Here is a 1,000,243-nt window from a genome sequence, read left to right on the forward strand (position 1 = left end):
TACAGTCATACACAAAAACTACATAGGCAGGGGGAGATGTCTCAGTTCCCCCACGCTTGACGGCAGAGGTGGGTTTTAAGGAGTTTACAAAAGACAAGGAGGGTGGGGGCAGTTCTAATCTCTGGAGGGAGCTGATTCCAGAGGGTCGGAGCCACCACATAGAAGGCTCTTCCCCTGGGTCCCAACAAACGACATTGTTTAGTTGACGGGACCCGGAAGAGACCAACTCTGTGGTTATGCTTTAGTTATGTACACTGTTTTTTTTTCTTTTTACAACTCTTTTGGAATAAAGTCGAGGAGACTGGATGCAGCTGAGAGTGTACCAGTCAAATATCTTTTCTGATGCCTATATGGAGTTTGCAGAGCAGATATTTTTCTTTGCAATTCAGACAGAAACATCTGCTGAGGATTGAACTCTCAACCTTCCATGTGGCAGGCTACTATCTTCACCATTAGGCAATCATGCTGCTGCCAATATGCACTGCCAATAAGTCTTAAAATTCAGATACTGTAATTGTAATTCAAAGTACTGTCTCTGGAAAGCCCCAGGAAATTATCATTTACTAAGCAATTGCTTATGAGCATTCATTCCCCCACATTAATGCTTGCCCCTTTGCCTTGTAGAAGAAAAATGATAACATCTTCTACTGAAACTTGTACTTGGGTGATTTAACAGACAAATCAATGAGTTTACAAATAGTCCTAGTGTAATAACTGGCTGCTTAGTGACTACTGAAGTTATGATAATCTCTCTTGTACTACTTACATCCCCTTTTCAAAGTTAGAAAGACTGCACACACCCATACCCACTAAGAGCCATGACCTGTGTTCGCATTTTGCGTACAGGACAACCAGGTCACAGTTGCAACACCCTGTAGTTTGCATGACCATAATTTTTAGGTTTGTTTGGAGGTTTTTTTGTTGGTTTCTGGCATTTACCTTTAGATTTTGGCATAAAATGCCAATTGGGGAAAATGGGTTTGTTAGGACTAGGCCTAGCCTGATGTAATATTCCAATTGCAGAAAGAAAAGAAAGAAAAAAAGAAAGAAGGAAGGAAGGAAAGAAAGAAAGATTGTAATTACCAAAATGAATGTAACACTGAAAGAATGCTTAGTCATCATGAGTTTACAGAATGAGCTATAACCTGATTGGTCGACTAATATATATAATATGATACACCTTTGCATAGGTCTGGCTTGAAGATATTATGACTTGAAGGTTAGTTTGGTTTAAAGTAGTTATTATGTGTCTTGTGATTATAGCATATAGTGAGATAGTTACAGTGTAAATATATAGCATAGTTTTGTTAAGAACAAGTAAATATTTTCTTAAAGAACTTTCTGCTGTGTTTGTCTTCAATTATCTGTAGAGACTTCAGTTCCTGGTATCCTGGTCTGTGTGCTGGCCTATTTGGGTTGGGCAGCTTCTGAACAATGCAACTTTAACAGGGTTTACCTAACAACTGTTGTGTTTCCTTAATGACCATCATAGTTGCTTAAATAGTGTTATCTATGGATGTATGCAGTGGTTATTTGCATAGCCGCTGCTGATTGGATAATCTAGTGGCAGAAGAAATAAGCTCTTGACAATGGCTAGCAGGCTTCAGGGAAGCCCTTAAAAGCGGCTTCCCTGCAGCATGCCAGCAGTCCGAATGATTTTCATAGCATGAGACTTGCCTTCATTTGTTCTCTTATATAATCTCCATTGATCTGGTGCTTTATACATATAGTCTTTGTTGAGCCATTGCCTCATTTAGTGATTGTTTGCAGTTACAATAGTGTTGGAAATGTAACACTGCAATCTATCCTTGCATTTATGATCTTCACAGGTCTATAAAGCAAAGGAAAACTGAAATGAGATCATAAGCATAATCACACTTTCAGTTAGCAATTGCTTTACTTAACGATTGAGTTTCCCATCTCAACTGAAATTGCTAAACAAGGACTACCGGTAGTTGGCCAGTTGCTTCCACTGTGCATCCTTCATCCTAATGTCCCCCAATTATTTCAGTTTCACTTCTTAAAATCTATGATATTATCTATGCTAGTATTTGATTAAAAGAGCTAGGGGCATAAACTTGAAATATCCCATTGCAAAAATGTTTGTCCTAGTAAACAAGCCACACCAAATATATGGAAAATTTATTTATTTATTATTTATTTATTTATTCATTTGTCCAATACACAAATACATAGGAAGAAAAATAGACATGTAGTAATATAAGGGTAAAGTGAACTTAGAGGAGAGGATAGATGAAAGAAAGAAAATATATATGATAAGTGATAGAAAGGAAAGACAATTGGACAGGGGACGAAAGGCACACCAGTGCACTTATGTACGCCCCTTACTGGCCTCTTAGGAACCTGGAGAGGTCAATCATGGAGAGTCTAAGGGAGAAAGGTTGGGGGTTAGGGGTTGACACAATTGAGTCCGGCAATGAGTTCCATGCTTCGATAACTTGATTGTTGAAATCATATTTTTTACAGTCAATTTGGAGCGGTTCGTATTAAGTTTGAATCTGTTGCATGCTCTTGTGTTGTTGTGGTTGAAGCTGAAGTAGTCATTGATCTGTAGGATGTTGCAGCAAATTAAATGGCAAGTCTGTAGTGTCTACAGGAACAGTATCTGTTCCTATTTTTATGTAGAGCTTTCTGGTCAAAGGATGGTGTTTCAAATCAACACAAATTTTTGGTTTGAGTAATAAGTAGATATGTAGTTGCACAATTAAAAACACATACTGAAAGAAGCAAAATATATTAGGCTATTTGAACATGTTCTCTTTTTAAATACTGTCATGCGGGGACATCAAGAAAAATATATTCTAGAACAGTGATGGCAAACCTATGGCATGGGTGCCACAGGTGGCATGCGGAGCCATATCTACTGGCACACAAGCCATTGTCCTAGCTTAGCTCCAACATGCATGTGTTTGCTGGTCAGCTGATTTTTGGTTTGCACAGAGGCTCTGGGAGGGCATTTTTGGCTTCCAGAGAGCCTCCGGAGGGATGGGGAGGGTGTTTTATCCTCCCCTGCCTCCAGGAAAGCCTTTGGAGCCTGGGAGGGTGAAACAGGAGCCTACTGGGCCCACCAGAAGTTGGGAAACAGGTCTTTTCTGGCCTCCAGGGGGCTTCCAGGGGGCAGGGGCAGCTGTTTTCACCCTCGCCAGCTACTGAATTATGGATGTGGGCACTTGCGCAAGTGTGATAGCACTCGCGCATGTTCTTTCGCCATCACTGTTCTAGAATCTTTTCCAGAAAAGCATAGCTTTCTACTTTCATATTTATTAGCCTGCCATAAGATAATGCAATTAAACCTAAGATACAATATCTAAAAAGAAACACTGTGTGCAGATTAATTTATTTGGTCTGATTTATTTTATTAATTGTCCTTTAGTATAAATAATTGCCACATAAATGCTTTCCTTCTAATCATGAACAATATTTATGATTTAGGGATTCTAAAGACTATGCGATGAACTCCGAGACAGAATATTGTAGAGCAATATAATCTGTATGAAGTGAAAATTTTAAATCAGTGCCTGAAATAGATACCTTAAGAGTAATAAAATATTTTGTGATTGTGTTGCTCTGTTAGCATATTTTTCATTTTCTTCCTGTGCAGAAAATAAATATGAAAATCTGTTCTGTTCTGCAGGTCTTAAGTTGGTTTGTGGATTGGTTAGAAATTACATATCATGAATCCTACCTTCCTTTCATGAATGCTTAGTTTAACTATCATGGGTTGCTTAACTTTATAAGTAATATCTACTGCCTGGAGGTTTTTTTAATCTCTATTTACAGGAAGCTAAGAAAAATGATAGCTTCCCTTTTTTTTTTCCAAATAGTGACACCCAATCTTTCTTGAAATTTTAAATGTAAGTTATATGAGATATATGCTTACATTCATATTTTTATTGAACTGAGTTTATGGTACTTACCCCTTTATTGCTTGAAGTTCAGAACAGGAATAATAAATTAAAAATAACACTACCTAAAGTATAGTAAGTATGGTTAAAAGTACTTGCTTCTCTTTTTGTAGGAGTAAAAGGAGATAAATCTGGCTTTTTGGCCTTTTAATTATGAGCCCAAAAGTCAAATGCAGCATGAGTCTAGAGCAGGGGTCTCCAACTTGGGCAACTTTGGATTTCAACACCCAGCTTTGCTGACCGAGGAATTCTGGGAATTGAAGTCTTAAAGTTGCCAAGGTTGGTGACCCCTACTTACTTACTTACTTACTTACTTACTTACTGTTCTGTCTGGGTTTTCCCAGACCTCCACACCCAATGAAAAAACAGCCAGACACTCTGGTAAAATCCAAAAGTAATTTATAGCAGGAAAAAATAAGCACAAAGGAAAACCTGTCTTCACAGCAGACAGGTTACAATACTTTACAACAGGGTCCTGTTGTCCAGTCAATTCCAAAAGCTTCTTGCTGGCACCCCCCCCCCCCCCAAGGTTTCAAGAGTCCAAGGCACAAACCAGGATTGTAGCCACCAAAGTTCACAGACAGGTCTCACGAATCTCCAAGATAAAACTCCACAAGCCAGGAAGGGTGGGGCCGCCTTTTATCCTTTCCCAAGCACCACACCCAAACCCAGCTGTGGCCTCTAATGCTTGAAATATCTAGCCAATTGCGTTCTTCTCTCGTTAGCTCTCCTCTGTCGCATATCTATGAAGTCACTAGCATCTTCCCCCAGGGAATCCAGGCTGCTTGCTGGGGAGAGCTCCCCCTGGTGGAACTCTGGCTGTCCTTCATCTTCAGCCTGGGATTCAGCTTCTTCATCAGTCTGCCCCTCCTGGTCCTCAGCCTCTGAGCCGGACACCGACAGCAAATCAGCCATTCCCGGAGGGGTCCCAGGCTGAACCACAACACTTACTTACTTACTTACTTACTTACTTATTTATTGGATTTGTATGCCGCCCCTCTCCGTGGACTCGGGGCGGCTAACAACAGTGACAAAAACAGAATGTAAAAATCCAATACTAAAACAGCTAAAAACCCTTGTTATAAAACCAATCATACATACAAACATACCATGCATAAATTGTAGAAGCCTAGGGGGAAAGATTATCTTAGTTCCCCCATGCCTGATGGCAGAGGTGGGTTTTGAGGAGCTTATGAAAGGCAAGGAGGGTGGGGGCTATTCTAATCTCTGGAGGGAGTTGGTTCCAGAGGTCCGGGGCCACCACAGAGAAGGCTCTTCCCCTGGGTCCCGCCAACCGACATTGTTTAGTTGACGGGACCCGGAGAAGGCCCATTCTGTGGGACCTAACTGGTCGCTGGGATTCGTGTGGCAGAAGGCGGTCCCTGAGATAATCTGCCCCGGTGCCATGAAGGGCTTTATAGGTCATAACCAACACTTTGAATTGTGACCAGAAACTGATCGGCAACCAATGCAGACTGCGGAGTGTTTGTGTAACATGGGCATATTTAGGGAAGCCCATGATTGCTCTCGCAGCTGCATTCTGCACGATCTGAAGTTTCCGAACACTTTTCAAAGGTAGCCCCAAAAGATTCTGATTCCAAACATTTAACCCCAAACTTACCCAGTTGGGTGACTACTGCCTATTGAAGTCTTCACATCTGAATTTTAAACTGCACCAAACTCGATTGCAGGAAATACAGCTTCAGTAACAGTGGTCAATGTCTGGAATATACTACCTGACTCTGTGGTTTCTTCCCCAAACCCCCAAAACTTTAACCTTAGACTATCAACTGTTGACCATTCCTAGAAGGTCTGTTAATAACATACATAAGCGCACCAACTTGCCTACCACCCCTCTCCTAATGTCTCATTTTATTTGTATTCATTTCATGTATTAATAACCATATTTATGCCTATATCTGTTATTTAATACAGGGATCTCCAAACTTGGAAACTTTAGGACTTGTGGACTTTAACTAAGACTTTAGCATAGCCCATAAAATAATCTGCTACAATGTCCTCCCTGTCAATGACTACTACAGCTTCAACCACAATACACAAGCACACAACAGATACAAACCTAAAGTAAACCGCACCAAATCCAACTGTAGGAAATACGACTTTAGTAACCGAGTAGATGATGCATGGAACTCACTACCTGACCCTGTAGTATCATCACCTAACCCCCAAAACTTTACCCTTAGATCAACTATTGACCTCTCCCGATTCCTAGGAGGTCAGTAAGTGCACCAGCATGCCTACCGCCTCCTGTCCTAATATTTCTCTCTTACTAGTGTCATGTATACGTACTTGACAAAACAAACAAACAAACAAACAAATAAATAAATAAATAAATAAGTAAGTAAATAGAATTTCTCAGCCAAGTTAAAGTTGCCAAGGTTGGATACCCATGATCTAATACAAATAAAATTTTTTAAAAAATCTGGAGAAAACCCAAGTCTGAGAAGACTGCTTGAAGTTGAAATGTACAACACTTAACTACAACACTTGCAAATGAAGTCTGGAGAGATAAAATATGAGATGAAAGGGATGTTTTACCCTTTTATCCACTATTCAGATTTGACAGACATATGCAATGCAGATCATTCTACAGAGTTCCAAACAGACTGGAAATAGACCATGGGAAGAGAGGGAGATTTAGTAAAATTAGGCAATTTTACTCCTTAATGGGGAAATGGGGGAGAGATTTGTGCAATAAAATTAGGCAATTTTTATTTCTGTTTTTCTTTCTGTTAGTTGCTTCCTCCAAAATAGTACTGTACTTGCAGTTCATCAGATATAGACAAAGTGTCACCTTAGCATGCTCTTTGAGAAAATGGCTCATGCAGCACAACAGAGTTGTGTAGCTTCCATACTAACACTATTTAAAACATGGTCGTGTGTTCTGTCTGGGTTTTCCCAGACCTCAACACCAACTGAAAAAACAGCCAGACACTCTGGTAAAAGCCAAAAGTATTTTATAGCTGGAAAAAATAAGCACAAAGGAAAACCTGTCTTCACAACAGACAAGCTATAATACGTTACAGCAGGGTCCTGATGTCCAGTCAATACCACAAGCTTCTTGCTGGCACCCCCCCCCAAGGTTTCAATAGTCCAAGGCACAAACCAGGATTGTAAGCCACCAAAGTTCACAGACAGGTCTCACGAATCTCCAAGATAAAACTCCACAAGCCAGGAAGGGTGGGTCCGCCTTTTATCCTTTCCCAAGAGCACCACACCCAAACCCAGCTGTGACCTCTAATGCTGGAAATACTTAGCCAATTGAGTCCGTCTCTGATTAGCTCTCCTTTGTCGCATATCTATGATGTCTTGAGCATTTTCCCCTAAGGAATCCAGGCTGCTTGCTGGGGAGAGCTCCCCCTGGTGGGACTCTGGCTGTCCTTCTTCTTCAGCCTGGGATTCCTCTTCCTCGTCAGTCTGCACCTCCTGTTCCTCAGCCTCTCCCTCTGAGCTGGAAACCGACAGAAGGTCAGCCATTCCCGGAGGGGTCCCAGACTGAACCACAACAGTCGTGACCTTAAACCTTTTTGACCTTAGAGTCCTCGGAGACAGGTGGCATATAAATCCAGTAAACAAACACACAAATAAACAAACAAACCTGGATCAAATAAAGCCCTTGAGTAACGTTTTAGGCTTTTGTGAATGATGTTTTTTCCTGACTTTCACATTTGGATGGTGTAATTCTTTGTTTCCAACTATTGTTTTGTATTTTGCAAGTTACCCAGAAGCATAACAGATTGGAGCAATGTATAAAGGGTTCAACTACTGTAACACTCTCTACATAGGGCTACCTTTGAAAAGTGTTCGGAAACTTCAGATCGTGCAAAATGCAGCTGCGAGAGCAATCATGGGCTTCCCTAGGTATGCCCATGTTACACCAACACTCCGCAGTCTGCATTGGTTGCCGATCAGTTTCCGGTCACAATTCAAAATGTTGGTTATGACCTATAAAGCCCTTCATGGCATCGGACCAGAATATCTCCAGGACCGCCTTCTGCCGCACGAATCCCAGCAACCAGTTAGGTCCCACAGAGTGGGTCTTCTCCGGGTCCCGTTGACTAAACAATGTCATCTGGCGGGACCCAGGGGAAGAGCCTTCTCTGTGGCAGCCCCGACCCTCTGGAACCAGCTCCCCCCAGAGATTAGGATTGCCCCCCCTCCTTGCCTTTCATAAACTCCTTAAAACCCACCTCTGCAGTCAGGCATGGGGGAATTGAGACATCTCCCCCAGGCCTATATAGTTTATGCATGGTATGTTTGTGTGTATGTTTTGCTTTTTAAATAAGGAGTTTTTAGTTACTTTTAAATATTAGATTTGTTGTACTGTACATTGTTTCATTACTGTTGTGAGCCGCCCCGAGTCTACGGAGAGGGGCGGCATACAAATCTAATAAATAATAATAATAATAATAATAATAATAATAATTCCCATTAAAAATAAATAAACAGTTACACATTTACTCAAAACCAAAATAAATTAATGGAACTAATTGCTAGTGCAAAGAACTACAGGTGTTTAAGCACAGTCTAATAGTTACCATTCTATCAGAGGAAAGTCCATTGAAGTTGAATAAAGCCACAGAAAACGGTATTCAATAATTTTGAAAATGCTACTGCTGCCACATTCCTAGCTTGTTATATTTTGCAACACCTTTACTGGAAATCATAATATATATAAAGAAAACCAAAAACCTCCAAGAGTTGTTTCAATTGAATATTTATTATCTGGAATACTGAGTGATCTTTGATAGATCAGGGGGATTACAAGCCTTCAGATTTTATAGCCCCTATAAAATACTGTACACAATTTTTGCTCAGTTTTATGCTGTTAAACTGAACATTTGGTATCATATGGCACCTTGAGTGCTTTGATTTATGTGAAGATAGAAATTGCTCTAGTAATAAACATTCCAAACTCTGGCCCTAACTCCAGTTTGCTGTATTTATTTGTGTTATAAACACTTATTGGTAAAGCATTTGAGAATCATCTTAGATTTAACTCATATAATACATTAAAAGCATTGGCTTCAGACAGAACAAGGTCATTTCAAAGGTCAAGGCAATTGTGATGGAAAGTAAGTCAAAGGCAAAGTGGTAACTATATTTAAAATTCAATTGATAACCTCAAATTCTTCTGGGAGTATTTTTAAATTACTATTGGACTGAGTTGAAAAGCGATGCTAAGTTTTTAATATAAAGGGAATGTGTATTTGCACTGTATATGAACCAAGAATCCATGCTTTTACATTGGCCATAATGGCCATAATGTATTTAATTTCACTATTTGCAACATTTCAATTTTAAAAGGGCATCTATACAATGGATAGATACAAACAACCATTAGTGGTAATTTCCCTTGTTTTAGGAATTTTAGATAGGGAGAACATATCCTTACAAAATCATCTTATGCAAGATTCTTTAGAAGATATTGCAACATTATCACTATATAAACTACTATATTCACGTTACCTATCATAGAAGACTGACGGCAGAAAAAGACCTCATGATCCATCTAGTCTGCCCTTATACTATTTCCTGTATTTTATCTTAGGATGGATCTATGTTTATCCCAGGCATGTTTAAATTCAGTTACTGTGGATTTACCAACCACGTTTGCTGGAAGTTTGACCCAAGGATCTATTACTCTTTCAGTAAAATAATATTTTCTCATGTTGCTTTTGATCTTTCCCCCAACTAACTTCAGATTGTGTCCCCTTGTTCTTGTGTTCACTTTCCTATTAAAAACACTTCCCTCCTGAACTTTATTTATTCCTTTGACATATTTAAATGTTTCGATCATGTCCCCCCTTTTCCTTCTGTCCTCCAGACTATACAGATTGAGTTCATGCAGTCTTTACTGATAGGTTTTATGCTTAAGACCTTCCACCATTTTTATAACCCGTCTTTGGACCCGTTCAATTTTGTCAATATCTTTTTGTAGGTGTATTTCCTCCCAAGATGGTTAGACAGAATTAAGACTAACAAAACGACAACAACAACACCTAATTGTTTTGTTTACACTGAAGATGTTACCAAGCCTGGTAACCACTTGTTTTCCCTTTTGCAGAATGGGTGTGGCGTGTGGGTGACGCATTCAGCTGGCGGGCCCCTAATGTCTTAAAAGAAACGGGGGCCACTGTCAGTTACAAAGGCCATTTGGTGAAGTTATTGGCCAATGCTAGCCTTCTTGACATATACCCTACTGCTCTGTTTTCTTTTTCTGGGCAAGTGAGCAAATTAGGTAACCTCAGCTAGGCACAAGGATGGGATGGATGATGAAGTATATGTTGCACTGTCAGTGAACTGACTCTGGAGCATTTTATTTATTTATTTTGTCCAATACACAATGAGGGTTTTAGTGGGTATATATATCTACATACACATGGTAAAATACATGATGAAGGTTATAGAGGAGATACTCATAGTAAAATATATCTATGAAAGAATAGAAAAGAAGATATAGGAATAGAACATATCAATGAAAGAATAGGAGAAGAGATATAGGAATAGAAGAAAGGTATAGGAGATATAGGAGAGCAATAGGACAGAGGACGGAAGGCACTCTAGTGCACTTGTACTCGCCCCTTACTGACCTCTTAGGAATCTGGATAGATCAACCATAGATAACTGGGCAGTTTCCCACAATTTGTGGTCCGGGTCAAATAGACCTGGGAACAGAAGATTAGGGTGTGTTTTTGAGCAGAACATGAGGGTTAATTGTGTTTTCCTAATCTTATCTGCAAATCCTTTCCTGCATTTTTTGCCTCTTTTCCCATTAACTGGTTTTACAGTAGCAGGAACAGATTCATCTGAGGAGGAAAAAAAGAGGAAAAAATGTGTCTCTGCCCCTTAGGGGTTGACATTTAAACACAGTCCCATTTAAGGTTTCAGGTTATACTCATGCTGTCCTCAGAGTTGCCGCTCTCAAACGTGGAGCAAATACTTCATCATAGTCACCCTCCATCTGGGAAAAACCCTGCGCTACTAATCTAGCCTTATACTTCAGAGCACCACTGGACTCAGTCTTAACTTTATATACCCACCAAGATCCCACCATATGCTCTCCAGGAGGTAACTGTACTTCTTCATAAACATCCAACTCCTTCATGGCAGCTAACTCTTTATCCATAGCAGCATGCCAATGCCTCTTCTCTTTCTCTGGAAACATTTTAAGTTTTCCATAATGCGATGGTTCCACACTAGCACAAGCTACTAAAGCCTTGTACCTATCCGGCTCTGTCCTAATCCTAGAACCTCTCCTTGGAACAACAACATCGCTAGTACTTAGCACTGGTTCCTCTTTCGCTTCACTCTTCACATCCACCGGATCACTTTCACATATACCAGGAGTTTCCTCAGATATTATTCCATCCATCGTGGGAGAGTTGAGGGCTATTTGGAAACTCAAATAGTATTTGCTGTGTGAGCAAAAGGAGACAGGAAGGAGTCTGTGGGGGCTTAGCTCAACTGTTTTGTAGTAAAGCTGTTTGCTGCTTTGAAAGTAAAACTGAAACTCCTCTGCTTATGCTTTGCATTAGGATCAGATTTCTTTTCAGGTGGGGAGGGGCGAGTAGAACTCCTTAGCATCAGCTTGTTAATAATAATAATATAAGAAATATTTATGCTCCGATGGTCATTTTGAAAAATCCTTTTTTACTGAGTACCTATAAACCAAGAGGAACATATGTGGCAAATTTCCAGTTTGCCACATATGTTCTAGAGTTCTAGAGATTTTGTTCTAGAGTTCTAGAGATTTTGTGATTAATGTATGAGTGGTTTTTGTTTTTATAATAATAATATAATATAATATAATATAACATCATAATATAATATAATATAATATAATATAATATAACATCATAATATACAAATCAATTAACAACTGCAAGTTTTCATTAACTGTAGCTATAATTCCCAAACTGATAGAAAGGAAAGACTATTTAACCAGCAAGAGATTGCTAGCTGCGTATTTTAAATTCAAGTGACTAGATTGGATTATTCAGAAGAGGTTTAATACTTCTAATATTATAATATTTCACTTATGTATAAACATGCAACAGATCCTCCAGCTTTCCTTTAACCAGTTCACCAGTGGATAGCTCTAGAGTGCCACCATGTGCTAAAATATTTTAATGAAATGAGACGCAGCTCACAAAACCTTACATCTTGGAATAAATGTGTTGGAAAAGATGCTACCAGATTTTCTGCGTTTTTTTTTTACCTCCGTCTATTAAAACATTTGTTATTATAATTATATTATACAAATCATAATCTACTAATACAAAGGCTGAAATCCCTGACCAAAAAAGGCAAAAGCAAAAAACCCCTGTTTTTCTCATCCAAGTGTTGTAAGCCGCCCTGAGTCTAAGGAGAAGGGCGGCATAAAAATTGAATGAATGAATGAATGAATGAATGAATAAACAAATAAACAAACAAACAAACAAACAAACAAATAATAAAGTGGCAGATTATTTATTGTCTCTTGTGCCTATATGAAGGTTACGCTCAAATTGTTGTTAGCCAATCTGTTGTTTCTTTAACCTTTTCTAATATTTATGTTGAACAAAGCATTTTTAATTAATGTTATTGTCTGATTTCTAGATAGCAATAGCACTTAGATTTGCATATCACTTCCCAGTGCTTTACAGCCCTCTCTAAGCAGTTTAAAGCAGGGGTCTCCAACCTTGGCAACTTTAAGCCTGGAGGACTTCAACTCCAACAATTCCTCAGCCAGCAAGTTCTGGGAGTTGAAGTCCTCCTGGCTTAAAGTTGCCAAGGTTGGAGACCCCTAGTTTACAGTGTCTGCATATTGTCCGCAGTAATCTGGGTCCTCATTTTACCAACCAAGGAAGGGTGGGAGGCTCAGTAAATCTTGAACCAGTGAGATTCAAACTCTTGCCAGTGAGCTGAATTATCCTGCAATCCTGCATTCTAATAATGCACTTGGGGAAAAGGAATCCTAAATCTGAGTATTGTAGTGGCAGTTCTGTGTTAGCAAAAACTTCAGAAGAGAAGGATTTAGGGGCAGTGATTTCTGACAGTCTCAAAATGGGTGAACAGTGCGGTCAGGTGGTAGGGAAAGCAAGTAGGATGCTTGGCTGCATACGTAGAGGTATAACAAGCAGGAAGAGGTCTTAAAATTGCCAAGGTTGGAGATCCTTGATTTACAACAAGGCTCTCCAAAGAAAAACAAAATGCACAGGTACAGTATATGTGTTCTGTCTGGGTTTCCCCAGACCTCAACACCAACTGGAAAAAACAGCCAGACACTCTGGTAAAAGCAAAAGTACTTTATAGCTGGAAAAAATAAACACAGAGGAAAACCTGTTCTTCCCAACAGACAGGCTATAATACTTTACAGCAGAGTCCTGATGTCCAGACAATACAGCAAGCTTCTTGCTGGCACACCCACCCCAAGGTTTCAGTAGTCAAAGGCACAAACCAGGATTCCAAGACGCCAAAGTTCACAGCCAGGTCCCAAGACTCTCAAAGATAAAACTCCACAAGCCAGGAAGGGTGGGTCTGCCTTTTAGCCTTTCCAAAGAGCACCACACCCAAACCCAGCTGTTGCCTCTTTAATGCTGAAAGTACTTAGCCAATCGGTCCCTTCGCTGTGTAGCTCTTCTCTGTCGCAGATCAATTATGGCTTGTGCATTTTCCTCTAAGGAATCCAGGCTGCCTGCACCTCCTGTTCCTCATCCTCTCCCTCTGAGCTGGAAACCGACAGAAGATCAGCCGTTCCCTGAGGGGCCTCAGACGGAACCACAACAATATGTGATACCTTGCTCAACAGTAGTAACTGTGAGAGGGAACTTGAACCATTTAAATATGAGCCAGCAGTGTGCAGCAGCTGCAAAAATCCCAACCCAGTTTTAGGCTGCATTAACAGAGGGATAGAATCAAGATCACGTGAAGTGTTAATACACTTTATAATGCCTTGGTAAGGCCGCACTTGGAATGCTGCATTCAGTCTTGGTCACCACGATACAAAAAGGATGTTGAGACTCTAGAAAGAGTGCAAAGAAGAGCAACAAAGATAATTAAGGGACTGGAGGATAAAACATATGAAGAACGATTTCAGGAACTGGGTAGGTCTAGTTTAACGAAAAGAAGCACTAGGAGACATGATAGCAGTGTTCCAATATCTCAGCGGTTGCTACAAAGAAGAGGGAGTCATGCTGTTCTCCAAAAAAACCTGAGGATAGAGTAAGCAATGGGTGGAAACTAAACAAGGAGAGAAGTAATTTAGAACTTGTTCTGTCTGGGTCCCCCCAGAGGCCAACACCAACCAAAAAGAGTATCCAGACACACTGGTAAAAAACAAAGGCAGTTTATATACTGGAAAGCAAACACAGGTAACAAAAACTGTTCTTACAGACAGGAACACGATGCAGTTTCACAGAGGTTTCACGAAGGCCAGGCAATAAAACAGGATTCTTGCTGGCAAAAACAACTCTGGAGATAATAAAACCCACGCCTCCCCCAAGTCTTCCAGGCTTCTAGGCCACAAGCCAAGATCAGAGATGCCAAGAATCGAAGCAAAGTCACAGGACTCCCAGTTGATAACTCTCCACGAGACTGTAAGGGCGGGCCTGCCTTTTCAACCCTGCTGAGGAGAACCACACCCAAACCCAGCTGTTGCCAATTCAGGGATGGAAATATCTTTCTAATTGGCCCCTTCTTTGAGCTGCACGTCTCTGCCTCATGTCTATTATAGCCTGTGCGTCTTCATCCAATGAATCCAGGCTACTAGCTGGGGAGAGGCCCCCCCCGGGGGTCTCAGGCTGCTCTCCCTCCTCCTCCTCCTGACATTCCTCTCCCCAGTCTGCCTGGTCCTCCCCCTCCTGGTCACTGTCCTCCTCCTCTGGGCATGGATCCGGCAGAGCTCCAGCCGGTCCCTGAGGAGCCTCAGGCTGAATCACAACAGAACTAAGGAGAAATTTCCTTAGTTCCTCAGAACGGTTGATCAGTGGAACAGCTTGCCTCCAGAAGTTGTGAATGTCCCAACACTGGAAGTTTTTAAGCAGATGTTGAATAACCATTTGTATGAAATAGTAGAATAGAATAGAATAGAATAGAATAGAATTCTTTATTGGATAAGTGTGATTGGACATGCAAGGAATCTGTCTTTGGTGCAGATGCTCTCAGTATACATAAAAGAAAATATACATTTGTCAAGAGGCATGAGGTACAACACTTAAGTGATTGTCATAGAGGTCAAATAAGCGATGGGGAAACAATCAATATTAATAAAAAATTTAAGGATACAAGCCACCCAGAGTCCACAGAGAGGGACGGCATACAAGTCCAATCAATCAATCAATCAATCAATCAATCAATCAAACAAAGTTACAGTCATGTGGGAGGAAATGGATGATAGGAACGATGAGAACATTATTGGTATGTTGGATAAAACTACGTTGGATAACCATTTGTTCGAAATGGTGTAGGGTTTCCTACCTAGGCAGGGAGTTGGACTAGAAAACCTCCAAGATTCCCTTCCAACTCTGATTATGATGATGTTTATTATAAACTTGGCACCTCTTAATACTTACGCACTTCAACTCCCAGAGTTTGTGCTGACTGAGGAATTCTGGGATTTGAAGTCCGCAAGTCTGAAGACATGCCAAGTTCGGAGGTTCCCTGGTCGACAAGAAATGCCTTTAGACCACTCCCACCGCCGGGCCTTTCCCGCTGCGTAGCGCGCCGAGACCCACGTGACCAGCCAGGCGTGGTCACGTCATGTGAGGGGGGCTCACGTGATTCCTCGTGTTTTGCTGGCGGCGGAGTAGGAGGGGGAGGGTTGTCCAAAATGGCGTTGATGGAGGAAGAGGAACGGGCGTTGCTGGATGAGGATTCGCTGCCCAAGGACCATGGCGACCCTCCGCGCAAGCCCTTGCCGGCATTGTGCGACCCGCAGCGGCTGGCTCACAGGCTGCTGGTGCTGGCGCTCATGTGCTTCCTAGGCTTCGGTCGGTGGTCTCTCTCTTCCCGGTTGAATGGAGGCTGTGTTTGGGGAACGGAATAAAGTTTCTCCTTAAATGAATAGTAATTTGTAAAGGAAGTGTGCCACGGATGCACACTTAGACAGCATCGATTTTGCCTCTCCTTTTGTTTGCTCTTAAATTATTGCAAGGCGTGGGGGCGACTCAACCGGTCTGAGCTATACGTGGCTATTTTCTTTCCTTCTGAAACGAATCAATGCAAAAACAATGAAAGGAGAACGATTGAAGAAATCAAATTTTAGTCATTGATCGCAAATCCCTTCAGTGAGTTTTGGAAAGGAGGAGAGGGCGTTCATTGTTATTCTTTATCAGTTGTCACGATTGGAAAGTTGCTATTTGCTGTTGATCTTGGGATTTTGGAGGTATTGGCATCATTTGGAGATTTATCCCGGGGATGTTTAAATTCAGTGACTGTGGATTTACCAACCAGGTCTGCTGGAAGTTTTTCCAAGCATCTACTCGTCTTTCAGTCAAATAATATTTTCTCACATTGCTTCTGATCTTTTCCCCAACTGATCTCAGATTGTTGGCTGGCAGGACCTAGGGGAAGAGCCTTCTCTGTGGGGGCCCCGGCCCTCTGGAATCAGCTCCCCCCAGAGATTTGTACTGCCCCCAACCTCCTCATCCTCCGAAAGAGTTTAAAAACTCATCTTTGCCACCAGGCCTGAGTTCCTTAGATCTTCCCCCCTGACCAATGAATGCTTTAGTTTGACTGTTGAATTAATGATTTTCATAGTTTTTTAATTAGAATTTTAAGATTGTTTTTTAAATGTATTAGTTGGATTGCTATTATTGTTTCTGGTTTTTTTGTACATGCTGTGAGCAGCCCCAAGTCCTTGGAGAGGGGTGGCATACAAATCCAATTAAATTAACCAGGTCTCCTTTAGTTTTGATTTCCCCCCTTTTTTTTATCCTGGACAAATGAAAAGGGTAGAGTGATATACATTTATTAAATAAACAATTGTTCTTTTTCATAGTGAATTTTTGTATGGATTCCCAAATAATCTATATTTTTTATGGATTTACATATTTACATACATATTTTGTATGGATTCCAAATAATCTACATAGAGCATTTTCAGAATGTTTTTTAAAATAAGTTGTCTGCTCTTTTTTTCCCTAGGCAGCTATTTTTGCTATGACACCCCAGCAGCTCTGCAGACTCAAGTTCAGAGGGTGAGTGAAGAGCAAAATACAGTATGCTGAATTTCACTACGTTTGTCTACTTAAATCTTTGATGCATTTTTTTCCCCATTATAACAAGGAATTTTCATTAAATGTTCTTTATGTTGTAGAAATGATTCCAAATGAGCATCAGATAATAAAAACTTAGTAAAAACGTAATGAAATATAATTGTTTTCTGAAGAATCACTATATTGAATGTGCTAAATGACAGATATATTAGAGGAATTTTCATTAAATGTTCTTTATGTTGTAACAACCAGAAATGATTCCAAATGAGCATCAGATAATAAAAACTTAGTAAAAACGTAATGAAATATAATTGTTTTCTGAAGAATCACTATATTTAATGTGCTAAATGACAGATATATTAGAGGTTGTCTCTTAAAGCAGTTGAACATCAATTATCAATAATCAGAATGGTTTAAGAATACCTGTTTTTCCTCCAAGAGGGACACCACCCCCCCACAAAAAAGTTCAGGCATTTTTTATTTGTTTTATCTTAAAGTATAAGAGAAAGAGTACCACTAGCTTTTCTAATGTGAAGAAAAGAAATGGGGAAATTAAAACTCGGCTGCAAGGTTGTTTATTTTAGTTGCTTTGATGATAAATTCATCTTCCTCTGAAGCAAAATGGGAGATAAATACAAAATCTAAAGTATGCAAGGTTGTCAAAAATACAAATTGTTTTGTACTATAACATTGAATAGAACAATCATTTCTTTCCAGACCCTGAGAGATCCATGTGCTGAACAATTCCTATCTGATTACTGATTTTTTAAAAACGTTATATTATTTATGCAAACAGTATTTGCATCTTTTATTTTGGATACCAGGGTTAATTTTTTTTGTGGCAGGACAGCAATTTTTAGACAAATGACTTTATATTGCAATGCCATATTGCATTGGATGGATTATGGATTATTCTGTAAGAAAGTTTTAAAATTAAAGCAGTGCTTAAAAATTATTTTCTCTTCCACTTAGGATATGAAAGTAAACACAGCTAAATTCATGGCGTTGTATGCCTGGTATTCCTGGCCTAATGTGGTTCTATGCTTTTTTGGAGGCTTTTTGATAGACAGAGTATTTGGAATAAGGTAATTATCACAATTTTATTTGCTAGGGTTATGTGTGCTTCAAAAAATTCTGGGAGGCTCCACTCATTAAAATTAATATGACACTTTGTGCACATTTTTTTTCTGGTTGAAGCCTGAAAAACAGATGAGAGTTCTTTAATTAACAAAGAGTATATGTGAAACTTGCGGATTTAGAAAGGGAGCAGTTGAGAAATGTTGGATGTTTCTTTTTTGCTCCAGATCATGCCAAATATTTTCAGAATCTGGGTGATCTATTCTGGAATACATAATCCAAATTGTAAATCAGTGGTTCTGAACCCCGTTTCACAGGGGTCGTCTAAGACCTTGGGAAAAGACAAATTTCCCATGGTGTTAGGAACTCTATTCTGGCTCCTTGGAACATATTTTTACAATCAATCAGGTGTTTACAGTGGGGATGTCCCTCTGACCTTCATTGCCAATCTCCTTAAAGCTCTGTTGGGAGAATTGACACTAGGCTTGAGGAACTGTATTAAGGGGTCATGGCATTAGAAAGGTTGAGAACCACTGCTGTAAATGGATTGAGGTATGTTAGGAAAAGTCTAAAAGAGGCTTGCCTTGTTGAAAACATCATCTCCAAAAGTTCTCAACCCATTTCTGATTTGGATGGTTACTTCCAGAGGCTTGGAAATTGTGCTCAGAACTGCTTGCTCCAAAGGGGAATTTGAATCTGTTCTTGAATTTTTGCATTTTGTACATTTTGAATTCTGGATTGCACGAAAGTCCAAGTACTTCTAATAATTTTGCAAGAAGGCACAGGTGAATTATTTACCATTTGAAAGAAAATGTTTATTATTAGGGCTCTTACCATTCTATTTTATCACTTCCTTAAAATTATTTGGCCGGCCGTGCAATCTCAAAATTGTACCATTGCATGATATGCAAATACATTTATGTTATGGTAAAATCTTGTTTTTCTTGTTTTAATTTTATGGATTATGAATTCACTTTTTTTCTTTGAGGATATCTGGAAATGGCTTACTGTGTTGCTTATTATAGTTAGATAGAATAGAATTTTTATTGGCCAAGTGTGATTGGACACACAAGGACACACTTGGTGCATGTGCTCTCAGCGTACATAAAATAAAATATACATTTGTCAAGAATCATGTGGTACAACACTTAATGATTGTCATAGGGGTCAAAAAAGCAATGAATAAGCAATATTAATAAAAATCTTAGGATATAAGCAACAAGTTACAGTCATACAGTCAACATGGGATGAAATAGGTGAAAGGAATGATGAGAAAAGCTAGTAGAATAGAAGTGCAGATTTAGTAGAAAGTCTGACAGTGTTGAGGGAATTATTTGTTTAGTAGAGTGATGGCGTTCGGAAAAAAACTGTTCTTGTGTCTAGTTGTCTTGGTGTGCAGTGCTCTGTAGCGACGTTTTGAGGGTAGGAGTTGAAACAATTTGTGTCCAGGATGTGAGGGGTCAGTAAATATTTTCCCCGCCCTCTTTTTGACTCGTGCAGTATAAAAGGTCCTCAATGGAAGGCAGGTTGGCAGCAATTGTTTTTTCTGCAGTTCTGATTATCCTCTGAAGTCTGTGTCGATCCTGTTGGATTGCAGCACCAAACCAGACAGTTATAGAGGTGCAGATGACAGACTCAATGATTCCTCTGTAGAACTGTATCAGCAGCTCCTTGGGCAGTTTGAGCTTCCTGAGCTGGCGCAGAAAGAACATTCTAGATCATGCAATTGTGGTCAATATGAATCAAGAGAGGGATCATCCAGTGGTGTCCCCACCACCACTACCCTACTTCATTCCAGGTGCCCTAATTTTCAATTTTTTTCTCCTCAAAAAGTCAACCTTCTATTGCCCCTATTGGATTTTCATGTGGCTCTCCTCTTTCCTGGGACAATTATTTCTCCCATGAAGTCAGTGTGACATAGTAGCTAAATGAAAGAATAGTGGAATATGCATTTGATCTACTTTTATGATTATTGATGGTACTCTTTGGGTTAAATAAATGATAGTTTTCAGATAATTACATCCAAAAGAGAGAGAAAATTCTTCAGTATAGTTCATCCACTTCTAAAGGAGAATTTAACCTCATTTGTGGTAAATAGTATCATTTTGTATGGTCACAGTTTCCATTACAATGCTGACTTTAAATTATTGAAACTCCTTTACAGGTGGGGTACAATAATATTCAGCTGTTTCGTCTGTGTGGGACAAGTAAGTGAAACATATAGCAGTTTTATGCAGAAAAAAATTCATAATTTCTCCAAAGGTGTGAAATCTTATTAATCTTATTTATTTAAATACAGTGTTGAAACGTATGCCTTTGATATAATTTCTGTAATTAACTGAAAAGAGATCCACCTTCCTCTTACAGGTAATTTTTGCTGTGGGAGCAATATGTAACACTTTTGAGCTGATGGAATTTGGCAGATTTGTATTTGGGTAAGTTTCGATATTCTGTCTAAATATTTGCTACATTTCATTTTAAAAATAGAGAATCCAATGAAGGCTCATGAATGTCCTTGGAGAAGGTCGGCATATAAATCCAATAAATAAACAGACAAACAAATTTCAAATCAGAAATGGTTCACAGAAATTGGTTCAGTTTAAAAGTTTTTTGCAAATCAGCATGAATTGTAAATGGTATAGTGTGGGTTTCTTCATGTTTTTGGCTTCAAATATTCATATTTATGAATGTCTTTCATTTAGGATTGGTGGTGAATCCTTAGCAGTAGCCCAGAATACCTATGCTGTGAGTTGGTTTAAAGGAAAAGAATTAAATCTCGTTTTTGGTCTGCAACTCAGCATGGCTAGAATTGTAAGTCTAAACACCCTGTTTTTAAAAATATAATATATTTAATACAATAATTGCTACATATTTATTGGCTATTAGATTTGTAATGTATTGTATCACTATTATGTTGTGAGCCGCCCCGAGTCTTCGGAGAGGGGCGGCATACAAATCTTATAAACTATAACGATAACTATTCTATATTCCCATGTCTGTGCATGAGATGAAGCTATCAAATAATGATTCAGGCATTTTAAAAAAGGCATTTGATTAGTTAAGAATATTGTTTCACCAAGATTTCTAAAAAGTTAAGCCTGATGAATCAGTTAAGCTGAGGAGCAGCAGTAAAATATGACTTTGTATGGTCATCTTTTCCACCTTTCTTCCTTACTTGGAAGGAATGTTTGCGGGCATTTGGAGACATCAAATGGTAACTCATGTAGAATCTGATTTTTGTTATAAATAAAAAGTACATATGCACAATCATTGTGTGCACTTCAAGTAATTCAAACAAACATAGTGGTGTATTTAAATACGATTGCTAGGGGATTATCTCAGAAAGCTAATGTTGACTGAGGTTTATGGGTGACGTAATCCAAATTACTGGGGGAGGGAGGAGCAGGTTGCCTCTTGATGGCCTAGAGCAGTGTTTCCCAACCTTTTTTGAGCTGCGGCACATTATTCATATTTTCAAAATCCTGGGGAACATTGAAAGGGGGGGGGGGCGGGGGGGCGGGCTAAAGAAAAGGTTGGACAAAAGAAACTCTTCCTCCCTTTCGCTCTATTTCTCCCTCTTTCTCTCTTTTCCTTCCTTCCCTTCTTTCTCTCTCTCCATCCCTCTTTCTTTCTTCCTCTCTTTTTTGCTCTCTTTCTCTCTCCCTTCTTCCCTTCCTCTATGTCTTTCTCTCTCCCTTGCTCTCTCTCTCTCTCTGTGTCTCTCTTGCTATCTCTTTCTTGCTTTTTTCTCTTTCTTCCTCTCTCTCTCTTTCACTGTCTCTTGCTATATGTCTCTTTCTCTTTGCCTCTCTTGCTATCTCTCTTTCTTTCTCTCTCTCTCTCTCTCTGTCTCTCTTGCTATGTCTCTCTTTCTTTCTCTTTCTCTCTCTCTCTGCCTCTCTTGCTAAGTCTCTCTTTTTCTCTTGCTATGTCTCTCTTTTTCTCTCTCTCTCCCTCTCTTGCTATGTCTCTCTCTCTCTCTTTCTCTATCTCTCTTTCTCTGCCTCTCTTGCTGTCTCTCTTTCTCGCTCTGTCTCTCTTTCTCTGCCTCTCTTGCTATCTCTCTTTCTCTGCCTCTCTTGCTATGTGTCTCTCTCTCTCTCTCTCTCGGCCTCTCTTATATGTCTCTCTTTCTTTCTCTCTCTCTCTCTCAGCTGACTGCAAGCGGGAGCCCTGACGGCGGCAGCTGGACGTGGTGCTGGATGCCGTATATGCCAGGCCCGCAGCGCCAGCATGTACGGCGTCCGGCAGCACGTCCAACCGCCACCGTCAGGGCTCCCGCTTGCAGTCAGCTGAGAGAGAGAGAGAGAGAGAGCTCCCTCTCGCCGCCGCCTGGAGCTCCCTCTCGCCGCTGCCATCTCCCCATGACTGCCTGCGGCCGCTGCAGCCACCCCCCCCGCTCCCACCGCCAGTGCCCTCCCGCCGGGCCCCAAAGGACACTTGCCGCCGACGCCAGAGAAGCTCCAGCTGGGCGGGGCGCTGCCGGTGCCTCCGACCTGGGGCTCCCACTCGCAGCTGTCCCTCGGTTCCTGCCTGATGTCGCGGTTTCTGGCGCTATCCTGCTGGGCCCCAAAGAAGGAAGGCGAGAAAAAGGCGCGAAGAATGAAGCTCTCCTTCTTCCTGCCTTCCTTCTTTGGGGCCCAGCAGGAGAGCGCCGAAAACCGCGGCATCGAGCAGGAGCCGGGGGACAGCTGCGAGCGGGAGCTCCAGGTCGGCACCGGCAGCGCCCCGCCCAGCTGGAGCTTCCCTAGGAGCTTCGCTGCACACCTGGCCGTGTCTCGCGGCACACTAGTGTGCCATGGCACACCGGTTGGAAAACGCTGGCCTAGAGCAAGGGTGTCAAACTTGCAGGCTGCAGGCCGGATATGTCACATACTGGCCATGCCCACTCTTGGTTTAGTGAAGGGAAGAAAAGTTGTGATATCTCACATAACAACGTCTGGCCTAGTGAAATATATATTATTGCTGAGTATTCCAAACATCTGATCAAAATGATATCTCCAAATGGTGTAATTTTACCTGTTCCACTTGAGGACTGCCAGTTCTAAGAAGTATATTTTTCAAAGATTCCTTTAAAATGTGTACAGTGCACACTGTCCTAAGACAGTTACTTTTGAAATTTAGGTAAGAAAAGAATGAATAAAGATAGGAACCACCATAGAATGATAGCTAAAATGTTGGACTAGTAATGGGATGCCAGGTTCAAGTCTATTCACAGCTTTTATAATTTTGGGCCAGCCACAGTTTTTCAGCCCAAATTATTCCACATCATTATTGTAAGAAAAAAAATACGTATACAGTCTTAAGTTCAAAGTGTTGGTTATGACCTATAAAGCCCTTCATGGCACCGGACCAGGATATCTGCGAGACCGCCTTCTGCCGCACAAATCCCCGTGGCCGGTTAGGTCCTACAGAGTTGGCCTTCTCTGGGTCTCGTCGACTAAACAGTGTCGGCTGGTGGGACCCAGGGGAAGACCCTTCTCTGTGGCGGCCCCGACCCTCTGGAACCAGCTCCCCCCAGAGATTAGACTGCCCCCACCCTGCTTGCCTTTCGTAAACTTCTTAAAACCCACCTCTGCTGTCAGGCATGGGGAACTGAGACATCTCCCCTTGCCTATGTAGTTTTATGTATGATATGTTTGTTGTATGCTTTTTATATACTGGGCTTTTTAGGCTTTTTAGTGTAAAATTGTTATTTTAGATTTTAATATTAGATTTGTTACTATATATTGTTCTTATGATTGCTGTGAGCCGCCCCGAGTTTGTGGAGAGGGGCGACATACATATCTAATAAATAATAATATAATATATAGAAGATTCAAATTAAATGCTATTAATATTCTTATGGGATTGCTGCTTTTTTGATTCAATGAAGGAAAATAAATTATATGGCTTAATTAATTATGATTATCCCTTCAAAGGGGAGCACTGTGAATATGAATATTATGGGATGGGTGTACTGGAAAGTTCAAGATCTGTTTGGTTCTACAGGCCACACAACTCTGGGCATAGCACTCTTGATAGGTAAGTAAATATTTTTACTCTTTACAAAAAAAATGTATTTTTTTAATTTCAGGAATTGAAAATGTGTTGTTAAGCTATCATTTTTCAGTTTTGTCAAGCTTGTCTTTTATACAGATTGCAATGTTTCTTAACGTTGCCTGTTTTAAAGATGTAAAGACTTCAATTCCCAGAATTCCCCGAGCAGCATTCATTGCAGGAGTTACCCCTTTCATCACTTAAGGATTTCTACTTTGAAGCCTTGGCAGTTGCATGAAAGCTTCAAAATTCTTCACTCTAGTGCCAGTGTCTCCTCCAGATATTGCCCCACTATATTGTAATGCATTATGTGATAAGAGCAGAACATTCATTTAAAAATGGAGATTGAATGTTTTGCGCATATAATTTAAATGGTATCACATTCTGATTTTTTAAAAACAGAATTCTTTGTTGGCCAAGTGTGATCGGACACACAAGGAATTTGTCATTTGATACTGACTCAACCCATTTCCTTTGCCCCAGATTTGCACTGTTACCCCCAATAAGCCACTTAAAAGTTGGTGAGATTTCCCACATGAAAAATTACCTGCCATGAAATTTAGACCTGGTTCTTCATTTTCAGTGCCTTGTTTGAGATATTGTGATCTAATATTAATATTTTTAGCAATTGGTTTGGTAAAACTATTTGTAGAAACTTTCCAAGTTCCTTTATATTCTCTATCTATGTGTGTGTATTATATACTCTTTATATTATAATGTGTAGAATTATAAACCAGTTTTATAGTCATTTATGGCATAAATCTTATTTTGCTTTTTGTTCTATTAATTGCAGGTGGTATCACATGCATCTTTTCACTAGTTTGCGCTCTTCTTCTTGCTTACCTGGACAAAAGAGCAGAGAAAATTCTTTGCAAAGAACAAGGGAAAACTGGTATGTTGGTCTCATTCATTGCCCTCCGTCCTCTAAGTATGTGTAAACTCAGAACAGGAACCAAGTTTTTGAACTAATGGTTGGCTTTGCTTATCTTGGCCATAAAGTATTATTTAAGTACCAGACTTTATTTTGGCTGGGAAATGAAGCAATTTTTCTTCCTGCTGTAGAGCTTTTTGCTGATAACATGAAGAATTTGCGACCTGTTTTCTCCAATGAAATATATGTACATGAAACTTTCTTATTGTGTAACTGTCATAATTACATAGTGTGCTCCCAATCCTTTGGATTTGACTTATCTGTCAAGGGTGTATAATATTCTTAATGATGCAGTTAAGTTTTGTTAGTTTAAAGAAATGTAGAGGTAAAACAAATGTTTGAAGTCATCTCTTATTAGATAGTTTGCACAGCTAATACTGGCATTTCTTTCTTTATTCCTCAAGGTGAAGTGATAAAAATAACTGATGTGAAAGATTTCCCCTTATCATTATGGCTCATATTTTTAATCTGTGTGTGTTATTATGTGGCTGTCTTCCCTTTCATTGGCCTTGGAAAGTAAGTGCATGATTATTTTTAAAAAATCAGATTTATTTGGCTTACACTTTATTATACTTCTATTAGACTTTTAAATATGTTTGTCAAGAATTGTACTAAAAATGCGAGTTCCAGGTGAAGAGGCAGCAGCCATTGCGATCTCCGGAACGTTTTAAAATGTATTTAAAAACTACTTAAATTAACCAAGCTTTCGTTAGCCCTCTGCTAATGTCGTCAGAGTGTTAAAATCCCCATTGAAGACAGTTGATTTTATATGATGCTGCTCACTTTGCTCATTGCCCACGTCACAGGCCCACAGGGAAGGAAGTGCTATTGCCATGTTGGCAGATTCCTTCCGTGCTGCAGGTGCAGAGGTGCAGAGACAAAGGATGATCTTGGCTTTGTAGAAAGGAATTTATTATGGCTACATACTAACAACCTCATACTATATCCTATCCCACTTTCCCACAATAGAAAATGCATGATATAATAGTATAGTGTGTGGCAGGTCAAAAGTTCTAAATAAAATGGCTTAGATTGACATTAAGCTGATACAGAACTACAAAGGTCTCTTACGATTGTTATTTTACAGAGTTTTCTTCATTGAGAAATTCAAATTTTCTTCTCAATTAGCAAGTGCGATTAACAGGTCAGTATTATTAATTTTAAGTTGCTTTACTGTTGCATTAAGCATTTATTTCCCTGAGACCGGTCTACTTCAAGCTTGGGCTTCCAAAAAATCTTTAATGTCCTCCTTGAAATAAGATCATGAAAGGAAGGGCAAAATTTCCTTATTATTGTGCTATGTGCTCTAAGTTAGTTTGAGCCATTTAAAAAAATTTCAAAGTTTTGTGTGTTTCCTGATAGTGAATAGTCAAAACGCTTCTCGGGAGCAGGGGAAGGGTGGTGAAGGAAAGAATAACTATTCTGTAATGGGAAAATTGATCTCATTGCATTGACATGACTTTTCTGTTTTCCATTTCAGCATTGTGTATGTTATATCAGCCCCAATGTCCCCTGTCTTTGGAATTCTAGTAGATAAAGTTGGAAGGAACATCACATGGGTTATATGCGCAGTGGTGGGAACTTTAACCTCTCACCTTATGTTGGCCTTTACTTTCTGGAATCCTTGGATAGCCATGGTAGGTATTTCATTCAGGTGGATTTTTCTGAAATAAAGCAAAATATGTAAAGTACTTTGCCTGTAAATTCATCCCTATGCCTTTGGATTCCCATTATCTCCAAACATAAGAACTGTGATGGTGCAGTGGTTAAAATGCAGGCTTGTAGGCCCACTGATAGGACTCACCAGGCTCAAGGTTGACTCAGCTTTTCATTCTTCCAAGGTTAGTAAAATGGGGGCCCAGATTATTTGGGGACAATATGCTGGCTCTATAAACCGCTTAGACAAGGCTGTAAAGCACTATGAAGTGATATATAAGTGCTAAGTGCTAAAAGGCTATGCTAGCTGGATAAGTTGGTTTTCAGCAAACTTGGGGGAGCACAGTTTAATAATACTGTTCAAACGTTTTGATCGCCTTCCTCCAAAATCTACAATCCAGATGACAAGCTTTCTACAGCATTGGCAAAGCATGTTATTCCAAATGTTGCTGAGCTGTCCGTCAAACCTAGGCAACACAGCCAGAGTGTGATAATGAGAGTTCCAGTCCATAAGATCTGGAGGGCTTCAATTCCACTATACATATGATACTGCCAATGTAGATAACCTAGATAACTTGTTAGTGATAATGGTGTATCTAATGATTTTAGATCCTATTGGCTGTTGCATTATTTAGCTAGCCAGCTGCACCTAGTTTCTATTTAACTGCAGAATAAACAAATGAAGCAGTTTTACAACTGGGAAAGAGAATAGAAGAATGATATTTATTTATCCCATACAATTTTGACCCTCGGGAACTTTGTCTAGCTCACTCTTAATGCCTAGTATAAATGCTTTATTTTCCCCTTACAGTGTTTGCTTGGAGTTGCTTATTCCTTACTTGCCTGTGCCTTGTGGCCTATGGTTGCTTTTGTTGTACCAGAACACCAGCTGGGAACTGCTTATGGATTGTAAGTAACAGATCTCTGTTGCACATTATCTTTAAACTTCTGATCGTAGCTGGGCTATAATCCTCTGTCATTTTATTTGTAACTCAGTAATTGACTGTTCTACATGCTTAGCAGATTACTGTTTGGTTAAACTATGTTGTTTTTCTAATGCAATTTTTCCAAAATAAGGGTACTTCTGTAATTGGCCACAGCTCTGAGTACTGGAAATTCTCTTTTAAGGTATTCTAGGTCTGATTTAAAATCTTGTTTTAAGCTTTTTCTGCTGACTTCCATAATTAATTGAAAGTGTGTTGCTCTCAACACGATCAGATTGAAGTATAACAAGCCAAAAAATAAATGGATTGCACGCAGGCACATCTGACCAATGTGTACACATATTACTCCCAACCAGTTCTTTCTCTCCAGGTAGACTTCTAGAATGGTGCTCATTGCTCCAACATTAAATGTCTGACAGAGACATGAGTGTTGACTGGCAAGGGCAGATGTCTACATCTTTCATGTACTACATATCTCTATTTGTGGACCTCATTCACCTTGCACAGCTATCAATACATTGTTGCCTGGGATTGTAAAAGTTCCATGCAAGCTTCAAAAACCTTTCGGAAAAAGATCTCAGAATCGATCTAGGTCACAGAAGAACGCAGTGTTTGGGCCTCAGCATTTCTCTTCCTATTTGTATCGACACTCCTGTGAATCTGAAAAATTGGCCTGTTGTTTTAGGAAACTGACTAATGTGTGACTTTTGAAGTCTTTCTTCTGGGATCTGGAAGAAAAGTGGGAAAAAAGAGTATCAGACAGGACCCTCCCTAGTTTTCATGAAGATAAAGGGAGCGAAGTGGAAGCGCAGACAGATTTGTAAGATTGGTTACTATAACCTTATAATAAAAATAGAATTCATAATTTTGGTTCACTAGTCACCTCCATAGAAGGGCCAACATCAATCTTGCAAGTTTCTGTATACCCAACTTCTCTTTGTGATACTTTTATCTTTATGAGAAAGAGTGGGTCCTCCTTGATGTATTTTGTATCTCAAGCTTAGATTTCTTTTATCTGACCATTATCTTGGTTGCAGTTCTTCTCTCTGTTCTACAAGGTTATTCTTATCATAACAGCAGGTGAGACTCTTTTCCGTAAAGATGTGGTTTCTTTTCTACTCCAGTCTTCCTTTTAAGTGGTCATTGTGTATATTTTGGATTTTAATACACAAGTACAATTTTTGTTGGGCAGTAAGATGTTTAGATTTTACAGAAAAAACAGCTTTCTAAATTTGTTTTTTGTGCTGGTTGGAAACTAAGTGGGGATTATGGGATGTTCTTTCTGTTTTCCAGCATGCAGTCAATCCAGAATTTGGGTCTTGCGATCATTGCCATTGCTGCTGGGGTGATACTGGATTCCCGAGGATATTTCTTCCTAGAAATTTTCTTCAGTTCTTGTTTGTGTTGTAAGTATAAAGCCCTATGCAAGCATATACTGATGTTGTACATAAAGGAATTATACAACATCAGTAGTTCATGAAATAGTTTTGACAAATTCTGATTTAATGCATGCTTTTCTCATCTTTCTTATTTTTTCAAATAAAAAGGAAGTCCCCTCCTTTTTTTGGTTGAAATAACTTTATTGCATTTTATAAACTGGAATAAAACTCTCCTTGTTTATTTGTTTTGACAATGATGTACTTTCATGTGATTCACCATGTTTCTCTCTATAAAACAACCCCATGTATAGGACGCCCCCATGTTTCATATAGAGTAAGTAAGCACACTGCAAGCCATCATTGTGCAAAAGCCATCTTATTAGAGAGAGAGAGTAATACAAGAACAGGAAATACATCGCAGGAATAATAGAGAGGAAACCTAGAGTGGCAATAACTACAACAGAGAAGAGCTGCATTTTAAAGTTTATTCCTTATGTATTTTTTATAATGTTGCTATTTTACTATACTTAAGAACTTAATATGTTCCATGACCAGGTTCTTAAGTAGAAATGTTCTTAAGTAGAAGCAATTTTTCCTATAGGAATCAATGTAAAAGCAAATAATGCGTGCAAATCCATTTGGAAAGAAATAAAAGCTCGGAATTTGGGTGGGAGGAGGAAGAAGGGAGGCAGTGCGAGGGAAGTGGTTCATTCCCTCTCCAAGCGCCCAGAGAAGGAAAATACTCCGTTTGCTCTGGGCTGCCAAATCCTCCTTAAGCGCCACGAAAAGGCTCCTCTGGCAGGCCAGAAAAGCCCAAGATGGCTGGGATTAAAGGGGGAATGGCAGGAAAGTGGTCGGGCCTTTGTGCCCCTCTCAAATTTCCTGGGAAATTTTTCAGGCTCATGTTCTTAAGTAGAAAATGGTTCTTAAGAAGAGGAAAAAATCTTCAACACCCGGTTCTTATCTAGAAAAGTTCTTAAGTAGAGGTGTTCTTAAGTAGAGGTACCACTGTAGTTGTATTTTGTATTTTTATTTTTTTGCTGTTTTTAGTCATTGTTAGCCGCCCTGAATCCTATTGGAGTGGGCGGCATAGGTAGGTAGGTAGGTAGGTAGATAGATAGATAGATAGATAGATAGATAGATAGATAGATAGATGATAGATGATGGATGGATGGATGGATGGATAGATGATAGATAGATAGGTAGATAGATAGATAGATAGATAGATAGATAGATAGATGATAGATGATGGATGGATGGATGGATGGATAGATGATAGATAGATAGGTAGATAGATAGATAGATAGATGATAGACAGATGATAGGTAGATAGATAGACAGACAGACAGACGATGATAGACAGATAGATAGATAGATAGATAGATAGATAGATGATAGATGATGGATGGATGGATGGATGGATAGATGATAGGTAGATAGATAGACAGACAGACAGACGATGATAGACAGATAGATAGATAGATAGATAGATAGATAGATAGATAGATAGATAGATGATAGATGATGGATGGATGGATGGATGGATGGATAGATGATAGATAGATAGGTAGATAGATAGATAGATAGATAGATGATAGACAGACAGATGATAGGTAGATAGATAGACAGACAGACAGACGATGATAGACAGATAGATAGATAGATAGATAGATAGATAGATAGATAGATAGATAGATAGATAGATAGATAGGTAGATAGAGGCTCATCCGGCAGAGCTGGAAGACACTGAAAGGCCACACCTTCTCCTCTTGGCCTCCTGTGTATGAGATGCCCCTCCATTTTCAAGTAAATGTTTAAAAGAAAAAGTAGCACAAAAATTATTATAAACACAAAATTACGGTAGTTCTTGTGGGATATTAGGCAGTGAACTTGGCTTGTTTTGGGCCACTTTTTCCTCCCCAAATACGTTTCATTTGTACTCCTGGTCTGTGTCAGTCACCATGGAAATTTTCAGTACATCTTCAGGGTTTCACATTGCCCTCTATCTGGAGCCGAGGTGGCGCAGTAGGTAGAGTACGGTACTGCAGGCCACTAAAACTGACTGCTAGATCTGCACGTCAGCAGTTCAAATCTCATCACTGGCTCAAGCTTGACTCAGCCTTCCATTCTTCTGAGGTGTGTACAATGAGGACCCGGATTGTGAGGGCAATATGCTGGCTCTGTTAAAAAAGTGCTATTGCTAACATGTAAGCTGCCCTGAGTCTAAGGAGAAGGGCGGCATTAAAAAAAATTGAATAAATAAATAAATCTCATATCCCTTCCCTTGTAGAAGCTAGCTGTGGCAGCAAAAATTTACACTTTGGTACTCTTCATGTGAAAATTGTACGCATGCTATTTTTGCTTTGCATATTAAGGGTAATTTTCATATATATTATTTTCCTTTATGTAACTTCCTATTTTTGCTTTGCAGTGGCCCTTATCGCTGTAGTTGCGTTATACTTTGTGAATTTGTTCAGAGGTAAGCATTTTGTTTTCTTATCTTATCTTGTCTTGGCACTTGCATCTTTGAATAAGCCACGTGCAAAAATGGTAACTACCTTGAAATAATGACACATTACTTTAGAATAAAATACATCACCTATTCTTTGCTGATGGTTTAAATGTAAAAATGTAAAGATTCTGAGTCTTGATTATTTTATATTTTCTTTTAAATTATACATAATGTATAATTTAAATTATACATAATGTACTGGCTTTTTAATCTAATATATTGAAATTGCAATTCTTTTAATTTTACTAAAAATATAATGTTTCACTTCAAAGGCCACTTATACAACTTTTTTTGAAAGAAAGACTACAGTTGAACTACTATCTTAGGTTGCAGTGGACATAGACAAATATTTTTCGGTTTGATCATCTTTTGATAGAGGAAGGAAGTACAGTTTCTACTGCTGTTGACCTCATGGTAAATATAATATACACTGCTCAAAAAAATAAAGGGAACACTTAAACAACACAATATAACTCCAAGTAAATCAAACTTCTGTGAACTGTCAACACTGATTGACAATCAATTTCACATGCTGCTGTGCACATTCAACTTTGTACAGAACAAAGTATTTAATGAGAATATTTCATTCATTCATATCTAGGATGTATTATTTGAGTGTTCCCTTTATTTTTTTGAGCAGCATATTTATAGGGGAGGATGTTGACTGTAGCAGAGAAGGCAATCCTGCATGGGGGCCAAGTCATAGAGGCCTTTATATGTTAAAACCAGCACTTTGAACTGCACCCCAAAATTTATTTGCAGCAAGTGGCGGGTATGCAATAAAACAAACAATGCAAATGTTCATTATAGCAAGAAAGCCATATTCAATGAATTGCAGTTTCTAGGGATTTTGAAAGGTAGTCCTTTATGGAATGCACTGCAGTGCCATAAATCTGGTGGTGTCTTTGTTTGGAGTCCAAACATTATTTCTGAAATCCTGCACATTTAACCAACTTTTATTTTGTGAACTTCATCATCCTTAGGTTGGAATTGTTTATTTTATAAAAAAAAAGTTGACTAAATTTTTATGCCACTAAGGCTGGGCAACATAAACTTGTATTAGAGTATCTGCTTCTTGAGAATTAAAGATGTAAAAATAATGCCCTATTAAATGATATGCATATCCTTTCTCTCGTAGGAGGAGACCTTAACTGGTCCGCAAGGAAGAGAGAAAAATTGCAGAAGTTAGCCATGGCTGAGTAAGTATGTAGTAATGGTCCTACAATATAGATGACATTAGAAAAGGGCTTGGATTGCAAATTGGCATGTAAAAGATCAAAATATATACTATTTTGATTTAATAGGGTCAAAATGTTCATTGTATTGGGAGATGAATTTGTACGCATAAGAAAATGTATTTTGGTTGTTGGTTTGAGTTCCAAGCTTGGTAATTTGGTTGCAAATATTTCATACCATTTAAGAAAACATTGTCAGTGCATTTTGAGTTGCGTTCATCTGTGAGAACACATATATTTAAATACCATTTTATGATTTGCAAATTAGTCTGAATGTTGTTCTCATATTTCTAAGTCATGGTCTGTTTTGCAATTGATTGATTGGCTGGCTGTTTTTGCTGGGCTATATAGTTAAGTACTGTCTGTGTAATACAGATGAGGATTAGAGTTGTTTATCTGTGTGCTTCTGAGTCATTGGTTTTGTCTTGTTTGATAGTTTAAGTGGCTGGCTTTTGTTACTGAGACATGATCCAATGAATTTTAATTTTGTTGCTGTGTAGAGGGATGTCTGTTCATTTTAAATGGTACCTTTGGAATTGTGATTGATGCAGTTCTTTCATAGAATGAAACAAAAATATATAATTGAATTATAACCCATTGTTTGCAACCAAATTGCCATGCTTGGAGCTCAAACCAACAACCTAACCACCAACTCGAGTTACTAATATTCAAATACATTTCAAAATGTATTTCTTTGCAGTTTTTAAAAGGTAAACAAAACTTAACCCTAGCTACACAATCATATGAAAGTTAGAAGACTTTGGAATCTCAACAAAGGGTCCTGGTAGTCTTCATATATCCATAAAAATATAATTTAAAAACTTGATGATCCTCTCTGCAACCTTGTAGATTGAATACTCTTTGGAAAGCTGGAATTATCTTCAAGAAGGTGATCAAGGAGGACACCAGCTAGATCTCAGGAGGGGGCACCGTTTCACAGGAGTGGAACTTACACAAGAAATGCTAATTTCTATCTTTCCCTGATTGTTACATGGATAGCACACATAAGTTGTATAGTCATCCCAAAGGTGCTTTTTCAAGAGGCTACTGGATTTCTTTTTCTTTGAAGACATTTCACTTCTAAGCGAAGAAACTTCTTCAGAACTTTATGGAAGGAAGTTCTTCAAGGAAAAACAAAGTCCTTGAAAAAACACCTTTGGGATAACTAACCATGATCTGGATGACTGAGAATCTCCATAGAGATTAAGATGTACACTTATTTGTATTTATAGCAGGGGGTCCTGAAGGTACTTCAGTGCTTCTAGGTAGGGCTTTATAAGGACAGCACTTTGAATTGTGCTTGGAAGTCTATTGGCAAACAATAATAATAATAATAATAATAATAATAATAATAATAATAATAATAATAATAATAAAATTTATTGTCATTGTCAAAAACAACGAATTGTCATTGGCAACGAAAGTCGTGTGACACCCAGAGACCAGTCCTACCATACACAAAATCAAAATGGATAAATTTAAAAATAAAATAAAAAATAGAAAAGTAGAATAAATGTCCCATCCACTACAAATTCCCCACCCTGAACCACTCAACCATCTACATGACAAACCGAGTAATATTGTCCAACAGTTCACTGATGGTGACCCTTTAGTGCGAGTATAGCTCTGGGATAAAAACTATTCAGGAAACGTGTGGTCCGAGTTCTAGTTCTATATCTTCTGCCAGAAGGCAACAATTCAAAGAGATTGTAAGCAGGGTGAGAAGAGTCTTTGAGAATAGTATGCACCTTCCTAGAACAGCGAGATGTGAAGATGTCATCCAGGGCGGGTAGCTGGAGCCCAATGATGTTCTGGGCAGTTTTAATAATTAGTTTTAATAATAGACGAAGCAAGAGATACCATACAGGTATCTCTTGCTTCCCAGGAGGAAAGCAGCTATGTTTTATATTAATTGCAACTTTCATTTAATACTTAAGGGAAGCAATCTTGTGTAAAGTACATTGCACTGGTCTGTTATCTTTTAGAGGAAATTGTGGAAGCCCTTTCTGCTAGTTCTTAATACATAAATATTCAGTCCTGCACCATGGCATTTTTGAGGGACCTACAAGGACATAGCTACAATAACATGTTTGCTACAATATGTTTTGCAGAAAAGAAATCTGAATAGGAAATTCCTTCCAGAACTGGGCACCACTTGATCAACAACAATCCCGTTGAAGAGTATTCTAGTACATGTACATGTTCAGGTGATAGACTTCAAGTTGCACTCAAAAGTAGTTCAATGAGGAAAACAGAGTTGCATATGCTGAACCTACAGCATGTCAAACATCTCTCTTTATCAAGGCACCCGGACTGCAAGCAGAGCAAAATTTATATATGTATGTGTATACTCCACACTGTTGAAGAGACTTACTCCGTTTGAAGTGAAGTCGGCTCACTGAAGTGAATAGGCATATGAACAGTGATATCTGCCCTTCTGTTTTGGGTCAGGGTGTTTTGTCTGCGAGCTAATGATGTCTTGGTACTCAGCAGCTTGCGTTCCGAAGGGATTGTTTGTTACACAATGTAATGATTCTCCTTGTGAACTGTGTCTTTGTAATATTGTGTGTCTTACCGGATCGGAAGAATGTAAATTAAATCCTAGTGTTATGATTTTTAAAAAACAATATCATTGAAAAGCAATATCCTACTGATCAAAAGCCATGTTAGTTTCTAAAAAGAACAGCTACTACTTCTCTAAATGTTGCTGTTTTTATTTTTTTATTTTGTATTGTTTCCTGATAATTTTTTTTGGTTACAGGCAGAGATTAAACATTGGTTGACCATGTTGAAACTTGCACTTTGCACTTACGTTTTGATCTTTAATAATAAATATTGGACAAGTGAATATTTGACTTTACTGTCTGCTAACATGTTTGACTTGCTCTCCCCTTCCTTTAGCTAACAGTATATCCATACATTGATGTAAGAATAACGTTCACTGAAGATCTAACACACTCATCTTTCTATGTGTCTGTTAATGACCTTCCCTTTGTTTTTGCAGAGCAAAAAGACGAGACAAAATCAGACGTCAGAATGAAGATGATTTAGCCAAATTACAACCCAAGAGTGACTTTAGTTTGAGGAATAGGTATCTCTGCAGATTAGGTGCTCAGGTACTGCTAATCCAAATATTTATTTTAAAAATGTTGAAATAAGTGCCTACTGCAGAAAAGACTTTTTGTCAAATTAGTAGTAGATTTAATAATTCCAAGCTAATTTGACTTTTATTGTTTATAATTTGCATGCAAAATAGTCAATATAGCTGCTCTGAGTCTCCGGAGAGGGGCGGCATGCAAATCTAATAAATAATAATAATAATATGTTCCCCCCATCATAAAGAACTTCTATGAAGTTCCTTGGGGGAAAATAATGAATTTGGCCAAAATGGTAGAGCTACTTCAATTGTATTTTGAAAATCAGAATTGAGTGGAGAGAGATTCTATCTTATCTGTTTGTCTCTCCATCTTATCTATCTTATCTAATCTATTTGTCTTACCTAATCTACCTGCCTGCCTACCTACCTATGGGTTTTGTTAAGGTCACCTAACTCCATGAAGCCTCTCGATGGCCAAACATGAGAAAACCACAACTAAAAATCAGATGACTGACTGAACTAAACACTCCCCAATATGAAATATTCGACAGGGGCTCCATATAGACAACCTGATCTTACACCTGGAATTAACTCTATCTTAGTGACTAATTTTGGCCCACCTAGGTTGTTTTCTTGGCAACAGTATAATATTTTACTCATCCTGAGTTCTTCGGGATTGGGCAGCATAGAAGTCGAATAAATAATACTCACTATTTTACTCAAATATATTTTTTGAACTTGGTCTGCACTCGTAAACATAGTGAAAATTTGACCACCAAAAATATGCATGCAAAATTGTATTTTTAAAATTTAAATATTAGTTTAATGTATTGGTAATATGACATCTGCAGAAGGATATGCTACTTTTATCCTCTGCCAAATATAAGAATAATGTTAAGAGAAAACCAAACAGAGAAAAAAGCATTTTAGTTTATTTCATTTCTGTATAATGTAGTAGGCAAACAGTGCCTTTCAGATTTGCTGAGCTAAAGTGCCCAGGAGCCTTATCAGAAACATCTGATACACAAGCAGATAATTAGAACACCAAATTCCAGGGAAAACGATGCTAAGTACTTATGGGTCTGTTTGCACATGCAAGTAAGTCAGTTCCATGCTGAAATTATGCATGTCTTAACCTGACCACTGCTGCTTAATATGAAAACAATTGCTCATGAGATATCTTGCTCTTTCTTACTTTTTTCAGCTGCCCGCCAACTATGTTTGCCACTTATCTGCACTGGCACACAGAAGTGTGTTGAAATAGCAGAATTGTGTCATGACATGGACAAACAAAATAAGAAATTGTATCAACACAAGACCTCACTCTTCTGTAACAGAGATCAACATACAGAACACTATTTAGTAGTTTTCTGCAAACATTATTAATATCTGATGTCTTGGAAGACTTTAAAGAGCCTACATTGAACTCTGGTGTTCATGGATTTTTATCTGATTCTGCTTTGGCTTAGAATCCACATCTGTTTGTAACACTAAGCTTAAAGGACAGTTCCCATTTGGTGTACAATTATGCAATATAACTGCATAGCAGATGTACACTGCTTGTCTATCCATGTCTCAGAATAACAACACTTAATTTGTGTTTTACATTTCTTTCACTCTAAGAAAGAGAAGTAATAGATATTAACAAAATAGACTATTTCTGTGAAATGCATAGCTTTTAGTAAACCTACTTTATAGCTTTTTTCACTTTGATGAGCATGGTTGAACATAAAACATCAAGATGGTCCTGTGCAAATATTTCGGGTGATGGATTACCTTTAACAGCCCTTATTAAAAATACCAATTAACTAAAAGAGCATTAAAGGTTAGGAATTTTGGGGTTTTTTGCAGATAAGACACATTACAGAAAATAATTATTTGTTAGTATATATTTTTTTAGCAAATTGTGGAAAATATGTAGAAGAGAGTTGGATAATTAAAATTAACAGTTCACTGCAATAATAAAATTGATACATTTTCATAGCTGTAAGGATTAACAAGCAGCACATTCTCAGGGATTTAAAAGTCTAGAATGATAGTCAAGGCTGAAGCTGTCACCCTATTGGATGTTGCATACACAGTAGGGCAGGCTGGGTTCAGTCCCACTGCTTGATTGCCTTTTTAAGTTTTTACGCCTACTCCCAGCAGATATCATTGGTTATATAGTACACTTGGAAACCAACCTTGGCATTCTAGTTTTAGGCTTGAACAGTAGCAGATCCTTTACTATGAAACTTGTCTTGGTTATGTAGGAACTGGAGTTGTATCAGTTTTCTTATGCTTCTCATAAGCCTCACTGTGGCTGCCATTGATTTTAAGATTAGTATGTTGAGTTTGAAAGAAAAATAATCTTGTAATCCAGTTGGATAACCCAAGTGTTTCCATATGTGCATTATGAGAATTGCCAAGTTAATCTATTGTGGCCACATCAAATACCTGTGCTATTTTTGGTAGGTGGAGAAAAATACCAATAATGTACATTGGTGTTGCAACTGTTATTTACATCTTGCCCTAAATACATGTCCTTTATTTTGAAGTCTTATACCCAAATACTAGTTTGAATGGTTGATAGCTTGAATGTAGGAAGCCGTATTTTAATCGATACTTTATTTGGCCAAGAGTGATTGTACACACAAGGGCTTTGTCTCCGGTGCATTTAAAAATGTCTTCATATGGCTCAAATACAGCTTTTATCATTACAAGTACTTTTTACTTTACTTTATGTATTACGCTGTCTGTAAAAGACTGGCTGTGAGTTTGTCTGATTTTATTTTTTTATAAAATTGTTAGTTTTAAAACATGGGCATTTTGTGGGAAAATCACAAAAGTAGCCACAATTGTAAATGAGACATTGCCCTTTAAAAAAAACAATTTAATTTTGCCCATTGTGGTGAGACATAAAATCAACACAACTACAGTGGTATCTACTTACAAACTTAATTTGTTCTGTGACCTGGTTCTTAAATTTGTAAGAGGAAGCAATTTTTCCCATAGGAATCAATGTAAAAGCAAATAATGTGTGTGATTGGGGAAACCCACAGGGAGGGTAGAGGCTATGTTTCCTCCCAGGAGATTCCTAGAGAGGCCTCATGGAGGCTTCTCCCCACCTTTTCCAGCCCTGTTTCCTCCCAGGAGATTCCTACAGAGGCCCCACGGAGGCTTCTGCCTGCCTTTTCCGATTACAGTTTTGGAGGGTCGGGTTTGTAAGTGGAAAATGGTTCTTGAGAAGAGGCCAAAAAATCTTGAGCACCCAGTTCTCATCTAGAAAAGTTTGTAAGTAGAGGCGTTCTTAGGTAGAGGTACCACTGTACTAAGATAAAATTTCACCTATTCCCTACTCAGATTATGTCCATCAAACAAAACTTTCGCAAAAGAACTTGCCTATCCCCTTCTTAGGTACATCCCAGTATAAAAGAAGCAGAGTGTAACAGAATCATCTACCATCTTGACTTTTTGGACTCCCTTGGCATGCCTGTTCTAAAAGAGATAATCCCCACTAATCACAGGCAGTAACTTACTGTTATATATGTTAGAACATAGCCTCTATTTTTGTATGAAGATGTTTATTTCGACACTCAAAATATTTTTTACTGGTAAATATAATCTTGAGTGCATTTAAGGACCAGATTTCCCTGGCATTTATAACCTCATCTTGAATTTAAAAAAAACTTTACTTAATCCTTTGTGAGGGCTGAATAATTTTCATTAAGCTAGATATATTACAGTAACAAAAGTAATGTTTGCATACTTCGGTTTAATGGGCTGTTTGACTTGCAACAACTGTGACCTCTGCTCATCTCTAATACCTATAGCTCATCCTGTTTAGGAACTGCATTAATTAAGAGCTAATTACTAAATCTGGGCTGTTGTGCACTGCCAGAAGCAAATTGGAATACATTCTTCATGATACAAATCAAAGATTTATTGTTCCATTACTGCTCAGTGAGCAAGTATCTTTGAACACGGACATAAATGAGAGGGAAAAAAACCCAATATTCAAAGTGATAATCACTTGGTTTCCTTATACATTTTAATTTTGTGCTGTCCTTGTTGAGGTCCAGAATGTCTTAGGCTATACAGTGTTTCTGATGATTATTAGGATAATTGTCCAATTGGTGTTACATCACCACCTTTATTCATGTCTGCCATCACATAGTTAGCTCATTTATTTTCCATACACAACAGATTTACTGTACTGCTCTATGAAGTAGATTAGTCTAATTGCCCTCTCAAGAACATTTTTCAGCCAGATCACTTTAGTTTGTAAAAACTATACAGTAAGCCTGATCATGCTAGGAAAGTTCACACAACACAAAATGTTGTTATGGAAAAAAGATACAAAATTTTACTTTCCATTCTCTTTCTGTAGGATCATTTATTATTATTATTATTATTATTATTATTATTATTATTATTATTATTATTATTATTAATTACATTAATAAAGATTTAATTATACGTTATAAATAAATTATTAATAAATACTACATGAAGTCCGGTATCAAGCCAATTTTACATATTTTATTGTTACAGACTAGCAATAACTTTTATTTTAGAAAATTACACATCATCAGAATGATAATGCATAGAAAATTGATATGTTTACTTTTTTATCTTTAGTATTATAAGGTGGATTTAAAACACTATTGAAATTTCTTGTTCATAGTTTCATAAGCTATAATTATTGTTTGAGGAAAGAAGGAGGTGCTGTTAGGTGTCTTAAAGTCATGGTATTTTGCTTTCATGAATTAATGCTTATTTTTCTTTGACTTTCCGGCTGTAAAAAAACCCCTGTTCTTATTGGTTGCACATCTAAAATGGCATGCTGTGTATTGATTTGTTTAGACTACTTTTGTTATCAGTAGTTTGCCAACTTCGATACTTTTGTTATATTTTGGTCATTTCATTGGCTGGTGCTGCAGTCAGAGTCATGAAGATAAAAAGATAAAATCAATGTCCTAAGAATAGTTTTGATGGGAGCTTCTTCAAGATTGAGGTCTCTCTGTCAGACTGTCCTATAGCAGGCTGGGCAATATATGAACTGGGAACTCAACATTTCTGAAAGATACCTAGTTTGGAAAAACAGCTAAATCCGAAACTTGACTGATAATGCTAAAGGCAGTTTTAGGTATGGAAACACTAAAGTCAAATCTGTGGGATTTCTGAAACAAAGCAACTGGTTGATTAAAATGAAATGCAATGTACACATTAATGAACTGTGATTAAATATTACTATTCATGATGTAAATAAAAGGTAAAAATGATTTTTATGTACTAAAACACTGTGTAATTCTGACTTTTCCTTACATAATCTTTTTTTTTTGGTGCCTCTGTGCCATTAAAGAAATGTTCCAGGATACATAAGATGCATTTCTGTCTTAAAATAACATTTCATCAATCTGAATCCTATTTTATTAAACTAGATTGAATAGTATCTGGGTAACACCTGTTGGCTCTCATCGTAAAAATAAGATGAATTATCAATATTGATTGATTGATTTGATTTGATATACCACCCCTCTCCGAGGACTCGGGGTGCTTACAATATATCAAATACAATGTACATATAAATATCTAAAAATCCAATTCATTTGAATAAATATTTGAAGACCCTAATAACATTTAAAAACCACTCATTCCCATTAGAACAGCAAACATACCAACATTTGTCGGCCAGGGGACAAGAGGCTTAAATCAAATGGTGTCTTTTTTTAAATGGAATTAGACACAGATGCACATATACATACATGCATATATAAATTACAGTATATATATATATATATATAATATATATATATATATATATATATATATATATATATATAGATAGATAGATAGATAGATAGATATAGATACACACACACACACACACACACACACAAACAGTGCTAAAAAAAAAAATAAAGGAAACACTTAACACAATATAACTCCAAGTAAATGAAACTTCTGTGAAATCAGACTCCACTTAGGAAGCAACAATGATTAACAATCAATTTCACATTAATTAATTATTCGATTTTGATGCCGTCCTTCTCCTTAGACTCAGGGCGGCTTACAATATGTTAGCAATAGCACTTTTTAACAGAGCCAGCATATTGCCCCCACAATCCGGGTCCTCATTTTACCCACCTCGGAAGGATGGAAGGCTGAGTCAACCTTGAGCTGGTGATGAGATTTGAACCGCTGACCTACATGCTGTTGTGCACATTCAACTTTGTACTTCAAGAAGTATTTCCAATTGCAAAGCAATGCAGTTTCTAAGAGTCAGCTGTTTGCAACTCTGGACCATATAATGCCTGAAATGGGTTTGATGGGGAAGTTAAACTTCAAAATGGATTAGATCAGCGTTTCCCAACCGGTGTGCCGCAGCAAGGTAGTGTGCCGCGAGACACTGCCAGGTGTGCCGCAGAGCTACGGAAGCTCCAGCTGGGCGGGGCGCTGCCGGTGCCGACCAGGAGCGCCCGCTCGCAGCTGTCCCCTGGCTCCTGCCCGATGCCGCGGTTTCCGGCGCTCTCCTGCTGAGCCCCAAAGAAGGAAGGCAGGAAGAAGAAGGAGAGCTTCGTTCTTCGTGCCTTTTTCCCACCTTCCTTCTTTGGGGCCCAGCAGGAGAGCGCCGGAAACCACGACATCGGGCAGGAGAGGACAGGAGAGAGCGCGGGCCGGGCGGGGGCGCAGAGGCAGGCCGGGGCTGGGGAGCGCGCGGGGGTTGCCCTTTTGGTTTGCGGCTGCAGGCGCGGCTCCCCGAGGCAGGCGGGCAGGCAGCTTCCCTCCCTGCGCCTTCCCTCCCTGCGCCTTTCCCTTTCCCAGCTGCAGCCGCACCCCCCCGGTCCCCCCGCCAGTGCCCTCCCGCCGGGCCCTGGCGTCGGCGGCAAGTGTCCTTTGGGGCCCGGCGGGAGGGCACTGGCGGGGGGAGCGGGGGGGGGGGGGTGGCTGCAGCGGCCGCAGGCAGTCGCGGGGAGATGGCGGCGGCGAGAGGGAGCTCCAGGCGGCGGGAGCTCTCTCTCTCTCTCAGCTGACTGCAAGTGGGAGCCCTGACGGTGGCGATTGGACGTGCTGCTGGACGCCGTACTGCTGGCGCTGCGGGCTTGGCATATACGGCGTCCAACAGCACGTCCAGCTGCCGTCAGGGCTCCCGCTTGCAGTCAGCTGAGAGAGAGAGAGAGAAAGAAAGAGAGACATATAAGAGAGGCAGAGAGAGAGACAGCAAGAGAGGCAGAGACAGAGAGAGAAAGAGAGGCAGCAAGAGAGGCAGAGAAAGAGACATAGCAAGAGAGGCAGAGAGAGAAAGAAAGAGAGACATAGCAAGAGAGGCAGAGAGAAAGAAAGAAAGAGAGACATAGCAAGAGAGAAAGAGAGACATAGCAAGAGAGAAAGAGAGAGAAAGAGAAAGAAAGAGACATAGCAAGAGAGGCAGAGAGAGAAAGAGAAAGAAAGAGAGACATAGCAAGAGAGAAAGAGAGACATAGCAAGAGAGACAGAGAGATAGCAAGAGAGGCAAAGAAAGAGACATATAGCAAGAGACAGTGAAAGAGAGAGAGCAAGAAAGAGAGAAAAAAGCAAGAAAGAGATAGCAAGAGAGAGAGAAAGACAGAGGAAGGGAAGGAGGGAGAGAGAAAGAGCAAAAAAGAGAGGAAGAAAGAAAGAGGGATGGAGAGAGAGAAAGAAGGGAAGGAAGGAAAAGAGAGAAAGAGGGAGAAATAGAGCGAAAGGGAGGAAGAGAGAGGGTTTTTTTGTCCAAACTTTTCTTTAGCCCACCCCCCACCCCCCCTTTCAATGTTCCCCAGGATTTTGAAAATATGAATAATGTGCCGCGGCTCAAAAAAGGTTGGGAAACACTGGATTAGATGGGAATTGGGAGCCTGGAATCAGGGCATCACAGCAGGTGTGAAGTTGAAGCAGACAGTTTCCATAACTATGGGAACTTGTTTACATGGATTATGTGATGTTGGAGGTTGGGTTTGGTTGGGAAAATACTGTTTTATTCTATGGACTGAGGTTTGAGAATCTTAGTTTTGCTTTGATATTACTATGCTATGTATTCAATAAACAGCAAGGTTTTTGGAAACAGAATGATCCTAGACTTTTATTTAGATTCTCGAGCTGGATGCTGACAAATATATTCCATAATTGTATTCTACTACTTGTTTTCTACATTAATCTCGGAAAGCGTTCATATTTATTTATTTAAACATGATTTTCGAGTTTAATATTTGGTCTATAATACTGCAGGGAGTAAGAATGCTGATGATTCAGGAATCTGCATTCCACTTCAAAGTACTTTTTAATAAAAAGTCCAAAACACACAAAGGGGAACCATGAGGGAAATTGATAATTATGGAAATTAAAGATTTTATGCTCTGGGTATTGTACATTATCTTAGATCTGCTTCTTTGGTATCACTGGCTGGGCAGACGAAGGGCAGTAACGTATACCTGATGGGTCTTGACTGCCCTGGACAAAAATGAAGGCTACATGATGTCTTAGAATTCCTTGGGAATGCTGGAGATTTGTACTTTGCTGCAAGCCAGCATCTTGTTCTTAAAATGGGCATAAAGAGCCGGGGTGACGCAGTGGTTAGAGTGCAGCACTGCAGGTTACTTCAGCTAACTGCTAGCTGTAGTTCAGCAGTTCAAATCTCACCACTAGCTCAAGGTTGACTCAGCCTTCTATCCTTCCGAAGTGGGTAAAATGTGGACCCAGATTGTTGGGGCAATATGAAAACTCTCTAAACCAATTAGGGCTGTAAAAGCACCATGAAGCAGTATATAAGTCTAAATGCTAAATGCTATTGCTATATACATTCATTCATTTATTTTGATTTGGCTGGTCAGGAAGTATAGAAATGTAATGAATAAGTGCTGGAAACACTTATTGGGCTCTGGGTACTTTAACCTGCTTCTTGCATAAAAAGTTTTTGTTTTTACCATATTCTTCAATCAGAATAGAGCTGGAAGGCATTTTGTAGGTTGTCTAGTCTAGGGGTAGGCAAAGTTGGCTCTTCTATGGCATGTGGACTTCAACTCCCAGAATTCTTGTGCTAGCATGATTGGCTCAGGAATTCTGGGAGTTGAAGTCCACAAGTCATAGAAGAACCAACTTTGCCTACCCCTAGTCTAGTCCAATACCTTACTCAAGCAATAGAAGCCTGGGTTTTTTTCTTTTTCTTTTGTAGTTAGCCAATGATAACTAGGAACTCAATATATATCACACAGAAAATTCAAGGCGACTAATGTGCTAACTTTTGAAAAGAACCTGGCATTTGTTACTGCTACGCATACCATTAAACTCGATACAGACTTCACCACGGTTTCATCTGGGAAACAACAGCATCTTCGATCCAGACAATGAAAAACCTGCTAGGGAATTTCTGCAAGCTTGGCATTCAGACAAATCAGACATAGCAAGATAAAACCCATTTGCATACCATTCAAAAGGAGACAATTAAAAACTCTAGGCAGGAAACACAACAAAGATGAGAAAACACCTCGGGCAGGCAGTGTTAGATAAGCAGAAATCAACACCGCACAAACATTCAAGAATAAAACAATAATCAAGAAACCACCAAGGAGGAAACCCCACACCCCTACCAAAATGGTATATAAACCAGGTAGCAAACCCCACACTCACTCGTTGCACTGATATTACTTTGCAGTGAAACAATTGCAAACAAACAACTAAACTCAAGAGATCTAGACCTTCATAGTTCAACCCTACATTCTTTTCTATTGCTATCAGACCAGCGTTTGAATTGCTCACCTAGTTCAGTTTAGAAAAAGAACCAAAAATAAATAAAATTCATTTTTTAAAAGTCGGTTTTCTCAAAGTCCACTGCTTTTTTGAAGGTGGTGAAGATTTGACTGCTATTTTCAACATGTTTATGATGAGAGAATAATATAAGTATTATATGTATTATAATCACCCAAATAAAAAAATTATATATATTTAGTAAGAAGGCAATATGATAATTAAAAGTGGTTACTCTCTGTTCAATTATGTCCGTACAATTAATGTTTTTGTGTCTGGGCAGCATTTTGGGGAGAAATGTTATAATGTCCCAACCAGTCTTCCTAAACCTGCCTTTAAATGTGTCAAGCATTAATTCTCAAAATCCCCAGCCAAGATAATGAATTATGTTAACCCTCACTCTGATTGATAAGATTTAAATATATTACTAGGCAAAGACTAGGCTAATTTGGACATTTGAGATACAGTGGTACCTCTACCTAAGAACTTAATTCATTCCGTGACCAGGTTCTTAAGTAGAAACATTTTTAAGTAGAAGCAATTTTTCCCATAGGAATCAATATAAAAACAAATAATGCGTGCAAATCCATTAGGAAGGAAATAAAAGCTTAGAACACGGGTGGGAGGAGGAGGAAGAAGAGGAGGACAGTTGCTGCTGAAGGAAGAAGGTGAGGTGAGGTGAATAAAAAAAATCCAAACTTTAAAGCATAAAAATAAATAAATAGGGATACTGAAGCAGTGTCCAGAGAAAGGAAAACGCTCCGTTCGCTCTGGGCTGCCCAGAGCAAATGGAACGTTTCTTTTCTCTGGGCGCTGGCAGAGGTTTATTCCCTCTCCAAGCACCCAGAGAAAGGAAAATGCTTTGTTCGCTTTAGATTGCCAAAGCCTCCTTAAGCGCCACCGAAAGCCGCTTCTGGCAGCCCAAAAAAGCCCGAGATGGCTGGGATTAAAGGGGGAATGGCAGGAAACTGGCCGGGTCTTTGTGCTGCTCTCAAATTTCCTGGGAAATTTTTCCGGGCTCGGGTTCTTTAGTAGAAAATGGTTCTTAAGTAGAGGCAAAAAAAATCATGAACACCCAGTTCTTATCTAGAAAAGTTCTTAAGTAGTAGCGTTCTTAAGTAGAGGTACCATTGTACTTCCAGATTACTATTCCTAGCAGGCTTTGCTAATTCATCAGATAAGAATGTTGGCAACTCTTTCCTAATGGGTTTGCACACATTATTTGTTTTTATATTGATTCCTATGGGAAAAATTCAACATCCTCTGGAATGCCACAGGTTATTTTTATCCCTGGGCTAAGCAGTGTTTTTTGTTTAGTTTTGTCTTATGGCAACTAAATTAGATTTATTCAATTATAGTATGAACCCATCTGCTTAAGGTTAATAGTACAGACTACCCGGTTGTTTTGGGACGAGTGCTCTTTGCAATACAAAAAGAGTGCTTAGTTTATGTTCTGTCTGGGTGCCCCCAGACTTCAACACCAACTGGAAAAAGCAGCCAGACACGCTGGTAAAAGCAGAAGCACTTTATAGTTTGAAAAATAAACACAGAGAAAAACCTGTTCTTCCCAACAGGCAGGCTATGAGACTTCACAGCAGAGTCCTGATGGCCAGACAATACAGCAGACTTCTTGCTGGCACACCCACCACTGTAGAGAATAAGACCCACACCTTCCCCCCCCAAGGTTTCAGTATTCAAAGTCACAAACCAGAATTCCAAGATGCCAAAGATCACAGCCAGGTCCCAGGACTCCCAAAGATAATACTCCACAAGCCAGGAAGGGTGGGTCTGCCTTTTCAGCCTTTCCAGAGAGCACCACACCCAAACCCAGCTGTTGCCTCTTTAGTGCTGAAAGTACCTGGCTAATTGTCCCCTTCGTTGTGTTGCTCTTCTCTGCCAGAGATCGATTATTGCTTGTGCATTTTCATCTAAGGAATCCAGGCTGCTTGCTGGGGAGAGCTCCCTCTCGGGGGACTCTGGCTGTCCTCCCTCTCCCTCAGCCTGAGATTCCTCCTCCTCGTCTGCCTGAACCTCCTGTTCCTCATCCTCCCCCTCTGAGCAGGAAGCCGGCAGAGGATCAGCCGTTCCCTGAGGGGCCTCAGACGGAATCACAACAGTTTATTTTGAATTTTGGGATAAAGAACATTGTTTTGAATTTTCAAACGTGTGTGTGTCTGAAATTTGTACCCTTGAATTTTCGGGAGGCTCCTACCAGAGAGCCCGGCAGAACACAGTCAGAACTGAAGGATGAGAAGCGAAACATCTTAAAAGAAAAACCAGAAAATCCAGGTACCTCTTGAAAAAGAACTTTTGGAACAACTATGACACGGAGTGACTGAGAATCTCCATAGATGTTCCTTGTAATTGTTCAGGTGCATTAAGTTTTCTGGGAGTAAACAAACAAACAAACAAACAAACAAAAACCACCCTGTTTTGCCTCAGAGAATTTCAAAATAAAATACTGTACTGTGTGTCTATAACAGTGAGCTCATAATAGGGCAACTCTATCAATATCAAAATGCCACTTAAATAGTTGAGCTAGTTTCAAACTAGATTTTGATTTTCTTTCTCTCTTCCTTACTCCCATTCTTTTTCTTTCTCTTTTCCTTCCTCTCTTTTTTCTATCTGTTTCTCTCTCTTCCTCTCTCTCTCCTTCCCTCTTACTCTTTCCCTCTCGGCTTCTGGGCAGGTTTGGAAAACTCTGAGTTGATGATGATTTTTAAGTGAGCGATTGCTCACTGCTCAGCTTAGAGGGAACTATGGCTACTAGGCAATCCCGTAGGTTGCTTTTTAACTGAAGCAGGATAGAAGCAGTAGATGAAACAATTCCCATCATAGCTACTTTAAACTGGAGAAATCTCCATGCACTGTTCAGCGCAGAGTTAAAAATACAACATTCCCCTGCCCTGTAGAAGTGTAATAATTCCTGCAGAAGAAGGGATTAGATCTCTATTTATAGAATGAAGTTCTTGTATCCTAGACGTAAGGCGGTAGAGAAGGCTATTGCCCTTGCTTTCAAAGAACCGTATAGCCTGCTGATTAATAACCTCACAGGTGGATGCACAATAAAGGGTGTAATGGAAATCAATACCGCATGCTCTACTTGTGCACCCTCGTGAGAGTTATCTCAAACTTGTTTCAATAATCCTAGAGACTAGAAGCATATGCATTATCTCATCTTTTATCTTCTGGATCAATGCTTTCCAGTGGTCACTTCTAAAAGCTTGATTTATCATGGTGTACTTTTTCGATACTCACCGAATTCCCTTGTAATAAGCTCTCGCCAAAGCACCACTAATGTCTTCTTAAAAGGGCGTATCAGAAGGAGAATATTATCTTTATCTACGCAGTGAACATCATATCTGAAAAGTTTTAGAAAGTGTCTTAAGTTCTTTAGTTGACTCCTACATTATTTAACGTTTTGTTAACAAGCCTTTGGTCTAGCCCAGTGATGGTGAATCTTTGTTTTCCCGGTGCCGAAAGAACATGGGCGCATGTTATTGTGCATACCCAAGTGCCCACACCCATAATTCAGTGCTTGGGGAAGGTGAAAACAGTTCCTCCCCCTCTCTGAGGCCCTCTGGGGGCCGAAAACAGCCTGTTTCCCAACTTCTGGTAGACCCAGTACGTTCACGTTTCACCTCCCCAGGATCCACCCCCAGGAGGCTCTCTGGAAGCCAAAAATGCCTCCTCCTGAGCCTCTGTGTGAGCCAAAAATCATCTGGCTGGCACACATGTGCACTGGATCTGAGCTAGGGCAACATAGGGGTGTGCAGAAGTGCACTAGAGTGCCTTCCGTCCCCTGTCCTATTGCTCTCCTATATCTCCTATACCTTTCTTCTATCATCTATCTATCTATCTATCTATCTATCTATCTATCTATCTATCTATCTATCTATCTATTTATTGGATTTGTATGCCGCCCCTCTCCGCAGACTCGGGGTGCTAACAACAGTGATAAAAAACAGCATGTAACAATCCAATACTAAACAACTAAAAAAACCCTTATTATAAAACCAAACATACATACAAACATACCATGCGTACATTGTAAGGCCTAGGGGGAAAGAATCTCTCAGTTCCCCCATGCCTGATGGCAGAGGTGGGTTTTAAGAAGCTTACGAAAGGCAAGGAGGGTGGGGGCAATTCTAATCTCTGGGGGGAGTTGGTTCCAAAGGGCCGGGGCCGCCACAGAGAAGGCTCTTCCCTTGGGTCCCGCCAAATGACATTGTTTAGTTGACGGGACCCGGAGAAGGCCCACTCTGTGGGACCTAACTGGTCGCTGGGATTCGTGCAGCAGAAGGTGGTCCTTGAGATAATCTGGTTCGGTGCCATGAAGGGCTTTATAGGTCATAACCAACACTTTGAATTGTGACCGGAAACTGATCGGCAACCAATGCAGACTGCGGAGTGTTGGTGTAACATGGGCATATTTGGGAAAGCCCATGACTGCTCTCGCAGCTGCATTCTGCACAATCTGAAGTTTCCGAACACTTTTCAAAGGTAGCCCTATGTAGAGAGTGTTACAGTAGTCGAACCTTGAGGTGATGAGGGCATGAGTGACTGTGAACAGTGACTCCCGGTCCAAATAGGGCCGCTACTGGTGCACCAGGAAAACCTGGGCAAACGCCCCCCTCCTATTCCTATATCTCTTCTTCTATTCTTTCATTGATATGTTTTATTCCTATATCTTCTCTTCTATTCTTTCTTACATATATTTTATTATGAGTATATCCTTTATAACCTTCATTACGTATTTTACTATGTGCATACCCACTAAAACCCTCATTGTGTATTGGACAAAGTCAATCAATCAATCAATCAATCAATCAATCAATCAATAACAGTTCACGTGCCAGCAGATATGGCTCCACGTGCTAACTGTGGCATTCGTGTCATAGGTTCACCATCACTGGTCTCATGTGTGAACTGCTGCTCCATGATGATATAATATGCAACTGCGTAGTCTTGTGACTGTCACAAAATATGGGTGTACATGACTGAACAGATAATTTAAGGTGCTTGTCTTCCTTCTGTGCCATTTAAAACTGGATCTTGCTAGTTGTGTAATTGCTTTGACAAGTTTACCCTTCATTTATCTCTTACTGAATTGTTTTAATATAATTATATGATGTCATCCTTCAGTAGGGTTTTCGAGAGAAGCATCAATTCATTTAAAATGCAAAAGACAAATAACTATCATAAAACACCAGGGTTTCTGTCGGGCAACTACATCTCTTGCTAAGTTGCAATGTGTGTACACACGCAAGAAGTGTTTTACTTGCGTATGCTGTTGCCTTGACTGAAGATATCAATAAAAGAAATACTCTAACCAAAATGTTAGTTCTTCAGGAAGTCACTGAGAAATGTATAAATGTGGAAAAAGCAAAGTCAATGGCTGTTCTGTCGGGCTCTCTGGTAGAATCCTCACAAAAATTCACAGGTACAAATTTCAGACACACACACGTTTGAAAATTCAAAACAATGTTCTTTATACCGAAAAATCAAATAAACTAAGCCCTCTTTTTGTATAGCAAAGAGCACTTGTCTCCAAACAAACTGGTAATTGGTACAAGTCCCTTATCAGTTCTGTGATACTTAGCTTGCAGCTGTGAGGCAATTCATAGTCCTTCTTTCACAAAGTGAAACACCCTTTGCTCTGCTTTAGTTTCAAAGCGGGGGAAAAAGCAACACACCAAGGTCGAAGTCAACAAGGCGGGCACGAAACACAATGATCAGATAATCCTCCACAATGACCAAACCCCCACGCTGCTCTTTATAGCAGCCTCACTAATTACCACAGCCCCACCCAACCACAGGTGGCCTCATTTTCTTTGATAATACTCTCTCAGTTGTTGCTGCCTATGCATCGCTGTATCATTAACTCTGTATCATTAACTCTTGTTCCGAATCCAAGGAGGAGAGATAATTCATCTCCTTCTGAGCTGTCTGCCACACTCTCCTCCTCCCTGTCACTCATGTCTTCTTGGTCAGAGGAGCCTTCATCATCAGATTCCACAGCCTCCCCCACATCCACAGTCCTTGGGGCAGGAGCTGGGCCAGAGCTAACCACAACAATGGCCAAGCTTGCTGGAGGTTGCAAAGAGTGACCATATGATTGTGGGTTTCTACAACCACACGGGATTCTCCCGGTGACAGCAACTAAAACTGCCACAACTGTCTTGCTAAATTGGTGCAGTCACATGATGTCATGGACTGCATTGGCTGCCAATTGGTTTCCAGACCCTCTGTGAATGCGTGCAGTAAAGTTTATTACAAGTTTATCTATAGCTCAGTCTAGTCTCTTTGAACATTTTGCATCGCTTCTCAAGCTGAAAAGATTCAGAACGTTCAAAGAGATTCCACTTTAATGAACTCATTGCTAAAAGGGAGCTAGAGTTTCCTTTAACACTTTCCCCAATTCTATATCTTACCTCTAATTTAGCAGCCCTTTTCTAAATCTGAGCAGGAAATAATCTAATTATGAGCAGCAATTTAAATGTGAAACTCTTTTGCCTTGTAGAAAAAAAACCCAGATCCGCAGTTGTCTTCCCCGCATGTACTGAACTACAAAACAAGCTGAGGCTTTGCCATTGAGGTCATGAAATGCTCCAACCATAGGAAAGCCAGTGTGATTCTGAAACACTGATCTCCTTAAAGGTAGATTTAAAAATCTGCATATCAGTGCTGTAAAATTGCCCAGCAGAAACATGGAAACCTGACCATAAGCAATAATTTACCATTTCTGTTTGGCATTAATGTTGAAAAATACACAATGAAGGCAGTTAGAGGACAAACAGTTCCACACAATTTTGCAAATGTAAAAAACCCCACAAAGCATCAAGCATCAATAAACAATCAAATCCACCTCCTCCTGAAAGAGTAGTTATTTTACTGAAAGAGTAGTAGATCCTTGGAACAAACTTCCAACAGACATGGTTGGTAAATCCACAGTAACTGAATTTAAACATGCCTGGGATAAACATATATCCATTGTAAGATAAAATACAGGAAATAGTATAAGGACAGACTAGATGGACCATGAGGTTTGGGATAAACATATATCCATTGTAAGATAAAATACAGGAAATAGTATAAGGACAGACTAGATGGACCATGAGGTCTTTTTCTGCCGTCAGTCTTCTATGTTTCTATGTTTCTCCTACAGGTTTTATATTCTTTGTACTTTGCTTCAGAGTGAAAACACCAGCAGTTTTGGTAGTGCCTTTATGCTATTAATCAGCCACTAGATGCCACCAGTGTCTTATTTAGGTATCTATATATAAATACACTCTCTTGTATTTTGAAAAGTCCCCAACTGTTTAAAGGCATCTGAAAATATAATAATCATACTGGGTACCCTTGTCTAAATTTATTTCAAAGTTATGTTGACCTTACCTTCTCCTCCTCCAATTCTAGTTTAAAAAAATAGTCTGTTTGAGTAACAGAAACAGCTTGGCAGAGTCCGCTTTACTCTTTAAAAGCAGGGATCCATATTTGTCTAGTAAAGTATCACCTAAGGCAAGGATGGCTAACCTTTTTTTCACCGTGTGCCGAAAGATGATAGCATGTGTGCATGGGCGCACCCATAATACAATGCGCCCCTGTGAATGCGTGCATGACCTCTCTGCTTCCCTCTGCCCCCATGCATTAAGAACATAAGAAGAGCCATGCTGAATCAGGCCAAAGCCCATGGAGTCCAGTATTCTGTGTCACACAGTGGCATCTTGAGCAAAAAAGGAAGGCAAGACCCTCCCTTTTCCTTGACCCCCAACAAATGGTACTCAAGGGAATCCTGCCTGCCTCAACCAACATAGAGGCGCCACAAGGACATCCGTTTCAATAACCACCGAACCACAGCATCCATGAATCTGTCTAATCCTGCCTTGAAGCTATCAAGGTTGACAGCAGTCATGACCTCTTCTGGAAGTGAATTCCATAAATCAATGACCCTCTGGGTGAAAAAATATTTCCTTTGATTTGTCTTCACTTTCTTACCTATGAGCTTTAGGGAGTGCCCCCTTTTGCTATTATTGTATGATAGAGAAAATAATTTTTCTCTATCCACCTTTTCTATCCCATGCAGGGATAGAAAACACTCAAGTCACCCCTTAAATAATAATAATAATAATAATAATAATAATAATAATAATAATAATAATTTATTAGATTTGTATGCCACCCCTCTCCGAAGACTCGGGGCGGCTCACAACAACGATAAAAATAATATTATACTGGCACAAATCTAATATTAAAAAAAACTAAAAACCCTATCATAATTAAAAACCAAAAAGCACATACATACCAAACATAAATTATAATAAGCCTGGGGGAAAGGTGTCTCAAATCCCCCATGCCTGGCGGTATAGGTGGGTCTTAAGTAGTTTACGGAAGACAAGGAGGGTGGGAGCAGTTCTAATCTCCGGGGGGAGTTGATTCCAGAGGGCCGGGGCCGCCACAGAGAAGGCTCTTCCCCTGAGGCCCGCCAAATGCCATGTTTCAAGGCTGAAGAGACCAAGGCATTGCAACCTGGTATCATAAGGGAGGTGCTCCATTTCCTTTATCATTCTTCTTATCTTTTTTTGTACCCTTTCCAGTTCCATTATATCCTTCTTGAGGTGAGGAGACCAGAACTGTACACAGTACTCCAAGTGTGGTCTCAGCATCAATTTGTACAGAGGCAATACAACACTTACCGACTTATTTTTGATTCCGTATTCATACGTGACCCCCACACCCCATGACCTCTACCCCCTGTTTGGGGCCTAATATGTCTCCTTGTAGACTCCAAGGACCAAAAATAGGATGTGGGGGTGCTGGACCCACCCCACCCCATTTTGAATCTAGTAAGCCTTCTTGCAGCCTCCATGTACGACCCCTGTCCCTCAGGCATGTGCACACATTTCCCACATGCGCAGAGCCCTTCTGCATATCCCAAAAATCAGCTGGCCAGTGGGAAGCGCACACCTGCATGTGCGGTGGAGCGGAGCTGAACGATGGCTCATGTGCCTGCAGAGAAGGCTCTATGTGCCGGCTGTGGCATGTGTGCCATAGGTTTGCCATCATGAACCTAACAGAAATGTCTACCCAAAGTCTCATACAACTGTTCTGCCGGGCTTTCTGGTAGGAGCCTCCTGAAAATTCAAGGGTACAAATTTCACACACACACACGTTTGAAAATTCAAAACAATGTTCTTTATCCCAAAATTCAAAATAAACTAAGCACTCTTTTTGTATTGCAAAGAGCACTCGTTCCAAAACAACTGGGTAGTCTGTACAATTTCCCTTAAGCAGTCATTAAGTACTTAGCTAGCAGCTGTGAAGAAGTTTAACGCCCCTTCTTCTTCCAACAAAGTGAGACACACACACACACACACACATACACGTTGCTCTGCTTTGGTTTCAAAGGCGTGAAAAATCAACAAACGAAGTCCAGAAAACAGCAACACACGATTCCTGAAGAACTGCGATCAGATACTCTTTCACAACGGCCAAACCCACATGCTGCTATTTATAACAGCAGCCCTAATTACTGGAGCCCCACCCAACCACAGGTGGCCTCATTTTCTCTTGTAATAATCCTTCAGTTGTTGTCTCCTATGAATCACTCTATGCATGTGTGGATGTGTCATTAATTCTTGTTCAGAATCCAAGGATGATACAGATGATTGATCTCCTCCTGGGCTGTCTGCCAAACTCCCCTCTTCCCTGTCACTCATGCTTCCTTGGTCAGAGGAGGCTTCGCCGGCAGATTCCATCAGGAGAAAAACAGGCCTGCGGCATCCCCCACATCCACCTGCCCATTCCTTGGGGCAGGAGCTGGGCCAGAGCTAACCAAAACAACAACCAGACAAAGAAGGCCAGTGAGGATTGAGGGTGGTAGTCCTGTAAACAGTTGGGGACAAAACAGCATACTATGGCACAGCAATTGTGAGTATAGTTACACCACACCAATGCAAATTAGCTGCCACCCATTTCACCAGCATATTTTGAACGGGGCCTTGAAGAGTCAAGGGAAAAATAGCTTCTTATCAAGGGCTTAGCAGCTCAAATCTTGTTTCTAGTTGCAAGTTGTGCCTTGAATTATTTCTGAAATTATGCTACCAAATAATAAGATCGGACTACTGACAGTTGCAGGGGCGGTTTGCTCTTACCTGAATACAGGTGGGCAACTTGATGAATCTGGCATGCACACACTTGCTACACTCGTGTGCATGTGCATCCCCTCATGAGATTTTGCTTTTGCGCATGTGCAGAAAGGAAAAAAGCGCTGAAATCTTTTGAGGGGATGCGCTCCGTGAGATTTTGGTGAATTTTTACTTTTGCGCATTTGCAGAAGCAAAAAATTGCCAAAATCTTGTTTGTGCACCCCCTCACAAGATTTTGCTTCTGTGCATTTGCAGGAAGCAAAATAAAGCATTTAAAAAAAAAATGATGGTGCCACGCGACAGACTGGTGAAGACCGCTCTGGAGCCATCACATGCACATTGCACAATCCGCGGGCTGCTACCGGAATGGAGCTCCGGCACGTAGCGGTAGCAACCCATCCCTGGCAGTTGGCAGAGTTAGCATGCAATTCTGCATTCTAACCTCCTCACCAACACTGCTCCTAAATTAAAATTAATTTAATTTAATTACTGTTGTTTAAGGCAACAGGAGGTGACATGGTATGGATGTGACCAGAGCTATATTCTGGGAGTGTTTAGAAATGCAAGCAATCCCCTCTCCTCCCTTTTCCCCTGGTCACTATTCAGCTTCCAGTGTTTTGACCTTTCCTTTGCTGGTTTGTTTTCTGATCTCCTTTCAAACATGTCACCTCCCTCTTTTTTGAAATCAATTTCAGATTTCCAACTAGATAGAATGAAGAACAGGGTTCTACCATTTTATTTGCAGAAAGGGGAGGCAACGCAACTGAACAATTCTGCACAGCCCTCTCAGAAATACTGTTAATGGGCATTTTTTTAAAGGAACTGCAGCAATTGAAATGTTCTTTACAGAAATATGCTGAAAATAGTGACAGATGTCAATTTCAATCCATTTTAATTAGTCCATTCTATAGGGCTTCTTTAGTTGCACAGTTGTAGCAGAATCTGTCTTCTATTTCTGTCCTGGGGCGTCTTTCCATGTATTTCTTAACTTCACATTATTTTAATCTACAATTGGGGGTAGACAGACCACCCTGAAGAAGCTCCTACAGGTAAAGGGCCTGACTGAAGGATATTTTTCCTGCTGGTTGATGTGACAGATTGTACTGAAAGGGACAGTAGTGAAGTCAAAGAAAATTAATCATCTTGCTTATAAATTATGATTGGCCCATCACAAATCACGACATCACAATTCAATACCAACACAATAGAGGCAGCAGAGAGATTGGCAACAAAGACAGTGAATTTTACAGCAGCATTGTCTTCTGCCAACTCAAAGAAGGAGAAATAGAAGGAGAAAAGTCTGCATTTTCTGACACAAACCTTTCTATATTTCCAACTTTCTTTCCAAGTAAAAGTATCTAAACAGGACAGAGCTGGTGATTTGCAAAATCTTAATAATTATCTATGTACAAACTTTGTTTAACCCATAACTGATAATATAAATCACTCTGTGACTATTGCCCCTTGCAGAAAATGCTGTCATGTTTTTTTGATGTGTCAATAGTTTTAAAAAGAAGCTTGATCCATTCTTCTCCAATAGGTTATCTTTAAAACAGGCTGGTTGTTAGATTAGCTGAGAAACTTTGGTAGCAGGAGTCAATGAAGGAATTTTTAAGATGCAATCAGTTAGATTTATTTTTTCCTCTGGACAAATGTAGTATATTTTGGATGAGACTCTCATATAGAAACTGTTCTGCCTGACAGAACGGTCATGTAACAAGGCAGTACACAAGCACACACAATGACTGATTACGGAACACAAAATAATATTGCTGTATAAATTGGCTGAGAGCCACAATGACATTAGAAGAATGTTGGTTTACGATCCAAAGGTCAGGGTTAATGGCCAAGCCGACAACAAATGTCTCCTACCCCCTCAAGGTTCTTCAGGAATGCCTCCAAAATGGACTGCAGAAGTACTCACTCGGTTGTTTTCAGAGCTACCGTTTTTTTCCAAGGACAAGTATCCAAAAACTGGGTTTAGTTGTCTCAAGACACAATATGTCAGTTTAGGAACCCTGTATCCTTGTCCCTATTAACTTCAAATGATAACTTCCACAAGAGTTCTCCCACAAGACCTCCCCTTTTAAGCCTGCTGCAAGATTCCCTAATCGCTTCCAGCTGTGCTTTAAGATCTTTATCTGTGTCTGCACAGCTGCTTCTGGTGTCCCATCATTCTACGCACCCTGACATTGAGAATGGAGTCATTAATCACCCCCTCCTCATCCGATCCAGACAAAGCTCTAACTGGGAGTTCCACAGACACTGCAGGGCAGGTTTTTTGCCTCAATTATTATTATTATTTTTCTTTCTATTTACAAGGCTTTTAAACAGCAGCAGCTATTGGGGAAATCCTTTAAGAAGAGAACAAAATCTGGTACCCTTGTTGGCCAAATGTTGCATCCCCCACTAAAACTACATTTGACCTTTCCTTACAGCTTGATCCGGAAGCCCAGCATGTCTTTTTGGCCACCGCAGACAATAGAATGTGTGTCATGCAGATTTCAGTTTGTGCAGGATGGGATTGTATCAAGTTTTATCAAAGAGGAGATCCCTGACGCCTAAATTAAATTTATTTAATTTTCAGATATGCCTGGAGTTCTGTAATCACGAAGCTGCAATATGCTCAAAATTACTGAAACATTCTATTTTTTCCCAAGACCATAATCATTGCAATTAATTGTGGTGTTTACATGTTTACAAAGCTTGCTCATAGAGCTATTACACAGCAGTTAATATCAGCAATGAGAAGCTATTTAGTTAAACTTTTGTTTGGGTTTTGTCTGTCCTCTCTGATTTGGCTCCTTCCACCAGAATAATCATGGAGCCCAATAGAAAAAAGAGAGAATAAAAATAACAAAACAATAAGATTTAGAAGGGATCTTGAAGGTCTTCTAGACCAACCACCTGTTCAAGCAGAATATCCTATTCCCATGATGGTGAACCTATAAGAAGATGGTTAAATGTGACTGAACCGTGCTATCATTAGATAGCAGAGTTGGTTGGACAATATTATCCAGTGAGTATATGACAATGTTTACATGTTAAGCTGGATGGTTTGATTGACCATGGCAAGATTTCATTCTAAGCCCCGTGCTGATTAGCATATTTATAAATAACCTGAATGAGAAGTTAGAAACATGATTATTGAATTTGCAGGTGTCACAAACATGGAAATGACATAGCAGATACCTTGAAGGACAAGAACAAGGATCAGGAAGGACTTGACACACTGGAAGGAGGACAGAAAATGGTAAAAATTGTCACAAAATGTGATCACTTGATCACACAATGCTGCAATTGCTGATAAATGCAATATAGTTGCTAAATGTCCCAAATGGAATCATATTAGGCATTAGTAATTTTGAGGAGAAGTCATGAATAAAAATTTCGAGTCCATCATAACTTCTAATGGTTATTAAAAGACAGAAAATTTGTTCATAACATGCTTGATAAAATAGTCATTTTTTAAAAAAAGCCTAGTTCACTGATGTGTTTGGATATAAGGAACCCCCCCCCCCCAATGCAAAATAAAAATACCAATAGCACTTAGAGCTATATACTGCTTCACAGTGCTTTACAGCCCTCTCTAAGTGGTTTACAGAGTCAGCATATTGCCCCCAATATCTGGGTCGTCGTTTTACTCATTTTGGAAGTAGGAAAGACTGAGTTAACCTTGAGCCGGTGAGATTTGAATCACTGAACTGATGGCAGCCAAAAGACTGCAGAAGTAGCCTGTACTACTGCTTTCTAAATATTGCACCACCACGACTCGTAATATCAAGCCTTGCACATTGAAGTTGAATGCATATGGAAGAAGAAATACATTGTTATACTAACCATGATTGAAGCCCTTGGAGCAAAATGTAAACAACTCCCTTGATATTTGGAAATTTTAGATCCAAATACCCCATTTTTTCAAACCAAACAAAACGCCTCTACTTAAGAACAAAAATAACAATGGAAATTCAAAATAAAAATGATTCAGAGTTCTATAAGGCCTGTGAGAAATGGTTCAGATGGCTACCCAACTCTAAAGACGATAAAATGAAAAATAATTAAAATCTCTTAATATGAATCAAAATAAAGATATGCATAATAGAAATTCGGATCAAAATCAATACAACCTCTGTCTGAGATCAATCCACTTGATAATTACTAGAAACTTACTAATATTACAACCTACAATTACGTCTCACTAACAAAAACAACAAACATAATCAAACTAAGTCGTCACAATCCAAATGCCTGCTAGCTTGCAGGTACTACTCCTCCACTCTTTCTTTCTCTCTTCTCTCTTCCTTCTTCTTTTCTTTCTTCCCTCTTTCCTTTTCTACCCCTTTTCTTTCCACGTTATTTTTGGACTATTAAATATTACAGCTATAAGATTATCCAAATAAGAATATTGAATACAAAATATTTACATATGGACAAATACTTGGAATGTGTATACAATAATATATATAAGCTGTTGTATAATAACACTGTTTACCCCATCCCCCTCCCACTTCTCTTTTTTGTATTCCCATCCCCCTTTTCCCCTGTTATCTTTCTTTTTGTATAAACTAATAAAGTATATTTTTTTTTTAAAAAGAACTTTTCTAGATAAGAACCGGGTGTTCAAGATTTTTTTTGTCTCTTCTTAAGAACCATTTTCTACTTAAGAACCCGAGCCTGGAAAAATTTCCCAGGAAATTTGAGGAACAGTACAAAGGCCCGGCTAGTTTCCTGCCATTCCCCCTTTAATCCCGGCCATCTTGGGCTTTTCTGGGCTGCCAGAGGAGTCTTTTGGTGGTGTTTAAGGAGGCATTGGCAGTCCAGAGCAAACAAAGCATTTTCCTTTCTCTGGGCGCTTGGAGAGTGAATGAACCTCTGCCAGCGCTCAGAGAAAACAAACGCTCCCTTCGCTCTGGGCAGCGACTGTCTTTCTCCTCCTCTTCTTCCTCCTCCTCTTCCCACCCAAATTCCGAACTTTTATTTCTTTCCTAATGGGTTTGCACGCATTATTTGCTTTTACATTGATTCCTATGGGAAAAATTGCTTCTACTTACAATCGTTTCTACTTAAGAACCTGATCACGGAACAAATTAAGTTCTTAAGCAGAGGTGCCACTGTACATGTAAGTGCTATCGATAGTGCTATAGGTGAACAAATCTAAACATCTCACTGACTGTGTGACCAACGATAATATTCCATTTCTCCACTTGCTGGTTTTCTTGCCCATTCATGCCTGAGTTCCACTTGAGTTTCCTCACAGAAAACACTCTCATTGATTATTGGTTGATTTACACCTGACCAGATCAGGGCCTACAACATGAAGTAAGTGGGTGGACAGGAGATGGATGGGGTGGAAGCAGTTTATCACGTTTACCTTTTGTGTGGAATGGAGAAAAGTGGGTGTTTTTTCTCCAAAGCTGCACCAGTTTGGATAAGGTAATGATTATAGTTCATTATTTATGCTTGTTTTCAGCATTTCCAAATCTATTGGTTAATCTCCCAAGATTCTTGCTGAGTGTGCTTACATGAGACAATAAAGCACACATTCCTAGTTTTTAAGTTCTTTAAAGGTCTCTCCTGGGGAACAAATATATCATATTAAGTCCAATTGATCTCTTTCCCTGATGTGATAATCTGATACATTTCTAGTTATTTTGGTGAGCTACGGGAAAATAGGCCCAATCTTATCCAAACCATGCCAGTACCTGAGACAATTAAATCTTGAATCTAATTGACTGCAACTCTGGGACAATCTGACAATAATGAGTCAATGAGTAGCCTTATTGATTTTCCTGGCATTACTTATGCTGGCAAGGTTACGTGCCCAGGGTATCTTTGCAGAGGCTTGGTCAATATAATAAAGATCTTTCGTCTGTTGGCAATATAACACCGTTGTGAAGTTTTAATAGGTAGCAATCACTGTTTTACTTTTAAAGTGCTTATAATAAAGAGAATGCAACATCAGCCATTTCTTGTGGTAACACATAACTTTCCCATTTAAGATCACAACTTTGAAGCATTATGCGGATGATATGGATGGCCTGCAGCATTTACTGTATAATAGACATTGGTAACTACATGAATAGTTACTGGTTACCTTCTCCCCCCTCAAAAAAAAGTCTATAAAAGAGAAGACTTTTAAATGGTTTAAATGGCAGGGGTTCTCGACATCTCATGCCACGACTACTTAATATAGTTCCTCATGTTGTGGTGACCCCCAACCATAAGCCTAGCACCAATTCTCCCTCAGAGCTTGAAGCTGATTGGCAGGAAGGTCAGAGGGACACCCCCACTGTAAATGCTTGATTGGTCGGATTGTAAAAATATGTTCCAAGGTGCCAGAATAGAAGCATTAGTTCCTAACACCATGGGAAATTTGCCTTTTTCCATGGTCTTAGGTGACCCCTGTGAAATGGTCATTCAACCCCCAAAGGGGTCCCAACCCCGAAGTTGAGAACCACTGGCTTAAAGGCAGTGATGTGCTCCTACCAGAACGGTCAGGAACACAGTTCCAGTAGCAAACTTTGGAGCTCCACCCCAGAGCACCCAATTTGCACTGAAAGATGTTGAAACAGAATGCATAAGCCATGCCCACAGCGTGGTATTAAAAAAATGTATTGGTGGTTATTGAAACGGATGTCCATATGCCGCCTCTATGTTGGTTGAGGCAGGCAGGATTCCCTTGAGTACTATTTGTTGGGGGTCAGGGGAAAGGGAGGGTCTTGCCTTCTCTTTCTGCTCAAGATCCCCAAGGACAATTGGTGGGCCACTGGGTGACACAGAATGCTGGCCTCGATGGGCTTTGGCCTGATTCAGCTTGGCTCTTCTTATTCTTATGAAAGATAATTTCTCCCTCTTAAATGTAACTTTCTGATTATAACCCTTATTCCAGTGTGTCAAGTCCGTCCTGATTCTTGTTCTTGTCCTTCAAGGCATCTGCTATGTCATTTCCATGTTTGTGACACCTGCAAATTCAATAATCATGTTTCTAACTTCTCATTCAGATTATTTATAAATATGTTAATCAGCACAGGGCTTAGAATGAAATCTTGCCATGGTCAATCAAACCATCCAGCTTAACATGTAAACATTGTCATATACTCACTGGATAAGATTGTCCAACCAACTCTGCTATCTAATGATAGCATGGTTCATCTTCTTTGCTGGGATTTCATGGGAGAGTTTGTAACAGCCCTATGCATTTTACATTTGTGTGATCAACTAAACTGGTGACTGTAAAATCAGGTTGGTTTGACATGAGTTGTTCTTAACAATCCATACTTCTGCCTGTCAAGCAATACTTTATTTTCTAAATTCTCACAAACTGTCACATAATCTGTTTCACAAGTTTGCCATGTCAAACTGACTGGTCTGTAGTATTTAGGTTATAGAAAAGAACTGTGAGATGACATCCAGAAGCTTTTTCAACTTGTTGGCTATTACTGGTTCTGGAGACTTAAATCTTTTTATTGCTTTTAGCTTTGCTTCAAAACCCAAAGTTCTTTTTCTGACTTTCTTTCTGCTCAGCTACAAAGACATATTTAAAAAATAGTTTTAGTTGATGGTTACAATACACACTGAAATTATCTGTGCAACCTGTCATTATGTCTGAGAGCAGCGGAGCTAAATATGAACAAGGTATCTGATATTATTAAGTTGAATTGAAATAAAAAACTTGTTCTTAAATATTTTATTTTAGCGAGACATCTCTGTGCCAATAGATTCCAACATATATACAATGGTACCTCGGTTCTCGAATGCCTTGGTTGTCGTACATTTTGGATACCGAACAAAATTTTCAGCAAAAATGTCCTTCGGTATCCGAACAAAAATTCGGATACCGAACAGCCACAGAAAATTTTGTTAATTATTCAAAATGTTACTGCCGGGGGCGTCTGCAATCCTGACAGTTTCGGGGGGCTCCTTTCCTCAATGCTTCGTCTTCTTACCTGTAGGCAGCTGCACCAAGTTTCTCCTTCCCGGCGGCGGCAATGGCGGCAGCTTCCCTTCGAGGAGCAACAGCACCGGGAATGTCACGTGATGAAGGGAAGCCGCCGGAGCCATCTCAGCAGTTGCCGCCGCTCCAGCAGCTTCCCTTCATTACATGACATTCCCGGCGCTGTTGCTCCTCGAAGGGAAGCTGCCGCCGTTGCCACCGCCGGGAAGGAGAAAGTTGGTACAGCTGCCTACAGGTGACAAGACGAAGCACTGAGGAAAGGAGCCCCCCGAAGCTGCCGGGATTGCTGCCGCCCCCACCCTTCCTGCAGCTCGGAGCTCTTAGACTAAAGAAAATAGATTTAATTGGTTCCCAGCGAGTCAACAGGGGCTGGGAACCAATTAAATCCATTTCCATTATTTCCTATGGGATAAATTAATTCAGTACTCGACCAAATCAGTTCTCAACCACACTTCTGGAACGAATTGTGGTCGAGAACAGAGGTACCACTGTATCACATTACATAGGATTTAACTGCAATGTTGTCATTATTTTTCAGTTGACTTCAGAAAAAGTGCTACTGATGATAAACAAAAATGGTATAGAGTATCTTATGAAATAGGGTAGAAGTTTTTAAAGACACTGAAAACAAAGTCTAAATTTAATATTTTTTCCCCACTGATTTTGAAGAGCTTGAAAAATAAACACTGTAACTTTCACTAGACATTTTTCTTGGCTGTTTATTCACTGAACACTCATTTAATGGTTCTGGCAAGCTATTTTTCTTGGAAAGGTGAAGCCAAATCCGAGAACACATCATAACCATTTATTGGGGACAAAAGCATGAAAAGATTGCACTAGTGAGAATGACTCTCAGTTTTCAGATCTGGTCATCTGCAGCTTCAGCAGTGCCTGCTTTGGTGTTAATTAATTGGTTTGTTTTTCTCCATTGATACCAATCAGCAGTAACTTTATTTCCAAACACTAGAGATCGAGATATTCAATTACTCAGAATTTACTAATTAATTAGGAAGCAACAGGTCCATCTCTGTTTCTTGTACACTCAATTTCCAGAGTCTGTAGAGTCAGAATTTTAAAGATTGGATATAAGCAGTGATGGGCTCCTACGGGAATGGTCAGGAACGCAGTTCCGGTAGCAAAATTTGAAGCTCCATCCCAGAGCACCCAATTTGCACTGAAAGATGTTGAAACAAAATGTATAAGCCAGGCCCACAGTGTGGTAGTAAAAATTTCGGTAGCCCAAAATTTATATAAGAGTATAGTTGATATGGATTCCTGCTCTTGATGTCTTCAAGCACCCCAGTTTCCTGGTTTTCTGAACTGATATATCATATTGATACTGTCATCTGGAATTGAAACTGGAAGTACAGTGGTACTTCTATTTATGAACTTAATTTGTTCCGTGACCAGGTTCTTAAGTAGAAAAGTTTGTAAGAAGCCATTTTTCCCATAGCAATCAACATAAAAGCAAATAGTGTGTGCAATTGGGGAAACCACAGGGAGGGTGGAAGCTCTATTTCCTCCCAGGAGATTCCTAGAGATGTCCCACAAAGGCTTCTCCCCACCTTTTCCAGTCCTGTTTCCCCCCAGGAGATTCCTAGAGATGTCCCACAAAGGCTTCTCCCCACCTTTTCCAGTCCTGTTTCCCCCCAGGAGATTTCTAAAGAGGCCCCACGGAGGCTTCTCCCTGCCTTTTCCGGTTACAGTTTCGGAGGCTCGGGTTTGTAAGTGAAAAATCGTTCTTGAGAAGAGGCAAAAAAATATTGAACACCTGGTTCTTATCTAGAAAAGTTCATAAGTAGAGGCGTTCGTAGGTAGATGAACACCTAGGTACCACTGTATTCTACTGTATATTTAAAGACCAACAGGTTAACATTGGAGGTTTAAAGTAAAAGATGACATTATAGAGCACTATCATTTATTTAGTTATCCTTAACTTACTCTAACACTTGTTTCCTAGTACATGGGTTGGGCAGGATATCATTCCTAGAATAAAATATGTCCCTGATATTTCCCTTGGTATTTATCTGGCCGCCTGTCCTGTTTGGGTTTCTTTTTAAAGATTGTTTAATTGAAATAATTAAATAGAAAGATAGCATACTACAAAGCAAAATATCAGCCTCTAATATCATATTTACTTTTAGAAATGTCTTCGAGTCCCTGGTGGTGCAGTGCTATTTAGAGGGCTAAATTTAGTTTCTGATCAATGAGTGCTTTGCGACAAACCAGGTCTACTGTGAAAGTTGTTTTGTGAACAGGTCCTGTCTCTCAGGGTGGCCATTTTGTGAGTCCAAGCATTCTCAAATGCCAAATGTCTTTCCAACCCAGAAAGGTTGCCTAACCTTTCTTAGTTCACGACTTCAAACAATCCTCAAGGAGTCCAGGAAATATCAAAAGACCACACAAGAAACCAAAGAAGATCCAGGCAGAAGTAAAAATCGATCTAAAAGAAGGGAGGGAGGAAGAAAATACAAGAAGCTATAAGGAAGAGCAAAGAAGACTTAGAGGTCATTTGGTTTGGTCCTCCTTTTGCAAACCTGAAGCTGGAATTGCTGATTGAAAATTCCAAAACATCTTTTGAGGGTTAGGGATGGGGGGAAGCCAAGGAAATGTGGTTTTCCAGATGTTAATAAACTCTCAGCATCTTTTATTTATTTATTTAATTTATTTATTTTGTCCAATACACAATGAGGGTTTTAGTGGGTTTATATCTATATACACTGTTCTGTCTGGGTTTTCCCAGACCTCCACACCCACTGAAAAACAGCCAGACACTCTGGTAAAATCCAAAAGTAATTTATAGCAGGAAAAAATAAGCACAAAGGAAAACCTGTCTTCACAGCAGACAGGTTACAATACTTTACAACAGGGTCCTGATGTCCAGTCAATTCCAAAAGCTTCTTGCTGGCACACCCCCCCAAGGTTTCAAGAGTCCAAGGCACAAACCAGGATTGTAGCCACCAAAGTTCACAAACAGGTCTCACGAATCTCCAAGATAAAACTCCACAAGCCAGGAAGGGTGGGGCCGCCTTTTATCCTTTCCCAAGCACCACACCCAAACCCAGCTGCGACCCCTAATGCTGGAAATATCTGGCCAATTGCGTTCTTCTCTCGTTAGCTCTCCTCTGTCGCATATCTATGAAGTCACTAGCATCTTCCCCCAGGGAATCCAGGCTGCTTGCTGGGGAGAGCTCCCCCTGGTGGAACTCTGGCTGTCCTTCATCTTCAGCCTGGGATTCAGCTTCTTCATCAGTCTGTCCCTCCTGGTCCTCAGCCTCTGAGCCGGACACCGACAGCAAATCAGCCATTCCCGGAGGGGTCCCAGGCTGAACCACAACACCATCCCCCCGCGGAAGGCCCCTCCCCACCTGCCAGCGGAGAGGACGCGGTTTCTGAGGGAACTGGGCGTGAAAAGCCCGAAGAAGATCGGGAGCGTCCAACAACGCCGCTTCCACCCAGGAGCAATCATCCGGATCCCCCTCTACCCATTGCACCTTGTACTGGAAACACCCATCCACCCAACGGGAATCCACAATGTCATGTACCATAGCTTCAGGGAGGTGATCACGAACACACGGGGCAGGAAACATGGGAACATTGGGACGGAGCGGACAATCGGGAGGGACAGGGACTAGCAGCGAACGGTGAAACACAGGGTGAACCCGCAAATTGTCCGGCAGGGTGAGCCGGTAAGCTACCGGATTAATCACCCGCTCAACGGGAAAAGGACCCAGAAACCGGGGATCTAGTTTGTGCCGGGGTAGTTCAGAGGCTACATATTTTGTGGACAACCACACCTGATCCCCCACCACCAAGGGGGGCACATCCCGCCTGGAGCGATCAGCCACCCTCTTGTAGTCCTCCTTGGCTTTATTCAGGTATCTCTTCACCATCTCGTGAACCGCCTGCAGCTCTGAGAGAAAGTCCTCAGCAGCAGGCACCGGGGAATCTAGGAGGGTCAAGGGAAAGAAGCGAGGGTGAAATCCATAGTTTGCGAAAAAGGGCGTGAGCCGGGTCGATGAGTGACGGGAATTGTTGAACGCGAACTCCGCGACAGGGATAAACCGGGACCAATCCGTCTGGCGATCCGCCACGACACACCGCAGGTATTGTTCCAAGATCCCGATCACTTTTTCTGTACCGCCATCGGTCTGGGGGTGCTGCGTCGAGGCGAGGCACACGGACACATTCAGGGCCGACATCAATTCCCGCCAAAACCGGGCTGTGAACTGTGTGCCCCTATCAGAGACCACTCGATCCGGAAGCCCATGTAACCGAAACACGTGACTGATAAACATTTGAGCCGTGAGTTGGGCAGTGGGCACCCTAGTGCAAGGGACAAAATGCACCATCTTGGTGAGCATGTCCATCACCACCATGACTACCGTGAAGCGAGCAGAGGCAGGCAAATGAGTGACAAAGTCAATGGACACGGCACCCCAGGGTCTCTCAGGCGTGGGTAAAGGTCGCAGTAATCCCGGTGGGGCTCCAGTCACCCCCTTGGCCGTACGACACTGGACACAGGTGGCCACATAGGAACGCACATCATCTTGAAGGCGTGGCCACCAAAATGTCCGAGAGACTAGCTCTAATGTTTTAAACAGCCCAAAATGCCCCGCCACTGGACAGTCATGACACTGGGTCATAATCAACCCTCTCACTGGGCCGGCGGGAACATACAGCTGCCCCCGGTACCGAAGCAGCCCGTCTTGAAACGTCCATGGGGAATTGGGTGTTAACTCCCGCACTCTCTGCGCTACAAACCCATCCCCACGCTGCGCCTCCCGTAAACGGTGACGCAAGTCCACTGGGTCCTGAGTGGCAGCCAACGCTGCAGGGGGTAACACTGTCTGCAGAGGAGCCAGCTCTTTCGGGTGCGTGTATTCTGGCTTGCGCGACAAGGCATCCGCTCGGGGGTTCTGGGCACTGGGAGTGTACCTGATGCGGAAATTGAACCGCGCGAAAAAGAAAGACCAGCGAATCTGTCTCTGGTTTAATTTCCGGGCCGTCTGCAAATACTCAAGGTTCCGGTGATCCGTCCGTACCTCGATTTGATGACGGGCCCCCTCCAGGTAATGCCGCCAATGCTCAAAGGCGGCCTTCACCGCTAAAAGTTCCTTCTCCCAAATAGTATAGTTCCTTTCCGAGGGAGACAGCTTCCGGGAGAAGTAGGCACACGGAAACAACATGTCACCGGGCCGCTGGGCTTGGAGAAGCACTGCGCCAACCGCTACATCTGAAGCGTCGGTTTCTAACACAAACGGCTGAGCGGGATCAGGATGGCGCAGAAGCGGTTCCGCCATGAACGCCGCTTTCAGGGCATCAAAAGCCCGCTGTTCCGCCTCCCCCCAACCAAATGGGACTTGTTTTTGTAACAGCCGAGTCAAGGGCGTGGTTAACGTGGCATACCCCGGAACAAAAGCCCGATAGTAGTTTGCAAACCCCAAAAGACGTTGTACGTCTTTCACCCGTCGTGGAGGTTGCCAAGACTGAAGTGCGGCCACTTTGTTCGGGTCCATGGAAATGCCACCTGGAGATAAAATGTGCCCCAGGAATTCGACGGTAGTCTGGAAGAATTGGCACTTCTCCAGCTTGGCATACAACTGCTGCTCCCGCAACCGGAGCAGGACCCGGCGCAAATGGGTCAAATGCAAGGCATGGTTCGGGGAATACACTAAAATGTCATCAAGGTAAATCACCACAAAATGGTCCAACATGTCCCGGAACACATCGTTCATCAGATGTTGAAACACGGCCGGGGCGTTGGTGAGGCCAAATGGCATCACTGTATATTCAAAGTGGCCGTAACGCGTGCCAAACGCTGTCTTCCACTCATCCCCGGCCCGCATCCGGACCAAATTATACGCACTGCGCAAATCGATTTTGGTGAATACCGTTGCCGTCCGCAACCGGTCCATGAGTTCAGGGATCAAGGACAAGGGGTACCTATTCCGCACTGTGATGGCGTTAAGGCGGCGATAGTCACAGCAGAGGCGAAGATCGCCTGTTTTCTTTTTCACGAACAAAACAGGGGCAGACAAAGGGGACTTGGATGGCCGAATAAATCCCTTGGCCAGATTCTTTTCCACAAACTCCTTGAGCGCCACAAGCTCCGGCTCGGACATGGAATACAAACGACCAGCCGGGAGCTTGGCGTCAGGAAGCAGGTCAATGGCACAGTCATACGTCCGATGTGGTGGTAGCCGATCCGCCTCCTTTTCGTTGAACACATCGGCGAATTCCTCGAGGCAACGGGGTAATTGAATCGCGGGAACTCCTGGGCCTTGGGCTGCGCACACATGTCGGTGATGGTCCACGCACTGCAAACTGGAGAAGGTGACCAAGTTCTGAGACCACACCACCTGTGGATCATGTGCACGCAGCCATGACAACCCCAACACGAGGGGAAAATGAAGCCCCTTGGTAACATAAAACTGTAGGGCCTCCTCATGAGTTCCGATGCACATCCGCACCGGCAGGGTCTGGAAACGGATGGGACCAGCCAACAAAACCCGCCCATCGATAGTCTCCACAGTTAATGGCGGGGTAACAGGACAAAGGGGCAAGGAATGACGTTGGGCAAAGGCTTCGTCTAAGAAGTTTGTCGTCGCCCCCGAATCCACGAGGGCCAACGCGGGGTAAGTCCGAGTCCGTTGCGCGATATGCAAGGTCACCGCAAGCGTCAAATGTCGAGACGGTCCGAATTCGGGAGTCGTGGAGTCAGACGAAAATGGGATCCCCGCCCGACCTAGTGTTGCCACCAAGCCGGGCCCCTCTCGTTTCCCGATCGTTCCGGCGACGGGGGACATCCAGACGAAGGCCCCGCCATCGGAGAGTTCAGGGCAGGAACGGGGACACCAGGGGTTGTCTCCTGTAACTGCACAGGGGACGCCATGGGAAGCACGGGAGGGCTGTAGGGTACAGGAACGACGGCAGCCACGGTGCTCCGCCTCTTGTGGGGACAAACAACAGCAAAATGTCCCGGGGCCCCACAATAGAAGCACAACCCAGCTGCCCGCCGACGCCCTCGTTCCTCCGGGGTCTGTCGGGGTCGGGCGTAACTTACGTCCATCGGCTCTCCGGCAGCAACACGATCCATCAAGCGTGGAGGCAGCGCTGGTGAAAAACGTCGGGGCGCAGGGACCGGAGCCGGGGTGCTTACGGTTGGCAACCCCCGCCGCGAAACAGGTGTCGGCGGGACGCCTGACGCACGGGGGTTGGACCGTCCCGCTCGACGGACTTCCCTGGCCAACAGCCTGGCCTCTATTGCCAAGCAATGCCGCTCCAAACCGTCCAACGTGCCGGGCATCACCTCATGCACTAAGGCGTCCAACATCGTGTCGTATAGTCCATCTTGAAAGGCCTCGATCAGGGCAGCCTCATTCCACTGAACGTGCCCGGCCAGAGACCTAAAGTCAGCCATATAGTCCACCAGGGGGCGCGAACCCTGGCGTAATTGCTTCAGCGCCCGCGTGGCCGTTTGTTCCTGCACCGGGTCCGCAAATTGGTGACGCAGCAAGTCACAAAAAGCATTGTAGTCCTGGAGTAGCGGATCATCCCGGGTCAGGTACGGTGCCACCCACGACGCTGCAGGGCCAGCCAATAAACTGCACAGAAACGCCACCTTGTGGTCATCCCCTGGGAAGTGCACCATCTGCGCGTTGATAAAAAGCTGCACCTGGCTCTGGAACGCAGAAAACAGCCGCCGGTCCCCCCAGAACTTTTCCGGCATCGCCACAAAACATTTCCTTCTGGGCACAGGTGCTGGAGGTGGTACCACAGGTGCCGCCTGGGGTGGGGCCGCCTGGGACAAAACCTCCACTTGACGTTGTAAGAACAAGACTGTCTGGGTCAAGTGAGCAATGTCCCCTCGCAACTCTGCAAAGACAGCCTGCATGTCAGCTGCAGCAACATCCATGGTGACAGGCAAGAACAGGAAGCCGAAAAACAAAAGATGTCCAACCAGGAACCAGCAGCAAAGAGCAAGGAACAAAACAACCAAACCACCCCTCCAAAATGAGCACCAGGTGTCTGGTGGTTGGTGGAGTTTTATTCTGTTCTGTCTGGGTTTTCCCAGACCTCCACACCCACTGAAAAACAGCCAGACACTCTGGTAAAATCCAAAAGTAATTTATAGCAGGAAAAAATAAGCACAAAGGAAAACCTGTCTTCACAGCAGACAGGTTACAATACTTTACAACAGGGTCCTGATGTCCAGTCAATTCCAAAAGCTTCTTGCTGGCACCCCCCCCCCCAAGGTTTCAAGAGTCCAAGGCACAAACCAGGATTGTAGCCACCAAAGTTCACAAACAGGTCTCACGAATCTCCAAGATAAAACTCCACAAGCCAGGAAGGGTGGGGCCGCCTTTTATCCTTTCCCAAGCACCACACCCAAACCCAGCTGCGACCCCTAATGCTGGAAATATCTGGCCAATTGCGTTCTTCTCTCGTTAGCTCTCCTCTGTCGCATATCTATGAAGTCACTAGCATCTTCCCCCAGGGAATCCAGGCTGCTTGCTGGGGAGAGCTCCCCCTGGTGGAACTCTGGCTGTCCTTCATCTTCAGCCTGGGATTCAGCTTCTTCATCAGTCTGTCCCTCCTGGTCCTCAGCCTCTGAGCCGGACACCGACAGCAAATCAGCCATTCCCGGAGGGGTCCCAGGCTGAACCACAACACACACATAGTAAAATACATGATGAAGGTTATAGAGGAGATACTCATAGTAAAATATACCTAAGAAATAATAGAAAAGAAGATAAAGTAATAGAACATATCAATGAAAGAATAGAAGAAGAGATATAGGAATAGAAGAAAGGTAGAGGAGATATAGGAGAGCAATAGGACAGGGGACGGAAGGCACTCTAGTGCACTTGTACTCACCCCTTACTGACCTCTTAGGAATCTGGATAGGTCAGCCGTAGATAAGGGTAAAGTGTTGGGGGTTTGGGGATGACACTATGGAGTCCGGTAATGAGTTCCATGAAGTCATATTTTTTACAGTCAAGTTTGGAGTGGTTAATATTAAGTTTAAATCTGTTGTGTGCTCTTGTGTTGTTGTGGTTGAAGCTGAAGTAGTCGCCGACAGGCAGGACGTTGCAGCGTATGATCTTGTGGGCAATACTTAGATCTTGTTTAATCTTCCACCACTGCTGACCATTGCCTGTCATCATAGCAACATTTGTGTAGCCATTTTTCCCCCTGAATCCTTGATCTACAGATGATATTAATTGGCAGTGGACATCCTTATTCCTATGTATTTTGAAAGTTAGGTGAAATTCTGATATATGATGTATACTATTGTACCTGGAAGGCATTGGAAAATTCAGAAAGGAAAGACGCAGTGCTTAGCATTCTTATGTTGCTAAATCACTTTTAATGGATATATCCTTTATATATTAACTTAAGGGCGGAGGATAATTCAGTTAACAGTGAAAGTAATACAACAGAAAACCGAGGAAGAAAATCAGATTCCTTAGTCCTAATTATTTGAATATACTATATTCACTTGGGTCTTTGCTTATTCGGCACAACAAATATGAGAGAAACACTTTTATTTGTTTATGGGATTTATATTTCCCTTTTTGCCAATGAATGGCACTCAAGAAAACAAATTAAAACAATATTATTAAAATGCAATTTAAAGCATGAAGCAAACGCATTAAAAGCACAACTGTGAAAAACAACAGAAAGACCTGATGGGCTCCCAAATCAGTCAGAAGTCTACTTAAATTTAAGCATGCATAAATAAAAATATTTTTTTTTCTGACCAGAGTAAAAGAGTGCATTATATATTCCCAATACTATTAAGCTTTTATTCTTTCCTACTCTGAGATACCCTATTTTCTAATTATCTGATTTCTGAAGAGTATGTAGCCCAAAGGGCATTCATTCATAGACAATAAGAGAGCTCACTGCATGGGAGGAGTAATCTGATTTATGCAACAATAAGATAAAATCAAATGAAGACACTCCGGCTCACCCATTCACAATAGACAGAAGCTGGCTGCAGATCTGGTTCATTGTACAGTGAAATCGTAGCCCTTCCTTAAATAGGAGAGAAAAGGGAGAAATACACTGAAATTCTCTTAACCCTTGAAAAAGAAACCGCCCCTCAGCCTCTTCCCCAGAATAACTATTTTAAGTTAAAATAAGATAACCTTTATTGTCATTTTTTCTATGGGCACATTAACACCCAATTAAAAATGAAATTCTGTTACCTGCTCTCAAAATAAATTATCTATCTATCTATCTATCTATCTATCTATCTATCTATCTATCTATCTATCTATCTATCTATCTCTGTATTTACACACACACACACACACACACACACACACACACACACACACACACACACACACAAGCTTTTATTAATGGAACATTAGAAAGAGCTGATTTTTACCTATATAATTTGACCAATTTTGCATGAATGATATTATTGAAATGCACGTGGAACTTTTTTTTTGGAAAGCAAATAATTGCATCTCATTTGCTTTTTGCCTATGGCCAGGGGTGGGCAGCAAGCAGGACGGGGTGGAACGCAGTTCCACTGACGGAAATGAAGCTGCGTGCGCAGCTCCAGCTGATCGGTGGCAATCACTTCCTGAATTACCGATTTCTCCTTTTTTCCCTGCTGTTGCTGCATCTGCGTTCCTTGCTTTTTTCCTCTTTCCTCCTTCCTGGCTTGGACGAGCTTTCCTCTCTCCTGCCCGGCTCCCCTCCAGCCTCACGCAGTCACCTCCTGCCTGAGGTGCAAGCAGAAGGTGTGGGTGGAAACGGCACTGGCAGCATTTATGCTTCTGGCAGCACCCGTTCACCTAGCTACCCAGCCTGAGGTGGGGGAAGACTCAGGAAGGAGAGCGCGGGAAACGTGAAGCAAATTGTCACCCCAGTGAGCAACACTTGCAATGTTGTAAGTCGAGGACTTAACAGTTCACTTGAATGATGATGATCGTTCAAGCCACTCCCACCTGGTCACATGACCAACAAGCCACTCCTACCCAGTCACATGACCATTAAGCCATACCCACAAGATAAGCCACACCCCACAGCATGGCAGTAAAAATTTTGGCTGCCCATTACTGCCTATGGCATGTATTCTTCGTTCTTTAAAATAAACTCCTATAAAGTGGAGACCCTCTTGGTCAAAAAAGAGATGTCTGTCTGTCTCTTTGTCCGTCCCTCCATCCATCCCTCTGTCCGTCACACACACACACACACACACACGTCTGAAAAGATTGCCTTGCCTTTTCTTGGCAAATTTTTCAAAAGATGTTTGTGATAATCTCCATACTTGGGCTGAGAGTAACTGACTAGTTGAAACTCACAGCTGGTTTTGTATGTAAGGCAGGACTAGAACTCATTATCCCCCAGTTTCTAGCCCAATGCCTATGTATAAATTTGTGTGTTCGTGTTAGGTGACATGCCTTCATTCACTGGCATGTTCCATTCATTAATATATATATATACATATTAGTAGAAGTAACTTGTCAGTTAGTATCCCTAGTGGGATATTGCACAAAACAGGATAAAAATATTCTAATGATGGATAATGAATTTATAAACCTTTGTCAAAATATTATCATACAATGGAGCATGTCTATAATTCATAATGACTTTAAAAATAATATCCCATATATTTTCATTTTGGATGAGCCTTAGTGTGTGTAGGGGCAGATCATGTAAATTATCAAAGAACATGATACTCATTTAGCTATTTCTGTACTATTTGGGGATCAACCTATATGTGTGCAAAATATTTTCTTACAAAAGAAAATAGATGTTTTCAAATCATGCATTTGAATATAATGTAGCCTCTGTACAATCACCAGTTCATAGGTTTCTATACTAATCCACCTAAATTTGCTGACTCTTAAACATATGAAACAGTACTTCTTTAATCCTGGGATGAATAAAATATAGGAAATGCTACTTTGAACCCAAACATTGGGTTTTATGGGGCTGTGATTCAGATTAATTGATTGTTAGATATCCAGACTGCTTGATTACAACAGATCCTCTATTAAGGAGGGAAAATGGAGACTGCTGATTGGCTGAGCCATCTGACAGCTCCCTATAAAATATCTAGCTGTCAGATTGGCTCTCTACTGGATCCTTGTACAAAGTTAAATAAAGAACTGTTCATCTTGAAACCTGTCTCAAGCCTCTTCAATCACCAGACGTAACACTGATCATTAAAGGAATGCATGTTGGATCTAAAACTAGTATCCTAGGGAGGAAAAACATCTATTACTGAGCAAGAATAAGTGACTTTTGCTCATTTGCAAGCTTTACAAATTTTACATGCAATAATTAGGGGATACACTTTGTACAAATACCAGTGGTTTCAAGGACTTTAGTTAAATTAACTAATGAATGGTACTTCATTAATAGCTTTTGTAAAACTATACACATACACATGTGGTTATACTAAATTTGGGAGCTATGATTTACTCACCAGATAAATTACTGCATTCATGGATAACTTGATTGATTCATTTATTCTATTTCGAAGGCCTCCCATTTTCCAAAGTACTTTTAATCCTCTTGCAAGATAATGCCAATATATAATAATATCTGGCAGCCCTGGGCCACAAGCCCTTAGTATGACTGTAGTATGAGTGAGTAGGGTTGTATGTTTTTTACTTTTGGGTTTTTTTAGAATGTTTTAACCATTGGACTTCAGAACAGATTTTTGTATTTTATAGACATTGTAAGCCGCCCTGAGTCCTCAGAGAAGGGTGGCATATAAGTCAAATAGATAGATAGGTAGATAGGTAGATAGATAGATAGATAGATAGATAGATACATACATACATACATAGATACATACATAGATAGATACATAGATAGATAGATAACCAATCAACCAACCAACCAGCCAACCATGCTAATGGGGAAATAGACTCAAAGTACCGTATATTCTCCTTAATGTGTTCACCTATCATCCTTGCCCAATGCCTGTGTAAAGATTCAGATCGTTAGGGCCCTCCTAAAAGACCATAGAGTCAAGACTGTACTGACTTGGACCGGATGCTATTTCAAAGATTCGACAAAGTGAGAGACATGGTCCATCTGCTGTGTTCCAAGAGATGGTGCTTTGAAAACGATGCCTCATAATAAAGATGGGAAGGCTACTGTTAAGGCCACCTGAACTTGCCAAAACTGTAAACCTGTCCCCACAGAAGTTGTATTTTCTGCAAGAAAATAAATAAATTATAATGGAAGATGACATAATGAGTAAATGATACATGATGATGATTTTACAATAAACAGGTTATCCAGAAATGCCGTCGTTTTGACTTTTTAAAGATTGCCTTCCTCTGAAGGCAATGTACCTGGAGAGATCGGGCTGTCTTCCTTCGTGGGTTCACAAAGAGCTTATCCTATTCTGATGAAAACACTACCTCAAATTGCTCATTGATTGTTCATGTTGCCAGCCAATATTCATTAACAATTTAATTGCTTGAAGGAATTTTTTAAAAATTCAATATACTCATTTCCCAATGAAAGTTATTATTATCTTTTACTACTAATAGAGTCCATTTTATGTGCAGAGAAATATCCATCTGAGAAACCAACTATGTTACCCGCATAGGATGCAGTTGACTCCAACAATTTTACTAATTGCGAAAGGACCACTGGAGGCTTATTCAGGGTCTGACAAAAGTAGTTGGATGCTAGAAAGAAGGAAAGTTTTCTACCCAGCAATTCAGTTCAAGATCTGAAAGGGAGTTAACTGAAGTTTTTTTTAAAAAATCATCGGCATCAAAACAAAGATTAATTTTCAGCCTTGAATTCCTACCCCTTGCGTGGCCAACCGGGTTTTGATCAGGAGCCCCTGCTTATCCTACAATAAAATTATCAGGATCAACTACTACTTTACTAATAAAGGAAATGGGAAAGCACAGGAGAAACTTTCAGCTAGCTTCTTCTCTTATCAAATCAGTTAATCAGTGGGAAGGACTTTCAGGGAGTTTCTGATATAAACATAGAAGATTGATGGCAGAAAAAGACCTTGTGGTCCATCTACTCTGCCCTTATACTGTTTCCTGTATTTTATCTTAGGATGGATATATGATTATCCCAGGCATGTTTAAATTCAGTTACTGTGGATTTACCAACCACGTCTGCTGAAAGTTTGTTCCAAGTATCTACTACTCTTTCAGTAAAATAATGTTTTCTCACGTTGCTTCTGATCTTTCCTCCAACTAACCTCAGATTGTGCCCCCTTGTTCTTGTGTTCACTTTCCTATTAAAAACACTTCCCTCCTGGACCTTATTTAACCCTTTAACATATTTAAATATTTCAATCATGTCCTCCCTTTCCCTTCTGTCCTCCAGATTATACAGATTGAGTTCATTAAGTGTTTCCTGATAAGTTTTATGCTTAAGACCTTTAGCATAAAGGTTAGGTTGTTAGGCATGGAAAATCAAGAACAATAGTTGTAGAAATTCAAAGAGGGTTTGTTTTTATTTTTTTAAATTGCATATTCACCTACAGACAAAATCTTGCCGGACTAAAGCATACTCTGCATAACTATTTGGCAAATACTGAGAAGAAATTAAGGAGGATCCCTCCTAGATTGCTTTCTGCATAGCAACGATTCAAGACTGATGTTTCTCTTGATTCCCCCCTCTTATAACTCAGCCCCAGATGCCACCACACATGTTCAGCTAACATGTCACTACCTCCATCTGTCAATTCTTTTGCCATATAGCACCAACTATTTCACAAGGGAGGGGAATATATATGTTAAGAATAAAGACCGAGACACTGTTTTTAGAATATAAATGGTATCATTTTAAAATGCACACGGACATTTTAAATGCAATTACTATGCATATACAGTGCCATTAGAGTGCTGGTTATTTTGCTATTATACATCAGGATTCAACCACTGATAGCTCACAAGCCACTAATTCCCCCCAGAAGGATTTACTGCAACTTTCATTTACCCCTGAAATTCAGCAGATTTCTTGGAAAGATGCAAGTTTAGGATTAGGGGAAAAAAATAAATTGACAAATGAAAACAGCTCTGAGTGGCATAAATTTATGAAATATAGATGAAGTTCAAATTAATTTTATCTTCAGGAATATTTTGGCATTGAGCTGTTTACAATTTCAATTGCTCGTTTTTCTTTCTGAGATGCCCTCCTTGGGGACAACATATCCGACAGTGTATTTTCTAGTTTTTGTTTATAGAAACCTGCTTTGGAATAATTTATCTTCTATTTTAGTATAAAGTTGGGCAATGGGTACTTATTTATTTATTTATTTATTTATTTATGTATTTAGACTATTATGTAGGAAAGGAACCTAAGGTGTCTCAAACAATGTTCTTATCCATCCTTCTGTTCCATTAAGGAGGACAGAGAAAAGGAAGAAAACTATTGCAGGTGAATGCCTGGCTATTGAGATATTGTAAGTATCAGAGTTTGTTAAAATTAAAGAGAAAATTAAATCCAGAAGTATACAAAGATAACTGATTCAGCTGGATTCATTAACTTCTTTATAAACATAGTAATACATATACAGTGATACCTCGTCTTACAAACGCCTCGTCATACAAACATTTCGAGATACAAACCCAGGGTTTAAGTTTTTTTTGCCTCTTCTTACAAACTATTTTCACCTTACAAACCCACTGCTGCCGCTGGGATGCCCCGCCTCCGGACTTCCATTGCCAGTGAAGCACCCAATTTTGCGCTGCTGGGATTCCCCTGAGGCTCCCCTCCATGGGGAGCCCCGTCTCTGGACTTCCATGTTTTTGTGATGCTGCAGGAGAATCCCAGCAGGGGAATCCCAGCAGTGCAAAAATGGGTGCTTCGCTGACAACGGAAGTTTGGAGGTGGGGTTTCCCAGCAAGGAGAGCCTCAATGAAATCGCAGCATTGCAAAAACACAGAGGTCCAGAGGTGGGGTTTCCCATGGAGGGGAACCTCAGGAGAATCCCAGCAGCGCAAAAACGGGCGCTTCAGCTGACAAAAGGGGTGAATTTTGGGCTTGCACGCATTAATCGCTTTTCCATTGATTCCTAAGGAAAACATTGTTTTGTCTTACAAACTTTTCACCTTAAGAACCTCATCCCGGAACCAATTAAGTTTGTAACACAAGGTATCACTGTATTTACAATACCACAGGTAGAGTTGTTCTTCAACATAGTAGCAGTTACAAGCAAAATGTAAGCAACTTTTAGTTCAGAGTTCAGAGAGACACAAGAGATAGAGTACAGAGGGGGCTGAGCCACACCCAGCCTTCTAGTTTCAGTTTCGATTCTCTGCACAGACTCAGATGTGTTTAGCTCCTATTGGCTGACTTAGTTGCTATGCTTAATCATTGGCTGACCTTGTTAACATGGTTCTCACAGTTCATGAATATCTAAACTGTCAATGCATAGGGTTTGATTTCTGGGGCCATGTGTTAAGCCTTCTGAATGAAAATTCCTGGCAAGAAATGGGTTCTTGAAAGAATGTGTTGGCTGCAGCATGATGACGTTGATCAGGAAGACTTTAACTGAGGCTTGCAGAGACCAGACAGAAACATCCATACATGAAGATTTATACTATGCTTGTTCTCTTTGCTTTGATTTACTTCCCCAAGCCAGTAATCCATGCATCTCCAGTTTTATATGAGGCCTTGAGCAGCACATGAGTGACTATGTACCCCCACCCCTGACCTGAGGATTCAATGGAAATCAAGGGGAAACGAGTCAAGAAGATTATATATATATATATTCATTCATTCATTCATTCATTCATTCATTCATTCATTCATTCATTTATTTATTTATTTATTTATTTATAATTGGATTTATATGCCGCTCCTCTCCGAAAGCTTGGGGCGGCTTGCAACATATAAAAAGAAAACAATACAGTATAGTGACCTAAATGCAATTAATTTAAAACTAAATATACTAATCCAAAATCCCCCATTTTATTAAAAACCAGTCATACCCATTCAAACAGCAAGCATACATGACATTCATCAGCCATGGGGCTAGAGTCTAACAGCCCCAAGCCTGGTGACACAGGTGAGTCTTAAGACTCTTGTAGAAGGTGAGGAGGATGAGAGTTGATTCCAGAGGACTGGAGCCTCACAGAGAAAGCTCTTCCCCTAGGCCAGGGGTCTTCAAACCTGGCAACTTTAAGACTTGTGGACTTCGACTCCCAGCATAGCTGGCTGGAGAATTCTGGGAGTTAAAGTCCACAAGTCTTAAAGTTGCCAAGTGTGAAGACCTCTGTCCTAGGCCCTGCCAAGAGACAAAATGGGTGAACAGTGCAGTCAGGCAGTAGGGAAAGCAAGTAGGATGCTTGGCTGCATAGCTAGAGGTATAACAAGCAGGAAGAGGGAGATTATGATCCCGCTATATACAGCGCTGGTGAGACCACATTTGGAATACTGTGTTCAGTTCTGGAGACCTTACCTCCTAAAAGATATTGACAAAATTGAACGGGTCCAAAGATGGGCTACAAGAATGGTGGAAGGTCTTAAGCATAAAACATATCAGGAAAGACTTAATGAACTCAATCTGTATAGTCTGGAGGACAGAAGGAAAAAGGGGAACATGATCGAAACATTTAAATATGTCAAAGGGTTAAATAAGGTCCAGGAGGGAAGTGTTTTTAATAGGAAAGTGAACACAAGAACAAGGGGACACAATCTGAAGTTAGTTGGGGGGAAGATCAAAAGCAATATGAGAAAATATTATTTTATTGAAAGAGTAGTAGATCCTTGGAACAAACTTCCAGCAGACGTGGTAGATAAATCCACATTAACTGAATTTAAACATGCCTGGGATAAACATATATCCATCCTAAGATAAAATACAGAAAATAGTATAAGGGCAGACTAGATGGACCATGAGGTCTTTTTCTGCCGTCAGACTTCTATGTTTCTATGTTTCTATTGTCTAGTTGATGGGACCTGGAGAAGGCCGACTCTGTGGCACCTAACCTGTCGCTGGGACTCATGCGGCAGAGGGGTGATAAAGGGGTGTTCTAAACCAGTGATTTTCAACCTTTTTTGCGCCGCGGCACATTTTTTACATTTACAAAATCCTGGGGCACACCAGCAACCAAAATGACACTCTTAACACAGTACATATTATACATATAGTTAATAATATAGTTTCAAAATGAATTTATACTCACTTCGTGTGAAACCTGGACCTGTTTTGATGAACACAAAAGGGGTATCCTGGCAGGAATGGAAGTTTGGGTACCCATGTTTAATTTCCCCACGGCACACCTGATCATGTCTCATGGCACACTAGTATGCCACGGCACACTGGTTGAAAAACACTGTTCTAAACTGATAAGTATTTGCATGCTTGGATTAAAATAGTTATATTTTGATTAACAATATGCTTCCCAGGGCAGTCTAATAAACTTTATTAACAAACTGTTAAATAATAACCTGTAGGAAAAAGACTAGATCAGATCTAGATCCAGACCCAGACAGAGACAGATTTTTTTAAATGTACAAGGTGCCCAGGGAGTTCCTGTGATTTTTATTTAACTTTTATAAAGTCTGATGTGCTTTCCCCCTTAATTGTAGAATTCTTGGTGCTTTCTGAGCCTGCTTGTTTCCTTGTGAACATTACGTTACCCAAACAGGTGACATCATTAGTGTGAGCGACTTATATGGATGATATTATTTAATTGGGCAATGAAACATCTACAAGCAAACAACTGAGCTAATAAAGCAGCAAGAATTCCACAGTTCAGCTCTGAGCTATAGGTATTTCCCCACCCAAAAATTGCCCATGTGGCCATAAGGCATTGGGGAAAACAATCTTTATTCTTCAAAGAAACATTGCAGAGAATATTACTTTTGACAGTTAAAAAATGGAAGAATATCACAACTCACCATATACATTTTGGAACATATGCAACCCACGTCTACTCTCATCTGCCTCCATTATGGAATTTTTTTCTTTGGGAAGGTAATGATTGGTCTTCCTTTTCTTTAGTACATGGCCCTTGTAGCTTTGCTGAGAGTGAAATACTCAATTTCTCTGCCTTCAGATCAATCCCTATTCTTTCACAGTTGAACAACAAGGATAAAAAAATATCAGATGAAGCATAAATTAAACTTTTTTCTAAGATCAAAGGTATAATATTGCTATCATCTATGGATATGTACAATATGCTGCACAGTATGTCTCGTTTTCCTTGCACATAAAATTGGTTTACTACTAGTGGTCTAATCTTTCTCTCAATCAGCAAAGCTACAAGTAATTTTAGAATGAAGAAGAATGATTACAAAACTATCCTGACAAAGCACAGAATTACCAATACTATAATACTGCATTTTACAGTCTCTTATGGGGGAGGATTTATCTAATATTAATGGGCACCTTGATGTATGAGTAATCACTGGAGTTATGTCTGAGCAATTGCCTTAGCAGTTTTAGAAGAAGCATCTAAATTAGTAGAAAATTGGATATTATTACGTATTACCTTACTCTGTCTGATGTACAGAATTGGTTTTGGCAATAAGAAGCTTGCCACAATATGTTATATGACACTTAATAAGGTCCTCCACTCCTCTAATATTGAGCACTAGGCTGCAGTACTTTGAGCCAATGACAGAGTCTCTACCCAAGCATAATAGGATCTTGTGTCAGCTTAATGGTGACTTATGGAAGGTCACACAGTGTATTTGGGTACAATATCTTTCAGGTGACAAGTAACAAAACAAAGAAAAATACATGTCGCTGTTCAGCAGCAAGAGATGCTGTCTTTTTACACCAACATGCATACATATGCCTTTCTTGTGCATTTCTGAAAAAGTAATTACACACTTCTTTCTAGCTTCCAATGCATTTCTGTAGTGAATCGATCCGACTGTTTGTTGAACAATATTTATTTTCAAATGTCACATTGGGGTGGCCTAATTTGTCCCCAAGAGAAAGATTTTCTGCTCCTACTGCAAAATGTGGAACTAAAATTGCTTGATTGATGCTGATTATCATATTAAATGGTTTAGCTTTGGGGACAAAAATTATAAATTAAAGTCACATTGTAGCAGTGATTGGTGGCCAGAGATCTTTCCAAGTGCCAGCAATTTTTTTAATGAGATCATACATTTCCAAACCTCTAGTGTGTATCACATTTTGAGATTTATTTCTTCAAACAGTACTTAATGCAATACTGTGTCAGCTTTTTGAAAATTCAGATGCATTCCTGATTTATTTGGACAAACATTCAAAATGTTTAAAATGTAATTAGGGGCTCCTTGCAGCATTTATTCAACCTGGCCATAGACACCAGTACCATACTTTGACTGAACGTCCTGTTGCATTTTTACCAATGGAAAGATGCTTTTTCTTATTCACAAATGAGAAAGACCCTACCATACCCTTTTAATTCTGTGAAAGACAGAAGATCATTGTATAATTTTGCACAATCACATACAAGCTCTGTAGACTGATACTTCTCTGAAGGCCTGTTGCTTGAGAAAATGATTCCTTGTACAATAAATGTTCTAAAAAGAAACTTTAAAATGTAAATGTTATATTCATGTCAATCAGTAGGCTGAGGGAGAGGGCCTGGTCTAAAGTCTCTTTAGCTGCCCGTATACCTACTTTAAGATAAGACCTCACAGTCTCCTGATATCTATCATGGTGACTTGACCACTACATCAAACTAGATTTCTCAATGTCTATTAAGAAAATAAAATGCAAATAATTAATGTGGGAGTTGTTCCCTTTATCAAAGACTTTTTGTACAAATAATCAATAAGAATGCTTTAGGGATGAGTTCTAGTGAGTTTGTTTTTGACTGATTTTATCTTCAATGCAGATCATCTACTGGGTCTGTAGTGACCCTAATAACAACTTTCCTTGTGCCATGATGTCTGATAGGTATTATTGTTCATCTCAATTTTCAATAATTTCTATTCCATGCACACAATTTCTTATCTGGGCAACAAAACACATTCAGGTTGTAATCCTCTGCCAATCTTTTGATATGCCCCATTGAGCACAGCTGGGTTTATGCTTGGATAAACCAGCATAGGATTATTATTATTTTTTTGGTGAGGGATGTTTTCTCAAGCTGCTAATTTGTGTCTTACCTTTATATTTGGTGCAAATGCACATACTGGAGCCATGAAATGATTTCTTATAGAAAAAGGAGCAGTAAAAGAACAACACTGCAATAGAATAATTTAATTTACCTCTGAGACTGCCTTCTGCCGTATGAATCCCAGCGCCCAGTCAAGTCCCACAGAGTTGGTCTTCTCAGGGTCCCATCAACCAGACAATGTCATTTGGTGGGGCCCAAGGGAAGAGCCTTCTCTGTGGGGGCCCTGGCCTCTGGAATTAGCTCCCCCCAGAGATTCACACTGCCCCCACCCTCCTCACCTTCCATAAAGGTTTAAAGACCCATTTATGCCCCCAGGCTTGGGGCCACTAGATCTTAGCCCCCTGGTCAATGAAAGTTTAGTATGTTTGGTTGAGTGAATAGTGATGATTTTTTTTAAAAAAAATATATAAGAGTTTTTAAGTCTTCTTAGCTACATTAATTGGATTTTTAGATGTATTGTTACCATATGTTGTTCTGATATGTTGGGAGCTGCCCCGAGTCCTCAGAAAGGGGCGGCATATAAATAAATAAATAAATAAATAAATAAATAAATAAATAAATAAATAAATAAATAAATAAATAAATAAATAAATAAATATAAATAAATAAATAAATAAATATAAATAAATAAATAAATAAAATAATAAATAAATAAAATAATAAATAAATAAAATAATTTTAAATTTTAAAGTATCCTGAAGAAACAAATTCTTAATTATTTGTTCCATCAATGTATGTGTGTGTGTATGTGTCTGTGTGTGTGGCATGTTGTAGCTAAAATAAAATCATATCTCCTTGGAATCAAGGACCTTGGTGCAGATGTTTGAAAGGTGGAGACTGACTTCACGTAGCAACTGGACAAAATGCTGATTAGACCATGTGATTCATGACTCTGGGGGAAAGTGACAAAGGTTTACTTTTAATTGGGGGTAAAACCAGCGGGAACTCCCAAGAATGTGCCAATTTGATATGTCCCAATAAAATGTTCTTTAATGTTTTATTGAATGGGATGTATTCCTTAGAACCTTGACATTAAGATTAGTATAGTACAGTGATGACGAACATATGGCATGTGTGCCACAGGTGGCCTGTGGTGCCATAACTGAAGGCATGGGAGCCATTGCTCTATGTCAGCTCCAGCACACATTCACATACTGGCCAGCTAATTTTTGCCCTCTTTTTTGGGCATTTTTGGGAAGCTTTCTGAATCATGGGGATGGCAAAAAACGGCCCAATGGGCCAACCGGAAATTTGGAAACAAACTTCCGGTTGGCCCATTGGGCCATTTTTCACTCTCCCCAGGCTTCAGGAGGCCTCCAGGAGACCGAAAATAATCAAATAGGCCTACCAGAAGTATGAGATTTCAGTGCATGGGGGCGTGGGCAGTGCATGATATGTACACTCATGCATAGGGGCAACAAGAGGGTTGTGCACATGCGTGGACAAGAGGGGATTGCATTATAAGTGTGGGCACACGCATGCTATTGCCCACACGTGCATCCTTTTGTCATCTGAGCCAAAAAGGGTTTGCCATCACTGGTATAGTAGATAGGGATTTAAAGTAGTGACATTGAGTTAATAGCCTACAGACAGGGATGGGCTACAGGCTGGTAGGAATGTCGTTCCAGTGTCGGCAATGGCACGTGTAGCTTCACTCCATTGCCGCTGGACATACATGCACCATGCACATGCAACAGGAACAATTCCAGTAAAAAATTACTGGCTTTTTTGCTTTCGCACATGTAGGGAAGCAAAGAACAATTTTTGCTGCTGGAAGGATAGCTGTGTGTGAGATTTCAGCTGCTGGGGCCAAAAGCAGGAGTGGCCTGCCCAAGCTCCGGCCTCGTGGCCTTCTTCTGCTTTCCCGCGGCACAGGAGATTAGATTTATTGGATTTATATGCCGCCCCTCTCCGCAGACTCGGGGAGGCTCACAACAATGGTAAAAACAGTACATAATGACACATCCAATACCCACCAAGCCAATTACAATTTTAAGTTAAGAAATTCATAAAACAACCCCAATATATATAAAAAACAAGCACACAATCAATCAAACACCAAAACAACATGGGCAAGGGGGAGATGTTTCAGTTCCCCCATGCCTGACGACAGAGGTGGGTTTTAAGGAGTTTACGAAAGGCAAGGAGAGTGGGGGCAATCCTAATCTCAGGGAGGAGCTGGTTCCAGAGGGTCGGAGCCACCACAGAGAAGGCTCTTCCCCTGGGTCCCGCCAGATGACATTGTTTAGTCGATGGGACCTGAAGAAGGCCGACTCTGTGGGACCTAACTGGTTGCTGGGATTTGTGCGGCAGAAGGCGGTCCCGAAGATATTCTGGTCCGGTGCCACGAAGGGCTTTATAGCTCATAACCAACACTTTGAATTGTGACCGGAAACTAATCAGCAACCAATGCAGACTGCGGAGTGTTGGCGTAATATGGGCATACTTAGAGAAGCCCATAATTGCTCTTGCAGCTGCCTGCAGTGCGGGAGAGCCCAGATCAGGTTGCGCGGCCGGAGCTCAGGGTCATCCGGCCTGCTCCTCCCGCCATGCTCTCGGCCTGTTTTGTAGGGCCAGGAATGGTGGTCCACCCCGGCTTACAGACCAAGGTAAAGAGCCATTACTTGAGTAACTAATTACATCAAGCAATGGTTTCCTTAAAAATGCCATAATTCACGTGGATTGTAAAATCCTAAAGAATAGTTTACAATGTACAGTACAAAATCTTAAATAATAGTTTACAATTTACATATGCTAAACCATAATACAATTTTGTGCTGCAATTTTGTTTAATGCAATGTATAAACACAAACAGAAATTGAATATATGAAGTCATCTCATTTAAATAAAGCATTTGTTTTTATACAACGTATTAGTGGAGGCAACCTAATCGTTGTAAACACCACTTGAAACAACAAGCAGGAATTCTCTAAGCAGCTTTCAGATCTATTTACAATTTTTGGTGCCTCTGATGCCTTGAGCCATCTGCTGCTTTCCAAGAACCATACAAAGAGGGTATTGTAGCTAACAATGGTAGGCTCAGCTGGAGAAGTGTGAATTGTATGTAGTACATTAGGCTATTAACTAACCAGTTGTTAAGGCATACCTCTGTTCCTATAGTGTTGCTCAATTACTTTGGCCTGCCTAAAAATGTTGCAATACTACAAATTCAATACTATATGTTGCAACACTATTAAATTCATTGAAACTAATTATTCTGGCAGTTTCCAGAATACCAAATACCACTTCTGATTCTAGTGTCTTTGTTGAAGCAGTAGAAAAACAAAACAAAATAAAGTGAATATTGGTAATTTTGCAAAAATACTAGGCACTAATGGTAATCCTGAGTAATATTAGTTTGCTAAACCCTTACACTGTCTTTTAAAAAATCTGTAGTGATTCCCCACACTGTTCCTTTTCCTGCATATTGATGTCAAATTTTTTTTTTTTGCAACCATCTCTTGTAAATTCCAAAAGGAAAAATCCTCTCTTGAACATCTTTGATTTTTATGCAATGTCTACAATGCACAAAACTACAGCTGAAGTTGTTTCCCTTTATTGCCTTGTTGCATACCACTTACAAAGACAGAAGTGGCTGCTAAAAGGTTTAGGCTTCAGAAAATAGGTGGCATTACAATTTCATTGTCAAGGCTGTGTATTTTTGTTGACCTTAGATCAAGGTTATTTGCTCTGCAGAAATGGCTGTATTGTTACATTGTTCATTTGTTACAAAAGTAGCTTTGCCACGTTTTATTCCATCACAATTCATGCCTCCAAGGTCCATGGTAATTCTCATTAGAATGATCTTTAAATATTTAGGATTAGAGATATTTTGAGCTAAGAGATTTTGACTCGGTGTTCTAGGTAAGATTTCAAGGCTTATGCATTTGTTTCTGTGCTTCTTGCCCAATTTAAATAGTGGATGGAAAATGATTAAAAACAGTGATTATCCCAGGACACTATCTGATATATCACTGTAAGTGTACATTAAGCCACTTCTTCAAGATGCAGTAGTCATCAATTAGAATGGGTTTCAGTTATCAGTAGGGAGGAAAACTGCCTATTAATGAACCTTTTAAAGGAAGAAACAAATCATTGCTGAGATTACATAATGACTTCAACTAAACCAAAGCAGACTGGATGTTAGGAACAGGAGAGAAAAAAGCAACCGTGCTTTGGAATTGCTGGTTGGTTCTAGGATGGCAGCTCAGTTCCTTTAGAAGATGTATTTCTTGTTGATTTATTTGTTGCTTAACTGATTTAGGATATATTTCACGGTCTGGAGCTTTCTGTTTTAAATGTAATCCTTTAGGACAGTTCTTAGATCCACATATGGTTTATGTGGTGCTTAGTTTCCTTGGATACATGGAGCTGCAGTGAACTATAAGCTGGCGTGCCTGGAGTGTGTTTGTGGAAGAATAATGTGAGCATCCGAACAACTCTTGTTTTAAATTATCTTCCGGTCTTAAGGTGGCTAGAAATAGTTTAATTTAATACACGGCTCTCTGCCTTTAGACACTTAAACTAAACCCATAATTGTATGGAAAGGAGCTGAAGAAAATCCTGACTCTTGAAATATTGACCTCTGCTAATGTTGTGATAATATGTTCCTGTAACGCAAGCAAAAGGGAGGAAGAAAGGATATTTTCCAATTTACCAGAGACAAGATGCTTTAGTCTTTATTTCCTTTCTTATCTAGGCACAGCATTGGAAAACTTTACTGCTTTCATTCTAAAGACTTTATTTTAGTTCTTAACCCTAGAAAATCATTGGAGATGCAGAAAGACCTCATTTTTGCCTTCCCAAGGAACATTAAAGAAAAAAAACGTGGCCATGTCCTTCTACCTTTGTCTCTAATTTGCAACAGAGACAATTAGCATATTTTTCTTGTAAGAAGACAAACATCCTGCATGGCAGGTAATTCACCCATGCTGCTTCTTCAGGGGGCATACTCTCAGCTAAATCTAAGATTATCTTATCTATCTTCTTTGCAGATAGAAGAGCCACGATACTGTAGCTAATAGTAGGTAAAAAAAAAATCAAAGGTGTCTTCAAAAAGTGAGCTGTCTTTTAATAACATATGTTGTTTGGAACAGGTGTTTACCAAGCTATCCCCCCCCCTTCCCATAGCACAGTGCTTCTCTATTATTTTCTGTCGTCCCCCCCCCCCCCGAAGTAAACATTTCGTGTCCTCCTCAATTCTCGGCTGGGAGGATTGTTTGTAATATTCAGCACATTTTTGATGAAAAAATGCAAACGGCTTATCAGCATGATAGGGGGTGTAATGTGTTTACCGTAAGTAACACCTTAATTTATTTGGCTTCATGTGTTCTGCTGCCAACATTTTTAGACGCAGTAAATATACCAATCTTTCCTCGTCTCCCACCACAGTTACAGTGAAGCCAAGCGCTACATATGCTTCATCAGATTTACTTGTCTTAGCTTTTGGGAAACTTACATTTGTCTCATTACCTCTGTCTCCTCCTTTCTTTTCATCCCTGTTAAATATTTTTCCATGGTGTCTCTTAAGGGTTTGTTATCTGCACTTCATATCTCCTGCTCTGTGCTGTGTGCTATTGTTCGGTGCTAAAAAACCCTATTTCCTGCGGCAAAAAATAGCATGTCCATGTACCCCCTTGGCAACACTTTGTGCCCCCCCCCCACAGAGAGGCCCACCCCACTATTTGAGAAGAGCACTGTCTTAGCAAAACCTCTCTGTTTCTGTTTGTCATTTTGGTTGGAGCTTCTAATTGCCCAAGATTTTTCTTTCCTTCTTTGGGGCCCAGCAGGAGAGTGCCGGCAACAGCGGCATCGGGCAGTAGCCAGGGGTAGCTGCGAGTGGGAGCTCCAGGTTGGAGATACCGGCACCGGCAGCACCCCGCCCAGCTGGAGCTTCCCTAGGAGCTTTGCGGCACACCTGACCATGTCTCGCGGCACACTGGTTGGGAAACGCTGTTCTAATTCAGTATTCCACTTCTGAGTTTTTAAAAAAAAATCAGTGCCTTACTTTTGTGTTAGAAGATTTAAGAAAAAGCTAGGAAATCAGCAGTTTTGAGCCGCCCCGAGTCTATGGAGAGGGGTGGCATACAAATCTAATAAATAATAATAATAATAATAATAATAATAATAATAATAATATAGTTTTGACTTTACTGAATGTAGATAGTTTTTGCAGTTTAAAATGTTCAGTTGTTGCTGCAAAATTTTGAAAGAAGTAGAAGAAAAGATACGTTGTATGAGATTATAACAGAAGGAAACAAGCATCTACAAATATTATGTAATAAATTATAATAAATCAGGCTGGCAACATGCCAAAAATTAAAGGAAATTAATTTAACATCCTTTAAATATGAATAAGTAATAAACACTGTTATGCACTGGGATTCTTATTTCATTAACATTTGCATATATATTAGCAGCTTTTTGTGAACTTGCACAAATGACATCAACCTTGAACAAAACCTAATGTATTAAGAAAGGAAGAAGTAAGTCTGTTACCACAATCTTCTTTCTTCTGTTAGAACAGAAATGTCATTCAAAGAGATATAGAGATTTATTTTTTTTTGCAGTAATCCAGGTTGGAATACTTCAGAAAAGATGTCAGCTGTGGATGAGGGAAATTTCACACAAGTCCAGTATGCCAGTTATATCTGTTCCTAGTTCAGAAAGCCCTTCAAACACACATTCATCCTTTGGTCACCTCATGATTGGATTATTGTAATGGGCTATACATGCAACCTTCCTTGAAGACACCTTGAAACTACAGCTAGTTATGAATGCAGTGGGGCAGGAAGTGATGGACATGATACTGTATACATAGGTTTGCCATTGTGAACTGCATGGGTGATATTGGTCAGGCTACAATTTAAGGTGTTGATTATCACCCATGAAGCTCTTCCTGCCATAGACCCTGGCAACTTGAGGAACCTCCTGTCGCTACATGTTTCCACTTGTCCATCTAGGTCACCAAAAGTGGGTTTATTCTGGATCCAATCAAACAAACAATATCATCTTGCATAATCAAGGAATGATAGTGGTTTCTGGTCTATGGAATGTCAACCCTGAGATCAGTAGTGATTTCCCCTTAAAGTACTTGACATTTTGCTAACTGTAAAAAACTTGGTGGTTTTCCCAGGCCTTGGGAGGGGACAGTGGTCAAAACCTTCTGGGTTTTGGTTTTTATGGGTGTAATGGAGTTGGTATTCTGAGTGGCTATATTTTTTCTTGATATATATTTTTTCCATTCAGTTGTAAGCCAATCAGAATGGTCAAGAAGTTGGAGGGTCTTAAAAATGAATGACTGAATATAGAACTGACTGATTATTTCCTGTAATCTGGTTACAATGCTTCTGTTAATGTGGTGGAAAATTCTTTTGGTCTTTTTAATTACTGATTCACATTACTTATTTATGTTCACCTGGTGATCTTCTGGGAGCTTTTATATGCTTTCCTACCAAGTTAGGCATACCTATACCAAATTTATACATATATGTATATTACATTCATTATGCATTGTCAGAAATTCAGGCTTTTAGGCAATGGAAGGACTGTAGAAACTAAAAGAACAAAAAAGATATCCATTGCTTGCTATTTAGATTCCTAATGACTGTGTTGGACAATAGGATAAAGGACATAAAGACTTAATAACTTCTAAGGTTCATATTCCCTTCATGTGCTCCAACATATAAATGTACAGTACATCAATTTCTTACTTCCAACATCTCTTCAAGAGTGCGATAATGATGTTTTAGTAACAGCTTGGTTGTACCATCTCTTTTGTTAGAAAGTATTTCATCCTGACAAATATTTTCTTTTGCATTTCTCATGTACTCTGATGTGCTTTAATCTGATATATAATCTTCCCCATCTACTGAGACTTCAATATATGCTTACTTGTCTTTAAAGGTCCTTGGTTATCTTCAGTTCACCTTTTCCAAAATCCATTTACCATTTATTTGGCCAAGAATGTTTCTGTCTGGGCTGCTTTTCTCTTTTTCTGCATGAAAAGGTAGAAAAGGCATTCACTGATCTACTTAGCCCAATTAATGGTTCAATTTCTTCAGAAGAACAGATTTCCTGCTGAAAACGTACAACTGTCCTGTCCTTAGCCAGATTTTTCTCACCTAACTGCTCTGCATCTATCGTTTCCAATAATTGTTGTTAATGCTCTTATTTTTCTGTTTAAGATTCCCTGGGCATCAGCAATGTCTGATTCTTTGATTTCTATGGAAATTATTTGGAGCAAGTAGAACAATGAAAAAAACCCTGCAAAGACTTAGAACAGGAAAACATTCTTTGCAGAGAGTAACAATGAAAGAGCCTGCAAGGTAAGAGCTGGGAAGATCATTAGCATCTAGTTAGGGCTGGGGAAAAAAAGCTACATTCAGAGTATAAGATGCAGCCAAATTTCCAGCCTCTTTTAGGGAGGAAAAAGGTGTGTCTTATGCTCTGAAAAATATGGTAAATGCTAATCATTCATCTTTGAAACATAGAAACATAGAAGACTGGCGGCAGAAAAAGACCTCATGGTCCATCTAGTCTGCCCTTATACTATTTTCTGTATTTTATCTTAGGATGGATATATGTTTATCCCAGGCATGTTTAAATTCAGTTACTGTGGATTTATCTACCATGTCTGCTGGAAGTTTGTTCCAAGGATCTACTACTCTTTCAGTAAAATAATATTTTCTCATGTTGCTTTTGATCTTTCCCCCAACTAACTTCAGATTGTGTCCCCTTGTTCTTGTGTTCACTTTCCTATTAAAAACACTTCCCTCCTGGACCTTATTTAACCCTTTAATATATTTAAATGTTTCGATCATGTTCCCCCTTTTCCTTCTGTCCTCCAGACTATACAGATTGAGTTCATTAAGTCTTTCCTGATACGTTTTATGCTTAAGACCTTCCACCATTCTTGTAGCCCGTCTTTGGACCCGTTCAATTTTGTCAATATCTTTTTGTAGGTGAGGTCTCCAGAACTGAACACAGTATTCCAAATGTGGTCTCACCAGCATTCTATATAGCGGGATCATAATCTCCCTCTTCCTGCTTTGAACTCTGAATGTTGCTGAACTTTAATTCCCAACCGCTCTGGTTAACAAGGTCGGTGTTTAGAGATGCTAGGACTTATAACCCAGCATCAGTTAGAAGACTTAGGTTCCTCATTCCAAGGGTAAATTTGATGGGGATATAATATCAATTAAGCAGCTGGATCCACACATTTGTTGCAAATTGAATCATGATATTGAATATTAACTTCTGATACGTTATATATATATATAGTGGTGGAGAAACAACATACATGAGAGGTCCAGAAAACTGTACGGCTGTATTAACTCAAAATAACTTAATGAACAATTAGTACACACATTGGTCTAAGGAAACAGCTTGCAATTCATTTTGTACAACAAAAACATTGCTCAAAGTTAAACAAACACCATTTGGCGTGATGGTGAAATGGGTTTGTTTTTTCATTTGTTCAATTTATAGGCTATTTTTTCAAGGTTGCTGTTCCCAAAGCCACATATAATAAAAATTAAAATAGTGTCAGCAATAAAGCAATAGCAATAAAGTCAACAGGAGATAGCATTAAAAAAATATACAAACAAAAAAAACCCCCAATAACAAAACAGCATGAAATTCTGAAAGGCTACTTGCATTCAAAAGCGTCTTCACCCTCCCCACATTTTGGGGTCTTATCACTAGATTTTAATTTTGGGGCTCATGTCAGGGAAAGCGGTCTTTCAAAATACATTTTCTCTTGTAAGTGAAAAGAGACTCTGCAAATAATGGTTGCTTGTGGCCTTTGGCTTCCAATTTAAATTTTGGTTGATCTTTTAACCCAAAAGGAATTCATGTAGTCCAGATCTGCTGATACAGTAGTAAGAGTGTTTGGAAGGCTACCTGTTCTTTAACCGAAGGGGGAATTCAGGAAGACGTTTAAGGGCAGCAGCTCTTCATGCTGTGCAGGAAAAAGTCATTGTTGCAGGCTGACTGCCAGCAAGCAGATTCTGCCTACAAAATGTAGTGACACCGACAAAAAGCATTTGTCTATGAACTAAAAAGAAAAAGAAAGAAAGAAAGAGCGGAGCAAAGAAGAATTGAGAAGAAGGACCGAATAGTGCAAGTAATCCTTCATCTTCTCATGACTTCCTCACTTGCAGAATTGGTGGAATTATATTTATATTGATTTGGTGAACATATCCAAGCAAAATACACTGTTTTGGTGCAGTAAGTAAAACATCACATTCCTGGGGAAGGATCTTTGGTGTCAGCAGAGTGGTTTGTCAGCAGAAGATGCACAGTTTTCTTTCGACTGCAAGGGTCCTGGAGCTAGTGAGCTGGGAATCATTTTAATCGTTATCTAGAACTCAACTTTTATAGCGATTACATAAAATTGAGCAACTTGCCTAATCTGGTATCATACTCAACCTTGTGGGTGCAGTACAAAACCTTAAAATGTTACTTTGCTCCTCAACAAATAATGCTGTCTACCATTTGTCCTTTTTGTGGCTATTCAAATAATGTGACTTAATCAACTGAAAAAGAGTCCAAGCACCTATTTGAAAACTTATCTTGGTCGGCAAGATACTCCCTCCCAGTCACATGACCTTTAAGCCGCCCCTGGTCACATGATTTTCAAGCCACTTCCACCTGGTCACATGGCCGGCAAGGCACTCCTACCCGGTCACATGACCATTAAGCCACACCTACAAAATAAGCCATATCCACAATGTGGCAGTAAAATTTTTGTCAGCCCATCACTGGCCACAGCCCACTGTAACAACATTGCCAAAAAGGCATTAATAGTGGGTAATCTTGCATAATTTCTTCTCTGATAATATTGTACTTTAACTAGAGCTTATAAAACGTTTGCTAGACCAATTCTCAAATACAGCTTATCCATCTGAAATACGCACTACATATCAAACATTAATACAATTGAGAATGTCCAGAGATATTTCACAAGAACAATACTCCACTCCTCTGCATGACTACATATCTCCATAGACATATTAGCTTGGTTCCTCTTCCACCAGCAACATTGCCAGAAATTCCCTCCTTTTTAGTGGAGTAGTCAGAAAGGGTGTGTGTGTGCTCCATTGGCAGAATACCTGCCCTCCAGATTTTAAGATTTCTCTCTTTCTGCCAAATGGTGTGATTCCTTGCCATTTCTCTTGTCAAATGGTTTCAATGGGGGATGTTTAGCTATTTCCAGTTAGGTGAACTTTTTATACTTATTTATTTTTTCCTCTTCATGAAAATAGAATAGAACAAGGGAAGATAACTAAAATAGAGAGATGAGAGCTAGCTACCTGCTATGAGAAGTATGTTTCTGGCAGGAGGGATGGTGAATAGCCCAAGGAGCTAGAGAAAGGTATAGGAGGCACGTGAAATATAAATGTGCTTTTGACTGATTTGGATATAGGAAAAGTTTCTTTGCTTATTGTGTTCTTTTGTGAGGGATTGCTTATTTTATTTTTTTGTATGTGTGTGTATGTGAGTGTGCATATCCTTCTTTGTATGAATGCATGTACTATTAATGACATGTAGATCAACCACAATTGTGAGATTCTCAGAAGCTTGCAATAACTAAGGAAAAACAAACACTTGAAATAAATCATCCATTAAAATATAGTTAAAAATATACCATGTCTCCCCAAAAATAAGTTCCTGTGTTATATTTATATTTCCCCAAAATAAGACCCTGAAATTAGTGCTTGGTCTTATTGCCATGCACTCAAAAGCCTGATTGGGCTTATTATCAGAGAATGTTTTATTTTGGGGGAAACGGTATATATTTATAGATCCCAAAATATTAATATAATGGGATCCATCTGGGGATGCGGGAGACAGGAGGCAACCTGATTTTAAAGGGAAGGTGGTTCTGTAAACCTCCTGCCACTGATTTATCTCAACAAAAATGGGAGATCACTGGCAGGACACTTGGATAAGTCAACTTCTGCAGCTGGCCCCTGCAAGTACCTGTACATGTGTCTTGTCTTGTGTGTGCGGTGTGTGTGTGTGTGTGTGTGTGTAAACAGGAAAGAGAAAGAGGTAAATATATACAGAGGGAAGACAGACAGACAGACAGATGATAGATAGTACTTTGGTCCTTTTGAGCATCCTTAGTGTCTGTTTTGTGAATTGGGTATTTTCCTGTGTCTTATAAGAACAAATATATGATCTGGAATTTAGCCCATTACAAGATATTTGAGGAAGCAAATTCATCCTCCCGCTAATCAGTTGTCAGCATTATCAAGTGCTTTCCATCACATCAGGCTTGGCTTCTTCTTGCTGCTCTGATAAGTTTTAGTACAGCAGGAGAAGTTAAGACCTGGAACATTGCGCTACCCAAGTGGATTTAAAGCCAAGTCTGATATTACCTCCTCCTATTGCTTTCTTTGATAGGGTTATTGCAACAGAAAAATCGATTTAATAGAACAGTTTAGGGTTTTGTAATGTGTTTATTTCCCACTTTCCATTCTAGAGCTTAATGTGCTGTACATAACATTTCCTCCTTCTGTTTTTCTCCACATCAGTGGGTGAAGGCCGAAAGAGTAATTGAACTGAATCCGCCTAATAAACTTTGATAGTTGTTGTTAGACTATAATCTGTGTTTCTCTGCTCCTCATCCAAAACTTTAACCACAGCATCAGTACACCAGCTATCTTTGTTTGGATTCTTTGGTAACAATGTTATCCAAACCAAGATATAAGTCCTTATTTTCTTCCTAAAGCAATTCAAAGGAAGAGTAATATTCATATTGCAAGCTCATATAGGGGATCGAAAACCAATAGTGGGAAATGATATTTTTTAAAAGTATATTGATGTGCAAACCCCCTGTTTGGTATAGTGACCAAGGCACCAGGCCATAAGATGGAAGGCTGTGAGTTCTAGTCCTGCCTTAGCAACAAAACCAGCTGGGTGACTCTCTCTCTCTCTCTCTCTTAGCTGTAGGTAGAAAGCAATGCAAGACAACTTTTAAAATATTGCCAAGAAAACTGCAGGGATTTATGCACGCAGGCACCAGAAGTTAACACTTACTCAAAGGTACCCCCAAAAAATTAAAATACAGATGTGTATATTTGAAAATCAGGAACCACAATTTACTTGCAAGAATTCTATCCATTTCAGGGTGTGGGATAAGGAAGATCCATATAATGTAGTCTGAATATATTTGATTTTCAGATTAGAAAGCTGCTCTCAAAGAAACAGATGCATATAATGTGTAGGAGGTGTAGGAATCACATTTGTCCATGCAGTTTATCTTTTGAGGTATTTGTGTGTATGCTCATTGAATATCAGAGATCATTGAGAGGAATGAAAACAAATCTCAGAACTTTTTGATACTTCCATTTTCACTTAAACTGTTTGAAAGTCACAGTTGCATTTTACAGCATAATTAGCCTTCAGTCCACAGGCTTTCAGTTCCATTGCTGCATAAACAAATTATTCATTTGTTGTATGAATGCATTATATTTATTTATCTATCTATCTATCTATCTATCTATTTTATTTATTTATTTATTTTGTCCAATACAAATTGAAAGTTAAAGAGAATAAAAAATGTGTAGTAGTAAATATCAGGGAAGGGATAGAAGAAGAGATATGAGAATAGAATACATCAATGAAGAGTAGAGGAAGGATATATGGATGGGAGAAAAGATATATAAAATATAGGATTACAGTGATCCCTCGATTTTCGCGATCTCGATCTTCGCGAAACGCTATATCGTGATTTTTCCCACCCGATGACGTCACTCTCTTCCTTTCTCATCTTTCTTTCTCTCTCTCTTTCTCTATCTTGCTTCTTCCTCTCTCACACTCTCTTCCTCCCTCTCTCATCTCTTTCTTTCCTTCTCTCTCTTTCTCTATCTCTCCCCCTCTTGCTCTCGAGCGGCAGGCGGCGGGCGGGCGGGCGGGCGGGCGGGCGAGCGGGCGGGCGAGCGGTGGGCGGGCAGCAGCGAGGAGCCGAAGATCAGGGTTTCCCCTTTGCGTGGGCGGCGGGGAAGACCCAGGGAAGGTTTCTTCGGCCGCCCAGCAGCTGATCTGCTCGGCAGTGCGGCAGCAGCGAGGAGCTGAAGATCGGGGTTTGCGTGGGCGGCGGGGAAACCCCCATCTTCGGCTCCTCGCTGATCCTTAGCATTTCAAGGATATCTATCTATCTATCTATCTATCTATCTATCTATCTATCTATCTATCTATCTATCTTTTATTTATTAGATTTGTATGCCGCCCTTCTACGAAGACTCATGGTTACCTAATAGGAAAGGCAAGAGCAACTGTTCTCTCAGTTTCAAGCAATCAAATTCAACCATTACATGATTTCCTAAAACAATTAACATTTCAAGGAGACAGGAGATCTCTCAAAATAACAGAACTTAAGCACATCTGGTTGGAACAATAAATTTTAGTAATTCATCCTTCAGGGACACAATTCCTTGATTTAACAAAACTTAAATATTTCTTCAGGATGGAATTTTCTATTCTCTGGTGTTCTATGATCCATGGGATTGTAAAGTGTTAGACATGGCTTAGTGACTGAACAACAAAGAGTAACAAGAAAGCTCCATTGCTTTGCTACCTTCTAAAGGTATCACAGAGTTTATCAGGCCACATATAGTATATGTTGTGTTTGGGCCTGGGCCAGCCGTTGCTCCCACAGATGGGAGAGACGCAGCACAAACTGAATGCGAAAGCCTGGCTGACAGCCAGGAAGATGTGGCAGACAGCCAGGAAGATGTGGCAGACAGCCAGGAGGACGAGGCCACTGGTATACAGGATTCAGCAGACAGCCCAGGGGATTTGGCATGCAGTCCCTCAGAAGTCTTTCGTCTCTGGATTCTTCTGCAGATCAATATATTGATCTGCGTAGCAGAAGAGCTATGCAGAGAAGGGATCGACTGAAGGAGTATTACAAGTCATCATAGTAGCACCTGGGCTGGGTGTGGTTCTTATATTGAGGGCTGGGTGGTGGTTCCCTTAATGAGGGCTAAAGGGATAAAAGGGAACAGAGGCCCAAGGCAAACTGTGGCTGTTTATCTGTGTTATTTTGTGGTTCCTGCTCTGAAGTTTCTGTTCCGTGCCGTTGGAGTTTTCAACCCAGCTTTTTCAGACAAGTGGGAGGTGAAAACTCTGGGACTTGCTGTTTGCTTCAAAGATTCAAAAGGACTCCTAAAACGTCTTTGCTCATTCCAGGTTGTCTTTGTTTGTTTTTTCCTGTGTTTTTGTATGCGGCTGAAGTAAGCCTTGCACTATCATTGTTTTCAGACACTAAGAACTGTTTTGAGTAACCCTTTTTTGTTTATTTAATGCAAGTTTGCTGATTAGCAGAGCACATGTGTGTTTGATTTCTTTTCCTTGGACTATTACGCATTGCCTGAGCCAGTCAGGCAGAACAGTATATATATACTGAAATGGGAGTTAAATGCTCACCTCAAAATATCCTCTAAAATCCAGAACATTAGGCAGTCTTTTTGTACTCTTTCTTTATGTAGCCCGTTTTCTTTCTAGTTTTTTCACCCCATGTGGCCTCACCTGTAAATCTTTCATTATATTTATTTCACTCATCCCTTCTGTAGTGTGTTAATCTGTCTCCTGTAATTACTCTAATACTTTTGAGATGTTTGTTATTATAAAGGTAGCCTTTAGGTATTTTAAATGACAATAATAAAATGGAAGCAGATGATTGTCAAGCATCTTCTTCCAATTATTCTTGACTGGCAGAGATTTGTGCATATATATTTTGCTCCCATGAGTGGATCCCTTTCTCTATCAAATTCGATTGCTTGAAACCGAGGGAACAGTTGCTTCTGCCTTTCCTTATTATGATAGCTCTACATTTGGGCACTACCTGGAATTTTTATGAAAAATGAAAAGTAGGGTAGTCAGGGAATTACAAAAGAGTAGAAGATCCCTGTGTCTCAATCTTTAATCATAAAAGGATTAGGCAGTAATATCTAATCTTCAATCCTCTTTGGTCTTCCTAGTTTCAAATAATATAACTGTACACAATGTCAATCTTCCTGTTTGCAGGCTTCTTCTTCCCAGGATATGTGAAGAGTGAAATTTTGGAAGAAAGGTTCTGGGAAGGTTCTGCCAGGATTTGTTGAAGAGGTGAAGTAGTGTGGAAAGGGAATTGCAATGAGACAGCGTAGGTCAAAGAGAAAGCAAGAACAGAACCCTTTAAAAGTGATGTCACCAAACAAAGCCATAGGACAACTAGAAATTGTCTAGAATTGTCCCCAGGCATTGAATTATGGATATGGGCACTTACACATGTGCGATAACCCGCGTGCATTCACTTTTGGCACCAAAGGGAAAAAAGGTTTGCCATCACTGCATTAGATCAATGCAACGCAATAGTACTGAGGCCACAGAACCAGAACTTACATATCAATATTTCTTTTTCCCACACTGGACCACAGTAATCTTGCTACTTTTTCCAGTGCAGAGGAATGCAGAAGATTTACTGTCTGTGAAACTGCCATGTGGGTATTTGAATCAAATGGCTTTGATTGAGTTGTTTTCAGTAGGGTTCAGCATACTGAATCATTGACTCACCTATCCCGGGAGTAAAGCAATGAAATATAAGCTACATAGCCTGAACTGAACATGTACAAACATTAGAAGTAAGTGAAGTGGCTTAGATATTCTTTTTCTTTCTTTCTTTCTTTCTTTCTTTCTTTCTTTCTTTCTTTCTTTCTTTCTTTCTTTCTTTCTTTCTTTCTTTCCTTCTTTCTTCCTTCCTTCCTTCCTTCCTTTCTTCCTTCCTTCCTTCCTTCTTTCTCTCTCTACTCCCTCCCTCCCCTTCCTTCCTTTCTTTCTTCCTTCCTTCCTTCCTTCTTTCTTTCTTACTTACTTTCTTTCCACTATACTGTAGAACTTTACTCACAAGTAAATCCCACTGTACATTTCTTGAAGTTCATTTGTTGCTTGGATGAAAAGGTCTTGCATTTACCTTAATGCCTTCAAATCAAGAAAAAACTCTCCTGCAGTCTTCAGTATCCTTGGCTGTCTGCTTAAATCCTAAGGCAAATAAGATATGGGAACTTTTCCATTCTATTTTTTCAGAAGCTTAGAAAGCCAAAGAGATGATAGGGGGATAAATGTAATTGAAAAATACTCTCACCCAAATTAGTATCTGCTTCTGCTTTGTTGTGGCAAGGTTAAAATTTTAAAAAATTCCATCAAGAAAGGATTTCTTAGAAATTCTAAAGTTCTGGAAATAAGATGGAAAATAGACCCTTTTTTTAATAGGAAAAGAAAATTTTTGGAAATTGGGTAACCAATTCTGAGAGACCATTAATTAAAAACTGTTTTATAATTTTCTTTTAAATGCTAATTCTTCAATGAAAAGATTAAAAATACATTAGACAAAATTCCCTGTAATTGGAGCTTAGAACCTTCTTCTTAATTCCATACCAATAATTGCATTCTAGCCTCCAATAATTTCAGATTAAAACGAGGAAGGAAAAGTCATCCAACTGACCAAGGAAGAGGAGAAAAAAAAATGCCCCTCCAATCAGACTCCAGTTCCATTGTCTCATTTCTTCCCTGCAATTGCTTTCACAGTGAAGAGCTTACGCTCTCAAACTGGTCTTAGAATGGAATAGAATCATAGGGTTCGAAGGGACATTCAAGATCTTTTAGTCCAACCCTCTGCCAATGGCAGGAGACCTTATACCAGTGAGAGCGAACCTTTTTTAGTTTCTGTACCAAAAGGGTTCATGTGGGGGTATTCTAGTAGTGAGCCGGGGTGGCGCAGCAGGTAGAAGTGCTGTACTGCAGGCCACTGAAGCTGACTTATAGATCTGAAGGTCAGCGGTTCAAATCTCATTACCGGCTCAAGGTTGACTTCCGAGGTGGGTAAAATGAGGACCCGGATTGTGGGGGCAATACCCTAGCTCTGTTAAAAAAAAAGTGCTATTGCTAACATGTTGTAAGCCGCCCTGAGTCTAAGGAGAAGGCATAAAAATTGAATAAATAAATAAATAAACAAATAAATAAATAAATGAGTGCATGTGCCCACAACCCTCCCCTCCCCCACTCATGTGCACTCCCCCACACTGCCCCCCTGAATGTGCACAGGTCTTTCTGAAGCCTGGTAAGTGAAAGTGCAGTCCGGAGGGTTCAGGAAAGCTTCCTGAAGCTCCGGAGTGCAAAAAACAGCACAATGGGCAAACCGGAAGTTCAGAAAATGCACTTCCGTTTTGCCCATTGGGTTGGGTTTTTTTTTTACTCTGGGGCTTCAGGAAGCTTCCTTGAACCCTCCAGGGTGCAAAAGAACCCAGCACAATAGCAAACCGGAAGTGCAATTTTATGAGCTTCCAGTTTGTCCATTGGGGGATTTTTTTTTTGCTTCCAGGGCTTCAGGGAAGCTTTCCTGAAGCATCCAAAGGATGAAACGGCCTTTTCCCAGCCCCAAAATCAGCTGGCCAGTGTGAGCATGCGTGTTGGAGCTGATACAGGCAAAGTGTCATGTGCCCTCCAATATGGCTTCACATGCCACCTGTGGCATGCATGCAGCGGTGGGCTATGAGCTGGAATGCTAAATTGCGCTCGCCGCGGCGGCTTGTAAGTTCTTGCGGGACCAGCAAAATGGAGGTAGCAAAATTGTGCACGGAGCCACAGGTTAAACCTCACCGAAATACGGGTGCGATTTTGCTACCTCCACAGGTGCAGCAGCAAAATCGTGCTGGTCCCGCAAGAACTTACGAGTCATGGCAGTGGACGCAATTTAGCGTTCCGGCTCATAGCCCACTGCTGCATGCGTGCCATAGGTTCACCATCATGGCCCTAGATCATTCCTGACAGATGGTTATCTAATCTTTTCTTGGACTGATGGAGCACTCCCAACTCTGGGAGACAAGCTGGTTTTTTAAGTTAATTGTTTCATTTTTCTTTTTCTTTTTTTAAAATAAAGTTTATTAATTAACAAAGGGTAAATGGGGGGGAGGGGAAGGGGGGTACATAGATTCAAAATGGGTGAGGGTATTTATTACATGATAATATATTTCAGAATATATGTAACAAAATGTAACAAAAATTCAGATATTCACATTTGTGTCTTATTACTATCAATAATTCATTTATCTATCTTATATTAATTAAAACCTATAGGGATAATAAATGTTAGTAAAAATAGTGGAAGATGTATTTGTAGAAAGGTAAATAGAAAAGTAAGATTAGAATTATATAAAATATTTAGCAAAGGAAAGTATAAGGAATAAGGAAAAAACAAAAGTTAAATAAATGGGGGAGGGTAAAGGGGAAATCTGCGTAAATAGCAAAAGTTATCAGGAGATACGAGAAGGTATATTGATATATTATTGGGTATAGCAGCAATATATCAGTAATGAAAAAAAAGAGTGAATAAAGAAAGTAAAATATATTTATATCTATGCAATAAGTATTGAAAAAGAAAAAAGGTATAGCTTGATTAATCTGAGATAAAATGAATGATTAAATTGTGAAATTATAGTGAAGATCGTTGTTTAATTGGGGTTTAAAAACAAGTAAAAAGAGTAATGTTGTCGGAATCAGTTTCTGGTCAAATTTTTTTTTAAAAAATTATTTTTTATTTATTTATTTTATTATTTATTTATTTAGTTATTTATTTTAAGTGTCGGTATTGAAATTGTTTTAATGATCAATGGGATTTTGAGTTCAAAATTTAGTTAATTGTTTCATTGTCAGTAAACTGTTCCTTAGTTCCAGATTGGATCTCTCTTTAATTAGCTTCCACCCTTTTTGGTTTTGTGTGGGACAGCAGTGAAATCATTTAGTGATCACTCCTGATGGTAAGGTAGAAACATAGAAACATAGAAGTCTGATGGCAGAAAAAGACCTCCTGGTCCATCTAGTCTGCCCTTATACTATTTTCTGTATTTTATCTTAGGATGGATATATGTTTATCCCAGGCATGTTTAAATTCAGTTACTGTGGATTTATCTACCACGTCTGCTGGAAGTTTGTTCCAAGGATCTACTACTCTTTCAGTAAAATAATATTTTCTCATGTTGCTTTTGATCTTTCCCCCAACTAACTTCAGATTGTGTCCCCCTGTGCTTGTGTTCTAGTAGGTAAGGTGTTCTAGTAATTACCATTTGGTGTGAGATGGAGGCAGGACAAGATAAAACTTTCCTGGCAATGAAAGCCCTTCCCATTCCACACTTTAAATGAAAACATTACCCTTCATTTGTAAAACTTAGCTAATTGTGGAAGGAACTCAAATATTTTGTAGCATTGGTGGGTTTTATATCCACAGATATAATAATTCTTCACCATGATATTGGAGGATTAGTTCCAATGTTAAATGAACCTAATTTATCCTATCTGGACTAATACAAAGATCAAACACAGTTATCTTTCTGTTTTCACTCTTTTCCAAGGAGCGAAACTATATCCCATCAACATAGTTGTTCATTTTTTGAGAAATAATATGTATATTATAATATGTATAATTTTGGTGAAACAAAATTAAAGCAATGCAAATGTCTACCAATGCAAACACCAATTTAAAAAGAAATATACAAACTGCTAACAACTAAGATAGAATGTACTTATGAGAAAACATGAAGAATGATATTAAGCAAAAATAAACCATCTCTCTCTTGGTGCTACTCAAGAAGCAAAGAAAATAGAAAAAGGCCTAAAGTTGGAAAACCAACAAACAACTAAACTGCCCCCTTGTCATACTTTATATTTTGATAGTCTTATGATCATGAAAAGGAAGGTAATAGCAATTGTATTTTCTACTCTAGTTCCATTTTGCTTTTTGTGTGTGTGTGTGTTTGTGTACAAAATAAGCAACTGTAAATTGTTAGCAGTTCACTTCCATCCCAGTCTGTCAATGTGCACAAGATCTATAAATCTTGCTGGCCATTCATCTGTCTATCTTGATATATCAGAAAGGGCTTCCACTTTTCCTACTTATTTGAACTTTCAGAGCTTGTCCTTCGAATGAATAATGTTCAGTTCACTGCTGTAAAAATAAAATCTCATTCTAGTGGCAGAGAAGAACAATTTGTTGTGCTCTTTGTTAGACCTAATATGTATAAACTGAGTGCACTGTGACACTACTATTCCCCTTTAGATACATTTCTTTATCTTTCTTTCTGAAGTCTTATGTTGAAATTTATTGCATTATAAATATTTTGCATTATTTCATACATTAACTAACATAGTTACCAAAAAGAAGATGACCATGAACTTAAGATGCTTCTTCCTAGAAGATTGAAGTAGATTGAAAAAAGATTGGAACAAATTGCTGTGAAGTGTCCAGCTTCCTTACATGGTCAATTTAGTATTGTCCATGTCAAAACTATTCCTTCTGCTTGTCCAACAAATGGAGCCAATTAACATATTTGTAGATGCCTGAAGACTGGTAAGTGATTAGAAATACTCATTAGAAGCTATACTCCAAAACAAGGTAGGGTCAACTAATGTGGTTATAATCTTCAAAGGCTGGGGGAGTGAATCCAAGAAACTACAGGTCAATCAGTTTGACATCAATTCCTGGTGATATCATGGAAAAGATAATCAACCAACAGATTTGTGGGTACCAAGAAATGAACAAGTCTAATAAATTATTATTATTATTATGTCAGTACAACACAGCAAACGAGATCACTATGTTGGATTTCGTATTTCATCACCAGTCGGGCGCTTCCCAAGCACCTAAATGTAGCGGCAAATTCTGTTTGCCGATCCCAGTAAAGCGGCCTTTTGCAATTGACAGATAGAGATTTTGTCAATTCCGATGGTTTTCAAATGTCCGCTGAGATCCTTTGGTACTGTGCCCAGCGTGCCAAGTACCACTGGGACCACTTTCACGGGCTTATGCCAGAGTCGTTGCAGCTCGATTTTTAGATCTTCGTATTTCACTAATTTCGCTAGCTGCTTCTCCTCAATTCTGCTGTCTCCTGGGATTGCGATGTCAATGATCCATGCTTTCTTTTTCTCCACGATCACAATGTCTGGTGTGTTATGTTTCAGAATTCGGTCAGTCGGAAGTCGGAAGTTCCACAGTAGTTTCGCTTGCTCATTTTCGACCACTTTTTCAGGCTTATGATCCCACCAGTTCTTTGCCACTGGTAAATGGTAGTTCTGGCACAAGTTTAACTATTATTATTATTATTATTATTATTATTATTATTATTATTATTATTATTATTAACAACCAGTTAAAAGTTAAAGTTAAAATAGATCAAGCCAGACAAACCTTATTGCCTTATTTGATAAAGTGACTGAATTAGTGGATCAAAGAAAAGCTGCGGACATAATATACATGAATTTCAGATGAGAAGATAGAAGGAAAATCCATCATATTTGCAGATGACAACAAACTGGGGAAATTGCAAATACTTTAGTACAGCGTTTCCCAAAGTGGGGCCCACACCCCATAGGGGGGCAATTTGTTTTCTTAATGAAGGCAATTGGAATCTTGTTTAGCTTCCTCCAAGTGAGAAGAAGTTCACTTTTTAAATAGTAAAAATTATATGTTATGGGGAGGGGGAGTATCAGGATTTTAAAGATGCTTAGGTGGGACATGGCCAAAAAATGATTGGGAACTACTGCTTAAGAAGATAGACTAAAGAATCGGAAGGATCTTGAAGACTTCAACATTGGGATCTATCCAACAAGAACTCCAAATCTCAACCAACAAATGCTCTGGCAAAAAAAAATTCAAAACATAAAATACAAGCTGAGTGGATATGACCTCGTAGACAACGCTCACTCTTTCAAGGACCATGGAATACTCATCTCAAATGATCTAAGTTCAGAGATCACTGTAATAGTGTTGCCAAAAAAGGCATTAAGAGTTGTTAACCTAATCTTGTGTAGCTTCTTCTCTGGTATACAAAACTTTTGCTAGGCCAATTATTGAATACAGCTCATCTGTCTGGAACCTGCACTGCTTATTAGACATTAATGCAATCAAATGAGTCCAGAGATATTTCACTAGAAGAATCCTTCATGTCAGGGTTCCAAACAGCATCCAAAATTAAATCAGTGTCCAAGGCAAATTATTCCTCAAAGTTCCAATTTATTTATTTATTTATTAGATTTGTATGCCGGCCCTCTCCGAAGATGTTGGTACATCTGGGTGAAACCTGAATCTAAATTCTCCCAGGTTTCACCACCCAGTTGAAAGTTCAAGTCCTTGCCCCCACAACCATAAGTCCATCACATTGTCAAATCTTCTATTGCCATGTTGGTAGAATCCGCCTGACACTCCACTGCTCTGCTTGTAACGTAATATCTTATGCCACTAGACTTGAGATTTTGAGCCTAGACAACTTAGAACTTCCACATCTTTGATCAGACCTAAGCATAGAACATAAAATTATCCACAGCAATGTCCTACCTGTCAATGAATACTTCAGCTTCAACCACAATATGAGCACACAATAGATACAAACTTGTGGTAAACCACTCCAAACTTGATTGCAGAAAATACGATTTCATTAACAGAGTTATCAATGCCTTGAAATTACTACCTGACTCTGTGGTTTCTTCCCCAAACCCACAAAACTTTAACCTTAGACTGTCTACTGTCAACCTCACCCCATTCCTAAGAGGTCTTTAAGGGGCGTGCATAAGCGCACCAGAGTGCCTACCATTTCTGTCCTAATATTTCCTTTTATTTGTATCCATTTCATGTTATCTAATACATGCTTGACAAAATAAACAAACAAAATAAATAAAAATTAATGAGAAAAACAAGTTCCTGCACTTAGGCAGAAAGTATAGAATAGAATGGGACAGCAGAAGGAATAGTTGAAGACGAAAACATCTGAAAAAAAACACAGTTGCCTATCGATGATCAATAGAGAGACCATGCCAAAGTATTATGGACAGTTCATTGAAGTCATTTCTATACCTGGGCTTCTAGACCTGCCAAATAATTTGCAAAATATATTACAGTTTAGGACTACTTCAATTCTAATAAAATGGTAACACCTACATGATAACATGCTGGTTGATTTTGTTCATGTACATGATAAGATGCTTTAGTTATACAGTGATACCTTGTCTTACAAACTTAATTGGTTCCGGGATGAGGTTCTTAAGGTGAAAAGTTTGTAAGACAAAACAGTGTTTCCCATAAGAATCAATGGAAAAGCGATTAATGCGTGCAAGCCCAAAATCCACCCTTTTTGCCAGCCGAAGTGCCCGTTTTTGAACTGCTGGGATTCCCTTGAGGCTCCCCTCCATGGGAAACCCCACCTCCGGACTTCTGTGTTTTTGCGATGCTGCAGGGGAATCCCAGCATCGCAAAAATGAGCACTTCACTGGCAATGGAAGTCTAGAGTTGGGTTTCCCAGTGAGGAGAGCATCAGTGAATTTGCAGAATCGCAAAAACACCAAAGTCCTCGAAACCCCACCTCCGGACCTCTGTGTTTCTGCGATACTGCGATTTCACTGAGGCTCCCCTCGCTGGGAAACCCCACCTCCAGATTTCTGTTGCCAGTGAAGCCCCGGTTTTTGCACTGCTGGGATTCCCCTGCAGCATCACAAAAACACAGAATCCGGAGGTGGGGTTTCCCATGGAGGGGAGCCTCAGGGGAATCCCAGCAGCACAAAAATGGGTGTTTCACTGGCAACAGAAGTCTGGAGGCAGGGCATCCCAGCGGCTGTGGTGATAAGGTAAGGTAAAAATAGTTTGTAAGAAGAGGCAAAAAAATCTTAAACCCCAGGTTTGTATCTCAAAAAGTTTGTATGACGAGGCGTTTGTAAGACGAGGTATCACTGTATTTGTGTTATATATGGCAGAGAATGCACATCTGATTGGCATTTAGGAGGACCTGCATATTTTTTCCAGGTATTTCCATATAGGAGAAAAACCCAGAGAATATAGAAAATGAATCCCTAGTTGAAGGAAGCAATTTCGTTTTGTTTTTGCCGCGGCGGTAGTTGGTGATAGATTTAGAAATGGAGAATTAATCACTTAAATGATTGCATTCATTTTTAAGCACTCTTCACATGATTGATGAAACTGAGTAAATAGCAGTGAAAAGTTCATTTTCTTCTTTTGCCACATGTCATGGAAAGTATCAGCTAAGCAGTAAAACGCACACTTGAGAGAACAATGAATCTAGCTTTCCCTATAATAACTTGAAGGCTTACACAATGTGGTTATTTACATCCTTATAAATTTCACAAAATTCACTGAGCAGATGGTGAATGAAAATAAAGTCTCCCTTTAATTCTCCTATAAACCAACTCAGATGGAAAGTTTTCAGGATTTTGTAATTTATATAAAAATCACAACATAGGTGAAAGTGGTAGCAAATAAACAGGGAATTCATACGAATAATTATTTGAAAATAATAAACTAATGAGACTTAAAAGAAAGGAAACATCCATCAGACAGATGAACTTACAGAATATTTCATTCATTCAGATCTAGAATGTGTTCTTTGAGTGTTCCCTTTATTTTTTTTGAGCAGTGTATAAGGGCAGCTTTTATCTTGTATTTAAAATTCTGAGAATTGAATGGAACCACCTTGTACTCTGTCCAGAAGTCTATAATTTCATTACCACAAGACCTTAATAAAGAAGTTGAATGCTGGGAAAAACCCCCAAAGAAGTACAGTGGTACCTCATGATACGAACTTAATTGGTTCCAGGAGGAGGTTCATAAGGTGAAAAGTTCATAAGATGAAACAATGTTTCCCATAGGAATCAATGTAAAAGCAAATAATGCGTGCAAATCCTTCAGGAAAATCCCAAACTTTAGAAGGGAGGCGAACAGAGGGCAGGGAGAAGCAGTTAAAGGGGGTGGGTGGAAGAAGCAAGGCTAGGCTAAAGGGTGAGTGGGAAGGAAGAAAGGTAAGGGGGACGCCCCTCCCTTTTCTTTCTTCAAAAGACACCCTTTCAGTGCCTCTGCAAACACACTGTTCTCCTAGTTATTTAAATGCAGTCATTTCCCTCTCCAAGCGGCCCCTCCCTTTTCTTTCTTCAAAAGACACCCTTTCAGTGCCTCTGCAAGCACGCTGTTCTCCTAGTTATTTAAATGCAGTCATTTCCCCCTCCAAGTGGCCCCTCCCTTTTCTTTCTTCAAAAGACACCCTTTCAGTGCCTCTGCAAGCACGCTGTTCTTCTAGTTATTTAAATGCAGTCTTTTCCCCCTCCAAGCCACCCCTTCCTTTTCTTTCTTCAAAAAAAAGGGGGGGGGAAAGAAACCCCTTCATCTCAGCAGCAGCGGCTTGGGTTCGTAAGGTGAAAATAGTTTGGAAGAAGAGGCAAAAAAATCTTAAACACCGGGTTCGTATCTTGAAAAGTTTGTTAGAAGAGGCGTTCGTAAGATGAGGTACCACTGTATTAGCAAATGTTAGCCTTGTTCCCAATGAGCACTGATAGTACAATTACAAATGAGCTGATTGACTGGCTACTCATAATCTCAGAAAACCTGTCACTCCACTGACTGCCTTCACACTCCTCCTCCCACTCCCTGCCTTTAGGATTCTTACTATAAGAAACTGAAGTTGTACATTGTCTGTAACTGCCCAGAAGAAGGAGAAAGCCTCTGGAACTGTAAAATACTTGGAATGATTATGAAACACTTCCAAACTACCTCTGTTTTGACACCAGACCTCCATTTCAGTTTGAAAATAAATTTCAGTGAGAAACCTTTCAGTGAGAAGCCAACTCGTTGCCGACTCAGAGGGCTCCTTTGAAACTTTGCCCAGCCCTATAAAATATAAATATTAGGGTTAGTTTGGTTCCACCAAAGAACAAAGCAGCAATAGCATGTTCCAGTGTGCCTTGCTATAGTCCAAATTAAGTGTTGGGAAAATCTAATTTCTTTCATCAGAATGATATCATGATGCCAAGCTTGCATCAAGCTTCTCCCTTTGGGGCATGTGTACCATATCCCAACACATGTAGAAGAAAGGCAGGATAGGTATAGCTATGCTGCAAAATTCTTTTTATCATTTTAACCATCTGTGCCCCAATATCCATGCCAAAATCTTAGCAGGAGCAGCTTATTAGTCTTTTGGCCATGCGGTTCCTCAGTTGAATGTTCACCGGTTAATTTTTCTGATAGCTCTAAATTCTTGGATACTGGAACATCTAATTTCTTTTAGGATGCTTTATTTTAGAAGAAGTTCAATTGCTTTTTTGCTGACAGTTCCAAAGTCATCCGACAGATGGGTGGTTGAACAACTAGCCTTGTGGTGCAGCCAGAACAATCTTGAACTAAACCCACTCAAAACTGTAGAAATGGTTTGGATTTCAGGAGAAACCCTCCTATAGTACATAGTTTCAACAATAGAGACCTTCAAGTGTCTAGGTTCGACCATATCTCAACATCTAAAACGAACACCTAGCATCAAATATGTCATCAAAAAAGCACAACAAAGAATGTTCTTTCTGCACCAACTCAGAAAGCTCAAATTGCCCAAGGAGCTGCTGATTTAGTTCTACAGAGGAATTATTGAGTCTGTCATCTGCACCTCTATAACTGTCTAGTTTGGCTCTGCAATCCAACAAGACAGACACAGACTTCAATGGAGAATTAGAACTGCAGAAAAAAAAACACCAATTGCTACCAACCTACCTTCAATCGAGGACCTGTATACTGCATGAGTCAAAAAGAGGGTTGTGAAAATATCTACAAATCCTTCACAACCTGGATCTAAATTGTTTCAACTTCTACCCTCAACGCCATAGGGCATTGCATGCCAGAACAACTAGGACAATGCCATCACTCTGCTAAACAAGTATTTCCCACGATACTGTCAAACTATTTACTAACACTGTATTACTATTTTTCTTCTGATCCTTCCTATTACCTATCTCCTGCCACTTATGACTATAACCTTTTTGCTTGTATTTCTATGATTTCTATTGTTTTATTTGCTTCCTAATATGATTTGATTGCTTATTTAGTAATCTATGACTATCACTAACAGGTTGTATCTTATGATTCTTGATGAATGTGGCTTTTCTTCTTTTTATATATACTGACAGGATATGCACCAAAGACAAATTCCTTACTGTATGTGTCCAATCACACTTGGCTATTCTATTCTATTCTATTCTTCTATTCTACTATTCTCTTCTCTTCTCTTCTATTGTTTTGCCGTCTGATTGATTGATTGTGTGTCTGTTTTTTATATATATTGGGATTGTTTTATGAATTTTTTAATTTAAAATTGTAATTAGATTGGTGGGAATTGGATTTGTTACTATGTACTGTTTTTATTATTGTTGTGAGCCGCCCCGAGTTTCCGGAGAGGGGCGGCATATAAATCCAATAAATCAAATCTAATCCAATCTATTCTATTCTATTCTACTCCGCTTCTCAATATTCTTTTTGAATTAGACCAAACATGTTAGTCTGCTTTCTAGCCTCTCTTTCTCTTTCCATCTAAGGCCATGGGCCTGAAGAAAGTGATAACTATCATCCTACCTGGCAATACCTGGTCCCAGGTCTCACCCAATCACTGCCTGGTCAGAAGAAAGCAAAGGGTTTGGGGAATTCGAGAAGTCTCTAACCTTTCTGGCTGCACTGACTTCTGGCATGTTCCAAGCTGGAGAAATGAGTACTCAGCTTGAATGAGAATACTTGGATTTGTAGTGCTGACATATCTGGATGTTAGAGGAAATTGATTTAGAGGGACCAGATTTGCTATGTAGGCTTAGAAATTGAGGAAGGCATTCATGGGGTATGATTTATTATTGATTGTCATTTTGCCAATCTGTATTAGATTTTATAGCTATCATATAAGATGGTCAAAAAAAATATTTGGTTGACTAATACATTAAGCAAGATTGACAGAGGGGCACTGCATACTCAGTAGCTAGCAATTCAAATTTTTCTACTCTTCTATATGGCTGATCAGCAGTTCCTAAACTAAGACTCCACAGCCACGTTCATTTATACCAAGTAAATGAAAGGTTTTGTTCAGTAATATATTTAAGTAGAAACTTCATGATCCTGCAAATAGGTATCAACCTAGAAGAAACCCCTGTTTAAACAAGGAATAATTTACTGTATATGTTATTTTGGCATGTAATTTCACCCCTGCTGATCTGGAAACTCATTACAAGGGAGCAGGGATTGCTAATCAAGATTTCTAGGATCTATTCTCTTTCTGATAAGCCCATACACTATTATATTATAATCTTCAGCTGATGTCAGCTACTATCTAGTCTTGCCATAAATGATAAACTGTTACATGGTGTTCTATGGCCCTTCTAAGTATAAATGAATAACAGTAAATCATTTAGAATAAATTAACTTGTTTTGGGTTCTCCGTTTCAAGTACATTCTTTATTGCATAGTATTTACGAATCTATGAAGTCTCTTCCGTAAGTTAAAACAGAAGGGTGAAAATTACATTTATTTGTCCACCTTGAAAAATATTGATATTTAGCCTGTTTTTAGCATTTATTTCAGCTTCTGAATTTCATTCTCCAAATATCTGAATGGTTGTCGTGTAGAAAAGTGGGTGTATTTATTCTCTTTTGCTTGAAGGGCAGGATCAGAAGCAATGGAAGCTGTTGCTTTAACCATTGGGCAACATTTGCACATCCCTTACTGATCTCTTAGGAATCGGGTGAGGACAACAGTAGATAGTCTCAGGGTAAAGTTTTGGGAGTTAGGTGATGATACTACAGAGTCAAGTGGTAAGTTCCATGCGTTAACTACTAAGTTACTAAAGTCGTATTTCCTGCAATCGAGTTTGAAGTGGTTTACTTTAAGTTTATATCTGTTGTGTGCTCGTGTGCTGTTGTCGTTGAAGCTAAAGTACTGAATTACTATCAAACTACTCTAGTTTGATGGTAATGTTCACAAAAGATATAAAGCCAGGGAGAGAGCTATTTTGTCAAACTGCAACATTTAGGCTTTCAAATGAACGTGGGCAATAACTTGACATAATTTAATTAATCTACATTTCTTTCAACTGATATTTTTAGATATATTGGGACCCCAGTGAACAGAAATAAATCCTAGGTTGAGCAAAGCTGCCCAAGTAAGTAAGAACAGCCTTTTTACAAATTCTGTCTGCATGCTGATGTTGTTAAACTCAAGGTCAGCAGATCGTGTTACTATTTGTAATTTGGTATTGACCGACTATTGCCTGTTTGTCTTCAATTTTCAGAAAAAACCCTCATCAATTAAAATAATCCAACAAGTGTCATTACAAATTGATTTTCAAATTTAAATGTCAGTGTCTTTGCGTAGCCCATCTAGAGCAAAATGGATTTTTGTTTACCGCTCTACATACTAAGACTCAGCATTCTTTGCCAAAAGAAACTATTGCATTTATCTGTTTTGGTTTGTTGCTCAAAAATTGCATTCTTTCCCCCACATCTCCCTCCCCCCCAGAACATAACCTTCCATATCCATAACCATAACCTTTAAAAGGAATTTCTGCAAGATTTTTTTTTGTCAATTCATCATTCACAATGGTAATTTTCTTCTTGGAATCTTTTCCTTCTTCCTTTAAAATTGCTTGAGCAACTAAACTTTAACATAGACTCGGTAATGTATCATTTGAAATAGACTGATGGAATTTAGTGGGAAAAATAAAGTTTAAATATGAAGCTGTAAAAGATGATTTTAAAAGTGTCATAGCACTGACAATGATCTGGTTTGAAATTTTTATTTCTGCTTTAGCCAGGAGCCTCTTCCCCTAAAAGAGGGAAGGTATTATATTCCTAATATATACAGGAAGATGCTTTAGTTTCCCAATGAATGTAACCTAGATAAACACAAAGAATAACATTTCACAGAAAGTTTTGGTGTGTTACATTCTCTTAAACATGCCTGGAGACTGCATGCTAAGCATAAAAAGTTAGACAAAAGATACTGTATGGTGTTTCAGATTTCTGGTATATTTTTGCAAATTCCAATTCTAAGGAAGTTGCTTGATATTCAACCCATTGATGCTACAGAAAATAGGATGAAGTTTTATATGGTAACCTTCTCAACTTAAGCTGTGTGTGGTGTTTGTACCTTTCCATGTTTTTAAAATGTCTTTAAGCCTACCAGACATATACATAAAAACTTGATCTAACTATTTTATATCTGGACTGTAGTTTCCCAATATGCACCTCATATATGTACATTGTATATTTTTTGATATGTTGTGAGCCGCCCCGAGTCCTGGGAGACAAATCCAATTAATAAAAATAATAAATAAAATAATAATATAGGTTTTCCATGATGATACTGAAATATTCTATGAATCCATTTTAATGAGCATATTCCAAAGTTTGGTGTGATTAATACAATCTAAAGCCTTTTTATAACCAAGAAATCACATACTAACCTTTAAAAAAATATTTGGATTATTTTTCTTGCCTCTTTAATATTTGACAAGTCTCCTTTATAATATTTTGATTAGTCTCCTTTCTATGGTATTAGTATTTAGGCTGATTTCTTCCAATCCATTGACCATTATGTTCTCCAGATTTGTTGGTGTAGTTTAACTGGAAATTTTACATATTCCTTTTCTATTGCTGTTCAATATGTCTCTTCCATTCAGCAGTACATTATCTGCTTCACAGTCTCTGGCTATGACTTTGCTGTAATAATGGAATTCTTTCAATTCCTTCTACTGAAGTAGTTTGATTTCTGTGTACTCCGTCTGGTGACATCTTTGTACATCAGCATCATTTTGGTTGTTTGAAAACAGTGTTAACAATGAAGAAATAATTGGATTGGCAGAAATTGATCAATTGCTCTCCTGCTTCCCTCTGTTTCCTAGGCCATGCAGTTCAATTACAATTTCCTCCTTAATATTTCCAGCGTTGACATCCTACAACTATAGCAGTGCGTTATGTGAATTTCTGATTGAACTTGACAATAAAATTTATCAATTTCCTCTTCTTCTGCATCAATGGTTAGAACATAAACATGGATAATATTCCTACTAAACGGTTATTCATGAAATCCAACTGATGATATCTGGTCATTGATTGCATTCTAATCATGTTCTATGGCCTTGTTGATTATGAAAGCAATGCCATTCCTTTTGTTTGTGTGTATGTGTATGTGTGTGTGTGTGTGCTGACTAGTAAACAGTATGCTGAAAGTGTCCAATTTTAGTCCATATCAATTCACTGATGCATAAGATGCAATACCTAACTCCTTTCATCATTCACAATGGTCATGCTTGTAATGTTCTATATTCCCACTGTAATTTTATCTTGACAGGTTCAGATTTTCTTTTCCTGCATGGCAACATTCACAAGTAGATATCCCAAATGCTTTCATCTCACCATATCATAATCACCATTAGTACTCCAAAAGATCCTTAGGTCTTTCTCGGTAGCATCTGGAGTGCCATCTGAACTGAAGGACCCATCATCTGGCTCTATATCATCGATCCCTTTATTCTGTCTGTTTTCTTGATAAAAATACAGAAGTATTTACTGTTGTTGTCTTCTCCCATGCAGTATAAAATGGTGTACTTGCTGTGGTTACCAAAGTGATGTTCTGCCTCCAGGATCTCCCAAAGCCTACCTGCTTTAGCTGGGCATCTGGGGTGACATTCCTGCCTTGGTTGACCCTGTTGGGATAATGTATGCTTAGCATAAACATCTGAGGTCCTTTTTTTACATCTGTGCCATCCATTTTCATTTTGGAGGGAGAATTGATGCGTCTGTGTTGATTTTAGATCATTTCAGACCAGGATGTCTGCATTGTTTGAGTTTTTTCCTCTGCTTTTTTGGATATTTGTAGAGTGAGTGTATGTGTTTGTATCCTACAAGAATCCCTAAGAGTTTGGCAGCAACAATACATCTAAATAAGCAAACAAGCAAATAAATGTTCTAGTACATTAATGACTGCTAGTTGAATATATTTGAAAGAGATGATTATCAAGATTCTAAAGTTTCAAAGTTTAATTTTGAGCAGGACAAATAAATTTATGGATTTATTGTATGCTAAAAGGCTTATACACTAGAAGTTTTTCCTAGTTGAATTTAAGTATCATATCTTGTTACAGTGAACGTAATTATTTAATGATAAATTATAATTCTTCTCTTCTGAATCTTTCTCCATTTCATCTCTTTAGATGCTCTTGTATTACAGCACACATTTAGTCCAAAGTAATTAGCCTACAAATTAAAAAACCATTAAATTTGTATTACTTTTTTTCTCAACAGATTCAAATGTAGGGTTTATTGTTCAAATTGTTGCTGCAGTTGTACAAGTTTGGTGCAGTGCTGTGGAAAGTAAGCCTTTGTTAATAATTTTCACTGATAAAAACAGTTCACCAGGTTTCAAATAAAGTGGTCTTAAATGTTTAGTAAAATTTGTAAACTTGTTCTGATGCATGAAATATTTAGAGAACTAATATAAAGGTTTAACATAACATTAAAATAAGAGGGCATGACAAGAAGCAAGTATTTTTTAAATTAAGAAAGTAGTTGCGATTGTTCTACTTATTAGTGCTTCCTTTGTCCTTTGTTAGCAATCATAATTTTGTCTTGTAAGATAGCTAAAAATTGGCTTCCTCCTTCTCCTTTTTTTAAAGCAGAGAGCAGTTTCTTCACCAATTGAACTTCATTCATTTTCTTGCAAAACTAAGGAGATGTTTGGAATTGTCACATGGAAAATAAGATGCTGGCAGCTACAATCGTTCATACCAAGTAGATGCCTATAATATATTTTGTTCAGTCTTGTAAATGGATCACTGCTTTAAAGATTCAGAGAAGAGAGGGAAAGGCAGACATGATTATACATGAATCTACAATTTGGCTGATTATTATTTTAGGTTGATAGTAAGATCCTGGACACTCTTAAAATGCTGCACCAATTTTAAATGGATGGCCATGCTAATTATCTTCTGCAAGTCTATTGCTGCCAAAGTTAACTCTAAAATGTTATTCAAAGGAGCATGACAGGATGCAACTGTGGCATTGTCTGCCCTCTTTCATCCTTAAAACAGGTATTCAATCTTTTTTCCAGGACCGACTAAAGGTTTAGCAATTCTACAAGATGAAGATGCCTTTTTTTTGGTTTGTGTTGCTATTGTTCTGAAATGCTTCCCTCAGGGAAGACCATCCCTATTTCGTTTCGTAAGGAAGATTTCTTTTTTCTCAAAGCAGAAGTCTCAAGCATCTGACAGTTTCATCAAAATGATGAAGGAGCATGGCACTGTCACAATGCCAGCTATGTCCCTTCCGTAAATATCTGCATATAGAAAAGGAGTTGGGGCATCACGATGTCATGACACTTCTTTTTATTGTATTTGTATCTTTTTTATATTGTTGTAAGCAGCCCTGAGTCCTTCGGGACTGGGTGGCAGAGAAGTCGAATTAATTAAATGAATAAATAAATAAATTTTGCTCCCCCTTCCCCTTTCCGTGGATAATTTTGTAAAGAATATTTTGAGAGATACAGTATCTGAATTTTTCTGCTGTTCTTGTTAGGTTAATAGGTGCTATTTCTGGTGACATCATGATGATGTCACTGACCTGGTTCAGTCAATGCTGGTCCATGAGTGTGGCCATCCTTTCTTTCTTTCTTTCTTTCTTTCTTTCTTTCTTTCTTTCTTTCTTTCTTTCTTTCTTTCTTGATTTGATTTGATTTGATTTGTATGCCGCCCCTCTCCGCAGACTCGGGGCAGCTCACAACAATAATACGAACAATATATCACAAATCTAATATTAAAAAGTCTCTAGAAAACCCCTTATTTAAAAACAAACATACACACAAACATACCATGCATACATTATATAGGCCAGGGGGAGATGTCTCAGTTCCCCCATGCCTGACGACAGAGGTGGGTTTTAAGAAGTTTACGAAAGGCAAGGAGGGTGGGAGCAATCCTAATCTCTGGGGGGAGCTGGTTCCAGAGGGTCGGGGCCACCACAGAGAAGGCTCTTCTCCTGGGTCCCGCCAGACAACATTGTTTAGTCGATGGGACCCGGAGAAGGCTAACTCTGTGGTACCTAATTGGTCGCTGGGATTCGTGCAGAATAAGGCGGTCCCGGAGATATTCTCGTCCGATGCCATGAACGGCTTTATAAGTCATAACCAACACTTTGAATTGTGACCAGAAATTGATCGGCAACCAGTGCAGACTGCGGAGTGTTGGTGTGACATGGGCATACCTAGGGAAGCCCATGATTGCTCTCGCAGCTGCATTCTGCACAATTTGAAGTTTCTGAACTCTTTTCAAAGGTAGCCCCATGTAAAGAGTGTTACAGTAGTTGAACCTCAAGTTGATGAGGGCATGAGTGACTGTGAGCAGTGACTCCCGGTCCAGATAGGGCTGCAACTGGTGCACCAGACGAACCTGGGCAAACACCCCCCTTGCCACAGCTGAAAGTTAGTTTTATACATTTCAGGACAGAAGATGAGGGCAAAGCTAAAAACTGCAGCATTTATATTTAGTGCTTGGGATCTCCCCTCCCCTTCTCTCTTCTCCCCTGCTATATTGGGCTAATTGCATGGCATGAGAAAAACAATGTGAATTCTTCCCTCATGCCATCATTTTTATTTAAAATAGCCTCATCAGAATCTCTTTGCAAAATGTGTATAACACTATGGTACCAGTAGCATGCTTGGAGGAAGGGCCTTTCATTCAGAGGGCAATGTTATGAAAAGGAAAAATTACTTCTTCCAGTCCTAACCTACCATAAGTTTTGGAGTATAAAATGTACTGGAGTATAAGACACACCTTAGGTTTTGGTGAGTAAAATAGGGAAAAGAATCGGCTTACCAGATATTCATCTGGCTAGTATCCTTAATCTGGTCAGCTTCAGCACATTATTTTATCCCCTGGTTAGGGCTTTAAAAAAAACCTTATTCAAAGAGATTAACAATGAAAGAGCTTGCAAGCCAGCAAGAGCTGGGAAAATCATTAGCACCTGGTTAGGGCTAGAAAGAAATATTCGGAGCAAGTAGTGCAATGAAAGAACCGCAAAGCTGGGAAGATCGTTAGCACCTAGTTAGGGCTGGAAAAAAAAGTTGTTTTTTTTTTTAAAGTTACATTCAAAGTATAAGACGCACCTGAATTTTCAGCCTCTTTTAGGGAGGAAGAATGGGTCTTATACTCCAAAAAATATAGTACACCAGCCGTATTCCCTTCACCCCATATTTCAAGAAGAAAAATACAACATGCCATTGTCCATGCAATTAACCTAAAATATGCCATTGTAAAAATATATTTATGAAACAAAATGAATACACATACATGCTGAATCTTGAATAAAACATCACATTTGGAATATAACAAAGTTAACAATGTTAAGTGTTTTTCGTATGATTTTCATTGTGTATTACTGTGGGCAGTTAAACACTATAAAGGTTAAACTGACATGAATTTCACCCATAACATTAATTGAATCCATCAACAGTCTCTAAGGACAGAACAAAGTGATTTACCAAAAAAAGCATTTAGGTTTTCGCTGACTCTTGGGTCACAGAAAAGAGCTTTAGGTGATCTGCCTCTTGTTTCCTCTTGTTATGCTCACTCATCCACCTAATTTCAAATAAAATAAATGAAAATCTTATATCTCTTAGCTCTTTGAAGAAAAAAAAAGGCCTGCCCTTTGTCGGGCTATTTGAAGATTGAAGTTGCAAAAACATGGGAAAGAAATGGGCTGAGTAAAGATGTTAGCAATTTGTTAACAATTAAATTGATGCTACCATGGGAGATTAAGTTGCTTGCAATGCCTTTCTGGCATTGAAGAATAGTCTGATTAAAGGCCATCCAATCCATCTCATCAGGAATGGAAAGAAGGAGGGAAAAAACTATTTTCCACTACCAGTAACAGTTTTTCCAGTGAGTCTTCCTTCATAGTGTTGCTTTCTTAAACTGCATAACAAAGGAACAATCTCACACTTCCATCCTCCCCTGATAAATTAAACACAAATTGGCTCCATTGAGTGCAATATCACACTATGCTTCAACATACTTGGCAATCTTTAGCATCCATTTGACACAGCGGTAGATCAATTATGCTTGTTTTCTTATTTATACCCCCACCAAGTCTCAGCAACCTTAACTTTGTTTTCATGGAGCTGCTTTCCTTATGCCAAAAGGAAAGCCAGTGAGAGTTACTGATTGTTTTCCTGATTGTGATTTTGGTGTGTGGCTGCTTAGAAGAAGAGACATTATTATAAGCAACTGCTGTATGTCCAGTATTTTCATATGGCTTTCCTAGGAAATATATTTTGGGGGTGGAGAGAGATATCCAACAAGAAGAACAAAAATGAAAGGCAGGCTGATCCTGAATGACTTGGATTTTGGAGAAGAAAGAAAGAAAAACTTGAACAGGAGAGTGATAAGGACACTAATTTAAATCTTCCTCTCTTGACAAGGAAGGTCCAATGTAGGTTTGGTTAAATGTAATTTTTCATGGAATCAGATTCCCTACATAATGAAGATTAGTGGTGTCATGTTCCTCCTAGAGCAGTGATGGCGAACCTTTTTTATCTCGGGTGCCTAAAGAGTGGGTTGCGAGCTATCGCACATGCATGAGTTCCCACATCCATAATTCAATGCCTGGGGAGAGCAAAAACAGCTTCCCCCACACCCCAGAGGCCCTCTGGAGACTGGAAATGGTCCCTTTCCCAACTTCAGATAAACTCAGTAGGCTTGTGTTTCACCCTCCCCAGGTTCCAAAGGCTTCCAAAGGCCCTCTCCCCCCCCAGGCTCTCTGGAAGCCAAAAATGCCCTCCCAGAGCCTCTGTGCAAGCCAAAAATAAGCTGCATGTTGGAGTTGAGCTAGGGCAATTGCTTGCGTGCCAGCAGATATGGCTCCATGTGCCACCTGTGGTACCTGTGCCATAGGTTTACCATTACTGTCCTAGTGGATTCCAATTCTGTAGAGGAGGTAGAACTTCCTGAGGAAGACCTTACCAAGGAAAAGACTTCTCCTGGAAACTCTGAGGCTGAAGAAATAGCTTTTGTTAAATATGCTTTGAAGCAATGTAAATAAGTTGAATGTGGATTGAGCATTCTGATTGGTTGAAACAATGACAGTTGAGTTTAGGCGGGAAAGTAAAAGTATATAAGGAGCGCTCTGACACTGTTTCAGTCAGTCGCGTTCTGAGCTGAAGTCACTTTCCAAAAAGAGCTTTCTCCTGCTGAGCCAAATAAAGAATTTAAAAGAACCGTCTGCCTCAGTCTTCTTCAGCTTTGGGTCCTCTGGGAAAAATATTATTTTGAAGTAGGGAAATTGGTTGAGAGGCAAAGGAGCATAAGTTGATACCAGGCAAAGAAACGTCCAAATCAGAACTTAAAAGCTGAAGGTATTCAAGGGACATACGATTGATTGATTGATGCCTTGGACAACCCTATTCTCCAAAATACCTGAAGGCCCACCAAGAAGCAATGGATGGAATTTAATCAAGGAGAAAAGCAACTGAAAACTAAGGAGAAATTTCTTGACAGGGAGAACAATAAAACAATGGAGATATGGGTGCTCCAACAATGGAGGCTGTTAAGAAGATATTGGACAACCATCTGTATGAAATGGTATGGGGTTTCCTGTTTGAACAGGGGATTGGACTAGAAGATCTCCAAGGTCCCTTACAATTCTTTTATCCTTCTATTCAGAGTATTGAATACTGAAAACCCAGTCAACAGCTAGCATTATATAAGACTTTAGCTTCAGAGAATTTACAGCTAGGGTTAAGCAATTATTGCAGTTATTATTACACTGCTGTCTATTTCTTACCTGGCCTTTAAAAAAACCTAATCTTGGGATTTTGGTTCATGTTTCTGGTAAATATCTCCGGGACCGCCTTCTGCCGCACGAATCCCAGCGACCAGTTAGGTCCCACAGAGTTGGCCTTCTCCAGGTCCCGTCGACTAAGCAATGTGGTCTGGTGGGACCCAAGAGAAGAGCCTTCTCTGTGGCGGCCCCGACCCTCTGGAACCAGCTCCCCCCAGATATCAAAGTTGCCCCCTCCCTCCTTGCCTTTTGCAAGCTCCTTAAAACCCACCTCTGTCGTCAGGCATGGGGGAATTGAAATTTTCCCTTCCCCCTAGGCTTATAGAATTTATACATGGTATGCTTGTATGTATGAGTGGTTATTTAAATTGGGGTTTTTAAGATTATTTTTAATATTAGATTTGTTTATATTGTCTTTTTATATTGTTGTTAGCTGCCCCGAGTCTTCGGAGAAGGGCGGTGTACAAATCTAATAAATACAAATACAAATACAAATGTTACAACCTGGACTGACCTTGACACAGCTGTTTGCTCTTCAGTTTTCTCCTCTGACTCACCGCACAGTTTTGAAGCAACCAGTCAATCTGATTGGTTTGGCTCTTATCATATAAAATATTGTATTGACTAGGTCAGTTGTTTTGTTCTGTTACATATACCCACGTTTAGCCCACTGGATAATCTTTTCACATTTGGCTACAGAGATGCCCTGAAAATCTAACTTACATCTTATGTAAACTCATATTATGTGTCAGGGATAGACAATAATAAACCAGTTGTTATTATAACATCTCCATATAAATCTATGGTGCAGTGGTATTTTGAATATTGCATATAGCTCTGGTCACCACACCTCAAGAGAGATATCTAGGAGATGCAGAAAAGGGCAAGAAATTGCATGAGACAAGATGCAACAAGTTGGAGCTATTTAGCTCACAGAAAAAAAATTGCTTATGAGGAGATAATCAAAAGGTCATTTTGATTAAGAGCAAAAGGTTTTAAAAAATATGCCTAGTAAATGCCAAGTCCTCACAGAACAATATGAACAAGGAAGCAAGAATTACACAGATTCAGTGTTTTCAGCAGCAGGACTGGGGATAGAAGACAGAATTTTGGACGCTGTGTTAAGAACCTTAGCCCACTTTTATTAGTGAGTTCAGTAAGGCATAGTTTCATGAATGAGTTGAATTTATTTTAATTTTTATTTTTCTGAGGGTTTTGCAACCTGGATTGAGCTGCTTTTCATGAAGTTGAGCTATCCAGATTCCTAAGAGGTCAGGAAGGGGCGAATACAAGTGCACTAGAGTGCCTTCCGTCCCCTGTCCTATTGCTCTCCTATATCTCCTATACCTTTCTTCTATTCCTATGTCTCTTCTTCTATTCTTTCATTGATATGTTCTATTACTATACAGTACCTTCTTTTCTATTATTTCTTAGATATATTTTACTATGAGTATCTCATCTATAACCTTCGTCATGTATTTTACTTTGTGTATATAGATATATACCCACTAAAACCCTCATTGTGTATTGGACAAAATAAATAAAAAAATAAAAAAATAAGCTACTTACAAACTCCTGTGTTACCTCTTTGTTGGATTTGGCTAATGTTCCTCCTGTTATTTTCCCAGCCTCCTGCAATCTCTCATAGCAAAAAAAAAGGATGAGCAGGGAGAATTTCCTTCCCCCATCCAATCTCCATTGTAATAGAAGTAAAGGCTACTCAATGAAACCGATTAGTAAGAAGATTTAAATCTGGTAGGAAGTAGCATTTCTTCATGCAGGACATGATCAGCCTATGGAATAAACCACTGTCAACTGCTGCTGGATTAGGTGGCCTCAAAAGGCAAGTAGACAAATTACTAGAAGACAGGTCTATTAGTGGTTACTAGACTTGATGACTGGTTGCCGCCAAGACCTGAGGGTTGTCCACCATTACCTATAAGATAACCAGGAACAACAATGGGAGAAGAAGTCTGCCTTGATCTCCTATTTGTAGGCCCTCTAGATGCCTTTGATTGGCTTCTATGTGAGGAAGAAAGCTGGATAGATGAGCAAAGACTGATCAATCGGCACTATTCCAATGTTCTCCTAGAAGGCATAGGAGATTGCATGCAATGTAAATATCAAGTCATGAGACATCAGTTGCATACTGTCGTTTGTACAGCCATTCCAAACACATACAAAGTCAATAATATGATTTTTAGTTCAGCACTAACTCAATACATTAAATCAATACATTCAGCACTAGATCAATACAATACAATGACAAATCTATATTTTCTTTTATGTACACTGAGAGCACATGCACCAAGACAAATTCCTTGTGTGTCCAATCACACTTGGCCAATAAAGTATTCTATTCTATTCTGTCCTGTCCTGTCCTATCCTATTCTATTCTTTAAATGAAAATAGCACCTGCTAATAGATGTGCACAAAATGTAGCCATTCTTGTGTCCATTCAATTTTTAAACAATTATGCCAACTGGCCCAACTGGAAGTTAATTTCACAACTTCTGTTTGGCCTGTTTGGCAATTTTTTGCTCCCCCCAGGCTTCAGGAGGCTTTCTGGAACCCTGGAGATGGTGAAAAACAGCCTAATGGTCTACCGGATGTCCGGAGGCTTCAATGAGGCCTGTGCGCATGCGTGCACAGGGTGATGGTGTCGTGCGTATACATGGAGGAGGGCATTGCATTATGGGTGTGGGCATGCACACGCTATCATGTGCATGACCACTCTTTTATAGCAGTTATATAATGCTTCACAGGGCTTTACAGCCCTCTCTAAGCAATTTACAGAGTTGCCCCCAACATTCTGTGAGCTGCCCCAAGTCTTCGGAGAAGGGCGGCATACAAGTCTAATTAAAAATAATAATAATAATAATAATAATAATAATAATAATAATAATAATAATAATGTGGCACAGATGATCCACTGGAACTTGTACTGGAACTACCATTTACCAGTGGCAAAGAACTGGTGGGATCATAAGCCCGAAAAAGTGGTTGAAAATGAGCAAGCAAAACTGCAGTGGCACTTCTGGCTTCAGACTGACTGAATTCTGAAGCATAACACACTAGACATCCTGATTGTGGAGAAAAAGAAAGTATGGATCATCGACATCGCAATCCCAGGGGACAGCAGAATTGAGGAGAAGCAGCTAGAGAAATTAATGAAATACGAAAATCTAAAAATCGAGCTGCAACGACTCTGGCATACGCCAGTGAAAGGGGTCCCAGTGGTACTTGGCACGCTGGGCGCAGTGCCAAAGGATCTCAGTGGAGATTTGAAAACCATTGGAATTGACAAAATCTCCATCTGTCAATTGCAAAAGGCCGCTTTACTGGAATCGGCAAACATAATTCGCTGCTACATCACGCAGTTCTAAGTGCTTGGGAAGCGCCCGACTGGTGTTGAAATACGAAATCCAGCATAGTGATCTCTTTCACTGTGTTCTATTGACATAATAATAATATTAATAATAATAATAATAATAATAATAATAATAATAATAATAATAATATGGGTACTCATTTTACCCACCTTGGAAGGATGAGTCAATCTTGAGTTCAGTGAGATTTGAACTGCTGAACTACAGGCAGCAGGCAGCAGAAGCAGCTTGCAGTATTGCACTCTAACCACTGTGCCACCAAGGCTCCCAACCCAAAAAAGGTTTGCTATCACTGAACTAAGGGATGGGCAAGAGTATCATGTATTTATTGAGATAAAATTGCTAACAGATTCATTGCATAGGTAATTCTTGGCAACCCAAACCAGATGGGTTTTAAAATCCAATGTTAGCATCTTTCATTTCTTCAGAAAATAAGATAATTAGTAGCCTTATCTCAGGTATAACATTGACTAAACATCTAGCTTCTACAAGTATTCCAGCTGCTAAATTCTGCACCATATTGCACTTTATGGACACTATTTAAAAACAGCACATAGAAGCACGCTGTAATAATCAAGGCTGGATGTAACAAGGACATATTTTATTGAAACAAGGTCAGGTTTTCCTAGCTTAAGCTGCAACTAGTCAGCCCCCCAAGCTGGCATTCCTGCTCACAGATGTCATTTGTGCCTGAATAGTAAGTACAGTATTGAGGATAATTTGGTAGAATGTAACCACATTGAGAAACCCTTGCTGATTTGGCTTCAAACTTGCTTGCCCTTATCTACTCTGAAATTGTCTCCAGATACATTTTCAGAGTTTAGAGCATCCTTGAGATTAGAAGATGGAAGCAAGAAGTCAAGCTGTGTGTCATCTGCATTTTCATTGTATAGTACAATTCAAAATGCAGTTAGGGTTTACATTTGCTGACTTCTAAATCATTTGCACATGTTCCTAATAGTTGTATGAAGGATAATAAGAATACAATAGCATTATACTGATCCTCCCTCCCCCCCCCCAGTTCTTGAAGAACAGGCTTGCCTTTTCTGCCTCTACTAATATTTTCTCTAAACAGGAAAAAAAAAACATTTTGGGGAAAGTGTTAGAATATTCAAGACTGGGAGAGCCAGTGGTAATAAGGTCAGCCAAAGAATAGGCATAGCAACTAAGTGAGTCAATGAGATCTAAACACATGTGAATCTGTGCAGAGAATCGAAACTGTAACTGGAAGGCTGGGTGTGACTCAGTCCATTCTGTACTCTCTGAACTCTGAACTAGGAGCTACTTTTAACTATTGCTACATTGAAGAAGAACTCTGCTAATGGTATTGCAAATATATATACTGCTCAAAAATAAATAAATAAAGAGAACACTCAAATAACACATCCTAAATCTGAATGAATGAAATATTCTCATTGAATACTTTGTTCTGTACAAAGTTGCAACACAACAATTCAGTCAATTTCACAACAGCATGTGAAATTGACTGTCAATCAGTGTTGCTTCCTAAATGGACAGTTTGATTTCAGAGAAGTTTGATTTACTTGGAATTATATTATGTTGTTTAAGTATTCCCTTTTTTTGAGCAGTGTATATTATATTACTATGTTTATAAAGAAGCTTATGAATCCTGCTGAATCAGTCATCTGTGTGTGCTTTTGGTTTTGATTTTTATGCAATAGTAATTCCTGTATTATACATTAAACAAGCTGCTTAGGAAAGGTTGATTGAGTCTCTCACACAGGCATTCCTCAAAAACTGTAAGGAATATAACAGTATGTTTGTTTCGCAACCTACCTAAGAAGTTTAATCACCTCATTTTTCATTTATACATTAATTTTCTCTATTGTTACTAGCTTTTCATTTATCAGTGTGAAACCTATTTTGCCTTTTCTTCCATTTTTTTAGCCGATTGATTTTCTTTTCTTGTATTGTCAGTAGAAACCAAAGAGCTTCAAAGACCCTTTAAACTGGTTAAACTTTTCAACTTTAATTTAGTGAAATAGTGAAAGAATCCAGATTGGGTAGGTATACGCCACCATCCAACACAACCATACACGTAAACACACACACCAGGAACAAATATTTTCTACCCCTTTCTTTGGAAAACAAGATAATAGAGACTGGCAAATATAAAGCAGAAGTGTGATATAGATAACAGCAAAATGAATATTTCATGAAAAAAAGCCCAACAAAAGGCAGAATGTTTCTTTCTGAAAAAAGAAATCCATAACAAACTGTATGTGGAGTTCAATGTTCATGAATGGGAAATAGAATGCGGACAATGGAAGAGAAATGGAATGTAGTGTGGGAAAAAATGAGAGTGAGATGGTTAGAAAGGAGCGTATACAGAAAAGATGGGCAGGAATAAGCGAAAAATGATACGGAAGGCACGGAGGAAAAATTCCAAATAATTCCCATTAGCCGTTGTAATGTTGATTGGTTTCATTTTATTTTTGTAAGAGCCAAAGAATGACCTAGATACAGTAAAGAGACTGAGTAGACAAGCGTGGGACAGAAAGAAGAGTTGTCGAAGGCCGAACTGAGCATATGGCAAAATTATTGGCCTTTTGAGAATTGCTTGTGAGAATTGTGATGTGAAGAGACTCCTGTTGTGCTTGGTGAGTCAAACACTTGGGACTCCCACCGACTCCTCCAGTGGGCTCAAGTCATAAATTAGAAAACAAGTGATTCAAGAAACAGTGAATCATAGAATAGTTAAGATAGTTGGACCACTGATCTAGCTTAGTGCTTCCCAAACCTGGGAAATAAATAGGGTGAAAAGTAGTTGTTTTTTCCTTCGACAAACACACACAAACCCTTTACCCAATTATGACAGGGACATTTAAATTGACTTTGCTATACAGTGTTCCCTCGCTTTTTGTGGGGGATGCGTTCTGAGACCACCCGCGAAAGTCAAATTTCCGCGAAGTAGAGATACGGAAGTAAATACAGTATTTTTGGCTATGAACAGTATCACAAGCCTTCCCTTAACACTTCAAAACCCCTAAATTGCAATTTTCCATTCCCTTAGCAACCATTCAGATTATTACTCACCATGTTTATTTATTAAAGTTTATTAAAAAAAATATTTATTAAAGGCAGACGAAAGTTTGGCGATGACATATGACGTCATCAGGTGGGAAAAACTGTGGTACAGTGTTCCCTCGATTTTCGCGGGCGATGCGTTCCGAGACTGCCTGCGAAAGTCGAATTTGCGCAAAGTAGAGATGCGGAAGTAAATACACCATTTTTGGCTATGGACAGTATCACAAGCCTTCCCTTAACACTTTAAACCCCTAAATTGCAATTTCCCATTCCCTTAGCAACCATTTAGATTATTACTCACCATGTTTATTTATTAAAGTTTATTAAAAAATATATTTATTAAAGGCGGACGAATGTTTGGTGATGACATATGACGTCATCGGGCAGGAAAAACTGTGGTATATGGAAAAAACTGGTGAAGTATTTTTTAATTAATATTTTTGAAAAACCGTGGTATAGACTTTCCGCGAAGTTCAAACCTGCGAAAATCGAGGGAACACTGTATTTTTTTTGCTACATTGGGTAAAGAAGAACTTTCTGATAAGCAGTTTTGGATAATGAAGGAAAAAAGTTTGGAAAGCACTGATTTAATTGAAAATATTAAAACAATTAAAAACACAAGAATAAGAGAGATGGGAAGAAAAATACTACATAAATGGTATTATACACCAGTACAATTAGCACGTTTTCAAACAATGAAGAAAGGAAATTGTTGGCCTGGGTGCAAGGAAAAAGGAGTATTTATACATATGTTTTGGGAATGTAATAAAGTTCAAAAATTCTGGAAACAAATACAAATGGAAGTGAATAAAATTACGAATGGTAATTGGAAAATAACTAAGGAAGCAGCATTATTGATAAAAAATAGTGAGGTAAAAGAATACGAAGAAATCAAAATTGCAGCGATAGAAAGTGTCCAGGCAACTATAGTGCTTGGGTGGAAAGATGACAATAAATGGACGATAAAAAATTGGTGCAAATACATGGCGGATCACATTCACTATGAAATTATGGAAATTAGACTACATAATTATAATGAAGGAAAATTAGCAGCAACAATGACGTGGTGGGAGAAGGTCAAAAATTATATATTAACAACATCAGTAAGCGATGCAAATGTAAGAAATAAAATTCAATCACTCTATAAAGAATGAACAATGTAACCCAGAGACAAAGCAAATGAAGGATACAAAATGGATTCTTCCCTGGTGAAGGTTTTTTTTTTTCCTGTATGGTGATGGTACACTTTATGCTTTCTGTTTGTTTTTTGTAAAATTCTAAAAAAATCAATAATATATATATATATATATATATATATATATATATATATATATATATATATATATATGTTTTCGTAGATTTTCATGGGTACAGGTATGACGGTCTTGGTATATTCGGGTTTCTTCCCGTGTAGGATTTGGAAATTTCTGGCAACGTTTCGACGAGGTCTCACTCGTCATCTTCAGGCTGGTGTTTCTGTCCTTGTTCTCAGGCGAACACTGCGGCACTAGGGTAACACTGCGTTACCCCACTGACTCACCAGGAAGTTTCTACACAGCAGGCAATTGCTGAGCCATCAAACCACACCCAGCCACCAGTATTTATAGAAGGAAGGCAGCTCAGGTCTCGTGCCAGTGATGGCAACTACTCAGGATATCACGCCTAATCTACAACCATTAACTAATCAGCATACCTCAGCTACATCAAGGACCCCAATTGTTACCCCACTGACTCACCAGGAAGTTTCTACACAGCAGGCAATTGCTGAGCCATCAAACCACACCCAGCCACCAGTATTTATAAAAGGAAGGCAGCTCAGGTCTTGCAGTGTTCACCTGAGAAGAAGGACAGAAACACCAGCCTGAAGATGACGAGTGAGACCTCGTCGAAACGTCGCCAGAAATTTCCAAATCCTACACGGGAAGAAACCCGAATATACCAAGACTGTGATACCTGTACCCGTGAAAATCTACGAAAATAAATAAATAAATAAATAAATAAATAAATATATATGCATGTCCTGACCTCTGGTTTCATTATTATAATTAGCCATGGGACAAAATAGCAGAAACCGATCAAATGCATCTCCATCTCATTTCAGTGCTAGTGGATTGTTTATCAATAATTCTCTACTACAGCTAGCAGTTAAATTTATGCATGTGCACCGTCTTTTTCCGAAAGGAGGCTACTAAGGAAGAGGCCTTGAAAAGGCAAGCGGGTTTTTCCATCCTTTTTCTTCATTTGCTGTAAAATGCAATGTTTCATTGCAAATTACCATCACCGCAGCCTAATTAGCCATAGCCTGGCAACCAGACATCCTGACACAAGAGAATGTGAGTGTTAATTCTGATGAACGGAAACATATTTATGACTAGATATTAAAAAAAAAATACAGTCTTCACTGATGCTTCTCTATTTCAACATTTATTTTTTTTAAAAAAAAGCCCAACATCCCCAAAGTTAACAATTAGAATGGAAATCATTTTACTGGAACAGTTTAGTTACAGAACTTGCTGCTTTGCGGAATGTTTTGATATGAAAAGTTTTAGCTAATTGGCTGGCTAATTATAGTCTCAGTAAAGGACACGGCTTAACCAAAAGTAAATGAAGCATTCGCATTAGAGGAATCACTGGCAAAGATTGAAAAAAGTTTGCTTGGGTTTGCAGGTTAAACTCGTAATGGCTTGTTTTGACTTAATCTTTGATTGGCACCAATGTATAAGGATTCTGAACTGGTACTAAAACAATTCTGTTATTTTAAGGCAGTGATGGCGAACCTATGGCATGAGTGCCACAGGTGGCACATGGAGCCATATCTGCTGGCACACGAACCGTTGCCCTAGCTCAGCACCAATATGCATATGTGTACTAGCCAACTGATTTTTGGCTCACACCGAGGCTCTGGGAGGATATTTTTGGCTTCCAGAGAGCCTCCAGGGGGATGAGGGAGGGCGTTTTTACCCTCCCCCACCTCCAGGAATGTCTTTGAAGCCTGGATAGGATGAAACACAAGCCTACTGGGTCCACCAGAGGTTTGGAAACAGTCCATTTTCAGTCTCCAGAGGCCCTCTGTGGGGGCAGATGAAGCTGTTTTCACCCTCCCCCATAAGCTGTATTATGGGTGTGGGCACTCGCATATAAGAACATAGGAACATAGGAACATAAGAACATAGGAACATAGGAACATAGGAACATAGGAACATAGGAACATAGGAACATAGGAACATAGGAACATAGGAACATAGGAACATAAGAACAGCCATTTCTGAATCAGGCCAAAGCCCATCGAGTCCAGCATTCTGTGTCACACAGTGGCCCACCAATTGCCCATGGGGATCTTGAGCGGAAAGAGAAGGCAAGACCCTCCCTTTCCCCTGACCTCCAACAAATGGTACTCAAGGGAATTCTGCCTGCCTCAACCAACATAGAGGCGGCACATGGACATCCGTTTCAATAACCACCGATACGCTTGGCATCCATGAATCTGTCTAATTCTGCCCTGAAGCTATCAAAGCCGACAGCTGTCACAACCTCTTCTGGAAGTGAATTTCATAAACCAATGACCCTCTGGGTGAAGAAATATTTCCCTTGATTTGCCCTCACTTTCTTACCTATGAGCTTTAGAGAGTGCCCCCTTGTCCTAGTATTGTGTGATAGAGAAAATAATTTTTCTCTTTCCACCTTTTCTATCCCATGCATGATTTTATACACTTCGATCAAGTCACCCCTTAAACACCGACTTTCAAGGCTGAAGAGACCAAGGCGTTGCAACTGGTGTCATAAGGGAGGTGCTTCATTTCTTTTATCATTCTTCTTGCCCTTTTTTGCACATGCAAGATTGAATGCGCCCATACTCTTTCGGCACCAAGGAAAAAAAATGTTTGCCATCACTGTCTTAGGGCATTGGTACTCTGTAAGAGATGGATCAGCAAGAAGCTAAGTTTTTAATATAAACATATTTTTAAAGACCTTTTAATTCCTTTATTCAGGGTGGAGCTGGGTGACTAAATGGAGTTGAGTGTTTATTGGCCAGATATCCTTCCTTTAAGACATAGTTGGGTGAGGGATATCCTATATCAGTGATGGTGAACCTTTTTCCCCCTGGGTGCCAAAAGAGCATGGGCACGCAGTATTGCGCATGCCTGAGTGCCCACACCCATAATTCAATGCTTGGGGAGGGTGAAAGTAGCTTCCCTTGTCCCCCGGAGGCCATCCGGAGGCTGGAAATGGCCTATTTTCCAACTTCTGGTGGGCCCAGTAGGCTCATTTTTTGACCTCCACAGGCTCCAAAGGCTTTCCTGGAGCCAGAGAAGGATAAAAATACCCTCCGCCATCCCCCCGCCCGGAGGCTCTCTGGAAGCCAAAATGCCCTCCCAGAGCCTCTGTGCAAGCCAAATCAGCCAATCAGCTGGCCAGCACACACGTGCATATTGGAGCTGAGCTAGGCCAATGTACAAAATATGACTTCAGTAACCGAGTTGTCGAAGCGTGGAACTCATGACCAGACTCCATAGTGTCATCCCCAAACCCCCAACACTTTACCCTTAGATTATCTACGGTTGACCTATCCAGATTCCTAAGAGGTCAGTAAGGGGCGAGTACAAGTGCACTAGAGTGCCTTCCGTCCCCTGTCCTATTGCTCTCCTATATCTCCTATACCTTTCTTCTATTCCTATATCTCTTCTTCTATTCTTTCATTGATATGTTCTATTACTATATCTTCTTTTCTATTATTTCTTAGATATATTTTACTATGAGTATCTCCTCTATAACCCTCATCATGTATTTTACTATGTGTATATAGATATATACCCACTAAAACCCTGAATGTGTATTGGACAAAATAAATAAATAAAATAAAATAAAATAAATGACTTGTGTGCCAGCACATATGGCTCCGCGTGTTACCTGTGATACCCGTGCCATAGGTTTGCCATCGCTGTCCTATACAAATCTGCAGCCATTGAATTTCTAGCCTATGGAATTAAATGCTAATATTGCATAAACTTATTCTAGTTGCTGTAAACCTCACAGTAGCCTATAAAAGTATAGGGTAATGGTTTTAATGGAAGTAGAATGGTAAAGGTATTCTGAACTTCACAAAAGTATTACTTCTGAAAGCAAGTAATCAAATAAGACCCCTCATGAAATAACATTAATCTTTTTGTTCTTATTGGATCTATGGAAGGAAGAAGGCTTATTAAAGAGTTTCCAATAGAACTAAAACTGGTAAGGGATCTTAGACTTGGAATTTCTTCTGTGAAGCAGTTTATTGAGAAAAAAGCAGCACTACCAAAGGGCTCAGTTTGCAACATTTTTTGAAAAGCTCAGATATTTTCCATGTGGGTTATGCCCAATTAAATATGTATATAATTACATACATATAATAGTTCTTCTGCCATTAGAATGGATATAACACCACTATGGGGTATGACTTTGTGTTTTGAAATTAGTGTACAATGTACATGAGGGTGTAGGTTTGTAAGTATACTGTACATATATGCTGGATAAATATGGGTTCATTACATTGTTTCATTTACATATCTCTTAAAATATATTCCACCTTTCATTCCATAATGGGATCTTTAATGAGGTTAACATTCTTAAACAACAATTTATATTAAAACAATATAAAAACTAATTAAACTTTTGTACTTTATTTCCTGTCTGTTACTTTTTGTCTATATATTGGTCAGTGACTGTAATAAAAAGAACTGATCCTGATATAAAAACTAATTAAATACAAATCTTCAAATCCCAGTTAAATTTATAACCATACTTATAAAGCGTGCAAAGAAAAACAATGAAGAGCACTATCCAAATAAAGTACAGGCATTGCACTCATAATTGTAGAGTATTATATTTGTGCTGGTGTACTCATAATTCTATGTTTATACCAGGGGCGGATTCCTCTTACTTCCTCCTACTGGTGCGCATTGCGACGTTTCGCGTGCCCGCATCTCCTTGTGTGATTTGGCTTCCGCACATGTGCAGAGGGACAATTTTACTTCTGTGCATGCTCAGAGAGCTGAAAATTAGCCAAAAATTAAAAAAAAGAGATGGTGACAGTCTCAAAATGGGTGAACAGTGCAGTCAGGCGGTAGGGACAGCAAGTAGAATGCTTGGCTACATATCTAGCTTTACTAGATAAGTGGTCAAAGCAATGGAAACTGCAGTTTAATGTTTCCAAATGTAAAATAATGCACTTGGGGAAAAGGAATCCTCAATCCGAGTACTGTATTGTCAGTTCTGGGTTAGTAAAAACTTCAGAAGAGAAGGATTATGGGGTAATGATTCCTGACAGTCTCAAAATGGATGAACAGTGTGGTCAGGCGGTAGGGAAAGAAAGTAGAATGCTTGGCTGCATAGCTAGTGGTATAACAAGCGGGAAGAGGGAGATTGTGATCCTGCTGTTTAGAGCGCTGGTGAGACCACATTTGGAATACTGTGTTCAGTTCTGGAGACCTCACCTACATAAAGATATTGATAAAATTGAATGGGTCCAAAGACGAGGCTACAAAAATAGTGGAAGGTCTTAAGCATAAAGCTTATCAGGAAATACTTAATGAATTCAATTTGTATAGCCTGGAGGACAGAAGGGAAAGGGGAGACATGATTGAAACATTTAAATATGTTAAAGGGTTAAATTAGGTTCAAGAGGGAAGTGTTTTACTGCAACACTCTCTACCTTTGAAGAGTGTTCTGAAACTTCAGATCATGCAGAATATAGCTGCAAGAGCAATCATGGGCTTCCCTAGGTATGCCCATGTTACACCAACACACTGCAGTCTGCATTGGTTGCTGATCAGTTTCCGGTCACAATTCAAAGTGTTGGTTATGACCTATAAAGCCCTTCATGGCATCGGACCAGAATATCTATGGGACCGCCTTCTGCCGTACGAATCCCAGCGACCAGTTAGGTCCCACAGAGTTGGCCTTCTCCGGGTCCCGTCGACGAAACAATGCCGTTTGGCGGGATCCAGGGGAAGAGCCTTCTCTGTGGTGGCCCCGACCCTCTGGAATCTGCTCCCCCCAGAGATCAGAATTGCCCCCACCCTCCTTGCCTTTCGTAAGCTCCTTAAAACTCACCTCTGTCATCAGGCATGGGGGAATTGAGATATTTCTTCCCCCCCAGGCCTATACTATTTATGCATGGTATATTTGTGTGTATGTTTGGTTTTTAATAAGGGTTTTTAGTTATTTTAAATATTAGATTTGTTACATGTTGTTTTATTATTGTTGTTAGCTGCCCCGAGACTACGGAGAGGGGCGGCATACAAATCTAATAAATGAATGAATGAATGAATGAATAAATAAAGTGAACACAAGAACAAGGGGGCACAATCTGTGGTTAGTTGGGGGGACAGAACAGAAGCAAAGTGAGAAAATATTATTTTACTGAAAGAGTAGTCGATGCCTGGAACAAACTTCCAGCAGACGTGGTTAGTAAATCCACAGTAACTGAATTTAAACATGCCTGGATAAACATATATTAAACCTAAAATAAAATAGAGGAAATAGTATAAGGGCAGGCTAGATGGATCGTGAGGTCTTTTTCTGCCATCAATCTTCTATGTTTCTATCGTGGAATACAGAGATTGGCAAAAACAGTGCTAGAGCCGTCATGCCAAAATTGCATCATCAGTACCCAACTGCACTGTTAGGAACCCACCTCTGGTTTATACTAATCTGAGGATATTCTGAACATATGATCAGAGAAACAGAAACCTCAGCCCCCCACTCTCTCTGTGTACATATAACAGCTGTTGAGTCTCTGTATCCAAAAGAAGCACCATGACAGAATCTTCTGACCCCTTCTGTCACTTGTTTGTGAATGACAAATGATATGAATTTTGATGAAATCAGAGGTGATCCATCAGCACAGAAGGATTTCATTTGTACCCTGATTTTATATTTCTTGGACTTGATCCTCTCTATTAATAACTTAAGACATCATACATTTTGTATCATTGTATTAGGAAAAATAGGAACTGAAGTTCCACACTTCTGGAGTTAATTTGGGAAAATATGGTTTATACATTATGTTGATCCTCTAAAAATTCCTCATGTTAATCTGCAAGTGGTTAACATTTCCAGTCCTGTCGCCCTGGTGGTATTTCTCCCCAATATTCCATTTTTAACCCAGTTATTTTAAGCAATTTCAGTTTTCACGTGTATCTCCAGTTAAATTGGCTTATCCATTTTTCAAATATGAATAGATTCTTTTCTATGGGATGCCGTCTTATTTTATGGCATATTAATAAACCTAGCCAATAACAGTATCTTATGTAAGAATATAAATAATGATATAATTCAAATTTGGATGCATATTTTCCAGATAAAACAATTAGAAGTAATTGAACATCTTGTCCAACAAGAATTTCAGTTTCTTCTTTCCACACTCTCTCTCTCTCTCACACACCCTCTTCTTTGAAAAATAATCTAGCTATTGCCAATGTCATTTATTATTAGTTTTTTCCTCTTAATTTGGTCACCTATTTTCCTGTAACATCTAACAAAAGACATAAGGTTTGCATTCTTCTCTACAATCCTTATGAAGTCATAGTTCTTCTTATAAATCCCAGTGAAGAGCACCTGTTCTTTGTCATATGGTCTGATATTTTAAACACCTCTCTTAGAGATACCCGGATTTTTTCCCCATGATAAAGAAATGGGTTAAAGAAATCTATAATGCAGTGAAAGATGCATATTACATCCGTTACATTCACAACATCATGCATTGCTAGAATGGGCTACACTTTTCTTATGCAGAGCCTGATACTCACTTTAGCATTTCTGTATCAGCAATTTATCTAGTCATTGCTGGGGCAATATATTAATAGAGAAGACAAGCTTTATATTACTACGGCGATGGCTGGATGATGCATTATGAACAAACGCCGGCACCAGGATGCCCTCTGCAGATGGAGGAAGGGTCTTTGGTGCTCTTTGAGCCTGGTTGTTTTCTTTTGGATATTTCATTACCCAAAGTAGGCAACATCATCAGTACTGAAGTGATTTGTTCTCACTTTATATTCTAGAGGGTGAGGATTTACAAAGATTTGCAAAATAAGGTAACAGTAAATAGCCTGACCAAGATCACTCCCACCAACACTGATAGGGCAAGCCACTAGAACAGGAGAATCTGTTTAGCATTCCACACTGGAGTTATAACCAATGTTAGAATCCTAAACTTAGAAACAGAGTATATGTGGCAGTGGTGGTTGTTCAGCCAATAACACAGACTAATATAAGTATAAATATTATTTACAATGTATACAAAGAGCAGTGATGGCGAATCTTTTTTCCCTTGGGTGCCAATAATGCATGCACACACACTATCACGCCTGGCTGAGTTTCCATACCCATAATTCAATGCCTGTAGAGGGTGAAAATTGCGTCCCCTGCCCCTCCGGAGGCCCTCCAGAAGCAAGAAACAGCCCATTTCTCAAATTCTGGTTCATTTTTCACCTTCCCCAGGCTCCAGAGGTTTCCCTGGAGCCTGGGGAGGGCAGAAATTCCCATCCATATCCCCCTGGAGACTCTCCAGAAGCTGAAAATGGCTTCCCAAAGCCTCCATTTGAGCCAAACATCAGCTGGCCGGAGAGGACATGCATGCTGGAGCTGAGCTAGGGCAATGGCTCATGTGCCAGCAGATATGGCTCCATGTGACATCTGTGACACCCATGCCATAGGTTCACCATCACTGCAATAGAGTATTCAGTAAACAGTCAGTTTCATACATATCCAAGTCAAGCAATCATGCACAAACCAGATATAAGAATATACAGTTCTTTACATTGTTATGCCGGGCTTTATGTTACGAGCCCCAATTAATTCAGGAATGTAAATTCAAACACACACGCTGTTGTAAAGTAAACATAAAAGCATTTTATCCAAAATCAAGCTGTGCACATGCACTTTAAACTGAGCAAATGAGCTCACACACAGATAACAGTCCTTGAAAGCTGTGAGAGACAAAAACAAACAGAGCAGATAAGAGCAGCTGTGAGAGCGTCACAGCCAAACCTCTTAAAGTGAGTCCACAAGATTTACTTAGCTATGAAAATCCCAAAAAGTCTGTGGAAGTCCAGGAACAATGCAAACATGATGTATCCTTCTCCAAACGGATAAACTCCCACATGCACTCTGTGCAATGCTAGTAATTTATCAGCAACCCCATTAGCCTAATTGCCTCAGCCACAGGTGTTCTTCCTTATCTCCGACAATACCTGTGCAGTTGGTCCCTTCTTGCCATGAGCCTGTGCATTCTGGCATCTATCCACCGATCCTCCTCCGAGTCCGATGACCCACTAATGGGGTCATTAACTAATGGGTTGGCTGCATCCATCTCTCTATCTGATTCTTCTCCTCCCCCAGCGTCTGACCTTGGCAATGAATCCTCCCTGTCAGAAGCTGATGGCAGTAAGACAAGAACCTGAGGACTCTCCTAAACCAACATCCAAATTCCCCGTTGCAGTAGCTGGCCCAGAGCCAATCACAACATACATACAGCAGCTAACCAATAATATTACAGTTCTACATAATGCCATAATGCATAATACACAGACCAATATTTAGCAAACAGCAATATTAAGCATGACACCTGTCTCGCTTTTATGGCTGATTGCAGCCTAGCTCTCAAAGTAACATTATACTATTTCCTCCAAACATACATTGCTGGTACATGGCACCGGACCAGATTATCTCAGGGACCGCCTTCTGCTGCACGAATCCCAATGACACAGAGTGGGTCTCCTCTGGGTCCTGTCAACTAAACAATGCCGCTTGGCGGGACCCAGGGGAAGAGCCTTCTCTGTGGCGGCCCTGGCCCTCTGGAACAAACTCCCCCCAGAAATTAGAATTGCCCCCACCCTCCTTGCCTTTCATAAGCTACTTAAAACCCACCTCTGCCACCAGGAATGGGGGAATTGAGATACTCTTTACCCCTAGGCCTTTACAATTTTATGCATGGTATGTCTATGTATGTTTGGTTTTTATATTAATGGGTTTTTAATTGTTTTTAGTATTGGATTATTATTGTACGCTGTCTTATTATTGCTGTTAGCCGCCCCGAGTTTCCGGAGAGGGGAGGCATACAAATCCAATAAATAAATAAATAAAATAAATAAATAAATAAATAAATAAATATATTGACAAACCCAACCGGTGCAGTACGTACAGGGGTGGGCTGCTGCCTGGACGGGGGAGGGGGGGGATGCAGTGGGGTAGCAAAAATGGAGCTCCAGCCCAGAGTACCCAATTTGCACTGAAAGATGTTGAAAGAAAATGCAGGGCATCCTCCATAAGCCATGCCCACAGTGTGGTAGTAAAAATTTTGGTAGCCCTTCACTGAGTACGTAGTACTGACAGTATCAAACTCATGTTGTCATAGTGGCATCATGTGTCATATCAGGACTTCACTAACACGGGCATGGGCGTGGCCAGTGTGTGACACATTGTACAGCCTAGGACTTTGACAGCCCTGCACTAGAATGTAAAGTGAGAGCAAATCCCATTCCTTATTCCAAATCCCATTAAAGTCACATAGTTTGTGTTAGATATTTGCCTGGGTGACCTACCCAGACAGGGTAAAAGTCAAAAGTTCAGATTTGTTTATTGCATGTTGATTGGTTGCCTTCTTTTGGTGCTTAAAATGTATCTTTGTAAAACTGCCCTGTTGCTGGGCTAGATTGTATAAATAGGAGAACTGTCCTTGTATAGAGCTCTGAATACTCCATTGCTTCTTGACTGAATTGACTTCCTTGTCCTGTTAGCGAAATAAACCTTGCTTGATTCAACCTTGCTTTGAGAGTTATTACATTGGCGACGAGGAAACCGACCCTCCGTGTGCTATCATGGCTACTCCATCGATAGTCCAGCCACCTGAATTCTTTTACCCAGAAAGAATGACCTGGACAGCCTACATGGCGAAGTTTGAAATACTTTTGGAAGCGGCCGGCATGAAAGACGCCGACAGCGGCCGCAAGCGTGCCCTTTTCCTCAATTACTGTGGCACACAGATTTTTGAGCTGGCAGAAACCCTCACTGACCCTGAACTGGCGAACTCAGTTTCCTGGGACACTCTCTCATCCAAGCTAGCCGCTCACTTCGAGCCTACGAAGTCAGCTAGAGTTTTTCACCATCAATTCTCCCGGATGTCACAAGCAGAGGGGGAAACGATCAATCAGTTCGCGACTCGCCTCAGAACTGTTCTCTCTAAATGCCAATTCGATAATCCAGAGGCTCGTCTCACTGATGCCTTAATCTTTGGCATGCGTAACATTACGATCCGGGACAAGCTCCTCTCTGAGGAGGAATCCTCGCTACAGGATGTCATTAAAACATCTGCAAGAAAACAGTGAAGAACCAAAGAGCCCACCATTTAAACCCAGAGCTACAAATTTTCTCCATTATCATTACAGATGGACTAGGTAGTGCTGACCTTGCATGGAGAGCAATTTCTCCACATTTGCACACTTTGGTGTCTGCTATAAGCATAAAGTGGAGGAACACTGAACAATCACATCTTTCTATGGAGCAAGACTTGGCTCTGAGTCTCTTCTGCTAGAGTCAAGGAAGAAGATGGAGTGTAGCACAACAGGTAAACCTGGTCCTTTCCTGCTGCACATAAAATGTCTCCTCCCAAAGTTGCTTTTGTTACATATTTGTATAAAACATATAATTTGTTTCCTAGCTCTGTCAGCCAAGATTGAAATGTTGGTTCTCTAGCATGCACGCTGTTTTATTTGGCTTAGTACAATTAGGCAAATCTCCAAATGGTTTTCTAATTTCAGTGCCTGTATATGCAAAGTTAACAGCATATTTTGAGAGAGGGGTGTATTGCTAGGCAGATGCTATGAATAACTCTTAAGAAGTCCATGAATATTTTCATCGACAGGTTCCATAATAGAGAGCATTTCTAGACAGAATGGGACAATAAGGGAATGCGCTTTGTGGTTTAATGAAAAACAAATATTAATTTCCAGATAAATATTTGAACAAAGCAGGAATAAAAAAAAATGAAGAGTTTCTAGTTAAATCAGAATAACAGCAGTTCACTGACCAAGAATAATTCAAGTTGGTTGAAAAGACAAAATTGTTTCTCTGCTGTCCTACAGAATTGAATTGTCTACCTTTCCTTACTCCAGTGCTTCGCAATTATTTTCTGTTATGCCCCCCTAAGAACAAGTAAATATTTTGCAACACTACCACCCCCCAACCCAAAAATGCCCATATAACACCAACACTCCGCAGTCTGCATTGGTTGCCGATCAGTTTCCGGTCACAATTCAAAGTGTTGGTTATGACCTATAAAGCTCTTCATGGCACCAGACCAGATTATCTCAGGGACTGCCTTCTGCTGCATGAATCCCAGCGACCAGTTAGGTCCCACAGAGTGGGCCTTTTCTGGGTCCTGTCAATGAAACAATGTCATTTGGCGGGGCCCAGGGAAAGAGCCTTCTCTGTGGTGGCCCCGGCCCTCTGGAACCAACTCCCCCTGGAGATTAGAATAGCCCCCACCCTCCTCGCCTTTCGTAAGCTCCTTAAAACCCACCTCTGCCGTCAGGCATGGGGGAACTGAGATATTCTTTCCCCCTAGGCCTTTACAATTTATGCATGGTATGTTTGCTTGTATGCATGATTAGTTTTACAATAAGGGTTTTTTAGTTGTTTTAGTATTGGATTTACATGCTGTTTTTTATTGTTGTTGTTAGCCGCCCCGAGTCTACGGAGAGGGGCGGCATACAAATCCAATAAATAAGTAAGTAAGTAAGTAAGTAAGTAAGTAAGTAAGTAAGTAAGTAAGTAAGTAAGTAAGTAAGTAAGCAAGCAAGCAAGCAAGCAAGCAAGCAAGCAAGCAAGCAAGCAAACAAACAAACAAACAAACAAACAAACAAACAAACAAGCTCTCTGTTGGGACAATTGTTTGCAATATTCGGCACGTTTTCGCTGAAAAAACTCAAGCGGCTTATCAGTGTGATTGGGATGTGATGTGTTTAAGTGACGCCTTAATTTATTTGGATTCCTGCTGTCTGATGCCAACATTTTTAGACACAGTAAATATACTGGTCTTTCCTTGTCTCCCACTGTATTCACAGTGAAGCCAAGCGCTACATCCTATTTCCTCGTCTTAGCTTTCGGGAGACATACACTTGTCTCTAACATGGGAAATGCTGATCAATAAATTCTGGGAGTCCCAGTACAAGCCGTCTGAAAATCCCAGGTAAGAGGAAATTTCTCTAACCATTGATAAGAATAAAAAAGTAAATTTGTGGGTTTTAAAAAATACCTTATACTCTAATCCTAACCTTTACTATGCTTACACAGAATATTTTTGGTATTCTTGGAGATCTCTATCCAAACTCAATTCTGACCTTACTCATTGACTTACTCATTTCAGCTTAAAAATGTTTGTATCACTTCATCTTTTGAGTTCACCAAGCAGGCTGACACTTGTTTATATAGCTTCCTTATTTCTTAGTGGCCCTGTAAGCTAAATATTAACTCATCAATGTTTTCTAGTAAAGGAAATAATGATCTCAGGAAGCCACTTAATGGGATAGTTTGGGGTAAAATTTGACTACCTCAGACCGGCTCAGGTGAGGCAGTAGGGATGATTTGAATCGGTTCACCGAGCCAGTACAAATCATCCCTGGTTGGTCCCACCTGCTCATCCACTTACCCTCATCTTTTCTGAACCTGCTTTCCAACTCCATTCAATGTTGCCCATTTAGCTCCCTCCATTCAGCTGAGCTTTGTGGGCACGATGCTCCTGGGCTCATCAGCCTCTGGACAGATGTCAGATTCCCACTCTCCAGCACTAGTTCAGGGGTTCCTTCCTCCAGCCCCTATGGGAAAGAGAGGGGGGAAAGAGAGAGAAGAAGGGATGTGGGGCATCCCAACACAAGCACCTCTGCTAGAAAAGCCATTTGGGAGGCAACAGCAAGTTGAGAAGCCTCTATTCCTCCTCCTTGCCTTATTTCCCCCTCTCAATCCTTTCCCAACTGCTTTTGTTCTGTCCCCACGGTGAGCACCAATAAATATGAACACACAAATTGATCATTTAGTCCTAATATTTTCTTAGCAATTGGGTCTTTTTTAAAAGTTCAGGAAATCATCACGTCTGTTCGGTGAGACAGCTGCTAATTAATGTCTTAGAGTCCAAACAGATATCCTTCCCTGAAATTTACGCAAGATTGGCAGAAAGCCCGGAGGTCATTAGCAGAATCAGGGAAACCGATTTTTGTCACAAGCTGAACAAGACTGTCAAAGAGAGAGCCTGGAACGTTGACTGAAGTATGACACGCTAAGCCTTAAATAGTCTAAGGGCGTGGCCAATTAGCCTGCAGTTCTGTTCATGAAGAGACCTCCTCTTCCATAGCCACTCCTGCCTTCTAACAGCCCTGCATCCCCTAGCATCAAGAAGAGGCTCCTCTTCTTCTCCTGAGTCACTCATGTGCATCTTGGGTGGCATAGAAGGCCTTGGTTGTCTTTCAGCCTATGACGCCAAATCCTCTCTGACCTCCTTGCTATCATATTCAGGTGCCAATGGGCCAATGGTACTGTGCCACAACATCTCTTGATCCTCAGGATCTGTGACCAGGTGCATGGGATATGGATGGACCACAACATTATCCCTAACTGCAGGGCCCTTCCCCCGGATCTGTTGGTCTGGATGCAGTCGCGATGGAAACTGTTCATGGAACGAACAGTCCAATCTCCCCTTTAAGATCGCAAGTGTTGGGGCTGTTACAACCTCCGCTGGCACACTGTTCCACTGGTTGATCGTTCTCACCATTCAAAAGTTTCTCCTCACTTCCAGGTTGAATCTCTCAAAGGTCAGCTTCCCTCCATTATTCCTTGTTTGGCTTTCTGGTACCATATGCTGACTCCCTTCTCTCTGTAGCATCCCCTCAAGTATTGGAATATTGCTATCATGTCACTCCTGGTTCTTCTCTTTGCCAGACTGGCCAAGCTCAGTTCCTGCAGCCGCTCTTTGTTTTATTTTCCAGACCCTTTATCATCCTGGTTGTTCTCTTCTGACTTTCTCTAGAGTGTCAATGTCCTTTTTGTAGTGTTGTGATCAAAACTGGATGAAGTACTCTAGTGTGATCTGGCCAAGGCCTTATAGAATGGTGCTAGTACCTCTCTGGCCCTTGATTGTATCCTTCCATTTATGCAACTCAGGACTGTTGTACATACTCCTGATCAGTTGGAGGATGATGAAAATATTGAGGACTCAGATTCAGATAGTGTTTATGAAGTAGTGGGGGGCCCGGGGTTACAGGTAGTAGAACAGGTGGGAGGCCAGCCACAGGATGGGGCTATGAGTTCAGGATCTAGTGAGAGAGAATCATATGCTCGCTGGGTTAATCCTAAATTCAGAAGAATTCAGAAACGGAAAGAGCAAAGGTCTGGAAGAAGATATTAAGGAGAAGAATGGGTTAAATATTGTAGTGAGGTATTTGGCACGTCAGGGGGCTAGTGGAGAAGAAGGGTGGAGTTTCAACGTTGCTGAAAAGAAATATGGAGGGGTTTTTTTGCCACGCTAAAGTAAGCCAAAGTATTTTGTATTGTATTTAGTCAGTGCTGCTGTTTTTATAGCTATGTAGTTAGGAAATAAATCTTGTCTAAGGAAAGCAGGGAAAGGAATGTGAGAAATGCGGCTAGAAGAGAGATAACGGATTGATTGATGTCTGGAATGTGTTGAAGTACAAGAGAGCAGAGAAATAAACGGAATTGCTTTATTAATGAAATGATGCATTTAATGAGAGTTATTTGTAATTACTAAACTTCTACCAGAAACCAGAACGAGGACTGCATTGGCTTTTTTGGCTGCTGCTGCACACTGCTGCTCATATTTAGTTGGTTGTTTACCAAGACTCCAAGATTCCTCTTGCAGTCATTGCTATTGAGTGTGGTTTCACCCAGTTTGTATGTGTATTTTTGATTCTTGATCCAAGCGCCCTTCCAACTCTGTTACCCTTTTATTCTAAACTGTGTTTCTGCAACTTAAAGCATCCGTGCCTTGAACTCTCACATAATATAGAATATATCTTTTCTTCTGTGATATTATTTCAAGCACTTTATCATAGTCCCCATCTTTTATTCTCAGTATTAAGCATTCTCCATTCCTTCTATCTGCCCTCATACATCTTAGTTTTTATTTCCCAATCATTGCTATTCAAGTCTCTTCTTTATATCAGCAGAAAGTGTCTTTGCTATTCCTTGATGTGTGTGAGTTGGGTGGCCATATAAATTTTCTTAATAAATGTATTTCTTATCTCCTAACTCAAATTCAGAGTCATTCTTTAAATCACTAAGTTGTGTGAGGATATAGAAATTACTTTTCTTGGGAGTAACAAAGAACAAATGACTATATGAGTTTGAATTTAGATGGCCAAATAGTGGATTTTAATCAGCTTTTATAATAATCTTATTGTTTCAGGAAAGTAGATAGGAACAGTCCTATTGAGTACAAAATTCAGAATAAAAAATTGTATTATTTAGTGGAAAAAACACTTAGATACTCAAATAAGTATGTTTCTGTTGGGAATAAAATATTAAAATATAAGACATGCACAGCTATTTTGCCTATGGATTTGTTAATGTTTGTGACAGGTTCAGCCAAATGGATGAAAGGCAAAACATCTCCTGCAGATGTACAAGTTGAAAATTTTCAAATTTAATACCAGCTGGCTTTCTTGAAAACACAGTTATGCTGGAGAAAAAAAAAATCAACATTCCAAGATGAATCACAGAATTAATAATATTACAAGAATTTTTCTGCCATGTAATGTTTGAGGCAGAGATTTGTCTAACAGCACTTCAAATGTGGAGGGTTTGAGATTCCAACCCAAAAAGAGGTTTATTATTCTCCAATTGGATTGTATGAGCTGCTAAGAGAGTACATGGCGTCCTTCTGAAATGGGATAAAATATCACTTCCTATACTGTTTCCCCTCTGCTTGATCAAAAATGATGCTTCAGTTTTAAAGTAATTTTTAAAAACAATCAGTTGTCACTGAACTAAAAGAGGCCTTTAAAAAAAACAATATATATTTTATTTATTTATTAATTAGATTTGTATACCGCCCCTCTCCGTAGACTCGGGGCGGCTCACAACAGCAATAAAACAATTCATGACAAATCTAATAATTTAAAAACATTTTAAAAACCTCGTTATTAAGCAGACATACACACAAACATACCATACATAAATTGTATAGGCCCGGGGGAGATATCTCAATTCCCCCATGCCTGGCAGCAAAGGTGGGTTTTAAGGAGTTTACAAAAGGCAAGGAGGGTGGGGGCAGTTCTAATCTCCGGGGGGAGCCGGTTCCAGAGAGTCAGGGCTGCCACAGAGAAGGCTCTTCCCCTGGGATCCCCCAAACGACATTGTTTAGTCGACGGGACCCGGAGAAGGCCAACTCTGTGGGACCTAATCGGTCGCTGGGACAATAAAATGATGGCATAGAAATCAAATGAATGAATGAGTAAAAATGAACAGTTTAATTTAGTCAGTTTAGTCTGCTTATTCTTTTGTTTGCTGTTCCTAACATATTCTTATCTTGCCCATCAAGTATATTTGAGATCAATATCTTGTAGAATAATTATTTTTTCTAAAAAGTAAAACTCTTCATATTGAATGTGTCTTCTGGTTATTCCATGGACTGTCCTGTGAAGTTTTCCTTGAAACATAACCAAAGTGATTTTTCATTGCCTTTGTTTCTCTGTCAGGTTGTGCGTTTCTCATTTCTCTGTATAGTCTACAGCTCTGTATTTCCCTGAAAACTCACTAACCTGGTCCAATTCTACTTTATTTCCATACCAGATTAAAATTGGCCAGATGATGCTATTGCTCAATTTGTTAAAATAGTTTTGTTCTACTGTATGGTTGTATTTTGATGCTTTGCTTATTTCAAGCAAAGCAAGATCTTCAACAAAATAAAAAGAGTACACGGGCACTCTTTATAAATAACATAATGAAATATTCTAACCCAAACGATTGTGAGGTTCACATACAGTAGGTTTATCAGCTGCTATTTGGAAAAATGCTAGAGCAGGAAAAATATTTTTAAATGGCTTTGCTCGCAGAGACAAAAATGCCAATATTTTAGAATGAATATTCTAATAGACATGTGTGGAGAAAACTATGGTAGCAGCATAGTTTGATCATACACATCTTTGAATCTGGGATACAAACTGTACAATTTTTATTTTTATTGTATCTCTTGATCTCTCCCCCTCCTGTTGCAAAAAATGTAATCTCCACAGTCTCTCATTTAGCACTGCAGGGCTGACCTGCTACTGTATTTATTGTGGTAATGTATACATAAATCGCAGAATCTGATGGGTACACCAGGAAATGGTTTTGCTGAATTATTATAAATGTGATAATGAATGACTATATATTACTTTGAAGGGCAAAAGTGTCTGGAAATATCTGTGATCACTGTTGATGCTTTTGATGTTTTAAAATTCCTCTTTCTCATGTTGTTTCAACTGTTGAAAGTTCCTTGTTATGGTTCAAGGAAGCGCTTTGCTGTTAAAGCATAAGTAAGATAGCAATAGCACATAGTAAGATAATGTAAGATAGCAATAGCACATAGACTTACATGCCAGTTCGTAGTATTTTCTAAATAGTTCACAAAGTCAGCATATTGCCCTCAACAATCTGGGTACTCATTTTACTAACCACAAAAGGATGGAAGTCTTGAATAGGTCAGAATCGAACTCCTGGCAGTTGGCAGAATTAGCCTGCAATACTGCATTCTAACCACTGGGCCACGCCTATAATAAATCCAGAAGTTCAAAAAGAGCCACTTGCTTATTATTAGTTTGCTCTGGAGTCGTTTAATTACTGATATGTACATTCTGCAAGAATAATAATAATGCTGCTTTGTATATCACGGGGAAGGATTTGGATTTAGATGGGAAATCCATCTGGCACTTGACAATGTTTATAGTGTTTATTAGTTTACAAGCAAGTGAGGGAATCTATGATCAGGTCTGATTTTATGCACAAATAAATGGGAGCAATAAAGGGGTGAATGGGCCATTTTAGATGCTGCATCTGTCTGTAGACATGATCATAACTTCTGAGTTGAATGAGGAGTAGAGCAAGTAGGGGAAGAAAAAATTTATTTATTTATTCATTCATTCATTCATTCATTCATTCATTCATTTATTTATTTATCTATTTATATGCCGCCCCTCTCCATGGACTCGGGGCGGCTAACAACAGTGATAAAAACAATATGTAGCAATCCAATAATAAAACAACTAAAAACCCTTATTATAAAAGCCAGACATACATACTGACATACCATGCATAAACTGTAGAGGCCCAGGGGGAAAGAACATCTCGGTTCCCCCATGCCTGACGGCAGAGGTGGGTTTTAAGGAGCTTACGAAAGGCGAGGAGGGTGGGGGCAATTCTGATCTCTGGAGGGAGTTGGTTCCAGAGGGCCGGGGCCGCCACAGAGAAGGCTCTTCCCCTGGGTCCCGCCAAACGACATTGTTTAGTTGGTGGGACCTAATCACTCGCTGTGATTTGTGCGGCAGAAGGTGTTATTTGTCAAAACGTGTACAAGATAACAGGTATGGTTTAAACATAAACAAGAGCAAAGTAGATATAGGTAAGTCTGAACAATAGGATAGTAGGACTGGGATGGTAGGCATGATGGTGCGCTTATGCAAGCCCCCAGTGATGGGCTCCTACGGGAACGATCAGGAACACCGTTCCGGTAGCAAAAGTTGGAGCTCCACCCCAGAGAAACCAATTTGCAATGAAATATGTTGAAACAAAATGCATAAGCCACGCCTATGGCGTGGTAGTAAAAATTTTGGTAGCCCATCACGGCATGCCCCTTAAAGACCTCTTAGGAATGGGGTGAGGTCGATTGTAGACAGTCTAAGGTTAAAGTTTTGGGGGTTTGGGGAAGAAACCAGAGTCAGGTAGTGCATTCCAGCCATTGATCACTCTGTTGCTGAAGTCATATTTTCTGCAGTCGAGTTTCAAGCAGTTTACATTGAGTTTGAATCTATTGTGTACGTGTGTGTTTGTTCTGTCGAGCTCTCTGGTAGAATCCTCCCAAAAATGCACAGATACAATTTCAGACACACACACGTTTGAAAATTCAAAACAATGTTCTTTATACCGAAAATGCAAATAAACAGAGCACTCTTTTTGTATAGCAAAGAGCACTTGTCTCCAAACAAATTGGTAATTTGTACAAGTCCCTTATCAGTTCTGTGATACTTAGCTTGCAGCTGTGAGGCAATTCACAGTCCTTCTTCTTTCACAAAGTGAAACACACTTTGCTCTGGGTTAGTTTCAAAGCGGGGAAAAAGCAGCACACAAAGATCAAACTCAGCAAAGCAGTCACGAAACACAACGATCAGATAATCCTCCACAATGGCCAAACCCACAGGCTGCTATTTATAGCAGCCTCACTAATTACCACAGCCCCACCCAACCACAGGTGGCTTCATTTTCTTTGATAATAATCTCTCAGTTGTTGTTGCCTATGCATCGCTCTCCGCATGTGTGGCTGTATCATTAACTCTTGTTCTGAATCCAAGGAGGAAAGAGATAATTGATCTCCTTCTGAGCTGTCTGCCCCACTCTCCTCTTCTCTGTCACTCATGTCTTCATCAGATTCCACCGGGGGCAAAACAGGCCTGCAGCATGTGGATGTCTCCCCCACATCCACAGTCCTTGGGGCAGGAGCTGGGCCAGAGCTAACCACAACAGTGTTGTTGCGGTTGAAGCTGACAGGGACATTGTGGTAGATGATTTTATGAACTACATTTAGATCAGATCAAAGGCAACATAGTTCTAAGTTATTTAAACCCAAAATTTCAAGTCTGGTGGAATTCTGGTTTTTCTTCATCTTTGAATGACTAAGATGTCAAAACCAATTAAATAATTCTTTGATGGTCATTCTAGAACTGATGTTGTCCAACTCAACTTGTCTGAGATCAGAAACTTGGCATCAGAACTTAAATTGCAGGGAAAAATATGTTGGAAACAAGGCACTGAAGGGGAAAAAATAACTGAATCAGACTTTTGGACTGCATGTAGATAAACTATGTCTATCTTTTTAGCTACACTCATCTTGCTATATTTCAAAATCTTGTCTTGATAAGGTGATTATTTTACTGGCTCAAAAACCAGACTTTCCAACTTAGTATATAATTTGTCATAAGGTTAAGTAAGCAACAATGTTTGGTCATCAGAAATACTTGCACTGAATCATCTTATTGTGTAAGCGGCATTGTTTTGACATCTTTACAATGTCAATTTAATAACTTGGATTTTACAAACATACTGATTAGGTTACTGTTGATATATTCCTTCCATCCAGAAAGTTTAAGGATAGGGTTATGAACTGAAGGGCATTATTCTTTAACCCTGAAAGCTTTCCAGAATACTGTTTTATCATCTCCTTCCTTAAGGTAACAGATTGAAATGGTTTCAGATGTCTGCAAGGGAAGACCTATGGAAGCAGAGAAAATTAGTGGCCAGGTGAAATGATCTTGGGATAAACATTATAGCAGGTTGGTTTTAAAGTATTCATTTTTTAAAAAAAAAAAAGACAAGTTGTTAATTATATAAGCCCATCCCATTCCAAATCCTATTACGAGAGAGGCTTAAAACAAGAGAGTAACTTGTCAAGGTGCAGAACCTTGGAAATAAATGACTTTAATTTGTTTTCATACTGCTAAAGCAGTTGAACTAAAGGAAATTGGGTGCCTGTACAAAAGGTAGTACACTTTAATTCCGTATGCCAAAATAGAAATAGGATATATATTATTTAAGAAGCTGAAAAGTCCTCTTAAATATCCTTTCAATTTCAGACAACTTTTAAAATGCTCAGCAAAGTTCAAGAACAGCTTGTTTTATGTTGATGTTCTAATTGGCTGTTTTGATGAAGACACTGGAGAATGTTAAAGATTTAGAAACACAGAGCAAAGAGATTACTGTGTTCAGTTCTGGAGGATCAGTCTGAAGAAACATGGATTAGAATCAGGAGTGCCATTGATTCAGGTGCCCCTCAGGTAAATGCTTCTGAGTCCATCTTCCTACCGTATGTGTCCCTGAGCATCCCTTCCTCCAAATTTTTCTCCCCTAGTTTCCTTTTCATGTATTATCTCTTTCTTAGACAATATTTATTTCAATTCGATTTTTATGCCGCACTTCTCCTTAGACTCAGGGCGGCCTACAACAAGTTAGCAATAGCACTTTTTAACAGAGCCAGCATATTGCCCTCATTTTACCCATCTCCGAAGGATGGAAGGCTGAGTCAACCTTGAGCCAGTGATGAGATTTGAACCGCTGACCTAGAGATCTATCTATCTATCTATCTATCTATCTATCTATCTATCTATCTATCTATCTATCTATCTATCTATCTATCTATCTATCTATTGTTAGAGTTGGAAGGGACCATGCGGGTCATCAAGTCCAACCGCCTGCCTAAGCAGGAACCCTATAGCATCCCAGCCAAATGGCAGTCCAATTTCCTCTTAAAAATGTCCAGAGTATTGGAGTTCACAATGTCCGCTGGTAGGTTGTTCCACTGGTTGATCATTCTGACCGTCAGGAAGTTCTTCCTTATTTCCAGGTTGAATCTCTCGTTGGTCAGCTTTCAGCCATTGTTCCTCGTCCGGCCCTCCGGTGCCCTGGAGAGTAAAGTGATCCCCTCCTCTCTGTGGCAACCCCTCAAATACCTGTAGACTGCTATCATGTCCGCTCTGGCCCTCCTTTTCTCTAGGCTATCCATGCCCAGTTCCCGCAGTCTCTCTTCGTAAGTCTTGGTTTCTAGACCCCTGATCATTTTGGTTGCTCTTTTCTGCACCTTCTCCAGAGTTTCAATGTCTTTTTTGAAGTGTGGTGACCAGAACTGAACACAGTACTCCAGCTGTGGTCTGACCAGGGCGTAGTAGAGTGGTATTAAGACTTCCCTGGTCTTGGAGTGTATTCCCCTGTTGGTGCAGCTTAGGATTGTATTGGCTTTTTTGGCTGCTGCTGCACATTATTGGCTCATGTTTAGTCGATTATCCACCAAGTGGATATCCATCTAGTCAGTTTCAGTGGCCTGCAGTACAGCACTCTACCTGCTGCACCCCCCCGGCTCTCCTAATATCACCAGAGATGGGTTCTGTTGTGGTTGGCTCTGGGCCAGCTCCTGCTCCAAGGACTGTGTGGGTTGATGTAGGAGAATCCTCACATTATCAGAGGCCGGTTTTACTGCCAACAGCTTCCGACAGTGAAGCATCTGTGTCAAGGGAAGCTTCTGGGAGTGAAGCAGCATCGGATGAAGAGGCAATTACAGGCAGCCCATTAGCTAATTACGCCATTAGTGAATCATCATCATCGTCATTAGAATCAGAAGGAGAAGGATTCATAGATGCTTGCAGGCTCAGGTTTGTGAAAAGGAAAGAACAACTGAGCAAGTATTATAGGAAATAAGAGAGAACGCCTGTGGCTGGGGCAATTAGGCTAATGGGGCTGCTGATAAATTGCCAGCATTGTTGCCTCTCTGCCTGGGAAATTAGCCGTTTGGAGAGAGAGAGAACTGTATTTTACATCAGGATTTTACAAGGACTCTGAATAGTGATGGGCGAACCGAACCTGGACAATTCGGGTCCGTACCGAATTTTGCAGTGTTCGGTGTGCCGAACCCGAACCCGAAATATTTTCAAGCTTCGGGCAAAGTTCGGGGTCGTGTTCGGCGTTCGGAGCTTTGACGTCACCGGCAGGTTGCTAAGGACACAAATGTGATCACCTCCTGGATTCCAAGCTCCACCCCCAGAATCTCTTCGTGGGAGAGATTCCCCAGCTCCTTCAAAGGGAGGTCTTCACGTAAAAATAAACATTGTTATTTTTACGAAAAAGGACACCGCAGCGGCGCTGCAAGCAAAGGGCAGTCCTTTCATGTAAAAATAAACATGGAATCCAGGAAGTGATCACCTTGGCGTCCTTAGCAACCTGCCGGTGACGTCAAAGTTCTGCCCCTGGAATCTCTTTGTGGGAAGGATTCCCCATTCGGGTTTGAGTTCGGGTTTGGTTCAGGTTCAGCCGAACTTGCCAAACCTGAACACTGTTGGGTTCGCCCATCACTAACTCTGAACTGTTTCAGGATTTTACCAGGACTCTTGGACTAATTCACAGTTAAGTTTGGCTTTAGGACTCTTGAAGGGGGGATGGCTGTGATGTCTTCACAGCTGCCTTTATCTGTTTTGCTTTTGTTTTGGCTTATCACAGCCTTCAAAGTTTGTGGTTTGTGGGAGAGTACTTTGGCTGATAAAAGTGCGTTTGGACCATATTTTTTCTTTGTGATAAACTGCCTTTGTTTACTTTACAAGAGAGTGTGTGTTTGAATTTCCATTTCAGACTTAATTAGGGCTTGTAACATGATGCCCGGCATAACAGGTTCAGGGAGAGTTTTGCTCATGCCACTATAGCTAATTGAAGTCTTCAATGAAAAACACTGCAGCAGGCTTTCTTGTAAAAATATATTTTACTTTCTCCCTATCAAAATGCTTGTCTAAATAAACTTTTACATTTAACCACTATAAAAAGCTATCCACAATATTATTATATAACTCTTATTATATCCACCACCACAAGCACCTAACCACCAACTACAAACCACCCAGCACAAAGCCACTCTATAATAAACCACTGTAACAAACCACACGACACAAACCACTCTTGACTATAAAAAGCCACTCAGTACAAACCACACCCATGCAAGGGTATTACCCCTATTATATAGGTTACAGCCAATCAGGTTGCAGCACATTTAGCAAACCCATGATTATACGCTGATTATGCCTTACACCAGACTTTCCTATGGTTACCAACCATTTACTTGCATTGTAATATTACCTCCAGAAATAAACTTATTTCTGACAGGTTCCTACCGATGTGCCCTGGTGCAGTAGCCCAGTAGTAGTCTGCTGATTGTGCAATTTGCACGTGGCAGTTCTGGTATCTTTCCTGGTCTGTGCATGGTGCCATTTTTTTTTACTATTTTTCAGTGGGGGTTTTTGGTTTTGCGCATGCTTGGGGATGCACAAAACATTGTGATGCACGTCCAGTGCACTGGTATGGAAACAAGAGGAACCCACTGCTGAACATTGCCTTTGCTGATTTGTCAGAAATTGATGTTTAGTACTGCACCAGCACCTACGTAATAGAGTTGCTTTGTAGAGAGAGATGGATGACATATAAATGTAATAGATAAAAAACCCACACCTGCGAAATACATTACCAGAAGTTATAGTGATGTTTACTAACAAGGATGGATTTAATTTGTTCATTCCCTTTAAAAGAGATTAATTCAAGAAGGACGGATCTATGTTTCTCTCGCTCCCTGTCAGCAGTTTCTTGGGAAATGAAATCCAGAGACATCTGCTTGACCCTGTGAGCTTGGACAGAGCTAGAAAGCTCGTTCTGACAATCTTATAAATTAAAGGCCCCTCGGGAACGTAATGTATTGAATAAATGACCAGTGATGTAGATAGATATAAATATACTGTACATTTAACATAAAACATTAGATGTAGATTTGGATACAGATCAAATTTCAAAAGCAACCATGAGGATGTAGACGGAGAGGGACTGGGACAGATTCTGAATCCGAGAGTCTCTAACCAACGGCATAGAAACATAGAAGATTGATGGCAGAAAAAGACCTCATGGTCCATCTAGTCTGCCCTTATACTATTTCCAGTATTTTATCTTAGGATGGATATTTGTTTATGCCCGGGCACGTTTAAATTTAGTTACCATGGATTTACCAACCAAGTCTGCTGGAAGTTTGTTCCAAGCATCTACTACTCTTTCAGTAAAATAATATATTCTCACATTGCTTCTGATCTTTCCCCCAAATAACTTCAGATTGTGCCTCCTTGTTCTTGCGTTCACTTTCCTGATGCTGTATAGCCCCAACTTGCCTACCACTAATGCATTCAACCTGTGATATCACCTGCTTTCTTTGTATCTTTGCATTTCTAATCCATGCCTGTCAATTGCATGTCAAACTGTATTTATTTATTTATTCGATTTTTATGCCTCCCTTCTCCTTAGACTCAGGGTGGCTTACAATATGTTAGCAATAGCACTTTTTTAACAGAGCTAGGCTATTGCCTCCACAATCCGGGTCCTCATTTTACCCACCTCGGAAGGATGGAAGGCTGAGTCAACCTTGAGCCGGTGATGAGATTTGAACCGCTGACCTTCAGATCTACAAGTCAGCTTCAGTGGCTGCAGTACAGCATTCTACCTGCTGTGCCACCCTGGCTCATGTATTTCTTCAAGGACGGTATCAGCATTGTTGTTCTCTTTCGCGGGCTGGCCAGGGGTATGTATGTGTGTGAGAGATGGGATGGACACCTCCTGCAGCCAGTGTGGGATTGTGGCCTGGATGGCCTCCTGCAGCTTTTTGCCGGCCAAAATGTGATGTGTTTTGGCTGGCAAAGTGTTGCAGAAGGTTGTCTAGGCCAAACATGGGGCACAGGAGGACCATGTGAGGCCCCCACCCTCCATTTTTGTTGGATACATTTGCTGCTTTGAGCTATTTGTAAAAATAATAAAGGTAATAAACAAAGACAGAAACAAATATTCTCAGTTCTTAAGCTGTTACATATTTAGTCTGTTTTGTCCTATTACTATCTCTAAATTATATACTCGAATGAAAACCCTCATCATTTATTTATTTTATTTTATTTATTTATTAGATTTGTATGCTGCCCCTCTCCGTAGACTTGGGGCAGCTAACAACAATAATGAAACAACACATAACAAATCTAATATTTAAAATAATTCCCCATGCCTGACGACAGAGGTGGGTTTTAAGAAGCTTACAAAAGGCGAGGAGGGTGGGGGCAATTCTGATCTCTGGGGGGAGTTGGTTCCAGAGGGTTGGGGCCGCCACAGAGAAGGCTCTTCCCCTGGGTCCCGTCAAACAACATTGTTTAGTCGACGGGAATGAATCATCTTGATTCATTCACTTTTTCTTGTATCTCACATATTGAATTTCAGACAGCAACAAAGCCAATTTGTAGAATAATTCAGGTGTTGAACTGGGCCCTGTTGCAAACTCAGCTTTTGCCTTTGTTTAATATAAGTACAGCGGTACCTCTACTTACGAACTTAATTCGTTCTGTGACCAGATTCTTAAGTAGAAAGGAAGCAATTTTTTCCATAGGAATCAATGTAAAAGCAAATAATGCCTGTGATTGGGGAGAGTGGAAGCCTATTTCCTTCCAGGGGATTCTTAAAGAGGCCCCACAGAGGCTTCTCCCGGCCTTTTCCAGCCCTGTTTCTTCCCAGGAGATTCTTAGAGAGGCCCCACAGAGGCTTCTCCCGGCCTTTTCCGGCCCTGTTTCATCCCAAGAGATTCCTAGAGAGGCCCCACAGAGGCTTTCCCCCACCTTTTCTGGCCCTGTTTACTCCCAGGAGATTCCTAGAGAGGCCCCACAGAGGCTTCTTCCTGCCTTTTCCGGTTACAGTTTCGGAGGCTCGGGTTTGTAAGTGGGAAATGGTTCTTGAGAAGAGGCAAAAAAAATCTTGAACACACGGTTCTTATCTAGAAAAGTTTGTAAGTAGAGGTGTTCTTAGTTCGAGGTACCACTGTATATAGTCTTTACTGGAGGACGGAAGCAATTTTTGATTATGGTATATCACCAGAAAATTTTAGAGCCCCTCTAAGTTATTCTGGCAGTTTTTCCATCCCCTGCAGCAATTCCTTGCAAGAAGGCGATATTCCCATGATGCATTGCTTACATTGGTAATAGCACCCGTTTCCTTCCAGAGCCCTGTCAAAAAGGCAGAAGTTTAAAAAGGCTAATATGTGAACATGTGTGTGAAAATGCTAATAGAGGATTTTACACAACACACACACATCCTCCTCACTTACCAGCTGTATGGTTTTGCTGGTTACTGTTCAGTGTCCCTAGAGAGGTGCGTTTTGTTTACTGTCGTAAAGTTTGCCCTGAGGAGGGGAAAAAAATCTTTTAAGCCCTTTAGGGGGCTCTTTGAATGAAGACTTGACTTTTTTATTTGGAAAATGTGTAGATAGGGTCTTTTTTTTTTTATAGCTGATAGAAAATGAAAATATAGATGTGGAGAACAAAGGCTTTATATTTCAGTGTTGTCAGGTTTATGAAGCCTTAAAGGCATTAGATCAAGATCTTCATGTGAGTTTCTTCACAAGTCAAATTCAAATCGAAGTAGCAAAAAAAAGATGCTTTAGATTTTGTTGTATCTCCTTGTTGTATGCATCTTTTGATCTCTTTCTTCATCTTAACATTTTATTAATATTTTAAAAGATATTACTGAACAGCAAATAAAGATGTAATTTTTTTTTAAAAAAAGCTTTGTAATTGAGAAAGTTTTCTTAGGGAACAAAAGGGTAGAATAATTCAAATCATCTCTTTTTAGCAAGTCATACATTAGTTAAGAGGAATAAGAAAATATTTTGTTTTATTACAATGACTTTGAACTGCCAGAGAAGTGAAGACACTTGTGAGAATGGGTTAATTCACAGCAAAATGTTCTCATTTACAGATAAATATCTATAAGAACATAAGAACCAACATAGAGGTGGCACTTGGACATATGTTTCAATAACCACCAATACACTTGGCATCTATGAATCTGTCTAATCCTGCCTTGAAGCTGTCCAGGCTGACAGCTGTCACAACCTCTTCTGGAAGTGAATTCCATAAACCAATGACTCTCTGGGTGAAGAAATATTTCCCTTGATTTGTCCTTGCTTTCTTGCCTATGAGCTTTAGGGAGTGCCCCCGCATCCTAGTATTGTGTGATAGAGAAAAGAATTTTTCTCTATCCACCTTTTCTATCCCATGCATGATTTTATACACTTCGATGAAGTCACCTCTTAAACGCCATCTTAAAAGGCTGAAGAGACCAAGGCATTATAAGTATTCAGTTTTGATTCTCTGCACAGACTCAGAAGTGGTTAGCTCTCATTGGCTGATTCAGTTGCTATGCCTATTCATTGGCTAACCTCATTAACATGGCTCTCCCAGTTCATTAATATCTTAACAAAATTACAGAAAAATCAAAAGAACTAGAACAGACTTTTTCATAGGCAACAAATGGTGATTGTGAGATCTATAGGCTTTATAATCTGGACTTCTCCCCAGTTCAAACTCTTCACAGACTTTACTCCACCATATTAGTATGACATACTTTACTTGACATAGTCTAAGTCCTTCAGTGTCCATTCCAAGCATTTGAAGCAGAGACAGCTGATCTGCACTGCCATGGAATTTAACTACTTACCACTTGAAAACCAGGACGGGGTGGGCTTCAACTTACTTTGTTACTGGTTTGCTTCCACCTGTGCCGCGTGGCCAATATATATTGCATTGCACATGTACAATGCAATATATATTACCTGCTGGTGATGTCATGGTGATGTCACTGGACCGGATCAGTCAATACTGGTTCGTGGGCGCCGCCATCTTTTTTTTAAAAAACCATTTTCCCCAAAAAGAAATTCAGCTTCTGCGCATGCACAGAAAAAAAAAAAATCGGGAAAAATGTTTTTTTTTGCAAGATTTATAAAGGGCTTCTTTGAATGATGTATCTAGATTTGCATTGCAGTTTAGAAGCAGAGAATTTATTCTCTACAGCTTAGAGCTGTCAGTCAGAGGAAGTAAAAGCTGAGTCCTGGTTTTGTGACTCCTGGGATTTTTCAGACTTCTGAACAAGAATGAGAATTCAGAGTGGACGAGCTATGTGGCAGAATACAGAGTTCTTGACATTCAGGAAATCTGTGGTTCAATTTTTGCATTTTTATTCATTTTTTTTAAAAAAGCTTCCAACAGAAGGTTATATGAAAGACATTGGCTTGAGTAAGCTGATACACAGCAAATAATGCTGGGATAGAGGAACATTATTATCCCTGTTAACTGTTAATTATGGCTATATGACCAATATTAATACTAATATCTGGTCTATTAGCCTCCAGCAATGCTATATAAGATTAATATCTGCTTGTCATGATATCATGATATCTAGGAATTCTAGGGCTTAGAATCTTAAAATCTTTGCCTGTTTACTATGTACTCTTTTCAACAGCATTTTTAATAGATGACTTTTGCATCTTATTTTAAAAAGTTGTAATGTGCAGCTTTACACTTACTTTTTAAACTAGATACGTCTTAATACAAACTCATTTGGGAGGTAATCCATTTAGTTTCTGAGTGACAAATTCCATTTAGAAAGGATTGTGTTTTTCCCTTGTCATCATCATATCAGCTTTATGAAATTTCAAATCTTTGTTTCCTATGAAAAGGCTTCAAATGTTTAATGCTAACGACAGATTATACACCAAAACATGTAATGCATGTCTCATTGATACCATCTTTTTTAATGAAGGTTGAAGTATTTTAAGAAATATATTTCTGAATCAGTACTCAAATAGAGTAAAAGCACTTCAATATCACCCAAGAAAGCATCTTTCATATCATTATAAACAATAGCACTACTTCTAGAACTTGAATCACTGATATTTGTTGGGAAAAAAGACATTTTGTTAATTGATTGGAGTTGGAAGGCTGACTGGAAAATTATGAGTTTTTCCCCACTTCTTGTCCCAATCCACATTTAAAATAGAACACCAAATATAATCACTCCAGAACTAGAAAATATGAATGTTGTTTACAAGCCCAAATTGGTCCAGACCTGCTGGGTCCAATATAACTTCAAGTGGGTGCATGACATAATGACTGAATAATCTATCAATCTCCTAGGCATTTGAGACAGTTGATATCTGGTATTCAGTAACTTCTGCTCAATTGACCTATCAAGGGTACTGGCAGCATCTTGCCATAAAATTATGGAATCATATCAAGATTTTATTTATACGTGTCTGGTAAATCAAGAAACCTGATGTTACTTGCTAATCACGTGAGCTAATGTTTATTTTATGCTCCTTATAGACATAAACCCAAAAGAATTACTGAATACTAAATATCTGAAACTGGATATAGGAAAAAGACAAAATGCTGTTTCCATAGCTGGATATTCCCTCCCATTGCTTTTTCTGATCTCACACTGAGTGAAGATGTAAGTGCCAAGCAAATATCCTACCAGATTGATCCATGAACAAAACAACAGAGAGGTGGAAAGCATCTGTCCTGTTCCAAGATATCGGTTTTACTGCATTATTACATCCAGTATTGGGTTGATACCGGTACGGATGAGGACGGCTGTGCACATGCACCGGGAGCAGCGATAATGGGAACCCACCCCTTATTACATCGTACAGGTGGAAGAAACAAACGCAAGAATTAGAACCTGGATTTTGCTCTAAACAGGTCTTATTTGATACAGTACATAGGAGTTGGCAGAATATTTTCAGTATGGATTCTTCATGTTTTCTGCAATAAATCTGATATCTGAGGTTATTATATTCTTAAGCATTCATTTGTTTCCAGTGTAAATTGCTGGGAGAAGCATGACAGAAGGGTGGAATTTACAAGCCAATTCAAGCACGTTCTCTGCACAGTTTGGGATTTTGCAAAAAGGCATTCAAAAGAATTCTGCCTCCATTTAGCCTTCATGAAGATAAATCTGGAAAGAAATATATAAAGGTGAGCGAGACTGGTCTCAAATAGATGAGTCATTGGAATGTAAGCAAAGGGGGACCATATCAAAGTGTCCACTGGTGGATCTTCTACATTAGTTAGGTACACCTTTCAGGCTTGTTCTGTGATAGTGGCTATATGGGAAATAGTATTACGGCTAACTGGTCTATAAGAAATGAAGGGCTACCAAAAATTTTATTACCACGCTGTGGGAACGGCTTATGCAGGACCCCCTGCATTTTCTTTAAACATCTTTCAATGCAAATTGGGTGCTCTGGGGTGGAGCTCCATTTTTGCTACCCCACTGCATTCCCCCTCGTCCGGGTTTATCTTCATGAACCCCTGCGTACACACACACACACATGCATACACAGCTCTTTTAAAATTACAGTATACACATTCGACCTCATTTACTGCAATAGGAAAAACACACTGAGAACGCATTAGGGGAAAAAAAAGAAAAAAATTCAATTTTTTTCTACCAGTTCTGGGTACCTGATCGTACCTGTAGGAGCCCATCAATGTCTATAAGCCTTCATCAATGTTACTTGAGTGTCTGTGTGCTTGTTGGTCATGCTATCTAGGTAATCTGGGGCTTAGTTTATCAAAATATTGGATTACAATTTACCACATTGGATAAGTTATTTTAAAAATGTTCTTATATTTGCAATTCACAGCACAATACGTTCTGAAAGTTAATAGTGCTCCATTCTTTGATGCTGTGTTTTGTCCATGAACATCTGAGCTGGAAGCCCACATGAATCAGCTTCCTTACCCTGTTGCTGTTATTTATTTATTTTTATTTATTTGTTTGGATTTCTATGCCGACCTTCTAATTCTGCTGATTCCCTATGTTCCTATGGATATGACTGGAACAAAATCGAGTTTCTTATTTGTATAATCCCATCATACGTAAAAGGAAGGTATGATGGGATTATACAAGAACAGAACAATGTCACCTCATCCTTCCATTACCAACACAAAATGAATATGACTCACCTTAACAAAGGCAGAATGAAACTTTCTCAAACTTACTCAAAACCATGTGACTCAGTAAATTTGCAGACATTCTATCTAAATTGAAAATGTGAACCTAATTCTCCATAAACCGTAAACAAGGATACATAGAAACATAGAAACATAGAAGTCTGACGGCAGAAAAAGACCTCATGGTCCATCTAGTCTGCCCTTATACTATTTTCTGTATTTTATCTTAGGATGGATATATGTTTATCCCAGGCATGTTTAAATCCAGTTACTGTGGATTTATCTACCACGTCTGCTGGAAAGTTTGTTCCAAGGATCTACTACTCTTTCAGTAAAATAATATTTTCTCATGTTGCTTTTGATCTTTCCCCCAACTAACTTCAGATTGTGTCCCCATACAATAGATATTTCCAGCACATCTGGCATTTCTAAAAAACAGTTTTTTAAAACAATAAAATCGATTCTGCTATACAAACAAAACAAATGTGGTTCTCCTGTGATTCTAAAATCCTAACAGCAAATCAAGAGTTGCAGAATGTCCCACTTTGCAATTCAAAAATTTTCATAAAAGATCTTATTTTTACATTATCTTGTTCTATGTGCATCTTCTTCTTTAGGCTTAGTGAATTGCATGGATTCAAACAACTGTAATTTATTCAATAAAATGTAGATAGTAAGTGCGACTTAGCATAGTGTACAAACCTAGCAAATATTAAGAGATTGTGAAATTGATTTGGGATTGAGGGCTGAACCCTTTACTATGTTAATGGTCCCTTAAGGAGATTATTATTTGAGAAGACTTGCAACTCTTGCAAATATGGATATAAAAGTTTGCATTTCTTTGCTGCAGTTTGCTGTAAAAAGTACAAGAATATTTTAAGTGCAAATAATCCTGAATATCTAACTTTCCCCATAGCATAATGCAAGTATATTAAAAGAACACTATTTGATATATGACACTGTCCCAGATGTTTCCTATGTGTCATTCTAAAGGATCCAAATCTAGATTAATCACATCTGAATAGTATATAAATGATTTGCTATATCATTGTAAACATTTTAGTATATATTATAAAGCACGATCCATCTCATTTGTGTATAATTCAGAGAAGCCATTTTCATTGCGAAAACACAATTAATAGTTATATTAGGCACTAATTATAAATGGGGAAATAGCTCATAAACCTGCCAGTAGCTACTAATATTTTATTTTACTCTCCTTTCCACAATACAGTAAAGGAAATTGATGAAGCTAAGCCTTGCATCATTCACACTATGTACAAATGAGGCAAAATAATATTCTAATGTATTACATTATAATCTATTTAAAAGATGTGAATAGTCTAAAGCAATACAGAAATGGTTATTATATGAGGCCAAACTTTCAACAAAACAAAAGGTATTGGAGTAAATGGGCAAGTAAAAATACAGATGGGTTTGAAAAACCTGGGAAATAAAATGGTGATCTTTAAAACAGTTCTAATACAGAATAAATCCATATTCTTTCTTTGTTAGGAAAATGGGTACTAACTCCCTAATGGATCAATAGGTTGTGAGCTAGTGGATCAAGAAAGCCCCACTCTAATGAATATAGAAACGAAGTAGGTGCTAAAGTAAACATATCCAATTGCTGAAATTTAGGAAATCTATTTCTCTTTTCTCTTTCAATAAATCTGGTTTAAAAAATGTTCTGTCTGGGTCCCCCCAGACACCAACACCAACCAAAAAGAGTATCCAGACACACTGGTAAAAAGCAAAGGCAGTTTATATAATTGAAAGCAAACACAGGTAACAAAAACTGTTCTTACAGACAGGAACACTATGAAGCTTCACAGAGGTTTCACAAAGGCCAGGCAATAAAACAGGATTCTTGCTGGCAAAAACAACGCTGGAGATAATAAACCCCACGCCTCCCCCAAGTCTTCCAGACTTCTAGGCCACAAGCCAAGATCAGAGACGCTGAGAATCGCTTTGATCACAGGACTCGTGGTTGATAACTCTCCACAAGACTGTAAGGGCGGGCCTGCCTTTTCAACCCTGCAGAGGAGAACCACACCCAAAACTAGCTGTTGCCAATTCAGGGATGGAAATACCTTTCTAATTGGCCCCGTCTTTGAGCTGCACGTCGCTGCCTCATGTCTATTATAGCCTGTGCGCCTTCATCCAATGAATCCAGGCTACTAGCTGGGGAGAGGCCCCTCCCGGGGGTCTCAGGCTGCTCTCCCTCCTCCTCTTCCTGACCTTCCTCTCCCCCGTCTGCCTGGTCCTCCCCCTCCTGTTCACTGTCCTCCTCCTCTGGGCATGGACCCGGCAGAGCTCCAGCCGGTCCCTGAGGAGCCTCAGGCTGAATCACAACAAAAAAAACTCTATTTTCCCTTTTTTTGTTCTACAGTATATATTGATATACTGTACTGTGATAAGACTAAGAACATAAGCAACAAGCATGATATTTAAGCTAATACTAAAGTATTATTGTGAAGCATCATTCCTCACTCTGTTGCATGAGAGGAGACTTTGTAATCAGAGGTCTCCGGTGTATTCCCCTTGCATATTCAGCTTGATCTCTCTTTATCACTGACATACATTCTTCAAAGCTGACTAGTTCTACCTTATGGAGTTTATAAGATTGCATTTAAAAAAAATATATATATTTTTATTCTCATACAGGCATTTTCACATATTTATCATCTCATTTCTCATTTCATTCTTTTACAAAATCTTTATACATATAGAGTAGTACCTCTACTTAAGAACGCCTCTACTTAAGAACTTTTCTAGATAAGAACTAAGTATTCAAGATTTTTTTGCCTCTACTTAAGAACCATTTTCTACTTAAGAACCCGAGTTGAGAAAAATTTCCCAGGAAATTTGAGAGCGGCACGAAGGCCCGACCTGTTTCCTGTCATTCCCCCTTTAATCCCGGCCACCTGGGCTGCCAGAGGAGCCTTTTGGTGACGCTTAAGGAGGCTTTGGCAGTCCAGAGTGAACAAAACATTTTCTTTTCTCTGGGCGCTTGGACAGGGAATAAACCTCTGCCAGCACCTAGAGAAAAGAAACGCTGCCTTTGCTCTGTGCAGCTGAGGAGTCACCACAGCAAAGGAAATGTGCTGGCTACAAAGCGAGCGAGCGAAAAGAGAGGGGATCTCTTCAGCATGGGAAGGAAGAGGAAGCAGGTAGCAGCAGCAGCAGCAGCCAGGGTATGGAAGGAAGTGTATGGGAGGCAGCCTCGCCCCAGGTTTATTGGAGGCGTGTGCTCCTCCTTACCGCCTCAGAGTCCCTCTTTTTTTTTTAAGCCTTAAAGTTTTGGGGGTTTTTTTGATTCACCTTACCTCACCTTCTTCCTTTGGCAGCGACTCTCCTCCTCCTCTTCTTCCTCCTCCTCCTCCCACCCAAATTCCGAGCTTATATTTCTTTCCTAATGGGTTTGCAAGCATTATTTGCTTTTACATTGATTCCTATGGGAAAAATTGCTTCTACTTAAGAACATTTCTACTTAAGAACCTGGTCACGGAACAAATTAAGTTCTTAAGTAGAGGTACCACTCTATTCGATATTTAACGTATTGCTGTGTTTGTTCAAGATTACTTTTTTTACCATCTTTCCTTCCCATCTCGTACAGCCCTTCCTTCTTTCTTCTTCCCTTCGTCTTTCTCTTTTTAAACCTATTTCCCCTCCCTTTCTCTTTCTCCTCTTCCCTACTTCCCCTCCTGCCCTCTCTCTTTACTGTCTTCTCCCCTCTTCTCTTCTCTAAAAACAGTGAGGTTTTTAGTTACATTAGACAAAAGGCTTGAAGCCTTCCATCCCAGCAATACAGATGCTCCAACTTAAACTGAAACCCAAGATTTCAACTGTGACCAACAAGTAGCTTTAGCTGGAGAATGAACATTTACTTTTGCCAAGACCAAGAACAAATCCCATCACCCAGCAGCCAAGATCAGCAGCCCATCAGTTCTGTCCAGCAATCAAGCTATCTGGAAGAATCTAGTTTTTGGTGATAAAAGAGTTGGCAGGGAGAAGATCGACCATCCCAGGAAGCCCTCATTAGAGACCCCAAGGACAGGAAGGCTCATGAACGTTCTCCTTGGTGGCTGTTTTCACCTGTAAAGAGTGAAAAAGATAAGAGAAGTGCTAAGCTCTAACACATCAATCATCAAAGAGAACAGTCATAGTTAAAAGGAAAGTCGACTAAACAATGTCGTCTGGTGGGACCAAGGGGAAGAGCCTTCTCTGTGGTGGCCCCGACCCTCTGGAACCAGCTCCCCCCAGATATCAGAGTTGCCCCCACCCTCCTTGCCTTTTGCAAGCTCCTTAAAACCCACCTCTGTCATCAGGCATGGGGGAATTGAAATTTCCCTTCCCCCTAGGCTTACAGAATTTATACATGGTATGCTTGTATGTATGATTGGTTCTTTAAATTGGGGTTTTTTTAGATTATTTTTAATATTAGATTTGTTTACATTGTCTTTTTTATTGTTGTTAGCCGCCCCGAGTCTTCGGAGAGGGGCGGCATACAAATCTAATAAATAAAATAAAATAAAATAAATAAATAAATAAAAGTGCCCACCCCCATTGACCAAATTCATGAGAAAAAGAAGTGCAGAGGCACCAATAGCTCATTCCAATAACACCTGCAAAAAGATGTATTGGGACAGAGGAGTCAGTATTAGTTTCTCATGCTGAGCACAAAGCTGCAAAGAGACATGAAAAGAAACCCAGCGACTGGGAACACAACAAGATTCAATCAACCAGCAGGTATTAATTTGGAACATTTTCTGGAAATCAAGTTTAATTTGAAACCTAAACGATAAAAAGCCTTAATTAGAAAACAGAGACAGCAAATAAAAAGAAAGACTCATTAAGAACTAATCTGTATATTTCTTGAGATTTTATTATCATTTCAATAGACTCTGGGACAAGGTGTCCTCCATAGGTTTTACTACTACAATTCTCAAAATAATTATTTATTTTATACAAACAATTTATATAGAAACATAGAAGACTGACGGCAGAAAAAGACCTCATGGTCCATCTCGTCTGCCCTTATATTATTTCCTGTGTTTTATCTTAGGATGGATATATGTTTATTCCAGGCATGTTTAAATTCAGTTACTGTGGATTTACCAACCACGTCTGCTGGAAGTTTGTTCCAAGGATCTACTACTCTTTCAGTGAAATAATATTTTCTCACGTTGCTTTTGATTTCCCCCCCAACTAACTTCAGATTGTGTCCCCTTGTTCTTGTGTTCACTTTCATATTAAAAACACTTCCCACCTGAACCTTATTTAACCCTTTAACATATTTAAATGTTTTGATCATGACCCCCCTTTTCCTTCTGTCCTCCAGACTATACAGATTGAGTTCATTAAGTCTTTCCTGATATGTTTTATGTTTAAGACCTTCCACCATTCTTGTAGCTCGTCTTTGGACCCGTTCAATTTTGTCGATATCTTTTTGTAGGTGAGGTCTCCAGAACTGAACACAGTATTCCAAATGTGGTCTCACCAGCGCTCTATATAAGGGGATTACAATCTCCCTCTTCCTGCTTGTTATACCTCTAGCTATGCAGCCAAGCATCCTACTTGTTTTTCCTACTGCCCGACCACACTGCTCACCCATTTTGATGCTGTCAGAAATCACTACCCCTAAATTCTTCTCTTCTGAAGTTTTTGCTAACACAGAACTGCCAATGCAATACTCAGATTGAGGATTCCTTTTCCCCAAGTGCATTATTTTACATTTGGAAACATTAAACTGCAGTTTCCATTGCTTTGACCATTTATCTAGTAAAGCTAAATCATTTACCATATTACAGACCGCCCCAGGAATATCAACCCTATTGCACACTTTAGAGTCATCGGCAAATAGGCAAACCTTCCCTACCAAACCTTCCCCTATGTCACTCACAAACATATTAAAAAGAATAGGACCCAGAACAGACCCTTGTGGCACACCACTTGTAACCTGTCTCTGCTCAGAATACTCGCCATTAACAATATAATTATTTACTATTAGGTATATATTATGCTTTTCTGCCAGTTTACAGTATTGTTTCTTTTCATTTCCCCCACGATCCTCTTTGTGGTTAGATCTGATCAGTGAATCTCCATGGAGCAGGATAATCTTGAATATGGGTTTCCCAGATTTTCTTTTATTTAGCATGTTAACTGTTGTATCATACTAATTTATTCCCAGCCATCCTGATGGACAAGTGGCTGATACAGAAAGTATGCAATGTGATTTTGATGGAGAGATGCAGGAGCTATGACCTAGGCAAAAGGGGCTGAAGCGTTTTTAACCCCCACCATGAGATAACATCTGGAAGTCTTACAAGAAGATGCCAGCCTAATTCATGGACCTATAAGAAGAAAGAGAAGGTACAGCAAAAGCAGACTTGCAAGATTCTGTTATTATAGCCAATTTTAGTTAAATGGGTCGGATAGGTGGGGATTTTGTAAGTTGCAGTGCCAACATACCATATTTTTCGGAGTATAAAACGCACTGGATTATAAAATGCGACTAGGTTTTAGAGGTGGAAAACAAGGGAAAAAGTATTCTGAACCAAATATTGTAGTAATATATTATTTAATAAAATACCAATGTAGCAGAATACTTTTTACAAGCATGTATATTTTTTACAACCATGTACACTTTTTACAAACTTCAAACTTGACAGCTTTAAGACTACTGGACTTCAATTCCCAGAATTCCTCCTCCAGTCATGCTAGCTCAGGAATGGGAGTGGAAGTCTTAAAGTTGCCAAGTTTGAAGACCCTTGCACTCCTAATCCCTAACAAAGAGATTTTCAAATTTGACAGCTTTAAGACTAGTGGACTTCAACTCCCAGACGTTCCAAGACGAATTTATTGGTTTGCAATAGTTTTAGCTTTGCAAAACTTATTCGTACATAGGCGGTCAGACCAACTGACACTAATAAAAGCACACAATTGACTTAAGTCTCGTTGACAACTACAGACCAATTTCGCTATGCTGCGTCTCATGTAAAGTCATGGAATCAATTATAAATCAATCAATCACCCTTTACTTAAAATCTAACAACCTACTCTCTAACAAACAATTTGGATTCAGAAATAAATTATCCTGCAACCTTCAACTACTTCACTGCAAAAACATATGGACTACCCACCTAGATCAAGGAAAATCCATTGATGCAATTTATATTGACTTTTGCAAAGCCTTCGATTCAGTGGTCCACAACAAACTACTCCTAAAACTCAAATCCTATGGCATCTCAGGATTCCTCCACAGCTGGATTACTGCCTTCCTGTCAAACAGGCAACAAGTTGTCAAAATTGGAAGCGCCATTTCCACCCCCAACCCTGTTAAAAGTGGCATTTCCCAAGACAGCGTACTAGGACCTACTCTATTCATTCTCTACATCAACGACCTCTGCGATCATATCACATATGTGTTCTTTTCGCCGACGATGTAAAACTTTTCAACACCACGGACAACACATCTATTCTCCAAAAAGACCTCGACTTTGTCTCAGATTGGTCTAACACCTGGCAACTTCAAATATCAACCAGCAAATGCTCTACCCTCCACATCGGCAAAAATAATCCAAACCTCATATATAAATTGAATAAACAAAATCTCACACCAACCCCCACTCAGTAAAAGACCTTGGAATACTAATATCAAATGATCTAAATGCCAAAGCCCATGGCAACAATATCACCAAAAAGGCTTCTAGAGTTGTTAACCTGATCCTATGCAGCTTCTGCTCCGGCAATCTCACACTACTCGCCACAGCCTACAAAACTTTTGTCAGACCCATCCTTGAATACAGTTCATCTGTCTGGAACCCATACCACATTTCGGACATCAACACTCTTGAAAATGTCCAAAGGTACTTCACCAGAAGACACCTTCATTCCTCCACTCGAAACAGAATACCCTACGAAAGTAGACTAACAATCCTGGGTCTAGAAAGCTTAGAACTACGACGCCTAAGACACGATCTAAGTATAGCCCACAAGATCATATGCTGCAACGTTCTACCTGTCAATGACTACTTCAGATTCAATCGCAACAACACAAGAGCATGCAACAGATTCAAACTTAATATTAACCACTCCAAACTTGACTGTAAAAATATGACTTCAGCAATCAAGTTGTTGAAGCGTGGAACTCATTACCTGACTCAGTAGTAACAACCCCTAACCCCAACATTTTTCCCTTAGACTATCCACGATTGACCTCTCCAGGTTCCTAAGAGGTCAGTAAGGGGCGTGTATAAGTGCACTAGTGTGCCTTCCGTCCCCTATCCAAATGTCTCTCCTTATCTCATTTATCTTTTCTTCCTTTCATATATCTTCTCTATTTTTATATCTTTTCTTTTATCCTTTTCTTTATATATATATTACTTCATGTCTATTCTCTTCAATGTGTATTGTGTATTGGACAAAATAAATAAATAAAAATAAAAATTGAATCCAGATATAGGACATTTTTAAAAAATATTAATTTACTTACATTTTTATTTCTCCCCTGAATCAAGAAGAATGAGAAAAAAATTAATAAATTTAAGTTATAATCTAATTAATCTAAAACTTTTTGCAGCTTGCTCCCAAGAGATATTTTTTCCAAGAGCTGACTGGGAAGAAATTTAAATGAAGCTAGTCAGGGACCATAAGAAATTTTTTTTGGAAGCAATGGATGTGCAAATTTTTAGCAAATATGCACGAGAGGAGATGGTCATTGTTGTTTTTAAGCATTTAGGGCAGTTCATTTTAGAATTTTGGATCAAGCTTAGAAACATTCTGAAATATTTAAAGAACAATGTAATGGCGTTTATAAACTGCACTCCTGCTGGGTTTAGCTGTTGCATTTTGTACTTGTAGTTTTAAAACCCTTGTCAAGGGCAGCACAGTGTACTGTACTGTAGAACACATTATAGTAATCTAAATGACAGTCGATTAAAGCATAAATCATCTTTACTAGATAACAGCTGTTGATTAGTTATATTCTTGCCTATTTTTTCAAAAAGCTCCTAGATATGGTAGCTAAATTGAAACTTTGTGGTCAGAGTCAGCATGTCTTTGAAAGCCAGTAAGTAGAAAAAAGGCAGTTGCTTGGTGTGTCATCCTTGTGAACTTCTGAGAAACACCAGTTGAAGGATCTTATATTATTGACTGTTAGGCTGGATAACAGTGTGTAGGGCTCTTCCATATATCTCTGGCAATGAGATTCATAGCATCCTTGAGATAGAAAGGAGGGATTGGGGTCTGCTAATGTCCTGCGCAATTAGTCATGGACTCAGAGGATGCAGAGACAGTGGAGATGCAGTACAGATGTCCTGTGTTCTTGGCACCCAAGACTGACAGTGAAGAGGACATGGTGTCAGAGACTGAAGAACCACCAGGACCTTCTGCACCTTCTGAGATGAGTAAGGAGGAGGAGCCACTTATTGATGCTGGGATTCGCAGGGCCTCTAGGAGGCATGAGTGGTCCTCAGAAGGAGGTTTACTCATGAGTAGGACTGCTGACTGACTAATGGGCCATGCCCTCAGGGTATTTAAGATGGTGTAACATGCTACTTCTATGCAGAGAACAAGGTAGTTCCTCTAGCATCTAGTTTTCAGTCCTTGTTTTTTCAGCTTGTGATTTAAAGAGGCACATTCTTGACTTGCTGAGGAGCTCCTGGCTTCCAGCTAACTTCTGAACATCTCTGCTTCTGAATATTATTCCATCTGGGTAATTATTATCATGCTTATCTTTTTCTGCGACTCTAGTCAGCTAATAAGACTTTATAAGCAACACGGCAAAGCCATTAAATGACTTTAGTTTCATTTTGAAAAAGCTTCAACTTTTGTAATAATTTTTGTACATACTAAATCCTTTATTATTTAAAACTGATTTGATCTGATTTCTGGGGGGGCTCGGCGCTGGAACAGAACAAAAGGTCTGAAACATATTTGTTCCCACAGCTAATCTTTTCATCACACTTCAAGAAAAAGGTGAATGTTACTTTCTTCACTAACAGCATGAGACAAAAGTGATTTTTCTCAGAGCAAAACAGCACTCATTGTCTTCAACACCAGTTGCCCCAAGATTTGGCTTTTTTACTTTATGGACTGCCTTCCAGTTACTATAGCTCTCCATTTTCTGCATGAGCAGAAGCAAAAAATGGCAAAAATAGCTGAAATCTCACAAGCACAAGCAAGATTTCGGCTATTTTTTGCTGGTATTTTTGCATTATTTTTGCATGCGCAGAAGCAAAAACCTGGTGATTTTTGCTAGGAATCTGTCCATTGTGCCATACTCAGGCGAAAATCTATTGGCTGTGCCATTCCTGGGCCATTTCCACTGGCTGGACAGCACCCCCCTATGTGTGGAGAGGAGCCCATGACTGTGTCTGTCTGTTAACAACTTGAAGGACCCAGATAGCATTAGAGCTGTTTTATGGTCAGATGGTTACTCAAAGAAACAGTTGGATAGCAGCAGTCTTGCAAGGAGAGGAATGTGAGAACAAATATGGTCCTCTGGGTTAGGATAAACAATAAAGACTTGTTGGTTTGTGGCACATAAACTGGAATACTGAAAGACTTCCACGTGATCGATATTTTTCCTGATATTTTGGTTGCCAGAAAGTTTCTGGTATCTATATTTTCCAAAGAAGAACTGGCAAAGCAAGTCCAGTTTCTTATAGTTGAATATGAAGAGATGATACAGCAAGGATATTGGAGCTTAGCAAGTTGCATCTTCAGACTCCTCCTTCATGTGGCATACAATGTTTGCATAGCACAGGCCTTGTTCTGTTTCCAATGAGTCTCTGGCTGTTTAACTTTGATCCGGCTTTCCAGATTCCTTCAGCATCCACAGCAGTTGAGTTTTCCTTCTCATTCCTATGTCCTCCATACATAGGAAGCAGCGAATTTCAGCACTTGGGCAAATAAAGTGTATAGGCCATTGTAATGACTGGGAACCCTCTTCCTGGTTCACCAACTTCACATTTAGCAGACAAATAATTATATTACAGTTGCATGGAAGAAGTGTAATAAAATTGGATTGTTATGTAAGAAGGACAGCTTGTAGATTAGACAATGAACAATCTTTTTCATTAACCACACTACAAATCAAATCCATAATATATTATCTGTCACTTTGGTGCTTGCATATAGATACATATCTAATTAGACCATGCCTTCAATGAATTTAATTTCTATTCTGTTAAGATGGAATGCATATGTCAGCATCTCTGAAGGAGCTTCCAGCACTGGCAATTTGGGATATCTAGATTTGAGAGTATCAGGACTTGCTATTTACTGTTGGAATTAGAGAACAGAATACTGTTGGAATCTCTTTACCAGGGTAAGGTCTCATTACTTGCTAGGAATTCGTGAGTTTGTATTTTACAGTTAGAGAACCAGACATATGTACTTGTGTCAAAAATTATGTGCCATCTATTTTCATGTTGTGATTCTAAGTAGCTTACAAACATCTTGAATGTTGAATAATCACTGATACCATTAAAAACTACAAGAATTCTAAAAACAGCAAAAGATTCAATAAACTCCAACATATTTTCAACATAATATTTCAATATTTTCAATAAATTTTAAATTTATATTAATATTGATTTTTTTCCTAATTGCTTATTTGTATCCCATGGCAATCATTAAGTGTTGTACCTCATGTTTCTTGACAAATGTATCTTTTCTTTTATGTACACTGAGAGCATATACACCAAAGACAAATTCCTTGTCTATTCTATTCTATTCTATTCTATTCTGACTCATCCAAACAATCAAACTGATAACTGACCAGAATACCTCCGGGACCGCCTTCTGCCGCACGAATCCCAGCGACCGGTTAGGTCCCACAGAGTTGGCCTTCTCCGGGTCCCGTCGACTAAACAATGTCGTTTAGCGGGACCCAGGAGAAGAGCCTTCTCTGTGGCGGCCCCGACCGTCTGGAACCAGCTCCCCCCGGAGATTAGAACTGCCCCCACCCTCCTCGCCTTTCGCAAAGTTCTTAAGACCCATCTCTGCGGTCAGGCATGGGGGAATTGACACATCTCCCCCGGGCCTATACAGTTTATACATGGAATGTTTGTGTGTGTGTTTGCTTTTAATAATGGGGTTTTTAGTGTTTTTTAAATTATTAGATTTGTTTTTTACATTGTTATTGTTATTGTTGTGAGCCGCCCCGAGTCTACGGAGAGGGGCAGCATACAAATCTAATAAAGGAATGAATGAATGAAATGAAAAAGCCCTGAAATTCACCAGAGGAATTTAACATGCCTCTATGAATGCATCGAGGTTCCAAATCCCATTTTCATCAAGATGGGTAGAACAGTTAGACCAAACGTATAATACCTCTCTGACTCTCTGCAATATGCTGATACAATCAACTCCAAAGATCAGTTCCTAACCTTACTGCATTTTGGAGAGATCTTCATTTCTTCAGCATAAGGTGTTTGATTGCTTTCCCAACTTTTCAAAAACTTTTTTAAAAGAACAGAATAGAACTGGCTCTCCAAAGGAGAAGGTCACTAACTTTTCCTTCTTGAATCATTGGGGCATCCGTGACAAAGATTTGGTCACTTATATTTGCACTTAGGGAAATTCTGTTTCAAGGGAAGGAATCTATATGCTGTTTGGATTTAGATGATAACTTTACAATTGAACTTAATGAGGAATTTTTGAAACACAGGCACCCCCAATTATTCTAGCAATGCTAGAATAGCTGTTCAGTTGAATTGGCAATCTTATCTGTAAGTAATGAAAAACTATCATTTCTGCACTGAAAATTGTGTGTATATGTAAAAGCATTATCTTTGATAGGAATCTGATTCCGTTCCCAAGAACATAGCAGATATAGTCATTTTACCATAGAAATATGTTTCACTGGGAGATTATTTTGAGCTAGGTCCTTATACAGTTTCAAAATGAACATCAGAAATAAATACTGGTACTGTATATGCTTTCTGGAACCAGTCCTGGTTGGCCAGGTAGGTTGCACACTGAACATGGTCCACATAGAGTAGAACTATTTATTTTGTCCTATTGATTTTCAATTTAGTTATGGTAGGGAAAGCAAGTGAATACAAACAACAACAAAAAATGCACCATCCATTGGAAGGGACCTTGGAGGTCTTCTAGTCCAACCCCCTGCTTCGGCAGGAAACCCTACATTACTTCAGATGGTTATCCAACATCTTCTTAAAAACCTCCAATGTTTACGTATTCACAACTTCTGGAGGCAAGCTGTTCCACGGATTAATAGTTCTAACTTTCAGGAAATTTCTCCTTAGTTCTAAGTTACTTCTCTCCTTGTTTAGTTTCCACCCATTACTTCTTGTTCTACCCTCAGGTGCTTTGGAGAATAGGTTGACTCCTTCTTCTTTGTGGCAACCCCTGAGATATTGGAATACTGCTATCATGTCTCCTCTGGTCCTTCTTTTCATTAAACTAGCCATACGTTTTAGCCTCCATTCCCCTAATCACCTTCGTCGTTCTTCTCTGCATTTTTTCTACCATCTCAATATCATTTTTGCATTGTGGCGACCAAAGCTGAATGCAGTATTCCAAAATTTCTGTTTTGGAAGAAAATTTTGGCAGCTCATCTGGATCCCAGAGGCAATTCTGGAGATAAAATTGATGCCAAATAGTGGTATTTAACTTTCCAGCTTTTCCAACTTTATTTTTAAAATTAAAAGCCTTTCTAAAATATAAAGCTAGATGGGCCGAGAGGGCTGCTTAAATGATAACAAATTCTGATGCCCATGAAGATTAATCTTTGTGGTGTTGTATTGTGCTGGACCATTTTCTTGAATCAGCCTGACCTTGTGGATCGGGACTAAGGATGAGGGATGGAGAATATTATACTGTTAAGCTACTTATCATGATAGTCAGAATATGTTATTTATTGTTTGGATTGGTTTGGATTGGATTAGATTGGATTGATATTTCACCACAGTCAAAAGGACTCCTGGCATTTTACATACATCAATAGGAATCAGACAAAACGTCAGTGGTAATAGAATATAAAAGCAATTAATCAAAAGCAAATAATCACATAATAATAAATCAGTTTAATGGCATCATCTCATCCCCTTCAATGACTCTTCAAATCAACTCAGCTTTTAACGGCTTCCAAAATGCCAATTGAACGAAAGCAGATTGGATTTCTGGGGCAAATGCTGAAATACATATTTTAGCAATGGGTGTAGTGGATCAGAGTGTAAAGTTTAAATCAGCTCCTCTCAATGAATCTATATTAACTATTTTATTTTTTCTATATATCTGGAAGAACAGAAAAGGTCAACCTTTTAAAAAATTTCAGCAGGATGAGATTCGACAATTTCCATTTTCCAAAAAGATTCATGGCCATATGGGCAAGGTGTTGTTTTTAAACCATTTAATCATGTCCAACTCTTGGTGGTTTTTTAGGTAAAATGCTGTCCATGCTACCTTCTCATGTACAACTTCTTTCAATTATTTATTTTTATTTATTTATTCTTTGTCCAATATACAATACATATGAAAGAGAATAGACATTGAGTAATATACTGTATACAGTGATCCCTCAATTTGCGCGTTCTCGATTAGCGCGAAACGCTGCAACGCGGTTTTTCAAAAAATATTAATTAAAAAATAAGTCCGCGTTTTTTTTGCTATACCACGGTTTTTCCCACCCGATGACGTCATACGTCATCACCAAGAGTCACTTCTCTGTCTCTTTCTCTTTCTTTCCTGTCACTATGCTTCAATCATTTTCTCATTTCTCTTTTTTCTCCCCTTTTTTCTATCATTTCTCTCTCTCTTTCTTCCTCTCTCACACTCTCTTCCTCCCTTCTCTCTCCCCCCCTCCACTTGCCCACGAGAAGAAAAAAAGCAACCTCTGCCGGGCATCTCCCCTTGTGCCCCCGCTTTGTGCCTGCCTCTTTTGGGGATTTTTTTTTCTTTTCTTTTTTGCGCTGGCGGCGGGAGCTGTTGGGGAGGGCTCTGCCGGGAAGGCCTCTCAGCTGCAGAGCCGAATGGGGGCGGAGGCAACAGCGGAGCCCGGCGCTGGGGCCATGCGAGGCTGTTCATCCAGGGGGGCGTGGACTGGCAAGTCGCCCTCCTTTCTCTCTCTTTCTCAAGATCGCTTGCCGCTTGCCTATTGCAGCGAAGGAGGCGAAGCAAGGCTCCAAGCTGCAAAGCGGCAAGCGATCTTTCCCCTTTGCCTGGGCGGCGGGAAGACCAAGGGAAGGTTCCTTCAGCCGCCCAACACCTGATCCGCTCCGCAGCGCGGCAGCAGCGAGGAGCCGAAGATGGGGTTTCCCCTTTGCCTTTACCCCATCTTCGGCTCCTCGCTGCTTCCGCGCTGCGGAGCAGATCAGCTGTTGGGCGGCTGAAGGAATCTTCCCTTGGTCTTCCCCGCCGCCCACACGCAAACTCCACCATCTGCGCATGTGCGGCCATGAAAAAAATGGCGCACATGCGCAGATGGTGGTTTTTACTTCCGCATCCAGTATAACGCGGAAATCGGTTAGCGCGGGAGGTCTTGGAACGTAACCCCCGCGCTAACCGAGAGATCACTGTATAAAGATAGTAAGTAAAAAAGAAGAGAAATATATGAGAGGGAGAGAATATATATGATATATGAGATAAGGAAAGACAATTGGACAGGGGACGTTAGGCACACTAGTGCACTTATGTACGCCCTTTACTGGCCTCTTAGGAACTTGGAGAGGTCAATCATGGATAGTCTAAGGGAGAAATGTTGGGGGTTGACATTATTGAGTCCGGTAATGAGTTCCACGCTTCGACAACTCGATTGTTAAAGACATGTTTTTTACAGTCAAGTTTAGAGCGGTTAATATTAAGTTTGAATCTGTTGTGTGCTCTTGTGTTGTTGCGGTTGAAGCTGAAGTAGTCGTTGACAGGAAGGACGTTGCAGCATATGATCTTGTGGGCAATACTTAAATCGTGTTTTAGGCGCCACAGTTCTAAGCTTTCAAGACCCAGGATAGTTAATCTATTTTCGTAGAGTATTCTATTTCGATTGGAGGAGTGAAGGGCTCTTCTGATGAAATATCTTTGGACGTTTTCGAGGGTGTTGATGTCCGAGATGTGGTATGGATTACATATTTTTTATGTTTATGTTCCATATTTATGTTGGTTTGTTGTATGTTCAGCTTTGTATCAGATTTGATGTTATCAAAGCAGAGTGATTTTTTGCTTGTCCCTTCTTCTTGTTCCACTACCCATTCTAGCATCCTTGCTTTTTCCAAGTGCATAAGTGTTCTGTCTGGGTTTTCCCAGACCTCCACACCCACTGAAAAAACAGCCAGACACTCTGGTAAAATCCAAAAGTAATTTATAGCAGGAAAAAATAAGCACAAAGGAAAACCTGTCTTCACAGCAGACAGGTTACAATACTTTACAACAGGGTCCTGATGTCCAGTCAATTCCAAAAGCTTCTTGCTGGCACCCCCCCCCAAGGTTTCAAGAGTCCAAGGCACAAACCAGGATTGTAGCCACCAAAGTTCACAGACAGGTCTCACGAATCTCCAAGATAAAACTCCACAAGCCAGGAAGGGTGGGGCCGCCTTTTATCCTTTCCCAAGAGCACCACACCCAAACCCAGCTGTGACCTCTAATGCTGGAAATATCTAGCCAATTGCGTTCTTCTCTCGTTAGCTCTCCTCTGTCGCATATCTATGAAGTCACTAGCATCTTCCCCCAGGGAATCCAGGCTGCTTGCTGGGGAGAGCTCCCCCTGGTGGAACTCTGGCTGTCCTTCATCTTCAGCCTGGGATTCAGCTTCTTCATCAGTCTGCCCCTCCTGGTCCTCAGCCTCTGAGCCGGACACCGACAGCAAATCAGCCATTCCCGGAGGGGTCCCAGGCTGAACCACAACAATAAGTAAGTTTGCTCAATTCAGGGATTTGTTTTTACAAATGCAAGGGGGAAATCATAAAGCTAACCATGAAGCATTGTGATTAGACTATCAGTGAATTAGAACAGGGGTCCCCAAACCTGAAATTTTTAAGACTGCAACAGAATTCTCCAGCCAGCTGTAGCTGCTAGAAACTTCTGGGAGTTGATGTCTACAAGTCTTAGAGTTGACAAGTTTGGGGATCTCTGGGTTAGAGGAAAGGGGCCTTCAGAAGAAAGGGACTGAATAAGGAGATCCATGTTTAGAGGCATGATAGCCCAACCAGAACTTGGAACAGATAAAGCTGAATGTTGCTGATCAGGTGGTTATTGAGAGGGATATCTATTTATCTTTTGTTATTGTTTAGTAATATATTACAGGAGGAATGATTCATCAGAATTGCCACAGCTACACTTGCTTGGAGAAAGCTGCTACCAGTTTGTAATGTATAATAGAATATTCATTCATAGGAGTACCACTTTACATAATGCTTGTCAGAACTGGAACTGCGACATTTACCTCCACATATTCTGAGAGCTCTTCAGTAGATAGTGTTGAGCAACTGGATCTTGAACAACGGGCATTGGAAGGGATATTTATACAGTAACACTAAATGTACAGTTTACCTTTTGATAATGGTTACAGAAAAAAACATTAATGATGTCATAACATGCTTCTTTTTAATAGGTATTCACAGAAGATGTGGGGTGGAGTTGAGGGTTTATTCATAGCTTTGATATCACTCTTTTATTTATTTATTTATTTATTTATTTATTTATTCATTCATTCATTCATTTATTAGATTTGTATGCCGCCCCTCTCCGTAGACTCTAAATGTAGACTTTATAAGTGTAACTTGGCACTGAAACGTTTGTAGGAAGTTATAACCCACCCCTTCTCCTAGAAAAATAAAATATCTTAGGAAATATTAAAAAGGCAGAATATTATATAGGATATCCCTGGATAAATGCTTTTAGGCAAGGAAAAAGACTCACTCTTAATAGTCCTCACCTTTGTCAATATGCCCAGCTCACTCATTCCCCCCACCTTCATGAATAGCCTGGACTAGTCAAGTCTACATAACAAAGATCTACCTCCTTCAGACAGCCATATTGAAGTTTGTCCATCATGTTCAAGGAGGACCTTGACATCTAATGGATTGTGGGCTGTACATGATGTGTCCGCAGGTGTCCGGTGAGGCCTATATGGGCATGAAATGTTCTGCCACATGTTGGGCAGACATGTGTGGGCACCATTGTTGCAGCATTTTCAGGTCTGGCTTTGCGGAGTGCTCGCTTCCATACTGCTCTGAATGTACTTCTGGTGTCAGATGTCTGGCAGCCTTGGTGGATCAGCATGTGCCATGTTGGTCAATCTTGTGCTAGGATTTCCCAGGAGGTGGTGTCAATATTGAAGGACTTGAAGGAGGCTTTCAACATGACTTTTTATTGTTTCTTTGTCCCCCATGAGAACGCTTTCCTTTAGACAGCTCACCAAAGAGGAGCTGTTTAGGGATGTGATGGTCTGGCATCCTAGCAATATAGCTTGCCCAGAATATCTGGGCTTTCATCAGCAGGGTGGGAATTGATGCTCCGGAGAGGACTTCAGTGTCAGGCATCTTATCCTGCTACGGGATCCTCGGGATTCTACAGAGGCAGGTCATGTGGAATTGCCTAGCATGTCTCCTGTATACAGCCCAAGTCTCACTGGCAAATAATGGTGAGACAGCCATATTAGTAATTGGCCAATGCCCTTTCATTACACCATCACCCAGCAAGGCTCAGCCAAACATGAACCCAAAAACACAGCCTACAGAGTTACCTCTGCATGGCCCCATAGGAGTCTGACGGTCAATCGGTGCATTTCTTGTAGAGGAGCAGGGTTCCCCTTGGGTAGGGCCCAAGAGAGAGCATAAAACAAGGAACTTTCAGCATCTTGGTCTTTTTCTCTTCACTCAACATCTGGAACTGGTAATCCACTTTTTCTGTTCAGGAGCTCAAGCCATGTGCTCCTGTCCACCAGTGAACCTTCTTTCCAAGCAACTTCCATGAATCCAGTGTCTTTTTCTGGGAACTGAACCCAGAAGGATATTCCTTACAACATCCTAAACCTGTGCTAAGGATAGCTGAATCTTTCAATGGGCATATCAGATTTGAAGCATTTATTTCTGAAAATGTACATGCAGCATTCTTTCTTATACAATTCTTAGTGGGATGAGTTTTTGCTTTGGAGAGAAATGTATTGTTGATGCATTGCTCTAACGCTCTTCAGTGTTTTTGCAACTGGTGGATGCTTATGATTGGAAGAGAGGGAAGCCAGCCTGCATAAATCATGGCATGGGAATGAGACAAGGCCAGCAACATGCAAGAGGGGGCAAAATTGGGGTTACGAGGCCATGCTGTAAATAACTAATGAAGAAAATACTCCTGGTGTTCTCTAGCTGGTTAATTACTTCTGTGTGTGCATGGGGGCAGAGGATGCCAGTAGCACTGGAGACCAGCCAGATCCTTCTCGCTTAAGTGTTGAATAACACACAAAGCTACATGTCTAAAAGTTTCTGGGCACTGATCATCCACACACTTCTCAAACAGATGGTACCCATGCTCTCTGAGAAAGCCTGTTCAGGTAAATGAAATATTTTCCTCCAAGCATCTTAGGAATAAACAGAGATTCATGCTTGGCTCAAAATTCAGTAGCCTTGTAAGATATGTGGGGAATGTATGTGTCCTATAAGAGCTTCAGTCAACGAAGCAGTGGAAGTGATGTGCTGGTGCCTGGAGGCTGTTGGGGACTGGATGGGTGTCAACAAACTCAGACTCAACCCAGACAAGACAGAGTGGCTGTGGGTATTGCCTCCCAAGGACAATTCCATCAGAGTGGCTGTGGTTGGGGGGGGACTATTGACCCCCTCAGAGAGGGTGCGCAACTTGGGCGTCCTCCTCGATCCACAGCTGACATTGGAACATCATTTTTCGGCTGTGGCGAGGAGGGCGTTTGCCCAGGTTCGCCTGGTGCACCAGTTGCGGCCCTATTTGGACAGGGAGTCGTTGCTCACAGTCACTCATGCCCTTATCACCTCGAGGTTTGATTACTGCAACGCTCTCTACATGGGGCTACCTCTGAAAAGTGTTCAGAAACTCCAGATCGTGCAGAACGCAGCCGCGAGAGCCATCGTGGGGCTTCCCAGATTCGCCCACGTATCTACAACACTCCGTGGCCTGCATTGGCTGCCGATCAGTTTCCGGTCACAATTCAAAGTGTTGGTCATGACCTTTAAAGCCCTACATGGCATTGGACCAGAATACCTCCGGAACCGCCTTCTACCGCACGAATCCCAGCGGCCGATAAGGTCCCACAGAATTGGCCTTCTCCGGGTCCCGTCGACTAAACAATGTCGTCTGGCAGGCCCCAGGGGAAAAGCCTTCTCTGTGGCGGCCCCGGCCCTCTGGAATCAACTCCCCCCGGAGATTAGGAATTGCTCCCACCCTCCTTGTCTTCCGTAAACTACTTAAGACCCACCTATACCGCCAGGCATGGGGGATTTGAGACACCTTTCCCCCAGGCTTATTATAATTTATGTTTGGTATGTATGTGCTGTTTGGTTTTTAATTATGATAGGGTTTTTAGTTTTTTTTAAATATTAGATTTGTGCCTGTATAATACTGTTTTTATCGTGTTGTGAGCCGCCCCGAGTCTTCGGAGAGGGGCGGCATACAAATCTAATAAATTATTATTATTATTATTATTATTATTATTATTATTATTATTATTATTATTACTTCACATCTGTTTGGTACAATTATCTTGACTCTGACTGCTGGTTCTTTTTAGCTCATTCTTCCTATGCTAATTGAGAGTAGCTCTCCAAATTTTCCGAAAAGAGTCTCAGTTCCTAGAAAAAAACCATGAGCCTTATGCATAGAAGCATGCCCTGTATGACTGAACTTCCCAAAGACTTCTACAATCGCATGGTGGCCTTACATATGAAAGACCGCATTCTGCAGCCTTGTATGCTCTCCAGATGTTCACTGGGGATCTGTCATTATGCATGAGTAGGCAAAGCTCCAAGCAGTACTTCAAAGAAAATGAATTCACATTATCTTGATAATCACCTCCCTTTTTCTGAATACCACCTATACTTAGAAGAACGTAGGCTCTTAATTGCACCAAAGGAATGAACGCGATTACAGTGACATCGTTACAATTTAGGATGGTTATGATAGCGCGAGTGTTTCTAATAAATAGTTTAATCATGGTTCAGGTAAAACTATTGCAAATATTTAAAATTTGATTTAAAAATTCGAGCTGTTAGTTTTAATTTCAGGGAAGGGAAAAGATGGGAAGCCAACCATCTGTGTTGCTCTAGTTTTCAAGCCAAGAGGCAGGCAGCCAATGAAAAAAGCCATTAGCAAGGCTGATACCTCCTCACAACCTGCCTTAGCGGAGGGTTTGGGCACAGCATCAGCAGTGGCAAAATTGACTGAGCAGCTTGGAGCCGTATCCGAAGAGATGTCGTAATGGGTAGCAAGCTCTGAATTTTAGTCAGGGGTCAAAAATCATGTAGCTCTCCATTCACCGAAGAAAATAAAATGCTTATTTTATAGCCCCCCAAGATCTGAAATTGCCAGCCATAACAGGCCTTATATTGTATGTGTCAGGCTAACTGTTGTGAGATTTATCTTGCATTTACAAAGTGTCACTTTTGTGTTGTAGCAGTGCTGTTGAACAAAAAAGAGTTGTTCAATAACAAATTTGAGGAATAAAAGATAACAAGAGGAACCACTATACTTCATAAATGGAGAGCACGTTTTGCAGGCAGAAAGCTCCAGATCCAGTTGCTGGGTTTTCCAGGTAAACTAGAGAAAAACTGGAGACTTCCAGTGAAAACAGAATATATATTTACAGGACCGTCTTCTGCCTCATGCATCCCAGTGGCTGGTTAGGTCCCACAGAGTCAGCCTTCTCCAGGTCCCGTTGGGCAGACAATGTCATCTGGCAGGGCCTAGGGGAAGGGCCTTCTCTGTGGCAGCTCCGGCCCTCTGGAACAAACTCCCTCCAGAGATATGTACCGCCCCCTCCCTCCTGGTCTTTCGTAAAGCTCTGAAGACCCACCTCTGCCAGCGAGCATGGGGGCTGTGAGCAATGAGATCATCTCCGGCCGATGTTGTGCATGATTGAATTGGATGAATGTGGATGACTGTACATGAGGTTTTAAGAATCTTTGCTAACTTTGTATATTTCTTTTAAAAAAATAATTAGATTTCTTCATATATATTGTTTGTATTTACAATGTTGTACACCATCCTGAGTCACTTTGAGAAGGGCAGCATAGAAGTCTAATAAATAAATAATAATAAATATGAAAGTAGGACTCCTTTAGTTGTTGATAGTTCAATGGTACTTAGACTTATATACCACTTTACAGTGCTTTACAGCCCTGTCTAAGCAGTTTACAGAGTCAGCATTTTCCCCTAACAACCTGGGTCCTCATTTTACCAACTTTGGAAGGATGGAAGGCTGAGTCAACCTTGAGCCTGGTGAGATTTGAACTGTCAAATTGCAGTCAGCCTAAGTTTATTATATTTATTGCAATTGTTAGTTTTGTTTCTTATTCAAGTTTCCACGGGTTACACATTGATATGGTAGACTGCTAAGGGAAGAATAACTAGATATTATCTGGATTGTCATGTTAGGTTTGTTAGGTTTGTTATACAGTATTCCCTATGTGTGTAGATGTTTTCTTTGTATATATGTATTTTTTTTCTTTTTTTGGTATTGTTTTTCTCTTTTTCCTTTTTCCTTCCCCCTTATGTGATAACTTTTTAAAACTACTTAATAAAAAAAATTTTTTTTAACGTAGCCTGCAGTACTGCACTTTAACTACTGTGCCATTGCAACTCATAATAATTGTATGTTGTACTTCAGTAAATGTGAAGTGATAGATTTGAGGAGAAATTTTGCAATTTTCTAAATGAATGAGATCTAAGAATAATTATTCTGCATCATACATAGGATGAGAATGAGATATAATAATATCTGGGGTATGGGGTGAGGTATCATCAATACGCTGATGATACCCAGTTGTACATATTCACCCCATGTCCAGTCAACAAAGCAGTGGAAGTGATGTGCCAGTGTCTGGAGGCTGTTGGGGTCTGGATGGGTGTCAACAGACTCAAACTCAACCCTGATAAGAGGGACAATTCTATCTGTCTGTCCATCACCCTGTGGGGGGAATTATTTACCCCCTCAGAGAGGGTCCGCAACGTGTCCTCCTCCATCCACAGCTCACATTAGAGAAACATCTTTCAGCTGTGGTGAGGGGGGCATTTGCCCAGGTTCTCCTGGTGCACAAGTTGCAGCCCTACCTGCTCACAGTCACTCATGCCCTCAACACCTTGAGGTTCGACTACTGTAATGCTCTCTACATTTGAAAAGTGTTTGGAAACTTCAGATCGTGCAAATGCAGCTGCGAGAGCAATCATGGGCTTCCCCAGGTATGCCCATGTTCCACCAACACTCCGCAGTCTGCATTGGTTGCTGATCAGTTTCCAGTCACAATTCAAAGTGTTGGTTATGACCTATAAAGCCCTTCATGGCTCCGGACCAGAATACCTGCGAGACCGCCTTCTGCCGCATGAATCCCAACGGCCGGTTAGGTCCCACAGAGTTGGCCATCTCCAGGTCCCGTCGACTAAACAATGTCGCTTGGGAAGGGTCTTCTCCGTGGTGGCCCCAACCCTCTGGAACCAGCTCCCCCCAGAGATTAGGACTGCCCCCACCCTCCTTGCCTTTCGTAAACTTTTTAAAACCCACCTCTGCCATCAGGCATGGGGGACCTGAGATATCTCCCCTTGCCTATGTAGTTTTATGTATGGTATGTTTGTATGTATGCTTTTTATATAATGGGGTTTTTAGGGTTTTTTAATGTAAAATTGTTATTTTAGACTTTAATATTAGATTTATCATTGTATATTGTTTTTATCACTGTTGTGAGCCACCCCGAGTCTGTGGAGAGGGGCGGCATACAAATCTAATTAATAATAATAATAATAATAATAATAATAATAATAATAATAATAATATATAAAAAGTGATCTAGCCAATTGGAGATACAATGTTGAAAGAGAATTGCCACTGTTGTTGAGTTTCAGAAGGTCAGAAGATAACTGTCAGAAGATAACTGTCTTCAAGGCATTAATATAAATCTGTTTATGATGAAAGATTGAGAGAATTAGTGAGAAATACTAGAGCATCTGATTACAAGACAGAGCTTTTTTCCTAATGTGAAATTGAATCTAAGCAAGGAAGAAAAAGCAAGTCGCTTGCAAGAAAAAATAGAATGATAACAATCAGGAAATTATTAGTCTTGTCTGCGTATTGAAATTATTGCTGCAAAAAAATGAAGATAAGAAAATATATTATAGAAAAGATATGTAGAATAAAAATATAGCTGCAAAGAATGCAATCTAAAGAAATAAGCTACGTCTCAAACTAAAAGAGGTGATTTCCACGAGAATATGTATTTTAGAAAAGGCTACAGAAATGGGGGGAAAGGGCTAAGAGGAAGTCTCCAACAAAGCAAATGAAATGGAATTAAAAAGTGATAAAATCATTTTTATGAAACTGCAATGCGAAACTGTTGGAAAGATTTGGCAGGGAAAACAGTATGGATGATTATTAGATATATGTATTGAAAGGGAAAAAAAATATGAGCTAGCAATGAATTTGTTTACTTTGGTAAAATCCTAACAAGATTGAATGGAGAAATTTTAAGATATGGAAATGCTAGGCAGCAGATAGCATGGAATTGTTGAAATAAGTGAAAATGGCTATGTATAAAACCTGGAGCCTGCTTACTTTTTATATGGAAATGAGTATTGATATGTTAGAAGAAGCAGAAATTAAGCTGAATCCAATGGGAAAAGATATAGGTAACTCTCGACTAAAAAGCTAAGCAACCATTTAAAGTTGGAAAAAAGTAAATTATGACTGTTCCTTACAGTTATGTCTGTTGTAGCATCCCCCAAGGTCACATGATTAAAATTTGGGTGCTTGCAAATTTTATTTATTTATTTATTTTGTTTATTAGGTTTGTATGCCGCCCCTCTCCGTAGACTCGGGGCGGCTCACAACAAAATAAAACAATTTATGACAAATCTAATAATTTAAAAAACATTTTAAAAACCCATTATTAAAACAGACATACATACAAGCATACCATACATAAATTGTATAGGCCTGGGGGAGATGTCTCAATTCCCCCGTGCCTGACGGCAGAGGCGGGTTTTAAGGAGTTTACGAAAGGCAAGGAGGGTGGGGGCAGTTCTAATCTCCGGGGGGAACTGATTCCAGAGAGTTGGGGCCACCACAGAGAAGGCTCTTCCCCTGGGTCCCGCAAATGACATTGTTTAGTCGACGGGACCCGGAGAAGGCCAACTCTGTGGGACCTAATCGGTCGCCGGGATTTGGCGGCAGAAGGCGGTCCCGGAGATATTCTGGTCCGATGTCATGAAGGGCTTTATAGGTCATAATCAACACTTTGAATTGTGACCGGAAATTGATCGGTAACCAATGCAGACTGCGGAGTGTTGGTGTAACATGGGCATACCTAGGGAAGCCCATGATTGCTCTCGCAACTGCATTCTGAAGTTTCCGAACACTTTTCAAAGGTAGCCCTATGTAGAGAGCGTTACAGTAGTCGAATCTCGAGGTGATGAGGGCATGAGTGACTGTGAGCAATGAGTCCCAGTCCAGATAGGGCCGCAACTGGTGCACCAGGCGAACCTGGGCAAACGTCCCCCTCACCACAGCTGAAAGATGGTTCTCTAATGTGAGCTGTGGATTGAATTGGCATGTATTTATCATTGCTGAAAGATCCCAGGATCATGTGATCACCATTTGCAACATTTTCAAGCAGTTTCCAACAAACAATGTCTACCGAGAAAACTGGATTCTCTTAATAGGTATAAGTAGCTATAAGATGTAGTGATTTGCTTAACAATAGTAGGAAAAAAGATTGTAACTTAACAACCTGGTTAGGAATGGAAATTCTGGTCCCAGTTATAGTTGTAAGTTGAGGACTGTACCGAAAATGTGTGTATGAGAACCCAATCTGAACCTGACTTGTTGGAAATGTAACAAAGAAATTGGCATTTTCTTCCATTTGTGGTGGACATGTCCTAAGGCAAAAGGATTTTGGAAAAGAGCTCATAAGTGGCTATTGGAAATAACTGAAACAGATATAGAATTTACCCCAGAATGCATACTCCTAGGAATAAAGACAAAAAATATCCCTCTAAAATACAATATTTAATTACTCACATAACGACTGCTGCAAGAATATCCTACGCACAATTCTAGAAAAATATGGAGCTCCCACCAGAAAATAACACCATAGGAAAAAAAAAAAGGTGTGCAGAGATGGATAGGATAACTATGGAGATTAAGGGAATTAGTAACTCAGAGTATTTGGAAGAACTGGTATGTTTGGATGGGTAATGAAGATAAAGACAGGAATAAAATGTGAAAGGATGTATTAAATGGAATATATAAACATGCAATGTAACATATGTAAGAAGTGATGTAAGGAATGTAACAAACAAAGAAGTGATATAAGAAATGTAACACGCATAAGAAATCGGGTATAGAAATGTACTAAACTATTGAAATGTTGTTTTTAACATTTGGAAAAACTAATAAAAATTATTTTTAAAAAAGAAGAAAATGTGTGTATGAGATAAAGCAAGAAGATCAAGAATGATTGGGTCCCGAATGATTGCAGATCTAATACAGAAATGTAAAGTAACTAAACATAGAAGAAATGTATTGAGAAAGATAACAAATGAATTTGGAGTAACAACTTTATCTGTTATCTGCCAGTTACAAAGATATTATAGCCACCGTCTGATATGAACGCCAGACATTTAAATACAGACACAATTCTTTTTGGAAAATAACACAAAGCATGTTGCAAAGGTCAAGGCCTCTGGGTAGAAAACAGGGAACAGAGCTTCTTTTGCAAAAGATTCCTGAAAGAAAAATCTCAAGCTCCATGAAGAGTCCGTTTCTAGTCCAAGAGTCTGGATAATCACAGCATAATGACAGATCCCAAATAGGAAATGAAAATATTATTTGCTACTAAGAGGTGATCAAACTGTTCTCTTTGTTAATAGCTCCGACTACTTATTTAGCTAATTTGCTGAGTCACACTTCTTTTTTCCAAGTAGATAGCTTCCTTTTCTTGGTTTTATTTATTTATTTATTGGATTTGTATGCCGCCCCTCTCCGTAGACTCGGGGCGGCTAACAGCGACAATAAACCAGTGTACAATAGTAATTTGATATTAGAAATGATTAAAAATCCATTAATATAAAAACCAAACATGCATACATACATACCATGCATAGAATTGTAAAGGCCTAGGGGGAAAGAGGATCTCAATTCCCCCATGCCTGGCGGCAGAGGTGGGTTTTAAGTTGTTTACAAAAGGCAAGGAGGGTGGGGGCAGTTCTAATCTCTGGGGGGAGTTGGTTCCAGAGGGCCAGGGCCGCCACAGAGAAGGCTCTTCCCCTGGGTCCCGCCAGGTGACATTGCTTAGTTGACGGGACCCGGAGAAGATCTAACTGGTCGCTGGGATTCGTGCAGCAGAAGGCGGTCCCTGAGGTAATCTGGTCCGGTGCCATGAAGGGCTTTATAGGTCATAACCAACACTTTGAATTGTGACCGGAAACTGATCGGCAACCAATGCAGACTGCGGAGTGTTGGTGTAACATGGGCATATTTGGGAAAGCCCATGATTGCTCTCGCAGCTGCATTCTGTACGATCTGAAGTTTCCGAACATTTTTCAATGTTTTGCTTCTTTGACATTCGCTGTCACAATTTATAAGATGTTGCCTGTCTCAGGACCTTGCCTAACCTAGGCTCTGAATAAGCTGATTTAGCTGGTACCAGCATCTTCTCAGATATTTGCACTTGGTTCAGGAATTCCTCTGGTGCAGGCGGAGCCCAAATCTACACAATTTCTTCAGCCTCTGAATCCGATCGATCTGAAGAAAGAGTGAATGGATTGAAAAGAAGACCGAGAAAGTCAAGGTTGGATGCAGCAAAAGATGATAGGTGAGAAGTTTGAAGAAGAAATTGCAATGTGTAGAGCAATTTATGGGCATGGTGGAAGCAATGATGATCTGCAGAACAGAAAGAGTTGAAATGAAGCATGAATGGTTTTGCTGTAAATTAGTTTTGATGGTTTCTTTTTCTATGTCATGCTTTTAATTTCATTCTATATCTTACTCCTTTTCTGTATTCTATAAAAAAAGTTGATTAATTATCACAAAATACAGCGTGATGAATACAGTACATATACTTTCAAGAAAAAGTTTATCCAATTGATTGTTTCAATGATTCTTTTAGCTCACAGAAGCTTACCTGAATAATATGAGCAGTTCTTTCGCATTTAAAATAAAAACACAGTAAATATTACAGGTACAGAAGTTTAGATACTTTTTAATCAGTACTTTGTAACACATTCTTTTGGCAGAAATAACAGCTACCAAATGTTTCGTGTAACCAACTAATATTCTTTTTATTTCGATCTCTCTTTCTTTCTCTCTCTCTCTCCTCCTCCTCCACCACCACCACCACCACCTCCTCCCTTATCTGGCTTCCCTGATGAACTCGTTGTTCTGACCTAGGCTTCCTGATAAATCTAAAACACGAAAGTATTCCCCCAAAAAAACTCTTTTTATTTCAAGGGCTGTACATTATGTTCATTCACAGTCATAATAAGTCCCAAACAATGTTAATTAGCCTGACAGAAGTCTGCCACACTCTTTCGGAAGAAGGCTGATAAGCACCAACCTTTATCTCTCTTGACACGATGCCAAAGACCTAATTGGCAAGTAGTTTTGCAAGGCCACACAGAGAATGGATGTTTTTCAAGTTTAGTTTTTGGATATTTGTTCCAATGAATCTTTTTCTTTTTCATGTATTAGCAGATCTTATAAACTGCCATTTTATTGCACCAGGTAACAAATATAATAAATAATTACAGGGATTAATATTTTCCATTCAAGACTACAAAGTCAATTAGTTAAAATATAAACCTCAATGTTATTTTTAATATATTGAATTTTCCCATTCTTCTTTTAGAGGACCATTGAGATTTATGAACAAAAATAGGTGAAGAAGAAAGAGCCAGTTTGATGCAATGGTTAAAACTTAGGTGCAAAGCCAGATGGATGACCAGTTACTTTCTCCTAGTCCCAGAAAGGAAGCAATGGCAAACCACATCTGAAAAACCTTGCCAAAAAGACTGCAGAGACTAGTTCAGGCAGCCATCTGGAGTCAACATTGACTTGAAGGTAATTGTTTCCATTAGCTTGACAGGGTACAGTCTAAGGCAGGGGCTCTAAACTTGGCAATACCACACTCCCCTAAGTAATTGGATTCTCCTCTCATGAATTTCACCAAATAACAACCGAATAATAACTGCTATGGTTAGCAAGTGGTTTGGACAAATGGATAGACTCATGAGTTTATCCATTTCATAAAACTCGCCTTACTTTACCATTAGAGGTCTGGCCAGAATAGCAGAAGGGAACCTTGACATTCTCCAGCTTTGCCGGATCAAAACAATTGTGATCCTTTCCACCAGGTCTTCCAAGTTGCTTGTGATACCTTTGGTAGTCATGACAAATAGTGTGAGAAAGCCTGGTCTAAAACCACCAGAACTTTGATCAGCTTTTCTAAAACCTGCAGTGCTGCAGCATTCACCGTGTGAGCCTTCTGGATACAAGCCCATCTTCTGCTGATGCTGCACAAATTCTGCAGCTACTTACAAGCGAAACCGAAATATCTACAGGATAGAAAGCTTTTCAGGAATGCTGTATGTGTTCAGGCTTCCAGCTGAGCAAGGATATCGGGCCCTGACTCACATGAAAGGCAGCAGAGCTTTTTCCTGCAACTATTTGCTTCTCAGCGCATGAGTGCCTTTAAGAGTCAATATTATTTGAACAATGTGAATAGATCAGTGATGAAATCTATTTACCTTCCCAACCGAATTGGAAGTGTGTGATTTGCTTGTGTACTCGCCACCATCACATGCACTCAGCGATGGGCTACGAGCCGGAACGCTAAATCGCCCTCGCCACCATGTCTCGTAAGTTCTTGCAGGACCAGTGTGACTTTGCTGCTGCACCTGTAGAGGTAGCAAAATTGCACCCTGTTTCAGCAAGGTTTTACCTGCGGCTCCATGCACAATTTTGCTACTTCCACAGGTGCAGCAGCAAAATCGTGCCGGTCCCGCAAGAACTTATGAGCCGCCGCGGCGAGCGCAATTTAGCATTCCGTCTCGTAGCCCACCGCTGCATGCACTTTTTCACCCCCTGAATATGTGCAGAAGGCTTTGCACATGTGTAGGGGGTTAAAAAAAAATGCCGCCATCTGGGTGGAGCATCATACTTCTGCCACTACTGGTTCCTCAAACCACCGGCAGCCGCCTTTACCGGTGCACTTTTACCAGGCCAAACTGGTAGCTTTTCACCCCTGGAATAGGTGCAAGGTTTATCTGGAGTAGACACACATTTTTTGTATGACTGAACTGGGTCCAGGACTTCATATATCCCTATATGACTCATGAAGCCTCAGGCTCCAGTCCCAGGTAAAATTATTTAATAGAATTCCCTTGGAGAAGCAATTAAAAAGAACAATGCCAGAGTCAATGAGAAGAATTATTGTGTCTAGGTCAATAAGTCTCATACCTTACTCCATTTATCTTCCTTACTGTAAGCAACACTAAGGAAGCAGCTGCAAGATGACATGAGTTGTTAGGATCTAACTTATTTCTTTAACTGGTGCTCTACTGCCAGAATAACAGTAGAAAATCCTATTCTTTCAGCCAGCGTATTTTCCCTGTGGAAAGCAGCCAAGGTAAGTAAAAATGAGGGAGAAATTTGCTAACTACCATAGCAACAGAAACACAGCTGGAATAGTTACAGCTTTTATTAAATAACATTCTAATGTTAGGGGGAGTTCTAATGCATCATAAAGTGCTCAAGTCAAGGTTATCAAAGGAAGTGGGGAAAACATAGCAAGGCCACAGAGCTCGCAACAATTTATGTCAGTATGAAGAATTCTTAAAAACATAATAGTACGATCTGATGTTTCTCGGAGAAGGGCGGCATAGAAATCCAATTAATAAATAAATGTGTGTCTGTAAACAATGTACTCTATGTCTATCTGTCTATGATTTAGCTCCCTAGTGAAAACTGGTTTTGGAATCATTGGTTATATTTTTTGTTCAGTAGCAAATAATCATCCACTTCATTAAAGACATTATGGATTATCATGCAATTTAGCCATTCTTCTTTCTAATACGAAAGACAAAAAATAAAGTTACTACTTTGAATGAGTTTGAAAAAAAATGCAAGGAGCTAATAGGGCCAAAATTAAAATTTCTCATTAACATACAGACACTGATCATATCATGCATTACTGGGTTTTTGTGTAGACCTGTAATGAGTTATTTTACTTCTTACACAGAACAAAATGTAACAAATTGTTTATAATTTTGCAATATAATTTATAATATACATTTGCTTTGGTGTAATATAGTTTATTTCCAAATCGAAATAAAACCTGTAAAAATAAAATTCGCCACAGCCAACTCACTGCGTTCAACTGGCCTTAGGACAATTCATATTAATTGTATTAATAGTTTCATTCAGTTACTTTTAAGATTAGTGACCACATTTTTTCTGGGCAGGCTAGTGCCCGGACGGTAGTGGGAACTAAGTGGGGTAGCGAAAATGGAGCTCCACCCCAGAGCAGCCAATTTGCATTGGAAGATGTTGAAAGAAAATGCAGGGTGTCCTGCATAAGCCATGCCTATAGTGTTGTAGTAAAAATCTTGGTAGCCCTTCACTGCATTTTTTGTGGGAATTATTTTAATTCTTATATTTCTGGATTGACTTTCTTTATTTTATTATTATTATTATTATTATTATTATTATTATTATTATTATTATTATTATTGGCCATGTTTCATTGAAATTAATTTAACTTTTGATAAATTTGTTGAATTTGTTGAACAGGTAAATTATTGCTGTGAGCCACCCTGAGTCTACGGAGAGGGACGGCATATGAATCTAATAACTAACTAACTAACTAATAACTAACTAACTAACTAACTAACTAACTAACTAACTAACTAACTAACTAACTAACTAACTAAACAAACAAACAAATAAATTAGCCACGATGAAATGACCATGGTGGGTTGGCCCATTCTGGTCTTTCGTTTGATCAATACTAAAATTTATTTTATTTATTATTTATTTATTTATTGGATTTGTATGCTGCCCCTCTCCGCAGACTCGGAGAAAAAGAAAGGAAAGAAAGGAAAGCAATACTAATATTTTTTTAATCACTTACACACTGCTAAAAAAATAAATAAAGGGAACACTCAAATAACACATCCTAGATCTGAATGAATGAAATATTCTAATTGAATGCATTGTTCTGTACAAAGTTGAATGCGCACAACAGCATGTGAAATTGATTGTCAATCAGTGTTGCTTCCTAAGTGGACAGTTTGATTTCACAGAAGTTTAATTTATTTGGAGTTATATTCTGTTGTTTAAATGTTTCCTTTATTTTTTTGAACAGTGTATATAGGTTTCCTAATTGTTTCTTTTTTAAGTGCTGAAAATACTTGGTTTTTGAAGATGGTGATGGTAGCATAATAAGCTTGTCCTTGCTTACCAATGGTAATTGAAATGGGGAATTCCGTTGCTAAGCAATGCATTATAAGGTGTTTTGTGACTGTACTGACTAATATCATAACTACAGATCTTGTGGCCTTGGTTGCAGATTGTGCAAATCCTGTGCTGTCACAGTGTCCCACAGTTACATGGTCACCATTAGTGACCTCATGACAGTTTCACTATTGTCTCAGCTTATCCAAAGCTGGTGGTGAAAATTGCAAATGATGATGACACGTCTGCAGAATGCTGAGAAATTACAGTTGCGAATTAGTTGCCAACCACCCAAATTATGATCCTGGGATTGCAGAGAAGCTGCACCAATTGCAACTATGAGGACCTGTTATAGATCCTTCTTATTCGACACTGTCATAACTTCAAAAGGTTGTTGAATGGGTGGACACTAAGGGATGATTACAGAAAAAGGAAAAATCACTTTCAAGTCAAAATTGATCCTGATAATTTTATCAATATCTACAGATCACTTTTCGCCCCTGGTTCTGAAGATTCTCTTGATTTCATAATCTGGAAATCGTTTACCACGATTCCCTTGAGATATTTTCTCAAATTGCTAGTTTAACTAGGGAATATCCAATTAAAATAGGTCTTCCATCCAAGGAGCATCACATTTTGAGCCAGTATTCCTTTGGGTTCTATTTGATGATTTTTTCCCCCAAAAGTCCCATCATTCCTTAAATGCTGGGCTTCCTTTGCTGAAATGTTGCTGCGAAGTGCAACAGATAGAGCACCGAACTTGGTGGGTTTTTTTATGCCTTCCTTTCTTTCCGAGACAGCCAGCTATTGTGCGTGAAATTATCTTATCCTCTTCCCCACCATTCACTCCATAATAGTTCAGTCAGGTAGGTTAAGTTAGAAATGAGTAACTTGCCCCAGGCTATTGGCTGTGTTTTGTGACTAGCCAGCAATTTGAACTTTGCTCTCCTTGGTCCATCCACAGTGCAGGCTTTATTGTATAGCAGCCTACCCATTGACTGATGTACAATAGCTATTCGTGCTTGTATAATGAGAAGCTAACGCAGCAACAGAACATTAATGTTCTTTTAATTATTTTTAAAAGAATGCCTGCTTGTAGCTGTTTCCCTTCATGTTTTATAAAATTCATTATATTAAGAGTTAAGTTGATTATTCAGTATAGTGTTGGTGACCTAATCTGCACGATATTGCAGCGCATTCAATCTAAACTGCTTTTAGAGGATATGAGGTGAAGGAAGGTGATTACCTATTTACTGACCTCACTAGTCGCTAGAGACCAGCACAATAAATTGCTGTTGCTCAAGAACGGCTATATTATTAGAGTTTACAGTTGGCCTTCCTTCCTCCGCTGGCTCTTTCTGTATCTAATTTAGCAAAATTGCATTTAAATTAGTCCCTGATGAGAGACCCAGGGCTGACATTTTTTCTTTAATAGACATGCTAGTCTCTCTGCATGGTAAAATTCCATAAATAGCTCTTTACAGGCAAGACAACTATTATACATCACTCAGATCATTATATTCCTAAATTCACCTTGGGGAATTCTTAGCCGCCATCGCAGCGTTTCTTTCACAAAGGAGCCAGGATGTCTCTGCTAGCTAATCCTTTCCTTCCTTCCTTCCTTCCTTCCTTCCTTCCTTCCTTCCTTCCTTCCTTCCTTCCTCCCTCCCTCCCTCCCTCCCTCCCTTCCTTGCTTGCAATTTGTAAATGCTACTTGAGAGTGGTAGCAGTTAAGTCACTAAACTAGAAACTGGAAGTCCTAATTCTGCTTTTCGCACAAAGAGTGCCTTTCAGCCGGTTTTTGAAAAACCTTGCTAAGAAAACTGCATGCAGTTGTCCACAGTCAAGACTCTTTCTTTCTTTCTTTCTTTCTTTCTTTCTTTCTTTCTTTCTTTCTTTCTTTCTTTCTTTCTTTCTTTCTTTCCCTCCCTACCTCTCACTCACTCACTCACACAGACAGACAGATGTATAAAGCTTCTTAATCAGATTAACACAGCACATGCAATCCTCGAGTTCCAACCACAATTGAACCCAAAATTTCTGTTGCTAAGTGAAATACTTGTTACGCGAGTTTGCCTTATTTGACAACTTTTCTTGCCACAGTTGTTAAGTGAATCATTGCATTTGTGAAGTTAGTTAACCTGGTTGTTAAGAGCATCTGGATTCCCCATTGATTTTGCTTGTCAGAAAGTGGCAAAAGGTGATCACATGGCCCCAGGACACTGCAACCGTCATAAATTTGAACCACTTGCCAAGCATCTGAATTTTGATTATGTGACCATGGGAATGCTGCAGCATGAAAAATGGTCAAAAGGGCCTTGTTTCATTGTAACTTCAAATGGTCACTATATAAGCTGTTGTAAGTCGAGGACTATCTGTAATATGAATTAAATATACATAAGATTACGTCTGTCCTGACTGCTAAAATGTATTGAATTTTGATGTGCTTCTAGGCCAGTGATGGCGAACCTATGGCATGGGTGCCACAGGTGGCACATAGACCATATCTGCTGGCATGTGAGTCATTGTCCTAGCTCAGCTCCAGCAGACATGTGCCCACCAGCCAGCTGGGTTTTGGTTTGCATGGAGGCTCTGGGAGGGCATTTTTGGCTTTCAGAGGGCCTGATGGTGGTGGAGGAGGGCGTTTCTGCCTTCCCCAGGTTCCAGGGAAGTCTCTGGAGCCTGGGGAGGGTAAAAAATAATCAGAAGTTGGGAAATGGACTATTTCTGGCCTGCAAAATGCCTCTGGGAGTAAAGGGAGGCAATTTTAACCCTACCCAGCCATTGAATTATGGGTATGGGCACTCCGCAGGGGCGCCATCACTCATGTAAAGGGCGTACGTAAGTGTACTGGTGTGCCTAACGTCCCCTGTCCAATTGTCTTTCCTTTATCATACATATTTTCTTCCTCTGATATGCTTTTTCTTCTATATTACATATTATCTTTATATATACTACCCAATGTCTATTCTCTTCCATATGTATTGTGTATTGGACAAAGAATAAATAAATAAATAAATAAATCACCGTTCTAGGCACTTTGCTATGATGGAAGCTCAGGATGAGAAGCATCATTTCCAGAGGGAGAATGGACCAGCAGGGAGAATGATATTGTTGGAACAGTATTCTGAAATCAGACGTCTCAGCCCCACTCAGTATAGGATCATCTACTTTAAATTTATACTGTCATATTTATTACTATCTAATAAGTATGCTAGATCATTGCATCTAGAATTAATATTAATTTAATTGAAGTAGAACATGAATTATGCCTATGACCCACCAGGATAACAGGCAGAAATGCTGTGTGGATGTTACCACTGCTATTGCTTTGTTTGGATGGTAGCCTCTATTTGAAGAATTGTCCTGTCTAAGTTAAAGAGCTATTAAAAAAAAAACCAGGAGAGAAACAAATAAGAGCCTAAACGTTTGCAAAAACACCATCTAGAATTCAAAGTGAATCATAGGTTGTTGGGCTACAATCTTCCCCACAATGGGGAAAATGAACTGAATGTTTAAGTACAAGACATTAATTGCAGATATAGATGCAAATGTATACATAAATTCAAACACAGCCGTTTTTATGAAAATCTATTTTTTGGTCTTGTATTTTAGAGGAAGATTTTCTTCTTTTTTATCATGCTCTAGGGCAGTGATGGCGAACCTATGGCATGGGTGCCAAAGGTGGCACACAGAGCCATACCTGCTGGCAAGATAAAATACAGGAAATAGTATAAGGGCAGACTAGATGGACCATGAGGTCTTTCTCTGCCCTCAGTCTTCTATGTTTCTAAGTGTTGGCTAAGACCTATAAAGCCCTACATGGCATAGGACCAGACTATTTCTGAGACCACCTTCTGCCGCACGAATCCCAGTGACCGGTGAGGTCCCACAGAGTTGGTCTCCTTAGGGTCCCGTCAACCAAACAATGTTGGCTGGTGAGACCTAGAGAAAGAGCCTTCTCTGTGTGGGCCCCAGCCCTCTGGAATCAGCTCCCCACAGAGATTCATACTGGCCCCACCCTCCTCACCTTCCGAAATAGTTTAAAAACTCATCTTTGCCACCAGGCCTGGGGTTTCTTAGGTCTCCCCCCCCCCGATCAATGAATGTTTTAGTTTGATTGTTGAATGTTGAATGAATAGTATTGATAATTTTTTTTAATTAGAATTTTAAAGATTGTTTTTAATGTATCATTAATTGGATTGTTATTACTGTTTCTTGTTTTTCTATACATGCTGTGAGCAGCCCCGAGTCCTCGGAGACAGGCGGCATACAAATCCAATTAAATCTTTAAAAAAAAACCCTATGTTTCTATGATACCAACCTTGCAGGCCATAGTTTTAGTGTGGTTATCTCCCTCTTTCTTGGAACCCAGATCACTCTATAAAAGCCCTTTGGGATGGGCTTGCAGACATTTAAATAACCAATTTCATCTGTTCAAATTCTCAACTTCCCCCAGCATTGTACTAATTTTTCCCATGTGGAGATTTAAGGAGTATATTAAGTTCAAGGGAGAAGTTTTTAAACGCTTGCTGTAAGAGTTGGAGAAAGTTTCTGTAGTGATCTGGGGTATGTTGGAAATGCATTTGAGAAGAACACAGTATCAGAAGGAGCCCCGTGAGATGGATTAGGGCAAATAAACTCATTGCTGACAGATTTTCCATAAAAATAACCGCCTTCGCTACTTTTCCCTTGCAGAGAATTAAAGTCGAGTAAAGTGTATTATTTTCACACATTCTGAGTTTGTGTCAAGAGTTGCAAAATGCCCATGATTCTCCTTTGAACAGCTCAGTATGCTGTAAATCTAGAGAGCAAGGTTCTATCTTTTACAGCTAGACAAGAGCTATTAGCAAGTGTTATCTACGGATAGCCACATTTGACCATATTTAATAAGAATGGGAAAGATCAACAGTAGTTGTTGATCTTGTGAGAGGGATCTAGGAGTCCTAGTAGACAACCATTTAAATATGAGCCAGCAGTGTGCACGAGCTGCAAAAAAAAAAAAAAAAAAAGCCAACACAGTTCTAGGCTGCATTAACAGACAGATAGAATAAAGGTCACCTGAAGTGTTAATACCACTTTATAATGCCTTGGTAAGGTCACACTTGGAATACTGCATTCAATTTTGGTCGCCACAATGCAAAAAGTATGTTGAGCCTCTAGAAGAGTGCAGAGAAGAGCAACAAAGATGATTAGGTGACTGGAGGCTAAAATATATGAAGGACGGATGCAGGAACTGGGTATGTCTAGTTTAATGAAAAGAAGGACTAGGGAGACATGATAGCAGTGTTCCAATATTTCAGGGGTTGCCACAAAGAAGAGGGAGTCAATTTATTCTGCAAAGCACCTGAGGCTAGAACAAGAAGCAATGGGTAGAAACTAAACAAGGAGAGAAGCAACTTAGAACTAGGGAGAAATTCTTTGACAGTTAAAACAATTAATCAGTGGGACAGCTTGCCTCCAGAAGTTGTGAATGCTCCAATACTGGAAGTTTAAACAATGTTGGATAACCATTTTTTCGAAGTGGTGTAAGGTTTCTTGCCCAAAGATGGGTTTGGACTAGAAGACCTCCAAGGTCCTTTTCAACTTTGTTATTCTATTCTATTCTATTCTATTCTATTCCATTCCATTCCATTCCATTCCATTCCATTCTATTCCTATTCTATTTCTATTCCATTCTGATTAGGCGGTTGGGATACATTAAAGAAAGCAATAATGCCTTCCAGTTATTTATTAACTAATTTTTATGCCATTCTTCCCATGATTCAAGGTGACTCTGAGCAGCTTACAGTATGTTAAAACATATGGACATAAAACAATTATAAATTATAAAATACTAGAACAATCCAAAGAACATGGATTTGGTGCAGAAAAGTTGTGGCAACTTCTGTTACTGCACTAGCCACTTCCAGCCTACAGCTTCTCTTTCTGGGCCCCATGTCAACTGGCATAGCTAAGTTTTAAGATATTTCCTGAAGGCCAGAAGGGTGAGGGCAGACCTACCCTTCTGGCCTTCAGGCAGTATATTACAAAATATGAAGACTGTGGCAGAAAAGGCTCTTCTCCTGGACTCCAATAAGCCTCAATCCCTTGTCTTCATGGCAGCTGCAGAAAGTCTCTTCTGCTAGCACAAATGGGGCTGGCCAATCCCAGCTCCTCAGATAACCTGGACTTATGCCATGTAGGGCTTTAAAGGTAATGACTAGTGATGGGCGAACTGAATCCGCACAATTCGGGTCCGTACTGAATTTTGCGGTGTTCGGTATGCCGAACACGAACATGAAATTTTTCCAAAGTTCAGGCAAAGTTCAGGGTTGTGTTCGGCATTCGAACCTTTGACATCACTGGCAGGTTGCTAAGGATGCCAAGGTGATCACTTCCTGGATTCCATGGAATCTAGGAAGTGATCACCTTGGCGTCCTTAGCAACCTGCCGGTGACGTCAAAGCTCCGCCCCCGGAATCTCTTCATGAGAGGGATTCCCCATTCGGGTTCGAGTTCAGGTTCGAGTTTGGGTTCGCCCATCACTAGTAATAACCAACACTTTAAATTGGATTCAGAAGCACATTGAATGCCTGGACAGTTCACCTAACATTGGTGTTATATGTACTATCCTAGGGGCCTCCAAAACTGTCAATGCTGCATTCTGGATCAATTGTAGCTTCCAAATATTCTTCCAAATACTCTAGGTAGAATGCATTGCAATAATCCAAATGGGATATGACCAGGCCATGAATGACTGAATGCATGACTTCATGAACCGGAAGTTGAACAAAGACTTTCCTAACCACGATTGCCACCTGCTCTTCAAACAGGAGTTGCAAGTTTAGGAGAACTTCCAGGTTGCACATTGGGACTATCTGGGTTAGTGCCACCTGACTGTAAAGAACTAAGGATGACAAATCTTCAGATTCTGAGGCTCCTTTGGTCATATAGAAAGGTTCTAAGACAGTGATGGCGAACCTATGCACCGGTGCCACAGGTGGCACACGGAGCCATATCTACTGGCACGCGAGCCATTGCCCTAGCTCAGCTCCAACGTACATGTGTGTGCTGGCCAGCTGATTTTTGGTTCACACAGAGGCTCTGGGAGGGCGATTTTGGCTGCCAGAGAGCCTCCGGGGGATGGGGAGGGCGTTTTTACCTTCCCCAGGCTCCAGGGAAGCCTTTGGAGCATGGTGAAGGCGAAACACGAGCCTACTGGGCCCACCACAAGTTTGGAAACAGGAAGTGAAGGTCTACCAAAATTTTTACTATCACACTGTGGGCGTGGGTTATGCGGGACGCCCTGCATTTTCTTTCAATATCTTTCAGTGCAAATTGGGTGCTCTGGGATGGAGCTCCACTTTCGCTACCCCACTGCGTTCCCAGCCCTATCCAGGCAGTAGCCCACCCCTGGAAACAAGCCATTTTCAGGCTCCAGATGGCCTCTGATGGGGTCGGAGAAATGGTTTTCACCCTCCCCAGGCATTGAATTAGGAATGTGGGCACTCATGCATGCACAACAGCACGCGCATGTGCTCTTTTGGCAGCTGAAGAAAAAAAGGTTCACCATCACTGTTCTAAGATGTCATATGGCAACACTGAAAGATCAGGAAGCAGGTCAAAGAAAAAGACTACTGCCTATTAGGTTACAAATGATTGAGTAAGATAACTTGAGAAATAACTTGAACTATGGAGTCCTTGGTCCTCTCCGAATGCAGTTGTTTACTTGCAGTCATTACCTAACTAGGTAATGAACTCGATGTACCTTGACTTGTTATATAGTGATGTTATATAACATAGTTCTATAGTGATATTAAGTTATATATCATGGTAAAGAGAACTGGACTTTCTATACCATGATGTGCTTTATACCAGAATATATCAGATGAACATTTCCTATACTCCACCAGCCTTCGATTGTATAAAAGGAAACAAATTTTATAAGTCTTGATAATATCATGGAAAATGGTGAAGCAAAAAATAAATAAAAAATGGAAGAAAAGAGCTGTGTATTTTAGATTAAGTTCCGGTCCCGCAATGGAAAATTAACTTTTGAATTTTGCCAGGTCTGTGTTATTTCGAATGACTGTTAATATATAGCAGTGGAATGATTTAGAAGAAGCAGAATTTTATTTGCTGGCTTAAAATGGTATGCTTTGAATTAGGTAACCCATACACACACATCTCTTAAAACTGGGGGGGGGGAGGGGAATCCAGCTAGCAAAGGAGCTCATAAAAAGTCTCAAGTGTAGCATCCAGAGGCTGCAAATAGCTATGCTGATGGCTCTGTTCCGATGTAGAATGTGAACTCATTTCGCATAACTCTCAAAGTAAAGGGGCAGTTTCTCTCTTCAATGCCATACTTGTATAATATACATAGAAAGCAGCTGCCTTAGATGGAATGCAGTGTCATTGTTGGAAATGAACGCAACATAAGGAATTGGAACCTATTGCATAAACCCACTCGGCTAAAGCTGATGCTATTATTCGTATTGTAACTCTATATAATAAAACTACTGCTCACATATTGGAAATTTCATATCACTGTTTTTGTGTTATTCGGAACAACAATGAAGCTGGCAGTTAAGGTAGCATTCAGTGGAAAATTGTGAGTGTGAAAATGCCTAGGAGTAGAACATTCTCATCTTGTATTGACTTTCCTTATGAGGTCTGAAAAGTGAATAATGTTTAGCACATTGCAATGTCAGAGACTGGCAGAAATGACCTTGGGAAATTGACCCTCTCTGATTCTTGGGAAACTTTGTTTTAATTGCTGCAACAGATAGCACTTTAAGAAAAGCAAAGGTTGTTAGGTCACCAAATCTATAGCTCCTAATTAACCAATGGTTTGAGTGTTACTTGGCATTTAGCTGGATCCCAGACGGCCAGCTCGAGGGTAGAATACATTCAACTTCTATATTTTCAGCATGTTAAGACATAGTTTTTAAGGAGGAAGAGATGTACTAATAATTTTGAATAAGCATATGTAATTTCGAACATCAATAATATTAGAATCAATATATGATTATATATTTAGCAGATTTCTAAATTGCTTCAATTAAGCAACTCTTGGCAGTGTACATAGTTATAAAACATATAAAAATAAAACGCCCACAGTACAATAATACAGCAATTACAAAATTAAAAGCAGTAACTTAGAGCAATACTATGTAAACATCTATGTGGTGTTTCCTTATTTTTATTTTTAAGCTGCTGTTTTAACTTGTTCTCAAAGGACAATATCTAGAATAAAATAATTTTTTCAGGAGATGCTTTTCATGCAATGTAAGAGCCATAAATGGTAAGAAGCATAATCAATAGCGCTACAAATTACAAAACTCTGAGATGGCAAACATGCTTTGAATTTGCTATATGCTGTTCTTGGGGGGGGAGGAATCCAACAAAATTTACATAGGATGCGGTTCCTAATTTTTTTGCCTATTAAACGTTTTTATGTGTGTGGTAATTATACACAAAGGTTGTATTAGAAAAAGAATCCATAGTCATTAGCAGAAGAGTCAACTCCCCATGAAAAGTCATTTGGCTGACAACTTTATAGTGCATCTTTCCTTGAATTGGAATCTCTGCACCAGAGGTCTTCAAACTTGGCAACTTTAAGACTTGTGGACTTCAACTCCCAGAATTCTCCATGCTGGCTGGAGAATTCTGGGAGTTGAAGTCCACAAGTCTTAAAGTTGCCAAGTTTGAGGACCCCTGCTCTACACCCTGGATTTAGAATCCTGAAAATTCCTGTGATAGCACTAGCAATAGCACTTAGACTTATTATACCACTTCACAGTGCTTTATTGGCCTCTGTAAGCAGTTTTGTAGAGTCAGCATTTTGCCCCCAACAATCTGGGTCTTCATTTTAATGACCTCAGAAGAATAGAAGGCTGAGTCAACCTTGAGCCAGAAGTGGCTTGTAGTACTGCACTCAACCACTGCATCACTGTGACCCTATTGCCGTGGTGATGCTGTTCGTCTAGGAAATTGGACCCTGGAAATGGCTCGAGAAAACATCTATTCTAAAATTAAGGATTACCTTCCCATTTGTGTTCTGTTAGAACTGGTGAGGGCTTGTTAGTACAAAGATTTATAGTTGGGGGGGGGGATCAACATGGGTTCCATTGACATATGAACCATAAACAGGGTAAAAAGAAATAGTGCTGTTATTAAAGCAAGAATTAATTCTGATGTAATGAAAGTCCCTGCCATAAATAGCCAGAGATGTAATGAAGTACCTGATTCTTCTTCCTGAGAGGTCATTATTAGATGATGCCAATGATTAGAGAGCTCCAATTAAAGGCTGCCTATCAGTTTTTACTCCTGATTTAGACTTCAGGGAAAAAAATAATACTAAAAACAACCCCTCACCCCCAGCCCCTGGCCATTTGGAATTATTTTCATGTCTTCTTAAATTCAGAGATCTAATTTACTTTTGGAAATTTACTTAAAGCTAAGGGTCATAAATATGGCAGTGTTTTGTCTAATTTATGAGAATGGTGAAAATTAAGAGCTAAGGGCGGTAAACAGAATTGGTCCTGGCTAATCATTTCCCCAGCTTTGGTGGAAATAATAAGTGGTTAAAGCCAATGACCATTTCATAGATTTTAAAGTATTTGATGCCATTAATAAAAATTGCAGGGGATTTCCTATCACAAAGGCTATTTGATATGGGAATGGTTGTTCTTTGGGTTCAGAAATTAGACTGGTAGTAGCTAATAAATAAGAGCAATTAAATGTTATTTTATCCAGACATGATGTATAAATATTTTAAACCAATCAGTAGATAGTAAAACATTGTATTAGGAAGCTCATGTATAATTCCAAGCTTATGGATTTCAATGGGAGGCTTAAACGTACATTTATTTATTTATTTATTTATTTATTTATTTATTTATTTATTTATTTATTTATTTATTTATTTATTTATTTTTTAGATTTGTATGCCGCCCCTCTCCGCAGACTCGGGGCGGCTCACAGCAAGATACAGCAAATCATGACAAATCCAAATAAATTTAAAATATTTAAAAAGATTTTAAAAGAACCCCATTTATTAACAAACACACACACAAACAAACATACCATGCATAAATTGTACATGCCCGGGGGAGGTGTTTCAGTTCCCCCATGCCTGACGGCAAAGGTGGGTTTTAAGGAGTTTACGGAAGGCAGGGAGAGTAGGGGCAGTTCTAATCTCTGGGGGGAGCTGGTTCCAGAGAGTCGGGGCCGCCACAGAGAAGGCTCTTCCCCTGGGGCCCGCCAACCGACATTGTTTAGTTGACGGGACCCGGAGAAGGCCCACTCTGTGGGACCCAATCGGTCGCTGGGATTCGTGCGGCAGAAGGCAGTCTCGGTTAAGTCAACAATGGTTAGATATGTTTTTAGATGTAAAAGAATATTATGGAGTAATATTTTTATTTGTGAGCAGTTTATAGATGTATAGCAAAAACCTGGCTTAAAAGCCTTCTTCTGAGGGATTTATGCTGCAAGCTTTCTTTCTCTCCCACTATGGGCTGGTGGTTCCCTAGGGAGTCCTAGGATGATAGGCTAAATAAGAAAGCAGTGGCCAGCAATCCATATTTTGTTTCTGAAAAAACAAAACAAATGCCAAAATACACACATGCATACACACATTATGTCACCAGGAGTCAATCTCAATTCAAAGGAAATTCACTAAGTTTCTCTTTTGCTGTAATACGTTAAATATAATTACTCATTATTGGACTTAGAACTCAAATGGAACAAATCAAAGTCTATTTAATCCTTTGTGACTCTTTTCCAGATCATTAAAGCATTGCCAAGAGTTTCCTATACAATTTACAATATAAATTTAGAATATCCTCTTAGAGATCACTAAAGCTACCAATTATTAATAAGGGTGGAAAAGATGGACAGTTTTAGCTCTAGAGGAAGCTTACACCTTGAGTTATAAATTCTTCTGGCTTGTCTCTAGCATTTTGTTTAAATTGGATTCCTGATGCTGCCGTAAAATAAGGGTTTTCTGTATTTTTTTTCCTCCCATGGATACTGCCAGTAGGATTCCAAATGATCTATAGAAGGTTTTGTTGAACTAGTTAGCTACATGTTGCACTGGAATAATTTCTTGAGCAAATAGTAATGGTTCCTATTGCTTCCCTGACATACATTACACCCAAGTGCAACTATTGATCCCTGCAGATACAGATCCATTTAGTGTCTTGGAAGCCTGAATAGTTTGGATGTTTGCTTCAGCCAAATAAAAGTGCAATGGAGATTTGATTTGGGATCCCCCTGCAGTTTGTGAAATGTGTGTTGGCAATCAGGAAACGTTTGGAGAGGCTTTAAAATCAATAATATATTTGAAAGTGGAACTGTGGATGACCTCCCTTTATAAACAGTCCTTCTTTCTGAGCTTGCCAGCCTGTTTCAGTTTGAGCAGGGCTTGAAACTTTAAGGGACTTTTTTCTTTTAAAGGAGAAGTCATACTTACAGAATGTATGCAGAATTATCCAGCGTTTTGCATGAAAGTCCCTGTAAATCTGCCTGTTTAGGAGTTTTTATGATACCAGAATGCAGTGTGTGTCAGTTTGACCCATCCTGCAATGGAGAATGTCATCAGGGATGGAGGTGCCCTTCGCCGTGGGAAGCCAGGTCTTCCACTAGATTTAATTACCTCAAAAAGGACCAGCAGTATGTCTAACCACCTTAAGGGAATTGGCTCTAAGAGCTTTAAAGAGCTACTGAACAGATGGTTCCTGAAGTTAGAGTAATGATTTTTACTTTCAGAGGGAATAAAAGAAAACTTGAATAGACTGGACTTTTTAAAGGAAGCATTCCCTTTTCAATGACTTGCTTCTTCACTGTAGGACCGAATATTTCATAGCCGTATCTCAGAAATCTTAACAGGAAATATGCACACAAGGTAATATAATTGTGAAGGAAGTTCAAAACAGCTGACTTGGGTGCCAAAAGCCACCCACCCCTTTCCCCCCTTCAATTCATCTACAACTCTAGTTATAAGATTGCTGCATTTCTCTATGAATGGGCTTGAAATCTACTGTACTTGAAATGTTATGCACGTTTTAAAATGGAGTTTTTAACAATGAAAATGTATTTCTAAATGCATGTTTGGGAGGCTAAAAGCAGTGTTGCCACATTAGGGAAGTAGAAAAGTCAATAGATAATTCCCAATTGCCTAGGAGATATGAATAAAATCAGTTCACATCAGAATGGGAAAAAAACCAAAACCATGGTGTTTTTCCAAGTAATTCTACTGTAGTCTCTATGGGCAATTGCCCTTGGAGGATAATAGAGAACCATAATGGCTCATGCAAATTCAGTTACAGAACTGGAATGCACAGTGATAATTTTCCCAAGACGTCTTGTAGTTCAACACAAATGGCCTTCAGGAAGAAATGTGGAATTTGATAACTATTCCCATTGTATTCCGGTTACACCTTTGAATATAAATATTTTGTATGGATGAAGCAGAACTGCTCTGACGATGAATGAAACCAGAATTCAAATTCCAGATACGCTGTAGCCATGATGTGGAAATTAGACTTTCAAATTACTGAAGTGAAAGATGCAAAGGCATGCTCGGTCCTTTGGGGCCCACTTGGTCTCTTGCTCTCCTAATGCAAGGCAGCAATGTCCACGGATGCCCAAGGACACAAAAAGTCCAGCCAGAAGCAGACAGCTAGCAAGAAGAAATAGACTCAAGGAAGGGCACATCATCATAATTATAGAAACAGGTTGTTCATGCAACTTTTTTTGGAGGTTGGTAATTTGTTAGAAAGTGAGAGGATTAATACCAGGGTAGACAAAGTTGGCTCTTCTATGACTTGTGGACTTCAACTCCCAGAATTCCTTAGCCAATCATGCTAGCTCAGGAATTCTGGAAGTTGAAGTCCATATCTCAATAGAAGAGCCAAAATTGTCTACCCCTGCTTTAGACCAACTTATTGCAATCAACTTTTAAAATCATTTATTGCAAAAGGGATTGGGGCAGACCAAAACTGTGAGGTGGCAGAATAACAGACTTGGAAAGGTCCAAATCCCTGTGCAAGAGGAGACCCATTCAAGAGAAACATCCAGTTTTTTTCTTAAAAACCTCCACTGATGAAGCTCTTACAACTTCGGAAGGCAAGCCATTCCACTGGTTAATAGTTCTTACTGTTAGGAAATTTCTCCTTAATTCTAGATTGCTTTTCTTGATTAGTTTCCATCCATTGTTTCTTGTTTGTCTTCTGGTGCTTTGGCAAAAAAAACCCCACCTCTTCTTTGCAGAAGCCCTTGAAAATATTTGAACACTGGTCTCATGCAGTGAAGGGCTACCAAAACTTTTACGACCACATTGTGGACGCTCTGCATTTTCTTTCAACATCTTTCAGTGCAAGTAGGGATGTAGCAGTAGCAAGTAGGATGCTTGGCTGCATAGCTAGAGGTATAACAAGCAGGAAGAGGGAGATTATGATCCCGCTATATAGAATGCTGGTGAGACCACATTTGGAATACTGTGTTCAGTTCTGGAGACCTCACCTACAAAAAGATATTGACAAAATTGAACGGGTCCAAAGACGAGCTACAAGAATGGTGGAAGGTCTTAAGCATAAAACGTATCAGGAAAGACTTAATGAACTCAATCTGTATAGTCTGGAGGACAGAAGGAAAAGGGGGGACATGATTGAAACATTTAAATATATTAAAGGGTTAAATAAGGTCCAGGAGGGAAGTGTTTTTAATAGGAAAGTGAACACAAGAACAAGGGGACACAATCTGAAGTTAGTTGGGGGAAAGATCAAAAGCAACATGAGAAAATATTATTTTACTGAAAGAGTAGTAGATCCTTGGAACAAACTTCCAGCAGACGTGGTAGATAAATCCACAGTAACTGAATTTAAACATGCGTGGGAAAAATATATATCCATCCTAAGATAAAATAGAGACAATAGTATAAGGGCAGACTAGATGGACCATGAGGTCTTTTTCTGCAGTCAGACTTCTATGTTTCTATGTTTCTAAATTGGGTGCTCTGGACTGGAGCTCCATTTTCACTACTCCACTGCATTCTCTCCCACCCCCCCACCCCCATCCAGGTAGTAGCCCACCCCTGGTCTCAGGTCACCCTAGTCCTTCTTTTCACTAAATTAGACAAACCCAATTCCTGCAGCCAATTTTCATTATTTTAGTCTCCAGCCCCTTAATCATCTTCATTGTTCTGTCCTTTTTCCAGAGTCTCTACATCTTTTTTTATAACATGATGACTAAAACGGGATGAAGTGTTCTAAGTATTGTCTTACTAAGGCTTTATAAAGTGGTACTAATACTTTACTTGATCCTGATTCTATCTCTCTGTTAATGCAACCTGGGATTGCAATGACTTTTTTTTGGTTGCTGCTAGCTCATCTTTAAGTAGATTGTCTACTAAGACTCTAACATCTCTTTCACAGTTACTGCCTTTGAGTCAGATTTCACCTAACTTATAACTGCACATTTGATTTTTCTTATCTAAGTGCAAAACCTTACTTTTCTCTACACTGAATTTCATTTTGAATGCTCTGATGCCTACCATTATCTAATTTGTGGGGGTGTGGAGAGGAAAGAGACCACTGTAAAGGAAGAGAGATAAAATCCTGCCTAAGCAGGGGGTTGTACTAGAAGACTTCCAAGTTGGACTAGAAGACTTCCCTTCCAACTCTGTTATTCTACGAGGGTCTTCCAGAAAGTAATGCACCACATTTTTTTCTTCAGCCTCCCCAAAAGCAAGGGGATGCCTTCCAGAGGAGTAAGAGGCAACTCAGTCCCGATATTTATTTTGTGTGAAAGAAAGTGGGTGAAGACAGCTCCTCCCTAATAGTCCACAGTTCACAGTATTGTAAATACAAGTAGTAGAGTCCTCAATCTGCCAAGATTTTGACTGTAAATATCAGGGGTCCCCAAACTTGGCAATTTTAAGACCTGTGGACTTCAATTCCCAGAATTCTCCAGCCAGCTATGCTGGCTAGAGAATTCTGGGAGTTGAAGTCCACAAGTCTTAAAGTTGCCAAGTTTGAAGACCTCTGGTAAATATGAAGCAATAAAGAGCTCAGTTTGGAAGAATCACTATATCTCTTTCTTGGTTTGCAGCCTGCCAATTCCACCTTGTGTGCCTGTTTGCTCACATGTAATCCCTTCATTTGTAATTAATGTAAATACTAATATTAAATATTTGTTCTCCTTTCCAATTGTCCGTGATCTTTTCTGCCTGGTTAACCTATTAGCACTATTGGTCTAAACCAGTTTGCTCTTTTACAGAGAAGGCTGCCAAGTGAGGGAGAATGAGTCAATAATTAAGTACTCCCCAAATTCAAAGTTTTATGGAAGTTCAAGTTACTGTAAGTTGGCCCATAAATTAAAGATGGCAGATATTAGCTGTGGTCATAAATGCTGCTTTTCTGTGTTCAACTGAGTTATTTTTCAACAATAAAGAATAGGCTGCTTTGGAAAGAACTCATTTTACAAGGTACATTTCTTGCTCTCCGAACACTATTAAATATGGCTTAGAAAAGTTTTTCTTTCTGTCTTTCAAAAATGTAATAAAAACAAACAGAAGGTTTTTATATAAATCTGGGCCTGTGATAAAATTAAAGACAGGGCGTCAATGCAGTAGTTCTCCCATATGCTGCTTAATTATAAATGATATGTAATAAAGGGATACGAGTGGCAGAACAGAGTTATATGAGAAATGAAAGTCTTGATTATTTCTTCCTTCATTTTAGCCTAGTAAAACACAGAGATTATGATTCTAATAAAGGAAGCACCCTTTGAATAATATAGAAGTTACTTCTCTATTATACACAATATATTAGGTATATTGTGCATAAGTACATTTGTGTGTGTGTGTATATATATACATATGCATATGTTTTTGGGGGTTTTTCTGTCAGCAGAAAAAGGTAGAAGCTGCAGGATCAAATCCCAGTAAGGGTATGGCTAGCTGATGAGGCCAGAACAAGGCTGAAATAGTACTATCCTAGTCTCCCTTAATTTTAAAATTCATTAAAAACATGTGACACATATACATACACATACACACACACACACGTATATATGTTATATAATTTTATTTATTTTATTTATTCAATTTTTATGCCTTAGACTCAGGGCGGCTTACAACATGTTAGCAATAGCACTTTTTAACAGAGCCAGCATATTGCCCCCACAATTTGGGTCCTCATTTTACCCACTTTGGAAGGATGGAAGGCTGAGTCAACCTTGAACCAGTAATGAGACTTGAACCGCTGACCTACAGATCTACAGTCAGCTTCAGTGGCCTGCAGTACAGCATTCTACCTGCTGCGCCACCCCAGCTCTCTCTATATATGTAACATATTTTTGCTGATAATGAAAAGGAAGGGAGACTACTATAGATCTATTTCGGGCTTATTGCCTTCATCAGGTAGCCACACCTTTTTTGTATATGAGAGACAGTTTGATGCAATGTTTATGGCAGTGATTTTATACAGTACTCTGAAAGATACGGTATGTGCTATACTATGCACACATTGGGTGTGCTTAGAATTGATCTGCTAAAAATGTATCAATACATTTAAGAAATATGCAGAAACCAGTTATACCAATAGCTATACATCATACTAAACTGTACATATTGTATGAATGGGATATGCTTCATCACTTATGGTTTTGCCAGACTGATTTGCCACTACTTGCCTACAAATAAATTCAATAACATTTATGCTGTGATTAATTAAATCCTAATGTTTTCTTGTAGCTTCTGCATATATTAAACATCAACATGAGTTTTCTCTACCATCTCATTTAATATGCAGCAAACCTGGTGACACAGCAGTCTCACTCTAGTTAAACTGTTTGCAAGGCGTAAAAACGTTTGAAAGCATGGTAGGCTGAAGAAAGTACAAATGATAGAATAGAATAGAATAGAATAGAATTGTAAGGGATCTTGGAGGTCTTCTAGTCCAAACCCCTGTTTAGGCAGAAAACCCAACATCACTTCAGGCAAAAACTTCCAGTGTTGCAGCATTAACCATTTCTGGATCTTTCTTTCTTTCTTTTCTTTTCTTTCTTCTTCTTTCCTTCCTTCCCCCCCTTTGTTATACCTAATATTCCTTCTTCCTCCTATTTTCTCCACAATCACATGATTGGTGCATTACACACACAAACACACACACCATATTTTTGCTGATAGTGAAAAGGATATATGTTGCACATATAGATTATAGTTCATCGGCTATAAAAAATGTCACTTAGAACTAAGGAGAAATTTCACTTAGAACTAAGGAGAAATTTCCTGATGGTTAGAGCAGTTGGTCAGTCGTCCAGAAGCTGTGAATGCTCCAATATTGGATGTTTTTGAGAAAATATTGGATAACCAATTGTCTAAAGTAGTGTAGGGGGTTGGACTAGAACAGTGTTTCCCAACCTTGGCAACTTGAAGATATTTGGACTTCAACTCCCAGAATTCCCCAGCCAGCGAATGCTGGCTGGGGAATTCTGGGAGTTGAAGTCCAAATATCTTCAAGTTGCCAAGGTTGGGAAACACTGGACTAGAAGACCCCTAAGGTCCTTCCAACTCTGTTGTTGTTGTTGTTGTTATTATTATTATTATTATTATTATTATTATTATTGTTGTTGTTGTTGTTGTTATTATGGCATCATAGCGGTGTCACATGATGTATCATGGCTTTTTCCTCTTCACTAAACCAGGTGTAGGCGTGGCCAGCATGTGACGCATCTGGCCGATTGATCACAAGTTTGACAGTCCTGCTCTAAGCAGAATTAGCCTGCAATGCTGCATTCTGATCCCTGCGCCAACACAGCCCTCAAAAGGCCTTCAACATAGCTAGGAAATGGGCCCCATCATGGGTGACTGGCCCCAGATTCAGGCACAAAATCTTCCAAAAAATCCAGCAGTGTAGGGGCCAATTAAATTACATAATTATGTCTATTAAGTCACAAGGAGGTAATCCAATTTACAGGAGACTTTATGTTTGCCACAATACAGGAAAGAAAGCACATAAAAAATTAATTTAAACTTCAAGAGATCTCTAGTGGTTGAGGTGGATAAAACATAATCTGACATTCTTCATTCTTTAACCATCGTGCAAATTAGGAATGATTAATGGACTGTGCATTTTCGTGGATGTTCTTTGCAATTCCAATAGAAATGAGGTTGAAAATTGCATAATAGCTGGGTTTGGTTATATTGTGTACACATCATTTAAAAACTGCATCTTTAGCTTCATTACCAGATTCTGGAGAAAATGTAGATGCCAATATTTATTCTCTAAAAAGAAATGGATAGAGAAATCTATTTCGGCTAAATTGCTACTTGATATCTATGCATTTTGCATGCACATTGGACAAATATTTGTTAAATATACCCAGATTTGCTATTTTGTTTGCAATTTAAAAATGATCTTGAAATTCATTTGCGAGGCAAAGTGTTTCTAAAGTATTAATAGGTTAGCAATCCTTTCAATTTCACAAAATCAGTGTTTTGACAGTGATATAACAAAGGGGTTCCTGAGCTGTCTAATAGCTTTTGTTTTGATTTATTATCTTAAGATTTGAAATAGCAAACAGACCCAACACTACAAGTTGGCTGATTTTTTTCCCCCCAGCAAGTCTTTCTCCACTAATTAGCTCCCAAGAGGTGAGAGAATTTTGTTCTGGCTTCAGCTTTGAACGGAAAGAGCCAGCCTTCTTTCGCTGCTTTTTCATTGGCATTCAAAATGTGTATTGTTTAAAATCAGAAGCCATAGCTGATAGCCATAAATGATTAATATGCTATTTATGGGATACAATTTTTCTGCAATGCACAATAGGCACATACTGAATCTGACTTCTTTCAAGGCTTTCACAGGCAAATTATACTGAAACTTTCTTTCTGAAAGTTAAAACAGCAAAACGATCCAGCTTTTAATTAACAAATGATTCTGTGCCCAAGTGTCAAATGGAAATCTATTTCTGGGCAGTAGAAATGGTTCAGGGTACACTGTCCAATGCTGTAATGTGCCTCTCCTTTCAAATTACTTTACTGTCAGATATTAAATATCATGGATATTCACTTCATAAAGGAAAATTCACACATTGCGCTAAGCCAGGAGAAAGACATTGTATTTTTGAAGTATAAGATGCACCTTTTCCCCACCCCTAAAAGGTGAAAAATTAGGTGCCTCTTATAGACCAGTGATGGCAAAGCTTTTTTTCCTTGGGTACCGAAACAGCATGTGCGCGTGCTATTGCACATGTGTGAGTGCCCACACCCACAATTCAATGCCTGGGGAGGGGCAAAAACAGATTCCCCACTCCTTGGAGACCCTCTGGAGGCAGGAAATGGCCTGTTTCACAACTTCTGGTGGGCCCAGTAGGCTCGTGATGTGCCCTTCCCAGGCTCCAAAGAATTCCCTGGAGCCAGGGGAGGGTAAAAATGCCCACCCCCATCCTCCCAGAAACTCTCTGGAAGCCAAAAATGCCCTCCCAGAGCCTCTGTGCTGGCCGGCACACACATGCACATCGGAGCTGAGCTAGGCCAACATCTCGTGTGCCAGCAAATATGGCTCCAGGTGCCACCTGTGGCACCCATGCCATAGGTTTGCCATCACTGTTGTAGACCAAATATGGGCAGTTTTGGCTTTCTGAACTCTCCACGTGCTGTGTTTTCATCATTCCCAGCTCCCAGACACACTCTGCAGTACTCTGCATGGCCCATTTTTGCCAAAACCGGGCTTGGGGGCCTGGAAGGGTGAAAATGTAGTGTGTGGAGCCCAAAACAGACACGTGTCAGCCCAACATGCCAGGAGCTGGTGAATTAAAGGATTTTATGTGCAGGACGAGTGTGTTTAAGCCTTTTTTATTTTTATTCCAACAGCTTCCTGGAACCCGACAGCATATTTTTAGTGAAAAAAATGTGGAGCACTGCAGACTGCTTCTAGGGGCCTGGGAGGGTGAAAACATGATGCATAGAGGCCAAAAGTTATTTATTTCTTGTTTTCCTCTTGTAAATTTAGGTGCATCTTATAGCCCCCAAAATATACTAATTTTGGAAGTGAGAAACACATAGGGAAATCTGATCTATGCTACAAGTGGTTCCGTAAAACGTTTACCATGAGATTGAGAAAGGACTTGTTCATTCCCACAATAGTTGAAGCGATAGGTAAAGCTAATCATAAAACAACTGTTTACCCAAAGGCAAACATCCAAGCCCTAAGGATGCTTCCTAAACTCTAGCTTACTTATTTATTTATCAAATTTATACACTGCCCATCTCACAATAACATTAGCATTAGCAATAGCCTTTAGACTTATATACCGCTTCACAGTGCTTTATAACCCATTCTAAGTAGTTTACAGAGAGTAAACATATTGCTCCCAACAATCTGGGTCCTCATTTTACCAACCTTGGAAGGATGGAAGGTTGAGTCAACCTTGAGCCTACTGAGATTCGATCTGGTGATCAGCAGAAATAGCTTGCAATACTGCACTCTAACCACTGCACCACCAAAGCTCATAGAAATAAATAAAATAAAAATAACATTATCCATAACTATCTTTGTTCCTAAAAAGGTGGGTTGATGTCCAAAATTATTGGTCCCATTGTTGTTGTTGTTTTTAAAGCCTAAAGGTAGGATCCAGAGACCTTCAAAGAAATAATTATATTGGAGATTTGATTCTGTTCTGCTATGTACCAGCTCCGGGTTACTCTTTTTAATTAAAAGTTTTGGTTAGAAAAGAAGCTGTGTTTCTTCTCCCTGCATTAAACCACACTAGGAGAATCCAGTGTGCTTTCTTCCAATTCCTACATAACAAAATGCTTAATTTTTAACATTGGATGCAGGATATTGATGAAGATTTTGAAAATACTATGACTGTTGCTTTAATTATAAAGGTGAAAGAATGTAGTGCTTATTTCTTAGATTTAGATCGTACTTTTTTCCTGCCTGGCTCTATTTCCCATTTGTCCTCACAAAGGTTTGTCTCTCCCCTACTCATGGATATTCTGTTTTGAATTATCTTGGAAAACCTGAAAAATGGATTTTGTTTTATTTTTCATGATTTTAAGATGATTCTTAAGTAATCAAAGGCCATTTTTTTGAGAAGCAATAACAATAGTACAAACACACACACACTTTATAATACTCTCTAAGCCAGGGGTGTTGTTCTGTTCCAGGTTTAGAAATGCTTTCTCAGATAAAACTCAACACAAATGGGTAAATCATACAGATTTTATTTATTGTCTGGTATTTTCATAGAAACATAGAAACATAGAAGTCTGACGGCAGAAAAAGACCTCATGGTCCATCTAGTCTGCCCTTATACTATTTTCTGTGTTTTATCTTAGGATGGATATATGTTTATCCCAGGCATGTTTAAATTCAGTTACTGTGGATTTATCTACCACATCTGCTGGAAGTTTGTTCCAAGGATCTACTACTCTTTCAGTAAAATAATATTTTCTCATGTTGCTTTTGATCTTTCCCCCAACTAACTTCAGATTGTGTCCCCTTGTTCTTGTGTTCACTTTCCTATTAAAAACACTTGGAACAAACTTCCAGCAGACGTGGTTGGTAAATCCACAGTAACTGAATTTAAACATGCCTGGGATAAACATATATCCATTGTAAGATAAAATACAGGAAATAGTATAAGGGCAGACTAGATGGACCATGAGGTCTTTTTCTGCCGTCAGTCTTCTATGTTTCTATGTTTCAAATCTCATCACCGGCTCAAGGTTGACTCAGCCTTCCATCCTTCCGAGGTAGGTAAAATGAGGACCCGGATTGTGGGGGCAATAGGCTGGCTCTGTTAAAAAGTGCTATTGCTAACATGTTGTAAGCTGCCCTGAAAGGTGGCATTAAAAAAATTGAATAAATAAATAGTCAGAAGCCTGTATTATTTATTATATCCTTTTGAATCTTTGTTCAGAAACTGTGTTTTAAAGCTAGAGTATAGACCTTGGCAACAAAAGCTGTCTTAAATTTCTTTTATTCAACATTTCTCTCATGATTCCTGTATTAAGACTCCTGTGAAAAATAAACCATGAGATGCTGGAGAAATGAAAATCACAGTGTGACTTTTTTCTTTTCTTCTCTTGTACTCTTCTTGCTATTCAGATGAATTTCACTGTAGGAATCAAGATAGAAATATGAAGCCAGTGTTGACCACAGCCAGGAATCTTCTTTTCGGTCTTTTCATTGCTATGGTGAGGGCCGTGAGACTTTCTCACCCTAATTTTATATGCAGAAAATTTCTTTCAAATATTTAAGCTGTTGGCACAAGTACTGTATGTTCATTTTTTAAAAAAAAATTACGATGTTCTTTCTAGGATGTATTCTTGCAAGAATGTATTTATTTACTAAGAGTATTTTATCTATCTTAATATTTAAATGAAATTGAATTCTACAATTAAATTACAAGGATCCAAACTTAGGAAGTAACAATCACACAGCTCTAGATGCATTTGCATGAAGTTGATTACCTGGGCTCATTTCAGTCACTGCTTTGGGTAGACAATATTTAGTTAAATAAATTGTCTAATCTTTATTAAATAACTTAAATTTGTTTATAAATAGTTTATTAGATTTAGATAATTTGCTTGGTTTTACAATGTATCTCTAGTTAGTCAGTATTTGTATCTCTCGGCAAGAAATATATTCCTTATCTTGTCTTCCTGACAAATAGAGTTTTCTTTGGCTAGGACGCAGACCGGTTCATCCACCCACATCTCTCAAATCTTTTTTGCTTCCAGTTCTTCCTTCCTTCTGGAATATAATTGTGTTGTGAGCCGCCCCGAATCTACGGAGAGGGGCGGCCTACAAATCTAATAAATAATAATAATAATAATAATAATAATAATAATAATAATAATAATAATAATAATAATAATAATCTGGGAGTTGAGATTTGATTAGCAGCATTCATCACAAATAAATTGGGATACTTAGAGAAAGTACTGGGAAAGTTAACAGTCCAAGTAGTATGCATTTTGTTAAATGTTTACTTCATTAGTTGACACACTGATCATGGCATCCATAGTGTTTGTGTTATGTTATCTATCTATCTATCTATCTATCTATCTATCTATCTATCTATCTATCCATCCATCCATCCATCCATCCATCCATCCATCTATCGTCTATCTGCTCTGGGAGAGAACAATATATTATCTGTCTGTCTGTCCTGGGACAGAACACTATCTTCTATCTATCTATCTATCTATCTATCTATCTATCTATCTATCTATCTATCTATCTATCTATCTATCATCTATCTATCTATCTATCTATCTATCTATCTATCTTTCTTTCTATCTTTCTATCTTTCTATCTTTCTATCTTTCTATCTTTCTATCTTTCTATCTTTCTATCTATCTATCTATCTATCTATCTATCTATCTATCTATCTATCTATCTATCTATCTATCTATCTATCTATCTATCTATCTATCATCTACTATCTATCTATCTTTCCATATTTTTCAGACTATAAAATGCACTGGAGAATAAGGCGCACCTTAATTTTGGGGGGAGGGAAATAAGAAATAAAAATTCTGCCTACCAGAATCCATCTGGCTAGTGTCCTTAGCAAACAGCCTGTAACAGGTATATTAGCCTGATTTAGCACAAACAGCTGATTGGTGGGTGAATCAGTCTCCCAGAATACCCCCAATCACCTGTTCTCAGAGGTGAACTTTAGCAACAGGTTTGTTGGTTGTGATCTTGCTTTTACAGCCTCTGAAAGCTCCATTTGAGAGGCTGGGCATTTATACATTTGGTTTATAAGACATACCCAAATTTTCACACTCTTTTTTGGGGGGGGAGTGTGTTTTGTACTCTGAAAAATATGCTCTCTCTCTCTCTTTCTCTCTCTCTCTGTCTGTCATCAACCTCTCATCTCTATCAAATATCAATCTTTTATCTACTTCTTATCTACCTATCTCTGTATAGTATATCTTATTGTAAAATTCAAAATGTATTCTCTCTCCATGGCCACAATTATATTTCCCATAACTTGCTACCTTATTCTACCTGAACATATGGAAGTTCACCTGTACATATTTACTTGAATTATTTTTATCTCTGCTGTTTCCAAGCAACAGCCATCAGTTAGGACTTTAGTGACCACTCTGCATTCCACTGTACGTCACTGTTGGTTGTTAAATAAGTGGCCCTGGTCAAAGAATTAATATTCCTTCAGTGACCAGTTTTTGGATTACAGTAATAAATTAGGAAAATATGTTATATGAAATTACAAATCTTTTTAAAAACTATTTTATTTTAAAGAATTTAGTTGCCTCTATTTCCAACTCAGTTTTAGAAACTAATTCTAATAAATAATCTCATCTTTAATCAGTCTGGTTTTTAAATTACATTCCCATCGGTTAATGTTTAGTTACTGATTAAAAACAGAGTAATAAAATTTAATGAAGCCATCTTAATAAGAGGAATCATTCAGCCTCTTAACTATGGTAAGTTGAATTCATATTATCCATGATTTCAGAGGCTACAGCTTGGCCCCCACCCAGGCATCTTGAAGAAGTGGGTTGGGTGAATCATTCATAAATTTTGCAATTCAGCAAAATAGAGAAAAATCAAACTTTAGAGGGGAAGGATTTGTACCCAAAATAACTAATGCAACTGTGATGGTAGCGAGAGTAAAATAGAATTGCTGTGAGTGCTGGGATATAATGTTTGGAAAGCACGTGGGGTGGTAAGGAAGAGATAAAAGAGATTCAAGAATCTTGGCAAGACAGGTAAAAAAATATTCCCAAATCTCAGACAGGTACTTTAGGTGAGTGGCAAGGACTTCTTAATGATGGTGTTATAAACACATCAATGGGCAATCATGTATGTTTTTAATGACCTATAGTTTTTATTGTTTTAGTTTTAAATTTAAAACTGGGAGAATTTTAGACCATACTGTATCCAAATATTCTACAGAATTACTGGAAGCTTGGCACTCAGACAAATCAGCAGTCAACATGCTGATTTGTTGTTATTAGTTGTGAAGTCATGTCTGACCCATCACAACCCATAGACAATGTTCCTCCGGGCCTTCCGATTCTCTACCCTCCTCTGGAATCCATTTAAGCTCATGCCAACTGCTTCAGTGACTCCATCCAGACATCTCGTTCTCTGTCGTCCCCTTCTTCTTTTGCCCTCAATCTTTCCCAGCATTAGTCCTTCCTTCTCATTAGGTGGCCAAAGTACAGTAGTACCTCTTCTTACGAACGCTTCTACTAACAAACTTTTCAAGATATGAACCCGGTGTTTAAGATTTTTTTTGCCTCTTCTTCTGAACTATTTTCATCGTACGAACCCAAGCCGCCACTGCTGGGATGCCCCGCCTCTGGACTTCCGTTGCCAGCTGAAGCGCTGGAATTCCCCTGAGCCTCTCCTCACTGGGAATCTCCGCCTCCGGACTTCCATTGCCAACTGAAGCATCCGTTCTTGCGTTGCTGGGATTCCCCTGAGCCTCCCCTCGCTGGGAAGCCCCACCTCCAGACTTCTGTTGCCAGCCAAGCGCCCATTCTTGCATTGCTGTGATTCTCCTGAGGCTCCCCTCGTGGGGATTCCGTTCATTTTTGCCAACGCTGGTTTGAATCCCAGTGAGGGGAGGCTCAGGGAAATCCCAGCAACGCAAGAATGAGCCCTTCAGCTGGCAACAGAAGTGTGGAAGTGGGGTTTCCCAGCAAGAGGAGGCTCAGGAAAATCCCAGCAATGCAAGAACGTTGACGTTTGGGGTGGGGTTGCACACATTATTTGCTTTTACATTTGCTTTTACATTGATTCCTAGGGGGGAAATTGCTTCTTTTTACGAACTTTTCTACTTACGAACCTGGTCACGGAATGAATTAATTCTGTAAGAGTATTTGAGTTTGATCTTCAGTATCTAGTCTTCTAAAGAGCAGTCAGGGTTGATCTCCTCTAGGACTAACCGGAATTAGGATCATGGCTGAATGCCATGATCTTAGTTTTCTTAAGGTTGAGTTTTAAGCCATCTTTTTCACTTACCTTCTTCACCTGCATCAAGAGGCTCTTTGGTTCCTCTTCACTTTTTGCCAATATAGTGGCATCATCTGCATATCTGAGGTTGTTGATATTTTTCCAGGCAATCTTAATTCCAACTTTTGATTCCTCTAGTCCTGCCTTTCTCATGATGTGCTCTGCATATAAGTTAAATAGGCAGAGTGACAGTATACAGCCTTGCTGAATTTCTTTCCCAATTTTGAACCAATCGGTGGTTTCATAAGCAGTTCTCACTGTTGCTTCTTGATCCGCATATAACTTTCTTGAGAGACAAGATGGTACTCCCATCTTTTAAAGCACTTGCCACAATTTGTTGTGATTGACACAATCAAAGGCTTTGGCATAGTCAATGAAGCAGAAGTGGATGTTTTTCTGGAACTCCCTAGCTTTCTTCATGATCCAGCATATATGGGCAATTTGATCTCTAGTTCCTCTGCCCCTTCAAAATCCTGCCTGTACTTCTGGTAGTTCTTAATCCGCATACTGCCGGAGCCTAGCTTGTAGGATTTTGAGCACAACTTTACTATTATGTGGAATAAGTGCAATGGTGCGATAGTTTGAACATTCTTTGGCATTGCCTTTCTTTGGAATTGGAATGTAAACTTACCTTTTCCAATCCTGTGGCCACTGCTGAGTTTTCCAATTTTGCTAGCAAATTGAGTGTAGCACTTTTATTGCATCGCCTTTTAAGATTTTGAATAGCTCAGCTGGAATACTGTCACCTCTACAAGCTTTGTTGTAGCTAAGATATCCTAAAGCCCATTTGACTTCACATTCTAGAATGCCTGGCTCGAGGTCAGTGACCACTCCATTGTGGTTATCAGGGATGTTAAGCTTGTTCTTGTATAGTTCTTCTGTGTAATCTTTCCACCACTTCTTAATCTATTCTGCCTCTGTTAGGCCCCTGCCATTTTGGTCCTTTATCATGCCCATCTTTGCATGAAACATTCCCTTTATATTTCTGTTATGCCGGGCTTCATGTTACGAACCCCAATTAAGTCTGAAGTGTAAATTCAAACACACATACTGTTGTAAAGTAAACAAAGAGTCGGTTTATCAAAACAGTAAGTATTGTACACACGCACTTTAATCAGCCAAAGTGCTCTCCCACAAACCACAAGCCTGGAATGCTGTGAAAAGCAAAAACAAAAGCAGAGCAGAAAAAGGCAGCTGTGCAACCCCATTAGCCTAATTGCTCCAGCCACAGGTGTTCTCCCTTATCTTCTATAATACTTGCACAGTTGTTCCCTTCTCGTCATAAACCTGTACCTGCGAGCATCTATGAATCCCTCTTCCTCTGAATCTAATGATGATTCACTAATGGGGTCATTAGCTAATGGGCTGCCTGTAACTACCTCATCATCCGATCCTGCTTCATTCCCAGAATCTGCCCTTGACACATAATCCTCACTGTCTGAAGCTGTTGGCAGCCAAACCAGTCTCTGATAACGTGAGGATTCTCCCAAACCAACGCTCACAGTCCTCGGAGCAGGAACTGGCCCAGAGCCAACCACAACACTCCAATTTTCTTGAACAGATTACTGGTCCTCCCTGTTCTATTGTTTTCTTCTATTTCTTTGCACTACTCATTTAAGAAGGCATTCTTCTCTCTTTTAGCTATTCTCTGGAATTTTGAATTCAATTTGGTTTATCTTTCTCTTTCTCCCCTGCCTTTTGCTTCCCTCTTTTTCCTCAGCTATTTGCAGAGCTTCCTCAAACAGCCATTTTGGTTTTTTGCATTTCTTTTTTCTTAGTTGCTACCTCTTGTACAATGTTGCAAACCTCCGTCCATAGTTCTTCAAGCACTCTGTCTATCAGATCCAATTCCTTAAACATATTTGTCACCTCTACTGTAGATTCATCGAACTAAATCAGGTATGATTTAGTTCATACCTGAGTAGTCTAGTGCTTTCTCCTACTTTCTTCAACTTAAGCCAAAATTTTCCATTGAGCTCATGCTCTGAGCCACTGTCGGCTCCTGGTCTTGTTTTTACTGACTGTATAGATCTTCTCCATCTTCGGCTGCAGAGCACATAGTCAATCTGATTTCTATGTTGACCATCTAGTGATGTCCATGTGTCGAGTCATCTCTTGGGTTGTTGGAAAAGAGTGTTTGCTAAGATCGCCATATTCTCTTTATTCTCTATCAGCCTGTGCCCTGCTTCATTTGTACTCCAAGGCCAAACTTGCCTGTTTTCTGGTTATCCCTTGGCTTCCTACTTTAGTATTCCAATCCACTATGAAGATAAGGACATCATTTTTGGTGTTAATTCTATAAGGTGCTGTGGGGCTTCATATAACTGATCAATGTCATCCTCCAGCACCAGGGGTTGGGGCATAGACTTGGACTACTGTGATATTGAGTGGTTTGCCTTGGATTCGAACTGAAACCAGTCTGTCATTTCAGAGATTCTATCGCAATATTGCTTTTCCTACACTTTTATTGACTATGAAGGCTACCCCATTTCTTCTGAGAGATTCTTGCCCACTGTAGTATACCTGATGGTCATCTGAGTTAAATCCACACATTCCTGTCCATTTTAGTTCACTAATTCCTAAGATGTCGATGTTCAGTCTTGTCATCTCTTGTTTGACTATGTACAGTTTGCCTAGATTCATGGATCTTACATTCCAGGTTCCTATGGAATATAGCTCTCTACAGCATAGGAATTTACTTTCACCAGATAAAGATTTACATAGCATTTAAAAGATATAATCAAACAAAATCCAGCAAACAAATCCTGATAAGCAGAGACTAACACCAAGATTAATATCAAACCAACAATCAAGCAGTAAACAATATCCCAATCATGGAAGCATCAACTCAGAGAAACAAATAGTAAACAACAAAAAGGCTAATCAAGGAATTACCAAGAAGAAGAAGAAAATTGAAACCAATGCTGACAGGACCCGTCGTACTTTTGCTATATTTTTCATATGAATAACAGAATAATGGAGTCAGAAGGGACCTTGAGGGTTTTCTAGTCCAACCCCCTACTTAGGCAGAGGAACTTATACAATTTCAGACAAATGGTTGTTCAATCTCTTCTTAAAAACCTCCATGATTGAAGCAATCACAGCTTTTGGAGGCAAGTTGTTCCATTGATTAATTATTCTAATTGTCAGGAAATTTCTCCTTAGTTCTAGGCTGCTTCTCTCCTTGATTAGTTTCCATCCATCGCTTCTTGTCCTGCCGTCAGTTGCTTTGGAAAATAGTTTAACTTGTTCTTCTTTGTGATAACCTGTTAGATATTGGACCACTGCTATCATGATTCCCCTAGTCTTTCTTTTCTTTAAACTAAAAATACCCAATTACAGCAACCGTTCTTTATATGTTTTAATATCCAGTCCCCTAATCATTTTTGTTCCCCTTTTCTGCACGTCTCAACATCTTTCTTACATTGTGACAACCAAAGCTGGATACAGTGTGTGTGTGCGTGTATGTATGTATGTATGTATGTATATATATATATATATATATATATATATATATATATATACACACACACACACACACACACACACACACACACACATACATACATACATGTGGTTTCCATGATTTTGTCATCTGCACATATTCAACAGGTTTTTCCAAATACAACACATCTTGCAAGAAGTTTTGCCCTCATTAAAAAATGTACATCTTTGCATTCAAATGTTTCCCCTACCGGTTCAGTGGGCATGGCTTGGTGGTGGTGGGGGTCATATGACTGAGTGGGTGTGGCCAACTTGATGTCCCTCCCAGCAAGGTGGGGCAACACCACCCCAACAAGCCATAACCACAAAGCCACGCCCACAGAACTGACAGAAAAGTTCAGCCAAGTCTTCTAGCATTCAACCTGGCTGCTTCTCGTCTCCCTCTCATTTATGCTCTGTGTATATGAGCCTGAGAAGGAAGAGAGAAGGAGTGAGTGGGAGGGGTAGGGCAGGGCCAATCAGTGGTGCGATTTACCAATTCTCTGAACTGCGCATAATCGCTGCCACTGGTTCTCTAGAACCTGTCCAAATCTGTTGAATTTGTGGTTCTCTAGAACCTGTCCAAACCTGCTGTGGTTTATGCTGCAGCTTTGAGTGTGCATTTGATGGTCCTGTACTTGGCCATATTTAAACGAGAAGTCTAAAATAGGCAAATTCATCTAGAAACGCTTTATTTGATTTTAGATGTCACAGAAAGTTAGCTTAATTCTATTATAAGAATAATACCGTTATTCTAGTTATTTTATTACTTAGTGATTGCTGCACATTATGTCATGGCTTATATCCCTAGTTTTGTTTTCTTACTGCATATATTTTATATTGTACATGATTTTGCTAATCTAAGTTTTTATCGCTTATATTTAAACATTGTTGGCTGCTCTGGTAATTTTTCTTTTGCAAAGTGGTAATGTTTTGAATTAAGTATAATAAATAATAAATAACTGTGAAGGGATAGCTTTGATTCATGAAAATAAGTTTAAAATATATCACATTCACCAGCTGAATATGGGTTGGAACTGGCAAGATTTATGCATCTAGACAGAGTGAAAGCAAATAGGGATGAATTAGCAGGAATAGGAGAGGCAGAAATATTATCCATTAAGGTTTGGCCTAGCAGAATTAATATTCCACCAGCATCCGCCATATAATGACAATGCGGCCTTATAGCTAAGACCTGAAACTTGATTGGTTATTCTTGAATTGTGATTTTCTTTCTTCCTGGGGAGTCCTAAGAAATTTAACGGGAGGTCATTTAAAAATAAAAGATTAATCTTGAAAAGGCAAAGCAGAAGCTATATCCAAAACAGTGGTGGGTTGTAAATGATTTTGCTACCAGTTCGGGCTTGCACATGTGTGCGATGCTTCTGCACATGCACAGAAGCATCTCAGGTGGGTAGGTGGAGCCCATTCTAAGAACTGGTCCAAACCAGAAACAACCCATGGCTTATTCAAAGTCACTCTTGCTTTGCCTTAGTCTTGTGCAAAACATGACTGGTGGAAAATGGTTCATGCCATTTGAGCCTAGCAAGTTGCAATGTATCTGTAGCTTTGCAGTGTTCTTGGAGAGGGGCGGCATACAAATCTAATAAATTATTATGATTAAATTATTATTATTTTAAAAGTGTGCACGTTTTTTTAAAAAGTGTTTCTGGCCTTTCAAATAAAACTGTTTTAGTGAAAACCAAAGGAACAGCTAAACATGACCACTTGACAAGAAAAGTGATCCCTCATTTATTGCGGATGTTATGTTCCAGGACCACCCGCGATAAATGAAAATCCACAAAATAGGGACGATAAATCTTTCTCTCTCTCCCCCCATGCACATTGTCCCTCACTTCCCCCCTCTCTCTTTACCTCTTGTCTCTCTGCCTCCGTCTCTGTGTCTCTGGAGACCAGCCTGCAGCCTACCTCACTTTTTCTGAGCTTATCCTCACGCAGAACTGCACAGCTTCCTGGTTTTCCAGCCGGCTGAGCAACTCCTCTCCTGTGCTCCGCGCTCTGATTCTCTCTGGCTGGGTTCTGCCCCCGCGGCTCCAGTTTCAGCCACTGTTATTGGGACTCCCAAGATGCACCGAGGGGATGCCCTGCCCAGTTCCCTGCAGCTGCATGTGGGGAATCCTCCTCGTGAAGGGCACCCAGAGACTCCATTCCACACCAGGTTAAGCCCCAGCAGCAACCCGCGATGCACTGAGTCTGCAAAAGGTGAACCGCGAAGTGGTGAGGGATCACTGTAGTGCTGATGCGAGAATGAAAATTATATATATACATTTATTTATTTATTTTGGTCAACCCTTGCCCCAATCAAATCATTTGTAGCCTTTGAGTGCAGAATTATTTCCAGGATTGCTTAGTTATAGTTATAGTTTATTAGATTTGTATGCCGCCCCTCTCGGGGCGGCTCACAACATAGCAATAATACAATACATTACAAATCTAACAATAAAAAATTAGATCCATTTAAAAGACATTAATAACATAATAAAACCCCTAGCTATGCAGTCACACACATTCAATCATGCAGTAAGGCCAAAAATATAATAAAAAGGGGAAAGATGGTAATTATCCCCACGCCTGGTGACAAAAGTGGGTCTTGAGCATTTTACAGAAGGCGAGGAGGGTGGGAGCTATTCGAATCTCTGGAGGGAGTTGATGCCAGAGGGCTGGGGCCACCACAGAGAAGGCTCTTCCCCTGGGTCCCACCAGCCGACATTGTTTGGTCAACGTGACCCGGAGAAGGCCCACTCTGTGGGACCTAATCGGCCGCTGGGATTCGTGCGGCAGGAGACATTACATATGGAATAGTAAAGTCCCCTTTACCTACATTTCCCCTCTCTTTTCTTATTTCTCTCTTCTCTTCTATTTCTCTTAGCATTTTATAGATTTACTACTTTACTATATACTGTGCACACGCATCTTATATTTTTGTAATGTAATTGTGGTCACAATACATCGATATAGATTATTTTATGTATAGTTTAAGATCTGTTTTTTATTATGTAATGCTTTTCTTATTATGTAATCTTCTATGTTTCTAGGTTTCTTTCCCTTCTCCTTTATTCCTATTACCCTTCCCCACCCATTTTAACTATTTAAATTTAATAAATTCTTTTTTAAATGAAAAAAAAATGTAATAGTACAGATTATCCTTGCTGAAAGACCGAATGACCTACTTGCCATTCACACTTTGGTCCTCAGGGTTCTGTGTCCTATGGTCACCACTGCAACCTTCTTTGCTGACTTCTGAAAAGCAAACTCAATAGGGAAGCCATGAGGAAGTCAGAGGTTGCAATTGCCAACCACATCATATCCTCACTTGAACATCCACCATGATTGACAGGAACCTGGGAATGCTAGAATTGCTGTTGCCTTATGGCTTGGTCATCTGATGCTGCTCTTTTTCACTATGTCACTTAGTGAGAAACAATTTTGGCCCCAATTGCCCTAGTTAACCAAGGACTATCTATATATTAATAAAACCCAACCATTCAAACAAAGCAATATAAACTTTAAGATCAGTGTAATTTATTTATTTATTTATTTATTTATTTATTTATTTATTTAGTTAGTTAGTTAGTTAGTTAGTTAGTTAGTTAGTTAGTTAGTCCAATGCACAATGAGGGTTTTAGTGGGTATATATCTATATACACATAGTAAAATACATGATGAAGATTATAGAGGAGATACTCATAGTAAAATATATCTAAGAAATAATACAAAAGAAGATATAGTAATAGAACATATCAATGAAAGAATAGAAGAAGAGATATAGGAATAGAAGAAAGGTATAGGAGATATAGGAGAGCAATAGGACAGGGGACGGAAGGCACTCTAGTGCACTTGTACTTGCCCCTTACTGACCTCTTAGGAATCTGGATAGGTCAACCGTAGATAATCTAAGGGTAAAGTGTTGGGGGTTTGGGGATGACACTATGGAGTCCGGTAATGAGTTCCACGCTTCGACAACTCGGTTACTGAAGTCATATTTTTTACAGTCAAGTTTGGAGCGGTTAATATTAAGTTTAAATCTGTTGTGTGCTCTTGTGTTGTTGTGGTTGAAGCTGAAGTAGTCGCCGATGGACGTTGCAGCATATGATCTTGTGGGCAATACTTAGATCTTGTTTAAGGTGTCTTAGTTCTAAACTTTCTAGGCCCAGGATTGTTGCATGCTGCCTGGGAAATAAAATAGAAAGGTAAGATATCCAATGTTTTAAGGAAGACCCACTACACGTACATGCATATATGAATGGGGAAAATAGGAAGAAGCGATATTCTACATGTTTCTTGAAAAAAGTATCCTTTTTCTGCGTCTTGCACTCTATATGATTTGATTGCTTATTTGTCTCCAGACTATCATTAAGTGTTGCACCCTCTGATTCTTGACAAACTTATCTTTTCTTTTATGTACACTGAGAGCACTTGCAGCAAGACAAATTCCTTGGGTGTCTAATCACACTTGGCCAGTAAAAAAAAATTTCTATTCTATATTCTATTCTATATGATTATCTTAAGGAAAATAATCATTTTACAGTATAAATAGAGATGTTTATAAGTCATAAATTATAGCTGCTCTGGTACACATTGTTTATATGAACCAAACCGATATGTGCAGTAGGCTGTCATAAAGCAAATAGGAAACCATTGAAATATGTTCAAATTACCCTTACTCTAAGAAAAAAAAATACTTGCATCAGCTTTACCACTTTTCTGTGCCTATTAGTAATGAACTCTCTTCAGTCATAGGTATACAAAATATAAATTAAAAGGAAAGGTTCCAATAGAATACATAATACTTACATGCTTGTATGAAATTTAAATTGAATATAGATGATTCGTCATAAAATCTATTGCTAAACTACCATTCACATACTGAACTTTTCTGATGCAATTTATTCTACTCCTGAACACTATGTGGTATGAAAATGTAACAGATTATAGGCAATTTTTGCATAATACAGACAAAGTATTCATTGTGCGCTAATGCACCTGGTATAAATAGGTGTTCTAAGTGTGCTCGGCTTAGAAATGGAAGGTCTTTAATAATGCACAACTATCAAATATTATAGAAACATAGCAACATAGAAGATTGACAGCAGAAAATGACCTCATGGTCCATCTAGTCTGCCCTTATACTATTTTATCTTAGGATGGAGATATGTTTATCCCAGGCATGTTTAAATTCAGTTACTGCGGATTTACTGCGGGAAGTTTGTTCCAAGCATCTACTACTCTTTCAGCAAAATAATATTTTCTCACGTTGCTTCTGATCTTTCCAACTAATCTCAGATTGTGCCCCCTTGTTGTTGTGTTCACTTTCCTACTAAAAGCACTTACCCCCTGAACTTTATTTAACCCTTTAACATATTTAAATGTTTCAATCATGTCCCCCCTTTTCCTTCTGTCCTTCAGGCCAGAGGTCTCCAACCTTGGCAACTTTATGAGGTGTGGACTTCAACTCCCAGAATTCCTCAGCCAGCATGGCTGGCTGAGGAATTCTGGGAGTTGAAGTCCATACCTCATAAAGTTGCCAAGGTTAGAAGCCTCTGCTCCAGACTATACAGATTGAGTTAATTTAGTATTAACTATTAAGTATTAACTATTATTCCTATAGCTTTACACTGATAAGAAATAAATGTCTGTATGTTGATGTTGGCCATACACTGACATACATATTTCATTATCAGCCTGAAACAATGCACTGCAGGATGAATGCTTCTTTATTGAAGTGTATATGAAGCCCATAATCTGCCATGCTGATTCAGTACAGGTAAATAGATGTTTGATGATTGCCCAGTCTAGGGCTCAAAGCAGGCGTGGGTTCTTCCTTACTTTGCTGCTAATTCGCTTTCTCCTGTGTCATGTCGGCCTCCTCCAGGTCCCATCAGCTATAAACAATGTAGGTTTGCAGGGCTGCGGGGGAGGGCCTTCTCTGTTGCTGCCCTGATTTTATGGAACCAACTCCCCCCCCAAGGTCCGTACAGCCCCCACCCTCTTGGATTTCCATAAGGCCACAAAGACCTGGCTATGCTGGCAGGCCTGGAGGCCCTAAATCAACCACTAGCTTGTCCATGTGTCTGAATTGGTATGAATGACCAGTATATATGCTGTTGAATTGTCCTTAGTTTTAATTAGGATTTTAGATATTAGTTCTTTTTTCTTGACTTAGAAACATATAGAAGATTGACAGCAGAAAAAGGCCTCATGGTCCATCTAATCTGCCCTTATACCATTTCCTGTATTTTATCTTAGGATGGATATATGTTTATCCCAGGCATGTTTAAATTCAGTTACTGTGGATTTACCAACCACGTCTGCTGGAAGTTTGTTCTAAGCATCTACTACTCTTTCAGTAAAATAATATTTTCTCACGTTGCTTCTGATCTTTTCCCCAACTAACTTTAGATTGTGACCCCTTGTTCTTGTGTTCACTTTCCTATTAAAACCACTTCTCTCCTGAACCCTTTAATGTATTTAAATGTTTCAATCATGTCCCCCCTTTCCCTTTTCTTTTTATTGTTGCTGTTATTGTAATTTTATACTGTTGTAAGCCGCCCTGAGTCCTTTGGGATTGGGCGGCATAGAAGTCAAATTAAATAAATAAATAAAATAAATGTTGCCGTGCCTCATGGCCGCGCATGCGCAGTTCTGAAAATTCCATTAAAAAAAAAAAGAGGTGGAGCCCACCTCTTGCTCAAAGGTACTGAGTTTTTGAACCAGGTTCTCTGTCTAAGAGGGGTTGGGTTGGGGGAGAGAGAATGAGAACTAGAATAAGGATTTCCCTATTCCTAATTCCCCACATTAGCCCCTACATCACAACTCTTTAAAAAGAAAAAAAACCCTTAATCCTCCTTGACAGCTACCTGTTTGTGTGTGATAAAACCAAGTCTGCTTTCGCTAATTAGAGCAACAGCCAACTTTGTTTTGTACCTGATGTCTGTATATGCTTCATTTAAAGTAAAAGAGATAATTTTCACATAGGCAATCAGTAAAGCAGAGGCCTCAATCCAAAGATAATTAGTGCCCAATTAGTTATCTTATAATTCCATATTTTGTGGTTAATTGTTTCTCTTCTGATTGTGCAACGTATTTCTTTTCAACTCCAAATGTTTTGGCATTCTCTTAAATTGGATATCTGCTGTGTTATGGGGAAAGGGTATGTCAAAAGTTGCCCAAGCATTTTAAAATGAATCCTTGGCAACATCCTACCCATGCTGTATTCCATTCCTTTTCTTCACAACAATCCATAGAAGTAGATTGGGAGAATCAAAAGAATGACTGGTCTTAAATGAGCTTCTGTGGCTGGAGGGAGAACTCGTCCTGAATATCCCAGTTCCTCGTCCAATCCCTTAACCAACTGACCACTTGGAGTGGATTTGTTATTATAATCATACTGGGATATATGTTAAGGACCACTGAATCTTCTGAATAGGAAGGATCATCTTGTCTGTATCATCATGGTGAATTTTGGTCTTTAAAACCTCTAGTGCTTTAAAATTTATTAGAATTGGAAGGGAGCTTATAGGCTATCTAGTCCAACCCCCTGCTCACGCAGGAGGCCCTATACTAGTGATGGCAAACCTATGGCATATGTGTGCTGGCCTGCTGATTTTGGGCTCACACAGAGGCTCCGGGAGGGCGTTTTTGGCTTCCAGAGAGCCTCCGGGAGGATGGGAGAGGGCGTTTTTACCCTCCCCACACTCCAGGGAAGCCAGGGGAGGGCGAAACACAAGCCTACTGGGCCCACCAGAAGTTGGGAACCAGGCCATTTCTGGCCTCCAGAGGATCTCTGGGAGGTGGGGGAAACTATTTTTGCCCTCTCCAGGCATTAAATTATGGGTGTTGGCACTCGAGCATGCACAATAATACACACCAACGCTCTTTCGGCACCCAAGGGGAAAAAGGTTCGCCATCACTGCCCTACACCATTTCGTACAAATGGCAGTCCAATCTCCTCTTGAAAGTCTCGTGTTAGAGCGCTCACAATGTCCAGAGGCAAGCTGTTCCACTGGTTGATCGCTCTCACTGTCAGAAAGTTCCTTCTTATTTCCACGTTGAATCTCTCTTTGGTCAACTTCCATCCGTTATTCCTTGTCTGGCCTTCTGGTACTCTAGTTTTAAAACTCCTTTTAATACCAAGACTTATAAAATATTCTTTCATGGAGAAAGCATAATAGTATGCCAATCTAGACCAGACAATTCAACCATAAAAAAACCTTTGCAGTAAATCAGTAGATGATTTATCTTAAATTTAAATGTTACAAGCTTGTTGAATCTTGTTAAAAAAATATTTCCATATATTCTTACCAGCAATAAAGATTCCCAGACCAGGCCAATATAGCTGATGATTTCATAAATTTATGTGGCAGCTTAACAATACAATTTATTACCTTGAAATATGAATTAGCTTTCCAGTGAGAGCACTAAAGCTGTGACTTTGCTAGTAAACTAAGTGGGTACCTTTTAAAAGGAATCAAGGACGTAGCGTAAGATACTCTGGATCCTTTTGTATCATATACTAACTTTTATGAGATATAGATTTAAGGCAAAAAATCCTTCATTTACAAATGAATCCCAATTTTATAGTGATAATAATTGAAGGAATGTATATGTATAAAAATCATGCACAGACGCTCTTCAGCAAATGAATGTTTAATGCCAGCGAAAACAGCTGAAGCATCCTAGCTTATTGAAATTCTGTTAATAATCTTTGCCCACCTGGTGTTTTCCAGATGTTCTACAAATCCAGAATTTTTATTCCAGCTCTCTGGAAACTCAGGAAGGATAATATGTTGTGGACAGCTAATATAAAACATTAGTTTTTTTAAAAAATAAAACAAACAAATTGATTGTATTCATGATCATGATGCTATAAAATTATATTGACCAGTATCTGATGATCGGTTACACAGGAGAATATTGATGAAACTGATTTAGGGTTTATTTGCATGGGATGAAGTTCGCACTTGGTATCTGCCCTGGTATCTTGGGATGGGAAAATTTAGGGTGTCCTTTAGCATATTCAAGACATACTGGAGATGTTTAACTGGCGGGACCACGGAGGTGGGCCTTCTCTGTGGTTGCTCTGGCAGTCTTAAACCAGCTTCCCCTGGAGATTCATACCGCCTTCACTTTCTGGCCTTCCGAAAGGCCCTAAAACACAGTTTATTTATTTATTTTTATTTATTTATTTTGTCCAATACACAATGAGGACTTTAGTGGGTATATATCAATATACACATAGTAAAATACATGATGAAGGTTATAGAGGAGATACTCATAGTAAAATATATCTAAGAAATAATAGAAAAGAAGATATAGGAATAGAATATATCAATGAAAGAATAGAAGAAGAGATATAGGAATAGAGGAAAGGTATAGGAGATATAGGAGAGCAATAGGACAGGGGACGGAAGGCACTCTAGTGCACTTGTACTCGCCCCTTACTGACCTCTTAGGAATCTGGATAGGTCAACCGTAGATAATCTAAGAGTAAAGTGTTGGGGGTTTGGGGATGACACTATGGAGTCCGGTAATGAGTTCCACGCTTCGACAACTCTGTTACTGAAGTCATATTTTTTACAGTCAAGTTTGGAGCGGTTAATATTAAGTTTAAATCTGTTGTGTGCTCTTGTGTTGTTGTGGTTGAAGCTGAAGTAGTCGCCGACAGGCAGGACGTTGCAGCATATGATCTTGTGGGCAATACTTAGATCTTGTTTAAGGCGTCTTAGTTCTAAACTTTCTAGGCCCAGGGTTGAAAGTCTAGTCTCATAGGGTATTCTATTTCGAGTGGAGGAGTGAAGGGCTCTTCTGGTGAAGTGTCTTTGGACATTTTCAAGGGTGTTAATGTCTGAGATGCGATATGGGTTCCAAACAGATGAGCTGTATTCGAGGATGGGTCTGGCAAAAGTTTTGTAAGCTCTGGTAAGTAGTGTGAGATTGCCAGAGCAGAAGCTACGTAGGATTAGGTTTACAACTCTTGAAGCCTTCTTGGCTATATTGTTGCAGTGGGCTTTGGCACTTAAATCTTTTGTTATTAGTATACCAAGGTCTTTAACCGAATGGGGATTATCTGTGATAATTTGATTATTCAGTTCGTATTTGGAGTTCAGATTCTTCTTCCCAATGTGTAGGACAGAGCATTTGCTAGTTGAGATTTGGAGTTGCCATGTGTTAGACCACTCAGAAACAGCGTCAAGGTCTTTTTGGAGAGTAGTTGTGTTATCGGTGGTGTTGAAGAGTTTTACATCACATCTTTCTCCAACTTGACTGTATGACTGTATGATTGTGAGATGAATGGGTTTTTTTTACTATGGGGTTTAACTTTTTGTATCGTATTTTATTGTTGTTCGCCGCCCTGAGTCCATATAAATGTAACCAAATCAAATCAGATCAAATCAAATCTTGGTTTTGATTCATGAAGTTCCTTGTGGAGTTTTGCTTCCAATAGGTAATTCTCAAAGCTCAGAATTGTTTTTCTTTTTCTTTTAAGAAATTCTTTTGTATTTCTCTTGCAAAGAATACTTGATGGGGAATGAAGTGAAGGGAGCATTGGAATTAATAATTGATCCGTCCTCCAATAAGAGCGAATTTGGAATAGGATATCGAATTCCACTATTTGGATAGTTGATAAGTTTGTGTAGCTAGAGGAAAATGAGGGATGTGTACTTCATTGTCACTTCAACTGCCCAGTTTTCTACTTGAGTGATTCTCCCTGTGCTGATACTCTCTTATAAACAACCCATCATCCTCAATATCACTTGACCCTCCATCATTTAGTGTTTTTATGCAACTGTCCACCTTTCTCCTCTTTTATCACTTCCTTCCCTTTTAACAACAGAGATATTCCAATTTCTAATTCTATTCAGTGGTATTTTTTTTCATTTTACTTGTTACTTAGCCCTCCCCCTTCCCTATTTATCCCTTTCACAAACTATTCACTTTTTTTGTCTCTGTGAAATTGCAAGGATAGGCATGCAAGTCTGTCTTTTGACCTTGCCAGAATTCCTCCTGCTTCCTTCATGTCGTCTTAGCTGTCCATTTTGGTATGCATGTGAGAGTGATGTCTTATTTAACATCACCAAATAGGTCAAGGATGGGGATGATGGAAGAAGGGTTCTATTTGATTGCACCAATAAGATATTACTAGCAGCTTTGATAATGCTGCAGCAATGCTTTCTGCATTAGTAGTTGCAAACCTCTAAACTGTAAGCTATTGATTTAGACAAAGTTTAAATCAAGTTTAAAGTTTGGGGGGCTGCCCCGAGTCTTCGGAGAGGGGCAGCATACAAATCTAATTAATAATAATAATCCTCCTCATAGTTTGGCCATGTTTCAATTGGTGGAGATAAAAATTAAGAAGTTGTTAGTATAACTTCTTAATTTTTAACTAACAAGTTATTAGTTGTTAGTGTTTTCAGCCATGGAAAATGACGGCTCCAAATTTTATTTTTCCCTAATTCATGTTCCAGAATTAAAAACCAGTAAAGTTGCCCTTAAAAGTGCATGTGTGTATGTGCACAAACACAAATAGAAAGAATAGAGTTTTATTGGCCGAGTGTGATTGGACAACCAAGGAATTTGTCTTGGTGCATATGCTCTCAGCGTACATAAAAGAAAAAAATACATTTGTCAAGAATCATGTGGTATAACACTTAATGATTGTCATAGGGGGTCAAATAAGCAATGAAGAAGCAATCAATATTAATAAAAATCTTAGGATACAAACAGCAAGTTATAGTCATACAGTCCTAAGTGGGAGGAAAAGGATGATAGGAATGATGAGAAACAACTAATAGAAATAGAAGTGCAGATTTAGTAAAAAGTCTGACAGCATTGAGGGAATTATTTGTTTAGTAGAGTGATGGCATTCGGGGGAAAAACTGTTCTTGTGTCTAGTTGTCTTGGTGTGCAGTGCTCTGTAGCAACGTTTTGGGGGTAGGAGTTGTACACACCCATACCGACCCCCACAGAAAGAGAAGGGGGAGGAGAGAGAGATGATCTAAGATGAAACAGGTGAGATAGTTCTTACATTCCCCTAGTTCACACTTATATCTTGTTGCATGAAATTTAGTGCTAGTTAGAGCATGAAAAATCAATCTTACTTAAGCTGAATGGTGTGTCAGTAGGGCAGCATTATATCCATAGTTCTTCATCTGTGAAACTCTTATTTTGGTGCAGGTGCCCAAACAGTTCTCTGACAGGATAAAGTACACATAGTGAGGACTGAGTTATCTAAATTTAGGAAGGAGTGCATTATTTTAACATTCACGGGTGTGTTTAGGAACAGAAATTATTATCCAATGCTCTTTTCTAATTTGTTGGCGCCAAGAATCCAGAACATATGCTACAGGAATTCAAAAGAATCAAGCGATGAGCTGCATTATTAAAATCAGCAAATGTTGCAAGAAAAAAATGAAACAGGAGGCATATTTTTGCATGAAATTTAATCTTTGTTACTATATGCAACTTTTATTTTCAAATAGAATTTTCCTTTGTGAAAAATCAGTAGCATTTGACTTGATTTTAGAGCCTTAGCATTTGGGGCGCTCTAGTGGAGAGTTGATTATTGATCAACCCTATCTGACTCTTCCTCTCTAATTGATAAGTGATGAGTTTAAACCCCTGCTTTCCTTCTATTTTTCACCAAATTATAAAGAGATTTTTCTTTGAAGGGTGACTATAAGCCAAAAACAAAACAAATAGTCTCTTTATCAAACATGAAAATTGACATGTATATCTACAGAATATCTCTCTTCAAAAGCAAAGACAAAAAAATACTATTTCTTATGCAGAGAAAGGAAGAGAGAGAGAGACTGACTTTATATATATGCTATTTTACATTTAGTACAAAACTCATGCATTTTGCATTTGCTTGCCCTTACCTGAGTTTTCTTTTATTTTTTTATTGCACAGTAGGAATTGTCTGCCTATTCAGTTGCTGAATATGATTTGACTGTACTGCAGTTATAAACTAAGATAATAATACTGTATTTCTTTGTCAGTCTGGACAATCTCTAGCTTTACATTTATTACCTCTGCTTGCCTCTCTAGTGTTCATTGATATGCTTTGGTATTGATTTCTGATCCTGTCGCTCAGGGGCTAAGCAAGCCATCCACAGAGGACGGGCTTATGTGTGTATTCTTCATTTCATTTCATGGTTTGTAGCACCAATTATAGATTATTTTAGTACAGTCCATAAAAGAATAATATAAGCTAGGGGAAAACAAGCATGTTTCTGTGCTCCACTAACTTCAATGGAATTTAAGCATCTTTTAATGAGCTTTCTGTTCTTCATCCCAGTTTCCCCGCCCCGAATGGCAATTTTTATGAATTCTGTTTTGATGTTGTTCGTGTATCTGAAACCACACAAAACTAGTTTAGTGCACAGAGCGCTAGTAGATATGGTTTCAGTTTGCTTGCGGACTGGATTGAGTAGCCTGATGATCAATTAATACTGTTAATGTATTAATTGATCATTATTACATAATGTATCCAGTGGCTGCTTAAGGATGAACAGGCCATAATTACAGCACAGGTGCCCAGACCTGTGGGGATTCGTCACAAATATGTGCTTTCCCCACAGCAAGATATATGTATGTATGTATGTATGTATGTATGTATGTATGTATGTATGTATATGTATATATTATATGTATATGTCACACTTTTTTTGCTGAATTTGAAAATTAAGGGAGACTAGAATAGATCTATTTCGGCCTTATTTTGGCCTCATCAGCTAGCCATACCCACTGGGACTTGAACCTGCAACCTTTGCCTTGTAAGGCAGAGAATTATCCTCTAGGCTACAGTATCCAATCCCTTCAGCTCTGTACCAGGGAAGGGTTACATATTTTTGTGTCGAATCACCCTGGTGTATTGAAGGAACTTCACAGCTCCTTATTTGCCTCTCGGCCCAACCCAGGGCCATTTCCAAGGCAGTTAATTTTATTGGTAGCCGACAATTCTATCTGTATGTGTCACATATATCACATATTTTTGCTGAATATTTAAAATTAAGGGCTGTGTATGTGTATATATACCAGTTGTGGCCAACTTTTAAGTGCCTAATCCACCTTAGCTAATTTAGACGACAAATGTGGCAACCTTGTTTATTCCTTTCCCTAATAATATCAAACCGACTATAGACTTCACAGCTTATGGATCACAATTTTAGTAGTGACCATGCGAAATTGATAGACTGGATTTTATCATGGATTTTATCCGTCATGTATTATTTTATCCTACAACTTTTGGTTGTGTATTTACTAAGTGTTTTTATTTGTTTTGGTCTATGACTGTAATAATAAATTTGAATTTGTATCCATTCTAACATGGCTAATTCTGTTGCTGTACCCATACTATTTTATTGTACTTTATTTGGAAAAAGGATTTCTTTTTTTCAAAGTCATCAGATAACACAACATAAATTACATAATTTCATTCTGAAGATTTGCATAGATTACTTGTTTGGGCTTTGGAGGAGTCCCCGTATTCATGGCATCTTCCAGCTTCTGCTAAGAGTAAGGCCAAGTAAAGGAACCAAACTACTTCTTGTGGGGACACGAGAAAAGAACCTAAGGAAAAGAATTAGGACACGCAGTAGGTCTGTGTAGATGTCATATTCAAAGGCCAACACCCCCCTCCCCCAAAAGCTTCAGTATATTTATTTTATTTATTTGTTTTGTCAAGTACATATGGGTGGTATACAAAGATATAATAATATTTATATACATGATACTAGTAAAAGAGAAACATTAGGGTAGGGGACAGAAAGGACTCTGGTGCACTTATGCATGCCCATTACTGACCTCTTAGGAATCGGGAGAGGTCAACAGTGGATAATCTAATGGTAACGTTTTGGGGGGTTAGGTGATAATACTACGGAATCTGGTAGTGAGTTCCATACATCATATACTCAGTTACTAAAGTTGTATTTCCTGCAGTCAAGTTTAGAGTGGTTTACTTTAAGTTTGTATCTGTTGTGTGCTCGTGTGTTGTTGTGGTTAAAGCTGAAGTAGTAGTTGACAGGAATGACATTCTAGCAGATGATTTTATGGGCTATGCTTAAGTCGTGTTTAAGGTGACATAGTTCTAAGCTTTCTAAATCTAGGATTGTAACTAATGATGGGCGAACTGAACCCGCACAATTTGGGTCCATACCGAATTTTGCGGTGTTCGGTATGCTGAACATGAACCCGAAAGTTCGGGCAAAGTTCGGGGTCATGTTCGGCGTTCAGAGCTTTGTTTATTTTTACGTGAAAGGACCACCCTTTGCTTGCAGCGCTGCTGCGGTGTTCTTTCACATAAAAATAACAATGTTTATTTTTACGTAAAGACCTCCCTTTGAAGGAGCCGGGGAATCCCTCCCATGAAGAGATTCTGCGGGCGGAGCCTTGACGTCACCGGCAGGTTGCTAAGGATGCCAAGGTGATCACTTCCTGGATTCCATGGAATCCAGGAAGTGATCACCTTGGCATCCTTAGCAACCTGCTGGTATACGTGACGTCAAAGCTCCGCCCTCAGAATCTCTTGGTGGGATTCACCGTTCGGGTTCGGGTTCGGTTCGGGTTCGGCCAAATTTTGCATAAAGTTCGTCTGAACTTGCCAAACCCTAACACCGTTGGGTTCACCCATCACTAGCTGTAACAGCTGAAATTTTGAGGACTAGTCAGAAGAACCACTTGTTTAGTGCCATTATAAGTTAAGACGGTCACTGAATAAGTAGTCATTAAGTGTGGATCACCTGTAATACAAAGATTGTCTATTGAGATTCACACTTCAGGGTGGTCAGAATCACTCACTGATTTCGGTATGTACATCTAAGTTGAATAGTTCAGAAGCAATTACAAAAACAAGGTGAAATAATAATAGGTTTCCCTGATTGGGGTCATTTAGTGGGGCTTATTTATATGTGGCTGCTGGTGTACAATTTAGAATGTGAACAGGTCAAAGACTATGTGATTAATGGGTACAGAATTAAATTGAACAATTGAGGTAACAACAGATTTTTTCTCAAATTTATGCTTAATACCACACTTAGAGAAAATTGGTACAAGATGTTCCATGGATGCTAAATTACCCCAGTATTAATTTTGAAAATAGACCACTTACTTTCTAAAAACAGTTGCAAAAGCAATTATCCATTTCAATAATTTTTTCACCTTTGATGGCAAGGTATTAAAGTTCAACAATAATAGAAAATAATATACAGTATAAACGAAATGAATTTTAAAAGCGAATTATTCTTTTCAGGCTGCCATTTTTTAAATTAAATATTGCTAAATTAAATATTTATAATACAGTGCTGGCTTTGAACATAGCAACAGCTGCTAGGATTCTTCTACTTCTCATTGGAAATTAAAACCATCCCTTCTGTAGAAGAAAGGCAAATCAAATTATGGGAGTATGTGCTGATGTCACAACTTATTTCACACCCGAAAAACAAATCTGATGTAGAATTTAATTCAATGTGGAATCCATTTTGGGATTACATAAAGAGGTTCATGTGTCATATCCAAAGTGAAGTGAATAAAGAGGATAGCTTTGAAGGTCAGGGGGAAATAATCAAGTAAATGAAACTTAAAGCTATGTACAGAAAAATAGCTTATGAAAGTATTTCAGGCAACCCTACCTCAGTAGCCGGTTTCTACTAGTATGGTCGACATCATCATACCGCTAGTGAAAATGGAGCTGTGTTTACAGCTCTGCATCTCCAGCATGCGCATGCACACATTTGAGCGAGAATTTATTTATTTATTTTATTTATTTATTTATTAGATTTGTAGCCGCCCTTCTCCGAGAACTCGGGGCGACTCACAATATGCTTTTGTGCAGGAAGCAAAATCTTGCAAGGAGAGGCTCGTGGGCGCAAGATTTCGGTGATTTTTTTTGCCTTTGTGCATGCACGGAAACAAAAAAAAATCACCAAAATCTCATGTGCTCATGCATCCCCTCACAAGATCTTGTTTCCTGTGCATGCGCAGAAGCAAAATCTCACTAGGACATGCATGCACGCATGCTGGAGCTGCGCAGCTGCGAGCGCAGTGCCCCAGTAGCAGCAGGAGAGGCAACTGCTGCCTGCCCTATCTCCATCTTCATGAAGATGAAAGAAGGAACTAGAAAAATTATTATTATTATTATTTATTAGATTTGTAGGCCGCCCATCTCCGGAGACTCGGAGCGGCTTACAACAACAATACATAGTACAAATCTAATGGTTAAAAAAGGACAGTTTAAAACCCTCATTATAAAAACAGTCATGCATCCCAAACAAACCACAGATAAAATGAAACGGCCTGGGGGAATCAATTTCCCCATGCCTGACGGCAGAGATGGGTTTTAGGAGTTTGCAAAAGGCAAGGAGGGTGGGGGCAATTCTAATCTCCAGAGGGAGTTGGTTCTAGAGGGTCAGGGCCGCCACAGAGAAGGCTCTTCCCCTGGGCCCTGTCAGACAGCATTGTTTTGTCGACGGGACCCGGAGAAGGCCAACTCTGTGGGACCTAATCAGTTGCTGGAATTCGTGCAGCAGAAGGCGGTCCTGGAGATATTCTGGTCCGATGCCATGAAGGGCTTTATAGGTCATAACCAACACTTTGAATTGTGACCGGAACCTGATCGGCAACCAATGCAGACTGCGGAGTGTTGGTGTAACATGGGCATATCTGGGAAAGCCCATGATTGCTCTCGCAGCTGCATTCTGCATGATCTGAAGTTTCCGAACACTCTTCAAAGGTAGCCCCAAAAATACATTCTGACTTGCAAGATTTTGTTAAATTAGCTTCAGGTTGACACGGTGTCTGTTTCTTAGTATAGTCTACTTTATATGCAGTAATGGGCAGCCAAAATTTTTGCTGGTACTCTGTGGGTCTGGATTATTTTGTGGGTGTGGCTTGATGGTCACATGACTGGGTAGGAGTGGCTTGCCAGCCATGTGACCAGGTGGGAGTGGCTTGAACACTCATTATCGTTCAAGTGAAGTCCTCGACTTACAACCTCATCAGTGTCGCTCGCTGGGGTGACAATTTGCTTCACAATTCCTGAATTCTATTTCCTGGGTCACCCCCTGCCTGAGGCTGGGTAGCTAGGTGAACGGATGCTGATCAGCTGTTGAGAAAAGAGGGGGGAAGGAAAAGGCCCTCTACAACTCCTGCCGGTGCTGGTCTCCCTGCCACTTTCTGAGGAGGAAGAGGAGGATGGGAGAGGGGGGATTTAAAAATATCAGAAAGCCGAGGGAGAGTTACAAGGTTATTATTGCCGCATGATGCCTTTTCATCTCAGCTGCGGGCAGAGCAAGGGCTTCACAAGGGGAAAAAGACCACAGGCCAGACTGCTTTGGTATGGCTCGGCTTGGCTTGGCTCAGCTCTCCTTTTCTTCCCTGTTGTTGCTGCTGCACGCTCCTTTCTTTTTTCCTCTTTCCTCCTTCCTGGCCTTGGGAGGTGGCTGCATGAAGCTGAAGGGGAGCTGGGCAGGAGAGAGGGAAGCTCATTTGAGGCCAGGAAGGAGGAAAAAGAAAAAAAGCAAGGAGCACAGATGCAGCAGCAGCAGCAGGGGAAAGAAGGAGAGCCGAGTCGAGACCAGTAATCCAGGAAGTGAGAGCCGCTGGTCAGCTGGAGCTCTACACACAGCTTCATTTCCGCCTGTGGAACTGTGTTCCACCCCGTCCTGCCTGCTGCCCACCCCTGCTTATAGAAGCATAGAAACATAGAAGACTGACGGCAGAAAAAGACCTCATGATCCATCTAGTCTGCCCTCATACTATTTCTTGTATTTTTATCTTAGGATGGATATATGTTTATCCCAGGCATGTTTAAATTCAGTTACTGTGGATTTACCAACCACGTCTGCTGGAGGTTTGTTCCAAGGATCTACTACTCTTTCAGTAAAATAATATTTTCTCATGTTGCTTTTGATCTTTCCCCCAACTAACTTCAGATTGTGTCCCCTTGTTCTTGTGTTCACTTTCCTATTAAACACACTTCCCTCCTGAACCTTATTTAACCCTTTGACATATTTAAATGTTTCGATCATGTCCCCCCTTTTCCTTCTGTCCTCCTGGCTTTATAAGGTATATATATACCTTATATACCTTATAAAGGTTGAATTTTGCCTATGATAAAACAATTATTTTTTAAAAAAAATATTTGTTAAACTTGCTCAATGTTTTAGTTTGGGCCAAAATTATTGGAACTCATTCATCTCAATGTATAATGCTAATTTGAGTTACGTTGTCATAGATACTAATTATTGTATGGAGGCATGATTTTAATATCCATTCACTTTAGCGTAAGCTTTCAGTCTAAGGTAATTTAATGTGCAGATTTAAATCACTGTTATTCTGAAATGTAAGAGCAAATTTTATGATGCTTGCATCTTTTTTCTACTTTTTGAGGGTTTTTTTTTTCCTTCTCCACCACACCCTGTATATTGAAAATAATCCGAATAGGTCACTTTATTAAGTGACTTGATGCACTTTGACATACATTTGGAAAAAAGAGAAACAAGTAATTTTGAATATGAACTATGAACTTACTTCATGTCACTTTTCCTTTAGTAATCTATTTTTCCAGAATGTTGCATTTCTAAGCAGGTTAACTCTTAGTCTTTATGGTAAGGTAAAAAATGGTACAGGTAATCTTCAAGTTACAACCAGTCATTTAGTGACCATTCAAAATTACAAGCCACTAAAAATCAAAGTATGATCATTGCAGCATCTCGGTGATCATGTGATGAAAATATAGACATTTGGAAACTGGCATGTAGCTGCAGTGTCCAGTTTCTGGCATGTCTTCCTAGCAACAGAACAATTGTCTCCTTAGCAACAGAAATACTGAGGTCAGTTGCGGTTGTAAGTTGAGGACTATCTCACTGTAGGGAAAGCCTACGATAACTTTACGAATGTTCAGTAAATTCAGTTTTTAAGGCGGCATAAAGGACTTAAATCTTCTCAGAGTTGTCAAGAGAATGAGATGGGTGGCATTTAAATAAAATAAATAAAACAAATGTACTTGCAATTGAAGGTTTTCTGGGCTCATAACTTAATTCCTCTCACCCAAGTTGTGATACTTATTGTGACTCTTCTTTGCTATTACCTTAGCAAAGAAGAGGATAAAAAGTATACACTAAAAGCATTATTAGCATTTTCTTTTTCTCTGAATGTTTAACATTTCAAAGAAATATCATTAATTATTATTTTAAGCATTGATTCACTGTTTTTTACTGCTCATGTTGTTTTACTGTATGTTGTAAGAAAAATAAAGAAAATTTTATACTCCCCCATCTCCCCAAAAAAACCCCAATAGAAAGTTGGGAAGAGAAGAACTTCGCTGCAAAGCAAGGAAAGATAAATTAGAACAAGCCTAACCTTCAGACTGTAGGCTTGATTTGGCTGACAACATTTCAACTTTCCCTCACTTATATCTCCCCATTTGTAATTACTCCTCCTCCCCTACCGTGCCTGAACTGTGCTCATATATTTTCCAGTTTCTCAAGCATAGTTATTTCCAGGGGTGGGCTTCACAATTTTTAGCAATGGTTTTCTGCCCAGTTGCTGGCTGGGTGTGGCCACGGTGCGCACAGTCTAGTCAGCCTCCTGCACCACGGTGGTGGGAGGGCGTTTTTCATATTCCCTGAACAGTAATAGGCTGCTGCCCCTATGGGGGGGGGACGCAATGGTGGTAGTAAGTTTATGCACTATTACTGAATAATTAATAGTTTTTTATTGTCCTTCCTTCTCTCGTACCTTAATATGATTCTTAATTACTTTTAAAAATAGGGCATAATTATATAGTATGTTTTTACCCATAAACGCCTTAATCCTTTTAATCATTAGCTAGAACTGAACTTTAATAGCAATTAAAGAAAATTGAGCTACTTGCCTAATCTGTTATTATATTACCTTGTGGGTTCAATAGAAAATCTTAAAATGTTACTGTGCTCCTCAACAAATAATGCTGTCTATCATTTTTCCTTTTTGTGGCTATTCCAATAATGTGACGTAATCAACTGAAAAAGAGTCCAAGCACCTATTTGAAATCTTCTCTTGGTCGGTAAGCCACTCCCACCCAGTCAGATGGCCTTTAAGCCACCCCGGTCACATGATTGTCAAGCCACTCCCACTGGTCACATGGCTGACAAACCACTCCTACCCGTCACATGACCATCAAGCCACACCCACAAAATAAGCCATGTCCACAGCGCAACAGAGCACCCTGCTCTTACCTGCATCCAAAATAGGCCGCATGGGGACTCTTGGGAAGGGAAGGGTGGGCAGGGCAGGGCCAGGAGTGGGATTTGGGGGTTCTCTGAATTGCACAGAATCTTAGCTAGAGGTTCTCTCGAACTCCTGCAAAGCCCCAGCAGCCCATTCCTGGTTATTTCCACACAGCTGAGTTCCTCTGCATTTTCACTTCACCATGTTGCCTTCCCCACCACATACTGTCCTGTTAATTGGTTAAAAATAGTTAAGGAGTGAGGGGCATAGATTATACCATATACAGGTAGTCCCCGGGTTATGTCGTCCCCGACGTATGATGTTTCATCATTACGATGACCCGGGGACAGCTTCGAAGCCACCGCTGCCACCGCCACCTCCATTCGGGCAAAGGGATCCCTGTGGTGGGCAGTGGCTTCTGAGACCCCGTGGAGACCCGCTCACCCAAAAGGAGGCAGCGGCGGCTTCAAGGGACCAACAGCCGGTCCTTCTTGGCGCTGCATTGCTGCAGCCTCCGAGGCTGTCACCACCTCCGTTCGGGTGAGGGGTTCCTTGAAGAAGTGCCCCCCTGCCACCGCCACCGTGTAAATCGGAATATTTGTGTAAATTGGAATATTCCGTCTTACACCAAACTTGGCTTACGACGGGCCATGGGAACAGATCTCCGTCGTAAGTCGGGGACTACCTGTACTGTACTTGTTCATCTGAATAATAAAACTGTCTTCTTTTAATCCTTTCCTTGGTAGTTTCCCAAAATAGAACTAGTCAAAAGACTATATATGATAGACATTTCAATATTGCTGGGCCACCATAAATTGGAAATCAGTCAGTATGTGTAGTTCCATCACAACTGGAAGAACAGGATCCAAGAAGGATTTCAAAGGTGTTTCCATTGAGGTCACAAGACAGAGATTCCCTTAGACCAAACCAGGAAAGGAGAACAACAAATTATGTCACATTTAGGCTCAGATCCTGGTTCATTATATGTAATCCTATGTAGCATGTGTAGGTGGTGGCAGAATAAACAAAAATGAAAGATTACTATAACTGCCAGTTTAAAAACACATGTGGACTGATCACCTAGAACTTACTTTGAAAAACAACTTGGGGTTTACCTCCAATTATTGATACGAACAAGAAAATCACAAGAGCTATGGTGGTGCAGTGGTTAGAATGCAGTACTGCAGGCAAACTCTGCCAATTGCCAGAAGTTCAATCCTGAACTGATCAAGGTTGCATCAGCCTTCCATCCTTCTAAGGTTGTTAAATGAGGACCCATGTTTTTGGAGGCAATATGCTGACTCTGTAAACCACTGAAGCAGTATATAAATCTAAGTGCTATTGCTATAAAATCAATGAGATGTTGCAGAGGGTTGTAACCAAAGATTTTCTTTTATTTATTTATTATTTTATTTTGAAATTTATTGGCCTTCCATTGTACCACAGGATAACTCTGAACATCTTACAATATTAAACAATAATGACAATATTCTTCATCTCATATAAGGATTTCTCATTGGTTGGACTCCTTCCATAGAAAATAAACCTCTTCATTTGATCTCCAAGTATAATCCAGATATTTTGAAATCAAATTAGGATTACTAAATCAACAAATATCCAAATGAATCATAAATAGTAGGAAGAGATGACAAATTTCTATTTCCTGCTGTCTGGTGATTATGGTATTTGTGAGAATCCAACTTTTGTGCTTGTAAACCAAAATTTATGGCCTAGTCTTATATTCCAGCAATGGTATAACAGATCATGATTTAAATTAGATTAGATTAGATTAGATTTATTGGATTTATATGACGCCCCTCTCCGCAGACTCGGGGCGGCTCACAACAATGGCAGAAACAGTACATAGTGACAAATCTAATATTTACCAATCTAATTACAGTTTTAGGTTGAAAAAAATTCATAAAAGCAACCCCAATATATATAAAGAACAAGCACACAATCAATCATACACCAAAATAACATGGGCAAGGGGGAGATGTTTCAATTCCCCCATGCCTGACAGCAGAGGTGGGTTTTAAGGAGTTTACGAAAGGCAAGGCGGGTGGGGCAATCCTAATTTTTGGGGGGAGCTGGTTCCAGAGGGTCGGAGCCACCACAGAGAAGGCTCTTCCCCTGGATCCCGCCAGACGACATTGTTTAGTCGACGGGACCCGGAGAAGGCCAACTCTGTGGGACCTAACCGGTTGCTGGGATTCGTGCGGCAGAAGGCGGTCCTGGAGATATTCTGGTCCGATGCCATGTAGGGCTTTACAGGTCATAACCAACACTTTGAATTGTGACCGGAAACTGATCGACAACCAATGCAGACTGCGGCGTGTTGGAGTAATATGGGCATACTTAGAGAAGCCCATGATTGCTCTCGCAGCTGCATTCTCAAAAGTGCTTCTCCAAAGGCAACTGGATCTTTTTTGTTTTTCTTGAAGACTGTTTGCTTCTCATCCAAGAAACATCTTTAGTTCAGAATTGAAGAACAATTGAAAAAGTACCTTTGGGGTAACCATCACTTGGATGACTGAGAATCTCCATAGACAAAACCATGATTTTCTATGCGGGGTGAAGCCTGTCAATCTTAGTATGCTTTAGTTATGTCTTTTTCAACCTGGATAACAAAAAAGTTGGCTAGTATTTTGAATTCTGGAATGGATTCAGGTTGGGAAGCCTTCTTCTTTCCCACTGCAGTAGCTGGAACAAATACATGGCAGTGAATTTAAGCCCATTAATTTCAGTAGAAATGAAGCTTTATATATTCTGGAATGATTGGGTTAAATTCATTTTCCCCCCAATCAGAAATAACAAGTATTCCTCTTCCCTATACCTATATTTATACCACTTCTAAACGTGCCCTCAATATCTGTTTCAAAAGATTGGAGGCTTTCCAGAATAAAGATTTGTGGGTCTGTCTAAATTCATATCAATATCGTAGGATTTCATCATTACATTTCATGAAACATTTTCCAGTTTTGAAAAAAACGATATGACACTTATAAACTACTTGTTACATGTATTTTACATTTTCAATAATACACTTTTAAAAGGCAACTACCGGTATTTCTTCTGTAACTGAATGTGTTTCTCTGTGTTTTAAAAACTCAATTGCTCCATGCTCATTTGTATATAATTATATAGGAAATTATATAATGTTGTCTCTTTTATATTTTAAGAAGAAAATGATTCCATTAATTGCTATCAGTTGGTACCTTGGCTAAAGAATTTGATAGATTATGCCAATCTATTGCCTTTGAAGTTCATGTTGAATTTCTTTTATATTCCATTGCAGACTCTGGAGGTTTGGGTGGTAATTTAGGGAGCAAATTTCCTTGCCTGAACAAAAGCCCACAGTGTTGGGTTTCTTCTATTGAAATTATATTTTCATTGTGTCTGCATCTTGACAACTCTGGCTATATTTGAAACTGAAGCAGCAGAATTTACTATAATTCCAGGTGTAATTATATAAGCACTTACAAATTCTTTAGGGATTGCATTTTCTTAGAATTGTTTCAGAATGTGTGTGTGAAGGGAAGGCTGAGGGGATGGTGAAACCACGTTTGGAATACTGTGTTCAGTTCTGGAAACCTCACCTACAAAAAGATATTGACAAAACTGAACAGGTCCAAAGACGGGCTACAAGAATGGTGGAAGGTCTTAAGCATAAAACGTATCAGGAAAGACTTAATGAACTCAATCTGTATAGTCTGGAGGACAGAAGGAAAAGGGGGGACATGATCAAAACATTTAAATATGTTAAAGGGTTAAATAAGGTTCAGGAGGGAAGTGTTTTTAATAGGAAAGTGAACACAAGAACAAGGGGACACAATCCAAAGTTAGTTGGGGAAAAGATCAAAAGCAACATGAGAAAATATTATTTTACTGAAAGAGTAGTAGATCCTTGGAACAAACTTCCAGCAGACGTGGTTGGTAAATCCACAGTAACTGAATTTAAACATGCCTGGGATAAACACATATCCATCCTAAGATAAAATACAGAAAATAGTATAAGGGCAGACTAGATGGACCATGAGGTCTTTTTCTGCCGTCAGTCTTCTATGTTTCTATGTTTCTATGGGTGGATGGGTGGGACAGCAGCTATATTTTAGCTTCTAGCCCCTATCTAAAATGCACATCGTTGTAAGATGATCTGTCTAAAGTGCAGTATAAAAAAAACTATGGATCCACTTTGACACATACTGTAGAAGGCATGAGATTTTTCTGCTACAACTCTGTGCTGGGATTAATAACATGTACAACAAATAGCTGATGAAGTGATATCTTTGAGGCAGCTTAGAAATCTTTCAGGAAGCTGATCAAAACTGCTTTGGTCTGTGTGTGTGTGTGTGTGTGTGTGTGTGTGTGTGTGTGTTTGTGTTTGTATCTATGACAGGACAAGGATCAGGTTTGTTTCTGGAAGGGCAATCTCTCTATTTAAAAAAACCCAATCAGCTTGAGATAATGCTGGTATATCTTTGCAGAGTCAGTTAAACAAGGGAAAATCCATTTGTAAACCTAAGTTGCCTTTAATTTCCATTAATATACATATATGTCCAAATTACCGAGAATTCATTGCTGAGCTGGAAAGATGTCAGAAGTTTTTCATTTATCCATTGTAGGCTGAAACCCCCCCCCCCGTCTCTTACTCTCTCTCTCTCTCTCACTCTCACTCTCTCTCCCCCCACTCCCTCCCGCTTCACTTTGAGGCTTTCTGATGCCTATAGAGTGAGCTCAACTCAAAGGTTTTGCAGTCTCACACTTGCCTGGCATTCTGTAACAGTCAGATCACGCTCTGTATCATACCAAGAATACTGTGGCAATATCTGATTTCTACCTTCTCTTTTTTCCTCTGCAGGTGTTCTAGCAACTTCACAATGCATCTGGTAATGTATACCTTTTATTAAAGAAAGCATTCAAGGCTTGTTTTCTGAAGCTTTATTTTCTGAAGCTTTATTTTCTAAGTGAATGGAAAAGGAATATAGTGCTGATTGAAATATTGTGTATGTGTGTATTTGTGTTATCTGTAGATGTCTGTGCATATGTAGTCACAATTATGTTTAGAATCTTAAGGCTGCGTATACATTAAGTCTCTGTGCAAACGGTTCCTATTCCAGGGAAATTTCCTTCCTGCACAGTGCTTGGGCAGATATAGATTAGTGAACAAGCAATTTATAATGAGTTAAGTTTTGAAAAGCAGATCAAAATTAAAGCAGCTGTTCACACCCGTTTGTGTCAGCTCCGTGATAAGGGACTTCTCTGACAGCAGTAGAACTAAAGCAGGACTGGATAAATATCTAGGGGCTATGAACTCTGAAATGGCAAAGATTTTGCTGCTGAGGCATAATTTCTGTAGATTTTAGAAATGTTCTTTTACATTTTTACTAGTGCAGGGGGAAATGTGACTGTACACACTTCCAAAAAATCTCACAGGGCTTCTCAGCTTCTTTATTTAGGAAGCACTACGGTCATCCTAAAAAAATGAGACGGTGAATCGTAATTGGATCGTGAAGTCAGAGTTGAGTTGTTTGCCCATTTTTGTGGGTTTGTTTTTGTTTTTCAAGGGCCATGTGGCCACACATTTGTGTTAAAAAGCCATGTAATATTGTTAATGTGTGGTCTGTCTAATTGTGCTGGCTGTGGGACTTTGGGCTTAATTATAAAGCAGTTTTGGAGGCATTCAATTTAAATTGCTTTTGAGGAGAATGTCACTAGCCTTACTGGTGCAAAAGCAATTTGATAATTCAGCTATAAATTAGCTTATACGAGAAAAGGCATCAATGAACTAAAACTATACAAATATTACTCCAAACTACATTTGGTAGTTTCTCAACCAAATACCATAGATTCTCAATGGTATTTCTTGATAGACAGGTGTAATATAAAATATTTATTTATGTTCCTTTCCTTAAACTGGCCTTGGAGTAAACTTCACTCAGCAATATTGGATAGAAACCTAAATAAACTTTCATAGGATGGCGCTGTTGGATTGCATAAGGACCTATAAATATATACTAGTTTAAAATAAAATTCTTATCTTTAAATGTTTACTGTATTCCTATCTAACAGAAATACTGACAGTCTATTAAAATTGCCATTTTTAACAAGTCCCTGTCAGTATAATATGGAACAAAAATCTAATGCTAGTATTAGATATACATTCATACAGATTTCTTCCAAATGTTATTATTTAATTAATAACTTAATAAAATGAACAGTTTTAGAAAGGAGGAGAAATGCTTGTATTTTATAGAGGATATTTTGTTATTAAGTCCAGATATGCTTCACAAGTGGATATGTTGATTTTCTTGTAAACATATTCTTATTTCATTATGTTATTCCTTTGAACTTAACCCTTTTCTTTTGGGATATATTACAGTGTATGCTATATTGATGTATTGGGATATACAGTATTACACAATGTTCTGCTATATTGATGTATTACGTTATGACACAAATTAAGTGACATCATGATTTTGCACCTCCTTGTAAGAGTTCCTAATTTACTGTATATAGATCTCAAAGCACCATCACCTAAGCATTGATACTTGAAAAAGGAACCACAAGGTGATATAGAGTACAGTTAGTACAGTCAAAACTGGAGATAAACTGAGTGAATGCATAATTTTTCTATGTTTGCGAAAAAGGTGATACGTTTCTCAGAGAAATTTCATCAATTTCTAATCCATATTTTACTGCAAAAATGAATTTGTGGAAATCAATATTTGAAATTAATATAAATTATATTGTGAAAATCCTACAATTTGCTAATAAATCATGCAACCCAATTTGAAAATTTTATGTATCCAAAGCGACATAAGGTGTTATTAGTGAGAACTTACATAGTTAGAAGTGTGAAGAATGTTGTACATCTTTAAAACAATAAAAAAATTAAGCTAATAATTTCCCATATGCTAAATATCTCTGAGTTGTACTTTCTAGTTTTCTCATAAACAAATTTATTCCTTGTTATCAGGTTCCATTTGATAGGATATACATGGTGTATATCCAACATAGTTTTTTTTTTCTTTTCTGTTTTTGTTTTCTACAAAACTATGTTTAACAAATCATGGTTAAAAATTCTACTTACCATAAAATGTGACCAAAGGTCATGGTTGATACAGTTTAACATAAAAATTATACCCTTTTTTCAGGTTGTAGTTTTGCATTTGTTACAAAATATTTGCTAATATTTAGAGAATATTTTGTTGAAATTATTTATTTTATTCATGGATGTTTTTCGATTGTTCTTGCAGTGCATTTTGGCTTGATATTGTGTACTGGATTGGGAACTCATCTAAGTTTAAAGTTCTAAAATATATTTACTAGATAGTTTATTACAGACTATTTTGTTAATTCATACAAATGTACATGTTGATTTGTGATGATTACATTATTCAAAGAAGATTAGATTTTAATTTCTTCCCATTGTCCAGCCAGAGCTTTCAAATACATTTGATAATGGCTGCCCATATATTAGAAATGTCACTGTATACAAATTGCCAACTTTGGAACTTAATTACAGAGCGAATGCATAATTTATTTGAAAGTAACCTCAGTGGCGTAAAATACTATAATTGTGCCCTGTTTGTTTACAATTTAATTTAGTTTAAGATTCCAAAACTTCTATTATTGCCCGCTTTTGCTTTTTATGTTACATCTAAATAACAATTGTGGCGAGACTATTAATGGTGATTTTCATATAGTTTTTTTAATGGTGATTTACATTTTCGTACAAAATGTTCAGATTAGGCAATCTAATCTTACTTTCAATATTTTGAAATTTCTAAAAGCATAAAAATGGATTCACATCCATGTCTTTGGACATTCACTGTCATGCAGGTCATGGCTAATGCCCTAATTTCAAAATGCAATTGGACTTTTTGTTTTCTTTGAAGACATTTTGATTCTCATCCAAAAAGCTTTTTCAGTTCTGAATGAATAGCAGAAAATAGAAGAATTTATATTCCCTGCAGACTGCAGTCATTTGGTCATTCGCACTTAGAGGTTTGTATGTGCTCTCAGGGTCACCTGAATAGTGCAAAAAGTGTGTGGAACTTTCTTACAGCAGTTCCAAGAAGGTTCTACATCCATCAGGTGACCCCGAAGGCACAGATAAACCTCCAAATGGCCACAATGATTCCCAGAGAGAGTTCTAATGACTGGGTGACTGCAGGGAATAAAAATCCTTCCATTCTCCATCATTCAGTCAGAACTGAAGAAGCTTCTTGGATGAGAAGCAAAATGTCTTCAAGGAAAAAAAAAACAGTTGCCTCTAGAAAAGCACCTTTGGGATTAACAATTCTGCTCAGCCAATAAGGGGGAGAAAGCGTGATTCAAGATATTCTACTTTGGGATGCAGAAAAGGGATGCAGCTTTGATAATTATCTAAGTTTAAGTTTCCGTGGCTGGTAAATTTTCTGAAATCAGTCATTGTTTGAGAAACATAGAAACATAGAAACACAGAAGTCTGATGGCAGAAAAAGACCTCATGGTCCATCTAGTCTGCCCTTATACTATTTTCTGTATTTTATCTTCGGATGGATATGTGTTTATCCCAGGCATGTTTAAATTCAGTTACTGTGGATTTATCTACCACGTCTGCTGGAAGTTTGTTCCAAGGATCTACTACTCTTTCAGTAAAATAATATTTTCTCATGTTGCTTTTGATCTTTCCCCCAACTAACTTCAGATTGTGTCCCCTTGTTCTTGTGTTCACTTTCCTATTAAAAACACTTCCCTCCTGAACCTTATTTAACCCTTTGACATATTTAAATGTTTCGATCATGTCCCCCCTTTTCCTTCTGTCCTCCAGACTATACAGATTGAGTTCATTAAGTCTTTCCTGATCCGTTTTATGCTTAAGACCTTCCACCATTCTTGTAGCCCGTCTTTGGACCCGTTCAATTTTGTCAATATTTTTTTGTAGGTGAGGTCTCCAGAACTGAACACAGTATTCCAAATGTGGTCTCACCAGCATTCTATATAGCGGGATCATAATCTCCCTCTTCCTGCTTGTTATACCTCTAGCTATGCAGCCAAGCATCCTACTTGCTTTCCCTACCGCCTGACTGCACTGTTGTACTATTGGCACAGATTTCCATGTAATCAGAGAGCAAATATTGTGGAATACTTTCCAGTATCAAATGTGATGGGGGAAGTTTTGAAAATATTGAGCTAATGACTCACATTAGGTCAATAAGGGCAAACTGGAGGCAGATTGTGAAGAGATGCTCGAGGTAGAGAATTTTATGTGATGAGCCAAAAGCAAGGTTACAACATTTCAATAAATTGACAAGGAGATCCATAATGGAAAAGGAAGCAATTGGAAGAAATGGTTAGATAATTTGGTACCACGGAGTAGTTTCAACTATTACTACATAGAAAACTTTCTGTTTGTTGGCTCTTAAAATGTATAAATTGAATGACATTTTGTGAAGTAACTTTTAAGGATAGATATAGTAAATAAATTAGATTAGATTTATTCGATTTGAATGCCGCCCCTCTCCGGAGACTCAGAGCGGTTCACAGCACAAAACATGGTACAAATCCAACAATGAAAAGCAATTTAAAACCCCGAGTATTAAAAACAATCATACATCTCAGACAAACCTTGCGTAAAATGGGAAACGGCCCGGGGGAGTCAATTTCCCCATACCTGATGGCAGAGGTGGGTTTTGAAGAGTTTGTGAAAGGCAAGGAGGGTGGGGGCAATCCTAATCTCTGGGGGGAGTTGATTCCAGAGGGTCGGGGCCACCACAGAGAAGGCTCTTCCCCTGGGTCCCGCCAGACAACATTGTTTCATCGACGGGACCTGGAGAAGGCCAACTCTGTGGGATTCGTGCGGCAGAAGGCGGTCTCAGAGATATTCTGATCCGATGCCATGAAGGGCTTTATAGGTCATAACCAACACTTTGAATTGTGACCGGAAACTGATTGGCAACCAATGCAGACTGCGGAGTGTTGGTGTGACATGGGCATACCTGGGGAAGCCCATGATAGCTTTCGCAGTTGCATTCTGCATGATCTGAAGTTTCCGAACACTCTTAAAAGTTCTGATATATTATGTACCAAAACAAAATATATCTGAGGATTTCTGTTAATAAAAGTTGGAGGGGAGTTTGAAAAATTTGTATTAGAGTCTTACAAACACCAGCAATCTCTCAATGACTTCTAATTTATGTGGGACTGATATTGAGAATGAATACTAAGAATTGTATAATATGTTTTGAAAAGAGCTTGTGGATACACGAGGCATTTAAAAAGCACTCTGGAAAGCAATATGTTTTCCCCCACCCCAGTTTGCAGAGGTTTCCATGAATAACTGCCGAATTAACAGAGAAACAGAGAAGTGAACAGATGTGTTATGTTTAGCAGTTCTGAATAAAGTTGACAAATGCCTACTTCATTCATATAAAATCAGGCACCCTTGTGCTTAAAGCTATTAAATTTCCGGTATGTAAGAAAACCTTTTCTCGCCTTCATTCATCCTGTTTCTTTTACTTGTAACCAGCTGACCCGCACAAGTTGTTGCTTCCTTTAAGCTATTAAAATTAAGTGGATGTCATATTTTGTGTATTGCAGTACTTAACCTATGTTCTGCATTGGGTTATCTATGCTGTACATCTATCTATCTAATGATGTCCGTCCATCGTGCTCAAAGAGAACCTTGACATCTAATGGGTTGTGGGCTGTACACGATGTGTCCACAGGTGGCTGTTGAGGCCTATACGGGCACAAAATGTTCTGCCACATGTTGTGCAGACATGTGTGGACACCATTGTCACAACATTTGCAACTCTAGCTTTGCAGAGTGCTCACTTCTCTTCTGCTATGAATGTACTTCTGGCCTCAGATGTCTGGCATCCTTGGTGGATCAGTATGTTGGTTAATCTTGTGTCAGGGTTTCCCAGGAGGTTGTGTTGATATCAAAGGACTTGAAGGAGGCTTTCAATGGGTCTTTGTATCACTTTATTGGTCCCCCATGCAATCACTTTCATTTAGACAGCTCACCATAGGGGCGCTGTTTAAGGATGTGATTGTCTGGCATCCTAGCAACATGGCCTGCCCACCGTGTCTGTGCTGTCATCAGCAGGGTGGGAAGCAGGGTGACCTCAGTGTCAGACACTTTATCCTGCCACTGGATCCTCTGGATTCTACTGAGGCAGGACATGTGGAAGTGGTTCAGTTGCCTAGCGTGCAGAACGCAGCCGCGAGAGCCATCCTGGAGCTTCCCAGATTCGCCCATGTTTCTACAACACTCCGTGGTCTGCATTGGCTGCCGATCAGTTTCCGGTCACAATTCAAAGTGTTGGTTATCACCTTTAAAGCCCTACATGGCATTGGACCAGAGTACCTCCGGAACCGCCTACTACCGCACAAATCCCAGCGGCTGATAAGGTCCCACAGAGTTGGCCTTCTCCAGGTCCCGTCGACTAAACAATGTCATTTGGCGGGCCCCAGGGGAAGAGCCTTCTCTGTGGCGGCCCCGGCCCTCTGGAATCAACTTCCCCTGGAGATTAGAACTGCCCCCACCCTCCTTGTCTTTCGTAAATTATACCGCCAGGCATGGGGGAGTTGAGACACCTTTCCCCCAGGCTTCTTTATATTTTGTTTCATGTTTGGTATGAATGTGCTGTTTGGTTTTTAAATATATGATAGGGTTTTATATGTTTCTTTTAATATCAGATTTATTTTTCTATAATATTGTTTTTATTGTTGTGAGCCGCCCCGAGTCTTCAGAGAGGGGCAGCATACAAATCTAATAAATAATAATAATAATAATAATAATAATAATAATAATAATAATAATAATAATGTCTCCTGTATACAGTCCAAGTCTACTAACTACCCAACAGGATAGTTAGCACTACTGCTCGGTAGACTTTGAGCCAAAGCTCAAACTAGCAAGGCTTATTCCATGTTGGTTCCATCTGTCTAATGGAGCCCCATTGAGAGTAGTAAATTTCTTCTCTAATAAATGAAGATTCTCACTTTAAATTTGAATATTAAAGCAAAGAATTTGTATTCACTTTTGTGTATTTGTCTACTGAGTATATTATTTTAGCTGATAGTTCTAACCAGACCTTTGGTGTGATTCTTATTTGGTCTAAAACTGAGGTCACTGTCAGTGTTTTAATTAGAGAATCATATTTCCACTATTTCTTATCAAGCCTTTTAAATTTCCATCTTTGAATAAATCTTGATTCCTGGTGATTGCCTGCAGTTTTCTTGGCAATATTTTCAGAAATGTTTTATTGTTATTTGTCACCATCTCCCAGGTTCTAGTCTGGTGTCCTTAACCACTATATCAATGTGGCTCTATTTCTAAATAAATAAGACAATAAATAAATTAAACTGATGCAGCAATTTCTTGACTTTTCCCAAACCTGAAATATAGGCAGTTCTGAAGTCCTCTGATAAACATTTGAATTTAACATAGCTCCTCAGGCTGTAATACAATTGTGGTTACCTACTTACCTCTTGGTGTGTTTATAAGGAGTGGTCTTGAGAAATGCAATAAGTGTTTGTCATATCAATTAAGTGGAAATTTTACAGACCAAGGCTGTAGATCCATGTGATAGAAAATGTATTTTGACATAAATAATTTGTTAGTATTACTGTAGCTATATTTCTGTAAGTACATACTTACGTAAAATAAGCATAACTTATATATAAGGTACACCTAACTTTCATTTCCATATAACAAAGTGGACAAAACACATTTCCAATGACAGTCATTTGTGGTTTTTTAACAAAATATGTACTATATGTCTTGAAGCAAGCTGCCCATTGCACACAATTTTTTAAATTCTGCATTTCTCCATGCATTAACAATAGTAATAGCACTTAGACTTATATACCGCATTTTAAATTATTAGATTTGTCAATATAGATTGTTTTTATCACTGTTGTGAGCCGCCCCAAGTCTGCGGAGAGGGGCGGCATACAAATCTAATTAATAATAATAATAATAATAATAATAATAATAATAATAATATAGTGCTTTACAGCCCTCTCTAAGCAGTTTACAGAATTACCATATTTCCCCAACAATTTGGATTGTCATTTTACCCACCTCCGCAGGGTAGAAGGCTAAGTCCACCTTGAGCTTGTTAACATTTGAACTGCCAAATTGCAGTCAGCTGGCAGTCAGCAGAAGTAGCCTGCAATACTGCATTCTAACCACCGCACCGCCATGGCTCATTACCTGTCTTTAGTAAACATTCATTAATATAATACATAAATCAATCAATCTACTTGTTTTTATTTGCACCATTTGTGTACAACTTGTTTATTTATGTATAAATTGTTTACTCCTCCAAAAAACCCAGCTTGGTCTTCATTACATTAACTTTTAGAGTCATATTTCTTGCTATTTTACCCAATCCATCTAACATTTACTGCAAAGAATTCAGCTTCTTAGTCAATATCTAGGCATTGTCTAAGGGCTAAAGTACACACATGCTCAGATTTCCAACCACCATTTATTTATTTATTTGTTTGTTTGTTTGTTTGTTTGTTTATTGTATTTGTACGCCGCCCCTCTCCGTAGACTCGGGGCGGCTAACAACAGTAATAAAAACAGCATGTAACAATCCAATACTAAAACAACTAAAAAACCCTTATTGTAAAACCAAACATACATACAAACATACCATGCATAAATTGTAAAGGCCTAGGGGAAAAGAATATATCAGTTCCCCCATGCCTGAAGGCAGAGGTGGGTTTTAAGGAGCTTACAAAAGGCGAGGAGGGTGGGGGCAATTCTAATCTCTGGGGGGAGTTGCTTCCAGAGGGTCGGGGCCGCCACAGAGAAGGCTCTTCCCCTGGGCCCCACCAATACCATACCCCTAACATCACAACAAGCATTTTTATACATTTATAAATACCTTAAATCAGGGATCCACAACTCCCGGTTGGCATCAGTCTGCAGCATAGCAGAAACTGGGCCATGGAAAAAAGGAAAGCTCCATCCAGGAATGCAGGCAGCACATGAATCCATGCCTCTTCCTCTTCGACAAGCTCCGGTCTGTGGGAAAACCTCTCTCCACGCAACCGATGCCTGGTGCCCAAAAGGTTGGGGGGCGCGAGCTTAAACAACCAAATAGACTTACATTTTCTTGTCTTACTTCCTACTCAGTGTTAAGCATTTTCTAAGGATTTTTGTGTATGTTTTTTAAATTATGGGTTTTTAGTTTTAAATATTAAATATTAGATTTGTACTGTACATTGTTTTCTATTACTGCTGTGAGCCGCCCCGAGTCTACGGAGAGGGATGGCATGCAAATTTTAAATAATAATAATAATAATAATAATAATAATAATAATAATAATAATAATAATAATAATTCCTCATATTCTAATGCAAGATTTACTTCCTTTACATGTTGCATTTATTGCATTGAAAAGGCAACCTTCACTTGTATATTTGTGTAAAACATCAATTCAACCAAAAATGCATGCTAGTCATTTCCGACTCTAGGGTCATGGCCATGTGACCAGCATAACTAAATGCCAGAGGTGCATGAAGTGCTGTTAACTTCCCAGTAAAGTGATCCCTAATTTTCTACTTGCATTTTTAACATGCTTATGCAGCACTAAGGATTCCAACCGCTGAACTGCCGACCCTCTGATCAACAAGCTCAGCACCTTAGTCACTGAGCCATTGCATCCCTTAATTCAAGCAACAGATTTCTCTAAATCAACAAATATGCATATAACATGAATTGCAGATCAATCTTATGAAATAATCTGCAAATTCGTTGTCTGTCAAACACCCGGTATGAATCTGCAATTTCAAATCCTCTGTTGTCAGAGTATTGGTTCCTAGATTATACAAAACAGCAAATTCAATATCTGCCAAACTGATTTGGCTACTTATCATCTCAGACAGGTTCTTATAAAATGACAGAGAAGATAATAACATTAGCCTGAACTTTTTAATTTATTGGCAGTTGAAATGCCCATGCATTTAAAGACTTTGGTTTGAAAGCTTCATTCACATTAAGTAGTGAGGTATCTTTTTTTGAAATTCTCTATTTGCATTACAATTTGTTGTCTCTCATGCCCTCATCACCTCGAGGCTCGACTACTGTAATGCTCTCTACATGGGGCTACCTTTGAAAAGTGTTCGGAAACTTCAGATCGTGCAGAATGCAGCTGCGAGAGCTATCATGGGCATTCCTAAATTCGCCCATGTCACACCAACACTCCGCAGTCTGCACTGGTTGCCGATCAGTTTCCGGTCACAATTCAAAGTGTTGGTTATGATCTATAAAGCCCTTCATGGCACTGGACCAGAATATCTCCGGGACCGCCTTCTGCCGCACGAATCCCAGCGACCAGTTAGGTCCCACAGAGTTGGCCTTCTCCGGGTCCCGTCAACTAAACAATGTCGGTTGGTGGGGCCTAGGGGAAGAGCCTTCTCTGTGGCGGCCCCGACCCTTTGGAACCAACTCCCCCCAGATATCAGAGTTGCCCCCACCCTCCTAGCCTTTTGTAAGCTCCTTAAAACCCACCTCTGTTGTCAGGCATGGGGGAATTGACATGTTCCTTCTCCCTAGGCTTATAAAATTTATGTATGGTACGCTAGTGTGTATGATTGGTTTTAACTTGTGGAGTTTTTAAAATTAATTTAAATATTGGATTTGTTGTACATTGTGTTGCTGTTGCTGTGAGCCGCCCCGGGTCTGCGGAGAGGGGCGGCATACAAATCTGATTAAACTTAAACTTAAACTTCCCATCAATTGTTTTATTTTTTTTTAAAAAATTCAATTTTGGGGTTTCCTCCCAAATATTCCTTAGCTTTACTGAATCACCACAGATGCTCTGGCATTTCGTACTGTAAATGTCAGTTTTATTTGACTAGGCACTTCCTCCTCTATAGTCCAATTTCATTTTGCAGAGTTTGGAGCATGGCTCCTGCCTTTCTAGAATGTACAAGGGAGTTCGTTATACTGCCAATGTGAAAAATCCAATAGTGTTTTATTACTATTGTTATTGTTGGTCATCCAGTCTGCCAGATGTTTACACCAGATTTGGCATTTTTATTCACCTGTCAAGTCCTTCTCAAGTATCTGGAATAGCAGATACTGTTGTTTCTTTCATTCTTTTTTTTTTTTAAAGTCCTTTATTAAATTTCTAGAAAAGATAACATATTTATAAAAAAGGGAATTAAGAAGGAAAAAATATGGAAGAAATGTGCAAAGGAATAAAGAAATAGAAAAGGGGAACTTCTAACTTCCTTTGATGCAGTAACCTTTTGATCTAAAATTCAATATTACACAGTATTTCTATAATCATAAAAATTGTAATTGTCAAAACCCAAAATTGATATAGTATTTCTTTTGATTTTTAACAAAAAAGGTACAAAATTGGCTTTCACATAGAAACAAAGCTAGACCAAGTCCTTTCTTTAATCAAGAAAGTTGATTTTATTGCCTCAATCAGTTCCATTAAGTTCACTATTCATTTTTCTCTTGTGGGAATCTGTAAGTCTTTTCATGTCTGTGCATACAAACGTCTAGCTGTAATTATAATATATAAAAGCAAAGTCCCAGGGTTTTTCTCCAATTGTGAATCTATCAAACCTGAAAGATAAACTGGTGGTTTCAATTATACATTTATTTTAAAAAAATTCTGAATTAAAATATATATTTGATCCCAATAACTCTTAGCCATGGTTTAGTTATAAGTCCAAAAAGAGGATTGTTGTTTCATGGTGCTAAACATAGGATCATAAGAAGAGCCATGTTGAATCGGGCCAAAGCTCATTGAGTCCAGCATTCTGTGTCACACAGTGTCCCACCAATTGTACGTGGGGATCTTGAGCAGAAAGAGAAGGCAAAACCCTCCCTTTCCTTTCACCCACAACAAATGATACCGAAGGGAATCCTGCTGCCTCAACCAACATAGACATCTGTTTCAATAACCACTGATGCACTTGTCATCCATGAATCTGTCCAATCCTGCCTTGAAGCTATCCAGGCTGACAGCTGTGATGGCCTCTTCTGGAAGTCAATTCCAATGACCCTCTGGGTGAAGAAATATTTCCCTTTATTTGTCCTTACTTTCTTACCTATGAGCTTTAGGGAGTGCCCCCTCATTCTAGTATTGTGTGATAGAGAAAATAATGTTTCTCCATCCACCTTTTCTATCCCATGCATGATTTTATACACTTCAATCAAGTCACCTCTTGGTTTCACAAGGGAGGTGCTCCATTTCCTTGATCATTCTTGTTGTCCTTTTTTGCACCTTTTCCAGTTCCATTATATCCTTAAATCCTTCGTGAGGTATGGTGACCTGAATCACTGTACTCCAAATGTGATCTCACCATCAATTTGTACAGAGGCAATACAACACTTGCCAACCTATTTTTGATTCCCTTCCTAATCTTGCCAAGCGTGCAATTTGCTTTGTTTACTGTTGCTGCACACTAGGTTGACATCTCCATTGAGCTGTCCACCAAAACCTCAAGATCCCTTTCTTGGGTTGTCTCAGAAAACTTGGTCCCCATCAGTTGGTAGGTATAATTGGTGTTCTTTGCCCCAATATGCATAACTTTGCACTTGTTTAGGTTAAAATGCATTTGCCACTTTGTTGCCCACTCACTCAATTTCGAGAGATCTTACTGGAGCTCCCGACAATCAGTTTCACTTTTCACTTCCCGGAACAATTTAGCGTCATCAACAAACCTTGCTACCTCACTATTTACTTCTACATCCAGATCATTAATGAATAAATTTAAAAGAAAAAGGTCCCAAAACTGAACCTGGAGTACACAACTTCTCACTTCTTTCCAGGGTGGGCTACTGCCCAGAAGGGGGAGATTTAGTGTGGTAGCAAAAATGGAGCTCCACCCCAGAGCACCCAATTTGCACTGAAAGATATTGAAAGAAAATGCAGGGTGTCCTGCATAAGCCACGCCCACCAGAAAGGTATTGTCATAGGATGTAATCAGTTCCAAGTGTAGCTACCTTTTGCAACGGACTGATGATGATTTTGTCAATGCAAATGGTGTTCAAGTGGTGCTCCAGTGCATCCAAAGTGCCAATTGGTACCATTTGTGTTTTCTTTTGTCACAGACGTTCTAGTTCTATTTGTAAATGTTTGTATCTGGTAATTTTTTTCAATACTTTATCTTCTATTTTTCTATCTTCAGATATTGCCATGTCCACTGTTGACAGTTTTTTTGTCTTCTATGACAGGCAGTGCTGATTTTAAATTTTAAAATCCCAAAGCACTTGAGCTTCTTTGTTTTCTATTCCTTTGACTATTTTGTGGTCTCACCTGTTCTTGCTTGCAGGAAAATAGTATCTGCCAATGCACAATTATTGCTACTTTATCATGCCATTGTTTGTAGTCAGTTTGTGCAATGTTCTTGCAGTATAAGATGCACCTTAGTTTTGGGGGAGGAAATCTACCTGCCAGGTATTCATCTGGCTAGCATCCTTAGTCTGTTCGGCTTCAGCACATTATTTTATCCCCTGGTTAGGGCTGAAAAACCTTTTTCAGAGGGAGTAGGAATGAAAACAAGCCTGCAAAGACTTAGGGCAGGAAAAAAAACTTCTTTGGAGGGAGTAGGAATTTAAAAAAAGCTGCAAGCCAGGAAGATCGTTAGCACATAGTTAGGGCTGGAAACAAAACTTCAGAAAAGCTACATTCAAAGTATAAGAAGTACCCAAATTTTCAGCCTCTTTTAGGGAAGAAAAACATGTGTCTTATACTCCCAAAATATGGTAGGTGATCCCTAGTTTCTTCACTTTTTTTGCAGAGGCAACATTTGCTGTCTTTTGCTGTCTTCTCAATTCTGCTTAATTATTATTCATTTCATATTAGATACATTAATTTGTCTTCAGTCATGCTTTAAACTGATGAATGAAGGGTTTGGTTTGAGACAGAGTGGTCTTTAAATAATTCAAAAACTATAAAAATTATTTGTGTAAAACCATGACTGTTAGAAATTGCAATAAGGATTTTCCTAAACTTATTCATCATCAGAAAACTGGTCAAACAAAACAATCTCTATGTACTTATCTTTCTGTCCTTGGCCAATCATGTATAACTTTTGTTTATAGGATAATAAAATACTAGAGCAAGTTTCAAAAAAAATTATATTTTTTACTTATATAAGTTCTAACTTATTTATGGACAAGGTTCTCGCCCATCTGGTTGTTGTATCATATAGTTAAATTTATAGGTGTCAAGGACTTGTCTCTTGCTTTATAATGAATGTCCTGCACCTTTCTGTTAAATCTAATATGAGATTTTCAATAACTTTTTGCAAGTTTTTACATGCATTTATTCACAACTGAGTACAGGAAGCATTAGAGTGTAAAAGTAATATCCAAATATTTAATTCCAAAATATTTCACATTATGAATTCCCAAGAGTTCTTTTTCCCAGAAATTAGAATTCCTCTCCATTATGTATGAGTCTTTATTATCATCCACTTTAACTAATAAATAAAACCATTAATCTTTATGTTAATGGACAATGTAGGTTAATCACAGTAGATAACAACTCCTATGCATAGTTCAGTTTTAGTTAAAGAAATACTAAACAGGCAGAGAAGAGAAAATGTTTTGATTTGAAAAAATATTACTTGGATTTCTACAGTAGCTTAAAACCCAAGATAAATGCGATTAATAGTTCCTTGATTTTCAGGAATTATATCATCACAGATTCCCCCCCACCCCAATTTTAACATTTTAAGGGTATTTAAAGCTATGTCACTTGTGATGGAGAGTGAAAAATAGCCTGGATTCTCTCTCTAAAGAATGAAAATGAAAAGATGAGTAAAACTAAAAAAAGATAACTGATAATCCACTGTTCTTTCAATACGATTTTCAACATGTGTAGCAAGGAACTACTAAGGAGAAAATCAGATCCCCACCAACACTGGCAGGTCAAGCTACTCTACATAAGCAGAAAGTGAACCCCATACTTACCAGCATTGAAGATGTTACCTAGTTGGGTAATGAAACAACTGCAAGCAAACAACCAAGCTCAGGGATGACCAAGGAGTCCACAGTTCAACTTTGAATTATAGATTTTCTTCTATAGGTTTCTGGATAATTCTCACCATGCGTCGAAGTACCAGGTAACATTCAAACTAAATGAGATCCTGAGTCAAAGTACTCCTCAAAGTTACAATATATTTCTGTAGCCATCCTGACACCTACACAGGGAAACCTGGATCTGAGTTTCCCACTCAGTCGAAAGTTCACATCCCTTGTCCCCCACCCACAAACTTGTCATGTTGCCCATTCAGATTGTGCCAGCATGGCCAGTCCTTTCTTTGTTTGTGCCTATGTGGGTGGCCGTAGGATGCCCTTGAACCATTCGAAAGAATGCTTTGTGGCTGCAGCAGCTCCCTACTGAAATCACCCTTCCCAAGTTCCCATAAACATCATGTCTTCTATAGATAGCCATTAATTTATCACCAACTTCTGCACTGGCTTGTCATCATGACTACTTCCAGCTGTCATTTTGGGCCGTTGTTTTCAGGGCTTTCTTCTACAATATCTGGATCAGAGGTGGATTCCTCCTGGTTTGGACCTGTTCACCCAAACTAGTAGCAACCTGTTGGCTTGTCTCGGTTATACTATGAAACCTTCGAGAACACCGAGCAGAGAATTTTAACAGAGCGTAGATGTGTGATAAAGCCAAGACACAGACTTAGTTAAATAAGTATTATTTACATATAAACAAAATATAAACAATCCAGAATAAGCACGAAGCAAATACAGAATAATAAACACCGAGCAATTACAAGATAGAAGCACAAAGCAAAATACAATATAGATAATAAGCACGAAGCTAATACAAGAAGATACGCACGAAGCGTAAACACAACTCCCCCTTCTCTCAGGCAAAGTGAAAAAGGAAATGACCGAGCAGAATAATGAGCTTTTATAGCTTCAATGAGGAAGTGACGTAACAGGCTTGAATATTAACTCTTCAAGTACAAGTTAACTCTTTGAGTGCACATTAACTCTTTAAGTACAAGTTTGGTACAAGTGTACAATATGCAGTTTACAATGGCAATCCCTAACAACCATGTACCCTGTACTAACACAACCCACTGATGATGTCACAATGACATCACAGAATCGGTTCTGTCAGTGCCAGTCCGTGGGCACCATCACTTTTCCTCTTTTGAGCATGAGCAGAAGCCGACTTTCCAGAACTGTACATACCATCTTGTTTTCAGTTTTTGTTTTGGATTTTTTCCAGATCTTTCAGCCTTGCGCATGCAGCGCCATCTTGGATTTGGCTCTTTTGGAGGGATTTTTTTCCAATTTTTTAGGTACTGTGCATGTGCGCGCCCACTTTGCAGGCACGCACCCATGGGGCGCAGCCACACAGCACAGGAGGAAGTGAACCAGCAGCGAGGTAAGTTAGAACCTACCCCTGATCTGAATATTGTGTATTTGAATAGATACCCATAAATCAGGAATGGGGACTGAGTACTGTCTTGATGGATTACAGCATTTCATGAGTCAACAGGCTTCATTGTTGAAAGGGTATACATCATTATATGAAGAAGTTATTTACATAAAGGTCTGTTTACTTTCCTATGTTCCATTTGTGTTGTACTAGACAGTATACTGAGGTTTGCTGTATTGATAATCTCAGACAAAGACTGAATATCCTTCTCCCTTGATTTATGAACATATATTTTAGGTATTATTTTGCTGAAAAGAGTACCATAAATTCTGTTGGCAGTTATCTCACACACATTCTCTTTCTCTTTTTTTCTAATTTTTTTTCCTGTAATTATATTTTAAATAGATTCAGGCAAAACTATTTCCTTAGACTGAAGAGTTTGCAACTTCCTGTTACATAATTAGTTACAATATTATTGACATTGCCATAAACATTGCTGGCTAAATTGATATCAGCTTTGGGAGTTATTAGATTTTCATAACATGGTGCCTCTTTTACCCTGTAAGGCGTTCATCATTTTAGCTTTAATGATTAATAAAGAAAATGGATATTAAATTTCGCTGTGATAATTCTAATTTTCTCTAAACAAGAAAAATATTTATTCATATAAATAAATGAAAATGGGTTATATTGACCTTATCTGGTGGGGTTATTTTTGTTCAGCAAGCTGAATACTATTGCATTCTAAATGTTCTGACAATACTGTCATTAACAATAGTGACAAAAACCTTCCTTTGAAACAGATTTTGTCCCAAAGAATCAATATCCTATCACTTGTTAAAGTAAATTTGGGACAGACTCTCCTGTCCTGTCTTGTCAGATAGGGTTGACATACTCCTGGTTCTCTCCTTGAAGTAATATGTTCTAGTGGAGGCTAGGAAGTGTTGTGGTTAGCTCTGGCCCAGCTCCTGCCCCAAGGATTGTGGATGTGGAGGAGACATCCACATGCTGCAGGCCTGTTTTGCCCCCGGTGGAATCTGATGATGAAGGCTCCTCTGACCAAGAAGACATGAGTGACAGGGAGGAGGAGAGTGTGGCAGACAGCTCAGAAGGAGATCAATTATCTAGCTCCTCCTCGGATTCGGAACAAGAGTTAATGATACAGCCACGCATGCGGAGAGCGATGCATAGGCAACAACAACTGAGAGATTATTATCAAAGAAAATGAGGCCACCTGTGGTTGGGTGGGGCTGTGGTAATTAGTGAGGCTGCTATAAATGTGGGTTTGGCCATTGTGGAGAATTATCTGATCATTGTGTTTCGTGCCTGCTTTGCTGACTTTGACCTTTGTGTGCTGATTTTTCCCAGCTTTGAAACTAAACCAGAGCAAAGTGTGTTTCACTTTGTGAAAGAAGGACTGTGAATTGCCTCACAGCTGCAAGCTAAGTATCACAGAACTGATAAGGGACTTGTACAAATTACCAGTTTGTTTGGAGACGAGTGCTCTTTCCTATACAAAAAGAGTGCTTCGTTTATTTGCATTTTCGGTATAAAGAACATTGTTTTGAATTTTCAAACGTGTGTGTGTGTCTGAAATTGTATCTGTGCATTTTCGGGAGGATTCTACCAGAGAGCTCGACAGAACAGGAAGTACACCTTTTCCATGGCAGAGCCCTACCCTTTTAGCTCTCCATAAAACCCTAAAGCAGTGGTGGCAAACCATTTTTCCCCTCAGGTGCCAAAAGCTCGTATGCACACACTAACGCACCTGCTTGAGTGCCCACACCCATGATTCAATGCCTGAGGAGGGAAAAATTGCCTCCCCTACCCCCTCCGGAAGCCCTCTGGAGGCCAGAAACAGCCTCTTTCCCAACTTTTGGTGGGGCCAGTAGGCCCGTTTTTCACCCTCCCTAGGCTTCAGAGGCATCCCTCCCTCATCTCCCCAGAGGCCCTCCAGAGGTCGAAAATACCCTCCCAGAGCCTCCATGCGAGCCGAAAATCAGCTGGCTGGTGCTCACATGCATGCTGGATACGGTAATGGCTCACATGCCAGCAGATATGGCTCCGCGTGCCCCCTGTGGCATCCATGCCATAGGTTCGCCATCACTGCCCTAAAGACTTGACTTTGGAAGCCCTTTGTAAAGCTGTTCCCTGTGAGAATAGGTTGATAGGCAATCTGTTGCATGCAAGCCATTGTATGACACATACAAGACTGGATATAACTTGCATTAGTATGTTAATTGTTCTTTCATTGCTGATAAAACTGTGGAAGTTTCTCATTTTTCTACAAATTTAATACCAGCCTCCGTAGCCAAGACATTCTGTCCTGTGTCTTGCATATCTAGATAAAATGGAAGGAAACTAACCATAAATTCAGGCTGACAGAAATGAGAATGCTGTGGTGAGTTACGGTTTTCCGCCACAGCAGTATCCGTGTGCTGTATAATCAATGTAAAATGGTTATGAAAAGAAAATGGACCATTAAGAACTCTTACTATCATCATATTGTTCCTTCTAGCTCTTTTTTCTTCCCTCCTTAGGCAAGAATTATTGCCTGTTTTTGTTTTTATTTAAAGTTTCCCCAGGACGGCTTAAAAATACAATCGATTAGCAGCAGTGCTATAAAATAACACTGACCAACCCCTTCCATTTTTATTTAAGACTCTTTCCTACTTCAATTTGAAGCTGCTTGATTCTCATGCCTGAAATGGCCACAGTAAAGGTCCAATGTTCTGTATAAACCAGAACATTGCAACTCTAAGATATGTGGACTTCAATTCCCAGAATTCCTGGCTGGTAGAATTCTGGGAGTTAAAATCCACATATCTTAAAGTTGTTAATGGTCTAGTACAGTGTTTCCCAACCTTGGCAACTTGAAGATATCTGGACTTCAACTCCCAGAATTCCCCAGCCAGCATTCGCTGGCTGGGGAATTCTGGGAGTTGAAGTCCAGATATCTTCAAGTTGCCAAGGTTGGGAAACACTGGTCTAGTAGACCATACTTATTACAGACCTTAACTGGTGGATTCCCCATGCTGCTTTCCTTCTCACCTGTGACAGCAAAGCAAGTCCCAATTGCTTCCTGTTTGATGGACTTTGAAAATGGTTTCCATCAAGGACCCTGATGGATTATCCTCCTTTCTCAATTCCCTTTGATTCTGATGTTTTCTTATTCATTGGTGGATTGATAAGATTGGAAGAAAGCTCCCCCATTTTACCATTTTTCTTATCATTTGAGTAAAAGGGGATTTTTTTTAAAAAAAATAGTAATTAAGGAAAATTCCAAAAGGCCTGCATTTTACCAGTCCTGTTAAGGCTTTGGAGTATGGCACTGATTGATCTTTCACTCCACCTTGGACTCCATATTATCACCCAGAACCACAGGGAATTGCATCTGGAAGCATCACCTTTAAGAGGTAAGACTTCAAATCAAAGTCTGCTGTCACTAACTCACTATTCAGAAAACTAGTTGCTTGGGGTACTACATTAAAGCAACAGGAAAATACATCCGTGGTAAATATAGAGCATTTTTCAACAAATCCACAATGGGCACTATTGAACTTACATACGATCTCAGCAGAAATGCATTGGGAGATTAAGCAAATTGCCAAATTTAATTACCTGAAATTCATGCAATGTAGCTCTCATATCCAATATGCATTCAATAAGAATGTAATGATGCATTACTAATTAGAGATTCTTTCAATTTTCAACAATGGAAGTTTAGATAACTTTCCTTGTGTTGGACACCTAATAAGTGGAAAGAAAAATTCTATGCTTTATAGAAAGGTACTAAAGATTCTTAAATTGTGATCTTTCAAACATAATTAGAATAGGGGAAAATGACTCCTATAGAACTAACTACATAAAAATAATATTTCATTAAATCTGAAGCAAAAAAAAAAACAACCAAGGGAGGCAGACGGGTGATCAGTTAAAAACCTGAAAAAAATATTAAAGGAAGACAAGGAAATAGCTGAAATATCTGGAAAAATGTTAATTCTTATTGAGGAAGAATTTGTGTAAATATGTAAGAAGTATAAACATATGCATCGTCTTCAGACAATATCTGAAGACCAATGCTGCATATTTTTCCTAAATTAAGTTCTAGTTAATCCAGTGGTACTTTTTCACATGGAATCAACTTAGTTCAATGTTGAACTGGGTCATGGGTAATGGTTGGTTGAACTAGTGTATGAAAAAAATAAGAAAACTCTATAAGTTGACCCAGCCAATGTATCATAATTTTTGTTTGGAGCTAAGGTAGCTTGCTGCTGTCATGAAGTCTAAATGTATGGCTACATGTATGTGCGTGTGTATTAATTAAACCATTATATGTGAAGCAAACAAATGGATCCACCCTAGATTTTCCCAAGGCCCTCAGCCATCCTAAAGGTATGCAAAGACATAGTAGAAATGGGGGAATAAGATGATTTTGGTGTCTTTTTCTTGCTCAGGCTCACTATGGTTGACTAATAATTACAAAATGAGAAACAGAAAAGGAAGTTTGAGCTTCCAATCTCCTTTATGGCAGGAAATGTAATCACCTTTAACATAATCCCCCATAGAGAAATCTTCAGTTGGTCAAGGATGGACATCAATTGTCATGGAAATCTGGTGAGGTTCTATATGACAGCAGCTGGAGGTCTTTGAAAGATTGCAACTGAGGGTATCATCATTTAGATCAGTGTTTCCCAACCTTTTTTGAGCCACGGCACATTATTCATATTTTCAAAATCCTGGGGAACACTGAACGGGGGGGAGGGGGCGGGGGGGCGGGGGGGGGGGGCTGAAGAAAAGTTTGGACAAAAAAAATATCTCTTCCTCCATTTCACTCTATTTCTCCCTCTTTCTCTCTCTTCCTTCCTTCCCTTCTTTCTCTCTCTCCATCCCTCTTTCTTTCTTTCTTCCTCTCTTTTTTGCTCTCTTTCTCTCTCCCTCCTTCCCTCCCTCTATGTCTTTCTCTCTCCCTTGCTCTCTCTCTGCCTCTCTTGCTATCTCTCTTTCATTCTCTCTCTTTCGCTCTCTTTCTGTGTCTCTTGCTATGTCTCTTTCTCTCTGTCTCTCTTTCTCTCTCTCTCTCTCTGTCTCTCTTGCTATCTCTTTGTCTCTCTGTCTCTCTTGCTATCTCTTTGTCTCTCTGTCTCTCTTGCTATCTCTCTCTCTCTCTCTTGCTATCTCTTTCTTTCTTTTTTTCTCTCTCTCTTGCTATGTCTCTCTTTCTCTCTCTGTCTCCCTCCCTCTTTCCTTTCTATCTGTCCCTCCCTCTTTCCTTTCTATCTCTCCCTCCCTCTTTCCTCTCTCCCTCCCTCTTTCCTTTCTATCTCTTTCCTTTCTATCTCTCCCTCCCTCTTTCCTTTCTATCTCTCCCTCCCTCTTTCCTTTCTATCTTTCTCTCTGTCCCTCAGCGGTGGCAAAGAAGAAGGAAGACAGGCTGCAGAGGGCACCGAGGACAAGAGCGCTCGCTCGCTCCCTCGCCCTCTGACTTCCCTCCCTCGCTGCTGAAGGGACGAGCGCGGGCACGCTGCAAGAAGGGTTTTTTTGCTTTTCCCCCCCTTCCCCCGCCTCACGGGAGAGAGTGAGAGAGAGAAAGAGCAGCGCCCTGTCGGTTCCGAGCGCAGCCAGGGAAAGCGGCCTCGAGCCGAGTGCGAACTGTGGGATGCGGCAAAGGACTCCTTGTCAACCAAAAAAGGGTGGGGGTGGCAAAGGCAAAGCCTGGGAGGCGGGGAAGGGAAGAGCGGGAGACTCCCAGACAGAACAGCTGAGGGGAAGGAAAGACGGAAGGAGGGAGGGATTGAGAAATGAAGCCAGGGAGGGCTGAGAGAAAAGGGGAGCGGCACGCGTGAGAGATGGGCGGGGCGTGCATTCCCGAAACGGATGGAGAAAGTCCTCTCTCGCAGCGAAAGCGCTCCCAGCCAGGGGGCTGCGAGAGAGGGCTGGGAGCGCTTTCGTCCCGAGGAGCTGAAGCTGCAGCCGCAGCCACCGCGAGAGAAGTCGCGCCCCAAGGCAGGGGGGCGGCGGTGGAGGAGAGGGAGCAGATCAGGCGGGGAGCTTGGCGGCACACCTGCCTGTGTCTCGCGGCACACTAGTGTGCCGTGGCACACCCGTTGGGAAACGCTGATTTAGATGACCTCTACTAAAGAATTAAAACGATCCCTCCCCAGTAGAAAGCGATGAAAAAATGCTGAAGAAAGAGAGTTAGATATTTAAGGCATTTTGGGAATTAGCTAATGAGACACCGATGAAAGGAAAAGTGAGCATCCATTTAAGAATGTTTAACCAAATAAATTCAATTCCGTTGAAGTATATTTAATCAAATATACTTGTCATGAAAATTCAGGAATTGCTGTCAAGTACGATTACCATTTCTAGACAATTCAATTAGTTAATATTATATTAAGTTACGTTAATGAGACACAGTGGCGCAGTGGTTAGAGTGCAGTACTGCAGGCTACTTCTGCTGATCACCAGCTGTCAACAGTTTGGCAGATTGAATTTCAACAGGCTCAAGATTGATTCAGCCTACCATCTTTCTGAGGTCAGTAAAATGAGGAAGTAAGCTGCTTAGAGAGGGCTGTAAAGCACTATGAAGTGGTATATAAATTTAAGTGCTATTGCTATAGTGTTATTATTATTGTTGATAAGATGTGTCTAGGTTTGTTCTATTAAAAATCTTTTTGTAGGCTTTGCTGTCCTGTTTATTGACATTTAAGCACTTCCTTCTGTATTAGGACTATCAGATTCTTTTTTAAAGACTAAAAGGGAAACAGAACTTTCTGTTCTATCCAGAGTAGAAGAGTTGCTGCTGGCTGCTTATCTGAAAAAAGCATCATTGCTAAGCCTGGGACCAGTGAAGGGCTACCAAAATTTTTACTACCACACTGTGGGTGTGACTTATGCATTTTCTTTCAACATCTTTCAGTGCAAATTGGGTGCTCTGGGGTGGAGCGCCATTTTCGCCAACCCACTGCGTTCCTCCCCGTCTGGGCAGTAGCCCACCCCTGCCTGGGACACATTTATGGGATATGGCTGGAAAAAGTGATACGAATATAGATTTATTTATTTATTTATTTATTTATTTATTTATTCATTCATTCATTCATTCATTCATTCATTCATGTATTTATTTATTTATTTATTTATTTATTTTGTCCAATACACAATGAGGGTTTTAGTGGGTATATATCTATATAAACATAGTAAAATACACGATGAAGGTTATAGAGGAGATACTCATAGTAAAATATATCTAAGAAATAATAGAAAAGAAGATATAGTAATAGAACATACCAATGAAAGAATAGAAGAAGAGATATAGGAATAGAAGAAAGGTATAGGAGATATAGGAGAGCAACAGGACAGGGGACGGAAGGCACTCTAGTGCACTTGTACTCGCCCCTTACTGACCTCTTAGGAATCTGGATAGGTCAACCATAGATAATCTAAGGGTAAAGTGTTGGGGGTTTGGGGATGACATTATGGAGTCTGGTAATGAGTTCCACACTTCGACAACTCAGTTACTGAAATCATATTTTTTTACAGTCAAGTTTGGAGCGGTTAATATTAAGTTTAAATCTGTTGTGTGCTCTTGTGTTGTTGTGGTTGAAGCTGAAGTAGTCGCCGACAAGCAGGACATTGCAGCATATGATCTTGTGGGCAATACTTAGATCTTGTTTAAGGTGTCTTAGTTCTAAACTTTCTAGGTCCAGGATTGAAAGTCTAGTCTCGTAGGGTGTTCTATTTCGAGTGGAGGAGTGAAGACCAGACCAGACCAGAAAAGAACAGAACAAAACAGAACAGAACAGAATTCTTTATTGGCCAAGTGTGACTGGACACACAAGGAATTTGTCATTGGTGCATATGTTCTCAGTGTACATAAAATAAAAGATACATTTGTCAAGAATCATTAAGTACAACACTTCATGATTGTCACAGTGTATAAATAAGCAATCAGGAAACAACTGTAATGTCAACAGAAGAGAATATTTGTAGCCTACATTTGAACTGTGGGGTTCTTATTGGGTCTTTGAGTAGTGTATGGCCATGGTATGAAGTGCAGTTGTAAGCGAACAAATTTATCTGTATACAGTAGATACCCCAGAGCTCCCAAAGAATTCAAATAAAAATGTTTCGAGGGGCAATTAAAAAATGCAATTTATTGCCGAATTTGAGGCCCTTATTCCATTTTTTAAAAAGGTTTATTTAGTTTTTCAAATACAATAGAAAGGAAAGAAATCTCATTATATATATATATGCAGATCATTGCCCATGTCTATTTTAGTATACATATGTTCAATTTCTAAATGATTAGATTCATCATTAAAAAGATGAATAGAAAAATAGATAACTACTATCTTACTAAACGTAAATATTATTTTGTTGTTATCTGAGTTTGTATAGGTCTTTTAACATTTCTTTGGGTTATTCCATTCTGCAACCAGTCATACCATTTATTCCATGGTTTGCATTCGTGCCCCTAATGTCCATCTACGCACACCTGTATATTTTCTCTATTACAGTACAGTATTTGCTTTTCTGATGGAGTGTCTTGATTTTTCCAATTTTGGACATATGTTAATCTCATTGCAGTGATTATATGGGTCATCAAATGAAGTGTTGGGTTTGGGTATTTTTTATCCCATATTCCTAATAGGCAAGATTTCGGGGAGAATTCAGTTTCTGTTTGTGTTATTTCTAACAACCATTTGTGTATTGTTTTCCATAAATTTTTACTTTGGGGCAGGACCACCACATATGGTAAAACATACCAATTTCTTTTTTACATTTCCAGCAAATTGCATTAGCTTTTGGGTGGATTTTAGCGATTCTGGAGGGGGAGAGATACCATCTGTAAAATAGTTTATAATAATTTTCTTTGTAAACAATGGATAGTGTGATTTTGGTGATTGTTGTCCTTTGATTGTTGTTATTCAAATTTTTTTTTTTAAAAAGGGAAATCACAGTCCCTTGTAAGTTAATTATTTTGTAATAACCTCTCTTGGGTAAGCTGAGAGAAAGTATGATTGATGGCAGTATTATTGGGTATACGGTCTATAGCTGTCTGTCTGCAGTCCAGGAGTTTCATATGGTCTGCTGGGATGTCCATCTCCCTTCAGAGTCTTTAGCCTATTAGTCATAAATAATCTGTACACTGCAGTTCCCCTTGGTCTTGGCCAACTGTCTCCTTTATAGATATGTGTGTGTTTTTCTGGGAAAGCACATTAATGCCTTTGCTCAGATAATCCTTAATCTATTTTAAGACCTGGGAATTAAATGAGGTATGAAGGGATTACAATAAGCTGCCTAGAATCATGACTGAGTGGCTGGGCCTGTACATTTAATTAATAAATAAATAAGCAAGACTATGTATGCTTATCTGCATGCATACTTAGGTTAAAATTTAATAATTTTAAAATATTAAATATGATTTATTTACATATTCCTAATGGGTTTTAAGTAAAAATTACATAAGTGGCATTCCAACATCAGAAATAAGGGTAGAACATATTGTAGATGTGGACCTTTTCAGTTTAATGTTTAGTACTTTAAAATTTATGATTGCTAATATGTCAGGAAAAACCAATAGTTACATTCCAAAAGAGTACGTGGATTTAATTTAATGCAGTTTCCTTCATTCTTTTAAAATAGTTGGGATTTTTTGTTCCCTAGGAACAAATACCGCCATTTAAAATAAGATAAGAAATTGGTTTTGTAATGCCCTATAGGCATACTTCATTCAAAAAGTTTTATAGCCACCTTATAGAATATATTAATCAGGTACTGAATAAATTAAGTGGAAGCAATTAAATTCATATTGAAAGTACTATCTCCCATATTAATTGACCAAAAATTGTATTTTTACAGAAATAATTATGCATAGAAACATAGAAACATAGAAGACTGATGGCAGAAAAAGACCTCATGATCCACCTACTCTGCCCTTATACTATTTTCTGTATTTTATCTTAGGATGGATATATGTTTATCCCAGGCATGTTTAAATTCAGTTACTGTGGATTTACCAACCACGTCGGCTGGAAGTTTGTTCCAAGGATCTACTACTCTTTCAGTAAAATAATATTTTCTCATGTTGCTTTTGATCTTTCCCCCAACTAACTTCAGATTGTGTTCTTGTGTTCACTTTCCTATTAAAAACACTTCCCTCCTGGACCTTATTTAACCCTTTGACATATTTAAATGTTTCGATCATGTCCCCCCTTTTCCTTCTGTCCTCCAGACTATACAGATTGAGTTCATAAAGTCTTTCCTGATATGTTTTATGCTTAAGACCTTCCACCATTCTTGTAGCCCGTCTTTGGACCCGTTCAATTTTGTCAATATCTTTTTGTAGGTGAGGTCTCCAGAACTGAACACAGTATTCCAAATTTGGTCTCACCAGAGCTCTATATACTCTATATACCAAAATATAGGTATATATATATAAACTCTTTGCTAAGATATTTCAGGAGACTGAAAACTAACTTCTCATATGACCTAAAAACAGATAGACTTTTTAAAATGTTCCCAAGTATTTAGCAATGGAATCCTTTTCCATGGAGTGCCAGCTGGTTTCTAGCCATGTTCCACCCAGTTCTGTTAGTGTGTCACAGTATGGAGATCATGAGAGAAATTAGATTCACTCTAGAAGAATCCAAGGAAATTTATTCTGCAATTAGAGGAAATGAGACATTCATTCATTTTATTTTTATGGTCATTCATCTTACAAAGCAACTGGGTGGCTCATAGCAGCAACAAAACCACAAAGTCATAAAACTGAAACTAAACACCCAGTGCGTCATTTATCTTCACAGAAGGTCCCAACAACTATTCACAGGCCTCTATCACTCTACTCCAAGGGAAACCCCATGAAAAGCACATTGAAGTAATCTAAGTATGGAGTCAAGTGGGCATGAGTGATTTGATTCACAAAATACATCTGTGCAAATACCAGCGCCTAGGACTGTGTGATGTAGCGGCGAATTATGTTTGCCGATCCCAGTAAAGTGGCCTTTTGCAATTGACAGATGGAGATTTTTTTTCAATTCTGATGGTTTTCAAATGTCCACTGAGATCCTTTGGCACTGCGCCCAGCGTGCCAAGTACCACTGGGACCACTTTCACTGGCTTATGCCAGAGTCGTTGAAGCTCGATTTTTAGATCTTCGTATTTCACTAATTTCTCTAGCTGCTTCTCCTCAATTCTGCTGTCTCCTGGGATTGCGATGTCGATGATCCATACTTTCTTTTTCTCCACAATCAGGATGTCTGGTGTGTTATGCTTCAGAATTCGGTCAGTCTGAAGTCGGAAGTCCCACAGTAGTTTTGCTTGCTCATTTTCAACCACTTTTTCGGGCTTATGATCCCACCAGTTCTTTGCCACCGGTAAATGGTAGTTCCGGCACAAGTTCCAGTGGATCATCTGTGCCACAGCATCATGTCTATGCTTGTAGTCAGTCTGTGCAATATTATTATTATTATTATTATTATTATTATTATTATTATTATTATTATTATTATTGAAAGCTGCTGAGAGATCTAGTGTCTTGTCCAGATGAAGCATACCTACCAATAGTGAGTTCTAAAACCCATTATTATCAGTTCGTGCACATGCTTGCGTGTATTCATGACACCTCTGTGCATGTGCAGAAGCATCCCGGGCAGGTAGGCAGAGTATCTCGCCACCGCCTCTACCGGTTCACACAACCTGGCCGAACTAGGAGCAACCCACCACTGATACTGACCCACGCAGAGAAGAAGTTGCAAACTTGACTGATAGGTTTTATGGAGGAAATAGGAAGGAAATATGAGCACACACATGCACCCAAACACAGAGAGTAGTGAAACTAATCTCCAAACGCTCAGCAAACTTGAGTTCCAATCCAAAACGTAGCCCAGGTGTGCCTGTTTTTTTATATATATTGGGATTGTTTTATGAAATTACTAATTTTAAATTGTAATTAGATTGGTGGGCATTGGATTTGTTATTATGTACTGGTTTTTTTATTATTGTTGTGAGCCGCCCCGAGTTTGCGGAGAGGGGCGGCATATAAATCCAATAAATCTAATCTAATCTAATCCAATGTCAAGCAGAGTCCAAGCAGGTTTCGAACATTGTAGAAGGGTCTTCACCCAGTTTGGGTCCAGAGCCAAAGTCTGAAATTGGGAGCCAAGGCAGATGGAGTCCAGGTAACTAAACAATTGTTGCCAACAGACAAGTTTGAGCTCACTGCTCTTCTTAAATATAAGAGCCCTAATATGGCTCATTTAGAAGGCTGTGGTTCCTTTCTTGCAAGGAGTCTCATAGAACAGAGTGCTCCTATCTATGTATTGAGCCCTTGCACTGGGAAGTAGGGCAGTTGCAAATTACCTGGGCTGTGTATTTGTGTGTGTGTGTTTGTGTGTGTATGGCTTGTTCAGCCTGCAGCTGCTCAGGCAACAGTTTATCTGGAACTAGCTGTTCATCATTGATCTGTTTACAGTATCTGAGCACACCACGACATCCAGGAGAGTCGAGATGATCGCTGCGCCCCATCCTGAGCCTCTCATAGCAATGCTATCTCAGTACTGCTCTCTGTCTGGAACTTAGAATGAAATGCCTCCCCTAGTTTGCATTTATTCTATTGTTGACAACAGCAGCCTTCATTATATTTTCACATACCATTTATTGCTAGTTAACACCTCTAGCTTTCATGTTATTGAAGAATTATCCTGAAATAACTCAGTATAAATGTTTGTTTAATAATAGATTCTTACAGGAAAAAGGGACAGATGAAAATCCAAAGACCAGATAAAGACTCGAAATTGCAAAATGAGCAGCATCCCAACATCTCTCCAACAGCTGTTCTGCCAATTCCTCTCTTGCACCATATATTGTACTGTCACGTGTATGTATGAATCTGTTTATATGCACCCCCACAAAGTGTGTGTGTGTGTGTGTGTGTGTAAAATACTGCTATGGGAAAATAGAGGATTTCACAAAAGGAAGACTAGTTGCACAAACTGACTTTGATTGCAAATATTCTATTTTTGCTGATAATGAAAAGGAAGGGAGATTACTATAGATCTATTTCGAGCTATTTGCTCTCATCATGCAATCATACCCTTACTGGTATTTGAACCTGGGCCTCTGCCTTGGCCTTAGCCTCTAGGCTACAGGCTCGGCTCCTTATCAGCTTGTACTAGGGAAGGGTTATATGTGATTTTGTTTTGTCGAGTCACCCTGGTATATGGGAGGAGCATACAGCTTCCTTTTTGCCTCTCGGCCCCACTAGGGGCCATATTCCAAGGCAGATAAACTTTTTATAGCCAACAACTACAATCTATAAGTGTAACATATTTTCGCTGATAATGAAAAGGAAGGGAGACTACTATAGATCTATTTCGAGCTTATTTGCTCTCATCAGGCAGCCATACCTTTACTGGGATATATACATATCCCCCAAATCCCTCAGAATGCTGGTCATATTATTACCCTCAGTCCTGCAGATTGATTTATTGGCAGAAATGTTGCAGGGGAAGGACACTTCAACTTAAAAAAAAAGAAGAAGCTAAAATTCTATTAAGGATGAAACACACACCTTTCCAACTCTGCCATATATTCATATAACATTTTAGCATAAACTCACTATTGTTACAGTAGCAGGCAATTTATTTGGACTATCTCTGCTTACAAAGAATAATATCAGGGCTAACTGCTGTCCATGTATTTCTAGTATCTAATTATGAAATGTTATTTAGGTTTTTGTGCAGCCTTATAACATAGAAGGTCCAATTCACACATGACTGCTTCAATTTCAATTCTAAACATATTTTTCTTGGTAAGCACCACTGAACACAGAAGTGATATGCTTCTGAATAAACATGATTATCTACCAATAATGGATAAAGCAGCCGGTATTTCTTACCTTCGTACATTCACATATTGATTTATGCCTAAGAGATTCAGAATAGAATTTATCTGCCATTCACTACTTCCCCTCCAATAAAGTTAATATCACATTTGAGTTCCCATGATTTTGTTAAAATCTCATCTTATAGCACTGCCAAGTAAATGTTATAACTTGGCAGTGCTTTTACTTAGAATATATTAAAAGGAAACCCTAGCAAGAGTAGGGATTTCTACCAGGCAATTTTTCTTGGAATAAAAATATCTTGTTATGATAGTTATTGATCTTGAAATCTGTCTCTAAATGGGGGAAAAAATCTATCATGTTCTGCAGTCTTTGACAATTGTTAGTGATAATAGTTAACACTATTTTTGAAATGTGCTATGATAACCACTGTGTTTCTTATGGATCATAAAAACAATCCGAGGTTTTACTTAGTTTAAAAATGGTTGTCCAATTTTGTTAATTAAAAGTAGCATTTTAAAGTCACAATTAAAACAATAAATAACAAAAAAAATAATGATTAGAGAGGCTAGTATTCGGTAATAACAAATGACAGTATTCAGTAATTTAATTTTTATTAAGCCTACAGTAAACCGGGGGGGGGGGGGGGAGAGATCAATATAACAGACTCAAGCTCAACCCGGATAAGACGGAGTGGCTGTGGGTTTTGCCTCCCAAGGACAATTCCATCGGTCCGTCCATTACCCTGGGGGGGGAATTATTGACCCCCTCAGAGAGGGTCCGCAACTTGGGCGTCCTCCTCGATCCACAGCTCACATTAGAAAACCATCTCTCTGCTGTGGCGAGGGGGGCGTTTGCCCAGGTTCGCCTGGTGCACCAGTTGCGGCCCTATCTGGACCGGGATTCATTGCTCACAGTCACTCACGCCCTCATCACCTTGAGATTGGACTACTGTAACGCTCTCTACATGGGGCTACCTTTGAAAAGTGTTCGGAAACTTCAGATCGTGCAGAATGCAGCTGCGAGAGCAGTCATGGGCTTACCTAGGTATGCCCATGTTTCACCATCACTCCGCAGTCTGCATTGGCTGCCGATCAATTTCCGGTCACAATTCAAAGTGTTGGTTATGACCTTTAAAGCCCTTCATAGCATCGGACCAGAATATCTCCGAGACCGCCTTCTGCCGCACGAATCCCAGCGACCACTTCAGTCTTCTATGTTTCTATGATTAGGTCCCACAGAGTGGGCCTTCTCCGGGTCCCGTCAACTAAACAATGTCAGTTGGCGGGCCCCAGGGGAAGAGCCTTCTCTGTGGCGGCCCCGGCCCTCTGGAACCAACTCCCCCCAGAGATTAGAACTGCCCCTACTCTCCCTGCCTTCCGTAAAGCTCTTAAAAACCACCTTTGTCGTCAGGCATGGGGGAACTGAAACACCTCCCCCGGCCACGTACAATTTATGTATGGTATGTTTGTGTGTGTGCTTGTTAATATAGTGGGGTTCTTTTTAAAACTATTTTAAATACTTAAATTTATTGAATTTATTTGGATTTGTACGATTGTTTATATTTTTTGTTGTGAGCCGCCCCGAATTCGCGGAGAGGGGCGGCATACAAATATAAATAATAAATAAATAAAATAAAATAACTGTTGACTGATCCCCCACATCCGAATTTTTCTGTACACATGAAGTGAGCAGTACCTAACATCCATCTATATGAAGAATGGCAGCAGTGTTTATGGAATCTCTAGGACCGCATGACACTTCCAGGAGGCATTTTTTAGGATTCAAATAGCTGTTAAAGTAGCATTTTTGTCCATGATGGTGATTTTATCAATGCTAATGATGTTCAAGTGGTGCTCAGGATTTTCTCCAGTTACAATGGTACCTCTACTTACAAACTTAATTTGTTCCGTGACCAGTAGAAAAGTTTGTAAGAAGAAACAATTTTTCCCATAGCAATCAATGTATGAGCAAATAATGTGTGCGATTGGGAAAACCACAGGGAGGGTGGAGGCCCTGTTTCCTCCCAGAAGATTCCTAGAGAGACCCCACAGAGGCTTCCCTCTGCTTTTCCGGCCCTGTTTCCTCCCAGGAGATTCCTACAGAGGTCTCACGGAGGCTTCTCCCTGCCTTTTCTGGTTACAGTTTCAGAGGCTCAGGTTTGTAAGTGGAAAATGGTTCTTGAGAAGAGGCAAACAAATCTTATCTAGAAAAAATCGTTATGTAGAGGCCTTCTTAGGTAGAGGTGCCACTATATTTCCTTTCTGTTCTATTGTTTTCAGATACTGCAGTGTAAGCTGACCTTTGTTGATATGTTTGAAACGTACAGGGGGAACACTCAATGGGGAGACTAAGTGTTATATGGAATTTATAGTTGTATGTAAGATTTTAAGATTTCACTGTAGAAAATATCAGTGTATCTATAGTATCATCCCCATTGTGTATCTATAGTATCATCCCCTAACCCCCAACATTTTACCCTTAGACTATCCACGGTTGACCTCTCCAGATTCCTAGGAGGTCAGTAAGGGGCTTATATAAGCGCACTAGAGTGCCTTCCGTCCCCTGTCCTATAGTCTCTCTTATATCTCGTATTTCTTCTCTACTATATCCTCTATAACCTTCATTGCGTATTATTGTGTATTGGACTAATTAACTAACTAGATAGATAGATAGATAGATAGATAGATAGATAGATAGATAGATAGATAGATAGATAGAAACATAGAAACATAGAAACATAGAAACATAGAAACATAGAAACATAGAAACATAGAAACATAGAAGACTGACGGCAGAAAAAGACCTCATGGTCCATCTAATATGCCCTTATACTATTCTCTGTATTTTATCTTAGGATGGATATATGTTTATCCCAGGCATGTTTAAATTCAGTTACTGTGGATTTACCAACCACGTCTGCTGGAAGTTTGTTCCAAGGATCTACTACTCTTTCAGTAAAATAATATTTTCTCATGTTGCCTTTGATCTTTCCCCCAACTAACTTCAGATTGTGTCCCCTTGTTCTTGTGTTCACTTTCCTATTAAAAACACTTCCCTCCTGAACCCTATTTAACCCTTTAACATATTTAAATGTTTCGATCATGTCCCCACTTTTCCTTCTGTCTTCCAGACTATACAGATTGAGTTCATTAAGTCTTTCCTGATAGAAAGCTAAAAGATAGATAGATAGATAGATAGATAGATAGATAGATAGATAGATAAATGAATATTTCTGTGGAGTTGTTTACACAGCTGCTTTTTTCTACTTTTCCCCATAAAACTGTATTCAACACAGCTTAAAGGAAAAATTATGTGCCCCTCAAACTCTTCTTGAGTTTAATGAAATGTAATATCATTAATTCCAATGGGATGGGGATCTGCCACTATTTCAAGAAAATATGCCATGTGCTTGGGAAATATAGGCTGTAGCACAGAATTGCAATAAGGCCTTTCATGGAAATCTAAATTACACATTTTTATTGGGGTTGATTTGTATCAGCAAATTAATGCCTCGGTTGAAAATTTAAGTTGCTGCTCTGCAAATTAAAACCTACATTTGCCTTGATTTCAGGAATGGAAGTAACATTTGTGACTGAAGTTTTGTAATTAAAAGTAAAACAGGGGCCTGAGGATGATCGATGTGACCTGCAGAGCCAGCATACTGAGAAGCTTGAGTAATTTTTCTTTGGCAAGGGGGTCGGTGGCGGATTTATCATTAGGACAGCAAACATATTCACTTGGGTTGGGGGTGGAAGAAGCAATTAAATATAGACCTTGGTGACAGCACTTGTCACAAAGACGGCTATGAATATCCTTACAGGAATTTTAAATTAAAAACGGAGGTTTATTGTCCTTTTGAGTAAATTCATGTTCCTTTCATAAGCCCAGCAACAAGATTAGTGATAGATAAGTTCGGTAAAATTCAGCATGTGGAAGCATTTTGGGCCCGGAGAAGAAAAGCAGGACAGCACAGTTGTTAGTGGGGCCTACTATCTAACTCACAATAAAAGAAAATACAACTCTAAGTGTGGGGTAATAATTGACGTTCTAACATATTATAATAGCCTAGCTAGCTTCCATAGCAACCTCTGGCTGCAGAAGTAAGCATTTCCAACTCACGCCTTTCATATTCACTTAATTCGCAGTCAGCATGACCATTGGAAAGCATTAGAGTAGAAAGACTGGTTTTGTTCTGCTGGAATTGGCTCTCATAGGTAGCAAACATTCAGTGGCAGAGCTGAAAATGCTTGAATTTAGAAGCATTAGCCCAGGGTTCAATGGCCTAAAACTTTAAAATGACTGATTTATTAGGATCAATAATGAGTTGAAGGGTTGAGTCTCTCTCTGATGAACCCATTGCTTCTTGTTCTGCCCTCAGGTGCTCTGGAAAATAAATTGACTTCCTCTTCCCTGTAACAGTCCCTCAAATACTGAAAGACAACTATCATGTCACCCATAAGCCATCTCTTCATTAGAGTAAACATACCTAGTTTCCTTAACATGCCTACTTTCCTTCCTTATTAACTACTACTACTACTACTACTACTACTACTACTACTTTATTAGATTTGTATGCCGCCCCTCTCCGAAGACTCGAGGCGACTCACAACAATGATAAAAACAATATTATGCTGGCACAAATCTAATATTAAAAAAACTAAAAACCTTATCATAATTAAAAACCAAACAGCACATACATACCAAACATAAATTATAATAAGCCTGGGGGAAAGGTGTCTCAAATCCTCCATGCCTGGCGGTATAGGTGGGTCTTAAGTAGTTTACGGAAGACAAGGAGGGTGGGAGCAGTTCTAATCTCCGGGGGGGAGTTGATTCCAGAGGGCCGGTGCCGCCACAGAGAAGGCTCTTCCCCTGGGGCCCGCCAGACGACATTGTTTAGTCGACGGGACCTGGAGAAGGCCAACTCTGTGGGACCTTATCGGCCGCTGTGATTCGTGCGGTAGCAGGCAGTTCCAGAGGTACTCTGGTCCAATGCCATGTAGGGCTTTAAAGGTCATGACCAACACTTTGAATTGTGACCGGAAACTGATTGGCAGCCAATGCAGGCCACGGAGTGTTGTAGATACGTGGGCGAATCTGGGAAACCCCACGATGGCTCTCGTGGCCGCGTTCTGCACGATCTGGAGTTTCCGAACACTTTTCAAAGGTAGCCCCATGTAGAGAGCTATTACTAATACTAATACTAATACTAATACTAATACTAATACTAATACTAATACTAATACTAATACTAATACTAATACTAATACTAATACTAATACTAATACTAATACTAATACTAATACTAATACTAACCATTTATCATACAGTTTAGCATCGAAGCCAGACCAGTAGTGGGAATGTCCCCCCCAAATGCCAAACTGGGCGCAATGACTGGCTGGCCGCTCCTCCAAATTGACTCTCTTGGCTGAGCAGTAGGTGCCGCCATCTTGTTTTTTGTTTCTGCGCATGCGCAGAAGCCATGTTTTCAGCACTGTGCATGCATATGCCCATGCATGAAATGTGTATGTACACATAAGGCATGGGAAGAAGTGAACTGGTGGTGAAGTAATTTAGAACCCACCCCTGATCCAGGTCCATTATTTGTTTGTGGGGTTTTTTTGTTTGTCAAGTACGTATTTGTAGTATACATAGATATAACATTGTTTATATACATAAGATGGGTACTGATAAGAGGGAACATTAGGGCAGGGACGATAGGCATGCTGGTGCGCTTATGCACGTTCCTTACTGACCTCTTAGGAATTGGGTGATATCAACAGTGGGGAGTCTAAGGGTAAAGTTTTGGGGATTTGGTGACAAAACCACAGTCAGGTAGTGAGTTCCAGGCATTAACCACTCTGTTGCTAAAGTCATATTTTCTACAGTCAAGTTTGGAGTGGTTCACTTTGAGTTTGTATCTGTTGTGTGTTCGTGTATTGTTGTGGTTGAAGCTGAAAAAGTCATTGACAGGACGAACATTGTAGCAGATAAATCAGACAACAGTAACAAAGTTTCTCATCTTTGTTGCTCTTCTCTGATCTCTGTTTATGACCTCAGCATCTCTTTTTGTATTGTGGTGACCAGAACTGGATGCATATTCTAAGCCTCACTAGAGAAGTAGAGAGGAATACTATCATTTCTTGGAATCCTGATGTTATCCTTCTGTTGATGCAGGGTAGAATTGTATTGGGGTTTTTTGCAGGTACAGTACAATACTGGCTCATACTTAAGCAATGGTCCATAAGGACACCTAGATCCCCATGTTAATACCACTGTACAATGTCTTGGGAAGGCCACACTTGGAATATTGCATTGGTTGCCACGATATTAAAAAGATGTGTAGACCAGGGGAGGGTTCCAGTTGAATTTTGTTACCAGTGTACGTGCATGCAGGCGCACATGTCCCACCGTGCGATTTATAAATTAAATAATTTAATTTATAAATTTAATAAATTTTATCTTCCCACATGCTAAGGACCACATTACAAGCCAAAACACAGCTGAGGAGCTTCTCAGCTGTGCTTCAGATGAAAAATAAAGGTCGGCATTAAGATGAGGGTGCGTGGGAGGGCTTCTTCTGACACGGTGATGCTGGGTGAAAAAATTGCTGAAAATTGCAGCCACAGTGGGTTCTTTCCCATGCGGTGCTCTGGACTGCACTGGTAGGAACCCACCACTGGTGTAGACTCTAGAAAGAGTGCAGAGAAGAGCAACAAAGAGGATTAGGGGACTTGAGGCTAAAACACATGAAGAATGGTTGCAGGAACTGGGTATCCAATATCTCAGCCACAAAGAAGAGGGAGTTAGGCTATTCTCCAAAGCAGGGGTCCCCAACCGCCGGTCCGTGGACCAGTACCGGGCCGCAAGGCATGTTGCACCGGTCCGCGGAGTCAGCAGCTACTGTGGAGCCGGCGAGTGCCAAGCTGTTTCCTGTCTCTTTCCCCTCACGTTCACTTGGGACCGCCATTTGCCTCGGGCTGAGAAAACCTTTGCTTGCTTGCTTTCTTCCTTTCCCGTCTTTCTTCTCTCGTCGAAAGTGGTCTATTTCCTCCTTGCAAAGCCCTTGCAAAGCCCTCGCTCTGCCTGCAGCTCAAACGAAAAGGCTTTGGCATTGTGCAGCTCTTTTTTTGCTAGGCTCCCCCACCCTATTCCTGGGGTCCTGGGTGGGAGCGAAGCCAGGGGTGTGTGTGTGACCATGAAACCCCCACCACCAGCTCTGGTAATTTTCTTTTGGAAGGATTCCTTGCTGCAAGAAAATTACCAGACCTGGCAGTGGTGGGCGCTCCAAGCAGGCAGCGATCGCAAAGGAAGGTGACTGTGTCCGTGGAGGCACCTCCCCCTGCTCTGGGATTCCTTGCTGCAATCCCAGCTGGAACGGGGGGGATGTCCTCTGGAACTGCTGAAAGGCAAATGGCGGTCCCGAGTGAACAGGAGGGGAAAGAGACAGGAAACCGCCCCCTCCTACCCTTCCTCCCTCTGTCACCTCAACTCCCCCGCAAAATTAAAAAGGAGGCGGGAGAGACAATGGAACGATAAGCTAAACCCCCTTTCCGCCCCCACCGGGCCATAGAAAAATTGTCTTGCTGAAACTGGTCCCTGGTGGAAAAAAGGTTGGGGACCACTGCTCCAAAGCACCTGAAGATAGGACAAGAAGCAATGGGTGGGAACTATTCAAGGAGATTAAGCAACCCAGAACTAAGGAGAAATTTCCTGATAGTTAGAACAATTAATCAGTGGAACAACTTGTCTCCAGAAGTTGTGAATGCTCCAACACTGGACGTTTTTAACAAGACGTTGGTAACCATTTGTCTGAAGTAGTGTAGGGTTTCCTGCCTAAGCAGGGGGTTGGACTAGAAGACCTTTAAGGTCCTTTCCAACTCTGTTATTCTATTATTTATCTGTTGAGTTAACATGCTCCTTTGTTGAGCTACATACTGCCTATTTTGTAGCTGTCTATTTGGACTTTTCTCTCTCTCTAAGTGCAGGACTTTGCTTTTCTCACCACTGAACTGCATCTTGTTGGATACGGTCCAATGCCCAAGTCTGTCAAGATCTTTCTGACAGAAGGATCTTATAGGAAAGAAAATCTGAATTTGGACTTCTACATGAAATAATGGAGAAAGTGTACTATGCGAAGGGAAAGCTGAGACAATGATTATTTCTGCATGTGCATTAGCATGATCTCCTTTGTTCATGTATTGTACTACTGTATATCTCATGAATTTATGAATAAAATAGAAATAGGGATTGTGGGAATAAAGCAAAGTACAGTGATCCCTCGAGTTTCGCGATCTCGATCTTCGCGAAACGCTATATCGTGATTTTTTAAAAAATATTAATTAAAATAAAAACCACTTCCGCGTTTGGCTTCGGGAGTCAGCTGGGAAGCGGCGCGGCTGTTTTAAAAGGTCGCAGCCGGCCTGGGGGGCTTCCCAGCACCCCCCCGAACCCCGAACCTGGGTCTTCCCGGCCGCCCACGCAAAGGGGAAACCCCGGCTCCTCGCTGATGCCCGCCGCTCGCCCGCCCGCCAGCAAGAGGGGGAAGACCCAGGGAAGGTTCCTTCGGCCGCCCAGCAGCTGATCTGCTCGGTAGCGCAGCAGCAGCGAGGAGCCGAATCGGGGTTTCCCCTTTGCGTGGGCGGCGGGGAACGCAAACTCCACCATCTACGCATGCGCGGCCATAGAAAAAAAGGGCGCGCATGCGCAGATGGTGTTTTTACTTCCGCAACCCTACATCGCGAAAAATCGATTATCGCGAGGGGTCTTGGAACGGAACCCTCGCGATAATAGAGGGATCACTGTAATGCCATTTTTTCCCCAGGTAGAAGTGACTGTTGTTTATGGTTGGGAAATTTTATTCAGATTTAAGAGATACCAACTTTTCTCAACTGACCTATTAAATTGAATTTTTCCTATATTAAATATGCATTCAGAGGAAATAGAAATCTGTTTTGACTTCTCTTCTGCTTCTTTTTAAAATATATAAAGCTTTACTTTAGGATAGACAACTTCACTGTTATTCTTTTGAATAAGAACAATTATATTTCAGGCTATCAGTGATGGAATTAACTTTTTTTAAAAAAAATAAGCAACCTAATCAGAAATAAACTTTTTTGATTATTCTGGTAACTACAAGTCATAACTAAAAGAAATTATTTTAGAGAGTGGACACTAGAGATTGTAAGCAGAAGAAAAGATATACAAATTTGATGTTAGTTAATACAGTAATTTCCAGAAGATGGCAAAATGTTATAATGTCACAAATATTAAAAGAGATATTTGAAGAATGAAGTTAGTAAGTTAGTAACTATAATACCAACGCTGTCAGCAATGTCTGCTTGTATGGAGAGATTACGTACCAAAGATGTCAATGAAGGAATGGCAGAGGAAGAACAAATTTTACCTTATAAAAGAAAATATAGAATGGAGAACTACAAATGACAGGCCAAAGGTATGATTTGGAAAATGATGCTTCACTGGGTATTCAAAAGAAACTGGTTGAAGTTTTAAAAATGAAAAAGGAACTTTAATGGTAAAACAGAAGAATCACCTTGAAAATGTTTTCTTACTGAATTTAAAGAGGCTTGTTAAAGCCTTGAAGAAATCTGTGAGATGGGATAAAGAGGAATTGGGGAGAAATTAAATCCCATAGCAATGTTGGATTGAATTAAAGATTCTTATAAGTAAAAGAAAGGAAGGAATATAATTTTGGTTTATTTGATCAAGGTAAGTGAAGTAGACCCAGAGACAGGGTTTGGAGCAATCGGTACTTTTATTCAGCTCAGAGAACAAGTGACAGCTCAGCAAGGTAAAGTGACAACTCAGCGAGTACCGACTGACTCTGGCTGGAGAAACCGCTCCTTTTATATATTTGCGGTTCCCGCCAAAGCCAGAGCCGGCCGCGTCTGAGCCAATCAGGAGCGACTTCCTGCTTGGGCTCAGACAGCGCTGAAAGAGGAACAAACTATTTACAGAGTTACAAGGTAGCCATTACAGGATACAACAGTAAGACATTTGATAAGATATTTGGTTGCAATGTTCTAGCAACCCTTTATGGACATTTTGCTGGCACCAAGATTCAAAAATTGATGTTTTATGAATTTGTTTATAGATAAGGGATGAGATCGGGGTGGGTTCCACTTATCTTTCGCTACTCACCTCTGCTGCTACTGTTTTGTCTGAATCAGTGCAAACTCACATGCTGCAACGTCCTTCCGGTCAATGACTACTTCAGCTTCAACAGCAACAACACAAGAGCATGCAACAGATTCAAACTTAACATCAACCGCTCCAAACTTGACTGTAAAAAATATGACTTTAACAATCGAGTTGTCGAAGCGTGGAACTCATTGCCAGACTCAGTGGTGTCAGCCCCCAGCCCCAAACATTTCTCCCTAAGACTTTCCACGATTGACCTCTCCAAGTTCCTAAGAGGCCAGGAAAGGGCGTACATAAGTGCACTGATGTGCCTATCGTCCCCTGTCCAATCTTCTTTCCTTATCTCATACATCATACATTTTCTCTCCTTTCCTCCAACCTCTCTTCTTTCTTACTTTCTATCATTATATATATTACTTAATGTCTATTCTTCTTCATATGTATTGTATATTGGACAAAGAATAAATAAATAAAATAAATAAATAAATAATAAACCCACAACTGGACCATAACACTGTCCAAGCTGTTATTATTTGTGATAGTATAATAGTGTAAGGAATTTCACTGAAGCAATGCTAAGCAAACTGCATTCACATTCCTTTTGGATTTCATACATAGATGTAAAAATAGAAATAAGTTTGTATTTGTTCAAAGCATGTCATAGAACTAAGCATTTGTGTCTTTTTCAATGATTGCTTATTTTCTTCTAAAGATTTCATTATACAGATAGTTGTCCCAAGGATGCTTTTTCCAAAAGGCAACTAAACTTCCTTAGTTTTTTTCTTTGAAAGCATCTTTGTTATAATCCAAGAATTTTCAGTTCTAATGATCAGCTTCTCATGCATGGGAAATGAAGCATTTCCAAAGGGAAAAAAACCAAGAAAGTCACATTGGTTTTGTTTTTTTGGGGGGGAAAAAACAGCTTTGCCATAACAGTGTCACTTCTCTTGAATAGTAGGCAGAGTTCTGCTGGCTCTTAATGAATAGGCTCAACTCCAGAAGTTTCCAGTGTGGGAGTAAAAGAGTAAATGAAAGTATATAGTGACATTTTCCCTTCCTCACAGAATCTCAAGCAGACCTTGATTAATGCTATAATTTTGTCTGGGGTTCCTGACAAACTAGCTCATTTCATAATTCATCAAACAGTCCATCCTTGAACTAGTCAATTACAGTAAGTCTCTTTCATTCCAATCAATAACTGAAATCCTGTAATTACTCTGACACCAAACACCCTGTCATAGATGGTGGATCTCATGGGCAATTGTCACCTGCCTGAAAGAATCCTTGAAATTAGTTCTGAAAGAGAGGGGGGAGGGAGGGAGAGAAAGGAGGAGAGGGGGGAGAGAGGGAGGGGAGGAGGAAGGGAGAAAGGAAGGAAGGGAAAGGAAGGGAAGAAGGAAAGGAAGGAAGGAAGGGAGAAAGGAAGAAAGGAAGGGAAGAAGGAAAGGAAGGAAGGAAGGGAGAAAGGAAGAAAGGAAGGGAAAGGAAGGGAAGAAGGAAAGGAAGGAAGGGAAGAAGGAAAGGAAGGAAGGGAAGAAGGAAAGGAAGGAAGGAAGGAAGGGAGAAAGGAAGGGAAAGGAAGGGAAGAAGGAAAGGAAGGAAGGAAGGAAGGGAGAAAGGAAGAAAGGAAGGGAAAGGAAGGGAAGAAGGAAGGAAGGAAGAAAGGAAGGGACAGGAAGGGAAGAAGGAAAGGAAGGAAGGAAGGAAGGAAGGGAGAAAAGAAGAAAGGAAGGGAAAGGAAGGGAAGAAGGAAAGGAAGGAAGGAAGGAAGAAAGGAAGGGAAAGGAAGGGAAGAAGGAAAGGAAGGAAGGAAGGGAGAAAAGAAGAAAGGAAGGGAAAGGAAGGGAAGAAGGAAAGGAAGGAAGGAAAGGAAGGAAGGAAGGAAGGAAACCAAATCAGGACTAGTCAGAATCAGAAGTACAGTTACTCACATTGTAGCTCTTAGCTCACCCAAAATCCTACATGGATTCAATTGGGTTGTCCTTTGGCCTTCATATCATTTTGACAGTAAATTTGCCTGGAATCCCATTGTATTAATCTGACATGAAAATTTCAATCAGCATCATATGGCTATAGTGATGGGAGCTATAACAACTCATATCATTTGCTGCTAGATCTGTAGAAAGACCATTTTTTCTTGTAGTGGCTTTTCATGATCTAGACCAGTGTTTTTCAACCAGTGTGCCGTGGCACACTAGTGTGCCGCGAGACATGCTCAGGTGTGCCGCGAAGAAGGAAGCTCAGGTTCCGGTCTCGCAACTTTTTGCTGAGAGAGTGAGAGTGAGAAAGAGAGAGAGAAAGAGTGAGAGAGAGAGAGAAAGCAAGAGAGAAAGAAAAGAGAGAAAGAGAGAGAAAGCAAGAGTGTGAGAGAAAGAAGGCAAGAGGAGAGAGAGAGAAAAAGAAAGCAAGAGAGAGAGAAAAGGAGAGGAAGGGAGAGAGAGAGAGAGAGAAAAATGAGCAAAAGGGAGGAAAAAAGAGAAATGAGAAAAAAATGATTGAGACAGAGAATGAGAGGAAAGAGAGAGAAACAAAAGAGAGAGAGAAGTGACTCTTGATTTAAAGCATATGATAAAAAGCACCCAAAGAATAAGAGAGAAAAAAACCCAGCCATCACCTGTTTTGGGAAATGGTTCAAGAGTGTGTATACACACACACACACACACACACACAAGGGTGGGGAGGAGACAGGGATGGAAAAAGAGAGGAGAGTGTCTTAGGGTGTCATTTGGTGTCATTTTGGTTGGTGGTGTGCCCCAGGATTTTGTAAATGTAAAAAATGTGCCGCGGCTCAAAAAAGGTTGAAAATCACTGATCTAGACTACCTGGTCCAGCAGGATGACCACATGGTTCTTCAAGCTAGACAACTTTAAGATAGACAACTTTTTGTTGTTGACATAACTGCCATGTTTGTCTGAAAAAGGATATTGATGTAACGCCCATAGCTTTTTATTAACCATTGTGTTTTTAGACCTGTTAGGGTTTCCCTCCTCCCTGAAAAATGATTATATAAATGCCGTTATATTCATCTTCAATTTCTTTCCATGGTATATCTATATCTGAATATCACGTTACAAGAGTCAGCCTATCTATGGTTTGTGTGGCTTTGTGCCACAATAAATAATGGCTCTATGAACAACGATCATTTTTTCACAATTATGCCACAGATGAATAGCCTTGCTGATTTAACAGCTGATACATTTATTCTAGAATTAAGAATTTCATCACTAATTTTAAATGTGGTTTTGGACCTATGAGAAATTAATAACATCTGAAAAATGTCCCCAAGTCAAAAATCTTCGCTAATTTTTTTGTCTTTGTAATTAAGAGTGGAGTTTTTTTAATTTCAGCAGTCAAATAATATTCCTATTCCTTGAATTGTGAAACAATGTTAAGTATTGGGAAAATAAAGTATGATTTCTATATTCAGCCGAAAGGATTGTTTAAATGCCAATATTAGCCACAAAAATAATATATGAAACTATTCTCGTTAATAGATTAAATTACCACTTGAAAAGCAGATATAGATCTTTTGGCTCTAATCATTTCTACTTTTGACTTAGATCACTTATTCTTTTCCTAATTCATTTTCAAAGCCATCTAATTTGGCGTCCATCAACATGTTTTGTAGAAGGAATTAATCCAAGTTAGCAGTGCTCTTTTCAAATAATTATTTTTTGTGATGGTACTAAAACTATGGAAGATGGAACTTTTCATGGAACCTATGTTAGGCATTAATAGCTTATTTCTTTTTTGAATGATATCATTAACAGGTTGTTCCCACCAAGTTACAGTATCATTGTAACTCAAATGTCTGGTTTTCTTAGTTCTGAAAATTATACTGTGTATTAAAAATGGTATCTATATTTTCATGATATATTCAGTTTTAATTCACATGTTGAGCATTTTCCTTCCTTCCTTCCTTCCTTCCTTCCTTCCTCCCTCCCTCCCTCCCTCCCTCCCTCCCTGGTTGGCTGGGGAATTCTGGGAGTGGAAGTCCACACATCTTCCAGCAGCCAAGGTTGAGAAACACTGGTCTAGAGGAATGTAGTGCTAGGAACAGCTAAAATACTGCACAGACCCCTCAAATTCCCAGCCTTGGGTAGAGGACCCGAGATTGAGGAAGACATATACTAGTTATAGGAGTGAGAAGGAATTTATAGATATAAATTACAGTGTTTGGGATTGATGTATAAATAATGCTCTACTGTAACTTTCAATCTGAATAATATCACATTCTGAAATTCTGAATGAATACATGCTCTTTTTTTGTCCTTCACACCTACAAAGTTACCGTATGTTTCAAGGCTGGATAAATCAGTATATAATAATTGTCCATTTTGATAACAGTTATTTTTTACTGTACAAAATTTATCACTCAATAAATGGAAACACAAATGTTTGAGCTCTTTATTAATCTTGAAATGCATCTTACTTTACACCAAGGAAAGCTTTTAAACCCTGAGGGAATCTTTTTACATATTTGTAAAGGTATGTATGATTTTCTTTCATTTTATAGCGAAACATTAATCTATATCAGCTTCATATCAATACAACGTGCATTCAAGCATTAAGTCTTTTTTGTCAAATATTATGATTTAAAAATGCAGTAAAATTGCAATTGTCACATGTATTGTTCTCTATTGCAGAAAGATCTTTAGCAGATTCATCTACTTTGAAAGTGATAGATTGACTATCACTTTGCTTCTTGATTCCATTGCTCTGAAAACATAATTTGGGTCAAAATATTAGCCCAAATAATTGCTTTAGCATAATTCCCAATCTGCATAGTTTTTGCCATATACAATATCTACTACTGTTGACATGAAGGGATGTTTTGTAACTACTAAGAGTTTAGGGTTTTTTTTTAATATAAAAGCTTCTTAGAAACATAGAAACATAGAAGTCTGATGGCAGAAAAAGACCTCATGGTCCATCTAGTCTGCCCTTATACTATTTTCTGTATTTTATCTTAGGATGGATATATGTTTATCCCAGGCATGTTTAAATTCAGTTACTGTGGATTTATCTACCACGTCTGCTGGAAGTTTGTTCCAAGGATCTACTACTCTTTCAGTAAAATAATATTTTCTCATGTTGCTTTTGATCTTTCCCCCAACTAACTTCAGATTGTGTCCCCTTGTTCTTGTGTTCACTTTCCTATTAAAAACACTTCCCTTCTGAACCTTATTTAACCCTTTAATATATTTAAATGTTTCGATCATGTCCCCAAGATTAATAAAAGTATGCAGAAAATACGATTGACTGCAGAAAATACGATTTCAGCAATAGAGTGGTCACCACCTGGAACTCATTACCTGACTCTGTTGTTGCTTCCCCCAACCCCAAAATCTTCAACCTTACATTATCTACAATTGACCTCTCCCCTTCTCTAAGAGGTCTGTAAGGGGCGTGCATAAGTGCACTTATGTGCCTAATGTCCCTGTCTTACTGTCTTATTATCCTTTCTATTATTACATTCTACTTATGTTATGTTAATATGTACTATAATACTACTGTATACTTGTTTGACAAATAAAAAAATAAATAAATTATATTAAATAAATAGAAAACCATTGCACCAAAATTCAATTATTTTCTATAACATTTAGCCAATGTTATCTTTAATATTCCAATGTCTGTAAGTACTACTGAAGCTCTGTTGCAAATCACAGGAAAGGTCAAGGAAGAATATTTCAGAAAATGGCATGAATAATGCCCATGCACTTCCTGGATCTTCACTATATATTGTAGTGATATATATATATACACGGTATACATAGAGAGAAACTGAGTAGGTAGTAAAAGCTGAAGACCAAAGCAAGGAGAAGCCTGTTTTCCCAAAGGCCTCCAAGTTAGTCAAGGAAATTTGGCCTGAGTTTCAATGCCTTCATATCCGTTCTCCCTTCAGGAAGGCGAGAGGTAGGGGACGTGTCATTCTACCTCGGACTGTTTTTTTATGTTTGATCTTGCCAAGTTTCTTGATAATTGGTCTTTGGCAGTTGGTCAAGGAAGATCAAGCTCTTGCTCTTTGAGAAGGTCAGTGGGAAGCTTGGAATGTGGAGGATTCTCTCTGTGAAGCTTCCTTTGTAAAGTTTGCTAGTGGGAGTAACTCCTGGCAGAAGCTCTGTAAGCCTTACTTACAGAGTCTGCAGAGAGGGGCAGCATACAAATCTGCTAAATAATAATAATAATAATAATAATAATAATAATAATAATAATAATAATAATTATTATTATTATTATTATTATTATTATTATTATTATTATTATTATTAACTATCACCAGCATTGTTGTGAGTACAATAATTACGTTGTAGGCAACCCCGGAAGTGTTTGCTGAATCTGAATCAGGCCTTTCTGAAGATAGACTATCATTCCCTGAAGATAGATGATCATTTCTGGCAAATAGATTACTACAGACAATCTTGCAACCTGACTTTTGAGGCAACCTGCCTACTACGGACAATCTTGCAACCTGTTTATTGAATCTGAATAATTACACTGTTGTGAACCGCCCCGAGTCTACGGAGAGGGGCGGGATACTAATTTAATAAATAAATAAATAAATAAATAAATAAATAAATAAATAAATAAATACATACATACATACATACATACATACATACATACATACATACATCTCAGACAACCCCGGCCTTGGTTTTGTGACAGTGTTTACCTTTCTGCAGAGAGACTATCATTCCTTGCAGACAGATTTTCTAGCAGACAGACTATTACAGATGTCCATGTGCCGCCTCTTTGTTGGTTGAGGCAGACATGATTCCCCTGGGTACCATTTGTTGGGGGTCAAGGGAAAGGGAGGGTTTTGCCTTCTCTTTCAGCTCAAGATCCCTATGTACATTTGGTGGGCCACTGTGTGACACAGAATGCTGGACTCGATGGGCTTTGGCCTGATTCAGCATGGCTCTTCTTATGTTCTTATGTACAGACAATCTTGCAAACTGCCTCTGTACGCCATCTAGGACTGTGTGCATAATGCAAATTTACTATCTTGCGCTATTATAGACTAATTTTTACTGGAGGGGGTGTTTATGTGCGGGTGGGTGTGAAGACGTTGGGATGAGCCAGTTGGAGGATATTGAGATGTGTTGGTTGGAAGAGTGGGTTTTGAATGTTTGTATTTAAGGAGAATGTGCGGAGAGGGGCGGCATACAAATCTGATTAATAAATAAATAAATAAAATGTATGTCACAACATGTTTTTTTGCTGAATTTGAAAATTAAGGGAGACTAGGATAGATCTATTTCGGCCTTATTTTGGCCTCATCAGCTAGCCATATTCACTGGGATTTGAACCTGCAACTTTTGCCTTGTAAGGCAGAGAATTATCCTCTAGGCTACAGTATCCAATCCCTTCAGCTCTGCACCAGGGAAGGGTTACATATTTTGGTTTCAAATCATATATAATATAAGGGGTAGGTATGGTGGAAGCCGAGGGTTAGACCATCTGCAGGGAACTAGGACTCGCTGTATCAAAGTGATTCCTTGTTCTGACCCCTCAGGTTCACCTTATATACCTGGTGACTTGGGAGCTCAAGGTCCTGGCCTTAGGCTGCGGCTGTTCAATGCCAGGTCCATTGTCAATAAGGCCCCACTCATCTAAGATTTAATCCTAGATGAGAGAGTTGACCTGACATATATAACTGAAACCTGGCTGGGGAAGAAGGGGGGAGATGTGCACATATGAGTTTCAGGTACAACATTAATATCACATGTAGGAATTTTAGGAAGGAATTTGACCAAACGGAGCTTATCCAGAGAAGATCAATCAAGAAAATGAAGATCATGAAAGGGAAAACCTATGAGGAAATGTTGCTATGAATGTTTAGCTAAGAAAAACTATGGGAAACTTGATAACTTTTGTAAAGTATCTGGTGGGTTATCATGTAGAAGATGGGGCAAATCTGCTCCAGAAGGCAACACAAGAAACAATTTATTTAAATAATACTGAAGTAAGCTTTTATTGAATGTAAGAAAAATATCCTGACAAGTTATTGTTTAACGCTAAAATAACCACCTAAACAGTGGGTTTGTCTTTGCTGACAGTATTTAAAGAGGCTAATATCCATCTATTAAGGGATTCTGCAGTAGAGAATTGTTGCTCTGAGCAGAACATTGGAGTAGATTATCTCCAAGGTCCCTTTCACACTTCACATTCTATGATTCCATGGAGACTTTTTAAAAAAAGCATTTGTAGATTCCATAATATCTCAGGAACCGCCTTCTGCCGCACGAATCCCAGCGGCCAGTTAGGTCCCACAGAGTGGGTCTTCTCCGGGTCCCGTCAACGAAACAATGCCACTTGGCGGGACCCAGGAGAAGAGCCTTCTCTGTGGCGGCCCCGGCCCTCTGGAACCAACTCCCCCCAGAGATTAGAACTGCCCCTACCCTCCTTGCCTTTCGTAAGCTACTCAAAACCCACCTCTGCCGCCAGGCATGGGGGAATTAAGACTTCTTCTCCCCCTAGGCTGATACAACTGTATGTATGGTATGTTTGTACGTATGCTGGTTTTATATATTAAGGGGTTTTAAGTTAGTTTTTAGTATTGGATTTTTACTGTATATTGTTCATGACTGTTGTTAGCCGCCCCGAGTTTTTGGAGAGGGGCGGCATATAAATCCAATAAATGAAATGAAATAATAGCTTATGTAGGAAATAGTTTTAAGTATACCATACGTACGCTTTTAGTAACTTATTCCTTGTTTTCTTGGCTAGGCTAAGTTTAAATACACTTCCCTATCTTTGGATTTGTACAGGTTCTAGTCACATTTTGATGGACTACACTCAGGAGAATTGCATTCCCCTCCTGTCTCCCACTGTGACCAAACATATTAATTTGAATGCAAATTCTGTTCTTGAAGCATAAAGGAAGGAAAAAAAGTCTATGCACCACTAAACTTTACCAAGCATATGCTTGGTGAGGTTTATGTAAATGAATTTAATAAAGGAAAATGAAGTACTTCCTAAGTTAGTCTGATGTTCGGGCATGCACATGAATATAAGATATTCAATAATCTGGTATTTAGATCAAGATTATTTCAACAGTTTCCTATTTGGTGATGAAGGACTGGTCTTATTTTTCTCATAGTGAAAGGTGAAGTCTTTCTCATTTTTCTAACTTTGCTCAGAGGTTGGGTTTTTTTCTCCTCTCGGGGATTATTTTCTGCCCATCTTATGATGACAGAATAGAAATTAATTGTGTCAGCTCCAGAACACAATAACGTGGGTTTTTTTTCTTTTCTGATTTTCAGTCACTTATCTATTCAATCTGACCTATAACACCTCCAACATTCTGCTATTAATAAAGAGAGAGTCAGAATCTTTCAGCTCCTGATCAAATATGAAAGAACTACTACTTAGACCAGGCTAGTAACGGGCTGCTGCAACTCTGTGTATATCAGTCATATGGAGCATTCTGCAGACCTGATTGGCTTATTTGTACCTGGACTATCATTAAGTGTTGTACCTTATTATTCTGATAAACGTATCTTTTCTTTTATGTACACTGAGAGCATATGCACCATGACAAATTCCTTGTAACTTTTACTTCTATTTTATCAATTTGTTCACTCTTCAATGCATCATAACAAAAGAGAAGAATCATATTGACGCAATTGTATGATTCATTGACAGTCAACTGCTGAGCAAAATATATCCATATGCAATGACACTTAATCACAAATCTCCATTTCAATAAAGAGCAGATATGTGGGATAATCTTCCAATAGCCACACATGTTGTCTTGGTTCAGCTGCAACTACTTTCTCAAGAAATTATAGGACCAATTAAGAATTAAGCTTTAGTGCAAATGAATTAGCCAATTAAAACAAATGAACAGCACTGATTAATAATGAAATCTTAATGTATAATCAGATTCAGATTATTCCACCCCATCTACTACATTTACTTCCGGCCAATCTAAATCGAGAATTCTGTTTCTCATATTCCTCCTGTCTTTAGAGGCAGAAACAGATCTGAATTCTCGGCAGTCTTTTCCATGTCTGGATGAAATTTCTTTTCTACCAGTTTTCTATCAGTGTTCTGATGTAACAAAAAGTGGCTGAAATACTACACCCTCTTTTTATGGTAATCTGATATGAATCTGATACGATGCTATAGAGCACTGCACACCAGGACAACATGACACAAGAATTGTTTTTTCCTGAACGCCATCACTTTGCTAATAAAATAATTCCCTCGGCACTGTCAAAACTATTTACTATACCTGCACTACTATTAACCTTCTCGTCATTCCCATCATCCATCTCCTCCCACTAATGACTGTGTGATTGTACCTTTCTTGCTTGTATCCTTACAATTTATATTGACTAGTTCCTAGTATGATTGGATTGCTTATTTGTACCCAGACTATCATTAAGTGTTGTATCTTATTATTTTTGATGAACTTATCTTTTCTTTTATGTACACTGAGAACATATGCACCAAGACAAATTTCTTGTGTGTCCAATCACACTTGGCCAATAAAGAATTCTATTCTATTCTATTCTATTCTACTCTACTCTACTCTATTCTATTTTATTCTATTCTATTCTATTACCATTTGATGAGTGGGGTTAAGATTTCCCATTACTTATTTTATTTATTTATTTATTTATTTATTGAATTTGTATGCCGCCCCTCTCCGCAGACTCGGGGCAGCTAACAACAATGATAAAAAACAACATGTAACAATCCAATTTAATAAAACAACTAAACATTATTAATCCAACTTAATAAAACAACTTATTATAAAAACCAAACATACACACAAACATACCATACATAACTTGTAATGTCCTAGGGGAAGGAATATCCTAACTCCCCCATGCCTGGCGACAAAGGTGGGTCTTGAGTAATTTGCGAAAGACAAGGAGGGTGGGAGCCATTCTAATCTCTGGGGGGAGTTGATTCCAGAGGGCCGGGGCCGCCACAGAGAAGGCTCTTACCACTTAATCCCTTCATTTACACACTGTGGCTGGATAGGTAGGTGATGAGTAGAATAGAATAGCAAGATGGAATATTTTCCCTTGCCCTGTTTTCAGCAGCTGCTCTTGGAATTATCCTTTATGCCACCAGCATGGAAAGAATACAGGTGGTCCTCAGCGTACGATCACAATGGAGCCCAAAGTTCCTGTTGTTAGGTGAGACATATGTTAAATGAGTTTTACCCCATTTTATGACCTTTCTTGCCACGGTTGTAAAGTGAATCACTGCAGTTGATAAATTAGGTTGTTAAGTGAATCTGGCTTTGCCATTCACTCTGCTTATCTGAAGGTCAGTTTTCCTCACATGACCCTGGGGATGCTCCATAAATTTGAAAAACAGTCAAAAGTCAAGAGCTATGGTGGCACACTGGTTAGAAAGGTACGTCTGCTGACTGCCAGCTGCCTGTAGTTTGGCAGTTCGAGTCTCACTGCCTCAAAGTTGACTCATCCCTCCATCCCTCCAAGTTCAGTAAAATGAGGACCCAGATTGTTGTGGGCAATATGTTGACATTGTAAACTGCTTAGAGAGGGTTGTAAAGTACCATGAAGTGGTTTATAAGTCTAAGTATTATTGCTAGTACAGTGGTACCTCGAGATACGAGTTTAATTCGTTCCAGACCTGGGCTCTTAAGTCGAGCAGCTCTTATCTCGAACGACTTTTCCCCATAGGAATTAATGTAAATAATTTTAATTGGTTCCAGCCCTCAAAAAACTCACAAAGTTAGTCTAAATTATGCAGAAAGACATGTTTTTAATGAAGAAATGTACATGTACATATAAATGAATAATGAAGTTTCTTTCACTTAACTTGTAAACTTTCTTAAACTTTTAAATTTACATATGTTCAACTTCTCTGCCACCCAATCCTGTAGGACAGAGGTCCCCAACCCTTTTTGCACCAGGGACCGGCTTTAAGCGATCAAGAGAGGAATGGGTGAATGAATGGATGGAGGGTGGGAAGGAAGGAAGGAAAGAGGGAAGGGACAGGAACAGAGGAAGGAAGCAAGGAAACTTATGAAAGGGGAGAGTAAGAGAGGAATGAGTGAAGGGAGGGAGGGAAGAAGGTGGGAAGGAGAAAGAAAAGAAGAAATAGAGGAAGGGAAGGTAAAAGAGAGAAAGAAAAAGAGCAAGAAAGAAAGCAAGAAAGAAAGAAAGAAAGAAAGAAAGAAAGAAAGGGGGAAGGGACAGGAACAGAGGAAGGAAGCAAGGAAACTTATGAAAGGGGAGAGTAAGAGAGGAATGAGTGAAGGGAGGGAGGGAGGGAAGAAGGTGGGAAGGAGAAAGAAAAGAAGAAATAGAGGAAGGGAAGGTAAAAGAGAGAAAGAAAAAGAGCAAGAAAGAAAGCTGCAAGCACCCCCCCGAGCCCCCCAGGCCGGCTGCAACCTTTTAAAAGACGCGCGCCGCTTCGCAGCTGTCTCCTGAAGCCGAACGCGGAAGTTAGCGTTTGGCTTCAGGAGACAGCTCCTTGGCGCTTGTATCTCGAATTTGGGCTTGTAAGTAGAACAAAAATATCTCTCCCCTCCCAGCTCTTATCTCGAGTTGCTCTTAAGTAGAGCAGCTCTTATGTCGGGGTTCCACTGTATTGGGCGAACTTCAAGAAGTTCGGGTTCGGCGAACTCACCCGAATTTACGCAAACCCAAACCCGAACAGCAGCAGCACTTTTTAAAAACTTTTTTAAAAAATTCGGGCAAAGTTCGGGTTTGCCGTTCAGCCGAACACTGCGAAATGCCACCACCCAGGAGGAGAGTGGGGAATCAGGTTTTGAGCTAAAGTCAACGTCTACCAACTTGATGATAATAGTAATGTTTGTAAATGCTCCGACCCCTTGGTTATGTTGCTAAGTTTAGGATGTGAACACAACCATTGGGTAGAAAAAGGACAACAGTTGCTAGCTTGCATCTTGATACAGTGGTACCTCTACTTATGAACTTAATCCGTTCCATGACCAGGTTCTTAAGTAGAAAAATTTGTAAGAAGAAGCCATTTTTCCCATAGGAATCAATGTAAAAGCAAATAATTCATGCGATTGGGGAAACCACAGGGAGGGTGGAGGCCCTGTTTCCTCCCAGGAAATTCCTTGAGAGGCCCCATGGAGGCTTCTCCCTGCCTTTTCTGGTTACAGTTTCAGAGGCTTGGGTTTGTAAATGGAAAATGGTTCTCGAGAAGAGGCAAAAAAATCTTGAACACCCAGCTCTTATCTAGAAAAGTTCGTAAGTAGAGGCGCTCTTAGGTAGAGGTACCACTGTATTTTTATATATAATTCCCAAATGCCATATTCATCATAACATTGTCAATTTTTTAAAAAGGAAAGTAAAAGGTGAAAACAAGTAGATCATTTTCCTGATTTGTCAAAGCAGTATATCAAGAAAACCTCAAACTCAAACTTGTTAAATTTGTAACTTTCGAGATGTTGCTGCTCCATTCTATAGGCTTCTACTGTCAGAAATAATGGGGGTGATAGTCTTCAATGTCAGTATCCAATTATTGTTTAAACCAGCAATGGGTGTTGTGATAGTTTTTAACAAGGAAAAATAATTAAAACAACCAATATCGCAAAAATTATAAAATGAGGTATCTTAATCCCAGACTTATACTGTATATATAATTTGATCAATATGTACAAATTTAAAGACTAACTAGAGTTTTCAGTGCTTAGTAGATAAATGAAGTCACCAGTCCAAGAGTTGGTGAATCTATTTTGTTACACCATAAGATTTTGCTCTATACATCAGTGTTTCTCAGCCTTGACAATTTTAAGACATGTAAACTTCAACTTCCACAATTTCCCACCCCAGAATTCCGAGAGTTGAAATGTACAGTCTTAAAGTTGCTAAGGTTGAGAAGAACTACTCTAAATTATAATCTTTATCAGAGATAAACAAGCACATGTAATGTCCTAACGCTTTATCAACAGATGTAAAATTTCATTTCATTATGTAAACTTCTGAGCAATAAAGAGAGCGAAGAGCAATAAAATAGAAAAGGCGCTTACTCATCCCTCATAAAGAATTTTATTATTCTTGCACTGTAAAAGTGTCAAAAATATAATATTAAAATATACTAACATAAACCCCACTTGGTATTTGTGCACTGTAATCTGATCAAGGAAATTTATCCAGTTTGGCACAGAAAAGTTGATTTCCTTGGAACGTTTCCTAAAATAACTCGGGCTTTGTTCCTTCTGCTCATCCTCTCCAGAATTCTTGGGCCAAGATTAGCCAGGCCAATATAATCCAAATACTCCAAGAAAATAGTTATACTTGGTTTTAACCTCCACATTTTGTTTCACAGATATACAATTCATGGAAGCAGGAAAAAGTTAAATTTTATTTGGAAAAGTGGGATGAAACTAGCATGGTGTGATTGATAGGGGCTTGATCACATGGTACTTATGTTTAAATTACATCAAATTTCATGTTATTAAAAAAGCTGTTTGGTATTTCATGAAACCTTTGTTTAGACCTTACTTGGCTGTCATGAGACTGCATTTATTTAGGCATGAGCTGCTTGACAATGATTGATGATACATTCTTCAACCCACTCTCCAGCCCCCTGTAGCCTGGAGCCCCATTAAATGCCTGGCTAAAGCCTCCAACTATGGATTAACTCTGTAGGCATGGAATTTTAATTTTAAAAAAGCAATGGCTGTATATATCCGAGCATTGATGTGACTATAAAATGTTCATTCATCTTTGCTGCACTGCAGAAGTGAAAGAAATGCATCTCAATTAATCTCCTCATCCTAGGAAATTGACTTCCCGTAATAAACTCTTGTCACCAGATTGAATCCCAAGAGGGAATATCGCAGCCAGTTTTTAGTAACTATAATACCACAAGCATTATTTGATAGACAGATGAGGCAAATTAGAACGGATTTGAACCAGCATGTTTCTACCAATATAAAAGCATCTGCTTTATTTCATCTGAATTAATTGCTTCACATTTTTGTTTTCAAATATTTAAATCCACCCATTCATGTTTGGTTGATAGAGAAAAACATTACAGTAATTCTGCTTTCTGTAGCTATTTATTTATTCATTCATTCATTCATTTCAAAATGTCTACATTGACCAGTTCACCTATGTGACTCTGAATAGTTTACAAATAAAACCATGAAATGTGTAGTATTTAAAAACAATATTAAAAACAGAATTAAAATATTACAAGTTAAGAATTACAGAGGTTAAAAAGTTCAGAAGGGTAGATGGAAAACGCTCAATTCCTCAAACCCTACGCAACTAGACTTACAATCCTAGGTTTAGAAAGCTTAGAACTACGTCGCCTTAAGCACGACTTAAGCATAGCCCATAAAATCATCTGCCACAGTGTCAACGACGACTTCAGCTTCAACCACAACAACACACAAGCTTACAATAGATACAAGCTTAAAGTAAACTACTCCAAACTCGGCTGCAGGAAATATGACTTTAGTAACCGAGCAGTTGATGCATGCAACTCACTACAGGCAGGACATTGCAACATATGATCTTGTGGGCAATACTTAGATCATGTTTAAGGCGTCTTAATTCTAAGCTTTCAAGACCCAGGATTGTAAGTCTAGTTTCGTAGGGTGTTCTGTTTCGAATGGAGGAATGAAGGGCACTTCTTGTGAAGTATCTTTGAACATTTTCAAGGGTGTTAATGTCTGAGATGCGATATGGGTTCCAAACAGATGAGCTATATTCGAGAATGGGTCTGGCAAAAGTTTTGTAAGCTCTGGTAAGTAGTGTGAGATTTCCAGAGCAGAAGCTACGTAGGATTAGATTAACAACTCTTGAGGCCTTCTTAGCGATGTTGCAGGAATAAAGGCAGTATTAGCATTAGGATTAGGATTCATAATTTGGTTTACTACTCTAGCCTATCTTGAAGGGCTAACACTTATTTACTATAAAGTTTTAGACCACCTATGAATTTTAAAGTGCAGTCTCTTATGTATTTAATTCTTCTGATGACTTTTGTAAAGTACCTTTTGATCAAGGCTAAGTGAATACTTGTATATATGCAAAACACCATATGGAAAGAGTCAGCTCCAGCTTCTTTCATCTATCTTTTTCCCCATGACCCATTATGAAAAAATGGCTTTGTTGTCAATTTTTTTTTTTTTTACTGTATCATGAGGACAGTACTGCAATTTTAAAAATGTATTTTAGATCTTGAATGTACTGGTTTAGAATGAGTAATTACCAAATATTCCCATTGCACTAATTAGGCTGCAGTAGGACTGGAAAGTATTAATTTTAATATACTGTTCCACCTTTTGTTTATCTGGTAATAGAATGGAAATCTTCTGATTTTTAAATAGAAAACAATTGGCTTTCCAACTGTTTTACTGTATTTGTTCTAAATTTAGGGGTAATTATATTCTCATTCTTGGCAGCTAGTCAGCTGCATTCTCTTTCTGAAGCATTGTGAAGGATCAATATTATACAAGGCATAACTTTTCCACTATTATTTTGTATTTCAACAAAAGGTTTATGATATTCTACTCTGCATACAGTCTGGTGGAATAAGGTGGATTTGTACATGACAGGAATAATGTGGTCTGAATAATAATAATTTCTTCCGTGATACAAATGAAACAGAAACACTTCCAGTCATTTGTTTTTAGAGTCTGACTGTACAAGATGAAATTATAGATGTCACGTTACTGCAAGCCTAAATGGACATGATATAATTCATTTCTTCTTGCCAAAAATTATACAAGTGGAGTAGAACCTTATTACATATTTTAAACACTGTGTGAACTTTCTAGTGAGGTTAAGCAAGGGTTTGTTTGATGGGCAAGTTCTGGAAGAAGAAGAAAAAGAACCAAGCTTGTTAACAATTAGATTAATGTAGTACAGTGATACCTCATCTTACAAACGCCTCGTCATACAAACTTTTCGAGATACAAACCCGGGGTTTAAGATTTTTTTGCCTCTTCTTGCAAACTATTTTCACCTTACAAACCCACCGCTGCCACTGGGATGCCCCACCTCTGGACTTCCGTTGCCAGTGAAGCACCCGTTTTTGTGCTGCTGGGATTCCCCTGAGGCTCCCCTCCATGGGAAACCCCACCTCTGGACTTCTGTGTTTTTGCGATGCTGCAATTTCACTGATGCTCCCTTTGCTGGGAAACCCCACCTCCGGACTTCCGTTGCCAGCGAAGCACCCGTTTTTGCGGTGCTGGGATTCCCCTGCAGTGTCGCAAAAACACAGAAGTTCGGAGGTGGGGTTTCCCATGGAGGGGAGCCTCAGGGGAATCCCAGCACCGCAAAAACGGGCACTTCGGCTGACAAAAGGGGTGAATTTGGGGCTTGTACGCATTAATCGCTTTCCCATTGATTCCTATGGGAAACATTGTTTCGTCTTACAAACTTTTCACCTTAAGAACCTCATCCCTGAACCAATTAAGTTTGTAAGACAAGGTATCACTGTATAGATATTAGTTGACCACTCAAAGAAAAGGGGTGAATCTTGTTCGATCCTCATCAAAATGTGGTTAGAATGACTTTACATTTATGTGGAGCACTATGGGCAACCAAGAAAACAAACAGGTAATTGAACAAATCAACTCGCAGTTGTCATTCAGAGCACAAAGGGCCAAGCTTAAAGTATCCTACTTTACAGGTTTCATATATTATGTGAAGATCCAGCTGTCTGGAAAAGGCTCTAATGTTGGGAAAGGTGGAAGAAAGTGAAGAAGAGGACAAACAGCAAAAATGTGGATGGACTCAGTTTCAGTGGCAATGCAAGATATGAAAGAACAGGTTGCACTGAAGGGCTACCAAAATTTTTACTACCACACTGTGGACGTGGCTTATGCAGGATGCCCTGCATTTTCTTTCAACATTTTCCAGTGCAAATTGGGTGCTCTGGGGTGGAGCTCCATTTTTGCTACCCCACTGCGTTCTCCCCTGCTCCGGGCAGAAATCCACCCTTGGGTTAGGGACAGATTGTCCTGGAGAGAAAAATCTATCAAAATGGCCACTAAAGGTCAAAAATGACTTGGATTGATGGCACATAATCAATTCAAATAATTGATAATTAATTAATTGATTGATCCATCAATTGTTTATATGACATTAAGTCCTTTTTGAACTGGGATGCCAGAAATTGAATATAGGATTCAAATTAGGATTTAACCAGGTCAGAGTAAAGTAAAACAGTTTGTGTGATCTGGGATGTATGATATAGTCAATGCTACCAAGATAGCATTTCCCTTTTAAGCAGCTGCATCACTTTGTTGATTTATGGTTAAGTAGTGATGAATATAAAAATTCCAGAGCGTTTTTATACTATTACAAAGAGTAAACTTAGTTACCAAAACATAGATCCTTAAGTAGTCAAACAGATATCAGATAGAGGGAGGAGCCTCTGGTGGAATAATGTTTAAGATGTCAGCATTCCAGGTAATGCACCTATAGAAGTAGAATCTTGAGGCAGGCAATTCCCTCAAAGAACAATTTATTGGATACATCATATTGGCGCAACTGGTGAAAGCTGATTCTGAAAGTTCCCGTGGCTAAGCATAGATCATATGCTACAATGTTCCACCCTGTCAACGACTACTTCAGCTTCAACCACAACAACACACGAGCTCACAACAGATTCAAACTTAATATTAACCGCTCCAAACTTGACTGCAAAAAATATGACTTTAGCAATCGAGTTGTCAAAGCATGGAGCTCTTTACCAGACTCCGTGGTGTCATCACCTAACCCCCAAAATTTTATCCTTAGACTACCCAGGTTGACCTCTCCCAATTCCTAAGAGGTCAGTAAGGGCCATGCATAAGTGCACCAGCATGCCTTCCGTCCCCTGTCCTAATGTCTCTCTTATGTTTCTGCTAGCTCCATGTATGTTAACTTTATTATTCCCAATGATTATTTCTTCCATATTATTCCTAATGTCTTATCTTCTATTCTTCTATTGATGCATTTTACTATGATTATATCTCTCAAACTTACATTATGTATTAGACTAACTATCTGACTGATTAGATAGATAGATAGATAGATAGATAGATAGATAGATAGATAGATAGATAGATTATTATTAATTTTTATTATTTATTAGATTTGTATGCCGCCCCTCTCCGTAGACTCGGGGTGGCTCACAACAATAACAAAGACAATGTAAAAACAAATCAAATAATTTAAAAAACACTAAAAACCCCATTATTAAAAGCAAGCATACACACAAACATACCATGTATATCTGTATAGGCCCGGGGGAGATGTCTCAGTCCCCCCATGCCTGATGGCAGAGATGGGTCTTAAGAACTTTACGAAAGGCAAGGAGGGTGGGGGCAGTTCTGATCTCCGGGGAGAGCTGGTTCCAGATAGATAGATAGATAGATAATAAATAAATAAATAGCCTTCATGGTGCAGTGGTTAGGGTGCAGTACTGCAAGCTACTTCTGCGGATCACCGGCTGCCAACAGTTTGGCAGATCGAATCTCGCCAGGCTCAACCTTGACTCAGCCTTCCATCCTTCCAAGGTCAGTAAAATGAGGACCCAGATTGTTGGGGGCAATATGCTTACTCTATGTAAACTGCTTATAGAGGGCTGTAAAGCACTGTGAAGAGGTATATAAGTTTAAATGCTATTGCTATTTAAAAAGTAAATGCTTCCCCTTTCCCCCAACTCACTGGTCATGCTGTCCAATCAAGGTGCTGGTTGGTTGCTTGGTTACTTCACTCCTCCCCTGGCCAGCCACCTGCGGAATGTCCTTGATTCCCACAGAAAAACTTTATTGTTTTGGCTACAAAAGCCCATCTAACCATATCCCCTCTTCCTGTCTCTTTCTGAGGCCATCTTGGAGGCAACCCTGAAGCCTCCAAGATAGCCTCAGCCAGGTTCACTTCAGCGTTGACCTAAGACACACAAAATTGTGTCGCAGTGTGTGTTTAAACCGAACTCCAATGGAAAATAAGGTAAATTTATTTATTTGCTTATGTGTTTGCTTAGATTCCTATGCTGGCCTTTTTCATAGACTCAGGGCAGTTTACAAAAATAGTAAAGATTGAGTATGTTCAATGGGTATAGAATGCCACAGTGCTGGGAGAAGTAGAAAACCAGGAGGGAGTGAAAATTGGATGAGATAATCTGTAAGGAGCGGCAATATGGTCTTCAGCATACTGCACAAAAGTTTGCATCACTTTTATAGAATAGAATAGAATTTTATTGGCCAAGTGTGATTGGACACACAAGGAATTTGTCTTGGTGCATATGCTCTCAGCGTACATAAAATAAAATATACATTTGTCAAGAATCATGTGGTACAACATTTAATGATTGTCATAGGGTTCAAATAAGCAATGAAGAAGCAATATTAATAAAAATCTTAGGATATAAGCAACAAGTTACAGTCATACAGTCAACATGGGAGGAAATGGGTGATAGGAATGATGAGAAAAACTAGTAGAATCGAAGTGCAGATTTAGTAGAAAGTCTGACAGTGTTGAGGGAATTATTTGTTTAGTAAAGTGATGGCGTTCGGAAAAAAACTGTTCTTGTGTCTAGTTGTCTTGGTGTGCAGTGCTCTGTAGCGATGTTTTGAGGGTAGGAGTTGAACATGACATAGAACGTGATTTTTGCAAATAGTTGACTTCTTTTTTCAACTTGAAATCTAAGGTTTTTTTAATAGTCCTGGCTAGGTATCTCGGAAAAATGTAAATTGCAAAATTGTAGGGATTACTAACTATGGCAGGGTTATTCTCATAGATACTCTTCAATGGAAAATGTTTCATTTTGAAACAGTTTGAAGATTAATATCTGTAAAATTGGAGAAGATTGCTATAACATTTTTTTTCCTTTTAGACCTTTGTCTTGTTAAATTCAACAGTGAAATAATTTCCTAGTGCATGTTGAAATTAGTTTTTCTGCTTCTCACATATTTACTTTTCTGTTTGCTGACTGATGCTATTTGTTGAACTCTCACCTTTTTATCTTCAATATGCTGAAAAAAATCCATTATAATATATTTTACAGCTGTTCCCACTGCCATAAGAAAAAAAATATTTCTAAATCTCTTCTTCTGAAACATTTATTCTGTCTGAGTACAGTCACTTCAATACTGAATGTGGATATTTTTTACAGTGCAATAAGCATTTATTTCAAAGTATTATTTAAAATTTTGTATGTTTTTATTAGTTGTGCATGTGCATATGGAATAGAATAGAATAGAATAGAATTCTTTATTGGCCAAGTGTGATTGAACACACAAGGAATTTGTCTTGGTGCATATGCTCTCAGTGTACATAAAAGAAAAGATACATTTGTCAAGAAACATGAGGTACAACACTTAATCAAAAAATTGTTCTTGGGTCTAGTTGCCTTGGTGTGCAGTGCTCTGTAGTGATGTTTTGAGGGTAGGAGTTGAAACAGTTTATGTCCAGGATGCAAGGGGTCAATAAATATTTTCACAGCCCTCTTTTTGACTCGTGCAGTATACAGGACCTCAGTGGAAGGCAGGTTGGCAGCAATTGTTTTTTCTGCAGTTCTGATTATACTCTGAAGTCTGTGTCGCTCTTGTTGGGTTGCAGAACCAAACCAGACAGTTATAGAGGTGCAGATGACAGACTCATTGATTGCTCTGTAGAACTGTATCAGCAGCTCCTTGGGCAGTTTGAGTTTCCTGAGTCGGTGCAGTAAGAACAATCTTTGTTGCGCTTTTTTGATGACGGTTTTGATGTTAGGTGACCATTTTAGGACTTGAGGTATGATAGAACCTAGAAATTTGAAGATCTCTACTGTTGATACTATGTTGTCTAGATTTGTGAAAGGTGGTAGGATGGGAGCGTTTCTCCTAAAGCCTACCACCATTTTAGCAGAGCGGTTCACAACATTTCTACGGTTGAATGTGTTCAGTTCTAGATTATTCTGGTTGCACCACGAAGTTAGTTGTTCAACCTCCTGTCTGTATGTGGTTTCATCGTTATCTCGAATGAGACCAATCACAAACTGGAAACTTTAAGCTTGATGTTGTGGACTTCAACTTCCCATGCATCTTAAAGTGCCGAATAATTCAATTTTATTTCCAGAGCTTAAAAAACTTTTGCCAGACCCATCCTCGAATACAGCTCATCTGTTTGGAACCCATACCGCATCTCAGACATTAACACCCTTGAAAATGTCCAAAGATACTTCACCAGAAGAGCCCTTCACTCCTCCACTCGAAATAGAATACCCCATGAGACTAGACTTTCAATCCTGGGCCTAGAAAGTTTAGAACTAAGACGTCTTAAACAAGATCTAAGTATTGCCCACAAAATCATATGCTGCAACGTCCTGCCTGTCGGCAACTACTTCAGCTTCAACCACAACAACACAAGAGCACACAACAGATTTAAACTTAATATTAACCGCTCCAAACTTGACTGCAAAAAATATGACTTCAGTAACCGAGTTGTCGAAGCGTGGAACTCATTACCCATCCCAACTCATCCCCAAACCCCCAACACTTTACCCTTAGATTATCTACGGTTGACCTATCCAGATTCCTAAGAGGTCAGTAAGGGGCGAGTACAAGTGCACTAGAGTGCCTTCCGTCCCCTGTCCTATTGCTCTCCTATATCTCCTATACCTTTCTTCTATTCCTATATCTCTTCTTCTATTCTTTCATTGATATGTTATATTACTATATCTTCTTTTCTATTATTTCTTAAATATATTTTACTATGAGTATCTCCTCTATAACCTTCATCATGTATTTTACTATGTGTATATAGATATATACCCACTAAAACCCTCATTGTGTATTGGACAAAATAAATAAATAAATAAATAAATAAAATAAACAATTGCAAATACTTTTTTAAAATTATTATTTATTAGATTTGTATGTCGCCCCTCTCCGGAGACTCAGAGTGGCATACATTAGCCATTCTAAGCAAATGAGAAACTTAATTTAGAATTCACGTCTGTTCTGATTTCAAACCTTGTATGCTTTGCTATACAAGGAGACTTATGGTAGGTTTTCTTTTATCTTGAACTCCTGGAAGCTTCTCTTAAAGGAGGAGATATGTTCAAATGTTCTGCATTTCTGCTGTCGTCTTCAGATAAATGTCCCAGGTGAAGCTGGAACCAACTGAACTATATCCACAGTGAGGAAGTTAATAAAGGTTATCTCGGAATGTTCCGTTCTGTTAAATAAAGCTTTAGTGCTGAAGAAATGCTCATTATAATGTCATGAATTGTAATTACCAATTTCCAAAGCTACAGCATAAAACTTTTGCACTGAGATAATTCTTCATTTGCAGAATGAATGAAAATTGACAGACTTGTGTAATAGTATTTAGTTAAATAAAGAAGTTAGTTTGAAGAACATTGAAAGATTATATAAATGAGCTTTATGAGCTTGGAAACATAACTATAAATACAAGAGATGAGATTGTTGAATTAAGTATGAATTTTAAGTCATTCACTTGAACATAGATATGACTCTACTATCCAGATAATGAAATATTTTTCTTAGACTTCTGATTTCCAGTTTCTAATATTGCCATTGTGTCGGAAATATTTTGATTATAGAACATGACCCAACTGTAATATTATTATTTTTTGAAACATCACACTTCCATTTGTGTCTTTATATATTATAGGTATTATAGGTATCTTCAGGGTATGTCCACTCATCCAGGGATGATTATTATTATTATTATTATTATTATTATTATTATTATTATTATTATTATTATTATTATTATTTATTAGATTTGTATGCCGCCCCTCTCTGTAGACTCGGGGCGGCTTACAGCAGTGATAAAAACAATATATAATAACAAATCTAATAGTTGGAATCTAAAATAACAATAATAATTTTAAAAGTCTAAAAAGCAAGAAACCCCAATATATAAAAACATACATACAGTCATCATACACAAAAGACTACATAGGCAGGGGGAGATGTTTCAGTTTCCCCACGCTTGATGGCAGAGGTGGGTTTTAAGGAGTTTACGAAAGGCAAGGAGGGTGGGGGCAGTTCTAATCTCTGGAGGGAACTGATTCCAGAGGGTCGGAGACGCCACAGAGAAGGCTCTTCCCCTGGGCCCCGCCAAATGACATTGTTTAGTTGATGGAACCCAGAGGAGACCAACTCTGTGGGACCTAACCGGTCGCTGGGATTCGTGCGGCAGAAGGCGGTCTCGTAGATACCCTGGTCCGGTGCCATGAAGGGCTTTATAGATAATGACCAACACTTTGAATTGTGACCGGAAACTGATCGGCAACCAATGCAGACTGCGAATTATTCAGTTATGGCAATGCTGAATGACTTATACTCATGACTGTTCCTCAAAGTTCTGGATCACAATTCACAATTTTGGCAATCACATGGTTGTAGCATCCTACCATCCCATGAACTCCATTTGTGGTCGCCCCTGCTGACTTCCCACAAGCAAAGTCAGTGGGGAAGTTAACAGGGAAGGCTGAAAAACATTCCAGTGACTGGTTCCCATTGATTTTTCTCCTGTGGAGATCTGCTATGGAGGAATATTGTGCTCCATAGCATTCCCCATCTGCCTCCACTCATATTGTGCAGTTTAAAATTAATTGAAATAAACCCAAATCCAGGTCTTTCTAAATGTTGGAATCTAATTTTCATCTCCCCAACCTACGCAATTGCCAAAGTGGCAGGAATTATGAAGTTACAGTATAACTTAGAGATGAGATTTGGCATTGTCATCTACCTATCGAATCTTTTCCAAAAACCTGTGTTAGACTAATGTTGTTTGATGGCACTAAAGATATGAACTCAGGGTGTAAGCTGTTCCAAGTAAATCCATCTTTTGCAATTGATGGTGATTTTGTCAGTGCAGATGATGTTCAAGTGGTACTCTAGATCAGTGTTTTTCAACCAGCGTGCCGTGGCACACTAGTGTGCCGCGAGACATGGTCAGGTGTGCCGCGAAGCTCAGAGAGAAAGAAACCAAGAGAGAAAGAAAGAGAGAAAGAAAGAAAGAGAGAAAGAAAGAAAGAGAGAGAGAAAGAGAACAAGAGAGAAAGAAAGCAAGAGAGAGAGAAAGAGAGAAAGAGAACAAGAGAAAGAAAGAGAGAGAAAGTAAGCGAGAGAGAGAAAGAAAGAGAGAGAAAGAAAGTAAGCGAGAGAGAGAGGGAGGGAAGGAGAGAGAGAGAAAGACATAGAGGGACATATGGAGGGAGAGAGAAAGAGAGCAAAAAAGAGAGGAAGAAAGGAAGAAAAAGAAAGGGATGGAGAGAGAGAGAAAGAGGAAGGAAGGGAGAGAAAGAGGGAGGGAGAAAGAAATAGAGCGAAGGGGAGGAAGAGAGAGAGAGAATTTTTTTGTCCAAACTTTTTTTAGCGCCCCCCCCCCGGCTCAATGTGCCCCAGGGTTTTGTAAATGTAAAAAATGTGCCGCAGCTCAAAAAAGGTTGAAAATTACTGCTCTAGATACAGTATTTTGGATTTCACCCAAGGCACCTATTACTATTGGCATGATTGTTATGTTGCCACACTCATTCTACTTCTATTGGCAGCTCTTTGGATTTCCCACTTCTTTCTCTTCTGTTTTGCTATCATATTACAATGTTCACTATCCAGACTTTATCCTTTAATCAACAATTGCTATGTCTGGGGTGTTATGTGACAGGTGTTTGGGGTTTCCCAGAGCACTTTATTTTCTGTTCCCTTGTCTATTGTGTGATCACACCAGTCTGCTTGCAGGCAAATTGTATTTCTTGCAGATATTCCAACACATCATTGTTGCTACTTTGTCATGCTAGTGTTTGTAGTCAGTCTGAGTATGATTTTCTTGCAGTAGCTAATTAGGAATCATATCCCTTTGGGTAACTCATTGGTTGTCCTCTACCTTTCACATATGAAATTTCATCAGTTTCTGCATAGTTCATCCACTTCATTCTTGAACACATAAATCAGCTCTTCCCAGTTCATCATTTTTACATTTTTTTGGCCCAGCATTGGACAGTACTCTCATCAACATTGTGATCATCATAAAGAACCTAGATATGGTGGTTAATTTCAATTAGAAGGACTCATGGAACATGTAAAAAAATGAGGTCAAAACGCTCACTAGCAATTACTCACTATAGGTTTCATTTCATGGACAATAACAACAAAGACATTAATCACAGCAACTTATCACCAATTGAAGTGAAAGAACAGGTGCTAAAGAATAAGCTTCTGATAGGTCAAAAATTGCCATTGGTTGGTAATGTATAACTTTGGAGGCATTTATTTTCATTCTATCCTTGTAGAATGACAGCTTGGAATTCTTAATTTCTCTCCCTTTGAAGAGTTTTATAGTGATTGCATTTCTTAATATTAATTTTTTTTAAAGGATTTAACATTAAGGTCTTATCTAAGAAAATATTCAGTAGGGAAAATTCATAGCAGTAGTTAGCAAATATATTACATTAGAAAATGATAATATATAATCTCCTCTCATATCTTTCTTGAAGTCAAGTTAAATTAAAAGAAAATTAAAACATTTCTTACAAAAGAAAGGCCTTGATTTATTTTGCTTTGGATTATAGCTCAAAACAGCAATAGCATCCAGACAAAATAACAGCAGAATAAATTTCTTTTGGCTTGTTGCTCTGGAAATTACTTAGTGGCATAGAATACAATGAAAGGGTAAGGAAGACAAATAATAGGAGAGTAGGTTTTGCATGGACTATTAGGTGTTCAGCAAGAAAATTATTCTTAGAATTCTATGTATTGATTCAGTAATGTAATGATTTTTAATTTAAGGTACAAAGAAACCTTGTTTGGCTTTAAGGAAGATCGTAGTCAGACTATGTTATTTTAATTATCTGCCACTTACCATTGCCTGTCTTTTAACTGAAAAATCTTCCTGTCCTTAAAAAAAAGCAATAGCTTGTATCAATAACACTTCCAACACTAGTAATCTAAAATTAATTCCTAAGTCATGTCTGACTTTTCATGAACTATAGCATGACATGCTCCCTGTTCTCCAAAGTCTCAAGGGATTTGCTCAAATTCATGTTTGTTGCATTGACACACTATCTGACCATCTCATCCTCTACCGTCCCCTTCTCCTTTTGCCTTAAATCTTTTCCAATGAATCCTCTCTTCTCATATTTTATTTTTTTATTTATTCATTTGTCCAATACATAAATACATAGGAAGAAAATAGACATCTGATAATATAAAAAGAGGGTGAAGGTGAACTTAGAGGAGAGGATATATGAAAGGAAGAGAATATATAAGATAGGTGAAAAAAAAGGAAAGACAATTGGACAGGGGACGAAAGGCACACCAGTGCACTTATGTACGCCCCTTACTGGCCTCTTAGGAACCTGGAGAGGTCAATCGTGGAGAGTATTTGGGCTTCAGTATTTGGGCTTCAGCTTCCGTATTTGTCCTTCCAAAGAACAGTCAAGGTTGATTTACTTTAGGATCGACTGATTTGATTTCCTTGCAGTTCAAGGGACTCTCCAGATTCCTTTCCAACACTACAATTTGAAAGCAAGGCAAGAAATACTTACAAAAGATTCACAACTTTAATAATACATTCTGCATCTAAGTTCACTCCCCCCCCCCAGCATTATTGGTAAACAGGGTATAATGTATCTTTCTATCCAGTAAACCCAGGAGAACTATTTGATTTTGAAAAGCTGGACATTTAAAGTAACAGATAAAAATACTGAAGTTGTCTAACAGTTCATCCTACAAACATCTGTTGTTATGGATATACTGCTGCAAAAACACATTGAAAGTCACCAGTCAGCAGAAAACCAACCATCAATCTCAGCATGCTTGTAATTGGCAGATGGATTTTACAGTTTAGCCATCTTTCAAAATTGTCTCTCTTCGGACTACGCTCTATTCTTTGCTTGTGAAAATCTGGTGACGCCTTGGCAGATGAGATAGTGCTGCTGCTTTGCCTAATCAAAGAAGCAAGTTCTCACTGGGCCTCTGGCTAAGCAAAAACATTTTCGAAATTTGCTACAGATTTTATTTACTGCTTTGCCTTAAGAAGTTCAATTGCCTTAACAAACTTTGAGTGTATCTTGAATGCCCAATTTGAGAACACCTGCAATATTGTATAGCCATTCCATTTAAGATTTCAGTGGAGAGCGGATGGGACAGAAAGACTGATTTATAGGAGTGGAATGGGATATTCGAAATACATTTTGGAGCTATTCTTCTATAATTATAGTCTAATTCAAGAGGGTCAAACTCAAGACCTGTGGCTGGATGCAGCCCAAGGGGAGCTTAGATCTGGTCCAAGGAACCACTCTGGAAACCACAAAGGACTAGCTTGCCTCCGCCAGCAAAAAATATTTTATTTATTTATTTTATTTTTTGTTAGAGTTGAAAGGGACCATACAGGTCATCAAGTCCGATGCGCTTCATGGCATCGGACCAGAATATCTCCGAGACCGCCTTCTGCTGCACGAATCCCAGAGACCGGTTAGGTCCCACAGAGTGGGCCTTCTCCGGGTCCCGTCAACTAAACAATGTCGGTTGGCGGGCCCCAGGGGAAGAACCTTCTCTGTGGCGGCCCCGACTCTCTGGAACCAGCTCCCCCCAGAGATTAGAACTGCCCCTACCCTCCTTGCCTTTCGTAAACTCCTCAAAACCCACCTTTGTCGTCAGGCATGGGGGAACTGAGATATCTCCCCCGGGCCTATACAATTTATGTATGGTATGTTTGTATGTATGTCTGCTTAATAATGGGTTTTAAAAAATATTTTAAATTGTAAATTATTAGATTTGTCATGAACTGTTTTATTGTGTTGTGAGCCGCCCCGAGTCTACGGAGAGGGGTGGCATACAAATCTAATAAATAAATAAAAATAAATAAATAAATAAGTCCAACCCCCTGCCTGAGCAGGAATCCTAAAGCACCCCAGCCAGGTGGCAGTCCAATCTCCTCTTGAAAGTGTCCAGAGTTGGGGAGTTCACCACCTCCGCAGGCAGGTTGTTCCACTGGTTGATTGCTCTGACCATCAGGAAGTTCTTCCTTACTTCTAGGTTGAATCTCTCCTTGGTCAGCTTCCAGCCGTTGTTCCTCGTCCGACCCTCTGGTGCTCTGGAGAATAGAGTGTCCCCCTCCTCTCTATGGCAACCCCTCATATACCTGTATACAGCAATTAGTTCCTTTTTCACTGGCAGAGGGTTGCAGCTGAAAAGGGACCTCAGGAGCCCATTTTTGCTGGCAGAGTACGTGGGCCACCACAGGAGCCTCCAAGATGAGTGACATCGAGCTGGCCACACCCACCCTGGCCATGCCCACTCCCTGAGGTCAAACACAACCCTGATGTGGCCCTCAATGAAATAGAATTTGACAGCTCTTCTCTAATGTATGTAATTGCCTTCTAATGCCGAATCTAGTTTCAGGGCCAATGTAGATAGTTTGTCCACAAAATGACAAGAAGGAAAAATTGCTAAGATATACCAAAGTACCAAAAAAAACCTGGAAAAACAAAACAAAAAGAGAAGTAGGTTCCTTTTAAAGAGGTGCTTCAAATGCAACTCAATGTGTGTTCAGTGATACCTTGTCTTACAAACTTAATTGGTTCCGGGACGAGGTTCTTAAGGTGAAACGTTTGTAAGATGAAACAATGTTTCCCATAGGAATCAATGGAAAAGCAATTAATGCGTGCAAGCCCAAAATTCACCCCTTTTGCCAGCCGAAGCGCCCGTTTTTGCACTGGTGGGATTCCCCTGAGGCTCCCCTCCATGGAAAACCCCATCTCCAGACTTCTGTGTTTTTGCAATGCTGCAGGGGAATCCCAGCAGGGGAATCCCAGCATTGCAAAAACGGGCACTTCACTGGCAACGGAAGTCCGGAGGTGGGGTTTCCCAGCGAAGGGAGCATCAGTGAAATCACAGCATCGCAAAAACACCGAAGTCCTCGAAACCCCACCTTCGGACCTCTGTGTAGCATCATAAAAACACGGAAGTTTCCATGGAGGGGAGCCTCAGGGGAATCCCAGCAGTGCAAAAATGGGCGCTTCGCTGGCAACGGAAGTCCGGAGGCGGGGTATCTCAGCAATGGTGGTGGGTTTGTAAGGTGAAAATAGTTTGTAAGAAGAGGAAAAAAAAATCTTAAACCCCGGGTTTGAATCTCAAAAAGTTTGTATGACAAGGTGTTTGTAAGATGAGGTATCACTGTATCTTATATTGCTAACTTATTCGGCTCCTAAAATCTCCGCTTAAAAAAAAAAAAATCAGAAGTAAAAATGACATTAACTTTTCAACAGGCATCCTAGCAAAGATTCCCCAGCAGCAATTAGTTTGAAACCACAAGCTTTGGGTACTGCTGCTTATCATAAATAAATAATATGCACGAATCCCTACTCTTCTACAAATGTGAAAGATGAATTATTTGCTACTGAAGGTTATAAATAAATATCTTTTTAAGCCACCAATTTTATCTGTTGCAGAACTCTGGAAGGTGAACTAAAATGCTGTTTGAGTAGTAAATGATTTGCTTACACAAGCCCACTTTCATTTAAATCACCAGCCTTTGCTGACATTGACTTTCTTGTGATATTGAAATAACAAGGTTTATTGCAGGAGCAACAAGCATTCCCAGTGAAGTAAATGAATGCTAAGCATTATAATGCTTTGCATTAAATTTTTCTTTGAAAAAAGAAATCAGGTTATGGTTTCCTTTGCAAGATCTTGTTCATCAAAGGGTTAGCAGAACTTCTGTGCGGTGTCCTGTTGCTTCAAACAAAACACAAAACCATTTTGATTTGTTCCTTGTATACATTGCCACATTCAAAGGAAAACATGTTTAAATAATTCCGGATCCCTTATTCAATAGTAGTAGTGATTGCAGTAGTTTTAGTAGTGGAATAAGAAGAGGAGGAAAGAAACTCTTTTGCAGTGAGGTGAACCACTGTGTTTGACCTTACTTAAAAATAGAAACACAGTAACTATACACAGGTTTTTTCTCTCTTAAAATTATTAAAATTGTTTTGTATTTCCTGAGAATAGCCATTCCTATATTATACGCATTTGTTTAATATTCCCTGTTGATTGCTGAGAATGATGATAGCTGAAGAGTACCAAACTGTGAATGCTGGTTTAGTAAGCCATTGGTGAGAGAAATAAATTTAATCTTCCAATATTATTATTATTATTATTATTATTATTATTATTATTATTATTATTATTATTATTATTATTATTATTATTATTATTTATTAGATTTTATGCCGCCCCTTTCCATAGACTCGGGGCGGCTCACAATACAATAAAACAGTTCATGACAAATCTAATAATTTCCAATTTAAAATTTAAAATAGTTAAAAAAAACCCCATTTTTAAGCAGACCTACCTACAAACATACCATACATAAATTATATAGGCCCGGGGGAGATATCTCAATACCCCCATGCCTGACGACAAAGGTGGGTTTTGAGGAGTTTACGAAAGGCAAGGAGGGTAGGGTCAGTTCTAATCTCTGGGGGGAGCTGGTTCCAGAGAGTCGGGGCCGCCACAGAGAAGGCTCTTCCTCTGGGGGCCTGCCAACCGACATTGTTTAGTTGATGGGACCCGGAAAAGGCCGACTCTGTGGGACCAATAAAGACTAACTAGCCTCCATTTGTCAGTAACAACAAATAGACTATTTGCTTACTAAATAGTTATTTTTTTTCTCCTTCCATTTAATCATCTCTGATTCTTTGACATTGTCTGGACAATTTTCTGGATTTTTCAGAAAGGTTTTTCAAAAGTGGTTTGCTATTGCAACCTTTCTAAGGCTGGGAAAAGTGACTGGCCCAAGATCACCCACATGGCATTGTGCCTAAAACAAAACTAGGTCTCCCATTTTCTTTCCTGATGCCTTCACTTCTACACCAGACTGACTCTAAAGTGATCTTTACTCCTCGAAAAAATATAGTATATGGAAGAAAATGTAGCCAATTGTGCTTTCTTGGCAGATAAACCTGGAAAATGAATATTGTTTTGCTAAGATCATGACTACTGTCCACATAGTCAAGAACTATAGAAAATATAGACAGGACCAGCTATTCTTATTCCTTCCTAGAGATGGATGAACTTGTCAGAATTTCTTTCTTTTTAACTCTAATGTAACTCTGCTGTTTTGAAATGTGCTTAATGCTGCTTAGTGATGGTGGTGTAACATTACTGAAGGATCGACAGTACATTGGGCAGCAATTAAGGTTTTGTTATTAACCTCTAACATATTATTTCCCAACCTTGGCAGCTTAAGGGACCGTCTTCTACTGCATGAATCCCAGCGACCGATAAGGTCCCACAGAGTTTACCTTCTCCGGGTCCCGTCAACTAAACAATGTCATCTGGCGGACCCCAGGGGAAGAGCCTTCTCTGTGGTGGCCCCGGCCCTCTGAAATCAACTCCCCCACCCTCCTTGCCTTTCGTAAATTACTAAAGACCCACTTATGTCGCCAGGCATGGGGGAACTTATTCAGTTTATGCATGGTATGATTGTGTTGTATGGTTCCAGTGTTGGCTTTAGAATGTTTTTAATATTAGATTTGCTTCACTGTCACTATTTTGTTATGAGCCGCCCTGAGTCTGCGGAGAGGGGCAGCATACAAGTCTAAATTAAATTAAATTAAGAGTGTGAACTTTAACACCCAGATTTCTGTTGAAATCCACACGTCTTAAAGCAGCCAGGATTCAGAAACACTCCTCTAGCAGCTTAAGATCAAGACATCTAGTATATTATAAATTTCTGGGCCTAATCATTACTTCCAGGCTCAGCATTGTCCTAACCACAATTATTTGTGTCGTCACAAATGAGGAAGAGGAGTTTTTTTCATCAAGGCATCCATGCTTTCAATATTGTCACTAGAAATAAAGAACACACTAAGGTCGTAACAACGTAGGTGTACCTGAAGCAGAGGTGGGTTCCAGTTTGCTCAGGGACGCAAAAGGTGTCTATGCAGGTATTCCACACACGCATGCACAGTGCTAAAACAAAGTTCTGCACATGCGCAGAAGCAAAAAGTAAGATGAGAGAACCAGCTCAGGGGAATGGCAAGCCTGGGTCGCTACTAGTGATGGACAAACCTAACCCGCACAATTCGGGTCCGTACCAAATTTTGTGGTGTTCGGTATGCTGAAAATGAACCCGAAATTTTTTGAAACTTTGGGCAAAGTTCAAGGTTGCGTTCGGCGTTCGGAGCTTTCACGTCACCGGCAGGTTGCTAAGGACGCCAAGGTGATCACTTCCTGGATTCCATGGAATCCAGGAAGTGATCACCTTGGCGTCCTTAGCAACCTTCCGGTATACGTGACATCAAAGCTCCGCCCCCGGAATCTCTTGGTAGGATTCCCTGTTCAGGTTCGGGTTCTGGTTCGGTTCGGGTTCGTCTGAATTTTGCGTAAAGTTCGTCCGAACTTGCTGAACCCGAACACTGTTGGGTTTGCCCATCACTAGTCGCTACCAGTTCCAGTGACTCAGGCCGCCAAGTTACTACCAGTTCTATTGACGGTCTGAACTGGGAGCAACTCCCTCGGGCCTGAAGGTAAAAACTCTCATTGAAAGCAGAGACATCAGACATTGCCAGGAAGTTTGCACTCCAAGCAGTCTTATTGTTTTACCCAGGCTTGAAACAAGACTTAAATGAGTCCAAATAATTTGCTTTCTCCAGGACTCCTTGAAACTGCAACTGTTATGCAACCCCACCTCCCAAGCAACCCGTACTGAGCATGTCGGAGTGATTTTACCTTCCAGTGGTCTATAGAATTCTTCACAGAGGTCATAGAGATGTTCTTACTTTCCCTGAAAGGATCTTAAAAAGGGGTATTAACTAGCATTCTTTGGATGTAACAAGAATGAACATACAGTGATCCTTCACCCCTCTTAACACAATAGCATCACCTGAGATACCAGCCCCTACTGATTTGCTCTATATTGTTTACTTGCAGTGTTCCGGGCACCCTCTTATTTATTTAAAATAATAATAATAATAATTTTGGTAAGATTATAAATATTCACATGAATATACCAACAATTATTTTATGAGGTCTACATGGGACGAATAGATTAGCCAAAGTGGCTGGATTAATAAGTAGAAATCTAATATTAAAAAGTGATAATATTCAGTAAGAAAGCTTTGCAGTCCTTCTTCAGTAGATCTGAAAGCCATCATGCTTCAAGCAAAGAACTCCAATGTAAAATTGTTCCACTAGAACCTATCAATACATTTTGTTATAATATATCTTTTCATATAAGCTTTAATAGACATAATGCTTCCTTCTTGTCAACATCTGTTATTGTTGCAAATTGAGTGATTTTATCCTGTAGGGCAGGATACTTGATGCTTACTTGTCTATGTACAATTTCCTGCAATGTTTCAACCTCTGGTGACTATTAAATGAATAGAATCATTTTGCAAATTAGGACTCCTTATGCTTCAACTTCACCGATTCATCAGTAATAGCCTGTCCTTCCCTAAAGGACTTATCTTTCATTCTTCCCTTGGATTTTCATGGTCCCTGTGCTGGCTGTGATTTGAAATTTCTTCTTATCCTGAAGTATAAATTAGATGAGACTTCTCAGCATGAAGATCTAATCTAGGATAGTCCAACAGCAGGCTAGGACAAAATAAATAATCTGTTACTATTTAGTTTTTAAGTACCACTTGAAGTCTGTTCTAAGACCAGAACAGATTTTAACTATTGTAAGCTTGAAAATTTGTATTTGGAATTTTCTGTTTGCATACGGACTTCCTGAATATTTTGGAAAGAGACTGTTACCATTCTGACTTGCAGAAATTTCCACCATACAATTAGTATTGCATGCCTTCATAGTTTGTTTGTTTATGTTCGTTTGTTTATTAGATTTGTATGCCGCCCCTCTCCGCAGACTCGGGGCGTCTCACAACACAATAAAAACAGTTTATGACAAATCTAATAATTTACAATTTAAGATATTTAAAAAACCCCATTATTAAGCAGACATACATGCAAGCATACCATACATAAATTGTATAGGCCCAGGGGAGATATTTCAGTTCCCCCATGCCTGATGACAAAGGTGGGTTTTAAGGAGTTTACGAAAGGCAAGGAAGGTAGGGGCAGTTCTAATCTCTGGGGGGAGCTGGTTCCAGAGAGTTGGGACCGCCACAGAGAAGGCTCTTCCCCTGGGGCCCGCCAACCGACATTGTTTAGTTGATGGGACCCGGAGAAGGCCCACTCTGTGGGACCTAATCGGTCGCTGGCATTCGTGCAGCAGGAGGCGGTCTCGGAGATATTCTGGCCCAATGCCATGAAGGGCTTTAAAGGTCATAACCAACACTTTGAATTGTGACCGGAAATTGATCGGCAACCAATGCAGACTGCGGAGTGTTGGAGTAACATGGGCATATCTAGGGAAGCCCATGACTGCTCTCGCAGCTGCATTCTGCACGATCTGGAGTTTCCGAACACTTTTCAAAGGTAGCCCCATGTAGAGAGCATTACAGTAGTCGAACCTCGAGATGATGAGGGCATGAGTGACTGTGAGCAGTGAGTCCCGGTCCAAATAGGACCGCAACTGGTGCACCAGGCGAACCTAGGCAAACGAATGTTAAATGAGAAAAATGATTTTTAAAATTATTTATTGAGAACCTAAAATGAGAAATACACTTACAGTTTTAATGACTGCCATATTACAGGAGCTTTTCACTGGGCAAATTCAGTTAGTGGCTTAACACCATTAGTTATTAAATAGGCTTATTACATTATGGAAGCCCAGAAATGAAATTCTAATTGCTAACAAATCAAAATCAGTTATTAAAATGATATTTTAGATTAATAATATTCAGAGCAATCAAATAAGAAGTTAATAATCATAGAGTTGATACTTTATGAGAATGTTTCAAAGTTGATTCCGCCTTCCATTCCTCGAGGTTGGTAAAGTGAGGACCCATATGGTTGGGGGAAATATGCTAACTCTGTAAGACTGCTTAGAGAGGGCTATAGAGCACCATGAAAGCAGTGCAGTGATACCTCATCTTACAAACTTAATTGATTCCGGGACGAGGTTTGTCAGGTGAAAAGTTTGTAAGATGAAACAGTGTTTCCCATAGGAATCAGTGGAAAAGAGATTAATGCGTGCAAGCCCAAAACTCACCCCTTTTGTCAGCCGAAGTGCCCGTTTTTGTGCTGCTGGGATTCCCCTGAGGCTCCCCTCCATGGGAAACCCCACTCCGGACTTCCGTGTTTTTGTGATGCTGTAGGGGAATCCCAGCAGCGCAAAAATGGGTGCTTCGCTGGCAATGGAAGTCCAGAGCTGGGGTTTCCCAGCAAGGGGACCCTCAGCAAAATTGCAGCATCGCAAAAACACGGAAGTCCTCGAAACCCTATCTCTGGACTTCCGTGTTTTTGTGATACTGCAATTTTGCTGATGCTCCCCTCACTGGGAAATCCCACCTCCGGACTTCTGTTGCCAATGAAGTGCCCATTTTTACGCTGCTGGGATTCCCCTACAGCATCGCAAAAACACGGAAGTCCGGAGGTGGTGTTTCCCATAGAGGGGAGCCTCAGGGGAATCCCAGCAACGCAAAACAAGCGCTTCGCTGTCAACAGAAGTCCGGAGGCGGGGCAACCCAGTGGCGGCGGCTTGGATTTGTAAGGCAAAAAAATCTTAAACCCCGGGTTTGTATCTTGAAAAGTTTGTATGACAAGGGGTTTGTAAGACGAGGTATCACTGTATATAACTCTAAGTGCTATTTCCATTGTTCAGTTCAATAGCAGAAAGTTGTGTACCGAGTAGCATATTCAATTCAATTCAATGAAGATTTCACAGTGTGATATGAAATTTGGTAAAGATCAAGAAGTGAGACACCTTATACCAAATTGATGTACAGTGGTACCTCTACTTAAAAACTTAATTTGTTCCATGACCAGGTTCTTAAGTAGAAAAGTTTGTAAGTAGAAGCAAATTTTCCCATAGGAATCAATGTAAAAGCAAATAATGCGTGCAAACTCATTAGGAAAGAAATAAAAGTTTGGAATTTAGGTGGGAGGAGGAGGAAGAAGAAGAGGAGGAAGACAGTCACTGCTGAAGGAAGAAGGTGAGATAAGGGGAATCAAAAAAATCCAAAACTTTAAGGCTTAATAAAAAGAGGGACTCTGAGGCAGCGAGGAAGAGCACCCGCCTCCCATACATCCGGCACAAGGCTGCCTCCCATACACTGCGCCAGAGAGAGAAACCCAGGGGAAATGGCAGGAAACTGGCCAGGCCTTCATGCCGCTCTCAAATTTCCTGGGAAATTTTTCCGAGCTCGGGTTCTTAAGTAGAAAATGGTTCTTAAGAAGAGGCAAAAAAATCTTGAACACCCAGTTCTTATCTAGAAAAGTTCTTAAGTAGAGGCATTCTTAAGTAGAGGTACAACTGTATATAGAAAGAGGAGAGAAATCCATAGCCACAGCAAAGAAACAAGTGAGATAGCGGAGTGGAAGAAATGTGCAACATGTTGCATACACTCACACAGACACACACATATACACACACCCACACACAAATGTGCTAAGAGGAAAGAGCCTTTTGCTTAGGCAAAAATAATTGTAGTGTGATATGGTTGACATTAGTTTCTACTCTATTGTGATTTTTATTGCTTTGCTACTTATGTATAAGTGCACTACACGCCATATCAAAAGAGTAATTACTAAACTATACACTGCTTTGCTTCAGAGTGAAAAATAAAATGAAATGTTTCTGGATAGAAGAGAGAAAGTTACAAGAGGGAGAAAGAATTTCTTTTCTTATGCAGCTTGTGCATGCAATTCAAAAGTGGTTGGAGGGCCTTTAGAAAAGAAACAAAGGGAGTCCATATCAATACAGGATTTCTTGGGATTTATCATTTTTAAAACTCAAGGTTCTGATGGCCTGATCCTGAGCAAAATCTTCAATCTCCACTCCAGAAGGGTGCATCAAATGCATAGCAAATTACAAGCCTTTTCAGCATTTATAATCAAGTGGTTAGTGGTGCCACCCCTATATTTCTGCACATTTTTGATATTGCTGCTGTTGACAAATGCTTATTTAATAGTTTTATGTCCTTTGTGCTTTCAGTACAGTTCCAAAAAATCTGCAGAGTGGAGATAGGAGTTCTCAAATTCATGATGAATTTACATTCAACAGCTTCTGCTCCTCAAAATCCAAATGTATATGGCTATTTTTTATTTGTATTTATTTACACCATTTTAATCTTGATCTTTCTTCAAGTAGCTCAGAACGATTTATACATGTGTTGTCAGCCTCTGCTTTATTATCGTAAAACCTGGCAAGATGGTTTACACTAAAAAAGCTACAATTGGCTTAAAGTTGCTCGTATATCTTCATGTTAAAGATTTGAACCCATTTCTCAGTTTATTTTTATTTATTTATTTATTTGTTTGTTTGTTTTGTCAAGTATATATTGGTGGTATACAAAGATATAACAATGTTTATATACAGGGAAAAGCTTTGGGGCCCAGGTGATGATACCACAAAATCAGTTATTGAGTTCCATGCATCAGTTACTTGGTGACTAAAGCCATATTTCCTGCAGTCGAGTTTAGAGCAGTTTACTTTAAGTTTCTATCTGTTGTGTGCTTATGTATTGTTGAAGTTGAAGCTGAAGTAGTCATTGAGAGGAAGGATGTTGTAGCAGATGATTTTATGGGCTCTGCTTAGGTCATGTTTAAGGCAACGTAATTCTAAGCTTTCTAAACCTAGGATTGTAAGTCTAGTTCATTAGGTAATCTGTTGTGAATGGAGGAGTGGAGGGCTCTTCTAGTAAAGTATCTCTCGACATTTTTTAGAGTGTTTATGTCCGAAATGCGGTGTGGGTTCCAAAGAGATGAGCTGTATTTAAGGATTGGTCTGGTGAAAGTTTTGTATGCTCTGTTAGTAGTGTGAGATTACCGGAGCAGAGGCTACGCAGGATTAGGTTAACAACTCTTGAAGCCTTTTTGGCGATATTGCAGTGGGCTTTGGCACTTAGGTCATTCCATATGAGTATTCCAAGGTTCTTTTACTCTAACCACTCAATATATTAATGCACAATTTATTATAAATAGGATCAAACTATTAATGTTCTGATTGATTTAATAAAGCTAATCTACAACCTCCGTGTGATGTGAAGCTTCTACTAAGTTTTTTTTCATTTTCCCTAGCAATAAAAGAAGAAAGAACAAAGCATAAAGCAAACTATAATGCAAATAGATGTATTCCCAGAGAATAAACATAAAAGTGCTTTAAAAGTGAAAAAATAAAACATAAAAATAAAATAAAGTATAATATATCATTATAACTGTTAACTGTTACAATTCTACATTTAACAGAATAACAGAGATGGGAGGTACCTTGGTTTTCTAGTCCAACCCCCTGCTCAAGCAGGAAGTCCTATACCATTTTAGACAAATGACTATCCCATCTCTTCTTTAAAAACTCCAGTGTTGGAGCACTCACAAATTCTGGAGGCTATTGGAACAATGCTATTGTGTCACCTATTCATACAAAGGATCTATGGCAATAGTTTAGTATTTGTTTGTTTCTGTGTTTGTTTGTTTGGATTTGTATGCCACCCAACTTCCAAGGGACTCTGGGTGGCTCACAACCAAAGCATAAAATATAGATGTAAGATTAAAACCCCTTAAAAACTATCTAAAATAATTTAAAACCAACAATTAAGAACAATTAAAGCAGTTAAAAACCATACCAATGTCATTAATGGCCAGATACTGATGGCCCTAAGCCTGCCGGAAGAGCCAGGTCTTTTCAGCTTTCCAGAAGACCATAGGATAGGGGTAGTCCAGATCTCAGGAGGTAGCTGGTTCCAAAGAATAGGAGCAGCCACCAAGAAGGCTCTTCCTCACCGGCCCGCCAGCCAACACTGTTTAGCTGACGAAACCTGGAGAAGACCAACTCTGTGGATTCTTATCAGTCGCTGGGAGTTATAGTTTTACTCAACAAGAGTATCTATTTGTTCTTTATAGTTTTTATACTTTTACTTTTTGTGATGTAGACTTGTTGGGATGAGTGGCTATAGAAATTAAATAATTAAAATTTACTGGTAAATGGCAGGTTTAATCAGTTCCTTAATCCATTGGGTAAATACTTTTATATCTTTCCAATAATAATAATAATTATTATTATTATTATTATTATTATTATTATTATTATTATTATTTATTAGATTTGTATGCCGCCCCTCTCCGAAGACTCGGGGCGGCTCACAACGGTAATAAAAACAGTATAACAATGGAATAGCGCTTAGACATATACTGCTTCACAGTGCTTTACAGCCTTCTCCAAGGGATTTACAGAGTTAGCATATTGCCCCTAACAATCTGGGTCTTCATTTTACTGACCTTGGAAGGATGGAAGATTGAATCAACCTTGAGTTTGGTGAAATTTGAACTGTTAAATTGCTAGCAGCTGGCAGTCAGCAGAAATAGGCTGTAGTACTGCATTCTAACCACTGTTCCACCATGGCTCCATGTTGCAATATTAATCTTTTGGCCATAATAAGAGCATGGGGAATGCCAAATTTCATGTAATTGGTATGGAATTCAAAAGAATATTGTATGAAGCTTCTACCATAAGTAAAAGAATGATTCAATCTCAGCTTTCAAGTCCAAATGTTCTGGTGAAATTTCCTCAGCATGAAAGGTAGCACAGAGTTTTTGTATTAAAAATGAGGAGAAATAGATTTAGGAAGAATGCATCAATATTTAATACACGAAAGGAACGAATTTCTCTTTGCAAATGGACTTTTTCATAATTCATTTAAGAGATGACTGGCAGCATTTTCTTTTAAAAAAATTAGAATAGAATATAAATTATATTCAAAATGTACTGACTTTAAAACTTTCTGGGCTTATTAAACTGGTAATTATAAAGATAAATATCATGAGTATATTATGATATGACAATGCTAGGTGTCCATATGATTCAGTGGTATATTCTTCAAGTATGGTGGTACAGGGGGGGGGGAGATCCTTTCTTCATTGACATCATGAGTAAGAAGCATCCCCAAAACAATTCCGCAATGGTTGCCCTGAGTAGTATTTCTATTGTAAGTTTTCTATTGTACTTTTTGGGGAAAATACCCTTCCTCTCCCAAGTTGAACATATTTAGGATACAGTGCCCTTTTATCTGGCATAGTTGCATCATCCCTTTATTTTTGTAAAAATTGGGGAAAAAACCAAACCCATGTCAGGTTAAGGCAGTGATGGTGAACCTTTTCTTCCTCAGATGCCAAAAGTGTGTGTGTGTGTGTGTGTGTGTGTGTGTGTGTGTACGCTATTGTGCATGCGCGAGTGCCCACACCCATAATTCAAAGCCTGGGGATGGCAAAAATGGCTCTCCCCACCAAGGCCCTCTGGAGGCCTGAAACACCCCATTTCCCAAACTCTGGTGGGCCCAGTAGGCCCGTTTTTCACCCTACCCAGCAATAATGGGCAGCCAAAATGTTTACTGCCACACTGTGGGTGTGGCTTATTTTGTGGGTGTGGCTTGATGGTCATGTGACTGAGTAGGAGTGGCTTGCCAGCCATGTGACCAGGTGGGAATGGCATCATCATTAAAGTGAACTGTTATTGCTGCACAATGCCTTTTCATCTCAGCTGTGGGCAGAGTGAGGGCTTCGCGAGTGGAAAAAAACCGCAGCCCCGACTGCTTTGGTGTGGTGCGGCTCTCCTGGCCTTGGGAGGTGGTCATGTGAGGCTGGAGGGGAGCCGGACAGGAGAGAGGGAAGCTCATCCAAGGCCAGGAAGGAGGAAAGAGGAAAACCCAGCAGCAGGGGGGAAAAGGAGAGCGGAACTAAGGCCAGGAATCTAGGAAGTTACTTCCGCCAGTCAGCTGGAGCTGTAGAAGCAGCTTCATTTCCGCTGGTGACACTGTGTTCTACCCCATCCTGCCTGCTGCCCACCCCTTCTACCCAGGCTTCAGAGACAAAAATGCCCTCCCCCATCCCCAGGAGTCTCTCTGGAAGCCAAAAATGCCCTCCCAGAGCCTCCGGGTGAGCCAAAAATCAGCTGGCCAACACACACATGCACATTGGAGCTGAGCTAGGTTAACAGCTCACGTGCCAGCAGATATGGCTCTGCGTGTCACCTGTGGCACCCTTGCCATAGCTTCTCCATCACTGGATTAAGGTAGCCTAATTTCTTTTAATTTTCTTTCACCATCTTGCAGTAATAATGTGCACCATCAAGCATTGCAAATATGCAGCATGCTTCAGATTATCCCTATGTGTCCTTAAAAAGGGAAGGATGCTAAATAATGTATGTGGACAAATGAAAATTAATTTGCTAGTTTTTAATTTTTATCCAGTTGCATGAACCAGGGTGGTGAATAATTAACGACTCAGAAATGAATTTCAAATCCAACTTTTACTCTTCTAAGGCCTAGTTGTAAATGTTATCATCTGCCCATCATGCCTGAGTGCTCATTTATTATAAAAACATTTCTAAAAAACCCAGAGGAAGGATGTTCAGCGTGAACTGTGCTGTCATAAGAAGAGTAGGAGACTCCAGAGGGTTGGTTTTTATTTCCAGATAGACCCAGGATAATTTGTTGGAGGCAGTTTTGAATTATTCATATCTGCTCTTGGCTTTTAGAGGTTGAATACGACCAGCTTCGATCGTATGCCTTCTTCTTTTTATTTGCATTTACAGCTTTCTTTTTTTTGTGGCTACACAGCTGCCACAAAACCCAATTCTTCTGCCATTCAATAGTATGAACAGAAAATTTGATAGGCTCCTATTCATTCTTCTTATCAATCAGCCATAATGTCTTCTATGATATTCTCCCAGCAGGGCCTTCGATTCCCTTCCTATTACAGGTAGTCCTAGCTTAACAATGGTTACAGTAAACTTCTCAAAAGCTATTTACAACTCAATTCCAAAGTTACATTGAAACATAGAAGATTGACGGCAGAAAAAGACCTCATGGTCGATCTAGTCTGCCCTTATACTATTTCCTGTATTTTATTTTAGGATGGAGATATGTTTATTCCAGGTATGTTTAAATTCATTTGCTGTGTATTTACCAACCACGTCTACTGGAAGTTTGTTCCAAGCATCTACTACTCTTTCAGTAAAATAATATTTTCTCACATTGCTTCTGATCTTTCCCCCAAACAATCTCAGATTGTGCCCCCTTGTTCTTGTGTTCACTTTCCTATTAAAAAACACTTCCCTCCTGAACCTTATTTAACCCTTTAACATATTTAAATGTTTCGATTTCCAATACACATAAACCCACAATCACAAAACTGCACTTTTGGCACTTGGCAACTGGCTTATGGCTGCAGTGTTCCATGGTCAAATGACTACAACTGATCACTTTTTTTTTGCTATTTTTTTTTTTTTTGCCTTTTTGGCCAGGTTCTGCCCCAAAAATGGTGGAATAATTGCTGCAAAAAAAGTTATAAAACAGAGTCCAGTCCTATAGGTGCCTCATCTTATGAGTATCGTGACTTGAAATTCTCTGATTAGACAACTTACAATTCCAAAGTCTCTGCTCCGACTTAACTATTGTTCATAAAATCATATGCCAAAATGTCCTACATTTTAGCAAATTCTTCACCTTCAACTGCAACAACACACGAGCACGTAATAGATTTAAACTAAATGTCAACTGCTCCAAACTAGACTGCAAAAAATACAACTTCAGCAACAGAGTAATCAGCGCCTGGAATGCTCTACCTGACTGTGGTTTCTACTCCCAACCCCAAAACCTTTAACCTTAGATTATCTACAATTGACCTCTCCCCCTTTCTAAGAGGTCTGTAAGGGGTGATCATTAGCACACCGTTTTTCCTATCGTCTCTGTCCTAATGTTCTATTGTATTCTATCATTACTTTTTATCATTACCTATCCAACGTTTATTTGTACAAATTGCCATCCTACAATTGTTTGACAAATATAAATAAATAAATAAAATAAAAATAAATGACAGAAATGCCAGGCTCCCTTGTGATTGTAAGTCAATGACTACCTATATCAGTCAATAGTTCTTGACGATTGAACGTTTGGAGACCTAACTGGGGGTCAGGGAATTTTCTCTTAGGGTTTTCCACCTTGGGACTTTTGCTTCTCCTTGGACTTGTCCAAATCAGACTATTCATTTCCTATTTGAGTATCAGGATTATCATGGTGGATTCTATCCAAAATAAGATAAATATTTATTCCTTAATTTTGAAAACAGAAGAAACACCAGGTTCTGTAATATAAGATGTAAAGAATCTCTTATTCTGAAAGCTTTCTTATCTATTTTAGGATCTGAAGTCCCTTCTGGGCTTTCTAAGGGCTTTTTTTTTTTTACTACTTCATTCTACAAGTGGGACTTTTAATAAAATGTTACACTGTGTGAAGCATTTCACTTTCTGCTTAATCAGCCTGCCGTTCTGTTCTCTCTAATACATTGCATTAAATTCCCTAACCCCCTATTCATTTCACCTCCTTTCCCCCCATTTATCCTAAGAGCCATTATTCCATAATCCCTAAGCAAGAAAACCCAATCTGACTATTTTTTCTCCCCTCCCCCTTTTAGAATTTCAGAAAGTTGGCTTTTGCCCAACTTTTATTTTAGCATTTTGAAATAATTAAATAATATGTTCTGCATTCAGGTGAAGCCAGAGAAAAGGAAGGCAAGTGGACATTGGTTGCCGATCAGTTTCCAGTTGCAATTCAAAGTGTTGGCTATGACCTATAAAGCCTTTCATGACATCAGACCAGAATATCTTCGGGACCGCCTTCTGCCGTACGAATCCCAGCGACCGGTTAGGTCCCACAGAGTTGGCCTTCTCCGGGTCTCGTTGATGAAACAATGTCGTCTGGTGGGACCCAGGGACAGAGCCTTCTCTTTGGCGGCCCCAACCCTCTGGAATCAACTCCCCCCAGAGATTAGGATTGCCCACCCTCCTTGCCTTTCGTAAACTTCTTAAAACCCACCTCTCTTGTCAGGCATGGGGAAATTCCCCTTGGCCGTTTCCATTTTATGTATGGTTTGCATTGGATGTATGATTGTTTTTTTAATATTTATATTTTTATATTAAGGGTTTTAAACTTTTAATTATTGGATTTGTACTGTTTTTGTTGTTGTGAGCCGCCCCGAGTCTTCGGAGAGGAACCAATAAAATGGGGAAGGAGGGCTAAAAATGTTGCTAATTTAAGGCCAGCATATTTTGCAGAATATTGTTGAATGCTACAATTCCTACCCAAGATGCCCCCTTTGCGATCTCATTAGAAGCTTTTGCCCACTTCAAAAAACACAATATTCATCAAACATAGATGGTGATGCAGACACCTCCACAGTAGGTATTCTACTTAATGAAACACTTTGCTAAATCTTTATAGAATAGTGAAGAAGGGTGGCTTTCACTCAGCCTCTGAGATGATATTTGATATTCTATGATGCTATTCAGGTCTATAAAATATTTTAATTGGTATTTATTTATCTCCTGCAGGTGAAAATTTTTAGCTGCTTGCAACAAGTAATGAAGAACAAAGTTGCTATGCAACCATATAATTTCTTTTTTGCAGATAGATATTAACAGTGAGAGACAGATTAGATTAACTCTTGAAGAACTGAGAGAGAAACATTTGCCCAAATGCCATTTCCTTTAATTCTATGTAGTTATTTGGACTGCAGGAATGAATGGAGGGAGCCTCAGCTAAGGGATGCAGAAGGTTAGAACTGGGAGAAAGTTAATAATCTGGAGGGTTTATGGTGAGTCAAAATTTACGGATGGTAATTGCAAGTAGGCTTTTGGCTGCTGCTTATTGCCAAATCAGTCAATAATAAAGCTCCACTTATTTATGATATCAACAGGGAGGAGCAAGTCAACTTGGGACATATTACTGAGATCTGACTGGACCTGAAGGGCTCCCTTTCTCAGATGTGCTCAGCTGAGTTTAGGGTATGGCACAAGATATCAGGGCAGAGGAGGTGGGGTAGCAGTTGCCCTCTGGGAATCTTCAGTTCCCAAGTCAGCTGCTTATGAGAACCTATTTTTAAAGATAGGTTTACAGAATCAGTTGGGAAGATTCCAAACCTCATATATAAACTGAATAAACAAATTCTCACAGCCAACCCACACTTAGTAAAAGACCTTGGAATACTAATACTGTATCGAATGACCTAAGTGCTAAAGCCCACTGCAACAATATCGCCAAAAAGGCTTCTAGAGTTGTTAACCTGATCCTACGTAACTTCTGCTCTGGCAATCTCACACTACTCACAAGAGCCTACAAAACTTTTGCCAGACCCATCTTTGAATACAGCTCATCTGTCTGGAACCCATACCACATCTCGGACATCAACACCCTTGAAAACGTCCAAAGATATTTCACCAGAAGAGCCCTTCACTCCTCCACTCGAAATAGAATACCCTACGAAAATAGACTAACAATCCTGGGTCTAGAAAGCTTAGAACTACAGCGCCTAAAATACGATTTAAATATTGCCCACAAGATCATATGCTGCAACGTCCTACTGGTCAATGACTACTTCATCTTCAACCACAACAACACAAGAGCACGCAACAGATTCAAACGTAATATTAACTGCTCCAAACTTGACTGTAAAAAATATGACTTTAACAATCGAGTTGTCGAAGCGTGGAACTCATTACCGGACTCAATAGTGTCAACCCCTCACCCCCTACATTTCTCCCTTAGACTATCCACGATTGACCTCTCCAGGTTCCTAAGAGGTCAGTAAGGGGCGTACATAAGTGCACTAGTGTGCCTTTTGTCCCCTGTCCAATTGTCTTTCCTTTATCTCATATATCATATATATTTTCTTCCTTTCATATATCTTCTCCTCTATTTTTACATATTATCTTTATATATATTACTTCATGCCTATTCTCTTCCATATGTATTGTGTATTGGACAAATGAATAAATAAATAAATAAAAATTGTTCCATCTCTACTAGCCTGGTGCCCAGCAACCTCCCTGATTGATCTGCTAGAGGCTGCTTCAGGGTTGACTGTAGAGTTCTCAGAGTTCATAAATTTGGGAGACTTCGATATGTTGTCCCTTGGGCTATCCTAAGCTCATGGTAGCTGTGAGCATATCCTACGTCATTAATAGCCTGAATTGAAAAAGTGACCACATACCAACATGGCAGCAGGGAAGATGGTAACTAGCCAAAACCCCAAATATTCCCTTCAGCCCATTTTCAACCTGAACATTTCATATCTGCAGGGTAGAACCTCTGAGGTTCACATCAAAGTGTGATTATTAGCGGACCAGATTATCTCCAGGACCACCTTCTGTAGCATGAATCCCAGCGACCGGTTAGGTCCCACAGAGTTGGCCTTCTCTGGGTCCCATCGACTAAGCAATGTCGTTTGGCGGGACCCAGGAGAAGAGCCTTCTCTGTGGCGGCCCCGACCCTCTGGAACCAGCTCCCCCCAGATATCAGAGTTGCCCCCACCCTCCTTGCCTTTCGCAAGCTCCTTAAAACCCACCTCTGTCGTCAGGCATGGGGGAATTGAAATTTCCCTTCCCCCTAGGCTTATAGAATTTATACATGGTATGTTTGTATGTATGAGTGGTTCTTTAAATTGAGGGGTTTTAGATTGTTTTTAATATTAGATTTGTTTACATTGTCTTTTTATATTGTTGTTATGCCGTCCCGACTCTTTGGAGAGGGGTGGCATACAAATCTAATAAATAGATAGATAGATAGATAGATAGATAGATAGATAGATAGATAGATAGATAGATAGATAGATAGATGGCAGCCACTCCTCATAGAGGCTCCTTGTTTGTATTTTATTTTGCCTTTGATTTTACTTCCATGTTATATATTTTTAAATTTTGCTATCCATTGAGTGACTAAACATAACTACTATCACAATGAGACATTGTTGTGAGCCGCTCCGAGTCTCCGGAGAGAGGCGGCATACAAATCTAATAAATAATAATAATAATAATAATAACATTGTAAAATCCTATGTAAGGAATTAGAGTAGGCTTGCGGGGCTGGATAGAAGCAATGCATTCTATGTATCTATCATTTTAAAACCTTCATTACTTTGCAAAAGTGGAAGTGAACTTTCCACTGGGACCCACAAAGGCTGGAATCCCATCTTTTCTGCTAGAGGGGAGTTGGTGTTCTTTTATTCTGACAGCAAAAGTAATCGGCAGCACTATTAAAATGCTCCCTCTTGTCCTGTAAGCATCAAAATTCATGTCTGTCCAAGCATTGTTCTTTCTTCCTTGACAGAAATTGTTCTACTTGCTGCTCGCAGCCTCCATGTTAGCTTAGTTCCTGTCAAATTGCACTCCAGGCAACAGCCTTTGAACCAGACTCGTGTCATTTAAGCCTAAAGGCAACTGCCTGAAACTTAGGATTCTGTGCTCTGCCTCCTCTACGGAAGGTGAATTTTAAATACAGGTGATGTGGCATGAAAAACAAATGTAGGTGTCTGAACAAATTGCGGTGATGAAAAACAAGGAAACAGGCTGCTACACCTCAATGCAAATTCCACCCTTTAGTAATTGTAACCCTGACATTGGATACAAGTACATAAGATGTGTGGTTTAGATTGTGATGTCAACATTCATGCTTCATCATTCCCATTGCCCCTTAATGTCTTTCTGTGGATACCCATGAAAAGAACAAAACTCAGTTACATTTTCATTGCTTTGTTGGTAAATACATATTCAGCAGACAATGGTTGGAGAGTTGGAGACAAATTGGCCATCTTGATGTTGATATTTATTTTATTTATTTATTTCATCCAATACACAATGAGGGTTTTAGTGGGTATATATCTATATACACATAGTAAAATACATGATGAAGGTTATAGAGGAGATACTCATAGTAAAATATATCTAAGAAAGAATAGAAAAGAAGGTATAGTAATAGAACATATCAATGAAAGAATAGAAGAAGAGATATAGGAATAGAGGAAAGGTATAGGAGATATAGGAGAGCAATAGGACAGGGGACGGAAGGCACTCTAGTGCACTTGTACTCGCCCCTTACTGACCTCCTAGGAATCTGGATAGGTCAACCGTAGATAATCTAAGAGTAAAGTGTTGGGGGTTTGGGGATGACACTATGGAGTCTGGTAATGAGTTCCACGCTTCGACAACTCGGTTACTGAAGTCATATTTTTTACAGTCAAGTTTGGAGCGGTTAATATTAAGTTTAAATCTGTTGTGTGTTCTTGTGTTGTTGCAGTTGAAGCTGAAGTACTCGCCGACAGGCAGGACATTGCAACATATAATCTTGTGGGCAATACTTAGATCTTATTTAAGGTGTCTTATTTCTAAACTTTCTAGGTCCAGGATTGAAAGTCTAGTCTCATAGGGTATTTCGAGTGGAGGAGTGAAGGGCTCTTCTGGTGAAGTATCTTTGGAGATTTTCAAGGGTGTTAATGTCTGAGATGCGATATGGGTTCCAAACAGATGAGCTGTATTTGTGGATGGGTCTGGCAAAAGTTTTGTAAACTCTGGTAAGTAGTGTGAGATTGCCAGAGCAGAAGCTACGTAGGATTAGGTTTACAACTCTTGAAGCCTTCTTGGCTATATTGTTGCAGTGGGTTTTGGCACTTAAATTTTTTGTTATTAGTATACCAAGGTCTTTAACTGAGTGGGGATTATCTGTGATTATCATGGGACTTGTATTTCGGAAAATCTTAAAGTCAACTCTGCCTGCTCCCAACACCATAAACTGAGGCACTTTTCATTGCTCATCCAGGTTTCAATACAAGTTGGCTAATTTTGGTGATTTTCTTAAAAGAAAAACAGCCCTTGCCTTTCAGGGCAATCCATTCACTCATGATCTTATGCTTTATACAATGGGCATTCAAGAATTGAAGTAAGTAATGTGGTTCCTATATGTTAGTATCATCCCCTAACCCCCAACATTTTACTCTTAGACTATCCACGTTTGACCTCTCCAGATTCCTAAGAGGTCAGTAAGGGGCGTACATAAGCGCACTACAGTGCCTTCCGTCCCCTGTCCTATAGTCTCTCCTATATCTCGTATTTCTTCTCTACTATATCCTCTATAACCTTCATTGTGTATCATTGTGTATTGGACAAAATAAATAAATAAATACAATAAAATAAACCTGGCCACCTCTGGCAAGATTTCTATGCAAAAACTCTCAAGCAAGCTAGAGGTTAGAGAGTATCCCGAGGCAGCTTTATATTTACCTGTGGTTTTAGCCAATCTCTCGCTTTATCACATCTGTAAGGTATTCAGAAATAGCAACTTTTCTAAGTTTGTGAAAAGGCTGAAAGCTTAAACAATGATCAGTGGACATTCATGAACAAAGGAAAATATTTTTCTACTTAATTACAGTGGAAATATGACCCACGCAATTAAGTTGCTGCAGCGCATCCTACTCTTAATCAAAAATTCTTGTATGTCTGAATGCTTGTAATTTGTTGTCATTCATGGAAAAGGAACAGTACTTTCAGTTTCCTTTGCACAGAACAGTGTGCCTTACTATATTACAAATAAATAAGTAAAAATAAATTGGAGGTTTGATAGCGGCTTTCAATAGGATGCTTTCTCCTCAACCTATTACTCCAAGTGCTGTTTTTTAAACCCAATTTCACTGCAGCTGTTAAAAGATGAATTTGAAGAGTGCATTAATTTGCCTCTAAGTGTAAGCTATGGCTATCTATTTAAATGATACCGTAAAATTATACTCAGGTTGTAAAGAGACCACAGTGGATTGAACAATCATGTTAACAACTGTTATTAAGTGATTAACATCTAGTTGAAATGTACGGAAGATTGGTTTATTAACCAGTGAGATTGCTGTGCTCCGTCTCTTTATGGCATGCCTAATTAGTATATTATACTCTACTCCATAGAGTTACTACACTTAACTTCTCAGGATAGTCTGTTTATTGATCATTATGAAGTTAGGAAAAGTCCAGTACATCTTTCTCTTATGAAGGCCATTCTGGAATAAATAATTGCACAAATGCACAGTAAGCTAACCTAGTATTGGTTCTAAAGAATCATGTTGTGATGTTCTACATCATTTTAGTCCTTCATATATTGCCAGGCTGATTGAGAAGCACCAGAATCCAGCAATAGATGGTAAAAGAGAGGCTTAGGAATGAGCATTATCTTAAGTGCTGATTATTACCCTCACCCTCCCCATATATTGTCTACTATATAAACTGTATGCATATGTACACACACACATGCACGCACAGCTCTTCTAAAATTATGCACACTCAATTTCATTTACTGCAATAGGAATAACATACCCAGAACCCAGAAGAGGGAAAAAAGAAAAAAAATACTGGTTCTGCATACCTGACCGTACCCGTAGGAGCCCATCATTGTCCTCAGATTTTTTTAATTTTAATTTTTTAACATTAGATTTGTACTGTATTGTATTGCTGTTAAATGTTGTGAACCACCTCGAGTCTTCTGAAAGGGGCGGAATACAAATTTATTATTATTGTTGTTGTTGTTATTATTATTATTATGTCAGTACAACACAGCAAACGGATTTGCTGGATTTCATATTTCATGACCAGTCAGGCGCGTTCCCAAGCACCTAGGACTGTGTGATGTAGCGGCGAATTATGTTTGCCGATCCCAATAAAGCGGCCTTTTGCAATTGACAGATGGAGATTTTGTCAATTCCAATGGTTTTCAAATGTCCACTGAGATCCTTTGGTACTGCGCCCAGCGTGCCAAGTACCACTGGGACCACTTTCACTGGCTTATGCCAGAGTCGTTGCAGCTCGATTTTTAGATCTTCGTAGTTCACTAATTTCTCTAGCTGCTTCTCCTCAATTCTGCTGTCTCCTGGGATTGCGATGTCGATGATCCATACTTTCTTTTTCTCCGCGATCACAATGTCTGGTGTGTTATGCTTCAGAATTCAGTCAGTCTGAAGTCGGAAGTCCCACAGTAGTTTTGCTTGCTCATTTTCGACCACTTTTTCGGGCTTATGGTCCCACCAGTTCTTTGCCACTGGTAAATGGTAGTTCCGGCACAAGTTCCAGTGGATCATCTGTGCCACAGCATCATGTCTATGCTTGTAGTCATTATATATTATTATTATTATTATTATTATTATTATTATTATTATTATTATTATTATTATTATTATTATTATTATTATTATATGGCTCCGCATGCCACCTGTATGGTAAAATCTAATAAATTTCAGAGAAGACTTCAACAATAGAAAATGATGTGATAAGTCTTTTCTTCCACCTCTGATAGTTCTGTAAAAATAATAAAGACCCTCTGGTCATCCTAAATAAAGCCAGAAATAATATTCAATGTTTTGCATATGAGTTAACTCCACCTTCCCAAAGTTAAATATGGATGACAGATTGATTTCTCTGAAGGTATGAGAGGTGACAATGGAGAACGGGAAACTGAATATGGTGGTCCCTCGAGTTTCACGGGTTCAAACTTCACGAAATGGCTATACCACGGTTTTTCAAAAATATTAATTAAAAATACTTTGCTGTTTTTTTCCCTATACCACGGTTTTTCCCACCTGATGATGTCATACGTCATCGCCAAACTTTCATCCGCCTTTAATAAATATTTTTTTTAATAAACTTTAATGAATAAACAGGGTGAGTAATAATCTAAATGGTTGCTAAGGGAATGAGAAATTGCAGTTTAGGGATTTAAAGTGTTAAGGGAAGGCTTGTGATACTGTTCATAGCCAAAAATAGTGTATTTACTTCCGCATCTCTACTTCGCGGAAATTCGACTTTCGCAGGTGGTCTCGGAATGCATCCCCCGCGAAAATCAAGGGAATACTATATAGTATGCCTTTTGTTAACTGAAGTTTTGTGAGTTGTTACCCTCATCATGCTTCTCCCAAAGTATCCATATGTTCTCAAAATTTCAAATATCTCCGGTGGTCTAAAAACCCTGCCAAAATGCTAATGTACTGACATTGTTAGAGTGATCTAGACATTCCTACTACTGGTGCATTAGAAGCAAACAAAGGAACCAGGAGAGGAAATGAAAGGCAGAATCTCTTGCTCCGTGAATTGCTATATTTAAAGCTTGTTTACTCTTTGAGTGACAGTCTGACTATACTGTCGTTGCTGCATTATTTAATATATATTTAATGTATAATTTATCATGTTTGAGTCTATTCTTGTAAGCATTTATTTTGCTAAACTATTCTTCAGGCCAATGCCAATGAAAGTCAGAACAAAAGAAGGTGTCATGTTGTTCAGACATTATGCCTGGAGCAGCAGCTAGAGGGCAGGAATAATTGGAATTTTTCAAACTACAGAGATATAGCTACTAATTATAACACAACTAGGACAAACATAAAGCTTTGTGGATGCTTAGGGTAAATGGTTCGGCAATGACACAACACACAAGGTGTTTAAATACTTATTCAATAAGGGGAATATATTTATAGGAGCAGTACCAGCAAGCAATTAGTTGATTCTGTTTATTGCCTTTTGTTTCATTTCCCTTCATTCTAGTAGATGCGACAATTCGATCTACATTCTACTATATTTTGTTACTTACTATTCACAATAGCAGATACATAGACAAAGAATAAATAAATAAATTAAATAAAAATATGCCCATGTCACACCAACACTCCGCAGTCTGCATTGGTTGCCGATCAGTTTCTGGTAACCAATTCAAATTGGTTATGACCTATAAAGCCCTTCATGGCATCAGACCAGGTTATCTCCGGGACCGCCTTCTGCCGCACGAATCCCAGCGACCAATTAGGTCCCACAGAGTTGGCCTTCTCCGGGTCCCGTCAACTAAACAATGTCATTTGGCGGGACCCAGGGGAAGAGCCTTCTCTGTGGCGGCCCCGGCCCTCTGGAACCAACTCCCCCCAGAGATTAGAATAGCTCCCACCCTTCTTGCCTTTTGCAAGCTTCTTAAAACCCACCTTTGTCTTCAGGCATGGGGGAATTAAGATATTGTTTCCCCCTCGGCTTCCACAATTTATGTATGGTACGTTTGTATGTATGATTGGTTTTTAAAATAAGGGTTTTTAGCTTCTTTAGTATTGGATTGTCGCACGTTGTTTTTATTACTGTTGTTAGCCGCCCCGAGTCTACGGAGAGGGGTGGCATACAAATCCAATAAAATGAAATGAAATAAAATGAACATGTTTAGCACTGACTTGACAATCAAGAGCATAATAAGCCCTATTTATTATCTAGCAGATTAAAACTTTGAAAGCTTCCTTACAATAGAAGAAGGGGAAAGGGGTCGTTGCATCACAAACTTAGTCTGAAAGAATGCAGATCCTAATCTTTCGCTCTCTTTACATATATCTTGTTGTTATATAGGCAGTCATAAATCTAACTGTTGCAGTGAAGCAATCCTGAGGTTTGGGTAAATGAGTAGAAAACTTGGGAATAGATTAATGGTTTCTAGAGCTATACAGTGAATCAAATCCTATCACAAGCTGTCATTGCAATCTTACCCAACTTGATGGTATGGGAAGGATACAGGAGGAAGAAGGATGACCAAAGATAATTCAATCTCTTATGCTACATAACTTTGAAAGGAAACGAAGTTTCAGGGACATTTTAAAATATAGCAGGAGTGAAACTCAAAGAGGAAGAAAACCCTTGAAATATCACAGGTCTAGATATTGGGCAATATCATAAATGGCAGAACTCCCAGCATCAGTATTTCATTATTTTCAAGACCATCATTTGATCCTGATAATGTAACGATATACAAATAGTGTAGCTTCTTGATAGAAATTATGTTATTATTTTCTCAACCATATTTTTTTCTTATTGTATAATTTAATAGAATCATAGAATTGAAAAGGGCCATTTGGGCCAGTGAGTCTGACCATGTCCTTGCTACAGGAATCTAAATTCAGGTAGATGGCTGTGCAGTCCCTGTTTGAATATTTCCAATGAAAGAAGCCCACTATGTCTCAGGAATTGATTTCATTACTGAATTGTCCTTATTATCAGAAAGTTTTCCTTAAAAATTCAGTAGAAAATCTACCTTCCTGTAGCTTAAATTATTCGGTGTCCCGTGTTCTAGAACTAGTGAGGTAGGTTATGAGTGTTCATAGGAGTTCGTTGTTTTCATGAAAATGAAAAGAACAGCATTGCACCATCACACTGCAGGCTATATGTTTTTCATACCTGTATGACATGTCGCTGTGCGAGCGTAAAAGGGACAAGACTTCAATTAAAAGGACAAAGTACTGCTTTTATCATTCCTTTTTTCTTATTCTTCTATGGGTACCATTGCATGACCTTCTATATCACATCCTTTCAGGCCCCATTATTCTCTCTTTGTTGTCTTTTGTCAAGATTTTTGTTGCCATCAGGATTTTGTAGACCAGATATGGTAGTGTCAGATATGGTGGTCTCACATAAAATGCCATACCCAAGATCATACTTTAAAAAAAAAAAATCTCCAGTGTTATTAGTTTAGTTAATGTGATAGATTGTGTCAATGAAAGGGAAAGGTACTGTTAAAGATTATGGTGAAGCAGCATAAAGTAGAGAGTACATTCCAAGGAGGGATGAGGCAAGAGGAAACATAGTCCATAGTTGAGTAGGAGACAAAGGAAGAGATTTAAGATTTATTTATTTATTTATTTTATTTATTAGATTTCTATGTCGCCCTTCTCAAGGTGACTCAGGATGGTGCACCCTGAGCCATTCCCTAGAATCTTCCTGTTGTGGTTAGCTCTGGCCCTGCTCCTGCCCCAAGGACTGTGGATGTGGGGGAGACATCCACATGCTACAGGCCTGTTTTGCCCCCAGTGGAATCTGCTGATGAAGGCTCCTCTGACCACGAAGACATGAGTGACAGGGAGGAGGAGAGTGTGGCAGACAGCTCAGAAGGAGATAAATTATCTAGCTCCTCCTTGGATTCAGAACAAAAGTTAACGATACAGCCATGCATGAGGAGAGCAATGCATAGGCAACAACAACTGAGAGATTATTATCAAAGAAAATGAGGCCACCTGTGGTTGGGTGGGGCTGTGGTGATTAGTGAGGCTGCTATAAATAGCAGCCTGTGGGTTTGGCCATTGTGGAGGATTATCTGATTGTTGTGTTTCGTGACTGCTTTACTGACTTTGACATTTTGTGTGCTGATTTTTCCCCGCTTTGAAACTAAACCAGAGCAAAGTGTGTTTCACTTTGTGAAAGAAGAAGGACTGTGAATTACCTCACAGCTGCAAGCTAAGTATCACAGAACTGATAAGGGACTTGTACAAATTACCAGTTTGTTTGGAGACTGTGTTCTTTGCTATACCAAAAGAGGGCTTAGGTTAAGGGAATTTTCCTTATAAAGAACATTGTTTTGAATTTTCAAAAGTGTGTTTGTCTAAAATTTGTACCTGTGAATTTTTGGGAGGATTCTACCAGAGAGCCTGACAGAACACTTCCAGGCTATATCTGCTTTGAATAGAGTAACATAGTAATATAGGTTTAGTCTGGCAAGATTCTGTCTATAAGAAGTAAGCAAATAAAAAACTGACTTTTGGCTGGATTGTTTTGCGTCATTCTTGGATTGGACTGATTGTTAACGATTCTATAATAGACTTTTTTTTCATTTTGTTATTTTTACTCTGATTTGGTAATGGAAGTTTTTGTATTTAGGATATATGCCTTGTATTCGTCTGGCAAATAAAATGTCCCAAGTCTTTCAATAATTTTAAATATGCTAATATCCTTGTTGCAGTTATGATATAGAAAAAATGCTAAATAGAAGAAACAGCTTATTTTTTGCTATTGTTGTTCAGTCACTAAATCATGTTCGACTTTTTGTGACCTGTGGACCATAGCATGCCAGGCCCCCCTGTCCTCCGCTATGTCCTGGAATTTGTCTAAATTCATATTTATTGCATTTATGACAGTATCTAACCAGCTCAACCTCTGCCAACACCTTGTCCTTTTGCATCTTTACTAATGAACTACATTCTACTTTTGAATATATATGGCTCTTTAACTAAAATGACCACCAAGACTATCAAAATATAATTGGTCAGTTACCATTGTTGTAACTGGTTATGTAAACAGATTCAATTAAATTTGGTTTAATTTCTCCTAGATTAATTCATTTGACAAGTTTCAATGCTAGAAATACAAAGGGATTCTTTTCTTCCAAGAATCCTATAACTGAAAGTATAGTTCCATTTATATCATAATAAAGTTGTTGAAATTTGATCCTGTATATGATATATTATCAATGCAAAACATGATTTATAATTATGAACAGCCCTTCAAAAACCATCTTCAGAGCTTTATAGTAAACAATATAAGCTTATCATCCTTGAATATATCATTAAATAAGCCTAGGTATAATTATATGTATTTTTAGACAGTAATCCCTGTTTGATGTGCAATATTGTCACGGAAATCAATTACATTTATGAGCAGAACATTGTGTACAAGACTATAGCCTTAGAACTGATATGACATTGTATATAGCTATAATTCTATATTATATTATGTTATTAGGTAAAAAAGAATCCAGATAGTATTATTCTAATTTTAATCTTTATATGTAAGATAATTTCCATTGTATAATCTTATTCTGAAGTGCTGCCATGGAAAACTGTAACGTCTCCCCACACCGCCCATCATGAAAATAATGAGACCATTGTGCCTTTTGGATGACTTTAGCTTAGAGAAACCCTGTATTAATTATTGTTAGCTGAAGCTCTGTAGGACTGCATCAAGTGTTTCTATTTTTATTCTTTATCCTTTACTGTTTTATTTCCCCTGCATTTTCTTCTACAAATAAATTATCCTTCTCTACAGAGAACATGCTAAAATGCAATATCTAACAGCTGTTTAGTGCAGATGCAAACAGAAACCATTCTAGGAATGGTGCGCAAAATATAGGAGGATGGTCATAATGAATGGAAAAGCCTTGAAGTAGTATTCCTGTGTGACATCTTTGCTGAGAGATGCTATTCAGAAGCCATCTCACCAAAAACATCTGGCAAAACCAAAAATGCAAATAAATTATATATATATTTGTGCCTATGTTGCACAATAATTGAAAGAACTCACTAGTTCCTTTGAGAAAACCTCACAATATGCAGAATAAAATCCAACCAATAATGGATTGATCTTGACTTTTGAGCAGGTGAAATAAAATGAATGGAGCAAGATGTGAGAGTAACAAAGAAAGAAATCGGCCATTTAGAGAGTCAAAATGAATGAGAATTGTGATTGATGCGTAAGCAGGGGTGAGCAGCAGGCAGGATGGAGTGGAATGCAGTTCCACCGGCAGAAATGAAGATGCATGTGCAGCTCCAGCTGATTGGCGGCTGTCACTTCCTGCATTACTCGGTTCTCCATTTTTTCCCTGCTGCTGCATCTGCGCTCCTTGCTTTTTTCTTCTTTCCTCCTTCCTGGCCGTGGACAAGCTTCCCTCTCTCCTGCCCGGCTCCCTTCCAGCCTCCCGCGGCCACCTCCCACCTGAGGTGCAAGCAGAAGCGTGGGGGGGAAGCGGCGCTGGCAGCATTGATACTTCTGGTAGCAACCGTTCGCCTAGCTATCCATCCTGAAGTGGGGGGTCGACCCAGGAAGGAGCATGCGGGAAATGCGAAGCAAATTGTCACCCCAGAGAGTGACACTGGTAAGGTTGTAAGTCGAGGACTTAACAGTTCACTTGAATGATGATGATCATTGAAGCCACTCCTAGCCGGTCACATGGCCAGCAAGCCACCCCTACCCAGTCACATGACCATTAAGCCACACCCACAAAATAAGCCACACCTACAGTGTGGCAGTAAAAATTTTAGCTGCCCATTACTGTGTGTAAGTATCTGCCTAGGAAAAGGTATATTTGTTTTAAACATACAGATAAGTATAAATAACACTTAAGGCACAGAAAACATTGTCTTTTTAGAGCTGGAGTGCTGGTGTGGTTCAGCTAATTTATCTTTATTGAAATCCTAAAGGTGGGAGGAATAGGCAAAAAGGTAAAGATAGGTTCACATCAGCAGAGGGTTACTTCTGGTATGACCCTATCCTAAGTTGGCGGAGGTGGCAGGAAGCTCCGCCCATCCACACAGGATGGTTCTACACATACGCATAGGCGTGAACCAGTAGTAAAAGGTTTAGAACCCACTACTGGTTCACACTGATTGTGCAAGCTTCTCCTTGTATGGAACATGAGGGTATTTTCCTATTATTTGTTCGTATCAAGAATAGATGTCTGAAAACAAGAGATAAGAAAGTACTGAAAAAAGCATGAGTAAAAGTAACCTGAATAGCAATAGCACTTAGACTTATATACTGCTTTATAGCATGCGCCTTTTCACCTTCTGTACATGCTCAGAAGGTTAGAAAAAAGAAAATGGCACCTTTAGGCAGGTGGGCGGAGCCTCCTGCTGCCACCACTAGTGGTTCTCTGAACTACCAGCGGCTGCTGCTACTGGTACACCCGAACCAGGCCGAACCAGTAGCATTTCACCCCAGTACCCCAGTTACTTTGGAATTGCATCCAAAGCATCCATTACTATTGGTACAAATTTTGCTTTCTTTTGCCCAGTCATTCTACTTCTATTTGACGGTCTTTGTATTGTGTGATTTCCCCCCACACCCAATTCTTTTTCTTCTATTCGATTTTCTCCAGGTACTGCAATACCTATTATTCAGACTTCTTTGTCATTCTTATCAACAATTATTGAGTATGGAGTGTTATGTGGCAGGTGCTTGTCTGTTTGAATTTTCAAAGTCCCAGGGCACCTTATGCTAAAGAAGCATAACTCCATTTCCATTTTCTTTGTCTATTTTGTAGTCCAACTCAATCTTGCTTTTACATAAATGGTGTTTCTTGAATCATTGAGTCTGTCATCTGCACCTCTATAACTGTCTGGTCTGGTGCTGCAACCCAACAGGACCAACACAGACTTCAGAGGATAATCAGAACTGCAGAAAAAGCAATTGCTGCCAACCTGTCTTCCATTGAGGACCTGTATACTGCACAAGTCAAAAAGAAGGCGGGGAAAATATTTACTGACCCCTCACATCCTGGACACAAACTGTTTCAACTCCTATCCTTAAAACGTCGCTACAGAGCACTGCACACCAAGACAACTAGACACAAGAACAGTTTTTTTCTGAACGCCATCACTCTACTAAACAAATAATTCCCTCAACACTGTCAGACTCTCTACTAAATCTGCACTTCTATTCTTCTAGTTTTTCTCATCATTCCTATCACCCATTTCCTCCCATGTTGACTGTATGACTGTAACTTGTTGCTTATAGCCTAAGATTTTTATTAATATTGTTTCTTTATTGCTTATTTGACCCCTATGACAATCATTAAGTGTCGTACCACATGATTCTTGACAAATGTATCTTTTTCTTTTATGTACGCTGAGAGCATATGCACCAAGACAAGTTCCTTGTGTGTCCAATCACACTATTTATTCTATCTTCCAATGCACCACTGCAGCTACAATACTTTGTCATGTTCTTATTTCCAAGCCTATGCAATCTCTTGCAGCAGCTAATTAAGTGATCCATTGTTTCTTCAGTTTCTTTGAAGAGGCGGTATTTGCTATCTGTTGCTGTCTTCTCAATTCTGGATTTGTATGTATTTGTTCTTAAGGTTTGCTTTTCTGAAGCCAGAATTAATTCCTCTGTCTTGTTCGTCAGCTTTCCTTCTCTTGGCCATTGCCAAGTTTTCTTGTTATCTGTGTTGCCTGCCATTTTTTAAACTGTACTGACCACATCATATTTTGCCTTGCCATCTCTTCATTTAATCTTTCTTGTAGGCTGACTTGGTCCCTCTAGTACCCGTAAGCATTCTTATTGTCCTCAGATAACCTGCCCCAATGCCCTTTTTGTAAAACTGTCTGGTATATTTCTGGTATATTTTCCTTAGTAAGTAGAGTCTGTCAACATCATTGCATTGATGAATTTTTTTTCTGGTCTTCCTATCAAGGGCTGTCAGTTCTATTTGAGTCCAGTCCAGTATTTCAACTATGTATGTAATGATTGAACTTTTGAAGATGTTAATTGCCTTAATAGCATTTCCTGCACGTTTGGGTCTTACGATTTTCTATCTCATGATGTATTTACTTCTGACCTTCTTCTTGACATCACTATGCATACTGTTGTCATTCTCAGGGATGCCTAGATATTTTGTAGTTTTTAAATCCAGACTCTTAACATTATTTTCATAGGGCATTTTGATTCCTTCACATTTCCACATTTTTTCTCATGTTAATGATGAGGTGGTACATTTGCTCACTCAAAACTCCATAAAAATTTCAAAGTTCCAGCTAACATCCATACTAAATCAGACTCCGAGTCAAAGTATTCCTCAAAGTTCCAATTTATTTCCAGAGTCATTGTGGCACCTACATAGGGAAACCTGGATCTGAGTTTCTCACTCAGTTGAAAGTTCACATCCTTTGTCCCCCACCCACAAACTTGTCACGTTGCCCATTCAGATTGTGCCAACCTGGCCAATTCTTCTCCTCACTTCCGGCCCTGGTGGTTGCATCTGGTATTCACCCCTCCCATATTCCAACAACCATCAGGTTTTCTATAGATAGTGTGGCAAGCTGTCAATTTATCACCAACTTCTGCGGCAGCTTGACACACAACTTCTTGGCTGAAGTTGTCTTAGTTAAATTCTGAAGATATATAGAAAACACCATCATTTAAACTTGCATGCCAGCCAACTTTCACCAATTAAAAAATTGCAATAAAATCAAAAGTAAATGATAGCAAGAGCAATGAAGCAAGAGGAATCAATCTCTTTCTAAAGGTCTGGTCCTTTCCCAGAAATATAAGAATAAAGGAAACAAAATGATATGGGATGACATTTTAAGATCTGTATGGAAATGACTGTTGAATAATGAATCAAATCAAATGGTTTAAATATTAGTTTCTGAGGTGGGCTGTGACTTTCTGGGGAAGCCTGCAGAGAAGATTGCAAATGTCCATCTCATGATTATGGGATGTTTGACAATTAGTCATAAGTGTGAATAGCTTTCCAAACACCCAAAGGACAACCCTATGGTTGTAGGAATGGGGGTGAAACACTTTCTATTGGCCAGAAGTGCTATAAAGGCATATTTCCAAACTCATCATAATTCCAGAACATCATTAGATGAATGGTTGTAATTCGAGAACTCTCTTCCTTGCCTGTTCTGGTACAAGTTCAATTTTTCCCAGTCAGATAACTCAGCACAATGAAATATCACAGATCATTTTATTACAGGCATTCTCACAATAACTCACAGTTATGATGCAATTCTTCTGCAGTATAATCTTTCCCATTGTGCACAATGGGAAAAAGGTAAAAAGAGGTTGAGTTGACCCAGGCTCTAGGTGTAGCATCTACATGCTGGCTGGCTTAGTGGGTGAAGGCAAAGACCCTCTGGAATGTTCTCTCCAATTACCCCTCATCCCAAGTCAGAGCCAATAGGAATACACAAATTTGGTCACATGTAGAACTACATTACCCAGAGTGCAATTTCACCACATTTCCCCTAATGCAATATCTTAAAGAGACATGCCTAAATACAGTCCAACTATCTCTGTCTCTGGGGACAGCACATTGCCAGTGAAAATACTCTAATAAATGAAATAATTGCACTTTTGCTTCTTGTTTGTTGGTTCTTGCTTAGAAGAGTACAGTGGAACCTTGGCTAACGACCACAATCCATTCTGGAATGTTGGTCATTACCCGAAATGTTCAGTATCCGAAACAATTTTCCCCATAAGAATTAAAGGAAATAGACCTAATTGGTTCCCAGCCCCTGTTGACTCACTATATTTCCTTTATTTCTTATGGGGAAAATTGATCCCTCTCTCCCCCCCACACACACACATTGTCCCTCACTCCCCCCCCTGCCTGGGGAACTTGAGCAGGAAGAACGAGGCGTGAGGAGCCGCCGACCACTTGGCATCTGCTGTATTGGGGCTCTTCCCGCCTTGCGGCACAAGCTCTATCTTGCGGGGGGGGGGGCTTCTGGACACCAAGGCCTGCTCCAGTCCCAACAAAGAACCCCCCACGTGGGAGAGGAGGCTTGAGTGGGACACCCCTTCCCATATGGGTCAAAAGCCTCCAACAAAAGATTTCACACCAAGTTTTCCCTTCCCAGCCAGGCACAAAGCATCGCCAATCTCTTCCTGCCTGGCTGGCAGGTCTGTTGTGAGGATGAAAGGGAAGGAGGGAGGGAGTCAGGCAGCGGCCAAGAAGCTCTTGCTACCACTGTCAAACACAATAAAAAGGAAGCAAGTGAAGAGAAGGCAGCCGGCAACATTTCCCTTTCGTGCTTCATAGACCCGGCCCGGCTGAGAGGCCCTTGAGCAGCCATACCCCAGAACACCCGGCGGCTCCAGCCAGTTGCTGGGAAGTAGCCGGAGGAGGCAAAAGGTAAAGAGGGTGGAAGTGAGGGAGAATGGACATGGCTGTTTGGTATCCAAATTTTTGTTTGGTATCCGGTGCAAATTTTTAATAAAATTTTTGGTTGTTATCCGAAATGTTCGCTATCGAAGGTGTTCGCTAGTCGAGGTTCCACCGTATTTTATTCTCCACTGCTATAATAAGGAGTTACTTTCTTTGCACTGTCTCTTTCTTCTTTGTGACTTTCTTTTGAGACAACATGTGTGACAAATTCCTTATATAGAAATGCCCCGTGCCCCATTATGAATTAATACTAACTTTGCCACAAAATTCTCGTTAATGGCCTAACTAACTATGGAAATTTATTTATTTATTTATTTATTTTGTTTGTTTATTTCGATTTTTATGCTGCCCTTCTCCTTAGACTTACAACCTGTTAGCAATAGCGCTTTTTAAAAACCAAGCCAGCATATTGCCCCCACAATCCAGATCCTCATTTTACCCACCTCGGAAAGATGGGAGGCTGAGTAAACCTTGAGCCGGTGATGAGATTTGAACCACTGACCTACAGATCTTCCATCAGCTTCAGTGGCCTGCAGTACAGCACTCTACCTGCTGCGCCACCCCAGCTCTTGGAGTCTAAAGACTATATACATCAAGAAAGGACCAATTTGAATCTAACTTCCCTAATGCCAATTATATTTCCTTTCATTCAACAGGTGAAGATAGTTTACATTTTCCAAATATATTTTACATTTCTTTAATATTTTCTTTACTGATTACTCTCTATAGATTTCTATATTCTGAATTCAGTGTTACATGTCGTCTTTTACGTTCTGTGGCCTACTTCCTGGTTTTCAAGGGGGGGAACAGGCTTTAATTAACGAAGAATGACTATATAAATATCAGCATGAAGATAAAGTCACGGGAATGTAACTCTAATGCTTTTCAAAGAATGAATAGATGAGTTGAATTGTGTGAAAGAACAGTTAAAACCATGTCTAAGTAGCTTTGATAAAATGATAATAGCTTTTTGTGCCATTCATGTACCACATCCTAATATTACTCCTTACCTGAGTACTGTAGACCTACTAATATTTCCATAAATATTGTATACACATCCACAAGAGAGAATACAATTCTTGCACTCCAAAAAGCAAGCTTTGCATTTTCAAACTTCAATTTCTTCTGACTATTAATATCCATTCCCAACAGTCAGGATGGAAAGAAAGAGCACTGCATTGAATCTTACAGTAAATTTACATGATAACACATTTAGGTAGGTATCATAATTCATCATGAATTTCAACAGTTTGGATCCCTTCCAGCTTAATTTCCTGAAGTTAAAGTTTGCAGCTGGTAACTTCCAGCATAATGTGTTAGATGCATCTCCCAAAGCTGTGAATTGGAGTAACAACATTTTGGCTATAGTTTGTCATCAGCAAGGATCATTTGTGTGCTTTAAGGTATAAGGGCAAAACATCAGAATCACTTTATGTGGACACAGCAACATAGCTAGCTTCATAAATTTTGTTGCAGAGACCAATAATCGATATTTCATGTTTAATGATGCAAAACTGAAATTAGTATAGATTTTATGCCTTCTGCTCTTCCAAATTATACAAACTTTAGTAGCACTTTTTTTAGTTGCCCTATTACCATTTTTCCATAAATAACAAGCCAATAATATTTAAATGAATGATTGAATGGCACCTAAAATGTTACAGACTACTTTTTTTAAAAAAAAGAAAAAAACTTTTAAGTATTTAGCCTTGGGTTAATATAAAATAATGTCAAACACATACACAAAATGATTTATGGGAGTCTTGCAAGTTTTGTTACCCTTAGCCACATAAAAAGGCAATTGTAAATTGTTTCCACATTCTAAATTACCTTATGTTGCTTTGGGACATACTGAAAACAAAATTGACCCCTAGAGTGCTTTGGAAAATAGAAAGGGTTGCTTTTAGATTCAAGCATCCAATTGGAAGTAATTTTTCAGAAAAATGTGGGAAATTATCTCAGTTTACACATGTGAGGGAAAAAAAGGAAAAATAGACTTTTGAAGAAGGTTCGAATGATAGATGAATGCAATGACAGGATTTTTTGTTCCAAGTAGCTGTTAAATGGTTTGAGAGTGCAAAATGTTTGAAATATAATATTTCAATTCAATGAGAGTGGGCATGGGTTCAAAAAAAGAGAAAAGATTGCAAAAACTCTACCCATTCTGACTGAACTACACAAAAGTTGTTACTATGATACTAATCAACTCTCTGGAGCAATTGTGGAACAAAAATGCCATTATTAATATATGTGTAATAGATGGTAATGTTATTGCCATTTTTAAAAATACTGAGGTTCGCCTGGTGCACCAGTTGCGGCCCTATTTGGACCGGGAGTCACTGCTCACAGTCACTCATGCCCTCATCACCTCAAGGCTCGACTACTGTAATGCTCTCTACATGGGGCTACCTTTGAAAAGTGTTCGGAAACCTCAGATCATGCAGAATGCAGCTGCGAGAGCTATCATGGGCTTTCCTAAACATGCCCATGTCACACCAACACTCTGCAGTCTGCATTGGTTGCCGATCAGTTTCCGGTCACAATTCAAAGTGTTGGTTATGACCTATAAAGCCCTTCATGGCACTGGACCAGAATATCTCCGGGACCGCCTTCTGCGGCACGAATCCCAGCGACCAGTTAGGTCCCACAGAGTTGGCCTTCTCCGGGTCCCGTCAACTAAACAATGTCGTTTGGCGGGACCCAGGGGAAGAGTCTTCTCTGTGGCGGCCCCGACCCTTTGGAACCAACTCCCCCCAGATATCAGAGTTGCCCCCACCCTCCTAGCCTTTCGTAAGCTCCTTAAAACCCACCTCTCTCATCAGGCATGGGGGAATTGACATGTTCCCTCCCCCCTAGGCTTATAAAATTTATGCATGGTATGCTAGTATGTATGATTGGTTTTAATTTGTGGTGTTTTTTAAATTAATTTAAATATTAGATTTGTTTTACATTGTACTGTTATTGCTGTGAGCCGTCCCGAGTCTGCGGAGAGGGGCGGCATACAAATCTGATTAAACTAAACTAAACTAAAGCATACTAAAGTACCAAGGATTTGTTTTCATAATTACTTTTGGGAAAGAAGTTTCAGAGTTGTATACAATGTTTGAAGGAATAGTTTTCTTTAACCCTCTCTATTGGTTTTATATTCAAATATTACACAAAATACTAATACAAATAGTTTGAGTCCTCCATCTACCTGAAAGTAATGATTATGAGTTTAAGATAAAGTAATCAATTAAAGAGTAGTACTTATTAAATTAAGCTAATATTTTATTATCTGCTATGTTTGTTTCTCTGCAGGAAGAACTCAAAAGGCTTCAGCACACCTTGGAGCAAGTTAGTGATGGAAAATATTTACTTGTAAAGTAAATACATTTTTTTCATTTCCATATTAAATCTTTGCTTAGGTTAAGGAAGAGCTTAATCAATTGCAGCCTGAATAAGCATTAACATCTAATTGTAGAATAAGATAGATTTAAGTTTTAATATTTATAATAAATATTTAAGTTTTATAATGTTTAAGTATTAATAATATTTACGTTTTATAATATTTAAGATTTAAGGGAGCACAATCTGAGGTTAGTTGTGGGGAAAGATCAGAAGCAACATGAGAAAATATCATTTTACTGAAAAAGTAGGAGATGCTTGGAACAAACTTCCAACGGACATGGTTGGTAAATCCACAGTAACTGAATTTAAACATGCCTGGTATAAACATATATCTATCCCGAGATAAAATAGAGGAAAGGGCAGACTAGATGGACCATGAGGTCTTTTTCTGCCATCAATCTTCTATGTTTCTATATGATGAAAGCTTTCCTTTTGGTTATCATATGTTTGTTTTACTCCCATGCAAAGCAAGATGTAAATCCCTCCATCAATGAATGAATGAGTGAAGAATGAATAAATGAACAAATATATTTGTCTATGAGAGAATTCTATAGTGTAGATTGATTCCTGTCCCAATGCATAAGGGATGGGGGAAAGAGGAGAAGCATTTGTGTAAGAAAAAGGTCTTATTGAAGGATTTGTTGAATTTTAAGGTGAAAGGTATCCTGCATATGCTGTGGATGGCATATGGCATAAGGAAATAATAATTCCTTTTTTGGAAAAATTAGAGATCTTTAGATGATGGTAAACCTTAAAGCTCATAAAGTGAACATTGTAATAGATTAATATAAACCTGAAAACTGTGAGAAAGTGTGAAATGTTTATGATAGAGACAAGTAATTTAAGGCACAGGGAATCAGAGGAAGGATTTAGTGGTGATGTGGAAGATATTGTGGTTAGCTCTGCCCCAGCTCCTGCCCCAAGGACTGTGGATGTGGGGGAGACATCCACATGCTGAAGGCCTGTTTTGCCCCCGGTGGAATCTGATGATGAAGGCTCCTCTGACCAAGAAGACATGAGTGACAGGGAGGAGGAGAGTGTGGCAGACAGCTCAGAAGGAGATCAATTATCTAGCTCCTCCTTGGATTCAGAACAAGAATTAATGATACAGCCACGCATGCGGAGAACGATGCATAGGCAACACCAACTGAGAGATTATTATCAAAGAAAATGAGGCCACCTGTGGTTGGGTGGGGCTGTGGTAATTAGTGAGGCTGCTATAAATAGCAGCCTGTGGATTTGGCCATTGTGGAGGATTATCTGGTCATTGTGTTTTGTGACTGCTTTACTGACTTTGACTTTTTGTGTGCTGATTTTTCCCCGCTTTGAAATTAAACCAGAGCAAAGTGTGTTTCACTTTGTGAAAGAAGGACTTTGAATTGCCTCACAGCTGCAAGCTAAGTATCACAGAACTGATAAGGGACTTGTATAAATTACCAGTTTGTTTGGAGACGAGTGCTCTTTGCTATACCAAAAGAGGGCTTAGTTTAAGTGAATTTTCATTATAAAGAACATTGTTTTGAATTTTCAAACGTGTGTGTGTCTGAAATTTGTACCTGTGAATTTTTGGGAGGATTCTACCAGAGAGCCCGACAGAACAGAAGAGTTTCATAATTTTTTTTAAAAAGGGGTGCCCTATTGCTAGAGGCCTATATCTAGTCCCCAGAATCCCTACAGCACTGTTTGCTAAGGGTGTCATTTTAATGGCAGTCCTTGAGGCAAACAAGTTATTTCATATACAGTAATCAGCAGTTTAGCAATGATAAGTTATACATAGCCCAAGCCATCCTCAATAAGCAGCAGTGTTACATAAGTCAAAAACAGAAGGTCCGTATCATTGGAATACTGGCAAATTAATTTCCTCTTATCTGTATTTAGAGCAGCCTAATTGCTTCTGCTCATATTTTGTGCCAAAGAGAGCTATTTTAAAGCAAGCAGATTCAAAATGTTTTGTTTCAAGGTGGATAAATGTTTGTGGTAATTATAAAAATGAAATAGATTGTAATGAAGAACGTCTCTCTTTTTTTACAGCCATCAGCTTGCTATGGACATGGACATGGAGAATAATATTGAGAAATACCATATCAATATACAGCCCTTGGAATCAAAAGTGAAAGTGTAAGTGACCTAAAATAATTTGGCAATTACAATAATATTAGTTGACTTCAGGGGACCTTGTTAGCATGGCCAATTGACTTCAGCCTTTCGTTGTTATTTAAATATAAGGTAAACAAAAAATGGCAAGGAGAGCAGATGGAACCCATTCAAATTCCATAAACTAACAGTTCTGGGTGATAATGCAATGTGCAATTTAGGAAGAGATTTTAGTGTGGCTCATTGACTTCTGAACAAAGAAAAAATACTGAAAGAGTCAGGATGGGCCTGCCTAGGACATGGGAATATGACAGACCTTTGTCTTGCATTTTAATCACAGGGACATTGATTATATATTATCAAAATATTTTTGTAATCTAGCTGTCACGCAAAAGAAAAGCTGTGAGCCCAAAGGAATCTTCATTTTTTTTAACATTGTGGACCTAGTTCACAAATTACATTTAACATAAGATTTTGGAACAGAATGAGAATGAAAACCAACATCAAAGGAGCCCTTCTATAATAGAATAGAATAGAAATAGAGTGGAGTGGACATAAAAAGATACATTTGTCAAGAATCATGAGCTACAACACTTAATGATTGTCATAGGAAACAAATCAGCAAAGAGGAAACAATCAATATTATTAGAAATCTTAAGGATACAAGCAACAGGTTACAGTCATATAGTCATAAGTGGGAGAAAATGGGTGATAGAAATGTTGAGAAAAAAACTAGTAGTAATGGTAGTGCAGACTTAGTAAATAGTTGAGGGGATTACATTTGTTTAGCAGAGTGTTGGCATTCAGGAAAAACCTCCTCTTGTGTCCAGTTGTCTAAGTGTGATAAATAAACACAACCTGAGTTGGTTGTTCCTCATCTACACTTACATAGCTTCAAGGCAGTGAGTCTTTGAACACATTGCTTGGCCAGCCAAAATATATAACCGTGTATTATCACTGTATACTTTTTAACCAATATCTTGCACCCTACATCATTTGGACAGTTATTCTTTTGTTTGTCTTTGGGACTTTTAACAAAACAATTGAGAGAGAGAGAAAGTTTGTTCACGCATGAAACCAGAGCAATGCAAACACTGTTTCTGAGATATATGGAATATTTATTTTCCTCTTTCATCACTGATGTGAACTGTTGGCTCTGGAAATTCAGCCTGTCTAGTAAAAGATGCTTTTTGCAATTCTTTTAGGATTGCTCTGCCCATTGTTTTTATCCTTTATTTGCCATGAAGAAGTAGTAGAGAAAGAAAAATGAAATGGCATAAGAATTTAAAGAACTGCACTAGAATATCATGAAGCTATTCTCTGGAAGTTTTATTTGACAACTAGTGTTTTAAATTAACTACTATACTTCTTACAAAACTGTTCAAAACACAAAGCTTCTTTGATATTATACTGCCATCTGGTGTTTGTAGATATCACACTCAGCATCGTAACAGTTCAAAATATAATACCGGTACTTTATTTTTTTTAAAAGTGGAAGCTTCTTTCAAATTGTAAACTAGAACAACAGAAAGAGAAACAAGAATACAAGGGAAAATAGAAAACAAATTTATTTTTGTTTATATTTTGTATATCTATACTGTATATAAAGGAATTCTGTCCAAAATCAAAACCGAAGGACAATGTTGGCCAGAAAGAAAACATGAATTGTGATCTCACCATTTTATCAATGCATTTGACTATGAAGAGGTGATAACGGCTGTCAAAACCTGACAAAAGATACAAAGCATAGATTTCTTTCACAACAACTTTAGGAAACTTGTCCATCTTGGACAGAAGTGTATAGCAAGTAGTAATGCTTATGTGGAAAGGTAAATACAGGCAACAAAGAGCTCATCACTTCGAGGTTCGATTACTGCAACGCTCTCTACATGGGGCTACCTTTGAAAAGTGTTCGGAAACTTCAGATCATGCAGAATGTGGCTGCGAGAGCAATCATGGGCTTTCCCAGATATGCCCATGTTTTGTCAACACTCCGTAGCCTGCACTGGCTGCCGATCAGTTTCCGGTCACAACTCAAAGTGTTGGTTATGACCTATAAAGCCCTACATGGCATCGGACCAAAATACCTCCAGGACCGCCTGCTGCCGCCTGAATCCCAGTGACCAATTAGGTCCCACAGAGTTGGCCTTCTCCAGATCCCATCGACAAAACAATGCCGTCTGGCGGGACCCAGGGGAAGAGCCTTCTCTGTGGCGGCCCTGGCCCTCTGGAATCAACTCCCCCTGGAGATTAGGATTGCCCCCACCTTCCTTGCCTTTTGTAAACTCTTGAAAACCCACCTATGTCCCCAGGCATGGGGATATTAATATACCCTTAGCTGTTTTGTTTTATGTATGGTTTGCTTGGGTTGTATGATTGTTTTTTAATAAGGGTTTTTAAAACTGTTTTAATATTGGATTTGTATATGATGTTTTTGTTTGTTGTGAGCTGCTCCGAGTCCTCGGAGAGGAGCGGCATACAAATCTAATTAATAATAATAATTATTATTATTATTATTATTATTATTATCATCATCATCATCATCATCATTATCATCATCATCAATCATTATTGGAGAGGAGCGGCATACAAATCTAATAAATAATAATAATTATTATTATTATTATTATTATCATCATCATCATCAATCATTATTATTATTATTATTATTATTATTATTATTATTATTATTATTATTATTATTATTTCCAAGGGTTATTTTTCTGGTTTCTTTCATTTTTTAAAAAAAACCTCTATAAAGTAAAGTTATAGAGATGGAAGGATTTTTTTTCATTCAAACCACACATCTTTTTTGTTCTATCATTGGATTAATGCCTCTGAATAGCAGCTGTTGGAGAATGTCAGGGGGAAATGCTACACTCACATTCTGTTTCTTTTTGCAAGCATCTGCTAACCACTGTGGGAACTGAATGCTGAAGTAGTAGGATTTTACTTTAATCCAGAATATCACCTTTTTTCCTGCCTGTTCAGGTTAAGATTTTTCTTGAATGCTTTATCAAAAAAAAGGGAATGGATATGTTCATTAAATATCTGAAGCTAGCTGTAAGTCAATTTAGTAAGAGACCTTCGAGACTTTCTATGTAGGACTGCATATTTAATTTATATGATTAATTCTCCCACTGTGATATACTCTTAAGTATATAATTTTAAACCCTGGACTTTGATTTTAAAATATATTCATTTATTTAAAATTGTGGGGAGAATACTTGGCTCCCACCACAGGTTCTCCTGAGAGTTTTACAAGCTAGACTCATGAACCTTTGCCCCAGGGACTTGCTCTGATATATTTCTCTCTCATTGGGGGAAACACCAATGAGGAGTCATCATTGGATGAAGCTTGTTAGGGAAAAAGCGTTTTAAATAGAGCATTCAAAAGAGAAATGTTTAAGAAAAGCCTTTCCCATTGTGTGCAAAATCTTGTTTTAATTTTACAAAGGTTGCCTTCCACAATGAGTCTCCAGGGAGATGCACGGATATAAAATGTATGCTCATATTCATCCATCTTTCAAATTTTGTATAGCATTCAAAGAGCATGGCGTGAATACCTCCAACGTCAAGATATACAGAGTCAGAACCATTTGGAGAAACGAAGTCCTTCCCCTCCTTCCTTGTCGTCTGGCAAAATGAGCAGCTCTATCAGTATGAACATCTTTTCAGATGACAGTACACCCGTGAGTACATTTTTCCTCTTCCAGGGTTAAACGTTTTGGTTTTTTTTTAAATTTATTTTTATTTTTATTTTGTTTGACATACAAACATTTAGACATCATACAATACAACATTGAACATTTACGATTTATATATTTACAAGATTTATTTTTTACAATTCTATTTGCTGTACCTTTTTCTTAACTTCCACCCAGTTGTATATTTTTCCCCACACTTTGTAATAGTCCTTATATTGTTGGTTTTGTATCTCATATGTTAATTTGCTAAATTTGGCGCAGTCTAATATTTCTTTAATCACCATTTCTTTGTTTGGAGCCTTTTCTTGTTTCCAAACTGCTAATCTTGCAGCAGTAAGTAAGTGATTTATTAGGTAATAATTTTCTTTGCTATGATTACCTCTGATTATGCCTAATAAATACATTTCCGGTTTTATCTCAAGTATATAGCTCAGAATTTCTTCCATCCATTTCTGAATTCGGATCCAGAATTTTTTTGCTTAAACATTTTTAAATGTCCACTTCAGGGTCACTTCTCATAGTAGCTTTTATATTATGCTTCGGCTATTTGCGATACCTGCAGATTTTACACAACTGGCTTTTACATTCACGCTTTACGTAGTGACCGCAGTTGTGCAAAGGCAGAAGTCTTGTATACGTAACTGCAATATTTCTGCTGTTGAGTCTTCCAATGTTTCATATGCTGGGGGAGCATTTATATTGTGGCTATTCGACAAACTAGATCAAATGTTTCAGAAAGTTGATTTGCAGCACATGCAACTTGTTTTCTTTGGTGATCAACTGCACTATCCATATTTTGCTTTTACCATATATCAAAGAAGTAAAACATCTGTCATGGAAATTAAAGAGCAAATATGAAACCTTAGTTAGAAATTGTAACAGTAGAGTTTTACTGTACTTTTCATGTTCAAAACTATCTGCCCAGATTATAAGATAGCAATCAGCCCGACATAACTATTGTTTTCTTAAAATAGATTGCATTCCCCCCACCCCACCCCACAAATGTAATTATAGTATCCCTAAGCAACTGCAATGTCAAAGAATGGCTTGCATGGATAGAACTAGACAGAATGGCCTTGTAAATACAATTATCATTTCACTGATGCTGTTGGATCAGCCTAGTAGTGAAGCAGTGAAGTCTACAATGTATGCATGCTGTAGGTCACAGACATACATAATGGAGACATGCATAATGGAGAAAATTGCTTTCTTTACATTCATGGCCAGATCTGATCTTGGATTTACGCTCCAAACTGTCCTAACGATTTTATGCTTGACAAACTTGCTGATATTTCACTTTTCGGTGAAACGGAGGTATTTCAGAAGCAAATCATTCTTAGATGAGAAACTACACGAAGTTCATCTATAAATCAGTGTTAATATTACATCAGTTGAAAGTATGGTTTTAAAGGATCATTATATCTATATGCCCCTACCTACCACAAAATGAATGTAAGATTGTAAAATGCAAATGTAAAAATTAAGCTGATGGGATAATTGAGTCAGTGATTGAGTTAGGAAAGAGCAAGTAGGGGAAAATACTGGATTTTCAAGCAAATTCTATAATTCAGCGGTCACCAACTGGCAGTCCATGGACCACAGGTAATCTGCTAGACAATGTCGGTGGTCCATAGAAAAATTATTTGCATTTTTTTTTATATTGCACTAAATCAGGGCCCTCAAACTACAGCTCCTGGGACAGATACTGTACATGCAATGAAAGCTTGCGTGGCTGCAATGAGTCTCCCCCTTCGGGGTCTTTTTATGTAGGTCAGAGGGGGACAGAAATTCTGACTTGGGGTCTTTTTCAGCCTCCTGGTGTGGAGCATTGGGTGAAGGTTGGAGGGAAGCGCCCTTGGTTGCAAAGAACCAAAGAGCCTTGTTCCAGTGGGATTGCATCATGGCCTGGAAATGGCTGACCATCTCAGCCCAATGAGCCTCCAGGTGCTGGCTTTGCACTCCCACAGGTCTTCTCTCTGCTTGGAAAGTGTTGTGGTTCAGCCTGAGGCTGCTCAGGGACCGGCTGCGTCTCTTCTGGCTCCATGCCCGGAGGAGGATGACAGTGCAGAGGAGGGGGCTGAACAGTCGGACGGGGGAGAGAAGAGTCAGGAATGGGATGAAGGAGAACAGCATGAGAGCCCTGGGGGGGGGGCCTCTCCCCAGCCAGTAGCTTGGAGTCATCAGGTGATGATGCACAAGCTGTCATTGACATGAGACAGAGACGTTCAGAGCAATGAAAGGAGCAGTTAAAGAAATATTATCACCATTGAATTAGAAACAGCTGGGTTTGGGTGTGGTCCTCATCAGCAGGGTTTAAAAGGCAGGCAAGCCCTTGAAGCCATGTGGAGTGTTATCAATTGGAGTTGCGGTGACCTGCTTTGATTCTCAGCGTCTCTGATCTTGGCTTGTGGCCTAGCAGTCTGGAAGACTCGTGGGAGGCGTATGTTTGCTATCTCCAGCTTCGTCTTGGCAGCAAGAATCTGGTATTGCTTCATGGACTATTGCTTTCGTGTATATATTTGAAGTTCCAGCGTTTTTCCTGTTTGTAAGGACATTTTCTGTTATCTGTCTTTTCCTTGAATTATATAAACTGCCTTTGCCTTTTACCGGTGTGTCTGGCTTCTCTTTTTGGGTTGGTATTGGCTTCTGGAGTGACCCAGACAGAACAGAAAGGATATGCTCGTAGTCCATAGTGGATGCTCAGCTCCAACATCTGCTTCCTGTATGGGGCCTAAGAAGCCCAGGCAGAGAGGTGAGGAGTGGCGGGGAGGGCAGAGGTGAGTTAAGGCTGGTGAGGCTCCCCTTGATTTGAGTGACATCGAGTTTGCCATGCCCACCCAGCCAGTCATTAGGCCGATTATATTAGAGAGTTGTTGAAGGGTTGATCTGTGTCCTCAGGGTCACCTGAGTAATGCAAATGGGTGTGCAGTCTTCCTGGAACTGCTGAAAGGACTGTGTTGTAGACTGGAAATAGATGGTGTCTGTTGAGAGAGGGCTGTTCAATTTTGACATAGATGGCCTCTTTGATTGTAAACCAGCTGTGATCTGGATGAGTGAGAATCTCCCTAGACATTTAGCTACAGCAGATTGCATTTGTTTTCAACCAATATCTAAAAATTTGAGAGTGAAAGTAATATATTCATATTTGGCATGAGTATGCTATGCAGTCAAATCTGATGACTACATAACATATCTGCATAGTAGAAACATAGAAACATAGAAGACTGACGGCAGAAAAAGACCTCATGGTCCATCTAGTCTGCCCTTATACTATTTCCTGTATTTTATCTTACAATGGATACAATGGGTTTTTAAAATATTTTTAAACTGTAATTTAGATTTGTTGTAAATTGTTTCACTTTGTTGTGAGCCGCCCCGAGTCTGCGGAAAAGGGCGGCATACAAATCTAAATAATAAATAAATAAATAAAATAAATATGTTTATCCCAGGCATGTTTAAATTCAGTTACTGTGGATTTACCAACCACGTCTGCTGGAAGTTTGTTCCAAGGATCTACTACTCTTTCAGTAAAATAATATTTTCTGACCTTGCTTTTGATCTTTCCCCCAACTAACTTCAGATTGTGTCCCCTTGTTCTTGTGTTCACTTTCCTATTAAAAACACTTCCCTCCTGAACCTTATTTAACCCTTTAACATATTTAAATGTTTCAATCATGTCCCCCCCTTGTAAACTCCCCCTCCCCCCACTCACACACTCACTCACTGGTCCTGGCTATTTTAATGAACATATCTCATTTCTATCTCTGCTACAAGTAAATGACTATCTGATATTCATCCAGTTCCAAATCAAAGGATGTTTATAGAATTTAGTGTATTTTACTATTTCTGAAATTATTTTCCCCAAATCCATGCTCCCCTCCCCTCCCCTCCTCTCCCCTGGGTTTCTTATATTCAAAGCTCTAAATCTATCTTACCTTCACGTGTGCTGAAATTGGGAGAGAGAATGCAATTAGTATGCTACACAAAAGCTATAAAACATATTCAACAAATATCTGGGAAGTCTATCTAATCTGAAATGGGAATGGCAATTTATTCACAAAACTGGATGAAATGTAAGCATTGAATTTGAAATAGTGAGCATGTAATATATTTAATAAGGTTCTAATATTTACCTTCTCAAAGGAGAGAATATGTTAGCAGTGGTCCTACTGTTACGAAGAATAATCTCAACAGTTTATCCATCGAGTCTCCCTAGACATGTTATTGTATATGTTGATTCCATCCATAGTTATACAACAGTCTGCTTGGATTTACTCTTGTTTACTCTTCTAATAGAGTTTATGTTAATTTCAGTTAGTGCTCTTTATCTTGTTATTTCTTTAGGCTCAGTATATTACAAAAAGTGTAACATTTTTAAAAAATGAAGTTACTCTTGCTTTTAAAAATGTAATTAATTAGAATAGTTTGTGTATGTGTGTATATATATGAGTGTGTGTGTGTGTGTGTATAAAGTGAAAAGGAAAGAATGATTTTATATATATATATATATATATATATATATATATGTTTTCGTAAATTTTCACGGGTATACAGTATGTATGTAGATTGTTCTGAGTTCGGGTTTTGCCCTGTGTAATATTTTGCATGTTTTGCATAAACATGCAAAATATTACACAGGGCAAAACCCGAACTCAGAACAATCTACATATATATATATATATGAATGATGAGGCAGCAGCCATCTCGATCACCGGAACATAGAAACTTTAATAAAACCACTTAGCTTTCGTTAGCGTGCTGCTAACTTTGTCAGAGTATTAAAAATGCCATGGGAGACAATCACCTTTATAAAGCATTATTCAGTCTGCTCATTGCCCGTGTCATAGGGCCACACCCTTCCCTCCCCTCTGCGGCAAGCCTAATTGTGGGCTTGCTCATGCTGGCTAAAGGGGGATCTACCGCTTTTACTCGTGTCTGTTGCCTCTTTCCCTCCCCAAGGGAGGAGGTGGAGTTACGAGGCAATACTTCGGAGGTGTTTGGTATTACTTTTCCCCCCCCATTGTCGTTGTTACTTTCCATAGTGGTACATGTCTGTTCTTGCAATTTTTTTGCCCATGCCCTCGTCTTAGGTCTGCACTGTTCTAATCCCCCCTTGTCCCCTGTGTTGGAACTGCATTGTGCCCCTCCCCCTCTACCTCCATGTTGCTCCAGTATGTTCCCTTGCTTCCCGTTGGGGGTTGCTCTATCCTCATTTAGCTGGTTTCTATGCCCGGCCTGGGGAGTTCTGTTAGGGACTTTATCCAATCCTAATGACCTATCCCCTTTAAGTCGTTGCTGGTGCCTTAAAGCCTGGTATGCCGATGGCATATCAATATGTCTATTTAAAGAATTTTCATTGGAGAACCAGGCTCCGCAGAGGGGAGGGCATTTTTAATACTCTGACGAAGTTAGCAGCACGCTAACGAAAGCTAAGTGGTTTTATTAAAGTTTCTATGTTCCGGTGATCGAGATGGCTGCTGCCTCATCATTCACATATATATATATGTGTGTGTGTGTGTGTGTGTGTTTTTGTTTTTTTTCTCTCTGTCAAATTTCTTTCTTCTTCCTTCCTTTTCACCATCCGCAAATATATCTTTATCTATATCATCTATATCATCTATATCTATACCTATACACAATAATGGGCAGCCAAAGTTTTTACTGTCACACTGTGGGTGTGGCTTAATGGTCATGTGACTTGGTAGGAGTGGCTTGCCAGCCATGTCACCAGGTAGGAATGGCTTGAATGATCATCATTGTTCAAATGAACTGTTAAATCCTTGACTTACAACCTCACCAGTGTCGCTCGCTGGGGTGACAATTTGCTTCACGTTTCCCATGCTCTTCTTCCTAGGTTAGGCTGAGTAGCTAGGCGAAAGGGTGCTGCCAAAAGCATAAATGCTGCCAGCGCCGCTTCCACCCACACTTTCTGCTTGCACCTCAGGCAGGAGGTAGCTGCATGAGGCTGGAGGGGAGTTGGACAGGAGAGAGGGAAGCTCGTCAGAGGCCAGGAAGGAGGAAAGAGGGAAAAAGCAAGGAGTGCAGATGCAGCAGCAGCAGGGGGAAAAAGGAGAGCCGAGCCCAGATCAGTAATGCAGGAAGTGACAGACACCAATCAGCTGGAGCTGTGCACACATATTCATTTCCGCTGGTGGAACTGTGTTCCATCCCGTCCTGCCTGCTGCCCACCCCTGCCTATGCCTATCTCTATCTCTGTCTCTGTCTCTGTCTCTATCTCTATCTCTATCTCTATCCCTATCTCTATCCATATCCATATCTATATCTATATCTATATCTACAGTGATCCCTCGAGTATCGTGAGGGTTACGTTCCAAGACCTCTCGCGATAATCGATTTTTCGCGATATAGTGGTGTGGAAGTAAAAACACCATCTGTGCATGCGCACCCTTTTTTCAATGGCCGTGCATGCGCAGATGGTGGAGCCAGTGGCTGGGGAGGTGGATTCGCCGCCCCCACCAGCCCTTCCTGCTCTGGGTCAGAGCCGCGGAAACCTTCGGCTCGCCGAGGCTGTGTCTGACCCCTTCATTTGTATTGCAGCGAAGGAGGCGAAGCAAGACTCCAAGCTCGCCTGCCGCTGCCGCCGCTACGCCTCTGCCGCCTCAGCCACCCCCTCTGCTCTGCAGGGACCTCGCATGCCACGATCTCCCTCTCTCACCCTCCCCGCGCTTCTCCTCGGCGGCGGCCAAGCAGCAGGCTTAATGGGAGACCAAAGGTGAAAAAAGAAAAGAAAAGAAATCCCCAAAAGAGGCAGGCACAAAGCGGGGGCACAAGGGGAGCTGCCCGGCAGAGGTTGCTTTTTTTCTTCTTGTGGGCAAGTGGAGGGGGGGAGAGAGAAGGAAAGAGAGAGAAGGAAAGAAAGAGATGAGAGAGGGAGGAAGAGAGTGTGAGAGAGGAAGAAAGAGAGAGAGAAATGATAGAAAAAAGGGGAGAAAAAAAGAGAAATGAGAAAATGATTGAAGCAGAGAATGACAGGAAAGAAAGAGAAAGAGACAGAGAAGTGACTCTTGGTGATGACGTATGACGTCATCGGGTGGGAAAAACCGTAGTATAGCAAAAAAACCGTGGAGTATTTTTTAATTAATATTTTCTGAAAAATCGTGGTGTAGCGTTTCGCGAAGATCGAGATCGCGAAAATCGAGGGATCACTGTATATCTATCTATATAGTGGAAGAAGAGAGACCACAAGAGGTCTCTCTTCTTCCACCATAGAAACAGATAATTTGGCTGACTATAAAATAAAACAATAAGTTTCCATTGGGTAAATTGTATATAGGTTGGAAGCATAGAAACATTAGAGCTGGGTGCCCAGGAATCCTAGGGCAATAAGCTATCCTGGAGTCCAAGTCGCCATCCCCTACTCATTTTTCCCCCAGAAAAGAGACCTGCCAGGCTTAAACAAAACCTTTTAATTTGTTATACTGCTGTAGGAGAAAGTTTAATCTCAGAGCTGTATCAACTACAGTAATACCAGTGACTTTAGTACTACAAAGTATAGTTTGCACATCATTATCTTACTTTTTGTGTTGGATTCCTGCATATTATTTTTGTGAAACACAAATATCTGATATTAATGAGGTAGAGATCAGTGGCCATACAAATTACTATTGAGACATCCAAGATTTTTTCTTGTTCATTCCATATTTTCATACTATTAATATCTATGTCAGATATTAATACAGAATTTGAAGCATATCTGAATGCCTGGTTGATAAATGTATTGCATGATATTGATTGCTTGGTGATTCAGGTTTCTTCTAAATAGGGATGGAGTGTCTGTTTGCAGTTTTACAAAAACGTTTGCAAAATTTACATTATTTATGACTAATCATTTTTTAGACCAGCATTACTCAAAAGATGCAAATACTTAGACAATTTCATAACATCAAAGAATATTCTGCACCTTTTCCCCTTCTCAAACATTGTGAAAAATTTAGAAGTTCTTGTAGTTTCAGATTTCATACTGTCTAATAATTTTATTGAACATCTTTCCAAATTGCAATGTATTACCTTGAAATTCTACTTCCCCTTTCTCATTTTAAGTCTCTATTTTTTCTTGTTGAATGTAGTAGAGCAAAATACAAGCAGAAGATTCACACTAATAAAAACTGTCCAGTAATGGAATTCAAATTCAAGATCCTGCCTGGCCAAATTCAAGCAACCTGTGCAATTGTTTGCATCCTGATCATAGTGAAGTGGTTTGAATTTACCAAAAAGAAGACTTCTTTAATTGTGATGGACTGTACTGAAGCTATAGTTACCCAGGAAGAAGAAGCATATTCCAATGAAGTGAGTGAGACAAAAGATAACACAGTCCAAGCTGGACAGGAAACAGAGGAAGAGGGTTAGGAAAGGCTATATCTGTTAGGCTGAGAAGACGAAGGGTTTAATGTGGCAAGATTCTGTCTATTGCATATAAGTAAATAAGGAACTGAACTCTGGCTGGATTATTTTATGTCACCATTGGGCTTGTCCTGACAGTAATACTGTATAAGCAAATAAATCTCTCTACTTTTTTGTGTATTAGTGCATTGCAAAAGCAATCTATGTTTGTTATCATTATTAATTTTTAAAAATGGATTTTATTCTTAGTATAAACCAATACAGCTCAGTGAGATTTGATCCCAGCTATCTGTGATCTGCTTCTTATCATCCTATTGTAATGCACTGCCTGTGCCTCTGTGCTTTATAATTAATGTAAGTATGCATATTTACAGTTGAACACCACTGTGGAAAAGCTCAGAAAAAAGAAGGCTTAGTGATTTGTTTAAAACCTTGAAGCTCACCAGAGAGTTTGTTTCCATCCAGCCCTGGTCACATAATGCCAAATTTAGAGGGGGGGGAGGGAGAGAGAGGAGGGAGGGAGGGAGGAAGGGGGAAAGAGAGAGAGAGAGAGAGAGAGAGAGAGAGAGAAGATCATATCTCCAAGATAATCAGGGGACCTGTGGATCACCTTTTTCCTTTTACTCCCTTGAAACTGGTGATTTGAGCCATTATTCAGAGTGTTGACTTTTGTGTTAGTCAGCCACATCACCGTTTTCATTTGGGTGATTTTATACGGGATTTTTAAAGGCTATTAGGAATTCATGAGCTGGGGAGAGCTACTAAAATTGAATTTCCCCCTAGCCAATATGATGTGGCCGACATGTAATCATTCATTTGCTCACTGATGCATTATCGAGAGTGATAGGGATGTTCCTTCTGGTGTGTTCTTTGCACAAAAAGACAAAAAAAAAATCAGGCAGGCAGGCAAGCAAGTGTTGATTTACTGTTTGTTTGAAGGTAAGCAGCTTTATAGAGAAAAGTTGATCTAACCCTGTTGAGAGACTACAAAACAATACTGTGCTGCTACTGGTGGTGGGTTTTCCCCACAAACCTCTTCTGCCTGATAAATCATTGATATCCTGGCACAGCAGGGAGTTAAAAACATGTTTTTGAGCTACTACCTACATTCAGAGAAAATTAACATCATCTTTGCTGCATAAGGCAACTACTACTAGCCTTAAACCTGGGGATTCATGTCATTGTTGAGAATCTAGGAAAATTCCCTTCATTTTATGTTTTTTCTTCTTCTCACCAAGCCCCATTAAGGCAAAAGGAAAAGAGAAAAAGTTTCCCTTGTTAACTAGGATCACAAATCCTGTGCTAAATAGGAACTCGTGTCAACATTTTATTATATGTTGATAGGGTTATTCCATAAATTCCTGCTGTGCTGCCTCTCTGAGGTGGAGGGACTGTTCCTTGGAGGGGTGAGTGAAGAATGTCAGGTATGTATATATTCCCAGCAGGTTTACTCATTCCAGCTGCCCAGCTAAAGTAAGCAGAAACCTATCTTGGGCAGTAGTAATAAGAAAGGTGCCAGAGATGGATGATCACTTTGCTGACAGTAACAAAAGCACAAACTCAAACTGTGCAGCAGAAGGCAATAGTAAACCACTCCTGTATTTTTACTGAGAAAACCATATGGATAGAAAATATAAAATGATTGACATACAGTGGCAGATGACGGACCCTTCGGATCAGATGGCACTCAACATATTAACGAAGGAGAGCTGAAGATTATTCAGAGTAGTAATTGTTTTTGTGACATGGCTACATTAAAGTCCTTGGAATTGGTAAAATCCTTTTTTTTTTTACTACCAGTTTGGTGGGCGTGGCTTGGTGGGCATGGCAGGGGAAGGATACTGCAATATACCCATTTCCTCCCTGTTGTGTTTGGGCCTGGGCCAGCCGTTGCTCCCACAGATGGGAGAGACGCGGCACACACTGAATGTGAAAGCCTGGCTGACAGCTAGGAAGATGTGGCAGACAGCCAGGAAGACGAGGCCACTGGTACGTAGGATTCAGCAGACAGCCCAGGGGATTTGGCATACAGTCCCTCAGACAGTCTTTCGTCTCTGGATTCTTCTGCAGATCAATATATTGATCTGCGTAGCAGAAGAGCTATGCAGAGAAGGGATCGACTGAAGGAGTATTACAAGTCATCATTGTAGCACCTGGGCTGGGTGTGGTTCTTATACTGAGGGTTGGGTGTGGTTTCCTTAATGAGGGCTAAAAGGATAAAAGGGAACAGAGGCCCAAGGCAAACTGTGGCTGTTTATCTGTGTTATTTTGTGGTTCCTGCTCTGAAGTTTCTGTTCCGTACCGTTGGAGTTTTCAACCCAGCTTTTTCAGACAAGTGGGAGGTGAAAACTCTGGGACTTGCTGTTTGCTTCAAAGATTCAAAAGGACTCCTGAAACATCTTTGCTCATTCCAGGTTGTCTTTGTTTGTTTTTTCCTGTATTTTTGTATGCGGCTGAAGTACTATCATTGCACTATCATTGTTTTTGGACACTAAGAACTGTTTTGAGTAATCCTTTTTTGTTAATTTAATCATAGTTCCCTCTAAGCTGAGCAGTGAGCAATCGCTCACTTAAAAATCATCATCAACTCAGAGTTTTCCAAACCTGCCCAGAAGCCGAGAGGGAAAGAGTGAGAGGGAAGCAGAGAGAGAGGAAGAGAGGAAGAGAGAGAAACAGATACAAAAAAGAGAGGAAGGAAAAGAGAAAGAAAAAGAATGGGAGTAAGGAAGAGAGAAAGAAAATCAAAGTCTAGTTTGAAACTAGCTCAACTATTTAAGTGGCATTTTGATATTGATAGGGTTGCCCTATTATGAGCTCACTGTTATAGACACACAGTACAGTATTTTATTTTGAAATTCTCTGAGGCAAAACAGGGTGGGTTTTTTATTTGTTTGTTTGTTTCTTTATTTATTATTTCTGTGCCGCCCAGTCCCGAAGGGACTGCCGCTCAGACACTATACTTTTCCGCCCACCCCCCAAAAAAATTAGAGGGAACACTGAATTTAATACAAGTTTGCTGATTAGCAGAGCACGTGTGTATTTGATTTCTTTTCCTTGGACTATTACACATTGCCTGAGCCAGTCAGGCAGAACACTCCCCACTCCTGGGATAAGGATATTGCAAAATCTGCATTCCCACCGCACAAAAACACAAAATTTCCACTATCAGTTCTCAGAACTATGCAAAGTTTCTGCTACCGGTTCTCCAGAAGCTGTCAGAGCCTGTTGGATTTCACCCCTGGTCTTTTGAATGTAGAGTTGCGATGTTGTCACACAGGAAAAGAAAATCCAGAGCTCCCAAGACAGAATTACAGTAGATACATGGAATATAAAAAGGAGGAAAGCTCAATACATATAAGTGAAACAAAACAATTATATTGATATCTTCAGCATCAGTGACTGGAGAACTGGACATTTTCTACCAGATTATCAAACAGTTTATTACTAAGGATATGAAAAACAAAAAAAATGATGGTTTTAGAGTAAGACCATGTTGATTTTCTAGTTAGGAAGATTATAGCAAGAACAGATTTGGCAACCCTGAAACCTATAATCAAATACTATCATTAAACAGAATAGAATACAGAATAAGAGAGTTGGAAGGGAGCTTGGAGATCTTCTAGTCCAACCCTCTGCTTAAGCAAGAGATTCTCTACCATTCTGGATAAATGGTTGTCCAATCTCTTCTGAAAAATATCCAGTAATGGAACACCCACAACTTTTGAAGTCAATCCATTCCACTGGCTAATTGTTCTTTGATTGTCAGGAAATTTCTCCTTAGCTCTAGGTTGGATATCTTCTTAAAAGTTTTCCATCTGTTACTTCTTGTCCTGCCCTTAGGTGCTTTGCAGAATAGGTTGTCCCCTTCTCTGTGACAGCCTCTCAAGTATTGGAAGACTGCTATCATGTCACCTTAGTCCTTCTCTTCATTAGACTATACACATACCCTGTTTCTGCAATTTAGCAATTAGACTTCATGGGCATCTAATTAATATGACAGTCGTTTAAGTTTATACTCCAACCACTGATGCAGTAGGAGAAGAAGTATTTATAATGAAGTTTAATTTGAAATCAGAAGAACTTGCTTGTGTTTGGAGATTGGATTCTCAATGTTGAAATTATGGAAGAGAAAATGTAGTTGTATTTATAGCTAAGGAAACCATAATGAAGCTGCAATACTGTACTATAGAAATGTTAAGATCCAAAATAGCAAAGACATTCCCTATTTACAGCAGCCTTTGGTACTAAAGATGAAATTAGATCAGCACTCTAGTAATTACCTAATTGGAAGACTACAGGATCTGATGGATTATCAACACATATTGTATATGACATGAATCAGAAAAAGAAACAGTAAAGATTGTAATTAAGCTATACCAGAAAAAGTGCAGAATGATATAGTGATCAACAGATTGGAAGAGGTTAATCTACATTTCAATACCAAAAAGGGAGATTTAATAGAGTGTGCACACTATGTACAATATCCTTAATTTCACAGCTAGCAATTTTTTTCAGGATTATCCAATGCAGATTTAGAGCTTTACATGGAAAAATAATACCAGGTATTCAAGCTAGAATATAAGCCATTATTGCCACTGCATGCTGAAAAGACAAAGAATGCCAAATAAAAGTCACCATGTGCTTAACTGATTATAGAAGGGCCTTTGGAAAGTGAGATTATAAAAGCACAATACCAATGAAGAAGAAAAATAATTGCTCTCAAAAGAAACCAACATGGCTGCATAAAGATCTCTCTGACAAATTGAAAGGCAAAAATGCCAGGTATAAAAAGTGGAGAGCAATGCATATAATTAAGGCAGAATATCAGCTGATGCGGTTCCCATTTTTTAAAAAAGGGAAAAAAATAGATCCAGGAAACTACAGACCTATCAGCCTGACCTGAATACCAGGGAAGATTCTGGAAAAGATAATCAAGCAACAATAGTGAACACTTAGAAGCAAGCAGAGTAATAACAAAAAGCCAATGGGTTTGTCAAAAACAAATCATGTCAGACTAAACTTATTGCATTCTTTGGCAAAGTGACAAAATTAGCGGACCAGAGGAATGCCATTGATACAATTTAATTGGACATCAGTAAAGCATTTGATAAAGTAGACTATTACCTACTACTTGATAAAATAGAAAAATGTGGATTAGACAGCATCACTACCAGATGGATTTGTAACTGGCTGGCCAACTGCACTGAACGAGTAGCCCTCACTGAACTGCATCGACATGGAGGGAAGTATGCAGTGGAGTTCCCCAAGGCTCTGTTTAGGACCATCAATGATTTGGATGAGAAGATAGATAAATTTTCAGACGACACCAAGCTAGCAGGAATAGCCAACACTCCAGAAGATAGGCTTAAGATATAAATGGATCTTGACAGACTTGAACATTGGATGCATATCTAATAAAATGAAATTCAATGGTGAAAGAAGTAAGGTTCCACATTTAGGCAAGAAAAACAAAATGCATAGGTACAGTATATGTGATAACTTGCTCAATAGTAGTAACTGTGAGAGGGATCTTGAATCTTGAAGTCCTAATGCACAATCACTTAAATATGAGCCAGCAATATGCAGCAGCTGCCAAAAAATTAAATATACCATATTTTTGGCGTATAAGCCACACCTTTTCCCTCCCTAAAAGAGGCTGAAAATGTGTATTATACTCTGAATGCAGCTTTTTCCAAAGCTTTTTTCCCCGGCCCTAACTAGGTGCTAATGATCTTCCCAGCTCTTATCTTGCAGGTTCTTTCATTGTTACTGTCTGTGAAGAATGTTTTCCAAGTTCTAAGTCTTTGCAGAGTTTTTTTTCATTACTCTAACTTGCTCCAAGTAAGATTCTTTCCAGCCCTAACCAGGTGTTAATGATGTTCCGAGCTCTTACTCGTTGCAAGCTCTTTCATTGTTACTCTCTGCTAAGAAGCCCTTATCTTTGCAGTTTTTTTCATTGTTCTAACTTTCTCCAAATGTTTCTTTCCAGCCCTAAGCAGGTGTTAATGATGTTCCCAGCTCTCACCTACTTACAAGCTCTTTCACTATTACTCTCTGTGAATAATGTTTTACAAACCCTGTCTTTGTAGATTTTTTTATTGTTCTATTTGCTCCTAATGTTTCTTTGCAGCCCTAACCAGGTGCTAACAATGTATCCAGCTCTTACCTTCTTGCACCAGCTTTCATTGTTATTCTCTGTGAATAAATTATTTTAAAAGCCCTAACCAGGGGATAAAATAATGTGCTGAAACTGACCAGACTAAGGATGCTAGCCAGATGAATATCTGGTAAGCAGATTCTTTTCCCTATTTTCCTCCCCCCAAATTATGGTGCGTCTTATACTCCGGTGCGTTTTATACTCCAGGAAATACAGTAGTTCTACGCTGCATTAACAGACGGATAGAATCAAGATCGGTTGAAGTGTTAATACTACTTTATAAACTTTTATAAGGCCACACTTGGAATACTGCATCCAGTTGTGGTTGCCATGATGTAAAAAATATTTTGAGACTCTAGAAAGATTGCAGAGAAGAGCATCAAATATGATTAGGGGACTGGAGGCTGAAACATATAAAGGACAGTTGCTGGAACTAAGTATGTCTAGTTTAATGAAATGAAGGACTAGGGAAGACAGGATAACAGTGTTCTAATATCTCAGGGACTGCCACAAAGAATAGACAGTCAAACTATTCTCCAAAGCACCTGAGGGCAGGACAAGAAGCAATGGGTGGAAACTAATCAAGGAGAGAAGCAATTTCCTAACAACAATTAATCAATGGAACAACTTGTCTCCAGAAGTTGTAAATGTTCCAACATGGATGTTCTTAAGAAAAGATTGGAGTGGTGTAAGGTACCCTGCCTAAGCAACGGATTGGACTAGAATACCTCCAACTCTGTTATTCTATTCTAAAATAACATGAAAAAAGAGGAATATTCCCTGTATTTACCTTGATTATGGCATGCTATAAAATGTTTTGAATTAATAATTTGTAAAATTAAGTGAAAGGGAATATTCTTACTGGGTTTGTAGGATAATCACAAAGCAAACAGATTTAATTTAAACTTCATGATGTTAAATAGGCATGCCTGTTCGTATGGAATAATCATTCTCTGTGTTTGCCATGGCTTCAGATGGCACATACTTATATTTCAAAGCAACAAAGCATAGCTTTTCTCTGTTAGAACTGAACAGTAGATTAGATTACCAGTAGATTATGGCACTGGTGCACTTCAGACCAAACTGAAATGTGACAGATAGATAAAACCTGTAGACAATCTAGTGCATTGCTGTTGGTCACAGATAAAACATTATCTATAGAAGAAAATATGTTGATGTGTCTTGCAAAGTGGTAAATTTGGAATACAGCAAAACTTTCAAATGTTTTTTTAAATCCTTTCAGTACCACGGAGAGCTCCAACAATGCAGCTTTATATGGGAAGTTGACTTTTATAAACATTTTGGGGCTGCAATATTTCATTTTTAAAAACTTTGGTCATGATTGTATAATGAAGAATGAGAAGCTTATTCACATGACTTATAATAATACTGAACAGACTTTTAGTTAATCTTCCTTAAATCTGCTTTGCTATTTTCAGGACAATTTTTTTTTGTATACAACATAATTGTAAATAATTTGTAAAATACAAATTTCAATAGTAAAATGATTACTGTAATCAGATTGAAAAACTAGTGGCCATTTAATTAAATATATCACATGAGTGATCATTCTTTGAGGTTTTGCATTGTACACTTTTTAAATATATATATGGGGTTTTTTTTGCTGAATTTGAAAATTAAGGGAGACTAGGATAGATCTATTTCGGCCTTATTTTGGCCTCATCAGCTAGCCATACCCTCACTGGGACTTGAACCTGCAACCTTTGCCTTGTAAGGCAGAGAATTAACCTCTAGGCTACAGTATCCAATCCCTTCAGCTATATATTTCTTGTCTTTCCAAGTTTAGTTTTTTGGCTGTTTTCATTCTGATTGCTTCTTGAATTTTTCTTTTGTATACATTGAATTAAAAATATGAGATTTTTGTTTGATCTGCTACAGCACTGTTGTTGTTGTTGTTATTTATTGGATTTATACGCCACGTCTCTCTGAAGACACTTCATAGATTCTTTAGAGGATCCACTTTTGTCAAAATTTTAGGGTGTTCCAATATTCTGCTAACTTGGTGCTGAGTGCTTGCCCTGTTTCTCCTTTGCATATTTTATTGATCTGGTAATTGGGTAAGCGTTGAAGACTAGCTCCCAGGATCCTATCCAATAAAATAAATAAAATAACCTTATAAAATAAGTTACATTTTTTTTCAATATTTTGAGATGGGAAGCATGAAAAAGTATAGCTACATATGAAATTAAATTAAATGAAATATACTGTATGATTTATGTATATGATTCAGCCAGTTTGTTTCACTGGTCTGCCCGCTTACCCTCCCCCAACCAAAAACAAAAATTAAGTGCAGTTCTATCCATAAAAAATGATCATCCCTATCTTAAGTGAGCTTTCACATTATTTTGATTTGGTGGCAAACTCCCCAGGGCAGCATAGAATATGCAGCACAGTGGGCAAAAATCTCTTACCCAGAGATTATTGGAAATGGGGTTTGCTATTTGAAGCTGCATTTTTGACATTAAGTTTATGCATTGAATTTTTCTTCCTTTAAAGAGACAGGAGGAGATAAAATGTGATACAATAGTGAAGAATCAGCTGTCTTGTTAGCAGGTTTTTCATGTTATCAAGAGATAACAGGACCATTTGGAATTTATTTCACTTCTGGATCCTTTGAGATGCAGAAAAAGATTGAAGTTGGGGTGGGGAGGTGAAGCTTGCAAGAAAATAGCATGTGATGATGTCTCATGTGGACCCTTCCTAATTGTATTCACACATCCCAGACTCTTCGGACTTCATGGTCTGTGTCCAAATGGAGGTGAAGAAACCGAAATCAATTTCACACATAGTAAAATTGACAGATACTGGTGGAGCAATCTAGCTGTTGAGGCAGAGTTTTAAGGTCTTGTTAAAGGTAAAAGAAATCTTGGGCAAGGTAGTTACTAGTGAGCACTAGAATTTATATTAATCCCTGGGATTTTCCAATTTGTTTCATTGGTTGTTTAATTTTCCATTTTTATATAATGCATGCGGCACAAACTAACCACTGCATATTTTAAATGATTTATCGCACCTGGAATAGGAGATCTTATTTATAGAATTGCCTTCTTTCTGCACTTTATGGGTGGCTTGCAGATAAATAAATTATGGCTAATATTTCTATTAATTACTCTAACATCTACTTCTTACAATACCTGACCACAGGATTTATATACATGATATTTTCATAAGTAGATACATCATTACTAAGCATAATAGCAAAAGGATTTGTAACAAAAATGAGAAGAAGATACACCATTATTATTATTATTATTATTATTATTATTATTATTATTAATTGGATTTGTATGCCGCCCCTCTCCGCATATTTGCTGACATGTGAGCTGTTGCCCTAGCTCAGCTTCAGTGTGCATGTATGTGCCTGTTAGCTGACTTTTTGCTTGAGGAGGCTCTGAGAGGGCAATTTTGGCTCTCCGAGGGCCTCCAGAGAGGCGAGGGAACATTTTTGCCCTCCCAAAACCCCAAGAAAGCCTCTGGAGCCTGGGGAGGATGAAAATGGGCCTTCTGGGACCACTGGAAGTTGGAAAATGGGGGAGTGGGGGGTGATGCACACATCCACAGGGGACGGGGTAAGTGGAGGCTTTGAATTATGGGTGTGGGCATACATGTGTATGCTATAGCACATGCACGCACTATTTCGAGAAAAAAAGGTTCACCATCATTGCCATATGACATAGAACATAGAATAATAGAGTTGGAAGGACCTTTACAGTGCAACCTCCTGCTTGAGCAAGAAATCCTATAGCATTCATTCATTCATTCATTCATTCATTCATTCATTCATTCATTCATTCATTCATTCATTCATTTGAGTCCTATGCCGCCCAATCCCAAAGGACTCAGGGCAGCTTACAATAATAATATAAATACAAATACAAATAGGTACAGAGCAATAAAAATCAATCGAATATAATCTAAACTATATAAACCCCATATTAAGAGAAACCCAGTTAATATAAAACAGTCATGATCCCATACATATATACTATTCATACAGTGTGGCCCTGTCAGTTGTTAGTTCATAGCCCCCCAAGACTGCCGGCAAAGCCAGGTCTTCGTGGCATTACAGAAGGCCAGTAGGGTAGGAGCAGTACGGACATCGGGGGGTAGTTGGTTCCATAGAGCTGGGGTGGCCACAGAGAAGAACCTCCCCCATGGGCCCATTAACCTGCATTGCTTTGTCGATGGGACCTGGAGGAGGCCAACTCTATGTGTTCTTATTGGTCTTTGGGAGGTATGTGGCAAGAGGCGGTCCTGTAAATAGTCTGGCCTTGAGCCATGTCCTGTCACCCACAACTTCTGAAAGCAAACTATTCCATTGGTTGATTGCACTCATCAGTACAAAGTTTTTCCTTAGTACTAGGTTGCTCTTCTCCTTGATTAGTTCCTGTCCATTGTTTCTTGTCTTGCTTTCAGGTGCTTTGGGAAATAGTTTGATTCCACTTTTCTTTGTAGGAGCCCATCAAATATTGGAATACCATGTCTCTGTAGACCTCCTTTTCATTAAACTAGACAAACCAAATTCTTGTAACTGTTGTAGGCTCCGTCCCCCCTAATCATTTTTGTTGTTCTTCTCTGCACTCTGCAGAGTCTCAACATCTTTTTTATATTGTGGTGACCCAAAGTGGATGCAGGATTCCAAGTGTGGCTTTACTAAGGCTATGTAAAGTGAAACAAGAACTTCATGTTCTTGTGATTCTATCTCTCTAATAATGCAGTCAAGGACTGCATTGGCTTTTTTGGCTGCAACCGCACACTGTTGGCTCACATTTAAATGACTCACATTTACATCTTTGACTGCTGCCTTATTTATTTTTGAAGCCACTGTACTTGAAGAAATTAAAATATGCAAAGTACTATATGCAAGTAAAGCAAAAGTTTTTAAATTGCTTTTTAATTAAGTAATTAATGATTGTCCATCACTGGAAATAAATCAGAAGAATGAACTAGCCAATTAAAATTTAAAATGTTCTGATGCATTTTTCCTCATAAGAAAATACTGTTTGCATCATTGAGTTTCCAATAATTGGGACCAAATGTTTATTTATTAGACCAGTTCTATTTTAATTTTTTTTTAAAAAAAAAATAGCTTCCTTCTAATTATATTAGTTGCCATACCAACATTGCCAGGAGGTTGCATCATTTTTGTGTTGCCTCTTATGCAAAGCTTATTGAACATCGCCAAATCCAGTCTGTTGACATTTGCTACCAAAAGAGTCATATGTCTATTTTGGTATTTATAAACATCTTAGGGGGGAAATTATAACCTTGAGAAATGAAAAATGTGAAAAGTGAATATTCCATTGTGTCTGTCTGTCTGTCTGTCTGTCTGTCTGTCTCCACTCTCTGTGTGTCTGTGTGTCTGTTTGTCTCCAGTGTGTGTGTGTATGTGTGTATGTTTGTCTGACTGCCTGTCTGTTCTTTAATTGCTGGATAATACCCAATGACTCGAAAGAAATGTTTTTTAAAAAAAATATATTAGTGGAATATTTTACAGAATGTAAAATGGTATGCACAAGTAAAATTTCTTATTGCTTTTTCTGCTAGAGGATTGTCCCAGAGATTTATATATAATTAATTCATATTTTATAAAAATGTAATTATTTTTTAAAGAGCTTTATACCTAATCAAAGATATCAAGCATTAGGATACGTGACTAAGGTATTATTTACCTGGTTTGTGCAGGGATACATTTCCAAAGGCAATAATTTTGAGTCATTTGTAGGTGTGCATTAAGCATTTTTGGAGAACACTTTCAAGCAGCAGCATTTCATCTAGGAATCTTTTACTGGAAAAATGATGCATTTGGATTCAATAGTAGGTACCCATAATATTATAATATTATTATCCTCTTTAATGCGGATATTTATATAGCCTTTTCTTTACTATATGTTCTTAGTTGGATCAATACCACATAAGTATCTATTTATTTATTTATTTATTTATTTATTATTTATTTATTTATTTATTTATTTATTTATTGGATTTGTATGCCGCCCCTCTCCAGAGACTCGGGGTGGCTAAGAACAATAATAAAACAGCATATAATAAAAATCCAATACTAAAAACAGTTAAAAACCCATTATTATAAAAACCAAACATACATACAGACATACCATGCATAAAATTGTAAAGGCCTAGGGGGAAAGAGTATCTCAATTCCCCCATGCCTGATGGCAGAGGTGAGTTTTAAGCAGCTTACGAAAGGCAAGGAGGGTGGGGGCAATTCTAATCTCTGGGGGAAGTTGGTTCCAGAGGGCTGGGGCTGCCACAGAGAAGGCTCTTCCCCTGGGTCCCACCAAGCGACATTGTTTAGTTGATGGGACCCGGAGAAGACCCACTCTGTGGGACCTAACTGGTCGCTGGGATTCGTGCGGCAGAAGGTGGTCCCTGAGGTAATCTGGTCCGGTGCCATGAAGGGCTTTATAGGGCATAACCAACACTTTGAATTGTGACCGGAAACTGATCGGCAACCAATGCAGACTGTGGAGTGTTGGTGTAACATGGGCATATTTGGGAAAGCCCATGATTGCTCTCGCAGCTGTATTCTGCACGATCTGAAGTTTCCAAACACTTTTCAAAGGTAGCCCCATGTAGAGAGCGTTACAGTAGTCGAGCCTCGAGGTGAAGAGGCCATGAGTGACTGTGAGCAGTGACTCTCGGTCCAAATAGGGTCTCAACTGGTGCACCAGGCGAACCTGTGCGAACGCCCCCCTCGCCACAGCTGAAAGATGTTTCTCTAATGTGAGCTGTGGATCAAGGAGGATGCCCAAGTTGCGAACCCTCTCTGAGGGGATCAATAATCCCCCCCCCAGGGTAATGGACGGACACATGGAATTGTCCTTGGGAGGCAAGACCCACAGCCACTCCTATTATCTATAATAGAATAGGCTTAAACTAGCCTATATCAAGATGCATTAGAATAAATATAATCAATTACTGGTAATTGGATTAAATGCTGCTGATTTTAATAGGTTTACTTTTAAAATATTTAAACTCCAGTTCAAGCTCTCTATTCTTTAATATGCTAAAACAGATGCTATGTTATAACATTCTGTGACCCGCATTTGTTTATCAATTAGATCCCCAAACGATTCACAATTCATACAAAATCATGACCTTTATAATAGGCTATTTGAAATTATGAAGGATCCATCTGTTTGTAATGAGGTCATTATTTGGCCCATCATTCTGTTCACTAGATGGGATACAAGAATCTACAAAGCAATAATGAGGTCTCACTATTATTCATCTTCCTCAGTGACCCAAGTAAGAATCTTATTTATCAGTTGAGTTCTCATTGACCTTTACTCGCACAGATGTATACTTTTAATTTGGATCACAGAACAAAATAACATGGCAGACATAAATCAGAGGAAATACAGAATACATTCATTATCCCTATAGAGCCTCTGTATAGATTCTCTTTCGTTCTTCAGTTTATTCTCTCAGTGGGTTGAATTATAGCAATACATTTTGAGCATCTTTGTGTACTAGTATCCCCATGGACTTAATATGCACGTAGTATCTGTACAGCTCCTCGGTATGCTCCTACAATCAATTACGTTCTATCAACATTTTTGCCATATTGGGGCATATAGAAACATTCAGTTCTGAAATAGAAACATATACATAGAAAAATATGTGATGGTTCTTAGTAATACTTGTTCAGTATTATGATTCCAGAATTTTGTATTCATTTTCAATTCTGTACAGTGTTCTGTTCAAATGTTAAGTTTAAACCTCTAGGAGAGAATTCATATTTATTCATCACAACCAGATAGAAAATGAGTATAGCTTTGTTTTTTTCATAATCCCCAGGAATCTTAACCTGTATTTTTAGCCACAACAGAATCAAGGAAAACTATAACCATTGATATAAGACTCAGAGTCAGCTTACCTGCCATAATTATATGTGATCAGAATGAACAATTACAAGGATTCCAGAGTTACAATAATCTAGTATATTAATCTGGATTTGAAAAGAAAAAAGTGATTCAGAGTACATATGACGTCTGGGCTGCATCTGTCAACAACTCCTAAAAATATCTGTGTGTTTTTGTGAATATCCTCTTGGAATCAGAATTACTATATATTCTTTCAATGCATTAACTATGCATTGAATGACTATGCAATGATTTAACTATTAATAGCCACAGACCTGTTTAATATGAAGAAAAAGCAGGCACTAGAGCCTGAATGATTTCCACGGAGGTTACAAATTATATCCATCTCTTCTTAGGAATAACAGAGGTACATCAATGGTTCAGAAACATCAGATTTTCTTGATGTAGTTTGTAGACACAAAGAATATTAACTGTTCAATACTGACTAAAATGGTTAGCAATTTTGGAAGTAGGGAATCAATATTCTGGTGATTTTCTAAAACCCTGAAAAACTAATTAGCTGAACATGTATGCAGTACTCAATTATTACCCTTATTAGCTTGCAGAGAACAGTGGCAGCTTGCTATCTGCTACCTTCCCTGTGGCAAGTAAATCTGAAACCTGTCTTATGTTCACTTCTGCATTGGTTTATTATTGTCCTACTGAGTGGTTCTTTTTCCCTTTCTTCTGTCTCCTATCTTTCTTTCTTTCTTCCCTCCTTCCTTCCTTCCTTCCTTCTTCCTCTTCCTCTTCTTCTCCTTCTCCTTTTCCTCCTCCTCCTCCTCCTCCACCACACATAGACATTGTCAAATCCATTTCAACTATACTAGTAATTAATTTATTCTACATAACAACAAAATTCTATCTTCAACAGCTGGTGCTGCCATGCATTTAGTTGCCAACTCACATGCTAACTGAGCAACAGGGTCAAAGGAAAGGGAGAGTGGAGTGGAATGGATTGGTGAAGAGATGAGAAAATAAAGGAAAGGAAAGGAAAGGGAAAAGTAGAAGAAAGGAGAAAGGAGTGGAGTGGAGAGGAGAGGAGGGAGGAAATAGAACAGGTTCTACAACTCTTGGTCCAGTTACATTGCCAGCTTCTAGGATCTAAGTCAAGCCCAACCAGCTTATTCTCCAACTTCAGATCTGGCAATTTGAATCTCCCAGCTAGAGTAGACATTCCCTGTCTTCCAGTAGCTAGAATCCAGCTTGGTCCCAAGCCACAACAAATACAGAAGAAATGGAATTCCATCTGTTCTGTGAATATTCATATTTATTTCTTTATGGATACATAAATTTAATTTCATTGGTTTAGGGGTTACCCAAGTTCAGTATGATTCTGGGCAGCAATATTAGTAAGAAAAAAAAGATGAATAAAGAACAATCCAAAAATTGTTCATATAAGAAAAAAATTATTATAAGCAGCATTCTCTGCATGGCTTGTAAGATTGTCCAACTGTAATTCAACAAGTAAATGCTGCAAATAAAACCACAGGTAATAAATCAGAAAGGATACTTTAAAACAGACAAGAAAAAAAATACTTTTCTATACAATTATCTCCAATGACCAACATAGAAATTTAATATTCCTTCCTTTAGAACATGTTTGCCAATATATTTTCCTCCTCATAAGGAATCAAAGACATTTTGCATTTTTCAGCCTGACATCCTGGAAATAAATCTTTTAGCCCCATGTCTCAGATAGTACTCCAATTATTGCATTAATTCCATATAAATTCTTATCTGGTGTGTGAATGCGTCCTATTATAGAATTGTTTTGAGAATTAGGTAGGACATTATTCTTTTACAAAGACAAATTAAAGCTGTTGTGAAAACAGGAAATATTGATAGATGAACACTGTAATAGAGCACGTCGATATTTTTGATTGGTGTGTCTCAATAGAGTCAGCATTGCTGCTTTTGTCAAAAAGAAAGCTTTGTGCATACAGTGTATTATAGAGAAAAAGCCATCAGGTGATGTTACTGAGATGAAAGAGTCCACAGACTCTTCCAGGCCAAATATATATAACTAGTGATATAAATATATATAACTGGTGTTCAGGTTCGGCAAGTTTGGACAAACTTTGCGTAAAATTCGGCCAAACCCGAACGGTTCGTGGCGCCAAAGTTTCGCCCCGGAATCTCTTCGTGGGAGGGATTCCCCAGCTCCTTCAAAGGGAGGTATTTTCATGTTAAAAAATATATATTTTTACAAAAAAGGACGCCACAGCAGCGCCGCAAGCAAAGGGAGGTCCTTTCACGTGAAAATAAAACCTTTTATTTTTACATGAAAAGACCTTCCTTTGCTTGGAGCGCCACTGCGGCATTCTTTTTTGTAAAAATAATTTTTTTTTTTACATGAAAAAACCTAAACTAAAATAGAAAAGTTCTAAACTAAAAAGAAGGTTTATTGGATGAAAAGCAAAATATCTTCAAGGAAAAAAAAACATAATATTGAAAAGATCTATCTATCTATCTATCTATCTATCTATCTATCTAGTCAAAATGTGTACATGATAGGAGGTATTGGTATGAACATAAACAAAAGCAAAAGTAGTTAAAGGTAAATTTGGACAATAGGACAGTAAGACAGGGATGGTAGGCCCTTAGGCATGCCCTATCAAGTTACTCTGTTGCTGAAGTCGTATTTTCTGCAGTTGAGTTTCGAGCGGTTTACATTGAGTTTGAATGTATTGTGTGCTCGTGTATTGTTGTGGTTGAAGCTGAAGTATTCATTGACAGGTAGGACATTGTGGCAGATGATTTTAGAACAGAACAATATTGATTGTTTCTTCATTGCTTATTTGAGCCCTATGACAATCATTAAGTGTTGTACCACATGATTCGTAACAAATGTATCTTTTTTTATGTGCACTAAGAGCATATGCATCAAGACAAATTCCTTGTGTGTCCAATCACACTTGGCAAATAAAATTCTATTCTATTCTATTCTATTAATGGAAGGAGATGGGTGATTGGAACAATGAGAAGATTAATAATAGTGAAGACTTAGTAAATTGTTTGACAATGTTGAGATAATTATTTGTTTAGCAGAGTGTCTAGTTATCTTGGTGTGCAGTGCTCTATAGCATAGTTTTGAGGGTAGGAGTTAAAACAATTTGTTTCCAGAATGCGAAGGGTCAGTAAATATTTTCACAGCCCTCTTTTTGACTCGTGCAGTATACAAATCCTCAATGGAAGGCAGGTTGGTAGCAATTTTTTTTTCTGCAGTTCTGAAGTTTGTGTCTGTCTTGTTGGGTTGCAAAACCAAACCAGATAGTTATAGAGGTACAGATGCCAAACTTTTGATAAAGTTGCATGGGTATCCATTTTGTTGGAAAATGTAAATATGATCTGTTTCCTTTTTCTGAGGTTTAGGATGGCTACAGGGCATTTTTAGAAATCTAAATCATGTTCTTATGCATCTTCTCTTTTGGAAGATTGAGTTATTACTTTGGTAGTGGAGCACTTGGTTGGTGTAGGTAGTTTTACAATAGTTTTACAATTAGATCTTTTAAACATTTTTTTATTTGGTCTCACTGCTTTTGCGGATGTTCAGAAAGGATATTGTGTGGTTGTTTTCCATGTCTCTTATGAATTTTATTCCTTTGATGTTGCTGTTGATGATTTTGTGGATTTTCTCTAATTGGTGAACTTTGTTAAGTCCATATATTCATGTCTTAATATCAGGAATATTGGGAAAGAAGTAGCACAGATTATTTATACCTTATTAATTATATTTTGAATTTCAAATAATGTGAGTTATCTGTTTTGGTATAAACAAACTTTATCATACATTTGCTTATACTGCCTGATTCTAGTAACATATAAAGGAAAATATTTTTATTATGTATAAAATAAGCTTTGAAACAGGAATAATGTATTTCTGGAAGAAGAGTTGTTTTATGAGTATCTGATCAAGCAATGATAAAGACTAATATTAAGTTTTATTGTAAACTTTTTCAAGAAAGAATTGTGATTATATTTTTTAATTAATGCCATTCTTTATGATTATTACTACTAAATGTCTGAGCTAATATAAAATCCAGCTAATTCTTCGGGGCATTTCATTATTTTTTATTAATGATGATTAATACTGCAGACAATTCATCAGAATTGATTTCTGGTCATGCTATTCTATAAAATGTATACAGTTCAAATTGTAACTGCTATATCTCTATCAGGATATTGGAAATAAAGAAGCCACACGATTTTTCAAATGATTTTATCACAGTATGTACTGTTTTTATCTTAAGATTAAATAGCTTTATGAATGCCAATAATTTATATTAATATGTTTATAATGGGAATAAATAAAATTGAGGAAAACAGTGCCCTTGTATTTGAAAATGCTCTGCATTTCCTCAGTCAGTGCTGATAAATATTTCTGCCAAATGTCTTGGAAAAAATAGTGATCTACTAAAACATGAACTGTAGCAATCAAAATCTTTTTTAAAAAAATCTTTGTTAAAATGTCCTATGATGCTGATCCTTGACTTCCAGCTAAACTGGCTGAAAGCCCTGACAATAATTCATTATAGGATTATATAGGAGATAGAAAATGTGTCATGAATAATTAGTTAAATTACATAGACAGGAAAAGCCCCCAAGTGATCTTTTAATGTGTTTAGCATATTCTTTATATCGAGTCACCTACATTCAGCATAATTATAGATTGTTCAGGGATCGTGTAATTAATCATAAACTTGATTAGCCTATATGCCAGTAAAGCACTAGTAATAGCATATTTATATATTCAGAGAGGTTTTTTATACAAATTTACTGGTAACTTAAATTCACAATGTACTTTATCTAATTTAATGGATACTGAAATAGAAGAGAAAACAAATGTTGGAGCCAGAAGTCAGCTGGCTCAAATGAAGAGGCAGGAGGTGGCTTTGCATAAAAATAGCTGTTTATTCAAAACATTTCAGATCAAACATGCAACAATGGAAATGGGGGTGACAGCTTCCCCTATTTATAGGGAGGCTGCCAGGGGAAGAACCAATGAGAACTGTCCAAGTCTCCCGTGCGATGACTGTTTAAGTTCAACCAATCAGATGGCAGCCAGCGTGGTCACAAGCCAAGGACTTAATAACAAACATTAACACCAAGTGCATTTAAATCAAATTTAATCCTGGATATGGGACTTAATATTATATTTAAGTGTGGACATTCCTAAGAAGCCAGGAAGATTTAAAATGAAATAAAATGAGATGAAGCGCTTATCCCAATCAAAGTTTTATAATAAAGAAGTATTTCTGCAGTTGTGCGAGGCTGAAAATATCAGTACTCTTAATGAATCTTGGTCTTTGGAGAGGGGCGGCATACAAATCTAATAAATAAATAAATAAATAACAAATATTTTCTGCCACCTAAATCTGCAAATTTCTGATAAGTCTGTTATCAGAGCCAGTCCTGAAGGGAGCACGAGGCTCCGCCCACCTGCCAGGACACTGCCATTTAGATTAGATTAGATTAGATTTATTGGATTTATATGCCGCCCCTCTCCGCAAACTCGGGGTGGCTCACAACAAGGTAAAAACAATACATAATAACAAATCCAATACCCACCAATCCAATTACAATTTTAAGCTAAAAAATTCATAAAAAACAACCCCAGAATATTAAAAAACAAGCACACAATCAATCTAACACCAAAACAACATGGGCAAGGGGGAGATGTTTCAGTTCCCCCATGCCTGATGGCAGAGGTGGGTTTTAAGGAGTTTGCGAAAGGCAAAGAGGGTGGGGGCAATCCTAATCTCAGGGGGGAGCTGGTTCCAGAGGGTCGGAGCCGCCACAGAGAAGTCTCTTCCCCTGGGTCCCGCCAGATGACATTGTTTAGTCGACGGGACCCGGAGAAGGCCAACTCTGTGGGACCGAACCGGTCGCTGGGATTTGTGCAGCAGAAGGCGGTCCCGGAGATATTCTGGTCCGGGTTTGGGTTCTTTTACCCTCTGCGCATGCACAGAATGTTTTGCGCATATGCAGAGTAAGAGAACCCAAATGATGGCATCTGGACAGGTGGGTGGAGCCTCGCTCTCCCTTCGTGACCAGCTCTCTGATGACTGACAGGCATGAGAATACCAGGAACATTTCACGCCTGCTGCTTCCCAACTGAACACTTATAGTTTTTACATATTAACAAAAGCAATTCAAACAATGTACACCAGAAGTTGGTTTCAGAAGGTTCTGGCCAGTTCTGGAAAACAGGTAGCAGAAATTTTTTTTTTAGTAGTTTGGAGAACTGGTAAATATAGTGGTACCTCTACTTAAGAACTTAATTCGTTCCATGACCAGGTTCTTAAGTAGAAAAGTTTGTAAGTAGAAGCAATTTTTCCCATAGGAATCAATGTAAAAGCAAATAATGCATGCAAACCCATTAGGAAAGAAATAAAAGCTCAGAATTTGGACTTAGTCATGTTTGGAGTAGTTCTATTTAAATAATTGGGAGGAGTGTGTTTGGATACATTTAAGAAAACTTTCTGGGATTAATATACTGCCATAATGTACATTTCTTCAATTCTTTGCTATTTCTATGGGTCAGGCACAGAAATACACAGCAAACAGTGTGTATCATCTGTATTGTCTGCTCTTTGGCAAATCTCTAGGAGGTAGAGGCCTTTTTTCCTTGTTTTTCTTCCCCCCCAAATTAAGGTGCGTTTTATACTCCGTTTCATCTTATATTCCAAAAAATACGGTAATTCAATCTAATCACAAAATTGAAGTAATTTATGTAGTATTGAACTTAATACTCAATTACAGCAGAATAAAACAACTATTTTCTCAATTGTTTTTACCTGAAGATTTAGCAAATCCTAAATAATCTCCTAAAAAGGATTGCTACAATTGGGTTGGGTCAGTTATACGTATATCATTATATAAGACTTTGCATCTTAATATTACCACTTCCTTTTTAAATTGCATTTAGGAATAATTAGGTTATTGAAAGGGTTGGGCTGAAAACTTGGAAAAATATGTCAAATATACTACATCACTCACAGGCAGTGAAGGGCTACCAAACTTTTTACTACCACACTGTGGGCGTGGCTTATGCATTTTCTTCCAACATATATATATATGTTGAAAGATAAATAAATAAAGAAAATATTTCAGTGCAAATTGGGTGCTGGGGGTGGAGCTCCATTTTCACTACTCCACTGTGTGTCCCCCCCAATTCGGGCAGTAGCCCACCCCTGCTCATAGGTACATATTCATATAAATATACAAATTCTTGTAGTGGTGGGTTTTGTTTTCAAAGCCTGTTTGCAAAATTCTAATACAAAACATAGTGGTACCTCATCATACGAACTTAATTGGTTCCAGGAGGAGGTTCGTAAGGTGAAAAGTTCGTAAGATGAAACAATTTTTCCCATAGGAATCAATGTAAAAGCAAATAATGCGTGCAAATCCTTCAGGAAAATCCCAAACTTTAGAAGGGAGGCGAACAGAGGGAAGGGCGGAGCAGCTAAAGGGGGCGGGTGGAAGAAGCAAGGCTAGGCTAAAGGGTGAGTGGGAAGGAAGAAAGGCAAGGGGGGCGCCCCTCCCTTTTCTTTTTTTTCAAAAGACACAGTTTCAGTGCCTTTGCAAGCATGCAAAATCTTTACTCCTCCAAGCTGCCCCTCCCTTTTCTTTCTTCAAAAAAGGGCAAAAAAAGAAACCCCTTCATCCCAGCAGCAGCTGCTTGGGTTCATAAGGTGAAAATAGTTCGGAAGAAGAGGCAAAAAAATCTTAAACACCGGGTTCGTATCTTGAAAAGTTCGTTAGAAGAGGCGTTCGTAAGATGAGGTACCACTGTATCTCAATTTTCATGAAATTATAAGACAAAGCATCTAGAACTATTTTTTGATAGTCGCTACCAGCACAGGATCCTGTGGATATATAGTAGATATATAGAGATCAACACAATCAAATACTCTGAGCTCATTTGTCATTCTACTGTCCAAGTATCTAATTCATAAAAAGATAAAAGAAAGAAACTTTGTCAATTCTGTTTAGACATTATGTTCAGGTTTAGTACTGATCTAGACCCAACGTACATTAATACAGCATGATGCTTCAATTTAGAAAGTGATCAGATTCATTGTGACATGGGAAAATTATTCATTAATGAACAAGCATGAACTTGTGATATCTATGGAAGCTGGGTCAAGGTTGAAATAACTACGTTAGCTTTAGAATGAGCATATATGTGTCACCTTTTTATTCATGATTAATTGGTAGTATTGCCCAAGAGAAACCCATTATAATTTCCCCTCCAGTAAAATAGAGGGAAAATAGACCAAAAGAAAAAACAACAACAACCTCAATCCAGAGCTTCTTAATATGCTTGTTTTTAATTAAAACATATTTCAATTAAAATAGGAAAACTCTTTCTGCCAGATGGTGATTCTAATTTATTCTAGTGTGATAGATGCAACATGATTCTTTTCTGATTAGATTAGGTTTATTGGATATACATTGTTTTGCATTTGTCACAGACAAATGATTTGACAAATTATTCCTTTTAAATGAAAGAAGTATCTGGGTAGCAAAGAAAGAAGAAGAGGTTTTCTATAGTGACCCCTCATGTCACATTTGTTTGTTTGTTTGCTTGCTTATTATTTTGATTGCTAAGCTGCCCTTTTTCCGTAGACTCTGGGCGTCTTACAAAACAAGAATAAATACAGATTAGAATAGTGATGGTGAACCTTTTCTCCCTCAGCTGTCGAAAGAGCATTGGCGTGCGCTATTGTGCATGCACGAATGCCCACACCCATAATTCAATGCCCGGGGAGGGCAAAAACAGCTTCCCTCATCCCTTGGAGGCCCTCTGGAGGCTGGAAATGGGCTGTCTCCCAACTTCTGGTGGGACCAGCAGGCTCTGTTTCACCCTCCCCAGGCTCCAAAGGCTTCCCTGGAGCCAGGGAGGGTAAAAACACCTCTTCCATCTCCTCCAGAGGCTCTCTGGAAGCCAAAAACGCCCTCCCAGAACCAAAAATCAGCTGGCTGGCATGCACATTGGAGCTAGCTAGGGCAACAGCTGACATGACAGCAGATATGGCTTCATGTGCCACCTGTGGCACTATGGCACCCGTGCCATAGGTTTGTCATCACTGGATTAGAACATGTAAGAAATCCAACTCACTAAATCTAATCTAAAAACCCTGATTGTTAAAAAACAATCACCCACCTTCATTCCATCACAATCATACATGTGGCCAGAGCTTAGTTGATGGGACCTGGAAACAGCCAACTGTGTGGGATCTGACTGGCTGCTGAGACGGTCCCATGGGTAATCTGGTCCTAAGAGAGGGGCGGCATATAAATCCAATTAATAAAATAAATGAATAAATGAATGAATAAATAACCTGGCCCTAAGCCACGTAGAGCTTTATAGGTTATGATTCATAACTTATGACCAACACTTTAAATTGCATTTGGAGACCAATTTGTAGCCAATTCAGCTTGCGGAGTGGTGTTGAGATATGGATATACCTTGGAAGTCCCATAACAGCTTGCATGGCTGCATTTTGCACTAACTGCAGTCTCCAAATGTTCTTTAAAGGTAGTCCCATGTAGATGGTACTGCAGTAATCGAAACTCGAGGTGATGAGGGCATGAGTGACTGTGAGAAGAGACTCCCTGTTCAAATAGGGCTGCAACTGGTGCACCAGGCGAACTTGTACAAATTCCCCCCTTGCCACAGCCAAGAGGTGGTGTTCTAATGTCAGCTGTGGATCAAGGAGGATGTGGACCCTCTCTGAAGGGGTCAATCCCCCCAGGGTGATGGACTGACAGATGGAGTTGGCATTGGGAGGCAAAACCACAGTCACTCCATCTTGTCAGGGTTGAGCTTGAGCCTGTTAACACCTGTTCAAAACAGCCTAACAGCCTCCAGACACCTACAAATCATCTCCATCAGCGTACTGTTGGTAACTAACCCCGTGTCATTGGATGATCTCCCCCAGTGGTTTTATGTAGATATTAAACAGCAGGGGGGAGAGGACCTCACAGAGGTGGGACCTAGGAGTCGACTTCTGACCCACTGCCAGCACTGACTGCATCCGATAAGAGAAGTAGGAGGAGAATCACCACAGCACAGTGCCTCCCACTCCCAACCCCTCCGGGCAGCACAGAAGGATACTTTGGTCAATGGTATCGATAACTGCTGAGAGGTCAAGAAGCACCAGGATAAAGGAATGACCCCTATCCCAGGCCTGCCAGAGATATCCATCAATGCAACCAAAACAATGTGCTGTAGCTGGTCCTGAAACTAGACTGTTGAGGGCTCAGATAATTGGCTTCATCCAAGGACCATTGGAGTTGGAGCTCCACCTAAAAAGGGAAAGTTGGCGAAAGGATAATAGTTGTTTAAAATAGCCGGATCCCGGAAAGGCTCCTTGAGCAGGGGACACAACACCGCTTCTTTTAATGGAGATGGGAAGTACTCCTCCATCAATGAAGTGGTGATGACCGCCTGGGTCCAGCCTCGTGTCACCTCCCTACTGGTCAAGATCAGCCAGAAGGGACACAGGTCCAATAAACAGGTGGAGGAGCTCACAGCTCCAAAGGCCTTGTCCACTTCATCAGGCATCACCAGGTAAAACTCTTCCCACATAACTAAGACAGGCCCCTGTCATCTCGACTGACTTGTTGTCAGTCAAAACTGACAGTTGGAGTCAAGGTATGTCTGGATGTGAGTGACTTTATCAGCAAAAAACCTATTAAAGTCCTCAGCACTGCCCTGCATGGGTTTGTCCACCTCTGATATTGAAGAGGAAGCAAATCACCCTAAATAGGATGGCTGGGCAAAATTCCATTGATGCAATCAAGGTGGAAAGATATGAAGATCTTGCTGGCTTGATGCAGCTGGGAGGCAGGTATGCGAGCAACAACCTCATTTGAACCCATAGCTCCAACTTCACAAGCAGGGCCTCACAACCAACTAGCTCAGCTGCAGAGATCCTGCATAGGCTGAAGGTCTTCTGGGCTATAACAGCCACCCCTCCCCCCACACCTGAAACCCGGCTGGGCACAGCTCAGAGAGAGGAATACCTCCCTTGGGACCCAGCCAGGGCTCAATCATACATGCCAGGTCAGCCTCCTCACCCAATAGTAAATCCTGGATGAGGGGAGCTTTATTTATAAATGACCTGGCATTAAGCAGCAGCAGCCTGAGCCCAGAGACTAGATTTCACCTATCACCAATACCATTGGCTGAGCTCGAGGGGCAGGAACAAGGGATTTCTTTCAAGCAGCAAGCCCTCATTCCGCGTGAGTGGCCTATCCCCCAGCTCCCACCATATCTGCCCCTCTCCCCCTAAGGACCGGTATATGCAAGCCCTCTGCCACCTCAGAGATAGCCCCACCCCACCCCTCTTGCCTCTCCATAACCCAGCAGGATAGTCTTTCCATTCAGACTACTCATCCCAATCACACTCCTCTTCCAATCCATACATAGTCCAACCAAACCTCACTACAGTATATACATTCAGCAGTTATCCTTCCTTAAAATCACTCCCCATAAATTAATTAAAACAGTTAAAAATGTTTTAAAGACCCATCTCTGCCAGGGAAATTTTAATATCTTGCCCCGCCCAATGAATGAATGTGTGTTGTATGAATCAGTTTGTTTAACTTTTAACTATGGGGATTTTTAGATTGTAATTTTACTTATATGTTTGCCTTTGTTGTAAGCCACCCTGAGTGTCAGGAGAAGGTCGGCATAGATATTGAATGAATGAATGAAGGAATGAAGGAATGAAGGAATGAAGGAATGAAGGAATGAAGGAATGAAGGAAGGAAGGAAGGAAGGAAGGAATAAATAAATAAATAAATAAATAAATAAATAAATAAATAAGCTGTTTAAAATATAAGGCCACAAGTATAAATTAAAAAAATAGTGGCCTCCATGGATCAGCACCAACCAAACTGGTTCTGTAACGTCATTGTGATGTCACCAGTGGTTTGCTACCAGTTCAAGCAAACTGGTCTGAACCAGGAGGAACCCACTGCTGCTATGAGGGTTACTCCTTCCATGTGATATATCTACTAAGCCTTATTGGTGCAGCGCATAGAATGCTGTATTGCCGGCTACCTCACTCTTCACTGCCAAGACTTTGAGTTTAGTGGATTCAGGCTTCCATCCCTCCAAGGCTGCTAAAATGACAATTGAGATTGTTGGAGACAATATACTGACTTTGTAAACCACTTAGAGAGTGCTGTGAAGTACTGTGAAGCACTATGTAAGTTTAACTGCTATTGCTATTTAAGGGTATTTTGTGAACTTTTCCCCACATTTTCAGAGATTTAGAATTGCTTTCGCCAGTTGTTCTTTAGCCTACAACTCTGCAATGTCCTGATTGTTATCAGCTGAGTCAGATCCACTTCAAGTAAAATACTGCCTCCAAGGAGGAAAACTTTTCCATTGAAAAAGCATGGCCAAGAACCCTACATGTGTATAGAATTATTATTACCAAACCTGGAGAATTGTAAAATTCTCCTGTTATATAGGAAAATCCAAATTTGTTGATTACAGCTCTGCCAACAATTTTATGATGGAACAATTAGACTCCAACATAGTTTGCAGTGCTCTGCATTCAAGGTAGCATTGGAAGACATGAGATATAATAGATCTAATTACCCTAAATTGCCAACACTTTTGTAAGTAAGATTGTTAACTATCCCTTTACATACTAGTTTATTTCGTAGTAATAAAGTTTTCTAACTATCACAATTTACACTTCAAAGTAGCAATAAACCATGAATTCTAGTGCAAAACATTAGCATAAAACTATTCAGCATTGTACATGCTATTAAAAGTGCCAGGAAGAAATCCACAACTCTCGCTTTTCCATCTGGCAGCCTCTTCCAAGCCTAAAAATTTGCATAAGTATGTTATGTTTATGAAATATAAACCCTTTACAATGTATTCCAAATTGATTACTTATTCAAAATTTAATAAGCCAGGGAACTGTGAAATTGCAAAACCGACTGCTTCCATGCTTTCCAACCATCTCGGGAAATATTTGCCAAGCTATCATTCATGTTAATGTTTGATTTTTTTGAAAAATGCCAGATAAAAGCAATGAATTAAAAACATGGAATAATGGCTAAAGTGGTACAGATCTTGCTGAAACTCACGGCAAATTTGATATTTAACCAGATTTTATCAGACTTGTGAGTTTACAGCAGGGTGAGTTTATTTATTTATTTATTTATTGGATTTGTATGCCGCCCCTCTCCAGAGACTCAGGGCGGCTAACAGCGACAATAAAACAGTGTACAATAGTCATTTGGTATTGATGATTAAAAATCCATTAATATAAAAACCAAACATACATACATACATACCATGCATAGAATTGTAAAGGCCTAGGGGGAAAGAGGATCTCAATTCCCCCATGCCTGGCGGCAGAGGTGGGTTTTAAGTTGTTTACGAAAGGCAAGGAGGGTGGGGGCAGTTCTAATCTCTGGGGGGAGTTGGTTCCAGAGGGCTGGTGCCGCCACAGAGAAGGCTCTTCCCCTGGGTCCCACTTACCTTTGCCATCAGTTCGTATCGCAATATTTCACGTGCATCAGCTCATGAAATTGTACTTTTGCACATGTTCAGTATCAGGATTCAGGCTGATCAGCTCTGCTTCAGCCAAAGAAATAAGGGTCAGTGTTAACCCAGGGGCTGGCGGGCAGGTGGGCGGGCTTTTTTTCAAGCAGCTGAAGAGGAGAAGCCATCAAAAACTGGGAATTTTTTGTCATAAATTACTGAAAAAAGATGGCGGCGCCCACAGACCATCAGTGACAGAAATGGATCCATGAGATGCCATCATCATGTCACCAGTGGGACACTAATGGTTTGGGCAATCTGGTCCGAACCCGGAGGAACCCACCTCTGGTGAAAAGATTCTGGAATGGATGTGAAAAGGTATACCAATTTTAACATATTTTGTATTTAAATCTAATTTTGCCAGTGAGCAGGTCTGGCCTCTATCCAGAAGACCATTCCTTAATTTGGCATTTTCTAGGCTGTCAAATGTGTTGTGCTTCTTTAAGTTTCCTAACAACTACACATTGGCACAATTGTGTTGTTCCAATCTTTGACATACAGTAACTTAAATTCATTTTGAATGAGGAGCAGTGAATTATTATTATTATTATTATTATTATTATTTATTAGATTTGTATGCCGCCCCTTTCCGAAGACTCGGGGTGGCTAACAACAATATAAAAAGACAATGTAAACAAATCTAATATTAAAAACAATCTTAAAAACCCCAATTTAAAGAACCAGTCATACATACAAACATACCATGTATAAATTCTATAAGCCTAGGGGGCAGGGAAATTTCAATTCCCCCATGCCTGAAGACAGAGGTGGGTTTTAAGGAGCTTGCAAAAGGTAAGGACGGTGGGGGCAACTCTGATATCTGGGGGGAGCTGGTTCCAAAGGGTCGGGGCCGCCACAGAGAAGGCTCTTCTCCTGGGTCATGCCAAACGACATTGCTTAGTCGACGGGACCCGGAGAAGGCCAACTCTGTGAGACCTAACCGGTCACTGGGATTCATGCGGCAGAAGGCGGTCCCGGAATAAAATCTTGATCCACCCAATTTTAATCAATTATAGGTAATCGTCAACTTGTGAGCACAACTAGTACCAGAATTTCCATTGATAGCTAAGACAATTATTAAGTAGTTGTGCCTTATTCCCCCCCCCCCCCCGCCATGGCCGTTATGCAAACTACTACAGTTCAGTTGTTAAGTGAATCACATGGTTGTTAAATGAATCCAGCTTTCTGGAAACCGGCTGGAAAGGGCTCCTCTTACCTTGATACCGGTGCGCTGCATGGGCATCGTCATGTTTTCCCCCGTGTGCATCCTGTCGCATGATTTTTGCTTCCGCACATGCACAGGAAGCAAAAAAAGGCAAAAAAATCAGGAAAAAAGATGATGCACACAACAGCTCAGCAAAGACAGTACCGGAGCCGTTGCATGCAAATTGCACAATCAGTGGGCCGTTACCGGAACGGCAGAGTGGACCATAATGGTAGGAACCCAACACTGGTTGCAACAATCGCAAATAAGTTGCCAAGAGTCCAAATTTTGATTACGTGATCGGAAGGATGTTCTGATGGTCATAAATGTGAGGACTGATCATAAGTCTTTTTTTTTCAGTAACTGTAATTTTAAACAGTTCTTAAATGAATAATTGTAACTCCAGGATTACCTGTATTGTAGGCATTACTGCATTGGACTGTATGATTTACTTTAGAGATTATCTATAGGATCTGTTATTAGGTTTTTGGTTAGAACACCTTATTTAGTAGATGTCTAGATATTACAGTTCCCAACATGTTTTTATCACTTAATAGTGATGCGAGTCACAGATTTCCCAAGCCTGAATTATTTAAAGTCAGTGGCAATGTAATAAATAATCAGAAAAAAATATCATGAAAACCTGGACGTAAATAGATTTAACCCAAGTCACACAAGGCAGTTAGGAATTGAGGATAGGGATAGTATGCTTTTTTTATTGGTAAATACTAGCCGAACGGTAAATTAGAAGAGTCAAGATAAAAATTGACAAAGAATTAATTCCAGGTTTCTCCACAGGTGAATTTGTAGAGAAAAAAAATCATTTTTTAAACTTGATGTTAAGGTTTTATAAACATTGTGGAATATAATAGTGTACAATATTATAATACAAAAAAAAAAATATCCAGGAACAGATTTCCTTAGCTTCATTTGGCCTGACTTTAGACTCTGTTAGTAAATACCTTTCTGTGTCCAAATTCTTCTCTGTTCTCAGCTTGAGAAGATATGGAGAAAATAACCATTCTGTGCTCTGAAATATTATTTTTATACTTAATATGTGTTTGCTGTTTTGATCAAAACTAAAACATTCAAATGGGGGCCAATATACTGCTGAGAAAATAATAAAATAGATGATAGATAGATAGATAGATAGATAGATAGATAGATAGATAGACAGACAGACAGACAGACAGACAGACAGACAGACAGACTGACTGACTGACTGACTGACTGACTGACTGACTGACTGACTGACTGACTGACTGACAGACTGACTGACTGACTGACTGACTGACTGACAGACAGACAGACAGGAGAGAGGGAGCGAGACAGGAGGGAGGGGGAGAAAGAGACAGAGAGAGAGAGTCAGACATCAAATAGCATAAAAATCATAGGATAAAAAATGATGGCGAACTAAAAGTGCTTCATATTTCCATACTAGGAATATAATATTTTAATGCAAGCAATAAAACCATTTAAAAATAAAAGTTTAAGATATAAAATATAATGCAAATGATCATAACTGAAAATAACACTATATAATGCATATGCTGACTAGCCTTGACTTATTATTCTTAGGTTGAATGCATCAGAAATTGGCTGATCAGAATAGTTGACACTACTCTCAATATCTTGTCATTACACTCAGACAAGGTGTATTTTATAAGTTATATGTTCACATGAACAGTGTTAATCTCTCAAAAAGGTGGAACTCAGTTTTACAAACATTGATTGGGGAATTTTCACGAATTTTTGGACATGAGTACATAATGGCATCCAATCAACATGCAACGGTTGCACTTCTGCAATCTTTCACTAGCACAATAAATTAAATATAAATGAGAGACTATTTGCTTTCTATTAACATTGATAAGTGTTTTCTGACCATTTATATTTATTTAATACAATGTAGAGCCCACCAAAATTCAGAGGACTCTGAGCAGCTTGAATTTGACAAAAAATAAGAATAATTCTAAAAGGAAACAGATAATAAGCATGCAGAAGGCAAATACTGTATAACTATAAAATAAGCTACAGGGACTCAATGGCTACTCTGCCCTAAATCCTGGGAGAACAGCCAAGTTTTCAAAGCCGTTTTGATCATCGCCATTGGCAGGAGCCAATGGACCTGGAAGGGTTGCTGTTCCAGAAAGTAGCCACCAAAGTAGAGAAGTCCTGACATTTTACACTATTTTATAAAAAAGATCTGAATGCTTATACTCTGCCTGATCACTGGATGGGCAGAAACGGTCAGAAATAAGTAGCCAGAATTTATACATAATTATAACTGAAGTCAATTATAACTGAAGTCAATGGGCTTTAAAATATAGCTATTACATGAATTCCCCATTGTTTCTACCCACCCATCATGCCTGAAAGCCCAAAAGCAGCTCTGGCTTTGCAAAAGTTGTGTATATCTGTTTCAGAGGTTAAAATATGTTTTTCAATATGTGTGTGTGAGAGAGACAGAAGGAGGGGGGGAGATAAAAAAAATAACCTTTTATTTCTTTGTTACATTCATATAGTCCAGTGATGGAAAAGCTTTATTGGCACCAAGTGCCGAAAAGGGAGAGTGTGTGCGCACGGGTGGTACCGGGTGCTGAAAATAAAGCACTTCGCTCGTGTACTCATCTGGGCTGTGACCAGGAAGAGGAATTGCCCAGGGTGAATGCGATCACTGGAAAATGTACTTCTGTTTTCTGACATGCACATCTGTGCCAGATGGTGAGTCTTCGGACCAGAATACAGTGATCCCCCGAGTTTCGCGCTCTCGATCATTGCTAATCGCTATATCGCGATTTTTCCACCCGGAAGTAAAAACACCATCTGCGCATGCGTGCCCCTTTTTTCTATGGCCACGCATGCGTAGATGGTGGAGTTTGCGTTCCCCGGGCAGATCAGCTGCTGGGCGGCTTCCCTGGGTCTTCCCCCTCTTGCTGGTGGGAGGGCGAGCGGCGGGCATCAGCGAGGAGCCGGGGTTTCCCCTTTGCGTGGGCGGCCAGTAAGACCCCAGCGCCGCTTCCCAGCTGAGTCCCGAAGCCAAACGCGGAAGTTCGCCTTTGCCGTCTGGCTTCAGGACTCAGCTGGGAAGCGGCGCGAGCGAACGGCGTGGGCGGGCGAAGGGCGGGCAAGCGGCAGCGAGGAGTTTGCGTGGGCGGTGGGGAAACCCCAGCACCGCTTCCCAGCTGAGTCCCGAAGCCAAACGCGGAAGTTCGCCTTTGCCTTCTGGCTTCAGGACTCAGCTGGGAAGCGGCGCGAGCGAACGGTGTGGGCGGGCGAAGGGCGGGCGAGCGGCGGGTGCGCGGGCAGGCAGGCGGCAGACAAGCAGTGGGCGGACAAGACAAGCGGCGGGCGCAGCAGCAGTGAGGAGTTTGCGTGGACGGCGGGGAAACCCCAATCTTCAGCTCCTCGCTGCTGCGGCAGAAGTAAAAACACCATCTGCGCATGCGCAGATGGTGTTTTTACTTCCGCACCACTACTTCGCGAAGAATCGATTGTCGCGAGGGGTCCTGGAACGGAACCCTCGCGATAATCGGGGGACCACTGTACCTCCAAGACTGTCTTTGCCGCACGAATCCAAGTGGCCAATAAGGTCCCACAGAGTTGGTCTTCTCCGGGTCCCGTCGACTAAACAATGTCATCTGGTGGGCCCCAGGGGAAGAGCCTTCTCTGTGGCAGCCCCAGCCCTCTGGAATCAACTCCCCCCAGAGATTAGAACTGCCCCCACCCTCCTTGTCTTTCGTAAATTGCTTAAGACCCACCTATACCGCCAGGCATGGGGGAATTGAAACATTTCCCCCAGGCTTATATAGTTTTATGTATGGTATGCTTGTGTTGTATGGTTTTATATAATGGATTTTTAGATATCTCTTTTTAAATATTAGATTTGTTTACTGTATATTGTTTATTATTGTTGTGAGCCGCCCCGAGTCTTCAGAGAGGGGCAGCATGCAAATCTAATGAATTATTATTATTATTATTATTATTATTATTATTATTATTTTATTTTATTTTATTTTACTGCCATGCATGCGCTGATCAGATGTCTGGCACTCATGTTCACAACAGAAAACAGAAGATCAGCTCTCTCTTAGAATATTATAAAATAAGCTTATCTTCTCTCTCAGAATATTATAAAATAAGCTTATCTTCTTATCTTCTAAGATTATCTTCGGGACCGTCTTCTGCCTCATGTATCCCAGCAGCCAGTTAGGTCCCACAGAGTTGGCCTTCTCCAGGTCCTGTCGGCCAGACAATGTCGACAGGCTGGGGCTAGGGGAAGAGCCTTCTCTGTGGCAGCCCTGGCCCTCTGGAACGAACTCCCTCCAGAGATACATACCACCCCCTCCCACTTAGTCTTTTGTAAAGCTTTAAAAAACTACCTTTGCTGGCGGGCATGGGGGCCGTGAGTGATGAGATTGTCTCTGGCCGATACGAGATATGATTGGATTGGATGAATGTATGTGAGTGTACATGGGGTCTTTTAAAATGTTTTAGTGAATTTTCATATTTTATAGTTATTAGATTTCTTATATATTGTTACATTTAATGTTGTATGCCGCCCTGAGTCTCCTCGAGAAGAGCAGCATAGAAATCAAATAAACAAATAAACAAATAAACAAAATTATGAAACATGGGAACAGTGGTACAAATGGATTGAATTAAGGAAAACAAATAGGAAGATCATAGGTAATATTTAAAGCTAGTAAAAATGGAAAATGTAAATATGTAAATAGAAAGATATACAAATATGTAATTGTAAATAGAAATATATAATTATATTAACTATTACATTAAAGAAATAATGTTTGAATGAAAGTACCATGATAAAATGTAGATATGTGATTATTTTTCTTTTTTTTAATGGGACATTAGATCTTCCCCTGTCCAACGAATGTCGTTAGCATGATTATTGTGTGAATGTGAATGAATGTTTTAAAATTAGAATTTTAAGATTATTATTTTTTTAGCATATTAATTGGACAAACTATTAACTGGACCGCCCCGAGTCTTCGGACAGGGGCGGCATGCAAATCTAATAAATTATTATTATTATTATTATTATTATTATTATTATTATTATTAATTTTGGTATATGTTGTGAGCCACCCCAAGTCCATGGAGAGGGATGGCATACAAGTCCAATTAAAATTCAAAAAAATAAAATAAATATCAATGCAGAATTACTAAAAGTATAATTATGTTATTGTTTTTAAAGAAAATATTTTTTAAAAAAACCAATAAAATTTTGTTAAAAAAAAGAAGACCAGGTGTCCCGGTTTTCAAAACCGTTGCACGCACAAAGGTCAGGTGATTGTCGCATGCAGATTAGAAACCAGGCGTCATGGCTCTACGTGTCACTTCGGGCACGTGTGCCATATGTTCGCTGTCATAGATATAACCACTCATTTCCAGCATGTGATTCTGGGCAACTAGTAATTAAATATAGAATAAAACCTTAAGCAAAGATAAGTAATATAAATAGCATCTTAACAACCAATTTACAACTGTAACACTCATCCCAATTTACAGAACATCAGGGCTCAATCTCAACAGGACAACCAGATCTTTAACTAGGTCGTAAAAAGTCATCTCATAGTAGGTCTCCGCATTCTGGAACTTTTCCTTACATTTAAGAATTTCAAACATAATACGGGGTTCTGTTTTGTAAGGAAGACACTTACATAAGTATTTTAAAATTAAATAAATAATTTGAAATAGTGGCCCATTGGAGAATTTATTCTAAATCAAATGAATCAGGATAGCTCTGAACAAAAAAGGATTGCTTGAAGTCACCGTTTGAATCAAGTTGACCCAAAAGTTCCTTTAGATCAGGGAAAGACTTGTGGTCTTCAATTCAATTTAAGACTGTGCCTGGTGAATGCTGAGAGTTTATTTTTAAATGTCATAAAGTTGCCAAGGATGGACACTCATTTTTTACTCAAACATGAAAGCCATGTTTTTTAATGTGAAATCAATGTTGGTTTTTTAAAATGTATATTTGGCCTTTCTCTGTCTCTGTTGAGTGGAAAGGTACAGAATAAACAATTGTCTGAAACTTAAATCCAAGGAAAGGTCTGATGAACAATAAATCACAGAGATAATTTGTATTTGAGTGGTATGTATGTGTGTTGATTGGACCGCTTGTGTTGTGGGTTTTTATAATGGGTTTTTTATTGCTTTAATATTTAATATTTGACTTCTTTTTATTACTGTAGTGTATTTTTATATAGTTGTAAGCCGCCCTGCATAGATGTCGAATTAAATGAAATAAATAAATAATACACATTATCCTGTGAAGTTTGAAGAACTATATCTGTAGTTCCCCATAATTAAAATGAGCAATTAAAGCAATTACATTCATCTTTGTTTATAGTACTACCATCTGACTATGAAAAAATATGGAATGCGCTAGAAATTATAATTTACATATAGAAATAAAAATTTAAACAAATCTCTATTGCTGTTCCTTAAATAATTTGTTATTTGTATTTATATTTGTATTACAACACTATACAGTCCATGGTGGGTTGCTACTAGTTCACCCAGGTTTGGGCAAATTGGTAGCCGCAATGGTGGGAGGCTCCGCCCACCCACCTGGATGTCATCACAGATGATCTGCACATGCACAGAAGGTTCTGCGCATGCGCAGAAGCACTGTGTGCGAGTGAAGCAAGCGCACACATTTACAGTTCTGAACCAGTAGCAAAGATAAGTGAAACCTACTGCTAGTATACAGTTATGTTTTGAGGACAAAAGCATACAAATTCAACGCAACTTCAATGCAACAGTTTTGGGAATTCAGTCCAAACGCATGATTTCTCCGGATAGGTTTATGTTTTTAAGACCTTATAGCATAAACTAAGCACTTAAGGAGCCGGGGTGGCGCAGTAGGTAGAGTGCTGTACTGCAGGCCACTGAAGCTGACTGTAGATCTGTGGGTCAGCGGTTCAAATCTCATTACCGGCTCAAGGTTGACTCAGCCTTCCATCCTTCAGAGGTGGGTAAAATGAGGACCTGGATTGTGGGGAAAATATGCGGGCTCTGTTAAAAAGTGCTATTGTTAACATGTTGTAAGCCACCCTCAGTCTAAGGAGAAGGGCAGCATAAAAATCAAATGAATGAAGGAATGAAGGAACAAACAAACAAACAAACAAGCAAACAAACAAATGGTATGCTTATCCCTTATTACTTGTCATATCTTCTAGATAGGATCTAGTAACTAATGCCAAGTGCTTATAAATTCCTCCCAAGAAAAATGATATGCCCAGACTCATTAAAAGATCCATATTCAAAAAAAAAACAACCCCTAGTATAACTAAATAATTATAGAGCAATGATTTAAAGATGATTTGGAAACTTTAATTCATACAAAATACTGCTACAAAAGTACATCCATGGTGCTGATATATTGCACTTCTTTAAATGAAAGTTATTGTTTATTTTTTCTTTATTATATATTTATTTGCTGCATTTTATCATCACTTGTCCCAAGAACTCATGATAGTTTATTTTATTACATATTTTATCTGTATATCTTATACAGGTTTCTCATTATGTCATGTTGTTCTTATTTAATGTTAATGTATACTATTGGGAAGTAATATGTATTGCGCCAGTTCTAAAGAAATATAGTAAAAAATTGAATGTTCCAACAGAAAAACAGTTTACCGCCCTGAGTCTTCGGAGAGGGGCGGCATACAAATCTAATAAATAAAACTTAAACTTATTTTAATAGAACATAGGGACTGAATTGTGATTTGAGCTAACTTTAATAACTTTGAAAGTTAACATGATTTTTTTTATTAGTGTTACAATGTTTTACTCAAGTTCAGAACAGATTAAAGGTCAATAGTCTTATTATTTTGCTTTACTTGATGATGGCATTTTGTTTCTTGATTAAAGCAATCCAATGGTAAAGGAATTATTGCCAAGGATAAGCCATTTGGAAAGGGCAAAGTTTTGATTGGGTTACTAATAGTAGCTTGCCTTACAAACAGATTACCTACAAGACCGTCTCCTGCCTCATGTATCCCACAGAGTTGGCCTTCTCCAGGTCCCATCAGCCTAGCAATGTTGGCCGGAGGAGCTGAGAGGAAGGGCCTTCTCTGTGGTGGTTCTGGTCCTTTGGAATCAACTCCCCCCCGAGATTCACACTGCCCCCACCCTCCTGGCCTTCGAAAGGCTTTAAAAACACACCTTTGCCAGCAGGCCTGGGGCCATTGAGTATTAACACTCCACTCCGGCTGATAGTATGTTAGTGGCATTGGATGAATTTTAGATGAATGGTTTCTTAATGTTTGGGGTTTTAAGATTTTGTACTTGTTTTATCTTGCTGCCCTGAGTCCATTGGAGAAGGTGGAGTAAGTAAGTAGGTAGGTAAGTAAGTAAGTAAGTAAATATCAATAATAGTAAAAACCTGGTGAAAAATACTGATTAAGAAACAGAAGATCAAAAACATTGCAAAATTGGTTTGACAAACCATCAGCATACTGTAGGTTTTTAACTAGGGGAGGTTTTGAGTCTGTGTGTGCATGTCAGGATTAATTTCTGGAGACTGAATAATTTAGTCCTTGCAGTTTTCTTGGCAAGATTTGCCATTTCCTCCTTCCTAGACTGAGAGAGAGTAGGTGTGACTTTATCAGAGTCACACCCTTGGATTTTTACCTAAAATGGGGTTAGAATTGATGGTCTTCTGGTTTCCAGGTTGGTATCTTTAGCCATTGCACCAAACTGACTACCGGTATATCATATAATCAACTATCAATTGGAAACAGTAATGAACTGGCTCTAATGTCTGATTAGACATTAGACTAGTAAGGGGCGTACATAAGTGCACTAGAGTGCCTTCCGACCCCTGCCCTATTGTCTTTCCTATATCCCATATAGAGTTGGGAACGACTAGTACATATGTGCGGGAGGAACCTTTTATACTTTGCTTTGGCTTTGTTTTTGCTGCCTTCTAATCTGTACTGCCATCTTTAATTTTCGTGAACAATGGGGTATTTCCTGAAAGAACATTTCCACTGAAACCATCTTCAGAGCAAGCTTCATATTACTGCATGGATTGTACAAAATGTGATGATGAATCAGCTTTAAACTGGCAAATACAACTGTGTAGAATTGTGGGAGCATGCATTGCATATATCTCAGTGTTTCTTATTTTTTTATGAGTCTACCAGTCATTTTGCCTCTTGCCATTGTGCTGAATTGAAAGAAACCTGCTAATTTTAAAGACTTAACATCATTATGTGTCCTTATGTGTCCTCTGAGCATTTTATCCAAAGTGTGCGTTTCAGACTCAGTTTCTGATGTTAATAATTCCATGGTCATAAAACCTACAAACCTAAAAAATTAATGGATAATTACCTCGAAGTTCAAATAACAACAAATGCATTGTTCTTATGGCTTATTTTATTTAAAAAATCTCTTCTACTTGAATTTAAGAAGAATGAATTCTAGAAAAATGTAGGAGGTCACACTTGAGAGTTTATACTTTTTGTCAAATAAAGACCAAGATATATGACTTTAATGGAGAGAGGAAGGCAGGAAAAAAACTAATTAACTTATCCATATTCTGAAGATAAACATAACAAAAGCTTGAAGAAATGTTTCCAAAGTGATACTAAAATCTTAATAAGCTGTCAAATCTCCTATTCAAGTAGAACTTAAAATGAAAAATAGTACAAGGAATTCTAACTGAACAATATCACAAACGGTGTGATTCATCAAAATCTGCCTCAAGTCACAATCAAGATAGTAACCAATCAAAGCCATCTTGTCCTACTTTAATAGAAGAAATGGGTAACAGAGCCTGCCAAATATGTGAGTAATGGAATAACACATTGATTACACTAAGTTAACTGACAGGTATATTCTAGGGAGATTGGTTCAGTTCTGAATGCTACTATTATGGAACGGAATAAATAATATTCAAATAACAAATCAAGAACAGAGCTTTCTGGGATATTAGGGGTAATTGATTTTTTGCACATGATGGATTGTACTTTAAAATTGTACCATGCAATTCAGTATTTAGGCAGATGAAATTTGAACTGATGCAGGAAACATGCAACATTTTATCTCACGTATGAATATTTCCCAAATGTCCTTTAATTGGGACTACTCATGGAGTAACCAGAATAGCTTACTGAGGAGATCTGAAAAGAAAAATTGTGAATGTTTCCAATGTGAATCCAAATTTATCAATCAATTTCCCAAAAATGCAAATGAGACATGAAACGTTAAGCCTTGTTTAAAAATTCCTTTAAAAGACCTTTCATCGTATTACCATAGTATTTTGGAAAGTGATAGTGACCTTTTGTTAAATTGAATAAAAAATAAACAGCAGTAATTTTCAGAACAATGTGCTAGAAATAACTTAGTATCAACAGAAGGATCATAATTACCATCGAAATTACAATAATGAGCCCCCAAACAATCTTTGTAATGAAGTCTGATCAGTTGTCATTTAATAAGAACATTTTTAATCATGAAAACATTGCCATTTGATTAGTTATATTTCACCTTGAAAAGGTGAATGTTGATGGAAATTAGCAATCTCTATTTAACTAAAGGCTGTCTAGACTCCATGCTTCTTCCAAAGAGGTATTCCCATATTTCTGATTAGGTGAGTTATTATAATTTCTAATTTAGGTAGAATGCCAAGAATGGATGCCAAGCAGACATTTATTTTCTCTCCTGTGTGTAGTCATATGGCCCTATAATCCTAAAATAATATTTCTTTATTAAAAGCTTTTAAAACAAAATATAAAGTTTGTCTGAATGTGGACATGCACGCAAATATAAGCACACACTATTTGTTATTGTCACTGTATGCCACTGTGTTGTTCAACTTAAAACTACTGAAAATACTGAAGCACCAAATATTAAGATCTGTCAATAATTTTGCACAAGCTTAAAATGGAACTGACAGAAAATGTATTAGAGAAGAATATGTAGGACTGATGCTTTGATCCAAAAAGCATTTATTTTAAAAATCCCATTCTACATGGGCCACAGAATAACATCATTTTTCTTATCTAGTGTATAACCTAAAATTTGGCCTTTTCTTTTGCATTCCTCTTTGCATTCTTCTCCTTTGCTCACTGCCCAAGAAAGGGTATATACATTGTCCAAAAAGATGTTGGGACTAGGAAGAAAAGATAAGAATTCAAACAAACCACAAGTTTGTATTTATTTAAATTTAATCAGAATTATTTGATAAAATAAAGTCAATACGAGGACTCCCTCTGGGCTTATAGGGTTGTGTTATTGGGACTTTTTTCCACTTTTAAAAATAGCAATTTATCTATCTATCTATCTATCTATCTATCTATCTATCTATCTACTATCTATCTATCATCTATCATCTATCATCTATCTATCTATCTATCTATCTATCTATCATCTATCTATCTATCTATCTATCTATCTATCTATCATCTATCTATCATCTATCATCTATCTATCTATCTATCATCTATCTATCTATCTATCTATCTATCAATCATCTACCTACCTACCTACCTGTCCATCTGTCCGTCCGTCCGTCCATCCATCCATCCATCCATCCATCCATCCATCCATCTATCTATCTATCTATCTATCTATCTATCTATCCATCCATCTACTCAAATTTATAAGCCGCCTTCACTCAGGGTAGCATAAAGGATAAAACAATTACAAAATATTTAAACCCCAAAAGCCATTCATCCAAGATTCATCCAATACCACAAACATACTACAGGCCGGAGCGAAGTGTTAATACTCAGCGGCCTCAGACCTGCCGGCAAATACATGTTTTTAAAGCCTTTTAAAAAGTGGGGGCAGTGCAAATCTCTGGGGGGATGGTGGGGGGGCAGTGCAAATCTCTGGGGGGAATTGATTCCAGAGCACTGGAGCCACCACAGAGAAGGCCCTTTCTCTCAGCCTCGCAAGCCAGTACTGCTTGGCTGACAGGACTTGGAGAAGGCCAATTCTGTGGGATCTGACCGACCCCTGAGATATCTGAAGCAAGTAATCTGGTCCTAAACCATGTAGGGTTTAGGTACTATTTTAATGCAACAAGCCACCCAGTAGTATTTCTTATGAAAGTATATAAGATGGCCTCATATATTTCTAGATAAAAGGTTAGGAGGATTTTTCATGAATGTTCATGGAAATTATGAATATTAATTTATTCAAGTTCATTTCCCCTTTTAACCCAAATTAACTGTCAACTTCTGAATAAAGCTATGTGGGATTATTTGTTTGGGATTATACTGTACAATATGTTTTCAACCTTAAACACTGTCCTGATTTTTTGTAAAAGCCAATAGATTGGAGCAACACAAAAGCTGATCTAATAAATAAATAATAAATTGCCAAACTAAGCCTAAAGCAAATCTTGTGATTAGTGACTATCTAAAAATTCCTTTCCATGCTGCATTGTCATGGTATTTTGGGAAAAGAAAATTACATTTAAACTATGTTTTCAGCAACATGCTGAATATACTGATATAACTTGTAAAAGCTTCATGCAAACAGCAATAGATCTGTAACTATATCATTAGGGTAGGCCATGAAGATTTTTTCCTGCTCAAAGAAAATTCAAATAATTGCTGCTCATGAAGGATAAGAACTTATCATTTCCTGTAATTAAAAGCTACCATCTCCATACTCTCTGACACTGAACAAATTAAGTAGGCACCTGGAATAAGAGTCATTACTCTTAAAACAAGAGGTTATATTTCTCAAGTGTACAAACTGTTAATTAGAACAAGACAGCTAATTGAACCAAAGCTGTGAGAAGCTTAAATTAAGAAAATTGAGTCGAAAATGAAATGGGAAGATTTTAAATGATAGTATAACACCAGTCCACAGGAAATGGTAATGCTTAGTCTGTGTTTCATGTTTGATTATTAAGAACTTTAAATATGGACAAAAACAAAAATGAATGATTTTAACAAACTCAGAGAAAACTTGGCAAAGATTCCTTGGATGAAAGTCCTAAAGGGAAATGCAATTCACGAAGCATGGGAAACTCGGAAAAACACAATTTAAAAAGTCCAGAACAGCACAATACCAATGAGGGGAAAAAACCCAAAAAATCTGTAAAGAAACTAGCATGGTTGCACAAAAATCTCACTGACAATGATGTTGAGGGATTCTAAACAAGATTCAATAGAATCTCATTTCTTGCAGGACATTTGCATTGTCTGGTTTTGGTCTGCAACATGGGAAGAGAAGTAGGAGTGCGAAATGGAAGGATAGGAGTGAAGCCTCTTGTATGAATTGGGCCATGGCTTTGGTTGATCGATCTCTTGATCTTTGCTGAAAGACCTGGGCTGCAGAGGGTGGTTGTTGCTCACTATTCAAGATGGTTGTAGTAGATCTCCTCTGGTTTCACTCCTCACCTTTTTCAGTCTCCTAGGCTGTTCTGCCTGACTGGGCTCAGGCAATTCGTAACAGTCCAAGGAAAAGAAATCAAACACACACGTGCTCTTCTAATCAGCAAACGTGTATTAAACAAACAAAAAAGGGTTAACCAAAACAGTCCTTAGTGTCAGAAAATAATGATAGTGCAAGGCGTAATTCAGCCAAATACAAAACACAGGAAAAAGCAAACAAAGACAACCTGCATGGAGCAGAAACGGTTCAGGAGTCCTTTGAATCTTTAGAGCAAACAGCAAGTCCCAGAGGTTTCACCTCCCACGTACCTGAAAAGGCTGGGTTGAAATCCAAAGGCACGGAACAGAAACTTCAGAGCAGGAACCACAAAGTAACACAGATAAACAGCCACAGTTTGCCTTGTGCCTCTGTTCCCTTTTATACCTTTAGCCCTCATTAAGGGAACCACACCCAGCCGAGGTGCTATTCTGATCACCTGTAATAATCCTTCAATTGAGCCCTCCTTTGCATGGCTCTTCGGCTACACATGTCTATGAGCGGGTCTGCAGAGGAATCCAAGGAAGAGAGACTGTCAGAGGGCCTGCCTGCCAAATCCCCTGGGCTGTCTGCTGGGTCATGCGTGCTGTCTGCCAACTCCTCTGAACCAGTGGCCTCATCCTCATGGCTGTCTGCCACGTCTTCCTGGCTATCAGCCAGGCTTTTGCACTCACTTTGTGCCGCATCTCTCCCATCTGTGGGAGCAATGACTGGCCCAAGCCCAAACACAACATGGGCTATGCTGATGGATAAGGGCTGCAGAGGGCAGCTGCTTAACTCAGTTCTGGACAATGCCATTGAAGTTTCTGTCCGGAATTTGACCACTCTGATTTTCACAGATCTCCCAAAGGATCTGGTTTACATAGGGCAGCTGTTTCAAGATGGTGATAGTGACAACAGGGGTGGCTGTGGAGGAATGATGCTCTGAAATTTTTACTTGTAGATTATATCCCCTGGGCTTCATCAAAGTAGGGATATCTACGGGTCCTGGTAGTGGTGGATGTTTGGGCTATGATGGACTTTAGATCGTAGGTTAGTGAGTGCATTTTCTTTCTCCTGGAGCTCTCGGGTGAGAGACCGAATTAAATTACAGGTTTGTAATGGCAGCACACAAGATGACTAATAGTATTGCAGTGTGAGCTATGATTTTCCGATCAAGATATGAGAATGTGTAAGTACATTTAAATGCAGAGTACTGTATACAAGATGCATTTTAATGGAGACAAATACAAATACTGATGATCATTCATTACTGACAGACTAGTAACTGATTAAATAAGAGAAGATTTGTGGATGCTTTTTCACACGCATTTAGTTTCTTGACATGCTTTAATTTGTCTGTGAAATGCCAGTTCTTTGAAAAACTGTTTTACACCTGGAAGAAAAGATGTAGAAACTCCTATTTAAGGTGCAAAGTCATTTTCCAAGCTAAACCATTCCATTTTTTCATTGACAACAGTCAATCAACTTTTTAAAAACAGATTAACAGAGTTGGATCTTGTAGGTCACTTAGTCCAAACACCTCCCTAAACAGGAGACCCTCCACCATTTCTGACAGATGGCAGTCCAGTCTCTACTTGAAAGCTTCTACTACTACTACTACTACTACTACTACTACTATTATTATTATTATTATTATTATTATTATTATTTATTAGATTTGTATGCCGCCCCTCTCCGAAGACTCGGGGCGGCTAACAACAATATAAAAAGACAATGTAAACAAATCTAATATTAAAAACAATCTAAAAAACCCCAATTTAAAGAACCACTCATACATACAAACATACCATGTATAAATTCTATAAGCCTAGGGGGAAGGGAAATTTCAATTCCCCCATGCCTGACGACAGAGGTGGGTTTTAAGGAGCTTGCGAAAGGCAGGGGGCAACTTTGATATCTGGGGGGAGCTGGTTCCAGAGGGTCGGGGCCGCCACAGAGAAGGATCTTCTCCTGGGTCCCGCCAAATGACATTGCTTGGTTGACAGGATCCGGAGAAGGCCAACTCTGTGGGACCTAACCGGTCGCTGGGATTCATGCGGCAGAAGGCAGTCCTGGAGATAATCTGGTCTGATGCCATGAAGGGCTTTATAGGTCATAACCAACACTTTGAATTGTGACCGGAAATTGATCGGCAGCCAATGCAGACTGCGGAGTGTTGGTGTAACATGGGCATACCTTGGGAAGCCCATGATTGCTCTCGCAGCTGCATTCTGCACGATCTGAAGTTTTCGAACACTTTTCAAAGGTAACCCCATGTAGAGAGCATAGTATTTATTTGTATAATTTGAATGAAAATCTGTAAATCTTAGGATATCTTACTTAACCTCCTAATACCTTCCAGCTGAATTTATCAACATTTTGGCCATATGTGTTTATGGTCTATATCAAAGATATATTCCTTATGCTTCAATAATTCAGAAATGTTTTTCTTTTTTATATTAAATTTTTAAATAAATTTTGAATCCAACTTTTTCCATTTCAAAATTTTGCAGTTTTGTGTTCTGCTTTCGTCAGTGATTAAAATCCAACTGCAATATGAATATTATATTTCATTGTGGAGTTTTAATTTTAAAATATTGACGTTTGAGAAATACTGATTATAGACCTTGCTCTGTCTTGTCTTAAACACATAAATCTAATGACATTGATTATTGCAAATGTTAGAGAAAAGTAAAGATCTTCCAGAAATATTTCTTACATATTGGTTTGCTCAACATAGTCTTGGGGTAATTTACAATTTATTCTTATTCTTTCCTCCACTACCTGAAAAAATGTGTAGTACAGAATTGATCCTAGTGCTGAAAGGCTTATTGGTATGTCTATAGAGTCCTTATCATACCCTTTCCATATCCATCTTATTTGGAATTATTCTGCTGAATAACTGTGGCTCTAATAATATCACATGCAGTACCAGAAAAATCTGGGTACCTTTTTAAAGTTTTCTGCCATCAACAAACTGGATAGCAATTATTAACAAAGAATGGATGATATTAATGCTTGTTTGCCTAGAACAAATGGCTTAACTTTGTTCTATTGTTTTACATTTCCAAAGGGCCTTGCCTAGATTTCTTGAGGGAAGAAAAGGAACTACATGAGAGGTTATAAAATGTCCTAAATCACCTCCTTCTTTTCTTCTTTTTTTCTTTTTTGTAATCCTCTAAAGAAAAATCCAAAAGTCTAAGTTGGCCCCAGAAGAAAATTAGAGGCAATCTTCTTTGGAGAAAAATAGAATTTTAACACTGAAACTCTGTTGCTGTTCAAGCCTATTGATGTTTATTTATTTATTTATTTTTTTATTTTGTCCAATACACAATGAGGGTTTTAGTGGGTATATATCAATATACACATAGTAAAATACATGATGAAGGTTATAGAGGAGATACTCATAGTAAAATATATCTAATAAATAATAGAAAAGAAGATATAGGAATAGAATATATCAATGAAAGAATAGAAGAAGAGATATAGGAATAGAGGAAAGGTATAGGAGATATAGGAGAGCAATAGGACAGGGGACGGAAGGCACTCTAGTGCACTTGTACTTGCCCCTTACTGACCTCTTAGGAATCTGGATAGGTCAACCGTAGATAATCTAAGGGTAAAGTGTTGGGGTTTGGGGATGACACTATGGAGTCCGGTAATGAGTTCCATGCTTCGACAACTCGGTTACTGAAGTCATATTTTTTACCGTCAAGTTTGGAGCGGTTAATATTAAGTTTAAATCTGTTGTGTGCTCTTGTGTTGTTGTGGGTGAAGCTGAAGTAGTCGCCGACAGGCAGGACGTTGCAGCATATGATCTTGTGGGCAATACTTAGATCCTGTTTAAAGCGTCTTAGTTCTAAACTTTCTAGGCCCAGGATTGAAAGTCCAGTCTCACAGGGTATTCTATTTCGAGTGGAGGAGTGAAGGGCTCTTCTGGTGAAGTATCTTTGGACATTTTCAAGGGTGTTAATGTCTGAGATGCGATATGGGTTCCAAACAGATGAGTTGTATTCGAGGATGGGTCTGGATATCATGTTATGAGAATAGCAGCCAAAAGTATGTGATTTGTTAGCATGCAGTGTACAACACTTAAGTGCTTCAAGCCATCTTTCGTTTCTTAAATAGCTGACAATTTAGCATGTCTGTCCTAACTCTCTACCTTTCACCCTTGTGAAATAACTGAACAGTGGCAAATATTATCTGATTACTGTACTACCATTCTATCATGTTTCTTGTTGTTACCAAGACACCACCTGGAATGATCATCATTTTCTATCTTAGTTGCTTGCCTAGTTGCTCATGAAGGCAATTAATATGAGTGTCTAATATTTACAGGATTCTTCCTGCCACATTGTGTGTTACTGCACTCATTGCAGCTCCTTTCCTACATAAATTATTTGGTAAGTCTTAACTTTACTAACCAGTAAAGAGTATCTTAATTACACAATACATTGAGCACAAAGCTTTGTCTCGGCAGGGGCCAGACAATGGAAATTGGTGATATAATGCATTAAGCCTTCATTGGTATTGTTTATACATTTATAATAGTGGTTGTAGTCTTTGGTGATAGCAGAGGCAATAAATAAAAGCTATTAGGACTCTTATTTTCATTATCCTATGATTTTATAGCCTTTGGTTTCTTAACTAGCCATGCATAAAATTAACTATATATTTCACAATTATGGGAAATAACTACTTCTAGTTTTTGCAGCTGATATTTAGAGCTGTAACCTGATGTGCAAGATGCCGGTAGGGCTTTAAAAGAGTATTTTAGAATTTATTTGCTTACTCAAAGTAATAGACAAAGTAAAGTATTTATGCTGTAATTGAAGATAGAGAGAGAAAAACTAGGACATTGTATAATATCCAGATTGCTATGCAGTGCCCAGAGTGCTTTCAATGAAATGGGTAGCTACATACATTTTATTAATAAATAAATAAAATAATGGTTACATAGTTCGACTTCGACTAGGGTACTGGAATTTCCTTGATGATGGGTTGTACTGGATTTCATTGGGCTTGTCACTTTTGCTGTTAACCTTTTTCCCCCCAGGAAATTTGCTGCCAAGATAAAATTTTGTGAGATGTCCATGTATGCTGTCTTTAACTCTTTGAAAAAAGGTGACAGATGAATGAATTAAATACATAAATAATGAGCAATGAAAATAATAACCTTGGCATGTCTACAAATTTCAGTTTGTGTAGCATTTGAAAAATACCAGCACCCTATAAAAATAATGTAAGTAAACTGGATAAAAATACAGTCATGCTTACAAAAGTACAGTCATTCATAGCTGGAAATATGGTAGGATTGCAGTTAATTTTCCAGCTAACGCTATGAAAATTTTTATCAAGAATTCTCATCCAATTTGCTGAAATGAAATTACTTTTTTTCCTCCCAAAGGAGAAGAAAATGTCAGTTAAATTCTCAATGATAAGATGTAAGGTTATTGTATTTGCTTTGTAAGGTGTCCAAGAAGTACCAATGAAAAAGAGGAAAGAGAACAAGAAGAACTCTATTTGATGATACATCTTATCTCCAATTCTTCCTACAGGAAATCTGGGAAGCTATATCAGCCAAGCCGCAATTTTAACAGTGCTTCTATTCAATTCCAAATAAATCTCCAATAATAATGATAACACTTCTATTTTATAATGAATCAAGGAATTGAATTGTCAAAGGTGTTTTGCAGATGAGGTAGCCCCTAAGGCTTATTTTCTGCTGGCAAGATACTCTATAAAGAAGTGGTACAATTCAGATGGTCAGAGACATGAGACTCTAGTGCTCACATTGATTTCATCTCTGTCCAGGATCCCTTTCTGACATTTTTGAGAGTATGTCTTTTGTTCCAGTGAGACAGATGAAGGTAGAAATTCATCTGACATGTTCAGACAACCTGCTTGTTGAGCAGAATTACTGGTTGAATTGACTTCAACCAGTTGGAGTTTGGTCCAAGAATGTAGGTCTTGGGACTTATTCATAGCAAAGATGATTTCATAGAAGCAACTGAGCAGTTTGTATGCTCTGTGGTTCTTACATAACCATTATTGAGATTAGACTTAACTTAGAACACTTAGAGTTGCTGTTTGAAGGCAGCTTTTCAAAACTATTGGGACAATTTTGTTGGAGGACTTTCTGGGTTTTTTTTTCTTCAGCTAAATCATAATAAACAATCAATGAATTAATAAACACACACATTTATCTTGGTGTATGAGGATAACCTAGCCTCTGAAGACATCCGTTGAAATCCACAGAATGAGACATATAATCACCTTTAGTCATAGCTTACTGGGCTGAAAAAAAGCCAGAAATGACTTATGAAAAACTAATAACTTACTGGCATTGTGAACCCATATTTCTCCCTTCTCTGAAGTTCACTGGAATTAGTTAGCTTCCATAAAACACAACATAATGGGGGTTAAAACTATAAAGTGCCTTAGTGTTGCCCCTACTCTGTACAATTCTAAAACAAAGCTAGAAATAGTGGGAGAGAACAAACAACCCTGCAAAGTTACATACAAACCATAATGATGATAAATGATGTTTAAATCTGGCCATAATGAAGCGAGATAACCTGGTGATAGATCTCTAAAAATGAAATAGTGTGATGAAGCCTGCAATATTAATAACATCCTAATAGTTCAATAATTCTCTTGGTGAGAGGTATTTTCAAGAACCATTTGAGGGCTATTAAGAAGAAATTCAGGGTTTAAATGCAATGGTTTCATAATGGCTATGTGCTTGACAACTAAGTAAATAGGTATAGATTACAGTAGATATACATTAGATAGATAGATAGATAGATAGATAGATAGATAGATAGATAGATAGATGTTGTTGTTGTTGTTGTTTATTAGATTTGTATGTCACCCCTCTCTGAAGACTTGGGGTAGCTCACAGCATATAATATAAAACAGTAAATACAAGACAAATCTAATTAATTAAAAACTACATAAACTAAAATCCCGATATATTAAAAATCAATCGAACAAATTCAAATCACAGTCATACATCACATTTATTAGTCAGGAGGCCAAGATCTAATTACCCCAAGCCTGGTGACATAAGTGAGTCTTAAGACTCTTACGAAATGTGGGGACATTGGGGGCAGTGCGAATCTCCAGGGGGAGCTGATTCCAGAGGGCCGGGGCCCGCACAGAGAAGGCTCTTCCCCTTGGTACCACCAAATGACATTGTCTGGTTGATGGGACCTGGAGAAGGCCAACTCTGTGTGACCTAAACTGTCACTTGGATTCATGTGCACAAAGCAAAAAAACATGAAAAAATTGAAGAAAAAAGATGGTGGTGCCCATAGGATTGCCATCAAAGTGGTTGCATGCAAATTGCACAATCTGGTGGCCCGTACCAGTTTGCAGTCCCCTACCGCATCGGTAGCAACCCACTACTGCTTAATAATGATTCTTTTCTAATAATGTTGTTGTCCATCTGAAGTTTTTGTCTAGGAGTTGCTCTGTTTTCTCAAATATTAGCTACTGTTAGAACATAAGAACATAAGAATAGCCATGCTGAATCAGGCCAAAGCCCATCGAGTCCAGCATTCTGTGTCACACAGTGGCAGGATTTTGAGCAGAAGGAGAAGGCAAAACCCTCCCTTTCCCTTGATCCCCAGCAAATGGTACCCAAGGGAATCCTGCCTGCCTCAACCAACATAGAGGCGGCATATGGGACATCCATTTCAATAACCACCGATACACTTGGCATCCATGAATCTGTCTAATCCTGCCTTGAAGCTATCAAGGCAGACAGCTGTCACAACCTCTTCTGGAAGTGAATTCCATAAACCCACAACCCTCTGGGTGAAGAAATATTTCCCTTTATTTGTCCTCACTTTCTTACCTTTGAGCTGTAGGGAGTGCCACCTCGTCCTAGTATTGTGTGATAGAGAAAATAATTTTTCTCTATCCACCTTTTCTATCCCATGCATGATTTTATACACTTCGATTAAGTCACCCTTTAAACGCCGTCTTTCAAGGCTGAAGAGACCAAGGCGTTCCAACCTGGTTTCATAAGGGAGATGCTCCATTTCCTTGATCATACTTGTTGCCCTTTTTTGCACCTTTTCCAGTTCCATTATATCCTTCTTGAAGTGCAGTGACCAAGTGTGTTATATTGTTTATTGATAAAACACTGAAAGGAGGAAATTGTAATGTCTCCCAAATGAATGAGCAAAATTGTGCTTAAATAATTTACTTCCTACCCTACTTCAAGGGTGGTAGTGATATTCCTTTCTAATAAATGATAGGAATTGTCGAGTATGCATTTGGTAAGTTTGCTTGCCCAGTTTTGGTCTGTTATTTTTTGCTCACACAAACGTAATTTCTTCCCTCATCCTCTTGTTATTTTTTTTATTTCTAGATAATCAATGCTTAATGCTAGCAGATACATTTTTGACATGCTCAACTTATCAAGTGTTATTCTAACACATCAGGGGATTAAACAAGGCTGATGTCTCGTTCCACTTTTGTTCATTTCAGTACCCTGGTGGACTGTTTAGGCAATTTGAATTTTCATCCTCCTAAAGTGGCAGATAAGCAGATCTACATCCTTCTGATGCAATAATTTCTGTCAGAGCAGCATTTAGGCCTTAGAAGAGCTTTGCATTTATGCTATATTTCTGCAAGGAATACTAATCAACGATCAATACTAATAAAAAGGGTGTTACTTTTTTTACAAAGAGGCTAAAAATTCACACATGTTGCACAAATGACAAACTCAAATCTCATAGTATAAATACCCAGGGGTTGTGGTCTTTACTTATGGAAGGTATGATATTTATGTAACTCTAGAGAACCAGTGGAATGCCACAGCTATTCATACGTTTTTCTGTACAAGATGGGTCAGTCATTATGTGTCAAATTATTAATGTGTCAAATTATTAATTAATTATTAAACTGGTTCACAGTTGATCTTTTCTCAACTTCTGCATCTTTCAAGTTTATTCATCAGTTTCTTAGAGCAATATTTCAGTTGCCCTGCTGTTTTTAATTTCTCCGTAGATTACAAATTTTATTTATTTTATTTATTTAATTTATTTATTTTGTCCAACACACAATACATATCGAAGAGGATAGACATGAAGTATTATATATAAAGAAAGGATATAAAAGTAGAGGAGAAGATATATGAAAGGAAGAAAAGATATATGATATATGGGATAAGGAGAGACAATTGGACAGGGGACGAAAGGCAGGCTAGTGCACTTATGTACGCCCCTTACTGACCTCTTAGGAACCTGGAGAGGTCAATCGTGGATAGTCTAAAGGACAAATGTTGGGGGCTAGGGGTTGACACTACTGAGTCCGGTAATGAGTTCCACGCTTTGACAACTCGATTGCTAAAGTCATATTTTTTACAGTCAAGCTTGGAGCAATTAATATTAAGTTTGAATTTGTTGCGTGCTCTTGTGTTGTGGTTGAAGCTGAAGTAGTCATTGACAGGCAGGACATTGCAGCCTATGATTTTATTTATTTATTTATTTATTTATTTATTTATTCATTCATTCCTTCATTCATTCCTTCATTTATTAGATTTGTATGCCGCCCCTCTCCGTAGACTCGGGGCGGCTCACAACACAATAAAAACAGTTCCTGATTTTGTGGGCAATACTTAGATCGTGTTTTAGGCGTCATAGTTCTAAGCTTTCTAGACCTAGGATTGATAGTCTGCTTTCATAGGGCATTCTGTTTCGAGTGGAGGAGTGAAGGGCTCTTCTGGTGAATGAGATTAGAGATGAGATTGATGAGAGTAAACAGAAGATTCTGGTGAAGTACATTACATTTTTACCAGCTGGTTTATACCTTGTTTTATAAAGTAAGCCTTTCCTTCTTAACTTTAGTAGTTTTCAATCCAAGCAGAACAGACTTTTTTTAAAAAATATCAAAACTGTCCTTGTTTATAACTTCTGATCAACTTTCTCAGGGTTACGACTAAGAACAATAATTTCTTAAACAGTGTATTAGAATAGAATCTGATTTAAGAAGATCCTCAAAACTTTCTTTTATTGTAAAAAAAAGTCAGGAAATAATATGTGCTTACCTACACAACGAATAGTCTCTTCCCACAGTTATGATCTCCTTCATCTCTGTTAGAAGGAAGGCATACTATGCTCTTGTGGTGATGGACAAGTAGAGATAGTTGATAATATTCTTTATACTGTCAATTTTATAAAGATGTTTGTAGTGCCCTTTTCCCCCCATTTTGGATTGGCATGCCAGATTGTTCGAGTCAACCATGTGTGAATATCTACCTGACAGTAATTGTTTTATAACATATATTATAGAAGAATACAGCAGCATATTTGATAGATAGAACACTGGCATATATTAACTTTTCTGTTGGTATACAGATGCTACACTTTACTTTCAATGTTATTAAACAAACATCAATGCTTGTTCTCTTTCTAGTTAGCAACCATAATATTGTTGTTAATCTTATTTTAATAGTTTCTTAATTACCAGAGGTTTTTTCTTTTATATAGCATTATTAAACTATATTCTAATTTATTTATTTATTTGTATGTGACTATATAATATTCTTACCTTGTGATTTTCAAAGACCATAATAAAATTATGATAACTATGAAAGAACCCTAATGAAATTTGTTTAAAATAATAGTGTACATTGTGTATGAATCAATACACAAAGTACAATTATTTTGATAGTCTGAGTTTTTTCTTTCTGCTCCACCAAAGAAGATAACAAGAAGAAAGTTCCCTTATTGCATATCTTCTTCACAATCTTTCCAGAGTAAATCAATTATAGGCAGAAGACACAATATGGCAGTGATTTTCAAACTTTTTTGAGCTGCGGCACATTTTTTACATTTTCAAAATCCTGTGGCACACCACTAACTAAAATGACACAAAATGACATTCTAACACTGTACATATTATACATATAGTTCATAATATAGTTTCTAAATGTATTTATACTCACTTAGTGTGAAACCTGGGCCTGTTTTGATGAACACAACAACAACAACAGCAGCAATAATAATAATAATGATGATAATAATAATAATAATAATAATAATAATAATAATAATAATAATAATAATTTATTAGATTTGTATGCCGCACCTCTCCAAAGACTCGGGGCAGCTCACAACAATAATAAAAAACAATATTATAGCGAAACAAATCTAATATTAAAAAAGAACCATATAAAACCCTATCATATTTAAAAAACAAATAACACATACATACCAAAAATAAAATATTAAAAAAAAGCCTGGGGGAAAGGTGTCTCAACTCCCCCATGCCTGGCGGTATAGGTGGGTCTTGAGTAGTTTACGAAAGACAAGGAGGGTGGGGGCAGTTCTAATCTCCGGGGGGAGTTGATTCCAGAGGACCGGGGCCACCACAGAGAAGGCTCTTCCCCTGGGGCCCGCCAAACGACATTGTTTAGTCAAAAGGGCAGGAATGGTAAAAAGACACGCACGAAGCTCTTCCTCAACAGTTCTCAGTTTCTCTCTGTTTTTAGTTTTTATCGCAGTCAAGCTTGAGAAGCTCAGCTCACATAGATATGTGGTTGAAAATGGGAGCAATCTTTGTTGGCCAGAATGGGGAACTCCTTGGCGACAGATAATCAAAAACTGTCCAAAGGAAGATCAGCAAACTTTAGCTTTAAATCACGATTAGAAATCGGGACCACGGGGAGGAGTAGAGTAGCAGCTTCAACTACTCACCACGGCCACACAATGACAAGTGCGTGGCAGCCCGAGCGAGGACCTTCTTGGGTGTGGATGAGAGACGGACTAGTATCGGTTCACCGCCAGTGGTTGGGATGAATCCTAAAAGGTGATTAGTAAGTGAGTGTTCCCTGTGCCTCCACTCTTCCTGTCGCTGATAGCTGGAGGGATTGTGAGGGGAATGTTTATGTTCAGATGGAGGCGGCTGGCGGCGGGCCGGATAAATGGCCTCCGCGGGCCGTATCCAGCACGCGGGCCGTAGTTTGGGGACCCATGTTTAATTTCCCCATGGTACACCTGACCGTGTCTCACTGCACACTAATGTGCTGCAGCACACTGGTTTATTTATTTATTTTATTTATTTATTCACTTGTCCAATACACAAATACATAGGAAGAAAAATAGACATGTAGTAATATATATAAGGGTAAAGTGAACTTAGAGGAGAGGATATATGAAAGAAAGAAAATATATATGATAAGTGAGAGAAAGGAAAGACAATTTGACAGGGGACGAAAGGCACATTAGTGCACTTATGTACGCCCCTTACTGGCCTCTTAGTAACCTGTAGAGGTCAATCGCGGAGAGTCTAAGGGAGAAATGTTGGAGGTTAGGAATTGACACAATTGAGTCTGGTAATGAGTTCCACGCTTTGATAACTCGATTGTTGAAATCATATTTTTTACAGTCAAGTTTGGAGCGGTTCGTATTAAGTTTGAATCTGTTGCGTGCTCTTGTGTTGTTGCGGTTGAAGCTGAAGTAGTCATTGACCGGTAGGACGTTGCAGCATATGATCTTGTGGGCAATACTCAAATCGTGTTTTAGGCGCCGTAGTTCTAAGCTTTCTAGGCCCAGGATTATTAGTCTATTTTTGTAGGATATTCTGTTTCGAGTGGAGGAGTGAAGGGCTCTTCTGGTGAAATATCTTTGGACATTTTCAAGGGTGTTGATGTCTGAGATATGGTATGGGTTCCAGACAGATGAGCCGTAGTCTAGGATGGGTCTGGCAAAAGTTGTGTAGGCTCTTGTGAGTAGTGTGAGATTGCCTGAGCAGAAGCTGTGTAGGTTGAAAAACACCGCAATATGGTGTTGTCCCAAGTGATCTAAATCTTTTCACAATTTGCTGTCAGAAATGAGCTAGTCATATTTCCTCCTAGGAATAAAGTTTCAAAATCCACGTAACATGTTGGATAAATCTGAGTGAGAATTTCAACCTTGGCCTGCCCAGTGCTGAAACCATTACTCTAACTTGTATGTATGCAATACGTGAACAAACAGCATTCTTTTCCTCCTCAGTTTCCCTTATATAATGATCAGATAATGAGCAGGTTGTCATTTCCTTCATTTTCCAAAACGAATGTTCCCAGGCACACCTAGTTTGCTATATTTCCAGTTTAAATCATTGTTTTTCATCTCAGCAACTGGCATCTACTTGACTCCCAGGGCACTGTAGTTGCCAGCTAGATCAGAAGAGTTGTTTTATGGAGCATGATAAGTGATGTGAATGCGCAGAATGCAGCATGTTCTCTCCCCAAAAACATTACTAGTTTTTTCCTCAAGTGGCAACACAAATAATGAACCAATCAGTTAATGTAGGCTTCATGCACACAGAGAAAAACAGGCAAAGCATTCTAAGGTTTCACGGCACAGAATAGCAGAGAACATTTTAGTAATCTTCAGTATTTATTTTTGAGCTGCACATAAATGGCCTTTTGAAATTCTGCCCTAGAGAAGAGGAAACTTGCTCCAAACTTTTGGGAAGACAATTATCACACGCTGTTTTAACTTCTGTTAAAAAGCATCAACATTTTCCATGGTTGAGGCTTAGCAATAGCAATAAATCCCCTTTTCATAATGAGCTTTAATCTTTCTTTTTTTTGCTATTGTTTTTGGAACTATTAATAGTTAAGTACATTGATGGCCTCAGGACCATTTTTCATCTTCCACAATTAAGAGGCCGGGCGATTTTCACCCGGCCGATAGTTGCGATGGCAGGGAGGGGCGAGAACACCACCTCCCAGCTGATTGGCAAGGCGCCAAGTGTCGGAGCTCCCCTCGAGCCATAGTTGGCTCGCAGGGGCCGCTGGGAGTGAGGGGAGGGGTTTGCATGCCTATTTCAGGGCCTGCCACCCCTCGCCCTCGCCCCTTTGCTCCCTGCTCACCTCCCAGAACGGTCACCCACCCGCCCTCCGCTCTACCCAGGGTGTCTGGCAGAGGTCGCCCTTTGGGCCCGAGAAGGATTTTTTTGCAGTTTGGAAGCTTTATTTCATATTGTTTTTTCCGCCTTCTCCATCCTGCTCAGTTGTGAGGTTTTAATGGGTTAGGGGGTGTACCGGTTGTAAATAGGTTGATTGAATTTACTTTATTTTGGTCACTAATGGCAAAAATGGGGCGGAAAGGGTGGCAGTTGCAACTGTGTGTTCTCCCTTGGGCATCTTTTAAAAGGTGATGGGCTCCTTCGTCTCACAACTCATGCTTCCTCCACGGACGGAGCGGTGGGAAGAGGAGCGCTTGGGGCTCATCAACGTCACTTCCGGTTCTGGGTCATGGAGGTGAGCCCTCCCACACGCTGGGCGTGGCTGTTCCGTTTGGGTGAAGGCGTGACTCGCTTCACCCTTACCAAGCAAGGAGTTCACCCATTGGTTGCCCATGTATGTTTTGTTCAGGTATTCCGCCCCATTTAGCTCCCTCTGAAGGTCTATTACTATAATCAATAAAGTGACCCATTTTCATCCAGCTCTTGTGTTCGAGGTTTCATTCCCTGTCCAGTACAATGTTTGGACCTAATGTCATTCAAACCAGGTGGTTCTAACTTATCTCACTGCCAGCTCGCTTTCTCCCGCATTGCATGGCCACACTGTGCGGCTGCACATGCCCAATGCCAAAAATATTTTTAAAAATTACCCCCCAAAAAAGCCAAAACCAAGATGGAAATGTATGTGCAGTGGTGGAAATTTGGCTTCTGTGCATCCTCAGAAGAAAAAAAACCCTGAGAAAAATCCCCCCCACCAAAAAAACCCTCAAAAAAGATTTTTTTTAAAAAAAAGATGGTGGCACCTGCAGACTGGCAGCAACAGAACCGGTTCTGTGATGTCATCATGATGTCACCAGCAGGTTGCTACCGTTTCGGGCAAACTGGTCCATAATGGAAGGAATCCACCTCTGATTCAAGGTCATGTGTGTGTGAAGAGAGGAATGGCATCCATCATACCACAATGGTCTAAATAATAATAATTGGAAAACCATTTTCTTCATTTTGAGAACTTGAGAAAGAAATGTGACATAAATTTTCAGAAAAATTGCAGCTGAAATCTGTTAAAATACTATATACTGTATTTTTCCGAGTATAAGACACACTGGATTATAAGACAAGCCTAAATTTTAGAGGTGGAAAACAAGGAAAAAAGTATTCTGAACTAAACTTTATTTAACAAAATACCACTGTAGCATAATCCTTTTTACAAACATGTATACTTTTTACAACCATATACACTTTTTACAAAACTTCAAACTTGACAGTTTTAAGACTTGTGGATTTCAACTCCCACAATTCCTCCTCCAGTCAGGCTAGCTCAGAAATGGGAGTTGAGGTCCTCAAGTTTTAAACTTGCCAAGTTTGAATACCTTTGCACCCCAATCCCTAACCCAGAGGTTTTCAAACTCGACAGCTTTAAGACTAGTAGACTTCAACTCCCAGAGTTCCTCCTTCAGTCATGCTAGATGGGATAATTAGAAGGCAAAAATTGCTCCATCTTTGCCATTTTTCATCTGTTTTTTTCACAAAATTGGAGGCATTTTTGCCTTCCCCTGGTCCCCAAGAGCTGTCTGCAGGCTCCCCAGGTCCCTTCCCCACCCCATTTTTGTGAACAATGGGGAAAACGAGGGCATTTTTGCCATTCCTCAGCACCCAGGAGCCTTCTGCAGGCAGGGGAAGGGCTTAAGGAAAGCAAAAATGATTACGTTCGATGTATAATACCCACTGACATTTCCAACCTCTTTTAGGGGAAAAAGGTGCATCTTATACTCTGAAAAATATGGTAAGGAATATTATCTGCCACAGAGAAAGGAGACAGTAAGATGTCTTCTAATTGGTGTTATTCTATCTCTATCTGATCTCATCCATTCCCCCACCCATCTTTTCCTGTTTTGGAATTCAGGTCATGATGTCAAACAAATTCTGGAAACAGCTGTTCCTTGACATGTGGACACCACTGATTTATAAAGCTGCCATATGGGCAAAATAAAAGACTCAGAAATTGAGAACATCAGAATTTTAATGCAATAAAATTACAATTAATTGCAATTGAAATGTTGTAATACAGTTTTTAATGCCAGTATAATGATAAGTTTCATCTTTTCCTTATGGATGTTACCTTTATGCATCTTTATGAAAGATGACAATTATATTAAACATTTCCAGCTATTTTCCACTAATACCTCTGGTGAACAGAACACATATAAAATGAAACTTCTAAGAATGTGTATGTGAGTATTTTGAGTATGTCTGACAAAAAATATTTTGGAAACTTTTGGAAAATATATGTTCTATACATAATATTTTAAATCAATATGAATCAAAAGTATATTAACTAGTACAGTGGTTGAATAGAAACCAGAACTGAAATCTATGGCATATATAGATCTTTAAAAACGTGATGGCTTTTGATGTTACAAATAAATTGCTTTCCAATTCAAATCCTTTCTCTTTATAAATATTTTTCACTTAACAATCAACTGTTCAAACTTAAAACATAATGATTTGGCCAAATTAATCTATTTTGATCCATCTTTTTCAACAAGTCTTACACTGAAGGTATATTTGTCCAAATAATTGGTTTTCTAGCACTGAACAGTTTTATACAGTATTTATATGGATATATTTTCATATATACTGCTACAAGAATGCACTTAAAAGTCTATTTGGTAATAGATAGATAGATAGATAGATAGATAGATAGATAGATAGATAGATAGATAGATAGATAGATAGATAGATAGATAGAATTGAATTTTTATTGGTGTGATTGGACACACAAGGAATTTGTCTTGGTCCATATGCTCTCAGTGTACATAAAAGAAAAAGATACATTTGTCAAGAATCATGTGGTACAACGCTTAATGTTTGTCATAGGGGTCAAATAAGCAATGAAGAAACAATCAATATTAATAAAAATCTTAGGATACAAGCAACAAGTATAATTATATAACTGAACTCAACTTCTGAGTTGCTATTCTTAGTTTGTGAGCTGTGTTTATTCTTCCATACTTCCAGTTGGGATAAAAGCTGAGGATAATCCAAGGTTGACCCAACAAGTATGATCATTGTTGAAACACATTAATAGCTGCAGTTCAACAATGTCTGCAGATTCAAAAGTTCTCAACCCTTACTGTTTTATTACTAACTTCAGCTTTGTATGTAATAAGAATTTAAATTATCAAATGTTCATTCTGTTCATCGCGATGAACATTATGCCACAGAGTTAATCCTGATGATTGTCTATTTGTCTATTTTGGAATTAAGTCTATTAGTAAACAATAAACTAAAATAAAAACCATTATCTAAAATACACTTGGTCCTCAAAACAGCCATAATGGCGATCATAGAACATAATACATATAGAAAGTGGAAAATATGGAGAGGTTAATCTCTTCATAGATAAATTAATATTCTGCGAAACTATTTTTCCTAGGATCTAACCAGAATGCTAAGGACAGATACAAAAAAAAATAAAATTAAACAAGAAGTTATATAGAAATGAAGGATAAAGGAAAGCATACAGACGTTTACAGAAAAGGAGTGGAGCTTGTGACACTTTTTAAATAAATACTTTTGTACAAGCAAAGCCTACTAAATGGGAAGTAAATTTGATACAGAAATGGGTAGGAAATCATAATAGGCAAGCTGACTTTTTAAGTCAGTTTGGTCTGGAAATAGACTGACCAATTTCTCAAAATGTCATTTCTAAAAAATATCAAATGTCATATCCAAGATAAATTTATTGCGCCACCTCTCTTCTTTCCAATTTTCTCTTCCTGCCCTTCTCTTTCCTTCATTTTTGCTGACTGATTAGGAGCAGCGATTCATTGGCCACAGTGGGGAAAAATCCCTTTTTTCCATTTCTGAAGCTGCCATCTTCTGTGGACTTCAAAAATTGTAAAGACATATAATTTTCATAAAGGTATTGACATTACAGTGTCTATAAAATACAGTTTCCCCCAAACGTATCATGGTCCAAAGGTAGCATATCAGCACCATAAACTATCCAGACTTTGACAACATTTTCTGGTGTTCCCTCAAGACCTCATTACTTGTATGAGCATATATATGCTGCTCCAAAAAATAAAGGGAACACTCATATAACACATCCTAGATCTGAATGAATGAAATATTCTCATTGAATACTTTGTTCTGTGCAAAGTTGAATGTGCACAATAGCAGGTGAAATTGATTGTCAATCAGTGTTGCTTCCTAAGTGAACAGTTTGATTTCACAGAAGTTTGATTTACTTGGAGTTATATTGTGTTGTTTAAGTGTTCCCTTTATTTTTTTTGAGCAGTGTGTATATATATATATACAGTGATCCCCGAGTTTCGCAATCTCGATCTTTGCGAAACGCTATATCGCGATTTTTCCACCCGATGACGTCACTCCCTTCCTTTCTCATCTTTCTTTCTCTCTCTCTTTCTCTATCTTGCTTCTTCCTCTCATACTCTCTTCCTCCCTCTCTCATCTCTTTCTTTCCTTCTCTCTCTTTCTCTATCTCTCCCCCTCTTGCTCTCGAGCGGCAAGCGAGCAGCCGGGCGGGCGGGCGAACGGGCAAGCGAGCAGCCGGGCGGGCGGGCGGGCGAACGGGCAAGCGGAGTGGGCGGGCGGGCGAACGGGCAAGCGGAGTGGCCAGGCGGGCGGGCGAACGGGCAAGCGGAGCGGCCGGGCGGCCGGGCGAACGGGCAAGCGGAGCAGCCGGGCGGGCGGGTGAACGGGCAAGCGAGCAGCCGGGCGGGCGGGTGAACGGGCAAGCGGCAAGCGATCTTGGGGTTTCCCCTTTGCCTGGGCGGCGGGAAGACCCAGGGAAGGTTCCTTCGGCCGCCCAACAGCTGATCTGCTCCGCAGCGCGGCAGCAGCGAGGAGCCGAAGATGGGGTTTCTCCGTTGCCTGGGCAACGGGGAAACCCCATCTTCGGCTCCTGGCTGCTGCCGCGCTGCAGAGCAGATCAGCTGTTGGGCGGCCGAAGGAACCTTCCCTGGGTCTTCCCCGCCGCCCACACGCAAACTCCACCATCTGCGCATGTGCGGCCATGAAAAAAAAGGGCGCGCATGCGCAGATGGTGTTTTACTTCCGCACCGCTATATCGCGACAAATCGAGTTTTGCGAGGGGTCTTGGAACGGAACCCTCGCGAAACTCGGGGGATCACTGTATATATATATATATATACACAAAGGCAAAATCCACAACAGAATAACAGCCACCCCGAGTCTACGGAGAGAGGCGGCCTACAAATCTAATAAATAAATAAGTAAGTAAACAAACAAACAAACAAACATATACTGAAGAGCATTTGTGGTCCATGGACAGTCATAGCTATGAATTTAAAAAGATAGATAAGTTCATCTTACATAATAATGGACCTTCTGTCAGTTTTAAAATTTAAATGTAAAATGATGCCAAACTCCATTTTCTTGGATATCCCAAAATATAGCTATAAAATTTCCTTTCCCAATCTTTCCAGAATAGAATGACAGAGTTGCAACGGACCTTGGTGATCTTCTAGTACAGAGGTAGGTAGAGTTGGCTCTTCTCTGACTTGTGGACTTCAACTCCCAGAATTCCTGAGCCAACTATGCTAGCTGAGTAATCCTGGGAATTGAAGTCTACATGCCATAGAAGAGCCAACTTTGCCTACCCCTGTTCTAGTCCAACTCCTTTTTCAAGCAGGAAATCCTATACCATTTCATCCAATGTTAGAACATTCACAACTTCTGGAGACAAATTGTTCCACTGATTAATTATTGTAACTGTCAGGAAAAGTTCTAGGTTTATTTTTCTCTTTGATTTGTTTCCATCCATCCTTTCTTAGTCTCCAAAAGTTGCTTTGGAAAACTGCTTGGCTGTCTCATAAAGAACAGGGCTGTTTTGTTTTTGTTTTGTTTTGTTTTGTTTTGTTAAAAACAAGTGGCTCAGTGGTGGTGGGGGTCACATGTTAACCACATAAATCGTGATGGCCGTTAGTTTCCCTTCTTTCTTTTCTTTTTTGTCATTTTCTGTGTATCTTTAGGCTGTCTGTTAAAGGAAGTTCTGATTTTTGTAATTTGTATATCAGCCTTTACATTTGATATGCTTCCTTCTGGTCATATTATAATTCCATTTTAAGATGTTGGTACGACATCCTTTAATCACTTGAAATTGTTTTCTCAACTTTAGTTAACTTTTTTCAGGTACCAAGTATTTTATGAATAACTGACTATTCAACATGATGAATGTAAAGACAAGAGAGAAATACCTTAATAATTTCTTTTAACTGATAGGCATTTGAATTGTGTATTAGAGTGGATGTTTTTACCCTTTCAAAGTAGAAAACTTCATTATCTTGTACTATCCAGAATTAAACATATTATTTATCAGATTGCTCACATTTGTGTCATATTTGTATATTCTGTTGTGAGTCTCTTGATTTGGGTTCCTGCAGTGAGCTCACATTGTTGGTATAAGTGATTCATCCTCATTGTGTAACCCACAGAATTGTATTATGTCAGTAACTTTGAAGTGGAATTGCAATTTAAAAAGAGACTATAATGCACATATTGCTGAATGTAATTAAACAGTTATTAAAAACTGCTAAGCTTCATCAGATCTCTTATTTTGTAATGTTTAATTAGCATAAGCAATAATTATGTTAAATTCTATTTTCTTGGTAAATGCTAAGCCCTTGAGCATTGCATCCGGAATCTAGCAATGTATGGCTATTGTTTAAATCAGGTCTCTATCACTGTTGTTTTGATTGTTCCTTTAATGAACTATATCATAAACTTTAAATTGAAACCAGTATTTAACAGACTCTGATAATAAATATATTTAATTTCCAATTAAAAAGTACTATATTCCAGATCCATCTTTTCCCCTTGGTTCCCTCCATATTCATTAGACTACAAGTCTATCTTCTATAAAAAGTCCCTAAATCTAAAAAATATTCAAATTACACATGAATTCACACTCCCTGAGACCATCGTCTGTAACCTGTCCTTAAATACCACACTCTGCTTCCTTTAATGTGGAACTGGATTAACTAGTAACTAACAACACTAGACTCAACAACTGCCTTGATCTCGTTTTTTGAACAGTTCGAACACAATTTATGAACTACAAATAAAAGAGCCCTTTTCTAACAGTCATAGCATAATTAACTTTTGTCTCAATATACACCCTTACAAAAATCAGCATAATGAGGGAATACCCAAATATAACTTTTAAAAAGCCAACTATGATCTCATACACACTGACCTCTCCTCTGTTGATTGGCAAATTCTATTCACTGATTGAAATACTGCAGAAGACCATAATAACATTTTTCTGCTTGTAGTCAAAAGAATCATTCAACTATACCTACTACTGACCCCATAACCAAGAAAAATAAATTACCAATAACAATAAAAAAGCTCCAATCCAAAAAAAAATTCTGGCGAAAAAACAAAACTGGCTACTTAGCTAACTTTAAAAATCACTACAAAAACTTATGCCACCAGATATGGACTGAATGTACCAATTATCACATCAATCAAAAAGGAAAACCTTCTATACATCAATTCCACTCACACCTTATTTAATTTTGTAAACAACCAACTTAAAGACTCAAGATCCCTCTCACTTCTAAAAAGATCTAGCAGTAATGACTGTAATGTAATGATGAAACCACTAAAATCAACCTTTTTTACACATTCTTCGGCATTCTTGTAAACAGCAATGGATCATGCGCAGTATTATAATGATGTCACACAAATCAACTTTACTGAATAAAATGTTGAAAAAGCACTACGCAGCCTAAAACCATCTCTATCTATTGGACCTGATGGACTTTGTGCCTACTTCTTAAAAAAGCTTTCCTCTTCCTTAACAGAACCTCTAAGCATAATCTTTAAAATATCTTTCTCATGTACTCAAAATCATCATATATATATATATATAAAACATGTGACACATACAGATAGAATTGTCGGCTATCAATAAAATTAGCTGCCTTGGAAATGGCCCTGGATTGGGCCGAGAGGCAAATAAAGAGCTGTGATGTTCCTTCAATACACCAGGGTGATTCGACACAAAAATATGTAACCCTTCCCTGGTGAAGAGCTGAAGGGATTGGATACTGTAGCCTAGAGGATAATTCTCTGCCTTACAAGGCAAAGGTTGCAAGTTCACATCCCAGTGGGTATGGCTAGCTGATGAGCCCAAAATAAGGCCAAAATAGATCTATCCTAGTCTCCCTTAATTTTCAAATTCAGCAAAAAAAACATGTGACATATATATGTGTGTGTGTTTATACTTTTATTATAATCTTATATATGCTTGACAAATAATAATAAATAAAATAATAAAGTCCCAATTCACAATCCAGCATGGCGATTACAGCCCAGTTTACCTGGGAGAACAAAAACTGCCCTATATAAAATGGTATTTGCTCTACACTGGATACTTCTTCTAAACCTTCCTTTCCCAAGAGATACAATATTTGTATACAGCAAGTGGATGTTGCTTTAAAAAAGGAAAGGGAGAGTTGCAGCAAGGATGAGAATTTGATTACAATCTAGTAAAAAGCACTAATGGCAATAAATGAGCCTTTGGGATTTGCCACTTTGATGGCACCTTTTATGAAAATCAAGCCAAAAACTTTCTCTTTCACCAACCATATCCTCACATGCTATTATGAATTTGTAGGTCTAACTTTTCTTTTCTGGAAAAGACATTTTAAATTACACTATTGCATTTTTCATCACACTTGGCAGTCTATATGATAATTTGTGATAACAGGCATGAAATATGAGCAGATGCAGATATGGTAAATGCGGTAAGACACTCATCACTTAGACTGCTATATTTATGGAACTATTTAAAAAAGCATTCACATTCTATAGGTTTATTAAAATAGGCATCTATTCCAAATGACATGATCTTTCAATTTCATGGCAAAGCTTTTTCAGATTGTTTAGGTAAATTATAATATTCAGTATATGCCAAAGATGCTTGCTTTTACTGTTCTCATAAATTTAATACTACATGAATTTTAATGTTTTCCTATTCCTTCCATCGCTTTTTTGAGGCTTGAAACTCGCTTTACAAAGAACAGGTTGATGGATCAATTGTAAGCAGAGAAGAAAATAAATTTAAAATGTAGGACCAAAAAGGAGGCTACATCAACATTGGCTGAAACAATGATGTCACATGATAAATTTTCATGATAGTTTAGTTCTCCTGCAATGCCTTTAGATAATATATTAAGAAAAAGAATCTTTGATCAAAAGTCATTCAGAAAAGTATTGCAAATGGTTTATAATTCCACTTGTTGAAATTTAGGAAGAAGGATGTTAATAGGTAGGCAAGTTGGCACATTAAAATATAACTAATAATCTTTCAAATAACTTGAATTCATACCTAGTAATGCTGGATATTGCCAATCTGCATTTCCAACTGGGCAACATCAACTTATTGATTTATTATCTTGATTTATTTATCTTGATTTTTTTTCTTGTTCTGAAGTTTTTAACTCTTGGATAGGCCACCTAGACTCTCCTGATGAAATATCAACCAATCTACCATATTGCTAAGAAAAAAAATACCATATTTTTTACATTATAAGATGCACACACACCACCAAAGTGGGCGGAAATGTCTGTGTATCTTATAGAGAAAATATTGTGGGGGAGGAAGGTTGGTGCCTTTCACTACTGCCACCATCTGTCACCACTGCTGCCGTTCACTGCCACTGGGGAATGCTGGAGCCTTTGTTTCTGAGCAGCTGACTGGCAGTTGGATTGACCTCTCAGAATCACGCTGATGAGCCATCCTTGGTGGCGGGCATCACCATCACTGATTTCCACCACTGTTTGCTAGCGGTGCAAACAGCAGTGGCAATTGGCGGCAGCATCAATGGTAATCAGTGGCAGCAATTAATTAATTAATTAATTAATTAATTTATTTATTTATTTTATTTATTCAATTTTTATGCCGCCCTTCTCCTTAGACTCAGGGCAGCTTACAACATGTTAGCAATAGCATTTTTTTTTTAACAGAGTCAGCATATTGCCCCCACAATCCGGGTCCTCATTTTACCCACCTCGGAAGGATGGAAGACTGAGTCAACCTTGAGCCAGTGATGAGATTTGAACTGCTGACCTACAGATCTACAGTCAGCTTCAGTGGCCTGCAGTACAGCACTCTACCTGCTGCACCACCCCAGCTCTTTTAGATTTGTATTTTATTTATTTATTAGATTTGTTGATTCCAGAGGGTCGCGGCCAGCACAGAGAAGGCTTTTCCCCTGGGTCCCGCCATATGACATTGTTTCGTTGATGGGACCCAGAGAAGGCCAACTCTGTGGGACCTTATCAGTCACTTGGATTCATGCGGCAGAAGGCGGTCTCGGAGATATTCTGGTCCGATGCCATGAAGGGCTTTATAGGTCATAATCAACACTTTGAATTGTGACCAGAAACTGATTGGCAACCAATGCAGACTGCGGAGTGTTGGTGTAACATGTTCATAACTAGGGAAGCCCATGATTGCTCTCGCAGCTGCATTCTGCATGATCTGTAGTTTCCGAACACTCTTCAAAGGTAGCCCCATGTAGAGAGTGTTACAGTAGTCGAGCCTCGAGATGATGAGGGCATGAGTGACTGTGAGCAGTGGCTCCCGGTCCAGATAGGGCTGCAACTGGTGCACCAGTCGAACCTGGGCCAACGCCCCCCCTCACCACAGTTGAAAGATGGTTCTCTAATGTAAGCTGTGGATCGAGGAGGACGCCCAAGATGCGGACCCTCTCTGAGGGGGTCAGTAATTCCCCCCCAGGTTAATGGATGGACAGATGGAATTGTCCTTGAGAGGCAAAACCCAGGGCCACTCCGTCTTATCAATTTGTGGTGGTAATCATCAATGGCAGTGAATGGCAAATGGAGAATGGCAGCAATAATTGGTGGTGGCGCTAGGTTGCAGCAAATGGTGATCTGTAGAGGCAAACAGCAGCATTTATAGGCAGCAGCAGTGATAGGCGGTAATGATGCCCACTGTGTAGAACAGCTGTTTGGATGGATCCCAGAATGTCAATCCAACTGCCAATCAGCTGCTTGACAGTGAAGACTCCAGCATTCTCCAACAGTGGCAGCAGCTCATCTCTGTTGACCAGAACCCTGATGAGCTATGGGCTTGGGCTGCGATAAGATGCTGAAACTGACCAGGCTGTTTGCAATTTGCTGCAAAGACATAGATAAATACTAGATGGATGCTGGGAGGCAGATTTTTCTTCTTCTTTTCCTCCCCCAAAACTAACGTGCATCTTATGGTCCAATGCATCTTATAGTCAGAGGTAGGCCGCTCAGGTGGAACCCTGATGTATGCTCACCCCCATGGGTCTGAGTGCTAGTGGAGTCCAGCGCAATTCTGCTACTGCACATGGGCAGATAGCGAAATCGTGCGTGGACACACAGATACACCCGTGTTTCGGCACAGTAACATCATTCTTTCATAGAAACATAGAAACATAGAAACATAGAAGACTGACGGCAGAAAAAGACCTCTTGGTCCATCTAGTCTGCCCTTTTACTATTTCCTGTATTTTATCTTAGGATGGATATATGTTTATCCCAGGCATGTTTAAATTCAGTTACTGTGGATTTCCCAACCACGTCTGCTGGAAGTTTGTTCCAAGGATCTACTACTCTTTCAGTAAAATAATATTTTCTCATGTTGCCCTTGATCTTTCCCCCAACTAACTTCAGATTGTGTCCCCTTGTTCTTGTGTTCACTTTCCTGTTAAAAACACTTCCCTCCTGAACCCTATTTAACCCTTTAACATATTTAAATGTTTCGATCATGTCCCCCCTTTTCCTTCTGTCTTCCAGACTATACAGATTGAGTTCATTCAGTCTTTCCTGATACGTTTTATACTTAAGACCTTCCACCATTCTTGTAGCCCGTCTTTGGACCCGTTCAATTTTGTCAATATCTTTTTGTAGGTGAGGTCTCCAGAACTGAACACTGTACTCCAAATGTGGTCTCACCAGCGCTCTATATAAGGGGATCACAATCTCCCTCTTCCTGCTTGTTATACCCCTAGCTATGCAGCCAAGCATCCTACTTGCCTTTCCTACCGCCCGACCACACTGTTCACCCATTTTGAGACTGTCAGAAATCTCTACCCCTAAATCCTTCTCTTCTGAAGTTTTTGCTAACACAGAACTGCCAATGCAATACTCAGATTTAGGATTCCTTTTCCCCAAGTGCATTATTTTACATTTGGAAACATTAAACTGCAGTTTCCATTGCTTTGACCATTTATCTAGTAACGCTAAATCATTTACCATATTACAGACCCCTCCAGGAATATCAACCCTATTGCACACTTTAGAGTGATCGGCAAATAGGCAAACCTTCCCTACCAAACCTTCCCCTATGTCACTCACAAACATATTAAAAAGAATAGGACCCAGAACAGACCCTTGTGGCACACCGCTTGTAACCTGACTCTGCTCAGAATACTCTTTTCCTCTCCCTGCCTAAATTGGCCCTGGCTCACATTCCCCATAGAAGAAACTGAAAGCCAAGCAAACATTGAGCAGAAAAAAAAGGGGGAAAACAGCTAATTCATCTAATTATGTCAATAAAGGAACAGATTTCTAGATCCAAGAAGTTGTCTTTAGCTTCTTGTGTATTAACAGTTCAATGATCCCAGATGAATTTATTCAGAAATGTAATAGATCAATTCCCACCCACCCCCATTTTAAGTTAGTCCCTTTTGGGGAAGGATTAGAAAAAGGGGGGAAATCATTATCTAGGCTCAACTACTGTAACGCTCTCTACATGGGGCTACCTTTGAAAAGTGTTCGGAAACTTCAGATCGTGCAGAATGCAGCTGCGAGAGCAATCATGGGCTTCTCCAAATATGCCCATGTTACACCAACACTCCGAAGTCTGCATTGGTTGCTGATCAGTTTCCGGTCACAATTCAAAGTGTTGGTTATGACCTATAAATCCCTTCATGGCACCGGACCAGATTATCTCAGGGACCGCCTTCTGCCACATGAATCCCAGCGACCAGTTAGGTCCCACAGAGTGGGTCTTCTCCGGATCCCGTCAACTAAACAATGTCGCTTGACGGGAACCAGGGGAAGAGCCTTCTCTGTGGCGGCCCCGGCCCTCTGGAACCAACTCCCCCCAGAGATTAGAATTGCCCCCACCCTCCTCGCCTTTCGTAAGCTGCTTAAAACCCACCTCTGCCACCAGGCATGGGGGAATTGAGATGCTCTTTCCCCCTAGGCCTTTACAATTTTATGCTTGGTGTGTCTGTATGTATGTTTTGTTTTTATAATAATGGGGTTCTTTAACTGTTTTGAGTATTGGATTATTATTATATGCTGTTTTATTACTGTTGTTAGCCGCCCCAAGTCTGCGGAGAGGGGCAGCATACAAATCCAATAAATAAATAAATCTTAAGAGACTGTGGCAATTTGAATTATATTCAATAATGTATCAGCTCTTATTTTCTCCTCCTTTTTAAAATATTCTTTTAGTCTTTATTTTATTTATTAAATTGTGATATCACTCATCTCACTGTCCAAACCAACTCTAGGCAGTTCACAATATTATAAAAATATAATATATACAATTTTTTAAAACATTTTAAAAATTAGTATAAGTAGTCATTATCAGCAATTTTATAAGATATAGCATCTGTTGCAATTCGATTCACTGTTGATAATAATTGGGGTCAGATGTTATTTAATTAAACTTTATCCATGCATCCTTTCAAGGCAAATCTATCGTAAGGACATTTTTGAGGTGCTATTTTAGAACAGTAAAATGCAGTTACTTCAAATAGCAATATAAAAAAATTAAAGTAATAGCCTTTCTTCAAAAAGCCAACTGTCATATCCAGATTTTTAAAATCTCTTTTAAAAGAATTAACTGAGAATACACATGCCCATTATAATGGTATCCAAAAGGTTTATTTTTCTATCAGCACCAGCCTAAAGATACATATGGGAACAGAGCTACTGGGGCAGATTTTGGAGCCAAGCAGATTCACATAATGCTAGTGGATCTTCAAATAACCTGCTTCCAATTTATTTATGGCTTTTGAATCTGGGTCCAGTAGAAGTCATAATTTGTCCTCCTTTTGATGTCCTGCTTATGGTTGGGAGCAGTAATGCTAACAGCCAAAGAAAAATGTAACGTTGGCCAAACTAAACCAGGTCAGAGCCAGATTAACCAGTCAATCAATCTGTCAGATTAAAATAATGCACACAGAAGACCCAAAAGCAAGGCTGAATCACAGAAAGCAGTGCCACATAGTAATTCCTGTGCAAGCAAAGAATTACTCATGATAAACCCAATAACTGCAATTTCTAAAAAGAGAAATGTGTAAAATAGTGTAAAACAGTGTTTCCCAACCTTGGCAACTTGAAGATATTTGGACTTCAACTCCCAGAATTCCCCAGCCAGCAAATGCTGGCTGGGGAATTCTGGGAGTTGAAGTCCAGATATCTTCAAGTTGCCAAGGTTGGGAAACACTGGTATAAAAAACATTTACTCTGGAACCTAGACATTGATTCTTACTGTGGGGAGTTTTCTAATCTTCTACCACAAGGGTGTCTGCCTCCATCTTGCCTTGCATTCCTCCATTCTCTGGCAAAGATCAGAAGAAGGAAGGAAAAAGGTCAGCATTTTTCTTCAAAACCAGTTCATTCTCCCCCAAAACATTGCTTGGTCCAACATACTCAATTATATCTTCCCTTTTTACAGTTATTCCACCTCAGGATATTTCTGAGCTAAGTGTGACAGTTGTCCCTTCACCGGGAGTAAAGCCTTAATTAATGTCAGTTTTAAATCTCCATTCAGTTTTGTTAACTTGTAGGATTTTAAACTTTTTGATATTAAATTTTAGTGTGCCCTCCTCCTCCTCTTTTTGCATTTCCTTCATGTCTCCTCACAATTAAGTCCGGGATACCTATTCATATTTGGCAACCTTTCTTGGATTAGAAAAGAGACAGATTACACATATTTATATGCATTGCTTTCAAATATTTACTTCAGAAATTATTCTGGTTTAATTCCAATTCCAACAGTTTAGAAACTGTTTCCACTTAATCACGTAATTTCTTACTCCTTCTGCCTTTTAAACAGCAGCAAGATAATTGTAGATATGATTCTTCAAAAATGGTGGGCTTATTCCTTATAGAAAGAAAAATATCACTCGTTATTTCCCCAAAAAATCAAATTCAACACCTGTTCATTATTATATACTGACAATGTCTTCCTCACACAGGAATTTGTGTATACGCAGTGGGGGGAGGGGGCGGGAAGCACAGTACATTTACCTCAATACAAAGCTTCCTTAAACTGTCATTTAATTTTGCTCTGGTTTTTGTAAATGTACCAGCATTACCTTTTAAAAGAAGCCTGATTTAATTTTTCTATTGGGAGATAAAAGGTTTAGAAGTTGGTAGCAAATGGAAAGCATATATTCATTTTATTGCTTTAAGATACTTAATGTGAATTCTTAGAGATCTTGTATGAAGGAAAATAATTGTACGGAGGAAAATAATTTTCTGTAATCTGACTCCATTTTCATAAACACTCAGTTTAGTGAAGAATATCATACTGAACAAGTAGAACAAGTGGAAATAAAGCCGATTAGACCTGTGCACAACAAGTAGAACAAGTGGAAATAAAGCCGATTAGACCTGTTTTCATTCAAGCAAATATCTAACTCATGTTGCTTTCCCTTTCGCTAAACCAGGCATGGGCGTGGCCAGCACATGTCATATCTGGACTGTGGGCCGGGAGTTTGACAACCCAGATATAGGTACATGATGTAGTAGCCTAGGATGAATCTTTCTGTTGAAAAATAACATTGGGAAGCTGAAAACTGTTAGAAACATAGGTGTTCATATGAACTCACTATGTGAAATGTGAAAATACTGTATTCCGGCAGTATTAAGAACAACTGATGTCCTAAACACAACCCAATAGAGGTATCCATCCACTTTTCCAATAAGACTAATAAGACATTAAATTCAGTGCTTAAAAATAAAATAAGCGCCCTGAGTTGCTTCGAGAAGGGCGGCATAGAAATAGATAGATAGATAGATAGATAGATAGATAGATAGATAGATAGATGGATGGATGGATGGATGGATGGATGGATGGATGGATGGTAGCTTGGTAGCTTGGTAGGTAGGCAGGCAGATGTGCTAAAACTACAATAAATTAAAATGTTCGATTTGTTACTAAGTCAGACCCCATAGTTATATTAAATATAAATTAGAGTTTTTAAAAAGATTTCTTGAGCATTAAATAGCACTAAAAATATAAACAAATATCTTAAAACTAGGCCAACAGAAAAAATGCAAGTTTTCTACTTTTTTCAATGAATGTATTTAAATTGTTGTAAGGGGGAAAGGGAAATTCAGACATTTATTGAAAACTATTTTAATCCTCCTTCTAATGTTTATAAAGCAAAATAAGATCTGACATAAAATATACTGAAATTACATGACCTTAAGGGCAAATTTTTCAATTCTGAAAATCCTTCAAAGCAAACTCTTAAACTTTAGTTACTCACCATGCCAAAGAAAATATGTTTAACAATGCAAATGAAAATCAAACTAGTCAGATAAGAACAATTATTACTAATTCTGGTAAAGTGGAAAGAGTTAGGGGCATGATAGCTATGGACTAATACTCTGTGGTCTCCTCCTTCATTTGGTATCTTTAGGGACTTGGTGTCCTGAGCAAATACTTATTTTGCTTAATGGTTGATCCAAAACTGAAATATTGTAAAAACTAAGCTTCATATGCAACTGCAACTTTTCCTTAGCTTTATTGCTTCAGGTTTAAAATGAGGAATGCATTTATGAGTGATCATCCACATATGTGAAGAATGTGTAGATGGAGAATGTACAGAGGAATTTAGCAAACACACAAAACAGATTAAAACAGATTAATTAACAGATTTTTTTTAGGACAGAAAATAATAGATCACTGGTCATCTCTGGTGGACTACTAAAGACTTCAGAATGCTTAGGCTTTTGCAGCTGAATGGCTCAATTAATCTAAAAATGTATTTAGGGCATATTAAGTTCATTTCCAAATGTTATGACTTCAATGTTATCAGCTGTTTATTAGAACACATTAAAAAGCTCTATTCATTCATTTTACTAAAATTAATAGAAAGTAAGGCCTCCTCTATTTTATATCATTGGCAAGGGGAACATATATAGAATATAGTCCAGTTCTTACAAATATGATTCATAGCATTCCAATTTTATTTTCTTAAATTTCCTTTAAAGAATGCATGTAGCTATCAGCATCTCAATATTTTAATTTAAAATGTACGGTATGTGTATGGTTTTGTATCTATGCATGTATGTAATTGTCAGGTACTCCTCCAGAGTCTTTGTTTATTAGAGTATTGCATATTACAGTCTTCTACCAGTGGATATATGATACAATCCTCCACAACAATGAACTTCCTTTTTTATAAACCTACCCAACAGCTGTCCTGTTTAATGAACATGGAATTAACATGAACTATATTGTGGTTAAAGAACATCTGGTGGGTGAAACCTGATCTTCCACAGCATCAATTCTTCAGTATCTCACCCAAAATACATTTTCCTTCACATACTACCTAAACCACTTCATTAGAGTTACTAGCCGTTGATGGTTGGACTTCCATCAGGCAGTTTTTCCACTGACATGTACCCTCTTTCAAAGAAATATCATATAGTTTTAGCACTATACTACTAATACAACGTATCAGTTGGATTGTAATGTATTACAATCCAACTGTACAATTTTATTGTACTATTGTTTTCCAAAACAAAAAAATGGAGTACAGGGTCATTTTAGTATTGGATTGTTACATGCTGTGTTTATCACTGTTGTTAGCCGCCCGGGTCCATGGAGAGGGGCGGCATACAAATCCAATCAATCAATCAATCAATCAATAAATGCTATAAATGGGGAAAGCATCAGGACATGTTTCTAACTTAAGTTTGCTTTGTAACAATGGTCAGATGGGATGCTGTTAAAATGGGTTTCCTGCTTTGCAATAGCCTTTCCCCAGCCATGCAGATAATTTCTAGTCTCTTCAGAAATAAAGGTTTGGGTAAAGAAGTGCTCTAATGATTGCAACTTTGCTTATACCTGCTGATTACATATGTGCTACTCTGCAGAGAAAGTCATTGCAGTTTATAAAGCTTCCACACCAAAATGTTGAAAGAGACTTAGCATAAATAACTACTCTGCTGACCAATGACTATGTTCAGTTTTAAAAATTAGTTGAATTTCCTTATTTAATATACTTTGTACTCCCACTCTAAAATAAATACTTATTAAAGTAAACATTTAACAATTTCTTGTAGTAGAAAGAACTAGCATATTAAAGTCTTATATTAGCTGAAAAAAACACAAACAACCCAAATGCTATCCTAATTTTATGTTTTTTGCTATATCTGTATTTTTCATTAAGGTATAAGGAACATTGAAGACTACCACTTCTATGGCAAAAGTCATCATTAAGATTGTCACATGAATGTGCACAGTCGTGCACATGAAATCATTGATAGTGGATACAATCACAGTGGATGCACTTTCCCATCCAATATTTACTTGCTAACAGGTTAAATAGGATGACTAGGGAGGTAAGATCTGCTTGGCTAGTTCCTAACTTAGACAAATGTTTCACCATTTGAAACTCACATTATTAACATAGACTTGTTAAAGTCAAAAGCAATTACAGAAGCCCTAATGAAAAGCTCTCTGGTGGATTACGTTAGAAAATAACCCCTGACTCACAGAACAGCAGGAGCAATAGCATAGATATAGTAAGTAGCACTGGTCAAAACTGTCATTCTGATTTTCCACCTAATATAGCATCGTTCTGGAATATTGTGGAAAATTAAAACAGTAGATAGACTCATAATATTTTAAAATATCTGGTGGGTATTTATGATTTGTAGGGAGGAATTGCCCAAGGATAGCATATGCTAATGGTTCAAAAATAATTCACCATAGGTATTTCCATTGTGTACATGCTCAGGATTCTCTGCTATTAAACCACCTAGTCTTTTGCCAAGCTTCTGCATAAGCTTGTAAAAAGATGCAGCTACTTTAAAAGTTTTAAAAAAAAAAGTTTTTACTGAAAGAGTAGTAGATCCTTGGAACAAACTTCCAGCAGACGTGGTAGATAAATCCACAGTAACTGAATTTAAACATGCCTGGGATAAACATATATCCATCCTGTTCTGTCTGGGTTTTCCCAGACCTCCACACCCACTGAAAAAACAGCCAGACACTCTGGTAAAATCCAAAAGTATTTTATAGCAGGAAAAAATAAGCACAAAGGAAAACCTGTCTTCACAGCAGACAGGTTACAATACGTTACAACAGGGTCCTGATGTCCAGTCAATTTCACAAGCTTCTTGCTGGCACCCCCCCCCCCCCAAGGTTTCAATAGTCCAAGGCACAAACCAGGATTGTAGCCACCAAAGTTCACAGACAGGTCTCACGAATCTCCAAGATAAAACTCCACAAGCCAGGAAGGGTGGGGCCGCCTTTTATCCTTTCCCAAGCACCACACCCAAACCCAGCTGTGACCTCTAATGCTGGAAATACCTAGCCAATTGAGTTCGTCTCTGATTAGCTCTCCTTTGTCGCATATCTATGATGTCATGAGCATCTTCCCCCAGGGAATCCAGGCTGCTTGCTGGGGAGAGCTCCCCCTGGTGGAACTCTGGCTGTCCTTCTTCTTCAGCCTGGGATTCCGCTTCCTCGTCAGTCTGCACCTCCTGGTCCTCAGCCTCTCCCTCTGAGCTGGAAGCCGACAGCAAATCAGCCATTCCCGGAGGGGTCCCAGGCTGAACCACAACACATCCTAAGATAAAATACAGAAAATAGTATAAGGGCAGACTAGATGGACCATGAGGTCTTTTTCTGCCGTCAGACTTCTATGTTTCTAAAAGTCTAATTCAAAATACTGCTGCAGTAGAAATAAATGAGCACATTTTGTAATAGAGAGGTACAAGTATAATAGACAGGTGTTGCTTTTATACAAGGTTCAACTCATGCCTTCTAAGTTATTTTGAAATTGGACTGCTATCTCTAATAGACCCTATAGATATAGTAGAACAGTGAAGAACTTTGACTTAACAGGACAGTAGTGTACATAATTCTTGAGAGAAGTATCAGTGAAATCCATAATGGATTCCTTTTCAAGTGAAATGATACAATCTGATAAAATAAAATATATTGCTTCATGGGAGGTATATAATTCATGAAAGTTATTGTGCCTGTCTCAAAATATTTCTTGGCTCAAAAACAGCATAGAAAGAAGCTTACATCGGGATAATCTAACTAGAAAATAAATCTCTATTTGATAAAGTTGCAGAGAAAAAAGTATGTACATATAAAGAAATCTCCTATAGGATAAAATATATTGCATATCAAACAAATTTAGGTTTGTTGTTGCCTTTTGAATGATTCATAGTGCTTAACATAATAGACTAATATTTCAATTCTTGCCATATTCACACAAATGATTTATACCAATCCACATGCAAAGGCATTATTTAAATTAAAGATCAATCAATTTCAACAATAATTCATCATGTTAATTCTTCAAAATATGAAATATGAAAATAATCAATAAGGATATAAAATGTGACTTAAATAAAATCTGTATTCCTCTCAACAGAGATACAAAAATACAGTAAATAAAAAAGGCCAATAAGTCAGGAATTCTCTAACTTTATGATATCATAAACTACTAAATTTTCATGAAAGACTGACCATTCTCATCATGTGGATATCAGACATTCTGCTGTGAATAAGAAAATGTAATTAAACGGTAACATTTGAAAAATGCAAAACTTTCCGAAGGTTTTTAGAATATGAAACTGACAAAAAAAATATTTCTTATAAAGAATTCCCTTTGAATTCCCTGTAATTTCTTGATAATAAAAAGCTTAAAAAGTTCATCCTGGCTTTTTACTCAGACAACTGAAAACATAAAGAGAAATAGCTGTATACACTTCCAGAGTAAGGATGTTGAAACTATCAGTGGTTTTAGAAAAATATCAAAATGTTTTCTTTTAAATATCCTCTCCCCTTTTTTATTTGAATGGAATGGAACGGAATAGAATAAACGGAGTTTATTCTGTCAAACCTCCCCCCCACTTTTAATATTGACTCAAATGCATTCAAGATAATTTTCATCATTGTTGTGCTTTATTTATTTATATATATATATATATATATATATATATATATATATATATATATATATATATATATATATATATACACACACACACACACACACACACACACACACACAGTAGTACAACTCCACTCCTCTTTTATTTGGCCTATTTCTTTTAAATAATGTAAATTCCCCTAACTGTGTGTTCAATTTGTGAGTTTCATCTCACCAAGTTTCCATAATGGCAACAATATCAAATCTGCCCTCATTTATTTAAATTTCTAATTCACCCTGTTTATTCCTCATACTCTGTGCATTCATGTATAGACATTTGAGTCCATTTTGATTGACCCTGTGTTTACTGTCTACATATCCTGTGTTGTGCCTGATTGCCCCTATTTTCTTGCCATCTGTTTGATTAGTGCACATGGTATGGCCCTCACTATTAAATGCTTGGTTTTGCTTGACAGCAAGGTTGATAATCTTACCTGCATAAACATCTATGTTACATACACTGATAACCCTATTAATTTTACATTGCTTACAGAACTGTTCTGTATCAATTAATTCTCTGTCCCCACTGTTATTGCTTTGGTAGATAATTAGATAATTAAACAATTTTAAAGGATACACTAGCTAAAGGTAAGCTACATTCACTAGCCATATTTCTACTTAGAATTGGGTTAATATAATACAATGTTTGCTCATTCAATCCTACAGAACTTAACTGAGAGTCCTTTTCATGCACAAACCAGAGTTACCTATATCACAATTTATTAAAATCAATTAGTAGGAATTCATCATTAGTCATAGCTTATAATGTGTTTGAGCTAAGATAATGACTCACATTTATGTCACTCATCATTTTGCCTGGAAAAAAAACTATTTAGTCCAATCCTTGTTAAATGTACTTTGAATTTTCTTTCCCACCCTGCTTGAATAAGCAATTTTCTCTAGACAAAACAGGAAAATTTGAGATTGGGCATAGTTGTAAAGTGGGCCATAATACAGATTGAACTAAAATAATTGCTGCTCATGGATTCCTAATTTTCAAGATAAAACTGTTGTTAAAAACTACATTCTTGAATTTTGCAGTCCTCCACATAACACAATCATTTGTTTGATATTATGACATCAGACAATATTTTTCTAACTTGAGCAGCAATGGCTAATAATGAGAACAAGCGCCCATATAATGTCATAATGTCTTGTTTTAGATAAACAAGTATGTACATTGCAAAGAGAGAAAAGAAGAATGTGGTGAAGGTGTAATACTGTGTGTCAGCCACATGTTGTGTGCAGTCTATAAACCTTTAAAAAAAAAACTCAGAAAGTTGCTTACATTGAGCTGGATTTGCATGATTAGCTAGTAAATAAAAGTGTCCATGCTGCCATTTTATCCATCATCAAATATTGTACTTTAACCGTTTGAGAATTTTTGTGCATCTGAAACAGTTTCCTTTCTGTAGGCTATGGGTCTACAAATCAAAATCATCATTCTAACTTTAAAGGAAATGCTAAACTTCAAAAATTGTGATAGGAAAAAATGGTAGTTTATTTGCATTTGTAAGGAGAAGAGTTCTGGTTGAACTCTTCTCCTTTAAAATTAACATATCCTTAGAGAAAGACTGTTGCAACAGATGGCTCCAAAACCAGACAAATTGTCAGTTTGTACAATAGAATGGTAGAGGTTTGTCACATAAAACATTTCTCATGACAGATTTTAGTTTCTAATATCTCCAGACTGGCATAGAGAAAAGTTCTTCTTGACATTTTGGAATACTACACTACTGTAATGTTTCTTACCTATGAAATAATACTGAGGTGGATGGACCAACAAATTGCTTCAATGAAAAAGCATCTGTTGTTTTATCTGCAAGACTTATTTAAACTAGTTTAATGGGTCAGAGAGTTTATATTATAGCCATAATTTCCTTACTCCCATGTTTATTATTGCAAAGTTACATTGTGAAAAATGTTCCACAAGAATCAGAGTTCATAGAAGAGCACTAATATATTTCAGTTAAATAAAGATTTATTGAGAATTTAATCCCCTGGGCGAATAATAACTTACTGAAAATTAAAGGGTTGGCTTGCTTATCTATCTGGAATTATGCTATTGAACTGCTTATATTTTCTCAAAAAATCTGGATAGACCCTGCGATATATAATGTTTGACTATACATACAGTTTGGCATAGATCTTCTTTTTTCTATGCTTAATTTATGGGTTTCCATCTAGTAATATCTAGCTGCCCTCTATAAATTTGATGATTCTGAAATGCAACACTGATATAAAATGTTCCCATTTTTTTTTTGCTTTAGTGAAGTCATCCAAAGCATGGACTGAATATCTTATTGCCATGTGGAAATACAGCTTGAACCACATGAAAGCCATGTATGTCAAAGACATTCAAGCCTCGATGATATGGTTGCATTGGAATGTTGTAGGCAAAATATAGGAGAAATCAGCAGATCAGATCCAATCTTACTTTAAGTGATGAAGGCACGGAAGATTTGGTGGGTTGGCAATAGAGACAAATGCCTCGATATAGCCGTCTGTGGATAATATCTGTATAGATCAAGGTTATAAAACTAGTGGTTGATGGACTGGATGCATCACACATAGGCCATATCCACTCTGGCTCCACAAAGACAAAAAACATAATGATACATCATGTGATATTATTTGACACAATCAAGTTTGACATCTGTTGTCTAAATAGAACTTGAAATCCCTCTGACAACTTCCTTGGGGAAAATAATCCATGAAATAAAATGCTTATTTCAGGTAGTAGCTGTATTCTCATAGGTTCCTCAAGGGTTCCAGGCAGTGGTGGGCTACGAGTCGGAACGTTAAATTGAGCTCACTGCCACGACTCGTAAATTCTTGCGGGGCCAGCACAATTTTGTTGCGGCACCCTGTGGAGGTAGCAAAATCACAAACAGAGCCGCAGGTGCACCATGTTTTGACATACGCTGAAGCAAAAAAACTCACCAAAACACAGGCGCACCTGCAGCTATGTGCGCAATTTTACCATCTCCACAGGTGCAGCAGCAAAATCGCGCTGGTCCCGTATGCACTTACGAGCCGCCACCGTGAGCGCAATTAACGTTCTGGCTCCTAGCCCACCGCTGGTTCCATGTAGAATAAGAATTTATTCCTGCTAAACCTGTGTAAGAAACTGGAGATTTGAAAAATTAAGGTATGATAGATGTTTTAGAGATATGATTTTATGAGATGGAAATGTAATATATTAACTAGGATGCCTAATATTCAAGGTAGTCAAGATTAGGATGCAGAGTTTGAAGGTGATACCATTTTAATGATAAGATTATAGTGACAGAATCTTACAATTCATAATGCAGGACCCTCTCTTTATCTTCGTGAAAGGAGGGTCCTGACTGGTATACTTTCACAAATTATATTTTTGCCCTGGTCTTAGGTTTCTGGCTGTTGGTTGAAGCTCTTATTCCTCAAGGTTATTTCCTCTGCCCATTACGCAAGGTTAATCCGTTCTAATTTACAGTAACCAGCAAAATTTTCAAAGGGCTATTTTCAAAGGGCTGACCAAAAATTCCAATGGGTAGCATCTTTTCTAACTAACAACTTTTATTAAAAGGCATAAGCTTTTCTGAAATGCTATTCCCTTCATAAAGTGGCTAAACTAACTCATGAAAGTTTATGCTTTTTCATAAAAGTTGGTAAAGGTATTACCTGATTTTTGCCACCATGGACTAACATGTCTCTAAATGGGTGAAAATTCTAATTATATTTTTCCCTGCAATATCTTTTTATATCCTCTCTTGATAGTAATTATGCAATTTAGGCTAATAGCATCATCTATTGTAAAAATCCTTCTACAATAAGTTGAAAGGATTATTTAATGTTGCTTTGGAAAAAAAACAATCATTGCGTTGTACATTACTTTGTCATGGCCTATGACCATAGTTTTAATCAACTCATATAATGGTCTAGTATTAAAATGGCAATAAACGTTTTTAAAACTGAGTTTCTAATTAAATCAATTCATGATAATATGAAAGCAATTGCTAATGGGTTAAGGATGTTCCCTGTGAAATAATCCCTGAATTTGGTTTAGGTAATACAACTTGCCTTAAGAAATTAAGTAAGATACCAGATCTTTGCTAGGTATTCTGGGAAAATAGTGAATAACTTGTGCAGTCCATTTAATATATGAATGTATGCAACTGATTTTAGAATACGAACAAAAGCATTGGAGTGTTTTCTTGCTTGCCTGATTTTACTGAAGTCCCCACATCTTCCCTTTGCCAAGATTGAGAAATACTCCATTAGGGAATGTATCTCATACTTTGTATTTCCATCAGAAGTTAAAAACAAGGTATCTTTATTGCCTTCTCAGACATGACCAATAAATGAGGTATTTATAGTTAACACAATGAAAAAAATGCAAAAAGTTGATTGGACAGAATAAAAGTAACCTGTTACATATTTGCATCCCATAATATCACATATGTTGATTAAAATGAGGTCTGACATCAGAGGAGCCGTAATTGTAAGAAAAAAGGTTGTTTAGAGTTCCCAAAAGAGATAAGTCAGACCTCAAGTTTGTACTAATAAACTTTTCTTATCTGAAGCTGGTGTCCAGCCTGTTTATCAGTTTAGGAATGTAAAAAGTTAATATACCTGAACATCATTTTAAAAGAGAGTAAATAAATCAAGTTAAAATACAACTGTGTTGTAATTCTATTAGTTAACAATTTACAAAACCCATGTCACGTGATGATTCACTCAACAGTCATAAGTCAAGGACTTTGTTCAGCAATATATTAACTTTCAGATCTATTTTATTTAATTTATTTGTTTGTTTGTTTGTTTGTTTGTTTGTTTGTTTGTTTGTTTGTTTGTTTTGTCAAGTACATATTGGTGGTATACAAAGATATAACAATGTTTATATACATGATACTAGTAAGAAACATTAGGACGGGACAGAAGGCACACAGGTGCACTTATGCACGCCTCTTACTGACCTCTTAGGAATCGGGAAAGGCCAACAGTGGATAGTCTAAGGGTAAAGTTTTGGGGGTTAAGTAATAATACTACAGAGTCTGGTAGTGAGTTCCATGCATCAACTACTTGGTTACTAAAGTCTTATTTCCTGCAGTCGAGTTTGGAGTGGTTTACTTTAAGTTTGTATCTGTTGTGTGCTTGTGTGTTGTTGTGGTTGAAGCTGAACTAGTCGTTGACAGGAAGGAAGTAGCAGATGGTTTTATGGGCTATGCTTATGTCATGTTTAAGGCAACTTAGTTCTAACCTAGGATTGTAAGTCTAGTTGCATAGGAAATTCTGTTGCAAGTGGAGTGGAGGGCTCTTCTAATAAAGTATCTCTGGACATTTTCTAAAGTGTTTATATCTGAAATATGGTATGGGTTCCAGACAAATGAGCTGTATTCAAGGATTGGTCTGGCAAAAGTTTTGTATGTTCTGGTAAGTAGTGTGAGATTACCAGAGCAGGAGCTCTGGTTATAATTAATATTTAATATTATTATTATAATTAATAATAATTTATTAGATTTGTATGCCGCCCCTCTCCGAAGACTCGAAAGACTCGAGAAAGCTAAAAGTTTTCCTTGTAACTAGGTATGCATCTCCATACTATTGTTTTCTTGCAACAATACAGATCTGGTTTCCAGTGCTTATTCATTATCATCATCATCATCATTATTTCTAATGTACATTGAAATTTTCTGCAAGTCTCCATCTAAATACTAATTTATTTGTTTATTAATTGGATTTGTATGCCGCCCCTCACCGAGGACTCGGGGCAGGTTACACCATATCAAAGAAAACATGACAATACATCTAGATCCAATTAATATAATTAAAAAAGCTAAAAGTTCTAGTATTATTTTAAAAATTCATTACCCATTACCAATTCAGTTAGGTCTCATCCCGTTTAGCTTTTCCAGGATTAGTTAAGGTTGCCCAGTTGTTGATCAGTGAGAAAACTATTTTACACAACAGAGAGAAAATCAAAATATGAAAAGTGAATAATGCTTTCTTTGTTAGGTGGAACCAAAGCAGAAACCTAAAGGAGACACTAGCTTTTTAATTCTATAGGATTATTTCTTGATTCAATATTATATAAAATGAAAGAATGAAAATACAGCTGGGCAATAGTGTAAAGGAAATCTTGCTTGCTGTGTGTTATAGTCTTAAGAGTTAGGTTGCCTTTTGTAATTGGATATATACATTTACTTGAACTCTGAAGACAGCATCAAAATAAGAATTGGTAATTAGGGGACTTTCTCTTCAAATTGTAATTCAAGAAAATGTTCCACTGTAATTTATTTTGTTTGTTTTAATTTACTGGCTGGTTTCTCAGATAATTATACTACAGCAAATTAAGGCAGCTTTTCTTTTTGTTATTAACAGTAAAGTAAGAACATTTGAACAATTCCTACAAACAAGCATCTCAATCATGTTCATGACATGTTTTACAAAATCTTAAAAATTGCAGCTGCATAAGAATGTCTGTCCTAGATATTCAGACCTCAGTGATTTTCTAATGCTTATATTAGTGCAGGAATTTAATAACTATAATCAGAGGCTGTGAGTCAAGAACTACTAACAATATTTTTAAAAGTTAATGAAATGCATGCTCAGAATTTTTGCTTCTGTATTTATACTTTTAACAGAGTAACAATGTTGGAAGTCCTCTAGTCCAACCGTCTTCTCAAGCAGGAAACCCTGTATCAGCAGTGGTTTTGGACTGGTTCTTAGAACTGGTAGCAATGGTGGCAGTTTCTGTGCAGAAGTGTCACGAGAGCTGCAAACCAGTAGCAAACTAATTCAGAACCTATTATTACCATGTACCTATTATATATCTTTTGCACTGATGGGCTATTGCCCCCACGGGGGGGACGGACGGACGGACGCAGTGAGGGTAGTAAGCTTATGCACTATTTATTGAATACTTAATAGTTTTTTAATTGTCCTTCCTTCTCTAGTACCTTAGTATGATCCTTAATTATTTTTAAAATAGAAAATAGTTAAATAGTATATTTTTACCCATAAACGCTTTAATCATTTTAATCATTATCTAGAACTCAACTTTTATAGCAATTAAAGAAAATTGAGCTGCTTGCCTAATCTGTTATCATAGTGAAAGTTGTGAGTTCAGTACAAAACGTTACTGAGCACAGTTAAAATGTTACTGTGCTCCTCAACAAATACTGCTTTGTCCTTTTTGTGGCTATTCAAATAATGTGACTTAATCAACTGAAAGTGTCCAAGCACCTATTTGAAGACTTATCTTGATTAGTAAGCCACTCCCTCTCAGTCACATGACCTTTAAGCCACCTCCCCCATCACACAATTGCCAAGCCACTTCCACCTGGTCACATGGCCTGCAAACCATTCCTACCCAGGCACATGACCTACCCGGTCGCATGACCATCAAGCCACACCCACAAAATAAGCCACATCCACAGTGTGGCAATAAAACTTTTTGGCAACCCATCACTGATTTATTGTATCCCCTATTTTACTTTGGAAGCTATTTCTATTAGACCACAAACACTCTTGGACGTCTACAATATTAATATAAACAGAAGAAATTTAGAAGATACCAGGTTTACTTAACAATGCCATATTCTAATCAGCCACTATTGTTGAGATTAAACCATGACTTCTTGGAAACAAACTACTGTACTTTGAAACTGGATTTATCTAGCATCTTTCATCCAGTGAATTCCTTATATTACTCTCTAAGAAACCTTGTGATAAGGATTGTCAGAAAGTGATAAGCAAACTCAATCACAAGTTTGGTTGAGTGATATGTAGGAAAGAATATATATACTCTAAGAACATACAGTATTATTTGGAACACAGAAGGAAACATTTAATTTAAATGTTTAATACATTTAAATGTTTAAATACATTAATTTAAACATTAAATTTAACAAATTTTAAAATTCTTTAACGAATTCTTTCTTATCCCAAAAGTCCCCATGCATTTATCCCTTCATCAGAGGATTGAAATTACAAAAACTGACATGAAATGTTTGTATTATGCAAAACAAGTTTCAAATATATACATACCATTTCAGAAAAAAAGTTATTATGTCATACAAACTCATGGGGGGGAAATCAATTATTATAAGTTGTGAATATTATACGTTACTTTCTTCTAAACTAGAAACAGTGCATCTGATAATTACTGGTATTATTGCTGTATAATATGTGTGGAAGAAGGCTAATACAAGTCCATTGGTCCACTTTGGAAAAAGAATGCTGGACAAGATAGCAGAATTGTTTGTTCATGGTCAGTGATACAAATATCTTTAAAATATTCACTGAAGATCGTTCTTCTCTGATCCATTCACTGCACATAATCTTGGCAAGTGGCACAGTGTTCACATCTTGCATCTGGAACAGACTGCAGCAAGAAACAAACAACTGCAAAATTATTTAAATTGGCACTGAATAGGTTTGCAGATAGTACAGCAAAACCCACAAAGAAACACCATTACCTTCATCTATTGTTTATGTTCACCCTGCACTATCAGATGTGGCTTATATAAGAGCAGGGAATGTGAGTACTGTAGGAAAACCAGAGGAAATACATCTCATTGCACATCCATAACTAAAAAGAAAGTAATAATGATGGCACTAAATGCAGGTTCAGTTTAATGAAGGTAGGCTTTTTTTCCCATCAACCTTTGTTACAGTAGATATCCTTTGTTACAAACAAAAACATAAAGTACAGTGGTACCTCTACCTATAAACGCCTCTATTTTTCTAGATAAGAACTGGGTGTTCAAGAATTTTTTACCTCTTCTCAAGAACCATTTTCCACTTACAAACCCAAGCCTTCGAAACTGTAACCAGAAAATGCAGGGAGAATCCTCCGTGGGGCCTCTCTAGGATTCTCCTGAGAGTAAACAGGGACGGAAAAGGCGGGGAGAAGCTTCTGTGGGGCCTCTCTAGGAATCTCCTGAGAGGAAACAGGGCCTCCACCCTCCCTGTGGTTTCCCCAATCGCACGCATTATTTGCTTTTACATTGATTCCTATTGCTTCTTATTACAAACTTTTCTACTTAAGAACCTGGTCAGGGAACAAATTAAGTTCGTAAGTAGAGGTACCACTGTATTTCAATATCCAAAGAGTGGTCTGGAAACCAGAAATAATATTTAGTATATATTTTACCATGTGCCATATATTTCAAAGTCAGTATCTAAGTCTAGAAAGAATTTAATGTTATATTTAGTTTTGCACTCAACATTCAGATTTAAAGTTCAACCAACTGTTCAAAGCATTTGTAATTGCTATCCCAATTAGATCTGCAATTACCACTTCCATATCCAAATGTGTGAGATTTTACACTCAAGTTCTTTTTCTGAATACCCTACACAAACATTGCAAGCAAATTAAACAGAATTTATCTGTAACTGATTGGTTTTCATTCTAGACCTAAAGGTCTCCATCTTCATCCCCCCCTTTTTATTATAATATTAATCTAATACTTCTAATCTAAAGTTATACTGACAACAGCTCTTCAAACTTTTAAATCATTATTTCTTCATTTTGGTACTGCAACTGCATGGTGGGGGCTATTAAATTATTGTGATTAGCTGTTTGTTTTCATGTTTCTTTTAACTTTGATAAAAGAAATTTGATAATGATTAGCTGAACTGGGAAGATATTAATAATAAAAGCTTGCCCTTCAGAATGAAAAATTAATAGCTGAGAAGTTGTTATGTAGTGTATATTTCATGAGCTGAACATAATAAAGGCATAACTAAGATTTGGAAGGAGAGTCTCAAGAATGTGCACATGAGTGGTTTTAGTTTTGCTAAGGGGAAAGTGCGTATTATACTCTGAAAAATACAGCATATTGCAAAGATGTTTTTCCTGGCTTTTCAGTGGAGTGGTTGTAAATGCACACATGTGTAAAACAAGCTAGAAAAGCCCTTAAAACATTCATATTGAGTCTTCCAGTAGGCACAATTGCTTTGAGAAGCAGCACTTGTTCACATCAACGCATCTTTTTCTTTACAACTTTAGTATAGACCAGGGGTAGGCAAAGTTGGCTCTTCTATGACATGTGGACTTCAATTCCCAGAATTCCTGAGCTAGCATGATTGGCTCAAGAATTCTGGGAGTTGAATTCCACAAGTCATAGAAGAGCCAACTTTGCCTACCCCTGTTATAGACAATATGAAAGACATTTTCAAAAAGCAAAAAACTATGTAAAGGAATAGAATAAAATAGAATTTTTATTGGCCAAGTGTGATTGGACACACAAGGAATTTGTCTTGGTGCATATGCTCTCAACGTACATAAAATAAAATATACATTTGTCAAGAATCATGTGGTACAACACTTAATGATTATCATAGGGGTCAAATAAGCAATGAAGAAGCAATATTAATAAAAATCTTAGGATATACGCAACAAGTTACAGTCATACAGTCAACATGGGAGGAAATGGGTGATAGGAATGATGAGAAAAACTAGTAGAATAGAAGTGCAAATTTAGTAGAAAGTCTGACAGTGTTGAGGGAATTATTTGTTTAGTAGAGTGATGGCGTTCGGGGAAAAACTGTTCTTGTGTCTAGTTGTCTTGGTGTGCAGTGCTCTGTAGCGACGTTTTGAGGGTAGGAGTTGAAACAATTTGTGTCCAGGATGTGAGGGATCAGTAAATATTTTTCCCGCCCTCTTTTTGACTCGTGCAGTATACAGGTCCTCAATGGAAGGCAGGTTGGCAGCAATTGTTTTTTCTGCAATTCTGATTCTCCTCTGAAGTCTGTGTCGGTCCTGTTGGGTTGCAGCACCAAACCAGACAGTTATAGAGGTGCAGATGACAGACTCAATGATTCCTCTGTAGAACTGAATCAGCAGCTCCTTGGGCAGTTTGAGCTTCCTGAGCTGGTGCAAATCAATGCTTTGGGAGACTAACTGATATTATTTCAAGTAGCCACAGTTTAATGTATAGAAATGAGACTGAGTTCCTGTCCTCTACATTTTTATGTTCCTATTCTTTAGCTTATAAGAACAAGAATCAGTAAACCATTGAAAATTATGTGAGAACTTGTCTAGGGAAGAAATCATCTTTTATGGCTGTCATTACTTTGTCTTGTCCAGAGATAGGCAATCTGATGTTTTTTCCAGAAGTGGTCACAGAATGGACTCACTTATATCCCCTCCTTAATTTCCTGAAAATTCATCTTTCTAGCTAAATAATGGTTCTCAAATGTCTTCAGCCCTCCCAAGCTTTGCTATTGCATAATTGGACAATTTAAGACCATGGATTTAGGACATTCTTTAGGTTAAGTACATGATGTATTGCTAAGCTGCTGCATTGGCAGACATTATAAAGATGCTTTTGTATAGTATCACCAGGACTCCTTCAGCAAATGATCAGCATTTGAAAACTTCAATACCAGCAAAAATAAAATATAGCACATAAGATAAATGGAATAAAACTCTAGCAATTTTATTGTTTCCTGGTGCTTTAAAAATATAAGACATGGTTTAGATTACAGCAAAATCAATGAATCAGAGAAAATGTTGCACCGCAGGAAATGAAAACAGTGTAAAAATAATCCTATAATGACTAAATGGCATGATATTAATCATAGTGATTTTCTGTGACAGAAAAAATGTATCATTTGGAAATATTATTAATCCTTCAAAATAAGATGATAAAACTTTTCTAGGTGTTTATTATGTAGTAACTGTTGCCTTTTGACAGCTGTATCATTCAGGTTCCCTACTGAATATTGTAAATTTAATACTAACCCTTAGGAAAGTATAAATTACAACAATTGTACATTACTCAGAAACTATGTTCAGCACATATATATTTTAGAAAAGATATTACCGTATTTCAAACTTTCCTGTTATATCTTTTCCACATTTTGATATTGGCATAATCAGACAATAATTTGATATTGGTTGACATATTTGGATCTGTAAAATTATATGCTGATCCATGATCTATGACCTAAAATACAAATAGTAATCTTATGTACAAAGGAAAATTTAACCATTTTTTTCCTTCAACAATATCATAAGACATAATTTTGGGGTGTGTGTGTGTGTGTGTGTAAGAGAGAGAGAGAAAGATGGGTGTGGGTGAGCGTGGGTGAGTGTGGGTGTACTACCTTTATTATTTTTATAAATCACTGAAGGTGGCAAACAGACACAATTCTTCTCCTATTTTCACCACAAAAGCAACCCTGTGAAGTAGATTGGGCCCTAGATCAGTGATATCTCAGGGCACTCAAGGCTTTCCTCTATGTCAGCTCAAGTGCTTGCCAGCTGATTTTCAATCTTCTGTAGGGTGGGGAGGCAGTTTTTGCCCTCCTCAGGCTTCAGAAAAGCTTATGAATTTCATACCCTGTTTATGGACTTTGTGACTACATACCTTCACAAGATACCTTGTGAAAACTAGATATCTCCACATACTTTCAAGCCAGAGCTGCAAATGCTGCAACAATGGTGACTACACATATCTGCCCAACATGTGGCAGGACATTTCATGCCCTTATAGGACTTACTGGCCAACACATCGCAGACAACCCACAACCCGTTAGATGTCAAGGTCATCTTCAAACATGATGGATGAACATCATGGACTTTGTGAAGGTATCCAGTCATGAAGAACAAGAGGCTGTGGAATGCAAAAAACAGACCCAATGGGCCTACCCGAAGTTCAGAAATAAACTTTGGGTAGACCTGTTGGGTCAGAAAGCCTCCTGAAGCTTGGGGAGGGAAAAAAGAGGACTTTCCTGAAGCCTGGGGAGGGAGAAAACTGGCCCAACTGGCCTGCCAGATGTCCAGAAGCTTCCTTGAGCCCTGCGCACATACTTAGGTGGGTAGCACAGGGAGTGTTGAGTGGCCATGTGCTGGGGAGGGGAATAAATTATGGGTGTGGGCACATGCGCTTTTGCACACATGCACCCTTTTGGCACCCGAGCAAAAAAATAGTTCACCATCACTGCCCTAGATAAAGTTCAGGGTTAGGAAGTACAGTGGTACCTCTACTTAAGAACACCTCTACCTAAGAACTTTTCTAGATAAGAATCGGGTGTTCAATATTTTTTTTTTGCCTCTTCTTAAGAACCATTTTCTACTTAAGAACCCGAGCCCAGAAAAATTTCCCAGGAAATTTGAGAGCGGTACGAAGGCCCGGACAGTTTCCTGCCATTTCTCCTTAAATCCCGGCCATCTCAGGCTTTTCTGGGCTGCCAGAGGAGCCTTTCAGAGGTGCTTAAGGAGGCTTTAACAGTCCAGAGCGAACGGAGCATTTTCCTTTCTCTGGGTGCTTGGAGAGGGATTAAACCTCTGCCAGCGCCCAGAGAAAAGAAACGCTCCCTTCACTCTGGGCAGTCCCTCTTTATTTTTTTTAACCCTTAAAGTTTTGGATTTTTTTTATTCTTCTCACCTCACCTTCTTTCTTTGGCAGCAACTATCCTCCTCCTCCTCTTCTTCCTCCTCCTCCTCCCACCCAAATTCTGAGCTTTTATTTCTTTTCTAATGGGTTTGCATGCATTATTTGCTTTTACATTGATTCCTATGGGGAATCATGGCACCGGACCAGAATATCTCCGGGACCGCCTTCTGCCGCACGAATCCCAGCGACCAGTTAGGTCCCACAGAGTTGGCCTTCTCCGGGTCCCGTCAACTAAACAATGTCATTTGGCGGGACCCAGGGGAAGAGCCTTCTCTGTGGCGGCCCCGACCCTTTGGAATCAACTCCCCCCAGATATCAGAGTTGCCCCCACCCTCCTAGCCTTTCGTAAGCTCCTTAAAACCCACCTCTGTCATCAGGCATGGGGGAATTGACATGTTCCTTCCCCCTAGGCTTATAAAATTTGTGTATGGTATGCTAGTGTGTATGATTGGTTTTTAACTTGTGGTGTTCTTAAAATTAATTTAATATTGGATTTGTCTTGTATTGCTGTTGCTGTGAGCCGCCCCGAGTCTGCGGAGAGGGGCGGCATACAAATCTGATTAAACTAAACTAAACTAAAATTGCTGCTACTTACAAACTTTTCTGCTTAAGAACCTGGTCACGAAACTAATTACGTTCTTAAGTAGAGGTACCACTGTAGTTCAGAAACAGTCATGCTGTATATAAACTTCAGAAGAGTATGCAAAGCACAATAACTTACAAGATAAAACTGCTATAAATTAGGTGTAAACCATTCTTGTCAACAGCAGGCAAATGCTCTTAATTTGTTTCCTTCTGATTTTGGGAATATAGAATGCTGGAATATAACCATTCTTTAAGATTGTCTGAGATCACAAAGTGCTACATAAAGATTAAAAGTGCTGTAAGGCTACATTCCATTTCCCATTTTTACATTTAATCTTAAATAAGGAGCCCTTGTTATAGTAATTAGCCTGACTGTGAAAACTATGCTGCCATTTATACAGGTCCCATGATACTAAAGCTCATCTTGAATAAAAAAAATCAATTATTAGACCCAGTTATGTCTTTCAAATGTCGTATATTCTTTCTTTCTTTCTTTCTTCCTTTCTTTTTCTTCACACTTATTATCCAAATTCATAACTGTTAAACTAACAGTGTTTTAATTGCATTTGTACATGGAGAAAAACACAGGACTAATTATTTTTATAACTTGATTAAGCTATACAGAAAGAGGCTCAATTTATTTCATAATTGCCTGACTGTAAAAACTCTAAATTCTTTCATAAAAATAAATGGACTTTTAAAAAGAGATTGAATGACAAGATGATGCAAAAATAAATTTAAAATTGCAGAGAGTACAGTTCAGCTATGTCTTGCTTAGTGGTAGAACCTTAACATTCATGACTGCTGCCAGCTTATGAACTTCATGCCCTGTTTATAGGGCATGAAGCCCTGCTTGTGAAGGTATATAGCCATGAAGAACATGAAGCTGAATGAAATATATATTTTGTCTGATGCAGTTCACCTGAGACCAGGGCTGCCAAACTCCTGGCCTGTAGGCTGGATGCATCACACGCTGGCCACGCCCATGCCCAGTTTAGCAAATGGAAAAACAGTCCTGGTATATCACATAGTGCTGCTGTGACACTATAAGTTTGACACCCCTACCATAGACCAATGGCTGGACACAGACAAGTGTCTTTCCAAAAAAAGCTGTCTATCTGGAAGACTCAGAGCAGGGATGGGCTGCTAGCCGGAACGCTAAATTGGGCTCACTGCCACATCTCATGAGTGCTTGTGGGGCCAGCACGATTTTACTTTTGCACCTGTAGAGATAGCAAAATCACACAAAGAGCCGCAGGTGCATGAGTGTTTCGGCGAGGTTTTTTCCTTCCACGCATGCCGAAACACAGGCGCACCTGTGGCTCTGTGCGCAATTTTGCTATCTCCGCAGGTGCAAAGCAAAATCGCGCTGGCCCCACAAGCACTCACAAGCTGCAACGATGAGCCCAATTTAGCGTTCGGGCTAGCATCCCTGCTCTGAGTCTTCCAGATAGACAGCTTTTTTTGGCTGGAGCCCACCCCTGATTCAGAATATCCATTTCAAAAGTTTTCTTCAGATATTTTATGGACACTCTTATCAACAGCCTCAGCTGAAATTCCTTCCTCTTGCTTCACACAAACCCCCAAGCTATTCTCTCTGAATACTCCTCAGGTATTTCTGAGCTTTAACTTTCTTAAAACTCTCTCCAGAGGTGGGTTCCTCCTGGTTCAGACCAGTTTGCCCGAACCAGGAGCAAACTGCTGGTGATGTCATGATGACATCACGGAACCAGTTCTGCCGGTCTATGGACACTGCCATCCTTTTTGGGGAATAATTTTGGGGGGGATTTTTTTTTTCTTCTACGCATGCACAGAAGCCAAATTTCTGGCACTGCACATGCACTGCCATCTTGTTTGGTTTTTTTTTTTTAAAAAAATGAGAATTTTCAGCACTATTCATGTACATGCACATGAGGCATATCCGCATGGCATGGGAAGAAGTGGACTGCTGGCGAGGTAAGTTAGACCCGACCCCTGACTCTCTCTAGGTCTATACTATTCATCTGCACAATCTTCAAATTCTTAGTCTTTTCAATGATTTGATGACCATATAATTCTAGACCAGCGATGGTGAACCTTTTTCCCCTCGGGTGCTGAAAGAGTGTGGCTACGCGCTATTGCATCTGCGCAAGTGCCCATACCCATAATTCAATGCCTAGAGATGACAAAAACAGCTTCCCCCACCCCCAGGAGGCCCTCTGAAAGCTGGAAACGGCCTGTTTCCCAACTTCTGGTCGGCCCAATAGGCTTGTGTTTTGCCCTCCCCAGGCTCCAAAGGCTTCCCTCATCTCCATAGAGGCTCTCTGGAAGCCAAAAATGTCCTTTCAGAGCCTCTGTGCAAGCCAAAAATCAGCTGACCTGGACACATATGACATTGGAGATAAGCTAGGGTAACTGCTTGCATGCCAGCAGATATGGCTCCGCATGCCACCTGGGATACCCGTGCAATAGGTTCACCCATGCAGACAGGTTTCCCTTGAGTACCATTTGTTGGGGGTCAAGGGAAAGGGAGGGTTTTGCTTTCTCTTTCTGCTCAAGATCCCCATGTACAATTGGTGGGCCACTGTGTGACACAGAATGATGGACTCGATGGGTTTTGGCCTGATTCAACATGGCTCTTCTTATGTTCTTATATTCATCACTGTTCTAGACTATGTTAGGAATTACCTAGTAATTATTGGGAAAGGGCAATTAGAAAGATTGTGTGTTTGGAAGATTTATATCTGTATTACACTTAAAAATTTAACAAACATATTGCCTTCAGGCTCAATAATAGCAGAGAAAAAGGAAGTGGCTATGGAGCCTTCGGAGAGGAGAGGCACACAAGTCTAATAAATAAAATAAGAAAATAAGAAAATCAACAAAAGTTTTGTAGAAACTTTTTACGATTTTTCCACATGGCACTCAAGTGTAGAGAATAACAAGCTTTCTCTGAACCTCTGAACCCTGAATAGATTCTCTGCATGTGGAAAGATTCTTTGAAACCCAAATTTCCATCCATCCATATTGTCTAATACATTGTTGATAGAGCATCAATGGAAAAGAGGAAGTTTTGAAGGTCTTATCTTGTAATGCTAGCTGGGAATAACCTTAGGAGATAGGAGGGAGAACTAAAGACTAGAGTCTACAGAGAGGGGCAGCATACAAATTTAATAAATAATATAATAATAATAATAATAATAATAATAATAATAATAATAAGAAGAAGAAGAAGAAGAAGAAGAAGAAGAAGAAGAAGAAGAAGAAGAAGAAGAAGAAGAAGATACGAGACAGTTGAAGGAATGGGAGCATACAAAACATCTTAGAAGTATCCTCTCTAGCTTAATGGATTGTAGAGATGGGTATGAGAAGAGATTACAAGATTCTGTGAATCTAATTAACAATATATTTAAAACTAGTATTACTAGTTTTGTTTCTTGAACTACCTCGCAACAATGACACATCTAGAGACCTGGTGTAAAGGCCTTAACCAGGGTGATAGCATTTATATTACATTAGTCTTCCATATGATTTAGTTCCAAAAAGTGACTCACTAAGAATCATGGGAATAAGATGCCTCAGAAGAATCAGAGAAAAGTTTGGAGAGAAGATGTTATAACCTCTAACTTTCATACCATTTGCCTAAAATCATTAAAAAAGCATCCACGGCAATCAGATTTTATTGATCTTTAAAATTACACATAATATACAAATTATCCTCCAAGGAAATAATCAGAAATTGCTTGTATTACAAAGTATATCAACATAAGCAGATCAAGCAATTAAGTTAGCTTATCACTTTGTATAAATTACCGTTTCCCTGCTTGCATCTTTAAATGTTGCTCAATTTTATCTAATTAAGTTAAAACCAGGGAAAAATAAATGAATGGGATGTTGCAGAAGAATTTTGTACAGTTTTCTTCAATTATCTTGGAGACTGAGAAAAAGTTTTCACTGTTGCCATCTTTTGAGTTGCGTGGGTGCGGGTCAGAACTAAGATATGTAAAGGTAATAGCTTGTTAGATCTTTGCTGACAATTTGGCAGAAATGATTTCAGTGCTTCGTTGTAACACAAATATTCATTCGTTTTTCTCCGCTGCTGTGGTGCCTGATTCTGTGCATTTTTCCTTGCAGTGCAGATTTATTTTATTTTATTTTACTTTACTTTACTTTACTTTACTTTTACTTTACTTTACTTTACTTTACTTTACTTTACTTTACTTTACTTTACTTTACTTTACTTTACTTTACTTTACTTTACTTTACTTCACTTCACTTCACTTCACTTCACTTCACTTCACTTTATTTATTTATTTATTTATTTATTTTATTTTATTTTATTTATTGGATTTGTATGCCGCCCCTCTCCATAGACTCAGGGCGGCTAACAACAATAATAAAAAACCAGCATGTAAATCCAATACTAAAACAACTAAAAAACCCTTATTTTAAAAACAATCATACATACAAACATACATACCATGCATAAATTGTAAAGGCCTAGGGGGAAAGAATATCTCAGTTCCCCCATGCCTGACGGCAGAGGTGGGTTTTAAGGAGCTTACGAAAGGCGAGGAGGGTGGGGGCAATTCTAATCTCTGGAGGGAGTTGGTTCCAGAGGGCGGGGGCTGCCACAGAGAAGGCTCTTCCCTCTGGATTGCACTCTGAACTATCCAAAAGGAGACCCCATAATTCCTAATGAAAATAATACAATCCTTTTTGGTACAACTGTTGCAGAATCTTTCAAACACATGCAGCACATTTTCATTCACTTTCAGGAATGTTATAAAAGGCTTCTAATTTGCTGTTAATATAAGAAATGTGTAAATAAGGCAAAATGGAGAAATTAATTAGTTTAATTTCCAATTGAGTTAATGGCATGTCTGATTTAGTTTAATGCCATTTAGACTTTTAATCCCCGAGGTTTAATCTTTATATAAAATGATGCATGATGTTTAAGTTCATGCCTACACGAATGGAATCTGACCTGCCTATGACAGCTTTTGTACAGAACTTTCACTTAATTAAGAGATTTATTATACTTAAATATATACTTACTTAAGTTTGGACTTGACGTAAGCTCTAAAAGATTATTAAAACTCTGAAAGATAATATAGTTGTGGTTCCAACAAGCCCAACCACAGTACTGTATTATATTTATGTCTGACAGGAGCTGCTTTTTGTAGATTGAATACTATTATTGAAGATGTTTAAGGAAAGTCCCATAAGAAGTTTAAAATTCTAGCAGCAGTGGAATTTAGAAGAAATGGGTAATGTTATTTTATTAAACAAAGCATCAGATAAAACTATAAGCTGAAAATATCTAAGAAATTCCATTAAAAATAGTGTATGGGGGATTTAAAATCCAGAAGATAAGACAGCAGCTATGATTCTTGAGGGAGATGATTTATGATTCTTGACAGAGATAATTTAGTAAGGAAATACAATGGGAAAATATGTATACTAGAGATAGGTTTCAGCAGGTTCTAACCAATTCTGGAGAACCAGTAGCGGAAATTTTGAGTAGTTCGGAGAACCGGTAAATACCACCTCAGACTGGGCCCGCCTCCATCTATTCTCTGCCTCCCAAGTCCCATCTGATGAGGAAGAAATGGAAATTTTCCAGGAAACCCTGGAATGGGTTGGGAATGGAGATTTTACGGTATCCTTCTCCTGCCACGTCCACCAAGACACGCCTACCAAGCCACACACCTGAGGCCATGCCCCCAAGCCATGTCCACAGAACTGGTAGCAAAAAAAGTTGAATCCCAACACTGGTACTTGGGCCATCCAAATTAATGTTTATATATATATATATATATATATATATATATATATATATATATATATATATTTATATATATATATATATATATTTATTTATTTATTTATTTATTTATTTACTTATTTTGTCAAACAAGTATAGAATAGAATAGAATAGAATAGAATAGAATAGAATTTTTATTGGCCAAGTGTGATTGGACACACAAGGAATTTGTCTTGGTGCATATGCTCTCAACGTACATAAAATAAAATATACATTTGTCAAGAATCATGTGGTACAACACTTAATGATTGTCATAGGGGTCAAATAAGCAATGAAGAAGCAATATTAATAAAAATCTTAGGATATACGCAACAAGTTACAGTCATACAGTCAACATGGGAGGAAATGGGTGATAGGAATGATGAGAAAAACTAGTAGAATAGAAGTGCAAATTTAGTAGAAAGTCTGACAGTGTTGAGCGAATTATTTGTTTAGTAGAGTGATGGCGTTTGGGGAAAAACTGTTCTTGTCTTGTCTTGGTGTGCAGTGCTCTGTAGCGACGTTTTGAGGGTAGGAGTTGAAACAATTTGTGTCCAGGATGTGAGGGATCAGTAAATATTTTTCCCGCCCTCTTTTTGACTCGTGCAGTATACAGGTCCTCAATGGAAGGCAGGTTGGCAGCAATTGTTTTTTCTGCAATTCTGATTCTCCTCTGAAGTCTGTGTCGGTCCTGTTGGGTTGCAGCACCAAACCAGACAGTTACAGAACTGAATCAGCAGCTCCTTGGGCAGTTTGAGCTTCCTGAGCTGGCGCAGAAAGGACATTCTTTGTTGTGCTTTTTTGATGATGTTTTTGATGTTAGGTGACCATTTTAGGTCTTGAGATATGATTGAACCTAGAAATTTGAAAGTCTCTACTGTTGATACTGTGTTGTCTAGTATTGTGAGAGGTGGATGGGTGGAAGGGTTTCTCTTAAAGTCTACCACCATTTCTACGGTTTTGAGTGTGTTCAGTTCTAGATTGTTCTGGTCACACCACAAGGATAGTCCGATCACTGTTGTATCATCTGCAAACTTCAGTAGTTTAACAGATGGATCGTATGAGATGCAGTCATTAGTGTATAGAGAAAAGAGAAGTGGTGAGAGTACACAGCCTTGGGGGGCACCTGTGCTAATTGTACATATATCTGATGTGATTTTTCCTAGCTTCCCCTGCTGCTTCCTGTCTGTTAGGAAGCTTGTGATCCACTTACAAGTGTGTTCAGGTACCACTAGCTGATTTAATTTGGTTAAGAGAATGTCCGGTACGATGGTATTGAATGCTGAACTGAAGTCCACAAAGAGGACCCTGGCATAGCATTGTAGTTTCTATAAGCATAACGTAAGTAGTAAATAATGATAAAAGAAGACAATAGGACAGTAGGTATTTTTGTAAATAGAATCTGAAAATAACATTTAACACAGCACACTAAAGCAAAATGATTCGATTGAGATTGGCATATGTAGGACTAATTGGGGTACATTGTAGGGGTGATGCCAAAATATAATTTAATCATATTTTATTTATCTATATATTAAATTATTGTATCCTGTTCCAACTTCATTTTAAATTGCTTTTATCAGATTTTAGTAATAATTTGTGGCTAGAACTCTGCACTTCGATATGGCCCAAAGGCTTATCAATAAAATAAAGTGTTTTTATAAAGTAGTTTAGGCTTAGGAAAATTAAATTGCAGGTTTTGTAGTTTTCAGTGGCTGTTATTGCCTGGGATTGATGTTTACTCGCATCTAATGAACATATGTCATGTCCAGGTCAGCTGCTAGCATAGATAACCTCTCCTGAAGCTGCTGATTTGTTGCTATGCCATTACTGTCATTAATAAACTCTACCCAAATTATCAAGAAATATGAACCACCCCACAAAAACTTTATCAGTTTGTTTATTTATTTATACCATGCAATTAAATAATTTCAGGGCAGTTTAAAAGAACAAGGTTGCGAAGTCATGATGCAAATGAAGATTAGAATGTTTAACTCAAAATATTTCCTGCAGATATGCTTCAAAGGTGTGCTCTATCTTAAAAAACCATGAAAGTTTACTCATATGATGCCAACCAATAATATTCATCCTAGCTGGGTGTCTCTTTGAAATTAACCTTTTTCTTTTGCAAATGGTCTTCAAATCTTGCCTTTACAATCCATAAACAACAGCTTCCTATGGAGTTGCATATTTGTGTTTGTTTGTTTGTTTGTTTGTTGATTGTTTGATTGATTGATTGATTGGTTGATTGATTGTTTGATTGATTGTTAGAGTTGAAAGGGACCATGAAGGCCATCGAGTTCAACCCCCTGCCCAAGCAGGAACCCTATAGTACACCAGTCAAGTGGCAGTTCAATCTTCTCTTAAAAATGTCCAGAGTGTTGGAGTTCACAACGTTCGCTGGTAGGTTGTTCCATTGGTTGATCGCTCTGACCGTCAGGAAGTTCCTCCTTATCTCCATGTTGAATCTCTCCTTGGTCAGCTTCCAGCCGTTGTTCCTCGTCCAGCCCTCCTTGCTGGTAAACTTAGTCATTAGGGAAAGAAACCAATTCCTTATTTAAATGGATTTTAACTGTAAAGGTGTTTAATGTCCTCATAAATGCAAATTTATATAAACCAAATTTGAGGCTCTGACACTGATAGTTTTCTTCACATAGCCCTCATAATTCTGTTCAAGTAGGAACATTAACAAACATCTTCGTGCCTGACTGTGCCAGCCAAATATCATAGTAGTTTAGAGGACAATGTTTTGAATGCCAATTTAGGAAACAATAGCCAAAATATGACTACGAAATCCCTGTCGCATAACTGCAGATATCAAGCTAGATCATTCTAAAATAGTGATGGCGAAAATATGGCAAGGGTGCCACAGGCAAGATGATTTTTGGCTCTCACAGAGGCTCTGAGAGGGGAGTTTTGATTTCCAGAGAGCCTCTGAGAGGATGGGGGAGGGAATTTTTACCCTCCCTCAGCTCCAGGGAAGACTTTGGAGCCTAGGGAAGGCGAAACATGAGTCTACTGGGCCCACCAGAAGTTGGGAAACAGGTCATTTCCGGCCTCCAGAGGGCTTTCTGGAGGTGAGGAAAGCTGTTTTTGCCCTCCATAGGCATTGAATTATATGTGTGGGTACTCGTATATGTGCGATAGCACGCATCCATGCTCTTTCGCCACCCGTGGAGAAAAAGGTTCACCATCACTGTTTTATACTGTCACCAATTATGTGAATGCCATGAGATGGGTCAGATAATGAAACCATTGGTTTTTTATTCCCTGTATTTCAAGGGTTGTTCATAAGATCACTTAGAATCACAAATAAATAAAATAAAAATAAATGATTCTCTGCTGAAAGAGAGAGCTTTCTTTAAGTTCCCACCATGAAAGAAAATTATCACTCACTTATTCTGTTGCTACTTCACTTACATTTGATCAAATATACTATCAACCCTGATGATCTTTTGAAGGCTGTTAAGACCTTTAACAGAAAATCTTAGGAGAAGGAAGATGGAGTGGGATGACTAAAGGTTAGGTGCAGGGATGGATTCCTCTTACCTTCTCTACTGATTTGGAAGTGTGTGTGTCATTTAGAGGTGTGCACACACACACATGATACATCCGGAAACTGACCCTCTGTGCATGCGCAACAACCTTTGCATATGTGCAAAGGGTTCATTGCCAGACTCTTTCAAGCAGCAGCAACCAGGGGACAGGTTCAGGGGCATGGCAAGTCGGCCATCACTACTGGTCCAGCGACCGATTAGGTCCCACAGAGTTGGCCTTCTCCGGGTCCCGTCGACTAAACAATGTCGTTTGGCGGGACCCAAGGGAAGAGCCTTCTCTGTGGCGGCCCCGACCCTCTGGAACCAGCTCCCCCCTGAGATTAGAACTGCCCCCACCCTCCTTAAAACCCACCTCTGCCATCAGGCATGGGGGAACTGAGATAACTTCCCCAGGCCTATACTGTTTATGTATGGTATGTTGTGTGTATGTTTTCTTAAATTATGGGTTTTTAGTTTTAATTATTAGATTTGTATTGTACATTGTTTTTTTCTATTACGGAGAGGGGCAGCATACAAATTTAATAAATAAATAAATAAATAAATAAAACAGGGACAAATTTCTGCCACAGGCTCACACAAACAAGTCTGTACGGGTAACAACCCATCACTGGTTAGGTGCCTCTCAGTGGTGACACATTTTTTGGATGAGTTTGCCTTAGCAGTACATGTTAGGATTGATTTAGATATATATTTTGTATATATCTTTGTATTTGGAGAGACGTGGTGGAGTTAGGTACAACATTGTATTGTTATCATTTCCGTTGCTGTGTTAATTATAATTGGACTGATGGATAATCGGGATTTAGGTCTGAGAAACAAACCAACAAAAAATGAATACATATCATTTCTTAGTATAAAGCTTGATGTGATGGTCTTCAAGGATGATAAATAAAAACATCATAGGCAAAGCACTTATGGCAACATACCATTCAGTCATGGGTTCCTCTCCCCACATGGTAGGACGCCATCCAGGTAGCGGAAATGGCCAGGCAATAGCATGATCGACAGCTTTCCAGCGAAAAGTGAACATGCGCAAAAGCAAAAATAGCTGAAATCTCGCTTTCACTCATGAGATTTCAGCTGTTTTCTCCGTTTTTGCTTTTGCGCATGTATGGAAGCAAAAATATAGACAAAAAATAGCCAAAATCTTGTGAGATTTGGCTTGCTGTGCATGCGCAGAAGCCAAATCTCACACAGGGCAGGTGCACATGTGTTGGAAGTGCGCACACCTGCACCGGCCACAGAGGACTGTCCTGGTAGTGAGGTAAGTGGCTGCCCACTTTAACCATTTTGTTAAAGAAAGTCATTTCCTAGTGCAGCCATCCAACCATGGTCTTACAAAAAGAATAATGAACAAAGGAGTGGAGAATGGGGAAAGAGTGGAAGCCATGCCCCGTAACTTTTCATTACAACCAATGTAGAATATTTCATTACACAGAACAGAGGAGTCTTCTGTTCTTGTTCTCCTTTTCTTTCTGATTGAGTATGTTTCTCATAAACCAATAACAAAGCATCCTTTGTGTAAACAGTTCTATTAGTGGGGCTACAGAAATTCTAGAAATCTTACATAAGAAATATAGTTCCAATATATTTAAAGAATAATTCATTATTATAATATATCTTCTACCTTTTTTTCTTTCTCCAAAGGTAAATGAGTCGAGACAGAAAGTAACACAACCTTTGAGAGTGGGCTGAAGGCTAATTGTGATGTATTGGTTAAAGCATTGGCCTAAGATTAGATTCAATTATACCTTCAATCATAGAAGCTTTCTGGGTAACTGTGGGTTATTTTCAGCCCATTCTCATTCAAGGAATTGTTTTAAGAAAAAATTGGAGAAAGAAGTGCTATATACTATTGCCTGGAGCCCTGTAGAAAAGTCAAGATATAAAAATAATAACAATAGCACTAAATGGTAAGCCGTACCACTAAAAAGGGTAGGGGGACTGGGCAGTTTCCAAATTGATTTACTTCAATTTAAATACATTTAAAATCACATTACATTTAATTGAATGCTACAACCATGACTTCTACCAACATATTTACTAATTTCCCCCTTCCATTATGTTTTCCTAATTTTTAATAAATTTTAAAAATACATTTTATGAATATTTTATAAATAAATGAGTTACGGTCACTTCCAGGAATTTTTCCTGGGATTGCACACAAAAATGCCCTCCTATATTGGGTTTTTTAAAATTATTATTTTAATTTCCTCCATCCTCATATTTGCTGCAAAGACATAAGAATGGTCAAAAAAATAAGATAAAATAAAAGATTTAAACTTTATCAAATTAGACAACTTTGATAAATACCGGTAATATGGTATAGAGCAGTGATGGCGAACCCATGGCATGGGTGCCACAGGTGGCATGTGGAGCCATATCTGCTGGCACACGAGCCGTTGCCTTAGCTCAGCTCCAGTGTGCATGTGTGTGCCAGCCAGCTGATTTTTGGCTCACACAGAGGCTCTGGTAGGGCATTTTTTGCTTCCAGAGAGCCTCTGGGAGGGCATTTTTACCCTCCCCTGGTTTCAGGGAAGCCTTTGGATCCTGGGGAGGGTGAAACACGAGCCTATTGGGCCCACCAGAAATTGGGAAACAGGCTGTTTCCAGTCTCCAGAGGGCCACTGGCGGGTGGGGGAAATTGCTTTCACCCTCCCCAAGCACTGAATTATAGCTGTGGGCACTCGAGCATGCGCAAAAGCGTGCACACACGCTCTTTCGGCACCCGAAGAAAAAAAGCTTCACCATCACTGGTATAGAGAGTAAGGAAGATGACTTTGATGGAAATATGTAAGAATCATTCTCTAGGAAAAGGAATTAGGGGAAAAAGAGTTCAGAGAAATGAAACAATATTCTGAAGCAAGTTAGGCAGACCACCCCAATTCATTGGAGGGGGATGAATCAGAGGTGGGTTCCTCCCAATTCAAACCGGTTCTATGAACCAGTAGTAATTTGGCAGCCTAGTTTGTTTGCTTGTTTGTTTGTTTGTTTGTTTGTTTGCTTATTTATTTATTTATTTATTTATTTATTTACTTATTTACTTATTTATTTATTAATCGGATTTATTTAATTATTAATCAGATTTGTATGCCGCCCTTCTCCGCAGACTCGGGCTCGCATCAATAATAATACAATGCAAACAAATCTAATATTTAAGTTAATTTAAAACCCCAATTTAGAAACCAATCATACATACTAACATACCATGCATAAATTTTATAAGCCTAGGGGGAGGGAAAATCTCAATTCCCCCATGCCTGTCGACAGAGGTGGGTTTTAAGGAGCTTACGAAAGGCAAGGAGGGTGGAGGCAACTCTGATATCTGGGGGGAGTTGGTTCCAAAGGGTTGGGGCCGCCACAGAGAAGGCTCTTCCCCTGGGTCCTGCCAAACGACATTGTTTAGTTGACAGGACCCAGAGAAGGCCAACTCTGTGGGTCCTGTAACTGGTCGCTGGGATTCGTGCGGCAGAAGACAGTCCTGGAACTAGCAGCGACCCAGGCCTGCCACATCCCCGAACTGGTTTTTTTGACAGAGCCATATGTGGCGCCATCTTGTTTTAGCACTGTGCATGTGCGAAGCACCCGCCAAGTGTGCGGCGCATCACTCAACAAACCAGCAATGAAGAAAAATGGAACCCACTCCTGCGACGAATGTATTCCACACTGAGACTTGCAAGATTATCTTAACATAGGCCATTTCAATAGTTTCAGCCTCTCTATGAAGTTTATTTTCTGGTCTACCTAGTGGGGCTGAAAATACACCTGTGATAATTAAATCAGCACCTGGGATCTAGCATCTAGCAGGATGATAAGCAATTTGTGTGTTCTGGATTTCAGCCATGACATAATGCTGTTGCCCTTTAAAATGGGCTGCATTGTCTCAATTCACTTTTTGAAGGATTGGGTGTTTGAATTCTTTTCTTCTCGGCATCCAATCCTCAGCCAGAAGGTCAGCAACTGGAACTAATTGCATCCTTCTAAGATAGATGAATGACTCTCCGAAAGGTGGAGAAATTGTATTTAGCTGTGCTTTCTTAGTCACCAGGGAACAATTGGGTTTTTCCACTTGAGTTCTAATTCAGGTTTTAAGGTAGTTAGGCAAGCAACAAGAGGATCAATGGCAAACTATATTCTCGTTGTAAGTTAAGGCTCTTGTCTGTATGTAATGCTGTATGCTGTATTTAATTTTGCCCATATCCACATGATTAAAAATAGAAATGAAATGAAATAAAATACCTTCCGCGGGTACAAAATTTCTCCAGCACAACTGCTTGACCAGGAAATGTACATGTAACTCCCACTATGTAAATACCTACATATGCAAAGGTGTGGGTGTTTTTGTACTTGTGTGAGTATGTATATATACACACATAGTATGTGTGTCTGTGTGTATACACATGCGCACACACATACACATAAATATATACACATGTGTATGTATATGTGTGTGTATTTATATATATGTAAATCGATATGAATATGGATATACATATATGCAAATAACTGATAAACAATGATTCTCAATTTGGGTGCAAAAAAGGGCAACAAGAATGATCAAGGAAATGGAGCACCTCCCTTATGATACCAGGTTGCAACACCTTGGTCTCTTCAGCCTTGAAAGACTTCGTTTAAGGGGTGACTTGATTGAAGTGTATAAAATCATGCATGGGATAGAAAAGGTGGAAAGAGAAAAAATATTTTCTCTATCACACTATACTAGGACGAGGGGGCACTCCCTAAAGCTCATAGGTAAGAAAGTGAGGACAAATCAAGGGAAATATTTCTTCACCCAGAGGGTCGTTGCTTTATGGAATTCACTTTCCAGAAGAGGTCATGACAGCTGTCAGCCTTGATAGCTTCAAGGCAGGATTAGACAGATTCATAGATGCCAAGTGTATCGGTGGTTATTGAAACGGATGTCCATGTGCCGCCTCTATGTTGGTTGAGGCAGGCAGGATTCCCTTGAGTACCACTTAAGGTGTCAAGGGAAAGGGAGGGTTTTGCCTTCTCTTTCTGCTCAAGATCCCCAAGGACAATTGGTGGGCCATTGTGTGACACAGAATGCTGGACGCGATGGGCTTTGGCCTGATTCAGCATGGTTCATCATATGTTCTTATGGGTGTCTGGACCCCTTTGGGGGGGTCACACGACCGTTTCATAGGGCTCGCCTAAGACCATGGGAAAAGACAAATTTTCCATGGCCTTAGGAATAATAATAATAATAATAATAATAATAATAATAATAATAATTAATAATAATAATAATTTATTAGATTTGTATGCCACCCCTCTCTGAAGACTAACTAATGCTTCTATTCTGGTGCTTTGGAAAATATTTTTACACTCCAATCAGACGTTTACAGTGGGGGTGTCCCTCTGACTTTCCTGCCAATCAGCTTAAAGCTCTGTTGGGAAATTGGCGCTAGACTTATGGTTGGTGGTCACCACAATATGAGAAACTGTATTAAGGGGTTGCGGCATTAGAAAGGTTGACAACCACTGTGATAAAGGGAGACTAATATAGATCTATTTCGAGTTATTTAGCTCTGATCAGCTAGCCATAGCCCTCTAGGATTCAAACCTGGGCTGCTTTTGCCTTGCTAGGAAATGCTTTTATACACATATACATATACATATACATATACATATACATATACCAGTAAATGTAGATAAACATATAAAGATATATAAATAGATATTTATGTGTGTGTGTGTGCGTGTGTGTGTGTTTGCAGTTAAGGGCTCCCTGTCGCCGGTGCTCCTGGTGCGCTCCCGGCACATGCATGTCCAGAGAATGCACGGACACCCCAAACCACATGGGGGGGCATGCATGCATGCGTTGGGGATGCAAAAAATGGTAAAATCTCCCGTGCGAGAGCGTCCTTGCATGAGATTTTGTTTTCTGCACATATCTCACACGGTCACACATGTGCACGCATTGGGGATGCGGAGATGCATGCGCATTTCCATTTTTCCTACCGGATGGCATACCGGATGGTCCATTCAGCAGCCCACCACTGTGTGTTTGCATGTATGTGTACACACACATCTGCTGTACCCAGTAATGGGCAGCCAAAGTTTTTACTGCCACACTGTGGGTGTGGCTTAATGATCAGGTGACTGGGTAGGAGTGGCTTGCCAGCCATGTGACCAGGTGGGAATGGCTTGAACGATCATCATTGTTCAAGTGAACTGTTAAGTCCTCGACTTACAACCTTACCAGTGTCGCTCTCTGGGGTGACAATTTGCAGGAGGTGGCCACGTGACGCTGGAGGGCAGCTGGGCAGGGGAGATGGAAGGTCGTCTGAGGCCAGGAAGGAGGAAAGAGGAAAAAAGCAAGGAGCTCAGACGCAGCAGCAGCAGCAGCAGGAGAGAAAAGGAGAGCCGAGCCGAGACCAGTAATCCAAGAAGTGACAGCCACCGATCAGCTGGACCTGCGCACGAATCTTCATTTCTGCTGGTGGAACTGCATCCCACCCTGTCCTTCCTGCTGCCCACCCCTGGCTGTACCTCATTACTTACATATTCATTAAATGCATAGGAAAGAGCTTTAATGTATAAAGAAAACAAATGATTTTTCTGTATTTGTACAAGTGATAGTGTAGTACAAATCCATCCTACAGGAAGGGAATAAATCTGACAAGTTGGGATGGGAATAAATCTGACAAGCTGCACACCAGAGGTAATACTTTACTAAGGCTGAATAAGTTAGCCTAGAGAAAATAAGATTTAAAAAGAACATTTTCTAAGAAATATATTTATCACTAAGAAAGACTAAATTTTCCCCAAACAATTTATCTTTAAATAGGAAAGATAGCGTATGCTGAGACTATGGCAATAATGCCAGGTGATTTCCCCACCCACCTCTTTCTCACATCATATTTGCTGAGCATCGTGTAAAGGTTGTCTTTCTTTTGGGATAAATGTAAGAATTGCCCTTGAACATCAAAAGTATTCGTGTTAGAAAGCTGGGCAGATTTGTTTCTTTGCTCTTCCAGAAGGTAGGGTGAAAATCTGCACTTGCACATTTTGAAGTGAATGTTAGGGAGAAAAAAAATGTAAAAACTGTGCAAAAGGTGTTCAGTTGTCACAACAGCTGTCAGATTCTCCAAAGTGATTGATGCACAACCTTGACCATCTGCCAGGCATGGTCTAGGCTTAACAGGTATTGCAGCTCCTGTACTTATGACAAGAGTCTTCCAACTTGAATGTTGTTTGCTTGTTGTAATACGATCAATTCATAAATGCACATATTTCTTTCTGATGAAGAGATTCCATGCTATCTCTTCCTCTGGAAATAAAGGACTTTAATATAGCCAGGGTAGTACTTAACTAATACAAGAAATTAGATCTTGTGTTCTCTAGCATGAGTTCCCTAAATTTGGTGCATTGAGCAGAAAATACTGCTGGAGACAATTACAGAAAGGTTAAAAGCCAGATTCCTAATATTTTTACCATGCATGAACTCTCTGAAGCTTCATTTATAGTTTATGATCTGTAAAATAGAAACTGTAATATTCTATATCATAGGCTACTTGGGATTAAAACAAAAGTTGTAATGCATTTAAAATTCATACTTTAAAAGTTTTACAAATTATGATTACTGTATTATTATTTGAAAAAACCTCCAGTGATCATCTAATATTATTTTTCCATAAAAGAAGGTATCAGTATGGAAAGTAAGAAAATCCCCAACAAGTGCAATCAACACACCAAAATTCCATGTGCTTTTGTTATATCGAGCATGTTATGTCTCTTCTTTGTCATTAATATGACATTAAAATATATCGGAACATTTAAGCAAACTAGAAATATTTATATTATTGAATTAATCCAATTACAGTGATCCCTCGAGTTTCGCGATCTCGATCTTTGCGAAACGCTATATCGCGATTTTAAAAAAAATTTAATTAAAAAAAAACCACTTCCGGGTTTGGCTTCGGGAGTCAGCTGGAAAGCGGCGCGGCTGTTTTAAAAGGTCGCAGCCGGCCTGGGGGGCTTCCCAGCACCCCCCGAACCCCCAACCCGGGTTCGGGGGGGTGCTGGGAAGCCCCCCAGGCCGGCTGCGACCTTTTAAAACAGCCGTGCCGCTTCCCAGCTGAGTCCTGAAGCCAAACGCCAAAGGTGAACTTCCGCGTTTGGCTTCAGGACTCATCTGGGAAGCGGCGCGGCTGTTTTAAAAGGTCGCAGCCGGCCTGGGGGGCTTCCCAGCACCCCCCCAAACCCCCAACCTGGGTCTTCACGGCCCCCCACGCAAAGGGGAAACCCCGGCTCCTCGCTGATGCCCACCGCTCGCCCGCCCGCCAGCAAGAGGGGGAAGACCCAGGGAAGGTTCCTTTTGCCGCCCAGCAGCTGATCTGCTCGGTAGCGCAGCAGCAGCGAGGAGCCGAATCGGGGTTTCCCCTTTGCGTGGGCGGCGGGGAACGTAAACTCCACCATCTACGCATGCGCGGCCATAGAAAAAAATGGCGCGCATGCGCAGATGGTATTTTTACTTCCGCAACCCTACATCGCGAAAAATCGATTATCGCGAGGGGTCTTGGAACGGAACCCTCGCGATAATAGAGGGATCACTGTATATTATTGCAAATCTTACATGAGAAACTCTGATTACCTTCTATTCCACTAAATAAAGTAATTATATAAAATCCTTAACTTAACTGATACATTTGCCTTTATTAAGTTTAATTAATAATAAAGAATGGAATAGTGTGGGGGGGTTGTTTTGTTTTTTCTTTTTGTTCAATACTTTCTAAAGCACTTTTTGATATACTATAATGTTTGAGGAGTCATAGACTTTTGGTTCTTCCAATAAGATTGAAAGCTGGGACCCCTTGGCCTCTCCAAGCACTTCAATCATGGTCCAGGATTGACATGGCCTAGATGACAGATGACCTACAAAACAAAATTGATGAAATAGAAATAGGGATTAACAATTAGGCAGATCATCATCCAATAATAATAAAATGGAAAAGGAATAAGCAGAAAAAGAGATGGTCAATGAATAAAACTATGTGTAAAGAAAAATAATATAAAAAATAAGTTGAACTTATTTTTTGAAATAAATAAAAAGGAGGATACCTCTACACAAAATTTATGGGACACTGTAAAAGCATACATTCGAGGATTAATGATAGCATACTTAATTAGGAAAAATAAATCAAAAAAGTTACAGCAAGAGAGATTACAAGAAGAGTTTAGGAAAACAGAATTTGAATTACAAAAAGAACCTTAAAACAATGACATAGAAGAAAAATTGAATTTTATAAAGCATAAGATTAACCTGATAACACAAAAAGAATTGGAACAGAAAATAAAAATGGTGAAACAAAATTATTTCGAAAATGCAGATGAAACAGGCTGATGGCTAGCATACAAATTTTAAAAAGAAAAAGAGAAAAGAAGAATACGCCAATTACAACGCGAGCAGAGTACATTATAATACAGAAGAGAGGAAAAAAAGACAATTATACTATTTTTTTTCTGAAAACTATATCAGCAATAGGAAATAGATGAAGGAAAAATAAAACATTTTATAGAAACAGTGAATTTGAGTAAAATTACGGAGGACCAAAATGAAATGTTAAACTGACCAATAACGACAATGGAATTTGAATTGGCATTAAAAAGACCAAAAAACCAATAAAACATTGGGATCATGGTCTTCCAGTTGAACTATATAAGAATATTAAAAACTCTCTAGGATGATTAAAGTTATACAATGAGGCACTAGATCATGTGAGGATACCTGTAACAAGGACAGTAGGCACAATGGTGCGCTTGTGTACGCCCCTTACAGACCTCTTAGGAATGGGGTGGGGTCGAGTGTAGATAGTCTGAAAGAAATTGCTCACGACATGAGATGTTGAAAGACCAAAAACAAATAAAATTTATTGGGAAAAAATATTTGAAGAATGGCTTTAACTCTCTAAAAGTTCTGATTAAACCACTGCATTTTTCGTCTGAAACCCAATGAAAGTTTGGGGTAGTTTTGTGAGCTTTAGACTTGCCTTCTGGGTAATCAGTGCATATAGGCAAACCAATATTTGTTTGTTTGTCTGTTTGTTTATTTGTTTATTTGTTTATTAGATTTGTATGCTGCCCCTCTCCACAGACTCAAAGGTTCTAAGAAACTCCTGCAAATTTGATTGACTGGCAGGCAGGAATGGGCTGCTGCCCATACCGGGGGGGGGGGGGACACACACACGCAGTGGGGTAGTGAAAATGGAGTCCACCCCAGAGCACCCAATTTGTACTGAAAGAAAATGCACTGAAAGAAAATGTGTCCTGCATAAGCCACACCCACAGTGTGTGGTAGTAAAATTTTTAGTAGTCCTTCACTGCTGGCAGGTGTATGCAGTTTTGCCAAAGCTGGACTGGTTGTGAGGTTAAAGAAAAGCCAAGATAGTGAATGAACCACACAGTTGAAGTCCCAATCGTCTTTTAATTTGAGAACAATGTATGTGACACATTTTAAAAGTGGGAGAGAGATAAGACTTTTAGCACACAATCTTGCCTGCCATCTTAACTATTTTTTGTGCCTGTCACCCCCAACACCCCTGGCAATGAAGAAACTACAATTGGCATGATGTGGATACAACTACAGATAATAGAATCAAGATATTCAGTCTCTTTACACACAAACACACACATACACTTTGAGAATATTTTCTTCTTGAAGTATCATGTGTTGGTAAGATGAATTAAGCTTTGGAATCCAACACACAACTCCGTGTAGGAATTCAAATTAAAGCATTTCTATTAGGCAGATGTTCACTTTCCAATCAAACGCATTCAGTGAAGAGGAACATACCTTTCTCTGAGTAAATGGTTCTATTCTTGAACTCCTCTTATTACTAGGAACATTGACCACCAGAAGGCAGTACGTGACTAGTTCCATCTTATTGGGGGTCATCAGACTTGTACAGTGAGATCTTATTATATTGGGTTCAATTGAAAATTGAATTTGTGGACCATTGAACTTTAGATGACTATGAACAGTGCATTAGCTTTAGAAGCTGCCTGGTAGCATGATGGAGTGTAACTTCTGCATGTCTCTGAGAGCATAAAGAAAGGGGGACTATTCTGATAGATTATTACTAGGAAGGGTTTTTCACCATTTAATCAAGATTTGTTTTCTTGCTATTTAAATTCATTTTTCCATATCCAGTATTGATTGATTGGCTGGCTGGCTGGCTGGCTGGCTGGCTGGCTGGCTGGCTGGCTGGCTGGCTGGCTGGCTGGCTGGCTGGCCGATTGATTGATTGATTGATTGATTGATTGATTGATTGATTGATTGATTGATTGATTGGATTTCTATGCTGCCCCTCTCCGAAGACTCGGGGCAGCTCACAACATATAATAGTGTACAAAATCTTGAATCCAATTAATTAATTAAAAATCTATGTCCCCCAAAAGCATAAAATCATTACATTCACTCAACATTCTCTCAACACATTCATTGGCCAGGGGGAAGGATCTTGTGTGTTTATGATTGTGTAATTGATTATCTTTAAGATAATGGGTTTTAGTCATAGTTTTAATTATTAGATTTGTACTTATATTGTTTTTATTGTTGTTGTGAGCCACCCCGAGTCTCCGGAGAGGGGCGGCATACAAGTCTAATAAATTATTATTATTACTATTACTATTACTATTATCATCTAATGGCCCAGGGCCTGGGGCATAAATGAGTCTTCAGACTCTTACGAAAGGTGAGGGGGGGCAATACGAATCTCTGGTGGGGGGGAGCTGATTCCAGTATTCTGGAACAATAGAAAATGCCAAGAGAGGGGTATTTAGCTTTTCAACGTTTTGACAGTTAAACATACCTGATCCATTTTTCTTCTAATTTTTATTTCCTATGTGCTAGAGTTGCCTTGTCTTAGGTGATATATGTGTTTTGAAATGCATCTCCTAAGACATTTTCTCTACAGAATAGAAGATCTTAAGAGAGATGTGTTGCACACAAAGCTTCCAAGCTAAAATGCAGTTTAAAGTGGTTTTGTAACAAACAAATGCAAATGCAAATCGGATCAGAAAGAAGTAGTGGGGAAAAGAAAAGCATAAGACATAAAAGTTATTGAATTGTTTCCCTGAGTGTTTAACTTCCCCGAGAGCTAGCATTTCTCCATTAGGAAAAATATATGTATACTTGTTTTCCTAATCAAGTAGAGAGTAACTCAGTAGGCTTGGGTGCTTTAGAAAAGTAATGCAGATTAAAGTTTGAATAAGCTCCTCCTTCATTGCCAAGGACCCATTTTATTCCATTACTTCTTTTAACAGCAGTTAAATGCTATCTGTGAGCAAAGTGTTATTTATTTCTCAGACAGTATGTCAACAGATATCGCCATCCAATTAGCGTTGCAGAACTAAACTGGCGGTGTGTGATGAAAAAGAGATATAGAAAAGCAGAAGCATTTCACATTTGTCTAATGCAGGGAAAAAAGATCAGCTATCATTAACAGCATCCAACCATCGCACTAATAAATAAATTTCAAAGAAGTAGGAATGTCAGAAACCAGAGATTTCTGCTCCAAACCCCAGCTCAGGTGGAAGGAATGACTTATAATAATAACAGAGTTAGAAGGGACTTTGGAGGTCTTCTAGTCCAACCCCCTGCTTAGGTAAGACACCCTACACTACTCCTCCACTCGAAACCAAATACCCAACAAAAGCAGACTATCAATCCTAGGTCTAGAAAGCTTAGAACTACGTCGCCTAAAACACGATCTAAATATTGCCCACAAGATCATATGCTGCAATGTTCAACCCGTCAATGACTATTTCAGCTTCAATCGCAACAACACAAGAGCATGCAACAGATTCAAACTTAATATTAACCGCTCCAAACTTGACTGTAAAAACTATGACTTCAGCAACCGAGTTGTCGAAACGTGGAACTCATTACCTGACTCAGTAGTGTCAACCCCTAACCCCAAACATTTTTCCCTTAGACTATCCACGATTGACCTCTCCATGTTCCTTAGAGGTCAGTAAGGGGCGTACATAAGTGCACCAGTGTGCCTTCCGTCCCCTGTCCAATTATCTCTCCTTATCTCATTTATCTTTTCTTCATTTCAAATATGTTCACCTATACTTTTATATCTTTTCTTCTATTCTTTTCTTTACTTATATTATTACATATCTTTCTCTTCAATGTGTATTATGTATTGGACAAAATAAATAAATAAAAAATAAATAAATAGACAAATAGTTATTCAACATCTTCTTAAAAACTTCCAGTGTTGGGGCATTCACAATTTCTTGAAGCAAGCTGTTTCGCTGATTAATTGTCCTGTCAGGAAATTTCTGCCTAGTTCTAAGTTACTTCTTTCCTTGTTTAGTTTCCACCCATTGCTTCTTGTTCTACCCTCAGGTGCTTTGGAAAATACAATTCAATACAATACAATACTTGACAATATGTAACTCAGCTGGCTTTAATATTCTGTCTTGGTGCCTTAACCAGATATCAGTCAAATGTTTATAGACACCATATAGAATAGAATAGCATTTTTATTGGCCAAGTGTGATTGGTCACACAAGGAATTTGTCTTGGTGCATATGTTCTCAGCGTACATTAAAAAAATATAAATGTGTCAAGAATCATGTGGTACGACCCTTAATGATTGTCATAGGGGTCAAATAAGCAATGAAGAAGCAATATTAATAAAAATCTTAGGATATAAGCAACAAGTTACAGTCATACAGTCAACATGGGAGGAAATGGGTGATAGGAATGATGAGAAAAACTAGTAGAAGTGCAGATTTAGTAGAAAGTCTGACAGTGTTGAGGGAATTTTTTGTTTAGTAGAGTTTATATTTATTTACTTTTCTAAAACTCCTTGTTTTTCTCACCTCATCTGCTCTGTATAACTCTATTTATAGCCACCCAGAAATGACATAGAAAGATTTCATGGGGACAGCTGTGGTAGAACTCTTAGGCCACCCTGAGAGAATTTAATGCCTAAGGATGGCTTTCTCATTACCCTAAATGGCTTGCTTTCTCTAACAAACTGCACATTAGTCTATCTCCAGGAAGACTGCAAGGGAGAGATTTGGGGTTTAATTATCTATTATTTCTTCTGTATGCAGCTTAGCTTGAGTGGGGTTTTTTTTCCAATTTAATTTAAAACCCTGAAATTCCTTTCAATGGACTGCAGCATGCAAGATAAGTGAACATATTACACAAGATTTTAATTCCATTAATAGCCCTTTGCCACACCATAAACTCAGAGGACAGAAATTCCAATAGGTACTTATCAGAACCTGAGGATGAATTTTTCTCAGGTTGCTTATTTACTTACAGGCTGTGATTCTGTGAAGTATCATTATTCATTCAAAATGCATCACTATTTGATTTTTTTTTTTTTAATAGAAGGATGTTTTTGCATAAAGGAAATCTTACATAAGGAAACAGTTGCTCTGTTCAACCTAATGATAAAATAGGATTCCCCACCCCCCCTAACATTTGTTGCATGAGTTTAAATGGTTTGGCTTGCAAATAGAAATAAACCATAATGAGTGGAGGTCCTATTTGAAAACACATTATGGCTTAGCGGGTGTGTGAACCAATTTGTCAATTGCAATGCAGACATTAAAAAAGTAGCCTTTGGAACCTGGGGAGGGTGAAACACTGGGCCCACCAGAAGTTGGGAGACAGGCTGTTTCAGGACTCCAGAGGGCCTCGGGGGGGGGGGGGCAGGAGAAGTTGTTTTCACCCTTCCCAGGCATTGAATTATGGGTGTGGGCACTCGTGCATGTGAAATAGTGCATGCCCGCGCTCTTTCGGCACCCGAGGGGAAAAAGATTCACCATCACTGGTCTAAGCAATGAATGACAATTTGAAGAGCCCTTGGCTTTCATTCCCTGGCTGTAATTATCTGTAAGGGGTGAGTCACCCAAAAACCTGTAAAGTGGGTTTGGACTTGGCAGCCCTTCAAATAAAGACTTTAACCTGTGGAGTGCTAGATGCTCTCTGAGCTTGGTTGTTTTGTTGTAGATGTTTCAATACCTCACTAGGTAACATCCTCAGTAGTAGAAGAGAGTGGAGTTTGCTCTCTGTTCATATAAAGTGACTTGTCCCATAAATTTTGGTAAGAGGGTTTTTAAGACTGTAAAATTGAGGATCGATCTATGACATCTGTTCTGGCAGAATTGCCTTCTGCGGTTGTTGTGGTTGGCTCTGGCCCAGCTCCTGCCCCAGGGAATGTGGAGGTGGATGCAAGGGAAACTTCAACATGTCATAGACCTGTGTTATTGCCGACAGAGTCAGTTCAGAGTTTAGTTTCCTCGGACGAAGAAGAAAGTGGGTGTGACTTGGAAGAGGGGGGCTTGGCACACAGCCCAGGCAGTCAATCTCCATTATCTTCCATTGATTCGGATGAAGATGTCTTGGACCCACACAAGCACAGAATTATGCGTAGAAGAGACCAAGTAAGGACATATTACAGGAGATAAGAGAGGCCACCTGTGTTTGGGTGGGGCTCCAGTAATTAGGGCTGCTGCTATAAATAGCAGTGTGTGGGTTTGGCCATTGTGGAAGAGTATCTGATCGCAGTTCTTCAGGAATCGTGTGTTGCTGTTTTCTGGACTTTGTTGATTTTTCACGCCTTTGAAACCAAAGCAGAGCAACGTGTGTGTGTGTGTCTCACTTTGTTGAAAGAAGAAGGGGCGTGAAGTTTCTTCACAGCTGCTAGCTAAGTACTTAATGACTGCTTAAGGGAAACTGTACAGACTACCCGGTTGTTTTGGGACGAGTGCTCTTTGCAATACAAAAAGAGTGCTTAGTTTATTTTGAATTTTGTGATAAAGAACATTGTTTTAAATTTTCAAACGTGTGTGTGTCTGAAATTTGTACCCTTGAATTTTCGGGAGGCTCCTACCAGAGTGCCCAGCAGAACAGCGGTCAAGTCACTTAGGGCCAGTAATTTAAGTAAACTTCTCTTTTCCAACTCAGTTTACAATAATCTCCAAAATTATGTAAATTATTTTCTTTTAAATTTGAGGCTACAAGTTAAAGTAATCTTTCTTTCCCATTCTGACCCATTATTATAAATATCCTTTTCTGGTTCCTCACCAACAGAAGCTTTGCAGTTTTTATGTGCTTGCACTAAAGTGAATAAGGTGCTAATCTTATAGATTGAGCAGAAGGTGCTCAGCAGGAGATATTGTGATTTTCTTGAAAGATGCTGATTAAAAAGGATGCCAGCCTAGAGAAGAGATGCTGTTTAGAGGGATAAAGCTGTACCTGGTCTCAAAGGCAGATGGTCCATGAGAACTACTGGCTGCTTTCTTGAGCCCTTTGCTGGCATTTAATGATGTTCCAGATATTTAGTATATTTCCTGAGAGACCTCTCTGTGCACTTGGTTTTGTTTCTTTCTTTTCCATATTTCTAAAGCCACCTAACTTCCTGACAGTTCTGGGCAATGTGTAAGTTGAAATCCAAAGATTCAGAACAACATCCAACAATAGAAAAGGAAGATGCCTATCCCAGTGGAAAAGACATTAAACTAAGGGGCGAGTACAAGTGCACTAGAGTGCCTTCCGTCCTCTGTCCTATTGCTCTCCTATATCTCCTATACCTTTCTTCTATTCCTATATCTCTTCTTCTATTCTTTAATTGATATGTTCTATTACTATATCTTCTTTTCTATTCTTTCATAGATATATTTTACTATGAGTATCTCCTCTATAACCTTCATCATGTATTTTACTATGTGTGTGTATATATATATATACATACATATATATATATATATATGTAGATTGTTCGGGTTTTGCCCTGTGTAATATTTTGCATGTCTATATTACATGTAATATTATGTATTATAATACATAATACATGTAATATTATGTATTTTGCATGTCTATATTACATGTAATATTATGTAAATATTACACAGGGCAAAACCCGAACTCAGAACAATCTACATACATATACCCTTGAAAATTTACGAAAACAAATATATATATATATATATATATATATATATATATATATATATATATATATATATATATATATGACAGTCTTGGTATATTCGGGTTTCTTCCCGTGTAGGATTTAGAAATTTCTGGCGACATTTCGACAAGGTCCCACTCATCATCTTCAGGCTGGTGCTTCTGTCCTTGTTCTAGGGCGAACACAGCGAGACCTAAGCTGCCTTCCTTCTATAAATACTGGTGGCTGGGTGTGGTTTGATGGCTCAGCAATTGCCTGCTGTGTAGAAACTTCCTGGTGAGTCAGTGGGGTAACAAAAAGTTTCTACACAGCAGGCAATTGCTGAGCCATCAAACCACACCCACCCATCAGTATTTATAGAAGGAAGGAAGGCCTTTTGCTTACCCTAGAGAATGGACAAAGATTTCATTGCCTCTTTCACTGCTGCCATCCTTAGAGAGGAAGTCACTATTTCATGGATCCAACTACATTTTTATTTATTTATTTGTTTGTTTGTTTTGTCAAGTATGTATTGGTGATATACAAAGACATAATATTTATATACATGATACTAGTAAAAAAGAAACATTAGGACAGGGGACAGAAGGCACTTTGGTGCACTTCTGCACGCCTCTTACTGACCTCTTAGGAATCTGGAGAGGTCAGCAGTGGAAAGTCTAAGGGTAAAGTTTTGGGGGTTAGGTGATGATACTACAGAGTCTGGAAGTGAGTTCCATGCATCAACTACTCAGTTATTAAAGTCGTATTTCCTGCAGTCAAATTTAGAGTGGTTTACTTTAAGTTTGTATCTGTTGTGTGCTCATTGAAGCTGGAGTAGTCGTTCACAGGAAGGACATTGTAGCAGATGATTTTATGGGTTATGCCTAGGTCGTGTTTAAGGCGACGTAGTTTTAAGCTTTCTAAACCTAGGATTGTAAGTCTAGTTGTGTAGGGCATTCTGTTGCAAGTGGAAGAGTAGAGGGCTCTTCTAATAAAGTATCTCTGGACATTTTCTAGAGTATTTATATAGCAACCAGAATTGAGATGAATTGAATGAAGAGATGGCTGTGTTAAGAGATTGAAAGATCTTATTTATTTGTTTGTTTGTTTGTTTGTTTTATTTATTTGTTTATTTATCCAATACACAAAACACATCAAGGGGAATGGGCATGAAGTATTACATACAAGGAAAAGATATGAAAACGGAGAAGATATATGAAAGGGAGGAAAGATATATGACATATGGGATAAGGGGAGACAAATTGGAGAGGGGACGAAAGGCACCCTGGTACACTTATGTACACCCCTTACTGACCTCTTAGGAACCTGGCGAGGTCAATCATGGATAGTCTAAGGGTTAAATGTTGGGGGTTAGGGGTTGACACTACTGAGTCGGGTAATAATGGAGTAGTGATTTCTGACAGCCTCAAAATGGGTGAGCAGTATGGTCGGGCAGTAGGAAAAGCAAGTAGGATGCTTGGCTGCATAGCTAGAGGTATAACAAGCAGGAAGAGGGAGATTGTGATCCCCTTATATAGAGCGCTGGTGAGACCACATTTGGAGTACTGTGTTCAGTTCTCACCTACAAAAAGATATTGACAAAATTGAACGGGTCCAAAGACGGGCTACAAGAATGGTGGAAGGTCTTAAGCATAAAACGTATCAGGAAAGATTTAATGAACTCAATCTGTATAGTCTGGAGGACAGAAGGAAAAGGGGGGACATGATCGAAACATTTAAATATGTTAAAGAGTTAAATAAGGTTCAGGAGGGAAGTGTTTTTAATAGGAAAGTGAACACAAGAACAAGGGAACACAATCTGAAGTTAGTTGGGGGAAAGATCAAAAGCAACGTGAGAAAATATTATTTCACTGAAAGAGTAGTAGATCCTTGGAACAAACTTCCAGCAGACGTGGTTGGTAAATCCACAGTAACTGAATTTAAACATGCCTGGGATAAACATATATCCATCCTAAGATAAAACACAGGAAATAGTATAAGGGCAGACTAGATGGACCATGAGGTCTTTTTCTGCCGTCAGTCTTCTATGTTTCTATGAGTTCCACGCTTTGACAACTCGATTGCTAAAGTCATATTTTTTACAATCGAGCCTGGAGCGATTAACATTGAGTTCGAATTTGTTGCGTGCTCTTGTGTTGTTGCGGTTGAAATCTTGCTGACTTCTTGTGCCTTAACTGGCTCTACCCTGTCAGAATTCAATTTCAAATGGTTCTGAATAATTTTATCTGTCAAAATCTGCAAATATTCTTCCCATTGGCCCTTTTGTATTCTATTTCTTCACATCGGGGAATGGGTTTCCTTTAAAAGGACCGCTGGCCAACTACCTGTATTAGAGACTATCTATATAGTCTGATTAAAGTTTCACATTTCACTCTCATATGGTCATTGTTGTTATGATAATAGTTATTGACACAGAAAGCAGCCCAAAGGATTCATGTTTTCAACCCTTGTTTAACAGATATGAACTTTTTCTATGGATTAGTGCTGGCTTCTGCTATCAAGAAGAGGAATATAAGTTCCATAAATCAACTACTCGGTTACTAAAGTTGTATTTCCTGCAGTCGAGTTTAGAGCGGTTTACTTTAAGTGTGTATCTGTTGTATGCTCATGTGTTGTGTGCTCATGTGTCACAATCATAGAAATATTTCAGAAAATCTGCTCATCTGACAGATGGCTAAGACACAGGTCTTTTCTTTAATTAAGTGATGGGCATCACTTTTACCGGACTAGATTTTATATAATATCTTACTAGCCTGCTTAGAACTATTGCACTGTTTTCTCAAAAACCAGGAATGAAAATGGGCTAACAGCTATGCCATTTACTTTCCAGATTCAGGTCACATTCATTCACATGTTTCTGTCTGAACTCCAGCTAAATGCAAAAATATTTGAGAAATGAAAAGGCAATCCTAAAAAATTAATGGCCCAATAAGCCAATTAATATTTATTGTTGCCACAAAATACTGCTGATCTGCTAAAACAAACATTCCAGTTCAGATGCTTTATTTATTTATTGGATTTATTAGATTTGTAACATGTTATGATTTTATTGCAGCTGTGATAGAAATATCAGGTCCACATTTTTTATTTTAAAGTAGCAATTTCTTGATTACAAATTTAGACATAAAATCCAAGTTAATTGGCTATATCTAAAAATTCTCTAGCCCACCCTCCTCATTATTATTTTACTAAATTTGTGTATTACTTAACCTCCCCCAATTCTTGGAGTATTATCATACATAGTAACCTATTCCATAATTATAAGACTAGTAAAATATATATTTGATTCAAATTTTAACGTCTTTTGCGGTTAAATCTGTACTGAATTTAATTAATTCTTTAGGAAAACCACCTACCAGGAAAAAAACAATTATTTCTACATTTCAACCTTACAATTTAATAATTAGACATGAATTTATAATATATAGTTGAATTTTCAAATATATTATTATTTGTTAATACCATTTCCACTGAAGGATTCTCTCCCAGGTGTACCTTACGAATGCTTTTGAGCTTGAGAGTTTTCCTGCTAGACTCATTCTAATGTAATCTCAGGGGTGCAATAGACAATCAGGGTTTGATTTATTTCATCCATTGCTGAGCAGGAGCCAAGAAAAATGTTTACTAGTTCATGTAAACTTTGTAAATGGAAAAAGATGGATTTTCTGTAGCTTTTTAAGATTTTTATCTCCTGGCTGCATTCAGCATTGAAAATTCATTTTTATTCAACAATGTTCAAAGTATTTTCAGCAGGAACATTAAAAACAGAGTAACAAAATTCAAGTGATTGCAATTCTGACTTAACAGTAGAAGAGTTGGGCTTATTAAAACCTTTACTGCTTTACTTCTGGATTCATCTTTTTGTCATCTTTAGCAAAGCATGTACAATTTAAATGCTAGCACATTGATTTTCCATATATTGCCTTTCTTGGCAATAGCCTTCATCTTGTGTCTTGAGTGATTGGAGCCAGGGGTGGGTTCTAACTTACCTTGCTACCAGGTTGCTTCATCCCACTGCGTGACCGAGACTCACAGTGGCACAAAATCCCCACCCCCCACCGTCCCAAAAATCCCAAAAACAAGATGGTGATGCATGTACAGTACTGGAAACTTGACTTCTATGCATGCACAGAAGAACAAAATCAGAAAAAAATTCCTCCCCCCCCAACCCCCCCCCCCATTTTTTTTAAGGATTGCAGGTTCTATAGACCAGCACTGACCAATCGGGTTCCATGATGTCATCATGACATCACCAGCAGGTTGCTACGACTTTGGGCGAACCGGTTGCAATTTGGAGAACCCCCCTGTGATTGGAATTTCATCCTTTGCTAGAGAAAGCATGAAACATTGACCTTGTTTACATGGTTTTAAGTGTTGATATTTCTCAATTTTATCAATTGCTCTTCACTCTATCTGTCTTATAATATACAAGGATCAGTGTTGGTTGCTCCCAGTTCAGCCTGGTTCTGTGAACCGGTGGTAGACAAGGGAGACTCTGCCCACCCACCTGGGACAATTCTGTGCATGTGCAGAAGCATCACATGAGTGAGCGCATGAACTGCTAGCAACCTATTTTAGACAAGGATACTTCACGTTTTCCAGTATTTCACGTACTTGAGCCATATTCATAGTGATGCAAGGTATTTACCAATTTTTTACAAAAGTGGGCAAGCAAAGGTTAGTAAACATTAAGGTGTCGGCCTTAGTATTTTTTTGGAAATCCTACATTTCCTTATTTGAATACCAGAGGAAAACTAAGACACGATAGCTCTTTTTCAGTAGAAATTATGTGGAGTGGGAGCAGCATTAATGTTTCATAACAGAGGCAAGGAATGTGCTTGGCATATTTGAAACTAAGTTTTTTATTACAGTATTGCATAATTCATCAACAGCAAATTAACTCATATACTAGATTATGCAATCGAAGTATCTTTGCCAAAGGTAGAATAGGACAATGCTCTTGACATCTGTAATCTTGACTACAGTAAGAATTAATTTACTCATGCTATGGAACATGGATTTCATTATAACTTAAGTAGAAAAATAGAAACATAGAAGTCTGGCGGCAGAAAAAGACCTCATAATCCATCTAGTCTGCCCTTATACTATTTTTTGTATTTTATCTTAGGATGGATATATGTTTATCCCAAGCATGTTTAAATTCAGTTACTGTGGATTTATCTACCACGTCTGCTGGAAGTTTGTTCCAAGGATCTACTACTCTTTCAGTAAAATAATATTTTCTCATGTTGCTTTTGATCTTTCCCCCAACTAACTTCAGATTGTGTCCCCTTGTTCTTGTGTTCACTTTCCTATTAAAAATACTTCCCTCCTGAACCTTATTTAATTTAAATGTTTCGGTCATGACCTCCTTTTCCTTCTATCCTCCAGACTATACAGATTGAGTTCATGAAGTCTTTCCTGATACGTTTTATGCTTAAGACCTTCCACCATTCTTGTAGCCCGCCTTTGGACCCATTCAATTTTATCAATATCTTTTTGTAGGTGAGGTCTCCAGAACCGAACACAGTATTCCAAATGTGGTCTCACCAGCGCTCTATATAGTGGGATCACAATCTCCCTCTTCCTGCTTGGTATGCCTCTAGCTATGCAGCGAAGCATCCTACTTGCTTTTCCTACCGAAATAAGTCACAAATGCAAGTTGTTGGCTCTTGGTATTCTGTGAGACTGCTTTTCTTCTTTTAGATTTTTCATTACTACAGATTGAAGTAAGTATGTTTTTTTAAGACATGTCTTCTGCCTGCATCTCATCTTCATGGACATGTTCTGTGAGTCTTCTGTCTTTCTATCCTACATAGTGCTTTTCACAATCCTTGTATGGTCTACTGCAGTGATAGCAAATCTTTTTTTTCCTTGGGTGCTGAAAGAGCATGTATGAATGCTATCGTGCATGTGCTAGTGCCCACATCCATAATGCAGTGCCTTGGGAGTGCAAAAACAGCTCCCCCATCCCCCAGAGGCTCCCTGGAAACTGGAAACAGCCTGTTTTCAAACTTCTGGGTCCTATAGGCTCATGTTTCGCCCTCCCCAGGCTTCCTTGGAGCTGGGAGAGGGTAAAAACACCCTCCCCAATCCCCCCGGGGGCTCTCTGGAAGCCAAAAAAGCCCTCTCAGAGCCTCTGTGTGAGCCCAAAATCAGCTTGCTGTCACATTGGATCTGAGCTAGGGCAACGGCTCGCGTGCTGCAGATATGGCTCCGAGTGCCACCTTTGCCATCACTGGTCTATTGTAAAAGACTCCTGTTTTGCTTTAGGATTTAGGATGTTTTAGAATCTCAGTGGTTCTCAGCCTTCCTAATTCTGTGACCCTTTAATACAGTTTCTTATATTGTGGTGACCCCCAACCATAAAATAATAAAATTATTAGGAAACTCAGGGTGGGTTCTAACGTACCTCACCGCCAGTTCGCTTTTTCCTGCACTGCTGTATTTGTTATATATATGTGTTTTCGTAGATTTTCACGGGTACAGGTATGACGGTCTTGGTATATTTGGGTTTCTTCCCATGTAGGATTTAGAAATTTCTGGCGACGTTTCGACGAGGTCCCACTCGTCATCTTCAGGCTGGTGCTTCTGTCCTTGTTCTAGGGTGAACACAGCGAGACCTGATATATATATATATATATATATATATATATATATATATATATATATATATATATATATATTTGCAATAGTTTATTTGCATGTGGATGGACCCGCCTGCAGATGGATAGAGGAGTGGTATCTCAGTTCCTAAGACCATCAGAAATATGTGTTTCACAATGGCCTTAGGTGACCTCTGTGAGGTTGAAAGCCGCTGTTTTTGCTGTTTTGGGAGGCAACTGGGAGACAAGGGCTTGTTGGTAGTTTCTAAAATGTTTTAAGAGATTAATTTTGACTGGCAGAGGCCCTTCTCAGCTGCTTCCCTTGCCCTAGAGGCAAAGTGAACCCTCTTTTGGGGGTTTTCCAGACAAGTTTTAGGAGTGACTTTGCCAATTACCACGGGGTGTCTAAAGGTATGATAGTCCTGAAATGGCTGGTGGTCTGCGGATATTCCTGCTATCTTGTCGAACTTCCAGCCTTTTGAATTTTGTACCTTGGTTTTTATTTTTACTTGGAAGCTTTAAGCTGATTTTAATTCTGCTTCTAATTTATGCTTTTATTCATGTGTTTATTATGATGATGTAAACCACCCAGATTCATTTAGCTGTGATGGGCAGTGCAGAAATTTAACCAATGCATAAAATGAGAGCCTTATCCTTTTGAGGGATTGTGTTGTCATTTGACAATGCTTTCTGATGAAGCCACATCAGTATGTACACATTTTAAAATGCTGTCAAATCCAATAAAATGTACTAGTATTAAATTATATGTTATATTTTCAGTGATATCTTGTTGTGACTAATTTTTATGGATTATGACAGGAACAAGAAATGATGTATCTGCTAAATGATAGGCTTTTTTTTCCCTAAAGGAAGGCCATAATATTTTTTTGTTGTGACAAATGATCTTTGTTATGTGGTCCTGTTAGTAACATTTACCAGTAAAGGGCATTCAAAATGTCATTACTGGACAAAAAAAATTCCAGTTTTTAAAATATGAAATTACTGATTGGCTCCAGTAATTTGTAGAGGATTAATGAGAAATTAACAATGATCAGTTTCAAGTATCAAAGTTTAAATAAGGGAAGCAAATATGCTAAGGCTATTAATAATGCACTAAATTAAAACAAGACAGAGAAGAAAAGCCAACAGCCACATACTCATTTACCTCTTGACACAAATTATTAAATATTGTCATTTTTGTGACCTAATCCACATGAATTCATGGATCAACAAAGATTATCCATGTTCCTCTCTAAATGAATTAGACATTCTTGTTAAGTAGAACATTTATGAAAGCAGAGCACATAATTTACATGTCATCAGCTTTACAATTGAAAACCTTTTTCAATCTCAAATGTTATTTGTAGTAGGAGAGCATGTAGATTCTAACAAGCATTAATTGATGAAGAACTTTTGCTTAATAAGCTATAGAAAGCAAGGACACACTGAAAAGAAAAGGGAACTGGATAGTAACTAGAAACATATTCAACTTTTATTTATTACCAAGCATAACTTTTCCCACGGTGGTGTCCCCAAAATTCTTGTAACTACAGTTCTCAGAATTCTCAATCAGCACGCCACTCTACCATGAGTTTCACTTTTATGATATTTATTAATAAGGCTTGTATATTTTTGTGCTTATGTATTGTTCTTATTCATTCTTGTTTGCTACCCCAAGTCACCGCTGGTGAAACAGTAGCTATATAAATTTGATTTTAAAATAAAATAAATGATATTTGGAAGACGAAGAGTTATAATTTATTTACGGAGGACCCAATTGGGGGATCTTGAGTTAATATATTTTAATTGTTGAACAGTTTCAACGGCTTTACCTGTTCTCAAAACCAAACGTATGCCCTTTGAAAGGAAAGGACCGCCCTTTGCTTGCAGCACCGCTGCGGTGTCCTTTCACGTAAAAATAACAATGTTTATTTTTACGTGAAGACCTCCCTTTGAAGGAGCTGGGGAATCCCTCCCACGAAGAGACTCCGGGGGCAGAGCCTTGACGTCACCGGCAGGTTGCTAAGGACACCAAGGTGATCACTTCCTGGATTCCATGGAATCCAGGAAGTGATCACCTTGGTGTCCTTAGCAACCTGCCAGTATACATGACATCAAAGCTCCACCCCCGGAATCTCTTAGTGGGATTCCCCGTTCAGGTTCGGGTTCGGTTCGGGTTTGGCCAAATTTTGCGTAAAGTTCCTCTGAACTTGCCGAACCCGAACACTGTTGGGTTCGCCCATCACTACACATCATACCAAGGATTTCTGAGTAATATGTAGCCAATCTGATTCCTAGGTTGTGAACCTCTGTCTTACTGGCAAAAAGATTCTTTGGCTCATTGAAGGTTGGGTTTTTTTTCAGAATGAGAGGCAGGTTATTTTAAATATTACTGTTTTGAATTATGTTGCATTAACTGTTTTTAGTATTGGATTATTATATGCTGTTTTATTACTGTTGTTAGCCGCCTCGAGTCTGCAGAGAGGGGCGGCATACAAATCCAATAAATAAATAAATAAATGAATGAATGAATGAATGAATGAATGAATAAATAAATAAATAAATAAACAAACTTCTCTGCTATCCTAAATGACGTGGTTTTGTTTTGTTTTTTAATATCTTGTATTGCAACTATTTCTTTCCCCAAATGCCCTATCTTTTTGATTGACTCAGGATTTTTTTCAGACTCAGACATCTGGCAGGAGAAATGGCCTACTTAAATTCTTCACAATTCAAAATGACAAAATGGGATGGTTATTTATATGTATACTTTAATATATATCTAATTCATTCATAACAGTTAGTCTTCATTTTAATTTATTTATGGAGGCAAGATGTTCCACTGATTAATTGTTCTAACTGTCAGGAAGTTCCTCCTTAATTCTAAATTACTTCTCTATTTGTTTATCTAATAAATTATTATTATTAGTTTCCACCCATTGCTTCTTGTTCTACCCTTAGGTGCTTTGGAGAGCAGGTTGACTCCCTCTTCTTTGTGGCAACCAATGAGATATTGGAACACTGCTATCATGTCTTCCCAGTCCTTCTTTTCATTAAACTAGCCATGTCCAGGTCCTGCAACATTTCTTTATATGTTTTAGCCCTAACTTAGTCAGTCCCCTAATAATCTTTGTTGTTCTTCTCTGTACACTGTACTCTTTCTAGAGTGACAACATCCTTTTCGCATCATGGCGACCAAAACTGAATGCAGTGGCCTTACTAAGGTCTTATAAAGTAGTATTAACACTTCACATGATCTTGATTCCATCCCTCTGTTAATGCAGCCTAGAACTGTGTTGCGTTTTTTAGCAGCTGCTGCACATATTTGGCTCATATTTAAATGGATGTCCATTAGGACTCCAAGATCCCTCTCACAGTTACTACTGTTTAGCCACATCTACTGTACCTGTGCATTTTGTTTTTCTTGCCAAAATATAGAACCTTACTTTTTTCACCATTGAATTTCATTTTGTTAGATAGCGCCCAGTGTGCAAGTTTGTCAAGATCCTTTTGTATTTTGAGACTATCTTCTATTCCTGCCAGTTTGGTGTCATCTGCAAATTTGATGAGTTCCCCATCTCTTCCCTCATCCAAGTCATTGATGTAGATTTTGAAGAATACTGGGCCTAAAACAGTGCCTTGGTGTACACCACTGCATACATCCCTCTATGTAGATGCAATTCCATTGAGCATTACACATTGAGCGCAGTTGGCTAGCCAGTTTTGAAGCAATTTGGTGGTGTTGATGTCCATCTCACATTTTTCTACTTTATCTAGCAGTAGGTTTTGATATACTTTGTCAAATGCCTTACTGAAGTCCACATCAACAGCATTCCTCTGGTCCACTAATTTTGTCACTTTGTCAAAGAATGCAGTAATGACATGATCTGTTTTTGACAAACCCATGTTGGCTTTTGGTTATTATTTTGTTTACTTCTAGGTGTGAAGTGAGTTAAGTAGTTCTTCTTTCTCCCTGTTCCTTGTCACCTTCTTGCCACATTCTCCTGCAATGGACCAATTGTTTCATTGACTTTTTTTCTTGTTTTTAGTATGTTAAAAGAAGCTTTTTTGTTACTTTTTACTTTTGTCACAATCCTTTGTTTATTGTAAACCTTAGCTTTCCTCACTTCATCTTTATAGGCTCGGGCTATTTGATGGTATTCTACCTTAGTTACTCCCCCTTCTTTCCACTTTTTATACTTTCAATTTGTTAGAAAGTTATTTATGCAGCCGTGCTTGTTTCTTTTGTAACCTATTATTTTTCTTCCTCTTCATTGGTATTGTGCTAGACTGGGCTTTTATAATCTCACTTTTCAAAATTTCCCAAGCTTCTTGAGTTGTTTTCCCATTGAGGATTATCATCCATGGAATATTTCCCAAGTTCTCTCTAAGTTTATTGAAATCAGCTCTCTTAAAGTCCAAGAGTCTAGTTTGACTTTGTTCTACTGTTTGTGTTTTTATAATGTTGAATTCCGATATTTGCGTGATTACTTGCTCCCAATGTTCCTGTAGCTTCAACATCTTTTATCATTTCATCTCTGTTAGTGAGAATTAAGTCCAATATGGCTAATTCCCTTGCTCCCTTCTCTATTTTTTGGGCAACAAAGTTGTCTGCTAAGTTTGTTAGAAACCTGTTGGATCTTCCACTTGGTGCAGAATTTGTCTCCCAGTTGATATCAGGGTAATTAAAATCCCCCATTAGTATTGTGATGTGCTAGTCAGCGAACTAACTTTAGTTAGCTGACTAACAAAAAGTTCATCTACTTCCACTGTTTCGTTGGGTAGCCTATAGTATAGACCTATGTTTGTTGGTCTATACTATAGGCCCTTGTTGATAGGCCCTTGTTGACTGAATGGGTATAGAGTATTGTAATTTATTCTTAAGTGTTTTAGATTATCAATTTTAATTAATTTGATTTAGGATGTATATTGTTTCCTACATGTTGTAAGCCACCCCAAGTCTTTGGAGAGGCGTGGCACATAAATCCAATAAATAAACAAATAAATAATATGGCAATGTCATTTCACCTCCCCCCCCCTCACTTTTATATTGACCCAAATGCATTTAAGATGATTTTCATTATTGTTGTGTTCTATTTCTATAGAGACGTAGTTATTATATATAGTGCAACTCTACCTCCTCTTTTGTTTGGTCTGTTTCTTTTAAATAATTTAAATCCTTCTAGCTGCATATTCTATTTGTCAGTTTCATCCCACCAAGTTTCCGTAACGGCAACTTGCCAATTCTCACAGACCATTGCAACGCGAGAGCTGAAATTTTGTTAATGTACTTAATCTTCTTTAATTTATTGTTTTCCTATGTCTAATCTACTTTTTTGTCTTTTCCTCGGAGCTACATTATATTTTATACTTCCCACAAGACTAAATTTGGCTCTTCTCAATTCCCTCTCCCGTTCTTCTTCCATTTCTTCAATTTGCACATTAAATTAGAAATCAGCTCAAGATCTTCCCCTCTCTCCTTTTATGGTATTATGTCACATCTGATAATGTCACATTATCAGATATTATTATCTGACATCTGATCATTTCCCCTTATCGCTTCCAAAATTGAGTACATCTTCATTTGGAATATCCAGATGTACCCATGGCTATGGATTTTTTTTCCCCTATCACCTTTTGTTATTTGGTCCATTAAGACATTTGTGCAGGCTGAGACAGCATCAGGCAAATTTTGCATCTTGGGGTGCAGGTGTGACAATAATAGAATTTGTACAAACATTTACGTTTTAATTTTCTCTTAATTTCTTGAGACTCGTTATGTGCTTACCAAAGCATATAACAGCTTTATGTTAACAACGCAGCAATGCATCATTAACAGCAGGCCAGCTGTTCATATTTTAGGTTTCTGTTCCTGATAGCCTTCCGCATACCTTGTCAAGAAGAGTATGTTCCTTTTTAATAACACCAAGCCATAAAAACAAGAGCATTAACAGCATTTTGACACACTGACTTGATAAAACATTGCTTTGGAACTCATTAGCAATAAAGGGTTGTTTATGAAGCATTTGAGTTTTAACTTCAGCCTTGAAACGTACAGCATGAAGCTGCACAAGGAAATAGCCATTCTGTAAATAAATATGTCAATGCTGCTTGAAATGACAAATCCTTTGTGAATGCCAGCTCACAAAGAGTCTATATTCCAATGAAGATTTTCAAGGAAAAAAATGTTTAGAAAACATATTTGATAAATGATATCTCAGAATGCCAAGTAACTAAACAGAAATATTATTCAACATAAGATCTTAATAGGATTCAGAAACTAGTCATCAATATACAGTACCAGATCCTCTTAAAGTTAGAAAAAAAATCAGAACTTGCTATTTTGTAGGAAATGACAGACTCATTAGCAGTGCTGGCATCTTTGTATGTTGGGTGATAGAAAAAAATCCATTCAAGCAAACCACACACACAAAATACTCAGTGTCTGACCCTCGGTGTAACAATGGGGTACAACTTCCATGATATTTCACCTTGAGTCATGCTAACTTCCACTGATGCATGCTGAAATCCAACAACACATGAAAGACCATATGTTACCCATTTCTAAGGTTAATAGAATGTAAGGCAATTAAGGAGTGCAGTATCGTACAGAGGACTTTTTTGAATAACTAAATATGTTCCACTTCAAATACCAGATGTATTCATAGAAGGAAAAATAGGGAGAAATCTCACAGGTGTACAAAGGAATGTTTATTAGTACCAACATATAATAAATACAGTTGTTTCGCATGCCAAAACAACTAGACAAAAAATAGTTTCTTCCCCTATGCCATCAGTCTGCTAAATATCTAACTCCTATAGCACTGTCTTCTGCCCAAAGATATTTACCCATGTAGCAGGCTATATTGCTATCAACCTTCTCATCATCTCATCTTTGTCATCTCCAAAAATGTTACTGCCACACTGTGGGTGTGGCTTATTTTGTGGATATTGCTTGATGGTCATGTGACTGGGTAGGAGTGGCTTACCAGCCCTGTGACCAGATGGGAGTGGCTTGAACGATCATCATTGTTCAAGTGAACTGTTAAGTCCTCGACTTACAACTTGACCAGTGTCACTTGCCATCTCAGCTGTGGGCGAGTGAGGGCTTCGCGAGGGGAAAAATACTGCAGCCCAGACCATTTTGGCACGGCTTGGCTCGGTTCTCCTTTTTTTCCGTACTGCTGCTGTGTGCTCCTTGCTTTTTTCCTCTTTTCTCCTTCCTGGCCTTGGGAGGTGGCTGTGTGAGGCTGGAGAGTTGCAGGTGAGAGGGGAGCTCATCCAAGGCCAGAAAGACAGAAAGAGGAAAAAAGTGTGGAGCGCAGACGCAGGGGGGAAAAGGATAGCTGAGACAAGACCAGAAATCCAGGAAGTAACTGCTGCCAGTCAGCCAGAGCTGCACAGACAGATTCATTTCCGCTGGTGTAACTATGTTCCACCCCGTCCTGCCTGCTACCCAACCCTGGTGATCTTTCATCTTTCCTGCTACATCTCCTATTGGTATATTATGATTTATCCATTGTTGTATCTTCTGATTTATCTTATGATTTGTGATATATGACTTATCACTTTGTTGAGAACTTTGCACCAGAGACAAATTTGTGTTTCCAACCACGCTTGGTCAATAAAGAATTCTGTTCTGTTCTGTTCTGTTCTATTCTATTCCATTCCATTCCATTCCACTCCACCCCACCCCACCCCACCCTACCCCACCCTAGATCCCTAGATAGACCCCCACCCTAGATCCCTAGATCCCTAGTCAGACAGACAATTATTTTACTCTATTCTGACTCATATCACTGGATCCAAGCATTCCTACATATTATATCCTATATAAAGTGTATAGGTATGATGTTTTAACTTTTCCAATGTTATTTAGAATACTCCTCCACTGACCTAGCAAGAATATTAAAGGGTAACAATTATGAAGATTCCATTTCAGGTATACCTGGAGAAATATAAATTGCTCTTCTTGGCACTATGAAAGGTTGTTAAAAGAGAATTCGATTACAAAGTGGTCGTAAATGTTATCTTTTCTAACAGGCCTCATTTTAAAAAGGATTTGGCAGTCTCTAGTCTCTTAGTAGCATGCAACCCCACGCACTCTCTTCTGGATGTTCTCTCTTCGGTATGTTCTTTGTCCAGAAAAATATTTTTTTAGGCCTGTGACAAAATGCATTCATAACTGTACACATCCACAACAAACCAAATGGTGATTTTATTTTCATTCTTTTTGTCTGCCCGTTATAATAGCAGCATTATCTGTGTTTTTAAAAAAAATAGAAATTGTATTCAGTGGTATCCAGGATACCTGGTTAGGAAGAAACCCTGTCCCTGGATTCTCATTTAAATTTCTGCAGCAATTCTAAAGAGCATGCATTGCGTATTTCAGAAGATATTTTTATTGCTAATTGTCAGACTTCTGTAGTAGCTTGTGGAATGTGAAAATAAATGAATACCCCTAAAGGGAATGCTTCATTGGAGAAGGGCCAGATTGAAGAACATTTATTATATTTTGTCTTGCTGTTTAGAAAATCATTGGCTGCAATATGTTGTTGTATAAGAGCCACTAAGAGAGCTCTCTCTTGTCAACTGGGTTAAAAAAAATCCAATCATGTCCAACTCTAAGGTGTGGCATTCCATCACAGTCACTCATGCCTTTATTACCCCGAGGTTTGGCTACTGCAATGCTCTCTACATGGGGCTACCTTTGAAGAGTGTTCAGAAACTGCAAATAGTACAGAATGCAGCCGCACGAGTAGTCATGGGCCTTGCAGGCATGCCCGTGTTTCTCCAGCACTCCATGGACTGCACTGGCTTCTGACTGGTTTCCGGATACAATTCAAAGTGTTGGTAATGACCTATAAAGCTCTACATGGCATTGGACCAGATTACTTGCGGGACTGCCTCCTGCCACTTGAGTCGCAGTGACTGGTCAGGTCCCACAGAGTCGGCCTTCTCCAGGTCCTGTCAACTAGACAATGTCGTTTGGCGGGGACTAAGGGAAGAGCCTTCTTTGTGGGGGACTCCAGCCCTCTGGAATCAGCTCCCCCCAGAGATTCGTACTGTCCCCACTCTCCTCGCCTTTCGTAAGAACTTGAAAACCCATTTATGCCACCAGGCTTTGGGTCACTAGACCTTAGTTTCCGACCAACCAATGTGATGCATGCTTGTTGTCTGAATGTGAATGAATGCTTTTTAATATTTTAGGGTTTTTAGATTAGCTAGTTATATTAATTGGATTTTAGGTTTTAGATATTGTATATTGATTTTTATTATGTTGTGAGCCACCATAGGTTTGCCATCACTGTTATAGAGCTACAGTATGCTTCTATATTTTTTCTTATTATGAAATGTAGGGGTTATCCCACTGTTATGCATGTGAACTAGATCTTCTAAAATCGGGATGTCAAACTCAAGGACCGCAATCAGGATCCAGCCCATTGGGTGCTTAAACCTGGCCCACTGGGCTGCCCTGGAAACCGTAAAGGATCGGCCTGCAGTGCCTCTGCCAGTGAAAATGGAGCTTGCGAGAGCTTTGCATGGGCCTCCCAAGTTCTGTTTTCTGTGGCAGAGCACTTGGGCCATCACAGGCATACCCAACACTGGCCATGCCCAACCTGGCCACATACCCCCAGCCCCCCCCCCACAAGCCCTCCATGGCATCGGGCCAGAATATCTACAGGACCATCTTCTGCTGCACGAATCCCAGTGACCGATTAGGTCCCACAGAGTTGGCCTTCTCCGGGTACCGTCAACTAAACAATGTCATCTGGCGGGACCCAGGGGAAGAGCCTTCTCTGTGGCGGCCCCGACCCTCTGGAACCAACTCCCCCCAGATATCAGAGTTGCCCCACCCTCCTTGCCTTTTGTAAGCTCCTTAAAACCCACCTCTGTCATCAGGCATGGGGGAATTGAGATATTCCCGTCCCCTAGGCTTACAAAATTTATGCATGGTATGTTTGCATGTATGATTGCTTTCTTAAATTGGGGTTTTTAAACTACTTTTAATATTAGATTTGTTTATATTGTTTTTTTTACTGTTGTTAGCCGCCCCGAGTATACGGAGAGGGGTGGCATACAAATCTAATTAATAAAATAAATAAATAAAATAAAGGTCAAACACAACTCTAATGTGGTTCTCAATGAAATCGAGTTTGACACCCCTGTTCTAAAGTCTGCAATTGGTATCTTCCATTTTCTTAATGGGTTCTTTTCTCAATATAAATTTTAGTTTATATTTTGTTCTTAATCTGGAGCAGAAAAAGGATAGGTAAGCCTCCCTAATGCCTCTATCTACACTTCCACATAAAGGTAAACATTCGGATCCTAATCTATATTGTGTCCCCTAAATTTACTTTGAGGAATAGAATTTACTCTGAAGTTGAGCTTGAGTGAACAAGGTTTTTGTACCTGAAGGTTTTCAGGATGTGATAATGCTCTTTACTCCAGACCTCTCTCATCGGGGATTACAGGATGCACCACTTCTTTCTATTATCTGGTTTCAGCCATGCATATAATTGAGGCAGGTGAGCCAGCCAGCAATTTTATACAGGGGGAGTGACAGCATCACAGTTCTATTTGATTCCAATCTTCGGTTTGCTGGAAGGGAGGATCAAACCCATTTATGTGGGCAGGCATAGAAGTCTTGGAGAAACTAAACTTAACTAGCAAGAAAAATTGCCTTGATATCACCTACTCCCTAGGGACTAATTAGTGTACTCTTGGCATGATGGATGATGACTGCTGCTTTTTGTAGTTTTAATGTACTACATCCCCTAAATCCTATCTTGCTCTGTTGCTCAGCCCATGAATTAAAGATGCTGTGAATAGAATAAATGATATGGTTTTGAACAAGGGAAGAAGACTATATTCTTAAGTAGACGATTCTGCTCAAGTTAATGCACAATATAGAGTCACAAAAGAAATTACATTCTATTATCTATTTGTTCAGCTCTGCAATTCTTTATTTTTGTATTTTGTGAAATACAAACTTATATGCACCAGATGCATTGGCACATATTTAGTCAGTTACATCTGTTTGAGTCATTTGTTTTCTAACTTAAATTTTTTTGTTTCAAATGACTCTATCTAAGTTTAATTTTACACATGTATTCTATAATCAAAAGTTCATATTAAGTCAATAATATTCTCATCAGGCTGTCTCCAGATTTGTAAAATATAGAATGCATATAGTTGAGCTCTAGCAACCCTCTCTATAAATTAAGAAAAGTGGATTTAAGACCAGATACCATATTTTTGCTATATATAAGACGCACCTTTTTCCTCCCTAAAAGAGGCTGATAATTAGGGTGCGTCTTATACTCTGAATGTGGCCTTTTTTTTCCAGCCCTAACTAGCTGCTAACAATCTTCCCAGCTCTTACCTTGCAGGCTCTTTCATTGTTTCTCTCTGTGAAGAACGTTTTCCAAGCCCTAAGTCTTTGCAAGGTTTGTTTCATTACTCTAACTTGCTCTGAATAAGTTTATTTCCAGCCCTAACTAGGTGCTAACAATGTTCCCAGCTCTTACCAGCTTGCAAGCTCTTTCATTGTTACTTTCTACCAATAATGTATTCTAAACCCTGTCTTTGTAGGGTTTTTTTTTCATTGCTTTACTTGCTCCAGATATTTCTTTCTGTTCTGCCGGGCTCTCTGGTAGGAGCCTCCCAAAAATTCAAGGGTACAAATTTCAGACACACACATGTTTGAAAATTCAAAACAATGTTCTTTAGCACAAAATTCAAAATAAACTAAGCACTCTTTTTGTATTGCAAAGAGCACTCATCCCAAAACAACCGGGTAGTTTGTACAATTTCCCTTAAGCAGTCATTAAGTACTTAGCTAGCAGCTGTGAAGAAACTTCACACCCCTTCTTCTTCCAACAAAGTGAGACACACACACACACACACACACACACACACAGGTTGCTCTGCTTTGGTTTCAAAGGTGTGAAAAAATCAATAAACAAAGTCCAGAAACCAGCAACACAGAATTACTGACGAACTGCGATCAGATACTCTTTCACAATGGCCAAACCCACACGGTGCTATTTATAGCAGCAGCCCTAATTACTGGAACCCCACCCAACCACAGGTGGCCTCATTTTCTCTTGTAATAATCATTTAGTTGTTGTCTCCTATGCATCACTCTACACATGCGTTGATGTGTCATTAATTCTTGTTCAGAATCCAAAGATGATAGAGATGATTGATCTCCTCCTGGGCTGTCTGCCAAACTCCCCTCTTCCCTGTCACTCATGCTGCCTTGGTCAGAGGAGGCTTCATCTGCAGATTCCATCGGGAGCAAAATGGGCCTGCGGCATGTGGATGTCTCCCCCACATCCACCTGCACATTCCTTGGGGCAGGAGCTGGGCCAGAGCTAACCACACTTTCCAGCCCTAACCAAGTGCTATTAATGTACCCAAGCTCCTTCATTGTTACTCCCTGCCAAGAATGTTTTCCAAGCCTTAAGTCTTTGCAGGTTCCCCCTCCCCATTGCTCCAAATGTTTCTTTCCAACCCTAACCAGGTGCTAACAATATTCCCAGCTCTTACCCGCTTGCAAGCTCTTTCATTGTTACTCTATGGAAAGAAGAATGTTTTCCAAGCCCTAAGTCTTTGCAGGATTTTTTTCATTGCTCTACTTGCTCAGATTGTTTCTTTCCAGGTGCTGATGATGTTCCCAGCTCTTACTGGCTTTCATTGTTATTCTCTCAGAATAAATTTTTTAAGCCCTTAATCATGGGATAAAATAATGTGATGAGGCTGACCAGACTACGGACACTAGCTAGATGAATACCTGGTAATCAGATTCTTTTTCCTATTTTCCTCCCCCAAAACTAAGGTGCGTCTTATATTCCGGTGCGTTTTACACTCTGAAAAATATGGTATTTAAGACATTGTCCCATGTTTAAAGCTTCCTTCCTTGTTTTAGAAATTTTGAACCATCTTCGCTCATCTATTTTGTAACAAAAATGTGTACTAACCTAATGAAAGGATTGCCTGTCTCTTTGTCAGTGTAGGCATTGTGTGTATTGTGTCTGAGTTTGCAGTTTTGCTTACGGCCAAACTTGATTAACTTTTTATTTCCAAGTCAAGCATCCTCCTGAATGTGCTCTAAATCTTACAAGTTGCAGAAGCAGGCCCTCCCTTAAATTCATACATTTCTTGCACTTCAAAATTAAATTCACACTGATTGGCATGCACATATGTGCACCCACACATGTGCATGAGCACTTTCTTTCTTTATAATACCAGGAGGCTGCAAATTGGAGCATTAGATGATACACTGTGTGGCTTCTTTCCACCAAAGCAGAATGACACAATGCTAAAAATAATAATAATACTGCTAGCTGGCACTGTATTATGTTGTTTACAGAGCAAACATGAATCTTGCAGAAAAAGTATCAGGTAATACTAAAAGGATTTTTTTTTCTTTTTACAAACAATTCTACAGTGTAGATACAGCTGTAGAGGACTTGCCAGGAACCCTCAGAAATGCCTGGAAGGAAAGCCAGCTGATTTGATGGATTTCCATCATTCTTGGCACAGAACGTTGCCCTGGCAGATTGATTCCATGTCAGAGATACAGTATTTTGCCATACATCTTCAGGGGATTAGTGTAACATTTTTGTAGGACGTATTACAAAAATGTTGGTATGAATAATAAAAGTGAAGGGTGCAATTAGCTCATTTGACTGTGTGTTGTCACCATCTTACAAATAAAGTTTTAATAGATAATACTTACATCTCTTACAGGCCAAGTAATTTGAGAGCAAGCTTCTATACAGTTTCCTTTCTCGCTGAACTTTTTAAGTGACAATTTTGAAAAATGATCTGTTCTAAAAATACCCAGGAAAGGCAATGACAGCAGAAATTGGGAAGCATGTGGTTAGGAGAGACAGATTGCTTTCAGTAAAAATTGTCTTTTTCCTGGTTGCTTTCACTTGTAAATTATTATGATTTTGTTCCTATTTTTAACTTCTATACACACTGATTCCAAGTTTGTTATTGTGAATAGCCAGATGCCTGTTTTTCAGGTTTCTGTTTACATAGATAAAGAAAAATGAGAACTCGGGGGGGGGGGGGCGGGACGGGACAAAACTAGAATTCTGGATTTAGGAATGGGGATTCAATCTACTTTGCATTAGATTGCGCTACCTTCAAAAATTAGTTTTACAGAGGTGGATACACCTATACACAGCATTAAGTCTGGTTAGCCAGCTAATAGCTACAGTATATCCAAGATTGAGGGCTGAAAATGGCATATCAGTATTTAGAAGTAAATAAAATCATTCATAGTATGGAAAAGTGGAGCGAACGTCCACACAACATGTACTATCAGCAACTAGAATTAGACACTGAATAAAATGTTGGGAGATTTCGGATTGAAAAAAGGAAATATATTTCTAACAATATGGTTAAAAAAGACTTACTACATTAGATGTAGTGGTGGCTATCCGTATTAAATGATTTTAAAAGAGAACTAGAAAAAATGTATGGGAAATCATCAGCAGGCAATGCATCACCCCTAGAATTCAAGGGAGCATGTCCTAAATACCAGTTGATACATAAAGTGGAAGAGATCATTTACAATATTTTCTTGGATCAATTTAATTGATCATTGGCAACTACCTAAAAAAACTGTGATCTGATCAAGTTGGATCTTCTTGTGTTCTGAATGAAGTTAAGCTTTAATTACATTCATATATGGGTATCAGCTGTGGGTTCCACTTACCTTCGTCACTGGTTCACATTGCAACATTTCATGCACATCCCCTTGTGTGATTTCACTTCCATACATGCTCAGAAGGTGGATTCAACCCGAAACACAGCTGAGGAGCTCATCAGCTATGCTTCGGGAGAAGAAATAAAGGTCAATTTTAACCTGGGGGTGGTGAGTGGACTTTTTTTAAAGCACAGAGCGAGGAAAAGCCATCCAAACACAGGAAAATTGGCCAAAAATTCAGAAAAAAAGATGGCAGTGAGCACAGACCAACCATATCTGTGCCGCCAAAATTACATCACCAGTGGGTTGCAAACAGTTTGGGCAATCTAGTCCGAGGAACCCATCCCTGATGGGAATACCTTTAAGCAGATGTTCCAGAATGCAGCAACAAAATGCCAGGGAGGGTTGGTTATGTTATTTGGGTTCTGGAACAACAGCCATTGGTCCTCTTTCCTTGTAGATATCATTAAAAGTTACAATTTTTACCCTAAGTGTTACCTCCTGTTGCAAATAAAAATTGTATGCCCGACTGTGGCCTGCAGATTCAGGCAAGCAATCCAAGTCCCAGAAATTGGGCATCACTTATTTCAATTTTGTTTTTGTTTAATTGTCTTTCCCTGCAGGACTCAAGCTCAGGTTTGAATTATATGGATTCAATTGAATAACTTTTAAAAGGTTGAATCCAATTGAAAAGAAAATATCATTATTCAGCATGGTTTTTGTCCTAACCATGTGTAATATAATGCCGCTGGCGACTTACCGCCGGTGAGGGTTGAGGCGTGGGCCGGGGAAGGAGGCCGCCATGTTGGGGGCGGAGCCTGCGGCCCCCACGTCATCCCCGGGGGCCGCAGCGTGGAGTTTGGGTGCGTTGGTCACCCACTTGACCGGGCAGGAGGGAGGCAGCCATACGGAAGGGGCTGCCTCGTGGCGCAGTGCCTCCTGCCCGCCGGCGCGGGACACCCGCCCACCCTCCCTCTGTTACAGGGTGCATATGATGGGTCACCCTCGGTGGGGCCGAGTAGGAATTTTTTGCATCCACAGTAAATTGGCCGAGCTGTGGTTGTTTTTTCGCCTGCTCCACTCTGTGCGTGGGAGTGTTGGTTAGGGGGTGGTCTCACCAACTAGTGCCCCCCCCTCAAGGTCACCGGGGGGGGGACAGCCGAAAGGGGGCGGAAAGGGGCGTAAGCAGCAACTGTGTGATCTCCTTTAGGGGCACCTCTACTGAGGTGAGGGGCGATCTTCTTCTCGGATTACAGGGCTCGACCGGCTTGGGTTCGGGGAGGGGGTCGCTCCTGTGGCTCGCTGCCTGTGGCGTATCAGAGACCAGTGGCGAGCCATCCCACACGCCGTGGGGGCGTGGCATTGGGCAGGGGGCAGGTGTAATTTTACCTGACCCTGCACCCGGGCAAGGAGCTTTCGCCCTAGAGTTGCTCAGTTGAGCTTGTTGGAAAGTTAACTCCGCCCCCATTTGATTTATGCACCTTTGCAGGTCACGTGGTTTAATTGGTTAAATAGTTAATTTGAGTTTGGTTTAATAAAAGTGACCCTATTTATACCCACTCCTTTGTGTCCGACTGTTACTCCGCCTGCGCCGCAATACCAACTCTATCTCACAACAACAAAAAATAATTAATTTAATGGTTGCCCAGTCTGGAATAATAAAACAAATAACAATAAAATTTATTGTTAATCAAACAATAATAATTTAGTGACATTTGAATTCACTCAATCTTTCCCAATGAGCAGGTTTGATTATGAAACATGGAAGATACTAAAATACTTCTGCACAGTTTGCAAAGCTAATTCATTCTTTATCTTTTTCTTTTAAATTGTACTTGCTTAGTTTTATAATTATCTGTGATGAACCAGCACTTTCATCACTGCTGTTCGTTTTTCCCAGATATTTAGCCACCTACCACAATCTAATTTTGATTTCATTATATGATAACGTTTATAGGCATTACCTTTCTCGATCTATCCTCCATCTATAGAAGTTGGCTCTTTTCCCTTTCCTCTTCTTTTTAACTCACTGAATGAAGTTTATGGGTGCCACCTACTTTTGTTCAGGAAATAACTTTATTTATTTATTTATTTATTTATTTATTTATTCATTCATTCATTCATTCATTCATTCATTCATTCATTCATTCATTTGTCCAATACACAAATACATAGGAAGAAAAATAGACATGTGGTAATATATATAAGGGCAAAAGTGAACTTAGAGGAGAGAATATATGAAAGAAAGAAAATATATATGATAAGTGAGAGAAAGGAAAGACAATTGGACAGGGGACGAAAGGCACACCAGTGCACTTATGTACACCCCTTACTGGCCTCTTAGGAACCTGGAGAGGTCAATCGTGGAGAGTCTAAGGGAGAAATGTTGGGGGTTAGGGGTTGACACAATTGAGTCCGGCAATGAGTTCCACGCTTCGATAACTCGATTGTTGAAAGCATATTTTTTACAGTCAAGTTTGGAGCGGTTCGTATTAAGTTTGAATCTGTTGTGTGCTCTTGTGTTGTTGCGGTTGAAGCTGAAGTAGTCATTGACCGGTAGGACATTGCAGCATATGATCTTGTGGGCAATACTCAAATCGTGTTTTAGGCGCCATAGTTCTAGGCTTTCTAGGCCCAGGATGGTTAGTCTATTTTCGTAGGATATTCTGTTTCGAGTGGAGGAGTGAAGGGCTCTTCTGGTGAAATATCTTTGGACATTTTCAAGGGTGTTGATGTCTGAGATGTGGTATGGGTTCCAGACAGATGAGCAGTAGTCTAGGATGGGTCTGGCAAAAGTTTTGTAGGCTCTTGTGAGTAGTGTGAGATTGCCTGAGCAGAAGCTGCGTAGGATCAGGTTAACAACTCTAGAAGCTTTTTTGGCGATATTGTTGCAGTGGGCTTTAGCACTTATGTCATTCGATATTAGTATTCCAAGGTCTTTTACTGAGTGTGGGTTGGCAGTGAGAGATTGTTTATTCAATTCGTATGTGCGGTTTGGATTCTTTTTGCCGATGTGGAGAGTAGAGCATTTGTTGGTTGATATTTGAAGTTGCCAGGTGTTAGACCAGTCTGAAAAAAGTCCAGGTCTTTTTGGAGAGTGAGTGTGTTGTCAGTGGTGTTGAAAAGTTTTACATCGTCAAACAAGGGTAGGGCTGATTCTAGTTCACTGATGAGAGATGTATGAATGTTTTCAGGAACAAATATATGCTCCTATATAACTACTTGCAAATAAATATGTCATAACAACATAAAAATGCTCAGATTGCAAGAGAGCTTTACGCCACTATCAATGTACTGGTCTTGAAAAAGAGAGTTGAGCATGGATGAATCTATTACAAAGCTCATCTGAACTATAATGAGTGCTTAAATTCAATGGATAAATAATTCACAATTTTAACCATCCTAATCTCTATCCCCATTGCTGAATTTCTCTAGTATTTCATCTAAAATTACTTCATTGTCTAGACTCTATAAATTCCATCAGAATTCCTTTTTCTGATTAGCCACTATTTTATTTTCACCATAGCATTAAACAGATAATGATTTTAACAGTAAACCTTTGTACTCCATCAAACTTTAGGAATATTCAGCTCAAAATCAAGTATATGTAACATTGCTAAATAGCTCATTATCAAGATGAATGGATGTGAAGAGAATCGTTGTCTTTCATAATTCATTTTTCCTATTTGCTTTTTCTAATGCTTATATTCAGAGGGAAGGAAAATTAAAATGCATTTCTCTTGCTTAAAATATGATTAGAATTTTCTATTATCTTCTCTTCTGTGTTTCCATGCTAGCATTTATCTTCAAAGACTACACTGAGAGGTATTATAATGCACAGATTTTGTTCCTATTAGTGCAGTGGGAGTATAACTTATAAAATTGCTTTCAAGTGTATGCTGGGAATCCTGGAATTAGATGACTGAGAAAGATGTCCAATTCTGCTGGTTTCCAAATCATTGGCCTGCTCAGAAATTGTTAATTCCCTCAATCTGGGTTAGTAGCAACTCTATAACAGGTTATTTAAATATGGAAAGGGATGGGGGGGAAAACAATTTTAGAGATATGAGGATATGAGGAGATATTTTACGTTATGAAAATATGCAGAAAGGAAGTAAAGCCAGATATTTCTGGAATTATAATGAGAGACATAACTGTCTTGACAAACACATTTTAAATATACACTTCAAGTGATGGGCATAATATAGCATGTCTATATTTCCCCTGCATTTTGCTATATTGTCCTGTTCAAATAGATGGTGGCCAAATGGAAAAACAAGAAATGTTGATGAGAGGTGACATTCCCTACTATTCCCTACTATTCTCTGTTAGTGGTTGGTTGGTTGGTTGGTTGGTTGGTTGGTTGGTTGGTTGGTTGGTTGGTTGGTTGGTTGGTTGGTTTGTTTGTTTATTTATTTATTTATTGGATTTGTATGCCGCCCCTCTCCATGGACTCGGGGTGGCTAACAACAGTGATAAAAACAGCATGTGACAATCCAATAGTAAAACAGCTAAAAAACCTTGTTATACCATGCATAAATTGTAGAAGCCTAGGGGGAAAGAATATCTCAGTTCCCCCATGCCTGACAGCAGAGGTGGATTTTAAGGAGCTTACAAAAGGCAAGGAGGGTGGGGGCTATTCTAATCTCTGCGGGGAATTGGTTCCAGAGGGCCGGGGCCGCCACAGAGAAGGCTCTTCCCCTGGGTTCCGCCAAATGACATTGTTTAGTTGACGGGACCCAGAGAAGGCCCACTCTGTGGGACCTAACTGGTCGCTGGGATTCGTGCGGCGGTCCTGGAGATAATCTGGCCCGGTGCCATGAAGGGCTTTATAGGTCATAACCAACACTTTGAATTGTGACTGGAAACTGATCGGCAACCAATTTAATATAGTTATGCTACCACTTCATATATCTGCCACTAGATGCATTAAAGGGCAATGATTTTTAGTTAATTTGTAAAATTTACAAATTTCATATCTATATATCTATATACAGCTGAGACTGCCAGTCAACTTATGTCCAGGTCCTTTGAGGTTTTGGAAGTTTATAGATTTCTCTTGATTTGCAATTTCATCAAGTTCTAAGATACTGAAATAAAAGCAGGCAAGATGGTATTTGTAACATATGACAGAATCTCCCAAGATGTTTCAAATCTTTTTTTTTTTCAGTCTGGAAATGTCAAAGTGAGGTTTAGTAATTTATAAGAGCAAGACAGACTTTTTAAAATACATATGACATGGTGTTTGCAGATCTTAAAGTGGAATAGCTCAGAAGTAATTTTTAGTATCTCAAGAAATGTTATGCAACGTATTCAAAATTCTGATCAAAACAAAATTGGATTATAGCATGTTTATATCTGAATAAATATGTTTTATATGTCTGCATATTCTGCTTCTAATTATCATGGGCAGTATACTGTAAAACATTTAATTCCCATTGTTTGACAACTGGCACAGTCATGCCTAACTGCCTCTTCCAATTTTTCTCTGCTGTCCATGTGTTCAGGTTTATCTCTGTGCCCACAACAGCTAGAAACTTATTTAAAACCAGCCAATTTTATGCTTGGAGAATCATTTTAACTTCTGTACAGTTACACCATTATTGTACTGACAATTCCCTAATAAACATGTTCAGTGTGGAGGCTAGATAATCACTGCTTCCTAAATAGTAGACTAATTGTACTGCTTGTAGGACTATTTCCATTTCTATTTTTATTACTTTAACGTGTAACGTAATGTTATACCAATAGCAAATCTTATTGTGGGTGCTACATAAAATCTAAAGAGGCTTTGAGTTGTGATAGAAGAGGACTAGATATTGTTGTGGTTCAGCCTGAGGCTGCTCAGGGACCGGCTGCGTCTCTGCTGGCTCCATGCCCGGAGGAGGATGACAGCGCAGAGGAGGGGGCTGAACAGTCGGACGGGGGAGAGGAGAGTCAGGAATGGGATGAAGGAGAACAGCATGAGAGCCCCGGGGGGGGGGGGGGACTCTCCCCAGCCAGTAGCTTGGAGTCATTAGGTGATGACGCACAAGCTGTCATTGACATGAGACAGAGACGTTCAGAGCAACGAAAGGAGCAGTTAAAGAAATATTATCACCATTGAATTAGAAACAGCTGGGTTTGGGTGTGGTCCTCATCAGCAGGGTTTAAAAGACAGGCAAGGCCTTGAAGCCATGTGGAGTGTTATCAATTGGAGTTGTGGTGACCTGTTTTGATTCTCAGCGTCTCTGATCTTGGCTTGTGGCCTCGCAGTCTGGAAGACTCATGGGAGGCGTCTGTTTGCTATCTACAGCTTCGTCTTGGCAGCAAGAATCTGGTATTGCTTCATGAACTATTCCCTTCGTGTATATATTTGAAGTTCCAGCGTTTTTCCTGTTTGTAAGGACATTTTCTGTTACCTGTGTTTTCCTTGAATTATATAAACTGCCTTTGCCTTTTACCAGTGTGTCTGGCTTCTCTTTTTGGATTGGTATTGGCTTCTGGAGTGACCCAGACAGAACAGATATTGGCCAATCTTTCTGTTCCTATCTACAAACCAGGCTTTAGTCTGGTTTAATCAGCTTTTGTCTGGTAAACTTGCTGTGGCATGACAGTAGTAAACAAACAATTTTGCAGCTGATTTTTATCAATCAATCAGTCAGAAGAGAGTTGGAAGGACCTTGGCGTCCAACCATCTGCTCAAGGAAAAGACCCTATACTATTTGAGACAACTGATTGTCCAGTCTCTTCTTAAAAACTTCCACTGATGAAACATCCACAACTTCTGATGGCAAGCTGTCCACCGGTTCATTGCTCTCACTGTTAGGAAGTTTCTTGATTACTTTCCATCCATTGTTTCTTGTCTTGCCTTCTGGTGCTTTAGTAATATCTATTTATATCATCAGTTCAAATTGAAGGTTTTAAAAAATAATAATTGTAATTTCATGGACATTTCTTTAGTCATGGAATCCTAGCAAAGACAGAAATGAAATTAGGAGGGTCCATTGTAGATAATAATAATTAATAATAATTTATTGGATTTGTATGCCGCCCCTCTCCGCAGACTTGGGGCGGCTAACAACAATAATAAACACAACATGTACAATCCAAAAATAAAAAACAACTAAAAACCCCTATTATAAAACCAAACATACACACAAACATACCATGCATAACTTGTAATGGCCTAGGTGGAAGAGCTTTCTCAACTCCCCCATGCCTGGCGGTATAAATGAGTCTTGAGTAGTTTACAAAAGACAGGGAGGGTGGGGGCAGTTCTAATCTCCGGGGGGAGTTGGTTTCAGAGGGCCGGGGCCGCCACAGAGAAGGCTCTTCCCCTGGGGCCCGCCAAACGACATTGTTTAGTCGACATGACCCGGAGAAGGCCAACTCTGTGGGACCTAATCGGTCGCTGGGATTCGTGCGGTAGCAGGCGGTTCCGGAGGTAATCTGGTCCATTGCCATGTAGGGCTTTAAAGGTCATGATCAACACTTTGAATTGTGACCGGAAACTGATCGGCAGCCAATGCAAGCCACGGAGTGTTGAAGAAACATGGGCGAATCTTGGAAGCCCCACGATGGCTCTTGCGGCTGCGTTCTGCACGATCTGAAGTTTCCGAACACTTTTCAGAGGTAGCTCCATGTAGAGAGCGTTGCAGTAATCGAACCTCGAGGTGATGAGGGCATGAGTGACTGTGAGCAATGACTCCCTGTCCAAATAGGGCCGCAACTGGTGCACCAGGCGAACCTGGGCAAACGCCCTCCTCGCCACAGCCGAAAAATGATGTTCCAATGTCAGCTGTGGATCGAGGAGGATGCCCAAGCTGCTTAGGTAATACTACCTAAGAAAATCTGACAGATTAATTTCTGATTCAAAGTAAAGCTTGATACTAGATGTAGAATAAATTGCAAAAAGAAAATATCCTTTATTTGAAAAGGAAGATATTGAGAAAGACAGTTACCCTAACAGGATCCAGTTATATATGCCATATGTCTTTCGCTAATCTCTTTTAGACGTTTTCAGATTTGCAGAATTACAGAATTGGAAGAAACCTTGAAGCTCTTTAAGTTCCACCCTATACCATTTCAAACAAATGAGTGTCCAATCTTTTCTTTAAAACCTCAGATGTTGGAGCATCGACAACATCTAGAGACAAGTCATACCACTGATTAATTGTTCTAACTGTCAGAAAATTACTTCTAGGTTAGTTCTCTCCTTGATTAATTTCCATTGTTCTGCCTTCAAGTGCTTTGGAGAATAGTTTAACATCCTCTTCTTTGTGGTAGCCCCTTAGATTTTGGAACACTGCTATCGTGTCACCTCAATCCTTCCTTTTTATTAAACTAGATATACCCATTTCCCAGAATTGTTCTTTGTATGTTTTTACTTCCAGTTCCTTAATCAACTTTATTGCTCTTCTTTGCACTCTTTTTAAAATCTCAACATCTTTTGTATATCCTATTGACCAAAAATGATTGCAATATTCCAAGTGTGGTCTTACCAAAGCATTATATGCTGGTATTTATTTGATCTTGATTCTATCCCTCTGTTAATCAAGCCTAGAACTGTGTTGGCTTTTTTTTTTTGTCAACTGCAGCATTTTGTTGACTCACATATGCAAAAAATCAGAATATCTGAAAAGGGACAAATACTTTTTTATTAATACTTTTATATATAATAATTATAATAATTATAATAATTATAATAATTATAATAATTATAATAATTATAATAATTATAATAATTATAATAATTATAATAATTATAATAATTATAATAATTATAATAATTATAATAATTATAATAATTATAATAATTATAATAATTATAATAATTATAATAATTATAATAATTATAATTATTATAATTATTATAATTATTATTATTATTATTATTTATTGGATTTGTATGCCGCCCCTCTCCGCAGACTCGGGGCGGCTAACAACAATAATAAACACAATATGTACAATCCAATAATAAAAAAAACAACTAAAAACTCCTATTATAAAACCAAACATACACACAAACATACCATGCAAAACTTCTAATGGCCTAGGGGGAAGAGCTATCTCAACTTCCCCATGCCTGGCAGTATAAATGAGTCTTGAGTAGTTTACAAAAGACAGGGAGGGTGGGGGCAGTTCTAATCTCCGGAGGGAGTTGGTTCCAGAGGGCCAGGGCCACCACAGAGAAGGCTCTTCCCCTGGGGCCCGCCAAACGACATTGTTTAGTCGACGGGACCCGGAGAAGGCCAACTCTGTGGGACCTTATCGGTCGCTGGGATTCGTGCAGTAGCAGGCAGTTCCGGAGGTAATCTGGTCCATTGCCATGTAGGGCTTTAAAGGTCATGACCAACACTTTGAATTGTGACCGGAAACTGATCAGCAGCCAATGCAAGCCACGAAGTGTTGAGGAAACATGGGCGAATCTTGGATATATAGTATTGTATACTATGCTTTTGTTCAGTATGACTAAAAGCAAAAAATAAATATATACAAAACATGTAATAAAATAAGGCAGCGTGAAAGCACACAAGTGAAGCATAGAAATAATGGATAAAATCAAATTAATTACTTTTGGAATAAATTGAGGGAAAAATAATTAGCACATAAATTAAGTTAGATGCTAATGAACCTCTCATTCCTCAGTTGGGAAAGTGAAAAGTGCTTTCTCTAGTCATCTTCCACTATAGTAAATGTTACAAAGCGGTGGCAACAAGCAAAAAACATGCTTGCTCTCAGCTCAAGTAGTAACAGGTGTGTCTCAAATCTGGCCCTTTCATTTGAGCCTCAAAAATATGGCAGAATAGAAAATTGCATTTAATTTAACCCAGTTTTAAGTTCTTGATGCATTAGTACAATAAATGTTGTTGACTTAATAATAACGTTTGCTTTTGCAACTGCCTCAAGCTTTATATATTTATGGGATGAATTCCTAAGAAGACATGTCTATAAAATTCTGTCCCCATGTGAAAATAGTATAGTGTATGTATTGTCATGTTTTGTACCCCTTAACTCCTAGGTTATGTGATTACAACTTCTGATTTTATATTTTCTATTACATACTTTAATCCTCTACGGTAAAATCTAAAAACATGTACATCTAAACATTTCATAATATCTAGTTAATTAAAAAGCAGCTATATTTTTGTGTTTATTAACTTTGATATGTGAAAATGAGCTATGTTTTTATAGTCTAAAACATCTAAAAATTATTTTACAGTGCTATTTTTTGAGGAAGACAACAGCAAAATAGTATTTGGTGCTAATTCTTACAGTGAATTACAGTAAGCCCAATTTCAGGAAGAAAATACTGTATCTTTTTGAGTCCAAAGCAGTTTAAAAGAGACACAAATGTACATTTTACAAAAAGTCTAAGAATAAACATGATTATATAATTCAAAACTTCCAAAAAATTACTAGATAGTCCTCACAGTATTTATATGTATCCTACTGGATCTGTGTGCGCTGATAACATCCCCCTTCATTGGATAAATAAGATCAGCGTTCTGTTACAGGATTACATTAATTTTCATATACAGTATTTCCCTTATCTTCACGTCTATAGCTAAATTAATTAATTAATTAATTAATTTATTTATTTATTTATTTATTTATTTATTTATTTATTTTGTCCAATACACAATGAGGGTTTTAGTGGGTATATATACACATAGTAAAATACGTGATGAAGGTTATAGAGGAAATACTCATAGTAAAATATATCTAAGAAATAATAGAAAAGAAGATATAGTAATAGAACATATCAATTAAAGAATGGAAGAAGAGATATAGGAATAGAAGAAAGGTACAGGAGATATAGGAGAACAATAGGACAGGGGACAGAAGGCACTCTAGTGCACTTGTACTCGCCCCTTACTGACCTCTTAGGAATCTGGATAGGTCAGCCGTGGATAATCTAAGAGTAAAGTGTTGGGGGTTTGGGGATGACACTATGGAGTCCAGTAATGAGTTCCACGCTTCGACAACTCAGTTACTGAAGTCATATTTTTTACAGTCAAGTTTGGAGCGGTTAATATTAAGTTTAAATCTGTTGTGTGCTCTTGTGTTGCTGTGGTTGAAACTGAAGTAGTCGCCGACTTTGTCTTTGTCAAAGATGTATGTCATGCTTTATGTTTACCTACTGAATATGCCAGAATAAACACGCATTTTACAAAGTTTAATTTGTAAAATAAGAAGCCTGGATCTCCTGGGACAACAGATCCTCAGGCTTTACCACAAAATGATCTCTCATTGATTCATTTTCCGCTGCATGACATTTGCAAGATTTCCTTGCGTTAACTCTGAAACATACTGAGTATTATCGTCACATTATAAGATGGTAATATGACACTGTAACAATTACCTTAAAGTGAACAATCAATGCCTCACAGCCTAGCAATGTTCCCCCTCCCCTTTATTTCATTCTTATATACAAGCACTCAAGTGACATAATTATGAAATTTGCATTGGTCTTGGTTCAAATGATGCACAGCAAATAATTCATACTATTGGTGTAATGCACTTGATATCACTTGGCTCATGTGCAGCAGGAGGAGAAGGATTGTTAAAATGGAGGCTGTAAAAATGGGATGAATGAATAAATAATGAATTCTGGTCTCAAAGGTTGCCCATACAATATTTAGACACTACAATGATAAGGGAGAGAAACTCCTTACAAGAAACTCACTACAACCCCCTGCAGATGACATTAAACTGACAGGAATAGCCAACACCCCAGAAGATAAGCTCAAAATCCAGATGGATATTGACAGACTTGAACACTGGGACCTATCTAACAAAATGAAACTCAGTGTAGATAAAAATAAGATTTTACACAAGAAAAATCAAATGTACAGATACAGATTAGGTGAAACGTAGATCAATAGCAGTAACTGTGGGAGGGATCTTGGACTCCTAAGGGACAAGCAATTAAATATGAGCATTACCTGACTCAGTAGTGTCAACCCCTAACCCCCAACATTTTCCCCTTAGACTATCCACGATTGGCCTCTCCAGGTTCCTTAGAGGTCAGTAAGGAGCGTGCATAAGTACACCAGTGTGCCTTCCGTCCCCTGTCCAATTGTCTCTCCTTATCTCATTTTCTTCCTTTCAAATATGTTCACCTATATTTTTATATCTTTTCTTCTATTCTTTTCTTTATTTATATTATTTCATATCTATTCTCTTCAATGTGTATTATGTATTGGACAAAATAAACAAATAAATAAAATAAAATAAAATAAAATAAAATAAAATAAAATAAAATAAAATAAAATAAAATAAAATAAAATAAAATAAAATAAAATAAAATAAAATAAAATAAAATAAAATAAAATAAAATAAAATAAAATAAAATAAAATAAAATAAAATAAAATAAAATAAAATAAAATAAAATAAAATAAAATAAAATAAAATAAAATAAAATAAAATAAAATAAAATAAAATAAAATAAAATAAAATAAATAATAGTGTGTGGCAACTGCCAAAAAATAGAATGCAGTCCTAGGTTGCATTGACACAGGGATAAAATCAGAAATAGGTTCCTGCCAGTTCAGACCAGTTCTATGGAACCAGTAGTAACTTGGCAGCCTGGGTTGTTGGAATCGGCAGCAAACTGGGACTGTCATACCCCTGAGCCAGTTCTCTCGGCAGCGCCATAGGTGCCATCATCTTATTTTTTTGCTCCTGTCCATGCACAGAAGCCTTTTTTTAATGTACTGCGCATGTGCAGAATGTTGTTTCCAGGAAATGATGTATGCAATGTGAACCAGTGGGGAAAGTAAGTAGAAGCCACTCCTGGATAGAATTAAGATCTCATGGAGTTTTAGTACTCTTTTATAAAGCCTTGGTAAGACCACACTTTGGTCACCATATTATAGAATAGAATAGAATAGAATAGAATAGAATAGAATTTTTATTGGCCAAGTGTGATTGGACACACAAGGAATTTGTCTTGGTGCATATGCTCTCAGTGTACCTAAAATAAAATATACATTTGTCAAGAATCATGTGGTACGACACTTAATGATTGTCATAGGGGTCAAATAAGCAATGAAGAAGCAATTTTAATAAAAATCTTAGGATATAAGCAACAAGTTACAATCATACAGTCAACATGGGAGGAAATGGGTGATAGGAATGATGAGAAAAGCTAGTAGAATAGAAGTGCAGATTTAGTAGAAAGTCTGACAGTGCTGAGGGAATTATTTGTTTAGTAGAGTGATGGCGTTCGGGGAAAAAACTGTTCTTGTGTCTAGTTGTCTTGGTGTTTCCTTTACATAGAAAAGATGTAAAGACTCTGGAAAGAGTGCAGAAAAGAGGAACAAAAATGATTAGAGAACTGAAAGCTAAAAGATATGAAGAACACTTGCAAAAATTGGATATGTCTAATCTAGGGAAAAGAAGGACCAGGTGAGACATGTTTTTCCAATTTATTTATTTATTTATTTTTATTTATTTATTATTTGGATTTGTATGCCGCCCCTCTCCGAAGACTCGGGGCGGCAATATTTTATGGACTGCCACAAAGAAGAGTTTTGCCACATAAATTAGTTTAGTTTAGTTTAGTTTTATTGGATTTGTATGCCGCCCCTCTCCGGAGACTCGGGGCGGCTAACAGCAATAATAAAACAGTGTACAGTAATAATCCAATACTAAAAATGATTAAAAACCCATTAATATAAAAAACCAAACATACATACAGACATACCATGCATAAAATTGTAAAGGCCTAGGGGGAAAGAGCATCTCAATTCCCCCATGTCTGGCAGCAGAGGTGGGTTTTAAAAAGCTTACGAAAGGCAAGGAGGGTGGGGGCAATTCTAATCTCTGGGGGCAGTTGGTTCCAGAGGGCCGGGGCCGCCACAGAGAAGGCTCTTCCCCTGGGTCCCGCCAAGCGGCATTGTTTAGTTGACGGGACCCAGAGAAGACCCACTCTGTGGGACCTAACTGGTCGCTAGGATTCGTACAGCAGAAGGCGGTCCCTGAGATAATCTGGTCCGGTGCCATGAAGGCGGTCCCTGAGATAATCTGGTCCGGTGCCATAATACCTGATACAGACAATTAGCTAGGTGAAATACCACACCAAAATAAATTTTTTTTTTATGGCTGCAGAGGGTGAACACTTTACAAAACACAATCACTTTTCCTTTACAAAACACAATCACTTTGAAAAATTGAAAGATTGTCAGAGGACAGCTTTTGACCTGAAACCTTGTCAAAAAAGACCATCTGGTGATATAAAGATAAAGAACCATTTAAAAGCAAACTTAAAGGACAACGTGCTGATATATAATGATATCAAATAGAACTGGCCCCTAAAATGAATTGTGTTTATAATTTTGGGGTGTTTTTTTAAATCTTTAGCTCAAATAAACATATGCAACGTTATGTAAATGAATGTCTTTTGTTACAGAACGTTTCAGAGATGACCTTGGAAAATAAATACTCTGGTTTACAAAACATAATTCCAGGAAAGGAAAACAATATTAGGAAGGAGGGTGGAAACTGACTTTGCTACAACTCTTTTTGTTATGAAAGGGAGGGGAAACTTTGTCAAGCTTTTTTCTTTCCAGTATTTTTGTGGTGTTTGTTTCCTGACCTGCCCTACGTCAAAAGATAGATATTTATCTCTTCTTAGGAATATCTTTTAGTTTGATTTGTATTTTATGTATGGTAATACATAGCTTTTCTCAGGAGAATCCCCAAGCTCTAGTGGTAGGCTGATAGCCGGAACGCCTAATTGGGCTCGCCTCCGCGGCTCCGTGAGTTCGAGCAGAATTATGCTTCTGCGCTTGTGCAGGTCGCAAAATTGCGCTCGGAGATGCAGGTGCACCTGTGTTCTATTTTTGCATGTGTGGAGCCCAATTAGGCGTTCCGGCTAGCAGCCCACCACTGCCAAGCTTCCTCTAAAACCCAACAGGATCTATAGTTGTCTGAAGAAGACAAATCTAACAGGTACTGATTCATCACAGATATGTCCCCCTTGTTATCTGAACCAGAAAATCTAGTAAATATATTTCAATGGGATAACAATACCAATTGGTACTTGTTTGTTTGTTTGTTTGTTTGTTTTTTTATTGGATTTGTATGCTGCCCTTCTCTGTGGATTCAGGGCGGCTCACAACATGTCAACAATAAAACAGTGTACAAAACACAATTGGATCCAATTAATATAAATTCTTAGTCTAAAACATTATAAAAGTTAAATATCAAAAATCATTCACTCAAATACAAACTAAACATACTAAGCATTCAGAGGCCAGAGGCTGGGATCTAATGACCCTAAGCCTGGCGGCATAAATAAGTGTTTAAGTTCTTACAAAAGGCAAGGAGGGCTGGGGCAGTATGAATCTCCAGGGCGAGCTGATTTCAGAGAGCCGGGCCCCCACAGAGAAGGCTCTTCCTCTAGGCCCCGCCAAGCAACATTATCTAGTTGACGGGACCTGGAGAAGGCTCCGTGGGACCTAACCGTGTTTCTTCAAAAATAAGAGGTTTTGTATTTTTTTTAAACCCTGAAATAATGGCCTTATTTCCATGCACTCAAAAGCCTGATTGGGCTTATTATCAGAGGAGGTCTTATTTGGGGGAATCAGGGGAATCGTTATGGATGGTTCCTATTTAGGAGATTTACGTTAAAGTTTGATTTACAACTAGGAAAGCTTGGACGGAAAGCATTGATTCATTCTTTTATTTATTAATTTTAAAATAATAAATTTCAAAGCAAATGATAAAAAGCAAATGATCTTTTCAACTCTTATTTTTTGTGTGAATTATATCCCAATGATTTAATAAGAAGTCAGTAATTTTCTGTGTATTTGTTTGTGCAAAATAATTAATATCTACACCTATCCTGGAGTTGTGATAATCCTCTTGATACACTACAGACTATGGGGAATAAGTGCCTGTCCATAATTTGCATTCATAGTCACAGAAAGCCTAGGAGTGTAGAGAAGCAACAAGGGGGATCTTGTAGAGCAACACTGAAGCTGAAGAAAGTTGAAATAAGCTTTCCGCACTAATCCATTAAGTGCCATAATTAATATATCTTTAAGCACCACAAGCTTTTTGTTATTTTTAATTCCAGCAGACTAACATGCCTATTCCTTTGCAAATATATGCCAGCAGAACCAAAAAAAAAGGCTTGCCTGCCTGCCTTCCACAAATTGATTAGTTTAAACACAACAGAAATATATTAGCACTGATAATATTTTGGCAGGAAATATAAATGCATATAGAAACCTACTTTCTAAGAATGGACACTGAAATCAAATTCTCCTGTAATTTTTTATCTGCATCTGTGTTAATGAATGAATTCTTCATTTATTCATTGAAAAGTTGGATTTAAATTCCAGATTAAGGAATGATTTAGTTATCACAAGTTCTCTATTTGGCAATTCAAATCCTAGGAATATTAATTAGCAGTGAGGCCCGTGGTGGCTTGTGAGATACCATAAAGTTTGTTTTAATGTTGTATATTAATGTTAATTTTTCATTCCAGCGTTCTTTCCATTCACCCTCTCCCTTCATCAAAGTGACCTTATAACAACTAGGAGTTTATCTCACTGGAGGCTAAAGCTTAAAACTCTATATTTCAATATAGTGTATCCTTTGAATATAATGTTTGTAGAAACTATATGGATTCACTGTATTTTCTTTTATAAATTTATCTAGAGCATTTTATCCCCAGTCCTTGTTATTTTACCCAAATTGGAGAAAGTACAGTGCAATAAAAAGTGCAAGAATATTTTGCTAATTCTTTTTTAAGGATCTTTCCCAAAATGAATAGAATAGAATAACAGAGTTGGAAGGTGCCTTGGAGCAGATCTTCTAGTCCAACCACCTGCTCAGGTAGGAAGCCTTATACCATTTCAGACAAATGGTTTTCCAATCTCTTATTTAAAACTTTCAGTGTTGGAGCATTCACAACTTCTGGAGGCAAGTTGTTCCACTGGTTAATTGTTCTGTCAGGAAATTTTTCCTTAGTTCTAGGTAGCTTCTCTCCTTGTTTGTTTGTTTGTTTGTTTGTTCGTTCGTTCGTTCGTTCGTTCGTTTATTCATTTATTTATTTATTTATTTATTCATTTATTCATTTATTCATTTATTTATTCATTTGTCCAATACATAAATACATAGGAAGAAAAATAGACATGTAGTAATATAAGGGTAAAAGTGAACTTATAGGAGAGGATACAAGAAAGGAAGATAATATATATGAAAAGCGAGAGAAAGGAAAGACAATTGGACAGGGGACGAAAGGCACACCGGTGTACTTAGGTACGCCCCTTACTAGCCTCTTAGGAACCTGGAGAGGTCAATCGTGGAGAGTCTAAGGGAAAAATGTTGGGGGTTAGGAGTTGAGACGATTGAGTCCGGTAATGAGTTCCACGCTTCGATAACTCGATTGTTGAAAGCATATTTTTTACAGTCAAGTTTGGAGCGGTTCGTATTAAGTTTGAAATCTGTTGCGTGCTCTTGTGTTGTTGCTGTTGAAGCTGAAGTAGTCATTGACCGGCAGGATGTTGCAGCATATGATCTTGTGGGCAATACTCAAGTCGTGTTTTAGGCGCCGCAGTTCTAGGCTATCTAGGCCCAGGATTGTTAGTCTATTTTCATAGGATATTCTGTTTCGAGCGGAGGAGTGAAGGGCTCTTCTGGTGAAATATCTTTGGACATTTTAGTTTCCACCCATTGCTTCTTGTCCTGCCCTCATGTGCTTTGGAGAACAGCATGACTCCCCCTTCTTTGTGGCAACCCCTGAGATATTGGAACATTGCTATCATGTCTCCCCTAGTCCTTCTTTTTATAATACTAGACATATCAAATTCCAGTGACTGCTCTTTATATGTTTTAGCACCCAGTACCCTAATCATCTTTGTTTGATCTTCTCTACACTCTTTCTGGAGTCTCAACATCTTTTTTACATTGTGGTAACCCAAAATATGCAATAGTAATACCTTATAATTATTCACTCAGATAAGACCTTGGTGCTCTCTGAACTTTGTTTGCAGACTTTCTGTTACCCATTTACAGTGGTACCTCTACCTAAGAACGCCTCTACTTAAGAACTTTTCTAGATAAGAACCGGGTGGTCAAGATTTTTTTGCCTCTTCTCAAGAACCACTTTCTACTTAAGAACACGAGCCAGAAAACATTTCCCAGGAAATTTGAGAGTGGCACGAAGACCCGACCAGTTTCCTGCCATTCCCCCTTTAAACCTGACCATCTCAGGCTTTTCTGGGCTGACATAGGAGCCTTTTGGTGGCACTTAAGGAGACTTTGGCAGTCCAGAGCGAATGAAGCATTTTCCTTTCTCTGGACGATTGGACAGGGAATAAACCTCTGCCAGCGCCCAGAGAAAAGAAACACTCCCTTTGCTCTGGGCCGCCTAAGAGTCCCTCTTTTTTAAAAAAAAGCCTTAAAGTTTGCATATTTTTTTAATTCCCCTCACCTCACCTTCCTTCGGCAGCGACTGTCCTCTTCTTCTTCTTCTTCCTCCTCCTCCTCCCCAAATTCCAAGCTTTTGTTTCTTTCCTAATGGGTTTGCACATATTATTTGCTTTTATATTGATTCCTATGGGAAAAATTGCTTCTACTTACAAACTTTTCTACTTAAGAATCTGGTCACGGAACGAATTAAGTTCTTAAGTAGAGGTACCACTGTATATATGTTTTTTCCTGTCGAATCGGCTAGCTGATGAGAACAAAATAGCTTGAAATAGATCTATACTAGTCTCCCTTCCTTTTCATTACCGGCAAAAATATGTTACACACACATATACACACACCCACACACACCTATGTAACATATTTTTGCTGAAATATATACATGAGGGAGGGAGGGAGGAAGCTGCAAGAAGTAGATGGGAGGCTATTAGAATCCTTGTTTTGCCTCCAGCATGTTGAGAGTGGCAGATCCAAGAAAGAGGATTGTTAATTAGCTGATCTCCCTCCTTCGTGGAAGTCTAATCATTGGGATGCCAGCCAAAATGTAAAGACTGCAAACCGAAAGAGAGAAATCTTCCTTGCCTTCGGGGATAAGGAGTCTTATCCAATTAATTACATAATTTCTCTTTCAAAATTTTACACTGGGTTTTTTTTCCCCCTGAAGTTGCTTCCGCCTTCAAGCAAAACTGGCATTTGACTGCAGATGGCTGCAACCTTAGGGCAGCTTGGAACAGGGCTATAAAAATTACAGGTATCCATCAGATTGATTTGTATGAGCAATTATTAATTACATAAATCAAAAGGTTTGCAATTATTCTCGGTCCAAAGAACACACTTGGTTTTGGAGTGACATGCCAGAAGCTGCTGTCATACCTATGGACATGTCCAGGACAAAGAAATAGGTAGGTCTAGGATGCATTTTAATTTAATATTAATTTAAATGTCATTGTAATTCAATTCAATTCATTAAATGCAATTAATATGATTATATCCCAAATTATAATTTTGCCCTTCAGTCACATTCAACTTTAAATCCTTCAGGAGAGCAGAGGGACTTGTGCGTTTTTGATAACTTCCATATTTGCTTTACACTGAGTCTTTGCTAACACATGGATCTCATTCATATATATTATTCTATGCCATTATTTGCCCAAGCACAGTTTTTAGAATAAACCACAATTAACAGGGTTTAAAATGTGATGTCATAAATCACAACGGTCATCAAATCACATTGTAGTTTAGCTTAATGTGTAAACTCAGAAGATGTTTAACTGTAAGGCAAACGCCAGCATTGTGTGAACATTTTTTCCTGAAAAACAAACCTCCATAATTAGATAGAAATATTGAGAATACAGTAGTCCCTTGCTATACCGCGCTTCACCTACTGCGCCTTCACTTCATCGCGGGTTTCTGAGGAAGTCGATCAGCAGATTTAAACAGCCTGCCGAACTCGATCAGCAGGTTTTTCAACAAAAAAAAAATTCTAAAATTGTAAATACTGTATTTAAATACTGTATCTAAAATAAATACTGTGTGGGAAGGGTTTATAAACACTTAAAACAATGAAAACTTACCAAACAATTACAATATAAATACTTAAATAAGTACTATCAGTCGATAAATTCCCCATCGCGGATTTCACCTATCGCGGCCAGGTCTGGAACGTAACACCAGCGATAGGTGAGGGACTACTGTATGTTCTTTCTATTTTCTCCTTTAACACAGTTTCTTTGATGAGAATATTTTATAATTCTCAAGGTTTTTAATATTTCTCTCTTGATACATGAACTGATCTATCTGCTTCTTTTAAGTAACGTCTACCAATGTATCTTCTTTATTAAAAGGCTTTTAGCACTCTTTAGCATTATCCTTCAAAGGGCATAGAATGGAAGCAAATAACTCAAGTAAGATCCATGAAAAATTGGATCCTAGATTCATAACAGAAACAGCTGGAGACAAATGGGGGATATATTTGTGTACAAACACTTGAAAAATAGAAGTATGTCACAATGTTTGTTTGTTTGTTTGTTTGTTCATTTGTTTGTTTGTTCGACTTCTATGCCGCCCAATCCCGAAGGACTCAGGAGACTTCACAAAAGTGGTATAAGTACAATAGGAATAATGACAAAATAGTAAAGGAAGTCAAACAATTAACTGAGGTTAAAACATAACAAACTTTTTTAAAAACCCATAAAAAGTTATTATAAAAAGAAAATCAATACATATTGGCATTCTTGGTTCAGCAACAGCAACAGCATTTAGACTTATATACCGTTTCATAGTGCTTTTACAACCCTCTCTAAGCGGTTTACAGAATCAGCATATTGCCCCAACAATCTGGGTCCTCATTTTACCCACCTCGGAAGGATGGAAGGCTGTGTTGAGCCGGTGGTGAGATTTGAACTGCTGAACTACAGCTAGCAGTTAGCTGAAATAATCTGCAGTGCTGTGCTTTAACCCCTGTGCCACTCTTCCCACTGTAGCTCCCCAGTGCCAGCAGCACTCAAGCATCCCCTGATCATGACTTTCCCGCCACCATGCATGACTGTAAGCAAGACAAACTTGTTTTTGTACTCCTCGCCTGATTGCCGCCATGAACTCTTGACACCATCTGAACCAAATAGGTTTATCTTGGTCTCATCAGACAACAGGACATGGTTCCAGAGATCCATGTCCTTAATCTGCAAGAAACAGTTTGTGCATCATCTTTAGAAGAGGCTTCCTTCTGGGACAACAGCCCTGCAGACCAATTTGATGGAGTGTGCAGCGTCTGAGTACTAACAGACTGACTCTTCCACCCCTTCAACCTCTGCAGCACTCATACGGCTATTTCTCAAAGCCAACCTCTGGATATGACGCTGTGCATGAGCACTCAACTTCTTTGGTTGACCCTGGTGAGGCCTGTTCCGAGTGGAACCTGTCCTGTTAATCTCATGCAAGGTCTTGGCCACCATGCTGCAGCTCAGTTTCAGGGTCCTGGCAATCTTTTTATAGCCTAGGCTATCTTTATGTAGAACAACGATTCATTTTTTCAGATACTCAGAAAGTTTATTGCCATGAGGTGCCATGTTGACCTTCTAGTGACCCGTATGAGAGTGACAGCGATAACATCAAATTTAATATACGTGCTCCTCCTTCACAGCTGAGAACTTGTAATATTAACAAGTCACATGACACCAGGGAGGGTAAATGGCTACTTGTGTCCCATTTGGCCATTATCACTTGGGGGTGTACTCACTTTTTGTGCCAGCAGTTTAGACATTAATGGCTGTGTGTTGCATTATTTTGAGGGTACAGCACATTTACACTACAAGCTCTATACTCACTACTTTACATTTATTATTATTATTATTATGTCAATACAACACAGCAAACGAGATCACTATGCTGGATTTCATATTTCATCACCAGTCCTGCGCTTCCCAAGCACCTAGGACTGCGTGATGTAGTGGCAAATTATGTTTGCCGATCCCAGTAAAGCGGCCTTTTGCAATTGACAGATGGAGATCCTGTCAATTCCGATGGTTTTCAAATGTCCGCTGAGATCCTTTGGAACTGCGCCCAGCATGCCAAGTACCACTGGGATCACTTTCACTGGCTTATGCCAGAGTCATTGCAGCTCTATTTTTAGATCTTCATATTTCACTAATTTCTCTAGCTGCTTCTCCTCAACTCTGCTGTCCCCTGGGATTGCGATGTCGATGATCCATACTTTCTTTTTCTCCACAATCAGGATGTCTGGTGTGTTATGCATCAGAATTCGGTCAGTCTGAAGTTGGAAGTCCCACAGTAGTTTTGCTTGCTCATTTTCGACCACTTTTTCGGGCTTATGATCCCACCAGTTCTTTGCCACTGGTAAATGGTAGTTCCGGCACAAATTCCAGTGGATCATCTGTGCCACAGCATCATGTCTATGCTTGTAGTCATTCTGTGCGATCTTTTTGCAGCAGCTGAGTATGTGATCGATTGTTTCATCTGTTGTTGTTGTTGCTGTTGTTGTTGTTGTTGTTGTTGTTATTATTATTATTATTATTATTATTATTATTATTTAGATTTGTATGCCGCCCCTCTCGGAGTCATTTCTCCAGTGTCATTTTTCTAGTGTTGTAACATAAAAAGATATATTTAAATATTTACAAAATGTGTATATAATGCAAAACACAAAATATTTACATATCTGATCATGTGCATATACAAATACATAGGAAACACAAATACATAGGAAACACGGAGTTTACTTTTTAATTGCCTGGGCTATCCATTCTTAAAAGAAAGAGTAGGGAACTGTGAAAGTATCACCAGATCAGTTCCATGATTACATAGTTATATCCTTATATTTAATGCAACTAGACGTTGTAGTATGATTCAGCTAATATAAAATGCTTTTAACAATATCTTTGTGCATTTCATTATCTCACATGATTGTCCCTCAAAGCATGTATTCAGAGCATTGTAATGAGTTTCTCTGATAGTAATTCCAACATATTGGAAATGCAAATTTGTTGTGGCTTCATTATTTGCCTTTACAATTTACCAACCTTTAAAACTCCTACCTTTTAAAATGTCTACTATTTTTACACTCTCTTTTTAGGCAGTTACTGTAGTTGTGATTTTATAGTAATAGAATTCCTCCCTACCTATACTTGAACCTCTAGATTTGCTTGACATCTTGAACATGTATGTGCGAAGGTACATATACAATAAAGATACACACAGGAAAAGATAAGCTAAAAACACTTTGGATAAATTAAAATATATATTCTCCTTATCTTAGAAGGCATGACTATCAGGTTTTTTTCCCCATTTCTCACTTATAGCAAAATATTCAGGTTTTTCTAGTTCAGTCCATCATTTGGTGATCAAGTATGATGGATGATATGATTAAAAGGTTAATAAGCAGTAGTATTCATGTCTGAAGGTCAAAGACACTGAGTGGGTTGCTTTGCAACTGGGAGGTAACCTTGGCAACCATTTGTCCTATTCATATGGATATTTTTTTTCAGTTTGGAGATCTTGAGGATGCAGACAAGGTATTTGGAAAGATTAGAGTCATCACCTGTTTTTTCAGTCCTTTTTTTCAGTCCTGGAAGATTACTTATGGCAAGACAAGACTTGTGATACCTTGATTAGAAGATGTTTACTGTAATGCCTCTAAATTTCAGGATGGAGACTATTCCAAAGGTTTGAGGCATTCATTGAAGAGGTGTGTCTCCAAAGTCCACTCATCCTATCTAATCCGGTGGAAGGGGGAAGACAGGAGAGACAGTTCTACAAATAAATTAGAGGAGAATATATACAGTAATCCTTCATTTTTCATGGGGGATGCGTTCCAAGACCACCCATGAGAAATGAATTTCTGTGAAGTAGAGAAAAGATTTTTTTTTAATGCATTTAATGAGTATTTTAAAACCCACCCTTTGAATTAAGCAGTCATTCTATAATGTTTCTCAGCTGGAACTACAGGTGATATCCTACCAGTTTCTTTAATAGAGTACAGTAGTACTGTAGAAGAATTTTATGAATGTTTAATGGATTTAAAATTTTCAATGGATTTATGCCCCCTTTGAAAACCCGTGAAGTAGCGAATCCCCAAAAGATGAACCGTGAAGTAGCGAGGGATTACTGTAGTCTTCTTGTATTCCTTTCCCAAACAATATGTATAGGTTTTACATGAGGACAATGAGATGTTCTGGAATTCCAATTTTCTAAGACTTCTAAACAATTCCACGAATTGATCAACAGAATCAAAGGCCTTCCAATAATGAAGCACGTATTGACTTCTTTCAGGTATTCTTACTTGTGATTCAGTCTGAGGCTCCTCAGGGAACGGCTGGAACTCTGCCGGCTCCATGCTCAGAGGGGGAGGACGAGGAACAGGAGGAGGAGGAGGACCAGGCAGACAGGGAAGAGGAATGTCAGGCCGAGGAGGAGGGAGAACAGCCTGAGACCCCCGGGGGGGAGCTCTCCCCAGCGAGTAGCCTGGAATCCTTAGATGAGAACGCACAAGCCATCATAGATATGAGGCAGAGAAGAGCAGCACAACGAAGGGGACAATTAGCCAGGTATTTCCATCCCTAATAGGCAACAGCTGGGTTTGGGTGTGGTTCTCCCCAGAAAGGTTGAAAAGGCAGGCCCGCCCTTCCTATATTGTGGAGAGTTATCTTTTGGGAGTCCTGTGACCTTGCTTCGATCCTTGGCGTCTTTGATCCTGGCTTGTGGCCTTGAAGGCTGAAAACTTGGGGGAGGCGTGGGTTTTATTATCTACAGTGGTGTGTGTGCCAGCAAGAAGCCTGTTGTATTGTCTGGCCGTCGTGACTCTTCTGTGAAGCTACATAGCATTCCAGTTTGTAAGAACAGTTTTTGTTCTCTGTGTTTGTTTTCAAAAGATATAAAATGACTTTGCTTTTTACCAGCATGTCTGGATACTCTTTTTAGTTGGTGTTGACGTCTGGGGGAACCCAGACAGAACACTTACTATGCTGTTTAACATTTACACAAAATCACTGGAGCTGTCATTCACATATTGGGCCAGTTCTACTGGTTCTTGCAATCTAAATCTAAGGGAAAGTTTTCACCTTTGAATATTTATTTATTTATTTGATTTTTATGCCACCCTTCTCCTTAGACTCAGGGCGGCTTACAACATGTTAGCAATAGCACTTTTTAACAGAGCTAGGCTATTGCCCCCACAATCCGGGTTCTCGTTGCCTGATTCTGATAATTTATCAGGATAATTTATCAGGTTAAGGAAACAAAAGGAAATTAAATTAAGTCAAGACAGAACCTTGTTCGTACAGAGAAAACTGGAAGCAAAGATTAGGATGAAACCTATTTTGGATTGAGCTGTATTTTCCTCAAAAGAAGAGATCATAAACTCTTTGATGTTCAACTAATATAGGAGTCAGATGCAGTGACTATGATGAAGAATGTAACTAATTGCTACTGTACCTGTCGTAACTGCTACACTGTTCTTCCTGTTAATGACTACTTCGGCTTCAACCACAACAACACATGAGCACACAACAGATACAAACTTAAAGTAAACTTCTCCAAACTCGACTGCAGGAAATACGACTATAGTAACCAAGTAGTTAATGCATGGAACTCACTACCTGACTCTGTAGTATCATCACCTAACTCCCAAAACTTTACCCTGAGACTATCCACTGTTGACCTCACCCACTTCCTCATAGGTCAGTAAGGGGCGTGCATAAGTGCACCAGCATGCCTTCCATCCCCTAATGTTTCTCTCTTACTAGTATCATGTATATAAACAATGTTATATCTATGTATATTACCAATAGGTACTTAAATAAATAAATAAATAAATAAATAAATAAATAAACAAAAGAAATAAACAATTAAATAAATAAATAAAATAACTATTTAAGTTAGTTTGACTTAATAATTGTTTTCCTGTTCTAACTATTGTAGTCTACTTTATGGGGATTTACTTATTCTTGAAAAGTTATCTGTCAAACTCTTTTTAGTCACTTGCAGCCAAAAAAATCAAGAGTCCAGATGAATTTTTTTCCCAAGCAGATTCACTGAATTGAGATGGTGTCTATAGAAATTTGTATGTTGCCCCTCTCCGTAGACTCAGGGTGGCTCACAATTGCTGCCAACCTGCCTTCCATTGAGGAAGTGTATACTGCACGAGTCAAAAAGAGGGCTGTGAAAATATTTACTGACCCCTCACATTCTGGACATAAACTGTTTCAACTCCTACCCTCAAAACATTGCTACGGGGCACAGCACACCAAGACAACTAGACACAAGAACAGTTTTTCCCTGAATGCCATCACTCTATTAAACAAATAATTCCCTCAACACTGTCAAACTCTTTACTAAGTCTGCACTACCATTACTACTAGTTTTTTCTCATCATTCCTATTACCCATTTCCTCCCTCTCCCTCCTGACTGTAATTTGTTGTTTGTACCCTTAAGATTTTTATTAATATTGATTGTTTCCTCATTGCTTACTTGACCCCTATGACAATCATTAAGTGTTGTACCACATGATTCTTGACAAATCTTTTTTTTAACGTACACTGAGAGCATATGCACCAAGACAAATTCCTTGTGTGTCCAATCACACTTGGCAAATAAATTATTCTATTCTATTCTATTATAAAATCTCATCCATAACATGCATGCCCATTTTTGTTCTTGTGATACTTTTCAAATTGCGATCGTTTTTCCCACAGCCCTAGGAATATCCTGATGAGAGGCAGAATTAAATGTATTTTTAAAGTCCTAAATGATTTAGGGCCTGACTGAAGGATTTCCTCCCACCGTGTAGGAATCCGTCCACTAATTTAAATCAGCAAGGGATGTCCCTTTGAATATGCCCTCTTCTTTCAGAAGTGCTCTAGTTGTATGTGAAGAAGAGTCTTCTCTTTGATGAGAATCAGACTATGAAATGTTCTTCCTATGTTTAGCCCCAGTGTCCCAGATACTTGGAAAGATAGCAAATGTCTATTTCACCAAGCTTTCTATTGCTCATTTATATCTAATTTCACATGTTTTATTGTTATATTCCAAACTTTGTATTTTTTTAAAGAAATATTATAAACTTTCTTGAGTGCTTTTAAAAGTAAAAGGAGAATGTATATTTAATATTCTGTCTTACGGTAATTAACCCCAAATGAAAATTCACACACACAGGTTTTAAACAGAACAAGAGTCTTTTTGTGATAGGTTTATTAAGCTTCACAAACGCAAACCAAAGCAATGTCTTTTCCCCTGCCAAAACTTTCCCCAAGTTGGGCATGAGGCCAACTTGATAAGATTAAGTCACACACACTTGCTTCTCAGCCAAAAGTCTACTCACAATATTATTAACCCCATAAATGTCCCATACAGTACCCAGGTTTGTCAGACAAAAACACTCTTCATCTTCGGAGGCATGAATGTTGGCTTCTTGCAAAGAGCACCCTCCAAACTCCTCCCTTTATATATTTCAGGGAGTGCAGACTATGCACAGCTGAGATCACTTCCTCTTTCTGAGCTTCCTTAGCTGCTCCTGCCACCCCGCATCCTTCTCACCCATACATTCAGGATTGGGGCCCTTATCTCTTCATCCTCAGACCCTGGCAAATCCCCAGTTGGGGGTTCTATAGCCTCTGTAGGTTCCTCACACCCACACTCTCCCTCTTCCTCTGGCTCGTTGTATGACTCTTCCAGCAGCCACACAGGCAGACTGTGCCCAGATGGCCCCATTTCATCAGGTTCAAAGTCTGTTGCCAGCAGTCCTTGCTGCAAGTCAACCACAACATTTAATAGTCAGTTTGGGGGCTGCAAATTTTTTTAACAACCGGTTCTCTGCCTCAATGACTGGCTAGATGGTCATGTGACTGGATGGGCATGGCATACTCAAAATTTACAGTCATTTACTTGTCCTTGCCACAGAAATAGAAAGAACAGCTCTAGCTCGGAGAGTGTCTTCCGCAGCACAGCGGAATTTAGCAGCTGCGAGCCACTGCTTTGGGTCCTGTAAGTCCCATCTGGAAGGCGCTGCAGTGGAGAGAAGCAACCAGGTTGAATGCTGCATTTCTCCACTGTAACAGCCAGGTTGAATTCTGCTTCTCTCCACTGCAGCACTTTCTGTATGGGACAGGACCCAAAGTGGCAGCTCACGGCTGCTAAATTTTGCTCTACTGCACTTTCCAGGCAAAACAGCGGTGGAGAGAAGCAGCCACTGATCCGGAGAGCACGTGGAATAGCTCTGCAAGTGACCAAGGCTCACTTAACACCAAAGGCTGGAAGAAGTGGCTGCAAGAACTGAGGGATACCAGAGATTCAACCTGGCTACTTCTCTCCGCTGCAGAACTTTCAGGCAGGCCGGATAAATTGCTTCGGTCTGGAGGACTGTAGTTTGAGGCCAGAGGGAGCATAAGGGTGGCATGTGGACGCAGGTCCTAGGGAGAGCCAGAGCTGGGGACTGGCGCATCACCTGATTCCCAGCTTGAGATGAAGCCGGGTGAGCAGGTGGCATGCAGGTGGAAGGATGGCGAGAGCCAGGCCCGAAAAATGACCAAGCCTTGGCGTATCCACCACAAGGCGGTATCTTTGTGGGCAGCTGCATTGAGTAGAGCTGGCGAGGCACAGAGATCAGCTGAGTCATGTGGCGGGCATGGTAAGCCGTGGCAAAGGCAGGCAAGTGGGCAGGGGTGGGCTGCTAGCCGGAATGCTAAAAAGGGCTCACCACTGCGGCTCACAAGTGCTCGCGGGGCCAGCACGATTTTGCTTCTGCACCTATGGAGATAGCAAAATCATGCACGGAGACACAGGTACGCCCATGTTTCGGCGACATTTTTTTGCTTCCGTGCATGCCGAAACACGGGCACACCTGCAGAAGAAAAATCTGCATGGTATGCTTGTGTGTGTGTCTGTTATCATATGGGGTTTCTTTTCTTAAATCGTTAAATTTTAATTAATTGGATTGTTGTGACTGTTTTTACATGTTGTGAGCCGCCCCGAGTCTTCGGAGAGGGGCGGCATACAAGTCCAACAAATAAATAAATAAATAAATAAATCGTGCTGGCCCCACAACACTCACAAACCACGGCGATGAGCCCAATTTAGCGTTCTGGCTGGAGCCCACCCCTGCAAGTGGGTGAGGCACAGAGATCAGCTGGGCCACATGGTCTGGGAGAGCAAGCCAGAGAGTAGCTGGGTGCGGGCATGACTCTAGCCACCAGCCAAGACAGGCGATGTGAGATAGTGAGGATTGGAGCAGAGCTGGGTGGGGTGGGGTGGGGTGCGGTGGGGTGGGCTTTCCTGATTCACCAAACTGTGCAGTCATAACAACAGGTTCAATCGAACCTGTCCAAAATGCCAGCAGACCATCTCTGCTAATTATACATTTCTGATTGACATTGTACATTTAAAAATGTATCAGACAGAAGTTGTGCCAACTATCCCTTGAAAATCTGTTGTCTTCCATCCCTGTGAAATGGAATCCTTCAGGTATGACCTACTTGATATCTGAAATGTCAGTTTCAAAACAATTCTGTATATTTGTAAACTGTCAACTGACCTCCTCTCCCCCTTCAAGCTCTTTTTAAGCAAATAACCTTGTGTTTCACATGATTGAAAGTCTTTCAGATAAGACCTTTAAAAACAAGCAATGATTAATCTGATCCTTGACATGCTGGCTTTCTCCACTTAATCTGTAATATATTATACCTTTGAGCTATTGAAGATAGATCCTGTGTTTCCCTTATAGGGCACAGTTTGTCTTATCACAACCAGATTTCAAGAGATAATGTACATTAATATGCTGTCTGCTTATTAGAATGCATAGAATGTACTATTGTGTGAAAATCAGTCCTAACCTTTGCACTTAATGTTTTTTTTCAAATTTCTTGTATAAGCACAATATGTATTTTGATAGCATTAAAAGTTCTACAATTGATAGCATCTAAGTTCTACAATTCAGCAATGAGAGAGTAAATAGTTTGGTTCTTTTGGGTTTGTAAGCCATATTTTCTTTCTGGTTTATTGTTTTGACAATTGAGTAGATGACAAATGGAGAAAAATCACCTACATCATTGACTAAAGCTTAAATGATATAATCATATTTTTAGCTCCCAAGAGTCCTACCAAATTTAATCAAAGGATGTGTTATTTTGAAATTCCATTATTTCTTTCAGAAGGATAGCTAAAATAGATGTTATGTGTATTGCATAAGTTGGTTGGCACTTATTTATTTGTCTTTCTTTATCATATTTATATGCTGCAAATTTGACAAAAACAATGCTTATGTTTGTTGGCACTTATTTATTTCCATTTATTTATCATATTTATGTGTGTAGGCTGCCAACATTGTACGAAACCAACATAAAACCATGAAAAAAAATGTAAGTGGCTTTATGTTGATCTCATAACTGTGATCATGCTCAATTTCAATATAACATAATAAATATGTAACACTAATGGAAAGTTCTATAGAAAAGCTAAATTTTAACTGTCTTTCTCAATATAGTAAGAAAAGTGCATCCATTTTATACACTTAAGAAAGGAGATCTGACTGAATGGATTTAAGGGAACTGAATCCTTGGGGATAGAAAAAGAGACTAGAAGCATACTTTCTTCAATATCTATTATAATATTCAGTTACTTAATTCATCAAATATGCTAAATAGTCTTGTCATTTGTTTGGGCTTGGCTTAGTTTGTGATAACAGTGATAGCTCATCTTTTAGCACAATACGGATCTCCAATTGATTGGTCGGGCAGTAGGAAAAGCAAGTAGAATGCTTGGTTGCATAGCTAGAGGTATAACAAGCAGGAAGAGGGAGACCACATTTGGAATACTGTGTTCAGTTCTGGAGACCACACCTACAAAAAGATATTGACAAAATTGAACGGGTCCAAAGACGGGCTACAAGAATGGTGGAAGGTCTTAAGCATAAAACGTATCAGGAAAGACTTAATGAACTCAATCTGTATAGTCTGGAGGACAGAAGGAAAAGGGGGGACATGATTGAAACATTTAAATATATTAAAGGGTTAAATAAGGTTCAGGAGGGAAGTGTTTTTAATAGGAAAGTGAACACAAGAACAAGGGGACACAATCTGAAGTTAGGTGGGGGAAAGATCAAAAGCAACGTGAGAAAATATTATTTTACTGAAAGAGTAGTAGATCCTTGGAACAAACTTCCAGCAGATGTGGTTGGTAAATCCACAGTAACTGAATTTAAACATGCCTGGGATAAACATATATCCATTGTAAGTTAAAATACAGGAAATAGTATAAGGGCAGACTAGATGGACCATGAGGTCTTTTTCTTCCGTCAGTCTTCTATGTTTCTATGTTTCTATGGAGTTCTCGTGGTATCAATTTGCTCTGCTGTGCTTTTTTTAGACAGTCCATCAACATTTTATTTGGACTTTTGCTTTTTCCCTTCTGAGTAGATCTCAGAAAAAGGTAGACAGAACAGAATGACATTTTGCAATATTTAGTACTCTTCTAGGCTGTCATCCTGAACTTTCTCCATTGTATATAGTTTTACAACAGAAAGTAAACAGTGCTGTTTCAGCAGTTTTAGAGGTGACTTGATGAAATGTGTATGCAGATTACTTCAGGGCAAGTAGTCTGAGTTATCAATTTATGACAGGTCAGGCCTGCAAAGACCTTCAGTTTTAAAACCGCTATATATCACATGCTTTATTCCATGTTGCTTCTTGTGGCATGCATTTTTTATTTGGATTTTTTTTCTTTATAGATGTTAGTAGAATGAAGGCATGATGTTAAAAATGTGCACACATTGAAGTAAAAATTCTCTCAAGTTAACACAAGCTGTAATTCTTCCCAGTATTTTGAATTCCTTCTCTTTCTCTCGAGTGGTACATATTTGCCTGTCTTAACCTTTCTGCTATTGATTGGAACTCTGCCACTCTTTCCCCCTGCTGCTTATGAGAAAGATTGACAGCATTGGAAAGATTGAAATGTTCTGGTTTGCTGACAGTCTCCCAAACACCTTTTCCATGGGTTTAAATATCATTTTTGGTGCTTTGATCCAGAGATCTGGAACAAAAATATAATTTTGCATTTTACATTTGAGTAATGTTTGACTTGTAGCAAATGAATTGTTGTTACTTAGTAGATATCTTTCACCCTGCAAGCCTAATTTCATTTTTCCATATCCTGGATTATCACGTAAATTAGTGCATATACAAAACCTTCTGTTTAATGGAAATTGGTTTAGAGGCGTTCAGACTTTTGGGTTCAGACTTCACTTTCAAATATAACAGATTATGTCTGTAAAATCAAAGTTTTGTCTGTCAAATTGAGATTTTGCTGCAAATGTTATCAATGAATGCAAATGTATCTAGATAAGGAAACAGTTTGAGATGAACCATTTACAAACTATTCCAAAGATATGATCAAATGCCTAGGAAGGAAATAAACACCCTTGAGCAGGCAAAACAAAGATCAATAGGAGACAACATCATATAAACGGGAAAGAAACAAAATCAAGGAACTGACAAGGAAGAACCCATCCCCCCTCTCATCAAGACTGACAGGGCAAGATAACACAGAGAGAGAGAGAGACAGAAACTGAGACTGAGACAGAGAGATCTCAACATGAAATACAGTGAACAATATTGATTGCTATGCCAATACAGCAGAAATGATAAATTGATTTCCAGTAATTAATGAGAGATTCTACAAGAAAACTGCCACATGTAATTTGTTATAGAATAGAATAGAATAGAATAGAATAGAATAGAATTTTTATTGGCCAAGTGTGATTGGACACACAAGGAATTTGTCTTGGTGCATATGCTCTCAGCGTACATAAAAGAAAAATATACATTTGTCAAGAATCATGTGGTACAACACTTAATGATTGTCATGGGGTCAAATAAGCCAGTGATTTTCAATCTTTTTTGAGCCACGGCACATTTTTTACATTTACGAAACCCTGGGGCACATTGAACGGGGGGGGGGCGGGGGGGGCTAAAAAAAGTTTGGACAAAAAAATTATATCTCTCTCTCCCTTCCTTCCTCTTTCTTTCTCTCTCTCCATCCCTCTTTCTTTCTCTTCCTTCCTTCCTCTCTTTTTTGCTCTCTTTCTCTCCCTCCTTACCTCCCTCTGTCTTTCTCTCTCTCTCTTGCTTTCTTTCTCTCTCTTGCTCTCTCTCTTGCTTTCTCTCTCTCTCTCTCTCTCTCTCTCTCTCTTGCTTTCTTTCTTTCTCTTTCTTTTTTTCTCTCTCTCTTGCTTTCTTTCTCTCTCTGAGCTTCGCGGCACACCTGACCATGTCTCGCGGCACACTGGTTGAAAACCACTGAAATAAGCAATGAAGAAGCAATACTAATAAAAATCTTAGGATATAAGCAACAAGTTACAGTCATACAGTCAACATGGGAGGAAAAGGATGATAGGAATGATGAGAAAAACTAGTAGAATAGAAGTGCAGATTTAGTAGAAAGTCTGACAGTGTTGAGGGAATTGTTTGTTTAGTAGAGTGAGGGCGTTCGGAAAAAAACTGTTCTTGTGTCTAGTTGTCTTGGTGTGCAGTGCTCTGTAGCGACGTTTTGAGGGTAGGAGTTGAAACAATTTGTATCCAGGATGTGAGGTTTTCAATTTGGATACGTACTCACTGCATATCTAGTCTCAGACTAAGGATGTTACTTAACCTGAGAAGGAAATGTCTCCAAGAAAACAATCAAACTTGGATTTCAAAAAATCCAACAGCTGAACTCTGACTACATATATTCTCTTCTACTACCAGTTTAAAACATTAATGACTTCTTTAAAACAAATGTTAGAAAATTGGACTAGGACTAAGGAGATAACTGTAAATCTCTCTAAGACCTTGAAACTGCTATGAAGAAAAAAGAAAAATAGGGAAACTATATGGAGGTAAGATGGAAGATAAATGCAATAAACAAACAATATAAAATGCTTCGGGGGGGGGGTTGGGTGCTGTCATGCACTATGGCTGCTAATGAACTCTTTTAAAAATGCCGTGCATAATATTATTTCCAGCTAAGATCAATTACTTTTTTTTTAATTTTAAGCTGGAATATTGTTTTCTATAGTGATCTTTATGTGATCTTTATAAAGAGTAGTAGATCCTTTGAACAAACTTCCAGCAGACATGGTTGGTAAATCCACAATAACTGAATTTAAACCTGCCTGGGATAAATATATATCCATCCTAAGATACAGGAAATAGTATAAGGGCAGACTAGATGGACCATGAGGTCTTTTTTTGCCATCAATCTTCTTCTATGTTTCTATGCAAATATTTTTCAGGTTTTTCTGCATTATCATTTTCTCAAGTTGCTATTGATTTGATCCATTTCCTCCCAGCTAGCAATTATTTATTTTCAATATTTATGCATATGTTTACACATCATACTCAGCTATAATTTTGACAAGCATAAATCATAATCAACCTTATCAACTTTTGTGAGTGGGTCTATATGGTATAATAAACCAAAATCAAATAAGTAACAATATGTCTTGTATTATGATGATTGAATCTAGCTATGATCACATGTGAAGGAGTTTTTGCAGTGCAATATGATGACATCGCAGAGTTTGCATCAATAACATTTGACTACATAATGATATCATTAAAGACCTCATTGTACTCAAGCAGATTTGCAGCCCAGAAGTTTCTGAATATTTCAGAATTAAGGGCTACTATGTCAGGATTGCAAAAAATCAGGCAACCACTAAATAGCAGCAAAAACACAGATAGAATTCATTGTCCATCTAATGACTACCCAGATTTTTTCAGATTATATACATTAACCCCGTTCCAGGTTTCCTTAAAGCAATAAGAAAACTTTTATCTAAAGGTTGACCCAAAAGCCAATAAAAGACAATGAGCAATTGGTAACATAGGAAGTTGTCTTTTTTTTAGCTTAATACAATACTATCTAATCTCCTCAATATCTCAGTCATAGGGTAATTTGGTTGTTTCAATTGGATCTCAAAATACATGTTCTGCCACTGAATTTTCCAGAGCTCTTGGTCTGTGATTATTATGCTATCTTTGTTTAGCATGACTATTCATCACCCTAGATAGATGTCTATAGTATGTGGCTTATTTAGGCACATGCCTAAATAGGCATATCCAATTCCATATGCTTTTATTTTGTTTTATCAACTTCTCTCAAACAAACTGAGAAGATTTGTTTTGAATGGTCTCCAATTCTCCGATAAGGTGAGACTTCTGGATAAGTCTAAAATGGATAACTGAATAATTGTATCCTCATTGCATTGATAGGAAATGGAATGTATCACAAAACATTATCTCATAATTGAACAGCAATTGAACCACATAAGTTTTACAACTGGGACCTTTGCTAACAACTTCATTTTCTGCAAATCATTAAATACAGCTTACAGTTTTAAATAATCAGGTAATAACAAGGCAACCATTATCTTTTCATATGGAGAATTTATATAGAAATGCCTTAAACCTTTCTCTCCGTCTCCAGTTCATGGATAATTAGAATTCAAAGAGGGAGCAGATGAATTCACACAGCAAAGGTTAATTTTCTTGTACAGTATATTGATTTGATTAATTCTCCTTAGATTGTTTATCCTGTTTTCATTCCTTTCCTATCTCCTCCTTCTTCACATATTCCAATCTTTTATTTTCTTTAAATATTTTTTGGTCCGTCATTCATTTTTTCCACTTGTGGAGCATGATTTATCATATTAGTTTCTAAATGTTAACTTTAATTTTATACATAATTACAAGTAGTTTTAACCAGAGTATCTGTCCTTTTCCAATCTTGCCCTTGTAAATAAAATCTGCTTTTCATCCCATTTTGATTCTCTCTCAGTGTGTCTGTGTCTGTGTCTGTGTGTGTGTGTGTGTGTGTGTGTGTGTGTGTTAGTATATTAGTCAAGACCACTAGAGAAACTAAAGGTTGGTAGAGACAGATGCCTCTGCACCAGGTAAAGGATTATAGAAAATGCTTTACAAATAGACTGAACAAAGAATTGCTACAGTCAAAGACTGTGTAATTGAAAGTCTCTGGAGTGACTTCTGTGACTTCTATGAAATCCGACACAGATCATCCTTGCAAAATATTCACGTTTTCCTTTACAATTCATTCTTTCTACTGGAAAAAATAAATGCAATGGGTATTTTAATAATTACTTTATAACAATTTAATAAAGAAATGTAACTTAACTAACACTAAAGGAATCATCCCTTTGAACTGTTTTAACTCTTCTGCTTTTAACTCTGTTGAGTGGGGGGGGGGGGACGCAGTGGGATAGCGAAAATGGAACTCCACGCCAGAGCACCCAATTTCCACTGAAAAATGTTGAAAGAAAATGCACAGCGTCCTGCATAAACCACAGTCACAGTGCAGTAGTAAAATTTTTGGTAGCGTTTCACTGGTCCATCAAAGTTAAGTGGCCTATAAATTCAATAAAATAAAATAAAGTAAAATAAAACAGCACAACTTTGCCATAGACACCATAGCCTATCCCTGAGCTGTGGGATGTTGTTGCTGCAGAAAAGATAGTGTAAATCCTCAAAGGTTAATCTCTGAGAAGTGAGATAACAGTGATTCCTCTTTGTTAAGACCATCTGTTATGGAAGATCATCCCTCTATGTTGTTCCATGGCTCACTTTTTAATTCAAATCTGCTTAAACCCCATGGGAGCTATTAGCAGGTGAAAGTATCTTCTGAGGAATGCTAGGAATGAAAAGCAACCATTTTCCTCCTTTCCTGGTGTTGTGGTTAGCTCTGGCCCTGCTCCTGCCCCAAGGACTGTGGATGTGGGGGAGACATCCACATGCTGCAGGCCTGTTTTGCCCCCGGTGGAATCTGCTGATGAAGGCTCCTCTGACCAAGAAGACATGAGTGACAGGGAGGAGGAGAGTGTGGCAGACAGCTCAGAAGGAGATCAATTATCTAGCTCCTCCTTGGATTCAGAACAAGAATTAATGATACAGCCACACATGAGGAGAGCGATGCATAGGCAACAACAACTGAGAGATTATTATCAAAGAAAATGAGTCCAGCTGTGGTTGGGTGGGGCTGTGGTAATTAGTGAGGCTGCTATAAATAGCAGCCTGTGGGTTTGGCCATTGTGGAGGATTATCTGATCGTTGTGTTTTGTGACTGCTTTGCTGACTTTGACTTTTTGTGTGCTGATTTTTCCCCGCTTTGAAACTAAACCATAGCAAAGTGTGTTTCACTTTGTGAAAGAAGAAGGACTGTGAATTGCCTCACAGCTGCAAGGTAAGTATCACAGAACTGATAAGGGACTTGTACAAATTACCAGTTTGTTTGGAGACCAGTGCTCTTTGTTATACCAAAAGAGGGCTTTGTTTAAGTGAATTTTCATTATAAAGAACATTGTTTTGAATTTTCAAACGTGTGTGTGTCTGAAATTTGTACCTGTGAATTTTGGGGAGGATTCCACCAGAGAGCCCGGCAGAACACCCATAAGGACATTATAAAACTTTCCCCTTCCCCTAGTTCTATTTTAACCCTTCTTCTCTTCTTCCCCTACCCCATTTCCTGATCTTCGATAATAATAGCTAGGAAAAGAATTTGTCCTAATTCTTTTCTTAACAATCTCTTTCTTCTGAGAAGTTTGCAAGTAGAAATATAGGAAGTTTGCAAATAGAAATCAGGAATCAGGATCAATTAACTAAATTGAATGTCAATTTACTTAATTTCTTATCTGAATCAACACATAGACTGAAACTTAACTCTTTAAAATCAGCAACATTATAATTTTGACAGAAGGAATAATAACTAAACATACTTCTAGATGGCATCATAGGGCATTATTTTTTAAAAATGAAAAACAGAATAAGCTGACATAACTGAGGAGATAATATATTTGTCATTAATTTGGATACTTTTAACCTAAGCATTCCATATGAATTTATTTATTTATTTTATTTATTTATTGCAATTATATGCTGCTCACTCTAAACGGACTTTGAGCGGCTAACAACAATAAAAGTAAAAAAGCCAATAAAGAAATCACTAAAATCACATATATTATAAAACCATACTTGCAACAATCAGTCTTTATTCCAGGCCTGCCAGAAAAGCCAGGTTTTACCAGTTTTCCGGAAAACCAGTAGGGAGCAGTTGATTCCATGGGATCGGAGCGGCCACAGAGAAGGCTCTTCCCTGAGGTCCCGCCAAGCGACTTTGTTTGGCGGATGGGACCTGGAGAAGGCCGACTCTGTGGACCTTTACTGGCTGCAATGATTCCTCTTTGTTATTGCTTATTATTTTCAGACAAGTGTTCAGATGAGCTTTTTCTTTTTTTTCTTTTCCATTGTTTGTTTGTTTGTTCGTTCATTCATTCATTCATTCATTCATTCAGTCATTCATTCAGTCATTCAGTCATTCATTCATTCATTAAATTTTTATGCCGCCTTTCTCCTTAGACTCAGAGCAGCTTACAACATGTTAGCAATAGCACTTTTTAACAGAGCCAGCCTATTGCCCCCACAATGCAGGTCCTCATTTTACCCACCTTGGAAGGATGTAAGGCTGAGTCAACCTTGAGCCGATGATGAGATTTGAACCGCTGACCTACAGATCTACAGTCAGCTTCAGTGGCCTGCAGAGCGGCACTCTACCTACTGCACCACCCCGGCTCTTCCTAGTTGTTCCTTATATACTTGTACTATTTAAGATTTGTTTGAAAAAATGATAATAATAAAGTGTTTTCTTTTTCTCTCCAAATATTACTATGGCCCCATCCTCTTGCAGTATTCTATATTACAGGTACTTTTAGCCATGTTACATACCAAGCTTCTGGGGTTGTACATTTTAGACCTTTCTATAGCAGTTTTTATAATCTGACATTTTACAGCACTTAAATAATGAAAGATAAGCCCAAAGGAAAGCGAAATATGTGCTTAGTTCTCTCGACTCCATTCCTTCCTAAAGATAAACAGATTTTGGATTAGTATATACTGTAGATGTTAATTTAACTGTGAACAGTATAGTTTGAAATCAGAAGCACAGCAACAAAAGAATTGCTGAAGTGTCAAATATTGTATGATTAAATATATGCAAAATCTGAATATAGTTTATAGATGGGACAATGAAAGTTTCTGCGGACAAAGAACATTAAGGTTATCTTGAACATTATACTCAGAAAAAATATTTTACCAGCGTATATCACTCCAGTTTGGAATATTAAAATGAATAATTCCTTTTCCCAAAAATTCTAGAAATGCAACGTACAGATAAGATCCTTTTTACACACATGGAAACGATGTTGTAATACTACTCATATTGAAAAGATAAATAGTCAGGACTAGAGACTGAGGAATCACCATACTCTTATGAGTATTTTAATATTTATTTTATCTACAGGCTGTATGAGAACATTCGTTTGTAATCCCAGCTAGCGGGAGAAATGTGTGATTAGATTTCCATTCATTTTGTTTTTGTTGAATAAGCAATAGGTATAATAACAACCAGCAAATTGCTAGCTTGTTTGAAATTAGGCACTGCCGAGTCATTTGTAACATGTTGTAGAGTATTGGCTTATAATAATTCAGATTAGAATTACCCTTGCAATTGTCATAATTGTCAAGTACAACCTCTTCTATTCTGATCCTTTGATTACTTTGTCCTGTCTTCCTATTATTCTGGGAAGAATGAAGTGCTATGATGTATATTATATCCTTGCTTGAGATTCATCAACTTCCAGGTCAAGATTCACTCTGAGTTCAGCTTCAGACACATAGCTATTAAAGTGATAGGAATCTGTTATTATCGTTTTCTGACCTCTATATCTGTCCTGCTCCCTTTTTCATCTGAAGATATGTTTTCCTCATATGAGACTTCTTGATAATAGAAGGTTGGCAACAGTTATTCAAGTAAGACCTGGGGCTAGATCACCACATTCATGGAAAGAAAGGAAGTGTTCCCTTAGTAAAGATAAGCTAAATTGTTTAATCCTCTTATATTACTCCTCCAAAACAACAGCATAAAGAATGAACTGAAGGCCAAATAGACAACAGAATTGAACTGGATTCATTTAATTTCATTTTTGCTTCTCCTTCCACAAATGAAGATAGAAATGTTACTCATGATACGAATTTCATTTTGGAGTCTTACTCATAGTATTAAGCAAGATGTAGGAAAATACAACTTATGTAAATAATGGGTAGCAAGAATGGTATCACTATCCATTCATAGAAACATAGAAGTCTGACGGCAGAAAAAGACCTCATGATCCATCTAGTCTGCCCTTATACTATTTTCTGTATTTTATCTTAGGATGGATATATGTTTATCCCAGGCATGTTTAAATTCAGTTACTGTGGATTTATTTACCACGTCTGCTGGAAGTTTGTTCCAAGGATCTACTACTCTTTCAGTAAAATAATATTTTCTCATGTTGCTTTTGATCTTTCCCCCAACTAACTTCAGATTGTGTCCCCTTGTTCTTGTGTTCACTTTCCTATTAAAACACTTCCCTCCTGGACCTTATTTAACCCTTTAACATATTTAAATGTTTCGATCATGTCCCCCCTTTTCCTTCTGTCCTCCAGACTATACAGATTGAGATCATTAAGTCTTTCCTGATACGTTTTATGCTTAAGACCTTCCACCATTCTTGTAGCCCGTCTTTCGACCCGTTCAATTTTGTCAATATCTTTTTGTAGGTGAGGTCTCCAGAACTGAACATAGTATTCCAAATGTGGTCTCACCAGCACTCTATATAGCGGGATCATAATCTCCCTCTTCCTGCTTGTTATACCTCTAGCTATGCAGCCAAGCATCCTACTTGCTTTCCCTACCGCCTGACTGCACTGTTCACCCATTTTGAGACTGTCAGAAATCACTACCCCTAAATCCTTTTCTTCTGAAGTTTTTGCTAACACAGAACTGCCAATACAATACTCAGATTGAGGATTTCTTTTCCCCAAGTGCATTATTTTACATTTGGAAACATTAAACTGCAGTTTCCATTGCTTTGACCATTTATCTAGTAAAGCTAAATCATTTACCATATTACAGACGCCTCCAGGAATATCAACCCTATTGCACACTTTAGAGTCATCGGCAAATAGACAAACCTTCCCTATCAAACATTCCCTAGTGTCACTCACAAACATTCATTTTGGAGACTTACTCATAGTATTCAGTAAGATGTAGGAAAAGACAGCTTATGTAAATAACTGGTAGCAAGAATGGTATCACTATCCATTCAATAAACATAGCCTGTGAAATCCAAGAATCCAAGGCAAAATTCTCATGGCATCCCATAATCACCTTAGACATATTACAATAGAGCTGACAATTTGGGTTGTACTGCATCACTTTTTGAAAAAAATGTTGTTTAATATAGAAAAGAAAATTGCATTGAAAAACTAATTCGGTCTAGCATCTTTTTTTAACTACGTGAGGTAATATTGATCAGTCTTTTCATTATATCAACATTTTTTTTCATAAACAAAATAAACCACATGTCAGTGATCCAAGACTTTAACTAGGGTTGCACTGTACTTCCGAAATTGAAAATAGTTTTGCAATCTATTGATCTATAATTTTTCATATGATGGCTTTTGGGTATATAATTTTAAAGATTAGATATTCTTTAAAACATCTTAATGTTTTATGTGGTTTTTTGTTTATCAAAATGTATTAAAACACAATAGTGAAACAAGTCCATGTCATGAGTGTCACCTCGTCCATTTTACCTTTCCATCAAAATAAAGTTAATAACCAGACATGTTAGAACTTTCTCTGAGGTTTTAAAGATGGAAAGCAACATTTTGTGAGCTCCAGTCCTCCATTCTAGAGTTCTTGAAATAAGCTAATATTCACAGTAGTTACATTGTTTAATTGTTTATAAAAATATGGTACACTCATCATCTAAAGCATTTTCCAATTTGAATATTAATTTGAAAGCTTAATAGACTGTTAATGTATCTGGACCAATTTAAGTCATTCCAAATCCCTCTTGCGCTAATACAAATGACTTAAAACTTGATCAGTAATAAAATAACCTAGAGTATTAGTATGCCTAATTACCCAGGAATGATGCAATTTTTTCAGCTTTAAGATTGCAGTCCACATAGGATGGTTTGTTGTCAGATAAATATTTTACCTTTTATTAAATATTAGTTAGTTATTTAGAATAGAATAGAACAGAACAGAATTCTTTCTTGACCAAGTGTGATTGGACACACAAGGAAAATTGGCACCAAATTATTTGCTTTAAAATGGGGAAATGAATAAATATAGGTACATATTCAAATTAACTACTTAATTAAAACTGAATTTGTTAGTTTTAGCTATTTAAATGATTAATTTGAAATTTGGACAGAGTTTGATTGGGTTACTGACGCAAAGTGTTGTGAGATAAACCTAGGGGTGGGTTCCTGCCGGTGCTCTAGGGTGCGCCGTTCTGGTAGCAGCTCGCAGATTGCACAATTTGCGCACAACCATTCTGGTGCCGTCTTTGCTGGTCCATCGGTGGCACCATCTCTTTTTTTGACTGTTTGGCCCTTTTTTTGCAAAATATTGCGAGGGGATGCTCGTACATGTGCGCTTTTTTCAAAATTGTGCAAGGGAGCATACCCAAGCATGCGTGCGTGAACACCTGAATCTCCAGCATAGGCGCCCAGCACACCTAATTGTTGTGGGAAATATGCAAATAATGCAAATGTGCAAATAATGCTTACATTGTAAACCACCAAAGAGTAAAGCAGTGTTTTTCAACCAGGGTTCCGGGGAGGGAAAGTGGGTCGAATGGAGCGAACCACCTCTGCTTATTGCCCCGCTCAGGCCCGGCACTCCCAGCGAGGGTACACGGCGCAGCCTCTCTCTCTCGCCCTCTCTCTGCTACTCTGCAGCCATGGACTCCCACGCGGTAGCAGCACTTGCTGGTTCTGCCTCCATCCTCTAAGGCTTTATTACTATTACTATTAGTCTTCTCATCATTCCTATCATTGATCTCCCACTTCGGAGTCTTCGGAGAGGGGCGGCATACAAATCTAAGTAATAAATAATAAAATAAATAAAATGACTATAACTGTAGATTGGATTGGATTGGATTGGATTGGATTGGATTGGATTAGATTAGATTAGATTAGATTAGATTAGATTAGATTAGATTAGATTAGATTAGATTAGATTAGATTAGATTAGATTAGATTAGATTAGATTAGATTAGATTAGATTAGATTAGATTAGATTAGATTAGATTAGATTAGATTAGATTAGATTAGATTAGATTAGATTAGATTAGATTAGATTAGATTAGATTAGATTAGATTAGATTAGATTAGATTAGATTAGATTAGATTAGATTAGATTAGATTAGATTAGATTAGATTAGATTAGATTAGATTAGATTAGATTAGATTAGATTAGATTAGAATGCCGCCCCTCTCCTCAGACGCTGGGTGGCTCACAACAATAATAAAACAGTGTACAATGAACAAATCTAATATTTAAAATAAAATATCTAAAAACCCATTATTTAAAAAACATACAACACAAGCATACCATACATAAAACTATATAAACCCTGGGGAGATGTCTCAATTCCCCCATGCCTGGCGATATAGGTGGGTCTTAAGCAATTTATGAAAGACAAGGAGGGTGGGGGCAGTTCTGATCTCTGGGGGGAGTTGATTCCAGAGGGCCGGGGCTGCCACAGAAAAGGCTCTTCCCCTGGAGCCCGCCAGATGACATTGTTTAGTTGACAAGCTTGTTGCTTGTACCCTTATGATTTATATTGATTGTTTCTTGACTGCTTATTTGACCCCTATGACAATCATGATTCTTGACAAATATATCTTTTTTTATGTACACTGAGACAAATTCCTTGTGTGTCCAATCACACTTGGCCAATAAAAAAATTCTATTTCAACTTCAGGATGTACAGCTTAATGCAGTGTTTTTCAACCAGGGTTCTGCCAGAAATCTGATGACACCAAAGGGTTCCCCCGAAGAAAAAAGATTGAAAAATACTGGAGTAAAGCATAACGGGGTATCATATAAGCCCAAATACTATTGTTATTAATACTATGTTTCTAAGCATTGGCCAGTACCTGCCTCTATTTGCATGCATTTCCTAGGACACCTGCTATTTATGAGTCTGTGTGTCTCTAAATAATATACAGGTGTACATGCATACAGGATTATGTATTAGTGTTCTACCTTCATAATTTTCTCTTCCTTGGGCTACCACTTATTAGGAGTTAATTGCTTGGAATGAAATGGTTTTTCTGATTGAAAGCAGCATCCTTGTTAGCCACTGAAAAGCCACATCCTACCTGTTCACTGTTGTGGTTCAGCCTGAGGCTGCTCAGGGACCGGCTGTGTCTCTGCTGGCTTCATGCCGGGAGGAGGAGGACAGCGAAGAGGAGGGGGCTGAACAGTCGGACGGGGGAGAGGAAAATCAAGAATGGGATGAAGGAGAACAGCATGAGAGCCCCGGGGGGGGGGGGGGCTCTCCCCAGCCAGTAGTTTGGAGTCATTAGGTGATGAAGCTCAAGTCGTCATTGACATGCGACAGAGATGGTCAGATCAAAGAAAGGAGCAATTAAAGAAGTATTATCAGCACTGAATTAGGAACAGCTGGGTTTGGGTGTGGTCCTCCTTAGCAGGGTTTAAAAGGCAGGCAAGTCCTTGAAGCCATGTGGAGTGTTATCAGTTTGGAGTTGCGTTATCCTGTCTTGTTTCTCGGCATCTCTGTTCCTGGCTTGTGGCCCAGCAGCTTTGGAAGACCCGTGGGAGGTGTAGGTCTGCTATCTACAGCCTCGGCTTGGCAGCAAGAATCCTGTATTGCTGCATGGACTTTTGCCTTCGTGGATATATCTGAAGATACAGCATTTTCCTGTTTGTAAGGACATTTTCTGTTACCTGTGTTTTTCTTGAATTTTATAAAACTGCCTTTGCCTTTTACCAGTGTGTCTGGCTTCTCTTTTTGGGTTGGTATTGGCTTCTGGAGTGACCCAGACAGAACATTGACTATGTAATAGTTGAATGTAAATAGTTTGAATTTGAATGTTTGAATTTGATTGGTTGCTCCATTTGAGCGGGAGATTTTGTTTTACTGTCAACCTTGGCCTGGGCGGGAAAAGAAAGTATAAATACAGGAACCCAAGCGCTGCTGGCAGTTCATGCCTGAATACTTAGTAGCGGCTTGGGGACAATGTTATTGCTGAACCTTGGAGAATAAATCAGTTAACCCTTGAGTGTCTGAGGCTCATTTATTTCACTACCAACCACTTGCCGACAGTGTTGTCTCAAAATGGACCTTCTGTCCCATGGTCTTTCTCTTACTGAAGCAGGGTGAAGCTGGGCTAAAAACACTTTCCTCAGGAAATATGATTATTTTACTGGTTGACTGACTGGTAGAGTGAAGCATTCTCTTGCCCCATTTTCCAAATAGATCTGAAAGTGCTTTTGATTTTAACTTTTTTTTTAAAAAAAATGTCACGAGGAAGTGACACATTTAACGGCATGTCGTCTCTATTTAACTCAAAATAGGAAGCCGACAAGAAACAAGATGAGCCATATATGCAGGATTATGACAGTTGTGGGAATCTTTCTTCAAAAAATTAAATGTTATTTGAGGCATGATTTACAGAAAAAGCCTGAAGCAATGATCTGAAAACATAACAAAGCACACTTATGACAGAGTTAAGGAGTAATTGGGAGTTTTCGGTTATGCTATAAACAGACTTATATCTGTCAAAATAAAAGTTATGTTTACTTGCTCAATAAAGCATAGGTATTTCTGATATGCGCTGCCTTTCTTTGTACACTGTAAGAGATTCACATTATTTTTTCACACAGCTAGATTACTTAAATATTTTTAGCATTAGCTTTAAAGAAGCTAATTCCTAGTTTATTTGCTTTGACATAGTCTTCGCTTTTGACATTCTTTACTTTCAGCAAGAATATCTATTACAAGCATCGGGCCAGAATATCTCCGGGATTGCCTTCTGCCGCACGAATCCCAGCGACAGGTTAGGTCCCACAGAGTTGGCCTTCTCCAGGTCCCGTCGACTAAACAATGTCGTCTGGCGGGACCCAGGGGAAGAGCCTTCTCTGTGGTGGCTCCGACCCTCTGGAACCAGCTCCCCCCAGAGATTAGGATTGCCCCCACCCTCCTTGCCTTTCGGAAACTCCTTAAAACCCACCTCTGCCGTCAGGCATGGGGGAATTGAAACATCTCCCCCTTGCCCATGTAGTTTTTGTGTGTGGTTTGATTGTGTGTTTGTTTTTTATATATTGGGGCTCTTTTGGATTTTTTAACTTAAAACTGTAATTTAGATTGCGAAATATTAGATTTGTTACTATGTTTTGTTTACCATTGTTGTGAGCCGCCCCGAGTCTACGGAGAGGGGCGGCATATAAATCCAATAAATCTAATCTAATCTAATCTAATCTAATCTAACTGCAGTAAAAGAAAGTGTCATCGTGACCATTTGAGAAATAATTATAATTGTTTGACTCCCACTGGCTTGGTTGTTCTGATGTACAGAAGTTTTACCTAAGGGAGAAGGAAAGATAAATTTTACAGTTCGTGAGGAATTGGCAAGAAAAATATTTTTAAAAAATTGTGGTATACCATAGGATAAACAGTGACTATCCTATTTGGTTGTAAATAGGTTAGGTGAACACAAATTATGTAGGGTTTTTTTAATAGCTGCTTACACAAGAAAAAAAAACATTTTGTCTATGCTATTTGCTGTGTATGTTTCTGAATCCCATATGCTGAAGAATTTGACAGCTCTACATCTCCACCCCATGTCCAGTCAACGAAGCAGTGGAAGTGATGTGCCGGTGCCTGGAGGCTGTTGGGGTCTGGAGTCAACAGACTCAAACTCAACCCTGATAAGACGGAGTGGCTGTGGGTCTTGCCTCCCAAGGACAATTCTATCTGTCCGTCCATCACCCTGGGGGGGGAGTCATTGACCCCCTCAGAGAGGATCCGCAACTTGGGCGTCCTCCTCGATCCACTGCTCACATTAGAGAAACATCTTTCAGCTGTGGCGAGGGGGGTGTTTGCCCAGGTTCGCTTGGTGCACCAGTTGCGGCCCTATTTGGACCGGGAGTCACTGCTCACAGTCACTCATGCCCTCATCACCTCGAGGTTTGACTACTGCAATGCTCTCTACATGGGGCTACCTTTGAAAAGTGTTCGGAAACTTCAGATCATGAAGAATGCAGCTATGAGAGCAGTCATGGGCTTCCCCAAATATGCCCATGTTACACCAACACTCCGCAGTCTGCATTGGCTGCCGATCAGTTTCCGGTCACAATTCAAAGTGCTGGTTATGACCTATAAAGCCCTTCATGGCACCGGACCAGATTATCTCAGGGACCGCCTTCTGCTGCATGAATCCCAGCAACCAGTTAGGTCCCACAGAGCGGGCCTTCTCCGGGTCCCGTCGACTAAACAATGTCATTTGGCAGGACCCAGGGGAAGAGCCTTCTCTGTAGCGGCCCCGTCCCTTTGGAACCAACTCCCCCCAGAGATTAGAATTGCCCCCATCCTCCTCGCCTTTTGTAAACTTCTTAAAACCCACCTCTGCCGTCAGACATGGGGGAACTGAGATATTCTTTCCCCCTAGGCCTTTACAATTTACGCATGGTATGTCTGTATATAAATAAATAAATTAATTAAATAAATTTGTGGGTTTTAAAAGCGTGAAGACGACCACTATGAGAAAACAAATACTGGCTTGCATAAAAGCTTGGCTTGATCTTATAGAATCCTTATGCTTTTATGTTCTTAATCTATTCCGACACTTTAAAAAGTTACATGAATCTGAAAATTCCTGTATTAGTGCACATTTTCATTCAAGGACCAAAAGTGGTAAGATATCACCTTATTCATAATTATCTAATAAAATGCACGGGAGTTATTAGCTCCATCATTTACTTCTTGTCTGAGCTTCTAGGAAACACTTTTCATTCACCATATATTTCTTCTTAACTTTCTCTAATAATGGCATAGGATATGTAATTCCCCAGAACATCAAGGTTATGTCAAGAATAAATTGTCTTGCATTTTGTCTTATCTAAAAGAGGGCAGAGGCGTGGTACTCCATAAAGCTTTTTAAATAGAATCACCCAATCATTCCTGCTGCATTCTCTGATTCAGAACAACAAATATAAGTGACCTTTTTTTATTATATGTCAGATTTTTCATATACAGAGAAATGTGACAGCTGCCATAATATTTGCCACAAGTGGGGTTGCAAAGATTAAAGTAGCTCTGATCCAAAGTTTATAGTTTTGTGTTCATTTGCAATTTGGTGCTCCATATATCTATCCTTTCTTATGCTAGAATCAGATGTGTATCTGTGGCATTTTATTTTTTTATGATCAATAGTTTTTAGAGTAACACTTTACATGCAAAATGAACTAGTGTATTTGTCGGAGTATATGGTGCACCTTTCCTCCCCCCTTAAAAAAAAAGCTGAAAATTGGGTGCGTCTTATTCATTGAATGTATCTCTTTCAAAGCTTTTTTTTCCAGCTCTAACCAGGCACTAACAATCTTCCCGGCTCTTATTGGCTTGCAGGCTTATTCATTGCTACTCCCTCTGAATAATGTTTTTTTTTCCTGTCCTAAGTCTTTGCAGGCTTTTTCTTTCATTGCTACTCCCTCCAAATAAGGATTTTCCAAAGCCCTAACCAGGGGATAAAATAATGTGCTGATGCTGACCAGACTAAGGATGCTAGCCAGATGAATACCTGGTAGGCAGATTTTTTTCCCCCTATTTTCCTCCAAAAAAACTAAGGGGCGTCTTATACTCTGTTCCTTCTTATACTCCAAAAACTATAGTAGTTAATTCTGGAGTATTATTTCCACCAGATTTTTTTTTTCATTGATATTTCTTTTGATAGAAACTGGTCGTTTGAAATTAAAAATCAATAAAATGTGTTTATATCAGTATAAGATTATTATATATTTTATCTCTTGCCATGAATGTAGTAGGATATACAGCCTGGTCTCATTCAAACCTAGGCGTGGTATTTATAAGCTCACAGCAATAATTTGCTTTCCTTTGGATTGTAGAATATGCAACTCATTGATTCCTTGGAGATAATTTTGTCCACTCTCATAGGACAGATTCTGCAATGATAGATAGCAATAGCATTTAGATTTATATACCGCTTCACAGTGCTTTACAGCCTTCTCTAAGCAGTTTACAGGGAGTAAGAATATTGCCCCCAACAATTTTGGTCCTCATTTTACCGACCTGGGAAGGATGGGAGGCTGAGTCAACCTTAAGTCTACTGAGATTCAATCTGCCAAACTGCTGGCAGCCAGTGACCAGCAGAAGTATCTTGCAGGACTGCACCCTAGCCACTGCACCACCAAGGCTCAGCTGTTAACTGGCCTAAAGTTTGTTTAAATAAATCTCTAGTGGAAGAAATGCCACCTTCTTCCAAGCCAAACCTTCTTCTTATACTTTCAAATAGTTATATTGATAGTTAGAAACTAGTTATATAATGGTTTCCTGCCTAAGCAGGGGGTTGGACTAGAAAACCTCCAAGGTCCCTTTCAATTATTATTATTATTATTATTATTATTATTATTATTATTATTATTATTAAGTTTCAAAATTATTTTGAAATTTCCTCCTGTGATCATAGGCTGGGTATTTTACTGAGACAGAGTAACTCCTGCTTTTAACTTTGCCCAACATGAATTCCTAAAACTAAGGTTCCCCCCTATATATTTTCTGTTTCTGAACATATAATCCTCCATTTAAGAGATGTATCACTCAAAGGGTATCCCTTAAATTAGACTATAGAAGGATGCTCTGCTTAAACTAATATAATGTGTAGTTGATAGGAATCTTTATGGAACTCCTTGTAATAGTTACTTGTAAAATGTATTTTGAAATTGAATTCCTCAATAACAAGATATGAACCTTCATAGGTATATCATATTTAACTCTGTAAATTTTAGCTTTGCATATTTATTCATTTGACTGTGTTGAAAACTACTTTTATACTTTAAAAAATAAAGTATACTCAATATTAAAAACTCTATATGAAATACAATAAATTAAAGATAAAAATGAAATGCAGAGCCAAAAGCTAAATGCAGTCGTAAGCAATAAATAAAATAAAAGCAATAAATAAACTAAGGTCATCCCAAAGGCCAGAATAAATAAAATTAAAATCACAGTTCATCAAAAGCCTGGCAAATAAAAAGCTTTTAAGTTAGCATCTAAAGCTCAAGAGAAAAATGGCAGGCATATCTTATTCTGTAGTAGGATATTTGCATTAGGAAAAAAAACCCTCTTTCTTAAATTTTGGGTTTTTCTATCATGCCAGCAGGATACCTAAGTCTGTGTTTCTAAACATTAGCAACTTTAAGATGTGTGAACTTCAGAATTCTCCAGATAGCTACGCTGAATTCTCCCAGCGTTCTCCATACATCTCAAAGTTTCTAAGTTTCAGAAACACTGACCTAGTATAGCTGTAGAAATAACTGTGCCAGGAGACACTGTCATTCTTTGAGTGGCACACATGTAATACAAAAATTGGATCAACCAAGACCAAACTAAATCAGGCATAATTTAAATTTAATCAAAGTTACATTAATGAAAGAATTTAATGTGATTATTCCCCATGTATTTCATAATTTCCCCCTTCTGCCTCATTAATAATTATAAAGCTGCAGATTTTGGAGGACCTATGTTTTATCTCCAAACTTTATGAGAAATACACACACACACACACACACACACATACACATACATACATTTATTTATTTATTCATTTATTATTTAGATTTGTATGCCGCCCCTCTCCGTAGACTCGGGGCAGCTACATACATACATACATACATACATACATACATACATACATACATATACATCAGTGGTGGACAGCAGGCAGGACGGGGTGGAACACAGTGCCACCGGCGGAAATGAAGTTGGGTGCCCAGCTCCAGCTGACCATCCCACCCTGCCATCCTCCTCGGAAAGCAGCAGGGAGACCAGCACCGGCAGGAGTTGCAGCGGGCCCATTTCCTCCCCCCTCTTTTCTCAACAGCTGATCGACACCCATTCACCTAGCTACCAAGCCTGAGGCAGGGGGTGACCCAGGAAGGAGAGCGTGGGAAATGCAAAGCAAATTGTCACCCCAAAGAGAGACACTGATGATGTTGTAAGTCGAGTTCACAGTTCACTTCAACGATGATGATTGTTTATTTATTTATTTTATTATTTGGATTTGTATGCCGCCCCTCTCCGAAGACTCGGGGCGGCTCACAACAATTGAAAAACAATCCAATACAATCCAATTAATTAAAATATTATAAGTTTAAGAAAATCCCCTATACTAACATACACACATACAGGCATACCATATATAACTTCAACGTGCCCAGGGGGAGATGTTTAGTTTCCCCATGCCTGACGGCAAAGGTGGGTTTTGAGGAGTTTACGGAAGACTCCCACCTGATCACATGGCTGGCAAGCCACTCCTACCCAGTCACATGACCATCAAGTCACACCCACAAAACAAGCCACACCCACAGTGTGGCAGTAAAAATTTTGGCTTCCTATTACTGATATATGTATTCATTCCAAACTATAACTGGTTAGAGGGGCATTGGGCTGGAACGAAGAGACTGCGTTCTAGTCCCACCGTAGGTACAAATCTAGCTGGGTAACTTTTGGCCAGTCTCCCTCAGCCCTAGGAAGGGGACTATGATAAAATGATTTGAAAATACTGCCAATAAAACTATGGGGACTAAAACAAGAAGTCTCCAGGAATCAAAGGTGCTACACAAATGAACATACACATACACACACACACACACACACATACATACACACCAGGTCAAGATCACCTTTCTTAATCATGCCCATAAATGATGAGAAGTCAATGGATCTGTTTAATGTGATTGATATGTCAGAACTAAGTCTAGCCTGATGTAATATTCCAATTCCAGAAATTAAGAAAGAATGAATGTAACACTGAAAGAATACTTAGTTGCCCTGTTTACTGGATCCGTGTCCCTCTTGGCTGGTTTCGGCCAGTCGAGGGGTGACACGGAGCTGGGTCCAGGAGATTGTCAACGCCTCCTTGGGGAGGGGGTCCTTTCCGCCACTTTATAAGGAGGCGGTTGTGCGCCCCCTCCTCAAGAAGCCTTCCCTGGACCCAGCCGTGCTTAATAACTACCGTCCAGTCTCCAACCTTCCCTTCATGGGGAAGGTTGTCGAGAAGGTGGTGGCACTTCAACTCCAGCGGTCCTTGGATGAAGCCGATTATCTAGGTCCTCAGCAGTCTGGATTCAGGCCCGGCTACAGCACGGAAACTGCTTTGGTCGCGTTGATGGATGATCTCTGGCGGGCCCGGGACAGGGGCTTGTCCTCTGTCCTGGTGCTCCTTGACCTCTCAGCGGCTTTCGATACCATCGACCATGGTATCCTTCTGCGCCGGCTGGAGGGGTTGGGAGTGGGAGGCACTGTTCTTCAGTGGTTCTCCTCCTACCTCTCCGGTCGGTCGCAGTCGGTGTTAGTGGGGGGTCAGAGGTCGACCCCGAGGTTTCTCCCTTGTGGGGTGCCTCAGGGGTCGGTCCTCTCCCCCCTGCTATTTAATATCTACATGAAACCGCTGGGTGAGATCATCCAAGGGCATGGGGTGAGGTATCATCAATATGCCGATGATACCCAGTTGTACATCTCCACCCCATGTCCAGTCAACGAAGCAGTGGAAGTGATGTGCCGGTGCCTGGAGGCTGTTGGGGCCTGGATGGGTGTCAACAAACTCAAACTCAACCCAGACAAGACGGAGTGGCTGTGGGTCTTGCCTCCCAAGGACAATTCTATCTGTCCGTCCATTACCCTGGGGGGGGAATTATTGACCCCCTCAGAGAGGGTCCGCAACTTGGGCGTCCTCCTCGATCCACAGCTCACATTAGAAAAACACCTTTCAGCTGTGGCGAGGGGGGCGTTTGCCCAGGTTCGCCTGGTGCGCCAGTTGCGGCCCTATTTGGACCGGGAGTCATTGCTCACAGTCACTCATGCCCTCATCACCTCGAGGCTCGACTACTGTAACGCTCTCTACATGGGGCTACCTTTGAAAAGTGTTCGGAAACTTCAAACCGTGCAGAATGCAGCTGCGAGAGCAATTATGGGCTTCTCCAAGTATGCCCATATCACTCCAACACTCCGCAGTCTGCATTGGCTGCCGATCAGTTTCCGGTCACAATTCAAAGTGTTGGTTATGACCTATAAAGCCCTTCATGGCACCGGACCAGAATATCTTCGGGACCGCCTCCTGCCGCACGAATCCCAGCGACCGGTTAGGTCCCACAGAGTTGGCCTTCTCCGGGTCCCGTCGACTAAACAATGTCGTCTGGCGGGACCCAGGGGAAGAGCCTTCTCTGTGGGGGCCCCGACCCTCTGGAACCAGCTCCCCCCTGAGATTAGGATTGCCCCCACCCTCCCTGCCTTTCGTAAACTCCTTAAGACCCACCTTTGCCGTCAGGCATGGGGGAACTAAAACACCTCCCCCTTGCCCATGTTGTTTTGTTGATTGATTGACTGTGTGCCTGTTTTTTATATATACTGTTTTGTTTTTGTTTTTTTTATGAGATTATTAATTTCAATTGGAATCTGGATGGGTGGGCATTGGATTTGGTATTGTGTACTGTACTGTTTTTTTATTATTGTTGTGAGCCGCCCCGAGTTTGCGGAGAGGGGCGGCATATAAATCCAATAAACCTAAACCTAAACCTAAACCTGATTCTACAGAATGAGCTAAACCTGATTGGTTGACTAATGTATATAATGTGATACACATTCACATAGGTGTGGCTTGAAGGTTAGTTTGGCTTGAAGTAGTTATTGTGTGGCTTGTGATTGTGGTATATAGTAGAGTCATCTAGTGAGATAGTTACAGTGTAAATATATAGAATATTTTTGCTAAGAAGAAGTAAATATCTTCTTAAAGAACATCCTGCTGTGTTTGTCTTCAATTATTTGCAAAGACTTTAGTTCCTGATATCCTGGTCTGTAGCTGGCTTATAGGGGTTGGGCAGCACCGCAAAACAGCAGGTCCAGAGAACCAAAAGAAGGGGAAGTTCCACAGCAGATGCCCACCCAATTGTAACCAATCAGATAGGTACTCATGATTGGATCCACTCAAATTTCCTTCTCAAGATTCAATGGACTATCTGGATGGAAAGTCTCCTTACATTTTCTCAGAAACAACTACTTTCATGGTTTTATTTGACAGAATTGGAGGCTACTTTTTTTTAACCTTGGACCAAATTCAGCCTATCTTTATTTATTTATTATTTATTTATTTATTACTTAGATTTGTATGCCACCCCTCTCCGAAGACTTAGCAAGAAGCAGGCAGTGTGGATGAATACAATTTTCCCACCCAATGTGCAATAATGGCTATTGTGTCTCTGACACAACTGGACTAAACTCTTTATAAAGCTGCTTGGTATCGAGTGGTCACTGTGAATATCTTCTTGAGAAAAGACATCTTTCTTTCCATGTTTTCTATACTTGTTTCTATTTTTGTTGACAGGAGGATCAAAAGAATATCAGCAACAGGCTTTGAAGCATTCTGTGAATTACTTTCGAACTATAGCAGATGTTCTGCCAGATGTGTAATGCAGAATTGAAACTGTAAGCACAGAATTGCTCACAGTTTCTTTTATTAAATCTCAATTCATTCTTCACAATTTTGATCCAATCGGTGTTCTTAACATGCATTATTCTTCAATTATTTGACTCTTTTATATGAGACTTTAGGTGTGTCTCCCTTTTGATGACATTATTTCAATCTCAACATGGTTTGGTTAACATTTTCACTTTTCATGGTTTTGGTTAACAAACTGAACGTAGAAAACCTGTTAAATAATGTTTCAGAAAAGAAGATAATGTGTTAAGGAAAGTATCAAAGACCTTCGCTGTACGTGTATGCTGCCATTTGCTGGAGAGACGGAGTAACGACACGGACACAAGAGCTGGATTTAAATTGGGTCATTTTTATTAACATAAAATTTGCATAATTTATTCAAATACTTTGCATAAATTAGCATAATCAACTATGACCCGGAACTGGACCTGCAGGGTCAAACAACTACTTCCGGGGCGGAAATGACGTTGTGCCATCAAAACATTCCTGGGCAACTCATGGGCGTATCTCGATGCAAGTCCAGGTGAGGGCCAGGCCGTCACCTGCGACCCTGCCATGCTGTGCATGAGGGGGGTCCCACCGGCTAACCGGAATCCGGGAATTAAAGGTGCAGGACCCAAAGACAGGTTCCCCCCAGCTGCTCAGGCAGAAACTCCCTCCATGAGCTTGCAGAGAACCTGTCAATCATCCCCAAAGATGCCCAAGGGAGAACGCGCGGTTGCTAAACCACCCCATTTTTCCGCCCCTAACCTGCCTACCCAAATGACCAAAGGTAAGCCAATTAACCTAATAAAAACAAACACCCCCTAACCGCACATCCATCACCCCAGTGTGGAATGGGCGAAAAAACAGTTCTGCTAAGAGGCAGAACTGCAAAAAATTCCCATTCGGCCCCCTAAGGGCGACCCCTAAGCACACTGCGAAATAGTGGAGGGCGGGCGGGTGTCTGCAAGCTAACAGCAATCCGGGCGAAAAGGGAGAGCCCCGGGCCTGCTCGCCCTTATATAGGGCAAGCAGGCCCCGCCCGGACCAATCAGGGCCTGGCCAATCAGGCCCTGATCTCCCGAGCGAAGTCTCGCATCGCGAGACTTCGCCCGGGATCCAAAATGGCGGCCGCCATGAGGGACCGTGTCTCCCGGTCCCTCCAGCAAAGCCTGCCTGCCGGGTAAGTCCGGCGCTGCCCTTTTCTTCGTAAGACATGCAAAAATGTATGAAAAACTAATAGTCTTCAATAATACAAAAATGAAATTATAGAAACCTAAATTAATTGGAAAGCAAAGACTTGTTCCAAATAAGGCAGACTGATCTTTCAGTCTTTTGCATGTTGACTCTTAGCTAATCAAATGCACAGAGATCTAAGTTAATTGTATCATAATACCTTAAGCAAAATAGGGATGGAGAGAGATTTATAATTGATTAATATCTGGTCAGTGCTGTCACTGCATATCTTCATAAAAGACTAGCTAGATTATCCTGTATAAATACACAGGTATGGATTACTGCAGCAAATCTTCTATATGACAAAACCATGACTTTGCTCAATGATTTTTCATTAGTAAAGCCCTGAAAATAATTTGTGTTTTACTCTATCTCCAGTAATAATTTAATACATAATATACAATTGTGCAAAAACCCTTCAGTATTCAAAGAAAGATTATTTATGGCATTCTCTTCTCAAAAGGGAATTCTTATTAACAGGATCTGAGGAAATGGCTAATAGCATTTAATTTCTTCTTTTTTAAAAGAGACATAAAATGTTTAAGTGCATAATACAGATTTTTTTTTAACATTTTCACCTGAGTAGTAAATAGCTTCAGCTTGGCAATTTTTTTAACCAAACTGGAAAAATTTAATCTTCATTCCTTTCTTGTATAATCACATAGATATATATGGCTGTACTATTCAGCATTGTGAAATCATCCATTCATTATACCGTCCCTATACAATGATAATCATTCAAGTTATTATAAAAAAGGAAAAATAAAAGCCTTAAATGTGATGCAAAAAGAGAAGTAAAAGGAAAATAATTCAAAATTGATGCAAAAAGAGAAGGAAAAGAAAGAAAATAGGGAAAACAGGGTTTTGTTTTGTTTTTAGGTCACAGCTATTGGATTCAACATGAAAAAGATGCTTTAAAACATGAAGGGCATGTAGATTACATCTATATGCATAGACATCTTTTCCTGGAATCAGGAAAGTCTGTGATCCTAGGAAAAGATGTGACTGGTTTGAAGAGTTGCAGACAGGTGCTACATATATAATCCTGAGCACTGGGAAGCTCTTTTTCTGCATTATGTAGCCTTGATCTAAAACGAAAGGGCAGCCGACTTTTCCTTAAGAATATAGATCAGAATACTAATGTTTAATTTGAATGTTATTTCTTCAGATCAGCTTATTACAAAGAATAAAATGAAATCATAAGAAGCACAATTAACATAGAAGTTAAATATTGACTGTAAAAGATTTAATCAAATTAAAAGGTATACTACAAGAGGATTAAAGTACAAACCATTGCTTGGTATGCCATGCAGCGGAGTTAGAATACCTATAAATGGCGCCCCATCGTGATTTACAAAGCTTGTTAGTTTTAACAAGCATAGGACTGAATCAAGAATTGTGTGATCAGTAATGAAGCTCACACAATACAGCAGTTTTTTCCCCCAGGTACCAAGATCATGCAAGAAGCCTTTGGCTATTTCTGTGATTGTGACTTAATTCACACATCAAATTTATCTACAACAGTGCATATGGAGAGAAGATCAAAGCTGCTTATGTGAAGGGGAAAAAGTTAAGAGAAAGCAGCTGGGCTACAGTCAATACCATAGGTAGCCATCGTCATGGGGAGGATATAAATACCAGCACAATTATTAGACCTTCCTTTTGAAATTCAGGAGCTTGAATATTTTTAAAACATTCTGGTTGCAAGAGTTTACCTTGTAATTTATATTTGATTATAACCTTTGAAGCTCATCAGACCTTTCTGATTTATGGCCTAGGGAAAATATAAAAGCAATACTTTGTACAGTACTCTTGTAACATTTTCATTCTGATTTGTTAATAGCATGTATTAGAAATATTAAATTAACCCAATATTTGATGGCATCCCATTATAAAGATATCATGGTAAAATAATCATTTGTGGCAGAACCGTAACTGAGAAAGATCATCTAATTTATACAGCCAACGACCTTCTTGCATTCTTTTTTCAAGGTGGGTTGTATTATAGCTTTAATTTCTGAGTGTCATGTGGCTCAAAAAATCATATGGATCTGGTGACATGGTGACCAGGCTCTTGTCAAATCCAAGAGAACAGGATCCAGGCTTCACTTCCTTCTAGAAGTTATCTGTCCTTCTGTAAGGCAAAATAGGAATCCAGTCTCAACACCAAGTTTAACCTGGAGTCAAGGTTAGCAGGCACAGATGAGCAGTTACCAACCACACAAGCAAATGAGTAGACTAGAGTAGGTCCAGGTTTTGGTACACAAAGGGCCAATTCTATAGAAAGGCAGTTAGGGTGAAAGTTTTACTAATTATGTTGTACAAAACTAATAACCTTGGCATATTCAATTTATAAATATTAAGTAACCATAGTACCACCTGTCACTGTCTTCAGTAGTAAAGAGACACAGGGGAGAAAGCATCCTGCAGCCAAGAAGGTTCTGTTTGTTTGTTTGTTTGTTTGTTTGTTTGTTTGTTTGTTTGTTTGTTTGTTTTAAAAAATTATGCTGCCCTTCTCCTTAGATTCAGGGCAGCTTACAATATGTTAGCAACAGCACTTTTTAACAGAGCCCAGCATATTTCCCTCACAATCCGGGTCCTCATTTTACCCACCGCGGAAGGATGGAAGGCTGAGTCAACCTTGAGCCGGTGATGAGATTTGAACCGCTGACCTGCAGATCTAGCAGTCAGCTTTAGTGGCCTGCAGTACTGCACTCTACCCACTGTGCCACCTCGGCTCAATATAATACCTTTGCACTACTCAGGTGACACAGGACTCTGATAAATATCCAGGTGGCCTCAAAGAGTCTTGAAAAGAATGGGAAATACCAGCTGTCTGCAAGAAGTATAAATCCTTCCACTCCCCACCACTCAGTGAGAACTGAAGAAGCTTCTTGGATGAGACGCAAAATGTCTTCAAAGAAAAAAGTCCCGTTGCCTTTTGAAAAGCACCTTTGGGACAGCCATGACCTCAGTTACTGAAAATATCTATAGACATCTCACCATTTATTTGCTATACTAAGGCATTTTGAGTTGCAGTTTAAGTTGATTCATACTAAGTTGAGTTTAAACTTCCTGCTTATAAAAAAAAACTTGTTATCCTTGTTCTATCCCTGCCAACTTACCTTCCAGGAGTTTTGTAAAAATGAACATTATAGAGTAGTGCTATTTTCAGAGCATTTGTTGCCTATTCTCACAAAATTACAGAGAGAACTCAGTAGATTCAAGTCTTCCAAATATGCAGCACTCCTTAGATTTTTAAGTATTGGCAATTACTGTATTTTTCAGAGACACACCTTAGTTTTGGGGGAGGAAAATATAGGAAAAAATCTACCTACTAGGCATTCATCTGGCTAGTGTCCTTAGTCTGGTCAGCTTCAGCACATTATTTTATTCCCTGGTTAGGGCTGAAAAAAAAATCTTTGGCAGGAGTAGGAATAAAAAAATCCTGCAAACCAGAAAGGTCATTAGTTCCTCGTTAGGGCTGAAAAAAAACTTTTTCAGAGGGTGTAGGAATGAAAAATCCTGCAAGCCAGGAAGATCTTAAGCACCAATTAGAAATGGAGGGGGGCTTCAAAAAAGTATTCAGAATATGAAACCACCCAAATTTTCAGCCTGTTTTAGGGAGAAAAAAAGGTGTGTTTTATACTCTGAAAAATATGGTATTTCACAACTAGGAGACAGTTAAATTAGTCATCCCAATCAGTGAAGGAAAGGACAGAAATCACAAATTGTTCCTGAATATTCCACTTCCCACAGCAGAAAAGACTTAAACACTTCTAATAAATTACTAACCCCAGATTATTCAATTTGCTCTAATTGAGATAACTAAGCATGTTCTCCATCTTTGCAGCAAATCAATAAACAAGCAAGCACAGCTATTTGGGACCCAACTAGATGTGATGTAGAAGACCTGTGATTATATCTCTCAATGTAATTTTCCCCTTTGCTTAAAAGCAGCAGTGAGAACAGAGCTTTAGATCAATGAAAGGAAATGTTACCTTTTCACCTTGTATTGTTTGCTTTTTTAAAATTGTCCTGCCTGTTCAAAAAAAACCCATACACGTTTATTAGCAACAGAAGGATATCAAGACATATCCAGTCTCTTATCTTGCAATACAAACATCTGTGGGGGAGAATAGAATAGAATAGAATAGAATTTTATTTATTTATTGGATTTGCATGCCGCCTCTCTCCGCAGACTCGGGGTGGCTAACAACAATGATAAAAACAGCATGTAGAAATCCAATTAATAAAACAACTAAAAACCCTTATAATAAAACCAAACATACACACAAACATACCATGCATAACTTGTAATGGCCTAGGGGAAAGGAATATCTTAACTCCCCCATGCCTGGTGGCATAAATGAATGTTGAGTAGTTTACGAAAGACAGGGAGGGTGGGGGCAGTTCTAATCTCCAGGGGGAGTTGGTTCCAGAGGGCCGGGGCCACCACAGAAAAGGCTCTTCCCCTGGGGCCCGCCAAACGACATTGTTTAGTCGACAGGACCCGGAGAAGGCCAACTCTGTGGGACCTTATCGGTCGCTGGGATTCGTGCGGTAGCAGGCGGTTCCGGAGGTAATCTGGTCCCATGCCATGTAGGGAATAGAATAGAATAGAATAGAATAGTTTATTGGCCAAGAGTGATTGGCCACACAAGAAAATATACATTTGTTAAGAATTATGAGGTACAACACTTAATGATTGTCATAGGGTCAAATAAGCAATGAATAAAAAAATATCAATAAAAATCTTAAGGATACAAGCAACAAGTTACAGTCATACTGTCATAAGTGGGACAAAATGAGTGATAGGAATGATGAGAAAAAACTAGTAGTAGTTAGTACTAATAATAGTAGTGCAGTAGTTAGTACTACTAATAATAGTGCAGACTTAGTAAATAGTTTGACAGTGTTGAGGGAATTATTTGTTTAGCAGAGTGATAAGGAACAAATAGTCTAATTTTCAATAAGAGAAAAACAGGTGAGAAGTGAACACATCTACATGGCTCTGCTAATGGTAATGTGTCAAAACTGAATTCTCCCATTTGGACTAATATCAGAGGTGGTATTCAGCTGGTTCTATCTGGATCAGGCGAACCTGTGGCGCTGACTGCGGGAGGCATTGCCCGCCCACCCGGAAGTAACCGCATCCCATTTATCCACATTTTTAATGCTCTGAGCATGCGCAGAAGGTTTTGCACATGTACGGATGGGTGCATGCTCACATCTGCAAACCAATAGGAAAGGTGAGCGAATACCATCCCTGACTAATACATGCAATTTCAAGCTAGAGGACATCCTGGTGAATGTAATGGCATTTCTCTGGCGCTTGATCTTCACAAGGTTTGCTTATTTTTAGCCAACCTCAGTCTATAAACCAAGCCATTAGGTTACGCACACCACATTTTAGACTCTTAACGCATTTGTGAATCTAGATAATGACCTTTTGTAAACCAAATCATGTGCTTAGCACAATCTGCCCTTAAAGAATTGGTTAGCTTCCCAGCCATCTCTCCCTGTTTCCCATAATGGTGAATATTTAAAACAGCTTTTTCTGTCTGTCTCCCTCTCCAAACACAGCCACTTAACATTTAGCTACATTCTCTCTGTTAATGTCCTCCTTTGTTGGACTTAGTTTTCAGTAGTTTTGCCCAGGTTATTCTCACCTCTGTGACACATTGGAGTAGCTAAACTGATTCCTTTGACCAAAGAGTCAATTGCTGCTGTTTCTACTTTTAGCAGCTGGCAATTGATTTCAATTCTTTGAATTTTGCCTTAAGTGCATTGCATCAGACATAATGTATTCATTACCCTCTCTAAATGATGAATGATGAACCAGCATATTGGTTTCTAATGTTAAATTAGGAGATAGTTATGAAAGTGTATGTGTGTGTGTTTAAAATAACTAAAAAAGGTTTCTTTTTATGATTGCATAGGGAGTTTATCATGTGCTGACCAGCTGTATCAGTCTAAATAGTAATGTTAATTGTGTGTCTCTAAAGGTATTAGATTTTTGTCTAGGAAGCTATTGTGTTTAAGTATGGCATTTCCAAATATTTCCATCTAGCAATGTTGCTTGCTCCAGCATTCCTGAAATGCCATTTTTTTATTTCCTGGAATTTTAGTTGGGTGCTGCCAAGAATCCAAATCATTTATTTGGATAAGCATGAGATAGATTAAGCTAGTCTTGGAGAATGCAAGAGGTCTGTCCTTTTTCCATCTATAGCAGGAGTGTCAAATTCGAGGCCCGTGGACCAGATTCTGCCCGTGGGTTGCTTAAATCAGCCCACAGTGCCACCATGGAAATATTAAAGGACTGGCCCACAGTGCCTCTGCCAACCAAAACAAGTCATTTTTGGCTGACAGAGTACTGCTGAAGGTTGGATAAGCCAAAAACAGGCTGCACAGGGCCCTCAGGAGGCCTCTACAAAACCTGTTTTGGCCGTTAAAGTGCTGTAGGAGGCCGTTCATGGCGAAAATGGGGCAGAGGAGGGTCCATTTGATATATGGATAAATGAGTAGAGAGAAAAAGAGGGTGGATAGATGGGTGGGTGGTAGGTAGGTAGATAGGTAGATAGGTGGGTGGGTAGGTAGATAGATAGATAGGTGGGTGGGTTGGTAGGTAGATAGGGAGATAGGTGGGTGGGTAGATAGGTGGGTGGGTGGGTGGGTAGGTAGGTAGGGAGAGAGAGAGAGAGAGAGAGAGAGAGAGATAATATATAGAATAGCAATCTATAAAAGTGGAGGTTATCTAAATAAGAGTGATACCGATATTGGAACACTGTAAAGAGTGGTGTAAAGGCTGGAAAACATTTAATAAACATTTATTTTGGGGGGGAAAGAAAAGAATTGATGGACTTTATAGAACTATGAACCAAGCCTGTAGAGTACTATTACAGAAAGTAGGAAACTTTGAGAGCAGGGAGTTTCATCATTTTGGAATTATGAATAGTATATATTTGGCACCTGAGCAAAAAATGGTTCGCCAACACTGGTATATCGTCATAAGGGTTCTATAGTTCTAACTACCGGCCCAGCTTCAACTTTGGTCCTCACCTGTCACTCAGCTCTCACCTGTGGCTCCTAGTAGCTTTAGCATGTGCAGCAGCCACACCATGGGCAATAGCTTCAATAGGCTGGCCATACCTGGTTGAGAGTAGCCATGGGGTCATTGACCTTTGTTGAGATAGGGACTTGTCTATACTGAGCATATGAAGACAGATTCCAGCAGACTGAGCGGATAAAACCTACTAGAAGGGGACAACGGTCATGAAGGTGGTCTCTGCGAGCGATGTGGTATGCTAAGAGCGTGGCAAGACACGATAGATCCACCACTGTGCCCAGCCCATCACCAATTGTCAACCACTGCGCCCATCCCATCTCCAACTGTCTCAACTCTTGTCCTGCTATTGGAGCAAGATAGAATCTGGGAAGAGAGAGTGAGGCTGACTAGGCACACTCTCCCTCACTTTAATCCAATTTACACACAAGTCTTGACATTACCCATTCCTGTGGTGATGGGTGAGCGATGAAGCAGTAGGTATGGATACACTGGGAGCTACAGCCACGGGCCTGTACACAGGCGACTCAGGTCTAATGGTTGTCTTCCTGCTGACAAGCAACAGCTGAATTCAGCGTCTACCTGAGTGACTGAGCAGCCCTCTCTAGGACCACACTGCTCACCTCCATAGTAAGAGGAAGGATGTCCTAGACATTATTGCTTTATAGAACCCTGTCCAGCTTGCACCGGTTGGAGGGGATCCCATATCATATGGCCGAGTAACAAATCTCAAAAAAAACATAAGGTGACACCACTCACAGTAAAATAAGATTTATTGCCAAGCTTTCAAACATCATGATGAGGCTGAAGCAATGTGTGTATACCTGAGGAGGAGAGGTAAAATCAGAAAATCAGGATTGTATAGAGTCAAGGGCATGGAGTAAGAGGAATAGACTGGGGCAGGTGAAGGAGCAGGATCTGGAACAACTTTTTTTTTATTTGTCAAACAATTATAGGGTGATCATTTGTACAGATTAAACATTAGATAAGTAATGATAAAAAGTAACAAAAGAAGACCTTACAAAAAAAGGCAAAAACAAAAACAAAAAAAGAACTTACAGAGATGCATTGCTTTGAAAGGGTACATACCAGGTGTTAGCAACACCTGTTTGGCACTTAACAATGCCATATGTAGGGAACCATACAGATACATACATACAGCAATTCTCTATTTGTGGGCCAAGCTCTAGCACAAGTCATGGCATGCGTCAATTTATGTCACCATGCACACTTTGTCATTGTCCTCACTCACGGACATTGTAGCATTTACAAGAGTTGTTACATCAGAATGGCAAAGAATCGACCAAAAAAAAGACTTGTTTCTGGAAAGAACATGAGCAAAGCAATGAAATTTCTAAAACTGAGAATTGGGAGTTTGGGATTTTTTTTAAAAAAAACTGAAATAAAAATGTCCACAAGAAGTCATGCTTTGCATGTATAAAGTCCCAGAATTGAGACAGCAGGGTTCCGATTGGAAAAATCACTTAATCTATAGACAATTCACTCCAAATTCATAGAATCATTTTTTTCAATTCTGTACACTAAGTTGAAGACTAAGGCTTCTGTCTAGAATATTTATTTGTGTGAGAGTGTTGGTTTCTTTTGGTTGTTTTTGATGCTTGCAATTATTGAATCAAGTTTCCCAAAATAAGCACTCTGACAGTCTGTAAAAAGGTTGATTTTTTTTATCAGTTTAATTTGACTTCTCTACAGTATTTGTAAAGAGATTTTTATAACAACGTAAGAAAAGATGAACAGATACAAAACTACACTTCTGAACAAGTAACATTGAGAATAAATAAACCACCTCTAAGGTTTCTGCTAAGATTTTCCTTGTCAATATGACTTTATTAGATCATTCTCCCAGATTTGGGGGCAGCAGGTCCATGTTTCTGGCTTTGTTAGGTAATGACTGATCCAAACAGTCATTGCTTGATTTCAGGACCTAGAACCAACACATAAATGTTAGCTGATTCTCTCCATCTGAATCTCACCACCCCCTTTTTTAAAAAAAATGTACATTAGAGTCATAAAATAGCTACCAATCAGTCTGTCAGTCTTTAAATTTTTGACAGTTACTATTTCATAGAATCTTTTTGTTTATTCACATAAATTTTAATTGATTGAATAATTCAGTCTATAATCCCAAATGCAATTACAGTACATCTAATAAATGAGGATCCGGATTGTGGGGGCAATATGCTGGCTCTGTTAAAAAGTTCTATTGCTAACATGTTGTAAGCCGCCCTGAGTCTAAGGAGAAGGGTGGCATAAAAATTGAAGAATGAATGAATGAATGAATGAATGAATGAATGAATATCCACTAAGTAGCATTTTTCCATGCATTTACATTAATAAAATGAAGCTTCCAAGGAATTTTTTTCTTTAAAAAAAAGATACACATTGAATTGATATATGTTTGCTATGATCATTAAAGAATCATTCTGGGCAAATAGATACAGTATGAAAATGTCTTTTTTAAAATGGATCCTCTATGCTTCTTTTCCAATCAGTCTGTCAGTCATTAAATTCTTGACAGTTAACATTTCATAGAACCTTTTTATTTATTCACATACATTTTAGTTGATTGAATAATTCAGTCTATAATCCAAAATGCAATCTAATAAATGAGGACCCGGATTGTGGGGACAATAGGCTGGCTCTGTTAAAAAGTGCTATTGCTAACATGTTGTAAGCCACCCTGAGTCTAAGGAGAAGGGTGGCATAAAAATTGAATAATAAAAAAATAAATAAATAAATAAATAAATAAATAAATATCCACTAAGTAGCATTTTTCCATGCATTTACATTAATAAAATGAAGCTTCCAAGGAATTTTTTTCTTTAAAAAAAAGATACACATTGAATTGATATATGTTTGCTATGATCATTAAAGAATCATTCTGGGCAAATAGATACAGTATGAAAATGTCTTTTTTAAAATGGATCCTCTATGCTTCTTTTCCAATCAGTCTGTCAGTCATTAAATTCTTGACAGTTAACATTTCATAGAACCTTTTTATTTATTCACATACATTTTAGTTGATTGAATAATTCAGTCTATAATCCAAAATGCAATCTAATAAATGAGGACCCGGATTGTGGGGACAATAGGCTGGCTCTGTTAAAAAGTGCTATTGCTAACATGTTGTAAGCCACCCTGAGTCTAAGGAGAAGGGTGGCATAAAAATTGAATAATAAAAAAATAAATAAATAAATAAATAAATAAATAAATATCCACTAAGTAGCATTTTTCCATGCATTTACATTAATAAAATAAAGCTTCCAAGGCATTTTTTTCTTTTAAAAAAATGATACACATTGAATTGGTATATGTTTGCTATGATTATTAAAGAATCATTGTGGGCAAATAGATACAGTATGAAAATACCTTTTTTAAAGTGGATCCTCTATGCTTCTTCTCCAAAATAAATTAGCAGCAAATTTTTTAAAAATTGTAATTCAGTCTAATAGATACAGTTCTTACTAATTTTGAGGAAACTTGCTTTATATTTATTTTATATTAAAATATATACTGTTATTAGAGATCATGTTTAAGATCCTTCAATGCTTAATGCTCACTGTTTTCAAATTAGTTACCCAGTAGTTATTCCTGTTTATTTCTAATTAATAATCTCCTGTCAGTGATCACCAATGGCAGAGAACTCTTGTAAAAGATTGGCTCTTAAATTGGCCTTGTGGGCTGCATTCTGCCTGTATAAACATTTCCCCAAGTGTTACTTCCATTTGCTTTCTGTGCTTCATTTATTTTATGTCCTAAATAAACGTGTTTGGTACTTCTGATGTTTCTTAAATGTGACCTAATCTTTTTAAAAAACCTCTTTCTTATAAACTTTTTCTAATGCCGTTATAGCATATGTGGGACCAGATTACTTAGAGGACCGTCTTCTGCCTCATACATCCTAGCAGCCAGTCAGGTCTCACAGAATCGGCCTTCTCCAGGTACCGTCAGCCAGACAATGTCATCCGGTGGGGCCTAGGGGAAGAGCCTTCTCTGTGGCTGCCCCAGCCCTTTAGAACAAGCTCCCCTCAGATCTGTACTGCCCCCATTCTCCCTGACTTCCGCAAAGCTCTGAAGACCCATCTCTGCCAGCAGGCCATTGAAACTTTGATATCTTGCCCTACCCAATGAATGAATGTAGGACAGTGATGGCGAACCTATGGCATGGGTGGCACAGGTGACACGGGGAGCCATATCTAATGGCACGCAAGGCATTGCCTTAGCTCAGCTCCAACATGCATATGTGTGCCGACCAGCTGATTTTTGGCTTGCACAGAGACTCTGGGAGAGTGTTTTTGGCCTCCAGAGAGCCTCCGGGGGTGGGGGAAGGGCGTTTTTAGATAGATAGATAGATAGATAGATAGATAGATAGATAGATAGATAGATAGATAGATAGATAGATAGATAGATAGATAGATAGATAGATAGATAGATAGATAGATAGATAGATACTGGGAATGGATTATATCAGAATATTCTTAAAAACATTACAAAAGTTGGAGGGAGAACCCTGCAATAAATCTATGTCAAGGACAGAAACGTAACATACAGTTATTGATAATAAAAGAAGCTGTAATTTTACACTGTTATTTTATTCAAAAGAATTCCCTGCTGATGAAATGTTGTTTAGCAATTTCCTCCCCCACCCCAAAAAAAAAAAAGCATGGTCTCAGTCTAGTGATAAACTGAGCAGCAGGGATTGGATGAGGCATTAGCCTCCTGTAGGTAAGCGGTTAGATTTTGTTTTAACTTAATAAGTGCCACCCATAAATAAACAACTTATAGCCTGTTAGAGACATGTTGAGCTTTCAAATGCAGATGCAGTTGCCATGGCGATTGTTTCTATTCTCTAGGAAATATAGGTTAAAATGATTCTTGCGTGGGTGGTTTCAAGGAATTCCTTAGACAAGGTAAAAAAAAAATTAATGATGACTGACTAGGCCAGTGATGGCTAACCTTTTCCGGATTAAGTGCTCAAAGCATATCCATGTGCACAAACCCTAAAAATGCAATGCACACGTGGGCCCCACACAAACACCCAACACCCCCATGTATGCGCAGCAGAGACCCATGACCGGCTGGCAGCGGGAGGCGCATGCACACATGCAGTGGGACAATGGTTTGCATGCCCATAGAAAGGACGCTGCATGCCAGCTGTGGCACACGTGCCAGAGGTTCACCATCACAGGACTAGGCCAAATTTCAGAAGGTAATCCAGACTCCTACTGTCTATTAGATACTGCTTGCACCGTATAAATCCAATAAAATATTTTTATCAAGTGAAGGAAACTCCTTTCCATTCCATGTCAAAACAATTTGACCCTAAAACTGAGTCAGTCGTGTCATTCCCATTCATTCATTCATTTAGATTAGATTAGATTAGATTCATTGGATTTATATGCTGCCCCTCTCCGCAGATTCATTTATTCATGTATTCATTTATTCATTCATTCATTTATTCATTTATTCATTCATTCATTCATTTATTCATTCATTTATTCATTCATTCATTCATTTATTCATTCATTTATTCATTCATTCATTCATTTATTCATTTATTCATTCATTCATTCATTCATTTATTCATTCATTCATTCATTCATTGGATTTCAATGCCGCCCCGCTCCAAAGACTCGGGTAGTAATTCCAAAAGCGCTAGCAGTTGTGGGTGTGCCTAGGTACACCCACATCACACCAAAACTTCATGAGCTGCACTAGCTCCCAATTGGTCTCCGGATGCAATTCAATTAATTGCCACATTTTTTCTTTCTTTCAAAGGAAAAGTTTTCTCTTGTATACCGAATGTTTTGTCTTAAAACTTTGGAAAGAATTTACATACCATGAAAAATGAAGTCTTTTTTTACTTCTCTGATGGTATTTTGGATTTTTTGTTATCTACCTGCCTTCTAGGCCAGTGTTTCCCAACCTTTTTTGAGCCGCGGCACATTATTCATATTTTCAAAATCCTGGGGAACATTGAACGGGGTGGGTGGGGTGGGGGCGGCTAAAGAAAAGTTTGGACAAAAAAAATATCTCCCTCCCTTTCGCTCTATTTTTCCCTCCCTCATTCTCTTCCTTCCCTTCTTTCTCTCTCTCCATCCCTCTTTCTTTCTTTCTTCCTCTTTTTTGCTCTCTCCCTCCTTCCCTCCCTCTATGTCTTTCTCTCTCCCTTGCTCTCTCTCTGTCTCTCTTGCTATCTCTTTCTTGCTTTTTTCTCTCTTTCTTGCTCTCTCTCTCTCTTTCACTGCCTCTTGCTATATGTCTCTTTCTTTCTCTTTGCCTCTCTTGCTATCTCTCTTTCTTTCTCTCTCTGTCTCTCTTGCTATGCCGGCTTACTTTGAATGGGGCAGGGGGATGGGGAGAGCGCACGCCGGCCCACGCCCCCAACATTGAAAATCACTTTCTCCAGCCTCCGGAGAACGAGAGAGATCGCCTTCGCCGCCTGTCCTGCAGCCCCCTCACTGAGAGCCCGGGACAAAAGCGCTTTTGGCGAAGGCAGCAGCCAGGGGCGCGAGGGGCCTAGAGGCGCGGGGGGGCGGCCGCGGCTTCGCCCTTGGAAAAGAGTGTGCGGGGGGGTGTTTTGGGGTGCGCTGGCGCAGGCGTGCGCGGCCCGGCACCCTCCTGCTCCCACCGCCCTCCCTCCGGGCCCCAAAGGACATTGGTTGCCGCCCCCGCCAGGGAAGCTCCAGCTGGGTGGGGCCCTGCTGGTGCCTCCGCCCTGGAGCTCTTGCCACCGCCATCCCCAAGCTACTACTTGGTGCCGTTGCTGATGGCACCCTCCTCCTCTTGCTGCCGGTGCGAAGAATGAAGCTCTCCTTTTTTCCCGCCTTCCTTCTTTGGGGCAGGAGAGTGCCAGCAATAGCGGCATCGGAAAGTAGCCGCACCGGCAGTGCCCCGCCCAGCTGGAGCTGCCCTAGGAGTTTGGCGGCACACCTGACCATGTCTCGCGGCACACTAGTGTGCCGCGGCACACTGGTTGGGAAACGCTGTTCTAGGCTACCATGTAGAAAATGAGATTGTATACAAGTTCATACCTAGATGTTTTGCAATACCTGTTGCTTAATTGAAAAAGTATATTTTTGCTAAAGATTCTCTAGATGTTTATGAATATTTGACTTTTATTGTAAAACATCTCTTCTAGTGGCAATATCATATAATAGGTACAGTGGATAAATATATAGTAGCACCTCTAGATACGAGCTGCTCCACATGTGAGTTACGAGCCGAGACGCGAGCAAAATTTCTGTTCGACACCCGAGCTCAAATTCGGGATATGAGCCGAGCTTCCACTAGCTGGTGCAAGAATTCCATGCTTCCAGTTATCTCGGCCCGGAAAAACAAAGTCTAAAGGCATTCGTTCGAGATGCAAGTTGATCAACATACGAGCTCGGGTCTGGAACGAATTAGACTTGTATGTCGAGGTACCAATGTACTATTGTTGTGGTTGGCTTCAGGCCAGCTCCTATGGCTGCTGATTTTGACTCAGAGGAGTTGGAGCCGTCTGATCACAGAAGACCCATTTTGGCTGGAGGAGGAATCAGACAGTGAATCAGAAGGAGAAAGGAATGAGGAAGAGGTTGGATAGGCAGAGAAGGAAATGGAGCCTATCACATCTCTAGCTAGAGTTTCATCTGAATCAGAGGGGGAGGAAATAATGAACAATCCTATTCTCAATGTCCAGGTAAGGAGAATGATGGGATGCCAGGAGCAGCTGTGCAAATGCAGAAATTCTAGGATTTAGGTCACAGGTGTTAAAGAATTAATGACACTGCTGCAGCCTTGAAAAAGGGGAGGTTTGGAGATGACGGTGTGGCAGTTTATCGTTCAGTTTTTGGAGAGACACTTTGCTGAATCGTGGCTTCGTGTTTGGTTTGGATATCTTTGGACATTCTGACATTCAAGCCATGAGTTATTTGGCTGATGTAAACCAGAAAGGCTTCTGTGCTGACTTGAGTGATTAACTCTGACCTGTTGGACTCATAAACTAGCATTGCTCTGAAACGCCGAGGCTTGTAGCCTTCTGAATATAAAGAAAACCTCTTTGCTTTCTTTTTACAAGCCTGCGAGAGTGTGTGTGTGTGTGTGTGTGTGTGTGTGTTTGTTTGATTAATTACTTCATTTCTGGATGGCCCGTGGCCAGGCAGAACAACTATGGAAAGTGGGAATGAGCTACATTACATCTGAAAATCATGGTGAATTACATATATGGTTGTATATGCATTTTTGCTGCCATTGTCCTTGTGGATGCAAGAAAATAGTTAATATAAATGACTGTGCTTATTATATTAATAATGATCCAGAAAGTAAAATCATCTGAAACTTCATGTTTCTTTAAAACATTATGGATTTGTCCCTCTTTTTGTTCTGTAGGTAAAAACTTTGTGAGGTCATGTCAAAGAAAGAAGGGTTTCTATTTTCAGCTTGTTTTAAGATTTAGCATTTTTTTTCCATAAAAAATGTTATTCTGACTTCCCAGTCTTAGAAATGTTTACTCCAAAATAAATATTTCTTTTCCTCGTGTTGATGATTTCTATATAAACATGCATAAGATGGACTCTTGCAGTATGTTTCACATATACAATATGAAACCCGCATATACTTACGTATAAACTCATCTGCACATTTTTAAAAATACACATTCCACTGCCTTTGTACCCATGTCACAGATTTTTAATTTTTACAAAAGCCGCAATGCAAAAGTTATGCCACATTAAATAGTTTGAAGCACGGAGCACCAATAGTGAAAGGAAGAGCTCATGAATAATTCAAAAGAGACTCGGAGTTTGTCTTGCAAGGCTGATGAATGAAAAAGACAAGGCTTTGGGACAGATCAGCTTATATTCTTTTAACGCTGTGAAAAGATCACCATCCATCTGGAGGGCTAAGGCAAGTCCAGGCAATGTAATGAACCAGCTCATCACTCCAAGAAAAGATTGCATTGAAACCTATTGGCACAAGGTTGGGTTCAGTGGGAGCGCGACAGCTGCCTAGTCTGCATGTTTGATGCCAAGTGAATTGGAGTCTATTTTTGAACTCAACTTCCATATCCTAAAGGAATGGTTATCAAAAGGAAAGAGATGATGAACAATAGTCTAGGTGGCCCTACGGAGAACGGGACTCTATTTATTCTACTGAAATGACTGGAATTCTTTACAAAATGGCTTGAAAGAGAAGGTCTCTTTATAGAAGATGAATGTGAGTATTGCTAAGGGTGCAAGAAGGGAGAGAAGGAGGGAGATGAGAGGGAATGGTGTTTTTTTCACATCATTCTGGGCTGTAATAATGGCTTTCTTTAAATTTCCCCTGAAACTGACAATAGCCATAGAAGTGAATTGTTTCAACTGTGCATGGACTACTTGAGCCCTTTAGAAAGGAACTTTTGCTTGGCTTTGTTCTTTCTTAATGTGTCTTAAGTATATATTAGCTCTGGGTTAGAAGGAAATTTAAGAAATGGCAACAAATAATGTCCCCAGTCTGATGAACTGTTGCAAACCTTAATTGTATCAGTAGCTGTACCTAATCTACAAGAAAGCAATTTTATTTTGAGAATTTCCCATCTCTGGAGTGGCCATTAGAAGAAACATACCCTACTTAGCTTCCTCAGCTCTTTTAAAGATAAGAAATAAATAGCAAATCTATGTTTGGTCCAATTCATAATCACTTTTGTAGGCTTTGCAGAATCCTGCAGAATGTAGAATCCTCTGGGTCTGCCTGCTTAGAAGAGCAATTAATAATTGCACAGCAAAATGGTGTTAAAATGGGAAATTTAAAAATTAAGTACAGTTTAAACAAACAGAATATCTGCAGGATGCATCTGGGGCTAAATCCTAAGTGACTCTTTAAATGAGATTCTCTCTGCTGGATTGATACTGCATTTAAGTACTGGGTAAGCACAATGTCTTAAACTCTAAATTTTCCATTCTAGATGGACTGCTTTGTGATCCTGCAGTTTTAGCTAGAAAATAAAACTGGGTAATGCAACTCAGGGAAAATTTTACTGGTACAAAATCAAAACCTTAATGTTCACTTCCTGCTACTCCTGCATCCCAGTGTAGCTTGTTAGATATATAATTGATTTATACTTAACTTGCTTTTAAAAATTAGGTGCACAGTTCATGATAGGAATGCTCTTATAGATCTTGTATGTGTTCACATAAATCATTGCCTCCTATTAGGATTATTTGTTCTTTGAAATCCATTAGAGACAGCATTAGCTTTTAGTTCATTCTGTCATTAAGTTCAATTTCCGTTGAATCTAATGATCAAATGATAAATCTTGATTCCATCCCTGCCCCACAAAAGTTCTCTTCATTTTGTAATCGGTAAATATAAAAACAAATGCCAGTTAAAATAACCTCTGAGTTTATTTTCTGACTACTATTTACAACACACTGTGCTGTGGTTGCATAAAACAAAATAATTCAGGGTCTACAGCCCTCTAAAGTTCAAAGTAACACAATCTTACTATTGAACATTTTCAGTATTATAAATAGGAGAATGAGAGGAAAATGAGAGTTTACTTACAATCAATTAATTTATGGCAAAGTTGGAACAAGAAGATTTTCTAATTTCTTAATTTGCACTTTTAATTATTGTTCTATCTATTATTCAGTTTATGAGTAGTAAAACCAGTATTTATTCAAACAAAGCAAGATCTATAGGGTTTTCTATTTTTCCATGAAAAATGGTAGAAAACCTGTCTGTCTATGTGTGTGTGTGTCGCTCTATATATGTTATAGGTTTTTCTCTATGTTATATATTAAGCAGAGTTATGGCGGAATTAGAATAATAGAATAATTGAAAAGAACCATTTAGGTCAGGTCCAATACCTTATTCATTGAAGATATTCATATTAAAGCACTCTTAAGAACTAGATTAACTAAGAACAAATCTAGTTACCGTAACTAGATTTGAACATATCCAGTGAAAGGATGTGAAAGGATATGAATTGTTCTTACTGTGTAGAAATTTTGTCCTAACATTTAATTGAAATCTGCTTTCCTGTAATGTAATTCTATTATTCTATGTTTGTCATTTAAAACAATAGAAATAGGTCTTGACTTCCTTGTGATATCCCTCCTAAATATTTCTGGAGTGCCATCATATCGTCCCATTTTCTTTTCAAGTTTAAAAATGTCCAGTTCTTTATTCTTCATAACACTTGTCTTGTTTCAATTTCTCTTAAACTTGTTTCAATTTCTCGCAGTCAATTTCTTAAAGTTAAAACCCAGAAAAGTACTGAGTAGGCTAATCATAGCAGATAACGAATACTAACATTTTTTTGGGAAATTCTACTTTTGCCAATGAAGATAAAATCATGTTTGCCTTTGTTGTATCCTCACATTGACGATCCACAATAATTTTGCAAACAATTGCAATTCTAAGACCTTTTCACAAGTACCATTATATGGGTTATATCCCATCCAATTTCTATTGTTTTGATTTTTTTATCCCTTCGATATGCATATACAGTATAACTTTAGATTAAACTTTTCCTTCCAATGCAATATATATTTATTCATTGGTGGATGGAGAGAGGTTACATATTGTTTTAGAGCTATAAATTCTGGCTGAAAGAAAATAATTATTGGATTAGATTAATTGTGGATTAAAATAATTGGATTAGAATAATTGCAAGCATGTGATTGATTTAACATATTACATGAAGCTATTACCTGATTTTGGCCTAACATGTTTATTAAATCAGTGTGGTTTTATAGTGCAGTATAATGTGCATACTAAAAATAAACTGGATTCCCCAAAAAATTCTGATGCAAAACACATAACACACTAAATAAATTGACTCCTTCTTCAATCTGCAGTTCGGAAGTACATGCATTGAATCAATGTAATTTACAGATATTTATTTTGATTGGATTATACTATTTCCAATTTTGTCTGCACATTATAGATTTCAACCAACTGAGATTTGAATACAAATCTGTATCAAAGGCTTGACATTTAATCCCCCAAACTAACTGATAATGCTGCATTATCTTGGTGCATACCATATTTACGTGTCATCATGTCATGGCAGTTTTCTGTAGAAATGCCACCCATTTGGACCTACCTCTGGTGATAATCCACAAATTTTCCAGCTATACTGCTCCAAAAAATAAAGGGAACACTTAAACAACACAATATATGTCCATCCCTTGTCTTCCTTATTCGTGGGCCTTCAGGGTTTCAGCCCACCATACTGGAATCAGCAACGGCGAGCGCCTTTGATCCTTGATAGGGAGGGAACCCTCTGCAATGGCAGGCAAATGCCTCCTACCCTCCAATGCCCGGTATACCCCTCTTCATCGACGTCATCCTCCAGAAGGATCTCCAAAATCAAAGGAAAGAGCAACCTTAAGAGGGAGATGTCCCTCTCTATAGCTGCTGCACCCCAAGAGGCCACTAGAAATACCAAACAAAGTATTCAGTGAAAATATTTCATTCATTCAGATCTCGGATGTGTTATTTGAGTGTTCCCTTTATTTATTTATTTATTTATTTTTGAGCAGTATATATTCCAGTCTACTAATGTATCCTATTATCCATCCACTGCATATGCTGGTCAACTTTTCAGGTAAGCAATTAGGCTTCTTCCACCAGACTTATTGATTGTTTTTTCTCTTGCAGTCTATTGGAACTCATAGTCCTCTTTCTTTGCTCTCACTCTTTCTCATTCTTTTATTTATTTATTTATTTATTTATTCATTCATTTGTCCAATACACAAATACAAAGGAAGAAAAATAGACATGTGGTAATATATATAAGGGCAAAAGTGAAGTTAGAAGAGAGGATATATGAAAGGAAGAGAATATATAAGATAGGTGAAAGAAAGGAAAGACAATTGGACAGGGGACGAAAGGCACACCAGTGCACTTATGTACGCCCCTTACTGGCCTCTTAGGAACATGGAGAGGTCAATCGTGGTGAGTCTAAGGGAGAAATGTTGGGGGTTAGAGGTTGACACAATTGAGTCTGGTAATGAGTTCCACGCTTCGATAACTCAATTGTTGAAATCATATTTTTTACAGTCAAGTTTGGAGCGGTTCGTATTAAGTTTGAATCTGTCGCGTGCTCTTGTGTTGTTGCGGTTGAAGCTGAAGTAGTCATTCTGTCAGTTTTCACAGCAACGGCACTAGAGAATACTACTTAAATAGAAACCATTATTGGATGAGGATTGCTTCTGCAGTAGTCGATATGATATATAGATTGTAATTGCTTTATTGTATGTTTTATAAAGTTTTTAAGATGTAACTGTAATCTACCAATAATCTTTGGATAAGCCAGTATACAAACAGGTATAAACCTCTTCCTTGATTAGTCTTGTTTAGCCCTAAGAACTTCACTTCTTAAAGACATCTCTTATTTTTCTTTTCCTGTTACTTTCCTCTCTTTGTTGACATCATTGACCAAGATACTGTATCTTGCCTTATCTTTTCTTGACTGATATTGAACATCTCTTCTTGTTGCTCAAGGCTTTTATTCCCTATCCTGTACAGGTTGTGACAGCTTGCTCTGAAAGCCACTTGAATTTTTTCCTTTTAGAATTTTTTTTTCTAAGTTTTTTAGAAGTTTTTTTTCCTGCTTCAGTTTCCAGCTTTCAGTTATGTGACTTCTATCTTCCTTCAGGATTCTTTTTTGAATAAGTTAAAACAATACTGCTCTTTTTTCCTTATACTGATTTTATATTATGAACCTATTTCCTTCAGGTCAAATCGTGTTGGCACTCCCACTCACTTTAATATTATTATTATTATTTATTATTTATTGAAATTTGTATGCCGCCCCTCTCCATAGACTCGGGGCGGCTAACAACAGTAGTCCAAAACAGCATGTAAATCCAATACTAAAAATAATACTAAAACAATTAAAAAACCCTTATTTGTAAAACCAAACATACATACATACAAACAAACATACCACGCATAAATTGTAAAGACCTAGGGGGAAAGAATATCTCAGTCCCCCCATTCCTGATGGCAGAGGTGGGTTTTAAGGAGCTTACGAAAGGCGAGGAGGGTGGGGGCAATTCTAATCTCCGGGGGGAGTTGGTTCCAGAGGGCCGGGGCCGCCACAGAGAAGGCTCTTCCTCTGGGGCCTGCCAAACGTCATTGTTTTGTTGATGGGACCCTGAGAAGGCCCACTCTGTGGGACCTAACCGGTCACTGGGATTCGTGCGGCAGAAGGCGGTCTCGTAGATACCCTGGTCCGGTGCCATGAAGGGCTTTATATTCCAAGTAATGTTTTACACACCAGTAATCCATAGTTTTTTCTCCAATCTGCATCTGGAAACACCCAGATTCATGGGATTATATCTCTACCTCTTCTGTTTTTCATTTTTAAAATAATCGAATGGAATGTCCATTCAGTAATGTACAAGTGTAAAATTATATTTAGTGTACTTGAATAAGGCAGATGTTTTTAAAACGAACAAAGTGACTCTCTTCATGAACTCTACAAAGCTGTTTCTTGCCTTTTTGTATTTGGCCAATTGAAATCTCTCTATAATTCCAGGATTCTCCATTTTTCCAACTTTTGAAATTCAATCAACCATTAACTTTATTGTTTTCTTCTTCTCTGGCATGGCATTTAGCATTGCTTGCAATTTCCCAGAAAGTTCTTCAGTGCCTTTCACCAAGGAATCTGTACTTAGGGTACTCATAACTCCACTGTTCACTGGATAGTCATTGATCTGAATAGACATGACCTTTTATTCATTGGATTAATGCCAAGCACTTACCTGCTTGAGTATCACTGCCAGCATATTCCCTTATAGGATCTCAAGCCATGAACTGTAAATCCTGTAATCAAGTAGTACCAATAAAGAAGAATATTTGTAGCTTAGTGTTTAAATGAGGGGTCCTTGATGTTCTCTGAGCTTGGTTGCTTTCTTGCAGATGTTTCATTATCCAAAATAGGCAAGATCATCAGTGCTAGTCTAATATGATTTAAATGAAGCCATTCTGGTCTGCTGGTGTTATTAATATCCTTAGCCTTCATAAACTTTTGATTATTTTAAGTTTTGTTTGTTCTATGCTTCTCACATTCTATCCAGAGGTGGGTTCCTCCCAGTTCCTCCCAGTTCTATGGATCTGATAGTAACTTGGCGGCTTGAGTCACTAGAACCAGCAGTGACCCAGACCTGCCATGCCCCAAACTGGCTATCGGCAGCATCATAGGCACCGCTACCTTGGGCTTTTTTGCTTCTGCACATGCAGAACCAGCAGGCAAGAAAACAAGAACCCAACCCTGTCTATGACCCAATTGTATGCATCCATATAAAATGTGAAATAATGTTTTCAGTATTCATCAGTAAGGGCTCTGAATTCCTTACAGCTTTGGTCTAAACAAAATATCATCTTTAGGTATATTAGTGACAGTTTGATATTCTTTCTTAGTAACAAAAAGAGCACATGCCAATCTCAGGGCTTATCATTTGATGCCCAAAAAGATTGAAATGTTTGATTCATGTCACCTTTTTTTGACAATGCTACAGAAATAATTTCCCAATGCTTCTAGGTTTGATGGTGGAGTTCTTTCTCTTTAGGAGATTGGTCCACTCACACCTGCAAAGCCCCACTTGCCATTATCTCTTTGCTTTACTCTATTCTTTTGCCCTTATCAAAATGACGCTACCAGGAGTTCTCATTCCCAGGAGTATTGTTCTCAGGACCAGTGACGCCACTAAACCTCCCTATCTATGTGAGTGGCAACCCCCTGGGAAGCTATAGAACAGAGCATCTCCGTAAGCTTGGGAGTTGTCTTTTTAACTGTGATAATAAAGAGGCGGCATAATAGTGTTGCCAAAGGACAACAGAAGGGAATATGAAATCACTCATTCATCTTCTTGCCCAGTTGGAGACTCACTGGCCCATACAAAACGCCAAAAGAACAGTTTGTGCCATGACAAAACCTATTGGGAAAATGAGGGATGAAAATCTGATATTAAAATTGGAAGTAACTTAAGTAGAATCTGTCTGCAGGCTAAGCTTTTGAACATAATCAAAAAGGGGCAAAAGACACACATACCCAGAAATTTGCATAGCCGTTTCAGAAGAGATGCACATTGCAATAATTATTTGCAATAATTATTATTACCAACAGCAGATTATTAAGTATGATAATTTAATGCTATCAACTTTAGAAAAGAGGTTTTGTGGCAAGCAAGAAGGAAGGGCATTTTCCTTAACCACTGAGCTTCAAAAAGCATCTATTTGGTCACTGTTATAAACAGAGCATTAAGACCAAGTGTAGGTTCTAATTATCTTCGCCACTGGTTCGCATTGCGATTTTGCATATGTGCATGCTTCATCCGGCCGTGCGTGCATCCCCTCGTGTGATTTAACTTCCGTGCATGCTCAGAAGGTAGATTAAGCCCAAAACACAGTTAAGGAGTTGCTCAGCTGTAGTTCGGCAGAAGAAATAAAGGTTGGTATTAACCTGGAAGTGGGCAGGAGGGCTTTTTCCCAAGCAGAGAACATTCACCATGCAATAGCACTTTTTAACGGAGCCAGCATATTGCCCCCATAATCCAGGTCCTCATTTTACCCACCTCGGAAGGATGGAAGGCTGAGTCAACCTTCAGCCGGTGATGAGATTTGAACTGCTGACCTACAGATCTACAGTCAGCTTCAGTGGCCTGCAGTACAGCACTCTACCTGCTGCACCACCCCGGTGGTTTGACACCTCTGACCTAAAATGATTATAAAGTAAGCAAGTCTTTGTCATTGGTTTTTCCCTAGTGTGTATTTTTTTTAACCAGAATCCGTTCCTCTCCATGTACTAGAAGGGAAGATCTAAGCCTACTGGAATCCTGCAAGAAGTTGATGTGAGGCTATTAGAATCCTTGTTTTGCCTCCAGCATGTTGAGAGTGGCAGATCCAAGTTAGAGGAGGAGTGTTAATTAGCTGGTCTCCCTCCTTCATGCAAGTCTAATCATTGGGATGTCAGCTGAAGTCTAAAACCCACTAATAGTCTGAAAGAGAGAAACCTCCCTTGCCTTCAGGGATAAAAGAGTTTTCTCTACCCAGTTAATTACATAATTTCAATTGAATGAACTACAATTGGCTGAGTTTACAAAAGACTCTCTACTGTAAACCACAGTTTACTATCAGTAACGGTTGGGGTTATACATAATGCCAAGACAAAATCAGAGAAACAGTGTTTCTTCGTGTGTTATATGGAGCAGGTTTCAATTTGATGGAGGGGTTTTTTGTGTGTTTTACAACAAAGAAAAATAATAATAATAATAATAATTTATTAGATTTGTATGCCGCCCCTTTCCGAAGACTCGGGGCGGCTCACAACAACGATAAAAACAATATTATACTGGCACAAATCTAATATTTAAAAAAACCTAAAAACCCTATCATAATTTAAAACCAAACAGCACATACATACCAAACATAAATTATAATAAGCCTGGGGGAAAGGTGTCTCAAATCCCCCATGCCTGGCACTATAGGTGGGTCTTAAGTAGGTTATGGAAGACAAGGAGGGTGGGAGCAGTTCTAATCTCCGGGGGGAGTTGATTCCAGAGGGCCGGGGCCGCCACAGAGAAGGCTCTTCCCCTGGGGCCTGCCAGACGACATTGTGTAGTCGACGGGACCTGGAGAAGGCCAACTCTGTGGGACCTTATCGGCCGCTGGGATTCATGCGGTAGCAGGCGGTTCCGGAGGTACTCTGGTCCAATGCCATGTAGGGCTTTAAAGGTCATGACCAACACTTTGAATTGTGACCGGAAACTGATCGGCAGCCAATGCAGGCCACGGAGTGTTGTAGATACGTGGGCGAATCTAGGAAACGATGGCTCTCACAGCCGCGTTCTGCACGATCTGGAGTTTCCGAACACTTTTCAAAGGTAGCCCCATGTAGAGAGCGTATAACTTTATATATATATATATATATATATATATATATATATATATATATATATATATATATATATATTATCTTTATTGGAGATAAATAGGGGAGGGGGATACATAAAGCAAAAGGACTATACAAATATTGGTACAAATGTATATGAATTTGAATATACAGTTATAAGTCAAAGTACGCACACTGTATATATCTAAAAGGAAAAAACTATAGGAAAAGGAAGAGAATGAAAGAAAAAGGAAGAGGAAAGAGAAAGAAGATAAAAGAAGAGAGAAATAAAAGAGAAGTGAAAGAAGGAAAAAGAAAAGAAGAGGTGAATTCATATCTATAAATTTATCAGATAACTTACTGCAGCTGTTCAGCTTGTTTATGATGTTAAAAAGTCTACACAGGGGCTCAGATTCCAGTTTTATTCCCAGTATCCCCGTTCACCCAGTCCTTAATTTTCTAGATTCTGTTCAAGCTCATTGGAAGAGTATGGGAGGTTGAATTGGGTTTTCTGATCATACCAAGGCTTTTCCTTGACTTCAAGGAAACCACAAAAATTAGGGTTTTGTAAAGGCTCCCCATAATAATGTACAATGGGTATGATATGTATTTTTATATTTCTGAACAATTCAACAAAGTGTCTGATTTTCTTCAAACCATTAAAGACGTCTCCAACTGTGTCTTATTAAAAAATCTACACATTTTCTACATCCATTCTCCAGATATAAATCCTATAAATCCTAGAATTACTAACCAGTATTGGCATTACTGATTTATGCTCTTTAAAAAAAAAATAAAGCTAGGGCTCCTGCTTTCTTTTCACTGTACATTCAGGGTCAGTGATACAATCAGGACATTATTAAATGAGCAAGGAACAAAAGGGAAGCAGACATTTAAAGTGGCCTTTTCTAATTAGATTTATAGGCAGCTATCATTTTCAATTGGTATCTGTCCCTGACAATATAATCTAGGGAAATCAAACTAGCCAAGCCCTGTGGTGAATATCAGATGCATTAGACTAGTTACATGAAGAGAATAGAACAGAACAGAATAGAATAGAACAGAATTTTTTATTGGCCAAGTGTCCTTGGACACACAAAGAATTTGTCTTTATTTATTTATTTATTTATTTAGTTAGTTAGTTAGTTAGTTAGTTAGTTAGTTAGTTAGTTAGTTAGTTAGTTATTTTGTCCAATACACAATGAGGGTTTTAGTGGGTATATATATATATATATATATATATATATATATATGTGTTAAATGTTTATAGCTGGAATTTTAAAATTAAGGGAGACCAGGATAGATATATATATATGTTTTCGTAGATTTTCACGGGTACAGGTATGACGGTCTTGGTATATTCGGGTTTCTTCCCGTGTAGGATTTGGAAATTTCTGGCGACGTTTCGATGAGGTCCCACTCATCATCTTCAGGCTGGTATTTCTGTCTTTGTTCTAAGGCGAACACTGCGAGACCTAAGCTGCCTTCCTTCTATAAATACTTGTGGCTGGGTGTGGTTTGATGGCTCAGCAATTGCCTGCTGTGTAGAAACTTCCTGGTGAGTCAGTGGGGTAACATCTGGGGTCGTTGATGTAGCTGAAGTATGCTGATTAGTTAATGGTTGTTGATTAGGCGTGATATCCTGAGTAGTTGCAGCTTGCAGGCTACTTGATTGTTTTGCAATATGTGTTCTGAGTCTAGTTTCTGTTTTTATGGCTGGGTTACGTTTGAGGGCTGGTTTCCAGATGTCTGGTAGGCGGGAGGTATCATCCCGCTTGTTCATATTTTGGGGATGTTTTTCTATCTCGATGGCTTCCATTATTATTCTTTTGCTGTAGTGTTCTGTTTTGGAAATTAATTTAGTACTGTCAAAATCAATTTCATGTCCTGTATTTTTGAAGTGTTGGAAAAGGGAGGAGGTTTTTTCTTTTTTCCTTAATGCATTCTTATGTTCTGCAACACGTGCATTTACTCTCCTGTTAGTTTGTCCAATATATGTGGCTGGGCAGATTTTAAACGGTATTTGATAAACTCCCTGGTTTTCTACCTGGATATTGTCTTTCGGGTTTCTTAGGATGTTGGCTATTTTGGCTATGTGTGTGTATATATATATATATGTTGGCTATGTGTGTGTATATATATATATATGTTGGCTATGTGTGTGTATATATATATACACACACACATAGTAAAATACATGATGAAGGTTATAGAGGAGATACTCATAGTAAAATATATCTAAGAAATAATAGAAAAGAAGATATAGTAATAGAACATATCAATGAAAGAATAGAAGAAGAGATATAAGAATAGGAGAAAGGTATAGGAGATATAGGAGAGCAATAGGACAGGGGACGGAAGGCACTCTAGTGCACTTGTACTCGCCCCTTACTGACCTCTTAGGAATCTGGATAGGTCAACCGTAGATAATCTAAGGGTAAAGTGTTGGGGCTTTGGGGATGACGCTATGGAGTCCGGTAATGAGTTCCACACTTCGACAACTCGGTTACTGAAGTCATATTTTTTACAGTCAAGTTTGGAGCGGTTAATATTAAGTTTAAATCTGTTGTGTGCTCTTGTGTACATATGCTCTCAGTGTGCGTAAAAGAAAAGATACATTTGTCAAGAATCATGAGGTACAACACTTAATGATTGTCATAGGGGTCAAATAAGTAATGAGGACACAATCAATATTAATAAAAATCTTAAGGATGCAAGCAACAAGTTACAGTCATACAGCCATAAGTGGGAGGAAATGGGTGATATGGATGATGAGAAAAAACTAGTAGTGCCTCCCAGTTCAGACCAGTTCACCCAAACTGGTAGCAGGCCTCTGGTGATGTCATGATGATGTAATCGACCCAGTTCACTCGGTGCTGGTCTGTGGACACTGCCTTTTTAAAAATTATTTATTTATTTATTTTTCTTCTGAGCATGCTCAGAAGAGAGTTTTCAGCACTGTGCACCTTGTTTTTGGCTCTCTTTTTTGGGAGGGGTTTTTTGGCACTCGGTTTGCCCATGAGGCCCAGCCACGATTCACAGGAGGAAGCAACCCAGGAGCAAGGTAAGTTAGAATCCACCCCGGTTACATTAATGTAAAGTATATAACATACAGTTAGCAGTCTGAGACGTCCCCTCTCTCCAACTTTGAACTAAGTTCTCTTAGATTGAAATGTCTGTACAGTGTTCCCTCGATTTTCGCGGGTTCGAACTTCGTGAAAAGTCTATACCACTGTTTTTCAAAAATATTAATTAAAAAATATTTCGCGGTTTCCCCCCCTATACCACGTTTTTTCCTGCCCGATGACGTCATATGTCATCACCAAATCTTCGTCCACCTTTAATAAATATTTTTTAAATAAACTTTAATAAAGAAACATGGTGAGTAATAATCTAAGTGGTTGCTAAGGGAATGGGAAATTGCAATTTAGGGGGTTAAAGTGTTAAGGGAAGGCTTGTGATATTGTTCACAGCCAAAAATAGTGTATTTACTTCCGCATCTCTACTTCGTGGAAATTCGACTTTCGCGGGCAGTCTTGGAACGCATCCCCCGCGAAAATCGAGGGAACACTGTAATCTTATCTGAAGGATAATCTATATTTTATCATTTCCACAATTCATATTTGCCTGGATTCTTTTGTAAAGAGAGATCTGCTCATTACTGAAGTGACAATACCAAGAAGTTGATGCGAGCTAATTGGTGGAACTAATTCTCAAGATCATTAGCTTGTAGCACTACTTGATTAGATGGCTTAAAAGACCTTTCCGGGTCTTTGATGCTCCCTTTGCAGTGAAGTGATCATGCAGCCTATTAGGATAAGGCTGGTCCTTTATATGTCACTTCAGAAATTCATATAAGGAAACAATATATGGAAACAATATATGGGTAATATATATTGATATACAGTGATACCTCATCTTACAAACCCCTCGTCATACAAACTTTTCGAGATACAAATCCGGGGTTTAAGATTTTTTTGCATCTTCTTCCAAACCATTTTCACCTTACAAACCCAAGCCGCCGCCACTGGGATGCCCTGCCTCTGGGCTTCTGTTTCCAGCTAAGCGCTCGTTTTTGCGCTGCTGGGATTCCCCTGCAGCATCACAAAAACACGGAAGTCCGGAGGTGGGGTTTCCCATGGAGGGGAACCTCAGGGGAATCCCAGGAGCGCAAAAACGGGCGCTTCAGCTGGCAAAAGGGGTGAGTTTTGGGCTTGCACGCATTAATCACTATTGGAAACATTGTTTCGTCTTACAAACTTTTCACCTTACAAACCTCATCCCGGAACCAATTAAGTTCGTAAGATGAGGTATCACTGTATAGGAAACCAAACTAAACATGGTTTATATTCATCAGACCGTTAAAATCCTTCATAACTGAGCACATATATGTCGAACCATTAGATATACACTGCTCAAAAAAATAAAGGGAACCCTTAAACAACACAATATAACTCCAAGTAAATCAAACTTCTGTGAAATCAAACTGTCCATGTAGGAAGCAACACTTATTGACAATCAATTTCACATGCTGTTCTGCACATTCAACTTTGTACAGAACATTCAATGAGAATATTTCATTCATTCAGATCTAGGATGTGTTATTTGAGTGTTCCCTTTATTTTTTTCAGCAGTATAGTTTATAAATGATGTGGGTTGGAGTTACTGGTTATGCAAAACCAAACAAACTGCATGATAGCTTAGTGTGACTGATCCATGTAGCTTAGTGCTCTTTATCAGAAATAGTTGTAGTGGGAAAAGTAATTGGACTGGGAAAGAACTCAGGCAGGATTTTTCCCCTTAGCTGTAGGCCAGTGATTCCTCCATGAAAAAATAAGATGACAATTACAGCCACACAATTGAAGTCCCACCTTTTGTACCTGCATGCAACATCAACACACATACGAAAGGGTTAATGTTTTAATTGTGCAGCTCAACCACCATTGTGACTTTTTTGACACCTCATAGACATTGCTCGGTAAGTTGGTCTTTTCAAATTGTTAACTATAAGAAATTGAGCCCATGTGCCCTTTGGGGGCTTTGCCTTGTTGAATATAAATGTCACATTCTAACCATCTGTTTGCTGTATTCCTTTAGCTTTTACAGATGGCAGACCCCAGCGATATTCAAGTCAGATATATGCTAGAGAAAAAGGTAGATCTAGATCCTCCAATATTCAGATCTAGTCAAGGCCAAATATATTTTATTTATTTGTAATATAATATAAATATATTTTATTTATTTGTTTGTTTGTTTGTTTTGTCAAGTACACATTGGTGGTATACAGAGATATAATAATATTTATGTACATGATGCTAGTAAAAGAGAAACATTAGGACACGGGATGGAAGGCACTCTGGTGCACTTATGCACAACCCTTAAAGACCTCTTAGGAATTAGGAGAGGTCAACAGTGGATAGTCTAAGGCAGTGATGGGGTTCTACAGGAACGGTCAGGAATGTAGTTCTGGTAGCAAAATTTGGAGCTCCACTCCATAGCACACAATTTGCACTGAAAGATGCATAAAATTCATAAGCCACGGCCACAGTGTGGTAGTAAAAAATTTGGTAGCCCATCACTGGTCTAAGGGTAAAGTTTTTGGAGTAAGGTGATGAAACTACAGAGTCTGGTAGTGAGTTCCATGCACCGACTACTCGGTTACTAAAGTTGTATTTCCTGCAGTCGAGTTCAGAGCTGTTTACTTTAAGTTTGTATCTGTTGTGTTCTCGTGTGTTGTTGTGGTTGAAGCTGAAGTAGTCACTGACAGGAAGGACATTATTTTATGGGCTATGCTTAGGTCTTGTTTAAGACAATATAATTCTAAGCTTTATAAACCTAGAATTGTAAGTCTAGTTGCGTAGGGTATTCTGTTGCGAGTGGAGGAGTAGAGGGCTCTTCTAGTAAAGTATCTCTGGACATTTTCTAGAGTGTTTATGTCTGAAATGCGGTGGGGGTTCCAAACAGAGGAGTCTGTATTCAAGGATTGGTCTGGCAAAAGTTTTGTATGCTCTGGTTGCTAGTGTGAGATGATATTGTTGCAGTGGGCTTTGCCAATTACATCATTTGATATGAGTATTCCAAGGTCTTTTATGGAGTGAGGGTTGTCTGCAAGGTCTTATTTATTCAGCTTGTATTTGGTGTACTGATTCTTTTTCCAATGTGCAGAAAAGAGAATTTTTGGTTGGGATTTGGAGTTGCCAGATGTTTGCCCATTCAGACACAAAGTCAAGGGTTTTTTTGGAGAGTAGCTGTGTTATCAATGATTTTGAAAAGTTTTACATGTCGGCGAAGAGAACACAGTTGCTTGCAATGTGATCATAAAGGTCTTTTATATAGAGTATGAAGTGTTGGTCCAAGTACGCTGCCCTGGGGTACACCGCTCTGTCTGACTTCAATCACTTTATTTTAACCCTATTAACATCCGAACTAATGTTAAGAATTTAGGAAATTTATAGAAGAGCAGAAGCAGCGCTTGATGTCATTTGTATCCCACAATAACATCAGATAATAATAATAAAGCAATATTATGATGTATCCTTCATACCCTTGAAGAAAAAACCTCTTGATGTGCTTGAACTAACATGCAAAAAATTCTTGTGTTCATATTTTACCTTTGATGCTGCTGACAATTGTTTTCATTCATACAGTATGCATGCTACTAACTGTTTGCGTGGAACAAAGGCTGGTACATATTTCAGGAGTAATAATAATCCTCTATAGTTATAACTGTTGTTCAGTAATCTGAACTTTCAGTGTGGGTGTACATCCAAGTGGGTTCCTCCCAGTTCGGACCGAGTCTCCAGAACCAGTAGCAACCCACTGGTTCTGTCGGTGCCAGTCCATGGGAACTGTCATCTTATTTTTGTTTTGTTTTTTAAATTAATTTATAATTAATAATAATTTATTAGATTTGTATGCCGCCCCTCTCCGAGGACTCGGAGCGGCTCACAACAAGCAATACAAAGTACAAATCCAATATTTTTTTTAAAAAAAACTATTTTAAAAACAATTATACAGCCCAAAGAAATCATACATAAAATGGAACAGCCAAGGGGTATATCAATTTCCCCATGCCTGGCGACATAGGTGAGTTTTCAAGAGTTTACGAAAGGTAAGGTGGGGGCAGTCCTAATCTCTGGGGGGAGTTGATTCCAGAGGGCCGGGGCCGCCACTCTTCCCCTGGGTTGACCCCAGACGACATTGTTTTGTCGACGGAACCCGGAGAAGAACAACTTGGAGAAGGATAAAGAGGGGACATGACCGAAACATTTAAATATGTTAAAGGATTAAATAAGTTTCAGGAGGGAAGTGTTTTTAATAGGAAAGCGAACACAAGAACAAGGGGGCACAATCTGAAGTTAGTTGGGGGAAAGATCAAAAGCAACATGAGAAAATATTATTTTACTGAAAGAGTAGTAGATCCTTGGAACAAACTTCCAGCAGACGTGGTTGGTAAATCCACAGTAACTGAATTTAAACATGCCTGGGATAAACATATATCCATCCTAAGATAAAATACAGAAAATAGTATAAGGGCAGACTAGATGGATCATGAGGTCTTTTTCTGCCGTCAGTCTTCTATGTTTCTATTTAACTCTATGGGACTGAATATTTTTTGAATGTTTTATTTTTCTTCTGAGCATGTGCAGAAGCCAGGTTTCTGGCACTATGCATGTATTGCCATCTCATTTTTTTTATTTTGCATGCACACACACATGAAATGCCCATGCACCCACAAGGTGCAGGAGAAAGCGAATCGGCAGTGAAGTAAGTTAGAACCCACCCCTGGTATACATGCATGTTTTAAAGGACTCTGACTCTTATAGAGTTCACACATAATACATAGATGCAATTTAATGATGATTTATTAAAGTATAATTAACAGAATCACATGTGGCTCAGCTGACATAACATAATAGGTCTTCAGTAAATGATCTAGATCAGTGATGGTGAACCTTTTCTCCCTTGGGTGCCAAAAGAGACTGTACACATGCTATCGCGCATGCGTGAGTGTCTACACCCATAATTCAATGCCTGGGGAGGGTGAAAACAGCTTCCCCTGCCACCCGGAAGCCCTATGAAAGCCGGAAATGCTCTGTTTCCCAAATTTTGGTGGGCTCAGTAAGCTTGTGTTTCACCCTTCTCAGCTCCAAAGGCTTCCCTGGAGCCAGGGCAGGATAAAAACGCCCTCCCTCATCCCCCTCCAGAGGCTCTCTGGAAGCCAAAAATGCCAGAGCCTTGTACGAGCCAAAAATCAACTGGCCAGCATACATACCCTGTTTCCCCGAAAATAAGACGTACCCCAAAAGTAAGGCATGTCAGAGGTTTTGCAGAATTTGCTAATATAAGGCACCCCCCCCCCCCGAAAATAAGGCGTAGTCAAGTTTACATACGGTATGGTGGAAAAACATACGGTACCATTCAAAACTGTTCATAGCGGTACCGTAATAATGTGGCGTCCCCTGCTGGCCCCTTCCATCACTTTGTACCGTCATTACAGTCTCCACTACAGTGCGTAGATTGTAGTTCCTCTAGTGGCCGGAAGCTACAATAGCAGGAGTATACTGTTGTACCATATACCTCTGTTGGTGTGTGTGTGCCATACTGACAGGTACCGTATCATAATCAGTGTACCGTACGGTACACTTTCTTTGGGGGTGTCAGCTTTTCTGCCTGTGAATTTGTCTTATTTGAGAAATATAAGGCACCCCCCGAAAATAAGACGTAGAACAACTTTTGGAGCAAAAATTAATATAAGACAGTGTCTTATTTTTGGGAAAACACGGTATGCACATTAGAACTGAGCTAGGGCAATGGCTCGCGTGCCAGCAGATATGGCTCTGCATGCCATCTGTCGCACCTGTGCCATAGGTTTGCCATCACTGATCTAGTTGAAGCAAGCATCCAAATAAGCAAAATTTGTTTCTAAGCAGGAAATAAACTATACTAACATCATTACTGCATTCTCTATCACTCCTTTGAAAGATACTTGGGAGGGGGAGAGGGTAGGCAGGCCTTCCAGCCTGCTGGACACTAGCAACTTGTAAATCTACAAAATCTTATACCCTGTGTCAAGTCAATAGCCTGCTGACATGCTGATAGTTCTTTGGGTCCAGCTGTCAGTTATGTTTTAAGATACCCTGCAGAATTTAAACTTCATCCAGCTTTCAAGATATAAATACAGCCAGCTTGTCTTGACAAAGTGGTTTTATTGCCATCCAGCAAAACAGAAACATAGAAAATGAAATTTTATCGCCCAACTCTGCTGTTTGTACAATGTAGGCCAGTTTATATTATCAGAAAAGGTACGAAGCTGATATAATTATGATTCTAATTGTTTTTATCACTCTTTTTATATTAACGGCTTCACCCTAGCTTGTGACCAGACATTTTCATTATCTAATTAAATGTTGATTTATTGCGCATTTTTGTAGGAATTTATCCAAAGTTTGTATCCCTGATTGCAGAGTTCTTCTAATGCAGACAAAACAGTTGCTCTTAACAGATTGTTAGCCCATTAAGTCCAATCAGGCAGTCTAGAGGACGATGTAAACATCAGATAATAAATTAGTTGGTAATAAATGTCCCAAATGATCAGTTTATGTGCATATTCCATGGGCTTGGCAGTTAAGTGTTATTTCTTCTATGGAATATTATTAGCATAGGTTTCTTGGAGCAATAGAAACAAGTTTTTGTGTTGTCTTAATCAGTGTTTGTCAACTTCAGCAACTTTAAAATATGGCTGGGAAATTCTAGGAGTTGAAGTCCATGCATCTTAAAGTTGCTAAGGTTGAAAAACATTGGTCTAATGTAGACCTGGGCATTTTATGGCCCCTGGGCGAAATCTAGCCATTTGGTTGTCCTTGGTCCACATGGATTGGTTTACCAGTATTTTGAAGGCAACTGTTTTTTGCTTTCCCCCGCCCGTCCCAAATGTACATACTGTATGTCCATGTGTGGATGCTTACACATCTTCAAAAGCCCATTGGTTCAGGCCTCTACAACAATCTGGGTTTCTCATATGGCCTCTTGGGAAAATTAATTGCCCACCCTGGTCTAAACTATGCCAACAAGTATTGTTATTGTTAAAATATGTATTGGTAGTTTGCATGCGTGCTTAATTCATTTTTGCTGTGTCTAGAGAATTTTAAAGAGTATATTCAAGAAAACATGTACTTAGTATAATCATAGTTTCCTCAAATATGTTAGATTTCTCTTGACAACTCTCTGGTAAATATCAATTATAATGAGAATAAAAGAAAGGTGTTTCCCAAGAGGAAAAACCATAGTCTTTTTCATTATAGTTTATTTATTTATTTATTGGATTTGTATGCCGCCCCTCTCCGTAGACTTGGGGCGGCTAACAACAATGATAAAAACAACATGTAACAATCCAATCCAATACTAAAATAACTAAAAAAAACCTTATTATAAAAACCAAACATACATACAGACATACCATGCGTAAATTGTAAAGGCCCAGGGGGAAAGAATATGTCAGTTTCCCCATGCCTGACGGCAGAGGTGGGTTTTAAGAAGTTTACGAAAGGCGAGGAGGGTGGGGGCAATTCTAATCTCTGGGGGGAGTTGGTTCCAAAGGGCCGGGGCCGCCCCAGAGAAGGCTCTTCCCCTGGGAAGTCAGTTTGTCAGTTTCTTCCTTTTTTTTCCTTTTTGTGAGAACAAGGTGGATGGATACCCAAGAGATAAGACTTTAGTGATTCTCCGTAACTGTATTCTGAGTACCTAGTTATATTCTCAGTCATTTTTCCAATGTCTTGTTTTTGATTCTATGTTTTCCAAAACATGAGGACTTACATCTGTTTCATAAGCCAAGGTTATAGGTATTTAAATTTCATTTTCTCTCTATGCAAACAGACATTGGACTGTGCATTTTTGCAAAATCATTCCATGCTTTCTGGCTTATATTTATATTAGATTTTTTCACGTTCAAGAAATAACGTGCATTTGCAAAAGAGAAATCCAAAGGTAGTTTGCTGTAGTGGTTAAAATCCCCAAGATCCAGTTCTTATGCCAAAATGGATAATACTTGTACATCCAATAAAAATTTTCTATTCTCCTTTGTGACCACTCCCTCCCCATGCAGAAGCCTTATTAACCCAAATACCCAAATCCAGGGGGCACTTTTACTCTCCCCAGGCTTCAGGGAAGCTTTTGGAGCCTGGGTGTTCTGCCTGACTGTCTCAGGCAATGCGTAATAGTCCAAGGAAAAGAAATCAAACACACATGTGCTCTGCTAATCAGCAAACTTGTATTAAATAAACAAAAAAGGGTTACTCAAAACAGTTCTTAGTGTCCGAAAACAATGATAGTGCAAGGCTTACTTCATCCGCTACAAAAATACAGGAAAAAACAAACAAAGACAACTTGGAATGAGCAAAGACATTTCAGGAGTCCTTTTGAATCTTTGAAGCGAACAGCAAGTCCCAGAGTTTTCACCTCCCACTTGTCTGAAAAAGCTGGGTTGAAAATTCCAACGGCACGGAACAGAAACTTCAGAGCAGGAGCCACAAAATAACACAGATAAACAGCCACAGTTTGCCTTGGGCCTCTGTTCCCTTTTATCCCTTTAGCCCTCATTAAGGAAACCACACCCAGCCCTCAGTATAAGAACCACACCCAGCCCAGGTGCTCCTATGATGCCTTGTAATACTCCTTCAGTCGATCCCTTCTCTGCATAGCTCTTCTGCTACGCAGATCAATATATTGATCTGCAGAAGAATCCAGAGATGAAAGACTGTCTGAGGGACTGTATGCCAAATCCCCTGGGCTGTCTGCTGAATCCTGCGTACCAGTGGCCTCGTCCTCCTGGCTGTCTGCCACGTCTTCCTGGCTGTCTGCTACATCTTCCTGGCTGTCAGCCAGGCTTTCGCATTCAGTGTGTGCCGCGTCTCTCCCATCTGTGGGTGCAACGGCTGGCCCAGGCCCAAACACAACACTGGGGAGGGCAAAACATGAGCTCACTGGGACCACCAGAAGTTGGCAAACAGGCCGTTTCTGGAGTTGCAACATTCAATACTATATAAATTGAAAATCAGATGATAGCTAACATGTATTAAAAGCTACTTACATTTTATCTCAAAAATGTAGATATCGGTTTAAAAAATTGAAACAATAATATAACATTATCTTAAGTTATCTGTCAAAGGTAACATTATTTGTTAAGCAATAATTTATTTAGAAAATGTATGAAGGAAAATTTATGCAAAAGTCAGGATAGCTCATCCATCCTTGCTGGTGCAAGCAAAAGAAATATGTTAATCTTTTAATTAGAAGAAAGTTACACAATCAAAATCTACTTTTGAATGTTTTTATACCATTAGCCTACTTTAACCCAAAATAGGTTTGTTTTTCTGTAAAAATGATTTGTGTCCAAAAATGATTTAAATATAAAACTTGTAAATCTAAGATAGGTTTTACTATCTTAATAGTTTGGATGTTTTATTTTGTTTTGTTTTGTTTCTTAAGCCATTTCCTTGTAGCTTCTTGGCTGCAGAAATTCTGCATGTGGTATCTGTGATCCAGACAAATAAACATTTGGCAAATAAGAAATATCAGGGTTTGCTAAAGAGTAACCCATAACATTTTAAAGCAAAAAATAAAGATTTCATATATGGATAACATATGTCAGAAACCTCATGCTGTTAGTATCCATTTCCCTATTTGCACTTTCATTCAAGCTGGTTTATAACATAATTACTTATGGGTAAAGTAATAATTTTTCAATCTTTTTCTTTATTTTTGTATATGTTTAAACCATTTCTGTCTTTTGCTTTTGTGCATTTACCACTTTACAGTTGACTATGCAAAAACACTGACAGTGGTTTACAGAAGTATAATTACTGGAAACCACTTGGAAATGTTTTGAGTAATAAATTATATGAGCATGTTCTTTAAACAAAACAGTGCACTGAATAATGCACTTATTTATCTACAAAAAAATATTAAACCTTCAAAACAGTCCTTTAAAAATGTGAAAATGCCAATAACATTGATGTGTTCTTAGTAGCCACCCTGGTAACCTGCGAAATCCCTGAAACAGAGAGAAAGAGAAGATAAAATTTATTATAGAGTGGATCACAGCGCACTAGGGGAATCGAGAAATAAAAGGCAAGTGGCATATCTCTATATAGCTGTTGGTCCTCATGAGTTTCAAACATTTAGGCTACCAAGCTTCATGGCTGTAGTTCACTGAATGATGATATATTATTAATTTCAGATTGAAAAGGAACAGTCAAAAAAACCAGTGCAATCCTAGGCTGCATTAATAGACAGACAGACGGACGGACGGACGGACGGACGGTAGATAGATAGATAGATAGATAGATAGATAGATAGATAGATAGATAGATAGATAGATAGATAGATAGATAGAATCAAGATCACATGAAGAACTATTATCACTCTATAAAGCCTTAGTAAGATCACACTTAGAATATTGTATCCAATTTTTGTTACCCCAATACAGAAATGACTTTGAGTTTATTTATTTATTTATTTGTTTGTTTGTTTGTTTGTTTGTTTGTTGTTTTGTATGCCGCCCCTCTCCGTAGACTCGGGGCGGCTAACAACAATAGTACAAAACATCATGTAAATCCAATACTAAAACTAATACTAAAACAATTAAAAAACCCTTATTTATAAAACCAAACATACATACAAATAAACATACCATGCATAAATTGTAAAGGCCTAGGGAGAAAGAATATCTCAGTTCCCCCATGCCTGACGGCAGAGGTGGGTTTTAAGGAGCTTACGAAAGGTGAGGAGGGTGGGGGCAATTCTAATCTCCAGGGGGAGTTGGTTCCAGAGGGTCGGGGCCACCACAGAGAAGGCTCTTCCCCTTGGTCCCGCCAAACGACATTGTTTAGTTGACGGGACCCGGAGAAGGCCCACTCTGTGGGACCTAACCGGTCGCTGGGATTCGTGCGGCAGAAGGCGGTCTCGTAGATACCCTGGTCCGGTGCCATGAAGGGCTTTATAGGTGATGACCAACACTTGCAGTACGAGCACGATTTTGCTGCTGCACCTGTGGAGGTAGCAAAATTGCGCACAGAGCCGCAGGAAAAACCTTACTGAAACACGGGCGCAATTTTGCTCCCTCCACAGGTGCAGCAGCAAAATCACGCTGGTCCCACAAGAACTTATGAGCCGCAGCAGCGAGTGCAATTTAGCGTTCTGGCTCATAGCCCACCGCTAACCAGAGGTTACATGATAGCAGTCTTCCAATATTTTAAGGGCTGCCACAAAGAAGAGGTGGGCAACTTATTTACCAAAACATCTAAGTAGGACAAGAAACAATATATGGAAATTAACCTAGAATTAAGGAGAACATTCCTAAAAGTTACTCTCCAAGGAATCATATAAATGCAATAAATAAATAAATAAAATGCCAATCAGCCCACTTTGCATTTTTCTACTACATAAGTCATGTAGCACTGATATAAAGGGGGGGGCAGTTCCTTCTTCTTTCCATTGTTACCTGGGTTGACTCCCCTTACTCTCAACTGGTAGGTCTCCCAATTTACTCAACCAGAGGCAGATGAAATGGGGAATCCCACCTCTTATCTGGTTGCAAGTTCTGGAGAGCTGGTCATGCTAAGTTTCATGGGTTCTTCTTTATCCTGGAATCCACTGTCACTTCGTAGTGGTAGTAGATCACATGGCTAGACTTTATGGGGCACTTTATATTAAATTGGCATACAAGGTGTAGATGTCTATTGTGCTTTCCCATAATCTCTCTGATTCCAAATAGCTCTTCCAGTATATCAAATATTCTAGCCCAGTGATGGCGAACCTATGGCACGAGGGCCACAGGTGGCACGTGGACCAGATTACCTCAGGGACCGCCTTCTGCCGCACGAATCCCAGCGACCAGTTAGGTCCCACAGAGTGGATCTTCTCCGGGTCCCGTCAACTAAGCAATGTCACCTGGTGGAACCCAGGGGAAGAGCCTTCTCTGTGGCGGCCCCAGCCCTCTGGAACCAACTCCCCCCAGAGATTAGAACTGCCCCCACCCTCCTTGCCTTTCGTAAACAACTTAAAATCCACCTCTGCCGCCAGGCATGGGGGAATTGAGATCCTCTTTCCCCCTAGGCCTTTACAATTCTATGGATGGTATGTATGTATGTATGTTTGGTTTTTATATTAATTGATTTTTAATCATCAATACCAAATTACTATTGTACACTGTTTTATTGTCGCTGTTAGCCGCCCCGAGTCTCAGGAGAGGGGCGGCATACAAATCCAATAAATAAATAAATAAATAAATATCTGCTGGCACGTGAGCTGTTGCCCTAGCTCAGTTCCAACATGCATGTGTGTGCTGGCCAGCTGATTTTGGGCTCACACAGAGTCTGTGGGAGGGCATTTTTTGTGCTTCCAGGGAGCCTTCCAGGGGGGATGGGAGAGGGCATTTTTACCCTCTCCGGCTCCAGGGAAGCCTTTAGGGCCTGGCGGATGATGAAACACGAACTGACTGGGCCCATTAGAAGTTGGGAAACAGTCTGTTTCCGGCCTCCGGGGACGGGAGAAGTTATTTTTGCCCTCCCCAGGCATTGAATTATGGGTGTGGGCACTCTCACATGCGTGATTTATTTATTTTATTATTTATTTATTAGATTTGTATGCCGCCCCTCTCCATAGACTCGGGGCAGCTCACAACACAATAAAAACAGTTCCTGACAAATCTAATAATAGAAACATAGAAACATAGAAGACTGACGGCAGAAAAAGACCTCATGGTCCATCTAGTCTGCCCTTATACTATTTCCTGTATTTTATCTTACAATGGATATATGTTTATCCCAGGCATGTTTAAATTCAGTTACTGTGGATTTACCAACCACGTCTGCTGGAAGTTTGTTCCAAGGATCTACTACTCTTTCAGTAAAATAATATTTTCTCATGTTGCCTCATATTTCCTCATAATTTACAATTTAAAATTTAAAATAGTTTAAAAAACCCATTTTTAAGCAGACATGCCTACAAACATACCATACATAAATTATGTAGGCCCGGGGGAGATATCTCAGTTCCCCCATGCCTGACGACAAAGGTGGGTTTTAAGGAGTTTGCAAAAGGCAAGGAGGGTAGGGGCAGTTCTAATCTCTGGGGGGAGCTGGTTCCAGAGAGTCGGGGCCGCCACAGAGAAGGCTCTTCCCCTGGGGCCCGCCCACTGACATTGTTTAGTTGACGGGACCCGGAGAAGGCCCACTCTGTGGGACCTAATCGGTCGCTGGGATTCGTGCAGCAGAAGACACGCACCCACACTCCTTGGGCACTGGAGGAAAAAAAGGTTCACCATCCCTGGTCTAGCCTGTTTGCATTTAGAGTTCAGAATAGCTTTTATATAACACTCTGGGATGGAATGTGTGGATGACCTTGGGGTGGAAAAAAAGAGGAACAAATGCTGCCTAGGAAACAGACAAGAGAGAAAGATCCCCCAGCGGCTTAACAATCAGAGAAAGAAACTTAGGAATGATCCACAATCAGGCAGTTAAAAGTAATAACTGGAAATGTGTATTCGCAAGGTTCTGTTAATGTTGCTTTGCAATAAAGTGAAATTAGTTCATCTAGTCCTGTTTCCTGCCAGGCTTACTTGCGAGGGCTGACATATTCCCTCTCCCTATTCAAGAAAATGGGAGGAGGTGGAACTATTTTAAAAAAGTAAGCTGTGATGGGGGAAAACCTCCTGCAAAAGTAGCAATTGATGGGAAATGTGTCACAGGGTAACACTTCTTCCTTTAAAAATAGGAGAACATATAAATGGCTATTGTGAATCAGCTGAAATGAAAGGTTGAAGAATCAGTCTGTGGATTCCCTCGGAGGTCATCTGTTCCCCTCCTTGCCTGCCTAGAGAATGAATCAGACTGTAACATCTAAGGCATCAGTTTGCACTATAAATTGGAAGCTGGGATCTGAGGGTCTGAATAGAGTCTGTAGAGGATTAGAGGAGAAAAAAAAGGTTTTCCTTGAATAGGTCATGTAGATTTATATCATTACTTTAGGAGTTGAAATAACAGTCTTCTACCACCTACAAAATTAGGGGTGCATTTTCTTATATAAATTAGCAAAACCTTTAAAAATCAGGTATATCCTTCACATTTTGGGGGGTTTTTTGTTTATTATATAAAAGATTTTATCAAAATATTTAACACACATATACAAATTTCACATATACATAATCATAATGTAAAAATGATAGAAGGAAAGTCAAAGACAAAAACACAGAGAAAAAAAACAAGTAAACCCACCCTGAAACAAAAAGAAAAAACAAAAAAATTAAAAATTGTAAGGGAAAAAAAGGTTTTGGTAAAATGAGAGAAACCATCTGTTTCTCTCCAAACTTCCAAATCTCCGACATAAATTCTTGATAATCTTATGTAGTTTTATGTATGATTATTTAATCTACCCTTGTACTATGTCTTATTGCTTTATCTATCGTAAAAATCTACCCTCGTCGGTCAGATTTAGCATGTTAATACTTACGATATTAATCACATTGATATTTAATTCACACTTATCTCTACTCTATTGTACAGTTCTAAGAATTCACATTTTAGATGACTGTAGAAAAGTATGGACTGTATCCAGCAAAAGCCTGCAGTCTTCAGGGCTATCGGTGTGACCTCCGAGACCGTCGCAGGCGTGCATGTATCTGGCACACATGCGTGCCTTTTGGCGTGAGATTTGGCTTCTGTGCATGCGCAACATGCAAAATCCCACATGAGGATGCATGCGTGAGCGAGATTTTGGTGATTTTCGCTGATACTTTTGCATCCGCACATGCACAAAAGCAGAAAATTGGTGAAAGTTGCCGAACTCACTTATGCAAGTGTCTTCACGGAGGATTTCGCTTGCTGCGTATACACCGAAGTTAAATCCCACATGCGCTTGCGTCGGAGGCGTGCAGCTTTGTATGCATCCCAAAAATTGCACCTTACTTTGCATCATGATCATAGCACCTTACTGTTCCGGTAGCATCCATTTCTATGACTTCACTAGAGATCAAGCAAATTACTGTGCCATTCCACATGGGAACAAGAGTAAAACCATGGAAACACCTGTTTAGTTGGTTAGAGAGGATGACAAGATAGTGAGGAATAAGAGGGAAGGGACTGACCTGCTTAAATCCTCACTTAAATTGAATCTGTCCTTCAACAAAAGGAAATCTGATCCAATCTGCCAGAAACTGCACCTCAAGAGAAATTCAGGTCACGGTACAGAAGGAAGAGATAAGAAAGCATCTAGGTCCATGATGGCGAACCTATGGTTCATGTGCCACAGATGTCACGCAGCGCCCTCTCTGTGGGCACATGAGCCATCACCCCAGTTTAGCTCTGCTGCTAAGTACTTGCAGAGCCAGCGCGATTTTGCTTCTGCACCTGTGGATATAGCAATATTGCGCATGGAGCCGCAGGTGTGCCCATGTTTCGGTGAGATTTTTTTGCTTCCACGCATCCCGAAACATGGGCACACCTGCGGCTCCGTGCACACTTTTGCTATCTCCACAGGTGCAGAAGCAAAATTGCGTTGGCCACACAAGCACTCATGAGCCGTGGTGGTGAGCCCAATTTAGTGTTCTGGCTAGCAGCCCACACCTGCGTGTGCACCTCCAGCCACCCAGCTTATCATTGGGTCTCCACCACGCATGTGTGGGAGTGGAGCATGTGTAGGGGAGTTGTGTGTGCATGTATGAGGGTGGGGCACTGCAGGGTATCACACATGCATGTGTGAAGGGCATAGCACATGTGGGTGGGTTACAAGTGCATGCATCAGGATGGGGTTGGGGTCGTACATACATGTACGGCAGTGGTGTTGTGTGGCGGGTCTCACACATATATGTAGGGGTGGGGCACATCAGGAGTCACATGTGCATGGTTGTGGGGGTGGGACAATTGCAGGGAGGTCATGCATACATGTGCGGGGTGAGCGTGCATTGCATTTGGGGGGTTGGGCTGTGTGCGGGCACTGTGTGCTGTATGGTTTTTAATTGTTGAGGTTTTTATATATTTTATTATTAGATTTGTTCCATTGTTATACTGTTTTTATTACTGTTGTGAGCCGCCCCGAGTCTTTGGAGAGGGGCGGCATACAAATCTAATATATTGAATTGAATTGAATTGAATTGGGCCCTCTGTCCGGAAAAGGTTAGCCATCACTTCTCTAGGTGCTTTAAATAAATTCAAGTTGCTGGGTATTGCAGAGTACTATTAGAGCTGATGGCTATGATTCCAACACTGAGCTGGCTCTTTCCCACCATCAAGAGACTGAAAGTAATGCCGTAAGTAAGAAAAAAAACCAGTAGAAAACAGTGCTACCAATCCCAAATCCCCAACCCAGCCCAGGACACTGTGATCAATAATATTGAAAGCCTTTGCAAGGTAAGAAAAGGATGGATGCACCATTCTCATCTTGATGATACCAAAGCTTATTTATTTATTTGTTATTACAGTTGAAAGGGACCTTGCAGGTCATCAAGTCTAACCCCTGCTCAAGCAGGAAACCCTACACCACCCCAACCAGATGGCAGTCCAATTTTCTTTTGAATGTGTCAAGTGATGGAGCGTTCACAGCCTCTGCTGGCAGGCTGTTCCACTGGTTGATCGCTCTGACTGTCAGGAAGTTCTTCCTTATTTCTACATTGAATCTCTCCTTGGTCAGTTTCCATCCATTGCTCCTGGTCTGACCCTCCGGTGCCCTGGAAAATAGTACATATTACCCCCTCCTCTCTGTGGCAATCCCTCAAGTATCTGTATACTGCTATCATGTTCCCTCTGGCCTTCCTTTTTGCTAAACTATCCATGCCCAGTTCCAGCAACCTCTCTTCGTATGTCTTCATACGAAGTTCATCTAGAAGTGTAGAGATTTTCCTCTAAAGTTTAGATTTTTCTGGGATAATCTAAGGATTCCTTTTCTTAGGTCGGGAGTTGAACCAAAAGATTTCCAGAGTCTCTTCCACCTCTTGTTTATTTTATTTATTTATTAAATTTGTATGCCGCCCCTCTCCGCAGACTCGGGGCAGCTCACAACAATAACAGAAAACAATATATAATACAAATTCAATAATTAGATTCTCTTGATTCTATAATTCCCTGGCTGAATCCATTTCATGTCATTTGCAGAACAAACCATTACAGAACTGGCAGAAATGACACTGTTTGCAAAACATTTTAATTGCACAAATGACACAAACTGATACATGTATTCTTATGTAAATGAGCTATCATTATTCAAATGATGCAAACTGCAGCCAAAATGTGACCCATTGCATGCAAAACCAATTGCATGAAGTTCCCAAAGAACGGGACTTTTTTCTTATAAGCATCTTATTTTTAGAACATGTGCTTCCATGCAATCTCTTTCCCAGTGCATTAAAGTAAGTGGATAATTAGATACACTTTCACTGTTGTTTTAGTTTCCACTGACTCTAAAGGTATTTTAAGCTGAACTTAAGGAAGCATGCATTAATATTTTACACTGCCTCCATGTCCAACAAGAAGCGATGTGGAGGAGGAATATTACCACAATGTGACAATGTGTGCTTCCCTTAATAATAAGAAGGCTGTGCTTTCTTAGTGGGTGACTCACTTCATTTACCAAGGCATGCACATTAACAAATTCCTTCAAGCAGAAAATGACATTGTCTCTTTAAAGTGCTTTCTGAGAAATAGTTCAGAAAACCTTAATGCATCTGATATTTTTCATAAAAGCAATTAAAAACAATTTAGCTTGACATCAGAAACTCCAAATGAGATTATGATAAACCAAAGGATTTTTTTTAGTTTAATAACATAATTGCATTTGATACCTATTGTGTCCTCTTTTTAATATATCATATTGCAAAATATTTTTCTAGAGTCTATCTAAACAAGCTGCTTCTGCCATCGTTTTCTCCCCTCTTGATAGTCTAGAACATTGACATTGATCTCGGTCAAAGACATAGTCAACAAGATAGTGTTAAATCAGGAAAGGAGCATTATCATTTAATCATGCTGCTTATTAAAGCTCCTTGAGTCAATCACTGCATCCCAGATTAACATATTTAATTTTGACATGAGGACAAAACAAAAAAGAGGAACCACATACACTATCCTTCGCTTCTTAGAGGAAAAAATATATAAAAATATAGCCAACATCGTTGTCATGACAATCCTTAATATCGCATCAGATAGTTTTTACAACAGAACTCCCAAAACATATCAAGCTGGGCTCTGCTAAGAGTTTAATTAAGGAAAAAAAGGTAATCCTGAATGGAGCAAAATCCCTCTTTCAGTTTCAAGGTTTTTTAAAAAAGAGAGCCACACATGGGATTGTTTCAACATGAATGGATAGAAGAAGAAAGTTTAAGCTCCTTCAGGCATTCCGGATCAGATTGTTGTGCTACTATATTACCTAAATATTAATAATGGAATCATTTGTAACCTACAGCTGGAGGTATAATGTACCACATGATTTTATCCTTAAAGTGGCCAAAGTGAGATGAAGGTCTCTCTCTCTCTCTCTCTCTCTCTCTCTCTCTCTCTCTCTCTCTCTCTCTCTCTCTCTCTCTCTGTGTGTGTGTGTGTAGAACATATTTTTGCTGATAATGAAAAGGGAGACTACTATAGCTCTATTTCGGGTTTATTTGCCCTCATCAGGTAGTTACTTACTTACATCAAAACCCTTACTGGGATTTGAACCTGGGCCTCTGCCTTGTAAGGCAGTGGCCCTAGCCTCTAGGCTACAGGTTTATTTCCTGTATCATCTTGTGCCAGGGAAGTGTGATTTTTTGTCAAGTCTAAACAATGTCATTTGGCGGGACCCAGGACAAGAGCCTTCTCTGTGGCAGCCCCGACCCTCTGGAACCAGTTCCCCCCAGATATCAGAGTTGCCCCCACCCTCCTTGCCTTTCGCAAGCTCCTTAAAATCCACCTCTGTCGTCAGGCATGGGGGAATTGAATTTTTTTCCCCTTCCCCCTAGGCTTATAGAATTTATACATGGTATGCTTGTTTGTATGACGGGTCTCTTAAATTGGGTTTTTTAAGATTATTTTTTAATATTAGATTTGTTACATTGTTTTTTTTATTGTTGTTAGCCACCCCGAGTCTTCAGAGAGGGGTGGCATACAAATCCAATAAGTAAGTAAGTAAGTCAGTCAGTCAGTCAGTCAGTCAGTCAGTCAGTCAGTCAGTCAGTCAGTCAGTCAGTCAGTCAGTCAGTCACCGGGGCCATATTCCAAGGCAAATATGCTTTTCATAGCCGACAACTATAATCTATAAGTGTAACATATGTTCGCTGATAATAAAAAGGAAGGGAGATTACTATAATTCTATTTTGGGCTTATTTGCCCTAATCAGGTAGCCATACCCTTTCTGGGATTTGAACCTGGCACTTTGCCTTGTTACTGACATAGGTGCCAAGCCAAAGTCATATTCATTTTTATCTGTATTGACTGTCTATTCAATTCTATTATTTATGCCAATTTGCAGTATAAATTCTTGAGCTTTGGCTCTTCATTTTATTTTTTCCCTTCTGTGTCATTCAGCCCGTCCTTTAAGAATTTTTGAAGGGATTACTCATGGCATTCTAACAGACAACGGGCAAAGCATGCGGTTTGTTCCTAATCGACTTGAAATTGTAGGGTTTAAATAGTATTGCTTTCAGTGTTTGTGTTTTGCATTTATCTTTTTTAACATTACTATTTGGTGAATAGTAAAATTTACATACTTTTAATTATTGCACTAATATAAATCAGTGACTATTTGGAAAAGTTGCATCCATCAGAAACATAAGGAAGTGTACTTGTAAAAGGGCTGATAGTAGGAAAAGAGGTAAGTAAAATGTGTATGTTAGAGAATATATTAAGTATGACAACTAATGCAGATTGTGTTGTTGATTTCAAAAAGTCACTGAGCTGACAGAGGAAACCAATACTGAATGCATGACATATTGAAATAATCCATATTCAGTATGATTTGCATATTCCTTAGTAGAGCACTCCTCTCAATATAGCAATATATTCATAAAAGCTGCCAATAGCTACCTGCTGATATGATGGGGATATATAAATTGCATGCATGTGTGATATATACTGCATGAGTGTCTCTGTCTGTGAGTCTGTGTGTGTGTCTCTATATCTGTATACAGTGGTACCTCTATTTATTTTATGTATTTATTATTTATTTATTGGATTTATATGCCGCCCCTCTCCGAACACTCGGAGCGGCTAACAGCAATCATAAAACAGTGTACAATAATAATCCAATAATAAAAACGAATTAAAAACCCTTTAATATAAAAACCAAACATACATACAAACATACCATGCATAAAATTGTAAAGGCCTAGGGGGGAAAGGAATCTTAATTCCCCTATGCCTGGTGGCAGAGGTGGGTTTTAAGTAGCTTACGAAAGGCAAGGAGGGTGGGGGCAATTCTAATCTCTGGGGGGAGTTGGTTTCAGAGGGCCAGGGCCGCCACAGAGAAGGCTCTTCCCCTGGGTCCCGCCAAGTGGCATTGTTTAGTTGACGGGACCCAGAGAAGACCCAGTCTGTAGGACTTAACTGGTCGCTGGGATTCGTACCTCTACCTAAGAATGCCTCTACTTATGAACTTTTCTAGATAAGTACCAGGTGTTCAAGATTTTTTTGCCTCTTCTCAAGAACCATTTTCCACTTACAAACCCAAGCCTCCGAAACTGTAACCGGAAAACGCAGGCAAAAGGCACATTGGGGCCTCTCTAGGAATTTCCTGGGAGGAAACAGTGCCGGAAAAGGCAGGGCAAAGCTTCTGTGAGGCCTCTCTAGGAATCTCCTGGGAGGAAACAGGGCCTCCATCCTCTCTGTAGTTTCCCCAATCGCACGCATTATTTGCTTTTACATTGATTCCTATGGGAAAAATTGCTTCTTCTTACAAACTTTTCTACTTAAGAACCTGGTCACAGAATGAATTACGTTCGTAAGTAGAGGTACCACTCTACATATATGTGCACCTGAGTGTATAAAAATATAAAAGAAAATATTCTGATGTACTAAATTTAGTCAACCCACGATCATAACTGAGCCTGGAATTATTCTAATAAGTCATGGTTGTCCTTAAGTGAGTCACATGCAATTTCATACTATTTTATACATTTCTTTGCAATGGTCATTAAGCAAATGCCACAGGTGGTAAATGAATGCCATGGGCATTCAGTATATGCCACAGATGTTGAGTCTATGCCGTGAGTGTTAAAATAAATCCATTATGTTTAGTGGGAGTTATTTTCCAGAAAAAGGAAGTAAATGCTGGAATTAGCAAAAAAAAAAGGAAAACCCACTAAAAATTTCAGCAAAGGGACCTCAGATGAGCTGTCCTCAATGATGGTCAGCTCTATCTGCCATGGAATCATACTGATCTTTGTGATTAAATGATATTCTCTGCCTACCCACAAATTTATTTATTTATTCATTCATTTGTCCAATACACAAATACATAGGAAGAAAAATAGACATGTGGTAATATATATGAGGGTAAAAGTGAACTTAGAGGAGAGGATATATGAAAGGAAGAGAATATATATGAGAGGTGAAAGAAAGGAAAGACAATTGGACAGGGGACGAAAGGCACTCCAGTGCACTTATGTACGCCCGTACTGGCCTCTTAGGAACCTGGAGAGGTCAATCGTGGAGAGTCTAAGGGAGAAATGTTGGGGGTTAGGGGTTGACACAATTGAGTCCAGTAATGAGTTCCCCGCTTCGATAACTCGATTGTTGAAATCATATTTTTTACAGTCAAGTTTGGAGCGGTTCGTATTAAGTTTGAATCTGTTGCGTGCTCTTGTGTTCTTGCGGTTGAAGCTGAAGTAGTCATTGACCGGTAGGACGTTGCAGCATATGATCTTGTGGGCAATACTCAAATCGTGTAAAGTAAAACAAAGTTATGGGATTTAATATTTCACCACCATTTTCATTTCCACTCCCAGTTCATTTATAAAGGGGCACCATTCCAGCTTACTTTTGCATAGGAAAAAAAACATTAGCCCATGCTTGGCAGTCCTAACAATAAGGCCTATTTTTTGTTGCAAGATCCATTACTACTATTTTGAAATAAGCTAGCAAACGAAAGAATTGAAGAACTCCAACGATTCCTATCTAATCTCAGAGCCTTTCTCAAGAAATGTAATCCATTCTGAATAAAAAGACAACCACACAAAATACACCTGTTTATTTATGTTAGATAAGGGAAAGAAAAAGCTCTAGGCTCTCGTTTCCAGAGCAAAATTCAGATGAGTCAGGAGTAACTATCACCGCAAGGTAGCAAGAGGCAGATTGAACTATTTTCCAAGTTGCGAATCCAGCCTGGAGACAAGGCAGGCAGGCTAAACACTGCCTCGGAATAAATATATACGAGGCTTCCAACATATTGTTTAAATGTGTACCAAACTGGGGAGTGGGGGAGACCAAGCAAAATACCCACCAAAAATAGAATGGGGACTGCTACAGCTTTCAGGCAAATATGATAATTTATGCATGGAACTAGCATCAAACTAGCATACAGTATTTAAAAATATATTTTTTCCACTCAGGAATAGCATGAATTTTAATCCATCTTGTTACAAATATATATATATTGTAATTATGTATTTCCCTCTCCGACATATTGCAATTATTTTTACATGTTATCACTTCCGTAGTTTTTGTTTTGCCTTTTTCTTAAAACAGTTTGGAAGCAAACCAGAGTCATCTCTGCTTTGACACACAAAATAAACATTTGGAATAAATCTCACTATCCTTATTTGGGGGTTCCTTTAGGAGCTTTTAATTGCTTGTCCACCAGCTTCTGCTCAGTGACTGCAAGCAAGTGAACTATGGAGACCTTTTATAGAAATTTATTCTCAGGAAAGGGAACTTGTTAGGATCTCAATATTTTTCCTCCCCTTTTCCTGTTGTTGTGAGATGAAGAAATGTCATTCATGCAGAGATTCAAGAAACTTTGGTTCAAGGCTACGATAGCTGAACTTCTTTTCCATCTACAACAACTCGGTGTGGCAATCCAGATTTCCACATATTTTAATTAAGCAGGTTTCTTGCAAAGAAGAAAGATTAGGGTTAGAATCATGGAAAGGGTTGATCTCTGCCGGGGCCCTCGTTTATCTTTAAGTATGTTAAGAAATGAGACAGTTTTAAGCAATGGTTAAGGCACTGTAGAAAGTTAGCACCCACCCATCTCCTAAAAGAATGAAGGGAGGCGAACAGAGGGCAGGGAGGAGCAGCTAAAGGGGGCGGGTGGAAGAAGCAAGGCTAGGCTAAAGGGTGAGTGGGAAGGAAGAAAGGCAAGAGGGGCACCCCTCCCTTTTCTTTCTTCAAAAGACACCCTTTGCTGTTCTCTGCAAAGTCTTTCCTCCTCCAAGCCGCCCCTCCCTTTTCTTTCTTCAAAAGACACCCTTTCAGTACCTGCAAGCACGCTGTTCTACTTTTTTTAATGCAAAGTCTTTCCCCCTCCAAGCCGCCCCTCCCTTTTCTTTCTTCAAAAGACACCCTTTCAGTGCCTGCAAGCACTCTGTTCTACTTTTTTTAATGCAAAGTCTTTCCCCCTCCAAGCCGCCCCTCCCTTTTCTTTCTTCAAAAAAAGGGGGGGAAAGAAACCCCTTCATCCCAGCAGCAGCGGCTTGGGTTTGTAAGGTGAAAATGGTTCGGAAGAAGAGGCAAAAATATCTTAAACACTGGGTTCGTATCTTGAAAAGTTCATTAGAAGAGGCGTTCGTAAGATGAGGTACCACTGTATTTCTCTAAAAGAGAAATGTAGAAATATGTTTTTGGAGGGGATAAGCAGCCCTTTTTCTTAAAAGCCCACTGCAAATATCAGCACTTAAGAAATAAAGAGATAGATAGCTCTATTCATAGGCAAAGCAAATACTGCAGGCAGAAATCCATTCAAGACTGAATATTTTGAAATTCCCTGCAGCAAAGTCTGAACAAATGCAGAGTGATATGATTAGTCCTCATACAAGATCCAAACCAGGACCAATCCATTAAAGCATAATAGGAATTGCCTGACAACCTTTCAGAACACAAGCCTCTTCAATGCATCAACTCAGCAGTCCAAATTTCAACCAAACCTGGGAGCTCAGACAACCTATAGAGCCAGCTATGACCCCTATATAACCCCTACAGGGCCCCAGGGGAGTCTGACAACAGCCAATAGAATACCTGTTTTTCCACAGGAAGCTCAAATGCAAGAGAAGGTATGAAAAAAAAACCATTCTCAATTCCATGTGGTCAGCTGCCCAAAACCACACATGTGGTTCTGCTTCATCATTACTTTTCCGGCCGGCTTGGGGTCATTGATCTTGCAATTTTATGAGGTCCGGCCTTGAATGATGTGTATGTGTGTGATTTTTTAACTGTTCTTTGAAAGCAGCCTCCAGTCTTCATTGGGTCTTCAGCGCATTTCGCCTGGTTTGAAACTGAATCAGATGGATATTTCTTCCAACAGCACCCACGCTAAAAATCAAGAGACACTAACAGGTGGGACCGTGGGGGAGGGCCTTCTCTGTGGCTGCCCCGGCTCTATGGAACTACCCCCCCCCCCGGATGTCCATACTGCTCCCACACTGCTGGCCTTCCACAAGGCCACGAAGACCTGGCTTTGCCAGGAGGCCTGGGAACCATGAATTGTACATCTTTCATGGCCAAACTTTATGAATGGTGTGTATGTATAAGATTTGACTGTTTTTTATATAAATGGATTTTATCACGGGATTAGTTTTAGAGATTATATTCGACTTCCTTTTTATTGCTTGTGTCTTTTGTATTGTATCATATTATTTTGTAAGCCTTCCCAAGTCCTTCGGGATTGGGCGGCATAGAAATCAAACAAATAAACAAACAAATAGAATTTAACAGATTAACAGGGTTGGAAAGGACCTTGCAGATCATCTAGTCTAACCCCCTGCACAAGCAGGAGCTATGACATCTACCTCTACCTAGGATCAAACTCACAACCTCCTGATTGTGAGGCAAGAGGTCACAGCACTTGGGATTCTACCCTAGTCACAAAGCCAACAAGGTGACCTTAGCCAAGTCACTTTGTGTCAACCCCAGGGAATCACTTCCGAGTTTGTAAGGATTTCTCCAGGCAGACTCTGAGAATCTTACATTCAAGAATCTTTCTTGAATGGAAGGGGAAAAAACCTTTAATGAAGACTTTCCTTTTTCCTTTGATTTTTTTTTAAGGAATCTTGATTGGGGGGTGGGTGCTAATTGCTATGTTGATGCCATGAAAGTCCATACTTCTTCTTTTGCAATATTTTGTAAACATCCATTTTTGATTCCTGGTGTCACTGAATTACATACACCCATAGATTCTCCATTCTGATACCTACCTACTTACCGATCTACTTATATTAAATCTCCTTACTCAGATACGAGAATAGTTTTTAGTGGCTCCCAAAATTTGGGTTCCTATTAACTTATCTGGATGGCAAGCTCTCTAAATTGTGATTGAAGTGACCTGTGTCTACATTATCATCCATTTTTTATCATAATCAGCAAAAGCATCATTGTCATTTAGTAATCATATACCATCATCAGGTCAACATATTATTTAACCTTAGCACTTCAGTAAAACTGCAAGAGGCAATAGCTACTACCATTCATTGCTAAAAGGAAAGGTTAAATCTAATTGGTTCTTGTTCCATATTTCAACCTTCCCTAGCAACCTTCAGAAGTATTTTATCTCAGCTCCTTTACTTTTTAGCCAGTGCAAAGTCTTTGAATAGGCTATTCTTTGGGGCTACCTTTGAAAAGTGTTTGGAAACCAGATCGTGCAGAACGCAGCCGCGAGAGCCATCGTGGGGCTTCCAAGATTCGCCCATGTTTCCTCAACACTCCATGGCTTGCATTGGCTGCCGATCAGTTTCCAGTCACAATTCAAAGTGTTGGTCATGACCTTTAAAGCCCTACATGGCTTTGGACCAGACTACCTCCGGAACTGCCTGCTACCGCACGAATCCCAGCGACCGATAAGGTCCCACAGAGTTGGCCTTCTCCGGGTCCCATCGACTAAACAATGTTGTTTGGCAGGCCCCAGGGGAAGAGCCTTCTCTGTGGCGGCCCTGACCCTCTGGAACCAACTCCCCCCGGAGATTAGAACAGCCCCCACCCTCCTGTCTGTCATAAACTACTCAAGACTCATTTATACCACCAGGCATGGGGGAGTTGAGATATTCCTTCCCCCTAGGCCATTACAAGTTATGCATGGTATGCCTGTGTGTATGTTTGGTTTCATAATAAGGGTTTTTAGTTGTTTTATTATTGGATTGTCACATGCTGTTTTTATCATTGTTGTTAGCCGCCCCGAGTCTACGGAGAGGGATGGCATACAAATCCAATAAATTATTATTATTATTATTATTATTATTATTATTATTATTATTATTATTATTATACTGCTATGTTCTACCACAATATGGGCTTCAAAGAAATTTAGCAAGAGAGTCTCTGCCGGGTTGCTGGGTGGGTGTGGCCATGGTGGGTGTGGCATAATCTCCTGCTCCACGATGGAGGAAGTGTTTTTGCCCTCCCTGGGTTCCAGAAGCTTTCACTGAGCCTCCGGAAGGGCAAAAATGGCCTTCCCAGGCTCCAGAGGCCCTCTTCCCAAACTTCCAGTAGGCCCATTTTTCATCCTGCCAAGCCTCCACATGTGACCTGCACTTGCCTCCATCCAGAAGGGACCACTTGGGGACTCCTGGGAAGGGAAGGGATGGGTGGGCCAGCCAGGGATTTGGGGGTTCTCTGACCTGCACAGAATCTTAGCTAGAGGTTCTTCTGAACCCCCAGCAGCTCAGCCCTGCATAATAATAATAATAATAATAATAATAATAATAATAATAATAATAAGTTCACACACACAAAAATCCAACAAGTAGACTTTTAGATTTCAGCCACGTCCTTTAAAATGTGCACACATCGATCAGAGCTGTTTGCCTTGCCAATTGATTAACTTGAGGGTCATGCTTTGGAAGTAAGTCTTAAATTTAAATCAGGTTTCATTTGTAGCTGCTAAAAAAGAAGCCTCATGTTCTTGTTGGCATGATCCATCAATGAAGCACTCCTGAATTTATTCTTCTAGTTAGAAAAGAACACAAAGGAGAATAGAAAACTCCCCTTCTGAGTCTTCCTTTTTTAAAAAACAAAAAATCTGATCTAAATTTCCTACCAGTTCAAAATAGGGTATTTTAGATCTTTCATCCCTTAATCCACACTTGTGACACTTCTGCAGGCTTTCCAAGAATCCTTCCAAGGAAACAATAAGTTGGATCTAATGTGTTCTTCTTCAGAACTCAGAGACCTGTTTCCATCTATGGAAAGAGAAGGTGAACACAATCTGAGGTTAGTTGGGGGAAAGATCAAAAGCAACATGAGAAAATATTATTTTACTGAAAGAGTAGTAGATCCTTGGAACAAACTTTCAGCAGACGTGGTTGGTAAATCCATAGTAACTGAATTTAAACATGCCTGGGATAAACATATATCCATCCTAATATAAAATACAGGAAATAGTATAAGGGCAGACTAGATGGATCATGAGGTCTTTTTCTGCCGTCAGTCTTCTATGTTTCTATGTGAACAGCATTATGAATTCTGATATCTTATCTCAAGGATTGCAGGATTGTGAAGTAAAGCTTGAAATTGCATATGCAAGCCATAGATATACTAACCAACTGATATCATGCGCATGGTCTCCGCTTAGTATTGAACTATTGGTGGAGTCATTTGTTCCACAGTAATTTCTATTACATTATTATTATTATTATTATTATTATTATTATTATTATTATTATTATTATTATTATTATTCTGGTCTAACAGCATCAGCTGTGGTGGTGCAGTGGTTGGAATGTAATGCCGCAGGCTACTTTTGCTGTCTGCTGTCTGCCAGCAAGCAGTTTGATTCTCACCAACTCAAGGTTAATGCAATCTTCCATCCTTTTGAGGTTGGTAAAATGAAGACCCAGATTGTTTGGGGCAATATGCTAACTCAATAAACTGCTTAGAAAGGGCTGAAAGCCCTGTGAAGCGGTATATACAGTAAACTTAAGTGCTATTGCTATTGGCGCAACAATCAACTGCAGATTCACAGAGAACATTCCCTAATTCCTGCCTATTCAATTGATTGTATGCTTCCTCTAAATCAATGTTTTCCAAACTTTTGACGTATGTGTACCACTTTTATAATTTTCGTAACGCCTAGGGCCCATCGTCAAAAAAATGGATGTACTGTATTTTAATAACAATCAAAATATTTTTCTTTTTTTGGTACATATACAAAATATAAAATTATTCATAATAAAATATAAATAAAATTTATATTATAAATAACATTTATTTGGATCAATGAGAAGGATGAAATTGTTTGTGCTGAGATGACAGAACGTCATAATTTGGTTCCCTGTTGTTAATTTTTATCTGAGATGTGATTCTATGTCCAATAGTCTATTCCTTTTTTCTACTTAATGTCTACAAATGCTGAAAAAGCAACTTCACATAAATATGAAGTTGGAAAAGGCAAGATGTACTCTTTCCATACCCCTGGGGGTACACGTACCACACTTTGGGAAACACTGCTCTAAATCAACAAAATGTACAAATAAAAGTGTGGGGAAAATTTAAAAAATCTTTCACGATGGGTAAAAATAAGTTTTTATTGTATTTAAATAAGTTTCAAAGTTATCCCCAAGAATATTCTGTCCGTTCGTCTACTCTAATATTCAGAAAGCTCAACGAAACCTATGCCAGTAATGTAATAATGAATCAAGCTGCTTCAGAGATAGTCCTCATCTTACAGCAGCAACTGAGACCAAACTTTCTGTCACTAAGTGGCAGTATGTGCATTGTTTGATGATTAGAGAATAAGCTTTGTTACAGAAGCCATATATTAAAAAAGAGTCAGGATATTTACAAAGTGTAATGAAGGGAATAAAGTATACTAAAAGTAGTTTTGACAATGATTTTGTTGTTTAAAAACTTAAATATTAAACTACTTGTAGTACAAGTTCTAATGAAAGTAGAAATGCATGGTATGTATCAAGTACAATAATTAATTAATTAATTAATTAATTAATTAATTAAAGAATTTTGCTAGAGCCAAGGCACAAGGCAACACTCACAAAGCAAAAAAGTCTGTTACAAGTGGTGATTACATTCAGGACATCTGGAAGTGATACAAACATCTCCTGGAGGACAAAGAACATTTGTCTGAGACAATTTGATGGGCTAATAGGAATGACATTCATCAACAGAGTAGACAGATGCAATTGTCTCTCCTTCACAAAAGAGGCAAGCTTCCAGAAATAAAGGTAGAAAAACTGCAGAAAATGAACTATAGTCTCTATGCTCCAATTTGCCTATAAGGTGTATCATTTAAAAGTAGGCTACTTGCTGGCATGCTTCGGTTGCATCTTTAACATTACTTGGGCTAATGTTCTATTAATCTTAATCTACTATTAACTTTAATAATTGGAGCCTCTTAGCGTTGCCCCAGAGCATGAGATGGGTGGCGTATAAATTTAATAAATAAGTAATCATAGCTCTTACACTCTTCTTCTTTGAACTACTTGTTCAAACTGATTGCGAGGCAAGAGGTTTGACAAGCAAGTGCATACTACCTAAGTGAGGAATAGTCTCTGGTGAGTATTTCAAAGAAGAAGCACTGAATTTCAATTATCACTGAAAAAGAGGTCAGATCTTAATTGCAGGACATATCCCATGTTTCAGGAAATATTAATTTCCTTTATAATCTCATCCAGAAGTCTCACCTGGTTCAAAACATATCAGCCCTTCAAGGTAGATTGGACTAGGAATCCAACGGCACCTGTGACAATGCTGCTTTTATTATAAAGCTATAGTAACTTAATCTTGCAAGTCTGCGCAGGTTCCCACTTCTTCCTTGATTATCACAAGAACTAGAAAGGGTCTTCTTTGTGATAATTTCTCAACTTACATTCCTTTCCCTGACTCAGGCCTCTTACATTCAACCATGATCTTGGCACCAGCTCTTTCCTCTTTCTCTCCTCTTCCTCTCCTGGTGCATATGCACCAAAGACAAATTCCTTGTGTGTGTAATCACACACTTGGCCAATAAAAAATTCTATTCTATTCTATCGGAAAAAATGTCTGTAGTTGTTGCTGAACAATTGTGGGATAATACAGGAAATATGTAATCTTCACATGTTTCATCTTAAATATTTTTTAAATTCCTGCAAATTGGAAGCATTAGTAAATTATTTACATTTGTTCCCTTTATTTGATAAGCCATCATTCAGAAGCATATCAAAAGATGTTTGCAGTTATCTTTGCACCAACCCATATTTCAATGGGAATGAAGAACCTTGAGAGAATTAAGAGGCATATGTCTTTTGTATATGATTGCTGATGTTTTCCTGACCGTCAGCCAATATTGAGCTATGGGAAAATTCATAGCCTGCTACCAATAGTGAAGAAGAAATTACTGCCCTAGTCGGAGTCCCTCTGTGTTTCTGTTCAAGCTACTACTTTGAAAGACTCCTGGGCTTTCTGGGAAAGTGAACATTATTATTTTACCTTGCAGATTTCTCTCCTTTGCACTTTCTTACTATAGCATCCCACAAAGTATTCACTGCACGGGCAATGAATGAAACCTACACTGAGCCTTGTGGTCAAATGCATATGCATTCATCTAACAATCAGAAGCTGGAGATTTAGAAGATATTCTACATCAGTAGAACTCAAAACAGTTGTCATGCTCCGAGCATTTAGGGCAAATAAAGCAGATTCTGCAGAATAGAAAGCAAAAAGAAGGCCTACATTATAGAAAAGCAACAATTGTACCCCAGGGGAAGAGCCTTCTCTGTGGCGGCCCCGGCCCTCTGGAATCAACTCCCCCCGGAGATTAGAACTGCTCCCACCCTCCTTGTCTTCCGTAAACTACTTAAGACCCACCTATACCGCCAGGCATGGGGGATTTGAGGGATCTTTCCCCCAGGCTTATTATAATTTATGTTCAGTATGTGTATGTGCTGTTTGGTTTTTAATTATGATAGGGTTTTTAGTTTTTTAATATTAGATTTGTGCCATTATAATATTGTTTTTATCGTTGTTGCGAGTCTTCGGAGAGGGGCGGCATACAAATCTAATAAATTATTATTATTATTATTATTATTATTATTATTATTATTATTATTATTAAGAAATCAAAGGATATAGCTGCCTATAGCTCTCTGTTACAATGAGCTGAAACAAATGTACATAGGTAGCCCTCGCTTATCAATGGTGATTGGAACTAGGAACTCTATTGCTAAGTGACCTGGTTACAAGGCATGATATAAGTGTTGACTTATAATAGCAGTTCCAACTGTCCCACTCGTCATTAGGTACTGTAAATCCTGTATGGTTGCAGCATCCTGTACTTAAATGATCACAATGTGCAACATCCCACAGGCTTCCCCACTGACTTTGTTGTCAGAATATGGCAGCCAAGCTGCACTTGATTGCAGGATGTACCAACTTTATAATTGCAAGCTGGTTGGCAAGCACCTGAATCACAATCTGACCACTTCAAGGATGCTGCAATAGCTGCCAAACTGATGTGGTCTGTCAGCCACTGGCCCTTCCAGCAGCCAAATTAGAGGAGGAGGAAGCGTGGGAGTCAAGGTCAGCATCAAGGCAGCCTAAGAGCTGCCTAAGGGGAAGAGGAAGTGGAGCTGGTGGCGAGAGACGGAGACAGAGTCTGGGTAATCCATCAGCCCTCAGATAGAGAGTCAACAGCCCCCAGGTCTGGAGGTGGCTGATGTGGAAGAGAAGGAACAGCTGGGTCCAGAGCCTGATGCGCAGATGCACAGAAGGCAAAGGAGAGCAGTGAAAATCTATGGGCCAATCCTTGGGAAGGAAAAGCCACCCCTGCTAGCAAACCCCACCCTAGCTTGATTGACGGAGATGAACAGATGTAGCAGACAACTATTCATCTTACGTATGGACAGATGGACGGACTCGTTAGCCTGCGGTAAGAAAGAAAATTTTTGCTTGGACTGCTGACTCCTAATAAATGAAACTTTGAGTTAACTTCGGAGGGTTTGTTGGGGGTGGGTGGATTAGAACACAACTACAAGTTGTGTAAGATGAACTGTTAATGAACCAGTCGATCCAAACTGAAGAGTTACACCTAGCTTAACATTGGCCCACTTTAGGGATCTTTCAAAGATAGAACAATGCTGAATAAGAGGATCCTATGATCATAGAATTTAAAAAGCTCCGAAGATCTGAGGGGGGCAGGGATGTTATACAATATTCTCGTCCATCCTTCCAGCCCATGAAGTAGGAATGGAAAAGGAAAGAAAGAATACAGACAATGCAAACCGTATTGGGACAGCTTCAGTTGCTGAGATTATGCTTAAGTTATCCAGATAATAAAGTCTAGCATGAGAGGACAAAACTTGACAAAAATCAGTAAAATGTTTTTATTCTATTTTGATATTTCAAATAGTAACTCATCTTCTCACATATGTATCAGCATGGATTTGTTTGTGTGTATGCTTGCTTTTAATAATGGGTTTTTTAGTGTTTTTTAAATTATTAGATTTGTTCTTACATTGTCTTTGTATTGTCGTGAGCCGCCCCGAGTCTATGGAGAGGGGCGGCATGCAAATCTAATAAATAATAATAATAACAGTATCTATGGGTGGCTAATAATATTAAACATCATAAAAGCACACAAAAATATGCTGTTTCCACCAGAATACTAACTGGGGGAAAATCACAAATTATTTGATTGATTCTCAAAGTTTCAAATTAAATTTGCGATGGGGTAGAAACAATTTTAAAAAAACACTGTAGTGTAAAAAGTGGAAGTGTTGCTAAAGTGAAATTTCGTAAAACAATTTTTGGAAAATCGGACAGTACGCTGATTCATATAATTGATTGTCTAGATGTTCTGATTATTGGAAAGAACTAAGTTTGACATCTTAGTATAGAACTATAAATATGATTTAATAGGTGTAATAGAGACATGATGGGATGACTATTGTGATTGTAATGTAAGTCAGCATGGATTTGCCAAGAACAAATCTTGCCAGATGATTCTTATCTCATTTTTTATTGGATAGCTTCCTTAATAGAACCTGAGAATGCTATAAACATTACACATCTTAATTGAAGCAATGTTTTTGATGAAGTACTTGATCACATGGTAATTAGTTACTTAATTGAGGGCTGGATAGCATGACATTTAAATACGTACATTTTTGGCTTGAAATGTGTGTTCAAAAAGTGTTTATCAATGGTTCATTATAACATTAGACAGAAGGTTACTACATGAATCAATCCTGGATTCTTTGTGCTTTAATTATTTTTATTACTTACTTGAATGAAGAGATGACGGGGACGTTTATCGGATTTTTAGTTGATTCAAAACAGGGTAAAGCATCTAATATTCTTGAGAAGACAGAAATGAAAGTGGAAGTGAACTTGATAGACTAGACTAGACTAGAAAATGAGCTGAAAATAACAGAATGAAATTTAACAGAGACAATAACTAGGGTCTTCACTCAAGAAACAAAAAAATGCATTGGAAAAACAGTTGACAACTGCAAAAGAAGTGAAATGCTGTTTTAGGCTGAATAACAGAAGGATGATTTCCCAATCTCACAAGTAATCATTTTACTTTATTCTGAATTGATTAGAATCCCTCTTGAGAACCACCATACCATACTTTAAGAAAGATTCGCTGCAGATGAACGGATATTTTTGTTTTTAATGGCAATGTGGAGGAACCAGGAGACTACAAACTATGGAGATAATAGATTGAGGAGCTGTCTATGTTTAACATTGATGGGGAATGCGATAACACTTTTCAAATGCTACAATATAGGACCCAGAAGAATAGATTCAAAGTACAAGAAGACAAAGGAAAAGGAAAACCTCTTAATTATAAGTGCAATTCAATGGTGGGACTAATTACCCCAAAAAGTGGTACTCTCTTTTTCATTGGATAAGTTCAAGCAAAGACTAGGCAGCCATTTATCTTGGATCTCTACATTGATCAGGGGAATTGATTTTTTGTTCCTTTGAGTCAATGTTGATTCCCAAAACTGTCTGGACAAGATCTGGAGTTTTCTGGACAAGGTTGTTTGGAAGTGGCTTGCCATTACTTATATTCCAGGGTCGAGAGAGAATAACTGGCCCAAGGTCAATCGCCTAGACCGAGAACTCACAAAATATCTTGATGTTTGCCTGATGCCTTAACCCCTACACTTCTTGGGTGAATGAATGTAATGATTAAATGTTCCCTTCCAACTTAATTACTTTACAATTCTTTAATATACCTTTCCATTGTTATTTCATGCAAAAATCAATCTCTTTATTTCATTTCATTCAATATTTTTCTTTTTACAGTGGTCTATAATTATTTCATATTCATTTTCATTTTATAAAGTTTATTTTCTAGTTTGTATTTGTTTTTTATTATTATGAAATTTTATTATTCTGTGAGAGAGATGGTCAGTAGATAGGTGGGTAGGTAGGTAGGTAGGTAGCTGGGTAGGTAGGTAGCTGGGTAGATATGTAGATAGATAGATAGGTAGGTAGGTAGGTAGGTAGGTCGATCCACCGATCCATCGATCGATCCATTGATCCATCGATAGACAGACAGACAGACAGACAGGTAGATAGATAGATAGACAGACAGACAGACAGACAGACAGACAGACAGACAGACAAATCTGAGCCTTTCCTCTGCAAAATTCAAGGCTGTACAAATCAAGTTTTCTGCTCACTTTATTCCTATGATTTTTCTGTCTGGTAAATTGATGTGACATAATGGGACCATAAGTCAGTCAGATGAGATCCTCAGCTGAGCTTGAACCTATATTACCACAATCTGAGTCCAATACATAATGATTATGCCATATTGACTATAAAGGCCATAGGCAAAGAAATATAAGTTCTACACAGGCATTGGCTTTATTCATTTATCTTCAGCCAAGTTGTCTTAAGTTTTCAGATTATGTCATCTTCACTTATGATTGCTCCTAGCAAAATTAACAGAGGCATATTTACCCTTCCCTTTCGCCAACAATCTGGATTTCTTTTCTAGAGACTTCATTTTTTTTCTTTTGTTATAACATAAATGTATGTCATAGACTGAAAGAATACTGCTGTCATCATGATATATTGCTTCATTGAGTCTAAGATCTTAACTGTTCAAAGAAAATGAAATTTCTCTGGACAAATATCAAAAGCTTGGGTTCTTCAAAATATTAATCTTGATTGAAGAAACATATGTGATAGATGAAGAAAATGAAACTAAATATGAAGAGATCTAATCACTTTCATCTTAACTGAAGTAACCATACAATTAAATAGTTTTCATTAAAATTAAAGTCAATTTATTTTTAAAATTTATAGGAATTTATATTTATGTTTTAATGCTGTAAAGTCAGTGGTCTAAGGCACACAAAAAAATCCCCAATTCTCCACCATTTGAAGGAGTGTCCAAGAACAGTTTTATGCAGTAGCAATTGTTCTTAACACATTGGCTGCTTATTGTGGAAAAATGGTTTTGCTGAAAACTCTTAATTCAAAACATGTGCAAAAACCACAAGCTCCATAAGAAATCAAATGCTCAAAATAGTAGCAGCGATATATTTATTACTTTCATTAGATTTAATGCTAGGCATGGTGCAATGCATTTCAAATTGAGGTTTTACCCTTCTGTATTATCAATATAAAAAATACATTTTTCTAGGTGTTATTATTACTTATTAGTATTATGCAATTTAGGTGTCATACATTACACAAAAATTAAGAAAATGAATAGATGTACTTTAGCTAATTTCTTGGATGAAAGTCCTAAAGGGAAAAACAACTATGAGCCGGAGAGGCGCAGCAGGTAGAGTGCTGTACTGCAGGCCACTGAAGCTGACTTGTAGATCTGAAGGTCAGCGGTTCAAATCTCATCACCGGCTCAAGGTTGACTCAGCCTTCCATCCTTCCAAGGTGGGTAAAATGAGGACCCGGATTGTGGGGGCAATAGGCTGGCTCTGTTAAAAAAGTGCTATTGCTAACATGTTTGTAAGCCGCCCTGAGTCTAAGAAGAAGGGCGGCATAAAAATCAAATAAATAAGTAAGTAAATAAGTAAGTAAATAAGTAAGTAAATAAGTAAATAAGTAAATAAGTAAATAAGTAAATAAGTAAATAAGTAAATAAGTAAATAAGTAAATAAGTAAATAAGTAAATAAGTAAATAAGTAAATAAGTAAATAAGTAAATAAGTAAATAAGTAAATAAGTAAATAAGTAAATAAGTAAATAAGTAAATAAGTAAATAAGTAAACAAACAAACAAATAAATAAACAAACAAACTCAGGAATCTTGGGAAACTGAAAAATATGACCAAACCAGCACAATACTGATGAGAAAGAAAAACAAGAAATCCAAGGAGAAACCAACATGGCTGCACAAAGATATTTCCGACAAATTAAATGGGGGGAAAAGGACAAGTACAAAAAAATGGAAACGGGGACACATACCTAAGGCAGAATATCAGCAGATAGTCAGAATCTGTAAATACGAAGTAAGGAAAGCAAAGGTCCAGAATCACTTGCAACAAAAGTAAAAGATAATTTTAAAAAAGTTTCTTCCCACATATAAATTGTTCAGTCTGGCCGGATCAATTATCAGGAATAAAGACCCACTCACCCTTTGGTTCAGAAGTACTCGTAGGGAAAGTCTCTTTATAATACAAAATTCTGCAATACAAGGGTTAACTCAAGGAATGAGGTGTTGGCTGCACTAGCAGGAGATAACTAGAATCCGGGATGCCAGCCAGAGTAGAGTCATAAATCTCTCCGCTACTGATGTGTCTTCTTTAACTAATTACTCACACAGTTCAGAGGAAAATACAGCTCAAACCAAAAACGCATTGAAATCCATGAGAACAGAGAGTCTTCCAACTTCGAGGCAACTGTCCTCCATTATGAACATTGTTCACCACACCCCCTTTCCCATCAGTCTGTCTTTATATAATACCAGGGTGTGGCCAAATATCCCATAGACCTAATCAATGCCAAGAACCCTTCCTAGAGAGATATTCATGCCTGGATCTCATCCTCTTTATTCTTGCATCTGTTCTGGTTTCTGGTAGAAATTCAGCAAGTACAAATAACTTTTATCAAACACATTATTTCATAAACAAAGAAACTCCATTTTATTCTCTTCTCTTCCAGCTATACACACATTTTATACTGGCGTATCTCTCCTGGCTCCGTTATCTTTCTTAATTGCATTCCTTACATTCCTTCTCCTGCTCTGCTAGACAAGATTTATTTCGTAAAAGCATGATCACTAAAAAAACAGCAGACGGACAGTTAATCACACAGAATACTTGGCTTACTTGGAGAGCGGCATAAAAAATCAACATCTTCTTGTTCGGCAACGTTGAAACTCCACCCTTCTTCTTCACTAGTCCCATGACGTGCCAATTACCCCACTCAATTATTTAACCCATTCATCTCCTTAATATCTTCTTCCAGACCTTTGCTCTCTATGTTTCTGAATTCTTCTGAACTTAGGTTTAATCCAGCGTGCCTCTAATTCTCCCTCACTAGATCCTAAACTCATAACCCCATCCTGTGGCTGGCCTCCCACCTGTTGTACTACCTGTAACCCCTGGCCCCCCACTACTTCATAAACACTATCTGAATCTGAGTCCTCAATATCTTCACCATCCTCCAACTGATCAAGAGTATGTACAATAGCATCTAACAGGGGTTTCCTGATCCTCAAAGTCCCAATTGTCCTCTGACTCAGAAAATACCCTAACTGGAGGTTCCACAGCCTCTGGTGATTCCTCAGTCCCTAACTCTTCCTCACTCTCAGACTCAGATGCCAAGAGCACTGACCTGCAATGCCAGTACTCCTCCGTCTCATGGTCCTCGAAATCCGTGACCAGCTGAGCTGGATGTGGACCATTCACAGCATAAATAACAAAAAATAATCAAGGAAACAGTTGGTCCACTAAAGAGAGAAGATGGCAAGGAAGTAACAGGCAACAGATAGAAAGCAGAGCTGCTTAACTCACTCAGTCTTTGCATCATTCTTCACACAAAAAGAAACTATAGCCCAACCTACTATAAATATAACTGCAAAAAACAGACTGGAAACTAAAGTTAAAATAAGCAAAAAAAAAACCACCTGTCTGAACTTGATGAATGCAAATCACTAGGACTGGATGGATTACACCCCAGAGTACTAAAAGATGTCATTTCAGAACCACTGCACCACATCTGGAACACAAGAGAACTATCAAAGGACTGGGAAAGAGCTGATGTGGTTCCCATCTTCAAAAAAGAGAGGGGGAACCAACCCAGGAAACTACAGAACAATCAGCCTAACATCCATACCAAGGAAGACACTGGAAAAGATAATAAACAAATGTCTCAACACCTAGAAACAAGTATGTTTTAGATTAGATTTATTAGATTTATTGGATTTATATGCCGCCCCTCTCCGTAGATTCGGGGCGGCTCACAACAATGGTAAAAAATAATACATAGTAACAAATCTAATATTTAGCAATCTAAATTACAGTTTTAGGTTAAAAAATCCAAAAGAAACCCCAATATATAAAAAACAAGCACACAGTCCAATCATACACAGAAACTACATGGGCAAGGGGGACATGTTTCAATTCCCCCATGCCTGATGGCAGAGGTGGGTTTTAAGGAGTTTACGAAAGGCAAGGAAGGTGGAGACAATCCTAATCTCTGGAGGGAGCTGATTCCAGAGGGTCGGAGCCACCACAGAGAAGGCTCTTCCCCTGGGTCCCACCAGACGACATTGTTTAGTCAACGGGACCCGGAGAAGGCCCACTCTGTGGGACCTAACCGGTCGCTGGGATTCGTGCGGCAGAAGGCGGTCCCGGAGATATTCTGGTCTGATGCTATGAAGGGCTTTATAGGTCATAACCAACACTTTGAATTGTGACTGGAAACTGATCGGTCAACCAGTGCAGACTGCGGAGTGTTGGAGTAACATGGGCATACTTAGAGAAACCCATGATTGCTCTCGCAGCTGCATTCTGCACGATCTGAAGTTTCCGAACATTCTTCAAAGGTAGCCCCATGTAGAGAGCATTACAGTAGTCGAGCTCGAGGTGATGTTTTAGAACAGTTGCAGAGTCCCAGGGTCATATGATTGGATGCCCCCTGGGAAGTTTCAGTGGGAAAGCTGGATTTGTTTAATGACTGTGGTTTTTTAAAAGTTGTAAAATTGGGCATGATTCACTTAACTATCAATAGCAGTCCTGGTCCCGACTGTAAGGCAAGCAAATAGCAAAGGAAAGAAATCTTTAAATCACAGAGTAAAAATTGCAGTCAAATTGCTTCCTATACAGCACTTACATATCTGCTGAAGACTATCAATTGGCTTTATGTTATAAACAGATTCAGGAGATCATGCAATTAATATTATAGCGTTCCAGAAATGATTTTTAGTAGAGTATAGTATCATGAAACCATTTGATTTTATAGTACCATAAAAGAACCATTACCACCTCAGAACTCCTTTTATTCCTTTTTTTTTTTTTTAAATCATCATCCTTGGATATTAAAGCTGAGCCAAAAAGAAATAGGACTGCTTAAAAAGTGCACCACAAGTTTGCACTTCCTACCTTCTTTCCTGTCTGTCAGTAATCGGGGCTATTGCATTCAATCTGAGTATTGCATTGGCAGTTCTGTGTTAGCAAAAACTTCAGAAGAGAAGGATTTAAGGGTAGTGATTTCTGAGAGTCTCAAATGGGTGAGCAGTATGGTCGGGCAGTAGGAAAAGCAAGTAGGATGCTTGGCTGCATAGCTAGAGGTATAACAAGCAGGAAGAGGGAGATTGTGATCCCCTTATATAGAGCGCTGGTGAGACCACATTTGGAATACTGTGTTCAATTCTGGAGACCTCACCTACAAAAAGATATTGACAAAATTGAACGGGTCCAAAGACGAGCTACAAGAATGGTGGAAGGTCTTAAGCATAAAACGTATCAGGAAAGACTTAATGAACTCAATCTGTATAGTCTGGAGGACAGAAGGAAAAGGGGGGACATGATCGAAACATTTAAATATGTTAAAGGGTTAAATAAGGTTCAGGAGGGAAGTGTTTTTAATAGGAAAGTGAACACAAGAACAAGGGGACACAATCTGAGGTTAGTTGGGGGAAAGATCAAAAGCATCATGAGAAAATATTATTTCACTGAAAGAGTAGTAGATCCTTGGAACAAACTTCCAGCAGACGTGGTTGGTAAATCCACAGTAACTGAATTTAAATATGCCTGGGATAAACATATATCCATTGTAAGATGAAATACAGGAAATAGTATAAGGGCAGACTAGATGGACCATGAGGTCTTTTTCTGCCGTCAGTCTTCTATGTTTCTATGTTTCTAAACCCTTCATCAATCAGAATAGACTTGGAAGGAACTTTGGAGGTCTTCTAATCCAGGCCCCTGTTCAAGCAGCGGACCCGATACCATGTCAGACAGGTGGCTGTCCAGTCTCTTCTTAAAAATCTCCAGCGATGAAGCATCCATAATCTCTGAAGGCAAGTTGTTCCAGTGGTTCATTGTCCTCACCATTAGGAAGTTTCTCCTTAATTCCAGGTTGCTTCTCTCCTTGATTAATTTCCATCCACTGTTTCTTGTCTTGCCTTTTGGTGTTTTGGAAAATAAGTTGACCCCCACCCCCTTCATAAATAAGTATAGGAGATCTCTGAAAGGGAAGGTGAACAACCTGAGAAAGCAGTGGATCAATTCAAGTATTACAATATAGGAAACAAACTATTATCAGGTGGTGGTTATGATTTATAAAGACTGTCATCAATCAGTGGTGAAATCCATTTTTTTTACTACCGGTTCTATGGACCTGGCTCTCTACATGGGGCTACCTCTGAAAAGTGTTCGGAAACTTCAGATCGTGCAGAACGCGGCTGCGAGAGCCATCGTGGGGCTTCCTAGATTCGCCCACATTTCTGCAACACTCCGTGGCCTGCATTGGCTGCTGATCAGTTTCTGGTCACAATTCAAAGTGTTGGTTATGACCTTTAAAGCCCTGCATAGCATTGGACCAGAGTACCTCTGGAACCGCCTGCTACCGCACGAATCCCAGCGGCCGATAACAGAGTTGGCCTTCTCCAGGTCCCGTCGACCAATGTCGTTTGGCGGGCCCCAGGGGAAGAGCCTTCTCTGTGGCAGCCCCGGCCCTCTGGAATCAACTCCCCCTGAAGATTAGAACTGCCCCCACCCTCCCTGTCTTTCGTAAATTACTCAAGACCCATCTATACCGCCAGGCATGGGGAAGTTGAGACACCTTTCCCCCAGGCTTTTTTATATTTATGTTTGGGTATGTATATGTTGTTTGCTTTTTTAAATATGATAGGGTTTTATGTGCTTTTTAATATTAGATTTGTTTTCGCTGGAATATTGTTTTTATTATTGTTGTGAGCCGGCCCGACTCTTCAGAGAAGGGGCGGCATACAAATCTAATAAATTGAATTGAATTGAATTGAATTGAATTGAATTGGTGGGCGTGGTGTGGCTTGGTGGGCGTGGCTTGGCGGGCATGGTAGGGGAAGGATACTGCAAAATCTCCATTTCCTCCTCGCTCCAGGAGGAAGGATATTTCAAAATATCCATTCCCACCCTACTCTGGGGCCAGCCAAAGGTGGTATTTGACAGTTCTCTGAACTACTCAAAATTTCTGCTACCAGTTCTCTGAACTACTCAAAATTTCTGCTACCAGTTCTCTGAACTACTCAAAATTTCCGCTGCTTCTTCAGAACCCGAGGCTGAACCTGCTGATTTTCACCCCTGCTTTTATGGCGCAGGACTAGATTATTTGAAAGATCGCTTATCTCTTCCCACTATACCACAAGTTCCAACAGGTGAAACATGCTTTGAGTTCCTACTACTTAACTAAGTCATCTGACATGCCCAAGAAATATGTGTTCTCTGTTGGGGGATCTACCCTGTATAATAGTATATCCCTGCGATTAGAATGGCATTGTTCTTGCCAGCTTTTCATGAAGACTAAAAACTTGATTTTTCTTTTAGTGAGCTGTCTCTAGAGGTTATTCGATTGTGATTGGCATCAGACAAGCTACATTTTTATCTTTGTGGTTTTGAAATATTTCTAAATTGTCAGTCTGAAAACAATGCTAGCTGCTCGAAGTTTCATCTGCAAGTGGGGTGACCAAATAATTGAATAAATAAATATTGATGAATAAAATTTGTTTTTAAATCTAACCCATTTTTCAAACTCCAACTACAGTTTGAAATATCTACAGCAATATCTGTATTTCATCAGCACATTTTTAATATCAATGATTTTCATCGGCTCCTCTAGCCCAATTAATTAATTTAATTTAATTAATTTGCTTACTGTAATTAAAGTAACCAGTCAGCTTGGCACTGAGCTCAGAAAAATAGGGTGGGCTGTCCAATGTCTTTTGACAGTCCCATCTTTTTATTTATTCATAATAAACTTCATATTTCCAAGATAAATACAGACAACGCATTTAAACCTGATAAATACTCTCTGTTAGAGCACATGGCTTCATTTTTGCAAATGAAGAAACACTGAAAGTGTTTCTGCTGAAACTGAAAGTTGATTAAATATACATTATAGAAAGCCGTCCTTTGTAAAAGTGTTTTTTGAAGACTGCGAATTTGTACTATAGAGCAAGCTTCCGTGAACCAGGACACAATAACACAGATTAGCTTTTTAACTGAGATATTTACAGGCTACTAGTAATTAGTTGCAATTTTAAAAATTGGATAAATCACAAAGTTAGTATAAACTTATAATTATGTGGAGGTACCTATATTTACACCCTCTAGTGCAGCTGTATGCAAAATGCACAGTTAAAAATTCCTTCAAAGTCTACACAGTACAAGAATAGAAAGCCTAATGATATTTCACCGGAAGCCCATAAAAACATTAAAATTAATGTGTTTTGGACTGTAATTTTGAAGCAGGTAAAATCAGGTTAAAAATATCAGAATTAGCCTCTTTTTATGATCATATTTTTCATGAAGGTTTTTCAGGATTTGTTAACCAGCTAATATATGCCCATTATACAGTACAGTGTTCCCTCGATTTTCGCGGGGGATGCGTTTCAAGACCGCCCGCGAAAGTCGAATTTCCACGAAGTAGAGATGCGGAAGTAAATACACTATTTTTAGCTATGAACAGTATCCCAAGCCTTCCCTTAACACTTTAAACCCCTAAATTACAATTTCCCATTCACTTAGCAACCATTTAGATTATTACTCACCGTGTTTATTTATTAAAGTTTATTTAAAAAATATTTATGAAAGGTGGATGAAAGTTTGGCAATGACATATGACGTCATCGGGCAGGAAAAACCGTGGTATAGGGGAAAAAACCATGAAGTATTTTTTAATTAATATTTTTGAAAAACCGTGGTATAAACGTTTCGCGAAGTTCGAACCCGTGAAAATCGAGGGAACACTGTATACCTATTTAAATCACTTGTCAGTTTGGTTCTGCAAATGAGATACCTGTTATCATCCTCCAAAGTGGTTGTAAGGTAAATAGTTCTGCAAATGAGATACCTTTATCATCCTCCAAAGTGATTGTAAGGTAAATGGAAAGCTTTGCTTCTTCCCTTTCCCGTCCTGTTTACTTCAGTTAATTATTAAACATGACCCAAATATCTATTGATCATACTGTATTTTGACAATTATGTACTTTCTCATTGGATGTGGTCTAATGGACGATGCCTCCAATACCATGGTTCTTTGAGCAAGGATAGTTTCACTATGGAATGTCCTGGTTTGAAGATCCGTCAAACATAAAACTTCACTAACTTGGTTTCATAAATTATTCAAGGTATGACAGTGGTAGAGGTGGTGTTTATACCATTATAACCTTTCAGTCTGAGAACTAATGCTGATGTCTCCTTCTGGTTATTTAAATAGCTACAACACTTCATAAGAGGACCTCTCTTGTTTCCTCAAAGCTGCCAAGAATCTTTGGAGGAGGGCTTTGTCAAGAAAAGTAAATGTATATACTGAGTCATTCCAATGGTCAAAGAGTTCTGAATATAATAGAATAGAGCAGAATTCTTTATTGACCAATTGTGATTGGACACACAAGGAATTTGTCTAAGGAGTATGTATATGTTCTCAGTGTACATAAGGAGAATAAAAATAAATTCATCAATAATTAAATTTTTTTAAGTGATAATGGAGGTTACTAATAAGCTATCAAATTGTACCAAGAAACAAATAAAAAAAATATAATTGAAAGATACAAGTAACATGGCTACAGTAATAAGTGGGAAGAGATATATACTAGTAAGGAAGAGAAGAATAATAGTAATACATTCTTAGTAAATTATTTGTTTTGTGGGAATTAGTTGCTAAGCAGAGTGATGGCATTCAGGAAATAAAATGTCCTTGTGTCTAGTTATTTTGGTGTACAGTGCCCTATAGCATTGTTTTGAGGGTAGAAATTGAAATAATTTAGTTCAGTGGATTTCAAGCTGGCTGAAGCATAGACATCAGAGAGTTATTGTTAATGGCGAGTATTCTGAGCAGAGACAGGTTACAAGCGGTGTGCCATAAGGGTCTGTTCTGGGTCCTATTCTTTTTAATATGTTTGTGAGTGACATAGGGGAAGGTCTGGTAGGGAAGGTTTGCCTATTTGCCGATGACTCTAAAGTGTGCAATAGGGTTGATATTCCTGGAGGGGTCTGTAATATGGTAAATGATTTAGCTTTACTAGATAAATGGTCAAAGCAATGGAAACTGCAGTTTAATGTTTCCAAATGTAAAATAATGCACTTGGGGGGAAGGAATCCTCAATCTGAGTATTGCATTGGCAGTTCTGTGTTAGCAGAACTTCAGAAGAGAAGGTTTTAGGGGTAGTGATTTCTGACAGTCTCAAAATGGGTGAGCAGTGTGGTCAGGCGGTAGGGAAAGCAAGTAGGATGCTTGGCTGCATAGCTAGAGGTATAACAAGCAGGAAGAGGGAGATTGTGATCCCCTTATATAGAGCGCTGGTGAGACCACATTTGGAGTACTGTGTTCAGTTCTGGAGACCTCACCTACAAAAAGATATTGACAAAATTGAACGGGTCCAAAGACTGGCTACAAGAATGGTGGAAGGTCTTAAGTATAAAACGTATCAGGAAAGACTTAATGAACTCAATCTGTATAGTCTGGAGGACAGAAGGAAAAGGGGGGACATGATCGAAACATTTAAATATGTTAAAGGGTTAAATGGGGTTCAGGAGGGAAGTGTTTTTAATAGGAAAGTGAACACAAGAACAAGGGGACACAATCTGAAGTTAGTTGGGGGAAAGATCAAAGGCAACATGAGAAAATATTATTTTACTGAAAGAGTAGTAGATCCTTGGAACAAACTTCCAGCAGACGTGGTTGGTAAATCCACAGTAACTGAATTTAAACATGCCTGGGATAAACATATATCCATCCTAAGATAAAACACAGAAAATAGTATAAGGGCAGACTAGATGGACCATGAGGTCTTTTTCTGCCGTCAGTCTTCTATGTTTCTATATCCAGGATGTGAGGGGTCTGTAGATATTTTCACAGCCCTCTTTTTGACTCATGCAGTACATAGATCCTCAATGGAAGGCAGGTTGGTAGCAATTGTTTCTTCTGCAGTTGTAATTATCCGTTGAAGTCTGTGTTTGTCTTGTTTAATTGTAGAGCCAAACCAGACAGCTATGGAGGTGAAGACTTAATAATTCCTCTGTAGAACTGAATCTGCAGTTCTTTGGGCAGTTTGAGCTTTGTGGATTTGTGCAGAAAGAACATTCTTTGTTGAGGGGTTTTTTATGATGTTTTTGATGTTAGGTATCCATTTTAAGTCCTGGGATATGATAGAACCTAGAAATTTGAAGGACTCTACTGTTGCTCCTGCGTTGTCTAGTATTGTAAGAGTTAGTAGCATAAGAGGTTTTCTTCTAAAATCCACCACCATTTTTACTATTTTGAATGTATTTAGTTCAGAGGTAGGTTCCTCCCAGTTCAGACCAGTTCGCCCAAACCATTAGCAAACTGCTGGTGACATCATGTAGCTGATTCAGTCAATGCCAGTCCATAGACGCCGTCAACTTTCTTTCTTTGTAGGGATTTTTTATTTTAAAAAACTGTTTTTTTTTCTTTTGCACATGTGCAAAAGTCAGGTTTCCAGCACTGTGCATGCACCACCATCTTGTTTTGGGTTTTTTTTTTTTAAATAGAATTTTTATTACTGCACATGTGCATGAATTCAATTCAATTCAATTTATTAGATTTGTATGCCACCCCTCTCCGAGGACTCGGGGCGGCTCACAACAGTAATAAAAACAGTATAACAATGGAACAAATCTAATATTAAAAATTATATTAAAAACCCCAACTGTTAAAAACCATACAACACATACATACCAAACATAAAATATAAGAAAGCCTGGGGGAGATATCTTAGTTCCCCCGTTCCTGGCGATATAGGTGGGTCTTGAATAATTCGTGAAACACAAGGAGGGTGGGGGCTGTTCTAATCTCCGGGGGGGAGTTGATTCCAGAGGGCCGGGGCCGCCACAGAGAAGGCTCTTCCCCTGGGACCCGCCAAATGACATTGTTTAGTCGACGGGACCCGGAGAAGGCCAACTCTGTGGGACCTTATCGGCCGCTGGGATTCGTGCGGTAGAAGGCGGTTCTGGAGGTATTCTGGTCGAATGCCATGAAGGGCTTTAAAGATCATTACCAACACTTTGAATTGTGACCGGAAACCGATCGGCATGCGCGCCCATGAGGTGCACCTACGTGGCATGTGAGGAAGCAAACTGGCGGCGAGATAATTTAGAACCCATCCCTGATCTAATTCAAGATTGTTCTAGTTGCACCCCAAGTGACTAATGGCTAGTGACAAATGACTAGTGAGATAAGGCTAAAAAGAACAGATTCCATGTACACCATGTTCCATTCTACATGCTTAATAATGAATCATGCATTCCATATTTTATAGTCAACATTAAACATATTTTGTGTCAGTGTAAGCATAATGACCCAATAAGCTGAAATGTGAGCAAAAGCTTCCATTTAGGAGAACATCAGAGGAAGGAAGGAACATCTTTATGGACCTGTAGCTTCTTCACACAGTACTAAACCAGTTTAGCATTCTGTCTAAATTCCTGCAGGCAAAACGAGCCAAAAATATTAATTCCATATTGAGTATTTTGAATATTTACCAATATAAATAAAGCTGGTGGGAAGTATGGCTTCAGATCTTTCAAAGGGAAAGATAGTGGGAATGTCTCTTCACCTTCTCTTTATAATAATAGCAGAGGTCGTTCAGTGCATATGACTGAATGGAGCATTGTGAATTTCACAGAATCAAGGAAATCTGCAAATTGTTTTGAGGAGATTTGAGAGTAGAAGGAGTAATAGGATAAATGTCTATGGAGTTTCTCAGTTGTTCAGGTCAGGGTTGTCCCAAAGGTGATTTTTCAAGAGGCAAAAAAGACTTTCTGGTTTTTCTTTGAAAACGTTTCACTTCTCATCCAAGAAGCTTCTTTAGCTGATGGATCAAAGTACCAGCTTCTGATCTTGAGTAGTAAATTGTAAACTATGTACAATTTTGAAGTTGGGATCATGCAGTGTGGTGGCCATAAGCCTATAAAAGCTGGAATGTGCAATTGCTTGTAGGACAATTATATACATTTTTATCCTACCTTTTATTGTTATTATTATTTATTAGGTCCTACAGCTCACATTAGAGAAACATCTTTCAGCTGTGGCGAGGGGGGCGTTTGCCCAGGTTCGCCTGGTGCACCAATTGAGGCCCTATCTGGACTGGGACTCACTGCTCACAGTCACTCATGCCCTCATCACCTCGAGGCTTGACTACTGTAACGCTCTCTACAGGCGGCTACCTTTGAAGTGTTCAGAAACTTCAGATCATGCAGAATGCAGCTTCGAGAGCAATCATGGGCTTCCCTAAATATGCCCATGTCACACCAACACTCCACAGTCTGCATTGGTTGCCGGTCGGTTTCCGGTCACAATTCAAAGTGTTGGTTATGACCTATAAAGCCCTTCATGGCATCGGACCAGAATATCTCCGGGACCGCCTTCTGCCACACAAATCCCAGCAACCAGTTAGGTCCCACAGAGTTAGCCTTCTCTGGGTCCCGTTGACTAAACAATGCCGTTTGGCAGGACCCAGGGGAAGAGCCTTCTCTGTGGTGGCCCCGACCCTCTGGAACCAACTCTCCTCAGAGATAAGAGTTGCACCCACCCTCCTTGCCTTTTGTAAGCGCCTTAAAACCCACCTCTGTCGTCAGGCATGGGGGAACTGAGATATTTCCTCCCCCTAGGCTTATAAAATTTATGCATGGTATGTCTGTGGTGTATGATTGGTTTCTTAAATAAGGGTGTTTTTTTTTAAAATTAACTTAAATATTAGATTTGTTCATATTGTTTTATTATTGTTGTTAGCCGCCCCGAGTCTACGGAGAGGGGTGGCATACAAATCTAACTAACAAACAAACAAACAAACAAACAAACAAATAAATAAATAAATAAATTGTTTCAACTCCTACCCTCAAAACTGCACACCAAAACGACTAGACACAAGAACAGTTTTTTCCCAAACGCCATCACTCTGCTAAACAAATAACTCCCTCATCACTGTCAAACTGTTCACTAAGGCTGCATTACTATTATTATTAGTCTTCTCGTCGTTCCTATCACCCACCTCCTCCCACTTATGACTGTGTGACTGTACCTTGTTGCTTGCATCCTTACAATTTATATTAACATTGATTGCTTCCTGATTGTTTATTTTAACCCTATGACAGGCATGATTCTTGACAAATGTACCTTTTCTTTTATATACACTGAGAGCATATGAACCAAAGACAATTTCCTTGTGTGTCCAATCACACTTGGCCAATAAAGAATTCTGTTCTGTTCCGTTCTATTCTATTCTGCATACCTCTCAGTGACTGATTAGAGCCCACAGGGTTGGCCTTCTCTGAGTCACTAAGCAATGTCGGTTGGTAGGCCTGCAGGGGAGGGCCTTCTCTGTGGTGGCCCCATCTCTTTGGAATCAACTACACCCCCCAGAGGTCTGTACTGCCCCCACCCTACTGGCTTTCCAAAAGACCTTGAAGACCTGGCGGCATCCCTGAGAGCTGTGAGACTTGGCATCTTTAGTCCGGCCTAGATTCAATTGGGATGCTTGATGGTATGATTGTAGCGGGAGATTTAAGGCTCTTTTATAATTTTATTAATTGTTGCATTTTAACCATTTTAGATTGGGCAGCATACAAATCCAATTATATAAATAAATAAATATTTGGGGGGGAGGCTATGCATAGCATTCCCTTCTCTTGTTCCCCAACAGCAACAGTGCTGCGAGGTAAGTTGGACCAAGAGAAACTATCCTAAAGTCTTCCGTGAAATTCCATAGCTGCAGATGGATACACCTGGGTTTCCTTAGTTTCAATCCACAACCTAACTGCTACATAATATTGGCTTTCAAGGTATTACTCAGAAGTTACCTATCACTTTTATTATCACTACTGGGCTTACTTTTAGAGAGAAGATCTAGGTTTGTAGCCATAAACCTATCTTACCATGATTACATCTTCTTGTAGTCACTTTTTTTTTCTTACCAGCTATGTTTGGAGTATTGTATTAGGATTCAGTTGTATAGTTTCAGAATGTTACAAGTGTTCCTGCTTGCTGGATACAGCTTCTGAGTTATGCAGCTATTTTACGATCAGCAAAGATATCTTTGATACAACTTCATTTGATTTATAAAAAGCCAGAATCTGTTGATCTTCTGGGTTTCTTCCAGAGCTCATCCATTTCCTCAGGTGTTTTGGGGGGAAGAAAAGCAAAGTAGAGTTTCCTAATGAAAAGTTTCAGGGTGGTTTTTTTTTACTTTTAGTACTATTATTTCAGAAGAAGTTGGGTTCCCTCCGCCCGCTCCCTCCCCAATTGTGACTTGTTTGCAGAATTTATTTTACTTCTATGAGTGTTAATTTATCTGCAGGTGTTTTGCATATTGCATAGCTTGACATTTTTTAAAAAAACTGGCAGGATGGCTAAAGCTCTGGATGTATATACTAAAAATTGATTTATATAAATCAAAATAATCTTTATTAGCTTTTTAAAATTGAAATCTTAACTATGGAAGATAAATACCTCTGAAAGAGGGCTTATGTATCCTAATTTTTTTTAAATTAAGGCAAAGTTTATGCATTATTTGAGCCAGTATAGATTATAATTGTGTAATCACATATAGCTGACCATTTGTTTAGTGACCATTCAAACTTATGAAAAATGGCACTGAAAAAATGACTTAAAACTGGTCTTCCCACTTATAGCAATCCAAGCATCCCCATTGCCAAACATCAAAATTCAGGCATCTGCCAACTGTCATGTACAGGCAGTCCTCAACTTATGACCACAACTGACTCAAAATTTATGTTGCTAAGAGAAACATCTGTTAAGTGAGTTTGCCCCATTTTATGACTTTTCCTGCCACAGTTGTTAAATGAATCATTGCAGTTGTTAAGTTAGCAACATGGAATCCCCCCCTTGACTTTGCTTCTCAGGTCGCAAAAGGGGATCACATGACCCTAGGACACTGCAACTGTCATAAATATGAATTAGTTGGCAAGCATCTGAATTTTGATCATGTAACCATGGGGATGTTGCAAAGGCTGCAACTGTGAAACATGGTCATAAATTACTTTTTTTCAGTGTCGTTGTAACTTTGAATGGTCACTAAATGAACTGTTGTTAAGTTGAGGGCTAGCTGTGCGTCTTTTGAGCCCTTTCCCTTAGCATGTAGCCCCCAAGATGAGAAAATTCTGATTACAAGGAAACATGAACAATCTCTCCAATTCCAACATCAGAAAGCCGTAGGTAATTTCTAACCTCATCGCCCTATACTAGTCAGGTAATTAGCTAATTTATGGTTCAGTGTGGTACACAAACATAATCATAGTGCTTAAAAAGGGTCCTCGTTCAACTATGCAAAGGTTCTTCATATTCTGAAATTGAGGGAAAGGTCAGCTACTCACTTTGCGTTTAGTTTTCAGTCTATCTTCCCTATCCTGAAGCTCTCCAAATGGATTGAATTAGAAGCCTCAACCAGTATGGCCATGCTGCTGGGATATTCTGGGAGGTGCAGACCAACAAATAGGAAAACTGCTGGACTGACTTCCGCATAACTGAATTCAAGGTGCCAAAATATGACTCATATGTGGAGTTAGGACTCATATATGGAATTAAGCAGAATTTGTGGAGTTAAGCAGATATAATGGTAGAAATCAGAAGGAATTCTGCAACACTATAGAACAGAGCTGTCAAACTCCCACCAGATGTGTCACATGCTGACCAGGCCCATGCCCAGTATAATAAAGGGGAAGGGGAGTCATGACACATCATGTGATGCCCAGGGGTGGGTTCCTTTTACTTTTTCCTACCAATGCGCATTGCTATGCTCACGCGCACACACACGTCCTTTTACATGATTTTACTTTTTTGTGTGGCAAAGAATTTTTTTATTTTTCTCTCCAATCACATGTACAAAAAAATACCATTATATTACAATGAATCATTTTTACAATTTCTGTATACATAATTTAACCAATGCTACTTTACATTTGACATCTGAACAAAAATAATTACTCAAATTTCTTATATAGTGTTTAAAAATACTGTTAGCTAATACACATTTTAGGCTGTTCCTAATCTTAATCACATCGAATTAATTAGGCCATAGTGCTTCAATTTTCTCCAAATCTCCTCCATACAAATTTTCATATATATTTTTAACCTTCTTTTATAGTAAATGCCCTTTAAAAAAAGAAAAACATTTAAAAAGGAGCAAAAATTTCTAGTTACATCCAATGGTATTTAAATTAAATCCAACCCTTGCTTAAAAATAATTATACCAACTTCACGGGGTAAAAGAAAATAAAAATAAAACAAAATAAATAAATAAATATGTAGAGGGGGGGAAAAACCAAATAATATATCCCTAATATCGCCAAATTAATAAACCTAATTAATAAACCTAATTAAAAATAATCCCCTTTAATAAGTAAAATTAAAAATTAAAATTAAAAATTAAAAAAAGTAAAGATTAAGAAAGAAAAGGAAAAGAAAAAACAAAAACGAAGAAAGAGAAAGGAAGAGAAAAGAAGAGGGGGAAGAGATTTTGCATGATTTTACTTCTGCACATGCTCAGAGAGCCAAAAAATCTCCGAAAATTACACCCCAAAAATGGCAGTGTGCATGGACCAGCAGAGACAGCACCAGAGCTGTTGCACCAAAATTGCATCATCAACGGGCCACTACCAGAGCACCTGCACCAGACTGCACTGGTAGAAACCCATGCCTGGTGACACTGCCATGATCTGAGTTTGATACCCCTGCTACTGAACAACAAAATGACAGAGTTGGGAGGGAATTAGTTACAATGAAGTCAAATGATCTAACTTAGGATATTTGCTATCAGGTTTTCTGCTTGAGTAAGCCGTTCTAGATCTTCCAGTCCAACCCTCTACTTGAGCAGGAAGCCCTGTCTACTAGAACTAGACACTACTACTAGCCTAAGTCATATCATTTGACTTTACAGTAACATTCTTTTCATAAGTAGGGATGTTTCTGTCCTTGTTAAAACTTGCCATCCAACTCCCAAGGACTTTGGGCAGCTGCAAGTAAATGCATTAAATAAACAAATTTTGACATTAAAAGAATAAAAGATAGCAAAGTCCAAAAAAATGTGGACAGGAATGAAGAAGAAACAAATCTTTATTCACCTTTGCCAAACGTCTGGGCAAAGAGCCAGGTCTCCCAATCTTATACTGAATGCCAAGAAGTTAGTTTAAATATACAATAGCATGGATTTCCACGCATAGCTAGCCTCTCTTCTGTATACAGCTGAAATGGTTTAAATGCTAATATTAACCATATTAGTGAGAATCAGGGGAGAAACTTGCTTTTCTGAGTTCAAAATAAAGACCATCTGTAAGAAGCATCTGTCACTTTATGGAAGGGACTCAAAGATTGCCACTTGTTTTCTTCTGAGTATGAAGCAAAGGGAAACAATTTAATTAAAGCCCCTTTTTTGGAAGTTGCTCTCCAAAAGCCAAAAAGTTCCCTCTGCTCTTTCAGAGTTTTCCTGTGTTTGAAAAGAAGGTGCAAATAAATGCACAACAGGATTTCCTTCTTATCACATTCTTCATCTAGGACTGGGTCTTTTCTTTAACCATGTCAACCCCTAAAGTATTTTTTTTTAAAATAAAAACAACTACCCTGTCTCAGGTTGGCAGCTGCTCCATAGCCAGGAGAAAAAAGCACTCTGGCTATGTTCAGAGGCTTCCTTTTTTAACTCCAAAGTTCTCAAGAACTTAAAATAAACAAAGTCACAGGGGAAAAACATGAAGCAGAGTTTTTCTGTTGGAATGCTCAAGTGGATATTTATTATTTATTTTTATTTATTATTTCATATTTATTTATTTATTTGTTGGATGATGATGGTGATCATTATTATTATTATTATTATTATTATTATTATTATTATTATTATTATTATTATTATTAGGAATCCAAAGCATGATACCATGGTCTTTGGAGACTGAAGGATGCCAAAGCAATTTGTTATTGATTAATTAGATTTCTATGCCGGATATTTAACCTTTCATATTTTTCAATCCAGATGTTCCACCAAACCTCTCCCCACCCCCACCCCAGCTAAATTTTAACCCCAAGATTTGCTCAGGGTTTGTTGGTTTGTTTTGCCACATACACTTGCTCTTTCTTTGGACTATTGATTTTCCTGACAGGAAAAAAGGACATTGACCTAAGATACAAAGAGAGAAGAGGAGGGGGGAGGGGGCTTCTTCAATCGTTAGTTCGTCCCGCAGACTACGAAACTGCCCGCCGACCGTCCCCTCCCTAGACACACAACCCAACTCATTGCTCGGTGTGTGTGTGTACGTGTGTGTGTGTCTGCACATGCCGGGCCGGCGCTGAGGCAAGGGTGGGGCCCAGCGGGCGACAACGCGCGGCCTTGTGGAATTTGCAGGGCGGGCGGGAAGGAGAGCGGTTCAACCGACCCGCCAACCCCGGCGCGTTCAGCGCGTGCCGTTTCTCCGACAGGGCTTTCGGGCGATACCACAGGGGGCGATGTTTTCTCATTGACTTTAACGCCCCCCCACTCTTTTTACGCCGTTTACGTAAGGACGGGCTCTCCGGCTCTTCCATTCTCTCTCCCCCACCCTCCTCCACCCTCCCTTCTCCGCCTGCTTCCTTTTCTTTTTCAGCGCTACCGGCGTAGCTTTTTTCCCCCGCTTTCCATCCCCCCACCCCTTCGCAACTGGACGCGAAGGAGCCGGGAAGTTTCCGGTGCCGGTTGCGGGTTGGAAAACTGCTTGGTGGGCGTTTGTGTTTTTTCTCGCCGCCTCCCACCGCTTTCCTCACCCGACCCGACACCCAGCCGATGTTACCAGAAGCATCTGGGCGGCTGTGCCCGACGGGTGTCTAGGTGTGTGAGTGTGTGTGTGAGGGGGGGGAGTGTAGAGAGAAGCCATCCGTCCTTTTCTCGCGTGGGAGATCCCCCCCCCCCCGTCTCCTTCTTTGGGAAAAAGTGTCCCCGCGCTTGGGGCGTTGAGGGCTTTTGCGGGAAACTTTGGGAAGTGATGGGGAGGCGCTCCCCTTTCCTGCCCTTCCCTCCCTCCCCTTTTTCTCTCCCTCCCTCCCTCTTTCTCTCTCTCTCCCCCTCCCTCTTTCTCTCCCTCTCCCTCCCTCTTTCTCTTTCCCTCTCTCCCTCCCCTCTCTCCCCCCTTTCCTTCTCTCTCCCCTCCCTCCTCTTTCCCTATCCTCCCTCCCTCTTTCTCTCTCCCTCCCTCTTTCTCTCTCTCTCTCCCTCCCTCTTTCTCTCCTCTCTATCTCCCTCCCTACCTCTTTCTCTTTTCCCTCTCCCCTCCCTCTTTCCCTCTACTCCCTCCCTCCCTCTTTCTCCTTTTCTCTCTCCTCCTCTCTCTCCTCCCTCCCTCCCTCTTTCTCTCTCTCTCTCCTCCTTTTCTCCCTCCCCCCTCTTCCTCCCTCCCCCCCCCCCTCTCTCTCCCCCTCCCCTTCCATTAAGACTCCCAACAGGGTCTGGAGTGCCTGGTGCTGAACTGTGCCTGGTGGGGCTGCTGGTTACTTCTGGACCGGTGGCAGAAGCACTAGCAGAAGCTGCCACAGAACACAAAAAGAAGTCTGTCTTGTTCTTGTCTCTCCATCCCGTTCCCTCCCCCTCCCCTTCCTTCCTTCCCTCCCTGTCTTATCTTCTAATGCTCTTGCTCTCCCTCTGGTTTGCCTTCTCCAGGATGGCATGGATCTAGGGAGCGACCCCTGCAGCAGCCGCTCCAGCTCCGAGTCCAGTTCCAGCAAAGTGACTCCTTGCTCGGAATGCAAATCTTCCCCGTCGCCTACCAGCCTGGATTTGGCTGCTTTGGAGGACTCCGAGGAGGAGGAGGAAGAAGAAGGAAGAGAAGGGGAGGAGGAAGAGGAGGAGGAAGAAGACGACTTCCAGGAGTCCGCCGAGAAGAAAGTGATTGATGTGTGGAAGGAGGATGGGGACTATGCCCGCCGCCGCCGTGCCAAAACCACCCCTACCAGGAGGAGTTTAACCCAAGAGCTGGTGGAGGTGAGAAGTACCTGCCTCACCCACCCCACGGCCACCATGCCCCCCCCAGCTCCCAGCACCCACCCCCCTGCCCATCCTCTCCAGCCTCATCATCGTCACCTGCCGGACCTTAGGCACAATGCCAACATGGTGCCGTCCAGCCACCTGACTGGACACAAAGGGGGTGGGGGCTACAGCAAAGCCCCCTGCCTCCAGAGAGCTCAGCAGGGAGGTCCTTTGCTTGCCTTCCGCCCCGTGGAGAACTCCTCAGCAGGAGGGAATGCCCTGAAAGAGCCGGAGCCTCAGCTGCCCACTATGGACTGGGAAGCCCTGGAGAAACACCTGGCCGGGTTGCAGTTCCAAGAACAGGAGCTCCGGAGCCAGAAGAGCAACTACACCTCTGTAAGTTGGTCTCTTTCTTTCCCCCCCCCCCCTGCTCCTTTTTCAGAGTAACAGGGATGAGAATTAAAGTGTTAATGTGAGTGGAATTGCTGCTACTTAAGGCGACCGGAGGGTGAGTCATTTCCCATGCGAGGGAGGGCATTGGATGATGATGTGTTTTATTTTTTTCCCCATAGAAGGTAATTTCCAAAGGGCAGCTGTGATTACTTAGATTGGGATGGCTGGCTGGTTTCCTTTCCTCCCTCCAAATCCCTCCTGGGTTTGCAAGAGGAACCGGACCTCGTGGGCATTGGTGGGTTCTGTAGAGTGGGAGGACACGGCTCCTTTAGGTTCAGATTTAGCCAGGAAAGAGGCAAGGGTTCTCCCTGGTCCCTTTTGTTCTGCAAGAGAGAAGGAGTTGGCTGGTCGGCCTGCCTTGGCATTGAGGATTAGGGGCTTTGGTGGGTGACCTTTTCTGTGGGGAATGGAAGATAAGGCTGGGAGGGGGGGTCCTAAACTACTTCCTGTTCCTTATCAGAAGAGCACCTGGCTGCATTCAGAAAAGCCAGACGTGTGGGTGGCCTTAAGAGGGGGAGGAGTAGGAGGTGGGGGGAATTGTAAGCAGGAATCTGAGCCAGCTGGTGCATGTCTGGTTGTGAATTTGCCCTAGTGAAAGGGTTTGTGCTGTCTAATGCATGTTTCCCTGCCCTTTCCTTTCCAAAGGTACAGCAGAACTTGCAGACTTGGGTAGTTTAGAATGTTTTATTTAATTTTTTAACATGCGCTTTGTTCTGCCAAATATATATATACACTGCCTTGTTTAATCTAATTAATAGCTCTGCTAACATTGCATCACTTTTGCCTTGGGATGTGACTTGAAAATCATCTAAGGCCCTTCAGCTTTTAGAGATCGGGTGTAACACTCTTTGACTTTAGGGCATGATAAGTAACTTCATTTTTCAGCGTAATTGGCATTGCTGCTTCCAGCAAAAGAAGGGCGAAAGGAAAGGGGATTTTGTATGCTGTCTTCCCTGATGGACAGAGCCGGTGAGGATCTGTTCCATATTGCAATCTGTTTTAATTGTCCTTTTCTCTTTGCACCCAGAACACATGGTCTATAAATACTGAATAGAAATAGGAAGACATGATCTTCACTAGATTTAAAGGGAGAATGCTTTCTTTCAAGGTTTTTTCTTTTATTTAAAAATTTCACTCTAAAAACACATTAGATGCGAAGTCCAATAATAAAGTGCTATTATCCCAGCATTTCAACTTCAATAATGTTAGATTCAACAGAGATGCTGATGACATTGCATTTTAAATGTGCTATACTTTTGGGGACAATATGTGATTTTGGAAGGAATATTTTGCCTGTAGATAAGAAATCAAGAGGAAAGAGAGTTGAAATGTCCAGCTTTGTTTCTTTCTAGGGCAGAGAAGTCTAATATTGTTCTCTAAAGCAAAGAGGCTTATTTTAGGCTTCAAAATCTCTTTGGTGCTTGCTCTCTAGTTTTTTTTCTTTTTCACTTTTGCAGATCTTTCAGCTTAGCAGGTGTTTGTTAATGACTTGTGAGAAGATGCCCAATTCATGTTTCCTAACCCTCTAGTTAAATTATATCTGAGTCAATCTGCTTTGCCTGTCAAAAAGCATTAATGCATTTTCATTTTTATAAACAATCTGTAAATATATTGTCCACTTACTTAAATGTTTACTTAAATGAGTGGAACTGCACAATGAATTGCAAACACTCTTAATAAAGTTAAATTAAATGTGGTAATTTGACTTGAAGTCTATAGTTTTACTTCCAAGTTTAAATGATTTCCCAAGGTTTTTTTTAGAAGTTTATAACTTACTGGTGGTCTTCTCATGTGACTTTAATGGATTGATATAATAATAAACTCTCCTGTCTACTTGTCTCTAAGTTTAAATTAGATGAAAGGGTGCATCATAGGATAACACTTTTTGAATCAAGATACTTCAAATGGGCTAACTTAAAGAATGCTACCTAAAACCAGTACCCGTATGATTGAAATTTCAAGGAACTTCAGGCCAGTGATATTGGCAAAGTTGTGCAGAGCTCTGCAGAGTCACCACAGTCACACATTGCCACAACAAACTGCAGACACATGATTGTCATTTCTGCCAGCTTTCCACAATCAAAGGAAATTCAGAAGTTGGTAGGAAGTTGGAACTAGCTTCCATTCTCATTGCTTTTTCCCCCCTGCACATAGTCATTTAGATTATCAATCTAGGTAAAGAAAAATCTCTGAAACAATGATTCAACAGATCATGGATTGTCTAGTTTCTTGTTGTTTCTTCTTTGAAAAACTTTTTTTCTTTCTGAACCCTAAGGACCACATCAAAAGTGGCCAATAGGTTCACTGGATGACTCTGGAATTTGCTAAATGACTGTGGTGTTCCATTAATGACTGTAGCATTTGCACACACAAAAAAAGTAAAATAGAGTCGGTTAAGTCAAGGTTCGACAAACCCAGGCGCCTGGTCGCCAGTGGCGCCTAGAAAATGTTGTCTGGCGCCTAGAAAATGTTGCCTGCTGTACTGTATGTGTATACAGCAGTGTTTTTCAACCGGTGTGCCGCGGCGTGCCGCGAGGTGGCTCCTGCAAGTGGGAGCTCCAGGGCTGAGGCTTCAGCCCTGGAGCTCCCACTTGCAGAAGCCGCCCCCCGGCTATTGCCCGCCGCCGCTACCCGCACACCCCAAAATACCCCCCTGCGTGCCCTTTTCCATGGGCGCGCAGTTCCCATTCCCCTGCCTGCCTGGGGGGGGCGGGGGCGGGGAGGCGCCGGCAGTAGAAGGCGCTGCCCCCGCCCACCCGATCCGCTCCCTCTCCTCCTCTTCCGCTGAAAGAAACGCGCGGAAGCTGCCTGCTTGAGCCTGGCGTTGCTCCACCCCGCTTCTTCCTGCTTGTCATCCTCCGTTGCCAGGAAAGCCGGGTTTGTTTTCCGTGAAAGCAGCGCGCCTTTTAACACGCTGCTTTCCTGCACCAGCGACGTTTGGCTGCCGGGGGGGCGGGGAGGAGAAAATCCTCCCCCCCCCAGGAGCAGCAAAAGCCTAAGCGGCGGGGTGCACCGTTTGCCTTCCGGCTCAGTCGCAGAGGCTTTTGCTGCTTGTGGAGGGGGGGGGGTTTGGCGGTGCCGATGCCAAATGCTTTCCCTCCGTGGTGGGGGGTGCAGGGCAGGCGCAGTCAGCCCCAGGAGACAAAGATGGAATGAGAGAAAGGAAAGAGAGAGAAAGGGAGGGAGAGAAAGAAAAAGTGAGAGATAGAAAGGATAGAGAGAAAGGGAATGAGAGAAAGGAAAGAGAGAGAAAGAGAGGGGGAGAAGGAAAGAGTGAGAGATAGAAAGGATAGAGAGAAAGAGGGAATGGAAAGAGAGAGAAAGGGAGGGAGAGAAGGAAAGAGTGAGAGATAGAAAGGATAGAGAGAAAGAGGGAATGAGAGAAAGGAAAGAGAGAGAGAGAGAGAAAATAAGAGAGAGAGCAACAGAGAGAGAAAGAACAAGAGAGAGAAAGCATGAGAGAGAGAAAGAACAAGAGAGAGAGAAAATAAGAGAACAAGAGAGAGAAAAAGATAGCAAGAGAGAGAGAAAGCAAGACAGATAGGGAGAGGAAAGAAGAGTGAGAGAAATGAGAACAAAAAGGGGAGAAAAAAGGAGAAATGATAAAATGATTGAGGCAGAGAATGAGAGGAGAGAGAAACAAAAGAGAGAGAGAGAGAGGTGATTCTTGAAGCATATGGTAAAAAGCATCCAAATAATAAGAAAACCCCCCCCCAGCCCACACCTGTTTTTGAAAAGGATAAAAGAGAAAAAAAACCCAGCCCTCAACTGGTTTTGGAAATGGTTGGAGTGTGTATACATACACACACATAAGGGGGGGAGAGAGACAGGGATGGAAAAAGAGGAGAAGTGAGAGGGAGAAGGAATGAGGGAAAAAGGGAGGAAGAGAGAGAAATGAGAAACATGAGAGAGAAAAGGGGGAAAGACAGGAGAAGTACCCATAAATGAGACAGTGGTATAAATTTCAGGAGGGATGATTGATGATTGACTGTATTTATAAGGGGATGTTACATGGGATTGTATATATGAGGGGGTTATTTATGTATGTATGTATGTATGTATGTATGTATGTATGTATGTATTTATTTATTTTTTATTTATTTATTTATTTATTTATTAGATTTGTGTCATTTTGGTTGGTGGTGTGCCCCAGGATTTTGTAAATATAAAAAGTGTGCCGCGGCTCAAAAAAGGTTGAAAATCACTGGTATACAGTATATTTTTCCCGCCTTGTGTTTACGCCCAGAAATGGTACATCTTGGCTTCCGTAGCTCCGCCCATCAACCTCGGAGCGAGCTGCTTTCCCAGCGTCCCCTGCGCTTGCGTGCGTCTCTCCCTCCCCCCCTTGCCTCCATTCCGCCTCCTACTCGAACCCCTTCACTCCCCCCCACCGCACACAGACGCTCCGATCTTGGCCGCTCACCCGCCTTCGGAGAGAAGCGGAAGCCCCTCCCCTCCCGGCGTGAGGTTTTGTTCATTCCTCCTCCGGCCGCGTGCGCGGTGACTTCCGACCAGTAACCCCTCCTCCCCCCTCCCCCCCTCACCCGCGTCCCCGGCCCGGTCTCCCTTTCCTTCTTCTCTGTTTCGGTTTCTGACTAACGGTCTCCCCTCGGATCCCGACGGGAGTACAGCAGAGCCGGCTCGGCGGAGCCAGGCCTGCGCCGGGGGGGAGGGGGTGAAAGCGATGTCAGGTGGAGACTCGGCAAAAAACCAAGTTTGCTTAAAAAAAATTCTGGCTCCTAAATTTTTTGGCTGGCTCCTAGATTCTGAACAACTTTGTCGACCCCTGGGTTAAGTCATGATCCCTTAACAACCTACTTTTTTTTCTTTTTGCGATCCTGTAAAATTCCTTTTTAAATCTGGGTGGAGTCTGGGCAACTGACTGGAGTTGAGCATTTACTGGCCAGATGCTCTTCTTGATGCCTATGCAGAGTTCACAGCAGATATTTACTCTTTGTGCCCTGATAGAAAAACATATTTCGCTGTCTAGGATTGAATTTACAATCTTCCAAGTGGGGGGTAATTGTCTTCACCTCTAGGCCACTGAGCCACTCTTAACAACCTGCACTACTTACAACTGTAATTCTAGGTTCAATTAGGGTCATAAGTTGAGACGACGTCACTCGTGAAGGCATATTGTCACATGATGAATTGCAATCTTTTCTCGCAAAAAGGGATGGGCATGGCCAGTGCATTGATGTATTGGCTCGCGGGCCGTAAATTTGACAAATTTGAATTTTTGTGTTAATATATTTCCAAATAATGAATGTCAAACATTGAGTCAAAATGGAAAATAGGCAGTAGGCTCTCAGATTTTTCCAAATGCCAATTCTCATCTCAGCAGACAATGGTGTCTACTGAGAACTAATTGCTAGCCTAAGTTCACATGACCATTGTTCTGAATCAGGAGTGGACAACCTGAGAATATTGCTAAACAGTTGGGACAAATCCATCTCCTAAGAGGTCAGTAAGGGGCTAGTACAAGTGCACTAGAGTGCCTTCCGTCCCCTGTCATATTGCTCTCCTATATCTCCTATCCCTTTCTTCTATTCCTATATCTCTTCTTCTATTCTTTCATTGATATGTTCTATTGCTATATCTTCTTTTCTATTATTTCTTAGATATATTTTACTATGAGTATCTCCTCTATAACCTTCATCATGTATTTTACTATGTGTATATAGATATATACCCACTGAAACCCTCATTGTGTATTGGACAAAATAAATAAATAAATAAAATAAAAATAAATAAAATATCCTCATCTTCATTCAACCTATGTTGCCATGAAACTACGTGTCAGGGTTCCAAGTAACACTCCCAACCAAGTAAGACTCCGTGGCAAGTAATTCTTCAAAGGTCCATTTTATTAGAGATGTCATATTGGCACGTCTGGGAAAACCTGAATCTGAGATTTCTGGGATTATCTCCACCTAAAGAAAAGTCAAAGTTCCTTCTCCTGAACCCACATATCCATCACATGGTCCAGTCAATCCACTGTCCCATCTGGAGATGCTTCCCAGTCACCCCTCCCCAGGTGCAGTCTGAACATCCTTGACACTCAGAGGAAAGAACGCTGTTATGGCTAAATAACGCTACCAACTCAGTGCAATCCACCTTCCACTTACCCACAGGATTCAGTGAAAATCCAAAGACATAGGTGGCCTCCAAGGCTAATAGTAAGGCTATATCTGACAGAGTTTGTAGTGTATTCACCACTCTGATGTTTAACCTAGAGTATTTCACTCAGGATACATTGGCCAAGATACATCGTTTGAGTATCTGAAGGAAATGTGGTGTATAAATCTCATAACATTACTTTCTTCCAAGGAGCAGCAGACAGTTTTCAGTCTATCTAGATCAGGGATCCCCAAACTTGGCAACTTTAAGGCTTGTAGACTTCAACTCCCAGAATTCTCCAACCAGCTATGCTATGCTGGCTATGCTGGCTACTGGCTGGAAAATTCTGGGAGTTGAAGTCCACAAGCCTTAAAGTTGCCAAGTTTGAAGACCTCTGATCTAGATACTATTTCAACTATAACTTTTTTGTCTGGAAACTTTGGAGTGTCCAGTGATGGTGGTATAAATTTAAACTTTCATAAATATGCTCAGAAAAAAACTCTGTTTAAAACAGATGCTGATGAAACCATTCCCAATGCTGTTGATATGTAACTTCCAATTGTTCTTCAGCTAAATACTTTATGACAGTCCAAATAAGATTTGGTTCTTCCTGTTTATTGGCTGTACCTTTGGGGTGCTTGTCAAGCTCCATTATGTTGACCTATTGCTTGGTTCTTATATTTCTTATTGGTATTCCACCCAGTAGCATCAATAAAAGACTAATGAATTGTACTGCCATTACTCACTGTACTTAAATGATTAGCCTCTATTTCACACTTCATCTGAAATAACTTATTTGTTTGTTCATTTTGGTTCATTAATAATGTAATTGAAGCTAAAGAAACTCAGAACTGACTTAACACATTGTGCTAAGGAAAAGTATTGAAATTACACTGCTGGATCCCAGAACGAAGCCAAAACTATATAAAACTACTTACGGCTTAGTGTGATATATGAAGCTACATAGTGGCTTTTGTATCATCACAACATCTTTTTATGAGCATTTCTATCTCTCTCCATCATGCAAGGGAGTTGAAAGTGGGGAGGTTGGAATAATAGGAAAAATGTTTTCAGATCAGCATCCAAGGCTGAGAAACATGTGGAAATAAAGTCAATTCATACTTAAAATGAAAAGATAAAGATGCAGATAAGCAAGTGATGCTGCCAAGGTATATGGAACTACGAGTAGTTGGAATAGAAAAGGGTCAGGCCTCTTAAAATACCCTGTTTCCCTGAAAATAAGATGTACCCCGAAAGTAAGGCATGTCAGAGGTTTTGCAGAATTTGCTAATATAAGGCACCCCCCGAAAATAAGGCGTAGTCAAGTTTACATACGGTACGGTGGAAAAACGTACGGTACCATTCAAAGCTGTTCAAAGCTGTACCGTAATAATGTGGCGTCCCCTGCTGGCCCCTTCCATCGCTTTGTACCATCCAGTACAGCAGACACAGTCTGCTGCTGTCTCACCGCCATTACAGTCTCCACTACAGTGCGTAGACTGTAATTCCTCTGGTGGCCAGAGGCTGCAATAGCGGGAGTATACTGTTGTACCATATAAGTGCCGTCGTTTGTGTGTGTGGGTGCCATACTGACAGGTACCGTACCGTAATCAGTGTACCGTACGGTACACTTTCTTTGGGGGTGTCAGCTTTTCTGCCTGTGAATTTGTCTTATTTGAGAAATATAAGGCACCCCCCGAAAATAAGACGTAGCAGAACTTTTGGAGCAAAAATTAATATAAGACAATGTATTATTTTCAGGGAAACACGGTATTCAGGTCTGTAGATATTTAATCTTTAATACTAAATGAAGTTGCATTTCACTCTTCAGGGTGATGTGTAATTTGGGGGTCACAACTCCTATTCAAAGAGCAGGTACCAGCTGTGGCAGGTCTATGACAACGCGCCATGGGACAATTCACCATGGCCAACTTGCCACAATGGGACCATTTGCCATGGGAGGAGACTTACACTAATATCAAAGAAACATTAAAATAGAATCATTGAAGAAAGGATGCCAAAGGCGGGACAAAATGTTACGTGAAAGGACAAAAAAAAAATCAAATAATGTTGTAACTATTTTAAATAATTAAATTGAATTGCTGAATTTTCCCACAGTGAGTTGTCCTATGGCAGGTTGGTTATGGCAAGTTGACCATGGCAAATTAGCTATGGCAAACTGTCCCATTCTGGCTGTGACCAGGGAGGCTTTTACACAAATTCAAAGATGTTCATGGTGTGCCAATTGCCCCTATACTTGGACAAGGAGGGCCTTAAATGGTTACTTATCTTTGCTCATTTGGATTATTACAATGCGCTGTAGGCAGATCCTGAATCATCCCAAATGCACCAGCCCTTTGTTCACTACGCCCATATGACACCTCTGCTTTGTGGGCTGCACTAGTTACCAGTAATCTTCTGGGTACAATTCAATGTGCTGGCTATAATATGTAAAGCATATAGATCTGATTATCTGAAAGACTGTCTATCTTTATAGTTTCTGTCCATATCACATGATCCAGCAGAATCAGCATACTATGAGAGCCATCAATTAAGCAGTGAGGGGACGAAAACAATATCTTATCATAGATCTATTTGGCCCCTATCCTGACCTTATTTAAACAAGCTTTCAAAACCAGAGTCTCTAAACCTTAGGCCAGCGGTCTTTAAACTTGGGAACTTTAAGACTTGTGGACTTTTAACTCCCAGAATTCTCCAGCCAGCATAGTTGGCTGGAGAATTCTGGGAGTTGAAGTCCACAAGTTTTAAAATTGCCAGACTTCCTGTTCTCCTGCTGTGCTGTTTTTTACACTCCAAAGCCTTCAGGGAAGCTTCCAGAAGCCCCAGTGTGTGAAAAACAGCAAAACGGGCAAACAGGAAGTCCGTTTTTCCAAACTTCTGGTTTGTACATTGGATGTTTTTTTTGTACTCCAGGGCTTCCAGGAAGCTTCCTGAAGCCTTCAGCGGGCGAAACGGCCTTCCTCAAGGCTGAAAATCAGCTGGTTAGTGTGCACTCGTGTGCTGGAATTGACATCATGTGCCCTCTGATATAGATCTGCGTGCCACAGGTTCACCATCATGGCCTTAGGTGGACTCCTTGTGGGATGATTGCTTTGCCAGATTTTATTACTGCGCTTGCACGCGTTCATTTTTCATTCTTTTGTATTTATTCTTTTCTGTTGCTTCATGTTGCATCCTACCTATAGTCATGAGCAAAGTCAGGCAGCTTATAAATGTAATAAATAAATAATGAGGGTTTTAAACCCTGGAGACGGCACACACTGCACATATGGTTACATTCCTAGATTCTGAAAGAGCAGACACTCCTTTTGGTTAGATTTGCAGTGACAGTAGCTTACCTACCTCTGCCTTGTCCTTGAATCCTCTATTGTTAAGCTCAAGAGTATATGTTTGCATATATGGAGGGATCCGTTGACATGCTTATGGGGAGGCTCTGGCATCACAGGGATTTGAATTTTGACAAATTCCTGGTTCAACTCTAAAATGACACCCTCCCTTTCATTGCAATAAGGCTTTTGGAGTGTGGCCAAGAGGAAAGAGAGTAGATCTGAATCCATTGAAAGACTTAAAATATACTTCAAAATAATATTTCGATCATTTTATAGGTGCTGGATTGTAATAAGGTTCTGGGCACTTATGTAAGATTTTATGTAAGACTTGACTTTTTCTAACGTTGTATCATAAAAGGAAGCGCCAGCCACAGGCTCAAACAGAAAATCACATCTTCATTTATGACAATTTTCTTTGGTCCGACACATGTGAATGTGATACTTTTTCCAGCTGTGTCGCGTCTGCTGAAAAAATCCTGTTGCCATTTAATGGCTGCTTCTACAACAAATGTAGCATCCAGGCTCTAGACTGGAGGATAAGGTTTTTGGGGGGGTTGTTTTTTGTTCAGCTGCAGCACATAAATCACCTGGAGGAGGAATTTATGAATGGTAGATCTGTCAGGATGGAACACTTGTATTTCTCTCCTGTTTTCATTAGTTGGTCTAGCACGGTAGAGAGTTTTAGAAACATAGAAACAGAGAAGACTGACGGCAGAAAAAGACCTCATGGTCCATCTAGTCTGCCCTTATACTATTTCCTGTGTTTTATCTTAGGATGGATATATGTCTATCCCAGGCATGTTTAAATTCAGTTACTGTGGATTTACCAACCACGTCTGCTGGAAGTTTGTTCCAAGGATCTACTACTCTTTCAGTGAAATAATATTTCCTCACATTGCTTTTGATCTTTCCCCCAACTAACTTCAGATTGTGTCCCCTTGTTCTTGTGTTCACTTTCCTATTAAAAACACTTCCCTCCTGAACCTTATTTAACCCTTTAACATATTTAAATGTTTCGATCATGTCCCCCCTTTTCCTTCTGTCCTCCAGACTATACAGATTGAGTTCATTAAGTCTTTCCTGATACGTTTTATGCTTAAGACCTTCCACCATTCTTGTAGCCAGTCTTTGGACCCGTTCAATTTTGTCAATATCTTTTTGTAGGTGAGGTCTCCAGAACTGAACACAGTATTCCAAATGTGGTCTCACCAGCGCTCTATATAAGGGGATCACAATCTCCCTCTTCCTGCTTGTTATACCTCTAGTTATGCAGCCAAGCATCCTACTTGCTTTTCCTACTGCCCGACCACACTGCTCACCCATTTGAGACTCTCAGAAATCACTACCCTTAAATCCTTCTCTTCTGAAGTTTTTGCTAACACAGAACTGCCAATGCAATACTCAGATTGAGGATTCCTTTTCCCCAAGTGCATTATTTTACATTTGGAAACATTAAACTGCAGTTTCCATTGCTTTGACCATTTATCTAGTAAAGCTAAATCATGTACCATATTACAGACCCCTCCAGGAATATCAACCCTATTGCACACTTTAGAGTCATCGGCAAATAGGCAAACCTTCCCTACCAAACCTTCCCCTATGTCACTCACAAACATATTAAAAAGAATAGGACCCAGAACATTTTTTGAATGTACTGAAGCTCCTAAATCTATAGACCTTCACATTTGTTCCACCTTATTTCCACACACCTGAATTAACAAATGTTGTACTGACATGGGGGTGGGGGGAGAGGAATTGCTTCATTTAAATTTTACACCTTTCATTTTCATTTTGTTATTTGTGCATGGTTGCTTCATATTTGGGTACCATAATCAGCCACAATAACTGTAATTACTGAGCCTAGGCCTTGTAAACTTTTCATAAGAAAATCTTTGTAAATAAAATCTGCAAATGCTTCAGATGCATTTCATCTCTAATTAGCATGCAATGTTTGTAGCAATCTGGCTAACTGTCTTTTTAAAGCTGAGCTAGAGATGCAGTGCACCAAAGTGCCAGTCACTGGATGGGTGGATTTTTTTTTTTTCCTTTGAGAAAAAGTTTTATTGCCTAGCAAATCAATCTGTAATAAATTTCCCTTTCATTTGCATATGTAAAGTTGATATAACAATAGTAATTTAAAATTTCTTGGAGGAAGGGAAGAGAAAGTCCGCTCCGAGTCTCCGGAGACGGGCGGCATGCAAATCTAATAAATTATTATTATTATAAAGTGCTTGAATGATGAGCAGGCATAATTGTCATATATTTATGAGTTTTATGAACCAACCAAGTTATGTACAGGCAGTGAATCCCCAACTTAGAATCACAATGGAGTCTTCCCCTCATGGTCATAAGTTATGACAGTCAAAACCATCCCCAATATACAGCAGTACCTCTACTTATGAACTTAATTTGTTTCGTGACCAGGTTCTTAAGTAGAAAAGTTTGTAAGAAGCAATTTTTCCCATAGGAATCAATGTAAAAGCAAATAATGTGTGTGATTGGGGAAATCACAGGGGGGATGGAGAACCTGTTTCCTCCCAGGAGATTCCTAGAGAGGCCCCACAGAGGCTCCTCCCCGCCTTTTCCAGCCCTGTTTCCTCCCAGGAGATTCCTAGAGAGGCCCCACGGAGGCTTTCCCCCGCCTTTTCCAGCCCTGTTTCCTCCCAGGAGATTCCTAGAGAGGCCCCACAGAGGCTCCTCCCCGCCTTTTCCAGCCCTGTTTCCTCCCAGGAGATTCCTAGAGAGGCCCCACGGAGGCTTTTCCCTACCTTTTCCGCTTACCGTTTCGGAGGCTCGGTTTGCAAGTGGAAAATGGTTCTTGAGAAGAGACAAAAAAATCTTGTACACCCGGTTTTTATCTAGAAAAACTCGTAAGTAGAGGTGTTCTTAGGTAGAGGTAGCACTGTAGTTTCCAACTCTTCATACTGGTTGTAAAGTGGTCCCTGCAGTCATGAAGTGGCCACTGTGGTCATTAAGCAAACCTATGGTCCATTATAGGCACAGATTGGCTGAAACTGGAAGTAAATGCCAGGTTTGGGCAAAATGTCATAAAATTCAGTCATAGGATTCTGCAAACAATTATAAATGTGGCCAAGTTGCCAAGACCTTGGAGGTGCCGTATTGAGAGGGGTGATCATTGATACTTCAAATGTAGGTCATGAGAAGCCCCCACTAAGTCTGTTGTAATTTTGAACAATTGCTAAGTAACTGGTTGTAAATTGGGAACTGTTTCCAAAGGGAGGAACAAACAGTGGAACTTGTTAGGGACAGGGAAATAAAGGTAAACCAATTGCTCCCTACTTATATAAAGACAGAAGATTGGTTCTCAGATCAATCCCAGCCCAAGCCAACATTATTCATTTTATACTTTGAATAATACTTATTTATATATACTTTATAGGATACATTCGTACTCATTGTTTACTTAAACATTTTGCTCAAGTTACAAAATCTTACCTTGCTGAAAAAATCACACACCAGCACTTACAAGTTAAATATAATTTCTTAAGTAAAAACATGGAAAGACATGCTTCATTGAACAGAGAGAAGTGGCTTTCTTGTCAGACTTCCTTAGGAAATGAGTTCTATTTGTGGAATGTGCATTTTCCTTGAGAAGTATCCAACTTGCTTGTTTCATTTCAATACATTTAAAAACCTGCAACAGGGGTGGGGTTTTTTTTAGCCACATACATATAATTAGTTTGGGAATGACATAGAACATAAGAAGAGCCATGCTGAATCAGGCCAAAGCCCATTGAGTCCAGCATTCTGTGTCACACAGTGGCCCACCAATTGTCCATGGGGATCTTGAGTAGAAAGAGAAGGCAAAACCCTCCCTTTCCCTTGACCCCCAACAAATGGTACTCAAGGGAATCCTGCCTGCCTCAACCAACATAGAAGGGGCACATGGACATCCGTTTCAATAACCACCGATACACTTGGCATCCATGAATCTGTCTAATGCTGCCTTGAAGCTATCAAGGCTGTCAGCTGTCACGACCTCTTCTGGAAGTGAATTCCATAAACCAACAACCCTCTGGGTGAAGAAATATTTCCCTCTATTTGTCCTCACTTTCTTACCTATGAGCTTTAGGGAGTGCCCCCTCGTCCTAGCATTGTGTGACAGAGAAAAGAATTTTTCTCTATCCACCTTTTCTATCCCATGCATGATTTTATACACTTCGATCAAGTCATCCCTTAAACGCCGTCTTTCAAGGCTGAAGTGACCAAGGCGTTGCAACCTGATTTCAAAAGGGAGGTGCTCCATTTCCTTTATCATACTTGTTGCCCTTTTTTGCACCTTTTCCAGTTCCATTCTTGAGGTGAGGTGACCAGAACTGTACACAGTACTCCAAGTGTGGTCTCACCTGCTGCAGCCCACCAAAATCCCAAGATCCCTTTCTTGGGTTGTCTCAGAAAGCTTGGTCCCCATCAATTGGTAGGTATAATTGGGGTTCTTTGCCCCGATAGGCATAACTTTGCACATTGTTTAGGTCACCTCTAATCTAGTGAATTGCACTTGTGGCTCTTGTGACAGCATTTGTCAGGCTCCAAAAACCAACAAGGACACGTTGAGGCAATATTCTTCATTGTTCCTCAGCTACAGATAGAAATTTTGACAAACTAAAGCACGCTACTTATACCATAGAAAACATACTCCGGGAACTATTGGGGAGGAGCTGACTTACCCCTCTTTCTCTCACACAATCAAAACTTCAATGTCTCTTGCTCCTCTGGAACGCATCTTCTCACTCCTGGAAATCCAGACAACATTCCATCACAGCTGGATTGCAGCTGGCAAGAAAACTGGCCAGAACCTTGTACTAGAACTGCTGAAAAGGATGTCTATTTTGAAGATCCACTTAATGGGCTCCGAATGCTTTGTATTACAGCACCCGTCCATCTCAACTCCATATTGAGGACCAAAAGGAGTTAGAGCACTGCACCAGGATTGGTTAGACCCATTTCAAGTTCTCGATCTTCTTATTTCTTTGTTTGTTTGTTTTCTATGCCACCATTCTCCTGGGACTCAGGGCGAATCACAGCATGTAGAAATCTAAGAACATTACATGTTGTGGTTAGCTCTGGCCCAGCTCCTGCCCCAAGGAATGTGCAGGTGGATGTGGGGGAGGCAACCACATGCCGTAGGCCTGTTTTGCTCCCAGTGGAATCTGCCGACGAAGTCTCCTCTGACCAAGGAGACGTGAGTGACAGGGAAGATGGGAGTTTTGCAGACAGCCCAGGAGGAGATCAATCATCTGTATCATCCCTGGATTCTGAACAAGAATTAATGACACATCCACGCATGCGTAGAGTAATGCATAGGAGACAACAACTGAAGGATTATTACAAGAGAAAATGAGGCCACCTGTGGTTGGGTGGGGCTGCTGTAATTAGTGCTACAGATAAAAGCGCAGCCTGGTGTTTTAGCCTCATGGCAGTTTATCTGATTCATTGTTTCATCAAGATCGTGGTTTTTGTGCTGTTCAAGATTGTGTGTGGACTCTCTGGACCTTAGAATTGGACTCAATTTCCCAGTTATTGGGTGAGCAATTGGATTGCATTTAACCTGTGCCTTGTGTGTACCAGAAAATCCCTTTGACATCTAAAAAGGGAGCTGTTTCTGTTTTTCTGTTTATAAAAACTTTTGGGTTTTCCTTTTATCGTGTGGTGTGTGTCTTCCTGGACTAATTAACCTGTAATTACGGGCAGTTGAAACATGCCAGCAGAACAATTACATATTAAAATCCCCATAATTAAAAGTTAACAACACATTCATCCATCATCCATTCATTCATTGGGTGGGGCAAGGTGTTGAAATTTCAATGGCCACAGGCCTGCCGGCAGAGGTGGATCTTTAATAGTTTACGGAAGGCATGAAGAGTGGGGGCAGTACAGAGGTCCGAGGGAAGCTCATTCCATAGGGCCGGGGCCACCACAGAGAAGGCTCTTCCCCTAGGCCCTGCCAGACGACATTGTCTGGCTGACAGGATCTGGAGAAGGCGACTCTGACCAGCTGCTGGGATGTTAAGGCCACACTGAGATATGATTTGATTAAGACAACATGCACTTCACAGTCTTACTACTCAAGTGCAATAGAGATTTTATTTCCTTTTCACTAAAACAAACATTTTATTATATTGCATTATTCCTGTGCGAAGAGAAATTTGATTTTCTTTTGAATGAGATGCTAGTCAGTGAAAGGGCCCCACGGGCTTCCTGCTAATAACTTTGGATTTTTATAACATTTTTTTTCTGGTGATAAATGTATTCCCTTCGTGTTTTACAGTTATGGCAATAAAATTATTGTCAGTGGTATTACTGCAGTGTTTTAGGTACGTAAATGTGTCGTAATCAAAAAACGTAATAACAGAATGGATGTAAAGGTATAAATATCTGTTATGTCAAAAAAAAAAATTGCGGTGTCCGTTCTGTCATGGTAGGACCAGATTCTATAAGGATGCAGTTAGCAGTGTATAAAAAATGAAAAAACTGAGAAGGATTGATAATGCAAATTCATAAAGTTTGGTCCAAAAATATTGTGCAATGCTAACTCATAAATTATAAACTCATAAAGCCCTTCATGGCACCGGGCCAGGTTATCTCCGGGACCGCCTTCTGCCGCACGAATCCCAGCAACCAATTAGGTCCCACAGAGTGGGCCTTCTCCGGATCCCATCAACTAAACAATGTCGTTTGGCGGGACCCAGGGGAAGAGCCTTCTCTGTGGCAGCCCCGGCCCTCTGGAACCAACTCCCCCCAGAGATTAGAATAGCCCCCACCCTTCTTGCCTTTCGTAAGCTTCTTAAAACCCACCTCTGTCGTCAGGCATGGGGGAATGAAGATATTCTTTCCCCCTAGGCTTCTACAATTTATGTATGGTACGTTTGTATGTATGATTGGTTTTAAAATAAGGGTTTTTAGCTACTTTAGTATTGGATTGTCGCATGTTGTTTTTACCACTGTTGTTAGCCGCCCCGAGTCTACGGAGAGGGGCGGCATACAAATCCAATAAAATGAAATGAAATGAAAATGAAATTTGATAGAACAGGGATGGCTTTAAACCAACAATGTAAGAATTGGAATGTCTTGCCTTGTGATAACACAGCCAACTTCAGAAACATCTTGGATATTCAGAAGTTGTCAGAAAACAGAGATTCACGAAGGCTGAAATGGGTATTTTAAATCCCCGAAGTGTTTCAGAGCAATATGTCTAGACTCATACAGGGCTGAGGTGAGAAGAAATGCTGGAAACTTTCCAAAAATGTTTTGCAAAAAGGCTGGAGGCAGAGAAGGAGTGGGAGGAAATTCAGGGAGAGAAAACATTAAGAGGGCAAAAGATTGCGGGCAAGTCTCTTCATCTGACTTGAAAGATAAAGAAAAGGTGTGATCAGTTGAGAATCTGAGGGGTTCCAGGAGCAAATAGATGGCTCAGAGGAAAAAATTATTGTTATCCTGTGGCCATTTTGGTATGTTGAAGATAAATAAAGATCGCATCTAATATTTTTAGCTCCGGAAATGATTTCATTCTTTTTTTAATGTTTTATTTATTCATTTTTTCACGCTTTGAAACATCACAATAATTTAACACAGATCTATACCCAATCTCTTACATTGTGTCTATTTACAGTATACATTATCCCAAGGATCGACAAACCCAGGCGCCTGGTCGCCAGTGGCGCCTAGAAAATGTTGTCTGGCGCCTAGAAAATGTTGCCTGCTGTACTGCAGCGTTTCCCAACCGGTGTGCCGCGGCACACCGGTGTGCCGCGAGACATGGCCAGGTGTGCCGCTAAGCTCCAGCTGGGCGGGGCGCTGCCGGTACTTCCGTCCTAGGGCTCCCGCTCGCAGCTGTCCCCCGCCTCCTGCTCGATGCCGCGGTTTTCGGCGCTCTCCTGCTGGGCGCCAAAGAAGGAAGGCAGGAAGAAGGAGAGCTTTATTCTTCGCGCCTTTTCCCCGCCTTCCTTCTTTGGGACCCAGCAGGAGAGCGCCGAAAACCGCGGCATCGAGCAGGAGCCGGTTGACAGCTGCGAGCGGGAGCCCCAAGAGGAAGTACCGGCAGCGCCCCGCCCAGCTGGAGCTTTTCCTGCGTCGACGGCAAGTTTCCTTTGTGGCCCGGCGGGAGGGCACTGGCGATGGGAGCGGGGGGCGGGGGCGGCCGCAGTGGCCGCAGGCAGTCGTGGGGAGATGGCGGCGGCGAGAGGGAGCGCTCTCTCTCTCTCTCTCAGCTGACTGCAAGCGGGAGCCCTGACGGTGGCGGTTGGACGTGCTGCTAGACGTCGTACATGCTGGCGCTGCGGGCCTGGCATATACGGTGTCCAGCAGCATGTCCAGCTGCCGCCGTCAGGGCTCCCGCTTGCAGTCAGCTGAGAGAGAGAGAGAGAAAGAAAGAAAGAGAGACATATAAGAGAGGCAGAGAGAGAGAGAAAGAGAGACATAGCAAGAGAGGCAGAGAAAGAGACAGAGCAAGAAAGAGAGGCAGAGAAAGAGACAGAGAGAAAGAGAGACATAGCAAGAGAGGCAGAGAGAGAGAGACAGAGCAAGAAAGAGACGCAGAGAAAGAGACATAGCAAGAGAGGCAGAGAGAGAGAAAAAGAAAGAGAGACATAGCAAGAGAAAAAGAGAGACTTAGCAAGAGAGGCACAGAGAGAGAGAGAAAGAGAAAGAAAGAGAGACATAGCAAGAGAGACAGAGAGAGAGAAAGAGAGAAAGAGAAAGAAAGAGAGATAGCAAGAGAGGCAAAGAGAAAGAAAGAGACATATAGCAAGACAGTGAAAGAGAGAGAGAGAGCAAGAGAGAGAGAAAAGCAAGAAAGAGATAGCAAGAGAGACAGAGAGAGAGAGAGAGCAAAGGAGAGAGAAAGACATAGAGGAAGGGAAGGAGGGAGAGAGAAAGAGAGCAAAAAAGAGAGAAAGAAAGAGGGATGGAGAGAGAGAAAGAAGGGAAGGAAGGAAAAGAGAAAGAGGGAGAAATAGAGCGAAAGGGAGGAAGAGAGAGGGTTTTTTTGTCCAAACTTTTCTTTAGCCCTCCCCCCCCGCCCCGCCCCCCCCCTTTCAGTGTTCCCCGGGATTTTGAAAATATGAATAATGTGCCGCGGCTCAAAAAAGGTTGGGAAACACTGCTGTACTGTATGTATACAGTATATTTTTCCCGCCTTGTGTTTACGCCCAGAAATGGTACATCTTGGCTTCCGTAGCTCCGCCCATCAACCTCGGAGCGAGCTGCTTTCCCAGCGTCCCCTGCGCTTGCGTGCGTCTCTCCCTCCCCCCTTGCCTCCATTCCGCCTCCTACTCGAACCCCTTCACTCCCCCCCACCGCACACAGACGCTCCGATCTTGGCCGCTCACCCGCCTTCGGAGAGAAGCAGAAGCCCCTCCCCTCCCGGCGTGAGGTTTTGTTCATTCCTCCTCCGGCCGCGTGCGCGGTGACTTCCGACCAGTAACCCCTCCTCCCCCCTCCCCCCCTCACCCGCATCCCCGGCCCGGTCTCCCTTTCCTTCTTCTCTGTTTCGGTTTCTGACTAACGGTCTCCCCTCGGATCCCGACGGGAGTACAGCAGAGCCGGCTCGGCGGAGCCAGGCCTGCGCCGGGGGGGAGGGGGTGAAAGCGATGTCAGGTGGAGACTCGGCAAAAAACCAAGTTTGCTTAAAAAAAATTCTGGCTCCTAAATTTTTTGGCTGGCTCCTAGATTCTGAACAACTTTGTCGACCCCTGCATTATCCTTTATATTACACCAATACTCAGCAGTCTGCATTGGTTGCCAATCAGTTTCCGGTCACAATTCAAAGTGTTGGTTATGACCTATAAAGCCCTTCATGGCATCGGACCAGAATATCTCCGGGACCGCCTTCTGCCGCACGAATCCCAGCGACCAGTCAGGTCCCACAGAGTTGGCCTTCTCCGGGTCCCATCGACTAAACAATGTCGTCTGGTGGGACCTAGGAGAAGAGCCTTCTCTGTGGCGGCCCCGACCCTCTGGAACCAGCTCCCCCCAGAGATTAGGATTGCCCCCACCCTCCTTGCCTTTAGTAAACTTCTTAAAACCCACCTCTGACGCCAGGCATGGGGGAATTGAGATCCTCTTTCCCCCTAGGCCTTTACAATTCTATGAATGGTATGTATGTATGTATGTTCGGTTTTTATATTAATAGATTTTTAATCATTTCTAATACCAAATTACTATTGTACACTGTTTTATTGTGGCTGTTAGCCGCCCCGAGTCTCCGGAGAGGGGCGGCATACAAATCCAATAAATAAATAAATCTCCTGGGAGGAAACAGGGCCTCCACCCTCCCTGTGGTTTGCCCAATCGCACACATTATTTGCTTTTACATTTATTCCTATGGGAAAAATTGCTTCTTTCAAATTTTTCTACTTAAGAACCTGGTCACGGAACGAATTAAGTTCGTAAGTAGAGGTACCATTGTACTTGCATTGCTAGATTGCACTACAAGTAGTCCTCGACTTACAACCTCAATTGAGTCCTAAATATCTTCTGTGTTTTGTTTTCTGTGCATGCACAGCAAATGAAATGCCCTTGCACATGAGGTTTCACCAATTCTCAGCTATTTCTTTGCTTCCGCGCATGTGCAGAAGCAGAAAAAATGCCAACAATCGATGAAATGTAGCACATGAGAACATACTTGTGTGAGATTTTGCTTGTTGTGCATGCACAAATGACAAATCTCACGCAGGCGCGGGCGTTAAATTCCACTATCAGAATTTCAATCCCAGCCTTACCAGATGCAACCCCGTTACTGGCGGGCAGAGCCTCCCATTGCCGGCGCTACCGGTTCTAAGAACCAGCCCAAACTGGGACAACCCACCACTGATGAAGACACTGCAATGGTTGCAAGTATGCAAAAGAAATCACTTTTTTCAGCACCGCTGTAACTTTGAACAGCCATTAAATGCACTATTGTAAGTTGGGGCTACTTGTAGTATATTTTTCTAATTTATTCATTAATGAATTAAATACAAAAAAAAATTACACAAAAGAATTTTTAAAGAGAAACAAAAACATACAGGACATTTAAAAATAAAAATAAGGCCCTATGCTAACAGCATCCTCAGAACTAGAATCAGACATTGTGCTAAACTCTGTCATTTAAAGACTAAAATGGACAAATTCAAACAAAATACAAAGGAGCTATATTGTAGGTTAGTTTGATTTTTGTACCCTAGTACTTGTCTCTGATAGATGAGTATATTGGAACAAGCCAACGCACCTTGGTTAATAAATACCTGGTGGCAGGTTTTCATTATGTCCCATTTTCAGAAGTTTCCCAGTGAGAGTTGAAGGTTGTGCTGACTAGAAAATGTTGCATCTGTCACAGGTCAAACTTCTCTTGAATTTAATAATAGTCCTATAACGGCTTTTTATTAAATATTTTAAATAATAGAAACATAGAAGACTGACGGCAGAAAAAGACCTCATGGTCCATCTAGTCTGCCCTTATACTATTTCCTGTATTTTATCTTACAATGGATATATGTTTATCCCAGGCATGTTTAAATTCAGTTACTGTGGATTTACCAACCACGTCTGCTGGAAGTTTGTTCCAAGGATCTACTACTCTTTCAGTAAAATAATATTTTCTCATGTTGCCTTTGATCATTCCCCCAACTAACTTCAGATTGTGTCCCCTTGTTCTTGTGTTCACTTTCCTATTAAAAACACTTCCCTCCTGAACCTTATTTAACCCTTTAACATATTTAAATGTTTCGATCATGTCCCCCCTTTTCCTTCTGTCCTCCAGACTATACAGATTGAGTTCATTAAGTCTTTCCTGATACGTTTTATGCTTAAGACCTTCCACCATTCTTGTAGCCCGTCTTTGGACTCGTTCAATTTTGTCAATATCTTTTTGTAGGTGAGGTCTCCAGAACTGAACACAGTATTCCAAATGTGGTCTCACCAGCGCTCTATGTAAGGGGATCACAATCTCCCTCTTCCTGCTTGTTATACCTCTAGCTATGCAGCCAGTAGGATCCTTCCATCTAGAGGTCCATGGATTCATCAAAACTAAACCTGAATGAAACAAATCTATGTACTGACATCTTAATGAACATTAATGCCGTATTAATTTAACTTGAGACCCTGCTAGAAAAAAAAATCCTAAATGGAGGAGAGTTCTGCATTGGGATAAATTCAATCAGATGCGTTTTTAAAAAAATGTGCTTTAGCCCTGGTTCTTGGATCTGTACATGGTTGCTATGATTTTGGCATGGTCAGGAATGTTTTATTAGGAGATAAATTCTGCTGGATGCAGTAATTGTGCCTGCCAAGAAATTCTGCCTAACACTGCAAGGTAAAGGCCAAGTAAGAGATACTGGGCAACAGTGTAAATGCAACTTATCCCTTCCTATTTGGCTGAACGTCAGTGATTTTATACATTTTCCCTCTCAGCTTAGGCATGTGGTATTTAATACAGGATGTTACAGGAGCTGCTTTCTTTTGCCCGTTATAACAGTGCTGCATAAAACGTGTTTTGCAATAAAGAGCTGAACTAAAAGTATAAATGATAGTTTAAAGAGGAAAGGCTACACTTGAACCTACATTATTCTTAGTTTTGCACAAAGGGATAGCAGCTCTCTGTTGCTGCTGCAAAGATGGGCTGTTTATTTTTGTTTAGGTGAAGAATTATTATGTGACACCTTTTGTTGGGCAAACACATAGAGAGCAGGCATCCTCACTTTTACAAAAGTGATACTTGTTACTGAATTTTAAGGAAGCTGCTTATCTGCTGGTCATCACTACAAATCTTTGTCCTCACTTTTCCCGATGTAACTTAACTTTGGATAACTATATTATAGTTAAATGCAGGGATATACAGATAATCCTCAACTTATGACCACAATTGAGCCAAAATGTCTGTTGTTAACCCCCTTTCTTGCCACAGTTGTTGTCTCATGACTTGGTACACAGCATTGGTCATAAGTATGAACCTGTCTGTCTGTCTGTCTGTTTGCTTGCTTGTTTGCTTGCTTGCTTGTTTCCCGCCCTTCTCCATGGACTTGAGGGCAGCTAACAGCATATAATACAGTACAACAGAAAATCTAATTAAATTTAAATTACAATCTAAAAATCCAGTATTTAAAAACAATCATATTGAGCCGGGGTGGCGCAGCAGGTAGAGTGCTGTACTGCAGGCCACTGAAGCTGACTGTAGATCTGGAGATCAGCGGTTCAAATCTCATCATGGCTCAAGGTTGACTCAGCCTTCCATCCTTCCGAGGTGGGTAAAATGAGGACCCGGATTGTGGGGGCAATAGCCTAGCTCTGTTAAAAAAGTGCTATTGCTAACATGTTGTAAGCCGCCCTGAGTCTGACTGCGGCCACTTTTATAACCTCTTTTGCAGCAGCCATTAAGTGAACACAGCATTCATAAAGCAAATGACATGGCTTTAAATGCCCACAATGGGCATTTATTGCTAGAAGCCAGCAGAAAATGTCACAAATTATGGTCAATTGAGCACGGGCTGCTGCAAATGACTGCAAGTGTGGGCCATGCAGAAGGGGACAGTAACCAGAACTTAAAATCTGAGTTGTTAGTAGCTTTTGGCAGTCCTGTCAAAACTTTGAACAGTTGCTAAGTAACTGGTCATAAGTCAAGAACTTGTTTACTTATTTAGTATATGACAATTCAATTCAATTCATTAGATTTGTATGCCGCCCCTTTCCGAAGACTCGGGGCAGCTCACAACAATAATAAAAACAATATTCCAGCGAAAACAAATCTAATATTAAAAAGCACATAAAACCCTATCATATTTAAAAAAGCAAACAACATATACATACCCAAACATAAATATAAAAAAGCCTGGGGGAAAGGTGTCTCAACTCCCCCATGCCTGGCGGTATAGATGGGTCTTGAGTAATTTGCGAAAGACAAGGAGTGTGGGGGCAGTTCTAATCTCCGGGTGGAGTTGATTCCAGAGGGCCGGGGCCGCCACAGAGAAGGCTCTTCCCCTGGGGCCTGCCAAACGACATTGTTTGGTCGACGGGACTCGGAGAAGGCCAACTCTGTGGGACCTTATCGGTCGCTGGGATTCGTGCGGTAGCAGGTGGTTCCGGAGTACTCTGGTCCAATGCCATGCAAGGCAATGTTAAAAAGCACATCACAATTACATTCTCAATGAACAGATATGGAACTCTTTTATTTACAAATTCAAAGCTAGACTGTTTAATTAATATATGATGGAATTGGACATAGAAAAGACCACCTATCAGATATTTGGGAAAGGCAGAATTGAAATCTAACATTCACAAAAATAATGTTTCTTTGAGTATTTAGTGTCCAGACAAAATAACTGCATCCCAGGATACTGAAATAACTTGTTGGGGTTTTGGTTGAAACTTTTATACATTATCCTTTAGAAATTTTGAAGGACAGGTAGAGTATCAGATAACTTGGTAAGAAAAATACTTCCCCCCCCCCCAAACAGGGTAACCACAGTCATTGATACTGATGACGGTTCTAGCAATTGCTGTATAAACACCTGAAAACAACATAATAAATAGCTGGAGTTAACATGAATTTGGAAAAAACAAGTTTTATTAGATGGATCTACTTTTTTAATAGGGCAATTCCCTTGCTAAACTGTAGGAATGCTGTAAATATCAAATAATTTCCATTCAGTATTATGTCATAACCTAGTTAAATGTGGGCTGGATGGCTTGGCAATTAAATGGATAGATAACTAGCTCAAAGATTGTACTCCACAAGTGACCCTTGGTAATTCTTTATCTAATAGGAGGAAAGTATTTAGTTCAAAGTTGACAAACTCATGGCCCATAGGCTGAATGCATCATGTGATGGGGAAGAGCTGTGATACGTCACATGACACAATGTGAGTTCGACACCCCTGATTTAGTTAAATGTTACAAATTTACTCCAGAGTCAACTATTTTTCAATATTTTTACTAACTACTTGAACCAAGAGGTGGGAGCCCACCGGATTCACAGATAACAAACTATTGAGTTGGATCACTAACAAAAATAAATTCAAATCAGTCTAGAAATAAAAATAGTCTGAAAATAACAAAATATAATAATCTCTATGGAAAAAAATGTGCTAAAGTAGGTGATTGCTAATTCACACTGCTGATTCATTTATTTGTCAAAGAGAGCAAGGGTAATTTTAGAATGCCTCAGCAGAAATATAGCTACTAAACCACAGGAATATTTTTAAATATTTAAATATTTTTAAATTTGTCTGTTTACTTATGATTTGTTTCTACATGTTGTGAGCCGCCCCGAGTCTTCGGAGAGGGGCGGCATACAAATCTAAGTAATAAAATAAATAAATAAATAAAGCAATAGTTAAACTTTATTATTGCACCTCATCTCAAATATTGTCCCCAGTTCTGGGTACATCCGGGTTTTAGATATACCACAACAAGGTTCAGTGAGGTTGAATAGGGCACTAGAAATAAAGTCTTGCGAACAGTGATTTGAGCAGGGAATATGATAACAATCTTCAAATATCTGAAGGGATTTCATATGGAAGTAGGTCAGTCGGTTTCTCACCAGCCAGAGTGAAACATACAAAATAATGATTTAAGGCGGAAACCAATTGATTGCTCGGTAAAACAATTCAATGGGTGGATTGCCCTTCACTAGATGAGCTTAAATAGAAGCTGCATTGGGAATGGATTGAGGGAGGTAGTTGGACTCAGTGACCTAGATGGCTCCAGTTCAGTGATTGATACGGCAGTCACTTCTCACATACAGTATTTATAGCACTTACCTCAACCCTAACCTTTTAAAAGAAATTTTATTTCTAACATTTCCTGGGAACAAAATGTAAACTAATAGCATTCGGTGGCAGAAAACTGCTATCATTATTTCTTTTTTACAGCCAAGTCCAGGTTTTAGCTTATATGACACAGAATAGCAAATGTGTCACTGCATGATTTATTATGCTTAGCAGTAGATGTAATAAGATCCTTTTTTATGAATAGGAAATACACCCCTTATATTCTCAAACTTCAATAATATTTCTTACAAAATCAACATTAGCTTTAATAGGTTTAGTTTCAATCTTCTCATCATTTTCCCGTGGAGCGCAGTTATCGTTTTCGCAGGATATCAAGTCTATTGATTATATGTGGAGTGAATTACGGATGCTTTTTTTGAAGGAGGTAGGGAATATAGTTACAAGTAGGCCTCAATTTACAGCAGTTCATTTAGTGACTGTTTGAAGCTCACTGAAAAAAGTGACTTATGACCCTTTTTCACACTTTTGGCCATTGCAGCATCCCGATGGTCATATGAAAAGTGTTCAGATTGTGCAGAATGTAGCCGCGAGAGCCATCGTGGGGCTTCCAAGATTCGCCCACGTTTCTTCAACACTCCGCAGTCTGCATTGGCTGCTGATCAGTTTCCGGTCACAATTCAAAGTGTTGGTCATGACCTTTAAAGCCCTACATGGCATGGGACCAGATTACCTCCAGAACCGCCTGCTACCGCACGAATCCCAGCGACCGATAAGGTCCCACAGAGTTGGCCTTCTCCGGGTCCCGTCAACTAAACAATGTCATTTGGCGGGCCCCAGGGAAAGAGCCTTCTCTGTGGCGGCCCTGGCCCTCTGGAACCAACTCCCCCCGGAGATTAGAACTGCCCCCACCCTCCCTGTCTTTCGTAAACCACCAGGCATGTGGGAGTTGAGATATTCCTTCCCCTTAGGCCATTACATGTTATGCATGGTATGTTTGTTTGTATGTTTGGTTTTATTATGAGGGTTTTTAGTTGTTTTATTAATTGGATTTCTACATGCTGTTTTTATCATTGTTGTTAGCTGCCCCGAGTCTGCGGAGAGGGGCGGCATACAAATCCAATAAATAAATAAATAAATGATCAAAATTCAGATGCTTGGCAACTGAGCCATACATCTTTTGTACCCTTCTGACGGGCAAAGTCAATGGGGAAGCCAGATTCACATAACAACTGTGCTATTAATTTAACAATTGCATTGATTTACTTAGCATCTGTGGCAAAAAAAAAAGTGGGTCTAAACTTATTTACCGAACTTAACAGAAATTTTGGGCTCAAATGTAGTTGTAAGTCGAGGATTTACCACTACATTTACATGTTCTTTTTGGTCACAATATGTTTGTCTAGAAGTGGTAGTTGTTTAGAGCCGTGTTTCCCAACCTTGGCAACTTGAAGATATTTGGACTTCAACTCCCAGAATTCCCCAGCCAGCAAATGCTGGCTGGGGAATTCTGGGAGTTGAAGTCCAGATATCTTCAAGTTGCCAAGGTTGGGAAACACTGGTTTAGAGGATAGACTGGGCTTCATAATATTTAATAAAGTATATAGCGGTTTAAGCCATATGTGGTCCAGTGATATCTCACAATTTTTTTTGCTTTATGTGGCAAAAATATTAGAATAATCCTGATGGATTACACCAAAGATCTTCCTAGTTCATCATTCTGTTTTATCCACATAATCCATCTAGTCTGCCCTTATACTATTTTCTGTATTTTATCTTAGGATAAATGTTTAAATTCAGTAAAATAATATTTTCTCATGTTGCTTTTGATCTTTCCTCCAACTAACTTCAGATTGTGTCCCCTTGTTCTTGTGTTCACTTTCCTATTAAAAACACTTCCCTCCTGGACCTTATTTAACCCTTTAACATATTTAAATGTTTCGATCATGTCCCCCCTTTTCCTTCTGTCCTCCAGACTATACAGATTGAGTTCATTAAGTCTTTCCTGATACGTTTTATGCTTAAGACCTTCCACTATTCTTGTAGCCCGTCTTTGGACCCGTTCAATTTTGTCAATATCTTTTTGTAGGTGAGGTCTCCAGAACTGAACACAGTATTCCAAATGTGGTCTCACCAGCACTCTATATAAGGGGATCACAATCTCCCTCTTCCTGCTTGTTATACCTCTAGCTATGCAGCCAGGCATCCTACTTGCTTTTCCTGCTGCCCGACCACACTGCTCACCCATTTTGAGACTGTCAGAAATCACTACCCCTAAATCCTTCTCTTCTGAAGTTTTTGCTAACACAGAACTGCCAATGCAATACTCAGATTGAGGATTCCTTTTCCCAAGTGCATTATTTTACATTTAGAAACATTAAACTGCAGTTTCCATTGCTTTGACCATTTATCTAGTAAAGCTAAATCATTTACCATATTACAGACCCCTCCAGGAATATCAACCCTATTGCACACTTTAGAGTCATCGAAAAATAGGCAAACCTTCCCTACCAAACCTTCCCCTATGTCACTCACAAACATATTAAAAAGAATAGGAACCAGTTATTTACTTAACTGAACTTTTAATCAACTTTTTTTAACAAACTGAAATGAGCACTAAAAGTAAAATGACTCCTATTTTCACTCCTACTGTAAATAAAGTTTTTTATCCTGAATGTTTCTATTTGTCTAAGAATATAATCATATTTAATGGTACTGTTTATAATAAATGTTGGTGTACTTTGGCCAGTTTTCACCCAGTTCAAAGGTTGAATGAGGCTGGCAAGATTTTTGTTTTATTAAGGTGCATATTTCTGGAAACTCTAGGTTGCATGCCATTAGAATTTCATGGAGTAATTTAAGCATTCGTCATAGAATTTTGGCTCCTATAACTACAGAAGGCATTTTACAGTCAGTAACTATGAGGTTCAACAATGTTTAAACATGTACAAGCGGGTAAGCATGGCTATGTGAGAATACTTTACCAATATCATTCTACTCTGCAGTATGGCAGCAAATCAGTTGCTTTCATTTCATCTTCGTTGGGTAAGTGACAATTTAATATAATATATAGTGAAACATGTGTAGACAAATGACTTGACAAGATGTGAATTGTATCTACACTAAGTCTTAAATATGTTTTCATATAGGGAAATTGTTAGGCTCATTGTTAACTGATGAAAAGGTAGTTCTATGTTACATTAAACTAATTATAAGTAAGTGAATCTAGTCAAGCATGAATTTAAGTGATTTAAACTCCTATTTATTTGTTTTTTCATTCATTCATTCAAATTGTATTCTGTTTTGTAAGGAGTCAAAATTTGTGATACAGCAGAATCAGTATATTTTACAATGTAAGATAATAGAAACTTCATCTACTTATTCAGTCTGGATAAATAAGCATTAACTGTATTGCTGAAAGAATTTGCTAACATATTTATAGAGTAGAGTTCTGAGATGTACCACTCAATCAATTATGATTACTAAGGTCTACCTGATACTACTTAAGTATATTCTTAACATCTGTTGGCAATAAACCTTGGAATCGTAGGTTGCTTTCTTAACAAACACATTATTAAAGTCCTATTTAATCCATATTGATTAAAAAATATAGACCATTTTCTAATAAATGGCATCATCACTCAGAAATTCTTAGACAAAATTGGTTTTCTAAAACTGTATTTTTGTACTCTTTACTATTTTATGAGTTGCCTAAAGTTGTTCTGAAAATAATGATACTAGGTCAGGGGAGGTCAAACTCGCGGTATCAGTCGTTGTCAAGTGATGCATCACAACTTTTTTCCCCTTCGCTAAACCGGGATGGTCGTGGTCAGTGTGTGACGCATATGGCCCATGGGATGTAAATTTGACATCCATGTACCTATAAATAAAAACAGATTGTCTTAGTCTATGATCTTTATCCATAAAGTATATGTAATGTTTATCTTCTAGTCTTTGTCATTTTTTTACTTAGCTTCTTGTTTTCTGGGTTTTTTAAAATTTATTTATTTATTTAACTATTTAACTATTTATTTGATTTTTATGCCACCCTTCTCCTTAGGGCGGCTTACAACATGTTAGCAATAGCACTTTTTTAACAGAGTTAGGCTATTGCCCCCACAATTCCGGTCCTCATTTTACCCACCTCGGAAGGATGGAAGGCTGAGATTTGAACCGCTCACCTTCAGATCTACAAGTCAGCTTCAGTGGCTTGCAGTACAGCACTCTACCTGCTGCGCCACCCCGGCTCTTATTGGGTTTTGGGTTTTCTTTTCCCCTGTCTGCCATTCACAGTTGTTAGGAACAATCTCACAGGCAGCCTGTGTGCACAATTTGAGTGGATGGGTGGATAGATGAAGCTAAGGTTCCAGAAATTTGCACCCCAGTGCTATATAAACACTGTTACTCTGTGTTGTGGAAGACATTGAATGCGTTATTGAAGGAGAAGCCACCTCTCCGTCTATACTGTTAAAACACAAGTTGCTTATTTGTTTCTTTTTTGAGGATTGTCTTCAGTCATTTACAAAAATAAACAAAACAGAGGTTAAAATATTGCCCATTAATGAAACAAAAGTTGTCATCTGAAGGCTTTGTAAACTTCTCACAGTTAACCATCTGCTTTGCACATTAAAAGTCCAAGTGGACAAAGCCTAACACGATTAGGATTTATAGTGTTTTCAACCAGCATCTGCAGTATAAAACTATGGTTTTTACGGTGATACGAAACATTTGGTGCAAAAGCAAAATAGTAACTTTTAGTCTTGTGGCAGGGCTATAATGTGCTCCACACCTGCCATCGTACAAAAACCCTCAGCCCTTTAAACAATCATTTGTAAATGAAAATGTAGGCTTAGCAAAGCATGAAGCTTTTTCTGTGTGTAGCAATCAACACTGAAATGCCAGGCTGCTCTTGTACTGGGAGTAATTGCATATCCAGAGCATACAGGTTAACTGCTGCTGACTTAGCTCATAAATAATAAATACAATTTACCATGCCCCATGTCCATAAGGCACCTAACACAGAGTGATAAAATAAATATTACAGGTTGAAAAGCAGCATGGGCCATCTATAGCTACAGAAGTTTCCCCCCCCCCTTCTAAGGAGTTTCAATCAGTGATGGGCTCCTACGGGTACAGTCAGGTACGCAGTACTGGTAGTAAAAATTTGGTCAGGTACACAGTACTGGTAGCAAAATTTTTATTTATTTTTATTTTTTTCCCTTCTGGGCTCTGGGTATGTTTTTCCTATCACAGTAAATGAGGTTGAATGTGTATAATTTTAGAAGAGCTGTGTGTGCGTATACTTTATATTTATTTATTTATTTATTTGGTTTTTATGCCGCCCTTCTCCTTAGACTCAGGGCGGCTTACAACATGTTAGCAATAGCACTTTTTAACAGAGCCAGCAAATTGCCCCCACAATCCGTGTCCTCATTTTACCCACCTCGGAAGGATGGAAGGCTGAGTCAACCTTGAGCCGATGATGAGATTTGAACCGCTGACCTACAGATCTACAGTCAGCTTCAGTGGGCTGCAATACAGCACTCTACCTGCTGCGCTACCCCGGCTCTTCTATATAGTAGATAATCAGGAGTGGGCTACTGCCCAGACAGAGGGGAATGCAGTAGGGTAGCAAAAATAGACCTCCACCAGAACACCCAATTGTTATATACTACCCTGAGTCGCCTTGAGAAGGGCGGCATAGAAATCGAATGAATGAATGAATGAATTTGCACTGAAAGATGTTGAAACAAAATGCATAAACCACGCCCACAGTATGGTAGTAAAAATTTTGGTAGCCCATCACTGGTTTCAGTGAATATTTAAGTTTACATTTTAAATGTATGAATGAACCCCAGCAACATGCTTCTGTTTTCTTTCTGCTACGGTAGTGTGAGTCTTGGGGGAGAAAATCAGCCTATAGGGCCAGGGTCCCCGAGTCCTGGTGTTTTTATTTATTTATTTATTTATTTTGTCCAATACACAATGAGGGTTTTAGTGGGTATATATCTATATGCACATAGTAAAATACATGATGAAGGTTATAGAGGAGATACTCATAGTAAAATATATCTAAGAGATAATAGAAAAGAAGATATAGTAATAGAACATATCAATGAAAGAATAGAAGAGATATAGGAATAGAAGAAAGGAATAGGAGATATAGGAGAGCAATAGGACAGGGGACGGTTCATTAGGGTCATTCTTTGTCAAGTGGACCAGTGTCCACGACTGATTTTTGCAGCGTTATTTGAAAAGAAACCATCACAAAAGCAACATATATGACAGGAAAAGACGTGTTCTTTCTAATGAAATAAAAATGAAGGTGATTGAAGGTGAGAAAAGAGAGAGCTCTGTTTCCTCACCTTCAATCATCTTCACTTTTATTTCATTAGAAAGAACACGTCTTTTCCTATCAGGTGTGTTGTTTTTGTAATGGTTTTTTTTCAAATAAGGCTTCGATTTCACCTGGTCCATTTGACAAAGAATGACCCATTACCATGGGCCATTCAGAACCAACCCACACTAGGGGCGGGGCAGTGCATGCTTATGCAGCTCAGTTTTCACAAATGGCGGGCCAATTTATTTCTCCCCGTCCAGTGGGCCACCAAGCAATAGTGGACGGGGACTGCTGCTATAAGGATTTGGGGGGAGGAGTCAATTCAGGCGGAGGGGAGGTGAATACAGATTTTGTTGGCTGGAACTGATGTTAAGACCTAAATGAATGGTTTTGAAATTATTTTTAATATATAGTATTCATGTCTTCATATTTAATGGAGTATAAACGTTTGTTGTTCAGTATATTGTCAAGTACAATTGTTTCACAAAGTAAACATTAAAAAAATAAGTGGGTAGACAGTATATTATCCTTCTCAGTTAATTTGTCATTATGTTAATATCTAATTACAGCAAGGAAGAAGAAAAGAAAAAAGAGACAAGCTTTGTTAGTGCAATAAGGCTAAGACACTAAACCATGCCAGTTGCTTCAATCAATTGATTTTTTTTTTCATTTTCTGGATTGGGGTTATGGTCTAGACCAGTGTTTCCCAACCAGTGTGCCGCAGCACACTAGTGTGCCGCGGGACATGGTCAGGTGTGCCGCGAGCCCAGCCTGGCTGGAGCTTCTCTGGCGGTGACGGCAAGTGAGCTTTTGGGGCCCGGTGGGAGGGCGCCGGCCACTGTTGCTTCTAAGCTGCGTGGACGTGCGCCCGCACAGGAAAACCCCCCCACAGAAATTTTTGAAGTGGCGCAAAGCCACGCAGTCCTGAATCGCTCGCTTCTCCAGCCAGCAAAGTCGGCTGCCCAGGAAAGCGCCGTGTTTGAAAAGCGCGCGTTTAAAAAGCGCCCCGCTTTCCCAGGCAGCCAGTTTGCTGGCTGGAGAAGCAAGCGATCCGGGACTGCGTGGCTTTGCACCGTGATTACAACAACGACGCCGTGATGGCCTTCAAGCGCCCCCCTTCGTGGCACCCCACCCCCTGTTCCTGCAGGTAGAAGTCTGGCGCGCTACCGGGAGGCAGAGCGCCATGGACACCTGGGAGGGTGAAGGGGTGGATGTGGCTGCTGCCTCTTAGCTGCAGAGCCGGACGGGGGTGGGGGCGGAAGCGGAGGCAACGGCGGAGTCCGTGCTGGGGCCATGCGGGGCTGCTGATCCAGGGGGGCGCGGACTGGCAAGCCACCCTCCACTCTCTCTCTGCTCTCTCTCTCTCTCTCTCTCTTTCTCTGTTGCTGGCGTATTGTACAAGAGAGAAAGAGAGAGAGAGAAAAAAGAGGAGAGAGAGAAAGAAAGAGAGAAAGAGAAAGAAAGAAAGAGAAAGAGAGAAGGAAAGCAAGAGAGAAAGAGAAAGCAAGAAAGAGAGGAAGAGAGAGAGAAAGAGAGAAAGAAAGCAAGAAATAGAGAAAGAGAGAGGAAGAGAGAGAGAAAGAAAGAAAGAAAGAGAGAAAGAAAGAAAGCAAGAGAGAAAGAGAGAAGGAAAGCAAGAGAGAAAGAGAGAGAGAAAGCAAGGGAGAGAGAAAGAGAAAGAGAATAAAAGAGAGATAGCAAGAGAGACAGAGAAAGAGAGAGAGAAAGAGAGAGATAGAATGCAAGAGAGAGAGAAAGCAAGAAAGAGAGAAAGAAGGAGGCAAGGAGGGAGAGAGAAAGAGCAAAAAAGAGAGGAAGGAAGGAAGAAAGAAAGAAAGAGGGATGGAATGAGAGAGAGGGAAAGAAAGAGGGAGGGAGAGAGAAATAGGGCGAAAGGGAGGAAGACAGGGGTTTTTTGTCCAAACTTTTTAGCCCCCGCGCCCCCCCCTCAATGTTCCCCAGGATTTTGTAAATGTGAATAATGTGCCACGGCTCAAAAAAGGTTGGGAAACACTGGTCTAGACTGTAGTAAATTGTTCTGATGTTGCATCCCAATGCCATAATTATCCCTGCCAAATTGTCCACAACAATTACTGTTAAAAATATAGGAAAGGCTTATTGTCAAAGAATAGGATAATCAGATGTATCCTGAAAAAGTGAAGACTATAAGAATACTACATTGGAATTATAAAAATGGTTGTGTTGCGTTGGCTGTTATAGTTCTTTTCTGAAGCTAAAGCAGATTGTTCACTTTAGGGCAAAAAGATTATAGAAGACTATCTTACATGCTGATCCTAATGTCTTTGATAAAGAGTTTCTAAAGAATTGCACAAAGGCCTTAAAAGCCTTTGGTCAGCCTAAATATTATTTCTTAACAATAGCATTTTATATTATACCTGTATTGTCAATGCTTTTCCAGTGAGTTATTTTCATGCTGGTTACATGAAAGGAGATGGCTTAGGCTGTTGTTGGAATATTCAAAGCAATATTGTTGTTTTATTTAAGACTATCTCTTGCTTGACTGCTGAACTTACACTTGGGCTGTTGTAAGAAGGTTATTCTAGCTAAAACCCCAAAATGTTCTCCCACATAGGAAAGCAGTGTATTGATCTAGCTTTGTTTCTGACCTGCTTGAATTTATTTGTTGGTCAATGCCTTTTTGTGAAACAGCATTGATTCTTATCAATCTTCATTTGCTGTCTGAATGGGTAAGACCCATTCACAGTGAAAGCCATATTTATATCTCAGTGAAAGTCACATTTCTTTGTGTTTTTTTCTGCTAATTTAAGAAATCTATAGAATTGGATGTAGCGAAGAAATGATAAAAATAGATGGAGCACCATCAATATTAAGCCTGCCATATGGTCATATTTCTCACTTGTTTCATTTCTTCTGATAGCACTTCCTTCACCTATATATTAATGCTACTTGGTTTACGAACTTAAGAATCAAATAATCTTTGTGTATGCTTGCAAAATATCTTGTCTCTAGAAGCAAGTTATGATCCTTTTTGCAAATATTAACATATAGAGATATATTTAGAATGATTACAGTAATTAGGAGCCTCTAGTTAAAAGTATTTGGAGATTGCGACTCATTATCAATAAGTTCACTCACCCACTCTACATCTTTCCTTCATCTGCTTTCTATAACTATACCTGATAAAAAGATCACTTGCTGAAAATAGTCATTTTTTAAAATTGGACTATTAAATATAGTGCTTTGACGGTTCAATCCCACCACCAGGTTGCAGTGACATCCAAATAGTTTAGGCAGGGATGGCACCATTCAGTTGGGGAGATAGGACAGTAGTATCATACCTAGCTTGTCCCTGCTGCCCAGTTTTACCTATAGCAGTGATGGTGAACCTTTCTTTCCTCGGGTGCCAAAAGAGCGTGGGTGTGCACTATCATACATGCGCAAGTGCCCACACCCATAATTCAATGCCTGGGGAGGGCAAAAACAGCTTTCCCTGCCCCCCGGAGGCCCTCTGGAGAAATGGCCTGTTTCCCAACTTCTGGTGGGCCCAGTAGTCTCATGTTTTGCCCTCCTCAGGTTCCAAAGGCTTCCCCCATCCCTCTGGAGGCTCTCTGGAAGCCAAAAATACCCTCCCAGTGTCTTTGTGTGAGCCAAAAATCAGCTGGCTGGCATACATATGCATCTCCGAGCTGAGCTAGGCAATGGCTCACGTGCCAGCAGATATGGTTCTGCGTGCCACTTGTGGTACCCATGCCATAGGTTCACCATCATTGACCTATAGGCAGGGGTGGGCTACTGCCCGGATGGGGGGGGGTAGTGAATGCAGTAGGGTAGTGAAAATGGAGCTCCACCCCAGAGCACCCAATTTGCACTGAAAGATGTTGAAAGAAAATGCAGGGTGTCCTGCATAAGCCAAACCCACAGTGTGGTAGTAAAAATTTTGGTAGCCCTTCACTGCCTATAGGGCCTCACATTTTCTGGCAAAATATTTCCAAATACTGTATTCCTATCTTAAAAACATAGACCTATAATAATTGATTTTTGAAATTTGGAGCAATTTATACTACATTTTTAAAAAAAAATGATTATGTACCATCAAGTTGTGTCAACCTTATCCAACCACACAGAAAGATGTTTTGCACATTCTGTTCCCAGTTTGGCCTTTCAGAACTTCCAGCTACACTCATAGTATGCAGTAATCCATTCTATGTACCTTGCTCCCAGTTGTCTTCTTGTCTTTCTTCTCTGCTTTCCCATCTTTATAGACTTCTCAGGAGATCTAGGTCACCATGTAATACAGAGGCATGGAGACCTTTTGGCCACCGGGGAGCAGTTCGGTGGAAAGAGGTTTTCCTGCAGACTGGAGGGAGTGTGGTTTCATATACTGCCTGCATCCTGCAAATGGGGCTTATTTGTTTTCAGTGCCTGGTTCCTGGCATGCTGTGTCCCAGTGTCACTCCATTGGGGGGGGAGGGAATCCCTGATGTATCCAAAATGTGATAATTTAAGCCTCATCATCTATGGTTCAAATGTCTTGCCTGGCTTTATTTTATTTATTTTTTGACGATCCATTTGTTTTCTTTCTTGGCTATCATGGTATTGCTGGAAATCTTTTCCAAGATTCCAAAGTTTTTTTTTAAAAAAATTAATTATTAGATTTGAATGCTGCCCCTCGGAGCGACTCACAACAAGCAAATACAGAGTACAAATACAGTACAATATTAAAAACAGTATTTAAAACCCTTATAGTAAAAAAAACAATCATACAACCCAAATAGACCATACATAAATCATAATAGCTGAGGGGTATATCAATTTCCCCATGCCTGGTGACATAGGTGGGTTTTCAGGAGCTTACGAAAGGTAAGGAGGGTGGGGGCAGTCCTAATCTCTGGGGGGAATTGATTCCAGAGGGCCAGGGCCGCCACAGAGAAGACTCTTCCCCTGGGTCCTGCCAGATGGCATTGCTTTGTCGGCGGGACCCGGAGAAGGCCAACTCTGTGGGACCCAATCGGTCGCTGAGATTCGTGCAGCAGAAGGCGGTCCTGGAGGTATTCTGATCCGATGCCATGTAGGGCTTTTTAGGTCGTTACCAACACTTTGAATTGTGACCAGAAACTGATCGGCAGCCAGTGCAAGCCGCAGAGTGTTGACGAGACATGGGCATACCAAGAGAAGCCCATGATTGTTCTCCCAGCTGCATTCTGCACAAACTGAAGTTTCCGAACACTTTTCAAAGGTAGCCCCATTTATTTATTTATTTTATTATATTTATTTGTTTGTTTATTTATTTATTGGATTTGTATGCCGCCCCTCTCCGCAGACTCGGGGCGGCTAACAACAGCAATAAAACAGCACATAATAATAATCCAATACTGAAACAGTTAAAAACCCTTATTATAAAACCAAACATACGTACAGACATACCATGCATAAAATTGTAAAGGCCTAGGGGGAAAGAGTATCTCAATTCCCCCATGCCTGCCGGCAGAGGTGGGTTTTAAGCAGCTTACGAAAGGCAAGGAGGGTGGGGGCAATTCTAATCTCTGGGGAGAGTTGGTTCCAGAGGGCCGGGGCCGCCACAGAGAAGGCTCTTCCCCTGGGTCCCGCCAAGCAACATTGTTTAGTTGACGGGACCTGGAGAACACCCACCCTGTGGGACCTAACTGGTCGCTGGGATTCGTGCAGCAGAAGGCGGTCCCATGTAGAGAGAAGTAGTCGAACCTCGAGGTGATGAAAAGTCTCGATACTCTTTCCATCCTGCTTCTTCCAAAACAAAAAACAAGTAGTTTGTGGTATTATTGGCAACTTAAGCAGCTTTTATCTTTTTTTGTGTATAATGTGGGAAGTGAATTGTGACAATCTTTTAGGAGCATTTATTTTTAAGTGATTATAATGAGAGCATTGCAAGCTTTTATTTTAAAAACAGTTGTGTGCATATGTATTAACAGACTGATTTCCTTGTATAACTAGGACATGTACATTCTCAGTTTTAAATATTAATTTATAAACAAAACATTTCCAAGTAGCAATATTTGAAGCAGAGAAGAGGTTAGTTAAATAACTTTCATGGATCACAACACTTTAATATTGTTCTCTGGCCATATATTTATATGCAGCATGTTTTAAGTATATATTGTATTCCATAACATTTGGCATCGTAGACATGGAGTTGCTGTTCTTAAATGAGCCTATTACGAACTGGTCTTCCTAGAAATTGGAATAGTGTAGAGATTAGTAATGTTGTATGTTATTAACCTTGAATGTGAACTGTTCTAATAATTGCATTTATTACAATATCAATTTCACAAACATGTAAAAAAATACCAATCGCTGAAAATTGTGAATGTAACACTGGACAAAGCCCATAATAAACGTGGCCTAAGGGGGATTCAGCTTTTTTTTAACTGACAAGCCAATTGTCATAAGCTTGGGAAGCCAGCAATGTAACTGAAATAACATGTTCTCTTATCTATTTATTTATTGCAAAGGAACAGATATATAAATTGCTTGCAATCATTAATTTCCTTTTCCTAATAGACTTGCATTGGCATCATTCAGACCATAGTATCATGCTCGGGATTCCCAAGAGCATGAAGCCTGGGTAGGTAAGTTAGTTAGTTAACAGTGAGGTTACTTTTGCCATATAATGTTTTGGCTCTTCATAGAATTACATAGAATTAATCCATAGATTACAGTCACATTTGCTACATGTATTAAGGCAATGGTTCTCAAATATTTTGGTTTCAGCATCCCTTTACATTCTTACAAGTGATTGAGGGTCTTTGATTTATATTAGTTATATCAATACAGTATTTGCTTTATCTCAATTGTAGAAATTACAATTGAGATATCTAATAATATTTATTTGACTATGTGGATTCACTTAAAAAATACCATGGAGGACCAGGTCCTTAGACCACAGTTTGGGTACCACTACAATAGGGAGTTAATTGTCAACTAAATATAAAAGCCAGTGAGGGCATTTGAGTTACTATAAATAGATGGAGGAGAAGGTGGAGGCAACCAGTTGTCTACAGAAAGAGAACTATAGTACTCTTTGTTGGGGAAAAACTCAGAAGGAGCCTGTTGCATCTTTTTAGGCTAACAAAATTTATTAAAAGAGATAAGCTATTGTGCCTCTGAGGAATTGAGTTGCAGCTTCTACACACTTGTCCGTATTAAAAAAAATGTATGGTTAGAAAATCAGTATCACAGTGCATCGTGTGAGCTGAGATACTATATGGTGGGACTCTAATCTTTATCTGCCCATTGAGATAAATGCATCTGATCTGAAAACAGTATTCCTCTAGAGGGAAGTTTTTGGAACCAGCAATTTTTCTCATGTCTTGAATAAGTATCTCTAAACATTCCCTTAAGGGTGGTTGTATACACCATAAATGTATCTACTTCTGAACTCACTTCTGACTTCCGGATAAATGTCAGTTACTAATCAGATTAGAGTTATTTCATTTGTATGTGAATTGCCCGTAGTGCAAATATGCCTCCTCCAAGACTACCTCCCTATTCACAGTCTCTTCCAGCGATGCATGCCTAATTTAAATCAGTAGATGGACACAGGCTCATCTTATCTTTCCACAGAAGAAAGAACAAGACTGAATCTCTGTTGTAAATTTAAAATGATCCAAATATCTAGTCAGTTTGCATGTGATTGTGCATGTACAGTGTTCCCTCGATTTTCGCAGTTTCGAACTTCGCGAATAGCCTATACCACGGTTTTTCAAAAAATATTAATTAAAAAATACTTCGCGGTTTTTTTCCTATACCACGGTTTTTTTCCATCCGATGACATCATACGTCAAATAAATAACAAAAAAAATAACTATTGTTAATAAATAATTATGTTTATAAATATCAGGATCACTATTCAATGGTGAGTACCAGTAATAATGGTGAGTAAATGGTTGTTAAGGGAATGGGAAATGGTAATTTAGGGGTTTAAAGTGTTAAGGGATGGCTTGTGATACTGTCCATAGCCAAAAATGGTGTATTTACTTCCGCATCTCTACTTCGCGGAAATTCACTTTGGTGGGGGCTGAAAATCAAGCCTTAAATTATTCTGCAACATTTTTTATCTGGATAACATGTACTTATTTGAAATGTTCTTCACTCAGCCATCAGTGAAAGGTATGATTAGCCTTAGCCCTTGGCAAAAGAAATATATATAGATACATGCTTTAAAAAGTAGGGTTTTTTCTTGAGACGTTTTCAACTCTCAGCATAATGACTATAGTGGTAATAATAGTGATTGCTTTGTTGAATTGTAATGTCTGAGACTACCTACATTTAGGTGTGAAATTCAAAGAATATTCCTGCTGACTAACACTAAAGTTTCTTTAGCTAGAAGTTCCTATGGATAAAAGCCCAGCTGATGTTGGACTAAAATGCCCATTATCCTATTAGTGGTACTGATTGGTAATAAGATTAAGAAATAATAAAGCACCTGGGGCCTTCTAAGCAACAACCAGAATAGACGATTCAGTAGAAATATTAAAATTGTATCAGAAATAAAACAGAAAATTGAGGGGTCACAACAAAGAAGTCATCAACATCACTACAAAAACAGATTCTTCAGAAGAGAGTATGACTGCCCAAACTGCAGTCGTCCAAAGCCCTTCATGGTATCGGACCAGAATATCTCCAGGACCGCCTTCTGCCGCACGAATCCCAGCGACCGGTTAGGTCCCACAGAGTTGGCCTTCTCCGGGTCCCATCGACTAAACAATGTCATTTAGCGGGACCCAGGAAAAGAGCCTTCTCTGTGGCGGCCCCGACCCTCTGGAACCAGCTCCCCCCAGATATCAGAGTTGCCCCCACCCTCCTTGCCTTTCGCAAGCTCCTTAAAACCCACCTCTAGTGTCAGGCATGGGGGAATTGAATTTTTTCCCCTTCCCCCTAGGCTTATAGAATTTATACATGGTATGCTTGTTTGTATGATTGGTCTCTTAAATTGGGGTTTTTAGATTATTTTTTAATACTAGATTTGTTACATTGTTTTCTTTATTGTTGTTAGCCGCCCCGAGTCTTCGGAGAGGGGCGGCATACAAATCTAATAAATAAAATAAAATAATAAATAAAATAAATAAATCATTTTAAGATTTGATAGCAATCATAACTTTCTAGACTTCTTACACAGGCTTTAACTTTCCTGGCAGAAAACTTTCAGACACAGGTTGGCGAGAGTAAAAAGGGCAGAATAAAACCTGTAATACAACAACCAATTGCCCATAATAGAGCAAGGTATTCAAAACCTTAGATATTGATGCTGCTGTGTTTAAACTCTCTTTTGCCTTACATGTTCTCGTGTTTGACTTGTCTTTTGATGGGAAACAACTGGAATATGTGTCCAGTTCTTTCATGCTTATTAATCAGTTTTAGCTCTTACAACAACAGGAACACTCCCTCTGGCCTAGCTGATCTGCCATGACGAATGTTCTCTTCATCTTAGATCAGGACCAGAAGAGTATCTGAATGGATCCAAATAATCCAGCACATCTGGGAGCATTAGCTCTAGTATCTTACATAAGAAAGTAATTTGGGTTATTTTTTGCAAAACAGGTCCTGGTACTTACTTTTCCAAGCATTCTTAGAAACATAGAAGTCTGACAGCAGAAAAAGACCTCATGGTCCATCTAGTCTGCCCTTATACTATTTTCTGTATTTTATCTTAGGATGGATACCGGTATATGTTTATCCCAGGCATGTTTAAATTCAGTTACTGTGGATTTATCTACCATGTCTGCTGGAAGTTTGTTCCAAGGATCTACTACTCTTTCAGTAAAATAATATTTTCTCATGTTGCTTTTGATCCTTCCCCCAACTAACTTCAGATTGTGTCCCCTTTGTTCTTGTGTTCACTTTCCTATTAAAAACTTGGCTTGTAGGAGTTGGTGACATCCAGATGTTTGAGATTACAAGCCTCACAACCTCTTGCTTTTAATTATGCTGGCTAATAGTATCTGTGTGACATCAAAGTGATATAAGCAAGTTTGCTATCTCAATCTCTTTTCTACATGAATCCCGACCAGGAAAGAGCAGAGTTTAAGGCACAACATTGATGCTTGTTAGGGCTAATCAAAATTGAAGTTCATTTGATGGGCAAAGAGCCACCAGTACAGATTCAGACTGTTGCACAAGCTCAAAAGTGGTTGGGAGGGAAAAAAAGTATTCTTGCAGGAAGAAAAGTAATCTGTGTAAAATGCTTATTTTAGTAAATAACCTTAGTAGCAAAATAGCTTTTATGGGTGGAATTCTTTACATAATGTACAAAAGCAGCAGTTCCAGAGCTGAGTGATGAAAAAAGTGTAACTAGTCTGTCCATAAAGGAAACTCCCATCAAATGCCCCCGCCATATCTACATACAAAATGTCTTGTTTCAGCTCTGCTTCTGGTCTACCAAGAGTAAAAGTGCTTTTAGTGCATTATTAAAAATTCAGTTGAAATATGTTTTTTATTTAATGAGAATTCTGCGTTGAATGTATTAAATTGAGACTTGGGAGTAACCATTATGAACACTGTGTAAATGTAAAATCTAAAATAACACCATCTATGGTGGTTGGTTTGTTTTGATTTTACCTTTTTTTATAGTCAAATTTCCTGTATAGTCACATTTCCTGGTGTACTAAAGTTTTATTTTATTTATTTTCTATATTCTAAATATAGATACATATCTAGGCTAACCTTTCTAGAAGCAGGCAGGCAGACAAACAGACACACACAAACAGACACACACCCTAAGCTTTATAAAGGCACAGTTTAGTACATACCCAAAATATTGAATAGCTTTTTTTTCTTGTCCTGCTTCCCAAATTCTTGACATTTCCATATCTGTTCTCCCTGGAGTTTGTAATGTAAAAGCAATATTTACTGTTCCCTTTTCCAAATCCCAGGATACAGAGAACTTTTTCATAAAACGAAGTTGTCTGGGCCTCTTAATTTCTTAATTGCTTAACATTTTATATACAAACTTAAACATTTTATTTTAATGCTGTTTTTCAACCTGGGGAGGTGATTAGGTCACCTCTCTCAATCAAAGTTGACAATATGATTAAATAGTAGAGATTAGAAAAACAGATGACTCCTGAACTTTAAATACCATTTAGTATAGCTTTTGACTTTAATAGGACTGTCGGCTGCTACCAAAATGTTAAAATGAAGTTTTTCAGCTGGAAGACAAAGGTTTATTTTTGAAGTAGCATTCTAGGCTTGTAATCCTCCATAAACAATCTTTCAGGCTGTAATCCTACATACTGTATGTGCATGTCAGAGTAAATTTTATTTGATGAAACATAGCCATTTAAAATAATTTGTTATTAAATGTTTAGAAGAGCAGTGAAAACCTGATTGTTCACCAGGCCTTTGACGTAAGAAAGTGAGATCCCTTGCTTCAATGAGCTTGCTATCTTTCATCTTTGTCTTTTATGTTTTACTGGTTTTATTATGATTTCTTGGCTTATTGTGAACTCCCCAGAATTTTGAGTCTGGAGGCATACAAGTTTATTAAATTATTATAGTTGTGTTCACTGTCAACCAGATACGGTATTTAGGTTGGCATTTTCAGTTTCCTACTCAATTCTTCCTAAGGACCTGGCATAGGCAGATGCTGTTTCATGGTGCTAATGGCATTGTCTCAGGATGTAAACTGTTCTAACTAAAGCTGCCTTTTGCAATTGACTAGGGATGATTTTGTCAATGCCAATGGTGTTCAAATGGCCTTGTATGTATTTGTTCTTAAGGCTTGGCCTTATGCAGAATTATGCAGCCAGAATTAACCTCTCTGTCTCTTTCTTCAACTTTCCTACTATTAGCCATTGCTGGTCTTGTTATCATCTGCTCTGTGTGTGTGTGTGTGTGTGTGTGTGTGTGTATTGCTCATATCATACTTTAATCTTACAATGACTCTTTTAAGTTCTTCATTTGGTCTTTCTTGTAGGCCAGTTTGGCATCTTTCAATATACAGTAAGCCGTTATGGTATACAGATGGTCCCCAACTTACAATGTTGATCCATTCCTATGTCACCTCGTAAACCAATTTTCGGTTTATGTAAATAACATACTGTAAGCACTTATCCTATCCTAACACATAATTATCAAAAACACATATAAAATACATTTAATAATGAAATGAAACAGGAATAATAAACAGTAATAAAAAAGGAGAGAACAATTCCTTACCTTTATTCCTATGGTTGGCTTGCACATTGGAAGGGGCGTTGCAAGGGAGGGAGAGACAGGCTTAATGGGAGGAGGAAGCTGCAGAAGGTGCTGGAGATACTGGGGCAGGTGACAATCGAACTTAAGTCGAAACAAGGCTTTATACAGTAAGTGGGAGATGTGTCGTAACCACGGAACATCGTAACTCGGGACTGACGTAACCCGGGGACCACCTGTACTAACTTCAGTGCATCCTTCTCGCTGTCCTTTAGATATTTTTTCAATGCCATTCCCCCCCTTCTTCAGCTGTCTGGTATACTTGCAAAATTCCACACCCACCTATCTTTCTTGATAAATAGAGTCTGTCAACGTTACTGCGTGGATGAAGTGCATGATTCATTGCCATTATTTCTCTGGTCTTCCTATCCAGGGCTTTTAGTTCTACTTGAGTCCAGAGTCCACTCTTCCAGCTATATATCTAATGACTAGAGTTATCTTGGTATTAATTGCCTTGGTGGTATTTCCACCTCCCCGAGTTTGGACTTTCAATTTAAAATCTTCTTCACTCTCATGATGTATTCTCTCTTCTTGACATCCGCGTGCTTAATGTTGTCATTGTGAAGGATGTCCAGGCATTTGTAGTGATTTTCTTTATCCAGACTCTTAATGTTATTTCCATAGATTCCCTCAGTTTTCACTATCTTTCCCCTGTTGATGTTGAGAGTAGCACATTTGTCAATATAACAACTTTGGCAACGCCATTGCAGTAACTTGGTTGCATATAGTGACAATAGACCAGTGTTTTTCAACCAGTGTGCCGCGAGACATGGTCATGTGTGCCACGAAGCTGAGAGAGAAAGAAAGCAAGAGAGAGAGAAAGAAAGCAAGAGAGAGAAAGAGCGAGCGAGCGAGAGAATGAGAGAGAGAAAGAAACCAAGAGAGAGCAAGAGAACAAGAGCAAGAGAGAGAGAGCAAGAGAGAGAGAAAGCAAGAGAGAGAGAGGGAGGGAAGGAGAGAGAGAAAAACATAGAGGGAGAGAGGGAGAGAGAAAGAAATCAAAAAAGGAAGGAAGGAAGAGAAAGAAAGAGGGATGGAGAGAGAGAGAAAGAGGAAGGAAGGAAGAGAAAGAGGGAGGGAGAAAGAAATAGAGCGAAGGGGAGGAAGAGAGAGACAGATAATTTTTTGTCCAAACTTTTTTTAGCCCCCACCCCCACCCCCGCTCAATGTGCCCCAGGGTTTCGTAAATGTAAAAAATGTGCTGCGGCTCAAAAAAAGTTGAAAATCACTACAATAGACCATGTAATTCTGTTTCAAGTGGTAATTTTCCATACAGCTTTTAGGTGAAGGAAATATGATAGCCTTGCATGCGGCTTTGATACTTGATAGCCAAGACCTAACTTGTTCACTATTGTTGACAGAGAAATCAAACTGTAGTGGTGATATTGATTCTCAATGAAAATTTCCTCTTTTGATATCAAAACATCTTAAAGTCTATCATCATTGGTCAGCAGTTGTGTGTTCCATAGTGCCACTAATGTTTACACAAAGTTTTCTGATGTTTCTGCTGACTTCTGTTATTTCTTGACATTTAATTGTTCAACCATCTGGCAGAGTGTCGAATGACTTCTTGTAATACTATTATTCTTATATAAGGATGCCCAGTATCTGGCTTATGTAATAGATTTTCTTTGGGGAACCTAGCAGTTTCAAATCTGTTTGTTTCTTTCCTGCTGTTTAAGCACTGTTTTCTAACACTGTGTCATAGGGACCTCTAGTGATTAAAACTGCATTACATCCTTTGATCTTATAGGTGACACTGGTGTATTTGGCTTCACTCTGGTAGACATGTGAGCCTGTCTTATACAGCAACATGAATATGACTGCAAAAGCCATTTCACGCTACATAAATATGCCATATTGCAAAGATGTTCTTTTAGATTTCATAATTTGCATATATTCTCTAATCCAATTTGTTTTCATTATTTTTCCATTCAGTGGTTGAAAACTCTCTTTACTGGACAATATCAGTGTTTCTCCATAGCTAAAGGTTTGGGGAAATACAGAGTTGATAAACTGGGGAAAGGGATTCTGTTGTGGTGGTGTGAATACATACAAGCTAATCAGTTAGTACATACATGTTTTATCTGCTTAATTTGCCCACCTTCCTTATTCTCTAGTTTATCACTTTTGACAAAATTGAACGGGTCCAAAGACGGTCTACAAGAATGGTGGAAGGTCTTAAGCATAAAACGTATCAGGAAAGACTGAATGAACTCAATCTGTATAGTCTGGAGGACAGAAGGAAAAGGGGGGACATGATCGAAACATTTAAATATGTTAAAGGGTTAAATAAGGTTCAGGAGGGAAGTGTTTTTAACAGGAAAGTGAACACAAGAACAAGGGGACACAATCTGAAGTTAGTTGGGGGAAAGATCAAAAGCAACGTGAGAAAATATTATTTTACTGAAAGAGTAGTAGATCCTTGGAACAAACTTCCAGCAGATGTGGTTGGTAAATCCACAGTAACTGAATTTAAACATGCCTGGGATAAACATATATCCATTGTAAGATAAAATACAGGAAATAGTATAAGGGCAGACTAGATGGACCATGAGGTCTTTTTCTGCCCTCAGTCTTCTATGTTTCTTTCTTCTTCTGCTTTGTAGATTTAATATGTACAAGGGGAATTGGATGGGGAATGGGTAGCATTCCATCTTAATTTCTTTCTGGATCATGACTAATCAAACTTTTTGCAGCTGGGAGTATGTAATCACAAGCCAGTAGACAGTATAATGGGAATATAGAGGTAGTTCTTCATTGAACTGGTTGCTTAGCAACTGAAGTTGTAACAGATCCAAAAATGGTTCCTGTGATCTAGATTCAAAATTTCAGTGGTCACCACTACCCAATGATCATATGATCATATGTTGAGTGCTTAGCAACCAGTTTACATTTTATGACCATTTACAGTATTCTGTGGCCACATGGCCATAAATTATGGTGGGGTTTTGCCAGAAACAGAAATTTACTTCCAGGTTTCTGACAAAAATATGTCCATTGTAAATAATGGTTTTGCTTAGCAACTGCAGTTTATGCTTAATAACTGTGGAATTACTTTTATGATCATTGCATTCACTTAAGAATTGTATCAGAAAAGGTGGGAAAGTCAAGTACAGTCACATGATGATCCCCTTAGCCGCCCCGAGTCTTCGGAGAGGGGTGGCATACAAATCTAATTATTATTATTATTATTATTATTATTATTATTATTATTATTATTATTATTATTATTGACCAGTACAACTTACAACAGTAATTCTGGGTTCAATTACTTATAAGAAAGGACAACTACAATGATGTCATTGGAAGGATAGGGACCAGAATTGTCAGGTTTTGTTGAAAATAAAAAATAAATCAGGGAACAATCAATGGAAAGACTATTGTATCTATCATATCTCTCCCCCACCTCTCTCCCACCACCACCTACTACCTATCTACCTACCTATTTTTCTAAGTCAATAAATGAGTTGGAAGCAAGTCTGAATGTGGAGTTATAGATAAATACTATCTCTGAATGGTTTTTAAAAAGTGCTCTCTGTTTACCAAAAGGATTTTAAAGAATGGGCTGTATTCACCAAAATATATATTTATCATATAACATTGTCTTTTGAATACAAGAACTAACTTTACTATAAAGAAATAGTATCCTGAACGGAACAATTTGGATGGTAAGCGAAGTGAAGTGAGCCAAACTCTGGAGACAGGCTGGACACAATAAAGTCCTTAATCAGCCTTTCAAGACATTTCATAATGATGGACGTAAGTGCAACCAGATAACAATCTTTAAGACCTGTGTTTGAAGATTTCTTTTGGCACTGGCAAAATTTATTGTCTTAGAAAAATAGGTAGGTAGGTAGAGATGGATGGATGGATGGATGGATGGATGGATGGATGGATGGATGGATGGATGGATAGATAGTGTTCTCTCTGGGTCACTCCAGAAGCCAATACCAACCCAAAAAGAGAAGCCAGACACACTGGTAAAAGGCAAAGGCAGTTTTATAAAATTCAAGAAAAACACAGGTAACAGAAAATGTCCTTACAAACAGGAAAATGCTGTATCTTCAGATATATTCACAAAGGCCAAAAGTCCATGCAGCAATACAGAATTCTTGCTGCCAAGCCAAGGCTGGAGATAGCAGACCTACACCTCCCACGGATCTTCCAAAGCTGCTGGGCCACAAGCCAGGAACAGACGCCGAGAAACAAGACAGGATAACACCACGCCAAGCTGATAATAGTCCACATGGCTGCAAGGGTTTGCCTGCCTTTTAAACCCTGCTGATGAGGACCACACCCAAACCCAGCTGTTTCTAATTCAATGGTGAAAATATCTCTTTAACTGCTCTTTTCGTTGCTCTGCATGTCGCTGTCTCATGTCAATGACAGCTTGTGCGTCATCCCCTAATGACTCCAAGCTACTGGCTGGGGAGAGCCCCCCACCCCCGGGCTCTCATGCTGTTCTCCTTCATCCCATTCCTGATTTTCCTCTCCCCCGTCCGACTGTTCATCCCCCTCCTCTGCGCTGTCATCCTCCTCTGGGCATGGAGCCAGCAGAGACACAGCTGGTCCCTGAGCAACCTCAGGCTGAATCACAACAGATAGATAGATAGATAGATAGATAGATAGATAGATAGATAGATAGATAGATAGATAGATAGATAGATAGATAGATAGATAGCAGTTCAAAAGCACATAAGAATGCAAATAGAAAAATACGGATAGATAGATAGATAGATAGATAGATAGATAGATAGATAGATAGATAGATAGATAGATAGATAGATAGATAGATAGATAGATAGCAGTTCAAAAGCACATAAAAATGCAAATAGAAAAATACGGACCACTTTGGTGGGAAGTAACAGTGTCTGTGCACCTTTGCTGTTGAGTCATGCTGGCCACATGATCAGGGATACGTCTTTGGACAGCGTTGTCTCTTCGACTTAGAAATGACTAGCATGCATGTGCAGGAGAACCTTTACCTTTACCGTATGAGAACAAAGCCTCACAGAATATTTGACTCCAATATGTATCCTATCTTTGCAAATAATGTCAAATACAGTGGTATCTTTACCTACAAATGCCTCTACTTACAAACTTTTCTAGATAAGAACCGGGTGGGTTTTTTGCCTCTTCTCAAGAACCATTTTCCACTTACAAATCCAAGCCTCCGAAACTGTAACCGGAAAAGGCGGGGAGAAGCCTCCATGGGGCCTCTCTAGGAGTCTCCTGGGAGGAAACAGGGCCTCCACCCTCCCTGTGGTTTCCCCAATCGAACACATTATTTGCTTTTACATTGATTCCTATGGGAAAAATTGCTTCTTTTTACAAACTTTTCTACTTAAGAACCTGATCACGGAACAAATTAAGTTCATAAGTAGAGGTACCACTGTATACAATAAAATTTGCCATAGATTGATCTGCTCACTCCACCTCTGATTCAAAAATCATAAATTATTTCTGCGAAATAGACCCTATAGATTGATGACTTTATCTTTATTTACTGTCAACATTGTTTCAGTTTGTGGAGCACTTTCTTTATAAGAATATTTTTCATGTGAATAAATCACTAATTTATTTCACTCCCCTGTTTTCCGAGTCAAAGATCCCAGTGCCATTCATCTCCAAAAAGTTCTGTCTTTCCATAGCAAATGTAATTTGCATCTGCATGAATTCAGTCAGTCTAAAAGACTATAAATCATATGAAAGACCTTTAAAGTGTTAAGCAATTTCACACACCTTTATTTCGCTATTTTTCTCTGCTACTTGTTTATGTGGGTCATGAATAAAGGTACCGTATTTTTCGGAATATAAGACACACCTTAATTTTGGGAGAGAAAAACAAGGAAAAAAGGCCTCTACCTCTCATCAATTTGCCAAACAGCACAGATGATGTACACTGTTTGCTATGTATTTCTGTGCATGTGTGTCTAACCCATAGAAATAGCAAAATATTGGAGAAATATACATTTTGGGCAATATATTAATGTTTTCTTAAATGTAATCACACTAACTCCGCTCAATTATTTAAATAGATCTATTCCAGTGAAAGGCTGCAAAAAAGTTTACAACCACACTGTGGGCATGGCTTATTTTGTGGGTGTGGCTTGTCAGCCATGTGACCAGGTGGGAGTGGCTTGACCATCATGTGACCGGGGTGGCTTAAAGGTCATGTAACTGGCTTAAAGGTGGCCAACTTGACGTCACTTAGGGTTAGGGTGCCTGGCCTCTCCTTACCTCAAAGAGATACAATTTCCCTTACTATTAGTGAACATCCAAAATATATTATTTACTTCTATGTATATATGTCATCGTGTACATACATATTATACACAGGCACACAAAAATATACATTATCTATTATATAAAGTGTAAGTACACACACGCACGCACAGTTCTTCTAAAATTATATACATTCAATCTCATTTATTGCCTTAGGAAAAACACCCTAAGTCTAGAAGGGAAAAAAAGAAAACAAATCAAAATTTTTCTACCCGTTCTGCATAGCTGACCACACCCGTAAGAGCCCATCACTGAATTCTACTCCAAACATGATTAAGTCAGGATTTAACTCAGCTGCCTTATTTTAATACTAAAACAGGCCACTGTTACATTTCAGATTATACTTTTACAGATCTTTAAAATTGAAGTATTCTCTGCTATTTAAAAGAAGATACTATAGCACTGGGCCTCTTCAGATCAAGCATTGATTTTAAAAACCCTCATTTTGTTAAGTTAATAATAAAATAGTCTTTAAAAAATAAGTCTAATAATCTGAACATTCTATAAGCATTTATAGTTATTTTCTTATCTCCTTGCAGCAAAAAACAAACAGCCAGTTTCAGCACAGTCTGATCCCTCCAGCAATTTTCCTCCCTGCAGCTTTAATTTCATTTTCATTTTAGCACATGGGCTTTCAGCAACTTCCATCAATCAGCTGACTTTAGGAGGCAGATAATCAGTGACTTGTGCTAAGCAGCTTCTGCTGCTGTTTACTGCAACAGGTAAATTGCTGGTAGGCAGAGACCAAAGACTGGGGGTGGATGGGGCTACATTCGGTGTATAAGACACACCCAAGTTTTCACCCTCTTGGGTGGTTAAAAAAAATGCATCTTATACTATGAAACATATGGTAGATTTTAGTTCTTTAGCACAAGTCACTGCTCACCTTCAAATTGGTAGGGTGGGGGATCCTTGCCTGCTTTGTATTCTAAATTTAAGACTCATAATTTATTATTACCAAGTAGTAGCCTAAACAAAATGGAACAATATTTTAACAATAAACTAGTCAAAAAAAATTAGCATGGTGGAAAACAATTGTCAGGACATCAGAGTTGCTTTTTGTGTGATGGACAGCCATTTGATGGATGGGTAGAGAGATAAACATCACTGTTTGAATCAAATATTTTATTCAGTCCTACATTTATACATAAGGAAAACAAAGCACTATTGAAAAACTTCATGCACCATTATGAGAAGGCTTTGTAGAGAAATGGGCACCATGCCCATTTTGTCTTTGCTTGTCGGTGCCCAGTATATGCAAACAAAATTCTAATCTTTTCACAGCTCATCAGTTAGCTCAAAACTATTGCTTAATCAGTCAAAGCAGTTTAATGGAAATTAATTAGAATTTTTCAATTTAGAAAAAAATTGGAAAAGGGTCCATTCTTTGAATTTGTGATGCATCTATGATCAATTACAAATTACCAGTGTATTCCGTAAATGGAGTGACTTGGTGCATAATAAAATTTGCTCTGAATAAATTGAAATACATGCATACAGTAATTTCACCATGCAACCGTCTCTAATATTGAGCTCCTGTGATAGAATGTAGAATGTTTACCTAGAAAGCAAAGAAGGGGCGGGGGCTCTCCTAGGCCGGAGGCAGCACATTCCAGAGAGAAGGTGTTAAAAGATTGTGGTGTCCTGAGCTGGATAGAGGAAGAGGAAAGAGATTCAACAAAGCCACACCCTAGAAACTCTCAGGATATACCTATCAGGGTAGAAGGTTATAGCTTAAGTCTGGCAAGATTGTCTCCACTGGGTGTAAGCAAATAAAGAATTTGACTCATTTGGATTTGTGTGCTTGGCCTGCCGGCAAATTCTTTACACTTCTTGCTTGCTTGAACATGATCTGAAGCCTTCAGCCTGAAAGTGTGCCCCCCCCCATCACTGGCTTGGCACTGCGCTCCAGAAAAGCCAAACTTCTGTATTCTAGCATGCATGTGCACCTGACTATCAACTGGCCAGCACGCATGCTCAGCCCAGTTTGCATCACTGCTGCATGCACGAATGGATTGCGCTCTGGAAAAGTTGAACTTTTGGGGTGCATGTGTACCCAACAATCAGCTGGCCAGCACGCATGCACACACCAGTTTTTGGCACTGCCCCGTGTGAAGGACATCTTATCATCGTGCGCACAGGCTCGCCAGAAACCCGGAAGACAAACAGGCAAGGACATGCATGCCACTTTGGGCACACGTGCCATAGGTTCGCCATCTGGGCTATAGAGAGAAAATGAGACTGAGAGACAGTGATTTGTTTAAGGATCTAAATTCCTGCTTTAGCTGATAACAACGCAAGACAGAGACTTATGCCAGGAATTAGAAAACGTCATTCAGTCTTGGACAGTCTGATTCAACTGTCTTTTTCGCGTTCTTATTCAATGATAACAATAATAAGAAACACAGCAAGTTTTAGGGCATTTTTTCTCAACACAAAATGGAAGGCCCCAGTCTCTAAATGCCATTTTGCCAACCAGTCGAGTTCCCCATCAAACCTTTTCCGAATGTTGATAAGGAAAGTATTGAGACACTGTGGGAGAAATTTCTGCAATACGGCAAAAGATCCATGAAGCAGTCTTTAACTGAGCGCTTTGAATCATCTATACCAGCATCCATAGTTCCCTCTAAGCTGAGCAGTGAGCAATCGCTCACTTAAAAATCATCATCAACTCAGAGTTTTCCAAACCTGCCCAGAAGCCAAGAGGGAAGGAGAGAGAGAGGAAGAGAGGAAGAGAGAGAAACAGATAGAAAAAAGAGAGGAAGGAAAAGAGAAAGAAAAAGAATGGGAGTAAGGAAGAGAGAAAGAAAATCAAAATCTAGTTTGAAACTAGCTCAACTATTGAAGTGGCATTTTGATATTGATAGAGTTGCCCTATTATGAGCTCACTGTTATAGACACACAGTACAGTATTTTATTTTGAAATTCTCTAAGGCAAAACAGGGTGGGTTTTTTGTTTGTTTGTTTGTTTGTTTGTTCATTTATTTATTTATTTATTTATTTATTTATTTATTATTTCTGTGCCGCCCAGTCCCGAAGGGACTGCCGCTCAGACACTATACTTTTCCGCCCACCCCCCAAAAAAATTAGAGGGAACACTGCCAGCATCTATACTATCTTTTATAGATAGTCTTCGACTTACAACCACAATGGAGCCTGAAATGTCTGTTGTTAAGGGAGACATTTGAAAATGAGTTTCACCCCATTTTATGATATTTCTTGCTGTTGAGTTCAGGTACTGAAGAGGCAGGAGACTGGGAATGAGACTTCAGCTCTTTACTGGTTAGAGTGAGTAAACATCAGCCCCCACCTGCTTTTGACAGGGGTTTAAACAGGGAGCCCTTTTGGGACGGAGCCAATCAAAATTTCCCTGCTCCACTTCCTTGTCGGACTGGAGTGAAAACTTCCCAGCTTCTCAAGACATAACACTTGCCATAGTTAAGTAAATTGCTGTAGTTGACAAGTTAGTAATCCGGTTGCTAATTCAATCTAGTTTCCCCAGATTGACTGGGGAAACATTGACTTTGCTTCACAGAAGATCGCAAAAGGTTATCACAAAGGTGACTTTGGCCCACAACAACTGCCATAAATATGAACCAGTTGCCAACCATTTTAATTTTGATTATTGCTGTAGAACATGGTCGGTGGGCGTAATAACTGAGGTAACTCAGCAGTTGCCTGGAATATAACTTTAATTCACTATGAAGAAAAAAAACCTCAGAACCTAACACATGTTTAACAGGAACGCAGATGCTGTTTGACAGCTCCTTAAATAGTCAGCTGTCAAACGGCTTGGCCAATCACAGACTACCATCATACCGCCCTTCTAAAGCAGCCCCCTGGTGGCCTTCCATTATATTACAATTATGACTGCAAGGCTGCAAAGGTTAAACCTGTGAAAAACTGTCATCAGTCACTTTCTTCACTGCTGTTGTAACTTCACTACATGAAATGTTACAAGTAGTGGACTACATGCATTGCATTTTCTCCCTTTATCCAGCAAATGGAAGTACAGTATATGCAACAGAATAATAAAGAGACCAGCTTATTTTTAAAAGAGCAGAGACTATTGACCTAAAGAGAGTTTGTCAGGGGAAATCTTTATTTTTAGACGCATGCAATCTTGGTACCAGGGGAATAAAGCAAATAAGAAAACATGTTGTCTTCCACATTGGAATATCACTTGTTGCAGGTTCATGATTTGGTACAGTCTTGAAATAATCTTTTTTTTTTTTTGCTGTAAAGCATGATAGTGACTAAGCAATGCATTCAAAACAACTTTACGTTGATTAGGATAAACTATGGATAAGTATGGATTGCTTAATGGTGCATATAAATTTAGTTGGGAGACAACAAATAAACAGCAAAATTCATCTTTGTGATTTTAATGAAATCTATAAAGACAAGAGATGGCTTATTGATTTTATTTGTTTGTTTATTCAGTTTCTATGGCTGCCCATCACACATTCTTGATTCCATTCCAGAGAATATGTTGCATATAACATTATGTCATTTTTCCAATCTTAAATGTGACTCAGAAAGACCTGAATATATATTGGCACAAATAATATTCCAAAAACAGGTTATTCCCTAAGTATGACTAGTAACAAACAGATTGCATAATGCAGGAATGCATAAGAATGTGCTGTCATTCTTGTAAGTAAGAAATAGGTGTTTTCAGGCCCCTATAACCAGCCATGACTTCATCTCATGTGCATATAATAAATAAGAAAGGAACTTAGTTTTTACCCATAGAATAAAGTGTGGATTAAGTTAAATGTCCATCAAGTAGATATTTATAATTAGATTTAGTGGGGAGCTCTTAGAGAAATACTATTATTGTCAGATCTTTATAAACTCAAATATTAGGAGTTATATGCCTGAATAACATCTGTAAAATGCCAAGGCTGGATTAAAAAGCACCTGGAGCCTCTGATTAATAATATTCTTGTGGTGCCTTGTCAGTTTGAAACCTGGGTCACATTTATATACATATTGCACAAAGTATATACATCCTGTACCATCCATGCCCTTCAGCCATTTGTAATCGCACCTCCCAGAATTTCTATCTTGGTTAGAAATATTTTGAATTGAACATCAGGTACATTTGGGGAGACTGTACATATTTATATTGTAATGTGAAATTCAATCTAAACCCTTAAGCCAGATAATAATGGCAAAAAAAATGAGATTTAAATGGAAAGGAATAAAAAAGAAAATAATCAGCAAATGTAACTTGCAGGTGCATTCATTAAGTTGTATAATTGTATAGCTAAAGGCCATTTGGAGTGTGAAATACCCCATAATGTCCGTTCTTTGTTAAGGCCATAGAACGGGCGTCAAACTCAATTTCATTGAGGGCCGCATCAGGATTTTGTTTGACCTGAAGGGCTGGGGTGGGTGTGGCCTAATCAATGTCACTTGTGTCAGGGGTGCCTGTAATGGCCCAAGCACTCGGCCAGTGAAAATGGGCTCCTAAGCTCCATTTCCGTCTGAGGCAGCCTCCTGAAACCCTCTGCCACTGAAAATGGAGTTCACAAGGGCTGCACACAGCCCTCCTGAGCTCTGTTTTCGCTGGCAGAGGTACCACCAGCCAGCCCTTCACTGTTTCCATGGGAGTCCTGCAGGCCAGATCTGAGCACAAAGAATTGAATTGAATTTTATTGGCCATTTTATTGGCTATCTTGCAATATGGTAGGATCTAGAAATTTCAAAGTCTTTACTGTTGATACTGTGTTGTCTAGTATTGCAAGAGGCGGAAGTATGGGCGGGTTTCTCCTAAAGTCTACCACCATTTCTACGGTTTTGAGTACAGTGAACCCTCGAGTTTCACGTCCTCAAGGATCGCGAAAGGGCTATTTCGCTAGTTTTCAACCCGGAAGTAAACTCCACCATCTGCGCATGCGTGCCCTTCCACGCATGCGTAGATGGTGGAGTTTCCCCGCCGGGCAGAGGCTTCCCTGGGTCTTCCCCCTCTTGCCCCGGTAAGACCCCAGCGGCGGTGGGCTGGAGCGCGAGCTTGGGGCAGCCTAGCTCCGCTTCCCAACTGGGAAGCGGAGCCGGCAACAGCGTGGGCGGGCGGGCGGCGCGCGCGAGCTTGGGGCAGCCTAGCTTCGCTTCCCAGTTGGGAAGCGGAGCCGGCAACAGCGTGGGCGGGCGGGCGGCGGGCGCGAGCTTGGGGCAGCCTAGCTTCGCTTCCCAGCTGGGAAGCGGAGCCGGCAACGCGCGCGCGCTTGGGGAAACCCCAGATCCGCTCCCCAGCTGGGGAGCAGCCCCAGCAACGCGCGCGCGCTTGGGGAAACCCCAGATCCGCTCCCCAGCTGGGAAGCGGAGCCGGCAACGCGCGCGCGCTTGGGGAAACCCCAGATCCGCTCCCCAGCTGGGGAGCAGCCCCAGCAACGCGCGCGCGCTTGGGGAAACCCCAGATCCGCTCCCCAGCTGGGAAGCGGAGCCGGCAACGCGCGCGCGCTTGGGGAAACCCCAGATCCGCTCCCCAGCTGGGAAGCGGAGCCGGCAACGCGCGCGCGCTTGGGGAAACCCCAGATCCGCTCCCCAGCTGGGGAGCAGCCCCAGCAACGCGCGCGCGCTTGGGGAAACCCCAGATCCGCTCCCCAGCTGGGGAGCAGCCCCAGCAACGCGCGCGCACTCCCCAGCAACGCGCTGCGGGCGGCGGTGGAAGTAAAAACACCATCTGCACATGCGCAGATGGTGTTTTTACTTCCGCACCGCTACTTCGCGAAAAATCGATCATCGCTTGGGGTCCTGGAACGGAACCCTCGCGATGATCGAGGGTTCACTGTATATTCAATTCCAGATTGTTTCAGTCACACAAGGTTAGTTGTTCAATCTCCCGTCTGTATGCGGATTCATCATTGTCTCAAATGAGTCCAATCACTGTTGTGTCATCTGCGAACTTCAGTAGTTTAACAGATGGATCGTTAGAGATGCAGTCATTGGTATAGAGAGAGAGAAGAGAAATGGAGAGAGCACCCAGCCTTGGGAGCCCCCTGTGCTAATTGTACAGGTATCTGATGTGATTCTGCTTAGCTTTACCTGCTGCTTCTTGTTAGGAAGCTTATGATCCACTTACAAGTGTGTTCAGGTAGTTATAAGAGTGTCAGCTTAGTTAGAAGAGTGGTTCAGCTTAGTTAGAAGAATGTCTAGAAGTATTGAATGTGGAACTGAAGTCTACAAAGAGGACCCTTGCGTAGGTCTTTGGAGATTCAAGATGTAGAATTTAGTGCAGAGCCATATTAACAGCATCATCTGTCGATCTATTTGTTCCAGTATGCAAATTTCAGGGGTTCTAACAGTGGATCTGTTATGGTTTTCAAGTGGGACAGCACTTGCCTTTCAAAGGTTTTCATAACTACAGATGTTAGAGCAACTGGCCTGTAGTCGTTTAGTTCCTCAATGGGCTTCTTTGGCACTGGGATGATAGTAGAGTGTTTGAAGCAAGAAGGAACATAGCACATCTCTAGTGATTTATTGAAGATTTGGGCGAAGATGGGGGCCAAGTGGTCAGCACGGACTTTTCAGCAAGAAGGAGTTATCTTGCCCGGGCTGGAGCTTTTCTTAGCTTTTGTCTGTGAAATAGGTCTTGCACTTCCTTTTCTGTTATCACTAGGGGTTGTGAATGGGATGGGTCAGTTGTAGGAGGCTTGGTTGTTGTTAGTGTGACTGAGATGTGGGTTGTCAGGACAGGTGGCTGTAGTTTCCTTTCAAACCTGCAGTAAAACACATTCAGGTCATCTGCCAATTGCTGATTTCATTCAGCCTGGGATGGTAGTTTGCTATAGCCAGTGATATTTGTTTCCTGGCTCATTTGTTGAGAACTGATTCTTTAGCTTTTCAGAGTAGCTTATTTTTTCTGCACTGATCTCCCATGTTAGTACTTCAGATCGTGCAGGATGCAGCTACGAGAGCAATCATGGGCTTTCCCAGATATGCCCATGTTACACCAACACTCCACAGTCTGCATTGGTTGCTGATCAGTTTCCGGTCTCAATTCAAAGTGTTGGTTATGACCTATAAAGCCCTTCATGGCACCGGACCAGATTATCTCCGGGACCGCCTTCTGCTGCATGAATCCCAGCGACCAGTTAGGTCCCACAGAGTGGGTCTTCTCCGGGTCCCGTCAACTAAACAATGCCGCTTGGCGGGACCCAGGGGAAGAGCCTTCTCTGTGGCGGTCCCGGCCCTCTAGAACCAACTCCCCCCAGAGATTAGAATTGCCCCCACCCTCCTTGCCTTTCGTAAGCTACTTAAAACCCACCTCTGCTGGCAGGCATGGGGGAATTGAGAGACCCTTTCCCCATGGGCCTTTACAATTTTATGCATGGTATATCTGTATGTCTGTTTGGTTTTTATTATAATGGGTTTTTAATTGTTTTTAGTATTGGATTATTATTATATGCTGTCTTATTGCTGTTAGCCGCCCCAGTCTCCGGAGAGGGGCGGCATACAAATCCAGTCAATCAATCAATAAATTAATAAATAAATTAATTAATTAATTAATTAATTAATTTCTGGCCTGATTGTACAGTATTTTATCACTTTTTCTGTAGGCTTCCTCTTTGGAACAACACAGCTGCTTATGTTTAGCTGTGAACCAAGGTTTGTATGCATAGGTCTTCACAGAAGCTAACATATGATGTTACAATATCTGTGAGTTCATTCAAGCTCATTCATTCAGTGGTATCTTCAAAAATATTCCAATCAGTGCAGTCAAAGCAAACCTGTAGCTTTAACTTTGCCTCCTCAGTCCCGGTCTTCACTGATTTAATTGTTGGTGTTGTGGTTTTAAGCCTTTGCCTCTAAGCAGACGCAAGGTGAATCATGCAATGATCAGACTGTCCTACAACTGCCTGTGGTACAGACTGATAAGTATCTTTTAGTGTTATTTATTTATTTATTCATTTGTCCAATACAGTGGAACCCCGACATAAGAGCTGCTCTACTTAAGAGCAACTCGAGATAAGAGCTGGGAGGGGAGAGATATTTTTGTTCTACTTACAAGCCCAAATTCGAGATACAAGCGCCAAGGAGCTGTCTCCTGAAGCCAAACGCTAACTTCCGCGTTCGGCTTCAGGAGACAGCTGCGAAGCGGCGCGCGTGTTTTAAAAGGTTGCAGCTGGCCTGGGGGGCTCGGGGGGGGGGGGTGCTTGCAGCTTTCTTTCTTGCTCTTTTTCTTTCTCTCTTTTACCTTCCCTTCTATTTCTTCTTTTCTTTCTCCTTCCCACCTTCTTCCCTCCCTCCCTTCACTCATTCCTCTCTTACTCTCCCCTTTCATAAGTTTCCTTGCTTCCTTCCTCTGTTCCTGTCCCTTCCCCCTTTCTTTCTTTCTTTCTTTCTTTCTTTCTTTCTTGCTTGCTTGCTTGCTTGCTTGCTTGCTTGCTTGCTTGCTTGCTTGCTTGCTTGCTTGCTTGCTTGCTTGCTCTTTTTCTTTCTCTCTTTTACCTTCCCTTCCTCTATTTCTTCTTTTCTTTCTCCTTCCCACCTTCTTCCCTCCCTCCCTTCACTCATTCCTCTCTTACTCTCCCCTTTCATAAGTTTCCTTGCTTCCTTCCTCTGTTCCTGTCCCTTCCCTCTTTCCTTCCTTCCTTCCCACCCTCCGTCCATTCATTCACCCATTCCTCTCTTGATCGCTTAAAGCCGGTCCCTGGTGCAAAAAGGGTTGGGGACCTCTGTCCTACAGGATTGGGTGGCAGAGAAGTTGAACATATGTAAATTTAAAAGTTTAAGAAAGTTTACAAGTTAAGTGAAAGAAACTTCATTATTCATTTATATGTACATGTACATTTCTTCATTAAAAACATGTCTTTCTGCATAATTTAGACTAACTTTGTGAGTTTTTTGAGGGCTGGAACCAATTAAAATTATTTACATTAATTCCTATGGGGAAAAGTCGTTCGAGATAAGAGCTGCTCGACTTAAGAGCCCAGGTCCGGAACGAATTAAACTCGTATCTCGAGGTACCACTGTACACAATACATATGGAAGAGAATAGACATGGAATAATATATATAAAGATAATATGTAAAAATAGAGGAGAAGATATATGAAAGGAAGAAAATATATATGATACATGAGATAAAGGAAAGACAATTGGACAGGGGACGAAAGGTTGATTTCTGATGACTTCATGGAGATACCCATGCAATTTGTTTGGCAGAAATTCTAGTTTGACACTCCTGCAACAGAAGGACTCTGTGTTTATTTCTACCCTGGTGTTTAAGAGATCATCCCAGCTTGGAAAAACTAACCCTAAGCCCCACTATCTCAAAAATTGCAAAATCAGTTTCCTCCAGTTAAAGAGGGGAATGTTCCACAGTTCCTTGGAATGTTTTAGCTACAGAGGTAGAATATTTGTAATGCCTATTTAAAATTTATCTTGGCAGCAGGTGAGGCCACATGACAGATTTTAGTTTAAATTGGGAACTGAACAGAATTCAACATGAGGGAATTCCAAAGGATTTTCCAAAGAATACTAAGGCGGTAGACTGAACAATGGAAAGCCTCTGTCATTGCTGCCAAACAAATTGCATGAAGTCATCAGAAATCAAACTCAGTCAAAGAAAGCTTTGTGATTGTTTGATTTGCTTATTATTAGTTGCTTCAAGTTTCTAGACATTATTTTCCAGTTATTCATATGATGATAATTTTTAAAAGCCAGAAACTCAGCCTTTGTGGAAGTAAATTAACGTAATATATTATTGCTTATATCAGGCCTTGGGCTTTAGCATCTGTCTCATCTTGTTTTTATTTATTTATTTTATTTATTTATTAGATTTGTATGCCACCCCCCTCCGTAGACTTTATTCTGTGGTTATGGAAGATAATTTCTGATACCTGGCACATGCTCTACTATTTCTACCTGGAAAATATTTAAAGGGAACTAATTTCACTTAAGATTGACTTTGTGTAAAAATGTTTCTACAGGCATTTAATAGTAGATGCCTGATAGTCACATTCATTCAAGCTGCAGCCTTCTTTTTTTTCCCCTTTCAGTAGCTTAAAGGATTAGAGTTAAAAGTCATAGAAATTCCTGAAATACCAGGATAGGGTGTAACAATGAGCCAGCAGACAGTGGAACATATCAACCAGCTTGTTGAATTCAAAACATGTAGGAATTTAAGCACTGGAAGGAAAGGTGTTATTTGTACTCCTCACAAAAGAGATAAAAATATGTTGACCTCTTTTTAAGGAAGGCTGAGTTCCTAAGCTCTTTATCATGCAGTTGTATTTGGTACAGCTTCCTATTTCACACACACACACACACACACACACACACACACACACTTAGATCCTTCCATATATACTTATTCTCATCTGTATGCTCCTTAATTCAAGAGCCGGGGTGGCGCAGCAGGTAGAGTGCTGTACTGCAGGCCACTGAAGCTGACTGTAGGTCAGCAGTTCAGATCTCATCACCGACTCAAGGTTGACTCAGCCTTCCATGCTTCCAAGGTGGGTAAAATGAGGACCCGGATTGTGGGGGCAATAGGCTGGCTCTATTGAAAAGTGCTATTGCTAACATGTAAGCATAAAAATCGAATAAATAAACAAATAAATTCAGTTAACTACTATAGCAGTGATGGTAAACCATTTTTGGTTCATGTGCCAAAAGGGTGTGTGTGCATGTGCTATCATGCATGTGCGTGCATTCCCCCCATGCATACACACACCCTCCCCATGCTGCCCCTGTGCATGAACAAAACTCCCCCATCCCCATGCATGCGCGCAGGTCTCACTGAAGCCTGTGACGGTTAAAAAAAACAGCCAAAATGAAAGTTTAGAAAAATGGACTTCCGGTTTGCCCGTTGTTCTGTTTTTCCCACTCCAGAGCCTTCAGGGAAGCTTCCTGAAGCCCCAGAGTGAGAAAACAGCAAACCGGAAGTCCATTTTTTTTAACTTTCGTTTCACCTGTTGGGCTGTTTTTTGTATTCCGGGGCTTCGAAGCCTCTGGAGGGCAAAACAGCCTTCCCCAAGGTCGAAAATCAGCTGGCTAGCACAAACATGCACGCTGGAGCTGACATAGAGCAATGCCTCGTGTGCCCTCTGATATGATTTCACGTGCCACCTGTGGCATGTGTGCCATATTTATTTATTTATTTATTTGATTTTTATGCCGCCCTTCTCCTTAGACTCAGGGTGGCTTACAACATGTTAGCAATAGCACTTTTTAAACAGAGCCAGCCTATTGCCCCCACAACCCGGGTCCTCCTTTTACCCACCTTGGAAGGATGGAAGGCTGAGTCAACCTTGAGCCGGTGATGAGATTTGAACCGCTGACCTGCAGATCTACAGTCAGCTTCAGTGGCCTACAGTACAGCACTCTACCTGCTGCGCCACCTCGGCTCATATGTTCACCATCATGGCACTATAGCATGGGGAATATTTCTTCATGTTTTGTAGGTCCATCAACTGCAACCATTTCTGGAGTGTCCTAAATTGTCCCAGGTTATCCACATGCCTTGCCACCTATTAGCAAATTATAATGCTGACTAAAAAAATGTTGTTGGAGATCCTTTCAGAGTTCTAATTAGTCCAAAACGTGGCACTGGGCATTTAACTGTCTGAAAGTTCAAAGGTCTAGTTCAAGATACTGGCGGTGGACTTTGAAGTCTTAAATGACTTAAATACTATGTATATAAAGCAGCAATAGCACTTAGACGTATATACCACTTCATACAGAGAGTGCTTTACAGCCCTCTCTAAGCATCTTACAGACCTTAGCATATTACCCCCAACAATGTGGGGGCCCATTTTACCCACCTGGGAAGGATGGAAGGCTAAATTAAGAAGAGAATCAAAATGCTGGTAGTCAGCAGAATTAGCTGCAGTACTGCATTCCAACCACTGCACCATCACGACTCTTAAAAGTACATAAAAGACACAGGAATCCAGCTATATTATACTTTATAATCTGAAGCTAGTCTGGCCTCAATAGACATGATTTTTTCAGTGATCATTCTCATTTTGTAAAATCATCTAAAATTCATTTGGACCATCAGGCAAAGATTTCACTTTTTTGCATGTTTTTGACTAGCTTTATTCAGTAAGTTTTCTACAGTATTTGGCTCTGAATTATCTGGATAGTTATACTAAATATAAAATAGCCCTCAATTTTCAACCATAATAAAGCCTGGAATTTCCACTTTATGTCCTGATGGTTGTAAGTTGAGGCACCTGTATGACTGGCTTGATTTTATGACATTTGTGGCAGTTCACTAATTCATGTTAAGTGAATGTGACAGTTGTAAAGTGAATACTGCAGTCATTAAACAAATTTGTGGTCCTCCATGGGCAGTTTTGCCAAACACTGGAAGCAAACTTTGACCATAAAAGTTAGAGAACATGGTCAAATGGCTGTGGGAGATTGCAACAGCTGTAAATGCAGCTGGTTATCAGGCCCAAAATATGATTATGAGACTGTATCAGAACTTCAAATGCTTGCTAAACTACTAGTCATAAATCAAGGACTTTCTCCACTGCATCTGGAAGGAGAGTCCAACATGGGTAATAAACCAATCCTATTGGTAGAGACTGAGTTATAATTAGCATAAAATTAGCTACCGCCCCCTTACTGCTCCCATGAGCCCCAGTTTTTAAAAACTCAGTCTAAGAGTAGAGACATACTGAGTTTTACTCCTGAGGAGTTTTATTGTTTTTATTAATTTTTTACATATATGTAATATTGAAATTGTAATAAATTGATAGAAATTGACCTGTTTAATCTTGTGCTTTGTCTTTCAGGAAGAAGGAACACAGAAGACAGATGAACAGGAGAAGGGGTCTTTGCCCTCCGTGGGCAGCACCCCCAACGATCCTCCTTAGGGGTTTTGTATTCCCTCCGTGGGAACACCCCGTAGAGGAGCACCCAGCCTGGGGTCCCTGACCTCCGTGGTCAGACCAGGGCTGTCGGCTGAAGGTGGAGGGGTCCGCCCCCTCCACTGGGTAGCCTGAAGGCGCTGTAGCGAGGCTCCCAGCAGAGAGCGGAGCTGCGCCTCTCAGCTGTTCGGCGGCCGCCGAACAAGCCGCCGCCGCCGCCGGCGGCGGCTAGGAAGCCGCAGGGCAAGCAGAGCGCGCTCGGATGGCCGGGATCGGTGCCGAGATCACCGGAGAAGCAGCGGAAGGCTGCTATGGCCACATTGGGGGCTGGAAGCCGCAGCGCTCCCCCCCACGCCCCCCCCCGGAAGGGAGAAAAAGCCGCGAAAGGCATGGGGGCCGCCATCTTGGTTGCTACTTGCGCAACCCAAAGAGCGGTAACCGGAAGTCCTCCGACAGCTGGTGGGCGCGAAGAGGCTATATGCCCAGTGCGCATGTGCAATTGGCCAGAAAGACGGTGGCCATTTTTCTTCTTGACTCTGAGCCAGCAAAATTATTGTGCCACGAGCTTGCAGGCCCAAAGGATTCTTCAGTTACTATTACTGTGAGTACATGGAAGAACAAGTGGGAACCGAGAGGGCTACCTCCCCTACTATGGCTAAAGAAAAGCCCAAGGGGAAGGCTAAAGAGAAGTCTAAAACTTCACAAGCCTCTGCTTCGGCCTCATCCATAAGGGAGGCCGAAAAACGCATTAAGGCCCTGGAAAAGAAGCTGGAGGCAGCCTTACAGGCCTCCCCATCTACAGTGCCACTGGGCCAGAGGCAGGCAACACCAGAGCAAGCCACCACGCTCAGCTTTGGCCTACCTGAAGGGGACTGGTCACCAGATAGGCACTCAGCTATATTGCCTCACACCATGTCTTCCCCAGGCCCCTCATGGAACAGACCAGGGTCAGCTAGCCAGACTGGAAGGAGTTCCATGGGCCCAACAGCCACATTCACCCCCACAGCGGCGGGACTGAGGGCACAGGCAAGCACCTGGCAGGACATGCCACCAGACTTGCAGGACCTTATTGCAAACGTCTATTCCCAGGGCATAACAGCCGGGGCCAACAGATATGCTCAGCAACCATCTCAACCAGGACAGGTCTGGTCAGCACCGCCCCCCTCAGGCTTGGGGTCCTTATCTGAGGAACCACTTATCGGAGAGGACAGTGATAGGGAGTATGAGCTCTCTGAGGATGAAACAACTCCCGAGCAACCCCAACCGGTAGGCCTGTTTAAGCCAGCCTTGTTCAGGACTCTGTTGTTTAAGGCTAAACAGGTAATGAACCTACCAGGTACAACCAAGACACCGGAGGATCCAGAAAAGACCCCGGATGCCTTGCTACAGGAATCCCAGCCTGAGTCTGAGCATTTCCCGGCATCAAATATTTTTCTGCAAGGAGCCAAGCGCCCTTGGCAATACCCAGCGGCGGCTCAAGGCCCATCCAATCTGGAACGTCGATTTTACACGTTCGACGAGGAAGTGGAGAAACTCCTGGAGTTTCCGCCCATCGACCAACCGGTAGTGACTTTGGTCTCCAGCGCCCTGGTGCCCTCCGAAACAGGAGAGAGCCTAAAACCGGAGGATCGGAAGGCAGAGATACTCCTGAAAAAGGGACACCAGATGGCGGGATGGGGATTCAGGGCAGCAGCGGCCGCTTCGTTTATCAACAGAGCTTCCCTCCGGTGGATACAAGAGATGCAATCTCGCATGGGACCAGAGGACGGCAGACTACGCCAGGATCTAGCTAAACTGCGAGCCGCGGCGGAATTCTCCGCAGATGCCACGTTGCACGCTGCAAAGTTTTCCAGCAGGGGCATGGCCACCTCACTTGCGGCCCGCCGTCTCCTGTGGCTCCGTCATTGGCCTGCCGATCTGAAGTCCAAATGGAGACTGGCATCAGCCCCATTTCAGGGATCTATGCTCTTTGGAGATATTCTGGACAAGGTCCTCATTGAGGACAAGGACAAGAGGAAGGTCCTACCCAGAGCAGGCAGGCGGCAAGACCGGAGGTCAGCGCCATATTCAAGGCGCCAAGCGCCCCGCTGGGACAACACTGCAGGAGCAGGCCAGAGTCAGAGACCGTACACACAGGGTCAGTACTCCAACCAAACTTTCAGAAGCGACCGGGGGTCCTTCCAGGATCGATCCAGAGGCTACCAGGGTTCGAGACGGCCCTTTCGAGGGAATAACCAGAGGGGCTTCCGCCGCTCAAAGTGACTCTGCCACCCAGTTTCCTCTCGGCGGGAAGCTCCAGCACTTCCACGCCTCTTGGTACGCCACCACCACAGACCAATGGGTCAGGGCCACGGTGGCAGGGGGACTATGCCTGGAATTTGTGGGCTTACCCCCCAGCCGGTTTATACACTGCCCACAAATCAGGAAACCGCAAGACAAGCAGCGGCTACAAAACGAGATCGCTCATTTGCTGGAGATTCAAGCAATAGAACCGGTTCCACAACACGAGCAGGGGAAAGGATTTTACTCAAGAATCTTCATTGTCCCCAAAGCCTCGGGAGGCTGCAGGTTGATTCTCAACCTAAAACAACTCAACCTCTTCATAAAGTACCGGCGTTTTCGCATGCATTCGCTGCAAACTATTTTGAACTCCATCAGATCACACGACCTGCTAACGTCTATCGACTTGAAGGAAGCGTACCTTCACGTCCCCATACACACAGCACACCGGAAGTACCTACGGTTTTGTTCAGAAGGGATGCACTTCCAATACAAAGCCATGCCATTTGGCCTTTCGTCAGCCCCATGGACTTTTACCAAGCTCCTGGACGCCCTGACGGCACACCTGCGATCTCAATCCATCAGACTGATGGCGTACCTGGACGATATCATCATACTGTCCAGGTCGCCAGCGCAGGCAACCAAGGACCTGAACCTGACCATACGAACTTTGGAGGATCACGGCTTTACCATCAATCTGGAAAAGAGCCAATTGGTCCCCAATACCAACCTTTTACATCTGGGAGCGGTCATAGACACCTTGGCGAGCTCAGTCTCACTCTCCCCAGAAAGAATCACAAATATACGACGGTTGATGGCCGAACTCAACCAAAGCAGACGGGTTCCCATGTCACTGTTGTCAAAGGTGTTGGGAACCCTAGTCTCGACTATAGGGATTGTACCTTGGGCCAGACACCATATCCGAGACCTACAGTGGTTTCTACTACCGGCGCAAAGGGCCAAGGTGAGTCACTCACACCGGCAGACACGTATCCCACAACAAGTCAGGGTTTCCCTGCGGTGGTGGACATCAACCGCATTACTCAGAGGTTCCTCCTTTCAAACACAAGACAAGATGATCCTCACTACAGATGCCAGCCTTTACGGTTGGGGAGCTCACATCGGCCCCCACATGGCGCAAGGCAAGTGGTCGGTAGAGGAATTGACACCTATAAACATCAACTTCCTCGAACTCAGAGCGGTCTTCCTGGCGCTCCAAGCCTTCCAAACTATTGTCCAGGACAAACACATACTAGTGCTTACGGACAATGTGGCGACCAGAGCCCACTTGAACCATCAAGGGGGTACCAGGTCGCGCCGCCTCATGGACGAGACGGCGAAACTTTTCAATTGGGCCGAACTTCACCTAGCGTCCTTGTCCGCAGAGCACATAGCCGGGACCACCAACACCCAGGCGGACTGGCTCAGCAGGGCTACTCTAGACCCATCAGAGTGGAGGCTGGATCCGGCCCTTTTTCAACAGATATCGCAAAGGTTTGGGACTCCATCTGTGGACCTGTTCGCCACTCACCGAAATGCGCAGACCCCAAGGTTCTATTCACGTTTCCCGGAACCGAGATCAGAAGGGGTCAATGCCCTACGGTCAGCTTGGCCGACAGGACTACTATACGCATTTCCCCCAGTGAACCTGATACCAAGGGTCATAGAAAAGATTCTCCAGGAAAGGGCAGAGGTCCTGATGGTGGCGCCACACTGGCCACGTCGGCCGTGGTTTGCCGACCTGATGGCTCTGTCATTAGAACCGCCGTGGAGGATGCCAGACAACATCATCAGTCTCAGCCAGGGGAACCTGTTACACCCGGATCCTCAGTGGCTACAACTAACCGTCTGGCACTTGAAAGGCACAGATTGAGACATCAAGACCTGCCGGAGAAGGTCATCGATACCATTCAGGCTGCTCGACGTCCCTCGACCTCCAGGATATACCAGGCCACTTGGGCGGCCTTCTGCACCTTTTGTGACAAGGAGGGCAAGAATCCCACGAGAGCATCGGTAATTACGGTGCTGGAATTCCTGCAAGCAGGAATAGACCGGGGTCTAGCCCCTAACACGTTGAGGAGACAGGTGGCAGCACTGTCTACCATGATTCAAATACCAGAAGCTCGTTCGCTAGCTCACCATGCGTGGGTAAGAGACTTTATACGGGGAGCCTCAAACTCACATACACCACCGGTACGCAGATTTCCCTCCTGGGACCTATCACTCGTACTCAAGGCCTTGACAAAACCACCTTTTGAGCCTTTGAGATCAATTCCACTTAGGCTCCTTTCCTTGAAGACAGCCTTCTTAGTAGCGGTCACATCGGCACGCAGGGTGTCAGAGATTTCAGCACTCTCAGTGAGACCGGACTTATGTATATTTTACCCGGACAGAGTGGTGCTCCGTTTGGATCCGTCGTTTGTTCCCAAGGTGAATACTCTGTTTCACAGGAAACAGGAACTTATATTACCGGACTTCTGCGCACATGGAGACCATCCATCCGAATTAAGATGGCATAAGGTCGATGTACGGCGAGCTATAAAGATTTATATCAGGAGAACTGCAGAATTCAGGAAGTCAGAAACTTTGTTTGTTTCCTTTGCACAACACAGGATGGGACTTGGACTATCTTCCAAATCGATAAGCCGTTGGCTAAAGGAATGCATCATGGAAGCCTACAGAGCGGGAGGTCACGATCCTCCGCAGGGCTTAACAGCTCATTCAACCAGAAGTGCAGCCACATCGGCGGCCTGGACGACACAGGCCTCTATAGAGGACATTTGCAGAGCTGCTACCTGGGCGGCACCTACGACATTTATTAAGCACTACAAGTTGGACTCATTTGCGTCTGCTGAGGCAGCGTTTGGTAGACGGGTGCTACAGAAAGTGTGTGCATCTCCAACTTCCCAGTCCAGACCTTCTCCCTCCCATGGGCAGTAAATCTTTGGTATATCCCATGTTGGACTCTCCTTCCAGATGCAGTGGAGAAGACCCGTTGTACCTACCTGAACGGTCTTCTCGATGCACTGGAAGGAGAGTCCAAACCCACCCGACTAGTTGAAGTTCAGAGACGTCGGAGATGGGAAGTTACAGTTAATTGTGTTAATAAAATTTGGTTATCCTCTTACACCTTTTCCTCGTTTTTAAAACTGGGGCTCATGGGAGCAGTAAGGGGGCGGTAGCTAATTTTATGCTAATTATAACTCAGTCTCTACCAATAGGATTGGTTTATTACCCATGTTGGACTCTCCTTCCAGTGCATCGAGAAGACCGTTCAGGTAGGTACAACGGGTCATCTTAAATAAGTATTTTTTTCTTAAATTTTACATTGTATATTATTATAATGTACAATATAAATCTTGGAGTTTTTAAAATTTTCTTCTTCCTGACTACAATATTTGAGATTTGGGGATATTCAGATGAGGGGGGAAAAGAGGTAAGGGCATGTTTATGATTTATAATTCAAACTGTTAACTAGAGAATGCTGTCCAAACTGGACAGATGCTAAAATAATCGAATATAGCATCCGTTATTTATTATACCTCTGCATTATCTGCACTTAAAAGCATCATCTCAAAGGAAGAAAAATGCTGTAAATAATTGTATGTTCAAATTGACCACTAGATGGTGGCCTGTAGCACTTAAGATAAATGAAGATAGTTGCTTGTTGAAATCTTATTCTAGCCATGATTTTATTCACTATCATCCTATAAACTGTTAAGCATGGAGAGACAATTATATCAATAAATCAGATAGTCATGATCAAAACAATGTGTCAGCACTTTAAGGTAGTTAGTTGAGATTAGGAATCCAATGCCATGTAGGCCAGCACTATTATTATTGCAAAGCTATAGTAACGAAACCTTGCAAGTCCGGATGCACTTCCCCCTCTTATCTTCATAAGAACTAGGAAAGATCTTGTCTGGGATGTTTGTTCAGGTGATACTGCTACCCAAAATTCAGTCTTCTTTTATCTGAACATTTTCTTGGTACTGTCCCTTAAGTAATTCCCTCTGCCACTAGAGTAAGAAAAGCACTTTGGAGCAACAATATGTTGTCACAGCAGGTGGAAACTTCTAGTTGCCTTTGGCTAATCTGAAAATGAAGCAGGTAGTGAGTATTTGGATGAGGGACCACCAGAAAATCCCTGAGACTAGATTGGAAAGTTGAAAACAATCTTCCAGAAAAAGGCTTCTTGCATATTGTTAGCAATATGGATGTGTGCCCTTGTTGCATCCAAGAGTAAAGTTGCAATCCAGAGAGACTTTCCTTAACCAATGGATTATTTACCCAGTTGTCATTATCTCAATCTTTTCTTGCAAGCACCAACCGTAGGTTCTGCTTTATATACAAAAAAACCTGTCCAATTACACCAGAAAATTGCAAATAGCTTTTGTTTCTGTATTTAGCTTAGAAACATAGAAGTCTGACAGCAGAAAAAGACATCATGGTCCATATAACAAGCAGGAAGAGGGAGATTGTGATCCCCTTATATAGAGCGCTGGTGAGACCACATCTGGAATACTGTGTTCAGTTCTGGAGACCTCACCTACAAAAAGATATGGAAAAAATTGAACGGGTCCAAAGACGAGCTACAAGAATGGTGGAAGGTCTTAAACATAAAACGTATCAGGAAAGACTTCATGAACTCAATTTGTATAGTCTGGAGGACAGAAGGAAAAGGGGGTACATGATCGAAACATTTAAATATGTTAAAGGGTTAAATAAGGTTCAGGAGGGAAGTGTTTTTAATAGGAAAGTGAACACAAGAACAAGGGGACACAATCTGAAGTTAGTTGGGGGAAAGATCAAAAGCAACGTGAGAAAATATTATTTCACGGAAAGAGTAGTAGATCCTTGGAACAAACTTCCAGCAGACGTGGTTGGTAAATCCACAGTAACTGAATTCAAACATGCCTGGGAAACATATCTAGTCTGCCCTTATACTATTTTCTGTATTTTATCTTAGGATGGATATATGTTTATCCCAGGCATGTTTAAATTCAGTTACTGAAGCTTTTTAAAGTTTTTTATATTAAATGGAAGGCAGGGGAGATGTTAGCTTCTCAGAGCTCACTTAGGAATTACTGAACATATATTTATACTTTTTCTAGTCAGTTTGCACAATAAATAATTTAAATACTTTTAAAACTTAAGACCTTAAGACCCACCTTTTTCGTCAGGCATGGGGGAACTGAGACATCTCCCCCGGGCATATACAATTTATGAATGGTATGTCTGTATGTATGTTTGTTTAGAAAATGGGTTTTAAAAAAAAATATTTTTAAACTGTAATTTAGATTTGTTGTAAATTGTTTCACTTTGTTGTGAGCCGCCCCGAGTCTGCGGAGAGGGGCGGCATACAAATCTAAATAATAAATAAATAAATAAAGTTCAGAACAGTTTAATGCCTGTAAGCTATATTATCCCATTAGGTAAAAGGCTGAAACCAAAGTCTGTCTGAAACTTTTCTTATAGCTTCCTGTCAATCTTTTATTGAATATTTCCAAGGTAGCAATTTGTCTCCCTTCAGTCACCATTAGTACTGAGATTGGATCTTCCATCTGGAATATTTATTCAGTCATTACCGGTATATATTTTTCTTTGTAAAGGCCAAAGAAGAAAACCTCTCAAAATGTATCCTTGAATTTTGGAGAACACAATATGAAAGGATGAAGAAAATAGACACAGAGATATAGGTACTGTAGAAATGGACAAATAAGAACAAATGTTTTAGTGTTGCATGAAAACTGCCAATTCTAATTAAATTGTTTATTTGCTTGGTTCATCATAGGCTGAGATTTTTTGAATAGCCATCACACAGTTTTATTCATAGCCACTTAATTTGTTTTTTTTAATATTTACAATATGTTTTCCTAATAACTCTCCTAACTTTCCTAATAAGGATGCTACATTTCATTGAGGTTCTATATGCAAGTAGGTTATGGCATCACAAATTTTATGATCCTTGCAAAAATATCTGCAGAAAAACCAGTTAGCCCATTTTAACAAGAATCAGATTTTATATCGACTGTTCTTTTGTTGTTTTACACCAAAGGTGTACCTGGCAAAAGTCAGGCCACAGCCCTGAGAATTTATGCAGTGTGAAATAGCTCTGAGTCATTTTGGCTATTAATATAACAGTAATTTATGAAGAAAGGAGTTGTTATATTTGAATTGTTTATGAGATATGTAACATGAAGATACAAATTAATATAATAGATTGTACATAAAAAAGATTTATATGAGAGAAAAATATAGACAAAAATCACAAATATTTATAATTCTAATAAAAATCATAATCATACACCTTTTTATTTATTTAGAATAAATGTATTCCTTTAGTTGGAAAATATTCAAGTTACAATCTTGGTTGGATTAATTAAAAAAATAAAATAATTAAATCAATATAAATTGTAAACAAAATGAAGAATGAATGGGTTGAGAAGAAGAGAAAAATGAGAAAGATATATTTGAATGCAGATGATGAGAAACTGAAAAGAAAAGATCAAAAGAGATGTTTAAAGAACAGTAGTCAGTACTTGAAACAGTCTATGGGCCTGATGGAAGCAAGTTTGATTTGCAATGATAAGAGACAATTTAGGATATTAGTACAAACTACTTTTCGCTGTGTGTCCTTTTTTAAAACCAGTCTTAACTTCTAGGATTCCTATGGGAAAAATTGCTTCTTCTTACAAACTTTTCTACTTAAGAACCTGGTTATAGAATGAATTAGGTTCATAAGTAGAGGTACCACTATATATGTGTGTATATACACACATACATACAGTACACACACACACACACACACACACACACACACACTGTATATATTGAAAATATATACTGTATATATATTTTCAAGAAAGATGCATTCCGGGCTAAATTTAACAAAAATACCAGAGAATATTCTAATAAAGAGCAGGTTGTCCCTTGTTTACCATCATTTTCAACCATAGACTGTCATTGGATGAATTTGGGCCAGTCACTCATCCTCAGTTCAAGACAAGGTGTTGGTGTGGGGAAAAATATGGCACACTATATATGGGGTCTTAATCTCCTGTATAAAAGCATGCATATAAAACACATGAATAAATTAGGGCTGATTTTGGGATGTCAACATTACTTAATTGATGCCATAAAGCATCAGTGAGAATAAATTCTAATGTGTTTTACTGAGATAAAATATTTCTTAGTTTCTTTTAGAAGAACCTCTAAAATGGGAAAGTTGTCTTTAAATTCAAGGTTATAAGCAGATGGGGTTTTTTTCCCTATATAATCTGTGCATGTGGGCAGTTGTCTGGTATTCCAAGGCACCTGTCATTTGGGTAAACGCACCACAACAGTACACAGAAGTAGATCAATAGCAATTCATCCTGTGGTGGCCTCAAGCCACTTTTGAAAAGGATTTACCAGGTCTAATGGTTCATTAGAAAATGTTAGTTTTGCATTGTATTAGAAATTAGTAATTAACAATCTCCAAACCGTTGAATCTGGTTTTACTGATTTGTGTGGTGGTTCTGCTGAAAGAAAAAGATCCCATTACTTTCCCCACCTGATTTTAACATTTTGTTTTCGGTATTATTATTTTTTAAGTCATCAAAGCAACATTTTGGTATTTTCTTAAGATGGCTGACTTTTAAAAAGTTGTTAGCATGTAAAAGTTACTCCTTCACATTTGATTTAAAGTCTACTTATCCAGAAAGAAATGACTGCAGGAAGGATAGGATTAGACCTTTGTGGCAGTGCTTAAGTTCACCTTTTTCCCCCCTTTCCTTTTCATTTTTTTAATGAGGACTAGAATATTTCCACTGTGAACTGCCTTCATAGAGCACCAAAAGATCACACTTGCGTCACGCCAATCTTTTTCTTTGTGCCTATAATATAATTGGTTGATTGTGCTAGCAGTGCGTGAGCTGCTCTCCCCCTTCCTTTCCCCTCGGCACAGCCTTGGCTACCTATTATTAAGCCTTGTTGCTGGTTCCCTGAGAGGGACTGCTCTGCTCTATCGCTTCTTGCTAGCAAAGGCAGTGCCATTGCGCAGGTTGAAACAGCAGAAGCAGCATCCATTTTAATCTGCAGGAAGCCTCTCTCTGTAGAAAGCCCTCCTCTTCTTTTTTAGACCCAGCAGGGTTTTTCAGTTTGCAGCTTCGGTAAACAGTCTCAGCTCTTCAATCTGCTTTTCTGGATGATGCACTGAGATGGTACACCAGGAAAATTGTTCTTATCAGGTAAGGGAATGCATCTCTTTTCCCTTAATCTTCCATCGGAAGAGATAAACAGGCCTTCCTCTTTTTTTTCAATGCAGCAAGTTGCTTCTTTTCAGCTTCAGCAAAACTGGGTAGCTTTTTTCCCCCTTAAGCTTGTATTTTCTTCTTCTCAGTGCAGCTGCTAGGGGGTATGATGAGCAGGGAAGAAAATAATCCATATATTTCTTTAAGGTAGTCGGTTGTTAAGTATCTGTTGCTAAATCTGTATCTCTGTGCCTGCTTAGAGTGAATGAAAACAACTCTGGACAAAATAATAATTAGTTCTGCTTCCTAATTGCATTTCATTAGGATTGAAAATCAATTTATTCCATATAAGAAGATGTTACTGGCTGTTATTTTGATAAAATGGTTAACTGTTGAAAAATAAATATTGTTATAGTTATATCTATTATGGGAGTTAATGTATTCCAGCTCTTTTTAGCTTGTGTTCAGCATCAGTGTATGTGGGTTTTAAACTAGCAAGAAATATGCCGATAAGCTGCATCAAATGTTTATTGCCGTTGATCTTTAAAATCAAGATGCTGTGTTTTGATTATAGTGCTTACATTTACTTCTTAGTTACTACTGACCTCTGTCTACTGAGAAAGAAGTCGCTTCTTTTCTAAAAAAAACATTACTACTGGTTTTCCTATGAGAATTATAACACTTCAAAAACAAAGCATATAAAATGTAGATAGCATGCAGTTTTGACAAATAATATTCTACCATTTTATATCTTTTTTGTACAGGGACCTTTCAAGACTCCAGTAGGAGTTATTGAGCTGTATTGTGTTTAGACTGTGTGTAATTGGAAGGTGGTATCAAGAATCAGTGGTGTGAGAAATCTTATCATCGAAGCAATATAAAACACTAAACCAAACTTGGATGTGTTTTCATTTCTAATCAGCATTTTCCTATTTTTTTTAATAGTGGGTTATTTCAACGGGTTTTAGTAGAGATGTTAGTTTATATAGCGCTACTCCCTTTTTTAAAAAAAATGTGTTATATGTTTTCCGTTTGTTTAGACAAATGGGCAACTATAGAAGAAAAGTTGATATAGCATAAATCTGACATTATTATAAAAGATATGTATATAATAATTTAGATGAAAATACAAGAAGGTAATGCTATCTAAGGACAGGGCAGGGATAAACGACAACTGGCTTTTTAAATTTTTAATGAATGCCCCAGCTGTGTCACAAAGAATTCTTCTGAAGCCATATTTTGAATTCTGGTTGGTGTTAAAGGTCATCTTTTATCTCTTTTCAAAAAGAACTCCATTCTTTAGCAAGTTTGATTAGCAGAAAATACTCTGAGCAGCATCAGAGATACTAGAGGGAGTAGATTTTTATGTAGTTTGGTATTTAAACTCTGGTTGCCTGGCATAATGAAATTGTTATGGATTATAAATTGCAGATTAACAGATAAAATCTTTGCAATAAACAAACCAAAACAAAAAGAGGGCATAACACCATTGTTAAGCAAAGGGGAAAAAAGAAATTATATGTTAATCCATATTTTTAACACAACCGTCCGTGATACAGTATCTAAATTCTAGAATCATGTCGAAAAATAACATGATTAGATTCCTATACTGCAAGCAGTAAAAAGCTGCTTCTTTCATCTTAAAATTAAAACCACTTCCATCTTTGGGTACATAATAAATGCCTTGTTTACATCATCTTTCTAGGTGCATTGAGTCACCTACCTATTAAAATATGATGCTCCATTCTTTTTAAAGACAAGATGTTCAAACAGTGGAATCTTCTTTTATTTTAGAACCAAAAATCACTAAGGACATTTTCACACTTAGATTTCCCTCCTTTATCATCATAATCCATGACTTGTGGCTTAATAGCCACTAATAAACAAACTAATGTATCACTACTTTCTTCATTTTTGCCCTTTTCTATGTGCCATATCAACAAACAATCCAGAAATTAGAGAATTCTGTATGAGGTTCACAGCTGAGATGACATTTTATGCTGTTTAAACAAGCCAGGATTAGTAAACCAGCTTTGAATCTGAATCTTGCTGTTGGCTTGTAAACCATTAGCCCAGGGTTTGTTTGTTTTTTCATTGAAAATTCTCCCAGACGATTAAAAAGTCTACCAATGAATTGCTTAGACAAATTCTGATTTATAAACAAGGATTCATGGCTTTCTTTGGGATTTTTTTTTTTAAGAGTGGGAAATTAAATATAGAAAAAGCCACCTCCACTTTGTTTACAAGATTTTTCTTGTTGCACAGAAGCCCTTTTCATTCTTGGAATGAAAAAATAAAAATAAAAATGGTAGATGGCTGCAACCCAGTGTTTTTCTTTAACGTCTGCTTTTCCAGAAAAAAACAAGATAAAGGAAGCACAAGGCTACAATGGATATTGGAGAACAGAATTCAGCCATTTTACTTGTGGTACATGTCTTACATCAGTCTGATTACCATGGCACTCATTTTGCAAACAACTACCTCCACCCCAGGGAAGCCATTTTGTACGAGCATCTATGAAATACTTGCAATGTCCAAAATGCCTTCACAGACACCATACAGTTTCTCTAACTGTAAGATTCATACAACCATGAAGAGAGGAACTACTAGTTCTAGGTTAAACCAACAGAAAGTAATGCTTCAAACAGACCTGGAACATGTAGGAGAATGAATCTAAGTTATTCTTTTGAACGTTAGAACCAGTTGTGTAGGTACAGTAGCTCCAAGATGTATTTGCTGGAAATGAACATTTTAAAGTCAACTGTTGAATTTTTGTTTCGGTTTGTCTGCTTTTGGAAAGCAGAGAGGAGAGAGGAGATCAATATCAGTGCATAAATAAATAAATAGGAGGATAAAGGATCATTAGATATGTCCGCCACTTTGAGTTATTTATAAAAACTAATAAAGACAGGATAAAAAAAATCTTTAAAATGGATAAATAAAATGAGGATTCATATGTGCTTTCATATTTAAAATGTAATCTTTCCTTTGTTTAGAAGTGTTGCTTCTGCACTCCTTGAATTTTGAATGTATTTTAGCAGAATTAGATATTTAGTGGCTCTGTGTACTTCTAGTACAAATTTCTCTACCAATAAAGAATCTAGATTTCTTGACCAAAGTCAGCTTGCAAACTCACTATACTATTGATGGTTTTATTATGGTCTATGAATAATGGCTAATAAATTATGACAATTACATTCTAACAAATCTGGAAGGAAGCAAGTTGAATAAGGCTGGATACATATGAGCAAATTAAGCGAGTTCATTCTTTAGACTAAGCCAGAGATGGGCAACAAGTGCATTGCAAAGTCATCTCTGACCCCTATCCAGTTTCAACAGCCGAACACTGGAAGATAAGACCTACCCATACATTGTTTATAAACAAACGGTCTCTTCCTAAAATCAAACTCTACAAGGGTGGCTGAAAGTTGTAGTACTCGTACTCATTAAAATTCTGCTCCCAACCATGAAAGTATTCAAAAAGATTTCTTTAAAATATATATATTGAATTTTCCTTTAAAAAACATAGAAACTGTATACATACTTCAACAAAAATAGATTAAAAAAAACCAATCCAACCAATATAAAAACAGATTAATTACAATAAAGACACATCATATACAATTAATTACATACGTAATGCCCACTCTATTACCTAACTTTAATCCTGGTCTCTTGTAAACTAGAAAGCCTAGATAGAAATTATGCACATACCAAACTGCATGACCGTTTCCCAATGTGTAAATTATCTTATAGCCTAGAAAAAAATGGGTTAAATCAAGCCACTAGTTTTAAATGACCCTAAAATCAACATTCAATTTTTGACTACATCAACAAAAATATAACTCACTTGGCTGCCCAGTCTGGATTCACGCATTAAAAGGGACTCAGAGAAATTGGATTAGATTCAAAGAAGCACAGTGATGGTGATCAAGGTATCAAAAATTGAATTTTCTAAGAAGTTGTTATTGCACTGGTTATATTCTTAGAACACTGCTTTCTATCAGTTGGTTTTTTATCATTCTACTCTGACATTTCCATGGCTGTTTTCCAATCTTTACATTGTCACAACACATTCAGAAATCATCAGTGTATGGCTGATGATATGTAGGAATGCCCCAGTGTTACACTGAAGATAATTTTGAAATTCATCAGTTTACTTGGGTTTTCACACACATAAACATTCAAAGGATTATTCACAATATATGAATATCTTAGTATTTATGGTCTTGTTGTCAATGTAGTAGTTTGTTTTCATTTATTTTAAATTTCCGGTGTTTAAATATTTTTAATATTATGTCATGGGGGGAGGGAGGGGGAAGGGAAGGAGGGAGGAAGGAAGGAAGGAAGGAAGGAAGGAAGGAAGGAAGGAAGGAAGGAAGGAAGGAAGGAATTCTCTCCATTGTCAGAGAAGACTATATACTGTATTCTCTTCATTCTCTTATAAATTAACCAAATTCAAAGATGCTTGGAAGTTTTAAGCACCAATGAGGCTTTGAAGCAAAACATATTATCTACATACTTGAAGGATTCTCCTGATATTGTAGCAGGAAATGCCTCATTGAAGCAACTTACAAATGTTTCCCTAATGTAAACCAAACAAGATAAAAAATGAGCAGCATTACATGAAGGCTGATTTTTTTATATGAACAAACCATACACTAATTCTCACTATTGAAATGAGTTTATAACGGTTGAATAAAAATTAATAAAGCCAACAGAAGGCACCAGCTATGACATGTTCTTTAACACCTGTTTTTTCCCATTTTGCTAGTGGAAAGAAAGTGTGTTATTACTTATTTATTCTATTTTATTTATAAAATTTTTGGCTGCCCATCTTACCATATGGTAACTCTGGGAGGCTTATAGTCCTAAGTCTGCTTTCAGAAACATATTACAATTGATTTTTTTTTTTTAATGTAATAGAAGTCACTTTCTATAGCAGTTCATTCAGAAATGCAAGTATCACTGGTAAAAAATGTAAAAGACAATAAACAAGAAATACTTTCATGGCAGAAGTGCAAGGACTTTGTTGAAGAGGCAAAGTGTGAGTGAGATGTTGATTGATTGGGTTTTTTTTCTTTATTCTGAATGTGCCGTGTCCTCATTATACCCAATTTCCAAAATGAATTGAGTAAGTCATAGCAGTCTAGAAAACTATTGGGTTGGAACAGAATGATATTGAGGATATCATTTGGAAACAAAAGATTTTGTGAGATGGAAGATTGGACATCTTAAAGTACCCCAGGAAAGGGTAAAATTCACTGGAAAATATTCCTAAAGAATTGTGTTTAAGATTATATTTTTAAACTTTACTATCTATGTCAGGATTGTCAAACTCCCAGTCCGTGAGCCGGACGCGTCATGCGCTGGCCATGCCCACACTTGGTTTAGCAAAGGGGGGGAGTCCTAATCCATCACATGACACTGCCATGACAACATCAGTTTGACACCCCGATCTATGTTGTTTGTAGACATAGAAGTTCATTCATGATGCAAGGATATTCAATTACCACACATTGTTCTCACATAAAAATACAATTTTTTCTGCTATTATAACCCTAATTAAATTCAAAAAAGTATATATTTTTTAAAGTTGTCAGCAGTACCTTAGGAAAATTTTGTCATTCAGTATTTAAACATTTTTAGTTAATAAAACTTTAAAATCTCCACCTTCGTAAATGAATAGATTTTTCACAATATGAATAGATTTATCTTTTGTTTGCCTGGTAATTGAACAGGAAAAGGGAAGAATTAATTTTAGTAACACTAGGAAATGACTGAGTCAGCTGTGAAGATGGGAGCCATAAAAAAAAGTAAAGCATATTAACATAATTCCTATGTGCAGAAAAGTAATTACACAGAAGCCTATAAGAAAAATAATTGAATTTAGCTTGCCCAGCATACTAATGCGTGTCTTCTTCTTTTAAACTTTTGAATAGTACATACTAGAGGTTTTAAGTCTTTTACAATTGATGTAAATGTATTGTAGGATTAAATATTTTCTGTATATTTAATAGATTTGAAAGGGAAATGTTAATAGCAGTTTTACTGATATTCTTGGATGTGAATTCATAGCACAATTGATTTTATTTTACTAAGTGGGTCATCCACATTTTTTTTCTTAATAGTTTTACCCATTGCAGTGGAAGCCACACGTTTAGGTCTGAAACACCTAATATATATATATTAGTGGATATCTAAAGCAAGGTTTGTATATTTGAAATCTCAATTGTATTGGAACATAGAAAATACTTAAACAGTATTTTTTTTTCTTTTTGTGTTTGTTATTCTTCTGCGTATTTTCTTTTGTGGCTTATTAGGTCTAGCAGATTAAATACCAGGAACATTCTATTCAAATTTTCTAAAAATTACGACTAACCATTGCTTGCATATGCCTTGGTAATTATTTTACTTGATCATTTCATCTGTTCCTTTAAGTATAACATAAGGACAAGCTTGGAAGGTTTTGAACAAATGGATCATATCATTTTGTTGATCCTAATTTTCTGTCACTAATCCTAACAATGTTTTCTTTGGAAAAGGTAGATTTTAAACCATGGACACTAGAAATAGCTTCTTAAAAATAAATTTGGGTTGACTTGAAGCAAAACCTCAGTCTACAGTTAATGGATGGAAAGTTTTCAGAAATTCAATTCAATCTTGCCAGAAACCAAATTGGCCTTGAGCTAAATCCAGTAATATATTAAATGTAGCTTACTGTATATCCAATTGCAATTATAATTATTCAATGACAGTAAAACCTTAATGGAACAAGGAACATCCATCACTGAAACTACATTTGCCAACTAATACTATATTCTGGATATGTTTGAACTATAATTTCTAGCTTATGCCAACACATCTGAACAATAGTAACTTGCAAAAGAACTAATGCCTTTTTCTATAAACTGTCTAAGGAAACATCTTACAGCAAATGCTGAAGAATAATGTTCTTCAAAAGTAGCTGAATTTTCACTGCTGGTTATAGGTTCTGGATATGGTGGCTTTGCAGTATCTGGAACTCCATTCCCAAAGCTAATTTGAAGCAAAATACTCTCTTACACTATCTCATGTGAAAGCTGGTGATAAATTACCCTTCCAATAAAAAATAACAGTATGAAAGAACCTTCACCAATTAAATAGTTGTCAAGATTGTTGAGAGCCACGAAAGTCAAGGGACCACTGTATATACATTATACATTGCTTTGTTGATGTTATGACTGCATAGTCCTTATAAATTTTATAAATAAAATTAATTCAAGAACTTTTATTAAGCTACTGAAAAGTAATTATTTTGGAGTAATTGATTTTAACTTATTTATTGAGATGAAAGAGAGCGGGTTACAAGAATTTGGGCAAATGGGTGATTTCCCAGTTAGAACAGTGACCTTTTTTTTAAACCTTCTTTCTAACAATTTCCTGTGATCCATCAGCAAAGCAGGTATAATCCACTGATAATGGAAAAGCTTGCAGCTGTTAATATGACCATCTCCTGAATTTTTATCCGCATGAAAACTCACATTTATAATTGTGCTTCTCAATTTGCAGTGAATTTGACAGTGCAGTGTTGTTCGCAATTGTTTTAGCACCTTTTTTAAAAGGGTGCTAATAGGTCCCACTTGGCCATCTGACCTCTAGGCCTAAAGGTTCCCCAATTCTATAAAATGATTTTTTAAAAAAGCTAATAACAGTGTCCAGGGGGAAAGCATTTTGAAATCTCCTGATATTTCCCTGACATTTTCCTGTAACTTGCGATCTAGTTAAGGCGTGGTTGTAGATGACGTCATACCAAACGGCTAAGCCATGGAGAAATATTAGTAGCTGGGGAAGCAGGTTCTTGTTACAGTTATGATCATTTTTGCTTGACTGCTAGGCATCACGTCCCATTTTTGTTTTTGTTTTTCATGATTTGTCCGACTTTTAAACATTTTAATAGTTTGTTTCCTCCCCCTTATTTATTCCGTTTTTTTTCACGAATTCCCTGATATTTCCTGAACTGCCGATTTCCCTGTTTTCCAGGTTTGCTGGACACCTTTTAATAACTGAATTTGTCTCCAGGTGACTTAACCCACATCATTTTACCCAGATTCTTCATGCTGGTGTAATGTAATTCACTAACATTTTGAAGTGATACTTAATTTTATTTATTTATTTATTCTTTGTCCAATATACAATACATATGGAAGAGAATAGAGAAAAGAGAATTAAATAATATATATGACGATAGAAAGTAAAAAGAAGAGAAGTAGATGGGAGGGAGAGAGTATATATGATATAAGAGATAAGGAGAGAATATATATGATATACAGTATATATATGATAGATAGATAGATAGATAGATAGATAGATAGATAGATAGATAGATAGATAGATAGATAGATAAAGGAGAGAATATATATGACATATGAGATAAGGAAAGACAATTGGACAGGGGATGATAGGCACATCAGTGCACTTATATACGCCCCTTACTGGCCTCTTAGGAACCTGGAGAGGTCAATCGTGGAGAGTCTAAGGCAGAAGTGTTGGGGGTTGGGAGTTGACACTATTGAGTCCGGTAATGAGTCCAGTAATTTGAAACACAGTTTCTCTCACAGGCAGTTCTGCTTCGCTTATCTCCTGTTTTGGGATCTGAAGGGTAATTTAAAGTTAAGTCTGCACAAGATCAAAAAGGAAGTAAAGAGATACTGTTATGAAATTAACTAACAGCAGCACATCAAAGTGGGATGCCTCAAAGTTTTGTGGGAAAGCCAAACCAACTCCAGATGTCCAGTCGGAGAGGCTGGTGAAGAATGTCAAAACACAGCCAAAATGTTTGCTCAAGCAGACTAACAAAAATCCCAAGCACTACGGGAACTGGCACCTGTTCATTCCAGAGGACTTTTGTCTCTGTGAACTGATTGTTCTTTGCAATCAAACAGTAATGTTTCCAAAGTGTCTTTTAACTTTAGGAAAAAATATATTTTGAACAACTCCCTGAATCAAGGACTTATATACTCTAGATTAGTGATGGTGAATCTTTTTTCCCTAAGATGCCAAAGGCATGTATGCACACTATGGCACATGCGCGAGTGCTCATAATCATAATTCAATGTTTGAGGAGGGCAAAAACAGCTTCCCCTGGCTTCCTAGAGGCCCTCTGGAGGATTGGAATGGCCCATTTACTGACTTCCGGTGGGCATAGTTCCCTCTAAGCTGAGCAGTGAGCAATCGCTCACTTAAAAATCATCATCAACTCAGAGTTTTCCAAACCTGCCCAGAAGCCGAGAGGGAAAGAGTGAGAGGGAAGGAGAGAGAGAGGAAGAGAGAGAAACAGATAGAAAAAAAGAGAGGAAGGAAAAGAGAAAGAAAAAGAATGGGAGTAAGGAAGAGAGAAAGAAAATCAAAATCTAGTTTGAAACTAGCTCAACTATTTAAGTGGCATTTTGATATTGATAGTTGCCCTATTATGAGCTCACTGTTATAGACACACAGTACAGTATTTTATTTTGAAATTCTCTGAAGCAAAACAGGGTGGGTTTTTTATTTGTTTGTTTGTTTATTATTTCTGTGCCGCCCAGTCCTGAAGGGACTGCCGCTCAGACACTATACTTTTCCACCCACCCCCCAAAAAAATTAGAGGGAACACTGCCGGTGGGCCCAGTAGGCCCATTTTTCACCATCCCCAGGCTCTACAAGCTTCCCTAGGGTCTGGGGAGAGCGAAAATGCCCTTCTCTGTCCCCACGGAGGCTCTCCAGAAGCCAAAAGTGCCCTCCCAGACCCTCTATGTGAGCCAAAAAATCAGCTGGCCAGTGTGCACATGAGCTGGAACTAAGCTAGAAACATAGAAACATAGAAGGCTGACGGCAAAAAAAGACTTCATGATCCATCTAGTCTGCCCTTATACTATTTTCTGTATTTTATCTTAGGATGGATATATGTTTATCCCAGGCATGTTTAAATTCAGTTACTGTGGATTTACCAACCACGTCTGCTGGAAGTTTGTTCCAAGCATCTACTACTCTTTCAGTAAAATAATATTTTCTCATGTTGCTTTTGATCTTTCCCCCAACTAACTTCAGATTGTGTCCCCTTGTTCTTGTGTTCACTTTCCTATTAAAAACACTTCCCTCCTGGACCTTATTTAGCCCTTTAACATATTTAAATGTTTCGATCATGTCCCCCCTTTTCCTTCTGTCCTCCAGGCTGTACAGATTGAGTTCATTAAGTCTTTCCTGATACGTTTTATGCTTAAGACCTTCCACCATTCTTGTAGCCCGTCTTTGGACCCATTCAGTTTTGTCAATATCTTTTTGTAGGTTCAGTCTCCAGAACTGAACACAGTATTCCAAATGTGGTCTCACCAGCACTCTATATCGTGGGATCATAATCTCCCTCTTCCTGCTTGTTATACCTCTAGCTATGCAGCCAAGCATCCTACTTGCTTTCCCTACCACCTGACTGCACTGTTCACCCGTTTTGAGACTGTCAGAAATCACTACTCCTAAATCCTTCTCTTCTGAAGTTTTTGCTAACACAGAACTTTGCTTATCAGAAGATTGAAAAAGATGTTGCTAGGGCAACAGCTCGCGTGCCGGCAGATATGGCTACACGTGCCACCTGTGGCCTGCATGCCATAGGTTTGCCACCGCTCTAGATCTAGATGAAAGATTGTTTAAGAAATATAGGTATTGCACCATCCCATTGGTCACATGATCCAAATTCAGCCGCTTGGCAACTGAGCCATATTTATGACACTTGCAGTGTCCTGAGGTCATGTGATCATCTTTTTCAATCTTCTGATAAGCAAAGTCAATAGGGACACCAGATTAACTTAACAACTGTGTTGCTAGCTAAACAACTGCAGTGATTCACTTAACAACTGTGGCAAGAAAGGTAGCAATAGCAATAGCATTTAGACTTATATACCGCTTCATAGTGCTTTTACAGTCCTCCCTAAGCGGTTTACAGAATCGGCATATTGCCTCCAACAATCTGGGTCCTCATTTTACTCAACTCGGAAGGATGGGAGGCTGAGTCAACCTTGAGCCGGTGGTGAGATTTGAACTGCTGAACTACAGGTAGTAGTTAGCTGAAGTAGCCTGCAGTGCTGCACTCTAACCATTGCGCCACCCCAAATCAAAGGGTCTTAATATGGGGCAAAAAAATCACTTAGCGACAGAAATTCTGGACTCAATTGTGCTTGTAAGTCAAAGACTACTGTCTGCAATAGAAAATTTTCTGTTAGTTGGAGAGGCAAATTTGATAGTTCTTTTATGCCCATTGAAACTCTGGAGAAGGTGCAGAAAAGAGCAACCAAAATGATCAGGGGTCTAGAAACCAAGACTTACGAAGAGAGACTGTGGGAACTGGGCATGGATAACCTAGAGAAAAGGAGGGCCAGAGCGGACATGATAGCAGTCTACAGGTATACGAGGGGTTGCCACAGAGAGGAGGGGATCACTTTATTCTCCAGGGCACCGGAGGGCCGGAGAAGGAACAACGGCTGGAAGCTGACCAAGGAGAGATTCAACCTAGAAATAAGGAAGAACTTCCTGACGGTCAGAACGATCAACCAGTGGAACAACCTACCAGCGGACGTAGTGAACTCCAATACTCTGGACATTTTTAAGAGGAAATTGGACTGCCGTTTGGCTAGGATGCTATAGGGTTCCTGCTTAGGCAGGGGATTGGACTTGATGACCCGCATGGTCCCTTCCAACTCTTAACAATAAATAAATAAAAATAAATAAAAGTGGGCTTTCAAAAAAGGGGGAAAGAAAAAGAATCAAAGAAGCCGCTTCATTATTGCAGGAAACTTTGCCTTAGGCAGGGAAGCTGACGGAGAGACTTCAGACCAATTGCTCTTCCTCTGCCTACTCCACCTCACAAAGTTGTTGTGGAAGCATTGGAGGAGAGAGGATTATTACATAGTCACCTTGAGATCTCAAAGAATAAAGGCAGGATTGAATAACTGATCACAGTCTGAGGAGATAAACAATATTTTTTTTTCTCTATAAGAACATTTCAGGCAACTGAATTTTTTAAAAAGAAAACAAAATTGGGAGATAAGTCTCAGCACTGCTGAATATAAAGCAACTACAGAACTCTGATTCTGGATTACTGTCCTATACTTCAGAACGTGAATAACAGCAAGCTGATTTTCCACAGTAGAGAGGGGACAGTTACTGTGTCTGATATGTAGGTGTATTTTTAGTACAGGGATGGGCAGTGTTTTTACACACTTAATATGGGTGAGTCACTGGTAGGGCTGTGCCAAACCTCTGGATAGGGCCACAGTTTTGTGTACTTCTGAAGTTAAACTCATCTAAAATTATTTTTGCACTTACTACACTATTTATTTATTTCCTGTCTCAGAAATGACAGTAAACAATACCACTGATTTTGAGAAATGATGGTTGTGGGGGACAAAAAGATTGAAGAACCCTATGCAAGTCTGAACATGCAATCTGTTTTATTATTTTTGTAATTTACATGTGCGTGCATCCTTTGGTTCTCTGGTTATGTCTAGGTTCCCTGTATCTTTGATTTTTATACCTTTTTAAAATAGGAGGTTATGATTTGGGCTTATGCTTCTCCCTCCCCTTCCTCCCTCTGCTCTGGTGTAGTGTGCTAGGCAGGCCTCCGTCTATTTTTATCCTGAACTACCAGGGACCGGAGGAAGACTGTTGCTTTCCATGTTCCAAGAGCAGAGAAGCTGGGTGCAGTTTAAAAGAAGCAGCCTTCCCTTCATTAGGTAAAATGAAAACTGCTTTGGAGTCGGTTCTAATAGCATAGTTCAGAGGTGTGTGTGTGATAGCAACAATTAAGACTGCTTCAAGCATCGTTAAGGATGAGACCTTCTTTTGGAGAATGAAAGCGATCCTCCCATCGAGGTGAAAAGAAATAGACCAGGAAGAAGACATCAGAAATTCCTGGTCTTTTTTTTTTTAATATGCCACTTAGGACAGTTTGAAAAGCAAGTTGTGAAAAGGGGGACTTCGATCCATATACAGGTGCAGGAGAATGTTATTTTATTTTTTAAACTCTTTTGGTCTTCGAGCAGTAAGGAATGCATTTTGACAGTGATGGAATGGATGACATTGTCAGTGAAATATCCAGATTGGATATGGAGGAGAATTATAAAAAGGTAAGAAAGGGTTTTGTCTTGGCACAATGGTTCCACTTTTGCAGAAAAGAAACAAACGAAAGCCATGCCCCAAAAGGCTGGGGCAAGTGAGCCATTTATATAGCATCCTTGAAGGCTGCAAAACACAGATATTTTTCTTCAAGGTCTCTTTATTTTGTCACATAATGCCTTTTATTGCCCGGATAGACATTTACTGAGTTCAAAATCTTGGTTAAACTACATAATACTTGGTTGTATGCAGCCTGGATTAAGATGGATGTTAAGAGTAGGTTCTTGAAGATTTCAGCCTGTTAAAACAAAAATCCACAGTGCATTTAAAGATAGTTTTGATGCATGTTTAAGACTTGCAAAAGGAACTTATCTTCTTTCATTTACCCTCACTACTTTTAAGATAATATAACTTTTTGAAACTAAATGGGACTAAGTTTGCTAAGTACAAGATATTTCTATAAACTGATATATTGGCATGTCTTCGGGCAAAAAATGCCAGCTGTGATATGGAACTTTAAATATAGTGATTTTCTATGCCTGGTAATAACAGGCGCACTTAAAAATAACTTTACTTATATGGCTGTGGTCTTGACATCAAACCATAAATACAAGCTTATCCTCCTTATGGTTAGAGGACAAAAAGTAACTTTTTGTTGCTGTTGCCAGCAATTGTTTCTTGCATGTCTGCTCTAAGTTTTTTAACATATTTACTGTTTGTATATATATCTTTGTAGGCTTGAAAAGTTTATTTACAGGGAAATCATTTTGTTATTTTTGAAATAACTTTTAAAAAATGGTATTTTAAAAAGTGCTTGGTTTGATGGTATTGTGGCATCAAGTTATTTTTTTTATTCTTAGAAACCACATAAGAAACTACATAAACTTGATGAGTGACTCTTAGAAAATTGATTTAATTTACATGTATTATATATTTATTATCTTTATTAAGCCTTATAAAATGGCACAAAAGTAGATGCAAGCGTTTGTGCATTTCAGAATTATTTATAAATAGATAACAAAAGATAAAACTGCAAGTAGCAAATACAATCCAAATGTTTCAGGCAATAGAACTACAACTTAAAATTGGATTGAGCAACTTGTTCATCCTTAGAAAGGGTATAGCTTCAGTTGGTGTGCGTAATTAGAATTCAGAATGTCTGGTGGTCCTAACATATCCTATTACAGCACTGGCAGCATGCTACAATCCAAGAAAACTGATAATAAGAAAGATATGAACTGCTGATTTCATGAACAATGTCATGCTTATGGACAGAAAATCTAAATCTGCAATTGTTCATGTATAATAGTAGGATCACTGTTTTCCCATATATAAATCAGAAATGTTATATTCTAATTGTGATACCAGAAAGGGTTGCTTTCATTTTAAAAAAATCTCCAAACTGATATGGTTGGAGTCTAGACTTTTGAAAAATGTCCCAGTTTGTTAAGTGGATTCTATATTCCCTAAGGTCTAAAAAGGCACTGTAATTGTTTGTTTTGTTCATTTGTTTTTAAGTAAAGAACATGTAAATGCTATTGAATTACAGATTACGTACAATATATGCCGTGTAAATTTTTCTCGATCTAAATTCTGTGGACTGATAATATTACAGCCATAGGCTGTAAATGCTAGACTGGTTTACAGCATTTGGAGATGTGACTGTGCAAACATTCACAAATTGCCCACACCACTTGGGGTTGGGGGGAGAGATCCCAATAAGAATCAGGTTCGTATAAATGTTGACGTATTTCCAGGTTCTGCACAAAAACTGTATATAACTGACTAGCAATATTTGCTAGTAATACATGAGACTCATTTATTGGTAACATATGGAATAAAACATACTTTAAAAGCCTTGGTAAAATTATCTTCTCATCTATTATTGCTGATGAGTAAACTATCAGTAAATGAACCTACTCACTTTTGTGGAGATCAGGCTTTCCATAACAGCTCAGACAAAATGATAGGAATGAGTCAGCAGCATTTCTGAAACATGGCAAAAAGCAGCAATAAAACTTAGCCAGTAAATTTTGTTTGAAGTATATCAAGAAACATTATTGGAAATAAATAGCCATAAATGTTTGGAGCTTTCCTCATCTGTTAGTCATGTTATTTTGACTTCGTATTCTGTCAAATCTGTAAAAATTAGATTACCAAAAATACTGAGAGTTCAAAAAGTCAGAATAGATTGATAGAAAATGATATTAATTAGAGGAAAGACTAGATACACTGCTGGGATATGGGGAATTCGTGTTTACTTCCTGATATTTAGGTCTTCTTAAAATTATATATTTTTTATAAATATGAAGCAGCTATTTTCATTTCTTGAAATATGATTAAATGATTAGTATTCCTGGCAGTTTACAGGAAAACTGAGAAACTATTTCTTGGATGCGATGGCAGCTGTTCTTCATCTCTGAAGAACAAAGGTGCACAGAAATTAAGAAGAGAGTTACAGGTCTAGTTCCCATCAGCATGCTTTCAGATCTGTTCACTTTCTCTCAATTCCATAACATCAACCTTCCTGATAAAAATGCAAATCTATACAAAGTCTATACAAGTCTACGGAGAGGGGCGGCATACAAATTTAATGAATAAATAAATAAATGGGATAAGTTCAGTGCTATAAGTGAAATGGCTATATTTATTTTGTAGAGAAACATTCAAGGATGCTAACAATGTGTAGCCTTTGAAGATGGATGTCTTAAGGCTACATGAGTCTTCCACAGAAGCTTCCCTTGCCCTCTTAGTTTATCTGATATGACTGAGCAGTTATTGTTTTTACAAATCTCCTACTGGAAGCTGTCCAGAATGAATGACTTTATAGATAGATTCAGATCTGACTCATAAACAACTGGGTTGCTATGGGCAAGCCCTTGATCCAATTAAAATGTAATTCCATGCTCAGTTGACATTTTCCCTCCGTCCTTAGCTTCCTGCCTTTCACAGCAAAGCATATTTTAAACTTCCACGAAATTAGTAATCTGTGTTTTTTTATATGCAATTTTGATTAAGATGTTTGCTTCCAGAACTTGAAATGTAATGACAACCTACATTTTATAAATGAAAGAAAAGAAATGGACCTGTAGCAGATTACGTTAAGACAGATAACACTCCCATTGCATCATGAGAAAGATCCCAGCTGATTAGGGTCTCTTCAACTTGAGTTCCATTATATTAACCATGGACCATGTTAAAAACCCTTTTAATTCCATTATGAGCCCATATGTTTATAGGAAAGTTGCCTTCACACATACAACTGTCCTTTCTTGGCTTCCATGTTGACAAAGATCTTAAGGATCCCATGTATGCAAATATTGAATTTGTAAATAGACTACCATATTTTTCATAGTATAAGACGCACCTTAGATTTTGGGGAGGAAAATAAGGGGGGGGGGATCTGCTTACCAGATATTCATCTGGGTAGCATCCAGCAAATTATTTTATCCCCTGGTTAGGGCTTTTAAAAAACCTTATTCAGAGAGAGTAACAATGAAAGAGCTTGCAAGCAGGTAAGAGCTGGGAACATCGTTAGCACCTGGTTAGAGCTGGAAAGAAATATTTGGAGCAAGTTAGAGCTCCAAATGAAAAAAAACCTGCAAAGACTTAGGGCTTGGAAAACACTCTTCGCAGAGAGTAACAATGAAAGAACCTGCAAGGTAAGAGCTTGGAAGATCATTAGGACCTAGTTAAAAAGAGCTTCAAAAAAGCTACACTCAAATTTTCAGCCTCTTAGTCTTATACAAAAAATATGGTATATTGAATTTGTAAATAAATAGAGTGTATTGGAGACCGTTCTTCCTTGGTAATTATTACATTGACTTTATCTATGAGTCTAAAAACTGAACTATAATTTGGCATATGATTAGTCCATTATAGCAAAGGAGCCATTAAGCCTTTTGAAGATTAAAATCTGCTCTCAAACTTCTAGGAATTAAAATATCTACACTTTTAAAAGTAGATAAATGACCCATGAAACAACTTTACAATGTATAAGTAATTACCAGCAGACTTGTAATTGTGATATAATAGGTGGCATTTAGATTGTTTGAAGTGATTTGGCCTGGGTTACTGAACTGTGATCTTACTGCCAAAATCCCTACTATAATTACCAAACAGTTGATATGTACATATAAACATTTGCTTTGTACTGTACAGTATTGGAAAAACACAGTGGATTTCAGTATTAAAACTAACAATTGTTGAGCCCTAAATGCATATGTATTTATTTTTTAAATTAATATGTAAAATTATTTGCTAATAATTCCTTCATCTTCTGCTTGTAGATATTTGTTACAACCAAAGATCTTTTATGACTGGTCCTCACATTTATAAATATGTTAATAATCCTAATTTCTTCTGTCTTCTGTTAGATACCATTTTGAATGTGTGGTGGTGGTTCTGTTTGCATTTACTGTACATTGCTTTAATATTCAATTTGTCCCTTTATATTTTAAAAGCACTCATGCCACTTTTCATCATCAACAAATCCGAGAACAGTAGCATATAAAATACTACTATAAAATATACTCTTCAGAGAGAGGCGGCATACAAGTCTAATAAATTATTATTATTATTATTATTATTATTATTATTATTATTAATATATTAGAACAAGATAAAAATACATTAAGCAGCTTTTAAACCAACTAATAATCATTTTAAAAGAACCAGCTTAAGGAAAAAAATACCTTAATAATTTTCTGAAATGCCAAGAAAATTTATATGTCCTTTTCTGGCATTTTTAAGAGGGCAGACAAATATTTTGAAGGACAAAAACATGCTAGCAATAATTTTAATAATAAATGTATAATAATAAGAAATTGATGTTATATTTAGATATATTTTGCTAATATATCTCAGTCATCCAGGTCATGATTGTTCCAAAGGTGCTTTTTCTGGAGGCAACTTGGACTTTCTTGCTTTATTTTTATTTTTTTGTGGGAAGACATTTTGCTTCTCATCCCAGAAGCTTCTTCAGCTCTAACAGGATAGTGGGAAATGGAAGGATTTATATTCCTTGCAGACAGCTGATAATCTGCATCTTTTGAAGGACTTGGAGGTTTATCTGTGTCCTCAGGGTCATCTGAGTAGTGCTCCTGGTTCCTATGGTCTGCAATTTTTCCTCTGGAAATTCATTCCTACTCCCACACCATTCAAAGGGTGTTCATTCCAAAGTGTAGGGGTTGACAAACCTTTGGCCCCTTGAGTGTGGCTCCCTGTCCCATCACTAGCTGATCTCTTCCTTCTCTTCCTCCCCTGGCTTGAGAAGGTAAGGGCGACGGCGGGAATGGAGAAGCAGGTGGGGCTGATTCTCTGGCGCTGGTTGGAGAACATAGCCATCCCCTTTGGGCAACTCTCCTCTCCCTCTTGCAACTATCTAGATGGTTGTGGTGGGGCCAGGAGGGTGCACATGCACAAGGAGTCCCTCAAACAAGCACCAAAGTGCAGCAAAGGCACATGCATAGGGTGGGCAGCGGCTCGCTTAAGGCGGGTCTTTGGATGTGGCTTCTCCCCTGCCCTAAGGATCTGGCCGTTGCCTTGCTGTGTCCCATCCCATCCTCCCGCAGCTCTTGGGCCAAGCAGGGTGGGCATAGGACAGGAGAGAAACTGCCCTGTAGTTACGTTCATACCACATTTGCACATAAGGCAGCCTTCACTTCCTGCTGCTTCGGGCTGGAGCTCACGCCCTCCTCGCTCGGCCAAAGAGCTGCGGAGTAGGGGCATGGAACAGGACTAGGCAGTAGCCGGATCCTTAGGGCAAAGAGGAAAGCCGCATCCAAAAACCCTCAAACGAGCAGTCACCCGCCCTTTGCATGCACCTTTGCTGCAGTTTGTCGCTCGCTTGAGGAGGGTCTCCCCGCACATGCCACAGCCAACCAGGAAGTGGCAATGAGGAGAGGAGGGTCACCCAAAGAGAAGCCTCCGCTGATCGGGTTGATTGTTCCTCAGCACACACAGAGAGAAGGGGAGAGAGGGGGAGAAAGAGGAGTGGGAAAAAGATGAGGGAGGGAGGGAGAAACATGTGGGGAGAAAGATAGAGATGAGGAGATGAAAAGAGAGAAAGATTAGTGAGGGAGAGAGATAGAGAGATGAAGAAAGAGAAAGAGGAAAAAGAAAGAGATACCTGTTTCTTATAGAAAAGAAAACACAGAGCCACAGGCGTAGCATGGGAGGGTCATGTCACTCAGTGGGAGTGACATCAAGTTGGCCACACCCACCCAGGTTTTGTGGCTCCGGGTGTTTTGTTTTCACTGGGAAATGGCTCTTTGAGTTTTTAAGGTTGCCGACCCCTGTTATAGCTAAAAGTCTAAAGCCTTGTACAGCTAAAAATCCTTCCATTCCTCACTATACTGTCAGAGCTGAAGAAGCTTCTTGGATAAATGAAACACCTTCAAAAGAAAAAACAAGAAAGTCCAGTTGCATCCTGAAAACAGCACCTTTGGAATATTTTTTGCTAATGTTGTAGATTCTTACAGCATGAAAATCCTCCCATCTTCATAAATTCGGTTTACCATGAAAAACAGATTGCAGAATATTGGATGAAAAAAAATCAAATGAAAGAGACCTCTGAGTTTTCTTTTACCTTTGTAGCAGCACTTATGGGGAAGAGAAAATGAACGCACCAGCTTATTAAGTTCAACAAGTGTGATTTTAAAACCATTGATTTTTCCCTCGTGTTGCAGTTTGTTTGCCTCTACACCTTTTGAGACAGAAAAGCTATGTGCCAGATGTACGATGTTCTCTGCAGATATTTCTGAGAAGTGACGAGGAATAGATTTCAGTTAATCGTGTACTGTGCTGTAGCAACATGACTAATGAGTGTTGCTAAGGGTTTGCTGCTCAGAATTGCAGAGCAAAATAGATCTTGCTGTAATTGCTTGAGATATGATGCAAAGGTGGGGGATGAGCTTCCAATTATAATAAATGTTAAGAATCTAAATATTGACGAAAGAAGGGATTCAAACTCAGCTCCCTGCCACAGATCCTTTTCCTCTAACTCGCCTGCCCGTCCCCACCCTTTAACCGAGTGCAGGAATTACAGTACCTTTGTGGATCTGGAAGGTAAGGCTAACATTTTGGGCCTGCAGACTGCTTCTGGAGGCGGGGGAGGTGAAAAACGAGGTGCACAGATGCACCGCCTCCAGTAGCGGTCTGCAGGCCAAAAACAGGGCACACGGAGGCCTCCTGGGGCATCTGCTCACCCTATTTTTCACCTCTCCCGCCTCCAAAAAATAAAGAGAGAGGAAGAGAGACAGAAAGATAAAGAGAGAAAGGGAGAGAGAGGGAGGGAGAAAGGGAAAGAAAGAGACACACAGAGAGAAGACATGACAGACAGGGAAAGGATAGGGAGGGAGGAAGAGAGGGGAAAAGAGACAAGACAAAGAGGGGGGGAATAGAGAGAGAGAGAGAGATGAGACAGAGAGAGAGAGAGAAAGAGAGAGAGAGAGTCTTGTTGATTGTAAGCTCCTTGGGACTGAGAAGAATTGCTGCAAAACTGAGTTTCCTGAAGAAGGCCATTAGACTTCTAAAGAAATGAAAAAAAGATCTAGTAAAAAGAAATGTCAACCAAAAGAGAAACATGCAAGCAAAAGCAAATAAAACACCCCAAGAAGCAAAACAAATTAAAATTTAATTTGTGTGCATTGTTTAATGAACTACTTAATTGGCCACGCCCACCTAGTCACATGACCTAGCCATGCCCACCCAGTCAGTCCAGCCCCCCAACAGTGAAGGACTGTGAATTTGCCCCATATTTTAAAAGTTTGAGGACCCATGCTCTAAAGGCTAAATAGGGAAGCACATTCAGATATATGGTCTATACTAGCAAACTAATATATTACTAATGTCACAAAGAAGAGTGGGGGAACCTATTCTCCAAAGCATCTGACAAGGAATGACAGATGGAAACTTATCAAAGAGAAATCCAACTTAAGCTAAGAAGAAATTTCCTGACAGTGAGAACAATTAATTAATGTGCATGCTCAAATACTGCTGCGAATACACAGAGGGTGAAAAAGTGCATGCTTTCGTACTGGTAGGGAAGATAAGTAGATTTCTCTGCTGGCTTGCCCTCAGAAGTTATGGGTCCTCCAACACTGGAGGAGATTTTAAAGAAGAGATTGGACAGCCATTTATTTGGAATGATGAAGGTCTGCTGTTTGGACAGGAGTTTAGATTAGAAAATGTCTGGGTTCCTTTCCAACTCTGTTATTCTATACTCTGTATTCTTCTCAGGAATGGGATACTAAACTTATTTATTTATTTATTCTGCTTAAAAAAAATTCCCTATTTTGGTCCTCCAAAACTGCACTTAAAACACTTGCAGAAAAACCAGCAGCGAAGAAGCACTTTAAGAGAAAAGAGAGGAGGGTGCTCTTATTTTGCAATGGGCAGATTAAATTCAGTTTAATCTAAAAACCCGAAAACCATTAAAAATTCCCATTCTCTCAGCCCATTCGTATGTTGAGTTATTTTCTGGAGGTCTATAATAAAACCTTTTTAAATGTGGGTTTTCCCATTTTTTCAGTGAAACATAATAGTAATTTTCAAAGCTGGTAAAAGTTATTTCTGAATATGCAAGCTTATCGTGATGGTGATGCTAGCATGTATATTATGGTATATAATCCATCTTCACCAAGGTCATTTCACAATGGGATAAGGAGTATCTTTTTATATTGGATTGTTAATATACTACCTATAGGGTCTTTTAAAATAAAGGCAATGGTGGTTTTGTTGAATGCAAAAAAGGCTTTCGATGCAGTGCAAGGGAAATTTTTGAAATAAGTCCTGCCTTGTATATAATAATCAGTGGAGTTGGACATGAATTGTTAATATATGCCAATGTAGTAGTTCTTGATTTACGACCAATTGCTTATTAATATGATGAGCCTGAACACAAAAAGATGTTCAGTGAGTTACGTAGAACAGATACAAATACATTTACTATTACAAGTAATAACAATAAAAGAGAGTGAAATCTGTAAACCATCTTTTTCTGCCTTCATTATTCTAAAATAAAACAATTTACTTCAAGGATTTTCTCTTTCCTTTTTTCATTTTGAAAAAATTGGCATCTGAAGAGCCAAAAGGGAATATTTGCCATCTCTAGCTGAAGAGCACTTAGACATACTTTTACATTTATTCAGCATTTGCTAAATACAGCGGGAGTAAGTAAGCTCTGTGTCTGCAACAGCTCTCTCTCATTTTAAATTATAAGCTATGACTTTTGATGTTTATAGAACTTTTAAAAATGTATGAGGAATGTTTATGAGGAATGTGGTTTGTTATCAGTAGCTTCATTACCTTTTTCCCCCCTTAGGCACAAAAAAATGAAAGAGAATCTATCAGGCAAAAACTGGCACTTGGAAGTTTCTTTGATGATGGCCCGGGAATTTATACAAGTTGTAGTAAAAGTGGCAAGCCAAGCCTTTCTTCTCGGTAAGTACTTGGCCCATTTCCCGTTTCAACACATTTCGGCAGGTAAGATTTTAAAGCGTGGTAGAGTCCATACCATAAAACTTCAGCTTGTGCTTTGAAAAATCGGTAATATTGTTGTTGCAAAGAACTCCGTCTCAGGTATCTGAACTCCATTTTGTGAGCAACTCAACTTCTTTCATTTCTAGTGGTATTTGTGGAACTGTGCAAATGTCATCGACGTTTTCACTTTGATAAATGTGAAGATTTTCCAGACACTGGGTCTGACTTGCTTTAATATGTGTTGCAAGATATATGCCTTTCTATTCTTTTTCAGAAGCCATTTTGAGGTTGAGAGACAAGATATAAATATTTTAAAAATAAGGCCAGGAGCAAGTTTTATTAATCATGCAATATTTAAAGCTCTAAAAATATTCGGAACATTAAGTCCTGATATAAATTGAACTCCCAATGTAGATCACAAGACTCTTGACATTGTATTATTATATATTTGCTTTGCTGCGTAGTCAGTGATATTTGGTTGTAACATAATGATGCAGGACGTGAAGAATTTACAGGGGGTTTTCTATTGTGGTGGACTTCATTCAATCTAATCCCATAAATAACAATCTGGAGTCTTGATATCATGTCTTGGGGTTTTTTTTCTGTTACTACAAAATGTTGCAAGAAATCTTCCCCAGACACGGCTATCCAAGAACTCTGTTTTCATCATCTGAATCTAAGTAGGTTGCATCTGCTTGAGAAGGATTCAAAGGATTCAGTCAAGACAAGGTAGTAACTTCCCTTTGATCTTCACAACAGCATTACATTAGTAATATAGTGTCTCCTACAGTAATATCTGAATGCAATAAACGTAGTATTGGCTACCTGTGTAGCCGATACATCTACACAAATTCTTACTTTATATTGAATAACGTATTTGTTGTTAGTTGCAAAGTTGTGTCCGACTCATTGCGACCCATGGACAACGTTCCTCCATGCCTTCCTGTCTTCTACCATCTCCAGGAGTTCATTTAAGCTCACGGCTACTGTTTCAGTGACTCCATCCAGCCACCTTATTCTCTGCCATCACCTTCTTCTTTCGCCCTCAATCGTTCCCAGGATTAGGCTCCTCTCCAATGAGTCCTTCCTTCTCATTAGGTGGCCAGAATATTTGTGTTTCCTCTTCAGGATCTGGCCTTCTAAAGAGCAGTCAGGGTTGATCTCCTCTAGGAGTGACTGATTTTGATCACTTTGCAGTCCAAGGGACTCGTAGAAGTCTTCTCAAAGGCTTCCATTGTTTGGCGCTCAGTGTTCCTTATTGCCCAACTTTCACAGCCATACATTGCAACTGGGAAAACCATAGCTTTGACTATCCGCACTTTTCTGGGCAGGCTAATGCTTTTAGTATGCTGTCTAGATTTGCCATAGATTTCCTCCCCAAGAGAAAGCATCTGTTAATTTCTTGGCTGTGGTCCCCATCTGCAGTGACCTTGGAGACCAGGAAAATAAAATCTGTCCCTACTTCCATTTCTTCCCCATCTATTTGCCAGAATTGAGAGGGTTGGATGCCATGATCTTAATTTTCTTAATGTTGAGTTTCAAGCCGATTTCTGCACTTTCCTCCTTCACCCTTCATGGATTAACTGCCTTGTCGTGACGAAAGGACTTGTGTAGCTCAATGAAGCTATGAACCATGTTGCGCAGGGCCACCCAACGTGGACAGGTCATAGCAGAGAGCTCTGACAAAATGTGATCCACTGGAGAAGGAAATGGCAACCCACTGTAGTATCTTTGCCATGAGAACCCCATGGTGAATAACCAAAAGGTGAATAACTTGTAGGCTCTTGCTATTCCAGGAAAAATGGAATATTTGTAGAGTTAAAACTAGATATTTTTGGCCTGGACGACCTCCTGCAGCCCTCTGCCAGCAAAAATGGAGCTGAGCGAGCATGTACATACACACACACCCCAGCTCATTTCTGCTGATAGAGGCACCGTGGGCCAGTCCTTTGCTGTTCCCATGACAGCCCCATGGACCAGACTAAGCATCCTACGGGCCTTGAGTTTGATACCCCTGCTCTAGAACAAGAAACCAACAAGCAATTAAATGATTAAATTTTCTTTTATAATTTTCTATTACTAAATGTTTACCCTTTATATTTGGCAGCTTAATATAATTAGCAAAAGTGGAAAGCATTTTAGATTGCAATTTTATTCATGTAATTGTGCCACAATGTGCTTGTGTTACTTATTTATTTTTTTAAATAGATTATTAAAAATAGCTTGGAAGACTATTTTATGACTTTTTTTGCTGCTGTCTGGCTATTGTTGATTTGCCTTTAAATGTCTTTTTTTTCATAATGCAGAGGTTACAAAGCATATGGAAAACAAATATTTTAATAAGTAAATTATAAACCAAAGGGAGTTAAACAATCAGGGACAATTATTTGGGAGAGATTTTTGCTTCCGAAAAAAGTTCAGGTGATAAGATTGTTGAACTATATAGAACAGAATCCTAGTTCTGCTTTATGCTATTACAAAAAACACTTATATGTCATGGCAATAGCGCTAAGATTTATATACTCCTTCACAGTGCTCTCTCTAAATAGTTTACAGAGTCAGCGTATTCCCCCCAACAATCTGGGTCCTTATTTTACCAACCTTGGAAGAATGAAAGCTCAGTCAACCTTGAGCCTGGTGAGATTCGATCTGCCAAACTGCTGACAGGTGATGATTAGCAAAAATAGCCTTGCAATACTGCCCTCTAACCACTGTTGCACTATATGAAATTGCCAGGCAAGATATTCCGTAATATCCTATTATTTCATGTTGTTCTCAATCATTTCTCCCCTTCTGGCCTTAAATTCCTGGCCATTATTGTTCAATCAAATTAATACTTTTTACCTATATTTTAGAATAGAATAATAGAGTTGGAAGGGGCCTTGGAGGTCTTTTAGTCCAACCCCTGGTTTAGGTAGGAGACCCTACGTCACTTCAGACAAATGGTTATCCAGCATCTTCTTAAAAACGTCCCCAGTTGGAACATTCACAACTTCTGGAGGCAAGCTGTTCCACTGATTAATTATTCTGTCAAGAAATTTCTTCTTCATTCTAGATTGCTACTCTCAGGTGCTTTGGAAAATATGTTGACTCCCTGTTCTTTGTGGCCACCCGAGATATTGGAACACTGCTATCATATCTCCCCATTCCTTCTTTTAATTAAACTAGACATACCTGGTTCCTGCAACCATTCTTCATGTTTTAGCCTCAAGTCCCCTAATCATCTTTGTTGCTCTTCTCTGCACTCTTTCTAGAGTCTCAACATCATTTTTGCATCATAGCAATCAAAACTGAATGCAGTATTCCAAATGTAGCTTTAACAAAGCCTTCATGTGATCTTTATTTATTTTTATTATTTATTTATTTTGTCCAATACACAATAATACACAATGAAGCTAATAGAGGACACCTTCGAGGAAATAGAATTAGAGAAGAATAGAAGAGAGAGTATAGGATAAAATAAAATAATCAATGAGAGAATAGAAGAAAGATATAGGGATAGAAGAGATTTTTTTGCCTCTAGGCCCAACCCAGGACCATTTCAAGGCAGTTAATTTATTCATAGCCGACAACTATATTCTGTATGTATCAAATGTTTTTAGCTGAAATTTTAAAATTTAAAAAAAAACAGAGCTGGAGGGATCAAGGTCTGGTGGCTCAACTGCTAATTCTCTGTCTTACAAGGCAGAGGCTGCCAGATCAAATCCCAGTAAGGAAGGATGTGGCTAGCTGATGAGGCCAGAACAAGGCCGAAATGGTACCATCCTAGTCTCCCTTAATTTTAAAATTTTCAGCTAAAAACATTTTATACATATATATTTATACACACACACACACACACACACACACACACATATATATAAAATATGCGCAGCCTAGAAATTTTTTGGCAATTGCTGCACACTGCTACCAAACAATTGTTAAATGGTTTAAATACTCATATTTAAATGGTTGTCCAATAGGACTCCAAGATCCCTCTCACAATTACTACTGTTGAGAAAGGTATTACATATAATGTACCTGTGCATTTTGTTTTTCTTGCCTAAATGTAGATTTACTTTTTTCACCATTGAATTTCAATTTGTTAGATAGCACCCAATGTTCAAGTCTGTCAGGATCCTTCTGTATCTTAAGCCTATCTTCTGCAGCATTGGCTATTCCTGTCAGATTGGTATCATCTGCAAATTTGATGAGTTCTCCATCTATCCCCCCATTTAAGTCATTGATGAAGATGTTGAAGAGTACTGGGCCTAAAACATCTTGGTGTACTCCACTGCAGTGTAGATGTAGTTCCATTGAGCACTACATGTTGAGTGTGGTTGGTCTACCAGTTTCAAATCCATCTAGTGGTGTTTCTGTCTAACCCACATTATCTAATAGTAGGTTATGGTTTACTTTATCAAGTGCCTTACTGAAGTCCAACTAAATTATATTGACAGCATTCCTCTGGTCCACTAATTTTGTCCTTTTGTCAAAGAATGCAATAAAATTAGTATGGAATGATCTGTTTTTCACAAATCCATATTGGCTTTTGGTTATTACTTTGTTTGCTTATAGGTGTTCACTGATTCGTTGCTTGGTTATCTTTTCCAGAATCTTCCCTAATATTGAGGTCAGGCTAATAGGTCTGTAGTTTCCTGGATCTATTTTTCCCCCCCTTTTTGAAGATGGAAACTATATCAGCTCTTTTCCAGTCTTCTGGCAGTTCCCAGGTGCTCCAGGATCTTTGAAAGATACAATTTTGTTATGTTAATATTGTATGCTAATTTTGATAACATACACCAGGTCAGTTTCTTCAAGAACTCATAACTCTTTCAAGTCACTCTAAAAGTCAATATTTTCTGATCCAGTGAATTTCTCCTGTGTATTCAGTACCATATTAGCTAAATGGTGAACCAGGAGAACAGCAGTCATAACCATAGTTTGTTTGTTTGTTTTTTGTTTGTTTATTTATTTGATTTGATTTGATTTGATTTGATTTGATTTGATTTGATTTGTATGCCGCCCCTCTCCGGAGACTCGGGGCGGCTAACAGCAATAATAAGACAGCATACAATAATAATCCAATAATAAAAACGATTAAAAAACCATTAATATAAAAACCAAACATGCATACAGACATGCCACGCATGAAATTGTAAAGGCCCAGGGGGAAAGAGTATCTTAATTCCCCCATGCCTGGCGACAGAGGTGGGTTTTAAGTAGCTTACGAAAGGCAAGGAGGGTGGGGGCAATTCTAATCTCTGGGGGGAGTTGGTTCCAGAGGGCCGGGGCCGCCACAGAGAAGGCTCTTCCCCTGGGTCCCGCCAATCGGCATTGTTTAGTTGACGGGACCCGGAGAAGACCCACTCTGTGGGACCTAGCTGGTCGCTGGGATTCGTGCAGCAGAAGGCGGTCCCTGAGATAATCTGGTCCAGTGCCATACATCACATGAGTAGTATAATGGAACAATTAATTAAACTGTGAAAGTTAGATTTGATGATGTCCCAAAGTAAATTTTAAATGGGGACTAGAAAAATACATGGAGGCTAGATCTGCAAATGCTATTTCTCTTGCTAGTACTTCCAGAAACACAGCTTATGGGGGTGGGGAAACTCTGAGAAAGGACCACGGCCTCATTTCATCATTGTGAGTTTCCTGATAGTCACTGTGTTACACAGCATGTCAAACTAGATGGGTTTTTAAAAAACTGACGCAAGAGGTGGACTTTTTCAGAACTATTTTCTATTAAACTTTATGAATTTATTCCCAGGTAAATGAAACTAGGACTACAGGTAAGTCCTTAAATTGCCTTACTTCATACCTGGGATTTAAAAAAGTGCTTACACATTTGTCAGGGATATTATGTCTCACACACACACACACCTATGAATTAGCCTAAGGGATTTCCCTTTGCAAACAATGCTAAGACAAAGAGACAAAAAGTCCCTGGGTATCTGTAATTTATGCCCTAAGGCTTTAAATTTAGATCTAATATCCATTGGAAACCTTGTTCAGCAGAAAAGGCCGTAACATAAAAATATGCATATAATTATTCATTATATATTACATATTAATAATGCATCCAAAGAAGCATTAAAGTAAATGGAAAGTAATATTTTACTGTCCTTTTGTCTGAAGAGTAATACAAAATTAATTCTTGGAGTGAGGCGGAGCTATCAAGGAATAATATAAATCAAAGTATATGCTTATTATGTCTTTGCTTGGTGATTACCTTCATTGTCTACAGTATTTCAAGTTCTTAATGAAAGAATAAAATTGGAATAATTTTCCTATAAATTATGGTTCCTACATGAATATTACATATATGCCTGGAAAAAGCATGCCCTTCTATGCAACCTACTATGTATCTGTGGCTATAAATTATACTTAATTGTTTTATGGCTTGACATCATACAATTCAGGATTTATTATGAGAAGGCTGAATAGAAATCCAGATATCCAGAAGTCCAGAATGATAAGAGCATAAAAAATACTTTTGTGGAGCAATTGTTTGGTAGTAGGCCAGCACCATGTATTATTGAAGTACAGTATGTCTTTTTAAAAAATATTGCTTTATTTCTGCCTTATATGCAAGTTAATAATGTTTTAGCAGGTGCCACTCTATAAACATAAATAGATATCTGATCATTGAATGTTAAATGTACCTCCTTTAATATGGATGTAGATTCCACTGCAACATAAATCAATGCTGCAAATTGCAGAAAGAACTACAGGCCATCTTGTGGTTGAACTCAGGATAGGTTTAGATAGCAGGAAGGGTGGCTAAAGCATGTATTTATTTATGTGTCTAAATAAGAAGTGATAGTATTTTTTAATTATTGCTGCAAGGTAAATTCTTTTCAACACCACTGTAATTTCTCCCTTCCTTCTGTCCAAATTAGGACAATATTTAACATTCCAGGTTTAGCTTATTTATGGCCTGGTAATGTATTTCATATATGCTCATCTAATCAATTATGATATTTTCCTAAGAGATGCTTAAAGTCTCTTCATAACAGACATGAGTTTGGCATTTTACTTCCTTTCCAACCCCTGCTTTTTTTTTAAAAAAAAGGTTCAATAATTGTAAATCAAACTATAAGCAATTTGTCTTGCAGAGATCCCTTATACTTAAGATGTAGGAATAGATTAAAAGAGCAGGGAATATAGTTAGTCAAATTCGATATCAAAGGTGATATCACCTTAATTTAATGCTAGCTAACATTTTCTCTCTAAGGGTGTCGAACTTCAATTTCACTGCTGGTTGTAATGCTGCAAGTTGAAATTCAACATCTTTAAAAGTAAATGTGCTTTACAGTCAAAAGGAAATTCAAATCAATTTTTAAATTAACCTGTAAACAGACTTAAAAGGCTTAATTCTTAATGTTAGAATTACACCACTCAGACCACTAAGAATTATATATGGAATATTAGTTTCTCCCAGTTTATAAAATAGGTTATAATAATTATATTATTATTGTAGATTATTGATGAATAAACATTTTAAATAATTATTTAAAGAGTTCTGTCTGCTGACTCAAGACTTCAACATTTATATTTTGGAACTTAGACATATCCCTTTCTATACCTTTGCTCTGTTATATCCAGGTTTAGGTTCAGAAAAGTGCATTTTTGTTTATTCAAACAACACATGTCATGACTTATATTTAAGGAGGATATTTTAAATTTATGTTTCAGCAGAGGCAATACCTAGCTCTGCTTGTTTGGGTCAGAAGCTAAGAAGGGGCAGGCTTGGTTTGGACTGGAAGAGGAGAGCTTGAGGAAATAGGAGCATGGCTGAAAAATGTTCTGTCGGGTTCTCTGGTAGAATCCTCCCAAAAATGCACAGATACAATTTCAGACACACACACGTTTGAAAATTCAAAACAATGTTCTTTATAATGAAAATTCACTTAACCTAAGCCCTCTTTTGGTATAGCAAAGAGCACTGGTCTCCAAACAAACTGGTAATTTGTACAAGTCCCTTATCAGTTCTGTGATACTTAGCTTGCAGCTGTGAGGCAATTCAAAGTCCTTCTTTCACAAAGTGAAACACACTTTGCTCTGGTTTAGTTTCAAAGCGGGGGAAAATCAGCACACAAAAGGTCAAAGTCAGTAAAGCAGTCACGAAACACAACGATCAGATAATCCTCCACAATGGCCAAACCCACAGGCTGCTCTTTATAGCTGCCTCACTAATTACCACAGCCCCACCCAACCACAGGTGGCCTCATTTTCTTTGATAATAATCTCTCAGTTGTTGTTGCCTATGCATCGCTCTCCGCATGCGTGGCTGTATCATTAACTCTTGTTCTGAATCCAAGGAGGAGCTAGATAATTGATCTCCTTCTGAGCTGTCTGCCACACTCTCCTCCTCCTGGTCACTCATGTCTTCTTGGTCAGAGGAGCCTTCGTCAGCAGATTCCACCGGGGGGGGAGACAGGCCTGCAGCATGTGGATGTCTCCCCCACATCCACAGTCCTTGGGGCAGGAGCTGGGCAAGAGCTAACCACAACAAAAAACATCTGAGAAAACAATAGCAAACCACATAGTTGTGTGTTGGTGTTACTGAGAACTGAGATCAACCTGAAAATGTCTTTTTTTTTCAACCTTTTATATCCCATAGAGCAGAGGTCCCCAACCTTTTTTGCACCAGGGACCGGCTTTAAGCTAGACCAGTTTTCCATGGCCCGGTGGGGGGGGGGGAGCTAGCTGTCAGTGGCGCCGTAAAAGGGGCGATCAAGAGAGGAATGGGTGAATGAATGGACGGAGGGTGGGAAGGAAGGAAGGAAGGAAAGAGGGAAGGGACAGGAACAGAAGAAGGGTGCAAAGGAAGCAAGGAAAGGTGTGAAAGGGGAGAGTAAGAGAGGAAGGAGTGAAAGAAGGGAATGAGGGAGGAAAGAAGGGAGGAAGGAAAAGGAAAGCAAGAAATGGAGGGAGGAAAGGAAGGAAGGAAAGAAAGAAAGAAGGGGGAAGGGACAGGAACAGAGGAAGGAAGCAAGGAAACTTATGAAAGGGGAGAGTAAGGGAAGAAGGTAGGAAGGAGAAAGAAAAGAAGAAATAGAGGAAGGGAAGGTAAAAGAGAGAAAGAAAAAGAGCAAGAAAGAAAGAAAGAAAGAAAGAAAGAAAGAAAGGCAACTTCAAAGAAAGGCTCACTGAGCATCTCTCACTCTCTCTCTCTTTCTATCCCTCTTTCTTTCTTTCTCTTCCTTTCTCTCTCTCCTCTTCCTTTATCTCCTCTCTCTCTCCCTCTCTCTTTCTCTCCCCCCTCTCTCCCCTTTCCCTCTCTCTTTCTCTCTCTCCCTCTCTTGCTATCTCTCCCCCCTTTCCCTCTCTCTTTCTCTCTCTCCCTCTCTTGCTATCTCTCCCCCCTCTCCCTCTCTCTTTCTCCCTCTCCCTCTCTTTCTCTCTCTCTCCCCCTCTTTCTCTCTCTTCTTCTCACTTTCTCTCTCTTGTTTTCTTTCTGTCTCTTTTGCTTTCTCTCTCTCTCACTCTTTCTTGTTTTCTTTCTCACGCTCTTTCTCTCTCTTGTTCTCTCTCTTGCTATCTCTTTCTCCCCCCCTTTCTCTCACTCTCTCTTTCTCACTTTCTCTCTATCTTGCTGTCTGTTGCTCTCACTCACTCTCGTTCTCCGTTCTTCTCAGCGGTGATGCGCGCACGCCCTGCCCGCCTCACCTTTGCGAGAGCACTTTCGCCCCGGGCTCTCAGCAAGGGGGTTTGCAGGAGAGGTGGGGCCGGCGAAGGTGATATTCAATGTCAGGGGCGCACAGGCGGTTGCACGCGCTCCCTATCTCCCTGCTAGCCCACTCGGAATATTCAAAATAAGAAAAGCCTTCGCCGGCAAAGGTTTTTCTTATTTTGAATACTCCGAGTGGGCTAGCAGGGAGATAGGGAGCGCGTGCAACCGCCCGTGCGCCCCCGACATTGAAGACCTCCGCTGAGAAAAGCCTTTGCCGGCATTTCCTCTCGGCGTCAAGGAGGCGCAGCGGCGGGCGGAGAGAGGGAAGGGGGGGCAGCGGCGTCCCTCCTGGCCTTGGCGGGCCGCCCGACCCTCCCCACCTCCTGCAAACGCGGCGGGCGGCGGGGGGAGAGCGAGGAGCCGGTTCCGGCGGGCGCGGGGCTTGGCTGGCTGGCGGGGGGAGTGCCGCTGGTGGTGCGGAAAGGCCGAGGGGGGCCTGGCGCCGCGGACCGGCTGAAAACCCCCAACGGCCCGGTGCCGGTCCGCGGACCGGCGGTTGGGGACCTCTGCCATAGAGAAGCTACTACTAAATTTTTGTTGCCACAATGTATATTTTATTTTCAAAATCACACTATCTTGAATCGTGTTTAAAATGAATATATAAACCAATTCCCAAAGCTTTTTCTGAATAAAAAGACTAGTATTTCATTGGAAATGTAGTATTTTCATATATCCCTTGAAACCAAATGGATTAGTATTTTCATTGTTTCAAATACCACATTATTTTATATTGCAGCTATGTCTCTGGTATAAACAAAGTGCAATATATCTTCCTCTTATTTTTATGGCTAAGTATTTAAGTTAGCATTCTTCCCTTTTGATAAAACCAGACGTACATAATCCTGTAAAACATTAGTGAACCCTGAAGGCCAGATGTGGTCTTTGGAAGCATGGATGTAGCCACTGCAGCAAAATTCATTGCTACATAAATTTTATTTTGTAATGTGACATGAACAAATGATTAATATATGGGAAGCTACTCCTATTTATTTTAATTGCTATATTGTTCACTTCTTTTTCCTACTTTTTGGAATATGGATTAATTTTGCCTATCTTTCGAGATGTGAACTTGATGATAAAATTTAAAGTTCAAATGTTGACTCAGATACTCATCTCTATCCATGATGATAATTTTACAGAGCATAGTGACATTTATTCTAACTTGTTTTCCTGCATTTCAATTGCTGAATTCACTGTATTATAACTACAGGTAGTCCTTGGTTTATAACAGTTCACTTAATGACCATTCCAAGTTACAACAGCACTAAAAAAAGTGACTTATGACTTTTTTTACACTTATGACTGTAGCAGCTTGACTTATATTTATGACTATTGCAGTGTCCCAGGATTTTGTGATCACTTTTTGTGGCCTTCTGATAAACAAAGTCAATGGGGAAGCCGGACTCACTTAATTGTGTTACTAACTTAACAACTGCAGTGATTCGCATAACAACAGAGAAAGGTCCTAAAATGGGGCAAAACTCATTTAACAAATATCTGACATAAATTTGGGATTCTGTTGTGATCATAAGTTGAGGACTACCTTTACTGATTCAGCTAGATCTTGGGAAAGGATGTAATATCTTGCCACTAAAAAAATTATTTGTTAGATTTCAAACCAGTCGTAATGGGTATTTGCTCTGTTAGCTGAATTTTGTATTATGGTGAGTCGATTCAGTTAGACATATTTATTTTTATGGTTTCTATATTTTTACTTATCCTTTTTATAGTTTTTCATTTTTTTCGTTATGCATAGATATATATAGATGTTAATTTTTAACTTGCATAATTAGTAACTATATTTTTCCTTCTTATGCTGGCCTATGACTGTAATAGAGATTTGATTTGATTTAATAACCATTGATAACAGGAAAAGGTGTGGTATCTGGAACTAAAAGTCTTCTGTTATTTGTTTCTTAATAATTATTCCAATCTAACCTTTTTAGCAATTTAATATAAGTTAATCAGTCTACAATTAGATTTTATTTAAATCTATGAGCAGTATAGTATGTAGCCTTGGAGTATAAACATTTAAGATTAGAAATAATCCTGTCTAACTATACTTTTAATCCACTTTACAATGATTAAAGGCATCTAGTGTCCCGGCAGAAAATGATAGCTGTCACTCTTCCTCTTTCTTTTCAAGGTTACAGAGTGGGATGAATTTACAAATTTGTTTTGTCAATGACAGTGGAAGTGACAAAGATAGTGATGCCGATGACAGCAAGACTGAAACTAGTCTAGATACACCTTTATCTCCTATGGTGAGTGTTGCTGTTGATCTAATAAGCACATGTAGATACTTCATAAATGTTGGGAAGGGTAAATCACCATCATCGTTTCAATGTACTTTTAATACAGTACGGTTTTTTGGCAAATTAAACACTAACTTTATTCAAGGCATTTGGGTGTGTGTAGTTTGAGTATGTAAAAGTCTGTCATCTGCACGTCTTATAACTGTCTGGTTTGGTCCTGCAACCAAACAAGACAGACACAGACTTCAGAAGATAATTAGAACTGCAGAAAAAACAATTTATTTATTTTATTTTATTTATTTGATTGGATTTCCTGCGGACTCAGGGCGGCTTACATAATAAAGTCAATACAATACAAACTCTGAGGAACCCAATATAAAACCTAAAAAGCAATATAAAACCTAATCTAAAACCCCACATAATAAAAAAGCATTTAACTAACATTCATTCATGATCATTCATTCATACCGTTGGCAGGAGCATGAAGGCAATGCTCAACGGCCCCAAGACTGCCAGCAAAGATGTGTTTTTAGAGCCTTACAAAAGGCCAGGAGGGTGGAGGCAGTACGAATCTCTGGAGGGAGCTGATTCCAAAGGGTCACAGCTGACAGAGAAGGCTTTTCCCCTGGGCCCCACCAGGCGACATTGCTTGGCTGACGGGATCCGGAGATGCCCAAATCTGTGAGCTCTAACTGGTCGCTGGGATATATGAGGCAGTATGCGGTCCCATAAGTAACCTGGTCCTAAGCTACGTAGGGCTTTATAGGTAATAACCAACACTTTAAATTGCATTTGGAGACCAATCGGTAGCCAATGCAACTCATGGAGTGATGGTGAAACATGGGTATACCTTGGTATAGGCCCATGATTGCTCACACAGCTGCGTTTTGGACTAACTGTCTCCGAACATTCTTTAAAGGTAGCCTCATGTGGAGAGCATTGCAGTTATCGAGCCGCTGGTGCACTAGGTGGACCTGTGCAAACGCCCCCCCCCCTTGCCACACCTGAGAGATGTTCTTCAAGACTCAGCTGTGGATCAAGGAGGACTCCCAAGTTGCAGACCCTCTCTGAGGGGGATAAAGATCCCCCCCCAGGGTAATGGAAGGACAGGTGGAATTGTCCCTGGGAGGCAAAACCCACAGCCACTCTGTCTTGTCATGGTTGAGCTTTGAGCCTATTAACACCCATCCAGACCCTCAAGGCTCCAGGCACCGGCACATCACTTCCATTGCTTCATTGAATCAACAAACACAGGGTGGAGATGTACCGCTGGGTGTCATCTGCGTACTGGTGGTAACTCGCCCCGTATCGTTTGATGATCTCACCCAACGGTTTCATGTAGATATTAAACAGCAGGGGTTGTTTGGTTGGTTGGTTATGTGTTGCCTGATTCCCAGCAGGAGTTTACAGACTATTAAAACTTTAAAACTTTAAAATATACTGCTCAAAAATATAAAGGGAACACTCAGATAACACATCCTAGATCTGAATGAATGAAATATTCTCATTGAATACTTTGTTCTGTACAAAGTTGAATGTGCACAACAGCATGTGAAATTGATTGTCAATCAGTGTTGCTTCCTAAGTGGACAGTTTGATTTCACAGAAGTTTGATTTACTTGGAGTTATATTGTGTTGTTTAAATGTTCCATTTATTTTTTTGAGCAGTCTACTTTAAAAAAACAAGACAAACTATTCTAAACAAAAATAGAACAAAGAGGGCAGAGATAACAAACTCAAAGAAGAAAAAGGGGCTTCAGTTATCTCTTGCCAAAGATAGGTTTATGCATGTGCGTGAAAATACACACATGTATAATAGTGTTGCCCACTTATATCAGTCATATCAGTGTGTGGCTTTTTATGTTTGTACATATCTAGAGTAAATTACAAAATGTGGTAATTGGTTTGGGTTTTTTTAGATCAGTAGGTGGGATCTTGAAAAAGGCATGTCCATGCTTATTTTACCCTTTCTTTTTTAAGAGCAAGCAGAGCTCCTCCTATTCTGACAGAGATACTACTGAGGAAGAATCTGAATCCTTGGATGATATGGATTTTCTCACAAGACAAAAGAAACTTCAAGCTGAGGCCAAAATGGCTCTGGCGATGGCAAAGCCAATGGCCAAAATGCAAGTAGAGGTGGAAAAACAGAATAGGAAAAAATCTCCAGTAGCTGATCTTGTACGTATCACATAAAAATTCATGCCTATTATTTCCTTACATTTTTCCATAATAACCTTTGTGGAAGGAAGCATTTATAAATCAAAGTGCATGTGTTGGGCTTTTTTTTTTAACTTAGAATATGTTTTTTAAAATAATGTACGATTTATTCCTCAAGTTACAGCCATTTGTTCAGTGGCCATTCATAGTTACAAAAGCACTGAATGGGAAGGACTTACAAGCACTCTACAATGTTGCAGCTGTTAGAAGTTTCCTGTAGTCATGTGATCACATTCCAGGCTCCCGGGGTGACCAGATTTCATGTACGATGGTTGCCATGCACTGCAGTCACATGATCACAATTGGTAACCTTTCCTGCCAGCTTCCCACAAACAAAAGGAACGGGGAATCCAGCAAAGAAAATTACAAGTCACTCCTGTTAAATCTCTCTCGCTCTTATAGTAGCCCTCACTTAATGATATACTTAAAAATGGCAACGGGGATTGCCAATCCTAAGAAGCATGGTAAATGACGTTGTGTTTTATGACCACATAACTTAGTAAAGGAAATATTGGTTCCTATTACTGTCACAATCCTAATACCATCTGCATTTGAATTTATTATTTATTTATTGGATTTCTATGCCGCCCCTCTCCGAGGACTCGGGGCGGCTCACAACATAAAATATACAATATATAATGTATTCTGATATATAAAATTGTATTGTATATATCCGAACATAGATAAATTAATCTTGTGTCATTACAGATTGTGCCCTGCAATTCAATCTTATGAATTGCAGTAGCAATTTTGTTTCTGTTTTTTCAGAAACTAAGTAAGAAAAGTATCTAGGAACATAGTTCATGGATAAGTTATGTTTCTATAATTCATTGAATAATGTTAATTCCTAGATGTCACTGGACAAACAGCACACTCTCCTCATTTCCTCCCAAACAGGCACAATACAGTGAACCCTCGATCATCGCGAGGGTTCCGTTCCAGGAACCCACGCGATGATCGATTTTTAGCGAAGTAGCGGTGCGGAAGTAAAAACACCATCTGCGCGTGCGCAGATGGTGTTTTTGCTTCCACTGCCGCCCGCCCTTCGCCCGCCCACCCCGTTGCTCGCGCCCAGGCTCGCGCGCGCTGCCCGCCCGCCCACGCTGTTGCCGGCTCCGCTTCCCAGCTGGGAGGCGGAGGTGAGGTTTCCCGCGCGCACGGGCTTTCCCCAGCAACGCGCGCAGAGCTAGGGTGTCCCCAGGCTCGCGCGCCGCTGCCCGCCCGCCCACGCTGTTGCCGGCTCCGCTTCCCAGCTGGGAGGCGGAGGTGAGGTTTCCCGCGCGCACGGGCTTTCCCCAGCAACGCGCGCAGAGCTAGGGTGTCCCCAGGCTCGCGCGCCGCCGCCCGCCCACCCACGCTGTTGCCGGCTCCGCTTCCCAGCTGGGAGGCGGAGGTGAGGTTTCCCCAAGCGCGCGCGCTTTCCCCAGCAACGCGCGCGCGCTGGGAAGCAGAGCAAGGGTGTCCCCAGGCTCGCGCGAGTCGCCCGCCCACCCACGCTGTTGCCGGCTCCGCTTCCCAGCTGGGAGGCGGAGGTGAGGTGTCCCCAAGCGCGCGCGCTTTCCCCAGCAACGCGCGCGCGCTGGGAAGCAGAGCAAGGGTGTCCCCAGGCTCGCGCGAGTCGCCCGCCCACCCACGCTGTTGCCGGCTCCGCTTCCCAGCTGGGAGGCGGAGGTGAGGTGTCCCCAAGCGCGCGCGCTTTCCCCAGCAACGCGCGCGCGCTGGGAAGCAGAGCAAGGGTGTCCCCAGGCTCGCGCGAGTCGCCCGCCCACCCACGCTGTTGCCGGCTCCGCTTCCCAGCTGGGAGGCGGAGGTGAGGTGTCCCCAAGCGCGCGCGCTTTCCCCAGCAACGCGCGCGCGCTGGGAAGCAGAGCAAGGGTGTCCCCAGGCTCGCGCGAGTCGCCCGCCCGCCCACGCTGTTGTCGGCTCCGCTTCCCAGCTGGGAGGCGGAGGTGGGGTTTCCCGCGCGCGTGCCGCCCGCCCGCCCACGCCGTTGCTCGCGCCGCCGCTGTCTTACCGGGGCAAGAGGGGGAAGACCCAGGGAAGCCTCTGCCCGGCGGGGAAACTCCACCATCTACGCATGCGTGGAAGGGCACGCATGCGCAGATGGTGGAGTTTACTTCCGGGTTGAAAACTCGCGATATAGCGTTTCGCAATAATCGAGATCGCGAAACTCGAGGGATCACTGTACTCACATGTAATGTTTCCTGTTACATATTTTGACAACCATTATCTGTGACATTAGATAATGTCTAAGACATTATCAGCTTGTGTTACATATATTCCTTAACTCAGTGTTTCCCAACCTTGGCAACTTGAAGATATCTGGACTTCAACTCCCAGAATTGCCCAGACAGAAAATGCTGGCTGGGGAATTCTGGGAGTTGAAGTCCAGATATCTTCAAGTTGCCAAGGTTGGGAAACACTGCCTTAATTTACAATTGTAATTGAACCCGCAATTACAGTTATAAAGCAAGTTACCCTGTGATCAGGATTATGACTTTTTATGGTGATTTTTAAATGGAAAGCACTGGCCGTAAAGCCAAGGCCATAATTATTCTATAATACTGTACACTACCATAGAATCAGGAATTCTGTATACATTCTGTACACTGGTATAGAATCAAGAAACCATTGTTCACTATAGAGTAGTTTTTGTGGGAAGCCAGAGGTCTCTGGCAAAAACGTCATACATTTTCAGGTGATCATGGGACACTGGTCATATCCACAAATGTAGGCCAGTGCTGAGTACTAAAAATGCATTCATGTGACAGGGGCACACATTCAAATCCAGGTCATAAGTCTATTTATAAGGGTTCATCCAAATTTGAACAATTGATAAGCGACAAATTATAAGTGAAGGACTACTTGTATTAATGCTGGCCTTTTAGGTGTTAAACAAAAGTAGTGAGACAAAAGGAATAATTAAAATAACATTTTCCAAGCTTTCAAATTTTTCTTGCCCATGCCAGTTTTGTCATGCTAGTTGCTTGTTTTATATTTTCCTGTTTCATAAAACAAATTATCTTCCCTATCCAATGTAAAATTGTATGGTTCATTAAGTACAGCACCAAGTCCCAGTGTGAATGGCATCAATATTAAATTTTAGTGGATAGGGAGTTTCCCCTATATAATCATTAACCATTACGATTAATAATTGTAACTATGATCTATGATCTATCACTTTGTTGTATGTACATTGAGAGCTTATTTTATGTGTACACTGAGAGCAACCTAAAACTAAGGAGAAATTTCCTGACAGTTAGAACTATTAATCAGTGAAACAACTTGCCTCCAGAAGTTGTGAATACTCCAACACTGTAAGTTTTTAAGAAGGGATTGAATAACCATTTGTCTGAAATAGTATAGGGTTTCCTGCCTAAGCATGGTGTTGGACTAGGAGACCTCCAAGGTCCCTTCCAATTCTGTTATTCTATTCTACTCTACTCCACTCCACTTCACTCTATCATGCACCGGAAACAAATTCTTTGTATGTCCAATCACACTTGGGCAATAAAGAATTCTATAAGACTACGATATATATTCATTCATATATATTCTGTATACAGGTATAGAATCAATAAATTATATAACTTATTATCACAGTAGAGCCCAACATTTCTGTGGCTAAACAAAACAGTTTAAATGAGTTTTGCCCCATTTTACAACTTCTTGCCACAGTTGCTACAAGTGTTTAAATGACTGCAGTTGTTAAGTTAGTAACACGGGTATTAAGTAAACTTCGCTTACCCATTGACTTGGTTTATTGGAAAGTCAGAAAAGTGATCACATGTTTCCGGGACATTCCAATCATGATAAACATATGCCGGATGCCAAACTCTTGAATTGTGATCACATGGCCATGGGGATGTAATAGTTGTAAGTGTGAAAAATAACCATAAGTCATTGTAACTTTGAATGGTCACTGAATGAATGTTGTAAGTCAAGGATACCTGTATGTGTATGTTCAAGACACTTTAATAGAACAATTAAAAAATATCAATGGTATTGCTACTATTTTGACTTAGGATGTTGATTATTGCAAACAAAGAGTGTGCTGCTCAAACTAATACATGCTTTATGTATGTTTTAATGTTATTTTTAGCTGCCACATATGCCTCATATAAGTGAATGCTTAATGAAAAGAAGTTTAAAACCCGCAGACCTGAGAGATATGACAATTGGGCAACTGCAAGTGATAGTCAACGATCTACATTCACAGATAGAAAGTAAGTGGAAAATACTTATTCTACCTTTTTTCTTTGTCTCACTATTAATCATAATATTTTAAGGTCAATGTACTGTACATTGGGTTCCATTGTCCCATGGCAAGATTATAATGATATACTAGATAAGAATAAATCTTATGATTGGACACTATATGTCTAGCAGTAGCTTGGGAGCCAATTATTATTTTGCAATTTGCATACCGACCTCAGGGTTCTTCAGAATCCCCATCTGAATAAACTGACAATTAATAAATTGAGATTAATATTCTAACCTAAGGTGAGATAATAGATTATACAAATTAATGGAGTGAAGAGAGAAAGTGCAAGTATCCCCAAACAAAAAAGGAATCCAAGACTAAAAATACATGTTTTTTCCTAGTCCCATATGAAAGAGCTTGGGGTTTTGTTTGGGAGTTTTTCTGGGAATTTGGGTCAAATTCAGTTTTTGGGTTGGATTTATTTATTTATTAATTTATCAAATTTGTATGCCGCCACTCTCCGCAGACTCGGGGCGGCTAACAACAGTAATAAAACAATATAAACAAATCTGATATTTAAGTTAATTTTAAAAAGAAACCCCAATATAAGAGGCCAATCATACATACAGACATACCATGCATAAATTTTTTATAAGCCTAGGGGAAGGGAATATCTCAATTCCCCCATGCCTGACAACAGAGGTGGGTTTTAAGGAGCTTACGAAAGGCAAGGAGGGTGAGTTGCCACTGCGTTCTTACTATCACTTTTATTTCCTACTCTGATCCAGAAGCATGGGTCAATTTGTCACAAAGAATTTGTGATTTTTTTTCATAAATACATCGTGTGTATGTTTTAATTGTGTATGTTTTAGTGCTTTGTGATTTTTTTTCTTTTATTGTTTGCTTTTATCTGATATGTCATCCAGAGACACAGTGTTCAGGTCGGGTAGCCTTATAAATCTAGAAAATAAAGAAAGAAAGAAATTAAAAGAAATAAAATAAAGAAATAAGCAAGCAAACATTCATCTTCTGGCGAGAGGGCAGTTTGACAAAATTAGTTATAGTCCTGACACATAGGGAGGACAACAGGTTGAGAAACCTTGTGAGGCCTTTATCTAATTAGGGAGTGAAGAATTCACTTTAGTTGTATTCTTCTGATGCGAAGTCAGTAGCTGTTATGGTAAGAACAATAGCTGCTTTCATGTACCAGTAGAGCCAGGGCTGCATCTTACATCAGTCTTTCCTATCATGTGGTGCTCCAGTTGGGTTGGCATTAAAACACAAGACATTTAGTCCCAACACAATTGGAGGCCATGACCTCTTAGATAATGCAGCATCTGGCCTTGGCAATCTGCTGATGGCAAATGCAGCCTTGGTTCCTTAGATATCCAGTCATGAGGATTTTCCATCAATTCCTTCGGAAAAACCAGATGTTCCATAGACTGCCTATCAATTTAACAGTGTAAGATTATGTGCCACTTCTTAAATTTGTCCTTCATTATCCCATGAAACCTGCAACAGTATTATTTCAGTATTTTGCGACCTACTATTCTTAAAACATGACTTCACATCCTTCCTAATTTAGATGCAAGCCAAAAAACTAATGGAAACTGTTATATTGTTTGGAATGAGACATCAAACGTCTGTTTCACGGTGGCTAAAAGTATCTAAAATGTTAGGGACAGAAGAGAACTAATTAAATTCCTTTTATTTTCCCCTTTTTCAAAATTAGGTTTAAATGAAGAATTGGTGCAACTGCTACTTATTCGAGATGAATTGCACACAGAGCAGGATGCAATGCTGGTAGACATTGAAGACTTGACCAGGTTAGTATCAATGTCTGTTAAGTTCTGTTGATAAGGCCTGTATCAGCGGTAAAATCTACTTACCTTCCCTACTGATTTTTTACCCTCTGCACATGTGCAAAGGGTTTAAAACAACAAAATGGCAACGTCCGAGCAGGTTGGAGGAGCCTCGTGTTGCCGCCACTACCAATTCTCCGAACCACTGGCAGTCACTACTACTGGTATGCATGGAACGAGCCAAACAGGTAGTATTTCACCTCTGGCCTGTATGAAAATCATGTTCTGCCCAGCAACGGACCACAAATAATGCAGCACACACAAAGTCTGTACAAAACTTAGTTTACTAATTAAGGACTACTAATGAGCTTTCTTAGTAGTCGTCAAACACAAACAGAAAATAGTCTTTTCTGAACAATGGCTGTTAATTCAACTTAATTAACAGCCAGCATGTCCACAAAACCAGGATGTAATTTGGTCTACTGTATATATAAAGTGAACATACTGTAATTGCAAACAGCCGGGGAGGGGGGGGGGGCTTTTCTGGGCAAAATAAATAAATAAACATTAATTTTTCTTTTCATTTTTCATTTGTTTATGATCAAGCATAGTATACTATAGTATACCAATGCAATAGGTATTCCAGAAAAAATTACAGTAGCTAAAATCAATATTTATTTAGTCCGGGTCAAATAGACCCAGGAACAGAACAAGTATAGTCATTGCGCCCAGAAAAAACTAAGCAACGGGGGGGGGGGGAATACTCAATAGAAAGAACCCCTCAAATGATGCAAAGTTATGTAATTTCAAGTTTCAGATATGCAGGGAAATTTTTTTACAGGATCTCAAACTTCGTTTCGGGTCACATACGGGACCCGAACAGAACAGCAGTGTTAAGCTGCACTGCTTAACCTTCAGTTCGCATTAAACAAATTTGACTGAAGCATCCGACCAAAAGAACTCCTACCATTTCTCCTTGGATAGAAAATGGTGTTTGAGTAAATACCTGCCCCTCTTTTCTCTTTGAACGTTTAGAACATTGAAAGCAAATCTGGTTTGGTAAAGGGTATCATTATTGCTGGTAGGGCTTTGGCTTCTGGGTTGGTTTGTTTTGCTACTTTATTTTGTGTTGATTTAATGCGTGGCTTTGTCCTTTAAAATCAGAAGATAAAGTGCAAATTTTGCCAATTAAACAATTGTCTGTGATTTATACTTCCCTGTCTGGTTATTAATGGAGCACCTTGAATTATTGAATCAATCTGTAATTTAGAATCCGATACTTTGTATTTACTCTAATTGCTTCTAGTGAAATAGTTCTGTCAGTTCCTTTGCTTTGAGAAGATCTTGTTGCCAGGGAAATAGTAAAAATTGTCAGAGAATTGCTTGAAGCGCAGGTATAGCCACTTCTTTATTTAGACTCTATTTTGAGATGTTCGTCTTGACTAGAATGCCAAACGTTTTTGGTTTTTACTTCTGCAACATCTCTTTCTCAATAAACTAGCTGTTCTTTCTCCAACCCCCCTAACTTTGGTATATCTTGGTAAGGGCTCTTTCTCACGGTTGCATTAATATGCGATCTCGAGTTGTTGTTAGAAAAGTGTGCTACTTTAGCTGCCTCTAGGTTAGCTGAAGTGATGAGTCAGAGCAGCTTTGCAACAAAGTCATCTGGTGTGACTCAGGTTTGCAGAAGCAAATCTTTCCCTTAACAATCCATGTACCTAAGAACTGTGTAAAGTTTCTGAAAAAGCCAGAACTTGAAACCCAGGCTGTTTCTAATCATGGTTTATGAGTGCCGTGGCTGTCAAGTCAAACAGAAGAGAATTGCAGTGTGGAGCAGGTTACAGAATCTATACACTCACAAAAAGAGCTTCATCTACTCCATCTATCCTAGACCAGGGATGGCGAACCTTTTTTTGCTCAGGTGCTGTAAGAGCATGTGTGCATGCTATCGTGCACACATGCGCAAGTGCCCATACCCATAATTCAATGCCTGGGGAGGGCAAAAAAGCTTTCTCCATCCCCCGGAGGTCCCCTGGAGGCTGGAAAAAGCCTGTCTCCCAACTTCTGGTGGGCCGAGTCGGCTCGTGTTTCACCCTCCCCAGGCTCCAAAGTCTTCTCTGGAGCCAGAGGAGGGTAAAAATACCTTCCCCATCCCCCTGGAGGCTCTCTAGAAGCCAAAAACACCCCCTCAGAGCCTCTGTGCGAGCAAAAAACCAGCTGGCTGGCACACACATGCACATTAGAGCTGAGCTAGGGCAACGACCCATGTGCCAGCAGATATGGCTCCACGTGCCACTGTCCTAGACCTTTTCACTCAATCACCTGGGCTATTTTTGGACAGCTGTTTGCTGAACTTCCTTCTGCTTGGGCCCAACTGAGAACTTTTTCTAAATTTCACCCCAGTATATCCCAAATATCCTAAAGGAATAAGTACTGCAAGAGAGAGCAAATAGCTGTGATAGGTGGCAACCAGAAATATCCTGATAGCCCAACCGGAAAATGGCATTGGAGTAGGCAAAATGGTACCCCTCTGTTTTCACCCAGTTATATCATAATAAAGGCAACAGAAAACATAACCCAATAAAATCTGTCTGATGAGGAAACCTGTAATGAAATGAGAAAACAACCTAAGCATAGCCCATAAAATCATCTGCTACAACATTCTTCCTGTCAATGACTACTTCAGCTTCAACCACAACAACACACGAGCACACAACAGATACAAACTTAAAGGAAACCACTCTAAACTCAACTGCAGGAAATACAACTTTAGTAACCGAGTACTTGATGCATGGAACTCACTACCAGACTCTATAATATCATCAACTAACCCTCAAAACCTTACCCTTAGACTATCCACTATTGACCTCTCCTGATTCCTAAGAGGTCAGTAAGGGGCGTGCATAAGTGCACCAGAGTGCCTTCCGTCCCCTGTCCTAATGTTTCTCTTTTACTAGTATCGTGTATATAAATATTTTATCTTTGTATACCACCAATACGTATGTGACAAAACAAATAAATAAATAAATCCATGAAAAATCAACTCGCAGGGATTGATTTTTTTAGGGATTAGTTACAGTCTTTTGATAGGCTACTGAGCACAAATTCAATAATAGGGGTAGCAGTTTCTCACAAGAATAGTATACTAGCATTTATAAGGAGCTCACAAAACATGGATCGTGAATTAGTTAGGTAGATGCCCCAGAGAAACCCAGATTCTCTTTCAGCCCAAGATGAAGGGCCATGGTGATTGAAAGATAAGCAGTGTGCATACTGCAGCCTTGACAATCCAATGAGAATCAGCAAACGCCTGTCCTTAGCCACAGCATCACCATGGTAATGAATGAAGTATCAGATCATACAAGCTCTAGGATGGTGCTGATGGAAAACACCACTAAGAACTAGAACTGTAAGGATTAATTTGGATTCTTCTGCATTCATTTGGATCCTTCTACGTGGAAATAACACATAGGCCACCTTATGAGGATATAACTCTCTAAAAGGGACATCTATGCCATAGGTAACAGGGTTTGATGAGCCCTAAATCACCTTTTTAAAAAGATCATGTAGTTCCGTTGTTTCCTACTTCTTGCTTCATAGGATTGTTGATATATATTTACTAATGAATTTTATATGCAACCAGAAGGCATCTATTAATTATTTAAAGAATGGAACCATAGCAGGCCATAGAAAATTACTATGTATTTTTTCACTTGAGGGTGCAAAATCAATCAAAATAACCCCAGGGATGGCTAGAAGATCAATTATGCTAAATTTCTAAATATAGCTTTACCTTTCTCTCCCCCCCCCCCAAAAAAAAATCCCAATTCTGAGTGAAGAAAGCCAAATAATAGTGCCAACATGTATTTATCAAAGAATCAAATAGAGGGTAGAATTTGCTGGGAAAAAACACAGAGATATGATAGGGAAATTCACAAATTACATGATTCAAATGTTGCATTTTTGTGATTAAATTCATAGATTTTTTGCCAATAGATACACACAATGACTTGAAATTGATTGATTTGGCTCTGGCTGGATTTTTCACCTCAACTTTTGATAGATTTTAATCCTAAAAGAAGAATTCATCATCTATAAACCAAGATTTAATAAGACAAAGCAAACCCAATTATGTTTTTTTCTGTAATATTTTTCTTACAGTGCCCCCCCTATCAATGCCATGATAATTTAGCATCATTGCTACAGACAAGGTAAAATATAATAAAAAGCTCTGTTTATCCAGATCTATCTAATCCTTCCCCTCCTTGTGCAATATTCATCCTTTTCTTCTTCTGTAAACCCTTTGTTGTCTTTTGCTCCAATTACTTTCCTGTCTCATTAAGAAAGTATCTGTAGTAATTTCACAGCAAAATATGCTAGTCTGCCTTTCTTTTAACTTTGCTTTCATGTAATGTTGTGTGCTCTACCAGTGATCTAACATCTTCAAAATTCCAGGAATGTAAATTCACACTGTCTCTTCAGTGCTTATTTATGATGTCATGCCATTCATTATTCAACTACATGGTCTTTTTGATGGAGCCAAGGTTTAGATGGGGTAATTTAGAGATGACTAATTGTTTAATAAATGCATTTAGATTGCCCCTTGTACTGTGAACCCTCCCCCTTCACAATACTTTTATGCATAGTAGCCTGAGCATCTATAAACCAATCTAGGAAGTTTTGAAATCTTAAGTTTCATAAAGATCGGAAGTATTAGAAGTGAAAAGTCATTTTAAATTGTAAAGAAAGTTAGCTGTACTTCCAACACATCCTATTTTAATTGAAATGCTTTTCAAATATATAATTTCTCTGCATTAATAGTAATAGTAATAATAATAGTAATAATAATAATAATAATAATAATAATAATAATAATAATTTATTAGATTTGTATGCTGCCCCTCTCCAAAGACTTGGGGCGGCTCACAACAATAATAAAAAACAATATAACAGTGAACAAATCTAATATTAAAAGAAAAAATATATAAAACCCCAGCTATTAAAACCATACAACACACACATACCAAACATAAAATATAAAAGCCTGGGGGAGGTGTCTCAGTTCCCCCATGCCTGACCATTTTTCTAAATCTTCTTTTGTTTTTGTTAATAATTTTGTATAATTTAGTTCTTTCAGTGAAGAATACCTTGTCGTAAACCAAATCCCTAGATATTTAATTTTCTTTTCTATTTGAAAACCTGTTTCTTTTATTAATAATTTGTTTAAATCTTGATTACAATTCTTGGTTAATATTTTAGTTTTGTTCCTATTTATTTTTAAGCCGGCCACTTTCCCATAGTTCTCTAATTCTTTTACTAAATATATCATTGAGCTAACTGGATTCTCTAAGAAGAAGACCAGATCATCAGCGAAGGCCTGTGTTTTATAAATTTGTTGTTTAATTTGGGTGCCCTGTATTGATGATTCCCCTCTAATTCGGTTTAATAGTATTTCTATAGACATTATATATATTAAGGGAGATAGTGGACAGCCTTGTCTCACTCCTTTTTTAATATCGAATGTATTGGTTAAATCTCCATTTATAATTATCCTTGCCTTTTGTTTGGAGTATATTTTATTTATTGTATTTTCAAAGTTCTCTCCAAAATCCATAGTATTTATTAATTTTTTGAAAAAGTTCCAATTGAGGTTATCGAAGGCTTTCTCAGCATCTAGAAATAGCATTGCAAACTCCTTATCATTATGGCTTTCATAATATTCTAGCATATTTAATGTAATTCTTATATTATTTCTAATTTGTCTGTTAGGTAAGAAGCCATTCTGATCAGAGTGTATTATTTTGTTTAATATTTTTTAAAATCTGTCTGCTATTATTGCCATATAAATTTTGTAGTCTACGTTTAACAGAGATATTGGTCTATAATTCTTAATATACTTTGGATCTGTGTCTTCTTTATGTATCAGCGTTATGTTAGCTTCTTGCCATGATACCGGGCATTCTCCGTTCGTTAACATTTTATTATAAATTTCTAATAATAATTCTCCCGTTACATGGAATGTTGCTTTATAGAATTCAATTGGGAAGCCATCTGGACCTGGTGTTTTATTATTATTCTGTTTCATAATTGTTCTTTCCAATTCTTCTTTTGTTATTTCTTTGTTTAATATTTCATTATCTTCTTTACTTATTAAATTGATTTTACATGTCTCTAAATATTTTAATATATCTTCTTCCTTAATATTTTCTTCACTATACAATTCTTTATAGTATTCTAATGCAATTTCTTTCTTTTTTTTTAACTGGTAATGTGTTATTTCTTTTTTATCTGTTAATTGTTGGATTAATTTCTTCTCTCTTTCTTTCCTCAATTTATACGATAGCCATCTGCCAGGTTTATTTGCGTGCTCAAATTGATTTTGTTTTACTTCTCTTAGTTTCTTAGTTACTTCTTCTATCTCTATTAATTCTAGATTTAGAAAAATGGTCAAAGTTAAATCTATCCTTAATGGGAAGGATCAATACAATAAAGTCTAATATACTTCCAAGGTGGCTCTATCTCTTCCAAACAGCACCAATACAACTAAACAAATCGTTCTTTGCTAAAATAAATAAAATAATTTCTAAATTTATCTGGTGCAATAAAAAACCTAGAATAAACATGAAAGCCCTACAAGATTTAAGAACAAGAGGAGGATTCGGTTTACCCAACTTAGAAATATACTACCAAGCCACTAAATTACTGTGGATTAAAGAATGGGTCAACCTTGAAAATCCTAGAATTCTAACAATAGAAGGCCACGATATAAATGAAGGATGGCACGCACATTTGTGGGAAAAAGAACACTCAAAACATTCTCACTTTAAACAACACCAAATTCGGAATACACTATTGACATACTGGCGGAAAGTCAGGAAAAAATACTATAATGAAATTCCCAGATGGCTATCCACTCTAGAAGCTCAAATTCATCCAAACATAATAAGCCAAGAACAAAAAGTAACCTACGAAGCCCTATTAAACACTAAAGGAAGTCTTAAAACTAGAGAAAGACTTAAAGAGGAAGGTATAGTAATAGATTGGCTTCCATATTATCAAATTCAAAGCAGATATAAAAGGGACTTGGTACAATTTGGAATATGTAATAAACAAAATGAAATAGACAAAATATTGACAGGATCTGACAAAAAATTTATAACTAAAATGTATATTTATCTATTAAACTATGAAAACATTGAAGAAATTGTTAAACCTAACATGATATCTTGGATGACCAACTTTGGATATGCAATTCAGCTAGAAGACTGGGAAAAACTATGGTCAGTTAATTATAAGATGACTTTGTCAACACCATATAAAGAAAATCTTTATAAAATGTTCTTCCGATGGCATTATGCGCCAGCACGCCTAGCCAAAATGAATGTAAACATTAGTAACAAATGTTGGAAGTGTAAAAAAGAAGTGGGAACATACTACCACATATGGTGGCAATGTAACGAAGCAAAAAAAATTTGGATTCAAATTAGGGCATGGATGGAAGAAATATTGGGCTATAAAATTGAAATAAAACCGGAAATGTATTTATTGGGCATAATTAGAGGCAAACATAGCAAAGAAAATTACTACTTAATAAATCACTTACTTACTGCTGCAAGATTAGCATATGCACAAGTCTGGAAACAGGATAAGATTCCAAACAAAGAAACGGTAATTAAAAAAATATTAGACTGCGCCAAATTTAGCAAATTAACATACGAAATTCAAAACCAACAAAATAAGGACTATTACAAAGTGTGGGAAAAAATTTACAACTGGGTGGAAATCAAGAAAAAGGTATAGTAAATAGAATTGTTAAAAAATAAATCTTGTAAATATATTAAGTGTAAATGTTTAATGTTGTATTGTTTGATGTCTAAATGTTTGTAAGTCATATAAAATAAAATAAAAATATTTAAAAAAAAAAAAAAAAGTTCCCCCATGCCTGGCGATATAGATTTTGGCCTGCTGAGTTTTAATTGTGAATATTGGGGGGAAAAAGAAGTACAGATTTATCTCGATACGTCAAGACATTCATTATGAAGTAGAATCCATGTTAATCTGAACTTGTTAAAACTGCAAATCTCCAAGTATGTATAGCCAGGAAACCTAAAACTCATAATAGAAATATGACAGAAGAATGCCAGGTTAGAGATGAATGTGAATATTTGATGTCTTTTTGAGCCTTATCGGTAAAATACATTGAGCATACATCATATCTCTTGGCAATTTTTGCAGCACTTAATGATCAAATGGCCTTTATTTATAGACATCTGGAAAGATTAGACTGCACTGTTTCAAAATTGAGTATTTTCATAAATATGTTTATAATATAATAATATAATATAATTTTTATTATAACAACATAGAAACATAGAAACATAGAAGTCTGACGGCAGAAAAAGACCCCATGGTCCATCTAGTCTGCCCTATAACAATAATAATGCATTCTTCATTATGGATTTTCCTGAAGTTGAATAAAGATCCATAGTAAGAAAGAGAATGGATAGCATCTACAGAAATAATTGCATGACCTCTATGGACAAAATTTGGAAATGCAGTTTTGCTTAGCTATAAAATGTGGCTACAAAGAACGAAACTGAATAGACATTAAGCATATATCACTGGAAATTTGTTAATGGTTTGCAGCAAATATCAAACTCTAATATTTTACTTTTAAAAGAATAGCCACATGGAAATGGTTGTTTAACTATTCCTTTGTTGCAGTCAGACACAAGACAGGTTATGTAGACAGAAAACACAGGGTCAACCAAAGTGGACTTAAATATCTATCCACCAATGCACAGATTATGAGGAATAAACAGGGTGAATTAGAAATTCAAGTAAATGAGAGAAGATATGATATAGTTGCTATTACGGAAACTTGGTGGGATGAAACTGACAAATGGGATATACAGCTAGAGGGATTTAAATTATTTAAAAGAAACAGACCAAATAAAAGAGAAGGTGGAGTTGCACTATATACATTGATACCTTGTCTTACGAACTTAATTGGTTCCGGGAGGAGGTTCGTAAGGTGAAAAGTTCATAAGACGAAACAATGTTTCCCATAGGAAACAATGGAAAACCAATTAATGCATGCAACCCCCCAAAAAAATCCACAAAAAAATCCACAAAAATGGGTGCTCTGTTGGGTGCCACCGCCCAGCTGTTACCTTCTGAAACAGCCGGGCGCTTCTTGGTGTTCTCCTGAACCCGAAATTTTCAGGAAAAGTTTGGGTTGGGGTTCGGGAGAATGCTGAGAAGCACCGCCGCCTGGCTGTCATCTTCTGAAACAACCGGAACGCTTTTCAGCGTTCCCCCAAACGCCGAACCCAGAAGTTCAGCAAAAGTTCAGGTTCGGGAGAACACCGAGAAGCACCACCGCCCGGCTGTCACCTTCCCAGAAGAGCCGTGGAGTTTTCGGCCGGTCGGGAGGCTCAAACGGAGGTGGGGAATCCCAGTAGGGAATTCCAGGGGCGGAGCTTTGACGTCATGGAGACGTCCTTCCTGGAGTCCCTGTTTCGTCTCTGTGACGTCAAAGCTCCACCCCTGGAATTCCCTATTGGGATTCCCCACCTCCGTTTGAGCCTCCCGACCGGCCGAAAGCTCCACGGCTCTTCTGGAAAGGTAGCAGCCGAGCGGTGGTGCTTCTCGGCGTTCTTGTCTTGTTTGGACCTGAAAGCGTAACCTGTTCAAAGATTATGCTTAAAAATTATAAAGGAACATTCATACAGATACTCTAGTAGCATCAATTACTCCCTTTTGAATCTAGAAGTCTGCAGGTGAGTAAATTTGAAATTCTGCTCTTATAGAAACTCAGTATGGCAAAACTGGAAGCTTAGAAGCACAGTCCATTCCAATTCTCAATCATCCAGGCCGGGGTTATCCCAAATGTAATATTTTCCAAAAGGCAAATGGACTTGGTGTTTTCTTTGAAAACATTTGGTTTCTCATCCAAGAAGCTTCTTCAGTTCAACTGAAGAAGCCTCATCTTCTGTTCAAGTGAAGAAGCCTCATCTTCAGTTCAAGTGAAGATGCTTCTTGGATGAGAAGAGAAACATTTTCAGAGAAAACATCAAAAAGCCGGGGAGGCGCAGCAGGTAGAGTGCTGTACTGCAGGCCACTGAAGCTGACTGTAGATCTGTAGGTCAGCGGTTCAAATCTCATCACCGGCTCAAGGTTGACTCAGCCTTCCATCCTTCCAAGGTGGGTAAAATGAGGACCAGGATTGTGGGGGCAATAGGCTGGCTCTGTTAAAAAGTGCTATTGCTAACATGTTGTAAGCCGCCCTGCGTCTACGGAGAAGGGCGGCATAAAATTTGAATAAATAAATTAAATAAATAAAGTCCACTTGTCTTTTGGGGGAAAAAACCTTTGGGACCTAGAAACACAGGCACCTAGCAAGGTACTGGTTGACTAAGCAAGAAGGGAAAGCTAACATTAGGCCATGCGTTGTTAAAGCACCAGATTCATGAGATGGAACTACATTCCATTGTAAAATAACATGATTTACAAGCTACAGTATCTCGCCACTTCATCTAGCCGTTTAAAATGATTAGATAATTATAGGAAGTGGAAGAGATCTTCTGAAGGTTTTTGGCAGCTGCAACCTTTTAATAAATAAATATGAAAATAACAGTCCAATTTGATATAACCTTGCATATTGTTTCCTAAAAATTAGTTGTAAAAGATGTGAAAACATCCAAACATCAACAATATATCAAAATCTTAGATAAAGCCATAATTAACAGCTGGTCACTTAGTCTGACTTGAAGTGTGAACCATGGTTACCCCAACTGCATTTTTGGCATTTGGCAACCGGGCTGCATTTATGGCCATTTCCTGCAGTCACATGATCACATTTTATTATGGTTTTGCCAAAAAAGCAGCATTTACTTCTGGTTTTGCCCATGGCAATTCATTCCATTTCCTTAATGGCTGCCGTGATTCACTTTACCACCACCATAAAAAGGGTCGCATGACCAAGTCACTTTACCATAGGCACAAGGGCAGACTTCATTACTGTCATAACTAGAGCACTGCCTATATTATGGGTTTCTTATCTCTCCTCCCTCCAAAATAAGAAGATGTGACTGCAATAAGCAGTACATCTGCACAAGTATGTCTAATAGTATGCCTCTTGACACTATTCCCAAATGTTTGGCTACCGTTATGGTTATGGCCAGGACTACAGTCCAGCACCATAGGAGTGTGAATCCCTGATTCGTGTCATTTTTTGAGATCAAATTGGGATGTGTTATTGCCAGTACTGGCATCCAAAAGGTACGTTACTCATACATTTTTAAATAATACATACGCAAATCCAATTTTACCATTGGTTTCTTTTCATGTACTTCCAGACAGATACTGAGACATTCTGGATTTCCAAAGGGTGGAGGTGGGTGGATGTAGAGTGATGATACATTTTTGTAGATAGAAAATCTGGTTGCTCTTACCATTCACATATCCAAAATAATCAAACGAACAAGATGCAACTATGATGAGGAATACATGAGATCAATTATGGTAATAGGATGCCTCCTATCACTATTCCCAAATGTTTGGCTGTGGCAAATCTTGATTATTGCGGAGCTATTCCTTTAAAAAGAGTGCAAAATGCAGCCTCTGGGTTACAATTGTATGTTTTCCAATATGGTTTAAGAGTTCATGTTCTTTCCAGACAGTTACGTCTACAGCTGTGATGGTGAACCTATGTCATGTGCACCAGAGGTGGCACGCACAGCTCTCTCTGTGGGCACAAGCGCTGTCGCCCCTCAGCCAACTGGTCATTGGGTTTCTGAGTCACACATGCGCGCTGGCCAGCTGGTCATTGGATTTCCAGCGCTCCGGCACACAGGCATGTGCACGCACCTTCCATTTGGGCACTCTGTGTCAAAAAGGTTCACCATCACTGCTCTACAGCAATGTTTCTCAAACTTAAAGAGTGTAGACGTAAACTCCCAGAATTCCCCAGACAGCATCAGCCTTAATAATTATTTGTATACTTTTTTTTTCATTTTTCATTATTACTATTATTATTTATTAGATTTGTATGCCGCCCCTCTCTGGAGACTCGGAGCGGCTTACAACAAGAATACATAGTACAAATCTCATGGTTAAAAAGGACAGTTTAAACCCCTTATTATAAAAACAGTCATGCGTCCCAGACAAACCATACATAAAATGAAACAGCCCAGGGGAATCAATTCCCCCATGCCTGATGGCAGAGGTAGGTTTTTAGGAGTTTGCGAAAGACAAGGAGGGTGGGGGAAATTCTGATCTCTGAAGGGAGTTGGTTTCAGAAGGTCAGGGCCGCCACAGAGAAGGCTCTTCCCCTGGGCCCCACCAGATGACATTGTTGCGTCGACGGGACCCGGAGAAGGCCAACTCTGTGGGACCTAATCATTTGCTAGGATTCATGCGGCAGAAGGCGGTCCCGGAGATATTCTGGTCCAATGCCATGAAGGGCTTTATAGGTCATAACCAACACTTTGAATTGTGACCAGAAACTTATCGGCAACCAATGCAGACTGCAGAGGGTTGGTGTGACATGGGCATACCTAGGGAAGCCCATGATTGCTCTTAGCTGCATTCTGTACGATCTGTAGTTTCCGAACACTCTTCAAAGGTAGCCCCATGTAGAGAGCATTACAGTAGTTGAACCTCGAGGTGATGAGGGCGTGAGTGACTGTGTCTCTTAGTTCTCCAATGCACTTGCAAGGAGAGTCCAGGATGGGTAATTCTCAACCTGATTGGTCGGGACTGAGTTTAATTTAAATATTAGGGAGGCACCGGCCCCTTAGCCCTCCAGTCTAAAAACTCAGTCGCAGTAAAAGGGACTTTGAGTTTGTTCTCCTTTCTCTTTTTGTTAAAAATGAGTTTTTATTATTAAAATTTACTACTAATTTTTTTCTCTTTTGCTTTTGTCTTTCAGGTGCAGCAGGGGGACTGGATTTCCTCGGGCAGCCAGGGTTGAAACCTCCAGAGGGTTTGCCCTGCCAGCTGCTGCTCCTCTGTGATTCTCCCCACATTGTGAAAAGGGCCTGTGGGAGACAGAGAGAGCCCCCGGGCTGTCTGCCTCCGTGGTAGCGCCCGGTAGCCGAGGGGGTGACTGATGCCTCGGGGGGGTCCGCCCCTCCCGTGGCGAATAGGTCACAAGGCCGCCTGTCATTTCGGACAGGGGCCTCCGTGAAGGGCTTTACAAGCGCCCCCCCCCCACAGCTCCGCGCTATCTTGATTTAGCGCTGCGAACCCGACTGTCAGCTGAGAGGAGCGATCGGCGTCGGCGAGGCCTCAGTGGGGAGCCGCCGAGAGAGAGACAGTCGGAGGGCGGGAGAGCTTGGCTTCCCGCCCATTTCCATAGCAACGGCCCAGCGGCCATGTTGGGAGGCCGCAGTGAGCCGGGCTGCTCCTGACGCGCCCAATTGTATCCAGGGTTGCCGGGGCAACGGCCCGGCGGCCATTTTGGAGGCATATCGGCCGAGAGCTCTGCTTCGCGCCCAAATGTATCAGCGGTTGCCATGGCAGCAGGCCGTTATTGCTCTCGTCAGGCTGCCCCCTCCCGAGCGCCGGCGAGGGGACTTCCCTCATTGGCTCAGCTTGCTGAAGGCCTATCTCTGCTCGGAGACACGCAGGCGCATTTCTGCCCTGTCCTTGTGTCTCTTGTCGGTGGTGTGTGAGCAGAGACATCTCTTTACTCTTCGCAGTGCTAATTGTGAGTTGTTTTTGGATCCATGGCTGATCAAGCAGTCCAGGCCGGGGAGGAGGCCAGTGCCAACAGGCCCAGTACCCCCAAGGAGAGGGCTTCCAAATCCAAACCCTCCCAAGGGGCTTCTCTCAGAGAAGCGGAAAAGCGCATCAAGGCGCTTGAAAAACAGTTAGAGGCCTCCCAGAGATCTTCTGCTTCTACTGCCCAGCCTCTCGGCGCCATCCCCCCGCCAGTCTCCCCCATTTTCACTCCAGGGGTTGTAGGCTCGGCCTCTGAAAGGGATTGGTCACCAGAGAGGCCTTTCCAATCCTCCATTTCTTCCAGGCCAGAGGCCCTCGCATTTGGAAGACAAGCTACGTGGCCCTGCACATTCGCTGCTCCACAGCCTATCCATCCACAAGGTGGGCAGTCACAAGCAGCCACATTCACCCCCACGGCAGCTGGCTTACGCACTGCGCAGGACGCCTGGCAGAGTATGCCCCAGGCCCTGCAGGACTTAATTGTCAGTGCATACACTCAGGGGCAGGCTAGTGTGGCTCAACAACAGCAGCTGCCAGCAGATCCTACTCCACCGAGGTTCAGGGACCCCTGGATAGCTCCAGCAACTCAATCCATGCTGGAGTCCAAAGATGAGGATGACTTTTCCAGGGATGAGTTCAGCGAGGCGGAGGATGACTTATCCGGAGATGAACAACCACCTGACCTACCTGCGTTGCCCGGTCTGTTCAAGTCCTCCCTCTTCAGGACTTTGCTGAACAAAGCAAAAATGACCATTGACCAGGCGGGAGAGGGAGGTCAGGGGGCTCCTTCGGCACTGGGTCAGCCTGCAGGGGGCTTGTTTGTGTTTCCACAGCAGGAGACTGTCAATGTCCCATCATCCCACTTGTTCCTGGAGACAGTACAGCGCCCATGGGAGAACCCTGCGACACCCCAGGGCCCGTCTAACCTGGACAAGCGCTTCTACACCTTTGACCAGGCCATGGAGGATCTCTTGGAGCTACCTATAGTGGACAAGCCAGTAACCAGCCTGGTCTCGAATGCCCTTGTTCCTTCGGAGTCTCAGGAGGGATTAAGGGCTGAGGACAAGAGGGCAGACAATGTCATTCGCAGGGCTCATCAGATGTCAGCTTGGGCTGTGAGGGCTGCTTCTGCGGCCTCTTTCTTTAATCGAGCTACGCTCCTCTGGATAAAAGAGATCCAGTCCAGAGTTGATCCTCAAGATGCGAGGCTGCGCCAGGACCTGAACAAACTCCTGGCGGCCACAGAATTTTCCGCAGACGCAACAGTTAATGCCGCTAAGTTTGCATCTAGAGCAATGGCCTCGTCGGTCGCCTCCCGCAGACTCATCTGGTTGCGGAATTGGCAGGCCGACGTAAAATCTAAATGGGCCCTTGCTTCTTCGCCGTTCAAGGGCAAGAAGCTCTTTGGAGAGATCTTGGACGACGTATTGGTGGAGGACAGGGACAAGAAAAAGGTTATGCCCAGCTCCAGCAAAAAGCAAGGAAGGCGCTTTACCCCCTACCAACGGAGGCAGCCCTTTCGGAATGACCCCACCTCGGCCAACAACCAGAGGTCGAGGTCCTACTTTTCAGGATCCTTTGGTCAGGGTTCCTTTCGTTCGGACAGGAACCCGCAATTTGATCGCGGATCCTTCCAGGGCCGCCGCCCCTTTAGAGGTTCCGGCAGGGGGTTCAGGAAGACCAAATGACTTTCCTATGGATACTCCTTTGGGCGGCAGGCTAATCCATTTCTCAGACGTCTGGACAAACACCTCATCGGACCCATGGGCGACTGCCACGGTCTCACAAGGTCTGCAGATGGAGTTTCTTCGCCCTCCACCTTGCCGCTATCTGCCTTGTCATGCCCCCCTGGACATTTCCAAGAAGAGGCTCCTCTACCAAGATGTGTCTCACCTGTTTGAGATAGGAGCAATCGAGGAGGTCCCTCTACCTCAACAGGGTATGGGGTTCTACTCCGCAATTTTCTTGGTCCCGAAGTCCTCAGGAGGGGCCCGTCTCATACTGAACTTTCGGAGGCTGAACCTCTATGTAAAGTACAGGAGGTTCAGAATGCATTCGCTGCGTTCCATTCTGGCTGCCATCCGGCAGGGGGACTACATGACATCCATAGACCTAAAGGAGGCCTACCTCCACGTCCCCATTTTTCCGCCTCACCGTCAATATCTGCGTTTCAGCCTAGATGGGGCCCATTTTCAGTACAGGGCCATGCCTTTCGGGCTTTCATCGGCCCCAAGATCCTTCACGAAGCTGCTGGATGTCCTGACGGCCGGTCTCCGGCAGCAATCGGTACGCCTGATGGCCTATCTAGACGACATCGTGATTCTGTCCAGGACAAGAGACCTGGCGTTTCAGGACTTACATCTCACCATCCAGACGCTTCAGGATCATGGCTTTTTGGTCAACTTCGACAAAAGCCACTTGACTCCCACGACTCGACTAGCTCACCTGGGAACCAGCATAGATTCCAGGAGGGGCCTTGTCTTCCTGTCCCAGGAGAGGCAGTCCACCATCAGGGAGCTCGTTCGGGGCTTGGCATCACAGCGATACCCCAGACTCTCCTTCCTGTCCAAGCTTCTCGGTACACTGGTTTCATGTATCGACATCATTCCATGGGCCAGGTATCACCTAAGACCTCTCCAATGTTTCCTGTTGCCATTCCAGAGAAGGAAGATCAGCCATTCCCACCTACAAGTACATCTCGACTCAAAGGTTCGACGGTCCTTACGGTGGTGGGTATCCCCAGCTCTAACAAGGGGTTCCCTCTTTCTGGAACGTTACCTTCTCACGGTGACAACAGACGCCAGTTTGACTGGGTGGGGAGCCCATCTTTCCTCGAATTTGACCCAGGGCCTTTGGGATCCATCGGACCTGAGGGAGGTGAACATCAACTTCCTGGAGTTGAAGGCGGTTTCCCTGGCTCTCCTCAGTTTCGCAGACCTGGTAAGGGGTCAACATGTCCTCGTTCGGACCGACAACGTCTCCACCCGGTCTCACATCAACAGACAAGGGGGGACACGGTCTCGACGACTGATGAGGGAGTCGGAGTCCCTGCTCAGGTGGGCGGAGGCCAATCTTGCTTCCCTGTCAGCGGAGCACATCTTGGGGGTGGAGAATGTGTGCGCGGACTGGCTGAGCCGGGAGACCTTGGATCCAGGAGAGTGGCAGCTGGATCCCACAGTGTTTCTGGACATTGTTCGAAGGTTTGGGATGCCACTCTTGGACCTGTTTGCTACTCGAAGCAACTCTCAGCTCCCACGTTTCTTCTCCCGCTTCCCGACCCCGGGCGCGGAAGGGGTAGACGCCCTTCGAATACAGTGGCCACCAGGACTTCTGTACGCATTTCCACCGATCTCCATCATTCCCAGGGTAATGCGGAAGATTCTGGAACAACGAGCGGAGGTGCTGTTGCTGGCTCCTTACTGTCCTCGCCGCATTTGGTTTGCGGATTTGATGCAACTGTCAGTGTCACCCCCCTGGAGGATTCTGGATCACCAGATCTCCCTCTCCCAGGGCTCGATATCCCACCCAGAGCCTCAGTGGTGGCAGCTGACCGTGTGGAGATTGAGCGGCAACATCTAAAACGTCAAAATTTGCCAGATACAGTTATCGACACAATTCAGGCCGCTCGCAGACCTTCGACAAGACGAATTTACCAGGCAACCTGGGCTTCCTTTTCCAGGTTCTGTGAGGAGCGGGAGGTGGATCCACAAAAGGCTTCCCCTCCCTTGGTCTTAAGCTTTCTTCAGTCAGGCCTAGAAAAAGGACCGCTTTATCCACAATCATAGGTGGAGACAGTTACCGTTCCCTCGCCAGACATCCTTGGATCAGGGACTTCCTGAAAGGGGCCGCCAACATCAGGCCACCACCGATACATCGGTTCCCTTCCTGGGATTTATCGTTGGTACTTCATGCCTTAACGGGTCCTCCATTCGAACCGTTTCGCCATATATCGCTCAGAATGTTAACACTCAAGACTGCCTTCTTGGTGGCGATCACATCTGCCAGGAGGGTCTCTGAGATTGCAGCTTTCTCTACCAGAGAGGACCTCTGTAGGTTTCACCCTGATAGAATTGTATTGAGACTGGACCCAGCCTTTCTTCCTAAAATCAACTCTACCTTTCACAGGGCACAGGAGATAGTGTTACCAGACTTCTGTAGCCATGGGACTCACCCTTCGGAGCTGCGGTGGCATAAGCTCGATGTGCGACGAGCTTTGAAGATTTATATCCGCAGGACTCAGGAATTCAGGATTTCGGAGGCCTTATTCGTCTCCTTTGCAACTAGAACTTTGGGCACCAGGGTCTCTTCTAGGACAATAAGCCGTTGGTTGTGTGATTGCATCAGGGAGGCTTACCGATCTAAGGGATCACCTGTTCCACAGGGACTTACTGAACATTCCACACGCAGTACGGCTACTACAGCGGCCTGGAGGACCCAGGCTTCACTAGAAGACATTTGTAGGGCGGCCACTTGGGCGGCTCCGTCCTCTTTTGTCAGACACTATCGAATTGACTCCTTTGCTTCCGCGGAAGCAGCTTTTGGGAGGAGGGTTTTACAGCGGGTGTGTTCCTTTTCAGAGCCCCCGGTCCGACCTTCTCCCTCCCTTGGTTAATATCTTGGGTATATCCCATCCTGGACTCTCCTTGCAAGTGCATTGGGGAAGGACCGTTGAAACTTACCTGAACGGTCTTCTCGATGCACTGCAAGGAGAGTCCAGACCCGCCCGAATTCGGGACCGGGGTTACTGTTGGAAGGTTGTGTTTGCTTTCTGATATTTCTGGTTATCTTGCATGTTTTAATAAAGTTTGTTAGTTTTACTGCTCCTTCGTTTCTTTTAGACTGGAGGGCTAAGGGGGCAGTGCCTCCCTAATATTTAAATTAAACTCAGTCCCGACCAATCAGATTGAGAATTACCCATCCTGGACTCTCCTTGCAGTGCATCGAGAAGACCGTTCAGGTAAGTTTCAACGGTCCTTTCAGTGAATGTATTCTAACATTTGTTCAATCATGAAGGAGAAAGATGGGCTGGTAAAGAAAGGAACTATAGTTAGTGCAATAATTCCCATGCATTAGGGGTTTTTTTCATATTCAAAATGACAACGTGGTCCAAACCTTGAATAACTGTAGAGCACGGGTGTCAAATTCCCCTCGTCATGTTGCTGTCATGTGACATTTCATGATTTCCCCCCCCCCCATTTTCTTTCACAGAGCTTTCGCTGGGTGTGATACATCCAGCCCGGGGAGCATCAATTTGACACCCCTGCTCTAGAGAAAAGCCCTGAAGTTATCTGAGGATAGGCATAGCCCTGGAGCCTCAAATTGTTTTCCGCTGTTTTTGAGATAAAAGTCCTAATGTTTATGCGCTCTTGAATAAAATGTTTGGGAGCAAACCCACAATTCTGTGTATTTCCCGGTACTTGCTTCCTCAGAAGCATAAAGTGACAGGCCTGAGAATATTTCTGCCATAAATGTATATGTTGGAGGAAAAAAATAGTAGTTGGTACTACAGTAGTCCCTCACCTATCGCTGGTGTTACGTTCCAGACCTGGCCGCGATAGGTGAAATCCGCGATGGGGAATTTATCGACTGATAGTACTTATTTAAGTATTTATATTGTAATTGTTTGGTAAGTTTTCATTGTTTCAAGTGTTTATAAACCCTTCTCACACAGTATTTATTTTAGATACAGTATTTAAATACAGTATTTACAATTTTAGATTTTTTTTATTTATTTTTTTTGAAAAACCTGCCGATTGAGTTCGGCGGGCTGTTTAAATCTGCCGATCGGCTTCCTCAGAAACCCGCGATGAAGTGAAGCCGCAGTAGGTGAAGCGCGGTATAGCGAGGGACTACTGTATTTGGCATTGGTAGTTTTGACTGGTACCATAGTAAGTAGGCTGTTGTTAGTAAGAAGGAAAAGGGCCCAGTATTTGCTTTGAATTTTATCACTGAGTGATGGGATAAAAGATGAAGAGGGTTGCCTCATAGATAGAAATAAAGTATGAAGTGGCCCAACATGCTCGTGCAGCACCAAATCTGCTCTTAAATTGGTTTAGGCAAAAGAAGTTAAAGTAAAAAAACGCTTTCTACCCTTGTTTCTTTTTTATTTCAAAGGTTATGCAAGTCTCATGAAAACAACTCTATGTTCTCATCTTCTTGGGGTTGTGGGAGGCGGTTGGGATGGGTTTCATTTTGCCAGGAGATGTAATGCAAAGTACGTCATAGCCAAGTGAAATCCAAGGCAACACCTTCATGCAAAATGTGTCTTATCTCCCGTCTACATCTGTGAACCCTAAGCTGAGACAAGTTAGAAAGATTGAAGACAAAAGCATTTCAATTTGGATTTCCTCCATTTTTTTCAGGCGTGTTATTACTATGCTATTCTACACTTGTTTCTTCATGTTCTACATTATTAGTGGTTTTACTGAATTTTCTTTAGCTGTGATGTTCTTTTAGATCTTTTATGACTTGTGAAGTTTAAGTCCCATAATTGATTGATTGATTGATTGATTGATTGATTAGATTTATATGCCACCCCTCTGCGGGGACTCGGGCCAGCATCATAGTTGACTCACGTGTCGACCTTGAACTGAACCTGCCACAAGCCATTTTCCTGGTTCAGTGTTGTCACACTGTATGGGAGAGGGGAGGTGGTTGAAATATATTACTATAGATTATATGTTGACATATTAATATAGTACAGCATAGAGCTTTCTCATGAGAACCAGGGTCATCTCCTGGGCAATGGAGGAAGAAGGAGACGGATACATGAGAAGCCCGCCAACCTAATTGGCCAATGTGACTAATGACACTGGGGTGAAGGGATAATTACTGGTTTTAACTATACCATAACTGTGGGAAAAGTCAGAGTTGGCTTTCCTTCAAAGTGTGCTGATGTGATTTACCTAATAAAGAAGTTATTTGAGGGACTGCTTGGCCTCAGAGTTCCGACATGCTTGGGTTTGTTAGTCAGAACGTTTAGACTCAGCATGGCTGGCTTGGGAATTCTGGGAGTTGAAGTTCACAAAGGGCCATAGTTCCCCACTCCTAGACTATGAAGGGGTGTTCTAGACCAGTATTTTTCAACCAGTGTGCCGCGGCACACTAGTGTGCCGTGAGACATGGTCAGGTATGCCGCGAAGCTCAGAGAGAGAAAGAAAGAAAAAGAAAAAGAAAAAGCAAGAGAGAGAAAGCAAGCAAGTAAGAGAGAAAGAAAACAAGAGAGAGAAAGAGAGAGAGAAAGAAAGAGAGAGAGAAAAAGAAAGAGAACGAGAGAGAGAAAGAAAGAGAGAGAGAGAAAGAGAGACAGAGACAGAGGGAGGGAAGGTGGGAGAGAGAAAGACAGAGGGAGGTAGGGAGGAAGAGAGAAAGAGCAAAAAAGAGGAAGGAAGGGAGAAAGAGGGATGGAAAAAGAGGAAAAAAAGAGGAAGGAAGAGAAAGAGGGAGAGAGAGAGAAATAGAGCGAAAGGGAGGAAGAGAGAGAGAGAGAATTTTTTGTCCAAACTTTTTTTAGCGCCCCCCCCCCCCCCAATGTGCCCCATGGTTTTGTAAATGTAAAAAATGTGCCACGGCTTAAAAAAGGTTGAAAATCACTGTTCTAGAGTCTAGACTATAAATCTTAGCAAGCTTAATTTCTGGAAGAAGAAAGTAAACACTTTTTTTCTCTTTAGCCTACTAAAACTAAATGTGCGCTAACATTAATGCATCGAACACACACCCACATTTTAAAGTAATCAATAATCTTATAGTATAAATGTATTAAATGTATAAATAAAAGACTAAACTAACTCCTTGGTCTTTCCTATCCCAAGATGATTCTTCTGTTCAGTTGTTTCACTTTAAAAGGGAGGGAGGGGAATGTTTCTGTTGTGTTTCTATGCAATAACCTCGCTTTCTCCATTTCTCTCTTCAGACATGCTGAAAGTCAGCAGAAGCATATGACTGAGAAAATGCCAACAAAATAAAATGGGAAGCCATCCAACTAAAAAACAGACTAGAACTTTGTTACTTCTGTGGTTGTACAAACACTGATGTTCCATACTTGGCACACGAGAAAATCAGTGTTAGCCATTGATTCTGGGCACAATCTGCCAAGCACCAGGAATCCTGCACGAACCCCTCCTTAAAACAATGGTGGATGCACTAGAGTGCTTGGTGAATTGCTCCCTGCTATCTGAAGCTTTATGTCCAGTGACTGGCCTAATTGCTTTTTTTAATTTATTTGCTGTTGGTTTAAGTTGTTTTTTTTACTTGTGCCACTAAATATTGGACATTTCAATAACCTTACTGTAGAGCAAAATGTACAATACTTATAAACATTGCAAACATGAAAAGAAGGAGGAAGATAGTTTAACTTTTAATTTTGTTTATTTGGAGACATTTAAGTTAAAACAATATTTTACCATTGACTACTTTTTATCATTTCACTGTAGTTTTAAACAAATGAGACTGTAATTTGAAGGTGCTATACAAGTAAAAGAAAAAAAACATACATGCCTGCCTCGTAGTGAACTTGTAGCTTTCAGTAATATATATATAAATATATATATTTTACTCAGTTTTCAACATTTTGTGAATGTTGACTACCGAAAGTTCATTTTTAGATGTGCTATTTAACATGCAGTTGGGTTGAAAGAGTTACCTTGAAAGTTTTTTGTATAAATATGTAAAATAAAAACTAAAAATTTCTTTCATACGATGCCTTCTTGTTGATTAGTGAAACAAATGGTACACATTTCACTATATATGAAATCCTATTATTTTCATTACTAGAATAAATGTCTGTGCACTTGTCTATCATTTTAAACATTTGCATTTTGTTACACTTCATTCATTGAACATACACAATGTTAGGAAAATTGATAGGTTTAAACTTAGGGAACAAAATATATTGTAAGCCGAATAATTTAAGGAATATTGCTACTTAACTATATAAATTTTGAATTTATGGCACACTTGATAGGGCAGCTTTTATAAATGATTTATAGAGCTTTATAAGACATTATAACTGATAACACTGATTACTAATACATAACAAATATGCATGAACCATAGCAGTATTACAGGAAATATTGTATGCATAATACTTACGAGGATTGCCCAGAAAGTAATGCACCACATTTTTTTCTCAGCCTACAGTAATGGTACAAATGCGAAACTTTAGATATACTGTACATTATTTGAATTGTCAGGAGTGCGTGTGTAAATTTTGCATTTTTTCAGACAGATAGCGCAGTGAATGGCGTATGTAAGTGATGTACATTACAAGCAGTGTGTCATCATTGAATTTATCACTGCGGAGAGAGAAACTGTTGGGAACATTCACAAACATTTGTGTACAGTTTATGGAGAATCTGCAGTTGACAGAAGTACGGTTAGTCGCTGGGCACAGAGGGTGAGGCCATTAGAAGAGCAGAACAGAAGAACACAGGGTGAGGCCATTAGAAGATGGAGTGGAACCAACAGAGCATACACGCCCTTGTGTCTCGCTGGAAGAAGACCATAGAACGGGACGGAGATTACGTGGAAAAATAGGGAGTGTAGAAGACAGTGTAGAGCATCATTCTTTCTTGTGAGTAAGTTTCATTGTGTTCAATAAATAATTGTTGAAGGAAAAAATGTGGTGCGTTACTTTCTGGGCGACCCTCGTAATACGTCTCAAGAAACAACAAATAAATGAAAAACTGCTGGTGACATTCTACCATATTTTAACTTACTGCACCTGCGTATGGTTTGTCAATTGCACAGTGGCAGATAGGACAGCACTCCAAAGGATTAATGTCACTGCCCAGAGGATCATTGGTTGCCCTCTCCCCTCTTTGGAAGAGCTTTATAGCTCTCCTTTCCTTAAGAAAGTTCAAAACATTCTTAAATATCCATCTCATCCTGCAAAATATCCTAAATTTTTTTTTTAAATAGCTGAAAATAAAATGGCACATGCGCACTGCATGTGCGGTGCAAAGAAATGCATGCACAGAAGAAGAAAAATTAAAATCCCCCCCAATTTTTTTTTAAAAAAGATTGTGCCCATGGACCGGCACCCACCTATCTGGTTTCATGATTTCATTGTGAGGTCACCAGCGGGTCACTACCGGTTTGGCGAACTGATCCACACTGGGAGGAACCCACCTCTGTGGCAGATGGTACAGGATAATAAAAACAAGGACAAAGAGGCTAAGAAACAGCTTCTGTCCCAGGACAGTAACTATATTGAATTCTACCGTATACTGCAATATTAATGCAATATCGGGTTTTCAGTTCAATTGTATAGAATGTGAAGGATGCGTGTGTTTTATTTTGATAATGTACACCAAAGGTGGCATTCAATTTCATTGCAATGACAGTAAAGTAAACAAAAATAAAATAACTAAAGGGGAAAAAAAGAAAAAATAGTGGGGGTAGGGGAAAAGAAGAGGAAAAAACTAGAGAAAAATTCAAAATGAAATACAAAGAAAAAGAAAAAAATTAAAGTGATGAGCTGTTGAAAGATGTTCATTACTTTTCTTAAATATAAAAGTCTTAATTGTGTATTCAATCATTACAATTTATTTATTGTAAGGTTTATACTTTTATACTTCCGTAATTATAGAGCTGGTCCACAATTTATGTCATTTGTGTTTTTGGTCTTCACTGTTATAATTTTGCTGCTTGTACGCAGACTTTGTGATGGGGTTTATGCTATGCAGTTTTTCTGCTACAGATATCTCTCCCTCTGCAGACTCAGACAGCTTTCTCCTTGCTGGACATCTCTTCCCTTCTGGATTTTTATGGAGGCAAGAACTCCATCTACCGACTACTACGTATGATTGTTGGACTGTGAGTTTCCCTGTAGCCTGTTCCCTCAGCTCTGATTAAGAGCCAGAAGAAAGTATTGGTTGCTTGGGTGTGAATGGAAGAGACCCCTTAACCAACTGGTGAGATCAATAGGGGACGGATCCTTATACTGTATATATGAGTGTTGTGAGTGTGTTTGTAAGTGGAATGAGGATCTGGAGGATAAGTGGTAGCAGCAGTAATGGTTAAGCAGCTATACCCAGACAGGTAGGTAAGCTTTGGTTATGACCTATAAAGCCCTTCATAGCACCGGATCAGATTATCTCCGGGACCGCCTTCTGCCGCACGAATCCCAGCGACCAGTTAGGTCCCACAGAGTTGGCCGTCTCCGGGTCCCTTCGACTAAACGACGTTGTTTGGCGAGACCCAGGGGAAGAGCCTTCTCTGTGGCAGCCCCGGCCCTCTGGAACCAACTCCCCCCAGACATTAGAATTGCCCCCACCCTCCTCCCCTTTCGTAAGCTTAAAACCCACCTCTGCCGTCAGGCATCGGGGAACTGAGATATTCTTTCCCCCTAGGCCTCTACAATTTATGCATGGTATGTTTGCATGTATGTTTGGTTTTATAAATAAGGGTTTTTAAATTGTTTTAGTATTGGATTGTTACATGCTGTTTTTATCACTGTTGTTAGCCGTCCCGAGTCCACAGAGAGGGGTGGTATACAAATCCAATAAATAAATAAATTAAATTTAGATAGATAGATGATAGATAGATAGATAGATAGATGATAGATAGATAGATAGATAGATAGATAGATAGATGATAGATAGATAGATAGATAGATAGATAGATAGATAGATAGATAGATAGATAGATAGATATACAAAAGCGGCCTTATGGAAGAGGAGGTTGGAGACCAGTCATCTTCCTTATGACCTCAACCTTTCTACTACCCAGAGGCAGTACAGAACCATCCACAATCTGAGGACAGTACTTCTATTAGTTATGCAACATTTTGCAATCTTGATTGGCTACTTTCCACCAGAAAACATGGCTGGATTGGAACTCACAATAAACAAAAGTAATAGCATATTCTCATCATAAGTTTGGGAAGTCATCATTGCTCTGACTCTGAAGGACTTGGTGCTCTCTGAACTTGCTTGCACACTTTACCCACCTAGGTAACTTCGGTGGCAGTGAGTATGGTGTTTGCTCCCTATTTATATAAGTAGGTTGCCATGCCTGTTGATAGGGGTGTGGTTTTCTCCTTGGTGATCTGGGTATTGTTTTCTGTTTGGTTGTTTATCTAGTGTAAATTCCTTTTTATCTGGATATTGATTGGAGAAGAGGATGTATTCTGGTCTTTTTGTTTCCTTCTTAGCTTTATTATTGCCTGTTTGTGTGCAAATGTGGTTTATCTCTATGTGTCTATTGACATGGCTGATGTGTCTGACTGCCAAGCTTCCAGGAATTCTTTTGGATATAGCTTGGTCTAGGTCAGTGATGGTGAACCTATGGCACGGGTGCCACAGGTGGCACGCAGAGCCATATCTGTTGGCACACAAGCTGATGCCCGAACTCAGCTCCAACATGCATGTGTGTGCCGGCCAGCTGATTTTTGGCTTACACAGAGGCTCTGGGAGGGCGTTTTTGGCTTCCAGAGATCCTCCAGGGGAATGCGGGATAGTGTTTTTACCCAGGGAAGCCTTTGGAGCCTGGGGAGGGCGAAACACAAGCCTACTGGGCCTACCAGGTGTTGTGGTTGGCTCTGGCCTAGCTCCTGCCCCAGGGAATGGGGAAGTGGATGGAGGGGAAAATTCAACAAGTCACAGGCCTATGTTATTGCCGACAGAATCAGTTCAGAGTTTAGTTTCCTCGGATGAAGAAGAAGGTGGGAATGACTCGGCAGGGGAGGGCTTGGCGCACAGCCCAGGCAGTCAATCTCCCTTATCTTCCATTGATTCAGATGATGACGTTTTGGACCCACGCAAGCGCAGAATTATGCATAGAAAAGACCAAGTAAGATCATATTACAGGAAATAAGTGAGGCCACCTGTGTTTGGGTGGGGCTCCAGTAATTAGGGCATATTTAGCAGCATGTGGGTTTGGCCATTGTGGAAGAATATCTGATCGCAGTTCGTCAAGAATCCTGTGTTGTCTGGACTTCTTGCTTTTTCACGCCTTGGAAAACAAAGCAGAGCAACGTGTGTGTGTGTGTGTGTGTGTGTGTGTGTGTGTGTGTTTCACTTCATTGGAAGAAGAAGGGGTGTGAAGTTTCTTCACAGCTGCTAAGTACTTAATGACTGCTTAAGGGAAATTGTACAGACTACCTGGTTGTTTTGGGACGAGTGCTCTTTACAATACAAAAAGAGTGCTTAGTTTATTTTGAATTTTGTGATAAAGAACATTGTTTTGAATTTTCAAACGTGTGTGTCTGAAATTTGTACCCTTGAATTTTCGGGAGGCTCCTATCAGAGAGCCCGGCAGAACACCAGAAGTTGAGAAAAAGGGGAAACATGGGCTTCCAGAGGGCCTTTGGGGGCTGGGGGAAGCTGTTTTTGCCTTCCCAAGGCATTGAATTATGGGCATGAGCACTCATGCATGCGTGATAGAGTGCGCACGTACGCTTTTGACACCCGAGGGGAAAAAGGTTCGCCATCACTGGTCTAGGTCAATGATGTCTAAACTTTTTTTCCTTGGGTGCCGAAAGCGTAAACGTGATAGTGCATGTGCACATGCCCACACCCATAATGCAATCCCCTCCCGCACGCACCCCACCACCACATTCATGCATGCATGACCCACCCGCTTCCCTGCTGCCGCCCCCCATGCATGAACACAGGACACACACACCCCTTTCAGAACCCCATTTTCAGCCTAGTAGGCCTCCATGAAGCCTCCAGAGGCCAGAAATGGCCCGTATCCAGATTTACGGTAGGCCCATTTTTTAGCCCTCGCAAGGCTCCAGAGGCTTTCCAGGAGCCTAGGGAGGCCGAAAACAACCTCCCCCAGCCCTCCTGAGGCTATAGCCCATTTCCAGACTTCCAGAAGGCCTGATTTTCACCCTCCTGAGCTTCCACACGAGCCCTGTACTTACCTGGCATCCAGAACGGGCCGTGTGGAGACTCCTGGCAGGAGAGGCATGGGCGGGGCCAGCTAAAAATCATCTGGCTGGGGCACGCACATGTGTGCTGAAGCTGACTTAAGGCAACAGCTCACATGCCCACAGAGATGGCTCCACATGCCACCTGTGGCCCAGGTGCTATAGGTTCGCCATCATGGGTCCAGGTTGCTGCAGATTCCCAGTTGAAACCATGATCAATCTTATACCACGTGTGGTGAGATTAAAGGGTTTTCATTGTGCATGTTCATGGATGCGTTCTGCAAGTCTTTTGTCTGTGTGTCTACATAGCGGCTGTTACAGTCCTGATATGTTGTTAGTCAGGCTGTATGTTACATAATCAGGCAACGTGCAAGCAGATAACCAAACTCTGGGAGCATCAAGTTCTCCACAGTTAGAGCATTGATGGTTCCCCAAATGTTTGATGCAGTACTTTTACTTTTGTTTATTGTGAGTTCCAGCCACAACACAGTACACAATGTACAAATCCAATATTAAAAAAACAAATTAAATCCCTTATCATAAAAATTAATCACACGACCCAAGCAAACCATACAGAAATCATAATAGCTAAGGAGAATATCAACTTCCCCAAGCCTGGTGACATAGGTGGATTTTTTGGAGCTTGCGAAAGGCAAGGAGGGTGGGGGAAGTTCTAATCTCCGGGGGGAGTTGATTCCAGAGGTCCGAGGCCGCCACAGAGAACGCTCTTCCCCTTGGTCCCGCCAGATGGCATTGCTTAGTCGACAGGTCCCAGAGAAGGCCAGCTCTGTGGGACCTAACTGGTTGCTGGGATTCGTGCGGCAGAAGACAGTCCCGAAGGTATTCTGGTCCGATGCCAGGTAGCGCTTTATAGGTCATAACCAACACATTGAATTGTAACCGGAAACTGACCAGCAGCCCTGCAGGCTGTGGAGTGTTGATGAGACATGGGCATATCTGGGGAAGCCCATGATTGCTCTCGCAGCTGCATTCTGCACGATCTGAAGTTTCTGAACACTTTTCAAAGGTAGCCCCATGTAGAGAGCGTTACAGTAGTCGAAACTCGAGGTGATGAGGGCATGAGTGACTGTGAGCAGTGATTCCTGGTCCAAATAAAATCTTAACCGTGCAAGCGTCCTTGCGTGAAATTTTGCTTCAGGCACATGCGCAGAAGCGATGTCTCACACAGGGCACACGCACATGTGTCGGGTGCGCACGCGCCCACGCCGGCCTTGGGACCCCAGTGCCAGTAGGAAAAGTTAACTGATTCCCTTCACTGCTTAACTACCACTCTGGTTTTAAAGCATTACTTGAAATGACATTTTTGGTCTTTTTGCTGAAAGAAGAAAAATGAAACTGCAATTTTAAGCTTTTCATTTCTCTTGAAAATGAAAGGAAAGTAGAGGCACATGTTCAGCAATTTACAGGCATTGCACAGAAAATATGAGTCAAAACCGCAACAAGTAATTCATAGGACCCAGTGTAACTTTCTCACTTCCTCCTGGCAATTGAAGCAAATGAGAGGGGAAGAGGTTCGTTTGCTCTCTACACCTACAGAAATTAATATTGGGAAAAACATGCTATAGACAGACATTCGTAAATGTCAGGGAATTCAAACATTGCATTATTGGGCAATATCTTAAATACTGACGAGTGACGATCTATTAATTTTATGCCCGACAATACATTATCCCTAAATGATGGGGGGAAAATCTCTTTTGGTTTCTCTTCCCTGTACCCTGGTAAAGGCTAGTTCATACAACTGTCAACCTTTTTTTTTTTTGGATTCAGCTTTTTGACACATTTCACTTGCCCGGTGAAAGAAAGTGCCACCCCAATTGCAATTGGCACGTGAGGAAACCTGTATTTAGTTAACCTGTGGGGATTGAAATATTGTAGTTTTACTCTCTTTGAGTTACTTGAATCTGACCTTGTAGACTGTTGGCCATAAAGCTAGCATAGGGCAAAGTCTCGCATGCCCTCGGATATCGCTCCACGTGCCATCATTGGGCTAGGAAGTAAGTTGGTAGGATAGTAGATTTCAGTGAGTAACACCAGGGGTCCTCAAACTTTTTACACAGGGGGCCAGTTCACTGCCCCTCGGCTGTTGGAGGGTCGGACTATTAAAAAAAACCTATGAACAAATCCCTATGCACACAGCACATACCTTATCTTAAAGTAAAAAACAAAATGGGAATGTACTATTTAGAGGGGGGGGAAGAAGTCTGAAATTCATATATGTTTATGTTTTGTTTTTAATTTTCTTTTGTTGACATCTGATTGGCTATACAAGGTTTTCTTGGCTTATGGAAAAATGTATAAAGAAAGAAGGAAGCACTTTGACATAATGGTTAATAAGTTAGAAAAATAATTGGTGTACTTTTTGGAGGAACATTAAGGAGGGAATTTAATTTAAAAAATGAATGTTAACTGGATGACAAGATTAGAAAAAAAAACCTTTTGCAACTTTTTTGATGATTGATATTAGTTACTAACAAAATACCACATTTTATTCATAGAAAATTAGATGGTACATGGTATTGTTTGAATGTATGTTAAGAGAAAAATAAAAAAAATTACCCCCCCCAAAACAGTCCTTCCTTCCTCTGTCCTTCCATTTCTCCTTCCTTCCTTCCTTCCTTCCTTCCTTCCTTCCTTCCTTCCTTCCTTCCTTCCTTCCTTCCTTCCTTCCTTCTGTTGTGATTCAGCCTGAGGCTCCTCAGGGAACGGCTGGAACTCTGCCAGATCCATGCTCAGAGGGGGAGGACGATGAACAGGAGGGGGAGGACCAGGCAGAAGAGGAAGAGGAGGGAGAGCAGCCTGAGACCCCCGGGGGGGGGCTCTCCCCAGCGAGTAGCCTGGATTCATTAGATGAAGATGCCTAGGCTATCATAGATATGAGGCAGAGACAGGCAGCCCAAAGAAGGGGCCAATTAGCAAGGTATTTCCATCCCTGAATTGGTAACAGCTGGGTTTGGGTGTGGTTCTCCTCAGCAGGGTTGAAAAGGCAGGCCCGCCCTTACTGTATTGTGGAGAGTTATCTATTGGGAGTCCTGTGACCTTGCTTCGATTCTTGGCGTCTCTGATCCTGGCTTGTGGCTTCGAAGGCTGAAGACTTGGGGGAGGCGTGGGTTTTATTATCTCCAGTGTTGTTTTTGCCAGCAAGAATCCTGTTTTATTGCCTGGCCGTCGTGAAACCTCTGTGAAGCTTCATAACGTTCCTGTCTGTAAGAACAGTTTTTGTTATCTGTGTTTGCTTTCAAATATATAAACTGCCTTTGCTTTTTACCAGTGTGTCTGGCTACTCTTTTTAGTTGGTGTTGGCGTCTGGGGGGACCCAGACAGAACACCTTCCTTCCTTCCTTCCTTCCTCCCTTCCTCCCTCCCTCCCTTCCTTCTTTCCCTCCTTCATTTCTCTCCACTTCTCTTTCCCTTTTCTTTCTTTCTTGCTCTCTTTTTCCTGTGCTCCTGTCAATCACCAGCGGGCCGGATAAATGGCCTCAGCGGGCCGCATGCGGCCCACGGGCCATAGTTTGGGGACCACTGAGTAACACGTTCAACTGTGCATCTGAGTGGTGGCTCAGCATTTATTGGCCCTCCCTCCCTAAGAGAAAATACAACTCTGCCGTGTTTACCTTTCTGAGCCCTTATTCTTCATCCGTGAGAAGGCCTACCTATATTACACGTGGTTAACTTAAAAACAGAAGTTTTGATTTCAGTTGTGGTTGTAAGTCGAGGACTGCCTATATTCCCTAGGTGTCTCTAGCTCAACTTCCTCCTTTTTTTCCAGAAGGCAAACCCAGCATGGACATTTAAGATGTGTAGACATCAACTCCCAGAATTCCCCAGCCAGCCTGGGGAATTCTGGGAGTTGATGTCTACACTTCTTTAAATTGCTGAGGTTGAGAAGCACGCCTCTAAACTGATACTGCATAGCTCATTTTCCTAAACTTAAATTTGTGCTTGAATTTCTAGGGATCAAACTGCTTTCTCTCATCATCTTCCAAGTATTCTTTCAGAGATGTGAATCTAAATGCATTAGTGGTTTCCAAAGGTTTCAGTACAATAAGCTGCTTAATAAACTCAAAAGTAAGCTTGGTGAAAGCAATCCTGGTTTATAATCACTGTGTCTTCCCCTGGTCTTTTCCACTATTACCTCCTGGAGTTTCTTCTCAACTTTGGTTCTTCCAAACATTTGTGGACCACGAGAGGAAAACACCAAGCTTTTTGGGGTGCGGGGGAGAGACTTCGTAAAATGACAGCTCTAATATTAAACTAAGCTGGCAAAGTTGGTACAATAAATCTAAGCCAACATGAAATCAATTGAATTGGTTACCTCATCTGATTTTTATCTGGTTTGAAAAAGATACCGTAAGTATCCATTTGCGTCACTAATTTCAATAAAGGCATGCTAGAACCAAGATGATTCTGTAATGAAACCACAATTAGCACAGCTCTGGTTTTTATTCCGCAGATGCCCAAATTATTCCATAGAATATATTCTCTCTTCTGGATGCTCTCAATAACCATTTCGGTTTCTTGGATTTTATGTTGGAAATCTGCTGATTGCAACCACAGTATAGTTTCTTCTCAGGAAACACATTGTGTGGTTGCTGTGGGCTTCTCTTTTAGAGTTCTTAATGCACATTCAAAACACATGATTTTCAGTAAGTGCCTTGTGCATTGATCTTGTAGTAAGAGTTGTCAGACTTTTACATAGCTGGAATCTTGAATACGATTGATTGATTGATTGATTGATTGATTATGTACTATCAAGTTGTTTGGACTTCTAACGACTACATAGGCTGAATGCAATAGCTATCTGTCTGTCTGTCTATCCATCTATCTATCTTATATCTATCTGTCTATATCTCTCTAGGTATCATGTATCTTTCATCTATCATCTAGCCACTTATGACTACATGACAGTAACTTTGTTGTTTGTATCTTTCTGATTTTTATTGACTATTTCCTAATGTGATTTGATTGCTTATTTATACCCTGACTATCATTAAATATTGTACCTTATGATTCCTGACAAATATATCTTTTCTTTTGTTTAGAGCATATGCACCAAGACAAATTCCTTTTGTGTCTAATCACACTTGGCAATAAAAAAAAAATTATTTATTTCTTTCTATCTGTATATCTATCTATCCATCATCTATATTTATTTATTTATCTATTCTGTCTATCTGTCTATCTAACCAAGTTTGTATGACCATCTATCTCACAAAAGTGATTCTGAATTATTATTATTATTTATTGGATTTGTATGCCGCCCCTCTCCGCAGACTCGGGGCAGCTAACAGCAATGATAAAAAACAACATGTAACAATCCAATTTAATAAAACAACTAAAAACCCTTATTATAAAAAACCAAACATACACATAAACATACCATGCATAACTTGTAATGGCCTAGGGGAAGGAATATCTTAACTCCCCCATGCCTGGCGACAAAGGTGGGTCTTGAGTAATTTGCGAAAGACAAGGAGGGTGGGGGCCGTTCTAATCTCTGGGGGGAGTTGATTCCAGAGGGCCGGGGCAGCCACAGAGAAGGCTTTTCCCCTGGGGCCCACCAAACAACATTGTTTAGTCGACGGGACCCAGAGAAGGCCAACTCTGAATGGCATACAAACCTTATTTTAACAAAATCCAATAAATATATTAAAACATTCATTATTAAAAGCTATAAACAAAAACAGGATATAATATAACTAGATCTAATCTGATTAACTAGGCCCCATTTTAAAGTCCATTTCAGATTTCCATATGAACATGTTCATGTACAGACAATTTATAATTGCCTAAAAATATACATGGTGCCCCTGCATGTTTTGTGGCAAAGTGTTAAGGAAAAATATTTGTCAGTCCTCCTGGCCCACACTGATATCCTTCAAGAGATTATTTGTTTTGGTGAGTGAATCAAATAAAAATAGGATATACTGTAGTTTATATTTCTTTTTAGAATTGCTATTTCCTACGCCTTTATTTCTTTATATAACCACTATCTCCCGCGTCTATCATTTTGGCATTCATCCTGATCTATTGCTGGCAACTCCATAAAATTATCTAAGCAGAACTGAATATTCTAGAACAATGAGTTCTTTTTTTCTTCAGTCTTAAAAAGAAAACCAGAAAGACTGTAAGTATTGAGAATGAATTCCCAGAGAACTCTTTTCATGAAAAGCCTGGAAGCCCAAATGAATTTTTTCTCTGTACACCAAAAATAAACTTTCCTATTTTTCATAAGAAGATATACCAGAAAGAGCATACAAAATTCTTGGGCCATAATAATAATAATAATAATAATAATAATAATAATAATAATAATAATAAATAATAATAAATAATAAATTAATTAATTACATTTGTATGCTGCCCCTCTCCGAGGACTCAGGACGGCTCACAAGAACATAAAGAGTATACAAATCCAATTTTAAAATATAATTTAAAACCCTTATAATAAAATAAAATAATCACACAACCAATCAAACCATACACCAGCCTTGACAATTGGTTTCCCCATTCCTGGCGGCAAAGATGAGGTTTTAAAAACTTACAAAAGGCGAGGAGGGTGGGGGCAGCCCTAATCTCTGGGGGGAGTTGGTTCCAGAGGGCTGGGGCCACCACAAAAAAGACTCTCCCCCTGGGTCCCACCAGACGACCCAGAGGAGGCCAACTCTGTGGGACCTAATCGGCCGCTGTGATTCGTGCGGTAGAAGGCAGTCTCAGAGGTATTCTGGTCCGATGCCATGTAGGGCTTTGTAGGTCATAACTAACACTTTGAATTGTGACCGGAAATTGATCGGCAGCTAGTGCAGGCTGCAGAGTGTTGTTGAGACATGGGCATATCTGGGGAGGCCCACGATTGCTCTTGCGGCCACATTCTGCACGATCTGAAGTTTCTGAACACTCTTCAAAGGTAGCCCCATGTAGAGAGCATTGCAGTAGTCGAACCTTGAGATGATGAGGGCATGGGTGACTGTGAGCAGTGACTCACAGTCCAAATAGGGTCGCAACTGGTGCATCAGGCGAACCTGGGCAAACGCCCTCCTCGGCACAGCTGAAAGATGGTGCTCTAATGTTAGCTGTGGATTGAAGAGGACGCCCAAGTTGCGGACCCTCTCTGAAGGGGTCAATAATTCCCCCCCCAGGGTGATGGATGGACAGATGGAATTGTCCTTGGGAGACAAAACCCACAGCCACTCTGTCTTGTCAGGGTTGAGTTTGAGCCTGTTGACATCCATCCAGACCCCAACAGCCTCCAGGCACCGGCACATCATTTCCACTGCTTCACTGACTGGACATGGGGTGGAGATGTACAGCTGGGTATCATCAGCGTACTGATGATACCTCACCCCATGCCCTTGGATGATCTCACCCAGCGGTTTCATGTAGATATTGAATAGCAGGGGGGATAGGACCGACCCCTGAGGCACCCCACAAGGGAGTAACCTAGAGGTCGACCTCTGGCCCCCCCACTAACACTGACTGCGACCTACCGGAGAGGTAGGAGGAGAACCACTGCAACAGTACCCCCCACTCCCAACCCCTCCAGCTGGCACAGAAGGATACCATGGTCGATGGTATCAAAAGCTGCTGAGAAGTCGAGAAGCACCAGGACAGAGGACAAGGCCCGGGCCCGCCAGAGGTCATCCATCAGCGCAACGAAAGCAGTTTACGTACTGTAGTTGGGCCTGAATCTACACAGTTCATTGTAGAAGAAACTGTATAATTAGCAAGATATGACTATAGGACTGCATGATTGTATGGCATAGTTCTAAGAACTGTTTTGAAAACTATATTCAAAGAGTGCTCATCCAAACTACCTTATCACATTTAACTAATGTTAAATGGAATGCCATGAACTTCAATGATACAGCAATCTACTTTTTTTTGTTAATAAGGTAGAGAAAGTAGTGAAGCAATGCTGATCATCTGCAAATTAGCTTATCATCTTATTTGCAGATGATACAAAATTGGGTGAGCTCGTTAATATTCTAGAAGGCAGAAGCAAAACATAAAATAATCTTGATAGTTTAGAGAAGAAAGCTAAAAATAACAGAATGAATGTTAACAGAAACAAAAGCAAACCTTTTTTTCCGACTTAGGTAAATGTGATAAAATGCTTAACAATTTGTAACATTTACTCCAATCTATTAACTTAAGAGAAAACTGGTATAAAATGTTTTACTGGATGCCATACAACTGCCCCTATAATTGCCAAAATAGATAAACTATACAGGAATAAATGTTGGAAATGCTACAAGATAGAAGAAACTCTATCTCGTATGATAGACATGCAGAAAGTATTGGAAACTCATCACCATTCATAATTTCTTTAAAAAATGTTTGAAATGAAACTCAATGCTTTTTACTAGGCTTATTCATAATCATTTTTAAAAATGCTAGAATGTATTAAATACTCACAATTGTTATGGCCAACTTGGTAAAACAGTGGGGAAAAGCATAGCCCTAGTGATTTTTGAATGGGAAATTAAACTTGGCATTTACACAGCAATGATGTAATTAACAATGTACATACGAAGTAGAAGTTTTATTAAGTTCAAACAGGAATGGCTTTCATATTCTATTTCCATATATATTATTTATATTATGTTTTCAGCAAGCAAATATAGTGTCTAGAATTTATGTTAATGAATATTATAAATCAATTGGAACAAAAAGAGAGAGTCGCAAATTTAATACCTTTCTATACTATTTTAGTAGGTTTCCTTCCTTCCTTCTCTTTCCCCTTCCCCCTCCCTCTCTCCCTTCTCCCACCCTCCTTCCTTCCTTCCTTCCTTCTCTCCCTCCCTCCCTCCCTTCTCCTTCTATACTTGGGCACTAAGCTCAAAGGTGTTTTTTTTTTCAGATCCCAAAACAACTCAGTGGACTTTCCCTTTCATCATTTATCTTTTATTAATGTTATACTGAGCATTAATTGTTATAACTTCAGAAATTTTCTTATCTACTTATTGATATAATCTTTTCTGAAATTGTACTGATACAGGAATACAAATACCTGACCCAAAAAACATGTATGGATGAAAAAAGCATGGAATTCAAAGGAAATAATAATTCTATTCCTTGGGACTCAACAGGATAGTTTGTTAGAGCAGGGGTCTCCAATCCCCAAGTCCGTGGATTGGCACTGGGCCGAAGCATGTCAGAAACCAGGCCACACAAACAAGTGAAGGCTCATCTATGGGATGCAGGCAGCACATGAAACAATGCCCTCTATAGACCACAGAAAAACCTCACTCCACAAAACTGGTTCCCGTTGCCCAAAAGGTTGGAGGCCGCTGCCCCAGAGGTTCTGAGAAAGGAAGGAAATAGCACTCCAAACCAAATGGTAACTTTTTTTAATCAGTTTCATCAGTTTCCTCCTTTCCCTTGTTTCTTCAGTATTTAGGGCACTGATACTTTCTATTTTTTTAAAAAAAATGCTTCTGATGTGAGTATACAAAGGAAGTTACCTAAGGAAATGATGTTTACTAGGTGTTGTGATTCAGCCTGCGGCTCCTCAGGGACCGGCTGCGTCTCTGCTGGATCCATGCCCAGAGGAGGAGGACAGTGAACAGGAGGGGGAGGACCAGGCAGACGGGGGAGAGGAAAGTCAGGAAGAGGAGGAGGTAGAGCAGCCTGAGAGCCCCGGGGGGGGGGCTCTCCCCAGCTAGTAGCCTGGACTCATTGGATGAAGACGCACAGGCTATAATTGACATGAGACAGGGACGTGCAGCTCAGAGACGGACCAATTAGAAAGGTATTGGCATCACTGAATTGGCCACAGCTGGGTTTGGGTGTGGTTCTCCTCAGCAGGGTTTAAAAGGCAGGCCCGCCCTTGCAGCCTTGTGGAGCGTTATCAACTGGAAGTTCTGTGACCCTGCTTCGCTTCTCAGCATCTCTGATCTTGGCTTGTGGCCTAGACGTCTGGAAGACTTGGGGGAGGCGTGGGTTTTGTTATCTCCAGCGTTGTTTTTGACAGCAAGAATCCTGTTTTCTTTCATGGCCTTCGTGAAACCTCTGTGAAGTTCCAGCGTGTTCCTGTCTGTAAGAACAGTTTCTGTTACCTGTGTTTGCTTTGAATTATATAAACTGCCTTTGCTTTTTACCAGTGTGTCTGGATTCTCTTTTTGGTTGGTGTTGGCTTCTGGAGGGACCCAGACAGAACACTAGGCAAGAAAAGTAAGAGTACAGTACACATTTAGATAGGAGAAGAAAATTGCACAAGTACAAATCATTTGTGTGGAATAGTCTTCGGATTCCCACCCTAGGTAGAGGACTGGATTAAAAGACAACTGTTCTGGCCCAGCGCCGAAGCCCCAAATAATTACTCAACATACACAAACTTACACTCATGGTTTGTTTTTAGAAAATAAGTGTGGAGACTCCTTGAGCCCCAAGCACAAAAAGCATACTTTAATGTACAAATAGTTCAAAGAGAACGAAGGCAAAGAATAACAAGGAAGTCCGGTTATCTCACTGAGTCTTCAAGATCTGGCAAAGTTCCTAGAAATTAGTTCTTGAAAACATCCAAGCCAACTAAAACAAACAAATTAGAGTCACTGAGCAAAGTATGAACAGACAAGCTTTCTCAAAACTTCTTAGGAAACACAGAAGTCCAGATTCAAATCACAATACAGGCTGAAAAACACAGAGGTTAAATATTTGGAAACTATTCAGGCAAATATCAAGATTCCTGGTACAAGACTTCTTGACTTACGATGCAAGTCACGATTCAAGGTGAAAGATTCAAGAGTAGTGTTGTTCCCAGCAATTAGCCTCAGCAGGCTTAAAAGACTTAAGTAGTCTCAGGATGTGGCCAATTAGCCTTCTAATAGACCGTTTAGGAACCCCAAGCCCAAAAAGCATACTTTAACGTACAAATAGTTCAAAGAGAACGAAGGCAAAGAATAACAAGGAAGTCTGGTTCTACTCTCTACTCTCTACTCTCAAGTAGACCTTGCTGTCTCTACGTAGTTTTACTCTCGAGTAGGCCTCCACCAGAGTAAGCCTTACTGCATTTCGGTAGTTACTGCATGCTCTTGCGTTCAGGCAAAGGAGTAGGTCTCTTTTTCCTCAGCCCTGCCAAGAGGCACTGCAGGTTTCCCAGAGGATCTGGCTTCACAGACTGATAGACAGTCCACAACAACAACCAACCAGAGTCTTTTCAAATCTATGATTCTATGATTCTGCTTTGGTTAGATCTCACTGTTTTTAATGTCCAATTTTGAGCATCACTCAAATTGCAGATGCTCAAATTTTGGATCTGGAGGATATTCCAAATATCAGTAGTTTTAAGATTGAAGGTTAAATTCTGGTAAGAAGAATTGAAGAAATTAGGTATGATTAGCCATGGGTGGGATATAATTGTTGTTTTGAACTGCTATGTAACACTTTAAAAGACTAGTGCATGCTGCGTCTTCCTGAACTGAAAGTATTTAGGAAGAGGATGTTTGGTTTACCATAATTTTGATTCTTGGATATATATAGTACATCCAAAATAGCAATAGTATTGAAGTTAATTGATGCTGACATGTTAATTCTACTAGTTAATAGAATCTACACCCCCACCACCACCCCGTGTGCGTTATTCAATGGAAATCATATTTTTGGAATATAAGAGGCATCTAGATTTTAGAGATGGAAAACAGTAGTCTAATAATAATAATAACAACAGAGTTGGAAGGGACCTTTGAGGTCTTCTAGTCCAACCCTTTAGGAAGGAAACCCTACACTACTTCAGACAGATGGTTATCCAACATCTTCTTAAAAACTTTCAGGATTGGAGCATTCACAACTTCTGGAGACAAGCTGTTCTACTGATTAATTATTCTGTCAAGAAATTTCTTTTTCGTTCTAAGTTACTTATCTCCTTGTTTAGTTTCCACCTACAGTATTGCTTCTTGTTCTACCCTCAGGTGTTTTAGAGAATAGGTTGACTCCTTCTTTGTGGCAACCCCTGAGATATTGGAACACTACTATCATGACTCCCCTGGTCCTTCCTTTCATTGCACTAGCCATGCCCAGTTCCTACAACCATTCTTCATATGTTTTAGTCTCCAGTCCCCTAATCATCCTTGTTACTCTTCTCTGCACTCTTTCTGAAACAAATGGTGTAGTAATATATTATTTAATAAAATACCAGTGTAACAGAATACTTTTTACAAACATGTACACCTTTTACAAACTTCAAACTTGACAGCTTTAAGATTGGTCCACTTCAACTCCCAGAATTCCTCCTCCCGTCATGCTAGCTCAGGAATGGGAATTTAAATCCACAAGTCTTAAGTCTTGCCAAGTTTGAAGACCCTTGCACCTCTAATCCCTAACCCAGGAGTTTTCAAACTTAACAACTTTAAGACTAGTGGACTTCAAGTCCCAGAATTCCTTCTCCAGTCACGCTAGCTCAGGAATGGGAGTTGAAGTCCACAATTCTTAAACTTGCCAGCTTTAAGACTGCTAGACTTCAACTCCCAGAATTCCTTCTCCAGTCAAGCTAGATGAGGTAATTAGAAGGCAGAGACCATCCAGTTTTTGAGAAAAGGAGGCCCATTTTTTGCAAAAATGGGATGGAGGCTGGACTTCAGGACAGCAAAAAATGGCTGTATTCAGTGTATAAGACGCACCGACATTTCTATCCGTTTTTAGGAGGGAAAAGGTGCGTCTTATACTCCAAAAAATACAGTAATGCTTTTCAAGGTGTTCATAAGCATCCATTGAAAGGCAAGTTGATACAGTATTCCATATACTTTAAGGAAATCCTGCAACCAAACCAAAAATTTAATGATTGCAAGCCTTCCTTTGGATTCAGTTTGGAGGGCCATATGGTATGTGGGAAGGACTTTGGGAGATGGGGAAGAAGAGATGCTGCCTAGGGAACAATCAGAGAAGAGAGGACATAGCACATAGCTGCATGATAGGTAAATAAAGAGACTTAGAAGGGAGACTCTCTAGCTTACCGGGTTGTAAAACAGGGGTGTCAAACTCATGACAATACGTTGTCATGTAGCATATCGCAACTCCCCGGGGGACTGGGACCGGGCATGGCCAGTGCTTAATCCATCCGGTCTGTAGGTCACGGATTTGACTCCCCTGATGTAAAAGAACTGGTGAGAGATTAGTCCAGTCAGATGTCCCTCTGGTAGGGGATGGTCCATGAAATCTGAACAGTTCCACCCTGGCAATACTCCAGAAGACATCAAACACTTGATAGTTCCCCAGGCTTTGGTGGAAGATGGGTGGAAACCTTCTGTTGTGGTTAGCTATGGCCCAGCTCCTGCCCCAAGGACTGTGGATGTGGGGGAGACATCCACATGCTGCAGGCCTGTTTTGCCCCCAGTGGAATCTGCTGATGAAGGCTCCTCTGACCAAGAAGACATGAGTGACAGGGAGGAGGCGAGTGACAGGGAGGATAGCTCAGAAGGAGATCAATTATCTAGCTCCTCCTTGGATTCGGAACAAGAGTTAATGATACAGCCACGCATGCGGAGAGCGATGCATAGGCAAAAACAACTGAGAGATTATTATCAAAGAAAATGAGGCCACCTGTGGTTGGGTGGGGCTGTGGTAATTAGTGAGGCTGCTATAAATAGCAGCTTGTGGGTTTGGCCATTGTGGAGGATTATCTGATCGTTGTGTTTCGTGACTGCTTTACTGACTTTGACCTTTTGTGTGCTGATTTTCCCCCGCTTTGAAACTAAACCAGAGCAAAGTGTGTTCCACTTTGTGAAAGAAGAAGGACTGTGAATTGCCTCACAGCTGCAAGCTAAGTATCACAGAACTGATAAGGGACTTGTACAAATTACCAGTTTGTTTGGAGTCCAGCGCTCTTTGCTATACCAAAAGAGGGCTTAGGTTAAGTGACTTTTCATTATAAAGAACATTGTTTTGAATTTTCAAACGTGTGTGTGTTTGAAATTTGTACCTGTGAATTTTTGGGAGGAGTCTGCCAGAGAGCCCGACAGAACACCTTCTTACCCTGAGTTAAGATGGAAGGCCTGCACATTTTATATATAAATAAATGACTAAACAAATAAATAAATAACACACACACACACACACTTTCTTTAACTGTCTAAAATAAGTTGTGCATTTGTTGATATTAGTGTCTAGATTGCTAAAATTGAACAATTAAATTGATCGGTGAAAACAGAGACAAATATAGATGTAAAAGAAATGGTCAAAAAATGCACGTAACCACGTAGCATGTTTTAAAGAAATCTGTTATGAAGTCTTATGTGTAACTGTGTGGCTAGAACAGAAGGAAGTCTAAAGTTTACATTGACGGGCCACATTATTAAGTTCACATTTCAAAGAGTTGTGATTAACTGCCAGAGAAATGTTTCATCATAGTACCTTTCTACTTTGGAATGCATGACAAAGCATTAAAATAAATACCATGGCAGAAGCTGAACTATAATTTAAGCATCTTTATAAAACATTATTCTGCTTCCTGGATCCACTTGGCAGCGAAGTGGATCAAGACAGTTGTAGGCCATTGTGATATGGCCATTGTGAAGGCCATGTTCTTTGCTTTTGTGTGCTTCAGTACAGAAAAAATGCTGTACAATGAGACCCACCAGAGGAAAAGCAGAGATAGGGCAGACCATGCAAAATTTGGCACCAGATGTTAAAAGATGACTAAAGAAAATGGACATCAAATGGGAAGATGACGAAGGTGCTGCCACAGAGAATATTCATTGGAAGAAGCTTGTTGCCCTTTGCTCTTTGTGTGAAAGGAAACAATGGTGGTCTTATATGTACAGGTAGTCCTCAATTTACAACCAGAATTGGACCCAAAATTTATGTTTTTGTATGGCCTAACCTAAGTGTTCTGCCAACATGTCCCAACCGCCCATAATTACAGGGTAATTAGTCCCAAATAGACACACACCCCACGATAGAAGGAAAACAAAAGGTCTTTATCAACAGAAAAGCAGAAAAAACTCCCTTTTTAAATGTCAAAGGGATTTTCTGGTACACACAAGGCACAGGTTAAATGCAATCCAATTGCTCACCCAATAACTGGGAAATTGAGCAATCCAATTGCTCACCCAATAACTGGGAAATTGAGTCCAATTCTAAAGTCCAGAGATTTCCTTGTTATTCTTGTCTTTGAACTATTTGTACATTAAAGTGTGCTTTTGTATTTTGGACTCCCAAAAGGTCCATTAGGAGTCTCCACATTTAATTTATAAACACAAACCATGAGTGTAAGTTTGCGTGTGTTGCATAATTATTTGGGGCTTCAGTGCTGAGCCAGAACAGCCTCAAAACTAAGTAATATAACTAAGTTATATAACTCTCAAGTTCTTTTTTGTGTTTGTTTGGAATATGAATCACATCATGGATTCATGATTCGGGGGGGGGGGGGAAAGCTAGTGATTTCTACATTTCATGTTATGAAAAGAACTGGGATTTCCTCTTTTTAGGAAAAGCTATGATGGAAATTCCTGGACTCTTACCATTAAATCCACTTAGCCGAGACCAGCAAAGGGAAATGGAAAAATATAACTTATTAATGCAAACACAAGAAAAAGTCTTTCAAAGGGAACAAATGTATGTCATGCAGTCAGAGGTTCAAGGTATGGATCATAGATTCTGGGACTGCCCCCAACCACTCTGTGTACACATGCCTCATCTGACCCTATTCTGGCCATGAGGAGACCAAAAGATGGACCTACTCATCCCCATGTGGAAGCTGTGGTAGCAAACATATCTGTTAAGTCCTAAAGGTGAAAAGCGAAATACAGACCCTGGGCTCAAGCTGTTGCTGCTTAACACCAGGTCTGCTATAAATAAAGCTCCCCTCATCCAGGATCTACTCCTGGAGGAGGCAGACCTAGCATGTGTGACTGAGACCTGGCTAGGCCCAGAGGGAAGAGTTCCTCTCTCAGAAATGTGCCCAGCCGGGTTTCAGATGTGGCACCAGCCGTGACCCCAGGGAAGGGGGGGGGGAGTGGCAATTATAGCCAGAAAGACCATCAAACTGCATAGGCTCACTGCTACTGAGATTGCAGGTTAGGAGTCCCTTCTTATGAGGTTGGACCTAGGGGTACAGGTAGACTTGTTGCCTCCCAGTTGCATGTCAACAGCCCTGCCTGCGCTACTCGAGGAGGTAGCCGGTTGGCGGTGGAGTCCCCCAGACTTGGGGGATTTTAATCTGCCATCACTCGGTGAATCCTCTGGGTTGGTGCAGGAGTTCATGGCCACCATGGCAACCATGGACCTGACCCAAGTAGTTCAGGGCACAACTCATGAGAGGGCACACTCTCAACATGGTATTCCTCTCGAGGCAGTTGAGTAATGATCTGATATTAAGGGGCTTAGAGACGTTGCCTTTGTCATGGTCAGATCATTTTCCACTGCAGCTTGATTTTAAGGCTCCAATCCTTCCCCGCAGGGAGGCAGAACCAATTAGGAGATTCTGCCCCAGACATCTAATGGATCCAAAAAGTTTTCAAAGGGCACTTGGAGTTTTGCCGGATTCACTTGTACACAGTTCGGCAGAGTCTCTTGCTGCAGCCTGGAATATGGCTGCGACAGAGGTCTAGACCGAATTGCACCTTTGCGACCACTCTGTGGCAACAGACCCTAGAGTTCTCCTTGGTTTACCGAGGAGCTCCGGGGAATGAAACGCCAGAAGAGAAGTCTAGAGAAGCGTTGTAGGGAAATTAGATCCGCATCTGACCGAACACTTTTAAAAGCTCATATTAAGATTTACAAAGTGGCGATCAGGTCGACAAGACGTGCCTACAATGTCAGCCTGATTGTGTCTGCGGAATCCCGCCCAGCCGCCCTGTTTAGGGTGACTTGCTCCCTCCTTAATCAGAGGGCAGTTGGGGAGCCCTTGCAGGGTAGTGCTGAGGCATTTAACACATTTTTCGCAGATAAAATCGCTCAGATCCGGACTGGTCTTGACTACAATTGGAATGCAGAGTCGGCTGACAATGAGTCAGTCAAGGTGACAGGGGCTTGTCTTGGTCCACCTGTTTGAAGAGAGTTTGACTTGGTGACACCTGACAAGGCCATTGTAGCTATGAGTTCCGCCACCTGCTTGTTGGACCCGTGTCCCTTCTGGCTGGTCTCAGCAATCAGGGAGGTGACACGGAACTGGGTCCAGGAGATTACCAATGCTTCTTTGAGGGAGGGGTCCTTTCTGGCTCTGTACAAGGAGGCACTTGTGCACCCCCTCCTCAAGAAGTCTTCCCTAGACCCAGCCATATTTAACAACCATCGTCCTGTCTTCAACCTTTCCTTTATGGGGAAGGTTGTTGAGAAGGTGGTGTCACTCCAGCTCCAGTGGCCCTTGGAAGAAACCGATTATCTAGGCCCTCAGCAGTCAGGATTCAGGCTGCAGCACGGAAACTGCTTTGGTCGCACTGATGGATGATCTCTGGCGGGCCCAGGACAGGCATTTATCCTCTGTCCTGGGGCTTCTTGATCTCTCAGCAGCTTTTGATACCATCGATCATGGTATCCTTCTGTGCCGACTGGAGGGGTTGGGAGTTGAAGGCACCGTTTTACGATGGTTCTCCTCCTACCTCTCTGGTCAGTTACAGTCGGTGTTAGTGGGGAGTAAGAGGTCGACTCCTAGGTCCCTACCTTGTGGGGTTCCTCAGGGGTCAGTACTCTCCCCCCTGCTGTTTAATATCTACATGAAACCACTGGGTGAGATCATTCAAGGACATGGGGTAAGTTACCATTAGTACGCTGATGATACTCAGCTGTACATCTCCACCCCGTGTCCACTCAGTGAAGAGTGGAAGTGATGTGCCGGTGTTTGGAGGCTGTCAGCATCTGGATGGGTGCCAACAGGCTCAAGCTGAATACAGACAAGATGGAATGGCTGTAGGCACTGCCTCCCAAGGGCACTTCCATCTGTCCGTCCATCACCCTGGGGGGGGGGGAATTATTATCCCCCTCAGAGAGGGTCCGCAACTTGGGCATCCTCCTCGATCCACAGCTGACCTTAGAACACCATATTTTGGCTGTGGCAAGAGGGATGTTTGCCCAGGTTCGCCTGGTGCATCAGTTGCGGCCCTATTTGGACAGGGAGTCTTTGCTCACGGTCACTCATGCCCTTATCACCTCGAGGTTTGACTACTGCAATGCTCTCTACATGGGGCTACCTTTGAAGAGTGTTCAGAAACTTCAAATCATCCAAAATGCAGCTGTGCAAGCGGTATTGGGCCTCCCAAGGCATGCCCATATCTCAACATCACTCCACGGACTGCACTGGCTTCCGATTGGTTTCCAGACACAATTCAAAGTGTTGGTTATGACCTATAAAGCCCTACATGGCATAGGACCAGATTATTTCCGAGAACGCCTTCTGCCGAACGAATCCCAGTGTCCGGTGAAGTCCCACAGAGTTGGTCTTCTCAGGGTCCTGTCAACCAGACAATGTCCGCTGGTGGGGCCTAGGGAAGAGCCTTCTCTGTGGGGGGTCTGGCCCTCTGGAACCAGCTCCCCCCAGAGATTAGCACTGCCCCCACCCTGCTTGCTTTCTGAAAAAGTTTGAAAACTGATCTTTGCTGCTAGGCCTGGGGCCATTAGATTTTTCCCCTCCCCTGACCAACGAATGTGTTTAGAATGATCTATTGAGTGGATGATAAGTTTTTAAATTTTCAAGATGTTTTTAAGTCTTTTAATTGTGATTAATTGGATCAAATTGTTTAATAATAATAATAATAATAATAATAATAATAATAATTTATTAGATTTGTATGCCGCCCCTCTCCGAAGACTTATTATGTATTGTGTTTGTTGTGAGCCGCCCTGAGTCCACGGAGAGGGGCAGCATACAAATCAAATCAAATCAATCAATCAATCAATCAATCAATAAGGCTCTGACAAGACAAGGCTCACCAACAGTTAACACTCTAAAAAAGAAGGCACAGAATGATGTCGAAGAATATGGATGCGTAGCTCAGTTTAAATTCTGTCCATGTACTATACCAGTGTATCAAATTTTCTCAGGATTTTATTTTTAAGAAATTGTTTCTCAGATCCGTTTTTTATCTAACTTTCCCTAACATACATAAATGTACACCATATGGATAGTCATCAACATATAGCTGGTTGCTTAGTAACCATTCAAAGTTACAACAGACTCCGAAAATGGTATTTACAAACTGGATTTTGGGCACCAGCCTGCTTTTAGTAGCCATTTGCACTGTCCCACAGTTATATGACCACAATTTATGTTGTTTTTGCTGAAAAATGGCATTTCACGAAACTTTTATCACAAGCTTCTGTACAACAGGGAACATTGTAAGGTGCAGTGGTGTTTTTATTCTCCAAGTGGTGGACATGGATAAAGCATAGAATAGTTCGACATTTGCCTATTAAGAAGGTGGGGAAATTAAAAGCAAATATAAATGTTATCTGAAATCTGTAGTTTAATATATTGCAATTTTAGATTTGAAGTCATCTGAAAGATATCATTTTGGCACATAAAATGATGCATAGTACAAGAGAAGGAACAGAGATATTTTTTCCCATACCTTAATATTCCAAAGCCTGACTTCAGTCCAAGAAATTGACTGGCAAGGTAGGGGTAAAAATATAATTCTCCATTGAATGTATAAGTATAAAAACTTCACTGCCATTAAAGGAAGAATTGCGGTCGTCTTAAAGCTTGTCTGATTTTAACCTATGAATGTTGGATTATATCACATTTGCCAACTCATGACATCTTCTCATCCTTGCTAACATGTAAAGGTGAGATTCAATGATTTAATCTATTTTTGAGAAATGCTTGGAGCAATTGAGTAATCTCATTGGGTTCTCATTAGCCATGTTATTCCACACTATAGTGAGCCAAAAAAACCCACATTATTATATCATAGCTTATAATAGTAACAGACACATATGTTAATAGGCAAACTCATGAGAAACATGTAAATAATGATGTTTTTACACATATGCTATCTTGGCTTATACTTATGAAAATTGTATTCCACAAACTATCTCATGTTTTGTGCTCCCATCCCTTCTCATTCATCCTACCCTTTTTGCATTCACAGTACAGTGGTACCTCTACTTAAGAACTTAATTTGTTCCGTGACCAGGTTCTTAAGTAGAAAGGTTTGTAAGTAGAAACAATTTTTCCCATAGAAATCAATGTAAAAGCAAATAATGCATGCAAACCCATTAGGAAAGAAATAAAAGCTTGGAATTTGGGTGGGAGGAGGAGGAAGAGGAGGAGAGTCGCTGCTGAAGGAGGAAGGTGAGGTGAGGGGAATAAAAAGAAATCCAAAACATTATGGCTTTAAAAAAAAAAAAGAGGGACTCTGAGGCAGTGAGGAGCACGTGCCTCCCATACATCCAGCGTGAGGTTGCCTCCCATACACTGCGCCAGAGAAAAACCCAGGGGGAATGGCAGGAAACTGGCCAGGCTTTAGTGCCGCTCTCAAATTTCCTGGGAAATTTTTCCAGGCTCAGGTTCTTAAGTAGAAAATGGTTCTTAAGAAGAGGCAAAAAAATCTTTAACACCCAGTTCTTATCTGGAAAAGTTCTTAAGTAGAGGCATTCTTAGGTAGAGGTACCACTGTATTATATATTCCCAGAGCTAGGGAGAAGGTTTAATTCCAACCAAATGTCCTTTTTATTTCTCTGCAATTGTGCCACTGGCTAACTGTACCTACAGGTAGTCCTCGACTAACAATAGTTCATTTAGTGACCATTCAAAATAACATCACTGAAAAAAGTGACTTATGACTATTTTTCACACTTATGACCATTGCAGCATTCCCATGGTCATGTGATCAAAATTCAGGGGGTTATATTATCACCCTTTCTGACTTTCTGACAAGCAATGTCAATGGGGACTCATTTAACAAATGTGTTACTAACTTAACAACTAAAGTGATTTCACTGAACAACCTGTGGCAAGAAAAGTTATAAAATGGGATAAAATTCAGTTAACAACTTGTATTGCTTAGCAACAGAAAATCTGGGCTCGATTGTGGTCATAAGTCGAGGACTATCTGTATTAAAATGTAGCACTTTTATCTTCAACTGCATACCATCATATTGCATTGGCACTGTCCAATGTGTTACTACCACTTTACCGAATTTTATTCATAATAAAAGAGGTGGCCTTTCCAAATGTCAAATGTTAAACTAAGAATCTCAGGAGAAAAAAGTCATCTCAAGTATTCACTACTGAGTGGAAAAGAGAACAGATTCATTTGTGTCCTGGTGATTGTCAACTTGAAAGCTGATTTCTTATCAGCAATGTTTTCCTTCCTGGAAAACACTTCATTCCCAGTTTTCTGTTTTATTACCTTGGAATTTTTTCAGCTCTCTTGGTTTCAATTTCTTCTAGATTTCTCTGTCCCACTGCTCTCTGCCACAGTCCTTCATGTTCCTAGTTACTGTACATTTCTACAGCTGTTACTGACCATATTTCTCACTTTCAGGCACATTCATATCTCACATAACAAACTACAACCTGTGATGCAACAATCCAAAATATGCACTATAATAGGTTTCCCTAACCTAGTGCTCTCCACAGGGGTGAATCTCTTCAAGTTCGGACCGGATGGCCCAAACCAATAACAACCCGCTGGTGATGTCATGATGGCATAATGGATCTGGTTCGGTCATGCTGCCATCTTTAAAAAAAATAAATTAAGATTTTTTTTACTGTTTCGAAGTTTTTTTCCTCTGCTGCTGCTTGAAAAAAGGGCCCTTCCGCCCACTCTCGGGTTTATACTTACTTTTATTCTTTCACTTGAAGCACAGCTGATCAGCTCCTCAGCTGTGTTTTGGGGTGATTATAGCTACTGAGCATGAGCTGAAGCAGAATTGAACGCACAAAATATTGCGATGCAAACTGGTGTTGAAGATAAGTGGAACCCACCTCCAGCTTTCCAGACATTTAGAGTACAAATCTAACTATCCCTAGCCTGATGAGTGTAAGGCAGAAATCACCTTTTCTGCAATAAAGACCATTTTGCTCTTATTATTTTTGTTGTTCTTACCAAGCAAAAATGTGAATACTATTTCTGTTTGGTAAGAGCAACCAGACTATTTACGGGACTGCCTCCTCCCTCATACCTCATTGCAGCCAGTAAGAGCCCACAGAGTTGGTCTTCTCCAGGTCCCATCCGCCAAACAATGTTGGTTGGCGGGGCTTCGGGGAAGAGCCTTCTCTGTGGTGGCTCCAACCCTACCCCCAGAGATCCACTTCTGGAAAGCCATTAAGACCTGGCTTTTCCAGCAGGCTTGGAATTAGGTTGATTGCAAGTATGTATGGTTTTTTATGTCATTACATAAATGTTGTATTGTTGGTTTTTATTATTAAATTTTAACTGTTTTTATTGTTGTTGTATTTATTTATTTATTTATTTTATTTTATTATTTGGATTTGTATGCCGCCCCTCTCCGAAGACTCGGGGCGGCTCACAACAAGTGTAAAACAAATCATAAATAATTCAATTAATTAAAATATTTAAAGATTTAAAAAACCCCATATACTAACAGACACACACACAGGCATACCATGTATAAATTAAATGTGCCCAGGGGGAGATGTTTAGTTCCCCCATGCCTGACAGCAAAGGTGGGTTTTGAGGAGTTTACGGAAGGCAGGAAGAGTAGGGGCAGTTCTGATCTCCGGGGGGAGTTGATTCCAGAGAGTCGGTGCTGCCACAGAGAAGGCTCTCCCCCTGGGGCCCGCCAACCGACATTGTTTAGTTGACGGGACCCGGAGGAGGCCCACTCTGTGGGACCTAATCGGTCGCTGGGATTCGTGCGGCAGAAGGCGGTCTCGGAGATATTCTGGTCCGATGCCATGAAGGGCTTTAAAGGTCATAACCAACACTTTGAATTGTGACCGGAAACTGATCGGCAGCCAATGCGGAGTGATGGTGAAACATGGGCATACCTGGGTAAGCCCATGACTGCTCTCGCAGCTGCATTCTGCACGATCTGAAGTTTCCGAACACTTTTCAAAGGTAGCCCCATGTAGAGAGCATTACAGTAGTCGAACCTCGAGGTGATGAGGGCATGAGTGACTGTGAGCAATGAGTCCTGGTCCAGATAGGGCCGCAACTGGTGCACCAGGCGAACCTGGGCAAACGCCCCCCTCGCCACAGCTGAGAGATGGTTTTCTAATGTGAGCTGTGGATCGAGGAGGACGCCCAAGTTGCGGACCCTCTCTGAGGGGGGTCAGTAATTCCCCCCCCAGGGTAATGGACGGACAGATGGGATTGTCCTTGGGAGGCAGAACCCACAGCCACTCCGTCTTATCCGGGTTGAGTTTGAGTCTGTTGACACCCATCCAGGCCCCAACAGCCTCCAGGCACCGGCACATCACTTCCACTGCTTCATTGACTGGGCATGGGGTGGAGATGTAAAGCTGGGTATCATCGGCATATTGATGATACCTCACCCCATGTCCTTGGATGATCTCACCCAGCGGTTTCATGTAGATGTTAAATAGCAAGGGGGAGAGGACCGACCCCTGAGGCACTCCACAAGGGAGAGACCTCGGAGCCGACCTCTGACCCCCCACTAACACCGACTGCGACCGGCCAGAGAGGTAGGAGGAGAACCACTGAAGCACAGTGCCTCCCACCCCCAACCCCTCCAACCGGTGCAGAAGGATACCATGGTCGATGGTATCGAAAGCCGCTGAGAGATCGAGGAGCACCAGGACAGAGGATAAACCCCTGTCCCGTGCCCGCCAGAGATCATCCATCAACGCGACCAAAGCGGTTTCCGTGCTGTAACCGGGCCTGAAACCCGACTGCTGGGGACCTAGATAATCGGCTTCTTCCAAGGACCGCTGGAGCTGGAGTGCCACCACCTTCTCAACAACCTTCCCCATAAAGGGAAGGTTGGAGACTGGACGATAGTTGTTAAGTACGGCTGGGTCCAGGGAAGGCTTCTTGAGGAGGGGGCGCACAAGCGCTTCTTTATAGAGTGTTGGAAAAACTCCCCTCCTCAAGGAAGCGTTGGTGATCTCCTGGGCCCAGCTCCGGGTCACCTCCCTGCTGGCCGAGACCAACCAGGAGGGACACGGATCCAGTAGACAGGTGGCGGAACTCACAGCTCCAATGACCTTGTCCATTTCATCAGGTGTCACCAGATCAAACTCCTCCCAGACAGGTGGACAAGTACGTGCCCCAGTCACCTCGACTGACTCATTGTCAGTCGACTCTGTTTTACAATTGGAGTCGAGGTCGGCCCGGATCTGAGCGACTTTATCAGCGAAAAACGTGTTAAACTCCTCGGCGCTACTCTGCAAGGGCTCCCCAACTCCCTCCTGATTAAGAAGGGAGCGGGTCACCCTAAACAGAGCAGCCGGGTGGGATTCCGCTGATGCAATCAAGGCGGCATGGTACGTGCATCTTGCCGCCTTGAGCGCCACTTTGTAAGTCTTAATAAAAGCTCTTACAAGTGTTCGATCAGATTCAGACCTACTCTTCCTCCATCGCTTCTCTAGACGTCTCTTTTGGCGTTTCAACTCCCGGAGCTCCTCGTTGAACCATGGGGCTCTACGGGGTCTAGCGCCATGGAGAGGTCGCAAAGGCGCAATCCGGTCGAGAGCCTCCGCAGCAGCCGTATTCCAGGCCTCCGCAAGAGACTCCGCCGAACTGTGGATGAGTGCCTCTGGAATAACCCCAAGCGCCATCTGAAAGCCCTCTGGGTCCATCAGGCGTCTGGGGCGGAACATCTTCATTGGTTCCGCCTCCCTGCGGGGAAGGATTGGAGCCAGGAAGTCAAGCCATAGTAGAAAATGGTCTGACCATGACAAAGGCAATGCTTCTAAGCCCCTTAGTCTCAGACCATTTCTCAATTGCTCGGAAAGGAATACCATGTCAGGCGCGTGCCCTCCCTCGTGAGTCGGACCCTGTTAGCCACTCAGAGTCCATTTTGGAGTGAGAGGCATATAAATACAATGAGTGAGTGAGTGAGTGAGTGAGTGAGTGAGTGAGTGAGTGAGTGAGTGAGTGAGTGAGTGAATGAATGAATGAATGAATGAATGAATGAATGAACAAATTCTCTCCATGGAGCAATTATGTACAGGTAGTCGTTCATTTATAACCACAATTGAGCTCAAAACTTCCATTGCTAAGCAAGACAGAGGTTAAATCAATTTTGTCTCATTTTATGACCTTAAGCCTACTACCTTAACCAGAATACTCAACTGGCTCTCACATTTCTTACATATGAATATTAATATATGTACATCTCCAGCTTGGATTCCCTAAATACGTTTGTATTTCCTCCATGTGGTACTGTACTTCGGAGTGGTCATTGCAGAAAGGGACTGGCCTCAAAAACAGGGAAGTGAAGCTGTGAAGGTGAAATAAGTCTTATTTCTTTGAACTTCCTCTGTTTTCTCTCTCTTTTCCATGAAACTGGAAAAATAGAGCCACGCTATTCCCCTTGTGTGTTATATGCAAATAAATGAGCACAGCACTGGGGTTTATATTCTAATGAAGGTCCTGTCCCCACTTGTAACTATCTACAGTAAAAACAAGGTGTGCTAACTGCCTTTGTCTGTCATGTCAGGCCTTCGCTTCACCCCGATCAGACAACTTTATATCATTAGCTGTTTTAGTGGTAATGTTTTCTCCATCACACAGTCAACTACCCAATTCATGATTTATGTACAAGATGCGCTTTCATGTTCATCATGTACAAGATCAGGGGTGTCCAACTTGCAGCCTGTGAGCCAGATGCATCATGCTGCTGGCCATGCTCACTTTGGTTTAGCAAAGAGCAGGAGTTGTGATACATCACATGATAATAATTTGATGCCATGAGTTTGGCACCCCGTACAAGATAGTGCACTTCCATACCATTCTATTGATGATGCTCTCAAGTTATCCCTGAGAAAGCTTGAAATAGCTCAGACCAGAGGTGGGCTACTGCCCGCCCGGTGTGTGGAATGCAGTGGGGTAGCGAAAATGGAGCTCCACCCCAGAGCACCCAATTTGCACTGAAAGATGTTGAAAGAAAATGCAGGGTGTCCTGCATAAGCCACGCCCACAGTGTGGTAGTAAAAATTTTGATAGCCCTTCACTGGCTCAGACCCAAATAGCTCTTTTAACTTTTAGTGAGCCATTCAGCTACCCTCTGGTCCTTGGATCCTGGAAAGGAGGGTGTGGCTTATTGTGCGGGTGTGGCTTGATGGTCATGTGACTGAGTAGGAGTGGCCTGCTGGCCATGTGACCAGGTGGAAGTGGCTTACTGACCAAGATAAGTTTTCAAATAAGTGCTTGGACTCTTTTTCAGTTGTTTATGTCACATTATTTGAATAGCCACAAAAAAGGACAAATGATAGACAGCGTTATTTGTTCAGGAGCACAGTAACATTTTACTGTTTTGTACTGAACCCATAAGGTTCAGTACGATAACAGATTAGGCGAGTAGCTCAATTTCATTTAATTGCTATAATAGTTCAGCTCCAGATAATGATTAAAATGATTAAAGCGTTTATGGGTAAAAACATACTATTTAATTATTTTCTATTTTAAAAGTAGTTAAGGGTCATACTAAGGTACTAGAGAAGGAAGGACAATAAAAAAATATTAAGTATTCGGTAAATAGTTCATAAACTTACTACCCCCACTGTGGCCCCCTGCCGTGGATGCCAGGAAGGGACACTGGCTTATCTGGCGAGTCTCCGGAGAGAGCCGGCATACAAATCTAATAACTTATTACTATTACTATTATTACTATTATTATTATTATTATTATTATTATTATTATTATTACTACTACTACTACTACTACTACCGTGTTTCCCCGATAGTAAGACCCCCCGATTGTAAGACATATGGGGGGTTTCAGGGGGGTTGGCTAATATAAGCCATACCCCGAAAGTAAGACATATGTCTTACTTTCGGGGAAACACGGGGGTATTGCCGGGGGGGGAGCCCGATGACCAGCGCCGTCCTTCGCCACCGCCTCTTCCCCGGCTTGGCAAAGCGAAGGACGGCGCTGTTCCCCGCTAAGCCTTCTGCGCCTGACGAGAGGGAAGAAGGAGAAAGGTTTTGATGCCGAATGCTAATTCAGCAGTGGATTCGTCTGCTCAGCTATATAGGTTGGGTCTGTACAACCCAGTATTTCAAAAGAAAAAGGAAAAAAAAGAAGAGTGTTTTTAGGCTCCTATCTCCCGATCCAAATTGCTTTTGAGCAGACCGGATTCGCGAGTGCCGGTGCATCCGCTCAGGTGGGGAAAAAATAAATAAATGTTAAGGCGCGGAAGGTAATCCGATCGGTTTGAGAGCCGGCTCCTCCTTCGCGCGCCCTGAATTCGCTTCGCCTCGCCTCGCCTCCCTCAGCCACCTGCGCTCTGCATATGCCTCCGAGGTGCAGACCCCCTTCGGGCACGCCGGGTTTCCCAGAGGCTGACAGCCCAGCCTCTCATTAACCCGGCTGCCGACGGGAGGGCAGCCAGTTGCGAGCACAGTGGAGGGAGGCGGAGGGAGGGGAGAGGGAGCCCGCCTCCTCCTTCCCCGAGGTTGGACGGCGGTAGAGGTTCTGCAGGCGGCAGCGACGGGATCATTTCGGGACTGGGCGGGCTGCTCTGTTGCTTATTTCCCAGCCGCTACTGGAAGGGCCCGGGCAATGCCCCCAGCCGCAGGCGCAGAAGGCGCAGAAGGCGCAGAAGGCTTAGCGGGGACCAGCGCCGTCCTTCGCTTTGCCAAGCCGGGGAAGAGGCGGTGGCAGCGAGGCGAAGGACGGCGCTCCCCTCCGCTCGGCTCACTTCGGACCAGCGCCGTCCTTCACCTTGCCGCGGCGGCACCGCCTCTTCCCCGGCTTGGCAAAGCGAAGGACGGCGCTGGTCCCCGCTAAGCCTTCTGCGCCTGACTCGGCGAGGCGAGAGGGAAGAAGGAGAAGCGCAAGTGGATGCGGAGCGCCCGGGAGGCATTTATCCGCCCGGGAGGCATTTATCCATCCTTCGCTTTGACGGCGCTGGTCCGCCCGCTCGGCTCGCTTCGGACCAGCGCCGTCAAAGCGAAGGACGGATAAATGCCTCCCGGGCGGATAAATGCCTCCCGGGCGCTCCGCATCCACTTGCGCTTCTCCTTCTTCCCTCTCGCCTCGCCGAGTCAGGCGCAGAAGGCTTAGCGGGGACCAGCGCCGTCCTTCGGTTTGAGAGCCGGCTTCTCCTTCGCGCGCCCTGAATTCGGGGCTGGGGGTGGGTGGACGCCTAACGCCGCCCACCCGGAGGAGAAGAGGCCTCGCCCGGGCCAAAGCCCGAAGACGAGCCGGCCCCGGTGCCCAGGACAATATAAGACATACCCCCAAAGTAAGACACAGTGGGGCTTTTGGGGGTAAAAAGATAGTAAGACACTGCCTTACTATCGGGGAAACACGGTACTACTACTACTGGGAGGGTGTATGTGGAAGTGACCTTGAGAGACAGGATTGAGAGCTGCAGACTGGACAACTGGCATATCAAACATATTTCAACCTAGATAAGAAGGGATGTATAAGGAATGTTCCAAAAGAAACCCTTCTTAGTTTTCTAGAGAGTAAAAGAAAAGAAAGGAGCAATATCTTCAGTCTTTCAAGTTTCTGTCAATGTAAAACAAAGATAGAATGAGTACAGTATTCTCTCGATTTTTGCGGGTTCGAACTTCGCGAATAGCCTATACCACGGTTTTTTTTAAAAAATTAAAAAATACTTTGCGGGGTTTTTTTCTATACCACGGTTTTCCCCGCCCGATGACGTCATACGTCATTGCCAAATTAATATTTTTTGCAAATAAATAACAAAAAAAATAATTATTGTTAATAAATAATTATGTTTATAAATATCAGGATCACTAAGTGTCTTATTCAATGGTGTGTACCAGTAATAATGGTGAGTAAATGATTGTTAAGGGAATGGGAAATGGTAATTTAGAGGTTTAAAGTGTTAAGGGAAGGCTTGTGATACTGTTCATAGTCAAAAATGGTGTATTTACTTCCGCATCTCTACTTCGCGGAAATTCGATTTTCGTGGGCGGTCTCGGAACGCATCCCCCGTGAAAACCGAGGGAACACTGTATTCCTGGTTATGCTTATTGTATAGATTATAATACCTTGTCACTCCAAGGCCCTTGTGCTTTGGGTTCTTTTACACCAGGCTTTTCATTTGAATCTCTCAGGGTTGACTCCTGGTCACTTTCTGTTGTGAACGTGGATCTACTACTCTTTCAGAAAAGCACTAAATCTGCATTCAAAGCTAACTGTTGGGTACTTGACATAGCAAGGAAAAGCAGAAGAGAGCTGATCCTACAAACCCACCACCACATTGTGCCTGCTGAACACATGCTCAAAAATGTGGCAAAAACAGAAGTGAGATGTAGTGGCAGATAGAGACAGCTGTCTTCCCTCAATCCAAGTCCTGGCTTCCATACATGAGAACCTGGAGTAAAAAGAGGAGGGCAAGTTATGGCAAATGGATAACCTTTAGGATTATCCATTATCATAATAATGCTGGTGCTAAAAATAAGTCCTGGCTTCCATACCTGAGAACCTGGAGTAAAAAGAGAAGGGCAAGTTATGAGAAATGGATAACCTTTAGGATTATCCATTATCATAATAATGCTGGTGCTAAAAATAAGGTTGAAAATGAAGTAAACATCTTCAGGCTAAGATTCAAATTAGGCAAGATACAGAAAAGAGTAATCTTATCAGATGACTCATAGTTAAGAGGAGAACACTGCAATTGATTCGGGAAGAAAAGTCTTAACTCAAGACTTTAGAATCAAACAAAAGTTATTTTCGATGTAACTTTTTATTTTAATTTTTTTAAAAATATATTTTATTGTTTTTTTTCAAAGTAACGAACATAACAGACAAAACATACAACACTTAGTGGAGCTACAGTCGCTTCGCTCAGGATAGAAGTCTTCACCATAATAATATGAAAATAAAAAGTTTATCTATAAAATACATATTGTTAGATGGAATAAAAATATCAATTTTAATATATAAATATAAATCTATATCAAAATTTATAAAGATATATATGAAAGAGAAAAAAGTTTTATAAAAAGAGAGAGAAAAAGAGAAAAGAAAAGGAAGAAATTTATATTTATACTAATAATTACCATCTTATACAATTCTAATACTAAATTCAAATATGCAAAATAATATAGCAACACGCTTATCTCTTATTCCTTGTTTCCCACCAAGTATATACTTTCTGCCAGATATCATAAAATTCTGATTCTTCTTGGTTGTTTAATAGTTCATATATTAGTAGCAGCCAGGATAGCTTTTGCACAAAAATGGAAAGATATTGAGATTCCAAAAGAAACAGATATTCTCAAGAAGATTTTAGACTGTGCCGAATTAGATATGATGATGAGACGGTTAAACAACCAAGAAGAATCGATGTAACTTTTTAAAGGAACTTTCTGGGCACTAACAAAACTGGGCGCTTTCTAACAAAATGAAATTTAATGTAGAGAATAGTAAAGTTTATACTTAGGCAAGAAAAACCAAAAGTACACATATAGACTGGGTGAAACCAGGCTTAACAGCAATAACTGTGAGAGGGATCTTGGAGTCTTAGTGCACAACCAATTAAATAAGTGTGCGGTGGCAGTCAAAAAAAGCCAATGCAATCCTAAATTGCATTAACAGAGGGATACAATCAAGATCAAGTGAAGTACTAATAGCATTCTATAAAACCTATGTAAGACTAAAAAATAAAAAAGATACTGAGACTCTAGAACAGTGATGGCAAACCTATGGCATGGGTGCCACAGGTGGCACACGGAGCCATATCTGCTGGCACACAAGCCATTGCCCTAGGTCAGCTCCAACATGCATGTGTGTACCAGCCAGCTGATTTTTGGTTCGCACAGAGACTCTGGGAGGGCATTTTTGGCTTCCAGAGAGCCTCCGGAAAATGGGGAAGGGAATTTTATCCTCCCCCAGCTTCAGGGAAGCCTTTGGAGCCTGGGGAGGGTGAAACACAAGCCTACTGGGCCCACCAGAAGTTGGGGAAGAGGCCGTTTCCAGCCTCCAGAGGGCCTCTGGGGGGGTGGGGGAAGCTGTTTTTGCCCTCCCCAGGCATTGAATTATGGGTATGTGCACTCACGCATGCGTGATAGCATAGCATGCTCTTTTGGCACCCAAGGAAAAAAAGGTTTGACATCATTGCTCTAGAAAGTGTGCAGGGAAGAGCAACCAAAATGATTAGGGGACTGAAGGCTAAAAAATATTATTAATGGCTACAGGAACGGGGCATGGTTAGTCTAGTGTAGACAAGGACCAGGAGAGATATGATAGCAGTGTTCCCATATCGGAGAGACTGACACAGAGAGAAGGGGTCAATCTATTATCCAAAGCACTTGAAGGTCAGACAAGAAATAATGGATGGAAACTGTCACAAGACCCTAGATATGGAATTCTGGGTCCTCATTTTACCCACCTTGGAGGGATGGAAGACTGAGTCAACCTTGAGCTGGTGGTGAGATTTGAACTGCTGAACTACAGCTAGCAGTTAGATGAAGTAGCCTGCAATGCTACACTTTAACCACTGCACCACCCCAGCTCAGTATCAATCAATCAATCACAATTTATCAATTGTGGTCTTCTGTTGTCAGATTTCTGATCCCAAGGAGTGATCATTCCCTGGGATCAATGAATTGTGAATCAAGAAGCCATGTTCCTCTGCTGCTTTCATTTTAATTTTCTCCTGCCAACTGTTTATTCATTAAACAAATGTATATGGCTGCCCAATTCACACACCAATTAGTCCAAGTGTCTTACGTTAAAAATCTACATACTAAAAAACTTTAAAGTCTTACCCACCCCTCATAATCATAACAAGCCAACATAATCAAACCAACCACTTGATCAGCTTCATCTCTTTTCAGGATCCGCAGGACCACTGACAAAACCAGTCTTCTGTATCTTTTGAAAAGCAACAAGGGGAAGTAATTATGCCTATGGGGGAGGGGAATGTTCCTTAGCAGCTGGGTGGGTTCCACTTAGCTTTGCCACTGGTTCACATTGCAATGTTTCGTGCATGAATATGCGCGTTCAAACGCTTCATGAAAATTTACTTCTGCACATGTTCAGAAGGTGGTTTCAGCCACCTTCTGAACATGTGTAGAAGTAAATTTGGAGAAGAAATAAAAGTCCATATTAACCCGTGGACAGGCAGGAGGACTTTTTTCACAGCAGATGAGGAGAAGCCATCCAAACATGCCGAATCGCCAAAAATTATTTTTTTAAAAATGGTGGCGGTGCGCATGGATCAGCACAAACAGAATCCTGTCCATGATGTCATCTTCATGTCACCAGCAGGTTGCTAATGGTTCGAATGATCTGGTCCATCCATACATAGGAATGGGCCCACCATTAAGAAAGTCATTTTTCATGATCCCATTAGACGTACATACCTAACAAATTGGATCCACAACATACCCTACTTACCTGTTCTGAGTAAATGTATTGTGAGAGAGGCGATCTTTCAAACAAACTGACTCCAAACCATGTAAAGGTTAGCCTTCTCCAGGTCCCATTGGCTAGACAATGTTGGTTGGCAGGACAACGGGGGATGGCCTTCTTTGTGGCGGCACCGGCTCTCTGGAACCAGCTGCCCCCTGAGGTCCATACTACCCCCACCCTGCTGGCTTTCTGGAAGGTCATGAAGACGTGGCTTTGCTGGCAGGCCTGGGGCTCCTGATCATCTGGATACCATCTTGATCCGACCATTAATGTTGTGAGCCGCTCTGGGTCCTTGGATAGGGGCGGCATACAAGCCTAATAAATTGAATTGAATTGAATTAAAGGTTATAAATAGTTTTAATGGGTTTTTAAGATTGTTTCTCATTGTTTTTACATGTTGTATGTCGCCCAGAGTCCGGAAGGAGTTGGGCGGCCTATAAGCATAATAAACAAACAAACAAAGGAGATAACCAGCACCTTGAATTGTACCCAGAAGCAGGTTAGCAGTCAGTGCAGCTCCACAAAAGTCTAGGCCTGTCCAAGTCTAGGCTTGCACAAAAACATGTGGCCCACAGCATCCCGAACCAACTGAAACTTCCAGATATTCTTCAAGGGTAGCCATGTACAAAGCACATTACAATAGTACAGATGAGAGATAAGCAAAGCATGAGTGGTTGTGAGAAGGGCACATTGGTCCAGAAATAAATGTAACTGGCACAAAACCCATAGTGTATAAAAGTCCTCCTGGACATGATTGTCCCCTGCTCCTTGATCAGGAGTCATGAGTCCAGGAGAACCCACAGTGCAACCCCATCCATAACCAAAGAGCCATCTTTTAGAGCCACTCCATCATGCCAAGGTTCACCTGTTTATCCTCTTTGAACCTCAAAAACCTCCAGGAACTGACAGAGGGTGGTTGCAACATCTTTAAAACCACTATTAACAGTGTCATACAACAGAAGACTGATGACGTCTCACCCCATCATGACAAATGATCTCCTCCAGCAGTTTCATGTAGATACTAAACAGGAGCGGCTGATCCTTGAGGAACCCTGAAGCTTCTGTGTTGCATATATGCAGGGCTTTGACATTTCAGCCCACAGAGTGATTTGTCTGCTTCCTATCCTACAAGGAAAGAGAAGGTGGCTGGGACATGGCTATCTTGTAATAAAGCTGCCTACGAAGATGCAGCTTTATTACAAGATAGCCATGTCCCAGCCAAATGCCCAGGGGTTTCTCCCAAGGCTGGCAATAGAATGGCTTTGCTTTAATAGAAATTTAATTCTGGAGCTACTGACTCAAGCTCAATTCAGCTCAAGTTTTTTTTTTTTTGCTGGTAGCTCTGCGGGAAGTACCTGGAAAGCAACTACTGATAGGCGTGCCCAGCTTGTAATATATTTCTGCGCATGTATCAGGAACAGCCTGGCAGTATGAAAAGCAATGCAACATATACATGGTTTAGATCCATCAGCACAGTGGTGGGCTCCTACAGGTACGGTCAGGTATGCAGAAGCGGTAGAAAAAGTTTGGTCAGGTACACAGAACCAGTAGAAAAAAATCTGATTTTTTTCTTCTTTTTTTCTCTTCTGGGCTCTGGGTATGTTTTTCCTATCGCAGTAAATGAGGTTGAATGTGCATAATTTTAGAAGAGCTATGTGTGCGTGTGTGTGTGTGTGTGTGTGTGTACATACACATAGTTTATATAGTAGACAATGTAAATTTTTGTCTGCCTGTGTGTAATATGTATGTATACACATGGCATACGTATATAGAATTAAAGAGTATATTTTGGATGTTCAATAATAGTAAATAGATCGGGAAATTGTATCTCTTTGAGGTGAGAACCCAGGCACCCTAACCCTAACCCAAACCCTTGACGTGAGTGACGTCAAGTTGGCCACCTTTAAGCCACTCTCATGACCTTTAAGCCACCCTCGGTCACATGATCTTCAAGCCATTCTCACCTGGTCACATGGCCGGCAAGCCACACCTACAAAATAAGCCACGCCCACAGTGTGGTAGTAAAAAAAAATTCAGCCCTTCACTGCATCAGCATCAAAGCAATGGAAAAGTGGGCAACGTACCACAGGAGAAGTACCTGTGCAGGCAGATCACCTGCAGTGTAGTGGACTCTCTGTAGAGGAAGTGGGCCGTTCTGTTGCTGAAAGAAATGATACCCCCAAACCCCATTTATCTTCTTTACTCTTCTGCCATCTTCTGCCATCTATGGGTTAGCAAGAGAAACTGGAGCACACCAACTCTTCCAACTCCAAATGGTAATAGCCCTGAAATCCAATTGTTCACAGCAGACTAAGATGGCAAGACGAGGAAGAAAGACTCACCTCCAGTTGAAAAGTTACATCAGAAGAACTTGTTGAACTAACTAAATTGGAATGCAGAGGTCTGAAGGATTTGTTTAAAGATAAAAGTGAAACGTAAATATAAAAGGAAGGAATTTAAGCGGGTTTATCAGATCAAGTTTATAATATGTGTGTTGTTATTTCTGGTAACTCTGAGTAGACTTTTGCTGATTGGAATGGATGATGGGGCTTTAAATATTTGTTTATAGAGAATAACATGAATTATGAGCAGGAGTTGGCTTCAAAACTTTTAGCAACAGGTTCTCTGCCCAACGGGTGTCGCCATGGTGGGTCTGGCCTAGTCGGCCTCCTGCACCAGAGGGAGAGGCCCGAAACTTCCAGGAATCCCATTTTTCTCCCTCCCTGGGCTCTGGAGGCTTTCCTTGAGCCTCTAGGAGGCTCAAGAGGCTCTAAAGAAGCTGGAAATGGGCCCATTCCAGAGTTTTGGAGCCTCCAGGAGGCCCATTTTTCATCCTCCCTGAGCCTCCATACAGGACCTACACTTAACTGGCATCCAAAATGGGCCACTTGGAGACTCCTGAGAGGGGAGGGGTGGGAGGGGAGGGGAAGGGAAGGGTAGGAGGGACCAGTCAGGAATGGGATTTGAGGGTTTGCCAAACCATGTAGAATTTTCATTAGAGGATCGCTTGAACCAGGGATGGGTTCCACTTGCCTTCACCGCTGGTTTGCATTACAACATTTTGTGCGTGCAAGCTCCACTCATGCCCACATGCACGTCCCCTCATGCAATTTTGCTTCCACGCCTGCTCAGTAGCTGAAATAGGTCCAAAACACAGCTGAAGAGCTGATCAGCTGTGCTTCGGGCAAAGAAATAAAGGTCAGTATTAGTGTTGGGCGAACCGAACCCGCACAATTCGGGTCCGTACCCAATTCGGCATGCCGAACCCAAACCCAATTTTTTTAAAAAAAATCTGTAAAAAATCTATAAAAATAAAAAATAATGGGATTCTGGGGGCGGAGCTTTGACACCACGGACCGTTTGGGTTCGGGTTCGGCCGAACTTTGCATGAAGTTCGTCCGAACTCGCCGAACCCGAACACTATTCGGTTCGCCCATCACTAGTCAGTATTAACCCAGGACAGGCAGGAAGGCCCTTTTTCAAGAAGTGATAGAGAAGACGCCATCCAAACAAGGAAAAGTTCGCTAAAAAAAAAAAGATGGCAGCACGCCTGGACCAGCACCACCTAATTGGATCTGTGATGTCACCAACTGGTTGCTTCCATTCAGGAGATCCAGTCTAAACTGGGAGGAACCTACCCCCTGGCCCAAACTCAAGCAACCCCAGCGCAGCCTACTCCTGATTATGAAATAAAGAGATTGTTCATTGTTTTAAAAGATAGTGATAAATTGTTAAAGTTGTTTATATTTGCTGGGGAAAGAGGGATACTATTTTTTGTCTCTCTCCAATTATTTTCCTTTTCCACTTTTTATCTTTTCTTTTTTATTGTTATTACTTATATTGTTTTTATGTGTATAATTGAATGTTAACAATATTATTGTTAAAAAAGAAAATCATTGTAGACTGACCACTTAGTGTGGCTTATACCAGCAAAGGTGAGAACACCCTTCCTTTGCAGCACTGAAGAATTTACAAGTGGAGGTTATTTTCACAATGTTTTCACAAAGGAACATAATTTCGGTTGTTTTCACAAAGGAAAATAATTTCGTCAACCAATAGCTTGTGTGATATCTTCACAATTAGATGTACAAATGAACTTTAAGATATGCCTTTGGTCTGTGGAATGGTCAAATAGGCAAAAAACATATCATTGCACCATTCATATCAATGATATTGCACCTGTGTGCAAAAACAAATGGGCTTGGACATCCACCAACTCATCTGTTTATTTTTTTTTATTTTGCCATGAACTTCCTTCACGGGTGCTGCTGTTTCTGGTCAGACTACTAATAAATCACGTACTTTCACGGCACAACAATGGGTAGCCAAATGTAATAGTTGCATACCTTGAAAAACAACTTTTATTCCAGCACGGTAAACAAAAAAAAGCTATTTGCATTATATATTAGGGACAAGATGTCAAGTTGGGCGAGGCTCTCTATCTTTGTACAGTTTCTTACTGTTGTTAATGAAGCCCTATTCTTGATTCACTTATTGGGACTCAAGCAATAAGGTGGGTGAGGTTTTCCTAGAACAGGGTAAAAAAAGGTTTTTCTACCTTTTTTCTTCAGGGGAACCCTTTGGTGTCGTCAGATTTCTGGCGGAACCTGTACCGTGTACCGGTACTGTTTATGTCCCTTCAAGGCGAGCCTTGAACATTAAGGAGGGAATTCAATTAAAAGAAAATGTATGTAATTGGATGACAAAATTAGAAAAAAAACTTTTACAACTTTTTTGATGATTGATATTTGTTACTAACAAAATACTGCATTTTATTCATAGAAAATTAGATGGTTTGAATTTATGTTGAGAGGGGGGGGAAATTACCCACCCCCCTGAAAAGTCCTTCCTTCCTCCATCCCTCCGTTCATTTCATTTTTCCTTCTTCCTTCCCCCCTTCTTTCTTCCCTCCATTTCTCCTTCCTTCCTTGTTCCCTCCATTTCTCCTTCCTTCCTTCCCTCCCTCCCCCTTCCTTCCTCTCCACTTCTCTCTTTCCCTCCCTCTCTTTCCCTTTTCTTTCTTTCTCTCTACTTCTCTCTCTCTCTTTTCACTCTGTCTCATTCTCTCCCTCCAGGTCTCTCTCATTTCTATGTACCTCTCCCTCTCCCCTCTTCTCTCTCTCATTTGTTTCTCCTCCCTTTTTGCTCTCATTTCTCTCACTTTCATTTGTTTTTCTCTCTTTCCTCTTCTTCTCCCTTTTTCTTTCTCTCCTTTCTCTCTCTCATTTGTTTCCCTCTTCTCCCTCTCTCCCTCTTTCTCACTCCTGCCAAAAAGAAACAGAGTACAGAGGATCTGCAGGGGTGGGCATGGTCCAGAGAGCCGGAGCAGCCGGGCAGCGCAGGGCTCTGACCCACGGGGGTTTCTCCCCTCCCGATAGTTGCAGCTCTGACTCATGAGGGTTTCTCCCCTTGCAGCTGTTGGACGGGGAGAAACAGCGTTCTGGGAGGAGGAGGAGGCAAAAGCGGAGTAAAACGGAGGGAGCGGCGAGGGCTGCTGCTGCTCCTGGTCGGGGTTTTTTTCTCTCATTAAGTCGCGGAACTCCTGGTTGGCCCTTGTGGAACCCTTGGGTTCCACGGAACCCCAGTTGAAAAACACTGTCCTAGAATGACATGCTAGCATTCTGATGGTTTGTCCTGAATCTCTTTACTTTCCTGTTTTGCTGTTAACCAACAAATGCTCTTTCCTACACATTGGTAAAAAAGAATCAGAACACCAAATACACGCTGAATAAACAAGACCTTACAGGCAAACCCCACTCTGTAAAAGATTTTGGAATACTCATATCTAATGAGCTAAGTGCCAAAGCCCACTGCAACAACATCGCCAAAAAAGCTTCAAGAGGTGTTAACTTAATCCTACATAGCTTCTGCTCTGGCAATCTTACACTACTAACCAGAGCATACAAAATTTTCGCCAGACCAATCCTTGAATACAGCTCATCAGTCTGGAACCCACACCACATTTCGGACAAAAACACACTAGAAAATGTCCAGACATACTTTACCAGAAGAGTCCTTCACTCCTCGCAACAGAATACCCTGTGAAACTAGACTTACAATCCTAGGCTTGGAAAACTTAGAACTACGTTGCCTTAAACACGATCTAAGCATAGCCCACAAAATCATATGCTACAACAGTCCTTCCTGTCAAAGACTGCTTCAGCTTCAATCACAACAACACATGAACACATAACAGATACAAACTTAATGTAAACCGCTCCAAACTCGACTGCAGAAAACTGAGTAGTTGATGCATGGAACTCACTACCAGACTCCGTAGTATCATCTCCTAATCTCCAAAACTTTACCCTTAGACTATCCACTGTTGACCCTCCCGATTCCTAAATGGTAAGTAAGGGGCATGCATAAGTGCACCTGCATGCCTTCCGTCCCCTGTCCTAATGTTTATTTTATTTTTTTCTACTAGTACCATGCAGATTAATATTATTATATCTAATGTTTCTTCTTATTTTTTTCTTGTTACTAGTATCATGTATATGAATATTATACCTCCAATATGTACTTGACAAAACAAATAAATAAATAAATAAAATAATAAATATAAGAGAAGTAGAAAGCAGGGGTGAAAGGCTACCGGTTTGGGCTGGTTTGGGCATACCATTAGTTGTGGCCGCCAGTAATTCGGAGAACCAATAGCAGCAGCAGCACAAGGCTGAAAATATTTGCTGACTCATCACATCCTAGGCATAAATTGTTTCAACTCCTACCCTCAAAATAACGCTATAGAGCACTGCACACCAAGACAACTAGACTCAAGAAGTTTTTCCCCGAATGCCATCACTCTGCTAAACAAATAATTCCCTCAACGCTATCAAACTATTCACTAAGGCTGCCTTACTACTACTATTAGTCTTCTCATGATTCCTATCACCCAACTCCTCCTACTTATGATTGTATGACTGTAACTTGTTGCTTGTATCCTTATTAATATTGACTTTTTCCCCCAACTGCTTATTTGTACCCTATGACAATCATTAAGTGTTGTACCTCATTTTTGACAAATATTTTCTTTTATGTACACTGAGAGCATATGCACCAAAGACAAATTCTATTCTATTCTATTCCATTCCATTGTACTCTTTGCCCACCCATCTGGACGTCACCATTTTTTAAAAACCCTCTTCACATGCACAGAAGATGGAAAAGTGTGCACGACCAGTAGGGAAGATAAGTAAATTTCACCACTGGTGGAAAATCTTAAAACATAGCTTGTGACTGACCAAAACAGCAGAAGAACCACACTGAGACTCTCAATCTTACCTCTTGTCAAGACTTCCTGCTCTCCCCTCGAAAAAAATCTTATAGTTATCAAAGGTAAGCAGGTTTGTTCTAAGACAGGGGTCCCCAAACTTTTTACACAGGGGGCCAGTTCACTGTCCCTCGGACTGTTGGAGGGCCAGACTATAAAAAAAACCTATGAACAAATCCCTATGCACACTATTTAGAGGGGGGAGAAGATCTGAAACTCATATATGTTTATGTTTTGTTTTTAATTTTCTTTTGTTAACATCTGATTGGCTATACAAGGTTTTCTTGGCTTATGAAAAATGTATAAAGAAAGAAGGAAGCACTTTGGCATAATGGTTAATAAGTTAGAAATATAATTGGTGTTGCACTTTTTGAAGGAACATTAAGGAGGGAATTTAATTAAAAGAAAATGAATGTAACTGGATGACAAAATTAGAAAAAAAACCTTTTGCAACTTTTTTGACAATTGATATTAGTTACTAACAAAATACCACATTTTATTCATGGAAAATTAGCTGGTACACTGTGTTGTTTGAATGTATGTTGAGAGAAAAATTTAACCACCACCCCCAAAACAGTCCTTCCTTCCTCTGTCCCTCCATTTCATCCTTCCTTCCTTCCTTCCTTCCTTCCTTCCTTGTTCCCTCCATTTCTCCTTCCTTCCTTCCTTGTTCCCTCCATTTCTCCTTCTTTCCTTCCTTCCTTCCTTCCATCCTTCATTCCTCTCCACTTCTCCTTCACTCCCTCTCTTTCCCTTTTCTTTCTTTCTCTCTCTCTTTTCCCTGTGCGCTTGTCACTCACTGGCGGGCTGGATAAATGGCCTCAGTGGGCCGCATGTGGCCCACGGGCCATAGTTTGGGGACCACTGTTCTAAGGGAAAAGGATATTGATTGTAATGTTACCTTGTAGGCTTGACCACGTTGGGTTCATGGGGAATGTGGTAGAGGGGAGAGAAAGTGAGACATAATTTCATCAGGAGCCATCAGACTTCTGCTGGATATTTTGGGAGTTGAAGTGGGGATTTTTTGAAGACCTCAGGTTGTGAAAGATGGTTGTAAAATATGCAGAGTAGAACTATGCTAGATTTTTAGCCCAAGATTCTGTGCTCTGGTGTGACCTGATAAATATTAGCCAGGTTTCTGGTGGAATCAGAGTTGCCTGGTAGTAATAATCAGCATTATGAGCTCTTTCAGGGGGGAAAATAGACATATTTTTTTTACTAGGAACTGATAGCTGTTTGTGGTGGGGGGACAGTTGTTATTTCCTTTTTAAAAGAACAAATAGAATAATAGAACAAGTGCAATACATTCCAATGAACCAAGACTGTTTTATTAAAGCAGCAATTTAGGAAACATGACTCACCCTGCCTGAGGACTGAGTAAAAATCATACCTGGGTTTTAAAGGGAGGGAGAAAGAGAAGAGAGAGAGAGAGGAAGAGAGAGTGAGAATTAGTGGGAAATCCTTAGCCTCTCTACTATAAAAGCTGAACCAGGGTCAGAAGGGATAATAAAAGCAAGGAGCTCAACATATAATTTACAAAGCTCTGTCTAGCTGCCTTGGAAGATGTCTCTGCTGACCACCTTATTCTCCAGTTCCTTCAGGACCAAGAGTGGAACTTTAAGTGAGTAGCTGCTACTTTCTTGCATCTATCCCTTCCTAGTCTTATTCTAATCAGCAAGCGAAAGAGATAAAGGTCCTTAGTGGTTATTGTATCTTTTAAATCATTTGCTTTTAGAATTGCCTCTTAAATCTGGATTAGGGAAGTTTTAAACAAGTGGTTATATTCCAGAAAAATGATGGCAGAGACTTCACTGACAAGACATTTGTACACTTTCAAATTATGTTGTTTTGGAAAACTCTTTTTATCCTTAAATGATTTGCTTCCAAGACCAAACCTTGACAATGAGAATTAAATACATACTCTTGTCATAAATGAAGCTTTGATCATTTATAAAGTTTGTCAGCGTAGTACAGAGACCTGATCTGCATCATAGAAAACACTGGTTTATGGCATTATTGACTGTAAAACATACATATTGGTCAAAACTATAAGAAAGGTTTACCTATTTACAAAAAAAAATGTAGTACCATTTAAATGTTTTCTATCTTCCTTCATCTGCTGCAGTGTATAAATCCTAGAAAAGTATATTTTAGATTCATATACACAACTGTTCTGGGCGAGATAAAGTGAAAGATGGATATTTAAAAACTAGTTTGTTAGAAGTAACACAGAAATTATTGCCCCAGTGAGCCAGTTAACATATTAAGACTGGTTAACTTTGAAAAACGTATTACATCCTGCAATGAATTCCAGGACAATCAATTTGCAATGAATCAGCTCTCCATGATGTCTTTTGTCTGAAGATTAATTTGCTCATGGTTCCAAGGTTGTATTAGGGATTTGAAATGTTCTGCTAATGGTTTTTAGATATGCAATTTCTGATATCAGATTTGTATCTTTTATTTTACAAACATTTTTGTAGTTTATCTAAATGTAAGGTATAAGGTGAATTGGCATTGGAAGGTATCCTGAAGTTATCAGTGTAGTGTTATCTAAATTTGCCTTAAAATTCAGTTTCTGTGTTTATATCACTGTGTTACTGCCTGTAGTCTATTTTAATCAGTTATTCTTATAGATAGATAAACAAACTGTTAGCAAGCGGAAGATCAACCATTCATAGCCTATTAAAGGAAAATGTAGCGTCCAATGTTGTAGATTACTTATGGTCACTTGATTTCAACTAAAGGTGAATACACCAAAAAAAAACACCTTTCAATATTCTCTAACAAATTTATGAAGAATGAAACTAAATAAGCAATTTCTTAACATTTCTCCATAGGAAGGAAAATATTCTCCAATAGTTTGTTTTAGGGGCAGGGCACCCTCTTACAGCATTACTAAAAAAATTCCAGTGGAAATTGTTGCTTCATGAGGTCTTCCCCTTGGATTTAATCCAACTGTAGGAAATAGGGACAAAAAAATGTACAAAAAAAGGCAAGACATACCCTCAGTAACCAACTTACAGAAAAAGGAAAGGTGATGAAAATTTATCTTGATTTTTTTTTAGTCACTAATTCTCATTCAGTTTAATTTTTAAAAAGTTTTCAAAGAAAATACATTCTGAAATCTTTTCTGTTTTGGAATTTTATTTAAAAGAAAACTAAGAGCAAACAAAAGAAGACTTTTTTTCTACCTAGCAGGCTGTATTTGGTGCATCAGTCTTGTAGCATAGCCTATTTCTAGCAACCCAACACTTCTTTACTTCTATATGCAAACTTTATTGGGCTGAATCTTTATCTCACTCAAGATCCATGACAGGAGAGTTGGCAGCTGGGGTCCCCTATGAATCTAGGGCAAAACACAAGCCTGCCCAGCACCACAGCACTTGCTTTTCTTTGAACAAAAGCCTCCAAAATCCCCCCCCTCCCCATTAAAACAGCACTGTTTCATGATTCTCAAGTGGCTGAAGCCATTTCATGACATGAACAACATTCACACAGACCTTATATTTAGAAATCCAAACAGTAATATTGATCAAACTATCTGATTTTTAAAGGGATTTTGCAGAAATTTAATTATTGTTTCACATGCTATATGAATATAATGTAGTCATATATCACTACTTATCTAAAGGTTTCTTGATGAAACACTTCTACAATATCAGTTGAAAGTGGAACTGTATTGAAAGAAAATCTGTAGGTTGGAGGAAACTAAAATATGCAGTTTCTGATAGAACAGAAAAAGTTTTGGAAAATGTCTGGAATGGTGATTGACTGAGTGACTGAGCCACAGGGAAAATGTGAGCCATGCCCTATTTATGGTTCTCAATTTTGTTTCAGATTCATGGTTTTTGATTACTTTCCTCTGCCTAACCCTTTTGAGCTCTTTGGAGGCCTCCATCTGCACTGAAGAAGCCAACACCTTAGAGTGCAAAGCCAATGTGAATAACTTGTTGCTTTTCTCCGAACGTTTAATGAACATCTCAAATACCGCACTGCAACAATTCAAGGTATGGCATTCTTCCTCAGCAAACGCCTTGTTCTCAATATATCAGTATTATAGAGCCTTCTAAACTGATTTTTTTTTTAAAGAATTTAGGCAAAAAACAATCCTAACAGATCTCAATTCACAAAAAAAACCCTTTTACCCTAAAGGGTTTATCATAGCAGTAAAAATATTAAGTAGAGTTAAGGCTAACTCATATTGGGCTTCTAATTAGATCATTAATAATCATTTCCACAGCAGCCCCTATTAACCTCCCTACCCCATTGCTCTATTTCTCCAAGGAAGGTAGGTGAGTTCATGAGTTTTATGCTAGTTGTCATCATTCCTAAATCCATTCTCTATTACAGTGTTTTTCAACCAGTGTGCCGTGGCACACTAGTGTGCCGCGAGACATGGTCAGGTGTGCCGCGAAGCTCAGAGAGAGAAAGAAAGCAAGAGAGAGAGAGAGAAAGAAAGCAAGAGAGAGAGAAAGAGAACAAGAAAAAGAAAACAAGAGAGAGAAAGAAAGAAAGAGAGGGAAGGAAGGAGAGAAAGAGAAAGACATACAGGGAGGTAGGGAGGGAGAGAGAAAGAGAGCAAAAGGGAGAGGAAGGAAGGAAGAGAATGAAAGAGGGATGCAGAGAGAGAGAAAGAGGAAGGGAGAGAAAGAGGGAGGGACAGAGAAATAGAGCGAAAGGGAAGAAGAGAGAGCACGAATTTTTTTGTCCAAACTTTTTTTAGCCACCCCCCCCCCCGCCCGCTCAATGTGCCCCAGGGTTTTGTAAATGTAAAAAATGTGCCGCAGCTCAAAAAAGGTTGAAAATCACTGCTCTATTACACAGCAATATACTTCTTAAACAAAGTTTCAGGCTTCTAAAAGTGTTTTCATTGATTGTCCTCAAGTAGCTGTTGACTCTTAGCAATCGCATAAATTTTGTTCATGATAATCAGTAGCAATAGAAGAGAATATTTGACAGCTCAGCTCTGAATTGTGGGACCCTTACATATAAAAATAAGAGCAAATCACATTTCCTTCTAACACTGATATTACCTAATTTGATTATGAAATATGAGCAAGAAAATAACCAAGCCCAAAGATTACAGAGGACTCCACAAGATTTTATGTCCCTACCCTGATTTCTCAGATCTTATAATGATTCTAAAAGTGTTATCAAATTATAATTTTGAATATGACAGAAAGAGAACATGATGTCCATTAAATACATAGCTACATACTATGTGTGTTGTTTCACTTAAATATTCCTGAAATCAAATCACCTCTTTTTACCCTGCTTCATTCACTACTTTTACTCTTAAAGAAATTATGGTCCTTGGTCTCCCAAAGGGAAAAAGGACAATTTGTCCTCAAACATTCCTAATTGAATCTCTGTTCCCATAAACAGAATAGATAGATAGAATAAATTGGATTTCAAGTGCAATCCTAAACCTGAATGCTTATTTATTTTGCATTAATAGATTCAGAGGTCAAAATCAGAATTCAGGATGCAAGCAAACAGTGGGGATTTACAATTCAGACAAATAATAATAATAATAATTTATTTATATAATAATAATAATTAATAATAATAATAATAATTAATTATTATTATTATTATTATTATTATTATTATTATTATTATTATATCAAAAAGTATGGATCATTGATGTTGCCATACCAAGTGACATTTGAACTGATGAAAAACAAGAAAAACTTAGCCGATATCCAGATCATAAAATCAAACTACAAGGACTCTGGCATAAAAGTCAGGGTGTGTGCCAAAAGAGCTCAGCCAGCATTTGAAAACAATAAACATTGATAAAATCACGATCTGTCAGTTGCAAAAGGCCACTGTACTTGTACATCACAGTCCTAGAGGCTTGGGAAGTATTCGACTTGTGATATTGTGATGGAAAATCCAGCATATAAATCTCGTTTGTTGTGTATTACTGTTTTTGTGAATTATTATTATTATTATTATTATTATTATTATTATTATTATTATTATTATCACCATCATTATTATTGTGATACGGAATCCAGTATATCATCTCATTTGTTGTGTATTACTTTTTGTGAATAATAATAATAATGCATCACACAGTCCTATACACTTGGGAAGTGTTTGACTTGTGATATTGTGATACGAAATCCAGCATATCAATCTCGTTTTCTGTGTATTACTTTTTGTGAATAATAATAATAACAACAATAAAAAGAAGGGGGAAAAAGAACAACACGTCACATGATCCTTGACGCTTTGGGGTGTGTTCGACTTGTGATATTGCTATAGAAAATCCAGCATATCAATCTCGTTTGCTGCGTATTACTGTAGTAATAATAATAATAATAATAATAATAATAATAATAATAATAATAATAATAATAATAATAATAATAATAATAATAATACCTCACACAATCCTAGACACTTGGGAAATGTTTGCCTTGTGATACGAAATGCTGCATATCAATCTTGTTTGCTGTGCATTACTTTTTGTGAATAAACTCGGACTTTCCTGGCCCCATTTTGACGCCGAACCTGAACAGGTGGAAGGCGAAGGACGGCGACCGAAGCGAGGGGTTGCTGGGAGGGAGAAAGTTGAGGGGCGCGGCCTAGCCAAGATCCTCCCCAAATCCGTTAACTTGCCTTCCCGACGGCCATCCTGCGCAGGCCGGAACGCGGGAAAACCAGGGTAGCCAAGCTTGAGAGAGAGCGCGCGACGCTCGTTTCAGTTCAGGAGCATCCCGGGAACTGTCCTCCTTCCCTCCTCACCCCCTCTGTCTTTCCCTCGCGCCCGGGAAGCGCGGCGCCCTGCTGAGGAAGGCGCGTTTTCTTTAGGGGGCTTCGGGGAAACCTCCCGAACGGCGAGACTAGCCCGGCTTTAACTAGAAACGAGAGCGAGCGGACGCGCGGCAAAGTTCCCCACCGGGCTCACCCGCCCGTTTCTAAGCAGGGGAAACTCGAGGTTTCTCAAGTCGGTCGAGCCTGCCCAAGTTTAAGAGAACCGAGAAGAAATCTTCAGCCGAGGGTTTCTCAACCTCAACAACAGCTGTAAAAGATGTGTGGGCTGCCGGGGTATTCTGGTAGCTGAAAGCTCACGTATTTTAAAAGTTCAAGACGTTGGAAAACGCTGCCTTAACTCTCTGGCTAAGCATTTATTTTGCTGACAGACATATTCGCCCCTCAGAGAGAGAGAGAGAGACAATGCTTTACAAGTACTCCTCAACTTATGAGCACAATGAAGCCCAAGTGAGAAATTTGTTGAGTGAATTTTGCCCCATTTTTCTTGCCATTTTTGTTTATATGTCACATGTTTTTTTTTGCTGAATTTGAAAATTAAGGGAGACTAGGATAGGTCTATTTCAGCCTTATTTTGGCCTCATCAGCTAGCCATACCCACTGGGACTGAACCTGCAACCTTTGCCTTGTAAGGCAGAGAATTATCCTCTAGGCTACAGCATCCAATCGCTTCAGCTCTGCATCAGGGAAGGGTTACATATTTTTGTGTCGAATCACCCTGGTGTATTGAAGGAACATCACAACTCCTTATTTGCCTCTAGGCCCAACCCAGGGCCATTTCCAAGGCAGTTAATTTTATTGATATACAGTATATGTTTTTGTAGATTTTCACAGGTATATGTATGTAGATTGTTCTGAGTTTGGGTTTTGCCCCGTGTAATATTTTGAATGTCTATGCGACGTTTCGGTGAAATCACATTCACCATCATCAGACTGAAGTTGTAAGCTTCGTGCTGATGTAAATATAGTTTGTTTGCAACTGCCATTTGTTCCTTATAAATAGTGGTGGGGATCACATAGACATTCAAAATATTACACGGGGCAAAACCCGAACTCAGAACAATCTACATATATATATATATACATACATATACACATACACATACACATACACACACACTGTTCAAAAAAATAAATGGAACATTTAAATAACACAATATAACTCCAAGTAAATCAAACTTCTGTGAAATCAAACTGTCCACTTAGGAAGCAACACTAATTGACAATTTCACATGCTGTTCTGCACATTCAACTTTGTACAGAACAAAGTATTCAATGAGAATATTTCATTCATTCAGATCTAGGATGTGTTAATTTAGTGTTCCCTTTATATTGTTGAGCAGTATATTTACATATAAAAAGACAGAAAGGGAAAAAACTGGAAGACATACAAAAACACAAATATACAGAATATGTTTTGTTTTTTATATCAAAACTTAAGCATTTAACTATTAATGTATACGTCAACTATCCAGTTGACACTTGTTCCTTACAGCCTACTTATATATCAATCTATTACCAATTTCAGACTTTCTTATAGGTTACATTTCATGATTTACATAATTTACACTTGATTGTGTTACTACTTCTAAGTCATAATGTTTTTATGGCTATAAATCAACATGTCAATAAATGACAGCGGTTTGTCTGCATATTTTGTAATCATGGTTAAAGGATTTGTAAGATTTATATTTTTATCTATTTGTTTTCCTTTCGAAATGTGTATGATCTTTAAGTTTCAGATATTTGTTTTTATTTAGCCCATCATACCACCTGTTCCAAGGGTTATAAAATTCTTGCCACTTTTGTTAAAGGTGGGAGCAGTACAGACAGCAGGGGGAGTTGATTCCATAGAGCTGGGGCGGCAATAGAGAAGGCTCTCCCCCGGAGTCCCGCCAACCTGCATTGTTTAGTCGATGGGACATGGAGGAGGCCAATTCCGTGTGCTCTTATAGGTCTCTGGGAGGTATGCGGCAAGAGACAGTCCCATAAATAGTCTGGTCCTGGGCCATATATAGGTAATAGGTATATATGGCTACTTTTATAGGTAATAACCAACACCTTGAATTGTGCCCAGAGACTAATAGGAAGCCAAGCTTCCTATTCAAACATATTCAGAGCCAAGCATTCAAACGTAAATCATGGGGATACCACAGTCATAGGCCTTAAAAATGGTCATCGGTCTCTTTTTTTCACCGCCATTGTAACTTTAAGTGGTCACTAAATGAACTGTTGTAAGTCTAGGACTAACTATTGCCATTCAGAAAAAGGAGTCACCCCAAGAGTTATTTTTGAGAAGCTAGCTTCTGTCACATTTGGCAGTGTGTAAGCACAAGATGCCAGTTTTTAGAATTGTGTGGTAGAGACTATGCCTCTTATCAATTAATATACGATATAAGGCAGATTTTTTTTTTTTTAAACATCTTCATCAATCCATTATGAGTTTTTTAGCCAACGATGGTAAAAAGCAAAACATCAAATTTGATCCAAGAACTGCCCAATTCCAGACAGGATTTAGGACAGTGTGTATGCCACTACAGTACCGTGTGTTAAACTGCAGATCTTAATGGATCTGCAGTTTAGCAGCATAAGAGAAAGTAATCATGAATAAAACTAGCATTAGCAGGATTACAACATGCAGGTAGCTGTCAGTTTAATCTCTTTAAAAGTCATTTGGGTTATTAACAGATCATACGACTTACGAAATCATAATAATTCACTCTGTTATTCATGAGTGTCAGAGGCTCCCTGCTAACTTTGCCAAGTTATATGGTGAGATGAAGTCAGACAGCAAATCATTTTTCTCCATGCACTATCTTTTGCCAGTGAGCTCATAAAACTGGGTTGATACCTGTTGGGGTTTTTGTTTCTAATTTTAACATACAACTAAATGACTTACTGCAATTTGTATAGAAACCAAAATAATTTAAATGTTCTCAATCATGGCAGTGGAACAGGATTTCTCGTTTCTTTTTTCTAGCATCCTTGAATAGAACGAGTGAGTTACTTTTATGTATATGAAATAATAATTATTATTATAATAAATAATAATAATAATAATTTATTAGATTTGTATGCCATCCCTCTCCGCAGACTCGCCAGTTAAAATATAAAAAAGACAAATTAAAGGAGAGAGAGAGAATTCCTCTTTCTTGTCACTGAGCTAAAGCAACTCGTAATGATCATTTCGAAAACCCAACATAGAACATGGGATGATCATAATAGGGTTGTAAGAGACCTTGAAGTTCTTCTATTTAGCCCAACCCCCTGCTCAAATAGGAGAACCTATATCATTCCATACAAAGGGCTGCTGTCCATCTTTTCTTGAAAACATCCAATGATGAAGCACCCACAGCTTCCAGAGGTAAACCATTTCACTGATTAATTGTTCTTACGGTCAAGGAATTTCTACTTAGTTCCACACTTCTCAGCAATTCAGAGAAGATCCATCAGAAAACCCAATCAGAAATAGTTTGGAACTTAATATGCCAAAACAAAATCTTGGAAGTACTGTGGCTGACAGATAATAGGAACAGTTATTACAGCTCTGATCCACTTTCCAAGGTACCTGATGATAGCCCTATCAGGGTACATGCATCAAGATATTAACTATACAAATAAAGAATTCTATGGACTACAGTATACAGTAAATATAAAACTAGCCATTTAATTGCAATTACATATCTTAAAAGGCATTCTTTCTCCTTTTTCCTCTCTTCCCTTTTCAACAATCTAAAAAAGATTGCATGTTCTAGAGAAGTGAATTGGGTAGCTAGAAATGTATTTTGAAAAAAAGTCAAAGGCTTTGTGTGTGTGCTTTCATATGCTGGCAATTTCCCCCCCTTCCCGTTCCTTTACACTTAGTAGAACCCTAGAACAAACAGCAAAAGTTAACAAATAGAATAGAATAGCAACAGAGTTGGAAGGGACCTTGGAGGTCTTCTAGTCCAACCCCCTGATAGGCAGGAAACCCTACACTGCTTCAGACAAATGGTTAACCAACATCTTAAAAACTTTCAATGTTGGAGCATTCACAACTTCTGGAGGCAAGCTGTTCCACTGATTAATTGTTCTAACTTTCAGGAAATTTCTCCTTAGTTCTAAGTTGCTTCTCTCCTTGTTTATTTTCCGCCCATTGCTTCTTGTTCTACCCTCAGGTGCTTTGGAGAACAGCCTGACTCCCTCTTCTTTGTGGCAACCCCTGAGATATTAGAACACTGCTATCATATCTCCCTTAGTCCTTCTTTTCATTAAACTAGACCTATCCAGCTCCTGCAACCATTTTTTCATATGTTTTAGCCTCCACTCCCCTAATCATCTTTGTTGTTCTTCTCTGCACACTTTCTAGAGCAGTGTTTCCCAACCTTTTTTGAGCCGCGGCACATTATTCACATTTAGAAAATCCTGGGGAACATTGAGCGGGGGGGGGCCTAAAAAAAAGTTTGGACAAAAAAAATCTATCTCTTCCTCCCTTTCGCTCTATTTCTCTCTCTCTCCCTCTTTCTCTCTCCCTTCCTTCCTCTTTCTCTCCCCCCTCTCTCCCTCTCTTGCTATCTCTTGCTATCTCTTTCTCTCTCCCCCTCTTCCTCTCTCTTTCTCTCTCTCCCTCTCTTGCTATCTCTTTCTCTCTCTTTCTCTTCCCCCCTCTCTCCCTCTCTCTTTGTCTCCCTCTCTTGCTATCTCTTTCTCTCTTTCTCTCTCCCCCTTTCCCTCTCTCTTTCTCTCTCTCCCTCTCTTGCTATCTCTTTCTCTCTCTTTCTCTTCCCCCCTCTCTCCCTCTCTCTTTCTCTCCCCCCTCTTTCCCTCTCTCTTTCTCCCTCTCTCTCTCTTGCTATCTCTTTCTCTCCCCCCTCTCTCCCTCTCTCTTTCTCTCAGCAGCCGCAGCGGGTAGTAACCGTGGGGTGGCGGCAAGGTCGTCAGCTGTGAGGCGGAGCTTTGGAACAGAGGCACTGGTGGCGGCAGGCAAGTGCCAGCCACGCAATTCTAGCATGTCCAGCTGCCACCGTCTGTCCCTCTGTTCTGGAGCTCCGCCTCACAGATGACCACTCTGCTGCTGCCCCACGGCTACTACCCGCTGCGGCTGCCGCTGCCACCGCCATCACCCTCCCGCTGCGTGCCGCCCTTCCGCTGCCACTACCCTCCCACCAGGCACCAAAGCTCACCTGCTGCAGCCGCCAGGGAAGCTCCAGCCGGGCGGGGCGCTGCAGTTGCCGGAAAACTTGGAAGGCACTAAGAAGGAAGCTCAGCTTCCGTTCTCACAACTTTTTGCTCTTTGCAAAAAGTTTCGAGACCAGAAGCTGAGCTGCTTTCTTCGCGGCACACCTGACCATGTCTCGCGGCACACCAGTGTGCCACGGCACACCGGTTGGGAAACACTGTTCTAGAGTCTCAGCATCCTTTTTACATTGTAGCAACCAAAACTGAATTCAGTATTCCAAGTGTAGCCTTACCAAGGCATTATAAAATAGTATTAAAACTTCACGATTTTGATTCTCTCTGCAGCCTTGAACTGTGTTGGCTTTTTTCACAGCTGCTAAACACTGCTGGCTCATATTTAAATGGTTGTCCACTAGGACTCCAAGATCCCTCTGACAGTTATTACTATTGAGCAAGATACCACATACAGTATATTGTACCTGTGCGTTTTCTTTTCCTAGTTTCCTGAATCTATTTTCCCCTCTTTTTTAAAGATGGGAACTACATCAGCTCTTTTCCAGTCCTCTGAGAGTTTGCCAGTGCTCCAGGAGCTTTGAAAGATATAGTTCAGCGGTTCTGAGATCTTGTCTGCCAGTTCCTTCAGAATCTTTAGTGTAATCCATCCGGTTCTGGTGATTAGAACTTGTCTAGGGTAGACAGGCATTCCGTTACCGTTTTCTTCTTGTGTGCCTTATATGTTTTTTATGGTGCTGTTTTTGATAGGTTGGAATGGAAATGGAAGAAACTTTGATAATTGTTCCACAGTCTGCAGATTGCTATCTGACAATTACTGCCTTATGAGTTTCAAAAGTAATTTGTTTATATTGTTCATTGCCATACATTTATATGTTCATTGGTTTTTTTATTTCTCGATGTGAATTCTTAAAAAAATATGGGAAGAAGTATGTTAAAAAATATAGTAAGCCATTTTAGGACATGGATTTTAAAAGTAGCTCCCATGGATGCAATTTGTAGATGTGCAGAAAAGGAGAAATACATTGGAGCAAAACCTGAAAGATTTCAAGGGTTCCAACCATTAAAAAAACCTAGCGGGATAAGCGCTGTTCTTCCTTTGCTTTTCAATTAGCTTTAGAACAATGGAAGGCATGTAAGAATAAAATAAGCATAGTATATTTGAACTGCAGTCAATTTTCAAATGTGCCTTTAAAAAAAGATAAATAATTACAGTAGAAGAAATAATTACAGTAGAAGAAACAATGAGAATATATTTCTGTTCTCACTCCTGAAAAACTGCTTAATTTAGAATTAGGTATCTCCCCAAAAAAAGCCTTCTTCCAGCATAGAAAAATGGCAGAAATCATTTCATAGAAAAGAATTTTGTATATAGTTAAAATGGAAGCCTCTTTATTGCAAGTTTCCTACTTTTCTGGTCCTAGAGTCAACTGTTAAACTGTTAGAAGGTTATTCTTAATATTCAATCAGAAACTGCCTTTCTATAACATAAATCTATTCTGTGTCATGAATTACGGTACAAAAAAGAAAACTTGACATTTTTTTTCTATATTGTATGCTTTCAGGCATTTGAATAGTGTAATTAAATTCCCCCTGACCCATCATTTCTCAAGGCTTAAATATTTCTTCATTGGACTGTTTCTAATCTAATGGTTTTCTTCCTTGTCCAGTTCAGAATCTGTCCCTATTTTCTCTGATTCCTTCATTGGAGAAAGTACTCAGTGTAGTTTAATATTATTGTTTCCATGAATTGAAAATCTTATTTCTGCTGATGATAGTTACATTTGCTTTGGCCTTTTTTGAGCTACATACAATTCCAACTTCTTTTTCTCAAGAATATTACCAAAGCAAATATCCCCTGTCTTAATCGTATGTATCTCTATTTCCCAATTGAAGAATTATGCAGTAATCTCTGCTAAATGCCAGTCTCTTGTTTTCAGTTCATTTTTTCAATCTGTGGGAGTCATTCTGAATGTTACTTGTTTTCCATCATTTTAAATATTCAGCAAATTTGATGTGCATTTATTCCACATCTTTTTCCAAGTCATGAATGAAAATATTGAATAACATCGGGCCAGACTTTCTCTGGTGTAAAAGGAATTCGTTTTTACTCTGATTTTTCAAGTTTACTATATATCAATTTAATTATTAGGCAATCCAGTACATATGAAGCTTGATACTAATCTAATCTTTTTAAATACACCCTAAACCAGTATTTTTTTTAAATTGACTAAGTAATTTACAACACAATAAGTAATTTCTATAACTTTCTAGTCAACTTGCAAATCACTATGGGGAGTTTTGAGCTTTTTTATTTATTTGTTGTTCAAAAAAATCCCTTGGATGAATCTTGCTGTAGACACTGATACCTCACTGATTTAGCAAGTTCAAGCAAAAAATTAAACAATTATTTACTGATAATTTTAATTGCACTTTGAGAGGCTACTAGCTGAAAAAATTGGGATCTCTTTACTGCACGTGAAACATTAGTACTATGGTAGCAAAACACCACGTTATAGCTCTACAAATTAACCCAATGCTATAGAATCTTTGCATTTTCAATGTGTCATGAAATTCATTGTTAACCAGACACAGATATATGCATAGATTGCCCATGAGTCCCCAGAGAGCAGCGGCATATAAATCCAATTAATAAAATAAAAAAATTAAAATAAATGTACATACAGAGTTTAAAAAACAACAACAGAGAGCCTTTGTGCCTCATTGGCAATATCTATTGTCAATGCACAGATACGCTTTGTACTAATTGGCTGCCTTTAAAAAACAAACAGCCAGCCAAACATGTTCAAAACACCTAACCGCACCCATAAACCTTAAAGTCTTTGTTATCACTATTTTGAAGTGATAATTTAGGGAGTCTGATGCAGTGGGATGCAACTTTCTTTTGACTGAGTTTACTTCATTACCAGTTCCATATTAGTACCCACATAATCTAATGCAATTAATAATAATAATAATAATTATTATTATTATTATTATTATTATTATTATTATTATTATTATTATTTATTAGATTTGTATGCCGCCGCTCTCCGAAGACTTGGGGCGGCTCACAACAATTGCTGCAGGGATCTCGATGGTTCCCTGCGGATGCGCTGGGCAATCTTGAAAGAGTTTGTGGGGGCAAAGCAATTCTGTCACAAAGCAGTTCATTGCAATATTTGGAACAGTCATAACACTTGAAACAGCACACACAGAAGCTAAGTTTTATTCCCCAAAACACACATTTAGTTTCCTCTTTTTAAAATTGGTTAGCTGATTTGAATAAAATGCCAGCATTGTATAACTTATTTATTTATTTATTTTGTCCAATACACAATGAGGGTTTTAGTGGGTATATATCTATATACACATAGTAAAATGCATGATGAAGGTTATAGAGGAGATACTCATAGTAAAATATATCTAAGAAATAATAGAAAAGAAGATATAGTAATAGAACGTATCAATGAAAGAATAGAAGAAGAGATATAGGAATAGAAGAAAGGAATAGGAGATATAGGAGAGCAATAGGACAGGGGACGGAAGGCACTCTAGTGCACTTGTACTCGCCCCTTACTGACCTCTTAGGAATCTGGATAGGTCAACCGTAAATAATCTAAGGGTAAAGTGTTGGGGGTTTGGGGATGACACTATGGAGTCCTGTAATGAGTTCCACGCTTCGACAACTTGGTTACTGAAGTCATATTTTTTACAGTCAATTTTGGAGCGGTTAATATTAAGTTTAAATCTGTTGGTGTGCTCTTGTGTTGTTGTGGTTGAAGCTGAAGTAGTCGCCGACAGGCAGGACGTTGCAGCATATGATCTTGTGGGCAATACTTAGATCTTGTTTAAGGCGTCTTAGTTCTAAACTTTCTAGGCCCAGGATTGAAAGTCTAGTCTCGTAGGGTATTCTATTTCAAGTGGAGGAGTGAAGGGCTCTTCTGGTGAAGTATCTTTGGACATTTTCAAGGGTGTTAATGTCTGAGATGCGATATAGGTTCCAAACAGATAAGCTGTATTCGAGGATGGGTCTGGCAAAAGTTTTGTAAATTCTGGTAAGTAGTGTGAGATTGCCAGAGTAGAAGCTACGTAGGATTAGGTTTACAACTCTTGAACTCTCTGCTACCAAAGCGCCATGCCTTTAATACCCTTTCAAGTCAAAACCTCCTGGTAATACATAGAAAAGTCCTGACAGTTTTCCTGGCAGCATTTTTTACAAGGGGTTTACTATTGCCAGATTACAACGACTGACTCAAGCCATTCAGCAGGTTCTGTGCCTAAGGCAGGGCAAGAAGTTAATAGTCTCCAGCTTTCTAGCTTTCACGTCTTTAACTAGTACAGCTAGTCCCTGAGTTATGACCAAAATTGTTTCCCAAATTCTTGATAATAAGTGAGGCATTTGTTAATTGAGATTGTCACATTTTGTGACCTTACTTGCCACAGTAAAGTAAATAACTGCAGCTGTTAAGTTTAGTAAGTCTGCCTTTCCCACTGACTTTACTTCTCAAAAGGTCACTAAAGAATATCATATCCTCCCAGGATGTTGCACTCATCATAATTATGAACCAGTTGGCAAGATTTTAATCACACAAAACCATGGGAATGTTATAACAGTTGTAAGAGTGAAAAACAGTCATAAGTAACTTCGAATGGTCACTAAATGAACTGTTGTAAGTTGAGGACCACCTGTATACAAACTAGCTCTTTTCCATACCCATGTCTAATTTTATTCTATTTTATATATTTTTTAAATTATTCTGTTTTGTTTTAACAGCACATTCACATTCCTGATATCTGTTTCTATGAATGCCCCTGGGTCTCCACAGATCCAGGACTCACAGAAACATAAAAATATAGAAGATTGACGGCAGAAAAAGACCTCCTAGTCTATCTAGTCTGCCCTTATACTATTTCCTGTATTTTATCTTAGGATGGATATATGTTTATCCCAGGCATGTTTAAATTCAGTTACTATGGATTTACCAACCACGTCTGCTGGAAGTTTGTTCCAAGCATCTACTATTCTTTCAGTAAAATAATATTTTCTCACATTGCTTCTGATCTTTCCCCCAATTAACCTCAGATTGTGCCCCCTTGTTCTTGTGTTCACTTTCCTATTAAAAACACTTCCTTCCTGAACCTTATTTAACTATTTAACATATTTAAATGTTTCAATCATGTCCCCCCTTTCCCTACTGTCCTCCAGATTATGCAGATTGAGTTCATTAAGTCTTTCCTGATAATAAGACTTTCCACCATTTTTGTAGCCCGTCTTTGGCCACATTCAATTTTATCAATATCTTTTTGCAGGCGAGGTGACTCATTCATAAAAGAAAGTTGCAGCCCAGTGTTTTGTTTGAAAACATGTCCTTGTGCTTGAGATATATTACCAGTTTTCCAAATATATTTACTAATCAGAAGATTAGGCAGTGTGCCAGGAGAAAGAACAATAAGCTAAAGTTGCTATTCTTTGATCCTGTTTAAACTCAAGCATATATACTGTAGAAAGTGTATTATTATGAGTGTACTGCCATAGGCAAAACATTGTGTGACTATAGTAGATGTGACTAATCTCTAAATCCACAACTTTCTGTTGCTTGAAGCTGTATTCCTTTGACTACCCAATAGAAAGCACTTATTTTTAGCTGAATTGTTTTACTAAAAACCAAAATGTTTTGAACAGGTGCATTAACTCTCTGCTCAGTTTGATATTGGCATATTGATTTTTTTAAAAAGCCAACCCCTCCACACACCTCCTCCAGAAGATTCTCCCACTCAAGAACAAAAGCACCACCATAAAAAGCCTGGAAAAATGCCGCCATTGGTTACACAAAAATGTGTGTCTCTGGTATAAATGGTGATGATGATCACTGTTGACACAGGTATCAATTTGCCTTCTGCCTGATGCTGCCTGATAAGAATAACACACAATTTTATTCTTACATTTCCAAGTATTTATGAAACAGAATACAGTAGTGGCTAAGATTAATGGTAGAATTACTTCTTCTGCATCCATAGAAGCAACATGGCGCATGATTCTAAGCAGCATTCTATTGAGTGTTCCGAAGACACTAGATTTATTTCCAGTTAAATGCACTGTGAGAATGGCTAGCTAGGAATATATTTTATATGTATGTAAACAATTTCAAAAATTCAAACCCATAAGAGAGGAAACACAAACACCCACTTTCTACACTGTTTGTCATAGTTCTAAGTTCCATATTATAGATGGAAATGGATGGGGATAGAATACATATAGTACAGGAAAAAGCTGTGCTAAATTTCCAAGCAAAAGTCAAAGAAGTAGAACTCCTTGCCCTTTGTTTATTTAGAAGGTCAAAACTTTTAAATGTATAAAAAGTGCACCAGAGTGCCTCCCGTCTCCTGTCCTAATGTTTCTCTTTTGCTAGTATCATGTATATAAATATTATATTTTTGTACTTGATACATACTTGACAAAACAAACAAACAAATAAACAGACGGACGGACCGACCAATAGATAGATAGATAAATAGATAAATAGATATAGATAGATAGATATAGATAAGATAAGATAAAATAAGATACAGCCAAGCAGTGTGGAGTGATCATAAATAACCAGCAAAAACCAGTAAGGGGCGTGCATAAGTGCACCAGCGTGCCTTCCGTCCCGTCCCAATGTTTCCTTCTTTCTTTATTTTTTACTAGTATCATGTATATAAATATTATACCTTTGTATACCATCAATACATACTTGACAAAAACAAACAAATAAAATAATATAAATAAATAAGTAAGTAAATAAGTACGGTAAGTAAGTAAGTAAGTAAATAAGTAAGTAAGTAAATTTGCCATTAATATGACCAGATTAATCTAATACACTCCTTTTTTATACAGAAAGTATTTAATTGTGTCCTGGATGAAATTCCCACTGAAGATCCTGGAAATGAACCAATGATCAGAAAGGCTTGCATGAAAGAAAGCTGTTATTCCGTGAAAAAATATGATTCCCAAATAAACCATGACCCTCAGGCATCCGTAAGTTTTATTCTTGATTTTTGCTTCAAGGAATCGTTTTGTTAATTTCTTCATGTCTTAATTTCTGCTCTTTCTTATAGATTTCCTGCAGAGACACTATTCATGCCATTCTAAAGTCCTATCTAACAGATATCCAGGATATTAATTTTCCAGACCTTTTGAATGCTGTGAAAGACATGATGCAGGTATACTTTTATAACGTTATCCCAAATATCAGCAGGAGTGTTCTGATAAATTAGTATTTAAGTAACTGTTTTCATGCAAAGGAATGGCTAAAATTGTGGCTAAGTATACAAGGCTAGCATTTATAAGTAGGGCTAAAAAACATCCTGATAGGATTCTGTTCTAAGAAACAGCTGCTAGCCAGTATTGGTAGAATTGGGTAACTGAATCTATGGCTATAAAACAACTGCCTATGTACCAACTGGCAGAATATTGGATTGACTTGGAAAAATAATAAAATAACATTGTTATTCTCCTGGCCCTTGCCTCGTATTTCTAGAAGCAAATACCGAGTCATTTTAACCCCAGACCCCTGTGATGGCCTATAGAACTGGGAAACGATCCAGATTCAAAGAAGGAAATATGATCCAGGGTTCACATGACTGTTTCCACATGCTTCAAAAGACCCTTTTCCTTTCAAATTTGGATTGCTGAGCCACCCTAATCTCTTCTAGCAACTTGTGGCCAAGGATTTGCATATAAGCCTTAATCTAATTTCAAAAAAGTTGACCTTTTTGGAAAGAGTCATCCTCGCTTTCCCAGTCAGGCAGGGAAAAAGGAAGTGAAAAGAGGGCAGAATATATGTAGCTCAGTGTTGAATAATTGCAGAAAGCAAGTTCCAAGAAGAACAAGAATTGAACAAAAAAGAAAAGGAATGGCTGAGAAAAAGAAAGAAAGCATCACTTATGTTTAGTCAGGTTCACCCTTCAACTCCAGGAGGGAGCTAGAGAGAACTAACTTTAACAAAAACATTAAAAGAGTATCTCTCCCTAAAGCTTACTTACACTGAGTGTATTCAACAATAAAAATGTGAAACCAAGATAATTGGGACCTATAGCTAGTCTGTATTTATTTATTTGTTTGTTTGTTTGTTTGTTTATTTATTAAATTTGTATACCTTTGACTTACAACCACATTGAGTCCAAAACTTTTTTTGTTGTTAAGACAGTTTTAAATAAATTTTATCCCATTTTATGATCTTTCGTGCTACAATTGTTAAGTGAATCACCAGTTGTTTAGTAACACGATTCTTAAGTGAATCCATTGATTTCCCCAATGATTTTGCTTTTCAGTTAATAGCAAAAAGTGATCATTTGATCCCGGGACACTGAAACCATCATCAATATGCACCATTTGCCAAACATCAGAATAGAATAGAATAGAACAGAATAGAATAGAACAGAACAGAATTTTATTGGCCAAGAAGGATTTGTCTGAGCCTGTGACTTTTTCCTGGGTTCTGTCTATGAAATAGGTGTTGCACTTCCTTTTCTGTTATCACTAGGGGTTGTGAACCCAATGGTATGGGGTCAATTATAAGAAGCTTGGCTTGGGATTGGGAGTTGTGGAGATAGGTGGCTGTAGTTTCCTTTCAAACATGCAGTAAAACACATTCAGTTCATCTACCAGTTGCTGATTTCCTGAATGTGACCACAAGGATGCTGCAATGTTCATAAGTGTGAAAAATACAGTGTTCCCTCGATTTTCGCGGGTTCAAACTTCGCGGATAGCCTATACCATGGTTTTTTTAAAAATATTAATTAAAAAATACATCACGGGTTTTTTCTATACCACGGTTTTTCCCACCCGATGACGTCATAAGTCATCGCCAAACTAATAATTTTTGCAAATAAATAACAAAAAAATTAATTATTGTTAATAAATAATTATGTTTATAAATATCAGGATCACTAAGTGTCTTATTCAATGGTGAGTACCAGTAATAATGGTGAGTAAATGGTTGTTAAGGGAATGGGAAATGGTAATTTAGGGGTTTAAAGTGTTAAGGGAAGGCTTGTGATACTGTCCATAGCCAAAAATGTGTATTTACTTCCGCATCTCTACTTCGCGGAAATTCGACTTTCGCGGGCGGTCTCGGAACGCATCCCCCGCGAAATTCGAGGGAACACTGTAATCATAAGACATTTTTTTCAGAGCTGTCAAAAGATCACTAAATAGTTGTAAGTCGAAGACTGTCTGTAACAGATCAATTTCAATATTTCCCATTAATCTTTTCTTTCCTTGTTTGTTATCCATCTTTTTCAGGCTTTGAATGATAGTCAAATTGAACTTCTGTCTTCATCTGAGCATCCTTCCAGTAAGCCATATGAAGTGCGTATGAATCAATGCACCAGTTTGCTAATTTTGCAACAGCTCTCTCAAACCATCCACAGGAGTTTATCATATCTCTTAAGTCTATGATAAACTGATAACTAAGCGAAGATAATTTAAATTCCGTTAAAAGAATTATTGATCCTCAAATGCTTTAAATTATCTATGAGAAAGAGAGAGAGAAATCAAGCACAATCTTTCTCAACTTTATCCCTTGACATAGGATTAGTAATATCTAAAACAGATCATTCCACGTGGGGGCATGCCGCAAGCAAATCACAGGAGTAAAATTCATGAAGCCAAGTGACCTACCAAGTGTTTTCGTGTTAATACCAATTGGGCAGCTCCATATAGACAGAACAATTATTGCAAGGAAAACTAGATCCCATATTTTCTAACAGGAATTGACAATACCAACCATAGAAAATTAAGATAGGGTTTCCATTGGTACCACCTTCAGAGTATTTTTTTCCCCTCTCTGGTTATTATTTTTAAATAAATATCAGCTTTCCAGAATTGCAAGGCCTGACTATAACAATTAAAATAGGAGGAAAAAATCTGTAGCCTTCCTTTTCCTTCATTCTGCATCATAAATCTGATCTTCATTTTGGTTTTGGGGATTTAATGTAATTATAATAATGTTTCTTAGTCCCTATATACCACAATTGATGCATCAAATTCTAGATCCATTGATTTCCAAAAGGAAAAAAAACAAGCAGGACTTTTATCCGGTCTACTGAATCTAGAACCATGATGGTCTGTTGAATCTGGAACCGGCCTCTTTTTTTCTGGCAATGAAATTCCAGAACAGCCATCTGCTTTTGAAATCACTATCCAGCTTTGTATGTATACAGGATTTTTGTGAAAGTCATTGCTCATGGCTTCCTGATTCAACAATCCATGTACAATCTGTATACAAAGAGATGAATCATGGATAAAGCCTGTTTTGGGATTAGTGTATGACAGAAGAAATATTCATCTCTTTTAAGTTGTAATATCTTGCACTTATTTTCAGGTTGCCTCTGAGAAAAAAAAGCTAGAAAAGAAGTCCAAAACAGTTATCTTGTTTTCTTTATGTATTTTCTTCCACAATAAATCCGGTTGATTCCATAGGGCTTACACTGAGGGTTTATAAGATTATAGTTTCAAATTGAATATTCCAATATGTCTCTTAATTTTAATCCAAGTGACCATTGTTTTGCTCTTTATTCTCACAATTATTTTCTATATTTCTTGCACTCAAATTGTCATTCTTGTTTTTTATTTACTTGAAAAAATTATATTGTGCCTTTCAGTTTTTTTAAAATAAGAAAATTGAATCTGTAATAGGTTTATGCTAATCCTGATGTCAAGTGGTAAATTATTTGATGATATTGACTAACTATAAGCAAATAATGTACATTTATAAATACCTTCTGTATTAATTTATATTTATAATCTAAATTATAAAGTTATAGTGTATTTTGTTCGTTGCTAAAGAAGAAATTTAATAAAAGGAGACATAAATTTAAGATTTAAAAGATGCTTGGAGTATTTGTTAGCGTGTTTGTTTATATCCTGCCTTTATTAATTATATATTTATTTTTGAGACCTACAAATCTTTGTAACAGGGATATTCAACTTTCTAATGGCCAAGAATCATGTTTAATATTTAGGGGTGAAATGGGAGATTGCAGGGGTTGAATTGATGCAAATGTATAATTTTGAAAACAATTAGGATTTCTGAAATTGTTATTCAGAAGCAGGAGCATTGAAGACCACTAGATGGCAGCAAACAGATTCATAGAAGCCGTTTATGATTCTCTGCTGCTCACTATTGGTCACTTGAATTTTTGCAGCTATGTTTTGTGATTTGAAGTACAATAAATAAAATTATCATCTTAAAAGGACTTTCTTAAGACATTAAGTCACAGATTTAAAGTTCTTAACTAGCTCTATCACCACCAATGTGCAGGAGTCAAAATTGCAAATATTCAATAGCAAGAGATAAATTATTTCATATATTCTTAGAAACATCCTTTGCTTTAGGTTTTATTTTGCTAACATTTGCATTCAATTAGATATCCTTCATCATTCTTATTTGACATGGTTCTTCAGGTGCATTGCTTTGAAACTATAATTTAGCTGTTGGCATCTCCATTAATTTATTCAGTGATGACTGCGTTAAATAAAATGTTCACTTTAACCCACAATTCATTATTTTTCCTTTATTTAATTTGTCAGTTCATTAGTCCATTTTTGTCCCGTGCATTTCTTATTAGATTTCAAGGTAATTAATTTTTATCACTTCATCATTTCGTGCTCCATATATTTGAATAGCTAAATAAAACTTTTTAAAAACAAGAAAAAGAAGCTAATCTTCTCAAACCTCATATTAATGTCTATAACAAAAGTATGATTATAAAATTCATATCTACAATGCCTTTTAGATTTCATTGAAAGGCAAGTTGTCGACAATTAAATAAACAACCTGTCCAGTGTAATGTTAACTGTATTTATTTGATTATTTATATTCCATCTTTATTATCTTTATGAATAATTCAAGCTGGTGAACATATCCAACACACCTTCCTCCTTCCATATTCTCACAACCCTGTGAAGTGAGTTGGGCTGAGAGTGACTGGTGCAAGATAATCCAGCTTTCTTTCATGGATAAGACTTAAATTCCCAGTCTCCTGATGTGTTAGCTAGTAAACTGGTTAAACTGGCCAAGTTTTTTCTACTCTAACTTTTCTTTTTTTTATTTAATGCTTTATTGTTTATTGGTGTCATTTATCATGGGGCAGGGTTGTTTCTAATTACAGTGGGGTTTTTTTTTAATGAATGGGATGCTTTTTGTGAAGGAAGGATTCAAGCTGGTGAACATATCCAACACACATAGTAACTACACATAGAAACCATTATAGTACACTCACTTCTGCTCAAGGAATTCATGGTACTTTCAACTCAATTGTGTAAGTGAGCTGGGAATATCCTATGTAGTCACTAAAGCACCCGAAAATAGGAACATAGTTTGCCAAGTTAACTATATATATAGTAGAGTTAGCAACATCCATGAAGAGATGAACTGATTGGGCAATATTGTAGTCACAACAATGTGACCTAAGACCCTTCTGGACATCCATGGCATTTTCCCAGTTTGGATTGTCTATGGATTCCATTGGATATATGTTGTTCTGTCTGGGTGCCCCCAGACTTCAACACCAACTGGAAAAAACAGCCAGACATGCTGGTAAAAGCAAAGGCACTTTATAGTTTGAAAAATAAACACAGAGAAAAACCTGTTCTTCCCAACAGGCAGGCTATGAGGCTTCACAGCAGAGTCCTGACGGCCAGACAATACAGCAGACTTCTTGCTGGCACACACACCACTGTAGAGAATAAGACCCACGCCTTTTCCCCCAAGGTTTCAGCCTTCAAGGCCACAAGCCAGAATCAGAGACGCCAAAGATCACAGCCAGGTCCCAGGACTCCCAAAGATAATACTCCACAATACAGGAAGGGTGGGTCTGCCTTTTCAGCCTTTCTGGGGAGAACCACACCCAAACCCAGCTGTTGCCTATTTAGGGCTGGAAATACCTGGCTAATTGTCCCCTTCGTTGTGCTGCTCTTCTCTGCCTGAGATCGATGATGGCTTGTGCATTTTCATCTAAGGACTCCAGGCTGCTTGCTGGGGAGAGCTCCACCCCGGGGGACTCAGGCTGTTTTCCCTCTCCCTCGGCCTGATATTCCTCCTCCCCGTCTGCCTGGGCCTCCTCCTCCTCCTCCTGTTCCTCCTCCTCCCCCTCTGAGCATGGAGCCGGCAGAGGTTCAGCCGTTCCCTGAGGAGCCTCAGACGGAATCACAACATATGTCTATGGAGATTCTCAACCATTCATGTCAAGGTTGTCTTAAAAATGTTTTTCCCAAAAGCACCTGGACTTTCTTGGTGTTTTCTTTGGAAACATTTCATTTCTCATCCAAGAAGCTTCTTCAGTTCTTACAGATGGGTGGGAGTTGGAGGGATTTATATTCTTTGTTAAAAATGAATAGCCTTCCATCAACAAAGGGGGAGATACAACATCAGGGATACACCACCTGTCTCCTGTTTACATGGTCCTTTCAGAAGGCCTAAGAAAGTTCCACATCCATTTATATTCTGATTCAGGTGACTTCTGAATAAACCCCCCTTGTGGCCTTAATGATTCTCGATTGACCAACTCTCAGAATACTAATGACCGGATGGTTGCAAAGAATATAAATCCTTCCATTCTCTCCAGTTAGAACTGAAGAAGCTTCTTGGATGATAAGTGACACATTTTCAGAATAAACACCAAGAAAGCCTTTGGGGAAAATAAACACCCTCAAAAAAAAGCTATTGGATAGATAGACTAACATATGCTGCAATTAATGCTCCTACAATAGACATTGTAGAATGATGGAGGGAGAGACAGATAAGAAAGAGAAAGGGAGAAAAGAAGGGAAAGAGAGGGAGAAAGAGATGAGAGAGGGAGGGAGGGAGGGATGGAGAGGGGGGGAGGGATGGGAGAGAAAGGGAGAGCGAGAGACACAGACAGAGAGATACCTGTTTCCCATAGAAAACATTGCGTAGGCTTGGCTCTGGGATCATTTGACTGGGTGGGAGTGAATGATGTTGAGTTGGTCATGCTCACCCAGCTTTTGTGGCTCCTGGTGTTTTGTTTTCTGTGGGAAACAGATCCAAATGGCTTTTTGAGTATTTTAAGGTTGTACACCCCTAGGATAATAGAGGTTAGACTAGATGATTTTTGCAGTATTTCTGCAACAAGAACAGGATGTAAGTTTCTCTGATAGGGAAATGTAAAAGGCTGTAATATTAAAAGAGTAAAAGACAACAAGATTAAGATTAAATGTTAAATAATTAAGTAATCCCTTCGTTATCTCCAATAATAACACAAATCTTATCCAGGAAGGAAAATATAGCAAAGCTCCATATGAAATCCAAAATTGTCCATGTGATATAAATACCATGATAAAAACCATACCCCCTGTTCTTCTATATTGCAAGTTCTACAGGGATTTACGTTACCTGTTGATTACCCATTTTATTTAAAATTCAGGGGGGGCTCTGATAGCTTTATTCATCTGTTAAATAATCAAGTTAAATTTATATCTCTAAAAGTAGCAATATTTTGCTACATTATGTGTAAGCTTTGCCCACAAATGGTTGCAAATAGAATATACCGGTTGTTTTGTGTTCTTCCTTATATTGAGACTACTTTTATTGGTCAATAACCTAAACAAAGTTATGTTTGTTTTCAAATAAACTCCAAAGCAGGGTAAAATACAGCAGGTTTTGACAGGTTCTGGAGAACTGGTAGAGGAAATTTTGAGTAGTTTGGAGAACTGACAAATACCACCTCCAGTTGGCCCCAGAGTGGGATGGCAATGGAGATTTTGCAATATTCTTTCCCCAGGAATTTTCAGTATCCTTACCCTGGAGTGGGATGGCGATTTTGCAGTATCCTTCCCCTGCCACGCCCACCAAGCTACGGCCAGAGAACCGGCAGTAAAAAAAATTGGATTTCACCACTTCACCAAAGTGCTATAATGAGTAATTCCAAAAAAATTCTCAAGCATCCAAAAAACAAGACAGAAAGAGAAGGTTTATTTTTAAGGAAAGAAACTGCAAAACAGAGTAGACTGCTCAATTTAGACTCCTTCAATATAAATAAGACTTCATACTGCCATGTACATGTATTTAATTTTAATGAATTATAAAAGAAATATAAAATACAATCTATTTAAACCAACATGATACCAATGAATTTATTTTACATCATCACAAGAAACATAACATTTAGGGACCAGGGAATACATACTATCTACAGTTCCAAAATTAATTCCAATGCTACATTTTTAAAAAAGATTTTTTTAAAAAAAACCTGAGGTATTTTATAGAATTTGAACCAGTTTTACATGGCAAAATATACTTTTATCATTACAGGGTTAATTTTGAGGGGAAAAGTTTCATTGAGAGGTGGATTTACTACATTCCTGGGGGTGATGAATTATACCACCAAATGTATCCACTATTATAGGGGAAACTTTTGGGAAAAGATACCTAAATAAATAGCAAACTGATACACACATAATTGTACAAAATTATTTGTACAAATGTAGAGGATTGTGGAGTGCAAAACAGTGCACTTTCAAATAACTTTTATTCCTCATCTTCATTCAGACATACCTAGGGTTTCCAACATGATGCACTAGGCCAAGTTCTGGCATTCCTGGTTTTTGTTGAAAATGTTACATGACAAAAGCATATAGGCATGATAGAAAATATTTGCATATCCAAAATAAGTTATTATAGTGCTGTACAATTATAGCCCAAGAGTTAAGATTATTGTATCTAGACTGCAAAAATCCAAGCAACCACTAGATATCAACAAAGAGTTAGTGTTGTCTTTTGTTTCTCTTTACATTATTTTAATAGTTTCTGAAATTCTGCAGTCCAGCTTTGGCTACCCTAACAATAATCACTTAAACATTCTTGGCCATGTAGGAAAAGTAAAAAATAGGTCAAGGACATTCCTCATATTTAAAAAGAGGTAACTAGTAACAGGGTTATTTCCCATTCCTTTTCCCTGAGCATTATTTTTATGTTGTTGTTTTTTTACATCATTTATATTTCAATATGGTTTACAAAAACAGTGTCATTTAGCCCTCAAACCACATTGCTGGTCTTCAATTTCTTGCCTAAGCCACATCATCAGAGAAGTCGCTGGAAAATGAGAGTTGAAATAGAAATGAAGATTTAAAATGTAGATTTAAAAAGACTGATTTTGTGTTGGATCAGAGTTTACTTATACCTTGTTTTTAGCTCTTTAAGCAAATTGTTTTTCTTTTAGTCCAGGCTCAAGTGTTTGTCTCCTTGAACATGGGGTGAATTTCAATTTGACTGTGTTTAGCATGGCATCGCTCTGTTAAGAGTACATAAGGCGCTCACAAAATTATGAAACGAGGAACCAGCTAAAATTCTAAGGAGAAATCATGGCTAAATATTTCTTGTATTTCGACAATTGGATTTCATCAATGCTTCTCACCTCATACTAAAACAAAACTGCCATTTAAAACAGGAATTATTTATGCAAATTTGTATCATTCTACAGACAACCCCTCTGAAAATCTGCTTTTCTTCACGGAAATTGTTGAAGTTTTAATATACTTTTGAATAAAATAGCAGGGGATTTCTAAACATTTTGCCAGCCTGCTAAATAAAACTATACAACAAAGTCCAGGGGTGACTTAAATACCACAGAAAAAGTAAAACTCATCCAACATGACCTTCAGTTGTATTTTGCAGAAGAACAGTAATAATATCTTCCAAGAAACAAATATTTCATTATTAGTTGTTTCACTGAGGAATTCCTAATAAACTTCTAAGGAACCCCGAATTTGGTTTATTACACTAACTGAAACCAAATATCTCAAGGCACCAGAAATTTCATTTCTAAGCATGGTGGCCAGAAAAAGTCTGAATGCTTCAATAGGGATAGAATTTAGGGTGAGAACATTTGAGGCTATCTGTAAAGTTTGAATGTTTCTATTTTGGGGCATGTAGAGTTAGAAACTGCCTTTACAACACTATGCCAGGTTGATGATTTTCATATGTATGTGTGGGGGAAAGGCTCACCTCATACAAACAAACAAACAAAAACTGAAAACATTTTGGGAAAGCACCAGTTCTCCTGGGTATGAAGGAATTGTTGATTGTGCAAATGTCTCTGGGAACCTGTGAGTAAAAACATGGGGGGAAATGCCTTTGCAGAAGTTCATGATTCCACTCACTGTGCTTCCTTCCCAAACCATATTTAATCCTGAGTTTCAATAATTGGCCCATTGTTTTCTTTTCTTAGTTTTAAAGTGTTGCTAAGTTCACAACAAAATTCCTTTTTTGGAAAATTTACAAAAGAATATTCCCAATATTTCTGTTAGAAATCGGCTCCATATGAACTCACGTTTGCTGCAAAAAACCTGGAAAAAAGATAAAAGCAATAAAATTAGGCAATACTTGGAATTTAAACAAATACGACTGTGTATGCATCAAAAGATTCCCATGTGAGCTCTGCTACTTTGAAATCATTCTTAAAATGCGTATAGCTCTACTACCTTGTTTAGCAACCATGTGCAGTTATAGCAATTTGTGTATTTGGTCCCTTACAGTTCTGCAAAGCAAAATAAAGCTGAAGCAAGCTCATATATAAGTATAGTCACAGTTTCACTTAACAAATACTTTACTTGACTACCAAGTTTACGATCTCAACTGTAATTGCTAAGAAAGATTACATACAGATCTACAGAAGGAGTTGATTATAAAAACTGGACTTGTGAGACATATTACTGGACATTTTCAAGAGAGAGAAAGCTGTTCTACAGCAACATTCCTGTTAATCAACAGTATAAAAGATGTAGCAAGTTATAAATATCAGTAACAAATAGAACAAAAGAGCCTTTTATGACTCTGGAGTTAAGCAAGGAAGGTGGGACATTCAGAAGCTTCTAATAATTTTGAATATTTTACCAGGCTATATTTCTACCCCAACTTAGAAGTGGGCTGCTAAGGTGGAACGGTGACGTGTGCTCACCCCCATGGCTCTGAGTGCTAGCGGAGTCCAGTGCAATGACACTACTGCACCTGGGCAGGTAGCGAAATCGCGCAGACACGCAGGCGCACCACGGGTGCAATAGCAGAATTGCGCTGGACTCTGCTAACACTCAGAGCCACGGGGACGAGCACACGGCACCGTTCTACCTTAGCAACCCCCCTCTACCCGAACTACATATTCCTATATTCATATGCTTCAGGCCCTGGGTAAGCTTCCTATTTGTTTTCAGTGAAATTTAAACTGATGGCTTTAATCTATAAAGTACTATTCAACTTGACACCAAAATATCTTCAGGACTGTCCTCTACAGCTAGAATTAGGCTTTGCAACTCATGAATCCCAAGTAACTGCTTTTGGTCCCCCACTACCAAATGAGGAGGGGAAATGAGGCAAATCACTATTGTTTAATGGTGGATGAAATCACATTAGGAGTTTCCTGGTTAATAATAGGCTCTCCCCTCCAATAGTGGCCTTTTGGACAATTGTTCTAGAAGTCTATAGTAACTGAAATAAGGCTGATGTATTGATGGTTTTTTTAATTTTATATTGGAGGATCTTAGAATTTATTTTTTACTTCAATAATAGTTTCATTCTAAACATCCAAGAGTAATATGTTTGCAATGTGGAAAAATTAAATAAATGAATTCACAAAGTCTTAAAAGTGAATAGCTCTTTGTATCAACATGAAGAAGTTGGGCACTAATACGACAATACCGTATATCCTGTAGGGTCAAATTTCTTATGCTGGGTCCCAATTCTGCATTTATAAGAAATAACAACAAAATCCACAACCTCACAAATGTCTGATTACATAGGATACAAAGGTACCTTTCAGGAGTTCTAGAAGCTCATGAGATACTTGACCATCGAGGCATTTATATAAATTATGAGCTGTTCCATTATTCTGTTCAGAATCTCTCCACTTCCGCAGCATCATACACTTGTACATATTAACATCTTCTTCTTTTGCTTCAATTTGTTCGATATCTTGCAACGTCAATTTCAGACACCCAATACCAATAACTTTCCAGTCTTTACCCATTTTCATTGCGAGAACCATCAGCTGATGATCTGTTAACAAGTGATTACTGTTTGTTCCATCTAAACACACAAAAGCAGAAATCGGTTATAAATAGTCATTACTTTTACTTTGTATACGCTACAGAACCCTGCAGTGGGGGGTAAAAAAATGGCACTATGATTTGTATGGAAGATTGGAGTACATGTAGATACCTATGTGGGTCTTTCCCATATACCCTGACAGTAGACGCATTTACCGGTAGTAGCTAGTTAGCTGGACTCAATGCTGCATCAAGACTGACTGTGATAACTTAGTTGAAAATCTGACTGAGCTGTGCTGTTCTTTTTTAACTTGCATATTATTTCCAATGCTAAGATATTATTGTAATTGACAAGGAAATAAAGATAAATCCAAGGGGAAAAACATGTCATGGAATAAGCCCAGGACTTTAAAATCTCCACCAGAGCAGCAGGGTACCTAACAATTGATCCACAGCAGCCCATCAGAACCTCCATAAATAAACCAAGGATCATAATCTCTCTCTGTCTCTCCCTCCCCCTCTCTTTCTCTCCCCCTTTTCCTCTCCCTTGCTCTTCCTCTCCCCCACCCCTCTCTGCTAGAATATAGAATGTTTGCCTTCTCTTTATGGGAAAAAAGGTTTGATGGAGTTTTGTTTTCAGGCATCCAAATCAATTTGTGTTTTCTAAGCTTTTCACTCAAGGCCAATCCAAACATTGGCAAAGGCAGGCCAAGCAAAGAAAATGCCACTGGGATCTCCAGCAAATTATATATAAATGTCACTAGAGACCTGCTCTGCACTAATGTCACTAATGTCACCTACAAGTAGTTGTGAGGTTTAATTCTGCTATTTTCCTAAAACCAATTCAAATATGAGTTATAAAGAGAACTTTTCTAAATTTCGGAGGTGCTAAGTCTTACATCAATTGGGTTCTTTTTTTTCCCTTTGACAAATCAAAGTCCAAAACAAATCAATAATTTAGCTTCTACATCATATCTCTCTATCTAACACCCCCCTCCCCCCAATGGCTTGATAAGAAGAATATCTCTCACATCTGCTCAAACTTGCAAATCATATACTAGATATGCAGGTATTCTATCTATTTTCCTTCTCTGATTTTATTTATAACGATCCAGTTTAAAAGAATAAATAAAAATTGAGAAGGGAGAGGAAGAAGTCTGGTTGGCAGGAGTTAATTTAGATAGTCAAACAAAGAGCCTTATTTGGGAATTGTTTCGGAGTTGCCTAGCAAAAGAAGAAGCCAAATCATTTTAAATTATTCTAAGTTCCCTTTGCAGTCATTGTTTCTCCTATCTAAGTTTGTATTTGACTTGGAAACTGCTAAAGATTGACCATTGCTTACAGTGAGAAGATTCCTGAATGGATTAAACTTTGTCCATTCGAAAAGCCCCTAGCAATGACTTGATTCATAGAGATATTCTTAAAGCAGACATATGAATGGTAGACTTTTCTATTTACCACATTTTACTGCCAAAGATCATGCTACAGTCATAACCAAAACTGGGATTTAATCATCATTATTTATATTAAGGATGAGGAGATGTGATCAAGCTATTAGGGAAATATTCAAAAACAAATTTTATTAAAAATCTATTGCTGAAATCTCAAGATTAAATTCAGTGATGCAAGGGTTCCTAACCCCCAGAGGTGGCCCACTACCGTGCTGTGGCCCATTCAAAACCGGACTGCGCATGCTGCAGGCAAGTACATTTGTGCAAGCAGTTCCATTTGCACAGGTTTTGCACACTCGAATGAAACCATCCCCTCTGCCCCACCCCCCATTGGTCACCAAGCCAGAAATATTATGGAATATCACTGCAGTAACGTAACATTTTAGTAGATAAGCAAGCAAGCTTCAGAGAAAACGCAGTCAGATTTTGGTCCTACCCCACTGAGTCCGAAAAGGAAAATCAATTTCCAAGACAGTACATTACTTTGATAGATTTCAAGTCATTTCCACATTTGATTTGTTGTTAAGATATGTGTGAATCTTGCTGCATGAAATTAGTATTGTCAGGCAATTCCTTTCATTAACAGATAATTTGTGTTGTGAAACCCATTCCAGTTTTAGAGACAAACTGTCAGACAGGATCCATAATAAAAATGCATTGAGCAAGGTTATTTGTTAGTTCCATGATTATTTAACATCTATATAAATCATTTAATCTTGCCTTTTCACAGCAGCATTATCTCCTTGTAAAGTTGCCTGGTAAAGACCCTCTTTTTTTGCTTTATGCAAATATTGTGTTTTCATAGACATAAGTCATATTAGTAGTCTGGGTGAATATAAATTGCTCTAAAACAAAGATTGTGAAGTTTGTCACATGACTGATTAAATACAGATGACATATTAATAGACAGTGGAATGTTGTAAATATCAGAATAATTTTTCATGATCCAAGATTGTAGCGTGTGCAATTGCCATATGCAATTGCCTCTACCACTCTGAGATTTCATCACACAGCCAGCATTAACTTTGTGTTATAACTTTAATGTTCAAACTTAACTTTACTTTTCTGTTATCAAGTGAAAAGAATCAGCACCACCCATTAAGTTGCACACAGAGAATTTCTAAAAGCCTATATGCACTAAAGTTCAACGCTGAATTGTCACCAGATAAGGATCAGCAGAATTCTGGAAGAGTTAAACTTGGCTTCTTTTTGGGAATGTAAAGTCTCTAAATTGATAACACACTTAATTCTGCCCTCCCAGCTATGCCTGTTCTTATCCTACAGCTGTACATAGTACAAGGTTGTTATTATTGTTGTGGTTAGTTGCAAAGTTGTGTCCAACCTATCACAATCCCATAGACAATGTTCTTCCAGGCCTTCCAGTCGTCTACCTTTCCCTGGAATCCATTTAACCCAGCCACCTCATTCTCTGTTGTCCCTTTATTCTTTTGTCCTTAATCTTTCCCAGCGTTAGGCTCTTCTCCAATGAGTCCTTCCTTCTTATCAGGTGCCCCAGTATTTCAGTTTCATCTTCAGGATCTGACCTTCTAAAAGCAGTTAGGGTTGATCTTTTCTAGGACTGACCAGTTTGATCGTCTTGCAGTCCAAAGGACTTGCAGGAGTCTTCTACATCACCATAGTTCAAAGGCCTCAATTCTTTAGCGTTCAGCCTTTCTTATGATCCAACTTTCACAGCCATACATTGCAACTGGCAAAACAATAGCTTTGACTAAAGCACCCTGCACTTTAGTTGACAAGGTAATGTTTCTGCTTTTTAGTATGGTGTTTAAATTTGTCATAGCTTTCCTCCCCAGGAGCAAGCATAGTTTAATTTATTGTGATTATACTAAATTATTCCAAGCACCCAAATGTAGCTCTTAGTTAGGCCAGACATCTGTGGAGATTACAACCTGGATTCTGGTGGTTATTGATAAAATGTTAATCTCTCTTGTTGATTCAATTGGGACATTTCCCAAATAGTCAGTTGAAGGTAAAAGTTTATCAAGATTTGAAGGAACTTTATTAAACTTCTTTCAAGATTAATGGCAATAACTGCTCACTTTTCTGTTTATTGGTTTCAGTGAAACCTAGTCTAACAGTTTGCGTCCAAAGTTGCTTATATGAACTAAAAAAGTTTCACATGTGCTGGTCATGTTCAGTTTACCCTTTTTTGAAATTCCACTTCATTTTATTTATTTTATATTATCCTTCAATTATATATTATTTTACTCTGGATGGTTTGTCAATTACACAAATAAACTACTTTAAAGTCAATATGAACCAGATTGTTATTATTTCTATTTTTCTTCTTTCTTATTGTAAGCCACCATGAAGTAGGCAGTTACAAATTAGTTATAAATTATTCTACAAATACATGAATAAATATGTTTTGTGCCCCAATGTCAGTTTATTACCTCCTAAAGTTCTGATTACTCAGTGCAGTCAGTCAGGGACCAATGTTGTTATCCTAACAATTAATTCATCTTTAAAATATAATCCATTTTATTCCTTTTCCTTTAAAGATTGAATGTATACTGTTTTCTTGGTAGTGCTGGTCCTATGATAGTAATAAAATAAAAATATGCAAATCTCTAGCCTTTTCTTGCTCTCTCAAGTTAGTCTTAACTAATCAGACTAGTCTTGCTCCCTCAAGTTAGTCTTAACTAATCAGACTAGTCTTGCTCCCTCAAGTTAGTCTTAACTAATCAGACTAGTCTTGCTCCCTCAAGTTAGTCTTAACTAATCAGACTAGTCTTGCTCCCTCAAGTTAGTCTTAACTAATCAGACTAGTCTTGCTCCCTCAAGTTAGTCTTAACTAATCAGACTAGTCTTGCTCTCTCAAGTTAGTCTTAACTAATCAGACTAGTCTTGATCTCTCAAGTTAGTCTTAACTAATCAGACTAGTCTTGCTCTCTCAAGTTAGTCTTAACTAATCAGACTAGTCTTGCTCCCTCAAGTTAATCTTAACTAATCAGACTAGTCACTTCAGTTTTCTAGGTTTGCCATTGGTTTCTTCCTAGACCTGAGAAAGTGTGACTAGTCCAAGGTCACCCAATTGATTTTCATGCAATACATTTCTCATTGGATGTTAAAAAAGATTTCAAAATTGTAAATTTCTTTTCAAAAACGCAGAATGTTGGAAAGGAGTTATATAAAGGGGTCCAGGAGCCTGCCTGTTTATCTATCAGCAAGATAACACTCTGAAAAACGCATAATACAAAACTAAATTTCGTGCACGGAAGGAAACAGCAAAAGTAATATTTGAGTTTAAAAATGGGATGGATCAGACTGGGGTATACAGAATAAAAAATCCCAATAGATCCATTTGGTAGGGGAACTTATGCAGCACTTTAGATCAGTGTTTCCCAACCTTGGCAACTTGAAGATATCTGGACTTCGCTGGCTGGGGAATTCTGGGAGTTGAAGTCCAAATATATTCAAATTGCCAAGGTTGAGAAACCCTGCCCTAATGGACCGTGCCTTAAGAGAACCAGAAAAGTTGAAGTCCAAGTATCTTCAAGTTGCCAAGGTTAGGAAACACTGCTTTAGACCACACCATGCTAAGAATCTTCTAGCATCTTCCAAGTCCTATAACCCACACAGTATTCACTCTTATTTCTTAAAGCACAGATATACATAAAAATAATAAGCTCACCATAAGGGAATGCAAAAAACTTACATGACCATTATTCGTAGGAAACACATATATATACACTTAATTAGGCCCAAATAGACAGATATCTATTACAAGATTTCCAGAAGAAGAAATGGCCAAAGGAAGAATGTGAAAAGCGGAGCCAATGACCATGGTGAAAGAGTCAACTTTGATTTTAGAAAGTTATAAATAGATTAAGGAACCAGATAAATTTAGAATAATATTTTGGAATAAATTTTAAGAATATATTTGTGAGAAAGTTGAAATTTTAAGAATATATTTGTGAGAAAGTTGACTTGCTTTAAATATAAATGAGATAAACAAATTTAGAAATTGGACACTAGAGGGAACCAAAGGTTTTAGTTTAAAGGAGATGTGTGTATTTGTGTGTGTGGTTTTTTCGTATGTGTGTGTGTGTGTGTGTCAAATATGAACAAGATAGCAGGTTTAGGTATAAAGATAAACATAAATACAGAGTGATGCAAAATATTGTATATGGAATATATACAATATGTACTTATATTTTATACATACAAAATATTGTAACATTGAAAATGCTGAAGGATAATTTTGAAAAAAATGGACTAACAGCAATCTTGAAAGCAATGTTTGCTTCTATGGATAGATTTCTATGCATGGAGGTTAAGAGCTATCCTCGAGGAATACCATTAGAAGGTATACCAGAAGAATCACAGTCTTATTTATGGGGAAACACAGCACTTGTTATGATGAGGGTTGAAAATCAATTCTTTATATACTGTATATACTCGAGTATAAGCCGACCCGAGTATAAGCCGAGGCACCAATTTTTGCCACAAAAACTGGGAAAACGTATTGACCCGAGTATAAGCCGAGGTTAGAAAATGCAGTGGCTACTGGTAACTTATAAAAATGGAAAACAATAAAATTACATTAATTGAGACATGTTTTAGAATATTTATTTTAAAGAAAACCAGTAAACTAGCTCTGTAAATTTAAAAGAGGGTAAACAAATTAACAATATTAACAATAAATTAAAAAGTAAAAAAAGTAGCTCGATCAGGAAGCTAAAACCTAAGAGTTAAAATCCTTCAAAACTGGATTCCTTCTCATCATTAATTGGATTTACATTATTGTTCTGTTTTTATATATGCTGTGAGCCACCCTGAGTCCTTGGAGAGGGATTGCATACAAATCCAATTAAATAAATAAACAAACAAACAAACAAACAAATAAGTGTATCCAAAGAAGAGTTTCAGCATTAGCTGCTGTGAGGTTATCAGCATAGAAAACCAAATAGATAGATAGATAGATAGATAGATAGATAGATAGATAGATAGATAGAAATAGATAGATAGATAGATAGATAGATAGATATAGAAAGATAGATAGACAGACAGACAGACAGATAGAAAAATAGATAGATAGATAGATAGATAGATAGATAGATAGATAGAAATAGATACAGATAGATAGATAGATAGATAGATAGATAGATAGATAGAAAGAAAAATAGTTAGATAGAAAAATAGATAGAAATAGATACAGATAGATGATAGATAGATAGATAGATAGATAGATAGATATAGATAGAAAGATAGACAGACAGACAGATAGAAAAATAGATAGATAGATAGATAGATAGATAGATAGATAGAAAGAAATAGATACAGATAGATAGATAGATAGATAGATAGATAGATAGAAAAATAGATAGATAGAAAAATAGATAGATAGAAAGATAGACAGATAGAAAAAGAATTCCTGTCTAGCTCTGCCTCATAACACATTATTAGATCCTATCCAAGCAAGGACAGCAACTACCACAAAATACCATTTTTTAAACAGGTTAAATCCTTTCAAAGGAGGGGGAGGAGAATCTGACAGCAGGGGGCCTTTTTAATCCGACTCACCATTGCAAATGGCTGCCTTCTTTGCTTGAGCTAGGGAGAGGAACTACGGCGTGCAAGAGGGGACAAAAGCTGGTGCCTCCTCGCTCTGGCTCAAGCAATGGCGCCCTCGTGTGGTGACTTTGTCAATGACCCGAGTATAAGCCGAGGCTGTGTTTTTCAGCCCAAAAACTCGGCTTATACTCGAGTATATACGGTATTTCTTCCCCCCCTTCACTATATTCTTTGTTTTGTATTTTTTTCCTTTGCACATTTTATCCTTTCTACTCATTTTTTTCTCCTTCTTTTTAGTTTTTATCAGTTTTTACTATTGAATGAGAATATTTAATAAAATTATTTTAAAAAGCTAAACATGTAGGTAACAGGTGCTATTAATTTTTTGACTGTTTTTATACTGGGCTTTTATCCTTGTAAGCCATCTGGAGTCATTGAGAGTGAGTTTGTTTGTCACATAAACTTTCTTAAATAAATGAATTGTTTCTCTGGGGAGAGAGAGTAGACACACATAAGCACACCCAAACAAAATTGCTTGTAACATGTAAGAGAGTAGAGATGCCTTCTATGGCTAATGTTGGTAACAGCATAAATAATTATCAATGAGAAGGAAATATAACTAATATCTTAATTAGAATTTTAGTAAATGAAAGTTGTCTTTACTCAAAAGAGGTCCCCAATCTTTTGGATCTCATGGACAACCAAGATCATACTTTTAAATCCCACAGTCGACCAAATTCATATTTTTAGTCTTGCAGACCACTAATATGATTTTTTTTAAGATAACTACATTTGTAAAATAATAATCGGAGAACTTCTATTTTATTAATATGAAATGTACGTATTTAACATACCAAAATTATAAATGCTTATTTAATTATAACAAAATAATAAATGCTTATTTAATCATAACAAAATCTTTAAAGGTTACTTAATTGTAACAAAATCATTAAAGGTAGTGTAATTATTACAAAATAATTGAAGCTTATTTTATGGTGGCTGGCTGATGTTGTTGGGAAAGTCAGTGCCATATTCCAGATTTGTAGCTTTCCTTTCCTTTCCTTTCCTTTAATTTAATTTAATAATTTAATTTAATTAATTTAATTAAATTTAATTAATTTATTGGATTTGTATGCCGCCCCTCTCCGTAGACTCGGAGTGGCTCACAACAAAATAACACAGTATAACAAATCTAATATTAAAAAACATTTAAAAACACAATCATTCCATGCATAAACTATATATGCCTGGGGGTATCTTAGTTCCCCCATGCCTGGTGACATAGGTGGGTCTTTAGCAATTTAAGAAAGGCAAGGAGAGTGGGGGAAGTTCTAATATCTGGGGGAAGTTGATTCCAGAGGGCTGGGGCTGCCACAGAGAAGGCTCTCCCCCTGGGGCCCGCCAACCGACATTGTTTAGTCGGCGGGACCGAACTCTGTGGGACCTAATTGGTCGCTGGGATTTGTGCGGCAGAAAACGGTTCTGGAGGTATTCTGGTCCGATGCCATGTAGGGCTTTATAGGTCATTAGCAACACTTTGAATTGTGACTGAAAACTGATCGGGAGCCAATGTAGGCCACAGAGTGTTGGAGAGACGTGGGCAAATCTAGGTAGCCCTACAATAGCTCTCGCAGCCGCGTTCTGCATTATCTGAAGTTTCCGAACACTCTTCAAAGTTAGCCCCATGTAGAGAGCGTTGCAATAGTCGAACCTCGAAGTGATGAGGCATGAGTGACTGTGAACAGTGATTCCCGGTCCAAATAGGGCCGCAACTAGTGCACCAGGCGAACCTGGGCAAATGCCCTCCTCGCCACAGCTGAAAGATGGTTCTCTAATGTTAGCTGTGGATCGAGGAGGACACCCAAGTTGTGGACTTTCTCTGAAGGGGTCCATAATCCCCCCCCCCAGGGTAATGGACGGACAGATGGAATTGTCCTTGGGAGGCAAAACCCACAGTCACTCCGTCTTGTCAGGGTTGAGTTTGAGCCTGTTGACACTCATACAGACCCCAACCGCCTCTAGGCACCGGCACATCACTTCCACTGCTTCGCCAACTGGACATGGGGTGGAGATGTACAGCTGGGTATCATCCGGGTACTGATGATACCTCACCCCATGCCCTTGGATAATCTCATCCAGCAGTTTCATGTAGCTATTAAATAGCAGGGAGGAGAGGACCGACCCCTGAGGCACCCCACAGGGGAGAGACCTAGATGTCGACCTCTGATCTCCCACTAACACCAACTGCGACCAACCAGAGAGGTAGGAGCAGAACCACTGCAGAACAGTGCCTACCACTCCCATCCCCTCCAGCCGGCGCAGAAGGATACCATGGTCGATGGTATTGAAAGCCGCTGAGGTCAAGAAGCACCAGGACAGATGAATTAATTGCTCTCGGCCATATCTCGCCCAGGGGGCAATATTTTTCCACAGACCACCAAAGTTTTCTCACAGACCACCAGTGGTCCATGGACCACAAGTTAGCAACCTTTGCTATAACTCATTTAAAAGTATAGAAGTAATAGAAATCTAAGATCTCCCTCTTGTGGATATTTACAAATACATTAATATTTCATAAAAATGGACTAAGAATGCTTGCACAGAAATTCAACATTACATTTCCATAGTTCAGATAATTAATTCTTATTTAAAATTTCACACTATGGAAAAACTAAAAGCCACATTTTTAAACAAAAGTACATAAAATATTTACCTGTGATGTCTGCCAGTTTTTGTCGCTTACAGCAAAGTTCATTTTTAAGTTTGGTGGTAGCTTTTCGTTTCCCAACACCTAAAGCAGAAAAGGCAAAAAAAAACCAGGAATCATAATGTATAGTCTTTCATGCTTTCTAAACATATTTACAATCCCAAGATCCTTAAGTAAAACTTTTCTTTGCTCTTAATCACATGTACCTATCCACAATAAACAAGTTTCAAAGTAGCGTTTTCAGGCAATGAGAACTGCAGCTAGAGGGACTGAAAATCAGCCAATATCTGAAGAAATGTCAAGTACTATTTAGCAGGAACACTACTAAATCTAGGGATGGGGAACCTGTGATGCCCTGAATGATGGTAGGCTTCAATCATGTCAGCATAAAAAAAAGGATGGTCCTTTAAGCTCCCTAAAATTAAAGCAGAGGTTCTAGGTACATAAGCCAGGATGATATTAAAGCACACAACCCTTGGGACTGTAACTCAGGGCACTTGGTGCAGAAAGAACATTTTTTGTTGTGCTTTTTTGATGACATTTTTGATGTTAGGTGTCCATTTTGAGATATGATGGAACCTAGAAACTCGAAGGTCTGTACTGTTGATATTGTTTGTGTTGTAAGAGGTGGTATTATAGGAAGATTTCTCCTAAAATCTACCACCATTTCTACAGTTTTGAATGTATTTAGTTCAAGATTGTTCCAGTTGCACCACAAGACTAGTTATTCAACCTCCCATCTATATGCAGATTCATTGTCTTGAATCAGTCCAGTCAGTCCAATCACCGTTGCTTCATCTGCAAATTTCAGTATATCAGGCTTTAGGGGAAGATATTTTGGTGCAATGGTCTATTTGTAGTGGGTTGTTTCTTTTAAATACGGTATGTCATACTTATAGTTGATGGGTATTGTATGTATAAAGGGCTCTGTCTTTGAACGTGGGTAGGAACGATACTATAAAAATGATATGTCTTTATAAAAATTAGTATGGGGTTACGTTTTAATCTCCAATATGCTTTTCTGTCCAATTTTAAGTGGTGATCACCATCTTTTCTCCTAAACCTTCATACTGTGGCTTAATTATTTCAATTTACTGCTTACTACACCTTTAATGAAACATTAAGGGGGCCGCAGACAGTAACTTGATTATATTTTGTCTTAGATAGAACACAAGGTTTGCAAAGGCATTACAGTAGAACCTCGACATAAGAGTTGCTCTATATACGAGTATTTCGAGATGCGAGCTAGGAGGGGAGATATTTTGATTCTACTTACGAGCCCAAATTCGGGGTACGAGCGTTCCTTCCGCTGCCACCAGGCTCCGCCCGGCTGTCATTTTGTAGAGAAGCAAGAAGCGGAGGAAGAGCTGGATGTTGGCGGCGGCGGAGGAAGGCAAATGCGGCTTGGAAGCTGGGAGGGGGGCGGAATATGGGAGGAGAGAGGCAGCCTCCACGCTTTCCTTTCGGAGGAAGAGCTAAGTGGCCAAAGACGTTCCGCCCCCCTCCCAGCATCCAAGCCGCATTCGCCTTCCTCCGCCGCCGCCAGCCGGAGCGAGCTGCTGGGCTGCGCGTGGCGGGAGAAGCCCGGACAACGCCGGAGCGCTGGGCAGCACTACCGCCGCCGCGGGGAGAGGCGGGCATGTGGGCTGGCGGCATTGGGCTTGGTGGAAAGTCCGGGGGCAGCTCCAGCGACTCCCCTCCCGTGGCTGCTGTTGAGGCGGCAGCGGCGTCCGCCTCCGGCGCGCGGCTCTCCATTCTTCTCTTTCCCTCTCGGGCTCCGAATGCGGCAGCGGGAAGAGGAAACGAGGCGCAAGGCAGCGCGTCTGCAGGAACGGGTGGTGGGGCGCCGTTGTTGTCCTCACGGCGCAAAGCCACACAGTCCCGGATCGCTTGCTTTCCCAGCCAGCAAGTCGGCTGCCTGGGAAAGCGTTTTTCAAATGCGCTGCTTTCCCAGGCAGCCGGCTTGCTGGCCGGGGAAGCAAGCGATCCGGGACTGTGTGGCTTTGCGCCGTGAGGACAACAACGGCGCCCCACCACCCGTTCCTGCAGACGCGCTGCCTTGCGCCTCGTTTCCTCTTCCCGCCGCCGCATTCGGAGCCCGAGAGGGGGAAAGAGAAGAATGGAGAGAGAGAGCCGCGCATCGGAGGCGGATGCCGCTACCGCCTCAACAGCAGCCACGGGAGGGGAGTCGCAATCACACCGACACGCGCCTCTAGCTAGTCAGAGAATGTGAGTGCGGGGAGGGGGGTTCCTCTCTTCTTATGCCTCCCCGCCACCCCCACCCCCTCCGCTTTCTCCTTGCGTCAGCTTTCGCCCCCCCTCCTCCTCCTCACGCCCTCTGCCTTCCACCGAGCGCGCACGCGCCCACATTTTGTCTAGTGCTGCGCGCGGGGCACCTGCTCGTCTGGTTTGCCGGCTGCTGCTTGTTTGCTGCTGTCGCCAGCGCCACCCATTGCTGCCGAGGCTAAAAAGTCTGCTTGCTGCCGCTGCTGAGCGGTTCTAAGCCCTTCTTCCAGCCGCCGAGCTTGTGGCGAGCGAGTCCGGGCTCCTCCGGTGGGGTTTGCCCCCTTTCCCCCGCCCGCTCCTTTCCCCCCTTTGCTTGGAAGCTGGCTGCTGGGAAGCCCCCCTCCCCCGCCCAGCTGTCACCTTTTAAAACAGCCCCCGGGCTGTTTTAAAAGGTGACAGCCGGGCGGCAGCGGTTTTTTGCGGGGGGTTTTTTTTTTGTTGCACGCATTAATCGCTTTTCCATTGTTTCCTCCTATGGGAAACAATGTTTCATCATACGAGCTTTCCGACTTACGAGCCTCCTTCCCGCACCAATTAAATTCGTAAGTCGGGGTTCTACTGTATTGTGCTTCAGCAGTAATAGATGGCCACAATTTTTCCAAATGTTTATAGTTGGAAAGACACATGAATGCTGCCTTTGAGAAGTCACAGAAGAGTGAATGTAAATATATGCTGTACAAAACAGATTTTAAGCAGATTTGTTTCAAACACTTACAGTTAAGAGATTTTTCCTGCTCATTATCATTCTGGTTATGTAGAGTCCAATCCGCTACCAATGCAAAAAAGAAAAGAAAAAGAAAATTAAAGCACCTGGTAAAGTAATTTGCAATACTAATTAAAAGATGACATAATTAAAGGATGATATAAACAATATAGGTCAAACGGACATTTACTGTACAAGTAAGTTTATTTTATAGGTTTTTAAAGTGTATAGGCCAAATCTTCAATGAATTTCATAAAGCAGAAACTAATCAAGCAAATATACATAAATGTTGAGTTTCCTATTAGTCACAAATACCTAGTTAAAACAGAAAGGTCTCATTATCTAGGATCAACTGCCTTGTATCCAGAGGTGGGCTGCTACTGGTTCGCACCAGTTCTCCCAAACTGGATGTTAATTTTCTGAGTTCAGAGAACATTTTTAATCTAATGACTGGTATTTAGGGCAGCTTTTTGCAAGCAAAGAAGCTTTTTGCATTTTTGTACAGGTAATTCTAGACTTACACTGAAAGAAGTGACATGACTATTTTTCACACTTACAACCATTGCAGCATCTGCGGGGGTCATGACAGGGTGGGCAAGTTGAAGCGCCCCTCCACGTAAGTGACACTGAGTTGGCCATGCCCACCCAGCCAACCCACCCAATCATTAGGGCAAAGAACCGGTTGTTAAAATTTTTGCAGCTGACCATTGCCTGCATATGATTGAAAAGGAAAAGCCCCAAATACAGAATGTTTCTTATGTTTCCTAAGAATACATTAAATTTTTCTTCAACCATTGCAGAAAAGAAGAAATGTAGAGTAACTTTGCTGCAGTACCGACAATATCATGGATGCCAGAAAACTTTGATAAATGCAATGAACCTGAGCTTTTTTAGAGATATAAGCAAGATCATAAGAAAGTCAATTTGCTTGAGTTGTAAGGCATATGAAGGGAACTGGAAAAGGAACAGAAGAAACTGTTTTCTATGGAAGTAGTGGGGGGGGGGGGGAACCGCTTGATTTTCTCTTCTGCTCCTTCTCCAATAAACTCAAGCAAATGAGTTTTGTGGCTTTCATTGCTGATTTTTCTGCACATTCCAAAATTCAGAGAAGAATTATGCTCTACAATGATAATTTTATATAAAATTAGAAAGAAAATAATATTACATTCAAATAAATACGTGTTTATATTTGCAATTTCTACAAAGGCCAAGCCAAACATATTAAAATAATCCATAGGACCAAAATATAATTTTGTGATCACATAAGACTGTAGATCTAGCATAATGCAGACATATTGTATTGTTGCCTTAAATAACAATATTTCTGTTCATTTTGTAGATTTTTTTTGTAAGGGCTTTAGAATTAGAAGCTAATTTTATTTAGAAAAATAAATCAAACCCAAAATAACATAAAATGCACAAATGTTCATTGTAGGCAAATTTGTTAATTGCAATTCATTATTAAATGTTTAATAAAAAATTCTAGATACATGTATGCTGCACTGGATTGTGCTCAATATATACTTACATTCTCTGAGCTTTGCCTTCCACACAACTTCTTCAGACTCCAAATCCACCAAAGATAGCATAAGTTCCATTGGCTGTTCTAAATATACCTCAAAGAAAGGTTTCTCTGCCAGGGTGGAATCATCTCCAAACTGAATTTCCTAGAAAAGGATATTGAAATATTAAAAAGTCTGTTTACTGTGACAAAATACTTCTTTAAAGTACTCTTCATTATGAATGAATAAAACATTTTGCTGTATATACTATTATCATACCAAAGACTAGAACTCACTTAAAATAACAATAGTCCTATATTTGGGAGTTCAAACGATGATATTATCATGTTTCACAAAGTTTACCTATGTTGACAAACCAATTATCAAACAATGGGAAACATACCTCAGGTGTTATGTCAGCTTCTGGATCACTAGTTAATCTGTATTTCTTTCCATTTTGCAATAATTTATGACAAGGAGGTTTTTCAATTTTAATGAATTTATTAAGAGATCGTCTTACAGTTTTGGATATATCCTACAAGTTAAAGCAAAGCTTTTTATTCATATCAAGAAATGGAAGAATAATAATAGACATATTAGACATATAGTTTATCAACTTATTTCAATCTAAAATGGAGTTAAGTTAGCCTACCTTCCCAATGTTTTAAATTCATTCATTATATTATATCCTCATTAGTGTTCTGGCTCCCATTTGTTTTGTTAGAAAGAAATTGTACTTTCCTAGTTTTGATCTTAGGAATCTTAGAAATGTGCAAAATACAGAACTGGTATATAAATGACTTCTGATTGCAACTGTGGTGAGAATAGCTGAAAAATAGCAGGTTCCCCTGAGCCCTGCAAAAATCCAGCTGGCAACCACTGCCAGGAGACTGTCTTGTAGGGATGGCGAAGGAAGGAGATGCACTTCGCTGAACATGAGTAATCCACAAGTTCCTCATTCAGTACGAAGCAAGTTCTCTCTGAATGGCAGCAGTCCCAGCCGTTATTGCTGGCGGCCCACAGTCGCAACAATCAGGAACCAAGATTGTGCAGAAGCAGAGAATGGACAGGACATTGAAATTGGGTGGTGAGATTTTTACCAACTTTTACCTTAATGACTTACAATAACAAGAATACAAAAAGAAAGCTTAAAATAGTAATGAATTGAAACACCGGGGGGGGCGGGGGGGCACAAAGGAAACAAAAAGGCAGAAAAGACCCAAGAGAAGCTATAAAAATACAGACAGTGTGAAAAAAAGCTCAAATAATTTGAAAGTGATTTTAGGGAGAAGCTATTTGTTTATCTGAATTTCTAAACCTCTTGAATTTATCCAATACTGTAATCCAATAAGAGAGCCATCTACTGGAGAAAGAGCAATATTGCAATATTATAACTGCAGTACAGTATTCCCTAAATTTTCGCTGGGGTTGCGTTCCGAGACCGCCCACAAAAGTCGAATTTACGCAAAGTAGAGATGCTCCCTTTCTTTCTTTCCTTCCTTCCTCCTCCTCCTCCTTCCTTCATTCCTGGTTTTACTTACCCCAGAACCCACAGGGGCAACGGGGCGGAAAGCAGGGGGCTTTGCTGTGCTCGCTGTGGCGGCGGCAGGTGGCAGTAAGGCTCGGCTTCAATTGGAGCGTACCAACGCTCCAAGAATTAAAGGGATGGGATCGGAAGGCTGGGAAAGAAACGGAGCTTTTATTTAAAGAAGCAGGACGGCTGAGGTGGAGGGGGGGAGGAGAAGAGTTAAAATGCACAGTATTGTACATCGGGCAGCCCCTTGGTGTGAAAACTTGACAACAGTGGCGAGTTTTTTCCATTTACATTTGAAGAGTTACAAAAGGAACGAATTTGCAAATAACTAAATCTTATTAAAATTGACTATTGGATTATAGATTGGAAAGACTGGAAGAATTTAGTGGCCTAATTTGGACTTAGACTATTAATGTTACTTAACAGAATATTTTAAGAGGCAAAAGAAGAAAAGATCAGAAGAAAAGAGAGGAGAAGGAACTTTAAAATTTGGACAACTGGGAGATACACTCCCATGATGGATTGAATATTGTTAATAATTTGGTGTTATTAGTAATCCTATATATTTGGAATATTGATGTTATGGTGGAATAATGAGTGATTTTTAAAATATTGAATGATAACATCCACTAAGGAATAACAAACACAGATTGCAAAGAAACGTTATTTACGCTTAAATGAATTAAATGAAAAATGTTAACACGAATATCAAATAAGACTTCACTTATTTGAAGTTGGAAGATTAGAATTCCATATACTATTTATATTATTATTGTTAATGTAGTATAAAAAAGACCTGACCCAATCAATGTACTGTCCACAAAATATGTATGTTTAAAAACTTGATACCAAAAACAAAACAAAACCTGGTATATAAACATAGCATTTAATTTAGCTATCTGCCTAGCCTTTGTTTGGCAAGATTTCTCACTGTTTTATTTTATTTTAGGTCACAAACAAAATCTTTAAAAGTACAATAAAGCAAATAAAATAAATAAGTTAAAATAAAATATATGTACATTATTCAATTTGATACAATAAAATAATGAGAAGCAGTAAAGCAGAAACTGACATTCAAATGGCATTTCAATCTTCTGAATGTCACCCAGCTGATCCAGGTTGGGTGAACTTAAACCCACTGACTTTTTAAATTACAATGGCAAAGGAGCCAATAAATAAAATAAAATAGCTTCATATAAAATATATGTACACAGAGGTGGGCTGCTAAGGTGGAATGGTGATGTGTGCTCACCCCCGTGGCTCTGAGTGCTAGTGGAATACAGCGCAATCCTGCTACTGCACCTATGCAGGTAGCAGAATCATGCACAGAGACGCAGGTGCATCTGTGTTTCAGTGAGGTTTTTTGCTCCTGCACGCACGCAGAATGGCATCTCAGTCTCCTGAATGTCACCCAACTGATTCTAGGTTGGGTGAACTTAAACCCACTGACTTTTAGTTACAATAGCAAAGGAGCCAAACCTAATCATTTTCTTAGAACTTTTTATTAAGTATCCATTAGAAGCAACTTTGCAGTCACAGCTTCTGCCTTTATAAAGATGAAGAGTTTATTTTTCCAGAAAAAAGAAAAAAAAGTTGATCTTACCTTTATAAATGAATTGTTATTTGTAGCTATATAAACACGGAATTTCAAGGAAGGATGATTGTTGATAACTTTATATAAAATGACTACCCCATGATAATACACTGGATCATATCCCTCAATTACTGGTCCAACTGGAGATAGTGAGCTCACATGCCACTTGACATGTGTGGTTGAATGATCAATGGAGCCTTCAAATTCTGGACCATTCTTTTTGAAATGGAATACTTTGAAGGCCTTCTCAGACAAATGATCTGCACACAAATTCCAAAATGTTAGAATTTCTAAAGAATGTGCCACAATACATAAATATATAATATTTACAATGAATCTTACCATTCAGGCAGAGGGTGTGTGGAAACTGAATTGAAGTAAGAGCGGAAGAGGAACATTTGATATCAAATATAGGGCCCACGACAATCCAAGGTTCTTTAACATAAGCAGCATATTTGGTCCAAGACAAAACTGAATATTCAATGGTAACAGATCTGGTTACTTCAAAAATTAACCCCGTCACTGTACATTCAAAAGTTCCTTCACCATCCAGCTTCAAGCTAAAATTACATACAAAAGAATTCTCAATCTGTAATATTCTCAAATGATATCTGTGGGTTTTTTTAATCTTTCCATATAAATATTTAAAATACATGATTTAATATTGGTTCTAGCATAACTCTTCCACCTATGAGCATTAAGACAGTCTATTGTTAGTTTTTGTGTCTAAAATAATATGCTGATTAAAAATGTTTTTAAATTTTTATGCAAACAATTTCTTGACAATACAAAAAGGATGAAAGTAACAAATGTTATTTTTCAGTGCAAAACCTCTTAACAATTTTTTGTTACCTATTAACATATCGTAATTATAGACGTGTGTGTGAGAGTGTGTGTGTGTACACACACATATTTTTGCTCATAATGAAAAGAAAGGTATCTATTTCAAGCTTATTTTGCTCTCCTCAGCTAGCCATACCCTTACCTCTAGGCCACAGGTTCTCCTCCTTGTCTTAGCCTGGATAGGCCAACAGGAAAAAGGAAGCAATATGCTCCCTCCCATATTTGTGTATACCAGGGTGATTTGACAGAGAAAAAAATATACAACTCTTTCCTGGTACAAGCTGAGACAAGGAGCAGAACCTGTGACCTAGAGGTTAAAGCAGACTAGGCAGACTGCCCAGATTCAAATCCCGGGAAGGGAATGGCTAGCTGATGAGAGCAAAATAGCTTGAAATAGATCTATACTAGTCTCCCTTCATTTTCATTAACAGCAAAAATATGTTACATGCATACATACATACATGTAACACCTAAAACAGTATTCTAGAATAACACGGTATATATAGCAATTTTTGCATGTTCTTGACTTTATAATTAACAACCTATAACTTTACTTCATTTTTCTATCTCCTAGAAATACTTGAGGAATGAAGTGAATATGTAGAATCACCAACAGATTGTCCCACGTCCTCTACTAATTGATAGCATGTGTATATAAATTTGCACTTACATAATGATATAGATAAGCATAAAAAAGAAAATAATTCCATAAATGTTTCTAGTTATAATAATAATAATAATAATAATAATAATAATAATAATAATAATAGATAATAGCTACCAAAACTGTCCTTTCAGAAGTCTTCTGGGAGTGACTTGTTCATGTTGCTTCTTTATATTTAAAAGAAAAGAAAAATAAATTATTGAAATATCAATAATTAATGAATTAATTGATATTTATGAATTAACATTTAAGAAAATTTGAAATTTCCAAACCTACTTTTTGGATTATGCAGTGTTTACAGCAATGCTGGATATTAACTTCTAAAACAGAACAATAAAACAAAATTAGATTATTTAAAAAGATTAAAACACTTTTAACATTTCAAAATATACAATCTTCTAAGGGTATATACCGGATACACCATTATTCTGCAACTGTTTTTCTTCTGGTTGTTCAACTGTAAAAAAAATAAATAATACATCAGATACAATTTTTTAAATTGTTATCAAAACATAACATTTGAATGACTCCTGTCCTTTGAGGTCATAGCAAGTTCATATAAGTGCCTTCTCCTTTTAGGTCTCCCAACCCCATGTAATGAATTAATTAACTTTTATTCATTGCCTGTGCTCCATCTTCCAAAATTCTGGGCAACATTGTGAAATATACAATGTACCTGATTTACTGCAATACAGTTGTAGCTCTTTCTCTTCTGATTCTTCAACTGTAAAATTAATAATAATAATAATAATAATGATAATAATAATAATGATAATAATAATAATAATAATAATGTAAATCATACACTGAATCAGGTAGGATTTTTAAAATCATTATCAAAATATAACAGGTGAATCACTCCTGCCATTTGATGAATCATATCCGATTCTTTTTAATAAATGCTTTTACCTTTTAGATTCTCTCCCCCTCCCGCCAAGCCCCAGGTATTTTACTTTAATTAACTGTCTGTGCTTTATTTGCCAAAATGCCTGGTAAAATAATATTCTACAAATTCAATATTTTCATATCATTTTAGGGTAACAGAATGTACTTATTCTCACAAAGTATAATCACACTGGAACTACAGCTTGCCAGGCTGTCATGTGAGAACTATCATATTAAGCCAGTTACAAAGAGAAACTAACATTGTGATAGATTTTCACAGCTGTTGGTAATGACTGCTTACTCATCAGCAAAGTTACTATTTTGTAAGTTTGCTAAAAGCATAAGACTGTTAATAGAAACAAGATATTGAATTACAAGGATCTTTGATTTTCCCTAACAGAGTTTTATGTTCTATACAATCAGTTTTCCAGGTTATTATAAATATTAAAGATGATAATGACAACTCTTATTACTAATTATAGGTTTTGGCCATTCCCCAAAATGCAGCTGATAACAATTTAGAATTTTAATCTATATGTGAGGTCTGTTATTAGAGAAAAGATTGACATTCACCACTGACCACTCCAGTTAATTATTCTTAAATCCCTCAAAAATCTTTCCCAAAATCATTCAGATCATACATTCCATATCATTTGATTATTACTAGATTTTCATGACGAAACTATCAGGAAAAAAATCAATTAGGGTTTTAAGTAACATGTTCCTATGAATTGTAAAGTACTACCGAAGGGAATGCAAATTAAAGAGAAATGAAAAAATGTGAAACAATGAAACAGCAGGGACCTAAAGAGTGTACTGAACATTAGTCAACAGTGGAGAAAAATAGAAAATAAATGTTTACGTAGACAAGATAAATAAAGCAAGCAACATATGATCAAAAATCAAGCAATCCTTGACTTATGATCACAATTAAGCTCCAAATTTTTAAGCAAGACAGATGTTAAGTGGGTTGTGCCCCATTTTATATCCTTTGTTGACATAGTTGTTAAGCAAATCACTACAGTTATTTGAATTGTTAAAACAAATTTGGCTTCCCCCATTGACTTTGTTTGTTAGAAGCCAGCTGGCAAGGTTACAAATGGTGTCACTCTGGGTGACTGCAACTGTCATAAATATATGCCAATTGCCAAGCGTTTGAATTTTGATCATATGATCACAGGGATTCTGTAACAATTACAAGTGTAAAATAGCAACAGAACTTAGACTTAAATGTGCTTTAGACTTCACAGTGCAGTTTACAGAGTCAGCCTCTTGTCCCCACAATCTGGATCCTCATTTTACCCACCTCGGAAAGATGGAGGGCTGAGTCAACTTTGAGCCTGGTGAGATTCGAATTGCCAAACTGCTGGCAGCTGGTGATCAGTAGAAGTAGCCTGCAGTACTGAACTCTAGCCACTGCGCCACCGTCGCTCAAATTGGTCATAAGTAACTTTTTCCATTGTCATTGTAAGTTTGAATAGTCATTAAATGAACGGTTGTAAGCCGAGGACTACCAGTGTATGTCAAAATACGGCATATACGCTTCATAACTGGTGGGATGCAAGCAACAGTACACTGGTTTTCAATGTAGGCTCTATATTAGAGATCCTAGCTTAAAGGAAAATTTGAACATATTTGGAGTAAAATTAGGCTTTGGTTGCTCCAAATGTGCAAAAAGTAACAGTCTTTGCCATATATAGAAAATGCTACATATACAAGTAAAACATACATAAGAATAAATGGAATGCTTTGTAAATGATTTAAAACTGAGCAGACAAGGATATGTGATGTCCTGTTTATTAAATTTAATATCTTTATTATATTTATTGCAATTGGAAATTATACATGAAGAGTAAAAAAAGTAATAATTCATTTGGAATCATATTTGGGCAAGAGTTTATTATGGATGGGGAAATGGATGGGGTGATTTTGAAGCATGCAAGTACTACTAGCAGAATGGTAGCAGGTCTGTTGCAAGGAATTAATGTTTTTTGAAAGAATCAAAATAAGAGGAAAAGGAAGAATAGGAAAACATTTGGAATTATTCTTTCTGCCAAAGGAGATGTTACAAAATACTGGATTGAGGGATTTTTTTTACATTTGCATAAATAAAAACTGTATCTGTAAATAAGCAATCACATATACTATGCAAGTAAGTGTGCATTCGAATTCGTCAAAATATCTCCTCTTTAACAGAGATTGGGTCAGCTTTTGTTCATTTAAAAATACACAAACCGCAAGTGCCTAAACTTTTGCATGTCAAGTCATTTCCTGTAATTTTTTTCACTTATTTAGTCTGGACTTTTTTTTTTAGTTCTCAAGAATGCCACAGACGAAACATTTTTGATCTTAAAATGTATGTCAAATATTACACATTTACAATAGATGCTTGTTTCTGTTCTGTTTCTTCTGATTAAAGAACAAGAACCCAACCGAATAGAACCAAGTCTTTTGAAATTCAGAGTGCTACTTTTGCTACTCCCAACAGTAGTTCCCTCAGCTTTCCCCATTTGCCACAAAAAAGAAAACACCAGGAGCCACAAAACCCTTCCCATGCCTACTTCCTGAGCGGCCACAGAACTAGCATATGTGGTTGAATTAAACGTTCTGTTTTCTTCTGAAACTTTGTTTGGATTTATCCATGGTGGGCCTACCAGGACTCGAAAAGCTCAATAAATCATATGCCGGCGGGTGTCACACACTGTCAGTTGTGACGCATATTTTGAGCAACAGGGAGCCATAGCAGCTCCAGAGACGTGGGTTGCTGACCCCTGCCCTAGCCTGATGCTGTTCTGAGAACAGACACAACAGGCTTGACATACAGGTAACCCTCAAGTTACAACAGACCTCAATAAGGGGAACATACCTGGTTCTGAAGATCTAGAAGCTGCTTCTTCTGCCATGGTCACATTACCATATTTCTGGCACTAGGAAACCAGTCCACGTTTTTGCTATTTGATCAGATTTTACAACATTTTTGCCGAAAAATGGCATTTACTTCCAGTTTTTGCCAAAAAAATCCATAGTGAACAATTGACTCACTTAACAATCATTGTGGTTGTTTTATGGCTAATATGTTCACAAAAAGAGGTTGTAAAATCAGGTCAATTTTGTAATGACATGCTTTATGATGATTATGACTTATGACTGTAATGGGAAGGCTGTATTACATCCGTAAGTTGAGAAGTATCTGGAAAAGCAGCTGGCAGTTGTGGCCAGGAGGCCCTTTGCACAACTGTGGGTTTGTGCCAGTTATGCCCTTTCTTGGACCAACAGACCACTTCCTATCTTGACTATTGCAACACGCTATAGATGGACCTCCTTGAAGAGCATCCAGAAGCTCCAGTTGGTGCAAAATTCAGTGGCCCATATGGTTTTGTGCAGACCCGCTGTGCACATGTATCACCTCTCCTGCGGGAGCTGCATCAATTGCTGATTTGCTTCTGGGTGCAATTCAAGGAACTGGTTGGCACCTTTAAAGCCCTTCATAGCTTGGGACCAGGTTATTGGAGGGACCATCTCTTGCCAGTCGTATCTACCCAACCCATCAAAGTGGTGAGACAGGGAATGTCCATTTCTGATCTCCATTGTAGGTGCCATCTTCTGGGACCCAGAAAAAAGGCCTTCTCAGGGGTGGCTCCCTGTCTCTGGAACATCATTCCCTTAGAGATTAGAATGGCCCCCTGTCTAATACTCTTCCTGAAGGTACTGAAGACCTGGTTCTGCCAGCAGGTCTGGGGAACCCAGAGCGGCATGGAGCCTATTAAATGGCTTGTGTGAGGGGGTGCGTGGTGGGAGATAATTTTGTTATATTGTATTATATTATACTATATTAATTTATTTGATACTGTTTTTAGTTTTTATTATTTATATTGTGGTTTTATATTCTGTAAGCTGCCTTGAGTCACCATGGAAGAATAGGGGGCAATATAAATTAAATAAATAAATAAATCTTCCTTATTCTTTGGCAATCTGCATATGAAAGCTTCTCCTAACTATTATAGTTATTACTATTTAAGCAATATAAGTATAATTTCCTCAATTCTTAATCTGAGGAAAAACAGCATTATTTGTGGTAACAAAATAATAAAAGGATACTTTTTGAAGCTTTAACTATAATGAGCAAACCTCTGTTTGTTTTCAAATCATCTTGTGCCCTTTGTAAGATAAACAATCAAATAATTTGCTTTCATTTCTAAGTATCTTCCTGCCATCTTGCAAAGCAATTGTTAGTTTTCCTACACAAAAACTACAATTAATAATAAATAAAGGATACTCACGTGGTTCATTTTCATATGTCTCATTTGTCTCTGTAAATAAAAAGGTTGACTTGGTGAGACAGAAAGATTTGTTAACTTGTTTGTTTTAAATAAAAATAGGCATAAATATTAAAACATGTGCATAAGGTTGTATTTGTCACTCGGTGACAGCCCCCATTTCCTTCAATTCTTTTCCTGACTATCCTGTTTTGACACTTTTCCTGCCAATCTCAAAGGACCTGCTGCCATGGCACCCTGACATAGAGTCTCATATTAAACATATTATGTTTAAGACAGAAAACTGTTTGCTGAGATAAAGTATCACTCACCATGGCAACACATGCAATGGCAATATACTAGGGAAAGCAGGAAAGTAATAAAAAATAGAAAAAGGCAAAACAAAGACATGTTCTATTCATTTCCTTTTCCTTGCCTTCCTCTGTTTTTCAACTGCCCCCCCCCCAAAAAAAATGAGCAGGAGAAAGAATTCTATGTTCATTTAACATGTTCAGTTCCTTAGGAATTGTTTGAAAGGAGAATTCCTTCTTTAAGGTCCTCTCTCCCCTAAAATTGCCAATTGATTATTTATAAATATTAAATGAAGCTGCGTAATTACTGACCAGATTCGCCTTCGGAGCTCTCTGAGTCACTGCTGGAACTGTCATTACCTTCATAAAATGAAAATGTATTTGTCTTGTTAAACAATTAAACAATTCTGAAGGTTAAAATGATACCACTGAATATTTAACATTTGCTCAATCTAGTTCTGAATTTAGGAGAAAATAGTACTGCATATAGGAAGATTGATGAGTTTTCCTATTTGTACAAACTCTTATGAGATCATTTTAAAGACTGCTTAGTGATCCATATAATTTGGACACTACAACCTATATTTTACTTACTCACTAGTTTTAAGGCAAACTGCATCATAGGCTAAATATAGATTTTGTTAAAGAAAGCTGAACCTAAAGATCAACTTTTGATTGGGATTACAACACGTGGGGAAAGGAAGATTTCCAGATCCAAATTACAGATTTCCAATTACATGATTCAAAAACATCTATGCATCAATGTTGCACACAGGTTCTGTTACTTTAAAAAAATGTTAACAGAAATTTGCATTACTTTTAATTAAGACCTTAGCTGTCTGGTGTAATTATGCTATAGAAAAAGTTTATATGGGATTTTGTTCAAAATTAATCACTCTTTTTTCCCCCTCCTTACTCCTCACTCCAGTTTGTTTGGATGAAATCCAAATGAGGATTTATGTCAATTTCAAAAAATAATAATAACTGAAAACTAGAAACAAAGAAGACATAACATACTAAAACGAAAACATTTATCATCTGGCAGGCATTTTCAACAGCCATTATTATCAGGAAGTGTATAATTTATTTTCCTGTGCAATTTTCTCAATTTATTTTCTTGTGCAAAATTTTCATTTTATTTTTTGTTAAAAGTGTAACTATTTAATTACGGTAGGTGGAAAAGAATGCAAAATTAAATATCCACTATCTCTTAAAAAAGGGGCATAATGGGTCACAAATCCTCCCCCCCTTTTTTTTAATGGTTCTGTTTGTCTATGGATGATTCCCAGCTACAAATGCATTTACTGTTATGGAACTATTTTTCCATAAATTTGAACCATATAGGAACTGTAGCATATGCCTAAAACTGTATTAGCAAGTACAGTATAAAGAACAAAAAAAACCATTGCCAAAATATAGTAAAGCCCATTTGCTACTATCTATTTCAGTGATAGCAAACCTTTTTTGATTGGTGTGCCAAAAAGGAGGGTCATGGGGGGATCGCATGCGTGTGCCCACATGCATGACATATACCCCTCTCCCGAAACACAAGGGCACACCCGTTTCTCACTCTCTCCAGGCTTCTGAGCCTTTCTAGGAGCATGGGGAAGGTAAGAACGGCGTTCCCCACATAACTCTGAGGCCCTCTGGAGGCCCGAAAGTTGGAAAATAGCCATTTCTGGCCTCCGGAAAGCTTCCAGGGGGGTGGAGGCCATTTTTGCCCTTCCCAGGCTGTGGAACGTAGGGACAGCAAAAAAACGGACCTTCCCCACCTCCTCCAGAGGCTGCAAACAGGTTGTTTCCCAATTCCTAGTGGTCCCAGAAGGCCCAAAAATCACCTGGCCAGCACAGTGCCACTGATATGGCTTCGTGTGCCACTCGCGTGCCATAGGTTCACCATCACGGATCTATTTGATACGGTATAAACCAATTTTTAAAAAGTTATTTCTAGGTTGTAATTTGTAATCCCATTCACAAAAAAAGAAACATACATTGGTCATTTTTATACTTCATTTTTACATTTGTTCATCAGCCTTTGATGCAGAACTGGCTAGAACTTCATCTTAATCAATAACAGCACAAGGTGGCAGAGATAATTTGAAACTATTTCGCAAGACATTATGGGAAAGAATGAGAACCTCGGGGGGAAATGTATTTATATGGCAAATAGACTGTAAGTGTTACAAATGCAAAAAAAGCACCCACAGAAATTGTCATATCAGATTTTTAAAAAGAAAATAGAGTCATCTGAATAAAAATAAATTAAAATGGAACTTAAATTTAAATTTAAAAAAATATTACATAAGATAACAATCATAATTGAAAAAGGAGGAATAATACAAAATAAATATTTCAGAATGGAATAATTGGGCTGGAGGAAACAAGAGTGCTAAAGTCATACTGTAGCAATAGATTTGAAGGAGGGAAGATAGCAATTTTTATCCAATTTACTCATCCAATGAATCATGAAAATATGATTTGGTTAACTGGAGATATATTTCAAAGAGCATGATATCTTTTTCTTCAAGTGAGGAAGAATCGATAAAAAATATCTTACTCCTTTCATAGAGGCCTATTACATATTGAACGAAGGGAAGCCCTATCATTATACAGAATGAAGCAGTTAGCTTAGCCAGCAATTGCCAAGGTAGCATTTCTTTAGGAAGAGCTTCTGATAAAAAAAATTGGGAACCCAAAACATCTACTTTGCATGTCTGCAACTTGATGTGCCATAAGTCTGGTGAAAAACTTACTCCAATAGAAGAGAATATATGAGATTCAAGGTTGAACTATGGAGGTTTTGGTGCTCTTTGAGCTTGGTCATTGCATGCAGATGTTACGTTACCCAACCAGGTAACATCATCAGTGTGAAGTAAGCAACCAAATTCACAACGCGCCAAGTACTTTATACAGAAAGCTACTGCTTCTAGATGTTTATAGGCCTGTTAAAAGTAATGAAGGCACATCCCAGGATAATGCTGCAGGATCCAATCCATGTTAGTGACCGGGGCCAGAGGTTTAGTTTTCTAAGTTTTTGAACTCAGACTTCTCTGCACAAGAATCTGTGCTTTGGGATCCTTTAAGCATAGTATTTATGTGGTTTCTATTAAGCCAACAATTGAATAAGCCAGCCACCAACACCCCAATTGACAAAGCAAAAGCTACACACAACATAAAGAGCTGAGATGGCACAGCAGGTAGAGTGCAGTACTGCAGGCCATTCGGAGAGGGGCGGCATACAAATCTAATTAATAATAACAATAACAATAATAATAATAAAGCTGACTGTAGATCTGCAGGTCAGTAGTTCAAATCTCATCACCGACTCAAGGTTGACTCAGCCTTCCATCCTTCTGAGCTGGGTAAAATGAGGACCCGGATTGTGGGGGCAATATGCTGGCTCTGTTAAAAAGTGCTATTGCTAACATGTTGTAAGCCACCCTGAGTCTAAGGAGAAAGGACGACACCAAATAATCAAACAAACAAACAAACAAACACACACTCACATACATACATATATAAAGAATAGAATAGAATAGAATAGAATAGAATAGATTCCAGTAGAGAGAAGTCCCCTAAGCATGGGCTCCAAATTGAGTCTGAAAGCTCGGAAGACTAAACCTCTGATCCTGATGACTGACCCAGGTTGGATCCTGCAATCAAAAGGAATTCTTAAAATAAATTTAATCAAATTCAAGACTTCAATAGCAGCAGCCCTGATGCCTTCTGCAGGATGGCACAAAATGCCACCTCTCCGTAGCTTCATTAAATCCTGAGAAAATTATAAAAATGGCTGCCCAAGAGGGCCTAGCAAGGCCCTATTACACAGGAATAATCTGCTGCATTCTATGCCAGTGAAGGCATAGTAAGTAAGCATAAGCAAAGCAAGAAGCAAAGATCAATGGAGGCACTATTTTCTGTCTTTCTGAAACCCTACATTCTCTTGGTTTTCAATTATCTGTTTTGTTTCAATATGTCTCTTTCCTGACACCCTCTTTCCCTTTTCTCCTCATCCTCAGCTTTCCAGGGAAATAAATAATGATATTTAATTGGTTAATTTACCTTCACTAATTACCAGAATTATATATTTTTGAAAAATTAATTACCTTTATCATCCTCAGAGGTACCATCAGATTCGCTGAAAAAAATAAAATCAATTAATATTTAAATACATCAGATCTTTGTAGAATTAAATAGCATGAAATACATCATAATAAGAAAAATGAGTTTATTCATTCATACATTTGAACCATTTCTTTGTTGGCTATCATATAAAACCATATCATTGTAGATAGATTTGTTTTATAAACCTATGAATGAGACACTTGTTTAGCAAAAGTTCTATAGGGTCTTTAATCAACAATCCAAGCTCTATACCAGAGTTACTAGACTAAGGATTCAATTGAAAGCTGTCTCTAAAGCTGATTATTACATGAATGTGTAACTTTAATTTATGTGCCTCTCAAATGTTACACGACACATAGTTTTATATACCATCTGGAATAATTCATAGTAGGATTATTACTTATGTCAAGTTATCCTATGTTAGATTCTTCTTTTGAAGTGTTCCATTTAAAGACTTTTCATATTAAAAAATCCTAAGAATGTGCCACAATGACCATCAACACTTTGCATGGGGGGGGGGGGGGAACCAAGCATATACATGTAGCAATCTCATCTTCTAGTTTAGTTCCTACTTTATATATCTTACTGACCAGTTAAGTATTAATATTTAACAAGGAAAAATATCAATACAGATATAAACTTTCGACTATCTGACCAAAGAGTTAACAAAAAATATTTGAAATGCAGCATTTATACTTTCTATTTCAACAAACAACTCAATAATCATATTGAGTCTCAGTATGTTTTTAGAAAATAAATACAGTAGGCTTATAAAAACCTGACTATCAACTATGTTGACCAGATGGTCAGAATCCACACCTATTTTGTGTGGATAATACGGTGCAAATTATTCAAAGTCTAGAAAGATAAGAGAAAGACTCATACACTTTATTTTTCTTTGCATTCCATTAACTGTCTGACTGTTTCTATGAGATAATAACTAACAAGCTGCAAATAATAAAATATTCAATAATAATACTTTTTTACAAATTCAGTGTTGATATGCATTGAATGGAATTAATGGAATTAGTTTGAATTAATGGAGTTAATTTTAAGAAACTAAAACTTTGTCAAATATATATAGTACAGCCTATAATTTCATTTTCTAAAGCAATTTTATAATCTCATTTATTCTGTTTTAATTATTGTATATCTAGATTTAATTACTTGGGTTGTTATTTTTACTGTTTCATGCCTTAACCATGAAAGCCATCCCTTTTTCTTTTTGCCTAACACACCTTGCAAGATTGCTGTGAGGAAAATAGGAAGGGGAAGGATATTTATTTATTTATTTATTTATTTATTTTATTTTATTTATTAGATTTGTATGCCGCCCCTCTCCGTAGACTCGAGGCGGCTACCTTGAGTTATTTGTAAAAATAATAAAGGTGGAATGCAAACAAATAAACAAACAATGCAATGTTCCATATTTACCAGTACCTCCTCAATTTATATTATGAACTTACAAAGTTTAATCAGAAATTTAAGCCTACTACACAAACGTACAGCCACACAGGCTAGAGTTGTGAATTATGACCTTCTAATGAGATCACGGGATAACATGTACTGTAAAACTATTCATTTATGTGCCAAAAGAATAAGGAAACTACAGTACTTTTATTTTTGCTAAAACTAGCAATTTAAATGAATATATATATACTGTATACTGTATATATAAATTAATTTCTGCAGAAAAAGTAATGGATTTCATTACCGGTATGTTAAGTATTTATATTAAAAAAAATTAGAAAACATGCCTATCATTGGGTATCAGTATTTCAGTATTAATATCAAATTATGCCATTGTCTAGATACACCATTTTTTAATATAAAAAGCATGTTTCATAAGACTACAAATAGCATAGACAATGATTTATAGTGCACAAAATGGATTGAGCAAGTTGCAAAATAAAGGCCTTAATTTGTATGTTAAACATTAGGGGGGTTGGGAGGGAGCAAGAGATATTCTATAGTGCCACTTCTGTCATCTTATTGATTCTGACTATCCATTGTAGATTCCTGAGCTAGCACAAGATATGTGCTGTGGTATACCAATGAGATGCAAATAAACCTAAGAGGACATGCATAAGCGCACCATACTGTCCTATTGTCCTAATTTAACTGTAACTACTCTGCTCATGTTTATGTTTATATCAATACCTGCTATCTTGTACATATTTTGGCAAACAAATAAATAAATAATAATAAATAATATACTGATAGGTATGCATAACAGGTTTTCCTTGACATACAATCATTTATTAATTTGTTATTTTATTTTATTTTATTTATATGCCACCCAACTCCCAAAGGACTCTGGGGGCTTGACAGCAGAATAAAATATTAAAAACATCCAAAATATTAAAACAATTTAAAACCCATATATATCATTCCATGGCCGGATCTCAACAATTACAACCCAGAGATCAACGGGCCCCAGTCCTGCTGGAAAAGCCAGGTCTTAACAGCTTTTTGGAAGGCAAATAAGGTGGGGGCAGTCCTAAGCTTCAAAGGTAACTGATTCCAGAGATCCGGGGCAGCCACAGAGAAGCCTCTCTCCCACAGGCCCACCAGTCGACACTGTTTATTAGCTGATGTGAGTAAATTTGTAAATACAGTACAGTACCTTCAGTGAGTTTCCAAGGCCAAGGACAGATTTAAATCTGGAATTCACTTGTGCCAGTTCAACATTTAAGTATTACTGAGATTCTAAGCTCTTTTTCACAGGTAGGACTGGAGCACCTACATACCCTTCACTATGGAAGAGAAACGTGGCAAGAGAAAGCATAGAGGTGGGGAAATTCAGCCAGTCTAGATGTTAATGAGCATTGGTGGCTCAAACAGACCAGACATCCTTTCATCTTCCTCATAATTATAATTTTAAATGTTAGGAATCTGTTAAGATATGTTGTGTTTTGCTATATTTGCCTTAAACAGAATGTCAAAATTAATAATAACTGAAATGAAAAGGCAAGGAAGAGGAACCTGACTAGTTATCAAAAAACATTTTAAGGAAAAAAGAGGAAATTTGTTGAATTTGTACATGTTCATTTCTAGCTTTGTATATAGGTTTTCCTGCTACATATAATTTTTGCAAAATACATCAGGTTTTTCATGAGTTAGTATATATATTAGTTCTTTTCCTAGTTTGTGCATTTTGCTAAGTCTACAATTTTCTTTCAATTTCTTTCTCCATCTCAAGGTTTATTTATTATGTGCGTCTTTTAAGATGGAAGTTGAAGTGGAAAATTGGAAATATTTCCACTAAGATTTTATCTTGATTCCTTCTAATCTCCAATATCAGTTTGAATGGCTAAAGAAACAGTGTGATGATGTTCAAGAAGACCAATCTGACTTCAGATATTGTAGAAATTCAAAAGCAAAAAAAAATGTTGCTATAATCTGTGCATGTTAAGTGATGTATTTGATGTTTGCTAACAATTTTCCTAAAGGAAGTTACAATGATATATTAAAATTAATCTTGAAACAAGGATCCCAATTTTAAAGACAAAAGAACTTAGCTGGACCATTCAAGTTCTTTAAATGCTACCTATACATTCTGTTAACAGCCCTTACAAAACTTCATTTAAAAGCCACAATGTGGAGGAAATAACCCATGTGTTTTTTTTTAAAAAACAAACCCTGCCTTTATTTCCATCAGGAAACTGCATATGAGCTCAGGCTTTACCACACACCCCAAAACAAAAAACACCACAATACAGTAATAAGAAAAGGCGTCCATTAAGAAAAAATTTGGCTGCTGTCCAAAACCAAGAGTCGAATTTGCAACTGGCTGGGAAATCACCGAGGAGCAAGAGTGCAGGAAAATAGAAAGAAAAAAAACCCAAAAACATAAACATAACAGATCCAGGAAGAAAGCAAAGGCACAATTACAGTTTTCCCGAGGGAGGGGAGGGGGGCAGGGAAAAGTAAAGAAGGTGGAAGGGGAAGCAGAAGGGGGAGGAAGAGAAGTAGGGAGAGTGAGAGTGAAGGAATAAGAAGGTAGGAGAGAGAGAAAGCAAGGGGAATGCAAGAAAGAAAAAGAAGGGGCAGATTGATTGTTGCTCTAAGGGCAGAATAAGATATGGATTTTTGAACATTTAATAAAAAATTATGTATGCAGGTATTTATCTATATATTGCATTGCATTGTATTTATTGCACTGTATTGTATTTATATGCTGCTAATTCCAAAAGGACTGAGAGGCTAACAACAGTCACAAATACAGTACAACAATAATTTTTAAAAAACGGTAAAAAATACAATAAAATCAACAATAAAAATAATTTTAAAATATCATTAAAAACATGGCATACATTACAATCAATCTAGTTCTAATTAACATAGTGTAACTATGTATGTTATTTACATGCATATTAACCTCTATGAGGAGAAAAAAAATTAAAAATGAGGGGGGGGGATCACTGTTTTTTTTAGTAGTATTTACATATGGGCTCTGGCTTATTTTCGAAGTAGCCAAGGGGGAGTTTTATGTTTTTCAACACTCACTCGCTTTGAGAAAAAAAAACAACAACAATTAACCGCAATCAAGTTGTAAAACCGCCCAGAATCGCCTCACAAAATCCAGAGGCGGGCGGCAAACGCACATTAAAATAAAGAAGCGCGCACGGCTCGTCTTCTGGCCCGCCCCGAACCAAAATGACAGACACAAACAGGATGCCCCCCCCCCAAAGAAGCGATTGGGGTCGAGACCTGGAAAGGGGGGGGGGAGCTTTCCCACGTGTCAGAGCAAAAGGGACGCCGAGCTGCAAAGGGGCGTTTCCTCCGCTCCGCCCGTCAACACACACACACACACACAGATACAAAAACACGCACGCGCAGCCTCTCTCGGATGGAGGGCTGGCCGATTCTTCGGGCTTTATCTTTCTGCACAAGAGCGTCGCCTCCTTTCTCCCCGGTTTAAAAGCCACCCGTCTTTCTCGCGCTGCGGCGGACTGGCCGGCTGGCCTCCAAAGTTTCCCGCCTGTTTTTTTGGTCTCCAATACCTGCCGCCTTCTTCCCTCACACCCATACAAACACACCCACCTCCGCTCTCGTGCTTTATGCAATGGCGCCCTTCCTTTGTTGCAAGCACTGAGCGGAGCGGCTCCAGGCGCTCAAGGGGAACGGGGGGGGGTGGGGAACCGATGCCAGGCAGGCATGAAAAGCGACCCGCTCGCCCTGGCGCATCTTTTTTGGCGGGGGGCCTCGCGGGCGAAGTTCGATTTTACCCCACACACAAACGCGCGCGCGCACCCCGCACGCTCGCGACGCTTCCAAAGCTCCGGGCCGCCGCGTTCCGTTGGTTCCCGCTCTCGACCCGGGAGAGACTCACCTGCCCTGCTGCACCTGCCCGCTCTCCTGCTCGCTGGCCATCCTCGGACGCAGAGCCACAAGCGCGCTTGAACATGGAACGAAGCGGCCGAGAGCCGGGGCGCTGATTGGTGGTTGATCGGCGGCTCTGGGGAGAGGGGGGCGGGGGGCCCTTCAGCCGGAGGAGAAGCGGCAGGGGGGGGGGAGCCCTTCCCAGAACGTGCCGCGGCAGCGCTTAGGCGAGACGTGCCAGGGAAGCGAAAGGGAGGGTAGGAGAGAGAGAAAAGGCGCCAAAGCGCTCCGGAGGTGCTGAAAGAGAGCAGCGCAGGTCTCCGTGGCGCGGTTTTTTGTTGTTGTTTTTAGCCCAGCTAATGGCCTGAACGGCTACGTCTGGTCTCAGGTTATTGAGGGAAAACTCAATCCCAAAATCTTCAACCTTATATTATCTACAATAGACCTCTCCCCTTTTCTAAGAGGTCTGTAAGGGGCGTGCCTAAGTGCACATTTGTGCCTACCGTTCCTGTCCTAATGTCTTTTTATCTTTTCTATCTCTACTTTATACTTATGTTAAACATACTACAATACAATATTATATTTGTATGACAAAATAAAATAAATAAAATAAAACAAACGCTCTCGTTGTCTAGTCCTCTTTGAGGAGATTTTCTGAAGGTAGCGCTGGGGGAAACCGGATGCCGGCCGGGCGGGCGGTTGCTTTTTGAGTTCGCAGGGACAGCAAAAGCACCAAAACGAAACGGCAAATTTAAACTTGTGTTTTTAGAATGAGCAGTCGGTCTTCTGCCCAGTTAATAATAATAAACGTTTATTCACCAAAGGGCATAACGATAGACCATATGCAATTCATAAAGACAAACAGCAAGGGTCATTAAATAATGTATACATTTATTTATTTATTTTGTCCAATACACAATGAGGGTTTTAGTGGGTATATATCAATATACACATAGTAAAATACATGATGAAGGTTATAGAGGAGATACTCATAGTAAAATATATCCAAGAAATAATAGAAAAGAAGATATAGGAATAGAATATATCAATGAAAGAATAGAAGAAGAGATACAGTATAGGAATAGAGGAAAGGTATAGGAGATATAGGAGAGCAAATAGGACAGGGGACGGAAGGCACTCTAGTGCACTTGTACTCGCCCCTTACTGACCTCTTAGGAATCTGGATAGGTCAACCGTAGATAATCTAAAGGTAAAGTGTTGGGGGTTTGGGGATGACACTATGGAGTCTGATAATGAGTTCCACGCTTCGACAACTCGGTTACTGAAGTCATATTTTTTACAGTCAAGTTTGGAGCGGTTAATATTAAGTTTAAATCTGTTGTGTGCTCTTGTGTTGTTGTGGTTGAAGCTGAAGTAGTCGCCGACAGGCAGTATGTTGCAGCATATGATCTTGTGGGCAATACTTAGATCGTGTTTAAGGCGTCTTAGTTCTAAACTTTCTAGGCCCAGGATTGAAAGTCTAGTCTCATAGGGTATTCTATTTCGAGTGGAGGAGTGAAGGGCTCTTCTGGTGAAGTATCTTTGGACATTTTCAAGGGTGTTAATGTCTGAGATGCGATATGGGTTCCAAACAGATGAGCTGTATTCGAGGATGGGTCTGGCAAAAGTTTTGTAAGCTCTGGTAAGTAGTGTGAGATTGCCAGAGCAGAAGCTACGTAGGATTAGGTTTACAACTCTTGAAGCCTTCTTGGCTATATTGTTGCAGTGGGCTTTGGCACTTAAATCTTTTGTTATTAGTATACCAAGGTCTTTAACTGAGTGGGGATTATCTGTGATAATTTGATTATTCAGTTCGTATTTGGAGTTCAGATTCTTCTTCCCAATGTGTAGGACAGAGCATTTGCTAGTTGAGATTTGGAGTTGCCATGTGTTAGACCACTCAGAAACAGCATCAAGGTCTTTTTGGAGAGTAGTTGTGTTATCGGTGGTGTTGAAGAGTTTTACATCATCGGTGAAGAGGACACAGTTGCTTGTGATGTAATCGCAAAGGTCATTGATGTAGAGAATGAAGAGCGTTGGTCCCAGTACACTACCTTGGGGAACACCGCTTTTAACTGGGACGGGGGTGGATATCCTATTTTGACCACTTGTTGTCTGTTTGACAGGAATGCTGTAATCCAGCTGTGGAGGGATCCTGAGATGCCATAGGATTTGAGTTTTAGGAGTAGTTTGTCGTGGACCACTGAATCAAAGGCTTTGCCTTTGATTCCACTCACTTAAATCCCACTCACCCAATCCCCTCACTTACAATGGCAGCATCTGTAACAGTTTATTGTTTGTTTGTCTGTCAAAACATGTACAAGATAGCAGGTGTCATTATAAACATCTATCTATCTATCTATCTATCTATCTATTATATTTATTATATTTATTATACAGTATTTATATGCCGCCCAACTCCCAAAGGACTCTGGGCAGCTTCCAACAAATAAAAACAATTTCCAAAACAGTATAAAACATTAGTAAAACCCTATTAAAACACATATATTTGGACAGGGAGTCTCTACTCAGCCACTCATGCCCTTATCACCTCCAGGTTCGACTACTGCAATGCTCTCTGCATGGGGCCACCTTTGAAGAATGTTTGAAAACTGCAAATTGGGCAAAATGCAGCCGTGCGAGTGGTCATGGGCCTCCCAAGGCATGCCCATGTTTCTCCAGCACTCCGCAGACTGCATTGGCTGCCGATTGGTTTCTGGATGCAATTCAAAGTGTTGGTTATGACCTATAAAGCCCTACATGGCATCGTACCAGATTACTTGTGGGACTGCCTCCTGCCATATAAGTCCCAGCGACTGCTTAGGTCCCAGAGTTGGCCTTCTCCAAGTCCCATCAACTAGACAATGTCACCTGGCGGGACTTAGGAGAAGAGGGGGGAGGCCCTCTGGAATCCACTCCCCCCAGAGATTCATACTGGCCCTACCCTCCTCGCCTTCTGTAAGTCTGAAGACTTATTTATGCTGCCAGGCTTGGGGCCATTAGACTTTAGCCCCCTGGCCAACGAGTGTAATGTATGTTTGTTGTTTGAATGGGACTGAGTGAGTTTTAATGTTATTGGGGGGTTAAATTAATTAGTTAATGACTTGGATATAGGATATTTACATTTTTTTCTTTTATATGTTGTAAGGTGCCACGAGTCCTTAAGAGAGGGGTGGCATATAGATCCAATCAATCAGGCTGGTAAGGTGGAGAGGACATGAATCTCTGGGGGCAGTTAGTTCCATAGGGCTGGAGCCACCACAGAGAAGGCTCTTTCCCGGGCCCCGCAAGCCAATATTGTTTGACTGATGGGACCCAGAGAACAACCCTGTGTGTTCTTATTGGTCACTGGGGGCCATGCAGCAGAAGGCAGTCCCAAAGATATTCTGGTCCTGAGCCATATAAACATAAGCGAAGTAGGTATAGGTAAATTAGGACAATAGAACAGTACTTGAAGATTCAGGTGAATTCCTTATGGAGGGGGAGTGTAGAGTCACTGGAAGAATTTGGCTGGGGACAACCTGTGACCAACATTTGTCTGAACTGGGCCTCTTAGGACTTGAATGGCACCCTCCAAGGAATTCCAGGGCTGTAGAAAACTAAGAAGGTGGGGGGAAACCCCAGCATGCCCAAAATATGAGACTCATTCCTTCACTGATGCAGGGAGAAATGCAGCCACAAGGATTTATGGAATGAATGTTGATTGAGGGAATACTTGGCTGAAGACCAAAAGCCAAGCTGTTTTGTGGAGTTCTGCACTTGAGCTGCTGCAGTTAATGAGCTTGGTTTGCTTTGGTTTGCAGCTTGCTTAGGTTTGTTTTGCAGACTCTGATCAGGCTATTTTTTCCTGTTGTCTCCTTTTCCCCTCAGCTCTGCCACTTAGCTGTCTTGACCTTATGCAGTCCGGAGATAAGGTTCGAGGTTTCTCTTTCCTGCAACTCTCCTGATGTGATTCACACTTGGTTGTTTTCAGTTCGCCTTTTTTATGTAAACAGTCACAATCAATTTCCATCAGGCAGTCCTGTACAAAACAAGTTGATTTTTTAAATGTACCCCCCCCCCCAATTGTACCTTTGAAAAGTGGCCCTCTGATGCAAAGAGTTGGATTTGAAGTTGTGGGAGTTTCCTTACCAGAAGAGACTGGACTGTCATCTATCAGAAATGGTAAGTCTCCTGCTTGAGTGGGAGGTTGGACTAGATGACCTTCCATCTCTGTTATACTCTACTTTCTGTATCTCTCCAACTAAGGGTTTTAACCACTGATGGGCTACCAAACTTTTTGCTACCGCACAGTGGGCATGGCTTATGCAGGACGCCATGCATTTTCTTTCAATATCTTTCAGTGCAAATTGGGTGCTCTGGGGTGGATCTCTATTTTTGCTAGCCCACTGCGTTCCCCCTGGTCTGGCCAGTAGCCCACCCCTGGTTTTCACTCTCCTTCCCATATAGCAGTGATGGCAAACCTATGGCACGGGTGCCACAGGTAGCACACAGAGCCATATCTGCTGGCACATGAGCCATTGCTCCAACATGCATGTGTGTGCCTGCCAGCTGATTTTTGGCTCACACAGAGGCTCCAGGAGGGCATTTTTGGCTTCCAGAGAGCCTCTGGGTGTTGGGGGTGGGTGTTTTTAACCCGCCCCCAAACCCAGGGAAGCCTTTACAGCCTTAGGCGCCTATTGGGCCCACCAGAAGTTGGGAAACAGGCTGTTTCCAGCCTCCAGAGAGCCTCCAGGGGATGGGGAAAGCTGTTTTTGCCCTCCCAAGGCATTGAATTATGGGTGTGGGCACTCACGCATGCACGATAGCGGATACACACGCTCTTTCAGCACCCAAGGAAAAAAAGGTTCACCATCACTGCCATATAGCATCAAAACAGAGGAAAAATGCATGCTTATTCCAGGTGAAGAGTACACACTTACACACTGATCCACAAAGGAGAGGTCAGGATTTATTCGTCCAGAACTTACGAGTGGCCCCTTGTCAAGATCATGTTAACTAACTGTTGTAAATAACAGTTTTAAGCAACAGGGTTTCATCACAACATATTATTTATTTTATAATATTTTAAAAGCTCAAAGGAAAAATTCCTATAAAGTAAATATACCAAGCTTGCTTATCCAAACTATATTGAAATTAAACTATGATTAAATTAAACTCCAGTGATCTTAGAAGCCGATGTCTTAGAAGAACTTGAACGATTAAAGATAAATAAGGCAATGGGTCCAGATGGCATCCACCCCAGAGTTCTTAAAGAACTCAGAACTGTCATTACTACCCCCCTGACTGATTTGTTTAACCAATCATTGTTAACAGGAGAAGTTCCTGAGGATTGGAGAATGGCCAGTGTTGTGCCTATTCACAAGAAGGGCAGTAGAGAAGAAGCTGGTAACTACAGACCAGTTAGCTTGACATCAGTTGTAGTTAAAATGATGGAGACTCTACTCAAAAAGAGGATAAATCAGCACCTAAAAACCAATAACTTATTGGAACCAAATCAGCATGGCTTTACTGAAGGCAAATCATGTCAGACTAATCTCATTGATTTCTTTGACTATGTCACAAAGGTGTTGGATGAAGGTGGTGCCGTGGATATTGCCTACCTGGACTTCAGCAAAGCCTTTGATACGGTTCCACATAAAGAGCTGATAGATAAATTAGTGAAGAGTGGACTTAATCCCTGGATAGTTCAATGGATTTGCAGCTGGCTGAAGCATAGACATCAGAGAGTTATTGTTAATGGCGAGTATTCTGAGCAGAGTCAGGTTACAAGCGGTGTGCCACAAGGGTCTGTTCTGGGTCCTATTCTTTTTAATATATTTGTGAGTGACATAGGGAAAGGTTTGGTAGGGAAGGTTTGCCTATTTGCCGATGACTCTAAAGTGTGCAATAGGGTTGATATTCCTGGAGGCGTCTGCAATATGGTAAATGATTTAGCTTTACTAGATAAATGGTCTAAGCAATGGAAACTGCAGTTTAATGTTTCCAAATGTAAAATAATGCACTTGGGGAAAAGGAACCCTCAATCTGAGTATTGTATTGGCAGTTCTGTGTTGGCAAATACTTCAAAAGAAAAGGATTTAGGGGTAGTGATTTCTGACAGTCTCAAAATGGGTGAACAGTGCAGTCAGGCGGTAGGGAAAGCAAGTAGGATGCTTGGCTGCATAGCTAGAGGTATAACAAGCAGGAAGAGGGAGATTATGATCCCACTATATAGAATGCTAGTGAGACCACATTTGGAATACTGTGTTCAGTTCTGGAGACCTCACCTACAAAAAGATATTGACAAAATTGAACGGGTCCAAAGACGGGCTACAAGAATGGTGGAAGGTCTTAAGCATAAAACGTATCAGGAAAGACTTAATGAACTCAATCTGTATAGTCTGGAGGACAGAAGGAAAAGGGGGGACATGATCGAAACATTTAAATATATTAAAGGGTTAAATAAGGTCCAGGAGGGAAGTGTTTTTAATAGGAAAGTGAACACAAGAACAAGGGAACACAATCTGAAGTTAGTTGGGGGAAAGATCAAAAGCAACATGAGAAAATATTATTTTACTGAAAGAGTAGTAGATGCTTGGAACAAACTTCCAGCAGACGTGGTTGGTAAATCCACAGTAACTGAATTTAAACATGCCTGGGATAAACATATATCCATCCTAAGATAAAATACAGAAAATAGTATAAGGGCAGACTAGATGGACCATGAGGTCTTTTTCTGCCGTCAGACTTCTATGTTTCTATGTTTCTATGAAAAAACTTGTTAAATATTTATGGAAATTCTCAGTCATCCAGGTCATGATTGTCCCAATGGTGCTTTTTCAAGAGGCAATTGAACCTTCTGTTTTTTCTTTGAAGACTTTTCACTTCTCATTCAAGAAGCTTCAACTGGCCAAATACTTAGCCAAAATCAAATCCATCCATAGCAGTTATTTCTTGGGATGGATTCAGATTTTAACCAAGCTCTTTGTTTTTTTAGTCTCAATTATATGTTGCTGCAAAATATTCATTTTATTCCAGGAAGAAAAGTAAATGCATAGCCTTTTAACTGGTAAGCTGGATAATTCTGAAATATATGGCTTGAATATTGTCAAAGAATTTAGAAAAAAAAGGAAGTAAAGGCCACTCCTTATTGACAATTTATTAGAGCAGACTGTCAGGCACAAACAACCAGACCCACATTTGAAAAATTCAGTTAGCTGTTTTATTGCTCAATCTACTCCCAGGAATCTTCCTAGACTGACAGTTTGCATCTGTTCCTCAATGGTTGCATTATAATTGCTAAATAAATATTTTTATATTCTTATCTTGCAACCAGTTATTTAACTACTGTTCAAAGTTACGGCAGCCTCAGAAAGGGTGTTTTATGGCATAAAGCATTTCTGGTTATCATAAAACATAGTGGCCTAATTACCCTGATAGCTGGATTGATGAACAATATAAAATAACACAATCCTTCAAATCAGGAAAGCTTTAAATCAGATTAACAGAGTTGGATGGGACCTTGCAGGTCATCTAGTCCAACCCCCTCTACCTAGGATCAAACTCAAAACCACCTGGTTGAGAGAGGCAAGAGTTCCACCTCTAGGCCACAGCAGTTTGTAGCTGTGTTCAGTGTAGCTCTATTTGTAGCTAGGAAGCAACAGCAAAAGCAATAATTTCTACAATTAAAGGAATCCCATTCATAAGAAAAGATATCAAATAATATTTTAGACAAAATCAGCCAGGAATTAAATTATATACAAACAAGCCACTAATAAAACCCTACATGGCTTAAGACCAGATTATTTATGGGAACATCTCCTGCCTTACATGTCCCAGTGACCGATTAGATCACACAGAGTTGGCCTTCTCTGCATCCCGTTGGCCAAGCAATGCTGGCTTGCAGGACTGCAGGAAAGGGTCTTCTCTGTTGTGACTCCAATTCTCTGGAACCAACTCCGCCCCCCAGAGATTCACACTGCTCCCACCCTCCTGGCCTTTCAAAAGGCTTTGAAAACACACTTCTGCCAGCAGGCCTGGGGCCGTTGAGCAATGGCATTCTGTTCCAGCCAGTAGTATGAATGAGTGATGGTCATATGTTTCCTTTATATTGGGTTTTAAATTTTGTAGTTGTTTTTATTGTATATAATTTGGGGTATTTTTAATTTTTGTATTTGTTTTACCCTTGCATGCCGCGCTGAGTCCATTAAGAGAGGGGCAGCTTATAAATTTGAAAAATAAAATAAAATTAAATAAATAAATAAATAAATAAGTTAGAACTGATTCAAATACAGTGGTACCTCTACTTAAGAACGCCTCTACTTAAGAACTTTTCTAGATAAGAACCAGGTGTTCAAGATTTTTTTTTTTTTGCTTCTTCTTAAGAACCATTTTCTAAAATTAAATTGATATTAAGAAAAAATACTAACAATACAAAGCATTACTATACATACCATTGAGAAAATGAAATAAAATGGATACAATAACAAGAAAACCAAAAGGTTGTATATATATGTAATATATATATAATAACTATTTAAAAGGAAGATATTCCTTTTTATATTATATATAAGCTGCAAACCAATCACACCACTTTTTAGGTGGTGCAGACACTAAGCAATGATACCAAATATTCCATGTATAAAGCAAGATGCTTTATTCTTTTTTCTATGTGTATGTTGTGTATATATTGTTACAGTATTTTGTTGTCTTTTGTTATCTGTTTTAATGTATATATTTAATAAAGTCTTTTTTTTTTTTTAAAGAACCATTTTCTACTTAAGAACCCGAGCCTGGAAAAATTTCCCAGGAAATTTGAGAACGGCACTAAGGCCCAATCAGTTTCCTTCCCTTCCCAGCCATTTCGGGCTTTTCTGGGCATGGGAAGGAAGAGGCAGCAGGTAGCAGCAGCAACAGCCAGTGTATGGGAGGCAGCCTTGTATATTCGAGGCGCGTGCTCCTCCTTGCCGCCTCAGAGTCCTTTTTTTTTTTTTAAGCCATAAAGTTTTGGATTTTTTTGATTCCCCTCACCTCATCTTCTTCCTTTGGCAGCAACTCTCCTCCTCCTCTTCTTCCTCCTCCTGCCACCCAAATTCCGAGCTTTTATTTCTTTCCTAATGGGTTTGCTTTTACATTGATTCCTATGGGAAAAAATACTTCTTCTTAAGAAAGTTTCTACTTAAGAACCTGGTCACAGAACGAATTAAATTCTTAAGTAGAGGTACCATTGTATCCACTAGATTGTAGAAATCAGGGGGTTTTTTTACTCCATGAGCCATATGCTGTTCTGAACAGCTCTAGGTAATGCAATCCCACAAGATACAGTATAATAAAATATAAAGGAAGTTTGTTATTTATATGAATTAGCTATATTATATATTTTATATAGAGACTACGACAATTCCTCTCCACTCCAGGAAGCCCAGGAAAGCCAAAACGTTGGATAGCCAGGACTTACCCTCTCTTTGCCCTCTTCCTTGCAAAACTAACAAACAAAACAAACAGACATGCAGGAAGAAGCTACTGACCATGAGATACAAGTTTTGCTATCTTGTACTAAACATGATTAGTGTAATATTGTATCCAAATGGACAAATGTAAATACTAATCTAGTATAAACATTAACATTCTGAAAGAAATACATAGAGTGATATGTTGTATAAATGTCAGAGCTAACTTTTACTTAGGGTCAGTGGTAGGTTACGAGCCGGAATGTAAATTGCGCTCGCCGCCGCAGCTCGTAAGTTCTTGCAGGACCAGTGCAATTTTGCTGCTGCACCTGTGGAGGTAGAAAAATTGCGCCCGTGTTTGCGCCCGTGTTTCGGTGAGATTTTATCTGCAGCTCCGTGCACAATTTAGGTGCAGCAGCAAAACTGCGCAGGTCCTGCAAGAACTTACGAGCCGCGGTGGGGAGCGCAATTTAGCGTTCCGGCTTGTAGCCCACCGCTGCTTAGGGTACTTATTTGGATCTTTTCACCAAGCATAAAGCTCTACATTTCTGCAGAAATATACAGCTGAAAATTGCTTTCCTTGTTCCACCATGATTTATTGGTCATTCACACCAAGAAAGCAGAATCCACTAGAGACTCCATCCTACAACACAAACACACCCCTTGACTGCATTTCAAGGGCTTGACAATCAACTAGCATTTACAACTGGTTACATCATTCTTCAGTCACATAACCATGATCTGTGACCTCTTTTTTTTTTCCCTGATGAAAAAAACCCCCTCCCATTTGGGTGAATGGTTACATTTAATTCTCTTAATGACTGCTGTAAAAATGGACAGAAATTGGATGCTATGACATGGTTATCAACGGAAAAAATCTAAGAGTTACAACCACAATTCCAATCCCAATTGTGGTTGTAATTTTAGATAGGACTACCTGTACTGATAATTTTGATAATTGTGTTGTTTATTGCATAGGGTCTGGTGACTGAAGTAGCAAAAAAGCTTTTGTAATAAGTAAACATCATATTGGTGCTACAAATAGTATGGAAGAACAGCAAACATTCCTTGCACATAGTATGGTTTAATGAGGCCCCACATGCACCCCACTTCAATGCATGCACATAAGGGCCCCATGTATGGATGCTGTGCATCACCTTTGAAGAGTGTTCGGAAACTTCAGATCGTGCAAAATGCAGCTGCGAGAGCAATCATGGGCTTCCCTAGGTATCCCCACGTCACACCAACACTCCGCAGTCTGCATTGGTTGCCGATCAGTTTTCGGTCACAATTCAAAGTGTTGGTTATGACCTATAAAGCCCTTCATGGCATCAGGCCAGAATATCTCCGGGACCTCCTTCTGCCGCACGAATCCCAGCGACCGGTTAGGTCCCACAGAATTGGTCATCTCCGGGTCCTGTCGATGAAACAATGTCGTCTGACGGGACCCAGGGGAAGAGCCTTCTCTGTGGCGGCCCCGAAGACCAGGGGGCTGGCAGGAGGCATATACGCATACATGGCTGAGCTGAGCGGGGGCGACAGGTCACATGCTCACAGAGAGTGCGCTGCATGCCACACCGGTATAAAGTTTCCTGCTTTAGCAGGGGATGGGACTAGTAGACCTCCAAGTTCCCTTCCAACTCTGTTATTTTATATTCTGTAAGACAATGGTTTAAATAGTGGCACTGTGGGGGATGGAATTTTAAAGATCTAAGATTATAAATGAAAATGAGTTATCTCAACTAATACAGGAAGAGATATTGTTTAATCAAGCAAAGTTACCTTTAGATAAAACTATTTAATCCCTAGCATTCTACAAATGTTATGCCTCTGATTATTTGTCTAAGAAATCTAGAATAAAAAGATTAGTGACTCTTTTCTCATACTGCATAAAAAGACTTGGTCAAACTTTCCTGGGTTTTTGGCACTTGATTCAGACAGTAAGTTAATAATTGAATAAAGATTAAGAATTTGACAGATAATAAATTGTCTTTCTTTTTTGTTTAACATGTAGGTGCTAGCATAAAAGAATAAAGTTGTGTTAGTTTCCTTAAAATTTCATTTTATGGATAAAATAATTGTATAACCCTAATGAAATGTTTATTGATACATTTATTCAGTATATTATATGAAATATAGTTGCATTTATTTAGTATAGGGGAAATGGCTTGTTTACCTGTTAAAGGAAAAGCTCACTGCCCTGGCACTAATTGTTTGATATTGTATTAGTGAGTCACAGTGCAAACACTGAACAGTGAAAAGAAATTAATATCTCAGTGTATTACTTGCAGACAAACACATTAAAACTGCTTTCAAAATTCCATGCTCTATGAGTGAAATTAATATAGGTATAGTCCTTAATGTATGACCACAAGTGAGCCCAAAATTTATGTTGCTAAGTGAGAAATTTATTAAGTGAGTTTTGCCCCATTTTACGACTTGTCTCATTTGTTAAGTAAATCATTATAGTTGTTAAGTTAGTAATATGGTTGTTAAGTGAATCTGGTTTCCCCATTGACTTTGCTAGTCAGAAAGTCGCAAAAGGGGATCACATGACTCCAGGACACTACAACTTTATTTATTTATTTATTTATTGGATTTGTATGCCGCCCCTCTCCGCAGACTCGGCGCGGCTAACAACAATGATAAAAACAGCATGTAGAAATCCAATTAATAAAACAACTAAAAACCCTTATAATAAAACCAAACATAAACACAAACATACCATGCATAACTTGTAATGGCCTAGGGGGAAGGAATATCTTAACTCCCCCATGCCTGGCGGCATAAATGAGCCTTGAGGAGTTTACGAAAGACAGGGAGGGTGGGGGCAGTTCTGATCTCTGGAGGGAGTTGGTTCAGAGGGCCTGGGCCACCACAGAGAAGGCTCTTCTCCTGGGGCCCGCCAAACGACATTGTTTAGTCGACAGGACCCGGAGAAGGCCAACTCTGTGGGACCTAATCGGTCGCTGGGATTCGTGCGGTAGCAGGCAGTTCCGGAGGTAATTTGGTCCCATGCCGTGTAGGGCTTTAAAGGTCATGACCAACACTTTGAATTGTGACCGGAAACTGATCGGCAGCCAATACAAGCCACGGAGTGTTGAAGAAACGTGGGCAAATCTTGGAAGCCCCACGATGGCTCTTGCAGCTGCGTTCTGCACGATCTGAAGTTTCCGAACACTTTTCAAAGGTAGCCCCATGTAGAGAGCATTGCAGTAATCAAACCTCGAGTTGATGAGGGCATGAACTTGTCATACATGTGAGTCATTTGTCAAGAATCCAAATGTAAATCACATGAGCATGGGGAGGCTGCGCTGGTCATAAGTGTGAAAAAGTCACTTTTTTCAGTGCTTGTTGTAACTTCGGTCACTAAATAGACTGTTATAAGTTGAGGACTACCTGTATTTGAGAAAACTGACCCAGAACAAAAAACAGGGAGGGAATTGCCCTACATGACATGACTCCAGCTCTTATATTTTAGTCTCAGCATAGAATTCTTTCACTTTATGCTAGCATTACATTCCACAATAGAATTGCAAAAAATGATACACTGAACTAATCAGTAAAAAATGGCTTCGCTGGGTATTGTCTCTAATGTTGCAAGCCAAATGTGCTTATAAATATTTAGAGCCTTATTCTTAAGCACTAGATTACCCAAACTTGTTTTCTTCTTGTCTTGCGTTCCATGGACAGCAAATATATCCATATTTTCTATAGCTAGATTACTAAAGCACTTAGTTATCATTGCAGACAAAGAACTATCTCTACACATTTTATTAGCTTCTTTCATTATGGTGCACCAAATAGGTATATAAAAATTAGTTTTGTAGTGAAGGATCCTTCAACATCTTTGGCTTGATGCAAGATGTCCAATTTTGTTTCTGGTGTTAGAGAGATCTTTCTCCTTCTCATTTTGCATAATGGAGTTGAACAAGATGGCCATTTTGATACCATCCTAATAATAATTCCTCTTGCAAATGCAAAAGTAACTGGGAGGCAATATGCACAATTGGAACAACCACACCATGCAATGGTAACTATATGAATGTGGGCAGAAAGAGATTTTGGGAGGATGAAGTCTTGGCATGTTTTCATAAACTGACCATGCTGGTATTAATTGCGTAATACCCCCCCACACACACACACACACTTATAAACCAAACTCTTGAATAAAAATGATCAATCACCTAAAAGCAAATTCACATCAAGCATGAAAAACATGTACTACTGCCATGTATCTTTGAAGGTTTAATACAGAATCTGTTCTCTAGAGCCCTGGCTTTCTATCAGTGATAACATTAGAACTTCTTACTGCCCTTTGCTAGCCTTAGATGCTGTCTTTGGGCTTTAAGTAGGTCTTACAAGTTTTGTTTACAAAATTAAAACAATGGGCAGATAAAGCACAGAGTTTGTTTGGGAATAGAGCAAGATTCCTACAAAATCACAAAAGCTCACCCAAGGGATTCTTGTTTGAGAAGATCCTTGTCTGAGAGATCCCTGAGGAATATACGGGATTTTAAGCTCTGGGGCTAAATAAGCTTTTGCTCAGCTATCAGATTAACACTGGGCATGTTCTTCAAAGGCTAAACATTTGAAAATTGTTGTTCAGAGACCAAAAGTTCTAGCTTGATTCTTTTTTTTTTGTTCTATCTCTTTTTTGTTTGCAATAGGCATGGTCTCAAATGTGATTGCAAGCTATTCTTTTTCAATGGATAGTTGGCTGTCTTCCCAGAAATTGTTATTCTTTTTAGTTATTTTTAAAACCCAAGATAAACAACTGCTTAGAAGGTCTATGAAATGGTGGGCATAAGCGCACCACTGTGCCTACCGTCCCTGTCCTACTGCCTTATTGTTCTCTTTTATTGTTACTTTTTACTTATGTTTATACAAACTACTACTATCCTATACATATTTGACAAATAAATAAATTAAATTAATTAAATAAACAAGTAAATATTCAGCTATGCCAAAAGGTCTCTTGTTCTTGAATGTGTTGTGAGCTTCAAAACCAATTTTTTATGGAAAGCAACAAAAAAAAGAAAAACAAGCCTTCATTCTATTCGGTATATACACCTAAATTTGGGTATATAATAAATATAATAAATTTAGGTGTATAATCCTGGGTGTACACACTGAAATTTGAACAGAGTTTATTACAGAAATATACATCTTTAAAGATAATTTGTACTCTAGAAAACAACATGAAGTTATTTCTATGAAGAATCGTACCCTTACTTACAACCATTCTCATACACCACTGTAATTTTTTTTCCTGCCCTGGCATTCCACTGATAAAATTCTATCAGAAAAGAGATTCATCTTTTATCAATAGTTTTAAACATTTGGAGGGGAATTCCTGTCTAAACGTTTTTTTCCAGTGTAATAGTAAAGAGTGCTAAAATGCTAATATTGTCATGCATAGGAAGCAAAAACATGATGAAATCTCATGGGGGGACAATAGAGATTTCAGTGATTTTTAAATGCGCATGCACGGAAGCAAATAATCACCAAAATCATGCATGCGTAAGCGTCCCCTCATGAGATTTTGCTTCTGCACATGCACAGGAAGCAAAAAATATCAAAAATTAAAGAAAAAAGCTGGTGGCGTCCAAAGGGCTGACATTGGGGAGGGACATGCGCAAATTGCACAATCTGGTGACTGCAGTCACCTACCGTACCAATAGCAGCCCACCACTGCTTAGAGATGAATTGATGATAATGATAGCAGGAATAGGTAAAAATACTAAATAAGCATAAAATATTAGTCGATATATCTACCGTAAAATAACCCTAGAGGTATAAATGTGTGTATGTATGTTGTGTTTTTGGTTTGTATTGTACAATGCTTCATCTGTTTGTTTTTTCTTTTATATTTTTAAAGTTTATAAATAAGTAAAAAAATATTTTTTTAAAAAAACTAGTTGGCTTTAAAATTCTTTTTAAAGCTAAAGGAGTAAAAAATGATGTAAAAGTATCTTTCTTCGCGCTTCCTTTTCTCATGACCAGAACACTAAATTGTGCTCGCTGCCACAGCTTGTAAGTTCTTCGGGACCAGAGCAATTTTGCTGCTGCACCTGTGGAGGTGGCAAAATCGCGCACGGAGCTGCTGGTACGCCCGTATTTCAGCAAAGGTTTTTTTGCTTCCGCACGTGCCAAAACACGGGCACACCTGAGGCTCCGTGCATGATTTTGCTACCTCCACAGGTGCAACAGCAAAATCACACGAACTTACGAGCCGCACCGGCGAGGGCAATTTAGCGTTCCGGCTTGTAGCCCACCGCTGTTTGTGACTATGATTATTACTGAAACAGCTGACTGCATCAGTCTGTAAACCAATTTTAAACTTTGCAATCATCACTAAAGGTTCAGCTGTGGGTATAGTTCTGTTTACATAATTCAATAGTTACCTCTACTGAAAATAGTGTCTTAAATTGCAAATTATGTTTCATATATATATATAAATACATTAAAAACGGGGTACAGAAAAGTAAAGGGAATATATATAATGTACATTCTAGCAATTATAGTTTACTTATATAGTACGCGTAAGTGGGGAAGGAGAAAAGAAAAAAGGGAAAGGGATTAGGAAAGAAGGGAACGAGATACAAGAGGAGGAAGGATAGAAAATTAGAGCAAAAAAGAGTAGTAAGAAGAATGTAGAGGGCCAGCGTTAGAGCTGGGGCTTCCATGCTTTGCGGCCTATGGTTTAAACATATAGGTGGTGTAGATTTTCCTGTGTTTGACATAGTTGCTAGTGCCAACACGTATCAGTGGTTTAAGGGTTTGTTCATTCAGTTTCTTTGTGGTTCAAAATTTGTGTCGATCAATGTTTACAGTTTGTCGTTTCAATTTGATATTATGATTCGTGTCGTAGTTTTCTGGTTTTACACGTTGTTTTTGTTGGACATTTTTCTTGATGAATAATTTTTAAGTAATTTCTTTTTTTTAACCAATGGTACCATTTGTCCCAGGCCAATTATGAAACTCATTTTTTGGAACGTGATATAATGGATGATGGGCTATGAAAAACACTAGACTTTGCAAGGTTGAGGAGCAGATTTGGTAGATGGATGGGTTGAAGATTATAAAATGGCTTGGAAGAGCTGCAGATGATTGCTAGAGACAGATCAAGATGACAGGCATTAAGCTACATGATTATCAGAAACTGAGCCCAATTTAATCTATCGATTGTTCAATGTCACAATAAAGTAATTGCAAGGATGTTGCAGTATTGCTACATTATAGCAGGATATAAAATCTTGAAAACCTGTTCAACCTTCTCCTCTTCAAATAATAAAATCAAGCTGGAGTTACACTGCATTTGTTTCTCTCATTTATAGCCTGACTGTATAATTACTTCTCAAAGCCCCTCTGGACCGTTTTGCCTCTCCCTGATGGCCCCCCAACCATAATCTTGTTTACAGGATGACACATTATTCTCAATGCATATCTGTAATTATAAAGTGATTAGTTTCACAGTAGTGATTTCCAACCATAACCATTTTTTTACTGTATGTTGTTACCCAGTTGTTGGCTGCCACCCAGTTTTGAAAGACAAAGGAAATTTTCACAAAAGGACATTTTTCACCCTTTCTCCTGTCTGCAAATCACTCATACTCTACTTAGAAAGATTAAGATGCCCTCATCACCTCGAGGTTCGACTACTGTAATGCTCTCTACATGGGGCTACCTTTGAAAAGTGTTCGGAAACTTCAGATCGTGCAGAATGCAGCTGCGAAAGGAATCATGGGCTTCCCAAGCTATGCCCATGTTACACCAACACTCTGCAGTCTGCATTGGTTGCCGATCAATTTCCGGTCACAATTCAAAGTGTTGGTTATGACCTATAAAGCCCTTCATGGCATCGGACCAGAATACCTCCAGGACCACCTTCTGCCGCACGAATCCCAGCAACCGGTTAGGTCCCACAGAGTTGGCCTTCTCCGGGTCCCATCGACTAAACAATGTTGTTTGGCGGGACCCAGGAGAAGAGCCTTCTCTGTGGCGGCCCTGACCCTCTGGAACCAGCTCCCCCCGGAGATTAGAACTGCCCCAACCCTCCTTGCCTTTCGTAAAGTTCTTAAGACCCATCTCTGCCGTCAGGCATGGGGGAACTGAGACATCTCCCCCGGACCTATACAGTTTATACATGGTATGTTTGTGTGTATGTTTGCTTTTAATAATGGGTTTTTTAGCGTTTTTTAAATTATTAGATTTGTTCTTACATTGTTCTTGTTATTGTTGTGAGCCGCCCCGAGTCTACAGAGAGGGGCGGCATACAAATCTAATAAATAATAATAATAATAATAATAATAATAATAAGAAGAAGAAGAAGAAGAAGAAGAAGAAGAACAGAACAAAATAATAGAGTTGGAAGCGACCTGGGAAGTCCTTGAGTCCAACTCTGTGCTTCTTTATTTGATGGCGTAGGTCAATGATGATGAAACTATGTCACATGCACCACAGGTGGGACATGGAGCCATATCTGATGGCACACAAGGCATTGCCCTATGTTAGCTCCAGTGCGCTTGTGCGTGCTGGTCAGCTAATTTTCGGCCTTGGGCAAGCCCATTTTCGCCCTCCCCAGGATTCAGGAGTGTGAAAAACAGCCCAACAGGCAAACTGGAAATTCAGAAAAATGGACTTCTGGTTTGCCTGTTGGGCCATTTTTCGCACTCCGGTAATCCTCTTGAAGCTTCTAGAGGGCAAAAAAACCGGCCCAATGGGCAAATAGGGAAGTCCATTTTTCCGAACATCCGGTTTGCCTGCTGGGTGCTTTTTTGCCATCTCCAGCACTTCAGACACATAGTTATCCAATACCTTCTCTAAAACTTCCAGTGTTGGAGCATTCACAACTTCTGGAGGCAAGCTGTTCCATGGATTAATAGTTCGAGAAATTTCTCCTTAGTTCTAAATTGCGTCTCTCCTTGATTAATTTCTACCCATTGCTTCTTGTTCTAACCTCAGGTGCTAGAAGATGTTTCACTTCTCATCTAAGAAGCTTCTTCGGTTCTGACTGAGTATTGGAGAACGGAAGGGTTTTATATTCCTTGCAATCATTCTTTTTGAGAGTCAGAGGACCCTAAGGGCACAGGTGAACCTCCAAAATCGAATGAATGAACGAATTAATGAATGAATGAACGAACGAACAAACAAACAAACAAACAAACAAACAAGTGGCCTCAATGGTTCTAGCATTTTGGATGATGATAGTGAAGAAGCAGCTCAACTCTAGTTTAACACTTCTGGACAGCACCAAGCTGGAGAACTCTTATTTAAATTAAAAGTGACCTTTGTAACTTTACTCTTTTTCTATTATTTATTTTAAGCATTTTAAATTCTTCATTCCTTTTTGGCTTACGTGCTGTCTATCCATCTTTTCTGTCTTCAAACTTTCTTGGTCTTTTTTTGCCATACAGTGCAAATTCTTAGGAAAGCTGTAATCTCTTCTCCCTTTGAGAATATCACGTAACAGCAAAAACTGCTGAGTACGTTTGACAGAAAGTGCTATAGACATGGGAAGGTCAAAGAGAGCTGAGCTAACATTACTGCCAGGGCAATGTTTTCCTTCGTTTTATATTATATTAAGCAGCAGGCTTGATACAACGCAATGATAGAAAGATGTCTCTCTCTCTGAGTAAGGCATTTTAAGGTGAAAAAATGTGTACCACTTAAATAATAACCTGGAGAAATCAAAATGTTAAGATGTCCGAAGAAACTACAAGATGGACAAGATGACTGGACATTATTTTCCCACCAATGCTCCTTTGCTGTGCAATTCAGAGGATCATTCAAAATGATGCCTTCCCCATGTCCTGGTGCAAAATGCATTCAGCTTTGTCACTGACTATGCATCTTGCCACTGTTTTAACCCAGAGCTACAAACCCACAAGATCATATGCTGCAACGTCCTACCGGTCAATGACTACTTCAGCTTCAACCGCAACAACACAAGAGCACGCAACAGATTCAAACTTAATATTAACCGCTCCAAACTTGACTGTAAAAAATATGACTTTAACAATCGAGTTGTCGAAGCGTGGAACTCATTACCGGACTCAATAGTGTCCACCCCTAACCCCCAACATTTCTCCCTTAGACTATCCACGATTGACCTCTCCAGGTTCCTAAGAGGTCAGTAAGGGGCGTACATAAGTGCACTAGTGTGCCTTTCGTCCCGTCCAATTGTCTTTCCTTTATCTCATATATCATATATATTTTCTTCCTTTCATATATCTTCTCTATTTTTACATATTATCTTTATATATATTACTTCATGTCTACTCTCTTCCATATGTATTGTGTATTGGACTAATGAATAAATTAATTAATTAAATAAATAAATAAATAAATAAATAAATATTCTGCTTTATAGTGAGGTGATTGCCATAAATCAGTTTTTCTTCACCAAGGAGACAGGAGAGAAAGCACATCACTTTTGAGCTGTATATTGCTTCAGTGTTATTGATAGATAGATAGATAGATAGATAGATAGACAGACAGACAGACAGACAGACAGACAGACAGACAGACAGACAGACAGACAGACAGACAGACAGACACAGCGATGTGTTCCTCCCAGTTTGGACTAGTTCACTCAAACTGATTATGATCCACTGGTGACATCGTGATGATGTCCTGGAACCGGTTCAGTAAGTACACACACACACATATATATATATATTACTTTTTTTCTTCTGAGCATGTACAAAAGCTCAGTTTCTGGCACTGTGCACGCAGTCATGTTTTTGGCTTTGTTTTTTCCAGATTTTGGCACTGCTTCCTCCCAGCCACATGGTGCAAGAGGAAGCGAACCAACAGCAAGGTAAGTTAGAACCCAACCCTGGATGGATGGAGGGAGGGAGGAATGGATATGTAGGTAGGTAGGTAGGTAGGTAGGTAGGTAGGAAGGTAGGTAGGTAGGCAGGCAGGCAGGCAGGCAGACAGAAGATAGATAGATAGATAGATAGATAGATAGATAGATAGATAGAAGATAGATAGAAGATAGATAGATAGATAGATAGAAGATAGATAGATAGAAGATAGATAGATGATAGATAGCAGATAGATAGAAGATAGATAGATAGAAGATAGATGGATAGCAGATAGATAGATAGCAGATAGATAGAAGATAGATAGATAGCAGATAGATAGCTAGATAGATAGATAGAAGATAGATAGATAGAAGATAGATAGATAGAAGATAGATAGATAGATAGAAGATAGATAGATGATAGATAGATGATAGATAGATAGATGGATGGATGGATGGATGGATGGATGGATGGATGATAGAGTCATCAATGCAATGAACATGATTAGGCAAACTCTGGGAGACAGTGGACAGGAGAGCCTGGCATGTTGTGACCCATGGAGTTGCAAAGAATTGGGTACAACTTTAGCGACTGAACAACAAAAAAATGACATTTCTTGGAAGGGTGAGATTTGTTAGCTGCACTAATTCTTTGCATAATGTATTGTGTAACTTACTTGCTACTCCATTTAGGGATTTATAGCCACCAACTCCATGATTGAGGAAGGGAGGAAGAACATGTTTTTATAAGCTAAATATTTTTTTAGCTGAAAAAGCCAAAAATTAATTTCCTGTTCTGCCCAGCAGATGGCAATCATTCCTAGTTCCTTATTATTTTGGTAATAATTCTTAAAGAGAAGTTAGTAATATTTGTTTAATAAAGTGAAACAGTTAAACCAAAGGAGAGGATGTTGGGATTTAGGTTAATCCATTATTCCTGGATGCTCTCCAAACAACTGACTTACTCATTTCTTTATCTAACACCTGCTCATAGGCCTCACAGGCAGTTAAAACAGCCACAAATATAGACAGGGATATGCAACTAAATACATAACACAATATATACATCATCCCACTTCTCTCATTAATCAAACCAACAATGATCTAGCATTTACTCAATTTCTTTTGAAGAAAGGCAGCAAAAAGCCACTAGAGTTGATTCTTAAAAGTTATTTCTATTATGTGGATTGACAATTTCTCTCTAGTTCAACAAATTCATTGTTTATTGAGAGCTTGCTTGCTAGAAGATGTTTGGTTTTTTGCATGAAGTGTTTCAGATGATTTCAGCTGATAAAAAATTGATACTTAAAATCATAAGAGAGAGAAACACTGAAGTCTGCAATGCAGACTTAATTTCCATATCGTATTCTAGAGCAGTGTTTCCCAATCTTGGCAACTTGAAGATATTTGGACTTCGGGTCTTCGGAGAGGGGCGGCATACAAATCTAATTAATTAATTAATTAATTAATTAATTCAACTCCCAGAATTCCCAGCCAGCGAATGCTGGCTGGGGAATTCTGGGAGTTGAAGTCCAGATATCTTCAAGTTGCCAAGGTTGGGAAACACTGTTCTAGAGAACCTCTTTCAAATTCTTTGAAAGCACACCAAATGTTTCACTAATAGAAAATCAGTAAGAGAGAGTAAGAATAGAATTCTTTATTGGCCAAGTGTGATTGAACACACAAGGAATTTGTCTTTGGTGCATATGCTCTCAGCGTACACAAAAGAAAATATACATTTGTCAAGAATCATGAAGTACAACACCTAATGAATGTCACAGGGGTCAAATAAGCAATCAGGAAACAATCAATATTAATAAAAATCTTAAGGATACAAGCAACAAGTCACACAGTAATTTCTAAGTTATCCTGAATGTATCGTTTGTCAATTCTCACTAATCTTTTTGCAACTCAACCAGATTTCATAGGCACAGAACTGTAAAAAATTGTTTTTATCCTAGCTTCATCTCCATTTTTAAATTTCCCTTTTCTCCTTACCCAGGTAATCAAAAGATAAATAGCCTAGGCCTAAATTAAGCCAAATTTTAAGGAACTTGACATTCTTCATTCTTCAAATCACTTCTCTTTGCTTTATTATTTATTAGATTTATATTCTGTCTTTGTTGAAGAGTTCAAAACATAGCATGTTTTTATTATTTTATTATTTATTTTTATTTATTTATTTAATCCAATACATAATACACATTGAAGAGAATAGATATGTAGTAATATAACTGAAGAAAAGAATAGAAGAAAAGATATAAAAGTATAGGTGAACAAATTTGAAAGGAAGAAAAGATAAATGAGATAAGGAGAGACAATTGGACAGGGGACGGAAGGCACACTGGTGCACTTATGCACGCCCCTTACTGACCTCTTAGGACCTGGAGAGGTCAATTGTGGATAGTCTAAGGGAAAACTGTTGGGGGTTAGGGGTTGACACTATTGAAGTTGAAGTAGTCATTGACAGGTAGAACATTGCAGCATATGATCTTGTGGGCAATACTTAGATCGTGTTTTAGGCGTCGTAGTTCTAAGCTTTCAAGACCAAGGATTGATAGTCTGCTTTCGTAGGATATTCTGTTTCGAGTGGTGGAGTGAAGGGTGAAGTTCCTACTTTTCCCACAAACAACCCTATGAAGTAGGTAGGCTGAGAGACAGAGAGTGATCAGCCCAAAATAACTCAAGACGTTCCTATGGCTAAGACCGGACTAGAATCCTAGCCCAGCACTGTTAACACTGTCTTTTTCTCTCTCAAGGGGTTGTTCATTACCTCTGACCACTCCATTAAGTAAAGATAGCCGGAAACAGCTAGGCAACCTCTTAACACAGTTGTTCTTTAGGATTTTGAATAAGGCAATTGTTCTAGTTTTGTCCTTTACTGAAGGTGAAGAATCATTCAAGATACAATTCACACAAAAAAGACAAAGTGATAATTAATACGGATTTAATGCAAAAAAAATTGCAAGTTATCAAAAGTTTCACTCAAAAACAGGATAAGGCAATCAGCAGATAGCTTGGACTTATGAAAGTATAAATTACAGCTCCTTGCTTGAGGAAAGGCATATCATGTGAGCAATATGAATCAACAAGGTAATAATTAATCTTGCTTTAAAAGTAACTGGAAACAAGATCAGTGCTTTTATTATGCACACTTCTTCATCGTCATTCTGAGTTTCTGCCACAGTTACTCTCAAAAACATTTAGTGAGCTTTGGCTGGCACTAAACAACTGAAAGCCAGAAGAGAAGAAAAATTGGAAGTAAACACCTCTTTTTGTAGGTACATCATTAATAATGAATATGTTATGTTCATTTGAGAGGAAAAAGTGACTTTTATTTAAGCAGGGTGGCTTTTAACAAGAAACCCAGTGCAGGGATGCCTCAGCATATTTTAATGTCAAAATCAATGTTGTTGTTTTTTCTGTAACAAATCAATGTGCTACTCAAACTAATAACAATGTGTAAATTCAAAGTTTAGATCTGTCGCATATTCCATGTAAAAAAAAGCAAGCTTGTCTTTTCATTCTGTGATGAAAAACATTTCAAAGGTAATGATTTCTTCTGGGAAGAGACAAGGGGTTTTTTTTTGTTTAATCATAAGCATAAGTGCACTGGTGTGCCTTTCGTCCCCTGTCCAATTGTCTTTTCTTTCTCTCACTTATCATTTTTCTTTCTTTCATATATCCTCTCCTCTAAGTTTACTTTACCCTTATATATATTACTACATGTCTATTTTTCTTCCTATGTATCTGTGCATTGGACAAATGAATACATGAATAAATAAATAAAAAATAAAACAATGCATTTAATATGTGCTCCTGTTTTTTGAGATGAATACCTGAATGCAATTAAGATCTGGTCTTTAACAACACTCAAATTTCTTACTGCCTATTATTATTCATGGAAATCCCCTTCACGGACCATTATCTTGTAATGGCAAAAGAGAGTTGCATAACCCAGTGATACTATGAGCAATACCACTGAGGACGCACATTCCTAGAAGGGTCACCCATGACTAAGTTGCCAGATATCTGAACAAGCAGGGGGACATGGATGATTGGAAAGAAGAACAAAAGTGGGGGCAGAGTAGGACACACTAGCTGTTTAACTTTCTTGGCATCTGTGAAAAAGGTTACAATGGAAAACTCCCCCCCAAAATAGCACATACTCACATGTATAAGAAATTACTTTCTCCAGCATCCGAAAATCTGGTTTTTCAATCTCAATATTTTTTCAACAAATCTTTATTTTAAAGAACATATGCTAGTAATAATATAGAATTGATGACCATGCATTTTGTTTCAAATTTCAGCATAGAAACATATGATGGATCATGTGACCTGCATACACTGTAATCATAGATTTGAAGGAGCTGGACTGAAACTGATTCCTGGAATAAGGAAATAATATATATCTAGGTTGTTGAATCTGTTGATAAACAAGGGAAAAAAAGACACGGATCATTTACAAGATCACAATACATAAATATGTGAATCACTCCTGTTATGAAAACCATGCACCATTGTCCAGAAGGCTGGCATGTTATTTAATAATATTGCAGATGGTTCAGTGGCTATTTCTATTTGCAATATTTTAATTAATTTTCTTTTCGAATATATACAAAGAAGGGAGCAAGAAAAAATTTGGACTCCCTTTTATGATATGTCAATCTCTGAAAGAACTACTCTGAAAAGGCAAAAAGAACCTTTCTAATCCTGTAATAATTAATGCAAACATTCTGTTATAGGGGTATCTGTATGAGAAGGACAGAGACAAAGATTACCAGGGTGGTTGAGACCCACTCCATCAGTTGCTGAGAAGATTCAGAAACCATAGTGTCTTATCACTCAAATAACCGTCTCAGTACTGGGCTATCTTTTATTCCATGGTTTCTGGCTCAGCTTCAAGAAGCTGACAGAGATAGTGAATGTCTCTTTATTAATGTTTCTCTTGCATGATAGTGCAAGGCTCAGGATACAGAATATATAATTGAAGGTATTCCTGCCAATTGCATTATGCACTTACTTCAGTCCTAGCAGAAGAGATATTGAAAAGATTGGAAACAGTGAAATTAATTTCTATTATCTCAAAGTTGATGGAGCATTTACAGTGCAGTCATTCAGAGTATAGTCAAGATTGGCAAAAGGGAACACACACCAATTGAATATCTTAATGGCTATGTCACAAGTTTAGCATTTGACGGCTAGGATTGGGTTTATCCTTTCCAAGTTCTCACTTTGATAATGCCAAAATGATATTGGAGTCCCAGTGGACAATCTCTTAAATTTGAGCCAGCAGTGTGCTGCAGCTGCCAAAAAAGCCAACACAGTTCTAGGCTGCAGAAACAGTGGGATAGACTCAGGATCACATGAAATGTTAATACCACTTTATAATGCTTTGGTAAGGCCACACTTGGAATACTGCATCCAGTTTTGGATGCCACAATGTAAAAAAGATATTGAGAGTCTAGAAAGAGTGCAGAGAAGAGCAACATAGATGATTAGTGGGCTCGAGGATAAAACATATAAAGAATGGTTGCTGGACCTGGAAATGTCTAGTCTTATGAAAAGGACTAGAGGAGACATGATAGCAGTGTTCCAATATCTCAGGGGTTGCCACAAAAAAGAGGAAGTCAAACTATTCTCCAACGCATGTGAGGGTAGAACAAGAAGCAATGATTGGAAACTAATCAAGGAGAGAAGCAACTTAGAACTAAGGAGAAATTTCCTGACAGTCAGAACTATTAATCAGTGAAACAACTTGCCTTCAAAAGTTGTAAATTCTGCAACACTGGAAGTTTTTAAGAAGAGATTACCTAGATAACAATTTGTCTGAAGTGGTATAGGGTTTCCCCCCTAAGCAGAGGGTTGGACTACTAAGATCTCCAAAGTCCCTTCCAACTTTGTTAAATTATTATTTTTTTATTTTTTTATTTATTTATTTATTTATTTATTTATTTATTTATTTATTTATTTATTTATTTATTTATTTATTATTTGGATTTGTATGCCGCCCCTCTCCGAAAACTCGGGGCGGCTCACAACAAGTGAAAAGACAATCCAATACATTAATCCAATTAATTAAAATATTATAAATTTAAGAAAAACCCCTATACTAACATACACACACACACAAGCATACCATATATAAATTCAACGTGCCCAGGGGAAGATGTTTAGTTTCCCCATGCCTGACGGCAAAGGTGGGTTTTGAGGAGTTTACGGAAGGCAGGAAGAGTAGGGGCAGTCCTGATCTCCGGGGGGAGTTGGTTCCAGAGAGCCGGTGCCGCCACAGAGAAGGCTCTCCCCCTGGGGCCCGCCAACCGGCATTGTTTAGTTGACGGGACCCGGAGGAGGCCCACTCTGTGGGACCTAATCGGTCGCTGGGATTCGTGCGGCAGAAGGCGGTCTCGGAGATATTGGAAAAATCTGATTGGAGGTTTTGCACATGCAAGCAAAATACAAAGAAAAATGTTATTTTACATTTCCTGTTTAATCACTACGAGTTACATGAAAAAATATATTTTCATGCCTCAGAAGTAGCTGCTTGGGAACTTCGTTGAAGTGTTTGATCATTTGCATAATTCCACCAGAAGATATTAGTTTTGACTTACACAATTTAGACTACAGATGTAATGATCTGAGAACAGCAATGCTTTAAGAAAAACACAATTTGGCCTGGAAGTAATGAAATGAACATTGGTAAGTACCAACACATAAAGCTAAGCACCCTCTAGTATACAACATTGGTAAAAAGAATACTGCATGAAATCATGTAATTTACAATGAGTATATATGTACCAAGCTAGGTATTGTTGATTGGTTTATTTGCTGATCCCCATTCTCCTTATAGCTGTCTTCATAAAACATGCTAATTCATGCTTAATCCAATTTGCTGATGTCACACAATATGTTAAACTATAAACTCAAAGTCTGAATTTATATAGCACACTAAGCCATAATGTGTGGCTACAATTTACTGAATTTATGGCTTTGTCCCAGAAGCCTAAATCAGTCCCACAGGCTAGGTCTAGGAAAAGATGGCTGGATAGTTTGTGCACTGCAGAAACACAACCTATTGTTATTATTTGTGCTGCTTTTGGTTTTCAAGGGAAAGCAAGTAGGATGCTTGGCTGCATAGCTAGAAGTATAACAAGCAGGAAGAGGGAGATTATGATCCCGCTATATAGAGTGCTGGTGAGACCACATTTGGAATACTGTGTTCAGTTCTGGAGACCTCACCTACAAAGAGATACAGTATTGACAAAATTGAACGGGTCCAAAGACGGGCTACAATAATGGTGGAAGGCCTTAAGCATAAAACGTATCAGGAAAGACTTAATGAACTCAATCTGTACAGTCTGGAGGACAGAAAGAAAAGGGGGGATATAATCGAAACATTTAAATATGTTAAAGGGTTAAATAAGGTTCAGGAGGGAAGTGTTTTTAATAGGAAAGTGAACACAAAAACAAGGGGACACAATCTGAGGTTAGTTGGGGGAAAGATCAAAAGCAACATGAGAAAATATTATTTTACTGAAAGAGTAGTAGATCCTTGGAACAAACTTCCAGCAGACGTGGTAGATAAATCCACAGTAACTGAATTTAAACATGCCTGGGATAAACATATATCCATCCTAAGATAAAATACAGAAAATAGTATAAGGGCAGACTAGATGGACCATGAGGTCTTTTTCTGCCGTCAGACTTCTATGTTTCTAAGGGATGCTGAATAAATGGTCTGATATCCAGTTTTCATCTCATTTATCTGAAACATCTTCTGAGCACAGAGACAAGGACATTAAGCACAGCAACTGCTGTACTATTTAGCAGCAGTTTGATAAGGTAATGGATGTTTGAAATTGTTTTGCTGTATCACCGCAGTAGAACATGGTGCCACCAATATCTTAAAATAACAACAGTATTGGCAAGCCCAGTTGCAAATATATAATAACAGTGGGATATGAAATGAGATGAGGAAAACAAGTGAAAAAGTAAGTCAGAAGAATTCCAAACTGTGAATAGTTTTGGAATATGCATTGAATTTACGACAAGTATTTTGATTCAAAAGTGAGAGTGCATGCATTTTCCAAAAGCCATGCAGAATAGCTTTCAGTTCGGTTTGGTTTTTGGTTCAAGAAACCACAGCTGTAATGAAAGTCTTATTTTGGTAGCCCAGGGATATGGTGACAAAGGAGAACTGTATTCAAATGTTCTTGTAACCTGAGAAAGATGCATTTCCAAACTGTTATTGAAATGCTGGCATGTGCTGCGGTGCCTGCATCATGTTTGGCACGTCGATAACTATTCATCAATTCTTGTCTTACGTGCATCAAGTGCCTCAGAAAATGTGGTGCTAGCTGGTTATGAGAACATATTTACAGTGCCCTGGAGCTTTCAATATTACAAAACTGAGCTAAACTGTGCCAATTAGTATCATAAAACCTTCGTTTTCTGTATCTGGATGCTTGTGTAGACAGATTTGGTAACATCATCAGATTCAGTTTTGAAACTTCAGATTCTACCCAAAGTTTGCCCCATAATAACAGAATAACAGAGCTGAAAGGGACCTTATAGGTCTTCTAGTCCAACCCAGAGGTGGTGTTCAGCAGGTTCTCATAAGTTCTGGAGAACTGGTAGTGCAAATTTTGAGTAGTCGGGAGAACCAGTAAATAACATTCTGACTGGCTCTGCCCCCATCTGTTCTCTGCCTCCTGAGTTCCAGCTGATTGGGAGGAAATGGGGATTTTGCAGTAACTTTCCCCTGGAGTGAGGAAGGAATGGAGATTTATCAGTATCCTTCCCCTTCTGTGCCCACCAAACCAAGCCACACCCACCAAGCTATGCCCACAGAACCAGTAGTAAAAAAAATTGAATCCCACCACTGATAAGCCCCTGTTCAGGCAGGAAACCCAATACCATTCTGGACAAATAGTTGTCCAATCTCTTAATTGTTCCCACTGTTAGGAAGTTTCTCCTTAATTCCAGTCACTTCTCTCCTTGATTAGTTTCTATCTATTGCTTCTTTCAATTCAATTCAATTCAATTTATTAGATTTGTATGCCGCCCCTCTCCGAAGACTCGGGGCAGCTCACAACAACAATAAAAACAGTATAACAATGGAACAAATCTAATAATAAAATTACATTAAAAAACCCCAACAATTTAAAAACCATACAACACATACATACCAAACATAAAATATAAGAAAACCTGGGGGAGATGTCTTAATTCCCCCATGCCTGGCGATATAGGTGGGTCTTGAGTAACTTGCGAAAGACAAGGAGGGTGGGGGCCGTTCTAATCTCCGGGGGGAGTTGATTCCAGAGGGCCGGGGCTGCCACAGAGAAGGCTCTTCCCCTGGGGCCCGCCAAACGACATTGTTTGGTCGACGGGACCCGGAGAAGGCCAACTCTGTGGGACCCTATCGGCCGCTGGGATTCGTGCGGTGGAAGGCGGTTCCGGAGGTATTCTGGTCCAATGCCATGAAGGGCTTTAAAGGTCATTACCAACACTTCTTGTCCTATCTTCAGGTGCCTTGGAGAATAGGTTAATTCCCCTCTTCTTTGTGGCCCTTAAATTCCCCAAAGTGAGTCGATATTTGGCCACAAATATTCCTCCTCAGCAGATTTGTTTTAGCACTCTCCTGGCCATATTTAACTGAAAGCTAGATTCTATCTTCAATCCTAGGCAGTTCTAATGCTGTTTCATTTCCCATTTATGTGCTAAGAATATTGGCTACCATCCCATGCACAGTTTATACACATGCTTAAGCCTCAGTGAAATAAAAAAGAGCTTAGAGTACATATGGGTTTGATTTTTGTAGCCATTAAGTTTAAATAATAATGTAGGTGCTTAATTCCCAATGAGCTAACTCAGAAACGCAGTGTGTGTTGTTTCACTGCAGAGAGGCAATAAAACCAGACACATTTCATGCGAACTGATAGTATTTACACATCATCCCCCCTCCCCCCAGTAAGAATTAAACAGTTGCTTAAAAGTTGCGTGCTTGTTTGTCTTGAATAAAAATTAGCAAGTGATTCCTGGTTATATCTGCTTGGATCATTGAGCTCAAATAGCACAATTAAGAGGGAACAGATTGAAAGTAGAAACTGAAGGCTGTTTCAAAGAGGGAGCTACCAACAGGTGATTAATAGATATAATAGGTGTAACAAAACACAAATTCACACAATACATGCACAAAACAAATAAGGTGCAAAACACTGACCTAAGAAAACTGGCATCATTAACTAACCACAACCAAGTGTTGCATTCAATCACCAGAAAACAGAGGTGCTTGCCCTAAAATCTTTAGCTTCCAAATAATGAAAAAGGATGTAAAGACCATCACTTGGTTGGCCCAGGCTTAGCAGATGACCTCATCCAGCAGCTTCAAGTACAGTGTTCCCTCGATTTTCGCGGGGGATGTGTTCCGAGACCGCCTGGGAAAGTTGAATTTCCGCGAAGTAGAGATGCGGAAGTAAATACACTATTTTTGGCTATGAACAGTATCACAAGCCATCCCTTAACACTTTAAACCCCTAAACTGCAATTTCTTATTCCCTTAGCAACCATTTATATTATTACTCACCATGTTTATTTATTAAAGTTTATTAAAAAAAATATTTATTAAAGGCGGACGAAAGTAGAAGCATATGACGGCATCGGGTGGGGAAAACCGTGGTATAGGGGAAAAAACAGCAAAGTATTTATTAATTAATATTTTTGAAAAACTGTGATATAGCTGTTTCGCGAAGTTCGAATCCGCAAAAATCGAAGGACCACTGTAGTTGTTAAACAGAAGTAGGGACACCATTAAAAACAAAAGAGATCTTGGGCTAGATCTCTTCCCCTAATCACCTTGTTGTAAGCTGTTAGTACTATGTACAAAACAGTTGGGTTTGGCAATATATTAACAAGCTAACAATGAATGCTTGTATGTATTGAAGCACTAATTAAGAGTTAATGTTGGAAATTGCCATAAGAGGGAGCCAGAAGTGTGATTCTTTCTCTCTGATCATTATTGCTGGATTCACTATGACAGCTGTAGTAAGAACTGTGTGTTTGATTATAGTTTAATGTATTGTAATACTCTTAATGTATTGAGAGATATTGACTGATTTGACTGCATGACAGGGATGTTTAACTTGACATCGCTATTTGCTAAAGTAAACACTATTTATACACTTTAATGTATCTGGTTTGTTTGACTGAACCATTATAGTGGTACCTCTACTTAAGAACGCCTCTACTTAAGAACTTTTCTAGATAAGAACCGGGTGCTCAAGATTTTTCTGCTTCTACTTAAGAACAATTTTCTACTTAAGAACCTGAGCCTGGAAAAAATTTCCCAGGAAATTTGAGAGCGGCACAAAGGCCCAGCCAGTTTCCTGCCATTCTCCCTTTAATCCCAGCCATCTCGGGCTTTCCTGGGCTGCCAGAGGAGCCTTTCGGTGGCACTTAAGAAGGCTTTAGCAGCCCAGAGCAAACGGAGCATTTTCCTTTCTCTGGGCGCTTGGAGAGGGAATAAACCACTTTGCTGTGGTGACTCTCTCGTGCTGCCTCCCATAAACCCGGCGCGAGGTTGCCTCCCGGAGCGTCTGGGCGCGGAAAGGCAAAAGGGGGCGCTCAACTCACCTTCTTCCTTCGGCAGTGACTGTCCTCCTCCTCTTCTTCCTCCTTCTCCTCCCACCCAAATTCCAAGCTTTTATTTCTTTCCTAATGGGTTTGCACACATTATTTGCTTTTACATTGATTCCTATAAGAAAAGTTGCTTCTACTTAAGAATGTTTCTACTTAAGAACCTGGTCACGGAACGAATTAAATTCTTAAGTAGAGGTACCACTGTACTCATATCTCCTGGCTATCTGCTAGAATTCCACGTTTCCTTTGTGCATGTGCATCCTTGATAACTCAGGGGTCACTCTGACACTCCTTAACATAAGCCATCTAGAGGCGACCAAGATGGGTAGCATATAAATTTAATAAATAAATAAATACCAAGTAGGACTGACCCTGGAAGTAGGAGAAACATCATATTGTTCCTGCACTCTCAACCACCTGACGTAAACCAAAAGGATATTACGACCACTGCTTTTGAATGCCAGCAAGCGATAAATAAGATGTACACCTCAACCTGCTCCTGCCAGAAGTGAAATCAATGTTTTCCTTGCTCTATACTTGAGTCTGAAATTTGATTGAAAAGGAAAATTGGGGAGGACAAATGTTGTCCATAATGATTGGGTCCAATGATGGTGTCTTGAAAAGGGGCAGAGTGTTGCTTCCTTCCATAATAACGAGACCATCCCTGCCCTCAAAGATGAATTAACAAGCATTTGACCAATCACACATTTCTTTTGGGCTAGTTTTAGCTAATCAGGAAGGACATGGGTGCAGCACAGCGGTAGCTGAGTTTCTAGTTCCTATAATTCTGTCCATTTTCTCGGGCCAACAGGATGAAATTCATCCCAGATTATTGAGCAAGACTACACCAACTTTACGAGACCTGCCTGAAAGATAGATGCCACCTTGGAATGAATCCAAACAACTTTATTCCATAGATACCTAACACACTCTTCCCAAAAGTGCTGGTAATTAATGTAGGCCTTCTTATTCTTCAGAAAGAACCATATCATCTAAACAGGCTGCTGGATGGCTATCTGCAAATGCAGTAATGATAACTCCTATTTTATAGTTGGGCAACCATTAGTCCAGTCCATGTCGCTCACAATAATATTAGATAGACTGCCAACCATAGGATTAATGTGCTAATAAACAGGATAATCTCTTTTTAGAAAAAGTAATCCTCATCTACCAACAAAAGATAAAATGGGAGGTATCGTAGGTCTAGGTCTGGGCTGCAAAAATCCATATATACTAACAATCCTGGGCCTAGAAAGCCTAGAACTAGGGTGCTTAAAACACGATTTGAGTATTGCCCACAAGATCATATGCTGCAATGTCCTACCGGTCAATGACTACTTCAGCTTCAACCGCAATAACACAAGAACACGCAACAGATTCAAACTTAATATGAACCGCTCCAAACATGACTGTAAAAAATATGATTTCAACAATCGAGTTATCGACGCGTGGAATTCATTACCGGACTCAATTGTGTCAACCCCTAACCCCAAACACTTCTCCCTTAGACTCTCCACGATTGACCTCTCCAGGTTTCTAAGAGGCCAGTAAGGAGCGTATATAAGTGTACTGGTGTGCCTTTCGTCCCCTGTCCAATTGTCTTTCCTTTCTTTCACCTATCTTATATATTCTCTTCCTTTCATATATCCTCTCCTCTAAGTTCACTTTCACCCTCTTTTATATTATCACATGTCTATTATTCTTCCTATGTATTTGTGTATTGGACAAATGAATAAATAAAAAATAAATAAAAATATTTGTTATATGGTAGAAAAGAAATGCAGAATCCAAGTTTTTGCAACCAGATCCTGAAGACTCAATGTATCTCTTTGGAAATGGTGAACATTTGCAATATGAAACCTTTCCATCTATCGCACATTTCTGATTGTAGAACAACAAAACCCCAAACCACTGTTAATACTGAAATGTGCCGGTTTCTTAGCACTCATTGAAAACAATGGTGTTTTTTTTAAATGTCCCTAATCTCTGTTCCCTGCCCAAGTTTGTGTGGTTCTAAATCATACCAAGAGAGAAATCTGTAAATGGTACATCCCTAAACACCACCCATCCAAAAGGAACCTTGAACTTTGAATACTAATAGCTTACCTACTGAGGTTGTGAGAGTTTCAACACTTGAGACTTTCAAAAAGAAATTGGACTGCCATCTGTCTGAAATGGTGTAGGGACTCCTGCTTGAATGGGGATTGGAATAGATGACCTACAAGGTCCCTTCCAACTCTATTAATCTGTAATCTATAATCTTGAGACAGTTGGCCGCCATATGTATATTGGAAATTTGTTACATATTAAATGGGTTATCATATGACTATAGGAAGGACTTGCATGCAATCGCTGATCACCAGTGCATGGGTATATATATGTGAGCCTCAGATTTCCCATCGTTTTTTTATAGTGACTTCATTCTGAATGTTTAAACATATGGAATTAAGCATCTTCTCGGTTATAAGGTACAGTGCAGATGAGTGCATATAATCATGCCTGAACTCACCAGCCAGAACATGTACATTCTATAAAGTACTTCCATCTGTAATGCTGCAACTGGCATTGGTTCAAGTCACCAATAATGGAATAATTATGCTCTTCTCTTTGAATTGGCAGTTCTGAAGAGAAATGATCAAACATTTCTGTTGTTTCTGCTGCAAGGGCTGATCGGTGAATCCATTCTCATTTGCTGGTATTGGAAAAAGATTCGATCCAATTCCCGGCTGGAAGTAAAATGGGAGCATGATGCAGGAAAGAATATCTCTGTTTATTTGCTAGCCAGAAACGTGAGGGAGAGCAGCATGTTTCTGGGGTGACTGACAAAATGCGACTGAGAGTAGGTGAGCTTTTTTACTTTCTTTGGGGCTTTGTGATTGAGATGCCTGTTCCTGTGCAAGAAAATGCACAGGAACAGCCATCTCTGCATTCTGTGACAAAGTGACAAAATTAATGGACCAGATGAATGCAGCCAATATTATTATTTATTGGATTTGTATGCCGCCCCTCTCCGCAGACTTGGGGCGGCTAACAACAATGATAAAAAAACAACATGTAACATTCCAATTTAATAAACAACTAAAAACCCTTATTATAAGAACCAAACATACACACAAACATACCATACATAACTTGTAATGGCCTAGGGGAAGGAATATCCTAACTCCCCCATGCCTGGCGACAAAGGTGGGTCTTGAGTAATTTGCGAAAGACAAGGAGGGTGGGGGCCGTTCTAATCTCTGAGGGGAGTTGATTCCAGAGGGCCAGGGCCGCCACAGAGAAGGCTCTTCCCCTGGGGCCCGCCAAACGACATTGGTCGATGGGACCCAGAGAAGGCCAACTCTGTGGGACCTTATCGACCGCTGGGATTCGTGCGGTAGAAGGCGGTTCCGGATGTATTCTGCGAGTCTGCGGAGAGGGGCGGCATACAAATCTAAATTATATATATATATATATATATATATATATATATATATATATATATATATAATAAATTCTGGTCCAATGCCATGTAGGGCTTTAAAGGTCATTACCAACACTTTGAATTGTGACCGGAAACCGATCGGCAGCCAGTGCAGGCCGCGGAGTGTTGCAGTAATGTGGGCGAATCTAGGAAGCCCCACGATGGCTCTCGCGGCCACATTCTGCACGATCTGAAGTTTCTGAACACTTTTCAAAGGTAGCCCTATGTAGAGAGCATTGCAGTAATCGAACCTTGAGGTGATGAGGGCATGAGTGACTGTGAGCAATGACTCCCTGTCCAAATAGGGCCGCAACTGGTGCACCAGGCGAACCTGGGCAAACGCCCTCCTCGCCACAGCCGAAAGATGATGTTCCAATGTCAGCTGTGGATCGAGGAGGACGCCCAAGTTGCGGACCCTCTCTGAGGGGGTCAATAGTTCTCCCCCCAGGGTAATGGACCGATAGATTGAATTGTCCTTCTTGGGAGGCAAGACCCACAGCCACGCCGTCTTGTCTGGGTTGGGTTTGAGTTTGTTGACACCCATCCAGGCCCCAACAACCTCCAGGCACCGGCACATCACTTCCACTGCTTCGTTGACTGGAAAATATAATTTACTTGGACTTCAATAAGGCATTTGATAAAGTAGACCATTAGATAAAGTAGAAAGTAGACTATTAGATGAAGTAGAAAAATGTGGGTTAGACAGCAACACCACCAGATGGATTCAAAACTGGCTGACCAACCACACTCAACGTGTAGTAATCAATGAAACTGCATCTACATAGAGGGATGTTTGCAGTGGAGTATCCCAATGCTCTGTTTTAGACCCAGTACTCTTCAACATCTTCATCAATGACTTAGATGAGGAATACATATGGAATGGATCGAATTTGCAGATGACACCAAACTGGCAGGAATAGTCAAGATCCTTCTGTTTCTTGAGCCTATCTTCTGGAGTGTTGGCAGGAATAGCCAACGTTCCAGAAGATAGGCTCAAGAAATAGAGAGATCTTGACAGACTTGAACATTAAGTGCTATCTAACAAAATGAAATTCAATGGTGAAAAAAGTAATGTTCTTCATTTAGGCAAGAAAAACAAAATTAAAAAAAAAGGATGTTGAAACTCTAGAAAGAGTGTAGAGAAAAGCAACATAGATGATTAGGGGACTGGAGGGTAAAACATATGAAGTATGTTTGCAGTAACTGGGTATGTCTAGTTTAATGAAAAAAAGGGCTGGAGATACATAATAGCAGTGTTCCGATATCCGGCCACAATTCAAAGTGTTGGTTATGACCTATAAAGCCCTTCATGGCATCGGACCAGAATATCTCCGGGACCGCCTTCTGCCGCACAGAGTTGGCCTTCTCCGGGTCCCATTGACTAAACAATGTCGTCTGGCGGGACCCAGGGGAAGAGCCTTCTCTATGGCTGTCCCGACCCTCTGGAACCAACTCCCCCCGGAGATTAGAATTGCCCCCACCCTCCTTGCCTTTCGTAAACTCCTCAAAACCCACCTTTGCCGTCAGTCATGGGGGAATTGAGACATCTCCCCCAGGCCTATATAGTTTATGCATGGTATGTTTGTGTGTATGTTTTGCTTTTTAAATAAGGTTTTTTTAGAGTTTTTAAATATTAGATTTGTTATACATTGTTTTTATCATTGCTGTAAGCCGCCCCGAGTCTACGGAGAGGGGCAGCATACAAATCTAATTATTATTATTATTATTATTATTATTATTATTATTATTATTATTAATAATAATAATAATTTTTCACTCTTATGACCATTGCAGCATATTCTGGTGGTCATGTGTTCAAAATCCAGTCACTTGGCAACATTTATGATGGCTGCAGTGTTTTGCCACCTCCTGACAAGCAAAGTCAATCAGATTCACTTAACAATCAAGTTACTAATTTTCATGACTTCAGTGATTCATTTGTCAAATGTGGCAAAAAAAAAGTCATAAAATGGAGAAAAGCCCACTTAACCACGTAAATTTTGGGCTCAATTGTGGTTGTAAGTTGAGGACTACCTGTGCAAGCTTATCTGGTAAGGGTTTGATGATATCCTACATCTCTGATTAGGAAGTCATGCTAGACATCCACTCGTGTTAGATTAATTAGAGGACCGCCTTCTGCCTCACACATCCCACCGACCGGCTAGGTCACAAAGAGTCATCCTTCTCCGGGTCCTGTCAGCCAAACAATCTCGATTGTGGGTCTGTGGGGAAGGACCTTCTCTGTTGCAGCCCCAGCCCTCTGGAACCAATTCCCTTCGGAGATTCATACTGCCCCCACTCACTTCGTCTTTTGAAAGGCGTTAAAAACACATCTATGCTGGCAAGTCTGGGGCTTTGAGCGATAGTTCTCGCTCCAGCCAGTAGTGTGAATGAGAGATGATTGACTGTTTATACTGAGTTTTTCTTAACTTTTTCTTAACTTTTAAAACTGTTCATAATAAATTATTCACAATTATCTTATATTTATTGTTATATTGTATTTTATCTTGTAAGCGCGCCACGAGTCTGCAAGAAGTGTGGCCTATAAATCAAATTAATAAACAAATAATCAAATAAATAAATAAATAAATGTTAGCGGTGTCACATTTACTGATCTTGGCAGCCTGATTACTGGTGTTGCAATTAGTCCCCAAAACAAATTCGTGTAAATTCCTTCTATGTTCCTGTGATTTGAAATAAAACTAAAGGTCTCTGTGAATTTTATTTTATTGACATCTACAACTGTTAGTCACACAATTACAATTTCTCCTATTCTAGTATTTTGGAAATGATTCGAAACTATGTTCAGTTGGCCATAAAAAGTTAGGAAAACAAAACAAATCTATTTTCTGGATTCCCCAAAGCAGTCCCGAAGTCTCAAGATGATGCTAATTCACCTTAGACATCTTCATAATTATATATGACTAATTCTCAGATGGTCCAAATATCTTCATTGTAACTTGGCGCTTTGTCGAAACAAGTTTTTCCACACCACTATTTTTGTTTCATTTAAAGTATTTTTAAACTGACCTCCCACCAAAGGTAGCCAAAAGCCACTACCAAAAATAAAACATACCGTAGTTCAACCATAACAAAGGTTACAATTTAGTCAGCATCAAATGAAATCAAAGCAACTAAATGAAAAATGCAACGTATTTCAAAGTAAATCGGTACCAGAAAGGACAAAAACTGGCATTTGATAGTAGAAAATTGGATTGACAAAGAAGCAATGTAGAGACATTCCAAAATCTGGATCACTGAAAATATTTTGCCTCTAGTCTTAAACCAAAGATTGGCAGAATATATAAATGACCCATCCAAAACATTGCAATGTTCACCCCTAGTAGACTTAAAGAGAAGGTAGTCACAATGGTAGGAAGGCCATTTTGAGAGCATATAGGAGGAATATGTGATTTAAAAAAAAAAAAAAAATTAAAAGCATTCCCCCCCCCCCAACCCTTTGTTAAGATTTTTTTTTCTCACGGATGAAATATTTATTAGAAGTTGGTGAGTTCATTATTTTTGGCTTAATTGCTTCCAGTAAACTCCCACATGCATAAATCTGAGCCAAATATTTCCAAGTGGTCTAGATGTGTTCTGTATTACTCATCCCTCCTATAAAATCTATTGCTATGTACATGTTACACACACACACACACACACACACACACACACACACCACATATTAATTTAAGCAGCTGTGGATTGTAATACCTAAAAATATTTCCTCCACCCTCCCACCCCCCTTATCCACCCACCACTTTCGCTCCTCTTCAAGTAAGATCTACATCTGCTAAAGTCTTCAATGGGCTGGAAAGCTGAAACTGAAATAACATTGTCAGCATTTTCAAAAAGAAATTAGATCCATCACATCCACAGCAGCAAGTCAGCCTGAGATTTTCAATATTTTTGGCCAGTGGATACCCTTGACCTTGAATATCAGGTGAAGGGAGAAAATCTTTAGTCTGTAATTTTTTTCAAGCCAACCACCATATTGTTCTCTATCCCCCTCCCCTCCCCCCAAAATGCTTCAATTAGTAGTTAAAACCTATTTCACTAAGGATTAAAAGATACCTGGTGCTGTAAAACTTTGTCTATCCAAAGATTTCTAATACAGTGATACCTTGTCTTACAAACTTAATTGGTTCCGGGACAAGGTTCTTAAGGTGAAAAGTTTGTAAGACGAAACAATGTCTCCCATAGGAATCAATGGAAAAGCGATTAATGCATGCAAGCCCAAAATTCACCACTTTTGCCAGCCGAAGCGCCCATTTTTGCGCTGCTGGGATTCCCCTGAGGTTCCCCTCCAGAGGAAACCCCACTTCTGGACTTCTGTGTTTTTGTGATGCTGCAGGGGAATCCCAGCATCACAAAAACGAGCGCTTTGCTGGCAATGGAAGTCCGGAGCTGGGACTTCCCAGTGAGGGGAGCATCAGTGAAATCGCAGCATCACAAAAACACCAAAGTCCTCGAAAACCCACCTCCGGACCTCTGTTTTTGCGATGCTGCGATTTCACTGAGGCTCCCCTCACTGGGAAATCCCATCTCCGGACTTCCATTGCCAGTGAAGCACCCGTTAGTGGGCTGCTGGGATTCCCTGCAGCGTTACAAAAACACGGAAATCCCAGCAGCACAAAAACGGGTGTTTCACTGGCAACGGAAATCCGGAGGCGGGGCATCCCAGCAGCGGCGGTGGGTTTGTAAGAAGAGGCAAAAAAATCTTAAACCCCGGGTTTGTATCTCGAAAAGTTTGTATGATGAGGCGTTTGTAAGGTAGCTAGAAAGATTTTGCCACAATCATAAGCTCTGCTTTTAATGAAGCCATCTTCAATCCACCATGTCTTCCTCAAAGTCCCCTCAATCATTTGCACTTTACTTCATCTGGTCATTTGATGATCTTCCCTAATTTTTCCTGAAACTGTCCCACCATTTCTGAAGCCTTCTTAAACTGCTTTATCCAGAATTTGACAGAGTACTCAAAGTATTTCGGAGCCTGACCCAAAACAGGAAGAAGGAGAATGATTATCTCCAATGGTTTTTAAAGCTATATTTGTGTTGATGTAACCCATCACACTGCTGACTGGAGTTTACTTTAAGTATTGAATCAGATGTGGCAGGAACCAGTCAGGAATTATCCAGAGTCAACTTTGGATAGTGAGATGAGTGGCATATAAATGTAATACCTGATGGTGATGTTCGTCCATCGTGTTCGAAGAGGACCTTGTCATCTAAAAGGTTTTGGGCTGTCCACGATGTGTTCGCGGGTAGCTGGTGTTCTGCCAGCATGTTTCAACCGCCTGTAATTACAGGGTAATTAGTCCAGGAAGACACACACCACACGATAAAAGGAAAACCCAAACGTTTTTATAAACAGAAAAACAGAAACAGCTCCCTTTTTAAATGTCAAAGGGATTTTCTGGTACACACAAGGCACAGGTTAAATGCAATCCAATTGCTCACCCAATAACTAGGAAATTGAGTCCAATTCTAAAGTCCAGAGAGTCCACACACAATCTTGAACAGCACAAAAACCACGATCTTGATTAAACAATGAATCAGATAAACTGCCAGGAGGCTAAAACACCAGGTTGCAGTTTTATCTGTAGCACTAATTACAGCAGCCCCACCCAACCACAGGTGGCCTCATTTTCTCTTGTAATAATCCTTCAATTGTTGTCTCCTATGCATCACTCTACGCATGCGTGGATGTGTCATTAATTCTTGTTCAGAATCCAAGGATGATACAGATGATTGATCTCCTCTTGGGCTGTCTGCCAAACTCCCCTCTTCCCTGTCACTCACGCTTCCTTGGTCAGATTCCATCGGGAATCGTCGGCAGATTCCATTGGGAGAAAAACAGGCCTGCGGCATGTGGATGTTTCCCCCATATCCACCTGCACATTCCTTGGGGCAGGAGCTGGGCCAGAGCTAACACAACAGCTGGTAAGACCTATATGGGCACGAAATGTTCTGCCACATATTGGGCAGTCATGTATGGGCACCATTATTGCAGTATTTGCAGCTCTGGCTTTGTGGAGTGCTCGCTTCTCTTCTGCTATGAATGTTCTTCTGTCCTCAGATATCTGGCAGCCTTGGTGGATCAGCATGTGCCATATTGATCAATCTTGTGCCAGGGTTTCCCAGGAGGTGGTGTTGATATCAAGGGACTTATAGGAGGCTTTCAACATGTCTTTGTATCACTTTCTTATAGAAAGCTCACCATAGAGGAGCTGTTTAGGGATGTGATGTAATAACAAAAGCCAGTACATATTCTTAGGCCAGTGTTTCCCAACCTTGGCAACTTGAAGATATTTGGACTTCAACTCCCAGAATTCCTCAGCCAGCATTCGCTGGCTGGGGAATTCTGGGAGTTGAAGTCCAAATATCTTCAAGTTGCCAAGGTTGGGAAACACTGTCTTAGGCTATGAGTCCTGATTTCATTGCAAAGGCAATGATTGGGTTTGATGCTTCTTGTCAGCAGTAAAATTCTAACCTAGCCAAGTTGCAGTTGGAAGTCTTTTGCCAAGTGTAGCTATGAGATGAATTAAGAGTCTAGAGATCTATGATGTACTGACAGACTGTGGTGTGAAATCAGACATTCACTTTGCAATTAAATGTTATTCCAAGAACTTTTCACCAATATATTACCAAGCCATATTATATCGAACTCATGGCAGCCCATTTAATATCCTATTCCAGTTCCAAGAGTAATATCGGAATTATTTTTTTTTAGCTAGCCATGTACCTTTTTATATTGTCCACATTTAATTTATCAGACTGTCATGCATTACTTTGTCAAATGCTTCCTTAAAATCTAGATGATCTAAATACTATGCACTCCACAATGTACTTAGAAAATTTCATGCGTAAAAATGAAATTATTCTAGTCTGTAAATATTTGTTTTTGAAATAAATCCATATACAGTGATACCTCTACTTACGAACTTAATTCGTTCCGTGACCAGGTTCTTAAGTAGAAAAGTTTGTAAGAAGCAATTTTTCCCATAGGAATCAATGTAAAAGCAAATAATGCATGCAATTGAGGAAACCACAGGGAGGATGGAGGCCCTGTTTCCTCCCAGGAGATTCCTAGAGGGGCTCCACAGAGGCTTCCTGCCTTTTCCGGCCCTGTTTCCTCCCAGGAGATTCCTAGAGAGGCCCCACAGAAGCTTCTCCCCGCCTTTTCCAGCCCTGTTTCCTCCCAGGAGATTCCTAGAGAGGCCCCATGGAGGCTTTTCCCTGCCTTTTCTGGTTACAGTTTCAGAGGTTCGGGTTTGTAAGTGGAAAAGAAGAGGCAAAAGAAGAGGCAAAAAATTCTTGAACACCCGGTTCTTATCTAGAAAAGTTCATAAATAGAAGTGTTCGTAGGTAGAGGTACTACTGTATACATACTACAGGGTGGAGAAAATTGCAAAGGCATTTACAGTGATCCCTCGATTATCGCGAGGGTTCCGTTCCAAGACCCCTCGCGATAATCGATTTTTCGTGATGTAGGGTTGCAGAAGTAAAAACACCATCTGCGCATGCGCGCCCTTTTTCATGGCTGCGCATGCGCAGATGGTGGAGTTTGCGTGGGCGGCGGGGAAGACCCAGGGAAGGTTCCTTCGGCCGCCCAGCAGCTGATCTGCTCGGCAGCGCAGCAGCAGCGAGCAGATGAAGATCGGGGTTTCCCCTTTGCGTGGGCGGCGGGGAAACCCCGATCTTCGTCTGCTTGCTGCTGCTGCGGCCGCCCAGCAGCTGATCTGCTCGGCAGCGCAGCAGCAGCGAGCAGACGAAGATCGGGGTTTCCCTGCCGCCCATGCAAAGGGGAAACCCCAATTCGGCTCCTCGCTGCTGCCGCGCTGCCGAGCAGATCAGCTGCTGGGCGGCCGAAGGAACCTTCCCTGGGTCTTCCTCGCTGATGCCCCCGCTCGCCCGCCCACCCGCCGCCCGCCGCCCGCCAGCAAGAGGGGGAGAGATAGAGGAAGAGAGAGAAGGAAAGAAAGAGATGAGAGAGGGAGGAAGAGAGTGTGAGAGAGGAAGAAGCAAGATAGAGAAAGAGAGAGAGAAAGAAAGATGAGAAAGGAAGACAGTGACGTCATCGGGTGGGAAAAATCGCGATATAGCATTTCGCGAAGAACGAGATCGCGAAAATCGAGGGATCACTGTATATGTTTCAATACAGGTAACTCTGTAAGAGCCGGGGTGGCGCAGCAGGTAGAGTGCTGTACTGCAGGCCACTGAAGCTGACTGTAGATCTGAAGGTCAGCGGTTCAAATCTCATCACCGGCTCAAGTTGACTCAGCCTTCCATCCTTTGGAGGTGGGTAAAATGAGGACCGATTATGGGGGCAATATGCTGGCTCTGTTAAAAAGTGCTATTGCTAACATGTTGTAAGCCACCCTGAGTCTAAGGAGAAGGGCAACATAAAAATAGAATAAATAAATAAATCTTCAACTGACAAGTATAACTGAGGCTAAAACCTATGCTGCTAAGTGAGAAATTTTTTAAGTGAGTTTTATCCAATTTTACAACTTTTCTTGCTACATTTCTGAAGTGAATCAATGCAGTTGTTAAATTAGCAACATGATTGTTAAGTGAATCTAGTTTCCCTGATGACTTTGCTTGTCAGAAGGTTGCTAGTGTCATAAATGTGAGTCAGTTGTCAATCACCCGACATGTAAATCACATGAACATTGGGATGTTGCAACACCCAGGCATAAGTGTGAAAAATGGTCATAGGCCACTTTTTTTTCAGTGCCATTGTAACTTCGAACAGTCACTAAGTGAACTGTTGTAAATTGAGAACAACCTATATTTAACATTTGATGCAAGTTATCTATTAGAATTATATGCTAAGGTTATTACATTCTATGCCTAAGAACATTTCTTCCTAAGTAAGTACTGTATTTGTATCTATCTGCAGTTTTAAAATACAATCAAACCATTTGTCGGCAAGTAAATCCCAAGATTTTGATCAGGGCTACTTCTGTATTTATGTGTATAAATTGCAAGGACTTAATACAATGCATCCTAATCCATATTGCTGTCCTATACCTACATATACTAATATTGACATTTAGTCTATTACATTTCATCATCTTATATCAGAGAGTTGGGATCTTTTTGGATGCAGTGGCTTTGATATGCACAGTCATTAAAGCACAGCACATTATATATCTATGTGAAAAAGAGACAATGAAAATAGATCCTGAATGGATTATCTGGCAATATAATTCTAAATCAATTATAAAGTAATTAAGCAGTGGGCTTTAAATGCAGTATGTTAATTATGTAATGAATAGAATATTATGTATAAGCCATTAAAATACTATGATATATTAAAGTTAGTTGTTCAGATGAGTGTTATGTCTAATAATAGTACATTTATTCTACCTGATGCAAAACCACCATTTCTTTTCCTTAATAACCCCTATAAATGTATGGCAATGAGTGAAAATTAAGATCTTTCTGGCTGGGGATTTGAACTCCATACATCTCAAGGTTCGGCAACACAGGCTTAAACTTTCCTATTTAAGCAACTATTGGAAACTGAGTTAAGGACCATTATTTTAATTCTATTTTGTGTTCATGATTGCATTTTAATTAAGATGATTTCATTAACAGATTTAAACTTAATATTAACCGCTCCAAACTTGACTGTAAAAAATATGTCTTCAGTAACCGAGTTGTCGAAGCGCAGAACTCATTACTGGACTCCATAGTGTCATCCCCAAACCCCCAACACTTTACCCTTAGATTATCTACGTTTGACCTATCCAGATTCCTAAGAAGTCAGTAAGGGGCGAGTACAAGTGCACTAGAGTGCCTTCCATCCCCTGTCCTATTGCTCTCCTATATCTCCTATACCTTTCTTCTATTCCTATATCTCTTCTTCTATTCTTTCATTGATATGTTCTATTACTATATCTTCTTTTGTATTATTTCTTAGATATATTTTACTATGAGTATCTCCTCTATAACCTTCATCATGTATTTTACTATGTGTATATAGATATATACCCACTAAAACCCTCATTGTGTATTGGATAAATAAATAAATAAATGAATGAATGAATGAATGAATGAATGATTTTTTGAAGCATCTTTTAAAAGAAAACATTGCTTGTTTTCCTGGCAGATGGGAAAAGAAGCAAGGGAATCCACCTCTTGGATACTATTGTAAGCATCAGCCAAATATTGGAAGAACTTGAACCCCAAAAAGGGGTTTCTTAAGCTAGCTTCACATGACCTAAGGCGATCAAGCTTTTTAAGGTTACTGTGCCGAAAGCCTATAGTTTTACACTGAGTTTCATTTCTCTCTCACACTTTTATTAGCCGAGTGTGGGCATGGGTGTGTGTGCCTTAATGGAGAAGTTGCATAAAAATATCTAGCTCTGAATAACTCAGTGGTTTTATTCACAGACCACATTTACTTTTCTTACTGCATCAGCCCTTTTCAATGTATTACACAATACACTGAACAGTAAGCTAACCAGAGAGCTTCGGTTTGCAGTCCTAAGATAAAAGATAAAACGGCCTTGAAGCTGAGTTTGCTCAAAGCCTAATCAAATTGCTTCTTCTGCTACATCTTTGACAACTTGGTGAAGCAGGTTTTGGGAACACGGCCCATCAGAAATGGCAGAAACCTTCACAAATTAATTTTATTTATTTTACTTTATTTTATTTATTTGTCCAATACACAATACACATTGAAGAGAATAGGCATGTAGTAATATATATAAAGAAAAGGATAGAAGAAAAGATATAAAAATGGAGAAGATATATGAAAGGAAGAAAAAAATATATGAGATAAAGGAGAGACAATTGGACAGGGGACAAAAGGCACACTAGTGCACTTATGTACGCCCCTTACTGACCTCTTAGGAACCTGGAGAGGTCGATCGTGGATAGTCTAAGGGAAAAATGTTGGGGGTTAGGGGTTGACACTACTGAGTCCGGTAATGGCTTCCACACTTCGACAACTCGATTGTTAAAGTCATATTTTTTTACAGTCAAGTTTGGAGTGGTTAATATTAAGTTTGAATCTGTTGCGTGCTCTTGTGTTGCTGCGGTTGAAGCTGAAGTAGTCATTGACAGGCAGGACGTTGCAGCATATGATCTTGTGGGCAATACTTAGATTGTGTTTTAGGCATCGTAGTTCTAAGCTTTCTAGACCCAGTATTGTTAATCTATTTTCGTAGGGTATTCTGTTTCGAGTGGAGGAGTGGAGGGCTCTTAAGGAGGAATAGCCCTGCACAAGCCACAGAATTGCTTCAGACCTGTTATCTCTACAAGTTACCGGTAAGCCATAAACTTTACATCTTTATAGCACAGTCCTGTTTACATGCCTTTTCATACAGGGGTTGTAGAAATTCATCAGCGCCAATAGCCCAAACCACAACAATGTTTTCCGCTGGCACCCGACTATGAAAAAGGAAGGTGGTGGCTGTGCCACTTGTTTGGTTTAGGTGCATATATTTGCACAGGTGTGACCAATCCTGGGAATGCTTAATCAACTACAGACAATGGCGAGTAATTTGTTTTGGCCAGTGAAAACGACTAAGCATTAAGACAAAAGGCAAGATGCTTGTTATTGTGAGAATAATTAAAGGCTGCTTCCTGTTTATGACTAACGCGGGGGCTGAATATATGCCTGGTTGGGGGCTGCAGCTATTTTGAGCACATACACTTTGAGGCTTAAAATAGAACTTTTGAAGCCCACTCACTCTTTCTCCGGCCTCCCAATTTTTTTCTTGCCTAAAATTCCTTTTCTCTTAATATCACTGCAGTATGTTTCTAATTGAGTTTTTTACTCCCCACACAGAGGTATGTATGGCTACTTTGGAGACTGCATTGGTTTCATCAGGATAGAATCTATCCTATTTCCAAAGCTGGCATGGCTTTTTGACACATGATTATAACTCTGCAATCTAAGCACTTATGGATCCACAAAAATCCACTTCACTCTATTTTCTGATTGGAAAGATAAATTTCAAGTACCCTTCATAGAACAACCTTCCAGTTTGGAAGGTTTATTTTGGAGTTCTTGTGCTCTGTTTCAGTTCAGTTTAGTGCCCAAATGGCCCTTTTTCATTTTCAAGATTTTATTAATTTAGGAGAGCCGATTAGTGTAGTGGTTAAAGGCACCTAGTTAGTGGCGAGGGGGGCGTTTGCCCAGGTTCGCCTGGTGCACCAGTTCCGGCCCTATTTGGACCGGGAGTCATTGCTCACAGTCACTCATGCCCTCATCACCTCGAGGTTCGATTACTGTAATGCTCTCTACATGGGGCTACCTTTGAAAAGTGTTCGGAAACTTCAGATCGTGCAGAATGCAGCTGCGAGAGCTATCATGGGCTTTCCTAAATACACCCATGTCACACCAACACTCCGCAGTCTGCATTGGTTGCCAATCAGTTTCCGGTCACAATTCAAAGTGTTGGTTATGACCTATAAAGTCCTTCATGGCACCGAACCAGAATATCTCCGGGACCGCCTTCTGCCGCACGAATCCCAGCGACCAGTTAGGTCCCACAGAGTTGGCCTTCTCCGGGTCCCGTCAACTAAACAATGTCGTTTGGCGGGACCCAGGGGAAAAGCCTTTTCTGTGGTGGCCCCAACTCTTTGGAACCAACTCCCCCCGGATATCAGAGTTGCCCCCACCCTCCTAGCCTTTCGTAAGCTCCTTAAAACCCACCTCTGTCGTCAGGCATGGGGGAATTGATACCTTCCCTCCCCCCTAGGCTTATAAAAAATTTATGCATGGTATGCTAGTATGTATGATTGGTTTTTAAATTGGGGTTTTAAATTAACTTAAACTTAAATATTAGATTTGTTTACATTGTACTATTATTGCTGTGAGCCGCCCCGAGTCTGCGGAGAGGGGCGGCATACAAATCTGATTAATAAAATAAATAAATAAATAAAGAGGGAGCCTGTGTATTCTAGTCCTAGCTTATGCATGAAGCCAGGTGGGTGACTTCATGCATAATCAGTCGTTTTCTCTCAACTCTAGGAAGAAGCCAATGGCAGATGATTTTCAAAAATCTTGCCCAAAACACTGCCGCAATTCCCAAGAAATTGCCAGGAATCAAGATTAACTTGAAGGCATACATGTGTGTGCTACTGGTGGGTTGTAAATAATTTTGCTACTTGTTTACATACATACACTCTGTCACGCTGAATATTGACAGCCTCTCAGAGACATTTAGTAATGAAAGAGTTAACTATGTGTGCCGTATTAAGATCCTCCTATTATGATGTAATATCCTGCCAACTCACTTCCTTCTTCTTCACTCCTCATCTCTCTTCTCTCCTAATCCTCCATTATGTAAAGACGTATTTCTCGAGATATGTTTTATTTCTGTTTTTACAATAAATATATCTTGTTTGAACAAATGACTAAGGCTTTTATCCATCGACTCCGCGGGGTTAAGGTCCTAACAGACTTTAATCACTCACAAACCGCGACACACTCACACACAACACTTTTGCGCATGCCCAGAAACATCTCAGGTAGATGGGCGGAACCTCTTGTGCCAGCGCTACTGGTTCTAAGAACTGTTCTGAACCAGGAACCTGTTCTGCCCCAGCTATGGACCACAAAGAACACAGCACACACAAAGTCTGTAAAAACCTTAGTTTACTAATTAAGGACTACTAATGAGCTTTCTCAGTAGTCGTCAAACACAAATACAGGTGAAAACAGTCTTTTCTGAACAATGGCTGTTAATTCAACTTCATGAACAGCCAGGACGAGTCCACAAAATAACAACTCAATTCTGAGTAAACAGCCTTGTAGCTCAGGGGTCGACAAAGTTGTTCAGAATCTAGGAGCCAGCCAAAAAATTTAGGAGCCAGAATTTTTTTTAAGCAAACTTGGTTTTTTGCCGAGTCTCCACCTGACATCGCTTTCACCCCCTCCCCCCCGGCGCAGGCCTGGCTCCGCCGAGCCGGCTCTGCTGTACTCCCGTCGGGATCCGAGGGGAGACCGTTAGTCAGAAACCGAAACAGAGAAGAAGGAAAGGGAGACCGGGCCGGGGACGCGGGTGAGGGGGGGAGGGGGGAGGAGGGGTTACTGGTCGGAAGTCACCGCGCACGCGGCCGGAGGAGGAATGAACAAAACCTCACGCCGGGAGGGGAGGGGCTTCCGCTTCTCTCCAAAGGCGGGTGAGCGGCCAAGATCGGAGCGTCTGTGTGCGGTGGGGGGGAGTGAAGGGGTTCGAGTAGGAGGCGGAATGGAGGCAAGGGGGGGAGGGAGAGACGCACGCAAGCGCAGGGGACGCTGGGAAAGCAGCTCGCTCCGAGGTTGATGGGCGGAGCTACGGAAGCCAAGATGTACCATTTCTGGGCGTAAACACAAGGCGGGAAAAATATACTGTATACATACAGTACAGCAGGCAACATTTTCTAGGGCCCAGAGGTCCCCAACCTTTTTTGCACCAGGGACCGGCTTTAAGCTAGACCAGTTTTCCATGGCCCGGTGGGGGGGGGGGGGGAGCTAGCTGTCAGCGGCGCCGTAAAAGGGGCGATCAAGAGAGGAATGGGTGAATGAATGGACGGAGGGTGGGAAGGAAGGAAGGAAAGAGGGAAGGGACAGGAACAAAAGAAGGGTGCAAAGGAAGCAAGGAAAGGTGTGAAAGGGGAGAGTAAGAGAGGAAGGAGTGAAAGAAGGGAATGAGGGAGGAAAGAAGGGAGGAAGGAAAAGGAAAGCAAGAAATGGAGGGAGGAAAGGAAGGAAAGAAAGAAAGAAAGAAAGAAAGAAAGGGGGAAGGGACAGGAACAGAGGAAGGAAGCAAGGAAACTTATGAAAGGGGAGAGTAAGGGAAGAAGGTAGGAAGGAGAAAGAAAAGAAGAAATAGAGGAAGGGAAGGTAAAAGAGAGAAAGAAAAAGAGCAAGAAACAAAGCAAGAAAGAGAAAGAAAGAAAGGCAACTTCAAAGAAAGGCTCACTGAGCATCTCTCACTCTCTCTCTCTTTCTATCCCTCTTTCTTTCTTTCTCTTCCTTTCTCTCTCTCCTCTTCCTTTATCTCCTCTCTCTCTCCCTCTCTCTTTCTCTCCCCCCTCTCTCCCCCTTTTCCTCTCTCCCTTTCTTGCTATCTCTCCCCCCTCTCCCTCTCTCTTTCTCCCTCTCCCTCTCTTTCTCTCTCTCCCCCCTCTCTCTTTCTCTCTCTCCCCCTCTTTCTCTCTCTTCTTCTCACTTTCTCTCTCTTGTTTTCTTTCTGTCTCTTTTGCTTTCTCTCTCTCTCACTCTTTCTTGTTTTCTTTCTCACGCTCTTTCTCTCTCTTGTTCTCTCTCTTGCTATCTCTTTCTCTCCCCCCCTTTCTCACTCTCTCTTTCTCACTTTCTCTCTATCTTGCTGTCTGTTGCTATCACTCACTCTCGTTCTCCGTTCTTCTCAGCGATGACGCGCGCACGCCCTGCCCGCCTCACCTTTGTGAGAGCACTTTCGCCCCGGGCTCTCAGCAAGGGGGTTTGCAGGAGAGGCGGGGCCGGCGAAAGTGATATTGAATGTCGGGGGAGAACGAGCGGTTGCACGCGCTCCCTATCCCCCTGCTAGCCCACTCGGAATATTCAAAATAAGAAAAGCCTTCGCCGGCAAAGGCTTTTCTTATTTTGAATATTCCGAGTGGGCTAGCAGGGAGATAGGGAGCGCGTGCAACTGCTCGTTCTCCCCCGACATTCAATATCACCTTCGCCGGCCTCCGCTGAGGAAAGCCTTTGCCGGCATTTCCTCTCGGCGTCAAGGAGGCGCAGCGGCGGGCGGAGAGAGGGAAGGGGGGGCAGCGGCGTCCCTCCTGGCCTTGGCGGGCCGCCCAACCCTCCCCACCTCCTGCAAACGCGGCGGGCGGCGGGGGGAGAGCGAGGAGCCGGTTCCGGCGGGCGCGGGGCTTGGCTGGCTGGCGGGGGGAGCGCTGCTGGTGGTGCGGAAAGGCCGAGGGGGCCCTGGCGCCGCGGACCGGCTGAAAAGCCCCAACGGCCCGGGCCCGGTCTGCGGACCGGCGGTTGGGGACCTAGGCGCCAGACAACATTTTCTAGGCGCCACTGGCGACCAGGCGCCTGGGTTTGTCGATCCTTGTTGTAGCTCACAGCAATCTTATGGTGGTTGGCAAAATGCCCAGAAGCAATTTGCAGGAAAAATGCTAAGAGAAAAAAACAAGAGCCAATCAGACATTTCTGGAGTCAAGACACAAAGGGATATCAACAAAGTTGTTCCTGCAAATTGGCTCATTCGTCGTCATCCCTTAAATAGGCTAGGGGAGTGGACAACTAACCCCAAGCCTTACTCCCTAGGAGACTTCCTCCTGAGGAACCATTCCTGCCTTTTGGCTGCTCTGTGTGCCCGTGCATCACTGATGGGAGCTTCTGGAGGTTCTGAAGGCTCTGGCTAAATCTTCGCATCTGGCATTGAGTCCTCTCCAGTCTCCTCTCTGTCTCACTCGGGTGTCAGCTGCACAGGCTGCTGGCACTCACCACATCCAATTCTTCGCTATCGGAATCAGCTACTGGCTGCACAGGCTGCTGGCAGGCCACAACACAACCCATGACTGGTGTCTGTGCTCATACACATACAAAGTTACTTTAAATTTTATTATTTTATATTCAACAGTGCTTTTGCTTGTAAGTTAACATTATAATTGGGATATGTTTCTTTTTATTTCAAGTTCTAGACCGTTTCAAATGAAAACTAGCCAGTCACCTACGGTAGCTTGTTTTTCTTTAAAAATATCATTCTCTTTAATAAGAACCCAAGACTAAAGTAGACACAGAAATACACTAAATGCAGTGGTCTGATAAATCAGTCTTGACATGCCAAATAATCTCTCATACATTACCAAGATTGCATTTCAACTGAGGATTATATATAAATGTCCAGCTTCCTCTCTATTCATTTACCAGCGTCTCATGATTAATAACATCTACATAGAAAATTCCCAGTCCACTTCATATATAATAGGCAAAGCATGTATCCCTTAGTTAAAGAAAAGTGAGTAAAAAGTAGAGAGAGATGGACCGGGGACACACAATAATAAAATAAGAGTTGTCATTTAATTGAATAATCAGCCTTTTTCAGCATCACTCATTTCAATTAAAAAAAAGACCCAAGAGAGTGCTAGCTTTGCTGCTAAAATTAATGCAGTTCCAAGTTCATAACTGTTGTAAGCCGCCCCGAATCCACTGAGAGCGGCAGCATATAAGTCCTATTTATTTATTTATTTATTTATTTATTCATTCATTCATTCGTTCATTCATTCGTTCATTCATTTATTGTGTCTGATCGTTCCCCACCCCACCTCCCCAAACAGTTGCAGAACAAGTAGGCAGTGATAGATTGACAGATCAACTTTATGATCTTTAAGTGAACGTTAATGATTTGTATGAAGATTATGTATGCTATTAAATGTTAGATATTATGAAATGTTCTATTTTATGCTTGCAGATCTCAGGTGCTTAATGAAGTACTGGTGATCTCACAATTTGCTGGCCTTCACTAAAAATTACTGTGTTAATAAATAGTTGATGCAACATAGCTTCTCGGAAGATTCGTTGCAGTATCATAATGGTGGTCCTATCATACCTATTTGCAGAAAACAGATGTCTGTAAGATGTGCCCACATTATCTTTAAAGCCCGTGCATTGCCACAGTTGTTTAAATAGAGGCCATCATATGTATGTATGTATGTATGTATGTATGTATGTATGTATGTATGTATGTATGTATGTATGTATATGCCTTATTTATTAAGTTTTTATACCACCCATCTCTCTACCAGGGATGGGTTCCAAATTTTTTTACTACCAGTCTATGGGCATGGCTTGATGGTCATGTAATGGTGGGTGTGGCTTTGTGGTCATGTGACTAGATGAGAGTGGTTTGACAGACATGTGACTGGGTGGTCATGTGGTTGGATGGTCATGTGACTGGATGGGCGTGGCCAACTTGAGGTCATTCACATCTCTTCTCCTCAAAGGCCTCAACAAGATACAATTTCCCTGTCTGTTTACTACTGGACATCCAAAATATACAATTTAATCCTATTTATATGTGCCATACATGTACATACATATTACACACAGGCACACACAAAATATAATTATTTACTATATATACTGCATGTGTATGTACACACACACACATATACACCTCTTCTAAAACTATACATTCAACCTCACTCCATTTAGAAAAACACACCCAGATGCCACTTTCTGCCACACATTTAACCATAACTTCTGTGCATTAGAACATTACGTATGCCTTCAGATGTTCTTCCCTAGCTTACACATGACTGTTAGAGCTAGGAAATGTCATGGATTGAGTAAAATGTGGTGCAGCTCAGTTAACAACGCTCTTGCTTAGCAACCAGCTCAAGGACTATTTCTGCCTTCTGCATGGCAGCCTTGTCCTAGTAAACTCCTTCTACTTCCTGGCAATTTCCCTCTCTTTTAGAGGATCCAAAATAATCCAGAGAATGTAAGGTTTCCAGCTGCAGCATGGGGTTGGACTAGATGACCTCTGATATACTGTATCTTTCAGCCCTAAATTCCTGTGCTGTTTCAAAGTGTCTTCTGAAGCCACGTCTAGTGGTAGGGTTTGTGATGCTTCCTTCCTCTTCTTTCTTTCTCTCTTATTCTTCTCTCTTTTCTTTTTCTTTTTTCTTTCTCTCTTTCTCTGTCTTTCTCTTTTTCTTTCTTGTCTCTCTCCTTCCTTTTTCTTTTTCTGCTTTCATTCATTCCCTTTCACCTTCCTTCTTTCCCCCTCCTCTGATTTTACCTTCCTTCTCTCTTTCACCTTCCTTCCTTCCCCCTCCTGATTTTACCTTCCTCCCTTCCCCATTTCGTCTTCCTTTCTTCCCTGATTTTCACCTTCCTTCCCCCTCAACTTTCTCTTCTTCCTTCCTCTTTCCCTTTCTTTCTCCTTGCCTCTTTCTTTCTTTGTCTCTGTCTGTCTGTCTGTCTGTCTCTGTCTCTCTCTCACAGAGAGAGAGAGGGAGGGAGGGAGAAAAAGAGAGATCTACCTCATCTGGGCAAAGTATCTGTTGTTACATAAGTTTTCATTTCTCTCTATAATACACCTGATACTAATCAAGACCCTATCTCTCAGCTATGTAAAGCCTATTGCATATTTACTTGCCCATTAAGTCTACTCTCTTTCAGTGGGATTTACTCCTAATAGAAACACAATCATGATTGCAAGCATGCAGTTAGCTCCATTGTTTAACAGACTCTAAGTAAAATTTCTACATTTACAAAATTTAGAGCTAAACATAGAATATAGGAACAAAACAAATTATAGCAATAGTCTGAGCTATCCTTCTTCCACCCTGCCACCCCCTGCTTCCTTTTGCTTTCAGGGTGGGAGGGAAAAAATAAAATAAAAATAAAAACAGAAAGGAGGCAAGGGCAGAAAAATAGGAGAAGAACATTTTTTCAGCCAATTCCTGGGACTGAAGTTTATTTATTTATTTATTAGATTTGTATGCCGCCCCTCTCCGTAGACTTGGGGCGGCTAACAACAGTAATAAACAGCATGTAACAAATCTAATGTTTAAAATAATTTTAAAAACCCTTATTAAAACCAAACATACACACAAACATACCATGCATAAATTGTATAGGCCTAGGGGGGAAAGGGTAGTTCAGTTCCCCCATGCCTGACAACAGAGGTGGGTTTTGAGCAGCTTATGAAAGGCAAGGAGGGTGGGGGCAATTCTGATCTCCGGGGGGAGCTGGTTCCAGAGGGTCGGGGCCACCACAGAGAAGGCTTTTCCCCTGGGTCCTGCCAGACGACATTGTTTAGTTGACGGGACCCGAAGAAGACCGACTCTGTGGGACCTAACCAGTCGCTGGGATTTGTGCGGCAGAAGGTGGTCCTGGAGATATTCTGGTCCGATGCCATGAAGGACTTTATAGGTCATAACCAACACTTTGAATTGTGACCGGAAACTGATCGGCAACCAATGCAGAGTGCGGAGTGTTGGTCTAACATGGGCATACCTGGGGAAGCCCATGATTGCTCTCGCAGCTGCACTCTACACTTATCTCATTGCTGGTTTGCTACCTCAAGATAGCAACTGCATGCACAGGGCCAGAAACTCACCTTCTGTATATGCTCAGAAGACAAAAAAGTGGGGAGTGGGAATCGATTTTTAAAAAAGATGGCGGTGCCCATGGACTGGCATCGACCAATCTGGTTTGGTGATATCATTGTGACATCACCAGCAGGTGGCTACCAGTTTGGGCGAACTAACCCAAACCGGGAGAAACCCATCCTTGTCTCTACCAAGCGACTCTGGATAGCTTATGTCTAATGTTCAGGGAAATTTATTTATTTATTAAATTTGTATGCCGCCCCTCTCCGTAGACTCGGGCGGCTCACAACAGTAATAGAAAAAAACAATGTAGAATACAAATCTAATAATTAAAACTAAAAACCCATAATTAAAAAAAACATGCACACAGCATACCATACATAAACAATATAGGCCTGGGAAAGTTATATCAGTTCCCCCATGCCTGACGACAGAGGTGGGTTTTAAGGAGTTTACAAAAGGCAAGGAGGGTGACTTACAACCACAACTGACACCAGAACTTCCGTTGCTAAATGGTTGTTGCTAAATTGAGTTATGCCCAATAGTATTATCCATTTTTTCTGCCATGGTCATTAAGTGAATCTAGCTTCCTCTAGTGATTTGCTCATAAGAAGTCCCATAGGATAGATTGGATTAGATTATATTACATTTATTGGATTTATATGCCGCCCCTCTCCGCAGACTTGGGGCGGCTCACAACAATGGCAAAAACAGTACATAGTAACAAATCTAATATTTAGCAATCTAAATTACAGTTTTAAGTTTAAAAGTCCATAAAAGCAACCCCAATATATATAAAAAAACAAGCACACAATCAATTATAGACCAAAGCTACATGGGCAAGGGGGAGATGTTTCAATTCCCCCATGCCTGACGGCAGAGGTGGGTTTTAAGAAGTTCACGAAAGGCAAGGAGGGTGGGGGCAATCCTAATCTCATGGGGGAGCTGGTTCCAGAGGGTCGGGGCCGCCACAGAGAAGGCTCTTCCCCTGGGACCCGCCAAACGACATTGAAATCCTTGAAATAAAGCTCACCTTTGATCTGATTCAGTTTGTGATAGATTTTAAATGTTGGAGCAAGTACTATAGATGAAACAGTCTTTCTGTGATTCAGGCTTCAGAATACAAATGTTGATTTGTATTCTGAAGTGTAGTGCAACTGAATTAGTGAAAGCAGTAGTGAATAACATCAGATTGGAGTAGGAGTGGAATTCTTTCTTGGGATCTAATATTCTTTATATTCTAATAGTATTCTTTTTAAAGGAATATTTTAGTCCTAGGAGGCTGGAAAAAGGGTTGCCTGAAAAATGTATCTGTCTCTATTATACACTAAGTTTCTGGCATGAAAACAACTTTTGCAGACAGACATTATTTCACCTCCTTATGTTTGAGGTGACCTTGAGGAGTGTGAATACAATCAGTAAAGTCAACAAAGCTGCCAAGGAACAGTTCGGCCAGATGGGAACCACTCATTCTTAACAGCTCCTCTGACTCATGTATTTTGTGTGGGTGGTAAAAAAAATAAAATAAGAGAAAAGGGAATGGGAAAGAATCTGTTGCTATATTTAACCATGGAGAATAGGAAGAGGTTCTGCTATTGAGTTAAATTGTAAATAACAGTGAAATGAAGTCACCCTTTAGTCATTCGTGACTCCATCATTATGGCCTGCTGAGAAAGTGGATGAGAAAGGAAGATTGTGGTTTTGGGAACAATGGGACCCCTAAAAGAAAGTAAGAAGGAAGGCAGAACTTCTAAATTACTCTAGTCTAGATCATCTCTTTCTGAATATTGAGATACAGTGATACCTCATCTTACAAACGCCTCGTCATACAAACTTTTCGAGATACAAACCCGGGGTTTAAGATTTTTTTGCCTCTTCTTACAAACTATTTTCACCTTACAAACCCACCGCCACCGGTGGGATGGTCCGCCTCTGGACTTCCGTTGCCAGCGAAGCACACATTTTTGCGCTGCTGGGATTCCCCTGAGGCGCCCCTCCATGGGAAACCCCACCTCCGGACTTCCGTGTTTTTGTGATGCTGCAGGACAATCCCAGCAGGCAACAGAAGTCCAGAGGTGGGGTTTCCCAGCGAGGGGAGCCTCAGTGAAATCGCAGCATCGCAAAAACACAGAGGTCCGGAGGTGGGGTTTCAAGGACTTCAGTGTTTTTGCGATGCTGTGATTTCATTGATGCTCCCTTCGCTGGGAAACCCCACCTCCGGACTTCCATTGCCAGCGAAGCACTCGTTTTTGTGATGCTGGGATTCCCCTGCTGGGATTTCCCTGCAGCATTGCAAAAACACAGAAGTCCGGAGGTGGGGTTTCCCATGGAGGGGAGCCTCAGGGGAATCCCAGCAGTGCAAAAACGGGCGCTTCAGCTGGCAAAAGGGGTGAATTTTGGGCTTGCACACATTAATCGCTTTTCCATTGATTCCTATGGGAAACATTGTTTCGTCTTACAAACTTTTCACCTTAAGAACCTCGTCCCTGAACCAATTAAGTTTGTAAGACAAGGTATCACTGTATTTTCCTTCCTTTCCCCAAAAGTGCTTTTCTCTTGAAGGTGAACTGTAAGAGGGCGTTTGGAGACTTAGTGGACAATATCGCCAAAAAGGCTTCTAGAGTTGTTAACCTGATCCTACATAGCTTCTGCTCCGGCAATCTCACACTACTCATAAGAGCCTACAAAACTTTTGCCAGACCCATCCTTGAATACATATAATCTGTCTGGAACCCATACCACATCTCGGACATCAACACCCTTGAAAACGTCCAAAGATATTTCACCAGAAGAGCCCTTCACTCCTCGACTCGAAACAGAATACCCTACGAAAATAGACTACCAATCCTGGGTCTAGAAAGCTTAGAACTATGGCGCCTAAAACACGATTTAAGTATTGCCCACAAGATCATGGCTTCGGCATCACTGTTCTATAAGGTCCCTTCCAAATCTGTTATTCTTTATGTATTTCTCATCCAAGAAATATCTTCAGTTCTGAAGTTCTTTCGTTCTTCTTCAGTTGTTTAGTCAGAACTGAAGAAGCTTCTTTGAATGAGAAGTGAAATGTCTTCAAGGAAAAATCAAAGTCCATTGCCTTTTGAAAAAGCACCTTTGGGACAACCATGACCTGGATGATTGAGAAACTCATAGTCATTTTCCTTCTTCTTACATGCAATTCTGCAGCAATTCTATCATTTGATAATATTGCAGGCCAACATCGTGCTTTGCTCGTGCTGTTGTACACACTGACTTTTCTTGCTTTCCAGCTGCTATATGAAAAATAATTTAAAATGTTTAGCTTCATGTACTTTGTACATGTACTTTGTTGATTTATATATAAATCGGCTATAAATAAAATTAACTGTCTTGAAATGGTCCTGGGTTGGACCTAGAGGCAAAAAGGAGCTGTGACGTTCCTTCAATATACCAGGGTGATCCGACATAAAAAAACATATAGCCCCTCCCTGGTACAGAGCTGGAAGGGATCTGATCTGATAGCTCAACTGCTAATTCTCTGCCTTACAAGGCAGTCCACCGGATCGAATCCCAGTAAGGAAGGGTGTGGTTAGCTGATGAGGCCAGAACAAGGCCGAAATGGGACCATCCTAGTCTCCCTTAATTTTAAAATTCCAGCTAAAAAAACATTTGACACATACAGAATATAGTTGTCAGCTATAAATAAATTAACTGCCTTGAAATGGTCCTGGGTTGGGCCTAGAGGCAAAAAGGAGCTGTGACATTACTTCAATATACCAGGGTGATCCGACATTAAAAAAAAAAACATATAGCCCCTCCCTGGTACAGAGCTGGAAGGGATCTGATCTGATAGCTCAACTGCTAATTCTCTGCTTTACAAGGCAGAGTCCACCGGATCGAATTTCAGTAAGGAAGGGTGTGGCTAGCTGATGAGGCCAGAACAAGGCCGAAATGGGACCATCCTAGTCTCCCTTAATTTTAAAATTCCAGATAAAAAAACATTTGACATCTATATATATATATATAAATAATGTTACATCAACAATGAATTGTCGGATAGGTGTAAGATAGGTATAGTGATGAGTTTTCAATAGTTGATAGGGGAACGTGCTAATAATGGTAGAATACAGGATTATTTTCTGTAGAAACTAAATGCAAGTGTTGTATTCCCATGCTTCTGAATTCAGTCTAAAACAGTATTTGTAGCCAGGGAAAAAGAAAGGATGGAAATTAATTTGAATTCCTTCCTGTGCTGAAAAAAGGTTGACTTTGATGGCCTCAGCAGCTCTTCCAATTGAATAATTATTATGAAAATGAGGAGATAGATAGGGCCAAAGGAAAAGAAAATAAAGGGTATAGATCAATATAAATTACATTAATGAATAGCCAAAAGAAAATCTCCCAGGGGGTTATCCCTTGATAAATGAACTATGCTGTGTGCTAAAGTTTCCATGCAATGGATTTTTAACTAACTCGCAGCTGATAGAATATTTACTGTGCCTTATGCATATTTATATACTCTTCATTGTGTTTCAGGATAAATAATACAAAGCACAGTGCAGAAAAAGAAAGAAATAGGAGCGAAAGAAAGTAAAGGTACAAGAGAAGAATAAAAAGGAAAGAAAAATAAAAACTTTACACAAACACGATTCACTATTACTTACTATAACTTTCTAACAAAGCAAATTTATTGATTTATTTATTTTACTCACTTACTTACTTATATTTATATGCAACCCATCTCCTCGCGGACTCAGGATTGCAAACCACAACAAAATAAGATACAAAAGTTAATACCACATAATAAAAAAACATCCATCCATCACTCATTCAACAATTAGGCCAGAGCCAAATTTGACAACATTGTGAGATACTATTCTGCTTTCCCCCCCTTAATTTCGTTATTGGAAGTTTTGGGGGGGAGTTTCCTTTGGAGATTCTTTTTTAATGGGCATTTATTACTAAAAAAGGTTAATAAATATACATGAAAATTGATATGGAGGAGATATGGAGAAATTTGAATTATTACATTCTAATCAATTTAAGGTGATTAAAATTTGAAACAGCTTAAAATGTGTACTAGTTAATAGTACAATATAAGAAACTTGAGCAGCTATTCTTTGTCCAGATGTCAAAAGTAAAGGCGGTAGCATTGGATTTGTATACCGTAATTTTTAAAATTGATTTATTGTGAAGCAATTTGATGTTGTTGGCATTCTATATTGTATTGTGAGTGGAGAGAATTTTTTTTTTTAAATTGTCGGAAAAAAAACAATTAGGCCAGAGCAAGGTCCCAGGCCTGCCAGCAAAGCCGTGTTTTTAGGGCCTTTCAGAAGGCCAGGAGAGTGGGAGCGATATGAATCTCCAGGGGAAACTGGTTCCAGAGTGTGGGAGCCACCACAGAGAAGGCCTTCCACCATGGTCCTGTTGGCCAGCATTATTTGGCTGATGGGACCCAGAGGAGTTCAACTCTGTGGGATCTGTTTGGTCGTTGGGATGTGTGAGGCAGAAGACAGTCCCATAAGTAATCTAGTCCTAAGTCATGTTGCTAATGACCAACACCTTAAATTACACTCAGAGAACTACTGGAAGCCAGTGCAGCTCACGGAGTTACATGGGTGTATCTAGGTACACCCATTACAGATCACGTGGCTGCATTCTGGACTAACTGAAATCTCCAAACACTCTTCAAGAGTAGCCCCATGTAGAGCACATTGCAGTAATCAAGCCTCAAGGTGATGAGGACATGGGTGACTGCACATCATCTCTGCTTCCCTATCTTTCAGTACTACTTCACGTATAGCCTTTTATTCTGTAACCTTCTCTGGGTCCCGTCGACAAAGCAATGCAGGTTGATGGGCCCACAGGGAAGGGTCTTCTCTGTGGCTGCCCCAGCTCTACAGAGCCAACTACCACCAACATCCGTACTGCTCCCACCATACTGGCCTTCCGTAAGGCCATGAAGACCTGGCTTTGCCAGCAGGCCTGGGGGGCTATGAACAATTGACAGGGCGACACTATGAATGGTATATATGTATGGGATCGTGACTGTTTTATATTAACTGGGTTTCTTTTAATGCAGGGTTTTACATAGTTTAGATTATATTCGACTTGTTTTTAGTGCTCTGTATTTATTTGTATTTGTATTTCTATTATTATTGTAAGCCAGCATAGAAGTCGAATAAATAAACAACAAACAAACGAATGGGGACAGTGGGACATCAACAGTAGGCATGCTGGTGCGCTTATGCGTGCCCCCTTTACGGACTTCGTAGGAATGGGGTGAGGTCCACGGTAGACAGTTTAAGGTTGAAGCTGTGAGGGTTTGAGGATGTTTGGAATCCAGTAAAGCATTCCAGATGTTGACCACTCTGTTGATGAACTTGTATTTTCTGCAATCGAGCTTGGAGAGGTTTACCTTGGGTTTGTATCGTTTGCCCGTGTTTGCAGTTGAAGCTGAAGTTGTTGACAGGTAAGACGTTGTAGCAGACAATTTTGTGTACTGTGGCGTAGCTCCAGATTTTCCAAGCCCAAAATTTAACAATAACTATATAAACATAAAGGTTTAATTTTTTCAGCTTGGATAGACAATATGCACATTCCATCCTGATTTTCACAACTTCTTCAGCTGGGGGTTAAAGCATGTCCAAGATGTCCACTGCAACAATATAGCCAAGAAGGCTTCAAGAGTTGTAAACCTAATCCTACGTAGCTTCTGCTCTGGCAATCTCACACTACTTACCAGAGCTTACAAAACTTTTGCCAGACCCATCCTTGAATACAGTTCATCTATTTGGAACCCAAATCGCATCTCAGACATTAACGCCCTTGAAAATGTCCAAAGATACTTCACCAGAAGAGCCCTTCACTCCTCCACTCGAAATAGAATACCCTACGAGACTAGACTTTCAATCCTGGGCCTAGAAAGTTTAGAACTAAGACGTCTTAAACACGATCTAAGTATTGCCCACAAGATCATATGCTGCAATGTCCTGCCTGTCGGCGACTACTTCAGCTTCAACCACAACAACACAAGAACACACAACAGATTTAAACTTAATATTAACCGCTCCAAATTTGACTGTAAAAAATATGACTTCAGTAATCGAGTTGTCGAAGCGTGGAACTCATTACCGGACTCCATAGTGTCATCCCCAAACCCCCAACACTTTACCCTTAGATTATCTACAGTTGACCTATCCAGATTCCTAAGAGGTCAGTAAGGGGCGAGTACAAGTGCACTAGAGTGCCTTTCGTCCCCTGTCCTATTGCTCTCCTATATCTCCTATTACTTTCTTCTATTCCTATATCTCTTCTTATATTCTTTCATTGATATGTTCTACAGTGGAACCTCGACATACGAGCAGCTCTACTTACGAGCTACTCGAGATAAGAGCTGGGAGGGGAGCGACATTTTTGTTCGCCTCCCGAGCTCACATTCGGGATACGAGCGCCAAGGAGCTGTCTCCTGAAGCCGAACGCTAACTTCCGCGTTCGGCTTCAGGAGACAGCTCCTTGGCGCTCGTATCCCGCGTGTTTTAAAATGTCGCAGCCGGCCTGGGGGGCTCGGGGGAAAGCCCCCGAGCCCCCCAGGCCGGCTGCAACCTTTTAAAACACGCGTGCCGCTTCGCAGCTGTCTCCTGAAGCCAAACGCTAACTTCCGCGTTCGGCGGCAGCGGTTTTTTTTGTTGTTGCACGGATTAATTGACTTTACATTGTTTCCTATGGGAAACAATGTTTCGTCATACGAGCGTTCCGACTTACGAGCCTCCTTCCGGAACCAATTAGTCTCGTAAGTCGGGGTTCTATTGTATTACTATATTTTCTTTTCTATTGTTTCTTAGATATATTTTACTATGAGTATCTCCTCTATAACGTTCATCATGTATTTTACTATGTGTATATAGATATATACCCACTCATTATGTACTGGACAAAATAAATAAATAAATAAATGAATGAATGAATGAATGAATGAATAAATAAATAAAAGCAAAGGGTATCCTTTGAGGTTTTTCTAATCTAAGTTCATGAGGATCAGAACTAGGCATCTTCTAAAAATATAATGGTGTTTATAGAGATTTATATGTATGATAGCTTTCAGGTGGGACAAAACCAGTAGATGAAGTATTGACTTTAGAATCACCCCAGGTTGCTCTCTGTGCAAATTGAATTACAATTCAGTTTCTTGTATTTTTATTATTAAGGTTTGGAATTGGACTATCAGTGAATGAAAGCAACTGGGAACTCTGACAAAGTGTTGGCAGTCTTCACAAACGTTTGTAGAATCATTTCTACATATATTTATTTTAATAAAAGAGCATCACAATTCTAAAGAGCACCTAAATATGGTAAGCAAAACCAATGGTTTATTCTGAGAAGAAACCATTACATGAATATTTCAAATCCTTGTGAATATATTTGCTTTAAACATAAATTTTTGAATGATGGAGTAATGGTGTTTTTTTAAAAAAACTGCAGAATGATCATCTTGCTTTCTCATTTATTTTCAAGTTACAGTAGCTTTTTGGGAAGTTTATACATTGAGAGTAAAATAGTCTAAGTGCTTTGAGACGATTTTTTAATTATGCAATTTCAGTTATTCAGAAACTTTTTACAAGCCATAAGGATGAGAAGTCTTTCATTTTGGACACTCTTGCCCCCTCCCACTGCTTCTTTCAAAAAGGGAACAGTGGTAGAATAACTACATTTTATTCTATAATAATGATAATCCTATCCCTTTTTTGTCTGATAAAATAATACCACGGTTAAAAAGGAGAAATGATAGAAATCAGCTTTGAATCTAAGACAAATTAAAATAATTAAAATAAATTAAAACACAAGGGGGGAAAAAGACTAAAAATAATTAAAGTGGTTAAAGCCATAATTAACCATAAAATAAACTTAAAGCCTTAGTAGATGTTATGGAAGCTACTGGCACGGAACATCAATAGCGAAAGAAAACATGCAGTAATTGAAATTTAACAAGCCTGGGTGAACAGATTCAACATGAGTTGTTGCTCAAAATTTACAAGTCCTGGCATCAGGAATAAATAAACAGATGTGATATGGCAACACTAGGAGCTGCTTATCTGGAAGCATCCATGCCCAATGACCAATGTTCACATTTCTAAATAAGAAGCAAGTCAAGTCAAAGTCAAAGCCTTTATTGTCATTGTACATGACAATGAAATTGGTTTCGCCAACAACTAATACATTAGTAATTTCACCCAGATAGTTCTTGCTTAGCAACCTTTCAAAGTTATGACAATCCTGCCCCTCAAATGCTACTTGTATCTGCACATGACCACATTTCAGTTGCTTGACAACAGGTTCACCTTTATGGCAAACTGCAGTATGGCAAATTGATGCAACATTAAGTCCTTTTTTTTGCTTATTTCTAGCTATTTTGGCCACTTTCCAGAAACAATGCCCATAGGAATATGTGGATTCATTTAATGACCATTGCATTTACTTAATCACCAGGGCATTAGGAGCAATAGCAATGGCATTTAGACTTATATATAACTTCAGGGTGTTTTTACAGCCCTCTCTAAGCAGTTTATAGTGTCAGCATACAGTAGTCCCTCACCTATCGCTGGTGTTACGTTCCAGACCTGGCCGCGATAGGTGAAATCCGCGATGGGGAATTTATCGACTGATAGTACTTATTTAAGTATTTATATTGTAATTGTTTGGTAAGTTTTCATTGTTTTAAGTGTTTATAAACCCTTCCCACACAGTATTTATTTTAGATACAGTATTTAAGTACAGTATTTACAATTTTAGATTTATTTTTTTTAAAAAAACCGGCCGATCGAGTTCGGCGGGCTGTTTAAATCTGCCGATCGACTTCCTCAGAACCCCGCGATGAAGTGAAGCCGCAGTAGGTGAAGCGCGGTATAGTGAGGGACTACTGTATTGCTATCAACAATCTGGGTCCTCATTTTACCAGCCTTGGAATGATGGACGGCTGAGTCAACCTTGACCCGGTGAGAATCGAACTGCCGGCAGTCAGCAGAAGTAGCCTGAAGTACTGCATTGTGACCACTGCATCACCTCAGCTCTTTAAGTAACGACGGCCACCAAAAATGTTGAAAGACTGAGTCTGTTCATATGGGTGCCTCGACTTATAGCTCTCATGACTTATGAGGGAAATACTGAACTCCATTACAGTCATAAGAACTATCTCTATGTCTTAAACTTAAAATCATTCTGTGACTTTAAAAATGGAAGCTATTTTATTTATTTATTTATTTGTTTGTTTGTTTGTTTGATTGATTGATTTTTATGCCGCCCTTCTCCTTAGACTCAGGGCGGCTTACAACATGTTAGCAATAGCACTTTTGAACAGAGCTAGGCTATTGCCCCCACAATCCGGGTCCTCATTTTACCCACCTCGGAAGGATGGAAGGCTGAGTCAACCTTGAGCTGGTGATGAGATTTGAACCGCTGACCTTCAGATCTAGTCAGCTTCAGTGGCCTGCAGTACAGCACTCTACCTGCTGCGCCATCCTGGCTCATATTTTGATATATGCTGATAATCTTGAGTTAGCCTGCAATGCTGTAGTATTTAAAATGAACATCTTCTGCCGCATACCTCCCAGTGACCGATTAGGGCCCACAGGATCAGCCTACTTTGAGTCCAGTTAATTAGACAATGTAGGTTGACGGGGCCATGAGATATTGGGCCTTCTCTGTGGCGGTTCCAGCTATATGGACCCAACTCCCCCTGGAGGTCTGCACTGCCCATATCCTCCTAGCCTTTAGGAAAGCCGTGATCATCTGGCTTTGCCAGCAGGCCTGGGGCCATTGAGTTGTATCATCAAGCTCCAGCCAAGTAGGATGGTTCTTTTATATTTTGGGGTTTTATTGTTTTATTGTTTAAGAGTCTGCAAGGAGTTGGGCAGCTTAAGAATTTAACTAATAAATAAATAAATAAACTGCAGTATTGCAGGCTAGTTCTGCTGACTGTCAGCAGTTCAATTCTAACCGAATCAAGATTGACTTAGCTTTCCATCCTTCCAAGGTGGGTAAAATGAGGACCCAGGTTGTTTGGCCACAATATGCTGACACTGTAAACTGCTTAGAGAGTACTATAAAGTGATATATGTCTAAATGCTATTGTTATTGCTAATCATATTTTTATATAATTTTCATTATAATCCATTACCCTTGCCATATTTGCATGTTAGTCTTTTTGCAACTCTCTTTCAAGTCTCTTTATAGAAAATACCATACTAATTTTCTGTTTTGCATAGCAGGGGGGAGGGAAAGTTTAATCTTCCTGGCAATGAATCAACTTTGTTGAGACTAATATTCATGTTGTGGTTTGCTGCCACTTCAAAACATCTCCTTGAATTGGTCTACCAGCACATAACAAAAAGAATAGACTTTGAGAAAAAAGGAACTTCATAGTTCAATGAGATTCATGTTCAAAAGATGAGCGGTTCAATTTTAAATATGATCTGACTTAACAAACACAGTAAGTGTAGTATAAGTTAACTATTAGAAAATTCAAAATATCTTTAAGACTCCAAAGAGATATTTTCTATAATAGCAACCAGCCACCATGCATTTTTTAAAAGGTCACTATTTTAGGTGCAACCTGAAATCCTCATAGCATCTAAGTCATGAATTTTCCATCTTGTTCTATATATTTCCAATAAATGTCTTTGTATATGCCTTAAACAAACTCACTTCAGCCTTCCATGAAACATATTTTCAGTTATGATTTCAGTTCATCATTTTAATGGATTGGATACCAGGCCTAAACCTAATTTCAATTTTAAAATGGGATGCAACATATATGAAGCTGTAAAAATAAATGTGTACATCTCTGAGATCCTATACCATAGAAATATTTGGTTTTAATACTTCAGCCACAACTAAAGTTGTTCATATTCTAATTTTTTAACAATTAAGTAATCAGACAATTTCTGGTCAGTATATCATATGTAAGGAGGAAGGCACAGATATAAAAGTAAAGACTGGCAGCTGTAAACTATACGTATTAAGTGAATATACCTGAAAATTAGAAAGATTTCTTTTAATGAAGTCTGATCATGTAAGGATGCTGGCTAGAGAATTCTGTAAGTTAATCTTATAGTATCTTAAATTTGCCAAGGTTGAGAAATACAGTGGTACTCCTACTTACGAAATTAATGCGTTCCGTAACCAGGTTCTTAAGTAGAAAAGTTTGTAAGAAGAAGCAATTTTTCCTATAGGAATCAATATAAAAGCAAATAATGTGTGCAATTGGGGAAACCACAGGGAGGGTTGAGGCCCTGTTTCCTCCCAGGAGATTCCTAGAGAGGCCCCACGGAAGCTTCTTACCGCCTTTTCCGGCCCTGGTTCCCCCAGGAAATTCTAAGAGAGGCCCCACGGAGGCTTCTCACCGTCTTTTCTGGCCCTGTTTCCTCCCAGGAGATTCCTAGAGATGTTCCACAGAGGCTTATCCCCGTTTTTTTCAGCCCTGTTTCCTCCCAGGAGATTCCTAGAAAGGCCCCACGGAGGCTTCCCCCCCCCCGCCTTTTCCGCTTACAGTTTCAGAGACTTGGGTTTGTAAATGGAAAATGGTTCTTGAAAAGAGGCAAAAAAATCTTGAACACCCGGTTCTTATCTAGAAAAATTCATAAATAGAGGTGTGCTTAGGTAGAGGTACCACTGTATTAGTATAGAACTGTAATGGCAAACCTATGGCACCATATTGGAGGGCAAATGAGGCATTGCTCTATGTCAGCTCCATCGCCCATGCACACACTAGCCAGCTGATTTTCAGCCTTGGGGAAAGCCATTTCGCCCTCTGGAGGCTTTAGGGATGCTTCCCTAAAGCCTCCAGAGTGCAAAAAACTGCCCAACAGGCAAACCAGAAGACCATTTTTCTGAACTTCCTATTGCCCGTTTGGCCATTTTTTCACTGTCCCAGGCTTCAATGAGGCCTGTGCGCATGCGTGGGGATGGGAGGGATTGTGCGCATGAACAGGGGCAGCGTGGGAGGGTGCATATGCATGGGGGGAGGGAATGGGTGTGGGGGCGTCGCACGTGCTAGCCATTGCACACACGCTAAAAAAGGTTCGCCATCACTGGTATAGAACATTATTCTTTGGCATTCTGTGTTTAAATGCATGAATGATAAAGTCATTGTCAATTTGTCCATTCAGTAAGTGAGATACAGTGATACCTCGTCTTACAAACCCCTCGTCATACAAACTTTTCAAGATACAAACCTGGGGTTTAAGATTTTTTTGCCTCTTCTTCCAAACTATTTTCATCTTACAAACCCAAGCCGCCGCCACTGGGATGCCCCGCCTCCGGACTTCTGTTGCCAGCGAAGCACCCATTTTTGCGCTGCTGGGATTCACTCAGGGGAATCCCAGCAGCACAAAAACAGGCACTTCGGCTGGCAAAAGGGGTGAGTTTTGGACTTGCACGCATTAATCATTTTTCCATTGATTCCTATGGGAAACATTGTTTCATTTTACAAACCTTTCATCTTACAAACCTCATCCCGGAACCAATTAAGTTCGTAAGACGAGGTATCACTGTACTTTAATATGATAAACAGGACATTGACTTCTTGAGATTTGAATACGCTTAGCATTTCCTGGATCATTCTAGACATTTTGGCAGATTTTTTGATAGGTCTCCTTTGAGTTCTGCACTAAAGCAATGGAAAATTGTACAATTTAAGATAGTACAAATATACCTAGATTTATCAAATAATAGCAAAAAGTCTAAAGGTCCATATGTAATGATTTTCATCCTTCAAAATAATCAATTTATGTTGAGTTTGCTTTCAGTATTGATTATTGTGCATTGCCTATAGAAGTCTGAACTGCTAAAATATATTCCCATAAAGCACTCATCAAGGCCTTAAACTTTATCAATGAATAATAATAATTAATAATAATAATTTATTAGATTTGTATGCCGCCCCTCTCCGAGGACTTTCAAATCATCACAAAAATCACTTATTAAGCAATAGAACCCCAAATAGATTTCATGGTACCCTTCATTAGTAATTAGTTGTTAAAACTAATTTATTTTGGTTGGATGCATTCTATTGCAATCTGTGGACCACTTGGTTAATATCCTGCTCCTATATTATTTGTCCAATTAGATCCTTAGACAAAGAATTTCCTACAACATTGGTTCTGTGCCTGTAAACAACTCTGGTGTGGTTCAGATACTTGTCTAAGTTTTGCTACAGTGAAGGATTTGATCCCCAAACTATAAATAGTTAATAACCCATCATTTGGGGGGGGGGGGGTGTACACTATATTGCATTAATGACACAATCAATTATTCTGTAGTAATTAGCTGCTTGGTTCTATAAAAACAAGTTTGGAAAATATGAAAGGTTGGATATACAGTGCAACCTCAGTTGGTGAACGCCTGGGTTAGTGAACAATTCAGTTAGTGACCAAAAATTTTGCTAAAAATTTGCACCGGTTAGTGAACAAAATTTCGGATTGTGAACAGCTGATGTCACCCCCATGCGTCCCTTTATCATCATTCATGCTCAAGAGACAGTTATGTTTGGTCGGTCTTTATCTTTATCGTGCCGCTTCCTTCGTTTTTAGTGATTTTAGTGCTTTGTTTTAATAATATAGCCCTTAATCATGACTCCAAAGAACATTAAGAGCGATAGTAGCAGTGTATCTGTAGTGAAAAGGAGGTGGCCAACAATTGAATTGAAAAAAGAAAATTATTTCCAACTTTGCTTTCTCTAATCTTTTTATGTTTATTTAACTCTTTATGTACTATATTATAACTATTCTCATTTTAAAAAAGCATACTATATAACCTGTAACACTTATATATTAGCGAGTCAACAGGGGCTGGAAACCAATTACAGTGGTACCTCGTGATACGAACATCCCGTGATACGAACATTTCAAGATACGAACAGCCTCTTCTTACGAACTTTTTTCGACTTACGAACCCACTGCAGATCACAAAATGGCGCTCCGTGGGCGGCGGCGCCCGGCTGTCACCTTTTGAAACAGCCAGAGGGCTTCTCGACGTTCTCCCGAAACTGAACTTTTGCCAAACGTTTCGGGTTCGGGAGGCCACCAAGAAGTGCCGCCGCCCGCCTGTCACTTTCTGAAACAGCCGGGGAGGCTTCTCAGCGTTCTCTCGAACACCAAACCCGGAAGTTTGGGAAAAGTTCGGGTTCGGGTTCGGGTTCTGGAGGCTGCTGAGAAGCGCCCGGCTGGTTCAGAAGGTTACAGCCAGGTGGGGCACCATTTTTGCGATTGGTGGCAGCGTTTTCGGCCAATCTGGAGGCTGAAACGGAGGTGGGGAATCCCAATAGGGAATTCCATGGGCGGAGTTTTGACGTCACGAAGACGTCCTTCCTGGTCGGCCGAAACTTTTCGGGTTTGGGTTCGAGAGAACGCTGAGAAGCCCCCCGGCTGTTTTAAAAGGTGACAGCCAGGCGGCGGCGCCCAGCAGAGCGCCATTTTGCGACCCCCCCCCTTGATTGCATTAATCACTTTTACATTGTTTCCTATGGGAAACATTGTTTCGTGTTACGAACCTTTCACCTTACAAACCTCCTTCTGGAACCAATTAGGTTCGTAAGATGAGGTATTACTGCATTTATATTTCCTTTATTTCTTATGGAGAATATTATTTTGGATAGTGAACATTTCGGATTGCAACCAGCTTTATGGAACCGATTGTGTTCACTAACCAAGGTTCCACTGTACTCATTTATGTGGCTGGATCCTCTTAGGTGTGCTTCCCTATACTTTGATTGACCCAAAGTCACCCAGCTAGCTTCATGTGCAAGGCAGGACTAGAACTCAAGGTATCTCAGTTTGTAGCCTGATGCCTTAACCACTGCGTCAAACTAGCTCTCAAAAGCAAAACAATGTGTACCAAAGGATTTGAGTAGACTTTTTAAATTGACTATCTTATCCCATAGAAAGAGGACACAAGACACAACAAAAGATAAAGGAATGGAGGAAGTCTAAACAGATCATTTCTTCTTGCAGCGAATGATGAGTCCAGTTGTAAGGAAGTGAAAGAGAATGTGTATATAAGGAGACCCGTAGATCTTCAGGTTTTAAAAATTAATGGCAGGGAAAGTTTCAAGTATAAATTTAAAAATCAACAGATAGAAAAGAGTGGATGGTTTGATTTTGGTTTAACACATTGTGGGAACCAAGTCATGACTATATACAGTGTTCCCTCGATTTTCACGGGTTCAAACTTCGCAAAAAGTCTATAGCACGGTTTTCCAAAAATATTAATTAAAAAACACTTTGCGGTTTCCCCCCCTATAACACGTTTTTTCCCACCTGATGACGTCATATGTCATCACCAAACTTTCGTCCACCTTTAATAAATATTTTTTTAAATAAACTTTAATAAAGAAACATGGTGAGTAATAATCTAAACTGTTGCTAGGGGAATACTTAGTAGCAGGCTATCCTTAAAGAGGCTTTTTCTGTTCCTTTGCTTAATCTCCTTTTGAAGCTCTCTACTCTAATTTTCCTTGGCATTAGCTTATGGTTTTCACAAAACGTATCTAGTACATGAGCAATAACATACAGCCTTCAACACCAAACAATGCAGCCTTGGTAGATATAAGTACTACTTACTTTTATCATTGGTCAGTTGGCCAACCGGTTTGTGCTAGTTCTTGCTATTATTAATGGAAGTATCTGTTGAAATTCTGTCATCCAGGTCATGGTTGTCCCAAAGGTGTTTTTCAGGAGGCAACTGGATTTTCTTGTTTTATCTTTTGAAGATGTTTCACTTCTGATCCAAGAAGCTTCTTCAGCTCTGACAGGACAGTGAGAGAATGGAAGGATTTATATTCATTGCAGACAGCTGCATCCTTTTAAGTCATTGAAGCACTTGGTGGTTAATGTGTGTCTTCAGGGTCACCACAGTATTGCTCCTATTTCCTGTAGTCTACAATTTTCCCCTTTCCTGCCTCCTGAAAAAGCACTTTGGGGACATTAATGGTAGATAATTAAGCAATCATGTTACCCTCCATGTGTGCTATCCTATCTATGATGCAGGATTCTGTGTACATCTGTGGCTTTAATTATTGCCTGTAGATGTCCAAATACAGTGGTGCCTCTACTTACAAACTTAATTCATTCAGTGACCAGGTTCTTAAGTAGAAAAGTTTGTAAAAAGACGCAATTTTCCCCATAAGAATCAATGTAAAAGCAAATGTGTGCGATTGGGGAAACCAAAAGGAGGGGCGACTGTTTCCTCCAGGAGATTCCTAGAGGCCCCATGGATGCTTCTCCCCCTTTTCAAACCTTATTCCCTCCCAGAAGATTCCTAGAGAGGCCCCACGGAGGCTTCTCCCTCTTTTCCGGCCAGATTCCTAGAGAGGCCCCACAGAGGCTTCTCCCCATCTTTTCCGGCCCTGTTTCCTACCAGGAGATTCCTAGAGATGCCCCAGAGGCTTCTCCCTGCCTTTTCCGGTTACAGTTTCGGAGACTCAGGTTTGTAAGTGGAAAATGAGTAGAGGCAAAAAAATCTTGAACACCCGATTCCTATCTAGAAAAGTTTGTAAGTAGAGACGTTCTTAGGTAGAGGTACCACTGTACACAACTAACTTTGAGCCAGGTATCATGTCTATTCCACAAAAAATGTTAAGTTACAGATCCTATTTCTGAAAGTAGAAATTTTACGTTACCTAAAGCAAGAGTCCCAAATAATCTGTAAAACCTTTCAATACTTCAACAGTCTCTAATGCTAGAGACAGTTATGCCAAAACCAGCCCTTTGGCATTGCAAATTGTTTTGACAGAGTTAAAAGAGGCATTGGACCTGTAGGTCTAGCACAAAATTTTAACACCAGATAATAATTTTAGAACAGCTTCAATGTCTATTGAAGGAACACGCATAAGCTTACATTGTTTCATTCTTTTAAAAAGAATGGATGTTTATCTCTTATGCCTTTTAAAAATGTATTTTTGTTGGCTACAAAGGTATTTCAGCAGGAAAATTGTTTGTGGCATTATGACAGGCTAGATCCATTTGGAACATTTCCATTTCTATCTATAGGTATGATCCTTATTTCTCTGAACAAAGAGGTTAAGTGTTCCATTGAATCTTGGAAAAGAGCAACTCTTCAAAATATAAATTAATCAAAACCAATTGATTCTCTGTAATTTATGCTTAGTAATAATTGCCAGCCAGGTGGTTATACTGAAATGGTTGGCATTCGACCTTTGTAGTTTATTGAGCTAAATTTAAATATTTGTGTTTTTTATGACATAGTTTTATTGGTATTAGTATTATTTTTAACCATTCTTAATTTTTCCACAGCCTAGAGCCATAGATATATTGAAAATAAGGGGAATACATCCAACTCTATTGGATTTTGACCTTTCAGTGCAAAAATAAAATGTCAATACACATATTTTACTTAACTTATTACTTTCTTAAACATCTTGAATACAATTGACAAAAAGTGTGTTCCTCCCAAATCTTTCCAGAAAACAAGTTCCTTTTTTTAAAAAAAAAGGAATTCCATTTGATGTAATGAATTTTAACTCCAAGAAAGCTTACTTAACTCAGTCAGGTTTTTGTTGAATTTGCTGTACTCTGGTACAATTTACAAAATTGATTTTTATGTCATGCATGGCTTATTCAACTAGAATTTTATGGAATTATCTACTCACAAGTGGCTGGCTTCATGCAAGATATATTATGCACTATGGTTTGCAAATTGTTAAATTGCTATAATACAAAGCCAAAAGGATGGCGTGGTTTATGGAAATCAGCATGAATGAAAGATTGTTTGTAGTCCTGTGTTCTTTGTGCTTTGTAATGCTATTTTGAAACAGACACATGAGCAGAAATAAGAGTGGTGGATTCTATTAACTGGATTCTTACCATTGGATTTTTAAAGCTGCATTACATACTGCAGTGATTTTCAACCTTTTTTGAGCTGCGGCACATTTTTTACATATACAAAATCATGGGGCACATTGAGCAGGGGGGAGTGAGGGGGCTAAAAAAAGTTTGGACAAAAAAATTATCTCTCTCTCTCTTCCTCCCATTCGCTCTATTTCTCCCTTTTTCTCTCTTCCTTCTTTCCTCTGTCCATACCTTTCTTTCTCTCTTTCTTTCTCTCTTTCTCTTTATCTCTTGCTTTCTATCTCTTTCTCTCTCTTGCTTTCTTTCTCTCTCTCTCTCTTACTTTCTTTCTCTCTCTCTCTTGCTGAGCTTCGCAGCACACCTGACCATGTCTCGCGGCACACTGGTTGAAAAACACTGACATACTGTATCTTCAAAGTGTAAGTTTCTCTGGTTAGTGAAGGACTTTGAAAACAAAATGGGACTAACAGGGAGAGTTTGGCAAATAGGTTCCAGAAACAAGGGAATAGGAATGCCTCTCAATGGCCTACAAGTCATCTTGCTTGTTTCCACGGCTGGGGTTGGGTTTGTGTATTGATTAAAGAAAAGCTTTCTTTAAAATAACACTATTTTATTTCTGTTCAGTCTTTTGGAACTGCCATACATTTGGGCTTATTTCAATTTTACTCTTGCCTATGATGCAACAAGCAATTGGCAAAAACTGATTTTCTTTAAAAATATCACTTTACATCCGTTTGGGCCATAAGCGTCTTTTAAATTAGTACTTTGCAGGGGAGGATGATTCAGGTAGAAAATAATGCAGAAAATCAAGCATTTTAGAATGTGTTGCATTTGTTATTTTTCTACCCTCATCTAATTTGCTAAAAAATAATTGTAAGGCCTAAGCAAATTAACAAAGGAAAGCAAAAATTTTAAAGTTGGTTGTCCTATACCAATGATGGTGAACCTATGGCACACGTGCTGGAAGTAGCACAGAGCCATCTCTCTGGGCACATAAGTTGTTGCCTGTTGCTCTTCCGGATTCCAGTGCACCGGCCAGCTGGTCTTCATGTGCACAAGAACACTGGAAATCAGAAGAGCAGCTACCCAATACGCATGCAGGAAGATGTTCTTCTGGTTTCTGGCATACTCGCGTTTCTGCGCATGGTGCCAAAAAGGTTCACCAACACTGTCCTATACTGTTGTTGCCTTTTTTTCTACGTTCAAACATTAAATCAGACTTGTAATTTGTAACTTCCTGGAGATCAATTTTCAAAGATGGGCCATTGTTGTAAGGGGAAAAAAAACCCTTCTTCAGTTTTAATCACCTTCTTGAGCCTGCCCTACTGCAAACATACAATGCCCTCCTCTCCCCCCCCCCAATTTCCATCAAACGTTATTACTTCTGTAAATAGACTTTATACTAATAAAATAATATGCTGAGCTCAGAAGAGTTTTCCCTTTCCCGGGGTCTGTAGAAGCTTTATACTCAAAGTTACAACTGGAAATATTGCTTATAATTTGTTAAATTAGTTTCATCACTGTTACCCCATTACTCCTCCCCAATCTTCTTCCAGTCAGTTTTCAAGAGTCTCCCAATCTTTCTCCAGCAAGTTTGCACAATAAAATGTGCTTTCCGACCAGAGAATATTTGTAGCCCAGGATTGAAATGAAGAATCCTTAGTGGTCTCTTGAAAATTAGTTGATCTCTTGCAGGCATTTCATTACCCAAACTAGGTAACATCCTCTTACCAAGTTTGGGTAATTAAATATCTGCAAGAAATGAACCAAGCTCATAAAGCACCAAGGACCCTCTCAAAATGTGCTTTAACTCCACCTTGATCAATCAGCAACAATTAGCTGTGATCACCAAATTTGCTAGGCGTGTTAATCCAAAAACACTTGAGTTTTGGATGCTGTATGAATCCTAGTGAATTCAATTATTCAGTCAGGCAAGTGGAAATGTGATGGACTAGTTGGCTGATCAGCCTTTTCTGCAAATCCAGATAATTCAATGAACTGATTCAGTTAACTTGGTTCTGGTTGCCCTGTTGTGAGATCACCTACTCATGTTATCTCCAGCCAGCTCCCTAACTCAACATCTAGACCTAGATCTGGAGATAGTAGGTTGAGAAAAGCTATCTTGTCTTCTCCCACCCCCCTCCATCTGCTGGGTTTCCAAACTTTGTTCACCAAATCTCTTTCTGGCCTTGGCTTATTGGTTTGTCCATGATGGATATTCTTGGTGGGTCCTTCACATCCTGTAGGGAAAAAAAGTCGCCACCATCTCTTGGCCAGCAAAGAGCAAGCAGGAGGGGAGAGGGAGAAACACAAGCTTTCTAATGGAAAAGGAGTTGCATTAAGCCCATTAACATCAGCCAAATGACGATCATCAATTTTTAATCAGAAATATGGAAAGCCAAGCTTCGGGAGTAAAGTAAATTTAAATAACGCTCCGAGGGAAATCCAATCACTTTTAAGCAGAGGCGCTTCCAGCCGAGCGAAAGGGGAGCGAGCCAGAGTTGACGAGAGGAGAAGACGACAGCCGTATTAATAAAGATTAAAGCGCTTCCAAGGCCCAGCGGATCGGCCCCGTTAACCCCTTGGCCGGCCGGGCAGGCACCACCCGCGCGCAACATGTCCGACTTTCCCGCCTTCGCCAGCGAGACCCGCTCAGCCTCGCCGCGTCTGACAGCTCGGCTGAGGGAGTGAAGGCAATCCCGCCTGAAAGCGAGGTGTGCGCGCGCGGTGTGAGGGAAGGGGGGGGGATTTCCTTTTGCAGCTGCCGAGCCTCCCCCCCCCCCTTCCCACCGTCTGCTGTTTCCCGGGCTTGGGAGTTGAGCGCCCGGGAAAAGCGAGTTTGCAAACAAGCCGGAGGGGCAGCGAGGCGGAGGGCCATGGTGGCGGGTCGGAGCGAGCGCGGCAGCCCTATTCTTCCTCCTCCTCCCTGAGATGACGGGCGGCAGCTTCCCCCCGGGGCTGCTGGCGCTGGGCGCCCTTTTGCTGTGGCAGCCTTGCCAAGGCAGCTGCAGCGCGCAGAAATGCGGCGCGCAGGAGAGCTGCTGCAGCTACGGCAACGCCACCCACGCGGAGACCAAGTGCTGCAAGCTGCCTTTCCACACGTTCCTGGACAACGTGGGTTGGTTCGTGCGGAAGCTCTCCGGGCTGCTCATTTTGCTGGTGCTCTTCGCCATCGGGTATTTTCTGCAGCGGATCATCTGCCCCAGCCCCCGCAGGCACGGCAGGCGACGCCGGCGCCCGGGACACCGAGGCGAGGAGGAAGACGAGGAGGAGGAAGAGGAGGCGGATTACGACGACGACGATGACGCGGGAGAGCGGGACTCGCTTTCCCGCGTCACCCCGCTGAATGGGACGGCCGCCACCTCGCAGGACTCGCTGCTGGACAGCCGGGGCCGGGAAGCGTCCCTGCCGCCCCCTCTGCTGCACGTCGTTTCCCCCGTCTTTTTGCAGCTGCCCAGCTACGAAGAAGTGAAATATTTGCCCACTTACGAGGAATCCATGAGGCCTCAGCAACCTCTGGTCCTGCCCGTCACTAGCCTGGCCGCCGGGACGGGCAGAAGCCCTGCGGAGCCGGATCGTTGGACCAGAGGCAGCTGAAAGACCCTTTCCCGCCTTTTCCCAACTCCCCCTCAGCTGGTGGGTTGCCGCCAAAATTCAAAGGAGCCGCGCCATCGGCGTGGCCAAAGATCTTCCGCCGAAGCCCCTCTTTTCTGTGGGGAGATAATTTAGGGAGGGACGGTCGAGGTAGCAAAGAAGGGAAAGGGGAAAAGACTGAGAGGGGGGGGGGTTTCTTTCTTAGTCCTCCACCCTCCTTTTTGCGAAGTTTGCACTCCTGAGAGAAACTCCTTTGTAGCAAAGTCGGATTTTGCCTCTCTGCCTGTGAAACACCGCCAGCCTTTTCACATTTGAGATGTCTGATGGTATTACAGGCATCTTTGAAGTGCCAGCCCAAATATATGACAGGCGTTCAAATTGGAAACGTTCACAAGTACGAGCTAGATTGGTTGGTGGTTGGTGGGTTTTTTAAAATAGCCCTTCCCTGTGTGGTGTGAGTGCGCTCTGTACCTTCCTAATGCAAAATAAAAATTCCAGGAAGGGAAGAGAGTGGTTCTTTGACTTGGGGTGAATCCAGATCATGCTGCTTTAAATTTCTCTTTTCCTGAATTTTGCTTATGCAAGTAACTGGGAGAAATTTGCTTATGCAAAACCGTCAACATTGCTGGATGGGAGATGAGAGCATCAAGAGAAAGACACGGGATCCCTTCTGGTGGCCAGACTTTTTTTTTTAAAGCACTTGGACAATATTAAGATTTGAGGACTTTGGAGAGTGTGATGCCCGGAAATTCATTAAAAAGCTTTTTTAAAAAAATAAAAAAGCAGTCAGTTGTCTTTTTTTAGATAAGTACTATTAAAAAATTCAATTTGCAAGTGTTCAAATATTCATGACCACTGATTACCAATGATACATTAAATCCAAAGGTGCAAAAGTACATTAAATCCAAGGGTGTTCCAAAAAGGCAACTGGACTTTTTGGTTTTTCTTTGAAGATGTTTTGCTTCTCACTCAAGAAGCTTATGAAGCTTTGAAGAAAAAAACAGAAAATCCAGTTGCCTCTTTAAAAAGTACCTTTGGGACAATCTTGACCTGCATGACTGAGAATCCCTATAGACAATGATATACTAAGTTATCCTAATATAACACTAAAGCAATAAGGATGCAAGTTTTATTTGAGGGAGCAGCCATAGTTCACTTTTCATTCATTTATTGCCTTTTTTGGCCACTACACTTTTTATAGTGATATTGCAGATTATATAAATCACCTTTAAAAAAATATGTATAACCCCCCTTCCCATCTCATTAAGATGTTTAAATATCTCCTCTGACATCCTATAACCCAGCGGTCCCCAAACTACGGCCCGCGGGCCGGATGCGGCCCGCTGAGGTCATTTACCCGGCCCGTGGCAGCGTACGAGATTTTACCATCTATAATATACTAAGTTCCGAATGTCATCTCCACTCTGCTGCCGAGCGTCTGGCGGCGGCAAGGAAGAGGAAAGCCAGGAGGGCGGGGAGGAAAGCACCCTATGGCAGAGCAGCAACAGTTCCTCTGAGAAAGAAATTGGCCAATTGCTTTCCTCCCCGCCCCCTGGCTTTCCGCCTCCTCCTCCTCCAGACGCTCAGCTGCAGACTGTCTTTGTCCCTCCAGTGCGGCTTTTTTGCTTTTTTTTTTTTTTGCACCGGTGAGGTTTGCGCGCGCTTGGGCACTTTTGGCGTGTGGGGGGTATGCTGCGGAGAGGGAGAGAGAGAGAGAGAAAGAGGGAGACATAGAAAGGGAGTGTGAGAGAGAAATAACGCAAGAAAGAGAGGGAGAGAGAGAGCGGGAGAGTGCTGCTTTTTTGCTTCTTCGCTGCCCGCGGGGAGCCTGGAAGCCCTGCAAGAGCGTCTGGAGGGGGCAGTAAACAAGACCGGCTCTTCCCGCGGGCAGCGAAGAAGCAAAAAAGCAGCACTCTCTCGCTCTCTCTCTCCCTCACCGGTGCAAAAAAAACGCAAAAAAAAACGAACGGAGGCGGCGGCGGCGAGCTCAAGGAACCAAGAGCCGGTCTTTCTCCGCGCTGAATTGTTGCAGCTTCTGAGGCCGCATCCGCCTCCAGGCGAAGGGATCTCCTCGGTGGGCAGCCTCGGTCCGAAAAGGACCGGCTGTTGGTCCCTTGGCGGAGGCAGAGGCGGCCTCAGAGGCAATTGTTGCAGCCTCTGAGGCCGCCTCTGCCTCCGCCAAGGGACCAACAGCCGGTCCTTTTCGGACCGAGGCTGCCCACCGAGGAGATCCCTTCGCCTGGAGGCGGATGCGGCCTCAGAAGCTGCAACAATTCAGCGCGGAGAAAGACCGGCTCTTGGTTCCTTGAGCTCGCCGCCGCCGCCTCTGTTCGGGCGAAGGGATCTCCTTGGTGGGCGGCGGCGGCTGCAGCTTCAAGAGACCAACAGCCGGTCCTCGTTGAGCTGAGCTTCCTTTGCCTTCCTTCGAGGCGGCAGGTGAGCTTTGCAGTTTTGCCTCGAAGAAAGCCAAAGGAAGCTCAGTTTGGGGGCGGGCCTGAAGCCACCGCCGCCGCCTACTCTGCCCCGCACTTAGTCTGCACCGGGCAGCTCTGGCGGGCGCGGGGCAGCAGGGCAAGCCGCGAAGGTGGCGCAGCCAAACGTGGGTCGAGCGGGAGGGCACTGAGCAGTTGCGTGGGGTGGCGGTGGGGCGGTTGGCTGCAAGGCACTGGCGCCGGCGGCAGCTTGATGTGTTGCAGGACGCCGCACATTGCTGGCGCTGCGCTGGGCATGGGGCTGGCACCTCTGTCCCGGCCCAGCCAGTGGGCCAGTGCCAGTCCGTGCCCATGCCCAGCGCAGCGCCAGCAATGTACTGCGACCCGACGGTGGTGCCACTGTCTTGGAGCTTCTGCTTGCAGCCGACTGGCTCGCGGCGCGTTGCAGGGCAGAAAAAAAAAGAAGAGAGGAAGGAAGAGAGAAGAAAAGGAGAGAGAGAGAAGGAAAGCATGAGAGAGAGGGAGAGAAAACAAGTGAGAGGGGGAGGGAATGTGAGAGAGAGAAAGAGAAAAATGAGAAAATGATGGAGGGAAAGAACGAGGGAGAGGGAAACAAAACAAATGAGACAGAAGGAAAAAAAGGGAGAGGGAAGAGAAGTGGGAAGGAGGGAGGGAGGGAAAGAAGAAGAAATGGAGGGAACAAGGAAGGAAGGAAGAATGAAATGAATTGAGGGGTGGAGGAAGGAAGGACTTTTTTGGGGGGGCGGTGTAAATTTTTTAAAAAATTTCTCTCAACATACATTCAAACAATACAATGTACCATCTAATTTTCCCTGAATAAAATGCAGTATTTTGTCAGTAACTAATATCAATCATCAAAAAAGTTGCAAAAGTTTTTTTTTCTAATGTTGTGATCCAGGTACATACTTTTCTTTTAATTAAATTCCCTCCTTAATGTTCCTTCTAAAAGTACAACACCAATTATATTTCTAACTTAACCATTATGCCAAAGTGCTTTCTTCTTTCTTTATATATTTTTCTATAAATATTTTTCTATATTTTTCTATAAACCAAGAAAACCTTGTATAACCAATCAGATGTTAACAAAAGAAAATTAAAAACAAAACATAAACATATATGAATCTCAGACTTCTTTCCCCCCCCAAATAGTACGTTCCCATTTTGTTTTTTACATTAAAATAAGGTATGTGCAGTGTGCATAGGGATTTGTTCATAGTTTTTTTTATAGTCCGGCCCTCCAACAGTCTGAGGGACAGTGAACTGGCCCCCTGTGTAAAAAGTTTGGGGACCCCTGCTATAACCATTTGTCTGAAGTAGTGTAGGGTCTCCTGCGCAAGCAGGGGTTGGACTAGAAGACCTCCAAGATCCCTTCCAAATTATTATTATTATTATTACCACTACTACTATTATTACTACTACTACTATGATTATTGTTAGTTCTCTCTGAACTCCCAAAGTTGTTTGTATATTTTTTGCTATAAAAGAGTGAAAGATTTCTGATTGACTCAAATGTTCATTTTTTTAAAAAATCGACTTGGTTCTGTATAGGTCAGTGATAGGGAACCTTTTTTTGTTTGCGTGCCAAAAGGGGGGCATGGGTGCATGAAATTATGGGTGTGTGTGCATGTGTGTGCACCCACATGCATAATTTCATGCACCAGACACATGTGCATGTGACCAGCTCCTGGCAGATGAAGGCATGCTCATTTTTTGCTCTCCCCAGGCTTCAGAGCCTTTCTAGGAGCTGGAGAAGGCAAAAAAAATTCAAGTTGGGAAAAGGTCCATTTATGACCTCCGGAGGTCCCCCAAGCGGGTGGGAAAGGCAGTTTTCACCCTCACCAGGTTTCTGCCTGGGGAGAGCAAAAAAAAACCCCAGAAGTCACCAAACAGAACCTTTCCAGCCTCTGGAGGATGTCTGGCAGGGCAGAGGCTGTTTTCACTCTCTCCAGGCTCCTAGAAAGTCTCGACCTTGGTTAGAGCAAAAAAAATGGGTCTTCCCCGTCCTCTGAAGGCTGAAAACAGGCTGTCTCCCAACTCCAAATGGGCACAGAAGACCCGAAAATCAGCTGGCTGGCATTATTATTATTATTATTACTATTATTATTATTACTATTATTATTATTTATTAAATTTGTATGCTGCCCCTCTCCGTAGACTCGGGGCGGCTCACAGCAACAATAGAAAACAATATACAGTACAATACAAATCTAATATTTAAAACGAAAAACCCATAATTTAAAAAACATGCACACAACATACCATACATAAACAATATAGGTCTGGGAAAGCTATCTCAGTTCCCCCATGCCTGACGGCAGAGGTGAGATTTAAAAAGTTTGCGAAAGGCAAGGAGGGTGGGGGCAATCCTAATCTCCATGGGGAGCTGGTTCCAGAGGGTCAGGGCCACCACAGAGAAGGCTTTTCCCCTGGGTCCTGCTAGATGACATTGTTTAGTCGACGGGATCCGGAGAAGGCCAACTCTGTGGGACCTAACTGGTCGCTGGGATTCGTGCGGCAGAAGGTGGTCCTGGAGATATTCTGGTCCAATGCCATGAAGGGCTTTATAGGTCATAACCAACACTTTGAATTGTGGCATGTGAATGCACCCCAGACCTGAGCTCATGTACCCATCAATATGGCCCCACGTGCCATAGGTTCACCATCATAGGTATAAGGACATCTTGATAGAACTAGTATTTTTGCGTTCACCCATCTCCAGTTCATGAGGATACCTCAGTTGTCATTATCTTCTTGGCCACCAATGGAAAATATGAACTGGTAATTTGCAAAAATTGCTGAGATAACATTTGAGAAGTATTCTGACCACCTGATGTGCACTAAATTATTGAAAAAGATTAAGATTAGTGAAGTGATCTTGGTTAATAAACCATTTGCTTCCCCGCTGCCCGCCCCACTTCATGAGGCTTATGATGGCAACTTGGAACTTACTTCCAAACATTTTGCACGTGTTTTTTTAAAAATAGTTTATTTATTAATAAAGGGGGAAGGGAAGTATAAACAGGGGGGGAAAAGTAAGGGGAAAGAATACTAAATCAAGGGGTTTGGGAAAGTAATAATATTATACATAGTAATACATAAAATTCTTGTATCGATAATATATTTCTCAAACTATGTAAGTAAAAGATATCCTTATTGTTACCATTTATATCATATATTTGTAATTCATACATTTAATTTCCAGTTTCTAATATGTATATATGTATATTAGTAAAAGGTAATTTATGAAAGAGGGAAGTGAGAGCAGAATAGTTAAAAAGATTTGTAGTTTATTAAAGTAAATGATATAATTAAGGAAGTTTAGAGTTTAGAAAATATTGAGGGGGATGGATCTGCGTATGGCGAAGACGTTTTTAGGTGATACAACATTATGCAGACTTTTTATAATGGCACATTTTATAATGCCACCATTCCTCCACTGTGAGAATTGTCTTCTAAACACAATCCCATTTACATTGGTTGAATTTAGAATTGTGCACTTTAATTTAAGACCACTTCATTTAGTTATCTTGATGTGACTTACTTTCAAATAAAGGTATGGAGGATTGGCTAAACCACTGTTTCCCAACCTTGGCAACCTGAAGATATCTGGACTTCAACTCCCAGAATTCCCCAGCCAGCATTCGCTGGCTGGGGAATTCTGGGAGTTGAAGTCCAAATATCTTCAAGTTGCCAAGGTTGGGAAACACTGGGCTAAACATCTGAAGAAACTAGCTGTTACTAAAGACCAAGCTGTTGGTAGTATCACAAGAGATAATTAATAGTTATACTTAAAACAATAGCAAAAACAAACGACAAGCGGGCAAGGGAGAACATGATATTAATCCAATGTATTTTTAAGATGACTTATTGGAAGTATCAGAATTACAGAAGAAACTTCTCACCTGGATATTCAGGTAAGTAGGAGCTCTAGCTTCTTAAAAATTGGTGGAGGAAAATAAAGAACATTGCAGCTAGTGTAGCTATAACCTCCAGTCTCTTGTTTGTTATTGTGATTTTTTGCCATTAATATATGTAATTTGTTGAGTTGTGGGAATAACGACAGGAGACAGACTTCAAAAGGAACTTTACTTGGCAACTTCTCTATACAATCAGCAACTTGCAGTCTGACAGCTAGACCTTTTTTAGGGAGCTGTAACAACCAATAGGAATTGAGCATTCTGCTCAAATGCCCGACCTGGATGAAACCATGTATGCAGACAGTACATAACAGAATTGATTTTGCTACACAGTGATACAAATTTTTTTTTTACTGAGTGCTTAACTGCTGCTTGAAATGCTTAGCATTTAAGAACATTGCAATTGTTATGGAGAAAATAACAGTACAGTACTTAGTGCTTTCTGTCCTTACCAATTCACTTTAAATTGTTATTATGCGTTTGGATTTTGATTCTTCCTTCTGTCTTTGAACACATTAAACATTAGTTTAGTATTACAGAAAAAGCAAAATATAAACGGACAAAACCTTGAAAAATTAGCATTAATGATAAGAAGAATTATTTCACCCAGAAGTCCGAAAGATAATTTGAAGCTTGTATGAATAGGATGAGTTTCACAAACAACCTACGGTAGTTAATAATACAGTGATACCTCGTCTTACAAATGCTTCATCATACAAACTTTTCGAGATACAAACCCAGGGTTTAAGATCTTTTTGCCTCTTCTTACAAACTATTTTCACCTTACAAACCCATCGCCGCTGCTGGGGTGCCCCGCCTCCGGACTTCCGTTGCCAGCAAAGCACCTGTTTTTGCGCTGCTGGGATTCTCCCGAGGCTGCCCTCCATGGGAAACCCCACCTCCGGACTTCCATGTTTTTGTGATGCTGCAGGGGAATCCCAGCAGCGCAAAAATGGGTGCTTCGCTGGCAACGGAAGTCCGGAAGTGGGGTCTCCCAGCGAGGGGAGCCTCAGTGAAATCACAGCATCGTAAAAACACAGAGGTTCGGAGGTGGGGTTTTGAGGACTTTGGTGTTTTTGTGATGCTGCGATTTCACTGATGCTCCCTTCGCTGGAAACCCCACCTCCGGACTTCCGTTGCCAGCCAAGCGTTCGTTTTTGTGATGCTGGGATTTCCCTGTAGCATCGTAAAAACACAGAACTCCGGAGATGGGGTTTCCCATGGAGGGGAGCCTCAGGGGAATCCCAGCAGTGCAAAAACGTGCTTCGGCTGGCAAAAGGTGAATTTGGGGCTTGCACGCATTAATCGCTTTTCCATTGATTCCTATGGGAGACATTGTTTCATCTTACAAACTTTTCACCTTAAGAACCTCGTCCCAGAACCAATTAAGTTTGTAAGACAAGGTATCACTGTATTTTGATTTGACTTATTTAAATGGATATGCCACAGAGCAGAGGAAATCCTGGTTATGGTTTTCTCCATGGCAAATAAACCTGCAATCTGTTGTTGCTTGGCATTTCAATAATGTGACAACTACATTTTGTATCCATAAGATGGGGATTCACATTACATTACAGTGAATATGTGGTTCCAGCATTATGTGGCCCATGGCTGCAGCAGGGTTGGAAATACAAACAAAACTCTGCTTCAGAGAAAGCTTGAAAAGGTCACATTTCAAGTGTTTTCAGCTTGTGTAGATTACTCACTAAAGTTCACACGTTGGGGCTCTTCTGGTCATATTACATACCTTAATGTAAACTTAGAGAAGTATTGAAAACACAAACTTTTACAAGTGCAGTTTGGACTTAACAGGGCTCTAGCCGGATAGGAGATGAAAAAAACAACACAAAAATGCTGCAAGAGATCATTCCTGATTTTTTAGGAGACTTCTAAGAAGACTGCAGCTTCTTAGAAGATTAATATTATTATTTTATTTAGCACATACCTATAACTGTGTACCAATTCCTAAAGTCAGAAAAAAAAACATGATACGGTTCAGAAACAGGAGCTATCTATATGTAACATTTTTTAAGCCCCACTTGTGATGTCATGATCCCATCGTCTGTAAATAGCTTTGTTATTTTCAAAAAGTAGTATTGTAAATGTTTATGTTTATGTTTATTTAGATTTGTATGCCGCCTCTCTCCGCAGACTCGGGGCGGCTTACAACAAAGTGCAAAAGACAATTTACAACAAATCTAAATTTCTACTAAAAACATTTTTAAAAAACCATTTCTAAACACACATACATACATACATACTCACCCATCCGCAGGGAAGCCAATCCTTGAATTTTTTTGTCCTGTTTTAATGTTTGCAATTGGTTTATCTGTGCATGGCACATTTTTATGGTATTTTGGTTGAAAAGTTTGTGAATGCTTTTTTTAAAAGCTGAGGGAAAAATCTACTATATATCCGTGCAGACTAAACCCATCCGTGGATTATCCAAATCCAATTTTTGGCACCTAAAATCCTGGGTTTATCCACAAGTATGTACAGTAATCTTTGTTATGATGGTGGTTTTCATCAAGGGCGTTCATGCTTTAAATTAGTCGTACCCCAGCCATTGAAATCTTAAACATGTTATGGAATCACTATCTCAGTCTTTTTTTTTTTAAACGAAAGATCTAATATCTGAAAAGCATGCTTGCATGACATGCTGAATCATAAGTAGCCAACTATACTTTACTCTTACATCTTTAAACCCAGCCAATGTAGCTAGCTAAAGTTTCAGTGATTCATGCTAAACTGGAAAACTGATTTTTTTTTAAAATGAGTTAACTAAGGCTGAATATGCTATTAGGATACATCTATCCAGAAGATAGAGAAGTTGATGTCCCAACAAATTGTACTGATATTTTCTAGTCCTACTTAAGGTAGTTTGTGTACAATTTCATATTTAAGATCATTTAATAACAAGACAGTGGATGACTCTGGGGAGGTGCTGAACTTGATATGTTTTAATGTTAAGAAATACAGGAGGTAATTGGTGCCTATGTAATTAAATGAGGATGAAAAATCTTCTGCTAATGCAACTTCAGATTTTTCATGACAAATAAAAAACTATTCATGGCCTCACAAAAATTACTCATTTCAATTGCCCCAAATCTGATACTGGATTTTCCTGAAAATAAGACCCTGTCTTATATGTTTTTGAACCTTGAAATAAGCGCTTGGCTTTATTGCCATGCACTCAAAAACTCGATTGGGCTTATTATCCCAGCGGCCGATAAGGTCCCACAGAGTTGGCCTTCTCCGCGTCCCGTTGACCAAACAATGTCATTTGGCGGGCCCCAGGGGAAGAGCTTTCTCTGTGGCGGCCCCAGCCCTCTGGAATCAACTCCCCCCGGAGATTAGAACGGCCCCCACCCTCCTTGTCTTTCGCAAGTTACTCAAGACCCACCTATATCGTCAGGCATGGGGGAATTAAGACGTCTCCCCCAGGCTTTCTTATATTTTATGTTTGGTATGTATGTGCTGTATGGTTTTTAAATTGTTGGGGTTTTTTAATGTAATTTTATTATTAGATTTGTTCCATTGTTATACTGTTTTTTATTGTTGTTGTGAGCCACCCCGAGTCTTCGGAGACGGGCGGCATGCAAATCTAATAAATTGAATTGAATTGAATTGAATTATCGGGGGATGTCTTATTTTGGGGAAAACATGGTAGATACATTGCTCAATAACCAGCTTGCTTTCTTTGACAGTGTCCTGCTCTATCAAAGTGAACTTTTGGGGCTTGACTTTCAACCGGAAGCCATAAGGTACTCCGTGAAAAGTTGAGGATGAGAGAATGAAAGCCTTTACTGTGGCTTCAGAGATTCAGAACCACGATTATCTGTCTAAAGGTAAAACTAATAGTATGAACAAATACGAAGCTTGTGAATAAAACATCTCCTTTGTACTAAAAATAAAAACCCCAACCCATTCTGGTTTAACATCTCTTAAGAAGTGGTAAACCGGTTTTCTTTGGAGTTGTAACTGTATTTAATGCTGAAAATATTCTCTGTAACTTTTCTTTAGGATAAGCCCACTTAAATAGTTAATGAGTGTTTTCTGAAAGATTATAAATAGCCGGTTGCCGCCATTCAGTTGCCTTTTTTCTCCACTGCAGCCTTAGCAGCTATTTCCATGGCTGTGGTTAGATAGAGCAATGCATTATTGTTTCTATAACCTGAGTTCCATTTTTCTCATGCTGCACTTACTAGATGAAAACATTTTAGAAGGCCATATACTTTTTTTTTAAAAGGCAGGATATGTTGGCATTTGAGCATGTATTCATTACTGGCTATGAAAACGCATACAGGAGGAAGTTGAAATGGTGTCCTTGTGACTTTTTTCCCCTTTGGAAAAGAAAACATATTCTTCCAATCATACACAGAAAGAGAAGGATGTATTTTTGTTTTTTTAAAAAAGTCTGCCTTTTGTATTCTGATTGTTTATAGAATCACCATAAAAAGTATTTTAGATTGTGAAAGTATTGATGTACAGTGGTCCCTCGATTTTCGCGGGTTCGAACTTCGCGAAACAGCTATACCACGGTTTTTTGAAAATATTAATTAAAAAATACTTTGCTGTTTTTTTCCCTATACCACGGTTTTTCCCGCCTGATGACGTCATACGTCATTGCCAAACTTTATTTTTTTAATAAACTTTAATAAATAAACATGGTGAGTAATAATCTAAATGGTTGCTAAGGGAATGAGAAATTGCAGTTTAGGGGTTTAAAGTGTTAAGGGAAGGCTTGTGATACTGTTTATAGCCAAAAATTGTGTATTTACTTCCGCATTTCCACTTCGCGGAAATTCGACTTTCGCAGGCGATCTTGGAACGCATCTCCAGCGAAAATCGAGGGAACACTGTACATGAGTTCTTGAACATCCTCTTAGTGTCAGGTTGGAGGATGGAAGGGAAAGATGAGAACCTTACTTGCCAATGTGAGATTTCAGGGAGCAATCAAAAAGCAAAAAAAAAAAGTATTTTCCTTTTCACTACTTGATTTCTTCCCCACTGTTCTCTCTGAGCAGCTTTTCTTCTCAAATTGCAGATGGTTAAGTGAACTTTGCCCCGTTTTACGACTTTCCTGCCACATTTGTTAAGTGAATCACCATATTTGTTAAATTTATAACTCCGCTTCAGTGAAGCTGGCTTCTGCTGTAGCCTGTACACATCCCGCTCGGCTGATCATGAATTCTGATGCTTGAGAGATGGGTGTGTGGGTTGGTATCCTAGGCCAGTGTACTTAGCAGCCGAATCTGATAGCAAGGAGGTCAAAGAGGATGAACACTTGGCTACACCTTTTAGCTACTTAAGGGCGAGTCTTGTGACAATGATTGAGGAAGTCAATGTTTGAATATGAGAGATGGACGATCGGATCGTGCTTGTGAACTATTTATGCGATTTTACAAATTAAGAAACTTGAAAAATGTGTCTTCCTACCAATTCACCGTGAGTCATGTTAATTAGAGACTGGATCAAAGAAAAACTATTTGGGGAGTTTGGGCTTTCTGCCTGGGACTTGAAATAACAGCCGCTGCAGCAATGGAATGACTTCTTGCTTTTGCTGCTATATTTTATAAAGTTAACCCTTTTGCTAGTAAGCTATTCGAAATTATATGTTTAAAACTTGTCAACTCTGTGTGTGTGGACCTATTTCTTGGTGGACTCATGGCCGGGAAAGAATAGCTTCCACATTGACTTTGCTTGTCAGAAGCTTGCAAAAGACAATCACATGAACCTGGGACACTGCAATTGTCATCAATACGAGTTAGTTGCCAAGCATCTCAATTTTGCTCACATGACCATCGGGATGCTGCAACAGTCGTAGGTATGAAAAACCGTCATAAGTCATTTTTTTCAGTGCAGTTTGAATGACCCCTAAATGAACTGTTGTAACTTGAAGACTAACCCGTACAGTGTCCATTGGTTTAGATTGCATTAAAAAGCCATTAAAAACACATTTTGCATTTGCACCTTATGGTAAAGCCCTAGAACTTTACTAAAGCTAGTTAGTTTTATTCATAAATCTGTTTTATCTTTGGCCACCACTCAAGTAAATAATAAACTCCCAAGGCCCTGAATGCAAGGAAAATTGCAAGCCAGAAACCCCAAATGTGTAAGCAATTTCCTCAGGTTGTTAACATTTTTACCATCACATTTCCTTTGCCTTTACAGTAATTGGCTGTAGAAAAATGTGTCGAGCTAGTTAATTTTTATTCACTGTCCAACAGAAGCCATTAATTATACTTAAATATAGACAAGGAAATAAACAATTAAAGGCATAACAAGCTAAAATATTAATACTGATATGCATTCAGCAACAGGAGAAAAATAAGCTTGGAATTCTCAAGAGCACAAAATTCTCTTCAAATCTATTTTAGTTTACCCATAAAAAATTTATCATAAAAATAATTTATAGATGGCATGAAAACATTATACATTTGTATACATTATACAAATCAAATCTTGAAATCCAGTTTGCTGGTGTGATTGAAAGCAGGAGTACTAGTTCTGCCTTGGGCATAATAGCCAGCTGTATCTCTTTGTTCCAATCACTCTCTCCCAGGAGAGATAGCAAGAGCGAATCACTTCTGAAAATCTTTCTGAGAAACTTGAATTTCTATATTTTTGGAAAGAGCCAAGGCTGACTAAAACAGAGATGAAGAAAGGGAGATACATCTAGAAGAGTGGTCTCCAACCTTTCCAGGCTCCACGGGCTGGCAACAGCGGTAGCGGCAGGAGAAGGGTGGGAAAGGGGCAGGTTTTGTATATTTATTATTATTATTATTATTATTATTATTATTATTATTATTATTATTATTATTTATTAGATTTGTATGCCGCCCCTTTCCGTGGACTCGGGCCGGCTCACAACACAATAAAACAATTTATAACAAATCTAATAATATACAATTTAAAATTTAAAATAGTTAAAAAACCCCATTTTTAAGCAGACATACCTACAAACATACCATACATAAATTATATAGGCCCGGGGGAGATGTTTCAATTCCCCCATGCCTGACAACAAAGGTGGGTTTTGAGAAGTTTACAAAAAGCAAGGAGGGTAGGGGCAGTTCTAATCTCTGGGGGGAGCTGGTTCCAGAGAGTCAGGGCCGCCACAGAGAAGGCTCTTCCCCTGGGGCCCGCCAACCGACATTGTTTAGTTGACGGGACCCGGAGAAGGCCAACTCTGTGGGACCTAATCGGTCGCTGGGATTCGTGCAGCAGAAGGCGCTCTCGGAGATATTCTCGTCCGATGCCATGAAGGGCTTTATAGGTCATAACCAACACTTTGAATTGTGCCCTGAAATTGATCGGCAACCAATGCAGACTGCGGAGTGTTGGTGTGACATGGGCATATTTGGGAAAGCCCATGATTGCTCTTGCAGCTGCATTCTGCACGATCCGAAATTTCCGAACATTTTTCAAAGGTAGCCCCATGTAGAGAGCGTTACAGTAGTCGAGCCTCGAGGTGATGAGGGCATGAGTGATTTATTTATTTATTTATTTATTTGATTTTTATGCCGCCCTTCTCCTTAGACTCAGGGCGGCTTACAACATGTTAGCAATAGCACTTTTTTAACAGAGCTAGGCTATTGCCCCCACAATCCGGATCCTCATTTTACCTACCTCGGAAGGATAGAAGGCTGAGTCAACCTTGAGCCGGTGATGAGATTTGAACTGCTGACCTTCAGATCTACAAGTCAGCTTCAGTGGCCTGCAGTACAGCACTCTACCTGCTGCGCCACCCCGGCTCTATGGCCTACTGCATGCACAATGAAGCGTTACGGGCTAGTGCAGGCCTGTTCCCAATCGACTGAGATTCGGAGCTGGCTGGGGAACCCATCTAGAAGATGTTGAAGGGCTATAATCAAATTGGTAATTACTACCATTGCTGGAAAACTTTCTTCTTAGTTACTGACTCGGTCAATATTTACAATTTTTAGCAAAAGTACTTGCCATATTTTCGGTGTATAAGACGCACCCTTTTCCTCCCTAAAAAGGCTGATAATTAGGGTGTGTCTTATACTCTGAATGTAGCTTTCCCCCCCAGCCCTAACTAGCTGCTAATGCTCTTCCCAGCTCTTACCTTGCAGGCTCTTTCATTGTTTCTCTCTGTGAAGAATGTTTTCCAAGCCCTAAGTCTTTGCAGGTTTTTTTTCCATTACTCTAACTTGCTCCGAAGAAGTTTCTTTCCAGCCCTAACCAGGTGCTAACAATGTTCCCAGCTCTCACCGGCTTGCAAGCTCTTTCATTGTTACTCTCTGCAAAGAAGAATGTTTACCAAGCCCTAAGTCTTTGCAGGGTTTTTTCCATTGCTCTACTTGCTCGACTGTTTCTTTCCAGGTACTAATAATGTTCCCAGTTCTTACTGGCTTGGAAGATCTTTCATTGTTACTGTCTCAGAATAAAGTTTTTTTTAAGCCTTTAACCAGGGAGAAAATAATGTGCTGAAGCTGACTAAGGACGCTAGCCAGATGAATACCTGGTAAGCAGATTCTTTTCCCTATTTTCCTCCTCAAAAACTAAGGTGTGTCTTATACTCCAAAAAAATACGGTAATAATCTGGTGCAGGTAGTCCTCGACTTATGACCACAATTGATCCCAAAAATTATATTATTAAGTGTGAAATTTTTAAGTGATTTGGCCCCATTTTATGTCTTTTCCTGCCACATTTGTTAAGTAAATCATTGAAATTGTTAAACTAATAACATGGTTGTTAAGTGAAGCTGCCTTCCCCCATTATCTTTACTTGTTGGAAGGTTGCCAAAGGTGATCACATGACCCCGGGATACTGAAAATGTCATAAACAGGAAACAAGCATCCAAATCATGTGATCTTGGAGCTGCTGCCAGTCATAAGTGTGAAAATTAGTCATAAGTGACTTTTTTCAGTGCCGTTGTAACCTCAAACCATCACTAAGTGAACTGTTGTAATTCAAGGACTAGCTATAATCACTTCTAGGCTAGTTTATCATTCATTTATTCCAGGCATATAAATATAAAACATATTTATCATAAAATTAATTCAATATTGCAAAGTATTGGAAGAGTAACAGATATTTGCAGGAGGGAAACCTATTAAAGTATTTGCTTTTTTTTCTTAATTTTTTTATTGATTTTTAACAATTTTTATATCACACAACATAAAACAGTGCATAGTGAATTGTGCCCACCACCCCGACACACACACATTCCCCACCACCAAATTGGGGGTGTTTCTTGTATAGTCCACTTAACCCAAGAGCAATATATCTGTTTACATATTATAGAGTGATTCCAATTTATTTCTTGTAGCTTGGTCTCGGATTCTGCTCGTCACATATCGTCTTACCTTGTCCCACCGTCCTATTAACGTATTTGCAAGTTTGGGGGGGAAAAAGGTCTAACTGAAAAACTAACATCAAGAAAATGTCCTGAACCTTTCAATTACAAATAGTGCAATTCAAATTTTACTTATTGAATAAATGTTTAGATCTGTTCCTTTCTGGTTTTGCTTTTTTTATGTTCCCTAATTTTCTTTAATTTTAATTATTCATGTTTTTTTCATTAAAAGCCAAGAAGAATAAAAATAATAGCAAAGGCAAAACCTTTTAAGCCATTTTCTGTGGTTATTTTTATACCTCACAATTATAGAAAAATAAGCATTCAACACAGGCATGAAAAAGAAAAGAATGCCGCCTGCTTTAAATAGTGTCTCTCTACATATAAGTTTAAACCTACTTGGGTTTTATTTTGTGGGGCAAACAAATGCTTACAAAATTCTTGTATTAAACATTGTTTGCTGCAGAAGGACTGAACTTAATATTTCAACTATTTCTACATATTATGATTATATCCCCTTCCCCCAATATTCTTATGCAAAGATTTTCATTTTTACTTTTCTCAAGAATCCAAGGGACCTGTGATCACCAAATTCCCTTGTGCAATTAGTACATTTGTCTACAAACCACAAAGGAATAGTGATTTCAATCTTTTTCCCCCCAGACATTGAATCCAAAACAGGAGAAAGAATTTAACAATAATTAGTCTTAAAAGAGCTGTGGTGATGCAGTGTTAGAATACAGTACTGCAGGGCTAACTCACTCCTCACTCCAGAAGTTCAATTCTGAGTGGCTCAAGGTTGACTCAGCCTCCCATTTTTCCGAGGTCAGTAAAACGAGGACCTAGATTGTTTGGAGCAATAGGATGACTCTGTAAACTGCTTAAAGAGGGCTGTAAAGCACTGTGAGGTGATAAGTCTAAGTGCTATTGCTATTGCAATTGAAATATACATTTTTATTTAGAAATTCTAAATAGAGAATGAGAAGGGAATATCAATGATGATATTTTTCCAAGATGTTATTTATCTGGAACGCAGTAAGCATTCTAAAATAGCCATGGCTGACATTTTCTGCATAGTACATCAATTTATATTAGTTCAACTGCATCCAATTCAGTTATTTATTCATGTAGCATATCATACATGCCCTCCCGGAGCCTCTATGTGAGCCAAAAATGAGTTGGCCGCCACACACATGCATGTTAGAGCTGAGGTAGAGCAATGGCTCATGTGCCAGCAGATATGGCTCCATGTGACACCTGTGGCACCCATGCCATAGGTTCGCCATCACTGGACTAAGGAGTGCTATGATAAATATTTGGCTTTGATTACAAAGTTCTGCAAATGAACAGCTAAGAATGACTTTCCTTTTCCTATTTCTTAGGAGTTCCCCAGAAGCATCTGGCCAATTACAGTAGAATGTCAGGTCTGAGCCCAGAGACAAGACCAATCAAATTCAATTCTTTAGTTGCTTACACCTAATCAACAAGGTGTTGCCAAACTAAATAATATGAACTTTTAAGCTATAAAATATATCCTGAGATATTCTAGGGCAGTGATTTTCAACCTTTTTTGAGCCGCGGCACATTTCTTACATTTTAAAATCCTGGGGCACACGACCAACCAAAATGACACCCTAAGACACTCTCCTCTCTTTTTCCATCCCTGTCTCCTCCCCACCCTTGTGTGTGTGTTTGTATACACACTCTTGAACCATTTCCCAAAACAGGTGAGGCCTGGGGTTTTTTCTTTCTTATTCTTTGGGTGCTTTTTATCATATGCTTTAAATCAAGAGTCACGTCTTTCTCTCTTTTGTTTCTCTCTCTTTCCTCTCATTCTCTGTCTCTATCATTTTCTCATTTCTCTTTTTTCCTTCCCTTTTTGCTCATTTCTCTCTCTCTCCCTCTCCTTTTCTCTCTCTCTCTTGCTTTCTTTCTCTCCCTCTTGCTTTCTTTCTCTCCCTCTCTCTCGCTTTCTTTCTCTCTCGCTTTCTTTCTCCCTCTCTTGCTTTCTTTCTCTCCCTCTCTCCCGCTTTCTTTCTCTCTCTCTGTCTCTCTTTCTCTCTTGCTTTCTTTCTTTTTCTTTCTCTCTCTCTCACACACACACACTCTGCAAAATGTTGCGAGACCAGAACCTGAGCTTCCTTCTTCGCAGCACACCTGACCATGTCTCACGGCACACTAGTGTGCCACGGCATACTGGTTGAAAAACACTGTTCTAGGGTATGGTTATCCCATTCCTCTTCTCCTCTCCTTCATCCATCTCAGGACTAAGCAGTCTCTTAATTCAGACATCTTTCTGGGAAGGTTCTGAGCTGGCAAAATCATGTCCCTGTTTCTACCGATGCACATTCCACCACCACCAAAAAAAAAAAGGGACAAGAATAGTTTAACACAACATGACCTGTCTTAGCTTCTTCCCTTTCTCACCCTTATCTTTTTATCTTCTGAGAAGGATTATGAGGAAGCTCTAAGTGCATTTTCCCCCACACAAACATTTCTTTCTCTCATATCTCAATTTTTATATTACAATGGAATACTCATTAAATATGAATGAAAGATACAGGACTGAAATTATTTCAATGCTATAAATTGTAGGACTTATTTAATGTTTTTGTAAAATTGGCCAAAGTAAATATTCATAAAACCTGTTACTTTCCAAATTTCCTGATGGTTTGAAACATTTTTACTTTGGCATTATTCCCATTTGAAGCCAGCCTGCTGTGCTTTAGTACCCATAAAAATCCTACTGGGATGTGTAATAGCTTGGTATTTTCCTAATGTCTTTGTGTAACTGTGCTGTTTTTGGATTTTAAATAAATGCAAGGACTACATTCTATTACATATTTTAATCTAATATTTCTCCCCTTTTGCTATAACTTAGTCAGCCTTACATTTTCCAGAAATATAATAGATAGAAAGTCTTGAAGAAGTTGTTAAACATGTGAATACTAGTTTGGTAAGAAAAAGAAAATGTAATAGTGAAAATTAGTCTACTTTTTTTCTCCTTACAACCTACCTGGACAAGTCCCTAAAGTTTTCTTGTCAATATTTTTTAAAAATTGTTTGCCATTGTCTTTTTTTCAGAGTTGAGAGAAGGTGACTGGCTCAGTCACCTAGCTTGTTTTGTGCCTAAGGCAACATTTTAACTCACTTTCCTGATCTAGAGCCTGATGTCTTCACTACTGCACCAAAACAAAATAGTTCTTACTGCATCCAAAATGCAGAAAAGGTAACGAACAGCAAATTCTGTGTAAAACTGGAAAAAGAGTCAATGATTTTTTAGAACTTGTGTACACACTAATTTGAATATGTATTTATTTAATTATGGTTAATAAGCTGCCTTAAGATAAATAAAGTCTATAATCTTGATGTGTCCTAGTTATCCAGTTTCCATCTAAGGGTACAGTTCTATGGATGTACAGTGGTACCTCATCTTACGAACGCCTCATCTAACGAAGTTTTTGCAATACGAACCTGGTGTTTAAGATTTTTTTGCCTCTTCTTCCAAACTATTTTCACCTTACGAACCTAAGCCACCGCCGATGGGATGCCCCGCCTCCAGACTTCCGTTGCCAGCCGAAGACTCTCTTCGCTGGGAAACCCCACCTCCGGACTTCCGTTGCTAGCGAAGTGCCCATTTTTGCGCAGCTGGGATTCCCCTTAGGCTCCCCTCACTGGGAAACCCCACCTCTGGACTTCCGTGTTTTTGCGATGCTGCGATTTCCCTGAGGTTCCCCTCGCTGGGATTTCCTTCATTTTTGCTGGCGCTGCTTTGAATCCCAGTGAGGGGAGCCTCAGGCAAATCGCAGCATTGCAAAAATGGGCATTTCGGTGGCAACGGAAATCTGGAGATGGGGTTTCTCAGTAAGGGGAGCCTCAGGAAAATTGCAACATCGCAAGAACACGGAAGTCTGGAGGTGGGGTTTCCCAAGGAGGGGAGCCTCAGGGGAATCCCAGCAGCACAACAACGGACGCTTTGGCTGGCAACATAAGTCCGGAGGCGGGGATTCCCAGTGGCGTAAGGCAAAAGGGGCTTGCACGCAATATTCGCTTTTACATTGATTCCTGTGGGAAACATTGTTTCATCTTACAAACTTTTCACCTTATGAATCTCGTCAC

At 39.6% G+C, this 1,000,243-nt stretch overlaps 5 protein-coding genes, 1 long non-coding RNA gene and 1 pseudogene across 19 annotated transcripts; 4 read left to right on the forward strand and 3 right to left on the reverse strand.

The window, feature by feature from the left end:
* Positions 1-15,710: 15,710 nt before the first annotated feature.
* MFSD1 (major facilitator superfamily domain containing 1) lies at positions 15,711-38,814 on the forward strand. Of its 2 annotated transcripts, XM_070753533.1 has the most exons (17): positions 15,711-15,919; positions 17,076-17,128; positions 18,119-18,231; positions 20,388-20,430; positions 20,591-20,658; positions 20,926-21,034; positions 24,145-24,247; positions 25,056-25,154; positions 25,598-25,709; positions 26,281-26,337; positions 26,674-26,830; positions 27,661-27,758; positions 29,087-29,199; positions 31,604-31,651; positions 32,823-32,883; positions 35,924-36,035; positions 37,221-38,814. In XM_070753533.1, exons 1-17 carry the CDS (start codon positions 15,760-15,762, stop codon positions 37,278-37,280), a joined length of 1,566 nt encoding a protein of 521 aa, XP_070609634.1. In that variant the 5' UTR covers positions 15,711-15,759; the 3' UTR covers positions 37,281-38,814. The 2 variants fall into 2 exon arrangements, with proteins under 2 accessions (XP_070609634.1, XP_070609635.1); XM_070753534.1 differs by lacking the exons at positions 35,924-36,035; positions 37,221-38,814 and adding an exon at positions 35,031-35,774 and having other exon boundaries at positions 15,714-15,919.
* Positions 38,815-223,739: 184,925 nt separating this feature from the next.
* Positions 223,740-226,050, reverse strand: LOC139168618 (craniofacial development protein 2-like; annotated as a pseudogene).
* Positions 226,051-232,370: 6,320 nt separating this feature from the next.
* On the forward strand, positions 232,371-792,959 carry SCHIP1 (schwannomin interacting protein 1). Of its 11 annotated transcripts, XM_070753548.1 has the most exons (13): positions 232,371-232,591; positions 252,896-252,923; positions 360,062-360,126; positions 362,183-362,269; positions 365,787-365,937; positions 652,602-653,303; positions 750,182-750,300; positions 762,207-762,324; positions 764,296-764,493; positions 768,635-768,758; positions 770,469-770,562; positions 774,700-774,749; positions 792,179-792,959. In XM_070753548.1, exons 1-12 carry the CDS (start codon positions 232,575-232,577, stop codon positions 774,728-774,730), a joined length of 1,734 nt encoding a protein of 577 aa, XP_070609649.1. In that variant the 5' UTR covers positions 232,371-232,574; the 3' UTR covers positions 774,731-774,749; positions 792,179-792,959. The 11 variants fall into 11 exon arrangements, with proteins under 11 accessions (XP_070609649.1, XP_070609647.1, XP_070609653.1 ...); XM_070753546.1 differs by lacking the exon at positions 774,700-774,749 and having other exon boundaries at positions 232,374-232,591; XM_070753554.1 differs by lacking the exons at positions 232,371-232,591; positions 252,896-252,923; positions 360,062-360,126; positions 362,183-362,269; positions 365,787-365,937 and adding an exon at positions 651,270-651,468.
* LOC139168134 (uncharacterized) lies at positions 741,020-844,421 on the reverse strand. 2 transcript variants are annotated; one of them, XR_011559236.1, is made up of 4 exons: positions 844,251-844,421; positions 830,570-830,899; positions 742,781-742,845; positions 741,020-741,154 (listed from the first exon to the last, which is right to left on the reverse strand). It is a non-coding gene; the product is annotated as an uncharacterized lncRNA (long non-coding RNA). The 2 variants fall into 2 exon arrangements; XR_011559237.1 differs by lacking the exon at positions 830,570-830,899.
* A 3,559-nt stretch (positions 844,422-847,980) lies between these two features.
* Positions 847,981-860,684, forward strand: LOC139168619 (interleukin-12 subunit alpha-like). The gene is made up of 4 exons (XM_070754242.1): positions 847,981-848,004; positions 856,690-856,830; positions 856,911-857,015; positions 859,099-860,684. Exons 1-4 carry the CDS (start codon positions 847,981-847,983, stop codon positions 859,252-859,254), a joined length of 426 nt encoding a protein of 141 aa, XP_070610343.1. The 3' UTR covers positions 859,255-860,684.
* Positions 860,685-864,874: 4,190 nt separating this feature from the next.
* On the reverse strand, positions 864,875-902,726 carry LOC139168128 (NACHT, LRR and PYD domains-containing protein 1b allele 2-like). 2 transcript variants are annotated; one of them, XM_070753536.1, is made up of 16 exons: positions 902,589-902,726; positions 897,235-897,266; positions 893,441-893,488; positions 892,842-892,871; positions 888,353-888,400; positions 888,089-888,133; positions 887,953-887,996; positions 887,794-887,843; positions 886,512-886,729; positions 886,179-886,429; positions 883,445-883,576; positions 883,068-883,206; positions 881,552-881,605; positions 878,557-878,634; positions 868,622-868,894; positions 864,875-867,162 (listed from the first exon to the last, which is right to left on the reverse strand). In XM_070753536.1, exons 1-16 carry the CDS (start codon positions 902,627-902,629, stop codon positions 867,143-867,145), a joined length of 1,503 nt encoding a protein of 500 aa, XP_070609637.1. In that variant the 5' UTR covers positions 902,630-902,726; the 3' UTR covers positions 864,875-867,142. The 2 variants fall into 2 exon arrangements, with proteins under 2 accessions (XP_070609637.1, XP_070609636.1); XM_070753535.1 differs by lacking the exons at positions 864,875-867,162; positions 868,622-868,894 and adding an exon at positions 871,026-871,150 and having other exon boundaries at positions 902,589-902,716.
* Positions 902,727-979,334: 76,608 nt separating this feature from the next.
* On the forward strand, positions 979,335-981,210 carry C5H3orf80 (chromosome 5 C3orf80 homolog). Its single transcript, XM_070754133.1, has one exon. The coding sequence runs from the start codon at positions 979,766-979,768 to the stop codon at positions 980,429-980,431; it is 666 nt and encodes a 221-aa protein (XP_070610234.1). The 5' UTR covers positions 979,335-979,765; the 3' UTR covers positions 980,432-981,210.
* Positions 981,211-1,000,243: the final 19,033 nt, after the last annotated feature.

This window comes from Erythrolamprus reginae, chromosome 5 (assembly GCF_031021105.1).
Source record: "Erythrolamprus reginae isolate rEryReg1 chromosome 5, rEryReg1.hap1, whole genome shotgun sequence".
NCBI classification, from domain to species: Eukaryota; Metazoa; Chordata; class Lepidosauria; order Squamata; family Dipsadidae; genus Erythrolamprus; species Erythrolamprus reginae.

What these genes read in the sequence shown, in the direction of transcription:
- MFSD1 (XM_070753533.1), top strand. Translation starts at nt 15,760, where the DNA reads ATGGCGTTGATGGAGGAAGAGGAACGGGCGTTGCTGGATGAGGATTCG. An exon ending in CTGGGAACTGCTTATGGATT is followed by an intron (nt 27,759 to 29,086) that starts GTAAGTAACAGA and finishes TCTGTTTTCCAG; the next exon opens with CATGCAGTCAATCCAGAATT. An exon ending in CTTCAGTTCTTGTTTGTGTT is followed by an intron (nt 29,200 to 31,603) that starts GTAAGTATAAAG and finishes TTTGCTTTGCAG; the next exon opens with TGGCCCTTATCGCTGTAGTT.
- SCHIP1 (XM_070753546.1), top strand. An exon ending in GGAAAATATTTACTTGTAAA is followed by an intron (nt 360,127 to 362,182) that starts GTAAATACATTT and finishes CTTTTTTTACAG; the next exon opens with CCATCAGCTTGCTATGGACA. An exon ending in AATCTCCAGTAGCTGATCTT is followed by an intron (nt 764,494 to 768,634) that starts GTACGTATCACA and finishes TGTTATTTTTAG; the next exon opens with CTGCCACATATGCCTCATAT.
- LOC139168619 (XM_070754242.1), top strand. Translation starts at nt 847,981, where the DNA reads ATGAAGCACCCACAGCTTCCAGAG. An exon ending in AGCACCCACAGCTTCCAGAG is followed by an intron (nt 848,005 to 856,689) that starts GTAAACCATTTC and finishes TTTTTTATACAG; the next exon opens with AAAGTATTTAATTGTGTCCT. An exon ending in ACCATGACCCTCAGGCATCC is followed by an intron (nt 856,831 to 856,910) that starts GTAAGTTTTATT and finishes TCTTTCTTATAG; the next exon opens with ATTTCCTGCAGAGACACTAT.
- LOC139168128 (XM_070753536.1), bottom strand. Translation starts at nt 902,629, where the DNA reads ATGGCCAGCGAGCAGGAGAGCGGGCAGGTGCAGCAGGGCAG. An exon ending in GAGCTCCGAAGGCGAATCTG is followed by an intron (nt 892,872 to 893,440) that starts GTCAGTAATTAC and finishes TTTTATTTACAG; the next exon opens with AGACAAATGAGACATATGAA. An exon ending in GCAGGAAAAATCTCTTAACT is followed by an intron (nt 878,635 to 881,551) that starts GTAAGTGTTTGA and finishes TTTCTGCTTTAG; the next exon opens with GTGTTGGGAAACGAAAAGCT.
- C5H3orf80 (XM_070754133.1), top strand. Translation starts at nt 979,766, where the DNA reads ATGACGGGCGGCAGCTTCCCCCCGGGGCTGCTGGCGCTGGGCGCCCTT.